Below are 1046128 nucleotides of genomic sequence, written 5' to 3' on the forward strand. Positions count from 1 at the left end.
TATGCAGTCATTGTGTCTTTGGTGTCCTGCCCATCTTCCAGTAAGTCTCTTGTCTCTATATGAGGGATAATCGTGTTCAGCAAAGTTTGCCCATTGTAGGGACGTTAGATCTGTCCATAAAACTGTAGCAAACCACAATTTGTCTATAGATCTAAGCCATGGTAAATTTCAGTATTATCAGCTAGCGTGGAATTCCAGCTGCTTTTTATCCTTAAGCCTGTCCTGTTTCAGGTGGATGCTTTTAAACGTCCCTAGTGTCAGGTCCCATCACACATTCTACTTTACTCTGAGTCACTGCATTTTGCAGTATACTCCTTACTTTGACCTGGTTAGAATTTATGACTTCCTTGTACGCTGGAAAACTGCAACATTAGATATCCCCAAAGTCCATTTATGTCTGCAGATAAAATAGACAACCAAGTAACACACTCCACTGGTACATTGCTTGCTGAATAAGCAAGCTTCTTACCAACACATCTTTTCAGAGCATGAAGCTAAGGGGATAGTAACTCTCAGAGTACACAAATCTCTTGAAATAAAGGAAGTCCTGTAAGAATGCTACCTGTGATGGGAAAATTCTCCCAAAAGGGTCAGACCCAAAACATACTCTAGGAAAATTATTACACTTTAACAGTTTACCTTTGGGCCTTCAGGCAAATAAATAAACAAAAAAGATAACCTTTCAAAGGAAACACCATGAAAACAAAATGACATTGATATCATGCTCTTAAACAAGGTTCAGTGAAATAAAACAGGGAGCCATATCCCATAAATACTCAAGGAAAGAATATATGCACCAAGGACTGATCATCTAGTTTCTAGTCTTTTATATACCAAGGTTACTAAAAAGTATCATGTAAGAACTCAGTAAATATTCTACCCCTGAGTACTTCCATAAAAGTCGTAGACAAAGTTGTCAAAAGGAAGTCTCCTCAAAATAGTATCAGTCCTACACAGTTTCAAAAAGAAATTCCACAAAAGTTCAGATCATTCCAATCTATTTAAAAATCTATTATATTAATACATTTAAAACCCCCATTCCATAAATACTGAAAGTCACTTTGAAAATTTAATACATATTCATGCTAAAAACATTCAAGAAAATTAAACAGACACTATCTTAATCTGATACGTATGTATGTGACAGTGTTTTTTATTACATATATTGGCTCCCAAGGGCATCATCTTTCTTAATGGGGAAAATGGAACAGTCTCGCTACAGAGAAGAAAAAGCAAGAATGCCTACTGTCACAATTCCTATTTGATTCTGTTTATGGAGAATTTGCTAAGATAGTTATAGAAGATAAATGAATTAAAGATAAATTACTGGTTAAAAAAAGTATTTAAAATGATACCATGGGATGCCTTAAAAAAAAGGGGAAAAAAAATTAAAAAGTACTATAAACAATAAGATAATCCAACAAGGTAGCATTATATTAAAAATATAATAATCAGTAGCCTTCTCTGGTGGAGAGGTCATCTGCATTATGTTTTGTGTGCTATAATGAATTCATCTGAAGAGTTGGAATGATTTCTCTATTCTGATCACAAGACCTCGATAAATTACTGTTTCCCTTTTTTTCCCTTGACTTCTAAGAATCTCAATAAGTAAAATTAAACAAAACAATTACATTAAATGCTTAAAAAAGTCATTAGCCTTCATATATACAGGTAATGACCAACAGGATGTTTTAGTAGAAGATAAAATGTATATAAAATATAAATAAAAACTGAAAATAAAAAATATCTTAACAAGAAATGGGCAATTCTATATAAGATAATTATTAAACTATGCAGTAATTGGATGATAAGCATTGTGAATTTTACCTTTTTGGGTCCTACATAGCTCCAAATAGTGTTCCTTCTAATTTGTATGGGGTGTTCTTTTTCTATTATAGGGAAATTTTCTCATCTATTTTTCTGACAAATGTACTTGGAGTTTCTCTGCGCAGTTACCCTCTCTGGTACTTGTCCCAGCTAATTCTAGCTCCCTGGAGTCCTTTGGAGTCTCTATCAATAGGATTCTATTTTATACCAGGTACTCTCTCCCTACACTTTATCCTGAAAACTTTTCTAGGCAGTAAACTAAAGCAATAATAGCACTCACTTAATTTTGTTCTTGTCTTTCAGAGATTACTATCCTTTGTTACCTCATGTCCAATGTCTTGGGAGTCAGTGTTGCATCTGTTTCATCCAATTTCTTAGTTGTTTCAGGTAGGATGGTAAATTCAGTTCCTTTTATTCTACATAAGTAGAAGTATATGTTCTTGTTTGACATTTTGATACCCCTCCCTCTCACACACACTCTCTCTTTCCCTGTATCTCCGTCTCCCTCTTTACCTTTCAATCTTTCTCATTTTGTATTTATATTTATGTGTATGCAACAAATATATTTAATAGTAATATTTAATAGTAAATATATACATTTAATTTAATGGTAACAAAATAAATAAATTAGTAGGCTAATATACCATAAGATTATAAAAATATAGATATAGATTACAATTGGCTTTTGGTATATCATTTTACCTATCTATTCCTTATTACGCTATTAAATTAAATAGAGCCTGATTTTCACAAAATAATTTTGAGTTGTGAGGAATAACTTTTATGGAAAGAAATGCTTCTCAATTTTATTTCTGCAATACCTTTTGATTCATGTCAACTATTTGTTTATAGAAGACCATAGTTGTTCCATTTACTGAGAATTTACCATGTAAATTTAAAAGTGTTTTGTTGTTGTTGTTTTTTTAAATATATCTTTATTGATTTCAGAGAGAGGAAAGGAGAGGGAGAGAGAGAGATGGAAACATCAATGATGAAAGAGTCATTGATCAGCTGCAGCCCGCAACCCGGGCATGTGCCCTGACTGGGAATCAAACCCCGATCGCCTGGATCCTAGGTCGACGCTCAACCGCTGAGCCACGCCCGGCTGGGCTAAAAGTGTTTTTATATGTACAGATTTGTTTAATCTTTACAACTACACTTTAGCCTATTTAAAAACAAAACAAAACAATAACAAGAAGTAAACAAACCTTAAACTTAGAGAGTATAAGTAACATGCTCAGGATTATAGATTAACAGGTGCCAACATTTGGATTTGAATTCATGCAGCTAATTCTAAAGCCTTCTCATGCTCTGAAATAATATATGTACTACCTCCGTCTCTGCTGTTCTGAACCCTGACCACATATTATCATCATCTGGGGATACATTTGAGACATATCAGCACTCTAGTCTTATCCCCCAGATTTCTGCTACAATTAATTTGGGATAGGCCTGGCACTTTTATTTTTTAAAGCCCCCTTGTCATTATAATATGAATATGAACTATTGCTCTAGATGATAAATAATGACATAAAATAGACTGACAACATATATAGGTGACTATATGGAGATTCAGAACATAACATAATCAATTCTGTGAAGTACTTGTGTACCAAGACAAGTGAATCAAGTCATAATTAGTTTAATTAACACTTGTACAAGCTTTCAAAGGCTTTACTGCTAACTACCTTGGAGTCTAATAGGGCAAAATTCTTGTTTTACCTAAGAACATAAAGGAAATCACTGGCTGTAAACCTCTTAGTGATTAAGAAGATCTTAGCCTGTCAATCCGTAGAGGTAATTACTTTTTATTCATGCATTCAGTTTTAGTCCCCAAATAAAATTCCACTAATGTCTAATTATATGGAGACAAATGTAGGAGAAAATTAAAAATAAAAAGGTAAAACTAAGGTCTATCTTTTCAAACAGATTAAAAGCAAGAAGATCTGATTAGCTTAAGAACTTAATTTTTCTTAGATTATTTCAGGCACTCGTTTGAGATTTGACTTTATTTTCATACCTCCTTTAGCTCTATTTATCCCTGGAAAAAGGCCCCATTCTTAAATCTTTTTCATGGGAATATAATTTGCCTATGTAATTTCTTTAATTCTTTTCTCAATGTTGGTAACCACGTGGGGCATTGGCATGATGGGACCATTGGTTCCTCTCCTGCTCTTGCTAACAATCTTTGTACACAATTTATGACACATTGCCTTTAAAACCAGTAAGTACTCCACTGTGCTGTTTGGAGCATTTTTATGGATTTAGCATTGTAAATGATTGTTTGCCATTTTGCTTGATCTTCTTTGATTTTGTATATTTTATGAGTTTATTAAAATGCATAATATATATCATTTTTCTTGAGCTATTATGGCTCTACCCAAGGATGTAAGCAATTATTCTACTAGATTGCCATCCACAAGCTCTGCTTCTAAGTATTTTTTATACCAAAATTATCTTTTAAAACATGGTTATGATCATGCTCCTTGCATGTTCAAAAAAATAAAATAAAATAAAATAAAATAAAATAAAATAAAATAATAAAATAAATAAAATAAAATAAAATAAAATAAAAAAGAGAGGAGGGTGCAGGAAGTACTAACCAATACATGCTGAATAGAATTTGCAGAATTTTTTCAACCATCTTTAATGAATTTTCTTTCCTTTGCTCCATGTATTTCTAACTAAGACAAGCAAAAGAATATTTAATATTCTTTTAATAGATCTAGCATTGTCTCATCTCTATGAGTTAGCTCAGGACTTGAAATACCCTTCTTCTTCTCGACCTATCTATCCACTCGTTCAAATGTTATGGAATATATTAAGCCTTCTTGGATCATAAAAATAAACTTTGTTCTCCTTTTGACATAGCCACAAAGATCTTGCTAATGTATCAATTAGTGTGTGTGTGTGTTACTGCTTCCTTCATTACATTTTAAGCCCCGTTGAAGTCCAGAATCTTACATTACCCATCTTGCAGCTTTAGCATAGTTTTTCATGCACAATAGGAACCTTGAAATGCCTGCTCAACTCATTTGATTTCAACTTACAACCCACATTCAGAAGTAGCTTTTGAGCTGTGTTACTTGGGTATCACATGGTTGTTACATGTACAGAGATACCTGGGTTTTCAAATGTGACCCGTTCCGGAGACCATCCGAGTTCTGAAACGTTTGAAAACCAAGGGACCCACCGCCGACAGCTGGGCCTCAGGATCCTGCCCTCAGCGGGAGCCGTGGGGTGTGTTCGACTTCCGAGGCATGTTCGAAAACCGAAGCATTAACGACTGGGTTCATGGCGTTCGTGACAAACCCGAAATGTTTGTCAACCGAAATGTTCGTCAACGGAGACGTTCAAAAACCCAGGTACCACTGTAAAATGTTAGTGTGTATTAAAATGATCTTAAGTCATCAGTAAAATCTATGACAGAACGGTGCCTTGATATTAAAAACTTTCCATGCATAAAGTAATGGTGAGCTCCTAATACAGAAAATAATGTATATTTTTATATATTATATGATACCATTATCTTTCAGTTTAGATTTGATTATTAATCATGCATTTAATTTTAATTCATAATCATCTATTTAAAAGAATATACAAACAACAGTTTTTAAGTCTTAGATGTAGACGGAAGATACCACTCTGAATTTCAACTATGAATACTTTTCAACTAAACAATAAACATGAGTTTAAGCATCAAAATGACAATTGTTGCCATATGAACTCTGATAAAATACTGATTACAAATGACATATTGAGATTGGCAAAGCCTAAACCATAAGCATAAAAATGATTTATTTAAAACGGCCTTTTTTAAACCTTTCCAAATGATGAAGAATAGGTGTTTTGCTGATAATTTCTTTTGTGTTGGCAACTAGGTTATGTTTCCATGAAGTGCTACTGTCAAGGAAGAGAGGGCAAAACACTGGATGATTAATGGTATTGGCCTTTTTATTTCCCAAAAGAAAAAAACATTCTGATTAGAAAACATATACATTTAAAATGTTCTTTCCTCCTACGTAAATTTGATAGTTGAGAATGATTTGTGTATTATGAAGAACTTCTCCATATCTAGTGGCACTTCATATTTTATATTGATGGTCCTAAAAATGGATACATCTACTCATATTCTGATATGCACTTTTTAGAATCTCTGTAGAGTGCTGGTGGAAAAAATAATATCTGCTGACAGAATAAATATATTCCTAGGGATAATATCAATGGTTTCCCATTCATTTCACATTGACACTTACATGATGCTGAATCCATAGAAAGTGCAAGTGACCAATGGGTGCCTCAGGAGTTTAGACCAGCTTTTAATAGTCTCATCAACTGCCTGGAACATTTCTGTTTTCTGATGCTCCTACAAAGGCAAACAGGCTAGTATCTCCTGACAGAGCTCTGCATGCTGCTTTGAATTATAATATATACTGGAGTTTGCAAGGAATGAAAGCAGTGGTATAGATAGTTTAGATAGGGAAGTACCCAAGAGATAATAAGAGCTGAATAAATGGTAGCTTCTGTTATTTCTGTTTTTATTTTCATTGGTATTCCCATAAAGCTGATGGTGAGAAAAGAGCCCTGGAGAACAGTCTCACTCTACCTCCTGGAAACTTGTCACTGGTTGACCATGCCTTCATTAAATGTCTTCTGACATGTGACAAGTGTTAACACTTGTTAGTGCCAAGTGAATGTGAGTTCCCAAAATTATCAATAGGAAAGAAATGGCTCTGTGAAGACACAGTTTATCAATTACTTCTACGGTTTAAAAAAATATATTATTTAAATATTTTATGAAACACTCTTTTTGCATTAAAAGGTTTTTAAATATAGCAAGTTGACCACTTAGACTATTTCTGTGTATCACAGTTTGTATTCAGTGCAGTTCTGGATATAGTTACTGCAATGTAATCCATTTCTCTGATTTTTAGCTGAATATTTTTCTGGAAATGAAAATGTTTTAAGCTAGTGCGACCAGACATCCCATTTTTCCCTGCAACAGCCTTACTTTAATCCTGTTGACATGGTGTTCCATATGGATTAGTGCTGTTCTTAATTATGGATTGCTTTAAATCAAAGTATTATTTAAAATACATTAAATGGAGCCATAAATATTTTTAATAGACCAACATTGGTACATATAACTTCTGCCTTGATCTCATTTAATAGTATATAAAATACATGTAAAGGGTCCTCTCATTTTAAATCATGATTAAAATGTAAAGATCAAAGATGAATAGTGAAAAATCATCTCTCTTTTTCATATTTTTCTAGATAGAATATCAGCAACACCCCTCTTTTAAAGATACCATTTGAATAGATAAATCATGCTTAGACACCAGAGGCCAGGGACAGTTAATTTCTTGTCTGTAGGGCTGGAAGGAGAAGTATTTAGCCATGTTTCCTCTGTAGCCAATTGTCAAGTGACTGATGATGTGGCCTGAGATAATAACACCTCCAGGCAACCAGCCATTCGGCCCAGAAGTACAAGTGGCAATTCATTTGATAATTGTTTGTGAAGTATATGCATGAAATAGATGCTGAGTAGTTCTTGCGATAGGAATTTAAAAAATTTATTTGGAGATATTAATTTATACTGTTTTAAATTATTGTATCTTCAAAAAACAATAGCAACAAGATAAATTAAATATTATGTACTGGGTTTAAGCTCTTAAAGAAAGTTGATAACAAATGTGTAATGGGTATAAACCTTGATATTTATCATCTACCCTGAGGGTTATAGTAGTATTACTGATTAGACTAGAATTAGAAAGCACGACTCTGCTGGTAAAGCATCAGTATCTACTTCAAAATTTAGCAAATAATTTTAAAAGACTGTTCTGGGGATGATGATTTAACACCTGTAGGTGTAGAAGGCTTAATTAACTCATCACTCTATGGAATATGAATCTTTATTTAGATCAAATAACTGTGCTTCAACTTAATTTTACTCATTTTAAATTCAAGTTTTCTTATGATCATGATTAAAATCACAAGACTAGCTGTTAATATGTTACCTCCATTAACAGTTGAACTTTGCAAACATTGCAAATATGTCAGATTCAATAGGTTTGATCAGATGGTTAAATTGAAAATCAGTAAGTTAATGTCAGCTCTGTTTTGATTGATTTCATCTGGCATTATTCATTTTCAATTATTTATTATTGTGAATATTCTTGAAGTAGAGATTTCAAATTCAACATTGAAGATAAAATAATTTGCTTTGATTGTATAAATAAAAATTTTTGCTGAGTACAATTGCTATAGAAAATTGATATTCCTACAAAATTGAGCATCTATGAAGTGGAAATATCCTTGGAATACACAGTTGCATCCAAACAATTTGCAAAATTTTACCAATAGAAAAAAAGACAGGATTTTCAAAATTTGTAAACACACATAGCTAGAATACTTATACTCCCTTATTTTCTGATAAAGCTGATACTGAATACAAATTATTCTTAAGCACACCAGAATGGTGGCTTTCTCTTTGCTGACCATCATTGACTTAATTTAATAAAGGTTTAAACATTTAAATAACTACCTTTATATCAAACATAGTCACATAAAAGATAAAAAACTATTTTTTGTAAAAGAGTACTCAAAATTATTTTATAGTTTGTACAAAATCAGTTGAAACTAATAAAATTATTCTATAGATGGAACACACAAAAGTTTCACTTTTGAAGTTTAGTGTGTTTTAATTACTGAAAATCACGCTTGAAATACAAAGGCATTGAAAGTTATCTCTTAAAATCAATGGAGAAACTGAAGAAATTAAAACAGAGATCAGATAGTGTTATGCTTTAATTTTGAAGTCCTAAGGTTAATATTTGGAATGTCTACAATTTCAGGGAGAATGATTTTAATGGAACTTTTGTGCAACTATTTTTAATTAGATAAATTTATATTCTATACCAGAATGGAATTTTTGTAGATTGATTGCACAAATGGCCCTAATTCTTCATTTCTTCCTATCCATGCACTTTGTACTATAATTCAGTAGCTTCTTCTATCAAAAGGTAGGTTTACCTTATGACTTACTTGGGATAAATGGCGATAGCAAAGATGTCATTTTGCCAGTGTGAGCCTAGGCCTCAAGAGTTTGGCATACTGCTACTCTCTCTTAGAGACCTTCTTTTAGAACCAGTTAATTAGAGCATAAGAGACCATATGTGGTAGAGTTGAAGAGGACATCTTGTCCCTGAAGGAGACATCTGAGACCAGTCAAATGTCTAGATGAACAAGCACAGCCAACATCAGCTGAGCTCCAGGCAGGATGAGCAGAAGAGCCCAACCACCTTAAACATTTGTGATGAGTCATTGTTTTAAGCTACCGAGTGTTGAGGTTGTTTGGTACACAGCAAATAGCTATTAGTAGGCATGAAGATGAAAAAATTAACAAATCTGTAGTATCCCATTTCAGTGAAATAGTCAAAGATTCTTAAAAACAGTGTTTTGTAGAGTACTGATTTCCATTTCTTAACAAATGGAGAAAAAAAATGTCTTGTTCACTTTTTTCTTGATCAGTCTCACAAGAGTCAAGTTGTTTTGAAGTTTTTGTTTCTAATAAAAACTTTTGGTTGATGTGATATAGTAAATATATCTTTAAAGGTAGTTATGTTTATTGTAATCCATGTTGTTAACAACTTTGATGGAAGCAACATAAATGAGCCTAAGATGTTCACACTAAGCACTTACTTAAAATTATTGTGGTTCCACTGGTCCCTGCTGTTGACTGCACACTCTCCTGCCCCTTTCTTGGTTTTCTTTAGCATCTTTATTAAGATACAGTTCATATACTATACAATTCTTCCACTTAAAGCATGCAATTCAATAGTTTTTAGTATGTTCATATACCTTTTAATGTTCTTATCTCTTCTTTCCTCTGCTCCTTTATTAGACATCCTCTGACCTACTTCTTAACTAAAAAGTAGTTTTATTAGAAAGCTAATGATATGAAGTGACCTAGTATTGCTATTGGTAAAATCCCACAAAGAACCAGCCCTGACTGAACTATAATGTGTTACACTGGTGGCTCTTATCACTTCACTTTATTAAAACTTATATAGGCTAAGGAATAGGAGTAATAAAAAGATGCCTTGAGTATAATAAGAAAATACCACTGGATACATTTGCCTCCAGTAGACTTCACATCCAAATTAAATGTACTAAAGGGAAGTTCAGAGTTCCTTTATATGATCAGTAGTGGTAATTCTAGTGAAACTGAATTTCATAAATGCCTACTCTGAACTTACCTACTATAGTAGATGGATTAGATAGTAATAACTTTACATCAGTTCAAGTTTTTAATGCATTCCTGACCACCACATGGAAGTGTGATACAAGAGGGCTTAAATTAGGTGTGCGATTCATGCAAACACATGTCCTTGGTTCGTGAAACCAATAAAAAGGAATCCCTGTTTCATATGAATTCATAATTCATAGGTTGTTGATCATTCCTAGTATATTTAATATGTGATACTGAACCTGCATATTAGAACATATCAGTATATGCAAATACTAAAAGACTTTAAAAGTTTGGTAGCCTAAACATTCATTTGACTCTATTTTACATTGTCTCCAAAACTAATCTACAGGTGTTAAATAAATTAATGTCATCTTAATCTCTACTGCACATGAGTTATATATTTTATAATGAAGAAACTCAAGGAGAGATGCGTTTCTATGAATGGAAGATACAGCCTACGTTTTCACATGTGATCATCTAGGACTGAATTTTAATTAGAGTTAGCCTACTTTCAAAAGGAGTTTTTATTGCTCACTAGGATAATGGAGTTCAGTTGTTAGAGAGATTAAACTACCATACATATTAATGATACATTTTACCCTTTGCCTCACGGGGCTTTTCCAATAGTAGAAAGAGTAATTTAAACATTTTTCGTAAGGTTTATTTGTGAGATGAGTTTTGTGTAACATGGAAAAACAGCAATATGTAAGCAGCATTATTAGAAGTCCAAATGGTACCTCTAAAAAAGAGAAACAACCTATTAAATTGTATCTTAGAATGTATGGAACTAATTCTATGTGAAAAAAGAAACTAAACAATATCAGAATGCATTTCAATAACATATACTAATATGTCTGCTAAACTAATTACGTGTATATGTTCACGATCATCTCTACTGACTCTAAATTGTTGAATTAAACAATAGACCTAACTTATGATATTAGAACGTCAATATCTAGTCCAAATCTTCAAGCTCTTCGTCCTTTGAAATATTTGCTCAGAAATCTGGATAGTGGGACAGATTAAAATTCATTTTGTTGATACTACTTTAGACAATAAAACAGAAGTCTCACACTATATATTTAGCTTTTCTCTGACCTACTTCTCATTTAACCTGTTATAAAAATATATATATAGTTGGCAGTTACTTAGAAAAACTGCCATTACACTTCAAAGTTGTACAGAAGGAATGAAAAGGAAAAAGGCATTTGAATATGAGTACCCACATAAGGTGCACAGAATCTACTCTTTTCTTTTCTTTTTTAACATAGTTCCTTCTCTCCTCTTCTTGATTGAACTCTTTGATGTCAGGGCATGTTGCTATCTCAGTGTCATTACACTGTTGTTATTATTTTATTACATTGCATTGAGTATAGCATCTCAATATGAATGATCAGATAACCAAAAGTTATTGCACCACTACCTAACCGAAGTTTTATGCTGCAGCTGCTTTTATCCTGGAAAAGGGGATAAAACTATTTTCCAGAAAATTATAGTCAGGCAATTTCTCTAGTTATAAAATAAGTTGTAAAATGAATATAGGTTGGGGAGAAAAAGACAAAAACTAATTCTATCCCTAGGTAACTCATCCCTTGAAAATCTATGAGGATTTTTATAAGCAAAGAGGAAGGGAAATGAGGAAAATAAAATATATTATGATCTAGAGCCATAATAATAGACCCCAGTGATGAACCCAAGTGAGTTAGACTTGACCCAGTGGGAAATTTCATTGTCTAATCTAAACCAGTTGTAATAACATAAAACCAAGGCTTTTGGCAGCTTGCTGTGTATCTTTCTGTCCTAATGGATAGCCTAAAAGACATTTATGTATAAACAATGTGAAGAAAACCTGTAATGTTCACATTCATAGGAAAAGGAAACGGAAGATATGTCTACCCAATGACGAGGCTGGGTTGGGGAGAGAGGCCACTCTAATAGAGTCCGCATCTGGGCTTGTCTTACATGAGTTCTTGATACTGTCTCAGAAATGGAACATATATGACAGCCTGTTACTAGGCATTGTGAGTCCTTCACTAGTTATAACAAAAAAACCCACACCTTGACCTGATCAATCCAGAACAATGTTCTTCCTTAGCAATGATACCCAACATTGGGTTAATTAATTTCTCTTCTGATTAACAAACAACCTGAAAAACTTAATAGCCAATATATCTGCGTTTCTCTCTGATAAAAATTTGTTGACTTCTGATGGACAGTGTATAACCTTATTTAATAACTGCCTTCAAGTACTACCTATAATGTTAACATTTAAAAGTTATGGTTGGTAAATGATTCTTAACTATCATCCCTCTCCCAAAATGCTTAAGGATATTTTGTACATGAAGTCATCCTCAGTCTTGCTGATCAAATTATGAATTTTTCTCTGAAATGGTCATCAAAACTTTTTTTAAAATTAAGGTATCTGCAGCAATAAAGTTTATGTTAAAAAGAGGAGGGGAAAAATTTAGCAAACCAGACTTCTTATGAGAGCTGAAAAAGCCTGCCTTTTTTTATATTTGAGGGGGGAAAATCAATTAATATTACCATCAAGGGGAAAGAATAAGAGCATTTCATACAAGTGACACTAGATCTGAATTACTAATGCTACATATTTTTACACACACACACACACGCACATACACACACACACGTCTCCTAAGAGAAAAAGGATCTTAACATTTTTATGTATATTTTCAAAGACCTAATGTACCTCAGGATAAAAGAAGAAAATCTGCATCACTAGGAAGTAGCACATTTGCTGGCAGCCTGCTCTCAGCAGCTTGGCATAACCTGAAGATACCATTGCTACATCATATTGCAGTGATGTACCACTAAAGAGTGCTGGTGCTGAGGATGTTTCTTCTAAACATATTGAATTGCCTCAAGCTAGCAAGTTGCTTGATGGCATATTGAGTCCATATGTTGAAAAGTAGAAAATTATTTAGAGGAGTGCAAAGCTATAATTATCTTTTCTGTTACCAGCCAAATCATATTTTCAAGGTTACAAATTCTCCACACAGCATCGCTCAAGTCTCAGCTTCTGTTTTTATTTGATAAAAATGAACCTGAAATAACTCAACATGAGGTTTCAAGAAAATGTCTTCTTGATTACTTATGATATCATCTTCAAGGCTTATTATGTTAAAGATTCATGGGCCCACCCCAGACCCAAAGAACCAAAATATCTTCAGTACCTACAACTCAGTATCTGGGAGTCCATAACTCTTGACAAGTAAGCACCCTAAGAGGCTTGAAGGGAGCCACTACATTTGAGAGTCACTATTTGCAGAACACAGGGCTAGTGGTCACCTACAGAAAAGGTCTGGACAGAGTCAGGTTAAATTGTTGCTAAATAGAATTCTATATGCACAGGTCTAATTTAAAAGAAAATCTCTCCTACTCTTAAAGTGATTTTGGTTTTGCCATCCAAGGGAATAACTGACAGGCCTTTCCTCTCCTCTTCACACGTCCCGATGATTACAGCTGAATAAAGGGAAGCCTGGAAGGCTGTGCTAGTTTTATTTGGAAACATGGATCTTATAAATTGTGTGCAATTGTCTCCTCTTGGTTTGTTTTATTTTAGCTTGGGACTTTCAGGTTCAAAGGAACCGAGAACTACAATTGTTGGACTTTTAAAAAAGAAAAACAAAAAACATACAGGGAAGAAGAAATACGGGGAACTCTACATTAGCCACACAGCCACACCTCATGAAATTAGAACAGTACCCTTTATCTTTCTAGATAAAACATTTTATTGGTACCAGAAAACCTAACAACCCAATAGCAGCTTCAGGGGTTCTGTTTTCTTTAAATTTTTCCATGATTATGTAGCAACTGACAAGCAAGGGAAGATACCTGATTCCTACTCTAGAGATGTGAAAATTCTGTTTGTTTCACTCTTTAGATTTGATTTATCTGCTACTGACTCTACTCTGTCACTACTCTGGATTTTATAGTCTCCTTACATTTCATACCCATATTTTCTTGAAATAAGGTATAGTGGCTCAATTTTATTTCAGTCAATATAGAAATCAATTAATAGAAAGATGTCTCTGTCAGATCACTCCAGCACTCAGGCCTTTCTTATGTCTAGTATGTGGCTAGAGATGGTAATGATCTCACTAGAGATCAACAGATAACTCACCACCAGAAAACCTTCAAGAAGGTTCAAGAAACCTTTTATATATATATATATAATTTTTAACAGGGATGCTTTCCACCTAGACAACTTATTCTGTAGGAAAAACATCCTGTATAACAGGGTGGAGATATAGGTGGTTTGTCAGCTATCTAGCACTTGTGATTTAATAATATTGTTCACCCTTCTGTGTTTGGTACTTTGGGTTGTAAATGGCAAGTTTCCCAGTATTCCCTGTGGTTTGGAAGAGTGATGCAGGATGCTATTACATCAAATGCTTTGGAAATCTCAGCAACTGCGTAGCAGCAGATTGCCAGTTTTCTCCAGTAAAGCAGTTGCTTTCTTCAAGTGGCAACTGTTGTCATGATAAGAAATGTTCATGTAGTTAGTATCTATTGCCTGACCCTATTATTTCCCACTTGGTCCCTGGTTGCTTTAGAAACTTGAGAGTTACTTCTGAGTAAAACCTACAGAGAAAAGAATTGTGATTTTTCACAAAAGCATTCAAATAATAGCCTTATATGTTAACTTCTATAAAACTGAGTTGTGATTCCAGTAACACGCTGCTCAATTCTTCTGAGCAGCACATGGAGGAGAAGGCTGTCATTAACATCATGGGACTTAGCTGAGAATTGTTATTTTATTTTCACTTGGGACCAATGGCCAATGACACTGTACCTATTTATTAAATGTCCTACCCTAGAAAAAATGAGAGTGGGGATTATTATTAGCACGATTAATAAAGTGTACCCCTTTGTATGTAGAAGTTGTAGAGGGAGATTCTCTGCTTCCCCATATATAAAAAGAAAGCACTTTTCTATACTATTTATTGAAAATGCTTGTTTTCTTGTCATCTCCACTCAAAGACAAAGACTAAAGTGTATTGATTTAATAATATAGTGATATATTTAATGTCAATCAGAGTGCATACCAGAAGATGAAGTCATAGAATAGTTATTTGCAGAATAGGTGGGTTAATGAATAAATGGATGGATGAATGAATTGGAGGGGATTCATTTATTTTTTCCTCTTTGGTCACAAAGTAACTTACCACATGGCTTCTCAGACTTGAAAGTACATCTGAATAACCTGGGTATCTGGGTAAAATTCATAGCCTATGTGATCCTATTAACCAATGTCACCTCAATAAATTTAATGAAAAATATATAAGCTATAATTTTTTAAAAAATGCATAGCCTGTTTGGCGGCCCTGATTTAGGACCTGGCATTTCAAGTTTCTAACCTAAATGATGATGATACTTTTGGTACATGTAACCATTTTAAGAAGCAAGGTTGAAAGTATTGTTGCAAACAATAGATTCCCTAGTTTTGGATTTTTTTGAAAAAGATGAACAATGTGTAACATTAAAATTAATGCCATGGCCCTCTGCATGACAATATTTAAAATTTTTCTATTTGTTAATTAAAAATATGATGTAGATAGCTGCATTACAATCAAGTTATGCTTCCAAATGTAGCTGCATTTTATTTTTAAAGCATAAATATAATAAATATGCATGCAACATAATAATCACTAGTCTGCATAGAACATATTTGGTGCTTTAAATACTCTTAAACAGTTGACCTCACAGTGCAGTCCATGGAACAGTGGGCGTCCTGACACAAACAAATCTATGAGGTCAAAATTGTTTTCGTGATAAAACTAAGATGTTTTGACCACAAAAATATTTTTTTATAAAACTAAAATGTCATTTGCTTTTTTCATTTTGTTGATGTTTTTATGATAGTGCAGAATTGACAGCCCCATGAAGGCAGTGGCATCAACTGTACTAGTCATTGTATTCTTGACCACTACATACCAACAATTAAAACAATGCCAGTTTCACTGAAGAATATCCATGATGATGAAACAACTGAAGTTCCATTTTCTTAATTCTTTGCCTCCGGTGCGTGCTTTTTGAATATTCTGTCTGATGCAAGAGGAAGGATGGATATAGCACTTTCTGCATAATGAAATGCAATGCTTGACTCAAGAAAAAGCACTGGTGTCATTTTTTTTACTTGTGAGCAAAACCAGTTCCTGTTTTTCCTACAGCACAATTTAACTTAAAAGAATGACAACTTATGAGTTTTCTGATTCGCGTATGTGGAAGACATTTCCTTGAAAATGAATGACATGAGTCTGTCATGTCAAGGCAAACAACTGGCACTCTTTGTTGCCAGTGATAGAACTTGAGCTTTCAAAGAAAATCATATTTTGGGAAAAATTGTATCTGTCACTGTGAATTTGACAACTTTCTTGTACCTAACACTTTTCTGATGAGAAGTGTGGTGATATTTAAAAATGTGGGTGTGTTTTTTTGATATTGTGTAATGAAATCTGTCAACATTTGGGAGATATGAATAACACATAAACCGATATTTTCCAAATGACCAGTGTGTTCTGTGGGGAAATCATGCATGGTAAAGGGGCCTTTCACAAGAAGAAAGACCAAGAGATTTTCATGTAACCCAGTATAAAAAGTTTGTTGATATGGTTTTAGATTCCACGCTGCAACTAACATTTTTTAAAGGTACCTTTTGTCAAGAGATTGGCTGTAGTATCAAAAATGCCCTGGCCAGTCCTGGCCAGTTTGGCTCAGTGGTTGGAGCACTGGCCCTCGTATCAAAGGGTTTTAGGTTCCATTCCCGGTCAAGGGCATGTACCTGGGTTACATGTTCGATCCCCAGCTCTGGGGAGGCAACAATTTGATGTGACTCTCACATTGATTTTTCTCTCTGTCTCTGTCTGTCTCTGTCTCTGTCTCTGTCTCTGACCCCTCCTCCCTTCTACTCTCTCTGAAAATCAATGGAAAAAATATTCATCGGTGAGGATTTACAAAAACAAAACAAAACAACAAAACGCCCTGCTTAGGTGGCTCAGTGGGTTGTAGCATTGTCCCATACTACAAAAGGGGGTGGGTTCAGTTCTTAATTAGAGCACATACCTATGCTGTGGTTCCATCCCTGCTTGAGGCACATAAGGGAGGCAACCTATTGATGTTTCTCTCTTACATGGATGCTTCTCTTTCTCTCCCTCCCTCTCTCTCTAAAATCAATAAAAACATATCCTTGCATGAGAATTAAAAAATGCATAGTCTGCAGTTTCAGTATGTCCTGTTACACAAGTAGATTTTAATTTTTAACTATAATTCATAAAACAAAACGATCAATTCAGATATGTGGTCTCTGCTTTTCACTACATACTTGTCTTTGAGGTATATCTTGACTTAGTAAAATGTTGGAGTCTTCTAAGCAATCTTGTATTATTTCTACATATATATACTATTTTATAATGCACATTCATATAATTTTTATAATTATAAATGCCTAGTAGTTGGTTAACTGCTCATAACTTAGTTTAGTTTTCAGTTGCTGTAAATTTATTTGCAGAAGTGTGAGTGGGTGTTTATGTATTTGGTTTTATGTTCATTACAATCACAGGCATATGGATGGATTCTGGAAAAATTGTAAATATACATCTGAACGTGTAATAAAAAGTGAGCAGTTTATAAGAATTATTTTAACACCAAGTCAATATTTCACTACTTTAAAGTAATTTGCTATTAATCTAGATATACAGTGTTTTAAAAAGAACCATTCATATATTTATTGTTGCTATTGTTAAATTTAGAGTCCAATGCAAATATGCATTGATTTTAACAGTTCTCAAAAATATTGATTTTATTTTTTCAATATTCCCATGGACCTGGCATTTTAGAGTGAAAATAAAATAGTGGCATAAATTTTGAAGTCATGGTGTCTGAAAAAATAAGTATCTTCTGAGTTATTTAACTCCTTCAAACGTGAATTAAGTGTAATGACACTGAGCTATAATTATGTTTTAATTTTTTGAGGATTATTATCATCTAAATAATTAAAGATGAGTTGGCGGAAATCCTAAAGATTGGATCCAGGATTGTTTAGGCAAATGGATTGCGGTTTTGTAAAATCTGCCTTGTGATCACAAAAGTCTACCAATGTAAGAAGGGAGTAAAATAGATGAACCATTTCCCCTTTGTTTTACTCAAGAACAGGAGTTAGCAAACTTTTACAGTAAAAAGTCCATAAGGGAACACATTTGTATTTGTGGGTCATACAGTCTGTGTTGCAACTACTCAACTTTGTGGCAGTACAGCACAGCCAAAGACAAGACATAAATGAATGTATGAGCCTGTGATCTAATACAACTGTATGTACAAAAGCAGGCTGTAGGCTGATTTGGCCCAGGGGGTTAAGTTTCCCAATCCAAGCTCTAGAAAGATGATATAGCTTATCACTGGGTCCCTGGCACAAACAAACAAAAAGTACTTTAGGAAGTACTTGGCTTTATGTTAGTCATTGATATTTTTGGCATTCTTCCTGTTTTAGAACCAGAGTTGAATACATGCTGTGTGCCAGGCACCGCCCAGTTCACACAGTATGTGAATCTATGATCTCAGTGTCAAGTCAAGAATATTAATATATCCTTCACCAAGAATAGCAAATTTGATGGGGGCAACATGCAGACATATGCTATGTCCATAACAAAGGACTCTAGAAAGGAAAATCATGAAGCCATAAGTGGTGAGGTGCCACATGCTGAGTTTAAAATGTAAATACATTTGCTTGTTTTGAAATAAGATTTAAAAAGCATAAAAGTAAAAGGATATTTTGTCTTTGTTACTATTTTGGAGCGATAAATTTCATGCTTATGACAGTTATCAGGGTTTTGACATAACTGACATTATGTTTCGAGTGTACTTGAACTTACCTTTAATTTTTTATCTGTATTGTTTTTTATCTGTGATGCCAGCTCCATGAGGGCAGCCCCATTGTGCTGTTTGTTGTGGTATCCTCAGTTAGTATTGTTTGGGTTGGTTTGTATTGATGGCTTCAGGGTCCTATAAGTACACTGCTCCTTCACTGGAGTTCTCTATCAACTGAGAAAAGAAAAATGAACAAGCAGATGGGGCGTCTGTGAGTTTCTGTGTCTTTATTTATAGCTATCAATGGTCATAACAGATAATTTATTTCATAGGGTTGTGTGAGAATTGAATGAAATAATACTTATTAAGCACTCACAGCACTGCCCACCCTATCCACTCAACAGAAGTTACCCATTACTATTAACAAGCTACAAGTATATTTTTTAATAAACACTAATTGAATTAATGTGGAGGGTTTCTCATGGTGTTTTTAGTTACTTTCATTTATATACATGATAATATTTAAAATTGAGAAAACAACAACACATTAGGCTCTTACTGTGTTAATGGTAAATTTAATCCTACTTGATTAGAATTATAAAGGAATCCTGAATTTATTTCTCTTCAATACAGAATGTTGGCTCTTTATTCCTCTAATCATTTACTGTGATACTCTAATAGCTTTAAAATTCCACCTAAATAGTTTTTAATTACTATTATCTTATTCACAATAATACTTAGAATGAAAGATAAAACCTACAAATATGGGTTCATACTCTCTAAATGGGACATTTAACTCTACTTGTTTATGATTATAAGGGAAAGCTGGATTTATCCATATATTGTATATTCGTTGTGGTACTGAAATAGCTTTAAATTTTCCAGTTAATTATAAATTATGGAAGGAAAGAGTCCTTCCTGTCATCTAGTACACAGCTCTTTTTGCTGGATAGGTTCCTTTCGCTCCACCCGACTACCTCCCATTTCTACTGACCCCCACCCCACACTGTGCTGCCATAGCTGGGCCCGCGCGGGCGACAGTAACCGGATCCTTCATCCAAAGGCAACCACTGAACAAAAGATTAGAGGAAAGAATAAGAACGAGGTGGGTTAGTTATTCCTCTGCATAGTGTCCCTGAATGATTTCAACCCTGACATGAGGTCATAGATCATGTTAGGCAACTCCCTCTCCCTCTACACAACCCTTTCTCATCCAAGTTCAAGTAAGTGTTCTCTGTGCGCCCTCTTCAGGCCTGGGGGGAGATAACTGCTCCCATTTTTATTAACCTTGGGTACCAACCGCCCTATGCCATGTGGTTTTCTTACCCTACCACAACTTTGTAAATAACCTTTTTGTTGATTCTCTTCAAAATGTCCCAATTTGAATGACACATATTTTAATTTTCAGGACACCGATGACACACTTTATGTACAAATAAGAGAGAAAAGGTTTTGAAAATAGGAAACGCTTATCTTTTACCCAGGAGCGTAGAGATAGATAGCAGCCTAGAAGTGGTCTTTTAGTTATAATTAGTAAGATCTTCTTCATTGCCTTCATTGGCAACTGTGAAAAAGGAAGAAAGAATCCAGCACCGCCTCTCTCTATATTACACACACACACACTCACACAGCACATGCACTGCCTGCGGTCACTGTAGGGTGGGGATTAAATGGGGCTCCAGCATCCGGTTGCTGTCTGGTTAAGGGCTGCTCACAGGACAGCCTCTGTTGAATGCAGAGAGCAGTTGGGCGATTCTGAAGAAACTGACCCCCAAGCCCCCCGCCAGAGCCCAGCAGGCCTCCAGGACTAGACCTGAGACTCACGGAACAAAGAGAACAAATGTTGAATGCTTGTCAGGAGCTCTTTACAGAAACACACACCAGTCTCCAAAACTCACAGAGAACCGTTGCTGAAGTTCAGGAGACCTCTGCAGAAATAATCCGCCAACACCAGAAGAGTCAGCCCCATAAGCCCACAGCAAATGGTCCTGATAAAAAATGACCCTGGACAGGAAGCACAACAGTCCTCTCTAGTCCTCTGTGCCAGGGAAAAGAAGAGAAAAATTACCCATGTTCTCTGCCTGAATTAACCAAAAGGCTTATAAAGGCAAATGAGAGAACAGCTAAATTTCCTGAGAGTGTTAAGACCCAGCCCTTCCCAAACTGCTGGGGTGCTGCAGGGCCTGCCTTGCGTAGGGGCCCAGTGTCCTGGCCACGTGCCCCAGGAAATGCAGCAACAGGCCCAAGAGCTCCTTCAGAAACGCGGCAACACTAAAGTTTACCAAAGACACTGCCAGGCCTTTACCTGAACTTTCAAAGGCCTTTAAGATAAATTGTGTCAAATTCAAACCGCCTGACACCTTTCACCTCTGCCAGATTTTGCTCTGAGCCCTAGGTGTGTTTGCAGTGATCTAAATTATACAAACTGAGGTTCAAGTTTAATCAACTCTACCCTTAGACACAGTAGAACCTGACTTTGGATTCAGTTGTGGATTCCTATTGAAAGGTCATCCAAAGCCAGCAGTAGTTATTAGAAGGAATACCTACAAGAGCAGTTGGTCATCTCTAAAGCCTTATGTAGGTTTCACCCCAAAAGAAGAAACTTTTAACCAACCAAATTGTTAAATTCTTTAACACAAGATACCTTTCTAAATACTCCTCCTGGTCATAAACATGTCGTTCCTGTTAGAAATAGAATTGCTACAATTTATGACTATTGGTACCGTTTTTAAAAATTCTTTCTGTTAGCTTGCGCTCTCCCCTTCTGAGCAGTAATGTATTACTACCACCTCTTCTACTAAATGTGAAATAGGCCTTACCCATCATGTTGGCTCTTTACCCTCTTTGAACTTTAGATCAAAAATCTGGTTTTATTGTTTTATGTAACTGCTTTTTTCAACAAATCACTTTCTAAACAGCTAGAAGAACAAAAAATAATAATAATAAATATAGTTTTTACCATTTCCTAGCTATATTTGGTTGAAAAAGTAAGCCTCAAATTTCTTTTTACAAAAGTGGGGAAAACAAGATCACCTACCTCATAAAGATGTCATGGAGATGAGCAGCAATAAGCTTCAAAAGCACTTAGCAGAACTAAGCTCGCAGAAAAAACATAAATAAATGCCAGCCATCGCATCACTATACTATTAGCACATACTAGTAATACCATTATTTTGATAAAATGAATCAAAGTATAACCCAGGGGATTGTCTGTGGTTCACTTTATTGAGTTTGTTCATTTGAACTGAGAGAATTCAATTCTTCAAACTTGGATTGTTAAAACCTTCAGCACTTAATACACTCAGGGTTCTTAAGACACCTGACATTTTATGCACACTTTGAGGGAATGTATATTCTTTGGGCTAGATAAAAAAGCAATATAACTACATAAAAATTAACTAAAGCATCTTTTAATATTTGAAAATCTCATTATCTTCTAACAGAATCATTTCAGTTTTGGTCAAGAACCGTTAGATACTTTGGAAGTGCACAGCCTACTCTAAGTTTTAGACTGTAAATGCAGTTCTGTATTTAACAGGCACAAAGATTTATGCAGTTAAGGAAAATGGCAGTTTTTGAATGCTAACTTATATGTATGATGTGAAATTTATAAATTGGCTTTGTTATTATTTTAATCAAACTCCACTTTGATAAAATCTATATTTTTCACATACATAGATAAAAATCGAGAGGCAGATACACTCCTCCAAATTACTTTATTTTCAGTCAAAATGTCTATTTAAATTAGGAATTATATTTAAAATTCTTAGACTTGATTAAAACATTTCTTTTAAAGATATGTTCACATTAAAAATAACCATTTCCCTTGATGATAGTCATTCCAAAGAGTTTAAGATGGTATCTCACTGTGGCTTTGAATTACATTCCCCTGATGATTAGTGATACTGAGCATTTCTGTATGCACCTTTTGGACATTTGGATGTCCTTTCTGGAAGAGTGTCTATTCAATTTCTCTGCCAATTTTTCAATTAGTTGGGTTTGTTTTGTTCTTATTGAATTGTTTGAGTTGTTTACATATTTTGGATATTATTCAGTATATGGTTTGCAAATGTTTTCTCCCATTCTGTAGGTTGCCTTTTTATTTTTTTGATCATCTCTATTGCTGTTTGTAGTTTGATGTAGTCCCATTTGTTTATTTTTGCTTTTGTTGCTTGTGCTTTTGATGTCATCGCCAAGACCAAAGCCAAGGAGCTTCTTTCCTGTGTTTTCTGCTAAGAGATAACAAGTGTTGGCAAGGATGCAGGGAAAAGGGAACCCTTGTACTCTGTTGGTGAAATGTTAAATAAGATCAGCAACTATAAAAAACAGTATAAAAAAATAGAACTACTATATGATCCAGCAATCTCACTCTGGGTATATCAAAAGGAAATTAAAACAAGATATCAAAATAGCATCTGCACTCCCATGTTACTGCAGCATTATTCATAATAGCCAAGATATGGAAACAACCTAAGTGTCTGTCAAGAGATAAATGAATAAAGAAAATGTAATATGCATACACAATGGAATATTTATTCTGCTACAAGAAGGAAATCCTGTCATTTGAAACAACATTTGTGAATCTTTAGGGCATTATTCTAAGTGAAATAAATCAGACAGAGAAAGATAAATACCATAGATATAACATATGTGGAATCTAAAAGATGTCAAACTCAGAAACAGAGGATAGGAATGGTGGTTATAGGGGTCAGGAGTGGAGGAATTGGGGAGATGCTGTTAAAAAGCCCAAACTTTCAGCCCAGCCGGTGTGGCTCAGCGGCTGAGCATTGACCTAGGATCCAGAGGATTGCAGTTTGATTCCCAGTCAGGGCACATGCCCGGGTTGTGGGCTCGATCCCCAGTGGGGAGCGTGCAGGAGGCAACCAATCAATGACTCTCTCTCATCGTTGATATTTCTATCTCTCTCACCCTCACCCTTCCTTTCTCTGAACTCAATAAAGACATATTAAAAAAAAAGGAAAAAAACCCAAACTTTCAACTAGAAGATGAATTAAGTTCTGGATATTTAATGTACAGAATCCTGATTATTGTCAACGATACTGTATTATAAACATCAAAGTTGCTAAGAAAGTAGATCATAAATGTTCTCACCAAAAAAGAAATGATATTATGTGATATGATAGAGGTGTTATCTAATGCTGCGGTGGTAATCATATTGCAATATACAGGGTGGGGCAAAATTAGGTCTACAGTTGTTTGTATGGAAAATAATACGTTAATAAATAATAATACAAGAATAGACTCTGTTTCACGAACTCACAACTCTAAACCTACTTTTGTACACCTTCAACTTACACAATATTATATGTCAATTATATTTTAGTAAAAAATAATTTCCCCTTGAAAAAATAACTCAATAGATTAACCTAAGAAAAACAGAAAATAGTTTAGAAATGAAGAAATAGAAATAACTTTTATGATATCAAGACCCTATAGTTATCCAAGCTCAACCTTCTCTTCTGATAATGTATAAATAGATAGATGATAGATATAGATAGATAAATTAGATAGATAGAAAGATAGATAGATGATAGATAGATAGATAGATAGATAGATAGATAGATAGATAGATAGATAGATAGATGATAGATAGATAGATGATAGATAGATAGATATAGGTAGGTACAAATATAGATTGATAGTTTCTTTTAGTCATAACTTTAATAGAAAGACTACCTGTATGACTCGCCTCATTTATCTGACTGTATCATTTAAACCATATGGGGCTCACTGGAATTGCACTTACATTGCAAGACAAACCTCTTGATCTTTTAATATGCTTTTTAATCCTTGTTCCCTCCAGTATATTTATTAACAATTTTCCTAATCTTCACATGGCTTCTGGATGAGGTTTAGGTTACTCCATCTGTATACCTGTTTGAAATCGTGCCACAGTGAATATTAACTATAAAACAATTGTATGCACAAAATGAAGACGCACGATGATCTGCTATGTGAATTTATGTATCGCATTCTTGCAGAATCCACACCCAGGCCTGTGTTTAATTTACTACAGCAGCGAACCTCTGTCGTTCACTGACAAGCTCGTCGAGGGCAGATGAGACTGATCAATGTATTGGGTAAAATGTAGACATTCAAACGGGGAACATATGAGAGAATTCCGCACTGTCCCGTGTTTCATCATTTTTTCTCTTCCAGCCGTCACTGACTAGTGCCTCTGGTCACACGGATGCCATATACGCTAGAGAAACGACGCCTTCACATCTCTCATGTGCAGCACAAAGAGGGTGCTATTATATCCCAATAAAAGCAAGTGCTGTTGCACTTTATCTCATTTTCCAGTGTCCGTTTTGTATCTTTTTAAATTTTTTTAAATTTTTGCACTTTAGGTCACATTCGCACAGGATGGGAATATTAACACATTGCTGGGCATCATTAATGGTTGCTTACACTTCAAAACTGAGTATGTGGATGCATCCTAGTGCCTTAACGCTGACTTTTCGATGTTGCTACATTCTTGCCTGATCCTGTTCACTGAAGCAGCTGGCTTATTTAATTATATAGAGCAGCTGTTGTGCAAGGGCAGCAGCTGCTTTGCATGATGTTTATTTACATTGCCATAATGTAATTTAAGAGGCTATTATGATTCTATTTTTAAGGTCAATCTCACATTCCTTTGTAGATTTTGTGGCAATGAATTTCTCTTTGCCAAAGCCTAAAGTGACAAAGTAAACCAGATGAAATCATGATATATTTCTCTGACTTTATTTTATGAGTTATGAATAGAAAGGTATAATTCATTCTCCACTCGCTTAGTAATAACTTATCTGAAAAAGTGTGAGGATTATGAAACATTCAGTGCAATGCTACATTTACGCATTTGTTAGGACACGGAGTTTATATGCTGCTTCAGCTTTTCTCGGCTCTTCTTTTCGGCTCCTTATGTGGCACACCTTTTGGGTGAGTTGCCCTCCACTTTCAGACTTGGATGAAACCCTCGCCTTGGTGACTGAGGGGTTACTGCTGGGCCGACTGATCCTCCTGTAATCATGGTCAAGTCAGTCCGCTGTAGGATGAACCTTAACCCATGAGAAACAGGGTCTGAGTAGAATAGTTCTCCCCTCCCTGCACTGTCTCCTTGGCTGCTCCGTGATGCAATCCCTCCTTCACTCTAACGAGGACCATGCCATGGTGTGAGCTGTGCTACGGAGAGCCCCGGGTAGCAAGGGTCTCAGGGAAGTGTCTCGCCACTGGCTAAGGAGGGACCGAGTTCCAGCAACCTGTGAGCAACTGAATCCTGACAACAACCAGACTGAGTGTAGCCTGGAAGCTGATCTTCCCCCATGGAGTTGAGATGATGGCAGTTCAGTGGACCCCTTGTTTAAACCCTGTGTTAGACCCTGAAACAGAAGAACCTAACTAATGCATGCCTGACCCACAGCACTATGAGATTGTAAGTCTCGCTTATCTTAAACTGCTAAGTGTTGAGGGTAATTTGTTGCACTACAATATTTGCCAATTACATCTTCGGTTGAGTTCTAGGATTCCCTTCTGCAGACTGCAATCTTCAGCCTTCCATTTCCTAACAAAGCCTTTGTCAACCAGACACCTAGGGGAGGTCTAGACACCTAGGGGAGGTCTTCCCTTGCCCCTAAACCTAGGAGCATTGCATGGGTCTAGCTTATATTTCAGAGTCTTACCTAACCATGGCAAAAGAGTTACTGGAAAATGAATCTCCCTGGTCACTGGAGGGAGTGAGGTGGAGGTTCTTGGGGCACTGCTGAAATAAGCATTTTCAGGAGCCCCCTGTGGAGGATGAGATGGGTAGATTTTATTGGCTTGGAGTTACAGTTCTGTTTCCATTGTCCCATTTCCCCGAAGTCAGTCCTGGAAAAGGGGCAGAAGGGAGTTCAGCAGAGCCAGAAACAGGGCCAATGTTCAGAGTTTCGGTTCCATGTAGCAGCCATGTGCAGTTCAAATTAAAGTCCATTAGTCCATGTGTGGAGTCCCACATGACCATGCATGGAGCATGCTCTCTGCAACAGGATTCACAGGAGCTTGGCATCCTGGAGCCAAGAGAGAGTGGTTCCTTTGTCTAGAAATTTCTATATTCAGGTTTCAAGGGCTTGCAGTGGCCAGGCCACTGACCCCCTTTCAGGTGTGATTGATGTGCACGCATCTTTCCATGTCACTCAGACCTTACTGGGCATGCATCTAAACTTTGTCTTGTCCCTTCCCCCATGAATCATCTGGGAACAGACTTGGAAAATGTTAAATACAGCTTTTTCAAAAAGCTGTATCAAAGGCATGCCTATATTATCTGGTCTCCCCTTTCACTCCTTTCCTGTTCGATAATAGCCAGGCTATTACAATGTCATCAAAAGGATCTCTGTCCATGGACTCCAACCAGAGATTCCTCACTCAGGTATACATTTTTATAGATAATACCAGCATGGAAAATGGGGTGCTCTGTGCTCCTTCTCTGTCTTTGAGTTTTACCCTAATGAAACACATTTTGTATTTACATGGTATAGGCCTATTCATGTGTGCAAGCCCAGTGGGATGGTTAATTTTATGTGTCTAATCTACCTAACTTAGTTTATCTTATATTAAAGTTTAATAGTGTGTGTTGATTTGCAGGATTAATATTCAGTACCACTAATATATTTGTATATCACTGTGTAATCCAAGCCATCTTAATTATTATATCTTTATAGTAAATATTAATATCTACTGAGGCATTTTTCCTTATTTACTTTCTGTTTGATAGAAGTATTTTGAGCATTAATGGGCCTTCTCTATTCTATACAGATTTTGAAATCATGTTATTATGTTTCATTAAAACTCATAACTCAGTTTCATTAAATCTGCAGATAAAGTTGAAGAAACATATTTATGGTATTTAATCTTCCTACCAGAAACATAGGACATGTCTCCAGTAATGACTTTCAAATATTTATGTTTCTACTTATATTTGTTTTTAGGTGCCTACATCATCTATTTTTATGAAAATATGTTTGACTAGTTGGTTTCTGGTGTAAAAACACAATTGTTTTTATAAATGGATCTAATGCTAGCCACCTTGCTAATGTTGGGAGACACTTCTCCAGAAGTCTCTCACATGTCTGTACATCTTCTTAGCAGAGACATTTGATTGATTTTGTTCTGAATGATTTTCTCAAGGATATCTGAATAGTGAACAGATTTGCAAGACAGAACAAGTGTCTTCTTCTGCTTAGGCATATGACAGATTTTTTGCTGTCCAGGATACTAAAACTAATGACTCTTTCCAAAGCAAAGGTTGTACAAGTGTGCTATCAGCCCAGTTTAAGACTGGAGACCCCTCCACACAATGGACTGATGGACTTGTGAGAAACACAAACTAAGCTAGCCTGGTGATGTACTGGACTATGCCCTAACATGGAACAGAAACTCTGGACACTGGCTCTGCTCTGATTTTAAGCGTGTTAAAAGCAAAATGGAACTTCTTCCTTGGGGGGACTGAGGGGAATGGGGTGTTGGAAACTCAGGGATATCATTCCACAAAAATGAAGCTTTCTGCAACATTTCACCCTTCCATGCTCATCTCAGAAAATTCTTTTTCTAAGGATATCACAAGAATTCCACTCCCACTAGCAACAGGTGGGAACAAGGACCTCTCCCCATTGGTACCGGGCACTTATTACATCACTATTTAGCTTCTCTGTTTAACCGTACAGAAGTTAATAGGTTTTTCAGAATGACTACAGATTATTGTAAACTTAATGATAGACTCCAACTTCAGCTGCTCTTCCAGATATAGGTCCCCGGCACCTGATATTCAGCAATTTACTTGGAAAATGCTTTTTTCTTCGTAAAATTCAGTAGGAACCACCATAAGCCATAGGCAGTTTCCTTTTACCTGGCAGATTCAACAGTTTACCTTCAGTTTTTTCTTGGAGGCACATAATTTCTTCTACTCTTGTCATACCATAATCTGGAGAAATCTCAATGATTTTAATTCCCCATAATGTTATACTACATTACACTGGATCATTTTATTGATTACATATGCTGATTAGAAAGTGGCAAATACTTTAGGTGTCATAATATGACATCCTGTGCCATAGGCCAGGAGATAAATACAGTGATTTTCAGGGGCTTATAATTCCAGGATTACTTCTGGAAATCCAATGATTAGTGTAACGTGGTGCTATCCATTCTTCAGTGCAGGATGGGGCACTGCACTTTGTTCCACCAACCAATAGCAAAGAATTGGTCTTTGGTGAGCCATCTTGGACTTCAGAGGCAACACAATATATATTAAATGTGCTATTTAGACCCATGTATCAAATAACTTGTAAGGTTGTCAATTTTGAGGGGGATCAGAGAAAAATCCTTGTTGACTTGTGTAATGAGTATATTATTTAACTAGGCTTATTATTCTGCCTACTAATACTTTTAATCATATAACTTGTTTCACAGGCGAAAAATTGCAGCAATGGGCTCCACACGCATGGGATTTGATTACCAGTGAGAAGCAGCTAAACTAATAGATCAGAGGAATGGACTATGAAAAGACCTAATTATGGAACTGGTTGCAGAAAAGGCAACCCTGAAGACATGGGGTTCAAAATACAGGATTCAGTATATTCTTGAAATAGCAATTAGTATATGATATCTTTTCTGAAGCCAGAATACACAAGTATTAGAAAAAAAGCATAGATTGGAAATGACTTCTTTTACTATTAAGCTCATAATCCACTTGCTGAAGTTTGGCTTCCACAGCTTTGAGCTTTGGAGCTTATATGTCTCTAAGGAAGAACACTTCCACCAAGGAAAAACAGTTGTATTGAATTATAAGTTGGGACTGCCTCCTTACCATTGGGGCACATCACAAAACAAAACGGGAAAGAAAGATGTTACTCTACTGGATGAAATTAATGATTCTGATTACCATGGGGAAATTGAGTTATTACTAGATATTGAGGTCAGTTGTTTCCTGAGGTACTTCTTTGTACATCCATGCCCAAGATTAAAATGAATAGCTCTCTATAGCAACAATAACAAGAAATCAGGTCTACAGAGAACTCAATCTCTCCAAAAACTATATTTGGGTCACCCATCTAATAAGGACACCTTCAGATGAGATTCTGGCTGAGAACAAAGTAACTGCAGGAGTTATACATATCAACTTTAGCCTTCACACCAGTTACACAAATGAAGGGTTTAGTACTTATGAGAATAGTTAAATGAAATAGTGGCTGAATTTTAGGAAGAATAGTAAAAGAAATAACACATAAAAAGGCCTTGATTTGGAAGAGTGTCTAGTGTGTCAAAAAACGGTAAGAGGACTGAATGACAAGTGAACTGAAAGGAAGGGCTGGAGAGACAAGGTCTGAGTTAAAGGGGGGATCTAAACATTAAGGCTTTGTAGATAATAGATACTCACACACAACACCAGTTGGGGTACATACTGGTAAACATTGGAAGGACATTTGGCAGCCTCTCAGATACTCTAATACAGATACTTCTTACTCAGTAATTGCTTCCATTTTACCCTAGAGTCTTACTCATGCTTGTGTTCAAAGGTATGTGTGGCAGAGTATTTATTGCAGAATTGACTACTATAAAAACATAACCAACTAAGATATCTGGCTGAAAATATGTTGTATACCTATTAATGAAATTCAACATAGAGATATAAAGAATGATGACTTCTGGATTTCCCAATAATAAGGAAAACACTCTGAGATACATTATTAAGTGAGAAAGTAAGGTACAAAAAATATGCTACCATTTATTTGAAAATATGTTTAGGCACACACACATATATGCACATACAACATTCTGGAAGAAAACAAAATGATTATTAATAGTCTTTATCCTTGAAGTGATAAAGAGTTTCTTTCCCTATTCTTCTTGACTGTTAGAGATGTTTACAACTTCAAAATAAAAATAAAAGTATTCAAAATAATAAAAGAAAATAGCAAAGATTAACTAACAAAATAGATCAATAATCTAATTAGATAAATTAATATAAGAAAATTAAAATAGTATGAATGTTACCTTTTATATTCACATTCCCAGACATATATTAAGATATCTGGATCCTCTGGTACTTGTCAGTATATATTTTTGTATTTGAATAGACTCCATTACATTTTGGTTGGATATAGAATGGGCACTTCTCTCCTGGTTTGAAATACTACTGGTTAACAAGGAAATCTAGAAGCCCTCTTTTTATTTTGAGATACCAGCAGTTGTAGAAGAATTTAAGAAACTGATTCAGTGTCCTTTACATTGAAATAATTCTGAACTAGAGAATAATTTATAACTTACTATTTTAAAAATGGTTGTTATCAATGGTGGGCAAGACTGTTAGAAATAACTAGAGTTATATCTAAGTATATGCATCTGAAATTTACACAGACATTAAGACCTAGTTCAAAACCTTTCAACTGGTAAGCTCTAAAGTATAAAGTCTGAGTATTCAGAAAAGGGTGTAGGCAACTTTGAAGGCACAAGGAAATCAATTTTATTATGTCAAGTATATATACATGTTGTAGAGAATTTCTAATTAAATTCTTTAAAGTTTTTTGCTCTCTTTTATTTTTCCATACCTTTGAAGAATATCTTTGAACCTTATTAAAAATGAACTGTGAATGTTATTTCTTAGAATAAATGTAGCTATTTTGACTAAGCACTAACTTGTATAAATGATTTATGGGCATCAGATCTGCAACTTAATTTATATACTTTCATTCCTCTCCTTTCAGCATATTGTCCTTGATTGTTATTGCAAGGTCTTGAATACACTATTTCTTCATAAAATCAGAAAGTTATTAGGAAGGGTGGTAAGTTATTTTACATTAAGTTGTACCTGACAAGAATGTGACAATACTGAAATATATTCATTTATATGCAATAAGTTTTGAAGCATAATTTTTTATGAGTATTAGTTCTAGAAACTGTTTGTTCTGTATAATTGGAAACAAATTCAAATAAAAAATAGCCTTAAAATAATTGTCAGCTCAATGTGATATTAACTTGTCCTCTATTTATAATGTTTCCATATGAAAAATTTATCACTGAGAAAACCAATCATAAATATCTAGATATATGGAATGATTTGAGCTTATATAAAGTCCAGAGCTTCTATTTTGGGGAGCTTCTATTTTTCTAAGATATGTGAATACTTAAATAAATGTTTTATTTTATTTAAAATCAAAGCAATTGTAAATATTTTTATAAAAGTGAGACAAAATTAGAACATTTGTTTTATCTGATAATATAATTTAATAATTTTGAGATAATTTAACCTATACTTTATATTTACATTTTTTATTATTGATACCATTCTCCTGATTTAAGAATGATATTTTAGCCATTTTGTGTGTTAAAGGCTATTTGGTGGAATCCTAGGTGATTATAACAGATCAAGCAGTTATTTAAATCACTCTTAGATTAAGAATATTGTATAGAAATTTAAATATGGCAGTAAGTGGATGCCTGGCATTTCTGCGTCATTCTCTGGCTCAATTTTACTAAGAAAAATCACTTAAACTTTGCGTATACCATGTGTTCTCAAGTGAACAGTGCAAATGCCCTTTGACTTAGTTGATCAAGAAATCAGAGAAGTGAAGAATACAAAGAAAATCCCTTTGGAAGTCACTGCCAAATGATTTTTCAAATAGAAGACAACTTAATGTTCACATGAATCCTGACTTACTACCAAAGAAAAATACATTTCCCTATTTAGAAAACATCTTTGTAATTTATCCTGCAAAGAGCCTCACTTCCTTGGATTTATGTGCACAGCGTTCATCTTTCTAAATTAGCAGCGGCGTGCGAGAGGGAGGCAGCTGGAGAGGTTCCCCACAGCGCACACCATTAGGATAAGTGATGTCTGCAGAGAATGTAAAAGGAATAAAAACTGACTAAGATTTCCTCTACTCTTCATTAACATCATGCGATGGCAACTTTAAAGGCTGACAAAGGTAAAAACTAGCCGTCATAAACTTTATTTTTATCCTGTTTTAAACATTTGCAGATTGATTAAGTCTTAATTTTAGACACACATGCACACTTAATTACACATATGTAAGCCTAATTCAGCACTATGAAAAAACTTTTTAAATAAACATTGTAGTCTACATAGAATTTAATTCAAAACACTACCAGTTGTACCAGTTATATAGTCAACCGTAACACACGTGGATCCTGCTGCTAGCACTCATTTTGGGAGTATTAGAGTCCATGTCTCCAAATCTTATGATTGTGTACAGTCCTGTGTTTAAACAGTATCTATCATCTATCTATCATCTCTCTCTCTCTCTCTCTCTATCCAATTATCAATCTATCATCTATTTATCCATCCATCCATCTATCTAATCTATCATCTATCTATCTACCTATCTATCATCTATTTATCTACCGATCTATCATCTATCTATCTATCTATCTATCTATCATCTATCTATCTATATCTATCTATCTATCTATCTATCTATCTATCTATCTATCTATCTATCTATCTATCTATCTATCTATCTATCATCATCTATCTATCATCTATCTATCTATCTATCTATCTATCTATCTATCTATCTGTCTGTCTATCTATCTATCTATCTATCTATCTATCTATCTATCTATCTATCTATCATCTATCATCTATCTATCTATCATCTATCATCTATCTATCTATCATCTATCTATCTATCTATCTATCTATCTATCTATCTATCTATCTATCATCTATCTATCTATCATCTATCTACCTATCTATCATCTATTTATCATCTATCACCTATCATCATCTATCATTTATCTATCATCATCTATCTACATACATACACACACAAGACTAATTGTAAAGGGAAAGAAACTGACTTGATTTACTTCAGTTCTATCATTTCTGTATATCTACCTGTAGAATTTCTGCTTAACATGAAAACAGTGAAATGGAGTATGAAGAGCAAGATGTAATTACTTAGTAACTGAAAATTCTTGTTTATGCTTCAGATATTTCACTGAAAATTAATGTTTTTAAGTTGAAATTTATTTTTTAATTGTTAATTGTTTATAGTATAACTCAAGATAAATCTAGAAAAGTATTACTTATTTGACATGATTATTACCAAAAATAATTTGTTGTAATAAAAGCAATGTTATTTAAAAATTGACCCACTGTTGGAATCAATTATGCTGGAACATGTATACAGGGTGTCCCTTCAAATATGCATACACACTTTTAATGATTATAAAGTCAGTATTTATTAACACTGAAAAGGAGTGAAAATTAACTGAGTGATCAGCTGTTAACATATGTATACATGTTGGGGGGAAACCCTATGTATGTGGGAACACATATCACATAGAGTGAAATTCCTGGTTGATCAAATACCCTTTATATATTTTGCCATTTCTTAACAATAATTCTGACATATGCATAAAAATTTATATAAAACATACAAGAAAATTTATTTCAAACTTTGTAGCTATTAGATAAGGAACCTAGAAAGTTCTTATCAATATATCACTGTCACTAAGGGGAAATGTAAAAAAGTTTCATTTAATTATCCTTGTTTCAAATTTCTATCAATATCCTTGGAATGTACTTACGAAATATGCTAATGACATGAATTCAGCTGAGTCACAGCCAATATTTATTTCAATTTCAAATGACCTTAATGTTATATTCAAAAGCAGAACAATTAAAATTAATAAGACCATGAGCAAGATATTATACCTGAGCAGAAAATTATAAACGGAATTAAAACCAGCAGTTACTTGTAAAAGGAAAAAAAAAAGAGCAAGAGGATTAATGAACAAAGTTGACATCAGCCTATTGGTTTGAATAGCCAATTTAAAAATCATGAAAATGAAATTCATGAAATTGACAACATTAAGATAGTGTCTTCCAGACTATATAACTCACAAACTAATTTTATTAAAGAATGTCTTTGATATTTAATTTCATACAGTGTTTATAACAATCCTGTGATGTATATAAAGCTGACATACCTGCATTTTTTGTTAAGGAAACACTACACCTGACTAGCTCTAAACCACTGCATACTACTTTGGTTAAGCCAAGGCTAGCACCCTGTTCCTCTGACCCTCAGAATGAAGGGTTAATGCATCTAATCAGCATATACATCATACATATTCAGCAGAATAAGGTCTTCTTTGGACTTTATAAATAAAAAGGTCAAACAATATAAGTAAGGAAGAAATAAAAACCATTGAAAATGATTAAAATATTGGAAATTCATATCAACACAAAAGTATTAAAGAGTTATATTATGAAAAACATATGAAGCAATTTATTATTCACATTAGTACATGCAAATCCTTCAAAACCAAAACCAATAGAAAAACACATATCTTTGTCAATATTCTAAATTTATTTATCCTACTCTTATTCCCAAACATGGTGATTGCTTATTTTTCTATTTCTTTGTTTACTATCATTAATTTAACATATTGTACAAATAAGGCTATATTCTAAGAATGAAACTTAAGAGTAACACTGAGTATGCCATTAACCGATAGCTACCAATTACTCAGGATGAAACTCAAAGCTAAGATGTAAGGCTGAGTCAAAAACCTTGGATATTGTTGTTAATGGATTTCTTCAAATAGAATCACATTTAACTTCTGATGTGTACAAGACAGATCCTAAACAATGAGGTTTTGCATCCGTGCCTGGTTAAGTCAGGCTTGTGCCTGATTGCTTCTTTTCTGAGCCATTCACTTTGTTCCCCTGGTCCTGTTGCAGCGGCTCACAAGGAAGATCTGGAGCTGCCTCTCACAATATTGAGAGTCAACTCTTGAAGCTACTAGAATTAGAGGCCAGAAAAGAGATAATCAAATGTTTGGCCCTCTGGAGCCCAGCACAATGAAGTGACTAATAGGTAACTAAAAGACACCTGAAAGAAACTGAATTCTGCCAACAACTTGAATGAGCTTCGGAGAGGCCTCCCAACTCGAACAGGATGGAAGCTGACCGGCATCACTAGGCATCCAAGACGGCGGCGGACTGAGTGGGAGCCACACTCACACTCTCCCGGGACCAATCTGGATTTACAACTAAAACACAGAAAAGCCATCCTGAAAACCAACGGAAGCCGAGCTGAAGAGCACCCGCATAACCCAGGAGGAAAAGTGGAGACGCACAGAGACTGGGTAGGAAGTGTGGACCTGAGAGGGCTGCTGGGCCCCAAGGGCAGCAGCTGAAGGCCCGGAGGGAGGGCTCAGCTGGGGGGCTCCCACTGAGGACTCTGAGGCCTAAACCCCAGGCTGGGCTCCCCAGCCCAGGGCACCAGAACTGAGAAGGGTGCCCACATAACCTCTGGCTGTGAAAAGCAGCCGGGCTTCTGCCTGCCAGGGAGAGACGGTTGGAACTATAGACACCCTCTCAAAGAGCCAACACACAACATTTTGTGTACAGCCACTCACCTTGGGCTCCAGCGGAGGGGGAGTGGAGTGGACTGGAGCTGTGTGGGGAGACTCTGGGGACAGTCATTCCCCCAGACTGTGGGGGACATCTTTCTCAGGAGGTGAACTTTTGGCTTTTGCCTGAGGGGGGAAGCAATTGCCCCACCCTGCTGGAGAGCCTCTCCCCTGCCCAGAGGGGTTTCTACAGCCTGAGGCTTGTTAAGAGACTGATAACAACCAGCCGTCCCACCCTGTGGAGCTTCTACAGCCTGAGGCCCATTAAGAGGATCAGATTAACAAGTCTGCAGATTGAGGCAGACCTCTGAGTGCTTTGACTCTGCCTGATCTGTTTTGGGACCTGTGCCTTAGAAAAGCAGACTTTGGTGTGCATCTCGGTCCTGTCCAAGTGCATCCAGCCCCAGCAGTGGAGACATCAAATCTGGGGTTGTTGATAGCCCCAAACAAGGTACTCAGGGCCAGTCACAAACTGTGTCTGACATTGGCCTGTACCAGAGACCTTCCAAAAAGGCTGAAAATCCTAGCAGATCTACCTAACACTTAGCCAAAATGGGGAGACCAAAAACAAGCCCCAAATGAAAGAACAAGAGAAGTCTCCAGAAAAAAAGCCAAATGAAACAGAGATAAGCAATCTCTCAGACATAGAGTTCAGAATACTGATTGTAATGATGCTCAACAGCATGAAGAAAGATTTGGAAACTATGAAAAATGACCAGTCAGGAATGAAGAATGACATAGCAGAAATAAAGACTACAGTAGAAGGAATAAACAGCAGATTAGAGGAAGCTGAGTATCTGATCAGTGAATTAGAAGACAGGGTAGAAAGAAATCACTCAGAGACCCAAAAACAAAAAACAATTAAAAAATAGGAGGACACTCTAAGGGAGCTGTGGGACAGCATAAAACATAACAATATATTCGTATTATAGAAGTGCCAGAGGAGGTTGAAAGTAAGCAGGGGTTAGAGAACCTGTTTGATTAAATAATGGCAGAAAACTTCCCTAACCTGGTCAAGGAAAAAGGCACACGAGTTCTGGAGGCACAGAGAGTCCCAAGCAAGAAGAATCCAAAGAGGCCCTCGCCCAGACACATCATAATTAAAATATCCAAGACAAAGGGAGAATCTTAAAGGAAGCTAGAGAAAAGCAATCTGCTACTTACAAAGGAGCTCCCATAAAGCTGTCATCTGACTTCTCACAGGAAACTCTACAGGCCAGAAGGGAATGGCATGAAGGATTCAAGGTAATGCAAAACAAGGATCATCATTAAAATATCAGTGCTATTATTTTTGATACATTACTTTACTTTTAAAATCTGGTTATGATTTTGTTTAATTCTATATGAAAGAATTATTATTTTCATGGTTTCAACATTAGTTTTAATATTTAGCATTCCTTATGAGAGGTAAAAATTCCAAGAACCTTTATCTAAATGTAATGTTAAATCAAACTGAAGGCCCAATCTATCCCAAAATCTGCCCTGTTCAAGAAAAATATTTATCACAAAATAACCTTAAAATTGGATAAGGAAAATGCTTTAAATGATATTATAAACTGCAATATTCCTTTGGTTATTAATAAAAATGTCATAACAGATGAGTTATTTATATATATATTTTCAATTTGTAAGTCATGGAAAAATTTTTGTCATAATTTTTATTATAGAGGATACAGTGAGTTAAGATTAAAAAAATACTTTAAAATACACCCAAATGGTTTTTCACTAGATTATATGATTAAATAAAATCATAAATGAAAAAGAGTGGAAAAGAAAAAGATAATTCTACACTGCCTGTGTAAATTTTTCTTAGAGATTACAAATTAATCTTAAAATAACATTAGGAAACTCAATCTGTTTTGTTATGTTTATTTTCTCTTTAATTGATGAATATATTTATTTGTGTTTAGTGACAAAAGTGAGCAATTCAAAGGTTACAGAATCAAAGGATCTTAGAATAGATCCTTAGATCACACACCTCAAATTATATCTGAAGAAATTAAAATCAAGAGCTTACAGGAGATTTGACTAAAAGTCATAGAGAGAGTTAGGAGCAGAGCTAAGAATAGAAATTTTCTGACATGTTCTAGATAGAGGTTTATATTCATTGGCAAGAGCTCTAATTCATTTGTTCTAAACCATCTGAGTGATGTAATATTCTTAAAATAACATATTAACAATGATAACACTGATTCTCCTAAGTAGAAAATTGATGTTAATATTTGGATAATCAAAGAGAGCCCTTTTTTTTTTTCTGACGATGGACAACTCAGCACCATTGTGAATTTATTTCAGTCACCAGAAAAACCTTTTTCATAAGCAGCATATATTGTCTTCTTTCTCTTCACTGCAATAAATAATACAGTATGGGACAGATTTCATAAGTTATGAATACTGACTGCCCTTAAATAACATGAAATTATAAATGATTAAAGTAATTTATATACAACTAACTACACTTAAGTATCACAAATTATCAGTATATAATCTACAAATAAAAACAACTTGTATAACCTGATACTGTACTATTGTTTTGATCTCACTGAAAATAATTTAAACTTAGTCAGAAGTGGTGTCTCCAGAATTCTGTATAAAGTATGCTAAAAAACTTTATCTATAGTCTGATATAAAATGGGGATCAGGTTAGGCCACTTGTTTTGCACTTTTATTTGCTGAGAATAGTGATTATTTTATTTAGATTTTATTTGTAGATCAGTGATTTTATCTCATGACATACATAAACTAATTACTTAAATTGTGCAGCACACAAAGAAAAATATTTTTTCGGCTGATCAGACAAAAAATAGGTATAATTTTGATTCTTTCACACTGGACGGCTTTTGTGTTGGCTGTTGCAATTTTTTTTAAATGTTTCTTTATCTTTATTGTTGAGACCATTACAGATGTCCCCTTTTTAACCCCACTGATCCCCTCCACCCCACATCCCTCCCACCCCCAGGCCCTCCACACACCAATGTCCCTGTCCATGGACCATGCCCATAAACATTCAAGTTCCCTGATTAATCTCTCCCCACCAACACCCCCCTCCCCAACTTCCCTCTGAGATCCCTCAGTTTGTTCCAAGCTTCTATGTTACTGGATCCAATTTATTCATCAGTTTATTTTGTTTATTATATTCCATATATAAGTGAGATCATTTGGTACTTGTCCTTTTCTGACTGACTTATTTCACTTAGCATAATACTCTCTAGTTCCCTCCATGCTGTGCCAAAGGCAAAAGGTCCTTCCTCTTCACAGCACCATAGTATTCCATGGTGTAAATGTGCCACAGCTTTTTTATCCCCTCATCTACTGATGGGCACTTGGGCTGTTTCCAAATCTTAGCTATTGTGAATTGTGCTGCTATGAACATAGGGGTGCATAAGTTCTTTGCGATTGGTGTTTGGGGTTCCTTATGATATATTCCCAGAAGTGGGATCACTGGGTCAAATGGCAGCTCCATTTTTAATCTTTTGAGGAAACTCCATACTGCTTTCCACAGTGGCTGCACTAGTCTGCATTCCCACCAGCAGTGTACTAGGGTGCCCTTTTCTCCACACCCCCACCAGTACTTGTAGTTCGTTGACTTGTTGATGGTGCCATTCTGACAGGTGTGAGGTGATACCTCATTGTGGTTTTAATTTGCATCTCTCTGATGATTAGCGTCATTGAACATTTTTTCATATGTCTTAGCCATTTGTATGTCCTCTTTGGAGAAGTGTCTATTTAGGTCCATTGCCCATTTTTTAATTGAATTATTTGTCTTTCTTTTGTTAAGTTGTATAAGTTGCTTATATATTTTGGATATTAACCCTTTACCCGATGTGTCATTGGCAAATATGTTCTCCCATACAGTGGGCTCCCTTTTCTTTTGTTGATGGTTTCCTTTGCTGTGCAGAAGCTTTTTATTTTGATGCAGTCCCATTTGTTTATTTTCTCCTTAGTTTATCTTGCCCTAGGAGATATATCAGCAAACATATTGCTATGAGTGATGTCTGTGGTTTTGCTGCCTGTGTTTTCTCCTATGATTTTTATGGTTTCATATCTTACATTTAAATATTTTATCCATTTTGAATTTACTTTTGTGTATGGTGTAAGTTGGTGGTCCAGTTTTATTTTTTTGCATATATCTGTCCAATTTTTCCAACACCATTTATTAAAAAGACTGTTTTTACTCTATTGTATGTTCTTGCCTCCTTTGTCAAATATTAATTGACCATAATGTCATGGGTCAATTTCTGGGTTCTCTGTTCTGTTCCATTGATCAATATGTCTGTTCTTGTGCCAGTACCAGGTTTTTTTGATTATAGTGGCTTTGTAGTATAACCTGATATCTGTTATTATGATCCCTACAACTTTGTTCTTCTTTCTCAAGATTACTGTGGGTGTTTTTTGTTCCAGATAAATTTTTGAAGATTTTTCTAGATCTGTGAAATATGCTGTTGGTATTTTAATAGTGATTGCATTGAATTTATAGATTGCTTTGGGTAATATGGACATTTTAATGATGTTGATTCTTCCAATCCATGAACATGGTATATTTGGTAAATTTTTCCATTTGTTTATATCTTCCTCTATTTCTGTTTTCAGTGTCCTATAGTTTTCTGAGTAAAGGTCTTTTACATCTTTGGTTAAGTTTATTCTTAGGTATCTTATTTTTTTAGTTGCAATGGTAAATGAGATTTTTTTTTTAGTTTATGTTTCTGAGAGTTCATTATTGGTGTATAAAAATGCCATCAATTTCTGAGTGTTAATTTTATATCCTGCTACCTTGCAGAATTAATTTATCAAATTTAGTAGTTATCTAGTGGAGTCTTTAGGATTCTCTATGTACAATATCATGTCATCTGCAAATAATGACAGTTTTGTTTCCTCCTTTCCAATTTGGATACCTTTTGTTTTCTTCTTGTCCAATCGCTGTGGCTAGGATTTCCAGTACTATGTTGAATAAGAGTGGTGAAAGTGGACACCCCTGTCTTGTTCCTATTCTGAGGGGAAATAGTTTCAGTTTTTGCCCATTGAGTATGATGTTGGCTGTAGGTTTGTAGTATATGGCCTTTATTATGTTGAGGTATGATCCCTCTATTCCCACTTTGCTGAGAGTTTTTATCAAAAATGGATATTGAATTTTACCAAATGCTTTTTTGCATCTGTTGATATGATCATGTGATTTTTATCTTTCAATTTGTTTATGTGATGTATCACATTTATTGATTTGCGAATATTGTACCAGCCTTGCATCCCTGGAATAAATCCCACTTGGTCGTGGTGTATGATATTTTTAATATATTGCTGGATCTGATTTGCTAATATTTTGAGGATTTTAGTGTCTATGTTCATCAGGGGCTGTTGTCATTTTTAATTTTTAAAAAATATATCTTTATTGACTTCAGAGAGAGGAAGGGAGAGGGAGAGAGAGAGAGAGATAGAAACATCAATGATGAGAGTTGTCATTGATCGGTTGCCTCCTGCATGCCCTTGATGCGATCCAGCCTGCAACCCAGGCATGTGCCCTAACTGGGAAACAAGCTGGTATCTCCTGGATCCTAGGTCCATGCTCAACAGCTGAGCCATGCCTGGCCGGGCTGTTGTCATTTTTTATTTGAAAATCTAGGGGAAAAGATGTCACTGCTCCTGACTAAATAGTCAGGTATTTGCATGTTTTAAAAATTATTGCCACACATCAGTGTGCAGTGGCACACTGGTTGAAAAAATAAATAAAAAATTTATCTCAAGAGATAGCTTACAAATGCTCTATTTACCTTAGATTATGTTATAAGATAGTGATTTTTAGTCAAAGGAATAAACATATAAAACTAATTTTATATATCTCAGTAATTGATTAAAATAAATGTATTCTAACTTTTTATAAAGCTAAAACATTTGATTATTTATAAATAATGATAGGGTTCATTACTGAATTGCTAAAAATGGAACTATAGGAATAGAAACAAACAAAAATCATTGCATAGTATTCTTACCAATTAAGTGTAATAACTTGACTTTGAAAAATTTTCAGAAATAACTCATTATTGATTCTCTGGTCAGGTTTGAAATGGCTTTCCTACCTCTAAGTCACTGGGTCATTACAAGGAAAAACTGCCAATCACTAACCATACAATTTATGTTCAGTAACTGGCTGCCTTGAAACTTTTGCCCCCTTTCATTTTGATTTTAATTCTTCTTGTGTAGTGAGGCTGGACATTTTAATAAAATAAACTCAAAGAAGAAATGGAAGATAGTCTATTGCAGTAGTATGTCCTTGAAAAAAAATAGAAAACTATAAAAAGGTAATTTGTACTTGGTGACAATATTTTTGTTTCCTTATCTCAAAAAACCTCAAAATTGTCCTATAAAAACAGAATATTTCAATTTTAGTTACAAGGGAATTTAGGCCCAGCAATACTAAATAATTTACTCAGTGTTACCCAGCTTGAATGCAGCTTCTAAACAGAGTACTTCTGTTCAGGAAACTACCTGCCAAAAAGCAGATAGAGACGTCAATAATCATGATTCCAACGAAAACATATTTACATACTCATTCAAACACACAAACATAAAAACACATAAATGCTTTCATCCCCCACATGAAATTCTCTGAATCTCAAAATGAAAACTGCCAAGGGAACTGGTAGTTTGACCAGGAACACTGAATTTTCCGTTATCTGTCAGTTAAACTAATGCAAACCTGAAATACACACACACACACACACACACACACACAAAGAAAAATAATAATTGGTAGAATTAAAACAGTTTTAGTATTACTATGGTAACATTTTTATTACCCAATGCTTTATTTTTATATATTAATTTACTGAGAAAAATTTTCTTCATTTCTCCTATCCAGAAGGCTTTGTTTTTCTTCTTTTTTATCTCAAAATATTCCGAACAGATACTAAAGCAATTTGATATTATCTATTGTAAACCTGTACTGATTTTCCAGCCCTGCCACTGAATCATTGAGATCCTTGAGGTCTTTCTCATCTTTTCTCTTCATTACATAATGGAATGCACTCATGAGAAGACCTTGTCACAACATTTTTATCAGAATTGTAGTGTTATTACCATTGTAGAGTCATGACCCTGAAACTTAAAGATAATTCCCTTGTCCATTGCCCACAGGCAGAAAGCAGAACATCAGAGTCTTTTGTCTATGTATGTCTGATTTGAAATTCAATTTATGTTCTATTATTATATCATTGCCCTTCCAAATCCCTTTGTGTGTACAAATGTGTGTGTGTGTGGGGCGGGGGGGGGGTAGGGGATGGTGATGTTTATATTTGCCCAGGTGTTTTGAGCACTTCTTAGTAATTCCCTGTGTTGTTCTCACAGAGTTGAACTGTCATACTCATACCTAAGGCTTCGGAAATTAATTGTTTTTATTTGCTTTTATTAACTTTAAATATGCTCATACGTCAGTGGTTATTGTAAAAAGGGTAAAAAATAGCTATAACTTGTAATGATATCAGTTTTCTTAGGTTTTTTTTTTATATATAACATTAGTTTGGAGAAAGAAGTTATGCTATACAAGAGAGCAATTATTTATTTATTTTTTTAAAAAAAGTTTTGTGAGAGAGGAAGGGCGCAGGGAGAGAGAGAGAGAGAAACATCAATGTGACAGGTGAAGCCCAAGAATCAAACCTGTGACCCTTTGGTACACTGGACAACAACAAACTGTGCCACACTGGCCAGTGTAACATAGCAAATTTTAAAAGGCTCAGTTTAACGCAGCCTTCAGTAGACTAATCTATCTGTCCCATGCGCCCCATACATGGTTTATATATTGTTCTAGACCGTCTCGAAGCAACTTACTTTCCCTTGATCTTGGCCAGTTGCCTTGCTTGTAAGACACAGAGGCTGAAGTGAAATCTCACAGTATTCTAATTACAAAACACAGCCCCTGCACATTGGTGGAACTGACTGAGAAAGGCCCTGGTTTTGCCAGAATTTTCTCTAAGGGCCTTGGTAACACAACCTTGTAGTGCAAGTAAATTGAAGTTCCATGAAGCAGACTTTGAAAATGGGATTTGGGAGACAAGATAGAGAAAACAGTTTTATATCTTCTTTCTTCTACCAGTAGATAGTCTGGGTTTCAATAATTTCATATTGCTTTGCTGGAAACACTTCCCAGTGGCCTCATATATTGGCCAGCTACAGCCACAATAAGCCATTCCAGAACTCAGTATTTTACGACCACCATTTAATTTTTACTGGGACAGCTAGCTGTAAGACAGCCTGGGTTTGACTGCTCTAGCTGACTTTAGGTGGATGTGGCTCTGGGACACGGATTGAGATCAGGCCTGCTCCATGTTTGTTTTATTCATATGCAATCAACAGGCAAGAGAAGAGCCTTAGCTCACAGGCACATTTAACAAGCACATTTAAATCTCTTCTTGCATCATGTCAGTTCATATCCCAATGGCCAAAGGAGGGCATACATGCAAACATAAATTCGATAGGTAGAGAAACATACTTTGCCTCTAATGATAAGAATTGCAAAGCTATAAGGCAAAAGGAATGAATGTAGGTATAGAGTGAAGAACTGAAACCAATAATTGACTCTCCCACAGTGAGAAGTCAGCATTTGTGTGTGTGTGTGTGTGTGTGTGTGTGTGTGTGTGTGTGTGAATTTAGTATCAGCTTCATTAAACACCTTTGTCATTTGCTCTTCTGCCATTCAGTCCCATTTTCTTTCACTGCTGCTTCTCTGAAATTATATCCAAAAAAACATTAGCAGTAAAGTTTTTGCCTTAGATTCTATTTTCTGAGGATAATGAACTAGAAAGGTCACTACCATGGATTACAAACAGACCTCAGAACGGGATTTTGGGGTGGAGTTTTATGACAAAATGAGGGCAACATTTATCCCATTATAATTGGCAAGGAGGGTGTTGTAACCACTAGTAGACAATAGTAACCATATTTAGTAAAACTTTCTTTTGTATTTAATATAGATAAAATGGAACTATAAGATAACCATATTGGGATAGCAAGCACTTGCTGAACTTGATGGCAATGATCAATAAAGGTATTGTGACTTTTGCAGATGACATTTGAAGTCTTGTAGAAAGTAAATGATAGGTTTAGTACAGCTAATAGCCAACTTAAAGCAAAACACATGGGACTTTTATATGATCTTGAAAGGAAATCCTCATATGTCTTTAGAGGAGAAGTTCAAGAAGCTGAAAATAAAGTAGATAATTAGAATCAAAGAATTCAAAGAAAATATCACTTCTGCAAAGGAAACTAAGTGTGCAGTCTTATGTCAAAATCAGAAGCCTGATATGGTAGGAATGGAACCCAAACATAGGATGGATGCATTTGGAAAAATGAGCTAAGTAATCTTGAAGTCCTAGATGCCACCCATATCCCCTGACTGGTGAAAACAGCCCTCTCTTCCTTGCAAAGCAAGGGAAGGGCTTGGACTTGATAGATGGGTCGAGGCAAAAGGTTAGTAATAACTACTGCCAAATTTAGTTCCATACAGGGGTAGCCCAGGAAGACAGCAGTGAAGAAATGTTTTTCTAGTGAGTAGACATATTCTATTCTTTCACACTAATATTCATTCACACCAATTTAATGGGAAAATGGCCTTTTGAAAGTTTGGCTAAAACCCTATGTGTGATTGGGCACTCTCTTTCAATTGCTGGTGGGTGGTACAGTATCTCCAATCAAGGAACAAAGAGTTTGAAAGTGGATGTACCTGCTTACCATAACTCTCTGCGACAACTAGTGGGCTTTTTTGTATCCTGTTCCCACAGTCTTTTCTGATGGTTAAGAGGTGATTCTCATAGGGTGGATACTCTCCGTAGCTGACACAGTAAGGATGCCATTGATATAGAAAGTGTGATTTCCATATTGCCACTTTGGTCTTATGCTGGTGAACTAGCAGACAAAGAAAACAGATACTGCACTAGATGGTAATTGGATCTGTTTAGCATGAATATCTAGGGTTGCAGAGAGAAATAAGCCTGGAAACCAAGGGACTCACTTATGTCTCATGTTTCTTCTGTGGCTAGTAGAAACTGTAAAAGGGAAATTGCAACAACCACAGTTCTACAAGTAGAAGGAAACTAGGGTCCTGTACTTCTTGAAGATGATGCAGGGCCAAGACTTAGGTTAGACAAGCAAGACATATTGGACATAAATATGAGGAGGCATTCACTCTCCAGGGTCAGCGTTTGTAGGACCTAATAAGGAATATCTTCTTAAGTTTTGCTGTGTGGGGACTTTGCTTGCCTCGTCTCAGTCCAGGCTTTTGGTTTAGATCACTCTTCTAGCTGATCAATTATACTAGCCAAAGTGCTGCATGAGGATGATGAAAAATCTGACAACTTGGTGAAGGAAGTAAATGCTAAAAACCAGTTGTACTCCTAGGATCAGCCATTGTATGAAGTCTTTTAAGACATTGCAGCTCTCCACCTCTTCCCCTCTTCAAGAAGTGAAGGCACATTATTGAGATCAGGATGTCATGAGAGGGCTGAGTGAATAAAATTGAAACAAAGACTGTAATAGGCTCTGCTCATGTGCCATTCCAGATGGTCACAGTTTTGCCTACTTCCTCTCCAGGACTTGACAACTTGTCCTGCTGGCCCTAGTGACAGTGTGAATTATTTCTGTGGTTATAAAGCCCATGCTACTGCACCTGCCACCAAAGTTCCCTCTCAAGTCTCGTTGTGTGCCTACACTTACAAGACAGACCAGCATGCACTCACACAGTACATAAACTAGACCCCCAGAAACTTGGGCTTCTCCAGAATGTGACATGTGGTGCTAGATGACACAGTCCCAAAGTGTGGGTGGTTGGTATGCTGTGGAATGAAATCAGTCCTGTGGCAAAGGGAAGGAAGAGGGAGGCAGAGAGAAACAGTTTGAGCATGTTCTACCTCTGTCCCAACTATATGGTCTAAGATGCAATGCTTTCAAAGGTCCTGTCAAAGCATGTACCAGTGAGACAGAGCAATTATTAATAATAAACATTATTGTACAGTAGCTACAGGTTGGTAATGCATCTCCTGTATTTCCCTTTCTTCACTTTTTCTTCATTTTTTCCCTCACTTCTTCCCTGGGAATCTCTTTCTTCACCCCAGCAAAACATTACCAAGCAACTATTTTTGTCACTAGGTTGTTTTTTTTTAGGGATCATAACAAAGAAAATATCAATCTTGACCTATTTTCATAGTTTGACATTCTTTCCACCATTTTTTCTTATGATATTTTTGACAAGTAGCAAATAAATAAATCAACAGTATTTGAGGAAAAATGAACTAATAAGCCAAACACTACAGCTCTTCCCAGCAGCGTGTTTTGCTGCTCTATTAATGTCAGTGTTTAAGTTCCACAGAATGAGCCTCCAGCGGAGCATTACCTGGCGGCAGCTAAAGATGCAAACACATTGCTAATTGCAGCTTTACTTCCCCGGCCAATCAGAAGCTACATAATCACAAGCTCTCTGCAGCTCAGCTGCGCTGGGAAATGTTATTTGGCCAAAAAGAAGGTAACTATTTGCTTGTTTCAAGATGAAGCATTTCCTCACACATTTAAAAGGGAATGTTAAAAATCATCATCATAATAAAGCTTAGTAAGCAAACCTTCTGTTTGTACCATGTGGACAGAAATTTTATTAACTTAAAAAGGGTAGATTTCCATCTTTGCCCACACCTGAATTATGAAGGTAATAAAGTACATATGAGGCTTTTGGCAGAATACCTCTCTTATATAAATAGTAAAGGGAACTTTCTGGAAGTATGGGGAGCTGGCTAGCTCTACAGAAACTCACATTTTGTCAGTAAAGTCCAATAATGAAAATAAAAGTTTTAGAAATTAAACTGCAAAGTCCAGAAGTTTTTAACCTGTGTAGAAATTTGGTAACATTAAAAATGTAGCATTTAAAAATATATTATGTTTGTGTTCTTCGGATGCATCTTCCATGTCTAAGTCGTTTGCATTCGGAAAGTTTTAATTTAGAGCAAGATGCACTGATTACTGAACTTAATAAGCAAAGATTGAATTTCTAAAATTTTAATAATATTATTATCTAGACATATATTGACCATTTATTGTGCTAAATGCTCCGTATGAAATAACTCACGGAACATTGCTGAGGACCTATATGAGAGATGATATCATTTATCTTTACATTATTTATAAAATATAAGAGACTTATAGAGTTCATGTAATTTACTTTTGCATAACTAGTAAGTGACAGAGCTCAGGCTTAATCACAATGTTATTCAACTCCAGAATTTATGTTCTGTGAGTTGGATTTAAAATAAAACTGTTGATAGTCAGCCCTATCATTAAATCAGGGAATCCTTGTGTCTCTCTCTTCCTTTTCTAAGCCAAGCTTTTGTCACCTTAAAGCAATTGCATGGTCTGGTCTCCACTTGCAAAAGTGCTTTGTAGTCAGCTGTATATCCCAAACAAAAACAAAAACAGCTAAAGTCAAACGGCTTGCCTTGATTAACCCATGCACAACACAAATTCTTCCCTCTCACTAATGTAGCATCATTTTATTTTGCTTCCTTCGTATCCCTTATTTTGCAGTTGGATATTACCTTGTTCTTTTATTTGTTTTCTTAGGTTTTTTTTTATTCTCACCGAAATATAATAGAGACCTTGACTTTTTTTATTCATTACTGATTTCTCATGACCTATAAAAATCCTGACAGTTAAAATTATCCATTAAGAAATTTCAGAAAATACAGTGTAGTTTTTGAACATTTTGCATTTAAGATTTTTATGTGATATTCCAAGAGATGTGTCTGTATAACTAAATAGTATCTAAGTTACTATAAGATGGACATTCATTAAAATATTGAAAAAATAGGCTAATTTAGTGAATATCTATGGGTAGATATTTAGCTGTTACCAAAATGTCATGATTTCAAACACTCATCTGTCTAAATGTGGTTCTTAATTGACCCTCTGTTTATATACAGGGATTGGCAAAAGTAGGTTACAGTTGTTTGCATGGAAAAAGACATGCAGGTTATGATTACCTCAATAGCTTTATTAAGTCAAAAGAATGTCACAATAGCACTGTAAACCTATTTTTTCCCTCCCCTGTATAGATATAGCTTGAAGGAGATATGGAGACTGCGCATGTAGAGTAAGAAACAATGACAGAAAGAGATACTATATATCACCAACTTTGTTTTCTACTATTTACTAAATACTACCAACTTCACACATGAAGGCCTTCAAATTAAGGAAATGAGACACAACACATATATTAAACGCATAGGTATTAGCAGCAATGCCCTATTCACACGTTTTAAATGAAATAGCCCCCTCAGTTTCCCAGAAAGACTGCCTATCTCACCACTAAACTCCCTGATTGTAACCAATATGAGGGCTCCAAATAGGTCTAATTATTCACCTACCCCTCAGAGAACATCAGGACTAATTCCTTCAAGTACCACATCTTGTTTACTTCCATTTCCACAGGAAATCAAGCTTCACAGAGCATTGCTCATCAATGAGACCCCTGGGCCATACCACTCTCTACTATCTTAGTGAGACTCAATCTCCTACCTCTCTCTGGAGCTCTCACCTTCCACCACACTGTACAAATTCCATGCTCTGTCATCAGCACATCCCATTTTTAGACAACTCTGCAGTCATTCCCATCATTTTCATGCTCTAACCTAAATCTTGCTTTTCCCCGGTGGTTAGTCTTCTCAACCATGCCCTGGGTACCACAAGGTTTGGAGGGGAGACTGGTGCTCTCCCTGTTCCTCACTGCCTTTTCAGACCTTTGTCTACCTTTCACTCCCTAGTTCCTCATTGGAAACTGCTTTTTGATTTCCATTGTTATCACTACTTCATTGATCTTAAAACATTTTTATTGGATATTATCCCTTGTTTCTGAGATAATAATCTGTGGTCCATCTGCACAACAAATGTGTTGGGTATTATGTTTATGTCTTTAATCCATTTTCAGTTAACTTCTGTGCATGATGTACGATAAGGATTTAAATTCATTCTTTTGCATATTGATATCCAGTTTTCCCAACACCATATGTTCAAGAGATAAATGATACTATTTATCTGAATATTGAAGAATTCACAAGTTATATTATTAAGTAAAAGCAATGTGTGTAACAAAGTATTTTTAACATCTGGGCTTTAAAATATAGATATTCGCCTTGAAATAATAAAACATAATCTAGAAAGATAGACATAAAATCATCTATCAAGGATGTGTACCTTCAGAGGAGGGATGTAGATAAGAGGTAGACACAGAGATATGACTTACATTTGACAGTATGCTTCTTGTATCATTTTAATATTTTACCACATAAACACATAACTCTTTAGAAAATGGTACATTAAATACAAAAATGTTTTTCTAATGAGTTATTTTGTGTTTGTCTCCTATCTTTGATTTTTTCTGGAGCAGCTATCTTGCCCCCATCACAGTTTTCAACATCACTGATGCCTAAGAGAATTTAAAGCTTTTGACAACAAGTGGTAAATCATATTAATTCTGATGTGCAATGAACACAAGTGTTTCATTACTTGTGTATGAAGCAATTCGGGTGAATTTTATTAAACTTACAGTTATTTTTGACCAAAAATTATTTTCATGAGGTCATTCAATAATCCTTGCAAATAAAAATGAACATCAGCTCAGTGAATTGTTATTGAATATAATTCTGTTTATTTAGAAATATGGCTACAAGTAGAAAATGCATCGAGAATCTTTAATAAGTGATACAATTTTATAGAGATAGAGACAGATGGGAATATATTGCCCAATTTTGAGTTCTATCACTAAACTACAAATCATATCAAACAGCTAAAATTAGGTGGAAGAATATGATTGTTATCTAGTGAATTGGGCAACTCGATGAAAGTAATTAAATAATATAGTAGGAGAGCAAATGTATCTTATTTGCCCTTCCTATCTTCTTTTATTAGGAAACCTTTCTAATACTGCTTCCAAGGCACTAAATCAATTTAATATATCAAAATATGACTTCCTACTGCACATGCCTTCTTAGGTAATACACTTAAGTGTGTGTTCCAGGATATTAAGTCCTGTGTAACCTCTACTCAAATGCCTCAAAGCTCAAAATTGATGTCAAAGTGTTCATCAAAATTTTTTACAAGTATAGAATTTTAATGGAATTGTTTAGTTGTTGTTTAAAATAGATTTTCAGCCCCTAAAATATGTGGCAAAATCTTGATGTTTTAGAAATAAATTCTCTGATACTCATTAAAAAAGGGCAATCCCGAACATGAAATGAATGCTGCTCATCCAAGCTCGTGACATTAGGTACAGAAGTTTGAACATTAGTCTTGTCATTTCATGGATCAAATTGATTTGTGTCTCTCAGCCTTTGACAATAAAAACAAAAAAGATAGCTTTTTAATCTCTTTTGCTTATCTACCTTTCTTTCAAGACACATCTTTTGGGGATTTAAGTAGTAGAGACAGTATGGTTATAAGAAAGGCAAAATAGTTTGATTTTTAAAAAATACTTCCCTGGATTTTGGCACCAAGAAAAAGTGGCTCATGAGATTCTCAGATGGTGTTGAAGTATGTACACCTTCAAACACTATGATTGTAGTATTTGTTTTTAAGGGGGGAACACTTTGTTCATAATTTGGAGGAAAGAAAAATCAAATGTTACTGTTTATATTAAAGTATGGACATTTTTGGAATATTAAAAATATACTATTTGACTTTTATATTATTTTACTTTTATGGAAAAGTTATATTTCTATTTGGGGAGAAACTGTCCACTATTTTACTAATAAATTTTTATGGGATCATGCATTTTCTATGCAAGACTCATTGAGAATATAGGTGGTAATAGTGATCAGAAGGACGTGAGGCAACTTGAGCATAGTCATAATATTTTCTGAAGTGATTTGTATGCTAAGTGTATTTATATACATTTGCATTTCTCAGTCTGCCTCAATTCTTCTTTACTTCATATACAGTGAATTATTTATAAGCAACATACAAAGCATAAAAATAGAAAAGAGCAGAAATTAGACATGTTTACTGCATCCTTCTAACAAAAATATAATCTAAACAACTTTGCAAAATATTTTGTTACAGGCATATTTGAAACTGCACAGTGTAGGAAGCACCTTGTCTCATGCCTTTTACAAATCAGTTTGATTATTTATGTTTATATTTAGATTCATTTTTATTTATTTTGATTCTAAATTTCATACTGATATATTCACAAAAATAGTACAGAACTGTTTCCTGGAGACAGAAGAAGGGTAGGTGAAAAAATAAGAATTTACTGTACATCTTTCAATTCCACTATGAACTACAGATTTCTTTTGGCTTTTGAGTTATACAAATTAATTGATTTAGGAAATTTTACAAACTATAATCAGGGAATTCAAAAGAAAATTTACTTTTAGTTACTATATTTAAGTTTTATTATAAATCTACTCAATTTTCAAAAAAATTATTTGTGAGTATAACCTCTTAAGTAATTTAGCAAAATTGACATCTAAACAGCATCCTTCATCAAGTGTAAGGAATCTGACCTTTGAAAGAAAAATATAAGCGTTTCAGAGCCATAGTTTGCTCCTCACGAATGAGAGTAAGATTGATATTGAAGTTCTGGTTCTAAATCCTCTTAACTATATTATGTGGATAATAATATACCTCTTATCCTAACATTTTGGACTATTGTGATGAATAAATGAAATTTCCTATGTTAACTGCATGGGTTCCTAGTAATTCCTAAAATAATCTTTGGCCGTTACCATCATGTAAAAAGTTCTGCATTTAAACGTCTGTAAATATTTTTGACATTTAAATTTACATAGTATAATTTTGTACCTCATATATATGAATAATTAAATTATAAATATAATTGAGTGTATCTCTTCTGAGTATAGGGTTATGATAATTAAAATGACTTTAAAGCAGTGGCGAAGAATATATATATATATATGTATACACATACATATTTACAAAAATATGTGTGTGTGTGTGTGTATATATATATATATATATAACTAAAGATCTCTTGTAAATATTTTGCATATATTTTGATTGGAAAATATAATCAGCAAAATGAAAATTGCATTAACTACGAATGTATGGCATAGTGAATAATTATAAATACTGTCTAACTACTACCCAGGTCTAGCGAGTCCCTTCTTATTAAGAAACCACTATCCTCCTTTAGAGATATAATTTCATTCAAACTTTTATGATTATCATTTATATTTTTCCTAATTACATTTATTATATGTCTAAAATGTTTAGTTGTTTTTTTATGCATCTCCCTTTTGATCTTTTTAATCCTTATAGTCTTTTCATTACATATTTTTAAAAATCGATGTTTTGTTTTATGTTCACCTAATGTATATTTTGTATTCTAAAACATTATTTTATTTATATTCATTCCTTACTGCTATTTTTCATACTTCTTGGGTTGAATGCTTAGATCATTAGACTTTAGCTTTTTTCCTTTTAAAATTTAATATAATAGTCATATATTAGGAATTAAAGGTAGTACCAGTGTATGTGTATATGAAAATACTTGAACTTTATATCAGCTTAAATGTTTTCTCTTTCTGACTATATTATTTATATATTTTAATTATATATGGTTTTAAGAAGATAATACAATTATTGTTTCATATAGTCATGCTTATTATTTGCTTTACCAATTTTATGTCAGGACAAGCCATTGTTCTGAATCAGGGTGACTTTGTCCCTTGGGAGACAGCACTGTGGAGACATTTTTGGTTTTCACAACTGCATGTGTGTTGCTACTGATGACCAGTGTGTAGAGACCAGGGAAACTGGCAAACGAAGCCTACCACAGACCAGGCCCCACAGCAAATAATTATGTGGCTCAAACATAAAGAATGCTGAAGTGGAGATAACCTGAGCCAGGTTGTGTGGAGGTAATATAAAAAGTCACACAACCAAACGTTTACTTATCACTTGTTCCTAGTCTGGATCATCTCTTCTCAGGCTCCCAGACTGAGAAAGAAGCCACTATCCATAATATTCCTAGTCACTGTGTCAGAGAGAAAGATTGTTCTGAAGAGTCTTCAGTCTCTATGAATACTAATGAGGTAGCTCTAACTCATCACCATACGGAAAATAAATATAGTCTTACCAAATGCTAATGATTTGGAGAGGCAGAAATGTTCAACATATAACACTAATGCCTGCCCGGCCGGGCGTGGCTCAGCGGTTGAGCGTCGACCTAGGATCCAGGCGATCGGGGTTCGATTCCCGGTCAGGGCACATGCCCGGGTTGCGGGCTCAATCAATGACTCTCTCATCATTGATGCTTCTGTCTCTCTCCCCCTCTCCTTTCCTCTCTCTGAAATCAATAAAGATATAAAAAACAAACAAACAAACAAACAAACAAAATATAACACTAATAAACTACCATAATTAATCTTTGTGGTCACCAAATATTTGGCCCTCTCTCCCTCTTATAGGCAAAGCATAATCAATCATTACCCCTAAAGATAAAAAACCTCAAAAATCAATTCAATCTCTATATGATCTCGAACATGAAGATTTCTCTTTGTCTCATGGTAGTCTCTAAGGAATAATTTAGGGCCATCTCTTCATCATATCTAGATGTTAGTCCTCTGAATCTAGAAACCAATGACATAAAATATGCTTTTTTTTTGGAAAACAGGGACTCTCTGCAATAGTGTCAACAAGAAAAATTTTAATTAAAAAATACAATAAAGCCCGGCTGGGTGTGGCTCAGCAATTGAGCGTGGACCTAGGATCCAGGCGATTGGGGTTCGATTCCCGGTCAGGGCACATGCCCAGGTTTCGGGCTCAATCAATGACTCATCATTGATGTTTCTATCTCTCTCTCTCCCTCTCCTTTCCTCTCTCTGAAATCAATAAAGATATATTTTAAAAAAAAATACAATAAAAATATTATCATGGGGCAGAGAAATGAAAACCAAAATAGACATTCCTATTTGTAGCGGTAAGAAGGAGAGACCCACAGAAATTATTGACTAACCATTCTGAAATCTAAAACTGCAGAATTTTCAAGACTATCTGTCCTGTTATGATGAATGTTCTTTAACTGGGCTTCAATTTCATTCATTTAGATAGAATCACCAATTCTTTACTCTTGTGAATCTGGCCTTTAGTAATGTTCTCTAGTCCCAATGTTCTCCTTGGCTACAAAGAAAATAGTTGCTTGAAAATATGTCTCACCTGGTTACTAAGAGGATTTCTTAATCTGAATCTGTCCTTTGGTCCCAAGGAAATTTATTTTGTCAGTGCAATTCTCTTAAGAAAATAGTGAAATTTGTATGACTGTTTGTATCCAAACAATCATATGCTGACTCTTGATACAAAGCTAAATTTTAATTGGTCTTTAGCACTCTGAATTTTATCTTATACTAGTTAAGGTTCCATAATTTTTTTTTCTCTTTAGTGAACACCCAGAATTCACTGCTGGACAAATACTATATGTATGTATAACTTTATAAGAAAATGTCACATTCTTTATATTTTACAAAGCCATCAGCAATGTATCTTCATTTGCCATGACTGATACCTGTAATTCTTCTGTTTATTCCTCTGCATGTAATGTGTCTCAGTTCTCTGGCTGTTTTTAGGTTTTTCTTTGCTCATTGGTTTCAGTAACCTGATCATTATGTGCTCTGGTACAATTTTCTTTAAAATGTTCTGCTTGTATTTGTTGTGCTTCTTTGATCTGTGTGTTTACAGTTTTCCTTGCATGTGGAAAATTTTCTACCATTATTCTTTGACATTCCACTACCACCTTTTATTTGGGGCCTCAAATTACACATACGTTATACCAGTTTATATGGCCTCACATGTTTATTTTTTGGTCTTTATTTCTCTCTGTGCTACATTTTTGGATAGTTGCTATTGCTAAGTTTTCAGCTCATTAATCTTCTGCAATCTAACATTTAGTTTACCCAATACAATATTTTCAACTCTAGAGAAACTATTTTGGTCTTTTCTATAACTTTCATTTTTTGCTTTCATTCTATTCATGTTCTAACATTTTGAACATGTGTTGCAAAATCATTTTAGCATTTAACATTCTTGTTTCCTAATTCCATCATCTCTGTTTTCTTGGTTATGTTTTTATTAATTGATTTTTCTCTTGATTATGGATACCATTGATCCATGCCTGAAATTTTTTGATGAGCTGCTGGACCCTATAAATTATGTTAACTTGCCTTTTGGTTCCTACCTACTATTAAACCCATTCATTGAATTTTAATGTTGGTTTATTGAATTTTTATTTATAAATTATTTAATCCTTTTTAAAATTAACTCTGACTTTTGGAATTTGTTGCCAGCTTATCTTGTTTATAACATCATAAATATATTTATTTTATAGTTAGTGTTTGATAATCAACAATTGGAGAACTCTGTGAGATGCCCATAATTCTTGCTAGTCTCACTCATGGAGAAGTGATTCATGTATAACTGTTGGTCTCTTACTATGTGTTGATTTCATAAAATATGACTTTTAATAAAAAATTAAAGGTATCAATTATGGTATATTATTTCAGAGAGTTCTGAGTATCTGCCTGTCTAATGGAGATAGTCTCTGGAGTATAATTCTTTTCTGGAATCATGACAAAAAACTGTTTCCAGGTTTAAGATTCTCTGAATGTGTAAAGTAGTAAAAAGAGTATTAGCTTTCTCTACATTATAGGATTGGTACATTTCAGTTCTTAGACTTTCAATTTAAATTCTGCTTTTAGTGATCTGATCTCCTTATATGTTCCTGCAGTAGGGAAGAGTCTCCTTTTTTAATCTTTCTTTATTATGAGTGCGAGACCACTAAAACATAATTTAAATTTCTTCATATTGACAGACGCATTTGGGGTTAAAAGCATACTCCAGGCTTTTAATTTCTCTGAGTTATGTTTTTCTTTTAGTTTTAGCCTACAAATACCTGTATTTGGTTTTAGCCTACAAGATAAAACAATCATCTTGATTGTTTTAAGATGAGTTTGCTAATAATGTACATTAAGTCTCCAGTTTTTATAGTATTTTTTAAGAAGATATGGTCTGAAATAATTAGCCTGTTCTTGGTTTTGGAAACAATGTCTACAACTCATTTTTCTATTTATTCTTTGTGATACTTACATTTGTAAATATTTTGAGATTAAGTGACCTTTTTAACTGTTTTAATATAAAGTGGTTATAACTTGACTTTTAAGATATGGTGATAAGAGGGAATTATGTCACATACTGTTTTATACAGAAGATAAATAAGGAATTAACATTTCTTTGGATAGAGTATTTTGCAATAGCAAAGAAAAAATAGGTTCTAATTGTCATCAAAACCACATAATCTCTTTTATAAAGTTTTGTGATTTGAAATAGACAATTTTACTCTGAGTTAGAGGCTGTTCCTGAACCGTACAGGTAATTCTTCTAATTTTCAAGGGATAGAATATAGAATTTTACCCCAGGCTACAGAGGTGGTTCAGAAAAACACTGAGCTATCACATGGACTCAAGATCTAAAGCAGAAAAAAAAAGAGTGAGAGATACAGAGAAAATTGCATCAAGCTGAGTAACAGAGCCTGTGATTCGGAGAGACTGTGAGCCCAAAGGAGAGCATGCTCTTGTGTTGACCATCTCCAAAGCCAATCCTGCTTTTGAATTTCTGTGAACTTTGGCAGGAAAAAATATTTTATAGAACTTCACTAGGAAAAGTCCTTCAAAAGGAGTTAGAAGAGTCTTTCCACTTGACATAACAAAATATTTGACTGAGGTTGGTCACAATACACACACAAATCAATTAGTCACAACAGGGGAGAAGCGTAGTGACTGGGAGTAAGAGAAAGATGATGTGAGCTGTGAACACCAAAGGACATGGAGTTAAAATATATCAGCCTCTGCTGATGTATGAGAACTCCATGAACTCTTCCTAAAATCCTAGGGGAAATACAGTTAGGGGGTCAGGATAAAATGATTGGGCATCTTGATAAGAGCACAGGAATAAGGTCATAACCTTGACCTTTGGAGTAATGCCTTAAATGCTATTTATTTCTGTTTACCATTTAGTGAGATCATTGATGACATGGAATAAAATCATTCATCAAAATAATGTCATGCAGAAACGATTTCCAAAAAGGCTTTGGCCCAAATCACATATGTACATAAAATGTTAATGTTAAAAGGGAGTCCCAAACTAAATCGTAAGCTGATATTACTGACCTAAATCTAGTCAATATAAAAAAAGAATGAAAAGGAGGAAGTAAAATAAATGTTAAAGAGAAAGAAACATAAATGTGAAGTTTCTATAGTAGTGGAGGAGGGTCAATGTGTTGCCTAATGAGCCCAGCGCCTACAATTATTCCCAGATAATAAGAGAGGTTTTAGAGGCACATTAACTCTTTCAAACCACTAACCACCTAATTTGCAATTAGGGAATATTTCACAAAAAAATGTAACAGAAGCTGTTAAATAGTTTTAGATATTTCTTGAAATTTGCACTATAAAACTTTATGGAAGAGCAAAAAGCATGGTTTATAGATAATGATTATAACAATGCAAATGGATATAAACTGAAAAAATTTCATTTTAGTACATGAAGAGAATATGTTTTCCTCATAAAATATAGGAGACTTTTAGCCTCTATGATACTTCAAGTTAGCAAACTTTTACTTTATGATCAATCTAAGTATAAAAATGATAAGTTGTTTTTTCTTTCTTTACCCCAACTACATGTGAAAGCACCACTTGTATTTGATAGAGATAACACTCCAATACTTGAGCTGAGTAGAGAGTTCTCAAGATGAATATTCAATGTACTACTAAGATTTATTTAAGCATCAAAGAGAATGCTTGAAATACTAATATTTTTATAAGGACTATTTAAATACCTAAAACTTAGTCAAAAGATTCTATGTGTTTGGCGATGTTATTCTGTAAATTTTCTAAAGGCAAAGAATAATATAATATACAAAAATAAGAAAATTAGTTACTCATATCGTTTTCCTCAGTTTTGAACTTTCCTTATTATTCTAGTGGTTTTTAATCATTTTAAAAACTATATGTAAGTGAGAAGCAACACACGATTGCTTTTAATTTTGGTATGAAACAATGCCTATAAAATATGAAATTGGGCCTGGTTGGAGTGGCTCAGTGGTTGAGCATCGACCTAGGATCCAGGAGATTGTGGTTCGATTCCCGGTCAGGGCACATGCCCCGGTTTCAGGCTTGATCCCCAGTTGGGGGCGTGCAGGAGGCAGCCGATCAATGACTCTCTCATGATTGACATTTCTCCCTCTCTTTCCCTTTCCCTTCCTCTCTCTAAAATCAATAAAGATATATTTAAATATATATATACACATATATATATGGAGTTGATTTCCACCATAAAATTTTGTACAGTATCTCCAGTATTTTTCTGGTTTGAAATATAAGCAACATATTTTTACACCTATATGATCATATTAACCAATGTCACTCCAATAAATTTAATTAAAAAATAAAAGAAAAAAATAAAATTATTTAAAGTCTTCAAAAATAAAATGCTGCTTTTAAAATATTTTGTCAGCAGAACAGAATCAATTTTATTTACTCTAATTTCTCCAAAATGAATTTTGAAAATTTAAGAACTCCTTGGAATTTATTTAAGCATATCTACTACCACTTCATATTAACTAAGACTCTGAAATACAATTTTGATTTGATGGGTTCTCTTTATAGTCAAGGTAAATGTCTTTTAGTTGCTCAAATAATTTTGAATAAAATATACACAATGCTATCTGGTAGCCAATAAAATGAAAATATTAGGTAACTTCTAGTGCCTCATACTGTGCTATGGATATCCAACAACTCTTGTCACTGGGTAGGGAAGACAATTATATGTGATTATAAAATGTATTGTGTTGTGATTAAAACTAGAAGCTCTAAAGTGACAGAGGTGAGAAGTGACCCTCTCCTTCTACCCCTTATTAGCTCTTTGTTCTTAGAAAATTTAAGTACTAATTCTCAATTCCCACTTTGAAATGCTAACAATATCTTTCTCTTAGGGCTACTCTTCAGATTAAAATAGAATTTACTCTAATAAAGTTCTTACCTACAATCTCTAGCACAAATTAAGTGCTAAGAAATAGCTATTAATTTTATTACAATATTATCTCACTAAATTTTGCTCACGGAAAATGCAGTATTGATTAAGATATCATAGCACCATGTAACTTAAAAAGAATAAGGTAAATATCCTTAACATAACATTTTATTAAATTATATATAAAAATATTAAAGTCCAATTGGACTGAAAGTAAGTCATTCTTGGATTAAGTTTGCTAACTTCAAGAATCAATTCTCAAATTTGAAGATACTACTTTTTTTTCTTCGTATCATTCTCAACTGCCAATTGATTTAACAGTGCTTTTTATTTCTAGTGTGAAGAGGATTATTCTGACAACCTATTCAGTTACTTGGAGACAAAGGTGTCTGACCTTAATCCAAATGGACCCACTCCTATTTTCAAACACGTTTCTATATAATTATTTATTTGTTGCATGCAGCATCTGTACATATATATTACACATTAACTTTTTTCCAACAATTGAAGGTTGCATTTCTTTTTTGAGCATAGAATTCCTGCTAAAGTAAAATACAGTATAACATCTACAGTTCTAGACATTGAGTTATGTGACTTGAGTCAGTTAGCTATTTGTACTCCTATTACTAAGTTATAGCTCTTCTCAGTAGAGGGCAATGGGAATGGAACGTACGTAGTTGTTTCTCACTGTCTTTCTATGAGATAACCTATTAATTCCGGCCACTATCTGGCCTGTTGTACCATGCTTTTCTCTTCAAAACTAACCTTAATTGATGCCCTGGATATATTTTAAGTCATTCAAAAAGAAAGGCAGATTGGGGATTGGATAATAAAAAAGTTTACTTGACTAAAGAGAGGAGTAAAAGGCTAAAAGATGATATCAAACCAAGGCACAGTATTTTGCGATTATGAATTAATGAGTTTGGGACTGTTTATTGGGTGAAATTTTTTCAAATAGATTTAACCAATTAGCATAAATTCAATATTTTGATTGGAAATAATTACCTAAAATTATTTTTTGAGTTCTGTAGTTTTTGTTTAATAGCATGCTTTATTTTAAACATCCCCAGAGACTGCATATAATGGGGGGAAAAAGTGCATTCATCATAAATCAGTGGCGCACATTTCTGAGAGATTATTATGACATTGGATTGAGTGTATTACATCAATTACTTCATTTAATGATTAAAATAACACACAAATGGAATAATAATATTACCCGACTGTTACAATTTTTTTTGAAATTAATAAACTATATATTTTAGAGCATATTTTAGTCTGCAGCAAAATTCAATGGAAAGCACAGGTTTTATATACACCCTATTCTCTCCCCACTCCCCTACCCCCATCTCCAGGAATATTAACATCCTACATCAGAGTGATTTATGTTATAATCACTACATATGTTATAATTGATGGACCTATATTAACAGATCGTTATTACACAATGTTCATAGTTTAAGGGGTCACTCTGCATTCCGTAGGTTTTGACAAATGTATAATGTGTTCACCATAGTAATATCACACAGAACTGTTTCACTGCCATAAAGATCCTCTGTGCTCTGTTTATTTATTCCTCCCTTCCCCCTGGCAACCACCGATTTTTTACTGTCTCCACAGTTTTGCCTTTTTCAGAATATCATATAATTGTAATCATACATTATGGAGCCTTTTCAGGTTGGCTTCTTTCACTTAGTAATATGCATCTGAATTTCCTCCATATCTTTTTTTTATGATTCTTTAAAATTTATCTTTATTGTTTAAAATATTACAGATGTCCCCCTTTCCCCCCTTGACCCCTTCCACCCCGCACCCACTCCCCACCCCAGGCCTTCCCCACACCGTTGTCTGTGTCCATGGGCTGTGCATATCTGCATATAAATTCCTTGGTTACTCTCTCCCCACCCACCCACCCTCACTTTCCCTCTGAGATTCGTCAGTCCGTTCCATACTTCTATGTTACTGAATCTGTTTTGCTCATCAAGTTTATTATGTTCTTTAGATTCCACATATAAGTGAGATCATATGATATTTGTCTTTCCCTGGTGCACTGCTGGTGGGAATGCAGACTGGGGCAGCCACTGAGGAAAACAGCATGGAGGGTTCCTCAAAATATTAAAAATGGAGCTGCCATTTGACTCAGTGATCCCACTGCTAGGAATATATCCTAAGAATCCTGAAACACTAATCAGAAAACTGAGCACCCCTATGTTCATAACAGCACAGTTTACAATAGCTAAGATCTGGAAACAGCCCAAGCGCCCATCAGTAGATGAGGGGATAAAAATGCTGTGGGACATTCACACCACAGAACAGTACGCAGCTGTAATGAAGAAGGATCTCTTACTCTTTGGGACAGTATGGATGGACCTGAAGAATATTATCTTGCATATCTTTTCATGGCTTTTCATGGCTTCATTCTTTTAGGTGCTGAATAAGTACATTTTCTGGATATACCACAGTTTATGCACTCACCTGTTAAAGGACATCTTAATGATTGCATCCAAATTTTAACAATTATGAAAATAGTTTCTAAAACATCTATGTGCAGGTTTTTATATGGACATAAGTTTTCAACTCCTCTGGTATTGTAATTGCTGGATCTTATGATGAGTATATTTAGTTCTGTAAGAAACCACTAAAATGTCTTCTTTGAGTCCTACTAACAATGAGTAAGAGTTCCTGTTGTTCCACATCCTCACTAGAATTTGGTGCTTTCAGTGTTTTGGAATTTGGATGTTCTAATAGATATGCAGAAATAATTCATGGTTTTAATTTTCACTTCCCTAATGATATATGATGTTGAACATATTTTTATATGCTTTCTGTCATCTGTATCCTTGTTTGGTGAAGTGTTGGTTCATGTCTTTAACCCATTTTTAATTGGGTTGTTATTTTATTGGGAGTTTTAAGAGCACTTTGTATATTTGGATAAAATTCCTATATCAAATAAGTGTTTTACAAATATATTCTCCCAGTTTGTGGTTTTTTTTTGGTTTTTTTTCATTCTCTCGACAATCAATGTTTTATGCAGAGCAGAAACTTTTAATTTTAATGATATTTTGCTTATTAATTATTTTCAGGGACTGTGCTTTTGGTGTTGTATCTAAAAAGTCATTGCAGTCATACACAGGCCGTCTGGGTTTCCTCCTATGAAGTTTTCTAGGAGTTTTCCAGCTTGCATTTTACATTTAGGTCTAGGATGTATTTTGAGTTAATTTTTGTGAAGGTTGTTAGATTTGTGTCTAAATTCATTTAATTGGCATATGATGTCAGTCATTCTGGCATCATTTGTTGAAGAGATATTTTTGCTACATTGTATTGCCTTTGCTTCTTTGTCAAAGATGAGTTGACTCTATTACATGGAAACATTTCTGGGCTCTCTGTTTGATTCCATTGACCTGTAAGTCTATTCTTTTGCCAATAGCACACTATATTGATTCCTGTGGCTTCATAGTCAGTCTTGAAGATGAGTAGTGTCAGTCCTCCAACTTCTTTCTTCCCCTTTCACTTTGAGCTGACTGTTTTGATTATGTCCTTTATGAACAAAAGGAGTTGTATTTCTTTCAAGCCTGGATGCATTTTGTTTCCTTTTTCTTATCTTATTTCATTACCTAAGACATTCATTATGATGTTATGTTGATAAGCAGTGGTGAGATTGTTTCTGATATTGCTTCTTGCCTGTTGTCTGATATTTTTCCTTGACCTATTTGTAATATTAGCAGGAAAGTTTTGATTTTCTTGTCTCTAAGTATGATGTTGACTGTAGGGTTTCTGCATCAAATTTAGGAAGTTTCCCCCTCCCCAGTTTTCTGAGTTTTCATTATGAATAGGTGTTGAATATTGTCATTTTTAATGCATCTACTTGTATGGTCATGTGATTTCTCTTTTTTTTTAGCCTGTTGATATGAATTATATAAATTTATTTTTTTAATGTTGCAACAGCCTTACATACCTGGGATAAATCACATTTGGTTGTGGAATGTAATTATTTTTATGTATTGTTGGATTCAATTTGCTATCATCAATGTTTTATTGAGAATTTTTGCATTTATGCTCATTAGAGTGATTAATCTGTAGTTGTCCTGTAACATCTTTGTCTGGTTTTGGAGCTTGATTAATTATGGCATCGTAGAATGGGTTAGAAAGTGCACTTTCTACTTCTACCTTTGGTAAAAGACTTCAGAGAATTAGTATAATTTCTTCCTTAAATAATTGGTAGAATTCAGCAGTGAACCCATCTGCGTTTGGCCCCTTCTATTTTGGAAGGTTATTAATTATTAATTTAATATATTTATTAGATAACCACATATCCAGATTGTATTATTTTTGTGTGAATTTTGGCAGGTTGCATCTCTAAAGGAATTGGTCCATGATATCTAGATTATCAAATTTGTGGGCATTAAATTGTCTATAGTATTTTTTCTTATTTTTTTAATGTCCATGGGTTTTGAAACGATGGCTCCTTTTTCATTTCTGATATTAGTAATTTGTGTCTTTTCTCATTTTTCCTTAGTTATCCTGGTTACAGGCTTATCAATTTTACTGAGATTTTTTCCTGGGCTTGCATAGAGCACTTTCTTCTTCCTTTGAGTTATGATTTATTAACAAACTGATGTATAGTCAAAGTGTTTCTCTGAGTGTGCCCATTTTTCTAATTTTATTTCCAGAAAAAAATTTATAGTTAGGATCACTGCTGTTAGAAACAGTCTTTTTTGTTGTTATTTAAAGCTTACATCTCATAGAACACAGGGAGTTATGCACAAATTATAACAGAGTGCCATGCATGGTTTTATCTCCCATGGTAATCAGAAATCTTTAAAAATTAAAAATGTTTAGAACAATCTAATCAGAATAAACAGCTACCTCTCCTGAGTGATTATCAGTAACACAAAGTAATGGGAGTATACTAGTATTTTTCTGGACTCCATACCTGCTGAAATAAAATCTCTTTATATTTCTGCTCTCACTTCATTTCACAGATTAGCCCTCTATTCTTTGTATTAATTAGAGATATCAGAGGATATTGTTAGTTATGCACAAAAGCCTTGAGACTTATTTTAGTATATTCATTTCCTCTGAATTTCTGAAGTCATAAAGAGTGGTACTTTAGGGTGGCGCTAATGGAGGAGTCTTATTCCCAGGGGAGGGCTGCTGTTGAGGGCTGGCTTATAGAACTCAGCTTTCACAGCCCCAAAATAAGCTTTCTTTAGAATTCTCTCACTTTTGGAAAATTGGGTGACGGAAAGGAGAATAAAATGTCAGCATTATTGAAGGACTAAGAACTTCATAGTAGTAAATGGTGCTGATATTGGCTGGCAATCCCAACAAGAAAATGGAAGGTCAAGATGTGATTTGGGTCATTGACATATTACACAGCCTTGATTTAAAAGTAGGCCTCAATCCAAGTTTTCATCTTCCATAGATCCTGACTTACCAGCAAGCATGATTAATGGAATGATAATTTATTGCATCTTTTCATACATCCTTTTATACACATTCATATAATTTATTATTTTTTCATTGTTGAACAATGAATGCAACATCATTCTGCTCTTCCCATGGCAGGCCACATGCAATATTTTAGAGGAAAATTACTGCACTTCAATCCTACTTAGATAGATTCCCTTAGGTATAAAAATAATTTTCTTATTCTAATCCCTACCAATGGTGGTTACTCAACCTTCTAATATCTGTTCATTCATTCACAAAACACAAGAACACATGAAACTTGTCCTGAATTGCCATGCAACACTATCACTAGCACATTAGCTAAATGTTTCTAAGATGGACAAAGTTCTCTGTTTCTCTGAAATGCTTATTTATAGATAGTGAACATTTAACTGCTAATTTTATGCTACTTAATATTTGAAGTAATTTAGGGTTCCAGAGAGTGTTTTCACAAGAACTAGAATAAGAGGAAAATATTTATAAATATTTTAATAATTATTTTCGTATGTTACAACTCTGATTTAAAATTACTTCCACAATCTGAACATTTCTTATGTAATGTATTTTGTATTTAATGTACTTTGTATCACAGATATAGATTAAATATCTTAGCTATGCAATAATGAAAGATTTGACCATAACTTTTAAATATATATTAATGAAAGCAGTAATAATTATGTATAGTTACATTATTAAAGAATAGTAACAACTAGAGAGCTAAGTATATACTACATACGTTTCACCTTGACTTGAGTAAGTGTGCTTTGATACTCATCAAATAGTGTCACTCTGGGTTTTAAATCTTTTTTTATCACCCAGAGGATCTCATCTGCCAATATTCGATTAGAGGATCTAGCTACCTAAGACAGGCTTTCTCAGTTTGATAGATAATCTGGAGCTTCAAGACTATTGATTGAAGCTTCCTTCAAGTAAAAAAAGTGGAAGATAATTTTGATTATACTTCATCCTGTGACTTCTGCTTTCTGCTCCCTTCAGTCCAAACAGCAAAATACGTTTCTCTCTTATCACCACAAACAGATTCTTCTATATTGACTGAAAAATAAACTTTAAATGTGTTCTACCTTGATGAAATTTTTAAAATCTCATTAAGAATAAAAAAACACCTTTGATTCTCTCTTTTGTATTTTTATTCAAAGCTTATTTATAAATTCAAAGCTTTCGAAAGGGCACTATCATTTCAATGTGGCAGTGTACCTGGAAGTCTTTTGTTATTAGTTACAAAAAAGTGAGAACAATGATATAAACTGTTTAAACCTACTTACGCAGAATATAGACTAAACATGAAGTTTTCTTAACTGATTTTTAAATAATTTATTGTTTTATCCATCTGTTTAAAATATCCTCCTAATGGAATACAACTGGGATTTAGTGGACACCTAAGGCAGGTGTAATGAGACTGCATTAGTACACCTTTGAATTCTGCACTCTATTTTAAAGTACAATAATAAGCCAAATAAAAGTATTTATAATATCTCTGTCTCCTGACAAACAAAATTCTGAAATTATTTCATAAATATCAGACAAAATCAGAACTTAATTTAAAATCAATTTACATAAAACTAAATGCACACATTGTTACTGTACTGTTTGATGAAATCTGACATATATATATATATATATATACTTCAGTATAATTGCCAACCTGATAAAGATTTGTTTTCATGATTCTAGAAACTCTCCTCAAGGCTCTTTTCAGTCAATTCTCTTTAACCCAGGACCCAGGAAACCTCTGATTAGTTTGCAATCACTAGAAATTTAGTCCCATTTCTAGAATTTAATAAAAATGGGGACATATAGTAGATACATTTTTGTATCTGTTTTAACATGAAGCCTATGATTTTAATATTTATCTGTGTTATTGTGTGCATTAAGAGATCCTGCCTTTTTAACCGAGTAGTATTCTATTGTGTGGATCTGCACCAGGTATGTTCACCCCCTCAGCTATTGATGGACCTTTGCATTATTTTCAACTTGGGACAAAGTAAAATGCTTGTGGATATTCATGTACATGTATTAATGTGGACATGGGTTTTCACTGCATTTGGGTAAAAACCTAGGAGTGAAATTGCCTGGTCAGATGGAAATGCATATTTAAGTTCAATACAAACAGCCCAAATCTTTACTTTCATGGTTTTTCCATTTTACTTTCCCAGAAGTAATGTATGAGAGCTCTAGTTTCTCAGCATCAGGACTTGTCAGTCTTTTAATCTTTAGCCGTTCTAATGGAGGTGTAACAGAATCTCTTTGTGGCTTTGATTTAAATTTTACTGATGACTAATTATGTGAAAAACTTCATGTTCGTATGTTAGCATTCATATTCATTTCTTTCAAATGCATCTGTTCAGAGCTCTTGCCAATTTCTGTTGGATTGTGTGTCTTACTGAGTTGAGTTCTTACTTATTCTGGATATAAGTACTATGTCGGATATCCACACTGCAAACATATCCCCCCGGTTTGTAGCTTGACTGTTCATTTTCTAAGTGGTGCTTTTCAAAGATTAGTCATATTTTGAAAAATATTTTTTTTTATTTATTTATTTATTAGAGAGAGAGGAAGGGAGAGGGAGAGAGAGAGAACCACTGATTTGAGAGCACAGTGATCAGCTGCCTCGTGCATGCCCCCAGTGGGGACAGAGCCAGCAGTCCAGCTGGGGCGTGTGCCCTGACTGGGAACTGAACTCTTGAACTGGCAACCTTTCAGTGCACGGGACGGTGCCCAACCATCTGACCCACACCAGCCAGGCCTAAGATCAGTCATTTTTAATATGTGGCATTCTAATTTTTCACTTCTTTTTCTTTTTTGTTTCATGATTTTTGTCCTCTAAGAAATCCATGCCTATCTCAAGCTTTCTCCTATTTTTTCATCTGTGAGCTTTATAGTTATTAAATTTACCATTAAACTTAGGAAGTGAGTGGAGTCAATATTTATGTAGAGTGTGAGGTGAGTAGCAAAGTGAGTTATTATCCATATGGGTGTTCAGTTGGCTCAGGACTAGTTGTTGAAAAGATTGTTTGTCCCCCATGGAATTAACTCAGCATCTGTGTTCAAAACCAGTTAACCATATATGCATGGTTGAATTTCTGGACTATCTCTTCCTCTGAACTATTTTAATATTTATCCTTATACCACATTGTCTCAGTTGCCATAGATTTATAGTAAGTCCTACAATTGAGCAACCGAAGTTCTCAAAATTTGTTTTTCTTTTACAAAATTTGTTTAGATATTGTACTTTTTAATTTGCATTTCCATATGTACTTTATATTAAGTTTGCTAATTTCTACAAATAAAAAAGCCAGTTGGAATTTTGGTAGAGATTATGTTGAATCTGTATATTAATTTTGGGAAAGTGTGTCTTTAAAATATTGACACTTTTAATTAAAAACTAAATGTCCTTTATACATTTATCAGGTTGTTAAAGTTTCTATTGCTAATTTGGTGAGAGGTTTTTGGTTTGTTTGTTTCATTTCTTTTTTCATAAAGATGTATGTTTTTCTCAAATGTGTTTTCTTCATCTATTGAGATAATGATATGAGTTTTCACGTTTTACTTTTTACATTGTGAATTACATTGATTGATTTTTTTAATGTTTAACCCACCTGGTATTCCAGAGGTGAAATCAATTTAGTCATAATATGTTACTCTTTTTGAATATTGCTGAGTTATATTTTCTAACATTTTAAAGGTAATAATTAAAACTGTGTACTTTTAGTGGGAGAAATAAAAGGAATAATAGTAACATCAACTGCATATGAGAATTCAGTGACTGGCAATGTTGCCTTTCAAATCAGTACGAGTAGTGTATAACATTTAATAAATGTAGCTATATTCAGTAGCCACTGGAAAAAATGCAGTTGGGTCTTTATATCTCATCTAACAGGAAAATTATTGCAGGCACATCAAATATTTAAAGTATAACTAAAGCTATTGAAGTTCAGAGAAGAAATATTGAAAGAATTTGTACAATGACACAGAAATCACACATTAAAAAATAATAATGTCAAAAGACAAATGACCAATTGATTTAAGAACGTGAAACTCACATCTTAGGCACAAGATTGATTTCCTTAATTTCTAAAGCGTTCCTAAAAATCAATTTTAAAAAATATGCAGTAACAATAAGAGGGCAATATGAATTGAGAACAGCAAAGGCAAATTACTCTTAAATATATTTTTTTAAATGCTCAATTGCAGTGCTGGTAAGAAAAATGCACATCAAAACTACTTTGAGATATTCTTCACAGCATTTTGAAAAACCACGAAAAGATTTGATAACCATGTTTTAATGGGGGTTCTGAGACCATTATATCCTCATACATTGGTGATGAAGTACAAGCCTCTATTGAGGTCAATTTTTTAATATCTACACAAATTAAAATGTATCAATTTTATTCAGTCATTCCATGCTTTAGGAATTTAACTAGTGGGCATGCTTGACCATATGCGAATTACTTATGTATGGTTTGGGTTTATTTGCAACATGGTTTTTAATAGCAATATTAAAGAAAAGGGGCAAGGGGCAGAAGGAGAGGGAGAGGGTGAACAGATGACCACTAATTAAGATATTGTATTATACAGCTAGTAAAAGAATGAGGCAGCTTTATAGATACTCATATGGAAGAGTGGTGTGTTCTTGAATTCAAAAACACTGCACAGAAACTTCCCTGAGTTCATGAACAGTTTAAAAATGGACATATATATGGATGGATGGATACATATATGTGTTTGTGTATATGTGTGTGTGTGTGTATTGTTTGTTAAATTAACATTTGTAAAGTAGAGCCCCAGGGTGCCAGATGGTGAACCAAGTTTCAACCAAAGATCACAGGGAAGTGAAATAGAGAGGTTTATGACACACGCCCTGGAGGAGTACATGGCATTCTCTGAAGGGCCACATGGAGAGGTGAAGGCAGTCCACAGGCACAGAGAGGCAGGCCACGGTCCATGCCTTTATTAGGGTCTGTCGGTAGAGGCTTTGGGGTTCCTGGGCCAAGGTCAGGTTGATCATTTCAAACCAGAAAGAGCGGGGTTTGGGTAAGCCCCACGGGGATCTTACCTAAAGGGCACAAAAGAGGAAGGCACTGGGAAGCAGGGGATACTGTTGCTCAGAGGGCTGCCTGCAAAGTCTTATTAGGGCCTTAAATTTGCCTGCGGTTGTGTGCTGTTATCTAGGGTATGCGTTCGCAGGACAAGCTAGCGTCAGTTTGAGGCCCCTGCAGGCTGCGTGGCCAGGGGTAGTGCGGCTAAGCTCTGGACACTATATATATATGAAACATGTCATGTCTTAGGAAGGATACACGATAGCCTCTGGGGTGGGAAGTATGTGCCTATAGAGCTAGTGTGGGAAGAAATACAATCTTTCCCACTCTTTGTACCATTCTATTGTATTTACATTAAACTTTATGGAACATATGTTGCTCTCTTTTTTTGAAATCCCCTTGCATGTTAAACTACATTATTAAATCTTTTTATGAATAAATGTCATTAATTATTATTTATTTTAGACACTTATTCCATGCCTTTTGTTGGCACCCTGGGTGAATTATGGAACTCACATTTTGATATACACGCCGTAGTACTAGTTTAAACATGGAAGGGAGCCAGATGACAGAGAAAGGCACACATTTTATATGGGCAAGGTACAAGGAGGGCAAAGGTAAAGGTAAAAATGTTAATTAAATTGATAGGAAAATTATCTAAATTAGTCTATGAATGGACAGTATCCTCATTGAGATGTGGGTAGATTATAACCAAAAATGAGAATGATTTCCTCACATTCGAAGAGGAGTGTCAAATGCTATTTAGAAATCAAGCAAAAATTAAGGTCAAGAGAATTGAAAGAAATAATTACAACTGCTAGGAGTGATGTGTAAAGGATTCCAGGGACTATAGACGGTTCAAGGTACAATATGGGAGTCCATTATATGAGGTAGCTATTTTAGTTTAGGTACGGAGGCAATTACTTCAGATACTTGATTAAAGAGATTGGGTGTAAACATTTTTCTTCCATGCAACACACTCCATCGCATTTGTTAGGTTATTTCTCTATTATTTTTTCTTATAAAATTTGAATGCTATGAACCACAGGATGAACTTTGCATTTCTCTCTGTATAGGAACTTACAACTTAGTGAAGTGCTGGCCAAGTGAGCCAAAGTTTCCTTTCGAGATTTTTAAAATAGTGAATTAAAGTTGAGTGATATATTAGAAACTTGATTAGGGTGGTGGTAGATGCAGGAAAATAAAGGTAGGTAGGTGTAGATGTCTGTAAAGATTGAAGATGGAGGAAGATTTAAGACAGGGGAGGGCAAAGGGGGGATAAATGGTGATGGAAGGAGACTTGACTTGGGGTGGTGAACTCACAATACAATATACAGCTGGTGTGTTGTAGAACTGTGCACCTGAAACCTGCATAATTTTATTAACCAGAGTTACCTCAATAAATTCAATAAAAAGGAAAAAATAAAATAAAATAAAAATGTGCCTTGGGAGATTCATTTAGATACAGACCACTTATTTTCAACATTAAAATCTTTAGAGTATAAGCTACAGATAGTGTTGTTCCATGATTGTCTAAAAATGAATAGAAGTCATCAGCTTTCCTAGCTTGAGAGTAGATTTTCCTGAAATCATGGTAACAGACACAGCTTGATGTAGCATAGAAAGCATGGGCAAGACAAGGATTCGTGGGTCCTAGATTTACCCTTAAAGTATCCTTGAGAAGTTAGTTAAACTCTCTAAATCTCACTATTTTTTTCAGTAACACGAGAGGTTTGCTACATTATCAGTACGGCCATGTCCTAAAAACTGTATCAAGTGATGAGCTGACCTTTACAAGTTTCTTCTAGCACCAGTGTCTGTAATTATATGATATTTCTGTACACTAGCCTGGGACAAAATAAATTATTTTTTTATATCTATTTCCTACTGTCTAAGGATCTGGTATCTGAAATAGTCATAAAAGAGTGTCTGCTCATAAATTACTCCGAGGAATTTTTCTCACTTTTAGTTTCAGAGCTGACTCCGCACAATATGGTGCGTGTTGTTTGACTGCCAAAGCTGGGGTTGACTGCTGAGGGCTTACAGGAGGATATTTTTGCAGAAAATAACTCCTCGTGTGTAATAGAATTCATGATTCCATATGGCTTTTTTCATTTTTATATATAGCGACATGCGTAGGACATAGCTATTTTAGAGTTAATTAAGAGCAGATAAATCAATAATCATTTTACACATTGCAGGATAGGGTAATGGCTTTAGTTTCCTGAGGGATTTCAGACCTAGGAGCCAGAGCGCAGTTGAAAAATGAGAGCTGGGGGTGAAGATTTCATTCAGAGTTTGATTAGCTAAGGCCTGCCTAAAACATACACACACCTGTGTGCACACACCAATCAACAAAGGTGTTTCAGGGTAACAGAATTAAATTAGTGATGTCTATGAAATTATTTTAATCAGTAGAATATGAACATATTTATGGAATTTGCATGTAGTGTTTTCAGCTATAAGAGTTAGTGCATTGTACAAAATGATTTCTAACATGATATCTGAGCTCTAATATTTTAGGACCCTCTGCAGGTTATCTATAGGGTAGTCAACTCTGTTCTTGATTTTGCTACACATGAACCAAAGAATAGAAACACATATTATTTACTCTTTGGACCACCAGGAATAAATATGTATGCATTTGTGATTAAATATTGGTCACTTCTGGTGTCGTTACTAAGTCCTGAAGAGTTTTTTTTGTGTTTTTTTTAATCAGAGAGTTCAGATTTTCATACTCATAGTTTATTACAGTAAAATCACTGGTCAGCTAATAGTTCTCCCTTTGTTTACTCCCTTTTATCTTCATGCAACTTCCATTACTCCTTCCAGTAAGATAACCATTTTAATATATTTAATAAATATTCTTTTATTTGAATGTGCTCTTACAAAACGTATGTTTGTTTTGGTGTATTTATTTTCATAAATATTGTTGATGTTTAATATACAGTATATAAAAAGTACAGAAATCGTTATGTGTCCTGTTGAATGTATTGCCAACAAATGTACATACCTGATTAATCTACACAAGGTATAGATACAGATCTGCAGATTTCTCACACCCCTTTCCAGACTCTATTCCCTTCTATTCTCTATACCCTTATCCTGAAAGACTAATAATGTCCCTTGGTTTTGGAACCACACACTATGTACTCTTTTTGTTTTTGTCTTCTTATGCTCAGCATGGCTTTTATCAGACTTACCTATGTTGTTTTGTGCTGTTACTGTGGTCACTTTCATTGACTGAAGCAGTCTTCCTCTAATATTTTACACTGAATGGACTCTTGAATTCATGTAGTCTCAGGGAACCCCTAAATATTACGATAATATCTATATGTCAAGGTAATTTAACATGCTTAGTAAGTTCTCTACCACAATCTAAAAATAAATTATCAATGATCTGTTGAGCAGCAAAATATATGTTCCTGTAGATTTGCTGATTTTTGTCCAGCTTCCTTTTTGTGTGGTTTCTTCTCCCTCCAAAGGATACTCCTTCTAATCTAGGGATTTGATCTCATTTACTAGCTGCTTTTATTTAAGACAAATATATTTTTTGGCTAAACTTCTTGAGAATGGACGAACGTATGCAGTTCTTAAGGTTATTGTCAGGAATTTTTTTTTACTCTCCTGTAACCCCCCAATTTCCAGAAAGCTGATCAAAATTTACCACCTTGAAAAACTGCAATATCTTTTGTAAGAAACAAACTGGAAAGTTATACACACATATATTTGTACACACACACACACACACACACACACACATTTGTATTTCTCTTAAAGTATTATATCCAGCATAATCAGCCATTTATATTAATTATTGTGCATCCACACATGCAAAAATTATTTAGTGATTAACTCAATCTTATGTCTAATTTCTTAAAGTTAGTTAAAGATCTGGAAATTATAATTTTTGCTAACATTATATTTCTATTATTAGTAGCATAATAATAATTTACAATATACAATGGTCTTGTAGAAATCATAATGATGACATTATTTTTACAAGGCGGCTAAATTTTAAAGACCCTTAATCATGCAAAAAATTAAAAAGAACATCATACTTTATTTTTGTTTTGTTATCTTGGAGTTTTTTTGTTGTTACCAAGGCTTTTCCTCTTCATCTTGTAGCTACAGTAACAAGGTTATTATGCAAATGCTATTTTCACTATCCAAGATAAAAACACAACGCTTGAATATATTTTCTGTTTTTACATTGAGACATGAATGCTTATCTGTACTAACTATTCCTAGAGTGCTCACATAAGCTTTGCCGTTTTCGTCTTATGTCTTATTCATTAATCCTCACAGTTTATTGAGAAGGAAAAAGAGAAACAGATGAATAAAAAATGAAACATAAGTGAGAGGGTCACCTTCAAGCATATGAAATTATTACTTGTAAAAGACACATTATTTTTCCCCTGAAAGTAGAGGGGAGAAACTTGAGAGACAAGAAAATGCATCTGGATTCACAGCCACTGGTGAATGAAAAGCACTGAAAACGTTTTAAATAAACAGAGGAGGGGGTGTTTTCTACATTAAACCGATGATCTCATTCCTTTCATTCTCTGGACGGTGCCTTACCTTTTTGTTTGAAGGCATCCCTCAAATGGAAATTGCTTTCATATCAAAATTTTACCAAAGTAGTCACTATAGTTCTAAAGTGTTACTGTCTAGATATTTTGCCAATTGGAGAAATGCGCATGAAAGTTTTTGTGTTGGTGAGAAATCCTAAAGGGAGAAGGGATTAGCCTGGGGGGAGGCAGAGTTTTATCTTGAGAGGACTCAGATGATCTGCAAAAGTCTGTAAAGACATGCAACCTCCCATCTCTATTGCTTAGCCAAAGGCCAATTGTCACCTAGGACATCAAACAAAATTAAACCCAAATTTAAAGGCTCAATGAAATATCAGTGCAGCATTCAGCATGAGCTAACTTCCCAGACATAAGCAGGGCGGTTCAAAGAATAGGTGGAGACTCAGCGTGTCCCGGATGTGCTCACTCTTACTGACCTGAGGACCGTAGACCAGACAGCAAGCACCTTGGGTGAATCTCAGTGAACCTCCATTTCTGTCAATGACCACCAGACAAAAGCCACCAAGAATATACCTGTAGTCAAGCAAATTTGGATTTATTGGTTCATTGCACCCAGGGGAAATATACAACATGAGGAACTGTGGCCCCATTCACTAGCCCTCCCCCCACCCCTGTATTTATAAAACCAGAAACACCATCAAGAATATGCAAAATGCCCCAAGATGGGAGTAGTTCTTCCTTTGAGATTGTTGCTTTGGGCTTTTTATTTTTTTGTCAAAATGGAAACGTGGAATAAAAATACTGCAAATTGCACATTTCTATCATATGGTCATCAAGGACCTGTATGAGGAACAGATGATTAATACAAATAAGTGTGAACTTGAGCAAATGATGATATAAACCCCAAAATGTGAGAGCCAGCATTGCCATACCCAGGTGGTAATCACCTCAACCTATTTCAAGTGCCTCTATTCCAGGGTATTTGGAGGACTAGCAGATAGGTTAATATATATTGTTTTTCCCCTTAACAGCACTTCCAGCATTTCTAGCAAATGTGGATCTAAATAGTTTATACACCATAGGAGATTTTGCTGTATCTTAGAAAAATACTACTAGAAAGGAACGAGGGACTGAATAGATAAAAGGACAATGGCCAGACCATATACAAAAATAGAACTCTGACCCATAATTGCAGTAACCAGCCCAGGAAACCTCTGAGCAATCACAAAAGATGTCTGACTTCTACTTAGTCAGCTTAAAGATTCCCCAATCCAACAGCCTCTATCAGGACATATTTGAAGCCTTTCTCTTTTTTTAACTATAAAGATTTTCAACTTTTCTGCCTTTTCAAAATTAGAAGTGATGGTGGCTCAGTCCTTTGTTCTAGCAAACTCTGATAATTAGCCTTTGTTCTCATTTGATTGGCCCTTGTTTATTTCCACAGTAACCATGTGAAAGAAACTAGTATAGAATTTGAGCATAGGGTAGATAATTGGGGAAGGGTTCAAGAAAGGTGGAGTCTTGGATTTATTAAGGGGAGGGGCAGATCACTCTAATATTATTAGATGACTTAATTACATCTAGAAAGGAGAAGGAAGAAAACAGGGCTAAATCTATAATTGGTAAAGATACACCAATCTTATTATCCAGAAAAAGGAAAGGCTTGATCACTTTCATTGTTTGCTAATTGGTTGGGCTTTGATATGAACACAGATTTGTCTGTTTCTGTCTTGGCTCATCACAGTCACAGAGTGACCTTGTCTGCTCTTGGTGTTGAGTGAAATAATTGGTGTGCAAAAGTAGAATATTATGTGTACCTACGATAGCCAGGCGGCAACACCAAGCCATGACTGATCATGCCAGGCCAGGTTCTGTTGACTAGAGCTGCTTTTCACTTTCTCCAGAGTATATTATTTTGGGAAAAAATCTTCCCCTCAAAGCACTTGCTATACAATGTAGACCTGGCTCTTTGAGGAACATTTGGTCCCGTCCAAAATGTTCATAGAAACATTTGGTCCATGCCAAAAGGTCCTTAATATGTGGTCTTGTTTTAAAACATCTATGGTGGCCCAGCCGGGCGTGGCTCAGCAGTTGAGCATCAACCTAGGATCCAGGCGATCGGGGTTCGATTCCCGGTCAGGGCACATGCCCAGTTGCGAGCTCTATCAATGACTCATCATTGATGTTTCCATCTCTCTCCCTCTCCTTTCCTCTCTCTGAAATCAATAAAGATATATTTAAAAAAAAAAAAATCCATGGTGACAATTGGCCCACCCTGACCCATCTCTCTAACCTCATGTGCCATTACCAGTTAGGATACCAAGTCAAGAAGGGTTATCATTAGCAATAGAGCCACACGTGATTATTGGACCAAGAAAACATGATAGTATTTTTAGTATTTTTTATGTATTAGTCCTGTAAAAGTATAAATAATTTTTATGGGCTTTTGAAACCAAAGATGTTTCCTAAATTTGGATGGTTTGACAGGACCAAATATCAAGGACCATTTGGCATGGATCAAATGTCTTTATGGATATTTGGAACAGAACCAAATGTCCACTAATTGAACTGGCTACCCAGTTTTCTGTGGCAGAGTATATATCTCTAAGATAAGGAAGGATAGTCTAAGATAGATCAAATATATATTGATATCCCCTGCCAGGCCTCTAATTTTTTTTTTTTTTTCATTTCTAATAGCAGAATTATTACCCTTTTTTGTACTGGTCTCAGCCTATCAATAACCAATGTTGTGGCTACACCAGCCCTTGTGGTTCTTATGATTGCAAGATCCTTTGGCAATAACCATCAGGAAATTTGAAAAGATACAGGTTTATTACTTACAAGACCTGGAAATTACACGGCATACCTGAGGCCACAGGCAAGGTCACAGGGAGGGGGGAGGGGAAGAAGGAGGGGGTGGGCTAGGGAGAGAGAGAGGAAGAAAGAGAAGGAGCAGGAGAAGGAGCAGAAGAGACCAGGCCTGGGGTTCTGCTTTTATTGGGGTCAAGGGTGAGGGCCTAGATTTTGTGGGCTTACTGTTTATTGGTGAATTTAAAACATAAGATCAGGAATAGGAATTTAAAGTGTGTAAAGGAAAAACAAACAAACAAACAAACAAAAACAAGGAGTCAAATGCTCAGTTATTGAAATAAACCAAGATCTCTAAAACAAAGGTGCCCTAGATGGCCTCGCTTTTTATGTAGTCCAGTGGCTGGCAGTGGATTACAGTGTGTTCATTGGAGTGAGTCCTCTTTGAGTTGATGCTTCTATGACATGGATGCTTTGGCAATCAAGGCTTAAGCCAGGCACTTGCATTACAAAAAGAAAAAATGAAAACAAATTGTCAAGGCTGACACTGCATACCGTCATCACTGATAATAACATTAATCAAATCACAAGCCTGTTTTTCTGTTTCATGATACATTTTCATTAACTTTTAAGAATTCTATATACATTGTAGCTAAAATTTAAAAATTAGACTTAGAATTTTCTGCTGTTTCTGATTTCTTTCTTTTTTTTATGCTTTATCTTCCTGCTCCAGGATAATTTATTAGTAATTTGGGAGGAGCTTCATCAGGGACTTATATAAGATGCTATTTTAAACCTAAACTCTACATTCTTCTTTCCCCATATGCTTTGTGAAACTTTCAAAAGATATTGGTAGTTAAGAGCTACTTGGAGGTGGATGAATAAATTATGGAATAGTTAGAAAGCTGAGAGACTTGTAGGAATTGGATCTAAAAAAAAAAAACCAGGACAGGGGTTAAAATGTTTTAGTTACATTTATGCCTCTATGTCTTTACAGCTTTATTTTACATCACCATATGGAACTTTCTCCTCTTTGTTGAATCACCCAGTCCTTAAGAAGAATAGAAATAAGCAGTAGAGATAGGATATTTTCAAAAAACAATTATCATATTTATTTAAAATAATGACATGCCATAAAACAACGCCCCGATTTTTTATGAACAATCACATGATTTGAAAAAATGGCTAATAACTGAATGTCAACCTACAGAGACTCCACACTTTACCTTTTACAGCAAATAAAGGACACCCTGGGACTCAATCAGATTCATTGCAAAGTAATCTTCCCTTCCTGGAGAGATGAAATGCAACAGAAATGTGAATGATGGGGTCAATGAAAAAAACCACATAATCCACTTTATTAGAACTTATCCTTAATAAGCAAAATATTGCAAGCTGCCAAAATGTCATCATCTTTGCCCACCATCCAACCAAAATGAAGTTTACATACAGATTTCGGATGACTGTAGAGCATCAAACTTTGTTGTTGTTTTTTTAGAACTCAATTACACAGACTTGTTATTTCACTATGGAGACCATTTAATTCTATCACTCTAAATTCCTGAGTAGATAAATATCTTTATCACTGCTTTTTATCACCTGTGTTTTGCAGTTTGTTGATTCCAAGTGTGTATTTTCTGTAGTTATTTGTGAAATAACTTCTTGGTTCCTACACAGCAGTTCTCAGTGGTTATAAATCAATTCCTTAAAGCAATTAATTTAAAAATTTAAGGCAGTTAATCCCGCCTAAGGCCTCCAAACTCATGGATCACCAGCTGGGTTTAGGGAAGCCATCTGGCATATACTGATTTTTCTTTTTAAAATTTGCAGCATAGATTGTTCAATCAAGGTCTTTCCTTGAAAGATTCAGGACATAGAATCTCACTCCAAAAGCCATCTAAATGTAGGTAAGGATAGATATATATAAAAAGTTAGGACAATAAATTTCATTTGGGGATAATATTACATGTTATTCTTGGGTGGAAAAAATGTCATTTTATGAATGTCCCTTTAACTTTTTCCTACTTCTCTTTACCTATTTTTTTAAGTCTCAGAAAACTCCACATTTTGATTCAGAAATTCTCAAACCTTTAAGATCCAGTAACCCTTTTTAAGGACAGACATTTTATAACAATGTTTCCTATACTAAAATGAAATTCACACATTCTATAGCTTACCTATATAAGGAAAAGAAATCAATGCAGTGCCATAAATACAAGGGACATTAGAACAATAATAAATCACAGTGTTTCATGTAACTTGAGACATAATTCCATTAGAAGTAATGTTGAACTAGCGTGATGCTTACAATTCAACATAAAACACCATGAATGAGGCAAACACAGAAAGACATTTTAATAGATTCTATTTTTGATGTTAGGCAGATGACAGCTTTTAAGCTGCCACTTCTCCCTCCTTTCCTCCCCACCTGAGTAATCAGATCAGAACTCCCCCCCCACACGCACTCCCCCTGCACCCTCTGTCTCAGGTCACTGGTGGAAATTTTACTTACAGTGGAGGGTCCCGCTCACTCCATCCCATAATCATAAGACTCCCAGCCACCCATCTCCTTTCGTTCTCGTTTCTCTCCATGGCCTAAGCCCTTCTCCTTGGGGACATCCCCTTCCTGCTCACTGTGTGAGTAATAAACTTCTTTGCACATTCAGGGGACCTGTGTGTCATTAGACCCAGGGTTCATAAATCTTGGGTGGCTGAGATATTCCCTGTATCCAGAAGGTGATGCTAGGTGCCCAAAAAAAAATGAAACAAAAGATAAAGTTGTATATTGTTGGTTATTTATATACTACAAGCCACTATTTTATCTCTGTAGGTATGGATTTTTTTGAAATGATAAATAAGGTTGAATAAAGTTTGAAGAAAAAAATACAGTCTTCCCTGATTTACCAATTACATTTCTATTTGGAAATATTGAAAATAGCTAAGATTTATAGAGCATTTATTGTCTGTCAAACACTGTTTACATTTACTCATCACAGCATCCCTCTGGTATTATCATGGCAATTTTACCAATATGAGAAACCAAAGCGCAGGAGGGTCAGAAACTGGCCAGGGGTGGCACAGCTATCCAAAATTTAAACCCTAGTAATCCAGCTCAGGAGTCCTTGCCCTTAATCAATACACTATATTGGTTCGCAGATACTTTTCATGTGTGTGCAGTCCGGCTAGCCTGAGGTGATTACATATAAAGAAGTTTTTCCTTCCCATATCTCTGGCAGAACAAGCAACAGCTGACACAGTGCAGGAGAGTCCCGCCTACTGCACATTGCAGACCAGGGCCGGCTCGCTGCCCATGGGACCTGACTCACCTGGCCCCATTTCATTCCACACCTACTGTAGCTGTGAAAATAAAAATAAAGAAAACACCAAGAGCCCGTCTGGCGTCGCTCAGCGGTTGAACATGGACCTATGTTCCAATCATCACGGTTGGATTCGAGGTCAGGGCACAGGCCCGGGTTGCGGGCTCCAGCCCCAGGAGGGGGCGTGCAGGAGGCAGCCGATCAGTGACTCTCTCATCACTGATGTTTCTCTCCCTCCCTTTCTCCCTCTCCCTTCCTCTCTCTGAAATCAATAAAGACGTATTTAAAAAAAAAAACCACACAAAATAAAAACAAGAATTTACAAAATGCCCAGCTTGGGACTATTTTTTCTGTTGACATTATTGCTTTACATCTTATATGAAAATGAAAGTGTGAGATAAAAATACTGCAAATCGCTTATGTATGTCATAGAAACATCAAGAACCTATCCGCAGGACAGATGATGACTAGGAGGGAAGAGCGACCTTGAACAAGTCACAAAAATCTGTAAGCTGTGTACCTGCACTGCATCCCGAGATGTGTCTTTATTCGGGGCATTCAAAGCTTGAAGACAGGTGGTGTTTTCAGAACTAGATGGTTTTTTCGCTTACTATCCCCAGCATTTTGCTATTAAATATCGGTCTAGTTTACAGAGCTGTCCTTATCTGGGTTATTTTTGGTCTCACATTTCTACTCTTCCAAGTCAGTAAGCTCTAGACAAAAAGCTTTAGCGATTGATAGAGCAACTTAATATTCTATTCTTATTTTGCACTTATTTCAGCTTATGATCAAAGCATCTGTATTTGTAACTTTCAAAGCAATTAATCTCAAATAGCTTCAGAGATTTTCTTAAATTTCAAAATTCTCCACATATCACTTTGTCTAAAATTATAAAGATACAACTATGACAAAGTCAAGTTTACCAAAACATATTTGTAAAGTTCATATTTCTCCATCTATTTTTGTCATACGGGAAAAGTACATTGACAGATCATAAAATATTAAGTGATAACAAAAGTTAGTTTTTAACAGCTTTATTGAGATTTTTAATGTTAATGCTTTCTTATTCTTTTTTTTTTTTTTTTTGTATAGAGTTTTGCATGTCTTTTAACACAATTGTTATTTATATATTTGCTATTAAAATTTGACACTATGGGGTCTGAATTGCTCTAATACTTTAGAAACCTTTTTTTTTTTTTTTTTTTTCAAATCTTATACTAACTCCCCTGCATCACAATGTTTGACCTTTGGGAAGAATAGGCTTTTCCTTTGGCTTTTGAATTAACTTAAGAATGACTCTCTACATTCTAATACAGTAATGAATCACTGAAGGGACACTAGTGGAACCAGAGAATGCATCAAGGGTTATTTATGACTAATTCAAAAGCTTGTAGATACACAGTTGCAAAGTTTGGAGAATTAAATATGGCATTTATCAGTAATGTTTTCATGCCAATTGGATAGAAATCATTGAGCAAATCCCATAGCAAACATCAGTTCTCATCTGCCATTAGGAAAATGCTGAGCATCTCGTTTCTTAGCTCTAGTCGATTTTAATGATATTCTCAAGATCAACTTCCTATCAGAAGACTCTATAGAAAAAGCAAGGCAACAAATACAAGGCAACAAATAATTTCCTATTGTTCTCAATGGGAAATTATCCTCAGACAAAGAGACACACTGTAAACCTAATGATCTATCATAACCTTGAACTTTGCCTGCTTGACTTTGAAGTAGTGATGAACAGCAAAACACAGAAATAAAAACCAGAGACAATTCTTCTAAACAAGTTTCATTTTCCCTTCTAAATAATTTGCTTTTTAATTTATTTTTCATTGATTGAGCCACTTAAAATGCAAACTGTTTCATAGTTTGGTTGGAAGATACTAAACTAGAACTCAGGGGCACTGGGTTTCAGTTTCAGTTCTGTTTGGAGGCCTATCAACTATTTTACTTATTGGGAGCTACATGCACCCTCTTATATGAGAAGTAAGGCTGCACTAGATAAGATTTTTAATTTATGGTTGGTGGCATTTCCTGAGGGGCCATGGTGGCAGTAAAGGGTGAGAGTGTCGGAGGCTGGGTAGCATGATTCTCAGCTTGTTACCATTGTTTCAAACACAATAGATTTACCTTTGTGTACCTTACATGTGACACTGCTGTATAAGGTTCAATTCGAAGGGTTCACTGGTAATTTACTTCTCTTTTGCACAAAAGTTCGTAGATGATTTTCCTCTAAATATTCCTGGAAATGAGAATAATAATTCTGCATTTCTTTCTCCATGGTAAATAGGTTTTAGTCAAAGAAAACAAAAGGTTCAAGTTTAAGAGAAAATATTTTTGTTGTGTAATGACTTTTTATGGCTTTGTGGATGGACATGGATGTTGGTCCCTGGATGCAGAAGCCCAGAGTGGGTTTGCTGTGTGGGTGACAGTGGGTGCGGATATAAACAAGTTGTCAGCTAGTTCAGCTCTGACTGCAACTGCTCCTCTCACTGGACTACAGACCTCAATTCTGAAGATGTAAAAGATCAAGGGCCCTGTGTGCAGGTGTCTGCCAGTCCCTTACCCCACAGCTATACCTCCAACTCCACATGGCTTTGCCTTCTTTATATACTTCATTTCTGTTTTGAGATTCAAAATAATACCTATTCCTGTTGCATCATTTACATCCATTTTCATAAAAGGGGACTTGATTTCAATAAAAACCAAGGACAACATAGGAGATAAAACAGCTTTGGGCATAGTTTGCAACATGTAGGAAAATTAGAAGGCACAGGAAGGAAGTTGGAATAAGCTACTCTAAGCCTTTTGCAATCGCTCAGAATGTATTAGAGGTACAAAGAGAACTGGTGATTGCAATGAAGAGTAAATGTCAAGATCTTCATTGTGACACCTTGCAAAGATTTGTTTGAACTCTTTGATGAGGACTTCTGCAATTCTATGTTTATGGTTATACATTTAACTTATATTCTGTGTACTAAGAGTGTATATTTCCCTATCTCTCTGCTCCTTTGCTATCTCCCCAGTTTAAGTAAAAGCAAGCACTCAATGCTGCAGGTTGCTTAAGTGCAAGATAGAATTGTCAATTACATATTAAAATGAGCAATTACACACTGAAAGCTGAGCTATATGCTGGAGGTAGAATATGTAGGTAAGAAATAAAGGAATGACTTACATTGCAGAGGAAGCAAGTCTTGACTCTGAGACTAGTCATGGGGAGCATGGGACCTCAGGAAGGGATCTTGGCAGTGAGTGGAGGTGACAGGTCTTCTGGAAATGAAATAGATGACACTTTTCACTAAGACTTCAAGTCAGACGGTCCCACCAGCTCTTGAATAAGCCACTAACCACAGACTGAACAGAGGACTGGGGCCCTGGATACTCTGTTTGATCAAGAGGGCTCAAAGAGGAAACCTTTTCATATTGTGTTGAAATGAAATTTCCCCATAATCCTGGACCGCACTATATGCACAGTCCTGGTGGTTCTGACCCCTTCAGTATGTTACCTTTCATTTGAAGACAAAAGTTGACATATGGCTAAATGCTTAAACAAAATGGATATTTGAGGCTATGCTGTTATGAAAAGTACATTTGTTCTTTGGAGGTATATTAAAATAGGTATTTTAAATCACTGCACATCTATTTAAAGTTCTGACTGACTTATATTTTCTAAAATTTTTGGCCTCAAAAGCACCTAAGATTGTAATTTGATGTATCTATAGATACATTTCCATCAAGATTGTAGTTATCCTCTTAAGAAAGTTAACTCTGTACCTATATTCTATTATTAGGCCTTCAATTTGAACATATGCAGATGACTTTCCTGATTAATTGCAAAGTTTGCATTCATAGGTCAATGTTCTACACAAGGAGCAGATTATGTTTAAAGATTGTTAATTCACTATTGATCACTTTTAAAGTCTTTGTCATCCGGTGGAGAAACTCCTTTGAAATGACTTGAGTGATTATGTCTATTATGAACTTTCAAAAAGTCTGTATTCTGCAATTGTTATGTTTGAGTTGCTAATGTTCTGTATGCCTTACCCTTACCCCACTTGTTATTGATATTTTGGTAGAACTTGCTTATTATTAATATAATGAAGAGTAATTTCCTCAAGGTTCAATATTTATTTGAAATTTATTCATTTCAGATCCTTTCTTTTTTATGTGTATTTTTAAGGCAATGCCTATTCAAGGATGAGATTTACATCTGCCTCTCACTCTAGACCCACTTCAGTAGAACAGTGATGGAAGATTGTTTTCACATGAAGATGACTTAGTGGCATTTCTCCAAAGCTAGAATGCATTGTTACAAAGCCAACTTGGCCTTCCTTTCAAACATAAAGCATTAATTATATTTGTATACTTTGAGTTTCTGCCACATCAAGATAGCCTAAGAAGTTGAATCTTCATAATAAAAATATGTTCATTAATACATTAACACTTATGAAATTATTATTTCTAACCCATCCCTGTGTATTTTACTCTTATGATTATTATTTGATTAATAGATATCATGGCCATACAAAAATTCAAAGCAAATTAATATTAAATTTAAAATCTTGAAAAAGATACAGCGTTTTATGAATTAAATATAAATGATCTTAGATTACTACTGAAATCACTAGAGTAGCTGAGTTATGAATTAGAAGAATTAGAAATTTAAAAAAGAGAGTTGTATACAAATAATTTAAAGTGAAAAGGTATAAAAGTACCCTAAACTTTGAAAAAATATTTTATACCATGTTCTGAAATATTTTACAAAATATTCTGAGCTTTTTACTATAATACTTTTAGCATAAAAATTAACATGTAGATATATCTGTTTCTGCTTTAACAACTGTTTATGTTAGTGCCATTATCATCTAATTAATTTTTCCAAAACAAAATCAGGGAATAATTATCCTCTAAATGTTTTTATTTTCTATGTTTGATCACTTTCCAAGATTATTGATTTTTATTTCTCAGGGTTTCTCCAATCCATTCACTCTTGCTCTCACCAATGATGGTGTTCTAAGTCAATCTCTAATCAAGGATTTCTTCATCTGAGCAAGCATTTACTAACACTCTTTGGCATCCTTGAAGCATATTGGTATAAACTTTTAGTGTAAACTTTATCATATGTGATTAAGTGTTTATATTTCTCACTCTCTCACTAAATTATTACTTCCTGAATTGTGGGGATCAAGTGTTATTTATAAACTCATTCCCAGTGCCTATGAACATTTGTCTTTCAAAAAACATTTGAGAATCCAAGAGTATGCAGACATAATTAAAAATAATAGATAATTTTAGAAAATGTCTACTTGAAGATCAATGTACAAAGATCAACTATATTTTATACACTAATGGGAAGCATATAGAAAATATAATATTTATTTTATTAAATAAGACCTCAATAACTAATAGTTATACCACGACACAGAAAATAGCATTCACTTATTTCTTCCCAATTAATATTTAGACACACTAGTATTCAAATTAAAATCCCAACAAAATTCTGGTAAAACTTGACAACTTTTTATAACATTTATTTGTAGTTAGGGTAAAATAGGGAAATTGTTAAACCAAATATCAAAATTGATTTTAAAGTTAGATCAATTGAGAATATGAGGACAATGTCAGGGATAATCAAACGAAATGAAAGAACAGCAAAAAAAACTCAGAAACAAATACATTTATGTGAGAACTTGAATGTTGCATAATTATCTTTGGGTAGCATTAAGAAAATGATGCCGGAATAGTTTGTTATTTTAGAGAAATAATGAAGTTATATTGTTAGTATTCACTATACACTAGGAAACAATTGCTGATGAATTAATTCCTTAAGCATGATGCAATGTTTTTAGTAATTTAGAGGAAAATATGTTTTGTGATCTTTTATGTGTATGAATCACAGCATTTAAATCAATTTCCATAATGATCCAAGTATAAAGAAAAAATATTTGATATAATAAAGAGAAACACATGAAATGGGACATAGAATAGAGTTTTCCTAAGATGATAATATTCAGAAAATAAAAATATAAATAATACAGTATGGTAAGAAATCATTATGACTTAGTAATAGAAATTTTTACGAAATGTATTAACCGTCTAACAGTGTTTAAATTTGACCAGTAAAATTAACAAATTTATTTAGCGAAAATACTCTAAAGGTTGGGAAAAGGTCAGTCAGCTGGAGAAAGGTTGCCCCTGCTCTTGGACATCCTCGCATATCCTCGCTGCGTGTGCCAGACTGAAAGCTCTCCTGACGCCGAGCGGTTTCTATAGCTGATCAGTAGGTCCCTAGGCAAGTCAAGGTGTGACTGCTGTGTGACCCGCTTCCCTGCGTGGGGGGCGGGTGCAGGCCTGTGAAGGGCACCGGCGTGTTTGCAGTGCCGTACAGCGTTTGCTGTTTGGTCAACATATGCTGGGCCTTAGCCCTGGGTGCCTCAGCTGTGAATCCTATCTACCTGGCAAGCAGCATGTACCTTGTCAAAGATAAATAATACCAGATGCTAAAGTGGAAAGGACAGATTTTGATTATAATATACTTTGCCATGAGGAAAGAGTTCAGTGTTACCTGAACTCAATCAATTTCAATTAGTCCAGAGGTGACTGTGTTTTAAAGAGAGAACAGGAAATAAGAAGTGGGGTGAGCTGGGGCTCAGCAGAATCGGTGAAGTGAAAAATTACAGAAGTAGGAAGGGAGTGTTTGTCCTTGGGAAAACTACCTGGAAATTAGGCTCCCCCCCCCCCCCCCGAGGCTGGGAGACAGGGGCCTTATCTTCAGGTGTTGGCTGGGACAAACGTAAGTTCTTTTGGGAGCCTTGAGTTTTGTCAGGCGGGCACTTTAAGTGGGGCTAGAAGTATCCTGGGAATGTGGCTCTGGGCTGCTGGAAACGGTGTTAGTGTTTTGTTCAAGCCTTTATAGGTCAAGTTCGGGGTCTGGATGAGAACAGGGTTCAGAAGGTTCTGGTCAAGGAGAGAATCTTTCTCCACCTTGACCCATCTCTTCACTCTCATGGAGCTTGAGGGCGAGGGGAACTGATGAGAAGATGCTGATACTCATGCTGTTTGCTGTTGTGCTGTGATTAATACTCTTTTTTCTTATGCAGACCCATGACCCTGTGGCAAGCTAACGTATTAGCTTACGAGTAGGGTGCAGTCTCAGGCCCTTCACAGTTTGTAACAGCCATCAACTTAGAGAAAATATCCGTTGTACCTAGTTCCAACAAACACTTCGTATCCGATATGTGTAAAGAATTCCTGTGGATCAGTAAGAAAAGAAAAAACAAAGCAGAAACAGGCATAAGAAAGAATTGGTTATTTAAAATAGGAGAAAAATGTTGAATGAGCACATAAAACTCTGTTCTTAACTTCATTTAAAATTAGTGAAGTGATAAATGAGATCACAATGGGATAACATTTTACACTCTTTAGTTTGGCCACAAATAAGATCGATAACAATACCCAGTTTGGGATAAGCTATGGAACAATAAGAAATTGTGTAATTTGTTGCTTCAAATATTAGTTGGTCAAAACCACTTTGGAATAGAATAGCATTGAACACTCCAGAATCCTGCTAGATAATGTAGTTCCCCTCTTTCACAGGGATATATTTCAAGACCTGCAGTGGATACCTGAAACCATGAATAGTACCAAACCATATATATATATATATTAGAGTATATATAATATATATATATTAGAGTATATATAATATATATATTAGAGTGCTTTTTCTTATACATACATACCTATGATAAAGCTTAATTTATAAATTAGGTACAATAGATATTCACAGTTAAAACATGGAAAATGAAACTAGGGGGGCCTACTGAATTATTTTATTATCTTGCAAGTGAAGGGTAGCAGAATATGCCACTCAGAATGTGTCTGTAAACATTTTTAAGACATGCCACCCCAAAATATGCCCCTTTGGCATATTGATTATTTTGAGCGTAGGCACTTGAAAAGAGCTAGTTGAGGCAGAAGTTTTCTCTGAAATCTCTCCCCCACCCCCCCTTCTCTGCTTAAAGACAAATTCTCCAAAAAGAACTCTATTGCCATAGGCTCCCCAGGAGTTTCATCATCCAGGCAGATTGACTGTTATCACTGCAGAGGAGACAAAAAATGGGCACCACACCCAGACAAACTTTGTCACAAACGATCAGACCTCCTGTCTATTCTTCTGAGGGCCCCTTCAGCTTCCCTAAAAATAATTTCCTCTCCACTAAGTTGTCTCCATTCCCCGACCCCTTTCCCTATTAAGCTTGAATTCTAAGCCACCTCAGGAGTTATTCATTTCCCCCTGGGTATCTTTCATGGGTACCTGAGGCATACATGTCAAGAAACGCCTGCTTTTCTCTTATTAATCGGTCTTTCATTACAGAGATCTAAACCAGAACTCAGAAGAGTGGAGGGGACATTATTTTTCCTCCTTTACACAAGAATACAGCAGGAGACAGGCAGGAGATTATTAACTAACAGCAATGCTGCTTATATGAAAGTAGGCTGAGTGTAACCCAAATGTCCATTGACAAGAGGGGATATGTATATTGAAGTAAAGAAATATTTTATAGATGTGATATTGAGCAAACTAAAGACACATTCATTGATGTGAATACATCTTAGAAAAATAAATGTGAGCTCCCAAAAGCAACATTTAGCATACTACACTTTATATATAAAATCCAAAATGAGCCCTGGCTAGTGTGGCTCGGTTGGTTGGGCGTTGTCCTGTGCAGGGAAAGGCTCTGGTTCGGTTCCTGTCAGTGCACATGCCCAGCTTGTGGCTCGATCCCCAGTAAGGGGTGTGCACTCTCACATCAATGTTTCTCTCTCCCACTCTCTCTTCCTCTCTCTCTAAAAATCAATAAACTATTCTTAAGAAAATCCAAAATTATACATGATAAATTATTGAGTGCATGCCATGGAGCCAAAATTAAATGTAATTGGCAACAGGACAGAGATACAGAATTTAAAGTAACATACACCTATGATCAATCTTATTGGTAACATTCAATTGAAATATGGTAATGTGGTCATGGATATTTATGTTTATTATATGTTGTAACATATATATATATATTTATAATATATATTCTTGTTATAAATCAAATACTGCATGTAATTTAAACAGTATGATAAATCAAAACTTAAGAATTTGTACTATACATAGAGGGAAAACAATGAATTTATAATTTGGATCTAAAAAGCATAGTTTCTGTAATGTCTAAGAAGATAACTGTACAGATAATATCACTCAGCTCCTAAATTTCATGACAGTATCTTTGTTTTCCAAATTCTGGGTCACCTTCTTATTCAGTTCTAGTAATTCTACAGCTTTTGTTCTATCACTTAAACTTGAAAAGGCTTAGAAAAATTTCTCCTGTTCCAAAAATTACTTAGGTACAGTTTCAATTAGTGAGCTCTAATCATTTAATTATTTTACTAGATATGCTCTAAAATCCAAGCTCAAACAGAAGTTTTAACATCCGAGACAGCACTTGCATTCATTCATTGTACAGGCTTCTTACTGACAAAATATATACTTATTTTAGATCCATGCTTCTTTATATCAAATTCAGGAACAGTAATATACATAACGAATTTATTTGTAAATGTAGGTATAAAAACTATGATTTCTATGTATTATTTTTTTGAAAATACTTATTTTTTAACCTAAATTGGTATTTATATTGATGTCTTATGCTAAGTGCCCAGCCTTGCACACCTGAATAGAATCAGAGGAATATGTTAAACTTATCCTGAGCTCATAGAAATAAAGTTTGTCAGGAAATCTGTGCATTGACTTAGACTGGAATTAAGTTCCTTTTACAGTATATATGTATATTTTTCCTAATTCTACCTTCCATGCTTTGTAAAGCATAAAAAACTTGAGAGCATTAAGTTAGTGTTGTTCTAAAAGACCTACTTACTACTGTACAGTGGTGTTCTTTTCAATGTGTTTCAACAAATCAGCTACAAGTCAAGCATGACAAGTCATTAATCTTTGTTAGTTTTCCTTCAGGTATAAGTAAAATAAAATTTCCTAACTTCAAGAATTTGGCTTAACCTCAAGAATAAAAACATAAGGAATTCCTCTTTCATTTTAGCAAGAAAAATATCTTTCTCATAAATTTTACAGAAATTTCAGAAGAGAATTTTACAGAAGACAATTTTGTGAGCATTTATTTTAACCCATCATTCCCTTTGGATGTTTTTACTTTATTTGCCAAGTGTGATGGGAGTGAAGCTCTTTCAGGGATTTATTGCTGAGCTGAAGAGGGTTAATGTTCTTTGCAAAACAATGAACTCTGTGCAAGTTTCTTTCCTCCCTTTTTTCCTTCCCTCCTTCCTCTTTCCTCCTCCCTCCCTCCCTCCCTCCCTCCCTCCCTCCCTCCCTCCCTCCCTCCCTCCCTCCCTCCCTCCCTCCCTTCCTTCCTTCCTTCCTTCCTTCCTTCCTTCCTTCCTCTTTCCTTCCTTCCTTTCTTAAATATGTTTTTATTAATTTTTAGAGAGAGAGGATAGGAGAGAGATAAGAGATAGAAACACCCATGAGAGAGAAACATCATTGATTTGCTGCCTCCTGCACGCCCCCTACTGGGAACCAAGCTGGCATCTGGCATGTGCCCTGACTGGGAATCCAACTGTGACCTCTTGGTTCCTAGATCAGTGCTCAACCACTGAGCCACACCGGTCGGGCTGTGCAAAGTTTTTTTTACATAGTTGTTAACATGTATCTGCTTCTTCTCTTAGAGTCTAGCAGTGTATTTAACAAGGTTGTATAATGTATTCTAGAAAGGTGATTTTTAGTGATATTGGAAATGTCTCAAATGGGATGAAGAAAGGTGTATCCTCTCTTCTCAGTTTATTTTTCCTTCCCTTTAAGGGTCTACATTTGTATAGAATTATCAGCTACAGGGAGAGTGATAAGTGTGCTTGTGGTGATGCAAAGTGGGGAACCTCTTCTGTTGGGCTTCTCTGTGATTATTTTTGCATTTCTGGTGAACCATATGCTATTTTATTGCTTACCTTTATAAATGTTTTCTGGTTTCACTGAAAAATTAAATAAATTGCCTCCTAATCTTAAAGGTGGTTAAAAATTGTTACAAAAAAATAGTTACCTTGTAAGATTACGTACATCCTCTTACAATATGGAATTAATAAAAATATATGTATTTGGAAAATATGTTTTATTTTAGTGTGCTTTTTATAACTGAAAGTAATAGTTATTTTTCATGAGTTTGGCTCTTCAGTTTTGTTTGTGTAAAAGAGAAAAAACAGAATAAGCTTTCCATCTTCAGAGATCACTGTTCAGTACAGATTCTCCAACCTCTTTTATAAGGTAGTCACATAAAACAGCTTAGTCTATAAATAAATTTATAGAGGCATCTTTAAACTGCATTAAATAGCCATGAATAAAAAGTATGACTATGGAGGGTAGAGGGAAATTTTCTTTTAAAGTAATTTAGAGAAACTCCCTTATGATTATATGGCGAAAAATAAATATGAAATCTTCCCTCATAATGAAACATAATAATACTAGATAAGATTTTGATTTTGAGCGTAGCATGTACATTAAACAGATAAGCACCATAAAATACCTATACAGAAAAAACAACACAGAGTCCCTGATTTGCTCTAATATTGTCATTACCATCAAGGAGGTAGAGTCCTTTTTTAGCATTAGGAAATAACTTCTTGAGATCTAAGAAAAAATAAGTTATTTTGTAATTCTTGACTGTGGAACCTATTGCAAACCAAGAATCCTTCTCTCAGCCAGAAAGATAGGACAGGCTGAAGTAATCAGGCCCAGTGCTGAGGAGTTTCCCCAACACTCAGCGGGTGGTCTTTTGTGATGACATAGCAGCGAAAGCCAAGATGTAGTACAGAGAATGGAATTGTCCTTGTGTGTGAAACTCGAAACAGTCTCAAAGAAAATACATGAATCAATGTATTTCAAAACACTAGACATAAATGAAGAATAGTGATTCCTGAAAGACGGGGCAAAAACACAGTGAACCTTACAATTGCTCAAGCATGCTCCCCTAAGAGAACTCCCAGGGATCAGTGCAGGGAGCAGAAACTGAAAGGGAAACTAATAGTCTCCTTGCATTGAGAAGACGGAGCTGAGGGCCCAGGTCAATCAAGGTAGCTTGATCTCATAAAAGAGTGTACCAGAGAAGAGAGGACTGCTAGGAGCGAGAAGCCCAGAGATCTGCAGAGTCCTTCTTAAGGATTTCACAGAGTACTGATCAGTGTATACATATATATATACACACACACACATAAATATACACAAACACACACATATACATTATACTGTATTCTTACAATACAGTATAAACTTAGAGAAAAGAAAAGCATAAGGAAGAGAAAATGTATTTATAGTACTATATGTATTTATTGAAAAAAAATTACTTATAAGCAGACCCACACAGTTCAAATGTACGTTGTTCTAGGGCCAACTGTACTTATTTCATTAGTCGAGGTGAAAATACAGGAAAAAACAGGAGCTTTGAGAGAAGAGTTTACTTTTCAACATGCTTATTTCTAAATAATGCCACCTCTCACACTCATTTTGGCAACCATTAAATTGTTGTCATGTAAAGCTTACTACAGACTGAATCCTTGACATTTTCTTTTTTTAATGTTCTGCTTCTTTGTGAATTTTCTCCCTACATTTATTTCTACGCTGGGAGCTTTGCATTTCAGTATATACAGGAGTTTCCCTTTTAATCCTTCTGAAATGTCATCTTGTTCAGTTTAGCCCCGCCCCACTTCATGCATTTCAATAATCTCATGGCCTGATTCTAAACTCTCTTTTTGTGCTTGCTAACTTGTGCTTTGATTTTATGGTATATACATGTTCCTCCTTATAATTTTCTCAAGTGATCTCATACCAGGAATGCAGCTAGAATAACTGCAAAACATCTTTCCTCTCAGACTTTTCAGATCCGAAAAATGGAGAGGGGGATGTTTGCTTTCTGCTCCTAAGAAGTGTATGGAGAGATGGGTGTATTACACACAGACACACACAGATGGATATCCTGGTGAGTTCTGCTTTACCCGGCTTACGATTATTGTGTGACAAATGCTGTCCTCTTCACCTTTAAAGCTCCCTGGCGGGGGATGAGCTGCAGCCCAGTGGTTTGAAGGTGACAGGAATGCTGTCATTTGCTAGTCCAGTGTGGCTTTTCTTTTGTGTCCTCCAAGAAATAATTTAGATACATTCCTTGCAGTGCTCATTTGGTTTCTCTTTGGGAGCTTGTTGAACTTCAATCATATTTTAAATACTAAGAGAGGAAACTTACAGACATAATTAAAAAACATGTCTGCCTGGTTGGCATAGCTCAGCAGTTGAGCATCGACCTAGGATCCAGGAGATCAGGGTTTGATTCCTGCTCGGGGCACATGCCTGGGTTGCAGGCTTGATCCCCTGTAGGGAGCATGCAGGAGGCAGCCAATCAATGACTCATCATTGATGTTTCTACCTCTCTCTCTCCCTCTCCTTTCCTCTCTCTAAAATCAATAAAGGCATATTTTAAAAAGAAAAATAAGTAAAAAATAAAATACATGTCTGATATACTAGATTTACATAAGATTAAATCTGATTTCTTTTCAAAAAAGAGAAAATTCTAAATGAGAAAGTCACCCACAGGGGACATATGATAAAAAAGTTACTAAAAATCTTGATGAGGTCTGAGACAAATTTAGAGAGAAATAGTCCAGATATTATGCTTCTGGTGCTCAGATTCATATTGGCTATAAAGGATCTGGGGGGGAAAATAACATTACTCTTTTTATGGTTTGAACAACAAGAACCTTGTGCTACATGGAAACCAGAATTTTAAAGTGAAACATTTGGTCATATATGTTCTTTAAACTGAATAATACTGCCAGTAACCAGGAACTGAATTGACTAAAGGTGCATATTCTCTTAGGGATATTCTTTATTTAATATTTTAAATGGTGTTTAAAATTTCCTAATAGTACTAACAAAAGTCAGTCAGCCTAGATTAAAGGCCTTACTAAGCCACTTACTATCTGTTTGACTAATTCACTTACTAGTAAATATCTTACTGATTATTTAATCTTTCACTACCTCAGTTTCCTTATCTATAAATGAAGAGCATGTTAATATCTACTTCTTAGAGTTGATATAAGGATTAAATGGGCGATACACAAAAAAACACTGAAAAGGACTGGTAAATAGTAGGCATCCACTAATATTATTTGCCATGGTTTCTATTTTTTTACACATTAATCAAGCTACTGTAACATTCAGTTGGCACCAGAGACACTGCCAAATCTCCTTACCGTTCTGCATGTTGTTTAATGGTCCCCCTATTCATTTCTTATGATAGGAACCCTTTCAGGACACCACTCCCTACTCACACTGTACATTCCTATAATATTTAAGCTCTATGAATTGAGAATCAGAATCGCTCAATTTAAATCAGTATCTCCCAGTCTCTAGCTATCACAGGTACGTTTCAAAGGATGAGTAATAGTTGTCACTGTATTGTTAAGAGGAGCTATTTATTTTTCAGGCTCTAATCCTGGTCTGTAAGAGTTTACCTTTTCTATTCTGTATAAAAATTTCCTTTCATAGAAAGACGCTGCATCAGTATTTCCTATGGAGTCCATCCCCTTCTACATGCAAAGAGGAAACGACACAGTTTTAGTGCTCTCTTTGATAATTATTAATAAAGACACAAAACTCCATCAAATCCTATTCATAAGTCTTAAAACTAAGAGGGAAAAAATATATATAAAGAACAAGTGAAGGAAACAGGGAAGGAGTAACTAGTTAAATAGGAGTAAACGCAAGAGTATGATCGCCCTGGCAGCCAAGTCCGGACAGTCAATAAACACGAAGCATGACTTAATCATCGCCGGGGACACATAGTGGGTTTGGTTAAGCTGAGGATTAAAAACTTTTGATGTTGCCCTTGGGAGACGCTATTTTTAGAAGTATGTATAAGTGACTGTAGAATTATATTCATTAAAACTGTAGGGATTACAATCCTTTATATAATTTAATATAGAAAAATGAATATTTTAACATTGTATTTGGATTTTATTTTATCTATGTCAGAAAGATTTTATAGTACTCAACATGTCATTGTAATATAATTAAAATTTCTACATGAGTTTTGTGAAATGTATGATCAAATGTTTCGAAATTCGTGGAATCAGCCCAGCTGGGTTGCTCAGTTGGTTGGAGCACAGTCCTGTACACCAAAAGACTGCAGGTTCCATTGCAGGCCAGGGCATATTCCTCGGTTTCAGGTTCGAACCCTAGTTTGGGTGCAATTGATCAATGTTTCTCTCTCACATTGATGTTTCTCTCTCTGTCTCTCTCCCCCTTCCTCTCTCTCTAAAATCAAAAAAACATAAAATTTAAAAATACAAATATAAATATAAATACATGAAGTCAGACAATAAAATTCAACTTTTGCACTAATAAGAAAAAATACATCCTGAAAACGGAATTTTGAATAATCATCTCTGTAATAGTTGTAATATAAGAGGGGAAGCTAAGTAAAAGTTTATTGAGGTTATTTTGAATGATAAATAGAATTCTACTGCATTAACAGTTTATCTCTGTTGTCCCAGAGGAGTTTGATGGGATTTTAGGCTCCATGTGACAGTCTCTCTCCCTCTAGAGTTCATTTCTACTATTCCTTATGTGGGCCATATTAATCCAGGATTTGCATTGTGCTCTGTTAATGTTATGATATTTTGTTGATCAATTCATTTCTTAAAGGTTACTCTTTTGCCTGTATTTCCATTACAAAATATTATATATAGCTAGAGAATACACAGTATATAAAGTAAAATTATGGCCTCATATATATACATTTTAATGGATTGTGTACAAACATTTTAAACTCTATAAATATGATTTACTTTTAATACATTACAGACATAATCCAAGATTTTGGAGTGTAGGCAATAATAAGAATAATTAGTAAATATGATTCCTGGATGACTAAATATAAATCATTAGATAGTAGGTAAGATTTTAGTCTTTGCTTCAAAAACTCTCACTTTTACATGTTTTTGGAGCCTGTTAGCTGAAGATGCTAAGGCTAATGGTGTTATTTTCTGAAAGGATGTGTGTATCTGAAAGTGCTATTACAGGTCTGTGGTGTTTTGCCTCAGCCATTCCTGGGGGGATCCCATTATCTGTAGCTCCATGGCCTTATGGATAACATCTTGCTTCTCTGGGAACAGAATTGGTGTTTAATTGTTTGCCTATGACTACATCTCAGTGCCGCTAAAGGGGACTGTAAGCTCTTGAGACATTTCTTTAGCCCACTTTCTGTTCTGCTGTCCCTCATTCAGCCTTTTTGGCATTTACCTTGAAACCCTGATGTTCTGTTGATGCTTTCGACGTGAAGCTAATTTGCAGTGATCATTTTTTGAAGCTTTGGGTTTGGATGCACTGCCTTAAAATAAGGATTATGTCCCAACCAAAAACTGAGTGAACACTAAATGTTTCTAATGATGAGTTTTACGTAATATAAAAATAAATATAAAGGGAAGGAATCACCATTTATTCCTACTATACTTCACAAATTAAAATAAGGTTGAAAGTGATATTTTTATTTTAACTTTTATTCTTAGATGTTTACATATATTAAATGATTAAAATGATTAAAATTAGAGCTGCTACAGAATATATACATTTTATTGACACAAAATGATTATACACTAGCCAAGGCAATTATTCCTGGGTGAAACCTTTCCAATATTGGCTATCAAAATTTAAGAGTGAGCAAAGGGGAATAAAAAGACAACTTGTAAACAAAAAACTGAAAATTGGAAATATGTTTGTTTCAAATATATAGTACAAAGAACTAGAGTAATACGAAAAGTCAAAATACATTGATAAAGTAGCACAAATGAGCATAATAACATGATGGATTTTATTCACTAAGATTTTAGTAGAAGATTCTAATTATTTTTTAATCTATAGCAATTCTAAATCCATGTTTATGTAGGATTAATGAAGTAGCTGGAAAATTAAAGTAATGAAAGAGATCAGGCAAAAACAGCAATATCAAAAAATACATATTATGAAGAAGGGCATCATGGGAGACTCAATAATCTAATTTTTTTTTTTTTTTTTGCAAAAGAGATACCTCTTCTTTATCACGTGGATTTCAATGTCACAGCTCTCATGTAGTATTTGGTATAGTTTAGGATGAAGATAATTTTATAAAGTATTCTCACATTGAAGAACTTACTCTAATATTTCATTGTCCTTACTTTTCTTCATTCCTAAAACTTTCCTCAGAAATTCTATCACCCTTTACAAATAAACAATCATTTTAATAAAGCAAATAATTATTTTATATTTTTCAAACATTTAGGTTACTGTTTAATTTTTGTTATTTTTCTTAATATGTGTTCAAAAATAATTCAACATAATATTATTTTAAGCTCCAAAAATTAGCAAGTTAGCATCATATTTTAAATTCATCACCATTGATATATTTGATTCACTTTACATCAATAAGAAATTTGTGATGAAAATCATTGTCTTTTAGTTTAATCTATGAATGGTTATATATTTTAATGTTAGAGTGTGTATTTATGCCTGCCTAGGATAGGCAAAGATGGCATATTAATTAAAAAGTCGGTGAGATGCAGTCAGTTTACATTTGTCCTACCAGTTTTCAAAAAATGATTGTCACTAACCATTATTAAGTATAACACAGTAATTACCTGTGTCTTTACATGAAAGTCAACATTATTTCTCTGCAATTTTAGTAATTTTTCCTTAATTGTTGCCAGATTTCTCTCATTATTCTACTGAGCCAATTTAAGACATTCTAACAAAATATAATAATTACGCTTATATTTGTTCAATAACTGTCATAAGTTCTTCAATTAATTAAGGAGGTTTATAAGATTACCACCAACATCCGATTTGCCTCCCACCCCATTTCTGTTTTGCACTTGGACTCGTCCATTTGACAAGCCAATGTCAGTGTGTAAACGTACAGGGCCCCGTAGAGCAGCATGAGAAGGTGAGCTAACCTTGATTTGATATTGCTTAGGTACCTTCTCTTTTTTAAAATATGGATTTATCTCAAAATTAGTCAATTTCAGAATATATACTCTTTTTTTTAAGTTAAAACTCTTTTGGTAATATCTATTGAATCAGGTATTTGCAATACGTAACACTCAGTTTTTGTTTTAGTTTTTCAAACCACGCCTAAAATACCATGTGAACAAAATATATTTCACTTGATAGAGTGAATATTTTATCTTACTCTAATCTCAATCATAATTCTGTCTTATGCTCTATCATAGTTCACATATATTTAAAATGTGACTCCTCACAGATTTATTTGGACATGCCCGTCTATATATTCAAAGTGCATAAGGAATAAGTTGTTATTAGTCTTTGATATATATAAGTAAATAAATGTAATTACTTAGCATTTATTTGGGGCTCTTAGAAAAGACTAAAAATGTGTGTTAATGTTCCAGGCTTTGGATTAGAAAATCATAGATATAAATACTATTTCAGTCAGGCTATAACCATCTCTATCTTAAACACCATCATTAGGTTCTCTGAGCCCTAATAACCTCTATGTGTTAACACACAGTCTTAATGGTCAAGGAAAACTTGCAGATTCCCTAAGCCTTTACCAAGGCTCTAAGAATCTCAAAGAAAACAAGACACCACATTGTTGAACACTGTGACAAAACATCAGAAGCAGAACCTCTGGGAAGACAGAAAAACTTTCCTGGACTCTGATTCATTATAAAGTTCAGGACAACTAATTTCATCTAACAGTGAGAGAGAGAAAAGCATAAATGTCAAATCCCATGGACAGTTATTGGAAGAATAAAGAGAATGAATAACAGAATATCCCTACAGACAAGGAGGGCATGCCAGGAGGACATGTCCACACAACAGATCTAAACTATAGACTACTATGTTAAAATGAACTAAAATAAACCATGAAAGAGCAACATAAATCAGAACTAGACTGACAACAGAGGTCACAGAACTCAAGAAAGGCTTAGAAATAATAGAAAAAAAATATTTCAGAAATGAATACTAAAGTTAAAGGAACACAAAACCAGCTGCAACAAGAAAATAATGCCTTAAGACAAGTTATAAGTAAAAGAATAGAAAAATTCCAAACAAATCCTAAAATTGAAGAGATAAAAATAAAGAAAATTGAACACAGACAATAATGGGGTGAAGGCCTGGGGAGAGGGTGGGAGTGAAGTAGAGGGGGCTCAATTGGGGGAAAAATGGGACACCTGTAATACTTTCAACAATAAGAATAAATTAAAAAAAAGAAAAGGAAAATTGGCAAGATACTGATAATAGACAATGAAAATTAACATATTGATAAGAATCACAGAAGACAATCAAATCAAGAAAATAGAGTACATATTAAAATATATAATTTTTATAAAATCCTGAATATAAAACAAGTAAAAAATGTTTTTAAACTACATATATGCTTTGGGAGCACCCAGAATAAAGGGGCATGTGACTCATAATGGAAAAAATATGTTATCAACCTACTTTATCACAGCAACGCTGAGGCTCATCACATAGGTCAATATAATATACACTATCCACAAATTAAATGAAACATATAGTTGATGATTTGAGTGCAAAGATGTTATCACACAGATTTGAAATTTAATATCATGAAAATCTGATAAATCTATTAGTAGAGTTTGTATATAATCTTTAGTTGATAGAGTAAGAAGTCAATTTAGTTCTATTTTTCTTATACTTCTAATACATACTTTCAATTGGGCATTATCTTTTGATTGTGTCCTCTTGATATATAAACTCCTTAAAGGAAATTTAAAAAATGGTCAGACACTTCTAAAGTGCAGCAAACTCCCCTGGATCACTACTCTTCCCTTGCCTGCTAATCTAGCACTTCCTAAATCCATGCCAATCTGCCCAAGGTTATGTGTACTTTGATATGTTTCATATAATACATAAAAAGCAGACAGCTCAATATGTATTAAATAATATAGTATATGTTGTTTTCAACAGCCCTACAAATAATTTTTTTCTCCCAGATTCCTCAAAGCAATTCATAAATAATTAATTTTTAAGAGCTCTGAGATTAAAATATGCTGTCAGTAAGGTTTTAATGAAAGAAAAAGGGAAGTACACAGAGGTAACGTAAGTCTCTCAAAAACATTCATCAAGTTACAGTGAAGGCTAAAGATAGGACCCAAGACTCACATCTCCCCATACAGAACATAAAAGAGAAAATATTTTTTCTTAACAGTAAAATATAAAGTCATGTTAGGATTACATGCAAGTGAATTAATTAAGTTCAAGGGAGAAAGCTAGACCAAAAGAGAAAAATAGATAGCATAAGAGAAATTAGTTATGATTATTACAAAGTTTAGAATGGTGCTTATCAGCCAGTTAGTTCGACGTGATTGAATATTTCAGCATTATGGAGTGGAGATAATCCTGACAGTACATGTATGGGAGGAGTGTAAGAAACGGTTGTCAAGTAAGAAATTTTTGGGTCGCTAGCAAACATTCTCTCTGGCAGTCACCAAAGTGTTACGTGCACATGACAGAATAACCAAGCCCCTAAAAAGCCCCTAAAACTTTTGCGTGACATTTCTTTCTCAGCAGTCGCCAGAGTGGATTATAATGTAATAGACCTAATGTGGTCAGGAACATAGAGACTAGCATAAGAATAATTTCTGATCATCTAAAAATTATCCTGTTGCTGAACAACACTGAAAAAAAGACAGAATTTATATATCAAACTTCACCTGGTACGATAATAGTTCATCTAAGATCATATAAACAGCAACGGAGCAATTAGTTACCATAGAATTGTCAGCCTAAAGAGTGCACCCCTCCTCTATAATGGAACACATGATTACCTTACATATGTAAAAAAATTTATAATTTAAAAAACACTTTCAAGCAGTTTATGTAATGAACTCAGAAGGCTAAGCAGGACTCTGTAATTCTGATGAACAAAAGGGGTAGGACGTGCTTGCCAGAAATCAGTTCTAATGAAATAAAACAATTTGCCTGAATGCAATACTCAGTACAAGTAATTTACTATTAAAATGAATTGCTTACAGTTCATTAAAAAACCTTTAATGAACCTAAGAAAGGAAAAAATGGACTTAGATATGCATTGGACAATACAATGTAGCAGTTTAATAGTCTATAAATGGGCACTCTCTTATGGCTTGTACTTGATACTGGTTACTGAGAGCTTCCCCAGGAAAGTTTTAAGTCAATTTTAACCCATTAAAAAAGAGTCTCAGAGGCCTATCCACCTGTGATATCTATGAGAATACATGTACAGAAGGGAATGTCACGGATTGCCACATATTTTTATCTCAACAAATAGAGAACCAGATTTGACATTTGTACCACCCTTAAAAGTAAACCCACTAATATAAAAACACACAATTCATAAAAAGATAAACTCTCTCAGATACAATTAGTTCTTTAACTACAGTTCACCTTTCCTCAAATGATAGGAAAAAATTAAATAATTATACTTATTTACTTACCTATATTTTTATAACGTATATATATGAATACAAAAGCATTTGTCATAATCTGTAGAAGAATCAAATAAAATTTCGATATGCTAGAGAATATGAATTTTTTGATATATGTATTAAAATAGGAAACTGAGCACCTACCATTTTCCTCCAATAAGATTTTTCATGTACCGATTATGTCATCACTGAAATAGAGGTGCCAAAAGCCCTCAATTTAAACAACAGTCAGTTCTAGCATTTCTAAAATCCCCTTATTCCTGAACTGCCTGTGAGATCCTAATTTATGTTTTGGTGCACCCTCCTGGTTTCTGCAAGCGTACTGGCAGCCTTTATTCCATAGTGTAGACAGATAGATGAGAGAAAATAGAGCCCTAGTAGAACCATCCAATTAAAATGCCCATCAAGAGAGAGCGCCTGTCCTAGTTGAAGCATTTTAATTGCACTGGGTCTCCCTCTGATGAAAACTCTTGGATAGAGGACAACCCTGCTATTAATTTTCCAGCATCTCCTCGGAAAGGCTTTAGCAGAATGGATCTAACAGCTGCAGTCTGAACCCTTGCTCTCCCGATGATCACAGTGAAAAACAAAAACATGATCTGGAGGCAGATGTGCATACAAGGGATAATGACTTTTGAAGGGATAACATGTTTTATGATGCCTCTGGGTGGCTACTCCCCAGTCAGGGTTAGTCAGAATGATTTTGACTGTAAAGCAGAGTAGAAATCATTTACTTTTATGTTTAAAGAAATAGACATGGACTATGCAAGGCTCTAAAGTGGTAACGATTGAGAGAAAATGTGAGAAGTGCTCAATCCCTTAAGGGATACACTGTGTTTGAAATTCTAACACAGAGATTCCAACTCGCTCATCTCTTGTGAAAGAAAATAATCCCAAATCACATAGGTAAACTGTTAGTGCTGTCAGTTGTCAATGAGCAATTCATCACCAATCATCAACATTTCATCTCTCAGGAAAACTCAGAAAGCCATCCAAAATATCATTGAACGACCCCCAGGCTACCACAAATACTTAATGAGATCTTCGTGGGATCTTTTGAAATTTTGCTTTTAACATGTAAGGCCTTCATTGTTTCACTCTCGCCAAACTCCTTTACAGATTCTTATGAATCCACTTTAATAATCTTCTTTATTATTGCGGGACACACTGGAAATGAAGACAGCCTTTGTACATGATTTATAAAGTGTGTATTTCCATAGCAACCAACTGAAAACAGGCATCTTTATAAGAAGCTGAATAAATATAATGAAAAATGTAAAAAAAAAAAAAATGGTAGTACAGTTTATTTTTTAGCTTATTCTGTTCTCCATGGTTGCCTTATTTTATTTACATTACTGTATCAAGTAGCCAATTAATGTGTACACTTTCACTAACAGTAGATTCAGCATAGGTCTATCCATTGTCAGAGGATTTATATAGAAGACTTGGTTAATTTTTCTGAGAAACCTCCATCTAATGGAGCTTAAATAGTTTAAATACAACACAGTGAAAAAAGATGAAATCTTTAGTCATTGTTTCCAAGATGATGTCCAAATATTAAAATTAAGAAAGGCTCGATGTTTTAAAAATAAAAGCCAGATTACTGATTAAATGGTTTCACAGCAATGGAATAGCATTGTCTCAGTGAGGGAAGTTGGCAAATAACCCTCTCCTAATTAAGTCAAGCAGGCAACAGAATACCAGAAAACAGCTCAGGCCCACCAAGGCGCCAAGAGTGGAGCTGTCACAGGATATAAGCCACTCACTCGGTACTACATTTCTCTAGACGGACACGGAGATCAGAACTTGAATTCCTTTATTAAATAATGACTGCACAGTCAGGATGTGCTAGGCACCACACGCGCCCAGATGGCACAGCAGTAGAAAGATGGATAAGGTCCCTGTCTACAGGGAGCTTGCAGTTCAGGAAAGGAAGAAGTATTAAAGAATCATACGAATGTTACCTAACTTTGTTAAAAGCGACATGCAGAGAAACAGCAGAATATAATAATAGTATATTACATCGGGTCCTGAACAATTGTTATGCAAGTTGATACCAAAACAAAGAACAGGAATCGAACATTGTTTGGTTATTGTTTTGTTGTTTTCTGGTAAGTGAAGGAATGGAAACCAATGCTTTTGACTTCAGGCAGCTTTCTAGGTGTTTAATTTATACAGAGTTACTACAGTTTATCATAAAAAAGCTAATTCAATTATTTTCACGTAGATAAAATTTTAGCAAACCACATGACATCAGAGCTGTGCTTTGTTCTTTGTTTTTTTCCGTAGATGAATTGTAATTACTGATCCCAGAGATGTACTCGTAGTTATCTCTGTGTGCTCTATCGTTCATATATATTTCCTCCAGCTTTTCTGTCTTTATACAATGTCCTTCTTTCTACTTTTCATATGCAAATCTTACTTACTCCTCAAGATTAATCTAAAATACTAGCTCATTAGTGGAGCCTCTATTTTTGATGATGTATTATATGCTATTTAAAGCAACACTCATTAAAATTTCCTGAACAAGTAAACTAATATATTTATTGTTGAAAATATGAAAAATGACAAAACTAGACCAGTAAACTACTACATTCCTAGTACACTGACTTGTCTAAAGAGGCTGCGATAAATATGTGTTTGCGTGTAGTGAGAGAACCTGGCTCAATTACATCAAATTTCGTGATTTTGTTTTATCATGTTACACCTACAGAATCGAAAGGCTGTGAGTATTGCCTTTCTACCTTAATCGAGGTAAGCAGATCCCTTTGACACAGACATCTGATCATGCTCACTGATGGAGATGAAGGTCTCAGGTGACAACCCGGGAACGAACCCTCAAGCTCTGACCCAGCTGAGCCTGCTCTGTGGCCCTGAGCCATTCAGACAATGAAAAGATTTCACCTTTAGGGAGGAGGTGGGACCAGTGCAGGATACACCAAGATATTTTTTGGCACCGTATGTGAGAAGGAGTAACTGGATAGTACATCCATTTGTCAGATTCCTCCCTGCTATTTTTATCTACAATTTCAATTTTAATGCAGTGAAAAAGGTTAAAGCATGTCATTTACCAGAAGAGGAGAGGTTTTTAATTTTGTCTGCCTTATGTATAATAAGCTAAAGAAATCAATACTCACTTGGAAAATATTAGGAAATATAAGAAGGCATGTCAATTGTTTTCAGGCCTATTACTCTGCTTCCCAACTTTAAAATATCCATAATATTAGGTTTGACATGTAGTTTAAGAGTCAATAGGATGGTGTGGTTTAATTTTGAGCCCCAGGTTTCAAGAGATGTGAGTTCAATTCTTATTTCTCTAAAATGGTAGGTTATGGGTACTGATTTACCCATATTAGTAAATATGGGTAATTTACTCAAGGTATTAGTTTACTTGTCAACAAATTTGCAAAATCATGTTCTAATAAGAGAAACAAATTAGTTCAGAAAAAAGGAGGTAAATACATTTAACAATAGAAAGATGCTAAAGTCCCAGTCTATGGCTTATATTTTCTCAGGGAAGTATGAAGTAGGACTGTGTGTGAGGATTTTGAGAAGATGTGAAACTTAATAGATTAAAAACAAGAAAATAGATGGGAAATCATTAACATTCTACAATTATCAGTAATATTGTGAGTATAGTTAAGCCAATCTTCTAGGTCTTATAATTTTCTCTACTCATGTTAAACTGCACATCTAGAGAGCTGGTGAAAAGGTAATAGTGGGGTTCATCCAATATTTGCATTTTGCTTTCACATTAAGGAGAATGGGAGTAAGTCACAAGATCAAATATAAACAGAAAGAGTCATTTAAATAGAGGTGCTTTTAATTAAACACTAGATAGAACATATTGACTTAGAGTATCCCAATACCAATGGTGAACATTTTTCTATAAATATTGTCATAATAAAATCACCTCTATAAAACAGAGGATGGATTTACATTTTTAAATTTTTATCAACTCCTTATTAAGGTTCTGATAGATCAAATCTTGATTTTTCTCTAAGGGTAATCTTCATCGTAATTTTATTTTCAGAGTAGCTGAGCCTGCTTTGTAAGGTCATGAAACTAAATATGTAACAGGATATCAGGCAGGGAATCTAATAGTTTTAAAAATCTGCATAGTAGTCACACCTTTATTTACAATCACTTAATTTTATATGGATTTATTTATCTATCAGATCTCAAAAATGAAGCACAAGTGCATATTGGATTATCTATGTTTAATAAAGCAAGAAGATTTAATTTAAAAAAAGTGAAGTATGATGAACTTTATTGTGAATTTGGAAACTACAAACATTACATTACGGGGAACACCTCTTAAGAAACAAAATTTAAATCAAAACAACAAAAAAGTGTTAGTCCTTTAAGCCTGAAAATATCCACTATGTTGCTTTGATGTATTAAACTCTGATATGTATCCATTTCGAACAACTGCCTTTGGATTTTTATTTACATAAACTAGAGCTGTGAACAACCTGCTTCTGAGTCTTTTAGCATCTGAACAAGTAGTTTTTTCTTAAAGAATGAGTTCTAACATAAAAGATTCATACAAAACCAGATATGAGCTGAAGGAACAATAAACTAAATATTCATTAAATAGTGGTTTGTTCCCAGTAAAATTGTACATATACATGTATATATTTCTGCCTAGTTGAAAATAATACTGATACATTTATTTGAAATGTGACCTATTACTATTCTGAGGGTTTTATTTTTTATTTATTCATAGGAAAAAACAATCTTTACCATATATCTCAAGTTCCCAAATTCAAGTAGTACTCACTAAAAAGATATATCATTTCTACAATTTTATGCAAAAAATATATAATAATTTTTATTTAAAGATGACAAGAGGTTTTTCAATATTGGTGATTGGTAACTTTTTCTTCTGCATTTTTAGTAACTCAAATGGCATTCCGTTTTATTTCATGAAGGCTTTCATTTACTTCATTTATGTATAAACTTCAAATTAATTTGTCCTGCATCTCTACCAACCATAATTTCTTTAACAGCAATGATTAGCTTAATTGTACCAAAAGTATAACGATTCATCTAAAAAGTAATTTTAGTACTGCAAGGACAGGGGGCCAACATATTATCTAAGACAGTAATATTTTATCAATCACTTACAAATCAGTATTGTATTAATGTCAGTATGGAAAGGCAATATCTATGAGGCAACATTGTCCAATCTGAATATAAACACACTTGGGAAGCAGTCAGGCCAGCTTTAAAGAACTGGTTCCATCATTTACAAATTGTATGAAATTGAGCAAGTACTGTATTTATAGGCTCAGAGTCTTAATTCTCTAATCTGTGAAATAAATTTAAAAATAGTAACTAACCAAATGGTTAGTGTGAGTTTCAGAGCTATTGATGCATGTGAAGCACCCACCTCTAGTTACAGCTTCAATGGCCCCTTCAGCCCTAGTGGTTTTCATTACTGCTTGACCTAAGGACTTAATCATTATTTGTTTGTTTTCTTAGCCCTGCCCACAGCTCCGAAAATATTTCATTTATTAAAGTCTTCAATTAAACTCTTCAAGTGGACCATTTGTGTCCTGTTAAACTTAACTAATTGGAAATGAGAGTAGCCCCAGGAATTAGTCCTTCAAATTGAGATTCTGGCATTGAATTTCTAATATAGTTGATGAACTCAAAGATTACTCCCTTGTAATGGAGAAATGGGGCATTAATAATTCATTACATGAAGTGGCATCATGATTACTTAAATTATAACCTATATTGTTAAGGAACAGCATGCTCATTGATGACAAACCATTAGAAAGATGCTGCTAGTGGCACTTAATTACTATAGCAACAATGGAAATTAAAAAAATATATCTCTGTTTGTCCTGGAAAAGGTACTCAAAGAAGAAAAGAATAAAATAAATGTAAAGCCTTCAATTCCCAATTCCAGGTATGAGTAGAGGCTAAGAAAATCTGTAAATGTGAACCATTAAATAAATTATTTCCCATGGCCACGGCAGGCAAAACAGAGTTTCAGCAGAGAGTTAAAATCTATTTAAAAAATAAGCTATAAACGTTCAGACTGTGACACACAATAGCTTAAGATTAAAACTCAGACATGTTCAATACTGCAGATAGAGAATTTAAAAATAGGAATATAAAATGTTCAGAGTATCATCAAGAAAAGAAAGAAAATAGAGGAAGTTCTTAAGAGAAATATGGGGCATAGTGAAAAGTTCTCGCATATGTTTAATTAGAACACCAGGAGAAGAAAAGATAGGAAATAAAGCAGAAGCAATATGTTAAGCGATGATGGCCAACAAACTGCCAAAACTACTGAAATGTTTTAAATCCCTAAATCAGGAGGCAGTATGAACCCTAAACAGGATCATTATAAGGTACAACATCTAGAGAGAGAGCACCATGAGCAGATCTTGGGCAGGAGGAACAGAAAACCGAACAAGGAAGAACAGGAGCTGTGGCAGCTTCCTCTCCAGCAGGAGAAAAGAAAAAATAGAGAGAGAAGGCAGAAAGAAACATGACCGAGAGCTTTAAAGTGCTGAAGAAGAAAAGATCTGCCATATCACTCCCAAATGAAAGCACAGTGAGACATTTCAAGCAGAAATTGATAACATTTTATACCAGCAGAACAATGCTAAAGGGAACAGTAAAGCAACTTAATGAAACAGGAAAATTATACCAGATGGAAGCACAGAGATGTGAGAAGGGATAGAAAGTAATGTAAAAAATATGTCTAAGTACATAATATTAATAATGTTGTTTGTGTCTTAAAATATATAATTTCAATAGAAAAAAACACGGCACTAGGAGCTGGAGTCAAAATGCTTCAAGCAAGATGTATTAGGGTTCAATGTGTCAAGGATGCCTAATCCAATCTCTAGAGTACTTATAAAATAGTATAGAATATATAATTTGCAAGGTAATTGAGGTTAAAAAAAAAAACAGGATAGAAAATAACTCTAAGTAAAATAAGAGAAACAAGTGAAATTAAGTAAATATAAAGAAAATGAAGGAAACAAATAAAAGTCAAGTATTTAGATGGTAGATCTATACCAAATTATGTTCTTAATTACATTTATTATAAATGGAATAAATAGCATAATTTAAAAACAAAGATTTTCAGATAAGATTATTTTTTTTAAATATAGCCAAAAATATATTTCTTGTTAAGGGCAAACAAAGTCAAAAGATACTTAAATGATGAAATTGAAAGAATAGAAAAGATATAAGGCAAAACTAACCGAAAGACATTATATCTATACTAATGCTAAACTTGCAGGCAAACAACTTTGCTAGATATAAATAAATATGTTGCATAATGATAAGAGAGTAAATTCATCTAGAAAATTAAAAAATTCTAAATTGTATTCACCTGAATAAAACTTAAATTATAATTAGAAATAAAAACATCTGAATTAAAGATGGAAACTTTTTTACATGCCATTTCTAGTAACTTACAGAACAAAAAGAACAAGTGAGAAAATAAACATTTGAACTAAACTCCAAGTACTACTTACTTGGAATGTATAAAACATTTTGCCCAACAACTTCAGAATACATATTCTTTCCAATCTGGCGTGCACTTATTTTTATGAAAATTGACCATGTACTGAGTCATGAGCGAGTCTCACAGATCTTAAATGAATTAAACTATATAGAGGATATTTTCTGACTACAGTGGTATTATGTAAAGAATATATTTTAAAAGGACAAGTGTATCCCCAAATGAGGAAAAATAAATAAATATATTTCGGAATAAGACATGGACTAAAGAAGAAATCACAATGAAAATATTTTCAGTGTATTGAATTATAACATATCAAAGCATAGATAAATTTGTGCTCACAGTAAAATTTGTAGTGTTAAAATTGTAGCCTTAAAAGAATAAAGAATTAAAAGCAAAGACTGGGTGCACAAGTCAAGAATATTTTTAAAAGGACAAATTTTTAAGCCTAAAAAAATAGGAGAGAAGAAATTAAGCAAAAAGCGAAAGTTAATGGCATTCAAAATCATTTTGTATTGGAGAAAGTAAAAGTGGATTAACTTTAATTCCTTAGAAAAAGTAAAAACATGGATAAACTCCTGGAAATACTGACCGAAAAGAGACAGTGAGAGCGGGGTATAAATTGTCCCAATTAGAAATAAAAATGAGACAATTTAAAGATTCAAAATATATTAAAAATAAACACTTAAATTTTAAAGTGTAAACAAAGTAAGCTAACTTACCAAAACTGATAAAAAGGCAATTTACCAAAACTGATAAAAGAAAAAGTAGAAGAAATGAGTACTCCTTTGTCTGATAATGGTAATGAATTCATAAATAAAAACCTTTCCACGATGAAAACCCCAGGCTTGTGGGGCTTTTCTAGTAAATATTACTAAATACTTAAGGAAAAACTAATTCCGTGTTTACCCTAATTATCTCATATCATTAATACGAGGCAAGAGTTCTCAGCATTTTTACTTTAATTATGCTTGTAAAACCTGACAAGAACATTACAAGAAATCACATATAATGATATTCATAAACATAGATGCAAAAAGCCTAAACTAGACATTAGCAAAATAAATTTAGCAATACATAAAAAGGTACTACTTTATGACGAAGGAGATTAACCCAGGAATTAAAATTTGATTTAACATTCCAAAGTCAGTAAAACTTAGTACATTAACCAAGTAAATAGAAAAGTTATATTAATCATTATTAGTCAGTAATTGTCTTAGGAAGTCCTGAAGTCCACAAGTGGACTTTAGCCTCTGTCCAAAAAAGAATTGCTAAAGTTGCATGTGAATACTAAAATAAAGGTAATGCATTTACCTTAACGATCAAAATTACTCAAAGGAAAACAAAAATGTGGTCATTATTCTTATACCTGCCTAAGATATTAGAAGACAAAACTTAAGGCATCTTTAATTTTAATTAATAAGAATATATTTATAAATTAAACAATTACTGCCAGGGACTTCTGATAAACTTAGAGAAGTTTAGTGGCAATTGTTATCTTTTGCAACTATTGTTAATTAATTACATATATCTTAATAGTCTCTGAAGTTCTAAGCATAGGCGTACTTTTTTCATTAATAGGGGTAATCTTTCCTGAAGCAGAAAAAGTGAGTGATCATAGAAAATTCTCTTAATGTTTCCAAAACATCTACCGGAGCTCTGCATTCAAACTAGAAGAGAGTTGAGGCGGATGATCAGTAAAAGATGTGCTCTATCAGCTGGTTCTCTAAATGCCTAGCTCAGAATGGAAAGTTTCCTATCAAAGTAAAGAATTTTTTTCACATTACTCTTCCTTTAGGAGCTATTTTATTTTTTAAAGGGCTGCTACTAACTAAGTGTATTTTAATCTTTCAAGAATAGTATTTGATTATTAGAGTAAATTCTATACCTTCCTCGATGCATGTTTTCTTTTTTAAATTGTCTTAATTATTGAAATGCATAACATAAGGACACCTCCAAGAGCATAAAAAGACCTTATACTCCACTCTTGCTGGGGTTTTCCAGCTCTTCAAGAAAACTGGTTTCCAGACGAAGGGATTTCATAATTAGCTGTTTGCTCAACAATTTAAAGTGATACTTTCAAGGATTCAGTGACATTTCTTGGACTCAGTATTTTGCATTTCAGATAACTTGATTACATTTCAGTTACACCACGTTGTCTGCTCCTATGATTCACCTCATCGGGGCAGTGGTGCAGTGAAGGTGAAGATCACAGCCAGGAGGAATCTTAATTTGAAACAGTACTTACGGATCTTCAGTCACAACCAGATGAACAAAGAGTAGAACAACGTCAAGACTGAATAAATGGAAGCCTTTGTCATTCTCTTCACAATTCATTAACTCTGTTTGCTTAGCATTGCCTTCATTATTATATACTCAGGAAATAAAAGTTACCTCTGTAGACTCAAACCACAGTGTTAGGTCTGATTGTGAGCTTTAATATTTAGTAGCGATTAAATGCTAATTATATTATTGCCACCCCCCCCTCAAAAAAAGTTTGAGCTGTAGGTTCTAGGCTAATAATATCTGCCTTGGGAATGATGTAATTTTTCCAAATAGTCCGAAATTTTAAATTTGTTGAATACAGTAAAAATATAAAAATTATATCTTAAAGTCTGAAATCTTGTTACTAAATTGACAGTTTGAGGGTTATGAAATTACGTTCCATGGTATAACGTTCTGAGTCTGGTAAATTCACATTAGCCTTGCAGTGCTCTAGTTAGGCAAGTGCTCACTAGGCTACATGGGACACCGACCAGGGAGCCGCGCAGCAGCTCGGGCTGGAAGGGCCGCTTGCGTGAGGTGTAATGCTCAGTGATCATCTCCTTGGAAATTTTAATACTTATACATATATAATTTAAAAAATAAATAAATAAAGTCAGAGGAGCAGTAGAACACTCATCCTGGGGCTTCACCTTTGCCTCAGGCTGCCTTACGCACTCCTCCCAGTGAAGGGTTTTCAGATGCCCACCCTCCCTTCCACCTATTTACCCCAGATGGGCCCCCCCCCCCGACCCAGTGCAACGCTGCTGCGCTCTGTTTTTAGAGGGGAATCTGAACACAGGGGTGGGAGGTGCTGGCATGGATGCAGGTGCCCCTCAGTGGCTCAGGCTGTGCAAGGCAGTTCTTGTCTTCACCCAGCGACTGGCAGCACCAAGGAGCATTCAGTGGGCAACTCAGCAGTGCTGACCCTCTTGCTCCCCTCTAAGCCAGGTGCTCTGCAGTGCTTGGTGGGAGGCCACACTCCCTGGAGGCGGTCTGGCTAGAGGAAGGAGGGAGAAGCCCGCGGTGTGACCTCCCTGCACTCTGGACAGGACAATCCTGGTCTGGAGGCTGGTGGCAGAGGGAACCTGGCAGCCGGTGAGCCACATGCCTACACTCCATGCCCATTTTATCTGTGAGGGTCTCTACTTACTTTGTTAGTATGCCCAAGGAAGACAATATTAACTAGCAAATGCCATGTTAGAAAGAGACCATACGGTACAGGAAAAGAGTCGTATTTCTTTTAATGGCACATTTTTAACTGCATTTTTTCTTCTTCTTTTTGAACAAAAGACCTGCGTTTTCCTCTTGCATTGGGCCATGAAAATTATGTAGCCAGCATTTGGTCCACAGTATTTATAAATCTAAGACGAAATTGTTTCCCAAACTATTCCAGCTATTGATTTGCTAGACTTTACTCACAATCCTAAGGGGAAACAAAGTTGTACCATATACGTTTGGGTGATGTAGATACCCTTTTATTTGTAATGGGGACAGGAGAGTGGGTTGAGAGGGGAATTAAGGAGAGAACTAAAGAAGCAGTTCTGAGCTAATTCCCTTAATGGGGAGTCAGAGAAAACGGCCACTCCAACTACTGTAAGCTTTCAAAGTGATGTCTCCATCTTAACAAAAGTAAACACATAAAGTATCTTCTTTCATTCATTGAAAAATGCCTATCTGCTTGTTAGATAGAATTTTTCATCACGGCAACCAGATCTTTAATGTCAACATCATGATCTCACAGCACTATCAGGAAGAAATTATCTCAGCATTTCTCAAAGAATGTGTCTTGCTCTATTAAGTGGTTTTATTGTAATTTGTTTTTCTATTACATTTGAATGAGACTGAGAATAAACCCATATTTCCTTGTTTTTCCCTCCTCTGCTCCCAACTCCAGGCTCTGAAACAGGCCTGCTCAAGGATTTACAGAGAAAACCCTCCCTTTGTGCTGAACACCTCCACTGGCGTGTTATCTAGGAGTAGAAAAGAACACCTCCTGCAAAACAAAAACACATTAGTCTCCTCATCTAACACTCTATTAAATAAAGAAGTGCAACATTTTGCTATGGAATAACAGTTTTAATTATATTGCATGTTTTAAAATCCCAGCTGAGTATAATATAATTTTAGTAGCTCATTTCTCCTGAGGCATCAACATCATTTATCACTCTTGCTGCCATCTGGCATGTCTGAACCATCATGATCAGCAGTTTATGTGGAAATTAAAGCCTTCAATGGGTCTCTCTTCAATAATGCTCCGAGGTCAGGGACAATATTGCTAGCAGCAGTGAAGATGAATTTTTATCGCACACTTGAGAGGCATCCATTCGACATATTTTATAGCTTTCTAGGTTAAGACTAGCCAAGCTTTTCCTTATTTGCACTGACCTGACATGGGGGTCATTCTGTATAATAACTATCTAAGAATCGTTCACAGTAGCTCCCTTTCTGCTGTTGTGCTTATAAAGTTACATTCTGTGAAAGCCTAATGGTAGCAATAAAAGACCTCTCTCTCTCTCTCTCTCTCTCTCTCTCTCTCTCTATATATATATATATATATATATATATATATATGTATGATATGCTTAAATATATAACTAACAAAACTATACAAATACATATATACACTAAACTATATATGTAGTTTGTTATATATTCATATTTTTTGTTTCTATCTAATCTATCTATCCTTTGTTTCTATTCCTTGTTAAAGAAGGCAAGAAAATACCAACCATGGAACTGTAATTAATGTATCAGTACTCTCAGGGGCAAATATTAACTTTTCCCCCACATAGTAGAAAGTAAAGTTACCTCCTCAACAAACATATCTTTGCAGTGTTGCTTGGTGATATTGTAAGGACGCTCTGTAGTTTGGATTTAAGTTTGGTTTCTGTGCCTGAGCGTGGAGGGGCGTTTGTGACTCCGTGAGTGTAGTTCAGCGATTACTGAGCTGCTGGGGAGGCCGAGCTGCTTGGCTGACGACAGCTCATGCCCGCGGGGCAGCTGTCGGGCTTTACGAAGTATTACGCTGCAGGCCTTTTCAAGTCTGGGAGAGGCTTTCTTTCTTACCAGGAAGCTTATGTCTTAAGAAAGAGTAAAGCGCAATTTTTAAAATGATAATAAAGACAGTAATGATATTTTTTTCCCTGAAAGTACATTTGTGACAGGGAAAAGTAAACACACCAATCCCTTCTTTGTCATTCTCCCTCGGGCTTTTGGTTTCCATTCCCTCCGTTCAGCATCACCTCAGAGAGTACACACTTGGGCGTGCACACACACACACACACACACACACAGCACAACAGTCCCGCCCCGATCCAGAGGACAAACTAATTAAAACAGAGCTATTGCCATACAAATGTGGGATCTCTGCGGCTCAAAACCCAAATATTCTTTGTGTGTGGTACCAGTAATTTAGACAAATGAATATATGTGGGATGTTGTGATGCTGGGAAAACTGCAGAGAGGAAGTGCCTTTTTAACAATATTGGGGAAAGGAGTAAGGGAGATTTAAAGAATTTAAAGGAAGGCAAAAAAATTAACATTTTTATTTTTTTATTTTCTTTTTTGCCAACATGTATAAACATTTAAGTTAGAATAACTAATAGGATAGTATGCTATTGCCCCCAAAAAAGTTGATCAGAAATAATGTTCATAGTACTACATTCGTACAGGGTACAAGTACATCATTATAAGCATAAATAAAACTTATGAAAAAGGGATATATTGAGTTAAATATTTTGAGAATAGCAATCTAGTATTTTCTCTAACAGATCAATTTAATGATAGACATTATTTTATCTCATGCTTCTAATGCTTTCTGGTGAAAAGTGCTTAATATATAAAGTGTCACCACTACCTTTGTACAAATATGCACTTTAACAAGGAAGAAGACACTGCTTTAAATGCATAAAATCAACTCTGTCCAGAAAAATTTTGAGATATTTCTTAATAATATAAAATATGTCCTCTCCTTAAAAGATAAAGATTTCAAGTTTTTATAGCTTACATGTATTTTGAATGAATCATTACTTTGGCAGGTCCTGAAAAAGACTTAAAATTGAATCCTCTGTTCTCCACTACTTATTTGCCAACCCTGTGCTGCATCTTGCTAAGAGGAGTCTCACATGCATGCGATCAGCCTCTATCCATATGCTACTTTCTCTACCAACTGATACAACTTTGTTCTCCACTACCAGGAGGAGAGGGTACAAAACACGGACCCTAGTTTGCCCCTGGGAGAAGAGACCCAGGGAAGAAGCCATGTATGTTCTGGAACTGGGTTTCTAGGTCCCATGCATCTGGGACATGCCATGTAAGTAAGGCCAGCTTTGGATGGGCAAGTCACCTTACCTCTGGGAATTTTTTCATCTCATGAAGAAGGACATGGCCAGAGAAGGTCAGAACAGGCCACTCTTTAGATAAAAACCAGTTGTTGTGTTTAAGGGAAATACTGCTCATGCAGCAAGAATACAAATAATAAACAAAAAAACAGACATGTGCACACATGTGCAAATGTGTGAGTGTGTGTATGTATGTGGATGTGTATGAAGTAGTGTTGTTGATTTAAGGGGAAAAAGTAGTAGCTTAAAATGTGTAAGTAATTCATCATTTTTCACACAAGTCTTCCCTAGAAGCAGACTTTGAGACAAGGAACATGTGCGAATGATCTATTAATTGCACTCAACAATCCTGGTAAGGATAGAGAGAGATAAAATAATAGCCCAGCAAGAAGATGATTTTAGGTGAAACCTGCTTTCCACCTAGCACTATGGGAAGCCCTGGGGAATTCATTCTATCAGTAGTTTTGTCGTGCATTGAGGTAAGGGAGCTGGGATATCATGTTCCTTCACCAGGAATCTGCAGTGGGCTCTTCACACAAAGCTGCTATAATCACTCCAACATAATCTCTTTTATAAACTCCACAAAATCTTGAGGATGGCCCAAGAAGAGATACTGGGGATCTGGGAGGCGGAGTATGGGACACATCCTCTACAGAAGTAAAGTTAGGATGCAATTGATAAATAAAGTCACAGTAAAAAAGATCAAGGGCTCAGGTCCAGATGAGATTTGAATGATTATGATGGTGATGACCATCATTACCATCATCATCATTATCATCAAACTTATTGGGAGGAAATTGAGGACAATTTTGAAGGCTAAAAGGGTGAAATATTATATTTGAAAGTTTTAGAAGGAAAGCTTAGGATATGACTATGAAATACCTATGGCAAAATTTATCATTGCAAATATTAGAAAAAAAATTGAGAATACAGTTATTAGGTTGATCAGGTTTGTGGCTGTATGTAGGTTGAAGAGGAACAATGAGACACAGATAGAATCATCTTTAATTAATGAGAAGTGATGAAAGGACTTTCAGTATATTGCAGTAGAATTAATGGGTTGAAATTTGCCAGTGCAGATAGAAAATGTCTCAAAGGATCTGTAATTAATATATCTTATTTGTCTTTTTAGAGACAAAAAGAATACAGAAGATAAGATTTAGGGTATCGGTCAAATTGACCTACATATCTTTCTTCTTGAGTGCAATATTTCTCTCTATATATACAATCTTCCAATATTCTCTTTGCTTATCCATTTTTTTTATCCCTTCACAAAATTATCATGTTGGAAATGAACTTTTTTCCTGAATTAATTTGATGACATTTCACTAATTATTTGCAAATTATTTCTAAAACAAAACATTGTTTAAAGTTACCGTGAAAGGTTATGTTAACTTATCAACACAGAAGAAAGATAAAATTGGTTTATCTTACGAAGACACATTTTGTTTTTTAAAAATGTTTTACCATTACTACAGAATAATTTATTTCTTTTGAAAAGCCATGGTACTTAACAGATAGGTAGAAGATATAAAGTCTCTGTCTCTGAGGAGTTTTTAGTTATATCCATTCATGAATAAAAAGGAGTGTGTGTGGGGGAAGTAATAAAAAGGGGCAGATAGAAGGGAATGAAACACACACACACACACACACAGGTTTTGGTTTAAAGATGGGACAGAATGTTACAGAAGCTTCAATGACATTTGAAAAGTGTCTTAGCAAGGTAAAAATAATAAAATAATGCTTTCTGAGTCAATGAAATTGGGACTAAAAAAGTAAACACACATTGGTAAAATTGAAAAGGAGCATAGTTAAAAATAAAGACTTCACATTTTAGTATTAAAACTAATACTTGATTGTCATTACTTCTTAATTCACATGTCATTAAATTTTAAGGTAAATCTATCCTTTTGGGATATCTACTGTTTTATGGTGTGTTTGGTCACTGATTGCAGATTGGCTAAAGTCCATTCAGTAGAAAAAAGATTATTTTATATCCCTCAACATCATATTCCATTTGCAGTAAGGGCCATTGTAAAGCTTATACTTACCTGCTAAAATAACTATACAGCAGGCCCCATTGAAGTCTCAATAGGCATCAAGAATCTTCAGGTTTTCTTCATTATTTACCTAAATGAAGAATGTATGTCCTGCACATATTGAGTGCAAAATATTCTTAAGCAGCTTATTAGTAAAGCATTGATTTAAACTTGACAGAATCTTGAAAAAATGATAATATTTTGCCTGGCCAGCATGGCTAAGTGGTTGAGTGTCTACCTATGAACCAGGAAGTCAGGGCACAAGCACTGGTTGTGGGCTTGATCCCCAGTAGGGGGCATGCAGAAGGCAGCTGATCAATGATTCTCATTATTGGTGTTTCTATCTCTCTCTCCCTTCTTAATTTAAAAAAACATACTAAAAATGATAATATTTCAACTACTCCTCTCATTTATTAATATTTATCTTAATACACCTGCCAAGTGATGATCTAGAAATATTTTAATCCCTGCTGCCAGAGGAATTTCACCTATATTTATTGAAGAATATTAATCCTCACCCGAGGATATTTTTCCATTGCTTTTCAGTTCAAAGAGAGTGGAAGGAGGGGAAAGAGGAAGGGAGAGAGAGAAAGAGAGAGAAACATTGATGTAGGAGGGACTGGTTGCTTCTCAAAGGTGCTCCTACTGACCAGGGATGGGGATGGAACACCCAACCCAGGTACTTGCCCTTGACCAGAATGGAACCCATGACCCTTCTGTGGGGAGATCGATGCTCTAACCACTGAGACACACAGGCTAGGGCTTGAAGAATATTCTTGAATATCATAAAGCCCTTCCTTGGGGACATCTGGTATAGCGGTAGAATTAGTAGAGCCCCCATTCCTCATTGAAGTACAATAAAACATAAGACTAAGAAACATCTACATTGGAACATTTAATTATGTTACAACTATTACAAAATACAATTAAGGGATTGTACAAATCATGGCATGGAGTTAAGTCACCAGGGCACTATTTCCAGAGCCAAATTTATGACATAAGCTATGAATAAGCAACAGGCTTAGGTTAACAGACCCTGTCTCTGCAAGTGCAAAAGACTCCTGATGAGAAAACCAGCATTGTCCTAGAATATGGGTGACTTTGGAAGAAAAGAGTGCTAGATCAGTTATTCTTCCCTTGATACTCAGATTTCAGAATCCTTGACATAAGCATAGAACAACCTGAAGGTCCCTCTTCAAAGAATATAGGCTTAGCATTGAGCTAGAAAAGAGCATTTATACTAGAAAATAAAATTCAGACTTCGTTATCAACTTTGTCTTCTTCACTACGGTGAAGCTCATGCAACTAACAACGTACAAATTTCACATGATACCTTTCTGCAGCTATCATCACTAGAGGAGTACTAACATATTTTTCTGGTACACATTAAAAAATAAGCAAAGCTCTCAGAATGTTCTGACCTGAATAGAATGGTTAGTCCTGGGTCAATTAACTGTGTCCAGGTTGGCAGAGGTGAGGTGAGTAAAGAACATGGCATCCTCTATATCTGTAGCAGGTTGCACTAAGAAACACAGCACCTACCCATCCAGATGAAATCACAATTATTCCTCAGCTGAGTTAATGTCTCTCAAATTTTCTCTCTGCTGACACGGTTGTTGACTTCCCATCTTATCTCAAGCAGCCAGAGTGATCCTTTAAAAACATGTCATATTATATGAATCCTCTGCTTACAGCTACAACTCTTTACTGCCATACACCCCCTTGCTCAGAATTAAAGCCAAGGTCTTTTCTCACAATCTGGCTTTCTGTTTCCACCTCACTTCCTTCCCTATTACTCTCCCTCACAGCTTTATTTTCTTGTTGCCCCTCCTCAAACAAGTCAGGCGAGTCAGGGCCTTCACATCTGTTCTTGTCTTTGCCATGTAAGTATCTAGATAACACTTTCTTTCTCAACTCAAATTACACCTTCTCATGGATACTTTCTCTGACTCTTGGATTTGAAAATGTAAGTACCACCCCAAATCCTCGTAGTTCTTTCTCCATCACTTTTTTGTTTTCACAACACTTAGCACCTTCTAATGTGCTATCAAAGTTACCAAGAAGGCAGATTGTTGAACTCATAGTTGTATACCTAGTGTCTACAGCAATGTCTAAAGTATGATAAACTGTATTTTGGGTAATAACTAACTTTATTTCTTAAGTTTCTAAGTTGCCCTCAAAAAACTAGATGTGACTTATGTCTTCTTGAACATTAGGGAGAAAATATTTCTTTCATTCTGTGTTTTGTAACTGATTTAAAAAAAAACAAATTTTTCTCAGTTTTCTCCTTGAGCTGTTACCAAAAATATATACACAGGAAATAATAGGAAACATATATTTTGAAAATTTATTGAAATTATACCCATTTATAATTATACCGAAACCTCTGCAGGCAGACTCTAGAGTCATATAAGAATCAACCTCATATCCATCTGTTGCTTAAATCCAATTAGGAAAATGTGTAACCACCATTCATCTAAGGTAGTCTATGCATGAGGTCTTCAAAATATTACTCCATTCCCACTGCTCACCCCCAAATTTAATCCCATAAGCCTCTATATAATAATATTAATGTCTGAAATCTGAATGAAGGATTCATCTAAAATCTTTCATAATGACCACAAAGCAATAGCCCCTAAGTTGAGGAGAAAAGGGACTGAGAACAGCCTAGTAAGTGAAACACAAGAGTTCTCGAGCTTAGAAAGATTTACACATTAGGTCTTTGCATGAAACCCAACAGAAGGAAATAGTTTGTGAGGGAAATATCTTTGAAAGAAGATTCTGCTGTCTTTCCAAGTTTTTAAACAATTTCTTGGACTCCATAGATGCACAAGATGGAAGTAGCTTGCAAAGATGTGGAGCCCCCACTAAGGGCTTATTTTCTAGTGTCCACCTATTTTATAGTCATGGAGAAAATCCAAAAAAATGCAAATCCAGCGGTAAAGGCAGACAAGAGATCTTCAGCCAGACAGCAGGTCTAGGGCCCTGCACATGGAGAAATACAGGTACATCATCATCAGGAAAGGTAGCCCTCACTCTCACTGTCTCTGTATGTGTCATAATAGCTCTTGACATGTGGAGGCTGTGTGTTTCCCATTGTTTCTTCTCTAAATGGAAACTACTTTGTTTCACTGATTTATTATCCTTACTTGTACATTGTATATTGAAATTTTGTGGCAGACAACTTCGCTGATGGACCTGATGGACAGGGCTGTAAGTCCCTTAGACGTGCTCAATGTAGCTGAATGGAGTTGCTTGGTAGAGCTTTCGTTGGTTCTCTTCAGGGAGGGATTCCCTATACGGGAGAAAAGGCAGGCAGGTAGCCAAAGGTGCAGGCAGCCCGAGAGAATTCTAGCAGCCCTCTGTAATTCCCAATTTTTATAAGCATATACGGTCTCCCTAAATATATTACATTACCAAGATCACTTTGCAGTTAAATGTGGAAACATGACTAAGGTCAACAAGCTGTGAAGGGCAGTGTATGGGAATTCTTTCTAATGGAAGGGGGTGCCCTCTGACTCATCCCCTCCACCTGCCTCAGAAGCCTTATCCTACTTAGGAAAACCTTACGGGAATCACGATGACCGTATTTAATAGTGCGCTCTACGGCTTCTCATGTTTTACAGTTACTGGTTCTTGCTGATGCTTCAGTGCAGCCTAGTTTTCTTTTTATGGCTTTTTTTTTTCACATCGAAGGAACTGCTTTCCAGTGTGCTGCTGCTTGCTCAGCCTGGGAAAGCTCCCTAACCCAGGTAGGGCGGGGTGGGAATGACCGCCACACAGCACAGGCCTGGTGTCCTGAGGACAGCTGGCAGACGCAGAGGAAGAAAACGAGCACTGCTTTCCCGAGGCATGTTGTGCTTCAAATTGGTGTTAACAGTTGCCCAAGATAAAATAATTAAAATTCATCAACTCTACTATACAGTCTATTTTCTTCTCAGTGTCAGATTACTCTGCGGTATTAAATTAAAGGTAAATATGATATGATTGACAGTATGTTAAAGCATTACTCAGACTTAATTGAGGTAACCCATAATCTTTTAAATATAAAAGCTGTAAAGTCAGCTGGAACTAAATTTGTTAGTTCAAATAAATACACCTATTTAGGACTTACAATAAAGAGCTAATGAAATGAAGAAAGTTAAAATTAATTTTAATTCACTCTACTAATATTTTACACTATCTTTTTATTTATTAAAAAAACTCAGAAATTTTTTCTTATGAACTTTACATGAGCGCATATAAATTACTTCTGACCTACTTTAGATGAAAACTTCCTTCAAAGAGGGTGAATTCCTGTCTGAGCTATAAATTTAGATACAGGAAAATAAAATAATTCCTTCTCTTGACGCCTGTTCAATGTGTTTCCAAATAATTAAACTGTTGTTTTTTAGAAGGTGTTCTCATTTCAAAACCTCCAAAAGTTTGAATCAGAGTCATCTTCAACGGAATGGAATGGTCCAGCTCCATAGCTTTGCATGCACGCGGCGCTGCTGACAGAGAGCGAGAATGCACTGAAGTCAGGGGGGCACTGCGACAGCGCCAGGCAGGGACTCAAGCAGATCAGTGCATTCCAGCGAATGGCGGAGAAGACCCCCCGGGCCACCGAGCAGCTGATGTGCATGAAGCATTTAAAATTTCATTGCTTGTTAGTTTGATCTAGCTACAGTTAAAAAGATGTGTTGGGGAAATGATTTAAAATAAAAAGGTTCATTTGTTTTCTTCTGGATCAGAAAGTTACGGCTGCCTAATTTTACCTCTTTTATAAAGGAAAGTGAGTGAAAAATTGACCTATGGCAGATCATGCTCAGAGAATCTCAGAAATGTATTAAAATTGTTCCAGACCAAGTCATAGGATGATACAGGCTGATGCTTAGCCAGTCCCTGAAGACTTTTAGGAATTGAGCTCTAAAACAATGTAAGCACACTAAGATGTTAATAGCTGAGTAGACCTTAATGAATAATTCTTTCACAACATCCCCACATTATGTATGGTCAGAAATACTTCTTCCTCAGGGAATTAATATCAGAGGCTCAAATGCTGAGTACATTTGCCTATTCGCCTCTGAGCTTGCGAGAGCTGTGAATATGAAAAATGAGTGTTCCAGCCCTTTGGTCTGTGCGCTTGGTCTTCTGCAGCATCATCTCTCACTCCCTTTCTAAGGTGCAGAGAACATTACCACATCCAGGAATACTGTATCTCATGAAGCTGTTTTACTTTTATAATTTCAAACTTTCCATAGCCTTGCTTTCTGTCCTGCCTCTTTAAAACACTTCACATTTATCCTGTCCTAATTTCATAGTCCAGCACCTTGCTTTCGGTCAGCATTTCAGCGTTACCTATCTGGACCTCATCTCTCCATTTTTGTCCTCACTAAAGAAAATGAATGAATACTTTTATTTTCTGAATAATAAAGTGACAGAAAAAATAGATCTGAAACTATGTCATTCAGCTTTCCAAGAGCATCTCATGAAATTTGGAAATGGATTCAAAAATTCCACATAAATCTACACCAATAATTTTAAAATATCTGATAGCAAAAATCATGTACATGTGTGTTTGGATGATAAAGGGAATGGTTTAACTACCCAAAAGTATATACCCATTTGATTGGATCAAAAAGCTTCATTAAAGTCCTTCTAAAACAAAATAATTCAATATGGGTCTTATCTGCCACCTCAAATATTTCATTTTCTTTTTTGCCCCTGATGGTTCTAGTATTGAGATCCTATCTACCATTTTACAAAGGCTTCAAATACCTGAACAACAGTGGGGGGTTTTTGTTGTTGTTTTTTAAGTACAAGAAGAAGATTATAGCCACAGGAATAAGGTATACAAGCAATTAAAAAGGTCAAAGGATCTTAGGCCAAATCAAAGGTACACATTTGAAGCTGCCATTGTGATTGATGATACCTTTGGAATGTTTTTAAAATGTATCACCCCAAAGTAGAACTGATCATAGCATTTCTTTTAAAAAATTGAGAAAATTACAAGAATTACTAATGCATCTTCTGCACGTTTTCTACAGTAAGGTGCCATAAATACAGTTTTAAATGTTTTTACATATATTGCTCAAATTCCCCAGGAATCTTATAAAGCTTTGTACATTCATAATCTAGAGAACCTTGCTACCTGTTTTAAAAATTGCTATATCCAATATTAAAAGCTCCCAAATATATTCAAAATAAAAAGTCTGTCAATAATACTTATTTAAAGATGTGCACATATATTAAATAGCATGTTCATAAATAGAATTTAGAACAAATTAGCAAGAAAGCATAAACTCATTCTGAGGAAAATGTGTGTGTGTGTGTCTGTGTGTGTCTGTGTTAGCCAAGCTGAAAGAAACTCACTGACCCCAGCCCTAATTCAGAGAGTTTAGTAAACCTGGAAGAAGAAATTAAGGAAATAGGGACAAGGGAAAGTTAAAAGTTCCTATTCACTTGACCAAGTTCCTGCTAGCAGAAAGGGTTCCTGATTTGGCCACATACATGAGAGTATCCAGGAGGGCAATGATAGAGCCTTCCATAAATTCAAATCCCTAGGAGATACTTTAATTCCAATAATTTGATAATTAAAAATAATAATAATTTCCTGTTGAGTGAACTATTATAATGCAAACTCATGCTGGTATCTAAAATAAATAATCTCACTTTCTGTTGATTATATGATTTAATGCAATAAAAAGAGTAATTTGTTCTTTATAAGAATGAGAACTTGTAAAAGAATCAACATGGATCAGTTTATAATGTCCTACTCTGCTGTTTAAACAAAGGAATTTTCAAGAGTGAATTAGGGAGATAAGCATGATCAGGAAAAAAAAAGAGAGAGAGAGAGAGAGAGATGTAGAGAGAGAAAAGAAGAAACTGAAGATAGTGAAGTCTGAGACCTTTAAGGAAATTACAAAATATACTAAGAAATATATATGCCCATATACATTTTATGTCTGCATTTAAAAATAATAGCTATTTTAGGTTTTCATTTTTAAACTGAAGATTAAAGATTCTGTGCCATGGTGGTAGCAATTTTCTAGGTTTTTCTTTATCTATTTGTATTGGACATGTTCTTATTAATCCGAAGGATTTCTTTGTATCGTAGAGATTTTGTGCGTTCTTGATCTCCATCCTGTGAAGCAACTACTTTCCTGCAGTCTAATACTTGCCTTTTGGCTTTACATAGAATGGACTTTAAGGTGCTAAAATTTCTAGTATTTATGTAGTCTTGTTTGTCATTCTTTCTCTTTAAAACTTCTGGTTTTCCTGTCTTGCTTAAAAAATGACTCTTCAATTCTGAAGAATAGTCTCATATTTTATTTTTATATTTAGAACATTATTCATTTGGAAATCATTCTTTATAGGTGACAAAATAAGCTTTATTTGTTTTCCGAGCGGAAAGTCTGTTATGTAAACATTATTAACTTAAAAAGCAATATTAATCACTAAATTGAAATGTCCTTTAACATATATTCTAATATTTTTATTCTCCCATATAAATTTATAAATCATTTTAATACTATCCAAAATAAGATTGATTCATTTTTAATTAAATATTCACAATAAATTTAACAAGGTGTCAAATCATAAAATGGAGCTCTTGCATTCTAGAACATTCTAGACTTCCCTATTCTTAGGAAATTCTCAATAGCAATGCTCTTAATAAAAGAATAACTTTCTATTGTCCAAAATTAGCAAGGTATGACAATTTGTTTGAGACACACACCTCTTGGTAACTGTCAAAGATATTTAATGTGAATAGCAATTAATTTTACCAAATTTTATCTGATGTCAAGTGAAATGTCAGGCTTCCATGATAAATGCTTAAAAATACGGGCACAAGTAAAAGCCAGACTCTAATTCAAATGTGACTAAAAATAGAAATCTAAAATTGTTTCCATTATGTATTTTAAAGCTTAATTATTTTATATTTTCTTTGACAGTGAGATTGAATGATTTAAATGATGGTCAATGTTATCAAATAATGTATTCATCTTAACTGGTTTTTGGTCAATTACCACTATGGGCACTAGTCTTTTCTCTGTTCTATATGTAAACCTGAATTAAAAGTGTAGAGTCAAATATACTTACATTATGTTAAATGGTAGAAAGATAACAAATGTGTAAGAGTATGAAACAGAAAAGTAGCAATATTGAACCCAGAACTCTAACATTTGACATTTAGGTATCATTTTCAAGACTTCATCATGAACAGTTTATAGCCTTAACTACAAATGAAATGTCATAGATAATTGGTCATGCCCCTTTGACATTTCATTTCAGGTTTGGTAAATCAATTTTGTAATTTGGAACACTTAAAGCCACTAGGGACTGAAATCTCATGACTATTTTTAATTATTTTCTGGAATGTGTATAGGTCACTCATTTTAAAAAATATAATAAAGCAAATCATGAGTAGAGAAACAGAATACAAGTTAACATAGAAATACTTGCTATACAAAGATACTAAAGGAAAATATTAATAATATTAATAATTACAGAGGTCAGTTAATTTATTCTTTTAAGCTAATTAAACAATATGTCTATTGTATTTCTGAGGCTTAGGGAAAATACTTTGCCTAAGAAGAATTTTCATGATATAAAACATATATAACATTAATTGCTGAAGATGGTTAAGATGCAGGTTATATTGGGATAGTGCTGTCTTGTCTAAATTTTTGAAATAGATAACTCTCTTTTGTGACTGCACGTATATAAGCCAAATAAATTTAGCTTAAGAAGAAAGCAAAGATATTGATAACATTTCAAAATATCTCACATAATCATATCCCAAGGGAATAATTAGGTCTCTGGAAAAATTGGAACCAAGGAGTCAATAACTATTAGAATTCTCTCTCCTTTTCCCTCTTCTACTTCTTTCTGAGCATTTCCCTCACTATTCTTTCATGCAGCCAACCAGATTTAGTTGTTTCCAAGCCACAATCTGGAATATGACAGTCAAGAGGGCACATTTACATTTCGTTACTTAAAACTAGCAAACATGATGAGCTGGAATCTTACTAGGATGCAAAGGGGAAAGATTCTGATTGGCGCAACTTGGAGAGTATCCACACATGAACCAATGAACTGGCCCAGGCCCTGCACATGAGACTAGGGATCAGGTGGGTGGATGTACCTCACAAATTAATAGTGAGGGTGATCCTCTGGCAATAAAATAGAGATCACCACAGTGTATGATATATATTTTTTTTCATTCCTTCTTTGGTATAGGAATCAATTCTATGATTCAAGGTTATATAATATTAAAATCTAAGGAGAACAAACTATTAAAGTGAATGTATTTAAAGAAAGAAAATGAAAATCTTTTGAATGTGCCTAAATAATTTTCTAATCAATTGAGCTCTCAGTTTAAGAAACAGCTTTTAAAATTATAGAGAGTGACTGGAAATCAATAGCTTACAGACTTGCTAAATCAGATGGGGAAAACAAAAACCCCAAAAGGGTCAAAAGTGAATGTTGTTGACCTTAATAGAAATTAAACTTGTAGTTTCTAACCCCACTTAACTTATTCAGCTCCATATTAATATTTTACTGCATTGTTGATGACTACAAAACACACATTCTGGATCTTGTTCCATAATTCATCACTGTCTTGTTAGCTCTTTGATGCTTTCTTATATATTTAAAAATATATATTTTATCTAGCTTTTCAGGTTTCCTCAGAAAAAATGAGAGAGAGCAGAATTACCTAGCCCACCATCATCAAAGTTCTACTTGTTAATTGATTTTAGAATTTACTGTGGTTACATGCACTAACTCAACTTTTTATGCATAAAATGGCCCATATAACACTTAGTACTTGAAACTTTGAAAAATACAGTAAGACAGTATGTGTCTTCACAAGTGTGGCTGAAAAGGAAAGGACAAGTGGTGCTACCATAGAAGGCTGTGCCATCACTGTTCACCCAGCTTGGTTATGCACTATTTTAAATATCTGTAGATTGGGCACACTTGCAACAGCTTTTATAGTTAATCTTCCTGTATTTCATGTGCTCTTTATCTCTCCATTTACATGATTATCTTTTCTTCACTTCCTTGCTAATGTTTTTTTTTTAAATATGTTTTTGTTGATTTCAGAGAGAGGAAGGGAGAGGGAGAGAGAAATAGAAACATCAATGATGAAAGAGTCATTCATCAGCTGCTTCCTGCATGCTCTTGCTGGGGATCAAGCCCAATACCCTGGCATGGGCCCTGCCCTGGAATCAAACTGTGACCTCAATGTTCATAGTCCGAAGCTCAGCCACTGAGCCACACCAGCTGAGCTTCCTTTCTTACTTTTGAAGAAATTACAAGGTCAATCTTCTATTTCACCTGAATAAAAATATCAATCGTCTCCATCTGACCAGAAAACAATATTGTTTTCTTCCTGTGTGTCTACACAATGTGACAAAACCCTTAACCATCTGCTTTGAGGTTTGACAGAAAACAAAACAAAACAAAACAAAACAAAACAAAACAAAACAAAACAAAAAGACTTCTCCCTTCCAAATGATCTGAACTGCAGTAAAAGCTTGTTTTAGTCCAAATTTTGCCAAACGTAGAAACACAGAAGAGGTAGCGATCAGGGGGGCCAGGCCTGAATTTAAATCTCAGCTCTGCTATCTATGATCTGTTTGATCTTTGGAAGGCTGCATAAGCTCCCTGGGCCTCAGTGTCCTCCTCAACTATAAATTAGGTGATGATTATACCTGCCTCCATTGTTATTGTGAAGATAAATGAGTCACTGATACACGAAGAGCCCTTCACAAAGTGCCTGGCACATAGTTAGCACCCCATAACTGCTCCTATTTCTATAGGAGGTGCTGCAGCTTGAAGGCTCTGGAGCCATGTGCCGGGGTTCAAAGGACAGCTCCGAGTCTCAAAGACTTATGTTGTTTTAGGCACATTATTTATTAGATGAAACTCTTTTCCAAATCCCATGTTTTGTGGGGGGGGGGGGGAGGGGTAAACATGTTTGGCTGATTTCCTAAAAATTATGGCAGGTAGAGATTTTATATACAATTGCATTTCTTTATTCCATTGTTAAACTTCCTAATTTTAAAAATATTTTGGTTTATGTTTATCTAGTCCTTTTTAAAATTGTTGACAGTATTATAGATACCCGCTGCATTCCCCCTTTTTGCCGCCATCCAGCCAGCCTCCACCCCACCCCAGGCCTTCGCCACATTATTGTCTGTGTCTGTGTCTAAATTATTTTTCTTCTCTGAAAGTTTTAGTCTCTTTAGCTTCAGCATTTTCAAGTTTTGCAGTCATATACATTGGTGAGTTTATTTTTCATGCATTTACCAGGTACTCAGTGGACCCTTATGAACTGCAACTCTTGAAAAATGGATTGTTTTGGTGGGTAATTTCCTGACTTTTTCTCCCTTCAGGAGCCACTTTGTTCAGGTATGTAGCATCATATAAAGATACTATATATCTGTTACCTTTCATAGCTTCTAGTTTCTATGACTTTTACTTAACTTTTGGAGAGCTTTCCTTGATTACATTTTCCAAGCTCCCTGAACAGTTTTTAATTTTATTTTGGAAATTTATTTATAATTTTCTGGATCTTTGATTTGTTCTAAGATTGGCCCTTTATTATTTTTATGCATGCAATGTCTGTTAAAAGTTTCAGAGCATACAAATTAGAATGTCTTTCTTGGGATTTGTTCTCCATTCTTTTATTGTCACTTTAATTATCTGTGTTCTGGGGAAATTTTTCACAGTGATCACTTAAATCAGATGTTAAGGGACATTTTGCTACCCATTCATATGTAACAATGAAAATATAGAAGGTTAGTTGACAGCCTAAATATGCAAGTGTGCCTGTTTCCTGTTCATTTTTTATTTAGTGTGCAGACCTAGAAGCGGGGGTTAAAGAGGGAACCCCAAATGCCAACACTCATATCACTTTTCCTTGAATCTTCACTTTCTCCAGGGATGGACTCTAAATTATTCTGCTTGGGGGTTAATCCTGAGACACCATACAATGTGTGCACTTTAGAGATAGGGAAGCAAACTCTTCCTATGCAAAATTTCAGTTAATCCATTTGAATTTAGTTCCATGTTTTATTCCTGCCCACCTCAGTCATACTTAGCATTCGGGAGTGTTTGGACTCTGGTTTTCTGAAGGGAAAACCAGCTTTTTTCCTGAGCTGATTCATGCTTTGGGAGCTTCCGAGACTGCTTTTTCCACTGCCTGGTGCATTATTCAATTAGTTTATATCCAATTATCATAGCTCAATTAAATTAAAATCATTCATGCGCTCCTTCCTTTTTATCATACATTTATAACTTTTAGTGACTTACTGTTATTTCATTGTAATTTTAAAAGAGAAAAAAACAATTGGGTGTGATCAAACAATTATGTTCATCCAAATAATCTAAACTATGTGTAGGACACTTTCATATGCAAAAAACTTCACAACCTTTAAAAAGCTGACCAGTCAATTTCCCCTGTACTACAATATTTGTTTTATTATGAATCTTTAAAAATTAGGTAAATTATAAAAATATTTGCATTATCCCACAGGCAACAAAATATATAGATACTCATCAAATGTGACAATGGAGGCTTGTGATAAAATGCATTAGACTTTCATATGTAGGACTACAGCAAATCATAAGGTAGGAATGAGATTTCTTAATGCTTACCTCATTACCATCACTTGTAATATGAGACAGACTTGTCCCTTGCCAAGAGGTGTTTGTGAAATTAAGTTAGGTAATGCAAAGAACACCTAACAGAGGATTTAATACATCGTAAGGCTCCAGTAATTGCCAACCATCTTGCCATTTCCTCCAGCTCCAAGTAGGGAAAACTACAGGGTGGGGCAAAAGTAGGTTCACAGTTGTTTCTATGGAAAAAGACATGCAGGTTTTGATTATTACAGGTTTTATTAACTCTGTGTTTCTCATACTCACAACTGTAAACCTACTTTTTTTTCCCCACTCTGTACATTCATACTTATCAAGACTTTAAAATAAAATTTTAGGTTTTAAAGATGTCTGACTATTGTAATTTTGAAATAGTAAGCCGTCTCTAATTTTAGCCAAATATGAAATTAACAAAGAATGATTTAACAAGCCAGCAAGTATGACCCCTTGAGATCAGATTGTACCTCACAGGCCAGTTTTACTGTCACAGTATATACGAAGGATATTGTTTGAAAGCTGTACATCTCACTAAACTGAAATTTCATTGTGCATTTTCTATAATGGGACTCATTGATTAAATAAGAGTTTTATCTTCATCATGTGTTGCAATGCTTTTTAAAAATATTTCCACAATATTCAATTTAACATGTGGAAAGTATGTAGAAATAATTACTTGGCAAACATTTTAAAGTCTCAATATAAAAGTGAAACTTTAAAACAGAAATAGAAATTTTAACTCAAAAGTCGAATGTTTAATTAGCTATCTAACGGGCTTTCAGTCACTGTGTTCTTTATGAGGACTCCACACAAGTTTTGGCTTGCTGTATGCACTACTTGAATGAGAAAATAATATTAAATGATAACTGTTTTCAAAAACCATCCTCAAAAAACTTTATTATGAGAGGCAAAAAATGGATTTAGCAAGTAATAGTAGTTATAATTACAAGCATGAGTCTAATAAGAGACTATGGGTTGTGCTGGGGAACTAAAACAGGTGAACTACGTATACTATATGTAACAAATTACATACCTCTGTACTCACTAAAATGCAATAAAATTGTTAAAATCAAAAGAAAGAACCTGATATGAATTACAAGAAAGGAATACTACTTATGTTTGAGGGGTGTTTTTTGGTAATACTTATGTTACTAATTGTTTGTTGCGAAAGTACTTTTGAGGCTATCCATGTTTTTTCTATAAGAAGTAATGAAATTAGTAAACTAAGGTAGGAGGAACTTCCTCAACTTGATAAAGAATATCTACTAAAACTCTACAGCTAACATCATATTTAATAGTGAGAACTGAGAAATCATTTTTATGCACATTTGCCTCATTTTCCACCCTGTAAATTGGGAATCATTGGCAGGTAAACAAATGATTACAACAATGTGCTGTAGGTGATGTAAAGGTCTGTTAAGGCCAGTATGAGAGTAAAGAATGGAGGAAATCTGCTCTAAGACTTCCTTTCGCCATTGGTATGGGGGCAGGGGCTTAAAATGTTTGCCTTTGAAGGTTGCTGGGAGGAGAAGTGATATAATGGTAGGAGAAACCCCTGGCTCCAAGGAGATGTTGATTGAATCCTGCTGCTTGAGGCTGGATTCCAAGGCAGGTCTGATCAAGGTTGGGAGAAGGAGTCACCTGGAGCCAGAAGCAGGGTGGGTGAAGAAGCTGCTTCTGAGAAGAGGGACTCTCAGGTTCTCCACTAATGCCACTTCCTCAGTAGAGAAATGGGAGAGCCAATAACTGAGCATTGCAAGAAAGTCACCTGGGAGGAGGCATCCAAGAATGCCTCTCCAGAGCTTGGTGTCTCAGCAGAGACAGACTTCCTTAAGTTTCTGCATCATTTACTTCCCTGTCTCTTTTAAACCCGTGGTGGCATTTTGTAATATACAAAAGGCAACCACTTGTCTATTTACCAGCAAATAAACAAGTGGAATTTGAAACTAAAAACACAGTATCATTACAGTACCATTTCCCCAAAATGAAATGCTTAGCTATAAATTTAACAAAATATGTACATCTATATGAGGAAAACTACAAAATTCTGATGAATGAAATCAAAGGAGAATTAAGCAATGGAGAGATATTCCATGTACATGGAATATCAATAGGAAGACTCAATATTTTCAAGAAGTCGATTCTTCCCAACTTGATCTATGGATTCAGTGCAATCCCAATCAAAATCTTAGCAAGTTATTTTGTGGATATTGACAAACTGATTCTAAAGCTGATATGTAGAGGTAAAAGACCCACTGTAGACTGCATAATATTGATGGAGAAGATCCAAGTGAAAGGACTGACACTGTCTGACTTTGAGACTTACTATAAAGCTGCAGTAATGAAGACAGTGTAGTATTGGTGAAATAATAAAGCAAACAGATCAATGGACAGGCTAGAGAACCCAGAAATAGACCCACATTAATATAGTTAAATGATCTTTGACAAAGGAGCAAAGGCATTACAATGGAGCGAAGATAGCCTTTTCAACAAATGTTGCTGGAATAATTGGATATTCACATGCAAAAAAACAAGTCTAGACACAGACATTACACTTTTCACAAAATTTAACTTAAAATGGATCACAGGCCTAAATGTAAAACGCAAAACTCCTAGAAGTTAACAGGAGAAAATCTAGACTATCTTGGTTATGGTGATGACTTTTTCCATACAATGCCAAGGGCATGATCCATGAAAGAAATAATTGACAAGCTAGACTTAGCTAAAACTGATTTTTTCCCCCCAAGAGATATTGTCAAGAGAATAAGAAGACAAGCCACAGACAGACTGGGAGAAAATATCTCTGAAAGACACATCTGATAAAGGACTTTTATTCATAGGAAACAAAGAACCCTTAAATTCAACAATAAGAAAACAACCTGATTAAAAAGTGGGTCAAAGACCTTAACAGATGCCTCACCAAATGAAATATACAGCTATATACAGATAGGTAATAAATATACGAAAAGATGTTTCATGTTCTACGTCATCAGGGAAATGCAAACTAGAACAACACTGAGCTACAACTATGCAAACCTATTAGAATCCCCCAAAGCCAAAACACCGAGGACACAAAATGCTGGTGCAGATGTAGAGCAACAGGAACTCTCACTCATTGCTGGTGGGAATACAAATTGGTACAGCCACTTTGGAAAACAGTTTGGTGGTTTCTTACAAAACTAAACATAGTGGTACCACGCATGGTTTGAGATGTGGACTCCTCCCCTTCAGACTCCACCCAGGACTAGGACACCGAGCAGGGCGCCGAGCCTCAGGGGATAGTCAGGGAGGGTCCCCAGGGTGGCGGGTGAGGAACCTCGGCTCTGGTTGGGGTGCGGACAGACTGATGTCCGGAATCCGCCTGCAGTGGGGCCATGGACACTGACACTGGTCTTGGAGATGAAGGGTCTCCTCTGCAGTCACACTGAGTGACTTTGGGCCCTGTGTTTCCTGAGGAGTGTACCACATGTGTGTAGATAGATACTGGCTTGAGCCCCCCCAGGAATGAATTAAGGCCTCTCGACTGTGGGTGCAGGGGTCGTTTCCTTCCTCCAGGTCTGGTGCGTTGTCTGGATTGTACTTGGAAACACTGCGCAACCATTGACTTGTATTATAAATATTTCACTCCGTTTTACTCTGACTTTATTAAATGCTTTCTGAACATGAAGTGATCCATGTTACTTGAATGCATCCAGAGATTATCTTAACCAAACCAAAACTGAGAAGCCTGTGGAGCCCCCTCCTCAAGGTGCACATTTCAGCACAGGCGGTGTGGGGCCTGGCAGGGCCTGTCTGAGCACAGTCCTGACTCCTGTCCTGGAAAGTGTACTATACATAATGTGTGTGTAATGCCTAAATTTTAATGCCCTAAAAATAAAACATCTGTCAGAAGAAGAAAAAAATCCAGCTTCTTGGTATTTATCCAAAGGAGTTAAAAACTTATGTACGTGCAAAAACCTGCACTGGAATGTTTACAGCCGCTTTTTTCGTAATTGCCCAAACTTGGAAGCAACCAAGATGTCCTTCAGTTGGTGTCTGAATAAAGAAACTGTGGTTCAGACAATGGAATACTCTTCATCACAAAAAAAAATATATATACAAAATATCAAACCACAAAAAGGCATAAAGGAACCTTAAATGCATATTACTAAGTTAAAGAAGCCAATCTAAGACAGCTATATATTGTATGATTCCCACTATATGACACCCTGGAAAAGGCAAAACGATGGAGACAGTAGAAAGGGCATTGGTCGCCAGGCTTTAGGTGCGGAGGGCAGGGTAAGATAAATAGGCAGAGCACGAGGATTTTTAGGGAAATGAAAACACTCCGCATGATGCTATAACGATGCGTGCCATTATACATTTGTCTCAACCCGTGAAATGTACATCAAGAGTGCGTCACGGGGAAAACTGCTGTACCACTCGGGTAGGGTGTGCTTGTGTGGTGGCGGGGAGCATATGAGAAATCTCTGTTCCTTCCTCTTAATTTTGTTGTGATTTTAAAAATCTCTAAATTAATAAAGTTTATAAGAAACAATACTGAAAAACAAAACAAAAAACAGAATAAGGCTGCTTGGAAAAAAGTAAATTAGAGTTCTTAATAATTAAAAAATAAGATTATCTAAATTTAAAGTATTTCAACCTTTATATTTTTATTTATTTATTTAAAGTGAAATCTATTTATTTATTTATTTATTTATTTATTTATTTATTTATTTATTTTAATATGACTTCATTGATTTCAGAGAGAAGGAGAGAGAGATAGAAGAGTCAATGATGAGAGAGTCCTTGATCTGCTGCCTCCTGCACGCCCCTACTGGGGTTCGAGGCTTCAACCTGGGCATGTATCCTGACCAGGAATCAAACCATGATCTCCTGGATCCTAGATCGATGCTCAACCGCTGAGTCACACCAGCTGGATTATTTCAACCTTTTTAAAATAGTAAAAATAAAATTTCCTCCTGACTTATAGAGATGTTGAGCATCTTTTCATGTTATTTCACCGTTCATAGTATATTTCTTTGAAAAAATGTGATTTGACTCGTTTAATATCCACTTATTCTAGTCTGTTTTCCAATCTATCAACATCTCAGGAAAAGATATAAGATTATTATAAGAATAAAACGCAAATAAGGAGAAAAGAAATGCAAACCGGTTAAATATTTAAAATGTAACAGTTGAAAAAGGTAAGGAGAATTTTAAAAAAAGAAAGTGATATGTAGAATTATAAATATGAGCAGTGAGGTGAAATGAAAAATAAATAGCTGCCTTTTCTAATTCTGCTTTGCTACCAAAATCTCTTAATGTCACAGAAGTCATTGCAGTGACCTTAAAATAAAGACAATTTTTCTGTGGTTCAGATGAAAGGCACTATTAGTCCAAATAAATCTTTGTCTAAGTACAGTTGAATTTTTTTAATGTAACAGCTATAAAAATGATTTTTGTGCCCAGAATTTAATATGACGGATGTCATTCTAAACCAACAACAGATTGTGATAAGTTATAAAGTCTGTTTCTTTTAAAACGTTACCAACCTAAGAATCTGCCAGCTATTTAGAAATAGTCAATTCAGAAGTGCTGATCGTTTCTAATATCAGACTCTGGAATTCCCTCTCTTAGTTGAGAGATGTATAAAGGCTACATGTATATTTCCTGCCAACTGCTATTCAAATGATAAGTAGTGCTTTTTAATTACACTTTATGTGGTAATCAATTTAAAATATCCATTTCAATTCTTCATCTTGGAATGCCTTTTCAGACAGGCCCTAGATGCCCTAGGCTTTCAGTGGTTTATTTCAGCTTTCAAATATGCTGAAAGTCTAAGACAATAAAGGTTCTTGAAAATATTCCAAGTAGCTAGAAAATATAAACAGCCATTTTCAGAATGGTAAAATGGGAATGCATACAATTGCAATTTTGAAATGAAGTATTCACTGCAAATATAAGTATAGAACAGCAAATGAACAACATGTGTATTGAGTTATCTGAATATTTAGCTATTTTACAGCACATTTAATATAAGAAGCCATCATCACTGGGAGACTGTTTTATTCAATAGGGCATTAGCTGTAATTTTTTTTCGACTTACAATTTTTTAAAGTATGCTTTTATTTACAACATAAATAATCACATTATAATTTTATTTTTTTATTACAAATTTTAATCTGCTGCTGTTTGTGACATAAAACTAAATGAATGAGAAGGCTGCTGAATCCAAATGTATTGTGGTATCATGGCTTTCATCCATGCACAGTGCAGTGCAGGGTGGAGGATGGGGTCAGTGGGAGGGTCTGCCTTGGCAGGGACAAGCATTTATCACTGACTTTTTTTGTTAAGAATTCACTCATAGTAATAATAATAAGAGATGAATCTCCATTCTGTTTTGTTACTGATTCCAAAGTCTCTACAGATAGTGCTTCTCTTATTTTCTGCATTGAGGCTGCCCTTTGTGGTGGTGTACTGCCAGTGAAAACCAAAATGCATAAATAAAGAAATAAAAATGAATGAATAAATAAATAAAGTTTGCATATTTCATGTATAAAGTCTAACTTCACTCTAAATCTAAAATGAGAAATGTAAATACTTTTTAAAAAATCTCCTTCCAGCCCCTTCGGCATGGCTCAGCAGTTGAGCCTTGGCCTAGGATCCAGAAGATGGTGGTTTAGGGCACATGCCCGGTTTTCGGGCTTGATCCCCAGAGGGGAGCATGCAGGAGACAGCTGATCAATGACTCCTTCATCGTTGAGGTTTCTATATCTCTCTCTCCCTCTGCCTTCCTCTCTCTGAAATCAATAAAGATATATATTTTTTAAATCTTCTATTTAGAAAAAAACATATTTTCACTGAACAAGTCTTTACATCCAAGATTCTACCTCTAAGAGGTAATGAGGAATAGTTAGGTATTCCATCCCCAAATGCTTCTGGAATGAAGACATTTAATAAATGTTATACTTACTATTGCTTAAAATAAATATTTTAAATTGCAAAAATTGACATAAAGTAGCTAATACTCCTGGGTAGGCAAAATGAATATGTGTCAGAGAAAAATGCTGCCATGACTAAAATAAAGCAGGTTTTATATTTGTACAGAGCTGACAGTTACATGCACTGTTCATATCCCCTGTTGGAAAATTTAATTTAATAGAAAAATGTAGCACTCCATGTGTAATGTGGATGGTAAAAATTTGTTCCATGGAAAACTCATATTGCCAGGAACATCTAAGCTTTGTGTAAGTTGATATTTTATAAAGATCAACTAACGTTGCTTAAGCACAAGTGTGGTATATATTGTGTTAGAATTATATATAAATCAAGTAGCACAGAGCCCAAACAACATGTAATGCAATAGATTTCTTTATATGAGAAGTAATTTTCCCGATGAAATTGCTACGCTTCATTTCTGGCAATATATTTAACTCAGGTAACCTTAAGCCAAGGAATGTCAGAAAGCTGCCTATTCTCCAGAGAGAGGGGCTCATCTTATTAAGCACTGCAACTGTGATGGCTTGTAGGACATTTCTCAATTAATTGTCTTTTCCAAGAAGGTATTCTACACATTGGGAAACATCATGTACTCGAAGGTTCCCCAATAGCACTACCGAAAATTGATTTATGACAGAGAGAATCAGGATCATAGGGCCCCCAAACAGCCTCCTGAAAGAATGATTTTTCAAAATGAAATAAAAGTAAGATAATTCAGAAAATCCTCCAGTGAACACCCTATGCATCATGAATGCCTCTGGAGCCGTAGTCAACTAAAAATTCAATTTCCTTCAGAAGAGATTAGAAAATCACTAAACAACTCAAGCCATCTACATCACAATTTGAAATAAAATATTTTACAAAGAGGTTTCAAGTTTTTTAACATTATTTGGATACCATATACTTGTACTAAACGTCAGGGAGAGTAAAAAAATTCTCAATAATACAATGAACCGAATGGTAAGAAGTTAAAGTAAAATGAATATTTTGAGTGGTGGGAGAAAGACACCTTTATTATCTGTTTTCATTTTTAAAATTGTGCTTATTGAACACTCGGAACAACTAAGATCAAGTTTGTATTGTGGTGACATGTCTTTTTTTGTCGGTTGAGCCATGATCTCCTCTTGGTTGCACTCTGACCTGTGTCCTCAATTTAATATATTTCAAGTAGTAGCTGCCTTATGCTGTGTGATGACAGTGTACATTGTCAACATTCGTTTATAAGACTTAGTTTCAACTCGGTAGTTGGCATCTTCATTATTTTACCTGACAAGTAAGTTCCTAATGCCATAATAAACCTATGGCAACACAGTATGAGTTCAGTATTCTGTTACAACTGCAAAAATCAGAGACTATGAACTCTAATTCTTGACATATTTTAGATATAGTAAGATAATTTATGCAATGTTGAATAAAAGTCCTTGGTGACAGCTAGAAATTTAAGGAAGAAAATTTCAAAGATTGTTGTTACTAAAAAAAAACCTATAGCATATTTCTCAGAGAAAATAAATTAGCTCTTTAACCTGGCAAATTAAGTGACTAAATTTGTGTATATAAAATATAGATATAGATATATCAATATAGATATATAGATATACTTACATAAATGGAGACAGAAAGACCTAATTTACCAATATCAGGAATAAAAGAGTTAAAATGACTATATATTTTAAAGACTGTAAAAGGACAATAAAGGAATAGTATAATTAATTTTATGCCCATAAATTGAATTACTTAGATGAAATAGAACAAAAAATCCTTGAATGACACAAATTGTGAAGCTAACAAAAAGAAATAAAGAAAATATACTTATTATTACATATATATATTTATATAGAATATAGTTATATATCTAACAATAAAGAAAATAACAGGCCCAAATGGTTTCACTGGTAAATTCTAAGAAGTATTTAAGAACTAGAATTTCAATTTTACACAAATTCTTCCAGAAAATAAAGATGGGAAGGCATTTCCCATCATATTTTTAGGGTAAGAATATTCCAGAAACCAGAAAAATATACTGAAGGAAATAAAACCACCAATTCATCATGTTAAAAGACACAGAACGCTTTATTATGGACGCTTGACATTATCCTTTAAAACATGTTACCTTGATAGTTAACTGCATGACTATTTCGTTCTATTGAATGTTGGCTTTAAGTAAACTTCTTCCATTGCAATATGGCAAGTGGCAAGTGAGCATGTGTATGTTGTTAGGAGCCTAAAAATATACCCAAATGTGGATGTAGCAATTATCTAAGTAACAGATTGCAAATATTTACAAGCAAAATGAATCTGGCTTCTCAGTTTGAATTGCAGTTTACAAACACCGGGACAAATCAGCGTGCACATCGGCATGAATCGGCGCTCATACAGCTTGTTGCCATTACCTGTATCCTAACACAGCCTCGCTCACCAGCGACCTGGAGAGCAGGTGGACATTCGTCACCAAATATATTCCCAGGGGTGGAGAATTGCTGGGTTGTCAGAAGCATGACACGCCTTTCAAAGATACACAAATGGGCTCTCTCTGAAGATTATAAACCACGTGTTTTTGGTTCCTCATACTGCAGTTGTGTAAACGAGTAAGATATAAAAAAATTTTTAATTACAAAATCTGAACACTTTGATGTAATGCACATCATCATGTTACTATATCAGAATCTACAGCAGGTGCTTTTCTGGACTGCACACTTAAACTTGCTGGCACTCTACAGCTATGCTTGATTCAAACTATTTCTTACACACCTCAGTCACTTTATATTCTTACAGTGAACATTTTTGTTTCACGATAACTGCCCAGGGCAGCGTGGCTCAGTTGACTGGGCATCACCCAGTGTACCCAGAGGCCGTGTTGTGGGCTCCATCCCCAGTGGGGGCATGTGGAGGCAGCAGATCATTGATGTCTCTTTCTCGTCAATGTTTCTCTCTCTCTCCCTCTCCCTTCTTCTCTCTCTCCAAAATGAAAAAAATATACTTTTAAAAATTGCAAAAATAAGCAAATGTACTCTGGAGAATATTGATGATTCAGGACAACATTGCTTCTGGTCCCTCAACCCCGTCATCACCACGTGCATACAGAATTTTAGTGTACTTTATTAATCTTTTGATCAATAAACCCCATTCTAATACTGCAAAACAGAAAAAGAAAAAATGAAACTGGAATTACTTTGTGCAATTTGGTCAGTTTCAAAGGCATTACTTATCCTGTACTTCATTACTCTTTTGGAATAAATTGCCTATTGAGAGCCCTAGGTTTTGCTCCTCACTGAAAATTCAGTACCTCTGATCACTTCCCTTGTGTAGGCCAGTGCACAGTAATCCTGGGGGATAAGCGGGAAGACACACCTCTGTTGTGATTGTGGATTTGATTATAAAGGTCCCTTTCAGCACTGCTGGTGAGGTAGGGAGCAGTGCTGCTTTAGCAGGAGAAGATTATCCTTTTTGCTTCTCCAGGTCCATTCTCTGTTTTGCTCTGCTCTGTCTGTCCTGTGTCCCAGGAGGCTAATATCTGCATGCTGCACAGTCCAAGCTTCCCAGAATGTGGCTCTTCATGAAGTTCATTAAGGCCAGAGGAAAGCTCTGGTTAGAGATACTAGAAGGTTTCATTTCTACTACTAGATATAGTAATAGCTTGTAATGATTTCACTTTTGCTAAACCGTAGGTATTTCACCATTATTTGTTATTTCCTTTCATTGTGCTCAGACCTCTAGAAATCGTCCTTTCATTAAACTTTAAAAAAATACATTTACTTCTTCTTTTTTTTTTTTTTTTACTGGTTTGGGGATTTTATTTATTTATTTTATTATTATTTTTATTATTTTTTAAAAATTATCTTTATTGTTGAAAGTATTACAGGTGTCTCATTTTCCCCCCCAGTTGACCCCCTACACTCCACTCCCACCCCCTCCCCAGGCCTTCACCCCATTATTAACTATGTCCATGGGTTATGCATATAACTTCTTTGGTTAATCTCTTCCCATCCTCCACCTCCCTTCCCTCTTTCTTCTGAAATATAATCGTCTGTTACATGCGTTAATGTCTCTGGGTCTATTTAGTTCATCAGATTCTTTTGTTCATTAGCTTCTTCTTAAAGAAGAGCCTTCAACTTTTCCCATAGTGCTGGTCTGGTGGTGATGAACTCCTTTAGCTTTTTCTTATCTGTGAAGCTCTTTATTTGACCTCCAATTCTAAATGATAGCTTTGCTGGGTAGAGCAATCTTGGTTGTAGTTCCATATTTTTCATCACTTTGAATATTTCTTGCCACTCCCTTCTGGCCTGCAAAGTTTCTGTTGAGAAATCAGCAGATAGTCATATGGGTGCGCCCTTGCAGGTAACTAATTGCTTTTCTCCTGCTGCTTTTAAGATTCTCTCTTTGTCTTTAACCTTTGGTATTTTAATTATGATGTGTCTTGCTGTGGGCCTCTTTGGGTTCCTCTTCTTTGGGACCCTCTGTGCTTCCTGGACTTGTAAGTCTATTGCTTTCCCCAGGTAGGGGAAGTTTTCTGTAATTATTTTTTCAAATAGGTTTTTAATTTCTTGCTTTCTTCCCCTTCTGGCACCCCAATAATACAAATGGTGGGCCTCTTGAAGTTGTCCCAGAGGCTCCTTATACTATTTTCTTATTTCTGGATTCTTTTTTCTTTTTGCTCTTCTGGTTGGGTGGTTTTTGTTTCCTCAAGTTCCAAATTGCTGATTTGATTCTCAGTGTCCTCTACTCAACTGATGATTCCATGTAAATTACTCTTCATTTCAGTTTGTGCAGCCTTCATTTCAAATTGGTACTTTATTATGTTATCGATTTTTTCAGTTATTTCCCTAATAGTCTGCTTAAACATCCTTCTAAACAAAATTCTGAACTCTGTATCTGCTAGCTTGCTTGGATCTATTTCATTTAGTGCCTCTTCTAGAGATTTCTTCTATTCCTTTCTTTGTGACATGTTTCTTTGCCTCCACATTTTGGCTACTTCCAGGTGTTTGTTTCTATGTATTAGGTAGAGCTGCTATGTCTCCTGGAATTGGTAGAGTGGCTTTGTGTAGTAGGTGTCCTGTAGGGTTCAGTGGCTCAGCCTCCCAGTCACCTGAGCTGGGCCTTCTAGGTGCTCCCCTGTGTGGGCTGTGTGCACTGTCCTGTTGTAGTTGAGCCTTAGTTGCTGTTGGTGTCACTGGGAGGAATTGACCCCCAGGCCAATCAGCTGTGAGGACCAGCTGCAACTACAGCCAGAGAGCTGCTGTGCTGGAGACACCCCTATGGAGCAGGATTTACTTCAGTGGGGCTTTGGTGTTCACCAAGTGCACCCCTTGAGTGTCACTCGTGGATGTGGTGGGGTTGTAATACAGCATGGCCGAGCCTGACCACCAGGTGCACTGTCTCTGGGGCCTCCCGGGAGGTGCAAAGTCGGCCTGTGCCAGTGCCTTGCCCAGGGCCACCCAGCATGAGCTACAAAGCAAACCGTAGTTGGCTGCTACTTGTTCTGGGCTTGGAGGTGCCCAGGAGAGGCCAAGCTATGAGCCAATGCAGCTGCCGCTAGTGCCAGGCCTGGGGCCGCTTATCAAGCCCTATGGGGCCCGCTGCTGCCTGTTTGAGAGATTTTAGGAAAGTCCTAAGCATGGGGCTCGAGAGGCCACTTGCACAGAAAAGCCCCTGGAAATGGCCTGGATGAGCTGCAGGTGGGGAGGGGCGGGGCCTCCGGGAATCATGGGGCGGGGCCAACGGTGCGAGTCAGGTGCTGGCGACTCAAACATGGCGCCTGCCTGCGGGCTGTGTGCGGGGAGGACTCGCCAAAGGAGCCACGGCCTCTGCCAGCTCCTCTGCCTGGGAGGAAGCCGCCCTCCACCTCTTGCCCGGATCTCAGGCAGGTTAGTTCCTCCCCGAGTGTCCCGGGTCCTTTCAGGCTGCTGCCCGGCGCTGGGCTCAGAGGGAGCGTCCGAGTGAGTCCGTGCCGGGCCCTTTAGGAGGAGCTGCTGGGGCTCCCGCAGCCTCCGTGACCCTCAGAGACAGTCCCCGCTGGTTTCACAGCCCGAAGTTGTGGGGACGTCTCTTCCCGGCCTTCGAGCCCTGGGCTGGGGGCCTGCTGTGGGGCTGGGACCCCTCCCTCCTCCGGGAAACCCCCACCGCTGAGATGCCCTCGCGGGTTTAAACCGTGGCACTGGGTGTGGGCCCGCGGCCGGGTCTCCCCGATTTAGCCCCGATCCGCCCGCGTCTCCGCCCCTCCTCCCGGTCTCGGTGCTTCTTCAAGCTCCCTGGTTGTGGGGCTTCTGTGCAGCCAGGTCTCAGGAGGCTCTGAGTGACGGTGGTTCTGGATTTTAGTTGTAATTTTGATGTGGCTGCGGGAGGCGGCGGGTGCAGCTGTTACCTACGCCGCCTTCTTGTTTCCTGTCTATTTACTTCTTAAAATGTTCAGTTTCAAGCTAAAATTCTGAACTTATAGTAACTGTTACCAGAAGTCATCCCAGGAAAAACACCTCAAACTCACATTCTGGTATTGGGTTGTTCACATATGTGTTTTATGCACATGTAACAACCTAACCAGAGAGAAGTGAGCCACTGGTAATTCATAGCATTCAGTAGCATGGCAACTGCTCAGTAGTGGCATGGGTCAGAGGGCAGGTTGAAGTCAAAATGTCAGGACACCAAGTGACCTGTGGAACTTGGTAGTTACCATAGTTGTGTGGTAGGCTGGCTGATTCCAGGGCCTGGATATACTTTTCAAAAAAACACACCCACAAATAAATATCAAAAGATTTGAGTTACCAGCACAGACAAGTAAAAGATCAACAATCCTTAATTGTGGTTTTAAAGGCCTACACCTTTCCTCTTATATCTAGCCCATGTTGCAAGGGTTTTTAAGGTTAGAGCATCAATTGAATACACCACCTCAACAGGCCTCCTGCTAAGGTACATAATCTTGAGAATGAACAAGGAACATTTGAACGGGGCGGGGGGACTGAAATTTTTTAATTGAATTCATTGGGGAGACATTGGTTCATAAAACCATACAGATTTCAAGTGTACAACTCAATAAAATATCATCTGCATACTGCATCATGTGCTCATCGCCCAAAGTAAAGACTGAAAATGTTATACCTTCAGGTTCCCCGGAAGCTTTCTGGACAATAGTGGCAGCAGCTCCCAGCAACATTTCTTAGTTCTGTCTGAGAACTACCAGTGCTTTACTTAGGGCTGGTGCCACCCACAGGGATACTCCCAGGACACACATCACCATCTCTCTTTCTCTCCAAGCCCATGATAAAAGTTAGGTACAGATGCTGTTCATCTTGAGAAGTAGCAAGCTTGTTCTGGGAGAAGATAGCTTTTATAGCAAAAGAATTGCTATACTTCCTGATCTGTAGCACAGCGTTTATGGGAAACATGTATGGTTGGATTTTTTTCCCCAAATATATTTTTATTGGTTTTAGAGAGAGAGGAAGGGAGAAGGAGAGAGAGACAGAAACATCAATGATGATCGGATGCCTCCTGCACGTCCCCTGCTGGGGACTGAGCCAGCAACCCCAGGCATGTGCCCCTACCAGAAATCAAACGGAGATCTCCTGGATCATAGATCGATGTTCAGCCGCTGAAACACGCCGGCCAGGCATGGTTGGATTTTTAACAGCACTGAACCAGGAAGAATGTTAAACCATGAGGACTGGATTGAATGGAATTTACAGATATGTGTGCTTTCTCTCAGAATATAGAGGTCTAGATTAGAAAAACAATTTGAATGCACATTATCATTTACAGAATGTATAATATATGTTATTTCTACTTTCTACAAAATTTATACTTGAAAATCAGATATACCTATATGTTGTACTTTTTTATTTTTGAGTTGGTGGGTAAATTATGCTCCTTTCTTTTAGATAATTCATAACTCATGTACTTCTATAGCAGAAAAATATTTTATATATAATATACTGTATATAGAAACCAGTGCCTGCTCTACTTTCTAAAATTTATTCAAGAATGGGTCAAAAAAATGAAATGGCTTCTTTTGTTGAAGAGAAAAAGTATTACTTACAAAAGAAAAAGCGTGAATTGTTACGCTTTCAGTTAATTATTGGTTAAAATTTGTCCTTCAAACCGTAAGTTTCTCTGTTAGAGATTTTTTAAATATTTTATTTTGAATGTCAGTGCTTATGATTTTAGTGCTTATATGAATCATATGCTATTTTATATCTAATTTAACATTATTTGAGAGGTAAAGGAAGTTGTTATGGCAACTGAAGCTCAAAACTATTTTTACTTCAAAGGCTTTTTAACACTTTCACTTCAACATGACTTGGAGCTGCAATATAAATATAAAAATGTTCAATTTGAAAGACAAAGGGTGGTTTGAGGAAAATGTGATATAAATGTTAAAATGTTTAATGTGCTTGTTTTATTGATTTATTTTTTTAGAGAGAGAGAGAGGAAGGGGGAGAGAGACACAGAGACAGAGAGAGAAACATCAATTGGTTGTTCCACTTATTTATGCATTCATTGGTTGATTCTTAGATGTGCCCTGACAGGGGATCAAACCCACAACCTTGATCTATGGGCACAAAGCTCTAACCAAATGAGCTACTCTGCCAGAGCTAACATGTTTGTATTAAAACTTACTTTCTGTATTGTATCTGTAAAGAAAAAAACTCAAATCCAGTGAAAAATTTTGTGATCTGACAACTCATCATTACATATTCTTTAGAAAATATTGATGAAGCTAATTCTGGAGTGGGTAAGGATTTTATTCAGCTTTTTTTTTTTATTTTCCTTTTTTTCTTCATACTATATACCGACCATCTGTTGGGCTTCTTCACCCTCAGAAACTCAGTGGTCTCATACTGCCTGCATCAGTCAGGGTCTTGACAGTGAAAAGATACAATATTTTCATTAGCACCCAAATTCCGTAGTTTACATTAAAATTCACTCTTGGTGTTGTATATTGTATGGGTTGAGCGAATTGTATAATGACATGATATACATTTGTTATGCCAAGTATTTTTACTGCCCTAAAATCCTCCCTGGTCCACAAATTCATCCCCCCCTCCATGATTCCTGGCAACCACTGATGTTTATACTTTCTCCATAGTTTTGCCTTTTCCAAAATATCATACAGTTGGAATCATACAATGTGTAGCCTTTTTAGATTGGCTTCTTTCACTTAATAATATACATTTAAGGTCGATTCCATGTCTTTTCATGGCATGATATCTCATCATTTTCAGCTCTGAATAATAGTCTATTGTCTGGATGTCCCACCTTTTACTTATCTATTGACTACTGAAGGTCATCTTGGTTGCTGCCATGTTTTGACAGTTATGGATAAAGCTGCTAAAAACATCCATGTGCAGGCTTTTGTGTGGACATAATTTTCAGCTCCTTTGTGTAAATACCAAGGAGCATGATTGCTGGATTGTATGGTAAGAGTATGCTTAGTTTTGCAAGAAACTGTCTTCCAAAGTGGCTGTACCATTCTGCATTCCCATTAGCAATGAATGAGAGTTCCTGTTGCTCCACATTGTTACCCCCCTTTGATTTTGTCAAGGTTCCTGATTTGGGCCATTTTAATAACTGTGTAGTGGTATCTCGTTGTTATTTCGGTTTGCATTTTCCTGATGACATAGGATGTGGAGTATGTTTCCCTATACTTATTTGCCACATGTGTATCTTCCTGGGTGAGGTGTCTGTTAAGGTCTTTGGCCCTTAATCAGGTTGTTTGTTTTTTATATATTTTGGATAACAGTCCTTTACCAGATGTCTTTTGTAAATATTTTTTCCTGGTGTGTGGCTTGTCTTTTTATTTTCTTGAGATTGTCTTTCACAGAGCAGATTTTTAAATTTTATTTTAATGAAGTGAAGCTTATCAACTCTTTCATGAAACATGCCTTTAACTTTGTATTTAAGAAGTCATTTTCATAATCAAGGTCATCTAGGTTTTCTCCTATGCTATCCTCTAGGAGTTTTATAGTCTTGTACTTTATACTTATGTCTGTTATCTACTTTGATTTAAAGGTACTCTGTTGAATAAGAGTGGTAAGAGTGAAGATTCTTGTCTTGTTCCTTTTCTTAAGGGAAATGTCTTTAGTTTTTGCCGATTGAGTATGATATTGGCTATAGTTTTGTCATATATGGCCTTTATGTTGAGGTATTATCCTTCTATTCCCACTTTGCTGAGATTTTTTTTCAAAAATAGGTGCTGGATTTTGTCCAATGCTTTTCTGCATCTATTGATATGATCGTATGATTTTTATCTTTCATTTTGTATATGTGTTATGGCAAGGAAAACAAAGGAAAAATAAACAAATGAACTATATCAAAATAAAAAGCTTCTGCACAGCAAAAGAAACCATCACCAAAGTGAAAAAGGATCCCACTGTATGGGAGGACATATTTTCCAATGATACATCTAATAAAGGGTTAATTTACAAAATATATAAAGAACTTATGGAACTTAACAAAAGAAAGACAAACAATTCAATTAAAAAATGGTCTAAGGACCTAAATAGACACTTCTCCAAAGAAGACATACAGATGGCCAAGAGACATATGAAAAAAGACTCAAAGTCACTAATCATCAGACAGATGCAAATGAAAACCACAATGAGGTATCACCTCACACCTGCCAGAATGGCTCCATCAACAAGAGACAAGTGCTGGCAAGGATGTAGAGAAAAGGGCACCCTGGTGGGCATGTAGACTGGTGCAGCCACTATAAAAAAACAGTATGGAGTTCCCTCAAAAAATTAAACATGGAACTGCCATTTGACCTAGTGATCCCACTTCTAGGAATATACCCTAAGAATCCCAAAACACCATTCAGAAAGAATATATACACCCCTATGTTCTTAGCAGTGCTATTTATAACAGCTAAGATCTAGAAACAGCCCAGGTGCCCATCAATAAATGAATGGGTAAAAAAGCTGTAGTACATTTACACAATGGACTACTATGCAGCTGTGAAAAAGAAGGATCTCCTACCATTTGAGACAGCATAGAGGAACCTGGAGAGTATTATGCTAAGTGAAATAAGCAGTCAGAGAAAGACAAGTATCACATGAGCTCCTTGTATGTGGAATCCAATGAACAAAATAAACTGATGAACAAAATAGATCCAGAGACATAGAAGCATGGAAGAGACTGACAAATCTCAAAGGGAATGGGGAGGATGAGAAGAGATTAACCAAAGAATTTATATGCATATATGCATAACCCATAGACACAGACGATAGGCCTGGATGGGTGGCAGGAACAGGGTGGAGGGGTCAATGGGGGAAAGGGGGAACCTCTGTAATACTTTCAACAATAAAGATAATTTTTTTAAAGTAAAATGAGACATTGAAACACAAAATATCAACCAAGTGTAAAGGTACAATCATAAAAAAGCAAAGTGATTAATCTCTGGCCCAATTTAATATGTACCATAGATATTTTAAAACTTTCCATGTATTGGTTTTTCCTATAATATCCTATAAATACTTCGTCAAAGTTCTGGGTGGCAATTAGTCTGATAACAGTGCTCAGCTTTATGCAGTACAACTTAGATTTACTCACCTGAAACAAATCACAGACAAATACGTTGACTTTTACCATGAGCAATGCAACCATATCATCTGAAAAGTTGTGTTGCTGAAAGAATACAACATCCACATTTGCAAACAATCCACACACTCTCTAAGCAGAAAACTAATGTGTCTTGAAGAGTTCTTCAATACTATTTAAACTCTTCTAAGAAAGTGAAGTGATTTACTTGTTTTCTTAAGATTGATTTTCTGAAATTCTCTCAAATAGCTGCGCCCATAGAATCAGCAGTCTTACTTCATGCTCAATATAATGGATACACTTACTTGGAGGTTTTAGAATTCGTTAGGCTAGTTTATTCTTGGCCTTGAATTGTTTCATCAATACATTGATACTTCAATAAAAACAGTTAACACCAGTTTTATATATTAGATCACTTTAAAAAGCAAATTAAACCTAAGTACAATTTTTGGTGTGTGAGGTGGTGAAATCAGAAGTTTAAACAGTTTCAAAAAGTCTGAGTAAGAGAAGGTGAAAGAGCAGAAGATGAAGGAAACTGTATAAGCCTTTCTCTATCAATGAATGGAATGTCTACTTTGGTAATAATATCCAAAGCAGCATCCCTATATTAGGGTAGCTGGCATGACATAGGATCTGTAACCTGTTTTTGAAGCCATTGCTTAACCAGAATCCTGAAATTGTGTGGGGCAGGGTTTGGCAATTATAATTTTAAAAATTAATATATATGTGGGTAAAAGACACCATCGTGGAGGTTCTAGCCCTCAAGTATTTTTGTATTGCAAATTCTTCCTGTTTCCCTTCTTCTGTCCTTGACTCCTCCCTGTTTACTGCTCTTCCTTTCCTGAAGACTTGGGTCCCAAAACTGTTTAATGGGTCACAGCATGCAAGCATTCACACCTGGTTTGGTTATGGTGGCCCCGAATGGGTTATCGGATTCCAGGTAAGGTAGAAAGGATGTCTGCATGTGAGGGCCACCTGGCATGGAGTCAGAACTTGAGCAAGGGAGGAGTTCTTACATTCAGGTTGATGATCTGGTACAAGGTGTAAAAAGACAGTAGATCAAGGGGAATATCAACTTTGAGGTTATACCCCATGGAATTGTCAGTATGTGAGGAGGCTGAGGAACATGTGAAGTACCAGATTAATTTATTGGCTTTCACTAGTGTAAAATCAAATCTCAGACTCAATAGCTAATACCTCCAACAGTCTTGAATACTGGTTGTAGCAGAGAATATTTTGTTTTACTAAATTTAATGGACATGCCTAATAAATATAGTTTTAGTTCTTATGCTGATAAACACAAAACAATAATATGATGGAAGCATCTATTACCCATTTTCTTGAGTGGTTTTGCTATGAATTAAATTATGCCAATTGCCTTTTCAGTGTATGGTATTAATAATAAATTCCATTAAATTAGAACAATTAAAATAATAAATTATATTAAAATATTTTTAATATTGAAGCATGCTTGCATTTCTGCAATAAATTCCATCCAGTATGAGACATTATTTTTAAGTCTCCTCTTAGATTGTGTTTACTAATATTTTATTTAAGATTATTGCATAGATATTCATGAGTGAAATTGGTCTTTAGTTTTATTTTTGGCACAATCTTCTTTAGGCTTTAGTATCTATGAAGGCAGTGAAATATCACTTTTTTAAGATGCAGAAAAATATTTCACCCCCTTAACAAATTATAGTGACTAAAATTAGATACAATGTAGGGAGTACATTGTGACTGAGAGAATAACGAGAGTTTGAAATATGTGTTTTATAACTGCATAATGTTGATTCTCTGTTCAGAAATTTTTATTAAAAAAAAAGCCAGATCTCTCTACTATAATTTGAAATAATTATCCCTGTAGGCTAAAAATTGAATTATTGAGGTAGGAAACCTTACCTTTTAAAACCAAGATGCAAATGACCTCTTTTGTCAGAGCTACAATGAAATTGTGATAATCCTTCCATTATCTTAGTGTTTGAGCTTCTTGACTTCCTTTCCTTTAATACATTTTTTTCTTAGCTCACCAACTCATTACTTATTCCACTTCCATATTCATCTTAAAATCATGTCATTACCCAGAACCACATCTGATTCACCTTCAAGTATCCTATTCTCTGTCTTCCACTTTGTACCTTTTGAGAACTCCCAACTTTCTTCAGGCTCTTATTTTCTACAGCAAAATTAATCCTAGCAAGCTTGTGTTATCCCCAGTGCCACATATGCCCTCATGTTGCCCGCGTCCTGGTCTGATTTCCCCGGCCCATTTTTATCGCTCCTTTGCATACGAGCCCAATCCTCTTGCTCCTCTCACCCTTTATAATATTAGAGGACACACACCTCGGCTTGGGTCCTTCCAACTTTCCAGCCACCCTATAACTCACCTCTATTGCTTAGTGACGCTGAGAAAAAACCCAGAATGAAACTGAGTGACTTCATTTCAATTTCGTGATCACACTCCTTAACTGGGCTCTTCATGCTGCCTGGGAGTCCCACTTCATTTGCTTTGTTCTTTTACTTTCCCACTTCCCAGACAACTTCTCATGCTTGTCTCTGCTGGAATGACTAACATCCCATCTCCCTTCCTCACTCTCAGCTTTATTTTATTAAGGGGGGGAAAAAAGAAGAAGAGCACTTTCAAATACTCTCAGCAGCACATAGATCCACCTGTGTCCATCTATGCCCATCTACTCTTTCTCTTGTTTTATTGAGAAAGAAAAAAGAAGAGCACTTTCAAATGCTCTCAGCAGCACATAGATCCGCCTGTGTCCATCTATGCCCATCTACTCTGTCTTTCTCTTGTTTTATTGAGAAAAAAAAAAAGAGCACTTTCAAATACTCTCAGCAGCACAGATCCGCCTGTGTCCATCTGTGCCCGTCTTCTCTGCCTTTCTCTTGCTGTGGATGAACTGTCTGCATCTTCATGGACAGGACAGCCCCCTCTTCCCTTGTGGACTAGGTCCCATCCATTTTCATGTCCTCAATTATGCTGCTTCAATGGTTCCACATTCTCTTGTCTTATCAATTTTTTATCATAATGCAGCTATGATGTAATATCTCAATTACTGTTTTAAGAAAATATTTTGACTCCGTATTTCTCTTCAGCTAGTTCTTCCTTTAACCTTACTTAGTAGCAAAACTACTTAAAATAATTTCCTAGACTCTATATTTCAAATCAGTTTCTTTTCCTTGTTCATTAACATATTCAAAACGAGCTTTAGTCTTCTTCCATGAGAACAAGCTCATCATTGAAAACCATTTTGTCAAATTCAGTCTTATTTGACATATCTGAAACCTTGGACAGTATTGAACATTCCATTCTTTTCTCTGTGTGTCTCTCTCGATCTATAAAGAGGTAAATACAGGGTGGCGCAAAAGTAGGCTTACAGTTGTATGTGAAACACAGTTTATTCTTGTATTATTATTTATTAATTATTGTGTCATATTTCTATATGAACAAGTGTAAACCTACTTTTGTCCCACCCTGTATATCTTTTCTGAGAGAAGCAAAACCCCATTGACTTATAGAATCTAAAAGGTGATGAAGTTCTGGAATCTTGAAGAGAGAGCTGTTAATATAGGCATGCAATAATCAATATGCTTTTTTCTTTTTTAGTTTAAATTTATTGGGGTGACATTGGTTAATAAGATTATGTAGGTATAAAGTGTGACCTCAGGGTAACTTTGGCATATTGTTTTCCTCAGTATTATATTGCAGTAACTTATCCCAAAAAGATGTATTCTAGACATTTTAGCTCTTCTAGGGTTTAGGGTTTTGTGTATGTTTCTTGTCTCTCCCCATGCATGCACTGCATTTTTACTGAAATAAACATGCTCTGCAGTGGGATTTCCTGTATCAAAACACATCGCCTTTGCTTTTGGGGGAAAAATAAGTTAGACCTCCATGTCTTTACTCCAAGGGTTAAGATGTTAAAACTGACATTGGGGTATGCACAGTGGCATTTAGATTACTATGTTAAGATAAAATGAACTATAATTTTAAGTGTACTGTGGGACCCTGACCTTTTTCTAGATTAGAAGTATAATAGTCTCAGAAAGGAAAAATAATAGCTGTCTTAAACTTGTAAATGACTATTCAATATAAGATGTCAATTGCTAGCTCATTCTCTTTTCACCTGGGAGTACAGCTTGTAACAGTCTTTATTGATCTAATAGAAAAAATGGTTGTAAGTACAAAAATAGCTACTTGCCATTTCCTCTATCTTATGAAACAGGAATGAAGGAGCACCTACTGTGGTTCATCTAACCCTAGAACATCACCTACTACCTAGAACTCACCAGCTTTTTTGTGTTTAATTAGTTATTTATTTTTTAAAATTTATCTTTGTTGTTGAAAGTATTACAGATGTCCCCTTTTTCCTCCTTCTACCCAGGATCCACCCCTGCCCCCCCAAGGCCTTCTCCACACTATTGTCTGTGTCCATAGATCATGCATATATGCATATAAGTTCTTTGATTAATCTCTCCACCCCACTCCATGGAACAGTCAGATGAATTTCAAATGCACCAGCTTTTATTAAATCAGTCAATTAAGACATATTCGTCCAAGTGCAGCCATGCAAATTTAATAGGTTTCCGCTCAAGTAGTTTGCAGAAGCTAAACAAGATTCTATATATGTCAACCAGGAAACCACTAGCTGTTTGTTTTAAAAAAGCATGCCCATTGTTATAACATGTAAGTTCTGAAATGATTGCCTCTTAATTGGGAGTAAACCTTCCTAGTAGAGGATGTGTTAGAGATTAGGGGACAAATGTTGTTCTATGTCCCCTTGTTTCCCAATTCCCAGAGACTGTGCTACTACAACAGAAGATCCTGTAGCTCTCACCTTGTAACAATAATTTTCTGATCTGCTTCATGGACCCTGCATCATCTACTTGCTCCTGATAAGTCGGTGATGGAAGTTTGCAGGAGCCCAATAAATTCTGTAAATTATGGCTATATTGCAAAAATTATATAAAATTTCAGCAGGTATAAGAATTACACTTTATTGATTTATTTCTGTTTGTTTATTTAGTTAATTGTGTTAAAGTTGGCAATGGAGGGTGCAGTTTTGATTGGTACATACCCCCTGTAAAGTCAGGGCTCTGTCATCCTAGGCACAGAACAGGACAAAACCTATGTTCTCTACAGATAGGCTAGCACTCAAACGGAAGAGAGAAAGTGACCCAGATATCCAAAATACGCATGCTCATTTCTCTGTCCACAGGCACCAGTTTGATGGAGGAAGGGTTTAGGAGACAGCAAGGGGCAGCAGTTAGGCTAGATGAACTCCCTCCCTGGGGAAGGAAACGTCAGCAGTGAGGAGATTCTCCTGCCTCTAACAACAGCATTCACCAGGTTTTCAACCCATTCCTTTTTTCCTTCCATACTATTTCTCTGAAGTCATCACATCCAGGCTCACAGTTTTGCCTCTTATCTGTAGCCTTATAGTTCTCAGCTGATTATCCCCATTGCTCGTTTTCCAACGTGAGTTTCAGACGAATTTATATCATTCATCTAGTTTATTCTACACTCCTGAAATGAGATCATCTTAACCATTGTTATTTCCTTTACTCATAACTTAGGTGTAGGTGAAAAATCTCTAATCCATATAATGCACTGCAAGCGGAACTTGTGCCATTTCAATATGACCCATGTCAGTTTACCGGCATTTACTGCATGATCCTGAATGCATTGCAAAAAGGCTTTTTCTCCTCAACATAATTTATTCCTGCAGTGCCTGGCACTTGGGAGGCAATATTTTTGTCAAATGATGAATGAGAGTTTAATTTTCAAAATGGTTAAAAGAACATTTTTTAAACATCACTGATTGGGCTGGGTGGGGTAGGTAGGTGGAGGGTAGCATTTTGCTTTGTCCAGATCCAACTGCACCTTCCTACTCTCTTTCACAAAGCTGTGTTTATCATTTTCAGGAGTGGCCATAGCATGGTGGTTTCTAGAACGTTCTCCCTAATTCTCTTTAATCAACTTGAAATTAATGAAAGTTCCTCACAGTTCTGGTGCTAGTGTTTTTTCTAAATCTTAGTTTTCTATTTCATTATTAATTTTTAACATTTGTCATCTTTATAGGTATTTTAGTGGGGAGTCTGAAAAAGCTGCCAAGAAGGTGTCACTTTTAATGTGTGCAATTTTAATTTAATGTTGAGATGCTTTATTTGAGCCAAAGTAACATATTCTGTCAGCTTCATACCTGTGCCAGCTTATTTTGATGGATAAATGCATTATGCATGCAAAGGCAGTTTTAATCTATATTAATAGTATGTCAGATATTTTATTGATAAGTTGGAGGAAATTTCTTTCATACCTAGAAAAAATCGGAGCCCAAACGTTTGAGAAATAATAATCATGGAAGTTGTGATAGTAGCACATGGGAAGCAACATTTTTTTAATTACACTAAATTTTAAAAAATTGCACCTGATAAAATAAAATCAAGCAAAACAACACAAAATATGTTAGTGCAGGAATTATAAAACACATGGAGTGAAATTAAAGGCCCTCTTCCACAGACCTTGTGGGAAATCCCTGTTTCTCAAAATAGTGTCTACACCTTGGGTGACGTGTTGCCATGACAGCACGTGGGCAGCAGGCACCTAACTGTTCTCTCTTTACAAAGACTTCACGTGGCTTTCTCATCTCTCACTGAAAAGCCAGTGCCTGGGCTTCTGCTTTGCACAGAGCCTCATTCTTTGCTCAACTGTATTAACACTATAAATCCGGAGAGCAAATGGTCTGCGAACGGGATCCACAAACAAAATCAGATTGGATCCAGAAAACCCACAGAGCTCAGTCACGAATTGTGGGGAAAGTGATCAAAACTGGCGCTTCACGATCTTGATGAAAATGTACTTGGCATATTTTCTTCAAAATTTCAAAAATCTACAAACACCGAAAAATTGCATTTGGAACCTATGGAAATGTGTGCAGTATCTTTATCTTAAAAAATCAACTTCGACATTTCAAATTATTTTCAATATGAGCTTCTGTTTATGTATCTTTGTATAAACACACTTAAGCTGCACACATATTTTCTCTCCCTACTCTTTGCTATTCAATACAATTTATCTCAGCCCTTTTTATTTAAAAATAATTTTATGAAAGAAAAAGGTAGCATTTTTTTTTTCACTTTTATTGAGGTTATGACTGACAAAAACAGTGTACACTTACAGTGCACAATGAGATGTTTTGATACATGTATACATAATACAATGATGGGTTACTACAATCAAGTTAATTAACATATACATCATCTCATGTGGTTATGTGTTGTGTTTGTGTGGTAAGAACATTTGAGACTACTTTTCAAAACTTTCAGGTAAACAATACATGTTTATCGCCTATGGTCACCATGCTGTACACTTGGTCCCCAGGAGTTACTCATCTTATAACTGAAAGTTTGTACCTTTGATTAATATCTCCCTTTTCTCCCCCACCTGCTGCCTCTGCTAATAACTATTCTTCTCTCTGTTACAATAAGTCCACCTTTTTTAGATCTCACAGAGAATTAAAGTCATGCAATATTTGTCATTCCATATCTGGCTTATTTCACTTATCATGTCTTCTGCGTACATCTATGTTGATGCAAAAGTATTTTCTTCTTTTTTAAAGCTGAATAATATTCCATGTTTTCAGTCCCTTCTATATTCAATCTACAAGTCCCTTATACTGACCAGAGATACAACCAATTGTGTGACTACTTTATTCATAAAAATTAAGCCCAATGTTGGATTATTGGATGTGTGCCTTAATCTAGTGACATTAGGAAAACAAACAAACAAACAAACAAACAAACAAAGAATGTTAAACACTGTACTTAATAAAAAGGAGAGATTTAGTTTGGTGAATATAGAAAGTTAGGAATAAATAACTACTATAAAGGTTGAAGACTCTAGGATCCTTTATCATGCCAGTATGTTTTCCTGCTTGCAAGTTTTAAAACTACTTTATCTTTGCATTTGTATTGTCATCATGCAGAGGTTATATCAGATTATTTGGGAAACAGATATATAAATTTCCTGGAGGCAGTCCATTTCCTAGAAGCTACCTGCCATGCACTGACTATGGAACTCTCACTCCAGCCTCAGACATTTTTAGGTCAATGATCATTTGGAAAAGCCTGCTTTAACAAACAAACAAAAAGAAGAGTTAAAAATGATAGTCTTTTAGTGATGTCTATGTACTTATTGCAAATCAGACATAAATAAATGATGTAAACTTTCTAATATCCCACTACTCTTTAGAATGACTAGATTAAGGGTATTGGATAGGTAGCTCATCTGGTTATAGCACTGTCCCTGTACACCAAGGTTTCAGGTTTGATCCCTGGTCAAGACACATATAACACATACAAGCATCAACTCATGAATAAGAAATCACTAGATTAAGGACAGAAACTGTGTTGCCACATTATGAAATTGAACTAGAGAAAGACGGTTTTTTTATATGTCTGTGTGTATCTTTGTTTTTACAAGTTAAGACAATACCCTTCAATGATGTTAAGAAATTTTGAAATATATCCATAAAACTGTTGCAAATTATTTTGAGTTTCATATAAAGAGTCTCTTACTACTGGCCTATTGAATCTTCTTGAGACCGTGGATCCCTTGCTAATCTCATAAAAGTTAAGGATTGTGTTCAATAAACAACAAAAAAAAGGACACCAATTTTATATGTAATTTTAGGGATTCATAGCTCAGGAAGCTCATTCATAAATTTCTTGTGAGTCCACTAATCCCAAGTTAAGATAGCTTGTAATTGAGCAAATTTATAGCAAATAATTTAGAATATGTTTTTTAATTTCAGTAGCACAAGCCTGGGCAGCTGTCTTTGAGCCTAACTCCTAATACTTGTCTTACAACAACATCCTCAGTGCCACCTCAATAGCAGGCAAAAAAGTTGGAGGACTGTTTATTGTCCACTAATTCCCAGGGGTTTCTTCCAAAATCTAGTGTGAATCAGCCTGAGGTACTCTACTCCTGCCCCTAGAAGAAGGTTGTATTTATATCACCATTGCCAGAATATCCTCATTGCCAGAAACATTCGGGTTTTACTCTATTTTAGTAAGTTTGAAAATGCAAAGGGGAGCTAGAAGCAGGAATTTCCTACCCAAATAACTGTATAAGCTAATAAGTTAACCTTATACATTCCATGAGTATTGACAGAAGACATGAGACTACTGGCTCAGACACATAGACTCACAGAAAAGCAGTGGGAGGAATATCAGCATAGTTGGACTTGTTTCTTGTGCTCCAACCCCCACAGGACAGAGAGCCTGCACATGCATTGAGTCCACCACAAGAAAGGAACCTAGAGCTTATGGAATTTACTGCGATACATTCCCTGAATGTGATGTGATGCTACGTTATATATGCCTGTTTTACATTATCTCACTTCTCTATCTCTACCTGCATAGTCAATCCTGAGAGGTAGCTTTCATGATGGAACTTGAGGTCACAGCCTTGCATTTTTGCATTCAGCAGGGTGTGTGAGTGTAAGAGTTCTCTGTGATAGACTGCCTCCCAAGAATATCATCTAATGAAATGTGTCTACCTTTGGAAAAATTGCATTATGCAGTGAACCAACATTTTCTGTGACCAAGACATGATATTACACAATTATACATGAGTAAAAAAATCTATTCAAAGAACAAACCAAATAGATAGATTTTAGCGCAACAGGGTATAAAAGGTTAATTTTTATGTTTTCAACTAATTACAACTAAACACTGCAACTACACATTACAACTAAACTTTTAAGAACTACCACTTGCCCAGTTTTGATGTAGTATCAAACAAACACAGCCATAATTATCTGATAAGAGTATTAATATACTCCTGTCTTTTTTCTAGATTGGAAGACCTAATGTTCTTTAGATATAAGTTCTCCCCCAAGATCATCTATAAATTTATCACAATTCAAATTAAAAATGGACAATCTGACTCTAGCTTTGCCATGGCAATACAAATGATGCAGAATAGTCAAAATATTTTTGAGTAAAGAAAAAAATTCAAATATTTTCCCAAAGAATATTCATAATGATATAATTCTCATTAATTTTCAAGGAGACTTGAATTTTAACCTTGGTTCATCTATTTCTATAAACAAATGCATATTTTCAAATTTATAGTTTATGCAATTTTGCTGAGATTTTTTATGAAAAGTCACTGAAAATATTTGTTCAAGGATCATATAAGTGTCTGTGGTTGTATTTATAAAGCCTATACTTTTATATTCACTTGAGAGGTTGGAACAAGTTTCAAATACTTTTATCTACTTAGTAATCTTTAAAGATTTTCTCAAGTACATCCAAAAACAAAGTCAATTTCAGCAGGCTCAATATTTGATTAGGTTTCTGAGTTAATGTTATATCATCATTAAAATATCATGTTAATATTTGTGTATTTTATTGAATTTAATTCAGTATTCTATGCTGCACAATCACCATCAACTCAAATGAGGAACAATAAAAAAGGATCATTTAAATTTGTGACTAATTTAATTCATTGATTGATTTGATAAGGTTGCACCGTGATTCTCTGTTATAAATATTAACATGTCTGAGAAACAAAAATAAATTTTCATTTGCAGGAGGAACTACTGATTTTACATAACAAATACTCATTGGAAATGAATAAGTAATAGTAAAAATGAGCCTGGTATCTGGAAATTACTACTTAGTTTATTGCTCTTTTATGTGTTTGTGTTTGTTTTGTTTTTCCTGACTGAGAAGATAGTTTAATTGCTCTATAAACTTTAGAGGGTTTTTAAAAATTGCCATAAAATTAAATGAGATAAAAATGTATGATAAGTATATTGTCATTTCATTGCACTATTTTTGTTTCGTTTTGCTTTATTTTTTAAGAAGTGAAATAAAAGGGTCAAAGCCATCAGTTTTATAGCAACTTAAATTTAAGTTGACAGTGTCCTTCTAAACATTTTTAAAATTCCCAGACTCAGTAAAATGTGAATGAAAATTAAGAAACAGAGCAATGAGAAAATTGAAAAGCTGCAAGAGGCGGGGTTGAAGTTCAGCCTTTATAACTGTAGTAGTTGCAATTTCGCTTCAGTTGTGTTTCTCAGTTTTCTTATTTTTTTCAAATTTATCTTTATTGTTGAAAGTATTACAGATGCCCCCTCCCCCCCCACACACAAGTTGATCCCCTCCAGCTGACATTCACCCCCACCCTGCCTCCCAGGCCTTCTCCACACTATTGTTTTTGTCCATAGGTTATACTTATATGCATTTAAGTTCTTTGATTCTCAGTTTCTTTTATCTTCTAATACAAGATAGAATCTGTCAAACTTTTAGGGCACCTTTTCACAGGATCAACCGTATTTTTGATAAAAATAGATTATGGAATGAAAGCAAATTTTCTCACTAACTCTTTATAAATTCTGCAATTATGTGTATTTTTGATAATGATTGACACAATAAATGTTCATTGTAGGTAAGATTGGTTGTGGATAATAGATACAACCTAATAATCTAACCACGCTTACACACACACACACACACACACACACACACACATGCACAGGCTATAGTATTATTTAGACTACTTTGAATTCATTCTTATTTATATGTAAAACAAATTTGTAAATCCTACATATATTTCACAACTAATCTGAATCATAGCTGGAATTCCCATTCGAGAAAATAAAAGCTCCACTCATTATCAGAGGTCAATTTCAGCACTACAAGACAATAAGAACCAAAAAGAAACTTCTACTTTTACTCCACAATGAACTAATTTGCAAAGCAGGATAAATCAGCCAAATGTTGCCACCCAACACATGCCCTCCCTTTCTTTCTCATTTCATCATACGGTAAGGGAAGGCCAAGGAAAGGCCACAGGAAAGCTAACCCTATGTAGTCACTCACCTTCCTTTGCATGTCCATATGCTTCAAAACCACCTGACCTCATATATCCTTGGAAGGGAAATCTGAGATGATCTAAACATGTCGATCTTCTACCCTTCTGAAAATCGATTTGGGCAGCGACATAATAAATATGGTTAATGAAATATGTGTGGATGTTAGCTGGCAAGTCTCTAGAGAAGGATTTATCATCCTTAAAGTGATATTTTTAAAAAAAGCCTGGTGTTTTTTACTTTGGTGTTTTTCCTTGTATGAATGTTTAATCTAGAACTGTTGTTAAGTTGATTCTTTATCATTGTAAGACACTCCTCTTTTTGCCTAAGGCCTGCTTTCCTTGTATTATTAAAGTCTTGCCACATTTTATTTATTACTTTTATCATGATACCTTTTGGCTCAAACTTTAACCCTCTTTATGATCTTATCTTTAGAGTGTCTCCAATAAATAGTTTTAGTCAATCTTGCTTTTTTTATCTAGTTTTATAAATTTTTACTTTATTTATAAGTTTTCATTCATAATTAACGTAACAATTGATCCTATAGTTTTAGTCTATCATTTAGCTCTTTGTATTTCACTCTTTTCATAGTGCCTGTTCTAGAACTTTATATAAATGGAATCAAATCCAAATTGGTGATTAGCTCTGAAGTATTTTAAACTCTGTAATTAGTAATCACAGAAAGGTACCAAATGGGGTTTTATTACTGTGAGGTTGAATACATGACATTCTTTTTTTAAAAAAAACACATATCTTTATTGATTTCAGAGAAAGGAAGGAAGAGAGAGAGAGATAGAAACAACAATGATGAGTCATTGATCGGCTGCCTCCTGCACGCCCCCTACTGGGGATGGAGCCCAAAACCCAGGCACGTGCCCTGATGGGAATCCAACTGAGGTCTCCTTGAGCATAGGTCCGTGCTCAACCACTCAGCCATGCCGGCCGGGCACATGGTATTCTTTTTCTTATTTTTTTATTGTTTTCTATGTCTTAAAGCTTTGTTTCAATTAAGATATCAGTAAAGTAGTATATATAATTCAAGTTAAATAGTCAGAGTTTTTCTATAAACCTAAGTTGCCTAAATAGGGAACACCTAAGGTTTTCCTTGGACTTAATTGGCATAAATGCTACTCTACTTTTGGGAAATAATAAGTTCATAGATGAATGGGTAGCCTTTGCAAAATTTGAATACTGCTAAGAATAAAGGGAGGATATTCAAAATGAATTTGGAAATTCACTCTAAAGCAGAACCTTCCAAAGATTTTGCATCACACCTAGGAAAAAATTTTCCCACAAGTCCTCAACATCATCAAGTCCTTGCCTACCACTCCAACCTCAACTCTGACTTCTCTATCCCTCTCTTCTTCTGCTCCAGTCTCAGCGGCCAAGTGTTTCTTGTGCATGTCACATTAGTCCTGCTTCTAGGTCTGGGTGCTTTTGTTTCAGCCTGTCTAGTGCATTCTTACCTGCATCTTCTTCAAGAAGGCCTCTCTGAAACGTCATCCCAACTAAAATCACTAACTCTAATCCTCAGGCCCCACTTTCTGACCCTTACTTTTTTTTCAATTACGTTGTTTATGTAAATCTTTATTATTTATCTCTTTTTGTTCACTAAAGTAAGAACTCCATAAAAGTTTTGATATAGATTATTTTTAATCAGTTTAGGTAATGCATAATATTGCTTACACATTATAGGCTCTCAGTAAATATACTGAATGGCAAAATAGCATTTTGAGTAAATGATTCCAAACTTGGTGCATTTTTATAACCTGTATTTCATAGAGAAGCTACTAATAGGAACCACTGTATTCAGAACCACCATGGACAGCAGGGGTCATCAACAAACCTAAGAGTCACTGCAAGCAATGGATAAGCTCATATGGAAAGCAACCGTGAGGAGTATTTCCCATAGGGAACCACCACTAATGCCTTTCTGAGAAACAATAGAAAGAATAGAAAACATTACCTTGTTTCAGGTCCGTGTTAAGGTGTGAAATTTAAAAATTTTAGAGCTAGCTCAATATGTCATGAGTTTTTCATTTTGGGAAATTATTCTTGCTCTTCAGTGACAAATATATTAAAAGGGAAGAAATTCTACATTCACATGACAAAGGATTCATTAAAGATTTTTTTTTTAGTGGATGTTTCTTATAGAGTCTTCCTGGGTTGGTTTAGTGGATGGACAGTTTAGTGCTGCCCTGTCTATTCTCCCTTTAGAAAACAGATGATAGGAATGGCCATTAAGTCAGGACTTGTAATTAAGATGCTGACAAGAGTAAAGATCTGTTTTGAATAATTTTATTTCCTTGAGGGAAGTGGGCATTCAACACTTCACAGCGCCACATTTGTACTGCACCTTCCCTCCCATGACTGGTTTGCATTTTATTATTCTTTCCAATGTCAATAACAGATATTTAGAGTGGATGGATGTGTAGATAGAGAGGTGATAGATAGTTGGTGATAGATGATAGAGATAGATGATGATAGATAGATGATAGATAGATATAGATAGATAGATAGATAGATAGATAGATAGATAGATAGATATGATAGATATAGATAGATGATAGATGATGATAGATAGATAGATAGATAGATAGATAGATAGATAGATAGATAGATAGATAGATATGATAGATATAGATAGATGATAGATGATGATAGATAGATAGATAGATGATAGATAGATAGATAGATAGATAGATAGATAGATAGATAGATAGATGATAGATAGATGATAGATAGATAGATGATAGATGATAGATAGATAGATAGATAGATAGATAGATAGATAGATAGATGATAGATAGATGATAGATAGATAGATGATAGATATAGATAGATAGATAGATAGATAGATAGATAGATAGATAGATAGATAGATGATAGATAGATGATAGATAGATAGATGATAGATAGATAGATAGATAGATAGATAGATAGATAGATAGATAGATAGATAGATAGATGATAGATAGATAGATAGATGATAGATGATAGATAGATAGAAAGATAGATAGATAGATAGAAAGATAGATAGATAGATAGATAGATAGATAGATAGATAGATAGATAGATAGATGATAGATAGATAGATGATAGATGATAGATAGATAGAAAGATAGATAGATAGATAGATAGATAGATGATAGATAGATAGATAGATAGATAGATAGATAGATAGATAGATAGATAGATAGATAGATAGATGATAGATAGATAGATGATAGATGATAGATAGATAGAAAGATAGATAGATAGATAGATAGATAGATAGATGATAGATAGATAGATAGATAGATAGATAGATAGATAGATAGATAGATAGATAGATAGATGATAGATAGATATAGATAGATAGATAGATAGATAGATAGATAGATAGATAGATAGATAGATAGATAGATAGATAGATAGATAGATGATAGATGATAGATGATAGATAGATGATAGATAGATGATAGATAGATAGATAGATAGATAGATAGATAGATAGATAGATGATAGATGATAGATAGATAGATAGATAGATAGATAGATAGATAGATAGATAGATAGATAGATAGATAGATAGATGATAGATGATAGATAGATAGATAGATATTTCTGGGATTCCTGCATCAAATCAGTTGCTTCCTCCAGGCTATGTGGATGTAGGGATATTTTTAAATGCTCCTAAAACTTCTGCCTGTGCCCCTATCCCAGCAAAGGCCATAGGAACACATTTAAAAATCAATTCTGAGCATTATCCCTTGTTTTCTCTAAGCTAAGCATCTGAGCTAGACACCAATGGGGTTTGAACTTACATTTTTATTTTCAAATAATTGAAAATGTTTGTATATAGAGAAAAATGAATGTAAAAGTGGGGAATGTTTGACAGCAACGTTCAATGTCTAGATATATGTTTTCTAATATATCATCAGTTATGAAAATTGCATGGCAAAAAGTTTGTTTAGAAGATGCAGTGCCACCTTTAGAACACAAATCACATTTGGGCATGATATTTGTATGTGCCTGTGTCTAAAATATCCCTATGTTCAAATATGTTTTTCATTTATATTCTATGTTTCCTACACTGAGCTTGAACAGTGGTTCATCATTAAAGATTTAAATCTGTTGTGGCGTTATTTATGGGTAGGCTCAATAGGTCTGTTAAATTTTTTTCCTTACTTCTCAACATGCCAATTTATCTAGTTTAGAACTTGTAGTATATAATTATTCTCCAAAGTTATATATGTGAGGGGAATGAGGGAATTATATTTTTCTTATTGGCTAAAATGCATTTCATATGTGTGTGTGTGTGTGTATATATATATATATATATGCATATATATTCTGTAATATATGCTATCTTAAGTCAGGTTTTCAAATGACCTAAAATGCTAGAATGGACTAGAGAAGTAAAGATAAAATCTATTCCTTCTAATAACACTGAGACAAAGTCTGTGCTAACATTTTCCCCAAAGCTATCCTAAGCACTACCTACCAACATATTCAGAGAAAACAACATCTTATGTTTTCATGGCTCTTCAATAATGTCAGACTAAAAAGTTCAAGAAAAGATACAGTTAAATGTCCTGGTTCTTATTTACACTTTAAATCCTGAATGATAAATTTCAAGTGATCAGAAAACTAACTATTGTTGACATTGTCTGATTGTCCCTGGCTAAGATGGGTGGCCGTTATGATAGAAGCAGAATAAGAACCTTTGTGGGAGTCACTGGGAGTTGTTCCCAGGCAGCAGGATGAATGATGCAGTGTCCTGAGCCATGATGCCATTAGCATTAAATAAACAGTATGCGGAAACAAGGGGGCAAGCTGTGTTTTGGCTTTCAGTGCAACCAGGTTCCTAAGAGCCATGACATGTAATGCCATGTAATAACAGTGTCACTGCCGAGTCCCTAGAGTAGGAGATGTAAAATTGGCCATAAAGAACACAGACTCCTGGAGCTGACCAACCAGGGACAGCACCTGCGCACTGCTCAGTCTTCCTGGCACTGCCCAGGCGACAAAGACGAGCACCTCTTCTCTACACATCATTCTAAATCTATTATTCACACGGCCCGTGAATTTTGTATTAGATTTTTAAATCAGATTGTCTATATTGACAGGACACCAAGAAAATTTATTTTCCTGAGACCCACCACTACCAACGAGGGCCTGCCGCTCCTCACTTAGTTCTGAAGTGAGCAACCTGTCAAGCATTATTTCTCTCTCTCTCATATTCTTTACCTCATGTCAAGTCTATTTTGTAAAAAGATCTCAAATTCAACACTCATCTCAGTTTCTGTCATCTTAATCCTCGGCACAGCGGTCACCTATGAATTGTTCCTCCTCTGCCCAGGTTTTGCCCCTACTCCATACCGTGGCCAGTAAACTCGACCTTGTCACTCTAATGCATAGAAGTTCTTGTTTCAATTGCCCCGAAGGAAAAACAGAGGCTAATATTTTCAGTGCGACTAACCAGGGCCTGCATGACCTGGGTGGGCCCCACCTCTCCGGCCTCAGGCCATGTACCTTCACACCTCCACTTCCCCTCTGCCTTCCTCATCTAAACACCATTAACTAGAAGCTGTTCCATGCCAGGCACCATGTTAAATACTGGAGATACGGTGTGAATAAAAATGGGCCTTGTTCTTACCATATGGAGAATGGAACAGAGTGCAGAAAACGGGTTTTCAGCGTAATCATCACGCGTATCAAAGTAAAAGTGTAACTGTGATAAGCATTGCAGATAAGAAATACTTTGAATTTGGAATAGTATTGCATGACAATTTTTGTAATAGTAGATGTCAGGGATATATGGATATTCATTACTAGATAAAAGGGAGAGAGAAGAGTGTTTATTGAATGAGCCATGCTCTTTCCTGAGGCCTGGTATCACCAAAGACCCTCCCAATGTGCGGAATTCTCTTTCCTCTTTTTGACCTGACCAGCCTTTATGCATGTCAGGGCTCAGTTTAAATATAATTTCCAAACCAAACAAGGTGCCTATGATTTGCTCACATGGGACCTTGCTGTGCTTTTTGTTACAAGCCACTTTTAAATATTTACCTGATGCCTCCTCTTAACTAACAGATTGTTATCTGATTGATATATGCTATATGAGAATATATAATGTCCGTCTTATCCACAGCTGTATTCCTAATGTGTAGCACGGAGCCCAAGACACAGATACTCAAAATGTTTATTGACTAAATTAATAAAAACTTATTATGATCCAGCAACTTTGCCATGTGCTGCACAGAAAAGATAAATGAGATGTGGTTTTTGCCCTCAAAGAATACATTCTAGTAGAAGTAGTGCTTAATAAGACCAAACAGAAAGTGTAGAAGAGGCCATAATTTGCTGGCTGTATCCTGAGAAATCAAATCCCTAGACCCTGAGGTCTCTCAATAGAGGCCGATTTATCAATCTGTGCACCAAGTGTTGGTGGAAGAGGATCCTGAATTGGCAGATCTGATTAAATAAAAGGATCTCTAAATTTCCTTTCACTGTTTATTACTATTGCATATATCAACTCCATGTTTAACACCAATTTTAGTGATCAAACAAAATTAAAATGAGCCAACACAATTTATACATTTTAGGTTTAGCTCACTTATTTTTGGAAAATCAGAGTATATATATTTTCTGATATTCAATAATATATTAAGAAAAACAATTTTCATATGCTTTTAAAATATTTAAATGAATATTATTTTCAATTGTAAATTATAATATGATCCTTTATATTTAGGTAAAAATTTTAAATGACTCGATTTTTCACACAAAATAAAGTCATTTTGAATAATAATTGGTTCTCCTAGAATGTGATCTCTTTCCATGATGCCCTCAACCTTGCCTTGCACCAGCACTCAGGATGATACTCAAGAACCTATTGGCAAAGTAAGAAAAGCAGTGCCATTTTTGCAGACTGTCCATCCCTTATGCAGCACTATATAAGATTGTTACAAGAGAAGGATCATTAGCACATAAATCAGAAAAACCACATGGTATTGCAACAAACAGTGGCAAATTTCTCAGAGGAGATATGAGCAATGACCCCCTGAGGACTGTCTGACCCATAGCAAGGAGCCTTTGGAGGAAGTGAGGTGACTACCCTGGGCATGAGCAGCTGAGAGTGCACAAGGGAAAGGACCCTGCCACCACTCTGGCCACATCGGGGTGCTGTGGACCAGAGGCAGCACTATAATAGATAAAAGACAGATGAGAACCAACCTACCCATGGGTCCACACACACATGACATGAGTCAGCCTCTGAGAGGGCCTGCTTATCTCTGTATAAGGATGGTACTCAGTGTTGATGTCATTTGTTGAGCTGAAGAACATTTGGGGAATCTGAGTAGATAAAATGGTGAGTTGAGCTTCTGAATCCAGCTTTAAGGAGGCTGTTGAAGAGAAACTTTGATATATGGGTTTGAAACGCAGTGGAGAGGACACATGAATTTAAGAGGAATATATATGTGTAGTATTATATATTATATGTGTATGATTCTCTAGCCATCTGTCTAGAGCAGGAGAGAAACTTGGATGAAAATGAGGCAAGAAAAGAGATGACTGAATACTGAACAATCTTTGAAAAACCATAAATACTTATCTAGAATTGGTTAAGCCAGCAGAGAATAGAGATAAGAATGAAAAAAGGGGATAAAAGAGAATGTTAAGGAAACCCCAGGAAGAATAGTTTATAGAAAAGGTGAGTGAAAAGCTGTGTCAAATCCTTCTGGGAGATCGAGTGGGATAAGAACAGAACAAGTCTATTAGTGGCATGGAGTTCTTGATAAACTTAGCAGGAGCAGAATCTCCAATTAGACTCCTGGGAGCAGAATCCTCTTTTGAAGTAGATTTAGAAGATTAATAGATTTAGGGTGACTAATCAACACAAGTGTAGTTAAGTTGTTTTGGGTTTGTTTGTGTTTTTTTATGTGTTTGGTGCTGAGGAGTGCTGAGGAGTGGAGAGAGAAAGGAATATAGCAGGAGGGAGACTCGTAGCTCAGGGCAACAATGGGATTTTTGGGAGAGGGAGCATAGTTCTAAGAAAAAAAGAAAATTTAGAATATTTAAATGTTGAGGTTGAAGAAGACAAGATGAGGTTCAAGGTTTGGGAGTGAGTTTCTTGAGAAGGTGACTTATATCCAGAGCATGAGTACAAGTAACAAGACTGGTCATTGAGAGGGAGGATGCTTCTATTTATGAAGAAGGGCCAGAGAAAGAGATGAGCGCAAATGTAGTAAATTTTGCTGATTAAAAATAAAACAGTTTTGTTTAATGGTGTTCATTGTCTCTGGATCATGTAGGACAGAGGTAGGAGCATGGAATGTGAGGCTCAGTCATGAGGTAAGTCAAGACCGTTTGAAGTAGTAGCTTTAGGACATGGATACTGGGTTGAATTAAGAAACAGTAAATTTCAAGGCTGAACATTAAGACTGTGGACATTAGTGACTGAGAGTTAAGGGTTAATCACTCTGCTCTTTTAAGTCATTTTCTTCACATGGCTTAGAAACTAAGGAACAAACATTGAGAACCCTGTCCAGGGCTGGTTCAAATTGCGCTTTCAAGGTTTGAGCAAAAGATAGCTTGATGTTGTGGTCCATCGATTCTTACATGATTAGGAATTGAAATATACATAGCAGAATATGGAGGAATCAGGACAGGTAGAGGAGTCAATGGGATGTCCTTAAGACGGAATAGTGATTCAAGATAGAAGGAAAAGAACCTCGGATTGAACACGAAATAAGTGGATTTAAGATTAATTGTATTAATAGATTAAATGGATTGGAGCAATTCCAACTTGAAATAAGGCTGAGCTTCTGGAGGCAGTGGTTCAGGGGGATTTGAGGAGAGAGGTAAACAAGGAATGTGAAGCTCAATTCCTCATGCACATGAGGCTGACTTTAGAAGTTCTGAAGTTTGATGAATTAATTCATCAAATATGCCAGTATATTCATGAAATATTCTTAAGTACATGTTTTTTAAAAATAAATTATCTGATCTTTTAAAATAATCTATCCATGTCCTTATGCCACTCTATTAAGTGTAGTTTGTGATATATGGAGATTAAACATTTCATATTCATGGTTTGTCTTTTGAATCTTTCCAAACATAAGATTAATATAATCATCTCTTTCTATCTCTGGCTTTACTCCACACCTCAGAGAATTAAATTCATTTAATTAATAGAATATTCAGTATTCACAGGGAGGCTTCTTTGAAAGTAGAAATAAATTATCTTTCATGTATAAGATAATTATATTTAACCTAGCCTCAAAATATTAAGATGTGCCAAAAGTGTGACATACATGAAAAATACTCATATAAAATATATATTTGAGTCAAACAAGTGAAGAAGAAATTTTACATTATCTTTACAAAATCTATGACATGTTTTTTATTTAAAAAATTAATTACACGAGCAAATATAATGTCAGCAAGATGGAAGAATGGAAAGTTCTAGCTCTCATTCACCCATAGAAGGACAGATTTCATAATGGTTTAGTAACAAATACCTATATGAGAGGGCCAGAATCCAGTTAAGAATTTGCAGTACCCCAGACAATATGAATATTGAGATCAGCAGCACTGAGACAGAAAAATAAAGCAATTTAATTTTAACTGCATCAGTCCCTCTCGTAAACTGGCCCTGATGCAGGAGGAACAGATTGGGGTCAACAACCCAAAAGCATTTTTTACAGAAATAGAAAAAAAAATCCTAAAATTTGTAAGGAACCATGAAAGACCTCAAATAGTTAAAGAAATCTTGAGGAAGAAGAATCAAGCTGGAGGTAACACATCTCCTGATTTCAAAATGCACAACCAATCAATAGTAATTAAAACAGTATGGCGCTGGCATGTAAACAGACACATGGACAGTACAGAACAGAATGCAGAACTCAAAAATAAACCCTTGCATATATGGTCAGCTGATCGTCAAGAAGGGTGCTAAGAATATGCAATAGGGAAGGACAGTCGTTTCAGCAAATGATCCTGGAAACCAATATCCACATTCAAGAGAATAAAATTGCCCTCTTTCCTTATACCATGCACATAAATCAACTCAAAATGAATTAAAGATTTGTAATTGTAAAATTCCCTGGGGGGGGGGGGAGGACAGAACAAAGCAGGGAAGGTTTAATGACATTGGGCTTGGCAATGATTTCTTGGATACAACAGCAAAAGCACAAGCAAGGAAAGCAAAACTAGTCAAGTGGAACTACATTAAACTAAAAAGCTTCTGCACAGCAAAGGAAACAACCAATTTAAAGGCAACGTACAGAATGGGAGAAAATATTTACAAACAATATATCTTATAAGGGATTAATATCCAAAACATATCAGGAATTCCTAAACTCAATAACAAATAAACAAATAATCTCATTAAAAATGGGCAAAGGGCTTGAATAGACATTTCTCCTAAGAATATACAAATGACCTACAAGTATGTTTTTAATATTGCTAATTAAATGGGAAATGCAATTCAAAACCACAGTGAGATGTCACCTCACACCTGTTAAAATTGTTATTATTAAAAAAAATAAAAGTGTTAGCAAGGATTTAGAAAATTGAAACCCTTGTACGTTGTTGGTAGTAAAGCAGTATAGTGATTCCACAAAAAATTAAAAATAAGATTTTCAATATGATCCAAGATTCCCAAACAAGGATCTCAAACAGATATATGCACATCTATGTTCATTACAGCATTATGAACAGTAGCCAATATTTGGAAACAACCTAAATGTCTATGGACAGATGAATAGGTAGAGAAAATGTGATATATACATACAAGGGAATATTACTCAGTCTTATAATATGCCTTGCATATGAATCAACCTAGAGAATATTATGCTAAATGGAATAAGCCAACCAGAGAAGAACAAATACTTCAGGATTCAAATTATATGAGGTATGTGAAAGAGTCTAACATGTAGAAACAGAGTAGAATGGTGGTTTCCAGGGACTGGGAGGGGGAAAAGGGGAAGTTGTTCAGCAGGTATAAAGTCTCAGTTATGCAAGATAAATAAGTACAACTTTTTGCCTAGTTAACAATATTGTATCATGCTCTTAAAATTTTATTAAGAGGATATGTGTCATATTGAGTTAATACCACAATAATGAATAAATGAGCACCAATTAAATAAATCAGTAATGGTATCATATATAAAATATTAAATGGCATGCTTTAATAACCCAACCACCCCTAGAGGTAATTGTTTTGTATTTTCCTACTAGTCTTTTCTCCCTTTTTAAAAGTTATTTTTACTGTAAGACATTAGGATTCATGGAAAAATATATAACATCAAATTTAAAGAAAAAATTAAAATAATCGATTTATTATGATCAATAATATTTGCTATGATCAATAACAGATGTGTTGTTTATTTCCACTTACTGTCTTTCATAAACATAATTGATTGCTATATAATATTTTATTTTAAAGATTTAATCTCACCCTATTACTACATGTTTAGGTTGCTCTAATTATTTGACTTCATTTCTGATCATTACTTTAAGAGTCTTAGAAGAAAAAGAGATGGGTCAAGATGTATGAATGATTTAAAACATTATGAATTTAAATCACCAGTTGTTTTCCTACAATCTTGTACAAAGGAAAATGAATTTTGTTAGGGCTATTTAGTAATAGTGCATTACTTACTATAACACTTTCGTCTTTAATAATTACATTTTAAAAGTTGTTTGTTAAAATTTGTGGTCATTTGCTGACTTATGTTAAATATTATTTACCTGTTTAATGGACTTATTTTCATTAGTGAGCTTATTGTCATGATATATACAGACATTTCACCCAAGTTAAAATTTTATTTGTTTTCCTGAAGAAAGATAAGTCATTATCTAACATTAGAAAAAGGGATTCACTTATCAGATTGACTCACCTCTTGCTAGTTAGTGGAGAAAAACATACTTAATATTTTATGAAAAACCATGTGTCATTTTTTATCTTCTATTTGTCATTTGTTTCATTTGACTTTTACATGTGGGGAACATGGGCATAAGAAACAGGAAGACAGAATCCTGAGGCATGAAGAGCTGCTTAGACTGTGCAAAGTACTGAAGCATAAAAGATTAATTGGCTTACTATAGTTTTATTTGTTCTCTGGTGAGATGCCCACTTTAGACCCTTATTAGTGTCATTCAAGGACTTTGCTGAGGTGGTGAGTTTCTCATTACCTTTTTGGAATCACCTTATGTCTAAGTAAACAAAAAATATCAGACATTTCTACTTGCTCATACCCACAAGAGATGCTTCCAAGCCTGGAATTGGTGGGACCTTTCATCTGGAAAATTAGTATGCTATACTCTTTCTTATTTCAATTTTATTAAATCCATAGGGGTGATATTGGTTAATAAAACTGTATAGATTTCAAGTGTTTAATTCTATAATATATTATCTGTATATTGCATTGTGTGTTTCCTTCCAAAGTCAAACCTCCTTCCATCACCACGTATTTGACCCCCTACACCGTTTCTAACTACCCTCACTGCCCTTTTCCCCTGGTTAACCACACTGTTGTCTGTGTTTATGAGCTTTTGTTTGTTAGTTTGTCTTATTTATTTGTTGCTTCCAGTTTTATATTCCACCTAAGAGTGAAGTCATATAGTTGCTTTTTCTGTCTGACTTATTTCACTAGCATTATATCCTCAAGGTCTATCCACGCTGTTGCAAATGGCAGTATTTGACCTTTTCTTATGGCTGAGTAGTATTCCACTGGATGCATGTACCACATCTTTATCCAATCGTCTATTAAAGGACACTCTGAATGTTTTCATGTCTTGGCCGCCCTGAATAATGCTGTAACGAGCATAAGGGTGCACATATCGTTATGTATACATTTTTTCAAATTTTGGGGTATATACCCTCTAGAGAGAATGCTGGGTCAAATGGTAACTATAGTCTTAAAATTTCTGGGAACCTCACACTGTGTTTTTTTAAACTTATCTTTATAGTTGAAAGTATTACAGAGGTCCCCTTTTATTCCTCATGGATCCCATCCACCCCGCAGCCCCCTCCACAGGCCTTCCCCATACCATTGTCTGTGTCCATGGGTTATGCATATGTGCGTACACGGTTTTCTATAGTGGCTGTACTAATTTACATTCCCACCAGCAGAAATGTAAACATTTCTCCAACACTATTATTACTTGTCTTGTTGATAATAGCCATCCTAACAGGTATGAGGTAGTATCTTATTATAGTTTTGATTTGCATTTCCCTAATAGCTAGTTCAAAGATATAAATTCAAAGGAGGCGTTTTAGCTTATTAAACAGAGTGGATGAAATAAAAAATTATGGTGCCTATGAGGGGACCACCAATTAGAAATTGACCAGATGTCCCACAATTTCCTGATATGTTTGTGTTGGTGAACACATACCATGGAAATTGGAGATAGAGCATAAGACTGAGAATTGAGAGAGTGGCTTAAAGTGTGTATGGAATAGTTTGAGTGTTGAGTTCTCTCTTTCATTCCTAGCATCCTCTACTAATGAGCAGTTAGATGAATCCTTGAATGAGAAGGGCCAACTGTAATTAAGTTTGGAGGGAGTAAAAAGTTATATGTGGGTTTGGACTGAGGTCATTGTCCCTACTCCTCTGATTGTTCAAGGGTCAATTGTATATGACAGATAATGAGGAACTGAAAGTAAGTCTTATTCATTCATTCATTCATTCATTCATTCATTCATTCATTCATTCATTCAAAAGTATGTCTTCTTTTGTGATCATTGTGTGTGTGTCCGCGTTGTGTAGGATGCATTGAGTTGAGGGGAAAAAGAAAACCGATCTAACATTTTCTCTCCTCTACCTCAGCCTCACTCTGAAGAGTGAATTGTCCCCTAACCAGTGCCAGTCATATTCTGCTCTGGTAGGTAGGCGTTAGCTACCTCAGGTGACCCATAGAGGTTAGAACTCCATGAGAGCTTACTTGTCTTAATTCAACAAGAAAATGAGATTTGAGATAAGAAAATTATTTTGAAGACAATAAGAGATTCATTCTTTTTTCTTTCTGATTATATTATATTCAAAGCCAAGGGCTCTAATTTCTTTTATCCAGGTCATGTTAAATAAAAACACTAAGTTGTAATTTGATGCTATCATTGTCCCTAGAACTTCAAAGAGCGTTTCTTTGGTAACAAGAGGAGTTTATTAACGAGTATAAACGTATGGTGTGATATCCTTGCTATTTTTAACTTTAAAAACCACCCACAACATTTATATTTTGCAAAGTGGGAAAACACATGCCGGATTCTCAGCAACTTGTTTGTGAGAAATAGAAAAACTTACACCTACATTCTTTTAATTCTTCTCCCTTATTTTGATCATTGTATTTGCAGATATGAGTCACAAGTCTATATCATCTGGAGACAAGAAAAACAGGAATAACTTTTTTGTATGTAGGGTTACTTTGCAAATTGTGTATAAATAACCCAAGCAAGAGAAAAAGTGTTAAAAATAAGAACAAATAACAGCAATTAAAAAGTGGTAAACCTTAAACTGTTGTCATCTGCATTTTCACACTTCAAAAAGCTAAATAGGAAATATGTTATAAATATCCTGCAGTTGAAATATTATCAAATAGTTTGAGATCACTTTAAATTAACAGTGTGTTCTCACACTCGTGTCAGTTGCTTTCTTATATTCAAATGGACTGCCTTCATCTTCCTCCAGTACAACACCTGCAGAATCTTCTCCTCAATATCTTGTAATACTGCTGAAGTGATCTCCTCGGACTATACTTGTCACAGAACTGTAGTCTGTTAATCCTTTCTACTTCTTCTGTTTCAAATGCCTTATAGAATAATTTTCAACATTCCAATATCTTTTCCACTCTAGTTCTGTATCTACTATGATTGACAACCTAATCCATGCTAATTCATTGCTGACCTGCATTTTTCCTACTCCAGCATATATTTAAAGAATAAGCATGGAAAGTATGGAAATGAAAATTAGAAACTCTGATATCAGCATAACATTCAGATTATTTAAACTACAGAATTACATTTCTCAGATTTATCGAATGGATTCTCACTTTGACTATGGCAACATTATAAGGATTTTTATTACAATGAATTATATACTACCTTTATTTACAAAAATATTGCCTTCCCTCCACTTTCATTCTGATATGTTATTTTGAGGAACATATGAAAGCTCAAGAATTTTATGTAAGCCAGAGATGCCCATGGAGATGTGCCCCATATGACTATATGGATACCATCAATTTTATGTGTATAAGGAGGGAAAATGTTCAGAATGACTTTATTAGAGGATGAGGCTAGTACCCAAAATAAAAGTTTTCCAGATAATGTGTAAATGAAAGTGATTTTACCACAGTCTCTTTCCCTCCCTCCCTCCCCTCTTCCTCCCCTGTATGTGTGTGCTGTAGATAATAACATTTTAATATTTAGCATGTAAGATCCTTAGTGTATTTTTAGTAATGTATCATGATTTTTAATTTCTCTTTCTGACTTTTTCTGACTTTTGGCAAATTGTTTTATTTTAGTTACCATCATAGTTACCTATGGGTTGTTAACCAAGGTTAGTTTAAACATTCAATGGTAAAGATTTAAAACTATATTTAATATTATTATAATATGACTTGTGCTTCTAAGGGCAGCTTTGGGCATGGACACCATGATTGATAGGCATCTAAATTGGCTCTAAATCACAGGTAAAATGAAATAGCTCCCATGTGTTTTACTTATTCCTTCTGACCATCTTAGTGATTGATGTTGATAACCACATGATCACCAGAACCTGAAATAAGTATTGATCTTCAAGATGTCTGAAATAAACAGATGAGTTATCGCAAATCTCTTGACAGTTAAGACTTTAAAAAATATCTTTGACAAATTTGAAGGCTTTGATAATTTTTCTCTGGATCAACTCTGCTTCTAAATTTTACAAAGGACTATTATCTTTCTCTCTTTTAAATACCCTGGATTTATGACAGATTATGATAGACTAAATAAAAGAAATCAGAAATAAGTACCATTCTAATACAAGAAATAGAAACCTCTCTGAAATTTAATCATAGTTACAAGAAACAAAGTGCTGTGGCAGTGAAAAAAAATGGCACTGGAAATAGAGAAAAATGATGTAAGTGCAAGGCTCTTGTTATGAATTTGTTAAATTAATACTTACTAAGTGGAGTGCAGGGTGTTGGGTAGTGAGCCATGGTTCAACAACAGATCATGAGAGAAATTGACACAGAAGTTTACTATTCACCTGTCCTGGAGGAAGTACATGGCATACCAGAGAGGCCTCAGGGGGAAATCAAGGCAGAGTACAGACAGAGAGAGGCAGGATAGTGCAGCATATTATGGGTCTGTGGGTGGAGTGCTTTGGGGTTCCTGGGCTAAGGCTAGATTGGCCAATTCAAACCAAAGACTGGAGTTTGGGGAAGCCCCACAGGGGTCTGATGTAAGGGGCATTTAGGATAAAGCACTGGGAGGCAGGGTGGCTGTTGAAATAGTCATATCAGGAATTTATTTTTTAATTTTTTAATCTTTATTGTTGAAAGTATTACAGATGCCCTCTTCTTTCCCCTGTTGACCCCTTCTTCCCCCACCAGCCCCAGGCCTTCACCACACTATTGTCTATGTCCATGGGTTATGCATATATGCATACATCTGCCTGTGGCTCTGCTGTGCTTTCATGTTGGGACTAATGTCAGTTTAAGGTCCCTACAGGCTACTTAGCCAAACGAAATGGATGCTGAGGCAGCAATACCATGGAGTAGCTTAGCCAAACCCTCAACAAGCTATCTGGTGAAGCCGTGACATCAGGAACAGCAATCACTTGTGTTACACACGCATTGAAGGACATAGGGGTTGTTTTCCAAAGCTGCTGTAGAGCACATTTAAGCAAAGCAACAATGATGACGCCTATGATGAACAGACTTGCTGCTGTTTGGGATCCAGTCATTAGCCACTGTCCCCAGGTGGGCAGCAGGAGACGTGAGAACAAATCAGAATCCTTGGGGAGTATGGGAAGTTGTTGAAATATTTTAGTTACATTGCGCATGACCTGTACATATTGAGAGATCTCCTGGAGAGTGGCCTGTACCTGTCTGGATTTATGTACATGCAGCAAGAGGTGTCTAGTAGGGAACATATTCCACCTCACTCAGCCAACAGGACATGTAAATCCAGTTGATCACCCATCGCCATTTGTACCTGTGAGACGTGCCATCGTATTAGACTCAGAGTATGCTATAGTGTCTGTGTGTAGGCTGGCTGAGCGCTGCTGGCTGGGTTTTAATATTTGAACTTGTTGGGCTAGAGTGGCAGCACCTGTTCCTATGCCTGCCAGTCCTGTGGTGGTAGCCAGTCCCAACAGGATAGGGATTAGAGTGGCTTATTTGGAACTAGGTCAGGACATCCTAGAGGAGAGGTGCTGGGAGGGAAAAGGGTGGCTGAAACACTAAAGGGAACAAGGTTGCAACAGTAGGGGTTATCTCCTTAAATATCTGTGGTTTTCATTTACATGTGTTCATTCTTATGCATCATTAATATAATAATTAATTTAAAAATATTTACATGTCTTAACAGGTTATGCTTATAAATACAATAGTTTCATTATATATTCTCACTGGAAAAACCTAAAAGAGTTTTCTGAGATGTATATGTACTAAAATTGGATTCTTAAACATTCAATTCTGTAATAACAGAATTTCAAAGGTAGAAAAGTAAATATAAGGAACAAAGCAATAAAAATCTCAATTTTCAGTATAAATACAATATTTATTTAAATGTATTTTCGTAAGCTCCACTGTTTCTCTAAGTGGCTAAAAATGACTTTAGAAAAAATAAATTAGAAATTTCACCCACAAATCTAAAACTAGCTGGAAAGACAAATTGGAAGGGAACATGGATATAAACTTCTGCATAGCTTTATATGCAGGAACTCTATAAACAGAGTTTGCATCTTTTTCTCTTATTTCAAGCCATGAGGGGAACTCTGCCCTCTTAAGAATACAAAGGAGTTGTGCGAAGGACTGGAGCTGGGATTCTCCATCAGCATAAACTACTTTAATAGTTAAGAATGGCAAAAAAATACTTCCTTAACCTGGCGACATCGCTGAATGAGCTAATCAAGGCAAATTAATTTCCCACATAACTCAGCCTTTTAATTTTTTTTCTTTAGAGACCACAACTTTCTTAATTTTAACCCTTTTGGGTAGTAACTTTTAAAATATAGATAGGACACCTCTCCCTTCTCTGAAACAAATTTCCATAAGTAACTGTCTTGAAGACTCTATCGTCATTATGGTGATCATTATGTACCATGAATCTCATAATCAGCATCTTTATAAATGGTATTTTAATTTTTTAATTTCTGCTATTATTGTAATAATTTATGGTATGACTGTATTAATTAATTAATACATTTGTCAGTGACTGAATGCTAATGAAAATACAGATATGAAAACAAAATAATGTTTTTTGTGTGTTTTTTCAACAAGAATTAAATATGAAAAAGCTGGCTAATTCTCATTAAGAAGACTGTGTTTACCTGTGCTTGCTGACACAGCTGTGTCTCTTTTCTTCGCGTTCAGAAGGGAGAAAATTCCCTTCTTTTCTAAGGCAAGCTGCTGGTATTATAATTCGACTTAAATCTGGTTATAATATAAGAACTAACATTTACACATCTGTTTATTTCCCCATTGTACACTGGGTGAAAATGATGGAATCTGTAGCCAAAAGCAAAGTTCAATTCGTCCATCCCGCTCTCAGCCCAGTCATATATTTGTAGGAGCCCTGGCTGGAGGTGCGAGGCAGTTGTGAGCCATTAAAAGGGGCGCCACAGGTGAACTGCAGGCAACAGGCCAGCAGTGGGCCTTGATGATTCTTTTTCTTTTAGTACTAGAAAGGCGAAGCCTTGCCTAGGAAAACACAGCCGCGTGTGGCGTCGAGACCAAGGCCCCGGTAGCACAGGTGGGCATTTCCCTCGTGAGTCCCGCGTCATGGTCCCCTCTGTGCCTGTTGTAACCTGTGGTTTGGTCGTGTATGCGCCCATCTGGTGTCCTGGCTTTCGGCTGGAGCTGGTGGACTTGAGGCAAACACCAGGCTGGCCCATCCAGTCAGTTAGGGTGCTTTGTGCATCGCCTGGGGGCTCCTAGTAACGTCCCTGTGCTAGCTGAGTTTCCCTGCTGCGTGCAGGGAGCAGAGGAATGCATAGACTTCCAAAAGTAGTCACAGATGAAATGATCACTTAATTTAGAGGATATGAAGGGAAATGTCTGACGTCTCAACAAAGCTGAGCGAGTTGCCATAGCCCACCGTGTTCCCTCAGTATTTATAAGAACAGCTGCACACTTACGCTTTGAGAATGAAACATAACACCTTTTAACATATGGTAAGCAAAATAGGTTATGAGCTTATTGTTGTTGGTACTACTTGAGATCTATATTTGATTTTCCTAAATTCCCCTTATAGAAACCTAATTCATGTGGTTTATTGATAGAGTTGTTTTGGCGTTTAAAAAGTGTTGAACTAGGTAAGCTCTAGCTAGAACAGCTCCTCGGAAATGAGCATGTGAGTTTTTATTACTAATATGATATCTATGTGGATTATAGCCCAGTGAATTCTCGTGAAATCCTAAAAGTACTTGTTTCTTTTTGAAGCAGGGAGGTGGAAAGTAAAACCACTGAGATAATGACATGAGGTTTTTAGAATTATATTTTACATTGTTTGAATATATATTTTATATATTTTGTATTTCACAGTGTGAATGTGGCTGTCCTTTTCATTTGTTATTAAAATTGCACCCTTAAAAACTATTTTTTAACTGTAAAATGGATATAGTACCTAGTCTAGAGGTTCTTTCTAGAAATAAAGTGTTTATAACTAGTGACAGTGCCTTCTGTGGGGTCTTTTGATTTTTTTTATTGCCTTTCCTCTTTCAGTTGTTCATCTCTTAGCTGTATGAATAGATTCTTTGATTTCTTAAAGTGGATCCCTCTAAAAGTCATTTTAGTGGAATTGTATATGAAAGAAATGGTAACTGAAGGCTTAAATGCACCTAAGCAATTTTGATTGCCTTTGAAAAATACTGCTTGTCATACTGTTTAGGTAGTTGCAGGTCTTGGTGATGCCATGCAGATCCCATATATATGTGACAGATAAAGTGATTACAGATATTTCAGACGGCTCTTGCCATTTAATTGAGTCACAGAATGATTAAAAAATATGAAAGCACTGAGTTCCTTCTCCAATGTACCTGTACCCTGCAAACATTACGTAACGATGTTCTACTGCACGTACTTGCCCAACTCTGCACTGGGTGATGTCATACTAGCAGCTTGAAGTCATGGTGGAGAATTTATGCCTCAGAAATTAGCATACGCCAAATAGGGCTTAGGACTGTTCTTCACAGATAGCCAGTCATGAATTCTGACCAGCGTACCTCTACTCCAGGCTCAGCAACCCCCCATCAATATTCCTAGTCTTTCCCTTTCTCGCAGCCACAGGCCCTTGGCTCCACCTCTTTGCCCACTGTCTCTCATTAACTGAGTCACCAGGGTTCTCTGCTACCTGCCGCTTTTCAGAGAAGCCGCTCTGACACTCAGGTGGGATTAAGTGCTCCTGTTAGGTCCACACGGAGCACTGCGTATTTAATACAAACTATAATTGAAATAAGATAATTTACGTGTAAGTTCATTTTAATAGCATTTGACAAATATTTATTGGGGTTATTTTCTGTGCTCCTGGTGCTTGGAATAAAGCAAAGAACAAAACTGGCAGTTTTTTTGATTCTCTTTTTTGACCTGACCTGGTGTATTTGTATGTCTTCCTGTGCCTGTGAAAGTATTTTTCCTATTTCATACACATGTTCAGGAATCAACAGTTGCATTGTATTACATCCTGCAAACATGGTTTTTTAACGAATGCCCAGATGGCTGTCATTAGAGCTTCTTAACAGCTTTTTTTCTCTGTTGCCTCAGAATTTGGCATTCCCTAGGATTCATCCACTTTTTATAGCAGTCTTTTCTAAGTATGCTTTGGTTACCTCCATCAATCCAAAACACTCTGTTCCTCAGGATTTCTTTTATTTTCAAAATCTTTAGTATCCTAATTACCTTGCATTAATTAGGGCTCTTTGATTACCAGCAAGAGAAGCTGATTCTAATTAAGAAAAAAAATTATTGAAAGATAGCGAGTGTTTACAGAATAGGCATGAGACTATGAAAAGAGGCTTGGAAGCACAGGAAGTACAAAGATATTATAGTGCAAACCGTGTGTCCATTGCCTTTGGGATGAATGCACCTGAAACACTTTTATTGTCCTCAAAATGTATCATGAGAAGGCAGAGTGTAAGAACCAGCCATTGGCAAATATCTGCTTTCAAATAATTATCATAAAAAGATGATCAACATAAATTATTCACATACAAAAAAGGAATAAAAGGTTGTGTAGCTGAAAATGCCTGTCACTGCTCTGAAATTCACACTCTCATTATTTATAGCCCTGGAGGCCATTTCTCTTTCAGATATTTCTTATTAACAGGACCTGCCTCCTCAATAGCATCTAAAAATGTAAGGCATTATGACTTACCAGCCCAAGAATTGTATTTCTTTTTGAATTATGATTAACAAGAAACCTGATTAGAAATTATTTTCTAAAGAATAGTACCAGATGATAAAAGCTAAAATGATACCCCAAAATAAATTTTTTTTTTTACATCATTTTATCAGATTATTACACCCACTGAATTGGGTGCTTCCTATAAAGAAAATATCCAATTCACTTTTTTTAATAGCATGCATTTTTAAGGGTGCCTAATACATAAAAGTATCTCAATCTGAAAGTGTTAAATTAAGCTTTAATATAGGGAAAAGCTTGTAGTTTTCATTTTAAAATATTCCCTAGGCATCAATAAAACAGGACAAGTATGTTTTCACTTCCTTTTTGTTTAAAAGTGAAACAGATTAGTTTATCTATTATATGAAGTCTTCTAGTGGCTTCCCAGTTTTAAATTAAAGTGAAATTTTATTTCACTATGATTGATGGATATTCGCCACATTGTAGGGATCTGGTTTTTAAAAAATAAGGAAGCAAGAGAAATTCTTACTTGGAGAGGGTCATAAAATTATTCATTATATTTGCTGAAAATAGACCATATTATTAACTTAGTACTCATAATTAAAATATGCAAAGCATGTTCTCCTCTCAGAAAAGTGATCATAAAACTACAAAAACAAAACAAAAACAAAAAAACAACTACAGATTGTTCTTGTCTCTATTTCTAGCAGCTTAATATGTGCATTCTGCTATTTAGTTTTCTATATCATAAGGAGAAATAATCAATGAGTGTTTCTACCTTTTCCATTCTCTCCATGAGCTAAAGAAGATTCTGGTTTGTTTTTCTATTTTCCTCCTTCCTGTTTTCTGTTCAGATGGAACAAGGCCAGTGATCATCTCTGGGTATAAAAGCAGAGGAAGGAAGGCTATGAAAAAGGGTTAAAGAGGGAAGGAGAGGTGGCCAGGGACTAGCACAGCCCTAAAGAAATGCAAACTAAATTATGTGTGTTTTTTTAAGTCTCTTCTTCACTGTGTCCCAAAACAAACTTAAAAACTTAAGTTAATTTCAGGTATTTAAAAAGATACATCTATATTTGTTTATAGTCTATTTTTGGCCTATTCCATGCTTTGAGAAGCAGCCAAAAGGATCTTGAATTTATTAATGTTGAAAAAAATAAGCCTTTGCATCCCTATGATACTTTTGGATTAAAGGTAAAGGGCTGCTTTATCACTTAAAACATAGACAACGGATGTATGTTGAACTCTAAAAACACTATCTCAGAAAGTTCTGCTAGAATAATTCACACAGGATATAAAAGCATCAGAAGTTAAGAGAAATAATTCTGAGGTTGGTGTTGCTTGTATCATGTTGTAGATTTGTGTTGGCAAAAGAATCAATTTTAGTAAACCTGTTGTGCCATTTCTTTGTAGTTTTACTCAGATATAAAATGAAGTTGATGCTCTTTTGTCTACAGATATATTTCTAGATTCTAATAAAAAATATACATCAGAAATCTCTATCAGGTCTCAGGTAATATCTGGGATTCCTCCAGTAATGATTTGAAAGACATTCTGAAAATCATACCCTCACTTTTCACTGATTATTATATCATTATGTTATTATACGTATTTTCATTGATTGTTAATACAACCATCATATTTTAGGTTGAATACCACTGCTATCCATTAAGTTTTGAGCAACTGACATTTATGTAATAATATATATGAGCTGTACCAAATGGACATAATTCAGTTGATCAGTTTAAAATATGTTGTGTGATATGTAGATTTCCAAACAGAATGTACATTATTATTGAATTATTTTTTAAAAGTATGTAGACTTCCAGTATTCAGGATAGCATGTAAGAAGCTTTGACGTTGCTGCTCCATCCTAACAACAAGTAAAAAACTCAACAAACTGAAAAATTAACAACTCTTCTTAGAACCTAATAGTTAAAAGGGTAAACAGCTGCCCTCCAAACTGGCAAGGCCAACAGGTGAAGACAGATAATCACAACCCACCAGAGCAGAGACCTCTGCAGGAGCCGATGCCAAAGCAGGAAAACCCCAACTGCAATGGACAGATTGCTAGGTGGTCAGTGTAGGCGAGTGAGAAAGAAATAATCTAAGGGGACCCAGTCATTGAGGGGCCCTCACCCTGTTGTGAGTTTTATCGCAATAAGTTTTACCAGGTTCTCCCAGTGAATATAGGAGAATATTACCCTTGTCCTCCCACCAGGAAGAAGAGAAAAGGAACCACTTTGAAATACACCAGGGCGGTCTGTCCTGCTTAAATTCTGCCCTCAGGTGAAACTATTAAACCAGAGCCTACCCATTGGGGTTTGTCAGAACACAACAAACCGAGGGAAGGGAAATGACCAACACCAGCTGACTCTAGCCATCTCCCAGGAGGGAGGGGAGTATCCAACTCCAGCCTGCTCTAGGGTTCTGCACAAGGAGGGGAAATGTCCAACTGCAGCCCAGTCCAGTCGTTCTGCCTCACCTAAGAGAGGAGGGGACAGAGAAGCACATGTGAAGTGCACAGGCCAGAGGCACAGGCACACTTGCACCATGACTTATCCCTAGAACTGAGGTATAAATGCACACAGTTAAGCTATTGGCTAAATCATGGTGACAGGCATTGAAATGGACTCGGAATTACCACTCCATGTTAAAGTATCAAATATCATATGGAGAAATGAGTCCCAAAGTATGAAAAATGGTAGCAAGAGTACTTTCATTTTTTTCCTGATATTGAAACAATATGCAAATATTTGATGTTTTAAAATATCATCAAGTACTTCTCAGTTTTCTATTTTGTGTAAAATTCCTTGACTGTGGAAAAAACAACAACCAAAAAAAACAATGTTTAACCATTCAGCCTCCATTCCTGAAAAGGGGGTTGATTGGCCTCCTTGTAGTATTTTGAAGCTTCATTAGTTTATACTTGAAAGGCACTTTCAATGTGAAAGGTACCATTTAAATGCAAAGTACTATTAATCAGTTTATGCCAGATTCAGCAATTTTCTTTTACTTTGGAAATGCCTAGCCACTCTGTAAACAACATACTAAATCACAAGTCCTGTCTGTCTTTCTTTAGAAATCTCTTTTGTGTATGTTTTCCAACCTGTCTTTAAAATGTTTGCAACAAACTATGCTTTTTCTCTCTCTCTCTTTTTTTTTTTTTTTTACAAAGAATGCAACCTAAACACTTATGAAAATATTTTCCTTTAGTACTTTTTTCTTTTATTTCTTCTATTTCCAAATCTATGTACTTCGCATCATTGTCATATTGCTGATGGCATTAATAAAGTAATCAAATAGTGAATCAAATAGTGATGCTTTAAACTGTCACTCCATTAATAATAGATTTGCAGGAAAAATGAATTATTTGTAAACACATTTTATGAGATATTAAGTATTATAATTAAGAGCAGTTTCTCAAGATTTATACAGAAGCTACTTTCAGTTCAAGGGAAAAATGTGAAGATCATGCTTTTGGCTCCACCATGGAGCTGAGACAAGTAACTGCAAGCTTTAGAATTGATGTCTTACATAATATAAATTGAATCAGAAAGAAGAGCCTAGTTTATCATTTTTCTCTCCTTACTACATATGTAGTGCAATATATATAACAATATAATAGGCAGGTAAATACAAGCATGTATCTCTTCAGAAAGGCAACTTGGAAGTTCATCTTCAGACTTTTATTTCAAAAGTAAACAGAAAAAGAAGGATGGATTGGTAGAATGATACAGAGCTACTTCTTCATTTTAAAATTGGATTTTTAAAATGCTGTTTGGAAAACACATTTCTATAAACTCCTGTTATTTTAAAAAAGCATTATTTAATTTTTAAAAAATTATTCTGCACTTAGGTAGTTTTCACTCTACCCAAAAAACATTTCTGATACATGCCTCTCAAGTAGCAGTGAAATTTAAAACCATTGAACCCAAAACATTATTAATAGTAAACTATTTAAAGCACCTGCATTTTTCAATGCAAGTTATATAAAAAGAAATAACTTTCTAGCTATATCTGCAAAATTAAAAAAAATGAATATTCCTGGTGACAGTGAAATAAAAATTTACTATTAACTTAATTAAAGATTCTTAAATTTACCTATTTACTATATTATTATCAGTACTTAATTATTACAGGTTAAAGATGAAAATACAGGAATTCCTGATTGTACAAATTTCACTTCTTAAAGAAAAAATAATCTCGTAAGGAATCTTCTCAATATCAACGGTTTCTTTTATCTCCATTATTTTTCAGATGGTTAACTTTTCTGTATTGCTTGTAAAGAAGTAGCTTTAAGACAAGTCAACCTACTTTACTCGAGTAAACTACAGTGCTTTTTCCCTTCTCATTTTATTGAGGAATGCTTGACAAAAATTTTATATATTTAAGGTGTACAAGGTGATGTTTTGATATATGTATACACTGTGAAAAGATTACCACAATCAATCTAATTAATATACATATCATTTTGCATAGTTACCATGTTGCACGTGTGTGTGTGTGTGTTTGTGGTGAGAACATGTGAGAGCGATTCTTTTAGTGAATTTTAAGTATATTAGTATTAACTATAATCACCATGCTGTACATTAGATCTCCACAACTTATTCGTCTTATTACTAATAGTTTGTACTTTTGATCCCAACTCATTAATTCAGTCACTTATTATAACAGTTCAAAATGTACTATTTTGGTTAGCACCATAATACTTAATAGTTAAGCTCATATGTACTTAGGTACTATTAAACTTAAAAAATGGATAATTCAGTCATTAAGATATTCCAGATTATTCAAATATTGGGTTCCAACAGACAAGAAAAATAGGTAATTACTCAATTTTATTTTTTACTCTTTTTTCCCTGAATTCTGACATCACATAGAGATAGTTCATCAGCTCTCTGTATTCCGACAATACAACAAAATAGTATTCTACATATTAGAAGACCCAAAAAGAAAAATGGAAATTAAGATATAATGGTATCCCTTAGGTGTTTTATGATAATAATAAAATAATGTTCCAACCAAGTTTAATCTTGACCAATATCATAAGAGCCAAAATTGGGAGTAAATCAACTTCATTATTTTGTGTTCAAAAATCTGAATGTCTTTCCGCTCAGAAAGCTACTTCTGTTATAGGTCCTTCCTTAGTTAAGAATACAAAACTGTACTCAATTATGCTATTCTTGTCTGTTCTCTCTTCTTGATCTACCACATTTTCAACTGGTCACTTATTCCCATCCAATCGAAGTTCCAGATGTTTCTCACATTCACCCCCTCAGTTCTTCTTGCATCAGCCCTAACTTAGTTCAGACCGTCCTTCACTTGCTTCCCAGCCTCTGCATTCCATGATTTACAATTATTCTTTACTGCCCACCTGTAAGTGCACATGGTAGCCCCGGAGGGCCCTCTAAAAACTATAAACCACATCATATAATCCTGCCACTCACAACTGCTCCATGTCCTCTCAACACCTAGAAGGACATGTTTACATTTTTCTTAAATGCTGTGTGACATGGGCAAATGTATGCATAAGGTCAAGCCAGCTCCCTCCTGAAAGTCAGTGTTTCATCCCAGTAGGTATATACATGCTACTATTAATTACTTGCCTAGCTTATTATTTTTTATATATTCTCCTGAGACTTCCTATAAAGAAAAGAATGGTGGCCTATTTATGTAGCTATTTACCTGGTGTTGGAGACCTGGCTCATGTGCTCTTCTCCGTGATTTTGAGCAAAATATGTGACATCTGTCTCATCTGTAAACAGGGTTTTGACTAAAATTAAATGAGCTAATATATGTAAAATCTTAGTATAGTGCCTGGCACAGTGGCATGCAGAGTTAAAATGAATGCAGATTGATAGTAGGATGTTATTCTTATTGTGGTTTGTATTTTTCAACATCTATCAGTATGTGACTCAGCAAGGCACTCAATAAACATCGATGAATTTAAATGAGAAGCAAAACTTCGTTATTCATCAGAGCAAGCACTGATCGCCAACATTATTATCATCATTATCGTCATCACCTTCAAACATTCAACACTGTGCAAACTATGTTAGCTAAATAAATAACAAGATGCATTGTTTACATGTATAGTATTTGTAATCAATATGAATATTGTTTCCATATAGCTCCAGTTAATAAGTAATTCAGCACTGTAAATTTGCATAATAGCAATGTGTTAAATGACAAAGGCAGAATTGTAACTATTTTCTAAATTGGAGTTATGACAAACATGTGTCTTAATTTTTCATGGGCATTGCCAATCTCAAAAATATATTTATGTTCCCTCGTTAAGCCCAGAAACTTCAAGAATAGCACATAAGATAGAGGGCGTTAGCAATATTAATAACTAACTTAGATAGTGGCAAGATGGGTGTTTATAGAGTTACATTATTTATACTTTGTAAGTCTAGGGAATTCATATTTTTTAAAAAAATAAGAAATCCACATATCATTTTCAAACCACCAATTTTAGACTGCCCGTTCCATTCAGTAGCAGCGTGAACTTCCAATCTGAGGATCAGAAAATGTGGTTCCAGTGAGTTTGCCACTTAGCATATTCAATTTGAGCTCAACTGATTGTATGAAATTTTAATTCAACATTTATCTCCAGGAATTGTTCCCGGAACTATAAAAATATGGATAAATATGTCTTTGTTTTCCCCCCTGTTTTTCTTGATATATGCTAACAGCTTATTTATGTGCTGAAAAAAAACGACGGCTCAAGTGTATTAATAGTTGAATATGAAACTTACACATAATTCTATTATACAAAATTATTAGTTGGGAGTATTGATTTAATGTCATTTAAAGAAATAAAGAAATGTTGTTGTTGTTTTTTACAATTTCAGAATATGTATATTTATTTAGCCAGAGCTAAGAGAGGTACCTACAGACTGCCCTGTTTGTTTAGTTTTTCTTTTATTTATTTTTAAAATTTTTTACATGCTTTATGAAATTCTGGTACTGATCACTCTCTTTGAAAACTACTTGTCTATCATACCATGTTCTAAAATTACAATGCAATAGAGCTTCCTAATTAGAAAGTAGGAATTTAATTTTCCTACTTTAAGTGATTGCAGTATAGGGATGATTTCTTTATTTGTTTAATCTGTTCCTCACCTACATTACTAAGTTTCCTCTCCCTAAAGATGAACTTGATTAAACTGCAGTGTGTAGCCCGGCCAGGCTTGGCTCAGCGGTTGAGCATCAACCTGGGATCCAGGCGATCGGGGTTCGATTCCTGGTCAGGGCACATGCCCGGGTTGTGGGCTTGATCAATGACTCTCTCATCATTGATGTTTCTATCTCTCTCTCTCCCTCTCCTTTCCTCTCTCAGATCAATAAAGATGTAATAAAATAAAATAAAATAAACTGCAGTGTGTAACTTGTACAGCATAGGTCCAAAGTTGAGGGTGAGCCAAATGGATAAGGCAAGGACACTTGTTATCAACTCTTGTCCCTCCATAATACTGTTTTTACCAAATCTCAGCTCCTCCTTCACAACCTGCCCTTTAAACACTCTTTTCATTCCCACTACTGATATCTTACCCCGGGGTCTCATAAACTCATAATTTAACTATTCAATAGCCTCTTGATTGGTATTTTTATTTTCTGTTTTCACAAGGCAAGCTGTACACCATATGCTGACCTAGGAGTTCTCCAAAATATACCATTGTATGTGGCGATATCATCTTTGATGCTTTTAGATGGCTCAGTGTTGCCTACTTGTAGGATGGCAAATAGGTTCTATAATAACTGCCATCTCCAGTTCACAGTCTGGCTTACCTGGAGTGCTGTGTGGGCAATACCTGTGAAAGTAGTTTCCTGAATTACCTGGCAAGAGTAATTGATTAGTGATGTCTGCAACAGGAGTAGACATGGGGACTTGGTGCACATTGAGTGAATTTAAGAATAGTTCTAACATAGTAGAATCTGTCCTCTCAATAATCTTAAATGGAACATGTATGGATATCTCTACTTAGGCAAAACGGTTTATAATTTGAAAGAATGTTGTGCACTACTCAGGAAACGGACAGTATATAACACTCACTATTTTCCCAGCTGTGTGAATTTCTGGATGTGTGTAACTTCTTAGAGTGTGTAGTACAAGTTAATTAACATTCTTAAGACTCAGTTTCCTAACCGCCAAAATGAGAATAATAAGGTAGTTACAAAAATTAAATGTGTAAATATGTGTAAATAATTTAGAGAAATGCCTGACCCATAGCAAGCTCTTTTAAGAATCTATGCTGTTATTATCACCATTCTCATATTTTTACCATACCTATAGAAGTCTCTACTATCCTCCATGTTGAGAAGAAAATCAAGAAAAATATATTTCATAGAATACTTCCCACAACCATGTATAAAGCAGGTGTTTACATATACATATATATGGTTATATAAATATATAAGCAACGTATATAAAAATGTTCCTATGCACATGTAAATGTGTATGAATATATTTGTGTAGATAATTTGCTTTTGCCACCAGAGAAAATAGTTATCAATTACTCTTCCTGACACAGTTATTATTTAATTGAAAATAACTTACTAAAGTACTTGTGGGAGGAGAGAAATAGCTCATTTAAAGCAAGAGTAATTACAATATTATTCCTAGATAACATATCAGGCATCATCCCACCTCATGGCATTTGAATTTGCTGTTCCCTTTGCTTGAAATACTTTTCCCTACATATATTCCTGGTTATCTCTCCTCCTTCTAAGAATTCCTAATTGTTTTCTCAATGAGGCCTTCCCTAGCTACTCTATTTTTTAATGCAATGCCACTAGCACTCCAATACCCTATTCCTTGTTGTATTTTTCTTTCTACTAGTTACTTTCTATTGTATTATGTAGCTTACTATTTATTGTTTTATTTATTTTCTCTCTCCACACACTAGAATGTAAGATCCATCTCAACAGAGAACTTTGTTTTGTTTACAGCTGTATCCACATTGCCTTAAAAATTGGCTTACACTAGTAGAAGCTTAAGAATTATATGCAAAGAATGAAATAATGATTGTTTTAGTTAAAATAAATAGATATCTCTAGCTATTTGAATAAGATGATTTCTTATTCTTTCATATCTTACATATGGATCTTGATTGACCTTTAGAGACTTGAGGAACGGAGTAGGATTTTATAAACAGGCCTTTACCTTTGTACAAAGTATTTTGAAATTAATGTATGGTTATTTTAGGAAATCTGAGTCTGAAGATATAGACAATAAATTATAATAATTATAACAAAAATTATTGCTATGCACAAGTATATCTTTGTATTATTTCATGAATGTTTGGAATTTCTTTTGAGGAAATAGTAAAATCTATCCCAAAAAATATTCACACAAGAACTCATGGATCTTTGATGTAATCTTATACCCTCTGAACAGTGAGGAAGGTAGTTGAAGGTGAAAAAAGTCTCATCTACACGTTGTCTTGCATGAGGACAAGGCAAGGGGAAAAGACAAGAAGCTCTTTTCTCTTTTATATCAATAAAATGCCCTTTTCTCAAGACTTCTTTGGATGCATGATTGTTATTCATGGAAACTGTCAGTTTTGTTAAGTCCACTATCCAACATGATGGGTGAGTGATGGACTGTGGGCCATTATCTTGAGAAGGTAGATTGTACCTAGCAAAAAGTCAAGTTAAAAGGAAACCTAAAAAAGAGAGTAAGAATATTATTATTTTTATTTCATGTTACTTGTACTCTGAATCTGAACAGACTGTGAATCTGAACTGCATACTTTTATTTTAATGGTTAAGACTGTCCTTTCCTTGCTCACCTCTTATCAAATTATCTAAATGACTATTGGGGGAAAGGCCAATCATTCAACTGATGATTTAATGGTAATATATGAGGTTTTAATACTACAGACTTAATATTAAGGGGATTTTATTTCAATGTTTTGGCATTAAATGCAATCACTATAGCTATTGAATAAACTGTTTTTATTTCTCCCCAAGTAATCCTTTCTATAAAGTATGTTATCAATGTTAATTAAACAGGGACCATAAAAAGTCCTTAAGTCATTTTTAGAAAATGTGTTCAAAGCTGTTTTACGATACTACTTAATATTTGCTTGTAATCTGAAGAAAATACCATAGTTGTAGAATTTAACAGATGAGTACAGAACAAATGATTCTACACATTCTGAGCTGAGAATGTATCATAATTAAAACAGATTTAGTTATTGTACCTTGCATGTGAATAGTTAATAGGAAGTATTATAAAAAAATACTTTAGTAAGGGGTAGGAGAAGGAGGATTGGTCAGAGGGTGAAGTTAAAATCTGATGAAGCTGTAAGAGAGATTTCAACTGATCTTGTGAACAGCTCTAGAACTGTTATTAATCTTCAGAATTGTCCTCATTGAATAAAGAGAGCACTCAGCCATTGGTTATAGACTACATCACAAGTGGGTAGTGGTATGGATGGGGTCAATAACCTTACAGGAGACATGGTAATTCCCAGAGAGGGACTTAGCTGTGTGATACTCTCAATACTTCTGATAGCTGGAAATATGAGTCTTAGTCTCAAGTGGGATTTAGTAAGCACACCACAGCTCACCACAGTGCACCTGCTGCTTCAAATATGGGTTCACTCATCTGCAGATAACTGGTCTGTTCTTCATGTCAGTCCCTCTTCCAAGGGAAACATAGAAATGGAAATTCAGTGGGACAAACTGAGTCCCATGATGTTGCGGGTAGTTTTGAGGCCATAACTTAGCACACTTCCCTCCTTCACTACCTATTCTGGACTTGCCTCATCCTTGGTTAGCAACCAGGCTAGTCTAAGTGACTCGCTTAGAGGACTTACCTGGACCTCATCAGTAAGGGGTCTGAGCCCTGGTCATGTTGCACTTCTCAGGCAGTGACTGGTGCTCTTGTTCATTCATTGTCATGATTGGACAGAGATGTATTAAGAAATGCTCCTGAGAATTATCATGATGCCAAAAGCATTCTTCCTGCTTCTGGTAATCAGCGTCAATTACCTGAGGAATAGTTCATTGTTTCCTTGACTGTTGGATTCTTGGCCCAGGAAGTACAAAGCAACTGGGTAACAGCAACAACTTAAAGTTTAATAGGATTTTCACATATGCTCTGTTGGTGGGTGTTTCCTGCTGAGAACCAGGACTCTAGACCTGCAGGAACTAGAGGTATAGGGGTAAGGAACACAAATTCCTCAAGTGAGCCACTTCTACTTCCACTGCTTGTTTTCTAGACCCATGCATGCAAATTATTTCTATAACTATACCCAGTGTTCACAGTGTGTCATCTTCAAGGTGGTACCTCTCAAATTTATCTCTAAAAGGTTGTTCCATTGGTCTACTAGGCCTGTAGCTTCTACATGGTGTGGTAGGAGGTATCAGGCTAGGTGAATGTGGCCATTGCCAGAATTTTTCTTTTTAAACACTTTTTTAAAAGTATATCTTTATTGATTTCAGAGAGAGGAAAGGAGAGGGAGAGAGAGATAGAAACATCAATGATGAGAGAGTCATTGATGGGCTGCCTCCTGCACACCTCCTACTGGGGATCGAGCCTGCAACCCGGGCATGTGCCCTGACCAGGAATCGAATCCCGATCGCCTGGATCCTAGGTCCACGCTCAACCACTGAGCCATGCCTGGCTGGGCCACAATTTTTCTACTTAAAGTAAATCTTTAGAACAAAAGGGATGTTATGTGGGAGGCTGTGTTGACAGACTAACTGCTTAGTGAGGGTTATTTGGCAAGCCCTCACTCAGATAGCGGTGCTGGTTGAGATACTAAGAGAAAGAAGGGAGCTCTGGTTGGGTGACTCAGTTGGTTAGAGCATTATCCCATTCACAAAAAGTTGTGGGTTCCAAGACAAAAATTTCCTGTTCTCTTTGCTCTTTTTACTACCATCCAGATATCTCTTATAGCTTCTCAAAGGGACACCCAAAAACATACAGTTTCTTGTCTGAAGATGAAATCACAGATCCCAACTGATAGGGTTACCAATGATTCAGGGTGCCAGGATAGTTGATGTAATTCATAAGCATATCAGACCTAGTGGACCTAGAGGTTTTAAGAGTTTTTTTTTAATCCTACCCAAGGATGTTTTTCCATTGCTTTTCAGAGAGAGTGGAAGGGGGAGAGAGAGAGAGACATAGATGTGAAAGAAACACATTGATTGGTTGCCTCCCACATGCACCCTGAACTGGCCTGGGATTGAACCTGACACCCAGGTACAAGCCCTTGACTGGAATCGAACCCAAGACCCTTTGGTCTGCAGGCCGATGCTCTAACCACTGAGTCAAAACAGCCGGGGCTAAAAGTTCTTTTTAAACAAATGGAGAGATGATAAATAAATTCAGAACTGAAATGTTCAGACAGAATCACGTAATGAAAGGGAAAAAGTGAAGAGTGGCTACTAAACAGAATTTGATAGTGATGCACAGTGATGATTTTATAAAATATATAAAGGATTTAAGAGGCAGTGTATGTCAATTTGCATTTGTCCCTCGTCTCTCTTTCTCTCTCCATTTCCTTCTCTCTGCTCCCTCCCCAACAATACTTCAATATATCTACCCATGTACAATAATAGCTCTCTTATTTATTAATATGTTACCCTAATAGTATTAGGGGTCATTAGTTAAAAACTTAGCTGCATATTCATGCTGATAGAAATTGTGTGTGTGTGTGTGTGTGTGTGTGTGTGTGTGTGTGTATAGGGTTTAATTAGATCCCCAGAGAGTTCTATAAGGTAAGGGTGAAGAAATACATGAGACCTGAGTTCTTCCAAGACCTGGTTTTGTTTGGATGATAGGAAAATTGTCCAGCACGGGTTTTGTGAGAGTAATTTTACAATAAAATTTGTTGAGCACATTAATGAGTAGCTAACTAGCAACCCTCAAGTTAATTAGAGAGATTCAGAAGGCAAGAATAGCTGAATCAATGACTTTTAGGCCTTGTTTTAACATTCTGATTAGAAGTTTGAGCGGATTATGTATAGTGAGTTTAAATCCATTGTGTCTTAGTTTCACAATAAGGAAGAAAATAATTTAAATTCTCATAAACTAGTAATGTTCAGAATCTTTTCATTTTCTTTAGATAATTGCTTTTAAAGATAAATACGCTTGTATAGCACAAAATTAAATGTACTCCCTGTGTCGGTCGTTAAGTGCTTAACATAATTATGTTAATAAAAACTTTATTATCAGATTTTCTGTAGAGATCATCCTCTCTGATCAGATTTTCTATGGAGATCGTCCTTTCTAGTGTCTACACTACTACTTTTGGCTGTACTTGATGCTGCTACCATTTCTTGTCCTAATGGGATAAGGAAATTTTATAATCACTAAATCCACTGGTCATTTTTCCAGCTCTTTCTTTTCTTTATTTAATGGAATTGGTCACTCCCCTTTATTAGGACAGTTTCTTCATTTGACTGCCCTGGTTTTCCTCAAACCACACTGACCACTCTCTCTCGAGGCCTTGGCTGATTTCTTTTAGTCTCCTCAGGCTGTTACTCTTGCAGTAGGTTGGCTTGTTCTACCATCTATCTGCACTTGCTCCCTGGGTAATCTCATTACATTCTGTGACTTTAAATACTCTAAGAAATTCTAGATTTATACCTCCAACATAGATTCCACACCCCTCCACCTGTATCAAATTTCAAAGTCTAATATCCAAACACTTAGTCAACATTTACACTATTAGCCAGGTCAATTTCCCAAGTCTAACCAAACACTTGATTTTCTCCCTCAGTCCTATTTTTCTCAAGGTCTTCCTATCTCATTAAAGACAAATCCAGTCTTCAAAGAGCTTGGACTAAAAACTTGGAGCATCTCGAGCTCTCTCTTTCTCTTACATACCACAGTAATTCCAACAACTGTTCAGTAGAGTTTTATAGAATATAAAATACTGTAAGTCTAATATCTTCTCATTATCTCCACTGCTACCACCCTGACACAAAACACAATCTTCTTTGGATTATCACAACTAGTTTCTTTCTTTCTACCTACCCAATCATCTCTTTTCAACACAGTAGCCAGGATGATCTTGTTAACCCCCCACCCCCTTGGAATTTCTTATTTCTCTTCCCTACCTTATTTTTCTTTATGTCTTAATTTTTAATCATCAGACTCTATACTTATTCTATTGTTGATTATCTGAAGGCATAGATTTTTGACTACAGTGTTCACTATATGTCCCCAGTGCCTGGGTCACATCAAGTATTTGTAAATGTCTGTAATTAATATCAGTATATCACAAGATGTATTAACTTAAAAACATTTTAATGTATTTATTTTATACCCATAAATTTTTGTCAGAAAACAACATTTTGATATTTAATACATAATGTCTGTATGACATTCTTTTTCCTTTCTCCAAAAGAAAAAAGTGGAAGATGCCATATAATATTCAATGGCTTCACTTATCTTCTTAATTGCACCTTTTTAGAATTTTCACTTATGATATTTTATATTGAGCAATTATGAAAAATCCTTCCTTCAAACTTAATAAATTTATTGCCACTTGATTTCATCATTCCAAGCATAATGTAGACTTTCACTGAAATAAACGGATGTGGTTTGTTTGTTCACACAAATATTTTAAAGGCATAATATAGGTTAAAATTTTTTTATAAATATGCAAGGTGCAAATATTGTATATGAGAAGATAAAGGTCAAATCTAAGCTAGAAATCTGATGTGTGATTTATATGAAATTATAATCATATAAACTAAATTACAGGTACATTTATATAATGTGTAAAAAGGAAGAGTTGATTACGTAATTTTACCTTCAGCACAACCTTCTTTTTTAAACTTCAAAAAAATCCAAACAAAACATGAATAGAGCAGCTTTGAGGTTATGAAACCAGACTATAATCTCCCCCAAACTAGGCTCTTTTGTTTAGCTCCTTTAATCTTCTCACAATGTAAAAATAAAATGTGAGGGAGAGGGAGAGAAAAAGGGAAAATTACATCTTTGTCTGGAAGAAAAGGTAAGATTTTAGGAAAAGATGATGTAGTGGCTAAGAGCATGGGATCTGACGAAGCAAAATGCCTAATTTAAATTTCTGCCTTAGCACTTACTGGCACTTATTTGGGCAAGATGCTTACTATCTCCTTGCCTTAGTTTTCTAAGCTACAAGTGGAGATGATAATAAAACCTATGTAATATAATTATTTTTAAAATTAAGTGACAATACTTAAGGAATGCATATATAAATGCCTGGCGTATAGTAAGTACTAAATAAATGTTTAATGACTAAATATATAGGGAAAGAAAGTAAATTAGAATCATGACATATTCTATTAGTAGATAAATTATTTAGAGGTAAATTTGATTACTAAGAATTTAAACACCATAAAGTAAAGATCTTGTCTAGTTAGAAAATATTTAGGCCAAGAAGAAATAACCTTATTCTTTTAGCATTTGTCACTTTTTAATTTGCATCGTATTTAATTGCAAACACCTCTTAAATCCCTTATGGTGCTGAAAATTCCCTAAGAATTTTCATCTCCATATCCTCTGCTACAACAGCACTTGCATACATATTATAGAAATTGACTCAGGGGGGTTTTAGTGAAGAATTTCAGCAATGCTAGAGACTGGATAATATCACGCTTTAATATTTAAGTTGACTCTTAATTTCCCTATTTTGTAGAGATAAACATTAAAATTCTAGAAAACCATTGAAGAGAATTTCTGTAATATGTGTCTATTTAATTACACAAAATGAATTGCCTAATTTAACTTTTATTAAAATTACTATATAGTATATTCATCTCCAGTTTTTATTTCAGAATCTTCCCCCCCCGCCCAAAAAAATACAAAATGACAAAAAACTGAGTTAACTTAGCCAAAGGTAGGGTAATAAAGTATTCTAGTAGTTTATTCAATGGAAACATTCATGTTCCAGATATCATTATTAGATAAAATAAGAATGGAATACATTTTTATTTCTAGACACATCATCTTTATGCTCTAGTGTCTGTGCTTTCTAATAAAAACTTGAAAAAACTCATATTTAAGTGAAAATAAACACCACTATATTAATTCAAGGTAGAGCAGGCTATTGTTTTACTGATAAATTTTAATAATACCACTTAAAGATGTAGCTAATACACTAATGTAACCTTAAAATAAATATATTTTTAAAAAATATATATCCTTATTGACTTTAGAGAGAGGAAGGGAGAGGGAGAGAGAGAGATAGAAACATCAGTGATGAGAGAATCATTGATCTGCTGCCTCCTTCATGCCCCCTACTGGGGATCACGCCTGCAACCTGGCATGTGCCCTGACTGGGAATTGAACCCATAACCTTTTGGTGTATGGGACAACACTGCAACCAACTGAGCCACCCAGCCAGAGCAGTAAATCTACTTTTAAACTGAAACAAATCCAGTTTACTATCTTTGTAGTAACAATAATTTGACTCAACCCAAACTATGACAACCTTTCCTTCTACTCCCTGTCACCCACTGTCTAGTCTGGTTAAGCCTTCCTTGTGAATTTCTACCTATGTGCCTTTGAAAATATGTAGTGGATTGAAAGCGGCCACACATTCTCAAATCTCTCATTGAGATGTCAATTTTATCTTTGCCCACTGCCCTTGAATTGGGGCTTGTCTTGTGACCATTGCAGAAGTGAGGTTGTACCAATAATGGGCCTTGAAAAGGATTTGGCAGATTGTTTTTCTCCCTCTTGGAACACAGATTTTTGAGAAGTTCCCTTCTGGATTTCAACTACCATGTTGTGAGAAGCCCAGGCCACGTGGTGGAGCCATGTGGTGGAGCCATGTAGTGGAGCCCTGAGTGGCTGCAACTGACCCTCTTGAACTTAGAGCTGACAGTGCCAACTGCTAGCATGTGAGGGAATCATCTTGGCCCATCCAGATCAACCCCCAGGCCCCAGCCTATATCACATGAAGTAGAACCACCCAGCAGAACCCATTCAAATCCACACATTCATGAGATAGTCAAATAGTTGTTTTAAGTCATAAAACTGGAGTAGAACCATAAATAAAGCAATATTCTTCTATTTCTTTCAAGGTAGGGCTTAAGCTTGGTTCAATTAAAGGTTCCTACAAACAGCTAAGCTTTTGTACTTTATTTCAATTGCCTTTAAATTGGACTTTCAACTGAGCTTTAAGCTCTTCTAGGTCACAGATATGGCTCTATTTTTTTTCCATGTGTCCCTATAGAGATATTAAACCATTGCTAGGCACACGGGACTCATTGCCTGAGGTTGCCCATTGAATCATAACAAAATGGAGCAGCAAATGGGGGAAAAGGGGCATCTCTGGATGTAAGACAAATTTAAAAGATATAAGGATTTTGATTAAGCCCATTTTCACAACCCATTTAAGGAGTGTGTGCATGTAATCTTTTAATCTGGATTATCTGAACAAATGAATTAACTGTCATTGAGGGTTGTTGTTTTTTTGTAAACTCAACCTAAAATGTCAGTTTTAGTTATAAGTATTGACATCTATTGGAAATTTATATGTGGAGTTGTAAAGGGAGACTAGATTAAAGGGGAATTATGATCTCAAACAAATAAATAGATAAATTTAACATGTAGAGAAAAAAGTGATTATCTGAAAATACACGGTAAAAGCAGGGGTAATTTTATCCTGCCAGTTTGACCATGTATTCTGCATGTACTCGATGTGCAAGTCAACATCTGGATTTAGTAAGTAGAGTGGATTAATATGTTTTTGTGAACCAAGACTTTTTTTTATTTTTTTAAAGGTTTATAGAAACTGGTATTATTTAAAATGTGAGGGATTTTTAATATTTTAATTCCAAGTGCACTTTTGAGTTTTTTACTTTTTAATTGTTAATCACTATAAGAGAGAACATATCTAATATATTTAAACAATTCTCCAAAAACCTTTTATTGAGGACCAGATAGCCCTCCCAGCGAACCCCTCCCAGCTATGTTGCTTCCCAGGATCCATACTTCTGTTTCAGAACTGCACTTACTAAGACAGAAAAAGGGGGTTAGAAAATAATGCAGAGTACAAAAGGCTGTGTGTGTGCGTGTGTGTGGTGGTGAGGAATTCTGTCCCTTGCTTCTGAGGTGGCACCTGTAAAACTGAAAGGTAATTGGTCTTTACCCAAAGGACATCTTCAAAAACATTCATGGAATGTGTTTGTATACTATTTTGAAATGCAAGTGATTCACAAAACCAGGTATTTCGGCACAAAGCTTTATTCCTGCAGTCATACCGTCAATACATATTGTTCAAATACATTTAAAAATTATAACATGAGAAGTTGAAGGCATAACTCACTGAGATCTCGGTCTTTCTTAAGTGAGACAGGGCAGAGAGAAAAGAAGTGGGAGGCAGAGGGCGGGGGAGGAGACCCGGAGGGGGGAGAGACAACGGGAGCGGGAGGGAGGAAGGGTACCCTACCGCTCTGGATCCCACCGCCCCCTCGCTCCCCGGCCTGTGGGCATCCCATCTAGGCTGTAACAAAGAGATGACCGTGTGGTTTCTTTCCAGTTCTAGGCAGGCTGACACAGCGGGCGCTGCATGCGTCTGTCGCCTCATCTAAGTCCCCGTCCCTTCGGGAGTCACGAGCTCCCGCCCCCGAGAAGCCCCAGCGCGCGCCAGGCCCGCGGGTCTCCAGGAGAGGCGGCCACAGGTTCGTGCGTGTGCGCTCGGGGGCGCTGGGGCACCTTCACGTGAGGGAGCCGGAGGCGGCCCTTCTGCCCGGCTTACCTAGATCCCCACATTTTCCGGGTATCATTTGAGGAGTGGGGGGGGGGGTCAGAGGGACAGGTGGCCCTTTCAATAAGGAGCGCGGGGTGCTGATGAGCAGGGCGGGGGGAGGAGCAGGGCGCCGCCGCCAAATCTTAACCGGGCCCCTGGTGTTTGCAGACCCAAGTCCAGCCGCGCGGGTCTTTCGGCGCCACTTCAGAAGCTGCTGCCCGAGCGCCCCGAGCTTCGCCCCTGCCTCCACTCGGCACCCTCTTCCTCCTCCTCTCCCCGCACGTACCTGGCCTGAGCCGAGGAGCCCACGGCGCGGGGAACCCCTCTCGGCGGGACCTGCCCACGTCCGCCTCCGCCTCCCCGCGGCCGCCGGCCCGCTCGCCGCGCTCCCGCAGGCACCATGGAGGAATCCGGGGCAAACCCGCGAGCAGCCGCCGACTTTTCCTCGGGAATCTCTGGCCTGGCGCCTGTGGGGTAAGACGAGCGGGGGAGGTGCTAGCTCAGCCGGTCCCAAGTTGCCGGGGAAAAGGCCTGGACAGAGTATCCGCGTGTCCGCGCAGGCTGAGCGCGCGAAGTCTTCCTCCCGCGGCGTCCGCGCCGCCTCCTTCGCCTCCGCCCAGGTTTGTTTATATAGGATCTGGGAGCCGCGAGGAACTGCCCACCCCCTCCCGCGGCCCGCCCTCCCTGCCTGCCCGGCGCCCGCACGTGGTCGGCACCGCACAGTCCCGGCGGAAGGCTGGGCGCCGCGAGCCTGGAGCGCGGCTGGGGGCGGCGCCGCGTCTTTCCTGCCAGCTCGCCCTCCCCGGCGCCCTCGCTCCCTGCAACCCCAGCTCAGGCTGGGCTTCGCCCTCCGCCCCCTTCCCGCGAGGAGGGGACACAGACTGAAGGCAGTGCCCTTTCAGGTGCTCCTGGCGTTCCTCTCCATTCGCTCAGTTGCCGGAAAATAATGGTAACATGAACAGCGGGACGTGAGCGCGTCACCGGAGGAAGGGGAGAGATTGATGGGCAGAGCGCTTACTTCCAGGAAGATCGCATTCCGAGGGCTGCCCGCGGAAACGCGCGCGCCTCCGCCTCCCGGTGCGCCCGCTGACATCTGTAGCCTCCGCGCCCCCAGCTTCCCGGGTCGCCGCCTCTGCCTGGGGACGAGCGGTGGCGGCGGCTGAGCATCCAGGAGTTTGTGGACCTCTCTCCAAACAGGAGTTCCCCGGGACCCCGTGTCCCTGCGTCCCCGTGGAGCGCACGAGCACGCTGGCTTCGGAGGGAGTTCAACTTGAGTTCAGGTGGGTTATCCCCGGGGAACGTAGCAGGAGGCGTTCAGGGAAGAGGGGGAGGGTGATGCTCCAATGTCAAAAGCGGAGACCTTTCTTCCTGACACTTGCTGGGGCTGAGCCGCTGACTCCCACGCGGTTCTCATTACTTACCCGCTCCTCCCCAACCCGGCCCCCCACACCCCCACGCTAAGGGGGAAAAACACACCCAAACTCCCGTTTCCGTAAGGATCTAGCATGCCAGTGGCTCTTCATAACTTCCGATCGGTCTATGAGACAATTATATTTACTCCATCGCTTTATATGAATGGAGGTCAGTAGGCTGGATGATTTCCCCGGTCAACTCACTTACTTCTAAGCCAGTAGATTATGCCATCGTCATGGTTTTCTGGGGGGAAAGTAACTGTGCGTTTGTTCTGCAGATGCCCCACTCCCTCTGAGTCGTGCAGATTGGTGCTGAGCACGCAACAAAAGTTTTTAGCTACTCAGTTTCTGGTGCTTCGCGGGGGAGAGGAAAGGACTGTGGCATTACTCACACGGAGCAGTCAGGGAACCATCTCCTTTAACTTTTCACATCTGCTATCATTTGCAATGAAGAGGAAACAGAAGAGATTTCTGCAGATGACTTTGTTATTCATGGTGGCGTTAATATTCCTGCCCAACATTGGCCTCTGGTCTCTGTACAAGGAAAAGCACCTGGTGAAATCTACGGAGCCTGGGGAGCAGCAGGTAAGTACCACCCAGAGAACGATCACAGGAATACTGGTAAGGCAGGCTGCCACCTGCGGGGCACTGGGGGGCAGGTGGGGGGTCAGGGGGGTGGGGGGGGAACGCTGGGTTTCCTCCCCAGTCTTTACAGAACTGATGTTACAATTCTAGAGACTTTGGGGTTTAGGCAAGTAGTTGTTTTAAGATCAGAGTCAATGACATTGTGAAATGTAGAATGAACTAGAGAAGAAGGGTAAGAGAGCTCCAGAAGTAAAGATGATCTTTCACAATTGGTCTTGGGGTCGGTTTTATCTTGAGCTGGGTGAAAGGTAACTGCTTACTTGTGGGATGTGGGAGTAGGTTTGGTGCAAGTTGATCACAGAGATTTGTGTTTGCCTTTTATCTGCTTTGGGTGTGTATATTGAACTGGGCAAATCAAACCATTAAAATTGTGAAGTAGTTATCAAAAACCGAACTACAGTTTTCTATATTTTTGGTTGTTATTTTTGCTTAGCAACAGCTTTTTACCCTGTGGAAACTTAAGATCTCTGTTTCTTCTCCCCTGTTGCTAAGGTGGTAGGGTGGGGTAGACAGGCAGAGTTATCAAGCATGTCCCTTCAGTTTCGCAGCCTGGTGATAACAGTTTGTTGTTAAAAGCTTTCCTTTGAATCGGAAATACCATGTAGTGAATTGGAAATACCATGTAGTGCGGTATGTTTTCTTTTTACTTAGTATGCAGTCCATTAGTATGTGCATTGCTCTTGACTTAACATGGATCAAAATAACTATCTTTCTTAGTGAGCAATAATGCAAAACATCCTTCTCATAATGTTGATGAAATTCAGTATTGTTGAATTCCTTGTTTATTAATAAATAAAACAGTTTCTGTAATTAAACTTTTAACAACAGAATGCAGCCTTCTTCATGATATTGATATAACACCTTTTCAGTTGGTCCTGTGCATCACCTCGGAATATTAATATTTTTAATTTCAAGGGTCATCACTCATGTACACTACGTACCTCCCACACATAGAAAGTGCTTAAGTGGTCCATTTGTGAAAAACAGCAATATATATACACTAATGGCAATCAAATATTTGTTCTTATACTTAACAAAGTTTAATTTCTTTTCACACAGCAAGTGGTTAGTTGTGAAATATATGGAAGTAATCTGCTCTTTCATTATGACAAGTAATCATTACCAGTTGCTAAACTCTAAAGATATCTTGTTGCCTATGGATTTTTGGTGGGTTGGAATTTTGAGGGAAAATGCTGATGTATTTTCATTTAGTTGTTGATCTCTGTTGTTCTTTCTAATATAGATAGAACTTTGATTTAAAGTGTAGTCTGTTCCGCAATTGCAATGAAAAAACGGACATGGACACTTTGGATGTTAAACTTTTTTTTCCTCCTATTTAGATCACTTATTTCTCCAACCCTTGATATGAAATGAGATTTTATTGACATTGGTAATTAATACACTATTATGTAAAACTTCCATTCCAACATTGATAAAATAACAAAAACAAAATGTGTTTGTTTTTTTCTTGAATTTTGCTCATTCAATTAACAATAACCATCTGGAATATTTGCTGGCATAGCTAACGTTAAACACTAATTGATCTTATCAATGAGATCTTTACAACTTTGATACTGGCCCTATGAATTTTGACTTATAATGAGAAATTTGTATTTCCAGTGGCATAAAAATATAAAATACAGCAAATCAACTCTCTTACTGGCTATTATAATCTTCAAAAATGGTTTCCTTGTTTCTGGGTCTTCTGTAGTAAAATTATACTCAATATCAGATAAGTTAATGGGCATAAAAGGCATGAAGTGGTAAGAGAAGTGAGCTGTTTCTCAAAGTGTCAAATGCTGTAGAATACATAACAAGATAGGTTATTTTGTGACATTCCAGTTTACTAACCCTATGTAACAGTTTTGAAACCAAGAATAAAGAAAAGGTAGTAGTAAATGTCATAAAATGAATGTCAATTGTGTGCTTTAGTATTAGCCTAAATAATGGTTTTAAAATGAATACTTTTTATAGATACAAAATCAAGTTTAAAAACTAGAAATTAATCACTTACGAAATACAGAATTCATTGTAAAACAGGAAAAGGTAAGCTTTTATTGATTTTATTATGTTATTAAATACAACTGGAAAGATAATTCGGGTATGTTGCCATCATTATACAAGTATCCGATAAGTAAAAGTTAAGTTTTATATACACACACATATTCAATTCACAAGATAAAAAGTGGCTTGCAGTGATAAACATGCTTAATATTGTGATGTAATATTTTGCCAATATATATATATTTCAATGTTAGTAAGTCAGCTAAATACAGAGGTTTTCAACTGAAGCATACACTTTGACTATTGGGTAATGTGTTAATTAAATTTAGCAATTTATTTTTAAAAGACATTTTCTTGGTTAATTGATAAAATTTTCCTCAAAAGCCATCTTTTACTATATTTATCACCAAGTTGTAAAATGCTGAGGCTAAGGATTATGTGCTGATTGGGGCACTGAAAGCAATAAGTAATGAAGCTATTCAAAACAAGTCACGTGCCCAAGTGAGAGGTCTATTTTTACAGCAGTTATGTGTCAAACAGCAGTTGTGGTTTTAACTGTGGCCTGGCAGTGCTAATAGGAGTTGAACACTTTCACTATTTTATGTAGTTTAATTATTACAGTGGATGTTAGGGAAAGACTTTAATTTGTGGAAACTCAAAATCACAGAATGGCTAATACTTTTAAAATACTCTTAGTTTGTATTTTATCAGAGCACATCACTAATAGTTTGTCTACTATTCAGTATAAATAGTGTTTATTATATAAATAATATTTCACATAATAATTTAACTTATCTAAGGTAAATTAAAGGGAGGTAAAAACAAAAAACACTGATCAAAACTGTATATTAATTTTCATGTTGTTTGATATTTTACATATTTCTCATCTTTTATACTATTACAATTTATTGTAAGTATTTATTATCATTTTACATTAAAAGTAATATTTATGTCCCATAATGTTTAAATATCTGCTCCATCTATTTTACAGAAAAGAAAAAAAATATGAAATAAAAATTCCCAAATTATTTATCTAAAAGTTTTTTCTTTTATACAACCAAAGAAGATTGAAAAAATAGTGTTATCATGCAATAATTAAAAGGTTTATTTTATTGTTTGGACTCTGCAAATTTGGAAATAGGCTGAGATAAATATTAAGCTTTTGCAGTTTGTAAGGTTTTATAAAAATTTAAAAATAAATTTATCTTTTTTTAGATGTCATTAAATTATCAATCATAAATGTAATATGTTATTTTCAGTTGAGTTAATTTTGCCACTTTTTTGTTATTGGGATGGTGTAATTATCTCCTTTATGTAGTTTAGAAATATATACAATATATTACAACTATTTATTGATAATGAATATAATATTTAACTGATGATTACTGTATGATTATTATATAATAATTCTAAATTTTATTTAACATAATTTGAATAGCCATTCTTCTTTGGTTTTAGCTGCAATTAAAGTTATATATTTAGACCTTCTTTAAGCTGTACATTAAGATGGTAATTAGAACCAAGCAATATTTTAGAGCAAAACTACTCTATTCAGTATTATATATTTCTTCCTAATCATTTATGCAAATATAAGTAAATAAAAATGACTCCAAAACACTTGAATATATTGGAAAGATTGATAAAGAAGCGGTAAAATAGTTTAGCAACTAAATTGCAAACAGTATGAGTTGTAGAAATAATTCAAGAATACTCAGAATATGAAGAGGTTTTTGCATTATTTGAAATAAAACCTGGGATGAAAAATCTCAGAGTTTTAAATCAGATATTTTCAGAATTGTTCAGAATGATTTTAGAAACATATGTTTGGCCTGTATTTTTTTACCACATTAAAAACCAACCAAACAAACAAAAACTAGACACTCAAGTCACTTTTAAATTGTACAACCTTCTTATTTCTTTGTAATTCCAAATTGCTCTTTGTAAAATACGACTAATCGTGCTTGCCTCATAAGATGATGCATACGGTCCTGAGATCACACCTTGGATATGGAAAATATTGTGAGGTAGTATGTTGTTTTTAGTTAGATCCACATGTAAGCTACATGTGGTAGACTTGAAACTTAAGCTCCAATGAAAGAGATTCCTCAGCATCTTTTTCCACCCCTTCTAATGTTAGCTCCACACTTTGGGGGGATTCTTCCTTTTAGCCAAGAACATTTTTTGTGGTATTTTAAACTTGTTGTTTTATGATGGGAAAATGTCAGATAATTGGTACCCAGTGTATGCAAACATACTTTCATTTGTCATAGTGTCACAAAAGCTGGAGGGTGTGTCTGTGTTTCTTTTTCAGCGAACACCTTATTTATTGGAAAAGCTAAGGACAGGAGGAAAAAAAGATTTTTTTCTCCTCTTGTACTCAGGATGCTACATTATCAACACACTAGATGTGAAATTGCATTGATGTGAGCCACACTGTTCTTAATTAGCTAAGATGTAGATTTTAAAATTAGGGTTTTGAGGACCTTTTCTTGAATTTATGGAAAATCCATTCTGACTTGTTACAGGATCGCACCACACAGACGACTGTAACAAGTGTCTTAATTATTTGCTGTGACCTAGTAGATCAAAACATGATTTTCATTACCTTGTGCCATTGGAGACAATGTAAAACACAGTCTTTCTGTTTACAATCTTGTAAAAAAATGAGATTGTTTTTTGTTTTGTTTTCCCCCCTGCTCATTGCTGAGTTGGGCAAGCTGTGCCTAATCAATTGGCCTCCCATGTGTTGCATTTTTTTTTCCATAGAAGAAATCAAATCTAGGGTGGAATATATAGCGAAAAGGCTGAGAAAGTTTGGACAATTTAAGAGGCGTAGAGAAGAGAATTGAGTTTTGTCTGGTAACTAAGTTTTGTTAGAGGTAGCCAGGACAACCTTTCGGGAAGTTTTCAAATGTGTCTCCCTTGTAATACTTTTATACTGATAAAAGTCAGCTAAGGTACCTAAAGAATTGCGTTAGAAGAGGGAATACTAATTAAAATAAGGAAAAGACATTATGCAATGTGAGTAGCATGTAGTTTCGGGTTTGGATATGCTCTTTCCAGCAGTCACTCTCATATCTCATTTGCTTGGCTTGCTTATGATGAAGAGGTAAGTCCTGGATACTACAAAATCTTAAGACCATCTGACACGACCACTTTGTTCTTCATGTTTACATATTTGTTTATAAAAACACCTTCATAGAAACAAAGGTGCAAATGTGCAAAGAAAAGGGAGGTTCTGAAGATGACAGTAAAAATAAAGACACTGCATACTTGCTCCTTATGACCTCCATCTGTCACACCGCAGAGCTAACGATTCCTAAATTATCTCAAAATGTTGTTGTAATGCTTGAGTGAACAACAAAAAAGAACAAATGAAAAACATTTTTGCCACTGAGAATACATATTTAGACAGGCACAAATACACACACACACACACACATACACAACTGGACTTATTTAGTGCTTGCAGAGAAGACCCAAGGCATACCTGAACATTAAAGACATGCTTACCACCACTATTTCTCACTTACATAAGTGAGAAATGGTGTTTGTTACTACTGAGCTCCAACTAGGTGCCCAGAAAAGGGTGAAAAAATAAAGGTATATTAAGAGCAATAAATAAATCCCATCAGTATTTCCTCCAACTTTTCTACTTCCAGTGTGGTGAGGGAAAAAAAGGTGGGCTGGATTAGCAGTACTCTCATATTAAATGTATTCATTTCACACATTCAGTTAGCAATACAAGCACATGCATACATCTACACACATGGTCTCACTTATACAGAAAAAATAAATCCACCCAACTATTTCATGTTCTGCAATTATCTTTTACTTTTGTAACTTCTTGCTTATTTCATTGTGTTGAATCCCCATAAAAACTGTTAGTCAATTGAGTTTGAAGCATCATTGAAATGCTATTAATATAATTCTGCAGAAGTTCAGAGAGAGATAAAGGAAATGCATCTGTGTCTAGAAGTACTTACATCTATTTAGCAATGTGAGAATTGCAATACGGATTTAGCCTGTTAGAGTTGCAGTTTATAAATAGGGCAAGCCATTGTGATCTGGTAATGTGATCCTTAGAGTTGTGGTTGCCTTAGACTACCAGCAGGTACCTATCAGCTCTTTGTTACACGGAGCGGTAGTGTCTCAGTGAGGACTGAGAAGGCTAATTTTGAGTTTATTTTGAGTACTCAAATACTCATGCAATGTTATTTCCGTACATGAAGTCTAGAAAGCCAGAAACAGTGTATTTTATTATCAATCATTTTGAAAATTTGTATCTTATTAAAAATGACCAAATGGCCAGGGCTGCCATCCAAGTTTGAATGAGTTGGGCTTTCCTTTTCCCTTATTTTTGGCATGCCTCCCCAGCAAGTGAATTCAGTTGAACTTAATTTGAGGAGAAATATCAGAATTTCTTCGCTGTCTTACTCTTTTGGTATGTAAATGTGTAGGGTCTGGAATCAAATGATCAGGGTTCAAATTCTGATTCCAGCACTTAGAACTTTGTGTTATTTATTTAGCAAGTCCTTGATCTTCCCCAGATCAGTTTTTTCTTAAGTCAAATGGATATGATACTAGCTTCCTATAGTGTTATAGTGAGGACATGCTTAGTATCTTGAACAGCATATAAGGGTTAATGGATATAGACTATTGTTATATATAGTATGTGCATGTATAAGCAATAATTGCCTCTAGCAAGGCAATAAGTGTTTAATAAATATTTGCAGATAGCTCTCTTTGCAAGGCAATGTCAAGACAGCACAGCAGAGCAATGATTATCATATCGGATTGCCACCGATGTGTTAAATCTGGGAGGGAAGACTGTTGAGTAAACAAACAAATAGGGTCTAGAAAATAAAAGGGCTTTTTCTTTGTACTTTTTGAACTAATCTTTGACAGGTTGTCAATTTTAAATTTCTTATCACTTACTATGAAAAATTTAATTTTTCATATACTGCATTCAAAGTTATTCAGAAATTAAAGTTTTCAATAGATTTATTTTTTTATTTTTAAAAAGCACTATTTCTTTGTAGTGACTATCTTCATGCCCCGTAACAGAAAAAGCCCGTGACTCACATGCAGGCATGTGTTTCTCTGCATGAAGTATAAACAAGCATTTGAGAACTATTTTTGTTGTTTAAATCTTGCTCATGAGGGAGATGAATTATTCTGAAGAAAAAATGTTAAAAATCAGTGTAGAAACTATCAAAAATCATGTGCTACTTTATGTAATTACTATTCCCTTCAGTAAAGTTAGGGGCTTCAGAAAAAGCATATTGCATGGTGCCCTTTCTTAATTTTCTAACTAGTAATAAAATTGATATTCAAGAAACAAAGAAACAAGCAGTGTGTAGTAGCATTTTCTATGTGTATCATCAACATTTAGGAAAAGAAGGACCCATTCGACAGGGCTTCGTTCTTACAGGGAGTGGATATTGAGCTGCATCTTGTTATCTAAATGAGACAGGTTGGGGTGAGGCTGCAGGAAGTTGCTACCTTTTTCTTAGTTTTTAGAATGTTAATTGAAGGTAATAAAGAAGCTTAATATTGTATAACCCTAGTAAAGATAAAACACCTTTCTATCAACTTATTATTGATAGAATAGATATTTATTGAGTATGTGCACGATACTGTGCTAGATGCTGAGACAAATAAATGATGAAGAGACAAATCTGTTTTCAATAATTTTACAACCTGTTAGTTAAGAAAATGCATACAGATGCTTATAGTATAGGGCTGGATTAAACCGTTTTTATAAGAAATAAATGCTCTGATTGTTTAGAACTTGGAAGAGAGAGAGCAAACATCAGTTATCATGTGCTATTTATGTGGCCCTATGTGTTTCCTATACATTTACTGATTTAACCCTCCAACAACTCATTGAGATAGGTTCTTCTTTATAATTCAATTCACGGTTAAGTGAGGCACAAAGATGAAATTTGACTCAGTGCACTCTGGATTCATAAAAAGAGAAAATGATGAGCAGTGTTAACAGCCATAGTTTAAGGCCAGTGAGGACTTACAAAAGGTCATTGGGTTTGGTGTTTAGTCCTAGGTACTCTCTTGATTGTAGTACACATAGTTGTAGAAGTGTAAACAAAATTGTAAAAGATTAGCTGGTAAGACTAAATATACAACTAAAATATTTTATATTTTAAGATGGTAAGAGGTGTTGGTGGGGTCAGTATTGACATGAGTAACTGAATGTGGGGTCCTGCTAGGAGACAAGACAAGCCAGAAGAGAAAGAGGGGCCAATTCTCTATGGAGAATGAAGGTAGGTGGGAGATGGGGGAGGGGGAGAAGGAGCCAGTGGAAAAGGTTGCTATGATCTAAAAGGTCAACTTATAAATTCACAGCCTATATTTTTAATAATATGAGTGCCTCTTGGCAGAGAGATCTGAGATTTTTCCTATACAATTATCTTACTAATTTGGAGAGATAATTTAAGCATCTGTGAAATGTTCTGAAAAGTGTGAAACAATATAAATATATTGTGAATATGTATATAGATGATAGATAGGTAATTAGATGCTTTTTTGTGGTATATATAATCCTATAATAAGGATTGAAGACTATAAAACTGAATGGAGATGTCAAGAAACTATGTGGCAACCTGGTCAATAAGATAACATGTACTTGTCAAAATAAATTCAGGCAGTGACCAGATAGATGCACAGAACAAAGGAAAAACTAATTGGTTAAGTATTAGTAGTGGGATGGGGGGGCAGTATTTATTACAATAATAAGGCAAGAGCAATATTAAGTTGCCAAGAATTTTAAGACAATATATGAATATTAAAAGTAATAAAATCATTATGATCAAACAATAAGAGTAAAAGTAATGCAAGGCAATATACTAATGATAAAGTTAAAGTAACATTTATTTATTATTTCTTACCATATGCCAGGCACCATGTCATCCTCTTCTTAAGTAGTCACAGGAAATCCATGATATATGTAGTATTACTATCTGATACTGCAAAAGAAAAGACTTGGTTTATTTTCAAAATTTATTAAGATCATACAGTGATAATTCTACCAATATCACAGTGTTGGACTATATATAATATAGCATATAATAAACTACATTGGAAGTATCCTAGACCATAGCAACGTAAGAAATGATCTGTCACCTATAAAATGAAATATGCACAGTGATTAAGGGTGTGTATACTTAGCCAGACTGTCTATTTTTAGTTCCAGTTCTGTTACTTGCTGAGTGATCCTGGATGAGTTACTTATCTACTCTGTGCCTCAGATTTACCATTTCTAAATGGGTATAAAATTAGCGCCTACTTGATTGAGTTGATGTAACGGTTAAATAAGCTAATATGCATAAAATGCTTGGAAAATTTGATTGTACATAGAAAGCGATTTTAAAGTGTTATCTGTGAGACTTCTAAAGAATTGAAATTGAACAAAAAGGTAAAGTATGCTCCTACACCATTTTGTTCATAAACCCATTGTGAGGCTTTATGCAAATATTTGCATTTTTAAAGGTTTTTAAAAAAATATTCGAAGCACCTTTAACTTCTTTTACTTTTCACTTTTTATTCTTAGTGGCCCATAAGAAAATAATATAGTACTTATTTTCAAAGTTTTTGTAACTTGAAGCAAGGGCCCCTGCAGTCCTACATATTGGAAGTAAACTGGATTTCAACAGAGAATTTAGTTCTTCCCAGCACATGCACTCAGCAGCCAATTGTACTGCGGTGACCTGTCCCCCGTATTTCATGCTCTGTTCTCTCCACATGGTGTTGATTTCTCCATGGGTATTTTGCCCTCAAGAGATAAAATATACCTTATAAGTTATTTCATTAAATCAGTCTAAACTCCCAAAGAAGATTATCTAAAAATGTCTTCAGGGTAGAATATTTTAATATTTTATGTAGCTTGAGTTTTAATGTTTCTGTTCTGGTTGCCTCTGACAGCAAGGTGGTATTGGGAAAATCAAGAATGATGCTGCTCGAGGAGGGTAACTTGACAAAGTAAGACCTGTTTCATTTCCTCTTGTAGTGCTTCCAAGAAATGAACTGGCTGCAAAGACAGAGGAATGGAAAGTTGTATAAAACTAGGTGGTGAGAGAAGATAAAAATGCTTTCAATCCCTAGCTGAGTGAAGTTTATAATTTCTTAGATAGCGTAATGGAAAGGTGTCAGATTAACAACTATGTAATGGGATTGTCCCCCCACTTAACTTCTGTAGAAACTTTCAACTTCTCTTTCACAAGCTGAAGGAAATGACATTTTCTGCAAGATTCTCAGCATTTCCAGTCAAGCATGTTGAGTTCTAATACTACATGAAATGTAGAGGGAACGATAAGCATCAGGGAGGCCAAGGGCATAATATTCAAGAAAGGGTAGAAATATAAGCCACTCTTATCCCTTGAACACCTCTTCCCTGCTTTTTCTTGCTCAGAGCCTTCTCCCCCCTGTCTTTTCCCTTTGAAATTTTTATTAAAGATAATTTCACCTAGGGATTGATTTAATCAATTATTGGCTCCATGAATGGATGAAATACTTGAAACATTTTAAACACTTGAGTCTTTTGCATTATAAAAAAAGGTTCTGTTGAATCTAAATGCATTTCCAATTACTGAAATGTGTATAAGAGAAATATGTTTTAGCTCAAGGCTTCTGCTGCTGGCCTTTGTTGCTATTGTTTTGTTTGTAATACTGGGAGCTGCCATCTTATTTTAAACTGTGCAATCAGAAAGTAAATATTGCTTAGTTTTGTCACCTCAAGGGAAACAATCTTTTGTAAGTTAAAAGTAAAACTGGCACAGGGAAGCAAAAACTACCAGTAAAGAATGATTCTCTGCTTTTCTCTTTAGCTCTTCATCTGTGTTTTCCAAAGCTGCTTTTTCCAACCTTCTTTTTTCTCCTTAAATCTCCCCTGTCACCACCTCTCTTATCGAGCACAGCAGATAGCCTGCCCTCATTATTCACCAAGAGTGTCGAATTTTCATATTGGGAGAGTCCAAACTTCATGCCATAAAATCAGAAAAAGCATCTGCATTTACTTCCCAGTTATCCATTTGCCTCCTGTTACTATGGAAAAATGTCCCTAGTTTTAGGATAAATATGAAACTTCTATCCAGACTACAGATCACAACTTTTTTAAAAGGATTTCAGATATTGATTTATTTCTTTGCATTTATTTATTGTCAGCCTTTTTTCTTTCTGATCCGTCCTTCATTCCAGTATTTAAATTTGCTCAAGTTTCTACTACTATTGAAGAGGTGGGGGGAGCAAGAGGGCAGGGCAAAAATAAAATGTCCCTCAGTGCCACACTGCCCTTTTTCCACTGCTCAGTCTCCCTCTTTCTCTTAATAACCAAACTTGATGCATCTAGTTCTCTGCTTTCCACTTCTACCTACCTCAGGCCCAATCCAATTCCTCTAGTCTGTGTTAACTGCTTTCATCATTGTCACCAGAAATCCTCCAAAGCACCTCTTATTAATCATATTATTTGATAGAATTTAAGCATTCTACCTTACTTGAAACATTCGTCTTCATCTGAGGCTAAGAGGAGATGGGTGGGAGACTTGTGAAGTTTGGACTTTGGAAAGCAGGGCAGAAGTTTCGATAGGTAAACTTGGAGGAATTCAGACTGTGCAAACTCCTATTTTAATTCTCCTAGTCCCACAGCACATCCCTACTACCACCCAGACATAAACACATTTACCAGTGTCCTTTATAGACTCCTACTTCCAATATTTTTTTTTTTAAATGGAGTATTCTTCAGAGGTCTGTACTCTTTAGTGGAACATCTCACCCAGACCCTCATAATTTCAGCTATCACATTTAAGTGGATGCCTCCCAAATCAATGTGTCTAATCCAAATTTCCCTCTGAGTCTGTGATCCATGTACCAGTCTGAAAGCTAGAAACAGATCCCAGGCAATGTGGCTCAAAGGTTTAGCATCACCTATGAACCAGGAGGTCACAGTTTGATTCCACATCAGGGCAATGCCCGGGTTGTGGGCTCACTCCCAAGTAGGGGGTGTGCAGGAGGCAGCCGATCAATGACTCTCTCATCATTGATGTTTCTACCTATCTCTCCCTCTCCCTCTCTCTGAAATCAATAAAAACATATTTTTAAAAAGCTAGACACAGATATTTTAAACTTTAAATATCTAAAGTGAAATTTATTTTTCTCTTCCACACCCTACACCCGTCCTCCTTTTGTGTCTCTTATCTTAATGAAGTACACCATCTATCCGGGTGTTCTTTATAATTGGACCTTCATTATCTTTTCACTTAAATTCAATGATTGCTAAGCAGTACAGTTCTTCCTAAAACATCTCTCTTCAATTCATCCAAATCTCTCTTATCCTGCTTGTCTCTGGCCTACTTGGGACCAGCATTAACACTTCAATAGATGAGTGTAGGAGACCCTCATCTGGCACTCCTGCCTCCAACCTTGTGTTTCACTCCACCCTCACAGCAGCCAGAGTTGATTAATCATAGTGATTCACTGTACAGCCCACTACCCTTCCTAAATCTATTCATTGGCCTCCCACAACTTTAGGTTGAATTTTAAGTTCTTTAATATGTCTTTATCTTATTAAGCTCTCTTTTTTCAGACTTGTTGGAGTGACATTGGTTAATAAAATTATATAGGTTTCAAGTGTACGATTCTATAATACTTCATCTATATATTGTATTGTGTGTTTACCACCCCAAGTCAAGTCTCCTTCCAGCTCCATTTATCCCCCCCTTACCCTCTTCTACCAACCCCATAACCCCCTTCTCTTCTCTCTGGTAATCATCATAATGTTGCCTGTGTCTTTGAGGTTTTTGGGTGTTTTTTTTGCTTAATCCATAATTTTTACCCAGTCCCCCAAACCCTCTTCCTTTTAACAGATGTCAGTCTGTTCTCTGTGTCTGAGTTTCTTTCTATTTTATTTGTTAGTTTATTTTGTTCATTAGATTCCACATGTAAGTGAAATTATATGGTGTTTGTCTTTCTCTGACTGGCTTATTTCACTTAGCATAATACTCTCCAGGTCCATCCATGCTGTTACAAAGGTGTTTTTTTTTTACAGCCAAGTAATATACCACTGTAAATGTATCACAGCTTTTTTATTCACTCATCTACTGATGGGCACTTGGGCTGCTTCCAAGTCTTGGCTATTGTAAATAACACTGCAATGAACATAGGGGTGCATATATTCTTTTGAATTAGTATTTCAGGTTGCTTCGGATAAATTCCCAGAAGTGGAATCATTGGGACATAAAGCAGTTCCATTTTTAATCTTTGGAGGTAACTCCATACTGCTTTCCATAGTGGCTGCACCAGTCTGCATTCCCACCAACAGTGCAGGAGCCTTCCTTTTTCTCCACATCCTAGCCAACAGTTGTTTGTTGATTTATTGATGATAGTCATTCTGAAAGGTGTGGGTTAATATCTCACTGTGGTTTTAATTTGCATTTCTCTAATGATTACTAACATTGAGCATCTTTTCATGTTTATCGTATATCTGTATGTTCTCTTTGGAGAACTGTTTATTCAGGCCCTTTGCCCATTTTTTAATTGGATTGTGTTTTTTGGTGTTGAGTTTTATAAGTTCTTCATAAATTTTGGATATTAAGCCCTTATCAGATGTATCATTGGTGAATATGTTATCCCATTCAGTGGGTTGCTTTTTCATTTTGATGGTTTCTTTTGCTGTGCAGAGGCTTTTTAGCTTGATGTAGTCCCATTTGTTTATCTTTTTCTGAGTTTCCATTGCCTGAGGAGATATATCAGAAAAAAAATACTGCTATGAGAAATGTCTGAGATTTTACTGCCTATGTTTACTTCTAGGATTTTTATGGTTTCAAGCCTAAAATTAAAGTCTTTAATCCATTTTGAGTTTATTCTTGTGCATGGTGTAAGAACACAGTTTAATTTTTGTTTTTTTTGCATATATCTCTCCAATTTTCCCAGCACCATTTATTGAAAAGGCTATTTTTACCCCATTGTGTGTTCTTGCCTACTTGTCAAGTATTAATTGACCATAAAAGCATGGGTTTATTTCTGGGCTCTCTGTTCTGTTCCGTTGACCTATATGTCTGTGTTTTTTTATCAGTACCATGCCATTTTGATTATTATGGCCTTGTAGTATAGTTTGAAATCAGGTAGTTTGATTCCTCTAATTTTGTTCTTCTTTCTTAAGATTGCTGTGGCTACTGGGACTCTTTTGTGGTGCCATATACATTTTGGAATATTTGTTTTAGCTCTGTGAAATAATGCCATTGATGCCTTGATAGGAATTGTGTTGAATCTATAGATTGCTTGGGTAATATGGACATTTTAATATGTAATTTTTTCAATTCATGAACATGGTATATGCTTCCACTTATTTGTATCTTCTTCAGTTTCTTTCTCCAGTGTCTTATAATTATTTGATTACAGGTCTTTTAGATACTTGGCTAATTAATTCCTAGGTATTTTATTATTTTTTTGATACAATCATAAATGGTATTTTTTCTTAGTTTCTCTTTCTGATATTTATTATTGGTATTAAAAATGCAACTGATTTCTGGATATTTATTTTGTATCCTGCTACTTTATTGAATTTATCAGCTCTAGTAGTTTTTTGAAGAATATTTAGGGTTTTTCTACATGCAGTATCATGTCATCTGCAAATAATGACAGTTTTACTTCTTCTCTTTCAATTCGGATGCCTTTTATTTTTTCTTCATGTCTGATTGCTGTGGCTAGGACTTCCAGTACTATGTTGAATAACAGTGGTGAAAATGAACAACCCTGTCTTTTTCCTGCTCTTAAGGGAAACACTTGTAGCTTTTGCCCATTGAGAATGGTGTTGGCTGTGGGTTTGTCATATATGGCTCTTATTATGTTGAAGTATGTTCCCTCTAGTCCCATTTTGTTGAGAGTTTATTTCATAAATGGGTTCTAGATTTTATCAAATGCTTTTTCTGCATCTATTGATATGATTATGTGGTCTTTACTCTTCATTCTGTTTATGTGGTGTATCATATTGATTAATTTGCGAATATTGTACCAACCTTGCATCTCAGGAATAAATCCCACTTGATCATGGTGTATGATCTTTTTAATGTATTGCTGGGTCCAGTTTGATAGTATTTTTTTGAGGACTTTAGAATCCGTATTAACCACGGATATTTGCCTATAATTTTCTTTCTTTGTAGTGTCTTTACCTGGTTTTGGAATTAGGATAATGCTGGCCTCGTAAAATTAGCTTACTAGTCTTCCCTCCTCTTGAATTTTTGGGAATAGTTTGAGAAGGATAGGTATTAGTTCTTCTTTGGATGTTTGGCAAAACTCATCTGTGACTCCATCAGGTTCAGGACTTTTGTTTGTTGGGGATTTTTTGATTACTGCTTCAGTTTCATTAGTTATAATTGGTTTATCCTAATTTTCTGATTCTTCTTGATTTAGTTTTGGAAGATTGCATGTTTTTAGGAATTTACCCATTTTGTACAGATTGTCCAATTTGTTGGCATATAGTTGTTCATTACATTTTCATACAATCCTTTGTATTTCTTTGGTGTCACTTGTTACTTCTCTTTCATTTCTGATTTTATTTATTTGGGTCCTCTCTTTTTTTTTCTTGGTGAGTCTGTTTAAAGGTTTGTCAATATTGTTTATCTGTTCAAAGAAACCAGCTCTTGGTTTCATTGATGTTTTGTATTTTTTTAAGACTCTTTTGTTTATTTCTGCTCAGATTTTTTTTCTCTTCTATTCCCTTTGTCTTTGTTGTTTTTTTTCAGTTCCTTTAAGTGTAAAGTTAGATTGTTTATTTGAGACTTTTCTTTTTTCTTGAGATAGGCCTGCAGTGCTATTAATTTCGCTGTTAGTACGATTTTTGCTGTGTTCCATGGATTTTGTGTTGCATGTTCATTTTCATTTGTTTCAAGGTATCTTTTGATTTCTTCCTTGATCTCATCATTAGCCCATTTATTGTTTAGTCACATGTTGTTTAGCCTCCATATCTTTGTGTGTTTTTCAGTTTTTGAACCCAACTGATCACTACTTCACTGTAAATACTCCCTAAGTTCTAACCATTTTGAACTTTTTTTAGGTTCCTGAGAGTATCATGTTCTTTCTCCTCCAGGAATTTGCCTGTAGTATACCTTGTTTTGCCTGGATAATTTCTGCTTTCATTCTAGTTCTCTCTGGAAAACTTTCCCTGATCTCCCATGCTTTGTTTTGTTCCCTTACCTAAGTGTTTCCTGTGAAAATCTTCCTGTTTTTACCCCTTCTGATGGGATTTATCTGTCCATATATTAACTATCTGTTTAGGTAACTTATTTACCATTAATCAGCAAGTTTCTTAAACTCAGTAGTAAGATGAATGGTGCCCCCCTTTCAAAGATATGTTCCTGTATGATTACCTTGAACTTGTGAATGTTCCCTTATTTGGAAAAAGGGTCTTTGCAGATATAAGTAATTTAAGGATATTGAAATACAGAGGTAATTTTGGATTATCCTGCAGGGTCTTAAATCCAATAATATATACACAGGGGATATTTTATGGATAAAAGGGAAAAAGACACAGACAGAAGAGAGAGATTCAATGTGAAGATGGAGACAGAGATTAGAGTGATGTGGCCACAAGCCAAGAAAGCCAAGGAATGCTAATGGCCACCAGAAGTTGGAAGAGTCGAGGAAGGATTCTTTCCAAGAGCCTCCAGAGGTAGTGCAACCCTGCCAGCACCTGGGTTTAGGATGTCTAGTCTCCAGAACTGTGAGGGAATGCATTTCTGTTGTTTTAAGCCACCTAGCTTGTAATTTGTTATGGCAGTCCCAGGAAGTTAATACAGTTAAGAATTTTCTCTTTATACACTTTTTATTTCCAGTGCTTAGAATTATCTGACCACAAATTAGGCACTCAATAAATATTTCCTGAAAGGATGAAAAGTGATAAATGTGATTTGCTTTATATATATTGAACTTATTTGAGCTTTGCTATATCAATACAAGAAAATAACTATGTAGAACCCAGTATGCATGTTTAAATATAATGTAGGTATTATAAAAAAACTGTGAATATAAAAAGGTAAACTATTTTTTTAGTCACATAAAAAGGTAAACTGTTGTCATACTCATGAATTTAGGTTCCATTAGTATGTGTTTTTTCTGTCAAGCTCTCCCTAAATACATATGCTATTATGCAATACTTGACTGATCCTAATACTGAAATCACAATGAGATTTCATCAAACGTAGCCACCTGAGTATGCTATAGAAGATATGTATTACTCCAGTTAACTAACAAAAATAAGATAGTTATGTTCAAGCAAGCCTATAAGATGAAAAAAATATGTAATCATTGAATCTACTCTTTCTCTGATGTTAGCACCACCTGTAGTATAAATTTCATCAGTTTAATGTCTCAGCACAATATGTGTCCACATTCAAGTAACTACTATGGTAATTTAGAAGAGGCTTATTTTGAAAACTTTAAGTAATTTATAAAAAAGTTTGAAGTTAATTAACACAACCTATAAGGAACACTAAACAGCACCATTCAAAGTGTAAGTCATTTTGGAAATATAGACTGATAAATTTCAAGAGGCTGATTTTATTTGAAAGCTTCAGACCTCAAAATGTCTATTAGCTTGATTCTCTAGCGCTGGTCCTCCTTTGAACAGCTCCTCTCCTTTAGAAAAAAATCTACCTTGATTTACCTGTGTTCTTTTTAATTAGTGGTCGTGTAGCAGGGACTTTGAAGAAGGGAAAGGGAGAAAATTCAAGGGTAGAACGTATGAAAGAGATTAGGAAAACATTATAAGAGCTAAAAAAGATATGACAAGCTCTATTTGGTAGAGGCATATTTAAGTCAGTGTCTTGGGGGAAAATGTCTTACTATTCCAATAATTAAATAGCATTGTGTTTGATGAGATAGTTTCCCATTCTTCATAATGCTAAATTACTCCAAGCACATTAATGATATTCCCTCTTGTTTGTACTAGTATTATGATCAGCTTTGGAGTTTTCAACTTTTTTTTCTAACATGTCCAACGACTAGTCAACTAACTTTGACCTTTTTTCATTCCAGTTGTTATTATGTTCATCTCAATAGTGTAGTAACATGATTTTCAATAAAAGGCTTATTGACTATACTCAGCTTTAAGAAGATTTGAAGAAATATTAGAGGGAGTTGTTTAAATGGGATAGCTTCCCTTATTATTATACGCACAATGTCATCTTTTAGTCAAAATACCATTTAAAAACGTTCTTATAAATGGAAAAAATAACACATGCTATTACACATTGACTTGTGTCATAATATTTAGATTCTAAAATATCATTTTTTAGGTGCTGTCACATCCAATAAGTGTCCATGGATGTTGTGTTAATCATTATGAGAAACTATGTACATACTCTTTTTTAGCAACTTATCTGAGTTGAACATTAAAGGTATTTTTTCTATTTATAACACTTTATATGATTTTTACATTGTTTCCTTGAGTGTCTCCAGTTCCATATTTCTAATACTTTGAAACACATTTCATCTTTGTCAGTGATCTTATGATAATATATTTACTCTGAATGATCCCTCAGTTCTCTATCTTTCATATATATATACACACACTCTAATTTCTGTGATATTTTCACATGGAAAATATTTTGATTTTTATTTTACTGATGCAATGTAGTGATTCTTATGAAACCTTTAAATAATGATTTTTTAAAATATTTTGATTCAAGCCCAACAATCAGATATTTGCTATAGATATTTGCCCTTTTTAATGTAAAACAGTAGTTTGTATATGCTTGTTAGAGTCTTCTCATTCTTTTTATTAGTTATTGCAATGCAATTTTTTAGTTATGTGGAATAATCCCATTAATTTACACTTACCAAACAATTCATTTTTTAAACTTTGCCTACCTATTTACTTTTTTTAAAAAATAACAACATCGCCAATAAAGGCTATATTTTAGAAAGTACTCACCTATGGCAAATGGAGGAAGTCTTTTAACCTTCAGATTCATCACAAGTTAATTTTTAAAAGGAAAGAATTTAGCATGCCTGCAGTAAATACAATGGGCAAACCAATTCCTAATCTACTTTTTTTTTTTTTTTTTAACTTATGGCTGGTTTTAGATCTTGGTTTCCATCCAGCAAGTGTGACATTGAATATGTATGCCTATACATGCATATATATGTATTTTCATATATATGTGTATGAATTTGCCCTTGTCAGGATTGATAGACATGTGAGTGCATTGAGAGGAAGTATTGAGTAATATTTCATTTCTCATTTTAGCAAATGTCATTCTGTTCCCTGGTTTATTATATAAAACACTGAGACATGACTATCAAAAACATCACTTAGGGATAGTGAATAAGAATGATTTTATTCTTTGTTACCATGGGCCCAGGTAAAAGAGTCATAAAGTAAAGGCTGAAAGGTAAGTAGGTCTTTCCACTAGCTGGAGGCAAATATTTGAGACTCATATATGTGTATTTCTAGAGAAACATAAACATGCAATAAGCTTCTAAGTCCTACCATCACCAAAGCAAACGTTTAAGATCACTTATTGTCATTTCAGTACACATCCGTGAAGTTACAGGCTTGGGGATTAATTTTCAAATTATAAGGTTGCCCTACATGCTCACTTTAATCATTATAAAATACTGTGGGATGTCCAAATCTGATTTTGATGGTTCTTCCCTAAATCCTATCCCATATAACCTGAATAGTGGCATATTGAGCAATATTAGGATTGGGAAAGTACACAAAAATTGTATTTTAAACCTAGGGTGTAATATTAAAAACAGTTCTTGTGTATGAGTGTGAAATACAGTGTAAATTCTTTATCACAGAGTACAGCAGATACACATTGAATTGCTGTTGACTGGTGACATATTCATAAATTTATGCTCCATTTATTGCTAATAATTAATGTCATCTGTGAGAGGATTCTTAGAGTTTTCAAGTATCTTATTTCAAATTTGATCAGTTTGTTAAATATGCATTACATTTAGCCAGGATTTGTTGAAATTGCTGTTATTAAGAACAAAATAGAATCAGAGGAAAAATAATTCTATTCTGCCATACACTACTAATACAGGCTTACCTTGATTTATTGCACTCCCTCTGTTGTGCTTGGCAGATACTGCATTTCTTTATAGGTTGAAAGTTTGTAGCAACAATGCATTGAGTAGTGTATGTGGATAGTTTTCCCAGCAGCATTTGCTCACTTCCTGTCTCTGTGTCATATTTTGGTAATTCTCAAAATATTTCAGACTTTTTCATTATTATATTTGTTATGGTGATCTGTGATCAGTGATCTTTGGTGTTGCTATTATAATTGTTTTGGGGTACCACAAGCCACACCCGTGTAAGACAGTAAACTTAATTGATAAATGTTTGTCTTCTTACTACTCCACGGACAGGCTTTTCCCCTATCTTTCTCTCCCTTCTTGTGCCTCCCTATACCCTGAGACAGAACAACATGGAAATTAGGCCAATAACCCTGCAATGGCTCTAAGTATTCAAGTGAAAGGGAGAGTCATGGGTTTCCCACTTTAAATCAAAAGCGGGTCATTGGGGAGAAAAGGGACATCTGTAATATTTTAAACAGAAATAAAATTTAAAAAAATAAAAAAAATTATGAACATGAAAAAAAAGAAGAAAAAAAAGAAAAAAAGAAATGATTAAGCTCAGTGAGGAAGCATGTTGAAATCTGCTTAGGCCAAAAGCTAGGCCTCTTGCTCCAAACAGTTATAGCCAAGTTGTAAATGCAAAGGAAAAGTTCTTGATGGAAATTGAAGTTGCTATTCCATTGAACACATTGATGATAAGAAAGCAAAATAGCCCTATTGCTATGTAGAGAAAGTTGTTGTGGTCTGGATAGAAGATCAAACCAGACACAGTGTTCTCTTAAGCCAAAGCCTAATCCAGAGCAGGGCCCTAACTTTCTTCAGTTCTATGAGGGCTGAGAGAGGTGAGGAAGCTCCAGAGAACAAGTTAGAGCGAGCAGAAGCTGACTCATGAGGTTTATGGAAAGAAGCCATCTTCATAACATGGAAGTGCAAGCCGAAGCAGCAAGTGTTGATGTAGGAGCTGCAGCAAGTTGTCCAGATCTAGCCAAGGCAGTTAAAGAAGGTCCTACACTAAACAGCAGGTTTTCAATGTAGGAGAAATAGCCTCATATTGGAAAAAGATACCATCTAGGACTTTCATAGCTAGAGAGAAGAAGTCAGTGCCTGGCTTCAGTTTCAAAGGACATGCTGACTGTCTTGTTAGGGGCAGCTGGTGACTTTAAGCTGAAGCCAGTGTTCACTCACCATTTCAGAAATCCTATGGCCCTTAAGAATTATGCTGAATCTACTCTGCCTATGCTCCATGAATGGAACAACCAAGTCTGGATGACAGCACATCTGTTTACAACATGGTTTACTAAATATTTTCATCCCACTCTAAAGACCTGCTGCTCAGAAAAAATTTTCTTTCAAAATATTACTGCTTATTTACATTGCACCTAGGCACTCAACAATATTTATGATTTGTGGCTGCTAATACAGCATTCATTCTACAGCCCATGAATCAGGGAGTAGTTTGGCTTTTAAATCATTTGAGAAATACATTTGGTAAAATTATAGCTGCCATAGATAGTAATTCTTCTGATGGATCTAGGCAAAGTAAATTGAAAACTTTCTGGAAAGGATTCACCATTCTAGATGCCATTGAGAACATTTATGATTCATGGAAAGAGGTAAAAACATCAACATGAACAGGCATTTGGAAGAGGTTGATTTCAACTCTCATGGATGACTTTAACGGGTTGAAGACTTCAGTGAAGGAAGTAACTGCAGATGTGGCGGAAACAGCAAGAGAATTAGAAGTGGAGCCTGAAGATCTGACTGAATTACTACAAACACATGATCAAACTTTAATGGATGAGGAATTGCTTCTCATGGATGAGCAAAGAAAGTTGTTTCTTGAGACAGAATCTTCTCCTGGTGAAGATGCTGTGAAGATTGTTGAAATGACAACAAAGAGTTTAGAATATTACATACATTTAGTTGATAAAGCTGTAGCAAGGTTTGAGAGGATTGATTCCAGTTTTGCAAGAGGCTCCCACAGATAGCAGAATGCTACTGAGATAGCAGTTCATGAAAAGAAGAGGCAAACAACACAGCAAACTTCATTGTCTTATTTTAAGAAATTGCCACACCCACCTCAGCTTTCAGCAACCGCCACCCTGATCATTCAGTAGCCAACAGCACTGAGGCAAGAACCTTCATCACAAAAAGATTACAACTTGCTGAAGGCCCAAATGATGGTTAACATTTTTTAGCAATAAAGTATTTTTAAGTTAAGGTATGTACATTTTTAGAAATAGGGTTATTGTACATTAGATAGACTACATGTATGCACTGGGAAACCCAAAAATGTGTATGACTCGCTTTATTGCAATATCCCCTTTATTGGGGTGATCTGGAACTGAACCTGCAGCAGTTCCAAGCTATGCCTATAGTGATTTCTGCATATTTTTCACTTTGCAATCTCTCTTTTTTTTTTTTTTTGGTTTAAGTACATTGTCATATTTTAAATGTTACACAATATTTGTTTATATAAAAAGGTAAGGAGAGATTTTATTTTTCATTCCTCAACTCTACTATTTGCTAAAAATACTGTTCAAAATAATATACAAAATAATAGAAAGCAAAAAGTGTCCACGAGGATATCATTAATTATGTATTGCATTCCCCATTTAGAAATGTTTACCCAACTCTCCCATAAATCATACCTGAGAAATTGCTCTCAGAGTTTAGGAAAACACTTTTTTCCCTTTGACATTCCAAGATAGATGGATGCTATGTTAATTTGGTATAGCTTTCTCACTAAGAGTTTTTTATATAGTTTATTTTTTTACTCTTTTAGCATATCTTTGTTTTTATTGTGTGTTAAGAAGTTTCAAATTTATCATTCTTATCTTTATTTCAATATATATTTTTTCTACTACGAAGCGACAGAAGCATTTAACAATGAATATATTACTGTTGTTTTCCCTACCCCCCCCTTCCCCCAGTGTCATGCATATCATATATATTGACTAAGTGGCTATTGAGTTAAATATATCCTATTTTTTATCTTGTAGCAAAATCACTAATGAATATAAGCACTAATGAATATCTGTTAAAACATGAGTTCTTAACACTAGTTACAGGTGTGGGTTTCTTTGTGTACATTTTTCCAACTTTATAAGGTATAAAGAAGTTAACCTAGGCAACAAAGTGGTGGTCCAGGTTGGAAGATTGTCAGTATAAAAGGTAAGCATGAAATGCACATAGAATGGACACATATCCTTGATCCCTAGTTCTTTATAGAAAATCCCAGAGTCTGGTGGTCAATAGTAATGAGTATGCTATTAGTAACCGGAGCAAAGAAAGCATAGGCAGAGTTGATTTCCTCCCCTCCTCCTCCTTCTTCTTCTTCTTCTTCTTCTTACTATTGTTACTATTATTGTGAGATCTATCAATGCACACTAGAGCATTGTTAACTATAGGCACAATACTGTTGTACAGCACATTATCTTGCAAAACTAAAATTTCACACCCATTGAATGTAACTCTTACCTCTTCTGCTAACTTGTGGCAACCACCATTCACCTCTGCCCTGCTGTGCTGGGTGGAGCTGCATCACTACTCCAGGATCCATCCTCTGCCTCCTAAAGCCATTCACCCCCCCTTAGGCATGGTTTCCCTGCTCTTTATTGGGTTTTCTGGCCTGTGGAAGCCCAGGCCATGACCTGCTAATATAAGTAATGAACCTTGAACATAAGAACTAAAATAACAGAATTTTTTTCCTGTGATAGTTCAGACAACATAGTTAAGAGGAGGGCTTGTGGATCTGGGGACATGGGGAGGCACATGTAACAAAGGAACAAGGCTGCCCGTCATGACATTGTCCTTTACGGATGAGTAAGGAAACTGCACATTTCCAGCCCTGTTAAAATCTGCCTCCTCAGAATTCATGCCTTAATGAATTTTTAAGCTTGTTCATAAATTTGCATATGATTTGACAATTTCTGATTTTTTTAACTGCCTTATTGATTGGTCAAGGATTTATCTGAAAGGCAAGACATTATAAGATATTTTGTGGGTGTCTGTTTATTTAAGGAAAAATAAGTCTGTGGTGACTGAAATTATATTCATAAATTTATATCTCAGATTTACTCTTCCTTAATTCTACGTGTGTGTCAACTTTGATCGTGAACCCTATTTATGCCCCAAACATACCCAAACGTGCATGTATACTCTCAACACACACATGTGCACACACATAGAAGTATGATTGATGTTTAACTACGTATTACTAGCAATAAAAGGAGAGCAATCAAAGGAATAAAAAAGACTGGGATAAGAAAAGGGTCCAATAACAATGAGCATGAAAGTTCTGAACTTACCAAGGTTACTACTAAATGGATGAAAATGCACATGGAAAAAGATGAAACCCAAGATTCATTTTCTTAATCTTCCTGGACCAAATAAAGCTGGATATATCATGTCCTTTAGGCTCTTTATTATGCCCTTCATTTTAGCAATAATTTATTCATGAGTCTTAGAGACTTTTTTTGGCATCACTTAAATGTATCATATCTTGACAGTTTTTTCCTCTCTTCAGGCTCATCCTACTCCATTGTAATTTATTTAAGCATTTCAGTATTTTAGAGGACTGTGGATTAATGATGCATTTAAACTGCTTTAGAATGACCTTAGGCTAGGTAAATTACTAAGTAGTGCCAGCCAGGGATATTTATTTGACGGCAGTAAGCTTTTACTCTCCTGTTTAACCACATGGCACACAAAGTAACTAGCTGGCTGGTTTAGAATATGTATTCTATAAGAGTTACAAACAATTTTATTAAGAGGGAAATAAGTTCAGAATCTTGACCTTATTATAGGCAATATGTAATTTTATTGTTCACTGTGATTGGGTGACTTTATCTTAACGGTTAATGGTACGGGTTGGAAAGGAAGTGTAACCAGGAAACCCTCAAACCTGGGCTTCATACCCAGGGATGGTGTGTCTCACAATCACACCTGCAAAATTAAGTGTATCAAGGAAACCATGGGTACTTTTATCACTTGGAGTCCAACATGTGGCGTAACCCACCCAGTCTTGTAACTCTCACCATTCAAGCCTTGGTGAACGGCTTCTCACATTTCCTGCCTCACATCTTTCCAACAAAAGCCAAGATCTGAAGGCAGAGATGTCTTATGGTTTGTGCTGCTGACTTTTGCACTAGATGATACTAAAAACTGTGGAGAAAGCTTTTGAACTGAAGAACTCTTAGGTGAGAGAAAAAACTAAGTCCTCAAATATATTTTTCCTTTAATTTCCCCCCCATCATCATCTATCTCCCCTATACCCTCTTCCACCTCCACCCCAGGCCCCAATCACCACACTGTTGTCCATGTCCATGATCAAATATCTTCTCTGAATGTTTTTCCCCATGAGTGAATCTTCTCATGAATGCAATAGCTTTTTGTGTGACAAAGTAGAATCTTCAAAGAGTGTCTAGTCAAGCATCTGCTTTCTTGTTTCTCATCATATTGCAATTCATGCCCTAAAAGAGCTGTATACTTTTGAACTACCTTGAATCCTTCTTTTATCATCATGTTTTCTTCTGGCTCTATTCGCCTCAACTGAAAAGCTCTATGTGATGTTGCCTGAATATAGAGTTCCTGACTAATAACTGTCAGAACTTTTCTCAGGAAAGTGCAAGAGCCTTTTGTGTAGAATCATAGCAACCCATGTCATGTTTCAGTGATGTGCTGGAATGCTTGAAACTTTGTGGATTCTCTTTTAAGAATTTCTGCCACTTGTCCTCAGAGTTATAATTCAAAGACCAAACGTCAGAAGAAGTACAAGTAAAATATTAGATGGGTTCAAAGGAAAGATGTCCATATCTGTTATAGAAAAAAAGAAAGGTTTAATGGAGAAGGTAGTCTTTAATTTGAGTGTTTAGGGGTGGGTACCATGTTTTTGATAAAGACAATAAGACAATGGAAAAAACTCAGTGGTCAGAAACCATGGCAACAATCAGTAATCCAAAAGAGCTTGAGCACTGAGACAAATTAAGAATAGAAAAGCAGTTTAAAGTTATATTGCAGCATTTTAATATGTAAAGAACATAACTCTAATTTTATTATAGAAGACTAGATATAGATGATATATATAGTTGACTTAGATATAGATATATAGATGAGAAAAATTAGGTTCTAGAATTCTCTTTGATTTTTGGATTGATAAAGGGCTTCTTAGAAAAGGTTGTGGTTCTCTATTAGTCACTTTAAAAGTAGACACATGGCATTGTGGTTTGTTAGTGACTACTGCATGATGAAACTGTTTTCGATATTTTGATTAACTCAGTTTTATATTAAAGAAAAATGTCTCAAAGCCAATTTTTAAAAAATTCTTAGTGAATGGTAAGATAATATGAGTTATTTCTAGAGCTGTACTGAAGCTACATGGAGGCAAAATAAAATATAGAATTGTATAAACCTAGTACAATAATCAAATAAATACCATAAATTAGAATAAAAAGGTGAATAAGTCTCATCTACATTAGTTTGAATTAACTTGACAATTACTTTAATAATTCATTTTGACATTATTACAGATTTCTTTATATTGGTAAAATATTTGATTAGTCTTGATAGTTGAAGTAATGTGTCAGTAAATAAAGTTAGTAAAATATAGAAACAAGCACTCAACTCCCAAAAGAGTCATATGGTCAGTGAAAGCCTAACTTGAAAGCATGGGCAGAGCTATTTATTACTGAAAAGATAATCAGCGTCACAGAGTCCACCCAGGAGGTGTTTTAGTTAAAGTTGTTTAATGCAAAACAGCATGCATTTTCTGAGCTGTAAATAAGAACTGTCCTTGTTAACATCTGGTATCGATAACAAATTTTTGTTCAGGAGGCAGAGGACCACTTTTGTGAATCACATATTTCCTCAGGCCCCAAGGCCTTTGGAGGCAATGAAGAGCTTGCATGATGATTACAACTTGATTCGATTCCAAGTTTTAACCAAATTCGGAATGATCATCGAAAATAGCCCTTGGTCTCTTCAATTTCACATTAGTCTTCTCAGTACTTTAGTCTTGTGCCCCATCTGAGTATTTTTCTGCTTGTTCTGTTGCCCCTAGTTCCCTGAATCCCACTGAGCTACCCATTGCCCGCACTAGGCTGAGATTCTCTATTTGCTTACAATTTAACTGCCACTACAACATGGAGCCATTGTTCTTTCTCTTCTTTCAAACTTCTGTGCCAGTGTTCACAGAACTTACTTTTCATTCATTCCAGTTTCCTCGCCATTTCTCCCAGGGGCCCTTGGACTCCTTGCCAATGCGAGATTTTCAGGAAGTTCCTCTAAGGTTGACTATGAATTCCACCTTTGATAATCAACGTACAAACAAAATCGGTCTTTTCAGCTTTCCCTCTAAACATAGAAGCTGGACTGTCACAAATGTCATTGCAAGAAATGGGCTGCTGCAGAGTATTGACTCGGGACAGCAGAACATATTTCATTTTATACCATATATCAGCTACCACACGATGTTAAGTGAAGTTCAGAGTATGTCAAGCATGAATCAGTTTGTGACAGACATTCATAGAGAGTGAGCAACTGGAGCAGGCGGGCCCGTCACTGCTGCACTCTCTAGTTTCAGAATTGTGTCAGAGTTCAAACCTATTTTGCTTTGCTTTGCTTTTTTGCCTTTCTTCATAGAGTAGAAGCAGAAACTCTTGAAGTTATGTAGTGTCTGATTGAAGGGGGAAAAATCAGGATAACCTACTAAATCTTAAGTAAACTCGGCTGCCTTATAAGTATTATGTTGTTAGTGGTGGTGCTTTAACTACAAACAGAATTGCTTTACCTCTTTCTTTTTTTCATAAAAAGCAAAGGAAAATGAATAAGAAAGAACTAATTTTAAACAAGAACAAAAGAATAATTGCATTCCCAGCTAATTTTGCCTACAACTTTTTGATGCTGGAAATGCACTAATAAAACTACTGCAAACTAGACATTGTAAGGCAAGATAAACAAGCAAAATGAGACATCTGTCTTAGTTTCCAAATGAAAGGCCTCTCTCTTTTTGCATTCTTATGATACCCATAACATATATATACTTTATATGTGAAGCGGGGACATACAGTAGGACTATTTATAATTTGTGGCTGCTGTTTGTAATAGGACTAACTATTGTAATATAGGCTAAATATATGTAATACCAGTCACATGTGTCTTTGCTACTATGCTATGATTTCAAGCTATGTTATGCATGGGTAAGTAACCATATAATTCATCATTCAAAACAAGGACACCTTTGAGAGTTAAAGTAGATACAATTTATGATTAGGTAGGGCAACAGACATAAACCCGGAGGGTCTTGAGTAAACTGGGATCGATGGTCACCTTAAAACATTGTATGCCAGGGATTTATTGTATTGACCTACTTCTATTTTAACAGTATTGTTATTTATTTTAATTTATCCAAAGATGTTAACACTTACGGAACTTCAAAAGCAGTCTGCAGTTTCTACCCCGTCTCTTTACAAGTTCCATTGCCCCTTTCTACCTTCTATTATCTAATTTCAGAATTTGGAGTTTTTTGAGCCTAAAAACCTTTGTCGTAAATAGTCCTGACTTTTTGATAACAGCAACATAAAATTACTCATTCAAATATATATTATAATATTGCAAGATACCCATTAATAACCTTTAATGTTATTTCTATTAATAACAATGCATAATGGAACCTAAGAATGCAAGCTTTGGCAGCTCAGGAGACAGTTATAAATTTTACCTGAAATCTCAACTTAGCATAGAAAAGCATATTATTTTCAGATAAATATTTTGTCAGCTGCTTTTTTCAAGGCAAGTGTTATTTCATCCTGAAGAAATATGAAGGTAACTTTATTTATTTATCTCATCGTGATAATTAACACAGACTATTGAGCTTGATCCATACAGTGGTCCATTTGTTAGGAACTTGCTGTTGTAGAAAGGAGTCAGTAACACCTTCCTAAGCCACCCTCAAATTGTGGATGCTGTATATTTAGGTCAAAAATCATAAACTAGAATGGCTTAGCTGCTCTGTTTAGACCAGATCTAAATGGTTCTTTTCATTAACATTTCCCTTGATAACCTCAGATCATTGGATTGTGTGTTTCTGACTCTGAAACTCTACTGTTCAACATGCTCTCTTCCCTCTTCGTTATACCCTGTTTATTACTGTACTAAAACAAGGTTACTTTGTACAGATAACCAGATGCCTTCTCTAAGTAGATCTTGGAGGATTGCCAGTAATGTGACCTAGATCATAGAGTTTTGTTTGTTGTTGGTCCCTGAAACTGTCATGCCTGAGGTGGCTGAAGCCTGAAGCCTGGGAAAGATTATCACACACCCTCCTCTACACCTTATTAATCATATATTTGTTACCTCTGATACTGTTCCCACTGTAACATTACATGTTAAGAAACATTTGGGAGGAAGGGGTGTTAATTAACACACAAAACCTGAGAATAGGTCACCTAAAGGGTAGGTGAGTAGATTAATTGGAACAGCGAGAACATTGTGTGTTCAAATTCAGAATTATGCTGAAGCAGGCACAAAATAACAAGACAAGGAAGATGACAAGAATGAAGCGGGAAGAGATTCAGATGAAAGTAGAGTTGGAAAGGGCAGCGCAGAAATGAAAGGTCAGTCCCCACAGAACAGGTTATTTACAGAACCCAGATAAAGACCAATGCAGGGTTAGCATAAGAAATAACTCATAAAAAGTAGAGAGCTTCTTTTCCTCCTAAGGAGAAAATAATAGCTATTTGTTACCTAAAAATGAAAAACTCACAATAGTTCAAAGTGCATTTGTCCAATTTAACAGCATTTTTACAATGTAATTTTAAGTCCATATAGACCAGGTTGTCAAATGTGCCCTGTAGTAAGCTGAAAATTAAGGCTCTTGTTCTCAATTTTTTTTTTAATGTAAACAATATGAATAAGCCAAAATAGTTTTGTGTATGTATAAACAAATCATGGAAGAACTTTTAAATACTTCATAGTTGTTAACAATCTACATTCTTTAAGTTTCCCTCCTGACTGATGCCTTAGACCCTGCAGGCCAACAGTCTTTGCCGTGGTACAGTTCTCTATAAATGAATTAGTCCATAAGGAGACAGAATTCAATAAATTAATTCCATTAACTTTGTCTCTAAACAGTTGACCTAGATGATAATTATAAATGGAAGGAATATTGTTTCCTATTCTGGAGTTTTTATACAGATAATTTAAAATGAGAAATTATGTGTTTTGAACAATCTCAGAATGTTTTTAAAAAAGGAATACAGTGTTTTTATATTGATGAGGGATATCTATTGTCATTTTCATAGTAATAAAAATCCCTTACTTTAAGGAATTTAATGAATTATACCCATAAAATTTTGCTGATTGAATACATTTCCTTAGGTTAGTTGTATTAATAACACAAAGGTATAAGCTATAACTTCTGTATTTGAAGAGTTTACAATTGATTTAGACAGATACTTAATAAACAACTATTACAAATAACACAAGGCAGTTCGTCCTTAAGAACTTTTGTAGTTTTCACACAAAACCCTATTAATTCAGAAGAAAGGGAGATCAATGGGGATTGTATTGACCAGAGCAAAATCAGTTAAAATACTAAACTGAAAGTTGTACACTAAAGACTGTTTAATTAGAGTAGGTGGCGATACGAAGAAAGAACAATTTAGAAAGATGAATGAAATCAAAGACACGAGAGTGAACATGTTTTTGTTTGAAAACAGCAACATGAGGGTTTGCTAGTACCGGATGATGACAAATTTTCAAAATCAGGTGGAAGAATTGACAATAAAAATGAAATATAGGGATTCTAAATGCAGATTAAAAGTATAGACCAAAAGGTACTAGAACAGAGGCAGCAAACTTTGTTAATTGCCCCCGGTGCACAAGTGAAGACTTACGAAGGTGGGGGAAAGATAAGAGAAAGAAGCCTCTCCCTGTGGGGAGGGACAAGAAACAGGCCTGGGCCCAGCTCATTAGCGCAGGCTAATAAATAAACAAAATAAAATAAATAAAATAAAAGGAGATAATAACACCTACATCAATGAGTTGTTTTCAGAAATAGGTAATGTACTGAAAATTTCTAGTAAAATATCTGGTAATAATGAATTTTATTATTATTTTGTGTATAATGTTAAAAACAAGATAGAGTAAGTCTGAATGGCTGTGGGTTATTGAGTGTTTATTAAGATTTCAAGATAAAACATTACTATTTGGATTCACAATTAGATTGTTTACATGATTCTACTATATTTTTATTTCATTTATGATTTTACATATATATATATATGTTTATATGCGTTTCCAGACTAAAACAAAATTATGAGTGACTAATACTAATGAAAATTTATATGCATATGTATATGTGCACCTATGTGCATATATAAATATTTATATATATTTATGCATAAAAATGTACTTATTCATTTATTTGCTTCCTTCAGTATTGAAGTAGTAGTCTTGCTTTAAAACCAGTTTCTTCCACTCAGGCTCATGTATGGAAATTCCTTTTTAATGGGAAAGTTCTCTATCTTGTCCTAATTTTAGTATGAGTCCTTGTTTTGTGCTATATTAATAAAAAGGGAAATCGTCTGTTTTTGTGATAACAGAGAAATCAAGGTGGATAACATGTATAGTCTAAATAAATATGTTAAGCATGAAAATAAAATAAAATAAAATAAAATAAAATAAAATAAAATAAAATAAAATAAAAGTATAGGCCACACTCACACACACACACACACAAACATTGTGAAGTGTTTGGTGGGGAGTTAGATTCTGTCTCTTTTTCCTTCACGTCATCTTTTTCTTCCTTCAGACACCCATCCAGGGTGAACTGTCTCCATATCTAGGAGGAAGGTCCAAACCCTGTGGATAATGCTCTATGAGCAAGTATGTTGAGCTGTACATATATTAAATGGATGCTTAAGGAATTTAGAAAATACTCTTTCTCTATGAACATTGCCTTTTCTTCCAGGCTTCTCTCTTGCTAAAGAGGTCAAGAAAGTCAGCATAATGTTGCCAAATTTATCCGTGGCCTCTTTTTTCCCAATTTCTACTTTTGTGAGGCAAAAACCTTCTTGGTTCCATCTGAGAAGTGAGTAGCTATGAAGGAACTGAAATTAGGGAAAATATTTGTTTGTTTTGTATTATATATAATCACACCCACTAGGTCCTTATGTGGAACAAAAACTAATAAATGCAAATGCTTTATGTAATTGTTTTCTTTCTCTAGAAAACAAATCCCTAACAATATAAATCTGACTTTTGAGAATTACTTTCCCTAATCTCCTTTGTTTTCCTTTACTCTCTGATACCATCTGTTGAGTTTTTATCCCCTTTGACTTTGTCTCTCTTATTGGAAATATGTGAAACACCTTTTTCCTTGGTTTCTTTTGCTAAGCTTCAATAAATAAATTTAATGTTATTTCCACATATTCAAATTCTATGAATATGAAATTTTGAAGATGGTTTCTCTCCTTACCATATCCTTGTGTCCTACCATTGTGATTATTATTTACCGTACACTTAGTGTGACTTCACTTTTAATAAAACTAGGACTAATATTCAAAATAGGACTAATATGCAGATGGGAAATAAAATTGTTTCAGGTAGACTGTTAGTTGTAGAAGGAGCTTAAGGAATGGGCTATGGCAACCATCCTAAGAGTAAATTGGTAATGCCTTTTGCCATTTACAAAACCTTTCATTTTGGAATCAGTCTTAGAATGCAGCTTGTCCATACAAACACTTGAGTTCAACCCTAGATGTGTTTCAATTAAGCTGTCAGGTACTTTAAATTTTTAAAAAAAATTGAGGGAGCATACCTTTTTCCAGCTGTGTTTGAGGGAGCATACCTTTTTCCAGCTCAGTGATGTGCCTACTATTTCTTGTTGCTCACTCACTAGCCAGGCTGCTTTATTTATTTCAGGTAGGAAGTAAGAAACTTAAAAAAATAAAAGCAAATAATAGACTGAATAATTTAAATTTATAGTGAACAAAGGCCTTTAATAAAAGACAAATTCAAATAAATACATTTCCTAAAAATTTCTGGACATCATAAATTATACATTTTTATCTGAGTTACTGTTACATCAAACTAATCAGTATAGTCAAGTTTGCTATAAAATGACAAAATAGTGAATTTACCATTTCAGTCTGGCATCATGTAAAAATAACTACACATAAAGAATTGGAAAATGTATGATATTTCTCAAACCTGTATTAATTATATAAAAATCAGTGCATTTAAGTTTATAAACTAAAAAGGGTTTTCTAGTTCTTATGGTTATGCATAGATAATTTGTATATCTTTATCCTTTGGCAATAAATATATAACATGGTGTGATATGGGCACTGTAGGGCTAGGCTACTTGGAAGATCATTTCTGTGTAGCTTTTGGGGTCTACAAGGACTAGAGCAGTAGTTGTTTTGGTGAAGAGACCCAAGCTGTTCCTAAATGTGATGAAATAAATTAGTCCATCACAAAGATTGTTAGAAAATACCAATGGCTAAAAGAAGAAAGGCTACAGTAATAGAATTGTGTAGAATGTTCTAGGAGAAATCTAGGAGAATTCATGCCATGATCCTTCCTTATGCATTGTAGGTGACAGGAAAGTGATAGAGATGTGATTTCCTTGAAGAATATCCAGGTTCTGTTAAAGCAAGCACATAGGAAAAAGTCACCTAGCATCCGCTGTATTTTAGGCATAGTTTTAGAATCTAAGAATACTCAGATGAAGGGCTGTCTCTCCTTTCAATGAACTTTATAATTTAGTGGTGAAAGTAACAGGAAAACAATCAGCAGAAAACAGGTATACACAAAATGAAATCAGAACCCAGAAGAAGAAAGACCTAAACCTGGCTTATCAAACATTGTTGGGGTGGTTTTGTAATAGACATATAAATGTCATTTGTTTGAAAATTGAGAGATAAGTAAAATTTTGTCAAGTGGACTTTTCAGTAAAATGAAGCAGGTAGAGTGTGGGGTGGTGGAGACATTATAACAATTCAGGCAAATGAAAAAGCCATGGAGGTGTGTGAATATGGTGTGTGGAGGGAGTAGTTTAGCATGGTTGAAACGTAAAATTCAAGGTGAGGATTGGTGGAGCTGGAACTGGACAAGTAGGTTGGCATAAGATCATGAAGGACAAGACTGGCTCAGTAGGTTGGATAGGCGTCCCTTACACTGAAATGTTACAGTTCAATTTTGGTCAGGACGCATATCTAGGTTGTGGGCTTGATCCCGGTCAAGGCTTGCACAGGAGGCAACTGGTCAATGTTTCTATCTCACACGGATGTTTTGATGTTTCTCTCTCACATTGATGTCTCTCTCTCTCTTTAAAAAAATCAATAAACATATATCCTCAGGTGAGGATTAAAGAGAAAAAAATAGATCATGAAGGGCAAAAAATTTAAGTTGATGCTATAGGCAATGGGAATCATAAGTATTGGGTGGCGAAGACACACAATCTGACAAGTGGATTAGAAATCTCTTGTCAGCAGAGGAGAGATGTCCAGATTGAAAAGGGAGAACTCTTTTTGGAGAGTATGAGGTTATTGGATTCTATGTTGCAGAGGCTCTAATGGAAAGCTTGGGATGAAAGTCAGAGTTTGATAATTTAGTGGGGAAGGATATTAAAAGTTGGGGACAGATGAATTATTGGAGCAGGAGCTGTGGATGACTGTCAGTGATATTGATGCATTTGCATTCTCCTAGGTTTCTCCTAGGAGGTTTCACACAATTCTATTACTGTAGCCTCACTTCTTTTAACCATTGGTATTTCCTAACAATTGTTATTATGAATTAACTGTTTCATCTCATTTATTGAAATTGGGTCTCTTCACCAAAACAACTGCTCTAGTTCTTCTAAACCCCCAAAGCTGCATAAATACAATTTACCAAGTAGCCTACCTTTACGGCTCTCATATCATCCTATGCTATAAATGTAATATACTTCCAAAATTTAAGATACTCAAATTACTAATGCATTACCATAATATTGTCGATACAAACTGAGTATCTACCAAAGAAATCAATACAATCTATAAAAATTTCCACAAATATTTTTTATTCCTTTGGCCAGGAGTTTATTTGAGCTAAAATATGCCAGAGCTTTCTTTATTCTTTAGACCAGACAAATTCTGTGATTTATCATGCAGTTATTTGCCAAGAAATAAGTTTTGCAGCCTGAAGTATAAAACAAATAAATTTCTACTTGATCCATACTTCAAAGCTTTAGTGCTTCATGTGATTAAAAAAAAAAAAAAAAAAGGAGGTCCAAACTTAATTGGGTCTTTAGAATTTAGCAGGTGTTAAATTTTAATAGATGTCAGGGTACTCAATTAAAAAGCAACCTAAGAAACATGGTGGGGAAAAAAGCACAGACTTTGATTTACATCATAGGAGGCATGAATTTTTTATAGCTAAGAAATTAATGAAAATTTCTCTGTTCCGTAAAATAGTTTGAGGTCAGGAACATATTTGAGATCATGAAGTAAATAAAAGTTATCTGGCCTGAAAGATATGTTGTAGTAAGCATGGCTTCAGTCTTTTATTGACAGAGCTATAGAAAAATCAATTTTCTACCTTGGTATTTATGTCATTATTTTCCAGGAAATTGCATATTTATGGTAATTATACAAATTCAAAAGAGTAGCGAAGAACCTGGGAGGTTATGGACTTTCATGCAGATAATGATATATATCAAATCAATCTAGACTGAATCTACAACAGAATCATCCCACTGAATAAAATTTGGATTTTGGAAGAATAGATGACTAAATTACTATTTCTGGATTCCCATCACACTGAAGAATCACATTGTTCTGATATTGCCTTATTATAATGATTTTGTTTTTGCTGAGTGGTGTCTAAAGTGGTGAGAAAAATGTAAATGAATCACAATGAAGAAAGAAAAAGATAAACTTGCTTCTGGTATCAATGCAATGTTTACATATTAACAAGATGGGGGGAAATCCCTCTTGTGTTGCCAGTTATGATTTTGAATAGTTTGTCATCATGAAAGTTTATAGCAGAGCAGTTGCAGTGAACAGGTGTGATGTACAAGTCAAGTCATTTTCTGTTGCTCACATGCAGCATGTTTTGCAAATATTCTACCACTCTTGGCAATGTAGAAGAATACATGTAATAAGTGCTTTCCAGTGTTTTGACAGCTAGCATATAGCTCCCAACTGTTCATGCCAGTGGAAAGTCCAGGAGGAAGACTTTGATTCATTCAAAATTAATTTAAAAAGTAATATATGATTATTTTTAAAATTACAGAAAAGCAGAACTATTCTAAAGCTGAAGTTAAAACCTCTGCATTCATCTTCCTCTTGTATAGCTCCAACTCTGTGTCCCTATTTAGAGGCAATCACTATGAAGAGGATGTAATTGTCCAGCCTTTATCTCTATATAATATCATAATTTTCCAGACCTGTGAAGTTATATGGTGTTCAAAAAACCATACATTTAATTGTTTCAATTCTCTCCCCTTAATTATGCCAGCTCTAGTAGAAAATAAAAATCATATTTTCTTTATTCATTTTTCTAATTCTAAAAAAATGATATTTGTAATATTATTAACACTACCAACATTAACACTGATTTTTATACAGTTTAGTTCCTAACGCTTTAGGCAAATGACATGTATGCTCTGTATTTCCATTTTTCTGTCTGTTTTAATAGGAATAAAGTTACCTGCCTCCTCTCTTCTAAGAAGATGAGAGATAATGATTGATGAATGAAAATAGCCATGGGGAAAATCTCCATATGATAACCTCATGCCAATGTTAAAACAAAAGTTAAAGTACACCTTCCAGTTCTTTTATGACCATTGTTCTTTGGCTTTCGTAGTTACTTCTAATTTGTACGTTTACTATTAAGTGTTATTGTTACTTATGAATGTAATACCTTTTGTCATAAGAACCTAACATTGAACAAAAGTATTTCCTCTACTTGAGGCCTATTTATTTTATCCTGTATTGTCAACTGTCAGCAAAAAGTGCTTTACTGACGCGGCAGGCGCTGTGTTGGGAGCGCCTGGCCCACAGTCAGCATGTGCCTGTTCGTGTGGGCCGCTCGTGCTTTCTGCCCGCGCCAGTGCCAGGGCCAGGGCCAGTGCCATCGCCATCGCCACCTCAGTTACACTACTCCTTGCCTGAAGATCCAGCCTAGCTTGTGATTTCTCATCTTTCTTATCCATTCATGTGTCATCCCTACTTTTTTCTCATAATCTTCGATTTTATAGGCAATGTTGTGTTTTCGCTTTTTGAACTAGCCAGTGATTCAGCCTTTATTTGCTTAACTATTACGACTAAATATGATGGAATACACTTTTTTCATCACTTTCACCCGTTTATACCTTAATCATCTCTGAATTTCAGAGCCTTACCTAGGAATGTGGTTGAGGAGTCTTTTGCCTGTGGGTTATTTGGAAAACCTTTAGGCCGTCTGAGAACTAACTGAAATATGGGGAACATGCCTGCTGCTTCAGAATGTACCCACATCCATAAAGGACAGGAACTTCTGCTGAGGGGGTCACTGTCTACTACCTTTATCTGTCTCTCACGCTCTCTGTCTCCTCCCCTCTCTCCTCCCCTCCCTTTCCTTTCTTCCCTCCATTTCTCTCTCCTTTCCCTCTTCCTCTCGCTTCTTTCTACCCAAAGAGTTTTGGGTTGAAACTAAACCAAGACACATCACTATCATTATCTTTTCCCAAATCGCTATTTTAAAAGTTTCAGACATACACTTGCTTAATGTTGACGATGCTCGCTAGCTATTCCCCCTTGGGTAAAACAATCTGATGTATATTAAGACTGTCACTAAGAATTGTTCATGTATAATTTATAGTCACAATTAAAAAGCATTTTTAACTAAGTGTCACAACAAAGTGACAACTAAATTAGACTGTGATTTACATTCCCACGTGCTGCCTCTTGATTTAGTGTCACTCTAGAGAAATTGATAAACAGCCCTGTAGAGCTAGACAGGGGTCTTAGTCAAGGTGTTCATTCCCCTTGTGTAAACGAGGGGAGAGAGGTAGCTGGTGCACATTTCTAGCATTAGAAATAACAATTAATTTTTAGATTATGTAGAGCCATTGAAGGGCATCTCTTTCAGTAATCATACAGGGCTAATTTTGAATAGCAAAGAAAATTATTTATTCACATTGATGGTACAGTTTGACACTAAAATGAAGAAGTAACTGTAGAGATCCTTGCACCAAAATCCCTCTTTTAAATATGAAAAAACCAAAGCTCATTGATCCAAGGGACAAAGTTGGTATTGGATTACCCCAAAATAAATTAAAGCGCATGCATTGGATTAAACAATTTAATAAAACCTTATTCAAGTGAATGCAAGGGGGCACATTGTCAGACTACAAGGTGGAAAAGTTCTGAGGGATTCAGGACCTTATTTAGGGTGAATCTGTAAAAGATTGATTTTTTTTCTTGGACATTTCAACAATAAAGTCAGGTACATAAATTAATAGCCAATGATACAAGACAAGGGAGTAGGATAGATATTCCAGAGAGACCATGTGACTAGATAAAGAGAATGAAAGTATGAATAAAGGAAAGAAATTGAAAGCAAGAGAGCAATATAAAAATGTTTAAAAGACTTATATGATTGATTAACTTTCATCAAAGGTGCCAAGTTAATTCAGACCGTTGTAGATAGTTTTCCAACAAATGGTGATTAGAAAACTGATAGCCATATAGGAAATAAGGAATCATACCTTTATCTTATTCCTACACAAAAATTAACTTGAAATAGATCGTAGAATAAAAACTTATAAGTATAAAATTTTAAGAACACAACTGGAAAATCTTTGTGACATCATGTTAGGCAAGATTTCTTTGAGCAAATGGACATAAAACATACGAGCAATAATTCAGAGGATTTCACCACAGTTAAAAACTATTGTTCTTTGATAATTCACAGTTTAAGAAATTAAAAAGCAAGTCACGGACTAGGAAAAAATATTTTTAAAAGTATATCTGACAAAAGACTTTTTTCCAAATACATAAATAAGACTTACAGCTCAACAATAAGAAGACAAACAACCCAATTAAGAAATGAGAAAGTTTTGAACAGACACTTCAAAAAATATATAGAAAGGCAAATAAACACCTGAAAAGCTGCCCATCATCACTATTCATCAGAGAAATGCATTTTAAGTCGCAGTGACATATCCACTAGAATTGCTGAAATACAAAGACCATACAAAGTACTGGTGACGACGTGGAGAAAATGGTATCCTCATGTTGCTGACACGAATGCAAAGTGATACAGCCACCCTGAAAAACTGTTTAGTACTTAAGCATGCATTTGCCATGTGAGCCAACGATCCCACTCCAGGTATTCAACCAAAATAAATGAAAATATGTATCTACAGAAAGATATGTGAATGTTTCTAGGACCATTATTTATAGTAACTAACAACTAGAGACACAAATATCCACCAACTATTGAATGATAAGTTTTTATTATATTATTGAATACTAGTCAGCAATAAAAGGAACGAAGTTTGGTACATTGACAACTTGTAGATATCTCAAAAACATTATCCTAGGTCAAGAAGCAAGAAGGATTACACACTCTCTGATTCCACTCACATGGCTTTCTAGAAAAGGTAAATTATAGATACAGAAATCAAATCAGTGGTTGTTTGGAGCTGGGAACTTGGAGAGTGACTTGAGTGCTAAATACACAAGGGAGTTTTTTTGGGGGTGGTGCTAGAAATGTTCAATATCTTAATTTTGATGGTAGTTATATGATTATATGTACAGTTACCAAAACTGTTCACTTAAATGAGTAAGTATTGTATGTAAATTATATTACAATACATTTATGGAAAAAAATGAAGAAAAGGAAGTTTCAAAATGAATAAAGCTCTTAAAGGAGAAAGTGATTAAATGGGTGTAGGATTTTTTTTTCTCTTCACTGATAAAAGTAATTTATTGGAGCAACTGGAATGATGGCAGAGAGCAAAGATTCAAAAAAGGAAAGAATGACACTCATGCTGTTTCTAGCCATTTAGAATTCGGTTATGGAGTTGCTTTGTGGGTTTTTGTTTTTTCAGTATGATCTCATTTTATTGATATATTTCTACATTTCGCATAATACTTTTAATGGCCTTCAAATAAAAATATGTTTGAACTTAAAATATTACAACTAATCAATTGGCACCATGTACTTAACCATGAAGTAAATTTATTTTTTCAGAATGTGTTTTGCAGGACAGTCAAAATAGTACGGGGTTGAACTTAATGTCAGCTGTGCATATGTGTGTGTGTATAAAAATAACTGACATAGGTATTGATAATAACTTGTACCTGAATAGCTGTTTTATGTTAAGGAACCCCATCTTGGTAAAAGAAGGCAAACAATTGAGTCTCAATATACTTTTTTTTTTTTTTTTGGTAGTCGAACAGTATAAATTTAGTGAATATATTTAAGGAATTTATATTGTTTTAATTTTTGATATTTTTACAAAGGGAAATTGTTCTTTTTCCTCTTACTGGCATTTGAATATTTGTAAGAAGTATATTTCCATTTCATGATGAACACAGTTTTTCAGTCATTTAAGAAATAAAACATTTTTCAGTTTACACATGTTCTGAAGCTGAATTCAAATGTAATTGTCAATGAAAAGTTACTCTTCATATTACTCCACAGCATTAGGTAAAAACTTCCAAAGTCAGTTTTTTCTGAGGACCCGAAGCATTTTTTTAAAAATGTGCCTGTCCTCACTCAAAATTTTTTCAGCTTTTGGTTACATTATGGCTCTGTGTGTTTACAGAGTTTCTCCTGTATCAGTGAACCAGAAACCCTGCTTTCTATCAAAGAAGCTATGGGTCTGGAAATAAAATTAGAAAACTAATAAAAGTGGAGATGTCAGGGCTCTTGCCATTTTCCTAGCAGCAGGAAAATCCTTATTTGATGTATCATAGTCTAGTACTGCGGATATGAAAATAGATAGCAAAATTTTTATTACAAATTCCATTTTGAGAAAATGTTGCTCTGACACATTTTTCTCTGAAATTCACCAGTTAGAAATTAGCGCATCACTCTCTGTTCATGTAGTTAAATCACATATTTATGTATGGCGTACACACAGAATAAAAGAGGAAAAACTAAATGTGAGAAATTTAAATTTGAGAACTCTGTTATTTAAATAACATCTGCTAATATTTAGACATCATTTTATTCAGAAACTCAGAAAGAACCTATTGTGAAAATATGAACAATTACACTTTGTTTAATTTATTGCATCATCTTAATTTAGATATTCTGAATTAATTTATTTTCCATAGAATTGCTTCAAGAATTTCTCTTATCTCTCTTTACAAAAGCTATTTTCTTCCACATCCCAATTCCTTCTTATATTTTCATTATTTGATAAGGAAATGCTTGCTCTTGTATCATGGAGGCTTAAGAAGACCAGAAGGACCATTTAATTCTTGGTCTAGTACTCTGAATGTATCAGGTATTTCTATAACCTTATCAGGCTAAATTAAGGTTATGGAATATAGTGTCACCATAGCAGTAATTATTGAATGAAATGAATATTTTCATCCTTCAACCAAATACTCATGTCATATTGAGTACAACAAATCCTATAATAAAAAAGGAATGTAGTTTATCATCTGAGTTTAGTTTGAAGTGCACTGTCCATGCTCAATGATTTCTTCATGAATATGTAATATCTGCTAAAACTTTCACTTTTTGAAAATCATTCCTCAAGTCTCATGCTTGATGCTATTCTAAAGCATTAAAAAACATTCCCCCTTTTTTTTTGAGAAATTTATAATCTCTTTAAAGATGTAGGACCTATAAATGAAAATAAATAGATTATTATTAAAGGTAAATACACCCTTGGATAATACAAGAGAACAATCATTTGAAACTGAAATTAGTTTAGAAATTACAAAAAGTGTAGAAGTTTCAAAATATATGAGGAATATCCTATGGTTAGATGATCTCATGAATTTCATATATTACATGATTTTATTAGTCATGATTTTACATGACTAATGATTAAACTGAATATGTTTAAAAAATATGAACTCTATTAAAGAGACAATAGAAAATAATTGAATTTTATAACAAGGAAAGTTAAATAATGGAACAGGATTTCTGGGTACAAAATGTCCAAAATAGGCCACAAAGATTGAAACAAAGCAAAGATAGAGGAATTCTGAGACGCAGTTGTTAGAGGGTGATGCAACAACAGATTGCCGATTAAAGATTTGGAGAACTAGTGATCATACTACGCCTATTAAACAATAATGTGTTGAAGGCCTGAGGCGGGGCGGGGGGGGGGGCGTTGTATGGTAGAAAGGGTCAATGGGAAAATAAAGGGGACAGCTGTAATACTTTCAACAATAAAGATAAATTTAAAAAAATATAGTAGTATTCATCCTGCTTAAACCAGCAAACCTCATACCTGCAGACTATACTTAGGAAACCTGAGAAGAGATATGTAGTGAAATCCTGTGAACAAGAGACTATTGGGTGCACGAACAGGGAGCAAGAGCTAAGGAAAATAACTGGACTAACTTTCATGTCATGGAGCTGGGAATGGTTGGCCTTGACGAGGGCCTTCTGAAGAATGCACATGTATTTCTCCAGGGCCAGCAACTGGATTTCCTCCTCAAAAGAGCATCTGCACCCTGAGAAGCTGGCCAAAGTAGCCATGAAACCAGTGGATAGATGATGTAAACTGAATTACAGAAATATTTTTCTTTCTTTCCCAGGACCCCTCCAGTATTATCAGGGCAGTTATTCCTGGAGAACGGAGGAGGACAGTAGGCAGCTGAGGACCAGATCATGTAGACCCCTTTTTAATTCTTTCAGGTGCTGGAGTGGGAGAGCACAGAACAAGCAGACTGCTGCAGATCTCTTGATCTCCAAACCTGCCCGGTGGTGGTAGGGTGGTGGTGGAGAGGGGCCTCCTTAAATGAGAATTTATTTTGCAATTCTAAAGTGGAGTTCATCTGAGATGTTATTCAAGATACTGCTATCTAGCAGAGAAGAGAGATTTGACATAACAATATGGGGATTAAGTTTGGGAAGAAGAAAGTTAAGATAGTTAATATTGTCCCACACAAAATTTTATAGTCTTCAACAAACTAATTACTCTCGGGAGAAAGAAGAGAATCCAAATGAATGGCTGAATTTTGAATATAAACGAGAACAAAACTAAAACACGCTGACAAATTCATCATCTTCTAGCTCTCTAAGGTTGTCTTGCTACAGAATATGTATAGGAGTAAAAGAGAATATGACCAGTTGAACTGTATTTAAATTTGAAGATTTGGGTGAACTTTAGGGGCAGTGTTAGATACCAGCAAGAAATGACATAACTCAAGACAGAGCCTTGGCTGGATATCTAGGTTCCATGGACTAAGAAGCCTTAGGAGGAATGAATTATGTGAGGTAACAAATACAGAGAATGATAAGGAAAGTGCTAACAGAGCCCTTTCTTATTCAGGAGATTAAAAATAGAGACACGTGGGAGGTCACATGATCACAGAGAGTAAGTGGAGGTGTCAGGAATTCAGGTGTCTGTAAATTTGGAAGTGCAGTAAAAGTCAAGGAGAATGATGAATGCTGGATTTCATCATCTTGAAGAGCAGATTCATTGTATGGAGGAGGCTGGAAGCAACCTTGATGATTTGATGACTGGTGAGGACATGCAATAATTTCATCAAGGAGGGCGAGTCTGAAAGCAAGGAGAGTGTTTTGAAGGGACACAAGAGTCAGGACAGATGATGTGTGGAGAGCCCGAAGTGAAACAGACAAGCTGGCAGCTGCTGGTACAGCAAGTGAGTTAAGAAGTTACAAGGAGTAGGCAGGTTGGTCATTGAAGGGCCAAGTGGTGGCTGTAGGATGTAAGCTTTTAGCTTCAGGGTATACTCCAGCACAAGACTATTATTTAGAAGTGCGGCAGCAGGAAAGGCGTAAGCAGATAATGCGACTGATCTAGATGTGGTCATGAATGGGATTGTTTTAGAAGAACACAAAAGGGAAAGAACACCTAGCATATGATATATAGGGTAGTTTTCAAATATTTGCCTTGGGCACCTTATCATCAGTGCATCTATATGTATAATTACTGTTCTTGTTCTGAATTGTATCTTTTCCCAGAATGGGGAAGAGAGAATTCAGGAAGGTGAACTGTATTATGTCATTCTTCGTTACAGTCATTATAGCTGTCCATGCAATCAAAGGTGAGCAGGGAATCTGATATAACCAAATGAAGCTCTTACTACTCTAACTGAAGTGGAAATAGTTAAAAACTTAAAGAGAACCTTGTCTCTTGGAGAGTGAGAGGGGAAAAAACAAAGGCCCAACATTTTGCCAAAAGTCTAGAGTTATTTTATGCATTTATAATGATTACAATCATATTTTGAAAAAGTTTATAAAGGATAAAACTTTATAAAAGTTTATTAAGGATAAAAATTATACTTTGAAACTACAGTATCTTGTTTAAATGATAGATGACTCAATTTTTAAAAAGATGGAAAATCATCAATCGGGTCTTGTGATAAAATATTCTATAATTTTATGTTGGCTTTCAACTTGAGATATGATTTGTGAAAAATCACCTTCTATTTTCATGACTTCATCTAATATAAAAAGTAAACATAATGAGTTTACTTGCTAAGCTCTTGCATATGATGTTATAAAACATAGTAAATAAATTATTGTTAAAGCATTTTGCATACCCCAAAGGCCTAATGTAACTGAGGACAGAGAAGGAAAATCTGTGAATAGAAAGCTTGCCAATATTATTTTACAAATATTTAACTTTAAGATTTGAATTAGACATTTTGGAATGTAAAAGAGTAGGAAACCAAGTAATTAGCTACAAATCTCTTTAGTGGGGTCTTAATATGTATGAATTTATAACATTTTGTACTATAGTAAAGTATTTTCTAATTGTTAAATTTTTAATGAGTATTGATTTCATTGTAAACTACATCTTGTATTAATTTTGGAAGCAGACTACAGTTTGCTGCAGATTAAAAGAGTAGTTAAAGTATCAAAGACAAAGATTTTGACTCTTTTGTCTATTTGTTTTTGATTTTGAAGTGTTGGCAGTGGCTTTGACTTTTGGAATATTGACAATAATTATGATTAATTCTTAACATATCAATAGAAAACCAAGAAATATAAGTACATGAATAAATGTCTTCTGGAAACTTTATTATAAATCAATAGTTCTTTCCCCTTTAAAAATGACATTCTTCCCTAGAAATAATTTACTAATCTAAAGCTTTATAGTCGTTTCTAAAAAATATATACAAATTATTTTGCGTTTCCTTTTTCTATTTCCCTTTCTTTACCATTTTTATCTTCTTCATTTTTATATTCTGAGTTGTGCTCACTGTTAATCCATTTGCACAGATTTTTTAGTGTGTTTTACAAAGGTTTTGTGCCACAGAGGGAAATCTTTCATAAGTGGTAAAGTAAAATGCAGACAAAGTTGAAAGAAAAAACTATGACAAAAAAATAGACAAAAATCATAGGTATATAAAATATAAATAATTTAATTTTGTTCTTCCAATGTGAATTTTTGGGTTTTAAATTTTGAAATTATATCTACCTGAAAATCTCTTTTTAATCATCAAGAGTATTTATCCAGTGATCACATGAACACATGATTAGCATGAAGCACCTTACAAATTTAAACGGTAAAATCCAAGTTTCGAATGACAGGAGTTTACATTCTAAAACAAGACAAAACAAAACAAAACAAAAACTCCAAATGTATATAAATAAAAATGAATATATTCACCATTTTATATATTTTGAGTGAACTAATAAGGCTGGAGCTTGCAAATAGTGAAAAATTATTTAAACATTGATGTTATATTTATACATATTTATGCTTAACAACAAACCAAACTTCTAGTTGATCCCTTAATTAACCATAGCCATTTGAAGTAACACTGAGATAATACCATGTTTTATTAGAATGACTGAATTGTTTTTTCTTTAATTACCAGGTTGGCATTCATTTTTAAAATTTAAATACCATGTTACTTTTTTAAAGGGCAGAGTTTGTACTAAAATTATTTAGTGATTATCTTTTCTGCCAGTGCTGTGAACAATTTTAGTCATTCAAAATTTTCACTTAGCCATTCCTTGAGTTCTTGAGTCACACATGTTCCTTAACAAATCATTCATTATATATTCTGCCAATGCAGACAGTAAAGATGCAACTTGATTCCCTAATGCTTCAGTTAAATCATCATAGTTACTATAATTCTATTATTTAGTGAACAGTGACTTTTTGATATAATGCCATTGATCATGGGAGGGAGTAAACAACATATCAAGTCATCTCCAGTCTTACTGGGCATCAGGGAGTAAGATTTCCTTCAGTTCTCACCCTGAAGAAATGAGACGCCTGAAGGAAAATTTTAATGAGAAATGGAGAAAAGAAGTATGTTTTGAGTTTAGAGTTTGCTATATATGTGCTGATTTCAGTCCAGAAAATTATTTTGACATCCAGGGATATAATGGGGGGAGGGGATAAGGAAAGAGTTGGGAGGCATCTAAAATAGATTTTTCAGTTCTCAGTATTAAGATCTATGTATATGTCAGGTCGTCTTGGTATAGAATGAAGAGTAACTGGAAAATCTCATTTAAATTTTATTTTTCATAGAGAATGTGAGTTATTTTTATAATACAAATGATTTTTAAGCATTTTAAATGGATGTTTGACTGGTTTTTTAAAGATTACTTTGATGATTGATATAAAAATCCATATATTTCAAAATATTTTATTTTGATATTTTAAATTACTGATATTTTATAAGAGGAATGTATCATTTTAATTTAAGCTGTTGTCAGTCATCAAAGAATAGGTTCTCGATTAATCCCTTTGTCGATGGGATTATTAATTCCACTTTGAGTCCTTCTGCTCAATCCTAAAAATACTAAACTTACGCATGTATTTTTCATAAAACTATGGAAAAACAAAACTCATCATATTATGTTTATTAACAGGAGAATCAATAACTATTTTTTGGCTAAGTTGATAAAACAGATGTTTTGTATTAACAAACTAAGGTCCTAGAGGTGTTCTGAATTATGTTTCTTCTGGAACTAAAAGTAAAACATTTGTCAAATTCATTTTTCAAATTCAAAAGCATTTGTCAAATTCATTTTTGTTATTTTTCTTGCAGTAGAAATATGATTTCCCCCTTTTTTTTTAATTCAAAAGGTCATAGAATCTTTAGTAAGTTAAAAGGTGATAAAGGTGATATTTGACTTGCATTTATGTCTCATGAACATTTTCCTATTCAGAAGCCATTCACAGTTGCAAGGTAAAGTTCAGAAGTAGATTAAAGTAGCTGTTGAGGAACCAGATGTATTTTCTTAAATGGAATTGAAACTGTACTCAGATGGACAAAAAAGAGAAAGAGAAGTGGAACTCTCCAGAGCATCCATCCCAATGTGAGAGAAAGAGGCACTGGTCTGTACAGGGCCTGGTTTGGACAGTACAGACAGTCTCTTGTAAATACATATTATAATTATTTTCATAGTTCAGTTAATGAAAGTGTCTTATAGATATGTCAGTGGTCTACAATGCAAAACTATGTTAAAGTATTGCCTCTCACAACCAGCCTCCCTCTGTTTTACAAATGTATTTAAACACCTCTAACTAATCAATGGTTATATAATTAATAACAAAGGCCACACTGAACAATTTTGATTCTCATGACTGATTTTTTGTAGAAATGTTTAAATCAAACCATTTTGTTTTATAATTCTAATTGTTAAAAATAGTGAAAACTTAACAATATAAAAAGAATGGGAGAAAGTTTTAAACATCAAAAGACATAGATGTTCCTAGCTGGTTTGGCTCAATGGTTAGAGCATAGGCCTGTGGACCGAAGGGCCGGGTTGGATCCTGGCCAAGGGCATGTACCTCGGTTGTAGGCTTGATCCCCGGCCCACATTGGGGTGCCTGCCCGAGGCAACCAATCAGTGTGCCTCTCTCACATCAATGTTTCTCTCTCTGTCTCTATATCTCTCTCTCTTGCTTTCGCTCTCTCATCTCTGTCCCTCCCTCTTTCCCTTCCACTCTCTGAAAAGCGATGGGAAAAAAAAAGACACAGATGAACTTTACTTTTCACAGACATTATCACTGAAGCAGTATCTTTTCAGAGACGTTAAGTGGTAATGAAAATTCTACATTTCCAGTTTATATGATTTAGCTAATTAAATGCTGCATATTACATTTGAAAAAGTAAGGATTGAGCACATTAAAAAATCTAATAATGTGACATGTCCTGTTCATTGGCAATTTCTTTTCAACACAATACTCAGGAATTACAGTGCTGATTAAATGGTTCAGGGTTTTTTTTAAGTTTGAAATTGAACTGTAAAAATATGTATTAATTAAAGCTCTTAGAGTGATTAAAAGTACTGAATCCAGGTTTATTTTCCTGGGTATTCTTATAATGTATTTAAAGGTATATAAAATGAAAATCAAATAATAAAAAACAACAACAAAATAAACCAAACACTAGCTTAATCATCAAAACACCATAGACCAGAAGACTTGAGTGGTAGTACACATGTGAAATAAGTAAATATAGACAGATATTTAAAAACACTTCACTGGGGTTAGGGATAATTGTTGTACAAAGTAATCTCCCTTTGAGATTTTCTGATAATATCATATGAAATATCTGCCACTTGAGGGGAAACAAAAGCAGCTATGTTCCACTTGTTCTATGGAACAGCCAGTGTCAAATAACCAGTCACGATAAGAAGGAGAAAACAATTTAATAGCATTTACAATGCAGACTGAAGATACTGAAAATTTATTTGATAATAAAAGAGGAAACTTTCATATTCACAGACAGAATAACCCTTAATACACTAACTGCTGGAAAAGTAAAATTTATAATAAAAGCTACAATTGTGCTTTTAGAGATTCACCCCAAATTTTTCACCCAAGACTTTAGAATATTTTTATTTGATCTGATAGGATCTTTTATTTTAAATGTGCAATATAAAGTCTGGGCATGCTCACAGATTATTTTGCTATATTTAATACTTTTGTGCAGTGAATATCTGTTTATGTGTTTATATCAATCTATTTATGTGGACATTTATGTATACATATAACTTATTTGCTGCAAAAAATAACATTGACAGGATAGCAATAGAGATTTTTAAAAGATTGAAAAAAATTAAAAACTTTATAATTTAATATACTTTATAATTGAATATCTTGAAATGAATTTTACACTAAAATGTAGGTTCACATAGCCCTTTACTCATTATAGTAATTATTCAATGGCACAGCATCACTTTCTTTAAGTGATATTTGAGCCCTGGAGGACAAGACTCTAGCTTTGCACATGCCTGGCATTAGTTAGCATTTACTATTAGCCATGGCTTATGGAGTAAAAAAATGGATTACATGTATGCATAATTGTTTATAGTTCACCTCTTTCAGTCCCTTGGTGACCCTCATTCGATGTTTGCCTTCTTTAGATGAGTGAACCTGAATCTACCTGTGCCTAGGGGCAGAGTGGGCCTCAGAATGTTCTGACTTTTCTCAGACTACACAGTACTGAGAATACTAAGGAAAAGAATGGTGATTCTAAACAAAATGCTTTTTATCTTTTATCCTTCACCTCAATTTTTAAATAAACACTTCTGTGAAAACGAGATTGATCTAATACCCAGGACTATCAGCAATTTATAGCAAAGGACATTTTTCATTAACTTGCTTTCCCTGGATTATTTGACTATTTCTGTACCTGTGCCACAAGGTTGTGTGAAAGTGACTCAGAACAAAAGGCATTCGCATATGGCATTTCATCTTTTTTTAGTTTAACGTCGCAAAAAGCACAAAAAGTAACAAGTTAATTTTTTTGTCATTGAAATTCCACAGATGAGAATAGATCTGTAACAGTAGATTACTGAAAATGGGTGCTTAGAATCCCAGTTTCTGCTATTTCCCAAGGTACTGCACTACTGAGTTTTCACATAATTTTTTTATTTGTAAACTTCTTGATTCCTGAAGCCAGATGCATTTATCAGAACTGATGAATAAAGTAATAAATTACAAGAGAACATAGAATTATAAAGGAAATAAATATTCTCTTCTCTTTAGAATGGATTATAAACCTAAAAATATAATGTGAAACAGAAAACTGGACCCCCCAAAATAAAACCGCATTAACAAGCAATCTCTTAATTTTTCATTTGTATTTTACATTTGAGATGATTTCATTTTTTGAAAAAAGATTCTTTATTGGTTATGGATTAGTAAATTAATTAGGGCTCTAAAAATTTGGGAGACATTACCAGTGGAAATATTGAAATAAAACATTATTTACAGATATTCACATTTTTTATTTCCTCTACTTTGTAGAGAAGCTGTCATATTTTTCTATTATAATAATAATACTTCTCATGACATGGGAGAAACTCTCTTAGCTTCATCTTTGTGCAGAATAGTAACTTCAAAGACTTATATGTTCTTTCATCTAAACTGTTGGAAATGCATTAGAATGAATCATTCTCCTTGAATGATGAAAGTATCAAGAATATAGGAGTTTTAAGACATGAGCTTGACATGTACTCTAACTTTTATCTTATTATATCTTTGCTATGTTTTGTATGACTGCCTCCCTTTAATATTTTAGACCCAGAACTTAAGGTCCTGTCAAAGTTGAGAAAGTTAATCTGTTCAGCACTTGCACATAGGCATTTTGAAGGTATTTTTATTTCCAAACTTTTTACTTGGACCTTGCTGTAGAGAAAACAGTTTTAATTTTCTTTTCAATCTGCTCTGGATTAACAATTCAGTTTCTCATTGCTGTGGTGTAAAGACACCTTTTTATTGACCCAGGATTCCCTCTATATCCCAACCTTTTCAGATCTCCAAAAGAACCCTTGGACAAGGATTGGGTGAGAGGAAGAAATACTTTTTTATACCAACCACCTAGGGAGCAGTTAGGGATATCAGAACCAGTATTGTTGAGGAAGATAGATGATTAATGTGGGAGATGGGAGATGAGAGAAATTAGATCATTGGCCTTTCTACCCAGAAAAATCTCAATAGAGCCCTGCAGTCTTTACATTTTTGTGATTTGCATTTCTAAACCAATTCCTCAAGACTCATTTTATTATAGTTCCCTCCTCAGAAGCAAATTCCTAAAAAAGATTAGTTGCCAATTCTATACATACTATAATTATGGGCATATATATTGCTCTTTTATTCTAGATGTTACTATATCTTTCTCCCACCCAACTACTTCTGTAGTTCTAGAAGCTAACCAAAAAACAATTAAAGAAGACAAGCTTTGCAGGTAACTCCCAACCGACTTAAAAACTCTGCTCATTTGCCAAGGATTATAATGGAACGTTCAGATATAATTAAGGCTCCATAATAAGGCCTTAATTCAGATATAATTAAGGCCTTTTAATAGAACACTTATATCAATGAAACTATTTGAATTAGATGAATTCCTTATTTGCTGAGGACCATTTATTAGCTTGGGGAGTGTTTATATTTCATATGGGTCTAATAATACAAGTATACAAAAGTTAGGTTTGGATATTATGAGAAAGTTACTAATTCCTTTTTTTTCTCTTCTAAAATATTGCTAATCATTTCTCTCACTAATTAGCTTTCTACCAGGAGCAGACTCAAGTTTTCTGCATTTTAATATTAAAAGAGTCTGGGAACCCTGAAACTTTTTCTTTTACATTTCTATGTTAAATAGTGTGTTTATCAACTCAACTCTTGGGTAGCCAGATTATAAATAGAAGACTTCTTATATCTTTATGCACAGAAACAGTCAAAGCAAGTGGGATTTATTACATGCTTTTAATATATTATTCAGTCGGCCACACCATACTCATAATAGAGACAGGCACCTGCCACCTGACAGCACTATTGATGCTTTATGCCAATGTTCCTCTTCAGAATACTTGTCTGAGTCCTGTCAATATTTGCTTCTGAGGCACCTTTTTCTATGCAGCCATAGGCATTCAAATGTTTTTTTGTTGATGATACATTATTTCTTCTCATATGTTTAAACTTCCGTCAAGTCATAGTGAAGTCCTCATGGCCTGGTCTAACAGTCCGTTCAGAAGAGTTTGCCTATATTTATTTTGCATGCTGATGCCATATAAAAATTCTCAGACAATAGTCTTGTTTTTCTAATTTACAATTTCATGGTCTCCAAATTGGGAAACAATAAAATATACATTGAATAGCATAAAAAAGAAACAACCTTGCATTTCTTTAACAACAACCTTGTATTTCTATGATGTGTTTTGTTGTGACTGCCAGGAATCCAACTCAAACTGACTTAAAAAAGGAAAAGGCTTAGTAATGTAAAATAACTATGATAATTCTTCAGACACTAAGTGAACTAATTTACCTGGTGGAATTCTTCATTATAAACAAAAACAAAAACTCTGGTCCAGCCAGTGTGGCCTAGTTGGTTGGACTTTGTCCGTGCACCAAGAAGTCTCCAGTTTGATTTGGGAGCCCATGCTCAGGTTGTGGGCTCCATCCCCAGTAGGGAGCCTGCAGGAGGCAGTGGATTGGTCTTTGTCTCTCATTGATGTTTAAATATAAACCTCCCTGGTGTGTTTCAAGGCTCTTTCTTTATTTAGAAAACACATGGGAGAAATAAAGGGGGGGGGGGGAAGATTTATGTATGTTTTCCTTCAAAAGGAAAGCTGGATTAAAATTCTGCATAATTATATAGTTTTCTAAAGATTATTATTTTAATTATTTTTAAAATATATTTTTATTGATTTTAGAAAGGGAGGAAGGGAGAGGGAGCTAGAGAAACATCTATATGAAAGAGAAACATCCATTGGCTGCTCCCCACCCTAACACATCCCAAACCCAGATCGAACCCTCAACCTGACCATATGCCCTGACCAGGAATAGAACCAGCTGCCTTTCAATGCCTTTCAACTGAGCTACACTGGCCAGGGCTATTTTTATTGCTGTAAAATTTAGCCTCCATGCCATTTACTTGGCAGAGACTTAAATTATAGTTTCACAATAGTATGTGTGCATGTGTGTGTTATGTGAAAATTAATTAGATGTCGCATATTATCTACCCTGGTTTTTCTCTTGTTCTATCTCCTGGGGCTGGGGCAATAACTCTTAATGGTTAGTTCAAGAAACCCCTATTCCTAAATAAAAGATAGTTGAGTTAATATGTTGCCCTTCCCTTACTGTTACCATACCTAATAATAATAATAATAATAATAATATGCACTTTAATTACAGCTAACTTTTTGATGAGTTTTTGTTCTGCAATACTTCATCATTGAAACCCTTTATTGCTCTTCATTCCCAGTAATCCTTTCAGTATGTTTGGCGAAAGAATTTATCTTGTGTAATAGACTCCAGAATGTGAATAATTGCTACTAGTACTTGAAAGCAATCTATTTTACCTTTTAGAAATGCAGGTTGCAGAAATAAGAGCTAATAAAATGTTTATCACTAAATCTGTTGACTAAAGGATTCATGGAATAATGACACATTCTTCCTTAAGTCTGTTTTTCCCACATTGCTCCTTTTAGAATAATGCATTAGTTGTGTTACATGTGTAATTATTAATTTTAATTGTGCCTCTGAATTCTCTTTCTTGGATCATTCCAGAATAATTTGAGGTTGGAAAGTGGGGGGCTGAGGGACTAATACCTCCTCCCACTGTGCATAGACAAAGACTATATAAATCGATTAAAAAGAGTTTAGTTCTTTGATCATGACCATTATTTGTGTGATTTTATTTATTTTCCTGATTTGAAATGTATTTTTATTAGCTGCTGCTAACATTAATATAGACCTTTTTAAAAATGTTATTAAGTATTAAAACTTTTATTACAGTTAACACGAGAGATGATACTAGAGAAGACTTGTGAAAACCATATCTTCTTTTAAATTTTCTTCTCAGAGCACATAATCATGTTTATTTACTTATTCAAAACTTCAAATTAGTTACTTTATCCTTTAAATTCTAATTATTGTTTAGAAATCTTTAAGACCTAGTAGCATTAAAAGCATAAAGAAATTACATGAATATAAAAAGTATTTATACAGAGATAAGATAGGAAGGCAAGTAGAGGGAATATAGGTTAATTCACATGTGGATATAGAGAAACACCAAGTTTAAAATGTTGGTGATGAAAAGTCTTTGAAGCAGGTTACTTTTTTCCCCATTCATCGGCAGTGCTTATTTTTCTTGGCTGCTAGAGTGAGCATTGACTTGCAGTTCTGAAGAATGTACTATGGCATCATGTCACTAAAATATTCTTGTTACAGTGTTGCACACTATAAGAAAAGGCTGAATTTCACCTTAATATCATAACCACTGAGCTGTGTTTCTGTTGACCCTGACATTTTTATAAGGCTGACTAGAAGTTATAACTCACTAGCCATTTGCAGCTTTTCTGCCTTAAGCTACCATGGAAATATTGTGTCTTCTATTATTTTCTTTAAGTTATTTTTGCTTATATTAAAGTTTCAGAAATAATGATAGTTTAAGATTTAGCTTACTCAAATTTATTTTAAATACTGCTTATCTAGTATATCCTATGTCAGAAACAGGATATTACAAGTAGGTGATGTGAATCTATTCAATACTTGAAGGAGTTCATTTAACTAAGATTATTTTTTATTAAAAACAACAAAAGTATTAGTTGAAAATAATTCTTGTTTTTAATATCTTTGTGCCAGAAGTGATTGTAGGTACCAGGGATATAACAGTAGATAAAACAGGTAAAATGGTACCTTTACTTGCCTCTGGAAAATACAGGAAATAAACACATAAATGAGTTAAAATTATATGTATATATATTAAGTTTTGTGAGATGATGAGTGCTCTTAAAAAAATAAAGCAGAGAAGGGGGATGAACATTTTCAAAAGGCCGGGGAGGAACAAGTGTGGACTCACATAGGATGATCCAAGAAAGATTAGCTGAGATGGTGACATTTGTGCAAAAACTTCAGGAGACAGGGGACTTAGCTATATGGCAAATGCAAATTTCTGAGGTGGGAGCAAGAAGGGCACACTCGGGGAAAGGCAGAGACCTGGATGCCCTGATTGGAGTGACTGAATATTTAGTGTTTAGATAAATACTCTACAGATAATGTAGAACAGTTTTGTTCCCACATCCCATATGTACTATAATAATTTATATGTATGCTCTCTCCTCTCTACACTCCTGAATTGTGGAAAAGTATAATTAAGCAGTATTCATGTTTGTACTACCAGAGTGTGGTATAGTGTCTGATATGTGAAAAGTATTCTCTTGACTTCAACTGAGAGTTGGATCTTGAAAATTCCATATTGCAGTGCTTAGTGGAACACAGACATAGAAAGATGCCCGTCTCTAAGGACTCTGCTTTGGGGGGTAGGCTCACTGTATTTGTTTCCTATGGCTGCTGTAAAAAAGTACCACAAAATGGATGGCTTGAAACAAGCAAAGTTTATTCTCTCCCAATCCTGGAACCCAGAAGACTGAAATCAAGGTATTAGTAGGGCTGCACTCCCTCTGAAGACTGGTGAATCACTCCGTGCTTCCTCCAACTTCTGGTGGCTCCAGGTATTGCTTAGCATGGTGTCACGTCACAACTTCTGGTGGCTCCAGGTATTGCTTAGCATGGTGTCATGTCACTCCAGTTTCTGCCTCCAAGGCAACATTAACTTCCTCTCTGTGTGTCTCTCCTCGGAGTGTCTCTGTGTTCCAAAACTCCCTCTGTCTGTCTCTCATAAGGATACACATGATAGCAGTTAGAGCCCATATGAAAAATCCAGAATAACTTCCTCCCCTCAAGATCCTTAACTTAATCACACCGTTTGCCATATATGGTAATTTCACTCTTTTGCCTGGTAAAGTAATATTCACAAATCCCAGGGATTAAGACATGGACATGTCTCTTTTAAACACATTATTTAACCCAGTACAAGCACAGTAATAGAAATATTTAGGCAGAGGGTTTTTGTATGAAAGTAGAGATCTATTTTGAAAGAATGTCCTCCTGTGGAGCATGATCTGCAAAGATATAGACACGAGAATAGGGCTCTGGTCAACTTGATTGGAGTACAGAAGGCCTTGATTCTCAGATGAGTCATGGTTTATGTTCAGGAAGTGAAAAGAGACACTTTGCCATCCAGCCGATGCCAACTGAAAGAGGTTAGAGGTTAGAAGCCAGTAGAAATGATCAGCTTGTGTCCATTCCTATGCACAGACTCTCAAAACTCAGCACCATAGCCCAATGTGAATTTTGTTTCTTACATACCTTATAGTCCAATCTGTGTGACAAGGGTGGTGGAGCCCTGCTCCACACAGTTAAGGACTCAAGCTGGGATATGCTCTGCCACCTTCAAAACACGATGCCTAGGATCACCATGGTCTTCCATACCCAGGTGGTAAATGGAAAGTAAGGCAGAGTGTGGAGGATTGTGCAAGATAGTTAAGGGATCAGATCTAGGGGAAGTGTGCATACTTCATTTACATTTTATCCTATCATATATGTAGCTTTTGGAAAGAGTGGTAAATGTAGTTCAGCTATGTACCAAGAAATATAACAAAGTTGTTCAGGTAGAACAGAATATTACCTCTGTCAATTCGATACAGCAGATTCTGGTCCGAGGTCCCCAAGTGTAATATCAGTCCCGATTTGCTGGCGTAAATGGAAGGTGAAGCTTACTTAATAGTGGTTAGGAATGTAGAGTAGGGTAAACTCCAAGGTGAAACAATATGGAGCCGAAAGAAGGGCATTCCACTACATAGCTTACCATCCATGTACATTTAACCTGTGTAATTGCTTCTTTATCCTTGTTGGTTCACACTAGCCTGGTTACTTCCAATCAGCTTCATGGATATGTTACTTGAATAAAGCTCTTAGTATCTGCCATCTTCTGAAAATTTAGTTTTGAAAAGATTTTTGTATTGATTATATCAAAGTTCATCAACTGCAGTTGTAGTGGTCTGATAATTTTGTTATTGCACACTATGTACTGGTCTAAAATTGCAGAAGAGGTGGCTTGGGACTATGGTGCAGTTAGAGAAGTTTTTATGATTCTCATTGATGTAGCTTGGAAAAAATATTTCTGAGATAAAATGCTCTCTGAAAACAAAATGCAATCATCTCTTTTCTTCTATGATTGTTCAGTGTTGTTCAATTAAGTCATTTCCATGGTGGGAGCAAGGGTTGGCAGAGATCTGCTTCCACTCAAGTTCTAATTTTTGTTGGTCTAGTTAGGGTTTTGGGTTTTAACTGTTTAATGCTTGTTACAATTAAATTATATGACATTTACTTTAATTATAGTTGAATGACCTCACATAACACTGCCTTGTTTAATTTCAGTGTTACATCTTCAAGAAAAGAGCTTCTTTGTTAATGAGAATTATCTTACTACTCTTACAAATTAATGGTAGTAGGTTTTGTTTTCTATGAAATCTCTGTAAAATGGGCTTTTTATTAAAAATGCGGACATTTTTAAAGAAACATGGCCTTTACAGCGTTACCATGATTTTGAAAACTTTTCTAATATATATGTTTTTGGTGTTAAAATGTCAAGACAATGCTTCCAAGTTTATAACAGATTGATGTGGTATTATTAATTTTTCAGTGTGCCTTAATTGATTTGAAGTTAAAGATCAAGTAAAGTCAGGATAATTCCATGATGACTTCATCCTTTCAATAAGACCTTCAGAAATTCTGATCACCCCCTTTCCCAAATATTCCTGCTAGTACATGAAAGATCTTACTGCAATTATCAAATAACAGGGATGATTCTGAAATTGTGCCCATAACAGCGCTGAATGAAGAGAAAATTTTGGAATAGAAAACATTTTTGCTGAGTTGTCTCAATAGCAGTTCATTATTATATCATGAATTATTTTGATTGAAATCAATTGATACAATGTGCCATATTATTACATAAAAATCTAAATTGCAAAATTTGTCGTATTATATAAAATACCTAAGAATATCTTCTCCAAAAAGAGAAAAAAATGTAAACATTTTACCCTTTCTCACATAAAATGTGATTATTTGGTACTTTGTTCATCTGCATCTTTACTCCTTATACCAATTCAAATGAATTTTGCCAAGTAGAAAAAGGGTTAAGGAACACGAAGGCTGAAACAAGACTTGTGTCTGGGGCAGAAATATAAGACAGGGACTATTGTATATTCTTATTAAATGACACTGTTTGGGACTGGAAACCTAATGGTCCCAGATGTTTCAGAGCACAGTTTTTAGTGAACTTGTAGAGAATATTATTTGGCAAGTTTATTGATGCCCTCCACATTGACTGAAGATTCTGAAGTAATCCAGAAATCCTGAGAATATGCCCGAGTGTTTTGGATCCCTGAAAATATATAAATTAAATAACCTTTGGAGCAGTTAGAGAGCTGGGAATTTAATAAGCTTTCAATCAATTATTTATTTTCTTGGCATCATTAAGTTCAAAATATGTACTAAGTAATACATCAAGAACTGAGACTAGAAAGACTAAAAATCTAGTGGCAACCATCAAAACATATTAGAGAAATAGAAGAAAATATCAAAGATTTATATATGCATTCTAATAAGACACATGAGTGGAGCTAAGAAAAATAGAGAAGAGACTTTTCAGAAGAGATTTCACTGAAATTTAGTAGCTCACACAGTATATATCAGGAAAACCTGAAACAACCTTCGCTGCCTCTTCAGTCTCCTAAATACGTTAAAAACCATTCAAAGTTTGAAATTTTGCTGTAATATTTAGGATTTCATCTTTTACATTAAACCTATTTTTTAAGTCAATTAATTACAGACCTACTATGTAACATTAATTACAGACCTACTATGTATCAAGAACTGTGCTTGGGGTACATCTCAAGTAGTTTATGGTGTTAGTTGACTAGGGAGACAGACAAAATTATAACTTCCACATAACATGGTATATAGTTTGCCAATGGCTTTGTAATCTTAAACAAGGAGGCCATCAGACTGAGATTGCTCTAATAAACGGACCCTGCATAAGCAAACCAAAATCCAAGCCTTTAAATGCCTCGAGATTATGAAATCAAAATCTAAGGGCAACCATTCACAAATAGCCAACTAGGCTTTAAGCTATAGCCAATCATTTTTTTTTCTTTGCGTCTGCACCTTCTCTATATGTAGGGTGGGTCAAAAGTAGGTTTACAGTTGTTCAGATGAAAGAGTTAATAAATAATACTGCAAGGATAAACTCTCTATTCCAAGTACTCAGAACTGCAAACCTACTTTTGCCCCATCTTGTATGTCTTTACCCTAGCTCCTGTCAGTGGAGCACTCCTAACCACTTCTGGTTTGGCACTGTCAAAATGCAGTATATTTTTGCTCAAATAAAGTCTCAAAAATTCTAATATGCCTCAGTTAATCTCTTAATAGTAACAAATCACCACACATTTAGTAGTTTAAATGATGTCCACCACTACATGTGTATATATGACTGTGTTATTTTACTGTGTCTCCAGGTTGGAAAACCTGGGAACAGATCCTCTGCATTTTCTGATTCAGGGTGTAACCTGGCTATATTTCAGGTGTTGACTGAGATTAAGGTCTCCTCAGAGGCTCAACTGGGGAAGATCCACTTCAAGTGTCCTCAGGATGTGTCAGAATTTGTTTCCCTGTGGTCACAGAACTGAGGATTTCAGTTTCTCTCTGGAGACAGCCCTCAGCATCTAGAGGACACCTGGAGTTTCCTGTTCCGTGGGCTATTTCAATGTGCCCACTTATTTCATAGTAGCTTGCTTCCTCAAAGTGAGAAAAAGAGAGCTGGAACCAAAATGCCCATGCACAAACAGCTAGGCCTGCACCTCCACAGCAATGGTGAGAAGTTGCTCAGGAGGAAGCTAGGATTGAGTAATAAACTAGGGATGGTGCCCTGAATAGCTAGAGGACACTGAAGAATTTTACTGGGGGATGTGACATTCCCTGAGATTTGCTTTTTAAAGAGATGACTGACCAAAATGTGAAAAGCGATTTGTTTGTTAAAATTAGAGTCAATAAGACCAGTTAGGGAGATATTTCAGTGATACTGTCAGAGATAATGGCCTGAATTAGGACAACGGCAGTGGAAATAGTGGAACAGAAAGAGAATAGAATAACCTTCAGGGAACAATAACAACACATCAGAGTGTGGTGATTTATTGGGTTTAGAATATAGGGGAAAACAAAGTGTCTATCTAAGTCTTTGTTCCAGGTTCCTGGCTATTGTCTGGGGTGAATTGAAGAGACAGCCTTAGAATAAGAGTACTTTTTATTTTTCTTTATGCCAATTTCTGTTATTATAGCCTTGTTTTAGGACTGCCTTCTGTGATCAGGGCTGGGAAAAATCCCTTTTGAAGCAGTCTGCTTTATTTGGAGCTTTAATTATCAACACAGAAGACATATATATTAAAAATCAATGTGGAAGAAGCACCTTGTTTTTCTTTGCATTGATACGGGTAACTAAAAGGAAACATTCTTGGCTATGTTCAATTAAAAATAAACATTTTCTGCAGAGATGTGATAATGATTAGTTAGATGAAGAGCAGTGTAAAGGCATTTTTGATATAGCTCTTATGTAATGCACTTCCAGAATTTATGTTGTCCAGGATGTGTTCTTTAACATGCACTTTTTAAACTTCTAATTATGAAGCATCTGAAATTTTACACAAGATTACATTACTGACACGTGCACCCATAAGTAAGATTAAGCAGATGTTAACCGTATGCTTTATTTACATCCTATTATTTCTTTATTGAAATGAAATCTTATACTTACCTTAACCTTCCTCCCTCTTCCATTGCTTGCTCCCCAGAGGTAATGTTTACACTAAAATTGCTGCATGTCATACCTAATTATTCTTACATATTACTATTAATTGTTCTTTCATTTCATCACCATGCAGATGAAATTTTCTATTTTAAAATTATAAATAGTATGATGAGGCACTCATTATTTTTAATGTAAGTTTTTCTCTTAACATTACGTGTATATATATTAAAATTTTGTTGTTTCAAGGAGATTCTGATTCAGAATGCCATTGTATGTTTATCCAACATTTACTTATTCATTGGCTACAGAAAACTTAATTTATACTACTTTTCTAATATGCCTTTGTACATGTCTTCTGTGTACATGTGTAAGGGTTTTTGGAGTTATACTCCTAGTTATGGAATTTCTAGATCATAGGATATGTACATTTTCACGTTTGCTAGAAATTCATAACACTTTATATAAGCCCCATGATTATTAGTTTCTGCCTCCCACATCTCCACTCACGCTTGTTATTATCAAACTTATAAAAGTTTTATATGTTATGAATGTGAAATAGCATCTCATTATTGTTATAATTTATTTTTACCTGATCACTTATGAGACCAAACATCGTTTGATGTACATCTTGACACTTTTGATCTCTTTCTTTGTGAATCTCATGCCTGTATTTGCTTATATGTTCCTCGAGATGTATGATTTTTTCTTCCTGGCTTGCAAGAGTTATGTTTTCTTCTGGGCATTAAAACTTTGTTGGTGATAGTTTTTACACATAGTTTAAGCAATCTGTCATTGCACACTGTGGTTTCAAAATTTAGCTTTCAACTAATACCTGTGAATTCAAACTAAGCCTTCTCCATTAGGTCCTTTGGGCAGGTTAATCATAGTGCTGGTTTTGCCGACACTTTCTACTTTACTCTACACACATACTTTTGAGGTCCCTAAATTCAAGCCCATGGTGGAGACTCGGTTTCTCTCAAAAGAGATGTATGTCTCATTCTGGCACTTGGTCTTCCTGCTGTTATTTGTACTAAATTCAGACAAATATCTGTCCTTTTACATCATTATATTCAGAGGCAGTATAATATATGGAAGCAGATGATCTGAGTTTAAGTTACCGTCATGACGTTTTAGCCTCATTTCTTTATCTGCAAATAATTTATACCCACACACAGACACACACATATATGGGTTGATATGGGCTCCCAATAAAATAAATACATGAAAGCACCTTATGAAATATGAAAAAATTGAAATATTAACCAATTTGAAATGTTAATAAATATGTCTTCTCTAGAAAAATCTGCAATGCAGACTTCCCTGGTTTTGGTTCTTTCCACTTATAAATAATTTTATGCACGTCTTTGACATAATAGTGTATAAGAGTTAGATCCTTTTCACACCAAAAAGAGAGACGTGCAGTTAATACACAATTAGATGTGAAACTTTGCCTGATGCCAGCATTTGATTTGGTCAAGGAAAGCTTTTTTCCCCCCTCAATGCTTGTCAGTTTCTTGTGGTGATGTTTTTGCTTGTGTCTTCAGTGGAAAAGTCTTTTGAGGAGGGCACATCAGAGTGGTCTGCTAGCTCTCATTTCTCCCCGAGATACCCCAGCAATGCCAATTTGTCTGAATTGCTAGTAGATTGTGTTCACTGAGAATTTCTTCAGTCCAGTCTGTGGGTGGTTACTCAACTACATCTTGCCATTTAACAGGGACTGGACATCCTGCCAGCTTTCATTCTTAATATGGGTCTAGCCCAGCAGAGTGTCCCTGAATATCCTTGATTGCACTCACGTGGAAAGGTGTTCTAGGACATCCTGGTTGACAGTCTTGCTCTGAATTTACTAATAATTGGATTTATAGGTGAAGTTGTAGATATCTCATGTGGCAATCTCAGTCCTATTTACTGGCGTTATGATGCAGACTTTAAAAATATTTTAAAGTATCCAACTTTTATTGACTGAAATTTCAATTGTATAGATTAGCGTTAGGTTTAAGGATTATATTCATCAGTTTCATACAAAAAGATGTAAGATATTTTGTTTGAAGTTACTCAAATTTGAATGTCAACTGGACATAATAAAACGTGGACTGGGGGAGACGAGGAGAACTGTGCCTTCTCCGCTCCTGATGACCTTCCCTGCTGCGTGACACGCTGCAGCTGCCATCTGCTCAGTGCATTATGGAAATAAGCATTAAGAATAGGTGCGCCCTCAGTGAACGGACCTGAAAAAAAATGCATAGTGCATAAAGCAAGCTATTCACACTTGGATGTTGTTAGCGAATGAAAGTTTTGTACATAAAGCTCTATTTTAGAAAAGTATGTTTATATTGTTCTTCTGAAATGTTTCAGCTTTATTAATAAATGGACAATGATAGGCGACAGGATTTTTTACATTGAATACACTTGTTACAGGATATCTTGTTGCATCTCACAAGAATTATTTTCATAAATTGTTTGCTTATCATACTATATTATAGAGCCTTGGTTTTCACTTAATAAGCTTGTTGCAGAACACAGCATAGAATAGTTCATGGAGGATACTTCAGTACAATTAAAGATACTATTGCTGGTGACTTTAAGTAATATTTAGGAAAAGTGTGGCTGTATGTGTGAAAACTACACCTACTTTCCTGTAATATCAATAGCGATATAGTACTTTTTATGGCTTTTATGTTCTTTCAAATCACTCCTGCTTGTCAAGGTTACTACACCAATTTGAAAACTTTTCAAATGAGGTTGCAATGGCACGTTCCTCTTTTCCACAGCCAACAAGGTGAATCATGCTTGGTGGAAACCGGGTGTTGTAAAAAAAAAAAAATGGAGAGAGAGATTATTGACTCTGTTCATTATCAACGGTGAACAGCTGCAGAGGGAAGCTGAAAGCCATGGGCCTGCTGAGCCCCTCTTTGAGACTAAAGCCATTTGAAGCCAGGTTGGAAGCAGCCGGTGGCTGAGGTGTCTTGTCTAGAAGCAGGGGTCTCTGCGTACCCCTTCAAGGAATGGGCAAAGGACTTTATAGAGAGAAAGTCCTTCCAGAGTTCTTGGCACAGTTCCCTAGGCATATTTCCCTTGTGTATATTATTTTAAAAATGAGTAGGTGGAAATAAGAGAGGCAAGTAATAGAATGGGATGGAATGCTGTACACTTCTAAGTTTAGAACGGCAAGAAACCTTGGAGGCCTATGCGAAACCCCTTGTTTTACAGCTAAGAGCGCAGATATCCAGAGTGGGTGAATAAACTGCATTGGATCATTCAGTTAGATCACCAGAGATCTGTAATTTGTATCCAGATTTCCAGGGTCCGTATTCAACACCTATTCCAAGTGTATTCGATCCTTGCTACGCAAAATGTGGTCGGCAGACCAACAGCATCAGCATCACCTGTCAGTTTGCTAGAAATTTAGAATCTCAGACTTCCTCATAGGCCTAAGAATTGGAACCTGAATTTTAGCAAGATTTCCCATTTGTGATGTTTATGCTGTATTTAATCATTAAGAAGAATATGCTTAAGAGAGATAAATATGAGTGACAGAGATGGAAAATTGCATGATATATATAATGGAAAAATACTTAGATTATTCACTCATTTTAATTTTCATCCCATTCTGTAGTTAAGGATATCTATGTGTTTGATTTTAATATATCCCTCTCTCTTAATATAGTAATTTAAATGTGTGGATAGGTAAGAATATCCCTGTTTCTCAGTAAGTATAATTTTAACTTGATAGAAATGATCTGGATATTGTCACAACTTTTAGTGTCCGATCCCTAAAATAAACTGATTTTAATGAAACATTTTCATTATTAGAGTTCATAAGAGAAATATAAACAAATGTTTATTTTATTTTCTATTGAAAATAAAGATTAAAATTAGTCAAGTGTCTATAAATGGTAAATAGTTATAATCAAATTTATTATTATTAACTGATTCAGCAAGTATTAATGGAATATATATAACATGTTAGGCACTAGGCTAGATAGTGAGTTTATTAGGGGCTTATTTAGATTTTTATTTTGCACAAGATCTTACAAAATGAAACAATTTGCATTGCACATTTGCTTACTCAATTATGATAGTTAACAAATGATTATAATTGAAGATAAAATGCAAACATTACCTTGTGTATTTTGCAGATATTTTTTTCTAGCCATAAATATGACTCAGAATGAGCCAGTAGCAGCCATATGATGTATAAACATCAGATTTACTATGTTGTCTCTTCATTATATTTCTTGACAGAGAATTTATGATTTTAGAGTCAGTTTTTATTAACTTACTCTACATTAGATAGCCAATTACATTTGAAAGATTCAGTTAATCTTTTAGCCATGCGATTTTTAAGTACCTTAAAGATTATTTATGTAACATACATTTTATCTCTTTAAAGTAGAGGTTTCAACATTTTTTAATCCCCAGGGAGCTTTTAAAAATACGCACTCCTTTCCTACAGCTTACATTAAAATTTGCTAAGTATTCATTGGTTCACAAGAATCTGTATTTTAACAATCTCTTCTGTTTATTTATATATACTCTGAAGATGGAGACTCATTGTGGTAGACAGAGTAGGACATCTCATAGGACTCCAGAGCCATGAAGGCCTGTTGGTGAGACAAGGTGGATGAAAATGAAATTATAGCATTGCTTTGATCTGGGACTTAATGTTAACATGCCTAAAAATTTATATAAAAAATTAGAGGGTAACTAAAAAGGAATTTTTTTTTTTAATTTTTTTTTTTTTAATATGTCTTTATTGATTTCAGAGAGAGGAAAGGAAAGGGGGAGAGAGAGAGAAACATCAATGATGAGAGAGTCATTGATTGAGCCCGCAACCCGGGCGTGTGCCCTGATCGGGAATCGAACCCTGATCGCCTGGATCCTAGGTCGACGCTCAACTGCTGAGCCATGCCCGGCCGGGGTAGAAAGGAATTTTAAAATAAGCTAGAACAGTGAATCCACACTCACAGAAGACTTGAGACTAATGACACCTTATCTTTTTGGTGAAACTAGGAGCAAACTATGAGCAAAAGTCCCTTTTAGATTTTCAACAACAAAAGAGTTCATTTACAAGCTCTTAAAGGAAAAAACTGTGAGACCAGTTTATGTTAATTTTTTACTTTCTTTTGCCTATTCATAATAACCAATTACCCTTTCAATCTGCCTGGTGGAAACTGCGCAAAACTGTCATGTTGAAATTTGACTTACTTTTCTTTATTCTCTCTAACTAATATTTCTTCCCTAAACATGTCCACAACATTGCAGTGCTGCCAAATCCTGTCAGACCCTCTTCAGCCCTGCGGCAGCATCTGGTCTCACAGCACCCGGGGGAAACTGCCGCCCTGTTCTTCCTTGCATGGAACAGAGGCTCCATGTCTTTTTCTCCAGGCTCTAAGATGCCAATAGTAAATACAGCATGTTGTTTGAGCAGTGTTGTGGAAGGTGCTGAAGGAGGGGTTCCAGGGTTCTTTTGGAAACCTGACTTTTCTGGCCAAAATTCTAGTGAGAACCCGGCTGGTGTTGCTCAGCGGTTGAGCATCAACTTAGGATCCAGAAGATCTCGATTCGATTCCCGGTCAGGGCACATGCCCGGGTTGCAGGCTCGATCCCCAGTCGGGGGCGTGCAGGAGGCAGCTGGTCAATGACTCTGTCATCATTGATGTTTCTCTCTCTCTCTCCCTCTTCCTTCCTCTCTTTGAAATCAATAAAGACATATATATTTTAAAAAATCCTAGTGAGGCCAAATAAAGTAAGAGTGGATATTTTTAAGCACAGTCTTTTAAGTGTTGTATTATCAAATGAAACCATGTGAGTAGGTTTTGGAAATGATAAAGAGGAAGAATGGCAGAGAAATCGAAAGGCCTAGTGCAAACAGACTATTTGTGGCTGATGAATAGAATCTTCAATGTTATTTCAAATGAAATAATAAAGCTACACTTACAAGGCTGAATGATGAAATACCCTGATTCTTTATTTTTGATGATACTTTGTTTTATGCATCATTATTTTGGAGAGAAACCTAAGTGGAATCCTAAATAAGCATGCCTCCATAAGATTTGTGGTCTACCAGCTCAAAACTTCCTGGGCAGGTGTGTAGATAAATTTGTGACTAACAGTGTGTGGCTGTTTTATTGTTTTGGTAAGTGAAAGTGAGGGTTGTTGTTTTTTCCAACACCTAGTCAGTAGTAAAAAATGATAATGTCCATGCCAAATGTGGGCTTTATCACACAGAGTAAATGAAGGGATAAAATTAATATAAAAAAAGGATTTGCCACAGCTAATCCTCAGGAACTGTTCTATCTGTAGATAATCTAGCATTATTGCATAGAAAAGCCAGACAAACATTGCTTATGACCTCCGGGTTCAAATACCACCTTCCTACATTAGTAAGGAGCTTGCTTTTTGATGAACAAAGTGGTGTGTGCAGTAATGTGTCTCATGGCGTTGGCATAATCACATGCCCCTTTTCGTTCAAAAGCTGTCATTTAATAGAAGTTTGAAGACAATCCAAGTATAATATAAATAGACCAAGTGGGTACAAAAACCTGTTCAGTACTTGGAAAAGGTGCAGAGCAGCTGTTCAAAATGGAAAGCATTGGCTCACTCACTGAATCGTAGGTGTCCTAGATGCTAAATTTTGTATTTTTTCTGCTTCAACAGTTGATTTGTTTTCCCTCTCAGGTTGTTATAATTAAAAAATGCAAAATGTGTATGAACTTGACTTTTGTGAGACAATGAACATTTTCATAAGATGTGGATCATTTCCTTTTATGCCCAAAGGAAAAAAAATCTACAATGTTTTTTAATAAAGATCAATTAGTCTCAAGAAATTATTTTTGGGTATAGTAATAAATCACTATGTGAAACATTCATTTATGCCTGCGAGTTAACAATGCCATCCTTTTCATAAAAGGGCTATTGTGACCTGAACTTGTTGGAAACCCAGAACAATTATATAAAAGTGACAGAAACTATTGAACACATATAGCCATGTAAAACCAAACTATATCATAGCAGGGCATGCATTTAATTGATTCATCTACAGAAGCACTTTTCAGTGAACTGGTGTTTCTTCACTTTTGCACTTGAGAAATGATGAATAAAAAATAAATATTGACCTTGAATTTGCTAACACTCTTAAGGAAAATAATAAAAGCGATTGCGGTAGCACTCGAGAGCAGGTATCACTCCAGGCCTAACACCACGTCTCTAGCAATGCCAGGTGAAACTTTGCACTTGACCTGCACTATCACAGTTCACAATGTAAGTACCTGATAAGACTATAAAAGATCAAGAGCACCTTCTAGACTCACTTTTGAGCCGTGGAGGGAAAATTCTACTACTTCAGATATTACTGGGCAGGAAGAATTTCCTCTTCTCCATTATATTTCAGAGCCACACCTAAGAAGGGCACTGGGGAAAACTTACCTCAAAGAGCATTTGCTGAATTATTAAAATTTAAGTTAATTTCTAGGGTAAGAGTTTGGCTTTAGGGAGAGGATTTCACTGTTAAAAACGAGTACAATAAAATGTCATTGAATTTTTTATAAGAATCAATATTGCTATTTTAGAGATAAATCTCAAAAATTTTTTGCTCGCCTGTTTTTTTCCAGTTTAGTAATTTTATACAATACAGCTTCTTATTTCTTAAAAATATTTACCTAATTAATAAATTAAAGATATAAATAAGGACGTATTGACTCCATTAGCTTTTGATTTCTAGAAAATCATACAGCTATGACTTTAAAAGAGTATGCAGTTACAGAAGTTGGGTTGGGGTGTGTGTACACCCAAATTACTCCTTCTCTTACGTATCTAGGTCCTTGTTGTGCAAATTGGAGTTTTCTAGAAACTCAGTCTCTTAGTTTTCTTAATCTCATCCATCATTTTTGTCAGCTATCATCAAGTCAATAAATGAAAACTAGAGAATTAGCTCTTAGGTAAAGCAGTGTCCTAACTTTACCAAAAAGTTTTCCAGGGAAATTTGGCTAAATAAAGAATGGATGCATGTGCATATGAAAAGGGAAAAATGAATGGAGCTCTGCTTCTGTCCTATGACAAGTAGGAAGGGGCCAATTTTAGTATTTTCTCTTAGCTATTTTCTTGTGACTAAATATAGGAAAATATTGAATCTACTTCTTCAATGATAAAACACTCAGGGATTATTAAACAAAAGTATATCAGAACCTATAAAATAGATGTATTTTCATGGGTAACTCTGGCAGGTTTCTTTTCAGATACTTGTATTTTTCTCACTGCTCTGCCATATTCCATGGTTCTACAAGCCTAGTTATTATTTCCAGAACAAAGGATACTTTTTACATGGAAAATTAAAAATGCAGCAAAAATGTTCAAAAGAGGTGTTTTTTTCCTTTGTTTTTTGTTTTTGTTCATTTGTTTAAGTTTTTGAGGCCTGTATATTTCTTTGAATAACTAGTGAAAGTCAATGCTTCAGAAATTTTCCAAAGCCCTCTTAGTCATCCCTCAGTCACCTGTCCAAGGCAATGCGAGTATGAATATCTCAGGCTCTTCTTATGCACACCCCTGGCACCATCTGCTGAATTCGAACATTCTGTAGTCCCTTCCTCATAGCTTTGCAGTGCTGACACTTGATCCAGCTTTTCTACTGCACTTTAATGCCACCCTCCGCACCTGCTTGGCATTTCCTTGCCGAGCATTACTGGGCAGGGCCCTACCACCCATGAGATTCTCATGTCATATTGCTTGCGTGAGAAGCCTAGGAAGCACCAGTTCGGATTTGTATCCAGTATGCCGCTGTAAGGATATTGCTTTGGAATTCACAGGAGAAATCCTAGGTGTGAATTAGAAGCAATCTTGAATAAATACAACCTGCACATTGCATTATAACTTAATTTCAGAAGTGAGAACTGAATTTGTGACTAAGCTGAATATAAGGCTAGTGCCTAGATTCAAGAATGGGGAACTGGCAATAAAATGAAGAGCAGAAATATCATTGATGCCGATCCCTGTGAAAGGCGTGGTGGAGTTTCCTGTGTGGGAAAGCGGGGCTGTCATGCTTTGCAGTGAGACTGGAAGAAGAAATTAAAGTCATGATGCCTTTGAACATCCATGGCTTATGGATATGTAGACTGCAGGTTAGCTACCAAAATGGGAATTGATAACATTTTAATCAGGGTTTTACACCTTCATGTTTCTAAAGAAAGTTAACTGATTTATAAAGTTAAATAAATTATTCCCATAAAAAGTTGCTATTTCAGAATAGTATGGAGAGGGTTACTTTAATTTGACATTGCCTTCAATCTCCCAGTCAAATCCCCATATAATTAACAATAAAAATATACCAAATCAGTGGATTCCAGACAAATTTGTTAATCTGCTAATTCAACTACAAACAAAAAACAGCTTTTTTTCCTCCATCACTCAGGGAACTGGATGTTAGAACTGAAAGGATTAATAAGAATTCACTCCAACCCCATTACTTCAGTTGACCAAAAAGAGTTCGAGTGTGGCTATTGGACTTGCTCGATTCTATGAAATCAAATGTATGTAATAAATGGTAGTTTGGTGTTATATTGGCATTGACTATTGATTCTTGCACTGATTATTTTGCCAGGTGTTAATTAATGCACTGAGTGTTTTAGATAAGCTATTGATAACTTTCTTTTCTGTAATAAAGAAATTGTTCCATTAGAAATAGTTCCTATTCTTGTATATTAGAGGAGTACCACATCCCCTTTTATTACTCATTGCTAGGTATACTTGTAAAATGTGTAAATTCATGATTTTAATTATTTATCTGAATATCATTATATTTAGAAAATTATTGCAATGCTACTGAACACATCCTGTGAGAAACACCGACAGATTCTGTTTTCAATCTAAACAATTCATTAGGTACAGATTATAAGGCCCAGCATCATAAAACTGTGTTTAATAAATGTGCTACTGAATTATTGAGATAAAAGAAGAAAATGGACCACATACTGTATAGATTTAGGATTATTATTTTTTTCTTTTTAAAAGAAAACTGCTTAATTAATGAATATATAAATATTTAATGGAAAACATTGTTTATCAAGGTTTAAGCTAGATTGTGCAGGGTACAGATAAGTAGTAAGAAACTTTAAATCTAAATGGGATGCAAATTAAAATTAATGAGAGTGTCGGACAAGGTGATTTCTAATGGTATTTTCAAAGAAAAAATTCTATTATTTGTTAATCTTGCATCTTGGTCAAAAGTGCATGACTTTGAGATGCAGTAAATATATTTACTGATTCAATATAAATCATAAAATACATTTCTAATCTTTTTTAGATTAAGTAGGAGACTTAAATTTAAGTTTTTTGGGGGGCATGTGTGAGAAGGAAATGAATCACCATATAGGTTTCTAACTATCCTTTCTGCTTCTCTTCACTAAGATCAAAGGTATAATCAATTTTAACCCTTGCATCATTCAAGAATATTCAGAAAATTATAATCTCACTTGTGCCTAACAATTTGTCTTTTGCTGAAACTAATTGATAAATAAGTACATCAGTTAAGTTTCTGGCCATCTCTCTTCTTAAATTTTTGTGTTTTTTTTCACCACTACAGCATGTTCAGTGTTCTCTTTCAATCAGAAATACAAGAAGAGTTATAAAATATTAGTGATAGGACAATGTTTACTAAATCAAAAGTATACCTGGGTAAGTGCCTCTTGAGAAGATGGTGGGAATGAGCTCTCTTACTCATACTGTTAAATTTCAATAATTAGCTGAAATAAGTGTTTATTTGAACAGAATGTTTAAAGAACATAAAATTTCCCCTTTACAACCAACTCTCCAGACATTTAGTGTGTGGATATTTAGATTCTAAAATTTATATCAAAGCTCATTATGGAAACAGATGCTGGTAATATTATTGGCTAAGAATTTGCATTAAAGATGACTCTTGAGTCTGTACTCAAGCATTCATATGTCCAATAGAGCTACTTGTGGGAATATTCTGATCTGTTTAGAATTCTTATTTCTTTCTCTATGGTTTTAAAATATAAGAGAAGAAGATTAATAGTTGCTAGATGAAATTGAAAAGAACAGCAGTGCACTGACGGGTATTGTGAAATATACAGACTTGATATGACTCCCAAGTTGCAAATAAAATCAAAGTTGAAAATCAGTGTCTACTGATCCATTTATTAATTTCCATGTAGTCTCTATAAAGTACATAGATACTGACTTCAGTATTTTATTGGTATATATAACATACACTTTACTTCTCTCTTAAGACTTTCTCTATTCTTAAAATAATAGCATGACATATATAAAATACTTTTCCTAAGTTTTTGAGAAGAGTTCATAATATATAATATACTTTTATAAACAGAATGAAAAGCACACTGAAAACAAAAAATAATCCACATTTAGTTGTTTATGTGTCTAACTTTTCATTTCTGGGTCAAAGTTTGCTTCTGTATTTGAAGACATGATTTTGTTTTGGGGGCATATACTAACAAAACTTTTGCTTTTCATTATAGTGAAAATCTAAAATACTTGGGATAAATATTGAGGTAATTGCAGATGCTTGGACATTATGATGGCAAGAATGGCATATTAATAAATGTTACATTATTCTTATAAAGAACTTATTAAAAAAACATTTGAAGATGGTTTTGTTGTATTACTTCCATTTCAACTACTATCTGTCACATAGTGTAGTTAATCTATTACCTTTAGGTAGAAATGTAAATTCTAGGAACAAGGGTGAAAATTTGATACACTGAAAAATTCCAATTAATGATTCTATAGCTCAATGTCTATATTTCTTTGATTCAGAAATATATCATTTCATATTCAGTTTTTGAAAGAAAATTCATTATCTTCAATATTTTAATAATTAGACAGTGTACTAATTAAAGAAAATACTAACAAATATACAAATCTTTTTGATCTTTCATTAAGGAAACTTGTAATTCCTTCTTTCATCCACAGCTTCTAAAATAATTTGGAAGAATGAATATTATAAAATATGCCTTAGCCTAGGAAATATACAATTATCACAATATATGTGAGATTCATTTTAACTTCATAAATAGAAAATATTGAGTTTAGATTGAAGAATATAATTTCAAGGTAAAACTTTATAATTAATGGCATATTAAGTATAACTAATTAGCCAGAGTCTAACATTTGACAAAATTATAATTCAGTTGGAAATTGTTACCTTATGTGACTACAAACGTTTTAGTGAATTAATAATTAGGCAGTGTTCCCAAAGGTAAGATACAAAGTCTGAGCCATAAAATTTAAAAGATCTCATCATCAAATTGGTTGTAACAGAATAATCATGGGGATGTAAAGTACAGCATAGAGAATATAGCCAATAATATTCTAATAACTATGTATAGTGTCAGGTGCGTACTAGATTTATCGGGATGATCACTTTTAGTATGTTATATGTCTAATCACTGGATTATACACTTGAAACTAATATATTGTATGTCAACTATAACTGAAAAATTAAAAAATGATTTAAAAAAATCTCATCATCTTAGTTACTATCAGCAATTAAAGCTGCTATTTTAAAATATAAGTTCTATAAAATTTATAAAATTTGTTGTGTTTAGTTTTCTGTTTGAGTTATACCCAATTTACTGTGTATAGCCTCTCAGATTTTTATGAGAACTGTGGTTGTCACCTTTTATAATTTTTTTCTTTAAATATTTATTCACTGTAATCATTAAATCCCAGAGTAATTGGCAATGTGAGGTCAAAATATCTTCCCAAAACAAACAGATGCCCGATGATGACACCAAGCATTTAAGTGGAAATGAGCCACCTGTTTTTCAGCAGTAAAATAAAAGCCTCCCACAACAACAACAACAACAACAACAACAACAACAATAAACTAGCAACATAAAAGAAAAAAACAAAGGTCATTTTTGAAGACTTTCCTATTTCATCTTTTTTTTCTTTTTTTAAATTTTTATTGAATTGATCGGGGTAACACTGGTTAATAAAATTATATAGGTTTCAAGTGCACAATTGTATAACACATCATCTGTATATTGTATTGTGTGTTCACCATCCAAAGTTAAGTCTCCTCCTGTCCCTGCCTGTCCCCCCTTTGCCTCTCTTCTACCTCCCCCTACCTCCCTTTCCCTCTGGTAGTCACCATACCATTTTGTCTTTTGTTAATTTTGTAATCCTCACCTAAGGATATGTTTCCATTGATTTTTAGAGAGAGAGGAAGGGAGAGAGAGTGAAACACCAATTGGTTGCCTCCCATACGCACCCCAACTGGGGATGAAACCCACAATCCAGACACGTGCCCTGAGCGGGAATGGAACCCTGAACCTTTTGGTGTGTGGGGCAATGCGCCAACTAACTCAGCCGCCCAGCCTGGGCTGTTTCATCTTGTTCTTTGTTGCAGTTTCAGAAGAACAGAAAGCGAATACAGTAGTTTGGCTGCCTTTTCCCTGTCCTCTTATCTTTTCTTACCTTCTTTATGATAGGCTAAACTAAATGACATGGGCGTTTATTATTTTGTATATAAGGGAGCCTGCAGTACCAGATTTTATGTAGGTGTCTTTCTTCAGTTGTCATAGCCTTGTCATCTGTATCCTCTATTTTTGAATTTGTTTACTCATTACGACACGGCCTTTAAACATCAGAGAAACAAAATTAGAACCAACTTTTACAATGTTTTTATTACTGGGGGAAATATGGGGAGGACAATTGCTTTTCAATGAGAAAATTTAAGAGAACTGCTTCTGTTTGAAAACAAAACATATACTAAAATGTGAAAACTCAGGGAATGACTGCTTTTTCATATTCTAAAACGAAAAAAGGCAGTGTTGCACAACAGCAGCATTTTTAGAACCTTACTTGGAAGGTAAATAATGGATCATCTCAGAAAAATGTGGCATTTGGTGTTGAAGTATTATGAGCAATGAGAGCACGTAGGGCATAGACACATTTTATCATCAGCGTTAATCTAGTGGCTTTTGCCTCTTCTATTTTCAAGAGAAATTATTAAGGGAAACAAAATTGGGAGAGATAGTTGAGGATGTGTATTACCTTCAGTATATTAAATTTGGGGAAGATAATACATATCAAAGAGACTAGAACTCCCATAATATCATGATGTAAATGTTCAAAATGCCCAACAACATAAAAAGTGATGTAGCTAGGAGGAAGTAGATCCAGGTCATAGGACTTTTTTTTACTGAGATTTTTTAAAAAGATCTGAACTTTTCTCATTTACACTTTCAGAGTATAAAGAATAGCTTATGTAAATGATTTAAATAGTGCAATTTGCTTATTCCCAAAAGGAAAATTGATTGGGGAAAAATGTGAGTGGTATAAATTATTTATATATACACACAGTTAAGTTTATTGTAAAGTCATTTTAAGCTAATTATTTATTTTTGTATATAAAGTAAAAATTACAAAATATCACCTCATTTGATCCTAAGGAGTAGTGCCAACCTAACTGTAAATTAATGTAAATCATTTCTTACTTGAACAGGATCTGTTTCCATCTTGATAAGCCTACTTTAGCACCAATGGTACTCAACAATCCGTATTGACAGAAGGATATAAGAACTGGCCTTAAATATACTTTTATGTAGGGAGGAAATTCAACAGTATTTCTCCATTGGGAGGAAACTATCCATGGATTTCTTTTTCCCCCTCAAATATATCTTTATTGATTTCAGAAAGAGAAAGGGAGAGGGGGAGAGATAGAAACATCAATGATGAGAGTCATTGATCAGCTGCCTCCTGCACACCTCCCACCGGGGACTGAGCCCAAAACCCAGGCATGTGCCTGACCGGGAATTGAAGCTCGATGTCCTGGACCAGAGGTAGGTGCTCAACCGCTGAGCCACGCTGGCCGGGCTCCCTGGATTGCTTGTACATATTTCTGCACCTCGAGAGCAGAGGCACTGAGTGTCCTTATTCCGGACTATCTTTACAAAGATTTTTTTATAGCAAATAACCAAGGCAGATAGAGATATCTTTGGTTTCTTGTTCTACTATACTAAAGAAAATGCCTCCCTCCAAGGCAAAGGAAGGCAGGATTCCTATTATAAAAGAGTCAGGTTTCCTAAACTTGGGTTTTCCCTCTTGTGATGCATGTTCTATTGTCGCTTTTCTCATCGCCCAGTGAGCTTACGGATCAGGAAACAGGCATAAATAATAATCCTGCCTATCATTATTGCTGTGAACAATGAAATTTTTACTTTCTCTGGCCCAGGTGCTTCTTGTCTTCTGCCAGTGTCTGGGGACTGTGATAGACTAACTTGTAAATTTGTAAGTCGGGTAAAATCTCAGACCCTAATTAACCATTCTTATAATTATCATATTTTCATTCCATACAATTAATTCTGTATACTTCTACCAGATTCATATTTATAAAGCACATCACCCATTTTATCATATATCCATCAAAATTCTCCAATATTTTTCCAATAAATATTCTCTAAAGGATTTTATATCCTTCCTTTATATGGTTCCAATTTCCTTTTGTGTCCAATTAAGTACAGACTCTCACCAAGAAATTAAAATTCTTTCAGTATGTCACACCAACCTACCTTTTCAATTTTATTTCGTGTCCCCTGAACATATCTAATTTTTCCATCACCCTGGCTTATTCTCTGTTACTTCCTATATATGACCATTCTGTCTTTTCTCTCATCATCTTTCAAGAACACTCTGACTTGTGTAAAGTTTAACAGCTGTGGTGGAGGCTCTGTGGCACTGTCCAGATCCCCTTTCGAGGATAGTGACTTATTCTCAGAGCCGCTGGATGTGGTGTCAGCAGACGGCCCTCAGCTTGTTCCTGTTCTGGCAGCTGCCCTTGAACGTGCAAAGCTTCCTTGGCCAAGGTCATGGCTCCTTCCCAGAGGCAGCCCGTGCCAAATGAATGACCAATGAAGGGAAACTGAGGCTCAGTTTGAAACTGGGACAACTCTGAAGGCCATCTGAGCTTCAGACTCCCCCATTTGTTTGTGTGATGTGTTCCTGTGACTGCAGCACAATCCTGCTTTTTTTCCTTTTTCTCCTTAATAAACTTCCTTCACACAAATCTGTGTGTCAGAGCCTGCTTCCCGGGGGACCCAACCTGCAACAGTTATCATTCGGTACAGAATGCAATCTTCTTAGAAAGGCCCTACCTCTTCCTTTTTTTGCTGTACCTGTATCAGGCACCTCTAATAATAGCTGCTCAATAAGCATTTGTTGATTAATTGAACTGAATGGAGTGGAGAAGCAAACTGTGCACTTTTATCATTCGTGTCAATACAAATATAGAAAATATGGTACTAGACATCGTCTTCCGAACAAAGTAGTGAATGTCAAGTAATAAATGTGTTTAAAATCCAGAATCGCTTTAAAAGACCCTGCTACTCAAAAGAAGGGTCAAAGGGATAGTACCATTTGAATGACATCTAGAAAAAGCTGGCTGATTATCTAATGAATCTTATCTTTCCTCTCTAAAAGGAAATACAATTCTATCTGCCTAAAATAAATTAAGGGAAGATCATGCAGAAATAAATTCAGAGAAAGAGGGAAATTTTTTATTCACATAGTTTTTAGTTTCATGAATGATAAGTTTAAACGGCAAAACAGAGGTAGAATTGATCTGTATAAAGCCACGTAAGAATGTTTCCAATTTGTCCTTTTGGTCAGGACTACTGTAAGCTTCCACTCAAAAAACTGTCTTGAAAAAATTTCTTGAAATTTTTAAGAAACTTTAAAACTATAGCCTAGCCTAAGATACTCCAAATAGCTCCATGAAAATAGATGTTATTGCAATAATTTGCTTGTAGCAGTAAGGAAAAAAAGCAAACAAGAATACGAGAAACATCTATTGTACCCACTTCTTTCTCATTACTGTTTCAAGCACTAGAAAGCTTTAGATAACTGATAACATATTTGTAAAATGTGTTTTCAGCTTGATAAAATGCTACTAGATTATAAACAAGTGTGTGCTCTTGGGTGTATTGAATGCTTGTTGAATGTCAACAGGTGTACTTGTTTCTTGTTTGGGCTTTGCAGTAAATTATGAATCATGTCCTTCCACTAGAAAGAATACTTAATCTTTCAGCTTATATATCATATATTCCCAGCTGAGTCTTTAAGACATTGGCTCTTAGCATCCAGAATAAGCAGCTTAGTGAGTCTGATGGTAGTTTCCCCCTTTAAGTGTTTTTTCTCAGATACATTTCTTCAACTTGAAATGTCATTCTCAGAGAAAATACCTTGAAAACAAGCCATAGTTATTTGGAATGGTTGTTGTCTAATTACTATTCTGTTCTTTTCCTGTCTAAATTATTTTTTGTTAGGCACTAATTTATTATGATTTGGCAATACCTATATGACTATTTACATTTTCATTTCATATCTTTCATAATGTAAACCCAGAAATAATATTTAATATAAAAAAATGTTCTTTTCTAATATGATACTTTTTCTTGTGGCATCTATACTTGGATTTCCTTTTTTTCTTCTATTAAAAGTAGCAGAAGCTTAACATAAAAGCATGATACCAGTAGCTAAATGAAACCTTTAATTACTCAAAACAAGTATGCAATATTTGATTTTTTGCAATTTTTTTTCACTGTTTCTCATTGTAGGTACTATTGGGATTATAGATGAGACAACTCTTAGTTGTACAGGATATATCAACAAATTATAGGACGGTAGCATCCTGAGCCCTAGGCAGTAATGGCCTGAAGCATATCCTAGTCACTATGACAACCAGAAATATCTCCACACATTTCCAGTTACCTCCCAGGGGAATAGCACTGTTCCATTTTCTTACTGCTTCTGATTCTCATCTTTATTACTAGTTATGGCAAGGGTTAATATAGCAATTTCTTCTACTTACTGTGGTCCCATCCACTTTCCACTCTCACCATTCTAATCATATTAATCTTTTTAAATGGCAGAACTCCCCTGCTGAAAATAGTTCAGTGGTGTCTGTGTTAATTTCCTAGGGCTGCTGTAAAGGATTATTAGGACTTGGTGGTTTAAAACAACAGTAATTAGTTCTCTCAGGTCGCCAACAAACCAAATTTGCAGATTTGGCAGGACCAGCTCCTTCTGGAAGCTCTAAGGCAGAAACCGCCCTCTGCTTTTTTCCTAGTTTCTGGAGACTGCTAACAATCCTTGGCATTCCTTGGCCTATAGATACATCACTCCAGTCTCTGCCTCCCTCTTCACAGCACTTTCTTCTCTGCATTTCTTTTTCTTTTGTCTCTTGTAAGGACAATTTCAGCAGATCTACGGTCCACCCTAATCCAATATGCTCTCATCTCATTCTTTACCTTAATTATATTTGCAAAGACCCTATTTCCAAATAAGGTCATATTCTGGAGTTCCGAGAGGACGTGAATTTTGAGGGAATCTCTGTAACTCACTATAGCACCCATTGTCCTTAAGTTGAAGTCCACACTTTTCATCATGGCTTTGAAGGCTTCCTATGATCAGGAACTGATTTGTTTTTTTGCCGGATTCTTGTCTTGCCAGTCTCCTCTCTCAGTCACTGAACTCTGGACTCTGGGCTCTGGTCAGACTTCTTTTAGTTATGATGTTCCACCTTCCCAGGTGTTATCCCTTTGCCTGTGCCTGAAATGGTCTTCACGCGCTAGCCCTCCTCATTCACCCTACCAGTTTTCTACACAAACTTCCAGTCTCGGGTTTAATATCACTTTCTTAATTATTCTTGAAGAGTCTGTTTAGAGCAGTTGTCCCTCTATGGTACTTCAGAGTGCATATCTTGTAGCCTGTCACTGCTGGGCACTGTGTCAAATCCTGCAATATAATAGCAAATGAACTCGATTTGATTCCACAAAGATCATGGCAAGGATTATATCACCATGTGTCTGTAGACTATTACACGTACTCTGTGCTATAAAGCTGCTTCATAATGCCTTGGGAAGTGTTTTACCAATTTATTTGTATAGTTGCTGCAATAATTCTACATTGAAATACTTGTTTTGTGTTCTTACTTTCCATTTGGTATTGCTTTTTGAGAACTTTTTTTTATAAAATAGCACTATATTTTTATGAATTGCCATTAAAAATTTAGGCCTATTATAGACTACCATTGTCCTTGCCTTACAAATATTAATATTGCTTGGCATAAGCTTCAAACTTATAAAATTAAGTGGAGACAAATGTGGGTTATATATAATAATAATTCCCAACCACCTTTAAAGAATCAGTGAAAATTACCAATTCAACTTGGATTTGGATAAAAATTGAGGGGAGGGGTTTAACCCAACATATTTCCTATTCCCATAGAATGTCCCCAAATCACTATATCCACTCTTGCAATGGTTAGGAGATTTGAAGATCCTGTAAACTAAAGAGGAATTCTAAGTTTGAGTAATTCCTAGTGTAAATTTGAAATTGATCTTGTCCATCAGGATGCTCAAAATTGAGGCTGGGCCAAGTATTTTGTGAAAAACTCTCCTTAATCAGCTATCAGATATAAACACTTTGTACTTTCATGATTACATCACAGAGATTATAGGACTATTTGTGATGGATCTCTTAAATATTTAAATGTTCACTTAACACATATATCAGAAATCTTAGTGGTATGGGCATATTATCTTCTGTACTTATTTCATGAATTTTATATCAGTGTTCAAGATAAGTTTTATTTTAATTTCTTTTAGTTAAAACAAGGTAAAAGTTGTGCTTTGTCACTTTTGATCCTAGGGAATGGGATGTGTCTACCACTTTATATATTTTGAAGAAGCCAGCCAAGGTTTTGCATATTTCACAATTGATTATAATATACCTATAAACAAAGGTATTAAGTGAAATGAAAACAAAAACAAAAAATATGTTGGATTATTTTGGATCTGGCAGGATTGTAGAAATGAGCACAAAATGTACAATAAGATTTTATTTATTGAAATATAATCCTTGGTTTAGGGAAGATAAAAAAGGTTTAATACAGAGTACAACATGAGCAACAGTTTACAAAATAACATTTATTTTTTAAAGTCTGTCAGCCAATGATCAAAAGCGCAACTACTCATTGAAGTTAACATATAATCCTCTAATGTTTGAAATTTAGAGTTGATTCAACTGATTAAAATAAAATTGAAGAAAGATTAAGTAGAATCGTGTACCTCAATTTCTCAATTATTTAAGAAGTCCTTTGAGAAGGACTGAACTGAGGGCCAATGAATTGAAATAAGCTCTTGGATGGAAGGGATGGGGTTGTCTCACGCCTTTATTTTCTAGTAGCAAAAGAATTAGATAATTTGGCTTCGGGTATCACAGGAGTTTATGGTAAAGTCTCTAACATTTACCATTTCTATTTGGGAGAAACGGGAATGGCATTTATTTTGTACTGGTCTCAGCCTATCAATAATCAGTGCTGTGGCTGGAGCCAGCCCTGTGGTTCTCATGATTGCCAGATGCCCTTCAGCAATAATCATCAGGAAACTGAAAAGATACAGGTTTAATACTGAGAAGACCTGCAATTTACACTGCACTCCTGGGGCTGCAAAGTGAGGTGCCATGTAAAGAGAGGGAACAAGTGAGCATGGGCTTGGGGTTCTGCCTTTATTGGGATTGAGGCCTAGGGTTTCAGACTCACTCTTTGTTGACACGTTTCAAACATAAGAGTGGGAATTTAAAGCAGGAGGGGAAGAGGAAACAAGGTGCCCAAGTGGTTAGTTTTTACATCAACCAAGATTTCTAAAACAAAGAAGCCTTGCTGCAGGGAGGTGGCCTAGCGCTTTATTTATCTTTGCCTCGTGATATGTTGATTGGAGACAGCAGCCTTTGAAGTGGCTGCCTCTGAAATGGATGCCTGGGCAATCAAAGCATAAGTCAGGCACTTGCATTACAAAAAAAAAGAGGGGAAAAAACCCCACCATGACAAGGCTTACACTACAGCATTTTTATCAGATACTTTATTAATGGTTATCCTATGGTTTATGCCAGTGAGGAAGCTGCTATTATTTAATCAAGATGCTACATTCTCCATCCTTTCATTCCAAAGCCTGTGTCTAGACAGAGAATTCCCTCTGGATGGGTGAAACCCAGTTTCAAGAGGTCTCCTTGGGCCGTAGTCTAAAGCTAGTCACCTGTCAAGCAGAAATAAATTCCACTTCTATCACATGTGGTTTCATGGCATAAATTCAATATTTAAAATTACTAATATATTTTGCCCTGCTTTCGTCTGAGGATATAACAATTCAATATATGGTAGCTATATGTTTAAATCTCATGACTAAATCATTCCTTTAACTTGTCAGTACTGTTATCAGAGAAATTGGGGTGTCCTCTTCCCACTGAGTGCTGGGTACAATCAATATTTGAGAAAAAGAATTTTCTAAGACACACACTGGAGGATGAGTGATTTTTATATGCGTGGAATTAACAGCCCTTGGTTTTCAAAGTCCCATTCAAGTTATAGAGGTGTAGCTGGGGTTTTGGTAAAGCTAAAAGCAAAGCCAGTGTCCAGAGTTTCCATTCCAGTTCAGCATCAGACTAGATACAATCCACTGATCCATTATGTGGGGGGTTCACGTGGCCATGGTCCATGTGGATGAATACAGGAAAGTGTGCCCCAAGCAATGAGTCCCAAGAGCATAAGAGGAACCAAGACTGCAACCAAGAGAGTAAGAGTACAAGAGAGAACTCTTTTGTTCAGAGGATTAAATATACCAAATTTCCCGCCCTTGCAGTGGCCACACCCATTCTGGCTAATGACCTGTTCCCAGGTGTGACAGACAGCAAGTACCTTCCCCAGTGTCACCCCAACTTTACTGGGCATGCTCTATTCTCCCCTCTGTCCAGTCTGTTCCCCCAGCTATCTGCAGTGAATAGACCAGTGGCTCCCTGGGGAGTGTAAAGCTTTAGCTTCTTGGTGAAGCTGCCCAAAGGTCATACCTGTAATATTCAGCCTTCCCTTTGCTCCTTTCCTATTATTAATAGCTAGGTTAATTATAATGGTAATAGTACTGTTAATCAGCCCTTTTTGCTAAGCACTATGTTTGTTACTTTACGTTGAGTTATCTTTTAGACAATTACATTTGTTGTTTGCTTGTGAGTCAGGGAAAAGATCCTGAGGCCTATTTAATGTATATGAAATAGAATGATTACAAATTATACCTAGTTATATAAACATAGGATTTTTACTATATTAAAAAACTATTTATTTGAAACAAGATCTTAAAAAGCAACCAATAGATGGTAAATATTTTAGTGGTTTGTATTTGGCTATACCTGGAATTGAACTTACTTGCAGTATGAGTTTATACAATTAACTTCTCATAACTGAAAAATTATTATCTATAAATTAGGCATACTTGGCTGGACATTACTGTAAACTGTTCTAGAAATGCTCAAATTCCTGTAATTCTAGAACCGCATTTTTCATAAAGGGGAAATTAATTCTATTTTGTTGAAGTAATATTCTACAAAAGCTCTCTGGAGGCTAGAATTTCTCTGAATTACAGAATAGAAAAATAGCATTATTAAACCATGCTCCTAAAAGGGTTGTGTTACCAGAATAATGAAACATACTATAAATTAATGAAATATAATGCTATAATTAAAAATAATAAGAAACTAGTTATACAAATATTAAAGTGCATTCTGTTTTCACCAAATGTTGTTCATAATTCAGTCTCTTTTCTGCCCCCCCTCCAAACACACACTTCTAATGTGTCTAGCCCACTTTACATATTCAGCAGGAGAAAGGAAGTTGTATGTGGGAGTGTAAGATCTAGGGTTTCTAAGTTTGTAAGGTTATACTACTTTGTTTTAAGTCTCCAGTGTTTCCTGACATGTCTTCCTTTGGAGGAAAGAGGAGCAGGATGTGTATTAATTGTCCAGGGCTTCCATAACAAAGTACCACAAACTAGAAGGCTGGAAACAACAGGAATTTATTCCTTCACAGTTTTGAAAGCTAGAAGTCTAAAATCAAAATGTTGGCAGGGCCATAGCTCTAGCGGAGGCTCCTTCCTTGTCACTTCTAGCTTCTGGTAGGCCCAGGGGTTCCTTAGTTTGTGCTTCCATTTTCACATGGTAATCCTCTTTGTGTCTGTGTTCAAATGTTCTTTTTCTTATAAGGTCACCAGTCCTATTGGATTGGATCCCACTGTAATCCAGAATGACTTTATCTTAGTCTCATTACATCTGTAAAGAACTTATTTTCAAATAAAGTTACATTCATAGGTACCAGGGATTAGAACTTCAGCCTATCTTTTAAGGGTGGGGATACAATTCAGCCCATAATAGAACCTAAGGCGAGCAGTACTAAATGTTTTCAGTGCTTTTACTTTAATTAGTTACTATAAATACTCAAAAATAATATATTTTTATTAATGGTATAAGTTATATGTTATAAATAGAAATTATTATTATTATTATAGAAGATATGTATATATAGTGCCTATGATGTACCAGATTCTACTTTAAATACTTTACGAATATTAACTCATGTATTAAACTGAAATGAGACTTCATGAGTTTTACCCTGAGTGATTGTATATTGATAAGCAAATTCTATTTTAGATTTTAAAGACCTTCTTAAAATTCAATATATTGTTTCTGTAATAGTATTTTTTTTGTTGTTTTAATTATGCCATGCATCTTTAAAGTCTTCAGTTCCTATGAAGTTTTGACTTGCAAAACATACTAGTGGTTTACAAATTTCTCAGTCTTTTTATTTAAACTTTTTTGTTTCCTCATTATTAGGAATTGAAGCAGTTCCAGATACCATTACCAATAAAACCAGGCCCGCCACAGTAGCTAAAGGCTACTGTTTGTTACACACACCTCATTTGAGTCACTTATTAATGCTGACACCTGTGCAAGCCTTAATTACCACATTACCACAACTGGTCCCATGTCATATTTCCCGAAATTCACTGTAGCATAAACACACAAGTGAAAAATACATTCCCAGGTAATGACGAGGTTATTTATAAATGAAATACATGTAAAGAATAATTTCCCACATATTGGCCACATACTGGCTATTTCTGAATTTAATGTTTACCTTTTGGCAAAAAAAGTTTCTTTAAGACACTAAATTATAAACAAGTCTTTAAATTTTGCTAATAAAACTAAAAGTATGCATTAATACCCAATTATAGGAACTAATTATATAATAAACATTTAAGTAATCTACTTAATAAAATGTTTTATTAGGTGTGTTAGAGATAAATAATGTTTTGGATTTTATAATATTTTAAGGAAAGAATGAAAAATTATATTTAAATAGTCATTCATTTGGGAATTTTAATAAGAACACAATTCTACAAAATATGGTTTTAATAGTCACTTCCTCCATAATGCTTCCTTAATGACACTTTAAAAATTGCACTCATAGTCTCTGATTGCAAGGTTTCTGTGTGTATTTTTTGTAGGCTTCATAATATCACAGGAGTCCATTATTATCATTGACATTTTCTTAGTGACCAATTAGATTGTTTTTACCTATGGAAATGGAATAATAAGTGGGAAATGCTAATCGCAATCACTGATTCTGCTTGTAACAAACAGCAATAACAATCTTTGGTACTAAGCACTGTTCTAAGTGTTGTGCATATATTTTTCCATTTATGCTTCTCAATGAGCCTTTATTATAGGTATTATTAGTGTCTTTTGGGGGACTATGAGGCTCAGTAAATAACTTTCTGGGAGTCATACTACTCTTAGATGGTGGGGCAAGGGTTAACATTCAGGACATTTGACTACAGAATCTGTCCTCTTAAGAATTGTACTACACAGTACTTATCATAATAATAAGCAGTTATCATGGGGCTACTATATACTCATCTCTAAGCCTGTTACTGGATGGGCTAAAAAAAAAAAGAAGTAAAAGTTGGTGTTCTTTCCTTTAGGGCAAAGAAGACATACATAAATGAAACCATTAAAATTAATTACACAAGCAATAAATAAGAAAATGCACTGGATTTTTACCCTGAAAATGTAGAGAGTGAGCTGAGCTGAGCTAGGTTTTTGTTAAATTAGCACCTGAAAGACATACTGGAGAAAGAAGAAAGGCGTTCTGGGGGGACCAGGGAAGCAAGGGCCCAACCCAAAAAGAATGAGGCAAACTCTTGAAAGAGAGACCCTTTTAAAGGGGATTTACTGTATTTCAGGTAGAATATGTATATTTTTGTCACTGTTCAATCTTGATATATGGGCAATCTGACGATCGAAAAGTAGTGTTAGTAAATATAATTGTGATGCCTCAGGTATTTTTGCAAAACAATTCAAATTTTCAAATTGTCAGATTCTTTGGAGACTGAAGGCAGTTAATGAGCTGTCTTTTTCTAATGTACAAAAGTTATTTGACGTGTAGACAAGGAGAAAAATTTTAACACACCTATAGAATGGACTTACAGTGGTGCCTCGGTTTTCGAATGTTTCAGAATTTGGACGGTCTTCTGGAGCGGATCACATTCGACAACCGAGGCACCGCTGTAATAGAAACTTAGGAAGGTGTGTGCATCCAATAGTAAGTGGCTTGACCCAGGGGTGACCCACACCACATCTGCTCATAGCCATTTACCCAAAACTATCACCTACCCAATGACTGAACTGGGCCTTCCTAATTACAAGAGGGCTTATCAATTGAAGAGCTCATGGATATTCAGGCATCATTGACTGTGCTACATCATGGAACGCTGCTTCTATAGGACATCAATAAACGGTAAGCATATAACGTTCCAATGCAAAAAATACACTTGTTATAGGTATTTAAACATCAAATACATTTCTGTAGGATGGGTCTACTTAACCCTTTTAATATGCTCACAAACTGGTGATGTGATGGTCAAAAGAAGAGTATTTAACATGCAGAATTTTCTCAAACATACTGTACTGCACATGATTTTGTTAGCAGGATTCAGTGACTACATTGGGGTAAGTCTGCACTCTCAGGGGTTTTGGGCGGGGGGGCATGAGATGTGTAGGTAGGTATTTTCTATGAAATAAATGTGAATTATTTAGGAAAGACTTCAACAGCATGAATCTGTGTGATGTGGACCATATATGAATCCAGGGCTTGGGAAATGGAATGTTTCATCCATAACGTGAAAGTCATAGGTGAAAGGCCCCCAGGAACAAAAATCTCTGAAGAACACAAGAAAAATACTTATGAGAGAAAAATCACTTTTAACCATCTCCCAGACCCAAAGAGCATGAAATCTACCCAACCAAGTCAGAAGTACTGTCATCTTACCACTTTTCCCATAATGTTCAAAATCACAGCTTGAAACTAAGGAAATAGGTGAGATGGAAAGAGAGCAAAAGCCAGTGGAATTTTCTTTCCCTGATTAGGACAGCTGACAATTATGGCTCTGGGCATTCAGAAGAGGGAGGGGAAGTTCTACTTCAAATGGCAGTGGAAACAGGTTGATGAACATGTTGAATTTATTATTTAATCCAAACTTTATGTTGTGACTTAAGATAATTGTTGAACAATTTATTACTCAAGAATGAACAGAAAAGTTAATTATATGCCCAATTTTTTTGGAAGTATTACCCTTACTGTATAAATATAAAAGAAGGGAGGGGTATGTATTAGTTTGGTCAGGGTTCTATAACCAAGTGCTACAGATGGGATTGCTTAAACAACAGATACTTGTTTTCTCACAATTCTGGAGGTGAGAAGTCCAAGATCAAGGTGTCAGCAGGGTTGTTTGCATATGAGGAGTCTCTCTGTGGTTTGTAAATGGCTGTTTTCTTCCTGTGTCTTCACATGGTCTTCCGTGTGTGTGTGTGTGTGTGTGTGTGTGTGTGTGTGTGTGAGTCAGAGAGAGAGAGAGAGAGAGATCATCTCCTTCTCTTATAAGATACCAGTCATACTGCATTAGAGCCCACCTTAATGACCTCATTTTAACCTAGCTATCTAAATGTGACTATCTCCAAATACAGTTACATTTTGAGGGCACACATTAGCCTATAACAGGTAAAAAGTTGCATTTTTATCATGAGTCATATTCAGTGCATCTGTTGCATATTGCTAAGCTTCCTGCTATTAAACTACTTTTGATGTTCTGGAATAAACTCTGTTTGGTCATTGAATATAACTCTTATGATATATTCCTGGATATTAGGATCCAGGAATATATCATAAGTTATATATATATTTTCAATTTAAAAAAATTTTTTTAATATATATATTTTTAAAAATCTGTATTCATAAAATAGATTAAGCTAGTTTCATGTTTTGAACATAAGTTTTGTAATGTATGTTATGCTGGCAAATCTGTGGCCTCAAATTAGAAAACCTACAGGAAATGGATTATTTTTATAAAAATATATGCATTTAAACTTAGGTAATTAATATAAAACATTGAAAAATGATTATATATTTACCATATTAAAAGATTCTGGAAATATATGATCAGTCATATATTCTAATTATTAATATTTGTGCTACAACATTCATAAAAATCTCAAAGTTTAAAAACTTTATTTTCATTTAAGTAAATTCAGTGATGTTTTAGTTGACTGAGTCACTTGTGACTCCCCTCCAAGAAGTGGCTCAGAGATTCAGGCTCCCATCATTCTGTGGCCCAGATATCACTAAGCAGTCAGGGAGCAGGAAGAGAGTGCCTCAGTAGTAAGCCATCTGCTCATCTCACATTCCAAGTACAAGACAGGGTCACTGGCCATGTTAGGGGCTGATTATAGTACTTCAGTTGTGCATAGGAGGGAAAGAATTTTCATGAGCATTTAGTTGGTCTTTGCCACAGATGGGTTCACAGCTGAGTTTTAGCTAAACTCTTAAACAGTTAATTATAATGTTTTTGAAATCATTCCCAGCTAGGAAACTAACAAAACAAAATGAAACACACACACACACACACACACACACACACACACACGAACTTTAAAGTACCCAGGGTCATTCTGACAGTGAAGGATAACTTTAATTGTAACTTGAGTTTAATGATTGTGACTTCTGTAGCATAGACTTTATTAAAAAAAAACAACATAAAACCAAAAGTGTTTCCCAGCTTCTTCCTGTTGCAAAATGGTGGAGAGATTGTTTGTTTGTCTGTTTGGCTCAGAAAACAACATCTGGAACACATATCAAATCAAAATAAAGAATCTTGTCATTGAAATATATTTATAATATACATCTTTTAGTTTTTAATTAACACTATGGGAGATGGTTTGATATAATATAAAATATGTCAGTTTTAGGTTCAAGTAAATGTTCAAATTTCTGCTCTCACTTCTCAGTTTTTGGACATCAGGCAGGTCATTTAAGCTTACTTTGCCTGGTTTCTTCAACTCTACAATGGAGATAACTATAAGAACATCTCAAAGTTTGCCTCTGATTCAAATGTCAGAATGTCTGAATTCTACACAGGTCAGTGGGCATGCTATCATGGCCACCCACATAAATGGTGTAGTTTTTTTTTTATTTTTTAAAAAGATTATTATTAATGTTTTTAACATTATAGCGAATAATTTATCTTCAATATTGTCCCACTTTGTAATCTTCAAAGCTTTGGTATAAAAAGGATTATAATTCCATACTTTGGGGATAATTACTTTGTTTCCCACCCTTTCAAAATACATTAGTGATAGACAAATTATAAAAGAAAACATAATATTGACACAGCCCAGCCAAAAATTACATAGACATCTCCTAAGGCCATGAATTGGATAAAAACACAATTCAGCGACTAGAGTTGAAGCTGGGGGCCTTTTGGGTTCTGGGGAAAAGAAAGTTTCAGGCACCTAGGAGTCAGTACTCAAGCATAACAGGATATAGAAGTAATTCCTACCTGTTTGGACCCAAAGTCACATTTATTGCTAGAAAACAAAGCCAGAGGTAGAGTTTCCCTGACCCTAGGAGAAGTTGCCAAGGTCACCAACCTGCCAGTGTGGATGGTGGAGTGGGAGGCTGCAGTCACACCAGGAGGGTGAGGAAGCTGCAGTTACCCTAGGAGGGCAGGAGGCTACCGCACAGACCTGGAGCAGACGGGTCAGGCAGAGCCTTGAGGCCAGGCTCTGGAACAAGCCTCCCTCTGTCGAGTAGCTTGATAAACTGTGTTCCTGAAATCACTCTTGGATGGAATCCTCAATCTTCCAGTATAAATACTAATTTTACACATGAGGAAAAGCAACTGTTAGTTGGAAGAAACTATAGAACATCTAGATAGGAAATGTTAAAGAGAGGGACAGAGTAAAGGAAAGGGAGCGAGGGGCAAGGGCAGGAAAATGCCTTCTCAAGAGGAATCTGCAAAACAAAATTCCAAAAGAGATGAGGCAAGTAGGTAATTAGTTGGCTTGTTAATTCCAAGCAAATATTTAAAAATATTAATAAATCAGAGTGTTTATTTTCTGAAAATGGATAAAATAATAATAACCATGAAAAAGAAATGGGCTCATGAAACAGTTACAGTTACTGGTATAGGAGAAAGAACTCCAAAATTACTAAAAATAAAATAAATAAAAAGTCATTTACTTGGTAAACAGGAGAATAAAATTTAATTGGTAGGATACATACTAGAGAGAACACAGTTTAAGAGATAGCTGTGGTTAAGACAGCATTATGAAATTTACTCAGAGAGCAGCCCATAGAGATATATTATAAAAGAGAAGTTAAGACCCATGAGAGACTTTAATATATTGAAAATGACATCAAGGTTAAAGAGGAAATGGAGAAATAAAGCAATCCAAAACTGATAATGGGTCCTCATTTTTTAAGTGAAGTCACTCTGAAGTCTTCAGGTTGAAGTGTACAAAAGTCTCCGAGTAAGATAAATACAAGTAAATCCATATCTACTTGTATCAATGTAAAATTGCACCATATAAAATCATCACCCTCCTCCTCATTATGATCACTGTCATCAACATCTACCTTAGAGAAAAGATATCAATTACAAAGGAACTGTGTAATCCTACATACAGTCTTTTGAGAAGTAAAAACTACTTCTAATCTCTCATTGTTTTATGTGCAATTTTTAATTTCCTTATTGGATTTTTAAAAACGATACATGTCCTCATTTTAGACTTTTAGTATCATGATGATGAGCATATTTGCCTATTCGATCATTTTTAATTGGCAGATTTTTTCTTCCACTCTTATTTTGACTCATAAGTGCTTAAGGTAAAATTTGAATTTAGAACAGCCAATCATTCAAAAAATAAATATAACTCCTTTGAAAGATCCCATGCCTCTTCCAGATGAGCTCATTCAAGGGCCTCTGGCATCAAGCCTCCAGTAAATCAAGGATAATTGAGGAAGGCTTTAATATTTGCCTTTCAATGTTTTCGATAAGCATTCAACTACTGAAATTAGAAATATTTACAATAATGAAAATATTATGAATATGCTGAAAATTCTCTTTTGTTACATATTAATTGACAAACTTGCCATGTGACATTCAGAAATGAGTTCTTCGTTTTAAGTAAAGGAATAAAAAATAACAAATTTTTTTAATCTATTATGTTTTATCTGATTTATAACCTTGAAAATATTTATATCAGCCATAAGTCAAAGATTATAATATGTAATGTGAAACAAATCAAAATAGTTGAAAAGATTTATCTCTGGCAATCAAATTATAGCAAACACAATAGCTGTAATTATTGCTTAACATCAAGGATAAGAGAACTACTTTTTTTTTTTTTTTTTTTTTGGGCAGACATTTACAATGAAATGCATACAATTCTGTGGTTCACCTAGATAAATTAATCATGGGTTAATCTGCATGCAGTTCAGAAAGATTAATTTTCTGAACTGAAAATACATCAGTTGTAAATGAGTCAGAAATTGTTCATTTAGGGTATCTGTGATATTATATTGTCACGGAGCTTTAAAGTAACTACTGTAGAAATAATATACTGGGATGCAGAAATAATTCTCAAAATGTTATGCTTTACAACAACTTTTGCAATGAGGCAAGAATATGACCACATTTAATTTTTGTTTTTAATTTAAATAAAAAACAATACGAACAGAATTAATTTCTATCCCAGCTTATATTTTAAACAACAAAATATTTCATATACAATCTTACTGATTTACACTTAGCATATTAGTATTATAAAATATGAGATAGTTTATTCTCCTCTTAAATATTATTTCATAAATACCCTAGAGGATTTGTTTTTTAGAAAGTTTCATGGTTTTAAAATAACTATTTGCCCATATGTTATATATACTAAATACATCAAATCCAGTAATTACTTTTAGTGAATAAATCTATTTCTGTTGTTTTGGCTCATTGTTTTATATTACCTTTTTGACAGTCAAATTTTTATACATTCAACTAAATTGATAGATGAGACATAGTGAAAGAATTAATTTTCAATAACTTTAGCTAATGATATCTTAATACTCTTGATGTTTTATGAGTTGCCAAACAATGAGAAAAAAAAATTAGAAAAGGATCACACCTTTTTTGTCTGACATACAACATTGCCTCTCTTAGTAAGTATGTAAATATCTATTAATAATAAAAATACACTTTATTTTTCTTTAACAGCAGACTTGAACCTTCCTGTTGTGCTGATCATTTGCCTATTTGCTATCAGATCATTCTAGGCTCTTCCCCTGTTGGGCTCTGTATCCTAAGAAACCAGTAATTCCATGATCTCCAGCCAACTGAGAGATTGGAAAGAAGGAGGAAGTGAAAGGCTAGAGTGTTTCTTCTTTCTCTATATGTTGGGCAGCAACTTTATCAACAGCTGTGTCTTCTCTATGATTTTAGGCCCCCTGTCCTCTGTTTCCAGTATCTACTTGGTAGTCCCTGTGGCCGGGCTTTGTTAACAGTGAGCCCTGACTTTGATTCCCACACATGATGGACCAAGGGTGGCTTCCTGCTCTTCTCTGAGTTCCCTTTACCATCCCTATCTGCTGGCCAGTGCCTGTTAAATTCCCTGTTTAGAGTACCTTTCATGAGTTCTGTTTCCCTGGCTGAACTTTAACTGATCAAGTAACTAATGACCCGCTTATATGTAGCACTAGATTTAAGGGAAAAAAATGTGGTGGTCTTAGAAGAAATGAAGAATTTGCAACCATATGCTGAGCGTTAATGAACATGCTGAGATTCATTCTTTAAAACAATTACACTTGATTTGACATTTTTTTGGTATGCATTTTTGTCTACAAATAAGAGAATATTTCTAATGGGTTGGCTTACTTTGTTTTTGCTTCTTTGGTGGTTTTATCTTTTTTTAAATATATTGGTGCAAGAGTGGTTAATAAGATTATATAGGTTTCAAGTGTACATTTCTATGATACGTGATTTGTAAATTGCATTATGTGCCCACCCCCCAAAGTCAAATCACCTTCTGTCATATTTTACCCCCTTTACCCCTTATTGCCCCCTTACCCCGTTCCCTTTGGTAACCACCGTACTGTTTCCGTGTCTATGGTTTTTTGTTTGTTTGTCTTGTTTTTTCATTTTCAGTCAGACAGAAAAACTTAAGAACCGTATGATCTTACTCATATGTGGAATACAAAACTGATAGCCACAAATTATTTGTCATTTTAATGTGGCATCAAATTTGTCTTCAGTCCATGTCTGGTGTCACAAGTGAATGTACATGAACTTCTATTTTCAAAACATGCTTAATAAGCAGCTGTTGCAAGTCCCAAGCTTTCATTCGGGCCATGTGAAGTTAGATGAATTTTGAAAGAAAAAAACATATAAATAATGTTGCTACTTAAAAAATATGTATCTCATGTATCTTCAATTTTATCAAACCTCTAGTTCCTTATCTTCTGTCACTCTTGATTATTGCTCTTATCTGATACTTCCCAATTTTAAACAAGGATCCATCAGTAGAATGTAAATAAAATGTCTGCTACTAAATCTGTAGACCTCCCTAATCTTCCTCAACTGTTTTTCTTTGAAGCTGTTTATGAATTCCTCTTCTTTTTCTCTGGATCACATGCCTAACCACCTTTCCGAGTCCTTCCCTTACCTATGCTCTAGCCTACATTTCCTGTTTTTCAATATAAAAGTTCTCTACCATTAGCATTTATGATCAAGTATCTCCCGTTTTAAAATTAAATAAAAATGCATACCTTCACTGATTGTCCATTCCTCCAAGATGTGGATTAATTTATAAATGTGTCCCTCGCATAACCAAACTCCACGAATGAGTTGTTTCTGGCATCTGCCTCCTTTTACCAAGGTCACCAGGAATAGTATATTTCATTGTTATCTTTAGAGGGTTCTACTTTCTATCCTATAATTTTAATTTCGCTCTAATATAACTTTTTCTGTTTTCACAACATATCCACATAAATTTAAACTTCTTACCCTGACTGCACACTTCTTTGCCCTTTGTTTATAATCTTCATGTGGTTTATTGACCAACATTTATTTAAAAATTAGCTAAAATGCCTTGAGTGCCTACCATGTGCTGGAAAATCTTCTAGTATATTATTAACTCATTGAATCATTGCAGTACCCATTAAAATTGAAACTTTTACTAGTCTCATTTTATAAAGAAACAGAACTCCAGAGAAATTAAGTAATTTGAGCAGTCATACAGATAATAAAAAGCAAAACCAGTATTTTATCTCAAATAGTGGGTCTCAGAGCTGTACCCTTAATCTATTATTTTCCCGCTTCGTAATCACTCTAATGGCTAGTCAGATAATGTAGGAAAAGAGAAATCTACTCTAATTGTCTTATGTGTTTAATTCAACCTAGAATCCTATATCATACAAGTATAGTTAAAAGTAAATAAAATTATGAACTTTTTCAATTATAAACATGGGTTCAAAAATTTTAGGTGAAAGTGTGGGATGCAATCATCCTACACAAAAAAGTCAAGAAGTATAGTTCATAAAAGTCAAAGTTAAAAAGAGAAAATAATATATATTTTGTAAATCATCCAACATTACAACAACTTGAGAGACTAAGAAGATAATTCACTCAACTTGACAAACAATGTGAACTGAAAATTTTTAGGCGTATGTGACAGCAAATGTGAAGAAGGCATCAGTTAAGCAGCATCTGTTCCATGCACACTGGGTGCCTTACCCTATGTGGTACAAGAATAAAAAGGAGTGAGAGGTGGGAGGCTGGAAAGGAAGCAGCACTGGTTTTATTCGTCAGCCCTGTCTGTGCAGAAGACCTCAAAGTTCTCCTTTGAGTTCATAAAGATGAAGACTTCAGCAGTGTTGCTGTGTATAAGAGCCAAGTGTAAAAATGAATAGAGTTCCCAAAGAGCAACACAAAATAATTAAGATATTCTGCAAAAAAAAAAAGATTTGCTTTATGACAGAGTAATGAGAACATTAGACATTCATAGACATTCAAGAAAAGATGTACAAGAACTATGTGGAGCCCAGCTGGGCGTGGCTCAGCGGTTGAGCGTCAACCTAGGATCCAGGAGATTGGGGTTTGATTCCCGGTCAGGGCACATGCCCGGGGTGCGGACTGCAGCCGGTCAATAACTCTCTGATCATTGATGTTTCTATCTTTCTCTCCCTCTCCCTTCCATTCTCTGAAACCTATATATATATATATATATATATATATATATATATATATATATATATACACACACACACACACACACACACACACACACACACACACACACACATGAAAAACTATGTGGAATACTGAATAAAAAGTTAAAAGGATACCCCCAAAAAGGTGAAGCATGAATGGGAGGATTTGAACCAAAAAAGTCAATTTTCCAAAATTTGTTCCCTGAGTTATTTCTGAAAATATTCCCAAATCCTACTGTTCAACACAGTGTCAATTAAATTCTTTTCAAGATTCTTTTCTTTTATGGTATTTTTCAAAGTGATTTTAAAATGTTATAAACAAAGAGTAAATACACAAAATAGTCAAGAGAAATCTCAGAAGCAGAAGATGTGACCAAACCTAAAAATATCAGGATTCTTTTTAAAGCTGTCTTAATTATGAGAGTGCAACATTGGTGTAAAAAGAAGCTAAAATGAATAAATACTGGGTCATTTAAAAGGCCAAGTGAAGACCAAGGAATAGATGAGGGATTAGTATGTGAAGGGATTGGCATCAGGGCCTAGTTATTTGTAATCTACTTCTGGACCAAAAATTGGATTTGATCTTTTTTTTTTTTTTTTTCCCCATTGATATTCACATTTCAGCAAAACTTTCTACTATAATTTCTATTTTAGTGAATATTTGAGGGTGTAAGGAATTAAAAACCAAGAAAATGGTAGTACAATCTTGTATCAATAAATAATTATGTAATTGGCAAGGGAAAAAAACTTATTCATAAAAATAAACATTCAAGTGTACAATTCTATGATATATCATCTGTATATGTACATTTGAAATTTATATAATTTTTTAAATCCTCACCTGAGGACAGGTTCATTGATTTTGAGAGAGAGAAAAAGATAGAGGTATGAGAGAGAAGCATTGATTGGTTGCCTCCCACAACCACCCTGACCTGGGCCAGGGATCAAACCTGCAACCTAGGTGTGAGCTCTGACTGGAATCGAACCTGGGACCTTTCATTGTATGGGGAGACACTCCTACTGACAAGTCACACTGGCCAGGGTAAAACATGTAATTTTAACCAATGGCACCCCAATAAATTTAATTAAAAAACTTTAAATAAAAATACTAATGATTAAAATATATTTAAAAGAATAATTTATTGTCTTTATTATTTAATAATTTATTATTTAAAATAACTAATTTATTATCAGTTGGCCTAAGGATACCTCTCCAGTAGCCAAGAGGTGTGAAAAATCAACAATTATGGCAAAGTATTTCTCTTTAGTAGGCAAGTATTATACTTTTCCCATTATAGCTTTTTAGATCAGATATTACTGCCTCTGAAAGCAAATTTAATTCTCATTATAATTCATGGCTTGGATATTTATCTAATGGAAAGCAGTGAATTGGCTGCCAATTAAATAGATGCTATTTCAGTCTGTATGCATGTTCCTGAAATAATCCTAAAAGGCCTCAATTCAACTTTCTAACAAAAGAACCTGATCCATAATGTTGGCTTTTAAAAATTATTATTCATTCTAAATTATGTTCCCTAATCCTGAGTAGATTTTTTGACTGGGCATAGATTCAGTTCCAAATTATGGAGGCTATTCAGTTAATTATCTTCATGTTATCCATGGAATATATCCTTATAAAATGAAAGTCACTTTCCTTTAAAATCCCAACTCAATAAACTTCTTAGGGGAATTTAAAAAATGTCTAATTAGGATCAATACAGCATTGTTTATTTTACTTCAAATCGGAGAAAACCTAAAATAGGTTATTCTGTAGAGAATTAGTCACATAAACTATGGATATATCCCTATAATGTAATAATGTGAGATACAGGAGTAATGTCCTGACAGAGAAAGATAATATATACCAACATGTGACAAAAGTTAGTGGAAAAATAGTATGTGCAATCTCTCTCATTTTCAGAAAGAATCTATTAGCATATGAGAGAAAAAAATACAGGAACAAATAGAGTTTAGAGTAGTTTCCTTTGGCAGGTGCAATTATAAAAGGGTCTCAATTTATTATTTATTTTAAATGCTTTAATATTAAATAACACACTATTAATCTTACAGTGAGAAAAGAAATGGAGATAGAAAAATGAAAGCTGATGAACTCATTTAAAGTAGTAAGATACCAGTTTAGAAAAGTTATGTATCGTGTACTACACATTCCATTTTCTCAGGTATCTTTAACAATGTTAAAAAGATTGATAATATAGTACTTATGACCATAAGTTTTTCTTACGGGGGGAAAATAAACTAATACAACCAATAAAAGTGTATTACCCGCAATTGGGGCATGAAATTTTCATTTTCTACTAAGATTCATTTCATATGGGTCCTTTAAAAGGCCTCCTGCAAGCTCATTTCTGCTGTCACCCTGCCCGACTTGCTTACATAAACAGAAAATTAACAGCCCATATACTTGAATCAGTCCTTTTAACATTAAGTGGGTGCTTCTCTGCAATGGTAAAACACATCTTTAGGAACTATACATATATTTATCATGTAATGTTATGTTTTATTTGGCATATGGAAAATTCTGTAAAGTGGAAGCAATTTCTAAATACATACATTATTTGATGTGCATTTCAAAAACAGTAGATCAATTCTCTGAGTTTTTAACCTGAGCAATAACAATTTTGTTTGCCCTTGATCTACTTTGCTTCGTATCAGTGTGATATTTCATGGGCCATTACTCTATAAGCAAGATTCTTAACATACTTAGTACCTAAGTTTTGTTAGTGCCTTCATTGCAACTACTGCTCAGTTTTATAATATATGTGCAATATGTTTATAAGTTTCCTAGTACATGTGCTAAAATTATAATTAAAAGTAAGACAATGTGTATGTATGCAAGAAAAAAATGTTAAGAGATATTATTGCTACTGTTAGTATTATTAACAATTTATTATTTTATTCTTTAATGTAATAGTATTGCTTTTAGTGAACATCTGGATACATTTCTCTGCAATGACTACTAGAGCTGTTTATAGAACTACAACTTGACTTAGAAACGTGTCTCTGGTTGGACAGAAGACTAACAAACATCATTCTTTGCTGGCTCTAAACAACTCCAGTTCTTTGCCTATCCAAGGCTAGGATGGGGAAGGGCACCAGAAACAAAACTGTATCTCTCTGCAGATTGTTCTTGATTATCTCAGCAAACAGGGAGACTGAATGGATCTCTTTTTGTTCATTTAAGTGTGTCCTTTGGAAAACATATTTGAACATGTGTGCAAATGACTTTCAGAGAATCTACAGGCCCACAGAGGGAAACATGCTTTGGTGACTTGTTTCAGGAGACCCTGAAGAGAAGGCAGCTTCCCTAGTTCCATACTTCCCTGCTTTACCTTTTAATGGAATCTAATCTCCACAATTTGTTGAACACAGCAAATATAAAGAAAGAAAAAACATTTTCTTTCAAGAGGAATGAAAATATTAGCCTAAATCAACATCTTAAGGAAAGAGCATAGGGTGGAGAAAGAGAGAGAGAGATTACAGCCATTTTTCTAGGCTCTTAAGCATCATCACTGGGCAGGGACTTTAGTGAGGAAAAGTTAGAAAAACGTTTCCATACTGTCATTAACTCCCACAGCAGTATGAAGCAAAATCAGTAGTTTTTATTCTTTTATATGAGGCTCAAGTTATGTTGGAAGTGTTTCTTGAGGAAGAATTAGAGGCTGGCCACATCATAGTGTAACATGGGTTCATTCCCCATGTCACTTCAACCTCATGACAGAAATGAGAGAGGTTAAATGGAGGTCGTTCACATGCTTTGTGAATGAAAACAAAACAAGCCCTGGCCCCCGTGACTCGGTTGGGCGTTGTCCCCTGCACAGAAAGGTTGCAGTTCAATTGCCAGTCAGGGCTGGATCCCCAGCAGGGGGCGTGCAGGAGGCAGTTGATGGATGTTGTGCTCTTACATCGATGTTTTTCTCTCTCTCCCTTCCTCTCCCTCTCCCTTCCTCTGACTCAAAAATCAGTAAAAAAATCTTTAAAAACAACAACAACAAAAATCCACAAAACTAAATCACTTTTTGAAAAGCTAAGCTTCAGTAGTTACTGGTCATACAGTCTTAACTTCAAATTTTTTAGATACATTTAGAAATAAGTGTGATTTAGTTGGTGTAACCAACAGGATGTGTGTGTATGTGTGTGCAGATAGAGAGGGAGAGATAAATAGATGATAGGTAGATGATGGATAAATACATTTATTTAGAAAGAGAGATTTAGTTTAAGGAATTGGTTCTCACATTTGTGGAGGCTTGCAAAATCAAGGTTCTGGCAAAGTTGGTATCTCTGAAATCTTTCTCCTTGGGTTGCAGATGTCCACTTGCTGCCTGTTTACATGGCCACCCCTCTATGTACAAGTGTCCCTGAAAATGTGTCCTGATCTCTTATAAGAACACCAGTTGGATTGAATTAGATCCACACTAATGGCCTCATTTTAATGCAGTTACCCTTTTAAAAGTCCTATCTCCATACATAGCCACATTCTGAGGTACCAGGTGTTAGGAATTCAACCTATGAATTTGGCAGGGAGGACACAGTTTGGCTCCTAACAGCCTGGTAGTGAAGTTATGTTTCTCTACTTCAAGTTATTATTGAAATATTATTTTACAATGAATTATTTGGAGATAATGCTGAAGCATGCATTCAAAACATGCATATCTGCCTGAACCATAAGTTAGAAAAACAAATACAGAAACAAACAAATGTCTCACAGACTTTTTAAAGCAAAAACATGCACAGGTTCACAAAACTGGAAAAGCAGTCTTTAGGGAGGATTCGGAGTTGGTTTAATCCAGTAGCCCTGGCTCTGATTCTCTATGATTCTGTCAGCTCTGTCCTATGTTACATGCAGCCCTTGTCCTAAGGCTGCCTCTTAAAACAGCTTAGCTACAGCCTCATACATTCAAGTGATAACATTCAGAGGAAAAAGCAAGTGTACTTCCCCAAGGCTTGCTCTTAAAAATGAGGAAATTTGTCCCAGAAACCCTTAGGAAATTCCTGGGACTTTGTCTTATTTAGGTCAATGGGCTTATGCCCACTCCTGAAGCAGTCCTCTATGTCCATCAATAAATTTAACTAGATCCCTGCATTATTTATTGGGCAAAGAAATGAGGGATTCATTAATGATCAGCTCCAAGATCCAAACATAGTCAATCCCTCAAAGTAAACACATAGTGGTAGAGAGGTGGAATAGATTTGGGGATAGCGTCATAATGACTCCTATAATTGTCTGTGGAAAGGAAATGTAACTTGCAGTCTACATTTGAGCACAATATTTAAATGCAGAATATTTTGCACAGAGAGAATAGCAGCTCCCTGCAAATGTGTGCTATTTCTGGAGAAGTTGCAAAGACTGATATTGAAAGACTAATATTTATTCTGCTGTCCATATTAAATTATGGTCCAGTGACTACAATGCCTTTAAACCACAAGAAAATAAGTTGGTTAAATATCAGCTCCCTGTCCATGGATTGTTTGTTCATTGGGTATAGTGTTGCATTTTAACTGAGAGCAATGAGAGTTCAATTGCATTTCCAGTGTCTTGAAAATATCTGAAACTTTCTGCTACCATTATAAATCAAGAAGCACTGACACCCACTTATGACAACATGTATATTAGCTTTATTTTCACTTTACAGGTTCTTATATATCTGATAAAAAACATGACACATCCACAGAAAACTGAAAATTGTTTATAGACACTATTTAGTTCCTCTTTAATTTTGCTGTCAACTATTTATTTTGGAAAATGGGTGTTTTTTTTAGTTTGAAGCAAAAGTTATAGCTCTTAATTTTGCATCTGAATATATCCTCAAAGGTCTCCAATTAGTGATATACCTTAACATTGAAGTTCTTAATATGTAATATATTTGTATTTTCATCATGTTATAAACAACCTGCTTATTTGTTTATGGAATGTAGTGAAAAAGAAAAAACTTCTTTTGGGGAATTACTTACCTTGTGATGGTCCTGCATCTATGGTAGCATCAGTATCTATAGAGTGTGAACATTTAGTGAGATGAATGTTTATGACCTTGGGGGAAAGAACAGAAAGCAGCAACCAGGAAGAACTCCCAGTATTCAGTGCCTTTACCCGAACTTGTAGAGTTCAGTATATATCTTGCAGAGCCATAGAATGGGAAAACAATTTTATTGTGCTCTTAATTATATATAAAAAAGAAACCTAGGTTGACAATTATGACTAACAGGTCTGACAGTATGGAAAATGAGTTGTTTTGGGTCAGAATCTTTAGTGCCATCGCTTATACAAAGGAACAGACTCAGCAAAAGCCTCTCACTAGGTCTGGTAAAAAACAAAAATCGTGCTGTGCTTCTACCCACCCTAGTACAGTGGTACCTCGGGTCTTGAAAGTCTCCTTTGGCGAACATTTAGGATTACAAACGCCGTGAATCTGGCAGTAAATGCTTCGGTTTTCGAACACGCCTCGGACGTTGAACATGCCCCATGGGTCCTGCTGAGGGCAAGACCCTGAGGCCCAGATGTTGGCTGTGGGTCCCTCGGTTTTCCGACGTTTCAGAGCTCGGGCGGTCTCCGGAACGGATCACATTCGGAAACCCAGGCACCGCTGTGCTTTGCTTCCTGCTCCCATTAGACTCCCCTGGCCCTGCCCGCCCAGCTGCCCCACCCCAGAGCCGGGGCTGACTAGCCCTTCGACTGTTCGGCCGCCTCCGCCTATCCCACGGACCCAGATGAAACTTAGAGTGAGTGTAAGGTTAGCATGTTTTTAGTTTTTTGTTCTTGTTGTTCTTTATATTCACAAGTTTGTACCATTCTCAAGGAACTCCAGTTCCATGCTTTGTGTTGTCTCGGTCAGCTCCTAATATCCAGACCTTTTCAGTCTTAATTTTCCCCAATGGCACCAAACCACCCACCTCTCTCCTTCCATCTTAATTTTTCTATTTCTTCTGCAACTCACATTCCAAATACAAACACAAAAATAAATTTTATTTTACTCTCGGCCTCTTCACTAAACATCCCCCATACATTTTTGCTTTCACTAAATTTGGCAAATCCCTGGAGGTAGATCTCCAAGGCTTTCCCTTAAGTATAGAATGTTCATTTTCCCTCACACCTCCATTCCATTACCTTCCTGCTGCCTGAGTTCTGCAAGCACTGCTCTTCATGTGACCTCATAGTGACCTCATCACTACTATCTCCTTTGATCTTCCTGTGAGGTTTAAATGCTCTTAGCCCATAGAATATTATATTCTTTTTGACTCTCTGAGGTATTTTATTGTTCTTCAGTATATGTGAACAAATCATTTACCTTTGAGTAAATCTGGGATATATTTATGCCCATGGTTTCAGGTCACACAACCCCTCACAGAGATATCCATCTATTATTCAATATGGCTGTAAAGTATATTTAAACAACTGATAATTAATACATTAAATTCTCATTATGAAGAGTGTATAATGTATATTAATAGATGTTCTATACTAATAAATTAATAAAAAGGAACCAGATGTTATATTGATTAAGACTGAAATCTTAATCGGCAATTGAGTGAGGCAGACCTGATCTTTTGAAGGCCATCCTTGACTTTAGCAGTTTTACATCTGTTATTTATGGTCCTTAGTTTGGGTTCTCCTAAGAGAAAATTTCTATAAAGATTTGTTACAAGTACTTTATTAAAGATGTTATTTCCAGAAAGCATTGTGAGGGAGTAGGGAATTAAGGCAGGAGAGGAAGGGAAGCCAGTAAAGGGTGTTAATGTGTGAATTACCACTATGCGTAACTTGGGTCAGTCCTATAGGAAACCCTTTGAGGATTGTAGAACACTTCTTACATCGTCTCACCAAAAAGTGAGGATTTGAGATGTTTATCCATCAATTTTCATTCCTCTGTAAGTTGAAAGTTGCTTATGTTCTATCAGTTCCCCTGATTTATGATGTAGGCAAAGCATCATCACTTCCAACTCCCAGCAGCCTCAGAACATGTGGAAGCTGAGAAAAGTGGGAAAATTCTTGTATATAAGAGAAGCATCTGCAGATGAGCTCCAGGATAAAACGAAAGCAGGTGAAAAGAGCACTGGCAGTTTCTGTTATTATAGGCTATAATATGTTATGGTAAGAAAAAATTCACAAAGATCTAGTGGCTTATTTGTAAATACAACTAAAATAAGTTGGAAAGGAGCTCGCTTTGCATAGTCAGTAAGAGATGCAGGCTAATGGAGGAGCCAACACCTTACAGCTCCATTTCCTAGAATTCATGGTCTTCTCTGTTGCATAACTTGGCAGAGATGCTGGAAAATTGAGCAGGAGAGTTTTAGTACCTCAACTTGAAAGTGGCGTACCACACCACAACTAAAAACAATCCAGAACTAGTTACATAATCCTGCTTTACCTGCAGGTGGCTGGGGATGGTTGGCTGCAAATGGTATACCTAGTAAGCATTATTACTGCATTTTATATGTCATCATTCTGGTAATTACTGGAAATAATATTAGTCATTCTAGTAATTTTAATAGTACATAGTTGTAATTGTAGTCATTCTAATATTTCGTATTATAGGAAATATGCACAACAAAATGAAACTGAGATATCTAGAATCTTCCCCCAAAGATGCCATTTTTATAAATATAAGTGCTTGGCATTAAGGAGAAAAAAGTTCTTACCCAAATGATATCCAATTAGGTTTCATTGAATGTAAAATAGAAGAAATCCTATCTCAAAATAATTTTTAAAAGTATATTTTTAATTACAGTTGACATTCAATATTATTTACATCAGTTTCAGGTGTAAAGCACAGTGGTTAGACATTTATATAATTTACAAAGTGAATCCCCCTGATAAGTCAAATACCCACCAAGCACCATAAATAATTACTATTTACCACCTTTGACTATATTATTGACTATATAACTCTATACTATATGCTACATCCCCATGAGTGTTTTGCAACTATCAATTTGTACTTCTCAATCCCTTTACCTTTTTCCCCAAGCCAATCCACCCCTCTCTCATCTGGCAACCATCAGTTTGTTTTCTATATCTGTGAATCTGTTTTTGTTTATTTACTTTGTTTTTTAGATTCCACATATAAGTGAAACCATATTGTATTTGTCTTTCTCTGTCTGAATTAGAATAATATCCTCTAGACCCATCCATGTTATCACAAATGATAAGATGTCATTCTTTTATATGGCTAAGTAATATTCCATTGTATGTATGTATGACTTCTTCTTTGCCCAATTGTCTGTTGATGGGCACTTGGGTTGCTTCCATATCTTGGCTGTTGTAAATAATTCTGCAATGCACATAGGGGTGCATATAATTTTTGGAATTAATGTGTTGGATTTCTTCAGATAAATACCCTTAAGTGAAATTGCTGGGTCATAAGTAGTTCTATTTTTAATTATTTTAGGAACCTACATATTGTATTCCATAGTAGCTGCATCATTTGCAATCTCATCAACAATGATGAGGGTTCCTTTTTCTCCACATTCTTGCTGATACTTGTTGTTTGTTGATTTTATTTCAGACTAATTTAACCACTACTTTAGGTACTGACAAATTCAGAGTAGATTAGATATCAGGATAGCTTAATGCAGGAATGCAAATATTCATTACTACCTAATGTTTGCTTCTGTAATCTGGGTCGCCTCATTCTCAGGTAATCAGATGGTTTCTTTTCCATGATGGAATTAAGAGAGGATTCGTTCAAAATAAAGATATGAGAGGACATGAATTTCAGTATCTACATGACTGAGTCTGTCTTAAGACAGCTCTTGTTTTTTGGACTTATAAGCTTCTTGCTTTGACTTTTTCTCTAGTGGACCCTTCATTTTCTCTCTGGAAAAGTGTTCTGCTCACAGAACTATACAAGAAAAACCTCATCATAAATCATCCTGCAAAATCCACAAATACACCTTTTTTAAAAAATATATTTTTATTGATTTCAGAGAGAGGAAGGGAGAGGGAGAGAGATAGAAACATCAATGATGAGGGAGAGTCATTGATTGGCTGCCTCCTGCATTCCCCCTGCTGGGGATTGAGCCTGCAACCTGGGCTTGTGCCTTAACTGGAAATCAAACCTTCATCTCCTAGATCATAGGACAATGCTCAACCCCTGAGCCATGCCAGCCAGGCTAGACTTTCTTATATTATCAAGAGGGTAGGAGGTTAAGAGTTCATCAATAATTTGGAATGCTTACTATTTCTAAGTTCTACTAGGTATTATACAAGGTGGGTCAGAAGTAGATCCATGCTTGTTTGTATGGAAAATAATACAATAATAATAAATAATAATAATAAATAATAATACAAGAATAAACTGTGTTTCATGTACTCACACTGTAAATCTACTTTTGCCCTACCCTGTATTTCACTAATTTGTTTTTCCCTAGAGTCTTAGTCAGAACTACCATTTCTTCTGTTCAAATCCAGTTAGAAAAATAATTATTCTCTCAATGTCTCAAAAAAGTCTCATTGATCCTGACTGAGTCATGTGACTATCTCTAAAATAATTGCTGAGAAAATGCCATGCTTGGATTGACCTCCCATCTAAGCTGGAAGATAGGGCTCCTACAGAGAACGTGATATGAGTGAGTGGTTCTTCAGTGGGAAATCTGGTGGCAAAAATAATAGATTCCTCCTCATAAACTTATACTAGGCAGTGAGGGAGGAAATCCAGGGTCCTCTTCGGCTAGAGGTAACAGAATTAAAGGTGTCTTAAAATCTGTGTCATTTTGGCTGGTCCATCAGTTGTTGTTTTCTTGAACAGTAATCAAAGAGAACAAGGCAAGAAGAAGGCAAGGTGATAATGGCTGTTTCTCCCCTGTATCTTCAAAGATTTCCTAGTTACTTGTTCCATCTACATCTTTTAGTTTTCTGATGACTTTTAGCAAATTTCGCCTTAGTATTTGGATTACTGTATCATTGTCTGAACAAAAATACACATAAAAAATTTTGCACTTTTTCTGAGCTGTGTGAAAACTCTCTTGACTGATTAATATTTGAACTTATCAGCATAATTGAATCATTATGCATATATATCAATGTTTTATTTCTTCAGGACATTCTGAATCTAGATTTCTAGGATCTTCTAAAATGGAAAAAAATGAACACACAATTATTTTAAATAAACTTCAAAGTACAGTTATGATAGAATGATAATTTTGATTCTCATAAATATTATTATATAATTTTTGTCCATTTCATGTTTGCTCTAAGTCATAATGCCATCCCTCACATCTGCTCTTAATTATATTCTCTCCTGGTAGTATTCATACATTTTAACTGAGAATACTCTCAGTTTTAGTCAAGGGCTGTTTTATTTCTTAAGCCTTCATACATTCAAAAGCTATCAGTGTCACCCAAATAATACTCACTCATCTTTAATCCAGTTTCCTATGTCAGATAATTCTTTAAGACTTTACAGTTGATTGCTTTTATTTCATCCCCCTTTGAAAGATGAATTTGGTTCTAAAATGGTTACATATGCCCTCAGTTCATATCTTCAGTCGTGTTGCCTTTAGCAATCTTCCCAGTTTTGGACTTAGGGGATTTGTGCTGTTCCCATCATATTGTTCATGTTGCATATTTCTAACCAAGAGAAGGTCTAAACAGCCCACTAGGGCTAAGCAGCAGTGTCATAGGTCTTTGCACTGAAAGAAAAGTACAACCAAAGCAATGTAAATTGGCACTTCTAAAGGTAATGACTACAGCACTGAATTTATTGGGCTATCTTTGGTCAATTTCTGGCCTTTGAGTGTAATTCCTACAAATGTTCAGAAAGTATGAATCAAGCTTTAATTAATTGTTATATCTTGTGGAACTCTTTCCAGACCCAGGCAGATAAAAATGGTAAATGTTACTAAGTACCATTAAAATGATGGGAATTCTAAAAATCTATTAGTTACTGGCATTGCTATTCCTCAAGGCAGTTTAAACTGCTCTGTTTCTACCTCCCTGGGTCCTCTCAAATTCTGCCAACTACATCACCCACTTTTGATCCGTTGGATGAAGTACTTTCTATTTAATTATTTGATCAGCTCAGTTGTACTAATTTTTTATTTTATTGAAGCCAAAAATTATTGGAAATATTTTAATGAAATTCAGCACACATAAGAATATGAACTAGAAAATTAAATAAAGCAGAGGAGCAGATGAGTTCAGATTAATCTCTAAAATATGTTCTAATTTTATATCATAGAGGGAGATTACAGTAAAAATATCTAGTTAAAACTTAGGAGTAATAAAGTATTACCAACCATTTATGGAGATAGGAAAATAAATTCTTATGTCCAATAGCAGTGAAGGCCTGGGGAGGGGGTAGGAGCTAGATAGAAGGGGTCAATGGAGGGGAAAAGGGGGGACATCTGTAATACTTTCAACAATAAAGATAATTTTTTAAAAATTACTAAGACAGCCCTGGCTAGTGTGACTCAGTTGGTTGGGTGCCCTCCTATGCACCAAAGGGTTGCCCATCGATTCTGGTTGGGGCTTATGCCTGGGTTGCAGCTCAACCCCTGGCGGGATGTGTGTGTGCAGGAGGCAGCCACTGGATGTTTCACTCTCACATCAGTCTTTCTCTCTCTCTTTCCCGTTCTCTTCCTCTCTCTCTAAAAGTCAATTAAAAAAAATCTTGAAAAGAAAACAAAAAAAAATTACTAAAACATTGTTAAAGGAGACTTCGTGTTCTTCAGAAATCTCTCTCACCTGGCCAGTGGACTTGGTGGTTGGAGCATCATCCCATTCACCAAACAGTGACATGTTTGATTCCTGCTCAGGGCACATACCCAGGTGGTTTGTGAGTTTGATTCCCAGTCTGGGAGCGTGCAGGAGACCACTGATCAATGTTTGTCTCACACATCTGTGTGTCTCTCTCTCTCTCCTTCCCTCTCCCTTTAAATCAGTAGAAACGTTGTCCTCAGGTGAGGATTAAAAGAAGAAAAAGAAAGAAAGGGAGGGAGGAAAGAAAGAAAATAAATCACTCTCTTTTCCAAACATTTTTAAAGTTAAACCTCTTTATCAAATTTTCTTGGACAAAATAACAATAACATAACTGAAGAGAATTTAAAACCCTGAATTTAACTCATTTCTAGATAGCTAATTTATATTTGTAATCAAATATACTTTTTGCATGAATTGTCATAAATTTTTCACAAATTAATGTGCCTTGTTACATGATGCACCTGCTTTTGGTATAGATTGCAGTAAGAGGAGTATTTTAAAGGTGAAATGAATCATATCAGATCTTTAGTTAGGAAATTACTAAAGAAGACAGAAATGCAGATTGCCAGGAAGAGGAGAAATGATCACTTTACAATGGGATTTAGAAAGAAATTGGGTTTTCCTGAAGCAGAGAGATTTCTGAAGTTTGGTGCAGAGAACAAAGTCTAAGAAAATGATTTGGTAAAGCAAGTTAGTGAAGAAGGAAAGAAATGTCTTCACATGTGCAACGGACATTTGTCTGAAAATTAATCTGTGTTATAAAGTAATTGTGTCAAACACAAATTGTACTTTTAATTGACTATTTAATATAGAGTTCTTTCTTTAAGGAATACTTTTTTTTTTTTTTAAGTTTTATTATTGTTTAAAATATTACAGATGTCCCTTTTTCTCCCCAATGACCAGTTCCACCCCATCCCATCCCCCTCCCTAGTCCCTCTCCCCACCATTGTCCGTGTCCTTGGGTTGTGTATATATGCACATAAATTCTTTGGTTACTCTCTCCCCCTCCCCCCACCCGCCCTCCTCCATCCCTCTGACATTCATCAGTCTCATCTATGCTTCCATGTCATTGAATCTATTCTGTTCATCAGTTTATTAAGTTCTTTAGATTCCACGTGTAAGCGAAATCATGTGATATTTGTCTTTCGCTGCCTGGCTTATTTCACTTAGTTTTTCTTAAAATTTCTTCAAGGAACACTTTTAAGTAGAGATATTAAAAGGAAGAAATTAATAAGTTGAGATCAACCAAAGCCCACACTACAGAATGAATAACATTTATTAACATGTACAAACACACACCCATTCATAATACACCCCATTACACATCATATATACTGTGAAACAAATACATGCACATACATGTCTGATAGTATTTTCAAAATTCTCAGACAGGGGACATGTTTTAACCTGAGGTACTGCAACATAGTGAAATCAATAAAATCTGTACTCTTCTAGGAAATGTATAGAGGTAGGGTGAATAATAAGAAATTGAAAAACATAAATTATATCTCTAGTGTTTTATTTAAATTCCTCTTTACTGGGGTATTAGTGAAAAACCTTCGCTTGAAAGGCTGTTGAAGGGCCAGCAATGATCTGGTGTACCTTTTCCCACTATCTTGGCTCCATCTGCCACTGGACCCACATCTCTGAAATACACCAATTTGCTTTCCCAAATCCTATTAACTTTCTATTATCAGATCTTGTATTTTAATTGCAGAGAGAATTTCGTCCCTCTGGCTGCCATTGTTTAAAGACCCAGAAGCATTCTGCTACAATCTGAATTTAATATCAGCTTGTCTCCTAGTCACGCTATTATCTCTTCCTCTTTCTTTAATCCGTGAAGTTTGAGAGCTTCTATAAAGGATGCTCTGCTGGAATGCAAAATTTCCCTGAATACTGTTTACAATTGCTGCTCTGGCCTGGACTTTGTAAGCCTCTGCTACTTTAGGAAGGATAAGAATTGTTTTCCCTACATGCAAATGCCCCCTCTCCCTATGCCCTTTAGGCTTTAATGACATTCACAATCAAAACTTGCTGCAGCAATTGAATTTCAAAACAAAAGCCCCCAAGGAGAGAAATCTGACTCTCCAGTTAACTACGGAGTAGCTTTACATAAGTTTCTTAGCATTATAGCCAAGTTCATCGCAGGCTAAACAATCTAGGAAGAGTTTCTAGCCTCTGAGGTCATTTAATTGAAGGGGGTTAAAATAATTTGTATTCATTTTTTGACCTTCAGTCATCAAGAGAACTTTAAATCTGTCCAGCATCCACTGGTTAAATGGCAAGAAAGTAGATGAAACATAGTATTCATCTATCCATAAAACCAGTTATAAACTTAAAAGTTAGTATTGAAAGGCATAAAATTTGGTTTCCTGGAAAAGCCATCTATGTGCAAAAACTTTATTAAGGAAAACCTTTCATTTTCCAGTGATCTAAGATAAATAAATTGCCACCATGGTTATTTTCAATTCCTTAAGCACAATCATATTTTGTGTCTGTTTGGCTGAAGATAAGAGCACCTCATAGAGAAAGCCCGAGAACATGTAATTAACTCATTGATATTAGCTATGATGATTTGCGGTACACTATTTCCATAATATTCATGAAGGCTGTATTTTTCTTTGATAACAAGAATAATCAAAAACATTTCATGTGAGATTTGTTAAATTATCTATTAAAGCTATGTGGGATTCAAGAAGATCATAAAGTATAACTGACATATGGAAAAACATATTTAGCTTAGATAAGCAACTGTTAATCTAGACCAACAAAACTGAGTAATATAGTACTATAAAAACTGTCAGCACTGATGAAAATAAATAGGAAAATAGAGTAGAAAGCAAATGAACTTCAGTACGTGGAACCAAGTCATAAAAGGAATTAACATCCACTGCAATTGAATGTACTATAATCAATCAATCATAAAAAGTAAAGAGAAGAATCAATTAACAATCTAATTAAAAATCATCCAGTGCCCTCAAATATTCTGTTTGAACAAGATTATCATTTTAGTGCCTAATTTAGAATTTAGGATAATTACTCAATTAAAATTTCAGTGAAATATTAACCTTATAAAACCTCTATTCAAGGCATTTAAATGTAGACTATTGAATATTATTAATGAACACATAGCCCAACTAGCAAAAGCATAGGCATGCCTTTTATCATTTTAGGGTATCTCCCCTGGTCTGTCATTAAATTAAACACTCCCCCCTTTCCAGGAGGATCAGAGGAGATAACAGATTTTTAGTAAAATCAGGTCAAATTGTTACTCTGTGATCTTTATATTAGCTTCTTTTCAAAATGCTAGAGCTTTGGACTCCAGCCATTTCCTTATACCTGAACTAAGATTTCATTTTGTTCTGTTGTGTCTAGACCGTTTAAAATCATACTTTTCCGTGTAGCCATAACATTAGGCTTTATAAAACAGAATAATTACATTTTGTGACCAATTTTCAGCTGTTTCCACTAAAAAGAAACAAGTTATATTTTAAGTTGGTGAATGCATTCTAATGTCTTCCACACACGTGCATGTACACACATACACACAAATTACAAATAAGAATGTTAAAATTTTCTAATGGAATCCAAACTATTTAAAATGTAAACTGAAACATAATCACATTTCCTGAATATTAATCTACTTCATGATGTCAAATTTTCTGTATGTGTTTGCACATGCATGTACTGTAGCTCCTACGACTGATTTAACAACCTCTTTCTACCATGTCTTTAAAATGTAAGGGCTGTAAACTTTCACTATTTGTAAAGAGAAAACCAATCTAGTGTATGGTCCCCAGGTCTTCTTCTACATTAGGTCTCTAATAATTTGTTTTAGTCATTTTTGCATCTCCTTTCCCCACCCCTTGTCATCCTTTTTTGTTTGTTTGTCTTAATTTAAGGTCTCATTTTATTCTTACCTCAACTCAGCATCTCTTTTCATTTTCAGAAAATTACCTCTCATTCTGGGAATATCAGCATGCCGTGTAGATTCAGATTTTACATTAGTGGGTGAAGATTTTACCTCAAACCACCAAGAGCAAACTAATAAACATCCTCCAAAGTATATGTTTTTGCCCTGTCTGGTGTGGCTCAGCTGGCTGAGCATCCTCCCATGACCACAAGGTCACAGGTTGATTCCAGGCCAGGGCACATACCCAGGTTGCAGGTTCAGTCCGTAGTCAGGGTGAGGTGTTTCTTTCCCTCTCACTTCCTCTCTCAAAAAACAAATCAATAAAAACATATTTTATAAAAAGTACTTGTTTTCTTCTCGTAAGCTCAGGCGAGGATCATTTTCACCCCGCTGTCCTCTCACTGTCTTATTCCTCAGGCTCCTGGATTTGGCATCATCCCTCCATCAGCCTTGGGATGTTTCCTATGTTCCCCAGCAGAACAATTCAGCCAGCCCCAGCTTCAGCCTCCAACCTTGCAAATTTACATCCATCCTTTAGACAGCAGGTGGTGGTGGTTGCTGTGGTTTTGAATGGTAGTAGAGCTGAGAAGGTGATAAGTTTTTAAAAATAAACAAAAAGTTACATGAAGATCGATAATATGCTTTAACTATCTATCAAAACAGAAAAAAAGGAGGGGAAAAAGGAAAAGGAGGAAGGGAGGGAGAGGGGAAGAATTGAGTGTATTTTTGGCATGTCTGTCTTCATTAGAAATATTAAGTGCCACAAATGCTCAGGTGCATTTGATGTGTTAATTCAATCTTATACATATCTTTTAAAGTATTTATGACTCCACAATTTTTGACATTTCCTGTACCTACTAAATCCTATCATTTTCTGCTGCTTTTCATCAGTTTATTTGTGTAGGAAACACAAGGCTGTATCTACTAGACCACTTTAGTTTCCTTTCAAATCCAAGTTATATTGGGCACCTCATATGGGAAGAAGTGAAAGAAAGGCAAATATAGCAAAATATCATGACTATTTTTCACTGATGGAAAGACAGAATCATATAAACATATAGAAAATGTATTGAATTATTACTACAGTTCAGCCATTTATTTAAAGACCTTAATAGAAAAAACATATATATATGCATATATATCTATATACACATATAATGTACACACATATATATGCTTGTGTGTTTATGTATGTATATATATACATATTTCTACTAGAACCTTTAAATGAATGGCTGAACTGTAGGCATAATTCAATATTATATACATATATATATCCCTTAAATGCTAAGCACTTGTAAAACTGAATTACATATATTGATTCCCTGTTTTCTTTAATCACCATTCAAATGTACAAGATAGTTTCCATGATTACTCCCATTTTACACATAGAATAATTAAAGGAATTGCCCATCTTTGCTTGGTTGGTGAGGGGGGAGTTGTGATGAGCACCCAGGTGGTCTCATTCCCCAGGACATGCTCTTATGACTACTTTGTTGTAGCTCAAATGGTTTGTGGGATGTTGCTTCAAGTCTGACCTGGTTCTTGACAGATATTTGCAAGTCCTGGCATACAACTTAGGTAACAAAGATTTTTAAATGGTGTCTGTCTCTGGTAATTCGCATTTGTTTTGTGAAAATTGGCCCTTTGATACATGTGAAGGCTCACTTTTTGGCTTTTAAACACATTTGAATCCTTGATTATGCTTCTTGTTTACTTAGAAAACCCTTTTCTCAAAAGGAGTGCAAAGAAACTTTATTTTAAGCCCTATCTAAGTTATCATGAATTCCGAATATCTGATGACTGAACAAATGTGGTTTTGTGCTATACTAAACTGTTTAACATTCCTGCTTTCATTAAAATTTCTACCGATTTCTTTTCTCATGACTTTTGTAAGCTCTGGGCTGGTAACTCTGTGGTTTATTTTCTCATCTTGGAAGCTGTTGGTACATACTAACCAGAATTAAAATAGGGAGTTAAATAACCACACCACTGACTCTGGTATTTTACAGTCCAAGCAACCTGAGCAACTTCACAAACCAGTGTGTCCATTACTCTAACTCATATTCAGAGGACCACATGCACCATCTTGCCATGGTCCAGGTGAGAGCTATGGATGAGTCCTTTTCTATTCTGGAATGCATACAGAGCAATCAAGCAATTAGGGAGAAGATGCAGTTGTTCTGGTTGTTTTTAGGAGACTCTGAGGATCAAACCAACTCTGATTCTTTCACGTCCTGCATGGTGTATTTTATTAACTAGAAAGGATAGAGTTCACTACATGGCACTTTTATTGCTCCCTTTGCCTAGGAAGAGAGCAGTGGGATCTTTAGTTTCTTTATTACAAGAGCAGTCAGATATTTTATATAGTTGCCATTTGAGACAGCTAAAGCTAGGCAATGAGTACTCGAAGTACGTTTGTTGTGTTTTTCTAAGAAAAGGGTTCATTAAAACATGTGGGTTTTTTTCCTAACCCCAAACACTACTGGGACTATAACAGGCTATAGACAAGCTTCCTTAAACAGTCTTGAGGAAAGCCTCATTTAAGTAATACCTTTGATACCTCTACTGTGAAGTGAATAGAATCGAGGAAAATAATAGTGGGAAGTGGAAGGGGACAGTGCCTTTATGTCCTTCAGGAGTTACATTCATTCTTATTTCATTTGCCCAAATTCTGTTCTATTTCCAACTAATATATAAGATTTTTTTAAAAAGAGCCTGGTAGAAATGCATTTGCTAAATGGAATAGATTATATACAAATTTCTTGTCAATAAAAACACACTTTCTTATAATAAAATTTTAAAATACAAAAAAAGTATACTCTTTCAAGATCTTCAAAATCAATTAACTACCCTATTTTACAATAAGGCAGCAGCGAAGAACATGGTGTACAAAGAAAATAAAGCACTTTCATCATCTTCTACTAGTCGTTATTTTAATTAGAGATGAAACTCGTTTATGAGTGCTGATACTTAGCAATGTCAGACAGGTGCTTAATGAACTTGACCTGACTGGATAACTCAGTTGGTTAGAGCATCGTCCTGATAAGTTAGGGTTTTGAGTTTGATCCCTGGTCAGGGCACATGCAAGAATCAACCAATGAATGCATAAATAAGTGGAACGACAAATCGATGTTTCTCTCTTTCTCTCTAAAATAAGTAAAAATGAATAAACAAAAAAATGCTTAATGAAAATATTTGACAAGAATATTTCTAAGAATTCTTAAGAAATTCTAAGAATTTCTAAGAATTCTTAAGAAATTCTAAGAATTTCTAAGAATTCTGAATTCTTCTAAGAATTCAGAAATAATTTGACAAGGTTATAAGGGTCATTTTCCAGAGAAAAACTAAGATTTGAGATGGTTTTTATATGATGGGGACAAAAATTTCCCATACTGTTACAATTGAAGAAGTGTCCATTATCTTATTTAGAGTAATTTCTCTAGATCACTTACAACAATAAAGCCCCAAAAAACAATTAACTTGGTCAATTCTCTTCTGTCTTAAAAACCAACCAAATAACCAGCTTGCCAATCAACAGAAAATAAACAGCAAACTTTCCTTAATTTGGTATAGCTCTATTATCCTTTACTGCCAAATTTATATCACACTTTTGTACCTATCACTGGCTTTTAAAACAATTCAATTTTTTTCCTGCTCCCTAAGATCTTCTGAAGCTATTCGTTCAATCCATTTCCCTTAAGGATTCTAGTAATAATGGGGATTTTAGATTTTAATTTTGCTTAATTTCTTGACAGCATTTGATAATAGTATTCACTTCCTCCTACAGGATTTTTTTCTTCTGTTGGATTCTGTAAAATCATGTTTCTTTATTTAATTCTACCATTTTCTGTTCATCTATTCTTCCCTCTCTATCCATATCTCAAATGTAGATGTTCCAACACAAGGGCTGCACTGTTAGTTCTCTCCTCTACTCTGCCTACACACTTTCTTTAGAAGATTTTATCTAACTTGACTTCAATAACCATCTATATTATGACAACTATAAATTTTTATTTCCTGCTCACTCTCTCTCTTGAGCACCAGACTCCTGTATGTAATTGGCTTGTGAAAACTCTATGATAAATGTTCACTGTCACAACTGACTCAATATATATGAAACAAACTCATTATCTCCCATCTTCTCACCAAAGCCTAAAATTAAGTTCTTTTGCAATCTTTCACATCTCAGTACATATTGACAATATGCAGTGTTTTTCAAGCCCAAAACTTAAGTATCATGCTTTATTCCTTTTTTTAAATTTCCTACATCTAATCAAGAAAAATAATTAAATTTACTTAAGAGACACATCCACTTAATTTACTCTAATTCTACTACCAACGCCCTATGCCAATCTCATCACTTTTTTTACAGCTTATTTTATAGCCTCTAAGTTTGTCTGCTATCATCCATTTGATTCCTGCACTATACCTAGAGTCAGCTTTTTAAAACGATGTCTTGTCAGTGTCCATAACCTTTGACATGGCAGAGAGGACATCACCATGATTTCTCTCACCCAACCTCTTTAACCCCAGTCTCAGCCATCCTTTACCTTGAATGCTATGCTCTGGGCACCACGGGCTCCTTTTGTTCTCTCCTCCGGGTGTTGAGGCATGCTATTTTTAATCTCTTTGCCTCTCTAGTTAAACCTTCTGTCCCTTCTTTTCTTTTTATGCCCCTTCCCAAACTTATTTCCCTCTCATCATTCGCATTTCAACTTGAATATTACTTCCTTCAGGATTCGTGGGTCCTGCTCTAGATTAGGACTCTGATCCCATAACCTACTTGAGATATAGTTCATTATTTATATAATATCTGTTTTCCCTACTAGAATCTAAGCTTCATGAAATAAGGACCATATCTAGCCTGCTATTGCTCTACCAAAAGCAATTAATAAAATGGAAGCACAAAATATAATAAGATAAAAAAACACATTTGAATAAATCTTGTGGATTTACTACAAATATTTTATAGTTTAAATCAAATGATATATGTAAAGCGTAACTGGCACATAACAAACACTCAATAAATAGTTTACCTTTCATCTCTCTAATTTCGTATATTAAACTGGATGTAGAAAATATGAAATAAAAAAGAAAATGGCTTTACCATTATTCATGCCTTCTAATATATTTTAGTGAATATATATTTACATATTTTTAGTTGATTTTTGTTGAATGTTATTATAGGTTAACATAAAATATGTTTCTACTATAAATAAGTCAAAACTGTTTTTATCTATACTCACATTTGCTTTTTCCATAATTGCTATGCAATTATCCAGGTAAAAAGTAAGCATTTTTCTTATGTTGAATACCTTTTTATCTAAGCCAAACAAAAAGAACTAAAAAAAAAAATCAAATCAATTTTTTTTTAACTTTTACTGTTTAAAAAAATAAAATAAAATAAAAAGAAATAAGTAAATAAATATAAAATAAATTATTAATACCTTCCCTATTTTAATTCTTTGTTTTATTTTTTAGATGTCTCATTCACTCATTCAGTACATTTCTCTTTTTTTACTGCAACCTAGCTTATAATATTTTAAAATTCATCTGTAGCAATCAATGTATTTTTGTCATTTCAAATCATACTCATACATGTGCTTGATATAAATTGTGTTGAATCTCATTTGTGGTAGATATATGTTTTAAAGATGTTTGGACCATTCTTTACTTTTAGCAAGTTATATATTCCTACCCTATCTTCTTTGACAAAACATAAATCCAAGGAATTTCATATTTTAATGCAAATATGCTTATAACCCTTGGTGATTGGATAAAATTATAAAGATCAAACACCTTAGAAAAGTGGTGAAAATTTCAAGGCATATGTTTTTCTAAGAAACTCTTTTAGTTCTTTATTAGGACAATCTACTTATGAAAATTACAACTGAACTACTGAGGTAAACTCAGCTCCTAATGTGCTTATTATTTTTTACTCCTCTAAATACCCTATTCCATTCTGCTAAGGTTCTTGTGCCAATAGTAAATGCCAATGTATGCATTAATTCTTTATTTCATTAGACAATTAATTTTTTCTATTCTTCCTCTATGCTTCCATTAAACTTTGTTGTAATTTATTGTCACATGAGAAGATATTTTCTTATCCTATCAGTTTACATATATACATACCAAACATACTTTCCTTGAAAGCAAGGGCCATAATATACTCATCTTTCTTATGCTTGTATTGTTCAGTACACACATATATTTCTTTTAGATTGAATGATTTATTACTATTTTAAAAGTCTTGTCTCTAGGCTTAATTTAACTAGTACATTTTTCAATTATATTTAAGTCAGTCTTTATGGAATAGTAATAATTTGACAGAGGTAGAGGAAGATTACATGATTGAGAAACTGACAGATTTTGCCTATTAAAGGAGATATTGTCAATTAAAGAGGAATTACAAATGGAAATAAAATACCTTTCAAATTTTAGTATATGACAAGAGAAAAATACTTGGCTTATATAACTTTTAAATAAAATACATTTGCATTAAGTGAATTTTAATCAAGGTTGGGTGATTAGTATTGATTACTTTTCTATTATTATATTATTTGGGATAGCATTTTACCACAAGATTGTGCTGTGAGCCTTTTGTCATTTGGAATGATAATTACAAAGTTAGATATATTTGGAAGCACATCAGATGTAGGCTATATTACCAAATACATAAAGGGAAAACATACTTTCTGTGTCAATTAACAAATTTTAGCTTTGGCAGAACTCCCCCCACCCCACCCTATCATTTGATATCCATCAGATTGCTACTCAGTAAGTAGAGTCTGAGAACACAATATTCTCCATTCAAGAGGAATCTTTCCAGTAAATGTGATCCGTCAACTTGGAATGGCAACTAAAGCATTCATTTAAAGTGATCCTCAGTGCTTCACAGCTTGATTTTTTATTAGCACATCTGATACCAATAGACTATCATTTAGATAGGTTAAAAGACATCTAACTTTTGCAGATAATGTTAGTAAAGGAAATAAAGTTTCTATAATAAGGAGCTCGTAAAGAATATGTTTTATTTTCCTCGGTCATAAAAAGCTTTTCAATAACATTCCCAGTTGAATAGTCAAATACTTAGAAGGAAAATGTCTTTGCCTTTCTTTTCATTAAAATAGGCTGTCATAAAACAACAAATATGGCACCTCTCATAAAATCAGGTCATGTTTTATGAATATTTAACTTACTTTGAACCTTTCAGAAGGAAATAGTGACCTTGAAAACTCTAGTAAAGGTACAACATTAAAACACAAAGGCCACTGCCTCTGTCATTAATCATGGTAGATGACTGCCTGGAGCTATTGTTGGCTTTTCAAAGGGAAATCTTAAAAGGGAGGAATGTGAAAATATATATTATAGACTATTTTATCATAAAAAATCATGGAAGTGATTTAGACCCAACCAGCACATGAGGGTTTTGTTAAAACTTATTTTTAAAATGAAGTTTAAAATTTTGTGTTTTTTATTTCCTGTCAGCTTGAAATCAGTAGTCTAGTTGAGCAGTAAGAATTTAATAACCCAACTGCTAAATATTGGTTCAGTATATTACCTTTTTATTGGGCTATGAAACCTTGATTTATGCAGAATCACAGCGGAATTATCGTAAATAAATGAATAGGTTTTTCGTGTGTGTGTGTGTGTGTGTGTGTGTGTGTGTGTGTGTGTGTGTGTGTGTGTTTAGACTATTTACAAAGGTTTCAGGAAGGCATTTAAAATTCTTAGGAGAAAATCAGTAAGACAAAGAAACAAATATTAGCCTCTATTAATTAAATCCTTTCTTTTAGAACAGAATACTGACTTGAGACTAAAATTGAGGCCAAGAGCAAGTTTCTGAGCCAGACAGAACTAGTGAGAACATTGTGAGATTTAAATTCAGATGAGATTAAAGAGAGAGTAGACAACTCAATTTCTTAACCTTCAGTCAAAGCAAACATTACAAATTATAAGAAAGTGCAGGATGCTTTTTCTAGTGTATGTTTTTAAATAAAGCGTAGATGAGTCGTCAGGTCATTTGCTCACTTACTGAATATAATCTTATGTTTTCTTAAATCGTTACCCTTGGCATAGAATCACGAAGCATGCCAGGCAACCAGGAGCAGCCTGAGGGCACCTTGTAGCCTTCTAGGCCGGGAATAAAGGAATAGCCTAAGGAAGTTAAAAACATGGAGAAGCGAAAAAATATATACATATACATTTTCATATGTTTTATTTTTATACTACCTGGAAATAAAGTTTACATAAACACTGGCAGTCTGAAAACCCCCCGTTGACGGCAATCAGAGGCTCACTTTGTTAGAGTAATGTTTGTGCAGCCTCAGATTTATGCCCCCCTTCCGTCGCCAAGCCTGACGAAGGCAAGAGCTGTGATCGTGTCCAAGATCCTCAGGTAAACGCCTGGTTTATCTCTGTGACTCCGGTCCATGTATGGTTCCAGCCATGTATCAACATGACGAATTGAGGAATCTCATCTGATGGGAGGGATCCACACGCAGTTCTCTGTGCCTGAAAGATCTGAAATGCCAAACAAAACTGATAGAAACATGTTTACTCCTTTACACTGGATGCCAACGTGATCTCTGAACAAATGTCCAGCACCTTGAAAAATGCTTATAGGGAGGAATTAAAAACAAACTCCAAATGGAGCACAAATTGAAATGGTTTTAGTTAAAACGTGCAAAATATGTTCTAAAAAAAATGGTTATTGTTGCTAGTGCTGAGGGAAAATATACTATACATATAAAATGTTAAGAAGGTACTGCTTAAAACTGATGAAGGTCTTTGTCACTGTTTTGTGGCTAGAAAGATAAAATCAACGCATTATGTTAGTCAAGGTTATATTTATTGAGTGGCAGGGAAGTACTAAAAAAACATTATATTTGTAAGAACGTCTTACTTCCTTTAATATTTTCTATATATCAAGTTATCTCTACCATTTGGTGGGCAGCCAAGTTCTCTGGCATTCAAGTCCTCTGCCTCAGTGTGAAAATGAATCTTATTTCCTTGAAATACTGATCCTACTGCATTTCAATGAAATGAGATTTTGTTCAAGCAAGTTGAAATCTTAATTTCAATTCTTTTCAGAGAAATAATTTATATATAAAATACCACAGATGGATGTTTATATTGGATATAATAACTTGAAGACTTATTTTATCTGAAAATGAAATTAGAGTTTTTTGATGCCAAAACACAGAGCTAAATCATTTAAGGTTGCAGCACATCCCACTTTTCATGCTGTAGAAGCACCATCTTTTCCCAAAGGAGTACCTATGTCAACATTGCTACCTACTCAGATGAAATCACCCACAGCCAAGCCCTTACTGCCATAAAGCCGATGAATGAGCACAATATTTAGCAAACAGACAAGATTGGGTGAGTATAAAATACTTTAATTTAACAAATGAACTGATTAACATGAAAACAGAAGAAAGCATATAGTCCATACACTTTTATATATTATATCAGCCTAAACAGAAATAGCACGAAGAAAAGTAAATTTGATGACTGAAAGTTGAATTAAAATTAAGTACAAATTTCTTACTTATAATTTTAAAGAGACAAAATGGGCCTGATAGTTATCAATGTATCAATGCATCAAAATATCTACAATGTGAGAATTAGTCATAATTAATTAAGAATCATTAAAATTATGTCAGTTTTCTTACTGCGGGGAAAATTTTTTTTAAAAAGGGAACCGTTACATTTCATTACATGATACTGGGCCAATCTTGAAGTTAATGTGTAAGCGCTGATGAAAATGTTATCATTGACTCATGTAACCAGGGTGGTGGGTGAGTACTACGTGGATATTTAATTCTTATCTGCCTTGTTTTATAAAAATGTTCCCTACATAAACATGTCTAAGAAACACAACTTTCTGACCTTATTCACAGTCCTAAAAGCCTGTCCTGGGTGCTCTGTGGATATAAACAGCAAGCTATCTTTTAATGCTTATAGTGTATTCTAACGCTGACTTAGCATTACTACTTCATTCTCAAATAACAGCTTTTGGAAGTGTTGTATTTGATTATTTTTCCTGAAAAAAGAAATAGATCAAATTATGATATGGGTGGTATCAGTTGAGGAGAAAAGAAACGTCTGCTCGCACACTAGGCGGTTGGGTTCCGTGATTAGAGTGTGGGCCAAGGCCGTGGGCAGGCACCTCGGTTGCAGGCTGGGTGCCAGCCCTGGTCCAGGTGAGTGCACATCGATGTTTCTCTCTCTCTCTCCCGCTCCCTCCCTTCCTCCTCCCCTCCCTCCACTCTCTCAAAAGCAATGGAAAAATTTCCTCAGGTGAGGATTTAAAAAAAAAGAAGTCTACTTCTGGCAGAAAGGGTTGGTTTTGTGTTTTCTTAAAATATTTTACAATGGGCTTTAATCACCATTTAGTTACTGCCTTTTTACTCAGACCTTGATTTTTCCTCTGATTTTTAAAAAAATTTTGATTGAGGAAACCAAAGAATTGGAAAAATACTTTAATATTATAGTGTGTCAAAACTATGAACAACCACATATGCTTACCTTCTACTAATTAGATGTTAGTTTTTGGGCTTTCTATAAAGTAGCTACTTGAATATTGCAAGTTAGTTTCTCTCTAATTAGTATAAGAGTTGCTTCAGTCACTTTTTATTGTATAACCTTATAATCTATAAAAGTACTATTGTCTTTGTTTTGAATTGCACACTTTATTTTTTTAATTAAATTTATTGGGATAACATTAATCAATAAAATTACATAGGTTTCGAGTGTACAATTATATGTTACATCATCTGTATATTCATTGTTTGTTTAATACCCAAACTCAAATCTTCTTCTGTCACCTACATTTGATTCCCTTTACCCTTTACTATCTCCCTCCCACCTCCCCCAGCTAACTGCCATACTTTTATCTGTGTCTATTTGGTTTTGTTTTGTTCATTCATTTGTTTAGCAACTATCATCTTCTAATAGCTTATCTTGTCTCTTTTAAAACTAAAGTCATTCCAAACAACTTCATTACATTTATATATAAAAAACCAGAATTGTCTGATAAATGTATATATATATACAGGGTGAGGCAAAAGTACGTTTACAGTTGTGTGCGAGACACAAAGTTATTCTTGTATTATTATTTATTAACTATGGTATTATTTTTTATCCAAACAACTGTAAACGTAATTTTGTCCCACCCTGTATGTGTGTGTGTGTGTGTATAATTAGTTTCTAACAGTAACATCCATTATAAGTGACCTTCAAGAGTATACTTGTCAAAATGCTTGTGTTCCATAGTGAGATCAAGACAATCTATAAATATAAATACTTTAAATTTCCCCCATAGTTTGGAGGGGACAGTTGCATATCAGGGCATAGTCTATATAAATATCTGAGGAGAGGTTATTGTTCAGAGTTTCTCTAACTCATTTAGTCTTTAACCATATAATTAAAATGTCTGTGTTCCCAAACCAAACCAAACCAAACCAAGTCACCTGCTACACAAATGAAGAAGATGTGAGGAACTATTACTTCCTGGGAAAACGTGTCCTCAGTTAGCCCAGGGATTGGCAAATAATGGCCTATCACCTTTTTGTTTATGGTCTATGAACAAAGAACGATTTATATGTTTTTTAAATAGTTGAAAAAGTTTATAGGTTTTATATTAAATGACTTGAGAATATTAAATGAAATTTAAATTTTCCATAATGAAGTTTTACTGTGACACAGCCACATATTTATGTACTTTCTCTGACCGCTTTCCTGCTACAAGGCAAGAGTTGAGTAGTTGCGACAGAGACTATATTATCTGGCCTCTTACTAAAAATATTTGCTGACTCTTTTGATAGGCCGAGGGTAAATCTTCCAGAGGAGACTAACAGGCTTTTGGGGAACTCCTTAATTATCCTCTGCCTATATCGTAAAAACTTCTTGATCTTACTACTACCAGCTTAGGACTGCCAGCTCTATGAGTAACTGTAAATATACTAGATTATCAGTTGGACAATCCAAAATTATTTTTCAGCATGAACTTAATACTGCTGCTCAAAACAGTGTCTCCAATAACTTGTCAGGGCCCAAGGAAGATGTTTTATTGTCCTATCAAGGCATAGTTCTTTCTAGAAAAATTGTTCTAAACCATCCAGTTTCCTTATATATATATATATATATATATATATATATATATATATATATATATATATATAATGTAATACACCTATACAATATATTTCATAATCCACATTCCTGACTTTCTCATCAACTAACCTCCTCTGTTCCTGAGAGGTCATGGCTCTCAGAGTACCCTTTAGCCTGCTATATAATTTGAGCTATAAGACACCTGGAAAAATCAACTATCGCCATGATTTCCTTTTTATATGTATTTGTATAGATTACAGAAGCAGGCAAGTTAACCATAACTCAGGAACAGATCTGGGTACGTATTTTACCTTAAGAGAGATTTTCTGTGTGTGTGTGTGTGTGTGTGTGTGTGTGCATTCACATTTATAATCTAGAAATGAATAAAAGTATGAAATCTCAAACATGAATGAGAATATTCAATAATGCACCTTGGTTGTATATTGAACTTAATTTTGTTTTGAAAGTTAGACTCTTTGAACTCATATGTACATTTCATTTAAAGCCATCTTATATTTTGACCAATTAATGTGAGTTCACAAATTCATGGTTATACAAGCAAGCAAAAGTTTACTTAAACACTTTTTTTATTTTAAGAAACTATGTATATAAAATTCCAATAAAACATTACATTTATAAAGTTATAATTTAATTATGTACAATTAATTATGCAAAAATGGAGCATAGTGATCCTGTAGAGCATGATAAAAATAAGCATTACAGAAGATGCATCTTCTAGAATTAAGTGCGTAATGACTTAGGTAGCTTTTGTTTCACAAGAGCCATGAACATGTTCTGTATTAAAGGAAAAGTAATTTCTGCGAAATGTAAAGAATTGCAGAATATATAAAATTTGATGTAAAATATGTTTATGTATCATTGCAATACATGCAGTTCCTGAACTTTTGCACTAATTGTCTGTCTATATTTTATAGTGATATATATTAATATATATGTTAATTTTCCACTTTAACAAAAATGAATTTTTAAGACTTTTAGTTTGTCTGTGGTAAATTTATATCTGTTCTTTCCTTAGAACGAGCATGTTTCAAAATAATACAGACTAGGTGAAATAAAATTATTATTTTCTTACAAATAATTCCAAAATAAAAATCCTTATGTCAAGGGCATAGTTTTTGAGATAATAGACATGTCTATAATATTACAAAGCAGGTAAAAAATGTAGGCAGGGCAAGTTTCCTAAGGCTAGAGTATGAAAGAAACATCACAGTTTTCTAATAAATTTGAATCCCCCAAACCAGTAATATAAGAATAAAAACTGGCAATGGGTGTTGTTCCCAGGAACATTTCTGACCTAATACTAGTAGCTAAAATAGAAAGACTTTAGACTCTATTAATTGTTGGAATACAACTAGTAAAACAATGCACATGTGTTTAAAACATACATTATGCATGCAAATAATTTAAAAATTTCCACTTAATCCTAGCTTTGGGAGCTCCTAAAACCAGGGCAAAAGGAGAATATTATCCAATGGTAACACTATCAAAGCGAAGTAATACAGTTGATTGAAAATACAGTTGAGCACGCCCAGCAGATGAAGGTGTGAATTTCCTCATACATCATCTTAATGGCAACATTTTCTACAAAGCAACATGGAGCACTCCTTTCATATTTCATGAGTTCTATTTGCCTGACTTCAAAATGCCAAATGTGCCAGTGAACGGTACTTTAGTATTCATGGGTTTTTGAGATGGCTTTGACAGTTGTCAACTAGAGAAATGGCTTCACCAGGAAAGAATCTGACATGATTTTTGGCACATGCATAAAATTATGTAGTCATTCACATATGCATTCTATGTTAAAGGTATTCTTTGCATAGCTATATTTTATGAAAATTATATGGATATAAAATCCTTTACATAAACGTAAGTCATTTTCAAATCTTATTTGGATATATACTTAGTATTTCAGAAAATTTTGTTAACTCCTGACATATAATAATTGAGCTATTTTGAAAGAATATAACCCAGTAAGTATCCTAAAGGTTCCCTAGAGCACAACTCATCACAGTATAAATCATACATCTATGTGGACAATTTATATTTCTTTTTTGCATGTAATTCAAAAACATTTAAAGTAGTTCATTTTAGGGGGAAAAAAATCATAGCATTTATCTTTACCCCAATGGTTTAGTTTCTAGCTCTCGAGTCTCTTATTAGCATTTCATACCTAGAAATAAAAATAAAATTTACCCATGAAATAGAGTTCATTGCTATTAATCTTAAAAGGTCGATGAAATTTTTGATAATGTCGGGTATTAATAATACATTGCATGAATTATAAACAAAAACAAACTTTTAAAGAATTTATTATCTATGTTATCTCATTGTATTCTTTATAACTCTTATGAGTTGGGAGACCCAATAGAATAATCACCATTGGATTGATAATAATTTTTAAAAGTTCTTAAATATTCATTGCATGCTAGGCACTCTTCTAAATAATATATGTATATATACATACACACACACACACACACACACACACACATACATATATTAGCTTAATCGATTTAGATACTATTGTTAACCTTTATTGTAGATGAAACAGAGTAAGTAACCTGCACTATATTTCACTTCTACTGAGTGGTAGAGCAATGATGAGGAGACAGGCAATCTTTGACCCACAGCTTGGGCTCCAACAAAACCCTAAGTTGTTGGAATTTACACTAAATTTAGCACCAAGGTCACATTCCTGCCTTAGTGTTATTTCTGTTCTTTCCTCATAGGAGGATCATTCTTACCAATTGGTACCTTTACTTCATTGAATTTACTCTAGAAATAATATCTCTTTTTGTAATTTTATATTTTCAGCACTGAAGGCTTTCCTTAGGGTAATATGAATTCTAAAAATTGCCTCTTTTCTATTTTTAAATTCATTTATTTCTCCTTCTCTAAGGTATATGCATTCAAACAAACAACACATTGTAGAATTGTATACCTGAAACCTATATAATTTTATTGACCAATATCTCCCAATAAATTCAATAAAAATAAATTGAAAAATTAATTAATACCAAGAAACAATAGAGACGGCAGATGGAATGATGGTTTGAATTCAAATCATACATTTAAAGAATTGTGAATTTCCTAATAGCCAGTATTTGACTCTTGAATATATATATGTTAATTTTCAAGAGTTTGCTGAGATGATGGACGGTAGATTACTTGACTTGTCTTTAAGCATATGTGCTGTGACTTAACATGGATCAATATAACAGTTTATCTTCTCTGTGTTTATATATGGATGATTTAGGATGGTTAAAAAAATAACCTAACCTCAGACTGCAACTAACAAATTGTACTGTGTTTTAGCTCTCCCTCTCATTCTCCATAGCATCTATTTGGACATTCTGTTTTTTAAAAATAATATATAATCCTCTTTCTTCCCGTCACTTTCAGCAGATGCCCATGCCTGTTACTTCACAGGGAAATAGGAACAAGAGGCTATAGCTTCTTCAACAAGTTCACACGAAAACACAGTCTTTCACCGTCCTCTCTTTTCCTCGCACCTCCTCTTACTCTCAAAGCTTAATAACCCTGCCTGTGCTCTGAATGCTGGCGCGTCCCCTGCCTCAGAATCATAACACTTGTAGTTACCTTTTTTCTCTTCTGGGCTTTCAAACCCTGTATCAGTTAGGATGGGGTAGACTATGCTGAGATAACAAACAAACTCTCAGCGTCTTGAAATCATGAGCTACAGTGCTTTATCCACATTCTTTTATTTTTTTTCAATTAAGTTTGTTGGCGTGGCAATGGTTAATAGGAACATATAGGTTTCAGGTGTGAGTTTCTAGCTTACAAGATCTGTATATTGCTCTGTGTGCCCACCACCCAAAGTCAAATCTCCCATCGCCACATATTAGGACCCCCTTCCCCCCTCACCCCCTTTCCTAAGGCAACCACCACAGTGTCCACGAGTTTCAGTTTTATATCCCACATGTGAGTGAAATCATATGGTTCTTAGCTTTTTCTGGCTGACTTATTTCACTTAGCACGATATTCTCAAGGCCCATCCATGCTGTTGCAAATGGCAGTGTTTCCTCCTTTCTTATGGCTGAGTAGTATCCACATTCTTACCTCCCACTCAATTCTCAAAATTAGTTTACTTTCTGAACGTAATCATAAAAGGCACCAAAGATTTTACGCTTTTTAAAAAATTCTATAAGTAGCCACATCCTTCTTTTACCTATACTTTCAGCTTTGCAAATTCTGACTGTGTACCTCCGATGAAACATTCTTTGTGTTGTTTTCATTTTTTTCTGATACATGCATACTTTTTTTGGCCTTCTATCTTTAGTCTCCTTTATACTTATTTTTTAGTATTCTTCAGGGTTTTGTTTTAAGTACTTTTTTCTTCTCGGTGACATATTGCACCTTTTCTCCAATCCAGGGTAAAATCTCCAAAGCAAGTTTATATTTTCTGTCTTCCAGTCAGTATATTCAATCAGTCCTTTCTTTCCATGGTTCTTATGCACATGCATTTTAGTTACCATAGTTTAGTTAAGTCGTACCAAATCCCCAACAACACCATCACTGTGAGCAATGATACGAACTACACACTCGCTGCTAGCTCTTCAGTCCGCAGATCACGACGTAAATAATCGATACACAGCGGGATCGATGAGCGATCGCACCGCTCCTTGCAGTTTGCTGGCCCTTCCCTGTGAGCCCTCCTTCAGCTCACGGGCAACCACTGGAGGAGGCCTGTGCTCCCTTATCGCCTGTGCTAAACCTAGGTGGTATTTTACAAAAGAATAAAAAGGGTAATCAGAAGAGAATTACTCAAGAAAGATAAGAGCAGTAAAGAAATAGAAAGTGCTGAATGCTGACATGAAATTTAAATGGACCGGCACTGGAGTTGCAGAAGAAATAGCTGACCAGGGAGAATGGGGCTGCCACGGTCTGAGTGGCTCTCAGTATTTCTCGGCCGACAGTTTTTTCTTTTCATTTACTACAAGAATATTTTCTTAATATCGTTGAGCTTGGCTCTGAAAGCTACTTTATAATTCTTTCTGTTCATTTGAACACCTGGGGCATGTCATGATCAGGACCCACTAATTTCCCTTTCTACTGAATATGGGTCGTATTTCTTTTGTTCTTCATATATCAACTAACTTTTAAAATGTTATGCTGTATATTGTGAATGTTACGTTGTAGATGCCGTTATATTCTCCAAGAGTGTTGGTTTTTTTCTTTTTTTCTAGCGGCAACTAATCTGGTTGGACTTAAACTCCAAACTGTGTTTCTTTAATGGCAGGGTTTATGTACAGAACTTGGAGTTTCTGCTGAGTTTCTTCTGGCAACGCCCCCTCAACCTCCAGGGGCTACATTGCCCAGAGCAAGCCTGTGGTTGCTCTGTTCTCCGGTTCCCCTGGCCTGAATGACTGAGATTTTCTATCAGTGTCTTAGCTCCCCACGTGCTGGTGACTAGAATCTGCCCTTTACCTAGAATTCTTGATAAAAGAAAACTCACCCAGTGCCATTCCCTTTGATCACTCTCCAGTACCTAACTTTTTGTTGTTGTTGTTTGTTGTTTTTGTTGCATTTTGTACAGATTTTTATGGGTTTTATTTGTTAATAGTAGTCTACTTGGTCGTTACCAAAACCAGAAACCTCTCTTGCTCTTAATATTTTTAAATGTCAAATTTAATCTCTAACTATTCCTATTCTCATACTATGTGATTCTCTCTCACTCAGTTTTTTTTTTTTTCTTGTCCCAAAACACTGTTATACATTATTTTCTTTACCTAGAACTCCTTTTTGCTTGACGAATTGCTAATTGTCCTATAGATCTTTTATAGGTAATATTCTTGTAGAAAGATTTATTGAATATCCCAAGTCTTATTAAAGTTTTCCACATCTCATCATATATTTTATTTCTAACACAACTAGACACCATTATCTGGCACATGGAAGATTATAAATAAATACTTGTTGAATTAATAAATCTCATAAGTATATAACCAATCTAATTTAGAAAAACATGAATTTATCATAAAGAAAAAAAGGATCTAATAAAAATATGATTTTGGTTTAAGACATGAAGTTTAATGTTTTTTATTATTTGTTAAATATGTGATGCTTACTGTTTATAATTACAGGCACACCTATGGGTATAAATTTATTACTCTGGTTTTCTCTTCACCTCTATTATTTTCTAGCTTTATACATGAATGATCGCTAAGATTCATTTTGTACAAATAAACTAAAAGCACATAATTATTTAGAGTAATAATTTTCTGTAAGATTATGTGTAAAATAAGTAGAGAGTTGATTTTTATAAGTATTCATTCTTTTTCTCACTTCACTTAAATGATAAACCACTAAAGTGATAATCATCTTGCAGTTTAGTATTTTGCAGCAACATTGAATTAGAAAATACAAAGATGTATATTTCTTTGATTTCGAAACAAAATTTTTATAACTTAATATAGAAAACATCAATATGTATCAATCTTAACTGCTAATAGATGCTCTTTTCCAAAGATGGCACTTATATAAACTTACCATTGGGTTAATTATACTTGACTCAATTTTTAAGACAGAAGCAAAAAATACATAACATTTGCAATAATTATTGTTTTTCTAATTAATAAGGTAAATAAGATTCTAGCTTTAGAGATCTATACCTTTGGAGGAAAAATGTTTTATGGTTAGAGGATAGCAAGTCTACAGTGGCTCCAAGAAAATTTTAAAAATACTTGTACATATATAAGAACTGTCTGGCAGTGCTACCAGGATTTAGTTTCCCAGAGATATAGAGAGTTTTGTTACCTAACTCAAATCAATTTTCAATAACGAGAACAGAATATTACCTATTTTACATTTTAAGATCTTATGATCTTAGTTTCTATAGTCTAGGAAGAGAAAAAAAATAACAGAAGTTGGGAAGCTTTTCCATGAGGAAGACTTAGAAACATGGGACAAATAGCACCTTTGGTGTCCAGGAGACAAATGGGGAGGGTAGGAAACTGGGTTACACATTTGTGTATTTTTTCTGAACCTTTGGGTACATTACAAATTGTTGCAGCGGAGTGGCTCCTATCACCAAATAGTTTCTCCAGCAATGACTGTCCTGAGGGTGTGTGCAGTGGAGGCAGAAGCCTACAAAACGACGTACATATCGATGTGGCTGAGCAAGTATTTCGAGAGGCAAATGTGGGAACGAAGAATATCCCCTGGAGACTGCCAGACAAGCATGCCTAAGACAAGGGGAGGGGAAGATCTGCTTTTATTTAGGTAACTAAATATGTAATTGGTGGTCCTCATACGGGGATGAAGCTTAGGACAGCTGCTTCTGTAAAAAATGAGTAGGTTGTCTCTAATTTTAACATGTTTTATCCCAAAGTAATTTAATTGAGATGGAGTTGATTTAGGTTGTTATTCTTGCTGTGAGAAGGACAACTTCAGGGCTACAAAAAGAAATCCTAGTTTGAATTTTAAATGATAAAAATATTTGCAAACTGTATAAATTTAATTAAGTGAGCCAACAAACATATCAGTCTTTTGGATAACACATGTCAATGGAAGAATAATTTAGATGTATAAAAAGCAAAGAAAAAGAAACACACAGACAAGATCTCTCAAGATGCCTGGGAAGTTTCATTTTCTGTAGTAATGGCACACTGGAAGTGGACACAAATAGGGAGTAAAGCATAGGGCATTACTAACCATTACATTTACATAATCCTTGACGTGAAAGACATATTTTATATAACATCAGTAATGAATAATTTAAATTCCTAGAAAGTAATTTTATATTGATATCAAAGGCATTTCCCTGGAAATACTTTTTTCTCAGATATTCTCATCTTTTATTTTTCTAAGTTTTAATCACCTAATACCCTTACTCTCTCTCTCATGTGCTTGAAAATAAGCGTTGCAGTGAGAACAGTTTTCTTTCTGTTTAACAATAATTGATAATTATAAAATTAATAGCTAGCTATTGATACTGTGATATACTATTTGAATTTATAATTTGCGTTTATCCTTACAGTAACTCTTTAATGTGAGTGACAGTAACTTTAACATACAACTGACAAATTAGAGACCCAGAGGGACTGAGTGACTTGCCCAGATTATAGGGTAAGAAGCTGGAAGAGCCAGGACCCCAACTGTAATGCCCCTCACGCTTTTTTAACTTGCAATACTTCCTAACAGTGCACATCATTGCTAAATACATTAGAACAACTAAACTGCTATTCTCTTTTAATAAGTAGTTGTATGTCTATTGATGACTTGCAACTATATAGTTCTGTAAGAATTTGTTATAATTCAATACCTGCTATATTATTTTTTCTTAATTAGCTGAGTGGTATTACACACTGATTCAACATTAATATTTATTCTTTGTAAAATCATTTATAAGGAGTGCTTAAACAATATAAAATGTTATTTTTAAAAGTTCTGAGGAGTAAAAAGAAAATTAAAGCCCAATATTTGATTGTTTGATATTCCTGATTGCTAATCAAAGCCATTCCATTTTTCCCACAATGTTGGTGATTGTGCAAACTGAGAACATTTTTAATTTGGTTTACTCATCCCCATGAGCCAGAGCACTGCCAGTCACAAGAGCAGAGGAAGAGGTTAATTTAAAGTGGCCTTATTCTCAGTGCTGAGCTTGCTCTTTGCCAAAGACAAAGTCATCTTGCTGCTGAGTTTCCTAACATTCAGTGGGCAGCAAGCTATCACTTACATTAAGGAAAAGTTCTGCAAGCTACTCTGATATAGTCAGTCAGTGAGAATATTTGCAAGAGGACATGACCAAAATTAGAAGTTTCAAGCAGAATGTGAAAGACCTTTCTCTGTGAGCCTCAGCTTGAGTAATTCACAGACATTCGTACTCTTCTACTCGGAGAATTGCAGTACTGTCCTTTGATGGCATCCTAAATACCTTAGTACCTGTACCCAAAATGATGGAGCATCTAAAATGATCCAAAGGCATATTTCTCTTATGATCAGCAAAGCTATGGTCTATACATTAGAATAATTTCATTCAACAAAGCTTCTTGATCACCTGCTAAATGTCTGGCACGTGGCTGCTGTGTACTTTACAGAAATTGATAGAAACATAGAGTGACTAGGAAATGCTTCCGCTGCAGGTGTGGTGAGTTAAGATGACCACCAATCCATTCACTCTGTTCTGATTGATAAGGAAGGGTTTTATCGTCTCCCCTTTAATTTGGTTTAGTTATTCAGTTTTGACCAACAAAATGTGGGGGCGGGGGGGACGGGGAGGCTATGCCATTATTAGTTCTAGTTTGGGGGAGGACTAGCAGTTGGCACTTTCTTCCTCTTGGCGCCCTGAGCTGCAGGTAAGAAGTCTGACTATTGTGAAGCATCACTCCCTATAGAAGCCATGGTTAGACTTTGGAGAAGCCTCATGGATAGGCCCTGTGAAGAGAGCAGGAGATATTCAGCCAACTCCCAGCTGCTCCAAACCCCTCACTGAAGGCATCCCAGCTGATACCCAGGAAACTGTAGGAAAAGATAAGTTATTTCCAACATGTCCTGTCCAAATTCTTAACCCCCAAATAATGAAATATAAGAAGAAAAATTGCTTTAAGCCACTAAATATTTTGAGTAGTTTGTTTTGCACCAATAGGTAACTGAAATTATGATCTGCTACCAACTTAACATATGATGTTGGGATATCTATTTAAACTATTTAAGCCTTCTTTTGTAAAAGGAAAATGATAATATCTATCTTATCATTATTAGTGAGACAATGACATTAATGTTTCTAAACTGTTTATGGTATATAAAACAATCAGCCTTGAACTCTATACCTTATATTTCCAGTACAGGCTTCTCTTATGAGGTCTGGATTTAAACATCTATCCAACTGCTTACTAAGCATCTCTTCTTAAGTTTGTTATAACACTTCAAATTCACATAGTCAAACTTTTCATATGCCTTCAAAACACTGCTTCGTTGCCTGTATTCTCTATCTTGGCAAATATCACTCCATCTGATTATTTCCACAAGCAAAATCCTTAGTGTCATCTTGTATGCTTTCCCTTTTATTATCTAAAAAGTCTGCTCCCTTTTTATACAAAATAACTCATTTTTCCATTTCTCTCTTTTTTCCTACTACTACCACCTTTCCTAAAACATTATCATCTCTTTCTCTTTAATATTCCAATAGCCTCCTAACTCATTTTGCTGTGTGATTTTGTTCACTGCATCCACTTTGGTCCTACTCCAACCTTTCACCCTTTATACCTGAGCAATATTTAAAAAAATAAATATTTGGTGATTTCTGCAATGCTTAAAACTGAATTCACTGAATTCATTAGGAAAAAGTTCAAAGTCATAAGTGTGGTCTACAGGACTCTCCATTGTCTGGCCTCTGCCACCTCTCCCGATTGATGATGAGTCATCAGCATTGTTGGCCATTACACCAGCCACAGGAGCTTTTGGCCTATTTTTAAAACACTCTTTGTCCTTTCTCATCATGTGGACTTCTATATCCTGTTCCCCTCTGTACACACTCTGAGTTAAGTGGCAATCATTTAGGCTTTTATAGAAACACCTCTTCTTCAAGAGAATGCCCTCTGGTTAAATTAAAATCCCTTAAATTTGATCACTTTAAACATAATCTTGATGAAACCCATGCAATTATAATGGATTCCTGTTTCATGTTTTATTAACATTTGTATTATTTGAGGTTGTTGGCATAGAGAGGGTTAGAAGCAGACACCAGTAATGAAAGAACAGAGAAAGACTGGTAAGATATACAAAGTTGCAATATCAGTAAGGTCCAGAATTTATCAAAGGATTCTATTTCCCAGGAATCTGTGCTATATGTATATGTCAGTGCATGTGTGTGTATATGTATATGTGTGTGTGTGTGTGTGTGTGTGTGTGTGTGTGTATTTTGGCCTTCCCACCAAATTCCAATTTAGGTAGAGCATATTTTGCCCCTGCTATCAAGCAATTCTCCAGACACCAACTGGGTGTCCAATTCAGTTCAATTTAATTCTGACACTATCTGCCTGAGGATATTGTCAGATTCTATAGGTTACAGGTTCAGTCCTACAAGACTGTCTCACAACCCTCGACCCCTCTCCCCTCCTCTTCAAAGCCAGTTGCAAGCCCAGATAGTTTCCTATACTCCTAGCCTACTGGTTATAAATCAGAGGTTCCCAAGACCCCTCCTTGAGATAATTAATTTGCTAGAGTGCCTCACAGAATTCAGGAAACCAGGTTTCTCTCTACACTATCAGTTTATTATAAAATGATATAATTCAGAAACAGTGAGATGGAAGAGATTCTTAGGGCCAGGTATGAGGAAAGGGCCAAGAGCATCCATGCTCTCTCTGAGCCTGGCGTGTTAGGTACCTTCCATTCCAACCGTCACCTCGTTAACATAACAAAAGGCAACTTAATCCTTCTCATGTCTTAAGTAGTCCATTGTGTTCAGGAGCTCCATGCTAGAATCAGGGACAAAGATAAAATATGTATTTATTATAAATCACAATATTATATATATGAATATATATTTTAGTTTCTTTCAAAGGAATAATTTATGGAATTAGAAGCTAACCAGCTAAAGTAAACATTGCTTATTACCTATGTATTTCAAACAATATTCTGGAAATGGTGGTGTTTTGGTTATACCATAAGGCAAAGTGTTCTCTACATGCTCATTGTGGGAAAAAGTCTCACAAATCACTAGTGAAGGAAAGTTTTAATTACAGAGATGTATTCCACTCTGAACAGTATGGCTTTTCATCATGATTACAAGGAGGCCCTCATTTCATTTTGTGTTCTGTTTTTGTTTTAAAGGTTACAATTTTATGATATGTGTGTAAACTGGGGAAGTGTAACTAGTCTTTCTAGATATGGAGAGCAAGTTTCAAAAAATTGTGTTATTCTAGTTTAAAACAATCAGATGATTTGTACCAAGAAACAGTGTAAGGGGGATAAATGATGAAGCTGCAGGTTGAGCTTTCAAAACACTAGCATCTTGACCAAAACACTGGGTCCCTTCATGCACATAAAGAGGTAAGGATAGATCAATTCTAAGTCTCTTCCAACTCTAACATTATACAATGTTATAGTCGTGCTATTGTCTAGATTCCTTCCAGCCATTTGCTATTAATGTAAAGCCATTATGTGATAAAAATGGTTAGTGTGCATTGGTCAATCATTAAAATAAACTATGACATTTTAAAGTCAGAATGAAATATTTGGACAATCATTTAGTTTTTATTTTTGATGTTAACAGTTCAAGCACATAGTGAAAATCATTAAAACAACAGAAATCCAAATTACCCTGATAATGTAAATTTTATCTTCAGGTGTATGCTCTTCACATAAAGAAAACTAACTCGACAGGCTTGAGAGCCTTAAGTAAAATATGAAAATAACACCAAGTCACTTATTTTGAAATTACTTCTAAAAAACTCTTCTATCTTTGCTTTGTTTTATTAATTTAATTAAACCAATTAATATGATTACTCATTAACACCCAAAGTCTTAGAAATATTATATTGTTCTAACATTCCAACACATCCTTCTTTTTATCCTTTCAAATGCTGAGAAGTGTCATAATTATATGATAATACTGAGAAATAGATGAGATTAATTTTGGCTTTCTTTGAAGGTAATTGATTCTTTAGACTCTTTAGTTATTAATTATTTGTAATAGAGTTTAAATAATTCTAAACTCAGATACTTTGAAATTCTGATAACTTCAAGTAAGTAATAGCTAGCAAAGTAGTTTGCATGACTTTGAAAACCTCTTTGAGCTAAAGAATTAGATGTTTCTTTCACATAGATAAAGTGCCAAGATCTATAGAGTTATTGTTTTAATTGTGTCTTCTACATAATATCACCCAGTGGGTACACATCAAAGTTTATGGAATAATTTTTTTTTATTTTTGAAAATTTTTTAATTTTAGTAGTTGTTCATTATATACTCTGCTATATATCATCAACTATCACTTAAATGTGACCATTTTAATCCTACAAAACTTTCTATTTTTATTGTTCTGTACTAGTTAGCTTACATTTTACCTTAACATAACATGCTTTTTTCTAAGTCATGCAAATACTTTATAGAGTGGGACAGATGGGTTTGAATTTCATTCTAATGCAATAAGTAATCCAGAGGATTTATTCACATTTTATGTGGGAAAATATACCTGTTAATTGCATGTTTGAAAATTTATAGATTAAAAACCAATATATATTTCATATCAGGCAGCCTGGAGTCAGAGGGGGAGGGCTCTCCATTCCTTGGTTCTTGTCATTCCTGTAAGAAAGTTTTCAGAAGAGTGACAATCAGAATGACAGACAATAATTTTGTAGCAAAGCAAGCAAATTTATTAAAAATACACTTGGCCTATAGCACAAGTGGGCCACCCAGCCAATCTGAGTGTGCACCCAGTGGGGGTTAAAGGGGTTTTATACCCTCCATCTACAGGTTTCAGGGTTCCTCTGCCAGATACCTTGGGTAGCAGATTAGGTTTCAAAGTTCCCTGCTACACTGTTGTGGATTTTCTTGGGATGTTTTCACATTCACATGGTCATCTTGTTTGGCAAGTCCCAAGAGGACTGACTTCTTTGTTCAGTGGGTGGGATAAAACTACCCTTTTTTCCTTCCCCTTTCTCCATTCCTTCCTTAGCGGTTCCAGAATGACTGAAGCTGTGTACTCTCTGGTTGGGAGGAGAGGCATTAATCGTTTGCTCTCAAGTGTCCTTGGTTGGGGCAGATAAGATCTTGAGATTTGCAAGCTGGCTGTAAACTGCTCAAACTGTTTGGCCTTGTTTAATTTTCTTGTGTCAGTTTCTCTATTCCCCTTGCCCAGGATTTTCCTAGCTTCTTACTATCCTGTCATATACTCTCCCCAAGATTAAAGATTTTTGGGTTTTTCCTAATTTAATTTGGAAACAACATCAATATTATGAGTCATATTAAATTTTAAATATGATATAATTTAAGAAATAAACTGTAACCTAAGCAGCATTCTGAATATGCATAATAATTGAAGGAAATTTGAAATACTATAAAATTTATAAAGGAAATTAATGTTTCTTATTATCTTCCCCCAAATTTAAACAGAACAAAACAAAACAAAACAAAAACCTGGACGCTTTTGGCATATCCTCCTGGATACTTTATACATATTTATTAATAAAATCCAATATATTCATGGTATTAATATAATGATGAATATAGTCCTTTTACTTTTTAAAATTTATTATATATTTCATTAACATTAAACTTATTTAAAGTGTTTTTATGGCCATATTCTATTTCATTATTTGTATATACCTTGATTTCCTTTACATTTTCTTTTTTAAAATGTTTAAGTTCAGATCTAAAGAAAGGTCCACCCTTATACAGAAGTAATAAAAAGGCTTGGGATGTTTTTTTGGAAATGGAATGGAGGACACTAGAACTAGAGCTGAGTAATTTTGGGTCTGGCCCAGCAGGCAGGGGCCCCAATCATGCCTGGCTTTATAGAACTTAGTGGACAAGTTTAGATTTTATTCTAATGCAATAATTAATTCATAGAAAAAGAAAGGATTAAGGGCTCTTATGTACATTACATAATATAAATATAACAATTCTGTCCACTGTGAGGAAGCAAGAATCTAGCCAGGGAGACCATTTAAATAGCTATTGTAGAATCTAAATGAGAGAGAGAAGTAATTTTAATTTGGGTTATGTCAGTGGATTTGAAAATAGAATTAAGTTTGATTTTGGAGGCATAATTGGTGGTAGATTAGATGTTGGAGGTGGGAGAGTGATAATCACCTAGAATGAAGTCAAAAGAGTCCCCTATTTGGGGCAGAAAAAGGTGTCTATTTCCTTAGTTGAGAAAATGAGCAGATTAGAGTCGTCGTGCTTGGGGGTTGCGTGTCTGTGTACGTTTTTGTTTGTTTGGTAGGGTGATGAGATCAAGAGAATCTGTGTGTGTAAATTTATATCAGTTTTTATTTCCCTTTAGACATCTAAGTAAAGATGATCATCTACATTTGAAAAAGGCCTGGAACTCAAGGGGAAGTGAAAACTGGAGCTATTAGCTTGAGAGCTATTTATTAGCGGGCACATGGCACCAAAATGCTTGAGGCTGAATAAAAGCTTTCTGGAGAGTGTCTATGCAGAAAACAGATAAAAGCACGAGTAGCCTGAGCCTTAGCGGGGGAATGATAATAATAATAATAATGACTGAGGAGTGGAGGAGGAACTTCAAATGACCGGCTGATAGGAATCCTGGGAACTTTAGAAGATAACGTTTCAGCAAAGTGGGAGCTGGTCAGTGTTTGAATTTCCCCGAACTGGTTTTGAACAATATGGAATAATAGCTGCCACGAGGCACCCGCATCCTGCGATGTAAGAATGACTTGCCATTTTAGTCATGAGAATTGCTTTTGGTTTAAGATACACGGTTAAGCTTAAGAAAGTATCTTTTGTACGCGCAGGTACATGCAGGGATCTTTAAGGGTTTGCTGGGAAGAATGAACATCGGATTTCGTGAGCTGCGTGGCCAGCACTGTCAGCATCCCGCCTTCAAGTCTGCAGTGGAGTCACTGAGATTTGCACTCAGATTTCATCTCCATGTTTACTTAGTGTAGCGACGAAAACTCATTTTGAAACTCTTGTTTTCCTTATCGGCATTAAAAATATTTAAAAGAGGAATACTTTGCGTGAAACCTGCGTCAGTGTACCACAACTTCCCACAGCGCACACAGAACAAATGAAGAAGGGGGTTCAGGGGCAAGTTTACCCCCAGTTATTTACAATGATTCTGTTTTGGACAGAGACACTCTCTAGATTTTTACTTCTCTTTTAATTTATTTTTTAGGTATGTCAGGTTGATCGTTTTACCTTGAACCCTCTATTTTGTGTTATACGTTTATTTTGCCGCACTTGCCTCAGTTTACCTTGCCACTTTTCTGAGACATGTCCCTCCGGTAGGCAGAGGGTGAGGCGCTGCCTTCTTAGGCTTTCTGTGAGAAAATTTCTATGTAGCTCTTGCAGATGAAAGGGGGAAATTCTTGGTTATTGAAACAATGAGCCCCACTCACTCCAAGTGGTGCCCGCTTTCCTGCCAGGCCTCTGCTCAGTTGCCCCGGCTGTAATTGACTCACTCCACAGCTGCCACTCTCGCCCCGACAGGCTCCCCGCGGTTCTGTATTGATTCTCTGGGAAAGCTGTGTTGAGGCAGCTGCCCTAGAATCTAATTTTTCCGTTCAGCTTTACTTTCTATCAGGTTAAAAAGACAGCACCATCTCCTTCTCCCTAAAGATATATGCCGGGGAAGTACACAGACAAGTCCTGGAGCCTAGGGCATTCATTAAACTAGGAGTACTGTAAACATTTATTATATCAGAAATAGCAGGCTGCACACCACCGACCGAACAACGCAAGTGTCACAGTGATGCATTAGTGGAATTTTGCCTCACTTTCCATTCCTTTCCCGCCTGAAAAAACAAGGTGGTGATTAGAAAAAGTAAAATAAGGTTGGAGACTGAGGTGCAGGGTAAGAGATATAACTCTCCCAGCTATAATAAAAATAAATTGTTAGAGGTCATTACTTTTCATGTTCATTGATTTTTAGCAGGCAACATCATTATTAGCTGGTGGAGAAACAAATTTATCATAGAGTTCCCAAATCTGATATTAAGGAAATACAAATTTAAGGTAGTTTTATATTTGAGAAAATATTACACTCATCAACAAATGTCAAAGAACAAAGAACTCATAGTCAACTAAAAAAAAAGTTTTCCACAATTGTTAAAAGGTATAGGTTTTATTTAAAAAAGGGTGAAATATTCATTTTTAAAAATTCATGTTACAACTATAGTATTAAAATAAAATTTTAAAGTTAGGCAGGGGTGAGCTTGATTCTACTAGTTTATATGATCTAAAATTGTTCTTCGGTTCCCTGAAGCTGTCTGACAACCCAACAGAAGTATTGCTAATAAAACTGCAAATTCATACCAGCTGCACAAAGATAGGGACCCTGTTCATCTTTCTCTTATTTCCACAGTGATTGACATACAAAAAAATCAATAAATATTCTTAAATGAATGAAGGACTGTCAAGTTTTAATGTAACTTTGGAAAAAGACGGAATCATCAGCTGACCAGTATTCTTGGATCTACTGACTACTACCTTAGACTTATACCTGTTACTATAATTTTCCATTACTATACTACAATGCAGAAGAAACGAAAAAGAAGAGATCAACCTCTATGAACTCTTTTAGAGGGATTTGTAGGTATAGGATAACCAAGGGACAAAACTTAAACTTACTGATATGTCCATAACTCTTTCATGTTGAAATATTTATTTTATTCCTATATCTCTGAAGCAAAATCATAAGCAGACCTTTTATTTTTAATTTTTTAAAAATATATCTTTATTGATTTCAGAGAGAGGAAAGGAGAGGGAGAGAGAGATAGAAACATCAATGATGAGAGAGTCATTGATCGGCTGCCTCCTGCACGCTCCCGACTGGGGATCGAGCCCGCAACCCGGGCATGTGCCCTGACCGAGAACTGAACCACGATGCCCTGGATCCTAGTTCTATGCTCAACTGCTGAGCCACGCCCGGCCGGGCATGAACAGACCTTTTAGATATGAGATGTCTGCTAATCTAAGCCATTTCCCTCAGTTACCACAGAAGACAGTGGTCATAGACCCTACCAGAGTTAATGACTCCTTCCAGAGCTTTAATTACAAGAACACCATCAGGTGGACATTTTTTCATTAGTTTGGACTAAATGGATTATGTGTATTATGTTATTTGGTGTTAAAATACTTTTTCATGAACTAAAATCCTCAACTGTAACTACTCAGAATTTGTACATTTTGAAATAATAACCAATCTGTTTCAAAATTTGCCACTTAAACATTTTTTTTGGTCACGGTACCAGAAGGCATTCTTGCAGGCCCATGCCAAGCACTAGCTGTGTGCAGGGCAGAATGCTCCAATTTGCATTCTCCAAAAAAGGACAGCTCAACCAGTTTAATGTATTTTGGCTTACAATTTGTATGCTTAGTCTCTGCCCAACATACTTTACTTTGAAAGAGCCAAGCTATAAAGCCTAGAATTATAGTTTATAATGGGAAAACTGATAGAGTTGTTTCCACTGATATTGTACCAACTCTAGCAGTAGCATAATTTGTATCTTAAAGAGATGGGATGGGATTGTTCCTTGTAGACAAGAAAATAATGGGTTTTGCAATGATTATTTTGGAGAACTCATCTTTTCTATCTTTCTGCACATGCTACAGTACTTTTAGGTTATTTCATATATAATCATAATTTATATATATATTTTTATGTGTAATTTGGTTTTTAAAATGCTGAAACTTTATAAAACATGATTTTTAATAAGAATTTAACTTCAGTTAAGTTTGTTCTCTATGTTGATGTCTTTCCCTGCATATACTCGACTGGAGGGAGATTAGTGAGGAAAGAGGTTTTGCCCATTTCTTATTTTCACTGAACTCCTGCTCACATGCTATTAGATTTTTCCTGTTTACCTTATACAAAATAACAATTGTCAGTGCCTTTAGACTTCCCTTTTTATTGTCCTCCCTTTGATATTCACACTTAAATTATTAAATGTAAAGCTCAATTTATCAGTAGTAATCCATATAATCATAGAAGGTTACGCAGAAGTGTGTACCAGCCACATAATTCATGGCTGGAAAGATTCAATGTTATTTTACTTAGGCTCTCAAGATCACGTTCTCTTTCAATAGTGGATAATGTAATATTTCAAGGTAAGATAGCATAAATATTTCTAATTTAAAATGCATTCTCTATTAAGTACATTTTCAGTCAAATGTAGTTTTTCTCCCCACTCTTACTTTGATTCATATTTCTGGATGGAAGGTTAACCTTTAGTATTGATATCTTAGGTTTTGTTTCCTCAGAGTCAGTCCCTCAGGTGAAAATTCAAGCAGAAATGTTTATTTGGAAAAGGAACCCAGGAGATAGTGGAAGAGCAGTGAGGAAGTAAGACAAAGAAAGAAAGGTGGTCAATAAAATGTGGTTATCAAGCAGGTCAATAATACATGTAATGGACTTATTCCTGCTTGGAAATTCTGGGAATTTGTAACAATGCATCTCTATTGTTTCCTCCTGAAACATGAGGGAGGGAGTATTTATGATTCATTAACTATCGTCTACCTTTGATTGAGACCACTGGGCAAAGGCAAAGGGGATGTAAGTTTTCTGACATAGGAACCCTCAGAGCAGAGAAAGGCCTCAGGCAGAGGGATGCAGCTGGAAGTCAACCTCTTAAACACTGGTAAGACTTCAGGAGCTATGGTCACAGAAGCCCAGTATCTTCCTTATCAGCATTGTAGATAGATTACGATGCTGATCCTGACTCTTCTGTAGGTACCCATGAGATGTAAATTGTCCATTAATTTTATATTACTTATAACTCACTTTCATTTTACATATGTATCCATCTTTGATAGCTCAGACATTAAAAACAAACAAAACATTAAGCATTATTTTGAGAAGCACTACTTTAGCGGGCCCATAACCCTGACCTCAGGTCTCAGTCCTGGAAATTGAACACTTAAGATTTCAGAGTGTTTAGAGCTCCAAAGTAGAAATAATGTAAGATTTGGGCCTCATTTTTCTAACAGGAACTCAGGGATAGAGGGAGCTTCTTTACAGGTTGGCTTGGACACATCCTTAAAGACTAATAAATACCTCAACATCCTTAACGGTGACCTTAACCATTAGATGCGGAGTCCACCCCAACCAAAGGGGAACAGAGAGCAGAAAGAGAGAGAGAGAAGGAGAGAGATGGCCAACCTGAGGTGTCCAAATGTTAGGGTAGAAGAACATATAGTGCATGGACTGGTTTACCAGATACCACACAAAAAGTACACATCAGCAATGATGAGTGAGACAAAAATAGGGGAGTTTGTCTCATGCATGCTCAATGGGGACTTTGAAGAATCAAAGTGACACTTCCACTACCATCCCTTTGTGGACACATTCATCCAGGGTAGGCAAGGTTAGCTTTTGTGTTTCCTTGTACTTAGAATTTATTCAACCTAATTTCCTGCAGAGTTTTAACTGTTAATATTTAAAAGCAGATTTTTGTTACTCAGAAAATCATTTTTCTCAAAGTTTAGTCATATAATTGTCTCTGCTAACACATAAACATGCACACTCATGCATACTCTTATGTACTCAATTAGCTTCTTTCTCTTTAAGTCTAGCTATGCCTACCTTTTCCTTAAAAACAATCTTTATATCAAGCTATTGTTGCTTGAATATTAGGAAAATGGAAATGGGAACCAAAAAGCACAATGAAAGGAACTTCACTAAATTTACAAATAATATTTTTAAGACTTATGATTCTCAATGCTATGATGTCTAAATAAAACAAAATAAAAAATAAAAGTAAATAAAACTAAGGGAAGTTTTTAAAATAGGACAACCCATGTTTAATTACCATTTCATGAGCAACCTAAATCAGTTTACACCTGGACTGAGAATCTGAAAACTAAATCTTAGTGATATGAATCTGGCAATTTTCAAGTCATATTTTATGTTGAAAGCTTTTTGAAGATCTTTTTGAAATCAAAGATGGTGTATTTTACCACATTAATACAGGTGATCAATAGACCAAGCAGGTGCTACCTCCAGTTATTACAGTCTACTTAACAAACACACTACACACAGACATTCAAAGCATATGAACATTGATTCAAAAGGAAAATCATCCATGTGAGGCTAGAGGTAGCCGTTCTCTTGAAGCTGCTTCGTTCGGTGCCCATGGTGTTGGCTTGACTAGCTCAAAGCAGCTTGGAATTAATTATTTTTTTGAGCGGACTGCTGGAAAGGCAGGAACACGTGTTCTTGGCAGAAAAACAAAGGGTTTTAGAGTATCTTCTCATTTACCCACTGCAAATCAAGGATTATATTAATATCAAAATAGTCTCAATGATCAGGGGAAAATTCTATAGCTGCTAACCAAAGGGTTTATTATAATTAAATAACAATAGAACTAAGAGACTGTATGTGTGTATGTGTGTGTGTCCATGTGCTCAAGCATGAGCTTCAGCCATTTTTCATGGAGATAGGTACCTTGCTAATAGAGGTTAGAGATTTCATTTTTTTCCTTTGAAGTTCTCTAAAGCTTTATAATAAATAAATTGTATCCATGGGCCAAATAAAAATTAACATTATCACAAAGTATGATTTTCAAAAATAAAGTACATATGTATGTACAAAAAAACCCCAAATAATATTCTAAGAATATTTTAAAAGCTGAAGAAAATAAATAGTATATTGACATATATTTCAACAAAGGGAAGGCTGACTTCTAGAATCTGTCAAGTTTTCTTTCTAACTCTGACATTTAACATATTTGTACATGTTTCTCCTCTGGCAACAAAATACTTATCCCATTTTATTCAATTTTTCCTTTATTTATTTTATAGTAAGGTTTTGCAGTTGTCACTTAGTTTGTCTCTGATCCAGTATTTGCTTTTTATAATTTGATGTTTGAATCTTAAATCCCTGCCTCTTCTCAGATTCCTTAGTGGCGCTCAATGCCTTCTGCAGGCATTGGCCGTATCTTCCAAGTCTGGAAAGGAGACATGGAGAAGATGGTGACTTGCCCCTTTCTTTTCCAACCTCCTCCCTTCTAATGCACTTTTTCGTGTCCCTGACACCAACATAACTCACATCTTCTACTGAGATGTGTACAGACTTCTACTACTCCTGAGACTTCGGAGACAGGGGACAGGTGTCAGTGCATCTTGGTTTGCACTTGAGAGAAGATCAAGAGCCTGGAATCTTGTAAAGAGTTGGCTCTACCGAGATAAACTTGTGAAAATAAACTGATTTCTGGGTTGCCTGGAGGAGAGGTCAGCTGTCCTTGGAGATGGAATCCTTTGGAGAAAGGAGTAGGCTTACTCCTGCTCGTTTCCTGCTTGCTCTGCTGTGAGAATCTGGCCTGTCCCCTGATTCAGAGGACAGGAGGGAGCAGAGGGAGCACATGTCAAAGCTCGCCTCTTCCCGCTGGCCTCCAGGAGCGAGGCGCTTCCTGGGACATGCCTCAGAGAGGTCCCGGATCTCCTGACAAAGTTCTAACATGGTTAGCCCCTGATTGATCAGTGATGCTCTATTTTATCTGAACCTACATAAAGAATTGAAAATGATATTTTTCTAGGGAGATAAAAGAAACTTGAAACAAAACTTATGTAGTATTTTGGAATCAGAATGTGTATATATCATTGTCTTATGGAGAAAGTCATATAGACACATTTAATTACAGAGCCGAGGTAGTTTTTTATGTGTATGATGCCTTCTAAATGCACTCCCTACCATTCCAGGCCGTCATTTAAGGCATCAGCTATCAAATGCTACGTATCCCATTTTGTTTGACTTTGTAGAAACAATATTTTTCTGCAGAGCCTTTGGATCAGTTGCTGAAGGGTACAAGGGAATAGACTTATTTTGCAAAGAATTTCAAGGTCTTCAGGTTAATTTTGCATAACTTATTCCATTATGTAAATAGAAAATAACACCACATCACTTGGGCTCTAAGGAAAAAGACAAATGCAAATTGTTATGCATAGTTTCCATTAGAAGCATTTTGGTACAAATATCTGTGTGAGGAAAGAATGTTCTAAGTTAGCCATGAGGGGAATGTGCATGTATATGACTATGCTAGGGATCCACTATTCACTGACACCAAGAACTATTTGAAATCAGTTATATCACAAACCCATACAACTAGAAAAAAAATGTTTAATTTTTTTGAAGGGCTGTTTGTTGTTGATGATTTCAGAGAGAGGAAGGGAGAGAGAGAAAAACATCAATCATGAGAGAGTCATTGATCAGATGCCTCCTGCATGCCCCCTCCTGGGGATCAAGCCCACAACCTGGGCATGTGCCCTGACCGGGAATCGAACCTCAGTCTCCTGGATCATAGGCCAATGCTCAACCGCTGAGCCACACCGGCCGGGCTGAAGGGCTATTTTTAATACTTTAAAAAGTTATCAGACTTCTCCTTCTCTCTCTCTCTCTCTCTTTCTCTCTCTCTCTCTCTCCGTGCCTCTCTGTGTGTGTCTCTCTCTGTCCTTTCCCACCTTTTAATACAACTAAATAAGAATTTAAACATTTTATTTCAAAACAAAGTTGTCTCATTCTCCTCCTTGGGCAGAGGAGACAGTTGGCTTGTGAGAGGAGCTTGGGCTCCCCTGGGAAGTGCTCCGCCTTGCATGTTGCATTGAGGGGGCGGTGCTGAGCGGCCCCTTTACCCAGACGGTGCAGCTCAGTTCTGTCCTTCCGGTCAACAGCATCTACTTATCCAACACAGGAGAATGATTATTTTTGATCACATGATCTGAAATTAACAAACTTCCTGATTCTAGAGGCATATACCTTGAACAGTTTTAATTGTAAATAATAATAATGATAATAATAATTTAAATTATAGTTAGCATTTCTTGAAAACTTACCATGTGCCAAACATTGTACTCTAAATACTTTGTGGCCTGTTGTTTCATACTCGTTCTCAACATTTGAAGTTGATATTTGTATCCCCATTTTACAGATGAGAACATTGTGAGAGAAATTGAACAATTTGCTTAATGTCCCATACCTATAAGTTTCCAAAACATGAATCAAACTCATGTTTGTTTTTCTATAAAGCCTATCCTCTGAACCATTAAAAAAAAAACACACAAAAAAGACTAAATCACCAACCAGGATCCTTTCATTACAAAATAGTCAACTTATGGTAACATTCATATTTTTATACGACTACCGTTTCTCACTGCCTTGCCTGCACCCCATCATGCCCACAGAACACACATTTATTTTCTCCCTTGATAGAAAGTCCTATGTCTGAAAAGTAAAGAAATATCATGAAAGAAGTTTGGCTATGAGTTAAAGGCTATCGATAAATTTTCAAAGCAACAAATAGCCTCTTGTGGCTACATCCAAAGTCAGCATTTCAAAATACATTTCAACAAAGCATGCCGCATATTTTAAAAATGCATTTCTAGGAGATGGCCGCATTTCTCATGTGACTGAAATCACTTGGCCTTTTGCCCTGCACCTCACGAGGCAGTGGAGATGTGCACAGGGAGGGGGGAATGCAAGCCTGCCCGTTCTGGGCTTCTGCTTCTCCTGCCAACTCCCACTATTACAGAGACCATGAATAACCCCTCCCTGCCGGGACCGTAATTCATCACTCTATCTCCTTTCCGCTTCCTTTGCTACTGGGGAGAAGCAATGTGAAATTTAATAAGATGAATAAAAGTTATTTTTCCCCCTGTCTGTATGGATCCTGGCAGGGTGCCTTGTAAAGTACTTTCGATTACCAGGAGCTGTGTAATACCAAACTCCTGCCTAATAGTTGTTGGCACCAGAATAAGTTTAAGAAGTTCTCCAGCAGCCAAAATTTCATTTTGCTTCACGCTGCTGTGAAGTCCTTTTATGCGTCTTAGCACCTTCCCCCTGGGGTGCTCCGCGGGGGAAGGACAGTGTAGCTGAGTGTCTGGAGGAGAGGGCACACACAGCACCCCGCCAGGTTCCTGAGTGAGCTTCCAAACATCCCAGGGGAACAAGCGTCTCAGCCTAATCTGTTATTCACTGTTTCAGTACCACAGGTTTCATCACGCTTATGGAAGAAAAGGGAACCCTAATTAGCCAAGGTAGAGCTGATTTATTTTTCTTCCTGATTTAAAGATGTCTATATTTAAAATGTATGTGAAATATCACAGACATTTCCCCTAAAACAGGGTTATTTCCAGCTTTTCCTTATAACCACACATTTTCTATTTTGTGGTTTTTCACTCTATGTTCTAAACATATATGACTGAATAAAGCAGTTTGCAACCCCTGTGTTCCAATTAAACAGGACACTCTCCCTGCTCTGTCATTACAGACAATTGTTCACTGCCCCAGAATGGCTACTGACAGCAGGTCCCTCGCCCCATTTGAGTGTGTTCTTTAGAGTTCTACAGACATCTCCAATAGCTGCTCCGTGTTCCTCCTGGGAGGCACAGTGCAGATTTGTTAACTTTACTTATAGGTCAGTTTTCTAAACGTTATATCATTTTCATTTTCCTTTTTTGTACTCCCTCCAGTAAAAAAAAAAATAAAAAAATTATTATTATTTTTTAAATCTGTGGCTGAGAATTGCACACAATATTGGTTTTCTGAAAAAATAATCTCTTTTATTCAGTATGCCACACCTCTATTATATACCCAAATATGAGTCTCCATTTATCTTTTGCCTGAAGTATATTACCTTACACATTTATGTTGAATAGGTGGTCCACTATCCAAATCCTTTCCTATAGTGTTTCTTCATTTTCTCCGTTGTATCAGGATTTGTTCTCTTCAAATGAACTCATTCCTCTTTGAAACACATATTCTTTGTTCAAATCTATTCCAGGATCCTTGGTAATATCAAATGCTAAACACTAACTCTTGATCCAAATATTAGTTGTATTAAATTTGTAGGCATTGCAGTCAAATCATTCAAGAACATCTTGTGCTAATTGCATTGGCCTCAATCAGATTTTTCTCTTCCCTTACTTGTTTAAAGACAGTGACAACCATGTAACAATTGTGATTATTTGGCTTCTGGTGCCTTTAGCCTTCATATCTGAGCCAACTTTGACCTGAACCATTATAGTTAATGACTGATTATGTAAACTTGAGGTCAGACACTTTAGAACTTAAAGACAAATTTGTTTTCTAAAGTGTATTTTAGGTCATTAGTAGTGGGAGCAATTTTGGTAGTCTACATTAACCTTCTCTCTTTTATACTTTTGGGGCATGGGTGGGTGTGGTTAGTGGTGCTGCTGAATATGTTTTTAAATTCCAAGAGCAATTTTATGACCTAGAATGGATAAGATGTTCAGAGTTGAGGGAGAGGTCAGTAAAATAGAATTGTTATGGCTTGAATTCGAGTGGGAAATTACAGCATGTGGATATGTAGCTAATTGCTCACTGCTGTGTAGTCTGGGTGGGATTAATGCCACCTCCCTCTCCAACTTTGGGACATGGTTGGAAACCAAATGAGGTTTAAATTAATCACTTCTTGCCACAGTGATTAATTTAACAATTTAGGACAAAACCATACAGGGTGTGCCATTCCTCCTCACCAACAAGTTGTCCCATCAGCATCCATAGCTGTCCTTTGAATTTGACCATGAGAAAAAACCCTCTTTTTCAAGATAAGTATCTCATTTAATATAGTAAATCTATCAAGGATATTGACCTGTAATTTTCTTCTTTTGTGGTATCTTTGTCTGGATTGGCATTGGAGTAATGTTGGCCTCGTAAAATGATTTTAGAGGTTTTCCCTCCTCTTCAATTTTTTAAGAGTTTGAGAAAAAATGGTATTAATTCTTTGAATAGATGTCTGGTCCTAGACTTTTGTGTGTTGGAAGTTTTTTGATTACTGATTTAATTTTGTTTCTATTAATCTGTCTGTTGAGATTTTCTGTTTCCTCCTGGTTTCGTTATTGAAGATTATATGTTCCTGAGAATTTATCCTACTATAGAGGAGCTTTAGCCCAGCTTCAGGATTGCTCAAGAGTTGTACGCAATTTTAGTGATAAGTGAACTGATCCCTTATGTTCTCTGTGTAAAGTGGCAGGGCCTTTCTCTGGAATCACCTATTTTTAGTGTCACCTCCTTGCCCCTAAAGACAACACTGATCATTTTGACAGAGCATGACATTTGCACCCTTCTCATTGTCTAATGACACTAATATACAATGTTAGATGTTTTCTTTCCAAATAACCATTTCACAGCTTTAGCTTTCTTCTATTCACTTGCACACCTTCACAAATGCAAACCATTTTCTTCCCCCTAACCTTTACATACATTTTCAAGTCCTGATCTGCCTCATACTTCACAAAGAAAAGAGAAGCAATTAAATTAAAGTTCTTTGCCTTTCTCCCTACTAAATCTATCTATGCAAATTTATATGTGCCTACACCCCCGCCTGCCTTCTACTTACAAAAGATGAAGTGTCTCAGAATTTATCAATGGTTAATCTCTCTACTTGTGCCATCGATTTTAAAGAGTTTGTACTTCCAATTTTTCCCTTGATTTCTCACTTTATCATAGAGCCAAGATCCTAGACTATTCTCTTCTCTATTACCTCCTACTTGAAAAGGCAGAATAAAACAAGAAATTAATGTTAGCATGCACAAGTACTGCCATTCAGTCTCTTTTGCTCATCCCTCTTTCTTCGTCAGGCTTCTAAATGTTGAAGTGCCCAAGATTCTGTTCACAGCCCACCTCTCTCCATTACTCTTCTCTTTCCTTCCTTTTCTTCCTCCCATATATTTCCTCTCTCTGTACACTCTGAGTTATTTTTCTCAAATTCCACCTATCCAGAATAACTCTCAAATTTGTATTTGTTGCTCATATTTCTCAGCAGAACTCCCGCTGTGTCTAGCCAATCTACTTGACATCTGCACTTGGAAATCGAATTGGGATTTATAAATTAGCATGTCTAAAGCAGATGCATTGATATCCGCCCCATCCCTGCTCTTGTCCCTACCAAACTTATACAGGCCAAAAATATAGGATGCATTTTTAACTTTTATCTTTCATTTATGTCTTACCTAAATGTCTAACTTTATGTCTCACCAACATTCTGAAAGTGTCTACTGTTGCTCTATTATCACCATCCTAGCTCAGTCTACCCCTATTGCTCAGTTTTCTCTAATTGATTCTTAACTAACACTAGTAGCTTCCATGTTTCATATATTCCAAGCATATTCTGTCACTCTCAGAATGAAATTTAAACACCATATTTTGCTCCATGATCTGCCTCCTGCCTGCTCTCTTATATCATGACCTTTCTCTCAAGTTCTATGTTCTAATCACCTGCTTATAGAGCATACTAAGCTGTTATATAGCCTTTCTGCTGTTATATAGAACATAATAAACTCATCTCTGTATGTTGGATTCTGAACTAGCTCTTCCTTTCTCTAAATTAGACTATTTTTCTTTGTGTCTTTCAAGTCCTGTGAAAGTCCGTTACCTTCTGGGAAGGACTTCCCCCACCTAATTCTCAATAATTCTCCACCAGTCATTCTTGCCCCAACCCTCTGTTTTATTTGCTTTCACTTATTAGTTCCAATGTAAATATGTTTAATAATTTCCCTTTTTCTTGAGAATATCATCTCCATGGGAGCAGTGGCTTGTCAGTCTTGCTCGCCACGTAGCACAGCAGTTAGTAAAGGTCCTATTGTGAAACCATGAATGAAAATGCTTTACCATGGAATATGTGGGATTCATTTAAGTTTCCTAATTTATTCTCTCTCATGGATATTTTATAAGGAGCATCTTCTAGTGAGCTGCATAAGCATTTTGGCACCTGCATTCTTGTTCTGACTTTGTTCATTCATCCTACTTGGCAGTACAAACCAGAGGCAAGGGCTCCCTAGCCTCCTCGTGCACAAATGTCAGGTTTGGTTTGGTTGCCATCCACGGATTTTTATTTATGCCAGCACACACAGATGGGCTAATGGGCTTCCTAAAGAGATGCTGCAGAAATTTCTCTTTCCAGCTGGAGACTGACAAAGATGCTTACATATAAGGAGAAATCTCCCCCAATATTATTTCTGTATAGTTGGACTTATGTTCTGAATATGCAAATTTTTTTCTATGTAGTTTATAATCTAGGTCAGTAGAGATGATTAATGTCAGCTACATCCCATTCGCATTCAAGAATAATTCTTAAAAATCACAGTTAATAGTGGCACTAAAATTATTCAGCCGCTATTCAGCATAAAAGAGAGTCTTCAGAATTAACACATTAATCATAAGTAGACACAGTGTATACATATATATTGCTCTTAAATTTTCCCATATATAGTATCTGCCAACAAATGTGTACCTTCAGCAGGAACAAGTAAGCCATAAATGGTGCTATATCTAGGACACTTTATCCTCAAAATCCCACATAGGGAATTTAATATTTGCTTTGACTGATTTAGTCATTCCACAAATATTAGTTGAAAACCCACTCAGTACCAGGCCCAGTTCTGGGTGCTGGAATATAACATAAACAGACCAGAAGACACACCTGCTTTCTTCCTTACTGAGGAAAAAGACAGTAAGGAAATATGCAAGTACATATGTGTTCATTAAGATGGTAAGCCCTGTGAAGGAAAATTAGCTGGGTAAGGATATCATAGCTGGATAAGAGGAGAATTATATTCTCAATGGATTGCTTCTCCTGTCTCTTAGCTAAGGTGGATGTGAACAAAAGCTTAAAGATGCAGGATATAGAGTCATCCATGGAGGAGTGTTCCTGGATGGGCAATGACAAGTGCTCAGTTTTACTATCTAGGAGTGGTATATTATAAAAACAGAAAGCACTGTGGCTATAAAAAAGAGATGGGATAGCAATTTTGTTTTCAGATTTTACTATTGTTCATAGTGGCTTACTGATTGATATCTTAGATTTGGAATTGGGTTGTCTTAGAAACTGTAGAATATTATTATTTTATATTATATCCAAGTATATGAGAAGACCTGTGTAGAAGACACTTATTTAGTTGTGTTGATCCCAGAATCATAGAAACTTACTTAATCACAGATTTTTTTTTCATGTAATACCTTTTTAAAATAATTTCATTAGAAATGAGAGTCAGATCTGTTATAATGAGGTAAAGACTGCCTAATGAGGGTGAGCGCTGCAGAAAGGAGGCTCCAAAATGCAATAGCTCAAAGATAATGGTACATTGGTGGACTTGGTAACATGAAGCCATCTAGGTCCCAAGGATAATGTGGGGGCCATGGATGGGTGGAGGTTGGTCACTTCTTTACTTTTCAGGATTTCTCCAGTTCACAATAATTTTCAACTGGGCCTCATCAAAGACAGGCATTTTTCTTTGCTGTGTCCTAGAATGTAAGTTCAGTTTAGTTCAGTTATACATTAATGATGAAGAATACCATCTAGAACTTTTATGCATATATGCATAATGCATGGACGCAGACAATTGTGCAGTGGAGGCCTAGCAGTAGGGAGGGAGTGGGCTGGAGGGGGGTGAATGGCGAAAAAAGGGGACATCTGTAATACTTTCAACAATAAGATAAAAAACAAACAAACAAACCAAAAACATTATTCTATTAGGATGCATATGCCAACTGAACCTCAGCTTGCCTCCTGTTTCCTTTACCACATGATGTAAATACAATACAATATAGTAAAATAAATAAATAAAATAAAATAAAATATAAATCTCAAATCCTGGTCATGTGGCTCAGTTGGTTGGTCATTGACTCGGGCATGGAAAGTTTGCTGGTTCAATTTCTTGTCCAGGCTACCCTAGCTGCTTGATTCCCCAGTAGTAAGTGGCATACAGGAGGCAACCAATCAATGTTTTACTCTCACATCCATATTTCTTTCTCTCTCTCTCCCTCTCTCTTTAAAAATCAATAAAAATATTTTTTTAAAATAATAAAAATAAATAAATCTCAAGGTCATTAATTATGGCAATTTTCTGCCTATAGGTAAATAACCCATTTGGTGTTCTACTTATCTCACTTAGTTCCATAACATAGTTTGTTTTCCCCCCTTATTTCTGACCAGCCTATTAATGCATTTAAGATAGTGTTTATTTGTATGGAAATAAATGTAGACCAGCCAAATGTGAATAAGCAAAAGCTGTTTATTCAGAGCTTGCAAGGGGGTCAGCCACCATCACCTGCGTTTTGGCAGATTCTCAAAGGCAGGCAGAGGAGTGGAGAGTTTTATAGTGCAGAAAGGCAAGGCTTGAGGCGCACTGTGATTGGACATTGTTGACATGAGAAAGCTGGAGGCAGGCCAACTGGAAGCAGGGCAACCATCCTCTGTGTTGGTTAGAGATGCATACAGCAGATCCTCAAATAATATTGTGTCACCAAATTTATTTCATTATAATGCTCATTAGATGCTGTGAGAACTTAACTCCTGTTTATATCAATTAGCCTATGGTAAAATTGGTTCATTATGTACTGTTACACTTAAAGTCATAGAGCCTATCAATGGCATTAAGTGAGGGCTCACTGTGTTTAGTTTTCTCTGGCTGGTCCTAACTTGGAGGCAGGGACAATTATTAGGGAAGCTGTCATCTATTAATCAAGTCCTTGGCATTTTGGGCTGATTGTTACAGAATTGTAGTTTGGCTTCCTGGATTGTTACTAGAGATGGCAGTCTCTACAATCTGACTTACAAGGCTAGTGGGCTTCCTGGGCTGGTTATTGTAGAAAATGGATTCCAGGGCAGGTTGCTGTGGGTTTTGGGTCAGAGTTTTATTTTTAGATATAGCTTGTTTATTACCAATTTGGATATGCAGTTTCTCATCTGTTTATTAGTTCATTTGTCCATTTTTTTTCCATTTTAATTAAACCATTTTAATTGTTGCTGCAGATGGTTTGCTCAGGGAATTTGAATCATCATTGTGACAGAATGAGGAATCCCACCATTCCCTCATCCTTAAAAAGCAATTTTTCTCCTGGACTTGATGATACCACACTTGGCTGGTTTCATTGCTTTCCAACTGGTTACTGTTTCTCAGTTCTCTTTTTTGGTCTGTCTTCTAATGAATCTCTAAATTTCATAATTATTAAGAATTTGTCCTTAGATATTTTTCTTCTCCTTTCCCCTCCCTTCCTCTCCCCTCCCCTCATCTCCCCTCCCTTCCCCTCTCCTTTCCTCCTCTCCCCTTCCCATGTCTCCCCTCCTTGTCCCTCCCCACCCCTCTCCTTCTCTTCTTTTCACCTTTCTCTAAATTCTTTCCCTTGTGATTTATCATGTTTCACAATTTTACATGCGTTCTATACACTGATGACTCTCAAAAATATATCTTCAAATAACAACTCCCCTTGAACTACGTATTTGTAAAATATACCTGATTACTTGACATCTTCACTTTGATATCTAGAAAGCATCTCAAACTTCTAAGGACACCATAGAACTATTCAGATTCATATCACAGTGCACTGCCTACCCCCTGTCATTACACATCTACTTTAGTCTGCCTGGGCTGCCATAACAAGATACCTTGGACTGAGTGACTTAAACAACAGAAATTTGTCTTCCCCCAGTTCTGGAGGTCAGAAGTCTGAGATCAGGGTGCTGGCATGATTTCTCTCTCTTCCTCTTCTTAGGGCACTAATTCCATCATGTCGCCCCCAACCTCATGACTTCATCTAAAACTAATTACTTCCTAAAGACCCCACTGAAGCCCCCATTGGGGCTTCAGATTCATATACGTGATTAGCCCCATGTCCAGATACTATCACAGTGGGGGTTAGGGCTTCAGTGTATGAATTTAGGGTGGGGAGAGACACAGTACAGTCTATACCAGCATCCCAATAAATGACACTTCTATTCACTCAGTTGCTCAGGCCAATACCTAGGAGGCTTTATTCTATCTTTGCATCCCATATTCAGTCTTCCAGTAAATACTGTTAGCTTTATGTCCAAAAGATATTCCATATCCAAACAAGTCTCAACATTTCTGTCACTGAAATGGTAGTTTAAACCGCTACCGTTTCTTGCCCGCCAGTAGCCTGCCCAATGATCTGGTTTTCTCATTGCTTCCCCTATTTGGTCCATCTTTTACACAGCGTCGAAGATCTTATTTTCTTCCTTAAAGCGTAATGTATTATAACTACTTCCCATTTCCCATTGTAAACTAGGATCATTCCTATGGCCTGTGACCTTGCATGACCTTCCTTATTCCTGCCTAACTCTTAGATATCATAGGCCTCCTCTCTCTGGTTTGCACTAAATGCAATTCTCGAACATTGTTAATGATTTCTCTCTCAAAACCATGGTGCTTACTACTTTTTCTGCTTGAAGCCCTCTTTCCACAGATTTTCACAAAGCTACTTTTCTTCTTGAGATCTACACTTAATTGTTGCCTTTTCAAAAGGACTTTCCTAGCTGTAAGGGATTCACAGACGTTATCTACCACATTATCTTATTATATCTTCATCATAACCCTTAGAAGCCCTTGAAACAATTTCTCCACTAGATGTAAACTCCCTGAGACAATGAATCCATTTTTCTGATTCAATAACATAGCCACAGTGCAGAGAAGATACCAGGCTCTTAGCAGATACTGAATAAATACTTGCTGATTTATTAGAAGAAACTCTAGCTGGACTAGTGCTAAGTATTAAAGTAGTGAAAGAGAAGCAGTACTGAGTTTTCTTTGGAATATGGAAGGGTAGGGTGCCTTCTGGAGATAACAGCTGGTACTATGATTTTGATTGCCTATAAAACATTCATGGACCATCAGGGAAAAAGAGATAACCATAGATACTTCATTCCCTGTAGAGTTTCACCTGGGGAAATAAACAAAGGTCAAGGAATTTTGATTGATTCTGCCATTGACTAACCATTCTGAAGCAGCAGTAATTAATTAAGGAACTAAAATTTAAGTACAGATAATCTATTGCCTGAGCTAGAGCACAGCAAGGCTAGAGATTGGTGAGAAGCACCATAGCTCTAAACTGCAAAGGGTTTTTAAAGAGTTGTAAAATTCAGCTGAGGGATGAGCTCTTTGATTAGACAGTAACAACTGAGGACAGGCAAAGGCTGTGCAAATTGGAGCAGTTGCCAATGGAATCAGGCCTTACGTTAAGGATGCAATTTTGGTATAATTAACAGCATTGATCTTCACATTGAAAGATCAGACTCAGAGTCTCAAGTTTTCACTTCTTACATGAGCAAAGTTTCTACTTCTCCTAATCTCGACTCCCTCACCTATAGAACTTGGATAGTAACATCTGACTCATAGTTTATTATGACTAAATATAATGTGGCAGTATTTTTATTTATTTACTTATAAGTTATTGATTTTAGAGAAAAAAGAAGAGAGAGAGAGAAACCTCAAGGCAAGAGAGAAAAACATTGATCCGTTGCCTCCTATACACATCTCAGACCAGGGACCTAACCAGCAACCTGGGCATGTGCCCAGACCTGGAATCGAACCAGGGACATTTTGGTGCCTGAGATGATGCTCAGCCAACTGAGCCACACTGGCCAGGGTTTTTTTCCATTTTTAACGGTTATTACCTAATCATTCACTACTTTTAAAACATTCTGTTTATATTATGGATTAATTATATTTATATTATAGACAATCCTGAATGTTTTTATTTTATTTTTTTACTATCACTTATTATAAGTATTTCAATTAGTTTTTGCATTTTAGGAGTATTATGACACTATTATTATTAGAACACGATATTTGATTTCTATATCCTTTATCTTTAGAAAATTTTGTATTTTTTGTTTTTCTTATTTTACTATGACCTTTAGTAAGCATTTCACATAATTTAATTGTTGCCTGTCCATTTAAACTCTGATTTTTTCCTCATTAGTTGAATGCTATGGAATATGTTTTGTCAATTGAAATTATTTATATTTCCTTTCTTTACAAAGATTTTCTAAGCCTGACTTGTATCTTACCTACCAAAAAAAAAAAAAAAATCTGGTTAAGTTTACCTATAGCTTTCACAACAGCCAAATTAACCCTCACATCTCCCTTTTGCTCCCGTACATTGCCATAAACGTGTGTGTGTGTGTGTGTGTGTGTGTGTGTGTGTGTGTGTGTGAGGGAGAGAGAGTGAGAGAGAGAGAAGAGAAACACTCTGTATTTAAAAAGTGGGAAACTGTATGGAACAACATGGAAGTCACAAGACTGAACAAGTTAATTATTCCTGATTTTTTTTTTTTTTTTGGTGAGTAATGTATACTTTACAAATACATTGTGTATTCTTAAATTTCTAAGATATTTGAATTATAGTATGTTGCATAAAGCTATTTAGTTTGTTTACACAGACCATTGCTTTTGGCTTAATTTTCTAGGCTCTTTGCTGAGGTGCATGTTTGGCAGAGGGAAAATTCCTATGGGTAAAAATGAACCATTGTAAGCGACATGCACCAGGTTGTATGTTTTTACCCTAATAGCATCACCAGTTTGGGAATTGACCTAGATGCCCAAGAAAGTCTTCATTATTGAAAATTTATGTTCCTCTGGTGGGTTTTATTTGCTAAATTAGCCTCTGCTGCATATTAAACATTGATATCTAATGCCACTTTATTGCTGCTGGTCCTATTCAGCATCTCTTTTCACAAAACACAATCTACATAATTAAGAAATAGCATGACTTCTGCATCTAGCCCATCAGGAGGGTAAAGATGTTGTGCTCCTGCTTTCATTTCATATGCCAACCTTCATAACACTGATGTGGTAACATTCTTTCAGTTTAATAATGGTAATATGTGTACTGAATTATCTTGCCCAAAGTACAAATGAAACAAAGGGAAGATATGAATTTATGAAGAAAAGCAAACATCACATTTAATTTAGATGTCTAGTAAAATTTGGGGAAAATAGTTCTGCAGGAAATCACCGTATCTGTACTGTCATCAAGAGTAATTGCAAGACAAATGAGACAAAAAGCACACTGCTTATAAACCAGTCCACCAACTACTCAAAGTTTTGCTATGAATTTTGTATTCATATTTTTCCTATTATTCATTTATGTTCCTTTCAATTAGATATTATAAGAAATTGTTAAGTTATATTCCTAAAATATTTTCATGTGATATCTCATTATCTGTGAAAATGTCAAGTTTTGCATATTATAATATTGAAGGATTATGCAAAAATTTAAATGGAAGGCCAGCAATTAACTTACTAATATGCTATGTCCTTTGGTAATTAGTTAATTAAATTCAACCAGCCTTAATTAAATATTAATGATACATATGGGACTATCTTCAGTATTGAAAGGGAGACAAAAATGAATAGGCTTCTTCAAGTTGTGTACAGTGAAGGTGAGGAGCCATATGTATGAAACCTAGTGTTTTAGATTCAGTACTGTCTTGGTCTAATAAACTAGTAGAGTCCATATGGAGGCATGGTTACGTTGTTGTGTTTGAGAGGAAAATGTTTAGTTATATATTTTTACAGGGAACCAACTTAAACTTTTCCAATTTTGTCTGTATTGTAGATTGTAGCTTTAGAATTTTTTGATAAAAAAATCTAAATTAAAAAACCTTATAAAATAGAGGTTTTCCTTAATTATACATTCATTGAAAAGACTATTATGAACTCGTTGATCACAAGACAAGCATGCTCATATTGCTGTTTCAACAGCATTGTTAATTTGAGGGTTCTCATCTGCAAACGTATGTGTATGTACATGATCATGCAAATATCTAATTATGCATATATATTTAATCCTGTATCCATAACTATGTCTTTATCTATGTCCAAATCCATATTCATATCACAACCTATATCAATATCTATATCAAAGCATATATCTACCAAAAATGAGATTCTGCTAAGTCCTGACATTTTTACAGAACAATATGTCATAAGTATTTTTTCAGTGAATAGACCCACAAAATATATATGCATCTGTTTGTGTAAAAATATCTTATGAATAGATAGATCTAGGTTATATTTTGGCAACTATACAGTATTCTGTGGTGTGACATTTCATACTATTTAACCACGCTGGCATTACTGATTATATAGATTATTTTAGAAAATTTACTATTATAAACAATACCTTTCTGTACATATTTGATTACTTGACTTATTACTTCCTTAGCTGTCTCTCCCCCTAATTTTGATTTATTGATCAGTTATAAAGTATGAACATTTAAAATATTTACACATATTACTCAACTGTCTCCAAGAATGCTGTCCCATTTACATCCCTTCCACTTTTTCATAATACAGAATATATTAGCATGAAAATTTTGCATTTCTAATAAGTAAAAGTTGGTAGTTCTTTATTTTTTTCATTTGTATTTCTATATTATAAACCCCCAGATTCATATGGCACATAATCTTATATTAACATAGTATGGTAAACTTTTAATGACATGCTTTCTCGTGTTATTTGTCTTCTGTTTCATGATTCATGGTTTTGTCAGAACAGTTGGCCAGCAAGGGCAGTCAAGTGAGCCTATTGTTATTAGGAAACAACTGGATGTACCCAAGGTTGTCACTAATGCAGGATCTATCAAGCATATTCTCCCTTTATTTTATCTATCCAGGAAAAGTTACTGAATTGATCCATTGGTTAGATTCAGCTTAGCAGATGTCTATGCTTCTATAATTTGTTAAATGTCTACATGGCTTTTCAAGAGGAAAAAATTTCTGTGTAATAAAATAAAGAGAGACTGAAATCAGGAAGACCTGGGTTAGTTTCATGACTTTACCACATAGAAAATGCATGACCTTGAGAATATCATTTGGTTGAGTCTCAGTTTCCTTATCTGTCACAAGTGAATGCAAATCCTGCCTCACTTAAATATTCTAAGAATTTAAAACCTACATTTTAAAGTTTCAAGCAAAAAGCCTAACTATGTAAGGTTCTAAATGTATAGTAGTTATTATTAAAATTCCTAAAAATCAAAGTGTCAAGAAAAATTTAGGTTAATAAACAAAGAAAATTAAGTCTTTGTACATAATTACCCATCAACAACACAAATCTATAAAATAGGAAAGATACTAACATTTGGAGTTTGTGTCTTAGAAAGTTGATGTTCAGAACATATAAACATATAAAAACATCTTTGTTCATGCATTTAAATAGTTTTTAACACTACAATATTATGGGATTACAAAATTTAGTGGGAGAAACATACATTAATCAAATAATCACACAAATATGTGTAAAATTCCACCTAATAAGAATGTTGCTAAAATGCTTGGGGTAGAGAAATGGGATTCCAGGGGATTGTGAGAGAAGGTAGTGCTGATGCAGAAACAACAGCCAGAAGGCTGACACAGAAGCCTTGTCAGGAGGTGATGAGAAATTAGACTAAATGGTGGTAGTTGGAGAGAAGTAGAGTGATTCCGGTGATATTTCCACAGTAGTCATCATATTAATGAAAAATTACATATGGATAGAGAATAAACAGGGATTACCCTGGTTACATTTTAAAAGAAAGGTCTCTTCTATAACTTCTATAACTAAATAGCAGAGACCAGGTTCTGAAGGGGGAAAGTCATGTGGTTCAAAACATATTGAATTAGAAGTGCCTTTCAGATGTCCAAAAGGAGAAATCAAGTAGGCAATGGAAGCCCAGAGGACATGCCTGGGCAAAAGATGAAATCTGTGAGGTGGCTTTGACTTTCTGATTGTATATGAAATCACCAAGGGAGAGAGAAAGAATGAGACAGAAAAGGACCGAAGACTTGAGGTTTAATACCTGAAAGTGAATGAGCATCCAAAATAAGGAGGAAGAAAACCAAGAGAAGATTGTGTCAGCAAAGCCTAGTGAGAAATAGGAGACAGCTATGAGAAATGACAGTACTTTAAAATTTTTTACCATGAATGGAAGAAGGATTGATTTCATTTGCTGATTCCTTCTCATGACTTGATCTCATTTCTGTCTATGCTCTATCTTTTGGTGTTTAATATTTAAAAGTAAATATTTCCCAAGAGATTTATCCTTCTGGAATTTTCTCCATCACATCTCACAGCAATTTGGAAGGGGAAAATTCTTAGTGGCATCTTTAATTCACCTCTTATCTCATGACTCACAAAGAATTCGTGAGTAAATCCCATTGTCTCTATCTTCCAAATTTATTCAGAATGTGAATGTTTTTATCTCTTTCACAGAAAACTCTCTGGCCCAAGACTTTCTCAGACTTTATCTGAATAATTGCAAGATCCCCCTAAGTTATCTTGTTGCTCTTCTCTTGCCCCACCCCAACTCAGTTCTCAACAGCATAGCTAGATTGATCCTCTTAATACATATGTTAGATTATGTAACTTAGATGCTGCATTAAACCCTCTCCTGCTCTTCTAGCTCAGAGTAAAAGCCAAAGTCTTGACAATGACAAAGTCCTATAGGATCGTTGACTCAGCTCCAGGGACATTGTTTCTATTGTTTCTCAAGGACAAAACCTCTCTCCAAGAGCATTCTTGGCCCAGGGCCTTTGCATTTGCTATATTTTCTGTCTGAAACAGATTTCCCCTAGATAGTTGCATGGCCCACTCCATTATCTTTTTTCAGTGTTTGCTCAAGTATCATCTTGTCAGTGAGACCTTGCCAGATAACATACTCAAAAGAGCAAATCTTTTCTCTCCATTCCTACAACATTCTTTATCCCTCCTTTTTGTTCCCCCTCCATGGCACCCGTCATGTGATATATACTTTACTTACTCATTGGGGTTTTTACTGAATACCTCTCTCTGTAATAGCATAAGCTATAGTCAGGAAGAAATTTATTGACTGGTTTTATCACTGTTCCATCTCTAATGACTAGAACAGTACTTCATACATTGTAGATGATTGTTGAATATTTACTCAACTAATGAAGAAAGCTGTGGGGATGGACGCACTCAAAAGAGATTTGGAATGAGGTTAATGTAGAACCCATGGAAGCCTGTCATTTAAGCAGTGGCTGAAGAATAGGACCCAATAAAAGAAATCCATGTGTAACCACAAAGAATTGATGTCATAGAAAACGAGGAAGTTTGGAGTTCACAGAGTGATCATTTGTACCAAAGTTTGTAAAAACATTTAAGTAAATGAGAACTGAATAATTATCTAGGGATTTGTCTAATGAGAGATTATTGAAGACACGGAAAAGAACTATTTGTAGAGTAGTTGGTGAAGCATAAGTGTGGGACCTAGATTACAATAGGTTGAGAAGACAATGATATATGAGAAAATGAAGAAAAGAATGAAGGAAAGAATTAGAGTGATAAGCAGGGAATTCATGGTCAAAGGAGAAAAATTTTTAATTTTACTATTTGTTTCTGCCCTGACATAGGAGCTATGTAATATAACTGAAAGAAGAAAAAAATCCATATTATAACCCAACTTCTTGTGCCATAAAATAGATCTATGGTACAACTGCTATTTGCAAATGGATTGCAGTGCAGGAGGTATTTCTTCTAGCTCAGACTGGTTCCCTTCAGTCAAGAGCAGATTCATATGGTTAAAACACTGCACAGTACTGAGGTTAACATTTCTAATACAGCCTGTGCTGTGAAAATAGTAGGGATACTTGTCCTACGAAAATTATGCATCTGACTAGGCAGACATATTATATCCGTTGCAGAATTATTAGTAATAGCAAAAAGGGAAAAAGAAAAAGAAAACAGCCTAAATGTCCATCAAAAGGAGAATAAGGTTATAAAATAAAATTATACAATAAAACATTACTCTGCAGTTTAAAAAGAACTATACACACAAGGATAGTTAGTGTATTCATGAACTCTCTGTATATAATTTAGCCAATGTCTAAAATTAACTCTTGAATCTCAGCCTGCACCCTCTCCTGGGTTTTCCTCAATTCAAAAATTATTACTGTTTATTTTCATGCAATCTAGTGTATAGTCTGTGAATCCACATGCAAGTTTACAAAGTGATTGCTCCAAAATCCAAATCATTGCAAGTCTGTGCATCTTTCTAACCTTGAAATGAAATTAACTATGACAGTTTTGTGTTTTTTTGTTTTGTTTTTGTTAAGTGGAATATCCAACATAGTTTAACCCAATATGTGCCTAGAAATTTCACTTATTAAACTGACCTGCTAATTTATAGGTGATGGATCAACCAACTTGGCATGCCATATGTTGCATTTCTTCATCAGTAATTCTTAATATTATTTCACCAGTATAATGAATCATATAGAGGGTTTTCAGGTAAAATCTCCACTTACTAAAATATGAGAATGAGCACTAGAATAAGCAGAGCCAGGAAGAGTACCACTAAAACATATCACATTCATTCTCACGTAAAATAATGCACTGGGATCTTTCCTGAAAATTCAACCAGGAATTTGAGAATCGGTCATTTAAACCTCAACAAGATATCAGGGAAAACTGACTTTTTTTTAAAAGCCATAAAACATATGAGATAGTATCACCATAAAGGATTAGGGTATCATTTTTTGTAGAGAATTTCAATAGAAAAGATTGTCAGCAAATAAAGAATACATGTGAAAAGCTAAAAATGAAAACATCTAAATATATAGTAGTCAGTGAAAAATGCAAAGTGTGATTTTGTAAAAATTGTGGGGGTATTTAATTTTGGTATATTAAGTCATTGAAAATGAACAAAAATTGTTGAAACTCCTGATAAAAAGGAATATGTGAGTACTACATACAAGAAAGTTATAAATTGTAGATTTTTTAAAGGAAAAGATAAGATAATGAGGCAACATAATAACCCTGAATATTTTGGAGCAAAATAAATGGTCAAGAATCCATATAAGAATCAAATAATTTTATTCTGTGATTAAAACAATGTGTCATGGAAAGAACTGAAATCAGAATGGAAGAGATACCTGATCCTAAATGTCCATGCAACATTATTCACAATAGCCACGTTATTGGAAACAATCTAAGTGTGTATTGACAGATGAACAGATGAATGGATAAAGAAAATGGGGTCTATAAATACAATAAGATACTATTCACCTTTAAAAAAGAAAAAAAAATTCTGCAATATGCAGCAACATGGTTGGATCTAGAGGACATTATGCCAAGTGAAACAAGCCAGACGCAGAAATACAAATACTGTATCATCGCGCTTATATGTGGAATCTAAAATAGCCAAACTCATAGAAGCAGAGAAGCTCATCAGGGGTTGAAGGGAGGGAAAATGTGAGGTGATGGTCAAAGTGTACAAAGGTTTAGTTACACCTGCATATACTTATCTGTAGCTAAAAAAGCTCTAGAGATTTACTATATAGCATAGTGTCAATAGCTAATAATACTGTATTGCCTACTGAAGATTTGCTAAGAGGGCAGATCTTATGTTAAGTGTTCTTAACATACACATCATCATCATCATAACACTAATTAATAATAATAATAAAAGGGATGAGAGGAAACTTTGGGAGATGTTGGATGTGTCTATTCCTTTAATATTAGTGGTTTCATGGGTATATACTTATCTCCAAAGTAACTGAGTTGTACAGTTGTATACATTAAAAATATACAACACTCACATGCCAATTATACCTCACTAGAGTTATAGATATAGGTATATAGATAGATAAAGATATAGATATATAGATATAGATAGATATAGATGATGTAAGTATAGATATAATGGGAAAATGAAAGGGACACTGAAAGAGTCATATATTAGGAGTGAAATAGCTACTAGTTTAATGGAGAAACATATCTTAATAACATTTTCAATGTAAAAGTATTTTATTTTGCATGAAAATAAAGTTGCTGTAAGTATATATTAAAATTATTTTTAAATCTCTATATATTTCTAAATCTAAATATCGTCTTTTTTAATGTGTTTACAATATTGATATTTGGAACAAAAAATACTGTCTTTTTGGATAAAGTTCATTTCCTTCCCCCAAATAATTCTAAAACATCTTCTGGAGTCATTTTGAGCTTTTTAATTCCTTAATTTTATTCTTTGTCACAGTTTTCATTTCATGACTTCTCTAGCCTGACTGACTGGCCTCAAGCTCAAGTATCTAGATTAGTGCTTTGCACTCTGGAGCCCTTAACAGATACTTATAGACTAACTTCAGCATACTCTGCAGGCTGCAGTCTTTGTCTCCAAACTCAGTTACCCTCTGCTATTTATTATACTACCACAGAGAGTTTTTCTTTGTTTACAACAGGAATTCTATCAGTTCTGATGGGGAAAACATTAATATTCTCTCTGTTGGCATCACTGCTTGAATGAATTGTCCTGAGGGATGTAGTAAGGTCAAATAGTAGAGATAATTTATTAGCCTTTCTGATTAGGTGTACACATTAGCTATAATTAAGCAAGGGGAAATTAACACTATGCCATTTTTAATGAGTAATATAATTATACTTGAAGATCTATTTTCCAACATGTTCATATTTAACATGTTAAGAGAAACATCTTGTCTGAAACATTAGTTTTCTAGTTAATCCACTAAGGTCAACTTTCCTGTGTTCAAAAGATAACTATTTTCAAGAATCACTTCTATTGTTCAACTTTATTCCCATGCAAACCATCTTTGTTGAATAGCTTTAAATATTGTGGCTCTAAACTTAATTATAAAATAGTTTTATTATTTTTTATTATGAAATGTATTTCTTCATGCTCTAACACACACAGACATAGTTGAGACTAAGATCAAAATAAGTGATTAGTCAGGATTCACAATTCAATCACACCCCACAAAAGTAGCTATTTTACTACTTCCTCTCCTAGTTTCAGCTCCTCTGATGGTGATGACTGTCATTCTAAATCACAGGTTTTCTTCTGCCTAGTAACTTACCAAGTTGGCAACCCTGTTGACTTCCTGCTGTGAAAACCAGGAACAAGTTTGCTCGTACTAGTCCCATAACACTCATACTAACCTAATGCCCTTTCCTACCCTCTTCTAAATTTGTAATAATTATGCAATTTATGGTTACCTTTTTAACTTGAAATGATATGCCAAAACTTTTCTTCTTATATATTAATGAATGGAGTATTTCTTATTTATTAAATGTTCCAATGTTGCTTGACATAATATCCACAAGATGGGCACAACAATAGCCATTTCTCTTTCCTTCTCATTCTAATTCCCACATTCTATTCTGGGAAATGACTTGTATTCAAAGTTATGATAATATTTGTATTGTAGCAATGTTTGTAATGGTAAATACTAGAGACAAACCAGATGTCCCTCTCAAAAATGAATTAAGGAGGGACACATGTACAAATGGAGTGCTATGTATCTTTATAAAATGAAGTAGAAATGTATATAATGAGAGTGAATGAGCTCCATGACACATTACTAAGTGAAAGCAAGGTACAGAAGAGGGTATGTGATATGCTATTGTGAAGAAAATGAGAAAATTATATATGCATATATACATATCTATATACAAAATTATATATGTATATATACATAGCTCACAACAGTTTTTTTTAAATAATATCCTTCAAGAAGTCCAGTGATCCAGTTGTGAGCTAGTGGGTACCTTTGTAGCTCAACATTTTTTAACCTTGCAGACAGACCGCTTAAGGGACACAGATGTCAGCAAGTGCCTCTCAGTATTGATGACTAAGGGCGCTGAAGAGAAACAACTCAAATGACTGTGAAACTGAAATGAATCAAATATCTTGAAATCAAAAAGAGTAAAGACTCAGTTTACTGACTGGTTGGACTGGCCTAAGGCAGCTGAGACCTGGAGTCCTGTGTTGAAGGCCTGAGCTCTCAAGGAGAACCATTGAAGTCAATCCATTGGCCTCACAGGGTGAGACCACATATGCAAATTTTGGTATGATCTCAAGAAAGTCTCAAAAGAAAAATGAAACTCGTAAATATTATAGTTTTACAAATAAACATTTTTACTTTTATTAAATACTTCTGAAAGAAAAAAAATGATCAAATAAAGAGAAAAAGAGAAACATTTAGAGTTCAAATTTGACCATGAATTGGTTAGATGTTCTTGTCTTTGAAAAGATAAAACAGAATGTTACATAGTTTGTCTTGAAATGTAGGATTTCAGGAGGTTTCTCTTGTTTTCCCTTTCTTGGTTATTTTCAGAATGCAAGGCTTTTAATAATATAAGCCTTTTTAAAAGTATGTATGTGACTCATTTAGCGTTGGACAGGACTAGGCTAAGAATAAAAATGTTAGATTTTTTTCCCCTGTTTTGAATCATCTACTGAAGAAATCAGTTGTTATCAACAATTGATCATACTGAGTCAAGGGAATAAGAAATAGTTGGAAAATAAGAAGTTATTGAAGGTCATTAATAGAGCTGTCATTATAACTTAGGTGTCAAAATTCATCAAAGAGGATGGGATGAGCTGTGAAAAAAAATTGTTTTGGAGAAAGCAATGATAGTACTTTCACAGTGTTTTGTTAGTCACTAGCATTTTTTTTTAAATTGAAGAAAAAAGTGCATCTATTTCAGGATCTGCTACATGAGTCAACAAGTGCTTTCTGCCAAAACCTTCCTCGAGAGCTGTAGGAGCAATCCAACCCTACCAGAACCGCCAATTATTTATAAAACAGTGCATTGAATTTAACCTTTGATTGTACAGAATTGAATCCGGATTGCCAAATGCTTCTACCCTAAATTCCATGCTTGATAAAAAGGGGTTATGCTTGTTTTTACTGATTGCTGAAGACCTACAGAAATGATTGCCTTCCATAAAAATTTGCAAATTTGACTGATTCGTTTGAATATCTGAATATACTGACATCTCTAAGTCCTAAAGAAAAACATCAGGACCTGACGGGCCAAACCCATCCAAGAGAAAAGGAAATGGAGTTAACTATCAAATTATTTTCTAGTCTCAACATTTAATAGGATTCAACTTCTAAAAACCATTGCTAGGAGTAATAATCTCATCAAACTATGGACACAGTGAATCCATGGACTGTGTTTCCTCCATTGTGGTTGGAAATCCCACTTGGAAGCTTGAAGAGCCCTCATCTCACTGGGAATCAGCTTCACTCCATGCTCACTCAGGAATTTTGATTCAGTGGCCCAACAAATTTCCAAGGAAAATTACTTTGGAGAATTCCATAGTAAAATAAAGTTGGTGTGTCACACTTTTATCTTCCTAGAAATGTATATCTAAGAACTATCATTTTTGGTAATAAAGAAAGGCAGGCCAACCAGCTTAGTCTTAAATATTTGTAATACCAAAGATAGAAATGATGCAAGCTGACACTATTTTCATGTTAAAAACCTCATGATTAAGTAAAATATATATTGTTACAAATAAAAATATTGTTTTTAACTTTCATTTAGAAATTTTATTAAACATGAAAGAAAAAAGTATGGATATAATTTAATAAAAATGTTTTTTTATTCTAACAGTGAAGTGTAGAAGTTTCCCCTTATTTTGCTGTAATTTTTGCTATAATTTATAATTTGAAACTTTAGGTTCATGTTACTAAATTTTTCACTATCAATTTTGAAATTTTATTTTAATAGTAATTATTTTGAAATGGCATTTTTATAATAACTACAATATATTTTGGGGGGGTGATTTTCTAATTTCTGTGTTTCTGCTCACTGTCTATCTTTGATTCCATTACTTACATTCATTCTTGAATCCTTTATTATGATTCATGTTTCACTTAGAATATGTATGTCAGTGATTTGTTTTTAAAGGTCCTTAATTTTTTAAAAAAATATCTTCATTGTTGAAAGTATTACAGATATCCCCTCCCCTCCCCAGCCCCACTGAGCCCCTCCACCCTGCTCCCACCCCCTCCCCAGTCCTTCCCCAAACTGCTGTCTATTCATGGACTGTGCATATATGCATATAAATTTATTGGTTAATTTCTCTTCCCCCCAACCCCCTTCTCTCTTAAATACATCAGTCTGTTGCATGCCTCAGTGTCTCTGGATCTTTTTGTTCATTGGTTTATTTTTTTCATTAGATTCCTCATATAAGTGAGATCATGTGATACTTGCCTGTCTCTGCCTGGCTTATTTGCTTAGCATAATACTCCCCAGGTCCCTCCATGCTGTGTCAAAAGGTAAGAGAGCCTTCTTTTCTACAGCTGCATAGTATCCCATTGTGTAAATGTACCATAGTTTTTTAATCCATTTATCTACTGATGGGCACTTGGGCTGTTTCCAGATCTTAACTATTGTAAATAGCGCTGCTATGAACATAGGGGTGTATATATTCTTTCTAATTGCTGTTTTTGGCTTCTTAGGATATATTCCTAGAAGTGGGATCACTGGGTCAAATGGCAGTTCCATTTTTAATTTTTCGAGGAAAGTCCACACTGTTTTCTATATAAGACTCTTTTGTTTCACTTGAGTATGAATGGATCTGCTATGCAGTGCATCCAAGCATGTTTTTAGAGTTAGCAAGCGTGGCTTTTTCATCAGTCTTACATTCTGAACTGATTTTTCTCACTCAATGAATTTATGCTGAAGCATTATATATGTGAGATTTTATTTAATCTTATTCAATATGTTACCTAAATTTTTTCTGGAAATTACTTTTGTTTCTTGATCTAACATTCATTCTTAGATAATGTCCTCTCTTAAACTGCACTGTTTCCAAACATCCAAAGGTCATTTTTGTCTTGGTAAATCCACCTGTAAGTAGCATTTATCTTATTTACTTAGTGTTACTCAGTAACACAAAGCATACACACTCAGAGAAATTCATATATGAAATAATAAACATGAGCAATTTGTGAAGTATAGACATGTTCTATCAAGAAGAAAATATAGTAGAGAAAATTTGTTCTTAAAAATAAGACATTTCACTTTGACCTCTTTTATACAGACAGTGTATAAGATGTTAAAATGGACATGGGAAACTGAATTCAGAAATATCTGTTATTTTTATTAAACATTTGACTTTTTTCCCAACACTGTGAATGCTGCTTTGAATTAGATATTTCAATAGAAATGGAAGAGATATTTATAAGCTGTAACAGCTTGCCATATGAAACCACTTGCAAAGACATAATAGTCTACATATTTATGCCTAAACTCTTCATGAAATGGACTGACATTTAAAGCTCACTTCAGAGGAGTAGATGGTCAAAACTGACAGGACCCTTTTAGGGCCCTCTCTTTTTGAAGTGCTCTAACACAAAGCTTGTTATGATAAACTAATACCTGTGTGTTGACATTTAAACTATGTGAATATATTTTTCTTCGCCAAATGTCTAGCTTTATTATTTGTTTCAACTATAAAATGACAACTACCCTATCTCCTAATTATTGAGTCACAGGCATTGGAACCACAAATAACCTAGAGCTTTTGGGTATCAGAAGATGTCAGAAATAGTTATACTTCATCACTGTGAAAACCCAGAGGTGGACAGTTTAACTAGGATTAGTAGCATTTGTTTTAAAAAGAAGATGAATACTTAATGGTTAGACAGTTCTCTAAAGAAACAATGAGCATAGTTGCACCTTGTTTACACATATGATTCTTTTAAATATGTAACTAGTATATAACTTAGATGTTAGATGGGACTTCATGCTGGAGATTGGATCAACTTTGTTTAGACCACTCAATTTTACAGCATATTCGAATTGAGAGACTATCCCAAAATTTCCGTGATTTCCAGCTTACTGAGAACATATTTCTCTTTATCAATGTGGCTCATTCTCACCAGTTTCCGCCCCAAAAGCTTGTTTGTTAATTTAATAATTTTACAAATGTTTTACGTTGTTGGCTAAGAAAGTGACCCCTTTGCATCTGAGACATTCTTGAAATAGGACATTCACAAAGTCGTCCTTCCCTCCAGGGTGTGCCTACAAGGGTGTCTGCGGAGCTTGATTTTATCTGGAGCCTGGGCAACTTTTCCCTGATACATGAGAATTTTTGAGATGGTAGTTCGTTTCTTCACTTGTTGTCTACTGAAATAGTACATTAGAACTTACAGGATATTACTGGCATCTAGTATTAAGATTTTAAACTAAATTTCTGTTTCTTATTCCTCTGAGAGCTTAAGAATGGTAATAGTGGGGAGAAAGTTAAAAGCAAGGTCTTAGATCAACATATAAACACAACTTTATTTTCTAGATGTTTTTCAGTTACAATGGGATTTCAAAGGACTTTATTATTATTATTTTTAAATATATCTTTATGGATTTCAGAGAGAGGAAGGGAGAATGAGAGAGAGAGAGAAACATCAATGATGAGAGAGAGGCATTGATCGGCTGCCTCCTGCATGCCCGCAACTGCGGGTGGAGCCCGCAACCCTGCATGTGCCCTGACCTGGAATCGAACCTTGATCTCCTGGGTCCTAGGTTGATGCTCAGCTGCTGAGCCACACCCAGCCAGGCTTTATTATTTTTAACTGCAAAGTATGTTATAGCTGTTAATTCTAAATGAAGTCAAAATAGAAAATATTTAGAAAATATAATGGAATTTTTCTACTTCAAATTTTAGTTATTACTAATAAAGCAAATTTTTTTTTCTAAAACTTGACTTAAACAAGGATAAGTAAACCCTAATTTTAAAGTCATGCTTTAGTGTGTTTTTTTAATACATCAAATTATTTTACCAGGTATCAAATTATTTTAAAGAGAATTAAATGAATCTGATTATTTTTCCAGAGAATTGTTCTCTGTATATTATTTTAACTTAAGGTACCAACATGTGTGAGTATAACTTCTTATGTAATTTGCTTGTCCTAGGAAAATTGTTTCGATTAATGTGCTTCAATTGAACTATTATTATAGATAGAATAATACAACTTTTAATTTAAAGCTAACCTCACAAAGCAAAAAGTGACATAACAATATATCACTGCAATGTAGTTACAACCCTTCCCTAACCCCAGCTGTTCATATGTACACAGGTTCCTGACCTGCAGTCCCCATTTCTCAGCTATATTTTCCCTTATAGCCGAAGACTTATAGAAAATTAAATTAGCAGTATCATGACAAGTTAACAGCAAATTGTCTAAATTTTTATTGTGATTGAATCATTTCTGTTGTTTCCATTGCATTTTTTTCTATTACTAATAATAAAGATAATGAAAGCTAGCATACACTGACACCTTCGTGAGTGACAGATACTGTCACTGGAGCTCTATGTGTATTAACTCACTTAATTCTCGTATGTAGCCTATGAAGTAGAACTATTGCTCTTTCTCTAATAGAAAGGAGTCTAGTAAGGTGAGGAACTGAGCACATCTGAATTAATTTTGTAATATACTTCATTTCAGACTGCCATAAATTTATTTTGTTATTGTTATTGGTGTTTATTTTGCCAACTTTCCAGAATTATTCCTGAATATAATCAATGTAAATTTTTAGTTTCAAAAATTATATTCTGACACAACTCAAGTATCTATCAACAGGAGAACAAATTGTAGCATAGTCATGCATTAGAGTACTACGTGGTAATTAAAAAGGTACAAATTAAATGCATTAATTGAATGCACTACATGGAAGAATCTCACTTCTTTGGCAAGGCTAAAGAAGGCAGACATAGACAAACCATATTGTATGCTTTTGTCAATAAAGTTCTTAAACAGGCTAAACATCTAAAATTTTAAAGAAATCAGAACAGTGGTTGCCTCTGGAAGATTGGGGTGTCGTGGGGCTTGGTGGAAGTTGACTGTAATGGAAATAGGGGAACATTCTGGTGAGAAGGAACTGCTCTATGTTATGATAAAGGTATTGGTTATTTGGGTGTATCCATTTGTCAGAATTGTAAGGCTAAGTTTTAGACATTAAAATGGAGGTTATTGGCGTGGCTGGTGTGGCTCAGGTGGTTGGGCATCATCCTGTGAATTGAAATGTTGCTGGTGAGGGCACATGCGGGGATTGTGGGCTTGATCTCAGTGTGTAGAAGGCAGCAGATTGAAATTTTGCTCTCACATCACTGTTTCTCTCTCTCTTTTCTCTCTCTCTAAAAATAAATCTTAAAAATCATTTTAAAATGTAAATTATTTTACCTAAAGAAAAATAACAGTAAAGAGAGTAACTATAGTAGTAATTGGGGATGGAAGTGTAGATGATACCTGAGTGGATAATGTTGGTAATAACTGAAGTTGAGTGATGGATATGGAGGTTCATTTTACTATTCCAATTTATTTGTATATATTTGAAAATTTTCATAATATAAATCTTTTTAAAATGCCTGATAAAGTGTTTTCCCCAAGGTTCTAGGACATTAGTATCAAAACTTGGATAAAATGGAAATAAGCTTCATAATAATCACAAAAATTAAGTCTTTGATTATTGGAGAAAATCTGGGAAGGAAATAAACTCTAAGATAAAAGTGGCTTCAAAAAATACTTTAAAGGAATTTAGATTGGTGGTGGAGGGGAATTGTTTTCTTTGATTGCAAATTTCCGATAGTGATATTTTTTTCCCCCTTTTATGAACAGAGGCTGCTTCAGAAATGAGAAACAGACAATGTTTATAGCTTTACTCCAAACTTCTTGACTCTTACTTGAGTGGCAATTTCCTTTGTGTGTGAGATACATTAGTAAAAGTCTTTTCTAGTAATGATCCCATCAAATCTCCTATTCACAATAAAGTCATTTCCATGCTAGGTACATGGCCTTAATAAGAATTGTGTTATGAAAGCACAGTGTGGGTTGTGTAAATAGTATGTGAATATTGATTTAAATATTAAACTATTTCATTTCTTGATGATGCTTGAGAAAATGTAATTTGCAATGTATTCATAAAAGGGCTAAAATAATGTGTGGGGTCATTTTCATTTGTGGCTCATATCAGTTTAAAGCTATAAAAACTATTTTTTTCCATTAAAAAGGTTTATCTCATTCTAACATTGCATTTCAGATTTATTTCAATGCACTAATCATAGTAAAAAAAATACTAATTTATTTCAACACATTTAAGAAAGCTAAGTCGACTCATTATTTGGTTATTATCAAGTTCTAATTCTGAATTCCAATGGATTTTCATGGAATGCACTCTAGTACATTTGGAAATTCGGGAGAAAGTGACGTGTTTATTTATTTACATTTTTAAAAAATATTTTCCTCTCTAGCATTTTTTAAAATTCAGGTGACATTAGTACACAAAACAGTACAGGTTTTAAGTATACTACTCAATAAAACACCAGCTGCATCATGCTCCCATCGTCTCAAGCAACTTCTCTTTCCATCCCCATTTTTCTCCCTTTGCCCACCTTCACCTAGGATTCTGTGCCTTACAAAGTCAACCTGCAGGCTGTAGTTTGTCAGCCGCTGCTCTAGACTAGTGCTTCTCAAACTTCAATATAGCCAAAAATTCCCTGTTGAGCTTCTGATTCAGTAGATCTGAAATGAAGCCCCAGAATTTGAGTTTTGAATTGGTTCTTTCTCTGAATGTAGCTATGCAAATAAATCATTCTGCATCTGAAGTTCTATAGCTATAAAAAGAACCCTAGTATCTTCCCTGCATGCTTTGCACACTTGTAATGAACATCAAGTAGCATAATATATGTGAAATGTGATATGTAGTAGACAGAAATAAGCATTATTAAGACAATTTGGTAAGGGTTTCTGCTCACTTGTTCATCTATTTTTCCCCCAATTCTGTATATTAGAATCTTAATTATGTAAGTTATAAGAGAGCCATTGTAGGGTCAACTTTAGATATCCTTCTCCACAGCTTTCAAAAGCATTTTAATGTATTATTTTCCTATTGCTGTTGTAACAAATAACCACAAATGTAGTAGCTTCAAGCAACACCAATTTGTTGTCTTACAGTTCTGGACGTCAGAAGTCTGAAATGAGTCTTAAGGGATTGGGGCCAAGGTGTCAACAGTACTAGTTCCTTCTGGGGGATCTAGGAGAGAATCTGTTCCTTGCCTTTTGCTGATTCAAGAAGCTGTCCTTTTTCTTGAATCAGGGCCCTGCATTACATCACCTTTTATCCTGCTTCCATCTACCTTTCTCTTATAAGAATCAACTGTACATACACTGGGTTCACTTGGATAGTTCAGGATAATGTCCCTGTCTCAAGGTCCTCAACTTGATCATATCTGATAAGTCCTTTTTACCATGTAAGGTAACATATTCATAGGTTCTGGGGCTAGTACATGCACATCTTTGAGAGCCATTATTCAGCCTAAAACATAAGGACATTAACAAGGTAACAAAATGTGAATTGAGTTTCCAGTGGAGAGAGATTGATAGACACCTTCCTTGCCAAAGTTACCACCTTTAAGGATCCCTAACAAAGGGGGTTAAGCATCCTTTCTTGCTAGGAAGCTGTGTCAGACATGACAAAAGAATACCCTGGTGAGATAAGCTTAACTAAGTTGAGGACTCCTTTCCTTCAGCCATAGGCAGGCCTAAGTTGTCTGTTACAACATGGGCCAATGAACACTTCAGCTCCTTTTCTCATCAGCAGGCACTCCATGTCAGCTCTCTGTATTTTAGTACTCTTACTATGATGAAAGGTTTTAGGCAAAGAAAGCCAAGGTATCATGGGGAAGATTCTAGGGTTCTCTCTAAGCCTTCAGTAGTTTGACCTGCAGTTCAATCCTAATGTTTCTAGAGGAAAGTGATTTTCCTGTGTGGAATTGCCCAGGCCTGTCTTGGTGTGTCAGTTCTTGGGAGGAAAAGAATAGCATCAGAAGTTTCAAAGAGATGAAATGGTGACTAAAATAAAATGCTCATAACATTTGGTCCAAAAAATGTTCTTCTCCTTGACCCATCTATATTGAAGGCTCATTCTCTTTAGGGAGTTATTTGAATTGAACAAAAATATTAATATTTAAAAAATGTTAACCATGCATGAAATAATCGAAAAGGTAAAAACAGAACATTAAAATATCATGAAGGTAGAAACTGAAGAGAGCAGCTTTAATCCCTGTGGTGGTAGAACAAAGGGAACAGGGCTAAGGTAAAGCGAGGGTGCTGAGCTCTGAAGAATCTGGTTTTGTTGTCTCCTAGCTCAGAGGAAGACACTCCCATCTCTGGCACGAGAAAGCTCACTTCCTCATGCAGGTGTTGCCAAGGAAATATGACAAGACTGAAAAAATTGCAGACTCCAATCAGTTGATGCTACTGGAACAAACTACTTCTGATAGGATGGAGAGGCATTTGTTACTAGGAACAGGATTCAATGAAAAGAACAAGATGGAAAATCAAGAACAGTAGGAGAGAGCAGACCCTTCCTCCTCTAACCTTCCAGTATCCTTCTAGTTTTCCTTTTAACAGAGCCTAACAAGAAGTCAGACGCAAAGCAAACAAGTGGTTTGTAGAGTTCCAGCCATGGTATTACAAAGATAGGTCTTGGAGTTCCTTAATTTAAGTGAAGCTTGAAATGTGGCATCAACATTTGTTTGACATCCTTGATAGGCTCTACTTTCATTGAAAAGGTGAACTAGAAAATAAAATACTTCTTATTAGTAAAGTGAAATAACAAATAAGGCTTTACTTTGTTTGTTTTTTGGACTCAATAATGGGAGAAACAGAAAAAATAATAATCTTCATTGAGTATATGTAACCAGTATGAATAAATATTTTAATATTTAAAAAATGTTAACCAGGCATGAAATAATTGAAAAGGTAAAAACAGAACATTAAGATATCATGAAGGTAGAAACTGAAGAGAGCAGCTTTTGTTTTTTGGACTCAATAATGGGAGTCTCTTCATCTCTAAGTATGAGAGATGAAGAGACCTGTCAGGACTTAGGGCACAGTGCAAATAAAAGTGGATATACAGTGGTCTTTTCTTTTTCTCTCTCAACTTTATTGAGATATAATTGACATACATTATGTATGTTTAAGACATACAACTGGTTGATTTCATACACTTATATATATTGGGTTTTCTAGATTTCACATATAAGTGATATCATACATTATCTATTTTTCTCTGTCCTTCAGAATTTCCCTATTAGGGATCACAGGTCTCCTTTATTTTTACCACAGAACCTTGGATTTCATATGTTTCATTGAGTTTATATTTAGTTGTTGATTCTTTTATTTCATTTTACTAAGTTATCTTTCAGAGCCAATGATAAATTTGCTGGGAGGAGAGAATGCGTACACTTCTGATGAATCTCAAGGGCATTGACTACTATACTGTTCATTGTGCACACTAGAAGCTTAAATTTATGTTTACTTTAATAAAGATTAACCATGTGATATCAACAGCAAGTATGATGATTGATAGATAGGTATTATTTATCTCAAGGCAAGGAATCGTGGGATAGTTCTCTTTTGTAAAGAAAACCTTTTTCAAAATAATATACTTTATTCTTGATAATATATGTTTTTTAAGTCCTTACCCAAGGATATTTTTCCACTGATTTTCACAGAGAGAGGGGGAGAGAGAGAGAGAAACATTGATGTGAGGGAGACACATTGTTGCCTCCTGCACGTGCCCCCACCGGGGCCCAGGATCAAACCTGCAACTGAGGTACCTGCCCTTGGCCAGAATCGAACCAGGGACCCTTCAGTACTTGGGCCAACGCTCTAACCACTGATCCAAACAAGCTAAGGGTACTCTTGACAGTATTAATTGAATACTTGTAATGTTCTTCAAGATGGGTAGAAAAGGGAGAGCAAAAGGTGCTTGGAATAGATATTTTATTTTGATCTTAATGCACACAAGATTACAGAAAACAGAGGCAGTGTCTTCATTAAGTTTGGAATTTTGGGATATCCAGGATTTGCTCTATCCCTGATTGTTTGCACATTGCTAAATGTTGATATCTCATTTCCTTGACCATGATTGAATTTTTCTTATATCAGTGATGTCATATAAGTTTAAAAAACAACCAATCAATATCTTTACATTTCAAATATTTTTAACAATTAGTATTTAATTCCCAAAGTGTTTAAAAGGCATTTTGTTTCTACCACCAAACAACCATCTCTTACAATAGCAGTTATACTAAGATCTAAACTACTTTAAACGTTATTATGGTCAATTTAGACTCTTCATCGTTTCCCCCCATAGGCTTATTTTTTTGTAATTTCAGAGACTTTCAATTTGTGGGGTGTGTGTGTGTGTGTGTGTGTGTGTGTGTGTGTGTGTGTGCATGCACGCTTGCAGGCATGTTTTTCCTTTCTCCCATATCAATTGCTGAAATATATATGATTATTTCCTATTGAATTTGTCTTATAAACAAAGCCAAAAAGCTGTGTTGTTTTTCTAGATGTAAGCCATATTCTTCAGGTGATCCTATTTAAACCTTTCAGTGTTGTTATGAATGCAGCTGTTAAAACAGCTGAACCTCTACAAAAGTTGTACCTACTTGAGATGTAAAAGGAAAAGCCCACTCTTACAAATCTGCCACTCATGTGATATTGTCTTTTGATCCTTTAAATACTCTTTTAATTCCTAATCTTGTTTCAAAAGTCATTCAGCGGCATGAAAATATAGAAAATGGAGCCTTTCAATATGGACTTATTATATGCTGTAATTCATTTAATGTTGTGTATGCATAATAGAAGCTACTTAGATGATTTCCCACTAAAAATTACAAATGAATAACGTACTTGAGAAATGCACTTTCGATGACTAATGAACTAAGCAAAAAATAGCAGAAAGAACATTAATGTGCATATTTGCTTAAATCTTCAGCAATTCTAGGCCATCTACTAAATTACTAGTTTAGCACAGCAATACACTCAATGTATAAATCAGCCTGAATTCCAGTTTTTCTCCTGTAAGTATGTGGTTAACTTAGGAGTTGGTGTAAGATAGTAAGATTGTTATCTATAATGTGAGTATCAAGAAGTGGTTATATGTATATTAGTATAAAATGGTTTATGGAGTTGCATATTTCAAGTTGTTTTATTTACATAGAAAATTAGATTATTGAGATTTGGGAGTAATAGATTATTCATTGTCCATTCATTTTAACACACTTATTAACTACTTACATTGAGTGAAGAATATTGGTTTAAAGCATAGCCTGATGTCAAGTGTTTCTACTGTCTAGTGGAAAGTAAAGAGCAGGTATACAAATATCTATGATACATTATCTTAAGTTTTTGTTTTAAATACAGTGGATGGCCAGGCCTGCATGGATCAGTGGTTGTGTGTTTACCTATGAACCAGGAGATCCCAGTTTGATTCCCGGTCAGGGAACATGCCTGGGTTGCAGGCTTGATCCCCATTAGATGGTGTACAGGAGGCAGCCAATCAATGCGTCTCTCTCATCATTGATGTTTCTATATCCCTCTCCCTCTCCCATTCTCTCTCTGAAATTAATAAAAACATATTTAAAAAAACTGAAAAATAAAATAAAGTGGATGGTCAGCAAATATAACAACATCACACCTACTCTAGCCTGATTTGTACAAGGTTGGAGCAAGCATGTGAACGTGTCTTTGCAGCAAAGGTGATGCCTGACTGAGTTTTAGATGGCCACCACTTCTTTAGCCAAGGCTATTTCAGGGAGAGGTAGCTATTCTAGTTCATAAAATGAATATGTTCAAAGTGACAGGCACAGAGAAAGTCATGGCATATAAGATAAACTAACTCATCCATACACAGTGACTGTTGAAAATTAGAGAGGAATATATTTGGAAAAAGTCTAAAAGGTCACATTATATCAATGATCTTAGTCCTTACTAAGGAATTCAGATTTCTCTGAAAGGAAGTATAAAGACCATCAGCATTTTTTTGTAAATTTAATTTAATTTTTGTTTAAAATATTACAGATGTCCCTTTTTCTCCCCAATGACCCATTCCACCCCGTCCCATCCCCCTCCCTAGTCCCCCTCCCCACCATTGTCCGTGTCCTTGGGTTGTGCATATCTGCATATAAATTCTTTGGTTACTCTCTCCCCCTCTACCTACCCTCCTCCCTCCCTCTGACCTTCGTCAGTCTGACCTATGCTTCCATGTCATTGAATCTATTCTGTTCATCAGTTTATTAAGTTCTTTAGATTCCACATATAAGCGAGATCGTGTGATGTTTGTCTTTCTCTGCCTGGCTTATTTCACTTAGCATAATTTTCTCCAGGTCCATCCATACTGTCCCAAAAGGTATGAGATCCTTCTTCTTTATAGCTGTGTAGTATCCCATGGTGTAAATGTCCCACAGCTTTTTTTATCCCCTCAGCTACTGATGGGCACTTGGGCTGCTTCCAGATCTTAGCTATTGTAAACTGCACTGCTGTGAACATAGGGGTGCATAGATTCTTTCTGATTAGTGTTTCAGGATTCTTAAGATATATTCCTAGAAGTGAGATCACTGGGTCAAAAGGCAGCTCCATTTTTAATTTTTTGAGGAACCTCTGTACTGTTTTCCATAGTGGTTGCACCAGTCTGCATTCCCACCAGCAGTGTACAGGGTTCCCCTTCTCCACATAATCGCCAGCACGTTTCCTTTGTTGATGGAGCCATTCTGACAGGTGTTAAGTGATACCTCACTGTGGTTTTAATTTCCATCTCTCTGATGATTAGCAACATTGAGCATTTTCTCAGGCCATCTGTATGCCCTCTTTGAAGAACTGTATGCAGTTTTAAAGAAGATTGTGATATATACAGTGTTGTTTTCAAGAAAGAAAATTTTGCTGAGACTTTGGAAAATTGGTTAACTGAAGAACCAGATTCAAATTAGGAGACTGTTGCAATCTTCCTTAAACAATTATGAAGGCATGGACTGAGATAGTGACAGTGAACACCACCGATAGAATAAACTGAATTAAGAAACCATTGATGGTTCTTTCATCATGATGAATTGGATAAAGAACATGAGGAAAATGGAAGAATGTAGAATGATTTCACCCTTCCTACTAAACCAAAGGGTGGCAAGAGGTTATCTTATCAAATATGAAATAGGTAATTGGAAAGGTGATTTGAAAGAATGATGAATTAAATTTTAGACATAGAAGTATATGATATATTCAAGAAAAGTTGGAATTTGGAATATTGGAGTCATAGTGATTAAAAACAGATTCAACAGCTCTATTAGTCAAGATAGACTGTGATAACAAATAGCCCCCATATTTCATTGATATAAACTAGTTAAATTTATTACATCTCCTGCAATGGTGCAGCACAGATATTCCTACTCAACTCTCCTCAAAGCATGAAATGGGACAAAGTTTTCCTTCATCTTGTGGCTTGTTCCTTCTTTACACTCTGATTCTACTCTTTATGGTCAAGGGATGGGGAAAAGGAACACAAATAGCATGTTGGAGAATCACATTTGCTCACACCCCTTGTTCATAACTCAGTTGCATGGCTACACCCAACCACAAAGGAGGCTGGGAATGTAGCATTGGTGTGTGTCCATTTTCTTACTAACAAAGAGTGAAGTCATTTATCATATGATCTCTGCAGAAATTTTTGAATTTTTCCACCCACTTCTTCTGGACAGATATTCTGTTGAGAAGGTCATTCTAAGTACCAGTCATTCTGAGAAGAAAGTACAGATATTGGGGATCTCTTATAACTCAATTAAAATAACTTAAATAATTAACAAGAAATAACAAGTGTTGGAGAGGATGTGGAGGAAAAGGAATCCTCATGCACTGCTGATGGGAATGTAAATTAGTACAGCCACCATGGAAGACAGTATGGAATTTCCTCAAAAAAATGAATAAAGTGCCATACGACCCAGCAATCTCTCTTCTAGGTATCTACAACAAAAATTTGGAAACATTTAATCATAAAAATATATGTACCCCTGTGTTCATTGCAGCATTGTTCATAGTAGCCAATACATAGAAACAGCTGAAGTGTCCTCTTACACGGTGGAATACTACTCAGCCCTAAGAAAGGTGCAATCCTGCCATTTGCAGCAACATGGGTGGGTGTTGAGAGTATCATGCGATGTGAAATAAGTCGGGTGGAAAAGAACAAGGACTCCCATGTGACATATAAAACAAAATAATAAATAAAGTCATATACACAGACAATAGTATGAAGGTTACCAGAGGGGAGGACGGTGGGAGGAAGATGAAGAGGGTAAGGGAGGTCAAATGTATGGTGACAAAGGGAGCCTAGACTTTGGGTGGTGAGCACACAATGAAATATAAAGATGACATGTTATAGAATTGTACACTTGAAACTTATGTAATGTAATGGTATCAACCAATCGCACCCCAATACATTTAATTAAAAAGTAAAATATTTTAAACTGCACTCATAATTTTAGCTATGCAATCTTATTATTAACAAATCTTCCAGGCTATTATTTATTCTTAAAATAAAATAAATTAACCGTGCAAAACAATGAGGTTTCTTAAAATCCACAGAGTCTCCAGCCCAGGATGCTGGACTAGATTCATCCTCAAGACACTGACAGCACATCCAGAAGCTATAAAAGGACCTACGGCCATACAACCTTTGCTCTTAACCTGAAATCAAATCAATAATAAATCTTTCCCTACTAACTGAAGTCAGCAAATTCCCACTACTTTATAGCTAGCATCTTTCTGTTTCATTTGACTTGCAGTTACTTCACTGTTTTATGTATGTAAATGCTTTCTGACATAGATTTTGCAAATATCAAGGTTTTTTTCTAACAATGGGGGTCATTCCAATGATATAGATAATTAAAAAATAATAATAAAACATGTTTTCGGTCCTCAAGGACCAACTCATTTGCATGGATAAATAACATCACAAAACAGTAAAAATAAAGTTAAAATATGTGAGAAAATTTGTTAGTGATATTGGTCAGTCATCTGCAAACTTTTTGTTCAAGTACATTGACTACTTAGGCATTGAATCTTGCCTCTCCAATACATGGATACTTATTTACATAGCATATCCATATAGAATGGACTAATCATGCTTATCTTAAAAACAAACTTAAGAGGATGAAAGATAATTGAATATAATTAGACTTTTAAATATTTTATTCTCTTTTTCCAATGAATCATCTTTTTCCCCCTTCTCAGTAGTTCACAGCTCAGCTTGATGAGCACAGAACCAAGGAAGTTCAGAAAAAGGAGATCACACTTCAATTGGCAAAGACTTTATGGAAGATTTATACAATTAGTGAATAAGAGGTGGCATTTTAGGAGCGGTGTAGGAAAAAGTATGAAAAGTTTGTTTCTTTTGTAATTCAAACAAATCTCACATCATTGAAGCAATAGGTTTAATGTTACTTTTAATTGTTTAATTTGAAAAGATTTCACTATTCAGACTAGATATGGGGCTTTGTTTAACTGGTTTAAATCTAGATCACATCAAAAATTTCTTCCATTAAAAAAAGGAACATGTGTGTGTGTGTGTGTGTGAGAGAGAGAGAGAGATTTGTCTTCTTCCTTCCTTTATTAATTGGCTATGTGCCTATATTCCATTTTTAAAAATTTTCCTGGGCATTAGTTTCCTCATATGTGCAAAATACAGTTCAATATTTATAGTCTCAGTGATCTGTCCACCCTACAAATTCACAATTCAATATTCTTCTTCATGACCTTGAAAATGTTCTAAAGATCACAAAAATACTTAAATGTTTTTTTTTAAATATCATGTTTCTAGCATCACTACACCAATTTTTTTTTAGTAATATATCTGTTTGAATATTGAAAAGGTTAATTTAACTTGTTTGGTGTTGTTACTTTATAATTGTGGAGGGACTTATGATCATATGAATTACTTGAATAAAATTATGTGTGGTTCTTTATACAGAGACAGTACAAGGTAAATTATTGTGGAATGATTAAAATCATTTTATCATAGTTTTAGTCATTTCCAAAAATACTAAAAATACCAATTATGGAAAGAATTAGGGTCAAACCACAGGGTTCAGTATATGAAATAATAAAACCCCAAAGTAATTAAATGTAAATATTCAGTTTTTGAAGAATGAAGTCTGTTCTATTCTAAATTTTCCCATTAATCATGGAATTATTTCCTTTCTAGAGTTGTCTAAATCACACTTCAACCTACTTTAATGGACATGGAATTTTACCATGGATGTGTTAGCAGAACTCTTCATTTGTTCCATTCGATCTCTCATTCCCAGAGAGCTTGTACCTGGAGGCTTAGAAGCCCAGAGAATTGAACTTGGAAGTAACAATTCATATGACAGTATTAAATGTTATTATTTTTTATTTTTAAATATGTCTTTATTGATGTCAGAGAGAGGAAGGGAGAGGGAGAGAGAGACAGAAACATCAATGATGAGTCATTGATCGGCTGCCTCCTGCACGCCCCGGACTGGGGATCAAGCCCGCAACCGGGGCCTATGCCCTGACTGGGAATCGAGCCACAATCTCCTGGATCCTAGGTTGATGCTCAACAGCCGAGCTGCGCCAGCCAGGCTATTATTTATTTTTGATACATATCAGTAATAATTACCTCTTATATCACCTTACGAGAAATTTGATTGAAGTTATATCTTCTTCTCTATGATTTCATAGAAAAAAGATTCTTACTTTGGGAGAAGAAAATTAGTATTTTACAATTTCATCCTGAACTTATGCAGTACACTTTACACTCTAACTAAACTCAGAGGACATTTTATTTAAGTATATCACCAATGATGTTGACTATAAATGTAATCTCACAAAAGTATATATGCTTGAAATATAGTAATAGTTTCTTACTCTCAACAGTTGAAAGATAAAATGATTAAAAGTTCCTCTTAGGGGGTTTTGCCTGATCCATACCATGACCTGTATTTTGGGAATAAATCAGAAGAATATAATTTAATAGACCTAATGGGAGAGGAACTACTGAATGCAAGAAATACAATTCCCATGTTGGTAAAAAAATTGTAAAGTTAAAAAAATACAGGCAAACATATGAAGGGTAGGTAAGGCAGCACAGGGGAATATCTGTGTGCTTAGATACTTGAGCTCTCTGATTTTTCACCCCCAGAGTTGGATAAGAATCTATTCCTCCTTGAGATTGATTATAAGTTTGTACCATTGCAAGAGCAAGGAAGCAGGTGCAAGTTATGAAAAAATCTGGTTTTTGAAATCACTATGCCATAGAATAGGAAACCCAATGATCGTGCAAAGGTTTGAATTGTTTCTCTTTAGGCTACCAAATAGTAAGCCAGCTGCATTCTGTACAGAGTGGTGATTACTAAAAGCCTTGGCAACTGGGAAAAAGCCAACTTGCAGTGATTTGGGGGTGTTGCCATGAGCATGTGAGCTGCTGCATAGTCCTGATAAGGATGATTACATATTTTGCAATAATATGTTGATGAAATAGGTTCTAAAAACCTTTGAAAATATCTGCTTTAGCAGCACAGACTATTCTGAAGCCTCCCAAATGAACTGAATTATGATTGGTTGAAAAGTTATGGCTTCCCAATTCAGTTCTCTTTATATTTGATTGACAAAATGAAGCCCAATGGTCTACTCTGTAGGTTATTGTGAATCACATAAACCCACAGGAATATTCAGATCGGACTCTAAATGCCTTTATCATATTTGATATTTTGGGTGTGATGTATTATTTTATTACTCCCTTTTGCATTCAGTTGGTTTACCTTCTACTCTATTGAGGTTTGTTAATACAATGCTTTTCATAAATTTCCTTTTTGTTCTTTTGCCAGATACTCAGTCAAATTTGGTATTCAACTGTATGTATTAACTTTGACTTTTATGTATTTTTAATTATCTAATATATTTCTTATTAATTCCCTTGTTTATTTTATACTTAATTTCTATGTTGCCTTCATTTTTTATAAGAAAATTTTTAGAAATTAGTTATTTTTCTACTAAAGTGACCCTATGAATAACAAATAGCATCAACAATAAGTAAGGAAATATTATAGGCAGAAGGGGCAGAAAATTAAATGTCATTTACTGAGAGCTCACCTGATGTCTTCTGGGAACTGAAAAAAGCATGTGTGACTATACTTCTTGGGTGGAAAAAGAAGGGCACATAGTAAATTTAGAAAGTCACACTGGGGCTAGATCCTGTAGCATCCTTAGGCCACAGTAACTGGAATTTCATAATTGCTCACTGCTGGTGTCCTGGAAGACTTTTAAAGTGTTTACCTTTTAAAGGAAAAGGGTATTTGAAATAGTTAACATTTTTATGAATTGATAGAAAAATTAAAACTTCAAACATGCTTTTATCATTAAAGTGTAAATCTCTTAAAATAATTTGGCATACAAAGTCAGGGCACAGATGGAATGATATCTCACAGCTAAGGGGGCAAAATCCTGCAACCTTACAGAGTGAGTACCTTCGTATAATTTAGATAGTCACGACCTCAGGATTAAATCTTCTCTTTTCTACAGCATAATTGTTCACATGTGAAGCTGGCAAGGGTATAAACTGAAATTTGAAAAGCCTGCCACACTGCATCCATCATGCTCAGGGAGGGCATATCACACCTTACAGGCAAATTAGAAATTTTCAGTAAGCATATTCCTTCATAGGATACATTCTGTTCCTTTAGAATTATTATTTTTTTACCTCATGAGAAGCAATACTTTGTTCTCTCCACAAATATATTTCCATCCATTTTTTCAAAAGCCATTTTCAAGACTCAATTTTTTAAGTCATTTAGTTTTTATTCTAATTACTCAAAAATATTGCATTTCTTTATTATGGTAATACTGACCTGTTCTATTGAGTTTTATGATCGTGTGCATATTTTATAACTATATATTAGGAGTTCAACAAGTACTTGTTAATATTGCTTAAACAGTATGTTTTAGTACTTGTAGTTAATACCCAAATTATAAAGTTGAATTATAGGGTATTAATGCCATAATGTGTATTCTAAGGGTGTTTAGCACAAATTTCTCCACTCATAATCACAGGCAGCCTGTCCATTTTGTAAAGTCACAATAAGAGTCATTTCAGGAAATTTATTGTATTTCTTCATCCCTAAATATTTCCAAATTTAAAAGTACCTAGCCCTTCAACACCTACATGTTGCAGGAAAAGAAGTCATGACCAAGGTCAAGTTTTACCTCCAGCCTAAATTAAACCAAATGAATTTATAAATATAGCACTCTAGGGAAGAGATGTACGGTATTTGTTAAGACACCCAGAAATGTAGCATACTATTTCATTAATCTTGCATGTAATACCAGGAAGTCCACCAGTGTACAGAAGTCTTATCTATTTTAATTAACAAACATTTATATAGCATTTATCCTGTTATGGTCATTGTTCTGAGAATTTTATAAATATCCCATTTAACAGTCCTATGACAGAGGTGCCACTATTTTCCCATTTTACCAGTGGGAGAGGCTGCACTTGAGAGAGGTTAAATAATTTTCTCAAGGTCACCATTAGTAAGGGGCAGGTACAGACAAGATCCAAACTCAGGAAAACTACCTCCAGAATTTTTTCTCCCGACTACTGTGCTAGTTTCATTAAATCTAACTCTATGTCAAGAGCCTACCATGGAATTTTACATTCATTCAGTAGATGGAAGATTTAATGGATAAGAACATTTAATGTAGAAGAACAAGACCATCAAAGGTGAATATCTGAACAGGCAGAAGTTTATTTGGCAAGAAACATGGGGTAGAAGTTTGGTTTGTTTTCTATAGAGGATCACTGACCCTCAGCATTAAAAGAGGAAAAGGGCTACATTGAAAAGTAACTTAAATATTCTATGTCTTTACAAAGGTATGAAAGAGGTCTAATTGCCGCCTTTTAAAGTTATGAAAGGATAAAGGTGCAGAATTAAAGTGCTTCTGGCTCCTATATCAATTAGGTACCATTTATTTCAAACTTATTCATAACTTTAGTTTGATTAATCTTTGCCCCTTGTGTAAGTAAATTAGCTTTAGGGAACCAAAGAAAAATGATCTTAGAGAATGTTAATTTGATGCTTTACTGCTGAGGCAGGGTATGGATAGAAATACCAGAGAGAGTGAGCAGAAATGCGTTTTCAATGTGTCTGGGTGGTAACTGTTTAAGTGTCTGCAAAAGCACATTCACGTTCTAGAGTTTTTCATCAATTTGCAGCCAGCATTGTATTGACTGCTGGGAAACAGAAATAACATATCCACAACCTGTTTCTTTCAACTGTCTCTCAATTTAGTAAGGAAGGCAGTCAAAATACAAAATTAACATTTACAGGACAACGCGATATATGTCTGGGTACCTAATCCACCACTTGTCAGATGGTATTAGTTCAACTTCAGTGAAAACCTTGCCTTGATTCATACTTTCTTTTAATAGGTTGATTATTTTAAGCACAACATATAATAGTTTAAAACAAGTAAATATAAGTGAAATAAATATCTAACTAAATGAGAATAATTTTGACATCAATATTTTAAGCTCATCGTCAATTAAAAAAATATTGTTAAGCTAAGAAAAGATGTGTTCCAATGTAAATAGACAAAAAAAGAGGGTGACAGAATTGAGCCCCAGAGCCAATCAGAAGTCAGTTGAACCTGAAGGAAAAAATGAAAAATAAAACATAATGACTCAAATGAAGCCAAGTGAAATAAGGTGCGTGAATTGAGACTTTGGGACAGGCAGTTGATAGCAAGGGAGTCATAACTTGCTATTTAACACTTCTGACAGCTGAGCATAAACTGTGATTGTCAGGACTAAGAACATCAACACACACAGCCACACACACACACACACACACACTCACATGAAATAAGGGCAAAATAAACAAAGCAAAACTATTAGAAATAAAACTTCATTGATAGGCTGAAAGAATTAGTATAAATGGAAATAGATATATTTTCTGTTATGACATCTCGTGACACACCTCCCAGATTCATTCCTCTGAAAAACTAGAATGAGGGACATTTTTCTGTCGTTCTCAGTATATCATTGTTTTTACCGTTCATATACTAAGTTAAAAAACAAGAATATTGGAATCGTAAACAGTCTCCATCTGCCTTTTAAAACATCACGCTTATGGACATTAATATATAAATACAAAACATTTTGTGCGAGTAGGAAAAACTCAAGCGTGTGGCCACACTGAGTACTGCACGCCGCACAATTTGCAGCTCTCTGCATCCTTAAACATGCAGACTTTCCGATCTTGGGAAGGCCTACATGCATGCCGTAGGATATGATAAAGGATTTAATAAACATAAAAGTCACTGCTTCCTCCACCATATTGCACTTGATTACAATCAGCATGTTACAGCCACAGTCTAATTATACAACGTCAGATGTTCCATCAGCTTTTCTAGCAGAGCTCTGCGCTGCATCTGTGGTCACTGGCCCATTGAACATAAATTTGAATTTTTTTAATGTTCAATTTGAATCTGAATTGCACAGTTGATGCTAAACTATACCAGAATTAAAACTCTCTTGCAGATAATTTGTTTGGGGAACTATTTTCAGGATATGATTTCCCAAACATCCCTTGTATTACTCATACAAATAAGTAATACTTTTAAAAAAAGTTTTTTCACTCACATTTTTGGAACTTTAATTCTAAGCTATTAAAGAACACAATAAGGAGTTAAGCACAAGTTCATATTCTTTACTACTCTTAATAATACTTATTTGCTTGAACAAGAAGTGGGATATCTAAGATAATGGATTTTGATATTCACTCATATGGAAGTCATTGAATATTATGGTGAGTGTTCTTGGCCTTCTCTTGTTCTGTTCTCGTATCTTCTCAGAGGGAACTATTTTCATGAATCACATATGTACACATACAATCCAGATATTTATATATTTAATGAAAAATATGTATCTATTGATTTACTCAACAAATATTTATTGACTATTGTACGTTGGGTACTGGAAAAATAGCAAGAAACCAAGTGTCTGTGTTTAGAGTGCTTTGGTGAGTGCCCTATATCTGGTTGGTTAGTGACTGTTGATATTTCCCTGGCATATTTATTTTTCTTTCCTTTCAATTTCTGAGTAATTTTAAATTAAGTATACCTCATATAAACAGTGTATGGGTTTTATGTTTTCATTAGAAATCTGTCTGCTAATCAGTCTACTTCCTTTAAAATAGAAATATATTTAAATGCTCTATATTTAAATATTTTGATTTTAAAATGATATTGTAAGCTTTTTATTTAATGTATGTGCCTTTTGACTTATCTTCACTAACTTACCTATTAGACAAACCCCCATTGTTTCTTTTTCTTCATCTGTGCCTGTGGCAGGTTCGGGTTTTCCTTTTACCTGTTTGCACTGTTTAAATTTAGAAGTTGAATGTTCTATTTTAACTAGTTTAGTTTTACAAAGCGTGTCTAAAAAGTCTAAAGTAATCAGTTTTTTTACCTGCCTTCATAAAATATAAGAGCATGAGCACTTTCACTATTGTTGTTACTGGCTGACCTCATGAGATCAGACTGAGAGGATCTAATCAATTATTTTCATTCCCTGTGGTTTCACTTACCACAAGTCTTCCTATTTTTGCAGTTAATACAGTACTTATTTAGACTTACCTTGTTTTCTTCACAGTGGATCATTTCCTCAATTGGTGTGTCATTTGCATTACCTTTTTCACATAGGTTGTTGTCCTTGGGTCTCCGGTATGCCTAAGATTAGGGATTTATACCTGTAGTAATTTATACTTTGCCCTGTTCAGAGGACCTGTGATTTTATCTGTTATTTGTTTTGTTAATTAATTTTCCCTAGTTCCCTGCTTTATGGCTATAACCAAAGCATCTCTGGCTGACCCCCAGCTTTGCACTATTAGTTTCTTTCTTTCTATGCACATGATTCCGCATGAGTAGGGCAGCTAGGATTCCTCCCATGACTTTAGGAGAACACAAGCCAGGAGATGGAGGGTTTCTCTTCCAAATATGAGGAAGCTCCACCTCTCTCAGGGTAATTAGGAGAATCTTCTTGTTGTTTAATACCTTTTGCATTATAATACTTCTAAAGCAAGTTGGCTGCTAAAAGTCTTTCATTAATTCAAAGTTTAATGTAAACAGAAGGAAATAAAATAAAATAATGCACCTTGATTTAGTGGCTTTTATCATGGAATTCTATCAACCTTAAAAACTGATGCTTTACTAAATCTAAGTTTAAGTGTAGTGGCTTCCATTACATAACTGTGAAATTTTGGTTGAGTCACCTAGTGTTTCTGAGCGCTAGTACTCTCATCCATAAAATAAAAGAGTGTGCACTAGGATATCTCTGTTTTAATCTGCAAGCTTTAAAATTCTAAGAAATTAAAATTGTATCAGAAATTTCGAAAAAATTGAAATACTTTTCCCGGTCTGATATATTTACATGATAAAAACATATCATAGAATTTCACATGGAAAGGAGGTAGAGGTCATCTGGCTCAAGCCTCTTTTTTAGTAGATGAATATAGTGAAGTTCTATGAAGTTAAATGACCTGTTCATACGGCTTTAGTGAAAAAGTAAGGACTAGGACTTTATCTTTATCTTTTTAAATCTTATTTAAATATTTTCTTTTATTTTCCAATTACAGTTGATGTACAATATTATTAGTTTCAGGTGTACAACCTAGTGACAATACATTTATATAATTTACAAATTAATCACCCTGATAAATCTAGTACCCACCTGGCACCATTTATAGTTATTACATATTATTGACTATATTCCCTATGCTGTACTTTGTATACCTATGTCTAATTCTGTAATCACCAATTTGTACTATTAATCCCTTCACCTTTTCAACCATTCTCTCAAAGCCCTTACTATCTAGCAACCATCAAAAAGTTCTTTGTATCTATTTGTTTTTGTTCTTCCTGTTTGTTTATTTAGTTTTTTAGAGTCTACATATAAGTGAAATCATATGGTATTTGCCTGTCTTTGTCTGACTTGTTTCACCCAGCATAATACCCACCAGGTCCATCTCTGTAGTTTCAGATGGCAAGATTTCATTTTTTATGGTTGAGTAATATTCCATTATACATGTGCACTACTTCTTTATCCATTCGTCTGTTGATGGACACTTAGGACTTAGGTTGCATTCATATCTGGGCAATTGTAAATAAGACTACAATGAACATATAAATGTATATGTCTTTTCAATTTAGTGTTTTGAGTTTCTTCAGATAAATACTTGAAAATTGAGTCCTTCTTTGTATCTTGCTATAGCATTTGTTTTAAAATCTATTTGTCTGGTGTAAATATTGCTACTTCATTTTTTTTTTTTTTATGTTTCAATTTTTGTGAAATATCTTTTTTATCCCTTTACTTTCAATCTGTGTCTGTCTTTTGATTTGAAATGAGTCTTTTGTAGACAGCATATTAAGGGTCTTATTTCATTATCTATTTAAGCACTATATGTCTTATAATTGGAGCACTAAACCATTTGCATCTAAAGTAATTGTTCATCAATATGTATTATTGCCATTTTATTATTCATAATTTTGATCTTTTTTTTCTTCTTTAATGAAGACCCTTTAACTTTTCTTGTATTGCTGGTCTGGTGTTGATGAACTCCTTTAGCTTTTACCTCTCTGGAAAGTTCTTTATCTGTCCTTCACTTCTAAATGATAGCTTTACTGCATAGAGTAATCTTGGTTTAAGGTCCTTGCTTTTCATCACCAACTATTTCATGCCAATCCCTCCTGACCTACAAAATTTCCATTGAGAAATCAGCTGGAAGTCTTATGGGAGCTCCCTTGTAGTTAAATAACTGCTTTTCTCTTGCTGCTTTTAAGATTCTCTCCTTATCTTTAATGTTTCGCATTTTAATTATGATGTGTCTTGGTGTGGGGCTCTTTGGGTTCATCTTGTTTGAGACTCTCTGTACTTCCTGGACTTGTATGTCTATTTCCTTCACCAAGTTAGGGGAATTTTTCATCATTATTTTTTAAAATAGGTTTTCAATTCCTTGCTCTCTCTCTTCTCCTTCTGGTATCCCAATGATGTGAATTTTGGTATGCTTAAAGTTGTTTCAGAGGCTCCTCATTTCTTTGTATTCTTTTTTTTTAGTTATTGTATTCTTTACTTCTGACAGGATCTTTTTTATGTTTCATATCTCCACTTTTATGTTTCATATCTCTTTGTTGACATTCTCGCTAATTTTATCTACTCTTCTCCTAACTTCATTGAGCATTTTTATAATCAGTGTTTTGAACTCTGCATCTGGCAGGTTGCTTGTTTCCATTTTGTTTAAGTCTTTTTCTGGAGTGTTGTTCTGTTCTTTTATTTGCTACATGTTTCTTTGTCTCCTCATTTTGGCTGCCTCTTTGTGTTTATTACTATGTATGAAGTAGAGCTACTTTGTCACCTGGTCTTGGTCGAGTGGCCTAATGTAGTAGGTGTCCTATAGGGCCCTTGTCACTCATGTTGGGCACTCAAGATACACCCAAAGTGTGAGTTGTGTTCACCCTCTTATTTTAGTTGAGGCTTGATCACTTTTAGCATGTCAATAGGAGGGAATTTACCCCCAGGCTGGTCAACTACGATGACTGACTGAGACTACTGTGGAGTATCTGGTGTGCAGGGGTTGACCCTATCGAGCAGGACTCATTTAATCAGGGCTCTGGTACCTGCTGCATCTGCCACTTGAGTGTGTTGTTTGTGGAGGTGTTTGAGTCTGAAGCTGTCCACAAGGTGTATTGGCTCCTAGGTGATGCAGGCTAAGAAAAGCCACAGCTTGTGCCCTGCCCAGGGCAACCCAGCATGAGCTACAAAGTGATCTACAGATGGCTAATACTTGTGCTGTGCTTGGAGTTGCCCAGGAGAAGCCAAGCTAAGAACCAAGGCTGGCTGCCACTAGTGCTGTGCCTGGGGCCACTTAGCAAGAGGTACAGGGTATGCAGAAGCCAGATGCTGCTTGTTTGAGAGATTTTTAGGAAGGTACACAACATGAACCAAAACAGACCATTTGTATGGAAAAGCCACTGAAAACAGCGTTAGTGGATTCCCAAGTTAGGTGGGGGAGGGTCTCGGGATCACCAGGGAGGAGGGAACAGTGATAGTCAACTCTGTGGGGAAAGGGCCCAGAAAAGGAACAATGGCCTCTGCCAGCACTTCTGTCTGGGAGAAAATTGCACCGCCAGCTCTCACCCTGATGACAGTCAATTCACTTCCTCCCTGTATGTCCATGGAGCCTTTTGAGCTGCACCCTCAACACTGGAACTCAGAACAAGTGTGTCTGAGTAAGTCCACACATTGGCTCTTTAAGAGGAACTGCCTGGGAGTCCAGCAACATTGTCTCCTTCAGTCTCAATCCCCACTGGTTTTTATAGCCAGAAGTTTTGGTCACTTGTCTACGTGACACTGGAACCCTGGGCTGGGGGTCTGGTGTGGGGCTGGGACGTGTCCTCAGGTGGGACCTCTGCAGCTGAGGTATCCCTCCCTATTTATATCCACCACATGTGGTTGTGGAACCAGCCTGTTCTGCATCTCTGCCCCTCTTACCAGTCTCCATGTGACTTCTTGATCTCCTTACTCGTAGGACTTATATTCGGTTAGATTTCAGGCTGTCTTAAATGATGGTTGTTGTGTAGTTTCAGTGTAATTTTGATGTGGTTGTGGGAGGATGCAAGTACCGAGTTTATCTATGTCATCATCTTGACTGGAAGCCTACCTTTTCCAGTCTTAATATAATGGTATTTCCTTTGTGCTGTTGTTTCCCATCTTAGGCAATCCCTAAATTGTCTTATAAATGCATATATGCTTATAGTTACCCAATATGTAGATCATATACATTGAAATTCCCATTTGCTGTAAGAACTAAGTATATAATTTCCAATTTATGTTAAATAGAACTCTAATATTTCATGAAGCATTTCTTTAGTAGATTTAGGTCTTATGGAAATATTTATTTTTAAAAGTATGTGACATGAATGTTTCTGAACCTAACTCCACTATCTTCTCATATAGTCTCCACTATTCCTTAAAAGGCTGCATTCATCTAGAATCACAAAGAAAGTTAAGAGCACTTATCATTATTGCCTTGCTGCTAAAATATTTTATTTCTTAGACCCTAATAATAAATAGACTAGGGCCAAAGTGAATAATATCATCCTTTTTACTACTTCAACTCAGTCAACTCTTCTGCATTTTTTATACATGGTATAACTTTTACAATATAAAACTTTTAAAATATTCAGTTTCATAAGAAGTGTGAACCATAGTAAAGCAAAAAACAATAAAAAAAGAGACAGGAACAAAAAATCGTCCATAAGTCACTCTTATGTTCAGAGATTACCACATTCACTTTCTTTGAATAGGTATCCATTTATTTGTACAAAGACTATACATGTATGTGTATTTGTGTATGAGATGTATACATTTATTTTTATATAAGATTCTTACTCAAATGACAACATGGTGAATGTACTGTTGAGAGGTTTTTTCAGTAATACCCTAAGACTTTACCACCTTTGCATCATAAGTTTATCTTCTATTGCAATCTGTAATGATCAATATCTATATATTTTTGTTCTTTTTTCTATCTTATCCACAAAAATGTAAGTTCTTGGAGAGCAGGGACCTAATGCACCTTTGTCCTTCACTGCTGGCACATTGTAGGGTTTCAATAAATGTTTTTTAAAATGAATATCAAATTGATATATTAAAATAATTTGGGATTCACCCAAGACGTGTAAAGTAAAAACATAACTATATTTTTAATAATAGATGAGCACATATTAGTCATAACCTATCTCTAAAAATATGATACTAGTTTTACTTATATGGAGTTTTAACACATTTAAACATAACAAAAGTTAAGCATATATTTTTAGGCAATGGGAATTATTAAAATAAACTGTCAAAACAAAGTTACAGATAATAGTTATTTTGACATCTCTAATAGAGGACATGGATTTTCTAGTTGTCATTTGGCTTGCAGGCAGTAATTTCATGATAGTGCCCATGTCCTGTATTTCCAGCTTCATCATTATCTTAGAATTTACTTGTTATCAATTTTATTAAAATATCAGCCCACCATTCTGAATATAGAGCTTAGTTACAGTCTTATGTAGTTTTCTTGTTCTCTCATATATTGCTTCATTATGCATATTTGGCTGTCTAAACATGAACATTTTTACAAGCAAAATGCCAGCATAGAGGAACTACACCCAACACCTATATACAGAATTTTCAGGATTCTTAATAACTTTTAAGATACATATAGAAAAATTGTCAATGTGCTCAACAAATGACTCTGGGTTTGGTCTTAGAATTTGTTTGAGATAATTTGTTCATTGACTCACTTATTTATGAGTTCATCCTTGGTGGGTGTGAGTGCACATAATTTCTAAAAGCATGCTAAAATACATAATATATGTTGTGATTTTCAGAAAGCCAAGTTACTCTATCAGGAACTTGTGTTTTCATTCTGCCTGAGAAATGCTGATTTCATCATTCAGTGCCTTTACTCATAAACATTTTGTGGCTCCTAAAAAGATGTACTATACAAACTTTCAACAATAATTTATGAAGAAAAGAAAGATTTCCAGCTAGTTTGAAAATAGAATGGGCAGTAAAAAAAAAAAATGCACCTGTAAACAAAGTGCATAAGGATTGTGCAGGATTGTTTCTAAGAAACAATACCCATCCCTTGGGTAATACCAGAGAGTAGCTGGAAGAGCTGTTTTTGCAGAGCAGCAGGAAATAACCATGAAAACAATCCCCAAAACCCTGAATCAGCAGCAATTTTAGTCTATGTTCTTGCAACTTACAAAGAGACCTTTAATAGCACTGTGAATCTACTGTAAGATCCACTTCTCCATCTACTGGCTGAAGGTCAAATTTTAATCTTTATTAGTTAAAAAAATCATGAATTTGTTTTTGTGTGTATGGGCATATGTTTCCCACAATGAACACATTATTAAATAAATGCATAATTTACTCTCTTTGAATTATAATACAGTATGACTCGAAGGATCAATAACTACATCTTGAAAACAATATTAGTGCATTAAAGTGCAAATCAAGCTGACAATTTACATTGTTTTTGAAAGTTGTTAATTTTATTATTATCATGATTAAATACACTTTATAACTTAAAACATAACATATTTGATTTGGCTATTGAGGAATTTCTTAATTTACTGGCATGTAGGTAGGTATTCTCTACTTGTTCTCTTTTACAGGCATTTTGGTATTAAACTCTAGAGAGCCATCATGTTTTTTTGTTCCATCTGTTTTCAAAACAGTACTCAAACGGACAGATGATATTACCTAGAGAATCTTAAAACTATGACTTAGAAATCTCATTAGGAATTAATAGAACCCAAAAATGTAATGTTAACCACAATTTAGCAGGTCAACTGAGTAGGAAGAGTTGTTTAGAAGTCTGGAAATGGTGTTGAATAAATGAGAACATAAGGCAGACATTCCCTACAGCAAATCTTAGTTCCTAAGAATTTTACAAACCTTATTAGAGTCTTTCAACTACTTAGATGTTTTTACAAATTTCCAGTGCATGTTACATCTCACCTGTCCTAAATGATACATCCTTGTGTTCTCACTAATCCTAAGTGTCTAACACTGTTGGTTGTCATTATGAGTGCCCTCATTGCCAACACAAAGAACTCCTGCATTTGCAGAACTATTCTTCACAGAAATAGGACCGTGCCAACTCCACTTATTTCGCTTATTTCTCCCATCCCACTGAGGTGCTTTACTGATCATTTCTTATAATTTCTTATCACCACTTTATAATAATTATCTAGAAGGCCATGGTATGCACCCCTGCTGGAAATTGTTATAACAGGTTTTAAAAATACTTTTTCTGTTTATGTGGCTATAACATGATCGCTAATTAACACAACAGTGTCTCTACAGTCAAGCCTTGTCCATTTAGAGTCAACATTTCCATCCCCATGTATCTATTGTACTCCTTACCCCAGCAGGTACATATGCAATAGAAATGATGAATAAAATAGTGAAAATCATCAGCCCATGCTGTTGTAATTTTTAAACAGCATTGGATCCAAACAGAAATATTTGTTATTGTGAAAACTAAATATTTTAAAGGAAATTATGAACAAAATAAATACCCCCATATGCATGTAATATCTGTTTTTCAGTATTATCCAAATAATAACAGACCATTTCTTTTGTCCTTAAATACCATCTTCTAATTTGTGTCCACTAACCCCTGGGTGACTGAGCCTGTGGGTGGTTAGAAATAAGTGTAAGAGGAGGACACACTGGTTATGCTATAATGTCCAAAGTCAAAATATGCCAGCCACGACCTGTGGGATGAATCTGTTCCCTCTCTGGAGGTACCTTCTGTTCCCTGGCTTCATGGAGCATTTTTAGAGGCGTGTCACTGCATTTACCAACTACTCCAGGGTGCTTTTCTCACACCTGCTCTTTTACACGGACATCACTTATCTTTGGGCTTCTGTGTGGTGTAGTTTTAAAGCTACTGCCACTGCCAAGTCCTGGTTTGCACCCAAGTCCCCCAGGCCTGCCACCACTTCTGTTCCTCCCGGCCTTTCTGCAGGCGTGCACTCGAGAGTCTCGGATCTCCCCCTTGAAACTGCCCACGGCATTACCCCTGCATTACCCCACAGGGTGCTGCCTACTGCACGTCACCAGCAAACACTTTTGCTGTTCCGAGAACTCACTTTCATTTCCATGAGTCTGAAAGAATACAGCTGTTTGTACTGTACTCATGGGCCATAGATTTCACACCATTAAGTAGCTAAGAGTAAACCTTAAAAGTTCTCATCACAAGAAAATAAATTTTTGTAACTATATAGTGACGATGGTAACTAGACTTACCGTGGTGATCATTTCACAGTGTATACAAATATTGAACCATTTGTTGTAAACCTGAAACAAATATAATGTTATATGCCAATTATACCTCAATTTTAAAAAAGATGCATATGCAATTATTTTTTCTTAAGTATTGCTACTACAAGAGTGGCTGGGGCTTGATAAAACAAGTAACTGCTGTGAACTATTTCCTGCATAAGGCTCTCAGGCTCTGGTCCTGTGATTAGATTATCATGTCAGAATTTTTTTTGCCTATAGCCCTTGCCCCAATATCCTTCTGAGGCCCACCATCATACAAGCCCAGGAAGATTTCTTCATATATGTGAATTTCATTTAGTCAGATCCCTGGACTGCTCCCTTTAAGGTTTTCCTCAATCCCTGTATAAAACAGTGGGTACTGATCTTGAAGAGAGGGGGTGGAAACTTCCATGCACCATGCTTGCTAAAACATAATTATTTTTATAAAGTTAAAATTGTCGTATACATGTTTAGCTGCCATGAAATTCTCTACAAGATGGGTTCTTTAATCACTGATGAGTAAACCAGAGGTTGACTTGTAAAGTTTACCACCAGAGTGTAAAATGATTTTCAACATACACCCTGATAAGCACTATGACAGAAAAGATGCATGTTCCATGAAAATAATGGTAGTGGAGGGGCTACTTTAGATGTTCAGCAGGGGCAGAGAAGGCCTTTTTGAGACAGTTTTTTTGAGTCAGTGAAGAGTAAAGATTTTCCAGATAAAGGAAATAATCTGTAAATATCTGTGAATACAATAAAACCTTTGACTTATTTAAAGAATTAAAATAATAAATAAGTGCCTAACGCAAAGTGAGTGAAAGGGCGCAATGGAACACAGTGAAGTTGGTTCATGGGCTCTAGGAATAAGAGTGTCTGTGAAGATGTTCATTGTAACAAAAAATATATTGCAACTGGAAGAAAATAGAGCATAGTTTAACCCTATTTACCTATGAAAATTTTTAATTAAGACTTTATATTTTAAAGCAGTTTCATCTTCACAGCAAAATTGAGGGGAGTGTACTGAGATTTCCCATGTACTCCTTGATCCTTTCCCCAACAGGCACAGGCTCATCCATTAGCAACACTCACCACCAGAGCCGTGCCTTTGTTACAGTAGATGAACCTACATGGGCATATCCTATCTACCCAAAGTCCACAGTTTACATTACGGTTCACTCTGAGTGTTGCACATTCCATGGGTTTGGGCAAATACATGATGACATGTATCCACCATTATTGTATCATATAGGATACTTTGACTGACCTAAAACCCTCCATGCTCTCTGCCTATCCATCCGTACTTCCCCTACCCTCTAATCTGGCAATTGCTGACATTTTTATTGTGTCTGTAGTTTTGCTTTTTTCAGAATTCCATACAATTGGAATTATACAGTATGTAGTCTTTCCAATTGACTTATTTCACTTAGTAATGTGCATATAAGGTGTCTCTATCTTTTTTAGTGCTGAATAATATCCCATTGTCTGGATGTACCACAGTTTATCCATTCACCTACAGAAGGACATCTTGTTTGCGTTCATGTTCTGGCAATTATGAATAAAGCTGTTATAAATATTGTATGCAGGTCTTAATGTAGATAAATACCAAAAATTATGATTGCTGGATCATATGGTAATATTATGATAAATTTTATGAGAAACTACCAAAATGTTCCTCAGAGTTGCCATACCATTTTGCATTTTCAGCAGCAGGGAGTGAGACATTATTGCTCCATATCCTTGTCAGCATTTGTAGTTATCAGTGTTCTGGATTTGGGCCATTCTAATATGTGTGTCATGGTACCTCATTTTTGCTTTAATCTACATTTCCTTGATTTGGTGACATATGATGTAAAGCACATTTTCACTTTCATTTGCCACTTGTGAGTTTACTTTGCTGAGATGTCTGTTAAGGTCTTTTGACCATTTTAAATGGTTTGTTTGCTTATTGTTGAGTTTTAAGAGTTCTTTGTATATTTTGGATAACAGTCCTTAAACAGATGTGTTTTTCGCAAATATTTTCTTCCAATCTTTGGATTTTACTCTGATTCTCTTGACATCAATGTTCTCAGAAGTTTTTAATCTTAAAGAAGTCCAGCTTATCAACTTTTTCCTCATGAAATGTTCCTTCAGTGTTGTATCTAACAAGCCATTTCCTTAGCCAAGGTTTTCTAGGTTTTCTCCTATGATATCATCTAGGAGTTTTATAGTTTTCTGTTTTGTGTTCGTGTCTGTGATCCATTTTGGGTTTTTTTGTATGTGTGAAGGGTGTAGTTTTGCCTATAGATTCATGTATTTTTTTACATGTGAATGTTATGTTGTTCTAGCACCATTTGTTGGAAAGACTGTCTTTGTTCTATTGAATTGCCTTTGCTCCTTTGTCAAAGATCAGTTGACTGTAGTTATGGGGGTTTATTTCTGAGCTCTCTATTCTGTCCCAATAATCTGTCAGTTCTTTCAATAATACCACAGTGTCTTGATTACTATTGCTTTATAGTAAGTTTTGAAGTCAGATAGTATCAGTTCTCCAACTGTGTTCTTTGCTTCAATATTACATTGGCTATTCTGGGTCTTTTGACTCTTTACCATAGAATTTTAAAATAATTTCTTGGAGTCAAATGTAGAACCATGCTATATTAAAACTAAGACTGCTCAGAAAATAATTTACAGTTGTTTTGTATACTTTAGCTATATTATAAAATGAATAAAGTCTAATTTCATAGTTATATTTAGTCATTCCCAGTCCACTCTTTCACACATGAGATTAAAATATTTGTTAATTGAACCTGATGTATAACTATGTATACTACCTAAAGAACACTTTTATTTATTCTAGATAGGTCTCAAATGAGCATTGATATTTGGTGACTGTGACTGTGACAGACCAAATGTTGGCATCTAATTAGTATCCTACGTATAGAGATGATATAAATTGAAAACATAAGGCAATGAAAAATTTTAAGACCACAGTAGGGAATGGCTAAAAGAACTAAAGAGCTAAATCACAATAGAGAATATAAATAACTAATAAGTTTGTTTTTAAAAACTCAAACTCAGTAGTAAAGAAAAGCAAATTAAAACCATGTTTTTTAAGTTTTAAAAAGATAATTCTGCATGCTCTAGGGATAAAGGAAATTCTCTTCTCCTTTGAATTGTATTTTAAACCATTTTTAGACAGCAGGTTTGCAATTTATGTCATGAGCCATAAAAATGTTTTTCTAACCTTCTATCCAAGATAACAAGATATATGCATAGATTTATACATAAAGATCAGCATCATTGTAGGTCCTGTAGGGTTATTTATCAACATTATGGAGAATGTTTCAGAAGTTTATAAGATAGTTTCAGAAGAAAAGAAAGTTGAAACAGTGAGAGATTTGAGGCGATTAAGGAGTCTTTGAAAGAGTACTTTCAAAAAATCCAGAAAGTGTGGCTTGTACTTCTAAGGCAATATTTTCAAACTTTAAAGTTTTTATGAATCATCTTGAGATCTTGTTAAAAGCAAATTCTGATTCAATATGTCTGGGTGGAACCTAAGATCCTGTGTCTCTAACAAGCTCCCAGGCGGTGCTGAGGCTGCTGCTTCTCACTACATTTGGTAACAAGGTCTGGAGAACATTTAAAGGGGGAGGGCTGTGAGATTACCTCTTATGCTTACAAGCTATTTCTTTTCATAATTGAACAGTAATTGATGCATAATTTTTGTTGTACAGAGAATATGAGTCAGGGACTTTTTTTTTGAGTTAAAATAATATGAAATCGTAGCGTATAATTCATACCTACTTGTTGAGCTTTTTCCAGGTGGCCTCTTTAGTGATCCCATGGCTGTCGTGCCCACAGGCACACATAAGCAACAACTTTGGAGACATCCGCATTCATTAATGAGATGACATTTGCCGCATTTGTATTAAATATTTTGAGTTCACTTTCATTTACAGGGGAATCCGTGACAAGGAAAAATAGTTCAGGAAAGAAGTTGCAGAAAGTGCAAGTCTTTAATGTAATAAAGTGTAATGGAGAAGCTTGTCAGAGAAGGATTCCTGGGGAGAGGGGTTGGAGGGTGGAGGGAGACGTTAAAGCGAGTGAAATGGTGTAAAACAAGATCACTTGACCACCAAGAAATAGACTGTAAAATTTATATATGAAAGTGAATGTTTGTCAGTTATAGACTAGTTCACGTTCTCCTGTCAACCCCAAACCACGAAGACTGTGCTGACAAGTGCCATCATTGTACAGAAGCTTTATTTTAAGACTTTGAAGAATCCTGACATTTGCGGAGGCTTTGGAAAGAAAAGGGGGAACCAATAGTAAAAGACTTTACTATTTTACCTCATCACTTTTAAGACGGCCTCTCAGAAACATTTACATTCACTATAAAATTGCATCCCTTTGCTCAAAGAAAATTATTGGAAATTAATCAAAATTTTAGTCACAAATGAATAATTAGAGTCAATTATATAGCTAAATCAATGGCCTCAGTATTAATTGTAATTTGAATGTATATCACAAGTATTTTTTTTTGTTTTTGAAATATCCTTCAGTCAATATTTATAACTTGTTTTTTTTTATTAGGCTAGCAAAGAAAAATAAAGTTGGTATTCTCTCACTGAAGCAACCATTGCTAAAATGCTAGTTTCAAAACCATTTCGTCTAACAATTGTTATTAAAATTTAGTTGGTAATGACATGTTCACTCTTAATTTCACATGAATTGCCAGGCCGCTCCATCATGCTGTTGCAGATTGTCTCTGTTACATATTGTTCTCAGAGACAACGGGTTAATGTGCAGGGTATCGAAAAAATGTATGCTCACTGGCACAGCTGATAGCTCACTTTTGAAAATGAAATGCATTTTAATAAACATTGCCTTTATAATTATTCAAAGTGCGTGCATACATTTTTTGGGACATCTTATTTTTGTAGATTTAATATTCTTAAAGAATATAAAACATATGGTTCCTCATTCACAGTAACTGAATCTTGATATTGCAAATGCGGACCAAAAAAAAAAAAAAAAGCTCCTGAGAATACTGCATGACCCAGGAATTAGACACAATCATTAAACAATGCATGCGGACTCCTGCAAGTACAGCAGGCCACCACCAGGCCTCTTGACCCTTCATTGGAGGCATCGCCAAAGGGGCCGAGGCTGCCAACTAACATTTCAGTGGACATTCTGTGGAAGAATTAACCTAATGCTATGAGATTACTTCTTTATTATCTGGCACTAAGCAATTAAGTAGCTTTTTTATTTTTAGAGCACTTTATTACCGTTAAGAAATTACTATTCACTGCTCCTTGTGTGTTAAGTAGTCCTACGCATTTTACATGAAAAATTACCGAGATTAAAAGATGTATTCACTTGCCATACCTAAAAATGAACCCCATAAAGGGAATTAAAACTTGCTGCAATTTAATAGTATCTTTGGAAAGATAACTTGCTCCCTTGTGGGGTGTTTTGTTTTTCTATAACAGGAAGTCTTCTTTTCGCTGTGTCTTAAAGCCATGGTCCCCTGAAATGAACATGCTCCCACTCATATGTTCTGTAGTGACAGCTGACAAGTATGCTTCTACTTAAAAACAAACTAAGAGGACGGGGCTCTGCAGGGACCATTCCCCAGGCATATATACCATGAAGTATCATATATCCTGAATGATGTAGTCTAAAGCTGAAACGTTTTTGAGGAATAATATTTTTTAAATTAGTTCTATCTGTAAGTCAGTAAATGTTTGATATGATTCTGAGAACATGATCATCTATATTTACATATGTTGTCTATGAGATTTTAATGACTACTATTTAAAAATGCAAACTATTTGCATTAAATTAAATGTTGGCCAATATTAGTACTATGAATGGAACGGAATTTAAGTGTATTTTTATCTGCAAACAGTATTCAATAACTTTCTTTATTTGCTATGGAATTCTGCTAGACCAGGAAATTAATATGGCCCAATTATCAGAGATTACGAAGCATTTTATTATTCACTTATTTTCTGCTGAATTTTTAAACTATAAAATGTAAGTAGAATCCTCACACCTCCCAAGTTTTACCACCTTTTCCTTTTCTCTTTGTTCTTGTCTGACATATTTTCAAAATAAAATAAAAAGCTCCAAATTAACAAGTGAGCATATATTTTTAGAAAGTTAATATTTAGAGATGTCAAAAGATTGTTTTACCTTTGAAATATCTGGAAAAAATTATCGTTTGAATTTTTATGTATTTAAACATTTTCTGTTTAATTATGATTTGATTCTGCACTGGATTTTCACTAGAAAACTGTAGAACATTGAGATCAAGTGTCATGGTCTCCTACACAGATATATTTAAGTTGATTTTAAAAAGTATATACTATATGTTCAATATATACATAAAGACATATATACATAAACACATACATATATAAACTCATATATATAAACAAATATATACATTATATATACACATATGTGCAGAGATACTTAAACAGATATACACATATATAAACAAATACACACACACACATATGTTAATAATTATACTTCCCTTGATCTCTATATAACTCCACTCAATTGGTTACTAACTGTACAAAGATGTGGAAATGAGAGGTATGCAATTATTGCATCTTTTAGGAAAATACGATCAAGTTGGGGAGCCATTACACTTTAATATCATAATTAAACCAAAATTAAGACACTTTAGTTGGGAGACAGACAGAGATGGAGAAAGAGAGACAGAAAGAGGGAAGAAATATGGCATCTGTCTCAGCTAGTCACTGAAGTATTATTTAAGGAGGAAGCATCATTTGACCTGAATTAGGAAGTACCGTACTTTAAAAAAAGGGCATGGAAACTCTTTCAGGTAGCATTAAATATCCTAATCATGATCAGGGTAGCCAAGCTATGACATTAAGCCCCAGCCTACGTGTTTTCTACTTCACAATTTTGCTTATCCCATTCAAGTCCTCTTTGATCAATAAATCAACAAACGTATTTTGAAATCTTATTTTGTGTTTAAAACTATATCAGGTATTCTAGAGAAGACAAACACTAAATGCTTTTCTTTAAAGAGTTACGAATCTAGTTGACAGCTAACGGGCCAACATGCTCAGGCAGTGGGAAGCCAAATCTCAATGCAAATGGCTTCACAGATTCCTACTGCAGAAGTTCAAGATCTAAGCCAGTAGTGTTTTCGAACATTATCACAACTACATTTTAATTTGGAAGTGTATCAGGAGAATGGAGCTTTACCCTCACTGCTTCTCTGTAGGTAATGTACATATAGCAGATAGAAAACTATATTTAGTTTCAGTGGAAGATACAACATAGCTTGGCAAAGATTCAGCAGTACTACAAATTTAAGAATTTCTATTAGTGACATTGTAGAATAGAATGCATTTGGAACTCTGATTCCTCATGCTTTCCAATGTTTTATGTATGCATTCTCTTTCCTGCACCCTTTTTTTCCTTATAATTTCCTGAATCTACTTCTTCAGTTTGGAAAGCAGCCTACATTAATATATGTTTATGTCATGGTATGCTCATTACTGAGATTAGAGTTTTACAGTAGTATTAATCTATTTATGAATATAAGATTAGAAGAGTCAATTTAACTCAAGATACTTGTATCCCTGTAATCCATTGGAGATATGTCAATTCCCGTAGTCTTTAAATGTCATATCATAAAAATCTTTTGTTTTCAAATTTATTTTGTTACTATGAACAATATTCATAAAATAGGATCGATTATTGTGTGTGTGTGTGTGTGTGTGTGTGTGTGATGAGCCTACATTTCATCATTTAAAACAATTGACCTCTACAGTTTTCTAAAGTGGGTTCATCATTATAAAATTTTCTGCAAAAGGCATCTCCTAAGATTTTTTTAAACACTTTATATGATTAGATTGTTGTGTCACCATGCTAGCAGATAAGAAGGTATGTTTGCTAGCACTTCTCCTCAGGTACATTAAGTTAACTGAGCAGATTGTGGCCTTTGCAAAGTGATCTTTTGCTTGTAAAATCCCAACCACACTGAACAGCAAACTTTCACCAGAAATGGATGGAGGAACGACCTTGGTTATCTCTGGCAACCTCGGGTTCGTCCAGGAAAATCTGAAATTTCTTGAAAATTGACCTCAGTATGCTGTTGATCAGATTTGATTCACCTCAGGCACGTGGTTCTGCTGAGAAAGGAATCAGCACAAGCAGATGGACCTCTCTGGGCTCACCTTCATAGGTGATTAAAAATGTGTTGCTAAGACATATGCCTATCAAATATTTTGACATTTCTATATGGCAACACATTCCATCAGTTTATGACCCTAGTAATAAAGATGTGGTTGCCTTACACACCTGCTCTAGACTACCCTAATGGACATGATTTTGTATTATGAAATAGCTTTTTTTCTTTTAAGAAAATTTTAACAAAATAAATACCATATTTTCAATATGTAAGTTAGGATAATCAAACACCCTTCTCTTTGTGACCAACTGCGTTTCTGCATTACAGCTTTTTCCCTTACATGCTTGGACATTACTCACATCATAAAAAAGCTAACAACCTTTTTCCTTTCTTTTCCAGTCAATGCCATAGTTTTGACTATATTAAGTGATAATGTTACCAATCCTTTATTTTAATATGATAGTGCCGCCCATCTGGTAGTGGTATGGGTTGCATTTTTAATTTGCAGTCACTGATCCTCTCAGGCACTTTCTATTATTCTCATGATCATGAACAGAATTTTATGAGACAGATGTGTGGACCAAGTGGCAAAGTTAAACAAGGTTTATATGATAGAATTTATGAAGCCCCAATTGTGCCAATTAGGTAACTTGAGTAGATGGCATAATGCACAATTAATTATTTTATGATCATTTTATTAATGAGAGTTGTTTTTCTGCAAAGATTATGAAACAAATAATTGTTTCTAAATCAGACAAAGGAATTGGCTTTGTATATTGTTATTAACATTTTTACAATTAATAAGAAAAACTTTTAGGCACATAAATGAATTAATGTGGCTGCAACTGCAGTTATTTGCTTATATTATGCCAATAATTAGAGTAATTGTTACAAAAAAATAAATTTAAGAAGAGTTCATTTTATTTGTTTGAATGCAGTTATTTTTAAGGTTGTCATAAATATTCTTTATTTCAGCCATCATTTATTGATTATCTGTAAGGGCTGGCATTAGTCCATATATGGTACCTTTGTGCAAGCTAGAAAAAGGTACACCTCTAGGAAGGGACAGTCCTGTTCCAAGGATCAGTGCTAGCAAGCAGTGCTGGAATTAAACCATCTTGGACTGGAATAATGGGGAGGATTCAATATGGACAGATGTATTTAAATGCCAAAGAAAGAACATAATCAATGGAGGAACATCCTTGGATTCCTGAAGAAAAGGAAGCTTCAGGAATGATCTGGAAAACCAGGCTTTGTCATAAAGAAGAGTACTTCTTCCAATTTAATAAAAGGAAGAAAGATAGAGGGGTGATGGTAAGCCATGGTAGGTGGGAAAGATTCATGGTAGGTGGGACAATGAAGGAAGTCTTTGCTGAAGGATATGACAAAACTGAGGGACCACGGGGTGAGACTCTTCATGCACAGGGACATCAATATCACCTCTGGAATTAGCAGAAATGGGGGCAGCAGGAATATAAGACTTCACAGGATGGCAGAAACTGCTAAGGTATTAGTAAAAGAAAGGTGTTAGAGCAACGTTGCTTCGGGGTTTGTTTCTCAAAGAAATGGATAAAAAAGTAGAGGTAATTGATTTGCTTGCTCATTTACTCACACATTCATAAAATAAAGGTGTGTCAGAGTTTTAAGTATGTCACTGAAAAACTTCCAAACTTGAGGATTCACTGCGTGGGACAGAAAAAGGGGAAAATAGCTGCAAAGAAAAAAGGAAAAAAAAAAAGTCAAGTTTCCAATAAGATCAGGAGGCAAGGGGATAAGTTTGAAAAGATCTTGTGGCTAAAGACACATTCACAGATCACATTCTCATTTCGAGAATATTTCCTGGCTCTTTTCCTTTTCATTTAAGATAATAAACAGCAGTGGCTAATAAGTAACCAATAGATTGGCTTTTCATACTTTCAACAATCCTTCATAAAGAATTGGTAAATATTAAGGTGTCAAAAATAAATTATTAGGCTATGTTGAATAATTAAGCATGACTTTTAATTCTGCTGGCACTGGGTACAATTCTATATCTGAGAACACATTAAAGATAATCAATGTTGAATACAGTATTCTGTGCAATACGACAGTGAGTGACCATGGAGAATAAAGTAGCTGAGCCATTTAGAAGACATGGCTGGTAATCAGCACAGAGCCTCAGAAATCATTTCCTATGGGAATATCCTGATGAAAATTTGATGTCCATTTCCGGCCCTGCCCTGGTGAGCTACTGCACGAGGTCTGACTTTACTAGCATTGCAGCTGTTGTATAAATTGCAGGATTATTTAGTTAGATCTATGCAAATTAACTTCTAACATTATATACATTTTGAGAAATGCCTTAAAATCATTTTTTAAAAAGTACTGTTTCCTCTCTAATTTAAAATGCAATAAAGCTGATTAAATTTATTAGATTTTTACATTCTGGCTGCCTTGTTTTGGAAATGCATAGCAACTGTGGTTTACTTATTTTATCTTGGGGTTCTTCTCATCATTAGGATAAAACATTTAAACATAGATGACTCAGTTAATCAAAGTTTGCCGTCATTTTACTGTGTATGTATAAGCAAGGTAAATAAAAGTAATCTATGTTACAGGAGATTCTAATGAAACAAGCAAGTGGTATTTAACAGGCTTAAAATGCAATTTCTGTTCTTAGAAATGGTTTTCTTCAAAATAAAAGTTATTTGTTTCACTGCAAGTTTCTCATCAATTTGCCTGACATATTAGTTATTATACATTTATAAAAAATATATGCAGATTTATTTATTATATGTACATTATATAAAAAAAGGGTTGTTTCGGTTTTTTACATTAAACTTTGTAAATCAATCAGGCAGAATCTTCCAGGTTAATGGGGGTCTGTTGGGAGCCACCTTTAGCTATAAATTCAGAAATGTAAGCCTCAATGGAAATTGTTTCTTTTCAGAAATTTCTTGGTCTTTGGCAAATGGCAACAACACACACACACACAACCTGTAAAAATAAGGTATAAATTAGAAAGTATACGAGTAATTTTATCTTTCAATTACTAGAAGCACATTTGTGTACCCAGTCTATTAATATTAATTATTAGAGAAATTTTAAATCATTGAAATCACTTCAAGGATTTAACATTACTCATTTCAGAGTAAGGAAATTAAAGAAATGGAAGTTTGTGGCAGGATTCAGTGATGCTGAAGGATAAACAGGGAATTCTGCCTCATAAAACAAGAAGATAAAAATATGGCCAAGGAATAACTTTTCAGGGGGAATATGCGACTACTCTTTAGAAGTACAAAGATATTTTCACTCACCTTCATTGCTTTTGAATTTCTGCTTGAACCAAAAGCAGACCACCTGGAGCTATGAGATGCAATGAAGGGGAAAAATGAAGTTAATTGAGTAATCTACCCATTTAGTTTTTCCTATTTCAAAAATTACCTCCTCATACGTTTTAATCAAAAATACTCTAAGACTAATTCTAAGTTACAATACTAAATAAATAATATTTAAAATAAATTAATAGAAATTATTTCAAATTTTCATCATTATAATGTATTTTATGGTATTTATAAACTGTTAATAATTCAAAATATGAAAACCTTTAAGACTCTTGAAATTGAAAACTATGGTTTTTAAATAAAATTTTTAATATATTTTATTTATTACTTTTTTAAAGTATACTATTCTAAACTAGAAGCAAGTATAGATATGGATAATTATCTTACTATCATTATAATAATAATCCTCTCTTTATTTGATCCTCAGTACCTTGTAAAATAGATGAGTTAAGTATTTCTATTTTCATTTACATGTCCCAAAAATTAAACTCTGTTCAAGTACTTGGCAGAATTGCTGAGAACATTTATAGATTTCCAAATGATTGAATTTTAATTCTTCTCATAATTACTGTGTGAGTGTTCTGTAAACTGCAAAGTGCTATGCAAATATTGGCTACTATTATTAGATAGGCTCCTTCAAAGTTATCGTCCAAGAAAATATGAAAAATATATATGCTCTAGTACATATCTATAGTTCAGGAAGGCACATGTTTTGTACTGTACTTCCTGTAGGGAGCTCATTGGTATCCACATACTCACCTTAGTCACCAATGCAGAGTCTGTTACTCTGGCTGCCATGCAGTTTCAAGAAAGTTAAGGAAAATCTGGACTATTTGTCAAGAGTTTTTCAAAATATAGTTCCAGACATCCTAGATTTTTAGGGCAGAATAATTTGTGTTCTCAATTTTGTATATTTTTATGGTGATCTCTTGATTGATTCTGTCATTTTTATTTTATACTTCATTTGCACTGGGTCTCGCAGGTCACAATATATTTTACATACTTTATTTCAATTGATCCCCCCAGCAACCAATTTTGATATTATGAGATGATGGACACAGTCTGATGGTTCTGTTTGCAGACTTGATTAACTACCACTACTTTTAGAGACAGGCCCATTATTTCTGACGGTCCTGAGTGCAACTAAACCAAGCCTATAAGACTTCTGGGTTTCCAAAGGCATAAGAAACAGTTTAGAAGATGGCATAACTATTCTCAAGAATACTGTGTCATGCATAGCACATCTCAGCCAAAAGAAATCTTGTTAAAATAAAATTCCTCAAAATTTGATTCTCACATGCTTAGAGCAAAGGGCTCATTTTGATGAATCACTGTGAAATACATGTTAAATATAAAAGATTTAATTTAGTGATGAAAACATTACCAAATGTGGAAATATCCATATATTTATAATAGTATGTCACCATTAAGTAGAACAAACAACAAAGATTATGCTTCTTTTTAAAGTGAGCTTTCCTATTTGAAGAATTTTTTTTATCAGGGAAGTAACATGATCACTTATTTTTCTTTAAAAATCCCTCTAGCTGATATATTAAAAATGGATTGAAAGTTTTTAGAAATTACAATTGAGAGACCAATTAAGAGGCTTGTTAGTCATCCGATAAAAGATAATGGTGGCATGAACTCTGATTGCAGCAGTGGAGGTAAAGAGAAGTGGACAGATTCAACACATATTTGGAATTAAATTCATGAGAAGTTACTCTGAGATTTTAGTGAGCAAAAGAGAATACGTGTTTAAACTGATCTCCTTGGTCAAACAATTTTTGAATTGGTGTCAGGTACTGAACTGAGCCAGTCTTAGTAAAGTACAGACTTTCTGTTGTTGCTTGAGAAGTTGTGAAGGCCTGTGATATGCATTGCATGATTCTGGCTTCACTGGGCACTGTGTGCTTTGCCCTCCCTTTACTTTCCAAAGTAGTTGATACAAAAGCATGGAATGGCATCTAGCCTAGTAGCCACTACAGAAATGGGGAAATTACTTTATGGCGGGATGGTACTGCCAATTTAAGGAAGGAAGGGAGGGAGGGAGGGAGGGAGGGAGGGAGGGAGGGAGGGAGGGAGGGAGGGAGGGAGGGAGGGAGGGAGGAGGAAGGAAGGAATAAACATTACTCAAAGCATTACTACTAATATATATTTTTAAATATGTTTTTATTGATTTCGGAGAGAGGAAGGGAGAGGGAAAGAGACATAGAAACATCAATGATGAGAGAGTCATTGATCGGCTGCCCCCTGCACGCCCCCTGTTGGGGGTCAAGCCCGCAACCCGGGCCTGTGCCCTGACGGGGAACCAAACAGAGATCTGGATCATAGGTCGATGCTCAGCCCTGCGCCAGCGCCAGCGCCAGCCGGGCACTACTTCACATTTTATTTGAAGGAGTTCACATAGATATATTTCATAACCATAGGGCAGCTAAGTTTTCTAACCATCATGGATCTACTTGTGTGCACTGAGGAGGGCTCATTCTAGGGCAGGACAGTTCTTGCAGTTTAGGAAACATTTTTGGAGAATATCACACAACAGCTATGGAACATGCAATGCAGAAAGGTGCCCAGACCTGGGAGAGTGCGAACTGTCATTGATTTACACAGTAATATAAAAAGAATAAAAATTAAGACAAACTAGATGATTAAATAGAGGTGTTAGCATTTGAAGAAGCACATACCGCATGCCTGTGATGATCAGGTGGAGATAAGGGAAAGGAGAGGTAGACGGAACAGCATGAGTGATGAGTTAATTTTTTTTAAAAAGTGAAGGTTATGTTTAGGTTAAAACTTCCATTTTGGCTGGACCATGGGATGACTTTAGGGATGCATTTGTGTGCAGAAGATATTACCATAATAAATTTTGGCCCTAGGCAATATGCAACTCAAATGTCCAAAAATATAATAATAATTAAACAGATTAGGAGGTTTATTTGGGTAAATGGCCCATAGTGGACTTTCCCTCAGAAAGGGGGAAGGAACAAACAGGTAGACATTTCTGTTTGGACAGACACTAGAATGCTGGAAATCTTGTTCAATTTCACCACGAGCATCTCTAGCTTTATTAGTGCCATTGGAATAATAAATTTGATTATGGTGATAACAAAAAAAAAAAGCTCATTGAAGGTTTTTGAGCAATTCAAAACATTTTTCAAAGTATTTTTTTCAGTGGTTACAGGCTATAAATGGGTACATTTACTATCTTCAAAATTTCTATTGTTCTAACCATAATCTTATATTATCTTTTTAACTTTAGTGTTCTTTCTCTTGCCTCACTTTGTTTATCTGTCTGTTTATTTCTCTCAGACATACAGTTTAGGGTAAAAAATTATAGGTGAGATAAAACTCAATATAGTTGAATAATTACAGATGATATGGAAATCAATATGAATAAATGATGGATTGACTCGTTTTAAAGTAACAACTATGGAACCCTTAAAGGAATTAATATAGCATGCAGTAAACTAGAAAGGTTATGCAGAGTGTATTCAGTATATTTATTGGACAAATAAACATGAAATTAATATTTATAGCCAGTTAACATGTATTGTTTGAAAAATAGGAACTTAAATAGTATAAAAAAGAGCAGATAAAATAATGTAGTCATTTTTATTATTGGAAAATTTAGTTGAATCTTTTTGTTTCCTTTTACAATCTGCACCTGACTTAATACTCTCCATAGAACTTATTTATTTATTTTTTACTATATAATTAATTTTAATGTCCAGAATTTATAATACGAGGGCCAGAGCTTCCTCCCACACTCAAGCTTATAAAATCTTAACTGGCTTGTGAAGCCAGTAGGGATACTTCTTTTTATCTAATTTGGTTTCTGGGAAGACTTCATTCAAATCCTCAATGGTCGCCTGATCAAATGGAATTATGTTCCTCATCTTCTCCAGCTCTTTCTAGTATTGCTCAGCCCTGCTCTTTGAGAGAGACAAAAACTCAGCACAACTTTTCACATCTTCTTTTTCTTCAGCACCCACCAAGGCACTGTATTTATCCTCTGGCACAGGAACCTTCAGGGCATTAAACATCTTCTCAGAGTCATCTACCAAGCTGGCCTTCACTACATCGGCCTTGCAGTAAGCCCAGTCGATGGCAGGTGGCTTCTCAGGTCGAGTAGCCAACCTGGAGGGAGAGTCTCATTCCAGGATTTCAGGGTGTTAGCAATGGCCTTTTGGTTTTGGGGTATGATCTCCCTAAAAGCTACCCAGTCAATGGTTTTAGAGCAAGTTTTCACCCAGCCATCTTGAGATCCTTCACCGACCCTGGTGGCCCCTCCATAGAACTTATTGATCATGTATTTTCTTATGCACTTTTACAGCTTCCTGGTGAGTTTTGGATGTGATATTTCCTGGATAAAAATCTTAAATGTTGTCATTTAACAACTTCTAGAATCCACATGTCGTCTAGATTCCCCAAGTTGGAATGAAATTTTTATTTCCCACCTCTATTGTTTGGGAATAATTCCTACAGCAAAAGGAGGGAAGTAGTCAGTTTATACAGAGTTAATACTGAGACTCAAATACATATGTGGGTGGAGAAATTTGCTTTTGTATAATAGGGAATACATTTATTTTTATTGCTTTAATAACTATTAAACCAGTATACTACTTTGAAATGAAAATTTAATAAAAATTCAGTTGTTGAAGTGTGTAGTAACAGATATAAAGTAATTGATTAATGATAAATGACAGAAATTGATGTTGGAACATTTATAGAATTTTCCTTAGAAAATGGATTGATAGTACCTTTAGATAGAAGAAATGATTTGAGTGTTAAATTACTAACTTCTTTATAATGAACATTATAAGAATTTATCTAGTTTTTTACATAAATATTTTAGTCCCCCAAATGGACAGCTGTTCTACGTATCTGCCTGCACACAGGCAACACGTCATTTAAACAGATGAGGATGTTTACTTGTCTTTTTCAGCTGAATGAACTTGCTATTCACTTCATTTATCTACTACTTCCACTGAATATAGAAAGGATAAAAATAGGTGTAGTTTTATATTCTGAACTAGACATAAATATTTTTATATTTACATAATACCCAAGACTAATAGTAAAACACACGCCCATGATCGCATGTGCGCTAAGTAGGCTGTAAACTAATCATGAAGAAATTGTTTCTGTTTTATCAAATGACTCATAATTCACTTGGGAGACCTTCAGAGTGCCCTTTGAAGTCATCACGAGTATGTTGTTAAGTTGTATAAATTACTGCATTAGGGCTAAAAAGAACTTGATGCTGAGTTTTTAAAAATTGATTTCTGTTGAGGGATTAGTTGGTGTAATAGGAAGTGAATAGGCTTTGGAGCAAAAAGGTTTAGCCTGGCACTGGGGCTTATTAGCTTTGTGGCTTTTGGCTCTGAGCCTTGGTTTCCTCATCCATTAATGAGAAAAGCAGGACTTAACTTACAATATAATTCTAAGGATTAAAGATAATAGTTCTTTGAAGAGTGCCTGACAAATGCATCATAGGCATTAAATAAATGCTCTCAATTTGAATTCTGTTTTCTTTAGATGTATCCAGGGAACCACTGTATCAAATGGATTCAGAATTTCTTAAGTCCAAAGACTCAGTTTTCATTAACCCACAAAGGACTGATCAATATTCACAAAATTGATCATTTAAATAGTCCCCAGTTGCCCTGCCGGCATGGCTCAGCAGTTGAGCATTGACCTGGGATCCAGGAGATCACTGGACTCCCGGTCAGGGCACACGCCTGGGTTGCAGGCTGCATCCCCAGCAGAGAGCATGCAGGACTCAGCCGATCAATGACTCTCATCAGTGATGTTTCTCTCTCCCTCCCTCTCCCTTCCTCTCTCTGAAATCAACAAAGATATATTAAAAAAATAAATAAATAGTCCCTAATGGCAAAATACTGGAAGTTATAAAAAGGGATATGCTTGCATAGACAGAATATTCTGTCCCCAAAGAGAATATCTACTCAATAAACTAGATCAGTTACTTTCATGGTGATAAAAGTGGGGTAGAGGGGGTTAGTGGGGGAAAAGGGGACATCTGTAATACTTTCAAAAATAAAGATAAATTTTTAAAAGTTCTAAATATATATAGATATATATATAATAAAATAAAATGATGAACTGTGGAATCTAAACTGGATAAGCAGGGAATTAAAGATAGTTTGCTTGAAAGAATAATAATAAAAGACTGGTCCATTTTATTGATTCTTATTGATAGATGGCAATCTGATTTGCTGTAAAACCTAGCCTTTTAAGATCTAATATCCATTTAATAGATATTTGTTTTAGTTTGTTTTGTGACAACCTAAATGTCTATATCAGGATATTCTAAAAATTATTTTTATTCAACTGATAAATATTTTTCAAACAAAACTAAGCCAGTTTTATAAAGGCCCCCAACTTGTCTTTCTATTTTATGTACCGTTTTCTTTCAAACTTTAAAAGACAGCAGAAGGCACAAAAAATAATAATATTGTAGTCCCACCATATCCCTCTCTATTTTGGAACCATTCCTAAAGTATTACTTGCAGATATAGGGATATCCCTAGGGAAATGAGGAAACAGTGAATTTAACTGTCAGAGTGTACCAGTGAGGATGTTTATTGACATGACTAATATAATGTGTAATTTATTACTTACATAGTTGGAGTCCAAATGGGAGGTGGGCTTTAGGATTGGTAGACACACTGGTCATCCTCCGTTCAGTGATCAATAGCATCTATCAACTTCATTCTGGTTGACTCATTCAGATGAGTTGACTTCCAGGAGCCAGCAGGGCTACGGGAGCCCTGGATGAAATCCCATGGCAGGATGCAACTCCCCATTCCCTTCAATAGTAATGAGTAAATATCTGTTGAAACACAATTCTCCGTGAGTCTCTCATGTTTTTGTACATTTTCCTAGAAAAGGCATTAACAGGGATCTTGTTGTTGTAGTTGAAGGTTATTTTTTAAATGTTGTTTGTATAGCAAACAACCTTGGTGGATAGAGACAGTGTCGTTCTGAGCAGGGGAGTCATTTGTCTCCTGACCAGGGTAACAAATATAGTATTTCCCACCCACTAGGACAAAAATGGTGCAGGATTGAGGGTGGCTCCTTTTTAAGATTAGGGATTTCCTCAAATTAGCATTTCTCAGCTGTGACACAGACCCAGTGTGTGTGTGGCATTCACCCGAGCCCAGCTCCACATCTCCTTGATGAAGATTAGAGAGCAAGAGAAACAAACCTAGTAGGTCTCCATGTATCTGGCAGCATCTTAAAAAACCCTGTGGCAGGCTAACTTTTAAATTGTAAGTAGAGTAAAACCTCAGACCTTTTGCAGTTCTTTGCACATTCTAAAAACATTTCTAGCAAACTTCTTCTCCCCGGAAATTAGACAAAGTTGAATTGCATATCGTTCCCAAATGAACTGCCAGCAATAAGAACGGACTACAATTAGAAGCAGCAGCCCCATGTCTTGAGCTGAAGCCAATTCTCAAACTATAGATAGAAGAAGGCCTGTTATTCAGTAGGTAGAAGAAGAATGGATTCGAATTTGGAGATTCAAATAAAATGCTAGGCTAGATTTTAACGCCCGAATAATGATGGCATCGAGGAAGATTTTGTATAAGAAAGACATGAGGTTAAGGCTTTTGTACTTGACTGTGATATAGCTGGTGAGACAAGTCCCCAGTGTATTCTAAGCCAGTTAGTAAAACTGATTTTAAGGAAATATGCTGATTATTATACCCTACAGCTCAGTTCTGTTATTTTAATATCTGCAGCACATATATCACATGTTCTGTGTGTATCTCATTTTGTTCAGTTAATTCCTTATTAATTTTTAAGATCTTTTTCAGTCACAGAAAAACAATAAAATTCTCTTCAACTCTCAGAATTGGCAACATGATATCTCCACTTTTTGATAAATCATATTATAACACGACTTATCCTAATGCATAAGTATAAGTTTAGATTATTAGTTTTTGTGCTTTTTTAGTAAATCTTGAAGATGTCTACATCAACAATAAATGAATTTCACAATTTTAGTAAAACTATCATATCCTCCATTTATTTTTCACTACCAACTGCCTTTAGTTTAACACCAGAAGACTTTTCCTGAGAGTGTTGAAAATTAATATGACACTTGACATTTAAATTTACTGTTTGAGTGGAGTAACGTAGCATTGTAAGAAACTGTTAACATGGTGACCACAGAGTTACTGAAATATCTCATCTGTCCTAATGCTCAGTTGTGCATAACAAACACTGCAATTTCCCAGAGAGAAAAAAAGAAGGGATTCTGTCTGAATCTTTAATAAGATGAAATTAATATGTAAAACTACCAATTTAGTTTACCTTATATTCTTTTTTGATTTGCATAGATATTATAAGTAAAGGCATATTAGAGAATTAATATTATTGCCTTATATAAAGGCAAGAATAGACTATATTGACAAATTTTATAACAATTAAAAATTGGTACACTTCTCAAAAAAAAACATGGAAAGATGCTTAATTAATATCATTAGTCATTAGGGAAATGTAAATCAAAACCATAATGAGGGGCCATTTCACTTCCACACGGGTGGATGTAATTTATTTAAAGAAAAATAATAAGCATTACCAAAGATGTAGAATAATGTGAACTCTTGCACATTACTGTTGGGGACATGGTATGTTTCAGTCACTGTAAAAGACAGTTCCCCAAAATGTTGAACTTGAAATTACCATATGACCCAGCAACTCCATTCCTAGGTATATACCCAAAAGAATTGAAAAATCCTACTCAAATATTTGTGCACCCATGTCCATGGCATTAATCGCAGTGCCCAAGTGGCCACCACCTGATAAATGTATAAACAAATAGGAACCTATACACATAATGGAATATTATTTATCCATAAAAAGGAATGATGTACTGGTGCATGCTACAATGTGGATAAGCTTCTAAGACAGCATGCTAAGTGAAAGAAGCCAGAACAAATGGTCACATATTATATGATTCCATTTACATGAAACAGTCAGAATAGATAAATCCACAGGGACAGGATGTAGATTGGTGCTTGCCAGGGGCTGGCGGCTGGTGGTGGAAGAATGGGGAGTAAAATCTTAATGTATATAGGTTTCCTTTCAGGGTGATAAAAATGTTTTTGAACTAGATAGAGGTGGTGGTTTTATAACATTGCAAATGCACGAAATGCCACTGAATTGTTTACTTTAAAATGGTAAATTTTGTTCTCAATGAAAAATTTAGTTTGTTAATTGTTTAAAACAATTGGCACATTACCATCAATATATTCACTAGCATACACATGTAGCTTAATACTTATTTTAACATATACCATTTTTTAGAAATCCAGTATATCTGGATAATATTTATCATGTAAATGCTTAGTCACTGATTCCAGAACTCTTAACATAGTTTCCATTTAGAACCTTTCAGCAAAAAATAAAAATTTCATGATATTTATATATTCTCTCTTTATATCTTACTAAGGGAGGAAAAAAATCTAATATGAAATATAAGATTTCAGCATCTTAGAGGCTAAATGCTTAATTGTAATAAAGAGTTCTTAGGAGTGTCACCTTTTAAATCTGAATGATAGGATATATTTTTCAAAACTTCATCCACCAGGTTCATTTAGTCCATTCCAGTGAAGAACTGCTGCTTTAAGTGAGCTTTTTGCAAATAATAAATATTTAATCAACCAACTTCTCTTTCAAGACAAGTAATCAAAATGACTCAAATTCATTTGTATTGAGACAGGGTTTTTTTTAACACAGCTATATTTGAAAAGATTTAAATTCCTGATTTAAGGTCATTTTGAGTAGTTGTCTCAAAGAAACTCTGTTTTTGACAAGAGAGTTTCTATCAAAGGTTGGCAGTGCCTGTCCCTTTAACCTTTACAGTGACAGTTTCAAATAATGAAAAAAAAACCACAAACCTTTATCTGTCTTGTTCAGGCACAATTGAGGGGCCAAAAGTTCATTTTTGGCACATTCACTGAGGATAATGGGTATCACCGATGGCCTTTGAGAATTATGTGGCATTAACATGAATGATGAATCACTAAATACTTATGCTACTTATTTAATGTGGATGATAAATCTCAATTTAAAAGTGCCCTTCTAAGTGTTAAAGATTATGTTTGTCCTGTTTTGCTTACTTACATTGGTGGAGTTTTTCAATATTATGCTCATGTTTTTTATTGCCACCAAGATGAGATATTTCAAGTACTTTTCCTTCACCGCTTCCTTTAAAACACATTGGTTCTTCATTTTCTTCCCCATCTGCGGTCAGGATAGCGATGGGCCAATTCCCCAGTCAGAACATGAAGCTCCTATTTTTTTCTACAGGATGAGTGAGATAAGTGCTGGGTTCTGAGACTGGATTCCTACTGACACAACTTAAATCACTGAGCATTCACTGAGGAGGTTTTTGCAGGTGCCTATGAGTCAGGGATTGCAGCTAAAAAGAGGTAAGACATATGGATTCTAGAAATCAATGCAACATGAAACCTCATATTCACAAATTGTTTCATAATTTCCAAGAGAAGAAGAAAGTAAGTTTCCTAATGCTTTCCAAAATAAAACAAGGAAAGGGAAATATTTACAAAGGGCAGGGTCACTATATTTGTCCATCCTGCACAGAAATTTCCACCATAGAAGGCAGATCATTTATTTATTCAGTGAATGTGTGTTGGGCAACCACGAGGCCACAAGCACCATGCCCAGCAATGGGGATACCGTGGAGAACATGAGATGAGACCCTCTTGGAGCTTAAGGGGAAATGAAAAGGGAGACATTGAACACTATTTGCACGGAATGGTGCTAATAAATATATGAGATGCTTGAAGTGATCTGAAGGTAAATTGCAGGGCATGTGATAAGACAATATCCATGGAGCTCTAATTTAATTTACAAAATCTAGGCAGCCTTCTCTGAGCAAATAATCGCTGAGCAGATACTGGAGGGATAAACAGGACTCACTGAGGTGGAGGATGGTGAGCCTTCCCGGCAGAGGTGAGAGAGCAGAGGCAGGAGCTCTGTGAAGGAAAAGTGTTGGTAACCTGGAGGTCCTTTTGAGGAAGTGAAAGAAAGCAACCCCTCTGGAATGCAATGAGCAACACAAGACAGGACACCAGTGCTGCCCAGGAGCTTAGAAAATTACAAGGTTCTATGTTTTTAAAAAGCACATTTTAATCTTTATACATCTATCCTTAAACCTCAGCAAAAGTTTGACATAAATGCACAGATTTGAGGTGTCAGCATTAGTGCCAAAGCCACATCAAAGTCTCCTTAGCCACATTTTCAGGATGACTGAAGCTTTCCTCATTTAAAAATACTTTAGCCCGGCCGGGCGTGGCTCAGCGGCTGAGCGTCGACCTAGGATCCAGGCGATCGGGGTTCGATTTCCGATCAGGGCACATGCCTGGGCTGCGGCCTCTATCAGTGACTCTCTCATCATTGATGTTTCTGTCTCTCTCTCCCTCTCCTTTCCTCTCTATGAAATCAATAAACATGTATTAAAAAATAAAAGTACTTTATAATTCTACTCCCTTTGGAAAAATATATAATATATACACTTTACCTTATGAAAGCTTAATATAACCTTAAATGGGTATAATGATAGAGGAGGCAGCGGTGCACAATGGAAACATCCCTGAACTAAATTTAAGCCAGAGATGAACAAATAATTAACTAAAATCTCTATGCAGGTCCACTAAAATCTAATGAATAATAAGCACCGATTGTGCCATATAATGGATAAGTCAAGAGTATACAGACCCGGAGGAAAATCAGAAAGCAGTGTGAGCCTAGCAGGCTAATTGTTTGTGTTTTATTAAACCTGCTGTAGATTCCCCAAACCCCTAGTTCCTTCTGTGTTGTTGCAGATTCTAGCCCTGTAACAAATAGAGGAGTTTCAGATCAGTGAAGTGTTCCTATTCTTAGAAATAACTGGTGATTATAAGCAGAGACCAGGTTACCTTCATTGTTCAAGGAGACTGAAGGGCAAAATGTTGAAAAGAGTACATGCTGCAAGCTTTGCAGACTAATTTATTATTTTTAAATGGTTTCATTAGTCACAGACATGAGCATATTATTTACACTTGAATAAACTTGCCCTTTTAAAATTGCAAAGGGAATTAAATTCAAAAGACTTTATTACATAAAACAAAAATTTCCTTTTAACAAAGTCATTTTTATCTATCAAAAGATTATGTGCAGTTTGTCTGTTTCCTAATTTGGAATTCAGATAATTTAATGATAATAATGGTGATAATAATAATAATAATACCTTTACACTTACTAAGTTGAAGCAGATGGAAATAGAAAATCCAAGCTGCTGTTCAGCATATAATCACTATGCAAATCACTAACAGCTTGTACGATTTTTCAAACTATTATCTCAAGAGCAACAAACCATTATATTGAAAACTTGAGAAAGCACAGTGAAAAGATGTTGCGTATATAGAGTTTGGGGCTATTTAGAGTCAAGTCAACAATGAGTAAAATAAATCCACTATTTTTAAAAGATACTAGTAAGAAAAGGGAGGCTTGCGGATGATATTTGGCAACATATCCTAAATAAGAGTCGTGTGTGTGTGTGTGTGTGTGTGTGTGTGTGTGTGTGTGTGTGTGCATGCAGTGTACTTTCTGGCCTCATTCTCATCACTTAAACATGTTGAACCTCACCTAACTTAAAAAATTCTCAACCCCACATTTCTACTTGCGACCTCCCTTTTTCTATGGTCCCCATTACAGCCACATTTCTTGGGGGAAAAGGTTGAAAAGGAACTTTCAATTTCTCGCCTATCTTTCTCTTTAGTACCTACTGCGATTCACCCATTAATTTGTTTAAAAGTATTAATGGAGCCCACGTAATTTTCTGTGGGTTGAAGAGTCCATGGTGAGTAAAATCCAATATTGTGTCTGTTCCCATCTAGTGAGGACAGTGGACATCAAATGTACGTTACAAAGAGAGTCAATGTTTTCAACTATAATAGTGGTATTTGACCTATTGGGAGTTTAAGAAATGTCATCAATGAGAAAAAATACTGACTATAAAAGGAATATAAGTTAACTTGCGACAGAAGAAGGTTTATTTGAAGAAGAAACTAACAAAAATAAATAAACATAGGACAAAGATTGGAGTGGTTAATGTTGAGAGACTTGAGGGACAGGGGGTCTACAGTGATGTATTGAAATCAGGCCATGCAGGCCTCATAGGCCAGATTAGGTGTTTTTCTCTTATTCCCTAAAGCAATAAGAAGCTTTGTTTATATCTTTTAAGGAACCTGGGAGCATGATTATATGTGCATTGTGGAGGGAAAATTCGGCCCACACGGTGAAGAAAGATTGCTTGGTGGGCCTGGGAATAGGGCCTTGACGATTGTCTGTACTAGTCCTTTCCTAGGAAATTTGCTAAATTCTCCTCAGGAACCCAAAGCTAACATTTCACTCTCAATATTGCTGGGACCCAGTGCTTGTCTTCCTCTTGATTCTTTCCCAGGACTGCTTCCATTGTCATTCTATTCTGAAAGAATTCACTTATCTTGTAGCTTCATCTTCCCTTGATGTGCTGATGACTGTGAAAAATACATCCCCAGAAGAAATGTTCTTCCCCAGCACTTCAGATACAATATGTTCAAAATTGAACCACAGACTTCCCCTCAATGTCAATGCATTTCTTGGCTTTCCTACCTTTGAATGACTTCATTGTTCACATAAAGCAGTTATTCTTGAAACCACTCATCCCACCTATCTAATAAATAACCTTTACCATCCATTCCACTCCCTAATTCTTTCTGAAAGCCTTCCACTTCCCCCAGTTTTCATTGTAAGTAACTTTTGGTCCACCATCATCACCTTTTCGGTTAACATAACCAGACAGCATGCTATTCTTTACTATTACCCTTCTGAAAACTGTTCTGCAAATAATACTCACAGGACTCCCTGGAGGACAATGAGAACCTTCTCTGTTGAAGGCATTAGACAGCTTGCTATAGAACCTAAACTTCTTAACTCATCAGAAGGGCTCTTCCTGACCCCTGCAGTCACATCCCTTGCCATCCATAATCTACACTTTAGTCATACAGAAATGAATGACTATGTTCCCCAAAACATGGTGTCCTTTCAAAACTTTGGCTTTGGCATAAGTATTCTTCTTGTTTATCACACTCTTTCAAAAATTCCATCTAAGACTGCTAAACTCAATTTTCAGGTCTCAGTATAGACTGCCCCCAAAACTGTTTTCCTAACCCTTAAAATTTTGGTTTTCCCCCATATGGCATTTATTTACTCATATTTACCCTCCAGAAGTCATATGCCACAAGGCTTTGAAAGTTATGTCTGTATTACTCAACATTACATTAGCTCTTTATTCGTAAGTACATAACACATATAGCTGTACAATAAATGTTTATTCAATTAATAAATAATTGGCATTCTTATCAATTTCTGATATAAAATAAACATATATACAACATTTGTAAAATATTTATCACCATTTCTAGGTACGGAGCCAAGCAAATAATAAATGTTCAGAAAAAGTTTATTAAGTTAAAATATTTGCTTGCAAATTTAAGAACTAATATACTATGTATTGCACTTTCTAAAGAAGTCATATAACACAAATGAAAACTTGAAATTAAATGGGTATAGATGGCTAATTCATGCATCTGAAAACCCCTACCTATGAATTACAAAGCAAAGATAATCATGATAAACTCTTTTGGTTTTCGAATGGACACTTTAACCAATTGCACTTGAACCTGGTTGGCTATGGGTCACATTCTAGTCAGTGGAGACCATCTTGAGTGCAAATCATATTCTTCTGGCGTCCTTGTGTTACGGGGAAGCCCCGGTGGGGCTTGGGGCTGCCTGTCGCTGTACCCAATTCATCGGAGGCAGGGATCCGGTTATAGGGGACAAACTGAGGCTGGGAATGGAATGCAGCTACATGCAGCCCTGGAAGTCACTCCCTTTGATCTTGGTCACCTGGCGATGTCTCCATAAGGTGATAGCTTAACCCACTGCTCACAGCTGCGCCACCTCCTTAATTGCTTCAGTCCGGGATCAAGGGGAGTGTGGGGTGCAAAGGCCTAGGAGAAAGAAGCCTAAGGGGGAAAAAACTTAAACCCCTGCTTACATAACTATATGTATTCTACAATTTTATAAGTAATATAATTATATTTCAGATTAATTCAGATGCTCAAGCTTTGGACATTGTAAGTGCCCCTATCATTTGCAGTGTTTCCTATTTATACTACCTTCTAAATTTTATCACCATATTTCTTTTTGATGTTTTTTATTGTTGACACTATTACAGATGTACCCCATTTGCCCCTCTTTGCCTATCTCCACTGTCCCACTACCTTAACTGAGTCCTTTATCACTGAGCTCCTAAACTACTGGCTCCTCTCTATCTAGTTACTACATTGTTTCCAGAGTGACTATTCTAAAAATCCTTTAAAGTGAGTGTGGAGTAGGGAGTTAGGGGGGCTTGAAGGGGGTGGGGGAATGGTAATGGGTGAGGATCAAGAGATACAAACTTGAAGTTATAAAGTAAGTCATGGGAATGTAAAATACAGCATGGTGACTGTAGGCAATAGTATTGTATTGCATATCTGAAAGTTTCTAAGAGAGTGATCTTAAAAGTTCTCATCATGAGAAAAGAAATTACTAACTTTGTTAATAACATTATATGTTTCAAGTATATAATTCTGTAATACATCTCTATATTGCATTGTGTGTTTAGCATCCAAAGTCTAATCTCCCTCCATCACCATCTATTTGACCCCCCCTTCAACCCTATTTTAAAGACATTGTATAGTGACAGGTAGTAACTAGACTTAGTGTGGTGATAATTTCACAAAGTATACAAGTATCAGGTCACTATATTGTACACCTTAAACTAATACAATGTTATATGTCAATGAAATTTAAATTAAAAATAAACAAAAAGAAAGAAAAAATCTTTAATGATTTTACATTGCCCTCAGTACAAATCCTAACTCCATATACCTAACATTTTCAAATAATATAAATTTCAAAAAACTAAATTTCCGTAGTCTTGGATCCACAAATAGCAAATTTATCATGTGTTCATAAGATGGATCAGTCTCCAGTTGTCCATGAAAAAGAGACCATATTTTGGCATGTAAAGTGTAGGGATGAAGTGAAAAGAAAAGAAAGGAGCAATCCGTACATAAAATGCCTGAAATGGATGTTATCTTCCTTCCTCTACTCCTTTTGTCTTTCATTCTGCAGACCATAATTTACAGATGCCTGTTACACATTTTATTTGGATATCTAATAAAATTCAAAGTCATTTTAAATTGAACTCAGTATGTTTCCTTTTCTCAAATCATTTTCTTTTTCCATTCTCTAAATTAAAAATTTTCATTAGAATTGACTCAGGTTCTCAAACTGAAAAACCTTAGAGGAAAACCTGATACCTACTTGTGGTGAAACTCTTCACCTTCTCTTTAGTTATGATACCAGCATTATCTATTTCCTGAACTATTGCAATAACTTGATAAATTGTCAGTTTGCTATCAGTATTACTAAATTAGGAGAGCGCTTGTTTCTAGTACATATAAATTCTGAGATCTTCAGGCCTTAACAAAATAGAAGTTGCCTTTATGCTCATCGAAAGTTCATCTTGCTCGTGTGAAGTCCAGTGAGAGGTGGCCATGTGTGTTCTTTGTTTCATGTTCTCATTTAGTAAACAAGGCTGGCAAAGGCTTTTTTATCTTCAAAGCATTTTTGAAGGTTGTCCTGGGCATTGACCTAAGGCCAGCAGGGTGGGAAAGGGAGATTACACAGGCAATTTGAAGCTGTAGGCCTTACTGACAGCTACTTTCTAACAAAAACTCTATACCTTGTAGATGAGCGCAAAACCTTGCGGGCTAGCCAACTCTGCCACGTAAGTTCTCTCCAGATCATTCTCTGCTCTGCAGATAGTGATTTTTTCCTAAAATATGAATCTGATTATGCCAATTCTCAGTTCAAAGATATTATGTGACTTCCATAGCCCCCACAGAAAGGCAGAACCTCCTATACATAGAATTTATTGTCCAGCAGGAAAGCTTTGAGAGTTCAAAAGGATGCCATTAAGTAATTCCCCGGGGCAAAAGGTGCTGTTAACAATTGTGTTAGGACTCTCCTGGGCAAACCAAGGCCACATACGGTCTTCTTTCCTATGAGATGCTTTAAATCCACTGCCTACTTGCCTCCTCCAGCATCAAATCCAGGCTATACTGTACTAATGTAATACGTGAAGTAGCCAAACGACACTGCTTTAATTTCCAAAATGTATGGCACTCTTTCTTGCTCTGGAGCTTCTAGTACTTTTCTTTCTTCTCCCTGTAGCCAACTCCTAATCATCTTTCAGGTCCTTAGGCATCATTTCCAATAAGAAACTCTCATTTTTTCATACTGAAAGCACTCTACCCTTCTTCGATTCCTCATAATACCAATTAAACTGCTCATGTGCTCGCCCCTCCCTGCCCCACGCTGGACTCCCGGAGAGCAGGATGTGGTGGTCACCATTTGGTTCTCAGCCCCTAGGAAAGGAGCTAGCTTATAATAAATATTTGATAAATATGTGTTGAGTAAATGAACAAATTTATTTTTTCTTTTTATGATTTATTTCCACAATATTGTTTGTGTGTCTTCATTATCAGCTGCATAAAATAAGAGTTGTATTTACTTACTAGTATTTTTATGGGACTTAACGAATGTAGGACAGTGAACAAAAAGTGCTCAGTGTATTGCTTGACACAAAGACAGCCTCAACAAATTTTAGCAATTATTACTCCCCATGCTTCGAGCAAATACCTAATGTGATCTCCTCGTGAAATTTTTTCCTGATTACTTTCAGTCAAAAATAGTTTTCCTCACATTTTTGTGCTTCCTGTATTTGACAATTTTCTCATCATTTGACTTGTACTATAATTCATCATGAAAAATTACGTCTCTCCAACTAAGTTGTGAGTCTCTTGGTAACACGGCCCTGTCTTATTCCTCGGGGCTCTCTAGTGATGGGCATAACATGGTCAAGTGAAATATTTATAGAATTTCTAATGCTTAAAGAAAAGTAAAGACTGAAGAAATATAATTTTGGGAGTTCTGCAAGAGATAGTTGATAGTGACTTTTAAAAAAATACTCTTGGTAAATAGGTCATAGTTACTTTGAGAGAAAGAGACTTTTTGTGTGTTTCCTTGCTTGTTTTAATAATAGGAAAATCCTAATGCATTCTGAAATGAAACAGTGTTTTTAGACTGTGTTGTCATACTCTGGAAAGAGGATTCCTTTAATTTCTAAGGGAACTAGGCGCATGTCATCAAGTAATTGCATCTTTCAGTAATTCAAATGATAGTAAACTTTTAGGAATCTAAAACTAATCTTAAAAAGCACTAGTCTAAACTTCTCCTTTTAAATACAAGATATAAAAAATACTGAGAAGTTAAGCAGCTTTGAAATTCTAACAGGGAGTAAAGGGTTTGGGGAAATGTAATCACTAGCTATCCATATAGTTAATGTTTTTAAAAGTATCAGTAATTTAGATGAAACTGTCAATTCAATATATGCTAGATGCAGTAGGAGCTTAATTGAATGCCTGTTTGAATTATATTCAATTATATTGATGTTTCACTAATATGTGCTGCAATGAACTCAACAAAATCTTCCCCAAACTTGAACTTTTTCCCCATGTTGTTAAAAGACTCTGGTTTAATTATTTTTAATTTAAAGTTAGAGTTTAGAATTGCTGCTCATGACTGCACATTGATTTCACTTGCATTAAAGAAATCTGATTGCCTTGAGTCATTTATATATATTTGTAAAAGATGAATGTGCTTTTTTATATGTATATTTGAAACTAATTATTTTCATGAATGCAAATGTCATCAGCATAAAAAGCAAGTTTTGGAATGGAACAAACAAATGGTACTGGAAAACATTTTACAGTTGCTTTCATGATCCATTGTGTCCTTCATAATCTAATGCCATTTAAAATTAAGCACTGATGCAGATGGCAAAAAAGAATAATTGTTGGCATTATTTACTAGATAATATAATTTTATTTTGCTTCACTTTATTTCAGAGAAATGTATCTAAACAGACATATAAATACAGATGTAACTCCATGATAACATAACTTATTTACCTTTTTGTTTTGCCAGTCTACCACAGTATTTAGGGGATTGTTCATTTTTTTTTTTCTTTTGACAAGAGAAGAATGGTACCAACAGTACCGTTAGCATTGTTGCTGAGTGAGGAACACTTTAACAAGTCGATAATCTGTCATTATAATACCAACTCCAAAGTAGTGTTGCATTCAATAAGGTATTATATATAAAAGGATTGACACAGTGCTGGATACATAATTTGCACTCATCAAAAGATAATTATTTTTTCTTTACCAATAGAAAACAAATTTTACAGATGTGAATCAATGGTATACTTTATGAAAGAGAAGCTGAAATTATCTGCTTTGTCTCGTTACATTACCCTCCCCCAAAAATAAAAATAAATAAAAGGTGTATGAAAAAAAGAAAAAAACAGTGTCAATTATGGAAAATATAAGAAATTAAGATTTTTTTTTAATTAAATGGACAAAATTATCTCCTAATGGTTTACCTTACTGTTAAAAACTTCTTGAGAATAATTGGCTGGGTCTTATAAAAGTCTTTATTGATATTCTTGTTATTAAACAAGACACAGATGAACTCTTATACATTCAGCTAGTTGCTACATGAACTAGAAGATAGAACCTCTGTTCTGGAATTTGAAAAACAGCTGAACAACAAAATAATGTGCATGAAATGATAATTACTGTGAAAAGAAATTATGACATTAATTGTTCTAAGTGTATTGTCACACTGGTTTTTGGACTGTCAGCCACCACTCTCCTGCAAAAGCAGAAGGGGGTGGCCAGTTCGCACTTGGTAACAAGTCAACCTTGGCTAGAAAAAGAGATTATGTTTCAAAAACTGGGTGGAGGAAAAAGTAGCAGACTTGGTGGAAACAGACTTTGATGGGGTGCCTGGCCTACATTTCCAGAATTTAAAACCATCACATGGGGGAAAAACTTAATTTAGTTTGAACCAGGAGGCAGAGTGAGGCATCCATGAGACATACCATCTCTAATGAAATATAAATATCTTGCTTACTTAAAGCTTTCATACTTCTTTTACTTAACAATTCCTCAAAGCATCATTGGCAACAAGACCGGTGGTTAAAAATTTGCCAAAGTCTTTGTGATTGTATGGACTTTGGTATGCAGATAGGATGAGCAGATAAATTCATTCTTGAGGTTGTGCCCCAAGATTAAGGCAAATTATTTCTAATAGAAAAATCTGGAAATTAGTGTTGTTATTATTAAATGTCTTTTGAATTAGATCTGTTATTGGGTAAATAAATGAATAAATAAATATTGGAATGGAAAGTAGGATTATTTCAACATAATTAATTATTCCTTCATACTTATAAAATAATATAGCAATCACATTAGCATTGAAATATTGAAATAACAATTCATATATTTTGTATTATTCAAATATGTGTGTATAGATTTAGATACTTAAATATAGATATTATTTAGCTATTGCTTTGATTTATACAGAGATGATAAATACATAGATAAATATTATTTTGGGTAGAAAGATTTTAAAAATAGCTTCATATGATCCATTATCCTTGAGATAGGTGTCTAGATGATTTACTTGTGAAATCAGTGTGGTCTGTGATTACCATCTAGTGGCCATATCCTTGAATTGCAAAAACTCAGTGCTAATGGATACTCTCAGGGGACTTATTTAGCCACATCAACCCATTTTATTGATGCATATGTCATGTATATTAACTGTTATATAACATAATCAACCACAAACACATGTCTTGTAAAAATTTTTGCACAAAAACTGGTGGTATATGCATGAAAATGATTTGAATAGGCCAGTTGGAAAATACTTTAGTTTTCATATATAACAAAATCAAAATTGGCTAAGAGGAATATAATATGTTTAAGTTGAATTAAACTACAAATAATAGGACATACAAACATAAAAATATTCTATGCAAGTTTGGCAGTATAGTTTTCCAATATTAAAAGTTTATAAGTTTGACTAGATGAGAAATAAGTAAAGTTGGTGTTAATATTTGAAGGTCAGATTGAAAATCATTAATTTGTGATAAAGAATAAAGGTGATACATTTTTAAATGATACAAGAAAACAGAACTTTGGATAGTAGGTAGGTACCTTGTTATGGGAGAATATGCATTGGGAAATGCTTGCAATAACTTATGAAAAATGAGTACTTGCATTCGAGTGGTCATTGGGGAAATGCCAAAAACAGGGAAGAATCTGTAAGCTTTGTCAAGAAAGAGGTATAAATACTTTATAAATTTGGTGAAAGAGATAAAACAAAGGTATCTCTAAGGTTTTGAGCATGAAGAACTAAGAAACAATGGTAGGGTTTTTAAACGTATTAAGGAAATTAAGAATAATTATTACAGACTCCTGTAGTCTGATATCAGCCTCATAAGAATTCTAAGGAATTATTCTACATTATGTAATGTAATCCTCCCAACCGTTACTCAGTTTTTAAAGTGGGGTAGGCAGGAAGGAGTCAGGTTCAAATATATTATACCATTGTCCCAAGACGTTCCAGCTAGTAAGTGGCATCATTGGCATTTGACCCCCATACCCATGTGATTCTAAAAGTATATACTCTTTTTCTCTTCTCTATGAAACTTTCTCAGTTGTTTAGCACCTTGACAGAGATTTGTTTTAACTAAGTTAATATGAAGGTTCTACAGTATATTCATCCCTCTATTAAAAATTATATGAAGCTCCATATAATTAGAGTTTAGAAAGTGTGAGGAGCACTGGGTTGTTTTCTATATAAAATAGGATATATTTGTCCTGAAGTAGAAACCTAAAAAGGATCAGAATTTTAAAAACTATAGAAAAGCCATATGTGTATGCAATAATCCTGTTTTTAAATTATACCATTGTAATAGCTAAAGGATGGCTTGTTAACATGTTCAGTGCAGGACACTTTGGCCGTCTCCATGTCTTGCATGAAACACTGCTGTTTGCAACAACATGGATGGACCTTGAGAATATTATGCTACGTGAAATAAGCCAGTCGGAAAAAGCTAAGAACCGTATGATTTCGCTCAAATGTGGGATATAAAACTGAAACTCATGGACACAAACAACAGTGTGGTGGTTGCCAGAGGGAAGGGGGTGGTAGTGTGTGAAGGGGGTTCTAATATATGGTGACAGAAGATTTGAGTTCAGGTGGTGGGCACACAGTGCAATATACAGATTTTGTATCGTAGAGATCTAAACCCGACACCAATATGATCCTATTAACCGATGTCGCCGGGTGTGGCTGGGTGAAGTGCCATGCACCAAGAGGTTGCCCGTTCGATTCGAGGTCAGGGCATATGCCTGGGATGCAGGCTCAGTCCCCAGGGGGTGCATACAGGAGGCAGCTGATCAATGTCTTGCTCTCACATCAGTGCATCTCCTTCTCTTATCCTCCCCCTTAAAAATCAATTTTTAGAAAAAAAGAAGAATCTACATTATGTACTTGTTATAAACTGGCATATAAACTCTGTCATATAAACTCTGTCATATAAACTCTGGCTCTGCCTGTTAGTAGCTGTGTAACCTTGAACTCTTATTTGAATTCTCTGTGCCTCAGTTTCCTCAAATAAAAAAGGGGGTACAAATTCTCTGATAGAGTTTGGAAAGATTAAATAATTTACAGTAAAGCCCTTATAATAGGGTTGGACACATAGTAAGTACATGATACACATTGATCATCTTATGTCTATTCCTAAACTGCAGTGTTTTCCTTTAAAACCCACTGTCTTTTAGAATACAAATTCATTGTATATTATTTATAGAATTTTTCCTGCATGCTGTGCTTGTGAAGTGCTTTCTTCAGTTATTAAAGGGCACAATCACTGCTTAAGTGAATAAAAGAAAACAGAGTGAGAAACCAAGTGTTAGTGGGAGGCTATAATTAGGCAGTTGAATTATGACAGTTTGCTTCTTTACGGAATCCCTATTAATATCATTTGGAGGCCATGCAGTGAACTCAAGAACCCTACACAGAAGGACACCTGACCTGTGCATTGGAAGTCGAGTTGTCATTGGAGACTCTCATCAGAAAATGATACTCTTTTCCCCCCAGTAAATTTAAGGTTAATTTATAAAGCATCTCTTTGCATTATTTTCCTTTTTTCTTTATTTTTTTTATTAATTTAGTAAATCAGCTATCACTCTACATGTGAAATCATGGAATTATTAGAACTAAACTTTTTAGAATACCAAAAGATTATTTATAATCAATGTATTACTAAAAATACTGAGTTCCTAAAGCATAACTAAATGAAACAAAATCATTTCATTATGAACCTGGAAACATGACAAAAGAATCACTAAACAAGGCATATCTAGTTTCAACAGATCCAGACCTGCTGAACTGGTTCAGATCTTCTTACATTTGCACTATTTCATATTTTTCTAAAAAGCGTAATGAGAATTTTGATGCTATATTGTTTGCACTTCACAAAGCTGGAAGGCTTTGTGAATTGTTTCACCTATAAAACCACAAAACACAATTATATATTTAAAAACAAAACAGATTTTGTAGGTGAGAACATACAGTGTTCTGGGTGACTGCTTTGACAGAAATATTGGTTCCAGAACAGGAGAGTAAAATTGCCTTTTTGTGGTTTGGTTGAACGCTCTCTGGACATCACAGGTGAAGATGGTTATTAACACAAGGAGACTGAGAAGGATGATACAGCCTCTAATAGTCATGTTAGCGTGAGAAATTGAAGAACCATTACCTCCAAATAATTAGGAGGTTATTGTGTAGAAGAAAGGACTTCACTCGTTAGCTTCGAATGAAAATGACAGGAAGACAAAAAGAAAGGGTTTTTCAAACAGAAATAAATGCTCAAAAAACACGAGAAAGATTAGACTACAGAAATTCTCAAGTTCTTTTTTTCTGGTTTTGCCCCCTTGGTTCTACTCTCAGTTCTAGGAAAAGGCTATGTTACAAAGATGTCTAGTTACAAAAAAAAAGAATATTTGCTTAAATTTTTGAAGTGATTTAATTTTCTTATACATGTCTCAAAATTTACAAATAATCTCATAATCTTGCATGTTGCCAAATTGCATATAAATCCTGATCTAAACAATTTCTCACAAAGCTGAACTATGAGATATTTCAGCATTCTGGAAATTATCTATTGCCAGCTCAGGTGGTACATTAGTTCATTGAGAGATTGATCTTATTTAATTCCCCAAAGCATTAGTGTGATACAATTTAAGAGACTCTACTTGAAAATTTATGCATTCTTACTATCTTTCTAAGGAAGGAGGATCCAGAGTCATTGGTCAAAAATAATAATAATTTAAAAAATGGAGTAGTCCTAGAAAACCAAACATTTAAAAAAATAATGTCTTTAATCATTTTAATGCTACATTGTATTAATTCATAACAGGTATGCCCCACAAGGAAAAACAAGGACAAACTGACATCAGCCTTCAATCTTTTGACAAATGACCATAATTGTAGCTCAATGAAATAAACATACTTCACTCTCTTTTATAGGCATAATAACGTAGGATCACAATGAGGAATTATATTAGTAGGACTGATTCATTTACTTATTCATAGATTTAATAAATAGAGGTCAGAGCTTGTTTAATTTTCATCTCATTCAAATTTATATTTGCCCTTCCACAAATTCATTTTGCCGAATAGATTTATTTTTCTGGTAAAGCTGACAAAAATGCTCCTTGGTGAATTAGAATTTTAAATGGTATCAAGTCATGTAAATAAATAAAAATGATTAAAAATGAATAGTTTATCATCATCTAAATGCAAACTAGTACTACACAGAGGAAGTCAATGCCATCTTTCCCCATTATTTACTTCACATTATTAATGAGGTGAATGTACGTCATTGTAAAGAATGAGAAACGTTGACAACAGTGCTGTGAATTGCAAAGGCAAGTACGCACTCCAGCATATGGATAGACATGATCATGTAAGAAGTATAAATATTGTTAAAATTCCAAAATTATTGCTAAAAAACTTATGGTCCCTTTTTAAATAAACTTTACTTTTATAAGTTTTAGATTTGTAGGACTATTGCAAAGAGTAAAGAATTCTCATAAACCCAGAACACAGTTTCCCCTATTATTAACATCTGACATTAGCAGAATTCATTTATTACAATTGATGAAGCAATGTTGATGTATTGCTATTAACCAAAGTCCATACTGTATTAATATTTCCTTAGTGTTTACCTCATGCCTTTTTTTTTCTATTCCAGTGTGCATTTTAGAATATATTACATTTATGGGGTCCTCTAGCTGTGACAATCTCTCGCTTCCCTTGTTATTGATGACCTTGACAGTTTTGAACCCTACTGGTTAGGTATTTTGTAAAATGCCCCTCTATTAACATTTGTCTGCTGTTATGAGTTTTGGAAAGGAAAACCACTGTGGTAAAGTGCCATTTCCATGACATCATATCAAGAGTATGTAATAGCACCATGTCTTATCAATATTCATGTTGACCTTGATATCTTGCTAGTCATCTTTCTCCACTGTAAAATTGTTACCTCTAGCCCACTCCCTTCGTTCTCTGGAACACAGTCACTCTGCTAACACCTAAGGAATGGAGAGTTATGTTTCACCTACTTGAGGGTGGGTGGGGACATTACATAAATTATTTGAAATTATTTTGTTTATATGGATATTTGTCTCTTCCCACTTATTTATTTATTCAATCATTTAGTTATATCCTTATGGTCTCATGGATGTTTACTTAATAAATTGTGTTATAATCTAATATTATCTTTTTTATCTCATCGTTCCTGCTTTGGCTGTTTGGGAGCTCTTTTAGCTGGTTCTCGTGTCCCTCTGAATTATCTCCATCTTTGTTTGTATTTGTTGTTGACTTTGTTTCACTGGTTGGCTCATTCATTCATTCCTTCATTCACTATTTCATTCATAGGCATTATTCTTTTACGGTAGTTTTAGGTTCACCGCAAAATTGACAGAAAGGTAAAGAGATGTACTACTCTAACAATGTGTCATTTAATGGGAATATTCAGACCATTCATATTTAAAGTGATTGTTGATATGTTTACCATGTTTCTAACTGTTTTCTATCCGTCACAATAGTTTCCTTTTCTTTCTACCTTCTATAGTCTTATTTTATATAATTCCATTTGTCTCTTAGATATGAATTCTACTTTTTTACACCTTTATTAATTGTCCTACAGTTTGAATTTTTAACTTTTAATTTATGCCCACCTTTAGATAACAGTATACTGATTTGCATGTCCTGCGGGACCCTTGTAACAGACTATTCCTAGTTCTTCCCTCCTTTCCCCTATGATATTGCTGTGTCGTTTCAATTATCTATATTCTATATGCACACAATGCATTACTTTTATTTTAAACCATTATATTTTAGATCAAATAAGAATAAAAAATAAGCCCCGGCTGGTGTGCTCTGTTGGTTGAGAGTCGTCCCACACACCAAAAGGTCATCAGTTCGATTCCCAGGCAGGGCACATGCCCCTGTTGTGGGCTCAGTCCCCAGTACGGGGTGTGCAGGAGGCAGCTGATTGATGTTTCTCCCTCACATTGATGTTTCTCTCTCTCTTTCTCTCTCTTCCTCTCTCTCTCTAAAATCAAAAATACATATTTTTAAAAAAGAATAAAATGTAGCCCAGCCAGGCGTGACTCAGCAGTTGAGCATCGACCTAGGATCCAGGAGATCAGGGTTTGATTCCTGTTCAGGGCACATGCAGCCGATCAATGACTCTCTCATCACTGATGTTTCTATCTCTCTCCCTCCCGCTCCCTTCCTCTCTGAAATCAATAAAAATATATATAAAAAAAGAATAAAATGTAAAATATTTTTTACCCCCATTTATTCTTACTCTGATGCTCTTCCTTTCTTTATGTAAAACAGAGTTTCTGAACTATATCACTTTCCTTATCTTAGAAGGACTTCTATTAACATTTCTTGCTAAGTCTGCTGGCAATGAATTCCCTAAGTTTTTGTTTGTCTGAAAATGTCATTATTTCTTTTTATTGAAAAGAATTTAACTGGATATTGAATTGCAAATTGGTGGTATTTTCTTTCAACACTTTTAGCATTTTACTCTATTCTCTTCTTGCTTTCATGGTATTAAAAACAAAATTTAACGGAGTAAATTTGAAGGTATAATTGGCTTTATTAAGCCATTGATGAATTGGGCGACATCCCGTAGGACTGAGCCCTTAACCTGTGGAATCTGATTCTCTCTCCATAAATAATGTCACAATTGAAACCAATCATAGAAACGTAGCTGGTGTCAGATAATTACTTGACCATGTGTGTGGGGGGAAACCACACATTGGAATTAGGTACAAACACTTACCCCTCACTCCTGCTCTGGTTTCTTTCAAGATTTTCTCTTTGTCTTTGGTTTCCTGAAGTTTGATTATGATATGTCTATGTGCAGATATTGTTATTATTTGTCCTGCTTATTATGATTCTCTGTGCTTCTTGGATCTTCGGTTGGTGTCTATCATTAATTTTGGGAAATTCTCAGTAATTATTAATTCAAATATTTCTTCTCCCATTGTCCTTTAATGTTCTTTTTCTTTTCTTTACATTATTTTTCTCTTTGAAAATCAGTTTGGGAAATTTCTATTGGCATATCTTGAAGCCCACTACTTCTTTTTCTGACCATGTCTAGTCTATTGGTGAGGATCAAAGGTAACTTTCATTTCCATTGGTCTTATTAATTTCCAGCATTTCTTTTTGAGTTTTTCTTAGTTTCCACCTCTATTTTCCATGTAGTCTGGCATTTTATCTAGTTTTTAAAAAAATTTTATTAAAATCCTTACGATGATAATTATAGTTATTTTAAATTCGCTGTCTGATAATTCCAAAACCTGTATTATATCTGAATATCGTTCTGATGTTCGCTTTGTCTCTTCAGACTGTGGTGGGTTTTTTGTTTGGTTTTGTATCTTTTGTTTATCTGATTGTTTGTTTGTCTTTGCCTTTCATCATGCTGTATAATTTCTTGTTGAAATCCAGGCATGATGTATTTGCTAATAGGAGCTCAGATAAGCAGACCTCTCCTCTAAGGTTTTGTGATAATCTGGCTCGGAATGTGGCTCTGTTTAATGTTTAGAGCAACTGTACATACCAGAAACTTTTAAGCTCCACTGCTGTCGCTGTCTTGGTCTCCCTTCTGTCCTTGGGCTTCCCTAAGAACTTTTCTTTAGATAGAGCCTGTGTCTTTCCATTTTAATCCAGTTATATGCACCCTGTTGGTGTGATCATAAGGCGTGGCTGGGAAGTGTCCTATAATTTTCTGATTAAACCCCAGTCTTTTAGCGGCCTTTTCCTGAAACGTGGCCTTCATAGTGTTTTCTTAGTTTCCTCCCCCTCCTTAGATTAGCCAGGAAAACCAGGGTAGACTAGAATCCTCGGAGTAATTCTCTTTTTCCAAGTTGGATGAGGCTTTGGTAAAGACTTTATTTCCCCCTGGAGAACACTACAGGCATATTTTACAAACATTACTGTTTTCTTCCACTGGCAGAACCATGAAGGGGACCTTCCTTGGCCGTTCACTATGATGACGCAGCCTGGTTCCTGGAGGTAAAGCCCAAGAAGGGGTGGGAGCTCCCTAAGAGTCCCGGGAGGTTTTGATTCTCAGGCTAGTTCATAATTAGCTTCCATCAATTCATCACAACTCTTATTTAATTAGTACCTGTGAACGGGTCCTGCAGCTTCTGCTCCCAGTGAAGAGGTCCTAGCTCTAACTCCGGGTTCTTCTGTCTCTTTAGATTTCTGGGTGATGGTATCCCATGCAGCCGCAGTTCTCTGACAGATCCAAGAAAAGTGCTGAATTTTCTGTTTGTTAAGCTTCATTTTTGTTGTAAAGACAAAAGTGACAACTTTCAAACTTTTTACAGAATGGATATGAAAACGGAAATTGCTTATGGTCATTTTTCTTCACAAGACATTTCTAGAGTAGTTCTGTTAGAAAAAGTTTAAAAGTCTGATTGTTCCTAGCAATTGGAAGGACTGGAATGTTCAAGACTTTCGATAAAGTGATCCATTTTCCTAGGTACATAAGGTTACTAATTTTTACACAAATTTTTATTCTGTAATAGTTTATTGTGTTTGGTAAAGTATTACCTTAAAATCTATGACTGTTAAGTTATATTAAAATTGAAAATGTAATTGAATTCTCAATCAGCTGAATACCTGTGTATATATTGATGTATAGCTACTGTGTGCTAAGTTCTATAATGGGTATTTTACAAGTAAATCTTATGCTCATCTTAAACGATGTGAGATAAATTTTATTATTCCCATTTTATAGATTAAGAGAGACATGGAAATGTGTGCTCTTAACCACTAATTACTTTATTTCTCTAATTAGTTGGAAATTACCATTCCATTTTAGATATTTAGGATGGTAGAAAGATGTATGTTAAAGAGTTTAGCTAAAGTCAAATGTTTAATTAGATCACTGTGTGATTAGAAATAGTATCTCAGATTATGCAAGTATGTCTTGGACGTCTGTCTTTAAAGCAAATAGATAAAAGAGTAACCTGATTATAAAAGTAAAATATTTATTGTATTTTTACTTCTTGGCATCTATTCTTATATTCTTCACTGACACTTTTAAAGACACCAAAGGCAGTAAAGTAGAATAAATTGGGATTGATGTGCTGTTGACATCCTTAACATAGATGTGATAAATACTTGGTAGATCTTTATTTGTTTTGTGTCATAGCCAAATGCAGAGAAATCTTTTTGAACATTTAATAATATGTTAGTCAAATCTCATATCTATGTTCTGTAAAATAGGGTGTTTTACCCTTAATTCTCATTTTTAAAAAACTTTTTGACTATAAACTATAATTATAATAATTAAAGTTGCTTTCCCGTAAGTAAATTATTTTCGAAGTAGAGCAGATACCAGGAAAACACAGTGATCTATTTATTGTCTTTCATGTCTACAATTTGTTGAACCAAATGCTCTAAATTAAGAACTTGGAAAACATTTTTGCTGGTATATGAAATAATTAGCTGTGAAAGTCATGGTCTGAGACCCTTTTAAGATTTAAAGTGCTTTCTCTTCTACTTGTCAAGTCTTGACATATTATCATTGGATATTTAAGAAGTGGAGATTAACCTCCTCCCCACAAACACTGTAGACAAATTATATTTATGCTAAATAATCAATCGTATTAAAAGCAAGCTGTTTGGTAGAGTCAAAGCATTGATACTTCTGCCTGAAAGGATATTTTCTCACCCACAAAAGAACAGGTCTCTGTATTCAGATAAAATACTTAGTTTAGGTAATTTCATTAAAGTGAAATTTTCCAGTGGAAAAAGTCTTATCACTCTTTCTAGGTGTTAGGCACATTAAATTCAATGTGCACCAAACTCAACTCACCTCTGCCCCCACTCTTTTCCCTTACAGTACTTAAATTAATAAAGTAAAAAGACTTCATTGAAAGTAATATTATAGTTTACTTTTTTGTTGCATATTTTTAATATCACATTTTTAGAATGTAAGTTATGTAAGCTCCTCAAGGGCATGAATTTTTCTCTGCATTATTTACCGATAGTTCCCAAGTACCTAGAACGGTGCCAGGCACCTAGTAGATGCTCAATTAATATTGGTTCAATGAATGAGTGTCTCCTTCTACTAGAAGATCAGGTCCCTAAGGGTCAGAGGAGACATTCAATAAATATCTGTTGGTGGAACAGCTGAATGGTGGGTTGAATAAAACTATACCAGTATTAAAATACTGATAGTAGAAGGGAAACATGGCATAAATACTCTCTGTTCTCTATCTCTGAGCAATGTATCTACTTACAATGATCCATTTTACATGAATTTGCTTGTTAAATTGTGGTACTCCTGAAAATAAATGTTTGTTTAATTTTTTATTACCTTTTGACTTGATTTTTCTGAAGGTTGAATTAGCTTAAAACACAAATTCAGCTATTAAGACAAGCAGGCTAAATAAAATACATTGTTCGAGCCTTTCAAGTATGAAGTTTGCGTATTCAATTGTCTTCACCCTTTAGAACAATTTCCTTCAAATAAAAATTCAAAAGTGTATCACTATAAAAACCATTTAAAATTGTAACAATACTAAAAGTAGAAAAATCTCACAGAAGATAATGTTGAGGTCTCATCTACATTTGTATGCATATGGCTGATGCAATGATGATTGTCGTCACTGTGAAAATGATAACAACTATAAATGAACTGAGTATATGTTTATACAGTGATGCTTTGGGAATTTGAAGCCAGTGACTGAGCCATGCTATAGTCTAATCATTTCTTAATTATAAACTAACCCTGTATTCTCAGTTGTAATTCTGGGCCCAGGGTCTGATACTGTTTATTTTGTTAGCAGATACACAGAAGCCCCTGGGTGGCATACAACTTGGAGGAAGAACTGACACTTGATTTGGTTGCCTTGTCACTATCACACTTACGACAAAAGATCTCTGCTTTTTCTCTCTAATCCTCACCTCATCTTTCTGTGTTAAATGTTTCCCTTCAGACATAGCACAGTAAGCTCAGATTAACATGAAAACAGAGTCACATTTTAAGATAACTGATTCTGGAGAACCACCGAGGATGCTATGTTGTTGTTTTTCCCTTGAAGAACTGATAGGGTGGAATTCTAGAGGCTCCATATGATGTCCTTCTGAAGAAATTTCAGGGGGTCAGGAAACCCCAGACTTAATACCCACAGAAAACGACAAGAGTATGGATCTCCATCACCAGGGGGCCAGGTGACTCTTGAAGGTTACTATAATATGGTGTGTGTTTTTTGACATGATTTTTCTTTGTTTTTACATTTTCCAGAAATGCTGTCTATTTCTATACTAAATTTCCTTTATTTTATTTTTTTATCTTTCCCTCTAGGAATCATGAAGAGAAGACTTTGAGATGGGAATACATCTCAGAAAACATATTTTCGTAACGTGCTGATCTTCTGGATATTTCTACAAGGCATGCTGCTGCATCGCAATCAAGGATGTGGAGGACTCTCCTGCTGAGTTAACATGTTTCCATTGTCACAGAAAAAAAGTAAAAATTATAGTAATTTTGAGGGTCAGTAACACAACTCTTCTACATCATACGCTTGAATGGAAGTAGAGTATGTCAGCTGGATTCTGGCTACTGCTGAGTTCTTAACCCTATTTAATAACAGGGAGGTTTTTACCAGGCACTTTCAGTCAATTATATTTTAAAAAATTAATAATGTTGCCCTTTATTTACGAGAGAATAGTTTGCTACTGATCTCTCTGATTACTTACTAACAGAAGCTTCTGTTTACTGATGATAATTCTGGTTATAATGTTAAGGAAGTGTATGAAGTAACAATATAGAGAAAAAGAGAGTTAATGTGTGCTTTTGTCCTTTCTTTTTTCAGCTACCCCGATATGTGTTTGATTTAAACAGGAAGGTATCTTCAGAAATTCTTCTTAGACACCCGAGAAATCATAGAATTAGGGTCACATGACCTTTGTCTATGCAAACAATGATGCTTAAATAGTTTTAGAGAGATTGGAGCAGAAAGCAAGAGACGTCAGTAGAACTCTCAAATTGTGTGTTCCATGTATTACATGAATATAGTCATTAAAAATAAAATAGTATATTATAACATGACTATAATAATAGCCTTTTTGTGTGCAAATAAATCCCATAGAGAAATATGTATACTAAAGGCAACCATTACTATAGGAGAAAATTTTATCCTGCAAGTGTGTGGTCAGTGTAACCGAACTGTCAGAAACAAATGATCTTTAATCTGGGATTCTGAGCAGCAAGCCACTCAAATGTATTGTCTTTTTTATGCTCAAAATAAAAACCAGAGCACTATTTAGTTATTTATCAGAATCTAGTCTTCCTCTGACTTTCTCACTTTTGCAACTCTCTTCACCAAAACTAGATCAATGTTTGTCTTTAACTAGTTTTAATGATCTACACAGCCACCTTGCAGAAATGCTATATGAAGTTCATTAAAATGATACATAAAAAACCAGTCTATGCTCTCAGGAATTGAGATACTAATACTAACACAGAGGATAAATTTATAAACTCAAGGTTTTGGTAATGTCAGTCAGGTTTATGCCAGGTAAAAGACAATGTCATCAGTTTCTGCAGCAATCTGAATGAGGTCATGGTTAAGATTGTGGCATCAGCCTGTCCATTGGCTTAGGAATGGTGACTGCAGCCTTGATATCGCAAACACATAATCCTACAGTATATTTTATAAATACTTGAATTTGTTTAAAATTTTAAAATCAAGATTTTTATATAGCAACCCAGATCCTGTTGAAAAATTTTAAGATTTAAAAATAAGAGCTCTTGGGCTGTTTCCAAGTGCACATCAGTAGATGAGTGGATAAAAAGATGTGGGACATGTACACCATGGACTACTATGCAGCTGTAAAAAAGAAGGATCTCTTACCCTTTGGGACAGCAGGGAGGGATCTGGAGAGTATCATGCTAAGTGAAATAAGCCAGGCAGAGAAAGACAAGTATCCCACGATCTCCTGTATATGTGGAATCTAATGAACAGAATAAACTGATGAACCAAGTAGATCCAGAAACATGGAAGCTTGCAACAGACAGACGAATCTCAGAAAAAGTGGGGAGGAGGCAGGAAGAGATTAACCAAAGAATTTATATGCATGTATGCATAACCCATGGACACAGACAAGTGTGGTGAAGGCCTGGGGACGGGGTGGGAGTGGGTGGAGGGAGTCAATGGGGAAAAAAGGGGACATCTGTAATACTTTCAATAATAAAGATAAATTTAAAAATTAACCCTGGCTGGTGTTGCTCAGTGGTCAGAGCATCAGACTGCTCACCGAAGGGTCTTGCGTTTGCCCCCTGTCCCATCTCATGTGATGTCTCCCTCTCCATCACTCCCTCCCTTCCAATCTTTCTGAAAAGCAATGGAAAAAAATATCCTCAGGTGAGAATTAACAAAAAAAATAAATGAAATAAATAAATAATAAATATAAATAAGAGCTGAACTCTTTTGTACACCCTTCTGCCTGCTTCATACATCTGTGTCCTCAGCCCCACTTCAGATCCTATGTTTACAAAGTCAAGAGGATGGACTGGAGGTTTCAGTGATCAATACCAGCTAAAGGTTTATTTTATTTTGTTAACAATGTCATGTCTAAGAATTTAAACAGAATGTAAAGAATAAGACAGTTCTATTCACTAAAAAAGGGATTGTATGTTCTGACACTATCCTATCCATATGCTTTGGGAGTATACAAAAATGCAGAACCTTCTCTGTAGATTTTCCTCAGCCCATTGCAGGCTCTTTAATTGGATTCAAATTTAGAAAGGAAAACTATGTCAGAACAAAAACAGCAACAAAACTAACTTTCACATAACATTTCATATATTACTCTCCAGTTTGAGAGCCTTTAGTGACACTTTATTGCTCAGTAGATAAAATCTAAGGTCTTATGTGTATGTATATATATATATATTTATGTGTATGTATATATATATATATATATATATTTTTTTTTTTTTTGGCTTCACCTTGTCTTTTTAATTTATTTCCTATCATTTTAAAAATGCTTTACTGGACTTTGAATAAATGAATAATGAGAGAATTATAAAAAGTCTTTTTTGTTTGTTTGTTTTCGTAATTCACAAGATTTAAAGGCACAGCAGCTTAGTTCAAATTCTAGTTTGCCACTTAGTACTTACGCAGTCTTGAAGACTTTATTAATTATGTCATCTTAACATTTCTAAACTCCAGTTCATCATCCTGCTCTTAAGAAGATAAAATTATATAAAAATAAATGTTAGTTATGTTCTTGTTTCCATCAGTGTCGTCCATTATATTACTTGTTTTTAGTAGTGCTGAATTTGCTTAAAACATCTCCCAAGTGGCTTCTACATATGAGAAACTTAATCACAGCCAGTGTAAGAATTCATACCCATCAGTATATCCTATTAACATCTTCTGACATAGAGTTTGGCCTACATAATTTACTATTTGTTTAATGTATATAAGTTTTGCCTCTGCAGCTATGTTATAACTTTTCAAGGACAATGGAAATGATTCAAATATATAGATAAAAATAGCAGAGATGGTGAAAACAACTGGCATTTATATGTCGCTTTATAATAAGTCAAGGGCTTTCACATACTTTATCTGATTTACTACTCAAAATCCTTGTGAGGTGGGTAAGGTAGGTCTTATTTTTATTACCCTAATTTCATATATGAGTTAACTGAGGGGCCTAGAGAAAATGTAGATTTCCTGCATATGGTTTAAAACCTTAATTTATGTCTTCTAGCCTCGGATCCAGAGTACTTTCACTACATAATATTGTCTTCTAAAGAATAAGTATAGTGGTAGGTATCAGGTTGACTGTGAGAGTAAAAGTCCATTGGCTGTTGATTTATAAAACCCGAGATAGGTTTTAGAACACACACAATCTTTTCTTTATAGAGATTCAGTCAATATATCTTTTCAATGTCATCAGCATCTATACTAAGTATTGTAATGAATAAAATTGCTCTAATTTAGAGGCAAGGGACACGTATTTTTATTCACCTGGGGTTTTCAGACTGACCGCCCCTGGGAGATGTTTTAACATTATTTCTAAATTAATAACAGTGGTCACATAGCCCGAGAGTCCATCACTTCTTAGGGTGGTACATCTAGATTCTCACCCCTTTGTGTCATATTTCTGACCTCAGGTGTCTGAATTTGCTGTCTCTGGTAAACGCATTGTCTGTGAGTAATGTGTTACCCTTGGAAACTTTTTCTCATGACCCATCCTCAAGCATATTATTTTTCAGCAGGGCCTGGGATTTAGCTTTAACTGCTACATACAGTTTATACTTAATGGATTCTGTCTCTTCTCTTCCTGATATTTTTTCAAATTAATTATTTGTAGTGACATTACAATGAATAAAAAGTCCACAAGGTGATCAATGGAAAGAATGCTCACAAATAAATGACAGACCTACTGATGGGTCTGAAATATATGCCTCATGAAGGTGCAATGCTCTTTACATTTGTTTCACAAGGTCAAAGATAATGGCTCCATACTACTATAATCAGACAGAGGACACATGCCATAACCCAAGAGGGAAGCAAATAGCTCTGGGACTGGAGCTTGCTCATCTGAAAGAAAAAGTCAGAATACTGATGGGTCATTTAACGGATGGTTAAGCTCTCAGAACCAACGTAGTTCTATGCGAATGGACTGGGATTAATTTAGGTTTATTCACCCGCCTTTCTGGCTGGTGAGAAAGATACAAATATACCTAATTTTATACTGGGCCTCAGCCCTCAGTGTGAAAAAGATTCCTCAGTAGGTCATGGCGCATGCTTTGCAAATGAGTCTGACATGCTTTCTTTTAATGTAATAATTGTGTCACTTTTCTATTCATATGAATTAGTGGCTCTCATACTTTAGTAAGCGTCAGAGTCACCTGGAGAACTAGTTAAAGCATAGATTTGTTTGCCCCATCTCTGATCTAACAGAGATGAGTTGGGACTGGGGAATCGTATTTCTAACGAGTTCCCAGGTGATGCTGAGGCTGCTGGTCTGTGAGTAGCACTGATCTAACTAAGAAGAGGCATTAGTGGAGCAAATCTTCAGATAGCCTTTATTATTAAAGCACAGCTCCGCCTGGCCCACTTTCTCCAACTTGCAGTTTCTGCTTCCCAGGGATAACCATGTCAGGTTTTTCCCTTTATTCTCTTATATGCCTCTATATTTGCAGATAGTGTGTGAATATTATTGTTCTATGTGAATATTATTGTTCTCTGAGTATTGTTTGTCCGTTTGGTTTTGTTTTTTGTTTTCCTATTATATGAATGTGTATTTGACAATATTATTCCACTCTTTTCCTCCAGCTTCAGTATAGTTATAGCACCAACTTTTGTTAAACCAATATTTAGGTAAGAGTATTCATATCTGAATCCAATAGTGCACTACAACTATACTTTCTGTTTATATTTTTTCCCTTTCTAGCCTTAATTGCCCTACATTTCATTTGCTTATAATTTTATATATAACTAAGCTTCAGTTGTCCATATAGAAAATAATATAATAATTAATAAATAATAATACAAGAATAAACTCTGTTTTATGTACTCACAACTCTAAACCTACTTTTGCCACACCCTGTATGCAGCAGTAATTTATCCTAATCTCTTTGAAAAAAACTGTAACTCTCCTTTTAATATGTTTTTGAAAAATAGTCAGTAAATAAGTTTGTTTTCCTATTATTTGTTTGCTTGTTTGTTTTTTTCTTTATGGAGATACCCTTCTTGCAGCTTCTCTCCACCCCCTTGTACATTCAGGAGATGATCTCTAGGTTGGCTGTCCTTTGCTAATGCCCTTCAATATTATGTTTTTGTAGTTGACTGTCTTATTTCTTTTTATTTTTTAGTATTTTTTTTCTATTTAATTCACTGAATGGTTAAGCTTTCAGAGCCAAGGAATTTCTATTCAAATGGAGTGGGATTAATTTAGGTTTATTCATCCGCCTTTCTGGCCGGTGAAAAGGCCGCAGACATATCTAGTGTATATGCTGGTCATCAGCCCTCTCTGTGAAAAAGATTCTTCAGTAGGTCTTGGCACATACTTTGAGAATGAATAGAATTTCTATGACCTTCATTTTTCAAACTGTCTCTTAATTATTCTATGCCTGCTATCCCATTTTCACTTTCCAAGAGCTGTTTCTTTCTTTATCTCCTAAGTGCTCATTTCTTTTTAAATTTCTGTTTCTATGGAGGATCTTTGTCTTAAAGTTCTTTGAGGAAATTAAATTTAGATTTTGGGGGGAAATTTTCTTCTCTGCCATATATTGTCTTTGTTTCCTTGAAATTTATTGTAACTTTTGTTTATTTTGGCCTTTAAATTTTACATTAAAAGTTCTCTCAAATGTCTGGTAATCCTTGGCTACCTGATCATATTTATTAGTGAAATAGTGAAAATTCTACTCTGAAGTTTTCTGTGTAGCAGAAGACTTTACCTGCAGTTACTGGGTATGTACCTGGGAGCCTACTAAGGGTGTCTCTCTTATTGATTTCAGTTCTTCACATAGGAATTCATCTATCTCTTGTCTAAGGGGTGCAAGATAGGCTAGTAGCTTCCTGGGAGCCTAGTGAGGGAAGGTAGCTTTGGTTAAATAATACTTGGTATATAAACTCATATGGAACACTGATTTTCACAGTAGCTTGGCATTCTTATTGTCACCTATTTCTAGTATTCTGAAAACATACTTCTCTCATTGAAACTCCAATCCGCTCTGGGTGGGGAGCACAGTGGATGAGCTACAGAAACCACCTGGTGGTTGGGATTGAGGAGCAAACCCAGGAGAGTCTAACTGCCCTATATAAAAAGTGTCAGTCTTTTATTTCACATTTAACCTTGCCCTCAGAAATACCGGATGCCTCCAATTTTAAGGATTTTCAAAGTTTAGTGGCAAAATGTATGCTTCTGTCCCAGTAATTATCAGCCATATACAAAATTTATATCAATTCCACTGTTTTCTTGATTTATCTGATGTTTTACTGTAATTTTCGTAGGGTTTCTGGAGAAAGTGGAGATTAACTCTTGTGTTCAGTCTGCTCTGTATTACCAATTGTTACGAATTCTCTAAATTAAATCTATCAAAGTAATGGAAATAGGATGTTCATGGTAATGTTGGAGGAGGTCATTGAGGGGATGGAGGTGGCCTCGGGTTGACCTGTGAGCTGAACTTGGACAATCAGAAGCTCCTCACTCCCTCCCCTCTCCCTGGAATGTGCATCCTGCCTGCCATTTCCACACTAGGAGCTGTTCAATCCTCTATATAAACTTAAATCCTCTATATAAACTTAAAATGATGGGCAAGTGCAGACATCTGCTTATCTCCCGGCTCCCCGAGACAAGCCTGGTAAGTATGTTCTCTTGCTTTTTTAATCTGCCACCTCTCAATCTGGAGTGGCCTGCCATTTGCTTTGATATATCTATCCTTGCCCCCTGTGTGTGGGGGGGGGGGGGGGGCTGCACTTAAGTTTTTGAACCAGTGATTGGTGAGCCAGCCTGTAAATGTAATAAATGGGTCTTGGTAAAGAGTCATCATAGAGGAAAGGTTGTTCTTTGACCTCTATGTGGTGAGGGGTGATCTGTTAGGTGTCTGTGTGCCCCTGCATGAGAGCGGGGACACCCTGAGAATGCCAGCTGGTCTAATGCGCAGTTTGAGGAACTGCACTTAACTCGTGTGGGCAAAGAAAGGAAATGCATGGCTGTGTGCAGTGGGCAGACCTCGGCTGTGGGCCGCCCTCAGCCGCCGATCAACTGGAGGCTGAAGATCAACTGGAGTGAGAAAGCTGGACTGAGAGCTGAGGTTAGAGAAGGACTTGTGTGTGTCTACTATGCTGCTGGCTTTGGGGCTAGAAGAAAAGGTGGGAGAGCAGGATCATAGTTGGAGACTTTGGCATGCTGTTTTGTAAAGCTAAGAGGGTGCAAACTGCCCCGGATTAAAGTCCCAGCGCTTGTGTCAAAGGTTGGTTGGGACGCTAAGAGGTAAAATGAGGGAAAAGTGAGGAGTGTGAAGAGGATGACATTGTGCCTGCCCGCGTGGCTCAGTGGTTGAGCATCGATCTAGGATCCAGGAGATCGCAGTTGATTCCCTGTCAGGGCACATGCCCAGGTTGTGGGCTCGATCCCCAGTAGGGGGTGTGCTGGAGGCAGCCAGTGAATGATTCTCTCATCATTGATGTTTCTATCTCTCTCTGTCCCCTGTCCTCTCTCTCTGAAAAAAATAATTTATTTTTTTTTTTAAAAGAAGAAGACTGTTGTGGTGATTGACAGTATTCCCAATGCAAAGGAAAGCAAAAACAAAGCAATGACAACCCCAGCCAGAGGGGCAGTCCCCAACCCAGGAAATATTCGTGAAGAGAGAATATATTCCTGCTGAGGTTATTGTTATAAAGGGTCTGCTGAAAATAATCCAGAAGCAAATGTGGTTTGACCTCATTGTTATGGGACTGACCACTGTGTTGGTTGTTCTATGGAAAGGAAGCCTTAAAACCTGAACGGACAGTTCAGCCTTGCCCTTTCTGCCCCTACCATCTCTCATGCCCTGCCTGCTCCTTTAGAGGCCTCAGGGATACAGTCCTATTGGGGGTGGATGCCTCCCACACCTGAGTATAAGATGCAGGCCAACATTCCTCCAGGTGAGGGTCAATGAAGGTGACTGGAGGCCTCATGTTGAGCTCACTACTCAGTGGTCCCCAGAAATAGACAAAAGATGACAGTTCTGGTTGCTACTGGAGCCAAATGTAGTCTAATACATAGTAACCCTCTTTTCTGGCTCCCTCGGTGCCATCGATGGTTATGAAGAGAAATGGGAAGGTCGGGAAGTTCCCTTCGACACTGAAGTCTAGGCATTCTTCCCCAGGAGAATACAAAGTTTTTCCCTCACCAATATCAGGGAATATATTGGTGATTGATAGCTTATAAGGTCAAACTCTGCACACCTCTATGGGTGAAATCTGCCTCCAGGTTAGGGTAATCAAACCAGTACTGAGGGGAAGCATCAACTGGCAACCAGCAAGTCTACCGCCCCCACGAAGAGTGGTAACATTCAAGCAATACAAATTGCCTGGGGAGGCATAAAGAAATAGGAGAAAATACCAAAGCATTACACTGAGTGGGAATTGTACACCTTGCCTACAGTGTTTTCAACAGCCCCATGTGGTTGTTAAAAAAGCCAGATGGCTCATGCCAATTACCATGGACTACCAAGAATTGAACAAGGTAGTGACCCCCATCCATGCAGCTGTGCCCAAGATTGCCATCCTCTTAGATACCTTGGCCTCAGTCCTAGGTACCATGTTGTGCTGGATGTAGCAAATGCTTTTTTCAGTATATCCCTTGTTGCTGAGTCACAAGATTAATTTGCCTTCATGTGGGAGGGGCAATATGGACCTTTCAAGTGCTTCCCCAGGATTCCCTTGAGAGCCCCACAATATGTCAGGGATGGTAGCCCAAGACCTATCTCTGTTCTCCTTTCCTACATCTATAAAATGGGCCCATTGTATTGACAATACAGTGCTAACATGAGGACTGCCTCTGCTGCAGGACACTGGAGACTTTGCTGGAATATCTGTGAGGGAACCCACAGAAAATTAAAGGCACAGGCAAAGCTTTAAAGTTTTGGGGAGTCATTGGTTGAATAAGGCCTGTGTTGTCCAAGAAGCTGTTATTGATAAGTTGCAACCTATCCAACCCCCAAGAACAGGAAAGAGGTACAGGCTTTTGTAGACACTTTGGGGTTCGGGGGGACTTTATTCCCCCACCCCCGCACATTGCTGCCATCCTTTATACCCCCTGGTAAAGAAAGGTCACACGTAGAACTGGGTATGAGAGCAGCAAGCCACCTTTGAGAAGGCAAAAATTCTAGTGAAACAGATTAAAGCTCTGGGTATCTCCCAAGCAGGTCTACCATTTGAATTAGATGTGTCTGTGACTTCAGACGATATGGGTTGGGCACTGTGCCTGAGACAACAGAAGGAGAGAGTACCCCTAGCATTTTGGCTCCAGTTCTGGAAGGGATTAGAAGGCCAATATCCCGCCATACATCAACAGCTCCTGGCAGTGTATACAATGCTCCTTCAGGTAGAGCCTCTCCCAAAGGAACAGCAAATTATGGTAAGAACTTCCCTTCCTTTCAAGGGTGAGTTGAGAATATGTTCCATCAACCCTCCTCTGCCATGGCTCAAAATCCCACACTGGCTAACTAGCATGCTTGTCTGCAACGGAGGAGCACTCTGTCCACCAGCACACTTTCTCTAGATACTAGACCCTGTAGAGTATGTAGATACTCCAGATACTCTGCCCCTATACCTGTGGCAGCCCCCGCAGCCTGTAGAGAGAAAGTAGGTTAATTCTCACTAATAGTAGCTCTATTTCCAATCTATCAAAATAAGTGAATCTTTTATAAACTATAAAAATGGACTGGAAGTAGATAATTTTTCATTAGCACAATAGTTGTACTCTTTCAAACTAAGATGGGTCTATTCAGGGTAACCCACCCACATGAATTGCAGTGTCTAATCAGCCTAACACTGACATCTGGATATAAACAGGAATGAACTGCAGCAGCCAGTGGGTTGAACTCATTGGTTTGGTGATCACTCATGAGCTCTGGATTTGAATCCTTTGTACTGACAGTTGGGTTGTTCTAAAGGGATTAACCCTCTGGCTTAATCCCTTTAGAACAATGGGAAGCCGAGGGGTCATGAATAAGCCTTTGTTACATTAGGATATGTGGAAAGACATTCAGGTTTGCCTGCAAGAGCCTGAGGCTGTCCTTACTGCCTTCCAAGTCCAGGCTCACAAGAAACTGACACCCTCTGGCAACCAGGAAGCTGAATTCTTAGCTCAGGTATGAACCTTAGCAACTGATCCTTCAGTAGACATAGCAGGTTTTGTGCACAGAAAGAGTAGCCACTGTAGTGGCAGGGTGGGATGGCATGTGGCCAAGGATGCTGGATTGCTCCTGAAATACAGCAACAAGGTTAATGTATTAATATGTCTTGTTCTAAACTACACCCAAGGCAACTGCCACAGGTGTCTGGACCATCCACCAAAGTTCCCAACAGGTACTAGGTTGGCAAATGATTATATTGGCCCCCTCCCTCTGTGTGAGGATTCTAAATATGCCCTGGTGTGTGAGGAGACTGTTTCTGTCCCAGTATAAGTATTCCCTATCATTATACAAACCAGGCTGCCACCATTAGGTGGTGAAAGAAGCTGAGTGCAATGTATGGATACCTTCCTTGAATACACAGTGCTTGAGGGTCACATTTCAAAGGTCATGATGTGCCAGACTGGGCAAAAGAACATGACATTGAATGGAGATCCCATCTCAGCTATAACCTGAAAGCAGGAGGTTTGATAGAAAACAGCAGATTAGATTACTAACCAATAAAACATCTTGAACAGCTGGACTAAAGTACTATCTCAGGTTTTAGTACATATGAATGATCAGCCAGTAGGGCCTGTAGTCCCATATGCCAGACTGGGACCTTGCCAACATGCCCAACACTGGAAAGGTATGGAAATCAAAGAGAGCCATTGCCCCTCTTATTCATGGATCAAGGGGCATTGCTGCTGAGAACACCAAGTCCCGTCACACTTGGGAAAGACATTCTTGACTGGAATTGGCAATGGACATCCCACAGAGATGAGTGAGTTACTTTGTACCCCTGGGTGAGAGGGAACTGCTCAATTCAACTGGGATCCCATTGTTCTGCTGCAAACCAGACATATTAAAATGCACTTTACCTGAAATGGAACATGTGCTATGGAGAGAGGGGAGAAGTTGGGAGTCCCAGTCTGGCACACCCTGCCCCCAGTCCACCTCATCGACCTGACAGTGCTGCCCTCCCCCACTGCCAGCCCCACCAGGCCAACATGGATGGTATACACAACCAGGCCAAGTTCCTAAAGCTGCCAGCCCTCCTCTCCTCCAGGCCAGGTGGGCATGCTCTGTTTTCCACCCATTCAATCATTTGGCCATCAACTTTGCCCCCTCCACTGCCTGGTGGATGTTATAACACATATAGAAGTGCTCACTAAATTCACCCAACAAGCCTTGAACAGTAGCTGGCAAAGCCTGTCTTCACTGAACACTGATTTAAATATCTCTAATGAGAAAAGCTATCCTCCAAAAGAGGATGTCTATGGGAATGATTACCGCGTTGCAAGGAGGCACCTGTCCCATTATCTAAAGAGAATGTTTTATGTTCATACATAATGAGTCTGCTAATGTGTCATCTTTATTAAGTTACGTGTGGACACAAGTAAGTGCCCTGAGTGATCAATCCAGGACACTTAGTAAATCAATGGTTCCTATCATGGGGCTCTTGGTAGAAAAAATTGTTACTTATTTTGGGAATCGTTATCTTAATCTGTATTTCTCTTGCATGTGTCTAAATTGTTGCTGAGGCCTCTGCCTCCAGTGCAGCCAGATAGATGCCAAATGAGCCACCTCAATGCCAATAAAATGCCTTGCTGACCACAACTCAGGGCCCATTGAGGAAGGGGGTACATGGAAGATAGTAGGAGCCGGTGGAGGGCTGGAATGTTGGAGTAGAAGTCATTAAGAGAATGTGACCACCGGTTGTCCCATGACATAGACATCCCTCCCCTTGACCTTGGAATGTATGGCCCACCTACCATTCCCACAGTAGAAGATGTTTTTAAGGACATAGCCTTGTTGGACCACCTGGACTGAATACCTTACTGAACCAGTTAAGGCTTCTCTATAAGCTTTTCAGATTCTGGCAAGTGGGTGCAGATACCTACTCATCAAGTGTCAGTATGTAGTTCCCTTGCTTATAAAACCTGCCACCTACCAGTCTGGAGTGGTCTGTGTCTTTCTTTGGTGTCTTCCTTTTCTCTGTGTAAGGGGGCCAGTGAGCCAATCAATAGGTAACTAGAGAGCACTTTGCAGATTTGGATTTTACACAACTGTTTCTCCATGTTTCGTGTCAAAATTTATTTTGAAACTATTTTACTCTGAAAGTGATGTTTATAAATTGATATTATCTAAATAAGTGTAAGAGATTTTCATTATTTCTCAGTACTTATCAATGTAAATGCATGGCTGAGACAAAACATGGGTTTTGTATTCTACAGTTATCTGATTATTTAAAACTTCAGATTCATAGCTGAGTTTTGATAAAATATCTAAATTAAAATCAATACCAATTAGAAAAAGAAATGCATGACATTTTTTTCTAGTGTTTGTTACTATATATACATCCCAATTGTTTTTCCCCATTTCCTTCTAGTTTTACTTTATTCTTTTTTGTTAATTTTTTTCATAGCTTTTCTTTCTTGTCATTATCCTTTTAAAATGTATTCTTATTTTTTATATATTCTTAATTTTATATAAACTAATCATCATTCTTGTATGTTTATTTCTGTTTTTCCTGAACTCACTACTCTTATGAACAAACTCCTTTAAATATATAGATAATAGTCACCAGGTTTGGAAAATCTTTCCTGTTATTTTAACTACCCTGTTTTTCTTTATTAGCTCCATTTCATTCTTTCAAAAATAAGTGAATCCTTTAAAATCTATAAATATAAATTAAAGGGAGATCATTTTTATAAGCACAATAGTTGCACTTTTTCAAACTAATAACATATTTCATTTGCCTTAAAAAAGCTCATAGAATAAAATTTCCTCACTGAAATTATTCATTTGTTTTACCTAAAATTAAACTTTAAAAATGTTTTTTTGCTTTCTTCTGTAGATACTTATTTCAAACACAAACCAAACAAAAGTAAAATGATATATAAATATGAAAACATTTATTTTACATTTTCTTGATTATTAAGATTGTGATAATATTCATTTAAAACATTTTTCTTATTACTAAAAACAAACACAATAAAAAAGTAGCTTCAGCAATGTACGCAGAAATACTTTTCAAATTGACATTAGAACATACTATGTTTTACCATACTATAAAATATATGTTGTGCCAGGCTGGGTGTGGCTCAGCAGTTGAGCATCCACCTAGGATCCAGGAGATCACTGTTCAATCCTGCTCAGGGCTAGTGACCAGGTTGCAGGCTTGATCCCGGTAGGGGGCGTGCAGGAGGCAGCCGACCAATGACTCTCATCATTGATGTTTCTATTTCTCTCTCCCCCTCCCCTTTCCTCCCTCTGAAATCAATAAAGATATATTTTTTAAAAACACACAAAAAACATATGTTGTGGCTGCAGTTGTTGAATGGGTAACAGTTTCAACTGTAAGCATAACCAGGTACCTTAATATACCAGAAATCTAGATAAGAGACAGGATTCACTAGTTTTTAAGACCACAATTTTGGTCTTAACATAATGGGTCCAAGTCCTGACTTTGCCACTGTGGTTTAACTCAAGTTATTTTCGTTCTTTGGACCTCAATTTAATTGGCATAAAAATGGAGATTTACAACCAAAGACTATCCTAAAGATCAAACAATCTCCTCTATACGGAGTATTTAACACAGTGCCTGGCACATAGTTAGCACTCAGTGAATCGCTGCTAATATTATTAATAGGCCATTCAAATATACTTCATCAAAATGAATGAAACTGTACAAATCACAAACAATATTAATTCCACATAATACCAAAATTGGTAGCATTACTAGTATTTACACTGGGGAAGTGAAAACAGCTAGACTTTTATGCTCAGAGAAGGTAATACACTAAATTATTATTACTGTCTCTGGATGAAATAAAATAGGAAATGGTAGGGGTTGTGGTTGACATGTGCTTTTACTTTAAAAGCTGAAACAAGGTTTTAAAATGTGCAATAGTGTGGTCACTAGCAATAGCTTTCTTTTCAGTGTACTTGGAAGAATCACTTAGTCAACAAATATTATTTGATTGCCAATTATGTGCCTGGCTGTGTTTACCTACCATGCAAAAGGAATATACCGCCTTTTTATGCTCTGAATACTTTCCTTTTCCACAGACATTTCCACTGGGCCTGGGAGATGGGCAATTCTATGCATGGACAGATGGTTTGAGAAGAAAAGACTGGCATGACTATGAAAGCATTCAGAAAGAGGCTATGCGCTCAGGTATGGAGTTCAGTGTAAGCCAAAGTGCTGCTTCACTTACTGAAGTGTCTCATTTGTCACTTAAATATCTCTAATTAGTATTTCTTCTGCACACAGTAAGGTATGTCTCATGGGGATATTGGAGGTCAACACGGGACAGAACTAAAACAATGTCAAATTTCAGAGAGAAAACAAATAATACATAACCCTTACAATATTAACTGAGGAAGTCATTAAAATTTTAGAAATCTATAGTACTTTGTATTTCCAAACTGCTTTTTAATAATTTCTGGGAGTATCTTTGGATTTATCAGTGGGACTTGACTTGATAGGCAATGTCTTGAACTACATTGACTCATTAGTGCTGAGGCATGTTTAACTGGCAATACAGCATATTAAAAGGGTACCACATTCTAGACAGTGGCAGGGATACAGAAGTTTGATGGATCACAGGAGCCAGGGACCTGAGGTTGGCAATACTTGGACAAACAGACAGGTATTTAAACGTAGGCAGTGGGTCTGTACATGTATAGCAGAATTCTAATCGTGGGTTAGACATAGAGGAAACATGTTACTTGTTGGAAAAATTAACAGAAAAAAGCAAGGTTTCTAGAAGGACTAAAAAGTTAGGTTGCTGGAAAAAGGGATTCAGAAGTCTATATAAATAGAAATTAATGAATAACATATGATGGGAATTCATATTCTATTATTTGACCAAAGGGCCTCTAGTTTTTGTGGGGGTTTCTTCATAGTGAGGATGTCACAGAAATTGGGAAGCTATTGTTGGTAAAGACATTTGAGGAGCCCCAAGACACTGCATTCTGGGTAATTCAGCATCAGATCCATGACCAGCCACAATGTGAGGTCCTACTGGTCAACCTTCCTCATAACTAATCCTGTCAGGAAAACTGGAATGATGGCATTTAAATAGTTATAAAATTGTTCCGGGTTGTGAAATGTTTTGAGCTCTGGGTGAGGTGTGAATGATCTAATCATTGTCTTCAATTTCTTCTTTCATTTCTTTTCCCCAAATCATGCTCCCCCTCTCCCAAACTTCATTAAAGCTGCTCTTTCCAAGGATGTTCTCTATTCCTCAGAGAATCTTTCTCTTCCAGGTTTCATTGTCTTCCCACCTTGGCCATGACCCCATGAACAATCATAAATGTGCATTAATTACCATTATCCTCGCTTTTGGAGCCCTCTTATTATTATTATTATTTTTTGTATATTTGCTTAATCAGCCCTATAGTAATCCAACAATCTGTTCCCCTTGCTAACCACAGGATGCTGAAATTATGGGGAAATGTTTATATAATCAAACTAACTGACGTTCCCAAAAGTGAATAATAATAATAGAATAAGCTAAAATTAATTGAATAGGTGTTTTGTACTAGTGCTTCACATACAGATTTCATTTAAACCTTATAATAAGTGTAATAGATAGGTTTAATTATCTCCAATTAGTTTTTTTAAAAACCTAAATTCTTAAGAATTTATTTATTAAATTTTATCTAAAGTTAAGCAGCTAATAATTTGCAGAGCTAGATTAAAGGCCTGGTCTTATATTGTTCCATTACTGCCTGCTGTCAGACCTTGGATAATATCTAGGCAACATGAATTAATGACAAGGTCACATATGAGAGACACGCCTGGGATCAGATCTTAGCTCTTCCATACATGAGCTGGATTAAGTGGCAAATCAATTTATCTTTCTTTTATTCTACTTTAGAGAATTTCTGTGAGAATTAAAGATAATCTACCTTAAGTAATTGGCCAATTATTTGTATATGTTATAAACTCAACTAATGATCACTGTCATTTTAATTCACCAAAGTTACTTTCGCTTGACTCGGTGTGCTTACTTACCCTTTGCTTGTGCTGATGAGTTTTGGATACAAAATCTAGAACACTACATTTATTTCCACTTCATGCTGCTTCCCTTTCTGCCCCCTGGATGAACAAGTCTTTTATATTCTCTTTCTCACTTGAGCCAAGGGAAATTGACCTCAAAGGAAATTGGTAATATAATAGGTTTTCTAAAGTGCAAATTTTCTGTGGAATCAAAAAGCTTTTAAATACTATTATGCTATATGATTCACTGGAAGATATAATTCATCATTTTTTAAATATTATGAAATATACCATAAATAAAAGGAGTAAACACACATGCAGGTGCAGGGTCAAAATAATCCTCCTTGTTCTCAATATCCAGGTCCAGAAAAGGATCATCTTTGCAGTTCTGTTCCTTCAAGGCTTGAAGTTTATGTTTACTGTTATTTTTCTCTGTAGTACTTTTCCCCCGCCTATATATTTAGATATATAGCCCTAAACAAACATGGTTGCATTTTGCCTGCGGTTGAACTTTATCTGAAAATTGATTTGTACTGTTTGATTTTCTTCTTTCACTCAAAATTATTTTTGAGATTCATCCATGTCAAGGTGTAGAATTCTAGTTGATTCATTTTTACTGTTGTTTTATTTTCTATAACATTCTCTCTTCATGGACATTTGGGGGTTCCCAAGTTTTGTTTATTATATACAGTGTTGTTATAAGTATTCATGTGCATGGTGCTAGGGTAGAGGGGAGATTTTCTTAGGGTACATAATGAATAGTAGACTGTATGTCTAAGGCATGCACATTTCAGGTATGTCATGTAGTCCATGACAAACTGTTTTCCAGAGTTGACATACTGATTTCACTCTAATCAATAATAGATGGAATTCCCATTGCTCTATATCTTTGTGAACACTTGGTAGTTCTGACTTGTTTCCCCTAATTTGGTGGTATGATATAATCTCTCATTGTCAATTAAATTTGCATTCTGCTAACTTCTAATGTAGTTGATATCTTTTTTATGCTTATGGGCTGTTCGTGCCTTCTTTTTGGTAAAATTCCTATTTCTGCTTTTACCTTTTGAATTTCTTTCTCTTCCTTATTGAGCCACAAGCTGTTCTTAATTTGTTGTAAATAATATCCTTTATTGGTTGTATATGATGAAAATATCATATAACACATTTTGTAGATTGTTTTTTAAAAATCTCTAGAAGTTCTGAATTTTGATGCAGTCAAATTTGGAAATCATTTTTTCTAAGGATAGATCATACTGATGTTCTATATGACCTATTAAAAGTTAGAATATTTTACCTTTTACATTTAGGTTTTAAATTCAACTTGTCTTCATTTTTACCTGTTGTAAGGTAGTGTTTCAATATTTATTTACTTTTCACCCATTTAGATAACCAAAACCAGCTCTATTTATTGGAAAATTTATGATTTTCTTCATTACTCGGCTGTGTTGACTATTATATATTAAGTTTTCATATTTGTGCTTTCTCTTCTATTTCTCAATTTTGTTCTGTGAGTAAAAATCTCTGAGCTAATACCGTATCTAAGTACTGTATCTTTATAACTATTACTGATATCTGGTAGAGTTCACTCTACTTTCTTTGTTTTTCCTTGAGAATGTACTGCCATTCTTAACATTATGCCTTTCTTTAAAATTTTTTATTCAGCTTGTCAGACTTTAGACACACATCCACAGATACACCAAATTACTTGAATTTTAGAATTGAATTGTCTTCATAAATTAGGGAATAAGCGATAATTTCCAATATTAAATCATCCACTCTATGGTACACATTGTATTTATTTGTTCTTTATTCATTATCATTAGGGATGTGCTTGTAATTTTATTTTCAGACATTTTCAGTGCTATTTTTAGAAAACTAATGTGGAAACTGCATGTTATTGATTTTATTGAAATTCTACATTATTTAGAAATGTTAATTTTTAATATTGATTTGAATTCAAAAAACTTTTTAAGTTCTTCTATGACTAATAATCACTTACCTATAGGTTACTTTGGATTTTCAACGTAGATATCACAATGTCAATTTTCAATGCAGAAAATCACAATGTCAGCATCAATGTAGATATCAACATCGTGATATCTACAAGTAATGACAGTGGTTTTATTATGTTTATTTTTTATTTTCAATCTAGACATCATAATTTTAGTTCTTTTTGTTCTGATACTGCCCTTGCTAGAAACTTCAGTGGAATCTTGAGCAGTGGGTATTGGTGGCTACTCATGACTTGTTAGTATTCTAACAAGCAAATTGGACACTCTTGCTAAGGTCCTATCTATCTATCTGTCTATCTATCTATCTATCTATCTATCTATCTATCTATCTATCTATCTATCTATCTATCTATCATCTATCTATCATCTATCTATCTATCATCTATCTATCTATCTGTATCTATCTATCTATCATCTATCTATCTATCTATCTATCTATCTATCTATCTATCTATCTATCTATCTACCTACCTACCTACCTACCTACCTACCTATCATCTATCTATCTATCTATCATCTGTCTATCATCATGTATCTGTTTAATGAAAACACATTCTACCATGTTTGCTAAGCTTCTGGTCTGGTTTGCTGAGAGTTTATGAGTTTTATTTTACTTTATAACCTAAGTGAATATTTATAATATGTTTTTTATTTGTTTGCATTTGTTGAAATAGATATGACAAATATTATTTAATCTGTTATTTGAGTAAATTATATTTATGGATTTTCTACTGGAAATCAAACTTGCAATTCTAGACCAAATCTATCATTTTATTTATTACTGGATTTGGCTTGCTAATATTTTGTTTGGCATTTTTGAATCTTTATTCATGAGTGAATATTGGACATAAATTATTTTTTCTCATGGAGTCCTTGTCAAGTCTTAGTGACATTGTAATGATAGTTTCATAAAATGAACTGAGTAGTATTTCCTATTTTCTACACTTGTAATTACTTGTGTATTAGAATTGTTTATTTATTAATAATTATGGAAATCTTGTGGGTGAACTGTATTGACCTAAACTTTTCTTGGGCAAAGATTTTTAATTACTGGTTTTAAATGCTCATATTTAATAATACATTTATATATAACGTCCTCTTAAAGATTTCATAGTGTCTACAATGCTTGAGTTTGTGTTGTTTTTTTCCTTTCAAATATTATTTGCATCAATTTTCTTTTTTTTAAGTATTATACTACAAATTTGTCAATTTTATTGGTCATTTAAAAAAACAATTTTTGACCTTGTTCATTTTATCTATTATAGTTTTCTCTTGACATAGTCTTATATTGATTATTTTTTTACTTTGAATTTTACTGATTTTTTCCCCTGAATTTTTCAATTTGATTCATAGATTCTTATTAATTTTTGCCTTTTCTATTGTAGAATAAGCATTTGGGGCTCTAAATTCCCTCCAAGTACTACTTTAAGTACATCACACTGCTTCGTGGTCCGATGTTTTATATTCCTTTTTTATGTTTTAGTTAGATTATTTTTTAGTTGTGTTTTGAAATGTCTGGCCTACTTAACACTGAAATTATCTTAAAAATATGAAAACGTGGACACCACCTTCTGATGAAATCTCAATAATATTTATAAAAGTATATTAGCATAATAAGTAGCATTCATCTTATTAAATGTCTTTTTTAGTATTTGTGTTAATATTGATAGTTTATGTTTTGTTTAAGCAATTACATCTTTGTGGCATATTTGGTAATTTTTGAAATAGTAGAAATCTTAAATAACTTTTAAAATAAGTAAGTGGTATATATAGAGAGAGGGGGAAGGTAAGTAATGAGGAAAAGAAGATATTGCTTCCAAAATTGAGGATATGGAGGTTTATTTAATAATATAAAAAAAAAAAAAAACAGATGAGAAAAGAGCAATTGAGGGACAGACCCTAAGAACTTAGGTGTAGCATCTGGGTGCTTTTCAGGTACATCTGTGCCCTTACAGTTACAGTAAATTACTAGGATTCTCTTAATTTGTTAGAAGAATTCTCACTAATATTCAAAGAAACCCAGAACTTTTATTTTTTCATAATCTTATTCTTCTTTTGGGGGCTTACCATTAACCAGACCAATTTAGCTGTAGAGGAAGGGTATCCAACATAGCATTTCAGGGTCAGGATGACTTCCTGGATGAGGTAGACCAAATTTTTAAGGATAAGAGCATATTCTAATATTCAATAAGCTTTTGTTTTTGTTCAATTAAGTCTCCGATTTCTCTTTCTCATGATTTTCTACTAACCCAATCATATTTTATGCATTTTTTCCTATATAGGATACCATTGCATTTCATTTAGGTAGTTTCACATCATTTGAGAATTTATTTATACTAGGTTTCAACTTTTAACAGTTTAGCTATCCCTTTGAGTTTTACTGTATTATGAAATTGATAATCATTCTCAATTATTTATAAAAATTGAGTAGAAAGAACTGAAATATGGATTTCTTTGATAGAATATGAAAGACTGTATAAATTGATATTGATCTGTTATTTAGTATGCATTGGGTATAACTGTTACAGTGAGCAGCTAAAGCTGTCCAGCTGACATTTCTCTATATATAATTTTGGGGGAAAAGCCAATATATTTCTGAAATGAAGATAAAATCTGTCTATGGCATTTTCCTGAACTATGGACCTAATACCTTGTTGAGAAGAAAATGCAGTTAGTTTAGGTAGCTGTTTTTTTAACACGTGAGGTTACCTAATTCTTACAACTTTCTTTTCTCAGTGGTGAACACATACCTTTTAAGACACTCACCTAGGGTGGTGCAGGTGTGTATGTCACTTGCACACATGCATGTGCGATGTGAAATCATTAAGATCATTGACCCGTATTTCTTGAAAACACTTACTTTTCCTTTTCAAATTTGAAAACTTTTGTTTTTCAGTCTTCCTTTTATTCTAATTCAGAAGATTTCCACTGTGCTTATCACTGCTTTGAGATTTCAGTGTGGGTGAACTCAACATGAAAAAAGCCTTTTCCAAGTCTTATATTTTATCTGTTTCTTTGAATTAGGTTATGTCCTCATATAATTATACTCAAATCATGCATTCTACTTTCTGCCTCAGGAATCCTATGAACTATATCTGACTCTTCATTACGTCCATTTGTCCTAGTTTACCACACTCATAAATGTGAATATCTAAGGTTTTTATTACTTTGCAATTTTATTCATTTATTTAGTCACTCGTTCAACAAATACTTTATGCCACTGTATTCTGAATACTGCACCAAACTCTGGAAGAAAAATATAGACAAAAATGAATCACTCTATCTCTTGAGCATAGTCAGAGGAACTTTCATTGTTAATGACACGATGGCCATTTGGATCCAAACCATTAATCTTTCTTGTTTAAAGACATTCAGTAGCCTCCTAACTGATCTCTTTGCCCTGTATTTATCTCTTCAAATAGCAGCCAGAGTGATCTTCTAAACATTAAAAGTCAGATGACTTCACTGCCCTGCTCAAAAGCCTACAAAAGTCAGTCATCATATCCAAAATTAAATCCAAGTTCAGTCCATGATTATGCGAGCCAACACGAACTACCCCTGACACATGTCTCTCTTCTCAGCTCCTACTAACTGATGTGTAGTCTCTCTCCACTGGTCACACAGTTCCATTTCTCTCCACTGGTCACACGATCCCCTAAAGCATGTTAAACATGTCCCAGGGCTTTTCAACAAGCTGTTCCCATGAAACACTTGTAATCTGTATCTTCACAACACACTCTCCCATTCGTTGAGGTCACCAGACCCTATATCACCTGCTTAGACATGCCTGTCAATCACCATATAATCATGCACAGTTATAACTTTCATTCACTCTCTATCTCTTCACCCTACTTAGTTTTTATAGCAATTATCCTTCTGTCTACATTTATACACATATACCTTCATTTAATGAGTTAAAAATTTTGTGATTCCCTGAAATACAATCACTTGCCCAAGGGCCCTAAGTCACACATGATGTTGAATCATTTGCATTGGGCTTTCAAATGATGACTCTCCTGCATTAGGAAAGTAATGTGAAAACCTGACACAACATGGTTGTTATTTTTCTCTTCTAGAGATTGCATCCTAGGCCCCCTTAAACCTCATGATCTAAGTTACTGAGTGTTCGTACAAATTGCTGTGAATTTGCATAGCAAAACATCTAAAGGGTATGAATTAAAACACTATTTGAGAGGTAGGAATATACTATGTTTTAAAATGATTAACAGCAGGCTTTTCTAAGTTCCTTAAACAGCTCACTTTAGAGCTGATCAGGGACCCATTTTGCTCTTAAATGTCTTTATTCTGCATAATTGAACAAGATTGCCAACCAAACAGAGTGGGAAACAGAATTGTGCTCCATTTGGGAAAGACTGTAACTACTTCACTTTCAGAAAGTGAAAAATGATAGTTTTGCTGTAACTACAGTGGCTCCTAGTCAGCTTTTATTGATGGCTCATGTCTCTTCAAAACAGTGTCTGGCATCTTTTTCATTACTACCAAGAAGGAACATTGTTTATTGTTGGTACTTCAGTACAACTTATACATCTGCGATGTTTCCTCAGTAAGTTTTCTAATGAGATTTGTTGAGAGGTGGTCAACTTTGGAAAGTATTGCCAAAATAACATTCATTATAATTCATTAGATTAAAATTAACTTTTAATGAAATATTTCCTTTGATAGTCATTGTATAATAATGAAAATGTAAAATGGAAGTGAAAAGATTATGAGCATTCTGTTAGAGATGTATCATTTACATGTTTAATAATAAAACAAAATTTAGCTGAAACTGATATGAGCAAAATTATCCAGGGAATAATCCCTTCAAGATTACAATATAAAAGAGCAGTGCTGAAGTATCTCAAGAGATTTGAGAAACTGAAATCATTTTTGATTCAAAAGAGAGATAAAGTAATTTTAAGATAAGTCAATTTAACCATTTGCTGCAAAACTTGGAATACCTCTCTTTAGAAATATCAACATCCATAACAAGTGTGCATGAAGTTAATTAGCCTTATTTTCTCACTTGTAAAATGTGGTTTAATGATAGCACTTATCACATAGAGTAATTTTAAGTGTTAAAAAAATTATATCATTAAACTACCTGGGTTGTAGTATAGGCTCAATAAATGGTTATTTGTATAGTCTCATAACCATTCATATAACTATATGATATGTTTATATGATAATAACTTGAATCACCTGTCATATTTCTCATACTTTCAAATCTAGCCAGTTGACACTAACTCTCCAAAAATTTTTACTAGGGAGTTCATATGTATTTACTTGGACCTCAAGTAGAGCTATCTGTCTTCAATTTAGGATTTATTATTACAAAACAAACATTTTGAGAGCATCAACCCCCAAACCGTTTTCCTCTAAGTATTGCATTTATGCTTTGTCAGAAATGTTTTTTATATAGTAGTTGTGATTATTATCAATTTTTTTTCTGGCTATAAATTTGTGAGCAGTCCTATGAGTAGATAACTCTTGACCGTGAAAAAATAATGTAAAAGTTCTGTTGAACAAAGATGATGTCTGATAAGAAGGAAAAGATGAGAAACATCTAGTAAAGCAAAGGATTCAAATCTAAATGGGTCAAGTAGACTAAGGTTAAATTGACTTTATGTCTGCCATTTATTTTCCTGAAGTCTTATGACCACTTTTATTCTTTCCAGTTTTAACCATTTCCTGAACAGATTTTAAATGAGTGTGAATTGTAAATCTATTTTCTAACACCTTGCCACACAGAAAACTAATAGCCACTATATCCAATGTTTATAGCTCAACTTCAATGGCAATATTTCTGTTGATAGTAGCTCTGATCTTCAAACTCCATAAAGTTAGATTTGCGATTTTTGCTGTGGCTTTACTTTCTAGTTAGAATTAAAGCCATCCTCACATGTACTGTTACACAGTTTATGTACTTAGGTAGCATATACAGAGGTGGGCAAAACTAGGCCTACAGTTGTGAGTACACAAAACACAAGAGTTTATTCTTGTATTATTATTTATGTATTTATTATTGTATTGTTTATTAGTACCGGTGTTTATTGTTGTGTATCAGTACCACCAACGCTGGGATCCTATCTCCGGTGCTCCCGAAGCAGCACATCACTGTGTCCCTAAGGCATTGTCCTGTGGTGTCACAGCCCACCGTGGTTCCCTCTGAGAGGTGGGTGGGAAGACTGCCTCTGTCCTCTACTGTGTTGCACTTTGTCATCTAGGTATTAATACAACTGAATTGTATTCACACTCTCCCAGAGGTCCTCAGACAAGTATCTCTGGCACTGACTTAGTTAACCATGTAATAGAATTTAGTAGTACACACTAATTGGAACATATATATATATATATATATATATATATATATATACATATATATATATATATTAGAATTCACTCATGCGTATAAAAGTTTTCTTTTGTGTTAAGGAATAACAGTCAAGAAATAACTTTTGAAATTATAGCAAATATCTTATAAATAAATGACCCTACTTTTTCCCACCCCTGTCTAAGTTTAGGAAAAAGGGTAGAACTAAAAATGGAGAAAACATTTCTGACGACTTGGGACTCTGATGTCATCATTATGTTAGCAAAGTTTCCGTCGCATGCTAATACTGTGGTAACTGAGTTTCCCATGACGCGGGGGACTCGAATTCGTTTAAGCCAGGTTGTCCTAAGGCATTGTGCTGTAGTCATAACTTATAGAGATTCAGATGCTTACTGGAACCTCCTCCAAAATGCATGCCCAGGCCCAGCGCGGATTTATTAGTAAGGAGGCCTGGGCCCCCGGCCCCTCTCTCCCAGTGACGCTGTGGAGCAAAGTGCAGTGCAGCACCGTACGCTGACGAACTCTTTCGAACCATAAAGGCCGGTTTGTCTCAACACTCTGAGTGAGTCGCAGAGGTTTCTGAGCAGCCTTCATGCCCGAGGAAAGCAGCTGTGCCTTCTGGTACTTCGTAGTCACAGAAACATGACATGAATGGTCCTCAGGAATACAAGAAGTTTAATGTGGTTTATTTAGTTTTAAAGGAAAATATCTCTGCCCCAAAATATGCATTATTTATAAAACATAGACATTATAACGATTGAAAAATAAGATTTCATATATAAAAAATTTAATTTATTACAGTGTTTGGTTTACTAATGTGAAGTGACCAGAGAGCACAAGGAAATTAATATTAGTAGGCATTTAATAATGATTTGAATTTCCATGGTGACCAACTGAGCCTTAGGGGAAGCAAAATCATTATTGAATTAGAATGCCTAAATTAATCTAGTAGGCACTGACCTAGTTAACAATGTAATAGAATTTAGTAGTACACACTAATTGGAATATATATATATATGTATATTAGAATCTACTCATGCATATAAAAGTCTTTTATTTTGTGTTAAGGAATAATAATCATGAAGAAATAACTTTTGAAATTATAGCAAATATCTTATAAATAAAGGCATTACTAGATTTATAGTTATTTATGGTTCTTGGCTTGTAATAATAGCAATATTTTATGTAACGATAAAATATTTCATAAGCTTCTCACATATGTGTTGAAAGTATTTTTATAAATAGAACAAAGTCATTAAATGTATTATCCAAATTTGGAAAGTCAGTGACATACTTACGACAAAGACCTAACATTTTTTTACTACAAGTACTATATTATTCTTTACTTTATGCCACATTTCTCCCATTTCATTCTGTCTATATATATAGTGCCTTAACGTGAGGACAGCAATTTTATTGCACATGGGCTCAATGTTTTTCACAACAGCCCTATAAAGTAGAGACGGTCAAATATTATTAATAGTATTTGTACATATTAGTATAAAAATAATATATAAAAGAATGAAACAAATTTAGAAAATTGATTTACACACGTGTGTGATTTTATTCATGTGATTTTATACATGTGCATGTATATATGATATGTATATTATATATATCCATATCAAGTGATTATAGATTCACACACATATATATATGTTCAAATTAATGCCATGACTCTGATGAATTCTGGGACAACCCTATTTTTATACACTGCTTATTCTTATGTCTTTATTGACTTTTCTTTGACTATTTGCTGTTTATAACACACGTAACCTATGTTGCCTTGTGTCTCGCCCACCTGTGTGTATAACAGAGACCATATTAACAGTGGTGACTCCATTACCCTGACGTCTGCCCGCCACTATATACAGACCCCGATTCCCCTCTCTACAAAATCTCGCCCTATTTCTGAGATCCTTGGAGGTCCACAAGTTTACCAGATACTAATGTCCCTATTCCTTTACTCAAGCCACTGCATTGACAATGGATGGTTGACAGCTATTCCTGTTCAGCACCTCAGTACCACCAGCACTGGGATCCTATCTCCGGTGCTCCCAAAGCAGCACATCACTGTGTCCCTAAGGCATTGTCCTGTGGTGTCACAGCCCACCATGGTTCCCTCTGAGAAGTGGGTGGGAAGACTGCTTCTGTCCTCTACCGTGTTGCACTTTGTCATCTAGGTATTAATACAACTGAATTGTATTTGCACTCTCCCAGAGGTCCTCATACAAATATCTCCTTCTCACAGCTCTGTCGAATGAACTCAGCTCTAAGTCTCTAAACTGGACCAGAAACTAATGTGAGACAGATACCAGCTGGCTGTTCTACACACTCCATCTCCTTATCCACTGCTACCCTGGGAACAATGAAAATCTGTGAAAACCCTCAAGAAAATAAACTTAAACCAATGGTAGCTCTAGGCTGGTTCATCAAATGAGTTAAATCTCAACACTAGTTAGAACCAGACTCAAGCTGGGACTCCAAACTCCAGTAGATAGAGATGTAGCTATAGATATAAATATAGGTTACATGATTCTTACCATTTTCCTTTTAAATATGCTCTTGTGTTAAAATGAGCAGGCATGCATAAACTCCCAGTTAGCAATATAAACCATAAATTATATTTGACTTATTTAATCAAAATTGTAATAGTTTGAAAGTAATAGTAAACTAATGCTTGTGGAATATATTCAGGTTAGAAACAATAGTATGGAAAATGTTTCTTTTACCTGCTTAAACAAAAAAAAGCAATACTACCTCTTTTTTATGAAAGAGACTTGTAGTCAATTTTTTCTAAAGATGAACAAAATATATTTGACAAAGTACAAGGCAATACTTTTTAAAATGAAATGTACATTCCCCATTGGGGTTTTGACTGTTTAAAGATGCTTTTAAATAGTTCTAAATAATTCTTTAAGTATGGTAATGTTTTGTTAAAGTTTAATATTGTTTAATAATTTAACATTTACCTCAAATATAACATTCCTTCATATTAAAAGAAATGGATGCACAGATTATTTCAGTCATCTAAAGGAAATTTATTTTAACAATAAACCTGAAAGTGCTGAAAAGCAGAAAATACTTTCATAAGCCACCTTCCTGGACTTCGGGAGACATGAAAGTTGAGCAGGTGACATTGTAGCATTAGTAACCTCCCAGCATTTGTAGACGCCCAGCAGGATCAGACTCTGAGAAGTGTTCTTTTTCCTGCCCAGCATGAAGCGCTCTCTTTTGCATCTCACTCAGCTTCTACTGCTTCTGTTCTGCCTTTCCCTAATAACTATCTCCAAGCTAAAATGCCCTGAAAGTGAGGATGTGACTGGTTAGAGCAGGCACCAGTCAGTTTAGGTTATCCCTGTGATACGAAACACTTATGCCAGGTTTCCTGACATGCAGCAGAAAACCTTGGCAGTAGATGACTTCATGTGGTTCAGACAGTAAACCATGATTGAAAACCTGTGACCAGAATAAAATCGTAATTTGGTATAAAACACAGCAAGTCTTGCCTGCTGAATCTCTTTTGGCCATTGTTCAGAAGGGGCAATGACCAAAACATAGCAGACACTCAGAGCACACTGTGCAATCCAGCAAATATTTATGTTTTTCTGATTACTCTAAATAACAGGTGGCCCTCTTGAAATGAAGAGATGTGGTGGCTAAGATGATGTGATGAAGGCCTGCATTAGGGTTCTCCAGGGAACCATAACCAACAGGATGAGTGTATATAGGGATGGGGACAGATTTATTGTAAGGACTTGACTCATGTAATTGTGGAAATCTGGCCACTCCAAAATCTGATGGGGAAGGCTGGCAGGCTGAAGACTCAGAAAAGAGTTGCAATGTGAGTCCAAAGCAATCCACAGAATCCTCTGTTTGACAGAGGTCATCTTTGTTCTATTAAGGCCTTCAACTGATTGGATGAGGCCTACTCACATTATGATGAGTATTCTGCTTTACTCAAAGTCCATCGTTTCATTTTATTTCATTTTGTGTATAATATTCATGTTTTTCTCACTTTAGTTGGTATATGCTAAATTATGTATTATGTATATAGATGATATAGATATATAGATATAGATATATTATTTGTTAATTCATATATACTCTTTGGCAATAATTATCAAGAACTTTAACTATGTGTACCTTTGTCCCTTTAAGTCTTTTCCAAGAGGTTTTTCTAAGGCAGAAGATTTTTAAACTATGCTTCTTGCAACCTCAATTGTTCTACAGAATTCTCTGTTGGACTACTAGGAGGGCATGCATTAGCCAGGGTTTGGGGCTATAAACAAAATAGAAATTATGCTATCTGTGACAAAAGTGTTAAAATACTGCTTAATTTTTTCTTCATTGACTTGACAGCCCTCCAATGCTTCAAATTATTACAGTTATCACAATTTGATTTGTAGGTGCATGAAAGTGGTTTCACTGCCACTTACCTTTTAATTCACTGTACTGCAGTAAATGGAAAAATCATTAGTGGGACCTGTTCAGTTAGTTGAAAGAGCAAAAGATAATAGGGGTTTGCTAATATATTAAAAATAGAAAGTAAATATTTTCAAATATATTCTGTTTTTACAATAGGAAATTAATGCTTTTTATCTCCATCTAGATCATAATTTAGGCCTTTATTCCACTAAATAAATTAGTCACTTCTAAATAGATCTAATGATTAATGCCTCTTTTCTTTTATCATTCTATTCCTAGCTACAGATTTGGTCCATATTGTGATCTTATTTCTACTTAAAATAAATGCATGCATATACAGTAACATGTATCCATGAGTCCATCTGTGGGATTGTGGGGTAATTTTTATTTTATTCTTTGTGCTTTGATATTTTTTTCAAGTATTCTGCAACAGCTGTGTTTTTCGTTTACAATTAAAATTATAAATATACTGTTTATGTAATTAAAGAGAAAGTGAAAATGGAAAATCAGGCAATTAAGAAAGAGTGAAGAATATCCATTTATTTAACTAATATTGCAGCATGTTATAGGCATTTTGTTAGATAATTTTAGTGCATATTCTTCCAGTTCTATACATATGCATATATCTGTAATATTTTTACAACAGCTTTGTGATTATGAAGTACATATTGATTTACAAAGTGCTTTTACTTAACAATAAATCATGACAAATTAGCCCATTTTACTAAATATTTTACAAATGCCACTTTTTAGTAAAAAAACACCCTCATCTCCCTGAGTTCTCAAGCCTGAATCTGAGTTACTCTTGATTTCACTTTCTTCTACTATTTATCCTACAAAATCAATTCTTCAGCAGTTACTATCAACTTTACCTCTACTTAGGAATCTATCCATTTTCCTCCATCACCACTAGTCCAAACCTCCTCCCTAGTCCAAACTTTCATCATCGTTCATCTGAATTTCTAGAATAGCTTACTAACTGGCTTCATATGGTTCACTCTTTCCTCTACAATCCATTATCCCCACACTAACCACAAAAATATTTTTAAACCACAAATCAGATTATGTAATTTTCCCACTTAAATTCTTCCAATTAGTGTATAATGGTATAAATATGTATAAAACTCAAACTTCTTCACCTGGCTTAGAAAGCCCTACAAAATCTGGCCCTGTCTCCTCCCTGATCCGTGTTGCCATTCCCTCTCCCCAGCCCACGGCACTGAATTCTAGCCACACAGCCCATTTGACTTCTCAACTCTCCATGTCCTTTCCATGTTTTGGTCTTTTCACTGGGTGTGTTAGCTAACCAGCATATTTCCCCTCAGTCTTCCCGTCTGGCTACATCTTGTCATTCAGATTGTCCCCAAAAATGTCACTGTCACACAAATTCTCTGCAGAGGACTTGTTGCCACCTGATACTTTTCTAGCAGGCATTAATTGACAGATCGGCTAAATAGATTGTTTGAGGGTCTCTTTCCCCACTCCAGAATGTAAGCTCTGTGAAACTAGTGCTTTACTGGCTTCACTCACTTCTATATTCCCGGGAGAAAATAGCTGTTTTCACTCTGAGATTGAGGATACATTCTCAAGCACACGCTGTTTTGCTATGCTATCAAATTTGAAAATTTTGTTTTTCTTAACACAAATTAGCTCATTTGCTATTGGTAAAAAGGGAAACGATGTTAGTATATCACAGAAGTTGCCAGTCTATTCACACACATACCCCAGAAGATTAATATTTTAATTGATCAGGGCAAGCTGTATCAAAATTAAAGAGAAAGCCTACCTAATATCTAAACTCCTTAATTAAAAAAATAATGTCCTAAGGAGATATGCTCCTTTATTTCAAGAAGTGGCTTGCTTAGCAGCATCGAGGATTGCTACACTTTGCCCCCTGTTTATGATCTGAGAGAATGCCAATGGAGCAGCTGCAAGTATATCACTGCATACTGTTTATTCTGCTAGGAATTTTAAAAATTATTTTTAAAATTAAATTTATTGGGGTGACTGGTTAATAAAATTACATAAGTTTCAAGTGTACAATATTTGACCCTTTTACCCTTTACTACCCTCTCACCCCCAATTCCCTCTGGTAACCACCAGTATTGTCCATGTCTATGAGTTTTTGTGTTTCCTTTTCTTGTTTTTCATTTGTTGCTTTCAGTTTTATATCCCACATATGAGTGAAATCATATGGTTCTTGATTTTTTTTCTGTCTGACTTATTTCCCTTAGCATGATATTCTCAAGATCCATCTGTGTCTTTGCAAATGGCAGTATTTCATCTTTTCTAGTGGCTGATACTTAATAGTGTTCATTTGTCAGATGTTTGAGGTTCAGTAGTGGCTTGAAAAAAAATGACAAAACAGGAAATTAGCTTCTCCATGTCTCCTATTCAGCCTGAAATATCTAGCCTAGCAGAAAGCCTTCTCTTCTAGACATTACTCTGTACTAATTTATACATAATGAAGTATGAATTGGAACCAATCTTAGATTGTGCAATTATATATATCCTATTGATTTTAATAAGATTGTGCCTAATATGAAATATATTCATATAGCTTATACATCATTCCTTCATCTATTCATTTACTCAGCAAATATTTGCTGGTCACCTACCCAGATCCAGGCCCTGTGCAACATCCTTAGTATTTGATTATAAATAAGAAAGTTTCTACCTTCTTTAGTTGAAACCCTAAAATTATTTTAGCTCTGAATTAATGTACATCTTTTGTTTTAAGAATATACTGAACAAAACTTAATTTTAAAACTTTTTATTCACTTAATATAGCCAAATATATTCAAAGGACTTATTTGACACTATGCCTAGAATTATTTGTGATGCCATAAGCAAAATTTGCCTTTTCTTTTTATTGTTGCTGCTGGGAATTATGCCTTCAATCCGCCTATATATTTTTGGGGGGTAGGTACTTGTTAGATTTTCTCTTCATATTTCAAAATTCCACACAAATATATTTAGGTATGGATACAATTTTAGCTATTCTTCTTGAGCTTGTGTTTCTGAATCTCAGAATTATATTTTTCATCAATTCTGTTAAGATCTTCATTTATCATCACTTGAAATATCTCCCATTCTCTCCTTTCTTCTGAAATTTCAATTTACACATATCTTGACATAAATAATATTAAAAGCTGTTTGAAATCTGATTTTTATTTACCTACTAAAATTTCAATTTCAATGAGAATTTCTATTTCTAGAAGGTCTTGTCTCACCAAATATTCATTGTTAATGGTTATATATAGTGTTTCTTCTTTCTCACATTTAAATGCCTTAGTTAAATGACTAATAATTTTAATTTTTTATTTGACAGCCCCCATTGAATAATTTTGTTAACTGAATTTCTTTGGAGTCTAATTCTTGTGTGTGTGTGTGTGTGTTTGTCCATGTGTGTATTCCTGTATGAACTTGCAACTGCCTCTACTTGTGGTTAAATGTTTTTTCATGTGGTTTGTAATTTTTGGTTGTGAGCTCTTGCTTGATGGGAATTTATCTGTGGGAATTCTATGAGAGTTGGACTGAGAATATAGCCCTCTAGACCAACTTTACTTTTGCTTCTTCAGTGTAGCCAGGGAGAAGCAATGGCCCTAGACTTTTTATGTTAATTTCTTGGATTGCACTTCTCAGTCCATGTAGAAAGTATAAATGTGTATCCAGATAAGAGACCAACAGAGAAGGCCAAGGAATGTGAAATCTCAGGTAAGACAATTTTTCTGCATTTTTTTATCTAGGACTAAGACCAAAAAAATCCCTTTCATTCTCTTGAGACATGGGAAGACTTTTTCTACCTCTTCATGCTTTCTCAGAGGTTTTAACTTTATTTGGGTCTCAGCTTCATACAGGAGTCCCATTTCCACTCCCATTTCTTGAGCCCAAGGCCTCATTTGCTGTTTAAGACTCACCCACATATTATCCCTCAACTCCAACACTGACAACTGAAGAAGCTTACCAAGCTACTTCCCAGTTCCCTCAATTTTGTGACTTAGGGGTTCTACAATATCAAATCTCAGGTGCACATTTAAAAAATAGTTGTATAATATGCCCACCATTTCTTTTTTGAAAATTCTGCATAGTTTTCCTCATTCAGTCACCAAATTAGAAAGGGGAAATAGAGGCTACAACTCTGAGCAGAAAAAGAAAAAGGAAAGAATAGAGTAAGCATTAAAATGGGTTTGTCAGACTATTATGTCAATAAAAATATTTATTAAAGCTTTACCATGTACAACATATTGAGTACTGGTTTCACATAGTTCAAGAATTCATCTTCAGATTGTCTTGCTACACAACTGTTCTGAGACCTAAAATAGAAAATTCTTAATGTCACAAATCAGAAATTTTATGATAAGATGCTTAGAATTTACAATCTGTAGAAATTTTTCTAAAGAAAGATACTCCATTTTTTCTTCAAACCTTGAGCAAAAGATAGAAATACATAGACTTCAAAATCACTGTAATAATACACAAAAACAGATAAAGCTTTTAGAATAAAGTAGGACAGCTTCCCTTCTTTTAGAATTTAAAAAAATAAATATTATATAGATTAATCAAAACTTGGCTTATTTATCTTTTTTTTCTCCAGACCAGAATTTACTTAAAGTACATTAGAGACTGTGTTGTGACTTAGTGCTTGAAATTAGGAAAAAAATTTAACTTCTAACATCAGGTAAAATTTATATATCCTTATATATAATTTTCTACTTTAAAATTTCTCTTCTGCTAATGTTTCTCAGTCATGGCTACATTTTAGGATCATTTGGGAGAACTTAAAAAATAATAATGAAAACTGATGGTTGGCTTTCACTCCAGAGCAGTTAAAACAGAATTTATGTTTATTTTTGTTTGTTCTTTTGTTGCTTTCAGTTTTATATTCTACATATGAGTGAAATCAACAAGCAAACAAAAACTCATAGACACAAACAACAGTATGGTGGTTACCAGAGGGAAGGGGGTGGGGGCTAGTAAACAGGAAAGGGTGACAAATATATGGTGACAGAAGATTTGACTTTGGGTGGTGGGCACACAATGCAACATACGGATGATGTAGCATGGAATTTTACCAATGTCATCCAACAAATTTAATTATTTCAAAACACAGAATTTATGATTGGAGACCAAGCTTTGATATGATTTTAAGCTTCCCCGGATAATTTGACTATGTAGTTGGATTAAGAGCTGCAGAGACCTGCTCTTCTTGTAAGCAGAGTAGCTCCGATTCTGAACCTGAGCAGGAGCAGTAAAGGGGTGGGACAAATCATTTCATCTCAACCTGAGAGGAAGACTGCTTAGAGTGAACATGTAGCTGGAGGAAGATTGCTGGTGGCACACATGTAGAGTAGCTTGTTTGTTGTTTGCTCTTTACAAAGCATTTGGGAGATTTGCCTGAGGAAATTAGTGCTTCAAGTTAGAATACAGTGGTTTGAAATTCCCTCAGGTTTACTTCTTAGAAGCAGCTGAAGTTGGGGTTCATATAGTAAGTTGATTCTCCTCCTATCTCAGCAATTTAGAAATTGACAAACAACTAAAGAATATTGATGAGTAGAGTAAATAATTCTTAGATAATGCCTAAGTAAAATAGCTGTAAAACATTCATTAAAATAGTCTAATATACGTTAAGTGCTAGTTTGCCCATTATCAATCATTGCCTGTTTTCTAAAGCAGCTACAAATATTAACACAATAAATATAAAAATGTTTTATTTTTACTCACTTTCCCTAGGGTTATTTTAAGGTTACTTAGCTATTTCAATTTTATGGCAATTTTTTAATTCTTTTTTTTACTTTCTCTTTCTGTAATATTTTAGCAATCTATTACCAAATGTAGTGAAAAAAAACAGTCTCTCTTTCTCTCTCTCTCATTGAGTCAGAACTTTCCAATTTATTTTTTTATAATGTGACTAATAATTGATATATTGTGATTATTTTAAAATAACCTATATAATAGCATATAGCACATAGTAGTTGTTTAATAAATCATGGCTATTACTTGTTTTATTTTACAGGAATTGAGATCTCCCACTCTCCCACAACTTAAGAATCTGATAAAGTTTTTCCAATCTTGAGCAAAAATATTTAATACATTTAAGTTTTTCCCTTTAATATGGACATGGAAATTTAAAATAAGTCTGTTTATAAATAGCAACTAGCCAACAAATACACTAAACATTAACAAGACCTTTAAGATGGCCAAATAACAATGCATATGAAAGAATGTGGTTTTATGTAAATTTCATTTTTTACCATATGTTTATTAAATGAATCTTCAAGGCCTTTACATGAACTGAAAAAAAGAGTTGATTATCAGTGAGAAATATTAATGCAAGAAGAACATGGGATCATGGTTCCTGAGGATTGAGAATAAAACATGGGAAAATAAACACAAATATTCTGCAGCAGTGGAAGTTTATGTGAAATCCTGCCTGCAGGTTCCCATTTAATGGGTTGAAGTCATTGTTACCTGTGCCCAGGAGCTGTCCTGCTAATGGGACTGTTGCTATGGAAGCAAGTTCAATCTTACTTAAACTTGGCAACCCCAAGAATGGTTTTACATTATTTTTCCCTGAACTTAGGGAGGAAAATAACAACCGATAAATGAAACCATATAAACAATGGAATAATCTGGAGTCCCCAAGTAAGTACGACTTCTTTTCATATAATTCAGTCTTGCAGAGGAAATGGAATGCCATAAATTGAGAATTGACTGTTTTGTCCCATAATAACATTACCAACAACTAAACCAGCCAAGTCTCTTCCATAATTCTCCACCCTGACAAATGTTTACTCTGTATGGCTGCACCTGCCTAGAGCAAAGTCACTGTGGTATTTGGTGTGTTTCCTTGGTAAACTGTCTTGTTTTCTGAATGTGGAGAAATAGAATTCTAACCTTGACTGTAGTGGACTTGTTAAATCCAACTTGCACTTGCTGTTTTTATCAGTCTTCATCAATTTTAGTGTTTAAATATGGAAACACAACTCTGGAATATTTTAAGCTTTCCTAATTGTAAATGGGACACAAGTACATAATTAAAATATTAAAAATGATAAGTATTTAACTTTAAAACAGAATGCAATACCACTTTCTCCCTTTCTCAGTTTTCCAGATGTAACACTTTCAACTCTTTATTTCTGCTACAGCTTATCACGATTTTTTAAAATAACCAGTGAGTACTCCTAATTCTCAAATCATTGATTTATACTACCACCCACTAACTTCTTATTATTGCCAAGCAGGTTTTTATCTCATATGTCCTCTCTTCCCATCTTTCTATTTTCTATTTTTTAACAAATGTTTTATTATTATAATGATTTGAATTTTTTTAAGTTGAGTCAAATGGTTTAATAAGAATATGTCCTTTCTTGTGAAACTTTGTATTTGAGCTAGACTTAATAAGTGTCCCTTTTGCCTTTCATTTGTGTAGTTCTCTTTGCACCTCTGGCTATCTTCACAAAGCTTTTTTTGTTGTTGTTAACCTTCACCCAAGGATATTTTTTCCATTTATTTTTAGAGAGAGTGGAAGGGAGAGAGGGAGTAGAAAAGAAAGAGAGAGAGACATCACTGTGAGAGAGACATATCCTCACATCAGTTGGTTGCCTCCAGAATTTGCCCCACAGGGGGCCCGAGAAGGAACCCATAACCCAGATACATGCCTTTGACTGGGAATTGAACCCAGATTTTCAACAAATCATTTTGGGGAAACTTCATATCCACATACAAAAGAATGACATTGGATCCTTACCTTACACCATATATAAAAATTAATCAAAATGCACTGAAGTGTAATATTAAAACTATTAAAATCTTAAAAAGGAAACATTGGAGAAAAGCTTCATGATATTGGATCTGACAATGATTTCTTGGATTTGACACCAGAAGCAGAGCAACAAAAGTAAAAATAGATAAGTTGCATTCCTTCTGATTAAAAACTTATGTGCATTGAATAACTAAAAGTAGATACACAGAGTGGCGCAGCGGAAGCGTGCTGGGCCCATAAAAGTAGATACAGCAATTCCACCTCTGGGTATATATCCAAAATAATTGAAAGCAGGGTCTCGAAGAGATATTTGTACACTCATGTTCATAACAGCATTCTTCACAACAGCCCAAAGGTGGAAATAGCACAAATGTCCATAGACATATATCCATAGGTAATGGATGAAGTGTGGTGTGTACATGCAGTGGAATCTTAATCAGCCTTAGAAATAAATGAAATCCTGCCACAAGCATAGGTGAGCCTTGGAACATTATGCTACATGAATAGGCCAATCACAAAGTCAAATACTCTATGAATCTACTTCTATGAGGTAGCTAAAGTAATCAAATCCATAGAAATAGAAAGTAAAATGTTAGTTGTCAGAGGGTGGAGGGAGATGACTATGGGAAGTCATTAGTGAGTACAGAGTTTCAGTTTTGCAAAATGAAAAAATGTTCTGGAGTTTGGTTGTATAACATTATGACTATAATTAACACCACTTTAACTGCACACTTAAAAATTAAGATGGTAAATTTTATGTTATGTGTATTTTTCCACAATTAAGTAAGTTTTACTAAAAAAATGCAAAATATACTTTGAATACAGTATTCACTTAAATAAATTAGAATATGCATATAACTATACCTGAAATACATAGGATAAATGTTGGTTTTATTGTCATTAATTAGTATTATTTTTTTACCTCCAGTATTACTTTTAAGAAGTCTAAAGCTATTCTGATCTCTCATGCTTTGAACATGTGACATATACTTTCTATTGTTTCTTAGCTGTTCCCTATATTGGGACTGAAACCCTGAAATCTACATTTCCCAAACGCACTTGCCCACAGAGGTCTGGGTTAGATTCCATCAAAACAAAGGGCTTGTGCCAGAGCCAGAAGAGAAGCGGAAGCATTGTTGTCTCCCAACATTATCACACAGGCGCCAAGAGCTTCAGCAGAGGGCAGATGTGGGTTTTTATGACACCACCTGGGCCTTCTCCTGCCATTTATGGACTTTGGTGTTGCAGGGAGCAGAGATCATTGATGATGTTTTTATGAGTTCTTCAAGTTTTATTATTTCCAGAGGCTTTGTAAACAATTGGTGCTCTGTATTAGCTTTTTCTTGCCTGAAACTCTTAAAGTGATTTCTCTTTTCCTGTAGAATTCTGAACAAGTACCAGGGATGCCACTCCCCCCACACAAAAAAACTAATTAAAAAAACAGGAGAGAACATAAGGTTAGTAGTTAGGGGGTAGATTCTGCAGAATCTGGTACTGGAAACAGGACAGTGGATAATATTTGTTACACAGAGGCAAAATGTTTGGTAATATTTGGTTAACTTGGAAGAAATACATCTTGTGAGAATCTAAGTATGCCTGTGTGGCTCCAGTTGGTTGTACAGTTGACATGAACTGAGCTCAGGGGGCGCTGGTTGATTTGCAGATAGAAATGTAAAAGAAAAGAGAGTGCAAAAATGAGGGCACGTTTGCAATGTTGGCTCGATGTTATTGCCCAGTCATTATTGACATATGTATTTTTGGAGTCTCCTTTTATCCTTCTTCAAATGTGCATGTGCATTGACTCTTGTCTGTTTTTATCATGGAGTAAGTATTGTGTGGAGGAGAGAAAGAAGGTCTAGTTATTAGTTTTTTGATCCTAGAGAGTCACATCCAGACCTGTGAATCTCCCAGAGTTCTGGGCTTCAAATGATTATTTTATTCAATAACCACATATAAACTTTTTAAAGCTATTATTTAACACAATTTACCTGAATTTAAAATGTACTATTTTGCATCCCAGATTAAAATATATTATGATCAATATTAGTCTGTTGGAAAAGAATAGTTAATATAAGAATTGTTTTCCCTCCAGATGCTAGATGAAACATCAAAGACTAAACATATTCTTTATGTAGGATATTTTTGCTTCCTTGTATAGACAAGAATTTGAAATTTGCACTTAAAGTCTGTTATTTTATCACTTAACTTTGTTGTAGGCATTTTTTTCTCCTGTAACACATTAAATGTAATTCAATCAAACAAGTTCTAAAATAACTTTTTTCCTCTGGGATTATTCTTTAAACACAGAGGTTGGCTTGACTGAAAGTTTAGTAATATAATATCCAAGGTTGTTTTTTAAAATTATATCACTTTTACAGGAAACAAAACAATCATATGATAGACACATTTTTATTATTTTAAATTAAAAGCAATTATTCAAATTATTTTTAAAGTAGTCCTTGAATTTAGTCTTTGTATGTAGTCGTTGAAACAGATTCTAAAAGCTTAAATAAAACAAACAGATGAAGTCTTCTACATTCTTATTTTACTTTATCAATACACAAAATTAATAAGTGAGGAATATGTTATATATTTTTTTGTTTTGTCTTCTGATTTCTGGGGTTGAACCATTGGGTGCATGATGCAGTTTGCTTATTTAGATGGGGAAAAATTTAATGCATCATTTAGCTCTTAACTTTTGTTTTTCAACTTACTTTGACAATTGACTTTTTGCCTCCCTTTAGTCTGCATTTTTTACCCCTATCATGCATAGCTGATATGTGGTCCAATGAGGGGAATGTCAAGGAGAAAGCAGTTTGTTTAAGTTGGTAATCCAATTTCTACCTGTAATTTAAGGCTGCTAAGAGTTTAAGAGTAGAGGAGCAATTCCATTTTTCCACACTTTTCTGTAAAAGCAGGGATAAGACACAAAGGATTTTTCTGAATTAGTAATTATCTCATGAGGAAGCATATTGTAGGAAAAAAGTAAGGATGTTAGAACAAATTAAAATGTATAATGCCGGTAGTAAAGATTTCACTTTGAATTTTTAATTAATTTGTGCTTTAACTGAATAGTTCAGGAAAAACAAATTCCATGTACTAATGATGTTTTTTTGTGTGCAATGTGCCAACTTCTTAGAAAATAAGCAATATGTAGTATTTGGAAATAGTAGTTAATTTTTAGAGTGACCTTTATATTACTGTCTTTATGAGTATAATTGTCTTCAGCATATATCTGGAAAATGTACACTGTTCACTATCTCATTTTTCTAAACCAAAAATTCCAACATTAGTGATTTAAACAAAAATAGAGACTAGCACAAAACAATGTATTATGCTCTTTTAAAAAATATTTTTTGCATTCTATTTGCTATGTTCAAATATATTTGGTCATTATAACATAGCAGATCTATTTAATGCTAATTAGCAATTAACTTTAAAAACTTAACAGGCTGAATATAATGTCATATTTATAATGGAAATGCATTACAAATAGTGGCAAAGTATTGCATGTAAATAATTGGTATTGCAGCTTCTAAGTTAATTATCACAGAAGGAACGTTCATTTTTCACCTACTATACATTTGATTACAATATTTCAGATCATTCGTCACCTTTAAGAGACTATCTGCACTTCATTTTTGCAACATACAGTGATTAAAATGTGAGAAAATATTAAATTTTTTAGGTGTGTTGATAATTAAAATGCATTTCTAAACTAAAATGTAATGCTAGTTCTCATCAAGCCCTTTTTCTTGTTTTTTTTTCATAGCCTCAATCAATATTAATATATATACACACACATACATACCACACACACACATATATATACAATTGAAGGTGAAAACTGAAATGCTAAGTTTACTATAAAAATGGCATTCATCTATCCTCTAGGATTTTTCATTAAAAACATGAATTCTAAGCATTTTGCTTTATTTCTATTATTGAAGTAAAAATAAAGAAAATAGACTAAGAACATGTATTAGTAAAATTAATCTTCCATAACTACCCCACTCTATTTCAGAAATAGTTAAAATAGAAAGTAATGATTTTGTTAATGATATTGTTACTGGGAAACCCTGGTGGGGCTTGGGCTGCCTGTCACTGCACCCAATTCAGTGGAGGTAGGGCTGACTCGGATAAGGCGTCTATGGAGAAGGCCGGCCAGCCAAGAAGACAGGGGGCCTAGGAGCAGCCAAAACCTGTCTAGTGGCGTGGCCTGAGGGATCGGTTATGTGGGGCAAACTGAGGCTGGGAAAGGAATGCAGCTACTTGCAGTCCTGGAGGTCATTCTGGTGATGTCTCAGTAAGGGGATATCTTGACTCATTGTTAGGTCGGCAGGGCCAAGCATCTTGGTCTCAATAAAGTGATATCTTAACCCACTGTTCACAGTGCACCACCTCCTACATTACTTCAGTCCGGGATCAAGGGGAGTGCAGGGTGCAAAGGCCTAGGAGAAAGAAGCTTAAGGGGGAAAAAAAACTTAAATCCCTGTTTACATAAGTATATGTGTTCTACAATTTTATAAGTAATATAATTATATTTCAGATTTATTCAGGTCCTCAATCTTTGGAAATTATAAGTGCCCCTATCAATATTACCTTCCATTGTTGAGGGGATATCTTACTGCAAAATTCTTTTCTACATACCTGCAATGCTTACAAGTTTGGAAGGGAATTTAGAGAAATTTTTTATATTCTGATATTATGGATAATAAAGTAAAAAATGTATAGAAGGTTTGAATATTTGTTTACAGGTTCAGGTATGTATGAAATATATACTCCATCTAAAATAAATTGACACCTAATTTCCATCCCAACAAACTGACAGGAAACTTGTTTGTAGTTACTGTCCTCTCCTCTCATAAGCATAAGGAAGCATCTTGAATATTCTATAGAGCCCCTCTGTTTTGTCCATGCTCATGATGATTGGGCCCCTGGTTCAAACCAACAGGATCTTTTAAGTCTCTCAAGTCTAAAAGGCATAGCAGATTCTCTGCAATGTTAAATCATAGAGCTATTTGGTAAGATAGGAGCCCCTGCTTACTCAGGGAGTGTCCCCAAGTTCACCCTGCCACTGGACCCTCTGAGCCTTTGTCATTTCTCTGACATGCACTGGACAAGCTGGACGCTGAACTCTGAGCTCTTCCTTTTCTCTGCAGAAACCTGTTCCCTTCCCCTCTAGCTTTATCACAGACACTCCTCTCTGTCCCTCTTACTCCTAAATGAAGGTTGCTTACTACTTTCTTCCCTCTCCTGTAGCTTTAAGTTACAAAGACAGGAGGCAGACACTGCCCTTGCATTTATTAAGGCCCCTGAGGCAAAGACTTCTAAGTGGCTGTGTGCCTGCATGGGAAATGCAAAAGACAGGTAACAAATTAACACCTCAAAAATTATTTTGCCAAGAATGAAAAAAGAAAAACTAAATGGAATATAAATGTGTCATGTTATGAATCAAAAGCATTAGAACTTTGGCTTCTGAAATCAAATCGAATATTTTTTACTGTGTCATTTTGTGGATTTTTTTCTCAATCAATTAGTACCTGTTTTTAGAGTAATATATATTATTGTAACTAGTTTTCTTCCTAGTTTGTAACCCAGGGCAAATATGCTGAACAGCTCTCACATTTGGCTATTCACCTGAGATTATCAGTGCAGAATAGTTCAGCACGTCTTCTATTTTGAAGAAAAAATTAAAAATAAAAAACAAGCTAATATTTGACTTACCCTTTAAAATAAGCTGAAGAAATGTCTTTGATTTCTGTCACCTTTATAAATAGATTAATTCATTCCTTTATTCAATAATTCTACTGAATAGATACCTCAAACTGGGTGCTGTACAGCAGTGTGGTGAAGAGGGTTCATACCCGCACGTGATGACACTATGAGAAGACCCATTGTGGTTACTTGAAGAAAATAATCTAAACTAAGAATTGAAAATTATTAGGAGTCAACCAGATAAATAGGTTGTTGGATAGGGAAAGGAGGGTTAGTGCTCCAGGCAGAGGACAGAATAAATTGAAGGCCAAGGCAGTTCATGGGTCATCCCAAGAATTCAAAGAAGTCCAATAAAGCAAATCTTCAGCAACCATAGAAGCCAAGTAAAGGAATTCAGATGTTTTTCCTAAGGATTTTGGAGAATCATTAAAGGGCTAAAGAATTCTATAAAGAACTTGACAAAACCAGAGAAGAATTTTTAAAAGATAACTCAATGGAGAAGGCAGGGTGGAGAAAGGAGGAGGCTGGTGCTTGGGGGACGTGGGGGTTGGCTTCAGGATGGCCACTTAAGAAGCTATGGCAGCGGTTTAGGTGTGAAAATACTTGTAACCTGGACATTAGGGTTAGACATGTTTAATATAAAGTATTGATGAGACATACAAATGGAGATGCTAAGTAGGCTTTGAATTTCAGAAGGGAAATCTGGACAAGGTCATCATAAGCTGATAGATCATAATCAAGGGCATAAAGGTGAATCAGGTCACACAGAAAGACAATGTGGGAAGAGAAGAATGCCCGGGGTGGAAAGTGAAGAATGAGCCTACAGGGTAAAAAGAGAGCAGGGCTGGAGGAGAAAGAAGAAAGCCAAGAGAGTTTGGGTTCTAAGAAAGCTAGAGGAGAGACAGTCAAGGAAAGAAGGGGGGAAGGGAGGAAGAAAGGTTAATCCAGATAGGGTCAAGTCAAAGCAAATAAAGATTCAAATATATCCATCCGATGACGAGGTCTGGGGATAAGAGTTCATAACACTGGATATAGAAAATGCAAGCCAGGCAGCAGCGTGTTGAAGTGTGAGTGTAAGGGGAAGCCATGGGAAGAGAGGGACAAGTGTTGGTTTTGATAACCTAGAAATAAAAGGCCAAAGTGAGAGGTAATAAGCATTTACTTGAGATGCAAAAGAATAGCTATTCTGGAAACACTGGTGGAAGGAGCAATCAAACAGTGTTCTCATTTGGTAGTGAAGGCAAGGGATATTTATGAGAAAGGGGAGAGGAATAATTACGTAAGTGAAGGAAGGGCTTTCTATGGGTGTCAATAAGCCAAGGAAGGAATGCCTGTAGGTGGAGATGAGCTACCATAATGACGCTAGTTCTAAAGGCTGTCTGTAATAATTTTCAGTCAGGTAGTTATGTCTTCTTCCCTGTTAGTTTGCAAGCAGGTGTTTGGAATACAATGCTGTTTTAGGTCCGGGCCAAAGGTGATTTTGCCTAGTCTTAACATTCCAAACTGTTGAGGAGTGAGACATGCAAGGAAGTTCCTCTGGGAGTGGCAGCTCCAACTCCATTTTGAAGCGGTTTTGTTAATACCTATTATTTTTACTGTTTGGAAAGAAAAGTGAGAACAGGAGGGAGATAGTGATAGAAAGAAATGAGGAGTGTCAGTACACTGAGGGTCTTAATGGGGTGCAAGGACAGGTACAGGGGAAACAAGTAAATGAGCAAACCTGAAGGACAGAAGATTGCTTTCTAGTGATTTCTGTGGCGGATTAGTTTTGGGTAATGGCAATGCCAACCCGTGACCATGAGCTGATGACTGAGATAGAGCAAGAAGGCCATTCGGAAAGAACAGTACATTGATGAGCTATCCATGCGGAAAATGAAATCACAAAGTATACTGGTAGGGCCGCAGCCGACTGGGCAACTCTATGTTGTGCGCTAAAATGCCTATTGGATTATGGGGAATTACAGATGAAATTAAAGATGACAGCAGCAGAGATAAGAATAGAGTTTTACAGCCAAATGTGGGTAGCAGCGGATTGTCCCAGGTGTGCAGACAATCACTTTCTGACCAGAGGTAACTGCCCTTAAATAAATTTCCAGCGCTTGAAAGGAAGATCGCCATCTGACACAGAGAGCTGTAACCCAAGTGGCACATCCAGGGGACGGACAGGGTTTTTCTGAGGGTGCAGTGAAGAGAATGAGGTTGTAGGGAATTCTGTTGGTCAGAGCATGGGGGACCCAATGAGCAGCATCACCTGGAGTGGAAGCAGGGGTAATTAGCAGGGGGGGGACCACAGAGAGACATGATGACAAGGGAGGTTTATCATTTGCTTGAAGAAATGAAAGTTTGGTGGGTTGGCCCTGACAGTTCTTAGCAGCATTTTGAAGCACCCAGACCTCACCAGATCCAACTGCAAGTTGGGAGGCCGGGCACCTGGCTGTGTCCGAGCCTACGGAGGTGGGGGGGACATCGATCCACAGCTGTTTCCTTTCTTCGTGGAGTTTATCCAGGAGCCGCTCCCTGCACAAGAGCCTTGGCACCATCTGGCTGGTCGCTTTGGGGGTCAGTGCACCAGATGCGGAGCAGCCTCTCCTAAGCCCTCACCAGTGCCTTTAAATAAAGCTCATCTAGCTTTCTCATTGAGCCCTTTTATTTCACAATGGAATATTCTCAGAAGAAGAGATATGGTGCTATTTGGAGAACACATCCTCTTTCTCAGTGTTATTTTGGATTAGAAGAGCTTACATTTTTTAAGGACAAAATGGCAGAGAAATAATTGCCATCTGGCTCTTTGAATGAAAATCTGACAGCATCCAAAACTCTGCCCCGGCTCTCCCTGCGCCACCCCTTCGGAAACCAGGCTCCGGACCACAGCCATCGGGCCTGCTGCTGAGTGCGTCCCACACTGCAGGGCTTCGCAACTTCTCATTTGGACTGTTAATTAAAACAGCTTTTACTTAAAAAATACCTGACTGGTTGCTTGAGGAGATATAGAAAATAGATAATTTTATGTATCACTACCTATAGCTATAGATACATACACACATTGTGATTTACAACAAAACTGTTACAAAAAATAGCTGTTTCAAGGAAGTTTTATTAATCTAAGAAATAACCAATGCATTAACAGAGAAAAAAAGTACTTTCAAAACCCTAATTACCCAGTTATTTTAATTGTGCTGAGATTAAGTCTTTTTCCTGTATAAATTAACTGTTTTAAATAACCCTAAAAGGATCTCAAGAGTGTGTGCCAGGGGGTGGAGTGAAGGCACAGTCCTCATGTGGTAAGTTTTTGTAGTGGGAATGAGTGTTGAACTTGAGAAACTGATGGAAGTTTCTGGAACCTTGGGGAATGAAGAACTATAAAAACTGAAAGGATAAGCATCCCCAAGCCTTGCAGGCAGTGTAGAACTCTGGTCCAATCTTAAAAGAGTAAGTGGATTTGCTCTCAGCACAGAAATGACCTCACAACTGAGTCGGACAAAAAGGAGAAACAAGATCCTGAATTATTCTACTGTTTTCTGATGTACACGTAATAACAAAGCTTCATAGAACTACCTATTTTAAAGAAAAAAAAAGAATTTTTTAACTAAAAATAAATAAATAGGAAACTAATTGTGATTCTTTAAATAGAAGCAGTAAATCATACAGATAAAATATTTAAAACTTTTTAAAAGAGAAAGATTTACTTAGAATCTTTTTACTACCCAAACACCTTACTTTGATCTATTTCCCTAGTTATGCAATATCCACAAGGACTGGTACTATGTATGTTTTTATGTCTGTTCTCCATGTCCTAATACAGTTTCTAACACATTACAGGTATGTAATAGATAATTGTTGAATGAATGGATTGATTTATGAAAACTTTTGACTGGAACAATTTTTGAAACTGGTGTTTTTGTTTTGTTGTTTTATTTCATTTTTTATTAAATATATTAGGGTGACGTTGGTTAATAAAATTACATATGTTTCAAGTGTACAATTCTACGCTACATCATCTGTATACTGCATCGTGTACCCACCACCCACAGTCACTTCTTCCATCACTATATACTCGGCCCCTCTACCCTGGACTCCCTAACTTTTCTTCCAATAACCACCATCCTGTTTGACAAAGGAGCCAAAAACATGCAATGGAGAAAAGAAACCCTGTCAATAAATGGCACTGGGAAAATTGGAAAGACACATGCAAAAGAATAAAACTAGACTGCTGTTTGTCCCCATATACAAAAATTAACTCAAAATGAGTCAAAGATCCAAACATAAGACTCAAAACAATAAAGTACATAAATGAAAACATCAGTACTTAACTTATGGACCTTGGTCTTAGAGAGAATTTTATGAATTTTACCTCAAAGGCAAGGGAAGAAAAAGCAAAAAAATAAATGAATGGGACTATGTCAACCTGAAAAGCTTCTGCACAGCAAAAGAAATTGCCAGCAAAACAAAAAGGCAGCCAACTGACTTGGAGAAGCTATTTGCAAACAGCTCTGTGAAGGGGTTAATATCCAAAATATATAAAGACTAGTCTCTTTTTAAATAATGAATTGTAACTCAAGTGTTGGTTATATTACACATAGAACTCACAAAATTGTCATTTGAACATTAATTGGTCAAATTATAAAAATCTAGGTATTATAGCAGCAATAATTAAAATGTTTATTTCAACTCCTTTTTGCATTTCCTTTTATTTCCTCTGTTCTATTCACCACCTATGGGAATAACTTTGCATATGCACTTAATTAAAAACTTCTAGAAGGCAGAGGCTATGGTGACCTATGGTCACCCTTTATGAGTGTTTAAGTTATCATAATTGTGTAAAAATATTGGCATATAAATAATTTTGAAAAAATGAATTCTCCTATTTGTGCATGGTTTTATTGTTTTGGATGCCTTTTCTTTCATCATCAGTTAAACCTGGAAAATCAAAATCAGCTTGACAAAAGGATAAAATTAGTTATGAAGAAAAGTTAACACACTTTTGATGCACTTATTCTTGCATAATGCAGTGGCATTGAGCTCAGCCCGTCCTCATGATTCTTTTCCTAACTGCACGGCCAGTGACCTTCTATAATGAGTTTCTCTTCTAAGGATCATTTCCTCTTCTCATTTGAAAATACCGTAGTGTTCTAATGATTATTTTGTTATTTCATGATTTCTGGAAATTGTCATTATTTACCTTCCTTACGACATTTAAAAAAATATTTTTTTTTCATATTGCATTTTTTCCTCTTCATGACAATAATTGTTTCAGAAAAAAAGCATGTGCAAATTATTGAATGTATTGACATCTCCAAAACCTACTCTTTTGACATCCTCAGAATTGATTTTAAATGACCTGAGAAACATCAGCCCCTCTGGGCTGGCACACACCTTGCAAAGATTCACTCTCAAAGAGGCCTGTGCAACACAGGCAGTCTAAGCTGGCCGTGAGTGATAAAGTGAGATACAACAGAGAGCCACGAGCTTAGATTTCTCCAGTGTCTTTACAACTCAGTATCAGGAAGTGCAGCAACTCTCCTAGAAGTGAAAGTAATTCCTCCACTCACAGGTGCTTAAACTAATCTTGTCAAGAGACTTAATCTCTTCATACTTCCCAGTTATCATTCATGTGGTTCATAGAGAGTGATCTTGTAAGTCTTTGCTTTCTTTCCTAAATTATACCGGAAAGCATTGGGTTCTTTCTATAGGGTTCAGCTTATTTTGTCACAAATTTATTTCTTCCATTTGGCTCTTTATGATGGAATATCATCAGTTATTATATCTAGTTTATTTGGGAAAGAAAATTTGCAATTATAGGTCTAGAGACTTCAGTCTCTTTCATCCATGCTTTGGGATCAGTTTGCTTTCACTAGAGAGAGTAAATTTAATGAGTTCCTCTGAGATTGAGGAATGGAGACAATTTTAATTGGAATGCTATGAATTGTAATTTTTATGAGAAAACTTTTAATTTGTATTTATATTATATAATATCATCTTTAACTCAGTATTGAGATAGAACTATATTTTTTTTATCTGTGTACATTTTGATAACAAAAACAGAGAGTGTAAATCTTTTGATGGCAAATTATGTTACATAACCTTGTACATTTTAATCTCATTTATCTTTGCTTTCTTATTTTTTGTTATATTTTGTATTTTAATCAGTCAGGCAACAAATATATATTGAATCTTGCTGTGCCCTCAATTTACCCCTAAGGAACTTACAGTTTACTTCCACAATTAACCCCCACTTCTTCTAATAGATTGGCTGTAAGAATAAATCAGATAGTTTCCTTTGTGCTTATTGATATTGCTTTCAAAAATTATTATTGCGAAGTATGCAAACTTCAGATGATATTTGTCAAGCTCAGTCCTTAAACCTGACAGAGAATGTGATGTTTGTGGTGTTTTTGTTCTCAAATGACTATATAAAATAACATTTTTTCATTTCTTCATTTCTTCTCACCCATCCACCTTCCTTTATAATCTGTTAAAAAAGAATTCACTTGTCCCTCACATCATGTAAACTTTTATCGTAAGTGGCATATGCTCTTATAATGCATTTGTTGCTACTCATAATCAAAATGCAATATGAGGATGATTGTTACATAGAAACTATTTTAATGCTGATATCTATATCTATATCTATATCATCTATGTCTATATCTGTATCAACTATATCTATCACTTAATTTAAAAACTAGATCATTTCAGTGTCCCTCTTAGTATTTAACTAAAATAATTTTTCTTGAACTTATTTAGGATCAAAGCCTCTATATTTTTCTCATCACACTGTAAAATGTAATTTCAGTTGTCTTCTAATTATATAAGATCTTACTAATAATAGATTATAAATTTATTATTTTATTAATCATACTTTTACTCCTTTATTCACAGGAATAAATCTATTGAAAAGTGTATACTCTACAAAAATCTTGTTTTTTTATTTATAACTTTTTTCTAATTTTTTTTTGCTGATTTTATTAAACTTTGCCCTTTTACCAGTGGCCTCTGTATTTTCTTTATATTTCTTTCTACTTTTCTTTGATAGTTCTATCTCAACTTCTCTATACGCTTCAATGAGATATAATACTTTATGATTATCTTGCCTCATTTTTTAGAAGTGGTAAAATGTCCAATCTGACACTTTGACAGTTTATGATTTTTACACAAAGGAAGATGCTAACAGATCAAGTCAGATACATTTGACAGTAAAGTTCAATTTATTTTAATCCGTAAAAAAAAAGTTGTCACTTTCTGGGGAATGCACTGAATGGGAATTAAACCAAGCACTTCCCGTTAGAAAGAAGTGAGTATATGAGGGGGAGAGAAAAGGTAGAAATCCTATAATATGTAAATTACAGATAATTTTTGAACAAGACTTTAAAAATACTTTTTATCATTTCATGACAGAAAAAACATTGTAACTATATCTATGTACAAATTACCAGTTAAGATGAATAAGTCCTGGATATCTAATGTACAGCATAGTGATTATAATTAACAATATTGAATTATATACTTGAAAGCTGCTATGAGAACAGATCTTAAACATCTTTGCCATGAAAAAGCAATCATAATTATGTGAGCTGATGGAGTTGTTAGCTAATACTACAGTGGTATTAATTTCTCATTATATAAGTATCAAATCAACACATTGTGCACCTTAAAGTTATACAAGTTATATGTCGATTATACCTTGATAAATTTGTAAAAATCCATTTAAAAAGCTGAATGTTTATTCAGTAAACATTTAAGAAATAAAATTTATTTTAAAAACATTTTAAAACAGATACAAGACTATTTTGATGCTAAATTTCTTCTTGTTAATTTTGTTAAGATTTCTAAAGCATCTATTTCATTTAAATTTTGCTCTTTGTTTTCTGTATGTGTCATCTGTTACATTATCCTTAATTCATCCTTTCTTGATATTTTGTTACATAACACAAAACCCAACAAAGGAAAAATGAAATGATAAAGAATAATGCAGAACCAACAATTTACTACCTTTCCAGTCGTGTCTCTTACTGCTCCACCTTGTAGACACCACACCCCAGACATACCAAACCATAGTTGGAATTCTTAGTTACACTTTATGCTCTCACTTCTCTGTACCATTTCTGTGACAGTTCTTTTCTGCCTGTCTGCCCGATGCCTTCCTTATGTCTGCTGAAAGGTCCCATATCATTGAGACACATCCTCTGTCCTCATAGCAGTAAGTGCATTAATTTCATTTATCTACTCATTCATTTCAAAGGTACTTTGGGGGGGCAAACCATGTGATAAGTACTATGCTAATGGTTCCTAACCCAAAGATATTAACACACAGTTCCATTTCTCAATGGTCTTAGAGATTGCTGTACTTGTATTTTAAATCTCAATGATCTGTTTTTACTTTTTTTTTAAACATGATGTCAAAGGCAATAACCGTGATATTCATCATTTAATCCCCAGCCCCTATGTCTCAGAGTAGATGCTTGCTATGTGAATTTGAATAAATAAATACCTTTATCTCCATTGGGTAATTCACCCAAATCCTATCACTTCATTATTTTATATCACTGAAAATATTTATTATGTATGTGCTATGTGGCAGGCACTCTTTTAGGTTCTGAGGAACAGCAAAAAGCTCCTGCTTTCATGGAGCTTACATCCCAATGGGACATAGTCAATTAATAGGTAAAAATGTAAAATTAGAATTGTAAGCAATATATGGAAAAATGAAGTCAATTTCTCCATATATTGGAAAATATATGGAAAATAAAGAGGTCCTGGAGTGCTAGGCATGCTGGTTTAAGATAAGTTTATTATGAAAAATCTCTCCAAGAAAATTATATTAAAGAAAAGGCCTGAGGATATAGATTCTTGAGTGTTGCAACAGCTTATCCTCATGAACCCCCAGGAAAAGTGTTAAAACACTGATTCCCCGTGTTATTCTTATGTTTTAATTACTTCTAAGAAAGTTTAATTACCTTAAACTATCTGGCACTAGAATTTTTTTCCTCTAACAAAAATCTGCTTTAGCTCTCAGTATGCCATTTTGTAAGATCTTAATCTAGGTAGATAGATAATTATTTTCCAAACAGCATGTTTCAAAATTCTCATCTATACAAATACATTCACCTCAATTCTTTCAAGTAGTTTTCCCAACCCAAGACCATTTAAAATAATATAAATCCCTCACTATACTTCAACTTTGAGCTGAAAACTCACTTTTTCTAGACAGTTTCCAAGCTATACAAAGTTTGTCAGTCTGCTATAATATTGAAACTCTTATAGGGTTTATCTTTTAGTTCCTTCACTTCCAGGAATACCATGCCTCCTTTTCACAACTGTTTTATAAGTTTGCCCTGTCTTAGTCCACTTGGGCTGCTATAACCAAATACCATAGACTAGGTGGTATATAAACAACAAATTTATTTCTCACAGTCAGGGAGACTTCAGAGTCCAAGTCCAGGGCACTAGCAGATTAAGTGTCTGATAAAATAGGCCCTGCTTCCTAATTCATAGATAACTGCCTTCTCACTATTTGCTCACAGGGTGGAAGGGTGGGGAGCTTTCTGGAATCTCTTTCATAAGGATACTAATCCCAATCATGAGTTCTCATCCTTCATGGCCTAGTCATCCCCCAAAGCCTTCACCTTCAGATGCCCTCACATTGGGAATTAGGATTTAAACATTCAGTCTAGCCCTGGCTGGTGTTGAACTAACCACTGAGCAGTGGTTAGAGCATGGGTCCCTCACACCGAAGGGTCGAGGGTTCAATTCCAGGTCAAGGGCACGTACCTAAGTTCCAGGTTCGATACCTGGCCCCAATCCAGAAGTGTGAGGAGGGCAACCAATCGATGTGTCTCTCTCATATCAATGTTTCTCTCCATGCCCCTCCTCTTTTCCACTGTCTCTGAAAATCAATGGAAAAAATATCCTTGGGTGAGGATTGACAAAAAACAAACAAAAACATTCCGTCTATAGCACCTTATATATTCTTTTTTTTCTTTTAATATGTTTTTATTGATTTCAGAGAGAGGGAGAGAGAGAGAGAGAAACATCAATGATGAGAGAGAATCATTGGATGCCTCCTGCACGCCCCCCACTGGGGATCGAGCTCACAACCCGGGCATGTGCCCTGACATGGAACTGGGATCTCCTGGATCATGGACAGATGCTCAATGGCTGAGCCAAACCAGCTCAGCTCACCCTATATATTCTTAATCAGAATATATTTCTAGCTTTTTCAGGCCTGAAGTCATACTATATACACTTTTCACTTTCACTATCCAGTGGTGCATATATAGATAATCAATATACATTAAAAAAATGAAAATTATGGCAAACTGTAAGGCTACCAAATTAGTCATTTTATCTGAGGAATAAATACCAGGTGCACTTTGAAAAAATTGTCTTAATCTCCATGTTAAATTCTAGTATGTCTTTGGATATATATAATATTAGAGAAAGATGTATAAGACTTAGCAATTTTTTTTCCTTAAAACCTATACATTTAGGTATAGTATTTAAATTTTTATATTTTGATTCTTTAAAATAGCTCATTTTATCTCTCATACTATTTCAAATACAGCAGACTGTGCACTGTTTTTTAGATTTAAAGTTAAAGATTAACTTAAATTTATAATTGATAACAGTTTTTTATATTAGAATTATTTATTTATTTATTTAAAATTTATCTTTATTGTTGAGAGTATTATAGGTGTCCCATTTTTCCCCCAAAATGACCCCCTCCACTTCCCTCTCAATCCCTCCCCAAGCCTTCACCCCATTATTGACTGTGTCCATGGGTTATGCATATATGCATATAACTTCTTTGGTTAATCTCTTTCCACCCTCCACCCCCCTTCCCTCTTTCCTCTGAAATATGATCATCTGTTACATGAATCAATGTCTCTGGATCTATTTAGTTCATCAGATTCTTTTGTTCATTAGCTTCTTCTTAAAGAAGACCCTTCAACTTTTCTTATAGTGCTGGTTTGGTGGTGATGAACTCCTTTAGCTTTTTCTTATCTGTGAAGCTCTTTATTTGACCTTCAATTCTAAATGATAGCTTTGCTGGGTAGAGCAATCTTGGTTATAGTTCCATGTTTTTCATCACTTTGAATATTTCTTACCACTCCCTTCTGGCCTGCAAAGTTTCTGTTGAGAAATCAGCGGACAGTGGTATGGGTGCGCCCTTGTAGGTAACTAACTGCTTTTCTCTTGCTGCTTTTAACATTCTCTCTTTGTCTTTAACCTTTGGCATTTTAATTATGATGTGTCTTGCTGTGGGCCTCTTTGGGTTCCTCTTGTTTGGGACCCTCTGTGCTTCCTGGTCTTATAAGTCTATTTCTTTCCCCAGGTAGGGGAAGTTTTCTGTAATTATTTTTTCAAATAGGTTTTCAATTTCTTGGTCTCTTCCTTCTCCTAAATGTTGGGTCTCTTGAGGTTGTCCCAGAGGCTCCTTATACTATCTTCATATTTCTGGATTCTTTTTTCTTTTTGCTCTTCTGGTTGGGTGTTTTTGTTTCCTCATGTTCCAAGTTATCAATTTGATTCTCAGCATCCTTTACTCTACTGTTGATTCCTTGTAAATTATTCATTTCAGTTTATGTAGCCTTCATTTCAAATTGGTACTTTATTATGTTATCGATTTTCTCAGTTATTTTCATAATAATATGCTTGAACATCCTTATAAACAAAATTCTGAACTCTGAATCTGTTAGTTTGCTTGGATCTATTTTATTTAGTTCCTCTTCTAGAGATTTCTTCTGTTCTTTCCTTTTTGTCATGCTTTTTGCCTCCACATTTTGGCTGCTTCCAGGTGTTTGTTTCTATGTATTAGGTAGAGCTGCTATGTCTCCTGGAATTTGTAGAGTGCCTTTGTGTAGTCGGTGTCCTGTAGGGTCCAGTGGCTCAGCCTCCCCAGTCACCTGAGCTGGGCCTTCTAGGTGCTCCCCTGTGTGGGCTGTGTGCACTGTCCTGTTGTAGTTGAGCCTTAGTTGCTGTTGGTGTCCGTGGGAGGAATTGACCCCCAATCAGCCGTGAGGACCAGCTGCAACTACAGCCAAAGAGCTGCTGTGCTGGAGACACCCCTCTGGAGCAGGATTTACTTCAGTGGAGCTTTGGTGTTCACCAAGTGCGCCCCTTGAGTGTGTCACTCGTGGATGTGGTGGGGTTGTAATCCAGCATGGCCGAGTCTGACCACCAGGTGCACAGTCTCTGGGGCCTCCCCGGAGGTGCAAAGTCAGCCTCTGCCTGTGCCAGTGCCTTGCCCAGGGCCACCCAGCATGATCCACACAGCAAACCGTAGTTGGCTGCTACTTGTGCTGGGCTTGGAGGTGCCCAGGAGAGGCCAAGCTATGAGCCAATGCAGCTGCCGCTAGTGCCAGGCCTGGGGCCACTTATCAAGCTGCATGGGGCAGCTGCTGCTTGTTTGAGAGATTTTAGGAAAGTCCTAAGCATGAGGCTCTAGAGGCCACTTGCACAGAAAAGCCCCTGGAAATGGCCTGGACAAGCCTGCGGGCGGGGAGGGGCGGGGCCTCCGGGAATCACGGGGCGGGGCCAAAGGTGCGAGTCAGGTGCTGGCGATTCAAACATGGCGCCTGCCTGCCGGCTGTGTGCGGAGACTCTCCAAAGGAGCCACGGCCTCTGCCAGCCCTTCTGCCTGGGAGGAAGCCGCCCCTCCACCTCTCGCCCGGATCTCAGGCAGGTTAGTTCCTCCCCGAGTGTCCCGGGTCCTTTCAGGCTGCTGCCCGGCGCTGGGCTCAGAGGGAGCGTCCGAGTGAGTCTGTGCCGGGCCCTTTGAGAGGAGTTGCTGGGGCTCCCGCAGCCTCCGTGACCCTCAGGGACAGTCCCCGCTGGTTTCACAGCCAGGAGTTGTGGGGACGTCTCTTCCCAGCCTGGAGCCCTGGGCTGGGGGCCTGCTGTGGGGCTGGGACCCCTCACTCCTCTGGGAAACCTCCACCGCCGAGATGCCCTCCCGGGTTTAAACCGCGGCACCGGGTGTGGGCCCATGGCCTGGTCTCCAATCCAGTCCTGATCCGCCCGCGTCTCCGCCCCTCCTCCCGGTCTCGGTGCTTCTTCAGCTCCCTGGCTGTGGGGCTTCTGTTCAGCCAGATCTCAGGAGGCTCTGAGTGATGGTGGTTCTGGATTTTAGTTGTAATTTTGATGTGGTTGAGAGAGGCAGCAGGTGCAGCTGTTACCTACGCCGCCTTCTTGTTTCCTCTCTATATTGGAATTTTTTAAATGTTAAAATTAGTCTGTGAACTAACAATCCCTCTAAAGAACTTAGAATAATATAATTTTGTCAACATACACATTTTGTTTATTTGTGTGGATTTCTTTGCTCTTTTTGTTTATTTATTTTTACAAAAGAAATGTCAACTAACATGACATTTTATAAACCCCGAAGCTCTGCATGCTAAAACTTAAGAGGAGTTGGTAGAATTTGCAGTTAAAAACTGCAGGCTTTGTACATAAGAACATAAATTTTAAAACCTATTCCCACAACTGCAATGAAGAAATTTTATAGTCTGCCATCATTGGTGACTCACAAGTTTTGTTTTATAACTTTTGAGAATCATTCATTTGAAAGGCCTTGTCTCAAGAGATTTATCAATCTGAAGACTAAATTGTACAAAGAAAATGCATTTCCCTTTGATTGACAGATGTTTTAATGGATAGATAGCTTTAAAATTTTATTTTTGTACCCTTAAATGTAGCTGAATCTGAAAGTTCAGCAATAAACCTATCTCTACAAAAATTATTGAAATGAAGCCTGATGTTTTGCATTCATTTCACTTAGGACACATGCACCTAAAAATAAAAATTTATTCCAGAGAGTAAACACTACTATGCATTATGATTTTTTTTTATTAAATAGGATATGGAGTGGTCTATCAATCCAACTCATACCAGAGAATATATACTGTCTCTAGCTAATTTGGTCACTCAAGGGAGAGAAACATAGGTCTTTAAAAGTTTTCTAGACTTATCTGGTGGGGCGGAGCTCAGCCATTGAGCATTTACCTAGGATCCAGGCGAGGTTTGATTCCCGGTCAGGGCACATGCCTGCGTTGTGGGTTTGATCCCCAGCTGGGGGCGTGCAGGAGGCAGCCGGTCAATGACTCTCTCGCGACTGATGTTTCTGTCTCTCTCCCCCTCTCCTTTCCTCTCTCTGAAATCAAAAAAGATACATTAAAAGTTTCCCACTTTTGATGGCTAGTTCTGATCACAGAAATGTCAGCCCCTCTTTTGTTTACTTACATGTAACACGGGTTGAGCAATGTTTATTTCATAGTGTTGAACAAAAAATGTATATAAAATGATTTAACATGGTATTTTGTACATAGTGGATGCTCAAAAATTAGGTATTATACAAATGAAATTTCTCACAGACTTATTTAACATTTCCCATAAGGCAGGTGTACTGGCGACAACTTCCCTCAATATTTGTTTGTCTGAGGAAGTCTTTATTTCTTCTTTACTTTTGAAAGATAATTACATAGGGTACAGAATTATATGTTGGTGTGTTTTTTTTCCTCTCAACTATTTATTTCGGTTCATTTCCCTCTTGCTTGCCTGTTTTCTGAGGAGAGTCTGTTGTAATTCTTATCTTTGTTACTCTGTAGGTTGGATGTTTTTTCCTTTGACTTCTTTCAGGATTTTTTTGTCTTTGATTTTTTTTTTTTTTCTTTTTTATAATTTGAAAATGTCATGCCTAGGTATAGGTTTGTTGTTGTTTGGCATTTACCCTGTTTGGTGTTCTTTAAACTTCTTGGATATGTAGGTTGGTATCTGACATTAATTTGGGTAAATTTTCAGTCATTGTTTCCAGCTCAGGCTCTGATGGTGGCTCAGCAGACCAGGCCCTGGTTAACTAGTTTCTCCTGAGGATGGACCTTTTTAAGACAAAGACTGTGCTCTGACCTGTTTCAAAATGACTCCTTTTCTTCTTCCCTTACTGGAAGTACAAGAGGGTTCTTCTTCAGTATTTGCTCTCAGAACCCGGTTGAGCTTCTGGAGATAAATCTCACAAAATTATTGGAGCCCCTATCACTTGGTACCCCTCCTTGGAGTGTTTAACTCTCAGGCATGTCTGCACGGAGCCTCCACGACTTGTCAATGTCAGTTCAGGTTTTTCTCTCCTGGCACTGACTCCCAAGCCATTTCCACTCCCGAGGCCCTGCTCCTTTTTTCTCCTGTTTGTCCCTCTAATTTGGGGGGCAGCAGTTTGCCCTGAGTTCTCTCCTCTCTTGTGGATCCAACAAGAGTTCATTTTTCAGTCTGTTTGGCTTTTTACTTATTGTTAGGATGCATGCATAACTGGAAAGTAGACATCTGAAATTAGTTTTCAATGAAATAAACTTAGAAAATGTTTACAACATATGTACTTAACAAAGCTTTAGTAAGTAGTTTTTCTAATAAATTGGTTTTTAAAAACACTGAGCAGTCATTTTGCAGTATAAGAAATACAAATGATAAATGTATATGAAGTTATTAATTTCATTAGTAATCAAAAAAAGCAAATTAAAGTATGAATAATATATATTTCACCAGCCAATTTCAAAATATTATCCAATGCTTCTGAGGATATGTGAAAACTATCAAACTTACTCTAAAGATATTCTAGTAATTCTGTTTGTAGGAATTATCCTCCCCCCTCCAAAAGTACATAACTAGGAATATCTAAACAAATATGTTCATTTCAACATTGTTTATAAAAGAAAAAAGTAAAAATAACTTCAAAGTATATTTTCAGTGGAATGGTATAAATTGGGATACAATGAAATAATATCAATCATTAGAAGTAAATGAAAAGATAGCTTTTTATACAATATGTTGGATAAAATCTATTTATAAAGCTGTATGTATATTAGAATCAGAATGCAAATGTTAGGAAATGTACACTGAAAATCTATCATGAGTATATTTCTTTTTCCTAAATAAAGTAATATAATATGGTATAATAAAATCATAGTGCTAGAGCCTTCTGTGGAGCATACTGACAGGTGACCAAAGAAATATACACTTTCAAATTGTCTTATCTGTGTTAGAAAATGGAATGTTTTTTATACAGATGGTAATCCCATTTTCTTTTGTCCTACTAGGGAAAGGTGAACATGGGAAACCTTACCCCCTCACTGAAGAAGACCATGATGACTCAGCTTACAGGGAAAATGGTTTCAATATTTTTGTCAGCAACAATATTGCTCTAGAGAGGTCTCTGCCTGATATTCGCCATGCTAAGTGAGTATCAGCCTGCCCATGTGTGGAGTGGTTTACTTTTGCTTGTCTATTTAGTTGTATTATGTTTAATATGTCACTAAAATGTTTGCCCTAATAATTTTATTTAAAAGTTTACATTTCATAATCTTAAATATATTTTATTTAAGTTGGAATAACTTGTAAAATTCCAAAAGAATAATTAGCGACTCTCTAAAACTTAAAACATGTTTTTGTTATTGAGTTGACTATATTATTTCCATTTAAAGTGAATTTTTTTAACATAATACCCATACCGTTACATTTGATTACATAGATTATGAAGTAGACATTTTTTCTGGTGATTAGTACTGTCAGAATGTGTGTATATATATATTCTGACAGTACTTTCTATCAACTTCATTCTCACACCAGCCGCATTCAGTGCCATTATAGGCACATCTTCTACGAAGACTGCCTAAAATAAATGTATCCATAACTCAAAGGTAATGGTAGTTGCTCAATTTTCTGTCACTTTATGAATCGCTTATGGCTTGTCAATTGACAGTGAGTTCAGTTTTTATTGAGTTAAATCTAAATATTATAGTGTAAATGGAAACAACAATAATGTTACATGTAGTTACCTGAAATCCCTCTACTCTCTGCCCATACCTATCTACTCCTAATATTGCTTAATGTACTCTTTTTTCTTAATCTGTTATGGTTTTCTTGATAGCATATATAATGCCAAAAGTATGCCACAAACATAGAATGTGATCAGAATTTGAAGTTATGTACATATACATATTTGAGAAATCTATTTAACTATATGTTTAATTCTCCCCCACCTTACCCTTCCTTTGGCAACACTGTTATGAGAGAAAGAAAATTAGAGAAAATAAAATAAGGGCAACTAATAAAAGTAGGACTAGGAATCTAAATTAAACCAGTAAGTTACAGTAAATAAACTCTTAATTTTGTGCAAGAATGATTAACCTTTGGAAAACATTATGATTTGGGGAACCATTTTTAGTTGCCCTACTGTGCCTCTATAAATTCATTTTAAAATATAAAAGAATTACTGATTTCCCCTCTCAGGTTTTATGTGAACTTGCATTTCCCACTATAGTTAAGCAGAGGGTTAATATGAAGAACAAATCAGTTTTTCCTAAACTGAATGCTTTGTGTATGGGTGTGGGCCTTCCAGCTAGCCAAATTATTCCCAGGCTACCTGAAATTATCTACAGTAATTCCCACTGACCGAGAACATTTCTAGTTATGAGAAATTTTAATACCTAATTGTGCACCATCAAAGATGCATTAAATTGCATTGTTGGCATAATAAATATGCTCAGAGAATAATTTCCATACACCTCCTCTCCCACCCCCACACTTCCAATCTTCAAATGTGTATTCAAGTGGAAAGAATTGAAGATGGAGACAGTGCAGAAAATCACTGAAGTCAAAAGATGGCTGATATTCCCATTCTCCTCAGAGACTGTATTTTTAGTATAACTACCACCTTTTGAGAAAAGATGTTCTTAGGCAATAATGGAAAGTGAAATTTAAAAATGGAAAGAAAAAGACTTTAAAATTTTTAATAGAGTCCCCGAGTTTATAGTATCAGAGGGCGTTACTCTAGATGTTAGGGAATAAAAAATTGGCTAAAATATGTTCTGTGACTATACCGAGGGTGTTGGAACTGGATGGCAACAAGCATTAAGCGTGTGATGCCAGAATGATAGTTCAACCTGGTTAGTCCAGTTTCTGACTCTCAGTGATGCAGGGAGATCCGACATTGCTGGGCAACACAAGGACAGCTGTGTAACATAAGGCACGGAGGCAGAGGTAGATAGATGCCTGATCTCCGCAGGCAAGCAGATTCCAAAGCGAGAAACGACACACTCTTCCATTGTGTGTCTCCTTTTCTCCTGGAAAGAATGTCTGAGAGATGGCGAGAGGCTAGGAGTGTTCATCTAGTGGATGCTCGCCTACATGGGAACGTCGTCAAAAGGAAAGGAGTCTCCTCCCTAGATGACTAGAGATGAATAGTGCATAAGATCTACTTTGTATCTCAGGAGAAAAGGCAGTTTCTCAACACATACAGACTTTCGAGTAAATTTTTTAAAAATTTCAGTGCTTTATAATCTAAACATTTCTACCTTCTGTAAATTATGTTAAATAATAATCCTAAAATTGTTGACTTCCATGACTTGCACTATGGTGCTGAACAAGTTCATCTGTCTTTTTGAATTTTTATTTACCCACTGCAAAATGGGGATATCCACTTTCTTCATGTTTATCTTCATGTGTTGGAGATTATTAAAGTTGAGACCAGACTTACCAGATCAGTTACAGCATATGTTCAGTTATTTCTTTTCCTTCTGTTGATAATCCTTCTGATTTCCTTTCTTTTCCAATTATAGCATGAGGATATAAAATGTAAGGAGATAAACTAAACTTTAATTCTAAATTTCAAATTGTAAAAACAATTACATTTTTGAGTCAGTTTTGACTTTGAAGAAAATAATTGTGTCCAAATTATTTTAACTATGAATTAGTAACTATGTTTAGAATGATATATTTTAAATTTTTAAGAAATACAAAAGTGTTTGTTATTTAACTGTTTTGACTCTTGTCTATTGAATTCTAGGGCACATCCACAGATATCTATAAATGTAACCACCCCAAAAGGTGCTTTTTTCCCTCTATTCTGAAAACTCCACAGAACTTTGGGAGGCACTAGCTTCCTGTCATGTTTTTATTCTGATTTACGTATGAAGTTGATGAAGTATCTTTTTTCACCAAGTTTACAAGTGAATTTTGAAGGAAATTAAGTTAAAATGACTGTCACACTCCAGTCAGGTGTGAATGCCCCCACAGAGGGAAATGGGAACCACTTCCTTTCAATCAAATGCTCTTCCAGCCTAGGGTATGTCTAAATATGACTAAAAAAAAAGAAAAACAGTTACATCATAAGCCACAGATTGGGGGAGGGATCAACAGGAACACAGATAGGAAATAATCTTTCAAAACTGTTGTTCCAGTGAGTACCCTTCAATTGCTTTTACGAGTTAGCTTATGCAAAGTAGTATAAACATCGGGTACATTAGATCTTTCCTTGCCAATTCCGTCTCTAAAATGTAGTGCCACCATGTGTCTCGAGTGCATGCACTTCCCTTATGCTCAGCTATAGCCACTGTCATCTCTTCATTGGAATTTTACAATAACCTCGGAATTGGACCTCACACCCCCTCTTACATTCCGCAGAGTAACTGAGCATTAAGCACTAAGGCAGATCATTATTATTCCCCCATCGAAAACACTTAAAAGACTCCTTGTTGCCCTAAACATAACAGTTCAGAAAACACCAGCCCTGGCCTCCGTACACGGACCCCTGCCTGTCCGGGCGACCCTCCCTGTGCTCAGGGTGCTCGCGCTGCATGGCCCCAGGAACACACAGCTGCACGACGCCACACGCTCGTTTGTTCCTTAGCACAGACATCAAATATCCTGTTACACTGAAGTGTCAGTCATACTGCCGTATGAAATATTAATTTACAAGTAAGTCTCTATGTCCTAGATGATCAAATAAATAGTGATTACCAACCCCTGACACACACTCACACTCAAACACACATATACTCCAAGGTCCAAACTAATTTTTCAGGCCTGTCAAAGCAAAATAAATTACCAGTTACCCCTGCTTTATCAAACCCAACTGACATGGCACGCTTAGAACAGCGAAACAGTGTGACTAAAGCCAGCCATTGGAAACTGAATATGCTGACATTAAAACAATTATGTGAATTGGTGCTTGGAAATGACTTATACAGATAGGCTCTATAGTATGCTTGTCACTAGCCAGATGCCAAGTTGACATTTTATTCTGCTGCTATTGAGAGTGGGGCCAAGAGAACTTTAGATGAAGCGCAATGGTTTTGCAAGAAATCATACAATGAGGAAAAATTAAAATAAAATAAGGAAAATTTTCCCCTTTCTGAACATGAGTGGTTCCCTTGAGAAGATTAAAAAAAAATGGTGTTTTTTTTTTGTTGTTCACTAACTATAATATACTTAGCTATGCTGATCACCTTGTTTAGGTAATCTTTTTAAAACAGACTTCATAGAATTCAACTACAGTGGCTGTTTGCACTGACTACAGTGAACAGGGATCCTCTTGCCAACCAGTGGTGAACAAGCAGAAGAATTAAAAAAAAAAATTATTTGTTGTTTTAGCCCTTGGGGTTTGGCATTGGTTATGAGTAAAACATAACAACTTGACTGATATACTTAATATAAGTAGATACGAAAAAACTCAGTAAAACAAAAAATAAAGCCATACATTAGAAAAGTTAACAAAACAGCCTAAGGATTAAAATATGCAAATACTTTCAACCAAACATTCTACTCAAATCTTGCAATCTAAGAATTTGGACTTTTAAATTGTGGGTTTTGACATTGTATTTAAAACTAAACTTCAGCCTTAGACATTGAGAAAGAATAGGTTAGGTGATGGTAGGAAGAACATGAAGGTCTTAAGGACCACAGTGCAAGTTTACCTAAAGGTCCACAGTCTCATGTGGGCATTATGGCATGAACAATAAAATATCTCTTTTAGAGAAAAAATATAGCACGAATAAGTCTGCTATTTATTTTATATATCTGTAATTAAAATTTATTTTGGCCTATTCTTATTGTTAAAAGAACCACTTATTTTTGTGTGAAACCAATGACATTATAAAGACAAATTAACTGGGAAAGAAAGGACAATTACATATGTTTAAAATAAAAAATGCTGCTAAACTAAATATATTTTAAATCTCTTAATTTATTAAATGCCAGTAGAGAATGTCAGAAAATGTGTATACATTGTTTTGGGAAAACAGAAGACAGAAAAATTTTCTATTGAAGTTTATTTTCATTATTGTGAATGGTTTAGAAGAATGTTTACAGACTAATTTGTGGGTTTTTGTCAGCTTTTATAATGCCCTCGTGATTTGTCATTTCTCTCAAGTAACTTTTTTAAGAATGTAAACTATTTCTTTTGTCTCTCTGGTTCATTTACAATTTGAAGAAGCTTTTTTTTTTTTATCCATTTAGATAAATTGTTGCTTAACAAAGAGATGTCCCCATCTCCGAACCATTCCTGAACTCTAAGTTAATTTTATGCAAATGCTTAGTTTAAAATAATACTGCAATATGAAATGCAATAATTACAGGCATTTTCATTCATATTTCTGTAAACTTAATGTAACAAATGTTTTGATGTGTCTCTATTTTCTCTTTGTAATCGCTACATATCTGTAACCATAAACATATACTATAAATTGTTTTTCATTTTACTTATTTCTTCAACAGAGTTCCATGTAGTTACATTGTCTTCATATTTAACAAATTTTCATTCTCAACCTGACTTGAGATTAAACCTAAAATACACGGTTTGCAGGTTCTTAATAAAGCCCTGGCTGAACATCAATATTTCTAGCAGTGCTGATACGCAGTCATCTGGACCACAACTTCAGGATGCCAGTGGCTGAGTTTGAGAGTAAATTCAACATCCTTTGGAGCAGGTTAAGTGCTAGAGTGAAAAAATATAATTCAATCAGATTCAACACCGACACTATGAGGTTGGTTTTCCTTAGAGTAAAAATCAGATCAACACCCTCATTATTTTTTGCCAGAACTATTACAATTGCTATTCTGCTTATAGTCTCTGCTGCCTTCAATGCACTGCCTGCCCTGCTGCCAGGGGAATATGTAAACGTGGTCCTGTCTTCCTCATCATTGACAATGAGATACTTCACGTCGACTGCAGGCTAAGGTCCAAATTCCTTCGAGTGGCTTTCAAGATCCTACAGGATCTGTTTTCACCATGCAGACTCATCTATCAAGACTTCCCTAATCCTTCCAGACGATGTTAGTCGTACCCCCTTTGGGCTCTCATTGCCTCCCTGCTGCCTCTTACGTCACCTGTCTCATTTGAGTTGGTCATTTTATGTATCTGTCCACTGGTCAGTGAATCCCCAGGGAAGAAACTCTAGTTTATTCTTTATCATGTCCTAAGTGTCTCTGACTTCCCCCCATGCAGTTCCTATCTCTCCTAGTTCCCTACCTCCTTCCATAGGTAAAATAATCACAAAACAACAACATAATCACAACAAAAATTATGATAGTATTTATTAAACCCTCGTTATTATCATATGTAATGCTGTACTAAGTGCTTTGCATGGATTATCTGACTTAATTCTTGTTAACATTATGAAAAGCTAATTTTTCCCCCCACAGCCTTATAGAAGTTAAATCACTTGCCCATGGTCACACAGGTAGTAAGTGGCAAAGCCATTATTTGAACTTGGATAGTTTGATGTATAAAGTATGATTTTGTAATATTTGAGAAATAATTATCACTACAAGATATTAGTGAGTTTTCAATGTGGTCTAATTGGGAAAAAAAAACACACAACACAAATTACAGACATTTATGTAAAGGAGGTAACCCTGCTACGAATAGTCTACTAATTAGGATAAGTCCATTTTTATATGTATATTCTATAATGAAATCCTAATAGTTGTATTTCATAGGCATAGAAAAGACCGAAAAGAGCATCAAAGATAATTAAAAGGTTAAAAGGAAGAATAAAATGAATGTGTGACAATTTAAAACATTAAAAAACATTTAAAAATATCTCCAGGTCTGATACACTGCAAGCTTCATAACTCAACACAAGTAATAATCTTTCTTAATCAATTTTGACCATCACTTTCTACTCAAGAGAGTGTTCTTGCCAAGTGAAGTGTAATCGAAGTGAAGTGTCTGAGATCAGGTGCCCCTAGGAGCAGACCCTGAGATAAAAAATTGACTGCAATAGTTTTGAGGAGGAATCACACACAGCACCTGAGGAGGCAGAATGAAGAAATAAGACAGGAAGGGAAAGGGGCCAATAAAGGTGCATTGTCAGGATGCTGATCCCTGTTGAGCAACTGAGGCTCAACCTTGCTGGGAAACCACAGTGTTATCCCACCGTAGGGCTAATTCTCCAACTATTCTGGACTTGAGTGAATGAATAGTAGAAGGGATACTTTCACATCTCATGTGTGGTAATAATTTAAGTTTACACTGATGGAAATTATTGAAAACATTTTTTATGAGGGAAAGTCTTTTTGCATATGATTACCTAGCATCCTTGTTTCCTGAATGGACAGTTATAGCTGTTAACCACCACATGAAAGTCATAAGCCTACTGATGGCTTATAGCATATTAGTTTAATGCAGTTCTCTTTTAATTAATAATAAGTGATATGTACAATGCCTTATCTTAATGTTTTAAGAAGCGTTGCCTCCTTGAGAATATCAGTTACATTCCCAGAGCATTATCAGGTACAATGCTTTGCAGAAGTTGGTGCAGTGATCCTGATATTGATACAGGAAAGCATAAAGACCCATTATCTTGGGTCGTTCAGTTTGTTGAGAAGAACGGGAGGCTCCACATAATTATGACAGTTGTGCTGAATTTATCGTTATTCCAGATTTGTGCATTATACGTGAAACCATCCATCTCACTGCACTCCCTTGGAAGTAACTAACATCTGTTTCATACATTGCATTTTTATTTTTACCATTTTATGTTATGCCAAACTGAACTTCAGGCTTTTTTCTAGAGTTTAATGCCCATTTCATTGTATCATTTTTGATGGCTTTTCCTACTCTTTTTATTGTATATGAAAACATCAAAATATTTCGTTTGATAAATACTGTTACAAATAAATTCTGAAAGTAAATAATCCATAAGGGACAGGATAAAAATTAAATGTTTATATTTGTCTATTTAAATTATTTGGCTAAAATACTTAATTTCATTTCATCTTCTAAGCTAGTTAAGTCTTTTTGCTTTAATTACATTATATCATATTATTCCAAGCTGTAAGGCAATATCTCTCATTTTAGATCCACAGCAAGATTTAATATATTCTATTGAGATCATAGTACAATGAGGTATTGAAAAGACTGAGTGAAAAAAAATTTTAAGTAATGTTTTGAATATCCCGTTACATTTCTATACATCTTGGTAGAATCAGTGAATACTTTAATATCGTGCTATAATTTGCTTTCTCACCAAGACTAAGTTGTATAGCCAGTGTCCTGGCAAAAGGTGAAGCATTAGATGTTCCTGCATTGAAATAGGAACTGTTTCTAGATTTCTACTCTCTTTTTTGTTTTCAGGTTATCTATATCAGGAAAATCACAGAATTTGATAAATGATTGAAATATTATCCTATTTTAATTTTGAAGTAATTCAAAGATTTCACAAACTTAAATTAATTCATCTCCCTCAATAAAGTTCCGATGACTATGCTCAGGGGGATCCTTTGCAGCTGAGATATCCCTCTGGACTCTCAGCTGCCTCCCGTGGGAGGGGGCCAGCCCTTTGTGTTTCCACCCTTCTGTCTAGTCTTCATGTGGCTTCTTCTGTAAACTCTTGGTCATAAGACTTCTGTTCAATTAGTCTTCACTTGGTTATTCAGGTTGATTGATCTGTATTTCAGTTGTAATTCCACTTTGGTCCTGGGAGGAGGCGAGCATAACTTCCACCTACTCTGCCGCTACCTTGGATCTCCTCTCTTGCTTTGCATCTTAATGCAATCTAATTATGTGGTTGTATCAGCATATGGTAATTGAAGATGAAATCTTCATCTATGTCACTTTAAAACTGTGCTTTCCTCCCTCGACCCTGATATACTACCCAGCCATTGAAACATACCTCAGTCAAAACTGATTAAGCATCGTTATTAAAGAAGTCGAATTTCCAAAATTTTCTAGGAAACCCATCTAAACATTAACCATACACTCAATGGAAACAATTTTAATGCACACAATTTACCCTTATTGTTATTAGATAGCAATAGGAAAATTTCAAGTTCACAGGAACACATTTTAACACAATTCTCACCTAGTATTTGAGGATACAAAAGAGGACAACAATTACTTTGTGAAGAATGAATGTGAAAAGGGATTCCGAAAGGGCTCCATGAATAAAATAAGTAGGGCAACTATTATGATGTCATACCCCTGGCTGGAATAGCATTAGACAAAGGCTAGTTTTCAAACCTGTCTGACACCATAACGCGTAAATAGCAATACAATACATGCTGTAGTTTTGCAGTTGACCTAGCTTTATTCTTCCTTTATTATCTCCAGTTGTAAGCACAAGATGTACCTGGAAATACTGCCAAACACCAGCATCATCATCCCATTTCACAACGAAGGTTGGACTTCACTCCTGCGTACCATACACAGTATAATTAACCGAACCCCGAAGAGTCTGATAGCAGAAATCATTCTAGTAGATGACTTCAGTGATAGAGGTAAGATACAGTTAATAATATTTCATCTGATTCTGTTGTCACCTACACAAACATTACAGGCTTAAGAAAGGCAGAAGGTTATTGTGATATTTCTTTCTGATTCCACCTGAAAGATGAATATGAAGTTTCGTCTACGTTGTGATTTCATAAAATGTTGGCCAGATGCAGAGGAAACCGAATGAGAAGTTACTGGTGTCATTTGGGGAACTATAAGAAATTTGCATTACATTCCTATTGTAAATTAGACAGGTGTTGGCAAATGTCTCAAATTCTACTTTCAGCTTCAGGACAAACACTGCAAAATATGTCATCGTAAGTACTTATGAATAGAGAAATATTCTAGTCGAGCTATAAAGTCTGTTTCTGTTTCTGAAGAGTATCTACTCTATTATTTGCAAGCGTGATACATTCTCCAGGCTGTGCTTATGTTACTTCATAAATACTAAAAATCACAATAAAACACAAGTATTTTACTTGGCAATTCCAGCTATTTTATCATATCTGAACAATAATAGAAAAATCTGGTGTAACAGTATATTAGAAAATTTGACATAAGCTCTAATGATCTAGCATTCTGATAAACAATTGGTTTTATAAGACAAGGGGATAAAATATAGAAAGTTTCCTGAGATTAGGACTTCATTAATTATATTTGGTCTAAATGTGGGAATTGTGGATGCTGCAGGGAAGATAAATTTTCTCTTTCTGCTGTGAGTGGAGAGGAGGAAACCTTTTCTAATGATATTCATCTATTTTGGGATATAATTTTCTACCTTATATTTCATTGCATGAAGGAGCTCTGCTTAACAAGGCTGTAGATCTGTAAGAAAGAATGGCAGTAAAATAGTCTGATTACAGATTCTTATGCCTCACAAGAGAATACATCTTGAAATCATATGGGTTAATTGAAGTTTTGGAAATTTCATTTGCAGCAAAAACGTCATTTTCTTCATAGTATTAAAAAATTCTGAAAAAGTGAAACTGCTTAGTGTGTTAGTTTTCAGGTTTCTTTAGGAGAGTTCTAGTCTTCAGTGATTCACTTCAAATTCTGATTCAGGATCTGCCTAATATTAGTATGTGTTGAAGTTTATATGACAAAAATAAGTTTGTCTAACATCATTCCATTAAAATAGTAAACTGCCAACTTGGTGATTTAAGTTCATTTCAAAACCATTGTTGACTTGCATGGCTTTGAAAAATGTGTATTCAATACTATTTAAGAATATAGGCCAATATCTAAAATTGAAATTTGTTATTTAAATTTTTTTTATGTAATACATTGATTTCTTTTTTCCTCTAATTGAGGCTTTTTAGTTCAAAGTAGTTATTATTACTTCAGACTAAAAAGTGTCATTTAATCTGATAAAGCTAAAACTTGCTTTTATATTAAAGAACGAACAGGGAATAGAAATCTCTCAGGCTGCAAATCACCAAATCTCTGCTCTTTTTTGGTTGACTGAGAGAAATCAGACGGTGTATCTGTGGAGAATTTTCTGCATAATTAACTTTGTCTTGGTAAACTATTTATTACAGCACAATTTTGACCTGGGGGTAATATAGTAGGAAACACTTGGTAGCAGAAAATTGTGGTTTGTACAACTTTTTTTTTTTTTTAATATATCTTTATTGATCTCAGAGAGAGGAAGGTGGGGGGAGAGGGAGAGGTAGAAACATCAATGATGAGAGAGTCATTGATCAGCTGCCTCCTGTATATCCCCCTACTGGGGATCAAGCCCACAACCCTGCATGTGCCCTGACCGGGAATCAAACCTTGATCTCCTGAATCCTAGGTTGATGCTCAACCACTGAGCCACGCCCGGCTGGGCTTTACATTTTTTTGCTGAATATTCCTCAGAGGTATTTTTTGATTGAAAGTCTTTAAAGTGGTAGAAAATAGTGGCATCTACATTTGTCTTGACTGCAAATTACTGTCATCTTTGGTACAGTAGTCACTCTGATGGATTATCCTTATGCATATAATGTTACCTGGGAGGAAACTAGGGAGGTCAATATAATTAGTGGTAGTAAAGTTGGACAACAGAAAAAGGTTGATTTGGGATAGTTATGGTGATTTTTTACTTTCCTATTAGACATTTTTAAGAATAATAGTAATAATTTTAATGCTTTGGTAAATCTTAGATATTCTAATCCTATGAACTCTCAAGTTGAAAGTATTGCTTTATGATCATTAAATTTTCAAAAGGTTATGTTTTTTGAGTATTGAATTTCATTATATGAATGTATCAATATGTGCAACAGTAAATTTTGAAATTCTTGATGAAAGTACTTTTGTTATCTTTTAGAATGCATTGAATTCCAAAGTTGCATAAAGTAGTAAAGAATCTTCTTCCAAATCTGTATCTCATCTGACAAAATCTCATCTGATTAAATATTAGGATTTAGGTGGACCTAAGAGATATCACCCCTGCTTTTTGAATAATGGGAAATGTAAAACATTAATATAAACACAGTTTAGAATCTCATCACCAACTCTTAATTGTATGACACTGGATAAATTAACTTCCATACATCTTAGATTTTTTTTTTTTTTTTTATCAACATGGGGATAACTAACTCCTTAGTTATTTAACTCCTCATAGAGAGGTTATGATGGAAAGCTACCTTGCTAGTTGAGTGAATTGTCCATTACTGATTTCTACTCACAAAATACTCCCCTACTGCTATAATATAGATAATCTCCATACAGAGATGCTCTCCAAGTAATCAAATCTAGTCTACAAGAATTTATTTACCTATCTCTCTCTCTTTCTATTTATCCATCTAACTCCCTGTTATCTCCAGATGCAGCAAAAGTTAGAGGGCATGTGAAGACAAATTCATAACATGTTGGAAAAATAAGAACTGCATTAACATTTTAAATATCTCTAAATTTAGCAGTAAGTAGATAGTTTACTATACATATTGAAGAAAAATTAAATTCTAGACATTCATCAAAATGAGGATATATGGAGTATGTTAGCCACCTAAAATTATATGAGTGGTCTTTTATGAGTATTTATCAAAATTCCTTTCAAGATTATTTTCACTATTAGACCAGAAGGAAGCTCTCCTACGACATCTCTTGTTTACAGGGTCTCTAAGGGAGAGAACTTGTTTCAGCTCCTTTTAATTTTGATGTTATCTATAGCCATGATGTTAAAAGCTATTATACTTTATATTATGAAGTATGTTTATAGTCTTTTTTTTTAAACCCAGAAATCATAAGCCTGTATTATATAGACTCTTTTTCACCAATTCTTTAAAAATAAAATTAAATAGGCTAGACAAATTTTAAAATTGAAAGAAAATAGAGTGTTTTGGGCTTTTGGGGGGAATTATTTATGAAATGTTACACTTTATATTTATTTTTATAAATATATTCCAATTTCAAGTCTACCCAGTGTGATTCATAGCATCTTTGCACTATAGCTCTTCTGGACATTCTGCAGTGTCCTTTGTCTAAGGACAATACAATTTTGACAAGACTTAATCAGATATTGCAGCTTTATAGTTTATGTCCTCCAGGTCAATAGATTATCTATACATGAAAAAAAAAAAAAACCACAAAAAATGGAAAGCCAATATATTAGCTATGTTAATAACACAAGGCACAAGGTTAATATCACTTGGAATTGCTAGTTCCAAAAATGTAAGCAGTATAGTGACTGAAAAATTTGGTTTCATAGCAATAGAGAAAGAAAATACTACAATAATTTGTAATTATTGAATAATTGTGAACATTGCATAGTGATTTTTAGAGATCTGCTTGAATAGATTTGACCCAGTTATCGAAATGCTTAAAAAAAAAGCGAGTATCCCATCTAGTAGTTCTCAGTTTATTCTTCCTCGAGCAAGCTTGGTGAACTGAATGTTGTTTTAGCCTCAGAACATAAGCCTACTGTCTATAAAAACATGAAGGTACATGCCTGCAGGTAAGTTTTTAACAACAGTGCTACGTTTTTGCTATCCAAAGCTTACCAAAGTCAGTGAATGTGATTACATTTTTATAGTAAGCTCTCAGAAATACATTTAACAACTTAACTTACAGCCTGTAACAAGGCTTCATGATGACTTTAAAGCAGGACTAATCCTGGGCTTATCTCTAAATTCCAGGCAACCCTAACAGCAGCCACATGAAAAATGTTGAAATGTGTGAAATAAGCTGGGGCTTAACCTCAAAGATAGGATATATTTGAACCTGACAATTCTCTAAACTCGGTTTGCTTAGATGGCTGTGACCTCACGTTGAGGATAGTCACAGGAAAGGTGCTGACACCCTTCCCTAAATGCAAGCATGGAAGTACTGCTGCACACTGGGCACACACTCACACACACACTCACACACACACACACACACACTCACACTCACACACTCACACTCACTCACTATTGCCCCTACTTGTGTCAAGCTTCCTCATCATGAAAAGTAGGTAGTTGAGTATTTGAGCTACACAAAGACCTGTTCTGCTCCAGATATGACATTTTTCACAAGTTTGTAGACATTTACTCTGCTTTATTATGAACTCATTTTATAGCATTTTACATTTAATTTCAGGTTACTGCCATCATTTCCTCCCTTGCCAATTTTCCTTCTTTGTTATACAAATGGCTTTCAAGGATTTGTAGATCTATTTTGCTTTGGAATCATTCAATAATTTTCATGCCAAGTTCATATATATATGCAGTTTCTTTAAAGATCCATGTTACCATAAAAATCATAGACTCTTCACATGGCTGACTGTTTATATAAATTTTTTAAATAGTGGGAATCTTTTAAATCAATTCCCAAATGAACCTGAGTCTTGAGCTTCAGGCTTTATTTTACTCAAATAGTCTTTGAGTATACATTAAAGAAAGTTTCCATAAGCAAACAAATCAGTTAGCACAAGTTTTACAGCTCTTCAGAGTTGGAAGATATCATCAGTGTGAAAAGGTTGTAAAACAGAAGAATGGCAGTGCATTTTTATTTTATCTGATAAAATACTAACACTAAAGTGCATATAAAGATTCTGAGATGACAGTCAACAAAAATGTTTTAGGGCTGGTATTCTATGATACTCCGCTAGACTATGAGACAAGTGATTTTTATGTCTCAGATTTATTGAGAGCTAGTCAACTATAAATGAATCTTGGAGTTGGTGGGATTTCATATTCATATTGTAAATTGTAAAAATAATTGTATTTTAAAATCAAAAGATAATAAATACTAATAAGTAGCATAAACTAAGAAAATAGAGCTGTCTACTTTTCTGTTTAGAAATTCAGCATCATTTGCTAAGGAATTGAAAGAAAGCTTTTCTGAAGATAATTTTGTATATCACGTTGCACAATGATCAAATGGACAGTTTTAATAAAACAGTTGTGCTTAACCAATTAGATTAGCATTTGTGGTTGAAAGGGAGCCTAAGACCTACATCACACTTTCCTAGGGTCATCAATATTAATGTAAAACAATATGTGTTCTCAAGGACACAGGAAAACAAGCCTACTAGCTCCAGGAGTAAGTTTTGGAAGTTATCAAATAAATTCATAAAAAGTCTCTGTGCATTTCTAAAATATGAGTATTAATCATCGGTGACAGAATATGCATTGAGTTGAATCTGTCTTTGAGGAGGATCTGTCTCAGAAGACAAAGCACTTTTGGATTTCTCTCCTCTGTTTTTAAATTAAAATTTTAATCTCACATGATGTCTACTTAAACAAGAAGAATTTATCTGACAATAATCTTGAGAGTTTCGTATCCTCGATGAGCCTTCACTTTTCCTTAGGGTCTGGGGCAGCATTTTGTTATATCTATTTTCCTGTGTAGAGCTAATTTGGATAATCTGTCCAGCTCTCAGGAGTGTTCTGAGGGTTACACACACTTACAGTTCTCAGGATTATTGCTAGAATGCTTTAGTTATTCAAGTAGAAACCTATTTTAGGCAGGTGCTTGTTTACAAAATAGAATGAAGCATCTCAAGATATTCTTAATGAACTGTGTCATGAATTAGCCTTTGTAACATAGGCACTGGTAGGTTCAGAGCACTGCCAGACATTCGTATGGAAAGTATACTCTCCTCCCTTCTAAAGAAAGCAAAAATATATCTAAATTTGATGAAATTAAGTGTTAGCTAAGATTCAGTAGAATTTATTTTTAATTCACAAAGATACATTTATTGCAACTACCAGGCAAGTAGACATTTTTATGAAGCTTGGTTAAAAAAAAACAAAAAAAAACTATTTTAGAATGTTCTAATGTAGAATATGAGTTTGTAGTTTGAGAGAATGAGGGCATCAGAATGAATTGCTTCTAGGCTAATCTTGAACACAAAATAAATATTTTGGAAAATGTGTAATAGAATGAAGAGGCCCAACCTAAACTCCATCATCTAGATAGACTGTATACTAGATATTACATATAATATTAGACCAAATTTCACAGTTGAAAAATTTTGTTATTGCTTTCTTTTGCTTTGACATTTAAAGAATGTTTTGTGTACTTAAAAGAATGCAAAGAATTAAAACATACCATTCCCCTATTGTGAGTTGTCCTTAAAAAATACCCTTATAAAGTAGTTAGTCAATTTGGGGGTTATAAGTATTTATATTTGCTCTATGAGTTACTATTAAAGTTTTTTTCTAATATTTTCATTTTGAAGAGATGGTGACTCGCATCTTCCTGTCATCTTCCTAACTAGCATTCTTGCGCTTCTTTTCTCTGCTTGAATATTAATTTGAATCATGTGAGATTGTCCTTTTTCTTTTGACATTAAATGGCTCACAATATGTGACAATTTCATATATTCATCCTTCATAACAATCTTAAAACTTATTAATCTTTGGATATAGAACAACGATTTAGGTCTAATGTTTTAAATTTGTCCCTTTAAAGATATGGAAGGACAACCCCCTCATCAGGTGGTGGACAAACTGACCTGGCTTTCAAGTTGTTTTTTCTTTTTTTAAAAATATGTTTTTATTGATATTTCAGAGATGAAAGGAAAGGGAGAAAGAGAGATAAAAACGCCAATGATGAGAGAGTCATTGATCAGCTGCCTCCTGCAGGCCCCCGACTGGGGATCGAACCCGCAACTGGGCATGTGCCCTGACCGGGAATCGAACTGTGATCTCCTAGTTCATGGGTCAACTCTCAACCCCTGAGCCACGCCGGCTGGGCTCGAGTTGCTTTTTCTGAAGGAAACTTTCACATGGTGGAATTAATGTGAGTTTGGCAGAGAAGGGGATGCTTCTTTTCAAAGCAAAACTGTTACAGTTCACCAATGCCGCAAAGACATGACTTACTCAAAAAAAATAAATTGTGAAATTTATTTTATGGCAGATTAAATTTCATTTATTTTCCTTGCAGACAGCTGTTTTGAGTACAGTGTCACTTGTATGAAATCATTTTATGGATGTTGGGCTTCAGATCTGGGGGCAGGCATAACTTCCTCAGATAAATAATAAAGGTTATGTTTTATGATTATTCCCCTTGTCAGCAAACCTCAGCTGGGGAGCATTAATAATACAGTGTTTGGTATTGCAAGCAGCTCTTTTTGATGTCTAAATCCCCATCTGATCTTAATTTTTCAAAATGATTGCATTGACACAGGGCAAAAAACACACAAATACTTCCTCCTTTATCGTGAATTATAACACTTAGAAAATTATCAGTCAAGATTTTTGATAAGCTAAGTTTTCAACATCAAATGCTTTTGTGTTTATGAAACATATTTTAAGAAAAATATCCCATTAAAAATTAACAGTTTACATCAACTGAGTAAAAATTCCCCATTAGAATGATGGTATCTTTGAGATGAAGTAATTTATAGATGACATGGTACATTTGCAACCTTTTATAGATGAGTAAATAGAGACTCAGAAAAGTGACTTTCCAGGTCACACACTAGGGCAATTTTACATGCTTAGATAAATGTTAGATTAAAATAAAGTGTACAGTTTTTATCCTTAGGTATGTCTAATTCTAATAATCTGGAACCATTCTGATAGCTATCTTGAATTTAATTAAACTGTACTACAAATATATAGATACTCTAATAATCGAATCTAATTTATTACCCACTTTTTGCCGTAGGATCAGGATTGTAATAGAAACCATCATTTCACTTTGTACACACAAGTATTGGAATGGAGGATTTGTGAGAATTATACTGACTAGAACACACAAATTCCAGTATCTATAATGACCTGCCAGGACTGCAGGGGGCCAGCCAGAGCCTTCCTCCCAGAGAAAACAGTGTTTCTAGCATCCTGAAAGGCTCACAAAGTAACACAATATGTTATAAAACATAGTTGAATATGTTTTATGTAGCTTTATAGGCTGTTGTAAAGTATAATTTATTGAGATAATTGAGTGGATTTTAGGCTAGCCCCATGCAGGTCATCTGATTCTGCCTTTATTCTAGATGCATCATTCCAGAGTTAGGCAGCCTACAAGGATGCTTCATTTCATAGAAAGCAAGCCCCTTTTCAGTTTGCCCAGCGCCATTCTGGTACAAAATGGCCCCAGAAGATGAGAGTCATTCTGGAAGAGAGAGAAGCTGGACTGGAAATAAAGGGGAGAGTGACTGAGCAAACACCCATCATTGGATAGGATACTAGTTTGATACATATCCTTTATTTTTTTTTTTTTATACCTTTTCTCCTAAAACCCAGATAAAGAACTCTATATGGAATAAATATTTACAAACTATTTGAAGTTTCCAAACCACTGCAACATTCTCAGAGAAACTGCAAAAATTATTATTTTATCCATCAATAATTTTCATGAAAGGATGAGGAAGGAAATAACTTCCCAAAACTGGAGTCAGGGAAATAGTGTCTATATATACAAAAAGGCACATTTCAGCTTACAAAGTTTAATGCACTTGTTTTGATATTTGGGGAAAAATTTTAAGTAATTACATCAATGTTTTCTAAGTTATAAAAGAAAATTATTAAGTACTACAAATCAGCACAGGTCTGTTAAATTTTAATAAAACATTATCATACAGAGAGGTATGGCTTGCAAGTTCAGATTCCCTTAGAACTGGGGCTTCCTATCACAGAAGAAGTGATCATGATATAAAATACCATAAGACCCAATGTAAAAAACTGGCCCTGGGATCCCTGGCCACTCCTATAAGCATCTGAGATTATTCCAGATTGCATGGCACCAAGGAGCCCATATGCACACCTACTGACTAAACCACTTTGTCACACTTCTCTATGAAAGGTGACACATGCGTGGGTAGAGGTACCTCTAGTGAAAAAGAATCTAGGCCGAGTCCAAAATATACCCCAACAAGATGACTCTAGTGGTATGGTTAGCTACTGGGAATTCCTATATGTATTGTTTTTGCTGGTTGTTGTCAAATATGTTTTTCTTTACTCAAGATCCCTATACATCAGTATGAAGCCTTGAAAAAGCCAAATGGCATGGCAATCCTGATGACATACCTAAGGTCATAAGAGACACGGTCATCTTCTAAAACCACACAGTTCCCTCAAAAGGAGAAGTCGTACTGATTGGTAAAGAGTCAGAAAGGAATAATAATCCCCAAGATCCAGGTCTACATGGAACTAACTGCAGCTTCTAAACAGCAGACAATAAGCCTGCATGAAGATACTGAAAGCTGTAAGCTCATGAACGATGCATACATCCTTTTCCTTAGCTGGCATGTGGGACCACTAAAGAAGGTCCACCTAATGATGATGACTGCCTTGATGTTACCCGTAAGGTGTCTAGGAAACTACATTTTCTACAGTGACATGACAGATTTCAAAGTAGTTTTGTAGTTCCATATAGTAAATACAACATTTTAAAGGAGCCCCTGCCCACTCTTTTAATTTTTAGGGCCCACATGACTTGTTCCTCCTAAAAGATAGCATCATCACTGAGTTGTAGTTAAGTCCACTGTTACTGGTGATCAGGGAACTGATCCCAGAATTGAATCATCACAGGGGAATCCTAGGATATACTCACTTAGGACAGGAAGAGCAGGGGATTATAATCAGAGGAAAGCCTACTGCACTTGACTGAGTAACCTACTCCAGAAGGTTGGTGGTTTGAACTGCTTTGTTTATGACTGAACTGCTCTTTGTAGAAATTCTATTATATTGCTAGTAGGTAGAATGTTATAGTGTGCACTCTGAGTGATCAGTTCCTACTTTTTATACAGTTAAACTCTTCTCTTGCTTCTGACCTGAACATTCAACAAACTACTGAATTTCTGGGCTTAAATGACCCACAAATATTTCAAACTTAATGTGTCTAAAGTCCCCCAATTTTAACTATTTCTTCCTTTTAATTATACTCCCACTTTCGAAGACATCATCATCCATCTAGACCAGATACCTGAGAATTGTCCCTGTTATTTCTCTTTTTCCTCACATCCCACATCCATTTAATGAACAAATCTTGCCTAATGTACCTCCTAAGTACTTTTTAAGTCATTCCCAATTGAAGTTCCTTTGCAGTGGCTTCAGTTTACTAATTCATTTGCCCCCAGTTCTGTTCCACTGAAATCTATCACTTATTATCAAACTGATCTTTTTTTTTTTTTTTTTTCAGAGAGAGGAAGGGAGAGGGAGAGAGAGATAGAAACATCAATGATGAGAGAATCATTGATTGGCTGCCTCCTGCACGCCCCCCACCGAGGATCCAGCAGCAGCCTGGACATGTGCCCTGACGGGAAATCAAACCTTGATCCCCTGGATCATAGATTGATGCTCAACTGCCGAGCCACACCCAGCCGGGTACCATATTTATTCTTTAGTCCACTTGAATTCGGCATCTATTTTTCATTCCTAGGAAAGCCAGTTCCTTGGTGCCATTTACTGAGCCCTCTGTCTTTTCCCTACTAATTTATGATGGCACCTCGATTGTACGTCAATTAACACACACACACACTAACACACACACACACACACATTGTAAATATGTGTAAAGTGTTTAGACAGTAGTTCACCTATATTGGTCCATAAAAATTGTTGGCTCCTACCTTTGGGGTTACTTTTTATTTACTACCATAGGACTCTGAGTCAATATCACTGCAATGTCCACATTATTTGGATGTGAGTTTATATATATCCCCACTGCCAGCTAATGAGCTCTTTGAAGAAAAGGATCATCATATATGTAGATTTTCTGATTCTGGGTCATAGTCATAAATTATTGGGAGTTGAACCAAACTGTGTGTTCATTTACTTATCTTGGAAATAGAAAGTACTCACTTCTTTAAAATTAAATGTACAAAAATAGGTTTCAGCTATTAGAGTTGGTTTCTTTAGTTCCTTTAATTAATTAAAGTGGATGAGAGATACCACCAAATAGAAAACTTTGCCACTGTACAATAATGACATATGTCAGAGATAATGGAACTTCCAGGAACAAACTAGGCTTCTTTGCAACAATTATTTTCAAATGTTACAAGCTCATGATCTATTAGATTATTCCCATTTGAGAGAGGTTGTAAGTAATATAAGGTATGGTATTAATTATTCCAAGCATGCTGTTTGATTTTTCCAGGAAAAGAGAATTCTAAGAAATCAGAATTTGATAGACTTCATTAAATTAGGGTCAAAGCTTGTCCATGATCAATGTCAGAAGAGTCTTAGGTTAAATACAAAACAAATTCTATTTATTTTGATGGAAAAACTTTGATCTCTAAAAATGTTTAATTCCAAGATCATGAACCTATTAATAATTTTAAAAGGATAGCATTTCTTCATTTCACACTCTCTCAGTGGAAGGATGGCATGGGATGGGAAAAGAAATATTTCTCGAGTATATATGGTCCAATATTATATACAAAGATTCAAAATTTTAAATAAAAAGTGTACTGAGGAATATGCCTCCTACCTGAGTATGCCTAGTCAAAACAAAACTAAAATAGACAGTAAGAATGCTCAAATAATGGACAGAGTAAGATAAATTTTTATTTATAGTTTTATATATATAACATATATAAAATAATAATTCATAAAAGTGAAAAATAAACATAGAAAATTTTCTATCACAACAATTTTCATTCAAATTAAAGTAGTATGTGTATGGCCTACATTAGACTGCCCACTCCATGAGGGCAGACATAGTCGCCTGTTCTTGTCACTGCTATAGTCCCAATACCTAGAATATAAGACAGTAGATTCTTAATATTTATTGAGTAAATTAATAAATCATAAATGAAAAAAGTTCCCTTCACTTCTGAAATCAGAGAACATAACTCCCTCAGCGTCCACAGTTGCAGCGAACCTGAGCTTCAATCTTTGTCTTATTCTTCAGATTCGTTTTTTCTGCCTAAACTTGTGAGTTCACCTCCAAACCCAATATGGCAAATCTTTAAAAAAGAAACATCATGTACGTAGTGCATTCCTCCAAGTTTTAACTTTTAAGTAAGGACAAAAGTTCATGGAGTCCTATTAATTTGATAACCTTGACAAAAATCAGAGCCATTTTAAGAGCTGACCCACCTTTAGCCATGGGATGTAATTGAAGACAATTTCAGCTTCCATTAAGAGCTTGTTATGTACAGGCCCTGTCAAAAAACTAAGATAAGCCTTATATCACTGTAGAGAAAAAAAAAGCAGCAATTTGTCTGCATTTATTTCAACTTGAAACCGCCTTACTGAGGATTTGAAATAGGTAATTTGACAGCATGTGTTTTGGTAACTGTTATGGCATATGGGGGACTTTCTAATGTTTCCCCCCCACACTTCTTATTACTAAAGGTTATATTTTATATCCATAGTACTTAAGGTTTTATAGAAACTACAAATACACACACACACACACAGATACAGTTTTAAGTGTTTTTGTATAGATCTGATTGACATATAAAACAGTCTATCAGTTGAATTTGAATTTCAGATAAAATTTCAAATGTAGCTGGTGTCCTACTATTTTGTTTGGTAAATCTGGCAAATTTCCATATAGATACAAAACTACAAAAGCAGTTATAACTATTTAAATTCATTAAATTTAAGAATGTAAATATTTTAGTTGTAATTGCCATATTGGCATAAGTGTCATATTTTGTATTAGTCTTTTGATAAGACATATAATACTCTTTCTGCTTTTCTTAAGATTTAAAAAAAATTATTAACACTTTGCCAGCTTCATATACTAATTGATTGATTACTATGTGTAGATGAATTGAAGACACGCTCCATACATGAAGGCATGATGATCCCAAATCTGTGAGATCTGACTGCAACCAAACCAGATAGATGTGGCTTTTCGGGTTTTTTTTATTGCAAGAGAGAAAATAAAGCCAGGAGAGGAGAGTTCTATTCACATGGTATCTAGTGTTTTGATCTTTCTGGTATTTGTCTCCATTTGTTGACTAACAAAGAGGCTTGTTATTTTCTTCCCATACTGGCCTTACTGCGGGATGAAAGGGCTGCTCATGAGGATGTACTTTCATTTCTGTGTGCTCACCCTTATTAATGATTAACTTGCACCTTTGCTGAGGTCTGCTGACAGAATTGGGTCTCAGCAGTTGCACAGCTCAGTCATACACGACTCTTGGTGAATTTACTAAATGATGAATTCTCCCATAAGGCCACTAGATGGACAGGTTTTCTGGAGGTGATGCTAATGAGCGTGTAAGATTGTTCCTATATGTAATTTCTGCATGTGATCTGTATAGTAAAAACTGTTTTAAGCTCTATAAAGGAATGCTGGTCCTATGTATCATTAAGTGTAACTTAATTTCATTTAGTTCTATTTTTCTATAATATCCTCATGTTCTGACTCCCATGAAAGAAATTAGGGTAGGGATTGTGCCAAATCGTCTTTTTTAATGACATATTAATAATGCAGACATATGTTCCATTTTGTGCTTCTACAAATAAACAGTACAATAGCTCCTCGAATTAATAGTTCAGTTATAGTCTATAATTCTTAATGTGTACATGTTTTCTTTCAACGAAATTTAAATTAACTCCCTGATACACAAATATGCATATATCTCGTTAACACATCTCAGAAAGTTAATGTAAATTGACAAAATTCTGAACTTTTAACTCTTTTTCTCAGCACCGTTAGTGTTCTACACTGGTAAAAATTCTAGTTTATTCTATTTTTTTCAATATTAATTGAGAACATAAAATTGTAGTTAAAATGTGTCTGAAAAACCTTTTTTTATTGTAAAACTTTTTTAAAAATACCAGCAAATTATGTCTATAAATACCATGGGTATAATATTATCAGGAAGACTTACATTGATTTTGTGATGCACCAATAAGTAATAAATACTTTGTCACCTTTAAGTACTACTTCCGTTCCATAAAAATAGGTACAGAAATAATTCATAATGATTATTACAGAGTTCCTATAGAAGAGCAGGGATATTGTAAGTGCTGTGATTCTGAACATACTTTTTCAGCCACCCTTAACCAAAAGAGCCACCTGGGTTTTATACTATGTATTCTGACATAAAGTTCTAATATTGAACATATGGTCCTTAAATAATTCCTTACTGCATGTGAAAGAAACACTTGGCAGTTTCAGAGCAGAAGTACAATTCTAAGGCATAGATACTAATGACTGGATGCAGCAAAGTAGAATCAGAAAGAGACCTTCACTCAACCTCTATTTTATCATCCTTAAAAATAAATATAATGTTACCAGTATTTAAGGGTTGCAGAGAATATGAACGATCATCTGTTTAGTTTTTAAACATATGGCAAAAATTAATGTTAATTAAATAACACCAATTGTATATTTATCGTAAAAATATATAAAAATGAATAGGAAATTATTGAAATACCAGTGGTTTAATGGAATTTGAATTAACACCCTTTGAAATAAATTATAAAGATATTTGGTTTTGCTGCTATTTCTCATTTTATATTCAAGTAAATCAAAACTATTAAAATTTATAGTAGTCAAGAAGTATTTCTTTTATCATAGGCTTCTAATGCATGTTAATATAAATTAAGAAAGTGTACAACATTCATATTGATTTATGAAGTCTATATATTATCAGTCAGATTTTTAGAAACTATCTCTGAGAGACTATTCATTATGAACTAGATGAAATTAACGTTTATCTTCTAATAATATAATTTTGATTATAAAAGATTTTATTAAATATTTTATTTTGCTCTTTTTTTATTATTTTTACCTGAACCTTTCAATATTCAAGTCTAGAATATTATTATGGTAGAATTTTACTTTTAGTTTATATATTCTTTTTTTTTAGTTTGCAAAGATATACACTTAACTTTAGTAGAAAAAAATAAAAACATCAACATTCTATTATGCAACAATTAGCATAAGTAATCTATTTTAATGAGATTTCAGAACAAAGAAAAGCTATTTCCTTAAAGTTTTTAAAATGTAATTGAGATCTCTAAAATATATTCCATATAATTTACTATGAAAGAGAAGTAAGTGACAGTCTAAATATGGTCACATTCCAATTTTTTTAATTTTGTTTTTCACAATGAAGACATTTGGAACAGCTCATCCTAAAGTAATTTCAGTTTCTTTGTTCATTTTCTACTTGTCAAATTGTTTATTCCTTTTCTTATTTGCAATAGAATGCTAATGAGAATAAATTATTTTTTGTGTTAAAATGAATTCATTTTTGTAACAGTTCAATTTAAGAGATAATCCAGCAAATCTGAATATTATTATAAGTTTGTGTCCTGTCATACATTGGACTGTAAATTTTGCTTAATTGACCTCTGTTGGGCAAGCTTAATGAATTCACACAATTTGCTTAAAGTATTCTAATATAAACAGTAATATAAAGGAAAGTTGAATTCAGGCATCCCTCAGAGATACTGTGGGTCTGGTTCCAGACCACCACAATAAAGCAAATATCACAACAAAATGAGTCACATAAATTTTTTGGTTTCCCAGTGTATATGAAAGTTATGTTTACACTATTGTGTAGTCTGTGAAATGTGCAATAGCAGTATGTCTAAAAAACAATGCACATACCTTTATTTAAAACTAGTTTATTGCTAAAACCTGCTGACCATCATCTGAGCCTTCAGCGAGTCATATGCAGTCTTATTGCTCATGGAGAGTCTTGCCTCAATGTTGATGACTGATGAATGATTAATGTGGTGGTTGCTGAATGCTGTGGTGGCTGTTGTAATTTTTAAAAATAAAACAACAATGAAGTTTTCCTTATCTATTGACTCTTTCTTTGAAAAACAGTTTCCCTGTAACATGCATTGCTGTTTGATAGCACTTTACCCACAGCAGAACTTCTTTCAAAATTGGAGTCAATCCTCTCAAATTCAGCCACTGCTTTATCAACTAAATATATGTAATATTCTAAATCCCCAGTTGTCATGTCAAACAACTTCACCAGGAGTGAATTCCATCTCAAGAAATCACTTTTCTTTGCTCATCCATAAGAAGCAACTCCTCATGCATTCAAGTTCTATCATGAGATTGCAGAAATTCAGTCAGTTAGATCTATAGGCTCCACTTCTAATTCTCTTGCTGTTTCCACCACATCTGCAGTTACTTCCTTCACTGAAGTCTTGAACCCCTCAAAGTGATCCATGAAAGTTGGAATCAACTTCCTCCAAACTCTGCTTAATGTTGATATCTTGACCTCTTCCCATGAATCACGAATGTTTTAATGGCATCTTGAAAGGTGAATAGTTTCTAGATTGTTTAAATTTACTTTGCCCAGATCCATCAGAGGAATCACTATCTATGGTAGCTATAACTTTACAAAATATATATATCTTAAATAGTAAGACCTGAAAGTCAAAATTACTCCTTGATTCATGGGCAACGGGATGAATGTTGCATTAGCAACATTTTCATCAGAGCTCTTGGTTGACCAGGTGCATTGTCAATGCGCAGTAGTATTTTGAAAGGAATCTTTTTTTTTTTCCCTGAGCAGTGGATCTCAGCAATGGGCTTAAAATATTCAGTAAACCATATTGTAAATAGATGTGCTGTCATCCAACCTTTGTTGTTTTATTTATAGAACATGGGCAGAGTAGATTTAGCATAGTTCTTAAGGGCCCTAGGATTTGGGGAATGGTAAATGAGCATTGGCGTGAACTTAAAGTTACCAGCTACTTTAGCTCCTAACAAGACAGTCAGCGTGTTCTTTGAAGCTTTGAAGCTGAGCATTGACTTCTCCTCTCTAGTATGAAAGTTCTAGATGGTGTCTTCTTCCAATATGAAGCTGTTTTGCCTACACTGAAAATCTGTTGTTTAGTGTAACACCTTCATTAACGGTCTCAGCTAGATCTTCTAGATAACGTGCTGCGGCTTCTACATCAGCACCTGCTGCTTCATCTTGAACCTTTATGTAATGGTGGCAACTTCTTTCCTTAAACTTCATGAACCAGTCTCTGCTAACTTCAAAGTTTCTTCTGAAGCTTCCTCACCACTCTTAGCCTTCATAAAATTGAAGAGAGTTAGGACCTTGCTCTGGGCTAGATTCTGACTTTCGGGTATTTTGTACGTGGTTTGCTCTTACAGGAACAACATTATATAATGAAAATAGCCCTGACTCATGTCAGATTATGTGTATTTGAATCTCTACTTTTTGATTGATTGGCTTTGTGACCTTTGGGAGTGGGCACAAGTTTCCTCCACTTCTGTTTTCTCAGGTATCTTATGAAGATACAGTAATTATTATCACAGTTTTGTAATGGAACATGTAAAGTGTCTCGCCCCTAAGAGAAAAATACTTGAGAAAAGTGAAAACAAGACAAGCACCTCTAAGAACTGGGCAACATCACATCTCCACATATCTGTCCTGAGGCTGTTGAAATTGCCTCCTTTGCTACTTTCTGATCTAACTCTCAGGCTTCTCTAGAGCCCATGCATAGCTATTTTCACTCAAATTTGCCAATAAACAGAAAAGCAGAAAGACCCCAACAACTGTAAGTAGCCAATTATGAAGTTCAGTTTCATTTTCAGGGAACATCATTGTTTATTAAAGATGCATTGATGACCAAGGGACTTCTGGAGAAATATTAAAAATCCCGGTTTCTCAGCAGCCTTGCCAGATTTCCATTACAGAAAACCCATTATCCAGGTGATTTGTGTAATTTAGATAAAGTAAACCATTGTCTTTCCAAATTATCTTCTAGTTTTCTGTGAAGATTACATATGAAAACTAGGCTGTATGGCTTAACTAGCTATGAGACCTTGAGGAATGCATTTACCGCCCTAAGCCTCTTTCCTTATCTATAAAGAGAAATGATATTAGGACCTACCATGCAGTTTGTGTGAGGGTTAAATAAGGTAATCCTGGGACATCTAGGCACTCAATAAATAACTGTTCTCTATTCCCCTTTCTCATTTCTTTAAATCTTTACAAGGGTCTGATTTTTCCCAGATTAAAATTTTAATTTATTTTTTGAAAAGATGCATTGAATGATGTATAGTGCCTATTTTTTAAAATCCCATCTTAATTGAAAATTTATAATGCAGTATGCAGAAATCCTTGTATTGCATACAAAAATACTTTGGTGTACAAAGCTGCAGTACATATTGTCTATAAGATTTTCCTGTGATAGCCCCATCAGTGGTCCTGTTATACTCAGTTAAACATGATAATGAATGCCTGACTGTTTTGGCTGGATTTAACTCCTTTCATAGGGTATTTGATTTTTACTCCAGGAATATCCTCAATTATTCAAGTTATCTATTTATGCTAATTTATTCAGGTCTCTGCCAAGAACTCAAAAATGGTGCAGATTTTATATTATCTTTACCTTCAATTTCTACTGTAATTTTTTTTAAAATTTATCCTTATTGTTGAAAATATTACAGATATTCCCCTTTTTATCCCCACTGACCCACTCCACTCCCTCCTGCCCTTTCTTCAAGCTTTCACCACACTATTGTCTCTGTCCACGGGTTATACATATATGCATATAAATTCTTTGGTTAATATCTAACCCCCCTTCCAATTCAGTTGCCCACATAGTAGATATAAGAATTTCATAAGTAGGCATATATTATTCTAGGTGTTTTTTTTAGTATGAAGTTTGTTTACTAAAGAAACTATACATAAAATTCAGTGAAAATTGTGTCAGATTAGAGAGATAAAGATGGTTGATTCTTCATGGTTAATATAGTAAAAATCAGTATACAGTTAATCTGATTCTTAAAAGTTACAAACATTTTTAAATTTTACTGATTCTTTTGCCACAATTTGATATTAACCCTATAATTAGTTAATATTGAACTTTCATTTTCCATATCTTTTGTTGAAAAATATTTTCAAATGTTTCAATGAAAGTATTTATAACTATAAAAATTATTATTTGTATTCACACAGATAATGTGAGAACCATAGAGTTTATGTGATACAAATACATGTGTTCCTAATTTTTTAAAAAGGCAATGTATGTGAAATTAGCAGTAGGCCTGCAATCAATTTTCTCCTTTTATCACTTGGGAAAGAAAGCAGGTTGAACCAGTTACATTACTCTCTAAGCATACTAATGACAGCCTTCCTGACAAACACACTGATGGTATTACTAACAGTCCTTGTATATGAAATCATTTTAGCAGAATATATTTGGTCTGTTTACTCTGCTTATATAGTACCCGCCACACTGAAATTATAGCTATTAATATAATTTATATCTTAAGGTGTACTCAGCTGTGCTTAAAAATCTCTTCTTTTAATACATAAGAAGGGATTAGGATACACAGCAGCTTCTTCCCACATTTAAACAACTTAAATTTGTATTATGAAAATTATTGATACTATAAAGCATCTGACATTAGAATCTTACCAAAAGAAACTCACATTGATAGGCTTTCACTATCTTTAGAAGCATTCTGTATTTATAAATGAATTGATAATTAATGTAGGTCCAAAGAAGCTATCCCCACCATCCCTGGGTCAATAGTTATATTAATAAGTCCATATGTTTCCATAATGCAAAGTTTAGTACAATAGTTATATAATTATTAAGATGCATTGTAGCTTTAAAAAAATGTCAGTAGTTTTGTTTTCATGGAAATTAATAAATAATGTGTGCAGACTGAAAAAATTTTATTTAATAAGGATGAACAGAAACTAAGTTTATAACTTATCTTTTTGTATATTTTGTTTTTATTTTTTAATCAGAAGTATTTAGATATTAAGTAATATTATATTTTTTACTGTTAGAAGGTAACTTTTAGTAAAATCCTATGTTACTTTTGATAGTATGCAGTGATTTTTCTCTTAAGTTATTGGTGTCAGGGTCATTTAACAAGTTTAGATTTTTTTCCTAAAGTAAAATATATTCTGAAATATCAGACCTTTGATAACAGTGATGTTCTTGTATATTGTATGTCCCATAAAGGGATAAGTGAGATGCCTTAATGTTGTTAATAAATAATAAAAGGAATAATCCCTGTCCCCTCACAGCTTCCCAAGGTAGTTATTGATATAAAAGGTGAAGTAGTATAAATTTAAAGAGGGGTAAATAGCACAGTTTCCTATGAGATGGGTAAAATTTTTTAAAAGATTTAATCATTAATACAAATCTCCTGCAAATCAGCCTACATCGTTAACTATTAATATACAGACTGCAACTGCTTTCCTGATGTGAAGACGAGTCTGTAAACACTGGGAAATAACTGCTTTGTTTTCTGACTTCACACATACATCAACCAGCCGCAGAGGCTAGATGAACCTTTACAGAAGCAGAAAGTGGTTAAACTGTCCCAGGGCTTCTCCCACCACTCTAACAGGCTATAAGGAGCACTCCGCATGCCCACTTTTACCAATCTCTGAAAAGGCTCCTGCCTATTGGCAAACATTGCGTAGTGTCTTAAGTACGCACAGTTTCTTCATGCTAACAAAAACTACTGTGTCATCAGCTGCGTCTTTCTCCTGGCCCCAGCCCTCCTCCATTCAGGCAAGGTAAGCAAGGGTCTTTTCCCTAAGTGCTTGCTTCCTACTGCTTGGAAATCTACCTTCTTTCAGCCTCAAGCCTGTGTAACTACAATTACTATTTTCTTACATCTAGTCCAAGCCTCTGTATCTGACTGGTTTTGATTTACTGTCTTTGGGTTTATACTCTTTATCTTGACCAACAATCCCAGAGAATAGCTATAGCCGCCAATAGTTTTTATAGAACTATAAACCAGGTGAGGGTTTTCTGAAAATAAGAGGTAGTTTCCACTCAGAGCCCAAATCCAATGATAATTCTTTCCTTTCTTAAAACTAATTCTCAATAAAACCACTCCCCTGGATAATTATGTTTATGACAACTTTGACTATTGTCACAGCTCTGTTTCAACAAAATTGTTGTCCCAACTTCTAGGATGTGAGGCTTTTCAGTAGGAATATACAGTGTGGGGCAAAAGTAGGTTTAGAATTGTTTGTATGGAAATTAATGCAATAACTAATAAGTAATAATACAAGAATAAACTCTGAACCCATGGACACAGGCAATAGTGTGAGGAAGGAAGGCCTGGGGGTTGGGTGGATATGGGGTGGAGGGAACCAATGGAGGGGGAAGGAAAAAGAAAGAATAAACTCTATGTGTTGAATACTCACAACTGTACACCTACTTTGCTCCACTCTCTATTGTCATGGCTTAAATGAAAAAATAGGAAGTATTCATAGAATTGCATGAATGCTACTTTATTTCTATATAATTGCCAGTGTGTTCCAATTAAAAGAACATTTTAACCTTGAGAGTTTTATAATGTAGTTGTTAAATATGTAATCTAGTGAATTTTGAATTTTGTCTTCTTATATTCAGAATTAGAAACTTAAGATACATCCTTTGGATTTTAGAAATGTTCTTTATTAATTTAAAAATAATGCACAATTTTTCTCTCAACATATTTTTAGTGCTGACTCTTTCTGCTGTGATATCTATTATACAGTTACTAATAATTAAAGTTAAAAGTTTGGTAGGTATGAAGATATAAAATTTGAGATATAATTAATGTATGGTGGAAACATATATAGATATATTTGTGCCTGTGCATCCATGTGAAACAGAGATTCTGTAGATGTGTATGTGATCATTAAACATTCTTGTATTCAACAGTTTGTGATAGTTGATATAAACTCTTCAGAAATCTTCATATCTGTATATTTCCTATTCCATTTGGGCTGCTATAACAAAAATATGATAAACTGGGTGGCTAATAAACAACAGGAATTTATTTCTCAGAGTTCTGAAGGCTGAGAAGTCTGAGATCAGAGGGCCTGCATGGTTGAGGAAAGGCCCTCTTCCAGATTGCAGATTTATTGTATCCTCACAGGCAGAAGGGTCAAGCTAGCTCTCTCTGAGGCCCTTTTTTATCAGGGCAGTAATCCCACTCATGAGAACACTGCCCTCATGGCCTAATCACCTCCCAAAGGCCCCACTTCTTAATACCTACCTTTACCTGGGACATTCAGTTTTCAACCTGTGAATTTTAGAAGGACACAAACATTCAGACCATAGCACGTGTGAGCTCATTTTTGTCTATTAATGTAAATTCATTCACATTCGAGTTTATATTGGGTGGAATAAATTAGTAGAAATTAGTTGATCTTGACATCCATGAAAGGGTTAATTAAGACAGTAAAAGCATTACTGGAATTTGAGGGCATAATTTAGACAGCAATATTCCCCCCCACAATTGTAATGCTAAGGTACATAACCTTTCAAATGTTGAGAGCCACATGCCAATCTCTTACAAGTTTGAGGGACTTTTGAGTAATCATATGTATTAAATGAATTGCTTAAATGAATTGCCCCTCATAAGCTCTACATTTATAAGGAATAAAAATGAATTAACTGTTCTAAAACTAAGTATTTCTTATTCTCTTTTTTCATTTCCAAATATGATAGCAGTCAGGATAGTGTAGGCTGTCTTTCTTTTATTTTAAATACTTTTGGATTGTTCTATCCTTACCTTCCCTAACTGCATGTCAACCATTAGCCAATTGTTTATTCTAGTTTATTTCCAAATATATACTTTGTGAAATTTTTTTCACCCCATGCTCATAGCATGATGACAAAATAATTCCACATGAAAAACAATTTCTAGCTGTTAACATTTCATTTTTATGGAGAGAAATTTAGGGAAATAATTAAATATTCTTATGATACTAGAACAGGAGCAAAAGGAGTTCATGCTTATTAAAAATAATTAGTCAGTATCTGCTTAAGAAGTGATCCTGACTGACTAGTATTAAAATGAGTTGTCATATTTACAAAATATTAGGGGTACTGATACTTTATTAATAAAATGAATAAATATTTAAGTGGCATTTATGAAAGAAATGGCAGATGATGAATTGAGAGCTATCTTTTTTCATATCCCATTCAGAGCATCTCATCCAATGTGGGGGAGGCATTATTAGATTTGATCCATTAGAGGCTGGCACTGCCCTTTTCATAATGAGATTAGCCTTTGGCAATCTGTTTATTACTTGATTTATGTGTTGAGATGAAGTAAGACAAAGTAGTAAGGCAAAGATTCTGTGTTCTTTACTGTAATAAAGTAAACCATTAAAAAGTATATTAGTGTTTTCTATAATAATGATAACTTACTATAGAAAATAATGATAATAATGATAACTGGAAACAACCTGAACTCCCAAAATTTAGGAATTGGTTAAATAAACCATGGTACGTCAATTCAACAAGGGTATTCAATCCCTAAAAATAATTTTAAGAAGTATATCTAATGGTATAAAAAAAATAATTATGTTAAATTGTATTTATGGGTTTGGTTTCATAAACATTTGTATTAAAGTTCTTATACCATTGCCAGCTTCTCTCTTTTTGTTTATGGAGAAGATGAATTGACCTATTTAAAAACATTAAGTTCTGAAAAGGTTATGATATTCCACTATTCAAAATAAACAATACTAAACTTAGCATAAGAGAATCCAAGTTTTACATTTTGTCATCATGATAGTTTTCTTGCTTTTTTTGTAATAAAGCAAGAAAACAGGAGCTGAACCATACTTTGTTTTAATCTCCCAAAGCATATTTCTCAGTATGTAAAATTTCCCATTCACTGCAAATGTTTTTAAATTAGAAAAAAAATAGTTTATTTCTCTTTTATGCTTTCTGTTGGTTTTCAAAACAGCTTTGAAGTCCATTTTATCTTTCACTGTTTTCCTATAACCTTATTACCGGCTTTTGTAAGTATACACATACTCTTTTAAACACTTTGACATAGGAACTGTGCTTCCTGTCATTTGTTTCATTACATTTATGTCTGAATTAAATTTTACTGTGGATATGACACGCAAACTTTAGAAACAGACGTACAGAAAGGGAAGTGATGATACACAGCTGAAATTTTTATTTAGTCGTGAAGGTAAAATCCAGTTAACAATGTTTTTAAGCTACTTAGTATTAGTACACGTTCCTTGGAAAGAGGTGGGGCAGGGGGGAGAGTGAGAGAGAAAGAGAGAAAGAGAGACCAATTCTTATGAACAGACACAGAACCCTACTGCCCCCCAAAGAAGTTTCAAACATTAAAATCTCTTCACCATACTCCTTATCTAGTTTAAAAAATAATTTTGATGATATTTCTATTTCATATGAATATATTTTTCATAAAATGTGCTATTTCATTGCAGTCTGTGGCTCTATAGAAAGGATGAGATTCTATTTTCTCTCCTCTCTTTGGGGAGCTTAGGGCTTTGTTCTGTGTTGCTTGCCTGGCTTAGTGCAGTGTTAGCACTGTGATGTCCCTGTGACCACTACAATGACTTCCCCTTATATTCTTGAAATTGAATCTACGTTCAACTGGTAGGCTCAGCACTCTCTACAGAATGATTTATAAACCTGTCATTTTAAAAGATAACATGGAAAGTCTCTCAGTGAGGTCAGTAGCAAGGTACCTTTCAGTAACATAATTTCCACTGTGGAAATATGCTTAAAGCATAATTTAAAATCCAAAGCAGTTAACTGCCATTGTTGGAAAGTAAAAAAAATAATAATAACATTTTTAAAGAGAAATCTTCCACTTTTCTAAATATTTTTGAGCTTCTTCAATAAAACACTACTGAAGAGTAATATGCCACCAGAGATCAGAAGGATTTCAACAAGACAGCTCTTTTTTAATTGTTATAAAAATATTTCTTGATTAACCTCATGAAGAAAGTCATGTCTCCATAACACTATAAGAACACAAATGAAGACAACACTTCCATCAAGCCAAAGACACACATTCACTAACACTGAACCACATGGGCATTTGATTTGACATGATATGTTCAAATGAGCTTACTAGACTTAGCTTTATAATTTTTGTTTTAAAGAGTACTACATTGTCTCATTTCTTGTAACAAATTATTGAAAGATGCCCACTAATAAATAATTGTTAATGCTCTTCTTAAATGCAGGAGTTAGGGGGAAAAAGACAAGTTTAAAGTGCATGTAGATGAAATTTACTCTGTAGAAAAGTAACCTCAGATAATGTCTTAGAGAATAGGTCGGGTCATTATACTTTGTACTACAGCCTAATTCTCCAACATTTAAACTTAGACACTTGCTTTTTGGAATTAACTCTAAGGTCAGTATCTTTAAATAATTTGTAAAAAGGAATCAGACAATGCATACTTTTCAAGTCAAAAATCATAAAGCTGAATTCTAATCAGTTGTTCACCAATGTGACATTGATCATTTCACCTTGTCTGGTCAGGGAGCACATCTCAGAACCAGCACAGTCCGTGGTGGGCTTATGATCTGAATAGATGGTCAAACTTTCTCATCACCTCAAAGGAAAGAGTGTCAGTAAACCATAGAATATGGTCCCCCTGTCCCAGCTCAACAAAAGCCCTGATTCTGAAACATTGGCCATATAAACAACCATTAATATTCACAGCTGCTCCCTTGCGAGTGAAGAGAGTGCAGGCAATAGATGGGATAGAACACAGATAGATTTGATCGTATGCACCACGAGTAGAACTCGCTGAACACATGTAAGGACTTCTAAATATTACATGAGCTACCTCACCCAACACAGTTAAAAAAATAAAACAATTAATTTGTGACTTGGTAAGGATATAGAAGTCTTTTCCTAACTTTAACAAAAAGTTATCTTTTTTTTTTTAAATATATCTTTATTGATTTCAGAGAGAGGAAAGGAGAGGGAGAGAGAGAGATAGAAACATCAACAGTGAGAGAGTCATTGATCAAGCCCACAACCCGGGCATGTGCCCTGACCAGGAATCGAACCCCGATCGCCTGGATCCTAGGTCGATGCTCAACCGCTGAGCCACGCCCAGCTGGGCACAAAAAATTATCTTAAAATACCTAGATTTCATGAAGCTGCAACAGAACTGAATATCATGAATGCACAATATACCTCATTCCTCAGTAGGTAAAACATATATATATTAATTGGATACACATATACACTCATACATGCACACTCCACTCTTTTAAAAAGCTACATGTATTTATAGAAAGAGGAATCTACATTGGGTTCAAAAGCAATGGGCCTTTGAATAGCAGTATTAATTCTACCATAGGAGACTCTATCATACTATTATTAAAAAGTAGTCACTGAATCTTCTTGTTTATTGACTTACTCAATAATTATTGATACTCTTTTTCTTTTAACCAATTAAAAATTTTTATTGAGCTAACATTAGTTAATAACATTATAAAAATGTCAGGTATACAGCATTATCATTTAATGTCTGTATGCTCTATTGCATGCTCGCCACCAAAAGTCTACTTAGTTTCCTACCATTACCTATATATGTGACCTATTTTACCCATTTCTCCCTCCCCCGTTACCTTCCTCTCAAGTAACCACCATTCTGATGCCTGTATATCAATGAGTTAGTTTTTTCTTTTGTTCTGCTCATTTATTTGTTAGTCTTTTGTATATTCAACATATGAGTGAAATTATATGGTTTTTGTCCTATTCTGTCTGACTTATTTCTCTTAGCTTAATACCCTTAATATACATCCATGTCTGAGTAGTGTGCCTTTGTGTGTATGTGTGTGTGTGTGTGTGTGTGTGTGTATATACACATATACATACCACATCTTCTTTACCCATTCATCTATCCATGATTGTTTTTATACCTTAGCTATTGGCTATTGTAAATAATAGAAAAATAGTGGCGTGCATATATTACCTAGTCTTCCTTTTATTCCTTTCCTGTTAAATAATAACAGGACTATTACAATGGTATCAAAATGAGTTAGGAACATTCTCTCTTATTCAATTTTTTGGAAGACTTTGAGAAGAATAGGTATTCTTTATCTTCTTTGACTGTTTGGTCGAATTTTCCAGTGAAGCCATCTGGTCCTGGACTGTTACTTTTTGGGAGGTTTTGATTACTGTTTCAATTCCTTTACTAGTGATTGATCTATTTAGGTTCTCCAATTCTTCATAATTCAATCTCAGGAGGTTGTATGCTTCTAAGAATTTGCCCATTTCTTGTATGTTCTCCAATTTGGTGGCGCATAGTTTTTCATATGGGTTCTTTTATAATCCTTTTTATTTCTGTAGTATCTATTGTCACTTCTCCCTTTTAAGTTCTGATTTTATTTATTTGAGTCTTCTCTCTTTTTCCTTAGTGAATCTGGCTAAATATTTGTCAATTTTGTTTCTTTTGAAAGGACCAGCTCTTTATTTTATTAATTTTTCCTATTGTCTTTTTAGTCTCTATTTCATGTATTTCTTTTTTTAAAAAAAAATATCTTTATTGATTTCAGAGAGAGGAAGGGAGAGGGAGAGAGACAGAAACATCAATGAGAGAGAGTCATTGATCGGCTGCCTCTTGCACGCCCCCAACTGGGGATTGAGCCCGCAACCCTGCATGTGCCCTGACCAGGAATCGAACTGGAATCTCCTGGGTCCTAGGCAAATGCTCAACCACTGAGCCACGCCCAGCCGGGCTTCATCTATTTCTGCTCTCATTTTTATTATTTCTTTCCTTCTCCTGACTTTTAGCTTTGTTTGTTTTTCTTTTTCTAGTTCTTTAAGGTGTAATGTTAAATTGTTTGAGATTTTTTTTGTTTTTGGGGGTACACCTGCATTGCTATAAACTTCCCTCTTAGTACCACTTTTGTTGCACTTCAAAGATTTGGCTATGTCATAGTTTCATTTTTATTTGTTTCTATGTATCTTTTGATTTCTTCTTTTATTTCTTCATTTACCCAATAGTTGTTCAGTAGCATGTTGTTTAGTCTCCACATATTTGTGGGGTTTTTTTTACAGCTTTCTTCTTGTAATTGAAAAGATGCCTGATATGATTTCAGTCTTTTTAAACCTACTGACTTGTTTTGTGTTCCAACATAGGATCTATCCTCGAGAATGTTCCATGTGCACTAGAAAGAATGTGTATTTCATTTGGGGATGGAAAGTTCTTTAGATATCTATTAAGTCTAACTGGTCTGATGCGTCACTTAAGGCAGATGTTTTCTCGTTGACTTTTTGTCTGGATGGTCTATCTATTGGTGTAAGTAGAGTGTTAAAGTTTCTGTTACTGTGCTGCTATTTCAACTTTTAGGTTTGTTAATAATTGCTTTATATATTTTGATGCCAAAGGTTGGATGCATATATATTAATAAGTATTAGGTCTTCTTGATGAATTCTCCCCTTTATCATTAAAAAATATCTGTCTTTGTCTCCTGTTACCTTTTTGGTCTTCAAAATTTTTTTGTCTAATGTAAGTATGGCTACACCTAATTTTCTCTGGATACAACTTGCTCGGAGTATTATCTTCCAACCCTTCATTTTGAGCTTATGTTTGTCTTTGTTGCTGAGGTGGGTCTCCTAAAGACATTATATAATTGGGTCTTGCTATTCTGTGCCTTTTGATTGGTTCATTCATTCCATTTTACATTTAGGGTGATAATTGATATGAGAAGACTTACTGTCATGTTATCTTTTGTTTTCTGATTGCTTTATATCTCCATTGTTTCTTTTCCCTTGCATTTCTGTATACTATTTTAGTTTGGTGGTTTTATATGATGATTTCCTGTTTCCATATTTTTTGTGTTTTGTGACTCAGCTCTAGATTTTTGTATTGTGGTTACCATAAGATTTGCACAAAATGTTTCATTGATAAAATAATCCTATTTCTGAAAGTCCTTTATCTTCTTATCTGCATTAGACTATATAAGTTCTGGCCTTTTCTGCCTCCCCTTTTACATTGTTGTCACAGATTATTTTGTGATTTTATTTTTTAGCAAATTGCAGTAGCTATAGTGGTTTTTAATGCTTTTTTAAACCTGTATATTATAATTGTTTAATACAGTATTCTGAAATAGAGTTGCAATTTTCTGGTCTACCTGTATGTTTGTCAACTAACTGAAACTTTTGTGTATTTTTGTCTTTGTATATCATGTAGAAACAGTTCTTTCAACATTTCTTGTAATGCAGGTCTTGTGGTGGTAAATTCCCTCAGCTTTTGTTTGTGAAAGCCTTTATTTCTCCTTCATATATAAAGGATAAGTTTGCTGGATATATTATTCTTGGCTGGTGGTTTCCATCTCTCAACATTTTAAATATATCATTCCACTGTCTCCTGGCCTGTAGGGTTTCTGCTAAAAGAAAATATGAGGATATTTCATTTGTAGTTTGCTGTCTTTTCCCTCTGGCTGTCTTGAAAATTCATACTTTATCATTAATTTTTGACAGTTTTAATATAATATGTCTTTTGAAGAGGTCTTTTTGTGTTGACATAATTATGTGTTCTGTTAGCTTCTTGTACTTGAATGTCTAGTTCCTTCTCTAGGCTTGGGAAGTTCTCATCAATTATTTCTTTGAATAAGCTCTCTGTACACTTCACTACTTATTCTCCTTCTGAGATACCTAGTATCCTTATTTTGCTCTTTCTAATGGAGTTTGATAGTTTTATTTATTTATTTATATCTTATTTCTCTCTCCTACCTAAATCATTTCTAGATATCTATAATTGAGATCATTAATTCTCTCTTCCTTATGGTCCTCTCTTATTTCTATTGCTTTGTAATGCATTATTTATATCATTTATTGCATTGTTCAGTTCCATAATGTCTGTTGGATATATATATATATATATATATATATATATATATATATATAGTTGCAATCTCTTCAGTAAAGTACATCATTTGTTAATTTTATTCCTGAGCTCATTGAACTGCCTTTCTGAGCTCTCTTGTATCTCATTGAGTTTCTTCATAATTGATATTTTGAATTTTCTATTGTGATCATTTAGATCACAATCTTCCGTGACTTTGAGTTTTGTTTCTGAAAAATTATCATTTTCTTTGTGTTACCATGTTATCTTGGTTGTTCACAGTGCTTGATGGTTTATTTCTCTGCTGGTGTATTTGAAGTAGTGAACCCTTTTCTTATTTAGGTACCTTTTAAAAAAAAAAAGTTTTATCTTTATTGTTGAAAGACTGCAGATGTCCTTTTTTCCCCTCCATTGACCTCCTTCACCCCATAGCCCCCAGGCCTTCATCACACTATTGTCTGTGCCCATGAGTTATACATATATGCATATAAATTCTTTGATTAATCTCTTCCCACCCCACACCTCCCTTCCCTCTGAGATCCCTCAGTCTGTTCCATGCTTCTATGTCTCTGGATCTATTTTGTTAAACAGTTTATCTTGTTCATTAGATTACACATATGAGTGAGATCATGTGATACTTGTCTTTCTCCGACTGGCTTATTTTGCTTAGCATAATACTCTCTAGTTCCCTCCATGCTGTCTCAAAGGGTAAGAGATCCTTCTTTTTTACAGCTACATAGTAGTCAATGGTGTAAATGCACTGCAGCTTTTTATCCACTCATCTACTGATGGGCACTTGATTACCTTTTCTTTATTTGAACAATTCAGCAGTTTGATAAATACAGGTATTTTTATTTTGTTTTGTTTTCCAGTAGATGGTGGTATAGCTCAAGTTTTTGTTTTCTCTTACCTGAGCTACTTGCTTCTCTGGAGTCACGGTAGAGGATGTTGTTGTGCTCCCGGGGGTCACTACCTGGTGACTGGAATGGTGAGTCTCCCTGCTGCATCTGTTTTGCCTGGGTCTCGGCACCACCACTATAGCTGAAGGAGGGGGCAGGTTGTGGGGAGCCAGGTTACCTGGTTCCTTATGCCATTAGCACCCCTGTGCTATAGTCAGGAGACCATAGAGTTGCCTCTGCTTCTGCTACCAGGATTCTGCAGTTGGCAAAGGGAGCTGGATTCTTGGGTGCTGATGCTCCTTCCCTTCCACTGTTCCACAGTGTGGGGACCACACCCTGACTCCTCCACTGCGTCCTTGTGAGCTGGGATTGTGAGCTCAGCCACAACATCCAGAAACCAAGTCTATGGGCACCATCCCTGTGCTTCCTTTGGTCCTGCCTCCCTAGTGTGTCCCAGTACACCCACCTTCAGATGCATCAATGTGTGGATCTCTCAGGTGTGCCAGTGTGTTGAGCACAAGAATCTTTGTTGGGTTATAGATATGCAACTAGTTGTAGATTTAAGGGGAGATACAAAGGGTCTTCTCAATGATGGTGACATCATCAATACTCATCTTAAGTTTTCCAGATAAAATATAGGACCCAAAATTTAACTCTCTTGTTTTGTATTTGCTAAATCTGTCAACCTTTCTTTAAATTTCCTACCAACTGCTTCTCCCAATGATTACAACTAGTAAATAGAGTGCTCCAGGGTCAATAACCCAATGAGAATAAGGATCTAACATGAGCCATTACTATAACTGACAGTTACTGAATATCTGGTGCTGAGAAACACACAACTGAATGGATAATCATTACTCTGTTTTACCCTAATTTAAATCTTCCTCAATTCTCGTATGTCCCGGTTAGGAAGTATTTTGGTTCAAAAAATATGTTTCATTACATCCTATTATGATTTTAGTTTCTGATTTATATCATAAGAACCTTAAATGGCCAAGATTTGTGTTTAATATAGAATATTTTAAGCATAAATCTTGGGTTCCCTCTTTAATTATAAAAATTTTGACCATTATGTAGCTGATCTTGCATATACAAAATATTCAGTGCTTTAATTAGACTTACTTAAGTGTTAAAGGAAGCAACAGGCCTGCAATTGCCCGGGCACTAATAGTACATAATATAGCCAATTGCAAACAGCAGTCTAATTTGTTGATTTCAAGTGAGGTGTAATTATATTGCTTCATTTGCTGAGCAAATCATATGAGAGTTTCTCTAAATCAGCCTGATTGTGTAATGAAGAGCTAATTACAAACAGCAGTGTTCTTGCAGCAAATTTATTGTAAGTGCTAATGCCAGGTTGGCTCCATTGTGACAATGGCTCATTAGTACATTAACAAAAGCAACTGTAGAAAAGTGCCCAAAGCAGGGCTTCTGGTCTCTCAGTTTCAGAAGGCTGCAGTGATTACACCCTTCAACATATAATTACTAAGAAAATGATGTTGAATTTAGGTTTTGGCAAATTTTTAAAAAGAACTCAAAGACATTTTTAGAGCAAAATAAAATGGTTCAGAAAGCTTTCTTGTCAGGCTTAATGTGTGCTTCATTATACCAGGTGTGCCCTGGAAACCTCAAACCTAATTTAACACGAAGCTCTTTCAGACTCTAGGCCATTCTTGACAATTGAATTCCAACATGTCATCATCCAAATGGAATCCCTGCCTTTAGAAATAAATAAATGTGTGTGTGTATACACATATACACATACACACACACAGATATATACACACACACATATACAAGGTGGACAAAAGCAGGTTTATAGTTCTGGGTACAAAACAGAGTTTATTCTTGTATTATTATTTATTAATTATTGTATTATTTTCCATATGAACAACTGTAAACCTACATTTGCCCCATCCTATATATATCCACATATGTGTACACACACACACATACACACATACATATATATATGTATGTATATATGTTTCCTTTCCTTGCACTAAAGTGATGCAAGTAAACTAAGTTCTTGCAAGGTAAATAACAGCAGTCAGTAATTATAGATAGCTCCTGTTATCTTGTATTCTTGTGTCTATACAAGGTTTTATCTTCCAACTAAAAAAAAAATGCCTAAGCTTGTGTTTTGAAATGGTTCCAGCCCATACAGCCCCAATCCATACAGCTGGATTTTATAAAATTAGTTTGTTCCATTGAGTGGATTGTTCTTAAGATGTTCATTATGGTATTCCATGGCGTAAATGTACCACAGCTATTTTTATCCACTCATCTACTGATAGCTGTAAAGAAGAAGGATCTCATACCCTTTGGGACATCATGGAGGGAACTGGAGAGTGTTATGCTAAGAGAAATAAGTCAAAGAAAAACAAGTACCACATGATCTCATTCATAGTGGAACCTAATCAACAAAATAAACAGATGAACAAAATAGATCCAGAGACATAGAAGCAAGGAACAGACTGAGGGATCTCAGAGGGAAGGTGGCGAGGGGGAGTAGGTGGGGAGAGATTAATCAAAGAATTTATATGTTTATAAGCATAACCCATGGGCACAAACACTGGTCTGGGGAAGGCCTGGGGTTGGGGTGGATGCAGGGTGGAGAAGATTAATGAGGGGGAAAGGGGACATCTGTAATACTTACAACAATAAATATATTTTAAAAAAAGATGTTCATTATGCCATTTCCACAATACTAGAACACTTTTACCTTCAGAATACTCCCAAATTTTCATTCATCTCTTCCTTTTATTAGTTCCATTGATTATCACAAAGTTTTCTTTTTCGATTCTTATTCTAAAATGGAGCTATAGGAGTTTCTAGAATCACTAACAGTTAGTACATCACTTCAGGAATTTTTAGTATGACATTCATGGAAAAGCCCCCCATCCACAGATGATAATAGCACTAAGTCTACAAGCAGTGTAATATTTGTTAATTTTTAAAGCACTGTCACATATATTTTCTAAATTGGTGTTGTTCAATTTTAAGTTGCTATATATAAAATTGCCTCAGCAAATCTAAATGTACTCTTACTTATTTCCAAACACTTTTATTCTATTTCCTAATAAAGGAAATCATAAATAAATGCAGTTTAATTAGTTGGTATGAATACCTTAATAAAGAACTAAAATATTAATTCATAAATAGATGTTAGTAAACAAATTATTTTAAAAACTGTATGCATATTAAGTACAAAATTTAGGTAAAATCTGTATGATCTTTGTATGTATAAATTTAAATCATACTCATTTTCCCACTCAAGCCAGAAATTAAAGACTTAGTGCATTAGCAACACAAAAAATACTGTCTTCAAGAGAAAGAATAAAATAATAAGTTGAATAAAGACGAGATTCACATTCCCTTTTCCTTAAGTCCTAACTGTAAAACTGTTTTCTGTTTTAAAAATTATAGCTCAGAAACCTTAGAAAGTTTTACAGATAATGAAACTGAGCAACAAGGAGGAAAAGTTAGATGCACACGTTTTTAGAAATTAAATGGCAGAGCAGACTGGAAATATTTATTTTCTGACTGCCAGTCCACTACTCTTAGTTTTCTAAGCTCAGTTTGTCACATATTGTGGCCTCTATCCAGTGCTACATCTTTAATTATTACTACAGTAAACATGAATACTTTTCAAATTTTATATCAAAAAAAGAATATTTCCTTATGTTTATTGCCTTTAAATTTCAAAAGTATATTCATTTTTTCACAAGTTAATAGCTTTTGTGTCCACATATATGAATGAAGGTGCCAGTTTATGGTGTCCCCTATCCCCTCCCAATAGCCTACAGAATCATCTGATATTTATCATCATCTTTTCTGAAAGTCACATTAAATAGGTCAATTTTATTTATAATTTGTGTGTTTAAATTTTTATCATTGCATGCCCATTACAGAAAAATTTATGAGGTTTTCAAGACCTTTGAGGGTCATCTGAAATGCAAATCACTTGATTCTACAGTTGTAGGCTCTATTCTATTCATCATTACACTTTATCATTGCTCTATAGTCATGGTTCTGGTCAGCCTCTTAATTATCATGGTTATGATTACTTATAGTATTATCTAGTATGAATTTTATAAGATCAATATTCCAATTTAGGTTATGACCAGGAAAATCAAGTGAGTGACAGAAGACCAATGATGAATGCTTTGGTCCACATAGAAAACCTTAATGCAAAAATCACGGCAATGAAGTAAGCCAAACTAAGTGATAAAAAATTCATGAGGATGCAAAATAATTCAGGCATATGACAGATTCTATGGCAACAATGCCACAAACTTATATTAATGTCTACTATGTGCAAATGTAGCATTTCTTTCACGGACATTACTGTCATTTCATATATCAATGCTTCACTGCTTTGATCTGTTTAGAATCTATTTGAATAATTCTTTGTAAGATATTGAACTTCACATTGGAGAAAAAGATCAATGATTGTATAATGAATTCACTTTGGGATTATGTCTACACAACAAAACATAAAATGAATATTTGCTTTATTTGATGATTCAGACATAAGATCCATTGACTTTGTGGGCTGAATGATTATACTTAAGTTTATTAAGAGTCTAAAGTAACCATATCCATTATGAAAACATGTATCGCATTTGTTCTATGTAGAATTAGTCTCAATAAAGAGAAAATGGAATTGAATGTTTAGCCAGATTCTATATAATAGCTTTACCACCCTATAATTTACCAGCAGCAAGTAGCGTAAGAATGTGATTTTTTTCTTCAAGATTACTATGTAGAATAAAGAATCAAGTCTTTATTCTATGAACAATAATTTGAAAATAAATTATTTTGCTAAACATTTTTAAAAGGATTATTGAAACTATATATAGGAAGCCAAGTTAGGAAATGCTACTTCTTATTCCTAATACATAAATTATAGTCATTTTTTTTGTTCTCCCTTTTTTGTCACAGCACTTGGGGATTTAGGTAAAATACCACCTTGAGAATGTTTCTTGGAATCCTTTATTTTTATTGAACCATTGAACTTGAAAATCTATCATAAAATATTATTATGTGTGAATAGTGGAAATGTATTCCATTAGAACAAAAACTGTGTATTCAGAATCCATTTCAGTGCTGTCATTTGTCTTCTCTATGAATATTTATCTAAAATAGGAATGATAGTACACTTAGCCTATACCTATACTTATATCTGTATAGATAAGATATAACATATGGCATAAGATGGTTATGCTGAGAATGAAAAAGACCTGTGCTTGGGATTTGAATGGGTCCCAACCAAAATTAACATATAAGCAAACCATATTAAAATGCATCTATATGTGTCTGTGCAAGTAGAAACACTTCATAATATATTTATATGTGTGTGATTTATAAATATAAAATACATAAAAATATACACATTATGTCAAAATAATGTATTCTATACATACACACATGTTTTTCTTCCCTCTGCTTTTCTTCTCATTGTCACAGATTGTACCTATATTGTTTAACCTGGAAACATAAAATATCTGAGGCAAATGCTAATCTTCTGTTAAATTAAGTTGATGGTATTTATTAGTAGGTGAGGACATATTACTCTGTATTGCTTTAGTGGAAACTATGGGTGGGCTGTTATAATAACAACCATTAGAAATAACTTAATATGCACTCTATACTCTGTTCCCCACTATTATTAGGCCTTTAATTTAAACGGGTATTGAGAATTTTCAGTTTTAAAATATTTTATTAAGAGAAGGAGTCTTTCAGTCATGGTATCCCTACTTGAAAAGAAAATAATACTTGAAAATAACAATGGTCATAAATATCCTTATGTGATTATCAGCTAAATTTCTCAGTAATTCTTTTTTTAAAATTTATCTTTATTGTTGAAAGTATTACAGGCCTCCCTTATTTTTACCCATTGAAACCCTCCACCACACCTCCCCCTCCCGCAGGCCCGTCCTTCAGTTGAAGTCTAAGTCAATATTTGATGTACTAATGGGCAATCTAGATCCCAACTGAGACATACCAATTACCAAGCAGTTATTATAGAAGCTACTATAAACCACAATAGTCAACAGTTCCACAAAGTTTAGTAATAGATTTTATAGGATCCCCATTGTCAATATATGCCTCAAAGAACTTAAATAACTAGAAATAATTATTAGACATGATCGTCGAATGTCTAATTTCTTTTTCCAGACATACTTGCATGCTACTTATATCAAACAACATTTTGATTTTAGAGATTGTTAACCTCTCTCCTATATTGTCTAGTATTGCATGAGCTGGCATTTAATGTTACTCTAATGAACTTACAATTGCAAGGCATGCAGTTCTGAATTTGAATAGCTTTGATCTCTTTCGATATCAAAATTGATGACTTCTCAGATTATATACTACTAATAAGAATATTTTAGTGAGGAAAAATTATTTTAAAATATAAAGTAGAAAAGCTTTATTTGATGGTGTGCTTCATATCTCCATACACATCTTCTGATGTTGGTATTTAAAAACTAAGACAATGATTAATAACTTTTTTTAGATATAGGTAAATTGATTAATATATTTAAATGTGTTCATAATCAGTAGCCTGACTTGCAGTCATTATCACCCTGGGTTTATCAAGTCAGTATATTCAGGTCTGATTTAGAACTGAAAAGAGGGACGCTCACATTTGTTGAGCATTTATTATGTGCTAAGCACTGTGCTGGATGCTCTTTGTAGATTACCTTAATGAACCCACTTGTTTACCCCATAAAATTGGTGAAATCCAAAACTTAAAAGCCTTGCTGTCTTGTTCAACACAACAATCTTCAGAACTCTATTTTGTAATTTTTTTAAATTCAATACCTCAATAGCAATAAGTTTGGGAAATAAAACAGGTACAAATAAACTGTTGGTTATTAATCTTAAAATATTACAGATCTCTAGATGAGGCAAATGACACAATAGCACTGTGTACTGAAGGAGATTTAGTTTGTACATTGACATTAAAAAGGAAATATTACTTGCTAATTAGCTAACCTCCTTCGGGTATGGATGAGCTGTCTCTTATTGTCTGCAGTTAGTCAATGGAATAATTTCCTAATGAAAAGTTATTAGAAATTTAACTTTTCTTGTTTGGTCCCCTAAAATGGACTAAAAAAAACCCAACAAAAAACAACAAAAAACAGACAAACACATCTTGTTTTTAAGTTTACTTTTTTTAAAAAATGGTTATGAAGATGCTAAAACATTAAAGATCAAGTTTACTTTTGTATAGAAACTCAAACAAACATCATCAGTTAATTGTATGGGGTTTTTTATTGGCTCTTTTATTTCTCACTTTATTTTCTGGGTTGCTTTATGATGTTGTGACACATTGATTTCCCCTCCTACCCCTCATACCAACAAAGTCTATAGGAAATAAAATATATTTATTGTAATATAGGGGCACAGCAGCCATCCCATTTATTATGGAACTAAATAAAGAGTGGCTTTTTATCTTAGACAAAGAGATTCACATTTGCAGAGAACCTGGGGTTTGAAAGGTCATAGATTGTGTAAATTCACAAACTAATTCCTGATTAAATGAACCATGCCATCCTAAAACTTCCTAAAATTAAAAGGAAAGTCAGTTTGATTTTTTTGATTTTTAACTTTTCATCTTTAATATGTGAATATGAATATATTTAGTCAACAAACATGAATGTATATCTGCTGATGAAGTAGTTACTTTAGGACCACAGGATTTTTAATGTAGTAAGGAACTGGCAAAGATTTATATAGGCATTATAGGGTATGCTCTTATATGGAGAATATACATGACTCTGCTAAAGAAGAAAGCCTCATGATTAAATCAGCTGGTATGGCTGATGTCATAGACCACTAATGCAGAGTTAGAGTAGTTTATAAATATCAGAGGAAGCTGTTAATGCAATTACCACATTCATATGCAGTTAGGATCTGGTTGGGGCCTTCAAAATAAACTCCAAGTGAGTCATTTATCTGAGGTTGGGTAATGATAATCGTGACTAAATTTAGTCACCTGAAAAAGGATTTCAGTGAAATCCTTTCATATATTCTATACAACAGCACAGATTGGAAGTTAGATGATGATGGGATAAGCTAAAAAATTTACCAGTGTGTCCTAATTTTTTTTCACATTATACTACATATTTTTTAAAAAGCATAGCACATTGGAATATACAGAGGAGGCTTTTTTTTTTTTTTCTTTTCAGGTAGAGACTCCAATTGTCCTGAGGACCAAAGGGACAAAATCTTAGCTCACCTGCAACCTGCCTGGGCCACATCAGTGGCTATTGGATATGAATTGAGAAAGACTGAAATAGACAGAGCTTTCATCTATTCATTCACTATGTACTTACTGAATACCTACTCCATACCAGTTGCTTTCTGGGGATATAATAGTGAAAAAAGTAAACAAAAAGTCCTCCCTTCCTGGAACTTTTATTCTGTGGAGGAGATAGAAAGTGAGCAAGTAAAATAAGGACAATAGATCATGTTACATGGTGACACTATTAAAAATATATATCCATATAAAGAATGGAGAATTTGAAATATATTTTAGATTATGCAATCAGGTACAGGCCTCTCAGATATGTTTTTTAGTAGAACTTGGAGGAAATACAAAAGCTAATCACCCGTCAGACTGGTTTTGTGAAAGGACATTGTCAATACAAGTTCTATGTAGTATTGTCTCAGGGAGTCAGAGAATATATTATTTGTCAGTAAAAATTCACGAACATATGGAACTATAAGTAATGAAGCAAAGGAAGACTGTAAAAGAAAGAAGTGTTTTTTTATTTACCTGTAACTTAGAAAATAACCTTCTAATACCTTTTCAGAATGGATAGAAACAATTCAATCTGTTCTCTAGAAGTCATGTACCTACAGGAGTTATAAGACTGAGAACACTTAACCTCATCCAGAAGATGCAATCTGTTAATATAGACCAAATAACTCAAGCATCATTTAGGGACACAGTAGGGCAACACATTCCCCAAAAAATTCATTTGACTTCAAAGGAAGAGATGAGGAGGGAACTGACTTCTGCACTGTCTGTAGAGGAAAAACAATCAGAAAAAGCTCCGATTTGTGTTTCTGAACTTTACAACACCAAAATTGGATTGGCCCTCCAGTATTAAACCTTGTCCTCTGAAAAGTTTAATATTGAGAGACCAGGCCACATTTGTATAGTTAGCCTTGACAAGGCTAAGTGTGGCTCTTTTATTTCAAACCACATCTCAGGGAAGAAGCAGGGCTTGTACCATCATCATTAGCAGAAACAACAGAAATCATAGCGCAAGCATTTCATGTTGAACACAAGTAATGCTTAATGATTCTGCAAAGTTGCTACAGCTTGAGTGAATCCAATGAGCCATTGCCTTTGGAAGCCAGGCCAGTGTTAACCATGGTGCTTAACGAATTACAACACAGAAATGAGGATTATGACAGCCTTCTCTGCAAAAATACTTCAGTCTGGACACTGGTGGTGAGCAGAGCCCTTCCAAAATTCCCTCATAGGTGGTGCACATAGTGGCTACTTTACAAATCAACAATACTTTCAGTGGCAGTAGGGGGAAACCTGTTACATCAGCATTTGATTATGGCTTCAATGTCATGAGGCAAAGTCAGCATGACTGGCTCCTGCCACATGCCAGGGTGTCCCCAAATACTCCTGGACAAATCAAGAGAAAGGGTGGGATAAAGAATAGAAAACTTAGACTATATCTCCCTGCTAGTGTGACTAGTTGAGTGTACAAACATTGTACTTAAGATCTATTGAGATCTGAATGTATAATTTACATGCCAAATGGTTTATAGAAATACTCAAATTATGTATGTAGTAGAAACTTAATAAATGTCCATTGAGTCTGAGATATTTTGCAGTTCTGATCAACTTGTATAAATTTCCTTAAAAATCATATCACATTTTCAAGTTTCTTTAAAATTTTAAAATACTAATTTTACTGAAAAATCAAGTGAGGAAAATGAAAAAAACATTATAATACTGGATTGTATTATATTAGAAAATCAACTGAACTACTCTGCCCCATGATAACCTTAGGCTTTTATTTATTTTTTTGACATATTAGTCTGGGTATTTAATATCAATGAGGTATCCAGTCCCCAAAATGGCCCCCAATAATCCCTGCCTCCTGCAATTCATTCCCTAGGGTGGTACCCTGCCTCATTGTACTAGAATTGATCTGTGTGACCAGTAGTATAAAACAGAAGTTGTAATGTGTCACCTGAAGATAAAATCACCAAGACTGTGGCTTCCATCATGGATACCTGGCACTCTGGGTGTCTCCCTCGCTCTCGCTCGCTCTCTCACTTTCTCTTTCATCCTTTGCTCTGGGAGAATTCAGCTTCTGCATTGGGAGCAGCCCTAGGTTGAAGCTCACTTGGTGAGAAACTGAGGTCTCCAGCAACAGTCATATAAGTGGGTTTTGAAGTGGATCCTTTTACCCTGAGGCAAGTTTCGGATGATTGTATCCCCAAATGATGTTTTAATTTTAACCTCATGAGAGATTCTGAGCCAGAACTACCCAGCTGAAGCCATTCCCAGATTATCAACATAGGAGACCATAAATGTTTGTTGTTTTGATCTTCTAAACTTTGGGATAATGTCTTATGCAGTAGTAGAGACCTAATACAATTAGTTACTGTAAAAAATTAACCTCCTTCTCAGTGGATTCACATAGACAAAACTTATTTCTTGCTCACACAATGTTCATTGCTGATACATTCCTGTGTGGGCAGCTCCTAGGTAGCTGGGGCCCCCGTGGTGACTCCGGGATTCAGGCCATTGGCATCTAATGATGCCACCGTCTTGTGGCCTTAAAGTCACCTGATGTCAACAATGGAAGATTCATGGCAGACAGAGAGTGGAGGAAGAGAATGGAAAATATATTTACGTGCGCCAGCCTTGGAAACGGCATAAATGTCTTCTGCCCACAATCCATAGATCTTAGTTATAGGACCCAAGCTAAGTGCAGATTAACAATGGGATTGGTGAACAGTATCATTATCTCTGTTACCTTTATTACTAACAAATTGTGACAAAGTGAGTAGCTACCAGGATAGCATCTGAGAAATCAGAAAAGATGTCAAGCACAGATTATTATTGTCAGTTTCTCGCTTTGCAGTGGTATTCTACAGCCTAGTTTCAGAATATCTCAGTAGCTAAATTTTCCTTTCCCAGAATGAATATATGGGGCACAATGTAAGATTAATAGTACAAGTATATGTTACAATAGTTTAAATTTTCAGTATTAGGCAGAAAATTCTTTTTCACTTGTGAATTTCCTAAATCAATTATGATCTCATAGACATAATTTGAAAAATACAGCAGTTAAGATTGTTTTTTATAACAAGTAACAGAAAATTCAACCTCATAGTCTTAACTGTGTTATTAGTTCACCTAACAAAATCAGAAGGCAAGTGGACCGATAATGTTAAACTGATACCTGTAGACTTTTCTGCCTTTTGCCTAATGCTGGCTGTCTCAAGGTAACAAAATGGTCCTTACAGCTCTAGAAATAGAGTCACATTCACTGCAGGAAGATGGAGACGAAAGAAGCTGCGGTGCCATTTCAAATCCTTTATCAGGAAAGAAATGCTTTTCAGAAGTTTCTCCATCCCGACTTCAGCAGACTTCCACTTATGTCTCATTATCCAGGACTTAGTTCACATAGCTATTCAGAGCCGAGGCAGCCTGGTGAAGCGAAAGCAGGGAAATCCTGATTGACTTAAACAGAGTTCATCAGCTGGGGCTGGGTGTCTGCCACCCCAAATCAGAGTAAGTTCCATTACACTGAAGAAAAGGAGAGAAAAGGTCCTGGGTAGCAGCTCTGAATATCTACCACAGTAGAAACTCTGCAACATATGTAGCTTCACCTTTGTTTGCAGCATCCTGATTTTGAATTGCGTTTAAAATATGCTGGCAACTAATAGCATGACATTTCCTTGGAGGCAGTGCTAACTTAACATAAAAATTGGGTCTAGCAATGTGTAACACTTGAAAGCAATTGTTCATAAGCATATGCCATAATAACAAATATTCCCCTGTAGGCTTTCAGAAAAAATGAAGAGATACAGATGGAGCTGTTTTATGGCCAAGTGTATTTTCAGGTGGCAGCATGAACTGAGATTAGGGGCAGGAATTAGGGCTTTTACTGAGACCAAAAGTGCATGTGCTAGTAACTCTGACATGAAAGGGAGTGATTTATTTTCTTTGCATTAATATTTCTTACTATCTGTGAAACTAGAATAACATTTCTACTCTTATAGAGATTATATAGATTATTTGAAAAGAAAAAGTGTTCTATGTTTCCAAAGTGCTTAGTAAATCACATGCATTAAATTGCTATTGGTTTGTTAGACACACCACAAAAATTCCAATGGTATTTTTTAGGCCCCTTTTCAATTTATCTGTATTTCTTGATCTTTCCCCAATTTTCTAACAATATAAATAGTAAGTCTTTTTTTTTCTTTCATTTCCTGCACAAAACATAGAGATTTTATCTCCATGAATTTCCTGAGCTGTGAAAGAACTTTATGAACTTGTTCGTTTAGACACTGAATCACAGGAAAGTTCAGTATATTACAAAACATTAGTTAACTTATAGGGTATATTAAAATGTTTATTTTTTTTATGATTCCATTTCTTTGAAGTTTATTTAAATTTATGCTTTCTTCCTTAACCACAAAGTAAGATATATGATATACACATTTAATAATGCCTTTTACATGAAAATGTATTAGCTCTTTAACTTAGAAATTCACTTAAAAATCTCCAAACATCAACTTTCTCATTTAGAAAAATAGGGATGAAGTTATCTTCCCTACACTGTACACAGAATCGTTGTAATCTAAAAGGTGTCAATAGATTTCCCAAATTGTATATATTCCCAATTTACATGTATGTAAGCATACTTATTTGGTATAATTATAAAATGATTTATACCTCTAAACCTAATTTGTGCCACGTAATAAAATACTCACCTAGGGATGCTGAATATTTATTATAGATTTTCTTTTGATATAGAATGAAATGTAATTTGGTTTGGGTTTTCTATTATATTTTATGCACAAGATTGATCTGTAGGCAGCACATACATTTATTAAAAACTAGAAAAGTATAGAAAATTGAATTCCATAACTAAAAATAAGAGAACACTGCCCAGTGTGCTTCATTTCCACACAGGTTTCATGTCTGGTTTAGACGCACCTACCAGGAGACCCATCATCTTTGCCCAATTTGAGAGAGTAGATTGGCATAATTGTAGAAAAGAGCACAGAAAAGGAAGAATACCTTCCCCCCTGAAGTCACATTCTAATACACAACAAAATGCCTCTGAATAATAAAGCAAGAATCCAGCCTGGCCCAAGTGGCTCAGCAGTTGAGCATGGACCTGGGATCCAGGAGATCTCAGTTCAATTCCCAGTCAGGGCAAATGCCGGGGTTGTGGGCTCGATCCCCAGTCAGGGGCGTGCAGGAGGCAGCCGATCAATGACTCTCACATCATTGATGTTTCTATCTCTCTCTCTCTCCCTTCTTCTCTCTAAAATCAATAAAATATATTTAAAAAATAAATAAAGCAAGAATTCAGGAGAGATGAATACAGAATTTTTTTTTTACATTATGCTTTTGGAATATTAAGTCTCTAAAATTTTTATTTCTCCTCATAAGCCCTTAGCCCTATCTACATGGTGAGCTAGAGACTGTAGGAAAACCCAAAGAATATTTGTTGAGCACTCTGATTACCGCCATAGTCCACCCTTTTATGTAATACATATCCATTTATTCCAGTGCTCCCACACATGGAAATCCCTCAGTATATCCCCTAAATAGACATCCCAAAGAAATACCCAGCCACCACACTGAGCTCAGAGGTTAAGGTCTTGGTGTAGTGCATTGCTTTTCTCCTTTGGGTTTAGATATTGTTCCTCTCGGTAGAGAGAATTAAGAATTAAATAAAACAAGTTATCCCCACTGAAATACACAAACTCACACACATAAAAACACAATAGCAATGGTGGGAACAAGGCAGGATAGCTTATTGAGTGCAGTGCTCTTAACTAGAAAGGAGAATAGTGAGAGAGATGTTAGTTGCTGATCTGTAAGGCCTGGAATGCTGACTGGACATTGTAGAGATCCCATGTCCTGACAAGGTAAAGAATTTGGATTACCCCTGATGTTACTCTCTGGGATGAAGTTCTGTGCCCATTATCCTGCTTAGCCCCTATCTCCATGTGCTAGATGAGTCTCCGTATTTTCATGTGCTCCTCGATCCCATAGGGTGTTAAATTCTCAGCCCTGAATTGACTCATGGGAGGTTAGGGATAGTCACTGTCTTTTTTGACCTACTACTTGGTTTATTTGCAAAACAAGTTGCTCAGAAGCTCAGTAGACTTCCTTTTCAGTTGATTTTAGACAAGTCCAGTTACCAGTAACCACATCCAAAGTCCTTTCTTAGAATTTCTCAAATTCTTTGTTCAAACCTACCTCTCTCACTTACTGAAGCTATAGTGAAGCTCTCAGATTTAGGTAGGAGGGCATTACCCTTAATCTGATTTTACCCTGAGGAAATTGAGAGGTTTCTTTAATCAAGTGAGAGGTGTGTTTTTTAAATTGTGTGCCATAGCATTAAAACTGACCTGTTACTTGAGATATTTTACAATGTAAAGATATTTGGGGGTCTTTGTACATTGCAGCCTTTTAAAACCTATCCCTTTTCCAACTTTGATACCAAATTTCTGATCTTTCTGTTTCCTTTCATATACGCTTGTTGACTAATTCTTTCTTAAAATACCTTAAAAAACATTGTCAGTAACAACTTTTATATACTGCTAGGATTCTGTCTCTAGCCTCTTCCCTCCAAAATGAACATTCCACCTTCAAAGTTATTTCAGGCAACACTTGGATCAAATATTTTCTATTGGGTCACATAACTCACCAATTTTTCAGAATACAAAACAATTTATTCACAGCCATGGCTCAACTGCGAAGGCAGCCCAATGTTGTTCAGGAATTTTGTTAGGTTGTCACTTAATTTCCATAACTAATTTCAATACCAATTACACAATTAACCTCCAAATCTCAGTAGCACATCACACTAGAAATTTGTTTTATCTTGATGTTACATGTTCAACACAGCCCAGTGAGGGATTCTACTGGAAATAATCCTCAGAAATCCAGTCTGATGGAAGCAGCACCATCTTGTGACACCATGTGGCACCTGGGTTAAATGTTCATGGCTCATTGTGCAGTACTGGTGGTATGGCCAAACATGAAAAGTACTCTGTTAAAGAAAGGGACACTCGTAATTATTTTGTGAGCACTGTTGTCTTCGTCATACTCACCTAAATCACAGTTTGTATGCGGCTCTGCAAATATATGGGAATACGATTCTGTAAAAGCTCAAAGAGTTTTTTAAAAGATTTTCAAATGTTTAGAAGAGAGCCTCAGATTATACAACTGGAAGAATGAATGAATAAATGATCTTAATTACAGTAGCTTCAATTAATTTAAAATCAGGAAAAGACAGGTGAATTTCTGAATTGTCAAAGAGTAACAACCTACAAAACTGATTCAAATGGAGTCTAACTTTTTAAAGAATTCTGGTTTACATCTAGACATGTGCATCTGTCACATGTACTATATAAAAATAGAACAATAAGACTTTCTTTTAATTTAATGTTTCAGGAGAGGGTAACTAATACAATGATCATTATTATACTAGTTTTCACTCCTTACACATCTAAGAATACATATTTGTAAATTAAGTGGAAAATCCCACTTTTTTCATAATAATAACTAAAATTAAGAACATTTATATGTGTCAAGCACAATTTAAATTTATTTTTACTGACAGATTTTATTGCTAGAAATGAAAAAAAAAATTAATTCATGTTGGACTTAAATATATAAAAAGTGCATGCAAGATTTAACTTTGAATAAAGATTCTTCCCTCTAATGAATATTTTGATTAAGGTAATAAACCTTTAAAAGTAGAGATCATTATGATAATGTAAATGTAGTCTAAAGAGCAGCTGATGCCACCTGAGACATGAAACATTTAATTTATAAATGAGCCTCCTTCTACATTTAGTTTCTTTTTCTCATTGCCTTATTTCACTGAAATTAAAGACTTGTCTGAAAGCAGGATAGTTATTTCCTAAAAATTCATAAACTTCTCTTTTATATTCCCCTTAAAGGTCTCAATCCATGGTTTATAAGCTTATAATTGTTTGCTACCACTGATTGTAATTTTATGAATAAAAATAGCCTCAGGTAATAAATCAGTAGGAAAGCATTGTGTAAATCTAACTTATCATAGTTGGCTTTCTATGTGAAGTACATAACAAAGCTAGACACCTAGGAGATATTGTCTAAAAACTTGCTCATTGCTGTTTGTGTCAGATCCTCCTTCTGTTACTTTTTCACAATCCAATCTCCTTTTCTAATAGAAAAATTATTTTTCTAATGCAGCAGTTCATTTTATTTTTTTGTTTTAAAGACCCACTTGACTATCCAATGAAAGCCACATGTGGCTCTCATGCCCCAAGAAAAAAATATGCACAAAATTCAGGCATAAGATTTCAGTTTGTTGCTAGGTCCCTGGTTAATAATTTTTTTTTACTATAAATATATATTTTTAAATTTATTTTAGTCTGTTATACTTGTTGGGATAGATGATAGATAGATAGATGATAGATAGATAGATAGATAGATAGATAGATAGATAGATAGATAGATAGATAGATAGATGATAGATAGATAGATGATGCTTCTTCCCCTGGGGTCTAGTCATTGTCTAGTTTCCTTATCTCTGTCACTTAGATGATGTCCTTGAATTTTAGACACAGTGCTTATGCAGAACTTCAAGAATTGACTAAACTTTCAAAATATGATTGGTTTTCATGTCTTTCCTATACTACCCCACTTCCTATTCCCTACCTTCTACTCCCTTTTCCGAGACCTAGAACTGCTCTTACCACTTAGATTGTGTCTCCAGGAGTTCCTGTTTCTGTGCTATTAATTTTGCATTGATTTCCCAGTTCCATAAATTCACTTTGCTTCCCTCTATAAGCAGATGCTATTCCAATGACACAAGAAAGTGCATTCATATAACTTTCTTACTTCAAAAGAGTTGAATCAGGGTATCAATTTAAAGAGATTTCTGGGAATCTTTTAAACCATGGTATTTTAATTATACAAGAGTAAATGTCTCAATAATGTCATTGAATTTTAGTGTGTGCATTTAATTTGAATTTCAAGAATATGTATTGAATAATGTGACTCAGTATATTTCCATTATGTGATCAAAATTACATTTTGAAAAAATTCTGCAAAGCAGAAGCTGACAGTTACACCTTTTACTAAAGTTAAAAAAAAAAAAAATGGTAAAATTAAAGTCTGAAAATCTGGACTTGTGTGTGGGATTTCCCTAACATACATTTGCTTCTTTGGTAAGTCAACTAATGGGTCTGCTCTCAATTTCCTCACCTGCCAATTGATATATTTAGATAAATAATCTCTAAATATTTTTTCTGCAATAACTAAACAGTATTCTAGATTAGTCAATATTTAAATTATGTTTACTTTACTGCAAAAAATGAGTCAAACCAGTTTATAAAGATTCATATAGAAAGATAGAATAAATTAAAATATAAATAATAAAATGGTGATCAATAATTGTGGCACCACTTTTTTGTGCACAAGGAGCTAAAAAAGAGTTTCAATTGAGCAGATAAATAACAATATGTAAAAACATAATGATAAACCAAATTAGAAATAATAAAATCCCATGCCCAGGCACAAAAGATCTCCACATTATTTCAAGCCCCAAAGACTTTTTTTTATAAGCATAATTTTATTTTAATAATGTTTATAAGTTTCAGGTTCACATCGAGAACAATTTGCCTTCCTGTTTCAAGAAACACCTAAAAGAACACAAATCAAAAGCAACACGCATCCCTAATACAGAGTGACGGTAGTTGCAATCACAGTCAAAAGGGTTAATAGTAAGGAGATCTTTCTGAAGTAACAGAGCCAAACTTATGATGAGAGATAAGTGTACTAATGGCTTAGTATTGAATTTCACTGTTTTCCTCTGTGTAATTTCTGATCTCATTCAGTGCTATCATGTCCCTGGTCTTTAATTTTCACTTTTTTATTTTCTCTTCCAAATTATGTTATTCTGTTTGCCTTTTAAGTATTAAATATTCATTATAACAGAGCTCTGTATGCACAGCCCATCTTTAGAAACAGTCTTTGTGAATGTAATAAATATTTACTTTTTATTTGCTCCTTCATAAAAAGAGAGCAACATTTAATTAATTACTGGATCCTTGGATTAGGCAGCTCTTCTTGTTCCTTGACATTTACTAAAATTGCATCAATTACTGTAATAGGTTCCTGATCGATCTCTACCTCTGTTCAACATCTACTTTATACACCCTTGGGTACCAGTTAGATCTATGCACTAACTTCAAATTGGCTCCCTGCTCAAAACTCCTTGGTAGTTCTCTGTTGCCTGCAGGGTACCTAGATGACTGGCTTGGGTATCTGCTGGTATCATTGATCAACTAAGAAACACAAGCAACAAATAAATTTTCTGAAGAGTAATCGAGGGAGGTGGGGGAAGAGCATGAGCTTAGTTAAGATATGCTTAAGATGCTGTCAAAAATCCATATAGAATTTTCCAGCACTTTCAGGTCTAGAATAGCATCTGTGAGGCATTCATGAATGAGTTATAATAGAGAGAAACTAGGGACCATCAACAAATAGTAGGTAATTAAAGCTATGGGACTGAATGCATTGCAGTTCTATCCCATTTTATCATAATGCTAATGAGTCTGTCTCACAAAGAAAATATAAACTCTGGGAAAAAGATTCCTCCCAGCACCTAGTATAGACTCTGGGATTAATTAGTATAGAATTAAGAACATGTCATTCATAATTATCTTTTTTGTCGTAATGTGTTATATTAATTATTTTGTATGTGGTATAACTAGTGGCTACCAAATATCCTATTCTATTCTTTTTAAAAGGAAACTAGAAATAAGGGAAGTCTGAGCTTTGGGAGACTGAAGAATCATCTGTAAAAATAAATTATGGTTACACCAAAGTTTTCATCTAAACTTGATATTTGGCTCAAGGATTATTCTCCCAGCCTTTCACCTGTGAAATTGAAGTTCTCGTTCTGGTCTGTGTAAGAAAACCTGGAGTTCACACCTTAGCACCAGACTGTTTAACTGGGGCACTGGGGCTGTGATCCTTCCAGTCTTTCTCTATATCTACATTTTATGAATTTGCCATGTGTTTAGTTATCCAGGGGGACAAGTGATAATTTCTTTCTGTTATGGCTCTGCAGTTACTAGTAGGTCTACAATCATATGCATAATTTTAATTTCCCCATTCTCTTCAAGGCAAAATTATAGATAAGAAGGATAGTGCATGTTTTAATACTCTAGGAAATACAAATGCATACCAAAAAAAGGGAAAATTTGTTCATCAGAGTCTTTGAAAGCCTTTAATTTTCAAATCTTAAGCTCATAGAATATGAGATAAAATAGACTTTAAGAAACATCAAGGTCAAGCATAAATCAGATGTCCAAATTCCTCTGTAACATTATAGTAAACAATTGTGTCTTTGCTCTCGGTGCTCCCCAGCGGTCATTTGGGGGTAGGAAAGTAGTGTTGTCCCTAGACTACACTTCAGCCACAGCAACTCCCTATTTTCTACAAATTGAACTTGTATGTAAGTTTTCACTTAAATAGATGGTTCTGAAGATTCATTGGAGAAATAGCTGAATATTAATGCTCAAGTGAAAGACCACTTTAACCTTGGACAGTTAGTATGTTTAGGCATTCTTCCTTATAATGAAGTAGGATCTTTCTCTCCAGGCTCCCACCCACTGACTTTACTTCTATTCCAGAGGCCATAAGGAACAAAAGGTTTACTGTCTCCTCCTCATGGTAGGCTGGTTATTGTTATTTTTTAAATATTTGAAGACTTGTTATTATGTTCCCCCAAGGAATTAGCTTTCAGCTTATTTTCTCAAAGCTCCTCCTTTTTCTTTCAACTTGCAATTACTTGTGTGGAAGTTATGAGAAGGGGGCGGATTTTATTTGGTGGATTGGCAGTCTAGTGTTCCTACTATGATACTTCCCAGGTTTTTATCTACTTAAATTTTTTTAGGTATGTTATTTATATACAATAAACTACAAAAGTCTTATTTATACAGACCTATGACTTTTTACATATGTCATGATACTGTTAACATTGAAAGTGGAGTATCCCTCTCCCCATTGAGTGCTGAGGGTGTGGTCCTTATGATATATCAAGAAAAAGAACTTTCTGAGACTTGCACGGGAGGATAAGTGATTTTTATTTGCATGGAATTACATCCTTGGGTTTCCAAAGTCCCATTTCCTTTAATCCAGTCCTGAGTGCAGCTGGGTATTCAGTAGAGCTAAAAGCCAAGCCGGTGTCCAGAGTTTCCAATCAATGTTGGAATTGGGTCCAGTTTAGTATTAGACTGGTTGTTGTCCTTTAGTCCATTGTGTGGGATCCATATGGCTATGGGCCATGTGGGCAAATGCAGGGGAGTCAAGAGGGCGTGCTCCTTGTAACAAGAGTTCCAAGAAAACCAAGAGAGAAAACCTAGAGCACAAGAGAGTGAACTCTTTTTTTAGATTAAGTATCTCAAATCTTCCCACACTTGCAGTGGCCATGCCTACTCTGGCCAATGACCTGTTCCCAGGTGTGACTGACAGGCAAGTACCTTCCCTATGTCACCCAGACTTTACTGGTCATGCTCTATTCTCCCCATGTCCAGTCCCTTCACCCAGCAATCTGTGGGGAATAGACCAGTGACTCCCTGGGGAGTGTTAAACTGTAGCTTCCTAGCAAAGCTACACAAATGGCTTGCCTATAATATTTGGCCTTTCCTTTGCCACTTTTCTGTTATTAATGACTTGGTTAATTACATTATCAATACCAGCACCCAAATCAAGATATAGAGCAATTCTATGAACCCAGATATTTCTTTGTGACTTTCCCATCAATACACACCCCCTTCCCCATTGGTAACCATTATTATGACTTCTATTACCATTGCTACATTTCATAGCAATGACATAACACAATTTGTCCTCATTTGTACCTGGTCTCTTTAGCTGAATATAATATATTTTAAGTTTGCTTGAGATTATTAAAGCATGGTGTTTACAACTGAATGAAAAGTGCAAGGTGAATTCTGACATAGGCACAACAATGGCTTAGCACTTCCCTTTGCAGTGGGTAGGAGTTACCACTCAATCTTTGCAGTCATGTAACATGAAGATGTGAAACTGTAATTGTGAGGATTGGTGGTATAAGATAATGGGAAATGATAGGGACCAAACTAGAGACGGACTTACCTCTAGCTCTAAAAGATATTCAAAGGCGAGGCAAAAGGTAAAGAAAAAGAAAAATTTTGCTTCCCAGACAAAATCTGTCTCTTGTCCCATTAGCCAAATACTTTGCATAGCTCCCTTGGTTCCAGGGAATCTAGGTGTCTACTCATTTCCCATAGCCATACCATACTTTCCCTGCTATTGAAACTTAACAGTCTAAAAAGAGGTCACTGGCTAGGTAGTATGTGATTATCATACTAAATCACAAAGTCCCTTATCTGAATTTATCAAGATTTCTCATTTCTATGATTTGGGACTCTGTGACCTCCTCCTTTCACTGCCTATAGACCTTGGTCTAAATTCCAGAATTCTCATTAAACACTAGTTTTCCATCTGATGGACTCAAGTGCTATTAGATATGAGAGGTATGCAAATGTCAGAAAGGATAGTCTTGCATATCTTGCTTCCCTCTCCTACCTCCTCCCACCACTTTGTTAAAAGAACAACCTGAGCCACTATCCTCAAGAGATACTGCTTCGAGATAATTCTTCCTCCAAACTGCATAAAAGCCCTCAGCATTAACGTTCCACTACCAAAGGACCTCCTACTATTCTGACTTAGTGTGGTCTTCTTTGGTCCTAAAATCACTTGTTTCTTTCCTGAGAAATTCTAGCTTATGATGTACTGACAATGCCTTTGACAGTACATCTGCCAGATTTTTCTGGTAATTTCAATATCTGCTAGGATGGTCTTTTTAACTTCCTTTAATATCCTGGTCTCTAAGTTCCCTGCCCTCTGCCCTCCAAGTGACCCATGACCTCCACTCCCAGCAACCATTCACTCTTATGCCCATACTTTCAATGTAGACCTTGTCATTATCTGTAACTACAAACCTCATGTAACCCCACTTTCAACCACCCTACTCCTACTTTCCAGGTCACTTCCTATAGTCCGCTGATTCCAATATTTCGACCATGCTAAAACCTAGAATTCATTGATCCTTAACACTTTTTCATAACCTTTACCCCAATTATGTCCCCACTCCCATGCTTCCCTGTTTAAATTATTTGGACCAACTCCATCATTATATATTTTTGTTCTTATATATGTTCAACCACTATGTTCTTCCCTCAATTAATATATGCCCTTGACAAAACCCCAACACTTGTTAAATCCAACTTTTGCTTACTCTGCACCTCTGTCAATGCAGCTAAAAGTGGCTAGAGAAAAACTCACAACTGTGTTGACAAGTCTCATTTTAAATTCATAATCACTAACCACAAATGAGATATTAGTGTTCCCTGGCATTAGGCAATCACTGTCTTGATTTTTTTTTTTTTTACCACTACTTTATGTCATTCTCACACTGCTCTACTTTCCTTGTACTTCCTGTCAGGTCTTAGACTGGCTTCTTCTTTTACTGAGCAAATTAAGGTAATAATTAAAGAAGTTCTGCATGCTCCCATATCCACCCACCTACCTACACTTGTGCCCATATACTCTGCCTTCTCTGTTAGTTATTTCCATGCTTCTGAGGCCAAGCCCTTCTTTTAACCTCTCAAGAACATCGTACATACAAATCTGTCCTTTCTCCCCTTATAAATATTTCCCTCTCCTATTGAAGGGTATCTTGCTTGTTTCCATGTTTTGACAATGATGAACAAAGCTGTTATAAATATCCATGTGCAGGTTTTTGTGTAGACATTAAGTTTTAACTCCTTTGGTAAATACCAAGGAGCACAACTGCTGGATCACCAGGTAAAACCATACTTAGCTTTGTAAGAAACTGCCATCTCTCTTTCAAAGTGGCTGCACCATTTTGCATTCCCACCAGCAATAAATGAGATTTCCTGTTGTTCCACATTCTGTTTGGCAGCTGGTGTTGTCAGTGCATTGGATTTTGGCCATTCTAACAATAGGTGTATAGTTTTATCTCATAGTTGTTTTATTTTTTAATATTTATGTTTTCAGAAATTCTGACAGCTTCACTTTCAAAATGTATCTGAGATTGAACCACTGCCACCTCCACCACAGTCTCCCTGGACTGTCATCATCCTCTCTCACACAGATTATTGTCAAACAGCCTACTAACTGAACTTCCTGCTTTGTTCTTGGCCCCCTATGGTCAGAGTGATCATTTTTAAAGTGAAGGGATTAAGCAAAAAAAAACAACAGCAACAAAAAAAACCCCTAACCTCATAGACACAGATGACAGCGTGGTGAACAGAGGGAAAGGGTGGGTGGGGGATGTAGAAGAGAGGAGTAAAGGGGGGATAAATGGGGATGGAAGGGGACTTGACTTGGGGTGGTGAACACAATACACTATACAGAGGATGTGTTACAGAATTGTACACCTGAAACCTATATAGTTTTATTAACCAATGTCACCCCAACTAATTCAATAAAAAATAATAAAAAAACTAAAGCAAAAAAGAAGTGATCATTTTTAAATAAAATGTAGAATAAATCATTTCTCAGTGCCCTAAAACATTTTCTCATTTTTGCAAAGTCTTTCAATATTATATAACTATCTGCTCTTGTGTCTTTCTGACATTTATCCTAATAATCTTCTCTACAGTCCCTCAACACTGGATACTTCAGCCTCCTTGATATTCCCTTAATATGCCAAATAAAATTCTCAGGGCATTTGCCCTGTCTCCTCTGCTTGAACCTCTTCTGTCATCCATATGGCTTTCTACCTCATCTCTCTCAGGGCTTTTGTTAAATGTTACCTCTTCACAGAGGCCTGCATTATCACCTACTTAAAAATGCAACACTCCTTCTTAGTACTCAATGCTTCCCTTTCTAACTTTATTTTTCTCCATTGTACTTATAACTATCAAATATATAATATATCAGACATACTGATCTTTTCAGTTGTCAGATCCTTTAGGTACTAAGTTCAAGAAGATATGGGTTTTGCAGGATTTTTTTAAGCTACATCCTTAGCACCAAGAAAAATCAATGTTTAGACCCACCAGCAATAAAAGAGGGAGCCCTGCTTCCCACAGTTTCCTCAATAAGCATTTTATCAATATGAGATCTTCACCAAGACAGATTTTTTAAAGTTCCAGCTTGTTTTAGTTTACATTTCCCTTAATATGAGTCTTGACAAGCACAATTTTATGTTAGGAGTCAATTATATTTAAGTGAATTGTCAAGTGCCCATATTCTTTAAAAATAATTGTTATTGATCTCTTTTTACTGATTTATATTAGATTTTATATTAAAATTGGGCCCTTGTATGCTATAAATTAAAAATATTTTATCAATTTATCATTTGAATTATATTAATGCATGAAATTTTATTTTTTTAGTTGAATTGATTAATATATTTAATAGTTTCAGAGTTTGAGTCATATTTACAAGACTTCCTGTTCTGAGAACTAAAAATTCTACCAAGTATTTTAAGGTTTATTTATTAACAATTAAATATCTGTTCCATCCTGATTTATTTTTATGTAGTGTATGATGTTGGGATCCGCATTTATTTTTTATATAGATTGCTACCCAACCAGTCCAATATCATTTATTCATTTTTTTCTCCACTTATTGGAAATACTTCCTTTACCATCATCTCCATGTACACTGATTAATTTGTGAACTGTAATTTTATTCATGAATCAATGACAAATTGTTTTAATTTGTTTCAAGATATGTTTTAATATCCTGGACAGCTAGTACCCACTCACCATTTGTGTCCAAAATTGTCAGAGACATTTTAGCTAATACATTTTTCTGAATGAGTTTAAGATCAGCTTGCCATATTTGAACAACTCAAAGGTAAAAAGACTTAACGTTATTTAAGTTAAAATGATAAGTGAAGAATTGCTTCAAATCCAGTATTCTAAAAAGAACCTCCTAAAACCATAAAAATGTAGAAAGAGCTTACTCTCAGTCAGTTAATCTGTTTTCTAATGCAGACTGACCGCCTTCTCACTATGTACTTTTGAGTAAGTCCGTAACCTCTTTGAGCCTCTTTTATCACCTGTGAAATGAGGGTAAAGTTCTAATAACCTCATAACATTTGCTGTTTGGAATAAATTAGGTAATAAATCTCAGTAACACTGGCATATGGCACAGAGTAAGCATCAGCTACCATTATTAGTAACACTTTGGGTTTCCATTTTCACAGATAAGAAACGTGAGCAAGGACCTAAGGCAAAAATACTGTGAGCTATCTATTTTGCTATTCACATAAATCAAGAGAATATTATACAGTCAATCTTCATTTCTTGTGGATTTCATAGTTACAAGTTCACCTACTCACTAAAATTTATTTGTAACCCCAAAATCAGTATTTGGGGTAATTTCCCCTCATATGTGATGTGAAAATACATATGTGCATATGTGCTGTGGAAAGTATGAGTCCCCCACTTCTTCCTTGGGTCCAAAACTGCGAGGGTCTGCCTTCAGCTCTCATTTAGTGCTACTCTTTTGCATTTTTGTGCTTTTATCTGGATACTTTGCAGTTTTCAGTGGCCCTCAAGCATAGTGCTGAAGTGCTGTCTAGTATTTATAAGCACAAGAAGGCTGTGCTGTACCTTATGGAGAAAATACAAGTGTTAGGTAAGCTTCTTTCAGTTAGGTGTTTGCCATTGGCTGTGAGTTCAGTGTTAATGAAAGAACACAATATACATCCAGAAAAAGGAAGAAGAAATTCATTGATCTCTATGATTCTGCCCCAGAAAGTACTAAATTAACAACTATAGTGCAAGAGGAAGCTATGGAAAAGGTGGAGAAGTGCTTAAATTTGTCCATTGATATAGCAACTGATAAAAAAAAAGTATAATGTTGTGAAGCTGAAAGTGTCACTGGTCAAGTATCAGGGTTAAGAAAATGGTAAACTTTCTTAGCAAGTGTTTTATTATAAAGAAATACTGCATATAATTAATTATTTGTAAGAAGGATATATTAAATATACGGGGTGGGCAAAAGTAGGTTTACAATTGTTCGTATGGAAAAGACATGCAGATTATGATTATTACAGTAGCTTTATAACTCTGTGTTTCACACACTCACAACTGTAAACCTACTTTTGGCCCACCCTGCTTTATGTATGGTATCTTTAAACAGAAACACATATTGATTAGTTAATGGAAATATTGTGACCAGACATTCACAGGAACCTAACCTTGTATTTGCCCTGGAGGCAACAGTTCAGTGTTCACTAATTCAGTTTTCACAGTAACTTTATACAATACACTAACATGAATTACAAGAATCATCTGTACTTACCTTGTATAAACAATGGTCAATAAGTACTGAGGCTACTCAAAAAATTCCTTACTTTGTGCGACTTTTAGCAACTCACAAGAGAAGACAATGTAAAATTTAAAATGTTCCATCTCACTATTATGTCAGACTCTAGTCATGTCACACCGCAATAGATGTCCTGCCTGCTTCAGAGTAAACAATGGCTAGAAAATCAGTTCATCCAATCAGTCTAAATATATTTCAAGACTCTTCTGTTAATTAAGTACTGTGTTGGGTGCTTTGGATACAAATATCAATATGTTCTGGTTTGTGATATTAAGATCCAGCAAAATTGTTACTACGGTTGATGGCAGGACATTTCAATGTAACCTATTTATTTTTAATGAAAGGGGGGGGGGGAATCAATAATATTAAAGCAAATATAGAGGCTGTCACAAAGAGCCATTTTAACTATTGAGTTTCCTAATAGTGCATCATTGAGGACTGTTTGTTTGTTTGTTTTACCATAGAAAGTGTCAACTCCTATTTGAGATGAAGTTTTTATCTATTGATGACTTTAAATTTCTAATTTATTTTATTTTAAAAGAATAATGTGTGTTGGTCTTTTTTTCTGATTGTAAAGTAGTACTATGTTGAATGTAGAAAACTTTTAAACATTATGAAATATAAAGAGGGGAAAAATCACCAATAATGATTCACATATATTAATGAATTAATTATACAACTAATACTGTGTAGTATTTGTCTTTCTCTGCGTGGCTTGTTTCACTTAGCATGATGTGGTCAAGTTCTATGCATGTTGTCACAAATGGAAATGGATTTTCTTCTTTCTCAGGGCTGAATAATATTCCATTGTATGTGCATATGTATTCATGTCTATTATTATAGCTTCTTTGTCCATTTATCCATTGATGGACACTTAGGTTGTTTTCATATCTAACTATTGTGACTAATGCTGCAGTGAACAAGGGACTGTATATATCTCTTTGACATTCTCTTTTTACTTCCTTTGTGTATATACCACAAATTGGGATTGTTGGATCCTATGGTAATTCTATTTTTAATTTTTTGAGGATCTTCCATAGTGGCTGCACCGGTTCACATTCTAACCAACAGTGAATACATCAAGGTTCTTCTTTCTCCATATTCCAGCCAACACTATCATCTCTTGTTTTTTTTTTTTTTTATGATAGCTATTCTAACAGGTGCGAGGTAATATCGTGGTTTTGATTTGTATTTCCTTAATGATTAGTGACGTTGGACATCTTTTCATGTACCTATTGGGCACCTGTCTGTCTTCTTTGTAAAAATGTCTATTCAGTTCCTCTCCCCATATATTTAACACATATTTTAAATAATAACCCCTCACCAGATATATAATTTGCAAACATTTTTTCCCATTTCATAGGCCATCTTTTCATTTTGTTGATGGTTTTATTTGCAGTGTAGAAGCCTCTTAGTTGGATGTAGTTTTCTTATTTATTTTTGCTTTTGTTCCCTTGCTTTTGGAGTCAAGTAAAAAAAAGTCATTGCCAAGACCGATGTAAAGGAGCTTATCTTCTTTGTTTTCTTCTAAGAGTTTTATAGTTTCTGACTTTTTTTTTTTTAATATATCTTTATTGATTTCAGAGAGAGGAAGGAAGAGGGAGAGAGAGAGAGACAGAAACATCAATGATGAGAGGGTCGCTGATGGAGCCCGCAACCCAGGCATGTGCCCTGACCGGGAATCGAACCCCGATCGCCTGGATCCCAGGTCGACGCTCAACTGCTGAGCCATGCCCGGCCGGGCTATAGTTTCTGATTTTAAGTTTAAGTCACTATTTAGTTGCTTTTTGTTTTTTTTTTTTCAGTTTTGATTAGAGAGATTACTTTGACAGCTATGTGGAAAGCAGGTTTTAGAGGGCTGTTAGAAGGCTGTCTCAGTACATGGGTACTTCGGTTTTTGAACATCTCCATTGACAAACATTTTGGTTTACAAACGCTGTAAACCCGGCAGTAAATGCTTTGGTTTTCGAACATGCCTCAGAAGTCGAACATGCCACACGGCTTCTGCTGAGGGCAAGATCCTGAGACCTAGCTGTTGGCTGTGGATCCCTCGGTTTTCGAACGTTTCAGAACTCGGACTGTCTCTGGGACGGATCACATTCGAAAACCGAGGCACCACTGTATTTGGGACAAGACACAGTAAGAGACAATGACTGAATTAAGAAGTGGAGATGGTGAGGAAGAGAGACATGTGAGAACTATTTTATGTAAATGAAAGTCTTTAAGACTGATGCACTTTATCTGAGTGCTTGAGTGTAATCTGTGAAATGTTAAATGATTGACTGTTTAGGTTTGTGACTTCTCAGTTCAAGCACTCTTTTATTCTTTAAGTGATTGACCAGTCTACGTTCCCTGAGAAGACAAACTGAGGTAAGCACTATCTGTCAGCTCAATGTGGTCAGTATAAAAAGTACTCTGTTTATTGTGCTGCTTCATGATTCCCTCGTTTTCAGCTCTGTTGCTACCAATAATTATCTAAGGTAAGACTGTGGATGTGGCCCTGACACACTGTCTGGAAGCCTGAAGAAGTGCAAATGACTTTTTGTAAATTGGTTGTTTGGGAGCTGGAAAGTCTGTCTTGAAGTTGAGAAATCTATTTTACAACATATGGTTTGCAACGTTGTAAACCACATGTTGTAAAATAGAGATATATTTTATGCCTTAGGCCTTGCTGTTTCTGGGGATGAAGACTATGAACAGTACCTATGGCTGTAATATATTTTGCAAAGTTGCTGTGCAATCGTATTACTTGTATATCCCGGGGAAAAAAATAATAGAAAAAATCTGGTTGAAAAGGTATGAGAAAGAATGCACTAATCTAATAAGCTATTCCATCTAGTTTTCCGCTAGCTAGAGAAATTAGGCAGAAAACAAACTCTTCACCCCAGTCCTCCCTAATCCACTCCCATCAGCAAATTGAATCTTTAATAGCTTCTATGTACTACTCAACATAGAATTAGGAGAGTCCTACAACAAAAAAATTGAAGTAAGGACGCCAACAATCCATCTTCTTAACCTTTATCCTTGGTTCTAAGCCAGGATACTCTGATGTCCTAGAGTCTGACCTCAAGATAGATGTGGTTGATAACAGCCATGGCTATAACTCTGCCACTGGGCTACCAATTTAGGAAAAAGCCAACAAGTCAAGTTAGTCATAAAACATCATGCAAATGAGCAGTATGCAAACCAAAGGGGCCTAAGCCTACGCCTGCGACCGGGGCACAGTTCCCACGTAGAAATTATTGTCCCACTTGAGATATTACAAGTCAGAACCTCCTGTTCACTGGTTGCTCTCCACTGAAGTAGCAACACCCATCGCTAGAGCTCATTTTAATTGGCTCATTTATGTCTAAGGCTAACCCATTAAAAGATTTCTATTTATAAGTAGTTTAAAGGATGTCCCTTATCTAGTGTCTGTAAGTTTAGCAAGAGAAGAATTGAAATAAAAGAAAAACTATAGTTAAAACAAAATTTTATCATGTTATTTATTCAAAATAGTACATTCTTAATCTAAACACATTCACCTATCTTATGTTTCACACTTGCCAGAGAAGTACTATGGCATTGTAGTTTTAATTTAAATTTCCATGATTAATAATCAGCTTAAGAGTTATTGTACGTGTCCATTGGCCATCTATATATTCCCTTTTGTGAAGTGCCTTTCACTCTAGTGCCCATTGTTTTACTGCACTGTCTGCAGAAATCCACACAAGGTTTTTAAGCTGGGATACAATAGTGATTAATTAGGAAGGTAACTTATTTCCAAGTGGAATATGATATAGCTGCAACAGTTCAGAGTGCCCAAAGCTATCACGTTGCCTGACGCTCACCCCTTGGTAATTTACCACACTATTCACAAGAGCTGTGAAGGAAAGAGGTAAAGAGACCTGGATATGAGAAAGTAAGTGAACCCTGCTGTTACTGTTGTGCCGGAGGAGAGAAATTAAACTCTCCCAACCTCTTCTCCCTCCAATTCATCCTTAGATGTCCCTGCTTTCTTCCCCTCCCCCTTTATAAAAGAGTAACTTGCTGAGAGCTAAATGTACCCAGCTTCTTATTCTTTCGTTAGTGAATTGTGAATTATTTGAAAGCAATGGTATGCTTTCTGTCTTCCTTTTTTTTTTTTTTAATGTTCCAAATATCCTGAGTAGAGAGAATTGTGTTTATTTAACCACATAAAATGCATATATAGGAAACCTCTATTTAGGAGCTGGTGGCCTGCACTCAGCATTGCAGATAAAAATATACAACTTTCAACACAGATCTAAATACCTTCACATTTAAAAAATCAAATTCTCTACACAAGTTTTAAGCTGACAGAATTCAAGTTATGAGTTCTCATGTATAGCTTTCACTCTGTCTTCTTCTTTTGTTTGTTGGTGACTAGTTTTTCTGTTTGTTTGTTTTAGTCACTAAAAAGTATAAGGATAAAGTTTAGAAAAAGAAAATTAAGAAGCTAAGTGAACACTTAGTATTGTTATTTTCCTGTATTCACTAAATCAGAAGAAGCTTATTGAATGCCAGTCATATGTCAAGTGAACTTGACACTAGGATATAAAATGAAATAAGACATTATCTCTACCCTTAAGTTCAATGTAGAAGACATTAAATAAGTCAAAATAGCAATGCAAATGAACCATCCTATCATAATAAAAACCAAAACAGCAGGAGTAATAATACAATAAACACATGAATTTTTATGGACCAGGAAGTATCCACATTTATATATATTTGACATGCGTAATCTCATTTTATCCTAAAACTATTCCAGAGAAGCAAACATATATTCATTCCACCTGCTACTATTTGTCTCAACAATATCATCTTGCCTGAAGTGGCATTTTTAAAATTCCCTCACTCAGCACAGACTGAGCAAACACTATGTATGGTTTCCTACACTAGGTCTAGGAAACAAAAAGATGGCCGGAACCTAGTCTTAAATTTAGAGGATCTTACACTTCTGAGGAAGAGAAAAGAAATATGAATAAATTATGCCAACATAATGCTGAATGTGCTGTACATAGCAATATAAAAAATAAGCTGTACAACAAAGGACAAATCCATGGTTCAAAGAGCAGGAAAAGGTTTTCCAGAAGAGAATATATTTGAGACACTATTTCACAGAAATGGTCTTTGGTGTCCCTACTTTGGCCCCCGTGGAATTATTGCTTTTAGTATCAATTTCCCACTTATACCCTGTCTTAAACTGCTGAACTGAATCAAGTATCACTCTTTGGGGCTGTGTGGCTTTGCAGTTTGGGAGGATTTGTATTTTTATAAGTTTAATTCAACTTCTTAAGTAGCCACTGTATTTGGCATCTGTTGTAGGTCTGAATTTTAAATTTCCCCACAATTAGAGAAGGGGTAAAAAAGCAATATGTATAAAAGCTCAGTGTTGGTGTACCTGGCCTAAAACTAGCAGAGAAGAAGCCCATTTATTGCAACAAATATCTTTTAAAAGCATAATATAAATGTAAATGATAGCTTTATGAAGTAAATGGAGATACTAATGCATTTATGGTCAGTGTCAAGAGTTCAATGAAAATGGTCCTATATATCCTGCTGTCTTGAGTTCAGAAAGCCTTGGAAGTAGTTTTATAGCTTTTTCTTGATAAAAACCAAGGAAAGTATATACTGCTTAATGTGGGTCAGAGCCTATGCTATGTAAAGTGCACATACTATTTTATTACCAGGGCTAAGGATAAATATATCTTTCAAGATTTTTAGAAAGAAATGCATTTTATTTTAAAGGTAAGCTTAGCCTTAGAAATAGGTTTTCTTTCAAAAGTTCAAATTGCAAGTTAGTTATTTTGAAATTAGAACATAATAACGTATAGTGATATTATTTTAAATGATGGTATTTTAAAGAAATAATACCCAATGTTAAGGTTAGCTTTTAAAAGTGGGATTGATTTTTTCTAAAATATGGATGATAAAATAATTTACGCTAATTACTGCCTTATTACTCCTGGGTCCAGGTGTGTGCACAGTTATTGTTACCAAGGCACAGTGATGGCCAGTGTTACTGATTCTTCAGTTCAGAAAGAAATCCCTGATCTGGCATCTACAAAAGGGGGTCTTAGCACTTCTATGTTATATTGTGAGTGGCAAAATCTAGAAACTTCATTGTTATATCCAAAAGACCATATCCTAAATACATTTCTATGGTTTGTCCTTGAGGACATTGAAAGTATTGCTTTTCAGCAACCATTTTACTGCATGCTTAAACTTGGAGTTATGTGTCTTCCTCTGGAATGTCTCTAAGATTTTCTTCAGAATTAGACCCAGCTGAGACTTCTTTGGACAGTAATGTATCCTTTAATATCTTTATCCTACCATCTTTAATTAATTTACACAGTGTTCACTGTTCTAGGACATTGCCACATCAGAGATTACTCATGTTTCTAAACTAGGCTTATTTCAACGTAAAATAAAAACAGACAAACATTCCAGGAAATCAAGATCCATGGATTCTATTGTCCCCTCTATTCTCTACCCAGGGAATGCTATGGAAAGTTTAGATATTATGTATGTTCCTTTCTAGCCTTCTCTAACTATAGAACTATTCTGAACCTTTGAGCAGTCTGAGAACCATCTGAGCTGGTGTAGTTCATTTGGTTTTGTAGAACAGACATGAAGGGGTTTTTAAACAGCTCACAGTAAAGTGGCAAAGGCATACTGGTAACTACTTAAAAGTGGGACTCTTTCTGGCCTCCGGTGTGACCTCTTCTGTGACAGAAATGGTTAGGAATGACAATATCTAGTCATGGTTCTATTAATTTATCAATGCCCAGAAATCTGATCTCATTTACCTAATAAATACACTTTCCATCTTCATGAGAAGATAATGTCATAGTTTCTCTTCTTTCCTTAAATTGCTTGTTTTTGCCCTCTTAACCCTTCACCTCTCAACTTATTAACTTTTCTTTCATGGAGAAAATTAATAGAAAAATACTACATCATTTTTCCACCATTTGTACCACACCTGAGCTGCACTGGTATTCCAATAGTTGGCCATCTTTCTATAGTGATGGACGAATGGCCTTGCTCCATGTTTCCAAGTGTGCTTAGGAGGCTGCTCCTTTGTCTTTTGGAATAAGTTCCCTACAGCATTGCTCTTCTGCCACCAGTATCTTTTCTTTTCTTCCAAGTCTTTCATCTCTATATTAAACATGAAATAATACCATCTAATTAAAAATATTTATGTGCCACTATAATTACCACTATATTGAAGGCATATGGCTAATTTTCCAGCAAAATTCCTTAAAAAATTATCAGTTCTAGCTAATTACACCTCTACCTCCCATCAACCCAACTCTAAATTCCCATTCTCACCACCCCAACTGAAATACCTTCTTTAAGGTTATCTATACTCTGTATTTTGCCAAAGTGAATGGCCAGTTTTCCATCTTTGATATACTTGAACTTCAACACTAGTTGATATGATTGACAACTCCTAAATGCCAGAAACATTTTTTTCCCCTCTAGACCATGAATTTTCAATCTCTTGGTTTTCCTTCTGCCTTACTGGCTTTCTTTCTTAGTCTCTCTCTCTCTCTCTCTCTCTCTCTCTCTCTCTCTCTCTGGGCTTCTCTCGTATCAGACCTCTAAATTTTGTGATAACCAAGAATTTTGCCTTTTGTTATTTTTTATTCTTTATTTAAGCTCCCTTCTGGGGTAACCTCACCCCTACTCAAAGCTTTAAATATTATACATACACTGATAACTCTTGATTTAATATCTTTGACTTCAGAACATTCTCCCACATTACAGGCCTATATATCTAACTGTCTAGTCAGTGTTTCAACTTGAATGTCCAATAGGCACTGACACCTAATATGGCCAAGATTAAATAATTTATTTCAACTGCCACCTCCTGAATCTACACCTCCTGCCCAAGTCTTCCTCAATCTATTGATGGAACCACCACTCATCCAGGTGGTGAGATCAAATACTTAAGGGTAATTCTAAATTTTATTCTTACCCCTTGACCCTTTGTGGTCCATCAGTAAACCTCCTCATTTCTTACCATCTCCAAGCCACTTTCATATTTCACTGAATTACTGTAATACCTTCACAATTTACCTCCTTTACTCTATTTCAGCCCAACCATTTCTGTCCTATGTGCAGGAGCCAAGTGATGTGTCTAAGGCACTCATCAAACCACATCAACACTGCTTATAACTCCAATAGCTTCCTGTTGTGATCAGATTAAAGAGCAAAGTCTGGCCGTTGCCAGTGAGTTCCTTGCCTTCCTCTCCAATCTCTTTCCCTCCTCTCCATCACTGGGTACAGTATCTGCAGTGTTGGCCTCCTTTTTGTCTTTTGGACAAACTAAGCTCATTCTTGCCTCAGAGAATGAAAACTTTCTGATTATTTTGCCTGGAACACTCATGGCTGCCCCTTCTTTATGGCTCAGGTCCTAATTTAGATGTTGTTCTCACAGAGGCTTTTGCCAGCTAAAATAGGTTCTATTCTCTTTCATGTTAATTTTTTTAATCTTTTACATAGCCTGTATTGGTCCCTGAAACTTTCTATATTTATTTGTTTATATGCTTATCATCTGTCTTTCTCTGTGATAATGTATGTCCTGAATGTCAGAGACTCTATTTACCCATAACATTCCATGTGCCCACACTCCGCTTGGCATATGGTAAGCTCTCAGTGAAGGTTTGTAGCAGATTCTAAAGTCAGGTCACTATTCTCTATTGGTAATATTAAATAAGTCAGAAAGCATACATCTAGAAAGATTTCTCATGGTGATTTTGCCAGCATTCCATGTTCCATTTTATGTTTTATTTAAATATTATCTTTTGGGAAATGTACACAGAGCTCTTACTCTGATGTAAGTATAGTAGACACAGTTTGCTAATTCAATTTGTTTCATTTTTTTTAGTGATACTTGGAGATGTGGTGAAGAATTTGACAAAGAAGCAGTCACTAATTCAAGAATTAGAGCAGTCACTAGTTCAAGACGAATGTTCATATATCAGTTTATTTATAATAGTTTCTGGCTCTTAGAGCAGACCACAACACTCTATTTAACCTTTATAAGCAAGACCCTTAGATCTCTGCATGGACTGGCTCAAGGATCAGGGTGGTGAGGAGGAAGAGACTGGGTATCTGACACATTAGCTTATAAAGGTATAAGGTGGGTTAATGATTCCTGCAGCACTGTCAGGGGAAGTAGTCAAACAGAGGATGTGATATAATAATATCTTATATATTAATTATGATGTCATATATGTATGATATATATTATATCATAATATAATTATCATATAACTTGAAAAAGTCATCAACAATAAACTTAAAAGCATATAAGCATAAGCCTTTTGGATTCAGAGCACTCTAGAACTGAATCTGCAAGCATGCTCCATGAATGAATGAGTTGCTGATATGACTGTTCATGTGTCCACAGATGTAATTAGAATCCAATTCTATAGCATCTACACTAAAGAGACTGTGATTGAGGAGAAAGGGGGAGGCTGAAAAATCTATCATTACAAAAGATAAATCTATACATATAATTATATAAACAAGGACATATTTTTAATATGAAGGTGAGAAAACAAACCAACAACAAAAAGAAATTTAAAAAAAAGACCAAGTCAATTTAATATACAAATACTATCCTCAGCTCTGCCCCTAACAAGCTATGTTTCCAGGGATATATTACCAACTCTCTGGGCCTCAGTTTTCTGTACTCTAAGATGTAAAGTCTGAACTATATATTTTATGAGCTCCTTAACAAAAGAGTTGATGTTCTGTGTTACAAAAGATATTCACCTTTGGATGAATATCTTCTGCCAGTAATACAAAATTATTCTCTATATTTAGGATACTCAGATAGTGCTGCTCATGAGTTTTGAAAATAGGTGGGTGAGTACATTTCTCTAAATAACCGAACTTGCATTTTAAATATAATAACAGGCTTCATTTAAATAAATTCTATGAAGAAAATGACTTGTATTGCATGCAGTGTAGCTACTGAAGTGTAACAATTCCTGATGGGTTAGTACAAATATCTCTAAGATGTCATATGTGTAAATTTGTAGTCTATTATCTTTGTTAATAAAGCCAAAATTTTGTAGAAGCAAAAGGATATTATGAAAGGCATTGACAGCTAAATTTTCCTCAGTAATTAGATGATTGTGTAATGTGAGATGTGAGATATGGGGCCATTAGCACTATCAAACCACTACCTCTTATGAATGCTAATCTACCTAATGAAGGCATGTCTTTAGCTGAGAAACATAAAATTACTCTAGAAAGAAGACAGAGAATTGAAAAAGAAACGTATAAGAAAGATTGGACTTTTCATTAACGAAGTACTGTGCTTGAAATAGTGATTATTTTGACTCTAAAGCATGCCAGTGACTCTCCTTGAAGCCATTTAGATTTAAGGCTGATTTACTGAGAGTTACCACTAATAATGAAATGAGTTTTAAATGACAACTCCACAGTTGACTTAAAAGGAAAGGAAAAGAGATGCACACACAACTCTGATGAACAGCAAGTATTTACAGTCTACTTAATCTCCTTGCTTGACTACTTCTCAGTCTAAAATTCATCACAAGCTGAGCAAAATGTCATGATTAAAATTCGAAAAGTTTTCAGCATTGAAAGAGGAAGGTATCAGAATAATACACCATGATGTAATGACTCAATAAAATGTTTTCCTTTTATTTCTTGTTCTCCCAAAGATCCTGAATGCCTTTACCATTTTTTTTTTTTTTTTTTTAAGTCAACAGTTCGTGACAGCACCTTTAAGACAGGGGCAAATAAGTACAGAATACTAAATGACAAAAAGAAACATGACATAAACTGCTGGTTCAGTTTCTGAAAGCATGTCCCATTTGTAAAATAAATAAGAGTGTCCAACTTCAGGTTCAGTTGGAAAGAAATATAGTAGCAATATTACCAAAGACTTACTCTACTTCATTTACTGATCTGGATTACTTTGTTTACTTTCATTTCCTGAGAACCTCCTAAATGCAGCTATTGTGCCCTTTACCACACTAACTCCAGAGTCTGCCCCTTGCACATTTATAATGTTATAAAGGAGAAAAAGACAAGCATAAAATTCTATTCAAGGCCCAATGATATCCATCCCATAAAGAAACGAGGGGCTGCAGAGAGTCAGAAAAGGGAGAGATTATTGTAAATTGGGAGCATTAGGAAAGCTGCCCCCTGTTGTTTTTAACCTACATGTGCTAATAATCTCCCACATCCAGCCTTAGTCCTGCCCCAGTTTTCTAGTAAAGCATAATTGAACCAGCCCTAGCTTTTTTTTTAAAACATATCTTTATTGATTTCAGAGAGAGGAAAGAAGAGGGAGAGAGAGAGAAACATCAAAACTGGGGATCGAGCCCGCAACCCGGGCATGTGCCCTGACAGGGCATTGAACCCCTATCACCTGGATCCTAGGTCAACGCTCAACCCCTGAGCCACCCCCGGCCGGGCTAGCCCTAGCAGTTTTTCTCAGTGGTTAGAGCATCGGCCCAAGGACTGAAGGGTCTCTGGTTCATTTCTGGTCAAGGGCATGTACTTTGGTTGCAGGCTCGATCTCTGACCGCACCTGTGGGAGGCAACCAATCGATGTATCTCTCTCACATCAATGTTTCTCTCTTTCTCACTTCCACTCTCTCTGAAAAGCAATGGAAAAAAATATCCTCAGGTGAGGATTAAAAATAAATAAATAAATATAATAAAACATAATTGAACCAGAAAATATATCATCAACTTCAGTCCTATCTGATGAACAAGTTTTTCTCCCTACACCCCAAATCCAACCAAATCTAGAATGCATAGTTTTCTAGGGTTCTTATCTCTCAGCGTCTCAGATTGGTCCAGTGTGAAAGCTAGGTGATACCCTGGACTCCCATTCTGCAAGATGATAGATGTTTTGACAGAGGACTTTATATCATTCTGGGCTCTTGCCTAACCCTTTCTATGAAAATGAATCCTATCCCCTGTGCTTCTAGCCCACGGGGCAGGCTTCTGCTCTTTGTGGATGGGTCTATCAGGTCTAACTGGTGACCAGGTGTCCAACACTTGCCCCTGCAAAACCCTGTCACATCACCATTCCAACTCTAATACTAACAGTCATCAGAGTCCCACCAGACCTTGGATCAACTAGGATACTCAGTTCCTCAGGCTAGCTGACGGAGTGTTGTGTCCTGTCTGGATGCAGGCTTCCCCATGTATCTCTCCAGCCCATTCCTAGCTCCCAGATCCCCTCACACTGAGCCTAGGAGAAACCAGAAAGCCTTTTAATTGGAGGTAATGTTTTAAATGATTTTTTACTCTCATAAGGGAAGGCAATATTTATCAATAACAGAACATTTTAAGCACGCAAGATTTAGCTCAGATTGGTGAAATCCCTGGTTAGATTTGGCAGCTTACTAAGTATCCTTATATTTAGCTGAGTTTCTAATCCCCCCTGGTATAAACCCTGCTCATCTCACCACATTGTTCCAAAGGACACAGTCTTTCACTCTGCCTTCCCCCACCACTAACAAAGATAAAAATTCCTTCCTTTGGTTCTTTTGAAGAGAAACTAGTACTTTTCTATGGCTATTCTAACTTTTAAGAGAGAACCAAAGATAAGTCATCATATAAAATACATTCAGTATGAATGTTTTGGCTAAGGTCAGAGTTACTGCCTAGCTTACCTGCCAGGCCTCATGAGCACCACTGTAAGGTAGAGAGGTAAAGCCAAGCTCCAGGCCCAAAGAGCTAAGCTGCCTTGTGTGGGCCCCTGCTTCTCAGGTCACTGTCCACCAGGATGCTATCTACAAGCACAGGGAGTTCTTTCTCCCATATATTTGAACTCTCCAAATTTCTCTTTTCATGCTGAGGAATCTTGTCTTAGTAATGAGCTAAACTGCAATGTCACCTTCAGCAGAGCTTTTGCTATTTAGCCAGTGTGCCAGATGAATGGTTTTACCTGTGCAGGTCCATCAGCACAGGTGCTTACTGGAAATAACATAATACAGGGTGGGGTAAAAGTAGGTTTATAATTATCCTTATGGAAAACAATACAATAGTTTATATAGTTATATGGTAGTTAAATAACCATATAAGAATAAACTCTGTGTTTCACGTGCTCACAACTCTAACCCTACTTGCACCCCAGCAAGCTTCACCGGTATTGGGCTCTGTCTTGTTCACCACCAAATCACTAAAACTGTGCACAGTAACTTGAAAACTGATGTTTAAGAAGGAAAAAGGAGATGGAAAAGTTGAGTTTTTTTCAGCCTTAAATAGTGGTTAGAATTTGAAAAGGCAAAAGTGTAGAGTGGATTAAATTAAGGGAAACACCTTAACCAAGGGCTATCCAGGAAGATTTGGGGAGCAGCATAAGGGAGCTGTTTTGTGAAGGTCAGTAATCTTGTCTACATCACATTTATAAAGTTTTAGGACTCACTGTACACACCAATCTTGTTATACTATTTATTGTGCTATATTTGCTCAAGAAATCTAAAACCTTATGTAGTTACAGTTAGTGTATTTTCCTTATGGTTTGTTTTATGCCTTCCAGTCAGGGAGATAAGTAATGGGAGCTGTTTTAAAAAAACAACAAAGAAACAAAAGCTTAAAAGGATTGTAATCACAGTCATTGATTGAAATGGAAAAATAAGTGTAAAATATAATTTATTGCTCTTTCAAGAGCAGGAGGGAGAAAAATAAAATAAAATGGAGGGGGAAACAAACTCTTTCTCAAGGTAATGTAAGCCTACACTAAAAAATTAGCATACTCAGGAAGAGAGAGGGAAATAAATCCCTGAGAAAAACCTGAAGGAAGACTAATAGGGAGACATTTTTAAGAATGTGACAGGGTGGTTTATAAATGTAACGCCCAAGTTGGTAGGAAGGCAGCAGAAGGAAAAGTGGAAGATACTTTGAATAAAGGCAAGAAATCCACTGTGCTTTGCGAACGCATGTACCTATTTCATTTGCCCCTTCATTTGTTCACTCTGTGCCATGCGCTGCACTAGCTTATAGGGACACGGCAGGCAGAGCTGCGCCCTGGTGACAAGCTCTTCCTCTAACGAGCAGAGACAGACACTACATAAATAATTACACAACAAACTATGCAATTACAGGACAACAAGGGCTGCGAAGGAGAATTGCAGGGTGCTATTGGAATGTTTAACTGGAAGACCCTGATTTAGTCAACAAAATTAGGAAAGGCTTCCCTCAAAAGATGACATTTTAATATGCAAGCAATCTAGGGATGACTATTTCATGACTGTTGCATGAGGATCCTCTGATAAATCCTTTAAACTATTCTTTTTTTTTTCCCTTTAAAAGTGTTTACATTTAAAGGCATTATAATTACGAAAATACTTGTTTATGTTTTCTCCACCGAGTTCTATGTCTTGAACACATTATTAGTGTCACTCTTGACACCTTTTCAGTTATCGAGCATTCAACATGCTGACAATGTTTCAGTGATGGATGATTCTCTCAACATCTCCATGCAATGGGGATGAGGCACTAAGAATAATAGCACTTGGTATTTAATCAATTGAAAAAAAAATTTTTTGATGGACATGTTTTTACACTTACTGCTCCTCTCTAGCTAAATTAGATATGAATCCTAGCATAAATGTAAAGAAACAATTAAAAGTAATGTCAACAGTGCCATTCAAGTACCTGACATATTTCTAATTAAAACAGAATTTCATATACAAATAATTTTACACATTTTGTATTTGCTACATAATTTCCTTCCTGAGTTTAAGAAAACCATAATAAGTACTCAGCTTATCAAATAAACTTCAGTAAAAACATAAGATTTTCTGAGTCATATAAATGCCTTTTATGTAAAATGTCCAGCAATTGCATTAAGTAATATATAATAGTTCTTAGTATAATTTTAAAAAATACTTTGTTGCTTTTATTCGTGATTATACTTTCTAAATTTATGTAGATTTATTTGCCATCTTACAAATCAGTGTTTTTTCAAAATGCTCCTGATTCTTACAGGGCGTTCTTCGTTCCTTGAAATGTTTCTATAACAAGAATTAAAATTGAGTGTATTTTCACCACAATGAGATTACTTCATAAAACTCGCCTTTAATGACTTTCAGTAACATTTTGAAAGAACAATGAAATTACTACTTTTCCTTTACTAGTCTAGGAAAATCTCACAAAAGAAGTCAAGGACTAATCCATTGCTGAAACAAAATCAAGACACTACATTCTAGCAAGCATCCTAAAAGGCATTTATTTTGAGATAATTAAAATATGCATTAACTTCGAATTTCTTCTTGAAAAACATACAACTAAGGTGATAGTTGAATTTCATAACATAATTCTATAAACTTCCACTAGTAATTTAAAACCATTGTTATATTAGTGGTGAAGTTTGAATTTCTGGAAAAGTCAATACCTAACAAATAAAATACTATATTTTTATTTACTTTTCTTTTTTATAGTCTTACATAGCATGATTTGCAGCTAGGCTGGAGCTGAAAAGTACAGCATAATGTTAACTGAGGTTTATTGAATACAAAGATTAGAAATAAACATAGGTGCTTTGTGAAAAGCATTGGCCTTTGCTTTCCACTTCCCACTTCCTTCACAGGTACAAAACGTGCTATTATTAAATTAAGCCTGTATTCATGAGGGTCACTGATTTGTCAGTTGGTACATTTGAAGAAAATCAAGCTGCTTTCACCTCACAGGAGCACGGATTGGACTATGCACTGTTTTCAAAATGTTAACAAAGCCCAAAGGGAATCCAAATAACGTTATCTTAGGTAATTCTCATTTAAAATTTTCGTGTGAGCCTTTAGATAACTGGTGTCTCATACGTAGCACATCTGTTTCCTCGTGTTTTCTTGTTCCCATCTCAGTGTGTTTATAGACCTTCTCCAAAAGGTCATGACTCTTATGAAATTTGCATTACATTTTACTTTGTTGCAAACTGCACTGGTGTTCCTTAGTAATGCTTTAGTTGATTTTAGCTTAGTGACTTTCACTTTGTGCTATTAATTGTCTGGGAGGATGTCCAGAACTCAACGGGACTACTCTGTCACCAAAATATCCTATTAGCCAATACAATGGACTCTTAGGGCATGAACATTTGAAAGAGATACACTGGGATGATAAACATTATTTCTAAGCTAAGGAGAAAGAAAGTTTAGCAATTTAAAAGGTAAAGGGTAAAGAAAATCAAAGCCAGCAGATTTCAGGCTACAGTTGGACTGAAGCACAGCTATAAATTGTGCTAAAACCACTAACATGATTGTATAATTAGCTATTGCATAAGAACCTCAACATTTAGTAGTTTAAATCATCATTTGTTTAGTGTACATGAAATCACCAGCTAAGAAATAAAAGAAATCTATTATATCTATTTATATGTTTTATACAAATATGTCTTCCTATGTTAGTTCTACATGTCATGATATAAGTTGAGAACATCATGATGTCCATAAAGTGTTAGGTTGTAAAGCAAACAAGAAGCAGGAAAGGAATTAGAGTTAGAAGAACATTCGAGCAAGCACTGTCAGGGAAAATTCACTGAAGAGCTAGGACTGGCATTGGGCCTTGAAGTGTCTTAGTAGTTTTGTTAATTATTAAATTTGTGCCTCTTTTCCAAGACTGCCTTTCTAAGCTTGGCTTTGAGAAGTTAGAGTTGGGACACTAGAAACCCATTTTTCCTTCACATTTGGCTCCCTGTCATGCTCTGTCAGCAGGGGACACTAGAAGGAGACTAGAAGCCTCAGAAGGAAGAAGATACTTGCTCCCTAAAAATGACAAAACTTGGATGGACCTGGAGATTATTATGCTCAGTGAAATAAGCGAGTCAATGAAAGTCATGTTCCCTATGATTTCACTTATTGTGGAATCTAACGAACAAAATAAAATAGCAAACAAAATAGAAACAGACTCATAGATACAGAGAACAGCCTGACCACTGTCCAAGAGGAGGAGGTGTTGGGGGGCTGGGTGAAAAGGTGAAGGGATTAAGCAAAAAAGAAAATGAAACAAAAACTCATAGACAGACACAGACAAAAGTATGGTGATTTCCAGAGGGAAAGTGGGTGGGGTAGATAGTAGAAGGTAAAGGGATCAATGATGACTGAAGGTGACTTGACTTAGGGTGGTAAACACATAATACAACATACAGATGATGTATAATAGAATTGTACACCTGAAACCTATATTATTTTATTAACCAATGACACCCCAGCAAATATATATATATATATATAAATGTAAATGTAATGACCAAAACAGAAGCTGTTCTACTTCTGGCACATCATGAGAAAGCAGGGCTCTTTGGAAAAAAGCAATAAATGCTGGAAAAAGCAGGAAAAGAGGAAGACCAAATATGAGATGGACTGACTCCATAAAAACTGTAGGAATGAGTCACAGGAGCTGAGCAGGTCTGCTGAGGAGAGGACATTGTGGACATCACTCATTCATAGGGTTGCCATGAGTTGGAGCCTATCCAACGGCATGTAACACACACAGCTGTCATCACAAAAACACTTCCATTGGTAGCAGTTTCTTCTCATAGTAGCAGCTGAATACAGTTTGCAATTTTTCCAGCATTTGCAGGATCAGGTTCACTGTTCCCTCCCTCAGAGATACCTGCATCATCTTCCTGAAGTCCCCTCTACATAGGTCTGAGTCTGTTCTGTGAGCTCAGACACATCAGCATCACTGCTTAGCTCCCTTCCCCAGAATTCTACTCTCAGATCCAGTGTGTCTTGCAGTTGATACCTTAGACCCCATAAGGTTTTCTGTTTCCTAGTTAACTTTATTCCTATATAACAACTCTTTTTATTAAGTTGCCTGTGCTCAAATAACTGATATGGTATCAGTCCGTTGCTGATGGGTGTGAGCAGGCAATGAGCATTCCTGGTGAAGACTAGCCTGTCCATCATTTTAGATACTTAAGAAAATACTTTTTTTTTTTTCCTATAAGACTTCAACCTTAGAATGGCAGGTTGGTAGATGATTAGCCTTTGCTATGACCCTCTCCTCACTTGAAAATGGAGCGTGTTCAATAATTGGACAGGTATATGCAAAAAAATGAAACTAGACCACCAACTTACACCATACACAAAAATAAACTCAAAATGGATAAATGACTTAAATGTAAGACATGAAACCGTAAAAATCCTAGAAGAAAACATAGGCAGCAAAATCTCAGACATCTCTCATAGCAATATATTTGCCGATACATCTCCTAGAACAAGAGAAACAAAGGAGAAAATAAACAAATGGGACTACATCCAAATCAAAAGCTTCTGCACACCAAAATAAACCAACAAAATGAAAAGGAAGTCCAGTGTACGGGAGAAAATATTTGCCAATGACACATCGGATAAAGGGTTAATATCCAAAATATATAAGGAACCCATACAACTTAACAAAAGGAAGACAGTTAAGGAATGGGCAAAGGACCTGAATAGACACTTGCCCAAAGAGGACATACGGATGGCCAAGAGACATATGAAAAAATGCTCAACGGCGCTAATCATCAGAGAGATGCAAATTAAAACCACAATGAGGTGTCACCTCACACCTGCCAGAATTGCTACCATCAACAAATCAGTGAACTACAAGTGCTGGCGAGGGTGTGAGAAAAGGGAACCCTAGTACACCATAGCACAATCTACTGGAAAACTAAGGCAAATGATGCTTAAAATACAAAGGATGTTCAAAACCAATTAAAGCACTGAAACTTGGTGAGAATAAACTATTAGTAGTGCCAATATGGTGCCTTAACTTTTGATGAATGGCAAAACACAAGGTCTTGTGAGTCATTTGGATTTGGGGAATCATGCTTTAATGCTGTAGGGAAAGTCTCACTATTTGTATAAGGCAAAAAAAAACTATGTTATTCTGCTTTTTACAGTTAATCATACAAAAGATTCTTCTCAATTGAAACTACTGATTTCACAATTCAGGTCAATCTAAAAATTAAAACAAATCTATACATGAGCTACAACACTCACATTTTTCTCTGCACGCGCCTGCACATACATATACACACAGGTACAGAGACTCATAGAGTGTTGGAGATAAAAAGGGCCAGTAGAGCCATCTAGTCCATCTCCCCCGGTTTTGCATATTTCACCCCACTAGTTCATAGCTCCAGCTGGTATTCAGATGGTATGCACCACTTTGGACATACCTGTTAATAACTTTAGAGGCAGCTAATAAATAACCACAGCCACTCCCTCTAGTCTCCTGAGGGTTCCCACAGTTTTTACTCCAAGGTGACTCCTTCCAGCAACTAAAGAGTGATATCATGGTTTAGCAGGAGGCCCTTGAATGCTGCCCCTGCAAGCAGTTTAAACAATATTTTTCATGTCACTTCTGGCTGAGGCCTACCTAGAACCCAGGTCTCCAGTCCCAAATCCAGAGTTCTTCCTTGTTTGATCTTCTGCCCTTCTTAAATGTTAATATGTTATTGAAATTCAAATAGAGTCCTTTATCTGTGCTGCAAAACATTAGCCTTAGATATTTAAAGATAACATTTCTTCCTCTCATAGATACTTAACTCTGTTTAAAATATTTTTTAAGCTTACTTATTGATTTTAGAGAAAGAGGAAAGGAGAGAGGGAGAGAGAAACATCAATTTGTTATTCCACTTATTTTTATGCATTCATAGGTTGATTCTTTTTTTAAAATATATTTGAATTGATTTCAGAAGGGGAGAGAGAGGGAGAGAGAAATAGCAACATCAATGATGACAGAGTCATTGATCGGCTGCCTGCTGCATGCCCCCTGCTGAGGATTGAGCCCGAAACCTGGGCTTGTGCCCTGACAGGGAATCGAACCTCGATCTCCTGGATCCTAGGTGAGTGCTCAACCACTGAGCCACACCAGCTGGGCCATAGGTTGATTCTTATATGTGCCCTGACCAAGGACTGAACCCACAACCTGGAGTATCAGGAAGATGCTCTAACCAACTAAGCTAACCAGCCAAGGCTAATTCTTTTTGTTTATGTTGGAACATTTTCTCTTCATTGCAGAGTTTATTGATGTCACTGTAATTCCAATGCTCTTCTATTTCACATTAGTTTTTTCTTTAAATGTTTTATCCCCCCTTCTCTTTTTCCCCAATTTTATTCAACTATAGCTCTTTCTTTTCTTTTTTCTTTATGGCAGTTTTTTTCTTGACAACCATGTGATGATCTGCAAATTATACCTTATAGTCATACTTGAATGACTTGCATGTCTAAACCATTTTTCTTCTCTGTATATTATTCATATATTTATTGAAACTCTAAAAATTTAACAGTGATTCAAGAATTAACTTGATATATAATGATAAAATGTTGTGTACAGTGCTCAGAATCTATTTGTAAGAGCTTACTATTTATTAGTGTCTGTCTTTAAGTGCATTCATGCAGTTTTCAAAAATGATGAAAATAGCCTAAATTTCTCTTGCCACATTTAATTTTCATATCACTCATTTACTTAGTCAAATAACCCTAATTTTTCCTCCATTCTCTCCCAAACCAACCAATGTATCATTCAAACTTTTAGGAAAATGGAGCGGTAGTAGTGAAAAAATTCAGGGCTGGTCCATCTAACTATACTTATTTTTAGTAGACTCTATTCAAAGGCGTAGGTCATGAAGACGCCTTATCTCAATATCTGCATGTGACAACTATATCTAACAATGGTTATTCAGATTCTATCTTCAAGTACAATGTATGGAGGGGCTTTTCCCACACCAAGCTATTCTCTGACACCAGTTAGGCATCTTACAATTCAAGTCCATTTTGACACTATTTACCTGGAGATGGCATCAGTTTCCACAAGTTAAGGGCTCAGTCCTATAAGCCCCCCACTTCAGATGCCAGTCTCAAGTCCAGGTTGCTACCTGTGCTTCTGACATACTGGCTATAAATTAAAGATTCCCAGGACCCCCTCCGTGGGTTTAATTTTCTAGAGCAGCTCACAGAACTCAATGAAACATTTTTGGTTTATTATAAAAGGTTATAACTCTGTAACGGCCAGATGGAAGAGATGCATAGGGCAAGATTTAGGAAATGTGTGGAGTTTCTTGGCTTTCACCAGGGTGCTACTCTCCCAGAATCTCTGTGCGTTCATTAACCTGGAAGTTCTCCAAGTCCCCTCCTTTAGGGTTTTTATGGAGGCGTCGTTACATAGGCATAGCTGATTAAAACATTGGCCACTGGCCATTGATTCAACCTCCAGCCCCTTTCTCCTCCCAGGAGGTCAGGGGTGAGGACTGAAAGTTACAACCTCTAATCACATGGTTGGCTCTTCTGGCAACCAGCACCCATCCTTAGGTGCTTCTGAAAGTTACCTCATTAACACAAAAAGACAGTTTTATAACTCTCATGAAGGGAAATTCCAAGGGTTTTAGGAGCTCTGTGCCAGAAACAGGATGAAGACCAAATATACATATCTTATATAAATCACAATATCACAATTATAAACTATAAATTAGGAAATTGTGTGGAAGTTTAAAAGGGATGGGGAATTATAAATATGATAATTTATAAAGTAGGTTAGTGTGTTGATCTACTAGACTGGTATCATCTACCATCTATTACAAATTCATAAAGCTTTCAGAAAAGGGAGCAGTCTAAAGTATAATAATAACAATCCTTACATTTATTGAGTAATAACTATGTGCCGGGCACAGGATTAACTGTCACATGACTCTCTAAATTTTTATGTGGATTATCTAATTTTATTTCAATGTTAGCCCTATGTAGTAGAAACTATTTCTATTTCCATTCTGTAGGTGGAAAATTGAGGCTTGATGAAGTTCACTAATTTTCCCAAATCCACTCTGAAAACAATGAAGATATGTTGATTTCTGAACTTGTCCTCTTAATCAGTAAACTATACAAGTAATTCCCATTAAAAGCCTATGAGACAGATAGTATTTTGCAGTTTTTATAGAAAAGGAAAGTGACTTAAGTGATGTTATAGGTTGAATTGTGGTCCTCAGAAAGATATGTTGAAGTCTTAACCACCCTTTCCCATACTTCTAAATGCGACCTTATTTAGAAATAGAGGTCATTGCATATGTAATGAGTTAAGATGCCATACTGCAGTAGAGTGGGCCTTTATTCTAATATGACAAGTGTCCTTATACCAAAAGGGAAATCTGGACACAGACAGAGACGAAAGAGATGGCCATGTGAAGACAGAGGCAGAGATTAGATTTATGCTTCATAGAGTTTCCAGAGTACCAAGCCATCTTAGTTTTCCTCCTATGTCATTAGTTGCATCTTGGTATCTTGCTACTTATTTCTGCCTCTTCTGTACCTCTTCGTGTTGAAGTGCCTGGGGACTCAAGCTTGTTCTTGGCCTTTTTTTTCCTCTCTCTCTAAAATACTCTCTTCCTTATCTTGTCCAATTTCATTCAGATGCTTATGATTCCCAAATTGATGCCTCCATTCTCAACGTCTCTCCTAAACTCTAGATTTATACATAGATCAACTGCTTCTACTGCTGTTTTCTTAGCGTCTATTCTCAACACAGTAGCAGGAGTGATACTTCTATGTAAGTCAGATCATGCCACACTCTACACACTGCCCTGCAGTGGTTTTCCATCTGACTCAGAGTAAAGTCCTACCTTTTCAAAACGGCCCATAAACTGGTCTATTCTCTGAACTCCTCTGTCATTATCTTCTCCCCTCTTCATTCTGCTCCTGCATACTGGCTTGAATAAGTTTTCCATGTTCCCAATTTAGAGTTTCCCTCTGCTTTTTCCTCAGTCTGGAATGCCCTTTAATCAGATGTTTTCTTGGCTAACTCCCACATATCCCTAAAATCTTGGATCTCACTGACTCAGTAAGTCCTTCACTGGACACCCTATTTAATACTATAAGCTGCCTCATCAACCATAGCTCCCCAAACCCTTGATTTCCTGCTCCACATTTTCTTTTTGCCATAAGAATTTAATGTACTATACAATGTAATTATTTATTCAGTTATATTTTGTCCCTACCTTCCTAAGCTAAAATAGAAGCTCTTCAAGGGCAATCTTTCTAGACTGTTTTGCCTGTTGTTATATTGCAGTATACACCCAGATCCTCACATATTCTAAATGCACAGGAAGCATTTGTTGAATGAAGAAACTATAATCAGTGGTGTTTGCATTTCTGAATATTAGTACTGATATTAAGATTTTTTTTCTTCAAATATAAAAGTAAAGAGTCCTATAGGAAATATTGTCATTTCCATAAGTTTATACTTACCTATATTTTTATATCACCTTTGTAAAAATATTTTTTTGGAAAAAGAATATGGCAGTTGTAGATTTTTTTCATAAATATTTATTGTTTTATATTGTTCTCAAATGAATGACATTTTCCCCTTAAGTCATCTGTCTGTCATTAAGTGAAAAATAAAACCCTAGCTATTCTGCTTTGTGCACTGTATTCCTTAGTGCATTTCACAGCACAATCAGCACTGATTTACATTAATGCACTACTAATTGCCTCCTCCAAATGAGCCTCCAAAAGTTTCCTTCGAATAAATTGGGAAAAATGGTAATAAATGTTCAGCAAATCTCAAACCATAATTGGATAGCTGTGCCCCCAGCTGGTAAAAAATTGTATGAGGTGCTGAGTGTAATCTTATTTATTGATTTCCTTCATTCTAGAGTTGGTGAAGGGCAGAAAAAGGAACTGTTAAATCAAACTGCTGTGATTTATTAATAGAAAAAAATGAGTCACATCTCTCTGCACACCTGCAAAATTGCTTATTTGCCCCTAATGTATTTTCAGACAGTGTTTTTATTTGGGAAATAACTACCAAGCCACTTTTCAATAATATTTTTCTCCTTTCTGTAAAAAAAAAGTTTCACTTATTTTATGTTTTGATTCACGGTAAATTATTCAAGATATGATCAGATAATTGATGTGAAAGTATCTGGTGATTCCTTCCAGTCTTTATTCTTATAAGTTTTAATTTCTCAGGGCATTTCAGTCAGAGACAGACATGGCAACAAAAACCAGTTGACAGGTGCAGTACTGGATGTCCAAAAAGGCAATCAGGCAGGTATTTTTCCAGAGGGTTGTAATGTATGGTGAGTAAAGTCTGCTTTTTCTGCATTCTCAAGTTAGAACAGAAATATGTTTATATATTCTCCTTAGCCACTCCATTCATGGGAGAATTTGCTTGAATTTCATTTAACCCTGAACTTAGAATTTCAGATTGTAAGTTTAGAACACAACCGGACATTAGTGAAAATCAAATTTGCGGTGATTCTGGACAATGAAATAACACTGTGTGTCTATCAAAGGATTCATTCAGAGCAGTTTTAGTTTACGGCCTCTGGGTAACGTATACAGTTGATCCTTAGGTTTATTCCACAGAGTGTTTTATAAGAAAATATTCCTTCATGCTGGTTTGCTCTTTGCAGTTTGCTTGCATCCAGACATTATAGTGATTTTTTAAAATGAATTAAAAATATAACTGTAGTTCCAAAAGTGATGGCAGCAGCTCTTACAGCAGTGATGGCCCCTTTGACTGTGCCTATTTGATGTGTAGTTAAATTGGGAATTCAATATCATATATATAGGGTGTCCCCCCAAAATGTATACACACTTAACAGTCATTACTCAATTGATTTTTCTTTTCAGATTTAATCCATTGGGATTAATAATTGTTCAAAGTGTGTATACATTTCTTGGGACACCCTGTATTATGTATTAAATATAAATATAGGATTGATAACCTAAGCTTGAAACTGTCTACAATAGGGAGAAACTTCCTTATCTTCAATGATATAATACCTTATTGGATAGACTTTCTCTGTCTTCCGATAAGCAACCTGGTCATTATCACATGACCAACCAGAGGCTGTGTGTCCTGTGTGTCTCTCATGGAGCATTGAACAATTCACCGTGAACTGGCACCTTAAAGGTAAAAACAGGAAAGATATTTGAGATGTCTGCCCAAGCAGAAAATGTGTTCTTGAATTTTCCTATTAGAAGGAAACAGAAAAATATCACTGTACCACTTGATTAACAAGGTAGATTACTTGTTCCAACTGGTCAAATGCTTAAATTATATATTTAGAAAATAGTGCTGTTTGATTCTTTTTTTAAATGTGGAGAAAATATAAATACAGCTTAAGAGATTTTAAGAAATGCATGCTTAACATAGAAAATCTCAGAGAAAGACAAATACTGTATGGTTTCACTTACTATATGTAGAATGTGAAAAACAGAATAAATGAAATAAAAACAAACTCATACAGATGATTGCCAGATGGGAAGGGGTGAGGAATGACTGAAAAGGTAAAGGGGATTAAAAAATACTACCTGCCAATTATAAAATTAGTCATAGGGATATAAAGCATAGCATAGGGAAAATAGTCGATATTATTGCAATAACTAAGTATGGTGCCAGATGGGCACTACACATATCATGGTGATCACTTCATAGGTTATATAAATGCCTAATCACTATGTTGTACAGGTGAAACTAATATAATATTGTAAGTGAACTATAACTGAAAAATAAATTTAAAAATAAAAATAAAATAACAAAAAATATTGAGAGAGCACTTCTAAGAATATCATAAAAGGTAGGGGGAAGTAGGAGAAACTGCCTATCTATGGAATTAAGAGAGGCAATAAACTAGAGTAATATAAGAAAAAAGTTCTAGGGGATACTTTCTGTGTAGTTGCATTCGATCATTCTCCTTGCTTTACAATAGGAATTCGCCCAGAAGGGAGACAGTGTAGAAAATAGTGAAAGACTAAACTGGCTAGTTAGTGCGCATTCTCCTCTCTTAACCACCCCCACCTTATAATCAGTAGCAGAGCTCAAGGAGGTCCATATTCACACTTTGATTTGTTACTCACCTAGTAGCAAGACAAGAGACTGGACTGCTTTTTATTAACTCAAATTTGGATATTTGTTGTAAAATGACTGTCCCTAAAAATCATATGTGTATAGAGAGAGAATGTGTTCGACTCTTCACCAGCAAGAGCAAATCAGGGGTGACTTTCCCCTCAAAGTTTCCTATTCTAGAAGTAGAATACCCAGTAGGGAAAATGAAGGAATGCCTGGTCTTCTTGGAAACAAAAACTCTGCACTTTATTTTCTTTGAATTATTGTGCTTCACCATTTAGCCCAGAAGACAGTGACCTGGAGGTTAGCAGTTGCCTGTTGTGAAGCCACATGGTCTTTGCATCAAAGTGTCCCCACCTGTGGAGTCCATGAGACAAGAAGCAGATGTTCTTAGACCCAGATTCCCTTGCTTCTGCCTGTGTTTACTTATATGATTCACTTTAACAAAATACACTTAAAAATCTGAATTATATTGGAGAGTTAAGATATGAAGTGTTTGTATGCTTTTTACAAATAGCACAGGATTGTGTTATAGACCTCAAGCTCTATAGAGTTGGATAAAATTATTTAACTTGATAATGTTGGTTTGTTGGGTATTTTATCAAAGACGCATGTCGTAAAGCAAGGCACAGAGTCAACATGAAAAGGCTATATATGACATGGCTCCAACTAATGACATTTTAGAAAAGGTAAAACAATGGAGATAGTAAAAAAGGTGAGTGGTTGCCAGGGGTTAGGGAGAAGGAAGGGACGAATAGGCAGAATGCAGAATATTTTTAGGGTAGTGAAACTATTCTGTATGATACTATGATAGATGCATGTCATTATACATTTTTTGCAAGCCCATAGGATGTACAAAATCAAGAGTGAACACTAATGTAAACACTGGAATTTGGATGATATGTCAATATAGGCTCATCTACTTAACAAACATGCCACTATGCTGGGGGATAGTGATAATGGGGGAGAGTGTACGGGGGCAGGGGATATATTGGAAATCATTGTACCTTCCTTTCAATTTTGCTGTGAACCTAAAACTGCTCTAAAAAAATAAAGTGTTAAAAAACAAGAGGGTGGGGTCACTCTTGGAAAGGCACTCTTCATTTCCGTTGCCTTTTTGACCATCCTAGCCAGAGTGCTGTTCATTTGGTATTTCATTCCCACTCATGACCTCCTTTGTGGCCTCTTTAATGTAAAGTCTGACTTCATTTAGATTTAAAACTCTTGCTCTTTTAAAAGCTATTCTTATCTTATTGGACTCATAGTAAAATCCTTTAATAGCTCAAATCAATTGAGCTTCTTTAAGTAACTATGATGTAAAACACAATGAGCTAGGAATTACCCAGATAAACAAGGATGAGTGAAATAGAAACCCTGTCCTAGGGAGTATCAGTTAGCAGTTGCTGTATAATAACTCATGCCAAAATTCTGTAGCTTAAAACAATAAGCATGTATTACTGTTCATGAGTCTTTTGGTCAGCTGGACAGTGTTTCTGCCATCACGCATGTGTCTGTGGTCAGATTTGGGTCAGGCAAGCAGTATGCTGGTTTGGCTGACTCTGTCGCATGTGTTGGCAGAGTGGTGACTGTAGTCCAGCCGGTGTTGGCTCAATATCTAGGCTTTCCTCCACTTAATCTTCATCCTACAGAAGGCTAGCCTAGGATTGACAAGTGTAGGAGAGAGAATTTAAGCACACAGTGTTCCTTGGGCCTGGATTCCAAAGTGGCACATTGACATTTTCACTGCATTCTATTGGCCAGAGCAAGTCACAGGTTCAAGCCAGATTCAAGAATGGGGAAAACAGGCCCCACCTCTTGATGGGAGGAGTTGCACTGAACTCCTGTCATACTGAAAAGGGCAATAATGAAAGGAGGTTAAGCATTGAGGTCATAAATGTACTTAATCTACCACCAGGAGAATAAGGGAAGTAAAAAAGGCTATACTGCAAAATAAAAATAAAAAAATCTGCAAATTACACACACTTGACCCTTGTCCTTTAAGGTTTAAATTTTTTCATTTGTGATCATTTGAATGCCTCCCAAACTTGTGGCAGTTTGACATGTAACAGCTGGCATATACTCCTTTATTTGACAGTGTCCTTATTGTTCATCCTTGTATTGAAATGTAAACTCCATGAAAGATGTCTGTCTACTTCAGCACTGTATTCTCAGCACCTGCATAGTATTCTCAGCAAGTAACTGCTTAGTAAACACTTTGTCAAATGAATTAATTTATTTATAAAAGGTCTGAAGAGATCATTTACCTTTTTATTTATAATTTCTCTTACAAAGTCTCTTCCTTTGTGAGTGGAAATAATATCAGTATTGTCTCACAGAATAGTTGTAGGGGTTAAAATAGGTAATATAGTCCGGCCGGGCATGGCTTAGCGGTTGAGCATCGACCTAGGATCCAGGTGATGGGGGTTCGATTCCCGGTCAGGGCACATGCCTGTGTTGTGGCCTCGATCTCCAGTTGGGGGCACGCAGGAGGCAGCCAATCAATGACTCTCTCATCACTGATGTTTCTATCTCTCTCTCTCCCTCTCCTTTCCTCTCTCTGAAATCAATAAAGATATATTAAAAAAAAAAGAAAGGTAATATAGGTAAAGCATTTGAAACAGAGGGTGATTGGCAAATGGCAAATATTACATATATTACATATATGTTGTGCACAAAAACACTTTTGTAACATTTTACTTAAAATTTATGTGAAAGACTGCTTACTAAATATTGTCTTAGTATTCTCAGAGCAGTTTTTCAAGTACATGTTCTATAAACCAGTGTGGAGGGGTCAGAAGAGACAGAGACGGGGGAAGGGATGAGAGAGGCCTCATGAGAGAGAGAGGATCTGAGACGGGTCTTTGAAGGAGGAGTAGAATTTCATAAATGGGGTGAGACTTTCATGGGAAAGTCAGGAGAGGATAAGAGAATTAGCAATAAAAGACTGGCGTTGGTTGGACTAGGAAATATATTGAGAGAACAGTGGGAAGCAGGCGTGGGCAGGTATATGAGACTCCGCCTCAAATGGGCCTCCCTGCTGTCCTTTGCAATTCAGTAGACTATGAATAATCACCAACAGTCTCTCAGCAGCGATGGTTTGTGCTCCTTGATAGAGGAGTTCATTTGGCCGCAATGTCTAGACCGATTACAACTGAAAAGTAATAGAAGGTTGAGTGAAGAACTGGGAAAATAGTGTCAGGTCTTCATTATTAAGTTTTGCGGGGTGTTGCATGGGATGAGTGCAATGACCTGAAAGGGGAAGGAAGAGATATGAGAAAGATTTGATACTTAAAGAAAATGAAGGGCTAGAACACAAAAAGAAGTGAGATGACAACAATCCACAATGTCCAATTAGAAGAAGGGAAGGGGTCATTAAGTGAAATCAAGGAGTTAGAAGAAACAAGCGTTTTGAGGCTAGAAGAGTGGATAAAAATAAATAGATTGGGATATAAAGAATTTACATGACAGCATAATCTCTAACTGGACACATCTGTAAAACGAGTTGGGAGCTCAGAGAGCAGGATTAAACTCTTAAGTATGAAGGTGGTGTCTGAGAAAAAATCTGACAAATGAAGAGTGGTTCATAGAAAACCTTGAGAAAGACGTTCATTTAGAACATGCTCCTTGTTTTGTAACAAATTCCTTTTTCAGGTCGCTTAGCTTAATAATTACTTGTGGTTGGTTTGTGATAGACTGCGTAGAAGATCTTAGACAACCTTGCACAAAATTAGAAATTCTCATAATACTTTGCACATTGATTCCATAAAGATTGGCCATTCATTATAACAAACAAAAAATGTGACTAGAATTTAGGAAAATGCCTTATAGTCTTTGGTTCTGATTGGTTTTCATGAGATAAATAGTACCTGTTTGGAATTATGGTAAAGGTGCTAGTATAAAAGGAAGCATATTTAGGTGATAATTAATAAAATTTTATTGATGGAAAGTGCTGGTTGGAAACTTAGGTGCTGCTGATTTTTATTTAATGGTTTTTCCTCGATTGCTGAGTAATTGACATGGATGAGAGGGTGACTCAGAATTGACTTTATATTGCTTGCAATGGATTGTTGAAATGTCAATAGCAATAGCATGTCATTCAGTGCATAGTATCAAGAAGTAAATATTTCCAGTAAAACCTTCTAAAGAGCTGCTAGTGATTGCATGTTATCTCTTTATAAAAATAATAGGAATTACTGTCTCAGTTTACACAAAAGAAAATAGGCACAACAGTTTTTCTCTGAAGACATTTTTGGTTAGTGACAGAATCATTAATGGAACTCAATATAAACTTGTTTTGGAGGAAAAGTATAATTTTACTTTACAACTTGTGTCATATCAAAATTCCATATATATGTTTTAAAGGCTATATTTCATTAATTTATTTTTTTAATTAATGGGTGTTATTTTTTAAAGGGTCTGCTGCATTTTTAATATGAAATGGTATAATTATAAAAGAAATATTATGAAATAGATTTTATTTTATCAGTATTTTTACTTATCAGGACAAATAGCATGCCAAATGATTATCCTAGTAGAAATAAAAATCTTTCATAGCACTTACAAAAATGAAAAAAATAGGCATTTTTGTTCTACATGAAACAATGATAACTTCAGGTTGTTGTATTGTCCCTAGTCTCCTAATCTCCTATTATTATTAATAATAATTATTATTATATGTTATTATATATTATATATAATATAATTTATTATTAATAATAATAAATAGTAATAATAATAATACTTCATGTTCCCACTATTCACCAAGTAGTGTTTTTTACTACATGGAATAATGTTTTTCAAATTGTGAGTTATGGCCTATGAATCAAACTTGTGATTCAGGATCAGAATGTTTAACATGTAATAATAGAATGGAGTAGAATAAAAACATATCAGAGTGCATCTCACATAGTGTATGACTAGGTTTTGTTTTACAAAATGTATGTTTTATACATGTTTTACACATATATGTATATGTGTGCTAAGTCTCAATGTAACATATATGTTTTAAAGAGGAAACTACTATAGCTACTGATATATTCAGAGATTACTATTGTGAATTATTCATTTATTGCAAATTAGTTTTCAATAATTAGTTTTTAATTATTAAATACCTGCTATGTCTGTGAAAATTAACGACCAAAATGAATATAACTAACCTCTACTATAAATGAGTTGACATTCAGGGATAGATATGTACCAAAAACAGAGAACTTGAAAAATAAGCATGTGCTGGGGCATTTTAATCCTAGCATTTTGTTTATTTTATAGCTTTAAACTTTATGCCACTATAATTTACTTTCACATCAGAATTGTTTCTAATGTTCTGAAGCAGTAAAAGTAATGCTTTGAAGCAGTAAAAGAGCTCTCACTGGTGCCATGCTCTAGCTTGTCTGTTTTGCCACAGTGGGATAATTCTCAGAGGAGCATGGTTAAAACATCTATGGATTGTTCTGCAAGCCCTCTATCTTATATTCACCATTGATTAAGTTTTATTTCAATTTATTTTATTGTTATTTTTTAAAGCTGTTTAACTTTCACAAAAAATTGATATGAGAGACAGAAATTTCCAATATTTCCCCCAACCCATTCATACACATAGCCCCCTCCATTATCAACATCCCCCACCAGAGTGAAACATTTGTTAAAATTGATGAACTTACATTGACACATCATAATCACCCAAAGTCCATATTTTACCTTAGAGTTCATCCTTGGTCTTTTATATTCTATAGATTTAGAACAAATGAATAATGACATGTATGCATCATTATTATATCTTACAGAGTACTTTCACTGCCCTAAAAAATCCTCTGTGTTCTGCCAATTCATCCCCCCCAACACACACACACCAAAACATGGCAATCACTGATCTTATTACTGTTTCCATAGTTTTACCTTTCTCAGATGTCATATAGTTGAAATAATACAGTATATGAATTTTTCAGAGTGGCTTCTTTTACTTAGTAATATGTATTTAAGGTTCTTCCGTGTTTTATGACTTGACGCCTCATCTCTTTTTAGGGCTGAATAATATTCCATATCTGGATGTACCACAGTTTATTTACCCATTCACCTACTGAAGGACATCTTGGTTGCTTCCAAGTTTTGATAATTATGAATAAAGCTGTAATAAACATTCATGTGCAGGTTTTTGAGTAGATATTTGTTTTCAACTTTTTTAGGTAAATACTGAGGACAGCTACCGAATTGTATGGCAAAAGTATGTTTACTTTTGTAGAAACCACCAACCTGCCTTCCAAAGTGATGTACCACTTTGTACTCCCAGCATCAAAGAATGAGTTTCTGTTGCTTTTGAGATTTTTGTGAATTTTTTTTGTTCTCTATTTATTTATTGTTTTTTTTTTCATGACCATTTATCCCTTCTATACCCTCTTCCACATCCACTCAACCCCCACCCTCCCACCCCCACAATCACCACACTATTGTCCATGTTCCTGAGTTCTGTCTCTTTATTAACTTTTAAAAAAAGGTTTTTTAAAAAAGTTTTCTCTCCACTCCACTCTCTTTTTGCTTGTATAGTTTCTGAGGAAAAGTTGGAGATAATTCTTTGCTCTCTACAGATAAGGTGATTTCCCCTCCCTCTCCGACTTCTTTCAGGATTTTTTCTTTATATTTAATTTTGTATAATTTAAAATTATATGCCTAGGTGGTGATGTTTTTGGCATTTATTCTGTGTTCTCAGAGCTTCCCAAATCTGTAGTTTGATGTTTGACATTAATTTGGGGAAATTCTCAGTCATTAATTTTTCAAATATTTCCAATGTTCTTTTCTCTTTATTGTCCCTCTGATATTCCCATTATGCATATGTTACACCTTTTGTAGTCATTCCACGTACCTTAAATACTCTGTTTTGTTTTATTTTTCAGTCTTTGTTCTCTCTGCTTTTCACTTTTAAAAGTTTGGATTGATACATCTTTATGGTCAGGGATTCTTTCCTCAGACATACATAGTCAAATAATAAGCCCTCCTAAGGCATTCTTCATTTCTGTTACAATGTATTTTATCTCTAGCATTTCTTTTTGGTTCTTTCTCAGGATTCCAATTTCTGTGCTTTCACTGCCCATCTTTTCTTGTATGCTGTCTACTTTATCATTTAGAGTCCTTGACATAATAATGAGTTGTTTTAAATTCCGTATCTGAAGCCCAAACTTTCCTGCCATGTCTGGTTCTGATATTTGCTCTCTGTCTTTTAAATTGTGTTTTTTGCTTTTTGCTTGTAATTTTTTCCTGATAGCTGGACATGATGTGCCAGATAAAAGGAACTGCTGTAAGTAGGTATTTAGTAATATGGTGGTAGGTATGGAGGAGAGGAAGTGTTCTATAGTCCTTTAATTAAGTCTCAGTCTTTTAGTGAGCCTGTGCCTCTGGACTCTACACTTCTCAATGGGTTCTCAGGTCTTATCTCCCTTCTCAGCTGGGACAGAATCGCTAGGGTGAACTGAAGTTGGATGTGTCCCTTCCTAATACTGCTTCCAGTAGGTGAGGCTCTGGTTAACTAATTTCCCCCAATGACAGACCTTGTTAAGAACAGAGTGCACTAGTGTATTTGAAAATTATTCCTTTTATCTTCCTCCTGCAGAAAGCTGGAGGGGATTTTTCTCAGATATTTACTGTGAAAACCTGGTGGGGCTCCTGGAGATAAATCACACAATATCGTGTGGGCCACCTGGAGTTTGGCTAGGTCCCCTGGAATGTTACCACTCAGAGTTGTCTACACCAAACTTCCTGCAATTCAGCAATTACATTTCCAGTTTCCCTGCCCCAGCACTCGTTCTTAAAGTTTTCACTCAAGGGTCCTTATTTCTGGAATCAGTGACTCCCTGCATTTGCCTGTCTACCCTGTCTTGGGGGCAGCAGTTTGCCTGTGTCCTTCCCTCCCTTGTGGATACAACAAAAGTTGTTCATTTTTCAGTCTGGTTAGCTTCTTACTTATTCTGAGGATGGACTGGTGACTTCTGAGCTACTTACACTCAAAACAAGAAACCAGAAGTTCTATCTCAACTTTTAAACCATTTTTTGCAGCAATTATTAAGTGCTAGGAAGCATCTTAGCTGCTTGAGGTTAAATGGATAAATATATGTTGTGTGCTCCGGAGATTTCAGTCTGGTAGAGGAGACTGGAATATTTAAATTTATTTTCCTAAATTTATGTTCTCCTTAGGTTTATAGGGAATAAAGAGAAGACTCCTAGCAGCAAGGGAAGAAATGGCTTGTAGATAATATCACCTTGTATTTGTGCAGGTCAGCATATGAGGAAATGTTTGCTAATGTAATAACAAAAACTAGAAAGCTAAGGATACAGAGGTAAAAAAGTCGAGGAAGAGCTGCTGGGGTGTCTCCTTAACCCCCAGTTAATGTAATTTAGAGAGTTGAGATATCAGGAAACTACTGGGTGAGACATACTTGGGTATAAATATGAAATGGAAAATTTACACTTATACATCATTTAGCATCTGATTTTCAAGTTCTTTTTTTTTTTTTTTTAGGTATTCTAGCCATTTCACCTCTTTACTTTTATTTATTTTATTTTTTTAAATGTATCTTTATTGTTGAAAGTGTTACAGATGTCCCCCTCCCCCCTATTGATCCACTCCACCCTGCAGCCGCCCCACCTCTAGGCCTTCCCCATACTGTTTTCAAGTTCTTTAAAAACCACTTCGCATTTTGTTGTCTTAAGAAGGATAAGACAGGGCATTAGAAATGTTCATAAATGCCAGTCTTGCTAGACCATGTCATTCTGCAGTAGACTATTAGATTGCCTCTAGTTTCCCTTTAGATCACTCTTATAATGACCTTGTAGACAAGCCCGCTGTCTTTTGCTGTCTGCTAGACTGATTTTCTATTCAGGCTGCTTAAGTATTCTCCCCATATTTCCTCTGTCACGCACAATCTTTCCTTTAATAGTAGCCTTCTGCTTTCTTCCTGTGGACCTGCTGAGATGCTCTTATGCATAAAAAAACAGATGCCCCAGTTTTTCCTCTCAAAATCATTTGCACGACATTTAGCAAATTAGTCCAAACTTTCTTAAAGTAAATTCAAAATGCTCATGGATAAACAGAATGCCCAATAGACTAAGAAAGACCTGTTTCAGTCTGTATAAAGCAATATGTTTAAATATAAACTTTTCATGAGATTAACAGGCAGTTTAAATCATATATTTTGACAAATAATTAAGATGATAAACTTTGTATAATACTATCTGTATATTTCTAATAGAATGCAAGTCTGTACCCATGAAGATGAACAGCCCAACTGCTTTCTTGAGAAGCTGAGTCTGGAGTACGTAATAGATTTTCAAATAAAAGGTCTTAAGTAGAGAGAGTGATTCAAGTATAATAGCAAAAAATAATAAAATTAAAACTTTAAAATAAAGGAAAAAGAAAGCAGTAAAAAATAAAAATTGAGGCCGCCCGGGCGTAGCTCAGCGGTTGAGCATCGACCTAGGATCCAGACGATCGGGGTTCGATTCCTGGTCAGGGCACATGCCCGGGTTGCGGGCTTGATCAATGACTCTCTCATCATTGATGTTTCTATCTCTCTCTCCCTCTCTTGTCCTCTCTCTGAAATCAATAATGACATATTTAAAAAAAAAAAAATTAAAAATTTAAATAAAATAAAAATTGATGTCTTCACTAGTGCTTTTTAAAAAATTAGTGAGAAAATATGTATTTATTATTTTCTCAGCATACGTTGGACTAGAAAAAAAATTTGGTGGCCTACTTTTCAACAGCTTATTCCCCAATGCATAAGGAATCAACTTAGTATTGGAAATGTTTAGGAAATTGAAACAGAGAAACACATGTAAAAAATATAATAAATGTCTGTAAGGCCATAATTTGCTGGAATATGTTCATGTCTGAGCCCTATGTCATTGTAAAGTTTTCATCCTAAGCTTCAAGAGAATTAGCTATTACCATAAAATTATTTGAAAAAAACAATAGAGTACAAATAGAAGAAGGCTTCCATATGGAGGCATTCCCCTTTCTTAGCCCCAAAATCTCATCTTTAATTACTATTTTGAATAATGATCCAAACTATTATTGTATCCTGGAGATGTGGAAATACACATTTGGAATCTAAGACTATAGAGCCAGACAGGGAATGTGTCTCCCTCACTAGCACATTGTAGGTATTGTCTCATCAAAGTAACCCATTTTCCCTTGTCACAGACTTAGCAAAGATAAGTTTCATTAAAGCAAAGATTATTATGTATTTTAATTACTATCACTGCAAACAAACAAGCCTCCTCAAAATGTAATTTATTATACTAGTGGATTCTGTGGATCAGGAATTCAGACAGCTCATTAAGGATGTCTTCTCTCTGCTACATGGTGGTTGGGACCTCATTGGGAAGATGGTGACTGGGGAAGACTAGAAAGTTGGGGGCTGAATGCCTTTGCAGACACCTTCATTCATTTATCAGGAGGTAGTTACTCACTTTGGTTGGAGCACATAGCGTGTTGGGACCTAGCTTCATGACATGGCAAGCTCAGGGTAGTCCAACATCTTACGTGGCAGCTCAGGAATCCAAAGGCAAGTGTTAAAGGATACCAGGAAGACGCTACATCCCTGCTATTTTATTAGCCTCCTAGATCAAATAGCATCTCTTCCTTGTACTTTATGTCTTGGAACAGTCACAACCTGGCCTGGCTTCAAAGGAAGGGAACATAACTCCCACCATTTAATGAGAACTTTGTCAGAAATTTTACAGACACATTTTAGAGCCACTAGAGTAGGTAAACACTTCATACCTCAAGTGCCAAGAAATCAAGTCTTCTGCCCTCTGAATGCAGTCTTGACAGAGGCGAGGCCTAGTTCTATGGCTAGAGGGAGACAGGCAGCCTTCTGTTCCACAAGCCTGCCTAAGTTTAAGACATGGTCTAGCAAGAATGGCATTTCTGAATATTCCCAATGCCCTGTCCATCTGTCCCCTCTACCCAAGACAACAAAATTAGAAATGGTTGTGAAGAGCTTAAAATAAGTTGTGAAATGATATGTGTACTTTTCCATTTAGCATTTATACCCTAGCACATGTTATTGTACACAGTAGTTTCCGCACAGGTCAGCTCTCCAGGATGCTTCCTACCCTCCTCTATTTGATAATCTCTCGGCCAGTATTCCGGAGACCTTGCAATCTATTTCGAGCGAAGCACCATCAAATTGCCCCACCTTGATAATGCAGTTCCCAAAAGCAAGTGAAATTACCATCATGTCTTTGTCGTTTTCACATGGTTCGGCGCATATATGCACAGAGAGAGATACAAAAACAAATACTGGCAAACACTTATACAAAGAGTAAGTAAAAATAACATGTGAGGAAAACAGAATACAGAATTTCAGAGTAGGAGGGGTAAATACTTCGTTTGAAATTGAGTTATGCTTGTGTGTGCATGTATATATATATATATAAATATATATAAATATGTATATTTTATATATGTATTGTATATATGGATAAATGCATATGAACATACACATATGTGGATACAAAAATCTGCAAACTTATAAATATATATATGCGTGTGTGTATATAAACACGGAGCACAATAAATATGACTATGCAAAATAAATTTGCCCATCTTCATTTTATACAAATTCAGATGTTATTTTATTATTGGTAAGCATTTTTGATTAAATTCAAGTTTCATTAACTTAATTTATGCATGCTTGCTTATTCATTTAGTAAAATTCTCAGAATTATTTTTTATGTTTAACATGGGAGTAAAACTTAATATCTGTTTGACTATACAGTCTGAATGCACAGTCACACCTATATACTCTCAGTACTTGCTACTCAGTACTGGCTCCTCAACCAGGAATATGTCTTGCCGAGAAGAATTAAAACCAATGGCCATATTACTGCTAACACCCACTGATTTTGTGGTTGGAACATTTGGTTAGACTGTACTTTCATTAAATAATACAGTAATTACCAGTTCTGCAAGATGCTATCCTATTCATTTGCATATATTTTAGCATGCTGCATATTAGATACAAAATAATTAGATATGAGGAAAGGAGTAAAAATGTGGGTAGGCAGTCTGCTATTGCTTCCAACATATGCAACTAGTGAAGCAGATGGAATTGTATTCTTGGGATGTTTAAGGACTTTTTTTAGAGTGCCTAGTATCAGCAGCATCTGGAGACCAATTACTGAATAGTCTCCACAGGAGTCTTGCCTCAGCATTTTTAAATGGATGAATAATATATAAACTCAATGATGTCCCACTGAGACACTGAAACAGCATCAAAAAGAAATAGTGTATTTGAGTTGATCTAAAAATGAAATAATTTGAAATGTGAACTAAAGTCTTTTGTGTTTACATGTGTAGTTGGTTGTACGGTTGCAATGCAGGGACATAATGAACAGGAGGGAAAAAAAACACTGTAATCTCCTGCCTTTTCCTGAGTCTGGAAGAAAAAGAATGTGAAAGGAAAACTAATCACTCAGTTCATACCTGGAAATGGTTTATGTAAGAATTTGTAATAGTAAATGAATGGAGGAAATTCTCTGTGTATTAAAGCCCTAATGCATCTTAGGGTGCATTATAGATTGTCCCTTTCAGACTCTTCATATTCCGTAGGTCCTGGGGGGACCTGAAGAGCTTAATGAATTTCCACAGCTATTAACAGAGAGGACACTAGATTCAGGTGTTCATTCTACTCAACTTCACTGCTGTGATCACATGTTTTTGTATAATAATTACAAAACTAACAGCAATACCATGTACATGGGGGAATTGTTCATTTCATGTTACAGTGAGATATTGAAATACATCATCTCACTTAATTTTAACAGCACAATACTCTGTGGCATAATAGTATTATTGTCATGTTACTGGCAAGAAAATGAAAGTTTAGAGAACCACTAAGAATCTGTACCAGGCCTGAGAAATCAATGTATTTGGTGAAACTTATAAAATCTCCAATGTGTGTGTTTTCTGGAGGAGTTAGATTGTACAAAAAGTTAGTAAAATGCCTGAAGAAGCACCTTCTAAGAACTTCAGTAGCTCACTCCTTCATTTATTGGTTCATAAACATTTATGAAGCACATATGCCAAGCTCTGAGATAAAGTCTAGAGATGCAGCAGTGAGCAAGGCAGGAGTTTTCCTGGGTCCCTTATAACTTGCAACCTTATGTTATAAAAAACAAAACAAAAACAAAAAACTTCTCGTGAAGTTAACTAAACTACTGTTACTGTACTTTACATGTGTTAATAATGGGAAATAAACCCTGAAATGCATCCCCTGGGTATAATGATCTGAATGCAATTTCAGTGAAGTGGTAAAAGAAGAAGCCATACTGTGATGGGTTGAATTCTAAATAGGAAATGAGGGAAAGAAGTAGATGGTGTGTTTGATATGTATTCTGTAAATAAGGAAATTATGAAATACGTAGAGGAAGCTCTAGGATCAAGGGAGGTTTTGATGTCTTAGTACAGATTAGAGACCTGAGGAGCTTGAAATGCTATTGGGAAAGACCTGGCAGAAAAGACACAGAAGATAGTGGGAGGGCAAGGAGTAGAGTTAGATCCCAATAAAGCCAGAGGAGATGTGGCTCAGAGCATGCGGAGTAGATTCGCTTTAAGTCTTAGGAGGAAACGTGGATGCAGATATAATGAAAAAGGTAGATTCAGATTCGAAAATGTACTGTGGGGGGATGTTGGGGCTTTATTTTCTCAGTAAAGGAGAAGATAAAGTCATCATTGTGAAGCAGAGTACACAGAGAAATAATTTGATATTTGGATTCAATGTTCAAAAATAATGCCCTACATTGAAATTGCAGTTGTGGAGCATGACAGGTTCCTGAAGAGAGTACCCTTAAAAACAAGACAAGGTAGGATGAGTTAATGAGCTATTAGCCTCCAGTGTTCTAAAACTTGGTATTCACTAAGATGCATTTAAAACTGGGCATTGTTCTCATTATTACTACATTCATTATTTTTCAATATATTGATTTTATATTTTCAAATGTCATCATACATTTTAGTTTTGAAGTATCATGATTTTAAACATGAATTTTTAAGAACTATGTTCAACTGTTAGGCACTTATCTAACTTTCTATTATGATGTTAATTTCAGATTTACTAACAAGAGCTAATAAATATCAGGATGTTTATATGTAATATTTAAGAGAATGTCAAATATATTATTTAGAGAATGTCAAATATTCTCATAGCTAATGATTATATGATTCCCTTTCTTTGGCATAAAGCCTGGTAAATTTCCAAAAATATCAAGATTTCTTAATTAAGGTCTTGGGTTACTAAAGCTTGGATATTTTACCAAGAAATATATTTTGTTTCCTACGAACTCAAATGTAAACTATAATTTGAGAGTTTAGATGGGTTGCTGTCATTAACAGAAAGAGTATCTTTAAAACTTTAAAAAAATTTAACCCTTTAAAACTTAAAAAAAAAGCACTATCTTGGAAACCTGGCTAAGGAAAATCATTAGAAGATATGAGTTTTTGTGTTAGAGAAAGATGTGTCTCCGAAGAGAAAAAGTACTTTTACTTGGAAGGGCAATTACATTGTGCAACCGAGTTTTCCTTTGCCAAGGTTACCTATTCATTTTCTGAACTGATAACTCTGGATGACCAATATTTCCAGCACTTCCTTGGTACCAACCTTAAGTGAGAAAGAATGTGATATATGGCTACTGATTACTCACAACTTCAACTGACCTTTGAGAAAACTTTCTGAAATAAGTCCATGACCCCTTCTGAGAGGGGGCTTCTCCACAAGCTAGGCTGAATAGACAGTGGTTTCTGTGATGTATTTTGATAAATAATACCCCCTGTTTTGAAAGCCTCATGCAAGTCCTGCCAGAAATGCAATTATTAGATTAATCTTAGAATCTGTGTGAAGGGTCTTAATAGCATTTTAGTCAGTGAGTCCTCAATTAAAATGCAGTGTCTTGGAGCAAAGTCGTGTTCCCTCATAGCCTTCCCAGACAATCTCAATCCTCTTGACAAATACTCTCGTTGTCAGATTCAGTTTACAGTGTGGATCATCTCAAAATTTCTCCCATCCTCCAAAATTCTTTCCAGTTAGAATTTAGGTCTCTCTGTATTGTTTTAATTTATACCCCCTGTGTCACAGCTCTTTAACAGGGAATGTATTTAAATGATCTTTTATCCCACAAAACCAAGCACTCTACTTTGCATAGAGCAAGGCAATAATCTTTGTACAAAATAATTGGGGAGCAAAAATAAAATTTATTGACTACTTTTTTTCTGCACCATACAAAGCTCTTGAAATATATTGCTTTTAAAGTTATATAATATTTCTCCATGGAGATATTTTCAGCCTTGCTATATAGGAGTAAAAATTGAGATTAAAATAAATTAGCATACCCAAGATTATGAATAATAGGGTCAAGATACAAATCCAATTTTCTCTTCCATATTTTAAATGACATTTTCTTTTCACAACATGATATTGAGATAAGTAACCAACACTTGTCAGCACTTTCTCCTTACACCCTCACCCAACACCCCTCATGGAGGGACCCGGGAGCTGGGCAGCTTGGGAGTGAATTCCTAGTGAAAACATGCAGTTCAGACCACTCTTACGAAACCCAGCTAAAGGAAAGGAGCACAATCAAAGCTGACACAACAGGTTCTTAAGATATAACATATTGAGCATGTTTACATGTGAAGAGTTAGAGCCAGAAATCAAGAAATGCAAAGGTGCCCAGGTGGCTCAGTTGGTTGGAGCATCATCCAGTACACTGAAAGGTTGTGGATTCGATTCGTGGTTAGGGCAATGTTTCCCTCCCTCCTTTCCTCCCTAAAAAAAAAAAAAAAAAAATCAATGAAAATGTATCCTCAGGTGAGGGTTAAAAAAAAAAGGCAAAGATGAGATAAATCAAATCGGTGAAGAAGATGAATGAAGAGAAACTCAGTGAAAAGTTGCAAAGACCATTGGTCAAGAGGCAAGATTGTTGCTTGGAAGAAACTTCATACAGATGGCAAGGTGCTACTCAAACTCTACACTTCCTATCATTGAACTGAGGAAGCTTAATCAGCATCAAAACAGTCTTCTGTTAGCTGATTAACAATAGTCTTTCTAGTTCAGAAATAGAACTGTCCACTATATGAGGCCACCAAACTCTTCCTCATGCTTTCTTCCTTCCACCACATCTTGTGGTCCTTGTAACCCCAGACCCCCTACCCCCATATCTTCTGGCAGACCTGGCCTGCTGTATGGTTTATCCATCACTTTCTACACTATTTAGTTCTGCTGGACAGAGGAGTGGAGCTTCAGATCCAGAACATGGAAGAGGGATGGTGGGGAAAATGCCCCAAATACTTGTTTTTTCAAATATTAATGTGCAGACTAATCAGCAATCTTAACTGGGACTGTAATTCTGTATTTCTAATCAACTTTCATGGGATGCCAAGGTTGCTGGTCTGCAAACCATATTTTGAGTCACAAGACTTGGCGTTTCAAACCTAAGGGGGGGAAAACTTAAGGTTCTATTTCTAATTCAAAATTTTGTGGTGACATGCACTTTCTCTTTAAATTTGCTTCCATGAAGGTGACTGCCTTATTTTAACACTCTGGTCACCTAAAAGATTCTAAAAATTACAAGAAACATAACTGGACTGTAGTGTGTGTTTATCTTCGTGGTTATAACGACTAATAAAAAATTGACACAGTATATAATTTCTGTGGAGTTTGATCTCTCCTGCATTTTTAAGGTATGATTTTATTGCTAATAAGAAAATTTAGGTGGGAGATAGAAAGCTAAAGTTTGAAATCCTGTTTGTTTGTACTCCCAGTTCTCTCTTAATTATTATTCTACCCACTTCCAAAAAAGCTTTGAAGCATTTAGTCTAGAAATTTTTACATAAAGTTCATAACATTCACTCCCAGAAAATAACATATTTTACAAATTACGTGAATTTCTGAAAAGTTTTCTAAAGAATAAATGTCTATCTTTTGGATTTCTGAATGTAAATTGTAATTCCCTTTTTAATATTATTATTAAATTTCCATTGTATTTGATGATACAGAAAATATTTTAGATAAAATATCTAATAAAAAAAATGGTAACAGTGTAGTAATAAAACTGCTCAACTTCAATAAAGAAACATGTCTAAATTCTATGTCTGCCACTGCTAGTTCTAAGCCTTTGGGATAATCTATCTGAGCTTCATTTCTCTAATGCGTAACACAGTAGTTTTGGATTCCATGATTCCTTCAGTATTATAATTCTGTGATTATTTAAATATCAAAAAGAATTCTCAAAGCATGTCCAATTTGTTACCAACTTAAACCTGTAGTTTGAAAGTATAATGCAAAATCACAATGACTCCTTAAAAGATAATATCTAAACTAAAATGTAAAGCATTTTCAATCAATCTTCCCAAATTCTCTCCAGCAGGGTGACTATATCTGATGACTTCTGAACAGTTAAATGAAGCTGTCAATTCTTTTATGGGTTGACCTTTGTAAGTAGGACTGATAGTAGAAAATACAAAATCCTAAATCTGAAATGGAGCAGTAAATGAATAAATATGAAAGCATAGTGATTGGATTCAATGAACAGTGGGTTAATTACTAGTAAAAATTTGGTTGGTAATAGCTTTTTACAACTCCTGAAACTGCATAGTGACTTCACTCCCTAATTTATAATCTTAATTAAATGCTCATTATGTTCCTATGAAATGAAGCAAATTCTTTGTGCATCAAAATCACCTGATGATTTTGTTAAAAATACAGATGCCAGACCCCACCCCCACCCACCATGGGAGGAATCTGATTTAGTATATTTGGAGCTCTTTTTGCAATTCAGATACACAACAAAGTTTGTAAAACTTTCTAATAGTACCTACATTGTTTAATTTGTCATACCCACCACCATCTTTCCTGCTATTATATTTTTCCCCATGAAGTGTAGTGAGTAGTGTCAATCTTATTAGGTCCCTATTTCATATCTTCCCATGAAATAGAACAGATTTTCAACTGGGCTCAGTGACTATTAAGTAGTTATGTCAGGATTTCAGGATTATTCAAAGAATCTTTGGGCAATTATAAGTTACTTACCTAAAATCCTCATTTTGTTTTGAACCTGAAGAATCACTTTTTAGTAACTATTTTTAGATATTCTCTGGTATTCAAATGCATAAGAATACCAAAGGAAGGAATAAGTATCGTGTTCTGAGTTTTCACCTTTCTGGTGTATAAAGATGAACTCACAACATAGGAAGACAAGTTCTAGTATTAATTGTGGTAAGATAGTGCTAGCAGGATTTATGAAAAGTTTCTCCACCCTCAAATGCTGTACTATAGCATATGTATATTTCTATGGAGCATATATATGCTTTCATCAGTACTTAAAGGCTTTAGAGAATGAGGCATGTTTTATGATGGTTTTAGTAAACATTTATACTGTACTCGTTCAAGTAACCTGCTTGCCTTAGAGTTGTATTGGCTTACAAATATATTTATAAAGGTGATTATTTTAAACACTTTCATGAACTTTATATTCTGTAATACTATCTAAACATATCATTTCTTTTCCATAATTTCTAATTTTTATACATAATTTAATAATTTTGTGGGTTACGAAGAGAAATATATCCAATTATAGATTAATGTATTTGATGATATATCTAGTTTTAATGTTGAGTCTCATTATAAATCCTAGTTTTAGATTTCCCAAGCAACTACTTACAAATTCATATTAACAGAAAAGCTAAAAAATAATTGAACATGAGAACTGCATAATTATGTAAGGTATTGTAGCTTAATGGAAACATTGACTAACCCACATTTGTGGAGTTCAGCTCCATAATCAATTCATGATAAATAGGTTTTCAAGGCTATGTGCCTTAATATTTTCAGCATAGAATAGGCAGTTTTTCATTTAAAAAAATCAATTTATAAGTAAATCGTTATGTTAAAAACTGTGATGTTTATTTTGCTGCAAATTTTTCTAATATTTATGCTTGGTTTTGAAAATGACACTTTTAGAAATCTAACACAGTAAATAATACAAAAGTCTTCATTTTAAAATAATTCATAAGCCATATATTTCTTACTAAAAATGATTTTACATGTTAAAATATATTTATTTTGTGAGAATAATGAATGAACATATATGTTTAAGTCAGTTGTACAATATAATATAAGGAACACCTTGTAAACAGACCTCATGCATGTCCCTTACAACTACTTACACAATTGATTTGGTTAAACTATTTATATTATAAATTATAACTTTATATAGATCCCTTGTAATATGGGCTACTGTGTTAAAGATCAAATAACCCAAAAAATTCTAACAGCTAAAACTCGACTGTAAGTAAACCTATTTTATTCAGATGTGCCTGTCAAAATCATAATATTATTTTATGGTTGCCTTAAATATTCAGAAACTATTGGGAGGTGAAGCAAACGGGCAATTTATTTCAGTGCTCTGACAGTTTTCATGAACCATCACTTTACTATTTGAATTATGTCCATGTTTGGTTTACTCCAACATCAAATTATAACTAAATGGACATTGATTAAAATAAGCCATTTCTCAAATCACAACCTTAAAATCATAAATGAGGTCACTTCAGCTCATATAGGTGACTCTTCATTCAAAAAATGATGAAACATTGGAAGTATGACTTTAATAAGCTGAGTTTCGAGTCAAGACAGACTCTCTACCCTGAAGCACCATTAATGTGGGCTAAGCTTTGTATGTTAAAGAATGAGAAGTCATGAGACTTAAAACACTCTGACTTTAGAGAAACTGAGTCAGTTCAATGAGGAAAAACTACTTTTAATAAAGACTTAAACAACTAGTGAGCACTTAAACAGTGTTTCAGAAAAACTCAACAGGTTTTGGGGTCAATTGCATGTTAGTGTTATATGTTAAGGACTGACACTCAGGCAGAGGTTAAGTCACTTGCTGCAGCTCACAGCGGGAGTCCTGCAATGGTCAGAAGCAGCATGGCCTTTCTATCCTTTCAGTCCATACCCAAGGTTAATCTTCTTTGAGGAAAGGATTTAATGGAGAAAGCTTGTAAATATTCATGAAGCAATCACAAACTAAATATTACAGAAATTCTAGATAACATTTAAAAGCTCAAAATTTCCACCTACACAAATGGAACCAAGACCCAAAAAGGGCTGCCGGGATCCCAAAGATGGGAGACTATGCAATAAAATGAAGGAGCAGAAAGTTTCCTGAATCACATTGTCATGCTTTAGCATTAAAGTAACTTGTGTGGGAAGAGTTCATCAAAAGCTAGTACAACTGTCCAAAGATTGGCTGTTTATTAAAGTTCTTATTGACTTACTAGATTAACCATAGGAAAAATTAATTAGCCATTAGCCTTAAAGTAAGATCTATGGAAGCAAAATATCTTATTAAATGTTTAACACGGACATGTATTGCTTAAGTTAAATAATCTAATTATAGCAAGCTAATCCACTTAGCTCATCATAACACCTAGAGTTATTTACCTGAATTCAGCTCATCCTGACTTTGGTTTCTGTTTTATTTTTCTCAATTGTTATACCATGAAATGTTCCTTCTTAAATAATTTCCCAATAATATTAACAACATAGGACAAGAGTTCTTAAGAACTAACAAAAGATAAAGTAAACACTATTCTAGTATGTTATAAAACATGGAAGTTATTAGAACAAATTAAAAGAAAAGAATATAGATAGTCATGCTTTTGCCAAAAATACCCTGTTGCATTTGAGCCATATATGTAGTGGGGAAATGGTGGTGGTGATAGTGAAGGTGGTAGTGCTGGTGGTGATAGGGTGAAGATGAAGCCCAAAGGGTTTATTTTAGAGTACCCTAATTTGACTGGAACTATAATTTTTCTACATTTATCGTTTATATAAATGACTTAGAAATTCATAAGAAATTAAATGCTCCAAAAAAAACAAAAGATATATACCTAGAGAATACAGCATATTTTCTCAGACCATGGAATATCATTGTTTGACATTATTAACAGATGAATAAACCTTAAGTCTATGAAAGTATGAGTCAAAATTTCTGATTAGGACTCTGTAAATCTTTAACAACAACAAAAATGTTATTTTGAACAGAAAAATACCAAGAGTCAGGTTTAATTAAGTGCTAGAAGTAATATAACATCAGAATGGGCAAGTAATGCCCAAGGAAAATTCCACTGTTAAAGAGGAAACAGGTTTAAGGACATTGAAGTCCAAGCACAGATACAAATCTTTCAAAATCTCATCTATTTTATTCTCTTGAAATATATAATGACACCAGCCTGAGATCTGAATCTCATGCTATTCAAAATTTAAAAAGAAAACTAAAGAATAAAACATACTAAAGTTTATGTTAAATAAAAGAAACATACAGGTTATAATTAAGAAGAAGTGAGGAAAGGACACATATTACAATTATAAAATTTGCTCAATATTTGTTGGTACTGGCCCTGCTCTGGGAGATAGGTCATATATAGATTGATTTGTCAAGTTCCAAGGTATCCCATTCAACAACTCATTGTTCAACTGACCCAGACTTCTACACCGTTAAATCTTAACAGCTCATTTCCTTGGACTAGCAGCACACTCTCGCTACCAGCAAAGTCGTCAATCTCAATAACATAGTTTATACGAGATAGTTTTGGCGCAAGGTGCCCACTGAGGTTAGGCTCTCATCCTCCTGCAGAACCTAGGAGATTGGGGTCCTCTTTTCCTTGAAGATTACATTCAAAGAGATGGTCCCAAATGCTTAAGAAAGACTTTGCTGGGTCATTATGCTGACAAGAGGCTTATAAATAATAGTTTTTAAAAAGATTTGCATACATTTCAGAGAGACTTGCATGGATTTACAAGTTTTCTAAAGTAAATGCTCTAAGAAAAAGGGGTAGAGGAGTCTCTCCCCTTATTTTTAACAGGGAGAATCACCCTCTTATTTTTTCATTTCTATTTGTCTTAATCGTGAACATACAGGACATGGCTCAGAACTTTACACATGAAATTCAAATTATATCCACTAAAGTCAGATTTTATCCCATTGTATGTGCCTTATAAATGTGTATATTCACACCAAGAATACAGAGATTTTGGACATAGGACATTCTGATACTGTTTAAATTTAATGATTGAATTTATGTTTCTTTATCTTCATTTTATTTTTTTAAACTATCTTGCTAAATAAGAACAGGCATAAATTTTCATCTGGGGAGTGTGCTGGAAATCAGGTTTCTGGGAATGTTAAGAAAAATGAAATATTTTCTAAATTATTATAACATAATTTTCAAACTATGCATTTCAGGTTAATTCAATAATGTATATCCCGTATCTCAAATTTATGGGTAATTTGAAAATAATTCTATTAACATGAAACTTTGCTTAGAACAGACAATTGCTAAATGTCTACTCCAATGCTTTCAGTTGTTAATTCACAATAATGTGTATGCAATTATTAGGATTTTCAATGCCCAGCCAGAACAGCCGCCCAGGTTCCATAATTTCAAGAGCACACCTGCAAAAATTCACTTACTTGCTTTATAAGGAGCAATGGCACAGAGAGGACCCCTTGGAATTAGAATCATCCCGCTAAACACCCACCTCTGCATGGACAAGGCTGTTTTAATTAATGCCACTCCACAGAGACAGACTTTGGCAAAATGACTGCGTAACTATAAGGTGGGACAAAAAGTAGGTTTACAGGTGTTCATAAGGAAAATAATACAATAATTAATGAATAATAATACAAGAATAGACTCTTGTGTTTCATGTTCTCCCAACTATAAACCTACTTTTGCCCTACCCTCTACAGATATTACTCAGAAATAAACATTTCCAGAGATTTCTGTTTTGATGCAAAAATGCCTAGTTTATTCTTTCTAGCCTATCAAAGCAACAATCTTTCTTAACTTTAGCATTATTCAACATTTAAAATTCATCAAAAGTTATTTTCTTCTGATAATGAAATTATTGCCAGATCAGGCCATGGAATCTTTCAAAACACTCTTCTGCCCAGTCAACTTTATTTTCCCTCAATTCCCTTCCTCTCATCTAAAATCAGAGTCTCTGTTCATACCATATGTATTTTAACATACTTTGAACCACAGGGGAAAAGCTGTGGGACTGGCCTTAGAGAGATTGGATTCTACTTTTGATAACTATTTCAATCTTCCTGTTAATCTAAAATATACCAAGTTAAAGTTGGTAGGTTATATGACTTTTTAAAAAACATGCATTGTTATAGGTCCTATAGGTGATTCCTAAAGCAACCGCAGTTATTGAATTTTTCAGAACAGTTTTAATATCAAATATTCTGCCCCAGTACACTAATAAAGGCTTATAAGACTATGAATACTGATTTTTAAATAATAAAATTAGGGTCATCTAAAGGATTCTGGAGATTTAATAAATAGTTTCTAGCCTATAAGATCATAAAATTTGGGGAGAAATGATGATAAAGAAGAAAACATTAATTTTACTTTTATCTGTTTTCCTTCTTAATTCTTGGAGAAATGATTCAGAGGTATCTAAAATAATTAGCAAGCCAAACTGAAAAGGCTGAAGTAAACATTCTTAGATAAATAATTTAGTCTTATCTGAGATGCATGGGCCTGAAATTAATAAATTTGTAAGCATCTCCTGTTTTTAAGGAAAACAGCATATGTTATTTATTGGAGACTCATTCTTTTCTTGCACTAGATCTGTTCTCGTACATAATGCAAACTGCAACTTTATTTCCTTGAAATCTGGAGAATGGTAAGGTGTTGATGACAAGGTTAGGTGCCGTTTCTAAGGTGTTCTCCCTCTCTTTTTTAAATTATAATAATTCAGTTAATCCTCAGGACATCATTTTGCTTCTTTGGTCTCAGATTTTCCGATCAGATTTTTATCTATGAAATATTTTAATTGATAACTCATTATAACTTCTAATGGGTAAAATTTGAAAGTAATTTACTAAACAGCTTCTGAAGTCTTCTGAAAGAAATTAAAAAATCTATGTATAGAAAAATAAATACAATTACTGTTCAAGAGGCCAATATAATAAAAGATTAAGGAATGAGGGTACATTCGTCTGGTATGCTTACGGTGTTTCAGAAATGTTATTGCATTACCTTAGAAGTAAGTTTGAGTATAGCAAAATAAAACAAAAGCACAGAGTCTCCAGGCTTTTAACTATTTTCCAATCTGTAAGCTGATGAGTTTAGGGAAAGGCCATTGAAAAGCATTTATAATGCTTGAAGAAGAACCTATAATCTCTACTAACACCTAGTGCTGGTTATGGTGAAATAAAAGCAAGTTATCAGGGCATCTCACAACTTCAACTTCATGTTTTCAATAATATATTTTAGGGGACACACAGAAACATGCATGTTTCCGATTCCTCCGAAAAATGTGACAAAGATGAATAAATAATGGCCACCCTCTTTGCAGCAGGGAGAAGTAAGCAGGGGCAATATAAGTTCAAGCAAAGGGAGGAAAGCAACAGAGCTCAGCATAAAATTCTACATCATTACCTTCTCTAGCTAGTAATTAACCAACCTCCTTGACCACCAATGTGGAAAATTTGTTGCTAAATAATGCGTATACCTTCTCACAAGAAAATGGATTAGCCTTTAATAAATAGTAAATGATTGCTCTCTCTTATATTTCACAGTTACCTACGAATAACAGTCTCTTCCATTTATAAAGATATTTTTGATCTCTGTCTTGATCTATATTTTATTTAATCAAAACAATGTAACTATATGTAAAGTAGTTTGTTAAAGAAGGACCAGGTAGCTTGGCTGGGCATTGCTTAGTGGTTGAGCATCGACCTAGGATCCAGGTGATTGGGGTTCAGTTCTTGGTCAGGGCACATGCAGGGCTGCAGCTCAATCCCCAGTCAGGGGCGTGCAGGAGGCAGCCGATCAATGACTCTCTCATCATCGATGTTTCTATCTCTCTCTCTCTCCCTCTCCCTTCCTCTGAAATCAATAAAGACATATTAAAAAAAAAAAAAAAAAGTACCAGGTAAAAGAGACTGAACTGAGTGGATCTGGGTTCCCTGATAATCTTGAATATTCAGGTATCTCTATTGCTCTTTCATCTGCTTTCCTTCCCTTCTCACCTGGTCAAGTGAATTTCACATGGTTCCATTCTTGATGGTCTGTCAAACAAACTACTAAGTCTAATAGCATCGGCAAATAGAAACGTAACTCTACCAGTGCTCCTAAAGTATGAGGTTATTATAAGAAGGGTAAGACCTCTCCTTGAAACAGACTTTTCAGTGAGATTAGCTGATAATTACAGTGTGTACTCATAAAGACTTAAATTATAACCCTTAGGAGGAATATTTCATTCTTAAAGTGAGCTATTATCAATAGCAATGTTTTGTATGTGTGTGGAGTATTATAAAAACATCACCTCATTTAAACTATGCCACAGCCCCCTGTGGCGGGCTTTATTATTCTCATTTTCAGAGTATGAATGAAACGTGTCAGTGCCACAGCAAGGACCTGAACACACATCTCTTAATACATAGTCTATGACTCTTCGAGGGGCCACTCTGCAATGTTAGTTGGATTATATCTTACATTTTGAAATAACCATGATTAATAGAGAATAATTTTTTTCACTTCATTTTACTTTTTTTTTCTTTGTACATACAGTCCTCTCTGGACTATTGTTCATGAAAATTACTCTGAATACCAGTTTAGATTGATTTCTTTTACTTATAATACAGTGTGCATTTAAGTTTCCTTCATGTCTTTTCCTGGCGTGATAGCTCATTTAATTTAACACTGGATAAATATTTTACGGTATGGAAGTACACTGTTCACTCATTCATTCACCTACTGATAGACAACTTGGTTGGCTCCTAGTTTGAGCAATTATAAATACAGCTGCTCTGAACATTGACGTGCAGGCTTCTGCGATGACATAAGTTTTTGACTCATTTGGGTAAATATCAAGGTGTGTGACTGTAGATCGTACAGTGAAAGTACATTTAGTTTTGTAAGAAATGGCCGATGGAGGAGGGCTGGTGGGTGGAGGGGGAGAGAGTAACCAAAGAATTTATGTGCATGTATACACAACCCAAGGACATGGACAATGGTGGGGAGAGGGACTGGGGAGGGGGATGGGACGGGGGGGGGGGGGGACGGGTCATTGAGTAGAAAAAGGGACATCTGTAATATTTTAAACAATAATAAAATTAAAAAAAAAAAAAAAGAAATGGCCGAACTCTCTCCCTAAGTGTCTGTACAGCATTGCATTCCCACCAGCAATGAATAAGAATTACTCTTGTTCTGTATTCTTGTCAGCATTTGGTGGTGTCAGTGCTCCAGATTTTGGCTATTCTAGTAAGTGTGTAGTGGTATCTTGTTGTTTCATTTGCATCCCCTTGATTACATAGGATGTGTGGCAGCTTTCATAGGCTTTTTGCCATCTATGTATTTTCTTTATTGAAATGTCTGTTAAAGTCTTTGGCCCAGATTTTTTGCGTGTTCACTAGTTTGTTTCCTCTTTTTTATTTACTCTCTTGGCTAATCATTTTGAGTCAAAGTCTTTTCGACTGTATTAAAATATTTGAATATTTAAAAGATAAAAGACATTGCTGTAGGAAACATTTCTTATTTTACTCTTTGAGGGATGTAGATGCATATGAGTTTCATATTGGCTTCAAAATTAAACTTTTTCCTTAGGAATAAGAAGAATATTGGTGGATAAAAGTTCAGTATTCTACTCTAGAAATTCAACTATGATATTCTCATGCTTGGCCATATTATAAAACCATTTACTATTTCTTTTATTGTGAAATAGTCAAACTTATAGTTGAATACTTTATGGATGTACCATTTACCTATATCTACAAAAACACAAACACATACACACCAAAGCAGTGAAATGCTACTTTGAAAAATGTCCCTTTGAGTGAGAGTTGCATCAAGGACATTTTAACTGCAAATGGATTTTTCCCCCAAACAGGCATAAAAAATTAAAAGTTGTAGGAGTTCAGAGGAAAACCCAAAGTTTAAGATAGATGTTTGCTGGGAATACAGAAATACAGATTATAATATCTGAAATAAGATTGTGTCACCATAGCATAGACTAGAGCATAAACAGACTACATTTTATTAACCACTCACTGTCTAAAATTGGATACTAAGCTTTGAGAGAGCCTCTGTTTGCTTCCATAGTGCCGTTGCTCCCCTCTGCAAAGACAATCTGCCAATAGCCTTTCAGCAGTTGAATGATAGATAAATTCTTCCAATTAACAGTTGGTTTTGAGACATTTTACCACAAACAGAGCTTTGTCATCTCTAACACATTGCAAACAGCTGTTACCATTTGCTACCGTTTTTAGTATCTCACCATAAAAGAAAACCCATAACTTTATTCTTTAAATGTAACCAGCTTATTCTTACCGCCCTTCCTGCTGTGGCCTGCAGGTTACAAAGCATGAGTGATGAAAAAATGTACCCTCTGGAGCAGCCAATTCTCAGAAACACTCGTTTTCTTTAATATGCCAGTTTCATTCCAGGAATGGGCAAGACAAGAAGTAAGACATTTCATGTCACTTTGGGATAATATCATGTAATTCTAGGGTAATAAAGAATTCATAAGTGATCTGATAGTGGAAAGTTCATTTGCATTCTCTCCAGAGAGTTTTATCTCTTCAGATGTGACCTTGTATAATTAAATGTATTTCAAATATCGAGAAAAACGGCAGCTAGGCAGACAATGGAATTCTTCATTTTATGTGGGATTGAAATAAAGTGAAATTAAATTATATGAAGCAGTCCATGAAATAGAAGATAAAAGGTTCCACTGAAATTCTTTCTATCCGATCATATTCATTAGCATTTTATAGGAGGACAATTATATCATGTGCTATGTAACTTGATTTTGAAACTGACACTTCATTTCATTAATACCTCCCCAAAAGGACTCAAATGAAGTGTCCCAGAGACTCATTTTTAAATGTTACTTTAATTGAGATCATTCCTATCTGCCATTGGACCCAACATAGGGAATGCTTCCTTTTAAAATAAAGGACTTTTCAAGGGAAAAAAATGCAATTCTCTGTGTCATGATTGAAATTTTGATTGAACTTATCGAGAAAGATGATTAAAACCATTTCTTATATATTTCTAAAGAGAAAAATCTTTCAAAAAACACTAAGAAAATGTCATATGTATTAATTTTCAGCATAGAAGTAATTATTAAAAACACAAATGTAATTTTATCAGAGTACTTTAAAATAGCATTCTCTTAATTTATTACCATCTTTAGAGATTTATCTTTCCCTCCATCCTCTGGTTACCAGAAATATAAAGTGTGTTTTACTATAATCAATTTAATTATGAAAATGAAAGTTTTAATTCTGTGTGGATTAATTACCAAATCACTTATCATCTATAAGGTAGATGAATTTCTAACTTCATTATATTATTTAGCCTCTCTTATTATGACATATATATAATACATGTACAGAACAGTAGAAAAGCTTTGTTGTGTTCAGCTGAATAAATTTATTATAAACCAAATGCTCATGTAACCACTACTTAAGTCAAGGAATCAACATTACAGTATTGTGAATCCCTCTCTTGAGTGCACCCAATAGCCATCCCTTCTTTCCCTACTTCACAAGGAACTACTATCCGATGTTTATGATAATAAATTTTTTCTTTTAGTTATAATTTTATCATCTAAGCATACATTATCTTTTTAAATTTATATAAATAGAACTTATTTTTATTAAACATTACGTTTGTCAGATCTATGATATGCTTTACTTCATTCATTTTCATTGTTGTATAATGCTTTATTCTGACTATATGATAATACATTCATGTGCTCTGTTTAGCAGCACTCATAGATCTGAGCAGGAATGGTGCCTGTTTTGGCTCTGTGTTTTAAATGAGACTGTTCTGGATCTCCTCAAGCTACACAGAGACTGTAGGACCAAAGTAAAAGGATAGAACATCTTTTTAATAGCTTATTTGGTTGAGAGAAATCACCTTGTGTATATACATGCCTGAAATAATTATTGGGACTGTGAATATGACAGATTTTATTTCCATAACTAGGTTATATTATATAATAGCATATTTAATCATATAGGGAGACTTGATGATCTGGGAAAATCCAACCAATTCAGATGGGAAAAGGTACAAACACTATGATTCTGAAAGCATGGCATAGAGAAAAATCTGAGGTTATGGCTGTAGGACCTTTTGCTAAAACTTGAAAAAAGTCAAAATATCAGAGTATTCAGTCATACATGTAGGTTGCTCATTCATGAGATTATAGGTGTGGCCCTGACCAGGTGGCTTGGTTGGTTGGGGGGTCATGCCATACACCAAAATGTTTCAGGTTTGATTCTGGTTAAAGCACATACCTAGGTTTTGGTTTGATCTCTAGTTGGAGTGCATACAGGAGGCAAATGACTGATGTTTCTCTCTCTCTCTAACAATCAATGGAAACATACCCTTGGGTGATGATTTAAAAAAAAAAAAAAAAAAAAAAAGGTTCATCTACGGACTGAAGGGTCCCAGGTTCAATTCAGGCCAACAGCAGGTACCTTGGTTGCAGGCTGGATCCCAGCCCCGATTGGGGAACATGCAGGAGGCAACCAATTGATGTGTCTCACATAGATGCTTCTCTCTCTTTCTCCCTTCCACTCTCTCTGAAAAGATGGAAAAAATATTTTCAGGTAAGGATTAAAATAAAAAGAGAAAGAGAGAGATTAAGGGTATGTCTCACAGACCTGGTGACAGAAACTGGAGGCATCTCCATAGGATGTTTAAGGTCCTTGCTCCTCAGATATCTCAGCAGAAGTGAAGGTAGAGAAGGAATTCTATTTAAAATATCTATCGTAGATAGGACTTTCTTAATGGAATGAAAAGCAGCAAAATTCATGAAAAGTTCACAAAGTTATAGAGAATACTGTATTAGCAGAAACATTGACAAATTTGGACTTAAATGAATAGATAAAATATTAGCAAGAAACAAGGGACTTGAACTAGTCAGCTACAATCATGGGCTACCTTTCGTGAAAGTGGAAGAATGACTCAGAGGATGGAATCCAGAGCCTAAGGGTGGAGCCAAGATGGCAGAGTTTAGAGCCACAGAGAATTATTCCCAGTCCTAGAAACCTAATCAAAGAACTATAGCTAGAGTTCACCAGAGTGCATTTTAAAACTGCTTTGGACCAATTCACTTTACATTTTACCTTTTATTTCCCCCTTTTTAACTATTCCAGTCCCACCATTGTAGGTTGATAGTATTGGGGGAATGTAAGTTATCTCCTTAGTTTTATAGGTACAAAGAAGGAGAGTTACTGTGTCCTAGCATTTCTAGTTAATCCAGTAGAATATACCCAGGAGCCTCATCCACACCTGGTTTAGATGATTCAGATAATGAGATTTTAGATTTTTAAGCTTATAAAATTTTGGACTTGAACTGATATGGCAATAGGATGAAAATTTTAGGATTCTTGAGAGGTACTAAAATAAATTTTGCATTTGGAAAGTACATGAATCTTTGGAAGCCAGAAAGTAGACTGTGGTAGGCAGAATTCTAAGATGCAAGATGCCCTCAGTACACACACACACACACACACACACGCACACGCACACGCACACACACACACACACACACACACACACACCTGTGTACATGCCCTGCATAGCCCTGGGACTGTGGATATGGATTTTTCACTGAAACTAGTTTATGTTACATGGCCCAGTTGATCTTAAGACTGAGAAATTAACCAGGTAGGCCTGACCTATTCACATAAGCTTTTAAAAGCAGAGAGTTTTCTCTTGCTGAGCACAGGAAAAGAAGTCGGAGATTTAAAACACAGTAAGGATTTGAAACACCTTGAAAATGAAGATGGCCATGTTGGTAAGGAACGTGCTGACTCCTAGGAGCTGAGAACAGCCCTGACTGCCAGTCAGCACAGAAAAAGAGCCTCAGTCCTATAACTGCAAGGAAATAAATTTTGCCAACAACCAGTGAGTTTTCAAAACCCTGATCCCCAGATGAGAAACATAATCCTAGTGAACATCTTGATTTCAGGCCAGTAAGACCCAGAGCAGAGAGTCCAGCCACATCACTCCAGACTTCTGACTTACATAACTGAACCAGCTGTTTATTTTAAGCCACTAATTTTGTGGTCATTTGTTACACTGCAATGGAAAAAAATGAATATTGTTTATCTTGATTTCAGATTTTTAAACTTTTAGCTTTTAATTGTTTAGACATAGGTATATGTTACCTCCATTTGTATTCTTGCCTCAGATCACACAAATTTTATGGGTCAAGACTATTACTGTTGTTTTAGCCACCCAATCTAAGGTATTTTGTTATGGCAGTCCACACTGACTAATATAGAATATGAAAAGATAATTGCAATTCTTAGAACTTGCAAAAGACTTGAATATAGAATATACAAAGAATTTTTACAGAATCAGTAAGAAAAAGACAAGACAATGCAGAAAAACAAATGGCACTGGAGTGAAAAAGCACTTCATAAAAGGGAATATATAGATGGCTAATGAACATGCAAAATAGCTCTTAAGCTGATTATTGATTATGAAAATGTAAATTAAAACCACAATATCAGAGCACTGTACACTGAATTTAATGGCTAAAATAAAAACTATTGGCAAGGATGGAGAAAAACAGTACCGCTAATAAACTATAGTGGATGTGTAAACTCTTCAAACATTTGAAAAATAGATTTGACATTATATTCCTACCTTATTCCCTATTTTATAACCTTGCACTTCCCATCTTATATATCCAACAAACAACATGCACATGTGAACAAAAAGACAAGCGCAAGATTATTGTCAACAGCATTATTTATAAATTGATTTCTCAGTCCAGAGGCTGGAAAGTCTGAGGTCAAGGTTTCTGTATTTCTGGTGAGAGCTCTCTGCCTGGCTTGCAGCTTGCTGTTTTCTCAAAGTGTGTTCACACTGTAAAGAGACAGGGCAGCATGCTCTCTGGTGTATTTTCTTATAAAGCACTAATCCTGTCATGAGAGCCCCATACTCGCAACCTCATTACCTCACAAAGGCCCCATTTCCAAATACTATCAAATGAGGCATTAGGAAGTTAGGACTTCAACATAAGAACTTGGGGGGAGTTCAGTTCAGTTGGGGGTGCAGTTCAATCCAGAGCAAGCTCCATCTTCTCTTTCCACTTTTTTAATGGTGTCTCTAACTTTTATTTCTACCTTTTTAGTTTTTATTATTGAAAAATATTATGTGTGTGTGTGCAAAATAAAACAACAACAACAACAAGCAGATATACTATCTCATGATTTATCATAAAAGAATTCTAAGATAAACATCACTCAGGTGAAGAAATAAGACATTGTGAGCCCCTTGGAAGCCTACTCATGACTGCTTCAAATTGTTAACCACCCTCACTCTCCCCAAAAGCACCTGAGTGCTGTGGTAATTACACTTTGTTTGTTTTTTATAGTTTTACCACCTAAGCATACTTGCCTATAATCCATTATTTAGTTTTGCCATTTTAGAGCTTTATATAATGGAAATTACACAGTAAGTATTCTACTCTGTGTGGATACTTTTGCTCAGCCTGTGTTTGTGAAATTTACCTTTGTTTTTTTGAGTAGCTGTATTTCACTCATCCTTATTATTGCACAGCTTCGCATTGAATGAATATACAACAATTAATTTGTTCTCTTTTCTATCAATAAACATTTGTATATGTCCCAGTTTGGGAACATTAAAAGAGTGCTTCTATGAACATACCTGTACAGATCTCTTGGCATACGCATGTTCACATTTCTGATGTGCACATTGCTTTGTAGGAATTCATTTTATATTCTGGAGATGAAGCTTTTTAAATTAAATATGGTACAAATATATTTTCCCACCTTTGTCTTCTCTTGGCACTCTCTTAATGGTATATTTTAATAAAAAAATAAAAATTATAAATTTCAGTGTAGTTAAATAACTTTTTTTCTCTACTCTATGTCTAATATTGTTTTCTTTGTCCCGTTTAATAATATTTTCCTACCTTGATGGAAAGAAAGTAATTTTCTATGTTATGCTTTATTTCTTGTTTTGCCTTTCACATTTAGATCCACAATCTACCTGCAATTGACATTTGAGCATGGCGTGCAGTAGGAAGCAAGTGCCATTTTTTAATATGAATATGTAATTTTCCCGGAACCATTAACTTAAAAGGTCATTTCCCCCACTGCTTTCCAGTTACATAAGTCAATTGTCCATTTTTAAATTCTTTATTATATTTTATTGTCACATTTTATTTTATTGTATCAATCAGTTTTAATCATAACTTTCAAATAAATGTTGCTGCCTGGTAGAACAAGTCCTCTCATCTTTTTCTTTTCTTCTTTTTCTTTTTCTTTTTAAAGAGTATCTCAAGTATAAATGGAGTGCCCAGCAGGTGTGCTCAGTGGTTAAGCATTGACCTATGATCCAGGAGATCACGGTTCGATTACTGGTCAGGGCACAGGCCACAGTTTCGAGCTCGATCCCCAGCAGGGGGCATGCAGGAGGCAGCCGATCAATGACTCTCTCATCATTGATGTTTCGCTCTCTTTCTCCCTCTCCTTTCCTCTTTCTGAAATCAAATAAAGATATATTTTTTAAAAAGAAAAGTATAAATGAACAATTTTAATTTCTACTCAAATATTTTAGGGTCAGCTTGTCAAATTCTACAAAACCAATTTGGGGAGACTTGATATCTTTATAATACCAAATCTCCCAATTTATAAAACATGGTTTCATCTATGTTTATATCTTCTTTATTCATAAAATTTTGGGTGCAGAATTTTACACTTATTTTGTTAGATTTGATGCTATTGTAAATGGTGTGGTTTTAATTTTTTAATTTCTTAATTATTTTTCTCTAAAATACAAACAAGTCATTAATTTTCCTATAGTTAGCTTATATCCAGCATATTCTAATGATTTTAATAATTTACCTGAGGATTTTCTGCTTACATATCATCTCATTTATTAATAATGAAAATTGTAATGGGCCCATCTTAGAAGTAAAGCATAACTGAGGAAATTGAGACTCAGACAAGTTTAAGAATGTCCTCAAGGTCATAGTTATAAGTAGTGGAGCTGGGGTCAAGCCCAGGCAGTCAACTCTAAGATTCTTTCTTTTAAACCATTATGATTTTTTAAATCTTCCTGTTTATATTTAGATATAACATCTATATATTCATATAAAAGCACTATGTAAACTATGTAATGCTATGTAAAAATACTATGTCACTAAGTGCTGCTTTAAGCTGTTGCTTTAAGTTGTTTTAAATCTTTCTTTTGGCTTTCATGACAGTTTTTAATCAAACTCCATGCCATCATGTGGTAAGAAGAGAGCTGTGGCCAGTCTGAAAGCTGAGCAGAATTTTAATGTGATGATTTTGTCTAGTCCTATTATTAGGCCCTTTGCTCTTTATATATGTGACATTCTCATGTTCAAGGCAATTAGTTTCCTCACCATCTCTCACTTTCGTCTTTCTAATCCCTATCTCCCACTCAATAAGAATCACATACCCCCCCACAACCACTGTCTTATCCATATGCACCAGTTATGATTTTTACAAGCTGTCCTGACAAGGAAAGATATTTCGCTTCACTTTACAATAAAATGTCGCCAGAAACCAGAGCCAGTGCTCCATTATGTTGATAGTGGTGGCTCCTGGAAACTTTTCACTACAGAAAAGTTTTATTATTTTATTTTATTTTATTTATTTTATTTTTTATTTTATTTTATTTTATTATTTTATTTTATTTTATTTTAGTTACTTTACAGAAGTTCTGATGGCTACCTAACCCTTCTTTTTGCTACTGTATAATTATATGCAAAATAACTACAAATTTGGATTACGCATCAAAACAATGACATACAAGTTAAATTAGGTGTCATTTTAATGTAATTTCTTTGTATAAGGGGTAAAGGAAAAATCATAATAAGATCTTAACAGGGATTCTTTTGCATCCAAAGTAGATTTTACACAAAGATGCATACAACAGTGTGGTAATAGCCAGAGGGAAAGGGGGTGGGGGAAGGTAGAGGTGAGCAAAGGGGGTGGAGAATGGAGATGGAAAGAGACTGCTTGAGCTGATGGGTGCACTATGCAGTGTGATGATGTTTTTTGAGTTGTATACTAGAAACCTGTATGGTTTTGTGAACCAATGCCATCCAATAAATTAAATTTTTAAAAAAGTAGATTTTGCTGGCAACACATCTCATTTAGAATTTGCTCCTACAGAGAGCCTTTTCCTTCCTCTGATGGAATGTCTGATTATGGACATGACCCTAGCTTACAGGGAAAAGGGGAATATTTTGACTGCCACCAGCACATTGACTGAGCTGCTTAAAATTCCTGTAAATTATATTTACATTATTGACTTGGGAAAGCTTGAAAGACAGCTAGTTGACCATAAAAGATATGTAGATATGTCCTAGGAGAAAATTATAGATTCCTGCTTAGCCAAGTGAATGATGACACCTTCATGGTGATTCTGAATGTCCTCTGTGAAGTAGCCCTTACTCCTCATAGCACAGGTTGCTTATGCAATGTTCTCCTGTCAGTGTATGTTTTAAACTGCTTTCCATGTAACCAGGTTTTGTATTCACTTTAAGAGCTCATTGCAGTGTCTTGGTCTTGGACACATAAGGTAAATGCACGTATATGTCTGATTTAATAAGTTATGATTCTGAGGCAAACCCAAAACAGAGTTTACTTTCTCTATCCTATTTCACTTATAACTTTTCAGTGTGTTTGAACCAGTTTCAGGCTTTTCAAATGGGGCTGAGACATTATAGTGTGATGTTCCACAGATTTGACGTAACAGCCCATTAGGTGGTAGGATTGATATTTCTGTCAACAGTTTAGCTTGGAACTCAATGTTCATAGATTTTTAGTTAATAACCCCCCCTAAAAAATCAAGCTTCTAGTTTGTTACTAAGATTTACTTTTTTTATAATCATATATGATTTTAATTGTTAATATTAATTTAAACTAAACTTGCACATATTATTTAAATAACTTATAGGTATCATGTAGCATCAGCTACAGTATTCAGCGGTCTGGTATTTCTTTACTAGAAATCTTTTCATTCCACAGTTCAAAAAGAGCAAAAACACTTTCTGATCTTTGACTCATAGACCAACACTTTGAGAAAATTGAATTTGAACTTGCTATAATTTCTGGGATTCAGTTTTAGTTGCTGGTCTGACAATGTGGGGAAATTAAAAAAAAAAAAAAAAAGACTATAAAAATATACCAGACTAGCTAGGAAGAAAAGTTAACTACTTCATAATTTTTATTTTAAGAATTTGCTGAACAACCAAGTCATATTTTGGAAGCTGAAATGTTTCTAGAATTGGAAGTGGTTTTGAAATTTGAGACTTTTTTCACTCTCAAGCAAACTATTTTTTTTTTGCTTCAAGATTCACTGTGTTCCTCATAAGGATTTATACAAATCTGATTCTGTTCCATGTACTATGATGGGCACTTATACACACATTATGTAATAATATTTAATCATCATAGAAACCCTGCATTCTAAATATTCTTTTCTTCTCAATTTGTAAATTGGAAAATTGTGCCTCAGATATTTTAAAATATTTTTTTAATCTTCACCCAAGGATATCATTTTTTTATTGATTTTTAGAGAGGGAGAGATAGAGAAACATTGATGTAAGAAACATCTATCGGTTGGCCCCTCTATGTGCCCCAACTGGGGATCGAACCCACGAGCTAGGTATGTGCCTGGCCTAGAATCAAACCTGCAAACTTTTGGTGCATTGGATGGTGCTCTGTCCAACTGAACCACCTGGCCAGGTCACACCTCAGATATTTTCAGTGTGTGCCCAAGGGTTTGTGTATTGCAAACAGCGGAGGCAAGATTTGAACCCATATTTAAAATTGTAAGGATAATGGCCACGTAACAACATTGTATGAGGATATTAATGTAGAAAACTGGTACTCAATTCAACAAGTATTTCTTAAGTGCTGACTGTTTCCATTTCCACAAAGAAATGGAAAGATAAAATTATCTTCTACCTAGAAACATCATTAACCTAAAGCAATAGCATTTCTAAATTGAATGATTGTAAATATAATTGGTATTGCAATTTACTGGTTTAGTTGAGATATTTTTAATAACCTTTTCTGTGTTAATTGATTGATAGATCTTAAATTTTTTCCTATACTACTTTATATCATGAAACTGCTAAATAATCATCAGTAATATAAACCTATTGATGATATTGTTTTCCTTTCTATTCTATGTGATGTTTACAATTTAGCTTTTATTTTTTATTTTTATTTTATTGATTTAGAGAGAGAGAGGAAGAGAGAGAGAACATTGATTTTTGTTGTTCCACTTATTTATTTATTTATTTATTGCTTGATTTTTGTATGTGCCCTGACTGGGGATGGAACCCACAACCTTGGTGTATCAGGACAATGCTCTAACCAACTGAGCTATAGTTAGTTTTTAAATAAATGAGATGTGTGTGTGTGTGAGAGGTATCATAGAATGTTTTGACAGCATTTTTCTTGCAAAATATTTCCTCCAATAAGTAATTAATTAGCTTTCTAAAATATACACCTGTATCATGGGATTCAAGGATCTCCTTCCCTTCCCCTCCTACTCCTCCTGGTCCTGCTCCTGTGCCTTCTTTCTCTCTCTCTCCTATGTGTATTGTGTCAAGAAGAAGAGACAGCATAAATGTGAAATTAAAATCCCTAATTCGTTTTATACCTTAGATTACTCGATTAGAGAAGCTAGAAGGAAGTTTTGCTTTCCCACGTAAAATTCTTCCGTAAAGCTAGAACTTTCAGCAAATTCTCAGCAGCCAGCCTCTAGGACTGTCTCCCACCCCTGTCTTAACTGATATTCCAGAATTAAAACCAACCTCCCAGCACAGGCACCCACTCCAAGATATGTGTGTCTCCTCCCAAAAATCAGCTTCAAAGCCTCAGCCCTCTTCAGATCACCTACATATGAAATTCTTATCTCTTTTTAGCAAAATATTTAATATAGATACTAAAGGGAAAACGTATCTGCCTACCCTCTCTGGTCCTAAAGCATTTTAATTCCATCTTTAGCATTCAAATTCAATCGGACTTTTATTAATATTAATTGATCTAATTCATCATTTCTTAGTTTTTAATAAGGCAAATGAGTTTTACATCCTGCTCTATCATTTGTTTTTTCTGCATTCTTTGACAAATTACTTTAACTCTTTGAATCATAGGCTTGCAAATAAGGATATTAGTGTTCTGCCATAGAGATGTCAGAAGATTAGTAATATTTAAGGCACTCTTAAATTATTTTAATTATAAAGACTGAGTAGCTTCTTGTTGATAATCTTGCACTCTGAGTATTTATGACATTTTTTCTTTTTTAAGGGTAAATATACAATGAGAGCATAAGACAAATTTTGATAGCTTTGAAATAATATTGACAATTTTATAAAAAACACTTTTATTGTCATGACAATGTTCAGCTTTTCATAGAAATATAAGATGTTATACAATTTACTGAAGTCATTCTGAATGTAAACAATGGTTATAGAAAGGCAAGAGATCTGCGATCATACTTGCTGTGTGATAGAGACAAGAATCACCTGAATGTAATTTTAAGATGACAAAAATAATTATTCATCACAATTTTAGATACAGGAAGATTTTTGTTTGTCTGAATCAACCACTTGAACTGGCTTGTATTTAGATCGTGCCAATAATCATCAGTAGAGTGGAAATACTGGAAGAGCCCAGGAATGGTATTAAGACCTTGATAGGTTTTAGAAAGTTCATTATATTTCAGTGAGAGTTCTAAATGTTTCTTGTGAAAACCACTTATTGCAGTTGTCTGTGGCTAATGCATTCTTTAGATCAGTGTGGAGCTATATAGCATGTGGCAAAAAGTGGGTCATGCAAGAGTAAATGAAAAGCTTAAAGCAATTTGCCTGGGTTGTCTCAAAAGAGCTGGAAGAGTGCTACACAGAATTAAACACTAGAATTTTCTCTGAGCTTTCATTAGCAGGTGTGGGGCTTAAAAAGCCATGTGATTTTTTTCTGATCTGGCCAGGGGACTACAAAGTATCACAGAACCCTGCTTGCTAAAATTCTTGCAACTACTGAAACTATAGTCACGTCAAGATTTCTAAAGAGTCAATTGTCTATAAGGACAAATAACCTTATAGATTACTTTAATATTTTAAATATAATTTTTAAAGATGCTACCAGATAAATTAAATTGCATTCTTGTTTTATTTCACTAAAATTATCAAGTGAATAGGGAATTGACTGAAAATTGGAACTAAAGTGTAACTTCAACAGCTGGTGTTTAATTTATCTTATGACATTGTGACTGTCTACTTTTTTCTTAGTCAATATAATAGAATTCTTTAACATTGTCAGCATAAATGGATTCTTAAAACCTCCGCAACATGTATGTTTTCCCAGAGATTTAAGGAACATTCTACCTTCTCTCTAGTTCATACATAAACATCTCTGTGACAACTAACACAGTTTAAGCAAACTTTTTTATGAGTGATAATCCCAATTTATGTCTATTTACTTATTGCAGAATATTTCCCTGCCCTATCAGTTGTTTTGTTTTCATTTGCTTTTAATTTTGTATTACTTCTCTTCTATGTAATTTTTAAAAATCTTACCATTAAGTAATCAGGTACTTAACTGAGAGCCAAGGATAAGAGCAACCAAGTTAGAATTCAATCCAAATGGGATGTAAAAAAACAAACAACAGAACAAAACAAAACAAAACAAAACAAAAACACAGTGGGCTCCGGGCTAACCATTGAGTAGTAATGACTAAAAGCAGAACCAGCTACCTCATTTGTCCCACTCAGCACAAAACAAAAATGTAGGGCTCCTTAAAACACTTTTTAAAATTAAAATACAAAACTTTTTTCTTTCTTTCACGGTCCCTGGTGGTTTTTAAATTAGCTATTTATATCTTTCAGGCATGGAGATACTTTCTAAACAAGCGCAGATCCTCCCAGGTTCTGGGGTCCCTGCCCCACAACTTGGTGCTTAGCACCCACTGGCTGAGGAATCCTCCCACCTGACCCCCTTGCCAGCAGCCAGGTGCTGGGGAGACTGACTGTGTCCCAGCCAGTGGGAGCAAATCAACTCAGTCTTCTCCCCTTTAGTCTTCTCACCACCAGAAACTAGGGGTTAAATGACTCCCAAGGACTGCAACCTCCACACCAGGATGCACTCGATACCTGGATCTGGGATGACAAGATGATTGTCCCTGCGTAGTCACTCACAAAATGCACAGTGGTGCTGCCAATCACTAAAGCAACTTCAAATTAGTAATATGAAAACACTATTTATTCCAGTGATACTGACAGTCAGAATTCATCTTTAAAACAGCCTAAAATTTCTGCCAAAAAGTAAATAGATAAATAAATTCATTGCTTCAGAGTCACACTTTGTTTTTCACTGTAAAATTGCATTACCCAGGATGATCATCTATTTTTCACAGACTTAACTATGAATTACTTTTAATTGTAGCCAAAAATCCAATTCTTTTTCTAGATGATTTTTTTTCACTGACAATATTAAAAAGAATAAGCATTTGAATAATAGCCATGCCATTAAAGTCCAGCTTCCTGAACTATTTTAGACAATATAAAGTAGGATACATATATCTCAGTACATCCATTTTTTAAATGTGTTATTATATAATAATAAATCATCATAGATAAAATTCAGGAAAGGTTAAGAAAGGAGTGGCTCATGAAGTGCTTCATAGAATGTTCTTGGAAAGCTTCAACATTCATGGATGGCTTCATAGAAGAAGCTAGTTTGGGCTCTAAAAAATTATTAGATTTCAACTAATTACTGAGGTTAAAATTCAGTTTATTAGTGATAGATTGTGTGTTTCTGGTGGTTTTGTTGTTGTATCTATACATGATTTGAGATTAGTAATAAACAAAATTTATTGGAAAGTTCTAAAAAATAAATAATTAAAACAGTCTGACTAGACTGAGGGTCTTGTGTCTTAGAGAATAATGGAAATCAGAGCCTATAACTCTATTGGAACCAAGATAACAAAAGACCTCGACAACTACCACAAAGTGATCACTTGCGAGCAATAGGTGCCACTGCACATTTCAGACATTTACGGAATGCCTCAGCAAAACAGTTGGTTAGGAAGTACTAGTGAACTTGTTTAGAGCTGGAGAGGTAACGTGAAGGAAAAAATAAGACTTGAAGGAGGTACAAATTATTGACCATCAAGATCAGCAGGGCAGCAATAGAGATAAAGAGAACAAATATAAAAGCTATCGGTAGACCTTACCAAGGAAAATGATTAAGATTTTATCCATAGCTACATTTAGACACCAGAAAAGAGCAATGAGGTAAAGTGAACCACAACTTATCAAGCCATGGTAAGCAGAAGGAGAACAGTACAAAGCAATGGGTGAGAGGTAGGCACATCTCCCAAAGATAATTTTGAAGTGACAGTGGCAAAATTTAAGAGAGAGATCATTAATGCCATAAGTTTTTGCTCAAAGTTCATAGTTGGATAAATAGATAGCCCAGAAATCTCTCCACAAAGGTAAAAGGGAAATAAACAGTTTGGCTATTGAATTACCGTTAAACCAGAATGTAATGTGTAGCACAGGAAATTTTTGAAAGAGATTCAAAGACAGAAACAAACCTTAACCTCTTAGCCAAGGAGATAAAATCCAGTACATACAGGTTCTCAGGATAAACAATAACTAGTTTTCAAGAGAACTTGATAGCACTATTTGTTACACAATGTTTATCTTAAATTTACTTGGTAATTGAGGTGACCATCAGTGTTAGCTAATTGGCTTTATAAAAAATATACATCAACTTTTCATATCTTTTTCATAGGAGGTAGGAGAGAGTTAGGCTTCTACCCTGCTGCAGAGCTGGGAAAGAGGGGCTGTGTCTTCCTTGATGATTCTACCTTATTTATTTTTATTTTTTTAAATTTATCTTTATTGTTGAAAGTATTACAGATGTCCCCTTCCCCCCCTTGATCCCCTCCACCCAGCGTCTGCCCACACCCACCCCAACCTCCAGGGGTTATGCATATATGCATATAAATTCTTTGCTTAATCTCCCCCACCCCACCCCCCATCTTCCCTCTGAAATTCATCAGTCTGTCCCATGGTTCTATATCTCTGTATCTATTTTGTTTTAAAGAGCTAGTTCCCAGGTCCTCAACAAAGACATTCCTGGGTTTTAAAGCTGACCAGGACCTTATTTAGCTTTTTAAAAGATTTAGATACATTTCAAAGAGACAGAGATCCATTTCCATGCCTCCTTGCCCTTCCTGTCCTCTCCGGCTTCTTGATCACAGAACTCAATTCCAGCACAATGTACTATCGTCATGTTATGCTGCTACACACCACTGGCTTCTGGTTTCCAAATCTGTGATTTAGGTTCCCATTTTCAAGCGTTCTCTTCATCTTCTTTGACTCTCCCAATCCAAACTTCCCACGCACTATAAATACACCCATCTCTGCCATCTTCAGCAGTCCTCATTCAGACTCACTGGTGCGCCTGCTCAATGGGGGCTACACCTTGGAGCAGAACAGGTGAGTGGATGACAAGGGTCACTTTTAAAAGAACAATTTACATTCTTCTTTTCTCCTCTCAAACATATATATTATCTCTCTCTTCTTCTCAGGAGAAGAGGATTAATAGAAATGCATGTCTTTTTATTTTATTTTATTTCCTAATATAAACTAATAATTATAAATATCATTCAGATAAAGAAATCAAAATATGTTTTTTGACACGGTGTTTTCCCCTTAATATTTTAACAGAATATTTAAATATGTAATTAAGTATGCTTAACTCCTCAGATATTGCTAGTGAGAATGAAAAATGTTGCAGCAGCTATGGAAAAGCTCTTAGTAAATATATAGATACATTTACATGTAATTTTTTTTAATGTTTATCTTTATTGTTGAGACCATTACAGATGTCCCCCTTTTAACCCCACTGACCCCTCCACCCCACATCCCTCCCACCCCCAGGCCCTCCCCACATCAATGTCCACGTCCATGGGCCATACCCATACACATACAAGTTCCCTGATTACCTACCCCCACCCACACCCCCCTCCCCACCTTCCCTCTGAGATCCCTCAGTTTGTTCCAAGCTTCTATGTCTCTAGATCCACTTTGTTCATCAGTTTATTTCATTTATTATATTCCACATATAAGTGAGATCATTTGGTACTTGTTCTTCTCTGACTGGCTTATTTCACTTAGCATAATATTCTCTAGTTCCCTCCATGCTGTGCCAAAGGCCAAAAGGTCCTTCCTGTTTACAGCTGCATAGTATTCCATGGTGTAAATATGCCACAGCTTTTTTATCCCCTCATCTACTGATGGGCACTTGGGCTGTTTCCAGATCTTAGCTATTGTCAACTGTGCTGCTATGAACATAGGGGTGCATAAGTTCTTTGCCATTGGTGTTTGGGGTCCCTTAGGATATATTCCTAGAAGTAGAATCATTGGGACATAAGGCAGTTCCATTTTTACTCTTTTGAGGAAACTCCATAGTGCTTTCCATAGTGGCTGCCCCAGTCTGCATTCCCACCAGCAGTGCACTAGGGTTCCCCTTTCTCCACACCCTCGCCAGCACTTGTAGTTCGTTGACTTGTTGATGGTAGCAATTCTGACAGGTGTGAAGTGATACCTCATTGTGGTTTTAATTTGCATCTCTCTGATGATTAGCGACATTGAGCATTTTTTCATATGTCTCTTAGCCATTTGTTTGTCCTCTTTGGAGAAGTGTCTATTTATGTCCATTGCCCATTTTTTAATTGGATTGTTTGCATTCCTTTTGTTAAGTTGTATAAGTTCCTTATGTATTTTGGATATTAACCCTTTATCTAATATGTCCTTGGCAAATATGTTCTCCCATACAGTGGGCTCCTTTTTCGTTTTGTTGATGGTTTCCTTTGCTGTGCAGAAGCTTTTTATTTTGATGTAGTCCCATTTATTTTCTTTGTTGAGTCAGTTGTTATTTCACTTCTTTTGTCTCTGATTTTGTTTATTTGGGTCCTCTCTCGTTGTTTCTTTATGAATCTGACTAAAGGTTGATCAATCTAGTTTATCTTTTCAAAGAATCAGCTCTTGGTTTCATTGATCTTTTGTCTTATTTTTTTAGTCTCTATATCATTTATTTCTGCTTTTTTCTGTTTCATTTGGCTCTTTTCCTGGAGACTTCTCTTGTTCTTTGATTTGGGGCTTGTTTTTTGGTCTCCCCATTTTGGCTAAATGTTAGGTAAGTCTGCTAGGATTCTCAGTCTTTTTGGAGGGTCTCTGGTATAGGCCAATGTCAGATGCAGTTTGTGACTGGCCCTGAGTATGCTGTTTGGGGCTATCAACAACCCCCAGGCTTGAGGTCTCCACTGCTGGGGCTGGGTGCATTTGGACAGGACCGAGATGCACACCAAAGTCCACTTTCCTAAGGCCCAGGTCCCAAAACAGATCAGGCAAAGAGTCAAAGCACCCTGAGGTCTGCCTCAGTCTGCAGACTTGTTAATCTGATCCTCTTAATGGGCCTCAGGCTGTAGAAGCTCCACAGGGTGGGACGGCTGGTTGTTATCAGTCTCTTAACAAGCCTCAGGCTGTAGAAACCCCTCTGGGCAGGGCGAGAGGCTCTCCAGCAGGGTGGGGCAATTGCTTCTCTCCTCAGGCAAAAGCCAAAAGTTCACCTCCCAAGAAAGATGTCCCCCTCAGTCTGGGGGAATGACTGTCCCCAGAGTCTCCCCACACAGCTCCAGTCCACTCCACCCCCCCCCCCGCCGGAGCCCAAGGTGAGTGGCTGTACACAAAATGTTGTGTGTTGGCCCTTTGAGAGGGTGCCTGCAGTTCCAGTCGTCTGTCCCTGGCAGGCAGAAGCCCGGCTGCTTTTCACAGCCAGAGGTTATGTGGACACCCTTCTCAGTTCTGGTGCCCTGGGCTGGGGAGCCCAGCCTGGGGTTTAGGCCCCAGAGCCCTCAGTGGGAGCCCCCCAGCTGAGCCCTCCCTCCGGGCCTTCAGCTGCTGCCCTTGGGGCCCAGCAGCCCTCTGGCGTCCGCACTTCCTACCAGTCTGTGCGTCTCCGCTTTTCCTCCTGGGTTATGCGGGTGCTCTCCAGCTCGGCTTCCGTTGGTTTTCAGGGTGGTTTTCAGGATGGTTTTTCTGTGTTTTAGTTGTAAATCCAGATTGGTCCCGGGAGAGTGTGAGTGTGGCTCCCACTCAGTCCACCACCATCTTGGATCTTTTCTACCCAGGGAATTTTTTAGTTATTTTTTAAAATGTGCTGGTATTTTAAATGAAGTCAGGGTACTTTTGCTTCTCTAACATTATAGACCTTAGTCTTCAAACATTTGAGCCTTACCATATGTATAGTGTGGAAGTAAAACAAAACTGTTGAATTGTGTGTGTGAAGAAATAAATTCCCAATCACATATACGTAGAGATCTGTGAAATCTAACTAGCCATCTGTTTTTTACTACTCAAGGGATTCTAGATTTTCTTTTTTCTGCTTCCCGGGATTTTGATTTATGCCAACTGAATCATGAATGATACTTGTGAAAAGATATTCCAGATTTTTCCCAATACTTTTATCAGTAAATGTAGAGTAACAGAGGGAGACTAGACATTTATATATGCCTGTGTGTTCTATACAATATGTATGATATATATTTACTAAACTTACATTTCTGTCCTCAATACTTTACTCCTCCAGTCCATATTTTTTAAAGTTCTTGCATATTGGTAATGTGACTTATAATAATTTTTCTTCTAAGAAATGTGTTGAATGGACAACACATTCATTACTAAATGCATAACTGGGGGAGTAACTAAGGCACAACTAGGTTATATGACATAGCTGCAACAGTTCAGAGTGCCCAAAGCTAGCACGTTGCCTTTCGCTCACCACTTGGTAATTTACCACACTATTCACAAGAGCTGTGAAGGAAAGAGGTAAAGATATGTGGGTGTGAGAAAGTAAGTGAACCCTGCTGTTGCTAACTGTTGTGCCGGAGGAGAGAAATTAAACTCTCCCAACCTCTCCTCCCTCCAATTCATTTTCCACTTGGAAATAAATTGTCTTCCTAATTAATCACTATAGTGCTATGGTATCCCAGCTTAAAAACCTTGTGTGGATTTCTGGAGCCTGTGCAATGAGGTCCTAAACAAGCCTGGAGTGGGACGCATCCCAAAACTTTGCCCTTTTCCTTGTCGTAGAGCTTAAAGTTGTGCCTTTTACCAAATCATTTGCTCAAGTGCTTACGTTCTGGGTTCAAATTCCTGGAAGCAAGGCCTTCTTATGCACTAGCATAGTGCTCAGCACACAGAATGCCTTTGATAAAAGGATAGTGGCTGGATAAATGAAGAAATTGATGAATCAATGTATGTATTGACTTGTATTAACTCAGACAGGTTCATAATTAAGCTTTGTTCCTGGATTTGTTTTGCTTCAAGAATATACCTGTAGACTACACAGGGTGTGGCAAAAGTAGGTTTGCAATTGTGAGTATGTGAAACAGAGTTTATTCTTGTATTATTATTTATTAATTATTGTGTTATTTTCCATATGAACAACTGTAAACCTACTTTTCCCCAACCCTGTATATTGAGCAGTAGAAGGACCAAAATTTTTCATAACAAGCTAACCGAAGAATGAGACAAAACCTGTATCATATTGTTTAAAATAAACATTATGATAACAAAAATGTAGAAATAATAGTACTTACTATTTATTAATCACATAGAATGTGCTAAGTAAGGCATTATTTAAAATATATGTTTTAAATATATGTGTATATAAATACATATGTACACCCAAACACATACATACACACATATATAATGTCACAACCTTAAGAGGTGGTGGCAGGGTCATGAATGGTGAAACCGAGTCTCACAGACATTGAATCACTTACACTTTCATCTCCATTCATGATAAGGAGAATTTTTAATAGGATCAAATTAGTAAGGCCACAGGCCATTAACAGAGCTGTGTTTTACTGGAAAACAAATGTATTCATTTATTTATTTAACTTTTTACTAAGGCTGGGCAATATTCCAGCAACTATGCTAGTTGGAGGGATACAATACTGACAAAACAACAAGATTTATTTCTCCTGAAGGTTACTGGAGCGCCCATGATTGTGTCTTCTTGCCTTCTGGGTCCGCATAAGTAAACCTGTTCAGGAACTGCCATCTGGGATCAGATCTCTCCTAAATCTTTCTTTTCCATTTCCTTCACACATACCACTGCTGCTAAATTCAACAAAATTTGTTTTGCAAAACTGAGCCCTTTAGATTCAAATGTGTTAAAAGTAAAAGGCTTTATTTCAGACTCAGGACCTTATAAATATTTCAATGCAAGTTTTTAAAGCTATTTTTAAAATTGTGGTAAAATACACTTAACATAAAATTTACCATCTTTACCATTTTTAAACGTACAGTTTAGCATTTATAGGAAAGCCATACATTAGTGAATATTGATGGTTTATTTGGTTCTTGCCACCTTTGTAACATGTTTCCCATTTGGAGTCCATTGCCTCATATGGGTAAGAGGTGTGTGCAGAAGTTGGGATGCAGGGGTTGTGGGTGCATCCCTGGCCACAACACCATCATGACAGCACCACAACTCAAATTCTATCTGATACCCATAGTCACAGAACTGAGCTTCAGATTCGGACCTATCACATGCTGACTCCTGGGGCCAGTGCTCTATTATGCCAGAATAGAGATACCGCCCCTTTGGATGTTCATTTATTTTGAAAATATTCTTCTTGAACAAATCCAGCTTGCGCTTCAAAAAAATGATCCTATACTATTCTCTATAGGTCACAAGTACCTCCCTAAAGAAGAAATATCTGGGAGTGGTGGTGGAGAATACATTATAATTACAAAGTCAGTCAGAGTATTCTATATATACATATATATACATATAGATATATGTGTGTGTATATATATATATATATATATATATATATATATATATGCATTGATTCATTGATTTTTTTTCCTATGCCTGCAACACTGTGTGAAAAGTTTATGAGTAACTCTTAGGTTTCTTCATATCATTTCTTATTTCATCCTGAAAACAATCTCACATTTTTCCTGTCTTTTCTCTAGAACTAATGATGTGATCTGATCTTTAGATGACATTTTTTATTAAACTTAGCAATAAAAATGGCAAGTGCTAATGGCTGTGACCCTGTAGATTTTTCTCTTCTTCACGATGCTGATAGAAAAATAACTTTTCATTCAGGGAATCTATATTTCTGCTCTGCCTCTTACTGTTTAAGCCAGCTCCCCACTGTGCTAAGTCAACCTTCCCAGAAGCTAATCCGTCATTCTCAAGTGGCCTTGCTTCTGAAATTGGTTTGATGTTCTAGCAGTAAAGAGCCCCTGTGCAGTGCGGGTTACAGGAGTTTAACAGCCACTTGGGCTGGGGCTAGTTCTGTTGCCTTAGAAACAATGACTTTGTGTGTCAGCCCTAGAGAACAGGGGGAAAAATGAGTGTTGTATTAATCTATTGAGGATCCCAAGTAAAATTAATTCTAAAGTATGATGAATAAGTTCTAGAACCTACGTTGTGTGTGGTTTTGTTTTTGGTTTTGAATGTGTCAGCATCAACGAAGGAACAAAAGAATTATGGCTGTACCTTACTGCTTCCCTGGAGAAATATTTATATTTATGAAGCTCTTTGATTTTAACAATACATTTTGTAAAAGATAAACATAGCATCTATAAGTACAAAACCTTTACCAATTGAGGTGGCATATGGTATTGGGGGAGGTCACTGCACATTTACATAATGAAATGTAGCTTCTGGGGGAAGAATCTGCTTCTTTATTTTAGAGTGAAAGGCAGGACAATTATATTAATACGATTTTCATAAGAATGCGCATTGTCACTGTTAACAAATGGTTTTAAGCTAAACTTCCTTGTACATGGTATGTGGTTTAATTTCAGTTATATAAACATTGCAGTAATCTACAGTTTAAATTACATTTTAGTTATACTTGAGGCTCTATTATCCAGGAAAATGCAATTTTAGTCTCTATAAACATAAACGAAAATCAAAGTCCAGTGACTGTCTTCAAATCTATAACATCCCATTCAGAGTTCATACTGCCCATTGCCCTGGCCAATCTGGCTCAGCGGTTAGAGTGTCAGCCTGTGGACTGAAGGGTCCTGGTTCACTTCCAGCCCAGGGCAAGTACCTCAGTTGCAGGCTCGATCCGGGCCCTGGTTGAGGCGCGTGCAGGAGGCAACCAATTGATGTGTCTGTCTCACGTCGATGTTTCTCTCTCTCTCTCCCTTCCAATCTCTCTGAAAGGCAATGGAAAAAGTATCCTTGGTTGAGGACTTAAAAAATAAATAAACAAACAAACAAACAAACAAACAAATAAATAATAAATATTCATACTGCCCATCTAACACAGTCGAAGAACAAAATTTAAAAACAACACAATATATTTTATTCATATTCTTGTTCAGGTTTAGACCAAGTTTGTGAAGTGTTTCCAGAGACTAGCATCAAAGAATAGTGTATCTGTGAATAGGAAGGAATTTTAAAGATCTCTGCACCTTCTCATATATACATAAATGTTAAAGATGATGAGGATTTATGCAGACTCTTCAAAATAAAACTTTATAATATAAAATTTTAATGTTCTGTTCTCTTGGGTTATTTCAACTGACTCTCTAAGTAGATATTGGACTACTAGGTAAATGTTTTGTTTTCTTTGTTATTGATGCAAGTTTTATTTTAAAACCCAAGTTTATTGCAATGAAATTCCCTGTTTTTAGGTATACAGTTCTATGACTTTTGATAAATACAATCATAACCATCATCTAAATCAAAATATGGACTATTTTCATCACATCAGAAAGTTTCTTTGTACCTCCTTGTAGTCAATTCTCTCTCCCAAAGCCCAGTCCCTGGCAACGGCTGATGTTTTCATTTTTGTACTTCTATTAAATTGGACATTGTGGGAGTAGATCGCAGGGCTGGTAAGAAGCATAAAGGAGGTTACAGAAATGATTTTTCTCCCCTAGATTTTTCCAATACTCTTACCACATTTCACTGTAATGCAATTTGAACTTGCTAGCTGTAGTCTCTCCAAGACACTCTCTATTGACTAACATAGGCCTTGTAGCACTTAAACTTTTCTGTTCATTGTCAATAATATAAGATGAATCAGGAAATATCTATAATATTAAAGTATTTAAATATTTTAGTCTAATTTCTAAAGGAAACTCTAGTTTACATAGTTGTATAGGCTATTTTTTAACTGTCCACTACAAAACAAACAAAAATGACAAAACGTTGCCAGTTTTCCTTCTTTACTTCCAACATGTTCCCTTTACAATAATGTACACAAGCTAATTCTGAGTAACCAATTCTTTAAGCAATAGTGTCTATGTATTGTCCAGCTACCATGGCTCCGAGGTTGAGCATCAACCTAGGATGCAGGAGATCAGGGTTCAATTCCTGGTCAGGTCACATGCCGGGGTGTGCAGGAGGCAGCCCATCAATGACTCTCTCTCATCATTGATGTTTCTATCTCTCTCTCTCCTCACTTCCTCTCTGAAATCAATAAAGACATATTTAAAAACAAAACAAAACAACAAATGTATTGTCTACGTATTTTTAAGTAAAAAAGTATCGCAGGCAGGATAGAAAAAGAAATACCAAAGTATAAATGCTAAAAGTGAAGGTACTCTGGCCCACCCTTTTACATTTTACCCTTAAAAAAACACCAATTTCAAGAGCTGGATTGGGCATTCTGCCGGTTTTTCATTTATAGGTAACATTTTTAACAAAAAGAATGCAAAAAAAGAAAAAAATGCATAAATTGCTTTTTTAACTCAGCAACTTGTCATAAATACCTTTCTGTGTAATTAAGTAGACTTAAACCCCATTCTCTTAACTATTGAATGGTTTCCCACAGTTAAGTTTTGCCATAATTAACATTCAAGCAGTGATGAACATATAGTCTGCCTCTAACTTTTCTCCGCAGATACATACATACTTGTGTGCCTCTTCCTTATGGTAAAGATACCAAGAGGTGAAATTACCGTTACAAATAATCTGCACAGTTAAAGTTTTGATGTTAGTCCATTTGCCTTTCTAAAGGCAAATTTAATTATACTTCCACTGATATTATGAGAGTCCCCACTTTCTCACACCCTTCTCTACAAAGAATGTCAATAATTCTTTTCATTTTAGAAGATAGAGAAGATACAGTAAATCACTGCTATTTAAAGTTTGAGTGAGAGGCTCCCCATCATTAGTAAGGTTAAGCATCTGCTAGAAAATTTTTAGGGATTTGTATTAGTCTTCAGTGAAGGTTCTAATCACATTCAGTGCCTGGTTATGTCGATTGGGTTGTGAGTCTTTTCAACATTAATTTGGATTCCTTTTCCGGAAAATATGCTCTTTGTTATAATACACATTACAAATATTCTCTGTGAATCTACCTTCATCTTTTTAACTTTGTTTGAGCATTAAAGAGTTAATTACTCCTGTTTTCCTTAAGAACAGTGGTTCTCAATTCATGCTACTGATTAGGATCATGGTGGAGTGTTTACAAAAAGACTGCAGGCAGGGCCACCACACTCAAGGATTCATGTTCAATTGACTTGGGCTGACACTGGAGCATAGTCCTCCAGGAGATGCTAAAGCACACACAGAGCTGGGAAGAATGCTGACTGCATGCGAACCACATAGGGTTTTTGTTAAAGCACAGATCCTGGGATGAAGCCTGAGACTCAATATTTCTAATAAGTTCCCAGGAGATGTGCCAGCTGCTGGTGTACAGTTCACACTTGATTAGCAAGGATTTATGGTGTCTGGTTTGGGGCTTTTACTTAAGAAGACTTTCTGTACTTAAGATTATAAAACTTTCTTTTCTCCTATGTTTTTTTCTAATACTTTTTATAATTTTATAGAGATTATAACTGCATTTGGACTTACATTTTTTAATAATATAGATCTAATTTTTAATAATAGAGCTCTAACTCTGTTTTTAGAATCAATATTAAATTGAACCACCGATTTATTAGGTAGATGTAAACATTTTGATATTTTGTTTCTTAAAGTCTCCCCAAAATTCACATGTTGATAAAAGTAGAATCTTCGATAGTTTAAATTTTTTAAGTTGTTTTGTTTCAGAGAAGGAATTTATATCCTGAAATTAATAAAAATGTTAAGATCAAGGAATTTTTCTTTTTGTCCATTTGATCTTTAAATTTCAAATGTGTTGATTTTCACAACCTAAATATGACTTAAAATTAAATACCAAATTCAAGAAAAACAAGCATGGGGAATGTTTTTATTTTTATGTATGTTTGTGATGACTCCATAGGATACCGTGACAATCTCACTCTCTAACAGTAATTTGGTGGTAAGAACACTATTGTTGGGTAGAATATAGTGCCATCTGAAGCCAACTTCTGCTGAACTCAGGGTACAAACTCTTTCCCCAACCCTTTATGCATACTATCAGGTACAAAAAAAGCCACAGAACTGAGTATTTTCGAATAACCATACTAGGAAATTGGTAATATTGATACTTACAAGGTGAAAATGTAGCTGCTTTGTGCACAAGTTAAGGTAGTCAATACATGCAGGAATGTAAGGAGAAATTCAAATGTGTAAGAGTTTGAATAATATACTGATAAATCAGGAGTATAAATAGAAATGAAAACTGAACTAAGTCTTATAATCTATATTAAATGATCTTACAATATAAATATTTTTCTAAAGAGATAAATGATTATTGAATAAATGAGTTGTGCATAAGCATGAATTTTACTAATTTAGCCTAGTTATTTTTCATTATGATATTCTAGTAGAAATAAATTTCCATTGAATAATTTAGCCCTTGGGAACTCCATAGACACATGTTTTGTTTTTTTTTTCAGTTAAGTCACAGCTCATTTAATGAAATTGGTCACCAATGGCCAGTTATATCTTTCATGCATTTTTAACCAAATGTTATTTCTTGAGCTAGATATTTAAAGAATCTTTTTTTTAGTATCTGAAATTATTATATTCAGAATTTTATAGCTAAATAATTAAGTCCTATAGCCCAAGATTCTTATTATTAAAAGAACAATGGCTTTGGAGTTCACAAAGCAAATGTATTTTTTTATGCTAAGTGAGAAATATTCTTAGATGCATATATACATGACCTATGGACACTGACAATAGTGTGGAGAAAGCCTGGAGGGGTCAGGGGTGGACACCCAGTGGAGGGGATCAATGGGTGGGGGAGGGGGACATCTGTAATACTTTCAACAATAAAAATAAATTTAAAAAAAGAAAGGTGAGTACAGTACCCTAAGATATTTTGAGAGTGAGGCCACATTCACATAACTGAGTAGTTTATTGTTATAGTTGTTCTATTTCATTTTATTGTTATTCATTTCTAACTGTTCCTAATTTATAAATTAAACTTTATCATAGGTATGTATGTATAGGAAAATACATAGTGTATGAAGGGTTTGGTAGGTCTTGAAACATATCCTCTGTGGATAAGGGGAAACTATTGTAAATCAATTTGTTGTTTCACTTATTTATGCTCTCATTGGTTGTTTCTTGTATGTGCCCTGACCAGGGTTCAAACACAGAGCCTTGGCATATTGGAGCAATGCTCTAACAACTGAACTACCTGGCCAGAGCTGAAAAGTTTGGCTGTTCTCTTTGGGTTTAAATTAAGGAGATATTTTCTTTACTCTCTCCATTTTTCTCAATATTGTAGATCATGCATTAAATGGAATTTCATGGACATAAAAAAAATAGTTAAGAGGAAAGAAAGTCAATACTGAAAATTTTTTCTTATATAATCTTTATTGTAGAAGACACTGATGTTTCTATTATGAGGAATAATGAAGTCCAGATTTCATGATTGTTGACAAATATATTGAATGACAAATAAGTTTGCAGAATTAAGACACGCCTACCTTCTCTGTGTATTAGCTAGTGTATGAGTTGTATTTCTAAATGTACCACATACTCCTTTCTTAAAAACATATTTGTGAGGGTTCATCTTAAAAGTCAATTTTTGATTGGCGCATTTAATCTGTTTACATTTAAAGTAATTATTGATAGTTACTTATTTATTACCATTTTATTATTTATACCTATGTTCCCCTCTCTCTCTCTTTTCCATTTCTTCTTAAAGAACAGCCTGTAACACTTCTTGTAATACTGGTTTGGTGGTAATGAACTCTTTTAGCTATTTTTTTAGTCTGGGAAGCTCTTTATTGCCTTTAATTTTAAATAATAGCCTTGCTAGGCAGAGTAATATTGTTAGTAGGTCCTTGCTTTTCATCACTTTGAATATTTCTTGACAGTGCTTTATGGCCTGCAAAGTTTGTGTTGAAAAATCAGCTGACAGTCTTATGGGAGCCCTCTTGTAGGTAAATAACTGATTTTCTCTTGATACTTTTAAGATTCTCTCTTTATTTTTAAACTTTTGTATTTTGATTACGATGCGTCTTGGTGTAGGCCTCTTTGGAGTCATCTTGTTGGGGACTCTGTGCTTCCTGGACTTGTGTGTCTTTTTCCTTCACCAAGTTAGGGATGTTTTCAGCCATTTCTTCAAAGGGGTTCTCAATCCCTCTTTCTCTTCTCTTTCTAGTACTCAGAAATTAAAAAGTTTCTGGGAACTGTTTTATGACCCAGAGATTCCACTTCTAGGAATATATCCAAAGAAACCCAAAACACTGATTCAAAAGAATATATGCACCCGTACTTTCATTGCAGCACTACCTACAATAGCTAAGGTTTAGAAGCAGCTCAAATGCCTGATAGTAGATAAGTGAATAAGAAAGCTGTGGTACATTTACATAACGGGATACTACTCAGCCACAAAAAAAGAAGGAAATCTTACCTTTCACAACAGCACAGATGGACCTAGAGGGTGTTGTGCTAAGTGAAATAAGCCAGAAAGACAAATGCCATATGATTTCACTTTTATGTGGAATCTAATGAAAAATAAACAAAATAGAAATGGACTCATAGATCCAGAGAATGGACTGACAGCTATCAGAGGGGAGGGGGCTGGAGTGCTGGGTGAAATAGGTGAATGGATTAAGCAAAAAGAAAAAAACAACTCATAGACACAGATAATAGTATGGTTATTACAAGAGGGAAAGGGTGTTGGGGACAGGTACAAGAGAGTAAACAGGAGATAAATAGTGATGGAAGAAGACTTGGGGTGGTGAACACACAATAAAACATACAGATGATGTATTATAGAATTGTACACCTGAAACCTGTATAATTTTATTAACCAATGTAACCCAATAAATTTTAAAAAACTAAACTTTTTTGGAAGAAATCAGAAAATACTTAATTGAGAAGGGTAGAGGGGACATGAGGCAACTTTTTCTGTATCTTGTTTTGGGTGTTGATGGAATATGTATACAATTGTCAGTATTTATTGACTAGAACATCTAAGGTCTTTGCTTTCCGTTGTAGGTAATTACACATCTATAAAATATTTTAAAACTCAAATTAATTGATTAATTAATTGAAATATTTGTAATAAAATCAATTTTCAGAAGTTAAAAAAATCTACTTTATATTGTTTTTCCCAGACAGTTACCAATCACAAGCATGGTTAGAGAAATATCATTGTAACTTTTGGTTGCTCTTAAATTATTAAAAACCTTTTTTTTCTTAAAGTTTTATTCTCTTTGGTTAGATTAAATACACAACACTGGCAAAGTATATGGGGCAAGTCAGTTTTGCACACACACATCTTGTCATCAGAGTAGTCCTCAGAGTGGACTGCCATCATCTGTATTCACAATGTTTTGTTTTCTGATCCTTTTATATTGTTAACAACAATTGTATGTTTGTGTATATATCAAGTTAAATCAGATGAAATTGCTAATATTTGGCTCTTTGACCTATAAAAAATAGAAGTTCTATATGGTTCAAACGAATCTAGTTGTTTTGGGTGTAAATTTATGATTTTCTTCTTGACCCTGGGCCATGGGATTGTGTTAAGCTTCTTCAGAATGATTTGAGCGACCTTTACTAAAAGAGAGCCTCTGTTCTCTGGACCTTTGTAGGCAGAGTAGGTCTTGGGATCCCTCACCCATAGTGAACTATTTTTAGTAACTTAGAGGAGAGCTCTTATCCACTTCTTATTCATTTAAAGTCTCTTGGGATCCTAAAATATGTAGATTTTCATTTGGACTATATATTTTCCTAAAGAGAGATACTTTCCCCTTAAAATGAGGGGTTAAATTTGTCTTAAAATCTGTACTTAATGTTATTAATATCATGTACATATGTTTCCTAATTGTATATTGACATACAGTAATATGGTTTATCACTAACACAAATTAAATGTGCATCTTAACAGTATTCCTGAGTACACAATGTAATATTAAATAGAATATACAAAGTACAGAAGACTTGGCAACACATGTGCCAGATTTTCTTAGAAATTTTTTTTGGCCTTAGTTTTATTTGCCAAGGGACCAGCTTGAGCTTGGCACCTTATCTCTGCTTTGCCCTTATGCCAGTTGCCATTGTCCAGTTTATCACTTCCCAATTCTAATTCTCAACTCTATTCTGACTGACATTTGAATCATTCTAAAACTGGAAACTATTTAGGATTAGGTTTATCTCATTGGTATATTTCTCATTAAAATACTGCATATATTTCCCCCAATTCTAATGAATTATTTTGGCAAATAGATAGGGCAAAGGTGTGGATTTGGTTTACTTTTTTCCTTTTCAAGTGGGCATTGGTTTCTAAAGGAATTTTATTAGGAACTAAAAAGATTAGCAATATAAATCATAAAACTTTTTATTTTGCTCCTAAAAATTCAAATTTTTTTAGCCTTTTAAAATTTTATTTTAATTGAGATATAACGTATACAGAGGAGTGGCCAAGTCATAAGGGTTTATCTTAGTGAATTCATGTTGTAGCCAGAACCCAGGAAAAGAGATGGAACATTAATAGCTCCTCAGAAGCTCAATTCCCTCCTCCCCAAAAGAAAGAATTATTTTCTAATAACATAACTAAGTTCCTGATACTAAGCTTTATAGAATTGGAATCCTAATGTGTATGCTCTTGTGTTACATATTTTACTAAACGTTTGTAAGAATCATTCATGTTGTTGAGTGCAGGTGTAATGCCTTCATTCTCATTGTTCTAGAGTAATCCATTGTATGAATATACCACAATTTGTCCAATTTGTTCTACTCTTGATAGAAATTTGGGCGGTTTCCAGTTCTTGGCTATTATGAATACTGCTACTATGAAAACACTATAATTTCTTTTGGTGCACAAGCACATGCATTTCTGGAATTGCCAAATTATAGGATATATATGTGTCAAATTTAGTAGATAAGAGTTGCCAAATAGTTGTCCCAAATGGTAGTGGAGATTTGCATTCACACCAGCAATGTCTGATAATTCTGTGTGCTCCAGACCTGCACTAGCACTTGGTATTGCCAGTCTTATTCAGTTTAGTTATTTTTGCATTGCCCAATACAATATTATTTTCATGTTGATTTTTATTTTAATGATTACAATAAGTTTGAACAAAGTTTCCATATTTCTGTTAGTCAAAAGCAGAAACTCATAAGAGGATTTATAAAAATCAGTAAACTTAAAACATGCCTTTAAAAGATAAAATATTATAGACTGACTAGAATTGTTTCATCTGTGCTAATATTTGAATTGTAGAAGTCTAAGAAAGGTAATATAAAATCTCCTTGCTCCTTGTGAACACTAAAAATTTTTAGCTAACTCTTTACCATGTGCTGTAACTCTTAAGAATTTTATAGCTATTGACTGACTCAATTCTCATGACACCCCTATGAGTCAAGTCTTACTACTATCTTCATTCTACAAATGAAGAAATTGAGGCACAGGCATATGCAATAACTTGCCTGTGGCCACACAGTAAATGACATAGCAGGATCACCATTCTATGAGCACTCCCATCCCCAGTTTTTATAAAAAATCAGAAAATATTCTAGAATAATAAATAATGATTTTTTTCATAATAATAACTATAAAGAGAGCAAGTTCAAAATAATTTTAGAAAGTGCAAATTGAATATTTACACCATATTTAACATTTTCTAAATGTAAAAATGTTTCTTTGTGTGTTACTAAAGCAAAATACAATGCAAGTTAATTATAACTTTAATGAAAGACTGTGAGGTAAACAAATATGTTTTAAAAGAATTTTAACTCTACGACTGAGTAATTCTTTCTACATTAGTGTAATGAGAATATTGAATCTTTGAAATAAGTTTAAAATATGGAAAATGTTAATGACCTTGAGTTGCACATATTTTATGCTATGAATGACATTTCTGGTTGCTAAATGTTAACTTTATTATGCACAGTGACTGATGTGGGTGAGTTAATATTGCTAGGGAACTTTCAGTGTCTGATTGCCTTGCTTTTGTGTATTTAAATTTGCAAACTCAACATAATGTTAGTATACATCTGGCACTTAATTAAGTTTCATCCCATGATTTTAAACTTAAATGTGCTTTAATGTAAAAGATTTTTGTTATTTTGATCTTCCAATCCATTTCTTGTTCCCGGTAGTTACAATAATAACATATAGTGTAATAGGGCACTTGACCATTCCTAATAGACTTGAGTGCAAAATATCTACCCTTTGAACATCTTTAAACATGTTTATGAATATGCAGTGTTATTTTCCTAGGTAGAAATTCTTTTTTATGTGTTATTAAAGTCATACTCCTGACAATCACCCCCCAGCACGAGAGCTATCTCCATGCCATGGCATATCCATATTAAAGACAGTGTCTTAGGTTATTAAGAGAAGGTGCCCTCTCTATATATACCAGGCACACACCTAGCCCTCTAACTAAGGTTGCCCAATTTAATAAATATATATACAAGACACCCAGTAAAGTTTGAATTTCAGATAAACAACAGTTTTTTAGTATATGTATATTCCAATATTGCATGGAGCATACTGGTTGTATCTTACAGACATTGTGCTAAGCAACACTCATTCATATGATGATTAGCAACAGGCAAGAACTAAACTGTGGTGAAAGAAAACTGAATAGCTGTTGCCTTTTTGTAGAGCAAATCTAAGAATGACTAAAACAGGGAAAGAAGGAACTTTCCAGAGTAAAGAAAATCTTCGGTATTTAGAAAAAGGTGTCAACTAAAGAATGGTCTCTACTCATCAACCCTTATGCATGAAACTCTCCGTAAATTACACTTGAATATAAAAGTAAGTGGAAAATAGAAGTTGCAATGCCCTGTCTCAATTGCGAGAAATATAATTTGATCAAAACTACTGCACGCATTTGTGTACCCTAGTATAATAAGATTTAGAATTGGGAAAGGAGTTGGAAATGTTTCTGAGTGTCACCCTTTTGTCTGTTCAATGCTTTCGCTATGGAGTGATCTCAAACAATTTGCTTGAGATTCTAGAATTAAACAAATTACATACAATTCCCTAAGATTATACTGACAGTGAGGATGAAGAGGAGTTTAATGCAGTTTGAGGACACAGGTAATGATTAAGTTATACAGTTCTGTGGAGACCTCTTACTTTTGCATGGTTAATAGTGCTAAATTTTCAAATGGATGAATAGGCAGGTAAATTCTGTTGCTGTGATCAAATCCAGCATTTTCCAGAAGTTACCATGCTGAAATATTTTCATTCGTCTCATGGGGACATCACAGTCTGGATTATAATTTCTATAATATTACCATCAGGCCCTATAGTGTACTTGTGACTATGAATAGTGTTGATTTGAATCTTTACTTCATAGTCTATAATTTAAAAACAGTAATAATAAAATCTTTTCATTTCTTAGGAAGTTAGAGGACTTTTTATTATTAAATCTAGTGGTTTCCATTAAAGAAAATACTTTCAGATATTTTAGCATTAGAATTTTTATTTAAGTCGCAAAAAATGCCCCTGGCCAGAGTGGCTCAATTGGTCGAGCATCCTTCCACACACCAGGTCACCAGTTAGATTCCCAGGGTCATGGCACATGTGGGGGTTTCGAGGCTCAATCCTTAGTGGGTGGCATATAGGAGGTAGTCAGTTGATGTTTCTCTTTCACATTGATGTTTATTTCTTTCTCTCTTCCTCTCCCTTCCTCTCTCTCTTTAAAAAAAAAAAAAAAAAAATTAAGTGAAGGGACAGGAGAATATATTTTAAAAAATAAAGTGGCTAAAAATGATTGCTACATTGATCTAATTTTAAAAAATTTACCCAAACGTAATCATGCTGAATTTTAATGAGCGTATCAGTAATGGCAATGGTCAAATTTTTCCCCCTTCTTTCTTTACTCATTCCTAAAATGTAAGATTATATTAGTTGATACCAGTTTATTACTCAAAAATATATTTTGCTTTACATGAGAAATAAATTTTGATGTTCAAACATGGTAAAATAAAAGATTATGAATTCCAGACTAATCCAGAATCAACAAATCTATATTTTCCAATATGCAATTAATAGTCAACTTCCATCTTGGTATTAACAAAATGTTGTGTATATTAGGATAAAGGATTCAAAATTACAGTCATCAAAATTTCAGATTCAGGTTGATAGGTCTGTGACATCTTGGAGAGAAAATTCTGACACTTAAACTTTTTGCTTTAAAAGAACCACAGTTTTGATTAGTTGTATGGGAGAACTAGAGCTAAGGAAATTTAAATCTATATTTGGCCACCTTGTGTATACAGAATTCATTCACAGAATCTTCTCAGACATCCCTTGATAACTGGAGTCTGAGTTAATTTGTTATTCTTCGTTTTGGTTTTGGTTCATTTTTTTTTCTCCATTAGAATTATTGAAAGAAAGGAAAATATTGAATGTTTCAGCTTTTTTTCTTTAAAACTGGTTTTATATTTTTTGCATATATAAGTGATTTTGCAATGTTTTTGCAGTTTCACACTTTTTGACTGAATAAATGCATCAACATTTTTTGCTAATTCATCAGTGAGAAGTTTATATTACTTTATATATTTATACAGCAAGAGAGATTATCACTTAGACTGAGGTGGGGAAAAATCTTGTTTCAGAAGATTATCTGTTAATGTTTCATAATAATAAAATTTGTCATTCAATATTTCAGATTTAGCCACACCCAGCCAGGCTATGCTTAATCTTGATAGTTTTCAGTGCATTCAATGCACTAGGAAAACTGTATTGAAGTTTTGAAAGTACATATATAAAATAGACTTACTAGAAAGTATGTATATAAAATAGACTTACTAAATACCTCCAGGTATCTCTGTATTAACTCAGTGATGACTATAGCAGTCATACCTACATTCTTGATGCTTTTGAAGAAAATATAATTCTAAATTTAAGATGTAGAGTTCTAGGTATTTCATTAACAGATGAGGATAATGGAATAATGTTGAAGATATTTATGGAAGAATATTTCTTCAAATATGTTTCTTTGAGTTAATTTACCTCATCCTGGACCATTTGAAACTTTAAAAATTAAAAGCAGTCTTTATTTTGCAAATGATAAGAGAGATGAGGAAAGTTTTACAGAAGCAGTTGGTTTCAGATTTCCTCTCATCATATTTACAAATATATTAATTTTGTAATTATCATCCTGTTCTTAATATCATAATCTGTTTGTTATTCTCTGGCAGTATTGAAATTCCCTTGTGCTTAACTCTGCCTCATTAAGTTTCATTTTCTATTATTAGGCCACGTTGTGTATTACTCATGTTTTAAAGGATTCATTGCATTTTTATTCTTTAAGAAAATTGTACAGTTCTCTTTCCCTTTATGTTGGGTTCTGTTGGTAATCTACACAAATAATTAATACTGAAATAAGGAGATAACCTCATATTCTCAAAGGAAACATCAGTATTATATTTCTGAGTAGTTGATTTTGACTTATATAGAGACGAGTCATGGTGAGGAGAGAAAAAGTAGAGAGAGAAATAGCTTATAAAGCACAATTTCTAATTCATCTATGAAGTCTTCCTAGTGGGAAAAAGATTTCTCGTATGTGACTACCTGAGAAGGAGAAATGCAAATAACCCAACTCTAAATGAATTTATTTTCTAAAGTTTTGTTGTATTTACCACCACTTTTTCCTGATATTAAGGCAAATTACAAAGATATTTAAAAAGCAAGTTAGTATAAATTAAAAGAGGAATGAAGGAAGACAGAAAAGCAGAGTGGGGGCCAATTGAAATATGTACCCAATTTCCACCTTCATGCTTGCTTCTAGCAAGTCCTAGGTCTGACAATGTTACAGCAGCGGACCTGTTAAAGGAAGCCAAATAAATTCTATAGTTCTCAGTAACCAAAGGCAAAAACAGAGCGATTGTGTAGAGCAAGTGTTATTTGTATCAAACCTGATAGGGGTTTCCCTGGTGTGTTCTCTCAAAGAGACTACACACATGGAATGGAGAACATCTTGACAGCCTTCCGAGTAGATGAAGCAAGTTTCAAGGAGATCTTTTAATTCTCACCTTCATATCCGCAGAGGGAGCCACACCAAACGGACTTGTGTAAAACAGCCTGAAAAAGGTTTTGATGGGAAGTCATGTGATGATTCCAAAATAAAAGTCTTGACAATTTCCATTCAAATCACAATAAAAAATCCAGAAAAAAATACAGAATGCTCTACTAAATCAGGGACTTAAAACCCAGCAACTTGGCAACGTAAGGAGGGCCGGTAATGACGAAGCACCATCAGCTTATTCTTCCTCTCCTTGCAGACTCCACCTATGCTAACATTTTCTGAGTTTGAACGGTGTCACTGTTTAAAAAATTTTTTCAATCATCTGTTTTACAATTTTATGTTACTGATTTTACAAGCTTTGGGTTTTTTTCTTCCTGGTTTCACCTGCTCTGAATGTTAACACATTAAGTGTGACAAAGTGGCACTGCCTTTGGCTCTATAATTATTCTGGTCCCTTGGCCTTAGCTGTTGCTGTGCTGATCTTGTCCCTGCAAAAAAGGTCAACATACACTCCACTCCCTCTACCCCTCAAGAAAACAACCAACCAAAAAAATAAAAATAAAAAAACAGGCAAAAACACTGGAATAGCTGTCTCCTTGGATGATGTAACAGATACATCAACTTACTTGCTCTGTGTAAGTTATGTAAATACAAGTTTCTAAAGGGAAACACATTGTAATCCAAGGCTGCCTAGAAGTTCCCAGTACAGGTAGTAAAAACACTCATTAATAGAAGGCAAGTATGCTATTAAGCTAGTAAGAAGGATTGTCTTGAAGAGAAGTATCTTCTTAGTATTTAAATTTCTTGGTCTTAAAAGCTTTACATTCAAGAAAATTCAACATAATTGGGGAGAGAGGTGAAACAATTATTGTTGGATTGAAGACAAAAAAAGCACACCCTTTCTTTATCCTTGATAAATTATGAAGACCTATTTTAAATAATTCAGAATATGAAAAAATATGTGGCAGTTCCCTATGGCTTCTAATAAAATATTATCATCATCTGCTCCTTCAAAGCAGCATGACAGGCATTTTGTTCAGCCCACAGACACCGTTGTCTCAACCATATGTCTGCAGTCCTTGGTTTTATTAGTGTCTCTCTGCTTTACAGGGCTCGCCCTATAGGTACCCTTCCTGATCCTCCTTGAATTTGTTCTTCTCTCACATTGTCACAATTTCTATGGATTCTAGTTAGTTCTACAAAATGCCGGTCATACCTTTCAATTGGTAGGAACTGATAGCTCTCTGGATTGAAATGATGATCATGGCAGTTATTACCTATAACCTGCCGACAAGTCATTAGATCCCCTAACGCTGCCAAGTCTGTCACCTCTGTTCTCTGCAAATTCATCTCTCTGTCACCATCTGTTGCATTTTCTGTCTTCACTGTAGCTTCCCTGGTATATAATCTTTACACTCTCTTCCAGGTGATCTTTTCTGAAGAGTAATAATAATAATAATAATAATAAATAGCATGCTACATGGCCAGAATTTGTACTAAGAACCTTACATGGGTTACTATGTTAATGCCGAAATACAATGAGGAAATAATTATTATTAATCCCATTTTACAAGATAAGAAACTAAGGTTCAGAGTAGTTAGTAATTTACCCAGAGACACAGCAAATAAATGGATGTATCTGATACTTAAGTCTGACCCCAAACCCTATGGGCCAAACCTCTGCCAAACATTCTCCCATTTAGACCTGAAAATCATCATTGATTTTCTAGGTAAACAGGTCACAGAAAGCCCTTTCCATGTGACCCCCAGTCTGAAGCCTTTCCTGTCACCTCTTGAATTCCCCTGCCTTTGCATAACCTAAGTTCCAACCTTATCAAACCAATTACTGTTTTGCAAGTGGTCTATTATTTTCTGAGCTTTTGGTCTCTTGTACATGCTATTGTTTCAGTTTTTCCCAATATTCCATCTGAAAAACTCATATGTGTTATTTTAGATGTTACCATACTTGGTTATTAGGTAAGAATTTAATTATATTATCAAAAACCTTGCTAAAGCAAGGTTTGTTGTTCCTGTTGCTTTATATATTAAGTTATATGTTTCTTAAATTTAATCTTTCTAATTGAGTTTCATGGGAACCTTGGTTAAAGAATAAAACAGGTTCTGTACACAAGCCCCTTTGACTTTATTTATTGAATATCCTAGAATTATTGAAGTAAAACCTCCATGTTTTCCTTTTACCCCATAACATCACTATCTAGAGCAAAGAGTAATTACTGTTAAAATTACTGGAAGTGTTTACCCAGATACATTATTTGTCAAGTTTGGTTCCCTTTTTTTAAATGACTCCTTTTAGATCCAATTCACTAAGCATCAATAAAAAAATAAAAACAATTATAAATTGAATTTCCATGCAAATGTGGCCTTTTCCCTATACTGAATGAGTGCACATTCATCAAACTGCCATGCCTTATTGTTGACGTGGTGGCATAGCCAAAAAAATAACCATGTTCTAATTGTTTTGCTAGTTGCTAAGGTCAAGATTTATTTTTCCCCAAGAAAGTTTATAAAGGTCATTAAAGCTTAATGAAAGTTTGGTTTTCCTTCTCATCAAAAAGCTGTAGAGTAACTAATTCTCATAAACATTCAATTAGGTCTTTGAAGAAACATTCATATTCCTATCAACTGCAAAGAGAATTATTGCTAAATTTTTCACTGCTAAAGGGCTTGAAGTAGTTGTGGCATTTACAAGAATTATCTGGTAATTTATTAAAATGAAAGATTAAGTTATATTAATGTGCAAGAAACGTGAGCTAATCTCATTATACTTAGTCTTGATCTTTCCCTTTTCAGAGCACTGGCCTGATTGAGTCTCAGGCAAAGGTGCGTGTGAAACCTTTCCAGAAAGTTCAGAACAGAAACCCTTAAATGGATAACATACAGTACTCAGGAATGCCTGGGGGCTGTGTCTATATGCATTATATTTTCAATACAGAATCTTTTATTCAGTTCATGATTCAGCACTGTTAAAACAACCTCAATTTCAGGACCTCTGTCAATAATACCTTATGTGGGTAAATCAACATGATTAGTTTAATGTTTCTGAAATTAAGTAACCAAAGTAATAGACATAGACTCTCAATCACTGAAATGTAGGGTCCTCATACTTGCCCAGCATTAACACCACCTCTCATATTCACTGTGCAGAATTTTATATTCATAAACAGAATTAGCTCAGGGGCGGGGGAATCTCTCCCTTTTAAAATACCATAACTGTTACCTCTTTCAGTTTGATTTAGATGTTGTATTCTGGTGATCTCAGATTATAATTGAAATGGGTTGATTGAGAAACATGTTTGTAAGAGTCTGAGAGCCTGTGGAGCAATTGCTAAAGAGAAGGTAAAGAAAAATGAATGCATCAATCTTTTAATGTTTAAATTAATTTCAAGTCAGTTTTGTAAAGGCAGTTCTAGCTTCTGCCTGAAAAGCTGACTGGCAGAGAGTCTGTGATTGGAAAAATGTCACAAGAGAGTTTATACAGTAATGGGATCATTTGAATATAAATCTCTATGTTTCTGTCTCTGTGTCTCTCTTTGTCTCTCTCTCTATCTGTGTCTCTATCTGCCACTCTCTTCCTAAAAAGAAGGTAACTAGGCTTATGGTGATTACACTGTAGATATATAAATGTCAAATTAATGTGTTGTACACCTGAAACTAATATAATATTATATGTCAACTATTTTTCCATTTTTAAAAGTTTATTAGAGTCAGAGAGTAGATAACCAGCAATTTCTATGTATTAGGAAATTTATAACTTTAATAATCAAACAGTATGTGCAATGATAAGATTCCAGAGAATTATGGTGGTGAAGGAGAAAAAAACCTAACAAACAACCACAACAAAATTTAACGAGCTTTTGACAAAAAGAAAAAAATTTAACAGAGGCTCAAGTTTCATTCTTAGGGTTAGATCCAACAGATATAAGTTGTGCTCTCCAGTTAGATAGACCTATGAGAGGACAGGATATTTGGAGCAGGGACCAGTTAACACTGTGTGCACCCAGGCGTCACTTATGACAAGTACACACTCAGACTTTGGCAACACAACTCTTTACTCATGACATATTTATTACATGTGTGGAATATACTACTGTTATTTAACTCAGAAATATTTTTGAAGTTGTAATTAAATTCAGTATAACCTTTATTCTTTTTATTTCCAAGTGTTTATCCATTTTAATGAATTTTTTCTTGCAACCATTTTTTATTAATAATAATACCTCATCTTTATTGTTGTGTTATACATCAGGTATTTTATCATCATAGTGAAAAGTCCAACTATTATTTAGGGAAATTGACCTGTGCATATTTTCTGTGTAGATAATTCACACCCACCACCAAAAATCCTTTCTAGCTATATAATACAGACCTATGTGTATAAACATGGAAACCAGCTCAGAGAAGTTAAGAAAACAGTCCTTCGTCACCTGACTAGCAAGAGGTAGAGATATTTGAAAACAGATCTATCTGACTCCAAACCCATGAGCTTCCACAAATTCTTGTTGCCTCCCTGCTGTTATGAGAGGGTCCTATCCTGCTATGAACTCTGGATCTGATTTTTAAAAAAAAATGCTCAGCTTATTATTTCACTTTCTAATATTTAGGCTGCAGCATTGCCACCATTGTCAAATTTTGATTTGTTATTTTAATTTTATAGTTTTCTGAAATGAATTTTCAGCTGTGTATTTCTCTATTATAACTGTTGAAGTGGTAGCATGTCTTGCCACTCTACCTCTAAAAGACAGAATTTGCTTTAGAAACTACTTCTGAGAACAATGAGCCAGCATTTCAGATTTCATTGCGTTTTTCTTGTGATTTGTTAGATGTGTGATGCTGATTATATCATTTAACTCATTGTAGTTATAAAGTTTTGTTTTGACGCAGCACATTATTGTTGGTTGGAGTTTTCACAAATGTTACTGGTTTTGTGGTCTCTACGCTCCACACTGCATTCTGTTTTATTTCACTATTTCAGAGAACTGGTTTTCTTTTCTAATATAAACTGAAATTCATAAAATGCTGACATAAAGTGTGACAACTGGAGATGAATTTTGTGGTGCCAGGAGCATGTTACCTTAGTTAAATTAAGCAAGGACAAAGGACTTAGGTAAAGAATCCAGTATTCTTTTGTAGTCTGACCTATTTTTTAATATGTTTCATGTGTTCCTTTAGCCAGCATATGTCATTATCAATTACATAATGACTTAAATCTGAGAAAGTAAAGCTTTCCAGGTCTGTAAACTCTGTTAAATCATGCTTGTCTGTTTTGATTAGTGTTCATTTAATCTATAGAATAAAACTAGACTCCCTGGTTTAAAATGCTAAATCTAAACACACATAAACACAGACCCACACAGACCCTCGCCCCCACACACAATGTGTGTGTGTATATATATACACGTGTGTGTGTGTGTGTATATATGGAGAGAGAGAGAATTAGGAAGTACAGTGTCCTTTACTGGTAGTTCTATTCAAGGTCAATATTTTTACTTAGATATTTAAATAAGTGCTCCTGTTTTTTATTTGAAAAACAGTACTGGTCAGTTACTCCCTTTTTAAATGATAATTCTATGATTTTATAATCTAACATCTAGGTTATAAAAACACTTGATACCTAGAATTGATACCTTGCAGAAATACATTGTTAGGTTTTTAAAATTGTAATATACTGTCAAGTGGTTCCAACTCTATGTATTTTCAATAATTTGTAGTCTATTTTTCAGGGTATCTCTTGGCTTTTTGGTTTAGCAATATTTGAAGTCAATATACTATTAATATTTCAGAGGCCAAAAAGAAATTAGCCAGCTAAATGAACATGAAAACTAAAATAGAACATTATTGTAGAAATTTTTCTCCTGCCATCCAATATTAAGATTTTGTTCATCTTTATCTTATAGTTTAAAACCTGGTCTAACTGCCTACTCATAAGTAATGCGTAAGCAAGTATTGGGTGTTCCAGTTACTTTATTCAACAATCTAGTGTTTGGAGAAAATTTCTATCAGAACATTTTCTTTAAGCATCAGTTTTTCGCGATTTCTTTTATCACCTCCTGACAAGTTGAATAAACTTCTTCCTTTATGTTGTTATTGCTAAGGCTGGGGAGAGATGTTTATGGAAGATTCTCATGTTCCCTGCTGAGTGTTCTTTTTTCAAGGATTTATTCATTCGGTGCTGGCTCTCCCTTTACAAAGTTTTCTTCTGTATCGTTGGTGTTGACCTCCATGACATTTTCTATTATCCTAAAACTGTTGGAGCCTTAGTATAATGCTTTTAGGTAAAAGGTTCCCCTGGACACAATGTACTTTTGATTGATCAATGACTACCACAAAGGGGAAAGTTCAGCTATGATTCATTGAATTTGATTGTTGTATACAGTTGATCTAGATAATCCATATCCACCACAAACAATCTTATTTTCAAAGCAAAATTCTTTCAATAAAACAAATGCTCTTTATTCTGGTTTCTTTTAAGTGTTTAAGAGAATCAGAGCAAATGTTTCTATTCACTCAGTTGGTCAGATTACTCATTCTCTAGATGCCAGGAACTTTGGTGTCCTCACAATGACTGAATAATCTCTCATGATAAAATTTTTTTAACTATTTTGAAACACCTTTACATTTACTCATAATTAGCATATTATTTTCCCTGCTCAAAGCCTTTATTTTCTAAGTGTCCTTTAATAAGCATTCTTTTAATTTTATTTAGTGACAGCAGTAGGTCACTAAACTTTTTGCTATGTTACAGACAGTCTCACTTGCAGTGTCCATTTTAATAACCCCAATCCCTGCTGATCATAGAATGGGCTGCTCAGAACAGGAAAGGACGGGGCACCTGGGGAGACAGTTAGGCCCTCATCTGCAAAGGGGCACTCCCATTTAAGAAGTGCCTGAAAGTTGCCCTATGCCACCCTAGGCATTTCAAATATGCTGTGATATTCTCGCTCATAAAAAATCCCATCAGATAATGAAGATAGAATGTCTCAAGTATGTGTGTAATTTACCCATCTTACATTTCCTAAGTGACGGAGTGAGCCTCTATCTAAGGATCGTTTGAACATGGAAGCTTGTGAGAAGAGGGTGGAAAGATCTTGCATTCAGGAAAGCCTATGTGGACCCCTGACTTTTGCCACTTGTGAAGCTCTGTGATTACAGAGAGATTCCCTCGCTTCTCCGAGTTTTAGTCATCTTTTCTGTAAAAGTGAATAATAATATCTACTTCCTAGAATTGTTGAGGGAGATAAAGCAATGCACATAAAGCACTAAGCAGACTACTCGATACATCCTAGACTTAGTAAATGGTTTCTATTATAAATATTGTCACTAAGAAAAGCTTAATGAGGAAATGATGGTCCCGGGAGATTTTGAGAAGTTCAGGATGACCACCAACACAACAGTGAGAGGAAAAGGTTTTTTTACATAGAAATCGAAAGTGGTTGGCTATCACTATAGGTTTTACAAGTGAGAAATTCCCTGCAATGGGGACGCACAGGAGAGGGGTGGGATTTGAGAGCATACCTGGAGCAAGGCAGAGAACAGCCTGTATTACAGCCCTTCAGTCTTCGGCCCTGCCGGTCTCTGTCTCGAGTGGCTGTCTGCAGAGGGAGACAGGACTAGAGGTGCCCAGAGCAGTCAGGAGGCCTTAGTGCCCTGGCCTCCAGAGGAGCCTTTCCAAACAGCTGGACAGGTCGATAACTCATTCTGCTGAGCCACCTTAAAGAACTGTTTGATGAATGTTTTAAAATCTCTGCCCAAGCAAATATACAACTGTTGCCATAGTAAAAATGATGTTGGGTGGCTTTCACCATGAGAAAGTTTTAAATATAGATTTTGGAGAATAAATTAAAAGATAAGAAAATTTAGTGATGTAGACTCAAAATCCAAAATGTATTAAACTATTTACTTATTAATTAATTTGTTCCCTTCATATGTTTCCTTTTCCATGTCCAAAGTAGCAACCCATTTTACACTAATCTATTTATATTTTCACAAAATTGATCTATATATTACCATAAAAAATATATGAATGTTTTCTCTCAATTAAGAGATCTCTAGATCATTCCTTTCAACAGTTCAGTTTTGTAGTAGCTAATGCCTTTCTCTGTTTTCTACCGTGTGCTATCTCGGATGGTCATTTTTTGGTCTGTTAACTTGTTCTCCGGTGGTGGTTTATACAGCCCCCCGAGGATATTTCATTAGATGCTACCCGTTGCTCCCTGTGTGATCCAAGCAAAGGCAGGCCGCCTCTGCCTTCTGTCCCTGCCTCGTTTCCCAAGAAGATCCTGCAAAAGGCCCAGGCACCCAATAATCACCACCTTCTCTCATGATTTCAAATTCTCCCAAATCACTGGATGTATATGAGGATCATAAAATGTCATACTCAAGATCGATACAAAGAAACCCTCTCACCAAAAAAAAAATTATCTCAACCACTGATATGCAAGCCTAGCAGATGACAAAAAATACTCTACATTGTTAGAGCCTCGGTAAAAGGGAAAGTGGAATAGAGATAATAAGGATGACCATAACAATGCCTTGCAGTTTTATGGATCTCTATACTTTCCAAAGTACCCTCATATATAATATCCTTTTAAGCGCAAACTTCCAGAAGAGACTGATACTAAAACTGAGACAGACAATGCTAGTATAAAAAATGGTCTGCCATTATTTAATACTATATGTAATAAAAATTGTTGTCTGAAGTCATAGAATGGCTTATTTTGTCTTTTATAAGAAAAAAACAGGATGATTTCTTACAAAAGCTAAAGATGGTTTTATTGCTAGTACCTGTTCATTTATGAAAGTCAAAATTTCCATGCTGTTGCTAAATTATCAGCTCTTTTCACCACATTTTATTTCAAATTTGCCAGGCTGAATTAGGCAGGGAATCTTTCTATTAAGTGATGTGAGAAAAACACACAGAACACATCCTTTAACTCAGGACTCTTATCTTCAAAATAAACTTATGATATGGTATTAAAACAGCCAATATATGTTTAAATGCTATTATGTTTAATTATTTTGCTCTTTGCTAATTACTAAATAAAAAGATTCTAGAGAGGTGGAATATCTCCAGATTTTGCCTCAAACCCATCTCTTCAACTTTTCCAACAGCCCATGTAACTTGGATGGTGTTTATACAAGAAATATTTCTATGTGATATATTCATTTGTTCTGAACAAAGCTCATTTGTCGACCAATTTGATGGTCACTTTCCTCTGACACTCCATGGCTTCAAAAAATCCCTCAGTCACATTTTCAACTAAATGTGCTAAATAAATTATATTATAAACCAGTCTATTTTTATGTTCTCACTTAGGTAGTGTGTATACACATATGTATGTGTGTGTGTGTGTGTGTGTGTGTGTGTGTGTGTGTATATATATATATATATATATATATATATAGTGAGCCCCTGTGTTTCTGCCTATAAATATAGCTATTATATTAATGACAAAGAAAGTCAAATCTTCAGGGGCCTGTATTCTTATTTTAGGCAAATAATGAGTGAGGTTTTGAAACAATGACAATCTCCTTGAATAATGGGGAACTAACACAAACCCACATTAACTTTTGTCAGGAAACTACCGATGAGTTGATTTACATTCAGCTTGAGATAAAAAGCTGACTTAGGTGGTGAAAATCTGATTTTATAAAAATCAACACTAGCATTCTCCCAGAGACACTGATTAAAAAATAGAAATTTTCCTCAGCACAGAACTTATTAATGTTAGCAAGTTATGTACAATACAGGAGAGACAGAATTCTATGTTTGTCCACTGACATCAAGAAGTTTTACTGATATTTCCGATTTAGAGGCAACTAACACATTTGAGAGTTAACTTCACATTGTTTTTTTTTACATAATGTAGCCTCAGTATATATTCAAAATTTGTTGAAGTTAATAAGTTGTTCTTTTTTTTTTCTTCTTTCCATTTCTGGTGATAGACTAAACATGCAGAAAAACCTCTGCTGATATAATGTACATAAAATACTGAAAAATGTGTATGTGTACTTTTTTTTTGCATCACAGTGATTAAGTCAAGTAAGACTTCAACATAGTAAGACTTCTGGAGGCAGAGTTTGCCTCAAGGGCATTTGCCAATTTTGATGATCTTTTCTAGACTCTGAGACACCATACAGCATTGTTCCTCAAAGGCTATCATTTGCTTCAGGGCTCTCTTTTTCTCCACAGTGTTCCAGATATTCCAAAACATGCAAATAGCACCTTATTTGGGGATTACTGACCTAGAACCCCTTACTTAATGCGTCATTAAGTTATTCATTGCTGTCACCAGGACCAATTGCCTAACTGCCCTTGCAGTTAGCAAGACTTTTTCACAAACCCCCCAAGTGGCAACAACTTCAGCTGAAGGAGTAAAAAAAAAAAAAATCAATAATCTCCTCTAAGAATTCCTAACGCAAATCCACAGGCATATGTGGCCTGAAAAGCCCTGAGTCAAATAATTTAGGTGAAAATAGCCCCAGGTTGAGCAGACACCCAAAAATCTGGCCGAAGTAAACATAACTATATCTTAAGGAAGTAAATGCAATTTAGACAAATGCCTCAAAGATCTCTGACAGATCTATTTCCAAGGAACTTAGCCTCACAATACAACATACTCAACACATGTGGAAAACAAGCCACCACGAGCAAAGTCCACGGAAACAAGGAAGTGTCAGGCCCACAAAGACCCCAGGAATTACAATTCTCAGGTTCGGCACACGAAACAAATATTTGATATGTTGAAAGAAATAAAATCAGGAACTGAGAGCCTAAAAAGTAATAAAAAACTATCAAAATTGATGATATATTTGAAAAAGAAGCAAACAACTTCTTTTAAAAAAATTGAAGAACTGAAATTAAAAATCCAATTGACAAGCAAATAACAGAATAGAGTAGAAAAAATGGCCCAGAACATAAGCCAGACAAACACATAGAAAAATTTTATAGGTAACTTTTAATTTTGTTTATTCAGTCTGTTTTCCTCTAAGTCTAGTCTTTGTTTCTGAAATGAGTTTTTAAATGTTTAATTCTTTAATTAAATGTTACATTTGGAGGGCACTGACACCTCTTTTCACATCTATTTTTTTGCCAATGATCTCATTTATGAGTCTTTATAATTCTGATTATATGGTTGTTTCTGTCTTCTGTCATTTTCAAATTTCTTTTATCTAGCTTTGAAACATTAGGTTTCATTTTGATCTGTTTTTAGGTGCATGGATTTCTGGAAAACTTTTATTGTCTACAAGAGAAATTATTCTCCCTGATTTCTTGTAACAATTTTAATTTTAATAACTGTAATAACGTTTACTCATTTATTGATTTAACAAATATTTGTTGATCTACTTTGTCTAAGAACCATATAGGAGAAAACAAGACATTACCTATAAAAATACAGACAGAGCTAATGGAGAACACAGACAAAAACTAATTGCAATAAAATATAAATGATGCAATAAAATCTGAAGGCTCTGTGGAAGCAGCATCAGGAAACTTGAGCTTGTTTGGGAATTTAGAAAAGACTTCCCAAAGGAAGCAGAGTGAAGTTCCCAGTCTAGCCAGGTAAAGAGGTAGAAAAGTACACTTCCAAGAAAGGGGTAGTATATAAGCAAAGCTACATTTGAGAGAAAGAATGTTTAAAAAGAAATTTATTAGGCCAGAGTAGAGAGTTATAAAAAAATAAAATAAAAGATTAGAGATAAAGCTGTAGAGATGACAGGGGATCTGAGAGAGCTGGGAGTTACATTATGTTCATTGGAATGGACATGAGAAACCATGAGGACTTTAAACAGGACAATGGCATATCTGCTTTATGTTTTTAAAGAAATTTCTCCAGTTGTTACATTGAGGACAGACAAAGGTGGGGAAAGACTAGATACACAAAAACAAATTAGGAAGTGATCATAAGAAGGTAGTGCTTACATTTGGAGAGAAGGGGACACATTTAAGGAATATTAACAACTTAAACTTGCTGTGATTAAATGGATATAGTTGTCAAAAATGAGTGCCAGCTTTCAGGTTTTTAATAATAGGTCGATGTGGAGCTTTTTATTAAAATAGGGAATATTAAAGTGGAGCCGGTTTGGGAGGAGAAATAATGAATTCCGTTTTGAACAAGTTGAGACTGAAGAGCAGGGAAGCATCTCAGTGAAGTCTGTAGCTGGATTTATATTTCAGGAGCTCAGAAGTTATATTTGGGCTGTGAATAGAGGTTTGAGAATGATTATCATTGAGATGTTAACCGAGTCATAAAAGTGAATGAGATTGTCCAGGTAAAGGATGTGGAATAAAATGAAAGGAGGGCTGTGGACTGCATTGTGAGGAACACTAATATTTAATGGCTGGGTAGGGGGGAGATGCTGCAAAATAGCCAGAGCCGTCCTGATTTAACATAGGCACTTAGCCAAGAGAATGTGAAGCCACAAAATTGCACTGTTTCCAGTACTGCCAGGAACTCAGCAAGATAAGTACCTAAAAGCATCTGTTGAATTGACCAATGTGGATTTCACTGGTGAACTAGACAGAAATCAGTTTTGCAGAAATGTGGTGGAAAGGACATAGGTTAAGTCTTGGAATTCTCGCTCCTGATGTGTTTTGTTTTCTGTAAAGAACTTAACCTCTTCATTGTTTGTCTCTCCAACTAGACTTGAACTCTCTGAGCAAATAAAACATGTCTTCATATTTTTTATATCCCAAGGGCCACTTGTTGAATGAATCAATTATATATCTCATTTCCCTTCCCTATAAAGGAGAGAAATCTATTTCCCCCTTCCCCCCCACACCACAGGATGTTTTTTGAATCATAACTTAAATAAAATAGTTCTAAATTGTAAATGCTATAGAAGTGATAGTAGTTGCAGTTATTTCTACTTCCCAACAATTCAAGACATGTCACAAGACAGTTTATGATTTATTGCCAAATGAATATTTACCAACAATGGCTGCTCTGGGGATTCAAATAAATAGGGCATTTCAGGATGAAATCATTATAGGAATACTTTGAAAAACTGCTAGGAAGACATTCAGGGTGATGGGGTCAGAGTCAGACATAAACAAAATTTAGGATCAATATGTCAGGAATAGTGTATAAGCCAGTGAGATTAGAGAAAGACAGTCTTCAGACTTTTAAATTCATTCCAAATTCTTAGCTTAGACCAAAAAAAATGCATTATTAAGTTTTAATGATTGTTTTGAAAGAGTACTTGTAGTATTTGCTGTTCTGCATAATGTCTTATAATTCTTATAGCAGACAGCACTTGAACATGAAAGCTAATTTGCCCTCCTTTTATATAAACGGACTTCCACTTGGGGGAGTAGAACAAATGTTGGCCTAAAAATGTCTCCTGATTCCTTGCTCCAAACTTGACCTTCTAATTTGGAAAATGGACTTCACAATGTTTTGTATGGAAATAAAAAGTCATGTTACAATGGAAGGCGTAGCAGAGAAATTTATTGATTTTTGCAAAGCCACAAGGTTATTTCTTACAAGAATATAATTATTATAACATCTACAGGCTTAACAGTAAGGGGAAAGAATCTGAAGAATGTATGTGTGGGTGCAGAGGTGGAAATGTCTGTGTACTAGAAAAATTGCACGGAAAAGCTGCAGTCCCCCATTCTCAGAAGAAAGAATACAAACAGATGTGAAGGAACCCTCAGGCTTCTGGGCCTGGCTCTGAGCTGTGCAGATGACAGACAGGAAATGAAACTTAAAGGACTCCTGCTTTGACATTCCTAGAAAGTAATAAAATGGACTAAAAAGCCACATTATATTCTTCATCTATTAGATGATCTCTTGTCTCTGGTTTCATTTCCTTCCTATCCTTCCATCACAATATTGCCAGAGGGATCTTTGTTCAACATTTATCTGATCATGTCACTCCTTGTCATATCACATAAAGTGATGGCTCACCTTCCCTTCAAAATATAATCAGAGCTCCTTAAGCTCATAAGCAAAGCTCTCTGCAGTGTGTCTCCCACCAGCCTTTCCCATTTAACCTCTTATCACCACCCAACATGCACCCTACACTCAATCATAAAAGATTGCTTGCATTTCTAAATAGCCTGGGCTACCCCCTCACCTCAGCACCTCCCAGGCCTGCTTTCCTCCAGCTCACAATTTCTTACTTATCCTTCAAGGCTCAGCTCTAGCAATGCCTCCTCCAAGAAGGTTTTCATGAAACACTACCACACTCACCACCCACAACCATGTGTGTATGTGCGTGTATGTGTGTGCATGGGCGTGCATGTACGTGCACGTGAACTGCATTGTATTCCCAGTCACCCCAAGCCTGCAGCTAGCTGGGGAGTTTTTTATACATTTACAGTTACTTCTCTGTTTCTTGGTAGATTGTGAGGCACTTGAGGTTTTGTTCATTTTACACATAGTAAGTCCTCAAGTAGTATTTCCTGAATATTTAACTGAATGACAGACTGAATGAGGAACTAAAGATAGGGTTGATGTTAATACACTTTGACAAAAATGCAAACAAACAAACAAAATACGTAGCATAGTGAAAATACTTATGGGAGGAAGAAAAGAGTTTTTAAAGCTCCCTGATGCTGTATATATCCAAACATAAAGCGTTTGTCGCCCTCCCCCCAAAAAGGAAGTTGATGTCTAGCGCATTCTGGTTCTGACCAAGGGTGTAATACAATAGCATACTCTTTCAGTTGTGTTCATTTTAAAAACAATATCATGTGTCAAAGACGCATTAAAGAACCTCACAATCATGGCTAGTTAGGGATGTGTAAGAGTGGTCACCTGGTGGTCAGTAAAAACTATAGGATTGCCTCCAAGTTGGATGTCGTCGTAGCAATCTTCTCTAGAAAGCAATTAAGTGATTATAATGTGTGAGCCATGAGTGAATGCTACCAAAAGTGAGAAAAGACTACTCTCCAAATATAGGGGAATATGATTTCTAGTGATACCAACATATCTGGATCCTAACAGTGCTGTATGTCAAAGGTGTTTGTGATGAGCACTTTCTGAAAAGTATTAGATAACTCAGGAAATAGCTCTAATCATAATGAAGGCAGGGATGTAGAGGGTGCTTATGAGTGGAAAACAGTTGTATTGAAATATGAATGTGGAAAAATGTGTTTTTTCTAAGCAAATATATTTTTTGTGCATGATTTAAAACATGTTATTTATAACTAAATTAGTTAATTAAATATTAGATCTAGGCATTTGGCTATTTTATCTACTTTGTAAGTTATACATTCCATCTGGCCTATTTAAAAACAATTTTCCCCATGGAGCCATTGTTTAGGAAAATAGAGACATCACCCTATGTTTGCCTTATATATAGGCTTACAGTGTAGAATAGTCAATTCCTACTAATAAATGGCTCTTCTTTTCTAATTGTCAAAACTGACAAGCCAACATTATTTGAAATCTTAGTCTCAGAAAGTATATAAAACTTTAGAAATAGATATTTTAACTTGCTGCATGTATAAATTTTATCATTTCTTTTTATTGATTTACTGTTGACAGTATTACAGATGCCCCCCATTTTCTCCCTGTTTGCCTGGCTCCACCCAGCCTCTGCCCCACCCCAGGCCTTCCCCACGCTGTTGGCTGTGTCCATGGGTTATACATATATGTTCTTTGGTTAATCTCTTCCCATCCTCTCCTTCCCCCTTCCCTCTGGGACCTGTCTGTCAGTCTGTTCCATGCATCCAGGCCTCTGGACCTATTTTGTTCATCAGTTTATTTTGTTCATTAGATTCTACATATAAATGAGATCATGTCATATTTGTCTTTCTCTAATTTTATCAGTTCTTAAAAACTGAAGAACTGGATGCTTCTAGTTTAAAATTTTCTTTTGAATATGAGAATGTTTTATTGGTACATGATTGGAAAAGAACTATTGGGTTCTGATTGAGTTCCCAGTACCTCTTAGGTACCTCACAACAACTCTTACTTAGAGGAAAGCAGGCATTATAGAGAGGATAAAAACTGAGCCAGCCATGGATGGATCTAAGGCCATAGTGTGTGCTTGTACCTCCCAGAAAGCAATGCTGATATCACTGGAAAAACAGCTATTTGTTCATGAGTCTAAACTCTGCAGCCTTAAAAATTAAATGCACGCCTCTCTTGATTCTGGTGGTTAGCAACAGAGAACATTTTCCTACACCGCCCTACAATTTTTCCAAATAATTTGCAGATCACTTAAGCGAATGTCTTAGTGCAACATTATGTTTCCTGTTCTGTTTTATTAAGTCTGAATGACTTTCTATGTGTTAGTGCTTTCCCTCTCTCTCTCTTCCTCTCTAATTATACTGTCTCTTTTGGAAAATTTACTACTTCTGAGAATGCACATAATGGGCCAATTTTTTACCCTGTGTGGCTCTAGATGAAATGTCTACAGACTAATAGAGCAATCAAACCTGCCCTTCTAAGCCAAATAGCAGTGGAAAGAGAGGACCCGGGGGTCCATGGCACCTGCCTTTCCTGTTACTTATTAATGCATCTTTGCACAAAACAGACATTTTGTTTAAAACCTGCCTCAATTCCTGGTGCTTGTTCTCCACTTCAAATCACTGCCTTCCATTTGATGACATGCACGTCTGGGGGAGCTCATGAGAGTGAATCCCACTCTTTTTTCCTCCATGTTGTTAGCATTTCCTTGTCTGTGGTATATTCATTGGGTATTTGAAAGAAAGGCGCTCTCTCCGGTCTCCCCAAATCACACCTTTTGAAATCTCCTGCAGTTATCTCTGGTTAGCTTGGGGTCAGTATCCAGCCTGCTAGGAGTTCCTTTTGAATTCTTTGGCCATAAATAAATCTCCTCCTCAATTTAACAAAGACAAAGCTCTAAATGAACTCTGTTCAGAGTGAATATAGTATAATTTACTTTTCAATTTCACACCCAAAGATTCTGTAATGGGGGAGTGTAGGCGGTTAAGTTTTCAGTCATACCAAATGGGTTTTTAATATTTAAAATCCGTCTGTTTACTTACAAAGAGTAAATGCCTGGAAACGAGGCTTCTGAAATTCAAATGAAGAGCTACAAGACTTATTTCTGCTTGGGAAAATTCAACACTTTTCTGACAAAAGGGAGTAATAATAGCTCCCATAGAATCCAATAATGTTATAAATGATGTTTGATCCAATCGTGCATGATATGTGTATGGGGAAATCTGCGGTCTCTTGTTTGTTATGACTGCATTATAAAATGCTTCATGAATTTGAGGAAAGAGAGGAGATTCAAATTAGCATAGTATTCTGAAAACAGTCAGCCATCACAATTCGAGAATGCCTTGGCTTATCAAAACAGTTCACAGACAAGAAACTAAACACGGCTTCAGGAAAGGTAGTTTCCATTGCCACTCATGGAGCACTAGGGTGTAGGTAGAAGCCTGATAAAGAAGTTTTATACCAGAATTTAGCCTCATTCTTTGTTTGTTTGTTTAACTTTTAGAAATTAAAGTTTACTTTGGTTTTAGAAAGTTATTCTCAGTTCATGATTGCATAAAGGATCACACACTAATAGAACTTTCTATAAAAATTATTAATATACAGAAGTTAAACATTGCGAGGTCTGTAAATAAAATGTTATGCTGTATTTTTCAACCACTCTGGTATACCTTCGTTTCAAGTTTCTAGCATTAAAACTCAGCTAGATATGCCCCCATCGGTAGGCTTTCTCAGAACCTCTCAAGTGTTATTATTTCACAGATTTTTATTAAAAGTGTTGACCTACCTATCTAGTAGAGCAAGACCATTAAAATCTAACCCCCTTTGTTTAAATACTTCCTTTTAGTTCTTGAAACATGAATATGCTATTTAGGATAATGCTATTTAGCACTGTTTTAAAATCTACAACTACGTAATAGCTAAGCTGATACAAGTTTATTTCTCATTCATAGAAAGACCCCAAGTTTTCCTGGTTGGCAGAAAACTCACCCCAGTGGCAAGTATCTTGCTTATTGGAACCGATGCTTCTTCCATCTTATGACTCATTCCCTTTTCCCTGTGACTTTGCTTTTACTGTGCAGAGTAAAGTCCTTCTTTGCCTTTTGGAAGGTCACCATGAAATGCTGGTGCAGCCTTTCTTTCAGTTCAGGGAAACTATTCAGGCTTATGCTATCACCTCAGGCTCACTATTGGCACTATAGATCTCAATTTTTGTTGTTTCCTTTCCGTATTTCCTTGTACGTGGAGTATCTGTTACATTTGATAGAGGACTGGATAAAGGAGAGATGGGTGGTGGGCACACAATGCAATATACAGATCATGGATCACAGCATTGGACACTGGAAACCTACATGGTCCTGTGACCAATAGACTTAATTTAAGAAGAAACATTCACTCTCTGCAACATGTTTGGTCTCTATAGCTTTGCTTTCAGTTCTTCCATCAGGCTCACCCTCATGGACCACTTCCCCAGGGGTCGTGAAGCATGGCCCGGAGGCTAACGAGAACGAGAGTCTTCGCAGGCAGCCTCTCGTCTCCCATCGTAATCCCACTTCTTCTTAGCTGGAACCCGCACCTCAGTTTCTTGCTTGTTGGTGGGAGGTGATGGTTAGGAACAAAAGCTGTTTTATTTATCTGCTTAGTCCTCTATCAAATTAGAATAATAGCACCTGTCTATGTCACACTAGTAGAAATGCTTTAGCAGTGGAAAGAAATCAACATGTTGCTCCCAGTGCCCTCCTGTCACCACTACCTCCCTCCCTCCGACAAACCAAAGGCAGGGCACTTAATATTTTTTCATTGATAAAAAGACATTTTAAAAATATGTTTATGGGAACTCTGTACCTTATGCTCGATCTTGCTAGGGACCTAATACTACTCCAAAAAAATAAAGTACAGATAGATAATAGATAGGTAGATGATAGATGATAGATAGATGATAGATAGATAGATGATAGATTAGATAGATAGATGATGATAGATAGATAGATAGATAGATAGATAGATAGATAGATAGATAGATAGATGATAGATAGATAGATGATAGATATAGATAGATAGATGATAGATAGATAGATAGATAGATAGATAGATAGATATAGATGATAGATAGATAGATGATAGATAGATAGATAGATAGATAGATAGATAGATAGATAGATGATAGATAGATGATAGATAGATAGATAGATAGATAGATAGATAGATAGATAGATAGATAGATAGATAGATAGATGATAGATAGATGATAGATAGATGATAGATGATAGATAGATAGATAGATAGATAGATAGATAGATAGATAGATAGATAGATAGATAGATAGATGATAGATAGATGATAGATAGATAGATAGATAGATGATGATAGATGATAGATAGATAGATAGATAGATAGATGATAGATAGATAGATAGATAGATAGATAGATAGATAGATAGATGATAGATAGATAGATGATAGATATAGATAGATAGATGATAGATAGATATAGATGATAGATGATAGATAGATAGATAGATAGATAGATAGATAGATAGATAGATAGATAGATGATAGATAGATAGATAGATAGATGATAGATAGATGATAGATATAGATAGATAGATGATAGATAGATAGATAGATATAGATGATAGATGATAGATAGATAGATAGATAGATAGATGATAGATAGATAGATAGATGATAGATAGATAGATAGATAGATAGATAGATAGATAGATAGATGATAGATATAGATAGATAGATGATAGATAGATATACATGGATAGATAATAGATAGATAGAGATTAATAGATATAAATAATTGATCTGTCTATCTATCTCCTGAGATTCCCTCACACCAATTGTGACCTATGCTGAAGGTGATGAAACAAAGGAGCTTTGTTTGCTATTGAGTTTGACATTTTGATATTTCTTTATTACTAATACAGAATGAGCATGTATATCTAATTCCCTATGCATTTTCTGTCCTAAAATAAGTGAATGACAAATTGCTCCAGAAGCATTTTTCATTTTTATGGTCAGCTTTTTCATCTGGGGAGTTGAAATGTGAGCATCTTAAGTCTAATTCAGTTCTAATTAGAATAATACTCATTAAGTGCTTGCCCACAGGTTATGTGATAAATGGTACTAAATTAGAACACCCCTCCCATTCATAAGGTGCTCATATTCTAAATAGAAGAGTTGTAGAAAATTGTTTTCTTTTTCCTCTCCTCTTTGATCTTTGGAATGACCTGCTGGGTATCTCCATTACCTCCATTTAGATCATTTACAGACATCTCAAATATAATATGCAATAGAATTTTATTCTTTTATTTTTTCCTAATCTTACTTGTCATCTTCTTGTATTATTTTCTAAATTTGTCAACTCCATCCCTGTCAACACAGACTATTCTCTATTATTAAATGCTTTATTTTCTTCTATCAGGAAACATACATATTTGTTAGCTCTTAGATCAATAGTTTCTATAATTGGGTCTATTCTCTGCACCTACCAGCTGACTAAGTATATAGAATATGCAATGGAAATATTAGAATTCTCAGTAATGATGCTTAAATTTCACCTAAGACAAACATGGAAGGAGAAAATTATTTTTTCACTGACCACTCTATTGATGGTCAAAATTCACTGCGGGTATTACATAATGTACCTGAATGATAGTATAGAGACTCCTGGTGGATATTAACTTACATTTTTTATCAAAAGGCAGACACACTGATTACTCACTAAGCATTCTTCACTTTATTCCCCTGACATTAGGATACATATCATTAGAGAAGCTGAAGGAATACCATTCTGGATTAGGCAAATATCCCTTCCACTATGGTACCAAAGGGTATTTTGTAGAATGTATGATTTTCCTCCAGGGAAAAACTTGAAGCCTTTAATGTTGGAAATCAGACATTTTAACTTATATCAATAACCATTTCTATATCTATATTTATTTTAACTTTTCTATGAAATCTGCCTGGGAAACTCAATATTGCAACCCACTTCTTTAGCTCAAAAATAGGTTTTCAGTGTAAATTGTTAAATCATGGTTATATTTTAAGATTATTAAATAAATATTAACTATATAAGCTTCAGAATTTTATAGATTTCAATTGTATGTCTTTTCTACTGTTATATTCTAGTTAGTATATCTTCTTACATATTAAAGAATAATGTTTGTTTGACAAAGGAACTCAAAACATGATTATCTTTAAAAAGTCTCATATTATGTTTTGCTATCATCTAAATTTTTAAAATTAGACATAAATACACTTTAAGTTATAGTATAAATCAAAGCATGCCTACATAGTTCATACCACTGGAGAAATTTGTGCATTATGGGTAAAAAATATGACAAGAAGAGTACTTTTAACATATCTTGGAATAATGTTAGAAACATTTATTTTAATACATTTAAAATGAGAATTTTAAGAGACTTGAGTCATTATAAACTATGCCTATCTACTTCTTCCACCTGCAGTCTTTGGGTACCCTAGCCTCACACCATTAACTTATACTCATGCATGAGGATAAGAGTCACTGAACCAATCTAGTCTTAAGAGAGACCAAAATAAAAAAATATCTTACTTACATAATTCCCACCTGTACACTCTTTTAATCCAGACCAATAGAGAGAAAACATTGTTAATGAGAAAAATATTACATATTTTTATATTTAGAGTATATATTTAGGTTAACTAATAGAATAAATGGAAGTGACAAAGCAAAATTTATACATATCTTTAGTATGAGTAATTTTAACAGTAAATTATTTTTCTACACTCCATCAAAATGTTAACATTATATATATCCACAATACACACACACACACACACACACACACATACAAACACATTTTGTGTGTATGTGTGTGTAGGTTTGGGAAAAAGCGAGTGAACATATATAGATCAAAGCATTATTCAAACTTATGTAGACTTGATTTTCATTTGAATATTTCTACATGAGGAGAAATTTTTATATTTATCAGTAAATCAGGGATTTTAACACTGAAATAGTTCTTTCATAAAACTGAAATACAGGAATTTGGGCAAAATTATAATTTGGAAAATTGCCCTTTTTTAACCTTATAAGAAAACTCCAAAAATTAATTGGTTAAGTAAATCCTATTATTTAACAATATAAGTGGGGATGTTAGCTACCCAAATATTACCAGACATAATTAATGTTCTCAGGCATTGCCCTATTAGCATGCAACCTCATGGGCTGGAGTCACAAAACTAATGAACTTACTACCCAGGGACATCGATTGGGCGTGACACTGCCTCAGTTCTCTACATACCCCTATCAAATTGTCCTTATTGTAACGTGATTACTTGTCATTTGATATCACAAATTACATTATATCAAATTACTATACTAAAGCCTGTGAAATGATTCTCTCACTAATTAAAATCCTTGTTATCTCTCCAGTTGGGTTAATATAGATAGTGATTCTTCTTGTTTCTTACTAACTGCTCGAGAAATATATTAAGAAACGCTTCAGGCTCAGCATCTTTTGTGCCGTTACATAATCATTATTTGTGCATTTCCAGATGTAAAAAGGAGCCTACATTATTTTGCTTTAGGGAAAACTATGTAGCAATTACAGTAAATGCAAGAGTTTGAGTTTTCTAAGAAGTGAAATTCTAGTCAGGTAGAATTTGACAGTCTAAACACACAGCAACTAGCATCCTAGAATCCCACATCCTTAGAGACCTCACAGTGAGGACCAGTCCACAATCACTCAAGTTTAATTTGTTGTCAATATAGCATCAGGGCAGGGCTTTGAAAACTTACCACATATATTCAGCAAACACCAGCAATGTCAATAAGATTGTTTCAGTGCATGGACATTAATTAACTCACACAAAAAAGCATCTGATTACTCTTTATTGTCCTATATCCCTTTCTCCATAAAACTTTAAAAAGCCCCAGGCAAACAGAGTCCTAGTTAGAATGTTGCTGCCTTTTTTTATTTTTAAGGTGAGGTATTTGGGTCAGATTTCAATTGTAAATGTTGGAGAAAATTTTGCTGCTTCAGATGTTCTCTCTCCATAGCGTTTTCTTCTATTGTCAAATAATTGAATCTGTCATGACATCACCACCTTTGGTATTTAGGAACATAAGGCAAATTCCCTGGCCTAATTGCATGAAAAAATGATCTCTGGCTACACAACAGATAATTTAAACAACAACAATAAAAAAAAGGTCCTTTTTATAAACAGACCATCTGCCTTGGGTAAGTGGTAATATCTGAAAACACAGCAAAGCCCTAAAATGCATGCTCCAAACATATTGACTATGGTCATTTTTCCTTAGAAAATCAACTAAGTGAACCTGTCTTTTTTCTCTTTTCTCTCATAATTATTTATTGCTTCCAAATGCCAAGTGGCTCATATACAGCAGCAACATGTAATGAGAATCTGCAAGATAACTGCCATTAGAAACATGCCATTAGTATCAGTATCAGTATCAGTGCACGCCAGGCTCTGATTATGTCCATAAATAGGCAGAAGACCAGTTTGCAGAGCCCAGTACAAGTTGGGCAATTCCAACTGTAAGGGCAACAGGAGTAAATAATTAAGAAGAAAGAACTCTCCCCTCTGCACCTCTCAGCGTTTATTTCCTCTACAAATATTTTAAAGTTTATAGCTTCATGTTGGATTCAAATAGATTTAAATAATATAATTTGATACTTTACCATCCATTTAAAATATAAAACACATGAGCAGTTTTTTTAACTAGACAGAAATTTTACAAGATTTCTTTTCCTAGAACTTATACTTTGATTCCAATATCTTTGTAGAATATTTTTGCTTATAAGCCTTATTGTTTATCCTATTATCTGCAACAAAACTATATTACCAAGTAACTAACACCACTCACTTTATCATTATTTTAAACTGTTCATTTTTTTTCTGATGTACCATAAGTTTTTTTCACTTCTAGGAAGGGTTAAGAATCATACCTTTCCTGCTTTGTCATTTTTCTGTGAAAGCATCATTTTTACCATTTATCTGATTTCTATCAATGTTTGATGCCACACAGGATAGGTTAATCCTGGTGGCATTAGTACTTATTCATCTCTTCCTAATTAGTGCAAAATGTAATGAATTAGATTCACTGTTAGAACACACTAGGGGCTGGAGTGAAGGGAAAAGGCAGGCTTCAACTATTTTCCATCAGCGAGTTGTTCTTTGTTCTGCAGGTACAGAAAGCATCTTGTGCTCACTGAAACTTTTATAAGTTATGCCATTCTTTGAAGGAATAAGCAGACATTGTAGATGGTCAGGATTAGTGCTTCATTAGTACTATAAATAAAATCAAAATTCTGGCCCTGCTGAGTGGTGAATTAGTAGCTGTGCTATGTCAAGAAAGATTACCATAATAAAATTTTTGTCATTTTTCATGCTGCTTTGGGATGAAAGGTGTGTAAACTAGAGAAGAGAAGATTAATGTGAGATAGGATAAATTTCTTTCAAAATTCTAAGGGATATAGGAAAAAAAGAGCAGACTAGCTTTAAGTTACTTAAAGGCATATATTTACATAACTAAGCCTATATATATCATATATACAAATATGTAACAAAATGAATTAGAAAAAAATGTGGAAGTACTAATGAGGAATATTTATTTAATGAACAAACAAGAAAAACAAACAAACATAAACTCATAGACACAGACAAAAGTGTGATGATTACCAACCAGAAGGAATGGGGGGGAGGGTAGTAAAGGGTAAAAGGGGTCAAGTATATGGTGATGGAAGATCATTTGATTTTGGGTGGTGACCACACAATGTAACATAGAATCATACACTTGAACCCTATATAATCGTATTAACCAATGTCACCCCAATAAAATTGACTTAAAAACAAATAAATAAAATAAAAATTAAATCCTAATTAGAACTATCCAAGAAGGAAATCGACTTGGATAGGCTAGTGGAACAAACTCCATGATCTCAGAAGAATTTAAGCAGATATATAATGGATATTTGCCAAAAATACATAAAGAAAAGTTGTGTTCTGAGTAAAATATTCATCTCTAGAGCCTTTGAAACTAGAAGTTCTTTTATTACATGGTAATACCTAGAGGTGTTTAAATTTAGCAGTAAGAAAATTAAAATATGATTAAGTATCAGCTGCACATACTCTAACCTTTGAAAATAAGAACAATTTTCCAAACAGTTCCTCATCATGTTCTGGTGATTTATTTTCCTTATTTTCCCTCCATTCCAGCTTAACAACTTAGAATCTTTTCTGCATCTTCAGGATTTGTGAGTCCTTAAAAGCTTTGGTACCCATGTGAGCAAACAGCTGTAGTTGTTGAGATGTTTTAAAGTTAAAATAACATTTTCACTGTAAACCTCATTCATTAATCTTCACTTGTGGTTTCTGAGAAGCAAGCAAGCTCTGCTCCTCCTGGAGTGCTCCCACCGAGACCACAGGGCAGACTCATTCTCGTCTCTGATTCCAAATAATTCTCTTCAGGAAACTCAGTGACAGTGAGCGAACACAAAGTTACACTTTGCAACTATAAAAGCACAATTATTGGCATGAAAAAAGCAAAACCCTCAGACAATAGAAAGTACCATGGGTGAAGTTGAGAAAATTGGGTAAAAGCATTTCATAGACTAAATAGACTATATCAAAGCTTTTGACCATGGCCTCAGTTTCTGTGGGTTGAGCTTTAGCACTTGCCTTTTTGGTTACCATTTATGGTGAACTTGAACATAGGTTGTCAAAGTCTGCTACTAAAATATAGGAAAAGTAGGGCCACTTTATGCCTTTAAGAAGGTTTTCTATTCTTGCATCTCCTTAAATGCTCTTCATCCCAAATATTCTGGCTCAATACTCGACACACCTTTATTGAATATCTGTCTGTATTAGTCATTTTGCATGAATAGCAAAGAAGACAATGACACTACCTTCAGGAGAATCAAGCTAATGGGGGAGGTAGACACAGGAAGATAAATGGATGAACATATACATATTTACAGTGCAATGAATAATGTTCCTAACAAAATTCTATAAGGAATCTGAATGGTTTGGGAGAGTAATTCAAACTTTATATTAAGGACTTCTAGGAGGTCTCCAGATAGAAAAGAGAATGCAGGACATTCCAGGCAGAGAAAATAACATGTGCAAAGGCTCAAGTATTGAAAGGGAGGTGGGTTCAAGAAAAGCCATGAAGTTTGGTATGGCTAGAATATAAACTGTAAAGGGGAAGGAGAATTGAGGCTATGAGCCTGGGAAAGGCCAGGTTGTGATGGACCATGTGACCCGTAATAAAAGTTTGAACATATAAAGGATGGGAAATCAACATGATATTTTGAAGATAAGTAACGAGTTTTAGAGACTTTAGAAAAATAACTGGTAAGAGTGCAGAGGGCAAACAGAGTGAGCAGAGCATGGATACAAAAAAGAGAGGGAGGCTGTTTACAATAGTCCAGAGTACAATAGTCTACCATTACACTGGTGACAGATGACAAGGGTCTGAACTAATTGGCAATATTTTTCACTGAAGAGAAGAACCTAGTTTAAAAAGATATATTTGCTAGAACTGATAATTCTTAGGGGTTGAAGAGGAGTTTAGCTTGGGCAACAGCATGATTATGATGCTAATATTCCTTTGGGAAATATCAGTGGAGGAGCAGATGTAAGTAGAATACAAATTTGGATTCATTGAGCTTGAGAAAGCAGTAGCCAATATGGTAAAGGTATCTAGCAGTCTTTGTAATGCATGGGTCTGTAGCTATAGAGATACATCATGGCTAGAGATTTGGACTTGAGAAACACCAGTCTTTTTATGACATTTGTAGCCTTATTTCTGGTCACCCAAAGAACAATTAAAGGGAAAAGCAAAGAACTGGTTGAAATATTAACAACCTGTTTATGTACCTACTCTTTAATCCCTCTATAATTATCCCCCTGAGGGTCTCTTCCCATTGTTTTTCCCCTTAGGAAGTTTTTAAGTGTATATGTGGAAGAGAGAGAGCTTCTTGAGGAGAGAGGGCAAGCAATGTAGACAAATATAGTTCATAACAGGGTGTTTGTTTTCACTCTTCTATGAAATAGTTATAGGGGAAAGAGGCAAGTTAAATGAAAAATGAATGAAATTATTTCAAAGTTGGATAATTTCTATAAAGGAAAGAACCAAGGGGCACAGATAAAGCGTAACAGGAAAGCTTTCTTTGAACATCATAATGGCGGAAGGCCCTTATAACAGAGACTTGGAGAATGAGAAGGAACTATGTGAAGTGTAGGGGAGAGGGAAGGTTTATCAAAAACAAGTGAAAACTCAGGGAAGCCGGGGGTGATAAGATGTATTGGAGAGACTGTCCAGGGCTGTGCTCCACGAGGCCTTAGAAACTCAGAAAGAGTCTCAGAATTTATTCTAGGTGTCATGGAAGCTCTCAGAAGGGAATTTTGAAGGAAAATCTAAGATGTGATCTAAGTTACATTTTAATAAAGTCAGAGAAATGTAGCAAAAAGGCAAAGCCTATGACTTACATTTTGACAAAACATTTTTAGAATTTTTAATTACTATGCAGTCCTTGAGATACTTAAACAGTAGGCCAAAAATGGCATGATATAGCCCTGGACAGACATAGACTTCATGTTGGCCCCTTTCTCTCTCTCTGCTACTTTACTTTGCACGGTAACTTCTCTCTTCTACTAGAAACCTGGGATCCATCCCGAAACCAATTTGTCCTGGCAGCAAATTTATCAGTGTTTACTCTCGAGTGAACTGGACTCTTTCTAAAGGAATTTTGTTCCAGCTGCAGAGAATGTATGATTAGACCCTATAATTACCCTCTAGTTAGGTTTAAACTGAAAATGGATTTCCCGTATTGGGCAGAAACCTAAGTGGACTCTTCTTGTAGGGTCATTGAACTGTTTCCTCCCAGGCCATGTTCATTGGTTCTCTCTCTCATTCATCCTGTCTCTCACTTCTATGTGACTAATAATGGATTTATATGTAGACTACAGAGGCCTCAATAAAGTCTTATGTAGAAAAAATGATTCCTCTATATTCTAATATGTTCATCTTTTTTGCATGTGTTGAAGAGCTAGATCCTAAGGCTCTAAAAACACAGCTACGAAGCTTGAACTAAGGCCAGAGGTTCATCAGAGCAGTTCATATATTCTTTAATCATTTATATTTTTCTTATTTTTCTTGTATTTTAGCTAATAATTTCCACCTAAAAAAATCATCATGGAATATAGACATAAATTTTTAATAACTGAGGTCTTGCAGAAAAATGTATTTTTCCTAATGATATAAATATGTCATATAGTTTGATATGTATAAGCGTTTTCAGTATTGAAAAGGAAAATTTGATAAACTGTTCACAAAAGATTTGCATCATCCTACTTCCTAGGAAACGTAGAGCCAATTTTACTGAACCTGTAGACAGGTACATAGAAGTCCTTATTGCTAACCAGATAGGCTATTAGCCTTAAAAGATGAGAGAAGCACTGCCAGCGTTGTGAGCCTAATAAGGTGGGTGATGTGGATCAATTTGCACTGTCCTTGACTTTCTGCTTCTATTAGAATTCTGAAAGATCCTTAGCCACCTCTGGGATATGTTTGATTAATGGGTTTGGTTAAATAAAAAAGGTGAGGTCAACCATGAGCAGAAATTTAAAAAAAAAAAAAAAAGTTTATTCCAGAGGGAATGTATGCTTTGCAAATTGCAAATGAGAAGCAGTTCTTTCCTTTGGTGTGTTTTATCAATGCAACAGTTTTTCCTCGCTGAGAGGGCCCTGGAGAGCCTTTTGGCTTCCCTGTGTAGGTGCCTTTCAGCCAAAGGGCACAAGACCTCCAGGGCTAGGGTATTAGCTAAAGTCGTGTTAGTCTAGGCAAGGCAAAGACTCCAAATAGCATACTTTCCACAGAGCAGATTCACTAAAAACCAAAACAAACAAAAAATACTTGGTTAAAATCTCACAGTGACAGAAATTCTTCTCTGTCACTAGAGAAGGTGAAACAGGCTCCTGTTTTGTACACACTATACCTTATATTGTTTTAGCTGTTCGGGACATCTGTAATATTTTGAAAAAAAATTTTTAAAAAATTAAAAAAAAATTTAATCTTTTGCTGTTTTCAGTAATGCATTTTCACCTCTCTTCTGTAGTGGCTCTGCTCAAAGCTTTCATAAAGATAAGGCTGGAACAACACAGCGAGGCTTTGCTTCACTTGCCATGGTTTCTTTAAACCACTGACCAGCTTACTCCCCTCAGGTTATCACCCGCCACAAAGTCAGCCAATTTTATAAACTGAAGATACTCTTTCTGTCTATTAAGTTCTCAAAATGAAAGCAATGAGCTTTACTCTATTTATTACGCTGCACTTTACAATTAGTTTTATTATGTATGGCAAGAATGTGTGTACTATAAATCCAGTTAATAACTCTTATATGGCCGGCGATGGATATGAAGCCCTGGAGTAGAATCGAAAATAAATTATATAGAGTAACTCAGCCTGACTTATAATCTCCATTGCAAAACTATTTAACCCCTCCATCCAAGTTCATTTACAGGCCTTTTAACTAGATTCAAGCATCTAAAATAATGAGTTTCCTGGCCTTGGCCTGGTAGCTCAGTTGGTTAGAGCATTGTGTGTTGTGGTTTCAATCCCCAGTCAGGGCACATATAAGAATCGATCAATGAAACCAATAAATATATAAATAAATGCAACAATAAATCAAATTGATGTTTCTCTCTCTCTCTTTCTCCCTCTCTTCCTCTCTCAAAATCAATAAAAATAATAATAAAATAAAATGAATTTTCCAAAGACAATTACTCATAGTTTAGTAAAGTCAGACAGGTTTTGGTCCTTTAATACAGACATACAAATACCACTGGCTGACACTTAGCCTCTTGTTTTCATTTCTTTAAAAAAATAAATAAAGGGTGTCCTAAAAGAATGTATACACACTTTAATAGCTGATAGTTCAATTGATGTTTCTTTCTTTTCAGATTTAACCAATTGGAACTAATAATTATTCAAAGCGTGTATACATTTTTGGGAACACTTGTACTTAACAATATATAATTATGGAAAATGATTTTATGTATCAGATACAGTTTAATATATGAAGTGCCTGAATTTTTGGCTGAATGTAGTGGAAATTTAAATGTAAATAGAGCTCTCTGCTACCATCCTCTAGTGACTAGTAACTAGTAACATCTACTTTAGGTCTTTTAGAAAGATTTGGAAATATGGACATGAGCCTTATAAGGCAGAGCACAATAGATCTTGTTTAATTATAGGCGGTTGAGAAAATGTTTTTTATTTAACCCAACACTCAATCTTCTTTATTATAACCAAGTGGAAGCTGTAGTTGTTTTCTTGTTTTTTAAATACCACTCATTTGTTTTTCTTTTCCTTTCCCTCGATCCTGACCAACTTCCTCAGAATGTTGCTGACATTCTACATAGAACTAGAGCCATTGCTATTACACATGTATATAAATTTGTCCATTTGATACTTATTTGTTTCATGATACTTTGGTATGAAAAAAAATCAAGTTCCTTTATTTTTCCAATTCAATTAGCTTTAGCTCAAGTCTCAAGTAGCAAACTTGGCAGAAAATCTAGTCTCAATTTTTGCAAAGCTTCCTTTCCCTGTTGCTCTTTGAGTTACATCTGGAGAATAACAAAGTCTGGAAAGACTTGGAAAAGAATACTCTGGTCTTTAGTCCAACACATTCCTCATTCTTACTAGTTCTTGTCAAAACCTGAATACACATTTGAAGGTGGGCAGCCCTAAAATCATGAAGTCCAGGTGCTCTCAGTCAAACATGGTTATGAAGAACACTTCTTTGTGCACCTCACAGAGGCTCCTGGGGTCCAGTCCCTTGAAACCAGGCACTATAACCCATCTAGCCTGGATCCTCACAAGTTTCTTTTCATAGAGCAGGACACAGCTTTTCAGGAAACCTACCACCCTGCCACAAAATCCACTTTCCTCCCCAAGAGTCTAGGATTTCACTGTAGAGACATCTTGGTATTTATCCTCAGGTAAAGAATAACCCAGGACTCCAGGTTTCAAAGCTCTTGGCTTTATAGTGGAGTGGAAGCTAAAATTCTTCTCATTATTTGTGGTGAGCCTATAGTCAAATATTGAGACAGCCTTGGCTGGGTGACTCCATTGGTTGGAGCATCATCCCATACACCGAAAGGTTGTAAGTTCAATTCCTGAGCAGGGCTCATGCCTAGGCTGTGGGTTTGATCCCCCGGTCAGGGCACATATGGGAGGCAACCAATCAATGTTTCTCTCTCACATCTGTTTTTCTCTCTTTCTCTCTTCCTCTCTCTGAAAAAAAATCAATGGAAAATGTTCTTGGGTGAAGATTGAAACAAAGCAAAACTGGTACATAGGTAAATAGAGCAGATAAATGATAGCTAGACAGATAGACAGATGTGTGTATGTAATTATATGGCATTTTGAGTTTATGTATGCATTCGTGTGTATATATGAATTCTGTCCTTGATGAAGAGACAGAAAAAAATGGTGTAGATCTTTAAAAATAAGGTATTTTGCAAGAATAGCATCTCAATAGTGAATAAATCAGCTAATAAGGCTACTAAAGACTAGAACTTAAAGCCAAGGTGACCATCTACTTCATCCTTGATTTCCCATAGACACTAGTGTGTGTTTGTGTGTGTGTGTGTGTGTGTGTGTAAATGAAATAAAACCCCCAAAGTGGGTGCAATTTTCAGGACAACAATCAAATACTAAGGCATCTTTTAACAAAAAACAAGCAATCAAGCCAATAAAATATACCAAAAGAGAACTGTGATTTCATCTTTACGTAACTACCCATTTACTGCTATGATAATGTTGGACGTACATCACTGGAATCAATTGCTCCCACATGTACCTCCAGGATAAATTATTCATGCTTCCATCTGGAACCGTGTCTTACATCTGCTTGTCCTCTCCAAAGATCCCCAAATAGGACATACATACAGAGAATAAAACCAGGAAAATGGAAAAAGAGAATAAGAAAAAAATAAACAAAAACTCTTTGTTGTTACAAGGTGTTTACACCAAATCTCACCGTATTCTCTCTGTGAGTTAGGCAGCCTGCTTTCTGCTTTCCTCTGTCACACTGGTGGGGTCGGAAAGGGTTGCTAATATAAGGAGATATTTGTCCCTTCAGGCCTGGTAGCAAAATGATGGGGCTTGGAGCTGTTGGTGCCCAGGGCTGGTCACGTGGAGCTGACAGCAGGCTCCTTCATTGATGCTGAGTGCCTGGGAAATTTTATCATTTTCTGCCATTGATATGACAGGTAAAGGATTGGTAATGCCAGATAGCTGATGGTGAAGAAAGGTGATTCTAGGGAAAACATGCCAGTGAATCAAGGCAAGGTTCGTGTCCATATAAACTATCCATATTCTTTCCAGTAATGTTCCAACACTGCCTAGTGACATGGCCCAGTGAATGCCCTGAAACCAGCCTTTGATGTTTTCTTGGATAATACATTTAGTGATGTAGAAAGTTCTCTAAAATCCCTCTGTAGGGCAGTGAAAATCATGGTGAATGGGCCTTCTGGAATAGCTGGATATCATTTACCACTATTAGACGTAATATTCTCAGAACCATTATCATTTGCATCTGTGTCATTCTATTGGATTTTTCCTACATTCTCCTTCTAATAGAAGCTATATTTTGATCCCTGTTACTTAATAACATCAAAATCACCAATTGATTCATCTTTGAATGGCCCAGCAAGTCTCCCTTTCTCTCTCTCCATACTATAAATAAAGAGCCAAGAAAAATGAGGATGGGACAAAAGTCATTCTTCAAAGATATTAAAAATTGCAAGGGGACTTATAGATAGACATGAATTGGGGCCAAATTATGACAGTAGTTTCTCCATTCAATAATCTAGTGGGAATAGATTCCTGTGTGCCCTGTTTTCCCTATGGAGCCTTGCTGCCAGCTTCATGGGCAGCACACCTGTCCACCTGTGAACTGCGAATGGAAATATGCATGAGTTCACACACAATACTGTCTTGAAAGACTTCACTATTTTCCTGGACACTTATTTGCACAAACAAATGTCTTTTCATTTTTGTCAATCTAATCATTTTTTCTAAAACACAAAAGTGACGGGATTTTTTCCTTAACAATCTGACTCTTGTAGTTAATATTGATTTCCTCTCTCATCCACATTTTTCAAACTAATAACCTAATTTCACATTTTTACAATATACCTTCACAGCTCTGGTAAGAATCACTGCCTTATAACTTTTTCATATTTTTTCCAAAACATGTATGTCTCAGATCTAAATCTAATGCAACAGCATATTAACTCAAAAAACTGAAACCAGTTATTGGGGCATGACCTTCTTGAGGTTGCTTTGTTTTCTAAGTGTCTGGCTATTGGATCCCTGGAGTTTTGAGGTTTAACTTGTCATAAACCTAAAGTATCCCAGAATAAACACACACACACACACACACACACACACACACACACACACTTTGGATAAAACCAGCCATTCAAGTTTCACTTTTCTTTTTCCATTTATTATTGCTATAAAATGCACATGTCAGAGGAAATCTTTTCTTCAAATGTCTGTGCCATTGAAACAGAAAAGAAACCTTTCTCTCATGTGTGGGCAATTATTACTATTTTCCAAAAGACACATCAGAACTGTAGTTGCAGACATCTCACGTGCCTCTTCAAAGTTACATTTCCCTTTCAGAATGACATGCCATTACCTTGGGTCTATTTTTTCTCCCAAAGGCACTGTAATATCCTTCATGTTTTTAGTCTACATTTACTGAAGAAAAGTTACCAGGACTGTTTGTGGTTCATGTAAACTTTGCTAACATTAATTAAAACAATATAATAATATATATGCAACACATAGAGATAATTATAGAAAAGGAAAGAAAGGGAAAACCCCCCAATACATAGGGTTTTGTTTTGTTTCGTTTTGTTTTTACACAATGAAGAGTGATTCATTAACATGAAACTTGCTTGTTTCTGTTCAATATGTATAGAAGAAATTTGTTTAAACACTTGGAATACCTATAGTATATTTTAAAAGGGTGATTATATATGCACCCAAAGTTCATTACAGCATTATTTATAATAGCCAAGACATGGAAGCAACCCAAGTGTCCATCAGTGGATGAATGGATAGAGAAACTGTGGTATACATGTGCAATAGAATATTGTTTAGCTATAGAAAATAATGAAATCTTGCCATTTGCAACAGCATGAATAGAGCTTGAGGGTGTTATGCTAAGTGAAATAAGTCAGAGAAAGACAAATACTGTATGATATTTAAATGTAAAAACACAAAACAAAAACAAAACCCACAAGCTCATAGATACAGAGAATTGCCAGAGGCAGGGAGTTGGGAGTGGGTGAATTGGGTGAAGGGGATCAAAAGGTCCAAACTTCCAGTTATAACATACGTCATGAGGACGTAATGTACAGCATGGTGACTATAGTTGTTAATATTGCATTGCATATTTGAAAGTTGCTAAGACATCTTAAAACTTCTAAAAAAGTTCTAAAAGAACGAGATGAAATTAATGAAATAAAAAGGAGGAGATTGTTTTAAATAAATTGCCCTGTACGCCCTTTTATAATTTTCTTTAAATGCTCTGTTACTTCAGTCTCTTTATTTTGCTCTTGATCGCCCAGAGTATAAATGTTGCGATTATGCTGCTTTACTTAATAAGTAATAGTCTGGAAATATTGTGTGTGCTAAAACAAGGCACAGATATGCCCAAATACACATACACATCTTCCAAGCACTGAAGACAGAGGATTATATTGCCTACTTGATTCATCAAACAAATAAACATTAATATTATTTTAAATTTTGTTACAGAAGCTAAAAAAATTTTCTCTCTATCTGACTTTGCCTTAGTAATTACATAGAACCAAAGTAAAGACTTGAGTGTTTCTCCCATTTTTGGTCCTCTAAACAAAAATTCCACACACATTCTTGAGATGTTTGCATATTGAGGTCAACTGCAAACATCAGTACCTAGTCCAGGACATTGCCCACAGTCCTTATTTCCTTTATCTGAAAACCAGGTCCTCTACTTTGGGTCCCTGAATTAATCTCTGGCCCCTTTCAGGGTTTTTGTAAGACTTTCTCTCCATTCATCTTCATGTCTGATATTGGTGGAGACAGAACTTCAGGTGGAAAACACTCTTCTTCTGACCTAGCCTTGTTAAGATGCCCTCTGCCAGGAGAGGGTTACTCATGAACTGAGGGATTGGACTTTCCGTCGTTGAATAAAGCTCTTAGGAAATATAGTTATGAAGGCATAGGTTGAGGATTTATTTTTTTAATATGTCTTTATTGATTTCAGAGAGAGGAAGGGCGAGGGAGAGAGAAAGATAGAAACATCAAGGATGAGAGTCATTGATCAGCTGCCCCCTGCACTCTCCCTACTGGGGATCGAGCCCGCAACCCGGGCTTGTGCCCTGACTAGGAATAGAACTGCGATCTCCTGGATCCTAGGTCAATGCTCAGCTGCTGAGCCACACCAGCTAGGTGAGAAATTTTAAGTTAGGGGAAAATGCAGGATTTCATTTTGGTTAATTTCTGAATAATAAGTAAATTGTTTAAATTGTTTTAAGTGTTTGCTATTTGGGGAGCATTCTGAGAAAATGCAACCTCAAGAAAATGATCCGTCCATTTTTTTTTTTGGTCTAGTTTTTCATTCAGAATTTTTTTTAATGTAGGTCAAAGAATGGACCTTCTAAATCAAAGATGGCAAAATTACCTCAGTTTTTTCCCTCTCTATCCTCAGCTTAAAACAGGCAGAAAATAAATGTACAGTCTCATTCATGCAGCCCACATTCAGTTTCAGCTTTGAGTTCCTGTTTGTTTTCATTTTTTCTTTGGTCCTGCCCTTCTACCCATTCAGTAGACTCACCCAGATCGAAGCAACTCACCAGGTAAAGATCATCAAGACACCTCTGTCTCCCCAGAAGTATATGAATGAACCCTGCGACTTAATTATTATTAAATAAAAAAATTAAAAAAAAAAAAAATTTCGAAAGAGAGGAAAAGTAATCCTAGTTTTTTCCATGAGATTTAATTTACCACATAATGATAATGATGTAAACACTCACTAAGAGGTGTGTGCTGCAACTTAATTTAAAAAGATGATGGAATGAGAAATGTGTAGGATGGAGGAGTTGAAACAAGAATGATAAAGGCTAAATCTTTATCCTTCTTAGTTGGAAATCAATAAACAAAACTGAAAAATCAAGAAGTAACAAGGCAAGAAGTTTCTACTGAGCTGTGGAGATAAATACCCAGAGAAGCTACTTAAGGAGTTCAAACGAATTGCTTCAGGGGGAAGGGAATGGAGAGGCTCTGAGCGATGGGTTTCTTAACCAATTGTATAAAACTGTTTGCTCTTTAAGCTCCATGTATATATGATTTTAATACAAATAAAAACTTAGAAGAAAGGTGGGAAGAAGGAAGGAAATGAAATAAAAGGAGAGGGGAGAAGAGAAGGGGGAAAAAAAGATAGTGAGATAAAGAGGAAATAGAAACCATCTGGAAGCCAGAAAGGCCATGTTTTTATGAAATGATATGAATTCTAACGTTAAAGGTATCAAACAGGATATGGAATAATATAATGTAATTACTAGAAAGAACACATTTAAGGTCATATTTTGTAATCTATCCAATTAGTATGGTTTTATTGGGTTCTCTTATCCCTTTTTCTCTGGGAAAACCCTACTAATTTTCTAGCTCTTGGAATAAATCTGACTCTTGGCTGGCATTCTGTCATGACCAGAATGAAGGGCAGTAGGCCTCCCAGGTTTGTCCATTGAGATAAAGCCCTTGTCATTGTTCTACCATCGAGTGCGAACTGGGTGGGAGTCTGGAAGTCATTTTTTTCATGATTTCAGATTGGGCCTATGTTTAGCTTAGTCCAGTCTTTAATTTTGTCATTTATTCAGATAATTCTTACTTTACTATTATTTCAAAAATCTCATTCATGAGATATTTTACTTATCAATTACATTTTTGCATGTGTTTTTCTTCTATCAATTGCAAAATTACATCCATTTAAGAGGGTGGGGCAACAGTAGGTTTACAGTTGTGAGGACATGAAAGAGTTTATTCTTGTATTATTATTTATTAATTATTGTATTATTTTCCCATACAAACAACTGTAAACCTACTGTTGTCCCACCCTGTGTGATTAATTAGGAAATCTGTAGTGTTTAGGATAATGTTAGAATTTCCAAGTTCGGGCTGAGGGGGCTAAACTTTGTAACTATAGGAATTAGCCAATGTAATCTAAAATGTGCTTTCCATCTAAAGAATCCGCATGTATCACTGTGTTAACAGCACCCCTTTGTTTATAAGAACATAAACTCTTTTAGCATAAGCATAAATAAATAAAGATTCAGAATTTTTTCTTCGACCCAAAATATGTGATGCACAATCACATGTAGACAAGCTTTACACAGATGCTGTAAGAAAAGACCCCTTTTTCTCTGGGATCTTAGAGTATTCATTTCTGTCTCTCAGGGTACAACTGCTTCATTTTTTTTCTCTGGATATACCAGCTTTGTCTGCCTTTCCATCCACCCAACTATAGATTTTTAGCAGCATGTCTATAGGGGATCTGTAGAGTATAATCACTTCTAGGAATCCCAATTTCCAATCCCTAGGAGAGAGCATCTCACCCAATTTGCATCTGAAATCCACAGAGTATAATTGTTAATCCTTTTGTTTTATTACTCTGACCTTTTAACCACTCTCTTGGGATTTATTTGGTTTATTATTATAATTATATCAACACCAGAAATCTTTTATATGTATTTTTTTTCATTTAACTTTTCATGTTGAAAACAAAACAATTACAATTTTATAATACAGAAGAAATATTCACATAACTATTACTTTTGCCATCAAATAATTTTCTAACTATATTCTGATTTATTCTGTTACATTGTGTGGTTGTTTCCCAACCAAACGCGTCCTGATTTATTCCTCCAATTTTATACTGCCTCTTACAAGTCTTCTTTTATCTAATTCAATTTTTCATTCATTCAAAAATATTTATTGATGTTTCTAATATGTGTGAGAGCCAAAGAAAGAGCAGAGACAAGATCCTGTTTTTCATGGAACTTAATTTTCAGTGGTGAGAAAAATCAACAGCAAGTAAACAAACAAATCAAATAAACAATAAAATAGAGAGAGAGATGTTCTAGGCCGAGAATTAAATACTGTGACCTTTTACAGAGTGACTGAATGTCACTTCTGAATAATCACATCTGAATGACAAGAATGGACTAACCATGTTGAGATCGAAAGGAAGGGCATTCCATGCAGAAGACAAAGCTCGATGAAAGCCAGGCAGAGGCCCTGTGTTAGAAGTTAGCTTGCATGTTGCTGGAACCTAAGGAAGGCCTGTGCGGCTGGGCAGTGACAGGGAGGCACAGAGGTGAGGTTGGAGAAGTAGGCAGGGCTCTGACTTCTGAAAGCCAGGGTGGGAATCTAGCTTTTATTCTAATGAAGGTGAAGCCAATGGAGTATCTTAAGCAATGAAGTGGCAGGGTTGAACTTACATTCTTAAAAATACTGACTTACTCTATAAATAGTATAAGATAAACCAAATTTGGGGAGGGGGGATGATTTGGTTTTCATTGTGAGTGTCTATATATGTGTGTGTGTGTTTTCCAAGGTAGATGCAAACTTGGTGAAAGATGTCTGGACTTCATACAGGCAATTTTCAAATCTCATCTTATTTTATGCTGACTTGTTATACATGTCAGCAAATTCTAAGGTAAAACTCTGAAATCCTCATTTCCACATGAATTTTAATATTGCTGTCAACTGTATATTTACTCCTTCAAAGAGGATTGGTCAGTACCTGCTATAATCCAGAACCTGCGCTAACTATACTGTTAACACAGCTTGCTGAGCAAGACCCAGAGCGTCTACAGACAGCTAACCATTTAACGGAACTTTTGAAAGCACTCTAGCCTCCCTAGGGAGATAATTAAGACTCATTAAACATAGGAGCTTGGTCTGTTTTAAGTATATGTAAACCATGTATTCTACTAGAGAAGGCATAAAAATTTGATGCCTTGCCTGGAACCTTTCTTGAACCAAACGGATGCTGCTTTGTGGGACAGTTGATGGTCTCCATAGCTGCTGGCGAGGCTCAAGCTACCTACTCCCAAATGTGTGTTGTTAGTGCCTCTCTGTGAACACCTGTATTCAATTAATGATGTTTTTTGTTGTAGGTGGTGTTTCCAGACATAGATTCCATAGCCAAGTAAACATCCTAAGCAGAGAATATATAAACTTTTCTTGCTAATTTTTAGCAAATAATAAAGGGTTTGTTAAATCCTTTTATTTTTTTACACATACTTTGTTTAATCCAGTTTTCTGATATCACTGACCTAGAGCATCAAAGGACATTTTTCCCCTAACTTCACATATGCCACAAAGATTCTTATCCACACTGTGGGAACCATGGCCCTTTTGATCTACCTAGTCCCTACACACACACACACACACACACACACACACACACAATCACTGCTCCGTGCACAGTAACACTGCTTATAGCTGTGTGCCAGAGAGTGTGTGTGTGTATTTTATTTTGTTCTATTTGAAGTTGAAGTGAACCACAAGAAGCAAATTACTCAATGCAAAGAAAAAATAACTAATTTACTTTCCTAGAAGAGTCAAATTTGAAGGATTTCTGAAGATTCCTAAAAGAATAAAGTTAACATTTATGGGCATGCATTGTTTATCACTAAAAACTGAACCAATTTCATTAGCTGTGTGACTCTTAAAATACAGACATTCTAATGTGAGCATCTGAATTGAATTTAGCTCTGAGATTATGAAAGTATTAATTATTAATAATCTTTTAAAAATAAGGAGTATTAGTAAAAGAGTATTAAAGTAAAATGTATTTGGAGACTTTGCCCTCTGTGTGACAGCTGACTTTTACTACCTTTTTATCTAATTAAAGTTTCTAATTACATTTTTATCTGTGATAAAAGCTACAAAATCTGAAATTCGACAGGTATCGATTAAACTTGGGGCATTTAACCATTAAACCCTCTGCTGCTTCTCGCCAGTGCTGTGATGAGTCGCCATATCAGTTAAGAGACTGTATGCAGCCCCCATAGCTGTGGCTATAGGTCAGGCAGGAACAGTGGGGATTTTGATGATAGCAAACACTTTCTATTAAATAAAACCCTGTGTACCTGGGAAGTCAAATTTTAGTTCAGCCCTTGTTTATTATGACACTCTGTGGCTTCTGTTTTATTGATTCAGGATGAGAAAATCATTAAAATGTACTTGCTACATTAAGGGACCATTGAAATTATTCCCCTGGAAGAATGTTATTAGCAATATATTGAAAAACCTCCCTCCCTGACCATCCTATCTTTCCCTAACATATGATTTTCTGTAGTGAACTAGAGAATTTAATGTTGGAAGACACTACTGTTGTTGGGATATCTACCTGAGTCATAACTTCTTTTGTCCCTGAAATTTTCCCCCAAATAAGAAGTTGTGATTTTTATATATAATCTACAAACATCCTTAATTTGTTTCCATCCAGTTTACTTACTGTCAGACTTCTGCAGGTTTTCAGGACATGTGAAAAGAGAAAGTTTGACAGTTAAGTATCTAAAAAGACTCAACAAAATAAAATAAAAAATAAAATAAAATAGAAATCCTGAGGCCGAACCCAGGAAAAACTAGTTTTCCAGTGAAAATACCTGTCAAAACAAAAATTCAGAGAGTTTTACTTGATAGGAGAAATGTATTCAGAGAGAAACAAACTGTTTGCAAACAGAGGGAGTTCAAGCCCAAAGCTGCTATGAATTCAGAGACTGACATTGCAGGCTGGCTTATGCAGTGAAAATGAGGAAACTGTCTAACCTTTACAATGATTGATTTTTCGATAGGAATTTCCAGATGGTGGAAACTGGTTAAAAGTGATTATCTTGTATCAGTTTGGGAAGATGATTTAAGTTTTGTTTACAACTATCAGAAGCATTTACAAGAAATAACCTAAGTTTCGCTTATGTTCATGAAATGAGCTCAATTTAGTTTTGCTTACATGGCTTAAATAGTTTTGCTGCTTGGGGGATCTTGAGGTCTGGTCTCTGTTTTATTTTAGCATATCAAAGAAATCTAAAATTCAAAACCAAGGTTGTGTAGTGTAAGAACATAAATAGACATTTTATCTTTCCATAACAGATCATCTCTAGAGCACTTTTCCTGCTAGAAATCATAATTACATCCATCAGTCGCTCTGGGGCAGTATCATCAAGCTGATGGCACACCTGCGTCTCTGAAAATCACATTGCCCCAGAAACTGGGGAAAAAACCCAGCTTCACAACAACTCTGCCTCTGAGCCTGGGAAACAGCCATTATCTCCATGGCAATCTGTATTTAAGACAGCCATCCAATCTGCATCTTTTCTTTTTAAGGTTATATTTATGCTTTCATGTAGCTCTATTTGGAAAAGTATTTCCTTTAATCACTTTTCCCTTCTTTTGCCAACTTAGTAAGACAGATTTCATCTAATTATCTAGAAACAAGAGATTCCTGTGGGAATGTGTGTAGAAATATATATGCATATACAGGAGTGGGCAAAAGTAGGTTTTCAGTTGTGAGTATATGAAACAGTTTATTTATTCTTGTATCATTATTTATTAATTATTGTATTATTTTCCATACTACCATAGATATATATACACACACTGTGTATATATTATAAAAAATATAATTGATATTTGAATAGAATTATTATGTAAAAAAACATTGACCAAAAGGAAGTTATTTAGAAAACTATGCAAAATATATAAAACTTGTGTGCAAAATATAATGTTTGCATAGAGTCATTATGTATATGATTCATCAAACAATGGGAAATATAAAATTCTTTAGGCATCTAACAAGTGCTGATCACAATAAAGCAGAGTTTTTGACTTTTTGAATGTGTAGTCATTTTCTGATTTTTTGAAGATATATGAAAAGAAAAGCGTTCCCATTATACTAATATTAGTCCTTATGTTTCCCTAAGGGTCGATGTCATTGTTCAACTTTTCTTCTTTGAATGATATAGTCATAATGTTCTGCTAAGAACAAACTATATCTGACCAATCACTCAATCACCAAAGTAAAATTCCAGGTAAATGCTTCTTCTAAAACTCCTGTGCGCATAATGATGTTTTTTGTGAAGCAAAATGAGTGTGATTTTCTTTCAAGATTCCCTGCTTGGTCAGTGGAATCTGTTTTTGTGATTGTGCCCTACAAATAAAATGTGTGCCTGAATATGGAAACTATAGGTAATCTGAGAAGGAAATACATCTTTTAAAAAAATACTGGCAAGTTCATCACAATGATGAAGCCAAACATATCTGAATTTATAATTGCTTCCATCATAAATATAAATCAATGTTTTAACAATTTTAAGTATCGAGAAATATAGAGTATTCATATGATGGAATTAGGTACCCATTAACATTCAAGTTTTGAAAGTATTTAATAACATAAAAATGTTATATCAGTGTACTAAAAAATGGTATGTAGCCTACATGCTCTGAGTTCTCAGTGTTGTTATTATCATCGGGCACACCCAGGAATATGCCTGTGAGCATGCAGTGTGCAGATGATATTTTATTGACTTGTACACTTGGAACTTGAATAGTTTTGCAAACCAATTATCACCCCAATAAATTCAATTTAAAAAAAAAAGCAAAACAGGAGTAGAAGGAAGTATACCAAATTATAGGAATGGTTTTCTATGGCTTTCAGGGGATTTTTTTTCTTCTTTGCATGTTTCTATCATTTCCAAAGGTTCTACAACAGTTTTTAATTCTTTCATATCACCTAAAAATTAATAAACATTATTATTTACAGCAAAAAGAATAGAACTGTTGTTATACCACTACCCTGATACAGATATTAATAGCTTTTGATGTATGCCTTCTCCATAGAGTTATTTAGTTATATTTATTGTCCTAATATTTGTGCTTTTCTCAATGTATTTTCTATTATCATTACAGTTTTAATAATTGTGGGCTTTTTTAAGTTCTTTATCTTTATTGTTGAAAATATTATAGATGTTCCCTTTTGACCCCCATTGATTCCCTCCACCCCAAAACCACCCCACTCCCAGGCCTTCCCCAGACCAGTGTCTGTGTCCATGGGTTATGCTTATAAACATGTAAGTTCTTTGATTAATCTATCCCTCCCCACTCCCCCTCCCCACCTTCTCTCTGAGATCCCTCAATCTGTTCCATGCTTCTGTGTCTCTGGATCCATTTTGTTCATCAGTTTATTTTGTTTATTATATTGCACATATGAGTGAGATCCTGTGGTACTTGTCTTTCTCTGACTGGCTTATTTCACTTATCATAACACTTTCTAGTTCCCTCCATGCTGTTCCAAAGGATAAAAGATCCTTCTTTTATACAGCTGCATAGTATTCAATGGGTAAATGTGCCACAGCTTTTTTATCCACTCATCTACTGATGGGCACTTGTTTTTTTAATTATCTTTTTAGTATTGTAATATTTGTTCTATACTTTAGATAAGCATTTCATATTTTTGGATAAATAAATGATGAATGAATGAATGGATGATTGCATGAATAATTCTGTGCAGAATTTTTTTGTTCAGTTTGGTCCTATATTTTAAGATCAAGACATGCAAAGCATATCTCATAGGTAATGAATATTTAAAAGCTAATACCTTCGAGATAAAGTTACTTTTTTTTTGTATAGTACAGTTGGAACCACCATAAGGAAGAAAAATACTCAAGTGGTATTTTTATAGTGACAGAATGTTTTTCTTCTCAGTGGCATAAGGTTACACAGTGTGTGATTTTCCAGTAAACCTACTTTGCAGTGTTAGGGGAAAAAGTTATGAAAAAATGTATTTTCCTAACTCTTCTTTAAATAGTTCGGTGAATAGCCTTCAACATGGCTGACTAGCTGTGTTCAGTAACTGAAATTTCTCTAAGGAAAACTGCCTCAGCAACAAAAATGTCAGCAATAAAATGTTTAATAGCGTGCTTGTTTTCCTGCCCAGAAAGAGAACCAGTAGAAACTTCTGGGGACATCTTACCCAGACCTATAGGCTCAGCTACTCCTGCTATTGGTTAGGGGATCAAAGAAGCCCAGTTCTAGTTCCAGCAGTGATTCTCTGATTTGTTGCCTAGTTGGATGATATCAGTTTTGCTGGAGAACTGCCCTTGAATTCACCTCCATGACTGTCACTGGATTCATAACATGAACCCAGGTCAACCTCCTGTCTGCCCAGGCCCATTCAAGAGTCTAATGAGAGTGGACTTTGTCGCTGTTGCCCTGATCCACCTGCCAGCTGGGAGAGCCCCTGTGTCCTTGCCTGTTCCTTTCTGAATCCTAGGGCCAGCCTCTCCAGAGCCAGCTCCTGCCCATCATTACATTCTTACTGACCAGCTATCCTTCCTCTTTCCTCTCCCTAGGGCCCTCATCTTTTTCTTAGTCCAGCTAAGCAGCTTCGCAACCCCTCCATGCATGTTAAATCATTCAATTCCAGTTCTCTTCTCAGTCAAGCTAGTCCTAACCCTGATAGCTTGTCTAGCATAGCTCTCGTCATTCTAGCTACCAATTATACCCTAGATCACCTCCACCTCTTTCCAGTTGAATCCATTTCAGAAAAATGAAGCATGTCTGTTCTCTATACTTAGGACATCATTACATAGCCTTTATTTGTTTTATGCCTCTCATCTAAAATATTTTCCCTCCAGCCAATAAGAAAAGTCTTCAAGACCTAAAAACGAGGTGACCAATAGGCAGCTTAAAGGGAAACAAACATGGCTTGAAGGCATGTTTTTTATGGATCACCCAGTAGCCAATATTTAAAAATTGGAAATTTTTATATAAAAATCCAGATGTCCATCTTCACTGGAAAACCCAGAATATCTGGTTACACTGTTCCTCATGGCAACAGTTGGCTGGAGCTAAGTGGCAATGGGACCCTTTGGATGGGTCAGGGTATATATGTGCTCCTTGGTATAGTCTAATTTTTCATTTCTTCCTGTTTCTTAAACCAGGTCACTACAGGAAAGCCAACCCAAGTTTGTCTATGTTTAATTATCTGATTACTATAACCTAATAAATATTTAAGTCCTTTGTTGTACCAAGCATTAGGTAAGGGAATGTGGGTGAAAAGAATTTATAGTACAGTGAATATAATCAAAATCTAAACAAGTTATTATAATACAATATAATAACAAAGGTATATACAAAAGTGACTAAAGAAAAAAATTGGGCCATTAGATGTATTACATTCAAAGAGCTAACTTCTCCATAGACACTATTAATAAATGGGTAACAGATCTGATGTCCTAAATCAATTTGGTTTTAATAAGAGTATATAAATATCTATGTCATTATTTTAGGATGCAAATTCCTCAAAGTCATAATTGTAATTTTAAATGATTTGTAAAATGTCTGACTCCATTATCATGAAGCACTAAGAAGTCAGTACCATACTTTAGAATATAATTAAAGCCTTTTTTTATTACCTACCTATTTTTTTATCTGCCTATCTCAAAGAAATGTTTAGGATGTTTGGGTTAAGTGTTCTATTTGATAGATAGTATATAAATCAGTTGTTACAGCTCTCAATGTTTTTATTTATTTTTTAAATATATTACAACCTGTTTATTTAAAATTTACTCCAAGTAATAATTATTTTGAACTGTCTCAGTTTAAATTTCTGGATAGTAACTATAAGAATTATTACTACAATTCAAACTCATAGCAATCTAAAGACAAATCTGAGCTTTAGTTTTGGGGGTTTACTCAATAAAGGCAAGATCTGCCTCCCCTTTACTTTGACCCATGAATCTGTATTTCCCCTTTAAGCACACCTTTTCAAATTTTAAGTATTTGAAAAGAACGGTCTTATCTTCCTCACCAATAATTAATTATTCAGTAGTTTTCTATACATGAAAATATCCTGCGATCATTCATATGACTTGAGCGCTTTATTTTTATGCCACCTCCTCCCTGAATGTTTCTCCATTTTGTAAATGTCCCCTGTTAAATATAGCACCCAGAAGAGAATGTTTAGATATGATAGATATATGACATAATTAGATAATAATTATATATATGATAAATTCATAGTTCTAACAGCAGCATTGGTATAAAAACTATGGATTTCACATTTCTTGAAAGGAATTTTTTAGCCCATTTATTAAGCACTCACTATCCAAAATAACATTCACACAATACTCAACCCTTTTCATGATGTGGACTGAGGAGTCCTAGATTTATAAACTCATCAACTGATCATTTGCTCAAACTTAGAAACTTAAGACATTATCTTAGCACAAAAATCAAATTCAGTATTGCAGAGATTGTCCTCTTGTTGGAAGTGACAGATAATAATCATGTCTTGATATTGAAGAGAAAAATCTAAATAATGACATGTCAACATTTATTTTGTTGATGATTATACACCATTTTGTCCATTTGGTCCAGGAAATCATTGAAAATCAAAATTTGTTAAAACTTGTGAGACTAAATAATGGAACAACACCCTCCCCCCCACCCCCACCCACCCAAAGATGTTCATGTCCTAATTTATGGAACCTGTGAATATGTTACCTTACACGGTAAAAGGGACTTTGCAGGTATGATTTAGTTGAGGATCTTGAAGAGATTATCTTAGTTTACTCAAGTAGGCCCAGTGTTATCACTAGAGTCCTTATAGCAGGGAGGCTGGGGGTCCAAGTGAATGCCACAATGGAAGCTGAGGTCAGAGTTAATGTGGAGCCGCGAGACTACAAATGCAGGCGGCCTCTAAAAGCTGGAGAAGGCGAGGAAATAGAATCTACCCTACAGCCTCCAGAAGGAACAGCCCTGCCAGCCCTGCATTTCTGACTTCCAGAACTGTAAGACAATAGAATTGTGTTGCTTAAAGCCACTAAATTTGGAATAATTTTCTCCAGCAGCAATAGGAAACTAACATACTTCTTAGCCAAATGCTCCTGGTAAAAAAAATGTGTTCATCTAATAGATTTTCCTGGGGCTGGAATAAAACACAGCTTTTACTTATACTGAAAGGTATTTGTTAAAGAACACAAAACTTTTTTCTTCTTCCTAGTAGTGACTTCAATATTTTGACTTTTTCCATTCCTGGTACACTTAGTATGATAAACATGATTTTCTTTAGAGTTATCAAGTGTACTTGAACTAGCAAAATGTATTTCCAAACAATCATTGGTTCCTGACAACAAAAAGCTGAGTGTACAATCAGTCTGAAATATTCTTAAAAAGACCTATTCTCTCCATTAATTAATTGCTAATTTATTCATTAAATAGTAATTATTCATTAAATATTCAGAAACATTTATTATATTATTATTAATTCTTCCTAAATGACACCTTGAATTAGTGAATTTTGGTAATGATAAAGGAATTAAAACTTTGTTTACAATAACAGAATGGTATCAGAAAAGGATCACATAAGATGTTTAGAAATAGCATAAAATGCTATGAGAAATTTATTTAAGACATTATCTATAGAGCTAATGCATTTTCAAATGGCCATAGAATGCTTTGGAAAGAAATAGAAAAGTATTAAGCTATGCATTTCAGCCATTCCTTTCCTGGAATTGTTTGGATTTATTAAATGAATTGATTTGTGAATCAGACAGAATCCATGTATTTACCTTTCATTAATGTGAATGTAACTGCATCACTAGTCAAAAATATTAATCACATTGATTATCCTCAAGCAACTTCTAGTTTATTAACGAAAGCATAAGTATTCATTTTTCTCACATATTCAATAAGACTGCCTGTCCAATTAAAAACAAAACTATAAATTCCATGAAGTGTGGTGAAACAATAAAATTATTTAACATAACTGAACATCCCCTGGACTGAATAAACATTAATCTCAAGGATAAATCAAGAAGCACCATGATTTACTGTGTAGTCAGAAGGCTGAAGTTCTATATCAGGCTCTGTCACTAAAAACACTCCTTAAATCCACTGGAAATAATCTCATTGTGGCCTCATGCCTGTTTATGTCAGTGTGCAGGAGAAAGCTCAGTTTTTCCTCCTGCATTTCTTCTTGACTCTCACACTATTATTATACTCACAACACTTCTGACACCAGAGTGGGGGTGTCCCACACCAAGCATTACTGCAATACTAGCTGCGTGTCCTACAGTTTGACTCAATTCTGATACCACCTACCTTGGAGATAGCATTAGACCCCACAGGTTAAGGGCTCAGTCCCACAAGACTGTCCTCCACGTCAGCTACCAACTGCAAATAGTAGGTCCCCAGATTATCCACAACTTCTGTCTGACTTGGCTACAGTTTGGAGGTTCCCATGACCTCCTAGCCCTGGGATATGATTCTTTTTTAGAACAGCTCACAGAACTCAGGGAAACACTTGTTTACATTTACCAGTTTATTGAAGACTATGATAGGATCCAATGTGTTGATTAGGGACATGTGCTTTTGCAATATTTGCAAAGCAAACCATTTGGCCACCACGTAGGACCACTGTCTGCTAACCTAACTTCCTCTCTGTCATACTTATTCCTTTGTTGGATGGCAGTGGAGTAGCCCCAACATTTCTGAGATTTGATCAAATGAATATGAATCTAGGATACAGTGAGTTTGAGTTCAGTGATTTTATATACGTGTGCATGATCTTCAGTCACTTCTGTGTATAGTTAAGTTATTGCTAAATGGGATTTGTGAGACAAAAGAGCAACTGCAGGGGAAACAAGGGGGAACTATGTTACATTAAAGCAAGAAAGTAAAGGAAATATTCAGATTAATTTTAAGGTATAAGATATTTTGCTGATGATGGACTCTGAGGGACACAATGAAAGGTTTCAGGGGTTGGGAGATGGGTGATATAAGGGACCAAACAACATGTATATAGGGTCCTATAGGACATCAAAAGTGTGAAAAATTGGTTGATTTAGGAGTCACTTATGGTGACTGACTGTGAAAAAGTAAGAAAAAAAAATATTTTTTTGACTGACACAGAACTCCTGGAAGCCTTGTAGATTCCTAAGTGATAAGAGCACTGGAGCATCTTTTTTTCTAATACTTAGTCTTTGATCCCTGACACAGGGCTACTAAATCTCTTGGAATTTCCTGGGTAATAGGAATGTCTTCTGTTTGAATGTAGTGACTCTTGCTGGGCTCCTGGATGGGAGTTAGTTACCAGAAAGAACAGGCCAAGAATTGAGGCTTGGAATTTTCAGCTCTATCCCCAATTCTCCAGAGGGGAGAGAGGCTGAAAAGGAAGTTAATAATTGATCATGCCTCCATGAGAAAGCCTCCATTGACCATGCTTTCATGAGAAAGCCTCCACGAAATCCTAAAATATGGGATTCTGAGATATTCCAGGTCAGGGAATATATCCACATCCATGGAAGGTGATTCACTCCAATTCCACAGACTCAGAAGCTACTGCACTCAGAATACTCTGGGACATATTTATCTCTTCATCTGGCTGGAATAAAACACAACTTCCACTTATTCTGAAAGATACCTGTTAAAGAACATAAGACTTTTTTATTTTATATTGAATTTATTGGGGTGACATTGCTTAATAAAATTGCATAGATTTCAGTTGTACAATTCTATAATATATCACCACCCCAAGTCAAGTCTCCTTCCATCACCATTTATCCCCCCTTTACTCTCTTCTACCTCCCTTCACCCCCCTTTCCCTCTGGTGATCATCATGCTATTGTCTGTGTCTATGAGTTTTTGGGGTTTTTTTGCTTAACTCCTTCCCCCTTTTCACCCACTTCCCCAACCCTCCTAATGTCTACTCCAACCAGCAAAATTTTATTTTATGATTTTATAGATTTTGCTTAGAGAAAATTAACAGATATATAATAATCCAAATTTACCCAGCAGACAAATTTAGTTACTTTAAATATTGTTTTAAAGATTCTTTTTCAAAAAAACAAATTACTGCCAGTGCATTGTTATATATTCCTTGGGAGTCTCATGATGCGGAAATAGAAAGAAATAGTCACCCAGACTGAAGTTTTTGAAGTCTTTGTCAATTGAAGGTCAATGGCAAATGAAGATAAAGTACTTTGAAAATGATCGCATAAATCAATAAGCAAATGACTTTGATTGCAACTATGATTTAATTAATTATAGGGGCACATCTGTTGCATTAATCAAGTTAAAAAACAGAACAGAATTTAAATAGAATATAGTACCTTAGAAGACCTTGCCTTTTTTTAGTTAAACTTTTTTATTAAAGAATGCATTCATACAGAAAAATGCACAAATTGTATATTTACTGCTTGGTGACTTTTTTCAAGATCAATATATTCATGTAACTAGCACTCAGATCACGAACCTTTATATTGCCAGCATACTGATGTCTTCCTATGGTCCTTGTCTAGCCACCACCTCCCCACTCCCAACCATAACCACTGTTCTGACTCCTAATCCATAAACTAGTTTTGTCTGTGCTTGGATTTTTTATAAATGTGATCATACTGTGTGTACTCTTTAGTGTCTGGCATTTTTTGCTTAACATTCTTTGTAATATTTATTCACATCATTGTGTAAAATTATGTCTCAGTTATTCTCTTTGATCTGATCTAACCCACTAATGGATATACCACAGTTTATTTTTACACTGTTGATGGACATTTGGGTTGTTTTAGTTTAAAACTATGACTGATAGTGTTGCTATAAGCATTCTTCTATATGTTATTTGGTGAACATTTCCCTTGAGTACATACTATCTTGAAGTAGTTATAAGGTATGCTGGTCATAAGACATGGTTATGTTCAGTGTTAGTAAATATTACCAAGTTGTTTCCCAGAGAGGTTGTTCCAATTTCTATTCCTACCCTCAATATAAGACAGTTCTGGTTGTTCCTCACCTTCCTCCACACTTAGTGTTTTCTGTCTTCTTCATTTTAGTTTTACTGGAGTATGTGTCGTTGCATCATATTGGTATGATTTCTATGTGTTTGTGTGGTTTTGTAATTGAGTTATAGCATGTATACAGTAAAGCACGCACATTTATGGAGCATGACGAATTTTTACACACACACACACACATACACACACACACACACACACACCACAGACAGACACATAGATAGTAATTACCATCTAGTTTAAGATATAGAACATATCCAGCACCCCAGAAAGCTTTCCCCTTTCTAAGTAATACCCTCCAAGAGGTTACAGCATTTCTCACTATAAATTAGGTTTTCTTGTTCTTGAACTTCAAGTAAATAGAATCATAGTCTTTTGTGTCCATGAGAGTCATCCACATATTTCACATAGCAGTAGTTTGTTCTTTTTACTGCTTTGTATTACCACACTGTCTTAATTACTGTAGCTTTATAGAAAGTCTTTATATTTTGCAGTGTAAACCCTCCCAACTTTGTTCTCATTCTTCAAGATTTTCATGGCCGTTCTAGGTATTTTATATTACCATGTAAATTTTAGAATCAGCTTTTCATTTTTCACAAAATCAGAAAAGACTGGGATTTTGATTGTCATTGTGTTAAATCTATACATAGCTTTGGGGATAATTGGCATTTTAACAATATTGAGTTTTCCAATCTATGAACATATTTATGTCGTCTTCACTTTTTCTCAGCAATGTTTTATAATTATGAGTGTAGAGGCTTTACAAATTTTATAGATTTATTCCTAGGTATTTCATTATATTGTAACAATATGGTGAATGATGTGTGTTTTTATTTTCTATTTGTTCATTGCTATTATATGAAAGTACAGTTGATTTTTAGCTATTGTCCTTATATCAGGCTTTTGTTTTTGTCTTTGTTTTTGTTTTTATTTCTAATTAACTTTATTGGAGTGACACTGGTTAATAGTAGTCTTTGTTTTTAATAATATTAAGTACTACCTATTTTTCTTTATACTCAATTTTATACACTATTAATTGATATTATAGTTGATTTTATTAAACATACATTAACATGCTCATAATAAAATAATTTTTTTATAAATTGTCTTTATGTAGACTTTCAAGTGTAAGAACAACTATTTTTTAGAATAAAAAGAAATTCTTAAAATTTCTCTTCAAATACAGCTGTGAAATACTATGTTAATAGCTTCAATCAATCATACTGTTTAATAGCATGCTGTTAATATTTGGGAAATTGCCATTTTAGATTTCTATGAAAAAAAATAGCTTTTCTAGTCAATACAAATCTTGACATTAGAAAATTACAAGGAATAGTTATTCTTTGGAAGCATTATTTAAAATAATTCAAGTTAATTTGTCCCTTTGGCAGTAAGGATGACAATGAAAATCAGAATTTTGAATGATCTCTTAATAGCACAATTATATGTAAAGTTGAAGTAAGTTCTAAACCCACCCAGCAGTGGTTTCCAGGTAGAGCAAAGTGAGAAGGGTTTAATCTTTGTTTAATCACAACACAAGATATCCTCAGGGAAGGCTCTCGGCCTTCAGGGTCAGTTAATTCCTGTCAATTATGCCCACCCCCACCTCCTTCCACACAGATCTAAAGTGCCACATGGGCTTTAGTCCGGTGAGAGGCTTAACAGGGTTAAGCCAAATCAGAAATTATATCTGGCTTTTCAATATGCTCATTAAGAGCTCATCAAAAGGAAGCAGATCAGAGATAAATCCCAGTTCTGATTACAGTGACTGACGAGTTTTCATTGATTACGTCACCTGAAATAAAAGTGTAAAGCAAAGGTCAGTTGGTTTTCTAATATTCACTCCATTGCTGAGACGTTGGGGTAGGTGAGGGCAGGGTAGCAGCAGATGTGTATAAAGCTTTCTCCACCCCAGAGTAAAAGTGGTGGAGTCTTTCACTCCAGGCCAAGGCTCACTCTCCCAACACGTTGAAAGCCAATCATTTCTCATATTTTACAAATCGATTTCTCAAGACCCTATTTGGTTTGCGTAGATCGAGCTTCATAGTTCTCCAATTATATAACTTTGAATGCATTTCCTGAAAATTAATAATGCTGAGCATCCTTTCTCCCACCACCATTCTGGGTTACATAACCAAGTTTTCCCAAATTGGCTGATGAAAAATCCCAAATCACTTCTTCCTAGTTTTTTTTTACTAAGCATTATTTCCTGATTACTGAGGAGGGCAGGGCAATCACAATGCACTCTGTAACATGAATGCCATTATTAATAACTGTGGAAGCAGCAGCAACAGTATTATTAAATTTGTTGAATGTTCCCATATGTCAGACACTTGTCAAGGGAACGCCCACTGTTCAATATCTGAAACAAACAATAAAGGCTGAGTTTATTGCTTGCCGTGTGAGGGAGGGAGAACTACCTAAGCCAGTGTCTATTAGCTGAGCAGAGAGCTCATCCTGCTGGGCTTGGGGAAGTGTGAGGATCCCTGCCCGGGGGGATCTTTAGAAGCGGGCGTGCCCAGCACTGCTGGACTGAATTAAGCTGTACAGGTGGGTTACGAGAGCTACACTGGCCTACTCACTGAAGTGTAGGAGCTGAGTTGTGAGTTGTGTTACTGCTCATTGACTGACATTTAGACATATAAGGCTATCACTGATTGGCCGGGTTTCAGAAGCTCAGTTACTAAAGCGAGATGTTATTTATCATAGAGGACGGGGGTAAAACAGTTTCAGGTGATTACTTGTTCATGTGGCCAAAGGACAATCTTTTCCTAGGAACACAGGAAACTTTTATTCTCATGATACTAAAAGTTACGTTCTATTTATGCATGTTATATAATTTACTTTTCCCAGAATCCTTTAAGAATACACATCATTAGAGTTTCCACTTTGTACATGAGAAAAGTAAAGTTTAGCTTGCCCAAAGTCACAAGACTCATAAAACTAGGACTAGAATTCAAACAAGGATTCAAAACATTCTCAGAACTAGGATTATGTTAGAACAACTTTAGAACTAGAATTCAAAGCAATTTTAACTTTGTGAGAATCAGGATATAGCCGAAGCATGTAAACAGCACTGTGCATGCTGAGTCATTGTCATAGAGGCCCAGCCATAGGCACCGAGAATGTCAATGTGTGCACAGCACTCAAAAGTCCCTGTCTTTTTCCAGCTAACGTCCTTGCTGTTTTTTACTGAGATTTGCATTCTGAACTTTTTCTCTCGCCTGTTTCAGGATGTGATCTGGTAAATAACTGACACTGGATTAGTCATTCTCTTCTAAGATCTCTGCCCAACACTTCACCCAAGTCATTAACGTTGTGTCTACCATTGGAGCTCAGCCTTGCTCTTCACCTCATCTCTGAAAAATCAGGTTTGCATTTGATAACCACACTTAGTACAGAAGGCCAAAAAAGGCTAAAATTATAGCTTCAAGCTCTAATTCAATGACTGACAATTTTCTAAGTTATTTGGCACCCATTTTTTAAATACATTTTTATTGATTTGAGAGAGAGACAGAAAGAGAGAGAAAGGCATCCATGTGAGAGAGAAACATCATTTGGCTGCTTCCTGCACACCCCCCGCTGGGGACGGAGCCCACGGCCCGGGCACGTGCCCTGACTGGGATCCAACTGGTGACCTTCGGGTGCACAGGGTGATGCTCAACCAACTGAGCCACACTGGCCAGGGCTTGGAACCCATTTTTGTAGCATACCAACTAAGTTTATTTTTACCCTGTACTTAGAGTGAAAATTGTCTCAAAAAAACTTAACAGGAGTTAACTAGTATTCAAATTCCCATCAAGTTTTTTATGTTACAGGTCACATTCTTAACTTAGTTAATTTTGACCAAAAAGGAAAAGCACGTTTGCCTGAAACAGCCTCAGTCAATGGCAGTTTGGGATGCTCAGATGTCACTGAAAGAGATTTGTTTTTTAAAAAGGGAGGGGGCAAAAACATTGCAAACGATGATACTATCACTGGGTGTGCGGCCTGTCAATTCCAAGCTTTGAATGCTATTGTAAATAAAACTTTTAAAGACAACACTTAAAGTGTTACACTAATTGATTATGTTGAGGAAACAAAAAGACACAGAATAAATTTTAAAATGAAAACTGTCTTAATAAAAAAAAAAAAAAAAGCTGAGTTAATTATGCAGTGATGATGTGTTTTACTTCTGTGTTAGAAAACTCACAAATAGCTCTCAGAGATGAAGTGGAATGTGTGTATGAAGAATTTTCATGAAATTTCTTTCTGGATAATGGAAAACAAAGCAATTCTTTTACAATATTATTTTATGTAATGTGATTTATACATATGTATAATGTCAAATACTGAGTAGGTTGTGATTATTTCACTTTCATTGCTCTAAACATTCATGTTTTCAAGTGAACAAAATGAAACATTTATTTGACAAAACTGTATTGTCATGATCAGGATGACTTTATAGTTGGGTGTATTATATATTTTTTATTTTATGAATTAAAGACATTTAGTTAAACGGCTTTACTAGGCACAGATCTTATCCATTGCAGACCATTTGGTCATACCTTATGCTATCTGGCCTAAGATATTCCAGAGAAGTCATATATTTCTAAAACTTTTATGATGTGTTAAGTGTCTTCTGTGTAAAGGAATTTGGCAGAAAAAAAGAAAGTTTACAATAGAAATCTCAAAACTCCCATGATTATATTTCAAACTTGCCCATGAACAATTTTCACACTATAGAAAAGGGTTCACTCTTCTTGGTCTACACCCCTGACTCTATTTGGAATATCCAACTGGTATAAGACCAGGAGGAACAGTCAGGAATGGCTTCTGCCTTCAGCCTGCCCCCATGCCAGGGCCTAGGAAGTTGCTGTGTTTTCAAAACGACCATGTGGGTGCTTTAAAAATGTGATTGCTCGCTACTCATTTCCTCATAAACGGCATGTTTTTGAGGATCAGACTGTGCATTATTCATCACTGTATTCACAGAACTTGGCACCTTGTTTTCAACCATAGAGTAGACAATTAGCAAACATCTTTACTATGCATAATTGTCCTGGTATAAGTTTATACGAGTTAAGGAAAAACATACACATACACATGCCTTCCTTTCTCTCACTCTCTCTCCCTCCTCTCTCTCAATTCCACCACCACCATACACACACATACACAACCAGATATTCTTACTGGTTCTGATCGTCATTAAACCATTTGCATTGAAAATATCTTCAAGTTAACCTTCTTCAGATGAATGGACTTTACTCAGTATAAACTATAAAGGTCAAAACAACATAATTCAAAAATAAATACACATTTTTAATAGGGGAGGCTCAGATTGCTTAATCTGCTTTATTTTGGTTTACGCAGTAGTACTGTGATGGTACACTGTAGATGTAATTATGTTTAATTTTCAGATTTAAGCACTTTTTTTCAAACAAACCATTATCTTCATGCAAAAAACAGCCCCCCCCCCCCAACACAAACAGCCTAGAGTTCTATTTCTTGTACTGAAATCAACTTGAATTTCAGTTTGATAATCCTTTGCAGGATGCCCCAGCTGCTCTATTTTATTTTTTCTTCAGATACTATCTTACTAGAATATTTTTTTCTTACTCAGGTCAAATTTTATTGATATAGAATATTTTCTATTAATATTGAATTATATGATAAATTTCTCTAGCAGAGTCTCTCTTGTCATCCATCTTGAACTTCAAAAATTCCATGGGCAATCTGACAATAAAATATTCTGAACTGCAAGCTGAACTTCCCACGAACGTGAGCTGTCACTGCTGTCTTACTCTGCTGATCAGCCAACTATGTCGAGCGGTTCTGTCATTTACTTTAGGAAAACAAGCAAACCCTTCAATCATTTTGTTTTTGAAGGAAAGTAGGGAAGAAAAATCACAACATATTTTTCCTTCTTTGGCCTGTAATGGTGAAGCAAAAGTAACCTAGAATTATAGTTAATAATAATAACAATGCTTACTGAGTATTTTACTTTTGTAAACATTTTATACTTAGTAACCACTTAATCCTCATAACAATTCTATACAGTAGATACTATAATTATAGCCTTTAAACAGATGAAAAAATGAGAAATTGAGAGGTTAAGCAATTTGGCCAAGTAAAATAGCTAGTAGGGGGCAGAATGTAAACTCAGCCAGTCAAAGTTTGAAAGCACATACTTTCCTAAAGCTATGATGGTCAGTACAATTCTATAAGAGGTATATTTCAGACCATAAATTTTTATATTATTTGACTTTATTTAATAATGGGAATTTAAAGAAAATAATATTTTGATTTATTTTTATTTAATATTATCAAATACATTTCTTTCCATTAGCTTCAAAAACCCTTAGCTTATTTCAACTACGCTGATAGATTTCAGGGTAGTTGTTGTTTTGTTGTTGTGTGTGTACATTTTTGTCATTAAGACAATGACTTTTTAACAGCAATGTGTCTACTCTATACTTATGGAGACCTACTCACAGCCATCAGATGACCCTTTCTTCTACTTTAAGCTATTTTCATCAGAATATTAGGAGTGAGTATTTAGTGCCTACGCCCCATCAGGCATTCTAATAAGCACTCTATGTGATGCTTAATCCTCATTTCCATTGTTTGATTAAGCGTATTTATTATCCTGATTTTATAGATGAGGCTTAGAGTAGATAGCTTGTTCAAGATTATACATAAACATATGTTTTGCCTCCTCCCTATTAAAAGAGGTGGCTTCAAGAATAGCATCCTAAATATATGTGTCAAATGTTCTGTATTATAATTTTAGAGTGTTATTTTCTCAGAAATAAATTTGATTCCCAAAACATGGAAATTCCACTTTTCAACACACACTTTCTGAACATGTAATTCTTACCCAAACACTTTTGGAAAATAAGTGTACCCTACATTTTCCTCATGTTAGGTAGAGAATTTTCTTTCAAATCTTATTAAATGAAATAATTTAAATTATTTTATTTTTAAAAAGAGGGAAAGAAGAAGGAAGCAAAAGAGAAAAAGGAAAGAAAGCTTGTAATTTGCTCATTTTACTGTAAATTCCTTATCCATTAATCAGAAATATACATGACAGGCCACGTATTAATAAAAATACACTGGGTAATTTCACAGTCTTTTACTTCATGAAAACTGAGTACAATATCCACATGAATGATGCTAGTGAAGTGAATGAACTATTCAGAGAACAGATGAGACTCAGGCACGCCCCTCTCCTATAAGGCCTACCTAGTTCCTAAGCATCACTCTGCACCCGTGCGTTCAACAAAAGGACATTCTGTCTCTAAAAAGAAGACAAATACCTTACTACTTTATAAACTTGCTTAGTACAGATAGGCCACTGAACTATTAGTTTAGTTAAACAAGGAATCTCGAGATCAACCCTGGGGACCCAAGCATAAAGTTTCACTTTAATTCTGAGAAATAACATATATGTGAGACACAGGGATAGTTTGCCCTTGGTAAACCAGAGCAGATGTATTTTGTGCTCTGTAGTGAGAGAGAAAGCTGTACTTACTCAACATGAATTACTTGTAAGAGCAGCTATATCCATAATACAATGTTATTGAGTTATATGAAAAGAACTTTTTTTTTTTCATTTCTGCCCTGTTAGGAGCACAGGGTAAAGAATTAGGCTTTAAGGGTTATTATGTCAAAAAATTATAACAACCTGTTTTCATTAAAGAAGAGAAAAAGAAGGCAGAAGGAGAGGAAGAAAGACTGTGACTGCTGCTTTAGTGTGGGTTTATTAACCATTCATCAAAAACACATGCTGGCCGGCCACTGAGCCCACTATTAGTAGTCTTCCTCTTTTCTTCACACTTTAGGGTATTTTCTTGGAATATTGACAAGAATCTTACTGTCCTGATATCTGGCACCTCTATGCCAGAGCTGTTTATGATTAGAGTCAGTAATTATGCTGTGTCCTACAGATAATCCATCATGGCTGGTTTTGTTTGTGGCTCCTGATAATTAATGATGAATCCACAGAACAGCACCTACACAGCATAGAAGAAATTCATCTTCTAAAGGTCAGTGAAGGGTTGAAGCATGAAGTTAAAATAAGCCCATAGCTGTTCGCTATTTTTTATCAATCAATCTTTGTGAGGTTTTTTTTTTTCTTTTGATAGGCATAGTGGAAATGTTCAGACCTTAATACAGGCATTGTCTGAAAACTAATCCCTTGGTTTCTTTATAATTAGAAGAGGAGTTTATTTTTCTTCTAAGTTCCTCGAGGACTAGAAAACTGTTTCTACCTAGAAAACACACCATCAGGCAATTTGGTGTTTATATGGATGGGAAGGGGGTGAACCCACTCCTATCACCCAACTCTCACCTCATTCAAAGACATGATAACAAAACCCTAAAAAATATTAACTGAAATCTGGGGGTGTGGACTAGCAGCAAGAAAGGTGAGCAGAGAGGTAGAGAGAAAATAAAAGCCACGTGTAAAAGCAGAGAGTATAACAGAATAATGCCAGGTTAATTTCTGTGGAAAGTGGGGTTCGGGGAAAATGTGGCTATGTAAACAGTCACTTTGTTGTCATGCAACAAAGTTGGCTACATTCAGAAATGCTTTGGTGGGCATCAGGGAAACGGGACTGCATTTCAAATCTGAACACAGAAAGGGGACACAGGGAGGGGGAAGTTAAAGCCAAAAATGATAACAAGAAATGGCCTCACAAGAAGAAACCCATATTGGGAGGGACACTGAGTTCTCTACCATAGATTGATGGGGGTTTGAACCAAATTGCTTTTAAATCTAAAAAGATGGGGCCACTCCAGCTAAACCTTGGGTTTTGTAATATAGATAATAACAATTGTTTATTTTCATTTAGGTATAAATGATTTAAAGTTCTGAAAAACCTATGTTGATATAATGATGTTGACACAGCCATCTCAGCCATAAAAAGCACCAAAATAGAACAAACAAGGTTTCCAGCCATGGTTACATTACCTAGAGTGATGAAAAATCATTTAATTTCTCACTACTTCAGTTTTTCATCTTAAAAAAAACAAACCAACAACAACAACAAAAAACCTCATGCTTAAGGAGTTGATGTGGCCATAAAATTAAACATTTAAGATGAGAATGCTTAGAAAATATAAACTATTTAACAAGTAGTAATAATATTTGTTGAGTGCTTCCTTGTGCCAAATTTTATTGAGTAGCACACATGTGCTGGATCATTTAATCCTATCTCATCCACATGACAATCCTATGAGGTAGACACCATAAGTTTCTAATTTTACAAAGGAAGGAGCACCAAAACATGAATTTCATAGACACTAAAAAGGGTCAGGCATTTTGGACACTGATTTTTTTGAAGTATCACTGGGCTAGGCTAGTCCCCATTATTCAATCAAGCACTAATCTAGGATGTTGCAGTGGAGGTATTTTGTAGGTATGATTCAAGTCTATAATGAACTGACTTTAAGTAAGTGTGATTACTCTAAATAATCTGGGTAGGACTGATGCAATCTCTTGAAAGGCCTTACTAGAACAGCTGAGGCTTTCCTGAGGAAGAAATTTCTCCTGTGGATAGCAGCTTTGGCTCATCCCCAAGAGTTCTAGAGCCTGCTTTTCCTGATGGCCTTTCCTATAGATTTTGGACAATTGCATAAGCCAATTCATTGCAATGTATCTCTCCTTTTTATAGATATATATAAATATAAATACATAGACACAGATATACATACAGATATAGATGAATTATAGATGAGATTAGTGATAGAGATGGAGATCATCTCGTACTGGCTCCGCTTCTCAGATTGAACCCTGACTGATACAAACAGGAAGCCCATGAACTTCACTGTTACTGGGCTATTCCATCTTAAGCCACTTTCACCTCAACCTTCTTTTCCTTCCTCCCCTTCAATATAATTAGGAGTGGGCAGCAATGTGTTGCTTTTTAGAAAGGGAAACAAAAGCATGTTTAATTGGCTAAACCAAGATCACAACATTGATGTAAATCTGAACAAAGTAAAGCTATAATTCTTGTGAATTATAAAAACTATCCGTTTCTTACCTTCCATCACCACCATTTATGTATAGCATCGACACTACTCTCTCGCCCTGGGTGTCACAGGACACTAAGACCCACTAGAGCACACTCCAGATTTAACACTGGACAATAGCTTCACTTAGATCACACAAATGAAGGCTAAGAAGACACAGGCATCTGTCTCATTCCCTCTAGGGGCAAAAGGCATCAACTTTACTGCCCTCACATGATCATTAGCATTTCTCCACACAGCTGTCACCTGAGTAATATACCTCAAGGCAGTGAAACTCCAAGCCAGAGAGAGAACTGGCCTCAGCGAAGAAGTTCAGATTGCCCTTGTCCTTCATTTCCAATGCTTTGCTCAGCTGTTTAGGCTTTTCAGTTCTGGGTAACAGTGACTGAGTTAAAGCAGCTGCTTGTCATTCCTGCACTAGAGCTGAGCATCTGTACTTTTCAAAGGCATGTGAAGGAAACACACAGGACCCAAAGTTCCTGGTCTGTTGACGGCCCACTTATCCATAAACATGCACTTTGCTCAAGCATATCCCCAGAACTCCTCATTATAATGCTATAAATTATAGCAGAAAATTAAAAGGAGCTATAGAGGAAGGAAGAAATATGAATGTTACTTAAAATGAGAAGGTAATTAAGTTACCCTCTTCACTCTGAGCTGGCTCTGGCTCTTTAAAATAAGTCCTAATAACTGCTAAAATGAACTCAAATTGCAATGAATATTAAACTGACCTACTTTAGAGATTTCATAACTGGTTTATTAAGGTAGTTATTGCTACTAGGGAGATCTGAGTCATTCTAAAACATGTGAAAGGTGAGTATGATGATTAATTTTATGTGTCAACTTGGCTGGGCCCCAGTGCCCTGATATTTGGTCAAACATTGTGGATATTTCTGTGAAGATGTTTTTAGGGTGAGATTAACATGTAAATCAGTGGATCTAGAGTAAAGAAGATTATCCTCCATAATGTGAATAGGGCTCATCCAGTCATGTGAAGGCCTTAATTGAACAAAGACCAACCTCCCCCAAGCAGGAAGGCATCCTGACAGCAGACTGCCTTTGGGTGCCAATTGCAACTCATTCTTGAGTCTCTAGCCTGCTGGCCTCCCCCATCGGATTTTGGGCTCATGAAGCCACCACAATTGCATGAACCAATTCTTTAAAATAAATAATATACATACTTGCATATCTACAAACATGCATACATATGCACACACACATCCTGGTGGTTCTGTTTCTCTGGAGAACCTTGACTTACACAGTGAGTAAATTGACTACACTGGAAATAACCACATGAACTTCTGGAATATAAAAGATGAGAACCCAGCTACATTCAGAGACCAATTACTACTTTAACTAAATAGTCTTAGCTGACATTGTCACATTTTAGTATCCAAGTCCCAAAAGGAAGAATTCTTATGGTATGTACCAATATATACAAAACACATAGGTGAGGCTCAATGGAGTAGCCATAGTCAAAAGTATCCCTTCTTAGTCTATTTGAGCTGCTATAACAAAATACCAAAGACTGAGTGGCTTATAAACAACAGAAATTTATTTCTCACAGTTCTGGAGACTGGAAATCTAAGATAAGGGTGCCAGGATGGTCAGGTTCTGGTAAAGGCCTTCATCTAGGTTGCAGACTGCCTACTTCTCACTGTGTCCTCATATGGTAGAAGGGGTAAGGGAATCTTTCTGATCACTAATCCCATTCATGAGGGTTCTACCCTTATGACCTAATGACCACCCAAAAGGCCTCACCTCCTAACACTATCATATTGGCCATTAGGTTTCAACATATGAATTTTGAGGAAACACAAACCTTCAGACCATAGCACCTTCCAAAGGGTTCATACTAATTTCAGGGTCACTAACTGCTAAGCTCCAGCAAAGTTTCAAGACTTCTTGGGCTTACCTAGAAATAGGAACAATCCCTAGAATCTAGGAACTCAGCAATGTATTAATCCAGCTAATATTGAGTAACTTCATCTCTGGAAGCAATGGGGAACAACAGCAGAATAGTCGCTGATGTCATGGAGCTCAGAATTTGGGGGAGAAATAGATTGTTGTTCATATAATCACACAAATGAAGGTCTAATTACAAGCTGAGATAAGTGCTATAAAGACAGATACCAGGTTATTTGAGAGAGCATAACAGAAGCATCCAGAGTAAGTGCCACCTGCTACTCTACAAACCAGCAGCATTAATGCCACCTGGGAGCTAGATAGAAATGCAGAATCTCAGGCCCCAGCCAGACCTGCATTTTAATAGGAACCCCCAGGTGAATTTTATTCGCATTAAATTTGAGAAGCAACTGGCTTAAGAGATAAAACAAAAGTGCTGTACTGTGAGTGGAACATTCCAGCTGAGATCTGAGTGGTAGGGTAGAACCCTTGAAAGTAGAGGAAGCAGTATTCATTCCTATGAGGCAATCATTATGGCTAATTTCCAAATATTTCTGACTCTCTTCCCAGGCCCTTTGTAGAACTGTCCTTACCTGTCCCTGTGAAGTTGGATCTATCTGGCCAAGTGATTTGCTCTGGCTAGTGAAATATGACCACGATGGACCTGTGTCATTTTGGGGTGGAATTTGTATGAAATATTATGTAGTTTACCATTCTTTTGTTCTTCCTGCTGTGGTTAGTGGTTTGTCAGTGTATGATTGGTGGTTTCTCAGTCAGCAGGGAACCAGAATAGAACTTTTAACTTACCTGGAATGAACAGGTAGTTTGGATGAGTGATAAACTTTTTCACTGAGCTCCTGAGATATCCTGGTGATTTGTTTCTAACTAGCTAACTAATATATAGGGTGTCCCCAAAAAATGTAGACATACTAAATAGCTGATAGCCCAATTGATGTTTCTTTCTTTTTGAATTTAACCCATTGGAATTAATAATTATTCAAAGTGTGTATACACCTTGTAGTGGGTCATCGACTAATTCATTCAACTAATACTTTTAAATGCCTACAAGATGTCGAGAACTGATCCAGGCTCTGGAGATTCAGTGATAAAATTAGACAGACAGGGCACAGCAGGATCTTCTCTTTTTATGGAGAAAGATGGGTAAATAAGCAACTAAAGTAAAACAATTATTACAGATAGGAGTATGTATTATAAAGAGAATGAAATGGGATGGTAAATCCAGAAAGATGTGATAGGATAGTTTCAGGTGGTGTGGTCAGCTCAGGGACAACTTCCCTCTCAAAGGAGCTGATATGTGACCTGATACTTGAATGAAGAGAAAGACCCAGACACTTGAACATCTGGACAAGAGTCTCAAGGCAAGATTGCAAAGTCCTTGAGGCAAGAACAGACTTGGCCTGAAAAAGCAACAGAAGCACAGCAGTGGACATGAAGGAGGAGAGAGTGTTTAACATGAGGCTGGAGAGGCAGCCAGATCCCAGAGCCAGAGCTTTCAGGTCTGTGAAGAGGTTAGTGTTTTATAAGAGTATGTGATCTGAATTACATTTTAATAGCATCACTCTGGGTACTGTGTTCAGCAGAAGCAGAAGCCTAGTAATAAAGAGAAAGAGAGCACATTAGAATTAAAAGGCCAGTGTGACTGAAGTGACTTCAGGGGGCAGAAAAATGCCATCTTCCCAGTAGCCTAAGTGGATGGAGAATTGGAAATATTCAATGAATAGCATTATTATTTTTTAATATATCTATTGATTTCAGAGAAAGGAAGGGAGAGGGAGAAAGAGAGATAGAAACATCATGATGAGAGTGTCATTGATAAGCTGACTCCTGCACTCTCCCCACTAGGGACTGAGCCCACAACCCAGGCAGGTACCCTGTCAGGAATCAAACTAAGATCTCCTAGATCATAGGTCAATGCTCAACCACTTAGCCACACCAGCTGGGCAGTGAATGGCATTATTGACTAACAGTCACCCTTCTGTTCACCAAACCCTTCATTTCCCCTACTTTTCCTCTGTAATATATAGATTCGCCCTCTTCCTGATGGAGACTACCCAAAAGTCTCACCAGTCAGAGGATCAGCTCTGGGTTCAGGATCTCCAGGTGATAAATTGTAATCTCTGTATCAGAGATCAATGTGGTGGCTTCTATATCAGGTTTAGATGTGGCTTGTTTTCATCCAGAAATCTATGAACTAAAAAAGATATCTTATGTGCCCACCTTCCACCCTACTACACCCACACACAGAGTGCCATTGTGGAACAAGAAAAGAATAATTTTTCAAAGATTCAGATTCAGAAAGTAGAAGAATAGCAAATAGACAGCAGATACTTGTTCACTTGGTCATAGCAATTCTGTAGTCCCACAAGGTAGTTATTGTGAAGTCTCCCTTTCTGAGGGACAGATTGAATTATAGCCTAATAAGCTATGCCTGATTCTCATGCCTCAGAGGGGCTCCCTTATTTATAGATTTCCAAAATCCTTGGCTCCATCCTCAGAGGTTCTTTCATTGATAATATTCCCCTTGACTTCAATCTGAAGTGCACATTATGGAATATGTCCATTTCCTACCCAGGCATTCTCTATTTTGAAGTCTCAGTCACTGCTCCTTTCAGTCCCTGCTGGTGATCTGTTTAACAGTACAGATCTCCCCAAAACTTAGTTGACTTCTTTCAACATCCACATTTCTTTTCTCAGCATACTTCTATTTGCTACTTTTGCTTTTTCGTATATCACGTCTCTTGTCTCTTTGCCTCTGGACATCACTGGGGTATGTCCAGGTTAGATGGGAAAAACATTTTGTCCAGTGGAAAGGATATGAGTACCACACTTTAACTGGGTCAATGCTCTAAGTCAAAGATTTTGACAGTGGGTGTGACAGCCATGACCTTGACTTCATACTGTTTACAAGAGTATCACCTTAAAAGCCTCCACAACTTTATCTTTTAACTGGTGGGATCCCATCTCTCAAGTCCCCAAACTTTAGACTCTCTTGATTTTCTTTCTTCTACCAACAGGCCAATTCTTTCTGAGTAGTTTTATCTTATTAGCACCATGACAAATGCATCCAAGGATAATCAAAATCAACTCCTCATTGATGTGTTTGTTCATGCTAGATGGTAACCTCCTTAAGGGTAGAGACAATGCCTATTTTGCTTACCATAAGATATAGCACGTGGAATGTAGTACGCTTGGTATTTATTGTATGAATAAATGAATATCATTATTTTCATGTGATTTGAGAGTTTCTGTTTCTGCTCTGCCAGTTTTCTTTATTTTTTTTTAATATTTTTTTATTTTTTAAATTTATCTTTATTGTTGAGAGTATTACAGGTGTCCCATTTTTCCCCCCAATTCACCCCCTCCACTTCCCTCTCAACCTCTCCCCAGGCCTTCACCCCATTATTGACTGTGTCCATGGGTTATGCATATATGCATATAACTTCTTTGGTTAATCTCTTCCCACTCTCCACCCCCCTTCCCTCTTTCCTCTGAAATATGATCGTCTGTTGCGTGCTTCAATGTCTCTGGATCTTTTTAGTCTGTCAGATTCTTTTGTTCATTAGCTTCTTCTTAAAGACCCTTCAACTTTTCCTGTAGTGCTGGTTTGGTGGTGATGAACTCCTTTAGCTTTTTCTTATCTGTGAAGCTCTTTATTTGACCTTCAATCCTAAATGATAGCTTTGCTGCGTTGAGCAAGCTTGGTTATAGTTCCATGTTTTTCATCACTTTGAATATTTCTTACCTCCCTTCTGGCCTACAAAGTTTCTGTTGAGAAATCAGCTGGTAGTCGTATGGGTGCTCCCTTGTAGGTAACTAATTGCTTTTCTCTTGCTGCTTTTAAGTCTCTCTTTGTCTTTAACCTTTGGCATTTTAATTATGATGTGTCTTGCTGTGGGCCTCTTTGGGTTCCTCTTGTTTGGGACCCTCTATGCTTCCTGGACTTGTAAGTCTATTTCTTTCCATGGGTAGAGGAAGTTTTCTGTCATTATCTTTTCGAATAGGTTTTCAATTTCTTGCTCTCTTTCTTCCCCTTCTGGCACTCCAATAATATGAATGTTGGCCTCTTGAAGTTGTCCCAGATGCTTCTTATACTATTTTCATATTTCTGGATTCTTTTTTCTTTTTGCTCTTCTACTTGGGTGTTTTTTGTTTCCTCATGTTCCAAATTGCTGATTTTACTCTCAGCAACATCTACTCTACTGTTGATTTCCTGTAAATTATTCATTTCAGTTCCTGTAGCCTTCATTTCAAATTGGTACTTTATTATGTTATCGATTTTCTCAGTTATTTCCCTGATAGTCTGCTTAAACATCCTTATAAACAAAATTCTGAACTCTGAATCTGTTAGCTTGCTTGGATCTATTTCATTTAGTTCCTCTTCTAGAGATTTCCTCTGTTCTTTCCTTTGTGACGTGTTTCTTTGCCTCCACATTTTGGCTGCTTCCAGGTGTTTATTTCTATGTATTAGGTAGAGCTGCTATGTCTCCTGGAATTTGTAGAGTGGCTTTGTGTAGTAGGTTTCCTGTAGGGTCCAGTGGCTCAGCCTCCCCAGTCATCTGAGCTGGGCCTTCTAGGTGCTTCCCTGTGTGGCTGTGTGCACTGTCCTGTTATAGTTGAGCCTTGGTTGCTGTTGATGTCCCTGGGAGGAACTGACCCCCAGGCCAGTTGGCTATGAGGACCAGCTGCAACTACCGCCAAAGAGCTGCTGTGCTGGAGAAACCCCTATGGATCCAGATTTACTTCAGTGAAACTTTGGTGTTCACCAAGTGCGCCCCTTGAGTGTCACTCATGGATGTAGTAGGGTTGTAATCCATTGTGGTCGAGTCTGACCACCAAGTGCACTGTCTCTGGGGCCTCCGGGGAGGTGCAAAGTCAGCCTGTGCCAGTGCCTTGCCCAGGGCCACCCAGCATGAGCTACACAGCAAACCTTAGTTGGCTGCTACTTGTGCTGGGCTTGGCGTTGTCCAGGAGAGGCCAAGCTATGAGCCAGTGCAGGCTGTCCTAGTGCCAGGCCTGGGGCTGCTTATCAAGCCCTATGGGGCCCACTGCTGCTTGTTTGAGAGATTTTAGGAAAGTCCTAAGCATGGGGCTAGAGAGGACACTTGCACAGAAAAGCCCCTGGAAATGGCCTGGATGAGCTGCAGGTGGGGAGGGGCGGGGCCTCCGGGAATCACGGGGCGGGGCCAAAGGCGTGAGTCAGGTGCTGGCGATTCAAATATGGCGCCTGCCCGCCGGCTGTGTGCGGGGAGGACTCGCCACAGGAGCCATGGCCTCTGCCAGCCCTTCTGCCTGAGAGGAAGCCCCCCTGCGACTCTTGCACGGATCTCAGGCAGGTTAGTTCCTCCCCGAGTGTCCCGGGTCCTTTCAGGCTGCTGCCCGGCGCTGGGCTCAGAGGGAGCGTCCGAGTGAGTCGGTGCGCGGGCCCTTTAGAGGAGCTGCTGGGGCTCCCGCAGCCTCCGTGACCCTCAGCGACAGTCCCTGCAGGTTTCACAGTCCGGAGTTGTGGGGACGTCTCTTCCCGGCCCTGGAGCCCTGGGCTGGGGGCCTGCTGTGGGGCTGGGACCCCTCCCTCCTCCGGGAAACCTCCGCCGCTGAGTTTCCCTCCCGGGTTTAACCCACGGCTCGGCTCGGGGTGTGGGCCCGCGGCCGCGTCTCCCAATTCAGCCCCGATCCGCCCACGTCTCGGCCCCTCCTCTGGGTCTCGATGCTCCTTCGGTTCCCTGGTTGTGGGGCTTCTGTGCAGCCGGATCTCAGGAGGCTCTGAGTGACGGTGGTTCTGTATTTAGTTGTAATTTTGATGTGGTTGCGGGAGGCGGCGGGTGCAGCTGTTACCTACGCGCCATCCTGTTTCTCCGTTTTCTTTATATTTTTCACAAACATTTGAATCTATATTTTACCTATCTGCATAAAAAATTAAATACGACCCACTTCCATTCCCTTCCCTTCCCTTCCCAGGCCATGATAAGAATTTGAGTACAAAGTTTTAACCACTGCCCCCTTTCCACATACTCAGTTTTTGTTGATTTTTATTTTAATAACTGGGATTTTTATATCCTGTTTTGTATTAATTTTACTTTACATTGTGACTCTTTTAATTTTGGAAATCATTCTTACTAGACTTACTACATATTAGACTTACTACTTATTAGACTTTCTACATATTAAACTTTCATGTAGAAAGTCAACCATAATTAGATTTCTATACATTGTATGTGTTTATTGCCCGCTGCTGTTTCCCTCTAGTTTCTTGAGCTCTTCTTCTGAAATGCTTGTTGTTTGACCTCAATGTCTCCTCAAGAATTTTATTTCAGAAAACACACACAGTGAATGAATGATGTGTTTCTGAAATTTTGCATGTCCAAATGTAACTTTCTTTTGCATTCACATGAATGAGAATGTGTTTGGAGAATGAAATGAAGTCACAGTCCACTTGCCTCAGAAATCCATATAAATATTCTGTTGCCTTTGAGAATTTAGTTTTAAGAATGAGAATCCTGATGCCAGGTTGATACTCTTGGTTTTTTGTTATTGTTTTGTCTTGCTTTGCTTTGTTGCCCTCCTCATATGAAAACATTTGGATTTTCTTGTTTATTCTTAGAATTCAGAAACTTCACCAGGGTATTATTTCCACACCACTATCACTTAAAACTCCTACATGAGTGTCCCTGAAATGTGTTTTCTGTGACACTGCTGAAGAACCTATTTCCTCCGGTAACAGAGGCATACTTCGTTTTATTGGGCTTCTCTTTATTGTGCTTCACAGAGGTGGTTTTACAAATTGAGGGCAAGACCCTCCACCACCAGAAAGATGACTACTCAACTCGCTTTCTTGTGATAATTGCTTTATTGCAGTACTTGCTTTATTGGAATGGTCTGGAATTGAACCCACAAAATCTCCAGGTTCTGAGATACCAAAATCCTCTACTAGGAATTTGAATGAAAGGGAACTGAATGAATTCTATTTAAAATAATGAATTGAAAGTGAGAGTTCACAAGAACTCAAGAGCTAAATTTAAAATAGGAAAGGCTATATAAGTCTTACATGTTTAGCTAACCCTCTAATAAGAAAGACTCATAACAATGAAGTCTCTAAGAGTTTTCAAGAACACTAAAGAGAGAAGCCACATAATCTGCAAGTATCATAACCGAGAGTCCTGAAAACAGAAAGAGCAAGCAGCCAAGATGGATTTAGGCCATGAAGAGGTTTAATTTTAAAAAAGAGAAATTTGATAATATCTTCTATTGACAAGACTATTGGTGGTACAGGAACTCTCAGGGAGAGTTTAAAGTGTCCTAGCATTTTGGCAATAGCTATTATAAAGATTACAAAATACATGTACGCTTGCAGCAATTCCACTTCTGGAGTTTTTCCCTATAGATTTAATTATCCACATGCAAAATAATATGTGAAGTTACTCATTGGAGAATTATTTGCATTAGCAAAAATTGGAAACAAATGTTCATCAATGAAGGCCTGGCCAAGTAAACTATATGTACATCCAACCAAAAAAAAAAAAAAAAAAAAGCTAAGAGCAAAAATCACAGTGCACAGTCCTTTCATCATTATTATAAGGAGACTTTGGGTGCACTCACACTCTGGCAGAGCCCCGGAGCATAATGAAAAGAGCATTTCTCTCCTGCTTGACTTATTTTATCCCTAATCAGCAGCAGTACTTCAAATTAGGTTCACAATCTTCTGGCCTCTCTCAGCCATAAAAGCCTCTTTTCTCTCTCTTGGTATTAGCATAGCTCTCTATCTAAAGTAACAGGAAAAAAAAGCTCCCACTCAAAGGCTATATCTTTTCTTGCATATGGCCCCACTTCAAGGAGTTCATCACATAGTTCACAGGGAAAGAAGAGTAAGACTAGGGAAGCAGAGCAGCTGTGTTTCCAACATGAGAGGTTCTGAACCTCAGAGTGCCACGCTGAGTAAGTTCAGGGTAGAGGAGAAGGTGGAAGTTCAGCCGCCATACGACTGAGTACTGAATTTGAGAACTCTTGAACCCAGAAAGTGGTGGCATTAAACACTAAAATATTTGGGGGGAAAGAAACCAGTTTTATTATATAACATTAGTTCTATCATATAGATAGCAAAGGTTAAGATGTTTCAAGGTTTTAACTTCAAAATCTATCATTTGGAGCATTGGATTATCTGGTATTAACACCATTAGCACCCAGATATGTATAAATTGTGTGTGATAATTTTCATGAGATCAAGGCTAAAAATTATGGTCACTGATTTCTTTCCTCTACTTCATTTAACATCTATTATTTCATAAATGTGACTGAAGGCAATGAGCTTAGCTTTCCTTTCACTCTAGTGAAATATTGAAGGAGGATGATAATTTCAAAAACATTTTATAATGTTGGCCGCTTGCTTTAGCCTCTGAGAAGGGTATTAACAATTCTGATCCTCAATTATCAGGCCCAAACAAGATTATATTCTGGTTGTCCAAGGAGTTTTCTGAAGCACATCAAGCTTCTGTCAGCTATCCCCAAAATACTCCAGCTCCTGAAAGTAATTAAAAAGTGAAATATTTTCATTTTGATAAAGTTGTAATGTATGTGGAGTTTGGAGCCCTACAGACAGACCTGATTCAAACCATGACTCTAGAACGTACTGATTATAAGGCTATGTGTGAACAAAGCTCTCAAAAACTCAAGGTTTTATGGGAGAAAATGTATCCTATCATTCAGGGTTGTCATAGGAATTCCAGGTAATCTCTCCACCATGTCTGCAAGGGAAAGGGTAAAAATTGGAAAAAAAAATCATTTGTATTATGTTTCACTTATATTAATTATTCACAAAATATCCATGTGAAAGTAAGAAGTGATAAGATTTATAACCTTAGCTGATTACAAAGAAAGCAAAATAAAATCATTATGAATGTTAGTATTATTGACTGTAGGTACTTTTAGACACCAGAGGCATGCTACCTGATTTTATGTTTAATTCAGTTCAGGGTGATTTAGCAACCATAAAAATTTATGTTGAAAGGGTCCATTCATTTTTTGCATGTTATTTATGTCTAACCCTCACAATAATATTCTTATCTACAGAGACATTATGTTCCTATTTAACTATAATATTCAGCTCAAGAATTACCAAAGATAATCCACCTAAAGATATATTGATAAATGAATTTTCTCTAAGTAAATTAATAAAAGGCTCACTAGAGTGCTGGCCAACCAAGGTCCAAGAGGGTATATGCAGGGGTGAGAGCAAAAGTAGGTTTATAGTTGTTCATGTGGAAAAAAAACATGCAGGTTATGATTATTACAATAGCTTTATTAACTCAGAAGAATGGCACAATGGCACAGTGCACTTAGGTACTCTCTCATAAGTCTTCCGATTGCTGGCCTTCATTGTTTACACATTCTTGTAGTCTACTCTGTGTTTCACATACACACAACTGTAAATCTACCTTCGCCAACCCTTGTATTGATATTGAGGAGACTAAGTTTAATAAAGAAGAAATCTTTCAGTTGAGGCTTTTGTTTGGTTTTGCCATTTGGCATTGATTTATTTTTGTTATGTCCAAGTTATTACAAAATTATGGAAGGTTAGAACTTAAAGGAATTTAATAGACTGTGTATTCCAACATCATCATTTTACCAATTAAAAATACAAGTCAAAACTGAAGTCCAAAGAGGTTAAGTATGTAAGGCCACATAGCTAATAAAAGTCATCTTTCAATTACTAATTTTTTTTTATTCAACAAATATTTACTGAGTTTTCATTATGTACAGGGCACTGTGCTTGGTCCTGGGCAGGGACAAATATGAATAGAGATACTGTGCCCTGAAGGAACCCCTCTTCAGCTCTAGTTTCTCACTATTTAGTGCTTCATATCATCTCTGAACCCTTGAGGCACATACATCCAGAAAGTGGAAAAAACATCCTTAAATTGGATTCCTTAAGAGCAAAGTTCAAAATCTAAAGTTAGATGCTTAGCTATGAGAAAGAGAGGAAATGAAATAATTTTAGGTGTTGCCTCAAGTAATGTTTTTAAATACAAAAGTATATGGTAGTTTGTGACCCAGAAAAAATATAATTTGCTTAGCCCAGGAGGTTCATTTTAAGTTAAAATTATGCCATGGTCTGATGCTTTTAAATTAAACTTTTACTACTTAGCCATGTAAAGTATTTGATTTTTGAAAAGACTATATAATCAAGTAATTAACAAAAGAATAAAAGAACATCTATAAAATAAGGAGACTTAGAAGGACAAAGTCAACTTTAATTCATTTCCAATTGGAAGACTTTCTTCCAGTCTTATTTTGAATTTATACTTCTCTCTTTGAGAGAGGAAGAAAATGACATCTCACTCCTATACCTCTAGGGAAAAAAATTCATGAAGCAACACAAAATGGTCACAGTAATAAATATTTTTTGCTCTGAGGCTGTGAAAATACTAGTGTCTATGACTGTACTCTTTCACAGACCCAGGCGGGTACTGCTCTCTTGGGTTATATTGCCATCTCCCAGCTAACTGAATCCTACTGTATTTTGGTCTCAGGCAAACTGAGCAAGTCACTCCTACTTGGTCCTTCTTTATTATATAAAATGCCAAGCATGCCCTTAAAAATATGGGTCACTCATATATTATCCTAACAGCCACAGTTCTCCACATGCCTCATAAAATTGATGGGCACCCCTCAGACTGAAACAGACAGGATGAGGTGGCTGCCTACTTCATCTCACACATCCACACACGTTTCTTTTTTATAACGCTGGTCACCTCCTGATTGCTCCTGAGTGATTTCTACCTGAGCCACTGCTTAACATTTAGTCATGAAGACCTGTCTGCATCAAAAATAGGCTCTCAAATGTGACCCTTCATTTCAGAGTTAAAAAATATAAGGCAATTTGAAGCCCCTTGAAGCTATCTGAATTTAAAGAAAGGAGATTAAAAGGGTACTATTGAGTATGTCAAATGCAATGTTTTTGCTTTTATAGCCAGTCCTATTCTTGTTCCACTTTAGAGTAGATTTAAAGACCTGAAATGCTAAATATAATCTGTACAAGCTTTGGTTAGGCTCACAGGATCAACTTGTTATTTTCTTGGAGCTTACCACCTGCTCTAGCTAATTACATGTTCTATCCCTGAGAAACCTGATTTTTCTCACAAATAACTAACACCAAAAGTTTCTAAGTTTACACCTCTAAGAAACTGATCAGCTATTCAAAAGAAAAACATTTTCTATATCCATGTTTAATGACCTAAGATTCCATGGGTAATAAGTGAGAGCCAGAATTTGAACACAGGCAATCTGACTCCAAACCTACATTTTATTAAGATAATCAGATAAAATTATAATAAAAATATATATGATAGTGGGAAGGAAGGAAGGAAGGAAGGAAGGAAGGAAGGAAGGAAGGAAGGAAGGAAGGAAGGAAGGAAGGAAGGAAGGAAGGAAGGAAGGAAGGAAGGAAAGAAGGAAGGAAGGAAGGGAGGGAGGGAGGAAGGAAGGGAGGGAGGAAGGAAGGAAGGAGAAAGGGGGGAAAAGGAAGGGGATTTTAAAGCTTTAAAAGTAATGGAGAGATAAATGTGTTGGGATTTAAAAAACCTAAGTCAGTTTTTTAACCAACTATGTAAACCTAGGCAAGTCATTTTAGCTTCTTTTATCTTCTCTGTTTCCCTTTTGTCATCCATAAATTGAGTCCTTGAGTCAAGATGAACTCCATGACATCTTCTAGTTCTATAATTCTATGATCCTGTTTTTAAAAAGTCTCCCCTTTTTTTCTCATCTTTAGTGACAGAAAAGCACTTCAGAGACCTCAAACTTTATTACATAATCCCTCTTTGATTATTTGAACTCTGTACTATTTAAGTACAATCAAAGATTGTCAAAACAGTTATTTTATGTCTTGCATGGATTAAAATGCATGATTCCTTAATGCAAAGGTTACAAAATTAGTTGAGACAAGGATTTCAGATGAGTAAATGCATTTCACAGCAGAATTGTCATCAGCCATAGCCGGGCTGTTTCACAACCGAGTCACAAACAGAATGAAAGAGGCCTGAGCATGTAGACACAGAAAAAGTTTCCATCATATTGACAGGAACTTTAGCCTCACTCCCATCTCAGCAGCATTTCTCTTCTGTTTGAAGAGGCCTTTGGGTGCTCTTTCTCCAGGTTCCACATGGAGGCTTGCCTTTGCCAATATAGCTCATGAAGGGTAATGGCAGGTAATCAAGCAGAACTAATCAATTATTAAAGCCTGCTAAATGAAACCTTACTCAGGTTGCTCTCTTTTTTGCTGAAGGAGTAAATGACACACCTGAAGCCTCTGGGATTCTTCATAATATTCTTTCCCTTGTTATTTCAATTTCTTCTGAAAAGCAGATTTTATTGATTTAATAGATGGACAAAAGAATGCCTGTGATACATGTTTTATATTACTTAATTCAAGATGAATTAAAAAGAAAATAGTGACAAATATACAAAACCAGTATCTGAAGGTAAAGTGTTTAGTACATATATATATGAAAGTATGTCTATATGATAAATTCTGAACAATATCCTATAAATAACAATTTAATATAGTAAAATTACCATTTTATATTGTTATAATACTTTGTAGTTTATAAATCATTATCATGAATATCATTGTATTCCATAGAACAATTTTTGTGGATATATTATTATTCCTGTATCATAGCTGAAAACAGTGAAATTCAGAGCATCAAGTCATTATTGCAAGAACATATAAATATTGGGCTTCAGGACAAGGATCCGAATGTAAAGATTTGGATCACATGTCCAAATCTTTCCATTTGTGTGCTTTCCATTAGGCCACAGCTGCCTCAGAGGCAAAACAACTCCAGGACACCCTGACCTCAGGAGTCTCCCTGAGTCTTTCAGATTTACTACCCTGTTTTCCTCAGAGTAACTCTGGACCCAGGCAACTCTGAAGCATAGACTATGCCTCTTTTCATGCTTTAATATGCAGTATTTCCTAAGTAGAACTTTCCTCTTTATTTATGTCCTAGAGGGAAATAATGGGACAAACTATTTAATTTCACAAAATTTAAACTCTCAGAAGAAACAAAATAAATTTTGTGTGAAAAGGGGAAGATAAAGGACAAAGGGAGAAGACATAGTAACATGACAATCAACATTTGGTAGACAGAAACATGGATTCCATCACCAGGCAGATAATAACCTAGCTAGATAGATAAAACATGAACACAAAGTATAGAGAATATGACTGACAGATTTATTCTGTTTCATTATTTAAGGTGATAAAAAAAAACAAATTGAGGTCATACTTTAGATCACTTAAATCCATTTAACAAGAATAGTAACATTAGCATTTCTTAAAGAGATGCAGTTTATTTCACTAATTATTTTCTGTGTCAAATCCTTAAAAGAAAGTGATATCATGTACAATATACCAATGCAATTTAATATAGGTAAAATCAAGGTGATACTGCATGGAATAGTGAAATCAAGGATAAGCTTAAAAATAATGCCTCTAGTTAAAATTTTGTAAAGGAATTTGGGCTGGACTTTTCATATAAAATATACTCTACCCAATTAAATTTGAATTTTAGATAAACAAATAATTTTTAGTATAACCTTGTTCTTAATATTGTTCCCTGACTTTTTATTTGCTAAATATAGCGATCCTATTTTGGACCAATATAGCTAGAGCTAGTAGAAGCCAGCTATACCAACCCGAGCAGCGAGTGAGCTGGGGCAGTTCTTTCTCCCCACTCGGAAAGGCCTTTATTGATGGTTTTGTGATTGTGACATTTAAAATAATCTTAACCTGCTCAATTCCATGAAGTTTAGCAAACAGAAATTTTAGTTTGGTATCCTGCCTTAATGTGTTCCTCATAACCTAACAGGAGGAAATTAGAAAAAAAATAATCTGAGCCCTTCCTAGAAGATGTGGTTTATGTTCATTATATTGCCTTTAATTCTTATAACACACCTACCTATATGATAGGTATTTCTAACCCATTCTACAGATGAGGAAAATGAGTTTCACAGAGAAAATTGATTTCCCAAAGTGTGAAACGTGGATATGGATGGACCTCTTTATATGCTTCTTCCTCTCATTAGCTCAGCTTCCATTAGAAATTGAGTGTATTGAAATATGCTGGCCAAAGACAGAGATCTAATCCAGCCAAACGTGCTCAGAGCCAAAGGAGGAAGAGGCTGTGGTGCCTGCCCTGTCCTCAAGGGACTCTTATTTCTTGGATCATAATAATCTGTTGTCATATGCACAGTGCCAAGCGGAGCCTTAGATAGGCAGAGCTGGCAGAGACATTTATTCACCTTTATACACATGTGCTTTTCTTAATAAGAAATGGTTCATCATGTCATTGTAAGGCAATATAAAAATACATTGCAATTGGAAACATTTGCATCCAATATGACTATTTTACTTGTCTAAATCAATGTGCCAAAGTGTGTACGATCATTCTTTTAAGCCTTTTAACTAAAAACACTTTTTACCCTGACCCTTGAAAAAAGGTTTGTATTTATTTTTGTTGGAAATCCATACAAAAAGTAACCTCAAAGCTTTACTAGAAAAGACACAGGATTTTTGTTCGTTTGTCTTTTGTTTTGTTTTTTTGTCAATTGGGCCTAACTACATAGTCCATAACTGTCAGCCAAAGATGTTACAGCCAGAAATAAAAAGGGAAACTGTCGTACTCTAGATCTGTTTGTTAATAATCTAGTTAGCTGCTGAGCAACTGACACGTAAATTAAATGGAATGAAGGTGTTAGTGAAATACTTACTGGCTGCAACCAAGTAGGTTGATGATTTTTCACAAAAAACTACCAGTTAGCAGAGAGTGTTAGCCTTTATTTAAAAAACAAATAGGTGGAATCAGAAGTTGGCTTTCTTTTGTGTTAGCAGTTTAAACTGCAGGCCTGACACAGAGATCATTCTGTGACCCTCAGAGAATGGCTTTCTCAAAATCATGGACTCCCTCATCTGCCACATTTCCTAACCCTATCCAGTGTCTTCATTTACTCTTTTTTTTATAATTAAAGGAATTTTTTATTTTTATTTTTTTTAATTTATTTTTATTGTTGCAAGTATTACAGATGTCCCCTTTTTCCCCCAATTCATTTCCTCCATCCTACATCTAACATGACTCTATGAGACTTCTTGCTAATTCTAGGTTGCCACTAATTCATTTTTGTTAAAAGAGCAAGTTATTAAACTCATGGTACTTATTCATCAATATTGTAGTTACCTGTGCATATGTTATAATTCCCTGACTAAATTTTTAACACCTATAGCACTCAAGATATTTTCTTTAATGCATTTAGCAATCTAATAATTGAGTTATCAAAAGCTTCAGATGTGCAAGTCATAAAATTGTGGCCATAAATAGGCAAGAAAGGGGTCAAATGTGGAAGGGCAGACTGGACACAAAATATTCAACAAGATTGATATAAGTGTAGGTTTTGTTTGCTTGCTTGTTTGTTTTAATCTGGGTAATGAAATACCAAAGCAAGCCATCTAGTAAATCTTGTTCCACAGTTTAAAATTCAACTAATCTTTGGCATTCATTCACTTATTTTTTTCATGGGCATTTCAACTCAATTATGTAGATGTTTTAATTGTTAAAAATTATAGCCTGGTCCATATACCTCTCAGGACAGATCTATGGAAAATTTAGTCCTATTTCAGCATCTTTACCCATTTACCTGTTTATTCATGCTTATAATGGTATCTAGTAGTGTGATATCTAAAGGTTCAAAGAAAACACTACACAGAGCCTGGGCAGGTGTGGCTCAGTTGGTTGGAGCTTCGTCCCATAAGCCAAGAGGTTGTAGGTTTGATTCCTGGTCAGGGCACATGCCCAGGTTGCAGGATCGAACCTCATCGGGACACCTACAGGAGACAAGAGATCAATGTTTTTCTCTCTCTCTCCCTTTCTCTCTTTTTTTCCCTCCCTCTCTTTCTCAAAATCAATAAAAACATACCCTCGAGTGAGGATTAAAAAAAAAGTTTATAAAAAAAGAACATTAACACTAAGCAGGAATTGTTACCAGAGTAACCAAAACTCTCGGTTGTTTTGTACAGGATATCTCGTGGTCCTGACAAAGAGACTGAGCACCTCATTCACTTTCTTTTACCTTCTCAAACTAAATTTGCTGTAAGCTTTCCATCTACCCATTTTCTATCTGCCCATGTTCCGTATTTTAAAATACTAGGCCTGACGAATTCTCTTCTGAGCCTACAACTAAATAAAAAGTAATCTTTCTTGTAATTTAGCTAGATACTTAAAAAACAAACAAACCCTGACCCAGCTGCTTTCATCGCATATTAGAGTAAAGGGGCTGAGGTGGGTAGCCTGTTGCTGGCATCCTATTTTCTCCATCACTTTGTCTTTAGGCCAGTTAAAGATGCAAGCAGTCACCAGGGAGCCTGTCCCCTCTCAGGCTCCGGACGCTCCTTGCCATCTGTCAGTTAGATATTCACTGTAATGATACCTTTGCTTAGGCTTCACCAAAGAGATTACTTGAGAGTAACCTAACTCAGAGTCCATGTCAGGCACTCGGTTAATACTCAAAAATAAGACCACTCACTTTAACAAATAAGCCTGTGGAGATTATGTTTCAGTGAACAAAGTAATCCTCCTCAGACAGGGAACTTAGGGGAGTCATCATGCCTTTGCTCTCATGAACCCACTGCCAGATCCACCGCCTACCAGCCTGCGCAGCCAGCCACCTGCGTTCTCTCCCATCAGGATGCATGGACCATGCAGGATGCATCCCCTACAGTCCCTCCCTACTCTGTCTATTGTGGTCCTGCAACATCAGCACCACCTGAGCCAAACCTCAGATGGCGCCAGGACCAACTAAATCAGAATCTTCATTTTAGCTCCTTCCCCGGAGTGATTCATACGCACATGAAGTGTGAGAAGCATTGCTCTGGTCCGCTCAGGAGCTTGGTTCTGCTATCTGATCTTCTTTCTCCAAGGGAATATACACACAAAGATGAGATGCTATTTCCTAGATCTAAAGCCAAGAATATAAGTGACCTATATGATTATTTTAATAAAACAATTGGCACAACCAAATTTCTATAGAAGAAACCTAGGAAAACTAGAGATAAGCACTATCGGAAAATATTTCTTTCTTTCTTTTTGGTTAATCCTCACCTGGGAATATGTTTTCCATTGTTTTTGAGAGAGAGTGGAAGGTAGGGAGTGAGAGGAAGAGAGAGAGAAACATCTATGTGTTACATCGATTGGTTGCCTCCCGCACACCCCCTGGATAGGGTGGGTGGGTTGAACCTGCTACCCTTTGACCCTTTGGTGCGCTGGCTGATGCTGTAACCACTGAACCACACCAGCCAGGGTGAAACTATTTTATTTTTAACTTTATTAAAACCTTTTGCATCAAAGGACTGAGTAACTGAATCATACCTATTCCTTAATACTGGAATCGGGTCCATTGCTTTGTGCTGTCCATTGAGTTTCTATGCACCTATAGGAATGGGTATTTTCCTCAAAGGATCCAATCCTATACGGATTTTCAGTGCACTTTAGGTCATCTATCATTTCTTTCTGGGCTTCACCCCTCTGTGGTCAAGAGGATGCTCTTTTGTGTTTTGTTTTAAATTCAGTCTCACACACATAATGAAAACATATAACAATCCCTTACAAGAACTTCACATTGTCACATTATCAGTCAGTTCTTACAACTCTGGTCTGCAGATAACGTCACAATCCGCATTGCCCAGGAAAGGGCTAAGGTTCAGAGAAGTCTGATGACCAGTCCACAGTAGTAAAGCTAATAAATAAATTACATACTCCATACTTAAATCCAGTGTTGTTGATTCTAACTCAATGTATAAATGTGATTTTTTTCTCCTACCAAGTCATAGAATCAGCTAAAACAAAAACTTCTCTGAAAGAATCTATATTTCACAGACCCGTGCTTTTAGTGTACAAAAATAAATAACTAAATAAACAAACACAGAAATAATCTTTAACTCCTGAGAACTCATACCTGAAATTTCCGTCTGCATTGTATTTGATAAGGAGGTGCTTTATGTGCGAGCATGAGTGGTGCTTTCAGGTAAATGGGAGTGAACGGAGAGTTAGCCCCGTTAATAACTCCTCCAAGCTACTGAACTTCTCATTTTATGATCCCTCTAATTTATGCATTTTAATGCTAAGTTAATTTTTGACTGCATTTTGGGGAAAATAGTTTTAGCACTTGGCAGACTGTAGAAAATGTCGGTTTTCATTTTCTCCTTTGGGCTAGGGAAAAGCCCGGAGGAAAACAGAAAGCGTGGGGCAGTATTGGGATCATAAATATTCATTTCCTGGCTGCTGCTTTAAAGGCAGAGGAGGTAGAATTTCACAGCCATAAATAAGCTCTAAGCTTACTTAGAGAAGCTGGTGATGTGACCTGTCCTAACTATCCTCCTTTAAATCATTTTGATAGATGCTATAGAGAGTAAATGGTAAACGCGTTCCTGGAAATATATACATTGTAATGCTGTTTCCTAGAGAGCTTTCTCTTTTTATTCACCTGGCTTTAAGAATTACTTCCAAAATTTCACAATTTGATTAAAAATTAATATGACAGCTGTAGTCCATCAAAGGGGAAAGACCCCATAAATAATGCATTTGGAAAACTATCTAAGGAATAACTAATAAGTTTAGAATTGTGGTAAATTATTAACAACTAGGTAGCATATGTAATTCTGTTACTTTGCCAGTTGGAATGTTTCTATTTTAATGAATTTGGCAATAGATCCCTTTCTATAATCCAAAGTGAGAAACCAGAAGCTATGGAAATAAATTGCAGATATTAAAAAGAAAATGATGATCAATATCTATCATCATTTGAAAAGAAATAAATTTTTTAAAATTTTATCTTTATTATTGAAAGTATTATGGATGTCCCCCTTTTTTCCCCATTGACCCCCTCTACCCCACCGCCACCCACCCCCAGGTCTTCACTGCACTATTGTCTGTGTCCATGGGTTATACATATATGAATATAAGTTATTTGGTTAATCTCTTCCCACCCCCACCCATGCTTGCCTTCCCTCTGAGATTCCTCAGTCTGTTCCGTGCTTCTGTGTCTCTGAATCTATGTTGTTCATCAGTTTATTTTGTTCATTAGATTCCACATATGAGTGAGATCATGTGATACTTGTCTTTCTCTGACTGGCTTATTTCACTTAGCATAATACTCTCCAGGTCCCTCCATGTTGTCTCAAAGGCTAAAAGATCCTACAGCTGCATAGTATTTCATGGTGTAAATGTCCCACATCTTTTTTATCCACTCATCTATTGATGGACACTTGGGCTGTTTCAGGATCTTAGCTATTGTAAATCATGCTGCTATGAACATAGGGGTGCATATATTCTTTCTCATTGGAGTTTCAGGATTCTTAGGATGTATTCCTAGAAGTGGGATCACTGGGTCAAATGGCAGTTCAAAAAGAAATAACTTTTAGAATTTATTTGAATTCTTGGACTTACTATAAATGATGTGCTGTGCTCTTAATTGTGATGGACACTGTGCTATATGTTTCACATGTAGCATTATTCTAAGTGGTAGGTCTTATCCCACTCTACCTGAGCAAGGTGATGTGTGCTGACTAGATGGACCAGACTCAGAATAAAGAATCATATTTATAGCCACTCACCCTGTACCACAAAGACTCAGATTCTCTACTTGAGAAGGGAAAGAAATCACCATCATCAGTGTGGCTTAGGCCTCCTCTCAAAGAATTGGAATTTCATCTTTTGGACAACACAGAAATCCCCCTATGCTAAATACTGTACCCATAATGTTTATAGAGAGATTATATCTAATTCTTTCTCATACATATATCGTTCTAAATACACTTCTATGAGATATTAGCACACACTTGTTAGAATGTCTTTTAAGTAACAAGTACTAGTGAGGATATGGAGAACAGGAAACCTTGTGCACTGTTGGTGGGGATGTAAATTTGTACAGCCATTACAAAAAACTATAGAATTTCCTCAAAAAATAAAAATAGAAACATGATATGATCCAGCAGCTTCACTTCTGGGAATATATCTAAAGAATGCGAAATCAGTGTCTCAGAGGAATATCTGCACTCTTATATTCATTACAGCATTATTCACAGTAGCTAAGAAATAGAAACAACATTAGTGTCCATCAATGGGTGAATGGACAAAGAAAATCTAAGATATATATATATATAATGGAATATTATTCAACCATAAAAAAGAAGGAAATTCTGCCATATGTAACAACATGAAATAACCTTGAGGGCATTATGCTAAGTGAAATAAGCCAGACAAAGACAAATATTACCATTTAGCATCGTTTTTATATGGAATCTAAATAAGAAAGTCAGACTCATAGAAACTCATTCTGCTCAGAGAGCAGAATGGTGGTAGCCAGGGGCTGGTGGCAGGTGGGAGAATTAGGAACAAGTGCTGGTTATAAGATGAATAAATTGTAAAGATCTAATGTACAGCTTGGTGACTATAGTTAATAATACTCTTGTATTTTGAAATTTGCTAAGAGAGTAAATCTTAAGCATTCTCACCCTCCCCACCCTACCCCCCATTTTAGTTGTTAATTAAACATCAATAAAACTTGAGGATGGAAGAGGGTAGAGCGTACTTCTAGTAAGATGGCTGTTTATCTCTTAGGTCTGTTTCCCAGCAACTGGCACCACTGCCTCCCAGTTGTGTTCAGGGCTCTCTCCTGCACATTTTACTGTGTAAAGTACTCTTTCAATGAAAGATTGGTGCACTGCTTGGATTTAAGTGAACTTTCCTTCTATTAAGAGTAACCATAATGCTAGTGATACCCTCAAACTGCTTTCTTCCAAAAGAGGCATCTTCTCTTTTTATATTTTCTTATATATGCCTGTGTCCTATGTACCTGCCCAAGGGCAGGATATTTTATGCCCTCCAAAATCAAACTTAATATTCTGTGCAAGTATTGACTGTGCACATCTTATCTCTTTTCAATTGCTTGTTCACAATGTGGCATCACAATGGTAGCTCCAATCAGCTCTGGTGGGAGTGTTTACACCATGGAAATTGGCACAAACTGTAATTCAGAGTGCTTTATTTTCCAAAGACCACTGCTTAGAGATCACACATCCTGAACTCTGTTATTCAGTACTCTCTATTCTTACGCTGTAATGAGCTATGGCCAGGATATGGTTATATGGCTGAAGTGGTTTGAACTATTTGTGTTTATTACTAATATAATTAGTGTTAGTATGAAAAAGGTAGACTGTGTAAATAGTGAAAAGTAAATTAGATGAGTTAAAATACATTTTTATTCTTTGAATTGCTATTTCCAAACAAACTTGGACAAGTAATTTAACTTGCCCCACATCAATAAAATAGAAAGTGTTAGAGTTTACCACAGCTACCTCAGAGAATTGTCTTATGACTTAAATGTGCTAGCATCTGTGAAAAAATTTTGAAAGTAAAATATTAAATGTCAAATTTCTTTCTTCATATGGTACTTTAACATTTTCAATGATTTCACATCTCTTATTTTTTAATCACAAATTTGTCATATGGGAGGCTAATACTACTATTGCCATTTCACATGCTGTCAGGAAGAGGCATGGTCTTCTAATTTCTAGTATTTTTCCTTTGGGGATATGTGCTCATTGGTAACACAGCCATTCAGTCTTCTGCTGATGGTTCTTGCCCTGTCTTTTTTTTCTTTATCATGTTCCTCACACCAAATATTTCTTGGTGTCCTGGGAAGAAAAGTGAGACGTATGAAACCATCCCAAAAATGTATATGTTGCTTCAAATTCACATTTTCTTTGTAATGTTTTTAATATTAAAGAAAACTAGGTGATAGTTTATGTAGACAGCATATCTACCAGCTAAAGCTCTTGCTTTTAAAAACAATCAAATTCAGTATGCAATGTATACAAAAGTTGTAAGGTATCCAGATTTGAAAAATGTATATTACAAATTCTCTTCAAAGTTATAAAGAATAGCTGGGATTAATTTTTAGAGAATTCAAACTAAGACTTGACAGTGAAAAAATATTATAAATTATAGTAAAAATGATGTTTCTGTCATGGAGGAAAGTTTAGAAATAATATGGTAAAAATCTCAGGAAACAAACACACAATTAAATAGATTTAATTAGCTCATTTTTCTCAGGAATAACATCAAATAATTTGAAATAGGCGCATTTTAATGTAAAAATTGACTTCCTATTGATTTGTTTGGTGATACTACAAATTTAACCTCAAATTCTATAACCTCTTAAAAATATCTCTGATTTCTATATTCAAAAGGATGACTTTTGCAATCTTTGAGTCTCAATTTATTTAGCTAATGTTTTAATCCCTCCTATATTCATGACACTATGGAATGCCCCGTGAGAAATATAAAGTCAAATACAAGAGAAGCATTTCTGCATCAAGACTATTTATTATTGATAGGATTAAATGTGCCTAAGGAACATACTACAAGAAAAAAAACAAGGCAATATTCATGTGATGGTCACCAAGTACCCTGAGAACTCAGAGGGTGAAATCACTTCCAGTTGCAAACACAATGGAGGGCTTTACTGAGGAGACGTGTGAGTAGATTCCAGCTCTGTAAATAACTCTCATGCATTTCCTTAGACAGGAAAGGGAGCAACTGCACTTGAGAGAACTTTTCCCAATTAAGGTAGAGAAAGGATTCCCACATATCTCTTAGCTAACCTGAAATGTTAATTAACTGGAACACAGCATTCCCCCAAACTTCTGATTGACATTTTTACTAGAATATTCTTTAAGTAAATGAGTGAATCATTCACATTAATTAAAATAATTTATTTATTGAAGAGGGCCTGGCACTGTCCTTGGTGTGTATCAGAATTCTAAGAGATATATTGTAGAAATACAATACTCTAAGGGAGATTGGACTGTACCCACACCTAATAATTAGCCTGCAATACAAACTAGTCCACATCAAAGACTAAACATTTTGGTTGACTAAAGGGCTGAAAACATTCAGATGCTGGATGATCAGTGGATTGATAGAATCAGGAAGGGTACCATGGAGAAGGGCAAGATACAGCTGTACCCTGAAGGATGGTTGGAATAAGAAGGGTAGAGCCAAGGGTATTCCCAAACCAGTGACAACATGGACATAAACAACCAGGAAAGATAAGTAAACAATTACAGAAATGGATGTAGGGTATCTTTTGTATAACAACCTTCTCACAGCTTCATTGTGAGGTCTGCTTTCATTAATTCCTCTTTGTCAGAGCTTTATTTTTCATTTCCCAGGAATTTTCCTTTTTGTCCCATTTTTCATACTTGATAGAGCATATTTTATTTCTAATTTATTTTTATTATCAATATTTTTCTCTTCAGGGATTGTAATCTTGGATAATTTCCCTAAGTCATTAAACTTTTTAAAGCCTGCTGTCCTAGGCATTATCACTCTTTTGTCATCTAAATAATGTATTATTCATTTGTTGTCCCTTGGTCAATGATAATGTGTGTGACTCAATCAATACTAAGAAAACTCTTTGTGTGGCTTTCCTAATTATACTTCTAAGTTTCCAACTGCCTAACGTTTCCCCAATCACTAATTAAGATGTCTTCCTATTTTTCATAGTGCAAGATTTGAGAAGGCTATTTGGGGCTTTAATTTTTCTCTTTTCAAATCACCCTCAACCATTGGTCTAGTCATCCTTAATTTGTCCTATTCTACATTTACAAATCTTAAAAGAATGTCTCTCTTTGTTGTTTCATATCATTTTAAGGATTTGAGTTTGAAAATTTTATTTGCCTAAAAAAGACATAGACTTCATCTTTATATAGACATTCCTAGTTTTGGGGGGTTTCTTCCATGACTATTTCTACACAACACATTAAGAGAGAAAACTCCCCTCATGTAAATGCATTTTAATTTTAATGAAAAAGAAAAATGAGAGGACAATACAGATCAATAATTATTGTCATAGTAACTGGAAAAAAGTAAGTTTATCTTATATGACTAATTTTCCACATTATATATTCAATGATTGATTATACTTTTCACTTGCTTCCTCTGGACTACACAATTTAAAAGTAGATCTATATCCAATTAGCTTAATACAGAAAAAAATAATTCTTTAAAAATATTTATGTCAGTACACTAAATCATCAAAAGTGTGTCTCTGACCTTTTTGGTTAAGTGATTATCAAGGAAATTAAGATTTTCCAAATGCTTTCTTTAATAGAAAAGTATGTGAATAATATAATAAAAATACTATGCCTCCCCTCAGAATTTCTGAGGACTCTAACCATTATACACATACATATATACATTTAGAACACTAGCTATTATATATTAATTTAAACCAGTTTTTATTTTATAATTACTTGTATATTAAATATTTTAAAAACAGTTTAGAATAAAGGTTCTCAAACTCTTTGGCCTCAGGACCCCTTTATGCCCTTAAAAATGTCTAAGGACCCTAAAGAGATTTTGTTTTATATGGGTAATATCTATCAAAATTCACAAACCTAAAAATTTAAACGAGCATTTAAAAACAGAGGAACACAAGCACACATTCCATTCACTGTTGGTATGATAGCATCACCGTGTGTCATCTTGCCTTTGGAAATCACTACTGTACACTAGTGAGAGAACGCAAGGGCAAAAGCAAATAACAGTTTAGTATTGTAATGAAAATAATTTTGATCTCACAAACTCCTGACTACCCTTAAGAACTGCTGGATTAGAAGAACTGCCATTTTTTCATAAAGTGTGAGTTTCTGATAATGCTCCTCAGTGTTCTGCTTTGCCTTTCAAAATATTCTCTGAATGCTCCTTTTTAAAAAAAATAAGTTTTTATTGATTTCAGAGAGAGGAAGGGAGAGGGAGAGAAAGATAGAAACATTAGTGATGAGAAAGAGTCAATGATGTGCTGCCCCCCACACACCCCCTACTGGGGATCGAGCCCGCAACGCCAGTATGTGCCCTGACCAGGACTCTAACTGTGATCTCCTGGATCAAGAGTTGATGCTCAACCACTGAGCCACATCAGCTGGGCTCTGAATGCTTCTTAAATAAGTAAATAAGCCACATAATATCTTTTGGGGGTGCAGGTGATAATAAGCTAGAAGGAATAAGGTGGTTATAAAAGGCACAGGCAGCAATGGGATTGCAAGTTTGGATATGAAAAATCCAGATCAAAATATAGGTCTCATATGCCTAACACATCCCCTCCTGCCACAGCCATGTCTAACCCCTAAGTAAAACCAACAGTGTGTTAAATCTGCTGAGTCACAAGAAGCAGAGACATTGATCTCTAAGTAAATATAAATGCTAACTTAAAAGTATGCATTTCATTGGGGAGCAGTTGAATATGTTGCTTCAAGGTAAGATAGTTTAAGTGCATAATGAAGATTAAGTAATAATTATAAAGGTTTTAAAAAATTAAAACCACCATTCAAAACACAAGTGGATAATTGGAAGAAAGAATTGGATAGGAGGACAAGCAGATGATGAAAGAAATAACAGTCACTGGATGAAGAAGTTTATTAAAATGTAAAGGACTCAAGTATTACTTTGGTTTGTCTACACAGAGAAGTAGTAAAGCCAAAAATGGAAACCAATACTTGAAAGATAAGTAGGGGAAAGCACGAGACAATCATAAATACACTATATTATTAAAATTTGCTTACAAGAACAGATAGTCAGACATATAACAGGTTCCACATGGTGCCACCTATCTTAGTGTTCTTCCTGGGTGACAAACATAACTCAGTGAGACCAATCGTAAAGTTAGCGTGTTTGACCACTGTTCTTATAAACCTGTTCAGTGGTCTAGTTCTTCCCAGGCACCTGGATGAAAATCCACCCCATAGCTATATGGTCACTTGAAAGCAATTAAAATCCTATAATCTCATTAAGTTGCAAATCATGGGATCAATTCTATAATTCAGCTGTTCACTCCTATGTGACAATCAAAACTTTCTAGTGCATTTGAGGTTGACATCTTACCAGCGTGGGCCTATTGGAGAAGGAACACCTACAAATAAGGGAGTGCAATTCAGGCAGTTTCACCTTCTCTATAGCTGACAAGCTACTCCCCATCATGAAAACAGAGATGTGTTTACTCTTCTAGGGGTTTCAACTGGTTGAAGTACAGCTGGTGATCTTGTGTCTTTCTGGGCTTGGTGTTTAGGGTTGTCTCTTTCTGTCATAGCATGATCCCATGGCTGGAGACTTCCCACTGGCATTCCCTTGACATGGGCAATAATGTCAGTATTCCAGCTAGTTGTGGTTCCTCTTATAGCCTCTGAGCATTAGGAGACCAGTGGCAGCTTTCTTCCTCTGATATCACATCTCCCCTCCAGTCTGTCTCTTGGACAGAATCTAACACCTCCTATTATGGGCTTTGCCTCCCACTTGGCTACATGTCTTTCTTTCCCTTGACAAACTCTGGGAGCTTCTTTTTTACCAAAATGAAGTCATAAACTCAGCTTCCATGGGCAGGCCCAGCCAACTCCCAAGCTTTGGAATTCTCAAAAGTGTCTCAGACACAAGTTCAGTGTGTCACCCAAGTTGTGTGTGTTTGGGGAGTGGGAAGAGGAATTACATATCAAATTATCCAGGTGGTTCTCAGGATGTCCAGTTCTCTAAAGGGATATCTTCCCAACCCTCTTTCCTGAAAGCAACGAGGTAAGAAACACAGGACAACTCACTCCAAAGCAACCTTCAAATTTCCTTCCCTAATTTCCAAAGCCTGACCTTTTTAGACCATCGATACATATGAGAAGTATAAAGTCATCTAACCAGTTTCCCCAACTTCTTTTTTACAAGTTCTGCAAGGGACTATCTGACACCTCAGCTAACACTTCATTTCAAAATCCTGATATGTATTACGTAAAATATACATATTAATACGTGTATTAAATACATGTAAATATATACACATATGTACATATATGTGCATAGTTTGACTAAAAACAGGATTAAATAAGCTCACTTAATGTACCATACACACATACACATATACACAAAAAGTCCAGTCCATGGTGATTGAATTCACAACTATGTGGATCAGGAAGAGAAATGAGCCCATCTTAGGAATTAACTCTCTCAGAGTCTTCAAAAAGAAAAAAGAAAAAGAAAAGAAGCAAGTTTCTTCTAGAAACTTATCTGCCATAAAAATAGGCTAAAAGGAAAGAGCTCATGTAAGTATTACATAATGGGCTGAATGAAATGCCATCACCTCAAATCCTCACTAATTTGAAGGAGGAATATGACCAGATATTATAACCATGAGAGAGGGCACAGCTACAAAGAGTTATATAGCAATAGATTTGCCATGAACACATAAAGGGGCACTTTAAATTATGTTCTGATAGGTAAGCTTAGCGATCTGGGCCAGTAGTAAAATACTGATGTATTACAAAGAGGGAAGAGAAAGAAAAGAACTTTTAATTTTTCTTTTCTCAATAGGGAATGTTTTTTTCCTGAAAAAGGTAAACCAAACACTGATAAGAAGCAGTTTTAGCCTAAAATAGATTGCAAATATGTAGACACTACAGAAGTCCAAGGCTTTTGAAACAAACTACATAGAAGATTCCTTAGCAAATTTCCAGTTAATATCAAGAAAATTCAGTTAATGATCTATCCATAAGGATTAATTAAAAATGGGAGAAATCCTGGAAGTGTAAAACAAATAAGTGAGTCTTAAAAAACCTACCAAACACTGGTCATTTTTTATTTTAGTACACATTCTTAAAATGATTATTTTTAACCATATTAAAAGGAAATTGGTAATCAAAAGGAGTCAACATGGTCTAACTGACTTTATATAGCCAAAGTAATTTTATTTCTTCATTAAATATGCCTTCAACTATGGCTGACCAAAAATGCAATAGGCATTTCTAGATCTCAACAAGATAAATATGTAATAATATTCTTAAAATCAACATTAAGGGATGTTGAAAGATATTGATAAAATAAAGAGAATTTGTGACTGGTTGAGTGGCTGACCAAAAGTCTTAATTTAGAGAGAAGTGGAGATAAATCATTTACTCATCTGCTAAACATGTACTAACTGCATTGTTGATAGTTTTCTACTGATTGTAGGATTCCTCAATTGTCTAGTCAGTTTGGGCCTCCAGAGATGGTATTGTTTACCTGGGGGTGAGGGTAGAAACAAGGCTGGCAGCTTTCCACAGTCAAATCTTTCAGAGACAACCAAGTGATCCTTCCCCGAAGAAATAGGCAACAAGGTATTCTAATCTCTTCATTAGTTAATACTCTTCCCTGCAAATATTGCTAGCACTGATGACATCTGGACATGCCTCTCATCCCTTGTAAAAGCAGGTTTTCTCCCTACTGATTTACAATTAATACAAAACAAATCATTGTGATGTCCAAAGAACATTTTTAAAAATATAAACTTAAGATCTGATGATCTCCCTTGCTCCAGCCAGGCAGTCTGTCTATGGAAATGACAGAACCATGCTTCATTTTATTGGACAATATAACAGTCTGTCAATCCCATCTGTTTCCCATCAGAAGGAAAAAATTGTTACACATAGGGCTCAAAAAGCCTGAGGCCTCATGGAACATGTCTCAAAACCCTTACCTAAGAAACAAATTCAGCAATGTGGCTAATGTAAGAGACCCCATGTGTGTGTTTTTTCTCATATATTTCATCTTATTTATTGATAACTTTCCAAAAAAGATTAAAGACGTTCATTGATTCAGGTCGGATAAATTGACTTTTCAATAGTGTGGAGATTTCCTTAGTGGGGAATTGTGTCATAGAATAGTAGCTAAGCTTGATGAGCCCGAACTTGGATTTCAGATATTCACACATCTAATGAAGCTGAGTCATTAGTCATACAGACACTTAAATTCAATATAGAGAGTAATTGCTATAATTCTTGGTAGCAAACAACTGAAATTGATTCAAGGTAACTTAAGGAGAAGAACCCCATTTCTTAAAAGGATATTGAGTTTCTCACAGAACTTAGGGAAGAATAAAGCATCCAGGCCTTCAGAAGTCAGGAACCAAGTCACATCTAGGACCCTTGTTAATGGAAATCAGTGGACAGCATCTTTGGAGTCCTTGTCATCAGGATGGCCTTTTGTCCTTAGATGATTCTTCCCGAGTTCAAATTCCTGCAAAAGGGAATCCAATGGGTTAAGCATCACCCTGTAGCTATGATAGGGTCGGGTGGCTCTCTGCGGCTGACAGTCTGCTTAGGACCACAAGGAATGGAGGCTCTGCAAGGGAAAACTATTGCCAGGTCTCTTTCCCAGATGAAAGGGCAAAACATTAAGCAAGTAATAATAGATATCCGCTACAAAAAGTACACTTTAACATGGGTCCACTGCCTTTGTAGTTTGAGTACCATACGTTAATAAGATTCTAATTCTTGCATTGGGTGATGGGTTCACTGCTGTTCACTTTTCATGGTGTAAATAAAGAAATAAGTAAGATAAAGGAAGCTATGCACAAACCAATGCTAGCAGTTTGCTTTGAATTAACAGTTAAGATTAATATCATACTGTAAACCTGAGTTACAAAAATAAATAAAATAAAATTTTATATGTTATCCTTAATATTGGGCAGAAAAATTCAAACTAAGCAAGTGAATTTTGAATACTGTGGACAATTTATTTACTTTTATTTCTGGATAACACTGTGATAAATAATGAAGCAATGAGGTGATCAAGCAGTCAGAAAATTCTCCTAATTCTGATCTCCTCCTACTACTTCCTTAAATCACAAATTACAAATTTGTCTTAGCTATTGTAGGTTTTCAGTTCTTTCATGTTAATATTAGAATTAGCTTTTTAAATCTCTCTCTCTTACACACACACACACACACACACACAAATGCTCACACAAAATATCTATTGGAATTGTATTGAATATATCGGTCATTTTCAGGAGACTCAACATTTACATAATTACTTAATTTTCTTACTCATGAAAATCCTATCTCTTACATCTCTCATTTCTCTCATCCTATTTTACCCTCCCTCTCCTTTTAAGGTTTTTTAACATGCTTTCGTAATGTTTATACTTTTCTCTGTAAAGATCCCTGCAAAATATCTGTTAAGAATTATTCCTAAGGCACTTTATAGTTTGTGTTGCTATTATAGTGTGTGTCATTTCTTTAAATTGTCTTTTCTGTTACTTGTGTGTAGACATGCAGTTGACTTTTGTAGAGTTACTATCTTGCTAAATTCTCTCATTTCTAGTTATTTGTCTGTGTAGTCTTGGAAGTTTTATGTACACAACCAAGTCATCTTCAAGGAATGACAGTCTTACTTCCTTTTTTAAAAATCTTACACTTTTATTTATTTATTTTTATTACACAAGCTAGAATATTACATGGACTAGAATGTAAGACAATGTTAAAAGCAATAAGTCAGTGAAAATAGGTATCTTTGCCTTGTCCAGAATTTTCAAAAGAATGTTTCTTACAATGTTCCATTTAGAATAATGTTTGTAAAAATTGCCAGGTTAAGAAAATTACTTTATATTACAAGTTTATTTTTTTATTATGAATTGGCATTGAATTTAATTGCATGCTTTTTCTACAACTATTGAGATGATCATATGGTTTTCCGTGTTTTAATCAACCTGGTTATTGAAAATGGTAGAATTTACAAAATTCTTTTTACATTCCTGGGACAAACTCAATTTGGTCATAATTATTATCTTTTTATTCACTTTTAGATTTGCACTGTAAATTTTTGATAAGAAATTTGCATCTATTTTAATGATTAAAATAGATTTTTAATGTTTTTATCTCATCTCTTTGAGATGGTGAATTGTAAGATTCTAATGATTTGATCTTTATAAAAAAAGGCTGAACTCATGCATAAAACCACCTAGGACAGACATTTTATTTGCAGGAGATATTTTTAAATAGTTATAGGACTATTAGGATTCTATTTCTTCCTGAGCCAGTTATGAAAAGTTATTCTTCTTCTAAAAATCGGTCCACATCCCAAAAGCAGACAACTTTCGTTATCTCTATCTTTGACTGATAGTAATTTAAAGATACTGGTACTGTTTTTGGTGGGTGAGTGGGGGTGTATTTGACGGATGGAGCTTTTTCTGTCCTATATTTTCAATCACCCTGTGCTTATGCTTCATGTATATCTCTTATAGGCAGCACCTGGCCAATTTTTAGATTTGATCTGACAAATTTCTGTACTTTAAATGGCAAGTTTAGTCTTTTTATGCTTATTGTGATTATTGACACAAATTTTTTCTTCCACCTTTTTTGTTCCTTTTCTCTTGCTTTGTCTGTTTCTTATTTTCTCTTTTTGAAACTTTTCAGAGTTGATTGTATGCTTATTTTCTTTTTTTTCTTTTTTTTAAATATATCTTTATTGATTTCAGAGAGAGGAAAGGAGAGGGAGAGAGAGAGAAAAACATCAATGATGAAAGAGTCATTGATCGGCTGCAGCCCACAACCCGGGCATGTGCCCTGACCGGGAATCGAACCCTGATCGCCTGGATCCTAGGTTGATGCTTAACCGCTGAGCCATGCCCAGCCGGGCGATTATATGCTTATTTTCTACAATTCTTTCTCCCTATTGTTTTGAATTTGCACATTTTATTATTTTGAAGTTACACATTTTGTTCCTTTAGTGGCTATCCATGAAATATCCACATTATATTTAAGTTAACAGAATCTAAATTAAATAATTTTGAACTATCTCTCAAAGGAAACAAAATCTTAAGGCAACTTTAACTTTAATTACTCTTCAACTTACGTACTGTTATTGTCCAGTTTTTTAGTTCTAATTCTTTTTAATTCCCTCCATTTGTTATTTTAGAGAGAACTTCTTGTTTGGATTTACATTTGCCATATTTGTATTATTTATTTACTATTTCTTCTTGGATAAGAAATGATTTTTTGGGGATCCTTTTTTTACTTTATAACATGTTCTTTAGAGCAGGTCTCAAGCTAATATATTCCATTAGGATTTTATCTTCTAATTTTTTTCTGTTAGATATATTAACCCTCATCCTTGAAAGGTTGTTTTGCAGATACAAATTCTAGTCTGAGGTGCATTTTCAATCAATATTTTAAGGATATTATTCCACCATCTTCTGGCTTCTTAAGGTTGCTGCTGTGAAGATCCTTTCATTCTAATAATGTCTTTTGGGTTTTTTTGCTCATGATTTGTTATTCTCTCTGTCTATTTTAAAGTCACTTTGGCTTTGGCATTCTGCACTCACTGCTCTGTGTCTAGGCATAGGTTTCTTTTTATTTGTTCCCTTTGAAATCATCATGCTCCCAAGATCTGTGGGTACATTATTGAAATATCACAGCTGCTCCCTTTTAAAATATGTGTCCTCTGCTTATTATCAATCATTTGCCTTTGGGCCTCAAATTATATTTAAGTAATACTTTCTCATTCTATCTTCCACATCTTAAAATCATTCTTTAATGATTTCCATCTTCTTATCTCTCATTATGTCACCTAATGGAGACCCTGACCAAGGAAGGTCTGCCCTGGCAGGGTCTGGAATGTGTGGGTTCTTGACTTCCTGTAGGAAAAATTTTACAATACAGGTCTATGTGATTTCGAGAGTATGTTTATTAAAGCTGGGGACAGTGAAACAAAGGAAAGGCTTAACATAGAAGAGGCAAGATCACAGCAACAGGAATGAGCTTAGACTGGGCTGTCAAGACTCAGGAAAGAAAGTTCCAGAGGCAAGAGTCTTTAGAGACAGGTTCAGCTGGTTAGCCTAGGACAAGCAGCCACTGCCCGCTGCTCCCCTGGTTGCAAGTCTCATGGGAACCCTTCAAGTTTAGGAAAAAGAAAGCAAGAGTACACACCTGAGAAAAGGAGGTGCAGGGGCATGCTCCAACGAGAGCACATGCTGGGTCCTTTGTCTTGAGGGTTCTTATTTGTTTTCTAAAGGTGGGAGTATTAGAGGAGGCCTCAGAGGAGGGATATTAACAGAATATTCAATAGCTTTCCAGGTGCATCAAAATGAATGTACATATGGTAGTCTGGGATCACTCTCTGGTCAGCTTCACTGCTTTACTTTTATCTTGGGTTTGTCTGGCTCTAATTGGATTTTTGTATTTATTCCCCTGACGAGGGTGGTTTAAGTTATTCACTCTCTGGTTGGGGAGGAGGGTTATAAACCATCTTCTCCTAAGTGTCCTTGGTTAGGGAAAATAAGATCTTGGGATTTATTAGCAGGCTGTTAATTGCTTGACCTTGTTTATTTATCTTGTCACAGTTTCCTTCATTCTGCTTGCCAAGAAATTTTCCTAGCTTCTTACTACTCTGCCTCAATTACAACAATATAAATTCTTCAGGTATTTCTTCCTGTTCACTAATTCCCTTTCAACAGTGTCCATCATGCCATTTTACCTTATATTAATTGTTTTGCTGTTAGCAACTGTATTCCTCACTTCTTCATATTCTACTTTGTAAAAAAAACTTATTCCTGAAACTTTTTATTCCTGAAAGTTTTTTCCTGTGTCTTTTTATTATATTATTTATTTCTTTGAGCACTTAATACATAACTACTTAGCATTCACTACTTAAACATAACATCTATAGCCCCTCAGGGTATAAACTTGTTGTTTTATGTATGGTTATCTCTGTTGTGTTTAATGCTTAATCTATAAAAGTCCAGTGGACCTAATTCTTGAGAGAGTCCTAGGCTTGCCAGGGCTCAAAGATTCTCTTACTCCCTTGCTCAAGCAAGAATGGACACAGTGCTCAGTCGGGGACACGACCAGTGCTGAAAAGGGAAAGGTGACAAAGGGCAATGGAAGTGAGTCAAAGAGGTCACGGAACACCTGCCTTTCAGCCAGTCAAAATGGTCTATTGCACATCCTCTGTTCAGAAAGCTGCTTTCAGTGACAGGTCTTCATTCTCACCGGCCTGATTTTCTGTGATCTTCTTTAATAAGCACATAATAAAGGGGCCTGTGGGAGAAATAGCTGAGGCTGTGCTCTCAGCCTGGGGAGAGAACACACAGTTCAGAGACTCCAGGCCGGTGAGCTTTGTTTTTGATGTGTTAATTCTCTGAAGTGCCTGTGCCAGCAGCCACAAGGGCCTTCAGCCCAGACTGGCCGCCCCTGCCCTCCCCTCTCCCCACTACCCCACCCCCAGCTTGGAATCCCCAACTGCCATTTTAAGACAACTCAGAGAGGCAGTAATTGATACAATGCCATTGTACAGTGACAAAAATAATCAGGATAAATTATGTAGTCAAATGTTAAAAAAGGAAGGAGACAATCGAAGGGGAAAAAAAACTGAGAAAGTCAACCAAGAAATAATAAAGCAGCAGATTAATAGCTGATATATATAACTTAAGGGGGTAAATTTTAAGTGAGATTGAAAATGTTTAATGACTAATAAACAAATGAAAAGCATTAAACTTCAATAACAATTAGAGTGTAAGTTGCTTTAACAGATACATTATAACCCATAAATTTGTGATAATTGCTTTTCTAAGATAATTCCTGTTGTTGGCAGGGTGTGAGGGAAAAGAACTCTAATTCTCTGTCAGGGAGTAAAAATTAAAATTTTTGGAAAGCAATTTGGCAAAATGTAACAACTGTCTCAAAAATGTTCTTGTATTTTGATTTGCAGCTTATCATAAGGAAATCAGAGATGTGTTTAAAAAATAGCATAAGGATTCTCATCAGAATTTTATTTGTAATAGTAAAATGTTGCAAACCACCAAATGTCTAAGACAAAAGGAAATTAAAATACATTATGTCTTATATATAATGACTTACCATGGAGATATTATAAATCATGTTTCCCACTCAGTGTCAACAATGAAATGGTATTTTGACCCTCATAAAATAAATTAAAATACCTCTAACGTGGATATGGAAGCTTCAAGTTATTTTACCTTGATAAGTTAAAATTAGCCAACTATCTCCTTTTGCCTTGATTGAAAAATGTGAACTTTGAAATCCAAAATTGCATTTTAAAAACAGATAAAATATATTTTGTATCAATCCTTCTAAAGAAGGCCTGGAAGTTTTCACATTGGCTGTTAAAATATATTCATTAAAGAAAAGCCAGAAAGTTAATTACACAAGCAGCTGAGCACCCGCCTGTTGAACCAGGATCGTTGTGTGTCAGGTTTCGCTGCGCTGCACTTGACATCTGTTTTTCAACAGACATAAAATAGAGGAAGGTTGGAAATGAGTATGTTCTCAGTTGTGCATGGCTATGTACTGCATTTGTTACATCTCTTTTCTGTGTCTGCAGCCCCTCCAGAGCTCATGCAGAATGCTGTTCCCTTTCTGCTTCTCAGGGGAGTAGCTCAGGTAGCCATGAGGCCTCCCTGGGAAGAGCAGGGGTGTCACCATTCTGGTGCCTGATATACCTTACAGCAAGCAGCCTGCCTCCTGCCACCTGGCAGTGTGAAGGTTCTGGAACAAAACCAGACTCTGCTATATTAAGATGACCCCAACAAAAGTGGAGCAGTATACAGCTCCGTAAAGTATAAAACATCTGAAATATTTGCTGACTCGGGTATTAATCACTGTCTTTTGCATTGCTATAATCTGAATTTCTTTTCCATCATTTTTTCTAATCTAATACATAACTATTTTAATTTACCAAAGAAGGAATAAAAGGAAAAGTGTTCAAATGGAAAAGAGTGAAGTAGAGAGGATACAGAACTGGGGAACAGATCAGGAGAAAACCAACTTTTTTTGAAAACCACCTAGCCCATGGAACCATGCAGATTCAATTAATTTGGTTACAGTTCAGTGATTTATAGACAGGGCACTTCAATCTATACAGAGGCCTTTTTAAATTACTGGTTTGAAATTCAGTATCAGGAAAGAAGCATAAAAGATTAGAGAAAGGGTGGGAAGGCCTATTGATAGCAATGAGTGAGTGTAAGGGCCATGCTATCTTAAAACACATTACAACAAAGTTTCCACATCATGCATTTTTAAAAATATGTTTTTATTGATTTCAGAGAGAGGTTGGGAGAGGGAAAGAGAGATAGAAACATCAATGATGAGAGTCATTGATCGGCTGCCTCCTGCATGCCCCCTACTGGGGATCGAGCCTGAAACCAGGCATGTGCCCCGACGGGGAATCAAACTGTGGCTTCCTGGTTCATAGGTCGACACAACCCCTGAGCCATGCTGGCCGGGCCACATCATGCATTTTAACATGATAAAAAAACCCATGACTCAAATATAAAATTTTGTGCATCTAAAGGACCTGAAAGAACATTTAACTGTGCTATTGATATTTCTGATTCCCAATAATATTCTTTTTTTCACCACTGCTAAGTGTGATACCAAGTCTGACATTTGCCCCAACAAAGGGAGAAAATTAACGAATCTTATTAATACCTTCTAGTTTCAGACCTTTACAGGCTATTTAATTATTTCCATCAAAAAAGATTTGTGGAGTCACTCTTTGAAGCCAGACTTTGTGTTTATTTTATTTAGTTTAGTTTTTTTTAAACTCCACTGTGATTCAGACTGGCTCCTTTGTCAGGCAGGATTCAGAAAAACTCTCGCATGAACATTGTTCTTCATGAAGGTGGTGAAAAACAACCTTAGTCTGTGTGTGTAGAACTGATGTTATCATGTTTCTATGATCTCTATCTCTGTGTTCCTATTAGAATGAGAAAGGCCAGCACAAAGAGTGAAGGTTCTGTAAACAGCAGACAGAGATACTAAGCTAAGGATGAGAGGAAGTAAGCTCTGTGGAAAGCATTCTGAAAAATATAACACACTCTCCAAATGTAAGGCAGTGGTACTGTTGTGTTGTTATTGTTCCTGCTGATATTATTTATAGATACTCAGAAGAAAGCAAACATTTCAGAGACCAGTTGGTCAGGCACATATTTTTCTAACAATTCAGTACATAGTTAATTTCATTATAAAAAAGGCATTTAAAAAATTTTTTTTTAATTTTTTTCAATTCTAGTTGACTTACAATTTTATATGAACTTCAAGTATATAACATAGTTCGTAGGCATTTATATACCGAAGTGATCACCATGATAAGTCTAGGATCCATCTGGCACCATACATACGTTACCATCACCACTGCATAACATGCTTATGACAATATTATTGACTATATTTCCTAAGCTGTACTTTACATTTCTGTGACTATGTTCATAACTGGCAATTTGTATTTCTTAATCCCTTTCACCCTTTTCACTGGTATCCTCACACCCTCCCATCTGGAAACCTCCAGTTTGTTCTCTGTGTCTATGAGTTTGTTTCTGTTTTGTTTGCTCATTTATTTTGGTTTTTAGATTCCACATGTAAGTAAAATGATATGTCATTTATATTTCTTTGGCTGACTTATTTCACTAGCACAATACCCTGTGGGTTCAGTATGGAGGTTCTTTAAAATTAAAAATAGAACCACCATATTACCCAGCAAGGCCACTTCTGAATATTTACCCAAAGAAACTGAAAACACTAATTTGAAAATACATATGTACCCCTATTTTCTTTGCAGCATGATTTGCAATAGCCAAGATATCAAAACAACCTAGGTGTCTATTGATAGACAAATGGATAAAGAAGACATTGTAAATATATACAATGGAATATTAGTCAGCCATAAAAAGAGTGAAATCTTGCCATTCGAGACAGTGTTATAAAAATCATTTTTAATGAATAGTCTGTTTAAATACCAAGCATAAATTCATTTGCTACTTTTTATAATAGCAAAGATAATTAAATGGTCCTATTTGTGGATAATAGAATCATTTTCATGATAGATCAGACTCTTCTGGTGTTTTAGGCCTTGAACATACCTGTAGAAAAAAAATATGATGAACTTCATAAACTGTGAGTTACTCTAAACAAACTAAGTGAACTATGTTACCCCATAAAGTAATCATTTAATGACAAACTGAGGTAATCAGTCCCAAATAATTCCTGGTACTTAGTACTTTATCCATAGGTTAGCATTTAGATACTATGAATAATACCAGTAGAGAGATCACATGGCAATTAAAATATATTCCAAGCCAGTGGTTCAAAACTAGAGCAGTTTTTCTTCTTATAGGATATTGGCCATTAATAGATCCACTTATAGGATATTGGCCATTAATAGATCTTTGTTTGGTTTGGTTTGGTTTTTTCCTCTTTATTGACTTTACTGGTATGACACTGGTTAACAAAATTATCCAAGTTTCAGGTGGACAGTTCCACAGCACATCATTTGTACACTGTATTGTGTGTTCACTACCCCAAGTCAAGTCTCCTTCCATCATCATTTATTATCCCCTCTATATCCTCCTGCACCTGCACCACCCTCCTCCCCCAGCAATCTCCACATTATTGTCCAAGTCCACAAGTTTTCTTTTTTTTCTTTTTTGCTCAATCCTTCCACCTGCCCTCAACATCCCCGTAACACACATCCCCAGCAGCTGTCAGCTTCCACTCTCTCTATGCAGTTTTGATTGTCACAACTAACTGGGGGAAGTGCTAGTGGCATCTTGTAAGTAGAGGCCAAAGATTGCATATATCCTACACACATCCTACACAGGCCAGCCACACAACAAAGTGGTTTGAACTAGCTGGTCCAAAAGGTCAGTAGTGCCTAGATTGAAGAGCCCTGCTCTAGGCCAATGCTACTCAAAGTGTGGAAGTGTGGTCCATAAACCAGCTGCCAGTCTCCCCAAACCAAGTCCATAACAAGCTTGCACCAGAAAGTAAGTCAACCATATCATGTAGCAGTTCAGCTGACATTTTTTATGCTAAGACTTTCTTGATTAAGGAAACAAAGTATTGATTTACATTCTGATAGAAGCCTCTTATCTCCTGGGTGACTGCCACTTTGAGTAGACTTGCTTCAGGCCAAAAGCTTCCATTAGCCCCTTTGGGTACTCTTTGCTTATTCCCACAAGCTGACCCATGATTTTTCGGGGATAGTTCCCTGGACCCATAGCAATCCCACTTTCCATGACCCCAGAAAAGTACTTCTCCAAACTTAACTTTCTTTTCTGTGTCACATCTAGGAACAAAGATTTCAAATAGGCTTAGACTTACCAAGTGAGAACTTATATTTTGCCATAGCTATTTCTCGTTGAAATAATTTTGATTCGTACAATTTTTTAAAAATTTTTGCCATGGTTTTTGCACTTTGCAAGTGAATACATTTTAGTCAGTTTCACTATGGAAAAAGCAATGTAAGAAAAATTTTTTTATTATCTTTTAAGTGTACCATAATCATTTTATAAATATCTTGACTAGGATTAATGCTTTGAGTTTATCTCATTTTTTATATGCTATTTATTTTTATATATTAAAAGGAACTACCTGATAAATATCTCTTAATATAACTGATGACAAAATTATGGTTTTAAGTAGGCACTAAATGCAACATTTTGTGGAGGCCTCCATATATTAATATTTTTTATAATAAAATCCCTCAGTCTCAGTACAAATATCCTACCAGCATTAAACATTAATGACCCATTATGTGGAAATATGTATATCACTAAGCTACAAGAAATTCAATGTTGTTTAATTTTCAGTAGCCAAAATAAAGCCTTACCCAAAACACTTTATAATTTTAAACCGTCTTCTGAAAGAGTCCAATAACACCAGCATCATATTTATGCCAATAAAAGGCGCCATGCTAGAAAGAGCCTGACACTTAAATATTCTAGTTAATCATGGCACTATGGGAAAAGCTCTATTTACCACACCTGATTCAAATTTTATTCTCATTATATTGAACCAAAGGCCATTTCCTAGAGAGTGAACATGAGGTGTTCGATGTGCTAAAGCCAATCCGTATGCAATACAGCAGATATTGGCCAAAATGAATAGTATTAGAAAGTTGTAGAAAAGGAAAGATGCCAGATGAGCACCCAGTGATGGGTTTTTAGGAGGAAAAAAAATGAAATGTTTATTTTATAGTTTAAATAAATTTGTAAATTCCAATTGAATGAAATACAATATAACAGATTGTTAATTCAACAATTACCATCACCACTGCATAACATACAAGGACACAATGCACAGATAATGGAATCAAATATTTGAAGCCTTAGAAAGGAAAGGGTTTTTAACCCTGAATAGAACTAACACTATAAAGCTATTTTTTTTTTTTACTAAATGGTATCCTGCTGACTTGAAAAATTAATACATTTTCCAAAAAGTCTTAATGGATCCCCAAGAATATACTTAAAGAAGAAAAGCGTTAGGACAAATAAATCACAGTGAAGTCTCCTCTAGAGGCTAGGTGTATCTATCTCTGCATTCATGTATATATTTTCCAATATATGTTCCCAACAATTGATTTGGCATTTCATTATAAGAAGTTAGTGTCATAAGTTGCTCAGTTGCAAAAGTTTTTAAATTTATACAACCATAGTTTCATGATTACAAATGTAAGCAACATTGCTGTAGTGTAATATTAAGAATGTTTGGCCCTGGCCAGTGTGGCTCAGTTGGTTGGGTGTCATCCCGTGCACGGAAAGGTTGCCAGTTTGATTCTCAGTCTGGGCACATGTCTGGGTTTTGGGTTCAATCCCCAGTAGGGGGCATGCAGGAGGCAGACCATGGATGTTACTCTCTTATGTCCATGTTTCAATGTTTACCTCTTTCTCTCCCTTTTCCTCTCTCTAAAAATCAATAAAAATATTATAATGGGAAAAAAGAGTGTCTGCATCCACTAAAACCTAACTAGATGGTAGAATGACTTGTTTTATATATATCTATTCAAAGTTTGGTTGGAAAAAAAGAATATAACCTGTTAGTATCTGAATAGCTGCAGATCTATTGAACAGACCCTTAGAGAGAACCTACTTCTCTCTCATGGTGACATGTCACTTAAAGAAAAGTGAAATTATTTAAGTTGGATTTTCTTTTTTTCTTTTTTTGCTAAGTATCAATTTACTACTTTAGATATTGTTTAACCATATTGCAACATGAAACAAACATAGAAAAACAATCCTTAACTTTTAAAGCACTCTTCTGTAAATATGGGAAACCACCACATGTCAAAGGACTCCCATACATATATTTGAAGTCCACATGCCAGCTAATTACCCTGAGTAATGCCTAGTGATACATCAGAATCAGTGATTAGGATTTAGGAATCAGATGATCATTTTGAGAAACAACATATTTTTATTGCTGCAGATTCTAGGTTTCAGGAATAAGAGAATTTTTAAAACATGGATTTCTACACAATTAAGGCAATCACATATGCTAAGTGCTTCAAAATTAGCAACCCATTGAAAACACTCTCCAATTTGTATTAAGTTTAAATTATAACATCATAATGGACAAATGGCCAGAATTCTCTGCTTTGAAAGGCATCAAAAGGAGTTACCCTTGTGGGTTAATTTTTGTGTAAGTGCTTAATAATATATATGTTTAATCTACATCAAGCATAATTTAGGAGAGCAGTAAGTAATCGAATTAGCCCTTTCTGCCTTCATTAAAAGGAGACATATTCAAAGTGAATCAGGTCTGTCTGCATGCCTCAGAACCAAGCAAGAATTTTCAAACTGGAGATAACATTTTTTTTTTTTTAAATGAGAGTTTTCCCCCACTATATCTGTTTCTTTTTTCATTTTCTTCTTTTTTTTTTTTTTAAATGTATCTTTATTGATTTCAGAGAGAGGAAAGAAGAGGGAGAAAGAGAGATAGAAACATCAATGATGAGAGAGTCATTGATTGAGCCCACAACCCGGGCGTGTGCCCTGACCAGGAATCGAACCCCGATTGCCTGGATCCCAGGTCGATGCTCAACCACTGAGCCACGCCCGGCTGGGCTGGAGATAACATTTTAAAGCCAGGGAAGCTTGAGTCTCAATCTGTACCCTGCCCCTTATTTAGCTGGGTGACCTAGAATGAATTACCACATTCCTTTGACCCTCAATGTTCTCATTTGTAAAATGGAAAAACATGACACTTTCATAAATGGAAGGTAATTGAGACATAATACACCTCGCCCAATGTCAGCCACACATTTTTTAAAAAACTGCTTTCTTTTCTCCTTTCCTTATAGCTACAGTAAAGAAAAAAAAAGTTGTTATAAGGATTTCACAACATCTAAGTGCAGGTAAACATTTGGAATAGCATACTTAACTCAGGGATGGGGGCTGATGAGAGCAGTTTCCCAAATCCATAGATTTAAGATGTATTTTGTATAATTTGTGATTATTATAAATAAACAGAATCTGTCAGGAGGTTTTTGTCCCTCTGAATAATGAGAATAATTTTGAAAGTGAAAATTTATTACCAACTAATAAAAACAAAAATAAAAATGACTGACCACATTAATTTTTTATCAGACTGACTAGGGAGGAGGTAGACAGTCACATGGCATCTTAATAGCCTGATTCAAAGCAGCTCTCTTTACAGGTACCAGGAAAGGATTTTACCTCTCACTACTAGCCTCTCATCTTCAAAAATGTCATATCTTTGGTTATTTTTTAATTTTAATTTTATTTTAAATCTAATAGAATTAGATGTATCTAGGGCCATATGCTCTACATGTTGCATGTCACCATAGAAATGGCAGAAGTAAATAGTAAATATTTCTCCTCCTTTATGTCTCTGTGCTTAGGCACTATAAAAATGCACCCAGTAATAGAGGTGAATGAAAAGGGTGATAAGCTAGTTTGAAAAATGGAAGGATACTTCTAAATTCCTTTATGAATTTAAAATGTTATGGCTTAAATGTCACTTACTAGTTCATTCAACATTTGAAAATTTTTGGACCCAAGATGGACAATAATTTTATTTTCAGCACGTTTCTTTAGCATCTGCTCCACAACGATAACCCTTGGAAAGCAGGTACTTGGAAGAAAGGGCAAAGGGGGGGGGGGGATAAAAGAAAGAGACTATCTTCAAAGGTATTAGCATCCTTTGAAGCAACTTCTCAGCATGGAAACCAGAAAAGAAGAAACAAACTTTCTCAAGTATTAAATTTAGGTTCTCTGCACAAGTAACAGAAACCTTGATACAGAAAAAAGGCTTTTTCAAGTTTCAAAAGGCATATAGAAAGCCATCAGATAATTTCAATCTTCAGCTTTCCTCAAAATCGTACTTAGAGAAAGATCATAACCAGGTGGCAGTGGAGCTGGTAACATCCAGTGTCACAAGTTGTGTGTCTGCGTGACCTAGCATGCCAGGATCGTTAAGGCTTTACACTTCTAGAATACATTTAACAGTGAGCTGTGCTGCATTCTTTGTCAGCTCAAATGAATGCTGTGAGTAGATAAACACACTAAATGACCATCATTAGAGTCATCCAAATCAATACTTTATTTGGTTTTTTAGTTGCAGGTGCACCAAACAGCACTCACTCTACCTCTAATCAGTCAATGCATATGCAATGCAGCTATAGTGGTGGGGATAATGAAGTCGTATTAAGCATTATTTCAAGACTGTACTGCCAGCATCATTAGGGCTTTGCTAAATAGGAGAATTTTGTTGCTTAGTAACACAAATATTGCAGCGGAGGTGGAGTAAGGCTATTTTTCCTTTCCTGAAATCATGACTCCCTAATTCACTCTCAGTCCTGCAGGAACAGAGTTTTTATTAATGATGTAGCTCCTTTCTGACAATGTGCTCAATCTATCTCTTGTGTACCCAGCAAGGTGCAAACCAAGTCTCATTTGTGTTAGAAATTTTTGTCTTAAATGGATTCGACTGTAAGCAGAATCATCACAATGCCACAGTCAAGGTTTAATTGTATAGAAACCCTGCAATAAAGGGAGCTGCATTTCCAAAATAAAACTTGCATGTAGCTAGAAATGAGCATGTCTGGTAGATACAGATGAGCAATAAATAGCAATGGCAAGATAACACCTCTTCTCAGAATAAGCATTTACAAAGCATTTATAAAGTTGGACAAAACATTAGAATGATTTTTTTCTAGTTTTAAAAGCAAATGTCCACTGATACCCCTGAGACACCTTAGTGTAAAAATCATCTCTCCACTTCCATAAAACAACTTGAGTAGGTTTCCTTTCTCTATTTCCCCTACCCTCAGTCTACCCTTGTCTTATTTTCATTCATTCTCTCTCTCTCTCCCCAGCATATTCATATAAAAATACATGTCTGGCCCGGCTGGGCGTGGCTCAGCGGTTGAGGGTTGCCCTGGGATCCAGGCAATCGGGGTTCAATTCCCGGTCAGGGCACATGCCCGGGTTGCGGGCTCGATCAATGACTCTCTCATCATTGATGTTTCTATCTCTCTCTCCCTCTCCTTTCCTCTCTCTGAAATCAATAAAGATATATTTTAAAAAAATAAAATAAAATAAAAATACATGTCTGAATATACACAGGGAAATGCAAAAAAAAAAAAAATTAAGAGGAGATAAACCATATAGAAAACAGGAAAAGAAATTTTCACCTATTCCATAACTAGAATTATACTCTGAAATTGGTTCTGGGCTTCTGGTCAGCCAAGGCAAAAAAACCCCGCATCATTGTGCATTGAATAAATCTCATGCTAATTTGAGTGAATATAGACTTTCCCCAGAACTAAAAGTAAGGAGGAATTTAGCAAATACATTGAGAGTCAGCGTGTGCATTTCTTTTCTGTTGCTGCCATAACAGATTACCACAGACTTAGAGGCTTAAGACAACCCTAATGTATTACCTTTCAGCTGCAGAGGTTAGAAGCCTGACATGGGTCTCACGGGGCTGAACTCAAGGTCAGCAGGGATATGTGACTTTTGGAGACTCTGGAGGAGACCCTTTCCTTTTCTTTACAGCTTGTACAGGCTACAGACATTCTTTGACTCATATATCTAGTCCCCTAACTTCAAAGCCAACAAAGTTGTATGTCTCTGACCATTCTTGAATGGCCACATTTCCCTCTCCACAGCCAAGAAAGACGTAGCCTCTTTTAAAGCCTCATGGGATCAGATTGGGCCCACAGGGTAAACCAAGATAGTTTCTTCCCCTCGGCATTTGTGCTTTATTCACGAAAACTAACATATTCACAATTGCTGGCGATGGGAATGTAGACATCTTTGGGCAGCCACAGTATAGTATAATTTTTTTTTTAAATAGAGGACCTCAAATCCCAGACTTGGGTTTGACTGCCGTTTCCCATAATTACTAGCTACATCGCCTTGGAGAAATTATTTCATATCATGAGCCTCTGTTTCCTCATCTGGCAATAAGAAATTATAATATTGAGTCTAAGATATTGTTATGTAAAGTGGTTATGTGAGATACTTAGCACAGAGCTCAGTAAATCTCAGGATTATTGTTCTGGTTGATCATCAATTCTTGATAAAAGTTAATAGGATAAAGTTGAATTTCCTTCTAGGACCTAAGCTTATGTATTCCCAGCACACTCTTTTCTCACTATTTAACTTGACATCAGGAGAGAACTTTTCGAGAGCCTTGAAGAGTGGAAGGTTAATGTGCTACACGGGAGGCTTCCCTTAAATGCCCGTTGCCTGAACCAGGTTTTTGGCAGATGCTGGATAACAATCCGTTCAGCTTCAGCCCCTGGTGCATGCCCAGGGCGTCAGTGCTGTGTACTATTGGTAACAGAAAAATCCATTTGCTTCAGGTATCAGACAGTGAAGAGGCAAGTTTAATATTCTTTTTGTGAAAAGTAAGTAGCCTAACAGAAATTTTTCTTCCAGAAAAAGAGTCAGTTTTTGAAGCACAAACGTACCTGTGAACAGGGTCAGACATTTTTTTCAACAAAGCTCTGGTCTGGCCAAATGCCCGGACAAGTAACCGTTTGAAACACTGGAGAGGCAGAATGGACTTGGTTCAGGTCCTGCGTCATCATGCGGGAACAGTCTGCTACCTCTCCTACAGGGCGAATGGCACCCCTGCTACTCTCCCAATCCAGGGCACTATCGCTCAAACCCAGTTCACCCTCTGAAATGGAGAATTTCTCTATGCCGCACAACAAACAACTCAGTGTAACTCTCATTCGCTTCCCCAGTTTTTTAGAAAAACCATTTAATAAATTATTTTCATGTAGACACACCTGTGGACACACCTGTGGGAGCTAATAAAGACTTAATTACAGAAAATAGGAGCAACTTCCAACTGAATACTAAATAGCTCTGGTTCTAAATCTTTTTGGCCCTTTACCACATCCCCAACCTTTTTCACTTTCTACTGTATCTGAAGCTCCACACAATCTTCCAGTATAAGAAATACAAATTTCCCTTAGCAGACCAGGTAAAGTATTACTTAGCTCTAAGTTCATTTTGCATATCTAAATCCAATAATGATATTCTCAGCAGATCGATGGAGCTTTTAATATAATTGGAGCCACACTACATCAAAGATGATCCAATTTCTAAACGGTAAACATTTTTCCACTTAAGCCAAAACTTCTGACAGGTCATATCCCTAGTTTAAGATAAAGGTTAGGTTGAAAACGTACACAAAGTTCCAGATAAGTTATAGAAAGGTTAGGGCTAGGCTTAGAGCTTCTTGAAAAATGTTTAAAGATCTTTAGTTCTGTCTCAAAGGTACCTGGATTTGGTTGATGAATCGTAAGTACCCATTTCCTCATCAGTGAAAAAAATGATTTATTAATTTATTATACTAATATTTATTACAGTTCTACGTGCCACACAGTATTCTAAGCATGTAGATACAGCAGTGCAGAGAGATCAAATGCTTACTCTAATAGAGCTTAGATGTTTGTTGGGATAATAATTGTACCTATATCATAAGGTTATTCTGAGGATAAAATTACAAAATGCATAAAATACCCTTAGAACACTGCCTGGCATGCTGTAGAGCTCAGATGATGGTGATGATGATGATGATGATGATGATGATGGTGATGATGGTGAAAATGATGATTATATCAGAATATTATCACCTGATAAAAACACATGATCAAAGTAGAGTAGTGAAGCAAAGAATAAGAAAGTTCTTGACACCAAAGGATAAAAATAATGGAAGATTATCTTGATTCACTCAATTCAATACATATTTATTAAAAGCCTATTACATGCCAAGTGCTATCCTAATAACTTGAGATATATAATTGATCAAGAAAGAAAAAACATAGAGTAGTTGTGAAATGTTTCTTATCCGTTGTAGAAGGCCCCTACTTTATCTGTAATAGCCCCTAATTCCATGAGCTTACCTGAAATGTCAAGCAATGATCAAATGTCAGGTCATCAAGTCATTCTCCAAGAGATAAATTGCCCGTAAAAAAGTATTCTTGATTCTATCAGAGGAGAGAGAAATCCCACTGGGGTATAGATTAAAAACTTGTTAAACCATGGAAAATTATAAAACATACATCAAATGAGATTAAAAGTATTTAAATCAGAAAGAACACATTTATCTTTCTTAATAGTACAGCTCTCATCTCTCAGATGTCATTCTGTGTCACTGCAATTTATGACTTTTGACCCACATTCCCTATGTTCTCCCAGGAAAACCTGGCCACTCTGTTGTTATAAGAAAGACACAATTTGTAGTAATCCACAAGTCTCCTCCATCTAAATTATTCTTCAAAATGACACATAGTTGAAACCACAGAGCTACTGTCTACCATTCTAGTTAGATGTTTTCAGGAGCTGACAAATCTAAAGAAAGGGAAATCATTCAAAAACTAGAAAAGAAATCTAGTAACAATCATAGTACATGTTCAGCCTCACCAATAAACAAATAAATTCAAATTAAAATAATGGAGCACTTTTTTACCTAACAAATCAGCACAAACAAATCTTGTTTTTATGAAGAATAGTTTCCAATACTGTTCGGGAAGCAGTGGGTAATCTCGTGTTTCTGACGCAGTGTTAATTGGCCTTTAGGGAAGAAATCTGACAAAGTGTATCATATGCTATTAACTTTTTCATATTTTTTGACCCAGTAACTTAATTTGTTGGAATCTATCTTAATTTTAACCACAAGCATATGCGTGAAGTTGTAAGTCACACCATTATGTATATTAATAAGAATAGAAATAATTTAAATGTTAAAGAGTGAGAGAATTGTTGAATTATGGCATATTATTTAACCAATGAAACATAAACAATTCTTAATATATTTTTTATACTCCACTTCACTTATACCCCACTTTATTCCAAAAAGTATTTGAGGTAGGGATATTATGCTACATGATTTTTTTCAAATGCAGAATACATGATTTTAAATGAAACATTTTAAAATATGTTCTGGACGGAAACATAGCACATAAATAAATCATTTAGATCATGGATGACTGCTTTTCTTTGCCATTTTCTGTTATTTGACAAATTCTTATGAAACTTTGTAAAGAAAATATTTATTTATAAAAATAATTTCAATAAAATTGTCTTTTGAACTAATTATTAAACTTGACACAATGCATTTTCTAGACAGATTTACCAGGTGTAAAGGCACTCTGATAGGTTAGAACCCACTATGAAACCTCAAGGCCTACATCCTGTCATTAGGGAAGGAAGGTCAGACTCATTTGTTTTCAAGATACCATCATAATGCTGAAAGTTAGAGAGAAAAGCTGGTACAGAATAATAGTGGTCACTGTCTGTTTTGTTTGGTGGGTGGGTTTGTTTTATATTTTAGCCTTAATGAAAAAAAAGTCCTAGAAAAATTAAAGAATTTGATATGATCCTATTCCAATTACTAAACCAGAACAATTCTAGGTAAAATTTTCAAATCTAGTGCATTTACATCAAGCTTGGAATAAAACATTACTCTCAAAAACTTTGTCAGTAGCACTCAGAATCCTAGAGCAATTTGCTTTAGCGCTGCCATCTCAGCAAGGCTCTCTTCAGAACAAAAATCCCTCAATTTTCAGGGTTTTATAATATGCTCAGTAGTCCCTTTAGATCCTGCTGAGAACAACAGAGCAATCGTAAGTTACAGACTATAGCTGTATCTACAAGGGGGGAAAAAGCTTACTTTAATATGCCTTGCAGTCGGGGGAAGGTTGGAGGCAGGAGCGGAAAGGTAGAAGTAAGAAGGAAAAGGCTTTGAATAAGTGCAGAGCCATTCAAGAAATGATTTTCTTTAAAAGCAACCTATAAAGATGGCTACACATTTTAATTTTTAGAGGCTACAAAAATGACATAACACCCCAGTAGCTCCCCAGCTTACTCGTGACAAAAGCCAAAGCCGTTATGGAACTTTCAAAGCCCCACTAGATCTAGACCCTCATTTACTCTCTGACCACATCTTAAGCCATGACTTCTGCTCCTCAAAGACACCCACATAGTTCTCTTTTACTGACACCCTCTCTCCCCCTCATGGTTTATATCTCCACCTCCGTGCTTGTCAGGGACCAGTCAGAAACCACACTAGATATTTCAGCTGAAGGAATTTATTTCTTTCATTTTTTTTACATTTAGTGTTATTTTGTATTGGTTTCAGGTGCACAGCATAGTGGTTAGACAATCGTATACTTTACAAAGTGTTTCCCCCAATATTTTCAGTACCCACCTGACACCATATATAGTTACTGCAATATTATTGGTCATATATCCTATGCTGTACTTTACATCGCCACTTGTATCATGCTCTTTTGTATTGTGACTCTTTTGTAACTACCAATCTGCACTTCTCAATCCCTTTCAGCTGAAGGAATTTAATGTAAGAATTAGTTACACAAACATTGGAGGTCTTAAAAAGCAAAAAGAGAACACTGAAGTGACCCAGATAATGGCAGCAAGAAGCTGGTGGTTTTTTCCCTCCCCCTGTGCTGAGAAAAATGGGAATCCTTTAGGGTTTATCTGACTCTAAAAGCTTGAAGGGATGGCCCTGTGGAGCTGGTACTCAAAACTTTATCTTAAACTAGGGATATAATCTGTCAGAAGTTTTGGCTTAAGTGGGAAAATGTTTACTGTTTATAAATTTGCTCATTTCCGATGTAGGTTAGCTTCAGTTATATTAAAAGCTCCTTTGATTTGCTGAGAACATTATTGTTGGATTTAGATATGCAAAATGAAATTAGAGCTAACTTTGGGAGTAATAATGTTTTACCTTGTCTTCTAAGGGAAATTTGTATTTCTTAAACTAGAAGATTGTGTGCAACTTCGGATACATAGAAACTGAAAAAGTTTGGAGGTCAAGGGCAAGAAGCTGAAGACATTTGCTGGTAATCGGGGTAACTTTCAAGCAAGGTTCCCATCAGAAGCTAAGACAGAAGGTTTTTATAGGGAAGACATGGGAACTAAGCAAGGAATTTATTTCATTGGCTATAGCTTAAGAGGTAACCTTATTTGGTAAAGCCTAGTTGGCAGTGATTGGTTGTTCTTAAGTTTCATTTTCTTGAATTTGAGTGCATTGACTCTGGCTAAGGTTTTGGGTTGCTTATGTAGACTTCCAAGGCATTAGAGCCACTCAGTCTAATGGCCTCCTTATTTTAGCACTAACAATTGATTCACACCAACTTTCACACCTTATGGAAGTCCTAAGCTCCCACGGCCAAAATTTTTTAGGTTTTCCTGAAGTATTTTGCTGTCTCCAAGCTTCTGTTTCTATTGAATTAGTTTGGGTCATGGATTATTTCTCTATACCACACAATAGCTCAATATAACTCTCATTCACTTCCTCCGTTTTTTAGAAAAACCATTTACTAAGTTATTTGCATGTATAGTAGACATATCTGTGGGGACTAATTAGAATTTAATTACAGGAAATAAGAGCAACTTCCAACTGAATACTAAATACTCCTGGTTCTAAATCTTTTGGCCTTTCACCATACACGTAGAACTCTTAGTATTCCAAACATAGTACTCTCTACCCCCAATATGTGTAGCAATAAAATTTTCTTTAGTGATCAGGATCAATCACCCCAGTCAGTAGAGTAACACCCTTCTTTGCCTATTAGATCTTTGATAAAAGAAGACCAAAATGGCCATGTGTAATATCAATTTCTTACTGAATAGAATCTTCATCATGTCTTCCAAATAAAACATTCCTCCCAAGAACTTCAAACTAACACAGCCCAACATCGTAGGGATGGAGAAGTAAAAACCTGGCAAGCAGGTAATGATGAAAGAGCAACTTCCACTAAAACACCTTAATTCAGGCCTCATGTATTCTGGCTATATGAGAAGTAGTACGAAATATATTTTGGTGATTCACTGCATATGCTGCATCCCTAATATAGAACCCCAACTGTTCTGAGTGATGTTACCCAACTAGCACCACAAATGAGTCAACAGACATTTTCCTGTTTCATCAGGACATTTGATGTATCTTCACTTCTGAGCCTTGGGCTAGTAACAGGCCCAATTAATTTCATTGGCATGCGCCAGTCTAGGAAAGCCAACTATCCCAGTTTGCTCAGGACAGTCTTGGTTTTAACACCCAAAGTCTCACATTACCAGAAGCCACTCAGTCTCAGGCAAACCAGGATCATTGGTCACCCAATCATTGCCACATTAATTTTGCTATAAGAGAAATTCTTTATTCTAATATTTGTAAAAGTCCATGATAATGATTAAGGCATTCTGTAAGTACAAGAATTATGGGGCTAGAAGAAGCATTGTAGGAAGGAAAGAAAAATCCAGACACATCTATATTCCAGTGAGGAAAATTTATTTTCTGCCCTGTAACAGAAAAGTCCAATGCAATCAACCTAGCACCACCTTCCTTACTGAATTACTGAGGGCTTTTGGTGAACTTTCAAATGGGATATAGAAGAGCTTCAATTTAAATGGCTATTCTAAGAGGTTCATCCACATATCTTCACCCTGAGACTTGTTACCAATCTTTCATTCCAGTTCTTCCAAGTCTCTGATTATCCAGACAAACCATGAGTTACTGTCCATGAATTAGTGTATGGCTATACCTTTGGCCATTTTTCAGTCAAGATAAGTAAACAACAAAATATACTTCTCAAGGATTGCTAACTGACAGGATTTTCCTTCGCCACCATTTTTCTCTGACACTATTTTTTTTTTGAGGCTTTAATGCTTTACTAGTCCACTTCAAGCTGGTGTTGGTATATTACACAGTACCATCTGCAGACGTATCTAGGTAAGAGCTCTGGGTCACTCCCTTATGCAAATTCTTATAATTTATAGACCTGCATTTGTTTGACAATTAATTACTGTTATGCATGCCAAACATATGGCTTGATGGGTCAAATAACTCCCAGTTTATGATGGACAGCCCAGGTCACATAGTTATTTGATGTCCTGTTGTTCAGCATTCAGTCATTAACAAGGCTTAGTAGCAAGTCATGAGCTGTTTCTCAAAAGTAAAATAGTTATATGAAGTAGAAGGCATGGCTTTCCCCCAGGGAGTAGGCTGTAATTCTCTGGCTGAGGCTGGCCAGAACCCTCACACAGCATTCTTATTTGCTTTAGGCACTCTGAGTATCACCTGATCTGGTGGGTCCTAAGGCCCAAGTGAAAAAGAATAGCTTATACCACAGCCGAGACATGTTTCAAATCTTTTGTATTCCCTTAAACTGTCAACTGTATGGGTTACTCACAAAATAGGTCAGAACATTGTATTCCAATGTAGTCTATGTTGCTTCACAAATCCAAAGAGGCCTACCAAGGATTATGCCTGTTTTTAGTGGTAGGTGTAAAAAGCTTTAACTTGTTTTCCACTGTAAAGAGGATATTCGGACATATGCAGATCACTGAACTCCCCCAGGAACTTTACTAGGAAGATGTCCTCAAATTCTGTGGAGTTTATCTCCCACCCTCTGGTTTACCTGTGTTTCACTAAGATATATAAACTAATTTTCAAGTTTTGGCTCATCAAAAAAAAAAATCATGATGATGTCATTAATGTAGCAAACCAATGTGATAATCAGCATTATGTTAAAATGATCAAGACCTACCTAAAATAAATTAAAGCAGAGAGCAAAATGGTGCTGATGTGCTACCATCCCTATCAAGAGAAAGCAAGCTGTCTCTAGAGGTCCCAGAAAAATTTAAATGGAAAAAAGTAGTTGCCAGATAACTATGTATCAGGTGCCAGAGGTTGTGTTGATATGATTTAACTTATGATAATCCATGGTTATTTCATGACATCTATCTATCTTCTCAACAAGAAAGACAGGTTAAATGGGAATGTGATAGGATTTGCTACTCTTCATCTCTCAAATCTTTAATGTGGCACTCCTCTCTGCCCTTCCAGAAAGGATATAGTATTGTTTTTGGATTATTACCCTAGCATGGGAGAAATCTCTAGGAGCTTCCACTTAGCCTTTCCTATGATTCTGACTCTCATTTCACAGATCTGAGGGTCAACGTGGAGATTCTGGCCATCACTGATTATGCCTATTTCAATTATACATTCAGAAGCTTAGGTCTGTAGATCCTCTGAACTGACAGTTAAACAGACATAAGTTAAAATTCCATCTATCCTCTGACCACTATAAAAACCCACTTTGATTGATGGCCACAGTGGCATTTTGGGTCCCCAGAAATTAAGGTCACTTCAGAGCTGGTGACTGGCTATCAATAAAAGGTCTAGTAAGTTTCCTTTGCTAAGTGTGTTGTCACCATAATAAATGGCCACAGGTCTGTTTTAGGAAAGACTTGGAGGAAGTCTTACAGGATATTGTAAGACTTGTGGCAGTGGTGCATAGTTCTTCCTCAAGGAGAACTGGAATCCCCTTCAATCAAGGACATACAGGGCTGTGTACTGATTTAGACCTAGAAAATAGGTATGAGACTGAAACTCTCCACTGTGGTGACTCAAATCAGGATTTTGGCCACCAGATGTAGAGAATTTTTTGCTATATAAATAAAGTAATAAGTTAGTAGGCTGCCCATTTATTTCATTCCTAAGAATGATTAGTCACTTCTCAAAATTTCTGGGTGTGAGAATGCTCCAGATTCCACTTCGCTCATTGTGCAGTTACGGTGATTGCCTTCAACTATATCTGGTAGTTTAAGGATTGACACTTGACCTTGACCATTCTCGAATCTCATTATTCCTATTGATATCAAAAAGCCAATTTCAAAGGAGCCATTTCAACCAAAGTGCAACTGGTGGTTTTTACTTTTTTAATGTGTGTGTGTGTGTGTGTGTGTGTGTGTGCATATTTAATATCGTAACATTCACACAATTTTGCATCTTTCTGTTTCATGCAACATGTATTAGGGAGCACATTCCTGTGCCATTTGATATGGTTATGACATGTTATTTTAGTGTAACGATTAATCATGTTTACATACCAAAGGTTAAAAAATACTTGGAGGTAATTGTTGAAGTAACTAGATTTGAAAAGATATGGGAGGAAATTAGATTTAGAACATTGAAAGAACTCACATTGAACTAAAGGGAAATCTTTTCCTCTGAAACAATAGAAGGGACAAAGTTGAATCGGAAGGAAACCTAGAAGATAAAGATAGTAGATAGTGAAGTTTCTCTACTAATTAAAAGAAAAGGAGCCTGGCCAGGCGTGGCTCAGCGGTTGAGCGTTGACCTAGGATCTAGGCGATCGGGGTTCAATTCCCGGTCAGGGCACATGCCCGGGTTGCGGGCTCGATCAATGACTCTCTCATCATTGATGTTTCTATCTCTTTCTCTCCCTCTCCTTTCCTCTCTCTGAAATCAATAAAGATATATTTAAAAAAAAAAAAAAAAAAGGAGGTGGAGCATGTGGTCTCTTACATCTCCCAGTATTTCCTGGGTCTCTTGAGTGGGTTGGAAGGCGATGGCCGGCCTTGGTTTGGTTTCTCAAAGCCCAGGAGGGGCTGAGCACCAGCCACATCTTACTTCTTGTTCTGGTTCATGTGGTTCCTACATTTCTTGGGCCTGCTAGAGGCATCAAATGCTCTGGTTTTAAATAGCAACCTAAAGGCATATTTTGGCATTGGTTGGGGGACAGTCCCCATCTCTCATTCCCTTTACCTCTTCACAGATGGTAGTGGGTTTCATTCTATGAAGAAGACTCTGATGTCACCCTTAGGAACTATGAGCCAGAGAGCTGAAAGCAGCAGGCTCATGAGTAAAATGGATTCAGGGACTATAATGAAAAGACAAGAAGCAAACCCTTCAATGTCAACTTCTTTAAATGATTTTTTAAAAACTGTCCTCTCTTGTTCTGTAAAATACTACAACGCTTTGTTATACAAAATGACAAGCAAATTCTTTCACATGTACTTCTGTGCTTAGACCATTTTTACAAACCTGAGTGCAGGAGATGTTGCTGCATGTTGGCTGGGTGTGTGTGTGTGTTTTTCATACACTCGAGCACGGAAAACCTAACACAAAATTGTATTTTCCTACCCAGTGGAAATCTGAAATTACTGCAAATTCCTAGTGAATGTACAGGTTTGCTTTCATGTCCCTCTTCTGGATTGCTTTAGAAGTAACGTGCTGTTTCCTAGCCTGCGTTTCATCTTACAAAAGAGCATCTGCACTGATTTCTCTCCTCCCCCTCAGAAGAGCCAAACTTTGAGTTTTATGTCAGTTTGTCATTGATAAATTTCAATACATCTTTTTATATAAAATAATAATAATAAATATAAAAATAAATAAAAACATCCATCCCTTTCCCATTTATTTGTGATTCTTCTTTTATTAAATACTAACTTTTTATACTATGATATATTTGAATATTAGAAAATTCCACACTGTTCTTAAAATGATTACATTTTACATGACTGAGTGGTCAAATCCCATGTCTCTAATCTCCCCAAATCCCTCTTTTTAAAAGTTTCCTTAGATAGTCTTCTGTGTATTTGTTTTGAAATTAAATTTTCAATTATTTTACTGAGTTCTGGGGAAATACTCAATTCCCAATTAAATATTGGATGGCTTTATAGCTTTTAATTCAGGAAGAATTAGCATCTTAATATTATTTAATCTTTCCTACAAGAACATGATATATTTTTTTCATGTGGTCTATAATTCCCATAATATTTCTGAGGTTTACTTTTTGTAGACCCAAATCTCTTTTTTTTAATATATCTTTATTGATTTCAGAGAGAGAGAGAGAAAGAGAGAGAAACATCAACAATGAGAGAGTCGTTGATCGGCTGCCTCCTGCACGTCCCCGACTGGGGATCGAGTCCCCAACCTGGGCATGCGCTCTGATGGGGAATTGAACCACGATCTGGATCCTAGATCAAAGCTCAACTGCTGAGCCACGCCCAGCCAGGCTGTAGACCCAAAATCTTTTACTTAGGGATATTTCTTGATATATTTTTGTCATTTTGTAAATAGGATTTTTTTCTTTTCAACTATACCCTTAAACAGTTAGTGCTAGTATTAAAAAGAAAAGCTTTTAATTTTCCTATTGTTCAATCTACTGAAATTATGTCACCATGTAGGGCACATGCTGTCACATGCTGGTTTTTGGTACATGATTTTAAACTAGGATTTTACCTTTTAACCATGTACAAGAGTTAAAACTTTAATTATCACAGTGCTTCACTAAAAATGAAACAGGATGAGAAAACATCAGTAACTCACCTTTCAAAGGCTATTGAAACTTCAATCTTTCAAGTGTAATTGAAATTATAAACAAAATGAATTGTGATTGTAAGTGTAGTTTTATGTCAAAAACCAAGTGGAGTTGAGGCTCAGAGGTAAACGCTTACATTAAAGTAGGAGGTAATTAGCCCTAGTTGGTATGGTTCGGTTGGTTGGAGTGTCGTCCAATACGGGAAAAGGTGGTGGATTCAATTCCTGGTCAGGGCACATGCCGGGTCCTGGCTTGTGCAGGAGGCAACCCATCACTCTTTCTCTCTCTCTCCCTCTCTCTCTCCCTCTGTCTCTCCTCCTTCTCTAAACTCAGTAAATAAATAAATAAATAAATAAATAAATAAATAAATAAATAAATAAATAAATAACAAACAGTAGTGGGTCATTGTGGCCTTAAGTAGTACTAAAGAAAAAACATCTCACCATACCCTAGTTGAAGAAAATATTGATCTTAAAGATACCAGCAACTCTTTCACTAGTTTTACCCTGTCATTGGGTGAGACCCTGAAAGGGCAAAATGAATCCAGAACCAGGCAAACCTTAGAATGCTAACATCCTGTGTGAGGCACAAAGAAGGCAGTGACAATTTTAGGGAGGGATGCCGCAAGCTGAGATGATGTTCCTGAGCATTTTGAAGCCACAAAAACTGTCTAGGCTGGGCCCTCATTTTCAGACTTCACAGCCCATCGCTACGGATAGAAAGGTCAGTGCCCTGCCTGATGAACTGTCTGATTTCTAGGCTTTTGGAATCATGGCAGGGAGCAGCCAGAGCAAGTCAGAGCAGCACCCCTAATCTGAGCAGCTGTGTCTACCAGCTTTGCTAACAACTGCCTCTTTAGCTGGTGAAGTTATTCTGCGTTTCACTGGGAAGGCACGAGGTCACACGTGCTTGTACTTCTCATGACCCTGCAAGAACTCTTTCATTAAAAAATCAACGGAAACCCAGCATTATTAGATTAATGGACTGTGTGGTGGCCCTAAGAGGAATAAGTAATTATGTTAAGTACACCGTATCAACTCAACCTTTAAAAAAAAAAAAAGAAGAGGAGGAGGAAGCCCACAAGTGACAATTTGCCAAAAACCCTATTATGAATGATGTAACTAATACATCAATTTTTGGTAAAAGCTTGTTTAATAGATGTTTGCTAAAAAAATTAATATATATTCATCATTCTCTGTCTCGTTGAGTAAACAATTAATTATCAGGATACACAAGAACCCTGAATGATTGTGGGTTTTTTGATAAAACTGAATGTCATTATAAAAAGCAATTTGATAAAAAAAATAGAAAAAAGAGAACTGATAAAAATATTCATCGTCATACTAAAATGAGATGGTTAACATTTTGGCATACTTCCTTTCTTTTTTCACAAAGCACTGTACATTCAATTTTGCACTGCAAATTTGTTTAACATTAAAAAGTAAGTATTATCCCATGTAGATAGCTGACCCTAGTAATCATTATTTTTACTGGCTATAATGTCCATTCAGTAACTATAACATAACTTGCTTAAGCATCCTTTAATTTCGGATTTAAATTATTCATAATTTTACAATTACGCTTTTAGAATGTTTTAAGGCAGTGCTTCATGAACATAATTTTTTCCATATGCTGAATGCTTTGATTCAGAAATATTCTTAGAAGTGGCACTACTGTGTTCAATACTATAAAGATTTTTAAAATTTTACATACATTGCATAATTTATTTTTTATTATTTTTCTGACTATAAAACTATGCATTCATGCTCATTTTTTTTTTAATATGTCTTTATTGATTTCAGAGAGAGGAAGGGAGAGGGAAAGAGAGATAGAAACATCAATGATGAGAGAGTCATTGATCGGCTGCCTCCTGCACACCCCCTTCTGGGGATCGAGCCCGCAACCTGGGCATGTGCCTTGACCGGGAATCAAACTGCGATCTCCTGGATGCTAGGTCAATGCTTAACCACTGAGCTATGCCCGGCTCATTTTTTAAAAATATATATTTATTTTTATGAACTCTAAAAAGAAAAAAATACTAACAATTTTCTAACCCACAAATTAAACATTTTTTAATATTTTGGCATAACATTTCAGTTTTTTTCTGTGAAGGTATCTTTTTTCTCCAAAATTAGGATGATAAAGAACACTTGATTTAGTCATCTGTGGTCTATAATTTTTTTGTTATAAATATTTCTACTATAATAAAAAAATATATATAATTTTTAAAATAAAATGTAATCACTGATTCTACATATGAATATAGTATATTTATACTCACTCCCTTACATTGGCTACTTAGGTTATTAGAAATATTTTTGGTTATCAAAAATTGTGAACATTTTCTCACATGAGTCTTTGACAATATTACTTGAGAAAAAGATCTTAAGTTTCTTGGAGTATCACCATTGTAAAACTATTGATATGTTTACCAATTTATTTTTCAAAACAGTTCCTTCTGAGGTGGAACACTCAGTTTGAAACACAAAAATGCTATCACTATTTGGACTTCCAAAAGTCTTTGATGGTTATTCTTTGTAAGTACATTGGCTCTGTTACAGAATCAATCACAATTGTATCATAATTTTTTATCAAAATAAAGTCTCTGAATCAATTTAGTGTCTAGAGGAGTTAAATAAAATATTGCAAGATTTAGTTTAAGCCATAATATTTCTTTTTACTTTAAATATTTTTATTTAATTTTTCAACTACATTGACATACAATATTATATTAGTTTCAGGTGTACAACACAGTGATTAGACAGTATATAACTTACAAAGTGATCATCCTGATAAATCGTGTACCCATCTGACACCGTACATAGTTATTACAATATTATTAACTATATTCCTTATGCTATATTTTATATCCCCACGACTATTCTGTAACTACCAATTTGCACTTCTGAATCCCTTCAACTTTTTCACCCATCTTTTTAAACACCCCTCCCTTCTGGTAACTGTCAAAATGTTCTCTGTATTTATGAATTTGTTTCTGTTCTGCTTGTTCATTTATTTTGTTTTTATAAATTCAATTGTTGACAGATGTGTATTTATTGCCATTTTATTATTCATATTTTTATCTTTTCTTCTTCTGGGAAGCTCTTTATATGCCCTTCAATTCTAAATGATACCTTTGCTAAGTAGAGTAATCTTGGTTGTAGGTCTTTGTTTTTCATCACTTTGAATATTTCTTGCCAATCCCTCCTGGCCTGCAAAGTTTCTGTTGAGAAATCAGCTGACACTCTTATGGGAGCTCTCTTGTAGATAACTAATTGCCTTTCTCTTGATGATTTTAAGATATTCTCTTTGGCATTAATTTTTTACATTTTAATTATGATGTCTTGATGTGAGCCAATTTGAGTTCATCATGTTTGGGACTCTCTGTGCTTCATGGACTTGTATGTCTATTTCCTTCACCAGGTTATGGAAGTTTTCTTTCATTATTTTTTCACATAGATTTTCAATTCGTTACTCTCTCTTCTCCTTATGGCAGCCCCATGATGTAAATGTTTGCATGCCTGAAGTCCCAGAGGCTTTTTTCAATTTGGAAGTTTAAGTGAAGTGAGCATTTTGTAAATGTGTATCTATCATCTATCTATCTATCTATCTATCTATCTATCTATCTATCTATCATCTATCTATCTATCATCTATCTATCATCTATCATCTATCTATGTATTATTAACTGCCATCTATCATTTATCTGTCTCATATTTTATAGTTTCCTTGCGGGTCCTGGCAATCCTCTACAACATTCTTTAATGATGTAGTAGAATTGGCAAATGGGCAGTGTATTATTTTAGTAGAATTGGCAAATGGGCAGTGTATTAATTTAAAGTTAACCTAATAGAATAAAAATAACATAAGAGGTAAGTTAGGATAACTGGGTTTCCCTCACCTTCTGCTAAGTTTTCTGTGATATATTCTGGTGGTTTTCTATTAAAGGTATAAGAAATAAGAAGGACCTATAGTTGTTACAGGAGCTGCTTTTATGCAGATTACAAAAATCCAGTTTTGAGGCTGTGTAATTATTAAGAAATTAATGCTGCCTTTAGAAGAAAGATATGTTTGTACACTTTCTCTAGGAACTAAAATATAAGGTTGACTTCTCTATTCCAAAGCCTCTTGCATTAAAACTAATTTGCAAAATATTGAGATAGATTCTTATCTGGAAATAATGTGATATTGTACATTATAAAACTGACCAACTTTCATTCTAGAACTTTGTTTCAAAAGTATTTTTTGAAAGATTAAGCTGTTTTTTGTGTGTCTGAATGGAGATAGGGCAGGGGTACCCCTCATGCCTTTCCAGCACCTCTGATGGTCAGTGGGATCAAAGGAGCCCACGGAAAAGAGAAAACAAAGGAACCTCAACAGTTCCTTAAATGCGGTGACCAACATCAAGAGTCAGTGTGAAAGACAGGAAAAATGAGAGAAAGAAAATGAAGCTCAAAAATGGTTTTGACCAAGACAGAAGAGAAACAGAGTAAAGTTCCCTGGTCAATCTCTTCACTGCTTGTGGCAGGAACAAACAAGGGCTAAGGTAAAAATCTAGGGAAAGGGCAGATTAGGCCTTGCTGGGCAAGTTAAGAACAGGCAGGATTATAGAATGATGTTGTTCTTTCTACTGCCTGTTCCCACATGTACGTGCTTTTCAGAAAGGAAAAAATAGATGGTACCGGTTGGAGAATCTATCATGAGACCTCTTATTAAATCTCAAAAATTATTGCATCAGTCTGACTCTGAATTTAAGGAAGCTTCATGCTGGGATGGTGGGGCAGTTCTACACATTCCCTTTTGCATGAGGTAGGAGAATTTTATTATAAAATACCATTTGGGAACCACCCTTTAATTGAACATAATCAGTATTATATTCAAAATTCAAAATTGGAATTCAGAAAATTGTATACTCTGTTATTTGGGATAAGCTAATGAAAGAAGACTACCACCCCCCTCAAGATAATATCAATGTCTATATGCTCCTCCATTGTTCCCATTTCTCAGAAAACACTTTGGGATATTTAACCTGATCAAGCTAGATAGTATCCAGTGGACTATCTTTATGCTTAAGCACGTGACAAGAGACCGTAAGCTACCCCAGATCAAAGAGACCATAAATAGTCACTATCTAATTCTCTTTTCTAATACAAAAAAATCCAGCCTGCCTTCAAGTAATTTATATAATTTTTTAAAAATCTACTTACCACATCAAAGAGCAAAATAATTCAAACATTCTTCTTTTGTAGATCTACTTTTTAATGGGCCAGAAAACTTATTAGAGCATCAGTACTGCTTCTTCTCATTCAACTGCGGAAGTCTATGAAAGAAAAGTCAAATACGGGAAGTTTACAAATTTTTTAAAAAATTATTTTTTGATATTTTTTAGAGAGGGAGGAAGAAAGAGAGAAACATCAATTTGCTGTCCCACTTATTTATGCATTCATTGGTTGATTCTTTTCTGTGCCCTGACATGGGATCCAACATGCAACCTTAGCATATTGGGATGACACTCTAACCAACTGAGCTACCCAGCCAGGGCTACAAGTTTTAGCATTCAGTTCTTGGGGGCTGAGCTGTATAAATGTTCCTCCATTAATGGAACTGGCTTCATGTCATTTCACTTCACCTTTATTCAGAAAGCTGTCAAATAATTGCCAGTGGTGGGAGACCAAAATAATAATAACCATGCCAAAGAAAAAGGACAATGTTAAACTTAAAAAAAAAAAAAAAAAAAAAGGAGCTATACGGCTACATGAGACTGGTATCGTCCCAGCCTACTTCCTCACCTTTCTAACCTGCTCTTTTGCTGTCCCTCTCCTACACACTCCATTATTAGCTCTCTCTCCAGAGGATTTAAATTATGGAATTTTCCTCAACATGACATCCTGAGTGTATCTTATGACGTTAATCATGATTAAGCAGTTATATAGAAGCACTACTGCATGGTAATTTGCTTGGCTGATAATAGCTCTTACAGCAGAAGAAAAACCAGGTCAGACAAAAAGCAGACTCAGTCCAAAAACTAGATAAATGTACCTCTATTTATGTTTTTTGTTCAAATATTTGAAGGATTCAAACATCAGAAAAACAAACTTTCCCAATAAAAAAGAGAAATAGTTAGTAAAACACATGAGAAGAAATCTCACAATGTATTGTTTCCTCTTTGCTGAAATAAAGAACTCTCAAGTCTGCCATTTGACAGCTGCCAGTGACACAATTGCTACCTAAAAATGAATTAGCCGAATGGTTCCCTTGAGTAGCTCATTAGTCAGTCACCATTTACCAAGCACAGAACACTGGGGTCTGTACACACCGAGAAAACAGAAGGATGTGCTGTGGAAGGAGGAAAAGTTATTACAGCTGAGTGACTTACAAGCCAAAAACAGTAAAGATGCACACGTGCCATGAATTTTTAAAAAGCTAGAAAACCAAAGCAACTGCACAGTTACAATTTATGTATAATTGGGGAATGTGAAGTAAAGGACATATCAAGCCCAGGATCTGGATTATTCATCTATACCTGATGTTTTCTTGTATTAAAATGTCCCTGCTTTATATTCATTTTCTTACTAATGATCAAAAAAGGATTTGAAACAATTTCATGTTCTCTCTTTCAAATTTTTTGAATGCACAATAATTTTATGTCACCTTCTGTATCTCAGTTTAGTCATCATTCCTTCAGGAAGCCTTCCCTGATCCCCCAAAAAGGGAATTGCAACCTGTATGCTCCCATTATTTACTAATCACATTGTGATCACCTTTGCCTATTCCCTTATTTTGAATACCCCAATATGTTGGACACTTTTTTTAACTTTTGGCATTCAGGCTGGTCCAAACAGTACCACCTCTCTTCTTTGCCTCGTTTGTCCAAAAAGTGAACCCCACTTCCTATCCTTTACATTTCCCGATGGCTGTCAGCTGCCAGCCCACCACGTCTCCCCATCTCAAACGACCCCAAACATCTGCTCAGCTAAGTAGATTCCACGAAGCCCCGTTCTTCTGACTTGAGAAGGATAGATGCACAATTCTCTCCAACACAGCCTTTGTACAACCCTAATCTCTCTGTTATGAAAGTCTTCCTCACTCTCACATGTAATAGTACATAAATTCTAAAGGTTATTTTTGCATTGCCATTTTTGTTTTGTTTTGGTCTGGTTTCTTTTCATCTCTATCCCCAGCACCCTCCCCTTTGGCAACTAGCAGCTTATTCTCTACATCTATGGGTCTGTTTACGTTGTAGTTTGGTTTACTTGGTTGTGATTGCTTTTTAATTCCACATATAAGTTGGATCATATGGTATATGTCTTTCTGTGTCTAACTTATTTCACTTAGCATAATCCCCTCTAGGTCCATCTAAGTTGTTGCAAACAGCAAGATTTCATTCTTTTATTGCTGAATAATATCCCATTGTGTATATATAGATATCATATTATCTTTATTCATTCATTTACTGATGGACATCTAGGTGGATTTTGCATCTTTTGTTTTCTTCAGATAAATACCCAGAAGTAGAATTGCTGAATCGTATGGTAGCTTTATTTTACTTTTTCGATGAATCTCCATAACTATTTTTCCATAGTAGCTACACTAATTTACAATCCGACCAATGGTCTGCCAAGGTTCCCTTTTCTCTACATCACCAGCACTTGTTGTTTGTGAATTTATTGACAATAGCCATTCTGACAAATGTGAGGTAATATCTTGTTGTGGTTTTAATTTGCATTTCTCTGATGATTAATGATATAGAGTATCTTTTCATATGTTTGTTAGCCATTTGTATGCCATTTGGGGAGAGATATCTATTCAGGTCCCTCTCCTCATTTTTTATTGTTTTGTTTTATTATTTTATTTTATTTTATTTATTTATTTTATTTATTTTAGTGCTAAGGTGTTTGAGTTCTTTATATATTTTGGATATTAACCCTTTATCAGATATATCATTTGTGAATATCTTCTCCCACCCAGTGTGTTGTTTTTTCATTTTGCTGAGATGGTTTTCTTTGCTGTGCAAAAACTTTTTAGTTTAATGTAGTCCCATTTGCTTATTTTTTCTGTTGCTTCCATTGCTTGAGGAGATACATCTAAAAAGATATTACTAAGCGTTTACTGCCTATGTTTTCTTCTAGGAGGTTTATGTTTCCAGGTCTTATATTTAAGTCTTTAGTTCATTTTGAATTTATTTTTGTGTATGATGTAAGAAAGTGGGCTTGGTTTTTTTTCATTTATCTGTCCAATTTTGTCAAAACCACTTAATGAAGAGACTGTCTTTATGCCATTGTATATCCTTGCCTCCTTTGTTATAGACATAATTGACCACATAAGTGAGAATTTATTTGGGGGCTCTCTATTCCATTTCATGGATCTATATGTCTGCTTTTATGCCAGTACCGTGCTGTTTGGGTTATTGTGGCTTTGTAGTATAGTTTGAAATCAGGGAGCATGATGCCTCCCACTTTGTTCTTTCTCAAGAATCCTTTGGCTATTCGGGATCTTTTGTGGTTCCATATAAGTTTTAAGATTAGTTGTTCTAATTCTGAGAAGAATGCTATTGGTATTTAAATATGAACTGCATTCAATTTGTATATTACTTTAGGTAGTAAGGGCATGTTATCAATAGTAATTCTTCCATTCATGAGCAACATATATCCTTCCATTTATTGTATCTTGATCAATTTCTTTCTTTCTTCAATGTCTTATAGTTTTTATATCATTTAATAAAAGAGGTGAAAGACCTGTACTTTTTCAGTTATTTTAAATACCTTGGATCATAGACTGGAATGAAGAAACCAGTTTGAAAATTATTGCATTGTAATTTATTTTTCAAATTCCAATTTTTCTATTAAAGTTTCTTAGACAGTTATACCTAAGGATTAGTAGACAACAATTACTCTAAACATCTTTCCAAGGCATTCAGCATCTTGAATGCCTAAAGTGAAGGAACTACAGCTATTGAGATTGTTTAGCACTGAGCATGGAGATTGGTTGGCATTTGACAAATGCCTTCAATCAGAATGGTGATCTTGCTAGACTTCTGGAATCAGAGAAATAGCTGTGCTTAAATAAGAGGCTTAGTTTTTCTACTGGACATAATGTGTGTGAACTCTTTTGTATAGTCCTAGAATTAAAATGAATAACCTGAGGGCTGTGATCAGCATGTCAATATTTTAAAAATATAAGCTACACTAACAGAAAATGCACAAAGAAATAGAAATGACTGATAAATAATGTTCAATGTTGTTAATGATACAAAAAGGTAATTTCAAAAAAGATATATTTTTTTCCCTAACAAATTGAGAGAAAATAATTTATTTGACAAAGTGAGAAGGTCAATTGTTAAAACATTTTTGAAAAACCATTTGGAAATATATATCAAAGTTGGGGAGTGTTTTATGCATTTGTGCATTATTTTTATACTAGAATCTATCTTAAGGAAATAATTGGCTAAAACTTTTCATTACAAAAATATATTTGAAAAATTAAATGTGAGAATAGTGAAATAAATATTTTATAACCTTACAATACATAATAACTTTTAAAATGATTATTTTGGAGAATTATTATAAAAATGGGTAAGTGCTCAATTCTTCATCAAAAAGTATAATTTATATACTCTTTGTGCCTATGTACCCAGAAGGAAATAAGTCAAAATGGGACTATTGGTTCTTTCTAGACAGTAGAACCGTATGTGTTTTCTTCTGCTACTTGCCTCTTTCTAGTTTCCAAATTATTTTATATGTATCCCCTTTATAATGTCATATGAAAAAGTGAACTTAGAGATAGTTTATCTTATATAAACTGCTGAAGGTAACTCAACAAAAATGCATATGTTATCTTGAAATGAGTTTACATTCTAAAGAAGAGTTATTGAGAATTTTAGAAAGTACTTTATGAAGACAGTTTTCTGTTTTCATTCACCAGGGAACACATATTCAAGAAAAAGATGATTCTTGAAGAACACGTTCCTGCTCTCTGGGACAGAAGCATAATAACAATTCAGGAACACATTGCTCATGGTTCCCCTGAGTGCTGATACGTGGGAACAGCAGCTGGCTTTTCAATTGCATATCATATAGTGGTAAACTTTGATTCAGGAGCATGTGCTAATGGGGCAATTAAAAAGAAAATGAAGCCAGCAATACAGATAGAAATACATTTATATTACATAGAGTTCAGAAAGATCAGCCATAGTGATTCACATAAAATATAGAATGAGTTGTACAAATATTTCTACAACCAGGCTTTGACTTTTTTAAGTGGTGGTATATTGGAAAAGAAAACTTTAGTTCCATATTTATATTGTCCTTCAGCATCTGAATGAATGGAATTTCTTGACAGAAAATTGCTATATGAACCTAAAACATCCTATGACCCATCTGAGTCCTTGTTGAGTGAATAGCACTCATGGAATTGACTGCTTGCTCAACTGAGATGAGTAAACCCTTACAGAGCACACAAGACTGGGTATCCTGCCCCAATATCATTTATTAAATTATTCTCCATACTCTGAAGGAGTCTAGTCATTTGCTCATTACTTGTTCTAAAATTAGCTCAGTGTTATGAAATCTCATCACAACATGAAATATCAGAATTCCAAAAAAAAAATAATAATAATAATTAGAGGATGATAAAACATTATGTATTTCTAAGATAGCCTTTGGGTGTATTGGAATTTGACAGCTTTGCATGAATATTTATCTGCTGACCAAATACCTCCGTCCATCTTACCTGTTCAGTCTTCTCGCATACAACCCAGCTGAGAACATGGGATGTTTCTAGATATCCCTCCATATTCATCCAAAACACACTCAGCAGAGAGAATCGAGGGTAATCTTTAGTCCAAACTCAGACTTTCCCAACAAATACATGTTTGCTCAAACAAACAAACAAGCAGTATAGAAAATAATTGTGTGTAAAAGAGAAAAGGCACCACATTTCAAAGGCATATTTCAGAGTCATATTTCAGTAATGATCTCAGAGGGGTGGGGGGAGGGAAAATCATTCAGGGTAATACTAAAAAGCAGAATTCAAATGTAACAAGATGACAGGAACTGATAGAAGAAAGCAACAAAAGAGCCTATTAAAAAGTTGGGGGGAAAGGGGAACATCTGTAATATTTTCAACAATAAAAATAAATTTTAAGGAGGAAAAAAAAAGGTGGGGCAGATGAAAAGGTAGAGAATTTTAAAAAGAAGAAAAAAGAATTTCTCTTCCTATCCTCTGTCACCTCTCTTCTTCCCACCTGTCTTCCTTTTACAACTTATTAAATATTTCCTTAGTTTGAGTGGTGAACACACAATACAATATACAGATAATGTATTACAGAATTGTACAACTTAAACCTATATAATTTTAGTAACCAATGTTACTCCAATAAATTCAATGAAATAAGTAAATGAATATTTCCTTGGCTTGAGCATGTTTTTCAGTCCCTAATCTTATTTTAATATGTACAGTTCTTATACAGGAATTTTCAGGCCAAAAAAAAGTACTCATTCCCAGGTGGAAATTTTAGACATTTTATAGACAACCCCTTTTGGCCTGAAAACTGTATTTCACTTATTTGAAATATTTTATGCATTCTATGCCTATGTTGCAAAAAGCCCTTTTCCCTTTTGTGGCTCCCTGAAAAAAACCTGTACTTTACATTAAATTTGTTTAACAAGTTTTGCTGTCTCTGTGGATGCTTCCAATAGCTCTAAAGAATGAAAAAAGAAAAGGAGTCTTGAGGGAGGAAGAACTTGAACTAAACAGTATTGAGAATATTTATTTAAACATTCAGTTAAAGTCACATGCCTTAAAAATCCAAGCTCCAATTCTAATTAAAAAGAACCATGTAGAAGCATATTAAATATTTTTTCTTGATATATAAAGGCAGCCAAAGCAGGGAAACCTTCAATTGTCCTTCCAACTTCTATGGTTGTAGAGACTCAAAAAAATTTTTTAATGTAATTGTTGGTAGTCTAGAGTAACAATTTTGCTGTCAAGGAAAGGATAAATGCTTTCCACCCAAAGATCAGGTTACAGCTTACAGACCCCACTAGGAAGAGAATAGTGCCAATGAATCACTGCAGGAGTCAACCTGCATTTTCAAAGTCCATAAATAATGCAGCAAGAGAGCACATTTGGAGAAGAAATTTATCGGCCATGGCTTCATCCATATACAGTGGTGGGAATGTCATTCTGACTGTTTTGCTGGTGGGGCATTTGTATTCTGCTTCATGATTTACATACTGATGAGACCCAGAGAACTCAGAACTATCTTCCTAGGCATTGCTTTTCCAAAACTGTACAGCTTGCAAATGTGTTCTTGAAAAATAGTTAATAAATCAGAGCTAAGCAATCTTAAAGCCATGTGAAACTTGTACACAAAGAGCTAAACTAAGCTGTCTTTCAATGTATTATTTGTGTCAGATCAGAAACAACCAAAATGATGCAATTTATCTGTTGGAATAAGAGTTCAATGGGCCTGACACTTGCCAGAATACTCAATATAAACTGATAGAAAATAAATGAAAATACACCACTGAAGCCAGATTTTTTCACAAAACATCTCTGTTGGAAATCCAAGGTGCACGCGGAAGGGAGTGTAAAATGCATGCTTTATAGAAATGAAAATCCATGTTCACAGCATCCAGATCTTAATAATTCTTGCACGTGGCTTCTCAAATGCCCAAGCTGTGTACCTCCCTTCCCCCTGCCACCACGTAGCCCTACACACAGCTCTATTACTCCATGGCCACATCACCTTTTTCTTTCCTAATTAATAGAAAATCTGAGTTTCAAAATTATTGCTAGGTTATCTAAGGTAGTTTAGAGTTTTAGAAAAACTAGAAACATAACATTCCCACATACGCACACAAAAAAAAGAGAAAAGAAAAAAATTTTATGTTTTATTCTCCTTTGAGAAAAACCAAGAACTGATTAATTTTAACAGAATGTAATGAAATATCAATAAAGTAGAACAGTATTCACACATTTCACACACACATACCCACACACCCCATTAAGGTTTTTTTTTCTTTCTCTTTGTGGGAGATAAGTGCTGAATGTATGAGAAAGATTAATTCCTTTTTAGAGTTAAAGGGACTTTTATAAATTAAAAAGTTTCTTTTAGAGGTAAAAGTATTTTATATTATTTCTTTCATTTATTTAATAAATACTGACTATTTAATATATATAAAGCACAGTGTTGGAATTGGAGGTATATAAAAATGTAAAACTTACAATTAACTCGGGAGAGGAGGTAGACAACTTTCAATCAAGCAAACTAGGTTGGAATAAGTTGAGTAAGAAAAATCCAAATCAAGAGCCATGGCATTCTTAGAGGAATCACAGATTTCTTCAAGGAGTAGCATTTTTGCTGGGCCAGAGACAGGTAGTTCAGCAGACACAGGGTAGGCATCTTGGTCCGATCAGGCTGCTGTAACAAAAATACCATAGAGTGGGTGGCTTAAACAACAAAATACTTATTTCTCACATTTCTGGAGGCTGGGGAGTTCAAAATCAAGGTGACAGCTGATTCAGTGTGTGCTGAGAGCTGGCTTCCTGGTTCTTAGATGACCATCTTCTCACTGTTCCGTCATGTGGTGGAAGGGGTTCTCTGGAGACTATAAGGGCACAAATCCAGTTCATGAGGCCTCCCTCCTCATGACCTAATCAACACCCAGAGACCCCATTTCCAACTGTCATCATACTAGGTTTCAACATATAAATTTGGGGAAGGACACAAACATTCAGGTTGCAGCAGTAGGGTACCTCCTGTGTGGGACCAGTAAGAGTCATTTGACTAGAGGATGGGCCGCAGGAAGAACAGAAGTGATGGATAAAACCTGAGCCAGTGGTGGACTCATTTATTGGACAGCTGACTAAAGAGCTTATATTCAACAATATAATTAGGCTGTCAGAATTTGTCAGAAAAGCACAGGATGCTTCGTAAATTTAAATTTGAAATTTTTTTTTCAAATATAACTGGGAATCCCTCCGTTTGTCTGACGGTTTTTGAGCAGGTGAACAGCACAGTCAAGGCAGTGATTAAGAAACACTCCAGTGGAACAGCAATGGGCTGGATATAGGTAAAAAGATATTTCAGGAAAGAATTAAAGCAGCTTGAACTAGCATGGTAACAGTGATATGAGGGAAGAGGGGACATTTTGAAAGAAGAGTCAATAGGACCTGGCAATTAAGAAATGTAGGGTGGAGGAGAGAGGAAGAGCTCAGAACTGCCACCAGTATTTAAGGTAGCTTGACGAGCCACTGGCAAAAAGGAATCAGAAAATAAAGAAACATGATGCTAGTTTTGTGTCCCAAACATATGGTCTATCCTTGAGAATGTTCCATGTACACTGGAGAAGAATGTCCTGGGATGAAAGGCCCTGTAAATGTCAATTATTTCCATTTGGTCTAATGTGTCATTTAAGACCTATATTTCTTTATTGATTTTCTGTTTGGATGATCTGTCTAGAGCTGTCAATGGAGTAGTTAGGTCCCCTACTATAATTGTGTTTTTGTCAGTTTCTCCCTTTACTTCTGTGAGTAGTTGCTTTATAAATTTCGGTGCTCCCTGATTGGGTGCATATATATTGAGAGGTGCTCTATCTTCTTAATGTAGTGTCCCCTTTATCATAAAGTGTCTATCTTTGTCTCTTGTTACCTTTGTTATCTTGAAATATATTTCATCACATACAAGTATGGCTACATCTGCTTCTCTGTGGATGTTATTTTCTTGGAGAATTATTTTCCACTCTTTCACTTTGAGTGAATTCACTTGAAGAATTATTTTCCACTCTCACTTTTTCTTTTGAATGTATCTGCTCTCCATCTTCCTGTGAAAATTCAGACTTTTATCCCTTTCCCTTTTATGTTTTTGTTTTCATAAATTATCCCTGTTTATGTTGTAAGATTTTTGGTGATCTTACTTGTAGTTTGTGACTTTTTGTCTTTTCTTTCAGGTAGAATAACCCCCCTTTAATACTTCCTGCAATGGAGGTCTTCTGCTGATAAATTCCCTCAGCTTCTGTTTGTATGGAAAAATTGTCATGTCTCCTTCATATTTAAAGAATAACTTTGCTGGATATATTATTCTTTGCTTGTAATTTCTCTTTTTCACTATTTTGAATATTTGGTTCCACTCTCTTCTAGTTTGCAGAGTTTCTGCTGAGAAGTCCAATGATAACCAAATGGGCTTTCCTTTATAGGTTACTTTCTTCTTTTCCCTGGCTACCTTAAGAATTCTTTCTTTGTCATTAATTTTTGACAGTTTTAATAAAATGTGCCTTGGAGAAGGCCTTTTTGGATTGAGATAATTAGGTGTTTTGTCTGCTTCTTGGATTTGAAGATCTAGATCTTTCCATAGGTTTGGAAAGTTCTCATCAACTATTTGTTTGAATAGGCTCTCTCTGGTCCCTTCTCCCTCTCTTCTTCTTCTGGTTGCCTATTATTTTTATGTTGCTCTTTCTGATGGAGTCAGATAGTTCTTGTAGAGCTCTTTCAATATTGTTTATGCCCAAGCCTCTCTCTTCTTCCTTATACATCATTTCTAGATTTCTATCTTCAATATCACCAATTCTTTCCTCCATCTGGTCAATTCTGTTTCCTATGCTTGCTAGTTCATTCTTGATCTCCTTTACTGAGTTCTTCATCTCCAGAATATCTATTTGGTTCTTTTGTAAATTTCTCTCTGGTGAAGTACTCATTATGTTTGTTGATTTGGTTTCTGAGTTCATTAAACTACATCTCTGTTGTTCTTGAGTTTTTTGAAAACTGCAACCTTGAATTCTCTGTCATTTAAATCACATTATTTCCATTTCTTTAAGTTTATTTTTTTTGGAGATTTTTTATTTTCTTTCTGAGCTGCCTCATTACCTTGGTTATTCATTGTATTTAACGGATTCCTTCTTCATCTAGGTGTTGATGTATGCATGGTATTTCTCTAGTAGATTGATAAGAAGTCTTTCTATTGTGTTCCAGTAGGTGGTACTGAATCACAAGATTTATTAGCTCTCTTGCACTTCTCTGGCTTTTCAGATCTCCTTGGGGTGTTGTAAAATGGCCTGTGTCCTCTGGGCAGGTGGGCACCTTCCTTGTGATTGGGTCATTCCTGTCCCAGGGGAACAACCCTGCAGGGCAAAGCTGTGAAAAACTGAAAGCTTTTTTTCTAAAATCAGGAAGAGAAGGATGTCCATTAGCACCACTCTTATTCATTATAGTACTGGAAGTTGTTTCCAGAGCAATCAGACAAGAGAAAGAAGTAAAAGTCATCCAAGTTGGAAGGAAGAAGTTAAAGTGTGACTTTATGCAGATTGACATGATTCTTTACACAGAAAACCCTAAAGACTCCACCAAAAAACTATTAGCAACAATCAACAAATACGATAAAGTTGCAGGATACAAAATCAATGTACAAAAATCCACTGCATTCCTATATGCTAACAATGAAACTTCAGAAAAATAAATGAAAAAAATTCCTTTTGCTATTGAAGCAAAAAGAATAAAATACCAAGGAATAAACTTAACAAAGGATGTGAAGAAACCATTACTAAAAACTACAAAGCATTATTAATAGAGATTGAAAAAGACACAATGAAATGAAAGATATTCCGCGTTCATGAATTAGAAGATCAACATAGTTTATATGTCTATATTACCCAAAGCAATGTACAGATTTAATTTAATCCCCATAAAAATCCCAGTGACATTTTTTAAAGAAATAGAATGAGAAATCATCAGATGTTTGCACAAGGACATTGCTTAACAATGCATTTCTCAGAATGTATCCCCCCCCTTGAGTGGTGCATGGCTGTATACAATATCGGCATTGACAGAAGAGATGGAACACTATTTTGCTGAGTTTGTTGTATTTTTAATAAAATTCTGTGAAGCTTAGCAGTAATATCAGACCAAAAGGGAAAGCTTATATAGTCACAGGAAGAGGTAGTTTTGAAAACTCATATATATGCATTTTCAAAAGAAACTAAAATAGTCTGAAGTTTAGTTGAATTGAGCAACTGTGCACAATTTATTTCCAAACATATTAAATTTCTTCAGAACCATCATGACATAATCACCTGCATGAACTCTGTTTACCCAAGTGAAAAACTTGCCCAAGATAATCTAGTGAAAACAAAAACAGTGGTTTTCATAATTGAGGAGCTCAGTAATTTGGAACCGAAGTGAAAATGCTTTTACAAAGTCCACAGGAACTAGCTTCTCTCTAAGGTTCTGAGAATTTCAGTATACCCTACTAAATACCTAAGTTTAACATTTCTCTCCTAAAATGATGGGTTTCCCTCAAAAGTGATCACTTCACCTCTAATTTCTGATCCTTTGTATTCCACCCTATAGTAAAGAGCATTGTCAAATTAGTCTCCCCAAACCTTGCATTATGTCACATCTTCAAGGATTCCCAGGTCCCCTCCCCAAATAGAGAGCAAGCATCTCTGTTTACAACACAGCCCAGGTCATCCTTGTTGCCCTGCCACCCACTTACTTCACTAAATTTCCCCTGACTGCCTCTAAATTAGGCCCCTTATCAAATGCACTTCATTTTTGCCTTAGGAATAGGTACTGCCTGTGGGCGATGCTCACTCTGCATAATAGAAATTCATTTCTAATAGCCACTTAAGATCTAGCCCATCAGGTTTCTATTTATAGAATTCTTTCCCTAACTATTGTTATATGTAATAAGGTAGGTGGTCTGGAGTTTTAAGGACACAGGCAATGGAGTCAAACAGCCCGGGTTCAAACTGTGGCTCTGCCATTTATGTAGTTTCCCTACCCTAAAAGTGAAGGTAAAACATTGCATATCCTTTTTGTAGGGATTAAACAGGAAACTACAGACAGATAGAGGGGTTGATGGAGTGGGGAGCGAAAAGACAGACAGGGAGGCAGAGGGGGAGGAGAGGAGAGTCCCTGTCACTAGTAAATACTCATTTAATGCTACTTAGAAAATGGCAACTACTCTTCAAATGGGAGCTACTCAGTTAAGACGATAATATAACGAACTAGGTCCTCCTCACCAGGGACATTACTCAGTAGGAATATGTTAGTCCATTCTGAAGCTTTTTCCTGCCTTACTGTATGTCTCTCGTATTGCTAACTGACTTCCATGGAAGATGTTGTTTTCTTCTGTGGCGATGCGCAAGTTGCTGCCTCCCTGTTTCACCAAGTCCTTCAAATCCTCATCTTCTCTGGAGAACCACTGTTTTCCTTTCACCATGTTCATCAAAGAGTGGCCCTGAGACTTAGCCTGCATCAGAAATTCTTGGGATATTTGTTAAAAAGATAGATTTCTAAGGCCTCCCCAGACCAATGTCTATAAATTTCTACAGGTTGAGTTTATATATCTCTGAATGAATCTTAAAGATACTAAAGTTGGATCATTTATAGTCAACCTCTTTTAGCAAAAAGAATCACTTTTTTATTTATGTGGAATCAGAAGATTCAGCAACACTATGCAGAAATTTGGATTATTTGAAATGTAAATAGGAATATACACTCTAGTCTCCCTACCACCTTTGGAACTAATCTAGGTGCCTATGGATGTACTTTTCTATTGGCTTTGGGGGTGATAAGTTTAAAAAAAAAAAAACTACAGCTCTGGCCGGGTGGCTCAGTTGGAGTATTGCCCTGTATGCCAAAAAAAGGTTGCGGCTTCACTTCCAAGTCAGGGAACATACCTAGGTTGCAGCCTCAATCCCCAGTCAGGGCCTATATGGGGCACAACCTATCAATGTTCCTCTCTCACATCGATGTTCCTCTCTCTCTAATTAAAAAACAAAACAAAACATATCCTTACATGAGGATCAAATCAAAAAGAAGTTTACGGTATGTGAGAATGTTTCTAGGAGAAGTGAAAGCATACATTCTCTATCTTTCTAGCAAATAGGGCTTAGGAGGCCAGGACTTTTAACAGGAACACTGAGAAATTTGAGAAGTGCTATCTCCTCCATAGTTTCATTGGCCTATTCTTTATTCTATCCTTACACCAAAACCTCAGACTTGATTACTAAAGCTTTATAGTGTATCTTGAAACTCGGTAGCACTGGTCCTACAACATGGCTCTTCTTCAAGATTTTTGTTTGTTTGGATTCTTTGCATTTCTATATAAATGTTAGAATAGCTCTACATTTTCCATGGTAGGCTGAATAATGGCCCTCAAAGATATTCAGGCTCTAAACCCTGGAACTGGGAACATTACTTTATATTGCAAAAGAGACTTTGCAAATGTGCTTAAATTAAGAGTCTTGAGTGGGGAGATTATCCAAGTGTGCAATAAATATTACCATAAGAGTACATATAAGAAGGAGGCAGAGAGAAATCTGACTACAGGTTAGGAAGAAAAAAAATAGAACAGTGGGACAGATTGGAGTGATAGTAGCTACAAGTCAAGGAATGCTGGGAGCCAACAGAAGCTGAAGGAAGAAAGGAACAGGGAACCCCTGGCACCTCTAGAAGGAATCAGCCCTGACAGCACTCTGATTTTAACCCCGTTAGGCTAATTTCAAACTTTTGGTCTCTAGGACTGTAAAAATAAGAAACTATGCTAGTTTAAGCTATTAGTTTTGTAGTAATTTGTTACAGAGGCAATAGAAATCTGATACACATTCCCTTTTTTAAAAAAAGTCTAGCCTGGCCTGGCGTGGCTCAGCTATTGAGCATCGACCTAGGATCCAGGCCATCAGGGTTTGATTCCCAGTCAGGGCACAGCCCGGGTTGCGGGCTTGATCCCCAGTTGGGGGCATGCAGGAGGCAGCTGATCAATAACTCTCCCATCGTTGATGTTTCTCTCTCTCTCTCTCTCCCTCTCCTTTCCTCTCTCTGAAATCAATAAAGATTTTTTTTTTAAAAAAAAGTCTATTGGGGTTTTGATTGGTAGTGTATTGAATCCATAGATCAATTAGGGGATAATTGATTCTTAACAATACTGTCTTCCAGTCCCTGGACATGATATCTCTCTCCATTTATTTAAGTCCTCTTTAGTTTTCCTGAGCAACAATTTCATAGTTTTCAGGGTGTATGTTATACATATCTTTCACTGAATTTACTCCTAATTATCTGATGTTTGGATGCTATTGTAAATAGAATTTCATTATCTTATTTTCCAATCTTTTTGCTAATATATAAAAACAAACTAGTTTTTTTAATGAAGCTCAATGAAGACAAAATTTAAAGATTAAAAGACTGTAAGAAATTTCTTCCTCTAGGTAACTAGAAATTCACAAATAATTCTAGTTCCCTGAACATTTTACATTGCTTTGATTATCTCTTTAAACCCAACCATCTGAAATCTTTTAAAATTTTAGTATCTGATTCATGCCTTATTCAGACGGAAGATGAATAGCCTATCGGCAGCTCTCAGGATGGGTCTGCAGAGTGGCTCGAAGGCTGACGTGGCAGGTCCAATTCAGAAAAGCTTTGGTGATTATGTTTCAAGGGTGTACAAGTGACTTGAGAAATTTGAAATGAGATAGCTTCTCAGCCATAAGGCACACTTTAACTGATCACCACTAATTTGTAACTGCCAATTACCTGCATCGTGGGCTCTGTCTTAGGGAATGCTTGTGACATTTTTTCCAGTTCATGCATAACAAGCTCTTCAAAAAGTCATTGTGCCTCATCACTGTACTTTTTTTTCTCTAAAATCACAATAATGGGCAAGTACTGCTCTTCTTTCTCATTAAGCACACACTTTCCCTCAATTTCCACAGTTGGAAGATTGCTTTTTTCTTCCTACTGCATTATACTCTTTCTGGTGACAATTTAAAGAATGAACTAGTGTGAAAGCTAATTTTAACCCACGAAAATTGGGGTAAGTGGACCTAGTCCCAGATTTCAAGCTCCCTGAAAATAGTTTTCATTGTTTCCGTTTTCTTTTAAGATGCTTGGAGGAGAAAGGAAAGTGGGAACGGGGGGGGAGGGGGGAGATAGCTCACACACATAATGTAGTCCCAATCTCAAGTGTCTGTGCTGGTAGCATAAGGACTTACTTTCCTCATTTATATGCACCTGTTGAGTTAATAACATTTTTCCTATGAAAGAGACAGGGAAGTACCCATAAAAGCTTTTCCAGCAGAGTTCTAGGGGTGCCAGGTAGCAATAGACCAGTAGAATCCATTCCCCAACAAACTCTCCCCTGAATTATTCACAGCCCCACATTCAGTTCTCATCTGACTGTCTTCAGGAGGTAAAATCATACTTTTCTCAAAAGGAAGTTCAATACTTAATATATACCTGTTATTACCTGTCAGTGCTTATGCATATGTGTGAGCAGGACTGTTTGCCCCTGTCAACATTTCCCATGAGAGATTACGAAAGTAAAAAGAACCTCTTTTTAAAGTATCCTACTTATTAAGACATGGTAGATTATAAAATAAAGGGGACCTGGCTGGGTGGCTCAGTTGGTTGGAGCATCATCTGGTACACCAAAAAGTTGTGGGTTCGATTCCTGGTCAGGGCACATACACAGGTTGTGGGTTCAGTCCCTGGTGGGATGCGTACAGGAGGCAATCTATCTATGTTTCCTCTTGCATCAATGTTTCTCTCTCTCTCTCTTCCTTCCTCTCTAAAATTAATAAAAATATGTCCTTGGGTGAAGATTTTAAAAAATAAGAGAAATAAGAGAAAGCTATGGTCAAATTCATGGGTTTTTTAGGGGTGCATAGTCTCACCTTTATTTTAGGGATGGGATTGATTAGAGACCAAAGAAACAAGCCCATCCCAAGACACAGGCCCGAGAGAGGAAGTAATATGAAGTATTGGAAAACGATAAAATATGTATTTCAAATAGGTAATTTAAGCATTTGAATATATGTGAATTTGAAAATATATATTTTAAAACATACATATAACAAATAACACATGCCCATGAACCAAATTTCAAAAGGTACAAAAGTTTAAATGGTGAAAATAAGCTCTTTTCCTTCTGCTGTTGCCAATTCCTGTTTCCCTCTCTGAAGGCAACCACGGTATCTGGTTTCTTCTATCATTCCCAAGATAAGTCTTTAGAAAGCAAAATCACTCAAGAATGCCAAAGGACTGTTGGCAGTAACATAGAATGCTTGAGACCCACATTTCATGGTATTTTCTATTCAGCTGATCACTATAACTCTATGGTAAGAGTCACATCCTCACCTGGTGTCTGCTACAGCTGGTGTTCCTACCACAGAGGAGAAAGGTATTATGTCAACCCACAAATATTTTAATATTATATAACATGAAATTAATTACCTAGCAAGCTTTTTGCAATAATGGACTGATAAGGATGTCACACTTGCTTCCCTTTTTTCTCAGCTGCAATTCAGACGCACCATTTTCATTCTCCCTCAGTTTTAGTTTAGCTTTAATTTTAGTAGTCCCAATTAATTGGCTAAGATCCATACCCTGCTGGAAATTCATTTCAGTCCTTCTTCAAAAGGTGTACCTTCACTTAAAAATACAATTTCATTTTCTGATCCGCTGGCTCACTGCAGTCAGTTTCCAGGCTGCTTTTCGGGTGCTGTGATTAGTGCCTGTGGCAGCTCCGTTGTTGCTATAAAGTAGGGCAGGCGGACGCCCCTACCCTGTGGACATTTAGTTCAGCCTTTCTTGTTTCATTTGCCAAACTGCCTACCAATCTCATCACGGACGGAAATAAAACTTATTTTTTCTCCATTTAGTGCTCCCAAGTCTCCCCTTAGCTGTCTTCCTACTGACAAATGGCATATTCTTTGAAGATATGACTATTGATCTTTAGCAGTCCTAGGGGAACAGACTTGTAGTGCGGGAAGAAATCAACTGTCCTCTGGTGTGAGCAGTGTTGTAGCTCCGATACACACAGCCCAAGGAGCTGATGTATTTGGGGAGCCCAGATGTCTCAGTGGCCACATCAGGCAGACCAACTGGGCTTCTTTTGAACACAGAGGGACTTCAAAACTCAATTGGGCAGTAATGTTCCAGTCTTAAAGGCAACGAGACAGAGAGCGATAATTATAGGTTCTGAGGATTCATGCAAGCAGTGCTTTGTTGGTAGGAGTGAAATAGATACTGCGATCATCCACAGTGACATAATGAATAAAAATTCTAGAAGCTTCTAGAAAAACAGCTCAGAGAAATCTCCAGGTTATAGAATTTTTAGTAATTTCAAGCCAACACGTTGCAAAACAATTAAACTAGTCAATTAAACTGGTTTGTTTTTAAACTGAATTAACACAGTGATTTAAAATTTCAAATCTGCAAACTATTTGAATACTATATAAAAATGATTTCAATGCATTGAATCTTCATGTGGATTATGATTGGGGAGAGCTAAAGATAAAGTGGTGAAATTTGCCTGTCCAAATTTTTACCCACATTTAAACCACAGCTTAAAGTTTCTAACTCCATTGATCTCTTTTGAGTGGGTGAAAATACTTTCAGTATTGAGAAGCCCAAAAGAAAATCCTGAAGGCAATTCTGAATAGAGATGACAACCTCTAAGGATGAATAGACATGTTATTTCAGTTAAAAAGAAATACTCTAAAATTTTAGGTTTGATGTTTTTTTAAATATATATATATGTCTTTATTGATTTCAGAGAGAGGAAGGGAGAGGGAGAGAAAGAGAGAAACATCAATAATGAGAGAGTCATTGATCAGCTGCCTCCTGCACACCCCTTACTAGGGGTCAGGCCCACAACCTGACCGGGAATCGAACCTTAATCTCCTGGATCATAGGTCAATGCTCAACTGCTGAGCCACGCTGGCTGGGCTCATGTTTCTTTTTTCAGAGTTTCACTACCTAGCAGCTTGTACTACTTAAAAAAAAAAAAAATCCAAGAATAAACCCTAACCTGCCTTCCATGACAACCCTTAAAATTATTGTTTGATTAACAGCTCATGCTGTCATAAGGTGATGCCTAATTATGCACTGATGTTCCACTCATTATGTAGTGAAGTAATAGCATGGCACATTAGTTTGTGAACAGAGAAATGAATGCCTTTTAATAAGATATATGCCTCCCACATTTCCTTTCCTCCTTTCCCAAGTAAGCTTCCATATGTCTGGTTTAACTCCACGATGGGGAGACAAATTCTCTTTCAATCTCCAGCTGCAGCAGCAAACTATTTACTGCTACAAATGACCACTCCAAAGATTGTTTGAATTAGCTTTAAGAAAATCGCTCTCCATTGTCACAATTGCTGTCAGTAAATCTTAGTAATTGTAGCTTTTTACAGATGCGCTTTCAGCAGCTTTAACCCATTATGGACTATGAGTCTGTCTATTGTAACCATTCCAAAAAAAAATACAATTTGCCTTCTTATAGTGCTGGCAACAGCAGTTAGAGGAGGATGGGCTTTTGGCTTGATGGGTTGCCCAGTTTCATATTAATGGGAAGGGGACATTTGAATGGGGTAATAATGAACCCAGAGATCACACTTCAGTCAGATACACATGCTGGATTCGCCCCTGCCATTCCTGGAATCCCTGAATATGATGTGGGTCCATCTACATGCCATCAGCGGGGGAAACTCCCCCTCTGTCTATAATCGCTCTGGCAGTAGCCGGGCAACGATGTGTAAGCCCGGCACTTATGCCAGGTCGCACTGCCAGATGTTAGAAGGTGAAGTCTGAGTTATCTGAAGAGCATGAACAAAGGTGCTGTCAGTATGTACAAGCCACCGTGTTCTTACACAGGACACCTTTGATGCAGTGACCCTAAATTTCATGCTGTATTCATTCCTTAAACAACTACTCCTTGAGCACTTATTATGTCCTAGGCTCTGGGTATTTAATAGCAGTGAAGAAAACCAAAATGTTTGTCCTTGTGGAGCTCATATTCCAGGAAGGAAATAATTACAAATGTGTGCATGTGCATGAGTGTGTGTTATGATGATAAGGGCTTAGGAGAACACATAAGTAGTTCAAGGTCAACAAGAAAGACTAAGGCTAGGGCTGGGTCAGGGGTTGGGGAAGGAAAGGGGAATGCAATTTTACAGAGAGCAGTGTCTAAAAGGTAGTCGCTGAAAATCTGAACTGGAGGAAAAGAGAGGGTTAGAGAAAGGAGTGTGCCTGGCGCCTTTAGTCCTTCGCAGCGAGCTGCATAGAAGGGAACAGCTCAGTTTTACTCTCCTGCAATACACTGAAGTTGTCCAATTTGTGTGGTAGCCTTCCCAATAAATTTTTGTATTGCTGCTAGATTCTCAAACTGCTACAAATTGCCAGGAATTTAAATATGCATGGCAATGTCAAAAGTCACATTCAGAAATATTTTGCACAAATTGGCACTTTATTCTGCCTACAAAGAAAACATATTCTTTAGGGCTCTTCTTCTTCATGAAACACTGTTGCTCCAGCTCTTTTAAATCATTAATTCACCTCCCTTAGACACAAACAGAATTTATAGTCTCAACCACCAATTTAGCCACTGTGTATCATGAACACATTGTGGCTACATGTGGCTTATTCCACCACCAGACTTAAATCATATATCCCTAGATTGCAAGAACTACATTTTATTATCCTGTCTTCACATAACATTTATGGCAGGTGGAATAAATAATTCTGTAGTTTGTGGTACATGTCATTGGGCCACCTATCTTTCAGTACACATTTGAATGTGCTCGGTGGTTTGTTAAAATTGTGTAAATGACTCATAATACAGAAAGGATGTCTCTATTAAATGCATGATATCTAGATACTAACAATCAATCCTGCACTTAGAATGCAATAAAATGAATATATCAATGGCCAATACCACTTACTGTTGGAAGCAATTTATATGAGAATTCTAATTTGTATTCATGCAATGCCTTTTCCTAAGCTCTTCTGCTACATAATTACAAAATGGCTTTACGCTTATTATTGTTGTGACAATAAATAATAGGACAATGGAAAGCAATAAACAATCCTGTCCTTGCCACAACCTAGGAAATAAAGAGAACTCTCTAAGGCATATGTGTGTATTCAAAGTCCCAAATGAATTCAGTGTCATGTACAGTCCGGGGAATTACCTGTGTGGGTATCATTGCCTGAATGTTGTAATTATGGGTTGTGATGCTCAGAAAGAGACAGATCCATTTGTAAACAGATATATTAAATGTAACTGCTCTATTGTGAGAAAAATCTCACTGCTTTCTTAGAAGTCTCAGTGCATTTTCAAATAATGTCTAGTTTTCTCTGCCTCCCTATCAAATAATAGGTAGAAAATTAAACTAGAAAGCAAGAGAAACGAAAAGGAAAGGAATTATTATATAAATTTACTGAGCACCTACCATGGGTCAAATACAACAGAAAGTCTGTTTTCTCATTTCAACCTTCAAACAACTCTGTAAACTGTGCATTGGGATCACAACGGAACCACAATTCCACTTCAGGGCACTAGGTTTCCAATGCCTTACATAATTTACAGATTAAGAGACTGAGATCCAGACATACCTAGTGACGTATCTAAGGTCAAAAAGGTAATAGAAGAAAAAAAATCCTGGAATGTGTGTTTGTAACAAAGTGTAAATAATTTTTTAGATGCTGTTACAAACTCCCCAAATTATTCTTTGCTTTTCTAATTCTTGTGCAATTAGAAGAAGAGGATAAATAACTACAATGAATCACATATTTGCATACAATTTGCCCATGCTCATAAAGACTACCCACTCAGTTCCCAGATATTTGGGGGAACATTTTTATTTTTACTCCTCTTTGAATTGAGATTTCTAAATTTTCTCTTCCATTTATACCCCAGTCTACTGTACTAAAAATGCATAGCATAAATATGCAATGTATAATTGGAGAAATAGAACCTCAGAGAAAACGTGATGGAACAGCAAGGAAATAAACCTAAATCTGTCAGACAACTAGGAGTGGTTCTCATTTTGGAGCACTCAGCTAGGAAAAGCCAAAAGCAGCAGAGGAAATAATGAGAAACAAGTGCAACAGAGCACAAATGAATTTGCAGGTACCTTAGCAATAAGTAATCTATAAGATCCCTCTTGCCTTACATTTCCTCTTTATTCCTCTGTTGTATGTTTCCTTGTCTTTACTGTCCACTCAAGTCCGCATCATCTTATAAATATCCCTTGATCGAATATAATGTTTTTCTTAGACTAATCTGTCAGATTCTTATCAACAGCCGCACTGCTGAAAACAGATGGTATAAAAGTCTGCGTAATGAATGTTAACTGGGCCCTAACAAGCAAGCTCTGTTTCAGCCTATTTAGCTAGTCAATGCAGCACAACGTTGGACACTTGTCTTTTAAGCTGCACATATTAGAGAAAAAATACCCGGCCTCTGGCAACAGCTGCTGATGTTCCTCTTTTTGGCATATGAGAGCCAATCTCAGGCTATTTCACAGTACAAAGTGTCTCTTTCTTGCATAAAAGTAGCAAAAATACTGGCATGCTCCCCAAACTCTGAAATTTAAAAAAAATTAGTTCTTTAACTTGATATTTTTTAAATTATTATGTTAGTTTCATTAGCTATGTAATGAATTGCCATTAACAGAGAATCTTAAAACAGCACACAATAATTATGTCACAGTTTTCATGGATCGAAAACTTGACTGGTTCTGTGCTCAGGGTCTCACATGGCTGCAATTAAGGTGTCAGCCAGGCTAACTTTACTTTTTTTGGATTTACTTTATTACTTCATTTTTGTTTTTAACTGTAGTTGACGTACAATATTATATTAATTTCAAGTGCACAGCACAGTGTTTAGACATTTCTTTGCCTGTCAAAGTGGTCACCACAATAAGACTAGTAACCGTCTGTCACCGGACATGCCAACTGTGTGCCCTGTGCTGTACATTACATCCCTGTGACTTATTTTATAACTGGCAGTTTGTACTTCTCAGTCCTCTTCAGATTTTTCACCCATCAGCCCACTTCCCTTTAGCAACCATCACTTTGTTCTCTGTATCTGAGTTTGTTTCTGTTTTGTCTGTTCATTTGTTTTGTTTTTTAGATTTCACATGGCAGTGAAACCATACAGTGTTTCTCTTCATCTGACTTATTTCACTTAGCCTAATACTCTCTAGGCCCATCCATGCCAATGATAGACTGTATATGCGATGATGGTCCCATAAGATTAAAAAAGGACTGAAAAACACCTATCATAGCCAGCTTGGTGTCTTAGCTTGGCGTCTTAACACACAGTGCATCACACGCACATTTTTGGTGATACTGGTGTAAACAAACCTGTGCTGCCAGTCATATAAAAGTATAGCACATATGATTACGTACAGTACAAAATACTTGATAATGATAATAAATGACCATGTTACTATATTATACTTTTTATTGTTATCTTAGAATATACTCTTTCTACTTATACAAAAGCAGCTTGCTCTGAAACAGCATGCCATATTATACCAGCAGCAGCTTCAGGCATCTCGTGTTTACCTGGACTCCTGATTGCATCCTTTCCTCTTGTGTTTGATTTAATCTCTGGTTGTTTTGTTCATCATGGCCCCTACACATACAAAACCCACTGCAAGTGTTGCCAGGAAGAGGCCACATCGAGTGACTGACCTGGAAATGAAGTTAAATTGATTAGGAGCTACAAGGGCAGAAAATCATTCGTGGTCATTGCTCATCAGTCAGGCATCTCCCATTCCACCAAGCTATGACCTTAAAGAACAAAAACAAAATGATGGAGGTATTAAAGGATCTGATCCACTAAAGGCCACGAGACTAACAAAAATTCAAGAAGGGCCTGTAACAGGCATGGAGAAGGTTCTAATGACCTGGATTGAAGACCATGTCCCGCTCAGCACCATAAAAAGATCATGGCCAAAGCAAAAAGCTTCTTTGTGATGTTGAAAGAAAAGGCTGGACCAGACTAGATGTTGAAGATGTTGAATATACTGCTAGCTCTGGGTGTTTTAAACAGTTCAAGAATTGTTATTCATTACATAATGTGAAAGTGAGTGGTGAGTCTTCGAGTGCTGACGTCCATAAGGAGGTAAAGTCAGTGCCAGGTTTCCAGGCTTTTAAGGACAGGATAACAGCCTTGAGTGGGGGCAATGTTGCAGGCTACAAATTGAAATTGAAATCCTTTGCGAATCTGGCATAGTGAGAACCCCAGGGCCTTCAAACTTATCAGTAACCACACATTGCCAGTGTACTACAGGAGCATTACGAAGTCATGGAGGGCCCAGTTGCTCTTCTAAGATGTCCTCATGAATTGCTGTGCCAACAAAGTGGAGAAGTGCTATTTGGAGAAGAGCATACTTTTCAATATTTTGTTTATTATTGATAATGCTCTTGGATGGTCTCCTTTCATTGGTGATTTTCACCCCAATATCAAAGTGGTGTTTCTCCTTCCATGTGCCATATCTCACTTAGATCCAAGCAATGAATCAAAGAGTTATAGCAGCTTTTTAAAGGCCTGGCTGTACCCAGGCTATTGCTTCAACTGAGGAAGACACTGAGAAGATACTTATGCAATTCTGGAAGGATGACAACATCTACGACTGCATCAAAAATCTTGCTTGGGTTTGGTGTGATGTTAACAGGGAGTATATGAATGGAATCTGGAAGAAGACACTCAGGAGGTTCATCCATGACTTCAAAGGGTTTTCCAAGGATGAAGAAGTTGCAAAAATTAATCAGGGTGTGCTTGAGAAGGCCACCACCTTTCACCCAGGTATGGGTAAGGACAACATTGAGGAAGCCCCAGAGGCGGTTCCTGAGGAATTCACTAATGAGGAGCTGTTGGAACTGCAACAGGAACACATAGCTAAAGAGGCAAGATAACAAAAAGAGGCACGAAGAAAAAGAAGAACCCCCCCCCAAGGAAATTCACAGGGAAGAGCTAAGAAATAGCTTCTGCAGACCTTAACGGCCTCCTTAAGATATTTGAGAACAGGGACTCCAACACCCAAAGGTTTTCATTAATACAGAGGAATATTCATGGTGAATTATCAGCTTACAAGCAAATGTATGAGGAAAAACAAAAACAAACAAACAAACAAAAAAACCAAGCCGACCACCATGGACATATTTCTGAAAAGATTAATACCTCCACAAGGTGAGACTCTAGCAGGTCCTCTAGGGGGTGTTCCAGGAAATGACAGTGTTTTCATAGATGACAGCTCCATGCGTGTTATCATAGCTGAAGATCTTCCAGTGGAACAAGACGTGGAGGTGGAAGACGGTGATAATCCTGACTCCATGTAGACGTAAGCCAATGTGAGTGTTTGGGTATTAGTTTTTAACCAAAAAAAAAAAAAAAGTTAAGTAAAAAAAAATAATAATTTTAAAAATAGCAAAAACTTATAGGATAAAGATATAAGGAAAGAATATTTTGTACAGCTGTAAAATGTGTTTATGTTTTAAGTGTTACTACAAAATAGCTGAAATGTTAAAAAAAAAAAAGGTAAAGGTTTATAAAGTAAAAAAGTTACAGTGTATGTCAGATAGTCATAAGTATGAATATGAAAAATAGAGAGTAATGGGAAAAGGTTGCCTGTTGAAGGTTGAATTCATGTGAGTACTACATCAAAAGAATTTCTAAGCAGTTTTCCAGGGAGGAATTTACGCAGAAGGCATTAATCATCACTGATCATCGGTTTGGTGAAGACATGACTTTTGGTCTCTGGAGCTTATGTTTACTGTATGTGGGATTTTGTTGGTGTTTCTTATAATTTATTTTCTTTCCAGTTGAGGAAACTTTAGGTCTTCAGAAATTAGTTCCAATCCATTAAGATTAAAGGTGATCAACGGTCTTGCTTCTGAAGAATGTCAGAATCATTTAAGGGGAACCTCGTTCCACTATTGCCCAGTTAACAGTTTCATAGTTGAATTGAAAGGGGGAATTGCGTGCCTTGAATTCTTTAGGAAGAAAAATCCAATGACTCCAAAATAGGGCAAACTAGAAACACTAATGGAAAAAGGGAAAAAACACACCACAAAACCTTGAACTCTAATTCACTCTAATCAGCTGGCTGCTTGCCAGCCATGGCAACTGAGCTGCTTTAAGAAACCTCAGAAAACATAAATCTTTTACAAAAGCCCTGAGTTTTTCTCAAAAGCGCCTATTTTTCTTTTGGCTGTATGTGCAGCATTCTGTGTAGAGATTTGCAAAATATAAAGTTTTTGTCAAATTTCAAGTAGCATATAATTGTCACCGTTCACTTCGTGGTCCAATGAGTACAATACTTTTCTTACCTTCTGTTTTAGGAACTTGGTTAATCTACTTAGGCATCATCTCATGAAAGGGAAGGGATTTCCTTGCACCTAATTTATAAGATATATAATAAACATTTGGTTGAGGTGATGTATTTTGTTCTTATTTTGCATTTTATTTTGTTTTGGTCTACTTAAACTAAATCATTAAACTCTTCAATCTACACATGCTCAGGTTTTGACTCTAAAGACATCAATTTTTCCCAAAACTGTCACAGGGTTGTCCCTACTCTCAATGACTGGTTCACTAAGGAGCAAACTTAAAAGCAGGTAGAGAGCCCTGGCCAGTGTTTCTCAGTGGTTAGAGCATTGGCCTGAGCACCAAAGGGTCACAGGTTTGATATCTGGGTCAAGGAAACATACCCAAAGTTGCCAGGTTCAATCCCCGGCCAGGGCACCTGCAGAAGGCAACCTATCGATGTTAGTATTCAAGAGAACGAGAAAACAGCTCAATACGTGCATTAAGTAGCTTAAGGATGGAGAGAAGATAGATATATTTGGGCATATATGTATTGTTCAGTGACCACAGATTATACAAGAACGAGAAATATGGTAGAATTGACTGGCACAAATTGTTTGGGTACCAGAACTTGCCTAAGGGCCAGACAATGACTGGCCTAGTCTCAGAGATGTGCAGGGGGATACCACAAGCTTACAGCAGTGAACTAAGCTCTCTTCTCTGGGCAGAGCTATTTCATTCCTTAAATCATGGATAATCTAAGAAGGGGAACTATCTCGGACTCTTCTATTTAACACTGAGGCACCTAGATAAGAAAATGGGATTAAAATCCAGTTCTATTAATAGTTATATGATTATAGACAAGTGTCTTGTTCTCTCTGGGCCTCATTAACTTTACTATAAATGAGGAAGATGGGTCCTTTCATAAGCAAAAATTTTCTAATTCATTACATTTAAATGAATTCAAATACTTATGTCCATGTTGTATGAAATGACATGTTCAGTGAAAATTTTCTGATTCATTACATTTGTTGATTCTTTTTTCACAATGTTACCATCCTAATTCAAGATCTTATCACCTTTCATCTGTAATACTACAAATAGCAAGTTGCTGAGAGCTCATTGATGATTCCCACTAGATAAATTCCTTATTTAACCTGGCATTCAACATCTACCACAATCTTGCCCTAGACTGCTATTCAAATGACGTGCCTAATTAAGGTGGCACCCCACTCTAGAAATCTAATCATTGTTTCTTAAACTCTTGTTTCAAGTTGCAGTGCCTTTCCATTGCTCAACTAGGGCTAAAGAAAAGAAAAACAAAAAAGATTTGCCTCTCCTATGTAGAAGGGGCTACTGCAATTTAATTTTACTTCAATTAACAATCACTCTCCAAGTGCCAACTATCTGCCAGGCATTATGCTAAATACTCATAGACTAGTTGGGAGTAAACCAACATTTACACTGTAAATGCAAACAACTCAACGATTGCTCTAAAACGACAAATACCATAAGGCAAGGGCAGTTCTTACATGGAGGTAAGTGGAACAGGGAAGAGATAAAGAACTGCTTTGAGTTTCTTTTGAAACACTATTAAAATGCAAGAACCCGAGAAGTGTTACTTTATATGCTAGAGAAATATAACGTGTTTAAATCAAGGAGAGTGTTTTCAACAATAAGGAAACTTGTCTTCAAAATTTTCCCCTTTGATTGTTTTGTTCTGCCTGAGCTTGATTGACGCAGACTAGAGTCCTAAAACCTTGAACCAGTTGTTTATTCTCTATAATCCTTATTTTGCTAATTTGTTAAGTGAAGATACATTTTAGGGCAGCCCAGGTACCCTTCCTGCTTTTGGGTTCCATGATATATATCTTTTGCTTGCACTAGTTTAAGTTGTTTCTGTGCCTTGTCAAAAAAAAAAAAAAAGTTAATATTAATTATGACCCTAAATTTTATTCAAAACTCATTGCCAGAGAAAACTGCCCTATGTAATTTATAGGCATCTTTCTGAACATGTCATTGCATATAGCATGCACATGTTATTTGAATTTAATACTTCAGGACTTGCCCTTTTTGTTCCCATTCAGATTTAGCTCTGGACTTAAAAAGATAAGACACTTTGGATTCTGCTATACTGGTATCTACTCTTGACATTTTACTAAGAGTTCATTTTTGTTAGAAACCATGGCAAGCTCCTGTTCATGTGATTTTGGCGCAAAGATCTCGGGGCCTAGATGGAGCAAGTTCCCAGAGCTATGGACTGCTTTGGCTTTTCCATGTCGGTGCCTTTAGGACAACTTGATAATATCAGACCATTTGAGACATTTCATGATTCTTTTACTGGTGATTTTTAGGTAGATTTTGTGAGAATTCACCAGAATCATATGGTAAAAAATAAAATGATTTCCTAGTACAAAATGAGCATAAATAAGTAAAGGGTATTTCTAGGGCCAGTAGTACAATATAGTGCCAGATTTTCAAAAGAAATCCCCTGTGAGTTTAAAAGATTATGGTAGAAATTCATTTATATATATGTATGTAAATGATATCTTAGCCATATAAAATATATATGTGTGTATGTGTGTGTATCTATATAGTATCCATTATGCATAAATGAATTTTTATAATATAAAAATTATATGTATTATTTATTATACTATATAAACAAACTTCTTATATTGAGAAAGTAAACTATATATAAATAACATATAATACATAAATAAATATCTACTATATATAAATATACACATAATATAATTATATATACCTAAAATGTCCAAGAAATACAGATAAGAAACTAGAAAAAGGGGTTACTTCTGGTAAGGCAAACAATGGAGTACTAGAGGAATGAAGTAGGATTTATTTTTCAATATATACTCTCTTGTATTAAATATTTTGCCAGTGCATGCATTACCTAGCTCCAAAAATAACAATATGACAATTAAAACATAAGAAATGGTAGTCACTAAAGGGAAAAAAGAGGAGATGGCGATCACAGCTTGTTTTCATGTTTTTCTTTGTATTCACATAATTGCATGGTTTAGCATTTATTCCTAAAGGGACACCCAAGCAGGGGGTGTTGCCGTTTGGTTGATTGTTGGTCAGTTGTTTTGTTTGGTTTTTGTTTTTATAATAAAGGGCCTTATCAGGGCTGCTATTCCCTGCTCTTTTTTTACTTCATTCTGAAGACTTCACTTTTCCTTCCTCCTCTTCATCTGTATGAAACTTAATCAATTCAAGGTCCAGGATCCTCCCTTTCTGAAGAATCCTTATATCATCTATACCAAACACGTTGAAATAATAAGCCCTGTTTGGAGGTATTAATTGTCTTCCCATCTGCAAATTTACTATATCCCTGCTGAGTTTGTGAACTGCCAAACCCTGAGAACTGTGCTCTGTTCCCCACCACATCTGTATTATATTTTATTGGCCATGGGTTGTTCAAAGAGAGGCACTGCATTTCCAGAATTAACCTAAACCTGTTAACTTTTAGTTTTATTAATCAATTTTTAATAGTTTGGTATTTGTTTATTCTCATCTTAATGAAATGAATAGAAAGGATAGTCTCAGAATCAAAAACAGGGATTTGGTCTAGCACAAATTTTGATAGACAAGCAGAATTTACAGGCTAAATGATCTTTATAAAGTAATGGGGGAAAACAAATCTCTCCTGGGAGTGAAGCCTCAGTAAAACACTAGCAGGCAGGGCTTGTCTGTCCACAGAGAGTAGAAAAAATCAGCGTCATGTCCAGTTCCATTTGCAGCACCTTGATGGATTGTGGCCCCCTCCATAGATGAACTTCATCAAGTGTGAAAATCATCCCGGGACTGTGGGAGACACATCATTAGCAAGGAAATATATATCTCTGCTGCAGCTCAAGGAGATGCAGCCCATTGAAATGAAGATAAAGAGGGCCAAACAAAAGAACTGCAGTGGAAAATATGTGGCTGGACTATCAGGAGAAGAGACATAATGCTGCCCTTTATCATTACTTGTCAGGTCAGTGACAGACTATAAAATGCCTACTGCTCCACAATTCTATTCTCGTCACTTTCTGAGCCAACTTCTGCTTTGGCAGATGCTTGGCATGTTTTAGACATATGATTTATTGCCTCATTTAATCAAGACTGTGCAGGAAACAATGATTTTTTTTGTAAATTACAATCTGTCACTTTTCACTTAATCAGTGATGGAAGTGATGTATACATATGTGTATCTATGTATGTATACGTGCGTGTGTATATATACAAAATCTCCAAAAAACACTCTTCATTTCTTGGTAAGATATTTAAATAATTTCTATTCCTTCTTCCTGCCCAAGAATGAGAAATTTATGCAATACTGTAGAATTTAAATTCAGTCATCTTGCATCAGTGTTTTTCAGTTTTTATTGTCACGGGGGGAAAAAAACAGCCCGAGCAGATTCCAGTACTAATAAATGACCCAACTATGGAGGTTATTGGCAATTTAAAGGCCATATCACTTCATTTTCCTTCCCATTTTGCTAATATATTTTACATTCTCTTGGAAATTTCTTCTAAAATTTGGGAGCACTCCAGAGTGAAGGGGAACCATGTACCCAGCAAGTAAGCTACATTTCCTGAAAATAAGAACACCCATTTCAAAACGACTCCTTGGCACATCGATTAAGTTGAAATGAAGTGTGAGTAGCAAATGCTAGGTTGTTGTCTTACCTAGGGAGAGAGAAAAAAAAATGCCTTCTAGAGTTCAATGGTAAATAGGCAATTCATTCTGACATAACGAGGAAAAGTGATGTTAACAGCCAGAGGTCAGAGGAAGCAGAGATGGAAAAGACCTATTAGATCATTTTCGCCGTTCCCTGGAGAAGAGAGCCAAATTATATTTCATAGTGCTGGGTCCAGTTTAGCTTTCAATTACTCAAGCGAGGGGCTTTCCCCACTTTAGACATTTTCCAGGACCTATGTCTTTCTTCGTGACCCCCACCTCCCTGGATATATTGGCTAAGTATGACCCTTAGTCAGAATTAACCCTGCAGGGACCACAAAAGTACTCTGTGCTCACAATTAGACCTGTGTGCCTCACAACTTGTTTTCTCTTCTCTGTCAGGGAACCTCAAAATAATTTTTTTGGTAATAACTCCCTTTGTCCTTTCCTACTCCAGCTTTACATTTAGTTTCACACCACATCCCTTTTACTCTGTCTAAACAAGAGCTATGTCTTGGCAGAAGAGTCCCTCTGAAACAAAATTTCTGCCTGTTTCCTAAGGTAAATGATCGTGGTATCTAGCACAGCGCTATTCATACAGAGCCCCAAGACTGTCTTGAAAGAATGAACAAAAAGTGTGGATTCAAGAGAGAATGGTCTTTAAAAAAAAAAGAAATCTTACTATTTGTGACAGCATGGATGGACCTAGAGGGTATTATGCTCAGTGAAATAGGTCAGTGAGAGAAAGACAAATACCATATGATTTCTCTTACATGTGGAATCTAAAGAACAATATAAAGGAAGGAACAAACAAAACAGAAACAGACTCATAGATACAGAGAACAGAATGATGGCTGTCAGAGGGGAAGGGGGTTGGGGGGCTGGGTAAAAAAGGTGAAGGGGTTGAGAAGTACAGATCGGTAGTTACAAAATAGTCATGCGGATGTTAGTACAGCATAGGGAATATAGTCAATAATATCGTAATAACTTTGTATGGTGCCAGGTGGGAACTGTAAATACCAGGGGTAACACTTCATAACATATATGATTATCTAACCATCACACTGTACACCTGAAACTATTACAAAATAATATTAAATGTAAACTGTAATTGAAAAACAAACAGACAAATAAATGAATAAATAAAAAGAGAGAATGGGAGGAGATGAAGTAGAGACTGCAAGTCGCAAAACATCCTGCTGAAAATTGGAGTAGATGAATGGCACAGAAGCTGCAGGAGGGTGTGGGTCAAAGAAGGTTTTCTTTTTAAGAAAAAGGGTGTTGTGCATTTTTACTTAAAGATGAAAAGACTCAGTAGAAAGACCAAAAATGAGGATACAGGGAAGAGATGGGACACCTACTGGAACATGCTCTTGAGCAGATGAGAAAAGATGGGATCAAGTGCACAGATGAGAAGATGGCCGTAGAAGGGCACCCAGATAGTTCATTCCATTATCAGGAGAGAGGGGAGAGCATCCTAGGAGAGGTGGCTGATGGTTCGGTAATTTGGTGGTGTAAGAGGTGGCCTCAATTCTCTTTCAATAAAGAAGAGAATGGATTTTTTGGACCTTGAAGTCATCTTGGCTGCTCCAAATTTTTTGACTCCCATAGCAAATGAAGACAGAGTTCTCAGCCTCTTCCAATTAGATACAGTTGCACAGCTTTTTCACTTAAACAGGCTCACACCCTTTGATGCTTTAGTGTCAGCTCTTGGAATCTCTCCTTGGGAAAATTATAGATTCAGAAAACAGTCATCAAAATAATCATTATTTATAATAGTAACAACTCTAATCATACAAACAACCTAAGTCAAAAATAAGGATAAATTATGGCACATTTAAAATAATATTTTCAGCCCGGCTGGCATGGCTCAGCGGTTGAGCATCGACCTAGGATCCAGGAGATTGAGGTTCAATTCCCGGTCAGGGTACATGCCCGGGTTGGGGGCTTGATCCCCAGTGGGGGGCGTGCAGGAGGCAGCTGATCAATGACTCTCTCTCATCATTGATGTTTCTATCTCTCTCTCTCCCTTCCTCTCTCTGAAATCAATAAAGATGTATTTTAAAAATAAATTAAAAATAAAATAATATTTTCAGATAATAACATGGAATATTTCAATGTTAGATTTAAAAGAACAATAGACTCTAAATGTAAGCACAAAAATGAAAGAAAATATGAATAGCAACCTTTTCTCAGTTTCACTGAGTTGTAATTGACATAAAATTGAAAGATATTTAAAGTGTACAATGTGATGATTTGGTATACTGACACATTGTGAGAGGACTCTCTCCATCAAGTTTATTAACACATCCATCACTTCACATAATCACCTTTGGGGAACAGGGGCAGAGGTATTTTATGCTTTTAACAAATTCAATTATACAACACAGTATGACCAACTATAGTCACCACATTTAACATTACATCCACAGGCCTTATTTAGCTTACAGTTGAAAGTAACTTTCACCAACTTCTCCCTATTTCCTCTACATCCTGGCCCCTGGCAACCACTTTTCTACTCTCTATTTCTAAGAATTGGACTTTTTAAAGATTCCACATGTAAGTGAAACCATGGAGTGTTTGCCTTTCTCTGTCTGCTTATTAAAAGTGATTGACTTTTGGTGATAAAACTCTTAGTGATTTTCTCCCTTCTCTCCATTTTCCTAAATTGTTCAGGTCACCTATAATAATTGCATATTATTACTATAAGCACCTTATTTCCCATATTAAATTCCTTTGTACTTAAAAGATTCCTCCCAGCCGGGCGTGGCTCAGCGGTTGAGGGTCGACCTAGGATCCAGGCGATCAGGGTTCGGCTCCCGGTCAGGGCACATGCCCGGGTTGTGGGCTCGATCAATGACTCTCTCATCATTGATGTTTCTCTCTCTCCTTTCCTCTCTCTGAAATCAATAAAGATATATTTTTTAAAAAAAATGATTCCTGATAAAATACACTTGGGCTCAAGCTTTCTTTTTTCTCCTGACATAATTGCTGACATTTGTTGAGTACTTACAATATTCCAGGTACTTTTACAGAGGAAAATTTCTTAAATTTTCTCACCCCCATTTCCCTCATTTGTAAATGAATATAATTTTTCTCATCTGTAAAATGAGAAACTAATAAATTAATACATGAATATGTCTTAGAATAGATATGAGAAGCACTCAATAAATGTGGACATGATCATTATTATTATGTTCATATATTACTTTGTCTTATTTTCTGCTTATTCCATTGGTTGGTCTTTTTCCATTCAAAAAACATGAGACATGCTTTTAGTACTCTTAATATTTTCTTTTTAAATATTAAACCAAAACAATTTCTTATATGGTCCCTTTCCTTTTAATTCTTTGATAGCATTATCAAGAAATAGAGCAATTCCTGAAGAGGACAGACCTCTAACAGATCAATTTTCTTCAACAAAGACAGACAGCCCATTTCCTGAACGTCTCCTCCTATATTGCAGTACAAGAATATTGTTAGAAACTGAGAGTTCTCAGTAGCCTTGGGAACAGGACCAATTCCCAGATATTTAATTTAGTTCTGGTCTCATCTAAATTGAAATTTTGACACGGCATTTTTCTCACACTAACTGTTTAGAGGAATTTTTCCAATTTGTCTTTATTTATTGTGAAGTCAAGTCAAACCCCAAAAGTCTTTATGGCTGTTTTGACAGTCATCAGGGACATTATTCAATCACTCACACACATGCTAATTTGAGACTAGGGTCCCTATTGCTCTCCTCGGGGGGAACATTCATACCCAGTAATTCTAGTGGATGCTTTTGAGGAAGCTGAAGACAAACAAAATGACTTTTAGCATGTATGTGTGAATTACACTAACATGTTTTTAAACTGGAAAAAAGTGCAGAATTGAAAGTACTTTCAAAAGGGCACAGTTGTTATTGCCTTCGTTTGCTATCTGTGCTGCTCTATGGCATTTTAGAGTTGATTTGTATTTTTTTGTGGTTTTGATTCTACCTGAATTTCATGCTTTTTCTCATACTAAAGATCAATTTCTCCTTTTCTTGGGCATTTCAGCTTTTTTTTTTTTTAAATCACTTTGAGTTTTCTATAAATTGTTTAAATGAATTAATGAATCCCTTAAATTTGGAGGTAGATTCCCTGAATCTTACTGATTTGACACATGCAGCATTTAGGTTCACTGGGCGACTGTGACTTCCCTTTATTAATAGTCTCGTTGAGCCTGGCTGGTGTGGCTCGGTTGGGCATGGTCCTGTGCACTGAAAGGTTAAGGGTTCCATTCCTAGTCAGGGTACATGCCAGCGGTTGTGGGTTAGATCCCCAGTTGGGGCACAGGGCAGCTCAGTTGATGTTTTTTTCCTTCTCCTTCCTCTCTCTCTCTAAAAATCAATTAAAAAAATTAAAAATATATAGTCTTGTTATGTGGCTCACATTTCCTCGTAATTGTTTAGGCCCAGAGTTTTCATTTCTCATCTTGGTTTTGTCTTATGAAAACAAATTACAGAAAATTCTTTATTATTTTTATAGGAAAAATTCGCTTGGTTCTCATTTGTAGAGGTGATTATTAAGAGTCAAACCAGTTCACTAAATGCTACTTATCCAAACAATGAATGTGTGTACAGGTACAAAGAACTCAATAATTACAGTAGCAGTAATGTTGGAATACAAAAACAATCAGTTTAAAAATCACATAACCTGGTGTTCAGCAAAATACACTAAGAAGTTGTTGAAGTAGCCAGAGAATTGTGAAATTTATGAATGGGACTTTTACTGTTAAGGACTTCAGAGGGTAAAAGCATAAATATACTGGGGGTTTTTGATGTTTTTTCTTTGTTAAACTTATTTTTTTTAATAGTTACCTCTTATATCTCAAGATAGATTATCTTATGCAATGTGCATTTTTGACACCCTTAGAGATTAATGGACCTACTGAAAGATAAGGAATGAGTTTTCTTAGAAGAGTAAAAGAAGATAAGATAGTTAAAAGATATTTTGGTAAATATGGAGGATTAATTAACTGAGGTAATTAATTACAAAGTGCCACTTATTAACTGATACAACTTATAATGAAGAGGAAAGGCTAAGAGAGGGCAGAGGCCTGCTGGTCACTAGATGCAGACTGCAGGTAACACATCTGGGGTTAAAGTAGGTGTGAGTCTTGTCGAGAGGAGTTGGCACAGATATATGTAAATAAGATGTTGGCAACTCTATAATCATAAGGTGTATTCACACTAAAAACTAAAATATTTTCCAATAAGGTGTTCTTGATTAATCTGTATTGCAGTGAGGAAAAAAGAAACAGGTTCTAGAGATTTTTCCTGTACAAAACTTTGGTGTCTGGGCTATTCTCTTACTCTGAAAGCCGCTATATTCTATATAGAACGTATTTATCATTGTCAGTACTTAGACTTTTCTTTCTCTGTAGAATATGTAGTATTTAGTGGATTAGGAAGAGCCACTTTGGGGACATGTTTTTTTGTAGTTCTCAAGACATTTGGGTAGTTCTCAAGAACTTTGAGGGGTTTTTTCCCCACAATCAACCAAAATGTGATTTGTCTAAATGTACATTTTACAAAAGGGAACACAGGGCTTTAAAACTGATGATACTGTTACCGTAATTAGCTAAGTACTAATAAGGAAGAGAAAGGAATCCGACATTGCTCAGCCTAATGGGCTGGAACACTGAACCTGTTAGCTTCTCCAGGAAGCTACAGCTTAACAGCCCTGACTTCCTTCCTTCCCCAGGAAGGGAGCAATTCACACTCCCTACAGGAGTTGGCGGAGAGGAGGGTGTAAACACATGTGCAACAGACGTAACAATGGCACAGGAGCCTGTCAGTCTAATCCAGAAAAGGAAACGGACCCATCAGAAGTCCACAGAAGCTTGGGAAGTTGATTGGTTATTTTGAAAAAGCTCCTGGTTAAAACCCTAGGGGAATGAAGAGCATGTACGTGCCCTCTCTCTGTCTCTCTCTCTCCCTCCCTTCCTGGCCCAATTCATTCAAGTGTTCAATCATTCTCTCTCACCCAGAAGCAGTGACCATGTGGTCTAGCAGCTACTGGGCCTGTGGCAGACCACAAGGGCTCCAAAGGACTAAGCTTTAATGTGAAACAGAAACTCTGGGCACTGGCCTTTGTGTTTGTCTTGATGAAGACACAGTTGGACGTTTTCCATGGCAGGATGGACAGAGATGAGATATTGGGGACCCAGGAAGGGAACTCCTTTGATTTTGCATCACGAACAAACCTTGCCATACCGCAATCTCCCATGCGTGGGTCCATAAAATATTTTTCTCATGATCCCATGGAAGACCCTAATGTCAACCGACAGCAATACCATTATGCACTGTTGATGGGATTCTAAAATGGTATTGCTATTAAGGAAAACAGTATGACATTTCTCAAAAAATTAAAAATAGAAATACCACATGATCTAGCAATTCCATTTGTGTATATATATATATATATATATATATATATATATATATATATATATAGAATATATCCAAAAGAATGGTAACTGGGGTCTTGAAGGGATATTTGTATACCTGTGTTTATAGCAAGATTATTCACAGTAGCCCAAAGGTGAAACAACCCAAATGCCCACTGACAGATGAATGGATAAATAAAATGAGATATATACCTATAATGGAATATATTATTCAACTTTAAAAAGCAAGGAAATTCTGACACATATCACAACACAGATGATCCTTGAGAACATTGTACTGAGGAAAATAAGTCAATCACAAAAAGACAAATACTGTATAATTCTATTTAGAAAATATAAAGTTCTCATTTTAGTTTCCTATAAACAGAATTATTACAAACTATAAATTATATTCAATTACTCTTATTCATTCACAGATGTCTTCTTTATGACTTGAAAATTATAAAATGCTTAGAAAAATATCATATATTTTAGAAATGAATCTAAAAATAGTTCATACCAAAAAAATGCAAATTGTTTTTAATAAAAGCCATCTCCACCATCCCCAGCACTCCCTTGCGTGAGCATCTAATTTGCTAATTAAACTGATGATACCTGTCTTCACTGCAAGTTGTGGGTAATTAGATGTTACAACTGAACTACTAAGAGAAAATGGACCCCTCAAAAGGGCAGTCAGCAAGGTCATTATTCTGAGTCAAAGCAACCAAATTACTATTACAAGGAAGTTTAAACTAGAGGAATTGATCTGAACATTTAGTGGACTCTGTTTGGGGTCAAACCCTTTGTGCTTAGTGAATTCATAATATGCAATCCTATTAATACATTAAAATGAGTTTTGATAAAAGAAAAATATACATAATCAAAAAGTGTACATAGAGGGAAAGGAATATGTGGAGATAGTCCCCACTGAGTTCCAGAGACTCCTAAAAAACGAAAAAGTGTGGAAGTCTAAATCCAAAGTTGGGACAGCCACTACCAGGTCACCCATTTAGAACACCTGGGAAGTGACTATCATCTAGAGCCACTTCCTCTTAGGCAGCTATAGAGAATTATCCCTCCTCTCCCCCATCTCCCCATGAAAGGCCCCGCTAGTCCTTAGGGGTCAGGAAGGAAGAACCATGTACCCAGACTGCCAAGCTGGTACTCGTAGTGGTAACTTTGAAAACAGAATATTGAGACCCTGGCTAGTAGCTCAGTTGGTTAGAGCATTGTTCCAATGCACCAAGGTTTGGGGTTTGATCCCTGGTCAGGGCACATACAAGGGTCAACCACTGAATGCATAAATAAGTGAAACAACAAAGTCAATGTCTGTGTCTGTCTGTCTGTCTGTCTGTCTGTCTGTCTCTCTCTCTCTCTCTCTCTCTCTCTCTCTCTCTCTCCCCCTTAGTGGGTTCAGCAAATGTTTGTGATCTATTTTCAGTCCCCAATGACTGTCTTCACACTGTTTTCATGAGACAATATGTTCTTTGGTCCAAACAACCAACATACAAATAAACTTACAGAATGACACTTGTTTGTACATTGGTGATACAGAAGGACTTCGGGGCCTGAATAAATTACAGTAACAAGACTCTAAAGGTTTCTTAAACATTTATGACTGTGGGAAGTCCTGACAGAAGACAGGCCATCCAAGACGGGCACCTATAGCTCTTGATCACTTATCGCTTAGTCACTGGCTTTCGCTGAGCAGCTGGATGGCAGGTCTCCACTTTATTTCCCTAACAAGACAGCCAAGCTGCAGTCTTTTTCACGGGTGGTGCTGTGATGTCTAGCCCTTTGGACTCTCTCTGCAGCTTACACAGAGGGAGAATAGGGGAGAAGCCAGCGAAGCGGAGGTAGCGGGAGACAGGCCCCTGCGCAGCACAGCTGTTTCACAGCAGAGAGAGGCAAGATGAAGCCTACCTGGGGCTGAGACATGGCAATACTGCTATAAAGCTGTATGCTCTTGTTTATTGATGGTCAAAACCTTTTGTTTTTAATTTGTAATAAATAGATGATATGAGCAAAATCTCACTAAAAAATAGAAAATTCATTATTTTTCATGTTTCAGGCTAAGCATTCAAAGGCATTTCTTACACTAGAAAAGTTATTTCTCTTCATAAGTACAAAGGACTTACTGGGGTGTCCCCAATTATTGACTTAATACATGTTTATTGGATGAGTACTGTCAGGTCTTGAATCAAAGCTTGATACTGTAAGAGGGAATGACAAACACTGAAATTCTTTGTATTTTGTAGGTGAGGAAATTCAGACTCAGAGAGTTTGCATGACCTACTCATAAGTTCACTGTCACAGACCTCCTACCCAGGTCTGTCCTGACTCCAAATCCTGTCATCTTTTCATTCTGTAATCTGATCTCCACATTTTTGTTCATTATAGGAAGAATAAAATAGTGAAAACATATCTTGAGCTAAAACATTTTTATGAAAGGTTCCACCAGTGTTCTTTTATAGTAAAAATGAAAAAGCTAATTTTTTTTTTTACTTGACCTATTTGCAAAACACAGTTTATAGGGCAGTTGAGAAAAAGGCAGAAGTGGAGTTGTTGTTTAAAAAAAATACTATACTGCCCAGCCGGGCGTGGCTCAGTGGTTGAGCATCGACCTAGGATCCAGGAAATCACGGCTCGATTCCCAGTCAGGGCACATGCCTGGGTTGCAGGCTCGATCCCCGGTGGGTGGTATGCAGGAGGCAGCCAATCAATGACTCTCATCATTGATGTTTCTATCTCTCTCTCTCCCTTCCTCTCTCTGAAATCAATAACGATATATTTTTTTAAAAAATACTATACTAACTCTAAGAATAAGTGAGAAAAACCCTTATGTACCGAGACGCTCCATTGCAAAGTACGTCTGACACCTGTTAAATCGGATAGTAGGGAAGGGATCGTAGATCCTCACAGAAATCCCTGTTGCTACAGATCATAAGAAGAGACTTAATAATAATATGCTTTTGATTGCAGACATGCAGAGAAAGTTTGAAGGCGAAAACTAAAGAAAATACTGCATTGAGATTCTGTTTCAGTGAATATCAGGCTATACTTTTATGAAACTCCAGTAAAGCCTTCCCAGTGCCTTAGCCATGGGGAGGGGTGAATGTAGAGGATGTCAATTATATGGCTCCATATCCCACAAAAAGCCAACAAATGCACTTATTTGGCACAGAAAGAACTGAGAGATTGATGCGTTTTATCACAGCCAGTAGGAAATGTTTTATTCTATAAATAAGTTCTCAGATTTGATCTTGCCCCCACTGTTTGTTTTTCATCAGGCAAAGAAACATTTGCAAATTTTTGTTTTCTAATCTTAAGTTAAAAATGGCTATGTCATATCTCATCTGCTTTTGCCTTCCTGTATCTAAGTTTCTTAGAAAGTCAGCACTTTTTCACTTCAAATCAAAAGCCAGATGCCGATCTTGCTTACCAGTTTTGGGGGGGCGGGGGAAGCAGAGGGGTATAAGAGCTGTCAGAGCCTTGTTAATTTGAGAGAGAACATTTCTGTGTTTTTACATGCATTATTTTCAACACAGACAATACTAGGCAAAGGCTTTGCTGGAAAGAACCCTCTTGTTGAAAAGAGCCCCTAAGCCTGGGAGGTTCATCTGACTTTGCTCAGCAGGAGGTGGGGTGAGGGTGGGGGTGCCATGCCCTCTGGGCAGGCGCTGGCCAAGGGGAACTGCCCAGGAGAGCTGGTGTGTGGGTGTCCGCTACAGTGTTCCAGCAAGGGGCAGCATGTGCAGTCTGTGGAGGACTTGGGAAAGTGTCAGGCGGCAGACCCTCTGCGCCTAAAATCAGCACCTGCCCTGCAGATGAGAAGCGCGCGCCCTCCGGGCACCGCCGCCGGCTGGTTCCGCACCTAACGCGCTCTGCATCTCCCTCCCTAGAACACTTGAAGGATAAGTTAGAGGAATACATGGCCCGGTTCTCCAAAGTGAGGATCCTTCGCACCAAGAAAAGAGAAGGGCTCATCCGGACCCGCCTCCTGGGCGCATCCATGGCCAGGGGAGAAGTCCTGACCTTCCTGGACTCGCACTGCGAGGTCAACGTGAACTGGCTGCCGCCGCTCCTGAGTGAGTACAGCGCCTCCCAGCGGCCTCCTGGGGAGCGTGTGCTGTGCGTCTGCTTAGTGTGCAGCCTGCAGAGGCTAGAGACCCCCTCCTATGATGTTTACAGTGGGAGCCTTGAATCCTGCCTTAACCCCTGCTGAGGACAAATGGGTAACTAGAAAACTGCATTAAAATTGACATTTTAGCCAGTACCACATGCAGTCTATCTTAAGGTCTGAAAAGGTTTCATTTGTCTTACACGTGTCCTTTGATTACAGTTGTACTCACTGGGTAAATGCTAAAAGAAAAAGTGCCCAAAAATACTACCTATAACTACAGTGAGATTAAAATTCACACACACACCCGTCCTTACACATGCACGCTTTAACAATTATTACAGGATTAAGAAATGAGGAAAGAAAATTATTCGGCCTCAGAATACAGGGGAATGGTAAGCACCCTGCATTGTCTAGGATTTATAATGCCAGTTCTTTTCACCTCAGGCATCAGCCTAGATCCCTAAATCGATAATCCCCCGTGTTTAAGCAGAACCCCCTCAAATGCTCAGGGCTGCGATCCAGCTGACATGTTTTGACTGCTCCTACTATGACTAGGAGGGGAAAAGACCTGTCACACTGCACTTGAACTGTTAGAAACTGGGGGGAAACTGCAAGCCGTTCAAAGCAGAAAACCAATGTGTGTCTCAGTTTGAGTTTGACTTTTTTTTTTTTAATTTCACAATAAAGTCAGATATAAAATCCAGTAGTGGGTAGGGAACAAATTGTAAGCCTGAAAAGAAAAAAAAAATGTGTTTCTAAAAATTCCTGCTGGGCACCTATTGTGCTCCTTCTTATTTTTCTAGGTTTCACTAATTCAACTTTTATTGTGAATATATCTCTGGATTTGGAGCTCAAGCCTTAACAACTGCTTTCACAATAGCTGCCTCAGAAAAAAAAAAAAATGATTTGCTACTGTTTACTGTGTAGGATTTTAGCTAGAACCAGCAAAGAGCCATTAGTAAAAGACATGGGGGGGAAAAATCAATTGAAACTATACAGGATTAAGAACAGGAAACATCCATCAGCAAACAAACACCCAAGTACATCTCCAGATCCACACACGCCTACACAGACAGACGACTGCCCAGCCATCCTAATCAACAGGAATGTTTCAGTGCTCCTAGGGCCACAGATTCCTCTGAGCTTTTAATTAAATATACCTTGTCCAAGGACACAGCAATTTAGTTTCATCAGCAACAGTGAGATTCCCTCAAATTGAATTTGATCTATATGGTATTGAATACCTAAAGAAGTCAGCAAAAGGCCTAATTTATTTACGAACCAAAGTAATCCCTAAATGCCAGTTATCAAGCCTCTGATTGTTCATATGAATCTAACAAGAAAAAGAAAAAGATGGAAAAAAGAGAGAGAGAAAAGAGAAACCTGCTTTTTCTCATTAAAGCATTTCATTTCCTGTAGGCCTGATGGATAAGAAATGATTCAAGCTCAGGATCACTATCTTTTTTTATTTTCCTTTATCAGTGTCTTGACACATCATACAAAATGAAAAAACAGGCGGAGTCACACAGATTCTTGGTTCATTTTTCACCTTGGGATTATACCTGAATTTCAATTTCCCATTAAGAGTCTGTTTGTTTGATCCCTGGAAATTGAAATGTAGGCATAAGTCTTAGATGAAATATTAGTCATGCTGCTTTCACTCTAAGCGAGTACAGCTGGATGAGAGCTGAAAGGAAATTTGAAGGGAGAGTTGACAGTTAATTTAACAGACTCATTCTCTTTGGGTCACCTTGGGACTCCTTGTTGGTCAAGGAACTTGTAAATCAACCTGACTCTGAATTTGATTGAAGAAAGTCACTGAAATCCTAATGCTAAAATACTTGCAGAGGTGATAGAAGAAATATTTGGGACATTGCAATGACAGTATTCTCTGTCAAAGACATCTATGGGGAAACACCATTTAGATAAAGATTAAAATCCATTATGAGGCTTGCCCAGGTGAAAACGGGTACTCACAGAGCCCTTAGTGGAGATTAACTTGATAAAAATGCTGGGGATCTCTGTCTTTAATTAGCTAAAGTAAGATTAAGGTGACCCCCAGGCTCACTGAGACCACGATGTCTAAAATCTTAACCTTTTCCACATGTCAGCATTCCACATGCCCCTTACCCTGTTTTCTTTTCTTTTCATCACACTTGCCACCTTCTAACATACAATATAATTTAGTTATTTATTATGTGTATCAATTTCTTTGTTCCTTTCCTGAAGACATGGATTTCTGTGATTGTGTTCACTGCTGTATTCCCAAACCCTAGAAAAGTGACTGGCACAAAGTTTCTATACAATAAATAGGTGTTGAATGAATGAATGAATGAATGAATGAATGAATGAACGAACAAATGAATGAAAAGGTATGTAAATCCCAGAGGGAGATCTTTCAAAGGATTCTGTGATTTCCACACCCTGGCTTGTAAGTGTCATCAAAATAATGATACTGAAATAACCAAGCCTCATTATTTCTAAACAATATGATATTTTTAAAAGATATTTCAATGTATTTTATTCTACATGCCACATCAGGTCTTCCAAATAACCAGAAAACAGATGGTCATACTTAAAAGTTCTGCCCCAGACAGTATTTGTTTGTTATAATAAATCTTGACTAAGTGCACATTCATGGGAAAAAATACTTCGCATGTAGCTATTCTAGGTGAGCAAAGTATGCAAATGCCAGTTCCCTGCACTGGCTATTATTGTCTCACTATAATAATGCCTATGTGGAAAAGAACAGAGCTGGAAATGAAAAAGATTTCACCTTTGTGCTGCATGAAAATCATAATATCAAACAAGAAAGACCACAGGTTTTAGGACTGGACCACTAAGCAGAAGTTGCATCCTGGTTCTTTCTCTCAAAAGATGAGTGGCCTCTGACAGGTTATTTAACTTCTCTGAGCTCAGGTTCCTCATACGTAAATGGGGAATGATAGTACTAGCCACTGTTCAGGATTGCCAGGAGAATTAGAAATAGCATGAGCTCAGATCCCTTAGTAGTCGCTCAAGAATTAATAGTAGCAGGAATAGTAGCAGTAGCGTCAGGCCATCTAATATATGTTTGGATGTGATGAGAGAAGATAAGAATGTATAGCTTTGACAAACAGAGCCCATATCAAAGAACAGTAGCAAGACAGGACTTGGCAAAATCTCCGTAAGCTTGAGAGCAAAGAATTCTGTATATGAACTGTCAGCATTTAGGGGCAACGGCCCTTACAAGATTAGATACCAAAAAAAGCCATATTTACATTTTGGAACCTCCAGAAGGCAGGCCAGTATTTTCTCAGCAGGTTCTAGCTGTATGCTTGAAGGAACACAAGTACGTTTATACGCCACACATGTGGGATGCACTATAGAATGACAGATTGGGGACAGGTCAGAGCAAAGATGTGACAGAGGTAAAGCTAAATGGATTTCTGCAAGTCTCTCTGGGACATAACTTTCTTAAAAGAAAATACAACAAACTAATTGTGCCTGATCACTGTCCCATCCGGTTAAGTCCAGCATTCAAACAGAGATCCCACAAAGTGCTCTAACGAGGACAGGGAACCAGGCTGACAGCATTATGCATTAGAGGGATCTGTAGACTGCTCTTTGCTGAAAAAAATGATAGATGACCCTGGCAGGCATGTCATTTCCTATTCTGTGCTTTCATTTTTCAGACCAAATTGCACTAAACCACAAAACCATCGTGTGCCCCATGATCGATGTCATTGACCACAATCACTTTGGGTATGAGGCACAAGCTGGGGATGCCATGCGAGGCGCCTTCGACTGGGAAATGTACTACAAAAGAATCCCCATCCCTCCAGAGCTCCAGAGGGCAGATCCCAGCGACCCTTTTGAGTGAGTAGCAGCTGAGGGAGGGGCCAAGGGAGAGAGGGCAGGTAACTCATTCCAGGGTGTCAAGTTGGGACCCATGAGAAAAATGATCTCTAATAAAATGGGATAAAACAGGTGGCAACAATGTGCAAAACATTGGAGAAAGGTCAAACCTACATGCTGTAGAAAAATTACAAGCTGCACAAATACATGGGTCACCCTTTCTCATCCTTTGTTAAGTGTGAGAGAAAGTGTGCAGATGTGAGAATCAGGAAAATGCAGGGTTAACAGAAAATGCATGGAGAAAGAACGCACATTCTTCTTTTAGATAATCTCTTAGGTGTTTTCTTCTTTGATTGGCTCTATCTATTCTTTTCACTTTTCCCTGAAGGATTATTTAAATTAAGTATTCTACTCTTCTTTTGGGGGGGGGGGGGAATGATATAAAATATGAACCAGTATTTAAGCCTATGTTGCACCCTGTTGGGAATTGCCCCTCTAGGAGGAAAGCAGTGCTCCTGAAGAGGTGTTCCCATAACTTACCTTGGGGAAATCAATCAAAATGATGTATCCAGGATAAATAATCTTTGATAACCCTGCCACTAATTTAGGTTCTATATAGATAAGAATTTACAATAATCTATTGATTTCTATATAGCTAAGTCCTTGTGTGTTGTTTCTAGTGTGAACATGAGAATTGTGCATGCGAAGAATGAGAAAAAAAAAAACACAAAATAGAGCTTAGTCTGATAAACTATTAGGACCATAAATGGTAAATGATGAACTTTTTCCAAAAGTTAGCCCAGAGATTGCCCAAGGCATGCTATTATCTATTCCTTATTACTACATCCTTTTGATTTCATTAAAATCTTTAAAATTTTAAGACTATTACATATTTATCTTAGTGCATGAAAAATGTGATCAAGGCTTTACACACCCGCCAAGAGTCTGTTTCATATGCATTACAGTCAACATTGTCTTTTCATTAATAATCTGTGCTGTGGAAGTTTGCAGTAGAGATGCTCCCAGGTACCAAGCCACTTTTGCAACACTAACACTTTAAATTACAATAAACATTTGATGGACGTCAGGAAAATGTTTTCTCCAATTGCAACCTCTAGAAAGATAAACTATTTGGAAAGCAAAGGAGATTTCAGAAGACATTAGCCTGATAAAAAGGGATAGAAATCTTTTCTTAAAAAAAATAATATGAAGTATACTCATTAAGTATTCAAAATTTCTGAACTTAGACCTCTTCAGACTCTCAAGTTGATGGAGAGTTTTTGAGAAGAAATAGGAAGGCCCTTTGTCACTCTTCCAATTGCTTTGGCCAAGATTTCAAGGATATTCAAAACTACTAGAGAAGTTCTTTAGTGATCCAAGTGGAGGAGTTTCTATTAAGCATTTGAAATGGGCCCTGCTGAGAGGTACTCTTAAGACTTCCTGGCAAAGGAAGGGGGGATTTAAAGCCAGGTTGGGGGTAGACTGAGGATACAAAAAATCCTTAAGTACAGTGGAACTGTTATTAGATAGCAGCTGGCAGAATAGCCACAGTCTAGTTGTTACTTTCCGAGGTTGCCATGTTTTAAGGGCTAGAAGTCATCCACGATGGCTTTTCAAATCCTGTAATGGGACTGGGTTGTAATGTCCTTCTAAGTGGCCTTTACTTCCACTTAGAAGGACTTTACTCCAACTGCAGTAGCAGAATGGAGCGCCTGCTTTCTGCAGAAATAAATGGGTTCAACACACTATCAGGGGAATCTCAAATTATAAAAGTATTCCCAGTTGCTGCACTGACACTTGAAAGTTTTGTCAGGCAGACCCCGGCTGTGGCTATCACAGTATCAGGCACCTTGTTTAACCCCAGAGGCTGGCAGAGTGGGCCCCTTCAGAATTAAATTACCTCTTGCTCCTGTCACCTCCTTAGGCCGTTGCTGTCCTGTCCAAAATTGCATTTGTCTTTGAATCCTACTGCCTTTCTGCTTTAAGTCCCTTTGATTCCTATGAGTGTGGACACTTTAGCCTTTTATAATAAATGTAGCTTCCAGGAGGTGTCCACTTTGATGTTAAAAACAGCATTTGCCTTCCTGATGCTAAAAGAATGGTTCCCCAAACAGCTGTGAGCGGTGCATCAGCAATTCCATTATCAGCAGTCACCCGAGTGTGCTCATAAACAGACGCGCTTGAGGCTAAAACGTGCTTCTTGGACGTAAAGCTTTAAGATCTACAAAAGGAATGCAGCCTATCTGTGTATCCCTCTCACAGTATTTAATGTTTAAGTAGCTGCTTTGGGGGCATAGGTGGGAGGAGGGGAGAGGAGGCTGAAAAGATAGAAAGAAAGGAACTCAAGAGTAATATATAAATGTATTGCACAGCCCAGGACTTTGCAACAACATATGTGCAAACGTTACCTTTCTGTAGCAAGTTAGTCAAAGGCCCTAAGTGACAAGACCTGAATTCCCTCATTTATTCTGCAGTTATTTGAGGGTTTTTTAGTGACTATAACTATTGACTACAGTAGTGTTTTCCAACCTGCAAAGCCTGTGAAATTAGTGGAGCATGAACAGTATTTAGTTATTAAGTTGAAAGTTTCAGAGTGTTATACTAATATCTAAGTATCAGTATTACTTCTCAAATATTTCATAGCATTTATACTGTATATATGATCCTGGGTCATGATATAAACTTACTTCTCAATATAGTTCATTAACAGAGTTCAAAATCTACTAACTTCCTAACTGGGAGTCAAATGTTGCTGTAATCTTCAAGCAAGTGTTTCCAAATTTCACCCCCTTTCCCTCAAAAAGTCAAATTGGTGCATACAAACTACCGTTGTATGAGCTGCCTCAGTCTCCAACCAGATAACTCTCTACAGTTAAGGTTTTGAAAGCGTAGTCTCAAATTTCTGAGGTGATTGTGCTGGAAAATGTGTTCATCGATTTAGTCTAGAGATGAGTTCCAGGAGAGAGAAATCGAACTTTAGCTCTCCAGAACCTCAACCACAGATCTTGCCTGAACTTCATATTATTCCAGAAGTCCCTCGGTTCATCTAACCAAATAACCTACCTCATGAATCCTGTTTGTCTAGTGCTTTACAGTTATATGCATTATCTGTTTGACCCCTTGTAATAATCATTTGGAGTAGATAAAGTAACTATTGTTATTTTTCCAGTTTTGCAAATAAAGAGAGTGAGAACCAAAGAAATTTAGTAACAAGAGGCAAAATCAGGACTCCAATCAACATCTTCATTCACTCATTCAGATTTCAAATCTCAGGCTTAATCAATAATCTCATTAGATTCAAATCAATGCCTTCTTTCATTCATTCAGACTTTAAATCCTAGAGTTAATCAATACTTTTCCTCTCCTTTTGAAGAGAAACTTAGGCACCCATTAACTGAAGTAGTTTTATCAATTAATATTTCATTAGTGAGTCTGTAATGAGAGCAAGAAAGGAAACAGATTGCCTTATTTTCCATACTGTGTTCTGACTGGGAGAGCAAACGAGAGTTGATAGGTTGAAATGTCAGCTTTCAGTTTCTTCCTAATGAAGGAAATGTCAACAATGCCAACTTCTAGTCTGTTTATAACAAGATCTCATTCAATATTTGACAACCACAAAAGGACAAAATGTTTAGGGAAAAATACTGTCAAATTTCTAAATGGTGTTCTAATCTACAGAGCATGAGAATAATAGAAATGGCTCAAGGGTCTTAAAACTAATCAAAACATTGAATAAAACCTACCTCCAGCAAAGGCCCAAAATGAAACTCCACTGAAGATTTCTGTTTGAGTTAAATATTGCAACATGGGCAGACAGGCTCCAAAGCAAACCTGTTAGTGACCCATCTCTCCCTGTCGCTGGCTGGCCAGGCTCTTTGGCTCTCTGTGGGAACTACCACCTGATAACAGTTCTCACCCAGGGCTTGTGAGAATACTTTTCCCTTGTTAGAATGTGCTCCCCAGAAATGACTTTCTTTCCTCCCTCACCCCGTGGGCATGATCTTCCCCTCAGCAAGATGATCCCTATTACTTTCTCCTTTTAGCATCCAGAATAACATTAACAAAATCACTCCTAAATTAACAGCCACTGCTATTATTATGCGGGTGCCACCCTGATCTTTTTTCCTTTGCCTTGTTCTCTTGTGATCCCTGAGTTCCTGAGGTGGCTCTGGCTTTTAGGTGCCTTCTTATTTTAATCCTCACCTGAGGATATGTTTTTATTGATTTTTAGCGAGAGAGGAAGGGAGAGAGAAAAAATATATATATCGATGTGAGAGGGAAACTTTGATCAGTTGCCTCCCACATGCACCCCAACTGGGGATCGAACCTGCAACCTAGGTGTGTGCCTTGACCAGGATACATATGTAGGAGAGGGAAAGAGAAAATACCTCGCTGTGAGTCTATGCTGATGTCTTCTGAGGTGGGTGGTCTTCATTCCAGGTTGTGTGTGGGAGTAGGTGAGCGTGTTAGTCTGTTCAGGCAGCTATAACAAAATGCTATATACTGGGTGGTTTATAAACAGCAGACATTTAGTTCTCACAGTTTTGGAGACTGGGAAGTCCAAAGTCAAGGTGTTGGCAGATTTGGTGTCTAGTAGGAGCCCACTTCTTGGTTCAGAGACAGCGATCTTCTTGCTGTGCCCTCACCTGGCAGAAGGGGTAGGGGAGCTCTCTGGTGCCTTTTTCATAGGGGCGCTGACCCCAATCATGCGTGATCCAGGAGCAGTATCTACAGCGAGGCCACATCCACAGAGGCACTGGTTTTAGCCAAGACCCTCATTTCCTCCTTCAAAGAAATAATCAAGCAATGGCTATAATGCCAAATGGCAGGAACAAGAACTCTTTTTTTTTTGGTCTAATACTTCTTGGGTTAGATCCATCTGGAAATATGTTAGGGAGAAAACAAAATGTCTTTTTTTGTTTCTCACCAGTAAAAATTGGACAAAATGAACTCTTGAAGGAGGGCGATCACATGACTGAATTCACTGGGAGGGCAAAGGCCCAGGCCATCTGTCAGGACAGAAGGCCTCATGTTGGCTGGACCGTGGACACCCTGTGTCTCTAGGCTGCAGTTTCTGACCCTAAAGTGACCTCAAGGGCACATTCCAGCTCAAACCTTCTTCAGTTGTGCAGTTCTGCGGCAACACCAAGGTGTTTGTTGCCTTCCTCCCACAGTTTGGCTCGTTCTTCCATCAACAGGAACCAGAAAGGAGGAGAAGAGAGTGAACTGGGCCCAGGTCTTACTTGTGGAATCAGAAGAGCTGGGTCAGAGGGGCAGGAGGTTCTCAAGGGGCAGAGAGTGTTCCCAGCTGCCTAGACTGGGAGGGAAGCTTACCCAGGTCTTCTAAAAGTGGTGCATGTGGAGAAATTGAGCAACGAAGTATAAGTTAGAAATATAAATGAAAGAAGGAGTCACATAATAAGCTAGGAAAGAGGAAGCAGGCCTGGATAGCAGGTAAGGGGAGGAAGACAGTGCAGGGGGAAGGCTGTGACTGGCAAGAGACAACTGGGACCTGAGCTTACGTAGTACCAATGTGGGAGCGGCAATATTTCCCACCACCTATCCCTCCCAATGCCACAGATTTAAAAGTTAGAGAAGAAAGTGCACTTGCTAGGTATTTTTCCTTTGCTTGACACAGCTCTAAAGATTAAATTTTAACGTTTTACAGTAATAGTCATCATCTCATAGACAACAATAATTCTAGCATATATTACAGGTTTCAAACATACAGTCACAACACAAATGCACATAAATGTAACTTTCTTTGTGACTCAACTCAATGGAGTCCCCGAGTACTGTTTCCATGAGAGCAGCAGACCTGCTCCTAACACATGCAGGGCCTAGGGCAAGAGCGCAAATGGAGGCCCGTGGGGGTTATGTCTAAACATTTAGAAGTTATTAATCAAACTAGCAAACTAATGAATTTTGTTCTATCCTCCTACCTGGATAAATATACCTTCAAATTAACCTGAAAGGCCAGGTTTGCATGTAGAATTCCCCCTTGAAGTTCTACAGCTCACTCTGGCAGTGTGCAGCAATACGCCAGCCCATGGCAGACCCCTATCTCTTCCTACGTATTCCCCCTGCACCTCAACAGCCCATGGACATGGGCAGGTGAACACCAAAGCCCACGTGTCCTGATCTATCTACAAAATTGCCATTCTTTGACCACCCTTCAGCCCCAAGATACAAACTCTGAGCTACAGGAGGGGAGTCTCAGGAAAGAGAGTCAAAGAAGAGAATGCCCAAGGCCTTAGAAGCAGGCTCAGAATCATTTGCTTAGGGAATATTGTAGACCCAAGTACCCAGTTGACAAGAGGTGTGCAGTCTCCATGGGCTGCCCATCCTGTGGGGAGGAGAACATCCAAGGTTGATCAGAGCCTAGGCCCTCTTTCCTGGGTCCGAGGTCACTGGAGAGCAGTTAGCCCTTGATCTCTTCAAACAAATTCCTTCCGATCTGGTACTTGGTCTCTTACAGGTAAATTCTCAATTTCAATTCAGTGTCAGTCCATTCAAAACTCATATTCTGTATCAAGACTGTTTTCCTTTCCAAGTTGCCCAGCACAAATTTCTTCTAGTGTCCTCTCCAGGATGGTGCCTTGATACTAGGTACAGTGATGATAGGGGAGAGGGGTCATCTGGAGTTCTATCTTTCTCAGTTAGCTTCTGCTGGATTCAGATTTAACATAGCAGATCTTTAAAAAGAGGCTTTGTTCTCACTAGACCCCTCACTATAGTGTCCATGGTTGTCATGTCTCTGTCTGGTCTCTTGGCATAGTATGTTCACCCCCCCTCGGACTCAACTCTATCTAGGTTCTAAGCTCTTGCTAAATACTAGCCCTGGAGACCCAGTTTCAGCATCTAACTGATCCCTAGCTTTGGTCTTTCCGGTCTTAAACCTCAGAGATGGGTTCTTTGACCCTACATCATGGCCATCCCTGTCTGGTCCTCTAGATTTTAACTCTCATCTACCTACCACTTGTCTTTCCCTCAAACATGCAAGAACATTTGTCTCTCCTCCACACATATGCAGGTTAATCTGGTAGGTTTAATCTCATGCCCCAAGACTAACCAACCTCACCATACCACCCATTCATTCTAAAAAGCTGCCTTATGTTGGTCAGGGTCTCTCTCCTAGCTCCTGATAGCCTCCTGTGTTCCTCGGCTTGTAAGTGAGCCACTCTGATCCTCCATCATCACATGGTGTCCTGTGTACTTTCACCTTGCCTTCCCTCTGTGTGTACATGAGATGGAACCCAGGAGAGAAAAGTTACAAAAGTAGAGATGAATACAAGTCATTCACCATCCATCTAAATGTACTATTACGAGCAGAAAACATATGGAAGAGAGACAGGGTTCAGTCCACAAGAATGTCAGCAGGGAACATGTCTGCCTGTCTGGCTGGCTGTGTCCTTACCACTTCACACGGTGGCTGCTGACGTAGGCACTCAGTATTTCTTGTATGAATACATGAGCAAAGAGTCAGTATTTGTAGGGATGCTCTATGCTAGGTTTGTCCTTCCACTCATCCCTTGGCACCTCCTTGCTACTCAGGCTCTGGTGTCTGTTGTCTACTTTCTGACTCACAATGGAAATAGAAGTTAAAATATTTATTAGACAGTAAGTGGAAAGACAGGGGCTAGATCCACAATAGGATGATTTTTCTTGCCTCCAGAATGAGAAAATACACTAAAGACATTTGAATGCATATTTATACACAAGTGAATTGGAATACCATAAATAATGACTTTTATTAATCACAATTGAGTAATTTTCTATTCTTTGCCTTTTCAGAGAATAATAAATAACAGAAATGCCCTTTAAGTAATAGATTTCTGGCTTGCTGATGTGCTTCTAACCTTTGCTTCTTGGTATCAAAGTTTTAACTAAGCTCACTCTGAGAACTATTTCTTGGCTCCTCTGACATATAATTCTTCTTGGTCTGATTAATGTTTCCTTTCAGTTTTATTTAAGAACTTCCTTAGATGTTATGGATAACAACAAAATCTTAAAAGCTAAATTAAAAAAAAAAACTAATTCTACATACTATACTGTTTATCAAATAAACTGAAATTCTGGGCAGCTGATATAATTCTTTGAAAGACACATGACCCAATAAATGTACACATTTATCTGTGTTATACATAAGTTACATAGAACTTACACACATTCAAATAAATTCCACAGAAAGACCATTTCCTCAACTAGTCACATCTACAGCCTAAATAATTTTACCTAAACTAACATAATGCAGTGAACCTAATATAGTCACAAAAAGTTCATTAAGACTAATGTATATACTAAAATTGTTAAAGAAAATTTTTCCTAAAGATCCTCTTTTGCTTTATATTTCCAAGTGTCAGCTATAACAGAATGCTTATATAACCAGGGCTAAATTTTCCTACCTGAGGTAATATATGAGAATGATTGGCAGTGAAAAGATGACTGATAGATCAAATCTTTAGAAAGACCCTATCTTTTTATTTTAGACTTTTGTAGAAATCTAATCTAGAATGAGACTCCTGTTTCTGTGTTGCTAAAGGGAGCCTCAACACTACAGTTTGCTCAGGCTATTGTTTGTGTTACACTGCCACCTGCTGGGAAGAAAGGTAAATCATTGTAAAGGAAAGCATTCACCAAAGGTCAAAACAAAGGTTTTGACTCTTAAAAGTAATGTGTACTGCAAATCAAGACAAATAGCTTCCAGACAAACAACTGTCCAAGGTACCCCAAGTTAAAAAAAGACAAAATAAACCTTGATTGTAAAATCATCAAGCAGCCACCCTGTGGCATTATTTAGAGGTTAGTTGATATAGTGACAAAATATTTCTGTTATCCCTTCTAGCAAGGTTCTCCCTAAAGAACATAGAGACAGAAAAACAATAGGTACCCAAGATGCTCAAGGACACTTTAGAGAGGTACAAGGAGATAAATGGCTGGCACTAAAGGTAGAAAACAAAAGTAGAGATCAAAAGGCCTGGATTCATTGATTTACCATAGGAATAATGAACATTTGCTGGGCAGGCCTGGAGGCTGCAGTTACTTCATTGTGACCTAGAACCCAGCATGATAAGAAATAAATTAAGGCTTATCTCTGCTCTCTCTGCTTGTCTGCTGAGGAAGAGGAAGGCATAAACACCTACAACACCTTGTGATGCATCGGACAGTGGAGGTGAACCACACTGCTCTGGGTTAATCTGCCAAAAGGAACTGGGGCAGAGAAAACTGGAAGGTGTGAGATCTGGCATACATCTCGAGAGATTAGCACAAGAAGAGAAAGGTGGTGGGTGAGTGTCAGGGAAAGAAAGAACAGATGACTTCCAGGGACAGGAATCTGTGTAAAAGCACACAAGGGAGATGGATGGAAACAGCAGTGGACGAGCGGGCTCTGGCGAGCTGTGAAAGGCCAGCCAGAGGGGCTGTCACAGGCTTTAGGTAGGGCCAGAGCACAGGTTGGCCACTCGCTTCATTTGTCATCTTGGAAAATTACTTTACTTCTCTGAAACTTGGGCTCCTCCTCAGTAAAACACAAGAGTATTGACCTTGATGGTTTCTAAAGTCCTAAAGCTCTCGGTACAAATCTGAGCATTAAGATAGTCTAAAGTGACTTTGGAGGTTGTCTTTTAAGCAACCATTTACTTCTGAGGGAGGAAATGCCTATCAAAGGAGTGTTACTGTGGCCCATCTTCCAAACTCTAGGACCTGCCACTGCAACCTCAGTCAAAGGTCAGAAAATTACTAATCATAACTGCTATAATGGTGTCTGTCACTAATTGAGCCTCCTCTAATTGGCAGCTACTGTCCTAGATTGACTTTAATCCTCAAAACAATCCTCCAGCTAATAATTATTATCTTTATTTAACTGTTGAGAAAATGAAGGCTCGTGAATGTTAACTTGCTCAAGGCCACACAATTAGGTGGCAGAACTGAGATTCGCACCTAGGTCTGCCTGACACCACTCTCCAGCAGCAGGGTGATTCTCAGACACATAATTATGTATCTGTAATATGACATCAATAATGCTAAAATCTCCCTGTTTCAAAGAACGTTGTGTGGGAATTGTGGGAAGTTAATTACTTACCCCCAGGTTTTCAACAAAACCGAATTGGGATTTTAAACAGACATAGAATGTAGTTCCACCAAGAGGTGTTCACTGTATTAGTAGCATGCTAAAATATTTTAAATTGGACCATCCTAGTGCTTCTGGAGACTCTAAAGGCCTTTCTAGTTTGACTTTTTACTATCTCCACCAGCAGCAAACTCTGATTTAATGGTCTGTGTCTGTGATAAAGTTTAAATTGCCACCATTCTCTCTAACCTGCAAAGATGTGTTGTGTACAAGCAGAAAACTACCTCTCCGAAGAGGTGACTACCTCTCCGAAGAGCAGAACTAACCTGGGGCCAGTCCTGTGGGCCAGTCCCTGCCTTCCTCAGCAAGTGTGTAACTCAGGCCCAGGATTAGACAAGCGTCTCTCTTTGGCGTTCTTCCATCCCACCAGCTCTGCTCTCAGTTGGATGGCAGTGTGGGTGGATGGTTAGAGTGGAACTCAACCTGGGCCCTTGTTTCCGTAGAGAGCATATCTTACTAGATCTCTTTGAAGTGAGAAGACAAGACCAGCTCTTAGCTGGGATGTTAAGGAGACACTTCACCGTCTTTATTCACTTCCTACATCCTGTTTCCTTCATCCCCGCACCACCAACCGACCAACAATATCCTTGCCAAAGTGTTCCCTGAAGCACCCGGCCGACGCCACTCCTCATCAAACGTCTGTTGCTTCAGTATGGGTTCGCCTTTCTCCATGAAAATTCCCATTCCTCTAATATGGTAACACTAAACTAGGTATTTGATGTTAAAAACTTTTGCATTTAGCCCAGCCGGGCATGGCTCAGCGGTTGAGCATCCACCTAGGATCCAGGAGATCACAGTTCGATTCCAGGTCAGGTCACATGCCCGGGCTGTGGGCTCGATCTCCGGTGAGGGACGTGCAGGAGGCAGCCGATCAATGACTCTCATCATTGATGCTTCTATCTCTCTCTCTCCCTCTTCCTTCCTCTCTCTGAAATCAATGAGGATATATTTTTTTTTTAAAACAAAAAACTTTGGCATTTAAACTAATTCATACTAAAATATGTATCTCTAAAGGAATCCTTTACCTTCTAGAGCCTGGATGCTTAAAGACCCAAGTGAATTTCTCTTAGCCCATCAGGGAGTATAGAGAGGACATGCATGTTTCTATAGGTTTTTTCTCCAAGGTGTCAAAATGTTTTCTTCAAATACTACCCAATGAAATGGTATAACTTTATTTCAGAATGGTATTGAAAATGCCATTGCTCATATTAATTGATGCCCTACATTTGTCTAGCATTTACAGTTTACAAAGTAATTTCACTTATATGTTCTATTTCATATTTCTAACAATTCTGTGAGCAGCCCTCTTAAGTATTATAGTATCCACTTTACACATAAGGAAATAGGTATTTCCATGACTTGTTCAAAGTCACATTGTCAATAAGATGTTGAAGCAGAATCTAAACCCAGGACTTCTAACTCCAAGCTCTTTTTGTTCGTGGGAAATGCTATTTAACCAATGTTCTAAAAAGAGACCAGGAGGATTAAAAGGCAAAATATGTTGCTCAAAATCAGAAAAATAGGAAAATGGGTTATAGCTGAAGTCACCTTCCAACCAACTCAGCATCCTGTGTGCTTAGTTTAGGACCTTTTTATTTTAAGTGACCAAAACCCAATTCAGGGCAGCCCACGTAAGAGGGGGCTGGATGGGCTCACACAACCCAGTTACAGAAAGGACAAGGGCCTCGTTTCTGGAATGGCTGGATCTGAGCCTTGAACGCCTTCTGACTCACTTCTGTCTCTGGTCTCCACTTCTCCCATCTGGGTGGCTTCATCTTCCCAGACACTGGGTAGGAAAGAACCGTGGCCACAGGTAGTGCTTGTCTCACCACCTTACAAAAGACTTGACCTGTCCCAGCCTGGTTCGCAGCTGCTCCTGCCCCATTCATTGTGATTGGCAGCCCCACAGAATCACAGGGCGTGTGTGTGTGTGTGTGTGTGTGTGTGTGTGTGTGTGTGTGTGTGTGTGTAGTTTTACCCACCAGGACAGAGGGGCGGGGTCTCTTCTGGGCTGACACAATAATTAGTGCCTATTATTCCTGGCCATAAGACCAGCACCTAAACTGGATATGTAACATCCAGCTTATACAAGTTCCTCAGGAGGTCAAGTTTTAAAATTAAAGTCCCTAATATTTTTGGTTCTCAATATTCTGGAAACCTCATGTTGACAGTTTGTGGGAAAACTGTAATTTAAGGGAGAAATTATAACCATTTGTCATTCTGAAGATATTGCTCTCAGTGGATGCCAGAGAGTTCTTACACTGAAGACAAACTAGAGGAGGCATCTTTCCTCATCACCCTGGCTGGCCCTACACAGGATGGGCTAAGGAAACCACGGTAGATGAAATCTGCCCTTGTGACCTGAGAACCACTTTAGGCAGCTCTCTTCCATCTGGTCTCCAGCCCCGCCTCCCTGCCCTTCACAGGCTCCTCATTTTCTCACAGTTGAGCCCCGTGGAGATTAGTCAGAAGGACTGATTTGACCAGGTACCAGTCATTTCTAACTAGTGTGGAGTTAGGTCTTTATCCTCTCCCCTTAAGAAGGACTCTAATACTAATCCCATTCTGCTCCAACAGAATGTTACAAAGGACTTTTCCTGATACCTAGAAATTACAGTTTAAGCCTCTAAACTGGAGACTTTTTTATCCTTAATAAATAGCAAAAACTTCCTCTCTCTTTGGAGAAATGCTAAACATCTATGAGAGGGGGAGGAATCTGCTTCCCCTTCCCACCACAATTTAAGAGAAAAAGCCCCAGAGAAACCCTTGGAGTCATTGAGAAGGGGGCTTACAAGAGGAGAGGCATTTTGTTCTCTGTTTACTATCTGTTTAGCCTGCTGGGTGACAGAAAAGCACCCGCCCATTCTGGATCACATCTAGACTGGCGAGTAAGAGTTTCCAAGAGAGCATCCCTTGGCCCAGGAGGGTCCAGGCTGGAGAAGAGAGCCCAGCACCTGCTCTTGGGTGGGGTGGTCTGAAGGCTGGAGTGTGGCTAAGCTGCTCATGATGACAAAATAAGAGTAGGCGGCTAAGGAGAAGCCTGTGCTCTTGCTGCTTTTGCCATTTGTCAGGACAAGAGTAGAGAGATTTCCCAGGGGTTAAGGGGGTAGAGAACTAGGCTTGCAGTTTCTTCGAAGCACTCTATCTAGGAAAATTGCCTGCCCAGGAAATAAAGAGATGGGTTACATTTCTAGGACGGGAGTCAAGGGAGGTGGTCCCAAGAGATCAGCAGGCCAGAGAGTACATCAGTGGTGTTAGAAGAGCACCCCTGTCCTAGTGGGTGACACCCCGACACACACACACACACACACTCTCACACTCACATGCTCACATCCTGATCGAGACATGCCAGTGTTTGGGCATCTACTATGACAAAAGAAACCCAACAGCCAAGAGAGAACCACAACAGGACCCGATAAGTCAAATGGCCATTGGCACCTTTCCTCTGATCCCTCCTTCTCCAACCCTGGGGAAGCCAGAAGGAAAGGGAAAAGAGAAAGCTAAACAAGGAGAAAGAGAAAAGACAACACCTCTCTCCACCTTCCTGGCAGCTTGTGTCAGAACCACAACTGGGACCTGTGTTGAGGGAGAAGCTTGAATTGGATGAAAAGTTAAAAGTTTTTCTTTCTGATTGAATGGTTTTGTTTTTTTTAATACCTGAAGAAGAAACTGTTCTGGCTGAATTCACCTATAGCTAACGATCTGGGACCCACTCAAGGTGTCACCAAGGGGCAGGAACTGTTTGAAAGCAGAGATGGGAGAGCCAGAGAGCAGTGTCCTGATGGTACCCACCACGTTCTCACTGACCAGTAAACTGCCGGTGCTGCATTGCTTCTCCGTGTGCAGAAAGGCTCTGCTCTTGGTAAAGGAATTCATAGCAGAGCAAGCAAGTGGGAGGAGCATTGATAACTCACAAAATAATATGTGATAACAATTACTTTACATAGCCTGGTGCTAGAAAAGTCCATCCATGATGGTTGGCATTTGATTTGCGCTTTGAAGGACTAGGAGATTTTGAAAAGGTGAAGGAGAAAGATGAAACCACTATAGCCATAGGCAATATTCTGATTGGATCTGTGGAGTTAGGTTCAGGCAAAGGTGAATGACCCTGTTTGATTGGAGTGTTGGCTTCATGGGGAGCTATTGTCAGTGTGAAAGCCAAAAATATAGTGGAGTCCAAAAATGAATGATATGTTTAAATTTAATCTTAAAATTCTGGATTTTATTGTTTAAATAAAGACGTAGAAGATTTTTGAGCAATAGGTTATATGATCCCATCTGTATTTTTTTAGGAAAATAACTCTGGCAACAGGGTACAAAGCCCAAAGAGTTGGAGTTGAAAGAAACTAAATGCACTTAGGTTGGTCAAGGGATGAATACAGTGTAAGTAATGAGGCAAGTTATGACTGTGGCTCTGGAAATTTAAAAAAATAAGACAGAGACAAGAGAGATAAGGTAGAGGTGAGATAGACAAGGCTTTTCATTATTACTCCCCCACACAGGCTTATTTCCAAGAATAAATAATTGCTGATCCAAAATAGAAACTAGAAACCTGGGGGTCCCAAAGGCCAGGGGTGTCGTTGACTCCCCAGCGCTCAGCTGGGCCAATAAAGAGTCAAATTCTACCTGTTGATGTTGCCTTGGCAACTGGGGACACTGTTCCCTCAGGAGTAATGGGGCCACCTCTCCTGCCTGGCAAGGCCAATGGCAGAAACAGCCCTGTCTCCTTCCTTGAGCCCCCAAAAGAACTGGAAAAGATCTGTATTCCAACCCCTACCAGGTGGACAGTAGGAGCCACCCCAGTTCACCCACCTGCCCACTTCGTTCAGCATGGCCCTTCATTACTTCTGCAATGACAGACAAGAGAGAAATCATCAAAATGAATGTTACTTGTGATCTACCCTCCCTTACCTGGAGAAATTCTTGTGACCACCTCAGCCAGAAAAGAGCCTTCATTTGCCCTTGTTCCCACCAGTTTAATGTCTCCATGATATCCCCTTGGGGACTGGGGGGATTTCCTATGTATTTTTTCAAAAATAACAGTGCAGTTTTACGCAGTGCCTTTCTCCAAAGCCTGATTATATCAGCCTGCAAAGGCTTCCTCTGAGTTTTGACAGTTAGGTCAAGTTGGACACAGAAGCCCAGACATCCTGAAGAGGAGAAAAATCAATGTAAATAAATGTAATTTCTAAATAAAATATGCTTTTACCTAATTGAAAAGTCATTATCAATTAGTCAAATACAACTTTAATCAGACATGAATGATTGAGGGATTCTGTGTTCAGAGGAAACACACAGGTTGGCATTTTAAAACCCTCGTGTCTCATGCTATTAGCCTTGAAAACCTTTTACCAGGTAACTGAGGTGTGAGTTTCAATTCCCAATATCAAACCTAGAATAAAATTGTTTTAATTATGGTCAACTGGGTAGAAACATTGATGGTCTAATTGCTAAGCAGTAAATCTGTATTCTGTCCCCAGGAGACTCACACCTGAGCCAAGTGCTTCAATAATTCATTAAAGCACTTCCCTGTGCATCAATTATCAAATCATGTGCCTTGATTACTTTACTTAGGAAAGTTACCCTTCTAAAAAAGACTTTTAGCAATCATCAAAACATGGAAAAACCCTCTAACCTGTTATACATTTGATTTTCATAGGAAGAATATAAAATCTTACATCAACGTCAATTATCTAGGGCACATGTGCCAAAGGCAATATGCAAAATAATTACAAGGGGCACAGCCTGGCCAACTTTATACAGAATTATGAGGTAGGTAGGTTTAGAGTCCCTACCTCTCTAATTCTTGTTTTTTCTGGGAGTTTATTATGGAGAATTGCTTCAATTTTCTTTAAATATCAATATACTTGTGATCCAGAATCATATTTTATCATATTTATATCCCCATGATGCCAAACTCAATGTCTTAATGCCATATATATATATATAGAAGATCATAAATTGATACTTTTTCCATAGGTCATTTGTGACTTTGATAATCTGTAGTTATATTTATACTATTTTACCCAAAACACCAATTCCAAAAAAAATATTATGAAGAGAGAAAAAGTTAATGAACAAAGATAAGGGTCACTAGATGGGAAAGAATAAAAACAAAGGATAGTTCTTTGCATCTTACAGAAGGCATTTCACAAATATCTGTTGGATGGTAACTCTACAAAAGATGGAAGGAAAATAAGATTAAAAATTTTTTTTTTAATTTGGAAGCCAATGGTTTTCCCACACACCCCCCTCCAAAAAAAGCAACATTTACTCACTATGAAATTTAGCTCTTCTACCTGTTCTAATCCAACTGCCAATGACAAAGATAATTCCAGGCACAATATTGCTGGATCAACAACACCCAGAGAGACATAAATGAAGAAAAGGCAGCAGCCTGATTGAATAATCAATCCTCAATAGCTGAAAACTATCTTCATAGGGTTTACTTACTTAAAATAACAAGAAACCCTGAGTATTTCATCCTCTGTAATTATTGTCATTCTCAACACTCTTCTTGATACTATAGTCTTAAGTGGATTCTGAGGACCAGTGTTGACACCCGAGCTGAGTACAAGGTAACGGATCTCAGGGCACCTGCGCTTCATTTTTGTCTACATCTACTTAGGAAAGGAATGACTCCAACATGGTAACTCAATCTACTAGACCAGGGGTGGGGAAACTTTTTTCTGCCAAGGGCCATTTGGACATTTTTAACATCATTCGTGGGCCATACAAAATTATCAACTTAAAAATTAGCTGTGAAAAAAGCTCCTAGATTTATTGAATTTCTAGTTCCACCTGTGGTTGCCTTGGCAGGGCCAGACCAAGTGACCAGTTGTCTTACCCTTCCTAAGTATGAGCCTAATTCAAGTGTCGGAGTCAGAGGGAAATGCTTGAAAATACTTTCAGATTTTTAAATATTCTTAGTACTAAATATAAACATATCCTCAGTACGTAAGCTATACAAACAACCTATAAAATAAATCTAAAACTATCACAGCCAATTTTTGTGTTTGTTTTCCACAATGCCCCTATTTCTGAAGGAATGAAGGTATGGTTAATAATATATTTTATCCTGGAATTTTTTATTGTTTTAAGACATTTCTTTATTCTTAATCAGGTGGTTATCACATGGAAAGTCTCTAAACACTGAGTTCAAATTCTTCTTCAGGCTTAGTTTTAAATTCCATCAATTGAATCTGTGTTAAGCCCTTGTTCTCTGGCATCAAGGCTTATGAGCATTTATCTCTCCCCACCTCCAATTGTCCTGTATCATACAGTAGGTCTCATATAAAGTAAGACACTGTATCATTCTCTTCTGTATCCCATCCGTCCTTCCTCTGAATCTTTCTTTATGCCCTTCACCATTTACCCATTCACTTGCTTATTCATGTGGTAACATTTATTGAGCAGCTACTATGTCCTGATCACTATATTAGATACTTGGGAGATGAAAATGAACTGGAGCACAGTGCCAACCCTCTAGCAGCTTAGAGTCTATTGAATAGATAAATAAATACAGAAACGCCATTTGTACCGAATTGCAGATTACGCAGAAATACAGGTGTTTTTAAATAGTACAGATATAACTGTCTCAGTCCTGGCAGATGAATATTTCCATGACAGACAAAGATATATGCCTCCCAGATTCCCTCTTAAGGAAAGACCTGTTGCTGCAGCTGCTAGGAGGGCTGCGGGTTGATACCCTCAACACCGTTTCTCAAACATGCCCTTCCAGGGTGGCCCACAGCCAGTGACTGCGTAGAGGCCTGACTCCTTAGGCCCAACACCATGTTCCCTGTGGGGCCAGCTGACCCTCAGACAGTCAGGCAGGGAGGTTCTCTCCCTCCATAGTCCCTCTGTTTCCTTCGCTTCTCTTCTCTGGGATTGGTTCCAAGGACACTTCCAAAACATGTGGTACCAGAATCAGCTTCCTGGAGAACACAGCTGGTAGCATTTCTTGAGAGAATTTTTAAGCTGAGCGTGGCCCTCGCTTTCTTGCACAAGAATGTGGTTCTCGGGAATATGATCCTGAAGATGGCTGCTTTAAGTAGAAGAATAACTATGATGATATTAACAGCAAAGATCAACCTAGGGTTTACCCCATGCCAGGCATATTTCAAGGGTTTTATACCTACCAGCTCATTTAATCCTCATGGTAACTCTATAAGTTAATACTATTATTAATCCCTTTCAACTGATGAATAAAGGAACTGACAGGAAGGTCAAATATGTTGCTCAAGGTCGCACACCTACTAAATGCCTTCCCAGTACAGTGCCAAAGTGTGGTCTCTTAACCACTATCTGAACATTCCTCTAATTCTTTAGTGTAAGTTTCATTGCATCATTAGTAACTACAGTGAAATTACACAGTTGAAGCACTTTTAGATAATAACACCCGCCATTCATGAGCCCCTACCACATGCCAGCACTGTTGTAGGCCCTGTAGAGCTTCAAATGTTTGTCCTAACATCTCTGTGAGTTAGGGCAGGCCTGGTATTCCCATTTTACCAATAAGAAAACAGGTTCCTAGTGATAATGTGAGTTACTGAAGTCAGAATTCAGAAGTAGCAGAGACATTCTCAAGTGTGGTATTTCTGTTTCCAAACCAATGACCTGAAAGTTAATTTAGATATTTAGATGCATCTAAATTATGCTTAACCCAGGAGCTATGCTTAACAGGGTAAAGTCACCATCCTTAGGATCCATCAGCTTTCATTGCACCGCCTTAGACAGTCTGCAGAAATCCCAGCCATGTGGAAAGCAGCATCTGAGCATTCGCACCACTATAGCTCTGACCTGGGACTTTCTTTTCTAAACCTAGATGGCTTGAAGGGACTTGTTCTCCACATATTCTTTTAGAACACCTCTGAGGATGTCTGAGAACTTCACCCCAAGTAAAGAGAGATCACGTTCTTCAGATTTCAACCCACTTGCAATGAATGAACCACATTATATATTTGATCCTACTTTTAGAGTCTTGATGCAAAGTCTAGGAAATCCCAATGTACAATGTGTAAAAGTTATGTCATAAATTTAATTTCTAAAAAATGATTGAAGACTTTAGCCCATGAATAAACTATTAAATTCAGCGGGCAGCATTCTCTCCTATGGCTAAGATTGGGGACCTTTGCAGGGAAAGATGTAAGAGGGTTTTTTCCTTTGTGCCATCTTTTTTCTTGGTAGTGAAATTACATGAATTTGTCATGTGGGGAAATACAGGGTTATAAATTTCCCTTGACCAAAAAGAAAAGAAAAAAAGGACCTCTGAGTTATGTTAGTTGTTTTATTATAACCGAGCGAGCTGTGGGGGAAGAACAGCTCTAATGTCCATGGGCAATGCCAGCTTTTTGGCAACAGGGACAAGGGTCAGGGAATAAAGACTTCTGCCAGGCTCACTCCTTCACTCGGCAAATGCACTCACTCTTTGTCCCTATTATTTGTCTTTGTCTCTATTATTTGTTGCCTGACAATTGCTCCCAGCAGTGAAAGGCGAGCTCCCCCTCTGGGAATGGTTCAGATATAAGTGACTGAGACCCTTGTCAGAGGCCCACTGTGGCTGATGGCCCCCTCCTCCAGCCCCAGGCCCCGCGAGGGCACTTCATTGTCACTTTATTACTTTTTTCATTTCAAGGGCAGGTTAAGGTCCAGGGGAAATGCCATTATAAATGGAGGTTCTTGATTATAGGCCAAAATGTCTGCCCCTTGTCATATCCCACTTCCTTCACTTCCATTCTGTCTCTTCCAAGGTTGCCCTTTTCTGCAATTGCGGAGTCCCAGCCCACTGCTGTGTACTTGAAAGTCCCTTGGGTAACGGCTGCTGTAAGACCTTCCCAGAACAACCCCTAAGAACATGTCCAAGCCCTGCAAAGTGTTGCTTCATTGTCCATTTACTCTGCTTTTAACATGACAGCTGACAGCCTCCTGCGCTCAGGGAAAGAAAAGCACGACTGCCGAGAGCCATAAAATGTTCACTTTCCTTTCTTCTGAAAGTCAGGGTTACTCATCCAACGCTTTCTTCTATGACCTGCTGTTGTAAAAATTGCAGTCATTTGGCTTTCTCTGGAGACTTAAAACAAAGAAAACACAATGGCAGAGGCCTTGCTTTTCAAAAACTCCAAAATAATAAAACTCCAAAATAATAACAATCATGGAATGCATCACAAAAGAAATGACAAATCCCCTTGAAGTGACTCCTAATGACACAATTTAAAAGCCATTTAAAAACAATGGTTGATACCCTGAATTTGGAAGAGACGTATGACGGAGGAGAAATGGTTTAATTTCTACAAAATAAGGTCTTGGTTCATTCATACAGGGCACACAGCCATTTAGGACTGGCTTCCAGCCAGGTACAGCCTCGACTTCCACAGCGGGAATACTGGTCATTGCAACAGCTCAGACTCAGAATCACAGCGCCTGTGTTATCTTACTTCATCTTCACAACAGCCTTGTGGAGTCGTATGGCGGCTGTTCACATCCCCATTCACAGAGGAAAAACTGAGGCTCAGAGACACTCAGTTATTGCTCAGTCACCTACAGCTAGCAAACGGCAGAGCTAGAACTCAAACTCAAATCTTCTTCCAAAGCTAATGTGTTTTTGAGTCTCCGCACTGGATTTTAGTGACATATCAAGTTCTGTGAGGGTTTTGAGTTGAAATTAATTTTTCCCAGGTTATCCTAAGTCTCCTTCCTTACAATGTCTAAAAGGAGAAGGTCTCTTTTCTTTGTGGGGCAAAACTGTGACTATGTGGGTTTCAGTGTATGAAAATTAACATTCTTTTTTTTTAATCTTCACCTAGGATATGTTTGTTTGTTTGTTTGTTTGTTTGTTTGTTTGTTTGTTTTTTCCATTGACTTAGAGAGAGAGAGAGAGAAACATCAATTTGAGAAAAAAACCTCAATTGGTTGCCTCCCATAAGCCCCCCAACCAGAATCAAACCCGCACCCTCCTTGGTGTACTGGACAATGCTCCAACCAGCTGAGCCATCAGGCCAGGGCAGAATTAACATTCCTTTAAATGAGAAGTTGACTTACCAAGCAGTATTTAAATGAAAAGAGTGCCAAATGTAGTGATGTTCTCACCCTAGTTACCACAGTCAATTATGCAAGCATTTCATGGGCATCTCTGTATTGCCAGTTTATATTAGATTCACCAGAGACTTATTAACTTCTGGAAAGAGTTGTAAGTTTTGCATAAAAGCAAAACAAAAAATAATGTCCTCATTTATAGAAAGTAAAATTTAAAGCAAAGATAAAATGAAAATAATTTACATGCACCGAAGAATCAAGTAATTTTATTTTTGTATATGGAGGTAAAAATGTTTTATTTGGACTATTAAAAAGGAACAGCTAATGTTACATTAATAAAAATAAAAATTGCACAGAAAAAATTTTAAAAATCAGATATCCTGGGCACCAGGGATATTAATCCAATAGATCTCAAGTAGATTCTAGGAACACTTCATTTCTGTGCTATTCTCATGTAGACGGCTCCCCCACCACACTTAGAAATACATTGGCTTGTGGGTGGGAGGGCATGGGAGGAAATGGGTTTCCAGATAAGAGTTGCATTTTGGATTTGCAGAATGAGACAAGTTACCCTCCCTGATGTTGGCTTGAATAGGAGCACCATTAGCAGTAATATATGATTAAGTTCTGCCTTCAAAATTATTGAGAGTGATACCAAGTTAGTGACTAATAATTTTCCTAGCTTTTAGTTTGATGTCTTTGCCTCTACTTTTTAAGGCTATGATAAAAACCTCATTAATCGAGAACTTCAGTGGATTGAAATGAACTTCTAACCTATTAAAAATGACTTGTGAAAACAGTGATGGTTTTTTGACCATCAAATTAGTAGAGGGTTTGTTTCTATGTTATTTTTCAGGGCAAAGGAGACAAGCAAGTTCATATATTACCTGTAGGGATGTAAATTTGTGTAATGTTTTAATCATTCTAGAAATTTGGAAATTTGTATTAGAAGTTTTCAAAAAGGTCATACTCTTTGGCCCAGCAATACAGGTTTTGTCCTAATGAAAAATGTGCATTTTAAACAAATACATTTACAATAGTAAAGCTTATGAAATAGTCTCACCATTCACAAATAGGGAGATAAGTATATTATGATATATTCAAATATTGGAATAGGCTACATCTCTTATGCCTTATAAAAGTTTAAAATAATATGGAAAATGCTTTTCATGGAAAGTTCAGTCTTTAAAAATGTATTATTTATTGTATTACTTCTCATCTAGTTTAACAAAAAGAAAAAGATTAGAAAGAAATACTCAAAGGTGTTAAAAACAATTATCTTTGGAAGGTGAGGTTGTGAATAGTTGGTATTTTCTTTTTATATTTTTTTAGGTTTTCCACAGTGAAAAATATATCGTTTTAAATTACACAAGTAATTTTCCTAAAAAGAAAGTTTTGCTTCCATTTTAATGTAATGCAGGCCACAGTTATAGATTTACTTCTAAGTGCACTAAAAATGAAAAGATTGCTGTTTTATTTTTGTCGACTTGCAATATGGCAGCTGGCTTCCTGCAGAAGGAGCCAGGGAGAGAGCACCCAAGTGAGAAGCCACAATCCTACCCAGTCACAGAAGGAACATTCCATTACCTGTGCCACATTTCCAGTCATTAAGGCAGTGACTGAATCTAGACATCACTCAGGGGGAGGTGTCACACAACAGCATGACCACCAAGACATGGGGACCACTGGAAGCTCTCTATGAGGCTGCTGACTCCGTAGAAGCCCAGGTTTAAAGTTCCTATTGCCCTGGGGGAAAAGGCTCTCTGTTTCCCCAGACAGAAAACCTGGAGATTGAATTCCCTACAGGGTATTTTTCTGTTGCACATGTAAAGGTTTATCAGTTATAAATGCTCAAACTCATCTAATGTCCCTCTTAACAGAGCTCTGGCTCCCCATTGCTAATGCTATCCGGGGAGGGGAGAGCATATGTTCCTCGTATCTCTGGTTTAAATTTGGAATGCACTTTCCTAGAGAATAAAAGATTGTTATAGTCGTTGTGTTCTCTAGGTCAACTACTAGAAGACTATTTAACACAAACCTTAAACTTTAATAGAGACATAAACCTCAGAAAATATAATAGTGCTACTTCAACATCATCGAGTCTGATAATATTGCAATGATTCTATGGAAAAATACATTTTGAGTTCTAAACAACTGACTTATAAACAGATTCGGGACATAATCAGTTATTATCTGTCCTCTGCATATAATTTCCAAGATAAATGCTCACATTCTAAAACCCATAAAATAATTAGGGCAACTGTCTGTTTAACCTCCAAAGAGTATTAATGACAGCAATAGATTTTTCTGTCGTATGGAAAGGAACACTGAGGCCATCCTATACAGTGGATTTCGCTCCATTGTTTAATAACAACTATCATGTGAAATTGCTAATCTAGTAGCATGAGTGAATCTCTGCAATGAACCTTTCATTTATAGTGAGGAAATTAATATTATTACTATCATTATTGCTAATTTACAGATCAATTAACAAATCACACATTTGCCTATAATAGTGCCATGCACACTGGGGATTCAATAACTGACAAATAGGAAATTTTGAATGTTAATATTTCTGATAAATCTAGTCCCAAATATAATTTATGCTACAATAATTTTTAGGGGTTTCATGCTGCATATATAACCATTACCTAAATATAATGATGGTAATTTTTTTTTGTTTTAACATATATTGCCTTTCTCTCCTCCCTCCTCCTCCTCTTCTCTCTCTCTCTCCTCTCTCTCTATTATCTCTTCATATTGCTCCTGCCTTAGGTTTCTGATAAATACACAATGAAAAAAATGTCCACAAATATAAGACACAATCACTTTTTTACTCTTTGGCATGGAAGGATAATAACAAAGGGATTACATTTTCCTTTGCCTACAGCTTTACAGCAACCACCTGACCTGTAGCAACCACAAACCACATTTTATCTAAGAGGTTTGTCATTTCGAAGGAAGGCATGGCGTGGCACTTTCTTGCTTTTGCAGGACTGAGGGCTTCAGCTATTGCTGGCTGTTGGCTGGAGGCCGCCCACAGTTCCTTGCCATGTGGGACTCCCTGATATAGCCACTTGCTTCCTCAGTACCAGCAAGAAAAAGAAATTCCAGCAAGATGGTGCTACTGTCTGATACAACATAATCACGTGATCACATATACATAATTACGTATCACCCTTTCTATATTCCCTTAGAAACAAGTCACTGATTATTGTGGACAGAGTGTTTGTGTCCCTCCAAAATTCGTATGTTGAAGTCCTAACTCCCAATGTGATGGTATTTGGAGGTGGAGCCTTTGGGAAGTACCTAGATTTAGATGAGGTCATGAGCTTAGGGACCTTATAAGAAGTGGAAGAGAGGCCAAAGCTCTCTTTTTGCCCTGTGAGGACACAGAGAGGAGGCAGCCATCTGCACAGCCTAAATCTACCAGTACCTTGACCTTGGACTTCCCAGCCCTCAGAACTATGAGAAATTGCTGTTTGTTATTTAAGCAATACAGTCTATGGTATTTTGTTATAGCAGCCTGAGTAGACAAATACAAAGATCCTACCACACGCAACAGGAGCTAATCACACAAGGGTGTGAACACCAAGGGCAGGAATCATAGGGCCCACCTTGGCTCCGACTACTGCACTAGGTAATCCTGTGGTAGGCATAATTATTTCCAGTTTACTAAGTGAAATCTCAGTAAAGTTTCCAAAAAATCAATTAATTTATTTATTGCTATGCATTTTATAAATGATAAAGCAGGGATTAACATCCAATCTGGTTGGCCCCACCACCAAATTGCCACCACACAGAATGACAACATTGTCAGTAGGATTTCACCTCTACCTCCTCTGTTGAATTTCCTAATCTCTCTGAGTATCCAGGGCTCTCCTGTAAATTCCTGAAAATCATGATACATCTGACCATGGTCATGAATATCCGGTCTCCCAGCATAGCAACTTATATTTTGACTCATTTAATTGCCTAATATTAAGACCTTTCAAGGTGACTGACTAACTAATGAAATAAACCAAATAGTGCTAATAGCTTATTGCATTCTGCCACTCAGGCAATATATTTGTATTGTGAAAGGGCATTATGAAAAATAATCTATGACAGATTTATATTCCTAATATAATTTTTATGTTTTTGCTTTATGGAAACCTGGTTTCCAAAGCAGACTCTGCCAAATGTCCTCTGTACCACTGGCAAAATAATTTAACCTTTTCATAAAATGAGGGCAGAAGATTCAATGACCTCCATTATCTCCTTCAGCTCTGTTTTTATGTTTTTGTTTCATTCTTTCCTCAGTAACTTCCAATGATTTCTTACAGTATAGCTGCCAAAACTGCTAGCCAAGCATTTAAGAACCTGCAAAATCTGGCCCAAATTTTCCTTTCAAATATATTCTCTTATATCTAAGTCAAACTTTTCTACTCAATTTATCTATTAAATACCCCATATGCATTTCTTCCCAGAATGTTTTGCCTTTCTCAGTGCCTTTCCTGGCCCCACCTTTCCTTAAGCCAAGAACAAGTCTTCCCAGCTCCATGATGCTCCCCCATCTACCTGACCTCAGATCCCACCCTAACGTGCTGTAAAAACGAATCTGTACAGTCGGCCTTCGGATTGTCTAAGTTTCCTATGAGTGTCTCTGGATAAATTTTAAATTCTTTAAACACAGAAAATACCTTCTGCATCTTTGTATTTCCTATAAGGACATAATTATAAATATTTTGAAGTAAAAATATTCTTCATTAAGTGAATATAACCCCAAAAGATTAAAAAGAATAACAAATTTCAGAAAACAGTATGGGTTAGATTAGAAGACCTGGAGAGCCTTATATACCCTTTAAACACATCACTATGGCTTGCTGTGTACTCTCCTAAGAACGACTGCCTCTCTATCCCATACTCATCACATCGTAATAGCCTATATTTTTTAATCTCCAAAGTTGCTCCTTTCAACTAGAATGCCTTTTGCTGTTCTGTAACCATTTATAAAAACTCTCTTCAGTATTCAAGGCCAAATTACATTTCTTTTTCCCCTTTGAAAAAAGGGGAATGTCCCTGACCTTCCTCATTGGAATGAACTTCTCTCTTCTCATTTTTGCTTTCTTACCTTTGTGTCCATCTTTTGTGGTATTGAATTATAGGTAGTTTTATTGCCTCCCTGAGTTGCCACAATGAAAACCTAAGCTCCTTGAGAAGGAACACTGCTCCTTTCATGTTTTCTTTTATATATTTCAGAATACCAAGACAGACCTAGCAATAGTACATGTTAAAATAATATTTCTTAAATTAACTCAGGAAAGATGCCTCAGCAAATCTAGCCTGCCTTTATGCTAAAGGAGACTGATGCCTTACTGTGCTCTCTTCTAGCAATTGATTGAAAAGAAACCATACTCTAACACTGAGCAAAACTCTCTTATTTCAAACAAAAGTGAACAAAAAGCACAAGAGCCAGTCTGAAGAGGGCATAATTGTGCACGTGGAAAGCCAGCTAAAATTCTGAGAATTTCCAGGGGGGAAAAATAGAAGCAAACGCATGGAAACTGGTTTGACAAATGGTTTTCCTAAAAGGTGTTTGTGTACCACTGCTGGTGCTGAATGCTAAGTGGTAGAGATCCACACTTGTTGTTTTCTATTTTCATTTGTATTAGAAAACTATATAGTAATTTCAAGGATAGTTTTGTGTAGGATGAAGCTCAATTAAAGTTTTGGGGATTTTTTTAATCCTCACCTGAAGATGTTTTTTTCTTCTTTTTTTGTATTGATATTTAGAAAGAGAGGGCAAGAGAGAGAAAAAAAAACATTGTTGTGAGAGAGAAACATTGATTGGTCTTCTCCTATACACTCTCCAATTGGAATCAAACCCACAACCTAGGTATGTGCCCTGACTGGGAATCCAACGCTCCAACCAACTGAGCCACCCCGCCAGGGCTGAAGGTACAGGAGGGGCCAATCAGTGTTTCTCTCTCACATCGATGTCTCTCTCTCTCTTCCCCCCCTTCCTTTCTTTCTAAAAATCAATTAAAAAGTTTTTTAAAAACATACTCTCACATGAGGATTTAAAAAAACTCTAAGTAAATAATAAATATTTCAAATAATATGGAACATAGTAAACATTGTGAGAAGACTACAAATGGCTGTGGCTTCAGAAACATTGACCTTTTCCTGGTCATTACTGGAATCAAGGTCATGAAGTCTCATTGGAACTCCGGATTTCTCAATTCTAGCATCTTATCTTAGGTCACTTCCTAAGGGTTGCTGAATATCAATTATAAATTTCTCTCAAGGGTTTTCCGCCCTGGGATATTTGCTTTTTAAAAGACATTGTATCACATTATATTACTAATCATATCAATGCAATTTCTGCCATCGTCCCTGAATTTCTGCCACACGTACCGTTTCATTTTCGGGCAGCTCTGCTCTCCCAAGGCCACTGTCTCAGGCTGCACTCTGCAGCTTGAGTGATTAAGCATCTTTGTTATCGCTAAAGTGCCTCTTTTCTTTCCCGAGGACTGGCTCTTGATTTGCAGCAAACCTCCCACTGTCCAAGGTGCAATTACGATGCTTCAGTTTGTTTTCAATCTCGGTCTCTGATGGGCCAGGTCCAGATGAGCATTTCCTTTTCAGCGGCCCTGCACGAAGCTCTGTGTGACACCACTTGCCAAGGATAGTCAGTTGATCTGTCTCCCCAAGGGCTATAGTTTCTAAAACAATACTGTACTTGGCTTCATTTAGTGAAAACTGCTTCATCAGTTGCATTGTTCTCCTCACTTACTGTCAGTTTCTAATCAACAAATTCTGTCATTCCGTCTGATTCTTAAATAGATGATTACGTATTATCTTTCTTCTGACCGTTTGATGATTCCTGACTTGGTTACTCTACTCGATGAGCAATCAGACCAACTCACATCTGAAATCAGATACAGGTCGAAAGCTCCAGATAGATCAGATGGACAAAATGGGAAATAAAAATGGATGAAACAAAGAAATCAATTGTTTTAGTATAACCTAACACAGAGACCAAACATCCTCCAAATCTTTCAAATTATTTAAAATATTGATTAATTACATAGGTGCTTATTTTCCAATCTTTTCACCTTTTCCCCTTTCAATATTCATATTTTTAAAGGAGATAAGAAAAGACAATGCAAATTCAAGGAAACATCAGCAGTGAGGACCATAATTGCAAGGCAGGGCTATTAATGCTTGCTGTTGTTCGTGTCCTAGACAGAGGAAAACAATCTCTTTCTCTTCGGAGACTGGTAAACCATGAAGGTTCATTGACTACTGTTTCTTCCTCTCTGCCTGTCTGGCTTTACAACAGCTTCAAATTAAGAGCAGATAATACAGAAGGACAAGAAAGTGTCCAACCTCATCAGCTTTTAGCTCTTTTATTCTTTATGATGAAGTGGATTCCAGTGTTTTGTTGTTAAGTCTATTTTTGAGAAACACTTTCACCGCTTTTACAAGAAAATGTCACTGTGCCTCTGGTGCAGGCAAGGGACAATCTAATTTCATTATAGTTAAGAGCCTGATTCCCCATTACCTTCCATAATAGCATAACATGGTATATTATAGGGCTTTAATAAACAGGAAGGATATGGGTTGCAGCACATTTTAGTCGAAACCAAATTACTTTGGGCCACACATCTGCCTCTTCAGTTCATCCTATTTGCCACCATTTCACAACCTAATTACAGGATTTTCTGGAAATTGCTGTCCAGAGGTAACTGGGTGACCTGCTACATGTAGCAGAGTCAGACAGTTCCACTGGCTTCAGTCTTCATCGCTGTCACCACGTAATTGCATTGGACTTCCATCTTAATCCCCGTAGGCAGGAACCAAATGAAATATTATAATTACCTTTTATTCCCTTTCCCCTGAAGCCTGTATTAGGGCAGTATGTGTCCAAAGGAGAGAAGAGGGGGACTGTCTCTAAGGATATTACTGATGGCCTGATCAAAAGGAAGTAATTGGTCTCACCTCCAGCTTTTTGGCCAAACACAAGCCAGCCACATCATTAGCCATATGTCACATTCACTGACCAAAGTATAAGGCCCCCATCTGTTTAAATCAGGATCCCAGTGGCACACGTTGGAGGGATCCTGGAGAAAAGGCATATTATATTTATATGTCTATATGGATATGTAAGGCATCAGGATTTGAAAGGATTTATCTGAAGGAAAGGGACAAGTAAACAGAATTTAAAGAGAAAATGGGCATTTTCAGACTATCCAAAATATACATAGTTCATTACTGCTCTTTTTGAGATAATTTTATTGGGGTCATTTCATTGAGATACCTAAGAGTGACCTGAATTTTTGAAAGGGTGTGTGAGTTTAGGTATGGTTCTCTAGGCTCTTAGAAAGGGCTTTAAAATCCAGTGATCTTTGGTGAATGGGATAAAAGCAATTCTCTGAATTTAAGTTCTACTCGTGAGCCTGTTAAGAAGTGTAAATGTAATCTGTAATAAGGCAAACCTTGACTTTGAGCAAGGAAATGACTCTTCACTGCGATTCACTTGCCCGTGGTAGGATAGGGTTGAGTGTAACTGGTGACTAATCGCCAGCGATCTGTTGTCCCTGAGTATTCTGCAAGCAACTCTTTGAAAATATAAAAACAATGGAGTTCACTTAATTTCTACTTCCCTCCTGAAGAGTCTAAGCTGGGACAAGAGTCTGTCCTTGAGAAGTATCCTTTGAGTTGCACTTCGTGGGAATTATATTATATAAATATAGTTTCCAAAATGCATCTTTCAGTGGCTCAGCAAAAAGCATGATGAAAAAGAGGTGACATTCCCTTTATCCAGGTGACTCCTCTGAAAAAGAAGCAACTATTCTCAATTTCAAAGGGCTGCTTTCACTGAGTCGTCAGGTGTTTGTTCATTCAGGCACTGTTTATTGCATGCCAACTTTGACTTTATGCTCAGGGCTGGAGACACAGAAATAAATGAAATGGGCAATACATCTCCTCCCACAGAGCTCATACTTGAGTAGGGAGCCATCCACAGAAGTAAAGATAGCATGCTCAAGATGTAAGTGTTCTGAGGAGAGATGAGCAAGGTGAGGGCATCGAGAGGCTAGGTAGAGGGGTTGGGGAGTTATTTTCAATAGGGTGGTCAGGAAGTCCTCTTTCATATGATATCATTTGAGAAGAAACCTGAAGTGATGGAGCAAGCCATGCAAATAGCAGAGGGTAGAGCAATTTCAAAAGAAATGTTTGGCTGGAACAAGTTTGGGTGTTCTAGAAACAGCACAGAGGCCCGCGTGCCCAGAGCAGAATGAGTGAGCAGAAAAGGGAGGTGGCAGCAGATGGGGTCAGAGAGTAAGCTGGCAGCTCAGCCGTGGGAAGCCTCGCGGGTCAGAGAGAGGGCTGTGGGCTTTCTGTGAGTGACATGACATGGCTCTCGGAGGATTTGAGCAAAACAGTGACATGATCTGATTGACATTCCAGGAGGTCCTCTGGCTGCCAAGTGGACAATAATTGTGGGGGTGAGGAGGACTACATGAAGACCAGTTGGGAAGCTACTATAATCAATATAAGAGAGATGAAGGCATAGACTGTGTCCTTTTTAGAAAGTCATTTTGTAACCTCCTAATGAAATTATTGATTCAAGCAAAGGTTATCATTTGGTTCAGCGATCACGAATGATTGATGGAGGACTGGTTATTCATATGGTGCCAAACTAATACTACATAGATGTCTTTCTGGTCACGGGGCAGAGGGGGAAGCATAATTCTACAATTAAGAGATCACGCTGTCACTTTTCTAACACAGAGGTCACACTGAGCTTGGTGAAACAATCAAATACCGTGTATCTCCTTGTATGATGCAGTGAGAAGTATATGGAGGGTACTTTAACTGAAAATATTTAAATGTAATATAATCTATTCTTTAAGTCTAATTTCCAGGGAATAAAGAAATATGCTAAACAATACCAAGAGGCTGCAATCAGGCAAACAGAGTAGGTAGGAAATCCTATAGGACAAAAGATCCACTCTTTGGCAAGCCAGTGTAATGGGAAAGTATTTTATTTTAAAAAATTTTAGAAAAAAGATTAAGAAACATAACAACCAAAAACAAAGTATGGTACTGGACTGAATCCTTGTTTGAGCAAATCATCCATACCAGATATTCTGAGGACAAGTGTAGATATTTGAATATGGACAGGGTATTAGATTCTATTAAGGAATTATAATTAATTTTGTCAGGAATAACAATGCTATTTTTAACTTTGTAGGATTTTTTTTTTTTCTTTTCCAAGATGCACACCTAGGTATTTAGGAATAAAATGGGAAGGCATCTGTAATTTACTTTCAAATCCTTCAGCAAAAAAAAGTAAGCTTAACAATAAAGCCATTTATTTATGCTTTCCCTAGAGTCCAACAGCCATTCCAATACCATTTGATCTGGGGGCCAAGTATGACAGAGGGAAAGTCGGAGTAGAAATAGGTGGAAGTAGCGGTCTATCCAGGTGAAGGTGGTGTACAATTTTCCAGTTAACATCTCCAACAATAATGAACATAGCAATGCTATAGCATGAATGAAATTTTTTTCCTATACTTCAATAGAAGTATTTTATTTTTTAAAAAAAGAAAGAAAAAGCTGGTAAACACACTCCTTGATAATCCAGGGCTCCAGAAAGAAGCAGTATGGTGGATACCTTATCTATTGTTACTTTCAGTTTACTATCTAGGTCAAGTTCATTTATAATAAGCCAATCAGTTTCACATACTCACGAATTATAGGCAGCTGATCTGATTGTAAAAGCGGAAGGGAAAGCAAAGAGAAATCTATGTAACCACGTTTTGCCTGCTGCTATTTCAAATTGCAACTTGGCAGGAGAAAGAAATACCTGTAGCTTTTAATTATATTTCTTTCCCTTTAAAAAAAAAATTGAAGGAACATGCAAGGAGAGAAATCGGGAGACACGGTGATATCTGCTTAATAACAATGGCATTTCCACTGCCTGTTTAATACAGTGTATAACAGGTTGGGGTTATGTTGACAACTAATCTGAATATTTGAGATAGAAAAAAGAATCACCTAAGTACTGGAATTTTCCAGGTTATCTGGGCACAATAGTGATCAACTACAAATAGAGATCAAGGGAACCTTGACTGCTTTGGCCTTAAAACAGCTGTGGAGCCTAAGAAATGTACATGAAAACAAAATACCTAAGCAAGTCTGACAAGATGATCTTTTTTTTTTCTTTACTTTTTATTTTTATATTTTATTTTTTATGACAGCTTTATTGAAGTATAATTGACATGCAAAAAAACTGCATATATTTAATATTACAATTTGATGAGTTAGGGCATATGCCTAGGTGGCCTTCAGCGATGACTCTAGGTTTTGCCATCTTCAGGCAGCAGAGCTGTTAAGAACAGAGGTTCCAAAAACGGACGGGACCTGAATGGGGTTCCCAGCCCCACTCATTACTGTGAAACCACTCTGTGCTTTGTTTTCTTCCCAGGATTATCATGAGAATTCAATGGAATAAAACATGTAAAGCAATGAGAACAGTACCTGAGGCTGAAATAGTTTAATAAATGCTATCAGTGCGGTTTTTTGTCTTTAACTATCATGAATGGATGAAATCATAACAATAAAGACAATGAAAACTTGATATCATCTTAAAAGGCATGCTTTGAAATAGAGCAGGTTTAAATCTTAGAGGGCTCATTCGGTTCTTTCTAGCATGTACGTTCTGTTAGACACTTCTGTATAGGCTCTGTACATATTTCCACTTGTATATACCTTGTTCACTTGTAAGATTATAACCAATTTGAGGTTAGAGACAACCTCTTTCTCAGATGCTCATAAACTGCAGCATAGTATACTAACATAGCATTAGTATTTTAATTTTATTCAAGAGCTGTGAAATTGGACAGTTTTTTGTGTTTAAGAAAATCTAGTAGAAGACTAATGACAAAAACCTAGCAATTACTGCTTTTAAATACATAGTGTGAGACCCATTAGTGATCGGCTACAATTGCACCTTATTGATCTTTATTTCACAGTGAAAAAGAACATTTACCCAGTTTAAATTTCCCTGGCCTTTTACTAAAAAAAAAAAAAGAAAAGAAAAGAAAAAAAAATCTGCCTCTGTGATTAAGAACACCTGTTCTTTGTTTCAAATGAAAATGTCAAGTGGGGGTATATCATAATGTATTTATTAATGTATTTATTAGTACATTATGTTCTATAGACAGGTGCTATGGAAACCAGGAAAACTAATACATATTGCCTAGGAAATAAACTCAATTTTATTTCCATGTTTACAAATGAATTAAGGGAAGGTTTTCCTAAATTATATTTATGAAGAAAGGAGATATGTAAATGATGCCTAAAATTGTTATTAAAATATAGCAGTGAAAGCCAAATCATATTAATGAAGCTTGAATCATTGGTAATGGACTGAGCTATCGTGCATTCTACACATGGTTTTTACAGTGTTATTTAGCAATGGCCATTGACCAACTTGGAAATATCTTTCCCTGAAAATTTGGACTGTTAGCTTAATAAGTGCAGTGCTTAATTGAATACAAAATCCCATATGACTCTTCATATATAAATGTCACTGTCCATCAGCAATATTGATAACAACACGAAAAACTGTCTATAGTGCAAAGCATTGTGTTTAGCTTGCAGAAGAGAAACTTGAATACTATTTTCTTTTGTGATGAAAAACGAAGACTATGTTCTTCAAAATGATTGATAGGACATATAAACTAATATTTATAAATTTTTCCAGCAGAGAAAATACTCTAGAATCCACTGAAATGCAATGAGTTAGATAAATTTAAGGAAAAGCTGGTGAGAAATACACTTTCTGTTTTATCTGTAGCATATGCCTGTAGTTTCTGCAACTCTGACAATCTTTGCCTTATGAGAGCACCACATGGCTTGACTTTTGCTTTTGTGTGTGTGTGTGTTTTGTCACTCAAGTCCATTTCAAAGCATCTCCTCAACAGAGACTTCCACTTCCTGGATGGCTCCAGTTATGGTTCTAAGTACTTAAATAAGCCAACCATGGTTACACAGTGAGATCACTGACATGTTCAAATTATGTAGGAAGAGAGGCAATGGGAAGATTACTAGGAAGAGTGAGCCTGGTGGCACGTCTACCATGGATTTTGAGCTTTTGTTCAGTCCTACCAACAGGCTCTCTCTTCCTGGTTTAGAAACACTCCTACACACTTTCTTCTCTGACTTTTTATTACTTGGCCTGTTCTTTACTCTCTTCCTAAAAGCACATAGTAATCCAGCTGTATCGTTCTGTCAATACTTTCACAGCCAGTGTCTTAGTCACCCAAGTTACTATAACAAAATACCATGGACTGGGGAGTTTATAAACAATAGAAATTTATTCCTTGAGGTTCTGGAGGCTGGGAAGTCCAAAGTCAAAGTGCCACCACAGTCTTATGGCGAGAGCCAGAATACCTCTCTCTGTGTCCTCACATAATGAAAGGGAAGGGATCTCTCTGGAGCCTCTTTTATAAGGTACTAATCCCATTCAGAAAGGTTCCACCCTCATGACTTAACCCTTCCTAGGGCCTCAGGTCCTAATACCATCCTTTTTGGAGGTTAGGATTTCAACATGTGAGTTTGGAGCAGAGGACACAAACATTCAGACCATAGCAGCTGAATCATAAATAAGTAGAACAGAGCTCAACCAGTAAGCTAAGGAATGGCTTAGAGGTTGGAGAATCCTAAGGGAGAAGGGAGGAATAGAACCATTTGAGAAGAACTAGAATAATTTACACAATTAAATAAGAATACTCTGTCCATATTTAGAAGGTGACATAAGTAACTTTTATATGGATCCATTCTGTCACTATTACAGTGTGGTCTTTCCCTTGGACAAAACTATGTTCAGTTTTAGCTCTGAAATACATCCAAGTTATCTATTTACTTTACAAGGCTAATGGGAAATTATTAATCAATAATACTTTTAGATACTCAAAAGAAAGTTTATTTTAATCTATTAAAAATCTCAAAGATAGATGTAATGTTAAGGCATGTCACTTAGATTGGGCTTACGGAATATTTATTTTCTTTTCCCTTTAATGTTCTATTTCTATTTTAACTATATTTATATTTTTGTACCTTATTTAAAAATATTTCAAATAATTTTGGAAGGAAATTAGTATCAACAAAAATAAAACTCTTAAAGGCAAATTATCAGTGAGGCAATACCCATATGGTGTATGGGTATTGTGTCTCACTATTATAATTATAGTGATATTATGGGATCTCTTTGCCTGAAAGGATTTGGGTTTTGTTATCTTCCTAGAAAAAAGGAAGTTGAGAAACTATTAAACTTTGATAACCTTTGCAATATTTTTTCAAGTTTGCTGTGTGCTGCCAAGGGAAAACATCCGGAGAGAGAAGAAAATTCATTAGACTTGAATGTTTCAAATATCTATATCAAGGACAAGGACAACACTGCTGCCATAGAGAAAGGACTGGTACACTAGGGCACAATAACTTCAATTTTTCTTCATCTGGGTCTAGTGACCCATTCCGTGAAAATGCCAACACTGCACTATTTCTTCCAGATGAACTGGGGTTATGACATCAAGATAAACACTATTTGCCCAGAAAGCCCCAATGCCCAGCACTGCAAGGCTACATTCCTGATAATACTCAATCTCACTCAGTAGGGTCAAAAGTGGCCTCCAGCTTCGATGACATTTGCAGAATTTTTGGCCAAAGGCTTTGTGCCTCCCAAAGGCAAAAACTTTGAATTAATGGAACTATGATGTTTAAATTAAGGTACATGTTAGTGCTCAGATACCATTAGACTTGATTGATGAGCTGAACAGCAACTGTAATTCTGATGCCTCAAAGTACCAATTTAGCTTTGTAATATTTTCAAATATACTCATGAAAACCTGCTTAATTATTTTTGTAAAACATATGTTAGCCCACTTTTATAAGTACTAGATTTTGCCATTTGGAAAAGCTAGATAATGTTGGTTTCTTTCCAGCTTTTGCCTCAGTTCATCATTTCCTACTCTTTGATCTCTCTCCTCCCTTGTGGGTTTTTTTTTATTTTATTTTTCAGTTACAGTTGAAATTCAATATTATTTTGTATTAGTTTCAGGTGTATAGCATAGTGGTTAGATGACCATATACTTTACATCTTCCCCCTTGTGTTTTGTGACATGATTTTCCTCCTGCCTCTCTCCTTGTTAGACCCCTTCACAGCAACATCTAGTACATATTCTCATCCTGGGCCCTGTTCTCTTCTCTTTGCCTCTCCTGGATCTGATTTCATGCTGATGAGTCCTACATCTATACCACTATCCCAGGTCTTTTTCTTGAGTCTCAGTCCTGATTATTCTATTACCTATTTAACAAATCTATTTGAATATTGCACAGACAGCTCAACCCAAACATGCTCCAAACTAAACTCATCATCTAACCTGTTTACAAACCTGATTCCCAGCTTCAGGGAATTGCACCGCCTGATTTCCAAAGATACAAGGCTTGAAAGTGAAACCAAATGTTTCAACCTCCCTTTCAAATCCTGTTGATTCTATGTCCTCAGAATCTCTTGGATCCATTGTCTCTTCAGTATCTCCACTGCTTCTGCCTTGGATCAGGTTCACATCCTTCCCAGCTGCATGCTTGGAACAGCCTCCTAGCAGGATGCCCCTGCCCTGGTATCCAACTCCAAATTCCCATTCCCAAACTCCCTCCATGGTAGTCTTTCTAAAATAGAAATCTGATCATGTCATTTCCAGCTTCAGGCACTTCAGTGGTTCTTCATTAACTCTGTGATGGTGTGTGTGTGTGTGTGTGTGTGTGTGTGCATTTGTGTATCTGAGAGAGATTTTAAAAAGAGGAAGAGAAGGGGTGAGAGAAGGAGAAAGAATATGCTAGGCTTTGTGTCAAGTTCTTTTGGTTCATATCCATACTCAACCATATGACATCAATCAGATCAGTGAAATCTCTCTAACCAGGGTCTACTCATGTGAGAAATGGGGATAACACTATCTTTAGCTCCTCGGGGAATTGTGAGGGCAAATTCAGATAAAGCATTCAAAGAACTTAACCTAGTGCCTGGCATATAATTAGGTGCTTGATCAATTATACTTGTTGTTCTTGACAGAGTCCAAACTCCTCATTGTTATGTGCAGACCTTCCCCTCACCCAGTCTGTACTTATTATTCCCCAGCCCATCTTTGGCCAAACCCTTCACATCCTAAGATTCTGCCATGTCAACTAAAGTGCTGTGATTTCTTACACCTCCTGCTGCTCTGTCTGAAGTGCACTGCCCCGTGTCCTTCTTCTCCTTGCCAGCTCCTTCCTATTCACCCTTCAAGGCTCTGAGCAAGCATTTCCTGCTCTGCACAACTTTCCCTAACCCACACCTGCATCTGGATGATAGGCCTGTGCTGCATATTTAATAATCACTTCAATCTAACACCGAGTGCCGTCCTTCTCAGTCCAGGGCCGACTGGGACTAAATTAATGTCTGAGAATGCAGGTCTTACCCTCGAGGAGTTTGCAGGTAATAGCAGGATAGGAGATTCTGTGACAGATGTTTCCAAGCTTGATGGGAATATGTGGAAGGGGCCTCTAATCCTGCTATTAAAGGTCTGAGATAGCTATCTAGAGTAAATGGAATTTCCAGAATCTTCTGAGTATACTGGATTAGGCATACGTTAATCCATTGTCTAAATAGAGACACTCAGTAATAAAAGTGGGTGCTATTCATAACCACCATGGGCCATAGGCATTAACTAGAACTGTCCGGAACAAACAGGATATAAAATCACCCTACGTACAGCTATCCGGTAATGAATGTGTTTACCTCCCCTGTTATAGATTAAAGTGACCACCTGTAGTATGGAATGCAGCTCTTGATATAGCTTAGTAAGCGCGAAGTAATTGTTGGTTGAATGCCTGGAATTCATGAATTTTAGAGAACAGAGGTGGTATACCTCAAAAGACAATCAGAAAACTGCAGTGCTGAGGATCCCAGACCAAGGAGAAGAGCTTATCTTAGGCATCAGGCCGTCAGAAACCCACAGAGCGGGCAGAGCGAGGAAAGAGAAATGAGCCTCTTAAACAGCCATTCAGTTAGACATGCCTTCTGTGGTTCTGTTGATTTGTCTGTTTAATTCTCAGACATCACCTGAAAAGTGTGATGGCGACAGAGGAGAGTAGGGTGCACAGTGTCTGCTGACCCCTTCATTCCCTTTTTTAATCTTTACTGTTGAACGTATTACATGCAGTCCCCATTTTGATGCCCGTTGCCCTCCTCCCCCAGCCCACGATTTCCTTTTCCAGACCCCGCCGGCCCCAGCACGTGGCCAGACTTCCCAGTCTTTGTAGCACACACAGGAGTGCCTGTGACTCACGGCATCCAGGAAAAGGAACAGCTTTCCCTTTGTTAGCTTCAGAGAACGGAGAGCACCATGCCCACACAGAGAGGTAACCGGGCCCTCGGAATGTGGTAACCTGAACCTTACGGGGCAGTGATAACAGGGTAATGACACCTGAAACACAATGAAGGACAACCAACACTTAATAAGAATCGCTGCACATACGGAATTAGGGGGAGAGCCTTTTCTTCCACACGCTCTCTGTATATTTAATCCCCCACAGGAGTGTCTGACAAATGTCATATTACAAAGGCCAGAAAGGGACCTTCTGGCTCTTTGTTGTATTATCAGAACATAACAATGAACAGAATGAGCCACAGGCGGTTTCCTGTTCTATTTATAGCTCAAATGGAATATTTAGAAGCCAGTGGTGACCTGGTGACTGCAATTTACCATCCTTGAAAGGATGTATAAATAGATAAATGATTCAAATCTGGGAAATTCCATAGCAACACTGTACAAGAATCACAGGCTCCGAGAGCTAATACCACCCAGCTGAAATGGAGAAGCTGCCCCCAAGCAGGTCAAAGCACTTGGAAGATCCTTTCGACACTTCATCTTCTCAGCATCTGTGTGAGCTAGGAAGAAGAAAAGATTATAACATTTAGGGAGATTTTTAAAAGTTTATGAATATATTATATAAAAATCTCCTAAGAAGTGAGAGTCTAGGCAGACAAATGTTAATTTCCCTGCCTTTTTATAACAGAGAAAACCTGCTTTCAAAATGCAGACTTGGCCCTCCATGGAGCATCACACAGAACCAAAATATGAGTACTTTTCTTTTTTAATTCTGTGACCTAAGGGCACTGAACAGTGAACTTGAGAAACGCACTCTTCCTTCTAAAATTTATTCTGGCCACCATGTCAAGGACATCATAGCCCATCCGGTTGACATGCTACATGACAACATTTTACTGACTGGCACAGACATTAAATACTGGACCTGATTCCAAATGGAGCTCATTGGTTCCTTCAGTAAATGTGATGGCATTCTATGCTGGAAGGCATAGACCTTTCAAAAATCAGTAGATGTGGATAAGAAAATTGGTTTCACACAATACAACATACAGACAATGTACTATAGAATTGTATACCTGAAATCTAGGTAATTTTATTAACCAGTGTCACCCCAAAAATATTTAATAATACAAATTTGGTTTCAGTCAAGGGGAAGGAAGAATCCTCCCCTAGTTCAAGAAATTTCTAGCCACAAGTAAGTTTAAAATATAAAATCTTTAAGAACTTAATATAATGAATATAAATCAGTGTTTCCTAAACTAAACAATAAAGAGTAAGGAAACTAACTTAGGTGGATTTTCTTAGAAGCAGAGCTTGAGGCAGGATTTGAGTGCATTTCATTTCTTGCAGGAGTTGCTTCAGGAAAGACCTAAAAAGTAGCAGGAAAAACAGACAGGGGAGGAGAAAGAGCCAAGGAGGGTGCAGCCTGATCCCAAGGGGTCTGGAGCATAAATCACACACGCAGCAGACCCTCCGTGAGAACAGGGGACTGGGCTTTTTCATCCCTGTGTCGGCCTATCAGCAGTGATCCCTGACAGTAGCCCAGGGTGTTACCTCTCAGGTCTCTGAGGACAAGGCAGCTGCCTTCAGCCAAAGACAATTCTGCAGAGGAGAAGAAGCTGGGAGCTGTTTCAGAGCACTTGCAGGGGCTGGGGAATGTGTGTTCCAGCAGAAAAAAGGGATCCACTGGGGCACAACTGAATCCATGTGGACTGTTTCATTACAATTGCAGAGACCACTGATGAGCTAATTTGGAAATACCTGCTCTGAGTTTTTCAGAATCTTTACTCTTTACCACTCAAATTCCAAATCTGAAACTACATTATAAAGCCCTCTTAAAGAGACCCTGCCTTGGTTATCTTTTAATTCCCACCACACCTTGTGGTATACCATGACTTTCGTGTTTCTAAATGAATGGAATGGAAAGGAGTAGAGTTGCATGGCAGGGGAGAGAATCAAACCCCCTAAAATGAATCTTGGGAGGATGTGAGGCTAGGTATTCATCCCATCGCAGAAAACATGCTTAGTGCAACCACACTGGTGGAAAGAACTGCACTGGTTAATATGCACCTGCTATGATAAGCGTGCACAATGCTTTGAATCATCTTGAATCGATTTCTGAATTTATGCTGAAACATAAAGAAAAATGTGAGCATTTCAGTGAAACATAAAAAGAACTGAAACAAATTGCTAGAGCTTAAGACAAAAATCCCACTGGCTTAAGCCCATCATTGAAGTGTTGCTCTGGGCGTGAGGAAGGACCCAAGTTATGTGCGAGGAAGGAAGCATTGTTAGTCCAATCCAGGCTGTTGGTGAGTGTTAAGTACAGATCAGCTGTGCCGAGCTTGATAAATCTGGTGATGGGCACTATCTTAAAATGAGTAAAAGTCATCTGTGGAGAGCAATCCCCTTGAAACGGAATATAAGGCTGCAGATTTCTCCAAATTGTGCTTTTGGAAGTTAAGCTGAATCAAAAAACTTTATTTCACCTGAGCTAGTTCTCTGAGCTCTGTGAAAATTTTACCTATCCTCATATCCCCACAAACTGTTAACCTGTAGCAATAGTCAGTGTTAAGTGCTTACGTGCAACGAGCACATTCTGGGTGCTTTACATGAACAAACACTCATTCTCACAACATAGGTGCTGCCTATTACTGTGAGCCCAATTTTACAGATAAGGAAACTGAGTCACATATAGTAAGTAACTTGCTCAAGTTAAGTTACATAGAAGGAACTTGAACCCATGCAATCTGGCTCCCACACCCATGCTCTTAACCATTACCCTATGCTTAATCCTTACCATTCCGTCTGAACAGAATTCAAATGTATGTCTAATGTTATCTAAGTTTCAATTATATGTGAGCAAGGAGTCTGACATGTGTGTCTGTTTTTGTGCTAGCTAAGACCCACTGACCATCTTCTGGCAACCCCACTGTGACTGCTCTAGGAGCAACTCCCTCCTCCATTCCCGTTTTATATGGTTCTGTGAAGCCGATTCTATACTCTGCTTTAGTTACGGATATAGTTATCAATATATTCACAGCATGTTAGTCATCCCTCATAGGCTCTGGACAGACTCACCAGGCAGACAAGGTTAGACAGATGGACCACTCATGAAGCAGAGTGACTTATTTTTTTTTATCTTTATTGTTGAAAGTACTACAAATGTCCCCCTTTTTCCCTCCACTGACCCGTCCTCCCTACTCCCTCCCCCTCCCCAGGCCTTCCCCACACTATTGTCTGTGTCCTGGCTGGTGCACTGCTGGGGGGGATGCAGACTGGGGCAGCCACTATGGAAAAAAGTGTGGAGTTTCCTCAAAAAATTAAAAATGGAGCTACCACTTGACCCAGTGATCCCACTTTTAAGAATATATCCCAAGAAGCTTGAAACACCAATTAGAAAGGATATATGTACCCCTATGCTCATAGCAGCACAGTTGACAATAGCTAAGATCTGGAAACAGCCCAAGCACCCATCAGTAGATGAGTGGATAAAAAAGCTGTGGGACATTTACACCATGGAGTACTACTTGGCTGCAAAAAAGAAGGATCTCTTACCCTTTGGGACAACATAGAGGGACCTGGAGAATATCATGCTAAATGAAATCAGCCAGGCAGAGAAAGACAAGTATCACATGATCTCATATGTGGAACCTAATGAACAAAATAAACTGACAAAGTGACTTATTCTTACCTTCTTCTATTATTTCCTAATTTCCCTCCTCTATTCCCTTGGCCCATACATCCTGGTATTTGTTCTGAATTATGCAGGTCTGGGTAACCTTCCCTGTCATTATAATCAGTTGTCTAAAAAGACAGAAATCCCAATATCCCCCAATCCCTGTCTTTGGGAACCACAGGTAAATTTAAGGAGCATAAAAACTCTAGCAATCAAAGAGAGTCCCTACTATTTGAACCAATATCTATATTGTCCCACAACTGCTATAATTATACATTTTTCATTACAGAAAGAGTTAAAACCTTATAGTATTTTTATTATATCAGAGTAAAGAAACCATTCCTTCTGTATTTTATAGCTCCAAACTCTTTTGGGTAATATCCTTTCATTTGGCCCTGGGCCTATGTGCATTTACTCTTTGGGCTTTTTTATGAGGATAGTTTTATAGGCAGTTGTTTGATTCAAAATGGAAAATTTGTTCCCCAAAATTTTAGGTGCAATAGAACAGGTCACAGGAAAGTGCAAGCCACAGAATAGATCAGGTCCTACTCAGTTGTGAAGATAATTAAACAGCTCAGACCAGCCCATGACAAAAATATCTGGTTTACTGATGATAAATCTGAAACCTGATTATAGGTACATGGTAAATTAATCTCAGGGTTAATAGAGAAATGTGGCCAAAATGGAGACAAGAAAACACTTACCCAGAAAGGATCAGGGAATAAATTCTGTGTAAACAAGTATGGTATTCTCTGGGCCCATAAAAACCAAATTGCAAAAGCCACAGGATAATTGGGGGTACATTTTCACATTGGCATTAAATTTGAATATTTCTACAAGTAATTTTCAAACATTTTTTTGTTCAGGCCAAGAGTGTTTCATTTGCTGGCTCATAGATACAAAAAAAAGTGGAGAAATTCTCTTCACAGAATTTCTCTCTCTCTTCATGGAGGTTTTCTCAACATACCTTCCTTCCTTCTGGTGCCAGGCCATATATAACCACAGCCAGGCCTTCCCAGACATCTTCTCCACTCAGCCCTCTGTCCCTTCTTCTGAAGATGATGGCCTGTGTTTGATTTCCTCGGGTTCCTAGTCATTTCAACTGGCCTGTCAGTAAGTTGAACATGTACTTCCCTGGTTCAAGAAACTCCACTGTGAGTGATGGGTGTGCCCTGACAGGAACAGGTCTAGACATTGTCCTGGAGGTTGTCATCCTATGTGTCTCCCTCAGTCTTCCCAAGCAGGATATGAACCCGACACTAATGCTCTCTAGACATGGTTATGCTGATCCACCTTCCTCCATGCTTTTCCCATATTTTACCAGTGAGGTATAGGTCATAGGCTTTGCATATGCTCTTGCAGCTTTCACAGTCACAGTCTTGAGCCCAACAGAGGGAACAGTAGGATCTATTGTCTCTGCCTCTAGCATCTCTCAGTTTGTGTGTGTATGTTTGTGTGTGTGTGTGTGTGTGTGTGTCAATGGTGTTGTACATGTAAAACTAAGGAAGTGATGCTCAAAATTGGAACAATTGTGTCTCAATAGCCAGTTAGAAGCAGCTGATAAATTTCAGTATTTCCTGAACAAAAGGATATGGAGATAGTCTGTGATTTGTTTCTGCCATAGCAACCCTGATTTTTGTCAATAACGGTCCTAGAAAGTTAAGTAGAGTTTTGATTGCATGTATCCTCCATACTAATTTGGAGAGCAAAAGTAGGAAGCAATTATGTGATAGTGGGGGGAAAAACAAATACTTTTTTCCTTCAGATTATTTCTAGGATAAGAATATGACTGAAAATAGTATCCTATATTTCTGATTTTTAATGAATGTTGCTTGACCTTCCCTCAATTAGTACAAATCAATAAGAATTTATTCTAATTGCCTCTGTTTATCTCAATTATTTTAAGCATTATCCACTTTAAGGGTAATTTCTAAATAAGTACTTGAATCTCACTATACATATCTCCACCCTTAAAAGGCAGGGATGAACTACAATATAGTGACTCCTTAAAGAAAGAAAAATGTAGAAATATCCATCCAAATAAATCATCCTTCGAAAAAAATAGGCCCATTTTTAGCCTCTGTAAATTAGAGTCAAATATCACATACTTTGCATCACTAAGCTTTGAGGTGGCTTGTTACACAGCAGTGGATAATGTAGCATAGATTGGGTACCAAGGGTTAATTCATTTTTTTTGTTATTTTGAAAAATTATTAATTTGAAAAAATGAGCATAAATTCTTTAAAGATCTATTACTTAAAAAAAAAAAAAAAAACCCTAGGAAGTTAGGGAAAAGAGTATTTGTCAAGACCAAAAGACATTTCAAACTTTGTAAGTGAGAAAGAGACCAAAGCACCTCCACGTGGCCTCTCTATGTGGCCTGTGCCGCCTCCTACCCCGGCGGCTGCGTGTTGGCTGGACTCTCACGTGGTAGCTCAGAGCTCCAAGATCGCAGGTTCCCATGAACAAGACACAAGGTCCGTGGTCTCTCACTAGTCACCTTAGGAGCCGGCGGGGCTGGGTTTGCGGTGCCCCGTAGGTCAGAGCAGTTATTGTCCCACCCAGATTGAAGGGCAGGGTCATAGGCTCCACCTCTCAGTGGAAGAGGGTCTAAGAACTTGTCAGCATGTTTGCAAACTGCCGTAGACTGTCAGAGAGGCAGGGAGAGACCCGGATACAGAGCACAGCGAGGGGGTTTTTTCTCTCTCCTGCCATATATACGTCTATGACTTCTTTGTGGATAGGCTTAACCTAGAAGGAAAAATAAGACAATGCTTTTTTTTAATCTGGATTTTTAAATAAATTATGGTTACAGCCTTTTTTCTTAACACCTCTTTCCCTTAGGCCCTGTTTAGTTTTGCTCTGTTTTCTTTTTAAGGAAGTAAGGTCATTAAACAGGGGATAGATGTACAGTGTGAATTTATTAAAAGGTAAAGTTTTGATAAAAGGTATTAAAAATCCACACCACTTACAGTCCATTCTAGACTGATAAAAAATACCAGGAAATAAGACAAAAATTGCGTTTGAGTTGCAATCAGTGCCAAAGAGAAAAAGCATAGTTTGCATTCCTAAGACAAAAGGGGAATGTTTTCACAAGAAGAAATTGTGAAATGTTTATTAAATAAATGAAGCATAAAATAAGCTGTCCCGCAGCTTCATCCAGGCTTGGGTTTTAATAACTAACATTTATCCTTTGAATGAAAAGTTATATTTGTATCCAAGAAGAAAGGCTCCCCACTCTGCCCTTGGGATTTTTAGCTCTGAACAGCCTCCATTACTGATGCAATAAGCGATTTGCTCTGCCATTTTGCAGTATCACTGTGTTCCTTTTGATGTTGGTGTTGACAGGAGTGATAACTGCCTGGACGAGGGAGTGGGAGAGCAGTGAGGGAGGATCACTCGGGGGTGGATGGCAGAGCAAAGGGAATATGGGACCTGACAGACTAGAAAGACACAAGATGAGGACCTTAAGGGATGTGCATTCATCAACATTGCATAAGGATCTGAGGGTACACCTAGGGCAAAATATGGATTTTAGGAAGAGCTGAAAGTCATGTGGAAGCAAAATAACAGGAGACAGGCAGGCTTTGGAGTCTTTATCCTGATAATGTTATGAAATCTGGCCTGTATTGTATGTAAGAGAAACAAGGTCCCTTTGCTGGGCCCAAACTGGGACTCAGAGACTGACTATACTTGCGGGTTGGCAATATAATAGGCATAGAGCTGAAGAAGAATGGAAGAAGTCTTTGTCTATATGGGCTGCTATAACACAATACCATAGACTGAGCGGCTTATAAAAAATAGAAATTTATTTATCACAGTTTTGGAAGCTGGAAGTCCAAGATGAGGGTGCCAGCACAGTCAGGTCTGGTGAAGGCCCTCTTCTGGGTTGCAGGCTGCCGATTTCTTGCTGTGCCCTCACATGGTGGAAGGTGCAAGGGAGAGTTCTTAGGCCACTTTTATAAGGGCACTAATCACATTCAAGATCTAATGAATCTGCCATCATGATCTAATCACCTCCCAAAGACCCCTGTCCTAACACCATCATCACATTAAGGGTTTGGTTTCAATGTCTGAATTTTGTGGGGAACACAAACATTCAGACCATATTAAAAGATTTTGAGAAACAGAAAGAAGAATAAATAAAATCTCAAGGTGATGGACTAGCATCTCCCTGCTGCCTGGCCTGAGACTGGTTGGTGGCCCCTGTGGAGAGCAAGGTTAATTTCAGGAGCAGAAGGTTGTGTTGGTGAAAGGCTGTGAAATTCTGAGCATGAGTAATGTGGCTTTGGAGCTCACCTGCAGGATAGGTTACATGGCATGAGGCCTAGGTCCCAGGGCAATCATCCCCCGAGGGGTTCATTTAAAGGAATCACCAGCAGAGTATGACCATGGCTGGTGGAGCAGCTTTCTCATGGAGGGGGCTGGTGCCAAGCACAATAGCCAAGTGACTTAGTGGGCTGGAACAGAAAAGCAGAAGCAGACTTGCTCCTAAGGATACTGTTGACATCTCTAAGGATGCCCGGAGAACTGAAAAACTCCAGTGGGAAAGAGAATGAAAGCAGATGGACCCAAAAACTTTTGAAAGACCACTATAACCTGATTATTTGGTGTTAATGTGACCTGCTTTGTCCCTTCAGGCAGGGAGAGTTTGCAGTGTTTAGATTGCATTAGGAGAGGATTCATAATTGAAAATATCACCATGGTCATTCTCCTGATGTGTAATATGAAGCCATGAATAAAATATGCAACCATTTAGAAATTAGAAATGAATGAATCCAATATGAATTGCAGGGTGATTCTACTGGAGACATAATTTTGGAATATAAAAGGAAATCCAAGATGAAACTTTGAGCCAAGTTTCCAATCCCTCACATTGCTCAAAGAGAGAAATGGACAGGAAGTGTCTTAAGAAAATAAGCTGTCGCCCGGCCAAGCGTTGCTCAGCAGTTGAGCGTTGACCTAGGACCCAGGTGATCAGGGTTCGATTCCTGGTCAGGGCACATGCCAGGGTTGTGGGCTCGATCAATGACTCTTTCATCATTGATGTTTCTATCTCTCTCTCCCTCTCCTTTCCTCTCTCTGAAATCAATAAAGATATATTTTAAAAATAAAAAAAAAAGAAAGAAAATCTAAGCTGTCACATTTACACTTGATATGAACCCAAAAACCTTTGAAGATATTCCACTGAGACCTGATAGATCCTGCATTTTGAAGAGTGGGGTGTGGGTGCTCCCAATATGTTGTTTAGCGTGCACCTACTTAAACGGCAGGATTACCAGGGAACATCAGCTCTATTCACACAGGAGGACCCATTCACTCACTGTGGAGGCGAGGAAAGGTATTTTTGAAACAATCAATCTAGTCTCCATTCGTGGTAAGTCCTCCACTTGCACATCCATAAACACACACACACAGAGGCACACAGACACAGGTACACACACAGACACACACAGACAGATGCACACACACAGGCACACACACAGACACACACAGGCACACACACACAATTTTAGATCCCAGAAGAGTCATCAAGGGACACAACATGTTAGTCACATAACAGAAGACTAAGACTGAAGGAATATTTAGCACATTTTGTCCATTTTCCTCCTGTACCCACTGAGCCAGTTGTTGACATAGCCTTTTGAAACCCAGAGTTTTCTATTTCGTCTCATATTAGACCAGTGCCAACAACTGAAGATAAGAAGGCAGCAGGATTCTGAGAAACTTCAGAGCCACCAACTCAATTGGAACATCAAACCAAAGCCATCACACAATTTTTATGGCTGTCGTCTGGTTTAATGCCCCATATCATTTGTACTGCCATCCGCAAGACTTCTTCCTCCATCAACTCTTTATGTCCTTTCACAGGGTAGCCTACACTATGCGAAGTATGAAGTAAGCAGCAAAAAAGCATATTCAATTTTATAAAACCTTTAAAACCATTACATAGTATTACATGTGTTTATGTTTGTGATTAAAAACAAAATTACAAATCATGGCACAAAATAGTACAAAATTTGTACTGCAACTTATCATTTTGTTTTTCTCCTCATTTTATCCAAAAAGCTGAAAAGTCTATAAGATACCACCTGCCTTTGGGTAACTAGTTGGCCCTGATTATTTTTCTACCATTGCTTTTCTAAACATTAACATCTGCATTTGTAAATCTGGAAAAATAGAAAGCTTTTTTTTTTTAAAGAAAAGCTTTCATGTTCATTCTGAGCAGCTATGAAAACCAGTTTTGCATCTACCCTTAAGGTTCTAGTGGAGATAACACACACACACAAAAATTTAAAAAACGACTATGTCACACAGACCTTAGAAATTAGGAAACTAATCAAAATCCTGTCTCTACCAAGGATTATTATCATTTAACAGTAGCATAATGAAATTGCTATAATATATCCTCTTTAAGAGCTCGGAATTCAAAATGAGGTCTGTTATCAGCTCTCTATGTGTGTACAACAGACCATCCCAGAATTTAGTGGCTTGAAACAGCAAGCATTTTGTTGGTTCACAGTTCTGAGCATCAGAAAATCAGAAATTTAGACGAAGCTCCACTGAATAGTTCTCCTGCTGGTCTCATGTGGGCAGGATGAAAAACTGGTCTTGGTTGACCTGGGACTTTCCAGTTTTAGCACTGAACATCCAGCCACTTAGGAAACCCTCAATCTCAAGCAAAACAAGACAGTTGGTCAACCTACACCTGGGAGTACACATGTGACAGTAGTTATCTCGTGGCTCACCTGGAGCCGGACAGTCTAAGATAGCCTTGCTTACATGTCTAGTAGCTAGTGCTGATTGTCAGCTGGGCCATGTGCCTCCAATAGGCTAGCCCTGCTTTCACATGGTAGCAGGCATCTAGAAGAAGCAGAAAAGAGTTCAAGCCCCAGGAACAGGGACTCTGCTTACACCACATTTGTTGATATTAGCTAAACCAAGTCACGTGGCCAAAGAAATCAACATGGAATTGTACCACACAAGGGCATGGATACAAGAAGCCATGATTCACGGGGACCATTGTTGTTACAGTCTAGCATAAGGTTGTATGCCATTTAATATTTATACTTAACAAATCTGAGATTCTGATTTTGCTCACTGTGTTACATTTAGAGACCATCTTCTACTTGGTAAGTCAAAGAACCCCTCATTTCTAGCATACAGTAAACTGAAGCCTCAGTTTGCTCAGCTCTGCTCGCTCAAAGCATAGGCCTGGGTGCTAATGTTAAACCTCTTTACTTATAGTTCTTTTCAGTTTATATGTTATCAGAGCTATTTTTCCCATTATGCATCCATAGTATGTATGGATGAGTTAGGAGAAAACATAGCTTTTTATGACTGGAATTAAATTTTCCCTCCATTTCTGCAACCTGGCCTTGCAAAGAAGACTCCTTTCTCTCAGTCCAGGACCTACTTCATTCTTTGCCCCTTGAAGGACCACCTCCTGGCATAACAGAGGTTCATATTTCTCCCTCATTCCTATAGACCTCATTACCCAATAAAAAGTAAGGAAATTATACCAAAAAGAAAAGTGATTTTTTTAAAAGATAAATGATACAAGTGAATTTATCAGTAGTTATTTAGGAAGCCTTTTGGAAGTTCTAATTAAAGAATCATTTACTACCTAAAAGAACAAAATTGTTAGAAAAAAAATCATGTTTTAATGTGCAGTATCATTTTAATCAACAATTGAATTCTAGTTAAAAATAATTATATTTCAGCTGAAATTGTTTGGAGTCATGGGCCAACTAAAAATTGCTAGTTACATAATTGAAAATTATGTGGTTCATCTCTATGTTGATTGACTTGGGTTGATTGAGTCCTGAGGGAAATTATGCCATTTTATTTCTGATCAAATTCACATTGCTAACCCACATGTCCAGAATTCTCCCTGTACCACTAATATGGATGGAAATTGAGAGCCAAATTATTTTCTAAGAGGTCAAATTGAAGTTTCTGTTAGATTTCTGGACCAAAGTTTTCACTGTTAATAAATTTTAAAAATGAATATATTTTTATATTTTTCTTTCAGTGTGATTTTTTTTTTTTTTATTCTAACCCACAAAGAACACATGAGCTGTATTAAAATTTGAAATAACACTTTTTTCTGAGAATGCAAGAATCTAGGCAAAAATCTCCTGGAGAAAGTTTTTATTTTTTTTAATTCCACCATTTTATTTTATTTATTTTTTTCACGAATGGGGAGAAGAGTCAATATGTGAAAGAGAGACTATTAGGAAGATCAGCAGCTCCTTAGAGTGCCATGGGAATCACAGGGTGAGATGAGGAGCATTAAGGACTACATCCTGGGTTAGCAAAGAAGACCAACCGTATACCCTTTGAGAAATGCATTTGCAAATGAAAACATGCAGAGTGTTTCAAATAAGTGATGGTTCTAGTACACATACACTTGTACATTATAACCTTATGAATTAAGTCAGCAACGTTTAGAATATAAAAGCTGATGCAGAGAAGTAAACTAGTCTAGCATAAGTAAAGAGGAAAGCAGATTTATTACCCAGTTCAATAGACTTAATATCAAATAGAAAAAATTGATTTCCAATAAGTATTAGAAAATTTATATTTTTATGGCCTGAAGAATGAAAAATCTTCCATAGGAACATGTTGCTTCATGGTTACATTAAGTTTAAAAGGCCTCCCAAGGACGGCAGGTGTTTTTTAATAGCAAAACTCAAAACTTGATTTGTGATATGAGCAATACTCATAAAGTACATTAATATGTTGAAAGCTTCATGGACACAGAGCCAGCATTAAGTATGTTTACAGTGTGTTAACATTCCCAGGCTAAACCAGCAAGAATATGGGGGGGGGGGGGAGAGACTAGGAATGTGAAGATAAATAAATGAGACAGTGTAGGAAATGGGGCCAATGGGGAGAGTTTCAAGCAACTAATATTATACTTAAAATAGAAAACAGAGAGCAGAGGAACATGCTGAAAAGAATAAACTGTTCTTTTTCATTTACTCAAGGGGAAAATAATGTGACACATTAACATTTTTTGCCTTTAATATGTGAGGGATACAGTAATTTCTCTTCTCTTTACTTCAGTGCAACGTGGCACAATAGTTAACTCATATTTGTATGGTGGGGTAGAAATTTTAATTCATAAACTCGGTTGTGTATGATATTTCACAGTATTAAATTTTCTTCAGAGCCATTTAAATCCAACTATGAGTTTCCTTCACCAAAATAATAGGAAATTCAGTCTGTCTTCTCATGGCAATTCCCTCTTCTCAGGGAAGGCAAAGGTTCTCAAGTCTTACTCAGGCCAAATTATGAGAGTTGTTGCTCAGATCATAATTGTCATTTCACAGTGGTTGCCACCAAGACCCTTACTGCTCAAGCCGCTTGGTTTGTTCAAATCTAGCAATTATGCCAATTTTATGCAAAATAAAGTTTATCGATGCCAAGAGTCCCAGTGCGTGGGGTATAGCCTCCCTACCTGTTCCACACATGAGGTCAATGACACCTCCAAGGGCACCACCGCGGAACAGAGTGGGGACCTTCATCGCTCCAGCACTTGACAGCTTCTAGTTGGGCATCTACCTTTCCCTCTCTCCCCTCTCTCGGACATCTTGCTTGATCTCTTCAGGCTGCTTAGGCTCCCTTAAAAATAATGGAGCAGCTCCCATTTTGTCTTTTAGAAGCTTCTTCTTGCCAAGCTACAAAAATGACTGAGGCTGATGCCCTGGCTTTCTTTGTGCTTGAAGTGAGAAGGGTAGTGAGCATCAAAAGGAAAAAACAAATAGTGATTAATGTATCAATAATTCATTGTGTTATATTGACAATGCCTATTTCAGGTACCAGCAGGAACTTTTAGCCCCACTCTGTGTGCACGTGACACTGGGCGCTTTACATGCCTCTGGGTTCGGCAAGATCGGCCTTCTCCCATTTCTTGTTACTATCCTTCGTCCGAGCCCAGGGCACTGGTACACCATCTTCCTTAGCCTCAGACCCATCCCTTACGTCCCTTTCTTTCCATTTTTAAAAATCATTTACCCTGTGCAACTGTTCAACAATTCCTTTCCAAATATTGTCATAATAATGACTTGGCAATTGTTATCTGTAGACTGAAATATACTAATATTTTAGGATAGATTTGTAATTTCTCAGTAGGATTGCTCCTTTTATCTAATTCTATTTTGTCAGGCCTTAAATCATTGGGCTTGGACTGGTATGAAACATGAACTAAAGCTTCACATTAGGACATAATTTACAATGAACTTTTAACTTTCAGAAATGGAAAAGTAAGTCAATTTTACACTTTTACTCTTTATAACAAACCAGGGTAGCTATTTCTAGGGATTTATCCTAAAGATATACTCACCCAGGTGTGGAAATGATGTCTGTACAAAGCTATTTATTGTAGGAATTTTGAAATAGCAAAAATATTGAAAATAATTTAAATGCTCACATAGATGTATGTATATTCACAAACATATCTGAACAATGGGCAGATGTTAAAAAAATAGAACAAGGAAGCTCTTTTCAATGTGAATGATCACCGAAATGTAATAGGTAGTCTTAAAAAATTAGGTAAATTTTTTAAATTAGGTAAAGGACACTGTATGCAGCATATAATCATTTATGTAGACAAGGAAGAAAAAGAAGGTATATTTTTATTTGCTTATTTGAACATAAGGAATCTCTGGAAGGATGCCCAAGAAATAATAATGGTTGTTTATGACAAGACAAATAGAGTGGCGGGGGATAGAGAGAGAAGCAAGAATTTTTTTATAAACATGTGAATATATTATTTATTCAAAATAAATTAATATTTTAAATGTTTTAAAATAAAAATGAAAGGTTAGATCTGTGGACTTTCATATCTGAATAAGACGGAGTAACATAGACCAGATTTACCCTGCCACATAAAAAAAACACAAAATATTTGAAACAGTGGTTTTCAAGACACTCAACACCTGGCAATGAAGGATACTGATCCCTGAGAGATGGGAAATACGAAGGTGTGGCCTACAATCACACCAGCTTACTAACCAGAGAGAGTTTCCAGGTTGTGGAACCTACGGGGCCCAGCCTGAGCTGGTGTGGAGCTGAGACGCCGGGCAGAGCAGAGCAGCTGGAATTTCAAGGGTAGATTACCACAAGAAGACAGCCGCACAGGGAGAGCTTTGAAGATCTGCAAAGGGTAGCCCTTCAGTACTCAGCAGAGCACTGATAGGAGCACATGCATGAAAATATTACCCAAGATTGGGAAAAGAAGCACTAAGAGAATTAGAAGTGACAGTGCACACAATACACACAAAGCTAAGAGTAGTGTCTGTTCCCACCAGCCACACTGAAAAACCTGAGGATTTGCAAGACATTGAATAGAAGACACAGAGGGTCTTACCTTAGGAGAAGTGAATAATTTGCCCTAGCTTGTGTACTGCTTCAGTCTTACCTAATAAATCTTAAGAGCAAAAGCCAAAAGGGTCAAACTATTTCTAAGTAATGTAACTGCATCCCAGAACAAAGCTCAAAAATCTTTAAAAGAATGCCAAAATATCCAGTACCCAAAAATATAAAAGTTCTAGAATCCAGGCATGCAAAGAAGCAGTAATATAGGACCCATGAGTAGGTAATTCAATCAATTGAAACTAAGAAATAACAGAATTAGCAGCCAAGAACATTAAAACTTTAATAATAATAGTATTCTATATGTTCAGAAAGTTAAGTGGAGACAAAATGAAAATATTTAAGATGAAAATATAATGTGTGAGATGAAAAAAGGCATTGAATAGAATTACCAGCTGATTTCATTACAAAAATAAAATTAGTAAACTTGAAGATACAGCAATAGAAACTATCCAAAATGAAAAGCAAAAATTGAATTTTTTAAAATAAACAAAATGTGTAATTGAAGTCTCTGAAGGATATAAAAGAAAGGTCGGGGCAGAAAAAATATTGGAAGAAATAATGGTCAAAAATGTCCAAATTCCATGAAAACTGTAGCTACAGATCCAAGAAACTCAATTAATTCCAAACAGAAGAAATTATGCCAAGTCATGTCATAATAAAATTCAATGATATAGAGATCATCTTCAACACAGCCAGAAGAATAAAGGCTCATTACATACAGAAAAAATAATAATAATAATAACAACACATTTCTCATGAGAAACAATACAAGTGAGAAAAGATAGGGCAAAGTGTTCAGAGGATTGAAAGAAAAAGGCTATAGCCAAAAAAAATATCTTTAAAAAGTGTAGATGAAAAATAATGTTTTCAGATGTGTAAAAGATTAAAGACCCCATTACCAGTACACTCCCAGTGTAAGAAATGTTAAAGGAAGTACTTTAGGCAGAAGGAAAATAATACCAGATGGAAATGTGGATCTCAACAAAAGAACTAAGAAATGAGAAATGATATTCATACTATAATTTCATACCTATAAAATGTTATTATTTAAATCTTTTTAAAAGATAATTGACTACTTAAATAAAAAAGATAATATAACCTGGGATTTGTAACATATGCAAAAGTAAATTGCATGACAACAAAGTACAAGAGTTAGGAAAAGAGAAATAAATGGATACTATCAAAAAGCTCTTGTGATATAGAGATCCTTTATTATATATTATAAGATCCATATATTATAAGAACATACAATATATGTGCAGTGGTATAATATCACTGGAATGTAAACTGTGATAAAAGTAAAGATGTATGATATAAACCTTACAGCAACCACTATAATAACAACGCAAGGAGTTTTTGTTAAGTCAAAAAAGAATACTAAATGAAATCATGAAAAATATTCAGTTAATCAAAAAGAAGACAGAGAAAGAGGGGGGAAAAAACAGCAAATAAGACAAATAGAAAACAAAGGTGTTAGCAGTCAACCTAGCCATATTAATATCCACAGTAAAAAGTGACCTACACAACCCAAAAGTAAAATTTGTAAAGAAGCAAATGTAAGTATATGCTGCCTAGAAGAAAACCGCTTTAAACATAAAGACACAACTAATTTAAAAACTAAAATAAAAATATATAAAAAGTTATAAATACTAGTGTTTAGTTAATACAAATCCAAAGAAAAAGGAAGTGGCTATATTAATATCAAGTCAAAAGAGATGTCACAGCAAAGACTATTACCACGGATGAGAAAAGTCTTTCATAATGATAATGAGGTCGATTCCTCAAGAGTACATAAAAATCCTAAACATTTATGCACCTATTAACAGAGCTACAAAATACATGAAGCAAAAAAGTGACAGAACAGCAAGAAGAAATAAACAAATCCAGAATTATAGTCATATATTTCAATCCTTCTTTTAATAATTGATAGAACAAGGAGACAGAAAATCAATAAGAATACAGAAGACTTGGACAATGTCAGCTAACTTTACCTAATAAATATTTATAGACCACTCACTGAACAGCAACAGAATGCACACTCTTTTCAAACACACATGGAACATTTACCAAGACAGTCCATGTTCTGAGCCATTAAAAAGCCTATTGTAAAAGGATTCAAGTCATACAAAGTATATTCTCTGACCACAATGGAATTAAATGAGAATCAATAACAGAAAGATCTCAAACAGATCCCCAAATATTTGGAAACTAAAGTATATATTTTTGTATATCCCTTAGGTCAAAAAAAGGGAGAGTAAGTAGGGATTATTTTGAATATAATGAAAATGAAAATACTACATATCCATTCTGTATGTGGGGGGTTCTGCTAAAGCAGAACTTAAGGGAGATTTACAGTATTAAATACCTATGTTAGGAAAAAAAGAAAAGACTCTAATCAATAACCTCAGCTTCCAACTTAAGTAACTAGAAAAAGAAGAGCAAATTAAATATAGAGTAAATAGATGAATTAATGTAATAAAGACCAAAGAGAAATCAATGAAATATAAGACAGAAAAACAATAATGAAAATCAATGAAACCAAAAACTAGTTTTTTAAATGGATCAATAAAATTGAAAAAACACTTGCCAGACTATGAAAAAAAAAAGAGAAATAACACAAATATGCTCAATAGCATTAATTATAGAAATAAAAAATAAAACTGTAAGAAGATACCATTATATTCCTATTATAATGCTAAACTTCAAAAGACTGTCCATATCAACTATTGAAGAGGGTATGGAACAACTGGAATCCAAACACTGCTGATGGAAATATAAAATGATGCAAACACTTTAAAAAACAGTTTGGCAGTTTCTTAAAAGCTTAAACATATGATCTAGTCATTCCATTCCTGGGCATTTTCACGGGAGAAATGAGAGGATATGTCCACATGAAGATTAATACGCAAAATACATAGCAGCTTTATTTGTAATAGTCCAAAACTGGAAACAACCCAAATGCTCATCGACAGATGAATGGGTAATCAAACTGTGGTCTGTTCATGCAGACAGAATACTAGTCAGCAGTGAAAAACAGAATGAACTCGCCCGGCCGGGCGTGGCTCAGCGGCTGAGCGTCTACCTGGGATCCAGGCGATCGAGGTTTGATTCCCGGTCAGGGCACAGGCCCTGTTTTGGGCTTGATCAATGGCTCTCTCATCATTGATGTTTCTATCTCTCTCTCTCCCTCTCCTTTCCTCTCTCTAAAATCAATAAAGATATATTAAAAAAAAAAAAAATGAACTCTTAATACATGCGACAACATTAATGAATCTCAATAATGTCAACCCAAGCCGTTTTGCTCAGTGACTAGAGCATCGGCCTGTGGACTGAAGGGTCCTGGGTTTGATTTCAGCCAAGGGCACCTACCTCGGTTGCAAGCTCAATCCCTGGCCCCGGTCAGGAGGCAACCAATCGATGTGTCTCTCCTACATCGATGTTCCTCTCTCTCTCTCTCTCTCTCTCTCCCTTCCTCTCTCTCTGAAAAGCAATGGAAAAATTATCCTCAGGTAAGGATTAAAAAAAAAAGTGTCAATGATGTCAAATATAAGAAGTCAGACCCTCAATAAAGAGTACATGGAGTATGATTCCATTTCTATAAAAATATAGAAAATGCAAACTAATCTATAGTGACAGAAAGCAGATCAGTGGTTGCCTAGAGGAAGTGAATGAAGAGAGGGTCAGGAGGGTGGATTACAATAAAGAAACTTTTGGGCCGGTGAATATCATGTTCTTTTTCTTGAATATGGTGGTGGCTGCACAGGGCTTTACATACGTAAGTCAAAACTGACCAAATTGTACACTTTAAAGTATGTGCAATTCATTTTGTGTCAACTGTGTCTCTATTATGCATTTTAAAAGATTAATGAAAAAACATGAGTAAATACATAAATAAATCAAAGGTTTGTTTCTTACCATTCACACTAATCAATATAGGAAACACTAATTTATTTGTTTATATAATGAAGGTAAAGAAGATCCATATGAATTTACTTTATTTTGTCTACAATTAACCTAAAATATGCTACATGGTTTGTTTTTTTATAGTCATTAAGAAAACAAAATATTGAATATCCAACAAAATACAATAAAAAAATCACTATAGGACTTTCTCTTGCCCGATATCTATATTAATTCTATATCTATGATAATTCTAGTTTTAAGATTCATTCTGCACAGTACATTATGATGCACTTTGGACTTCTAGTTTGCACAATCAATATATTTATAAGACTTAAGATCTTTTGATTTGTGGTTCAGATTGAACAGGATTGAGAATTTCTGACCACTTATGCCCAAACCCTACAGAGCAAAGGTTATACTGTGATAATGGGTTCATTGGGAGCTGCCACCACACACTAGCTTTAGCCTTGGGCATTGTTTTTAACCTCTCTCTACCTATTTCTTTCAAACGATACATAGAGATGATATTTGTAGGGTTGCTGTGAGGATTAATCAAGGGAATGGAATAAAGCTCTTAGCCAAGACGCCAGCTCAGAGCTCTCAAAAAACAAGAACTACCTTTGAACTACAAAAATTTTTAGGACAGAGCCCAATGAGTATAAATTATCCCATTATATAGCAACATGTATACAATGCATCCCAGCAGGAGTGGAATATTGAAAAATTACTATTTGACCAAAAGGAATATTTCTTAGAAAGGCAGAGAAAATCTAAAAAATATATATGATTAAACTGAAAAGACCTAGTTTAAATCCCAGCTTTGGCATGTTAATTAACCAATTCTGGTTGGTTATTATAGTCCAACTGTCCATCTGATAGTCTGTAAGATGGACATGACCTGTAAGTGGCAGGTGTTTGGTGAATGGGTACTGAGAGATTTAATCAAAGATATTGTTTACAGCAGCAGTTTCTATACTTCTATCTGTCTGATAGGAAAGATCCCTTTCACTTTGAGGTAAAACCAACATATCAGTCACTAATTGTCATATATTTCTCTCTAATGATAAACGTATGGGGCAAGTGTGGCTCTACAGGGCATTGGTGGCGTTAGAACCTGAACTGCAAAGTTTAAAGCTAATGAGAATTTCAAGAGCATTTAGAGACCATGCAAGAACCTCATAACCACTTACAGAAAACCAGTGCTAAAAAGTTCCATGCAGGTGACCACTGGAAATACCTTGATTTTGCTTCTTTTTTCTTTTTAAAGCAAAACACCAGTGCCCCTGATGTTCATAGTCCTTTAAAGATTATTTTATTTATTCATTTCACAGGTCTCCTGTTATGGCTGGAGGTCTCTTTGCTGTGAATCGCAAATGGTTTTGGGAGTTAGGTGGCTATGATCCAGGTTTAGAAATCTGGGGAGGAGAACAGTATGAAATCTCTTTTAAGGTAAGCCACCAAGATACTCTTCACACTATGTCTACCTAATTTTGAAGAGTCTTATAGAATGTTATTATTTTGTTTTGTGATCTGTGTTGTGAGATGACTTGATGAAAATAGACATGTCACCTTCCCAAGTCAGCTCTTGGATGAAAGGAGCTACTTCCTTCTGATGTTTCAGTGAGACGTAGCCATGCCATAAAAGAAATGCAGAATCGAAATAATTCTAAATCCCATTTTCAGGTTGGAAACTTGATTTGCCAACAGACCTACTACTCCTCTGACCAGTGCATTCCCTCTGAGCACTTAAAAATATAGATAGAAGAATTAAAATGAAAGAAATTAAATTTATTGGAGCTTTTGCTCCTTTCTATTTGTTCTAGAAACAGTATTTCACATTTTGATTGTAGCCAGTTACTCTTCTTTCAATAACAGAAGAGTAATTTTAAAATATGAATTACAAATTAAAGTTATTTTTATATAATTCCAAAATAAGTAAATTTTTAACTTATTTTTATCTGAAATTGCCCAGGTCTTTATTTGCTTTGACCATAAACATTCAGGAAAATTATATACTTTATCATATGTGTATATATATGATAGAATATCAAATTTCAGGGTTTATAAATGAAAAAACGTTACCACACATGTGAAAGCCATATAAGCAAAGCAAATTGTGCAAAAGGTTGTTCTCTAAACCTCCAAGATGTGTGGCTTTTTTTTCTAAAAAGCAGTCTTATAATAGAAAAAAAAAAATCATTTCCTTTTGTACATTATCATTGTCACTATTTAGGTAGAAGATAGGCAGATTCTTGCAAGAGTTATCTTATAGAAATCTGTTACTAAGTAACAGATTTTCCTAATTATTTCCATTATGAAATCAAACCAATTCTTGCTGAGAAAGCAAAAAGGTATTCTGAATATAGTAAAAAGTCAAACTTAGGAATCCAGCTAAACTTTTTTAATTGATGTATTGAAAGAAAATGATAAAAGCTGATTTTTATAGAACTATAACAGCTATAGTCAATGTGTTAACAGAAATGATATATTGTCCTCAAAGTATCATAAAATAAATATTCCCTAAGAGATGCTCAAGAAGCATGATTGCAGGCTTCAAAACATCTAGAATTTTCCATCTTATTATGCTGACAGTAATCCTTGAAACCATTTATTAAATTAGTGCGCTTTTTTTCACCATCCTTCAAACACATATAGGCTACTTTTTTCCATAACCTTTTTATAAATATATGGTCTAAAATCCTTGAATTTACCAGTGTCTGGAGAGTTTGCAGAATATACATTTGCATATGGCAGAAGGTAACAACCATAGAAGTAATAATGATTGAAATAGCATCTACTCCCTTTACCTAGTGGTATGAGCCAGATGCTGAGCTAAGTGCTTCATGTGCATTATCTAATTTAAAATCACAACTCTAAGAGGTAGGTATTCTTCCATTTTACAAATGAAGATTTTAGATTAAATTATTTTTAACTTTTAAAGATTAAATAAACTACTAAGTGCCACTTAGGGATTGAAATGCTCCATTTCTGCTTAATTGCAGAGATGCAGAATCATGAAATTCTCTGACACCCAAGTCATACCTATCAACACCACCATTGTAGAGTTCACTGATCCCTACCTGATGACTCCTCTCACTGAACAGAGGCATGTCTTCATTACAGTCTAATAGCAAAGCAACAAACTTTCTGCTGACCCTGGCAAAATACTACTGATTAGCCAACATTGCCTAAAGCCGGGTGCAAAGTTTACAATAATACCTTCAACTGGAAGCGTTAAAGATAAAAATGGCATTGCTATATTTGTGCTATCATCAGAATTCAAGAGATTCTTTGAACTGTAAAACTTTTCACAATTCAGGAGATTTTTTTTCTTAAGTTGTCTTACCTCCTGAATTCCTTAAGTTTAAAATATTATTACAAAAATTCCTATTAAGCGGGAGATGCCTGGTTTTGAATTATGAACTGGGTGCTGGATAGAACTGCTATCGAACAGCTGGAGAGTTTGCAGAATATACATTTGCATTCTCAATCACAAAAGTGTTTTCCAGAACCACATGAACTTGCATCTCCCGCTTCCCTATCACTTGTATCTATCACATCTCTTTTGGGTGACCTAGAGTTTTATTACCCCATTTTCAATTTTTTTTGGTTATCTGTCACTCTGAAGGATATAATTGGAATGCAGCCCTGTCAGCTTTGAACAGAAACCATGGCAACAGTGCTGGAAGTGCAGGACTAAATTGCCCTGGGTTGTTTGGTTGGAACGACAGCTGCTTTGGCGAGGGCTACGTCTTACAGGGTCCCGTTTTATACACATCCCTTCATTCTTCTCGCTATTGTGTGATGACCTTGGGGTTCCTGTCCCTCCTTGTTAGTATTTGTAACATGAGGAGGGCAAACTTAAACAGGTTTCATGGAATTTGCATTGAAGCAAGAAGAATTTTCTCCATGTGCAAAGAACCGAAAGAATTGTACACAGTATCCCGGTTAAATGGTATTATATGATACCATTTAAAATAAAAGAGGAAAGTCAAATCTCTGAGTTTTTGGACATATTTCATAAACTGTGATTCATTTCTCAGGATAAAGACTGTAAGATATAAACTAGTCAGCACCTAAGGTTTGGGAAATATGTATGGATAACTGAGAGCTTAGTCTATGTACTTCATGCCATAATATAGAAAGTATTTGAAGTCTAGAACTTTAAAAGCTCTAATTCAAAAGATTTCTATCTATGGTTGTTATCAGACATCTTTGCTAGTTGCTTGTTTTTCAACCAAAGAATCATTTCACCAAAGTTGACAAGATTCCATCACTGAATAAAAGTATTTCCAGAAAGATTTGCTTTATATAAAGTCTTAGCTTTTGGTCAAACAGTATTTGGTTAAAAGTGCTCCTCAATTCTTTTTCTCTCTAAATATCTTTTTCTAACATCTGATTAGATGAGTAGATTTCATGCCATAATGTAAAAACCAACACGGTATAATTTTCTGGAGTCAGTTGTGGAAAAGATCTCTCCAGGGAAATGATCTGTCTACACGGTACCCAGTCGTTAGTATGTTTTAGTATGAACCTGAACTCCTAGATGGCCCAGAATTATCCACCTGTCCTTCAAATGTTGCTAGGTCAGCCAGCTGCTTGGGAGGAGAAAGCAGCATTTAGTCGGTCATTCAAAGCTTTTAGTGAGCATCTAGTTTATGTCAGGCATTGTTCCAGGTACCCAATTTGGAGTTGCACCTGGAAACAAAGAGGAAACCAAGCCAGACTGCACAGTGTGGCATAAAAGAGATAACCCACATTGTTAGATATTATCTGCCATTTAAGTTGCTGAAATAATGTTAAAATCATTATGAGTCTCTGATTTTCCCAAGTGTTTTTTCACATCCATTTCCCAAAGATAAAAGTCCACATGTCAGCATTTTCAGAAGATCTGTCCTTCGATTGCCGAAAACTCTTCTCAGAAAATAAAAGTGAGCCAAAAACACTCACTAGGCACCACAAAATTTAGAATGAAGCCCAGGGACTGACTGACTCTATTCCACAGAATTATCTGGCATGGGACATAAAGTTTAGATATAGGTAGAAGAGCATTAAATTTGCTTTGGGCTGCCCTTTTTGAGCCCCAGGAGCTTATCAGCATGGTCCCACGTTGATCCAGTGTTTCTTGGGCCATTTCATAGCCCAGGAAAAGCTCTGGGTCACCAGCCTCAGCTGGACAGAAATGTTCCCAGCTCCAGATGAGATTAGTACGGGACCATATGTCCTAGAGCGAGCCTACCGAAGCTGGTGGCCCTGCACAGCCTGTTTCAAAAACCGTCTTAATGAATTATGACACACTCTGCAGTCACCCTTGTTCTGTGCCATTGTCCTTCCCATGTATTGAGATTAAGATTCAGACATTTAAGGAAACTTTAACTTGTCTCACAATCTTTCAGCCCTTCTCAGTCATTAGTTCATTCAACAGACATTTATTTATTGACAACAATGTGCCAACTCTGGGCTAAGCTCTTGAGATTCAAAGATAAATGTGGGAAGATTCTTGCTGTGGAGGAGCTTACTCTCTAGCAGCAGCTTGAGAATTAATTTGCCACAATGACTCATCCTCAGAAATGTTTGAAACATTTTTTATTTGCATGCTCACAGTAATAATTCGGAATATATACAATAGCCTCTTTGCTAGTCTCCCTTCCTCTATTCTTTCTCCCCTTTTAACCTATCTCCACATTTCATTCATTTATTCTCTGAGCTGCTTTATTTTCCCCTCCTACAAGTTCACAGTTGCCCCTAATTACCACACAAATCACATGAACACACTGAATCCTACACCACGAAACGTTCCATCAACTACCTGCCTCGCCTACCTGTCTCAGTCTACACTGCAAACCAATTTAACTAGCATCTTCCTTTTCTTCCCGGAAGACAGGAATTCATTCTTCCATTTTCATGCCTACTTATTGCAGAGATTTTAACCAACCAGTCAGACTTTGTTCAGTTGCTGAGAAATTTATCTTCTCTACAAACATTAATCAGCAGCCTTTACCATGAGGCTGTGTGCCATGCCATGTACCATAGACTCTGCACAAAAGTGCCAAAGAAGCCCAGTAGAAGCCATTGGATCAAGGACAATTGATATGAGTATTTCACTCATTAAACATAAAGAGCAATTAAAGCCAAACAAACAAACAAACAAAAACTACATTAAGAATTTCCTCTGAAGTAAACCATATAAATGTACTTTTATTCACCAATTTTTTAATGCAAGAGAGGCTAAAGCTTTTCCCTCTGCATATGGGTCCAGCGACTAGACTAAAGTAGAGCGGCATAAACCATACTCATGCCACATGCACTATGAGTTCCGCTTTGGCTTCTTTTAAATTGGAATTAGGACCAAAAGGCATTTCGAAGCTATCTTAATGCAGTCATAGAATCCTTCTGATTTTGTAATGATTTCACCCAACCTTTTATTGTTACTTTGCCCACATCTAATTTGACAGCAATTTTTTAATGACAACTCAATCCTTTCCAACTCTTAGAATTAGTTTTGACATGATCAACAGTTATTTCTCTTTTCATAACCATATTTCATCCATTTAAGTGGTATCTAATTAAATTACATCATTACAATTTTTTAAAAAGAGTGTAATCCCATTTGGGAAGAAATGAACTCAATGCCTTTGGGGTAAACATGTGACTTAACTATTGCAAGCAAAAGATTCCAGGTTCACCATAATATGAATGAAATTCAATATGTTTACAAAAGGAACAGAGAGTGATGGTTAATACATTAAATTGATTGAACAGAGATGCAGTCCTTGCTCTCAAAAACTTTCAGCCTAACAAGAGATGGGAAAAGGTCAGAGGTGGGCTCACTGCCACATCGGCAAGGAGGCAAATTTCCCCCCCATTCAGATCAGGTCTGGGGTGTGACTCTCCCTCCCGGTCCCCATCCTTACCCAGGTGCCCCAGTTCCCTGAGCTTGGGCAGGGGGCTTACAGGCACCCAGGGTTTTGGAATGGCCAGGCCAGAGTCTTACAGTGACGGGTCTGTGGGGAGTCAGCCCCCATGCCCCTCCCTTGTCTCTTCCACTCTGCACCCGGGTCCTACACCATTTCCCTCTTTTGCTTTTTAGTTGTCACATCTTTTCCCTTCCCTAGGCCCAATCTTGTGTAGTCTCTAAAGTGAAAAAAAAAAATCAGTCCTAAAATAAGCCTCTAGGCTTTCTTTGAAAATTTGCTTCTACTTTGGTGTGGCTGGGAAAGAAAGTGTTCCTGGAGTGAAAATAGGAGATGGAAAACACACTGAGCATAACAAAATGAATGTTCCAATTTATAATCCTGCCACACACAATTAAGCTTATACAGCTTAAAGGGACTAAAATAAGTCTGAGGTTTTAATAGACAGATTGTTTATTTTCTATCTCTTTATGACTTATAATTTCTATCCCTCTATGATTTATAAAATATTTGCATAAAGCTTCCTGTGCCCCAAACTTCTGGGCATTCTGTTCTTTCCCTGGTGGTAATAACTATTATTTGATCCCTTAACAGGAACGAGTAATGAGTTAGCACTTAAAGGTCATTGAATTTAATTTCTTATACCATTCAACACTAATTCAAGGTAAAAATATAATTTCCATTTTATAATCGGCAAAGACAGGCATTAGCTTAGTTAATGTTGAAGTAACAATTAGAATTTGGGTTTTCTCTCAAAGCTGTTAGCCTAATTTCCCTTTGCTGGAAAAATAGAATTTATGCCCTTGGTATAAATGTGGCTACTATGACTCTCTGAAACTACTTTAAAAAGGAAATGTAGTTTCTCCCTATATGATTTTTATTAAATATGAAGGCTGACAACTCTTGTTATGATTTTATGGGCTCGATTCCAACCAAGGGCATGTACCCTCAGTTGCAGGCTCCATCCCCTGCCCAGGTCAGAGCACGTACAGGAGGCAACCAATCCATGTGTCTCTCTCACATCAATATTTCTCTCTCTCTTTCTCTCTCTCCCTTCCACTCTCTCTGAAAACCTATGGAAAAAATATCCTCGGGTGAGGATTGGAAAAAAAAAAGACAAGGCAATGAAAAAGAGAGCAGCAGTTGGGATTTAGAAACAGATAACCATCACTGAAGTGAAGGTCATGTTGTGTCTCTAAAATCAGAAAAGAAAGAAATCTCTCAAATTGGTTATAAAACTAGCAAAATATTAGTAGCAAATTCTAACCAAGCTAGCACAAAAAGATTTCAAAAATACAGATATGTTTTACTTGTAAATATTAAGATTAAAAAATAACAAAAGATTACATAGTAGAACAACTTTTCAAAGACTAATTACACCAAAGTAAGTGCAGCTTTCATGGATGTGTTTCAAAATATTGAGATATGTAACATATTAACATAATTCACCTTAACAATGCATTTGAAAGGTTATGCTCATCTCCATAGGGTAAGTAAAGGCATTTGATAAACTTTGCAATCTGCTTTGAACAGGATACTTAATACTTAGCATGATTAAAATATTACTATGTATTTGTAAAATGGCTGTCTCTCAACTCAAAAGTCATCAGCTAGCTTAATGAGAAAAGTCTAGGAATTTTTCCATTAAATTATTATTTAATATTATTCTGGAGATAGAAAGCAATTCAGTTAGAGGAGATAAGAGAGATAAAAATTGGAAAGGAGGAGGAAAAGTTTTCATTAATTGCCAACAATATCACCGTATACCTACCTGAACAATGCAGGAAACCTACTGAAAAACTACTATAAACAATGAGAAATTAAAATAGTTGCCTGGGGAAAGTGTGTGTGTGTGTGTGTGTGTGTAAATATGTAGAAAGCAATAGCCTTTATATATACAAATAACAACCCCAAAAGAAGATACCATTTACAATAGTAGGGGAAATAACAACTAGGAATAAACTTAAGAAATGTCCTAGACCTCATGAAGAACAGTTAAAATGCTACTGAGGGACACACAAAAAGACTTGAGCACATGAAAATTCATAAAGAAGATAATTCTCCCTAAGTATACTCATAAATTTAATGCAATAAAAGTGGTAACATAAAATTTGGAGTGAGAGGGAGCGAGACAAAATGCTTCTAGTTCATAAGGCAAAACAGATAAATAGAATAACAAGTTTTAATTAATACACGTTTTCCACTTTCTCCATAGTTGTCTGAAAATGCAAAAACCTCATAGGGTGTTTAATTCATACTCCTAAAATGGTTTATTTGCCTCCCTAAAGGGGTACAACTCAATCTCATTTTACAAGTATACGTTTTCCCTTAAGCTGTCTCTCTGTAAACTATCATGATAGTTTGTTCAAATGGTTTTGTTAGAAATAAATTCAGCCTTATAAAACGTGCTCATTAGAAATCCTTTTTATGCTAAGAATGACTCTAAAATATTTTATATACCTTCTCATTGCTTTTCTGAGACAGCTATATTGGACACCTCTTCTTACTTTTGAGCATGCCAAGTACCTCACAGTATAGTTGCATTTTGTATCTAAAATGTGACAGAAGCCTTTTTATGGCGCACCATACACCTTCAGATACACAAGGAAATATCTGAACTTGCTCCTATGGGTTTTTCTCCCCTGCAATATTTAGCCTAGGTGACATAAAAATAACCATTTTAATTCAACATGCCCAGAATTGATCTTCCAAAGAAAATATTAAAATGACTCTAAAATCATTCAGAAGCTCAAAGATAAACAGAAACAGCTGCTAAATGTCTCACCAGCCAGTCTGAGACTCGTTTCAATTACCCAACAAAAGGTACCTCAGGTGTAACAGAGCATTTTCAAGTTAAATTTTATGTCCATTAAATATAAGCCTAGCGGCAAGTCTGAATTCCTCCCAGTTGTTACTTCCTTTATGTCTGATGACGTTTTCCTAATTCCCTGTTTAATTTCATTTCAGCTTTTATAGATAGTTGTAAAGTGAGCAGGATATAACAATTTACACAGCATTCTGTACCTGTGGTGTTCAGGTCAATTTGACTTCCTATTGAAATCTTTTTCTAATATTGAAATAGTTTTCAAATTTTTATATTTTTCTAGTTGCCATTTCTCTCTAACAAGAAAAATGAAATATAATACAATTACTCTCATGCCTCTGGTCTGTAAATTTATATAAAACAAGTCAGCTTGCCCCCAGATCAAGAGATATTTGTATAGAAAGTTACCAAAAAATTCTCTATGCAATTCTCAAGCCCTTCACCCACATCCCGATGACAATATTATAGAAAGCCTCAGAGTGTATACACACCTCAACTGTAGCAGTAAAAGCATTTGATTTTTACACTGAACATCAAGGTGGACCACCTACAATACACAAGGCCCACACACCTTGACCCTACAACTCCCTCCTCCTGCCCAAACTGTGAGAGTGACAGTTGAGAATATAATCCCTACCTCCCCCCACCCCACACCCACACACATTCACAAGCTCCCACGGTGTCACAAGGCTTCACCCCTTCATGGAGGTCAATGTGTGGGTGGACAACATACCAGAGGAGTGAAAGTAGTCCCCCAGGCAGATGATATCATATGGCCGCCATTCTTGAGCACCTATTATGTGCCCTGTAAGGGGTTCTATTTGTATTACTTCATTTCATGCTTATAACCACCTTATGAAAGAAACACATTTCGACAACTTTACAGAAGATTGAAATGAGACACAGAAAAGGGTAGTAACCTTTCCAATTCAAACCCTGGTCCAAACGTTCTTTCCATTATTTATTATCATGAAAGTATATCAACTTCTCAAGATAAAAATTTAACATGAAAATGCCATTATGAACTTTTAAGAGTGCTCCCATTTCTTTATTTTGATGAAATTTCTTTGCATTGAATATTGCTAAAAAATAATAATAATAATAATTGACCATCAAGTGAAGCTTCGAAACCCTTTGTTTCCTTAAGTTTGTGTTGTAATGTGTGTTCAGCTGAAGGGCTTTGGACTCATGTGCTTATTTCAAGGTGCGCCCTTAGCTCTCCTCGTCACTCGGACCCTCACTGTTCAGAAGGAGGCGCTTGGTTAATGCGGATTCTTTGGCTGACTGGAAGACAGAAACCCAGTTGCTTAACTTAGAGGAAAGGGGAAATTGGGCGGGACACTCATATAAACAAACTGAAAAAAGTCAGGAGGTGATTGAGCCTCTGGGAGGCCTGGAAACAGGCCTTAATGCTTCTAGGACCCTTTCTCTGAATATCTGCCCCTCTCTGTGTCAGTTTCATTCCCCCCAACAGACCTCCCCTTCCTCCCTCAGTTACGGCCACTGAAAGCTTCTCAGGCTCTTATTTCCTGCTGTGCCACCAGAATGGAAATTCCAACCTGATGGAACACAAGGGAAGACTTCCATTACCCTGGCCTGCATGGTGCTCCCACCCCTGCCGTTAGGAAGCTGGTGTGACTGACGGTCCAGCTCGAGCAAAGGAGTCACATGTTCGTACATTTCCCTAAAGGATGGAAGTTGTGGCTCCATTACAGAAAGCCAATTTTTTAAAGTTTTTTAAAACTTTTATTTATTTATTCTTAGCAGATCTGGGAATATATGAAATTGGACACAATATCTGGAGACATCTGAAAATAATGATAAAAAGCAAACGCTTTGCCTCTAATGCACCTTCTAAAGTGTAGAAGAGTGAATTAAGGGGAACGAGGGATTATGGCCTTCACCACTATGAAAATGTTCAAATCCATTCTTTCCTCCCCAAGACTTACTATTTCAAATAACCCAACAAGCGATATATCTGTTTTTCTGTTCTAGGCCCCACTCTAATCACTGTTTTAAAATCACTGTTTTAAGACTGCTTAGTGTTGCTGCAAATATAAACACAGCATAGTAAAAATAGTGATCATATGATATCCCCTCTGAAGCCCTGCTATTCTCCACCCAGACCTCTTGAAGCTCATTAAATGCAAAGTATTTTTTTTTTATACTGACATAACAGAACATTACTTACTTTGAAAAAATCCTAAGCAGATGGCTTGAGAAACAAGAGCTTTTCCCTGAGACTAGAAACCACCATATCCTCATTAAAGACTGGAGATATATTGCCCAGTTTCTGCTTTTATTATATGCTGATCAGCAAATAGAAAAGGGAGTCAGAAAAGGTAAAAATAAACTTTTCCCTTTTTTTCCTGATCTCAAAGACTAATTTGAAAACCCAGGTTTGAGGGACTAAAGCAAAGCAATGGTGTGTGTGGGTATAACTTCTCAGTTACCCTTTTCAGATCAAGCCAGGCCAAAGGGGCAGGTTTATTACATCCGGCCGGGAGAAGGAGCTTACTGACAGATATGGCCCTTTCCAATGTCTACAATCCAAAGCTTTTTAGGTTAACAATGAACATTTTAATTTCTAGATAGATGGTAAAGTGGTCGTTTATCTGGTCTTAAGAAGCTTTTCAGAATAGGGTGATGAAGACTGAGTGCAGGATGAGAGGGCATTTGGGGCAAAAGGACTTGGAGCTAAGACTTGAAGGAGATGAGGGAGTTAGCCCTGTGTCTGGAAGAGAACCCCAGGTAGAGCGAACAGCCAGTACAAACTCCCTAAGGCAGGAGGATATCTGGCATGTTTGAGGAACAGAAAAGATCACAGAATAGCTTGAGCACAGAGAGAAGGGGGTATAAAGTGGGAAATAAAATTAGACAGCAGGTTTTGGAAATGAATGCATTAATAAATATTTTTGAGAATTTAGATCATCCTTTCCATAGAGTATATTATGCTTCATCTTGTACCTGATAATAACGTGTCCTTATTATCCTCCTGACAATCAATTTCCTACCGAAACTAATTTCATATTCTGTGTGACCGATATAATTATATGATTCCATTCCATTTAACATTCTCTATGTATAAATTCCAGTTTGTGGCTGATATTGAAAGTGAGTTTAAAAATAAGGCAAGCATTCAATTATTCAGTCAATTTGAACTACATTATGAAAAAAAATGCTCTGTGCTCAATCATGGGTAAGATAACATTGCTTTAAAATATTTACATTGTCAAAATAAGACACAGTATTCATAAATCTAAAACATTTCTCCAAGAATTAGATATTTAAGTATGACAATGCAATAGAGGTTTTTTTTAGAATATCATCACATTACACTAACAGGAATTGTCTTCTAAAATATGAACCACATCTTTTAGAATAACTATAGAATTTGATAAATGCCACAACAGTTGCACTTTCTAAAGGAACAATGTTCCCACAGTGTTACCCAAATACATCTCCCTAGTGTGTCAGGATATGGATGGTTCTCTTGAAATAGGCATTGTTATTGGAAGACTGAAAAAAGGTAAAGATATGCAAGGTGATATCCATGGTATAGAAACCAAAACAACTCTACAGTTAGGAACAACTGATTGGCGTGATGTGCTTATGGTGAAAAGCAAGTTGGCCCTGAGGCTGTAAGAAGCAACATTAAATTGGAAAGGTCGTAGAACCCTTACATAAGTGGGATTATAAGTATAATTGAAACAAGAGGCGATCGTACTCAACTACTCAACAAATATTTATTGAATATCTATTATGTGCTAAGCCCTTCACTAGCAGCTGGAGATATAATAGTGAATAAAACAGTCATGGAAATTATACTAGTGAAGGGAGACAAACGCTAAGCAAATCATTATACAGACACACAAGTCAATCACTTAATTACGGTTGTCATAAGTACTGTCTCCACGTGAAAGAAAGCTCCACGTGCTTTCTTTGACATGGTCATGTATTATAGCTCCAACATGCTGAATAATGCTTAGCATATCGTAAGGACTCGCTGCACATTTGTTGACTCAGTGAAATATGCAAAAGAGAAGTATGTGATGAAAACAGAGTATAAAGCAGGAGTCCTAACCAAATCTAGGGGCTCAGTTGTGATGGTGAACCTGAAATCTGTTATTTCTTCAAATGATTTCACAAGACTGTCAAAACAAATATCTATAGAACTAAGATGTCTAAGCATTAAATTTTAGTTCAGTGTAATACTTATGATAAAACTCTACTAGAAAAAAATAATACCAAGATGTCTATGGAAATTAGATTTTCCTAAACTAGTATTTCAGTTCTATATGTTTACGAATCTGGGTGTTTAAAAATATGGTTTTCTTTCTTGGTTTTCTTTCTTTCTTTCTTGGTTTATAATACATAGAAATTACTCTTTTTGAGAATTTATGAGATTTTAAGATATGTTTGAAACTTGCTAATTCCTTTTATATATGAAATTTTCTGGGGTTTCTTTTCATACCTTTAATGTCCTCTCTTTAGGTTTGGATGTGTGGAGGAGAAATGTTCGATGTCCCGTGTTCTAGAGTTGGTCATATCTACAGGAAGTACGTCCCTTACAAAGTCCCATCTGGGACCAGCCTGGCAAGAGTGAGTACCTGGGAACCCCGACCAGCTGGGCTGACGAGGCTCCCTGTGGGCAGAGGCGGAGCCCGGCCCGTGGTGTAATTTAAGACACAGTCCGACAGAGACACCTGACTGAAACAGGAATCCCACCACCTGCCCTTCCACTTGGCAGGCTTTCGTATGTAGAGTTTGTGTCATTCCTTCAGAGTTTTATGGCCATTCCTTAAGGAAGTATTGGCTATTATGTTCATTCTTGTTAATTGTTTCAAAGCGCTTTCACACACAGTCTATTTAATCTTCACCATTCCCTCTGAGGTCGGTATCCTTATCTTTATTTTGTACTTGAGGAAACTGAGGCTTAGCCCAGCCAACGTGACTCAGCGGTTGAGTGTTGACCTAGGATCCAAGCGATCAGGGTTCGATTCCCAGTCAGGGCACATGCCCGGGTTGCGGGCTCGATCCCCAGTCAGGGGCATGCAGGAGGCGGCTGATCAATGACTCTCTCATCATTGGTGTTTCTATCTCTCTCACCCTCTCCCTTCCTCTCTCTGAAATCAATAAACATATATTTTTTAAAAAGAAGAAGAAAACTGAGGCTTAGCAAAGTGGCTTGTTCATGCTCCCATGAAGGATAAACAGCAGAGGAGGAGCTGAAGCTCAGGTCTTTGGAATGAAGGCCCAGGACTTTCCTCCCATGTGGAGCGTAACAGGAGACACCATGAGTCAGATGGACAAAGGGGTCAGTGGGAGATGGGGAGGTGTGGATGCCCAAGCTCTGCCTTCTTCTCATTTGTAACTAGGACCAGCTCTGCCTAAAATTTTACCCCTGCCTCAAAACTCCAAAATTGGCTGAGTCCAAGATTATTTTTTCAGGTATTGTGTTGAAAAAAATCCATTTTTCTTAGATCAGGTGCAAGGATGATCTCTCTTTGGCCTTTTAGAATGTTTTCATACATGTTTGGGTGGACATAGTCACAATGCCTTTTCAAAATAATCCTGATAATTTCTGGTTTTCACATTACTTTCTTCATAGCCGAGTTAGTTTTATTCACCACAAGATGCCAAATCTACAAAAAGGGTCTTTTACCACGCCCTTTGCTCAACGCTATCCTGGGAATCAAATCCTGAATTATTCATTCTGGTCCCTTTACTAGTTAGGCTGCAATATATCATTGAGTGTTTATAGAAAGCTCAACAAGCTCACATAACAAGCTTTTTAAAAATATAGACTAGTTCATCAGGATTCAGTAGAATATCAACCACACAAAGGCAGGGCTTTTCCTCCCTCTTATTGGCTACAGTAGTCATCCCTTATCCATGGTTTCACTTTCCAAGGTTTACCCATGATCAACCACAGTTCAAAAATATTAAATGGAAAATTCCAGAAATGAACAATTCATAAGTTTTAAATTGTGCATTGTTCTGAGCAGTGTGATGAAATCTCATGCAGTCCAGCTTGTCTGCACTGTATATGCTAACCCCAACCCCAGCCGTACCTACCCCAGCACCCTCGCCACCCCACCCTGGGTTATTCCCTTAGTAGCTCTCTTGGTTATCAGATCTGCTATCTCGGTCTCGCAGTGCTTGTGTTCAAGTAGCCTTTAGTTGACTTAGTAATGGCTCCAAAGTGCAATTTGGGTGTGCCAAAGAAAAGCCATAAAGCATATGTATGTATAGGAAAAAACAGTATATATATAGGAGTCAGTACCATCCATGGTTTCAGGCATCCACCGGAGGTCTTGGAAATATCCCCTGTGAATAAAGGAGACTATTATACTATACTCCTAGCACTTAGAACAAGGCTTGGTAGACACTCAACAAATACTTGTTGACAGAATTAATCAGGAAAAGCTACGACAAGAAAATGCTTGCTAAAATTTAGCATAAGTATAACAAATTTCATTTACAATGAGTGTTTTGGGGGAAGTAAGGTTTTTCGTCATTCCCTTTCTGAGATTGACAGTGCCCATTTTTCTTTAGCCACATCCATAATCTCTTTTACAGCCATTGGAGTTAATAATAATGGAGTTATATTACATACTCCTTGAAGGGACAAAGTCATATTATCTTCCCCACTCTAAAGATTCATCAGCTGTTAACAACATACTCCATTAAGTAGCTGTAGAAATATATTATTTTAAGAAAAGGAACCAAGCACAAAATTAGAAAGTGATCAAAGAGCTGCATCTTGGGTAAGGAAATATGATTTGATTTAATCAGAAGACTTGATACATTTGAATCTGAAACCTCATTCAAGAGAGCAAAAACTCACAAAAAGATAAAGGATGGAACAGAGTCGAGCACGTGTCACAAATCAGCCATGGAAATATCATAAATCACAGCAGTTAAAAAGGCCCCACAGATAATGATGCTGTCGCATATCCCTTTCACTCACTCGTATGTTCTCCAGCTCGGGCCCAAACTGAATCATTCATTTGTAAGATGGATGGTGTGTGCTTGGTTTACAGTCCAAAGTAGAATAAAACTGGGGGGAAAGTTGTATTGATCCAAAGGGTTTATTTTCAAATAATAAAACACTTCATATATTTCCAAGAAAGAAATTAAGTACTTTTTCAAGGACTGTCAAATATAAGGAAGCTAGGGCTGGTACATAAAATTTCCAGCAAAAAGTGAGTATTCATTCAAATGAAAAAAGTCCATAATTCTGAATTTTAATCTTTTCCACTTAAATTTTACTTGAGGGCTCATTTTTTTTCTAAACAGCTAGAGCAATTAGAAAGTCATAAATATTGAAGCTCAGCTGTCACTCTAAGGAACATTTTATGATTTTTTAAATAAAAAAGTACATGAAAATAAAAAAATTCTGATATTTTATGGGAGAATCTCAACTACCGCCTACACCCTACATTATTACTACATCATCAAAAATGATGAGAGACTTTCAAGATACTTCAAATGCAGGGCCATGTCTACTCAATATGTAGTTTATCTTTTCAGCCTCATTAGGAAATGGAGGCAAGATGGATACTTGGCTCCAAAGACTTGTTTTCTTACTTTACTAAGCTTTTTTATTTCTTCAAAATGTGCACCTCTCATTTATGTGCCTATGTAAATTGAAGATTCCAGCAGAATTCCAAAATGTGCAAACACACACACCTGTGTGTGAAAAGCCAACAGTCCTCTAAACAACATACCAGTGCATATTATAGAAATAAATTCAAATAATTAGTTGCTCAGTACCTTCTATTTGCCTAGCATTACAGTCTGATTGGAAGAGAGAAGCTATTCATACATGAAACCATTAGAGGACAATACAAGACAACAAATAATTGTTCAAATGTATTATAAAGATGGATAGGTTGAGGGAAGAGGAGGGGGAGGGTACCATGGTTGTTGAATTGAAAGAGGGCTTTCAAGAGTACCTTGATTAAACGGACAAGGTTCACATCATAGTGGCTCCCAACTCATGACCAGTGACCAGAGCCAGTTTCTGGCCCCTTTTTCTCCCAGCCTCAGTGAACTGGGAAAATAAGAATCACAAAGCTAAGTCTGTTCAATTTAATAATATCTTTTTTATGCAAAGATGATAGACTCTTTTCTGTTTTATGACAGAACACAAGATAGTAGATTTTTATTAATGTCCTATTTGGCAAAAATGAAAAGTAGCATCATTATGTCAATTCCCAAAATTGACATAAAAATATCAGACACAGTAGGTGACTTACAATTCAGCTTCATCTGGGAATCAGAGTATTCACTCATCATGAATGAACTACATGTTTTACTGAGTCTGCTGGAGTCCTGTGTCAGTACTGGGCACAGTCTTGGTATCTTATCACCAGGAATAAACAGCCAACCCCTGAGGGAAGGGGTGCTCACCCCTAGAGTTGTAGGGAGACTAGAAAGTCCCCAGGACTGTAGTCATCCCTTCTTTGGGATGGACTGACTGTCCTTCATCACAGAAGAGTGAGCAGCTACTTAGTAAAAGGTGCATTGAGTCACTTTCTGAGTGACATTTTGCAAAACCAGAGGTCGCTGAGTGGCAGGTGGGTGGAAGACTCTTCAAAAAGACCCTTCATTTCATAGGTTGTGACATGAGCCAAGTATTCTGCCAAAGGAACAGCAATTACTGACACCTCACAGACTCAGTCCCCTGTGATCCCTTTGTATAAGGACAATTAAAGGCATTGGACTAGAGACAGATAACCCTAACAGCAGGGACATGACAGAGGTGCAAAGCAGTCACCCCATGGCTAATTGTAGCTATTCCAGCTAACTGTAGTACAACAGCAGTCCCCGTGGGAGCAACTTGGCCCACGGGGGTTTCTCCTGGAGGGTCCCATGTCAGCAGGGGACAGCCTACAGACTGTGCGTGGAGCAGTCCTGGAGGCTCACACAGCTGCCCTCTCTAGTTCCAAGGGGAAGGAGGACCATTTAAGAGGACAAAGCTGGAACCAACTCTCACCCTAGTGTGTCAGGGACACCAGAGAATGCAAATCAGGGGACTGTATCCTTCTGTGTTTTGCCACTGACACAAAATGTACTATCGATGACATTTTCTTTTCTAAAATTTCATCTTGCATTTTATGGCAACTGTTATTCAAGTTTCAGGGTAAGAGCTATAAAACCAAAGAGTTAAAGAATTCAATTGTACAGGATGGCCTAAAGTACTTGAAAATGGAACTCACCTTGGAAGGGATAGAGGTTAAGTGTTAAGTGAGTAGAGCTGGGATGGTGAACTGAGGCCTGGCTGTCCAAGGCTTAAGCCTCCTGCCATATGCCCTTATAGGGAGGCTGGGAATATACAGGAGCAGCCGGGGCAGTCAAGGCAGGGGCTCCAGCGAGAGCAAAGTTCCAGGTAGGAAGGAGCAGGCACAGAGAGTGACAGTGGTCTGGGTTTGGGACCTCTGGAGTTAAACTGGACTGTGCATCGGAAACCCATCCTGGAGGACCCTGTATGCAGACCAAGCTGTGCACCTTTTCCTAATAGACTGTGGTGAGGTGCTCATGGGTTTTGAACAGGAAGTCCCAGGATAAAAATAGGGGTAAAATGGAAAGATCAACCAATAAGTAAATAGTAACGGGGAGAAACACTAAATAAAGTAACACTTTGAGCGCAGAAGCGTTTGAAAAGAACATTTCCTAAAAGATATTGTCCCATTGTGCCAGGACAAAGACTTCAAATGTGACTATGAGGTTTTCATTGCAGCATCTGAGAAAATAGTATCAGGACAAATATAGGGATGTGTGGAAGGGAAAAGGGAGAGATGCTAGATTGGTCTTAGATAAGGCGGGTGACAAGTGACGGCTTTACATGGGTTCAGGGAGAACCAGATCTGGGAGACACATAGAGACTCCCCATCTAGAATTCTGAGAGCCCACAAAAAAAAACTACATATTTTGCCAGAATCTCTTTACCAACAAATTTTTATTTCTGCAGAAAATCTTTAGCATGCCAAGCACTGTGCTAGGCCCTGGAAATATAACTGATTAACAAGTTAAACACAAGCCTTAACTTCTTACAACTAAGGTACAGTCCAGAAATCTATACATAACAATCCGAACATCATGAGCTTGAGAGAAAGGTTAAACAAAAATAATGAAACTTATTATGAAATTAGATCTGTATTTTATATAGTTTATTTTTTTATAAACTGTTTTATATGGATTATAATGTTGTCATTTGGATTATGATTTAACAGAAGAGGAAGTACATCTCATAGATAACATACAGTATTATTTAATATGTACAGTGATACATGTTCTATTTCACAGATTATATTTAATGATCCTATAGGCTACTCTGTGACCTATATACAAGTTACAAATGGTTTTGACTTTACATATTTACTTAGGGTTTCTTAGCAGGATGCAATGACCTTTGAAGATTTCTTATGGTTATTATACTTCATGGACACCAAGGTGAAAGCTGAGCTCTGAGGGAGAATGGTTGCTTTGCCTCTGTCAGCTGTGAAATTACTTCTTAACATATTTCCCAAAGTGCCTTTCTTTGTGTTATATCCCTGATGGCATCTAGCCCTATTGACTCCATGGATCATCTCAGACTCTTGAAATTGCTGGGAGTGGAGGGAGGTGAAGAGAGGAGAAGGGGTGGGGGGGGGGGTATTTCAATGTCAAAGCCAGGCCACCCGAGTTGATCAAGTGCTTCCTCATTGCTCACCATGGAGTCAGCGACCCCTGACTCATGTAGCTGAAATGGAGGAACAATATCTGACATATGCAGCTCTCCCTTGTTTATGTCAGAAAAGTATATCAGTTGAGGAAAAACATTAACAAGACCAAAAATGACTAGTTTGATATTGGAAAATAAAATCACCAGCAAGGCTATAAAATGTGGTAATGAATGGAAATTGACCCTTCTCCCTTGATGACTGTAAATCAGCTTCCTCTCATAAAACTGCCCAGCAAATAAAAGCTGTAGCATAACCACCTCAGCCATCGACAGCAGCCAGTACTTCTTTCTTATTGCTCTTAAAACTAGAGAATTCATATGCTCTATTTGAAACTATCACTGAGTTCAGGGACATAGTGGCCGATCACGAGCTTTCTCCCCCAAAAGCAGGGAATGATGAATTCTTCCCAAAAGACTCAGCCTGCATAAATGGATAGGACTTCTGTGCAGAAGCAATTCCTCTAAAAACAATCACTATTTCTAATTCTTCCTTTCAATATAACAAGAAGGATAGGGGGGAGGAAGAAACTTCCCTCTATTCTCCAAGGTTCTTTTGGCTAGTCTAATAATTAAGTCTACATGACAGATTAACAGGAGAAAACAACCCAATTTAATTACATGTTCACGTATGAAACCCCACGTGCATGGGAGAGTCAGAGACCCCACACACATGAGAGGTCCAGTATCAGAGATGGAAAATGAGCTACATTCTGAGCTAAAGATGAGGTGAGGCACCTTTGGGGCTTCAGAGGGGAGGAAGCTCATTTTCAGGATGAAAAGAAGAGCAGATGTTCAGTAATTCAAAGTTTGCCCTGCCCTAGAGATGGGTCATAGAAAGCTTTTTTTTCTAGTGATAACTCTTATTATGGGCAAGGCCCCTGATATAAATTCTTTAAGGGAGACATAAAAATTTCTCAGGAGTTACAGAGTCTCAGTTGCCTTCAAAATAATTCACATGTCAAAGTGGCACATCTTGGGGAGGCCTGTTCTGAACCCCTTTGAGAGAAATAAGACTGTTCGATATTTGAGGCAAGGATGAAATATGATTCTGCAATCATGTGCTTATTTCTCTCCCTCTTAGCCACATTGTAAAATATAATATCTTCTATTTGGATGCAACTTTTCACTTAAGAAATTCAAGCATCTTCTATAAATAATATTTCATCATTTTTCATGAGAGCCTCCTTAAAAATCAATTATGTTTATTATGTGACCATAATAATTTAATACATCATTAAGATGTGACAGGTAGCCTGGCCAGGTGTGGCTCAGCGGTTGAGCATGGACCTATGATCCAGGAGATCGCACTTCGATTCCTGGTCAGGACACATACGTGGGTTGCGGGCTCCATCCCCAGTAGGGGGTGTGCAGGAGGCAACAGATCACTGGCTCTCTCATCATTGATGTTTCTATCTCTCTCCCTTTCCCTTCCTCTCTCTGAAATTAATTAATTAATTAATTTTTAAAAAGATGTGACAGGTCCATTGCATGCTATGGAGATCAAGTTTATCTCTAACCTCAACAAAGGCTCAGGCTGGAGAAATTCTTCAATAGATGTGTATCAAGTGCCTACTATGTGCCAGACAGAAAGGCCCAGAGCATACTACACATCCTAAGCCAATGGCATTGGGCCCTTTTGATTAGATCAAGCTATCTCTTTGTAATGGATGTCACCTCACATCCAAGGACCTCCCCCACACTAGAGATAAGTTTTGCTACACAACACTGGCAAAGCACTCATACTCACCTTTTAATGATGTCCCTTTTTTGAACACGGGGCATTTTATGGTTTTGAGCAATGGACATTTTATGTTTGTTTTACGTATGTGGAAAATAAAGCAAAGTAAAACTGTTCTCTCTGCCAAGGACTGGAGAGAAGAGATGAAAACACATGAAACACAAATTCATTTCCCACTGCTGGACCCTAATTTGCTCCCTTAATTTCTCAGTGGTATCAGAAATTTTAAAAGTATGTATCAGATATGTTTTTATCTGTTTGCTTGACAAATAACACCAGAATCATGCATTGTCTTTAAAATTTTTGAACATTATGAAGGTAAAGCATAGAATTTTCACACCAAACATAGACACTAAAAAAGAGAAACAACACATACAGGTACAGTTTCTTGCCATCTGGAAGCATCATAAAAAATTTTTAAAATAAAATGTGAGGTTAAAACATCAACATTTCTTTAAAACTCAGAATCTCCCACAAAACTTGTTAAAACTAATTTTAGTTTCATTTCCTCCTATTTATTTCCTTTTTTCCTCAAAAAAACCCCACAGATGCTATCTTTTCCCCAACATTGAAGGCTTTTGTTCAATTTAATTGTTTCAAATATTCCTCAGTGCTTACGCGAGTTTCAGCTCAGCTACGACTTGTGAATCAGTTATCCTATGCTTTCTAGTGTGCAAAACAGAGCCTGCACTTCAGCCAGGTAATTCCCAAGCTACGGGGACAGTATTTAGCACCTCTCTGTCTGTCTAGTGAGGACCAACATTTCACATTAGTTTTTTGTTAAGCTTATTGGAACATTTTATAGAGTAAATATAATATTTAAATGGTGATCCTACATGATAATTAGCTGCCATGATTAGTCATCGCTTTTATTTTGCCATTCTTAATGAAATTAAAATGGGGTACATTTTTCTTTCCTATGGTACATTTTCCAGTCCGCTTTGGGTTACTTTTCCTACCTAGAGCACCTTGGCCCTTTAGGTTGTACTCAGCATTTCTCTCCCTTTTTTTTCAACCACTTGAGCAGCAAACTACATGATGAGCCCTATTTGTGAGCTAGGGGAATTTTAATTGTGCCTTTATCATCATTCCCATTAGAAGTGAGCATTTTCCTGCCCTCAGGAGGCCACTGGAACCTGGACAAGGAGAAGGCTTACTTAGACAAAATGGGTCCCTGCAGCTGTAACATTAAGCTGCTGGAACTTAAGCAAATTAAAATATTTTAGCATGCCATAGGCTCAATAACCAAAAATGCAACTCTTGCCAGAGGGAGCAGTGCCGGCCGCCTTATAACCCTGCCTTTCAGGATCCCCATTGGATGATGAAGCCTCAGAAGCACCCGGAGGAGGGACTCATTTCAGAGAATTAGCGTCTTCCCAGAGATGTGTAAATGCAGAGCGACACTGTGCTGGAGGCCTCTGCTATTTCGTTTCCATTCTGATCACCCTTGATTCCAATGGTTTATTAGTTCCTGGCAAGGATTCTGTTTTCAACTGCAATTCCAGCCCAAATATATCTCCTTTGTGATGTCATTTAAGGTGGAGAAAATAGTTCCACTTGTTGTTCTGTAAACTGAGACGTGGTCAAAACTGAATGGCAGCTTTGTAGTGTCTGGATGCTTTTTATCATTCTATTTCTGAAAACAGTTTATAAGAATAAAATTTCACAGGTTGCCTAAACTTCTAACAGATATAATTTCAACCTAAGGACCCTCATGAGTTATTAAAAACATAGGGATTTTTTTTTTTTGCCTGCTTTGAAAATATGGAAACTAAAACAGGGTCTACTAATAAGAAATGAAATAAATGCTATAGCACCATTTAGTGCAACCAGTGTGTTTGAATGCTTGCTGTGGATGTTCTTATGAAGGAAAAAAGGTTAGGAAATGATGGCTGTGATTTATTTTTAAAAATAGCCAATGTGTTAATAATCATCTACAAATAAGATCACACTATTTTTTATACTCAGGCTGTGAAAGAAGAGATACCATTGGCTGAATGCCAGAAATGGACGCTCATGCGTCAGGGGCAGGACCCACTCTGTCCCATCTGGGGTGCTGCTTCCACTTGTGCTCCCACTTGCCTCGGTCTCTTGCCTGTGAAGCCGTGCCACCCCCTCCCCCACTCCCCCCCAGTAAGAGCATCACCTTCTAGCCCATGGTGCTGTCTCTGGAGAAACCAGTCCTCAAAGTGCCAGAACTTCTCTGGGCCCTGGATAGACTCAGATAGGACCTCCTAGCTGTGGGCCACAGGTCCTCTCTTGAACACAAAAGACCCCTGTTTACACTGGGCTCCCTTTCACAATTCCATCAGCTTCTGGTTATTTCCACTTTCTCAGAAAATCAGGAAGGCAATTATGAAAAACAGTGCCATCTTCTTCTGATCCTCAGTCTCAGCCAAATACAGTCTTAAGGATGAAAAGAAATAAAACAAGACAAAATAGAAACCGTACTTTCAATTTCATCCTGTCATCCTGTTTTGCTTCTGAGGCATTTTAGATTTCACCTGGACTCTTAGATGGCTTGTTTTAGGGGAACCCAGCCACCATGTCATGATGACACACAAGCAGCCTTGTGGAGAGGCCCCTGTGGGAACAACTGAGTCCTCCTACCAATAGCAAGCACCAGTTTGCCAGATCTCTGAGTGAGCCACACTGGAAGATTTTTCAGCCCCACTTAAGGCTTAAGATGACCGCTTCCTCAGCCAAAGCTTGACTGAAACTCCTGAGAAATCCAGGCCAAGTTGCTCCCCAAACCACTCACAAGTTCCTGACACATACAAACTGTGAAAGATAAAAAATGCTTATTATTGTGTTAAGCCATTCCATTTTCGGGTAATTTGTTATATATCAATAGATAATTAATACAGCTATTTCTGTTTAACAGTCCTTCATAAGCAACATTTTCCCTAACTTTATCTGAAGGGACATGATTACATCGTGGCCCATTTGAAGCTTAAAAGTTTGGAAAACTTGTGCAACAAAGGACACTATCAACAGGTTTCAACAGAGTGAAAACGTAATTCCCAGAATGGGAAATGTTATTGGCAAATAATATATCTAATGAGGGGTTATTATCCAGAAAATTTAAAGAACTCCTATATTTAATAATAACAACAACAAACAACAACAAAACACCTGATTTTAAAATGGGGAAAAGACTTGAATAGACAATTCTCCAAAGAAGATATACAAATGATTAACAAGCACATGAAAAGATGCTAAACAGCACTAATCAGTAGGGAAATACAAAATAAACTCATCATGAGATACCACTTCAGACCCATTAAGATGGCTATTATTTTTAAAAAGTAAAAATAAAATGAATGTTGGGAAGGACATAAAGAAACTGAAACCCTTGTGCATGGTGAAAATGTTAAATTATGCAGCTGCTGCAGAAAACAGAATGGAAGTTCCCCAGAAAAATAAAAATCCAGCACTTTCACTTCTGGGTATATACAAAAGAGGATTGAAAGCAGGAACTCAAACATATATTTGTACACATGTGTAAAATAGTCAAAAGGTAGAAGCAAACCAAGTGTTGATTGACAGGTAAGTGGATAAGCAAAATATGAGATATACATACAATTGATTATTAGTCAGCCATAGAAAGAAAGATAATTCTGACAGATACTACAAAATGGATGAACCTTGAAAGCATTATGCTAAGTGAAATAAGCCAGTCACTAAAGGACAAATACAAAAGGGGGGACATCTGTAATACTCTCAACAATAAAGATAAATTTTAAAAAATCTAAAGCTGGAAAAGGAAGCAAAAAGTAAAGGACAAATACTGTATGATTCCACTTACATGAAATATCTACAACAGCATCAATACTGTGCATCTGGTTGATTATGATGTGTCAGTGTATGTTCATAAATTGTAAGAAATACACCACTCTGGTGGGGGATGTTGACAGTGGGGGGAGCTATGCCTGAATGGGGGGCAAAGAGTAGTAGACAAAGAGTTATGTTTCAGCTTCAGGCCCAGAAAAGCAGCAAAGCCAGATGAAGTGATACCATGGCTGGCATCAGGACCAGATGCAGGGACCAATGACCCCCTACCTTGGCGCTGACCAATCAGTAGAGACCTGGACCCTGACCCTATATGCTCATTTTGATGAATCAGCATATTAAGGGGCACATCTAGAAAGCTGATGAATATTCTATTGAGATCCTCCCCTTTCACTTCCCCTAAAAGTCCTGCCTTTAGAAAACAGATAAAAAACCCTTGAGACAAAGTGTTTCAGTAGATAGTTAAATATTAACTAAAAGGAAGGGAGCAAATGGAACTCAGCATCTGATTAAGTCAGAAAACTAGAAAGGACAGTTTCACAGTCACTCCAGGTGTCAGAATAGGCAGGAAAGACGCTTTTTAGCCACCCCAGGGAGTAAGGAACTGGCACCATTCCACCAGATTAATGGTGGGGGAGGGGACTGGGGAGGGGGAATTTTTCTTTCACTGAGAGCATGTGCAGTAGAAGCCAAAGTGGCAATCATGAAAAGGGGAGGGCACTAGCCTGGGAAAATCTGGGGGAAAGACTGGAAATGATAAGGGCATGAAAGCCCAGAAGATCCAAGAAAGGATTGGGTAGTTTGAAAGAGAGCCTGCTCTCGCCCAAACCCAAAGAAATGTAGGAAGCTGGACAAAGAGTCCAGCGAATGTCCTCCTTGCAAAGCAGACTTACGCTCTTTTCTCGGGCACATGCCTCTTGCCGTCTTTTCTCCTAAACTCCAAAGGTCCCCATAAAACTTGCCATTTAGGGGAGCAGCAAGCAGCAGCAGAGGACTCTCCTTCTGCCACCGTAACTTCCTTTCCTGAGTCCGCACAACCTCGTCTATAGCCTCCCAATCTCTGCCTCTCCGAGGGAGTATACTATCTCTTTCTTTCTAATAAATCTTGCCACTATTGCTTAAAATCCTCTTACATCTATGTCCTTGAAATTCTTTTCCTGCAACACCACAAAAGAATCCTCTTTCCAGACAGTGCTGGGGCAGGCCTGCCTCAGACCCTGGTCTTCCTCCAGTAACAAAAGGATCCAGCATGCACTCTCTCACGCCCGTGCCTTCCTTCTCAAGCATGTGTCTTTGCTTGCTTTCTCCCAAGCGATAAGGACTTCTTTTGCCTCTGTAACTTGTTTCCTGAGTCCCCGCAGCCCAGCTGGCTCACTTCTGCCTCTGACTTTCTCTCTGAAAGGCCAAGGCAGCTCTGAGCAGCCCACTTGAATCTTCCTTTCAAGTGTAATTTCATTTTGCATGTTAAATAAACTTCCTCTTGTACTAGGAACTTGTACAGAGTTCTTGGCTCTGAATTCTTTCCTTGCCATACTCAAGAACCAAAGTTGCTGAACTGAGGCCTGTCATCGCTGCCAACATTAATAAAAGTTAAAAAATTTTAAGTAGATCAGTAGTTGCTTGCGGATGGTAGAGGTGTCAAAGAAAGGAGATACCAAAAGGGATTTCAAAGAGGCACAGAGAAACTTTTGGAGGTAATGGCTATGTTCTTAATTACAATGATGGTCTCACTACTATATACATATATCAAAATGCACCAGATTGTACACTTTAAATATGATCAGCTTATTGTGTATCATTATTCCTCAAAAAGCAATTTTTAAAATTAGGCTTACATGCATTTTTAAATAAGGCCTGTAGTTAAATAATTTGGCCGCTTTAAATACCATCAGACACACTACCATAAATATCCAAAATATTTAATATAAATATTTAATATAAAATATAATAGAGATAGAACTAAATTACATCAAAACAGCCAAGAAGCGGTAGTCACTTGCAAAGGGCTCGCAGAGCCCTGAGGAAGCAGAGAGAAGAAATTGCCTGTGGGAGCAGCCTCCCTCTTTAGTGCTGGATTAGCCACCTCTCCTCATGCTCAGGCTTCCCACCGACTTCAAAGGCGTCTCCAGATCAGAGAAGAGCAGCGCTAGGCCGAACAATGGCAGTGAGGTGGCGGTTCCCCTGAAGAGATTCTCTTTTGAGCTGCATCCCTGATGACATAATCACATTATGAATGATAGGAGGGCTTTGGGGTGGGACTCAGGAGCTACTAAAATACTCTTAGGCTTCAAAGAGGAGAAAAGAAATTCATTTAAATCAAAGCAAAATTTTTAAAATCATGGGAGAGCGAGGCAATCCCTTGCTGGAGGAGTGACTGTGACAAACACTTTCTGTGTGAGGTTGGCTTTGCTAGCTATCCGCAGTATCTGGGGAAGGCACCAGACAAAAAAGCGGGGAGGGAGAGCTGAAGAAAGAGAAATCTATTACCAAATCCACCATAATACAATAGCTTAATATTGACACAAGCACAGCATGGGGATTGGGGCCATGCTGGCGCACATGTAGTGACCACACCCTGCGCGGAGAAATAGAAACAGGCTACTGAGGTGAGCTGGCCCAGGGAATACACACGCATGAAACACCTTGTAGCTCGAGAAACAATCGACTCTGAAATAACATGCTGAGAAACTGAATGAGGATTGTGTTTTTAAAATAATCAAGCAGTAGGATCTAAAATGTTGCTGGCAAAAAGAAAAAAAAAAATTAGTGGATGGATTTATGCAGTTTCATGAACCAGCAGGTATAATGGAGCTATCTATTTTCCTCGTGCTTCATAATAAAGATGATCATTCAGAGCTGGAAATCTGTTCTTAGGAACTGAAGTAGAAATGTGATGTAATGTTCCTGGTAAAATATCAATTCGAGGACCTTATGATTATTAGAATTAAGGAAAGGTTAGTGTTGGGTAGTTCAGAGAAAACAGGACTTGAATTTTAAAGAGCTCTAATATAAGGCTGAATATGTTAAGTTGTGTTAATAGATATCTGCGCAACACAAAGAAAGGAGAGATTAATATCAGTTGTGGTTGAATAGGGGAAAATTTGTGATATGCAAAGAATCACAGAAGGGTGACATAAAAATGGAAGATGTTATAAAGGTGCTCAGAATAACAGTTTTCATTTATGATTTCAAAAGTATAAAGGTCTGCTGCTTTTAAAAATAGAGAAATCCTTCATTTGCTTTCTATACCAAAAAAAAAAAGTTTTCCTCACCTCCAGTAACTATCTTTCTCAGACTGTTACATGACTTCCATGCTGGGGAAGCCCCTCGCAGTTAAACACGTCCTGGATCCACCTTGCATGGGATCCAGCCCTCTCCCCCAGGTTCCCTTGTCCACACTGCCCTGAGAGCCTCAATGGAGCCCAGTGCAGATTGCAGAGGTGGAAAGCCTTCGCCTACTGATTTCCAGACTGATGTTAACAGTAAGCCCTAACTTGTCCCTTCTAGCCATGCTGAGCCCTCGCCTCTAGCTACGGAGCAGCACTGCTGTTATTTTAAACTATATGGCTGCTGCACCTGCTTGCTTCATAGATAGGGGGCCAGCAGGGTCCCACCTGGGAGAAACAGAAAAGCAGTGGGATTGTGGGCAGCGTATTTAGATCAACTGTATGTTATAGCAGACTTCTCTGCAGAGCGCTTGAAACGTCCCTGGAATAATTTCCACAGAAGCAAAACTCATTACGTATTGGAAACAGCAACAAAATATGCCAGATCTGCATATGCAGTCAGGTAATGGATTCAAAATCATTCGTGGGCACGTTATATATATTTTATGTATATCAGAAATAGGGTTGCCAGATTTAGCAAACAGAAATATAGGACATGCAGCTAAATTTGAATTTCAGATAAACAAATAATTTTTTAATGTAGGTATGTTCCATATGTTAAAAGATCAACTGAGACATATTAAAAATGTTAAGGGTTTATTTAAGCAAAACTCAGTTGGAATTGGGCAGCATGGAACTGGACATAGTTAGGAAGGCTCCACTGACAGGAACTAAGGGCAGGACTTCTATAAAATACAGAAATAAAAGACAAAAAGGAAAAAGGAAAGAGGAAAAAGGGAAGGGGAGGGGAGGGGAGGGGAGGGGAGGGGAGGGGAGGGGAGGGGAGGGGAGGGAAGGGAAGGGAAGGGAAGGGAAGGGAAGGGAAGGGAAGGGAAGGGAAGGGAAGGGAAGGGAAGGGAAGGGAAGGGAAGGGAAGGGAAGGGAAGGGAAGGGAAGGGAAGGGAAGGGAAAAGTTATTTGATTGGCTATATCTAGTTGGCTCTTTGTGATTGGTTGTCATTAGTGTTTTGATTTTGTAACCTTGAGACATTTATAGGCTTAGATTTTGGTTTTCGTAGCTACGCCGTCATGGCATTAGCCATCTCAGTCTAAAGACCTCCTTGTTTAATTGATTTAACACAGGTGATATTAACACCAGTATTAATCATGCTTATAGTTAAAAATAACTTGTTATTTACCAGAAATTCAAGTCTAACTATGTGCCCCACATTTTATCTGGCAACTCTAACTGGGAGGACTCAGAAGAGTTTCAGAGCGGTGGCAATTAGACACGCAGGAGGGGAAGGGCATTGAAGCAGGAGAAACTATGGATAAAGAAAGGGAGTGGTTGCACTTTTTCAGAGACAATGAATAGAGCAGCTCTCCCAAGCAAAGCTTTCATGTAGGAGAATAAAATTAAAGAGGACTATCGAGGACTTATTTTGGTGCAGTCCTACCAAGGAGAGAGAAGAGGGGAATTTTGAGGACAGCATCATGGCCCGAAGCCAAAAGACAGAGGGATGTAGGAGCTAAAAAAATATTAATACTTTTTCTCCCACCTTCTAAGTTCTTCTGGCTGGGCTAATAACCAAATTAACAAAGACAGATTAACAGGAGAAAAATCAAACTTTAATACAAGAGCTTAAAATCAGTATCTCAAAAAGCAGCTTCAGGGTGAAAGAATTTTGGTCCCTTCAGCACCGAAGAATCTGAGAGAAGTGGAACATTCCACTTTACACCTTCGGCTGTGCTGTGGCCATCCAGGTCTCTCCCACCGCCTTAAAATCTTCAGGCAGGGCCTATGGCCAGCTCATCTACCCGAGACATGTTTCAGAGGAGAGGGAAAACGCCTGCCACCCAACTCAGCTCTTCGTGACAGAGTAGCCAGGGAGCCCAGGGCAAGAGGCCAGGACAGTACAGTGAAGCATGAATGTGCGAGCACACCCCCTGGGAGTCTACACAAATCTTGAAGAAGACAAGAATGTGTGATTTGAGGTTGAAGCAATTTTATTTAAATCTCATGAAATGGGAATCCCAGCTAACCCCTGGCTCCACATATATAAAATAACTTTTATAGACCCAACTTCTGATTCTTTGGGAGTGAGCGATTTCGTGCACCTACCCCCCCAGGGTCCATACTTTACTCGTTCTTTCCTTTTGGTAACTATTTTTTGGACATCTCAGCACCTCCATCTGTGTTCATGCAGTCTCAGGGAGAGCTGGGCAAACTCAGGTTGACTTCTTTTTCTCTTTGTTACCTTCTCTGGCAAGTTTGGTCTCAGTTTCATGGTTCTGTAAATGTGTACACAGCTGTGAATGTTTAAGTGAGGAATACAACTTTGCTCCTACCCCATTACCTCCATGTGTTTGAATGAGTGTACATGTGTTCCTATGTACCCCAGTGAGCTCAAATGTGTATATGATTATCCTACTTCCTGAAGTGGATGCATTTATTCTATAATCGAGAAAAGACCCAGGAAACTCTTCTTGCGACTGCTTGTAATATTTCTCATCTGTGGTTCCAATGTTTCCCCAGAAATGAAGTGCTGATTCGTGATGACAGTGGCAAGTTAACGTAGTGTATTGTTATTTCCAGAATAATGACTTCAGAATGATATTATTTGGCCATTCACCTGGCCTGTTTGGAGGCAGCGGAGTGGGAAGTGTTATGGGCAAGGCAGTGCCGATGGGATGTTAGGCAGCACAACAGTGGCAAAGAATTCATCAGAGAACAAGCTTTATACTTTCGATGCAAGGAATTTTAGAAAGAAAGGAACACAGAGGCAAGCAAGAAATCAGAGTAGTGTTTGTTGCATTGCTTCTCTTCTGCATCTTGCCGTATTAATCGAGCCCTACTTCGTGCCCACAATTGACCATAACTAACCAAGAAACCCACGGGGAGTGAGGAGGTCAGATGGGGAAGACACTGGGGGTGGAGTTGTTGGGCAGAACAAAGGAAGTGTACAATCCCATTAGAAATCAGATATTTGGAGGCTGTGTCTCCAAATCCAGCAGACCCCTGGGCACACAGTTCCAGGCCTTAATTAGGATTTTGTAGCAATTTTTAAGATAAAGTCATTTTCCTAAATATCACCAGTTTTTACTTTAGACATATGTCGGGATCTTCTTAAAGTTCCTGGCCATTCTGTTCATTTTTAATTCCAATGTAGATGAAAAACTAGAAAGGGTCAATGTTCATACCAGCTGGGTACCTAAAATAAGGAATTTGAACACAAAACAAGGAGAACCATAGCCTATGGGACTGTGCTGTAAGCTGGGGGCATGAGAACTGATCTCTTCAAGACAATGCTGTTGCTTTCTCTACCACTTAGCATCATAGAGCTGAAGGAACGTCAGAGAACATCTCGTCTCAGCTAAAGCCCTTCTCACAGACCACAGGAACAACGCAGTTAGTTCAGCTGTGGCCAAGCCCAATACCCAGGCTCTTTGATTTCCAGTGCCGCACTCTTTCTAGTAATAATAGCTCTAATATTCATAATACCTATTGTGTACCAGATACTAATCTAAGCACTTTACAGTGTTACTGCATTTAACCCTGCAACCACTCCCATGATGTAGATCCAGATTACTGTACGTACTTTCCTCAGGTGAGGAATCTGAGGCCTAGAATCAAATAGCTCGCTCAATCTCAACGCTGACAAAGCGCTGAGCTTCCTGCCCTGCGCCCACACACACTCCTACCCTGAAGGAGTGTGCTTGTCTCCCTACCATCCACCTTCCTCTTCCCTCCACCCCCTGGAAACACCTGCAGAGAGGCCTGGGCACTTGGTGCTTCCCTTCACCCAGCCTCACTGTGCAATAAAGCTCTAAATTCTGCTTGGCACCCGGGTCGCACATATAAAGAATCATCAGGACACGTGGTCTTGACTTTGGCGATGCTGCAGTCGCTATAACTGGGAGAAAAGAATATCAGCTTGTTGCCCTCATTCTTAGCAAGATCCCTGGCTGTTCCTTGAAATGCTTTAAGCAACTTGATGCCTAAGACGAGCTTCATTACCTCCCGTTTCAACTCCCTTAGTTCTATGTGAAAAATAAAGAATTTTTATAATTATGAAGTAACAGGAGGGATGAGAAAGATGATATCATTGTAAAGTGACTCTTTCCTGGCTCTGATTAATTATCTAATCGGCAACTGGCCCTCATGTCAGATGCGGGAGTGTGTGCAAAGCCTTGGGGTAATCATATCACACCCCTCGCTTGCAGTTATGAGAACTCATTGTTAGTAAGCCACCACCCGGAGCCCCCTGGGGTTGTTTGATTCCTTTCCCTTTTCTTTTTTCGATTTCTAGTGCCACTGAAATCACCCTTTCAGTGTATGACCAATAAATGACAATCTTGTTCTGCTGCACAGAACCTGAAGCGGGTGGCTGAGACCTGGATGGACGAATTTGCCGAGTACATTTACCAGCGACGCCCGGAGTACCGGCACCTCTCCACCGGGGACATCTCCGCCCAGAAGGAGTTGCGCAAACAGCTCAAGTGCAAGGACTTCAAGTGGTTCATGGCTGCGGTGGCCTGGGATGTGCCTAAGTACTACCCGCCCGTGGAGCCCCCGCCCGCTGCCTGGGGAGAGGTGAGGCGCGGCCGCGTGAACCCTGCCCTTGCTCTAGCGTGTCCGTCTCTCCCAGCCTCGGGAGGGGGGAGGCCCTGCGGAGACCCTCCACTCCTCCGGCCAGCAGCCACATCAGATTAGTGTAAGTCACCTCTGCTACACGAATGTTCAACCTTTTTAGAAATTGCTAGGGGTGAGCATTCAGCCCTCAGCCTTGATAGCCTCACCGAGAATGCTGGGCCACTGTTGACTCCCCAGATGGATTTTTCAATATACCTGAAAAAATATTTTTATTTGAGATTACTGAAATGACCCAGGAGAGCTTGGAGAGAATGAAAACACCTGTCACACTACTGTGTCAAAGAGGGTGACCTAATGTCCATGATAAAATCCCTCACTGTCCCCCATGCTCAGCCTCCCTGCGGCCTGTGTATGCAAGGACAAGGTTACAGAGGGGCTTGGCTGTTTGCCACCCAGGGTGTGCTATGCAGAATCGTGAGGAAATGCATTTCCATTATACCCAGGACTATGACATGTGCAGGAGCCCCGTCAGTTCTTTAAATAAGCACTAACCTTTCCACCTCTGAATGCTTTAAATAGCCATCTTTTGGCATAAAAGGACTATTGTGCCAGTTCAGTTCCATTCAATCCTGTTACTATGGCCTTTTCCCCATAGAAAAGAGTGTGTAAAGCAAGAGCTGAAATTGGATAGGGTGGATTTATCCTAGCAACTTAATCTGCTTTTGCAGAAGGTTATGGGGGGAAGTGCAGGCTGGGCAGGATGCTTTCCAAAGCCAGGAGTTTACTGTTGCGGGTTGCGAGGACCCTTTTCAGCACCGTCCTGGGTATGTTTGGTGGTGTAAGGGAGGGCACACCTTTGTCTGGTTAGTGTCTGTGTCTTGGCAGAGCTCTGAAAACAGGTGGCTCAGGGTATAGCAGGAAAGGCCAGGGTACTGAGGCAGTGCTCTTGGGTGAGCTATCCCAGCTCCTGTAGAAAATGTATCCAGCAAGTTACGTGGCACTGCTTGTTTTGCTGAGCGGGTCCAAAAAGATGTCATTCTTTACCTGTGTCAGATCCCCTAGAAGTGAAGGAGTGGAGGCCATCCCCACACACTCCATCTCCTAATATGTTTTGTATGTGCATGTGGTCTTGATGCGGGCTGCTTAAATCAGTTAGTAATTCAGTCTAACCCTCTGCATTGTAAGCATTTCATTAGAGCTCCCCTGGAATATTAGTAATATTAATCTGCTGGTATTAGTTGTAGCTATTTATCGTGGGCTTAATTTACAACAGTGGAAATTTAAAGTACCCTCCAGGAAGAACCTTCTTTGTCTAATGCATTGTGAGACACAGGAATTTGTTACCCAATGAGCAGATGAGTTCCTTCCTAGAGCTTTATGGTTCAAGTTACGTCTGTCATCTTCCTGTGATAATTTGAATGCAGTCCTTCCTTAGTGACTAGGAAATACTCTTGAAACCTCATAGTATTGTTGTGCAATTGGCAGCTGGGTTAAACCCTCATCAATCTTTTTTCTACCTGGTATAGAAACATAAATTTCTATTCCTACCTGGTTATTACCTCACACTGCAACTGGCCACATTTCCCCACGTTACCTGACTAAACTATAACCAGTATTTCCAAAGTACCTTGCTTGGAAACAGATTCAAGCTTCCACTGAGGTTCTAGAAAAGACATAACTTCCCAGTAGTCAAAATAAAACTCATCTTAGGGCCAAGTGGGCTATGCCAGAGTGCTTTTATCCATTGCTCCTGACTGCCTCGCACCTTTTACGAGGCTTGCCTGGCCCATAGGGACATCTGCATTCGTCATTCCTGGTCTAAACAATCAGACTTTGAGAAGATCGTGTTTTTTATTTTAACATGATGGCAAATTTCTTTCCTCGGTGTTTCAGGACAGCAAACAAAGAAAGGTCATACTTAGGTTAAGGGAAAGAAGAAAGTGGGGATCTAGTCAAGGGCCAGTTGCTCTCAGTGGCATTTGTTCAGCAAAAGTGTGCTGCAAAGCAAGAGCAAAGGATGACGACAGAGCTTGGAGGGAGCAAAAAGAAAGGAAATCAACAGTGGCAAGGGTTTTCACTGGCAAATCGTTTTGAAAAATATCTATTTTCTAAGCAAAATAGATCCCTGACAGAGAATGCAATGCATGCACATTTAATTCAGGAGGTAAGTGAAGTATTCAAAATGCAGCTTAATCTAAATAAAATGATGAAAAAGAAAGACTTTTCTAACTATACACTGGGTGATAACATCTACTGTTTCATTGTGGACAAAAATTACTAAATATGCAGAATATACCTGTGGACCATTTGATCTCCAAAATATTTCTCTCAAAGTTTTCACTCTTATGTTTTCTTTTCCTTTTGAGAGAGCTTTTTAAAAATAATTGTTTTAATTTGGAATAAACTTACAGAAAAGTTACAAAGATAGTGCGGAAAGTTCACATATACCCTTCACCTCACTTCTTCTAATGTTAACATCCTGTTTGCCACATTAACCATAGTACATTGGGACTAAGTAATTAACATTGGAAAAAATACCATTGCCTAAATTACAGACTTTATTCAGATTTTACCAGTGATTTCACTGATGCCTATTTTCTGTTCCAGGATCCAATCTAGAAAATGAGAGGGCCATTTAATTTCCTATAAACTTTAATTGTTAGAACAGGCAAAGCTCCTAAATAAATGTCAATTGCTGTTTTAGTAAGAAAGTGAAAAAGGAAATGCAGACTATGTGGGGGTTTTAAGCAGCTATAGGAAGGAACCACAAATGTCCAGCAAAGTAAACATAAGAATTCTTTATAGGGGGCCTGTGCCAAGAAGTGGGGTAACTCACTGCTTTATGCACTTGTGCTTGGAATGATTTTCCACCTGCTTTTCTGTGCCAGCCTGATTCTGGGTAAACAGAGAAGTGCTTAGGCAATTTTTGGCTCTGGCAGTTGAAACCCAGTTTGTAAAGGATGTGTTACAGACCTTAAACACCCTGTAAAGTGCTACTCATTACCCTGATAAATTTAGCTGCATTATTGTATTTGTCTCCTAACTTATTTCTCTACTTCTGGCCTTTCCCCCTTCAGTTGATTCTCAACATGCCCCGCTTAAAATGGTAGATCAGGCTCCTCCTCCATTCAAAACCTTTCAGTAGCAACCATCTCCCTCGGGGTAAAAACCAAAGTCCTCATCTATACCATAGGTGATCTGACTTTTGTTGCAACCCCTTCAACCTCATCTCTTACTTTTCACCCTTTGGCTTACTTTTCTCTAGTCACACTGGCCTCATCGCTGTTCCTCCAACTGGCCCAGTACAATCCTGCCCCAGGGCCTTTGCACTTCTTATTCCTTCTACTTAGAATCTTCCAGCCTCAGAAATCCTATGGCTCCTTTCCTCACTTCCTTCAGGTTCTTACTCAAAAAATCATCTTCACCCGGCCAGCGTGGCTCAGCATCGACCTAGGATCCAGGAGATCGCAGTTCCATTCCCGGTCAGGGCACATGCCTGGGTTGTGGGCTCGATCCCCAGCAGGCGGTGTGCAGGAGGCAGCTGATCAATGACTCTCTCTCACTGATGTTTCTTTCTCTCTCTCCCTCTCCCTTTGTCTCTGAAATCAATATATATAATCATCTTCTTAAGGCCTTCCTTGGTCACCCTATTTTTTGTGTGCAGCAATTCACAAACATGGATTCTCATATTTACACATATCAATCCTCCTTCCCTGCTTTGTTTTCTCCTCAGCATCCATCACTATATGACAAGCTATCTAATGTATATATTTATCATATTTCTCACCTATCTCCCCCACTGGAAAACAAGTTCCATGACACAGGGATTTTGTTGATTTTTGGAATTACTATTGCTCTTCAGCAGCTAGAAAAGTGTTTGGTGTACAGTAGGTGCTCAATAAATATTTGTTGAATGAATGAATGAATGGAAGATCCTGGCTCCCTATTGTTCCCCTCCCCATTCATTGCTCTGCCCACACACTTTCAGAGAGCAACCCCACTGAGTGCTCACTCTGCTTTACTACATGGGGGGGAAAAAATCTCTATACCAACCCCTCCTTGGCCACACAAAGTCCACCTCGTTGGGAAGCGCGGCCAGGACAGTTTGAGTAATGCACTTTGGGTAATTGATTCTGATGGGCTGTCAGATCTATGGTCCACATAATCAAACAAGCTATGGAATACTCTCCTCTGACATCCTAAGGAGAAAAAGAAAATAGTCTGAAAGGAGAATTTTCTGTCCTGGAAGTTTCCAAACTGTCCCTGTCAGCTTCCTGCTTAAAAGGCAAGAAGACATTCCAGTCGTAGCTGATGGAGAGGTTGTCTCCGGGAGCCAGGCCGCCCCCCTCCGGTGTGCAAGGCAGCGGGCGGAGTGGGGCGGGCCGGGCGCCCCGAGGGAGGAACGGGGCTCTGAGCCGGGTACAAGGCCAGCCTCCCTCTGTGCTGCCAAGAGAAGCAGCCTGCTTTTCCGTGGTGCTGTGCTGGGGAGGACACGGACAGATTTGAAGTGGAAACCTCCTCTTAAATCATGCACATATGGAGTGTCTTTTTTTGTGTCACGATGCTAAATGAAAGAAACAGAATCTCCTATTACTTTTCTCCTTTTTACCTCTTCCTTCCTTAGAATTCATGAATTTGCTAAAGTCGTTTATAGTACTCCTTTACAGTCCAAAAAAGAAGACTTCTGCAGAGTCCCAAATATCTCGTGCAAGAGCGAATAAAACTAGTAAAATAGACAAACCTGTCTTTTCCAACCAGCGCCATATACTCTTTTAGGAGGTGTCTGCTTACCGTCCTCAATGTGCCAATCTTGGCCCATCCTCTTGTCATCTTGTAATTGTGCAAAACTTTTTTTAAATCTTTATTTTAAAAATCCATCTCAACGCCGAACTACTCCTGCTGCTATTTAAGTTCTTCCCTCAAGATTAATGTCACCCTGAATTAAGGAACATTCACAAAAACAGGCACCTTAAGTAATGTCTCCTCCTCTGCTTTGGGCTGCTCTTGACTTCGTTTAATCTGCTTCCTTTTTCTGATGTGCCCACAGTACACAGGCCTTTCAGATTTCTCCGGATCGGCTGACATGAAAGGAAGCTCGAGACTAAGAGCTGCATTATTTGAAAGATAGCTGAGGATGTGATGTTGTCTCTTTCAAGCAAATGAGGTGTGTGTGCCGCTGCTGTGTAATGCAGAAGTAAACCCCAGAGCCTTCTGCACAGTGACTGAGGTTCTCTCTCTTAGAAGAGCCATGGCCAGTTTCCCACCTTCCCCTGCAACCTGGTCTTACAGCTAGGAAAGGTACAGAGTCAGATTGTCCTGCGACTCCCCTGGCAGCTCTGCAGGGACCGTCCCTCACATTCAACTGCTGTATATCTAAGCCAGATCTTTAAATTAAGCAGTCATTCAGAGATGCTTTGCCATTCTCTGAGTGTAGTGGAGTTGACTTGATCTGTCATTTATTGTCTCAGGCAAAGGCAATGCTGATATGATACGCCAGTTCACCCCTCTGGAGCTCAACAACAAGGTTAAGAAAAATGTAAGGACAAATAAAGGATCGCTTTATCCTTTCAGATTTTACTATGAGCTTTCTGAGTTCTCAACAATTGAGACAGGTGACGACACACTTAAGTATCTATGAAAAACATAATTTTAGTTCCGTATACCCACCTGAGTAAATTGGACACCTTCTCAACATCTTCTGACCCAAGTCATAATGGAATCAGAGGGGTTTCAGAGCTAACAGATTTCTTTTTCTTCTCTTATATAAATATGCAAACAAACCTGTCAGTCTTTTCTATGTATTTTGGTCTTCCTTAGAATATATGTATTCATATTGACATATGTTTACACACATAAATATACACCTTTTGGGGTTCGTGTGATAGAAGTAAATGAAATTTTAACTGTATGTTAACCTAATCATTAATTCATCTTAATGTTTAATTTTCAATGACAATTGGTACCTTTCTACTTCCAAGAATGCTACAAAATTAATAGAATTTGAGAATTCTTCAGTTATCATAGCAGGATTTCTAATATGCAGCCTCAGAGAGATGACAATGATGGAACAAATTCAATATAATTTTACAGTCCTGGATGTAAAAATTATGTCCCCCCACCCCCTTAACCATTCTTTAACAAAGTGCCCAGCTGGCTTCTGTGACACTGCCCTCAGCTTGCCTTACAAATCCAGTAACCACCCCCCAGGCGGAGGACACGAAGCAGCACAGCAAAAAATAAGGAAGACTTGGGGGTCCTGGAATAAAAGTGAGAAAATACTGGGAATGTGTTCTAAGTGAGCCAGACCGATTCCAGTATGCATTACTGGGCTTGGTTTTAATCACTGACAGGCATGCAATGGTTATAAGCAAGCACCAGTGTCCCTCTAGGTGTCCTTGCAATGTCCTGAGCTATTCTGTTAGCAGTAGGTCTTGACTGGCCCTGTTCCAAACTCTGGGAAGCACAGTGACTCAACTGCTTAAAGGTAAGCAGTCCCGTAAACTCACAGTAAATACGTTTTGGGCAACTTCAAGGTCATCAGTCAGTCTTAGATTTTGTGAACAACGTGGAACATAATTATCTCTGTTTGGGTTTGGGACATGCCAAATAAGCACTCCTGCGCTCCCCTGCAGCCTCCAGGGCTAAATCCTTCCTCTACATTTTATTTTCTCACAACAGTGGAACAGTTCTAGTAAAATAGTTGTATTTTTTTATGAAGAAAAACAATTTTATACATTAAAAAAAAACCTAACTAAGTCAGACTTTGAAGCACACTTTGTGCCAGAAGAGGACGGCACAACCTTGTAAAGATGCTCCTAAAAATAAAATCTGAGCCAAAGATTTTGTATTCAGCCAAACTAAACTTCAAGTATGAAGGCCACTGAAAAGTTATAAACATTCAAGAACTCAGGGATTATTTTCCCCAAGAGTCTTTTTTGAGAAACCTACTGAAGAGTGAGCATCAGAAAACCAAGACTTGTCCTAAGGCCCGATAGAGACAGGCTATAAGATGCAAAATGCATGTGCTCTACCGGTGGAGAAACAATACAACCAACAAGTAAGAAAAGTGGAAAGCATAGTAAGTTCGCTGATTGTCCCACAGGCATTTACTGGGATTAAAAAAATATCGCCTATGTGTAGACACTGGAGGAGAGAGAAGGAAAGGGGAAAAAACTATAACTAATCAGTATTGCTTAGAGAAGACTAGAGTTAGGCATTATCTTTAAAAAAAAAAAGGGACCTTCAGGTATTATATACAATATTAGTGTAAAGGTAACCAGTAGAACAAAAATACCAACCATATTAAATACCAAAGATTACAAAGAAAAACAACATATAGTGAATGACTTTCTAGATACAGTAAATACAGAATAAGCTGGTATGTCAGAGCTGAGCTCAGACATTCAAAAAAGACATTATAGTGACCAAAGACTGCAATCTATAAAAAACCAACTTTCATAAGGTAGAAACTGCTGGAAATGCAAAGAGAAACCAACAGAAACACACCAATAATAAGACAGGTTAACATACCTCTCTCCGTCCAAGACATAATAGGTGGGCCAAAATTAACGAGGCTCTGTATACTAATCTAAACCCTGTAATCAATAATGTAGATCTAATAGATCTATGTAACTCTGAAACATTTTTTAAAATTTACCATCTTTTCAAGTACACAAATTTAAAAGTAGGCTAATGTTATAGAGAAATAGTTTGCAGCATATATAAAAAGGGATCCAAATATAAAATCAACAAAATAAACATTCTATACTCTTAAATTTGAATTGAAAATGTCAATGTAAATTTAACTTTTCTCACTTTCTAAAAATACCAATTTTTTTAGCTACATCTACTGAAAAGGCCTGGAAACAATTTCAATCCCATCTCAGTGAGCACACCTAATGCTCAGTTGTGGTCTCCAAACAGGATTCTCCATTAAATGGAACAAAGGATCCTTGAAAAATGTGTGATTTCAGTTGTGGGGCAGGAAATGTAGAAAAATGAGCTGGGACATTTTGTTGCTCTAGAAAAGAGGAAAGGGAAGGAAGCTGTCAGAGGCTGATGGGAGTCATGTCAAAAGGACAGGGGAGGCCCCGGCCGGTGTGGCTCAGGTGTCACAGCGTCAGTCTGTGCACTGAAGGGTTGTAGGTTCAATTCCCAGTCAAGGGCACGTACTTTGGTTGTAGGTTCTATGCTCCACCCTGATCGGGGCACGTATGGGAGGCAATCGATCCATGTGTCTCTCTCACATCAATGTTTCTCTCTCTCCCCCACTCCCTCCCTTTCTTTCCCTCCCTCCCTCCCTTCCACTCTCTCTAAATATTAATGGAAAAATATCCTCGGGTTAGGATTAACAACAACAAAAGACACAGGAGTCAGCCAGAAGAGATTCTCACTTGCCATAGATGGGGCAATATGAACATCAAAAAAAGAAAATGACCCGATTAATTTAAATATACTAAATATACAAAAAGTTGTAAATTCATAATGATGCTTTAAAAGGTCAAGAGGTAGAAGAAAGAGAAAATAAAAACCACTGCACACCATTGGCAGTTGCTAGGATACCAAGTCATTACTCTGGAAACTGGCATTTTAAAGGAAAACAAGCATTTTTCTTGTTTTTCTGTATAATATATTTCAGGGTATCCAAAGAGTCCTAGTGCTTGAAAGTTTTTTAATATAGATTCTGAGATAATAAACCTACACAGAAAAAATTAGAAAAATCAGTATTTTGCAGCTCCTCGTGTGATAACTGATTCAGGCAATGGTGATCATTGGATGATAAAATCATTAGATTAAATAGGGATGAAAAACAATGAAATCATGAATCTATACTGTCACCTGAACCCACTGATCAATTTTAGCATCATTAAAAGTGAATCATACAGGCATTCTGATATGTTGCAATGTGAAGGCATTTTAGACAAGCTGGAAAATTAAGAACCATCTTTGAAATACTTTTTTTTAAGATTTTTTTTTTATTGATTTCAGAGAGAGAAAGGGAGAGGGAAAGAGAGATAGAAACATCAATGATGAGAGAGACTCATTGATCGGCTGCCTCCTGCATGCCCCCTACTGGGGATCGAGCCCGCAACCCAGGTATGTGCCCTGACTGGGAATCAAACCTTGATCCCCTGGTTCATGGATTGATGATCAACCACTGAGCCACACCAGCTGGGCTGAAATATTTTTTAAAAATAGACAGAAAAAAAATTTATATATATATATATATATATATATATATATATATATATACATACACACACACTAAATCTAAATTTAATCAAGCCTTTAAATCTAACTTTAGTCTACAGGAAATTCAGGGAGTAGAAGAAAAAGTTAAACATCCATATTAAGCCAAATCTAGAATTGAAGAGCCTAATTTCTTCAGTAAGTATGTGGCAGGGAAAGAAGAGGAGGGGGACTACTCTAAATTACAAGATATTCACAGGCTCTATGGAGCTTAACAACCAAACACAATGAAATAGAACTTGTTTGGATCCTGAATAGAATACTAACTGAAAAGAAACATTTTTAGGCAATCAAGGGAATTTGAATATGAGCTAGGTATTAAATGATACTAAATAATTATTGCTAATTTGTGGATATGTGAGAAAATGTTCTCGCCACCCCTCACTCCTCCTTTCCCTCTCCCTCTCCTTGTCTCTCTTTTTCTCTGTCTCTCTCTTTCTCCTGGAGAAGCTTACTAAACTATTTAGAGGTGAAATGACATGATGTATGGGATTTGCTTTAAAATTCTCCAGCAAAAAAAAGGAGATTGGGAAAAAGATAGATGAACAAAGTATGGCAAAATGCTGATGGTTTTCAATGGTCTTCATACTTGAAGTTTAGTTTGGTTGAATATAAAATCTTTGGCTCATATTTTATTTTCAAGAGCATCTTTACAAGGTTGTTCTGTTCTCTTCTGGCACAAAATATGCTTCAAAGTCTGACTTAGTTAATGTTATAGAGAAATAGCATATAGTACTTACTCAATAATTACCTTTTAAATAAAGAAAAAGTTTCACTATTTTTCTAATTAGTTTCTCGGCTGATGAGTGAAAGGAGTCCCAGTGACAACTATTTATTATTATTCTTGCCAAAAAAAGTTAAAAAATCACTTACATAAAATTATACTGACAACCTTGAATGAAAATATTAAGACTAGGTTCAAAATATAAACCAGGCAAGTATCACATTCAGCTGGAGGGCCCCCTGTGGCTCACAAAGTCTTTGCTGGAGCTTTGCCCATGACCTAATTCCAGCAATAAGAGGAGATGAGTCAGGATTTGGGTGAGGGATTTGGGAGATGATGTAAGCAAGTGGCTTTGAGACTCTAACAGCCTCCTGAATAGGCCTGGTATGTGTGTAGTAACACAAAGTGGATTATTAAACACATCCAGCAAAAAAGCTTAGCAATAAATTATATTAAAATCATTTGAAAAATTCAATGTTTGGTGAAGCTTCTTTGTGAAAGCCGAAGATCAATGGCAAGAATAATAATAATTAGTTGTCATTGGGCCCCTTTCATTCATCAGCCAAGAAACTAACTAGAAAAATAGTGAACCTTTTTCTTTATTTAAAAGGTAATAATTGAGTAAGTACTATATGTTATAGGCTGAATTGTGTCAACCCAAAGTCTATATGTTGAAGCTCTAACGCTTCGACAATGTAACTGTATTGGGACTTGAGGTCTTTGAGGAGGTAATTAAAGTTGAATGGGGTCAAAAAGGTGGGGCCCTAATCCAATAGAACAGGAATCTTTATAATAAAAGAAAGAGACAGCAGGTCTGTGCCACAGAGAAAAGGCCATGTGAGGACACAGTAACAAGACTGCTATCGATCAAGCCAAGGAGAGAAGCCTCAGAGGAAACCAAACCTGTTGACACCTTGATCTTGGACTTCTAGCCTCCAGAACTAAGAAGTAAATTTCTGTTGTTTAAACCATCCAGTTCATGGTATTTGGCTACGGCAGCCCTAGCTGATGAATACATTATAACCACCATCTCTGCCAGGTGCTGGAGTTATAGAAATGATCAAGGCATGGCTTCTCCCCAAGAAAGCTTCACTGGATTGAGGTAACACTGTAGTACCCTGCCAGAAACAGAACCCAACAAAAGTTACCTAAGTAACTTTGAAATAGGGTGTCAGGTAACTTGAATTTGCCTGGACTGGCTGTTTAGCTTGTACATATACCCATAGTCACTGAACCAGAGCTAGACTAATGTTGACCTTCCTTAAGACCTCTTTTGTCCTGCTTTGTTTTGGTTTGGTTTTTGTTCTGTTCTGCTCTATTTTCAGGGAGACATAAAGTCTCATTCTCTCCCAGAGAAAGAATTGTTCTTGGCTCTTGGCAACTACCATTTATATCACAATCTCATCAAACCCCAACCAGTTCATTCTCAGAAGTGTTCACCCATTGAGTCTGGCATGATTAACTACATTCACAGTTAAGAAATTTGAGAGGAGGGAATTGTGCAAAATGCTTAGATTAGAAGAAGATGAGAGATTATTGTTCAGAAAGCCAACCAGAGCATTCAAGCATTTTGAAATTATTACACTAACTTTTGCATAAGATGGTTCTCCAAGGTGGAATTTCTGTTGTCACTGGTTTGGAGGCAGTACTTTTGCTTTTTCATAGGAAATATTAATCTGTTTCCCCATCGGTTTTGCATGAATTTCCCTTGCTACAGAGCACAATGATGGCTTGCTGGTCAATGTGACTCAGAATTTTAAGGCTAGACCTTCTCAGCTCATTATTTCTGTTACCCATTTGTTTGATTTTGTGGCAGGAGGTAAGGAGGGTGGAAATATTTTTTACCACTACTCAGTTTTGTTCTCTCGAAAATGGAAATGATATGGCTTCATAACCTCAGTCCCACAGAAAAAAATGTCAGGGAAGTAGTTATACCATGTAATATTTTATAAATGTTACATTATAATTTAGTATCCCATAATGCAACTTGACATGTCCACCTTTCTTCCCTTAAAAAAAACCAAGTCACCTCTTTTAATATGCTGACTATGCTGAACAGTGATGAACTTTACAATTAAAAACTGAGACCCTGAATTATCTTACTTGAAAATAAGAACAATTTGCTGACCCTCCTTAGACGGATAACTATTAAACTCAAGAATAAGTTCAAGAGAATCTACTTCCCTGGAAAACTTTCAGAGCCCACAAATTATCATGTATCTCAGGGATTTTGCTGCAACCCTGACCAGGGTCAAAGAGTCACATCCTTCTCAGAATCAACCCTATGATTTTGATTGCAGATCTTCATTAACTAACAGTCCTGAATTTTACCCAAGAGCTTAACATCTCTTTATTAGACAAGCTTTTAAACCTGCCCACATTTCAATGATCTGGCCTGAACTCAAAGGAAGAATTATTTTATCTAGACACTGTGTTGTGTGAGTCGTTTTTCAAGTATACTAAAAATTTGCTTTATTTTTAATGCCTGGAGCCATTGACCTTGGCTTCGAGGATAATGTTGAAAGTGGCTCTTCATGATTAGACTGGAACTCGAGCAAATCTTAGATTTATTGGCAATTCATAGGTGAATCTAACCATGGGAAGAAGTGTTTGTATTCATTAAATAGCACTCCAGGAGAAAAATGGCAGGAATTTTAGATGTCGAGACATTCGTTAAAAGATTCAGTGCTTGCCCGGCACAGTGGGGCTCAGTCTGAGAAGATGGTGCCAAGCCATTGCCTGAGGGATGGTGCAGAAGGGGCGATCGCCAAGCACCCCCCTCACTGTTCACTCTGGAGCTTCCTCCCACCTTCTGCAGCTGAAATGGGCCCACGATGCCTCTACAGCACACAGGCCAGCCTCTCCTGTGGCTTGCGTTTGCCTTCAAAGCAGCATTCCCTGCTTTTAAACCTCTTGATACAGGTGCAGTCAGTGTTGTCAGTAGCATGGCCATAGCTCTGAGATTCCTTCTGTCCACAGAATACTGGGAAACTCATATTAACTCCTCACTTCAAATGCCGTCCCTGATTTTCAGATATCCTTTTGGTAAGTTTTCCTGTAGATATTCTTGAACTCTCACTATAAAAGCTTCCTTCAGATTTCATTTCCCCTCCTGTACACCTTTTGCTTACTCACCTAGCAGTTAGTAATCTAATAAAGTTCTTTCAAAGTGATGTCACCCCTCTAAGACTAAGGGCTCCTTGAGAACCGAAGCTGTTTTTTCTTTATCTTTGAATTTCCACCAGGACATCTCAAAGTCTTTTGTTCATTCAGAAGCACTCTTTAAGTGTTGACTTTTTATAAATGGATAAACTGAGCTTTGGAAAGGAGTGCATGGCTTCAATTGTAGGGAAACTCATTGGTGTCTGGCGAGCAGAACCCAGACCTGCTCCATTCCCATTTGGTTCTCTCTGCCTGCTACACTAGCATTTTCTTTCTTTCTAGCCCTGCACTTCAATTTGCATTCTAAAGTCAACTACAGTCCATAAAAAGGAAGCATCTTGGTTCCTTTTGCAACATTAAAAATTCATGGCCAGAAACCCTGGGAGTCTCAAACCTTTCTTCCTCTCTCTAATGACCTTACTGGACCAAACCTTGCACAAAGGACGGGGCCAATTCTTTCCTTGTCACTATATACCCAGTATCTAGCCTAGTGCCTAGGACATAGCAAATACTTAATAGTCACTTATTGAATTAATCATGAACCCACTGCTTCTTAGTTAAAAGACTCAGGGGCTATTGGGGAATTAGCGAACAATGCTCTCTCATTTGGCAAAGTGAGGCTCAATTGAATTACCTATTGCACACCTACTACCCACCTTGATATTTATATCACACTCCCCTTCTCTTGTACCTCTTTTAGAAAATCTCCTGTGTTGGGGAGGAAAAAAAAAACAACGCCAGTGTTCAAGCTGAGCCTGGCTTCTCTTGCATACCTAAGAAATCCTTTCCTCTCTGCCAGGCCTCTTCCTAATTCTCACACCACAGGAGATTATCTCTGTAATCCTGCCGCACGTCCTGATTCCTTCCCCCCCTCTTGTCTCCCTCTTCCCTCCCGTTCCCAGTGAAGCACTACCTTACTTTCTAATCATGTTCAGAGTCTCTCAGGATTCCTTGACACAATTTTAATGATGCCAAACCCTGAAGCTGTACATCAAAGAAATGAAGACTGAAAATGATCTGTCTTGTCATGGATCCAGTCAGCTGGGTGTCCTAGACTTGGAGTGTGTGTGTGTGTGTGTGTGTGTGTGTGTGTGTGTGTGTGTGTGAACTGTTCTACCTTCAGCCACAGATGCCGAGCCTGTGTTTAAAAAAAATCATAAATCATTTTTAAGTGTTCTGGTCTACATTTTTTAAAAACTTTATTCAAGTGAATAAACACGTATTAATTAGAATCAATTTGGGGGAATTTTAATCACTTGTTTTTCATGATGGAGTTTGTTAGAGAGCAAGAGGAGGGAATGTGAATGTGTGCTGGAGAGCTGGAAATAAAAAGGAAAGGGAGAGAAGCAAGTGAGAAGCGCCTGATATTCATCTCGTATCCAAGACTGTATCCTGTGTTGAACTCCCAGCATTTCCTCTCTGGCACCACTACTTTCTGGAATTTACACAGATGTAGACAATTATGCCTTGGAAACTTGAAATTTGGCTCCCGGAAAGGTTTATCCCATTGTCTACACAGATGCCACATGAGTGAGAATTTAGAAAATTCAGGGGTTTGGAAAACGGGCCTCCTCTATTCCCTTCCAAGCTCGTGGCATTTAGAAACAGAGCAAGGCTCTCCCATAGATGTGGGTGTGACTCCACGGGCAGATTTGGCTGATCTGCCAGTCGGTGTCCTTTTCCTCCCCACATCTGTTTTCCAAGAGCAGGGCCCCTCCCGTGAGCGAGCTCCACACCCCCCATCAAAGGGGAACAAACCTCCCCCTCTGTGGCCAAGTTGCCCTAGGCCAATAAGCAGCTGCTTTTTCCCAAAATGTCCTTCAGAGCTCCTGGGCCCAAGTAGAGGGGACAATACTGCCCTCAAGACATCTTTGGCATCAACTAACAACAGTTCTCTAAGACGGGTATCTGTGAGCTAAATGGCCTGAGAATGAAAAGACAGCCCTGCCCGGGCTCCTGCCAGGCAGCTGCCGGGTTGCAGGCGGCTTCAGAAACCGACACCTGCCCTCAGATAAGGGATCAAAGGGAAGCTGTGCAGTGTGCCAGGCTCAGGACAGAGAGAGAAATCAAACTTCTGACCTTCTGGGTGTTTCTGTTTCACCAAAGCAACTCACACCCCAAGGCACTGATTTTACAGAAGGTGCATTTTAGGGTTGGCTCCCCATAGGAAATTTCTTCGCTGGTACTTGTTTGAAGAAGGCGGAGAAAAGGTAAAAGAAGAGAGTGAATGAATCACAGGCCCTTCAACACCAGCCAAGCTCCTTCCCTGTCTTTCAGGATTTGTTTGCAAGGGGTGGGGTTCAAATTTGCACTCCAGGGCAGTGAGTGCAAAAGTACTTGTATGTATTTACTTACTATTCATTTAGTCATTTGGTTTTTGAAAAGGGTCCATAGCTTTCCTTGGATTCTCAGAAAAATCAGTATAGGCCAAACCAGGTTAAGAACTGTTGCCCTGTAGCTTAAATTATTTCCTATTCCCTGTCATCAGGGACAGAGACCCCAAAAGTGGAGGTCCAATAGTGCAAGATGAACTCAAGCTGTGGCCAAATTCCCTGAATAGGAAAACTGGTGCCCACCACATTGACTCCCTCCTGAATGACATCATACCAACCTCCACTGCTAAAGTAAGTGAGGCGTGAAATAGCCCTCTCACCACCATCTCATCCCAGCATCATTTATTCCTTTCAGGCCACCCAGTATATTTCCTTACAGCCCTTTCTCTGCCTCATTGCCCCTCCCCAGTAAGAAGAGCCCAGGTCAGGCACCTTCTGTCGTGGACAGAGTCCTTACCTTCTGTACTCATTCTGGGCAAAAGAACCTTGACTAAAATGATCATCTGAGAACACCTGTCCTTGTTCCTGTTCTTCACGGTACCTAAAGGGATTGTAATAATCCAAGACTAAACAAAGGCATCAAAAGGATTGAGGTAATTGAGCTTATGTAAGCCTACACACCTAAGTAACAACTATAAACAATATCCAACTGGATCACAGGGTGCGGTTCTGATGCGAACAGGAGAATTGGTGAGGTCCTCAGGCAGGAGGATTTGACAAAAGGGCATGTCTATGTCCAAACTTTCTGTTGCTGTTTCTGCTGTTCGTACTTTTCATAGTCTGCCCTTTTCCCACCGCTAACAATCCAGTTCCTTCTATCAGTGCTAATATAATAATTGTAAAGAATGATCAGCCTTTTTTTAAGTTCAGACTTTAAGTAGAGAATCTTTATCCAGTACAGTGCTGCGCCAATAGTCCTGTCTTTGCTATTTTGCTAATGCTCTAGGGTGACACTTTTAATTTATCAGCCGGGTATAGGTATAGACCAAGCCCGCCCCAGGCAAACTGGAATGTCAAGGTCGCTGCGTCCTGCCCAGAATCGTGCGGTGCTCAGCGATTCACTCTTTCCCGGCACACTCCCTGCATCACCGGCTTCATTTGGGATCTCTCCCCAGCTAAGGCGGAAATGGGAGAAGATGCTTTTGAGCAAGAGGAAAACCAATTCCAAGTTAGGAACTACCTGAAGAAGAAAAATCTCCCATTTTAGGAAAGTCACGAACTCTACGCTGCTCCCGGTGTTGCGTATCACACGTTCTTTGGCTGCAGTCGGCCAGCTGTTCAACCTTTTCATGTTCTTTCACATGTAGACTAGGCCGTGTTGTTATTTTTACTTCCCTGCTTTCTCCATAAATTGCACATGAGTTTAAGGCATCATTCAACAATCATGAAATCACACACACACACACACACACACACACCAACAACCTGTTGAATCTCTACAGGAATCGTCAGGAGCTAGATAAAAAACGGCCTCATGCCCATTCTTTCTTCTCTCCACAGATTCGAAATGTGGCGGCCAATCTCTGTGTGGACAGCAAGCATGGAGCCACGGGCACCGAGCTCAGGCTGGACATCTGTGTCAAGGATGGTTCTGAAAGGACATGGTCTCATGAACAGGTATGTCAGCTCCCAGAAGTCATGGGATACGGGGCCAAGGCAGGCACGGAGGGACACGGTGGCAGCGAATCTCTAGAGGGGTATGTGGGAGGTCCTGGTTCTGTAGGTGAGTGAATCTCTCCACGTCTCTGTTTCTGTCCCTTCTCAGAGCAGCTGCGATAATCAATTGAGATAATGCATAAACATGTGCTTTAAATCACAAAAAGGATGGGAGAAATGTTGACTGTGGCCCTAGTCTTATATTTCCTTTCCCAGAATAATAGTTTTCAAACTATGAAAGGCCCGCTGAAGGCTATGGAACTCTTCCAACTAAATTTCATGGTTTTAATAAAAGTCTCTTTGTTACTCCATAAGCTTGTGTGACTTTAATCTTATTTTCCCCTCCGACTGTATATTGAAAAGAGTGCTTTACATGCACCTCTTGTTGTTGTAGGAGTTTGTAATCTCTCCCATGAAAGATATCTTTGAGGCAGTAACACCCCAAGATGAACTTCAGGGGAGACTTAAAGGCCATTTATTGCTTTTGATTGAAAAAAAAACATTTCCGTGCTGCTGGGTTTATGAGGTGAGGTGTGATCCCTGCCCCCTGACCCGCTTTGAAACCCGACAGTCCTTGTGCGGGTCTTTCCTCACACTGCGCCCCCTTTTAGTGTTTTAGCATTAACTACGAAATATTTCAAATAAGAAACTATAAAATACAGTATAGCAGACATTTATATATTCATCATGCAGATTTAACAAGTATCTACAGCTATCTCCCTATTTTTTAAAAGAATAAAATTTTCAGATACAGTGAAAACTCCTCCCTCCCCATGCCACGCCCCTCTCTCCCTCTGCAAAAGGATATATTCCAAGTTCAGGACAGTATGTGCTTTCTGTTTCCCAGAACTCTCTGCGCTTTCTGTTTCCCAGAATTGTCCACAGTACCTCTCTTAGGAAAACCAAAAAAGTAGACAAGCGATTTCCAGCGAAGTATTGGTGGTATTCTATTCTGTTCCGTTCCGTTCTGTTGTTTGCCACAGTCCTTAAGTGTCTGTCTCGCTTATTACCAGCAAAGAGCGGCCAGGCCCAGCCGAGGGTCTCAGCGAGTGCTCGGGTGGGCTGAGGTCCAGCTGGCGGCTCGGCGCCCACCCACCGCCCCTTCCCGCCCCCTCTAGCCTGCAGCCCAGTGCAGAGCAGCGTCCTTCAGGGAAGCAGCAGCGGACCAAGCCCGGAACACAGCCCAGAACTAATTCACTCAATCACTGAACCAACAAGCCCACCCCCAAGCCGGTAATCTGCCCTCGTACTCTTATCCCACAAGCTCATGATGTTCTAGAAGGACCCTGGGCCTTGGTCAGGTCAACCCAGATTTCAGCCAGTTTAGCCTGTGTGTCCTTGTGAAGTCAGTAAGCCTTTCTAGGCTGTAGGTCCTCCGTCTTTAAGTAGGGACAATAATGCATCCCACAAACAGGGCTACTGTGAGAAGTAATCGTGTCTATGATACAGCAGCACCTTGTCCATGGAGTCGGGGCAGAGTAAGTATATTCTCCCGGCTGCCCTCTCGCAGTTCCTCCCCCCAGAGCGCTTCACACTGATCCCAAATTAGAGCTCTCTCGGGCCCCAGGCAGCTGACACACACCAGATGCTATTTACCCTGCCCTCCGATCTGTCCCGCAGTGTGTCACACTGATCGGGCGGGATCTGGAGAAGGCTGCAGCCCCGGGGCGCACTGGTAGGAATGAAACGTCAGTGGAAGCGGCCTCGCCTTCCGCTCTTCCTCTCTCTTTCCATAAGCACCGCGGGGATGCTCCCAGGGATGTGAGGCAGGGTTGGCCGGCTCCTTCCCAGAGCGATTCTGACTTCAGCCTGAGAGCAAGAGAGAAGGGTCAGAGGCCTCCCAAGAAGACTGCCATCTAGAGAAGAAAGGTTATTTTTAAAAAGAAAACGGAGCATGCTGTAAGGAAACTCTTTGTCTGAAGGGCAGACTCCCTCTCTGCCACCTCTATTCAGTCCCACCAGGAAACACACCCAGGCAGCCGGTTGAAATGAGGTGTGCATACCTGAATCAGGATTAATGTTTCTATCCCCTGGACTGTTCTAGAATGAAATAGGCTCTGGACTTCAGATTTTATTTGGCTGATGAAAATAAAGATATATAAAACCAACTCTATGGCATACACTTTAAATTTTATTCTTTGATTTTCTTCCCCCCTCAGGCAAAACTGTGAACATCTATGGCATGTAATTCAAGAAATAGTCAGCAGAGGGCAGCACTAGACAAGCAGACTTAAGAGGAGCTAAAGGGACCTGTTAATCTCTTTAAAAAGATTTCCAGTCTCTAGAGACTGAAAACGGAGCTACAGGAAGGTTAAACAAGGTTGACAGGAGGTGGAAAATAAACCATATTTGAAATACGTATCACGCTATATTGACTTGGAGGTGAAAACACTGCAGGCTGCTTCGTTTTCTAGCAATTAACTGTAAGCTTTATTCGGTATATCACTCAATGACTTATAAGAATTAGGTCTCATTCTTTCACAGTTAGATTAAAATCCCTGAATGAGAAAAGAAGTATAAGTATATAAGGACAGGAAAATTATAAGTGTTCTTTTTCATTCAAAAGCATTCATAGAACATAAAGGTACACTTATGAGGGTTGAAATGATCCTGTATTTAATAAACACAACAGTTACATGGGAACTAAAGGAGACTCTATTGAAGCACCATTTTTGTTTTCTAGTTGAGGGAGAAAATATTTATTCCCAGCGTTTCCAAACAGTGAAGATGAGTTCAAACTTTATCCTCCACGTGAATCATAACAACTATGTAAAAGGTACTTGGGAAAACACTGCAGAGACGTGTGTGAAATATGAACAATCCCACTTAAGAGCACAATCGTTAGCCTTACTCAGACCTTAGAAAACTTCTGAGAGTGAATTTGTTGCAGGGGAAATACTTAAAGTTTGAAGGGAGAGAAACTACCACTTAGAATAGCATTCCTGACCTGTTCTTTTGGTTGTTAATTCTCTTTTTTTAATCATTTTCTATTTTTTAATTATAGTTGACACACAATATCAGGCACACCCCAGTGATTAGACGTTATATAACTTACTAAGTGATCCTTCGGATAAATCTCATACCCGCCTGGCACCAGGCATCGTTATTAGAATATTATTGACCCTGTTCCCTACGCTGCACTTGGCATCCCTATGGCTGTTCTGTTCCTACCCAGTCGTACTTCTCAATCCCTTCACCTTTTTCACTCATCCCCCCCAACCCCCTCCCACCTGGCAACCCTCAAAATGTCCTCTGCATCTGTGAGTCTGCTTCTGTTCTGTTCGTTTATTTTGTTTTTCAGATATGATTGTCGATAGATAAGAAAATGCCTTGTGTTGCCAAGCACCGGTGATGACTAATTGGACTTCTGTGAAGGAAGCAAATGTCTGTGATTCATTTTTCAGGGCCATCTATTTAGCTGTCTGATATCACTGTAGCATTGTGTGCTGGCTTTCAGTTTCCTTTAGGGACCAAGAAAGAAAACTAAAATTAGACTGAAATAGACTGTAGGTCTGGAAAGGATACTCCCCAGCGGCAATTATATTATGAGTCCCTGGGAGGGGAAAGGAAGGGAGGGCGGGGAGGGGGAGAGGGAGAGGGAGAGGGAGAGGGAGAGGGAGAGGGCGGGGGAGCCCTGGTGGCTGACCCGGCAGCAGGCTCTGATCACATTCTGGGGAGGAAGCGCTGACTACAGAGGAGCAGGCCTTGGTCCTGCTGAGGAAGCAGACAAATGCTCCCTTTCAAAGGTCCGCAGAGGAGATGTGCAAACAGAGATGAAGCAGGTCCCTGCGTGTGGGAAAAGGGACAGATTCTGGGACATAGTCTCTCTCTCAGAACAGAGCACACTGATTGGTACAAACTGCGAAAAGGGACGTGCAATATCTCCTGTAGCTGCCAACCACCTAGCAAAATATCACCACCTACAGAGAGAAAAATATTTTTAATCTTTCCAAATCAGGTAGCAAGATTAAGATAATCAGGGCATTTGCAGAACCCCGTCTGGTGAGCTTATTCATGCAACACAATACAGACGCAGGCAACACTACACACAGCAGTTAATATTAAAGCAAAGACGTGTGAGTTACGTGTCATTCTGAATCTACATTTAAAAGTATCACTTAAAAGAAGAAAGTAGAGCCCTGGCCAGTGTGGCTTCGTTGGTTAAAGAGTTGTCCTGTGCACTGGAACATCACAGGTTCGATTCCGGTCAGGGCACATCCCTGGACTGTGGGTTCAGTCTCCGGTCAGGGTATGTACAGGAGGCAATCAATCCATGTGTCTCTCTCGCATCGATGTTTCTCTTCCTCCCTCTTAAAAAAAAAAAAAGTAATGAAATTAACATCAGTTTACTCTAAAATTGAGGGGTGGCAGTTAAAAAAAATCAGAAGTTATTTCCTGGGAAATCTAAATTTTTCTCTCTGCAGGGAACAGCCCAAGGGTAGAAGACAAACTATGAAAGTCACAATAACATCACCCAGTGCAAACACTGGCAGTGCTTTCGTAATGTCTGCTCGTTTCTGCCTTGACAAGAGTGCACACAGAAAAGTGTGCCTAATGAATGAAACACTTGATGCCTGGTTGGTTTGACATGGCCATTAGGATAAGATAAATGGCAGTAGAATACATTTCAAAAACATAAGAGAAAAAAGTTTTAGCTAATGGTAGAGGCAACCGAGTAAAACAATGGATATAATCTGAAGATATATCACCAGGGATGCAGGAAAGTAATCACCAGGTAATAATAATAATGCTAATACATAAAACACTGAAGACCACAGGCTAACAATTAGTCTACAAATCTAAGAATGATTGTTGCACTATGATAACAAACCTAGAAACATGAAATAAAAGTCACCTAAGAATGCCTTGAGATATAATTGTGACAATACATGAATAAATCTGTCCAAGAGACAAATCTGCATAAGTTTGCCCTAACACAGTTATTCTTTTGGACCTAACAGATTCATTCATTAAAAGGTAAGATAAGTAAAACATAAGAAAGTAATAAGCAAGAAAAGCTGTCCTTAAAGCCATTTTACCTCTACAGGCCTGATTTTCCTCAACTATATAATAAGAGACTGTTCTGGGTAATGATTACAGTCCCTCTTGACTTTGGCCTTCTAAGAGTACAGCAGGTCCTCAAATCATGTTGTTTTGTTCAACATGGTTTTGTTATAACATTGATGAGTTGCCATAGGAACTTAACTCTTATCTCTATCAATTGGCCTACCCTAAAATGGGTTTTGTTTTATGTTGTTCCACTTAAAGTCACAGAACCTACCGATGGTGTCAAGTGAGGACTTGCCATATAAAAACCAAAGAGACAAAGACACAGAGGCAGAAAGATAGCAACAGAGAGGGAATTGGATAAACCAGTGAAGACCACTGGTTCCTGCATTACTTGGTCTGTTTATAATACCCAGGAAATCTGATATTTAAAATGTTTTATTAATTTTTAGAAAGGAAGGAAGATATACATATATATACATCAATTGGTTGTCTCCCGCACACACCCAGACCAGGGATTCAACCCCCAACCTGGGTATGTGTCCTGACCAGGAATCAAACCCACTACCTCTGGTGTATGGGATGACTCTCCAACCAACTGAGCCACACCAGCCAAGGGGGAAATTTGATATTTAAATAAAATAAAGATTTAATCAATGCCAATGGCAGGCTTATAAGCCAGGAAATAATAGGTACCGAGCCTAGAATCATTAAAGTTGAAAGTTTGACAAATAATAATATGGTTGATATTGTTGTAATTAGATACAAACAGAGCAAATTCTTTTGAGGGACCAAAAAGATTTGTTCATCTTGACAGCTATCCCAATACACTTTCGTTTATATAATGAGTGCGAGTTCTTATTTATTTGGTAAAAATTTTATTCAACGTTTGTTGTATATCATTAGTTCTTCTGGGTGCTGGATATATAAAGATAAAAAAGATATTATTCCTGCCATTAGAGATCTCACTGTCTAGTGAGAGATACAGAAGCATAAATGGACAAACATAATGAAATAAGGTAAGGCGGGGGCAAGGAGTAAGGCGATCAAAGAGGGAGGCTGCTGAATGAGTGGACAGCTGAACTGAATCTCTTAAAACTAATGAGCATTCACTAGGTTGGCTGGTGAATGTTGGCCTTCCAACCAAGGGACTCTCATGAACAAAGTCGTAGGAGGGCAAATATAGCCTGATTAGTGCAAAGGACTGTAAATGTTTTATTGCTGCTGGAATGTAAACTAAAGGGAAGAGATGCAGCTGTAAAAAATGGCAAAGGCCAGATTGTGGAGAGTTCTTTAAATGCTAAAGAGTTTGAACTTTATTCTCTAAGGGTTATATGAAAATACTGTGGGATTTTAGGTTGAGAGGTAACATGGCCAAAAAGACATTTCAAACAGACTTCTCTGGAGGCTGAAGGAATTTAAAAAGGAAGGTGGGAACGAAACTAATTAGGAGGTCATTTTAATAGTCCAGACAAGAAATGTTGAGAGCAATGATAGTGGAAATCAAAAGGAAGAGAATCTACTTCCAGCAATAATCAGAAGACAAAAATGACCAGACTTGCTAATTGATTAGAGGAAGAGTGTGATGGAAACAAAAGAGCTAAGATGAAAGACTCCCAGGTTGAAAGGTTGAATGATCTGAACACCAACTAAAACAAAATATGAGTAGAAATCGGCTAAAAAAGGAAAGAAAATCAGTTGAATTTAGGATGTGTTGAATTTGAGATGTCCAAGGGCCATGCAGTTGGAAAACAATACATGGAGTTGGACATAACACCGATGATGAGTTATCAGCACATTGTCAAGAGCTGAACTGAGCATGTTTAAGACCAACCAGAAAAGGTACAAGGACAGAGGGCCCAAGGGAGAACCCTGAGCAACACCTCTGCTGAATAGATCAATAAAAGAGGACATGGGCGAGAGGGAGTTACAGGATATCAGGAGCTCAGAACTTCAAAAACCAAGGGAGCTGTGAGTTCTGAGTTGAAGGGAGTGACCAAAATCAGAAATGCTGCCCTGGCAGGTGTGGTTCAGTGGTTAGAGGGGTGGCCCATGCACCAAAGGGTCTGAGGTTTGATTCCCAGTCAAGGGCATGTACCTGAGTTGCAGATTTGATCTGGGCCACAGTCTGCAGGAGACAACCAAGCAATGTGTTTCTCTCACATCGAAGTTTCTCTCTCTCCCCCCCTCTCTCTTTCTCTCTCTCTCTCTTCTCCATTACTCACCATTAATCAACTTCCAGATGTTTGATTTAGATCATTCCTAATTTTGTTCAGACCTCTTATCCCAGTTCTTTCAAGTTTTCTGCAGTTTCCCCACCATTTAAGTGTTTTTATTAGCCATCCATGGAATTTTGCCAGATTCTCTATATTTTATTTCATGGGTAGGACTTAAAAACTGAAATATACTGAGGGCCTGATCAGTAGAGGGGCTAAGTGTATTATCTATATATCTCAGCATTGTGCTTGCTTTTATATCCACAGGGTTCCATGACACCTCTTTATTTTGCAATACACAGTTTGGCTTTACACAGCCAGACCTGCCTTAAGTCCTATAGTAAGAATTATATAACCTTCCTGAAATTTTAGAATTGGAAGAAATCATAGGGCTCATCTAGTCTATTTTCCCACTTAAGGATTTTTCCTACTGCCCCCCTCCAATGGTTGTCGAGGTCAAACTCAAGAAAATACCCTTTCCCTACAGGAATGTAGTAGGTTTTTAAAAAGTTAATACATTATACAATCAATTTAGTGCATCATAAGCAGCATTTTTAAAATAATAAAATGGGATGGATAGGATAGAATAAGCTAAGATAGGATGAGATCAGATGGACTATCAGAGTCTATTAAGTGCAATAAGGATAGATACAGGTTCATGAAACTTGTTTCCATTTGGGGAGGGCAAGTGTGTGAGTGTGTGTGTGTGTGTGTATGTGTGTGTGTGTGTGTGTGTGTGTGAACTGTACTTCTTACTGTGAGGTACAGTTCAAAACAATGCCTTGCAGAATTACTCTTACCACCCCCAGGAAATTAATTTGCCTAGTGTTTACTTCATCGAGCTTAGCTTTCATTTAAATCTATTTTTTAAGTCTATCTTTTTTAACTTGCTAGCTTCAATCCAGCTCAACTCTACTCCTGGCCTTTTTCAATTGGTTGGCTCATTTAGGCTAACTGTGTAGCATTTTACCCAGTAGCATTTTATCATGAAGAGTGTAAAAAGCTTCATTAAAGAGTTCTTCCTCCCCTCCCCTGTCTCCATACCATCCTCTGTTATTTTTCTAGTACCTAACTGGAAACCCCTCATTTGCATTTTTTTGGCTCTCTGATTCAAAGGTGCAGCTAGGGCTTTATGGCACGTGCCTTTTTTGACACCTCTGTTAGGCCAAGACGTGGTTCTTTCTTGCAAATCACGAAACAGATCTAAATTGCTCCCCCTGCTCCCGAATCTCCCCAAATTAAACTCACTGCAGCTTTTCTGCTATTGTTGCTTTGTTAGCTCTTCACCTTTGGATGGAGAGAAGATATTCGACCTGGTGAGCCCCTGCACACCCGGAAATTCTGCTTCGATGCCATCTCACACAGCAGCGCTGTCACTCTCTACGACTGTCACGGCATGAAGGGGAACCAGCTCTGGGGACACCGGAAGGTAAGATCAGCTCACGGCGGGCATTCTCAAACCCTCGGCCTAAAGGCTTCCTAACTCAAAGTTTTCTTTTTAAACTCACTGATGGCAATTGTTACCGGGACATGTGTGCATGTATTTGGCTCATACACTTGGAGGCCGCCAGCAAAGATCAGGGGAGAGGCAGAGTGGGAAGGCAGGGGCATGCTTTTGGCTCCGCTTGTGTGTACCCCCATCACAACCAGTTATGATCGAGAAGTGGCTTTGAACCTGAGCACTAGCACCACAGGGGAGGGACGAGCCATATCCCAGACAACTCCCAAAGCAAGGCCACACACCCGATAAACACGTGAACATATATGTACTTGTAATGAACCCCAAATCCTCACAGAGAGAGAGATTAACATCCATTTATTATACATCTCAGGCTCATTGCTTGGGAGCTGTCTGGGTTAAAACAAGTACATTTACCCAAATAATTACACATTCGTGTAGATGTAATTATTGCAGCCCTTACACAGAAAGTGACCCACCTGTAACTTGGCCAAGATCCTGCCCAAGTGTAGCAAAAGAGAACTTATTTGGGGAATTTAAAAGTTTAAAAAATAATAAAGTTGACATTTAATGATAGGAAAAAGGGTTCAAAAATAAATATAAAAATCACATTTTATTGACTCGATAAAATAAAGCGCAATTAAATTTTTATTTTAAAATATTTTTATTATAAATATTATATCATGCCTTTTTCTTAATTCTTTGATTTTTAAGACAAGACTTAGCTTCTGATTAGCAAATACTCCACAAGCTTTACTCTGCCCCTCAAGTTTGTATAACTGCTGGAGGCCATCACAGCCAGGTAGAGGCCGCCCTCGGTTTGCCTTTCACTCTCTGGCATTATTCAACTTTTCCCCAGACTATAAGAAAAATGTCACACCCACCACTTTAATCATGAGCTCTGGCCATCCTGTTACTGAGGTAACATCAGTATCCCCTGCAATTACAGAAAGTAAAAGGGAAAAACCTACAGAGAATCAATATACGGCAACCACTGGTTTTAATACCTATTTCCTCACTTAATAAGCTTTCTGGTACCTAAACTTAACACTCACAACATTATACCCTCATAATATCTGGCAGAAAAATGTGAAATATCAGTTGTTATATCCTTCTACAAACTAATTTAAAATCAAAAGAGCTAATAAGAATATAGCATGGGTATAATACGAGGGAATCACTACGGTAAGAGAATCTCACTGTTTTCCTTCTAAAATACATCATAAACGATTAATCTTGTCAAATCCTTTCACTATTCAAAGTGATCCAGCCTGTGTGTGGTGCACTAAGGAACTGTTTTGGTTTGGTTTGATTTGGTTTGGTTGTTTAATGGTTATAGTCTGACCTTTAAGAAGTTGCTTTCTGGGCACATCAGTGGAATACCTGATTCTGCATTTGCCTAGCATGCTGGTGGTCCCTAATAAACAGCCCACTTCTCATTACTGTACATTTATAGCGTGAGAGACAGAACACTCAATAACGTGCCGTTAAGCCCAGAAAATACGGTTGTTTTCATTAGAGAGCTTACAGGAGCTTACAGATGGATAAGACCAGCTAATATGTGTGCATGCAGAGCTCCTGGGGAGAGAAAAACGGCAGCACTGACTTCAAGAGGTAACTTCCAGCTTTAACACTTTAAACCCTTCGGGGATCCTCAGGGACCTGCGAGAGGGAACCACGAGAAGCAATTGAGCTGTGGCTCTTTTCTCAGATTTTCTTGTAGCTGTTTGCTTTGCATTACTTAGCAAAAGGTTACACTCACTGTGTATTTATATAACAAGCAAGGTATTTATACATAATCAGAAACATGCCAAAGGCTCAAAATGGAAAGTTTCTGAAATATCTCATCTTAGGGGATGACTAAGGCCTATTCAAATGTACCTATTTTAGAAAATTCCTCTTGTCTGTTTCAAGGGCTACTCCCAAGGCATTGAAAGTGAAACCATGAAGAGAGAAGTCCCTGGGGTTCTGCCTTGTGTGTTTAGATTCATTACTTGGCCCTGGGGGTTTCCAGAAGGATTAGCAATATTTTGAGTCAGCTTTGGAGCTGCCCCTTTTTTATTAGCTTATTCATGAATAGACAGGGTCCCAAAGACCCCACTAATTGCCTAAAGGACCTCAGTCTCCTAAGCTCTATGGTAATCATTACCTCCAACCATGAAGCAGGCACTGGGCAAGTGCTTTATGCACATTCCCCCAAACCTCTCAACCACCTAAGTACTGTCAGGTACAATTCATAGAGGAAGAAACTGATACTAGCAGATTTGTGGCAGAGCCAATATTCAAGCGCAGGTGTGTCTGGCTTTAAATTCTCTTCTCTTTCCTCTGCTGTGCTCTTTAGACATCAGATCGATGATAGGAGAGGTCCCAGCGCCTGTTAGTTCAGCACCACACATAGCGGCCAACCCCATTCTGGGCTGCATGGAGATTCTTGGAGAGGGAAGGTGGCCAGAAGGGACCTTAAGTGAAGTGAAGGTAGCTGTCAGGCCCCACTTTCCGACCCATTGGCAGCCATCAGCTCTCAGCTACTGTTGTTTATTCAGGAAGACTTTTTCCAGCTTTACTGAGATATAATTGACCAAAAACATCATATGCGTTTAAGGCCTACAACATGATGATTTAATGTACTATGTATATATTGCAAAATGATCACCACAATAAGTTTAGTTAACACATCCATCATCTCACCTAGTTACAAATTTGTTTCTCTTGTGCTGAGAACTTTTAAGATCTACTCTCTTAGCAACTTCCAGGTATACAGTAGAGTACTGTTAACTATAATCACCATGCTGTATGTCACACCCCCAGAACGTATTCATCTTATAACTGGAAGTTCGTACGCTTTGACCGCCTTCAGCCATTCTCCCCAGATTTCAGTTCTTTTTGGATGCGGGTCTTTGCTACCACACGTGCAAAAAGAAGGGGATCTCTTGTAACTAGGTTCTGATGCACAGCTGTGTCCCACAATAGCAGGTACCCAGGATAAGGAATCCCATTCTTGGTTTTCTTTTACCACCAGGGGGACCCCTGTTACAAGGACAAGGAATTGTTGAAGTGACCTCAGTAAAAATATTTCAATCATCAACCAACATCCAAAACAAGATGTTCCCTCTTCTTCAACCCCTACATCTAATTGGTCACTAAAACTTGTCAGTCCCCTCCCCTGGCCAATATCTGGAAAAATCCTTCCCCTCATTGCCATTTCTACAGCCCCTGCCCTAGTTGCAGCGCTTCACACCTTACCCCTGGATAATTGGAATAGCTTCCTAAAGGGTTATCCTGCCTCCTTTCCTTTTCCCCTCTGGCCCCTCGTCCATCCTGAAGTCAGAGGGAATTTCTAAAATATCTGGTCATTGCATTCCTGTGTTTTACAACTTCACCTAGTATGCCGTTGAATCGAAAATGAAGTGTTTTCACCTCCCAACTTTTATCCTGACCCTTCTCAGCCTGGTAAAGATAATGTTTACCTGTCAGGCCTCACACATCCTGATTTACCCTGAAACTGTAGTGTGATCTTGAATAAGTTATTTTGCATCTATGATTTTCAACTTCCTCATAAATGTAATAGGGAAGGTAATTAAATGAGATAAACCATGTGAAATTCCTAACGTAGCTTCTGACCCTATGATGAAATTTACATTTGTTTGTTTGACAAATGCACTTTTCACGTTGAAAATAGTGGTGAGGTATATCCCAATGGACTGCATCACTGTAGCAATCTATTCTAAGTAACATTTACTCTTGTTATGCCCCCTGCAAATTCAGAGCTATTACCCATGTCCTTTTCTTTTTAAGTAAACATTATTATTGGGTTTCCCCAGCTTTCTACTCTGAAATGAGAATTTGAGTACAAGTGGCTTATTTTGGAGATGGCCCCGAGGAATCTTGATAAGAAGAGGGAAAGTAATATGGGGAAGGTATGGGAGTCAGTGAAGAGTACATTAACAAGGAAGTCCCGCTGTGGGTACCAGAGCTCAGCCACTGACGTCTCTGGAAATGGTATAGAATACACACCAGAGAGCAAAGGAGTTGGGGTGTTTATGTGCCACTCCACTTGGTCTTTGGTTAGGATTACTCCTGGGTGGGAGTGGTTTATTCTCTGCTACCTCTGGGCTACTGCTCTCACAGCCAGAACTATTCTTAAAACCAGAGAAAGGCCTTAGGAAGACCCGATACAGTGGCCACCTGCTGGAATGCACTGAAGTGGTGAGGCCTGAAGAGCCTTGGGCCAGGTGCAGGCACCACAGAAGGATCTAGTTGCTCCACAGTCCTTGCCAACACTTGGCACTGGCAATTTCTTTTTCAGTTCTTCTTTTCATTCTGTGGTTGTAGGCTGATGTCACATGTTTGTTAGCTGTTTTAGGTAATCATCTTTGTGAAGGATGTGAGCCTTTTGATCATTTTTAACATGGGTTGTCTGGCTTTTTTTTAAACATATTTTGGGAGGATAGATCAATACATATATACATACACACATACATACATGTTCTTTGTTGGATGTATGTGTTATAAACATCTTACTCTGATCAGTGCCTTCCCTTTTCTTTCTTATGGAGTATCTTGATGAAGAGATATTCTTCATGATCAGTGCTTTTGTGTCCTGTTTAGGAAATCTTTGCCCACACAAAAGTCATGAAGATAGACTTCTAAGTTGTCTTTGAACACTTTATTGTGTAATCTTCAACACTCTGGTATATAATTCCATGAAATATTTTTATGTGTACAATGTAAGAGGGGGTTGATTCTTTTTTCATATCTATATCCAATTGATCAATCACCATTTATTAAAAAACCATTTTTCCCACTGCCCAGAAGTGGCACCTTTGTCATAAGTCAAGGAGCCTTATATACATGGTTCTGTTTATGAATCCTCAAGTTTTTACCATCTGACTAAATAGTCTTAGCCATACAGAAAATAAACTAATAATAATAAACTAACTTAATCTAATAAGAGATATATCCAAAAACCCACAACAGCTGTCACGCTTAGTGGTAAAATGTTAAAGTTTTCCTTCAGAGCCTGGGGATAAAACATGATCTCCGCTATCATCACTTTTCTTTACCATCGCACAGGATGGCCTACCTAGAGCAATCAGGCAAGATGGAGAAACTAAAATGTAGAAGAGTTGGAAATGAAGAAATTAAACACTATTCACAGATGACATAGTAGGTATATAAAAAATCCAAAAGAGTGTACATTTAAACTAGTAAAATTAATAAGTACATTTAGCATAGTACTTCACGCAAGATAAATATAAGAAAATCAATTATCTATATACTAGCCGCAAAAACAAAGAAAATGAAATTTAAAAATTATTTCATTTGATCACCATGAAAAGCATCAACTAACTAGAAATAAATCTCACAACACATGTGCAAGACCTTTACCCAGAAAACTATAAAACATCACTAAGAGAAATTTTTTAAGATACAGAGGAATCTATCGGGATAGTAAGACACCACTGTGAAGATATCCGCTCTCACATGGGTATATAGATTTAATGCAGAACCAATCAAATCCCAGCAGGGTTATTTGCGGAAATTGATCAACTGATTCTGAAATTTATATGGAAACGAAAGGGCCAAGATTAGCCAAGAAAGTGTTAAGGAGTAAAAAGAACAAGTATCAGTCACTATAAAAGCAGCAGGTATGAAAACATGTAAAAGTACATTTCTAAAGGCAGTGTGCTATTGGCATAAGGACAGGCTGACTGAGACCTGAGTACTGGTATTTTTGGAAAGCTCCAAAAATGTTCTAATGGGCAGTCAGATGGAGAATCATTTTTCTAGCTCTAATTTTTACCTACTTTCTTTACCCTACTCCTGCTTTAGTTGGGGTTTGCCCCTCCACTTGTATTCCTGCACCATTTTGACACCTGTGTTCCAGTAACATTGCATTATGCCTAGTCAGTCTCCCCTTATAGATGTTAACTACATAAAGACAAACATTTTCTTGTATTTCTGGATGGCCTGCCTAATGCCTAGCATGTAGAGAAGTTTCTAAATAAGCATTCTTTAAATGACTTAAAGAACCACTGGGTTCAATTATTGACATAATCCCTTCCTTCATGAACCCCAAGCTGTGCTGGATAAAACCTAACACATCTCTTTGTCTCAGTACCATATACACAGCCTCTCCAAAGACTGAAGGTGAAAGATTTAAATTACTTGTCTTAGTTGCTCTCTAGGGTGTTTTTAGAGTTTAACTTCCATTAAAAGGGGGCTTTAAAATAACATCAAACAAGAAATATAAATAAGAAGGTACCTTTCAGGCTAAGTTGATAACAGTGCAACAATCACATTGGCTTAAAAAGTGAGGGGGTGGAATTTTGGGCATGTCCTGCATTGGACTATTTATTGTAGCTTATGATATGTGCCAGGGCTTTGGCCTCTCTGCTCATAAAATCCTGCTGGTCCACAAAGATACCAGATGGAAGGCCACAAGGTTGTTATTTTTAAATCATTCTGGTTAGCTATTGATTTAGGACCAAAAATGAGGAAAGTATATACAAAGAGTTTAATTAAAAGGGATGCAATTAGACTTTGGTTCTGATATGTGAAACCCTACTGCAAAATCCTGAACTTGTGGTCATACTGAGACAGTCACACTATCCCAGGGCAACCCACTCATTCCTCGACAGTTGCAAGTATTAGAAAGCTCTTCCCTGGCCTTGGGTACCACACAGATTAAATTTAATCCATCTTATTCAAGTCAGACCCCAAATATTTGAACAATGCTTGCCTGATCTTTACTCTCTGTTTCTGATTTAATGGCTCCATTTCTTTCCACTGCTCTTCATATGACTTAATCGGGGTCAACCTCAAGTGACCTCCTGGTCACTCACTCCTAACATACTCCAGACAGTCCTAGAGAGTGATGATACCTAGAACAGAACTCAATATTCTAGGCATGTTTTAACCAAAAAATAAAAAAAGAATGAGTTTCTAGCACCCTTTGTTATGAGCTTATAGTACCCTTTTGTTATGAGCAATATATTTCTGTTAATTTAGTTTGAGTTGATTAATTTTTCTGCCTTAACTTTACATATACTTGGCTTCTTAAAGAGCTTTTAGTATAAAAATAACCCAGTGTTTTCTCTTGTTTTGCTACACCGACACATTTCTGCAGAATTATACCTGTATAGTTCTTCTTTTATGCTTGTGTAGTTATCCATTTGTTTCTATTAAATTCTATCTCACCAGATTTACCCCAACCTGGATTTTGACTCTTTGATCCAACTTACAAGGGATTGAACTAGTTTAGTTTCCATCACAGCATGCATTCCTGCCCTCATCTAAGATGTTGATCCCAGTGCACAAGGCTAAAAACTGAGCCCTCTAGCATATGGTAGAAGTGACATTGATCCATTAATGAGCATCATTTGGATGAATTTACTCAACCAGATGCAAATTAACCTAATAGCAATATCTTATAGCCTACATTTCTCCAGGTTGCCCATAAGAAAGCAAAGATGGACTTTTCAAACATCTTACTGAAAACCATATGCACACTGTCTACATCATGCCTGTATTTGCAATAGGAGACTTCAGTCATTGTACCCTAGGAAATTATGATTTTCAATTTCAATTCAAATTGATGATTCAACCACCTTGTCAAAGAAGAGGGAGGATAACTTCCAGCAAGGGGATGTATTCACGCTGGCACTGAAGCTACCTTTTCAATAAATAGTATTATCTTCCCATTCTATTTTCATCTGTATGTCTGGCCTAGCTGAAGTCACTTAGATGTCAGGACCTTTTAACTTTTGCCATTTCTGGATAGCTTAGCATATTCCTACTGGTTACCATTTTACCCAACATGATTAACTGCCTTTCTCTGGTCACTCAGAAGAAGAAAAGGCTCCATCACAGACTATCTCAAGCTCTAACATAAGGATAAAGGCTTCCTGAATAGAATGCTTGCCAAGATCTAGACTGACAAAAGAAAGCATCTTGAATTGGAACTATAAAAATATTAAATTAGTTTGCTAATTAGAACAATTTCTCCCTGTTGAGCAGGTATGGGAGAAATTGTTCTAATTAGCAAATTAATTTAATATTTTTAATATTAGAGCAGGACTGCTAGTTGGCTCAGGCAAGAAGACGAATGAGCCCTGCCAGTGTGGCTCAGTTGGTTGGGTGTCATTCATGCACCCAAGGGTTACTGGTTCCATTCCCAGTCAGGGATCATGCCTGGGTTGAGAGCTCAATCCCCGGTAGGGGGTGTGCAGGAGGCAGCCCATCAATGTTTCACTCTTGCATCGATGTTTCTCTCACTCTTCCCCTCTTCTCTCCTCTCTCTCTAAAAATCAATAAAAAAATCTTTCAAAAAAAAAAAGAATGAAGTAACTCAAGTAACTCAGAGGTCAAGAGCACAGGCTCTGGGTTCTGAGGGACCTGAGATTTGAGTTCTGGCTCTACTGTGGGTACTAATTCTGGGATCTTGGGAAACTTTCTTACTATGTGTTCCTGTTTCCTCATTTAAAAATGGAAATAAATAGTTTCTACCTTAGAAGATTATTATAATGACTAAATAAAATTTAAATGCAACTAGGATATGGTACTTATAAGAGTTCAATGAATGTTAGCTACTACTATTCTATGTGCTCACCAAACAATCTTCTGATTTTATTTTTTACTTCTCCAAGTTTACATACAGGAAAAAATGGGCTAGTCATATTCCTATACTGTACATTTGTGTACTAGTTTAGCTATAGCTAAATATCAGAATGTAAATTCCATGAGACCAGGGATTTTTCTCTGCTTTCTTTCATGCAGAACCTAAAACACTGCTTAGCACACAGTAAGTACTTAATTAGTAATTTGTTGAATGAATAAAGAAATGTACCTAGCTCCCAGTTGTCCACATTTACTATCTCTTCAGATTGCTTATGTGGTTTAGGTAGATAAAATGAGAAAATCTGGGCAGAACATTTAGCACAGCCAGGCACAGATACATATTCAATAAATAACTATTATGATGTTTACATGGCTTCCAGAAAGTTTACTGAGGGGGGTAAAAAGCTATGGACAGATGGAAACAAGCTATAGAACAAATGGGTTTTCTCTACTATGGGTACTTTCAGTCAGTCTAGTGGGGAAGCAGGCCGAAATAATTAAATAAATTAAGCATACAGGATGATATGAGAACACAAAACACTGGGCTCTACCCATGTCAGAGAAGTAAGCAAGGCTTCTCTGACAAACTGGCTTTTGAGTGTATACCTAAAATATGAGTAGGAATTAGATAATTAAAGAAAGTATAGAGAAAAAGATCCCAGGTAAAAGGAGCAGCTTGTGCAAAGGCCCTAGGGAGACACGATTTTGTGTTTTTTGGAAGAACAGAGAGAAGCCAGTTGAAAGGTACGAGTATGAGAGAAAATTTGAGCTATAAGGCAGACATCTGGCTAGGAGCAGGACCATATAAGACCTTATAGGCCATGCTAAGAATTTAGCTAAGAAACCAGGAAATCTTTGAATGGTCTGAAAAGCAGGGCTATAACAAATCAGAATAGATTTTGTGTATGATTCTGGCTGCTCTGAGGAAAATTGAGGATACACTCATGCACACCACTTGCCTGTAGCCCAGAAGAGCCAGTGACAGGAGCAGGAAGAGGCATTGGAGGGTCTCCCGTAGCTGTCACTGCCTCAGCTCACACACCAAGGAGCTCTGTCAAGACCTTAAGAAGCATTATTTCTGATTGGCCAAATTAGCCACTGATACAAGACCAATTTTCTTCTCCTGTGAGGAATTCTACCTGTCAAAGAAAAAATGGAAAAAGATAGACAGTAAGACTGCTTTGTGCTTGTTATGCCTATCAAGGGGTTATTTGCATTTTCCCAGGTGCCTAAAGTAAAAATAGGCAGACAAAACCTACCTGATCTGTCTTTCTTCCAGAACTCACAGGATATTCATATATCAACCTTGTCCTTTCCCAAGCACCAGGGTGTGGGAAGGCAGATATTTGTATCCCTTATCTGATCCCACTTCCCTCCTCTCCACCTCATTCATTTTGCAGATAGAAAACCTAAATCCAGGACAAACTAAGTGACCATCAAAAATTATTGTCAGAGATAAAGCCAGGATTAAAAACTAGTATCATAATTCCAAACCTTCGCTCTCCTATATTCATGTTAGATCCAAAAAGGTGTTGGACCTAATGAGTTCGCTCTCACACAAGCATTCTCTATCAATGTGTGGTACACAGAAATGAACAGTCAACAGGAAGGAGTAATTCAGTCCCCTCCCCCTTACATAGAGGAGTTATCCTGTGGTCCAGTCTACTTACTGGGCTGCTTACTGAGCATCTAAACCTGGGTGTTCCAACTCATTACACACCAAACAGAAATGATTATCCTCCCCACCCCCATTCTGTTCCTTTTTCTGCATTTCTTACCTCAACACTGCTTTTCCTCCAGTCATCCATTTCTTCCCTCTACCTTACCCCCATCCCATTAATCAGACAGGCCTATGTATTATTTCTCAAATATATCTCACATCATTTCTTGGATCACCTCCAACTTACCTCCCCCCCCCCCGCCCTCATTGCTTTTGCTTTTGCCTTTGCCTAAGCTTAAATCCAGATGATTGCAGTAGCCACTGACTGTTCTTTGGGCTATAGTCCAATGCCTTCCTTCTCCCCTTCATTCTCCCCTCTGCCACTAGCACGATCTACCCAAAATACAGATCCTGTGGCTCTACTGTTTTAAATCCTCCAATGACCACCCCCAACACTTGCAGGAAAAACCAAGCCTTTTCACTGTACCCCAGTCTCTTCATGACATCTATTCATGATATCATTGTCTGGAACTCTCCACCTCGCTCCCTGTGCTTCAGCCATACCAATGACCTGCTGGTCCCCTCGTGATCCATTACCTCTGACATCATCTCCTACCACTCTTCTTCACTCTGGCCTCCTTGCTGTTTCTCTCACCCACCATGGTGCATTCTTGCTTAGGGCCTTTGCACTGGCTGTTCCCTCCGTCTAGAACACTCCTCCCCCAGATAGTTACATGGTTCATTCCTCTACCTTCTTCAAGACAATCCAAATGTTACCTTCTCAAATTTAAATTTGCATACTGGTTATATGTTTAACCTATTATGTTCACCATTTATTGTCAGTGCCTCAATACCCTTCCCCTTACCCCTCCCTCTAACATGTAAGTTCCAGACGACAGGGAATTTGTTTTGTCTTATTAAGTTTATTGATATATTCTAACCACCTAAAACAGTGCCTGATAAATAGTAGGTGCCAAATAAATTTTTTTGAATAAATTGAATGCATAGAGGTACATGTTTTTTCACATCTCTCTTTTCACATGTTCTTCTCTATGACTGAAATACCCTAATTCAATCTATTCCCCCTCATCTACAATCTTACTGATACATTTTTACTTCAAATGTTTCTTGTTTACCTATTGGTTTCCCCAACTTCTTGGGTCAGGGAGCATCTTATGTTATCTTTCTATGCCTATCTCCTAATACATACCACAAAATAAAAAGGCACTTAATAAACGTTTGTTGAACTCAACTGACCTGAATAATGTTGTATTTCAAGAAAAGGGCCTAAATGCATAGATCACATACAAACTGATCAAACTACACAGAAGATCTCATTCCATAAGTCCTTTCGCTTAATGCAGAAGGTACTGGTGTATCAAGTTGGATAACTTGTTGATAGCTAGTCTCAGACCAGATGGTTAGTGCATTCTGGTTTTTAGAATTGGGAAGTGCTCCCTGACTGAAAATCAATGAAGAGAAGTGGGGAGGGGATTCACTGTCACTCAGTTATTTACTACATGTAGGACATTGTGCAGGTGATTTTACATATATCTACTCTTATCCTCACAACAAACTTGTGAAGCAGATATTTATATTTTACAGATGAGGAAGCTGAGATTCAGAGAATTAAGTAATTGCCTAAAGTCACAAAATAAGTAAGGGGAATTACTGGAATTTAACCCAAATGCCCTGTGGAACAAAATCCAGCCCTTTTCCCTGCACTAGGTTGCCTCCCCTGCCACAGTGTGGGAGTTTTAGTCGCAGAGTCATCTTCCTATGCATTTTGAATTCACCCACTTGTTTAGTAAAACTTGTATTTGCATCTGTGGGGTCTAGTTCTTTTATTACTCTGAACAAAGTGTGGAATGTTTCCTACAACATACTCATTCTCTCAAAGTTCAGACCCTATGGAATCTAATAAAATTTAATGCTGGCCTGCAAATGCCACAAAGTATAACACAGAAGCCAATCAAATCACCAGCTTGCTTGGAAGAGATGCCCCTTTCAAATGAGCTACCAGAAAAATCCCACCCACGCCTTTCCCAATGTGGATGGACTGGCCAGCACCAGGCACCTTGCCTGACCTGATTTGGTTCTGAAGGGCAGGTCTATAAACCTGGATATGAACTTTTTCATTTCCTGTTCAAGGCTTTCTAATTTCTTAGACAAAAATAAAAATAAGGGCAGAAGCAGTGAGGGGAGGTGGGAGGAATACAGGAGAGGAAGTTTGTCGTAATTACATTTTGAACAGCCAGATATAGTCTGTGTCTTCCCTCAGGACTGAGCAAAGAACAGTCCAGTTAAAAGAGTCCTTTAAGGAGGATTGTTATGAACGACAGACTTGCAAAGCACTGAGAAGTCTATTCCAAAGAAAAAACTATATTCATTTCAGTTACAGCCATCTCTTGTCATGACCGAAGAGATGAAGGGCAGAGGAGTAAAGAGCTGTCATAGAACAAGAGACCATATTCACCAACAATTACTCAACCCACTGGCTTAATTTTAGCCAGGAAAAGCCTCAGTAAAGACATTTAATAATCGAAAAGCTTAGCTGAATAAAGATGACAATTATGTAGCCCCCAAGATCAAAAGTGGACAATGCATGCTCTGGGGAAGGCTGAAGATGCCCCCAGAAGCTTGACCTCCAGGACCTACTGGATGCTCCAAAGGCAAGGGTGAGCAGAGCTCAGTCTGTAACCAGAGAACAACCGATCTGTTGGTCCACTGATTATGTCGATAGTCTCCAGTTTGATGTCCAATCATTTATTTCTGTGATGAGTGAACTTTGCAATAAAATATACATCATTCAATTTTATGGCTGGGAGAGGCCTTAGAGATTGATCTTATCCACCCCTTCATTTTAATGATGAAGCTTCTCAGACATAAATTTAGGGAATTCCACTTCCCAACTTTTATGAGAACACTAAGTGCAATAACAGAAAAGAGATTCTGGATTTTTCCAGGTAGTGCTGAATTTGCATATCTTGCCTGGTTGGCCCCATGAGTATACCTGCATTTGTCAGAGCGTGTGCTCCAATTTGAGATTTGGAAAAATATGATCACCTGATGGCTCAGAAAATAAGGCTGGAAAAAATAAAATGTTCAGAAAATCTGGTTTGGCTTATGCTTCCGCGCTGAGGTACACAAACTGGTGAAGGGAAGAGAATAGAAACATGTTCTACTCCTTTTCTCTCTCTCTCTCTCTCACTTTTTTAAGCTTTCATGGAAATATGTGCTTTGGGGAAAAAAACAGCAAACATACGGAGGCCCCCACTTGAACTATTGATAAAGATAACAACAGGAAGAAATACAGATAGAAAAGGGGGGAAAGAAGTACTTGTACCTGGAGCACAGTGAGTTAGAATTTAGCAGGTCCATAGAATTAATATTCATGAATTTTAACAGCTTAAGAATGCTCTGTGCAAAACAGATCTAAATACATTAGGCCCGTGCAGCTAACCTGGTAGGGGACTGAGCCTGAGAGATGCTGGAAAGGAGAAAGCAAGGGATGCTAAAGGGGCCCGCTGCCCAGGGAGCTCCGGCGGCTGTCAGAAAGGATCTGCGACAGCAAGAATGGGCCCCAAGAGGGAGGGATGTGAGGCGAGCTGCAGGGCCCTCTCCTTCCTCCTGGTCTCTGCTCCCTCCGCTCAGAGTCGGGGAGAGCTCCGCAGAGCTTCTGCTGGAGAGGCGGGGGGTGAAGAAAACGCGAAGGAGGCCTCAGGAGACCTCTTTGTGTAAGGAAAGTAAAACCCACAATAAACTCAGGAGCCGTTAAAGAGAACAGAAGAGTGTGCCTTTGTATTAGGCACAGCTCTTTGTTTACACTGAAAATAGAAACATGAAAACTAAATTGCAGGCAGCTGCCCGTCTCCTTTCTAACCCCTCCACCTGTCACACTGCCTAACCATGCAAACATCCGGGCCCTAAAAGAACATTAAATATTCCTTGGTGGAGTCTTAACATCCAGGAGCCATCCAGCAATGTTTACACAGGGTGCCTGAGAAACTCTTAGATTCTAAAAGCATCTAAGTCTAATATTCCCCAGTTAAAGAAAATACCCAGAACCTCTAAACATTTCCTAAGGTAAATAATAAAACATTATTTGACCCCAGAATTTAAGCAGTGATTTGGGGAAGTTTTTACATGATATTGGCATAGCCATTGTAAGAGACAAAAGTTTTATGACTACTATTTCAAGCCAGAACTGGCCCACGGTCCGCTACTTTTCCGTGATGACATCAACTTCCTCTTTCCATAAAACGGGGGGGGGGGGGGGGGGGGGGGGGGGTGCTAATGAAGCCTATTCAGACAGTGAGCCTGCTCACCACTTACACTTTGTGCCCTGATAGCACCTTTCATTCAACAAGCTTTTATCTTTATCATGTACTTAGCCACTGTTTTTTTAAAAAGTCAACACTGCCTCCTCCATTTTGCAGAAAGCAATGAGAATTGCGCCGCAGGAATGGCGATACAGGGCTTGGGAAGAAACTGAAGTTCAAGTGCTAAGGAGTTTGAGTTTGGACACTGAGATCCTGCCCATGCGTCACTTAGCCCCTTCCCCATATCCGTCTTCCTGTCAGGGCAACTGGACACCCAGCTCATTTCGTTCCTGTTTTTTTTTCTATTTCCTCTGCCGGTTAGAGGCTCAGTACAAGGGTAGGGAAAATTAGGACTTTTCTGATTGTGTGTGTGTGTGTGTGTGTGTGTGTGTGTGTGTGTGTGTGTGCTGTTTCTGTTTATAGACAAAATTATCGTTTTTTGTATACATGCCTCTCTCCAAATAACTAGGTTGTTAACTACTTGATAAACAACCTCACATGCTTACTATCTTCAAAACCCAAGCAAAAAGCAAAATACCTAGCACAGAGTGAAAAATGATGATTGCTTTTTTGAAAAATATCAATGAATGAATGAATTCTTTGCTTCTGATTGAACCTGCTTGGAGGCCCTACCTGGTACCAAGGGATCCTAGGAAACCATGTTCCATGTGGCAACTCAACCTGCTATTGTTTCATTTGGGACATAGTCTATTTTTCACACTAGGGGTATAGACTGAAATGTAAACAGAGATATTTTGCTTCCTCTGTATATTTTGGGTTCTAACCATTCACCATATATTATGTCAGTCGTTTCTTTCTGATCTTTCCAGGACAGAACATTATTCCATCCTGTGAGCAACAGCTGCATGGATTGCAACCCTGCAGAGAAGAAGATTTTCATGGCCAGATGTGACCCTCTATCTGAGACTCAGCAGTGGATGTTTGAACATATTAATATGACTGTTTTAGAAAAATTTAACCACCATGCCAGCTCCTAGAAAGAAAAAACAAAGAGTGATTACCTACAGATTCTGAAAACTAAATTTTCGCCAGCATCTGGGTCGAAGGAATCAGGAATAACATTTTCTAGATCTAGGAAACCTGGTTGAAAGATTTGTAAATGCCACGTTGAAGTAGGTTGTCCTGGAGAACTTCCTGCATCTGAAGAACTTGGCTGAGAACCTCACCAGCTGCTTCTGCGAACTTGAGACTAGCAGTTCCCTTGCTGGCCAAGGGCAAAGATTATATAGGGACTTTTCAAAACAACTGCTGAGTTAATAAATCCTAGCATTTCTCAGGTCAAATCCTGCAGTAGTGAGTAGCTATGAATGGATCCTATCGTCGGGGTGGGAGGGGGGTGGAAATAGAGTGCATGACTGCTCTGACAACCTGAAGATACCAGGTGTAGGACTAGCCACGCTGGAGGGGTGAGCTGTACTCTTGGTGCCATTCTCTGACTCAGAATGGGTTAAGCAGGTTTAACCCTTAAAAGTGCTGCAGATGATTTTAGAGTGCTCATACCATTCTGTTTTCTTGTTGTTGTTGTTTATTTAAATGAAGGTGTGCTATCTAATGTAAGACTTAAATTACATCATGAAATGGACTTCCAGTGTTTCCATTCTTGCACTGACCATTTTCCTTTTCAAGCAAAAGTAGCTTATTGTTCATAAGAGTTCATGCTCCATCAATCAGCTGAAGTTCTAATCCAGTGCCCTTGTATGAATCTAGTTTAAAAACAAAAACAGAACACTATGTTCCCAAGTTACTCCAAAGAGAAAGATTTCACAGAAGCAGCAAACCTTGTAAGGTATAGGAGAGGGATTTCCTTAGAAAATCTATTTTTACTTTTCTATTATTTTTAGAATTTTAAAAGTCCAATGTTTGTCCAGTCATAATTTTTATTAAGGAAGGGAATGGAGTGAGGTTGATGTAATTTGTTTAAGGAGATTCTTAAACCCAAATAAATCTACACTCCAAGTGACGTGTGAAAATGTCTCGGTTCACTTCAATTCTGTTTGATCAGGCCTCGGGACATAGAAGTGGTTTTACTTGTTTGGTTTTTTATTTTTTTTGTTTTATATCATTGATATTAATGATGTTTTTGCTTTACTTGGAAGTGCACAAAAGGGATTTTCATTAATAAAGTGCTTCTGACACCATTTTCTGTAAATGGGACAATATTTCAGGGGAGAAGAAAGGAATAATTTGAAAACTAAATGGAACATTTGACCCTTAAAAGATTTTCTTTTTTACTTTTCAATAATAATGGGGATGGGAGAGGAATATATAGAGATCAAGATGGGTCTTTAGAAAAAAAAAAATCATGTTTATTATACATTGCTCACATTTTTTCAAATAGAAAAAATTTTTTATTTTACTTTCATTCTTTTCTTTTAATTTGGTTTTCCTGTTAACAAAAATGTATACATCATCTTGGATATAGACTCATTGAATTTTAGAATTGGGAAGACTTATTCTAATCCCTTTGTTTTTACAGATGAATAGCAAAAGCCCAGAGAGGGTGGTCCTAATTCCTGGCAGGGCAGATGGGTTTTCTGACCCTACTTCACTGCTTTTCTCCTGTTCTGTGTTCCTTGCTCTGTTACCAGAGGCAGTCTGGTTATTACTCTGATTTAACTTACAATTCTCAGTCACTAGATGAAACCTATGCCTCCCTGGGGATGCGTACAAGAGTAGCATTCACCTTCAGAAGCTTTAATATATGAAACCTCTTCTTGTAAATGTTCGCGGTTTTGTTTGCGCCTCAAAATCTAATCAAAATGTCCAGTTACACTGCCCTGCTAATAGTCAGGGAAGAGCTATTTCATTATCTTGACTGATTTTTCAAGCATTCTTTTGAAGAACTCTTCTTTTTAAACTGACAGTCAGAGACTTTTTTTAAGTAGGTCAAGAGATCTTGAAGCTTTCAAGATGCATAGCAGAGAAAATCAATAGTGAGAAATTAACCTGTGTGTTGAGCAATTCCAGAGAGTGAGGGAAGCTTTGTCTCAAGTGTTCAGAGAGCGATCTGGTCTTAGAATTAGATGAGCCTATAAAATTCACATTATGTCATTAAACAGTTGACTGCTGTTTATACTTCGGCCCAAGAGCCAACCTTGGGCTCTGCACCCTGGAAGGCTGGATGTGAGGATGCTCTAACCATGAGAAGCTAGCCATAGCACATTGGTACTGTCCTCTGAGAAAGCCTGGACACTGCATCACTTTAGTGTAACCCCCAAGATCAACAAAGATTGATTTCCTGATTTCAGAGGGACTATCTCTTGGATCTAATCTCACCTTTGAGTCCAAAGACATAATATAAAAAATTAAAATTAAAAAAAAACTTAAGCTTGACACAATCAAAGCCAAAATTAAAACTTCAAACTGCCAAAAAATTGTTAAATGTTTGCAAATGGGGACCATCCCAATAGAATAAAATAAAGCCAAAAGAATCTGCCCCTAAACAGAAGGGTGAGGGGCTGGTAATAAGCACATTTCAGGAGGCATCCCCCATACCACCAAAGGTTGGGACTCTACTTACTTGAAATACCACTATTTCCATTCTGAAAAATAAGAAATTTCAAATGTTGGTGTATTTATTTGGCCAAGAGGACTGAACGGTTTTCAGAAAGATTCTCATTCCTGGAAATAACGTGATTTCGATCTTGAACAGCAGAGTACTGACCAACCCTTTTATCAGAATGGGAGGAAAAATATCATAAAGTTAATCTGGCCTCAGAAATTGCTACTTCTCCACAACAAAAAATGGCTTTGTCAGAAGTTAGAAAATAGTTAATTTTTAAAATCCTTCTTATGTATTTACTGAGAAAGTCTGAGCTGAAAAACAGTTGGGAACTAATTGTGGGATTTATACTTTGTTCCAAGGCTGGATTAGCACCATGGCAATAGCGACATATTGGCGGCTATGTCTACTGCACTTTAGTTAAAAATATTAATGTGATCACATGACTGGTTTTAAATGTATTCAGGGGCCTCAGTGAACAGTGCAAGTTACAGGATTATTTTGTGAATTGATAACATCGAGCTTTATAAAATAAATGCATAGCACGGATTGAAAATGGATTTACAGTCAATGAAGGAGAATGCTAGGCCCATTCTGTTCATGTTCTTACAAAACATAAAACCAATGCCAATACGACATTATTTCCTTTAGGGGTAATTATATGGTGTGAGGGTTTTTTTAATTAAAACAGCCAAAAAGTTAATAGAGGGCACATATATATAAATAGCTATTTTGTGCTTCTTGACCTTACATAAAAAATTTCTATTTCCATCCTTTTATAACTATCTCCATAAGGATAGCAAAAAGGAATCTTTTATTGGAAAGACCAGCACTATAAAGTTTATGTCAGACCAATCAAAAGAGCCAATGGCACTTCGATTACTAAGCCCAAGGTCCAGTCACAGAAGGCCACCCCCCCCCACACTGTACCCATTCCTTGCCCAGGACGTCAGACACCTGAGGACCAGAACAGAATCCAGGGCAAGACTCTCACACGCCTCCTGCTTTTGACTGCCCGTCGAAAGTGTTACAGAAGCTTTCCCACAAGTGAACATTTCCCTGGCCTTCGAATGCAGTCCGGTTGTATTACTCAGATTTTAGAACCATCCTAAATAATATGTGATTGATTCTCGTGAACCTCGATTTATCCCTGGCAAACCATGCAGGAAGGCTGTTTAGATATGCTTTCATAAACAGGCTGCAGAGGGAAGGAAGGCATTTTATATACGTCCCGAGAAGGAAGACTCCAGAGGGAAAGTATTTTTCAGTGACTCCCTAGGATTCTGGGAGTAAATATCAGTGGCGAGAGGTAAATTGTCTCTCCAGACACGGGTGCGCGTAACCCTCTCCATCCAGCCCGTTGACAAGCTCTGCCCTGGTCACCGTAACTCTCAGGTGACACCACTAACTGTAATTACTCTCCACGTGTGAAGCTGTGGCGGGAACACTGAAGCGTGACAAGTGGCCAGTCTTCCCCACGCCGCCGGCACTGGAAGATTGCTCTTTGATTTATGTCTGTAGCCTTTGCTTGCAGAACCGGGAGCTGTTTGCGACTCTATTTGGGAGACTCGACATTGGCCTGGAGCTTTTCGTCGCGGCCCGCTCATGTCTCCCCTGGGCGCAGCCGGCAGCCCGGGCTCACGTGTGGCACGTGGCTTCAGAGGACCCTGGGCGCCTTTCCCCGTCCCTCCTGCCTAAAGTTGCCTCCTTCAGCTCGCCTCACAATAGTCCCCCAAGGTTTCCCTAACGGGCCCCTCTTGGCATTTGCCCATTCGTGATACGACCAACCTCAGCACAGAAGGGCTGGCTCCGGCTCGGAATCTTGTGGATGATTTCATTCTGACCTTTTACTCACTTTGGGGAGGGGGGCTTATCACTGACATAGGTCCTGGTTTACCAGGGACATTCCTGCTTTATGCCTGCTGTCCTGTGTAACTATTAATACTGCCCCTTTTTACTCTTAAAAGTGTCCTAGTTTGGATAGCAAAGTATACGGTTGCTCTACCTATAATACACCCGCCTGTTTATTCCATGGTTCCTCTGGGGAAAGTTAAAATGTCCTTTACTTATTAATGCCTACAGTCTACAAGAAATCAACTAGTGTTATCCCCTCCCTCCAGACAGGACCAGATGAAACCAGTTATATTTGACGATTGTCTATTGTATTCACATGTTTCTTTACAAGTTGCTTAATGAAACCCTTTTAATAAGAGTTCTTATACCCATCTAAGCATTTTTTTCTGAATTAAGACAATTCTAATTTAAATCGTTTTTTAATTTAAAAAATCAACTAAGTAATTTTATACTTTTTCAAGCTAAAAATCAGGACATCCTCACTACTAGCCATATTATTAATTCTCAATATTATGGTAAGAGATAGCCATAGATAGACTATCTGACATTGAAAATGCGACTATCCTCATGAAGACATTGGAGGACTCGGAGCCAAGGGGCTCGCCAGGTCACAGTCATGCAAGTTAACCGCAGATCCAGAACTAGAATTTAGGCCTTTCGATGCTCTTTCTCAGCCTCTTCAGCTCTCCATGGTACTTCATACTGCACTAGAGGGTCATGAGTCCGCAGCAAAACCAAATATGAGATGTAGTGAGTGGCTTCAAAATAGTGTGATCAGTCCTTAGGGGGTTATGTTCTCAGCCCCTTAATCGTATTTGCTCTTCTCTGTGCCTGTGTATTTTTGCTGGTTCTCCCACAAGCTTATTCAAGTAAGACTACCAAACTGAATTCAGGATTAGTCCCCTCTCAGTAAGATTTCCAGGGTACTCTGAAGAAAAGAAGTGATCAACTAAAGCTATTTGCATAGTTCTGTATGATAAATCCCGAGGCAAATATTGTGCACTTTGTCATTATTAATGGATTCAGCCCTCAGCGGGGAAAAACAGCCACCAAGCAAAGATTTTGCGCTTACTTTGCAATAAGGCTCCAAACTGACCTTCTTTCATTGTTCTTATTTCTGCACTCTGTCCAGGTCATCTCAGCCATTTGAGACCCTCTAAATGCACTGCTGTGACTTCTCTCTGTGGCACTTTCTCTCTTCTGGGGGTCCTGGCTAAGCATGTAGATAACTAGGCTTTACCCCAAATCTACTAAATCCAAATTTTTTTATAAGGCTGCTAGATACAGATAATTCTACAGTTGAAGAGGCAATGGATTCCTTTGGGCTCCACTCTGAATGTCTTACCACTAGTGAATCCAAGTTACTTTTCTGACCAAGTTGTCTTGCTCACATACGCAGTCTGCAAACGTCTGAAGGAATGGTCAGCTGTAATCCGAAGCTAAACTGACATTGAGAGAAACATACCTAAGAGCATTTTATTTCAAAAGTCTTCCAGATTTTCTTAGGTTATTAAAGGTTGGCATGTAAGCACCTGGAGCGATAGTTAAAACACAGATGGTTGAAACTCTGGGCCACGCCCTCCAAGTTTCTGATTCATTCAATCGGGAATGGGGCTCAAGAATTTACATTTTTAACAAGTCTCTAGGTGATGCTGCTTCTGATGGTTTGGGATCCACACCTTGGCTTAGATGAAGAGCCTGGGCATTTTGACAATACCTATTTAAAGCTAAGTCTTGTTAATGTTGAATGGGTATAGAAACCATTTATCATATTTAAAAGCTATCTATCAGAAATGACAAAACCCCAACTCACAATCCAAAATGAGTGTAACTCAGTTTAATAAATATTTACGACCAGAAGAAAGTGCCTCTTTTAAGGATCTTTAAATCAGGATCACAGCGCTGGGAGGCCAACAGGCAGTATCATAGTAAATATCTTTTTAATCACTGACATTTCTCAATAGGTCAAGACCCCTACCATTAAGTGCCTGGTATTGGACATCACATTAATAATTTAATTATTATTGTCCCTTCCTCTGAGCTGTAGCGAACTTCATACTACTGTTGAATAGTACTAAGGATCAAAGGACGGCATAGTATGGGTAAATAATTTATGTATCATTGCTTTTCAGTATCAGTGATATGAAAGGTCATGCTTGGTCTCAAGCTCTGTCTTGAAAAAAGAAACATTACTTTTTGGTGGCAAATACCCGGCCAACCTCATTGCAAATACACTGTGCACATATGACTGAGATATGGTGCCTCTCATATTTGAAAAATGCTGCAAGTTTAATTAAAAGTCTTTTAAGTGGAACAGCATCTCACTGTGTTCAACTCAGCTCAGTAACGTCATTAGAAATAGTCCCAGAAAGCAAAGAAAAGCTTAGCGTTTCTGCCGTGTTGGAACTGTGGCTCTCAGATTTGTAACCTTTTCATTGAAAATAAACACGAAGAATTTTTAAAAGGTTATTTCCTCCTTGTCTTCTGTATTCAAAAAACAAAAGTTAATCAAGAAAATGTTTCCTTTTTTTCCCGGTTTATTTCAATTTCAGCTTCTAAGGGCACATAGAGGAAATCCTACAAATTGCTTTTTTCCCCAAATATTTCTCTGGGTTTTGGGGTGTGTGTGTGTGTGTGTGTGTGTGCGCGCGCGCGCGTGTGTGTGAACACTAAGGATGCACGAAAGAGAACGTGTGTGAAAGGCGTTTTGCTCTGCTGATTTCTATCACCCAGCAAATGGATCGTGAAGTATAATGTGGTCATGTGCCAATAATCCAAACCACATGCCTTCAGATTTTGTGGAGAAAAAGTACAGTAGATGCAAAAACTCAGCCTAGGGCTAGAACCCAGACGGTGCCTCTCAAATAAAAAGAATAAACTTCTATCATCAGGACTTTCAATCCTTGTTAAAACTAGTCAAAACCAAAGAAATTGAAGTGCAAGGTAGCACTCCCCTGTCCTAGTGAAGGAGGGATGAAGGGAGGCGGAGACCAGGCCTGGGTGAGGTTGGGAGAGAGAAAGAGAAACAGCCACGCTTTATTTTCCTTAAGAAAAATTTTTTTTTTAAATGTCCTGGAGGAAGCAGCAGGGAAGTGTCGGAAAGACTGAGATGTCAAAGAAATAACCTCACAAAGGAAACGCTGCCCGGGAAGCAGGGGGCCACTCTCATTAATATCCACCCCCCAGCAAATGGCGAGGGTCGGACACACGGACACATGGACACACGGACACACAGACACACAGACACACCCAGACCCGGGGAGGAGGCTTCATAAAGAATGGGAGCGCCCAGGAGTGTTAACTATGCAGGGTCACTTAAATGTTTAAAAGAAAACGCTCTCCGGGGCAATCCATCTGGGGTATAAATGCCTCTGCCTGAGAAGGGGCGCGGGGCGGAGGTTCTTGCACTGTGACGGACGGGAAAGACTGACCTGGAGGAGCGCCAATGCCCTTATTTCCACATTCCTCGGACATCAGTGGGCCTCGGGAAAACCGCCGGGGTGGAGGCAGTGGCGGTTGAAAGCGCCGGGGAGAAGCGCTCCAGGCCCCGCGCTGGGCCGTGGGCTCCCCAGCATCCGACAAGCGTGTGCGCCCTGGCTCCGGGCTAGCCACCCCGCGACGCCCGGCTCCCGGCAAGGCTCCTGGAGAACGAGCCTTCGCCTCTCGTTTCCTTTTGAATTTTTCCCTATTTCCATCAGTCCTGAGTAAACGCCCTTCCAAAAAGGAAGTTAGAACATCAGATCAGCGTAATCCCTCTGGTGACCTGAGGAAGTCAGAGGCTCTTTCTTGCTGGGGAAAAGAGAAATGTTAGAACAGCGAGATCCCCGATCTTCCTTGACATCATTCTTCTCCCAAACTGGGACTGTTTCATATTTCTGGATTCTTTTTCCTTTTTGCTCTTCTGGTTCAGTGTTTTTGTTTCCTCATGTTCCAAGTTACTGATTTGATTCTCAGCGTCCTCTACTCTACTGTTGATTCCTTGTAAATTATTCATTTCAGTTTGCTTAGCCTTCATTTCAAATTGGTACTTTATTATGTTATCGATTTTCTGTTATTTTTGTAATAATATGCTTGAACACCCTTATAAACAAAATTCTGAACTCTGTATCTGTTATCTTGCTTGGATCTATTTCATTTAGTTCCTCTTCTAGAGATTTCTTCTATTCTTTCCTTGTGGCATGCTTTTTGCCTCCACATTTTGGCTGCTTCCAGGTGTTTGTTTCTATGTATTAGGTAGAGCTGCTATGTCTCCTGGAATTTGAAGAGTGGCTTTGTGTAGTAGGTGTCCTGTAGGGTCCAGTGGCTCAGCCTCCCCAGTCACCTGAGCTGGGCCTTCTAGGTGCTCCCCTGTGTGGGCTGTGTGCACTGCCCTGTTGTAGTTGAGCCTTGGTTGCTGTTGGTGTCCCTGGGAGGAATTGACCCCCAGTCAATCAGCTGTGAGGACCAGCTGCAACTACAGCCAGAGAGCTGCTGTGCTGGAGACACCCCTATGGAGCAGGAGTTAACTTCAGTGGAGTTTTGGTGTTCACCAAGTGCGCCCCTTGAGTGTCACTCGTGGCTGTGGTAGGGTTGTAATCCAGCGTGGTCGAGTCTGACCACCAGGTGCACTGTCTCTGGGGTATCCCGGGAGGTGCAAAGTCGGCCTGTGCCAGTGCCTTGCCCAGGGCCACCCAGCATGAGCTACACAGCAAACCGTAGTTGGCTGCTACTGGTGCTGGGCTTTGCGTTGTCCAGGAGAGGCCAAGCTATGAGCCAATGCAGCTGCCACTAGTGCCAAGCCTGGGGCCACTTATCAAGCCGTATGGGGCCTGCTGCTGCTTGTTTGAGAGATTTTAGGAAAGTCCTAAGCATGAGGCTCGAGAGGCCACTTGCACAGAAAAGCCCCTGGAAATGGCCTGGATGAGCGCAGGTGGGGAGGGGCGGGGCCTCCGGGAATCACGGGGCGGGGCCAAAGGTGCGAGTCAGGTGCTGGCGATTCAAATATGGCGCCTGCCTGCCGGCTGTGTGCGGGGAGGACTCGCCAAAGGAGCCATGGCCTCTGCCAGCCCTTCTGCCTGGGAGGAAGCGGCCCCTCCACCTCTCGCCCGGATCTCAGGCAGGTTAGTTCCTCCGGAGTGTCCCAGGTCCTTTCAGGCTGCTGCCCGGCGCTGGGCCCTTTAAGAGGAGCTGCTGGGGACAGTCCCCGCTGGTTTCACAGCCTGGAGTTGTGGGGACGTCTCTTCCCGGCCTGGAGCCCTGGGCTGGGGGCCTGCTGTGGGGCTGGGACCCCTCGCTCCTCTGGGAAACCTCTGCCGCCGAGATTCCCTCCTGGGTTTAACCCGCGGCACTGGGTGTGGGCCCGCGGCCGCGTCTCCCTGATTCAACCCCGACCCGCCCGCGTCTCCGCCCCTCCTCCCGGTCTCGGTGCTTCTTCAGTTCCCTGGTTGTGGGGCTTCTGTTCAGCCAGGTCTCAGGAGGCTCTGAGTGACGGTGGTTCTGGATTTTAGCTGTAATTTTGATGTGGTTGCGGGAGGCGTCGGGTGCAGCTGTTACCTACGCTGCCGTCTTGATATCTCTCCCATTTGAAACTGGCTAAATCTTTTAAAATTAAATTTCTTGGGGTGATATTGGTTAGTAAGATTATGTAAGTTTCAAGTGTACATTTCTATAATACATCAGCTGCATATTGCACTGTGTGCCCAGCACCCGTCTAGCCTCTTTCTGTCGCCGTATACCTGACCCTCTTTCCCCCTGTCGCCTCCCCCACCACACTCGCTAGTAACCGCCATGCTGCTCTGTGTCTCAGTTACTTTTGTCTGTTTCGCTTGTTCGTTTGTTGCTCTCAACTTTATATTTCACGAGTGAAATCATATGGCTCTCGTCCTTTTCTGACTTATTTCACTTCACATGATACTCTCGCGACCCGTCCATCTTGTTGCAAATGGCAATATTTCATCTTTTCTTACGACTGAGTAGTATTCCGCTGGATATATGTACCACACCTTCTCTGTCCGATCATCTGTTGAAGGACACTGAGCTTGTTTGCATGTTTTGGCCACCATGAATAATGCTTCAATCTTTAAGAATAAATATTTTCAAATTTGGGGCATAGATACCCAGAAGAGGGGTTGCTGGGTCCTATGGTAGCTCTATTCTTAATTTTTTAAGTAACTTCCATACTGTTTTCCATGGTGGCCACACCAATTTATATTCTCACCAGTGTCTATAAGGGTTCCTTTTTCTCCACATCTCTGCAACACTTGTCATATATTGTCTTCTTGATAATATGGTTTTGATTTGCATTTCCCTTATAGTGCAGTTGAGCATCTTTTCAATTATCTGTTGGTGGAACTGGCTAAATCTGTAACTGGGTGAGTCTTCCTCAAAGGACTGTGATAATTTTGAAATATGATAATTACCACAATATTGCCATGTAACTTGCAAACAAAATGTAAATGAAATATGTTAGTATTTAATGAAAATCTGCCCTCTAGCAGCTTATAATTTAGCAAAGCGATGCTAAGATAGTGATGTTAATATAATTTATTGTACAAACCAGATAATTTTTGAGAATGAAGTGAGCTGTTATTAATAATTATGGAGGAAGCCCGGCTGGGCATGGCTCAGAGGTTCAGCGTCGACCTAGGATCCAGGTGATTGGGGTTTGATTCCCGGTCAGGGCACATGCCCGTGTTGCGGGCTCGATCAATGACTCTCTCATCATTGATGTTTCTATCTCTCTCTCTCCCCTCCTGTCCTCTCTCTGAAATCAATAAAGATATATTTTTTAAAAATAATAATAATTATGGAGGAAAAGCAGGTAAAAATTAGGATTGAGGAAACTGGGACATATAGTTATCCTCTTCTTAAAGACACAAGCAAGAGAGTCATGGGTAAGACAAAATATTAACACAGAAGCCACATAGTTAACATTTAGGGATATGTTGAGGAGAAAAAACCTTTTTTCGTTTACCCCCTAAGATTGAGTTTTGGGGGCCTGCAAATTAAACTGATGAAAGACATATTAGCAAGAGGAACAACAGAGTTAATGATTTACTTCTGCATAGCAGTTCAAAAAGCAAGTGACTAAAAGAGGCAGTTAGAATTTGGGGCTTATATACCATCCGAATGGGTAAGGGTGCAAGGGCACTTCTGGGAAAACAAGTGACTCCTTAGGAGGGGGTCAGGGGAGAAAGAGCACTTATGGAAAAACAAGTGACTTTTTAGCGATATGAATGGGCCTTTAGGAGAATAGATGAGAGATATAATAATAATTTGTGACAATGTCTGTTTGGGTATGCTGCTGACTTCTACCTCCAAGAAAAGAAGATTAAAAATCTTCCAAGGATGGAGATTTATGACACTTGATTTCTTTGGGGAAGCTCTGCTTTTAGGCAGATAAAAGATTTCAGGTCCTCAAATTCCTTAGCTCAAAATAATTCTTATGCCAAAGTGTCATATTTTTGGGTGGCATACCCTGATCCCCTTCAGGTTTCACAAAGTGGATTTGGGTTTTCGTACTTAGATTCTCTTATTGGAAAGTTCCTTGAATTCATCTAGGCTATGTGGTCCTATTTGCTGTTTTTAAATTTAAGCATGAAGCTTTATCTAAAATAAAATTGTTCATGTGCTATTATTGCTAGATTATAATATCTAACCTATTCCTTGCTTAAAAATGGCCCTAAAATCATCAAATCAGGGTATCAAAATAACATCATAATAATCAGCTTAACTTAGAGAATATAACTAAAAATCTTATAAAGAGTTTTGAAAAGGAAAAGTTCTCCTCTGTTCTGATATGCAATTGTATACACTTAATTTTTTTTAAAAGTGGAACTTATAAAACAATTGAATTATTAAGTACCTCCCACAATATTAAAATGTATTTTGTAGTTTGCTTTATGTAGATTGCCAATAGAGTTGTGTTTTCTTGATGAATGTGGGTTTTGGAAGGAGGCTGCTGTCAGGGAATTCAACAGTAAAACAAAACAGTGAAGAAGACATTAAGTTTTTATTGCTAATTTATTTCCTTGGTTTTGCAGTGCACCAGAGCTAATTCCTCTATCTAAGTGTGGTAATAATGTTGACAGACTTACCTGATAAATGTGCCCCATCTTCAGAATGTGGGATAAGCTGTGTTTGTTCAATTTTACTGCATCCTGAGACAAATGAAATTGGGGGAAAGCTGCTATGAAATGAAGCTATTTTCTACAGGGTTTGCTCCTGACAAGCTAGATTGCAGCCCCACCAAAAACAAGGAGACAATAAATCATCTGGTTTATTAAAACCAAACAAGTCGGCCAAAACAAAACAAACATAAAACCAAAACAAATAAATATAAGATCCCTAAATGCTATTTCAGCAGTAGACCTGTGGAGAGCAATATCAGTTTATCTAAAATATGCATATATTAAATGCTTAAAATTTTTGTTGAATGGATGGATGACAGGAAGAATGCATCCTTCCCTGTATACTGCTCTCAATATTTCTCATAATTCAACCTTGAAAATGGAAAGCAGAGAGAAAGAAAAAGAAAGGGAGAGGGAGACAAGTAATATAAATGGAAGTCCATACTTTAAAGCATAAGAAATATACCTTCACTGGATATTTTGATTAATATGGTGAGTTATTTTATAATTGCTGATCTAAGGGAGGGAAATGAGGCACAATCAAAATATACCCCATTAGGCAGTGGACAGAAAAAAGTCTCCATAGAAAAACACAAATTCCTGCCGACACTGAGTCTGTAGCAATCTGAACCGCTTCAACTTCCCCTTGTGTAGTTCCCCCACTGGAAGGAGCACAAATCACCGAGAAACTACCATCCTCTTTCCCAGCTCCAGACAATGTTTCATTCTCACTCACTGTACTCTGATATGCTTCCTGAAAAGCGTGAGAAGGGGCATAGCTACAGTTAGTCCTGAGAACTGAGGATAGACCTGATTCTGACTATGAGAAAACACTAGACACATGAAGGCTATCTGTCATTGTCACAGCAGCACGAAGACTGAGAACAGATGCCTCAGGGAGTTCCTCATGAATTTAGTCACTGGCCCTTCTCTTCTTTACTTCTTAGGACAGCTGAGCCCTAATGGTAGAGTAGAGGGATAGAGAGAGGCAGGTTAACTTTCCTCCCAAGGAAAGTCCTGAGAAAACTGTGCACAGCCTATTGAAAAATACAAGGCAGTCATTCTGTGCCAACATGGTGATAAAAAAGCAACCCAGTGGTGCTGGCTGGTGTGGCTCAGTTGGTTGAGTGGTGTCCTGTGCACCAAAAGGTCACTGGTTTGATTCCCAGTCAGGGCACATGCCCCATCATTTCTCTCTAAAATCAATAAAAACTTATTAAAAAAAAAAAAAAAGCCAGTGAAGGATAAATTTTAGTCTACTCAGGCAAATTATTTTGATAAAGCCAGATTCAAAGTCCTAGTTGTCAAATGTTAACTGGCTAGGTGGCAATCCTTCTACCAACATGAAGCAGGCTTCCATTTTTCATTCACTACTTGAAATTTCCTTTAAAAGAGACATAGGACAAGCACGTGCTCACTGATATCGTCTCACTTGGCAGGTAACGCACCAGCTATACCAGTTATTGGAAAGGGAAGACTATTATCCCAATTGCCAGTTTTTATCTATCCAGTAAGTAAATAGCCTAGGCCCAATCTTTATAGGCAGTTAAACTGTGCAGTACTGGATAAATACTCCTGTGTGGCTGCCTTAAAGCACAGCAAAGGACACTGCTTGATAACAAGACAGCTGCAAAAATTAACATTAGATCCCGGAGGAGACTGGCGTTTCAGGATCACAGATGCTATCTCTGGCAAGAGAGATACCTGTTACAAAAGAGTGATGGTTATTAAAAGAACAATAAACCACTGAAGATATATTTAAAGCATTCTACAATCAATTTTAAGATAAGTAACATTGCCTGAATTTGAGCACAGTAAGATAACTAAAAACTATGATTCTGTGTTATCATTTGAGATTCACAGCCTAAGGGAAAGAGCTGCACAAAATACAAACTCCATCTGAATTTTGTATCAAAGCCTTGCAATGAACTTCCCATTATCAGAAGCAAATTTGGTATAAACAGGATTTTGAAGAAGGATACTGGCCCATGCAATAGTGGAATTTAATGGGTTAGCCTTGAGTCTTCTAAAATCCTTATAACATCTTTTTTCTTGTAAAAGCCTGGCCAGAAGCAGGAAAAATCCATACGCTAATCATACTTCCAATTGGGCTAAAACTGAAGGAAGATAAGAGGAGAGCACAGATCTGACTCAAAGAGACTGATGTATGAAAAGAAATGATTAAAAAATTCTAAAATGCTCAGCTCCGGTGAGTAGCAACCAAGAGGAGACATGAGTGTCATTGAAAGTGTCCACTGAATGTAAACAACAGTCAGAATCACTACTGAGCTGAATAGAAGGAATAAATTGGGGTGCAATTCAAGAAAGAGAAATTAAATTTAATGTCTGTGATGAAAAGAGCTGCCACATAGAGAAACATCTCCCCCGAGATAACCATGACACATCTTCTCAGGAGGCTTTCAAATGTCAGTCTTCCCCAAGAACCAATTTTTCCAGTTCTTTGGATGGGAAAAGCCCCTTGTTAAAGATCAGGATTCTAATTTTTGGAGAAAATTGTTGCCTGAAATTCCCACTGGAGAAGAAAAAATCTGTGGTAAGAATCAACACAGGGAGCTAGTTTTAGAGGCATTGCGGTAAAATCAGAATGCTGGGGGGAAAGGCAGATCATTAGTAACCCAGAGAAGTAATAGGAAACACCACCCTGACTAGACTCTTCAGAAAGACAATTCTGGACCTCTTACTAGCAACAAACTTTGGCAATGATTATGTGTTGAGAGCAATGACACAGACATCTTTATTTCATCGACGTGACTTGATTTTTCCCAGCAGTAGCCTCAACCTACCACTTGAATCCTTTGTGTCTTTAAGCTGAGAATTCCCTAAAAACTACAGTAAGCTAGTCTTTGTAATATTTTCTGTTTTTAACCAACAAGAGTCATGTCTCAGAATACAAGCATGCCATCAAGCAGATTGGGGTTCAAATTTCAGCTCTGATATTTACTGTGTGACCATTGGCCAATTAATATAACTTTTCAATGAGCCCCCTCAGTTGAAGATGGGATAATCGTATCTACCTCTAGCAGCCAGTGTTCTTGGCTGCAAGAATTACACAGGAAAACTTCAGCAGAAAAGGAATTTATTGTAGGATATTAGAGAGCTCAGAGAATCAGCAAGAGAACCAGATGATAAAAGGGATGGGAATTAAGAGAGGTGAGTTGCTCCAAGTCATGGGCAAGGTTATGTCACAGAAATTGTCTTGTTAGGGTGTCACTGCACGAGTTGCTGCTGCCACTGCTGCTGGACCCGCCACTGCTAGACTCGACCACCGTTGGACACTGGATGCTGCCTCCATCCCCCTCTGTGCTTAGCCCCTGTGAAGTGAATTGTAAACGATCTCTTTCTCTCAAGATTCTGATGGCCATGTAGTTGAAAGGATGCAGAAGCACCTTGCTGGATGTTATATCCTATCTGGTCCCATAAGTAAATCCTCAGTAGGCCTTTCAAAAAAAACCCAGCTGCTTCTGGATGATGGGGAACATGTAAAGTTCAACAAATAACTGAGCATGAACCCATTGCCTTTGTTAATTTGCTATAAAGTGAGTCCTTGGTCAGAGCAAATTGTATGCATAAGGTCTTCAGTAAACCTGTGATTATTAGGAAGCCAATCAGCAGCCAAACCATTATCCAGTGATCATGACATGCATAATACTCTTCATAGATCCCTACTCCTCTCCAGACTTAATAGATAGGAAATAGGTGCTACCCAGAGAGCCTCCCTCCAGAAGGACTTACCTGCACCACCCCTCCAGGCCTAGTTGAGCAGGGCTATAGTTGCACAGTGCTCCATTTACTTCTAGTTCTTGCCAGCCTGGGGTTCAAAGCACTAAGTCAAGCTCAAAACTCTTCCTCCTCATTAAAGCAGCCATAGAGAACCCACATGAAGCCAAACGTGTCTGCTCAGTTATAAAATGGGTTTTAGGAGCTTGTCAGGGTGAAATGGGGTATTTGAAGCAGTTAGTCCAGAGTCTGGCCTAGAATAAATACCCTAAAATCCAAGGCATTATTGTTGCCAAGGGCATTCTCAGGTAAGAGTCAATATATTTGGGCAAGGAAATGAAATTAAATACAGGTTTTTCTTGGGTCTACATACTTAAATAAGAGTAGTAATAATTAACACATTAATTGGGTTCATACTTAGCATTCTGTTAGCTTTAAAGTTATGCATTTTAAGCCCAATTAATGGAAACAACACACACATACACACATTCTTTAATGAATTACCTGGGGAAAAATAATACAGGTCTGTGATATCAAATTGAATGAGAAAATTCTAAGCATTTCTGCATACAAACACTTTTTACATAGATTCTTCTCATAGAAAAATTCACTAGTCCAGTAGGTTATCAGGGTTCTATTTCTTCTCACAAGTCACTACCTTTTATCCAAATGTATCCACTTAGCAGATGCAAACTAGGGCACTGAGAAAGGAGGCTGTCAACAGAGGTCACACAGCAGTTCCTTAAAGAGTCCAATTGGAAGTCTCATCTCTAAAGTCTTCACTCTCTGACAGTGTTGTCATGCAAACTAAATCTCTAGATCCTTGTTACCAGATCATTTCTGAAACAGTGATGTAAATCCAGGGAAAAATGAGCACAGGAGACATCTGGAGAAACTCAGAAACCCGAAGGTGAGAGACGGCTTGTTACACTTCCTCCCACACGATATATTCTAGACTGAAGTTTTGGAGTATCTCTTGTAGCAAAAGCATTATTTAATCACAATTTTCCCGTCAACGATCCAGTTTTAAAATAACTGAATATTTAATGAATTCTCCAGAGGAACCTAAAATACGCAGTTTCTGAACTGATTAAAAAGTAAAAATGTTGCAGTTTCTCGATAGCTCTAACCTCACTGAATTCAAACAAAATGCCCCAAAATGTTCGTGGTTCTATAGTCTAAAGGATGTTTCAAGGTAGAGTTGAATGTTCATTACATCTGGAAGATCATGGATGAAGACCTGTGGATAGCCGCCATCCTGTTTTGCACAACTAAGCTGTCCTTGAGTTCAAAGGGGAGAGGACTTATAGTAACCTGTAATTTTGTGAAAATAGGTCACTGTGCATTTGTAAGTGGTAGTTCACAGTTAAATGTAAAAGCTCCGTGGTGGATATTTTTTAATGGGTACTTCTTTAATTTCACATGATAAATTAAAAATTCTATAGCAGTATAAGAAAAATGGTATCCTGGTCTCCACCTAGCTGCAACTGAACAATTTGATAAGCAATTCATAAGACCAATATCTTGGCTGAAACAGTGGGCAGCTCATATCCGATTACTTATTAAATCTGAATGACAAGAATTGGAGCGTTTCAGGACAATCGTGAGAACATTTCACATATTACATAGGTAAAAGAATAGCCTCAATCAGATATAGATTCTGCTTGTTGCAAAACAACTTCAACTTCCATGTACCTTAATGATGATGGGAATGGTGAAATAAAGGAACTAGTTGTCACTGCATCCACCTTAATCAAAACAGGAGTCAAGGAAGAGAGTGGGAGTGGGAGAAGAGAGTGAGAGATTACACCCAGGTCAGCAGCAGCCACAGATAGGTCACACGTGAGGTTACACTGGGACCCTTCAACATCTAGGTGGTCAAACAAGCACTCAAGTACTCATAGTAATTTAAATATGGTGTCACCAATCTACTTAAACAACAAACAAAATATCTTCATAAAAATAAACATTTTCATATAAATGTTTGAATATGCAGTTTCTAATTTGAAATCTTGGACTTCTTGTTCTAAAAAAATAAAATAATGACAGATCATTCTTTTATGGTACAGCAAACATCGCAAATTTACTCATACTTGAAACTTATACATTCCAAACTACACCAACCCCCCAGAAAGTTTTGTCTCAAATTTCTTGGGAGAAGAATAAAACTAATTGGGCCCGATCATTGTCTGGATGCTCCTGATTGATGAGAATGGGTAGCAGCCAGTGGAGTCTGTACAGAAGGTGAGGTTCCAGCAGCCAAGCAGGTCACTGAGGAAATTAATTACTCAGCATATAAAACAAAAGAGAGAGAATCTCCAAAGGAAGGAATACAAGTTGTTAGTACAAGAATAACAAAAACAGGTGTATCAAGTTCAGGGGCCAAAAACAAGACGTTTAAAAAGGAAAAATAGCCAGGAATAATGGGAAGAAGCAGATGGTAAGGCACAGTTTAAAACCAGCCAAAATGAATTCTTCATAATGTAGGTGGGGTGCTGGGTGCTGCATAAATGAGGTAAAGGTGCAAACCTAGACTGGGTGATATAAAAGCTCATTAAATAAATTGCCTGTTAGTGTGCACTGAGTGGCATTAGTGAGAAAATTAATATGCTGCGAAAATACCTATTCATTCTGTTTACTCCCAAAATGCCACTTAGGAATTGAAGGTCGGGTTCACATTTGCACTTTTCTTCCCTAAAGCAGATGGAAGGGCAAGATCTTCAGCATCAGCCTGGAAGGCAGCTTGTTCCGCAGTCCTGCTGTCATACATAAAGCAGCCTACTTTCTCGGGTGACGCAGGCTGAGCAGGCATTTGTCATGCAAAGAGTGCAGACTGAACAAGATCCACAGACGGAACACTGAGAGCAGAAAATCAGGCTGTGTGGCAATGACCGTGATGTGCTGGGAAGCAATAGCAGCACTGGGGAGAAAGTGAGTCATTGTGCATACAGGGCATGTGTGTCATAGAAGAGAAAAAAAGAACAGGTTTGCAAACAGTGAGCACAACCAACCAAGCCCAGACCCTATTACAGATGAACTCCGGAAAGGACTGCATGAAGCACACACACATTCACATACACAAAGGGTTCAGCTCTTCCAACAGATATCACAGAAAGAAAACCAAGGAGATAGAGCATCTCTTAATAATTATGGTGTAGCGCCACAAATAAAGTAATTCTGTTTTAATGCCATTTTCTCTCTTTAGGGAGATTTCCCCCAAATTTGAATTAGAAATGTTTAGGTATAAGTCAGCTATTATCAAGAAATTATAACAGGATTTTCAGATTATGATTCTACATATCTAAGACTACTAACTGGATGGATAAACAATGAACAAAAGACTTTTCCTACTTTTTCATTCATCACTCATTTATTCATTCATTCAACCAATATTTATCAAGCACCCAGGATAAGCCAACACTGTTCAGGCCTCTGGAAGTACAGTGGTGAGTCATGTCAATGTGGTTCCTGCCCTCTTGGAGCTAACATTCTGATAGAGAAGTCAGATATCAATCAAATAAGCTCACAATTTTATAACCACAAATGGGATAACTGCTATAAAGTAAAACCAATGTGTGCTATGGGAGTGTATACTGAAGAACCTGATCTCACCTACACTCAGGAAAGGTTTTCTCAAAGAAGTGACATTTTATCTGAATGCCAATGGGTGAGTAGAAGTGTTTTTAGGATCTACCAGTTTAGTCATGATTTAAATTCTTTTTAATAAGGTGATGGAAGTATCAAGGCCCTAAGAGAGAGATACCAAATGGTTTTACTGTTTCTTCATACCCTCTCAAACAAAAAAACATTATTCCAACTGCTTCCAGCTCTCTATCTGAAGGTGAGATTCTTGCAACATTTTTAAGATTCTGGATATCACTGCAAATGCCTGTACCTCTGCAGTGCCGGTGGGCTATTGTACAAAGGGAGAGATGGAAAAGGCATTTTTATTCTTTGTATTGCCTTCTCTAATAAAAGACAAACAAGTACTGTTTAATCACTAAAACAAAACAAAACAAGAACATAAACAAAAGAATGTCTTTGAGCAAGATATTCTGCAGGTATTACATTTTCTCTTCTGGGGAAAGAATCACAGATTTGGTATAACTTTCTAAGAACAATAGACAGTGGACACTTTGGATTCCATCTGTTTTTCATAAGAAGAAACATTTTTTATAGCAGAGAACAAAGACCTTCAGGTCTCTAAAAGGGTCGGTCTGAGACATTTCCTGCAAAAAATGAGTTATTGATAAAGGAGGCTAGAATGAGGAATGGGGAAGAACAAGAAATATACATGCAAAGGTCCTGCGGTAGAGGATCATTGTGCCTATGAGGAGCTGAAGAAGTCACTGCAGCAAGAGCAGAGGGAGTAAGAGGAAAAGTGGTAGAGATGAGGCTGAAGACATGCTAGATGCCACAGAGCTTTAAAGACCGTGTTAATGGTTTTGATCTTTTTTCTTAAAGCAATAAGAGCCATTGAAGGATATTTAGCAGGAAAATAACAACAGAGGTGGAAGAAAATAGACATGAAATTGAAATTAATAGGATTTAATCATAAACTGGATTACAGATAATAAAGGAGATGGAATTGTCTTCCTTTTAAGCTTCTTTCTATAAATAGACTAACAGTGACGATACTCACTGAGAGAGGAAAAACCGTAGTATGAACAGGCTTGGTGGGGTGGTGGCGGCAGCAGTGGTGGTGACTGTGTTTAACTTAGAAATGTTGAATCTGAGGTTCTTTGGAGATACAGGGTGTCCCCAAAAATGTATACACACTTTAACAGCAGACAGTTCAATTGATATTTCTTTTCATATTTAACCCATTGGAATTAATAATGTGTAATAAGTGTGTATACATTTTAAGGGGACACCCTACATATTGGTTGGAAAGTTGCATATTTATCCCAAAAGTGAGATTTGTGAGATAGTGATATTGAATTGGAATATTGGTAGTGAAGACATCAGAATGGATGAGATTACCTAAGGAGAGAATGTGGAGGAAGGAAACAAAAAAGATAGAGAGATAAGAGGAAAATCAGGAAAGCAGCTTCCCAGAGGCCAAGGTTTCCCAGAGGACTAAAATAAGCCTGCTGGATGAGTGACCTGAAGGTTATTTTTGATGGCAAAGAGTCATCTCTACAAAAGAGCAGAAACAACCTCAAAGTGTTTTGATTAAGGATTAAGGGGGTAAATAGAGTAAGTGTAGACAATAAATCTTTCAAGAAGTTTTCTGTTAAGGGAAGATTAGTACAGGAAAGAAAAATGAAACTGGGTTAGGTCCATAAAAAATATAAATGGGTGAGACTTGACCATACCTCAGAGGGACCTATTAAAGAAGGAAAGGTTGAAGATACAAAGGAGAGAATGGTTTACAGAAAACATAATTTTTCTGAATCAGCAAAAGATATGATCTTGGCCATGTGCCTTATGACTGACCTTAGAGAGAAAGAAATAGAGGAGGAAGTTGAGAACATTCTCCCTGATTGCTTCTATTTTCTTTGTAAAGTAAAAGGCAAGGCTACCCCAGAATGTGAGAAAAGAGAGGGGATTGATGAATTGGAAGTTTGAGAAGAATAGTGGTCTGTTATAGTCCTTGCAAGGAATGGAGCCACAAGTTAATCAGAGTAGTATTGATGGATTTCCAGATAATGTTGAAAGGCCAGTTGAAGTAGTTCAATCATGAATTTGTGATAGTTTATATCTGCCCCACTCTAAGATTTTCTCTAATAATTCTTCAAATACCTGGGAATGGAAATAGAGAAAATGGATGACTAGCGTTGAAGTTTTCTCTGATGAGTATAACAAAAACAGAAGTATAAGGTGCTTTGGAATCTTAGGAAGAGATCATTGAAATGATGGCTCATAGAATCTAAGTTAGATATGGAAGAAAGCAAAGATATAATAGGCTAATGATAAGAGAGAAACCAAAGCTGTCAATAGAGTCGATGCCCATATGAGTTTGAAATAGAGTCATAGTACAAGTAATTGAACAAGAAATCTGGAAAGATAAGAGGTTTTAATCCAAGTGGATGCCAGATTTGTGATTCAGAAGTAGAAAAGTGTTGGGTGTTTTCAGCTCTAGGATGTGATCATGGAGTGGGTAGAGGTGAAGTAGAGGAGAAAGTCATTGGAGAAAGGAAGTCAAGAAAATGGGGGCCAAGGTGTGGAGTGGGTCATATATTAACACGTAATAGTAGAAATTGGGGTGAGATCACTTTAGAACAACAAAGAACTTATTAATAAATGAGTGGAGAGTGATGGGAGGTCATCACAATGAGAAGGTCTTAAGAGAGGCTAGCAGAGCCAAAAGACATGTGTCTCAATTAAGGATGATTTTCAATAAGACCGTGTAAATTACACAGAAACAGCAATGAAAAGCAAGGAAGGCAGCAGTGCTATCTCTAATCTCAGAGGCACATGGCTATAAAAAAATGAGGGACCTCCTCCTCCCCACAAGAGCTCCATCCCCAGGGCAACCCCAAAGTCTTAGTTTCTACCTCTCCGGGCCATCTTCCCTTGTGCTTCTAAATCTATCATTTCTCTTATCAAAAGCCTCTGAAATCACATAATCATGTCTTGAAAAATATAAAGCTGACTTACCATTTGAAAGATTGCATTTTTTTTAATTTAACCAGCTCAACCCTAAGATAGTTAAAGCTGCTATTACAGACCTAGCAAGATAATCTCAGAACCAAATTTGAGTAACATTCTACTGTTTTGAAAAGTCTAGATCTGAGGTTAATTTTTAAAGTAAGACCTTCAGGGGGAATTCATCAGAGACTCATATTCACAATCTATTCAGTTGGTATATTTGGATTTGATTCTCAATATGTCTGTAACAGCACATTTTCACACTTGCACATCTCCACAGTTACGAGGTCTTAATCATAATGAGTCATAATGAACTCTTCCTTGGTAAGTGGAATTAACATTCCCACATGAACTTGAGACGCTAAAATATTAATAGCCTCCTAAGGCTTTTGGTTTTTACTGTGATGTCTGCAATACTTTTATAAAAGTTTAAGGTCATTAAAATAAAATGTAGGCTCAAAATTTAAAAAGTTTTTAAAGCTGTTCTTTCTACTGTGGGTTTCAATCTTGTTTAAGATAATGAAAAAACTAACAATAAAAGCCATCATGAGGTAAAAGTCTTCTCTTGGAGTAAATAGTGAGGCAATGAACTTAGCCATACTTTAAAAAATGTTACTGAACTATATTATAAAAGAATAAACTCTAAATATTTTTTTTTACTATGTGGCATTTATGGCTAATCAGTATAACTTCCTTGATAGTCTGTGTTGGCCTTAAACTAATACTGCTTCATTAAAAGTGAAAAAATTTCAAACAACTGTGAGATTGCCCACCAAAAAATGTAGTTTTACTGGATTTTGCCTATTTGTTTCAACTAGATTTATTGAGGGAAATAGTGCAAGAAAATATTCATGAAAACTTTGATCACAAAGAAGACATCTCTATGCAAAATGATGACAAATTTGTCATTAAAATGTGGTGGTGGGGGGGATGGAGGGACTTAGGCATAACTATATTACACTCAAGGGTGAGAATAAAAATAAAAAGGGTCAAGGAAAGAAGGTCGTAAGAAGGGATTTCCAGAAGAGATGTAGATTATTTACAATTTTTAAATGGACTTTAGGTTGTGAAAGGGCAAAAAGAAATAAAATAGGTAAAGATGAACAAATTCTATACTCACCAAAGAAAAGTATCAAAGCATATTTGATTCCAAAGAAATAGCTTTGCAAGTGCTAGAAGAGGAATGACATGAGGTGAGAACATTCAAAGAAGTAGTAGAGAAAAAATAACAAAGAAAATAAGAATCCTAAGTCTGCAGTGGATAAAACTCATCAAGAGGTAAAAGAAATGCCAAAGGGTATAAATTATAGAATAGAAATAAGATTAGCAGATAAAATGAAAAGGTAGAATTTGAGGAATCAACATGGGAAAGGACAGGAAATCAAGGAGTTGTAACAATAGCACACAATCATGGGGAAAGCAACACTTCTAGTAAGATTTAAAACAAATAGCACATACATGTGGATATACGGTGATAGAAGACTATAAGGATCAAGATACACTTTTTAAACTAATTTTTAAAAAATTATAACACCAACTTTGAAAAGATAAAGTGTGAAGTGACTGGCATCAGGGCTTATCTCAGTGGCTGTTATCAGTTTGCCAGGGCTGTCCTGATAAAGGACCACAAACCAACTGGCTTAAGCAACAGAAATCTCTTGTTTTATGGTTGTGGAGGCTGGAAGTCTGAAAAGCAGGTGTTGGCAAGGTTGGTTTCAACTGAGGGCTGTAAGGGAAGGATCTGTTTCAGGCCTTTCTTCTTCACTTGTGGATGGATATCTTCTCTCTGTGTCTCATCATGTGGAGTTCTCACTGTGTGTCTGTGTCCACATTTCCTCTTTTTATAAGGACACCAGTCACATTGGAGTAGGGGACCACCCTATCCCAAGATGACTTCATCCTAATTTAACCAATTTCATCTGCAATAACCCTTTCTCCATATAAGGTCGTATCCTGAGGTACTGGGGATTAGGACTTCAACCTATGAATTTTAGGACACGGTTTAACCAATAACAGTGTTTAGGAGCATTGCCAGCAGAATGCCAAGCAGCAGTGGGATATCTGTGTAATCCAGATGTTATTTAGGGTCTCCTGCTCCTTGAAATTAAATATAATTATATTGGTCCCTTGTTCATGCCCAGAGGACATTCAACCCACCCAGTAGATTCCCCAAGGGCTTATATTGTCAAGGTCAACTCTGGTTTCTGGCTCCTGCTCTCTTGCACTCTCATCCTGCACTGCAATGACCCAGAAGTACAATACATTCTTATTTCCTTGATATCCACCAATGTAATATGAAATAAGTAAGAGCCCCACTCACTAAGTGTTTGTGAGGGTAAAGGGGTGGTACTGAAGATCTGAAGGTCACTGGAGGAGAGAGGTGGGACATGTAGGAAGCACACAGTGAACAACTTAAAATCTCTTGTTAACCCTCTTAATAAAGAGCTCTTTACACCAGTTTGCCACCAGGCTTATGCTCCCAGGTTGCTGCCTCTGGATATCTTGCAAAACTTCAAGCAAATCTTCAACCTGGTGGATCAACCCTCTTTTTCCTGCAATCCTCCATGAGCTGGAGTGAGTTCCCTAAAGAAGAGAGTCCCTGCTCCCCACTTGGTCACATTTGTCACCTTGGCCCCAAAGCAGGGCCAGTGGTATTCCTGTTATTACTGCTCTCTCACCTTCCTTCCCTTTGGAGCCCCTCTCTCTGTAAGACTCATTCATGTGTCCCTCTATCAAATCAAAGACACAAACCTGACTATCCCTCCATTCCTTTCCAGAAGGCATAGGACAAAATGCCTTTACCTCACTTCATGCAGATAAACTTCTTACAGCCCAACCTATGAGTTTAGACTTGTCTGAGCCCCAAAATACATTCAAATAGGGACTTCTATTTCAGTTATTTACTAAGCCTTCTGAACTGATAGTTTAGGCAATGAAAAACAAGAAAATTCCTGTCAGGACTGGAAGAAATTGAAAATGTAAGAGAAATGACAAAGGGAGTGAGGCTTGCCCCTTTCAATGTGCCAGAAAACAGGGGGACCTATCAAAATATGATATACAGAAAACGCTCAACACAAAGCCAAAGATTTAAAAGAGTAAAGTAAATATTCCCAACTGCTAGATATTCCTCAATTACAAGCTAAAAAAAAAAAGAAAACATGGAAGTAAAATGATAGAGTAAAATATCAAAAGACAACATCCAAGAGATAATTCTGTCAACAGAGTCAAGACTGATAAGAGGAAATCAGGCAAGATGAAAGACATTTTCTACACATACTTTATGTATGAAAGAAGAGAACAAAGGGTGGTAGTAAGCTTAGGAACAAAAAATAGATTGAAGTTTAGCCAGAAGAAAAGAAAAAAACTGATATTTAAAAGGAACATTGCATAGAATTGTTTACAGAGCAATGTATAGAAAGGACTAATTCTCTTTTTTCTATTATAGTTTACATTCAATATTATTTTGTATTAGTTTCAGGTGTACAGCATTGTGGTTAGATAATCATATTTTTTACAGTGTTCCTCTGATATTTTCAGTATCAATTAGCATCATACATAGTTATTACAACATTATTGAATATACTTTTTCTATGCTGTACTTTACATCCCCATGACTATTTCATAACTATCAATCTGTCCTTCTCAATCTTTTCACCTTTTTCACCCAGACTCTCAAACCCCCTCCCCTCTGGCAACCATCAGTTTGTTCTCTATCTATGATTCTGTTTCTGTTTTGTTTGTTCATTTATATTGTTCTTTAGGTTCCACATATAAATGAAATCACATGGTATTTGTACTCAATAGATGAGTGGGTAAAAAAGCTGTGATACATATATACAATGGAATATTAACTGGGCCATAAAAAAGAATGAAATCTTACTGCCTGTGACAGCACGGGTGGACCTAGAGGGTGTTATGATAGAAAGGACTAATTCTAAAGGAGCTGCAGTGGATCTTGTGACTGCCCAGATCCCCTGCAACCAGTGAAGCAACCTCAGCTGCTGGGCCTGCTGTGGGCCTTCAGTGGACAGCTCCTTCAGGGGCGGCCTCAGCTGGAAAGAAAGTCTTACCCAAGGCCACACCCCTTCCCAGGACAGCTCACAGAGCATATCCAGTGATGGTTCAGTGCAAAGGTAGAAAGGCCCAGCCACCTTGACACAACCAAGGACAATCCTGAAGGGCCATTTAGTTTCAGTGTCCATGGACTTGGACAAGGCTTTCATTAGATCAGATCACAGCTCAACTTCTCCATCTACCCTATTCTGCTTCTTCCTCTTCCCTTTTTACAAGTTGATACTAGAAGCATTCCTTACTTAATATCCTGCCCACTAAAATCCACCTCAGAGTCTGCTTTCTGGGAATCCAACTTGTGAAGAAAGGTGATTCATTTCTGTGAATAGGCATATATGAACTTATATGTCTATTTATAGGGATTCATTTTTCTTACACAAATGAATGTACATGAGACCTTAAAAATGAGTAGTGTTTTAGTCCACTTGGGCTGCTATAACAAAATACCATAAACTGAGTAGCTTATAGACAACAGAAATTTGTTTCTCATACTTCTGGATGCTGGGAAGTTCATAACTAAGGTGTGAGAACTAGGTGTCTGATGAGGACCAGCTTCCTCATAAATGGTGTCTTCTCACTGTGACCTCACATGGTGGAAGAGACAAGGGAGCTCCATTCATAAGGAATCTGCCTTCGTCACCTAGTTACCTACCAAAGGCCCCATCTCAAAGTATCATCACATTGGGGATTAGGTTTCAACATATGAAATTTAGGGGAACACTAACATTCAACCTATAGCAAGTGATATAAATAAGATGCTAAGCAGGGGAAGAACTTTTGTGTTAATATCCTCATGGCTTTGTTCTTTGACACTTCGAGTATTATCTGAGAAAACTTTTGGTTTTTAATGTCATATGCAAGAAAAGTCAATAGTTTAAAGGAACAAGTGCTTATAAATAAAGTGTTAGAGGAAAGACCATTAACACTTGAGGCCACTAACATTGTTAATAAATTTCTTATATAAATCATATTATAAAGCCTGGTGTGTACGGTAGAAAGATGGTGGACAAGGCACAATGTTCTGCCATTAAGAGATGAAACATAGCAGCTTAGTGACTTAAGAGAAATAAATAAGCAAGCTAGGGAAGAGGCTATATTATGTGCCAGGAAGATATATTAAACCCATGAGCTGTTCTATCAGGAGGAGCAAAGATGAAAGATGAAGGGTAAGTCCTGGTGAAATTTAGGTCCTTAGTTTTAATTTATGCTTAAGCCCTGTGAAGAGGAAGAATATCTTATGTTGGCCTGGGAGAAATACTAGGTTTTGTAGAAGAGCTTTGCTTCGAAGGCCCTTTTAAAGAAGGGGCAGGTAACTTATAATTAGAAAACAGTTTTAGACTGAAGAAGCAATTTCTGGGGCCAACTTTCTCTTCCCTGGTTGGTACTAACATTTAAAAAGTGTGTTGTATCAATGGCAAGTTAAATTCAGATATTAAAAGCATGTTGTTATTCTATATCAATTCACATAAAAACGAGTCAATGACAAAATAAAAGATTTCAAAACTGCAGGTTAATGACCTTGTAAATAAAAAATACTATGTGTCCATAGGTGGATTTAGGTACTCAGTTATCATTGGATTATGGTATTTTGAAGGATATTTTATATACTTTTATGCTGGTTGAATGATCTATGACATCGTATAAACCCATATAATGTTTAATATTTGGTAAATAATGAAATCAAAGGGGAACACAAAAAGAATCAGTCATGGGGTAAAAAGACTTTCCTGTATCTGTATAATAGAAATATGAAAGCCTATAAATGTGAAGAGAAGGATTTGTCAAAAATGGTGACATTAAGAAATAGAAGTTAAGAAAATTTTAACTTTTTTTAAAAAGGCAAAAATTAAATTCAATCTAATTATTGAGACGTTGAAACTGTTGGGAGACAATTCTCCATGGATTTCTTGTTTTCCTGTATGGCAAAGCCTTCTGAGGGAAGGACAAGTATGAATGATGAAAAGCCTGGGAGCTACAGGGAGTGTAATCATCTGGAGAGGTTTAGGGATATACCTCACTAGAGACATCCCAGGGACATTTGCTTTTCCACCCAGAGGCATTTGTTTACTTTCCAGGATAATGAATCTCTCTCTCCCTAGAGGGGAGAATGGGAGAATGTCCTAGCAATTCCTTTTTTTTCTTTTCAATCCTCAACCAAGGATATTTTTTCCATTGCTTTTCAGAGTGGAAGGGAGAGAGAGAAAGAGAGAGAGAGAAACATTGATATGAGAGAAACACATTGATTGGTTACCTCCTGCTCGCATGCTAACAGGGGCCAGGGATTGAGCCCACAACCGAGGCACATGCTCTTGGCTGGAATTGAACCTGAGACCCTTCAGTCTAAGGGCCAATGCTCTAACCACTGAGCCAAACTGGCTAGGGCCCAGCAACTCCATTTAGCTCAGAGTTTCCTAGTTTGGGGATTCTTCTCCTGCGATGCACTCTCACTGCATGCACAGGTAACATCTGACCCCCACCACATCAACATCGGGGAACTAAGATGTGGGAACTAATATGCAGGGCTGCTCTGGTCACTGTTTTTGCTGTAACAAATGGTCTTTTTCTCTGAGCCAGGGGTCTCGTATCCTTCTGTCAGTACATGTGTACAGAACTGGAGCAGGCTAACTTGTGTTTCAAGAAGAGTAAAAGCTTAGACCCCTTGCAGTTATGGACTTAGCAAGGAACAAAGTGTAAATTGTATTGTTTCATTTAGAGATGGGAAAATAAATGTAAATATTTTAAATTTAATAACCCTATTGAAAAGTTAAAGTCTGTGGTGCGTGGGCAAGCTAAATAGCCTTCTCAGATGGTGAATAGAGAAAAATTGAGTTTATTTAAGGAAAAGGGAATGGGGAATGGGGCTGTCCAAAGGGAAGAGCTACATGGCACTGAGTCAAAGGGTATTGGGTCCCTGATGGCAACAAAAATATACTTAGGATGGTGAAACAAGGAAGGTGCATGGAAGAGGTAACAGGAGAGCCTAGGCTGGCCTACTTTGGCTCACTGAGAAGTCAGAGAGAGAAGGGGCCTTGGAGACAGGTTCAGGGGTAGGCCCGGGACTAGCTGCCACTGCCCATTGCTCCCCTGGTTGCAAGTCTCCTGGGGTCCCCTCACAGGGAAGAAGGGGGAAGAAGATAGCGCTGGTGGTGTGTTCTTCTGATGGGGAGCCCACTGGGTCCTTTGTCTTGAGCATATTGATCTCTTTCTTGCAGGTGGAAATCGTAGGGGAGGTCTCAGGGAAGTTTCTCAACTGCATGTTCATCAGTTTTCCAGGTGTGCTCTTTCAGGGTCATGGTCTCCACTGATTGGTCAGTGCCAGGGCAGGGGGCCATTAGTCAATGTATCTGGTCGTGAGGCAGCCATGGTGCCACTTGTCTGGTTTTGCTGCTTTTCTGGGCCTGGAGCTGAAATTACAACTAAGGCCTAGATATTATCTTTAGGGAGTAACGCTCAGGGGGTCTAAACCTCATGACCAGCGATATGCTAGGGGAGAATAGGTTACCCTGGGGACAAGGTTCTTGTTTTCCTAGTTTTGCTCCTTGCTAGACATCCAGAGCATTCTGCCCTGGTAAGTTTCTGTACCTAGCCCATCGTCCTTGCTCCGCTCATGTCTGTCTAACACCTAGGATAATCAAATGTAAGTCCTTAAAGTTCAAAATCCTATGCAGATACAAGGAGGCTGCTTCAGTAATGCATGATTATAATCTTAAACTCAAATGGGATGGACATTGGTAGCATCACATCCTTCAGATGAGATACATCCCTTACTGAGTTTCTGTTCAATGAGTAGCAGTCACATTTGTTGTTTACATGCACAAGTAGAAACTGCATATGTATGTGTCTATATTTACAATCATCATGCTTTCCTGCAGCCTCCCTGTCTTCCTCCACCAGGTGTGGGCTACTTCTTTTTGTCCCCAACCTTCCTACCCAACGCCTGCGTATTCTCTCCTCGCTGCGTTGTGATTGTGGCCTCAATATTTTTGGCACCTTCCCTAACTCTGAGTTTTGAGATGCTCTGAATGCTTTACTTGACAATGAGGTGTATTTTTTTGCCCCCGAAGCTTATCAGTTTTGTCCTGCTTCTCAGAAGGGCAAATGACAGCCAATGGCCACCATTGACCGCTGGAAAAGGAGCTGTCTGCCCTGCCAATCATCCAGCGACCATTTTTCACTCTTCGGCAATGACTTTACCCCAAAAACCATCCGGACCTTTAGCGTTTCTCCCAAGGACCCCAAGATATAGGGGCACATGTTGAGAACTTGAATTAAATGTCAAGAATAGCTTTCCTGACAGTGCTCTTAAAATGTTCCAGATACTCTGGCAGTGAAAGCAAACAGTTGGAATTCTCTTTACCTTCTTCATGTTTGGTCAAGCTGCTCCCTCTAAATTGCTAGTTTTTTCAGGTTGCAACCTTATTGTTCATTATCAGAACAAACATTTTTGATTGCTTTATCCAAAGACTCTGCAACAAAATATGCTATAAATATGTTTCCTTGGAAATCAACTATTGTTGTTTAAATGCACATTTATCTGAGCTCTAAAGAGCTCCTAGTAAGTTTTGACATTTACATAAGATTAATTTGCATCACAACTATTACACTTTCAATGCCTTTATTTTTTTCCTTTTTAGTATTAGTTTCTTACCCTTTTCTTTTCACTTAATTCTTTAAAACCTCACCACTCTCCTCTTGTCAGCAAAAATACTTGGGTAAAGTCTTTTTTCAACAAATACTGTAAATGTGTTTTCTCTTCTTTATAAAGTTCTTAACATTTTAGATTCTCTAGCTTACTGTAGTGTAAGAATACAGCATATAATACATAAAAGGTACAAAATATGTGCTAATAGACTTTATGTTATTGGTAAGTCTTTCAATCAACAGTAGGCTATCAATAAAGTTTGGGGGAAGTCAAAGTTACATGTGAATTTCCTACTGCATGAAGGGTTCACACCCCTAGTCCTTGCATTGTTCAACAGTCAACTGTACAAGTGTTTGGAAGAGATATTATCTATACCAGTTTAATCCAGTGAACTTTATTTGAAATATCTATTCATATTAGGCTGAGACAGGTTTTTCTGTGGCACATCTTAAGTTGCTCAAGCACAATAATTCCTCCTTACCTGATGTACTACCTAGAGGAAAGAAGTGGAGGGAAACCTGCATCTTGGGGTTGATATTCCAGGGCTGGGATTAACCAAGTACTGGAAACCTGAATTGAGATGTCAGTACATAAGATCCCAGCTGAGAGTTAAATTGGACCTTCAAGTTCATCTGGATTTGGCTTAGGTGCCAGCAGAAGATAGGCAATAGTGCAAGGTCATGATAAAATTGAAAGTGCTTTTGTGAGGCCTGGGTTAGGATAAGATCAGGTTGGTTCCTGACATGGGAAAGATATGGCAAATAATATAGGTGCAGGGATGGGGGGATAGAGAGACTGGGTATGGAGAAGAGAGGCTGGCAGGCAGGAATCTTTATCCTGCTTTGTTGCCAATACTATTAATCTAACTTTTTTCTTTCCTTCTCATTTATCTTCTTATATTTATTCATTCAGTAAACAATCAGAGAGCATGTAGGATGCACAGGACATTGTACTAACAACATGCAGATTAGATAAGACAATGTTCCAACCTTAATGATTATTACAAGAGATTATAGTCAAGGCCTATATTTCCTAAACTATGTGTAAAGAATCAATATTGTTCCTATAAGATATATTTTCTGACATTTCATTTCTATTGTCAAAGGAGTTTGGAAATTGCCTATAATATACCACTGTTGTATAATCACAGTATTTATTAGCACAGGAAAGGTTCTGACATATCCCACAATATGGAAAAATTTTAACTCATTATGTCACCAGTTTATTTGGCCTATTTTGTTTCTTGTAATAATTTGTAATATCCTAAGTGAGGAATATTCTTTGACTATACAGAATGAGGCAAAAGTAGGTTTATAGTTGTTCATATGAAAAATAATACAATAATTAATAAATAATAATACAAGAATAAACTCTGTGTTTCATGAACTCACAACTGTAAACCTACTTTTGCCCACCCTGTATTTATAATGGTGATTTAAAGTCTTTGTCTAGTAGGACCAACGTCTGGATTTCCTAGGGGTGATTTATATTGACTCCTTTCTAAGTTAAAATTGTATTAAATTTATTGATGTGACATTGGTTAATAAGATTGTATAAGTTTTACATGTACAATTCTATAATACATCATTTGTATAGTGCATTGTGTGTTCACCACCTAAAGTCAGCTCCTTCCATTACCATATATTTGACACCCTACCCTTTTCTACCTGTCCCCATGCCTTTTCCCCTGGTAACCACTATACTGTTGTCCGTGTCTGTGAGGTGTTTATTTGTTTGTTCATTTGTTGCTTTCTGCTTTATATCCCACAAATGAGTGAAACCAGATGGTTCTTGTCTCTTTTCCATCTGACTTATTTTGTGTAACATGATACTCTCAAGATGCATCCGTGTTGTTGCAAATGGCAGTATTTCATCTTCTTATGGCTGAATAGCAGTCCATTGTATATATATGTGCCATATCTTCTTTATATGTCTATTGACAATTTTTGGTCCTGTGAGCTAAACGTGCTTTGCGGGTAGTCACCCAGAGAGAGAGCTCTGAGTCAAATCAAATAAAAACAAGCCCTGAGATTGGAGCCCTTCAGTGAGCTGCCCCACAAGTCAAGGAGTGACAGTTGTCTGGGGATGAAGCTTTTGGGAGCTCCAGTGCTGTTCTTCCCCCTCCAGTGTTTGCTATGTTGCTGGTTTTCACAGCTACCATAATTATGAAGCTGTTGGTTTTCAAGACTACAGCAGACCTTAGAGAGGGAAATGGGATTAGGGCAAGTTAAATGTCACAAGCCTTGATTTTTTTTGAGATTCTGCCATTTTTCTTGAATAAACACCCCTTGGGTTGTTACAAGCTTTCAGTTAATTTTAAGAGTTCCGAAAAAGTTGATTTAACAGTTTTTACCAATATTCTTATTGCTTTTATGGATGAGCAGATTTTCAAAACTCCGTGCTCTACTATTCCCTCCACGCATTTTCTGATGCCACTTTAACCTTGTTACTCCTGTGCTAGAAATGTTCTTGTCCCATTTATGCTGTACTCAGATGTTAAATGTCTCATCCTCAGACCCCACTGACCTCCTTATCTTCTTCCCCTCCCAGGCAGAATTAGTTACACACCACATGACGTGGTCATACATTTTATAGCAGCAATCCCATAGCCTTATGCTTAGCTGTTCAGAGCTCCACATTTGGATATGAATGGTGTGTGTTACACACCCCGGGGAGCACTGTTATAGTCAACTTGAATGTGCCTGCTGGAGTTACATAATGAACAGTTTGCACGGCCATACCTGGCTGCCTTGTGCCTATCTCCACCAAGTATCGTGAAATACTTAAGATAGAAATAGGGTCTAATTCAAATTTGTTTGCCCAAGATTAAGTCCAAAACTTCTCCAAAGTACATACTCAATAATTTAAAAATGAATAAGTGGAATATATTCTCCCTATGTTTGTTATAGATCACAGACAGGCTTTTCCTTGGAAAAACTCATAATGTAGAATGTGACCAGGAAATCAAAATACCTGAACTAAATAGAGATCTATAACTGCCATGGGTTAAGAATTTTCTATTATTTCTATTATTTTTACAGCAACAGGGAATGATTAGCAAATTCATGAATTGGCCTTCTGTCTATTATAGGATTTCTACTTAATTCGTGCTTTAGGCCTTAATTATACATGTTCCCATATGTCTTATTAAGAAATCCTTAGGTTGCAAGAAACAGAAGCTGCCTAGAGATAGCTGAAGTAAAGAAGAATTTTTATAAGGAATCAGAGGTATTTCATGAAAACCGAGTACAAAACTTGGGCAGAACCTCTCAAGAAACTGAAAAGTAAAACTATAAAGTTTGTAGCCAAGGTCACTCCTTCTACCTCTCTGAGACCACTCTCTTTAATTCTTATTTTCTCTCTGTACATCAGCTTTATTTTTTTCTCTCTCCCAAAAGACCTACTTTCTCTGTGTCAGCATATGCAAGGTCACCACAGCCCAGGCCTCAAATACTCTCTCTGTTAGTCATCTCATCAAAATTAACTAGAGTTTCTGAGTCCTTGTTTCAAATTCCCATAAGAGTGAATCTGCTGGACAAGCTTGGATCAAGTGGGAACAGCAGGGATATGGTTGTGCTCAGGGTGCAGGGTTGCATGGCCCACTTGCTACCAACTTAGAGAAAGTAAGCAATGAGGACAGTATTGTAGAAGACGGGGAGTTTAATTGTATAGGCATAACAGAACACCACAGACTGGATGGCTTAAACAACAGAAATTTATTTCTCACAGTTCCGGAGGCACTGTCCAAGATCAAGGTGCCAGCAAGTCAAGGTGGTTTCAGGTGAGACCTCTCTTCCTGGTTTGCAGACAGCCACCTTTAGAGAAATCTCTGTTTCCCCTTTTTCCTATAAGGAAACCAGTCATATTGAATTAGGGTCCCACCTTTATGACCTTAGCTAACCTTAATAATTTCCTTAAAGGCCCCACCTCTGAATTTCGAGGTGAGGGCTTCAGTATATGAATTTCAGAGAGACACAACTCAGTCCATGCCATCCCAAAAGGTATCTGCTGTGCCACAGAAAATTATTTCTGAGTTTAATTTTTGAACAGATTAGTAAGTTTTACTTACTAATAGCCATGAATGGTCTAAAACTGATAAAGACTTATTAAAGAATAATTCATGATTTGGTTTTCTTCATGATCGATAACCTCACTTATGTATATGCATGTGCAGAATAGCTTGTCATGTATATTCAGTTCTCAATTATTGAAACTAATGAAGATGTAGAGTGGATATTCAGATTACCTGGTAATAAAAAGTATTATTGCCTCTGTCTATTCTAATAATCAAGCATCCTACAGGAAGAAACAGTACAATTCAGAGGCCCCACACACTTTTGATTGAGTAGGAAGGGATGTTCTATTGGAGTCACATAGATATCCCCATTCTATTTTTTTCAGTAATGGAGAGATTGCACAGCAAAAAGCATGAAACTGTCTTCAAAATAACAGAAGTGAGTAGACCTGGCAGAAAACTAAGGGGAATCTTTATAGTATGCAGAGATCAATTTACATACATTAAAGTTATCAAGTGGTAACTCGGAGGATTGTAACTAAGCTCTAATAGGAACCGAAACAATCCCTCTCTAAGCAAATACTGCTTAACTCTGTCAAAGAAAACCATTCACCCAAATCCAGTGACTCATGCAGGTATTTTTTGGGTGCTACTCTGAAAGCAGAAATTCTAGTATCATCTCAGAAGCTTAGAGATATTGTTCTGCTCCCAGCAAGTATCTCTGAGCATTTTTGGTTCTCGGGAAGCTAGTAATAGGGAAACATAGTTAAATCTTGAATCAATCAACCGCTGCCCTGTGCAATGCTACTCTAATTCTACTGCATCCAACTCAGCTGCCAAAACCAGGGAGGGAAGCTACCACAGACCGAGCAATACAAACATTATCTTACCTACTCAGAACATTTTAATTTCATGTAATATTACTAATAATTAGACAACTCCCTTAAAATATAGAAAATAAGAAGTAAACTTAAGTCAACCATATTCGCCAATAAATTTCTAATTATAATTTTTGTTATAAAGTTATAGAATATGTGCAATGTAGAATAATGCTTAAGAATAAGGACACTGAGATTAGAATGTCAAGATTCAAACCCCAGCTCTACCACTCACTAGCCTTGTAACCTTAGGCAAATAACCTAACCTCTCCGCGCTTCAGTGTCCTCGTGAAAATAAGGATAATGACTTCTGCTTCATAAGCTTTTGGGGAGGGTTAATGAATAATAAATGTAAATGCTTACAGAAGTGCATGGCCCAGAGTTAGTACTGTGTTTGTTTTTGCTATAATTACAATTTCTATTATTTCCATGTTAGCCTCTATGACAGGCAGGCTCCAACACGGTCTCCAGTGATCCCCACTTTCTGGTATTCACACCCTTGTTCAATCTCTTCCCCTTGAGTGTGGGTGGGACCTGTGAGCTCCTTCTAACTAATAAAGTGCACCAAAGGTGATGGATGCCACTCCTATGATTAGGTTTCAGAAAACGAAGACTTCTGTCTTGCTAGCAGACTTTCTCTAATGCTTCATTGGCTTGCATGTGTTAATTTTATAAAAACAAGCTGCCACATTGGAGCAGCCCATGTGACAGGGAACTAAAGGCAGTCCCAGCCAACAACCACTGAGACCTGAGATCCCTAGTCCAGCAACACACAAGAAACTGAATTCTGCCAATATCCATGGGAGCTTAGAAATAAACCCTTCCCCAGTAGAGCCTTCAGATGAGACCCCAGCCCTGGGCTACACCTTGATTGCAGCCTGTAAAAGACCCTGAAGCTGAGGATCCCCCTGAGCTGTGCCCCGATTCCTAACCTACAGAAACTATGAGATAGTAAGTTGTTTTAAGCCACTAAGTTTTATATCTACAGCAGCAGATAGCTAATATACCTAGATAGTGCTTAACACAAAGTGATTGATCAAATAAATATTCATTCTCTCTCCCTCTTCAGTTATATATTCTTAATATGATTTTTGCTGAGAAATTATTCTTTAGAGCATTGTCTAACATTTCAGGCAAGTGGGATCAGCCCAAACTTGGCTTATATCCCCTTTTGTAGTCATTACTCTCTTGCTTTGAATCAGTTTCTTCAACAATACTAACCATTCTTTATGAGGTACCTACATGTGGCATGCACAGGTGTGTGCTAAGCATCTTACCCATATTATCTCATTCAATCTCCATAAAAACCCTGAAAGGCGAGTATTATTACCTTGACTTCACAGATCAAGACACTGGTCTGAAAGATCAAACCCCTTTTTCCAGGACCATAGCTAGATGCTGTACATTCTCCAAACAAAACAGAACAAAAGCCACCACCATTTATGCTCATAGCTGTTCTCAAGATAAATACTATTTTTATGCAAATAGTGCACAAAGACCTCCAAGATGTTATTCCTTTTGTTCATTTTCTTTCTCCTAGAAAATCCTCATGCCTCAATGACCATTTAATCTGTCTGTCTCTGCGTATTTACACTGCAGTCAAACAATGCTCATGCTGAAGGGCAGCTGCATCTAGTTGGCGTCCTACATTAGGGGGCATCTTCATACACAGCAATATCTGAAAAAAATTAGACGGTGACTTTAATAGCTCAGAGTCAGGCCAAAGGCTATCATTACAATATGCAAAGAAGCCTCCAAAACATTTTTTTTTTTTTTTTGGTTAAGTTATGGTTTAGGCAGAAACAGAGCTGAGATTTATGCCCACAAACATAGAGTTTAAAATTACAGTTCTTATGACAGTCATGACTTACCCTCAAGCACAAAAGTAGTATTTTTAGTTGTTAGGTTATAGAGGAGTGTTGCAGCCTTAAATATATGTGTGATATGTTCAGATCACAGCTAATGCAAGATCGGTTAGTTTAGATTTCCTTTACTCTAAGGTTGTTTATATTTATACATAAGCTGAGTCACTTGAGTGTGATTTTTGCACTTAAAGAAATGTTCATTTCAAATTCAAGGGGGTAATAATTACTTGTCAATTTAAATGAAAGAAGTTCGAGCTTAAAATAGGCAGCGTTTGGGCTCAGCACTCAGTGACAGGTAGTGGGAATAAGCCTCAGAACACACTGAAATATCTAAGTCAAGGAGACTCAGAGGAAGGAAGGAGGTTTTGTTTACACAGTAGGAGAGAAGTCTCAAGGTTAATGTGTGTATTATATTTTATGTCCTAATGATCCACACACATGCATACAAGTAATTCTTTTAAATGCACTCATGCATTTAGAGTCACTTTCTAAAAACAGTATGAAGTGGATATGAGCATTTAATCTCAAAAACTGGCACGTCCTCATGTACCTGGGCTTAAAAATAAATTCAGAAAAAGGAAGGAGAAACAGGATATAAGACAAAAGGAAGCAATATATACTTGGCCTCTCCCTTCTGTTTGGATTTCTCAGGTACCAGTGGCTACTTTGGGAAAACTGTGAGTGGTTTGGCTTCAGGAGATGATGGAATTTTCTGAGTCAGTCTAAGGAAAAAAAGGCAGAACGAGGCCCGATACACAGCATTTTGGGGCCTTTTACTTTTGTAGAAATGTAGATTTCTGAAACAATGTGTAGCTATCCCACTTCTTTTCTGTCGTTAAGTACTACATATTTATATATGCAAAGATATCAAACATGGTTCTCCTCCTGTACACAACCACCAGGGTTTTCTTTCTTCACTCAGAATTTGCACTGTTTGGAAACATTGAGTTCTGGAAGGCAACCAGGGATAGAAGATCACTCGGGAGTGATAGATTTGGAATAATTTTAAATGGACAGGAAACATGGAGGGGCTTATTTAAAACTTAGAACTAGTATTTTAGTTGGATACTAGAATACTCAGCTTTGAATACTGAACTATCAAAATTCTGGGTTTTAGAAAGTTACATTTGTTTAAAAGGACCCCAAATTCTGAGATTGGATCAATGCAGTAAACTAATCACATGCACATACCTGTTTTTCAAAAGTTTATTAAATGAAAGATAGATTTTAAAGCAGTGGTGCTCAAAGTGTGGTTCTCTGGCCAACATCATCAGCATCGATTTATTAGAAATGCAAATCTCTCTGGCCTCTTCCCACATCTACTGAAACACACTCAGAAATCTGTGTTTTAACAAGACCTCCAGGTGATTCTGATGCAGGCTAAAGTCTGAGAAACCCTGATTTACAAAGAATAAAGCCAGAGCAGCCCAGGAACATAAGAGTACCATCAGCAGGAAAAAAATAATTGAGACATTTTTGAGAACTAGAAAGCAGACTGGCTCAGACACTCAAAGCAACAATACAGGAGAAAGCCAGGGCGGAAGCAGTTGGGGTGAAGGATTATCTTATCAAAGAAAAGCGGTGTGGGGGGAGCTCAAAGTTGGGAGGGTGGGGAGCCCTCGGTGATTAAACAGCTGCCCTGGAACATCTGGGCGGGGCTGACCACTCTCGTGTCCCTGTGCCCCCCCCCCCACGGGTGCCAAGCAGCAGGCGGCGTGCCCTTCACCTGTTACAGCAGAGGCTTGGGGTTGTGCCAGCAAAGCAGGACTGGGCCCCAAGTGGCGACTGCTGGGGAAGATAAGTGACCCACACCAAAGACATGTGGTGGCCTCTCCCCGGCAAACTTTCAGCTCTCCCCAACAATCATTATTGGCAAAACCGGGGAATCTGTACCGGTGAGCAAACAGGGATGCAAACAAGAATTCTAATCACGAAGGAAACCGAAGGGGAAGCCGGAGTGGCCGCTGGGGGGGGGGGGGGGGGGCTCTCAGTGGCAGCGGGGGCGCGGGGCAGAGACGAGGTCCGCCGCGGCGACGTAGCGAGTGCGAGCCCACCCGGGTCCAGGGCGACGTCTGTCCACAGAAACGAGCCGTCAGACTGCGCCGGCGTCTCCTCCTGGGCCTCCGGGGCACAGCCTCCCGCCCCGCGCCCAGCGGCGACTCGGTCAGCCTGGTTAAGTGTCCCGTCTGCTCTGACAGTCACCAGCCATTCTACCAGTGTCACAGTGGCCGTCTTCTCTATAGCAACCGTCCCCCAAAATTCAAGTCGTCCAACCTGCCCAAGGCCTCTTGGGACCCATTGGCAACTTGGCGATGGAGGCAGTGGCCAGTTCGGCGCCCTTCCGTCGCCAGGGCGCCCCCGTGGGTGGGAAACAGCGCTGCTCCCAGGGACCGGGCGCCCCGAGCTCCGCGAGCCTCGGGCGACCCCTGCGGGCGCCCGCGCGCTGCCTGCGAGGCTCTTTGGGCGCCGTCGTGCCCCACGGGAGGCGTCAGCGCAGGTCCGTCCCCACCCTGCAGGGAGAGGATCTGCTTTTCCTCGCCGCAGACGTCAGTCTTTCCGGGGCTGTGGGCTGGTGGTGGTGCAGGCCGGCTTCGGCTTTCGCCTCATGCTAGTCCTGGAGAAACGCGAGGACTCCCGCGGGCGCCAGCAGCTCTTCGCAGCTGCAACCCGTGCGCAGGCTGAACATTTTGCTTCTGGACTTGGGCTAGATGGTCACAGGCTGCGATGGCCTCGGGCAGCCACTCCTCCAACTACTCATGAGGCAATTGCAACAGCCATTACGAAGAGCGACTGTCTCCTCTTTGACACCCGCATTGCACAGCTTTTTGCAGAAAATGGCAATTAAGGCATCAATGTAACGATTTCCGTGTGTTGAAATGGCAATCAAACATTTTCTAGCCCGTGTTTAAAAACATTGCATTCAATTTCACAGAGAATAGGCACCCTTCTGCCTGCCAACCTGAAACTTTGGGTAGGTGGAACTAGTCACATGGAGGTAAGACAACTGGAAAACTACTTTCTAAATTAAGTTATGTTTCCCACCCATGCTGCATTCCCAAACAAATTTAAGGTGGTTTAAAGATTTATAGAGAGAAAATTAAAACATCCAACATTAAACAATAAGTGAACGTTAATAAAATCTTGAAGTAGGGGAAGGAATTTCTGAAACATAGAAGAAAAACTGGAAACCTTAGAAAGGAACTAACAAGTACATTTGCAAAAAGTAGTTCAAAGGAAATAAGACCAGAAAACAAAGGTGTACTTAAAATGGTGCTAATTGTAGTATTTATAAATCTAAATACTTGAACTAACTTAAACATTCGTGACATTGGTTAATAAAATTATATAGGTTTCAGGTGTACAATTCTATAATACATCATCTGTATATTGTGTATTCACCACCCAGATTCAAGTCTCTTCCCATCACCATTTATCCCCCCTATACCCTCTTCTACCTCCCCCACCCCCCTTTCCCTCTGTAATCACCGTATTATTGTCTAGGTCAATGAGTTCTGTTTTTTGTTTTTTTTGTTTTGGCTTAATCCCTTCACCTTTTTCACCCAAAACCCCTCCCCTCTGACAGTTGTCAATCTGTTCTCTGTATCTCTGAGTTTGTTTCTGTTTTGTTTGCTATTTTGTTCATTAGATTCCACATGCAAGTGAAATCATATGTTTTTTGTCTTTCTCTGATGGGCCTTAGTTCACTTAGCATAATACTCTCCAGGTACATCTATGCAGTCACAAAGGGAAAGATTTCCTTCTTATATATGGCAGAGTAGTATTCCACTGTGTAAATGGACCACAACTTTTTATCCACTCATCTACTCATGGACACTTGGGCTGCTTCCAAATCTTGGCTATTGTAAATAATGCTGCAATGAACAGAGGATGCATATATTCTTTTGAATTGGTGTTTCGGGTTTCTTTCGATATATTCCCAAAAGTGAACTCACTGGGTCATAAGGCAGTTCCACTTTTAATTTTTTGAGGAACCTCCATACTGTCTTCCATAGTGGCTGCCCCAGTCTGCATGCCCACCAGCAGTGTACCAGGGTTCCCCTTCTCCACATCCTGGCCAGCACTTGTCGTTTGTTGATTGTTTCTGGCATTTTTATGGTCTTTACTATTTAAAGAAGAATTAATAGAAATAAAAAATAGTAAACAAAAGTGACTCATAATTCCACCTCCCAAGACAACCTCTTTTAAGAATTCAGTATATATACCCTTTCACAATTTATATTTCTAATTTTTTTTACAAAAATGGCATCATAACAGACAAATTTTCATCAGATTAGCAAGATTATTCTCCCTAAAGTTCTCATCAGAAAAATTTAGAGCATTGTGGGGTTTTTATTCCAAAATCCTCCCTGTTTCCTTCCCATATTATACCAGCATTTGTTTTTAATTTTATTTGACCCCATTCATAAATTCTAGATTTGTCAGGTGCTTTCATGAGGAGGAGGCAATAATTCACAGTGATTCAGCTGGTCTGCCTGGGCCTGCCTGTCTGTCTGACTCAGGCCTCTCACCAATTGGGCTTTCTCATTACCGAGCTTAAGTGGTCCTAATTACAGATTAATGAGGTACACACAGAAATTCAGTAAGTATCTTTTAAGCAGTCTCATAAGATCTGTAGAAAGAGAACTTGGCTGATGACCAAGTTCAGGGTCTTCTTGAGTTCTGTTTCCCACAATCTTTGTCACGGGGATCTCTGGATCTCAGTTTCTTGATCAATGACTGGTTGGACATCAGGAATTTTCAAATTGTGCTCCAAATAGTGCTAAGACCCTGAGAATGTGCCCAAAGATCTTCAATAGAAGGGCAGAAAAAGACTTATTTAATAAATAATTAATTCATAGAAAATCACAATCCAATGCCTCATCTTGGACATTACTGAAAATGACGAGAAAGTGAATTCACAAGCAGCGTAATTATCCCTTGTGCCCAGCTTATCGGAGAAACCAAATCTCTTATTTGCTAAGGAATAAAACTTAGGTATCGTCAAGCCTAGTCTCTGAGTTGGCATCTTTAAAGTTTAAATGCATCCTTTTGTTTAACTTTCTATTACCTGCTTCCCTCACTCCCCCTCATCCCTGCTCCAGTCTCTTCAGAAGTCAACTCTTCCTCATTCAGTTTCTAAGCTCAACACAAATAATGAAATCGAAAAAGCACTAGATTCAACCAGTCAGAGAATTTGAACCTGAGTCTCAATCTGCCACTAATTTTTTACCTTAAGCAAGTCACTTACTTCTCTGGAACTGTTCTTTCAGGCAATCATTTATCAACCAATTTTGAGCACTTACAGCACACCTGCTACTAAACTGAACACTACAGATAAATGTCCCGGCCCACTTTCCAGGAACTTACATTGTGATAAGGAGAAGGCAGAAAGACAAACAGCCGTACATATGTAAAAGTCAGTGGGGAAGAAAGAGAAGACAGCCTTGAGGGAGTGTGACCACAGGACTGCCAGATCCCTTTCAAACCCCCAAAGTCTACAGCTCTGTGGAAAGAAAGTAGCTACTTTTTCTCGTGATCCTGAATACTGTATAAGTCTTCTCTTCAAATCACTGAAAAAAAAGGGGATAAACTTACAAATAGGTAATGTGGGTTGGCCAGCACCTTCTCCAATACCCCTCCCAAGCTGGTCTGACACTAATCACAGCCCAAGCAGGATCTTATCGCCAATATCCGGCACATGGGAGAGGCACAATAAATATTTGTTGGATTAACTTATTAGTGCCTAGCAGGCAGACTAGGCCAAACCAGAAGGAACCTTCTCGTTTTTTTCTATTGGAATGGATTTGGCAAAAGCTAAGTCATAGAAAATGTGACTCGCAGAAAATGTGAAAAGCACTCCTTGGGACATGAACCTGAGCAGTTGCCCATTCTGTTGTTTCCAAAGCTGATTTTCCAGCAAATGACAATGATGATGATGATGATGATGATGATGACACAACAAGCTTGGAAATATTACCAGTCCTTATAGACTTATAGATGAATGTTTTGGCCTATGACAAAGAAAGAATTTTCCAAATATGAATACGTCTTTACATTTAGAAGGCATATCTCAGATCTCTAACTCATCAAAGACATATTCATCTCAGCAAATCATTAACAGATGTCTGTGTGTTTCAGGTGTGTCTAGGAAGGAGAGGTGAGAAACTTTTCTGTGGTATGCATCAACCTAGTTTGGCTCGTCCGTTGACATTCTGGGCTTCCAGGTGTGTCATCGAGGCAGGAAAGTGTTCCACGGGGCTGCACACACAGCAGCTGCCTGCTGAGCAGATTCAGAGCACAGCTGTTTGGCTCGGAGAGCGGCAGATAGGAAGAACACTACTGCCTGCCACAGAAGTCAGCTGGGATATCTGCTATTCTTGCAAATTGGTCTATATTAAATATGTAATTCAAGGGCTAAAACTAAAACTAAAGTGAATGCACAATTTCTGGAACACTCTTCAAACATTCCAGCGCTTCTTTTAATACAGTCAGCCATCTTCTGAGGCTCAAAAGGAATTTCCTCTAAGCAGAAAAGTCTGAAGAGAGTTCTTCAAAGATCCTTGAGGGAAACTCATTCTGGTAACAGAAAAGGAAGGTTCAAGATGCCTCAGAGACAATATGGATGAAAAAACACTTTAGACTGTCAGGGGAGAGGAGGTCATCTTAAATGGTACATGAGAATACAGTAATCGAGTCAGAAATTCAGATGAAAACTAAAAGAGCAGGAGTACTATTAAAGACACAACCTTGTAAAGCAAGAACCCCAAAACACAAATACCTATACAGAATAAAGAATATGAGTGTGCATATATATCAATGTAGGGGTGGCGCTAACCAACCAGAACAGATGTTACCTGTGCACAACACATGTGGCCCTACCAATGCCATGTCTCACCTCTCATCCTTGTTATCTGAGGATGTTTGAACTGCATAAACCCTGGAACTCATATAGTCCTGTGTTCAGTTCCCCAAATTTCTCATGCTTTCTCCTGCCTCTGTGCCTTTGCACAAAATGTTACCTCCACCAAGGCAATCCTTGGCCAACACAAGATCTCTTGACCTTTCAAAACTGAATTTGGTATGTCTCTGAAGGTCTTCCCTAGAGCTCCATATTTACTCTTATATTCAGAATTTGGGGGGGGGGAAGTTGAAGCAGAAAGACATTACCAAAGAAGCAAAATTGTTTATCTCAATTTACTTATGAACAAGGAAGGACTGGTGAGCATCTTTTAAATCCCCACCTTCAAATTCTGAATCAAAATAATTTTATCACAGTTGGTAACATTCTCCAGGGAGCCACTAAAAGCTATTAGAGTCTCCTGTTTATGTTTCTAGGGCCCCAAACAAAGCAGAACAAAATCTGAATCTGATGATTTTAGGCACAAAAATGAAGATACACTGTTTCTGCAGGTCTCGGCCCAGCCCTGGTAATTAGAGAAATATTTTTCTTCAGATTAGGTTAGGCCATGTTGTCACTGAGGAAATAATTACCATATGTCCTTGAGAGGTGTAATTAGTTAATAAGGCACCAGCAGACCCAAAGCCCTCCCAGGTACTGAGACTGAACCAGAACTGGAGTAACTTTGTGGACCCTTCCCTGCTCCCAAGGCCCACCACCCTCTCAAGGCCTATTGTTGATGCTGCAGGATTCAGGAAAGAACTGGAACTGAACAGTCTCCTTCCATGGAAGGGAGCAGAGTTTACTCAGGGGCCACGTAACACAGGGGTGTGAACTGAAGGCGAAACCGGGTCAGGGATTAGGGGACACCTATAAGGACCGGGTCATTAGTGTCCCAATAGGAAACAAATGGCATGCTCATAACAGGGAAATTCAAGGACAGTTTAATAAAGGATCTATTTCAAGGGCGTGGGCAGGGTGTAGAGAAACCACAAGAGATTATTGCTGGCGGTAGTACAGCAGGAGTTACCGCCCCTACGCAAAAGGAGAGAAAGGTTACCAGAACCCAGAGACACACAGTGCTGAGTGGAGAGAGCCATTTGACAGGAGCCTGGCACCTGTGGTAGGGAGACTCGGCCAGTGGGCGGTGACAAGGCAGGAGGGAGCTGGCCTCTCTCCCCTTCCTCCATCCAATTCCCTGCTGAGGCTCCCTTGGGGCCAAAGGGTAAGCAAGCCATGGACATAATCCAAGGTCAACCTCTGGGTGCACAAAGCAGAGTGGAGAAATGTAGAGAAGGTCTGCAGGACAGCAGACATCTAGCATGCGGACATTCGCATTGTGAAAGCCTACATCTTATGGCCATCTCCCTCAAATGCACAAAGAAAATTCCAAACCACTTAGAACTTGAACCTTGGCAATAGTTAAAAGCATTGGTGAGACTGCGTAAGTTAAAATCTTAGCTCTACCTGTGGCAAGTGGCTTCATCTCGCTCAAATTTGGTTGACTCACCTACAAAACAGGCACAATAATAGTACATATTCATAGAGTTGTTGAGATTCAGTAAGGCAGCCAACACAGTGAACAGCAACTGCTCAATAAATGTTAATATTACTTTTCCAGTTATTGCTCTTACTGTGTTTTGATAAATATTACATGTGCCATGTCATCTGATGGTTTCCAACTGAAGAAGCTAAAGGGCCAAGGGGGCAAGGGGAAAAGTAAATGAGTCTTCTCTATCCCATTCTCTTTGGCACCAAGAGAAAGACAAATCGGGCCACTGAGTGTGCTGACATGGAGGCCATCATGTCAGACAAAAAACCTAGAATGTCAGAGACCCCAGAGAGGAGATTTGCAAAAGAGATAATAAGGCCAAACTTCCTAATTGACCAGTGGGGGTTAAAACATCCACCCACAGGAAAGGGTTGGGAGGCTCACACATTCCTATTATACTTACAGGGGGAAATAGACCAGAAAAATGAAATTACATCTGTGTAGAACAATCTATGTATTACACAGAGAAATGAAGTCTCTTCAGCAATTAAGTGGTGACTTAGCATGTGTCTGAGAGTACAAAGAAGACAGGACAACTCTAATAACAAAAGCTCGTGGTCTGCAAAACTTTCTCTCTTTTTGGTTAATCCTCACTCGAGGATATTTTTTTCCATTGCTTTTTCAGCAAGAGTGGAAAGAAGGGGGATGGCGGAGAGAGAGAGAGAGGAGAGAGAGAAACATCGATGTGAGAGAGACACATCATCAATTGGTTGCCTCCCGCACCCAACAGGGGCTGGGGATCAGAACCTGCAACCCAGGCCCTTGACCAGGAATCGAACCTGGGACCCTTGGCTTTGCAGGCTGGTGCTCTAACCACTTAGCATGCCAGCCAGGGCTGCAAAACTTTCTTTTATATAGCTGTTTGGCCTCAACTTAAGTGCATTGGCAGAAATGGATGCCTTTTAAGTATTCCCTACAGTTTGGAAGTATGGGATTTTCTCCTCTAACCTGCCATATGTATAATCCTTTATAGTAAAACGACCTATTTTGACAACCTGACGTAGCTAAGTTAAAAACGGAGAATTAGTATTGGCAAGTTAATAGGATTCTATGGATCTATAAGTCACCAAGTTCAGCATCAGAAGAAGACAGATGCAGAGAAAGCAGAACACAATTTCTGCCAAGGGAATAGGAATGAATTGGATCAAACAAAAGACTAACACCAAAGACATGCAGAACACAATCCCTGGGCTTAACATTTACTCTTCGATTAACTTACCCGTTTTGATTTACAAAATTTGAACAGACATTGGTAAGTTGTGGACTATGCTTTATTTGGATGGTTGGATTTAGGGTTTTGTTTTGTTAAAAAAAACACACAACTTTATTGAAATATAATTCATATACCATACACTTTACTCACTTACAGTGTATAATTCAGTGGATTTTTAGTATATTTACACTTATGGGCAACCATCAACACTGTCAATTTTAGAACATTTTCATCACCTCAAAAAGAAACCCTGTACCTTGTAGATCTCATTCCTTTGTCCCCTAACCTCCCCCTTCCCCAGCAGAAACAACCACTGACCTAGTTTCTGTCTATATGGATTTACTTATTCAGGCCAGTTTACATAAATGGAATGATATGAGATCTATTGTAACTGTCTTCTTTCACTTAGCATAATGTTTTCAAGGTTCATCTATGTTGTCACATATATCAGAGCTTCATTCTTTTCTGTGGCAGAATAATACTTGTTAAAAGGATATACCACATTTTGTTTATCCAGTCATCAGCTGATGGACATTTGAGTTGTTTCCACATTTTGACTAAGATGAATAATAATGCTGTAAACATTCTTGTACGAGTTTTTGTATGGACATATGTTTTCATTTTTCTTGGGTAAAACCTAGGAATGGAATTACTGGGTCATTTGGCAAGTCTATGCTTAACTATTTGAGAAACTACCAGGCAGCTTGTTAAAGAAGCTGCACCATTTACCTTCCCATGACTCCTTCATTTTTTTCTACTACTCTTATAACTATGGTAATCAACTTAATATCTAAGTGAAAGTACAAAATACTGGGTTGGTTTTTATACCAGTCACATCCACAAATAATTCTCTACACTTCCCTACCCATTCCCAAATGTGTATTGAACATCTATGTAGCAAGTCACAGTGAATCTTATGAGGATTCAAATAAGAACTTTGTAGTCCTTTCTATTATTTCTATGAGATGAATCCATCTTATTTATTTTATTCTCAAAAAAAAAAAAAAGTGAGATAGGCAGGAAGGGTGTGACTATCTCCATTAAACTTATCAGGGAAGAACACACAAGAAAGTGTATAACTTGCCCTAAGACACATCTAATTAGTGATGCCAGGGATAGTATCACTTATTTCAATTTCTTTCTTTCAATAGGAATGATATTAGCATAAACAATAAAATGCTATGAGTCAAATGGGTGACAAAAACCAAAATGTAATGAGTGTTGTAAAAGGTGAGAGCAGATGGAGATAAGGGTGTCCTGGGGACAAAGGAAGAAGATACGAGGAAGATTTCTTGGAGAAGACGAGAAGGTAGCACTGGAGGTGGGTTTTAAAGGACACATAAGAATTTGAGAGTTTGACAAATTGAGTTGAGAGAAGACACTGCTGGCCTACAAAGCAGCGGGAACAACAACTTAGAAAACACAGGCAAAACTAGGGAACATGGGTAGTCCAGTTTGAGTGGAAAATACTCCCTTATCTTTAGCTGACTAGTCATAGGTTCTAGGTTTTAATACTGAAGTCAGAATCTGGTATTTATTCAGTCAACAGTACAGAAAATTTGACAGAAATTTTATTAAAAGATTTTTTAGTCAATGTAGTGCTTTAATAATACTATTGTGGCAAAAGTAAAAATATAAATAATGGGACTCAAAACACTGATTAAAAGACTATCACAACAGCCCGAGTGTAATATAACAAATGTCTAAATAAAAAATTCTCAACCAGAGGTTATTTTGCCCCCTAGGTGACATTTGCAATGTCTGGAGACATTTTTTATTGTCACACAGAGCGAGAGCTTCTGGCATCCATTGGGTAGTGACCAGGACTGAGCTAATATCCTACAATGCACAGGAGAACACCAGACAACAAAGAATCATCCTGCCACGTTGTCAACTGTTCCATGGTTGAGAAAATCTGGTCTAAATTAAGGTAGGGGCAGTGAAAATAAAAGCAAAGGACAGATAATAGAATTATTGTCAAGGAGTGAGTGATAGGAGTTGATGATTGATTAGTTCTGGAGGCAAGAGATAGGAGCAGGTGGTTTTTAACTTGCATGATTGACAAAATAGCAAAACCAAAAAATGTTAAAGAAATTAGTATTAGGAGAAAGAAAAAGTATAGTGAGTATATGTTTTTATCTTCTCAGTATCCCTTTCCTTTGGAAGAACCTCCTCCTCTGGAATGAGATTTGGATGGGGCAGATCATATCCTCAACCGCACTCCAAGAGGTATTTTCCTGGCCTACGTCTGGCCAATCAGAAGCCACCGTAGATTTAGCCTCAGTGAATGGTTCTCTAGGTGGACATGCGATCCAGCCACAGCAATCAGAGTTCCTCCTGGAATTCTACACATGCCACATCTGAAACCTGTCTGAAAATTAAATTAAACAAAGGCAAGCAAAACAGAACGAGAGAGAGAGATTTTAAGTGCTCTCATTTAAGCTCCTGGATCCAGCTATGCCTGAAATACAGGATTTAGATTTCCCAGTTATATTAAGCCAATTCATTTCCTTCTTTGCTTAAGCTAGTTTGAGTTGGATTTCTATTGCTTTCAAATGAAAAATTTCTGCTAATAAGAATGAAACCAGTTTTCGATATGTTAACAGATGGAAAATTCATTAAATAGATATAAGTGGAGGGGGGAGCAGCTAGAATTTAGAGGATGAGGTTTTTAGGAGACATATTTTGTAATTTATATTTGAGAGATGACAGATGCCAGAAGAGTTGCAATCTTTCTTACACAGACCAAAGATAGAAAGGAGGCTTGGTATTTCTTTTATAATTTATAATAAAAAAAAAGGAGTTATAAATTATTATTTAAGAAGTATAAATTAGTAAATTGTGATCATTCAGAAATAAGTTTTAGTAAAGCTATCGGAAACAAGTTGCTTGTGAATTTTTTTGAACTATTTGTAGTTTCACCACAAAGAACAGCTTTGAATTTGTTTAATTCTGGCCTATTAATGTATTATTATTTGCTCTTCGGTCTTTTTCATCTGCTTCCCCTGCTCTGTTCTATACCACAGTGGGTTGATTTCTGCAAAACACACTGGCCTAGCTTCTCGGCCAATTGGCTTCTTTGTAATTTGGCCAATAGGAGCCATTGGCAGGCGGTCAGAGGGTGGGAGGTGTGAAGAAGCCGGAGCATGCCTCTCCTTCTCTCCTGGCTTTGGCCAGTGTTTCTGCCAGTGGTCATGTCTCCTTCATGGTCCTGGTTTCCCTAGGTCAGCCCTACCCTTGCTGGCCTCAGTTCCTGCAGAGCAGATCCAACTCCTAAACTCTGGGGAAACTACTTCCTCCTTTTGTCCTTTCAGCCATGAAGGTGCTGGCAACTTCTTGCTATTGCTATCCAACTTTTCTATTTGCTATTTGCCCTTTTCACTCTCCCAAGACCTTTGCAAACTGTTCCCCATGTTAAATCATTTCTATTAGTCCACCTACTTTGGGTTCTCTGACTATACTCTGACTGATTCATTTGCTTAGTACCTTAGTCATTTCGGGCTATATAACAAAAATACCATAGATTGGGTGGCTTAAACAACACATAGTTATTTCTCATACTTCTGGAGGCTGGAAGTCTGAGATCTGAGTGCCAGTGAGGTCAGGTTGGTGGACAGCCACCTTCTTGCTGTATCCTCACAGGGTAGAGAGAGACATTATGTCTCTTATATTTTTTATAAGGGCACTAATCTCATTTGTGAGGGTTCCACCCTCATGATCTATTCACCTCCTATAGGTCCCACCCCAAAATTCTTTCACATTGGGATTAGGGCTTCAACATGTGTATTGAGGGTAATGGGGCACAGTCCATAGCACTTAGTCTCCAGTTCAAATCACCAGAACTGGGGTGACAGAGGTTCAAACAAGCCCATTTACAATTTTCACCCTTCAACTAAATAATATGTATAAACTATTATGTTGCTGGTGGTGGATATAAAAGTATAAAATATAGTTCATAAGGAGCATGTAATGTAAAATCATATAAAAACAAAATTAAAAATATAAAATAGTATAGATATGTTTCAAAGTTCAAAGGAGGGAGACATTGATGTAAGCTGAACTCTAAAGGAAGTAGAATTCCAGAAGGCATTATGCAGGGGAAAGGGCAGGGGAAAAGCAAAGCGGCAGGAGTAAGCACCGTGTGGTCATGGAAGGTCTGACTGAAGCAGAGGCGTGTATGAGTAATCGGTTCAAATAAGTGAGAAAAGGTCCCCCTGCAGGGGCCTTCAATAGCAGGCCGAGGACTGTGAAGTCTGTGCGATCAATCCCAGAGAAACTGAATGGAGAGACTGTGTCCTTTAAAAGATAAAGGCTATCCCCCCTTTCTCATCTAGTTAATGAAACACAGAACGAAGGGTCCGAAGCTGGCTTTCATTCCCACTTCTTGACCCATTTTATAACCTTAAAATCTTTTTAGGGTTTAGGTCTGAGTTGCCTAATTTCAGAGGAGTTAATAATAAATAAGATTCATCTCAAAATAAAGATTTTTGTTGTTTTTAAGATGGCTAAGGATTTTTTAGATATTTACTAGACACCTAATATTGTGCTAAGCCTAAAATTATGAGGTCAGTTTTATTTTTTCCAATGACCGATGTAACCCTTCATAATAAACATGATTCCACATCTCATGAGAGTAACCAGAACGAAGGGTGTTTTTCCCAGCACCCAGTTCTGAAACATGCTAAATTGAGTGGTAACTCTGACCTTAATAAACAGACTGGAAGAAATGAAGCAATACTTGAATATAGTCTATTAATTGCTTTTTAAAAGTGAAAGTATACAGCAATCCAAGAAAGAGTGTGTCATTCAAAATTTGATGTGTTTTTTGAGAATGAAGCTAGAAAGAAACATTAATGTGAAGATGAAAGCTTATTTTAGAATTTATAAGTGGGTTAGCTTGACAGGTGGCTGATGAAATAAAATCCGACATCCCGTTTTATATGAAGGTGATTTTGTTTTGTCATGTGTGTTATGATTCACATTGGAACAGCTAGTAATCATCCGCCGCGACCTTCATCTTCATTGTGGGGAGAGCCTGCAGAAGCACTGTCTTCGCTCCCATCCAGGGCCAGGAAGGAACTGCGGTGGGAACAAACAAAAGACTTAATTGTAGCCTTTAACTGAAAGCAGGCATAGCACCCGTGGAACGCAAGTCACATTCAACACAAATGTTTTAAAAGGTGGGGAGGAGAGAATAAAAGAAGTGAATTGGAATTTTAGCTTTGGGAAGAAGAAGCTAAATTTAACTTCTACCCTTCTATAAATCGACATGGGTAAAAATTAGTTTGGCATTTTGGGTCTTTGAAAGGATTTTCAACTGATTTGGGGTCTGTTTTGTTAACTTCCCCCCAAATAGTATTTCAGTGCTGATTATAAACAGGATTACAGTAGGTATGGTCAATATAACTTTATGAAATAAGGACCTATATGACTTAAGCATAGTTTACTAAAAAAAAATGTGTAACTTCTTCGATGGCTTGAGTTGGGGGGCAAAGCGGGTTTAATAGAAAACACATAAAAATAAACCTGTTAACAGAAGGCAAGTCGAACCTTGCCAGAGTCACATAAGCATGTCATTGGGTAAAATGAGCAGGTGGGGAGTGAGGAAACATGAACTGAAAGGGCGTTTCCCGTTCTGGACGAGACGTGGCGAGGCGAGTCAGCTTAATTGTGGCACCTCTACCAAGATGATGGGCAGTCTCCTGGGCTCCAGGCTTCTCAGCTAACCCTCAATTGTTAAATCATTATAACAACTACTGATGTGTCATCTCTGCTATAATTACTTTAGGCTTTTCCAGCACCTGTTTTGCATGTACTGTTAGCATTAAGAGAATTAACACAAATGTAAAATGACACTATTACTTCTGTTAACTGCATGTATACATTTGTCACAGAACATTTTAAACACACACACGCAAGACAGTGGGAATAATCTCTAGTGCTGTACAGACGAGACCAGCTCTTGGATCGCTGAAGGTCAATCACTGTAAAAACAAAACAAAAACAATATAACAAAGAAACTCGTACAGTCAATCCTCGAGCAATTTCATTAAAATCTTGAAAAGAGAAGAAAGCAGCATTTTTCACACGGGCAATTGTCTGCTAAGGTAGAAGATGCACCCCAGTAGCCACTACACCCTCCAGGCTCCTAGAAAGCCTGCTCCCCATCATTGCTCATGTGGCCAAACTTGCTTCCAGCGCAGCCTCCTGACCCACGAAAAGCCTGGGACGTCGAGGCTGAGAAGTCCTGGAAAATGGGGCCGCTGGGAGCAGCAGCAAGCCACCTTCCTGCCCGTGTCTCCCCACCTCGTCCCACCCCTTTGTACCTGGGGGCAGCTTGTAAGAAGAAAGCCCTGATAATCACCTCTTCACATTCCTGGGCCTTCTCTACGAATAACAGTGGTCCTTAACTGGACAGGTTTAAACTGAGCTTCAGAGAATTTACAGAAACATTTTGATCTCTGCTGATTGAAGTGGAGGCTTATGGGATCTAACCACAGAGCCTCCATTATTAAAAGCCAAAATGCTATTTGCCAGGAGTAACTCATTCCCTTCATAGTATTAAAAATATATGCGTCAGGATGTAACTGTGAGATCAACACACACTTCACTTTTCTTTTTCCTCTCTTGTCTGTCTCTGGAGGGACAAAAAAAAAAAAAAAAATGCCTTCACTTGGGCCACTGAGTCAGCGTGGAGCCACAGGCCCGTGGGGCTGTGACATTACTTCTGTGAGAATAGCTGTTATACGTTCGCCAGACTGCCCTGTAGGCCCTGCAGGGTTCTATCAGTCCCCCACCGGTTGTCACCTCTCGTTGCTGTCCCAGGGTGGGAGGGTAACTGCTCACCCGCAGAGGGAAGGCTTAGCATAACCCCCCAGCGGCGGGCTGGCCTCCGCGGCTGGGAGCTGAAGTGATCTCGTTAGAGAGCTGATGTTTGAATGCTTTCTTTAACATGAAAGCATGGGGGATCAATAGGAGTTTAGCAAATCTGTAGGCAGAAAGATTTATCAACTTTAGTTCATTTTATTGTCACTGGAGAAGAGTTTAGAAAGTATATTTTCTGACATGAACCATCTAGAAAATAAGTTAAAATAAACTGCTTATAATAGAGAGACTACGTTAAAGAAAAACAGGAAGACCTGCAGTGGCTATTCAGGATCGAATTTTTTGATATGGGTGACAAAAAATAATGTGGAATGATGTCAGTAGCTGAAATTGTGGGAGGACAACACGTCTGATAAAGTAAATAAACCTGCGACCCTTAAAAAAAGCCTTTAACATTTTCATACAAAAGCACTATGCTGAGAGGTCTCAAATAGTTTTTTTCTCTTCTCACTATAGTAGATAAAAGGTAGTGTCTATTTTACAGAAAGATAAATCAAATCACAGGACACCAAGAGAATAAGAGAATTGTTAAAGATTGCACAGCAAGACCATTCTTGACTTCCAGACTCCAAACTCGCCACTCTAACCACATCACTGCACAGTTGTTTTAGGGGTCATTTTTACACGAGGGTGTGTTTTCTTTCATTGCCAAAGGAAATAAATAATAAAAGATTCCACTAGAAATAGAAGTAGGTTTAGGTCTTAGAGAAAAAAAATCATTGTTGTTTTTACCATCGACTTAATGTCCTGTGGTCTTGTTTCCTTAATGCTACAAGCCACTAAAATGCAATACTTTGCACCTTCTTGGAAGCCAGTTGAAAGTCAGCAGATGGTTACTTTCACAACAGCCTTGATAGGCACTTTTTCTGATCTCTAAGTCTGCGATGGGTGAGGTATAATTTTTCACACAAAAGCCGTATGGCTGACTGTGAGGATAGAGAAAGAAACAGGTGTTGGGTGATACAAAGACATATAAGATCAAGTTAGATTTGAAATACCATTTCCTTTTTTTTTTCCACTTGGATGCCAAGGAAGGGCTTATTCTCTACAGAGAGAAGAATTTGAAGATGAAAATGCAAAGTTGGGGATTTCAGGCTAAAACTGTCTCTCCATCATAAAAAAAAAATTTTTTTTAAATGCATGTGTTTTATGGCTTTCGGAGAAGATTAAGGGTGAGATGGATCTTTGAGAAAGGCCTGTTGAGGATATGAATTGTTACGATAGAATACTGCAAGTGTGGCAATTTCTTTTATTCTCTGAAACAGCCTGGAAAGAGATATATAATTGTATCTGTGGACTTAAAAGGCACTCTAAAGATTTATGACTTAAAATGAATGTAAAATATGAGTCTAGCAATGTCTACTTTTCTGCAGCTACTGCAGGGTTTGATTTGCAAATGCATTTGATTTGGAGAAATGGCACTTTGCAATTTATCCACTGGCATAATAGATGATCCAACATTCATTTAGTCTTGCTCCCCATACCGCTAACAAAATGGATTATGATTTAGTGAAATTACCTGGTATTGGGAACAGGGAGCCAGGGAGATTAGAGGTGAGGAAAGGTTATATTACAGAATGATGTCTTCTAGGAAATAATCTTGCCTGAGGGTGATATGAAATAAGCACTTGGTGAAGAAAGTTACAGAATATCTCATATTTGTTTTTTTCAGCTGAGGCCAGTAATACTTGAAGGTTGGCATTATCAGTACACACACATAACTATATTGCATTTTCCTTGGTTTTGTTCTTTATTTAATATTCCTTCATAACTTTTCACTTAAAACACAGCATGAAGATGCAGAAAGAAAATCATATGGATGCATAAATAATTCATATGCACCTGAAGGCATAAAAATCATGCTAGACAAAAACAAGTAGCAAGAAAGGTGAACAAGAAGTTAAATTTAAATGTTGTTTTAAAAACACACCCCAGTGGAAATCTAACCAAAGGAGTACGAAAACTAATAAAAAAATGACATCACTCTCTCAGTGAGGACATTCGTAACCTTGCTCTTTAGCCCACATCATGGCAATTGGCTAATTCATCAGGGATTGTCTTGAACGTGAATAACTTTAGTGTGTGGAAGATTGTTAATGTTAAGGTACTGAGCTGTCAGTTCTACACAGAGATTTCCCACTCTATTTACATAGCGATCTTTTATACGTTCTAGGGTAATATTCTGGTCTCTGCCCGTGCCTCTTAGAAGCGCCTGTCAATCCATTTACCAACTTCAGCGGCATTATGTCTCCAGACTTCATAATAACAGAGGTTCTGGTACTGAATAAAAGATGGTGACTGCACCTCCTAAAGACAGTGTATGTGTTTAAAACGTAAAACTTACTTTGAGGGAGGAAAATATTTAGTAGCCTTAGATTTTATGATATTTTGCAAAGCATGTTGTATTTCTATGAAGTGGTAGTATTAGTAGTTTATTTTCCTATAAGTATTGAAGCATGTACAGATATTTTAAAAATATATACTAATCTAAAAATCTCCCCCCCAAAAAAAAATTAAGTGCAGAGATAGAAAAGGCAGCCAAGTTGCCTTTTTATTTGTTAGTGTTACACTTCATGTCTCTGTTTCCTTTTATTTTAGAGATGATAGGTTAATGATAATAATAATGGTTAACATTTATTTAATACTTACTATGTGTCAGGCACTATGCTAAGTATAAGATTTATCCCTTTGAGTCCTCCCAATAGTCCTATGAGTTATCTCCATCCAATAGATGAGGGAGCCTAGTTTAGATAAGGGAACCTAAATAAAAAACTTGTTCAATGTGATAAAGCTGGTAAGTGATGGAGCTGGAGTCCAGCAGTCTGAATCCTGGATATATACTCTTAAACACTGTTATTTTCTGGGCTCCTCAAAGAAGAAAGTATCATTAGCCCTATTATTATTAAGAAAAATCAGGCATGTGTTGAGTCTATCTTGGATCCTTATCAGTGCATCTACTGAACTGAAAGGACTTTGGTTTTAAGATGGTTTCATGTATCAAGCAATTGTCTCAAAATATGGATATCAAAGATTATGAAATTACAATGACCTGTACCACCATTATCTCCCAATCATACTATATAATTTTTTTATTCAACAAACATTTATTGATCACCTTCTATATACCTGGATTTTTTTAAATGGTAGGAAAGATGGAACAGAAGATAAATTATACAGATGTTTTATCTAGGTAGACATCTTTCTGCAAATTTTATTGATATTTCTATGCTAGCCTTCATTTAACAATTAATGCTATTAATGACATAATTATCTGGAATGCAGATCCACTAGACTTTCTCTGTGCCTTCAATCATTCTTCCTTCCTTACCATGGAAGATACCTCTAGCCAAGGAAAAGGGGGATATTGGGAAGTGATTAAAAGGTCTCATCTCTATCTAGACTTTCTTTCCCTGTGATGGTTTAAGTTTGTCTCTTAATCTCCTTCAGTTTGGGGAAAGGAAGAATCACGGAGATAACAGCTGCAGTTCCAGAATCATCTCAGACTCCTTCCAGGGCTGGGAGTTCAGTGGGGGCATCAACTGCCTTTGCCTAGAGGAAGTCAGGAAGAGCGGGAGAAAAGGGGCAGAGGCCGAGCGAGCAATGACGGCGCATAGCAGCAGGGGCGCTGGCCAGCTCTGCGTTTCCCTGTGCCGGTCAGTGCAAACTGCTTTAGCCTAATCCTCGTGAGCTCTCCAAGGACAAAAATATTCGTCTTAGGGAATCTTTGATTCATACGAATAGTTGCTATTCTAAAGCAAAGAATGGAAGTATACTTACGAAACAGGTGATGGGAAAAGAAAAGGTATTATTTCCCCCTAAAAAGGCAGTAAAACACAGGAGGAAATCTGGAAATAAATACAGTGCTTTCTCTTAGACACACACACACACACACACACACACCCCACACCAACAAAATCACATTAAAAATTACTTCAACTGTTCTCCAAAGTCGGAAAATCTGTGGATTCTGAGATTTCTTAAGTGATGTCCATTCACTTCTTCGAGAAGGACTGAGGAGAGTAAGAAGTCCTCTTTGTTCTATTGCAGTCCTCTGATGGCGGAGGTTTGAGGCTGTACTTCGACTCTTCAGAATGAATGTATTACTGACCAGGCCCTGGACGCTCCAAAAGAACAGGGCAGTCTTCTAAGAAAGGCACTTGTAAGCTCTTTGGGGTACTACTGAACCTTCTCTCTTGGAAATGGGCTTTTTATCCATAGGCAGTTAGTCTAAAATACAAATCCCTCCTCAAAAAGTTTGTCAGGGAAGCAGTATTTCTAACAGAATCTTCTTGTGCTTTTTACACACGATCACATCACGTAAACTTGAAGCTGGGATTAAAGCAGAGACCATCCAAGCAGGAGTCCCCTATCAAATTCCCAAAAACATAATCACTTGCTAAATACCATCTGGGGCGAGAAATTCCACCTTCATAAGGCAGTCATTTCTTCCATATTCAGAAGTAGTCTGTCTTCCTTCACAGTTCCGAAACTCACAGGCACTACCTGACCTCTCGGAGCTGAGCAATGTCCACTCTCTCCACCACAGGGGGCCCTCGGCATTCGAAGTCGCCTGTGCAGGCACAAGCCCTGTGTGCCCTCCTGTGTGCAGACAGAACAAGGGCTTTGCCCTCAGTTCTGCATTCAGAACCTGCCTCTACCATTTACCGCTTGCAGAGACCTGGATATAACATGAAATCTTTCTAGGCCTCAGCTTCCTTAGAGAAAAAGGAGAAGTAATAACACCCATCCCCTACGGTTGTTACATGGATGAATTAGTCCAAGTTATGCGCAGTGCTGGCGCTGGAGGTCCTGGGCTCATTGTGACACATAATCAGGAGCACCCCGGCTTCCAGCCCCTCCCTCCCCCGGGTGCTTGGCTCCGGACCCGACGGAGCAGAGCCTGGCCCAGGGCACTGCAGGTGCGCCCAGGGGGTCGCCCTTTCCTGCGGGTGGCACGGCCTTGGGTGCAACACGCTGCTTTTCGTGTTCTCTCCCGTGGACCGTAGCAGTGTTTTAGTTTTTAAAAAGTCTGTCTCCCCTGTCATGTAAATGCTTTTTCATTATCAGCAGCTATTTTTTAAACCCTTATCTTTATTGTCGTAAGTATTACAGATGTCCCTCTCCCCGCCACCCCCAGGGCCACCCTGCTCCCCCCGCCACCCCCCAGGCCTTCCCCAAACTACTGGCTGTCCACGGTTATGATTACAGGCATATACAGTCACTGGCTCATCTCTTCCAGCTCCCACCCCACTTCCCTCTGAAATACGTCGGTCTGTTGCATGCTTCAGTGTCTCTGGATCTTTTTTTGTTCATGATCAGCATTTGAGCAGCAACTTTTGTTAGAAATAAAGCATTCTCTAAGAGAAGCATGGTAGTTCTTGACAGCATTTCAGTCCTTCAGCCCTAACAGTGGGCCAGCAAGGCTTTTTTTTTCTTTTTTTTTTTCCGACTCGCACCCTACAAATATTTTCTGGGATCACCATGGTATAAAAATGTTAAGGAAACACTGCAGTTATTAATGACTACTTGGTGTGTGGTACTAGAATTAACTTATATCCTCCAGAACACTGAGAAGAGTAGAATGAATTATATTCTTCATTTGTCCTACATCTGTCACTTCTATTATTGCAGTTTAAAATGGTATTTGGGTTTTGGGAGAGCCGCATCAAACTGTTAACTAACATTGACCTTACAGTTGATGAAAATTTCTAGAAAAAATATGGATTCATTCATTCATTCAAAAATATTTTTACTTACTCTGGGCACTATTTCAGATACTGGGAACATGGCTTTAAACAAGAGCGATAAGATTCCTTCCCTCATAAAGTTAAAATAATAATAAGCATTCAATACAGTCAGTGGAATCTACCATAGAATTTGAATTTTACAATAGATAAATAGGACTCCCAAGTCACGGCCCTGGCTCATTTCTGGTCAGGACAATAAATATCAGAGGCCAAATAGAATGGGAATAAATCACTTTAAAAAATAACCTCCTAATATTTTTCCTGTTCATTTAATATAAATAAATGCAAACGAACGCTCAGTAGGCTGCTGGACGTGGCTGCCATTCTCCCAGCTCTTGTGTATTATAATGTGTGCCAGCTGCCCCTGCTTCACCACTTACATCTTTATGAAATTCAAACAAATTGACACAATTTGGGATATCTTTCTCCTAGCAACTACTGGCATTTTTTTTTTTTTCTTTATAAAACAGAATGGAAGCTGGAAACCTGTCTGTATTCGACTCTTAACGATGATGTCCGTCTGTTCTTGTACACTCTGCTATATGAAATTTGACAAAATAGGCTGAGTTGTGACATGGTGGCAAACTCCAAAACTTCACGGCTTAAAGCACACATTTTATTTATTTCTTGCTCATGCTATATTTATTTATTTATTTGCCATTCGGGATGGTTGATCTTGAATCTGCAGGGAGCAAGCTGACCCCAGACTTATCCAAGTCCACATTTCTTTCTTTGCCTCCAATTCTTACGTGTCCAAAGACAGGGTACCACAGACAGGCTTTGGGGGGGGGGGTTACACTATATTTCTATTGCCGGTAGCAAGTAGGTGTCTGCCTTTGATAAACCCTCAGGGGTCCCAGCTGGCCCAGGGGCTGCCATCTTAAATATTGTTAATCACAAAGCCAGAGGGGAAGTGGAGGTGGTGAAGGGGACACTGCCTCTTAGAGCTTTCACTTTCTCTGCTCAGGAAAATTACTGGCCACACCCAGTTCCAAGGGCACAAGGAAGTACAGCCCTACCATGTGTTGACAGAGACAGCCTGGGATTTGGGAACCACCATAACGATTATCACAGGAGCACTATTTACTAATTATGTTCTCCCTCCCAAAGTAATATTACTTTCAGGTGTTCAGAATCTTCAACACTTATGCTAATATGATTAATTGAACAACTTATAATAACGCATTAAATCTAGGAAGTCCTTACATTATTTGTCAGGTGTCATCATAAATCCTTAATATATTCCCTAATTAGACATTTCACTTTTTTAATGTTAAAGAAGTAAATCATTTCATGCTTTTGTAATAGTGATATTGACATAAAATACTTAGGCCTCTGAGGGTATGAATACATCTATAAGGATGTGGGCATGTGGGCATGGGTTGGAATTTTTCTCAACTGGTAAAATGACATTAATTAACTACAATAAGTGATTATTAAGCAATCTTTGGAATATTTCTCATATACCTTCATCCATAACCCACTCACCCATGTTTTTATGGGGAAATATATGAGACACTCAAGGTTTTTCAATAAATTAGGTTTTAGTAATTTATCGATTGTGGACAGATTGGCCTGAATGTGACAGTGGCAGCACATTTTGGGGATTCTTCCGCTCAGTGTTTACATGGTGCTATTGGATTCCTTATACATTAAACCACTGTCCGGAGCTCAGTTTGTCAAGAAGGATCTGGCTAACAGCCTATTCAGGCTTGTCTTTCTTTTAGAAAAATTCTGTTGCAAATAACATTGCTTTTACCATTCGCCTCAAAAGAACCTGATTTTGATCTTCCTTCCGTGGTTTTCTACAGGCTTTCTGGTGTGTGGCTGTTTTGTTTGTGTTAATGCTTTATTGCTTGCACCTTTGATAGAAGTGAACATTTTTCTCTTATGTCTTTGTTCAGTACAGGAGGCTGCACTGTGCGTTCTCCTCTGTTCCTCGAATGACTTTCAAACAGTCTTTCAGAACTCCCACATTGGGGCGACAATGAAAGTAGTCGGTAATTGTTGATGAAAGCTTTGTAACTTCTGCATCGTGTAACAAAATTGAACTGCAAAGAACAAAAGCGGGCCCCTTATCTTCCTTTGTATTCTAAGAGGGCTCCCAGAAAGCTTAGATAAAGTCTGAGGATGTCATTCTGCCAATTTAGCACAAGCAATAGAAGACACAATCTGATAGAAATTAATAAGATAATTTGACAAATTGAATCTGTAGATAGCTACAAAATATTATCTCTTCCCGATAGACTTGGTATTCTGTGTCTGAGATGAATAGTAGGATGTTCAGATATCCCAGAACTTAGTAGTTGGAGGTTTAACCAGTAATGTATTTGCATTCTTTACTGCCATAAAGTCTCCATAAATTATCCGTTGCTTATTATGAAATTTGTATAATTTTTGAAGGCTAGAGTTATAAGTACTTATTTGTTGGGAGTATAAACTGAATCTAATGGTTTGTTTAAGTTTTATTTATTCCCTATTCCACTAATTTTGATGTAATTTACAAAGATACTATAGTACAAAAAGAAAACAGTAATTGAGAAAATTCAGGATATGAGAAAAATAAGGGTATGACAGCCATTAAAACCAAAAATCACCAAAAAACATTTTACTTGGAACCCAATCTCTGATTCTGTATTTCTAAAGTTCACACCAAAATTGCAAAAATAATGGAGCTTATCAGCCATAGTGCTTTCTCTAAAAATTCTTGTTAGTAATATAATATTTAAGAGAGAGAGAGTTCACAACAAAGTCAAATTTTCATATCTTTTTTCTGTGATTTGCAATTTTTGTGTCGTGATGAAGACATTCTTCCAAGGTCATAAAGATAATCTCTATGTTTGCATCTAAACTTAGTTTTCCTTTCATATATAAGCCCTTGATTCATCTGGGATTTTATTTTTTTAATGTTGTAAAGTAGGAATCCATTTTCCTTCTTTTTCTACATGGAAAAAAATCAACTGTCCCTACTCACTCTAGTTGAGGAAAAATAAGGGAAAAATTGGGATGACCACTGTGGCCAAAATTGAGACAATTTAGTACCAAAAACTGGAGTTCAACCTCAGTGAAGTATGGAGAACACTCACTGGTGGTATAATCCTGGCAGAGACACACACTGCTGGGAACTATTCCCTTGACTCATAATTTGCAATTTTAGCCTTTCCAATTCCCTTATACATAATAAAGCTTCATTATTTGGGGCTTCACTAATTCAGAAATTGTTAGAACTCACACAGGTGCGCTACTGAGGTTTATTTTTACCCCAAGAATAATGGCAGAGATTGCAAAAAATCTTAGTAATATAAAGGAGGGTGTTCACAAGACAAAAGGATCTTAAACTACCTTTAAGTACTGCAAAAGAACTTGTTTGTTTAAATTTTATGCTTAAATATATTTTAAAGTCACTTCATCTCTCAAGAACTTCTACTAGGCAATTATTATATTATTACTCATTGCTGGAAAGAAGTGAGAGTTTTCAGACTAATTTGAAGTAGCTTCTTTCCCAAAGAGTCCAATAACATGTTTTCTAATAGAAACAAATACACTGTAATACCGTTTAATGAGTTTAATAAAACAGAAAATAATGCTGTGGTTACACTTTGGTTTCTAAAGCTAATTGTTAGTGTTTCTAATGTCCTGCTGGTAACCACTTTTAACATGTTTTACTGAAGGAATTAATTTGAAGGAAAACAAGATGAAACAGAAATGTCAAAACTTGTCAAATCATCTAATTTACTAATCATTGACCCATATTGCTTTTATTTATATGCTGTATGTTTTAATTATCTATTGTGTAACACATTACCCCAAAACTTAACAGAGCAGCTTAAAACAACAAACATTATCTCCCAAGGTTTCTGAGATTTAGGGCTCTGGGAGTGGCAGAGCTGGGTGCTTCCGGCTCAGCTGTCATTTGAACTGCAGTCATCTGAAGGCTCAGCTGGGGAGGGGTCTGCTTCCAAGCTCGCTCACATGGTTGTTGGCAGGCCTCAGCTTTTTGTCACATGGGTCTCTCTAGAAACTGCGTGAGTGTTCCCCCACATGACAGATTGCTTCCCCAGGGCGGGTGATTCAAGAGGAAAAAAAGTGTGAGTATCTAAGGTGGAAACCATGGTCTTTATAATCTAAAGATATACCATTACCTCTGCTGTATTGTGCTACTCACAACCTTGGTACAAAGTGGAAGGAGACCACACAGGGTGTGAACTAGGAGGTGGGGAACACTGGGAGCCATTTTAGAGAGTTTGCTATCACAGTATGGCATTAAAAAAGAATATAGAAAAGAAAATAAAACACAATATAGGGAGCAGTAGATGTGCACTCAAATAGAAGGCTCAGAAACATATATATATATATATATATATATATATATATATATATATATATACACACACACATAGTATACATATATACTATGTGTGTGTACATATATATATGCACACAGTATACAAAAATGATAATTATATATGCTTGAATATATTTCTTGGTTTTCTATTTCAATCTATTGATCTGTCTACTGTGGCATCATCACAATGCTGGTTTTAAGTACCATAGCATTACAATATCTGGTAGGAAAAAAAAAAAGGAAATGTTAATTTTTAACAGTAACAAAATTACAATTTTTAAAGCTGGCTTTTATTTCTATGCTGAAATAATTGCTTCTGTCATCCTCCCCTTACAAATTCATTAATTTTAAAGAAGTGATAATGAATAACTTATGAAAAACAGAAAATAATTTTAACAATTTGGGAAGGGAATGCAGGATAGTAAAGCTAGATAACAGGGGGGAAATGTTGAGTGTGAGACATGAACAATTGGTTCCCAAGGGCAAGTAAGTTAGCAGCTATATGTTTGAGGAAGCCTTAATATATTGGTTTGCTAACTCTGTGTTTATGTCTGGCACTTAAATTGTGTGGTTTTACTGTTGCCACATTCGTTTCACACAGCGTAATATGGCACTAGTGGCAAACTATAAACAAGGAGATTTGCTCTCCCCTCCTACCTACCGTCTCCCTTTACCAACTGTATTACTCATCGTGTATTAACGGCTATGATAAACGACCCCATACCTTAGAGATGTAATGCAACATAGGTTAATCTCCTACTCAAGTCACAGCCCAACGTAAACGCAATGGAAGGAAGTGGGGAGAACTATTCCACACACTTCCTCAGGGTGCTTCTCTCATCCCCTTAACCTCAGTCTTTCCCTGAACTCTGCATGGTTAAAGAAAAAGTCAGAACTTGAAGGCCCGTGCAAAATGGTATTTAGAGTCCAGGCCAGCAAGTCGTGTACATAATTTCCCTTGGCCAGGAGTTAGTCATATGACCCCAATAAGGGAATCTGAGAAATGCAGTAAAGCTGTGTGTCCAGGAAGCAAAAGGGATGGAGTCTGGTAAACACACAGTAGTGTTTCCATAGCACCCCCGTTGGTCTCCCTGGGGAAGGGGTACGCATGCTCTGATGAAACCACTCCCACGTAACTCTTGCATTCAGTCCTTCAGTGTATTGTTTTCTTGTATTTTATGCTTTGAAACAGTTATTCTTTAAATTTATACAAATAAGAAGGGACTTTATTAAATCTTAGTTAAAGCTACACAATAAGCTATGAACTAGGTGGTAGACAAGAGGAAAAGGTCTGCTTTGGAGCCGTTGTGAGCTGAGTGAGGTTGTGGCACTATTAAAACCACTCATGCACCCTGGGGCTCAGTGGTTAGCGCGTCAGCCCACGCACGGAAGGGTCGAGGGTTCGATTCCTGGTCAGGGCACATACCCAGGTATCGTGTAGGGATTGAGACATGTGGGGTGGATGTTTTTCTCTCACACATCGATGTTTCTCTCTCTCCCTCCTTTCCTCTATCTTTAGAATCAATGGCAAAAAACAAAACAAAAACATGTCCTTGGGTGAGGGTTAATAAATAAATAAATAAATACCATTTGTGCTCAAACTCTGGGTGATCAATAAATGCAAGCTATGTAAACTCTGAATGGCAAAGTTCCTCTTTAACTCACTGATCCTGAAGTATGAGAATGCATATTTAAAATGACATACAGTTTTTTAAAATGCCTACTTGTATGCAGGTGTAAATTCTTATTCATAGCACCTTCTACCTGTGCAATCACCATTTTAAAAAACCTAGGAAGTAAAACAATCTGTACTTTAAAATCTCCATATATAATGCAATGAATTCAACAAACTGTCCCTTGAGACTGAAAAAAACAGAAATATAATGAAAACTTCTGATTTCTAATGCTAAAATTTGAAAATCAGAGAAGCAAAATAAATCTAAAACCTCAAACCCAATAGATTTGGACTATTTTTTTTCCTTGATTGATTTGTTTTTGTTATTAAGCAGCAAATGACTCATGGAATCAGACATCACTTTTTTTTTTTTTTTTTTTTTGCAGCATTTATTTAATTGCCCTATTTCTAGGCAAGACTTAGTTCTTAGTCACTTGGTACACTTCACAAGGGCAGTTGGCGGCTGAAATTTTACTTAATGCTGAATTAAGGAATTGCAGTAAGTTATTTCCTCTTGATAACATATCCATTTTAAGATCTTCTCAATCCTTAGCTTATGTAACAGGATTTTCCTTAGTTTGCATTGATGAGTTATTAACCTTCTGTTTTCCCAACTTTGGTTAAAAAAATAATTATGACTTGTACAATTCTATCTGTATTTCACTTTTCCTTCTTTCTATGCTCCCAAATTGCTGCTCCCAAAATTTTTTGCTTAATTCTTTTTGTTCTTATAATACATGATCCGTAAGTTGATAGGTAGTTATGCTTCTTAGCATTTCCTCCCCTCTCCCTCCCCCTCCCCCCTCCCCCTCTCCCTCCCTCCCTCCCTCCCTCTTTCCTTCCTTCCTCCCTCCCTCCCCTCCCCTCCTCTCCCCTCCCCCTCCCCTCTCCCCCTCCCCCTCTCCCTCCCTCTTTCCTTCCTTCCTCCCTCCCCTCCCCTCCCCTCCCCTCCCCTCCCCTCCCCTCCCCTCCCCTCCCCTCCCCTCCCCTCCCCTCCCCTCCCCTCCCCTCCCCTTCCCTTCTTTTTTAAACATAAGAAATGAACTAGGGTGAACCGTGGCCGCGTGTCTCCTTGATGTCACCATGTGAGCCATTACGGCAGAACGCAAATGAAAGATACTCAGGGGGAAAAAGTGTTTCCACACAGTTCCACTAGGGGGAAAAGGGATATTTGAAAATACTTACAGAATGTAAGCTTACATTTCTTATTAAAGGTGGCAGCGAGGAGAATCGCCAAGCAGCGTCTGCGAGCGGCGGGCGCCCAGCCTGGCACAGCGGGCCCAGCCTGCCGCGCGGGCGATGAGCGCCGACACCGCGGCCACGCTGACGCCCTCCGCGCCCTCAGCCGCTGGCACGAGCCTTTCCCCGTGAGGCGGGAGGACCGCTGTACAGCACACAGGAGAAAGCGAAGCAAATGCTTTTACAACTATAAATAGGGTATTTAAGTCTTTCAAAGAAAGAAAGAAGGAAAACTGGACATTCTCATAAAGTTTTCCAGGGCCTAGCCCATTGGTTGATTTTCCTTCATCTGTGCAGATACAAATGTCTCAGTACACTGAATACGTCTCCGTGTGATTAAAACAATTCCGTTTGGGTGGGGAGTGCCATTTGCCGTCTATCCCCTTTCTGACTTACGAAAGGTGAATTCCCCAAACAGGAAGTAATCGATCACTTTTAGAATATTATTAGACATCGTATTCTATTGATTGATTGATTGATGATTGATTGATTTGTTATCCTTGCCAGAGGATATTTTTCCCATTGCTTTTCAGAGAGAGTGGGGGTGGGGAGAGAGAGAGACATCGATGTGAGAGAGACACATCAATTGGTTGCCTCCTTCATGCACGCACCCCTACTGGGGCCAGCCCGCAACCAAGGCATGTGCCCTTGACCAGAATTGGACCCAGGACCCTCAGTCCACGGGCCAGCGCTCTAACCACTGAGCCAAGCCGGCTTGGATGAAACATCTTATTCTATTTAGGAACTTTTGGAAGAAAACAGGAACGGATTTCAACCGTTTTATTTAAAATTGTGTCAATAGAAAAAATTCAAGACAAGCATTTCTCTCATTTTTGCAGTGTGAGGGAACAAATTAAATAGGTTTACAAAGTTGCCCACATTGCTTTAACTCCTTTTCTATAGCACATCTAATGATGACAATGTATTTGTTCGTACTATGGTTCATATATCTAAATACATTATTTTTTTTCTTGGTTGTAAGCTCCTCAGAGGCCAGGAACAATGTCCTCAGTTCTGTGTGGCTTATGATATGCACTCATATTTTTAAGCAAAAAGTAATTTGTAGCATAAAACTGAAATTCATTCTTAATCTTTTTTTAAAAAAAATTAAGCCAAAAATTCTATTAAACTTGGATTTAATCCTGATATCAATTTGGTTGCTTATTGAAACATTAAGCAGTCTGCACAGTATGTTTGCAGACAGGCCCCATTGTCTCGTTTTTTTGTCTTGTCTTATCTTCCCATCAGATTACTGTAAATAATCACAGCTCTAAGGGTGTAAAGGGTAAGCAGACACTCATTACATATTACTTGCTCATTGAATCTTCAACCATGCCTAGTAAAAGGTGTTATATGCCCTTGATTATAGCTGCTATTCAGTGGACATATATTGAATAAGTTGAAGGATAGCATCAAGTAATAGAGTACTGACTTCTCTTTCCTCTAGTCTACTTTTAGGAAAATAGATATATGTGTACTCATAACATTATGGGATAAGACGAGATGAGGGACTCTAAGCTGAACCAAGTATGCCCTGGGGTGTTTAGCCAATGCTAAGTTTCTCCATGGCTCTCAGATCCACCCATTGATAGTCTGGTTTCCTCCCTTTCTCATTGTCCCTCGGATTACTTCTAAAATCGTTGGTTTACCTAATGTCCACCCTGAAATGCTCACACAAGCCATAAGGACTTTTTTCTATTCCTTTATCTCATCTCAGGCTTTCGGGACTTTTCTCCTTCCCTCCAACCTCCTTGATGGAGCAACACCTATTTGTCTGTCAATCTGTCGGTCTCCTCTTAAACACCACTTCTTTCAGGAGGCTTTTTTTGACCAATTAGATGAGGTGTCATTAGGTGCCTCCATGGCATCATGTACCTGATCTGAAGTATCTCTTACAATACACATTATATAACTTAATGTCTACCTTTCCTCTGGGCCTATGAACTTTGTGAAAGCAAAGGACTTTGCTCTCTTGTCTACAGCTGTATCTCCAGCACCCATGCTCAATTTAAAGCTACTTAATTACATTGAACAAATGAATCATGTCTTCAACTTGAAATAGTAGCTTTCATGGGGTAAAGGGAAACCTGGACTGGGAGTGTGTAGAAATGGGTGCACGTCCTGTTAGGAGCCAATTACTTTGTCCTGGTTCCCCTCTTCCAACAACACAAGCAAAATAGCTTAATTTAGTTCGCTCATATCAGTTTATGAAGCTGAGAGTCTTACATTATGATAAGCTGAGGAGAGTACTTTGGTGCCCCTGAAGACCACTGTTATTTATGCAATGTAGCTGCAAAGACCAACAATCAAACAGTAGCCTTTCGCACAGAGCAGTGAGGACCGTCCTTGGATGTGCAGCTGGAACTGTCACAGTGTTAACAGCCGGTCTGCAGCTCTGCCTCTCGGGGATGCACAGCCCAGTGATTTCTCTAGCTTACTGACCAGAGCGAGCCAAGGGGGAACATCTGTCTGTTGCTTCCCCAGCAGTCCATGAAAGATAGATCATTTCTATTATTTTATTTATGAACTGTAGCTATTATTCCTTGGTGCCAAAACAACTGAAATGTACATTTGTGGGTCTCTATGATTCCTATTTAAAGTCTAATGAGGTCAGTCAAATCTGAGGCCAAATTTACCATTTATTATTCATCATTTATATCCAACTTTAAAAAAGATGAGACAATTAGGGTAACACGTGAAACAGGCTGTTTAAATCATATATTAAGAACAGGAAAGATCAGATACTCTCAAAAGAGGGGGAGAACAGTATTCCAGGACATTTGATCACTGGAGCTACGTATAATAGGGGTTAGAATTCAAGTATGTGAAACGTGGGGTAAGTAGCACATTTACTATGTGTCCTCAATCCTGAGTGTTTCATTCCTCCATTTTTTCTTTTTACCTTTATCTTGTAGATGTACTAATATTTCTTGTCAGATATCAAAAAGAAAAGAAAGCAATTGTCCTCACTAGAAGGACAGTGCAGAAGGGTTGGTATTTCTTCTTAGGTCCCCTCCTTTCCAATTATTCATTTCTTGTTTAAATAATTAAAATCCACCCAGTGGTTGAATCACATGATGGAATGAGTACATGTAATGGAAATTCAGTCACATCTAATTTGTGATAATAACAAATAGCTCAGCTAATGTGTTTGTGGTCATCAGTATTCAGGAAAGGACTTATTCCAAAAGTCTATGCCTCACAGGGAATGCTAATGTTCATCAGTCAGCTGTTGTTCTCTGAGACAGAGCCTTCAGAGTCTTTGTAGATGGGATTCGTGCTGGAGATTTTTGTTTTTTTAAAAACACAGGATAAGAAAATCTTGTAGGTTTTTTACCCCAACCTATCTAATGTAACCTATTAATTCATTCTGCTTGTTTCTGGCTCTCTATTATTATTTTGCTGACTTTGCCTTGTCTTGCCTTGTTCCCACCCTTTTCTTAATACTTGGCTTTAAAAAAAACACAAAACGAGAGACTTAAGAATAATAGCCACAAAGCCAGAAATAACCAAGGAACCACACCCCTCCTTTTAGACAACTCATAAATCATCCCAGACAGATCTTTACCCTAAGGATTTTCTCAAAGTAGAGTCTACATTTCCCTCTGTATTTTTTATTTAAGTGTCATAAAACTCAAAGATTGTCTTTTCTTTGTCATGCACAAAGAAAGTGTAAAATTAATGACTAGCTTTTTTTGTTGTTACTTATCATCTCTGGGAACAGGATTCTGAGCTCAAGAAACAGTAGATACCTCTCTATTTTACTCATTTAAGCTATGTGCAAACCACATACTTACTCTGTTTTGCTAAAGAAATGTTCCATGTCCTATTAGTGGGCTTCCATTGAAAATGGGGTGGGATAGAATTGTCATTGTTTAAAAAAAATTAATTGTTAAAAAAATACATTAATCTATATATAGCACCTATTAAACATTCACTTTTGGGTACCTATACATGAACATAAGTCACAAAGCTAGATCATAAATCATAAAGGTAGATATTCCGTCAGGTAGGCAAAACCTTTACAGTTCATGGACCCTGAACATATAGAGAAGCTTGAACCTAAAACATTAGGTAAATATAACACATAGGCCAGTTATTTCTCAACTGTGGTAAACAGGGGGTTAAAAAGGATGATTAAATAGAATGCAAATATTTTTTAATTTTGATAATTATTTTAGTATGTGTAGAAAAATTATTATCACAATCCTGTGATTTTACTAGTATCACTGGTTAGTGCAAAGCTAAATTTAAGTTTCTAAAAGTATATAATTTTAATAAAAAATATTAAAGCAATAATATAGCAATAATATACACAGTGCTCTTTTTCCCCCTAAATTGCCAGCTACCTGCAAAGAATCCAATGGAGGACTTGGACTCCTCTGGGAATGGTGGATCCACTGAATGGGAAGGCCTGGGTTCCTAAAGGGCTGCATAGGGCAGAGTCCCTCCCCCACCCCTCAACCACCCACAGAGAGGAAGGGACTCTGACCAAGCCCCCAAAATTTTGGACTCGTTTGTCATAGCAATTAGCCTACCCTGATTGATTGATTGATTGATTGATTGATTGATTGATTGAAAAATATATCCTTATTGTTTTCAGAGAGAGGAAGAGAGAGGGAGAGAGAGATAGAAACATGAATGATGAGAGAGTCATTGATCAGCTGGCTGCCTCCTGCACGCCCCCAACTGGGGATCGAGCCCACAACCCCCACATGTGCCCTAACTGGGAATCGAACCTCGATCTGCTGGGTCCCAGGTCGATGCTCAACTGCTGAGCCACACCCAGCAGGGCAGCCTACCCTTTCTTTATGTTCTTCCTCCAAGTCTTAAAAACTTCCAAACTCCTGTTCCCTTGTTTAGTAGCACCTCTTCTCTGGGCCTGATTTTGACTTTTGCAGTTTACTTAATTTCAGAGGAGGTCATTTATCTAGTGGTCAACCAGTTGTGTGAATGTACTTGATTTCACTTACAGCCACTTTGCAAATCCAAAGCCGGGGAGTAGGTTGCTGTGCACAAAGTTGCCCTCTAAGACAAATTTTCTATCAAGGACTTATCTAATAAGATGCTGTGGGATCTCCTCCTTCTCCAGTGTCTACTTAGTGTTCTAACACTCCATGTTAAAAAGTCCATGAAACCTGCAACCTTCGGGACAGACTCTAACCAGGTCACTCACACCATGCGTTAGTGCTTTATTTGAGGGGATTATATTTTCCAGGATGCAATGAATGACCATCTTTAAGGGTGAACCACTAAAGGTTTTTGCTCCAGGAGCGATACAATTGAACTTATGTTTTAGAAAAAAGGTGGGAATGTGATGGAAAAACTGCAAGGGACCCTGAATCATAGCAGGGGGAATAAATGCAAAAAGAAGTGTCAATGACAGAGTGGCCCTGACTTGTTAATAACTAAATCTGGAAGACTATAGTGGAAGAAGTCTTGTAAGATGTCATAGAAATTTCTTTGTGTCAGTGACTACATCAGGAGCCTATGAAGCATAGAAGATTTGGTGGGGAAATCAATGAATTCCACTCTGGAAATGTTGACTTTGACGTACCAGCAGAACATCTGTGTAGAAAATGTCCTGTGGCCTAATGCTCAGAAAACAAGTCTGCACTAGAAGTTTGAGTGTGGCAATTATTAACATAGTCATAGCCTTGTGAATGGGTCAATCCAGGGAACTGAATTCCCAATGATGCTGTCATTTTAGAGAACAGAATCTGAATCAGCGACAGAGACTGAGAAGGGGTGGCCTATAAGACAGGAAAGGTACCGAAGGCCCAGAAGCCAGGAGGTGAGAAAATTTCAATAACAATTCTAATGTGCTGTTTGACCCACCCATTATATTTAAAAATCTTTATTTATATTTTTTATTTCTGGAAATTAGGTCTTTTCTCAATTTTATTTAGCTCTTCAGAGATCTCTTTTCATGTCTTGAAATGCATTAACCGTGATTATTTTATATTGTGTCTGATCATTCTAATGGCTATATTTTTTTTATGCAGCATATATTACAGTATATTGTTTTGGCTGGCCCTCCCTCATGGGGCCTTGGGTGTTTAGTAATTTTCAGCTGTGAGTGACTCATTTTCGTAGGGCTCACAGGAACAGAACTTACTCCAAAGCGGGAGGTGAGGAGGATTCTTTCAAAAAAGATTTGTGTTTGCTTTTCAGATGTGACATTAGTGGTGTGGAACAACTTTAAACTCCTGGTTTGATGTTTTTCTAGCTTGTGTGATTCTGGCTGCAAACCAGCATGAGGGCCAGTTTATGGTCATTCATTTCTTAGTTGGATGGTGTGGGGTAGGTGTAGAAGGAGGTTTCTCTTTCTCTCTCACCTTGAGGATGGAGCTCTTTAGGGATTCTAAATTTTTAGGTTCTGTTAGATTTCCCATTTTGGGGTGGGCCTTGAATTTGTTTTCTGTTCCAAAACCCTTGAACCTAGAGCATAAATGATCCTTAGGTGCCTCAGGTTTGGCCAGAGCCCTTAAGGCAAAAGCCAGCTTCAGAGCTCATTTTACTTCCTTTACTCAGTCTTTTGACATTAGTATTATCTTCTTGTTACCCATGGATGCATTCGGAGAGATTTGTAACATTTTACCTGGCATTTTCCTTTCTTTTTCTTTTTAATCTTCACCCGAGGATATTTTTCCCATTGTTTCTCAGAAAGAACGGAAGGGAGAGAGAGAGGGGGAGAGATGGGTTGGTTGCCTCCCGCACGTGCCCCTTCCTTGCAGGCGAGGATGGAGCCTGCAAGCTAGGTACGTGCCCCTGGCTGGAATCAAACTCGGGGCCCTTCAGTCCGAGGGCTGACGCTCTAACCACTGAGCAACCCAGCCAGGGCTACCTGGCATTTTCCATCGCTTTCATCCGATCAGTTGATCCTGCCATTGTTGCACTGGAGGCTTTATTTCCAAATACAGGTTGTTCCATTTGAAACTCTATTGTATATATGGTACTCTCAACAAATCGCCGAATAATCACTTACATAGTTTCTTAAAATAATGTGTGCTGCTAGGGCATTTTAAGTGTTTGTCCTACAGGTTATTAATTTAACTTTCACAGAGAGTGTGGAAGCAAAAGAAAAAGCTCAATTATTTGGGACCATAATGGCTGAAGAATCAAAATATATCCATATTCTGACAATTCTAACCACTGCCAGTTGTAACCCTAGTCCTTGCTACCCCCATAGCCCACCCAGACTATTAAAATAGGCTCCTAACTGGCCCTTGCCTTTATCTCTGTTCCTTTCCATACCAAACCCAGAAGCCAGAGGCGGTGCTCCTATTTAGATGTAAGTTAGGTCACCCACACTGTCACCCTCCATTGCTGTCGATGGCTTCCCACCTCTCTCTAAATTAAAGCCATAGTCATTGCTACGCCCCAATGATCTCCCCTCACTTGATTGGCTATAGTTGTCCTTACATCCTTGCTTTTCCTAAAACAAGCAGGAATGTTCTTCCTTAAACCCTTTGTTCTTGCTGCTCCCTTCTGCTTGGAGCCCTTTCCTCTCAGAAATCCAATCAGCTTATTCCCTCATTCCTTTTGGTTCGTTCAAAGATTGTGTTCTCAATGAGGCCTTCTCAGACTATTTAAGATTGAAATCTTCCTTCACTTCCATCCAGCATTCTATATCCTATGTCCATGCTTTACTTCACCCCACAGCATTTGTCTTCTGCTATGCTATCTAAATAAATCAGTTAGTCTTTGTAAACTCTTAGAACAATAGTTGGCACACAAGTGATTTACCTGTTTATCTGATAACAGTAATATTTATATAGCTGGTTGACTGACTTCATGAGGGCAGGGATTTCTGCTTTTAGTTCACTGCTGCATCCCATCATATAGAAAAATAGTTAGCACATAATACATGTTCAAAAAAATGTGGAATAAATAGAAATATCTATATACAATATGAGATCATAGAAAATGATTCAATTTATTTCAATCATTTTACATAGTTTGAAAAATAGAAGCCATCCCATAACAGAAATGCAATTAAAGACCATTCTCCAAACAGAAATGCAATTAAAATTCAAATTTCAAAACTCTGCAATATACCTAAAGGTACATTTATCTAAATGATAGTGTTTTGAGCTCCTCTGAAGAGCGACATCCTTGGCTCACATCTCCCTGGCGTAAATCTCCACGTAGTCATTTAACACAGAGCCACACATTCAAATAAAGAGAAAAATGTACTTGTTCATTGTTCAGCTGTTAGAAAATAACTAAGGAAAAGGTGAAAAATTCAGGCATCAGCAAGATATAATGATATAGTTGGAAAATATAAGGTGTGAGATGACCAGATATCTACTCCCTATCCAGCCTGTAATTCCTGAATCATTTAGGATAATCTCTCTGCAGATCTCTCTATAGTTTGTACCTCAGTTACTTTGTTTGCAACTTTGCTTCTCTCCTCTGAAATGTCTGAACGGATTTCTAGGCATAGTCTGTCACTATAAATAACCCAAGCTTATTTGTAACTAATGAAAAAACATTCAGAAGGTGTGCAAAGCACTTCTTTCCTGTTCCCATCATGTGCCTTTTCTGATGTAGAGTTGCCCTTGGCCCAGCAGAAGGTCCCTCCTGCTTCACCCCTTTCTTCTGGTCTAGGCATCTATTCATGTCCCTACAGAGATCCTGTTTATCCAGCTATCTCCACTGTGGCCATGCCAGAGATTCAGCAAAATGCATTGCCCGGAATCTCACATCTTTTTAGCGTTGGAACTTGATACCTTCAACGCAAACTAGTCTATTTTGTTAAGACTGATAAACTCTGAGGCAGCAGGGGTGAAATGGAAAGAAGCTATGTCAGTAAGAGGGACAGAGACCCCCAAACCTGTCACATGTAAAATGAGAGATTTGGCTAGCTTCTAATAGAATTCTAATTTCCCTTCCAGCGCAAAAATTTCATGAAATTAAGGTGTGAAATTCACTGAAGAAAGATTCGAGTTTTCAGCAGACTATAGTTAAGTGACATGAAAAAGTCTTCATAACTGAAATTTGTCAAGGTATTACTATAAATCCTCTTACAGTTTGTACATACAAAACGCTGCTTCAGTGAGATTGGTTGTTTCAAACAGCTATCCATTTTTATCTAGAAATTACAGTACACACTTCGGTCAGATCAAAATATAGAACAGTGTACCCTCATTTCCCAGCTACTATATCCCTCAAACACTTCTGTAAAACATTTAGGTATTATTGCCTTTTAAGATCTGTTAATCTGAAATTATTAAAGCATGGGGAAGAAAAAGTATCTCCACTTCTACACGCATAATCAAGTTGTATAAAGACACTTAAAACCATAAAGATTAGGGAATGAAGATAAAGAATTTCACAGCTGGGTGGAGTGGGGGCAACTGTATAACTAGAAGGGAGCTTCAGTTTCTAAGACTTTTAGTTTTCAATGACAGGACAACCTGACATATTTTTTGATTCATTATTTTAAAAAAAAGATGAGCTATTTTTAGCAGTGGACTATGCCTAGAAGCCTTTCCAGACGTTTCAGAGGAAATAAACAGAACTGCATAGAACTAAACTGAGGAACACACTACAGGGAGATCTGCAGAGAGATTATCCTAAATGATCCAGGAATTAGAGGTTGGGCAGGGAGTAGATATCTGGTAATTCCAAACCTTTTATCTTCCAGTTGCCATACTACATCTTGCTGATGCCTGGGACTTTCACCTTTTCTTTAGTTATTGTCTAACAGCTGAACAGTGAGCACACACATTTCCTCTTTATGTGCATATATGTAATACATCCTCTATTACACAACGCTTCCCAAGCTTGCTTGTGCTTAAAACACGGAGTGAACACGTGAAATATATTTTCATTCATTCACTGCCAAATGTTGAGCAGCCTGTGAATACCTAGGAATACAATGCCAAATAAAGAAGAACATCGTCCTTGCCTTTAAGAAACTTGGTCTAATGAGGGTGACAAACCATTGAACAGCAATGACAAGGTAGATCTCTGTAGGCCATCACAGGGCAGACAGGGTCTCTGAGAGTGAAAAGCAGGTGCTCCTAAACTAGCAAGGGGTGGGGTCTGAAAAGAAGCAGAGGTTTCTGAGAGAATGGATGTGTAAGTTGAAGTTGGAAGGATCATCAGGAGTCTAGTAGGAGAGAGTTGGTGCTGAAACTAAGAGAAAGTTCCAGATAAGGGAATATAGTCATGTGCCGCTTAACAAGGGGGATACGTTCTGAGAAATGCATCTTTAGGCGATTCTGTCATTGTGGGAGTATCACAGAGTACACTTACACAAACCTAGATGGTACAGGCTGTATGGTACATGCCTTTGCAGATAAGGTCTGCCCTTGACCTGGATGTCGTTAGGCTATCCATGGCTGTAACGTGCGTGAAGGCCTGGAAGTGAGAGAGCACTTGGCCTGTTCCAGCATTGGAGAGGTCAATGTAGCTGTAGTTTAAGTTGAAAAACAGGAGGTAACTGACCAGCCATGAGGCTGTGGAGGAAAGCAGAGGCAAGCTCGAAAAGGTCTTTGTAATACATTGGGAGTTTGGGCTTAATTTTAAGAGTGGGAAGCTCCTGAAGAGGTTCCAAACAAGAGTGATAAGAGATAAAATTCATTTCAATCACCTCTTAAACAAATGATTTAATCAGAAAAGCACTTCTGAATTGTGAGTCCGAAAACAGTACCGTGTAATGAAGAGGTAGTGTCCTACAGTGTTAAATCTAAGAGGGCTTCTAAATAAGCATTTTTGCCTTCAAAACACTGTAGGAGACCACTTACCTCATCAAATGGAAGCCCTAGTGACAACACTCTTTCATTCCAGATGAATACAACTCAGGAATTATCCATTATGATAGAAATAGTCATCCAGGTCAGAAAAAAGTACAAAGGCAGAATTTAACTTTGTTGTATTCCACACAAGTACAAATTTAAAAGTCCCAACCATATATTAACATCACAGGACCATCTCACAATTTCATTATTGGAAGGGATGTTAAAGATCATTTGGTCCAACTCCTTCATTTTACAGCTGAAGACAGTATACAGAGGTGTTTGGGTTTTTTTGCAAGATAATCAGAAAGAAGCAATTATTTAAGATTTGGATTCCTACTGAAAGAGTTCAGCATATCATAATGGTAATTGAATTGCAAATAATAACTGAAAAAAATTGTTTTTTGACCCAGACATTTGATTACCAATACTATTCTCAAGCCTCCAAAGTGGCCTCCAATGATCTTCACCTGTTATTACCCATACCCCTGTGTAGTCAGCCACCTCCCACACTGTACCACACTGGCTTCTGTCTTGAATTCTCCTGTGTTCCCTCTGCTACATACCTGAGATCTTTCACTCTGGTGGAAGCCGGCAGCCATGTCATGAGTAGCCCTAGGAGAGGCCCATGTGGCAAGAAAGTTTCCCACCAACAGCCAGTGAGGAAGTGAGGCTTGCCTGTTGGCCTTATGAACTTGTAATTAGAGTCTCCTGGCTTGTTGAGCCTTGAGATGACTGCAGTTCAGCTGACACCTGGGCAATAGTCTCATGAGACCCTGAGCCAGAATTACCCAGCTAAGCCAGTCCTGGATTCCTGACCTTCAGAATCTGTGTGAAATAATAAAAGTTAGTTTCTTAAAGTGCTAAATTTTGGGGTAATTTGTTATGCAATAAGAGATAATTAACAAACACTATTCAAAACCAGTATGTTTTTAAAATACTTTATTCCTCATTTACAGTTGGCATACAGTGCTATATTAATTTCAAGTATACAAATAGTAATTAGACATTTATGTAAATTACAAAGTGATCACCGCCAAGTCACTATATATTTTTAACAAACTTAAACTACAAACACTTTAGATATATCTAAATAGTAATTCTTTTCTAAACAATAAAATACATCTTTAACATAAATACTACCACTGGTGTTCTTCTTTGACAGAGGGATTAAATGGTTTACAGAATAGATAATAGGATATTTAACTGTTAGTTTAAAGCTCACAGATTCTAATTTAACCAGAGTTCTTGGCAACCAGACATAGTTAAAATTGAAAGTTGGCTGCAGATAGTAATTGCCCATGGCTACATGTTCCCATTTCAATACAACTTAATTTCTTTCTTTAGTTTGAAATCTCAGTAGATACAAAAATCTGTATTTAAATTAAACAATCACTTTCTTCTTAGCCTTCAGTAGCCATAGTAGGATGCAGACTAAGAAGGAAACAACAGTCTACCAGCTAATGATGATGAAGACATGTAAAATAACCACTTTTCTAATTTAAAAAACCTCTAGGTAAGGAGAAACAGTAGTTGAATAGCCCTGACCCTCTTTGAAGTTTCATCTTCCCTTTATAGTCTCAATCCAATCATTCATTCAGCATTTTATCAAAAAATATTTATTGAACCCTTTGTACACACTAGACATAGGGATACAATGATGAACTGAATGGACAAGGCTCTACCCTCACGTACTTTTATCTGGGAGTGGAAAAAAGCAATTAAGCAATTACTGTGTTGTGGTAATTATTAGGGAAGGAAGCGCCTAGCAGGGTGCCTATCCCAGTGTACTGGTGGGGAGGGATATGAGGATTGTGGACTGGGAGGGAGTGTGGGAAAAGCTTTTTGTTAAGGGGTCATTTCAGGCAAAAAGAACTCCATGTACAAAGGCCTGAAGGCAAAGGGGTTCAAGATACATTTAGAAACTCAGAAGTTCGGCTTGGCTATAGCATAAAGAAGGAAGGAGTGGTGAGAGCCCTGGGGAGTGCACTACACCTTTAAGTTGCCTCCCAAGAATGGGCATAATTCCTTTCGGTGGGGGTTTCCCTTTAACAGAGCAGGTGTAGGGAAGAATTAAAAACTAAAAAAAAAAAATCTTTAGGCCCTGACCTTTTGCATCCTGTCTGAGAACATATATTTATATTCCAGGCCCAGAGAGCTAATATAGTTTAGCAAGGAGTATGTATGTAGTGGCAAGAATTTTGAGGTTAGAATGGCCTGCTTTTTGAATCCCAGTACTTGAAAACAGTAACTACCAACCTCACTCAGGTCGCGTAAAGAAGAATGAAATAACAAATGTAAAGCATCTTGTACATGCTAGGCACTCAAAAAAGTCTCTTCTCTCCCATTATCTTGCTTCTGAGCCCACATCTGGCCTCACAGGTGAAGGTACCATGTCATCATCCACTACATGTGACCCCATAAACTGGCTGAAGATAATGCTCTCTTAAGAGGCCATCTCTAATCCAGTTCTAGTCTCTACCCTGTTCCTCTGTGAACCCTGGGTTAGAGAAACCAGAAGTATTCCAGCATAAAAATCCCTGTCATAGGATAACTATAGCATTTATTTAAAAAAAAAAAGAATTATTCCATATACAACTGAGACTTGCTCATCACATTATCTGTACTTTATATTTGCATATGTACTTGACCTCCACATATTCCTTTTGACAATATTGAGGTGAGTATTGTAATCACTATTCGGCCGATAAGAGTCTTAGGTTCAGAGAAGTTAAGTGACTGACCCTGACCTAAGTTTTGAATGTAGTTCATTTTCTAAACAGTTATGTCAACTCTACAGAGGGTGCCTCTCAAGAAATGTTGCAATGGGCATATATTTTGTTATATTTTTAGTTTCTTTTAAACATTGTTAGGACTCAGAAAAACATGGGCTTTTACAACTATATACTGATTCCTCAATGCCTTTGTGTCCTATCACACATAT

At 36.4% G+C, this 1046128-nt stretch overlaps 1 protein-coding gene, 1 long non-coding RNA gene and 1 pseudogene across 4 annotated transcripts; 1 reads left to right on the plus strand and 2 right to left on the minus strand.

Moving 5' to 3' along the window:
• Nucleotides 1-202224: 202224 nt before the first annotated feature.
• Nucleotides 202225-203649, minus strand: LOC308556221. Its single transcript, XR_013998692.1, has 3 exons — nt 203575-203649; nt 202843-203023; nt 202225-202310 (listed from the first exon to the last, which is right to left on the minus strand). It is a non-coding gene; the product is annotated as an uncharacterized lncRNA (long non-coding RNA).
• On the plus strand, nt 203219-965719 carry GALNTL6 (polypeptide N-acetylgalactosaminyltransferase like 6). 2 transcript variants are annotated; one of them, XM_081135404.1, is made up of 13 exons: nt 203219-203836; nt 204247-204553; nt 462823-462931; nt 507101-507239; nt 516394-516560; nt 827657-827842; nt 831552-831735; nt 890599-890716; nt 903500-903607; nt 922966-923187; nt 940156-940272; nt 948814-948963; nt 964425-965719. In XM_081135404.1, the coding sequence occupies exons 2-13, from the start codon at nt 204416-204418 to the stop codon at nt 964590-964592; spliced, it is 1806 nt and encodes a 601-aa protein (XP_080991530.1). In that variant the 5' UTR covers nt 203219-203836; nt 204247-204415; the 3' UTR covers nt 964593-965719. The 2 variants fall into 2 exon arrangements, with proteins under 2 accessions (XP_080991530.1, XP_080991531.1); XM_081135405.1 differs by lacking the exons at nt 948814-948963; nt 964425-965719 and adding an exon at nt 942995-943073 and having other exon boundaries at nt 203755-203836.
• LOC308555598 (ATP synthase subunit d, mitochondrial pseudogene) lies at nt 419972-420491 on the minus strand (annotated as a pseudogene). Its single transcript has one exon. The product of its transcript is annotated as an ATP synthase subunit d, mitochondrial pseudogene (transcript).
• Nucleotides 965720-1046128: the final 80409 nt, after the last annotated feature.

The sequence above is a fragment of the Miniopterus schreibersii genome (assembly GCF_964146895.1).
Source record: "Miniopterus schreibersii genome assembly, chromosome: 4".
NCBI lineage: Eukaryota > Metazoa > Chordata > Mammalia > Chiroptera > Miniopteridae > Miniopterus > Miniopterus schreibersii.

Coding starts and splice junctions, on each gene's coding strand:
- GALNTL6 (XM_081135404.1), top strand. CDS start 204,416: ATGAAGAGGAAACAGAAGAGATTTCTGCAGATGACTTTGTTATTCATG. Junction 462,932..507,100: donor GAAAGAGGCTATGCGCTCAG/GTATGGAGTTCA, acceptor TTGTCCTACTAG/GGAAAGGTGAACATGGGAAA. Junction 516,561..827,656: donor AGATGACTTCAGTGATAGAG/GTAAGATACAGT, acceptor CTCCCTCCCTAG/AACACTTGAAGGATAAGTTA.